Here is a 1,001,384-nt window from a genome sequence, read left to right as displayed (position 1 = left end):
GTAATTTATGTGACTCTAAGGCAGGCTGCAGGACAAAGCATGCAACACATTAATTAGTCTGTCTGCACAGTGGGCTGGTAGGTGATTACTTTGATTGGGTTCAGACCAATCCACTGACCTGACAGCTATGAGACTCTGTCCTGCACTCTTGCCGGAACAACCCTTACGTGAACCACCAGCGAAGGCAAGTGGCAGAGCGTAACACCATCACACTGCATCTGTCTATCAGACTGAGGGGGGTATCAGTCTCCATGTCATTCAGTGTTCAACTTGCACTGCAGGAATAGATATGTACTGCCCCAGCTGCTGGTACAGAGCAGTGGCAAATGTTGCCTCTCAGCTTTGTGTGATTACCTTCTGTGAAGTTAGGTAATTACATTTGGTGTTTACTTACCATTCAGAATTATACATTTTTAACATTTTAACATCTTTCCATGTTGTGCTGTAGGATGGGTAGTGTATTTTAGAATGCTTCAATGGTATCAACAATGTGTGTTTTGTATTTGCCTGCAATGTAATTGTTATGAAAATTGTTATTTTTGAAACTTGAACAATCCTACATCTTTTTGGTCACAGAATGTTGGCAAGTATGTTTCCTGAGGGACCAACTCTGGTGTAGCTGTACTGGTTTAAGCCTCTGCAAAGCCCGCATGAGGGGCTACTTTAAGAAAAAAACAGCATTATCACCCCGTCCCTCTTCCACGCATATCTCTCAACTCACACGATTTTGGCAGGTGTCACCCGCCACTTAGGCAGCTGTCTAACCCACCAAGCTCCCTACACGCCCATACAAATCAATGGAATTTCACCCGCCAAATGCAAAATCAAGTTTTTTCACCCGCCCAAGGGCCATAAAAGGTTGAGAGCTATGTCCACGTACCACCACTTTTTAACACAGAGGACCAAATCGAGCTTGCATGTTTCCTATGCCCATGTGTGAGAAGGCCGCTGTTATGTTTAAGACCCCGTCACCGTGCAACGAGACGTGAAATAAACAGGATGACGTCTCACTCCTGAGGGGCAAGAGATCCATACATGTCAACATTTTTGATCCCCTGGGAGGGAGATTATATAACGGGAAGTGGGAGAATGAAATTTCCCCATTGAACTGCATTGTGGTACGTCATATTTTAGGCACATACAGTCAAAAATAGCAGCATTTTCTACATAAAATGTAAAGTCTCTGGCCTAAATCTGGAGGGTTGGCATGTATATAGATCAGTCCTGCGCAACCCAACACCGAGGCTGGCTGTGCTTATTTCTGCCGCGCATTGCAGGCCCTATGCACACAAGCCCTTGCAGACAGGCCTGCCTGCCCAGACAGAACACTGGCGATGAGGCAGCAGAGGCATAGACAGGGTAGGGCCTGAGCAGGCAAGGCCCACTCTAAATCTGTAAATGCCCACTCAGCATTGCTGGTGGTCATTTACAGATGTTAATGTCACTGCAATGGTCCCAACTACATGAGCTTGAGACCCTACTTGTTAGACAATCCTGGCTATACCTCTGCGAGGCATCACGGCCCACACTGCATCTGGATGAGAAACACTAATTGAAAAAATGAACGTGGGCTCCACAACAGTCAGACAGCAAATAGGCTGATGAAACATATGGTCAGTGCCTCCCTAACTCAATGGATGGAAGCAGTTCTTGAAGAAAGAACAAGTGGGAACACACCCCATCCCACTACAAAGAGTAACTGAAGCAGTTGCCCCACACACCTGAAAAGTGGAAGATGGCAGCCACCCGAGGCCCTTCTACAACAGCCATGCTGGTACCCACATTCAGCCCCAACCTCCCACCATGTGGACAGAGAAGTTTGGGTATGGTGATGGCCCATACACGGACCCATCGTCTGTTGGGCCCACATGGGCGCTGTGGATCCAGAAATTTGAGATGGGCATGGATTGCAGAGATGCAGCAACGCCAAGGAAACTGCGATCCCATCTACTACTGAATGTGGGGGATGACACACTACACATTTTAAACTCTCTACCAAGCACACAAGAGGATGATGAGTACAAAGCAGCTAAAGACGCCCTTACCAACCACTTTATTCCTCAGCTCAACCCGGACTACGAGATATTCAATTTTTTCATGATGGTACAGGGCGATTCGGAAACCCTCGACGCATACCACACATGACTGCTTGGGCGTGCCCTGTCTTGCGAATTCAAGGACATCGACAAAGAAATCAGGTGTCAGATCATCAATGGCATGCACTCCGAGAAGCTACAGATAATAATTCTAAGTGAAAAAGGTATCCTTCTACCCAACATACTGGAGTATGGTCGTCGGAGAGAGCTCTCGCACGCCAGAGCAGCACACATGAACACAACTCTACAGAAACTTCAATTGACACCAGTGCCCATGATTGCGTTGATCATCAATTGGCCACAACCAAGAGGAGATGACAGGGAGACGAGCTAGACCCCGATGTGGCAGAACAACTGCGGATGATGTGGCGGGCAACGGGAACTGAAAACCCAACTGCTCGGCACAGGGAACCATATGCGGCGCATGCAGCCGCCTCAACCAGTATGCCAAGGTATGCCAGTCACCAGGCACCCCAACAAACCAACGGCAACCAGCCCCGAGGACAGCACTGAAGAAAAAGGAACAGGCCAAAGCACGGCAGGTGGCGGCCGAGGACGGTTCCTCGTCGGCTTCGTCTGACGATGAGAACGATAGGACTTGAAGATCCGGATTTGCATTGACTGGCGCCTCCTGAATGCAGCCATTTTCCAGGAGAGACACATCACCCCAATGCTAGACGAGATCATTGGAGACCTCACAGGGTCCAAAGCCTTCTCAAAGATAGATCTAAACGCAAGCTAACACCAGCTCAAACTACACAAGGGCTCGAGGTATATTACAACATTCTCGACGCACCAGGGAATGAGAAGGTACAAAATGGCTAAACTTCGGCATCTCCTCTGCGGCTGATGTCTTCCAGCAGACAATACAGGCGTCCTACAGGGTCTCCCGGGAGTCCTAAATGTCAGTGATGACATCCTCATCCACGCACAGGACAATACCGAGCACATGCGCCGGTTAGTAGCAGTCCTTGACAGATTAGACACAGCTGGTCTAACCATCAATAAGGACAAGTGCGGATTTCTCAAGGTGGAGCTGACCTTTTTGGGCTATGTGTAAAACAGCAAGGGTGTATCAGCAGACCCTCTCAAGGTCGCCGACATCAAGGGAGCAACAGCTCCCACCACGTCCACAGGGGTATGCAGTTTCCTGGGTATGGCAACATACTGTGGGAGGCTCAATAACAACCTGGCCACGATCTCAGAACCACTGCGGGTCCTGACCAAGTCAGCCGCCAAATGGGAGTGGAGTAATCCCTGCCAAGAAGCTTGTGATTGCATCAAAGCATCCTTGTCGACCTGCACCACCATAGCATATTACAACACCCGCCTACAAACTGAGCTATATGTGGACACAAGCCCAGTTGGACTGGGAGCTATCCTAGTACAAAACACCCCCACAGCAGAGATCCCCCTGGTGGCTTACGCTTCTGCGCCTGACCCACACGGAACAGCACTACTCTCACATCAAGAAGGAGGCCATTGCCGTTCTGTGGGGTGCAGGCACTTCCACCTGTACCTCTACAGATGGAAATTCAGGGCATTCACAGAGCAGAAGCCACTGTTTCCAATTTTTACTGGCTCGTCACCTCATTACCGTCAATGATTGGGAAGACGCTGCTACTGCAAGAACAGTATGATTTTGACCTCATATACCGGGCAGGATAAGACAATCCCACAGACTTTCTGTCAGGCATCCTCGTGCCGCTCCAGTGTCCCAAATAGCGGAGTCCGCCGAGAAGGAGGAACACATCTGCCTCATACTTCACACCACCTTCTCCTCACTGCTACTCGACCCACTAGACTCGACCACTGCATCTTCTGCACTTTCCTATATGTATGTATGTATATCTATTTGTCCCTTGACACGTAAATTATATGCACTGCAATGTATGTACGTATGTAATGTTATTTTTACCTGTGGTAAGCACTGTAACTAAGCTTTGAGACTTCTTGTACTACTACGCCCAGCTACCCAAGGGTTTGGTGCGCATTATCAAATTAATAAACAAACAAACAAATAAACAAACAAACCACGAAAACCAAGGCAGTCAGTCTGTCGGACATGGTGGAAGCCACAAACAGTGACCCATGCTGTGACCTGGTAAAGAACTCCATCTTGGCAGGAAGGTGGAATTAATTTCTACAAAGCAATCACAATCACACAACAGTAGCAAAAGAATTCCTAGCTGGGGTGTTCACGGCCCGTTATGAACTGTCCATCACAAGTGAAGGATTTATATTGAGGGGCTCGCACATCCTATGCAGGACAGGATTGTCGCTCCCTCGCACATTAAGGTCACTAGGGCATCATCAGCATGAAGGCGGGAATACAGGACTGGGTGTGGTTCCCAAAGGTGGATGCCAGAGTGGAAGTGGTCATTTCATCATGTCTCCCATGCCAAGCCACGGGTGCACCACCGGGACCTGAACCGACCAAATCCACCCAAGGGGTACCTCATGATGTGAAGCAGTCAGCATTGACTTCTGCACGATACAGGAAGGGACCTACCTCCTCGTGGCTATCAACGAGTACTCCCGTTATCCGGAAGTGGAAGTAGTCCCCTCAACGGTAGTCAGATGCATTGTTGCCGGCACCTAAGAAGATATTTGCGACACACAGGTTATCTAACTCGATAAAAAGTGACCATGAGCCCCATTACAAGGCAAAGAATTCATGAGATATCTGGACGACCTCCACATACACCACCGCCTCATCACACCTCGATGGTCCCAGGCAAACGGAGACGCCGAGCGGTTCATGAGGACACTCAACAAAGTGCTCAGGATCGCAAAGGTGCAGAACGCCCCATGGAAATTGGAAGTATACTGCTTCCTCAGATATTACCGGGTAACACCCCATGCAGTGACCGACGCCACCACGGCAAACCTCACGTTTGGGACGGTAGTACACTCATCCATACCACACCCCTGCTGAAAATGGGCATAGATACTGGACAGCCGGCGCACTCACATGAAGAGAGTCCGATCAAATGAGCAGATAAGTGATAAACAGCGGTCCAAGAGGTGCCACCACGAGGTCGGAGATCAGGTGCTGGTACTCCAAAATGCATCAGGGGCCAAACTATTGAGCCCTTCAAACACTACCAACTGGACGGTAACTCGATGGAAAGGTACCATGATACCGGCTGGATGGGGCAGAGAATCAATAACAAGGAAGCCACCATGGATCCAGAGGATACTAGCAACAATGTGGAGAGAAAACCTGGACCAACCGGACTGGAGGGCGTCTGAAGGTCAAGAGACGATCGAAGAAGGTCAAGGTCAAGAGGAATGGCAGATGCACATCCCTGGCCCAGAAGGATGGGAGGAAGGAACAGAGAGGCTTGCCCTGCCTCCAGAGGAAGCCCAGCCGACCAGCATTTCCCCAGAGACAGTGGCTCGGCAGCATGACAGGTATCATCACGAGTTGGGCAGTGCAGTAAAAATGTGGCCGTAATAACGTTACCACTGCATTACCACACCGCCCAACTATGAGTTGGGTTGAAAGCTGGAGGTAAATCCACCAACTTTCCGCCCATTTTCGGTACAATTACCACAGCGGAATTACTGCTGCAGTAAATGCGCTGAAAATGCCTCATTGAGTCCAATGGACTCCACAAAAATGGGGACTTGCACTGCCACCCCCACTTGCAATCTGGCGGTAATACCGCCAGACCAAGTGGCAGTAACGGTAATTGCATTGGGCGGTATTCCAGTGGATTTACTGCTGGGATACCACCCAACTTGTGTTAATCTGAGACTGTTATGCGAGAGACGATGATTTATGTTATGTTTATGTTTATGTTTATTGAATTTATATAGCGCTTTAAGCCAAAGCGCTTTACAATGTAACAACAGGTACAAAAGTGAGAGAAGCCTATATACAAGCATGAACAGGCCATTAGAACAATAAGTAGAACTATTTACAAGTTGGGGGTGGGGATAGGGTAGAGGAGGGGGTAGGAGAAGGGAGTTACGGTGTAGGATTTGAGATAGGGGGGAGGGAGGGAGGAAGGGGAAGCATATATACAAGCATGAACAGGTCATTAGAACAATAAGTAGAACTATTTACAAGGGGGGATAGGGTAGAGGAGGGGGTAGGAGAAGGGAGTTACGGTGTAGGATTTGAGGTGGGGGAGGGAGGGAGAGGGAAGGGAATGGGGAGTGATCTGATGTCCTCATTGCCTTTAAGTAGTATTTGTTACTAATTTAAGGTCAGAGGGGGAGGAGAGAGGATGGGGGAAAGGAGGGGGCAAGGGTAGGGGAGGAGGGGTAGGGAAGGGAAGTCAGAGGGGGTGTAGAAGATGAGCTTTCAGGGAGTGGTGGAAGGATGAGTAGGTAGGGGTGGAGTGGATGGAGAGCGGGAGGGAGTTCCAGTGTAGGGGGGCCAAGCGTTGGAAGGAGCGGAAGCGTGAGGAGGCACATGGGGCTGAGGGTACAGTGAGGAGGTAGAGGTTTGCTGAGCGGAGAGAGCAGGAGGGGGAGTAAAATGAGAGGAGGGAGGAAAGGTAGGGGGGCGCCAGGTCATGGAGAGATTTGTAGACAAGACAGAGGAATTGAAATGTCAGTTGTGAGAGGAAAGAAAGCCAGCCAAGTTGAGTGAGAGAGGAAGAAATAGAGTCTCGAGGGCAATGGAGGCATAGAGTATGGATAGAGGAGTGGTAGATGGATTTTAGGGGAGTTAGGTGAGAGACAGGGAGTCCAAAGAGGAGAGAGGATCAGTAGAAGAGGCAGGAGAAAATGAGGGAGGAGATTAGGAGTTTGGAAGCATAGAATGTGAGAGAGGTGCGGATCCTGCGGATGCTATGGAAGTGGTACCGACAGGCTCGAGTGGTTAGAGAGATGTGGTTGGAGTAGGAGAGAGAGGAGTTGAGGTGGAGGCCGAGATTGCGGGCATAGGAAGATATGGGGAGGTTGGAAGGTGGAAAGTAGATGAAGGGAGGGGGAGAAGGGGAGAGAGCATTAGGAGGGAAGAAATGTATGCTAAGTTTTTGTATAGTTATCATGGGGAAAGAAGAGGGATGTTATGTCTAAGAACACGTCACCATGCGGCGGGACATGAAATAAACAGGATGACGTCCCACTCCCGAAGGGGAAGAGATCAGTCCAGCACAACCCAACAGTGAGGCTGGCTCTGCTTATTTCTGCTGCGCATTGCAGGGCCCATGCACTCAGGCCCTTGCAGGCAGGCCTTCCAGTCTGCCCAGACAGAACAGCCACCACGTTCTGTTTTTTAGGTTCTAGTACTTGTAGTTTTTCCCACTTGAAATTTAGAAAAACTACAAGCCCCAGAATTTAAAGCAAAAACAACACTGGATGGCCTGCTCACGCATAGCCACAGGAAACTTGAGCAGCCTGCCAATCTTCATGCCAATATATTGTTGTGTCCTTGCTTTCCATGCATGCCAACCCCCCCAACCCCTGTTTTAGGCGTGAGACGCCTGCTTTTTCAATTACAAATATTCCTATTTTTAACTTTCTCCTGTCAGAAATAATTCTAACCCCAGTGCAATCCTATGAGAAAATGTATTTCTCCTGCTTTCTGAGATGAAATCTCACCCACAGGTGCTTACGAATGTTGTTATGTATGGCTACCCAATAAAGGACTTGCCACTGTACAATTGTTACTGCATTTTTTTAAATTCCATAAACATGGTTATTATTAAATAATTACATACATTATTGTTCTTATAATTCTAGTCCTTAATGTGCGCGGGTGAAACTCCAACACCGCCAGCTTCCTGCTTCATACTCCACTCCCTCACTCTGTCATATCTCGTACACTTTTGCTCGTGCGCTCCCTGACACTCGCAAAATCTCAGCAAGTTTGCCGATCTCACCAAATTAGTGCTCCTCATCCCTCCTTTTCTTGAGAAGCTTCATCAACGTCATCCCATTAAAAAGTCCTTATACTTTGGTGGCAGTGCTTTAAGTGGGCTGTGGCCAGTCGGGGCCAGTGCCCGGCAGTCTACAAAAAGTGGGGCTGAGCCAGGGCCCCCGGTGCCACAGCTGTGGCTGGCTGGCACTTCCGTCAGTCACTGTAACTTCCTCCTGTGACCCCTTACACGAGGGGTCCCAGGAGGAAGTTAGTGTTCTTTTGCTTTCCCCACTCCCCAGGTCTCCGAGGTTTCTTTTACCCTCAGAGAACCTGGGGACTCTGTGCTAATTTCTATATTTATAAAAGATGGCTTGAATTGTGTACTTTTCAAGCCATCTTTTTATAAACATAGAAATATGGTTGAAAAGTACGCAAACCATAAAGTACGCATATAAATATATAAATTGTATGTATTTGTGTGCGTACCTTACTATAATTTGTGTACTTTTTTTTTTTTTTTTTTTATTTTACTTGTAAAAATTAGTTATTTACACAACTTCAATTACAAAAATTCATACAAAATTTCATCATCTTTCTTTGTCATCAATTAGCTCTCTTATAGGTTCATTGTTTTCTTCCGGCTCTTTCAGATGAAAAGTTTGTTTTCAGCACAAGGCTTTCTCCAAGATGTTATCGAGAAAATCTACCACTGCACAAATTGATTTAACATTATTTCCAGCTACCAGCATGCACCACAGATGGTCCGTTGGTTGGACAGTTGTTAGATGTTTAAAGAAAAATGCACGCTGAGTCGCCACCTGGTCACAATCAGAGACTAGATGTTTAAGTGATTCTACTTCGTTTTTACAGAGCCTACATTTATTATCATCTATCTCTTTGTAGTGTCTCAGGTACATTATCTCTTTAGTTTAATATAAATTTAGCCGAAATCTTAAAAATTTGTTGCGATGGTATCTTGACGGAAATCTTGTTAAGTATTTGGGCAGCTTGTCAAGAGTATTACATGTCAAGCCTAAATTAAGCGAAGATGACATTGCCATTCGACGTTCTTCGTTTTTTATCCAGTACCAGGATCTCAGTTTTCTTTTTGCAATCTGTGGTGTGTTACATACAGACTCCCAAGAGATATCCATGACCGCTAGAGATTTCCTAATTTTCGTAGCCCAAATATGTATCATCCCTGAATGTTGTTTATCTTCTTTTTGTTTTAAGATCTCATAGGCTGGAGCGACTATTTTTAGGTTCATTTTTCGTAACAAAACAATGGACTTCCAAAGAATCAGGCCGTCTAAGGGATCAAGGCCTAGTTCATGTCTTATTGCGACAATAGACACACAGCTTGGCAGAGCTAAAACTCCTCTCCAAAATTGCCCTTCCAAAACTGCCCAAATACGATTATCGATGTTTAGTCCGGCCTCCGCCCCATAGGTCAGAGTAGGAATGACTTTTTGTCGATAGAAGGTTAAGACTGGAATCAGGGTAAATTTGCCAAATTCATTATGTAGGCGTTTTCCTTGTAGGCAGAAAGAAGTCATACGATGCTTCAAATCTAAAATCCATTCTTGTTCTCTGATGGATTTGTTTATTTGTATCCCTAGATAACGTATAGTGTGTACAGTCTCGATCTTTTCTCCAGCTGCATACCAACTGAAATTCTCAGCCAATCTTTTCTTTGTTGGTCCAAAGGACATGATCTTTGATTTCCCAGCATTTATTTCCAAACCGTTTGTCTGCAGATATATAACCAATGCTTGTATTAGACGTTGGAGTCCTATTTTAGTTTGATCAAATAATACAATGTCATCGGCATATGTCGCATAACTAATAGGTTGGTTATTTATTTTCGGTGGAAAGCAGCGAATATTCGCGAAGGCCTTTGGTAAATCAGCAATGTATAACTTAAACAGTAGGGCTGCCAAGGGGCATCCCTGTTTCACTCCTTTGGTGGTTGGAATTTCATTTGTCACGGTGCCTTTATTATCGATGCGGACTTTTATTGAGGTACCTGTGTGTAGGGCCATAAGTGGATGGAGAATATTTGGAGGGCATGACCATGATGTTAATTTTTCCCATAGATTTGTGCGATTGATTTGGTCAAATGCCTGCCGCATATCTATGAATGCTATGAAGATGCTCCCTTTGTTCTTCAATGATTCAAGTTTAAGTATGTTTAGGATGAAGAGATTGATTTCAGTTCCGACTTCCTTTGTGAAACCTGTTTGTCGCTTATCCAATAAGTTGTTACAAGATGCCCATTTGGAGAGTTTTTGTTGTAAGCAAGTAGCAAAGATTTTCCCTATTATATCCAAGAGGGCAATTGGGCGGTAGTTGGCCGGGTTCTCCCTATTGCCTTTCTTGAATATTGGTACTATAATTGCAGTCCTCCATGAGCACGGTATCATCCTAGCTTCTGAAATTAGCTCAAACAGGTCTACAATAAAGTCGGCCCAAAGCTCCTTTTTTTCTTTTAATAGAACATTTGTTAGCCCATCAGGGCCCGCTGCACGAGAATTCTTCAATTGTGTTATTTGAGTAAGAATTTTTTCTCTAGATTCACATACATCCCATGTGACCGGATTTATCTGTTGTATTGGGCTGCTTAAAGTTGAAGTGCTTACAAATACTTTCCTAAAATGTTGTTCCCAGGTAAGCTTTGATATTCCATTAATGAAACCAGAATCTTGAGTGTTGTTGTTATTTAAAATTTTCCAGATGTCTCGTGAGTTCCGCTGAATAATTAGGCCTACCATTGTTTCAGCTCGTTCTTGATCTCTGATTATCTTGAAAGATTTTAACCAGTTTCGGTATTTCGTTTTACAGTTTTGGATTTCCCTTTTTTTCTCAAAAGACTTAATATCTTTCTTGTTGATTTGCCTGATGCTTTTGGTCATTTGTTTCTTTTGCAAATTTACCTGTGCACTATATATATGTTTTTTCTGAGTTTGCGAGGTTTTGTGAGTTTGTTTTTTTGTAGTGCCAAATTGGATTAGCAAAGGTGCATAGTTTATTTTGTCGGGAGTTGTTGTTATGTCATCCTTAAGGCCATCTCTCAGCTGACGGATGTGATGGTTTTTAATTCGTAGCCTACTCAGCCCCTCATTCGCTTCCAGAGGTAAATCATACTGTGCTGATGTTATGCACTGTTCTAGAATACAGATTAGTTCCAATATACTATGATCACTCACTGCTGTTTTAGTTATTGACATTTTTGTAACTTTTGACCAGAAAGGAGCAGAGATCCAAAAGTAATCTAATATTTTTTGGCTTTTATCTTTGTTCCAGGTAAAGTTTGGGGGAATGTCACCTTTAATTGAACCATTGACCATCTCGCAGTTTCTCGATTGCATCGCTTCTAACCATTTATCTCCTCTAGTTCGTATTACAGTTTGTTCAGTCTTATTTTTGGGAGGTAGTTCGAGCCATGAGAAGTTAAAGTCTCCACATATTATTATAATGGTCTCCAAATCTGATGTTAAATAGGGATCAATAATTGCCGTTACTGATTTAATGAAACTTGCAGTAGAGATCATGGCTGGGTTCCAATAAAGATTAATAATTAGCAGTTGTGGGGAGGGTATATTTTCCTTCTGGCTCAGCTGTAGTAGAGTTCCTAGTACAAAGAGGTTTGGCATGAATGTTTGAATGACCTCCCATCCATAGGCATTATTAACCATTGTGATTAAACCAGAGAAAGGTCTCCCACGTTGATGTTTTCCTGCTTTATTTAGAATGATGGAATAACCGTCTTTCGATGGAACTTCTCGAAGCCATGTTTCTTGGAGACAAATGGCAAAATTATTTATTAAGGCCTTAGGAAACTCATTGAATAGATGAAGGAATCCTCTGGTGTTCCAAGAGAGGATCCCGCATTTTTCCATATCCGTTTTTGGTGATGGTTATGTTTGTTGATCTTTCTGTGATGTAGCTCGTTTTATGGTTTCATCATAATTTTTCCATGTAGGTTTTGTTTCTACTCCACATTTTCGCAATGACAATTGGTTCCTCAATTTTTCGCGACGACAATCATTTCTTGATTTTATTTCATCACTTTTCCCATAATTTAACATATTTCTCTCTGAGTGTATTTCAAAACCAAAGGCCAGCAGTTCATCTTGTGCAGCAAAAAGAGTTTTTTCCACTGCTGATGAATTAATATGTAAGAAAACTTTGTCAGCGGATTCCTCTGAAATGTATTCAACAATTTGAATGTCTTCTGATGTAATTGTATGGAGTGAAGGGATGATATGCAGTAGTTTCATAATGTTTCTTCTGTTTAAGTTAACATCTTTATCATCAGACATCACATTTTCCACTCTAATTCTCCAAGAATGATATTTGGAGCTAGATTGACGTCCATCGCTTTCACTTATTCTTAATGAGATTTGTTTATTTCGCTGAGCAGCAGTCATTTTCGGATTGAAATTTTGTAATGATTCAGATACCATTTTTCTGTTTGTAACTTGGTGTGTTCTAGGTTGATTAGGTTCCGAGGAGTTCGTATCAAAGGTAGGAGGAAACATGGTGACCTTTCTATGCCCTTTATCCTCATCACCTATAAGTTTCCTAGAGAGTACTTTGCTTGGTCCAATTGGTTGTCTTTTACTCAATGTCTCTGTAGATAAGGTTAAGGAGGAACTGTCAGAGTCAATTGAGTAAGTTGAGAGGTCACATAGGTCTACTGAGTCCTCATCTTGTGCAGAAATCGAATCTAGACGAGCACGCTTATTTGGATTTTGTTTTTGTATTGACGATGATTTTGCATCATTCAATTTATTCCGTCTCTCCTTTGATTGCACAGTGATGACATTATCTACAGCAGCCTCTTTTGTAGGTCGTTCGAACAGCGCAAGCTTTTGTGGAGTTACTATATTTCTTACAAACTGTTTTACATTAGTATTACGTTTTTTTGCTTGATTGGTTGCTTGCTTTTTTGGAGCCAATCGTACCTTTTTTTCAGACAGTGTTGGTATCTTTAAGCTGTCCACTTGAAAATTTTTTGTGTACTTTTAAAGCCATCTTGAAGTACACATACCATAGTAAAGCATGCAAACAAATATATAAATGTAAGCATTTATATATTTATGTGCGTACCTTACTATGGTTTGTGTACTTTTCAAGCCATAGAAATTTGTAACATATTTCTATGTTTATAAAAGATGGCTTGCATAGTACACAAACCATAGTAAGGTATGCATACACATATAAATGCTTACATGCATTTATATGTTTGTTTGCATATATGGGATCTGGGAGGAGTCCCGATTCACACTAAGCTAACACCGGTTAGGAGTGTGAATTTCTATCTAGTTCCGGAATGGGTAAACAATCTTAGATTAATGAGATAGAGCATGGAGTGACTGGAAGCAGTGATTCTAGTGAGCAATAGTTGTGCATTCACATATAGCATCAAAATAAATATTTGTTTTTATAGTTCTGAAACAGTAGTTAAAAATGAATTAAATAGATACATATAAGTTAGCATTGTGGCTAACTAGTACATACAGTGAGTCTAAAAACCAGTACACAAACCATAGTAAGGTATGCAAACAAACATACTTAGATAAATGAGATAGAGTATGGAGTGACAGGAAGGGCACTCCTCCTCTCTGGATGTTAACAGAGAGAAAAAATCTCACGATTGTAAACAAGTCGATGAATGTATGCAATGATTGAAATGCATTGAAATGCTGCAAATTGATTTTTATGACAAAAATCATTGATTGACTTTGACGTTTTCCTATGTTACTGGTTTTTAGACTCATTTTATGTACTATTTAGCCACAATGCTAACTTATATGTATCTATTTAATTCATGTTTAACTACTGTTTCAGAACTATTAAAAATATCTTTATTTTGATGCTATATGTGAATGCACAACTATTGCTCACTAGAATCACTGCTTCCTGTCACTCCCTACCCTATCTCATTTATCTAAGTATGTTTGTTTGCATACCTTACTACGGTTTGTGTACTTTTTACATAAGCCCATCCCACAAGCCACGCCTCCATTTCTTACCCCACTTAAAGCCCTGCTTGGTGGTCTTGTCTTTGTCCTGCATGGACGAGCGTCACTGCTTCAGGACTCAGAAATCTGTGGTCCGCTATTCTATCCAATACTTCTTCTAAAACATCTGGATCCAGTGACACATCCAGGTGGCCAGTTAAATCTATCATTTCCAGTGGCGGCTCATGCATGATGAGTGTTATATCACGACCGGACGGGCATTTTGATATAGCCAGTCTCTCCACCGTGGCATGACGTTTTTTACTGGGCGTCTATGATAAGGCAGCATTCACTTCCTCTTTTACACAGCACTCACTCGCTCATTCAAACACACATTCATGCAACATTCACTCGCTCATTTATACAGTAGTCATTTCTAACAGTTTTCAATCGCACATTCAAACACACATTCACACAGCTTTCACTCTCTTAGACACACAGCATTCATTTCAAACAGCATTCACACCACATTCACTTACTCATTAAACCAGAGATTCAGGCAGCATCCACTCACTCTTTCACACTGCATTCCCTCGCTCATTCATTAACACATTCACACAGCATTCAGTAACTCGTTCACACAACGTTCACATGCTCATTCACACGTCCACACACACACAACCAACCATACATCATATATACTTGCCCATTCAGACACATACACAAACACACATATAACATACACATACAACATTACAATAAATACATTTTGTACTTACGTCAGCCCCGGTCCAGATCCTGCTCCCCCCCTGACACTGCCTCCTGTGACAAGGGCCCCCTTCCTCCCACGCACAAGAACTGGAATCAAAAAGCACCCAAGAGAACTTCCTGGTTCTTGCACATGCACGCAGGAGTGCCACTTTTCCAGCGCCCGATAAGTCTGGCTGTGCAGGGTGGTGCAGGAGTATCCCCTCGCACATTCAGACATGCAGTTTCGCAGCTTGCATCCCCAATGGGTCATGCAAGGCTGGGGAAGCACCTTGCATAGCCCATTGGACATGTGCGCTCCTCCACAATGAGAAAGGATTTCGGTGAGTCAGTGCCCCCTCACCCATTATGGATGAGTCACCCCTGATCATTTGATCACCTACATCAGGGAGAGGTTGATGATCTTCTGCACCACTGCCTGGAGAGCGTCCTTGTTCTGGTCCTTGTTCACTGCCCTCCTGACATTGACATTCCTCAGACAGACTGTTCAGTGCTCCCTCTCCGGTTCCACCTTTTCCCATCATGTGTTGACACATTGTTCATGCCTTTCTTTAGTACCTTCATTGGGACCAGTTATTATGTCTTTATGTGGTCATTTTATTTTTATGACCCCACCCTCTTCTACTTCGATTCTCTGCACACCACAGCAACTGCCAAATCCCATATTCATTTGGTCCTTGCTTTTCTTAATTCTTCATTTAACATCTTCCATGTTTATTGCTTCATCTATTCTTATTCCGAAGTGCCACAGGGGCACCAGCATGGACGTCACCCGTCTACCTCTCAGCTTGTGGGCGGGCGATAGCATGGTAGTGGCATTCTGAATCAGCCTGTGAGTTACTATTGTTTCCATAACTGTGCCATACAGGTACATGCCTGAAGTCATGGCGAGTTGAATGGTTCCCTTTTTAAATATGTTATAGGTCTGTCTTGACTTACTTTATGTTGTGCATTTCCCAGTCATCTCTACAAAAGTCAGTGAAACCCCATTGCCTATTATTAACTCTTTGGGCCACTTTTCTCTTTGGAACAGTGACTTCAGCGCTTCAATAACTTATTTTTGTGGTGATGACTGGCACAAATACGGCCTCAACCCATTTTAACAATGGTCCTCTATCACTCTGCCAAATCTGTGTTCCCGGTTCATACTTTCTAACAGACCTATAAAGTTAAATCCTATCTTTTTCCACACTCCTTTCGGTATTTCCCTGGGCAAGAGAGGGGTTTGTCTCACTTTTAGGCGCTTGTCGCTGTTTAAACATATGTGGCATCTTTCCAGCACAACCCTGCTTCGGCACCAATAGGATTCTCTAATTCTTCTTCTAGTCATATTGTCATCCAAGGGACCCGAATAGGTACAGTCTATAATGGAGCTCCTGAATGTTGTGGGTGGTAACACCTTATCATTTCTGAATTATAAGACTATTTCTTTATAAAGGTCATCTGCCACCTTCTAAAAGGATAAGCCTTTGGGCACTGATCTCTCATCCGGCCAGCCGTTCTTTAACCATTTCATCATTTTTGGTTTACCCTACACTTTGTTAGTTTTGGTTACCCAATGTTGTTCCCTCATCTCGAGAAATTACACACTTCCTAAGTCTTCTAGTGGCACTACTACACATTCATCGCGCAGGAATGTGTGAATCTCACCTCCTGATTCCAGTAATCTAGAAAAGCTTTCTGCTGGGGAGTTCCTCCATCCACTGATGTGTAGTGTGGAATATCAGATGAAGGGGGCGGACACAGTATTGATATTCTGATTGGATGGTTATTAAACGATAAGAAAAATGCCTAACTTTCCCTATTGCTATGTGGGTATTCACTGCCTATGTCAATAACTAAAGTGCTTGTCTTTCGTTGAATCCTGACTGACTCTACCACTATTCTAACAAAAATAAAGTCAGGAGAATGTCTCCCTTCTCCTGATCGTCTTTCCTCTCAAGGCATTCTCCGTGGCTTCAAGATTCTTACTAGTAGGTTCATTTCAAATAGTCTCTTGTCATTCTTGTTATCAGTTCTTGTAATTCTTTCACAAGCTCTTTGGGGTTTATCTTCTCTTAATGGATTGCTTTTCATGAGTTGCTTTTGTCTCTCTCTTATCATTTTCTTTACAATGAAGTGCCTTCTGTACTTTGGTAGCATAGATTTCCTTAGCTGTGATATGCTTTCCTGATAGTTATGGTTCCCCCTCTCTTGGGGTGTTTTGTTTGTCTTATCTTGTCTCTCGGGATCTCCCTTTCCTTCCCTTTATAGGATTCTCCTTCTGGTTTACAGTCTCTGTTTCTTAGCATATATATTATTCTCCCCTCTTCCCAGGGTATAGGCATTTCAGTCTTTCTGATCTCTTTTCCAACATTTATCGTTATTCTCTCTTTCTCATTATTAAAGTTCCACTTCTTTGGCTTCAATGTTAATTTCTCATTAATTCTAATGAGACGGAATTTGGCTGTTCAATAATGATCCCCTTTGGGCCTCCTGGGTCTCCCGTTCTCCCTGTTACCTTGGATACGGCTGAGAAATGTCTCTGGGGCCTCTTTACGCTCACGGTCTGCTCAGTTGCCTCCTTTTTTCACGTCTCTGTCTTCGCCGGTGTCCCACTCTCCGAGTTCCACTCTGTGCGAGATGCTAATTCCACAGGTATCCAGACTGCTTGCTGCTTTTGTAGTGTAGTGGTTTTGTTCTGGGGGCACCCTGCCCACCACAAAGTCGTTGTGATCACGCCACTAATATTGGTTCCTTGATTTCTTCCTCTCTGTGTATGCAGCCCATCCAGTCCTTTTCTCTCTCTCTGAAAGCAGTTTCAAAGCGTGCAGACTCTGCAGCACTCTGGGACTCCTCCTCTCTCATGTGTTACGCGGCAAGTGGGCCTCCCCTGCATTTGAATGTGTTTCTCTGCCTCGACTCGCTGCAGCGTCTCCTCCTCTTCCAGTCTGCTCATCCCGGTCAAATGGGGATTTCTGCTTAAAGGGACAGATCCCCTTTCTTTCTGGCACTAGTGTATTTTACTCTTCTCTTCACCCAAGAATCTGTATTGTATACTGTTTTGTGCACTTGACAATCCCATGTTTACCACCAGATGATGTGATTTAGGGGGTTCCTCGCAGGAACGTGAGTCCTTGTCCCCACAGGGGGAGTCTCTCCCAGTGAGGTCCCATTTGTCTCAACCCCTGCGGAGGGTGATGTGGAACGGACTCACTGCCCTAGCCTCACAGTGGGGGCTCCCACCTAGGGGAGAAGAGACAAATTCCCTCGATTTGTCACAGTAGTATCTCATAGGTGTACTCTTTCTTTGTTACTCGTAGTATTCTTAGGTCTACTCGTAGTTTTGTTGCAATGTGCAACAGCCTTGGTGGGGAACATGTTGTGCCTCCAGGGTTTTTGGTCTGTCATTAAATAAAAGTTTGTTCCCACACACATGTCTGAAAGTAATCTACTGCCCACACACAGGCCAGCATCTCCTTCTCAATAGCAGAATAGTTCTTCACATCCTCCGACAATGCCTTTGATGCAAATGCTAGTGTGTGCTCAATATCACCTCTTTTCTGCATTAGCGTTGCCCCAATGCCATAAGCACTGGCATCTGTGATGCTGTACATTTTCCAAAGTGGGTTAAAAGACCTCAAACACGGGGCTTCAATGATCAATATTTTAACTTCTTCGAACTCTTTTCTTTGTGCAGTAGCCCAGACATAATCTACTCCTATTTTTAGCAGCTCCTTCATTTGTGCTGTTGTCACGGAGAATCGTAGTACAAACTTTGCATAATATGCAGCGAAGCCTAGGAAAGAACGCAATTTGCCCCTATCGTTTAGAGCCAGAGCATCTGCCATGGCCTTTAGGAGATTCCTTTTGTGTCCAATACCCTCTGACGATATATTGTAACCTATGTATTCAACCACTTGAGCCTTGATTTTGCATTTTTCGTACCTCAATTTCACTCATGCATCCTGTAGTTTGCATAAAACGTCTCTGAGCACTTTGTCATATGTTTCCTCATCCTCTCCGTAGATGTGGATATCGTCTTGGAAGTATAATACATTTCCAATCTTGTGTAGTAGTGAGCCTATCATTCTCTGGAATTTAGAAGCAGCTGAAGACCGTCCAAATGGAATCTGTGTGAATTGGTAGGTACCAAATGGAGTGTACTGTGCTTCCTTCATCATTAGGATGAGTACATTGATACTTGAGAGTGGGTAACTATCTGTAACCACCTCTTGATTTGGGCAACGCAGGTCTATGCATATCCTTAAGGCTTTCAACAGGTGTTTCTTAATGAAGACCACTGTGCTTAATCATTCTGAGGATTCTACTAGTTCTCTGGTGCCCTCTCTCATCTTCTGAAATGTTCCTGTAAGGCAGCCCTCGCTGTGGCAGGGACTGGTTGGACTTTGTGTTTGATGACAATTGCTATATGGCGCAGGTGTATTTAGTGTACATCGTTTTTTATTTAGCCTAGTTTCTCAAAGAATAGTTTGATAACTCCTCCTTGGACAGTGAAATTCCTTCCGATCTTATAGACAGTGCTCTTGATCGGATGTGTTTGGATCCAATTTGATATTTAGTTTAGCTTGATCGTCCCAGCACAGCTGGTCCTTTCTCTAAGAAGTATACCCTGGTTTTGGCTTTGTGACATTTGAATTTCATATACACTTGTATGTATCCAAACCATTGTATACTGCTGCCTGCAAACACCTTTGGTTACTGCTTTGTCTTGAGTACTTCCACTTCTTGTTTTTTCATAATTTCCTTGTATGTGCGTATGGGGAGTACAGCCAGGTCTGGCCCCATGTCATCCACCATCTTGGTTTCTTTGCCATCCACCTTTATGATGCAATGAATGGCGTTTCACTCTCCTGCTTCCTCTAAGGTGTACCACTAGGACAGTGGGTTTGCCGTCTACTGACAATTCTTCCTCTGACCTTTCATCTCAGTTCATCAGTCGTCACTTTCCTTCTTCTCCATCTACACACTGTATCAAAGAACCCTCCCTTCCTGCAGTTAGCACACTGCTTTTTGTTTGCTAGGTGTCTTGTGCTGCCTCACCTGTGGAATGTATGTTTTCTGTAACAAAGGAGCCACACACTGGAAGTAAGTGAAGTTCCTTTAATAGTAACTAGCCTGAGCCCAGCAGTACTCAGCCTACACTTCACCTCTCCACCTAAACTCATCAACTGGCTCCACATAGAATGTGGAACCCTAAACAGATGTAAACAAGTTAGCAAGAGCAAGTGTGGAATTCTTGCTCTTGCTAACTTGATCCCAAGAACAAAACACATATTACAACATTTTCTTTTCCCAATATCCCCCTCTTCACTGGCATTGGTCTGGTAATTTCTCAACCCCTTCGGTATTGGAATGCATGCACCTCACTGCTCTGTGTGCTTCCTGTCATTTCCTTGTGCCCTAGTGTCATTTCTGCTGCAGATCCTGCTATTCGAACTGCTTTATCTAGTTTCAGCTCTTTCTCCAGTTTGTATTTGTCTTGTGGCTGGCTTTTGCTGTTCACATGCATATCACGTATCACATGCTCAGTGTTGTTCCCAAAGTCACACAATGCCACCATTTCCCGCAACCAGGTGACATAATAATCTATCAGCTAAGCATTTTCTTACCTCCTCGTATACAATTGTATTCTGTGCAGCACAGTATTCTCCTTATTTGAAAATCTCTTCAATATTCTAATGGCTTCCTAAAATACAACATAAGACTTTTCTGCAGGTTCTACAACCAACCCTGCAAATATCCTTTGTCCTTCCACGCCCATGGCATTCAGTAGCATAGCCTTCTTTCTTCCTGCGACATAATCTGCTCCACCCAACACATCCACGTATGTGACAAATAACTGTTCCCACTGTGGTCAAGGAATCACTGTCCTATCTGGTGTTGGCAGAGATGGTAGTGGAGGGATTACTGTGTTTTATTTACCCCCATAAACATGATTATTATTAAATAATTACAAACAATATTGTTCTTGTACTTCTAGTCCCAGATGTGCATGGGTGAAGCGCCTACAACAAGAGGGCACTGTTTAATGGTCCGCTCCCTCATTCTGCTGTTCCACGCTCACTGACCCTCGCAAGATCTTGGCAAGCCATTCAATCTTGTCAGACTAGCCCTCCAAAGATATCTCAACCAAATCTTGTCTTCTTATTACTGGTATCTGCACCCTCTCCCAGCATCCAGGAAGACCTGTCTACATGTGACAATCAGAAACCTTGAGATTTCTGCTGTTTACAGCGTGCACCTAACACCACCCTTAAGCATTCGAAACTGTGCCACTTCCCGCACTCCAGCCAAATAATGGCTGCATCATACATACAGGTGCCAACTTCACTAATGTATTGGTGGGGCCCAGGTGGAGACGTGAAATCGCCAATATTGAATTGAGAGCAGGGAAATCTTGTGTTATGAGCAACCATGAAATTCACACTAGCCAATCAGCATTGCACATTAACACACGTAAGCCCATGTTTGAAGCTGATGAGTGATACCTAATTCCTGGTGCCGTATATGATAGCCTGCCTCACCACACCTTCCCTGCTCCTTTTTACTTGGCTCACCCTCTTACCCTGTACCTATTCCCAACACAGCCTTGTGCAGGCCTAGTCTTCAACATCCGGTCCTGCCTCTCACTGGTACCTTAATACCCATGCCATGGAAAAGGAAGGGGTACTTCGCTTGGAACCCTGGCTTTCATTTGCCTGGTATCATGTTTCTTTTTCCACATTAACAAAATACATGGGTTGAAGCTTGCACAATTCCATGTTTGGCCTCTGCTACCTCACCATTTGCACTCCAGGCGTTTGCCTCAAAATGCTAATAGCCATAATACTTTGTTCTAAAGGCAGGTAAAAACCTGCTACTAACTTGGGCGGCGGACCCTTATCACATGTTATGAACCTCAGAATGCTGCATTATTGTTGAAATAGAATACTTTCTCCTCTCCCTCACTTATTGTGTACACTTTTTCCAGGGCACTTTCTTGACAATATAGAACCAAGGAAGGCCTTGCAAATTCGTAAAAATCCCACTAGGCCTGCAGGGCGAGTTCCTTAGTTTAGATACTCGACCTAAGAGAAATGCACATGCCCCAAGGTGACCAGTGACAAAATATTTACCAGTGCTGTTTGTTAAATGGTGCAGGTCGCTATAATCACACTTCATATTTGTTGCAATGTTGTCAAGCATGCACAGTGAAACTTGTATTTGCCATTTACTGCAAACAAAGTGTGTTTGCAGTAAATGAAAAATAAGATTCTAATATCCCCAGACTTGCCAGCAAGGTTGAGTATCATGCAAATGGTGCTCGCCCGTCATAAAAACTACTTGCCAATGCTAGTGGGCTAGTAGACTTTGCACGCCTTGAATGCTGAAACTCTAGCTTACACCCATATTACACACCCTGCATTGAAACCACACCCCCAAAAGTATTAAATCAATTGCTTTAACATATGAAAACATCATCTATCTTCGACCATGCAGCACTTTCTCCACATAGATTAGGAATGGAGATTGTTTACATAATTATACCAGTTCTAGAGTGTGTTTGACTTACAATATAGCAAGGTAGAAAATATTGCAAAAAAAAAAGAATTCACTTTCATTACTCCTTTGCATGCTCATTGTTTACATCAAACTTACGTTTTCTAGCCTCAAAGGTGACTGGCTGCTGCGTTATCTGTTCTTTTCAATAATTTGTATCTCAGTTGAAAGTATAACTGGAGACCATAGCCTTATTTTAATATACTGTAACTCATCTCAACTATTGGCAACAGCAGCTGTAACCAAGATCCTCAGGGCGGCCCATGCATTTAGAAATAACACATATTTCTGTGTATGATGATAAGACAACAAAGAAAATATGTTCTCTTTTCCCAAGCCGTAATCGTTGGCTTTGTCAATTCCACACTATATTCTAAACTATAGTGTACATTCTGAACTGAATCTCTACGGACTCCCAATTTTGTCAGCTAAGGCACAGCAAGATTCCATGATTGCCCATTTAGCTGAGTGGGTAAACCGAGATTTGACCCCAGTCTGCAATTAAGGCACTTGAACACATGTCCTACTGTCTCCAGTTGTTACTGAATGTGATTATGTTTGACTTCCGAGGACTAAAATAATATTTTCCTTTTCAGAAATTAATTTGAAAGTACACAAATACCTTAACAAAAAACGAACCTGACAAAATATAAATTGTTACAGAAAAACATTGCGCAAAAGGAGCATGGTTGTAATTTTAATCTTTCTATCTGAAAATGAAAGACAGCAGGCAGTCAAGACATCTGTGCATGTAGGTCTGGTAAATTTGGGGCATGGGGATTGAGCAAGTAGGCATGTTTCCCCTGTGATCTCCGGAGCAAGATGGCAGAGGATATACAGGCATGATGCTCATATACAGGCATGATGCTCCTTCCGTAAGCTACTATGCCAATCATGTTTTCCCTGTGTCTCTCAATGTCTGGGGAGGAGTCACCACACCAACAAAAGAAGGGTGGGTAGCCTTATTGTGTGCGGTGCCAGCCAGGTGGCCCCGTTGTAGTGTAGCAAGCAGGGGATCGATTCCAAGCACCATGCCAGCTGCATAGGAATGCCTCTCCTCGGGGTGAGCTTGTCTCTGTGGCTTCAAGTCAGTGGTGACACTCTAAGTTTACGAGAGTCCACATGCTCATCCTCATTTCTGAAAGCCTCCCTTTCCTTGTTTCTGACCTTCATTTCACTCTTACTTATTTCTAAGGAGATGGTAAAGTCCATTGCAATAGCAGATGTTTGAAAATGCAGATTGCCAATCCTTAGGCTCCAAGATGGCTTCTTTTGGCTTATGAAAATGTTGGGTTTAGGAATAGGCATACATGATTCCTTTCTGAAATTGCTTTACTTGGAAAATAAACTTTGCACACGGCCTCCCTGGCTGGGTTTCTCACCATCTCCGCACCACAAGCTTTGGTCATGAGCTATTCCAGGTGAATAAAAAAGGAACAAAGAGGGTCTTGCCATCAGCCTTTTGAATGCCAACTAAAGCTAGTAATATGGACCAACCACGGCACACTCTTTTTTTTCTCAAAAAATAATATGCAGAATCAGAGATATTGGGCCTCATTACGAGGTTAGCGGTAGCCGTGCCTGTAGTACAGGCACGGCTGCCGCCAGTATCCATTTTTTCCTGGCACCTGTGAATGGGCAATTACTGCGTCATGCCGAGTATGGCAGACCCAGTAATTGCCCATTCGCGGTTGCTGGTAATAATGGGACGTCGGATACACCGGCACCATTCAGAGTGGTTCCGGCGCATCTGATGTGCTGACAGACGCCCGCGAGCACAGCTCGTAGTATGGCGGTCCGGACCGCCGTGCTTGTAATGAGGCCCATTGTGTTGTTCGCCCGGGCTTCTTCCTAGCTTATTTTGTTGTAGGTGTTTCATGTTGCAGCAGACTAGGACTTCCTCTTCTGACTTATCTGTGTCATCTCCTTGACTGAATGTGTCAGTAGGCCTCATCATCTTGATTTCAGTTTGATCTTGTCCTTTTGGACAGCTTTGGCACACTTTATTCCTCACTCTGTTGTCTGTGCAATGTCCATAGCTTGTTCCATTTGTGGCCGCTGAATGAAAATGTTCTGATTTGTATGAGGGCACAGCGCATCCGGAATGAGAACGCACCTCAACCATGATGATTATTGTATAAAGTGAAGATTTGATTACACCTATTATTGGTTGGCAAAGACAGACTATAAGGCTACGTGGCTGCCAAGCAGGTCCTTGTTTACAACAGAGTTACACCTCAGGCAGGGATAAGGACCATCAGAACAAGGCTCACAGCCTCGCTCTAAGCATGGCAGAAAGTCACGTGGGTTGGTAGTTACTGGGCATCTGGGCACCTGGAGCAAAGGCAATCTGTCGTGTGGTTAGGGAAGGTAGAGACATGCTAACTAGAGATATGGATCTGCTTGTGTTGTAACTAAGGTTAAAGGGGTTCAGATGCAATTATCTAAATGTATCCCATTTATGTATGATTTTCATTGTCTATCGCCCTATAAAAAGTCAATGGGCCTCATTACGACCCAGGCGGTAGCCATGCCCTTATTCAGGGCATGGCTGCCGCCGGTAATTATTTTTTTCCAGGTCCCAGAAAAGGGCAATAACCGGGTCATTCCGACCTTGGCGGACCCAGTAATTCCCCTTTTCTGGGACCTGGTAAAAATGAATCCCCATTTCCATTTGAGCCCTATAGGAATGGGGAGCATGCTAACAACGGGCCCGTTAATGACGGGCCCGTTGTTAGCATGCTGGGCCGCTCGCGGGACCCACTAAGGACGTCAGGTAAAACCAGGCGTCCTGAGCGGGTCCCACGAGCGGTCCTCGTAATGAGGCAGCATGGGGTTAACGGCGCTGGCAGCTCTACCGCTGCCGTTAACCCCATACCGCCAGGTGTCGTAATGAGGCCCAATGACATACGGGTGCCCTTTTTTGAAGACGGAGATACTCTGCTGGTTTCCTTAGCTGTTTCTTTACAGCTGTAAAGAAATAAAAACACTCTGTTAACCTATCAGGAACTGAATATCAGATGATTTTGATGCTGTCACATTTTTGGTGTATTCAAGCCTCGGATCACCGTGCCCAGTTGGGGCAACTGAGGTACTTTCCCCTCTGAACCCCAGTGCGCACATTAGTACGGGTAAGAGACAGAGAAATCACCACAGGGTCTCATAGGATGGCCGCCTCTTTGGTTGGTTGTCTTTTTATGGTCTGTACAAAGCCATGTTATGTATTTTTAACATCGTGGTTATAGATGCAGTCTCTAGGGAGATATGTGAGGACTAGCTAAATTGAATAGGCAGACAGGACAAGTGTGTGATATTTATCTGATCTTTATCAAAGTATGCCTATAACTATCTGTAGTGGCATAAAAGACATTTTAGAGGTAAGTTGAGAAGGGGATCCAAAATCTGAAATCTGGAATCTAGTAAGAGCTCTCAGTGGGGCGAGCTAAAGGCAGCCGGCAGTGGAAGGGGGATTAGTGAGTATAGACTGACTGGAAGGAACATAAAAAGGTGATTGCAATCCCAGTGGTGAATGGAATATTTTCCCTATCTCACCCTGCAGTTTGGCAGTGGTACCCTAATGAGAGTACCATCCTTTCCTCCCTCGGGCCACATATGTAAGCAGAGTCTTTGTTGAAATGAGAGTTGCAAAGGATCAATCTATGCAATGTGTAATGTGAATGGAATGTGACTTGGGAGGCTAGTTCAGCAGCAACGTGCTCGCCTTGGAAGCAAGATGACAAGGAGCAACACAGGTTGGACCCCGGGTCCACGCTTAGAAGCCTCTGGGTATTAAGCGCGTTATAAATAACCTATCATATCAATGTTGATCGCCCGTTAGAGTCAGGTATACTCATCTCCCAGACACATGCGAGTTCTTTGGGAATTGGAGTTCCATATTTTGGGATGACAGGCGTAAACAGTTCCCTGAAGAAGGTACCTTTGATTTAATTAAGCTTCTAAATTAGAAATTATTGCTCATATTGAAAAATGGAACAATGGCTCTGGTGCCATGGAAAGTATGTCATGATTGATATAGGGACCCTTCTATATTACTTGGAGAGTCTTGAGTGAAGAGCTTAAAAGAGTCCTATGAAAAATTGAGAAATGTGACATGGTCCTTAATCTGACCATGTCAAGAGGAGCTAGGAACCCCTCTCAGACTGGGGTGGGATGCTTGCCAGAGTGGAAGCCAGCACCAGTCCTACCCCAGAGGGGGCCAGTGGCAGTTGAGAGGGCACCATTTGTTGTGGGTGGTTCGGGTGAGGTCAGAGAAGGAGGAGGTAGCATACCAAGAAAGTAGCAGGAGGACAGATGCTGGATTGGAGTGTGGAGGTGATTTTTAGAAAAGGTGAGGTATTGGTTGGTGAAAGTGGTGAGTATGTGTGTAAGACTAGTGAGTGAGATTATTAGAGGGAGTGTGGGGAGTGAATGTGAAATGGATGTGATAGTGAAAGGGGTGTGACTGGTGAGAAGGTGGAGGGGGTACAAGTGTGGAGGTGAGAGTAGTGGTGTGGAGGAGGAAGTAGTACTTATGGAGGAGGTAGTAGTACTAGTGTGGGGGAGGGAGCAGTAGAGCAGCAAAGGGCCCCCTTTTCCATGACCCTGGCTCCCCCCAACACCCACGGAGGATCTTCTACAGGCTCTAGTGGATGGCCAATTTTCCATCCGCCGTCAACACCAGGAAACCCTGATGGCCTTAAGGTGCAATATTGCAGAGAGGAGAGAGCAACCAGCCATGCCCCCAGCCATATTACCAAAGCTGGATGATGGCAAGGATCCAGCAGCATTTTTTGTCAACGTTGAAAGGGTGGTGGAGACTGCAGGATGGCATCAAGATCGTTGGACCCGATACATCGCCCTGCTCTTAACTGGGGAAGCACAGAAGGCCATTCAAGCCCACAACCCTGATGGTAGCACACCCTATGAAGAGCTAAAGGAAAGTATCTTGGGGAGGCTGGAACACTACAGGATCCGACTATGACAGATATCCTTACAACAGGGAGAAACCCCATGCCAAATGTCATTCTGAATACGGGACCTACTGAACAAATGGCTGGCCAACCAAAGTTATGAAGCAGGTAAGGAGATGCTGGTATTAGAACAGTTAATTGACCTATTACCTACTGGCCTTCAGAAGGAAATATATCAGTTACACAAGCTCACACTCGAGGATGCGGTCCAAACGGCAAACGTCCATAAGAGAACGTCATATGCCTGAATAGCAAGAAGAGGACCCAAGAAGCAAAGTGACATAAAGCCACTGGTGCGAAGGAGAGAGGAGAGTCCCACTATAAGAAAACCAGGCCATAACATCCTGAATCCTGATACTAGGACCAACGGCTCAGCACCCACAGTCTGGTGAAAACCTTGACTGTAACCCCATCCTGGGGTCATTAAATGATATGCCTGTGGGAAGCCTGGACACATGGCCTCATTCTGCACTGAGAGGAGTAAGGGAGAGCCGATAGAGATAAGTGTACTCCAAACAGTCACAGGACTTGTCCTTGTGGAAGACAACCCAGAAGACTGGGGGGACGAATTGCAACAACCCAAATACTTTGCAGACCTGTTCCCTGATGAAGAAGAAGGACCAGAGTCGGGATCATGGACATTGTGCACTAGAGGGGAAACCAACAATAAATTCCATCTTCCCGTTAGAGTCCAAGGTCTTCCAGCCAAAGCTCCCCTAAACTCAGTGAGTAAGAAAACCACTATCCAGGCTGGCATGATGGAATTGGAAAAACTAAACCTGGTTAATTTTAAACAAATTGTATGGGTCCATGGAAACATGAGTCTATACCTCCAATTGAATGTCACACTTCACGTACTACACCAGGACTTCCAGAGGATGTTCTGTTGAATTCTGACTTCTCACTTTTCAACGTATGTCTACAGGAGGTCTAAATTCAAGGGAACCTCTTTGTGGGGAGGTCAGTAAGTGGCCAGGGAGAAAAGGAGGATTTAGGACAAAGGGTGGAGGTGTGTGACAAGGTAAGTAAACTGACCTTGTCATAAGGCAATATGAGCCCCGGTCAGCCTTGGGTGGGAGGGAGGCTAGAAGCTACAATCAGTCATATACCAGAAGGGAACTGTAGCAGTTGGGAGGACCCCATTTCCTGTACCCTCCCCAAGTGCCAGTCTTTATGTGTACAGTATCAACTTGCATCACCCCATGCCTCTTAACTTAAATGCTGGCCAAGTTCACTCTTTCATTTCTAGAACTGCCAGATAAACAACCATGAAAAGAGACCACCCACAAGACAGCAACACATCAGTGTCGCATGCAATCAAACCTCACGAGGGAGAACCCACGCAAGCGGAACAAGAGCCCCTAAGCAGCTTTCCCAGGTTCTGCAAATCCCACCTGAAGGGAGAGAACCAATGGACAATGAGCTAGTGCACCTATGCAGCTTGTCCAGATGCTGCACACTGGTCACCAACCTCTCAGAGCTCATTGAAGCAGATGCGCTGCTGCACTAGACCATCAGCAACATAATGTAGAGTTGCGGACACTCACTAGGATTTCATTTATCTTCAGGGGAACTGTGCCTCCATCCCCTAACATGAACTCAGACACTTTGCAGTGTGGACCGCCATGGTTGCAGCTTGATGTCCCCACATGGAGAAAGGGGGCCGGGCTGAGCCCGCTCTTTGAAACCTTCTGTAATTCTGACCACTCCCAGACATGGAAGATGGGGCCAGATTGTCCAGGGTCAGAAAACCAATCAGAGGATTAGGAGGGGATAAGGGAGACACCAAGACGTTGTGATTGTTCAGGTGAGGAGAAGGAGGTAGCAGACTGCTCTCAAACCTTGACTCCAATTCTCTTTCTTTTATTCATCCTCCTTGATTTGTCCTCTGCCTTTGACATGGTTAATCATGCCACCCTCATAAAGCGAGGCACAGAAATCAAGTCAGCGGATATAAACAAGTCCACTATAAACAACACAATCCCACCAGTATTCGGGGCGGTCCCTCAATCAACCCCTCAGATCACTACACTACAGGGCAGTGTTGCATTCTATGTATGTGATACTTTGGGACATTATAGATGTCTTACTAGTTTGTTGTACTTTCTATTGCCCCACAGACTTTGCCTATCCTTTAATGACATTTGGAGATTCACCCTTCTGGGGAACCTTTCGACATCCGATTCTGTACATGTAGTTGAGGTCGTTCTACACATTAAGGAATCATCTGTTGATGGTTCTTGATTGACAGATCTGGGCTTGATCAATGGTGAGCATAATGACAACTATGATGTTGGTTCTATCCTTCTTCTTTGGGTGCAGGATTTTCCTTTATTTATTTTTATGGATACCACTGCATCACTCATTTGTTTCTTTCACTTTAATTCTCAATTTCTTTTAATTTATCTTTAACATATGGGCAGTCCCATTTTTGGGCTCCTCTTTTCTATACATATGTATTTTTTTTGTATGTTTATTTCATTAGAGTTATATTTATCTATTTTTCTACTTCTGGTTTTCTCTTTGGCTGCTTGTATCTTGCTCGAATCTGTTAACCAGAGAAATTCATGACCAATTTGTGGCCTTCTTTTCTCTCATTTTTTACAGATCTAATTCAATTGTGATTTGTTTTGGTGTGGCCGGATCGCTATTTCCTGGACTTTTTTGTCAGGCTTCTGGGCCCACCCCCAAAGGGTCTGAGTTCATGGTAATTAGATTTTCTCCCCTACTAGCCACTATACACGTCCCAACGGAGTGTTGGGGACCGGGTGCTTCATCGAGATCCTCAGATCACTTGTTTTTATGGTCATTATGTATGAATGATTGTGCGGCCTATATGAAAGGCTGCTTTGATGTTAGCATTACTATTTTCTCGTTTCTTTTTCTTTATTTCACTGTTTGGAGAACATACATTTTTAGTGTCTCTTTTTAATCTATAACATTTGTGTAGGTAATTTCAAGACACAGATGAATCTTCATGAATGTTTATACGGGAATGCTACGTCCTGACGAAGATGGACATCATCTGTAATCCAGCTAGATGTGTTTTCCATCGAAACTACCTGGTTTAAGGCGCCATGCTCACGATACTGTTTTACATATTTGTGGTGTATTTCGCATGTCACCTTAGTAGTTGACGTATAGCATCCCATGTTAGACTTTTTAGAGTATGGGTTTATGAATATCATTTTTGTGAAGACCTTTCAGTTTCTTGTTTATTGCAATGTTCAAACTGCTAGATTCGGAACTAACGACTCTTTTTGCTGCCACTATCAGGATTTAATCCATCTTCTAATTCATTTCGAAACCATCCTGACTATATTCGGTTGACTAGGATTTTTTCCACCCAAGGGATTCCCTTCTCTCGAGTGGATTTTATCCTTCGACATTGATTTGGACTTATTTTGGACGATGGTGATTATTACCCAGCTTGTAATTGGGCAGCAAGTTCCCAGCAGCTCTATTGTGATATTAGCATTTTTCTTCACATTTTGCACTTTATTCATGTTGTATAACTGTATGTCCTATATTTATACTTACTCTTATATGAGCTCTGATCTATTTAATAATCATTTTAATGTTTCTAATTAAATAAAGAAAAATAAATACATTTTTCAAAAAAACTTGTCTATGTATTACGTGTAGTGATCTGAGGGGTTGATTGAGGGACCGCCCCGAATACTGGTGGGATTGTGTTGTTTATAGTGGACTTGTTTATATCCGCTGGCTTGATTTCTGTGCCTTGTTTCTGGTTGTTTCCCCTCTTGCCAGCGATGTAGGGGGTACCCATCTATTGTATTGCTACCCTCATAAAGCGGCCAGTGCCATTTCCGTGAAGGGTATCACGGACCTGGCAATGCATTGGTTGACATCCTTCCTATCTAATCGACCTTCCCAGGTGCAACTGAGCCCTTTCTTCTCCTTCATCTTGCTCTCTACCTGCAGCATCCCTCAGGGCCCGATCCGATCGCTGTGGCTCTTCAACAATTACCTTGCCCCTCTGGCTCACTTGATCTCCTCCTTCTCTCCTCATTTCCAGTGTTATGCTGATGACACACAGCTCTCCTTCAAGCCTCCCTCCACTACCTCCTCTTCTTCCTCTCTCATTCCCGACTGTCTGACTACTATTCAGGCATGGTGCACGGCTAATGATCTCTGTCTTAATGCCAGTATCACAGAGATCCTTCTCAATGGGACCCCAGCTCCCTGCTTCCCTCCCACCCTGTGGCCGCACTCCTTGTCCCCCACCCTCACTATCTTGTGAGGCTAAACACCTTGGTGTCATATTTGACTCCTCTCTCTCCTTCTACCCTCACATCACAGATCTTGCCAAGATGGCCCACTTTCAACTTCACCTCCTCAGAGGCATTCTCCCCTTCCTTACCTTCCCACATAAACACAATGTCTCCAGAGCTCTGGTTCTTTGTAGGCTGGATTACTGTAACAGCCTCTTCCTCTACCTGCCTCCTTCATCTCTTCGCGCCCTTCAACTAATCCAGAATAGGACTGCAAGACTTATCATTGGCCTCAAGCCCAGGGACCACATCTCTCCAGCCCTTAAATCTCTCCACAGGCACTGGTGCAAGGATCAAATTGAAGACCCTCTGCATCATCCACAAGGCATTCTGGGACCTGGAACCCCACTGCATCTGATTATCTCTCCCTAAATAACTCCCTACTAGAGTCCTTCAGTCCTCTAGCTCCAACTCACTCCAGAAGAGATGTATTTCCAAGCTGAGAGTGGGGGGTAGATCTCTCTCTTCGGCAGGTGTCTCCCCCTGGAATGGCCCCCCTGCCCCTCTCAGACTTCAGCGGGAGCTCCTTAAGTTCCTGGAAGCTTCTCAAGACCTTGCTCCTCTCTACCTCCTTCCCTCTCGCCCTCCCTTGCTAATGCCCCTGTCTGCTGCCGAGACTGGTGGCCTGGTCCCTTATGAGTCATACAGAGCACCAGGCCCTCCTTGACCAGTCTATACCAGCACCCTCCCAAATCAACACTGCCCTTCCGTGCCCCCTTCCCTGACTTGATTGGTAGGTTGGGGTGCTCTCCCGAATCTGGTCCAATCCCCCTCCTTGCACTTAGATGGTGGTCCTCCCCTGGCATCCTCTGGCACATGTCCACCTGGGCTCCTCCTAGCACTTGCCTAGCCCCAGGGCCCTTTCCTCCTTCTTCCCCTCACCACCATTGCAGGAGAGGAAGATGACCAAAAGACAAACATGAGCAAGTTCATCTTAAGCAGTGTCCCTGCCAGCAGCAGCTATCACCACTATACAACCTAAGCAAACCATTGAGTTCTGCCACTACACATTCCTCCAATACCTGCCCTGTATTTGAATTCCCTGATTGTCATTTAAAGACACCTTTAGGGCTTCAGTTGGGAGTCAATGCAAAAGAAGCAGGTAATCTGGTAATGCCACATACCCCTTGGGCTCCGGAGGACCATGGGAATTTGTCAAAGGACTTTGGAATTTTAGGGAAGAACCAGAAAGGTTTGCTGGGGAGTTATGCACTACTGCGCAGTGCCATAACATGTCATGGGCAGTCTTGAACCAAATAAAGTGTGTAATAATGCCAGCAGAAGTGAGCCAGAGCCTGTTACAAGAGAGTGGCTGGACAGCACACATTCCATGTATAGGTGCTGAATAGAGGCAAGCAAAAGAACATGTATTGTTAAAATACCTGTGTTGTACCCAAGGAACACAGACTGGGCAAAGAGTAACAGTTGAAAACAGAAAAACAATGAGTCTGTGGACGACTATCTGGATCGGTTGAAGATTGTGTTCATACAGCATCCATGGGTTCACAAACCGTCAGAATCTGGAAGAGAGGTCATGGCTACTGCGATCATTCAATGGTGTCAAATGTGTAGATCCTCCGACTTCCAGGATGGGATGGATGACGCAGAAAAGCAACCCAGGTCCAGCAAGAGGGGAGTTTCAGAGCTCTGTCAGAATCTCACCATGCACATGGGTCGGGGGGATGGGGTGGGTACCCCATGGCTCACAGGAGTAGCAGCTGTACAGCAGCAACTGAAAGACTTAAAACAAAATGTCAGTGTTGTATCCGCCCTGCGTCCCGCAACGCAGTGACGCAGGGCGTCCCAATAAAAGCCCCGCCCCCGCGGATGGGAAGCAGTTCCGGGCTAAGAAACAAACAGAGTGTGGCGTGTTTTATTTCGCTCCCGCCGGAGCTGCGCCACTGTGGCCTACTGACAAGGTCATCCACATTCTGTCTCCCCACGCGCTGCAGCGCGGAGACAGTACATAACAATGGCGATGAGGGAAACGGGACACAGCCCACGAGTTCAACGCTCTGCCAGCTGTTCCTAATATACAGCGACACGTGAAATTTTTGGACACCCGGTGGGGGGGGCACACAAAACCCCCCTCCCAAAAAATGTTCTCTCTTTTCCCTGCCCATCGAGCTGCCCTTTCAACACGGGCCACAGCTGGCTGGAGGGGACACAGTCCCAAAGAATAACCACAAAGGAGTGCAACATCCACCCACTGCCTTCCAGGGGTCAGATGCACCACAGCGCAACGCGGGAGGCCTTCACACTCGCTCCATACACGTGTGATCAAGGCAACTGCACATGGTGAGCGCCTGGATCGACGCAGCTGGCCCATCCACCACAGTTTGAGACTTTCAACCATGGAGGGGCACAGTCACCTGAGGACACGCATTACAGTGAGGCGAACAATCCCCATCAAGACACAGTGAGGCCTTGCAATGGCGACTGGCACGTCCACCCCCAGGCCCGGCACGCCTTCTAGACTTGCGGCCAATCTGTCAACGTCGTCACCACAAGCTCGCGCACAAGGGAGCTCCTCGGCAATAATTCAGCCGTTTGATCCATCATCAGTTGGCCCCTGGTGGCAGCTATGGATCCAAAAATTTGAAAGGGCAATGGAATGTAAGGACATAACCACCGTCAGGAAAATGAGATCGCACATGTTGCTAAATGTGGGGGACGAGGTACTATGTATTTTTAACTCGCTAACCACTGATGATGGCCAGGACATCTACCAGCAAGCGAAAGATGCCCTGACGGCTCATTTTCTCCCACAACTCAACCCTGATTATGAAACCTTCATATACTGCACCACAATTCAGGCAGAAGAGGAGACCTTAGATGCCTACCACACCCGACTTAGGAAGCTAGCAATATCGTGTGAGTTCACGGATGTCGAGAAAAAATCCAGAGACAGCTCATCAACGGCATCCAATTGGAGAAACTGAGAAGGATGGTACTGAGTGAGAAGGGCATATCTCTAACACGCATTCTGGAATTGGGTTGTCAAAGGGAACTGGCACATGGCAGGCCCGCCAACATGGGTGCGACTCTTCAAAAACTACAGCCTGCCCTCACTACAGCCATGGTGGCCCATGTCACCAACAGACAGTCCACAAGGGATGAGGCTGGCGGCAACTATGCACAAGCCAGATGGCAGCCGCGAATCCCGGGACCCACGGAGTGTGGATGGTGTGGTGGACCGCGACATGGACGGCGAAACTGCCCGGCGCAAGGAACAACATGTGAGGCATGTGGCAGAAAGGACCACTATGCTAAGGTGTGCCGATCATCGGGTACCCCACTACCGCCCCCAAATAATCCCCAAGAGAAGAGCGGGACCAAGAAAAAGAAGCAAGCGAGTGCAAGGCGAGTCAAAACGACAAACTCTTCGACTGAGGAAGAAGGGGATGACGTCACAGGGACCCAACAGGAATCTGGCAGGGAACAGTGGAAGAAAGGGAGAAAAGCCTACCTGGTGTCAGCCCTGGATCATGGACACGCGACGCAGAAAAAAGGGCTCCGGAGGTGCAAATGCCAGGTCACTCTCCAAAACCAACAGGTATGGATGACCATAGACACGGGAGCATCTGTAAATGTTATGCCCACAAGCACATTTCAAACACTGCAACCATGACCGGACCTGAAGAACACAGACACTCTACTGTTTGCGTATGGCTGTAGGAAGCCCCTACCGGTGGTTGGCAGATTCCGCACCACCCTCAGCCATGGTGAAAACAGGTTACTGTAAAAAATCTACGTGGTAAATGCGGGGATCGAATGCCTTCTGAGTGGGGATGCGGCTGAAGACCTAGGGCTAGTCAAGTTCATCTGTCAAGTGAAGGAAGCACAAGAGGTTGAGAAGATCCTGGCACAGTATCCCAACCTGCAAAAAGGGATAGGGTGTTTGAAAGGAAAGACAATCAAGCTCCACATAGATGAGCCGGTCCAGCCAAAGGCCGTAAGACACAGGAGGACCCCATTCCACATGCGTGAAAAAGTGGAGAAAGAACTTAAAGCATTGGAAGAAGCCGGCATAATAGAAGAGGTAACTGGGCCGACACCATGGGTTTCCCCGATGATGGTTACAAAAAAAACCAAACAGCCGGGAAAAGTATGGATTTGTATAGACATGCGTCTTCCGAACACTGCCATCAAGCAGGAGCGCCACATCACACCTACTCTCGACGAGATCGTGGCTGATCTCACGGGGTCAAGAGTTTTCTCCAAGGTTGATCTGAAAGCAGGACACCACCAGCTAAAGCTGCATAGGGACTCTCGATACATAACCACTTTTTCAACACACCTGGGTTTGCGAAGATATAAGCGTCTAAGTTTTGGGATCTCTTCGGCTGCCGAAGTTTTTCAACAGACAATTCAGGAAGTCATCTGGGGCATACCAGGTGTCCTAAATGTGAGTGACGATATCCTGATCCATGCTCAGGACAGAGGAGAACATTTGAGGAGACTACAGAGGCTCCTGGGCAGACTAGAAGATGCTGGGTTAACTATTCACAAAGAAAAATGTGAATTCTTCAAAACGGAAATATCATTCTTTGGCTACAAGGTCAGCAGCACTGGCATTTCCCCGGACCCCCAGAGGTTGCCGACATACAGGCTGCGAGTCCGCCCATGACACCCACTGAAGTGCGCAGCTTCCTGGGGATGGCCACATACTGTGGGAGGTTCATCCGGAACTTGGCCACTCTCTCTGAACCCCTTCAAGAGCTTACCAAGCTTAACACAAAGTGGGAATGGGGGCAAGCGTGTCAGGAAGCTTTTGAAAACATCAAAGAGTCGCTGTCAGTGGACACAAAAATGGCGTACTACGACACTGAGCTCCCAACGGAACTATTTGTGGATGCTAGCCCTGTCGGCCTAGGGGCCATCCTCATGCAGGTCACCAAAGAAGGTGAGAAGGGGTCCATTGCATACGCATCAAGAGCTCTCACAATGACAGAGCAGCGATACTCTCACATTGAGAAGGAGGCAATTGCCATACTTTGGGGGTGTCGTCACTTTCACCTCTATCTGTATGGCAAAAGATTCACTGCAGTTACGGATCACAAACCCCTGTTGCCAATTTTCATGGGCACATCCTCTCACCCGCTGGCCGGAATAGCCAAATGGCTGTTACAAATCCAGCAGTACAACTTTGAATTGGCCTATCGGCCGGGAAGTGGAAACCTGGCGAACTTCCTCTCAAGACACCCTCGAGGGGCGATTCCACAGGAAATCCAAGTAGCCGAAGAGACTGAGGAACATATCTGCCAGGTTGTGCGTGCCATGAGACCAAAGGCTGTCAGCATCGATGACATTGAAATTGAAACACACAAAGACCCATGCTGCGACCTGGTGAAGGATGCCATCATCTCAGGCGACTGGAAGTCTTTCATGAAGAACACTCACAACAGGACAGCGGAAGCAAAGGCGTTCCTCGCGGGGATGTTCACCATACGACAGGACCTGTCGATCACAGAGCAAGGATTGCTGCTCAGGGTAAATCGCATCATCATTCCGCCGAGCCTCCAGGACAGAATAGTGGCGCTAGCCCATGAAGGCCACCAAGGGATGGCTCGGACAAAGGCTCGAATCCGGCACCGAGTGTGGGTTCCACAGATAGATGAGAAGGTCGAAAGGCTAATCAACACCTGTCTACCATGCCAGATAACCGGAGCTCCACCAGATCCAGAACCAATCCAGTCAGCGGAACGAGGTTTTGGCAGGTGGGATGCAATCAGCATCGACATTTGTACACTGCAAGAAGGCCTGTACCTCCTGGTGGCCATTGACGAAGTCGAGGTAGTTGAATCCACGGCAGCGGAGATGGTCATCCCTGCCATGGAGAAGATGTTTGCAACACATGGACTGCCCACAATAATCAAGAGTGATAATGGCCCCCCATTCCAACCGGAGGAGTTCAAACAATACCTGCTGGAACTAAACATAAGGTACCATCACATGATGCCAAGATGGCCCCAGGCGAATGGTGATGTTGAACGGTTCATGAGGACACTCAACAAAGTGCTGAGGTTATCGAGAGCAAATGGCAGCCCGTGGAAAGTCGACCTTTACCGTTTTCTGCGAAACTTCCGGGTCAGCCCTCACAGTACGACTGGTGTCCCGCCAGCCGACCTCATGTTTGGCACAGTCATAAAGTCTTCCATTCCACATCACCCCAGCAGGAGCCCGGACAGATTTGACAAGGAGCGCACCAAAAGAAGGAGAACGGGAGCCAACGCACACATGAGTGCCAAGAGGAGGTCGAAACCATCCGACCACCAGGTGGGCGACCAGGTGGTCATGCTGCGGAACCAGACAAGGTCCAAACTGGACTCCCGTTACGAGTCGCTCACATGGACTTTCAGTGAGAAACAAGGGACCATGATAACTGTAAAGAGAGGACGCCGACAGGTAACACGAAATGCGTCATGGTTCAAGGCGGTGCCACGCAACCTGTGGACTGATGGTGAATGTCACCAAGAAGATGAAGAACCCCAGCCGAACGAGGGAGACCCCGCTCACCTTCAGGATGAGGCAGAAGTGGGTGACAGGACGTGGGAGCAGTGGACCAAACCTGACATGGGTGAGCCGGACATGGAAGGTGAGGTACCCAGTGAGACAGTGGGGCCCAGCCCCAGAGGGGGGCGATATGGTTTAAGAACCGCCACCAAGCCACCCGCTCGGCTCAAAGACTATGTGTGGTAGTCTGCCCCACTTGAACTATAAGAGGGGAGGCACCAGGGTTTTGTAGTTTAAGTATTTGCATAACGGTATTTGACATGTTTTGGTTTAATGTTAAGTTAAGTTGAAATAAAGGAGGAATGTTGTATCCGCCCTGCGTCCTGCAACGCAGTGACGCAGGGCGTCCCAATAAAAGCCCCGCCCCCGCAGATGGGAGGCAGTTCCGGGCTAAGAAACAAACGGAGTGTGGCATGTTTTATATTTGCTCCCGCCAGAGCTGCGCCACTGCGGCCTACTGACAAGGCCATCCACGTTCTGTCTCCCCACGCACTGCAGCGCGGAGATAGGACATAACAGTCAGCAAAAATCCAAACACAGGAAACGTTATAACTTTAAAACAACACCAGGAATCACTCGCGTGCCTAGCAAATCCAGCTCTCATTAGCAAAAGGTCATGCACCTCTGTCAGACTGGACTGGTAATAATTCAGGACACAACAAAAACTTGCTCACTTTCCCTGGTCTAACCATAACAATTGTGAAGAAAAGGAATTACCTAACAGAGGTGCCTATGTTGTGATGATCCAGAAAACATACCATTAAAATCATAAAGAAATGAAGCTTAGTTGCAAAGTAAGCCCCGTTTTGATTTCCGTTTCCCACGTTGATTGATTGATATAATATTTCTAATGCGCCGACACACAAGTGTTTCAAGGTGCAACCAGGCAAGGGAGGGGGAACAAGGGAGGTCAAGAGAAACAATCTTATCAGGCCTAGCATCATTTAGATCGTGCAAGTGCACAGACAAGCAGTTCAGGGAAAGAGGGTATGGGCGAGAAGTGTACCCAGTGCAGCAGGCCCCCGAGTTAAGCGCAAGGAAGGCTGGGACTCCAATAGGAATCACAACCAGGTAGTGCAAGGGAGGCCAGGCGGTAGTGCAGGAAGGCCAGTAGGCAAGTGTAGGGGGACTGGACAAGGGGGGGCTGGTGTCCTGTAAGTCTCAGAGGAACACCAAGCAGCCAGCCAGCAGAACGGTGTAGGAGCAAGGGAAGGTTATTAGGGGAGAGAAAGAAGGGGAGAAAAGGAAGGTCGTGAGGAGCTTCCGGAATTTAAGAGAGATCCGACTCAAGGGGAAGAGATGCAGGGAGGCCGTTCCAGAGGGAGGCACCTGCAGAGGGGAGAGATATACCTGCAATCTCTGCTGGGAGAAGCGACTCACCCGCAGTGAATTAGAAGTAGACGAGCAGAAGGCTCTAATAGGAAGGTACTTAGGAAGAGAAAGAGTTGGAGATAGTGAGGGCCCTGGCCCCAGAAAGCCTTGTGGACGATGCAGAGGGGACAATGCAGAGGGCCTTGAACTTGATCCTTGAAGCTACCGGGAGCCAGTGGAGGGATTTCAGGGCCAGAGAGATGCGGTCCCTGGGCTTAAGGCCAAGGATAAGTCTTGCGGTCCTGTTTTGGATGAGTTGTATAGGGGGAAAGAGTAGCGTTAGGCAGATTGAGAAAGTGGCTGTTGCAGTGATCCAGCCTAGAGAGAACTAGGGCTATGGAGACGGCGAGCTTCTGGGGGTAGGTGGGAAAAGGGAGAATACCTCTAAGGAGGTGCAGCTGGAAATGGGCCTTTCTGGCAAGGTCTGTGATGTGTGGAGAGAAGGAGAGAGTGGAGTAGAAGATGACCCAAGGTTTTTTGCTTCACAAGTGGGTGAAGGCAGAGGCACCATGGAGCCCGGCCAGAGTGAGAGGGGAAAAGCAGGAGCAGGGGTCCCAATGAGAAGGATCTCAGTCTTACTGGCATTAAGGCAGAGATCATTAGAGGCGCACCATGCCTGAATAGTGGATCGACATTTGAGCAAGGAGGAGGCCGAGGGTAGTCTGAAAGAGAGCTGCGTGTCATCCGCTTAACACGGTTAGTTAGAGAGTTAGAGTGAAAGATAGAGACCATGAGGGGCAAAGGGGCCAGGTAGACATTGAAAAGCAGGAGGAGAGGATAGAGCCCTGGGGAACACCACATGTGGAGAGAGAGGTGGTGGATAGGAAGGACCCAAGTTGAACTTGGGAAGGTCGGTCAAGAGGAAATAGGACAGCCACGCCAGAGCCTGATCCGTGATGCCAAGGGTATCGAGGAGACGAGTGATCAGGATGTTGTGGTTCACTGTGTCAAAAGTAGAGGATAGGTCAGGGAGAATGAGGACAGAGGCAGAGCTAGAGTCAAGGGTAGAGAGCAGATCTTCATTCACAGGTGTTCAGGAGAGCAGTTTCCGTGCCTCTGGCTGCTCTGAAACCAGATTGGTGGTCATGGAGACAACTAACAGCTTCAGTGTGGAGGGTTAACTGGGAGATAGCCAACTTATCCAGGATTTCTCACGGGGTCGGCAAAAGGCTGTTTTTTAAGGGGGTGCACAAGGGAGTGCTTGAGAGGAGAGGGGAACACTCCAGTGGTTTTCAGACATTGGCCAAGGCTGGAGCGAGAGAACCAATGTTGTCCTTAAAGGTTCTGGAGGAGCAGGGGGGTCACCTGCTTGGATGAGACATTCATAGACTAGACTTGTCTGGAAATATCATCAGGTGTGACAGGAGAGAGGGAGCAGAGAAGGAGAGGAGGTGGGCGGCCAAGGAGGGCCTGAGAGAGGTAGAGTGCAAGAGAGTATACAAGGCGATGAGTATGGACAGGATGTCCTGGGTTTTAGTGGTGAAATGAGAGGTCAGGGCCATGCAGAGGGTCTGGTTAGGTGTAAATGAGGAAGAAATTGCAATAGGATTGGCCATGTTGTTAGAGGCAGCAGAGATGCAGGCTTGAATATGGACCCTCTTTTTAGAGAAGAGGGAGAGTACATATTACCTTTGGAGTAGGCACCAGGCCAGTTTATCAAAAAGAGCAACCAAATCTCCCCATTTCCATTAATCTGCTCTGCACTTGCGTTTCAGAGCAGCCAGATCGGAGTCATACCAAGAGTTGAACTTTTTGTCAGACTTCATGCAGATTTTCATGACCGGGCCAAGGCTGACCCGAGTGTTACAGATAGAAAGCTGAAGGTTGGAAAGGGATGTGTCAAGATGGGAGTCAGCCGCAGTAGTAGGTGGTGGAGAGAAATTGGAGGCAAAAGCAGCCACTGACGCTTGCTTCGTAGGTCTAATGAGCACAAAGGTAGGTCGTAGTGCTGGGTGGGCCTTTGCCAAGGGGATATCAAGTGAGAAGAAAGCAGTGTGTGGTTCGTCCAGGAGAGAGGAGTAGTGAGAGGATTTGAGAGGGGAATGGAAAATGCAAAATTGGAAAATTAAGCCGATTTGTACTTATACATACTACTTATTTTGTTTTGCTCCAACACCACCTGTGCCTCAATTCCTTGCCCCGAATGTAGCATGTGCTTGCCTAAACGGTTTTATCTGCACCCTTTGTAAGGTGCCTTATCCTTCCTGAGAATATATTATTTTCCTCACTAAGGGCTTCTGCCCAAGCTGTAGCAGCAATAGAAGGGGATTTGTGCTGGGCAGTAAACAAAGTCATTAACAGAATTGGTGCCGATGGCAAATCATTGTGTGTCATGTCATTTCTATGTGTTTTTACTGAGCACTGTTCAATGCTATACCTTTACCGCAATTTGTTCACCAATTTCTTTTGCTGCAAAAGTTGGGGGAGACTCCCAGCCCCCACCAAACCCATCCGTCTGCATGTCTCATATTGCCTCACCCAACCCACCTGATTTTTTGCTGTAAACATTGGGTGCACTAATTGCAGTAAATAAATCTGCAGTGAAAAAAAAGACTGGATACTGTCTTAGCAAGAGCAGAAATGCGAAGTCAATTAATGGTGCTTCAATTAGAAAGTTTCCAAGGAAGAGTAAAAGAAAAAGGTGTAAGTGCAAACACAAATGTAACACATGGAACTGGGCAGAGACAGAGGACGGACAATGTGGTGGTATCAATGGTTTCCAAAAATGCACCATGTTCTCAGAATGTGTTGTGACAGGGACCTGGCCCTATCAAAGGGGGATGGGTCCCTCTCAACCTGGGGCAAGAGGGCTATGTGAGAAACCAGAAGGTCTCAACCGCTAGTCCCGGGGATCTGTCATCCAGGTGGCCAGGACACAGCCATCGCTTTTGGATCCAGTTCGTTGGGGTTGCCCAGTGCGGGAGGATCACCTGGATGAGGGGTCTTCTGGGAGTGGAAGTGGGACACTTGATGGCGAGCGGCAGTATCCCCTTCCCTGTAGCACCTTTACCCTACACCACCGTGCAAGGTACTTAGGAACTCAACCCCACCCCCCGTTTCCAACACAAGCACTTTCTCACGGACAGCTCACTGTGAGAGAAAAGGGTTAACACCCGAGCCGTATACTTGATGTGTCCCAATACAATGGTCAGATAGGGTGAGGCAACTACTGATTACACACACCTGACTTCCATCACACTTCCCCACACGGATAAAAGGCAGAGCACGAAAGCACACTCCGAGCAAGGCAAAGCACACGAGGAAGCAGTAGTTCTAAGATGGCAGTTTAGTACAAGGTGGAAGATGGCAAGACCGAAGCGGATTGCAAGGAGGGACGTGCCCTTGACCCTTTCAATGAAAGACCGTAACTTTAATGAGCCTTCGAGAACAGGAAACATAAGACCTGGAATCCAAGCTGAAGAATTCTGCATTGTGTGTCGGAGGTACCTGGGGCTCTCCCGCGTCGATAGTCAAGGTGGGGAGAATTGTTTGCCGCCGTGGTACTATCCTTGGCTCCTACAACAAAGCAGCACCTGTGAAGTCAGCACAGCCGTTGAGTTGGGGAGACTGATACCATGCCGGTCTGGGTGGAAGCCAAGGTTGCAAGCAGCAACATTGTATAGAGAAAACTGAACAGATCAGTGTATGCAGCTTATGTGGCAAGCAACGTGAATATAATTAAATCAGCACATGGGTGACTGAACTTTAAAGCAAGATGCGATACCGCAGAAGGAGTGGTCCGGCACTGCATGGGTGCTCATTCGAAAGTCTCTGTTAGGTATCCAAATGAAAGGTGGCATATTGAAATTGTGAAATCAAAGTGGTCCTGCAACGGTTCAAGCCAAACCCTGTGCATATTCAAAAGTCTTTGAAAGTTGATGTTAATTGAAATTGGTCCAAGCCTGGCCGAGCTAGCCTAATTGTATTGAAAGGGATCTGAGCATGGCTGAGGGGGATCCGGCGTGAACTGTGAGTCACCCAAAAAAGAAAATCCTACGAACATTGTGTTAAGGTGATCTGAGCTCTGAGGAGGGGAATCCAAGGTGACGAACATTGTGTTAAATGGATCTGAGCCTGGCTGAGGGGGATCTGGAGTGAACCGTGAGTCTCCCGAAAAAGAATATCCTATGAACATTGTGTTAAGGGGACCTGAGCCCAGATGATGGTGATCCAAGATGATAAAAATTGTGTTAAAGGGATCTGAACCCGGCTGAGTGGGATCCAGGGTGAATAGCGAATAACCTAAATTGAGTACTTGTGAAAATGTGAAAGAGGAAAAGAACTTATTGTTTATTTGGTCGCATCAGGTCCTCTGAATTAAGAGACTTTGATAAGATAAGAGACTTGAGCCCAGAAGGCCCTGGTGCTAATGATTGAACTGTATCCTCGTGCTAAAGAACCAGAGACTGTGCTGCGCTCAAGTGAACCGCCTTGTCCCGTGCTGAAAACAGTGGGAAGGGAGGCCAACGGCCTGACCATCCTGACATATAATTTTGTGAACACTTCTTTCTTTTTCGTAACACTGTTTCCCACACTATTTGTATTTAGAGGTAAGGATTGGCAATAGCTTTATTAGTATAGGCCCTTTAATTTGACAAGACACTAGTAGGACTGTGTTATTATTTGATGGTCATAGCTGCTCCCATCTGTAGATTTAGGATTAGATAGGCATTTTTCAAACTCTTTTTGAAGTACAATAAACACACTTGAACTGTGGTCATTTGTGTCGGTCTTACTGTTTGATACCATGCCTTCCTTACAGCTACCTGGGTGCTTTCTAGGGCTAGTCCTGCCCTATAGGTTGGCCGAGGGAGTTGGGAGGTCCCCAGTCTCACTCCGCTCTCCATGTGCCTTGTTACGAGAGCAAAGTACCACTTTTTTAACTGCCCCATACCTGTCATACAATATGCTTGTCAGTGTCTTTGCTTTTCTCTTCTAGAACTGCAACATCCAGAAGTCTTGCAGCAGAGGAGGGAAAGTGCAACCCACCAGTGAGAGAGACGTAGAGACCAGTAATGTAGTGGAGCAGTACACACCACAGACTGGCAAACAGGGAACTCCATACCACTCACCTAAGAACTTTAAGGACTGTGTATGTTGCGTGCCTCTATTTCAGTACTCCGCCAGACCCATGTATGTGCATAAGAGCATTGAGACTGATTGCCTTTTTCACTGATCACAATCGCAGAACTCCAGCGGACCAAGAGGAAGGAAGAGGCGGGGCTTCAGGGGCATTATAAAGCCTTACACCTATATGTGACGACACACGGGAAAGAGAGCAAGGTAGCAATTGCCCTGAGGAACCATGTGGGTGCAAGTTACAAGGGAGGTGTATAAAGGGGGATACGTGATGTGATAGAGGACAGTGTGAGCTGTTCGAGTGAGGACAAAAGAGGAGAAGTCAGACTGAGAAACTAAGATGGGGAAGAGCAGTACAGCGGAGCATGGAAGAGATATACTGAGAGCGTGTGTAAAGTATTGGTTGGTGAGAGGAAGTGGTACTTGGGTGTGTTAGGAAGCGTATGGTATGGTTAAGTGAGTGAATGAGACTAAGTGGTATTATTGTGTTGTATTTGTTATTTATATAGCGCCCTTTCCACATTTGTATCACCTCAATGCGCTTTGTGGTTGCAACGCCTTCGGGGACCAAAGTGCTATTGATGGTTTAGGATAGAGTGCTAGTGCCGGAGATTCGATGTGTGCCCAGCTAGATCGACATTTGTCATAGCTTGTCTCTGTATACTAAAGGCAGAGGGGTTGAGGGGTTGAGGGATGTCGGGGGTTTCAGTTACGACTATGCGAGCTGCTAGACCGGAATTGCACAGCCATAGCAGCATTCTATGGTGCATGGAAGGGTGGTTGGGCCTGTAGCCTTTGTCCACAGACATTGTGCAGGTATACATAGCTTAAACTCGGATGAGTTCATCTTCAACGTCATTTTCCTTGGTCCAAAGCGATTGGCTGGACTCGCCAGTTGTGGTCTCCCTAAATTGAGAGCCTGAGCAGTGGTGCAAGGTATATGTACCTCAAATTCAGATGGAGTTCAACTTTGCTTTCATTTTCCTAGGTCCAACACGATTGGCTGGTCTCGTCAGTTGTCGTCTCCCGAGGTTGCGAGGGAGCAGTAAGACAGGGGCCCAGGGGCATGGCGAAGTGATGTGCGATTGTCTGTGGGTGGGAGGGGTGCTTAATTTATTATGGTGTGCCGCTGCAAATGCTACCGGCCTCCATGTAGGTTCGGGTGCATAGGTGTCTTGTCAGGTTTGGTCCAGTGTTTCTGTGCGCGTATCAACAGTATAGAGTGCAAGAAGGTTTGAAGAGGAGGAAGGGAAGAGCCAGGTTTTGAGGGCCTTTCTGAATGCCAAGTGATTATCAATGTTGCAGATGTGCAGGAGCAGAGAGTTCCAGATGATCGGTGCTTGGACGGAGAGGGAGGATCTGCCCAGTCTAGTGCAGTTGTAGTGTAGGACAAATAGGAGAGATGCTGTGTTTGATCTGAGTGTTCTTGAGGGGTGGTAGTGAGCGAGTTTGTCTTAGAGGAATTTCAGGACAGTGTTGTGGATGGCACAGTGAGTGATGCACATGACTTTAAAGGTAGTGCGTCGGGACTCCAAGATGGCCGCCGTGGCAGGGAGACGCGGCTGAGTCTCGCTCCTGCCGGGCCGCACAGAAGCACCTCACCTAGCACCCCCAGCTGCGGCTGACCACCCCCCGGGATACACCAAGGAGGCGGGGTTGAGAATCGCCACAGGGGAGACCGCGAATAGAGGCTGCGCCACATCGAGGAGCCACCCCTCCCCCACCGAGCACGCAGCGCGCCTTGAGCGTATAGCGAGAGGGAGAGGCCGGGACAGGGACCTGTCTGCGGACTGCGGGTGGAATACCCAGGCACCCAGGCAAAACGACACTCACCCGCCGGGAAGGGGATCCTGCGGTAAAGAAAAGAAACCCGCCCGAAGCAAAGGAACTGCGGGCGGACCGGGCCTGGGCCGCCCCTCCCCCCTCCTGGCAAGCGCACTCTGCGCCGGAGAAGTACCAATGACAGGAGCAGAGGATCAGGAGGCCATACCCCGACTACGCAGCGCCCAGGGCCCCAGAGCCGCGGAACAAAACACACGTAGCGATGAACCGGGTAACACAACAGGAGAGGGCCCCCGCCACCCGCACAGAGGCACCCCCACAAGGCCAGATATTCGGCGGTTAGGGGGCATATCCCCATATACCTCAGCCGTTGGCTGATCGACAGGGAAGCCACAGGCATAAGGTCAAGGACTCTTCCCATAGCCCCCAAGACAGCGGTGGGGGCGACGTGGCAGGCGGTACCCGGAGGCTGAAAGGCGAATAACGAAGAAGGCAATTTACCCGGGCACACTTTCAACCGAGCACACCCCGCCACTTCAGGAAGACAACGCAGGAGCACCCAAGGCACAATCAAGCTGCCTAGGAGCAATTAATCCCAGCGAGCATCTCACATAGCAAGGGCAATGTCCAAAGCAAAGGGGAAAGGGGGTGCGACGCAACTAAACCAGCAGTCAGCTAAACAAGACCCCAGCATAATCCAAATGTGGGCGTCAGATACCCCGATAGCCACCAGAGGAAGACCGCAGGAAGACCCACCGGTGGACTACATCCCCCCCAACGCAAGCAGCCAACCCCCATCAAGGGACGATATGCACGCCTGGTTCGTAGAGCTGCAAGACAAACTCATGTCGACGGTTCAAGACCAGTTTGCCACGATGAGAGCCGACATGAAACAGGCGGTTCAAGACCTAAGACAAGATGTAGCCAAACTGGAAGAAAGGACGGACACGTTAGAGAAAATTGTGCAAAACGTTGATGAAGAATCACAGCAAATTAGCGAAGCCCAGGAACACCTGGTGAGAATAACCCACAACTTAGAAATCCAATGCGAGGACCTAGAAAACAGATCACGCAGGTCGAACATTCACATAAAAAACATGCCTGAGTCCGTCTTGGACAAAAATCTTAAGAATGCGGTACAGGAAGTGTTCAGGGACTTAATCAAAGCACAAGAAGCGGACAACATAGGCATCGGCAGGATACACAGAGTAGGCCTGAAAAGAACTGGCGCCCCTGGGGAAAGACCTAGAGACATACTGGCAGCTCTCACATCGTACCCGCAGAAGGAACTTATACTGAGGAGAGCGAGGCAGGTAGACCACATTAGGATAAATGGGGCAGACATACAGCTTTACCAAGACCTAGCATCGACGACGCTACTAAAAAGAAGGGAAATGGCACCACTAATAAAAGAACTGATCGCAAAAGAAATAAGGTACAAATGGACATTCCCTTTTGGCCTGCAATTCGAGTGGGAAGGGAAACAAAGGAGAGTGACATCTTGGGAAGAAGGGCTCCACATCATGGACATACGTACAGAGGAGGGAAGTGACAGGAGCATCAAAGCTAAAAGGGGATTGCAAATGAGGCCGAGAGGTTGGGAGGTGGTTTGGCAAAAAAGGAAACCAAGTGGGAGGGGGAATCCCAAACCGGCAACAGCGGAAGAGAAGAACACCCATACAGGACGATGACAGGGGACTTCCCCAGACTTCGGAACTGGTAGTGGCACTCTACAAAGGAGCTCGGAACATGTAATTCCCAGCGGCCCGGCTGGGGATCAGGTACGAACACGCAGAAGGTCTGAGGAATATGCAGGGTTTAGGACTCCCCGCAAAAGTTAACCCGAGTCCACAGAGGGCAGGGAGCGATAGGCGCAACGCCCTAGCATCCTTAGGTACCCGGGCCCTCCTCGGGATCAAAGTTGGTTGTTTGTTTATTATGGGGGGGAGTTGGGGGGGAGGGAAGGGGGGCCTACTCTGGAAGACAACCGTGATCACAACACTCGGGCTCACATGAAACCTGATCTTGGTCAACCGCAATGGGGAAAATCAGAATATTATCGTTAAACGTTAGGGGCCTGAACTCCCCTGTGAAGAGGAAGAAAATAGAGAATTTGCTTAAGAGGGAGAAAGCAGACATATTACTCCTCCAGGAAACACATATAAGAGCACTAGACAGAGGGAAGGTCTCACTCAGAGGGTACAATGTACTGGCACAATCGAACGCCACTGAAAAGAGAGTGGGGTTCTAATTGCCATGCGGGGGGGAAGAGACGCAACACTAATAGATAAGCAGACAGACAGGGAGGGGAGGGTGGTGCTCGCCAATATACGGCTAGAGGGCCTTAAGCTCACCCTGGCATCGATATACGCGCCAAACACGGGCCAAGACGGATTCTTGCGAGATGCGATGGGAAAATTGGAGGGGTTTGCGAAAGGAGAGATCATACTGGGGGGCGACCTCAACATGGCATGGCAGCCGCAATTAGATAGAAGCTCAGGGGGACCACAAAACCAAGGGGCCCCATCCAGGCATCTCAAACAAAAAATGGATCAAATGGCGTTGTGTGACGCTTGGAGAGAACTGAAGGGTCAAAACAAAGGCTACACATACTATTCATATGTCCATAATACGATGTCCCGAATAGACTACATCTGGGTGTCGGTGGGAATGTTGGGCAAGGTGCAGGGGATGGAACTAGGCCCTATTGCAATCTCGGACCATGCCCCACTCTGGCTGGACGTACAGACCACAGAGAAGGGGGGGGCCTTGGCGTTGGAGACTCCCACAGGATCTCCTACTGGACCCGGTGACTAGAGAAGCAATTAGAGACAAGATTTCAGAATACCTCGAGCAAAATGACACAGGGGAGGTCCCATTGAGTATGGTGTGGGAGGCGCTCAAAGCAGTTACCCGGGGACACATGATAGCTCTGAAAGCCACCAAAGACAAGCAAAGGTACGGATGGGAAAGAGAACTAGAAAATAAACTCATTGATATACGAGAGGAACTACTAATACACCCTACCAAAAGCCTTAAGAAAGCACTGAAACACACACAAAGGCAACTGGAAATGCTCCGCAATAAAAAGGCAGAGACATCCCTCCTCTACCTTAAGCAGAGATACTTTATCAAAGCAAACAAGGCAGATAAAATCCTAGCGAGACTACTCTCTGCAAAACATAAATCATTAACAATACTAAACATTAAAGACGCACAAGGCGAACCCCGAACACGCGCTAAGGACATAGGGGAGGTTTTCAAGACATTCTACCAAAAACTATACACGACCGAGCGCCCAGACGAGGGCAACCAAAACAAATACCTGCAGTCCCTCCCCATTCCTAAGATTAAGGAAGAACAGAAAAAAGCTCTGGAAACTCAAATCACGGAAGATGAGGTGAAGAAAGCAATAGCAGGACTCCCGCATAACAAGGCACCAGGCCCAGACGGCTTCACAGCCCCCTTCTATAAAAAATATGCAGATATCCTCGCCCCATTCCTAACAAAACTACTAAACACCTTCAAAGACAGCGGAAATGTAACCCCATCCATGAATGAGGCTAAGGTCCTGGTGTTCCAGAAACCAGATAAAGATCCATCCCTCCCGGGCTCTTACCGCCCAATAGCACTGATTAATCTAGACTCCAAAATGTACACAAAGATCCTAGCAGCCAGGCTCTCACCGCTTCTACCCTCCCTAATAAACCCAGACCAATCAGGCTTTATCCCAGGTAGGCAAACTCACGACAACATAAGAAGATTGACACACTTAATAGAAAAAATAGGCATTACACACACGCCAGCCATACTACTCTCACTAGACGCCGAAAAAGCTTTTGACAGGGTGGAATGGTCCATGCTCTTCAAAACGCTAGAGCATATGGGGTTTGGAGAACAGTACATAAAAATTGTCAAAGCCAACTATAACTCCCCATCAATAAGGATAGCGGTCAACGGAGAAATCTCAGACAGGGTGGAGATTACCAGGGGGACAAAACAAGGATGCCCATTATCTCCCCTCCTATATGCGATATTCCTAGAACCAATACTAATCAGGATTAGGGAAACCACCCAAATGAAGGGGATAGAGATGGCAGGCAGACAGCATAAGGTAATAGCGTATGCAGACGACATGCTACTAGCCTTGGAGGATCCTGAGAAGTCTTTACCACACACATTACAGGAATTGGAGACGTTTAGGGAGATATCAGGCCTAAAAATCAATAGGAGCAAATCCGAAATACTACTATTGGCAGGGGACAAAGAGGCACAGGGAAGGGTGGCGGGCGCATTAGGCCTAAAGCACGCAACAGATGGAATCAGATACCTGGGCATTACACTCACGCATAGGGTGGATTTACTGTACAAAGGCAATTACCCCTCTCTACTGGCCAGAGTGAAAAAGGATATGGAGCGATGGTGCCCGCTAAGAATCTCATGGTGGGGTAGAATCCAGTCGGTGAAAATGAATATTCTACCTAAGCTACTGTACCACTTCCACGCCCTCCCGATAACAATTCCAAACTCATTCTTCAAAGCACTGTCAAAGACAATTTCATCATATGTCTGGAATAAGAAGCCCCCAAGAGTCGCAAGATCGATCCTCACGACACATGTCAAAGAGGGGGGAATGTCACTACCATACTTCAGGAAATACTACCAAGCTGCGCAACTGTGGGTCCTGAAGGAATGGCTGGGGGATGACCAACAATCGATCTGGGTAACTCAAGATAGGGCAGTCGCCAGAACCCCGTTGGAAGAGATTCTCTGGAAGCTAAAACAACATAGACATCCGAACCTCCGAATTAGTGAAATCATGAAAACTACACTGAGCGCATGGGATGAACAGGCACGGAAGGGCTCCATGACTACTGTGACAGCTCCATTCACGCCCATATGTATGAACCCACAATTCCCACCAGGACAAGAACCTGGGGCCTATGAGAAATGGGAAAAGGCAGGCTGTAGGAAAATAGGAGAAATGTTCCTCGACAAAGAAATACGATCCTTTGCAGACTGTGAAAAGATGTGGAACTTGACAAAGGCGGACAGCTACAAGTACGACCAACTCACACACTGGCTGGCAACGCCGGAGATTACCTAAGCGGCCACAAGGGAGTTAACCCCTTTCGAAAAATACATCATATCCAACTCAGGAACTAAGAAACTAATCTCCACATTATATTACTTCATCAATGCCCAGGACGAAGAAATAAAATGGACTTATATGAAAAGATGGGAAAGAACACTAGGGGAAGAAATCCCAATTCAACAGTGGCAGAAGCTGTGGACAGGCATTCCCAAACTAACACGAGCGGTGCAGACCAGGGAAATGTGGACAAAAATAGTCACGCAATGGCATTACACCCCGGAAAGGCTTAACACTATGTACCCGGGAACGTCCGACCGCTGTTGGAGAGGCTGCCCAGAAGCTGGCACGTGGAGGCATATCTGGTGGGACTGTCAAGGGGTCAAAGGATTCTGGTCGGAATTGATAACAGAAATGGGAAAAATGTTCCCAGAGGCGGATCAACTGGGGGAGAAAGTGTGGCTATGCGGCCTGACAGGGCATCAGTCCAAGAAGTACAGTAAGGCACAATGGAGAAGCTTCATGACCCTGCTCATAGCGGCCTGGGCCACCATCGCACAAAACTGGAAAAAAAAAAGATCCACCACTAATATACACCTGGTTGCAAAAGGTCTGGTCGCAAATGACAATGGAAAAGATCACACTCCACCTGCAGGGCTCGAATGGGTCCTTCGTGAAGGAGTGGGGGGGAGTTCTGGAGTACCTTCAGTCGGACTATATGGCACAATGGTGCCCGCACAACATCAGAATCACGGACATATTTACCTCATAGACAATCCTGAGAAAAGTTGGAGCATGGAACAAGCCTTCCGGATGGAGGGGTGGGAGAGGGAGGGGGGGGATCCAAGGGGATGTTACTTTGTTATATTGTTTTTTTTTTTGCTACTCTGTAAAACAATAAAAATATGTTTTAAAAAAAAAAAAAGGTAGTGCGTCGACCAATAGGGAGCCAATGGAGGACTCTTAGTGTAGGGCTGATGTGTTCTCTCGGAGGGAGGCCGATGATCAGGCGGGCCACAGTGTTTTGTATTATATGCAGTATCCTTAACAGAAATGCCAGTGCACCTCGAGAGAGGCAGTTTGCATAGTCTAAGCAGGAGAGGATGATGGAGATGATGGCAGATAAACAGTCAGGATAGGTGAGGTATGGGAATATACGCCTGAGGATGCGTAGGGAAGTGAGTGAAAGGAGAGTGACTATGGAAGAGGAAGGGGTGAAGTGTAGTGTAGGGTGGAGTGTACTGTGGAGGGAAGTAGTAGGAGGCAGTAGTGGAGAACAGTAGAGTGGAGAAGGAAGAGTAGTAGAGGGTAGAGTAGTACAGTGGAGAGCAGTAAAGTGAAGAGAAGAGAGTAGTAGAGTGGAGGGTGAGAATAGTAGAATGGAGGGTAGCAGAGCAGAGAGCAGTAGAGAGGAATGGGAGGATAATAGATTGGAGAGTAATAGAGAGAAGAAGGGAGATGTAATAAATCTGAGGTGATCATCCCAAAATCCCTGACCTGAAACTATTCCCATGTGGCAAGGGAAAGGCAGCTGCTACCTGATCCTGACCCTGGGGGTGGTATTATGTGGGAGGATCACATGGGAGGAGACTCAAGTCAGGAGGAATGGGAGACCCATCTAAACAATTTCCCTCATGATCATAGAGCCTTAATGGCTTATTGGCAAACTGATGATTTTTATTTAAAAAAAATAAGACAAAAAAAATAAGACCATTATGGACTCCAAGTCCTATAGTGCTCTTAGCACTGAAATGAGGAAGAGGGGTCCAGAGTTAACTGCTGTGAGCTGTCCAGTTGTTGTAATGACCAACACCTGAGCGGGACCTTTAAACGTTTAAAGGCTTTTCAGGTGCATGCGAGAAGGAAGCAGCAGGGCCAAGCAGAAGCTGAGGTTGCCGTTGTGGTGGCAGCAGAATGCTGTGTAGAAGGTAAAGAAATTGGGACTCCTTGGCTATGCAGAGGACACCGAGCGGGAAGCAGTATTGAAGAAAGCCACCCCGTAAGAGAAAGAAGCTCTCTACGTGTTGTGAACCGCTCCGGTGTTAGAAGTGCACCAGAGAGTACACAGAGCTGTGCAAGTGGCAGCCGACCCACAGGAACTGTCAGAAGCAGGAAAGGTTCCAATGAGCAAAGCAGCAATACCGGCGAGTCTGAACGAGATGCCAAGGCATACTGGTGAGTTGGCCTGAAGCAGGTGACCCTGAAGCGCTCCGAAGGAGACTGCTCGGTAATACAAACTATTTGGAATACTGAACAACTGAATTAAGGCAAATTGGGTGCAACTCTCCTAAAGAGGGATTCAGAACAGGGGAATATTGTAGCCTGTATTGCCAAAGAAAAGTGATAAAAAGGCAAACTGGACACAACTCTCCTAAAGAAGGATACTGAACAGGGGAACATTGTAATCCACATTGCCAAAGCCTAAGAAAAGTAAAATGCAGAGAAACCTGGTACAACTCTCCTAAGAAAGGATATTTAGGGGGAAATAATTATAGCCTGCATTCCCAGCAGCTAAAAGGTTGCACAGCTAGTAATCACAAGTGGCAGGAGCAAAGCCCTGCTTGTAAAAGGGACCAACGGGGAGAGAACTGTAACCTGCATTGCCTAGGGTAAATAGATCAACAAGAGAATCATTATAATATTTTGTGAAATATCCGTTTTGAAGAAGATGTAAGCCAATTGTGTTGGATGTCAACAGACCAACCAGAGAAGCAGTTGTTGGTTCAAATCTCCTCTTTGATGAATCTAGTGTGGGGAGTTTGGAACAAGCCTTACCACAAAGTACCAATTGTAGTAATAGGAGTCTTATCCTGGCAGGTGAGTAAACCCGAAAAGGGAACAAATTAGTTAGTGCTGGCAGGTGAGTGGACCAAGACGTGATTTGAAGTGCTGTGATTGTGGTAAAAGGTTGCGGTGGAAACTAAATGTTAACTCCATAACTGTGTCTTGATAAACTGCTACATTTCAGAAAGTGATTGTTGAAACCATCCTGACTAAAGTGTTTATTAGAAAGAAGAAGTATGATGCGCTAACAATTGATTAGCTTTTGGAGAAAACTATTTTTTGCATTTGATTTCTGAATTTATATTTGTTGAAAAGGACTATATGGTTCATCACCCAGGAGGTTGTGGAAACATTAACAATTACTTTGAATTGTGAATAAGCCTTTGTGAAGCAAGGTAGTCGCTTTGCCAAGTGAGAGGATATATTGAATGGAAAAGACTTTGTATTGCACTTTGTGTGGAACTTTGTTATTGCACAGAACTTCATTGAAACTGAACTTTGTTTCAGATAAACCTGAATTCATCCAGGGGAAGGGAATTCAAGCCTGGACACAAGGATTACTGTTTACAACTTTTTTGAGTTTTAATTTATATATGTTATTTTGTGGAGTTCAAAACAGCCAAACAATTCCTGTATAATTTTGTTGTGTATATATGTGTGAGGGTCAGATACATTTTGGACATTAGGCCTTTTTCTGTAACCTTACTTTGTTAGGCAGGGATATCCTTGTTAGGTATGGGAAAGATAGGCGTTCGTCTCATCCCTTTTTTATTTAATAAAATGGCTTATTGTGAGAAAACGGTGCCTGTGTGTCCATCTCGCATTTCTGACCCCTTTACAGAGGGTAGAGAGTGGTAGCGAAAAGAGTATTAAGTAGGGAAGGAGAGTAGCAGTAGACAGAAAAACATCAGAGGGACAGAAACAGGAAGAGAGGGAGGGAGAGGAGAGTAGAAGGAAGGGAAATGAAAGAGAACATCGGGGCAAGAAGTAAAAGAGTGTGAGAGGTTAAGACCAGTTGAGACCTGGGTGATTAAAAGGCACCATATCTTAAGATCTTTTCTTTCATCTTGTGAGACCCAAGGTTAGGATCCACCTAAACTCTGCTATTCTCTCCTTGCCTCTACCTCTCAGTTTTCCACCTCTGAGACCTCAACATCCACCTCGATGCCTCTAATCCCTCCTCTTGCCTCTTCCGTGACCTTTGCGACTCTCTCTCTCTTTCCATTCTTCCCTCTGGTCCGACACACTCTGCCGGCCACACCTTGGATGCTCTCATCTCCTCAGACATCCCCCTCTCTAATCATATCACCACTTCTCTCTTGTGGACTGACCACTTTCTTCTCTTCTCCCACATGCAAAGCCTACCCCAGCACTGTGTTGTGTCTTGATGGTCGTGAAGATTATGAAAGCCTCCGTCCCCAAGTACCACACAGGGAGATACTTAAATAACTCCCTGTGCGATCCTTGAGGCCACAGATATTGAGTGCTGGAGTACCAGGAACCAGGAACGCCGGAAACCCCCAACCGCTGCAAGGCAAGCAAGGGTTTAGCACAATGGCAAAAACAGACAATGACCAAAACATAGGCTGGGAATCGCTAATGGGCTTACCTAGGTGTAAGGAGGGTGGGATGTCAACCAATAACTGTATTGATACAGGCAGAATAAGAGGCGCTCCGAGCACCTTCAGTGTGTGGATGGTGGCAGCAAGCGGTAGTAATACTGGGCAGCACTCTGTTAGAAGGTGGTCATGCACTGGAATACCTGTGTGAGCCGCGGTTGCAGACTCGAGCGTAGCAATGGAGCGGGGCAATCCGAAAACAATCCAGAAGAGTTCTGAGGTCAGGTTCCAAAAGAGTACAACAAAGTCTGAGGGATTATCCGAAGAAAAACCAGTTATAGCAGTCCAGGAGTCAAGAAACCAGAAGCGACGGGAAGCAGGCAAACAATCCAGAGGAAAAGACAAGAGGAGTCCGCAAAGCAATCCGTAGTCCAAAAACCGTGATTCAAGAATGTACGAGTACGCCAAACAGTGCAGAAATTAATCAGCTGTGAAGCACTGTACAAGCGCGTAATCGCCACTTTTAGCTGTTGATGAGTAGTCAGGTGATCAAGCGCTTTGGCGTCACGTGATACACGGCCCCCATGCGTTTCCGCTTCACGTGTTCCATGGTAATAACAACTGGCCGACCCTTCTGGGTCACGTGATGTGGAACTAAACCTAGCCGGCGGCTACGCTGACCCGCAGCGAGAAGCCATGGCAGCTGGTAATGGAGAAATGGACGCAAGGACCTCGGGCGACCATCAATGCCCGTCTGACTCCATGCGCTCTGCCAATGGATACCACGCTGCTGCCGTCCTGATTGGGTAAGCGAGGGTAAGTGTGCAGAAGGGGAATTGGAATGACGGGAACCTGGAAGAGCACTGGAACTGGCACTGGAGTGATGGGAATCTACATATGTGACAGACTGCATGACACACTGCCAGCTTCCTTCTCGGTCATTCGGCCCATGAAGCGAGTGTCAGTGAACGCCTTTGCCTCTACTTTCTCTGCTCCTGTGGATGGCTCACACTCTGACACAGCCCTCACTAACCTGCATCTCTTTATCTTCAAGACTCTGGACATTGTTGCCCATGTCATGAGAATCTGTCTGAAGCCTACCTCCAAATGCAACTCTTGGTATGATTTTGACCTCGCCACTCCCTGAAACACAAGTGCAGGGTGGCTGAGAGGAAGTGGAGGGCTTTGGGCTCATCCTCTGACAAACTGGACTGCCGCCTGCTCCAAAGGCAATACAGACTCTGCCTTCTCCAAGAAGAGGGTTCACATCCAAGCCCGCATCAATGTGTCCTCTAACAACATGGCCAGACCTTTAAAAATATGCAAGGAACTGGCCAACCCTACTGCAGTCTCCAGCTCCCTCGTACCCTCCCAGGCCTCACTTTCCTCTTCCTCTAACCCTCTGTGCCCCCCCTGGTCTGCCTCTCCCTCTCCTCTTCCTTTTTCCTCCTTCTCTCTCTTGACGCCTTACGATGTTTCGAGACAAATCCGATCTATGAACGCTTTGTTCAAAAAGGTGCTGCCCTCTTTTTCCAGAACCATCAAGGACCACATTGACATCCTCGCCCCAGCCTTGGCCAATTTCTGCAATCAATCTTTTGCCACTGGATCTTTCCCCTCTCTTCTCAACAGCTCCCTTGTGACCCCCTCCTATAAAAGCCTTCGGCATATCCTACCTGTCTGGCACACTATCACCGGATTTCTATTACGCCTTTCCTGGCCAAACTCCTGGAAAGGTTAGCCATCTTCCAGGTTACTCTCTACACTGAATCTGATGGTTGACTCTCCAAACATCAGTCTGGCTTCAGAGCAGCCATAGGCACAGAAACTGCTCTCCTGAACACCTGTGAAGATCTGCTTTCTAATCTTGACTCTAGCACTCCTTCTGTGCTCATCCTCCTTGACCTTTCGTCTGCCTTCGACACGGTTAATCACTCAACCCTGATCAATTGACTTTGTGAGAACCTGGGCATCACAGATCAGGCCCTGGCGTGGCTGACCTCCTTCGTTTTGAACCAACCCTCCCAGGTCCAACTTGGGTTCTTCATCTCCACCACCACTCTCTCTACATGTGGTGTCCCCGAGTGCTCTAACCTCTCACACTGTCTCTTCATTGTCTACCTAGTCCGTTAGGCCCACCTGATCTCCAGCTTCTCCTCTAACTTTCAGTGTTATGCGTATGACACTCAGCTCTCATTCAGGCTTCCCTCAGGCACCTTTCCTCCCTCACTCATTACTGAGATTCAGGATTGGTGCTCCTCTAACGATCTCTACCTAAATGCCAGTAAGATGAAGATACTTCTCATTGGGACCCCTGCTCCTGCTTTCCCACTCTCACTCTGGCCTCCCGCTTTGGGCCCTCTTCCCTTGCCTTCCTATGAGGCAAAAAACATTGGTGTAATCTTCGACTCTACTCTCTCTTGCTCTCCTCACATCACGGACCTTGCCAAGAAGGCCCACTTCCAGCTGCACCTCCTCTGAGATTCTACCCTTTCTCACTTTCCCCCAGAAGCTCACTGTCTGCAGAGCCCTGGTTCTCTCCAGGCTGGACTATTGCAACAGCCTCTTTCTCAATCTGCCTGTTTGTACTCTGCGCCCTCTGCAACTAATCCAGAGCAGGACTGCAAGACTTATCCTTGGCCTCAAGCCCACAGATCATATCTCTGCACTGGCTCCCTGTGGCTGCAAGGATCAAGTTCAAGACCCTCTGCATCAGCCACAAGGCTTTCTGGGGCCAGGCCCGCACTACATCCAACTCTCTCTTCCTAAGTATCTTACTTCTTGATCCCTTTGCTCAGCTACCTCCAACTCTCTAAGGGTCAGACGCTTCTCCAGACAGATAGTGGGGGGTAGATCTCTCTTCTCTGCAGGTGCCTCCCTCTGGAACGGCCTTGTTGCCCCTCTCAGACTTGAGCCAGACCACCTGAAGTTCCGGAAGCAGCTCAAGACCATCTTTATCTCCTCTGCCTTCTCTCTCTCGCTCTCTTTCTAACCTTCCTGTCTGTTGTGCCGATTGGCTGCTTGGTACCCTTTGAGTCTCACTGGGCTCCTCTACGACCAGTCCTCCTTGCACTGCGACCTGGGCTACTGTGCATTTAGGGGCTGTAATCTGTAACCTGTACAGCCCCCCTGCCGACCTCCACTTACCCAGAGCCAAGCTGCCCTGGTCACACTTACCCAGAGCCCTACTGACCCTGACAGCACTTCCCCATACCCTCTCCCTTGCACCTCCTCCACTCCCTTCCCCCTGCGCCTCTCGTTGTCACAATTGCATGATCTGAATGTCACAAGGCCTAGTAAGATCGTTTATCTTCTCTTCCCTCCCTTGTCTTGTGGCGTCTAGAAACACTTGTGTACAGGCGCGTTATAAATGCAATATCATATCATACCTAGACATTCCAGGAGGGAGCAAGAGAAATAAGGTGATTGCCTTTAGACCCCATTATCAGCCATCCAGAACCTAGATAGATGGGGTTACCAATCCCTGGTGACAATCTCTGGGTTTAGGGATGCCTGGCCTAGGAAGTGAAAAGCCCAAGGAAAATGTCAGAGAGAGAGAGAGAGAGAGGGGCAGCCCTTAGCGAGCCCCTTCTGAAATACTGCAATAAAAACCGTCAAACCCTCTTCAAGAGTTGATGTGTTCTGTGACAGTGACTATAGGAAGCAATACCACTCGCCATTATGGCAAACAGGAAGGCATTTGAAGTCTGATTGCCGTAACAGATCATAAAGTTCTCTGATACATTCGTGCCTGGTCCACACTATAGAATAATTTTAAATAAATAGTTTAACTATTCCCCACAGGACCCCCTTTCCCAAATACATAGACCTTTTAGCTGCAAGCAGCAGGAAGTAATGGTTAGAACAGCATGGGTAAAAGCAACATTGTCATACAGACATTAATACCTGTAGACCAAGAAGGTCCATTTGTTGTGTTTAAACGTTATATTTTACAGGGCAAACATGATGGGATACAACACAGGAGCCTAACGACATTAAATACAGCATAGTCGATATGATGGTACAAATGAACAGTCACATAATCGTAATCTCAATGTGCACACATTATGATAAACAATCGATATAGAAAGAAGGGGGGTAGAAGAGAAAAAAAGGGGGGGTTCATCAAAAATAAGCGCACAAATAACACAGGTCCATAAGGACACATTAGCCATAAGTATCAAGGAAACATCCCCATATATCTAAAGATGCGTCTGTGTCTCCTGCCTGCTTATAGATTGCCCTCTCATAGGTTGATACAGTTATCAACTCTTCCACCCAGTCATCAATGCAGAAGGAAGCAGGCAATGTCTAAGATCTTAAAATTATCGTTGGAAAATAATTGTTTCTGCCCAGCTAGTGGGAATAAAAATAGCTACTGTTAACTATCTGAATGCGCTAAAACTGTGAAGATGTAAATAGATGGTGATATGTGTCCGAATTAAGAGGGAAAATAACGTAGAGAGCACAAGCAATGGGCGACATGAAGACATGGATAATTGGCTTAGTTACCTACAATTGATTGTGGCTTGAAGTGTGAATAATATTAATAGGAAAACAAATGTTTATCTTAGGTGAATCACCAAGGAAATGCTCTCTTGCTTTACTCTTGTTTTACTTTTGGCTTACACCTGTTTTATAATTGCTTTCGTCAATGTATAATTTTATTTTTAATATGTACCTAAACATGAATTTGTGATTTTCTAATATGTTATTAATTATATTGTAAAAGTTGAATGATTCAACTAAAAAAAGATTTTTAAAAAATTATTATATTTTTTAACCATGAATGCCTACAGAATTGTATGTCATACAGCGTAGACACATCACCAAGTACCAAAATTGAAGCATTCATTCTAATAGTGCAATTTAAAACAAACCGATCCTCTCACAGACCCCTTCCCAAAATTCTTTTGTTTTTTGGCAAGTCCAGATTAAATAACTCAAAGTGCCCCTTGCATTTCCAGCACAGATCACTCTCCAGAAGGCCTCTCCTGAACATACGCTCCAGAGACCAATATGCTCTAAAGAGGATTTTGGTCTGTGACGCTCTTAGACCCTAGTCCATAATGACCAGTCGGACATTGCCACAGTATCTTAGCCAACAGTCCTGGTCAATTGGTTCACCCAGCTCCCCAGCCCAGATATTGGCTAGCTCTGTATCTCCTTTATGGCAGGATTGTAAAATTCCATACATCGTGGCGGCACGGTACAGAGCACGTTTGCAAAGCTCTAGCGCTGACCATGTTGCACTCTGTGAAGCTAAGTGCGCAGGGTCCGTCTTGGCAGCGATGATACCCCTCAGTTTCCTGTACTCGGCGTAAGTGCATTCCCTCAAGTCAAACTTAGAGCACAATCGCACAAAGGGAATCCAATCCCCCCCCACAAGCAAATCTTTTAAGTATCCGATTCCTCACAAAAATCAAGATGGCCAGAATAGAACTTTCCTTTTTGTTGTCAATGTTGGAATTAGCCAAATCAATGCGTTTTGGAACAGGAATGGATCACTTCCCATACGATTGGACACGCAGTGCCAACCCTCACGCATAAAGGCTGTCAGTGGGTACTGCCTTCTGGATTGTTTCGCCATCGTTGTCAACAAAGCCTTAGAAGCTAGCTGCGATAAATGTTTACTTTTGGCCACCACTTCATTCACTAGATCGTCCGCCGTGCCTATAGTACGACACAGATGTCTAGCCATGAATGCAAGGTGATATTAAAAGAAGTTAGGTAGGTTTATACCTCCTTGTTTTAGCAGGAGTTGTATTTTCCATAAAGCCACCCTAGCGTGTTTGCCATTCCATATGAACGTTTGCGTGATCGAATCAAGGTCTTTGAAGATTTTGTTGTGCACCTTGATGGGAAGCATCGAGAGGATATAATTAAATTGTGGTGCCAGGTTAATTTTAATGCAGTTGATTTTGCCCCACAAATATAGCCTCAAGAGTGCCCATCTGCCCAGATCTGCTTTGAGCTTGGGCATTATTTGGTCAAAACTCATCTTCCGTCCATTTGTTGACTGTTTGTTTTAACGGAAGAAGGTACCTTACTTAAAAGGTACAAATGCAAATCACTCAGCAATCCCATTTAAAGATTTTCCAAATGTGTCTCTTTCTCCTACTACTGTGAAAGTTGTTGGTATTTCTAACAAACATGTGTTGCACCTTATAACTGCACCTCTTTTTGTGACTCTTGGTCCCAAATCATATCAACATGTTTTCCTTTTGAGTTCATCTTCCCCCATAATTTTGCCCGAGTGAGATTTATTGTGTAAAATGAAATGCACCAAATACTGTACTCCGTATTGGGATGTTTTAAAGGTGTGTTAGCCACATTACTAGAGGAACTCAGAGTCACCCAAAGAGAGTACATTAAGCCAAGATCTGGTTGAAATATTACATAAAGTTCCTGAGTGTTTGTGATCACAACATTCAAATGAACGGGTGAACTCGAAATGCAGAGCCTATTTGCATTAATGTGTATCCTTCTAAACCTCGCCCAAGAAAATCACAGTATTCTTTGAAACTGGAAGCAGATCATTGTATTTCTAGAGGGATCGAGTCCCGGATAAAACAAGGTATAATTGTCCCAGCTACGAGCCCATGCTCTACATTGATTCTGCCAGTAAAGATACCAGGAAGAGAAACATAATATTGTGTGATATTCAATGGTTTTACCCACTTTCCCAATGGATCCAAACTCCTCTTGTATTCCTTGTACTGATATGTGTTTTACTGTTATTGATCGATCTTCTGCTTTCTTTTCTACCTCCATAACTCCCAACGGTCAATGGTGTTTGCTTTTATGCATTCCGATTTACGATATGCATGGACATGGTGCACAATCTGAATGACACAAGGCCTAGTAAGATCGTTATTTTGTTCTCCCTTGTTTCCCCCTCCTTGTCTTGTCACGCCTAGAAACACTTGTGTACAGGCGCGTTATAAATGCCATATCTTATCAAGGCTTCCCCAGTAGTACACTGAAAGACCCAAGCTGTTTTCTCAGGTTTTGAAAAAGGATTTGAATGCTATTGTATTTCCAGGTAAATCTGTCCTTGTACAGTATGCAAATGATCGCCTTGTCACAACTTCCCTTTATCAAGAGTATACGCAAAATATGCTAGTCCATCCCATCAGAAATTGCTACTATGTAAACCCAGGTTTTCTTACTTGGGGCACAATATTTCTACAGGTGCATGCTATCTAACAGATGATTCACAAGTATCTTCTACCTTAAAATACCCAAACCTAACACAATTACTGTTTCAGAATGCCATCTACCAGGGCGGAATAGCTTAAGCTTTTTTAATTAAAATAAAAAGAGAATGCAGGTAAATCGGTCTCTGAAAGTGAGATATGCTAATCAGATCCCACTGTCATAATGTTCCATACTGGAAAGTATAGTGCAAACAGTTAACTCTGCTTAGCCTTTCTACTGACACCCCTCAGCAGCTGCCTTGTAGTTTGCCTACATGGCAGTTATAAAGTAATGTACATTCCATCAAAACACCTAATGGAACCCAAAGTTCCAGTAGCTAGGGTCTTCCTTTAACTCAGGACTATCCTGATTCCAAATCCTATAATTGTATGTTCAGACAGCCTGATGGCAGATTAAACTTTAAAGCCTTATCTAGTTTTGGCACGGTGACCTCTGGGAATCTACAATTAAATTGGCCAAAATGTATTGGTGTCAGGCCCGGCTCCAGCAGAGGGACCAGGGGGGCCAGGCCCCACCAAGGACAGCTTCTCGCCCCCCCAGAAAGGAGCCTTTGTCCGTGGTGTTAAACACCACTGGGACTGGGGTGGAGGCGGGTCAGGTAAGGGCAGGTTTTAACTGACCTATAGGGCAATGGGGAAATTCCGAAAGTGCCAGCCATGATTCTAGGATGGGCCCTTTTTTTTGATAGACTAAGCCTGTTTTATAAGTTAATACACTGGTTTTAACCAATGTTATTAGGCAAATATGTTTTTGCAACATACTTTATCAAAGACACCCCCATTGGATAGTACACAAGCAGTCTGTTCTAGATAGCAATGAATTGTATTGTGTGATTGTGGGCCACTTTTCATATTGATGCCTGAATGGATTGTATATCGTAGTCTGACCCTGGGCAAGGGGGGGGATTTCACTCTAAACATGCGGCAGCAACCTCAGTGTGAATAGCATTCCGAGAGGCTGCACTGCAGGAGGCCCACCCAGAATTGTATTGCCTGCCTGGACAATCATTTCTGCCCCACATCCATGAAAACACACATGGCCAGGGAGATGGAGGGCCATTCACACCTCTAACGAGGTAGCACAATTGATCACACAGTCTGTCTACAACTATCTAGCAAGATCCTGTGTTGTTTTTATTTTTAATTGCACTGTTCATCTTGCTCATATTCTCAACATCTCAGTTACAATGTAGCTATTTCCTTAAACTTAAAATCACAAGTTACTTTCTGTAAATGAAAGTATGTTTATTTTTTGTTGGAATATACCAGTTATTCTCATCATACTTAATAAAATGGTTAACTGTATTAAATAATAAATGACAGGTGATGCTGCTTGCACACAGATTTCTGCAGCAAGAGCATCACGTGACTAAGGGTCCATAAAAATGACATTCAAAGCTGAATTAAACTGCATTTACTAATTGAGTATAAGTGAAAAGGTTGGTAATAAGAAAAATAAATTCTGTAGGGGACAGTGTAGTAAAATCAAAACGCGATTGATGCAAGGCTTTGAGTTAAACATTACTGTCACTGCTCTGGGCAGCCTTCCATTGCCATAATCCTTTGGTATGTCTGTGCCATTACAGAAGGGGATAATCCCTTAGCAAATGAGTCTTGGTTCTGCCACCAAACGGTCAGTTCATTCTCAATTGCTATACCATGTCCCCTCTGAACTGGAACACAAGCCACCATAGGCATCTTTAGGCCTTGCTGTCTAGCAGTTTGTGCAGTTCTGCTCACATTAGTGGAAGGGCGAAGGCTGATTTGCAAACAATAGCCTGGAAGGCTGACAAAAGCAATGCTGGTGGTCATTATGATTTATTCATAGACTTACACCCATACTTTTTTAGTTTTGGCTGTTAGGTTTAAGTCAGAACTTGTGCACTGGAACACAGATAGGATGGAGAAGGGATTTGAGGTGAGGTGGGACACACAGCCTATGGGTGTGCTTGGTCATTTACAAACTCATTGACTACCCATTAGCATGTTAATCACTATGACATTGCCACCAACTACCTGCCCCTCCCTGACGAAAATGAACTCTTTGAGCAAGCTATATTACAAAGTAACAAAATCTTTTGTGCTATATAGGGACTGCCAGTGTTATATTTATGCATTCTTTTCAGTGTTTAATTACTTACATGCCTCTGCAAATGAGCTCCTGGTTCAATAACAAATCTCCTAACAATGTGTGTCTCTAGGCTTTTCGTATGTATGTTGTGCATTTGATCCTTGCAGTGGAGTCCTGCCTAAAACAAGCTATCACAAAGCCAACAGTTTTATATTGTCTATAGGTATTAGACAGACATTTGCCAGGCAGGGCCATCATATGCCCAGGTGCCCAGGTACTCACACCAGTTTCCATTTGTTCCCATCTCATGGTCAGCTGGTACCCTTATGGTAGTACCTGGCAAATCCCTATTGAATGCCTACTCAAAGGCCCAAGCTGTTGGCTTTGCCAATACATTTTGGTTTCAGTGTGTGAAAGTGTTAAGGTCCAGATGTATGTGCCTTGCTTGCTATGCTATTCCTAGTGAATGAAGCTGCACCTCAATGTTAGCCTAACAAGGCGCTAACCGATCATGACAAGGCTAGAATGACAAGTATGGCCCAGTTTCAGATCTTCTTCTCATGGGCACTTACCAGTGGGGTTCTGACCACAATAGAATGTATATTTGTCTGTGTGGAAGCCTAGCCTGCCCTGCCATAACTTTTCATGATTCCAAGTACTGATTTGATAACCTCATACTGTTTGAGTAACTATGAACAGAGTTGTAGTCGTGTTTAGAAGGTATTGTGTGCTGGGTTTGGGCTGTTTAGGCAGTGCTGAAAATGGCCATTATTTACTGTGGGACCCCACCAGTGACATGGGAGGGGGGCGAGTGGGGCGGGAGGATTGTTACCACCCCCCAATAAACACTTGCCTCTCAGAAGATTAATCATCAATACCCGGAAAATAAGATAAGAGTTGCGTCTCCTATAATGTTGCTGGTAAAGTATAAAAGGAGCACAACTTTTCAACCTCAAAAGCAGTATTTAAATATTACCTACAGAGTTCAACCAAAAGTGGACTTAAAATTCAGATAAGGGTTAAATGCTCATGGCCCCCCCTGCTCTGCCTCTCTACCCTGAAAAACAACAGCCAAGGCTGCACAGACCCTCCCAGGGAGGTCTTATCGTTTAATGTGTCTCAGCAGCAGATTATTGACAACGGGAAGTGATTAAAGATGGAAAAGGTAACTGGCAGTGGCCATTTCTGTGGTACCTTTTTCTTAAATTGATGTATGGTTTTAATAAGCTATTTAAGTGTGATTTTTGGGTTATTAGAAATGATGGGGTACAGAACAAGCTTTGAGAAACAACGCATTTAATTTCACTTTGTGTCTGCATGAGATTTATTGTAGGCTTCCATTCAGGATGGGAAAAATAAAGCTACAATCATAGGGGTTCCTTTTCCAAAGCAAGAGGAGTGGAAGAAGTGGTGCTAAAAGCATCTACTGGCACTTTGTATGTGCTGCATCATTTTGTATGTTTTGGCAAGTGAAGTTGGATGGTAGATTGGATTTTTAGGCTAGTAAAACCAATAGATTCCTACAAAAACCGTTTGACTTTTACACCTGGTCAAAGCAGGGAGATTACAAAGGTATCTATTGTAGATGGTTCCAACAATCGTTAATTGAGGGAGAGATTTACACTTTTCCAGACATGTAATGGAAAAGGGAAGAGCAAAGGCAATGTTGCCTTTGTTTTACTATTTACTTTTCCAGTACTTGGTGTAAAAAATTTAAATTGGATGGAAGGGCCCTTTTGCAAACATGTGTAAACAGGAGTGGTCCCCTTCATGCAATTTAGGATTCAAAACAAAATGACCCCCTTTTTTCATCAACACGTTTCTACAGTGATGTATACATTGGGCCTCATTACGAGTGTGCTGGTCCGGATACAACTGTACCAGTAAGCTTACCGGTAACGTTGTATCCGGACCGGCAAACTCTGAGTTGTGCTCGCGGGTGCCTTTCATTCCGCCAGGAATGACCTGGCGGAATGAAAGGCACCCGCGAGCACAGCTTGCCTGTAGCACCAGCACGGTAATGAATCGTCTCAGTGCTACAGGCATCCCCATTCCCATTGAGCCCTATTGGGTTCAAATGGGAATGGGGATCACCCGATTCCGGCACCCGCGAAAGGGCAATTACCGGGTCTGGCAGGGCCGGAATACCACAGTAATTGCCCATTCGCGGGTGCCAGACTTTCTTGCAAGTTTTCCAACCTTGTAATGAGGCCCTCATCCTGCCACTTGTGCATTTTGTAAGTAATATGTATAAAATGTAGCATTATATTATGTATACAAAACCAAATTCCAACACATATTTGTACCAACATGAGCTGGGAAGATGTGTGGTCAAGTACCTACATTTAAGGCTTATGCTCAAATTCTGGCTTTACCACTTAAGTGTATGATCCTGGGCAAATAATGTAATCTCACAGTGCCTTACCTGACAAAACTAGGTGCCCCTAGAAGTGATTCAGTTTGAAGTAAAATCTATTCCAAAAAGTCTCACTCGTGGTCTAATAGATGGAACGTGCAGGGTTCAGGGACTACCAGCGAGACACATAAAATGAGGCTGCATTTATTGAGCAAATTTGCGACATTCAACAGCAAATCAAAGCAAACACGTCACACAAGAAGTCATCATGGACAATTGTATATTGTAAACAGTATGTACCAGGCAATGACATATTGGGCCCTCCCCCGCCACGCTATACCTGAAGCTATATCAGGAGGCCAGAAACCCCTCAACCTGCACCATCTGCCTCCTGATCCGGCACCCCCTGCCCTGGCTGTCTCTACTGCATGCTAGCCATCCCTCACACTGTCAACTCAATTAAAATGTGCTGCAAAAATGCAACAATAATACAATTTTGTTCTTCAAAATGTCATTGTGTAGGAAAATGTCCTATTATTTGCTTAAGTATTCTGGAGGGGTGTCTGTCTTTCACAACATGCTGGCAGGATCAAAAGCACCTCCTATGTGTCCTGCTGGAAGTAGCCACAGTGTTCATGGAGCCATTATTGAGCGTACACAATCTAAGATTGAATATGTACTGGGAGCTTCATTGCTCAGCCCTTACAGAGGAGGTGGAGGAGGCATCATCCTTGATTCTCTCCAGCCATGCCAAGAAGGCATGGTGGGGTTAAGGGTGAGTGGTGGTAATTGGGCATGGTAATCAAAGGGAGCTGATGGAAGGTGCCTTGGGGTGAAAGGTGAAGGAGCAGTGGATAGAATCCAACCTATAGGCCCTTTAAGTGAGGTAACGATTGATTAGATGGATGGGGATGCAGAATTTACTCTGACACCAATAATAAGACAGACTCAGGAAGTTGGCAAAACATAACTGTTTTAATTGCAATTACCTAAAACAGAGAGTACAATGGACATCAACAGACATTCGCTGAAATCTCTCTCAAGAGTTCTCAAAGCATTTCCTAAAAAACTACATTTATATAGTAAAAATTTGTCATCACTGATGTCATACTATGTAGCAAAATAAGAGAACCTACTTGGTGTTGTGGTTGGTCTGCAGGGAACATATAGGTATCCTTTCTATGGGGGATAGGATTGTGAGTGGGTCGCTAGAGTCAGGTGAACAACTTATGCCCACCCCTAGTGCGAGTCATTTTCGTCGTCATTAATTACACTCACCACCAGCATGCAAGCTGGTACACCAGGTGCTTGTGGGTGGACTTGACCATGCCTTCCCACCCAATTAGCCCATCATCCATCATCACTCCGGCTGTTTGCCATTCGAATTGTCATTGAATTCGGCCTTGCAAAGAATCACTTCGCCTGAGAATAAAGGGGAGTGTGAGCACAGCCTTATCTTCAGTCTCGATGTAACTTGCCCAAAGTTTATTTACATTTAGACCATGTGACAGGAGACTGTGGTTTTAGCTCCTTCTTCATATTTAATAATATTAAAGGAATAAAACCTGGCACTCATAGCGTTTTTCCATTACACCTCAACAGGAGTTCGCCTCGCTTCTCACGTTCATTGTATCTTCTCAAGTAGATAACCAGTTTCTTGGCTGCCTCAACCCTTGACCGTGGGCCAGATAAGCCTTATTGATTATTCCTCCATCGTCAGCTGTCTTTTCCTACTGTGCCACATGTTCAGGCCTTTCGCTCATGGGTTCCTACTTTGCTTAAACACGATGTGGAACATCCGGATTCTATACATATATATATATATATATATATATATATTGGCAGCACCGCCTGCAGTCTATTCACTACATATAGCCATCCTTATGATTACTTAGTCTACTTGAGTTTCAGCATTTGTATAGTTATAAAGATATTTGCACTTTCTTCAGCGCTCTTCGCATGTGCAATATTCATTCCCGCACATGAAATGTTACTCGACTCTTCATCATCAGATTCTATAAGGTCTATATATTTTCTTCTTCGGCATCTCTTCTTGGTGCATCACCTCTGCTTCATGTGACGTCCCAAGTCTCTTGCCTTTGTCACTTCACACTTCTTCAAGGACCTCCTTCAAGAGGCTGTCATTTCTTTGTGGATACGTTATGTAGAGCTTTCTGAATGGATATATTGTTTCGAGGATCCTTTGTGGGATGGATACCATTATCGGCCTCATGCATGTCGCAATTTCCAGTTTCCAACATATAGGAAGAATGGGGTGGGATTTCCGGTAGAGGCATTTGGCTCCTCCTCTACACTCCCCCCTCTGGTTGATTCATCAACCACTCTCCCATCAGCCTTCACATCTAGACATCCTCGTCTGAAAAAGTGCTTCTTTGGAGTCCATATCTTCATTACTCCTTTAAAGAGATCCTGCTGATTTGACATGTTCATTAACACCACAGGTCATGTGGCTACATTGTCCATTCGGACTACAGTAGATCCATCATCCCACATACTTCTTGTGTTTTCTCGGATACAGGAACTACGTTCTCTCAGGTGCTAGAATGCAGACATCTATATATTTTCTCTTTTGTTCATCTGTTAACTCTTTGGGTCCAAACCCAGACTCAACATCAATCATGATCTTCATTCCTACTACTTTCTTTTCTGTCTTCTTGCACTGTGTGATTATTATTCTGATCACACAGAATCCAAACATGATCATCACCAATAATGTTAGCAAGATATTTGAAAATATTCGCCATCCATTGTGGAACCCATGAGAAAATCGATGAAAACTAGCTGTCATCTGCAATATCTTCTGTTTCATCTTCCATCTTGATGTGCAGATTCGTCAGCATCGATATGGCCTCTGTAAAGGTCAAATTCTCGTCATCATGAGGTTTGAATGTTCAACATGATTTTTCCGATTTTGGCACAAACCTCTCCATCTATAGCTGTAATCATGTCCAGAACAAATGTATTCAGAAGAGTCATCAGTCTTACAGCTCTCAGTTCTTCTTTGATCGCGTTGAATCCCTTTATGGTAGTGTTGATCGTCTGCAGAAGCTCCCATTTGGTAATCTGTAACCATTTGGCATTCGCCATCGTCTGGATCCCTGCCATGAATGTTGTCATGAATACTGCTGAAGTCTGACTGAACAACCTGTGTTCATACGGAATAGCATCAAAAGCTTCTATGGATTTAGCTGAAAAATAGTTCTCCCTCTTTGTTCAATTGAGAAATTCAACTGATCTCCTCTTTCTCAGGTGAGCATCTGCTTTTGGGAATTGGGAACACCCCAATGTTCTGGTCACTCTTTGGAATCACCAATGCTGGAACATGGACAATCACTATAGAACACAGCCCTCCCCAGTCCTTGGGCAACTTCATATATGCTCTGGATCCGCAGGCCCAATAGTGGTTCATTATCACTACTGTTCCATCCTTCATTCCTAGTACATCGAAAATTCGGCCGCACTGCTGATTCACTCCAACATTTCTTGTGCCATTGTTTCTGAAGCATAGCTCTGCACTAGGCAGAGGCACTGTCTGCAACAGGCCTCCTTTGTCATCAACCCATGTCAGCAACTTTGCAATCTTCGGGCAACGATGTTTGCATTCCTTCTCCACAGTGTCTATAACTGGTTCATTGTATCCGGTTATTGTTATTGCTCTGCACACAATTAGGCCTTCCCCTCAACCGTCTGGAGAAAGTACTGTTCCTTTGATTTGCCTTCCTTTGGCCTCTCTCCTTACATCTTTGTATTTCTTTATGATTCTTTCCTTGACATTCAAGCTTTTTGTTAACTTCCCATCGGATTCCTGCTCCATTCATTCCAGGCTGTTCACATCTTATCACATGATCTCTGCTGTGCGGTCTCTCTCTTGTCTTTAAATCTTGCACATAATCATCTTCTTCTGGAGATGTCTTTTCGTTCACCGATACCAAAGATGCTGTTCGACCCTGGAACTGACCTCTCGTATGGCAGAGTGCAAGGTGTGTCAGGCAATTAGCTTTCTGGACTGCTACTTCTATAGCTATGAATATCTTAGAATTCCCCATGGCATAAGGTATGAGAGCACAGACATAGCAACTCTCCTTAGAGGTTCTCTCTCCTACCTTTTATATGTGCTGATACCACATGTTATTCCCCAAGCATGCTGGACTGTCTAGATAGTTATTTAATTCATAATCATCTTCCCTTGTGCTTCTCCTGTGTCTCCCTCTTGCAAGGAGGGTGCGTGCATACTGCTCATGAAGTTCATCAATAAGGGTCCTTCCTACAGGGGGAATCATGTGAACACTTGTCAGAGAAATGGGTGACCATACATGTCTCACTGGCCTAAGTATAATCACAAATGGTCTTGGCCTTTCAATAATAGATACATCTGCATAAGTCACTGGAGTGGGAATAATCGAAGGGACTTCTACCTTGCTTAGGCCAATGAAGTAGACAGTATGAATTAGCAAAATCAGAAAAACAATGATAAATGCATACATTATGCACCAGTACATTAATCCCTGCCATTTACAATTTTCCACAAATCGTTGAGTTTGCTCATTTTCCAAAACGGAGTCATTGCCGACAGTCCTCATTGTGCCTGTATACTGCTTTAAGGAAGTAAATAACCTTTTTAATCAGGCAACTCTGTTAAAGGGTCAGGTAACTGCAGGATCTGTTCAACTATTGGCACAAGTAGCCTCCTGTTTGCTGGGCCATTTTTAGGGTTTTGCAGAAAAACATGTATATTAGTACTACGCCCAACAAGAGCAGGATAAGCTCATAAAATGAAAATGAAAACAGCAAGAAAGATCCTATGGGCATCGGCATCTGACAGGACCATTGGATTAACCAAAAAGAAACTCAGTGAGGAAGGAATCTGGAAACTGCTCATGTTTCCAGTCATCAAATTCAAACTCTAGATTTGGCATATTTAGAACGTCAACACTTTCTAAAGTTCAATTCAAAGATTCCTGTCACTCAAGAACTTGGTTCACACCCTTGCTATAATATCTATAAAGAGTGTCCGGGTGAGCCACAGTCCAAATGTACACTTGCATTTCTTTAATTGGCAACCTTGACGTCCTTCTTCCTCGTCATCGGTGAGTCTGCACATGCTGAACGTCTTCTTGTATTGCTTCTGAATCAACAGTTGGGGGTGCGTCAGTCTCACCAGCATAAGGCTTTACGTCACTTAAGTCGATCCAGGCACGTCTTTCTTGCGCTTTTACTGATGAGGGAGTAATGTTCTCAACAATGTAGGGACCACTAAAGTGTGGCTCGTGCCACTTTCAGGTGACATTATGCACTAGAACTGGGTCTCCAACAAAAAGTCTGGGTAGAGATGAAAGTTCTTGAGCTCTGGTTGCTGAATGGTCTTCATATGTGTCCTGAGACCGACGGCCCTTGCGCTTGAGTTGATCTGAAATGACAGAGATACTAGGCGTCATACATGTCAAATAAGCACGTAACTAATTTCCTAACATTTCTGCAGTCTTCTGGGCATCACTTCTGCTCCTCGATGGAGGAGACAAAGGCGTTCTCATTTGCCTCTCTATCTTAGTTCATGGGGTGTGATCAAGTTCATTAATAAGGGTCCTTCCTACAGGGGGAATCATGTGAACACTTGTCAGAGAAATGGGTGACCTTACATGTCTCACTGGTCTAAGTATAATCACAAATGGTCTTGGCCTTTCAATAATAGGTACATCTGCATAAGTCACTGGAGTGGGAAGAATCGAAGGGACTTCTACCTTGCTTAGGCCAATGAAGTAGACAGTATGAATTAGCAAAATCAGAAAAACAATGATAAATGCATAAATTATGCACCAGTACATTAATCCCTGCCATTTACAATTTTCCACAAATCGTTGAGTTTGCTCATTTTCCAAAACGGAGTCATTGCCGACAGTCCTCATTGTGCCTGTATACTGCTTTAAGGAAGTAAATAACCTTTTTAATCAGGCAACTCTGTTAAAGGGTCAGGTAACTGCAGGATCTGTTCAACTATTGGCACAAGTAGCCTCCTGTTTGCTGGGCCATTTTTAGGGTTTTGCAGAAAAATATGTATATTAGTACTACGCCCAACAAGAGCAGGATAAGCTCATAAAATGAAAATGAAAACAGCAAGAAAGATCCTATGGGCATCGGCATCTGACAGGACCATTGGATTAACCAAAAAGAAACTCAATGAGGAAGGAATCTGGAAACTACTCATGTTTCCAGTCATCAAATTCAAACTCTAGATTTGGCATATTTAGAACGTCAACACTTTCTAAAGCTCAATTCGAAGATTCCTGTCACTCAAGAACTTGGTTCACACCCTTGCTATAATATCTATAAAGAGTGTCCGGGTGAGCCACAGTCCAAATGTACACTTGCATTTCTTTAATTGGCAACCTTGATGTCCTTCTTCCTCGTCATCGGTGAGTCTGCACATGCTGAACGTCTTCTTGTATTGCTTCTGAATCAACAGTTGGGGGTGCGTCAGTCTCACCAGCATAAGGCTTTACGTCACTTAAGTCGATCCAGGCATGTCTTTCTTGCGCTTTTACTGATGAGGGAGTAATGTTCTCAACAATGTAGGGACCACTAAAGTGTGGCTCGTGCCACTTTCGGGTGACATTATGCACTAGAACTGGGTCTCCAACAAAAAGTCTGGGTAGAGATGAAGGTTCTTGAGCTCTGGTTGCTGAATGGTCTTCATATGTGTCCTGACACCGACGGCCCTTGCGCTTGAGTTGATCTGAAATGACAGAGATACTAGGCGTCATACAAGTCAAATAAGCACGTAACTAATTTCCTAACATTTTTTGCAGTCTTCTGGGCATCACTTCTGCTCCTCGATGGAGGAGACAAAGGCGTTCTCATTTGCCTCCCTATCTTAGTTCATGGGGTGTGAGGTGGGGGTCCGACCCAGGCTGGTTCCTTAACGCATATAATGCAAGGGGCAGGCAGTACAGGCATCCCTTCTTCAATGTCAATTTTAATTTTGCAATTCCCTCTTTAAGGAGACCGCTGAGTCTCTCACATACCCAATTCGCTTGCGGGTGATAAGCAGAAGAAAACTTGTGTTTTATACTAAGCAATAGGCTAATCTGTTCAAATACTACATTAATAAAATGGGGCCCATTGTCGGATCTAAGCACCTCATATACTCCCCAACTGGGAAAGACTTCTTGGACTAAAAACCTTGCTGTGCAAGTGGCATCGGGGTGTGTACAAGGACCTGCTCCGATCCAACTGGAAAAGGCACACACCACCACTATTATATACCTATAACCACTACATACTTGCAGCATATCAACATAATCCATATGTAAATGCTGAAAAGGACCATTTGGTTGAGGAGTCACTACTCTGATCGTTCACAGTGTATGCCCAGTGGTAAGATTTTGACATACGATGCAATTTACTACATAAAATGAAACGTGTTCTAACAGGTTCGGTACGAACCAGTACTCCGCAATAGCTTCTGTGAGGCTTTCCATAGTGACATGCGCGGGGTAGTGCATCTGTTCAAGCGCTACCCTTCACAAGGTTACAGGCATCACTGGCTTTCCAGTACTGTCCTGTCGCCATAATGCTTCAGAGGGGGACAAAGAGCAACCCCCTTTGTTTCAATAATTCATGCTCTTCTTGTGGTGCACCGCCTTGAACTTCCATCAACTGTGTTCTTGATAAACGATTAAACCCTTCATTTACTGTTATGATCGTAACTACTTTTTCCTTTACATCTGGAGTATCAAAACTTGAAATATCTGGTGAATATGCAACCCTTTTGTCCTCTTCGTCTGCAGCTTAATTACCACAAGATATAAAGTCAGTTTGCTTAGTATGTGCTGCGCATTTAACTATTGTAATGGCTAGTGGGGGTTGTAGTGCCTTAATAAGCCTGTCCAATATGCTGCATGTTGCACTGGAGTGCCATCCTCTCAGAAATAGCCCCTCCTTTTCCAACGTGCTAGCCCTGCGTGCACAGTTGACATCACATACATACACCGTTACTTCCTGTCCTGCGTGTTTTTCGAGTGCGACAATAAGCGCCATCAATTCTGCTGCTTGTGATGAAAAGTGAGACGGTAGTCTTGCACTTGCTACCACTTCAAATTCACCATTGGCTCTGTGTCTTACCACAACTGAACCTGGATGCCTTTCTCCACTGGTTTGATTGATTTTCAAAGACCCATCATTTAAGAGAATCTCCCCCCCGCTACCACATTTTCCGTGAGGCAAGGGATGTCGTTTTAGAACTCCTCATAGCACAATCATGCACAGGCTCACCCTCTGCCACATGCTCAGCTAGAAACGTGGCAGGTTTCACTATTTTACACCTAACTATTTTGATTGCTGGATTTGACATAACCACCTCATATGCAGAAGCTCTCTGAGATGTCAATGTAACATCTCAACAAACAATGTCATAGACCACCCCTTCACAATACTAGTAGACTTCTCTATTGTGAAAGCAGCTGCTGCCAGCGACTGTTCGCAAGGAAAGTGCCCCTTCATAACTGGATCCAGAATCCCACTATAATATGCCAGACGTTTATACCCTAATGTAGTTCTCTGTGTAAGCACTGCTGTCATGATTGTTCCATTCGTGTGCGAAAATAAGAAGAACTCCTCATCATAGTTGGGAATCCCTAAAACTGGAGATGTACAAATTGCTTTCTTTAATTCTTCAGACCCTTCCCCCATTTCCTCAGTCCATTCTATTTTTCTTTTATTCACTTGCGCTTTCTTCAGAGTCTGCAAAAGGGGTCTTGTGTATGAACTACAATCAAACACCCACGCTCTAACATAGTTGCATAATCCCAAAAACTGTTTCATATGTTTTATCGTGTATGGTTTTACTGTTTTCATGATTGCCTCAGCTCTTTCAGATGTGACCTTTTTCCCTTAATGTGAGACCAACTGGCCCATATACTACATTTCTTCTTCACAATATTGCAGTTTCTCTTTGTCCACCTTATATCCTTTATCTGCCAGGATAGTCATCAACTGAATCGAGTTTGTCTGTACTCATCTTCCTTTGTGCTGCAAACCAAAATATCATCTACGTACTGTATCACAACACTTTGCAAATCAATATTGCTCCGGTCCATCTGAAGGACCCTATTAAAGATTGATGGAGATTCACAGTACCTTGGGGTAAACAAATGCTTTTCAGTTTAGTTTGGTGAAGATCTTGGGAGTCCTAATGCAAAGGGATTGCGAAAAAACATTTTTCAAGTCAATCACTATGAAATATCATGCTTCTGCTGCGATGCTACACAATATCTTCACCGGATTCGGAACTAAAGGAAACTCTGCTTCTACAATCTGGTTAATCGGTGTCATGTCTTGTATGAATCTTTAAGACCCTGAACCCATAGACCTAGGGCCCTTTAAGACAACATAGCAATAAAGATAGATGGGGATGCCGAATTTAATCAAACATCAATAATCCAACTGACTCAGGAAGTTGGCAAAACTCGATGCTGTTTTATTTGTAATTGTCTAAAACAGGGCGTTACAACGGACGTTCGCTCGATTTCTCTCAGCGCATGTTTATGTTTTAAGTGAAAGCTTGTCATCAATGATGACACACTACATGGCAAACTACAAAAACCTACTTGGGGATGTGATAGGCTTACAGGAAACATCGAAGTATATGTTCCATACTGACGTGGGAAGTGATTGGGTCTCTACTGTCAGGTGGGCAACTGAGCCCATCCCAAGTGCAAGTCATCTTCCTTGTCATACTAATACTCAACATTCTATTGGTTACACAAACTATAGAGCTCTTTGATACATGGTCCTCTACCATTGGTTTGGCCCCCTTGTACTCTTCTGGAATATTCCACACGCTAGCAGCACACAGGGTACCATACCAGGTGCAGGGAGGGTTGGTGTGATCATGCCTCCCCTCCCAATTAGCCCAACATCTATCATCATCCTTGCAGTCTGCCAGTCAATTAAGGCTTTGAACTGGCCTTGCAGAAGCCCTCTGTGCCTGAGAATAAAAGGGAGATTCTTCTTGGTTTCGGTGTAGCTAGACCCAATGTCTATTTTGATCTGACCATGTGACTTGGAGACCGCATTTTCATGCTCTTTGAAGCATTTAATTCTATTAAATGATGAACTCTTGATGCCTTCAGTGTTTTTCCATTTCACCTCAAACAGAAGTTTGTTTCTCCCGTTCATTGTAACTACTGGATGGACAACCAGGCTCACGTTGGCCTCAACTTCTTGGTGCTGGGTCAGCCCAGCCTTTCTTGAATTTCTCCTTCGCCATTAGTTATTTTCCAACAGCGCCACACTGAAAAACCTTTTCCAATCACAGGGTTTCAAGCCTTGCTAAAGTGCACTGTGGAATATCCGGATTCTATACATTCCTATGTATATACATTGGCGCATCGCTGCAATTATTCACTATGTAGCCAGCCTTAAGATCACTTTGTCTACTTGAGTTACTGCATCTGTACATGTGTAAACTGATTTGTAGTTTCATCATGGGCGTAATTTTAAGGGGGGAACAAAGGTGTTTGTCCCCCCCCCAACTTTCTTGGCACACCATTTTGTCTCCATTCATTTGGCAGGGACACCTTTTCCTTTAGATGTCATGTCCCCCCGCAACATTTTCAGCAAAGTGACTCCACTGATTTTCATCAGCATTTCTGGAGCATGAACATCTTTATCTCGAGCCCGAAATGTTGCTCATCTTTGACACCTCCTCTTCAGATCTTATAGAACATCTACGTTCTCTCGCCTCGTGCATCTCTTCTGGGTGTGTCAGTTCTGCTTCGCATGACATCACCAGTCTTCTTTTCCACTTGTTTTCACACTTCCTATGGGACTATGTCTAAAAGGCCTTATTTCTTAGAGGATTCATATAGGGTTTTCTGAATGGATACCTTATTTCCAGAATTCTCTGCCGTACAGGCATCCTCACTGGTACCGCACATGTGGAATTTCTGGCTCCCAACATATAGGTAACATGGGGGCAGAGCTTTTAATGGGGCTACTTGCCTCCTTCCTCTACAACCCTCTGTTGTGATATTTTGATAGGATACACTGCGCTATTACACAGTGACTCTGATGTCACTAAAATACCTTGTTTCATCAGGGCTGATATTGTCTTAAAAATAACCTCATTCGCCTCTCGAGACATTGGGTACTGTCTTGCTTGAGGTAAAATTGCCCCTGGCTTCAACTTAATCTTAACCTCCCCTTCAATAGGTCTACGTCATAGGGGCCTGTAGTCCATAAAGAGTTTGGCACTTTTTTCAAATCTTCATCAAAAAATTCTGGGCCCTGTCATACTATCATCATTTGCTGTGGGATCTCTCTTTTCTCTATTCTGATTCAATATGTATACTCATCTCGAATATCACTTCATCATCTGATGGATCATCTCTGAACATGTCTTTGTCTGTGAAGTCAGTCAGTATATAGCCTTCCCCGATGGCAATCACTGTCCTCCATGGCCTGTCCTCGTCATCGGTTCCTTCGAGCATGGCCATTTCCCCTCGTACTATGGCTGCATTTAACTCTAGGGGAATCATCTGTTCCACCTCTTCGTCCATAGGTATCTGTGTCCTGAACAAAAATCAGGTATTCTCATAATCCTTCCCACTAAGCCGGGTAGCCATGTCAACAAAATGCACACCCCATAAAGAAAGGCTTCTGGCTCTAATGGCATTCCTCGCAGAGCCATTTGCCCTGGAGTGGAACACACTATGCCTTCATCAGTAAAGGAAATCGTCATGTTAAGTTTTGTCATTAAGTCTATTCCCAAAATATTAACTGGTGTCTGCCGTGAATACAATAATGGAACAGACATATCACATTCTCCTATGGAGACTGGTAATTCATCAGTAAAAGGAACTCGACTCGTAGCTCCAGAGAAAACTTGTGCATTCATGGCACATCCCGACAATGGGTATTTTCCCTCTTGCATACATGAGCGAGTAGCCCCAGTATCTAAAGAGTACTAAAAAAGAAAGAGATGTAACTCCTATCGTCACATCAACCCTGGGGGGTCTGGTGTCACCGATAGTACTGAACACATCAAGTCACCCTATGAGCTGTGCTATTGTGGAGACATACTTATCCCTGTACCAGTAAAAGGACTTCCTCCTACCACAGTGACACCCCGTACTCTAGGTGTCAGTAGTTGTCCTGTGTTTGTATTCTGCTGTATCTGCATGGGTGCGTGCTGTGACTGCCCTTGTGGGGGATTCAATGGTGCTTGCTGTGGCTGCAATGCCTGTTGTATTTGCAGCCCTTGTGCTTGATACACTGTCTGATCTTGGGCAAACCCATCTCTAACTTGTGAGCTATGTGCTGGAGGATAAGCTGTCCCCCTTCTTGAGAATTGCCCTTTCTATACATACCCTTGGCTTCCACTTGTTCGCGCGATGTTCCCTATCATCCCACATGTCCAACATACAGGAGGACTCTTCTGATTTGTCCCCCTTGATGAAATCCTCCTATATTATGATCATCATTCTGCATATTCTGAAACCGGCCTTGGTTATTCTGAAAACGACCCCTTCTTCTGTCGTCCATTCTTCTGCCTCGTGGCATAAACTCATTCCCTCCTTGATCCATTTGGCGTTGATTATTTGACTGCAATGTACACACTGCTTGCTGCATTACCAATTCCTCTCCACTTGTCAATACTGCCCCTTCTATGGTGTACTCAGAAAATGCTTTCTGAACTAACTTGATTTCCTAAAGTTTTCTAGCATCTTCCTTCTTATTTTTCTCTTGCAACAACTGACAGTGATGCACTATAGTCAACTGTATCTCTGCCCATGGCTTCACTTCCATTCCCACTAATTGCTTGCACTGTCTCTGTACTTGTTGCAGCAATCCCTGACATAGAATGTGGTAAAATACTGCCACTAATTTTCCCCACGGCTCCCTCATTTCAAGAGTCCACAGTTTCTGAATACTTTGAATATAAGCAAGCAGATCTTCATCATCTGTCATCTTACGTGCCATAATTGCACCCATATCTGATGTATCAAGATATTGTACCCTGAACGCTCTCCAGACATCTGCTCTACAATTGTTAAATGGTGCTCCATCATGCGCTCTGTTCTGTGCCGTGACACTTGAGTATCCTGCTCTTGTCCAAATGTCATCAGCTCTTTCCCAAAGAATGGCTGCTACGAGACCCTTAATGTCCCCTATCACTAACGTATTTCCCCCTGTCCTTTTCCCGAGCTCATAAATCCATTTTCACACACCCGCCATTAAACTGGGTAGTTTACACCTCAAATTATCTTTATCCACTTGTGACTAAAGAATATACTGCGGTCTGGCCCCTCCTTTCTCCAATAAAGGGAACTGCGTGAACCCATATCCACAATCGGCTCCCATTGTCTGCCCATCCATAGTGGGGATAATGGTTCCTTATCACCTTCTAACTGGCAATAACCTCAGCCTGCTCACATATGGTGGCGACTCTCCCTTCTCGCTATGCAATCCTCCTTTAGGTCACTCTGGATATGCTATAGGATCTGGTGTTCTATCCTTGGGCTGCTCTAGATCAGTCCATGTCACTTCCTTGCCTGTTTGCAGACATCCCTCGGGACCAAATGCACTTCCTCCCTCTTCCCCATGGAAGGTTTCTCTCTCTTCGTCTGACATATCTAGTCCCCAACTAGAATGGCTCTCTTCTCTTTTGCCCTTACCTATAATCAGACTGTCTAAGGACGAGGCTCTATGCTCAAGACTGAACGGGTCTCATTCTTCGCTTCATGATTGGACAGCCAGGTACTGTTCTCCCTTCCCTCTGCTTCCCAATTTGCTACTTTCTCTTAAGTCTTGATAGGATTTATCAATCCTCTCCCTGATGCTCTCCATGTCAAAATTCTCCTCTAGGGTTACCCTAGTTGGTCCTGACAGTTCTCCCTGTGATGGGAGGAACTCCTCTATATTGCCCCATGGCCTTACTACTCCCGGTTCCATTAACTCTCTCTGAATATGATCAATATTGTGTTCCCTTTGCCTCCTTTTTCGGTCTGTTTCTTTGTCCAATTCTCTTCTCTTTCTCACTTCCCATCTAACTATTTCCTCTTCTTGTCTTTTCTCTTCCCTTCTTTCATTCGCTTTACACTCTTCTTCTTTGTATCCTTTTATCCAATAATTTCTGCGCTTCCTCGTCTTCTCTCTTCCTGTCTTGCCTGTCTCGGTCTTCGATTGCTCTCTGTCTATTGTCATATTGCCTTTGCTTCTCCGGCCTTTCTTCCGGTATCCCTACAAAATATCCCCACCAAAAATATTGCCGTACATATGGCCGTTTGTCTCCCCATAGGTGATATTTTTGGGGGGGATATTTTGTGGGAGCGAGGGTGGCAGGGGGTGCCCCCGCACATTTTAAAATAATGCAGGTGTTGCGAGGATGTCACCCGCAGGGTCCATATGTCAATATCGCTGCAAACATATGCTGATATATTTGTATCGCAATATTTTTGCAGGGATATTAACACATGGAACCTTTCTTCCTTCGTTTGCTGTTCTTCCTGATACATTTGTTCTCGTCTCTGCCTGCTCTTTCTCTTATGTTCATCCACTTTCAATCGCTTTTCTCATTCCTTGTCTTTTCTGTCCTTTTCGTCTCGATCTTCCCTTTGTCTGACTTCCTCAACAATTTTCCCATCAAGTTTAGGCAATATCTGTCCTACCATCCATTTGTTCTGTACGAGCGTTACCTCATCAACTTTCTCCTTTTCTCCTTTCCATCTCTTAATCTCTTGTTCTATCTCATTTGATATATTCGGTCATTCACTCTTTTCTTCCTTGTTTTGTATGACCTTAAAAGGTCTCTTCTCCCCTCCTAGTCTTCTCTGGACTATCATCACTATTATAAGCAGGCAGTTTGTATATCGGATTAGAATACCCCATCGCGGCTTTCAGTTCCTTCAATGGATACAATCCTTCACTTTTTGTACTGATGCCTTTAACTTCAGGTGAGGCAAGGGGAGCAGAGGGGGGCGGATCCTCTCTCTCTTCCTGATACATCTTCCAAATCTCTAAAATAGCTAGCCTCTTCTCCAATTTCTTCTCCGTGTATGCAGTGTGCACTTATTTGGTCATGTGTTGCAATACCGCTTTTGACAGCAATCCCCTTTGTGGGAATGGCATGAACATTTTGTCTGCTGTATCTTTTCCCCATTCCGCGCTATACTGTTTGAGCTTAGGCGCATGTTGTGGCAGCGTTTTGCACAGGTGCATTAGTGGAGTAATATCTCCCATTGTGACGAGCCTCAATTGACTGTCAATACTTACCTTTGTTCACACAGATACGTTTCAGAAAAACAACAAATATGAGCGCGCTCCAACCTTCACCACTCAAAGCCTCTACTTCTCAATTATATCAATCTATCTTTTCAGTCAGCGCCGACAATGACCTGAAGTAGATGACTTTTTATCATTTCTTTAACCTCACAGTTTATTCTAGTCGCTCTTCGACACCTCTTTTCAATTAGAAAATACACAGAAAGACTAGTCGACTTTTCAATAAACACCATAGCACTCCTTTTCCCCTAGCCCCTAAAATACCCAGATTGGAGTTTGAGTCATTCCCTGCCATAAACCTGTTTATGTGCTGCCTATTTACCCTCTTGGGGTTTTGAAATGACTCCTTCTAGACCTGCCTTGAGGTAGGAAACCGTGCTCTATAAAACATTCCTCGTCTAAACACTCCTTGTTTATACTAGACAAACCCCCTGTTACTTTTCTACATTACCACAATCCCATCCCCTTATTTTGCCATTCCCCTGAATCTACTCACCATTCGCTCTTCAGCTCAAGAACTTCAGTATCATCCCCCTCCTCCAGTTGACCACTGTTGCCTTCAGTCCGCTCAGCGTCTGTAGAAACACACAGGGATTTTGTGAAAGAGTGGCCTGTCCCACCTGTATCGATCTACTTGCAAGTTTCCTATATCGGCTGCTCTCCACAGGAAACTCTGCGATCTTCCAGCTAGATGGAGGGTGTCCAATTGTCCGAAACACTAGAAACCTAATGGTCGATGGGCAATCTAACCATCTACTCTCTGCTAGCATGTGAACCCGTAGGCCCTTTAAGCGAGGTAACAATTTATTAGAGGGATGGGAATGCAGAATTTACTCAGACACCAAAAATAAGACCAACTCATGAAGTTGGCAAAACATAACTGTTTTAATTGCAATTATTTGTAATTATTTATTGTTCATTACAGTACAATTCTGTACTATTTACACACAGCATACAAAGAAACAATTTTGCAATTCCATAAAAACATTTAAAACAGACATTTAAAAAGACAAGAAATTTCATTAGTGTTTAGGATCCTTTTCCACAGGCCCTGTTCTGTCGGTCTAAAATTCATAGACATAATTTGATCCCTCAATGTACACAAGCTGGAGCATTGTACACATAAATCTTTTAAGGTCTCTGTCGCCTTATGACAATGCCGGAAAATTCTCTGGTCCCTCTGCACTTTATTTTGTCTCCCCAGGACTTCTTGGGTTGTGAGTAAATTTAATTTGAGTCTCAAAATTTGGGACCTAAAAATCCTAAAAATCCTTGACGGGTGCCTTTTCAGATATTGAGCAACAGTGTTGTAATTCTTGATGGTCCAGACAAAGTGGTCACCAAAGCACTGATATTGCATTAAATTCTCTCGGAGTGAAGTCCACACATGTCTGCAAAGTTTTTATTTTATAAGTAAGCGGTTGCTCTCAGGTCTTCAAGTGAGGCCCCTATTGTTTGCAGTATCTTTAGACAATCAGACCCTCAATCAGATAAGATCTTACACGAGCCTTTCAACCAAAGTACATTCAGATTTGCATAGATTGAGGCGGCTGGAGGGGTCAATATGTTTGCAAATATCAGCAGCTTCCCCCAATCAATCATGGTCTGGATAGGGAGCTGCCCCAATTCATATAGTATCCCCACTAATGGTACTGATTGCGGGAGGCGTAACGTCCCTCTCCAAATAATCGCCTCAAGTTTTGCCCAAACAATTTGTACATTCATAGTCTGTACTCCATAGGTTAATTTTGGGACCATGTGTTGTTTATACAATTTTAGTACTGGGAGGACCGAGAATCTTCCTAATTTGGAGTTGAACTGCTGGAGCTGCACTGTTGCTCCCATAAACATAGCCTTAAGGTCAATCTGTAAATCGAGCCTCTGCCCCCATTATTGTAAACGGGGGACCCCAAATACTTAAACTTATTTACCACCTCAAGGCAGCAGCCCTTCAACTTCAAAGTGAAAGGTCTGCATTTTGTATTTCCTCCCTTTAAGACCAGTACTTTAGATTTTACTGTATTTATTAACAGGTCCAGATTACCCAAAAATTCTTCCACCACATATAAGGCTCTTTATAAACCAAACAGTGTCAAATCACAGATGACAATGTCATCTGCGTACACTAAGTGTTGAATACTGAATTTTCCCAACCTTGGTGGGTTTGCCCTTATGTGGCTCAAATAATCTAAAATTCCTATGATGTAGAAGCAAAAGAAGAAGGGTGCCAACACACACCCTTGTCAAGGACCCCTGTTGGTCACTATCCAGGGTGTATAGGATCCATGGGCATCTAGTCTAACTCTGATCCTTGTGCCCACATGCAGAGCCTCCAGAATCCCCACCAATGGAAGTGGATAGCCCTTTTCTTGGAGACTTTTCCATAGCAAGGCCCTATTTACATGGTAAAAGGCCTTGCTAATGTCCAAGAACGCCAAAAATACAGGTCTACCTTGTACCCTTGCCTGGGCTGAAAGTAATTCCAAAACAAAACTATTTAGAGAGGTTCCCATACCCTGCCGGAAGCCAGTCTGTAAAGGGTCCAAACACTTAGAATCAAGTGCCCAATTTTGGAGCTCCTTCAGCAGCATTTTAGCAAACATTTTGTTCGAAGCATCCAACAATGAAATGGGTCTGTAAAACAGGGGGAGGACCTATCTCCACCTTTAAAGATAAGAATTATAGTGGCAGCAGACCAGGTTTTAGGGAACTCCTTTTTAATCAGAATATTTCCAAATAATACTGACAATAGTTTAGACCAAACAAAAACGTTTGATTTAAGGGTCAAATTTGAGAGGCCGTCAGGGCTTGGAGCATTGGATTTCTTACTCCTTTTGATCAAAATCACAATGTCATCAAGTTCCCACTTAACAGCCCCCTTCCAACTGGTCTGTGACCACACAGGATTCCCATTTAGCCCAGCTTTCACATACAGGTCGCTGAAGTGTTTAACCCAAGCCTTCTCGAAGATTGGCTGGGTTTTTTAAGAAGCGATCTCTGCCTTCAGGGTTAATCAATTGCCAGAATCTCCCTGAGTTATTTCCTGACACTCATGCCAACATTTTTTCAGCATCATATTTATACACATTAGAAATTGCCTACCCTTAACCCAATTCCTATAATCTTGTTTTACCCTGCGGACCTCTTTAGAGCATCCTCCAAGGAATACCTTCTTCAACCTTGTTATCTCCCTTTGCATTTGTTTTTTACGAGCCTGGATTTCCCAGTCAAAACCATGACTGCCCCCCACCTTTACCGCCCCTCTTTTCAGATATTTTTCTGTAGTGAGGCTACCCAAAACAGCAGCTACCGTAGGTGAGAACCCTTCCGGGGAGCAGAGGAAGGCCAACCCCTCTGCACTCAGTCCTGCAATCGCATTGTCGAAAGCCTTGCCAGTTTTGTTGACCATTTAATATCGACATTTAATGGATTTATTTCCACAACCAAATGCATGTTATTCGCCTGCTTTTTGATAATAGCGTAATTTCGGGAATAGGACGAAATGTCCGAATAAAAATGACTGACCCCACCAAAAGACCTAAAACACACTGCACGAAAAATTCTAACTACCAAAAGTTCAAACTTTTCATTGTATGTGTTTAGGTCTTTGGTGGGGTCGGTATGAAAAAGAAAATGAGAAAAAAGGCTGTGGGGGGATGGGTGGGTGTCCCCCGCAACACCCCGCCCACCACAGTGAGCGAGGGTTGCGGGGGACACCACCTCAGCCCCCTGCCAGAACAACAACAACAAAAAAAAGCCGGGGGCTGTGGGGGTGTCCTCCGCAACACCCTGCTCACTATACTATAGAGTATAGTGGGCGGGGTTTGCGGGGGACACCCCTGGAGCTCACACGAGCAAAAGTTTAAAAAAAACAAAAAAAAGAAAAGGTCCCTGCGGCGCCAGTTCCCGATCACGGAAGTGAAAGGGAACCGGCACTGCAGGGACACAGCACGTCTGAAGGAAAGGTAAGTGGGGGGAGCGGGTGGGTGGGTGTATGTTGGGGGTGTGGTGGGGGTATGTTGAGGGTGTGGTGGGGGTGTGTGTGAGGGTGGGGGTTTGAATTTGTGTGACTTGTAATGGAAATGTTTGCATGGGAAATGCACGAACATTTTGTATTGCATACATTTCCCATGTGAACATTTCCGTCGCAGGGAACTTACTCGCTGACAAATCACATAGATCCTAATTTCGCAGGTTATTAACAAATTATCAGTTAAGTCCAGTTTTTTTACTACCAGGCTTCCACCCTTGAGGAGCAGATCTGAGGAGACAAATTTGCCACGTGAAATTCAGTGGAATTTCACCCTGGAAGTGCTCATTTAAAATTGAGAGGTCCCATAAATCTAACTCCAGGCGAATTCTCTTACCCCCACACCGTGATTCCTTAGAGGTTTGCTTTCTATTAGGCACCAGATACCAGGGATCATCCAGACATTCCGCATTGAAATCGCCCATTACAATCACTGATGCGCCCTCGTCGGGTAGTTCACCCAAGAATGTAAAGGATAAGGCTGCAAGAGCCTCTTCCAATTGCTTTTTGTCTGGGTTTAAGGAAACATTGAGCAGAAGACATTTATTAGGCACACCTATCGCCCCAGGCTGCCATTCCATCAGGGCCACTAGCATGTCCCTCCGCTCCACATCAATTTTTCAGACGGATATGGCGTGGCTCTGTTTAATTGCTGTAACCCACCGTAGGGCCTACCTCTCTTGCCCCGCAAAGCCTTAATATGTACTACATCGAAACCTTCAATGATTGGTGATTCCAGGAGTAAAGTTTCTTGTAGACACACTATATCAAAAGAATCACATAAATCCTGATTGTCCAATATGTTTTTAAAGCCTCTGGAGTTCCAAGAGGCCAGTGTCCAGTTGGATCATCACGAGTTATGTCTGTCCCTAGGATTTCCCTCCCACCTCATAGTGTGTCCTTGATTCCACCCAGTGTTTTCTACATTTTGTGGTGACCCTTGCGTGTTTCCACATGCACTATACTTATCAGCCTGGTGCACAATGGATGAGCCACGCTCTGGCCAACCCTTTTCTGAGTAAAATGCAATTATCTAAAACAGGGAGTACAACAGACATCAACAGATGTTCACTCAAATCTCTCTCAAGAGTTCTCAAAGCATTTCATAAAAATGTACATTTATATAGTAAAATTTAGTCACCACTGATGTCATACTACGTGGCAAAATAAGAAAACCTACTTGGGGTTGTGGTTGGTCTACGGGGAACATCTAGGTATACTTTCTATGGTTCTATGATTGGGTCTCTAGAGTCAGGTGGACAATTTATGCCCACCCCTAGCGCAAGTCATCTTTGTTGTCATGAAATGCACAAGGTTTCATTGGCTTTCAAACTATAGGGCTCTTTGCTACGTGGCCCTCTACAATTGGTTGGCATGCTTGTACCCTTCTGGAATATTCCACTCGCCAGCAGCACGCAAACTGGTACCCCAGGTGCTTGTGGTTGGACTTGACCATGCCTTCCCACCCAATTAGCCCATCATCCATCATCACTGCTGCTGTCTGCCATTCCAATTGGCTTTGAACTAAGCCTTGCAAAGTATGACTTCGACTGAGAATAAAGGGGAGTGTGAGCATAGCCTTGTCTTCCGTCTCGATGTAACTTGCCCAAAGTCTATTTCCATCTAGACCATGTGACAGGAGATTGTGTTGTAAGCTCCTTCTTCGTATTTAATACTATTAAAGGAATAAAACCTGGCACTCAGTGTTTTTCCATTACACCTCCACAGGAGTTGGCCTTGCTTCTTAGGTTCATTGTATCTTCTCGAGTAGATAACCAGTTTCTTGGCTGCCTCAACCCTTGACACTGGGCCAGACAAGCCTTCTTGATTCTTCCTCCATCGTCCGCTGTCTTTTCCTACTGCGCCACACTTTCAGCCCTTTCGTTTATGGGGTCCTAGTTTGCTTAAACACGACGTGGAACATCCGCATTCTATACACATACACATATTTTGGCGGCACGCCTGCAGTCTATTCACTACGTATAGCCACCCTTATGATCACTTAGTCTACATGCATTACAACATCTGTACAGTTATAAAGATATTTGCATTTTCTTCAGTGCTTTTCGCATGTGCAATCTTCATTCCCGCACATGAAATGTTTCTCGACTCTTTACTTTGTCATCAGATTCTATAAGGTCTATATATTTTCTTCTTCAGCATCTCTTCCTGGTGCATCACCTCTGCTTCATGTGACGTCACCAGTCTCTTGTCTTTGTCACTTCACACTTCAAGGACCTCCTTTAAGAGGTGGTAATTTATTTGTGGCTATGTCACCTAGGGCTTTCTTAATGGATACCTTGTTTCAAGGATCCTTCGTGGGACAGATACCATTAACGGCGTTGTGCATGTCGCAATTTCCGGTTTCCAACATATAGGAAGAATGGGGCAAGACTTCCAGTAGAGGCATTTGGCTCCTCCTCTACAGAATAGAAAAGGGAAAGCAGATGGGAAAGGAAGGGAAGATAGGTAAATTGAGGTTGCCACACTATTTTGCTCGTTTCTCTTTCTCTCTGTACTGTTTTTATAGCTAATTTATTATATTAAGTTGAAAAAAGATACATACCTTTTGTTCTTATGGCATGATTAATTGGGATTCACTCCTCAGGCTCTTGTTCAGGCATCTGCAGTATACAGTTGTTTTCATGCTTTGAAAATAGTTTTCCTCATGGAGATGGGGCGTGTGGATAGAAGAGGCAAGCAGAAGGCTTTGGAGTGGGAAACTGTAGAGCATGTGATTTTAGAAGGGGTGAGTGGATGGAGGGGGAGACCAGACTTCCCACTTGAACAAGTGATCCTTTGCAAATCACTTTGTCAAGAAAGATATTTAAAAAACATGGAACACTGGTTGCACTTGCGACAGCCATTAACTATTATATGATATGATATGATATGGCATTTATAACGTGCCTATACACAAGTGTTTCAAGGCGCGACGAGGCAAGGGAGGGGGAACAAAGGGAAGACAGACAGCGATCCTACTAGGCCAGGTGTCATTCAGATCGCGCAAGTGCATGCATATTCCCACCATAAGCTCCACCCCCATGCCCAGCCTAACCAGGGCCCCAATCTTGTGCCTCACGCAGTTTTCCTTAAATCTGCCACTCAGTGCAATCCTTACAAGTATCCTGATCAGACATTCAAGTAGTCTTATGGGTAATTGTCTTGCCCTAGTCCTAACAACCTGGATTTGCATCCAGGCTTCTGCATCTTTTAAAGAAGACCAGATTAAACCAATTGAAGAGAGTGAATGTATTTATCTGGATCCAGGAAAACATTTTTTTGCTGTTTTTTTTGCTGGATCACAGTTATAGGAAATCTGGCTCAATGTGTTTAGAGTACTCCTACACTCTCCCCCAATGGAAATTAGGGCCCCCTAATCACAAATCTGGCCCACCCAGATGAAATTTCCTTGAGCAAGGGCTGATTGGTGTACTTGTTTTATCAGGTTGTTTTCTAGTGACATCTTCCACTGACAGGGCCTTATGTGTATTAGCACCTGGGAACTGGGTTTCACCCAAAACAACAATTTAGGTGCAGCCCAGTAAACCCTCCTATTGATCTCTCTGGAAAGGCTTGTCCAATTGTTTAGAAGACAGGAAATGACCCAAGGGGGTCGCTGGGTACCACTGCTTCAAAGGCAAGCCCTGCCAGGACAATGTGTAACTCAGCTGATGGTGGTATTTTACAGAGACTCTTTGATCCAGTGCAGACAGGAGAGTGGGCAGAGTTAGAGTCCACAGAAGGGTCCCACCATCTTCGATTCTTCTAGGACTCACCCACTTCCTGTTCCGCATCCCCCCTTCCGGCAGACAATGCACTTTGGAACGGACATCAGCAGGCAGAAGACTGAAACAACAGACAGGATTGGTGCCCCTACAAAAGGCTATAAAAAGGAACCGCCCGCAGTGGCAAATTTCCTATTTAAGGGAGTGAGACAAAGGCTCGAAGAAGGGAGATAGGATTTTCCCTTAAGCTTCCCAGAAGAACATTTAGGATGATCTGCTGGCCGGACAAGGCCTACTGCAAACTGAGACTGGACCCAGGAACCTCCTCACTAAGCCCCTGCAAGTGTTCTCTGGAAATCTTTGAGGCTGTACATTGCAAAACAAGCCTCCACCATTCCCCTGGAGACCTAGGATGGGGCACCGAGCAACCAGAAGTCAAGAACCAACTCTGGGTACTGTTTGTGGGCTTAGATCCACTTTCAATCCGGCTTCACCATTAAAGTCGCATTTCAAGTCGCTGCCTGCAACCAGATCTGCCTTTGACATTAATCACTTTCCGACCAGTCTTTGACCCATCTTGACGCTGACTCAACCAAGTGAAAACCATTGACTCACCTGTCTCGGCAACAAATGAAGCCATCCACTTGCCTGTCGAAGCAATTGTCTCAACGCACTTTAAGCCATCACATCAAATCATCTCAATACTGATTCAAACCACAGGAAGCAATCTCAACCCGCCCTGTCCCACTGGAAACCATTGACTCAACCAGTCTCGACACTGACTCGAATGATGGAAAAGCACTTGGAAGCCTAGCGCAACATTGCTGTGCCCCAAGAACAGTCTGGCGAACCCTGTTGGTGAAGCATTTGCACCATGCGTTGTCTTAGGTTGCAAAAGGTCCATCTCCGGCATGCCACAAGTCTGGAAAAAACTGGTGAAGCTGATCACTTTGCAGCTCTCCTTTGTGGCAAGAGCGCAACTCTCTGCTGATAGAGTCCACTAGGGTGTTGTGCACACCTGCCAGGTGAAGCAAAGTGCTGTCGGTAAATATTTGTGCTACTTTCCAGGTTAGCAAAGGGAGGAAAGACTTGAGGGCCCAAAAAATCATCCTGAGTTCCAGCAGATTGATGTGCAGCAGCTTTTCATCTTGGACCATATACCCTTTGAGTGTAGGTCCCGACAGTGTGCGACCCAGCCCTCCAGGGAAGCATCTGCTGTGACGGTGGTCTGGTGGGCGAGCAGCCGAAAAAGGAGCACCAATGGAGCTTGTGTCTGAACTGCTTTGTCAGGGTGATGCAATTTTCCCAGGGTCCTGACACCTGTACCCAACAAGCGTCTAGGAATTCCTGTAGGGATCCGCATTTGCAGCCTGCAATGAGTGATCAGAGGGATGCAGGACAATATTATGCCCATCAGGGATTTGTAAGTGTGGACAGACGTCGGAGCCACGCCGAGATGTCACACTTTGGTAAGGAGTGAGGACATTTGATCGTCCAATGGTGTCGTAGTGCAGGACAACGTGTCGAGCTTTGCTCCAAGAGCTTGTCTGGCTGGTATCAGGCACGAAAATTTATTGAAAAGTCAAGGAATTGCAGACATTGGATGGTGGATGGCGTGTTCCTTGCTGTCAGGGCATAAGACGGGGCCCTGACTAGCCATTATAAGTATGGGTAGACGTGGACACCCTTATGGCGTAGGTGAGCCAACACTGGAGTGAGGGATTTAGTAAATACCTACAGGGCTGAGCGAAGGCTAAAGGGTAACGCCTTGAATTGGTAATGCACCCCAGCCATTACGAAGCACAGGTAGCGGCAGTGTGAGCAGTGGCCAATTGAGATGTGGAAGTAATCGACTTCGAAGTCGAGGGATGCCAGGAAGTCTCCCTGCTGTACTTTAGAGAGGACCTGTTGTAATGTCACCATACGAAATGTTTGTACTTTGAGGAATTTTTTGAGTACCCTTAGATCTAAGATGGGTCTCCAACCCCCTGATTTCTTGTGCAACATCTTTTTCCTTGCGATAAAATAACAGGAGTAGACTCATGTCGATAGCTCCGTCTACTGCACTTTCTCCACCATCCACTTCATCAGCAAAGCTTGCACCTTTTGTAGCAGCAGATGGCAGAGCTGTTATGGCGTTCAGACATTGACAGGGTGGAGGAGCGCGAGTCCTGCTGCATGCTTACAAAATCCAGCGAGTGGCCCTACTGGAGAAGGGAGAGGACCCATTCGTTGAATGTGATGGTCTTCCATTTCCTGTCGAACTGCAAAAGTCTCCCTCTGACTGCAATGCTGAAGTGGAAGGGTTTGACCTCGGCCAAGTCAGGGTTGTTTGCTCGACTGGCTCATGGGCTGGGAAGAACCATGGCAGAGCTGGGTGCCTCTATAAGACTGACACTTTCTTATGTAATGATTGGCTGAAGAGTATGCAGGCATCTTGTAAGAGGAGGAGGATTGGTGAGGAGGAGGATTAGTAAGGACGATTGTCCCATGAAGGCCTGCCAAAATGGTTCTTTCCTAGGCAAAAAAAGGACTGTCGCCTTTGCTGCATTGCACCCAGGGAATGGGCTGTCTCCATGTAAGTCGCCGATTTAGTCATTGATGGCATGATAGAGGACGATTTGGTAATTGATGGTGCTGTCATCAACAGTCTAACGGTGGACGAAGACGACAGTGTAACAGGTTTTGCCATCTTTGTAGATGGCTATGTTCCAGTGTCCTTTGGAGCAGCTGAGGCATCGACCTTAAGTGAATGTCTCTCTTCCAACTTCTGAGACAATCTCGGCCCGTCTCTACACGCCTCTCTGTGCACCTTTTTCCAGCTGCTGGAAGACTCCTCGCGCAACCTCGACCTCTTACAAGAGGCGTGTCGCTGGGTCATCCTACCCTGCCGAAGTGAGGCATGACTCTGTACTGAAGCAGAGTAATAGGCCCCACCAGCTTCGTCAAGCCACACGAGTCGTCTAAGTCAATTGCAGAGTGTTTTATTTGATAAAGACTGATGGGTTTTGCATTCCTCAATAACATTCTGCGAATGCAAGCAGAATAAGCAGTCATCATGCAGGTTTTCAATATTGACATTTTTCAGACCGCAGAGGCTCTCTCTCTTCATCTCCATCATGAGGTAGGCCCAAAACGCAGACGAGTGGGTCGCAATGCGACATGTTCCCATTGATGAGTATGTCGATGAGTCGTCGAAAGATGGTTTTATCTTTGTTAAAGATAATTTTAAAGAAATGTTCTCAAAGTTAGTAGTAGATAGAGATTTTTGAGGACTCCCAACACTTAAGTGCAATAAAAAATCTGAAGATGGCTGACAGAGGCGGAGCTAAGGGATTATGTCCCTATTTACTGGGCAGTATGACCCAAAAGTGACTATATTAGAGCACACAAGTGACAGTTTAAGTTGAAACGGTTCTATATTACCAAGGATTCTCAGTCTAACAACAGGGAATGTTCACAGCATGTGAATTTATGAACGATCCAGTGCTGGAAAAATACTAGAACTAGCACTCGGAAACCAATACTAAGAGAGGCAGGTTTGGCTCACTGCCATCATGCTTTATTATATTTTTTATGGGCTGATTCTCCAAAGGAGGGATGGTCTTTATTGGCATATTTGCGAATGGCACTGTATAAAAGAGTCCAATTACTGCCAACCTAGGTGTTTACTAACACCTCCACATTTTTAATTGCACATACATTCATATTGAGAGTGCGGGCATACAATTATTTTATACTGCTTGCATAGATATTTTCACGATTATGCTATTTGTAATGAGATGAATGTATTTGTTTTCTTTAATGGACATTTATTTTTCCAGAATACACATTGGGCCTCATTATGAGACTGGCGGTGGCTGCCGCCAATATCATTTTTGTGGTTCCGCCGGACCCGGTAATTGCCCATTCCCGGGCACCGGAAAAAATGACTCCCCATTCCCTTTGAGTCCCATTGGACTCAATGGGAATGGGGAGGCTGAATGCACAGGCACCTTTCGTGAATGGTGCCGGTGCATCCGACATGGTCTGCTCACGGGTGCCGGTCCGCCTGCCAGGTCAGACCTGGCGGGCGGAAAGGCATCCGCAAGCAGACCTCACAGTTTGCCGGTACGGTAACAACTGTACCGCAAGCTTACTGGTACCGTTGTTACTGTACTGGCAAACTCATGATGCCCATTGAATGGATTGATAAATTCATGTCTTAATTTGCCTAAATTCCGCACCATTTGTTTTAAGCTCTAATTCTTTATCCTGGCACTTGATTATTTATGCCAACATTGTTTCATTTTATACACAATATACACAAAAACTAAAGCTTTCTGGAATCATGCAAGACATAATTCAAAGATGGAAATAAATAGGTAATGACAACGTAATTATAAAATGAAACCAAATAATCAGACAAAGATGTTCAACACAAAGAACAAAGACACAAAGTCAAGAAAAGAAGACCCATTGTACATATTAATGACCAGATTGTACAAAATGATAATGTCGGCCAAAAAAAAACACAATTAAGGGATATCCGGGTGCAATGGTAAACCATACTTACTCAGGTCTGCATACTTGGAATGTGGTAAGGATAAGAAAACTACAAGATGCCGATATCCAAAACACTGTGTTATACCCAGAACAATTAAAAGTAATGGCAAATGCCCACTGGCACTTTTTTCTTGTAAAGAAGGGAACTGAATTAAAAATGCCAGCGGCATCGATTGAAGACATCCCCAAAACAAAAATGACTGAAGACTCTGCTGCTGATGGTGCTGATTGGCTATTTCTATTCACCCCTTTTATTTCAGGCTTTTCCGGATGACATCCAGTTGCTAGGTATTTTTCCTTGGCTATTCCTTCCCTTTGCTGGATGCAGCGAATGGGATTGGGATTGTTTGCCGCCTCCCAGTCACCACAGTGTGTATTGCATTATGTTTGATGTTGAAATTGGGTTAAGGGACAAACCCCCGTTTTTGTAGATTTCTGACATGGGTGGGTATTGAGTGCACTGTTGCATTGGTTCCGTTTGCCAAGATTTACATACAAATATTACTCCATAAGCCTGATGTCACCAGCAGTAATATTATGTGTCAAAGTGGGTTATGCAGATGTTCCATTCCATGCTAGGGGGATGGATAATGCCTGCTTGGAGAAGTTGATGGCTGAGACTGGTGTAGTATATGTCTTGGCCTGGAATATTTGTGGGGGAATAAAAGATGTTTAAAAAACAGACAGATTGTATGTGGAAAGATACAAAAAGGATATATTGGCAATTTAAGAAACACATTTGCATTCAGGTGGTAGTTTCCTTAGTGGGCTGATAAAAAGTTTAATTGCTAATATGGTTCACGCTCTAGGGCAGTGGCCACTCTTCTCTGCAAATCTGTGTATTACAAGATCACTTTACGAGATCGAGATTCTGAGGGCAGGTTGTTGATGGTGGCTGGTGAGATTAATGGTATCAAGTTGGCAATTGTAAACTTACATGAGACCAATTTTGATGACCCACATTTTTGTAGATGGCTTCGAATTTAACCTAGCTTTAGACTTGAGCTTGGACGGACCCACCGTGACCCAAAGTGACGTTATCAAAAGCTGCTCCCATCTGAGGGGAGATACCAGCTTTTATTTCCTGGTAGATGTTTGACATAAAACATAATGCACACCCTAATAGGCAGGAGTACACTCATTACTCCTCGGCGCATGATGCCTATTCACAGATCGAGTACACGTTTCCATGTTCTTTTAACAAAGTAAACTACGGCATGGTCATTTACTTCGATAAAACTATTTCCACTTACCTCAGGTTTGTTTTAGATTTTTTAATAGTGGTGTCCACCATATCTGTTGGCGGTGTCCGGATTCTGCCACCCGTGAGCCCCCCTCCCCCCGTGATACAGAGACACGGAGACAGAGGTCTTTCTAGTGTGGGCTCCCCGGTGGTTGTGTCGCCACCAGACACGCCCTGTTTATTTAACTGCGCACGTGACGGAGTGAACGTCACCCCGTCGCGTGCGCGCCCTTAAAGGGCCAACGCCACACTCCTCCTTTTCCATAACAACAAATTGGAAACAGGAGGGACTAACTATCACACATTTATAAAGCACGCAACTATGCACACAACAAAACCCCCATTTATTAACAGCGTACCCTGGATCCCCCACGGGTGCCTGTCACGGCCTGACCATTGTCCCCAGGTCAGCCTCCCCAGCTCAGTCCGTTACATAGTCTGTGAGACGGGCAGGTTTCCCACGCCCTGTTCTCAGGGGGTACCTCCTGCCAACGTCTCTGGCCGGTGTCTCTTGACCTGGTCTGCCCCAAGCAGGAGAGTCCACGGAGGGGCTTTCACCCCCACCTTCATCCAAGGCATCCTCACCCTCTCGGTTGTCTGGGCTGTCCACTCTCGGGTCGCCGATTCTCCTGAAGGAGGAGGCATTCCTAGTCGTCCCATCAGAGGATGTCACCATAGAGCCCTTCACCGCCACGACATCCAGGGGGGCGGGTTCATATGTGAGGGATAGCTTGCCTTGTGGGTGGCGATTCCTCACCAGCACCTCATCCCCCAACGCGATGTGTGGGGTTCTCAGGCCTCTCCGGATGTTTTCCATCTGCGCCCTTGTTCGTCTGTCCTCCTCGACCTGTTCATTGTCAATGACGGCGGGGTCCCTGTCCCCCACCTCCGGTATAACGTCTCTCGGGCATCTTTGGAAGAGAGCCTCTGCCGGTGCTACCCCCGTTGAGGAGTGGGGTGTGGTCCGATATCCCCGCAGGAAGACATACAGTGCCCTCTGCAAACACTCGCCTTTTCCGTGGGCAATCCTGAAGACTTTGTTAAGGGTGCGCATCATGTGCTCTGCTTCACCATTGGCCCGGGGCCAAAGAGGGGTTACCCGCTGGTGCTGAATGCCATACTCCTTCATGAGCTCAGCAAAACTCTCGCCTTGGAATGGTGCCCCGTTGTCAGAGCACAGCATGGAGGGCAGGCCATGGGTGGCGAAAATCTTCTCCAGCGCCACGACCACGTTCTCAAATGCGACAGACTCTATGAACTCGACCTCCGGGTATCGAGACCACTCGTCCACCACAACTAGGAAGTGAGAGCCTCTCGACGTGGACCCGGAGTCTGCGTGCACTACTTCCCATGGCCTAGTCCCTCTTGGCATTGTTTCAATGGACGGTTCCCGCTGGGCCGGTGCCGCAGCCTGGCACCATACGCAAGATGCCAGAAATGCTTCCACCTTCCGCTCAAGCTCCGGGAACCACACCTTCTGGCGGAGGTGAGCTTTTGTCTTGGGCGCCCCTTGGTGGCCCTGGTGCGCCAGGGCGATGACCTGTGCAACTTTGGCCTGGGGCACCACGATCCTCTCACCCCTTAGTAGCAACCCCGACTCCGAGAATGTCAGTTCTTCTCCCACTCGCCATAACTGCTCGAGGGCCACTCTGGCTTCACATGTCCTGCGTTCCACCGCATCCAGCACCGTCTTCCAGGCACCCCGCTGCATTGCTTCCCTCAGGATGCCAAAACACTTGTCGCTCTTCGACGCAAGCTCCAGCTCCTCCACCTGCATGGAGTTTGGGGTGGCCGTTTCCACGACCAGGCGGACATGTTCGTCGGCCTCTTCCGCCGACGTCGACTCTTGCGAGTCCCCTCTTAGGTGTCGAGAGAGGTAGTCTGCTGCGTTGTTAGCCCCTGGACGATATGTCAACGACACTCCATACTCGAGCAGGGCGAGCATCCAGCGCTCTATTCTCACTGGTGGACGGGATGATGAGCCCGCAATGATCAGCAACAGCAGTTTGTGGTCCGTGACCACAGTCACGGGGCGCCCCAGGATGTAGAAGTGAAAATGTCTGCAACCCCACAGCACCGCCAAGGCTTCCCTCTCAATTTGGGAGTATCTTTGCTCGGTGTCGGAGAGCGCCTTGCAGGCGTATGCTATGGGTCGAATCTCCTGGTCACTCCCCACTTGGGTAAGCACTGCCCCCAGGCCATAGGGGCTGGCATCCACTACGATATCTGTCTGCAGGCTCGGATCGAAGAACGCCATGGTGTCCTCCGCCGCCAAGGCACCCCTGATATCATCGAATGCCGCCTGCTCAAGGGGGCCCCACTGCCAGACGGTATCCTTCTTCGTCAGAGATCTCAGCGGCTCTGAACGGGACGCCAGATTCCTGATGAATTGGCTACAGTAAGTGACCATGCCCAAAAAGCTCCTCACCTCCTCAACATTTTCTGGCGGGCGCGCTTCCTTTATGTCCCTCACTTTGCAGGGGTCCGGCGACACTCCATCCGCCTTAAATACGAATCCAAAAAACTCGATCGTTGTTTTCAGGAACTCGCATTTGTCCTTGTGTAGGGTGAGTCCCAGCGAGCAAAGGCGCTCAAAGGTCTTGGCCATGCGTGTCAGATGCTCCGTCTCTGACCTGGCATACACCAGGATATCGTCGCTGATGTTGAGGACTACATCCAGATCAGCCAGTGCTCCTCTTAAGAGGTTTTGGAACACCTCCGCCGCGGAAGACACCCCAAAACTCAACCTCTTATATCGGTAAAGACCTCGATGAGTGGTAAACGTTGTAATGTAGCGGGACTCGGGGTGCAGGACCACCTGGTGATAGCCTGCTCTCAGGTCCAGTTTGGAGAAGAACCTCGCCCCTTGCAGTTCCGCTATAATGTCATCGATGGTAGGGGTCAAGCGCTCTTACCTTATTGTGCTTTTTTTGCAAATTCTTACGATCTAGGATAGCGATTCAATAATGCTCCGAGGTTTAGTTCAAAACTAATTTAGATTCGTCATTTAAGAGATTCCTGATTCGTTTTGCTTTCCTCACAGTGTAGCAGCTATAGGCAAGTATCTAAGAAAGAATGAAAGGCAAGGTGCTATTTAATAGTGACAGCTGGTGTAGATTAAGCAGTCTGTGTGTATGAACACATCAGAAGGACTAAATGGAACCTTATTCTTACCTTCATGAGTCTTACGATTGAGACTTGTGTGGTATTGCGCGATCGTCCTGCTTTCCAAGGTATGGGGCACGGACTGACTTCCAAATGGCTGCTTCTTATACGCGTTGTGTCATGGCGCTCCGAAACTACGTTCCGAGGCGCCATTTTGGATTGGGCAAATGATTTGGCTGATGTTAACAATGAGGATTCGCAATTAGATTTTAACCTTTCTGATTGCATATAAAAAGTTAATTCTATGTTCATTATTATTCGTATCATATTAGGATGGTTCCCTTAGATAAAGCGCTATTACGAATGTCAATAATCTACTTTCTTACGAAAAAGTCACAGATTTCCAGATCACTTAATTTGGATAATCCAAAGCGATATTTTGAATATGTAATTTCTATTTAAGTAGAATCAAAGTTTAGGTTCATAAGCAACATATGTACATACAGGTAATTACATGATTAGGAGACTAGATGAATTGGTCAAAGATTACAGACTTCTTATATCGATTGGATAGTTTAGGAAAGTTAAAACCTGATGTACATGAATAAAGGATTTTTAGAGATCATGATGTATTCCTAATGTTTACTATGTGAAGATATAATTTCAGTAGAATGTCTAATTAAATAAAGATAATCATTTGCCAATCGTAATTGCATGTCTTACAGAAAAAAGATAATCATTTTGCTAATTGTTAGACTAGTATAGCATAGTTGTATTGACATAACTTTCTTGAATCAGATGTGCACTGTGTTTTAGAGCTAGAACAATTATAAAAAGTGTCCCAATTCTGAATCTGTGTTTAGACCTGTATGGCAGCAGTCCAGAGAGAAAATGCTTCCCTTTGTCTTAATCTTTTTTCAATGTTACCTCCTCTTGGTGAAATTACTACTTTTTCCAGTCCCAAAAAAATCATTTTTCTCCATGTGGGTTTCCACATGGTCAGTTACAAAGTATAGACCAAGAGGGAATCTGAGATCCTTGATGATGATAGTTCTTAGATGTTCCGAGATTCTTGTTCTGAGCATCCGAATGGTACTACCCACATATAATTTTGAACTTTGGCATTTTAGAGCATACACAACATACTTACTTTTGCAATTTATAAAGTCTTTAATCTTGTAGTTGTAGCCATTTGGCATTTTAATATTGGAGAGACCATTCTCAGAATACTGCACATTGTGCATGTTCCACATTTGAAATTGCCTTTTAGGGCAGTGTTGTTCCAAAGTTGTGTAAGCCATTTTTATTTCTGACTTTGTTCAGAAGGAGATGGACTTATGATTTGTTTCAAATGTCTTGCTCTTTTGAAAGTGATCTTAGGTTGGTCATCCAAAAATGGATGCAGATCCGGATCTAATTTAGGTAGGTACGAATGTTTTGATAGGATTCTTTTGAGTGATTTGGTTTCTGAGTTGAACGTGGTTATGAATTCAAGTTTTTGTAACTCTGTACTGGTGGTTTGTATTTCCTTGTTTTGTAGAAGATCCGTTCGTGATCTGGCATTGGTTTTGTCTTGTGCTTTATTCAAAGCTTTTCTTTAGTAGCCTCTTTCTAGAAATTTCTCAGTTGCACGTTGTTTGTGTTTTTCAAATTCCTCTTGTTCAGTGCAGTTCCGGCTGATGCGTAAGTGTTCAGTGTATGGAATGTTGTTTATTATATGTGATGGATGGTTACTCTTAGCATATAGTGTGCTGTTTCCTGCAGATGCTTTCACATATAATGTTGAATGGATGTTGTGATTTTTTATATAAAGTTCCAAGTCTAGAAATTGTATTCTCTCATTGCTTTCAGTCATTGTCAATTTTAGATTGAAATTGTTGTTGTTAAAATGATTATGAAATTCCTTGAGAGATTTTAGGTTGCCTTTCAAGATCACAAGAATATTGTCTATGTATCTCCCCCAGTATACAACTTGTTGACTTTCTGTAAATGAACTATGATTCCATGCGTGATGTAGTTCATAGGCACCCATGAAGATATTAGCATAGGCAGGGGCAAACTTGGCGTCCATTGCTGTACCTTGTTTTTGTCTGTATAATTGCTTGTTAAATAGGAAGATGTTATTCATGAGAGTAAATTCTAACATTTTGCAAATCATCTCATTTTGATGTAAGTAGGATATTGAGCGTGTCTGTAGGAATGATCGAACGGTTTGTATGCCCTTGTCGTGAATGATGGTTGTGTAAAGGGCTGTCACATCAAATGTCACTAGCCTGAAATCAGACTCCCAATTGATAAATATTAGATGTTGGATGACGTCTTTGGTGTCTTCGATGAAGGAAGACAAATTTTGTACCAATGGTTGTAAATGAGTTTCTATATATGCTGATATTGGCTCTGTCATGGATCCTATCCTGTTTATTATTGGTCTAGTGCTTGGCAAATCATCAAAATGTTTATGCATTTTTGGAAGAAAATAAATTCTTGCAATGATTGGATATTGTTTCTTCATGAAATCCAGTTCTTCATCCGTTAGTAGGCCAACATTGGTCCATTCTTTACTCATAGTGGCCCACTCTTTAGAGAGTTTGGGAATAGGAGTGTCCTTTAATTTCTCATAACAGTTAGCATCATTTAAGTGTATCTCAGCCATTTGTATATAGTCCTTGGTGTTTAGGAGGACAATTTTCCCTCCTTTGTCAGCTTATTTTACTGTTAATTCCTAATCTTTTCTCAGTTCTTCTATGGCCTTTTTTCTCAGAAAGAGTTAGATTGACTGAAATGTTCAGAGCTTGTTTTTTTCTTTTGCGATAATTTTTTCTTAGATCTTCAAAGACAGCCTTTTGAGAGATGTCCACTGTGTTGCCTATTGGTAGTTGAGGGTAGAACAATGATTTGTTCTTTAAGGATGTTGTTTCGGCTAGATCTAATTCTAAATCAAGATCCATAGCAAATGATTCAATAGTGTGAATGTCTTCTGTTTCTTGAATATTTAATAATTCAACAGTGTTCAAAGAGTGACAAATACTTAAGCTAGATGGAATTGTTTTGTCTGTTGACTTTTTGATTGTATCTTTTGTTGCAAAGAAGTTTTTTAGATTGAGAAGTCTTCTCAATTTGAACACATCCACATTTTCTTGGAAATAGTCCGAATAGGATGAGGGGCTGAAAGGTAATCCTTTGTTCAATGCTGATTCCAATGCTTTGGAGCATTGTTTATTTGAAAGATTGAGTATTAAACTTTCTTTTGTTGTTGGCTCTTTGCTCTTGCGGAGACTCTTTGCTCTTTTGTGTTGTTTCCTGATGTTCCCTCTGCCGCTGTGTCGTCTTTTGGTCTTCCTTCCTTGTTTGAATCTTTGTTTTGACTGTCCATAACAAATTGTGATCTGGTCATTATTTGGGTTTTCCACTGTTTGTGTTTTTTGTACTCTTCTAAAAAAGAGTATGGCATCAAGGGTTCCTCAGTGTTGTCCTCATTTGCAGATGTGGTTTCAATTTCCCCTTCACTTGTTAGTTCTGTCTCAGATGCTGATGTTGATGCTTCCGTTTCAGAGACCGTTATTGGTTCTAACTTGATTTTTGCAATTGGATTTTTGTATGTTTTTCTTGTGAAATGTGAAGACACGTTTGAATTTATAGTCTAATTCATCTCTTAAGAAAGTTTGTGTTTTTTAATTTTGATTTCCTGTTCAAATTTTTCCAAATAGTTGTCTAGAATTTTACATTTTTTGAATGTTCCTTCATGTATATTAAGATCATCTATATTTTTGCGAATTAGTTCAATTTCTTTTATCAATTTATCATGTCCTTTCTTGGTGTTTGCTATAACTTTGCATATAATTTCCTTAGATGTAGTGACTAGTAGATCATCCCAGTCTTTAAGATCTTCCACGTCCTCTTCGCTAAAGGAAGGAGAAATGCATATCCTGAGGCCCCTTGGTATTCTTCCAACCTCCAAATATTTTTCCAAGGTGGTAATTTCCCACCATCGTGATAACTCCTTTTTGGATAAGAGCTCTAAATGTTCAAATCATTTTTTGAGAGACTTTGTGTTGATAGTACTGTTGATTTGTGTCTGTTGTACTTTAATGCCTGAAAATAGTTGCTCTGCTTGTAGTTCTCTTGTTTTGTATAAGTGTTCCATGATGGTTTAGACAAGGGTATTTTCACAAAATGAATTTGTATGTTCAAAAGTAGGAGTTTCAATTCTGCCGCAGTTGTATGGATCAACCTTTAATTTTACTAATTTTGCAGTCTAAAATACAACTGTTGGTGAACACCTTGGAGGCAAAGTTAGACGTGGTTAATTTGGAAAGATTGATCGTGCAATCTCAAGCACCAAGGCCCGACGGTATCCCCAATCTTGTCTACAAGGATGACCCGAAAGTGTGGGCAAGACTGTTAGAAATATGCTTTAGTCATATAATCAAGTCCGGAAAAATTGCAGACAGCTGGCGTCAATCCATATTAGTTTGAATTTTTAAAAAGGGAGCTAGATTAATACCATCTAACTATCATCTATTGGCGATGATGGACTCAAGCCAGAAATTGTTTGCTAACATTCTTTTGGAACGTTTAAACACCTGGATGGAAGGGAACAATATCTTAAGCATATTCCAGACAGGCTTCAGAAAGAAATACAATACCACATCCAATATCATGCAGTGCAATTTTTGAGGGAGCCAAAACCTAAGGGTAAATGTAGTCTATACTGCTGTTATGTCAATTCTTCCAAAGCATTTGAACTAGTGTCTAGAGTAAGAATTTGGAGAAAGCTGGAAAACAGGTGATTGATCCTGAATTATTGTATTATATTCAATCTTTATACACAAACACATCTGTGGCAATATGCCTAAACTCAGAAGGATATCTTTCTGAAAACATTCCCACTAGTGTAATTTTAAAACAGTGATGTGTTCTGGGCCCAGTTTTATGTAATCTGTATACAGCAGACATGGAATCGTCTTTCAAGCCCATTAGAAACTTCCCCTCCAACATAAAAGGGGTTACAATTATTTGCATGACCTATGCCAATGATATTATAATATTCGATCAAACAGAAATAGGTCTGCAGCATACTTTAGATGTAGTAACCTCTTACGTGAAAGAAAACAATGTTTATAAAAAAAAATGAAAACAAAAACCATGTGTTTGAGGGGATCTCAAGTTGAGACCAGAAAACCTAAGTGGTACATGGATAATACTGCTCTTGAAAATGTTGAGGAAGTTGTTTATTTGGGCTTTCCCATATGGCGTAAAACCCTCAGATTCCAAATACGAGGCGTTTATACAAGAATACATTTGGAAGAGATGGGCTGCTATAAAAGCCTATATTGAGCATCAAGCGGGATGAAATGTAGAAAGATCTTTTGAAATTTATAAAGCCAGCATAGTTCCAGCAATTCTCTACGCATTAGAGGTCCTTCCGCATACTCAGACGAGGTGGCTGGATAAGCTCAAGGGCAAGCTACTTCGTTCTATTATTAATTTGCGGGCAATACAAGAATACGGGAATACGGGCTGCGATCACTACTCTCAGTTTGGTTGGTTAAGAAAGTGCTGTTGCACTACAAATTGTGCAAAACAAGCAGTAGATCTAACAATTTACTACACCTGCTTGGTAAGGACCAGCACATGATTTCTCAGAATCAAGCTGTTAAGGATCTGCATGTGTTTTCCAAACAATATCTGACCGAGTTGGGCCTTCAACTGGAATCAATTGAAAGACAACCCGATCTGGAAATCATTTTAAAGAGAAAGGCACACAAACTGGATCCGACTAGGTGCATTGACAAACTTTATGCCCTGAAGAGAAATAGAGAATTTGCTTCTCAGGGCTTTAAGCGCGGATATCCACGCAGATACCCAACTAAATGGTCAAGTTCAGACCTTGGGAGATTCACAATGCAGCTCTGTATGAATGTATTACAAACCCAGGACTTCATTAGTATCTGGAGAAATACAGAAAACCAGGATAAGACCTGTAGACATTGTCTAGCTGCGGTTGAGACAAGGAGACACATATTGACATCCTGTCCAGCACCGTTACATCTCTATATAAGTGGTTATGGTACTTATGTGACCCATTCTGATAATATAAGAGGTGACCAATTTTGGTCAAGTCTGTTTGGGGCTGAATCTTTCGTAATAAAAGCAGCATCTTTTTATATTTGGAAGCGAGCAATGAAAGAGGTTGAAGAACAGTGAACCTTTTAATCGATAGGTATTATGCTTTGATAAGTACGAGACCTCATGGGAAAGGATAAGCTAGTTTAATTGATATTTTAAGGAATACGTTAAAATTTGTATCATTTTTAACTCATTATTCTACTATTTTATTGATGTATTGATTGTACATTTCATACTGTCATTTTGATATTTTCTCTTGCTTATTTTCTTTTTTGTAAATGTGCAAACAAGTTTAAATAAACTAAGTGCCCAAAAAAAACCATTTCATAAGTTGGCATAGGTAAGTGGATCTAATAGAAAACATTGGGCCTACAATATTTGCGTGAATTGTCAGGGTCGATTTAGAAAAAGGCATTGGATTCAATAGTGTGGATTTTTCTATGTTGCAATGTTTCAGTGCTCAGGGGGTCTGGCCCACTTTTGCTGACCTACTCTTTCTCTGAACACATTTTTAACAATTCCTTTACTACAAAATGCAGATTGTGGGCAGCACGCAGAGGTCTCCCCCTGCATTTTGCGGTTAAAAAAAGGTGGCAACATCGGAAAACAAATTCATTGAAAGTGCAAGTCGGCAATACAAATACAGCGATTATTCATGTAACCCTCAGGGGTAGGCTTCGATTACATGAACATGATTCAGCTATGACACAATAATCCAGAAGCAAGGTTCCTATCAAATTAGATTCACCAGACTGGGTAGTACCCTCTTCCCATGGTTTGCCCTGGTAGTTGAGCGTTTAGCTCGTATTCTTAGGCAAATCATTATGATAGGGGCCTCGAAATATATTCTAGACATCATGTCATTGGGATTTAAAGAGATGACATTATATGTAAAAGAGCAAATTGGAATCTAGCACCACGGGACACTGAAAAACAAAGAATTGGGTGTTTTTGACAATTAAAGATAAACTGGACAAAACTCTGAATTACTTCCAATCACTCCTGTAGAAATAAAGGTAAGAGGCCCTGGGTTTCAGACAGTGCACAGCCACCATTATAATTTTTTTTTTATTTTCATTCTTAAAGCGCTCACACAGCCCGAGGGCATTGAGGCGCTGTTACAGGAATATGTCTCTTAGTTGTGTATTCATAACGCGCTTAATACCCGGAGGTTTCTAAGCGCGGACCAGGGGATCAAACTTGTGTTGGTTCGTGTCGTCTTGTTTCCAAGGGGAGCACGTTGCTGCTGAGCTATCCTCCCGGGATATTTGTATATCTAGGGATGCAAGTCTCGACCAAGATGCAAACATTCTCCGAAAACTACTTAAGATCTTTGGAAGACTTGGAAAAAAGGACCGTTACATTGAACTACCTATATCTAAAATAGGCTGAACTTGTTTTATTAAAATGGTGGTGGTCCCCTTGCTTTGCCAGTAGCTCATTCCAAGAGATTGAAACAATGATTCCTCAGAACATTATGGGCTAGTATGATACCCAGTGCTGCACTGTCAGTCGTATGCAGGCCACATAGGCAGGGCGGTCCTTCAGTTCCAGATCTGGTGTAATTGAGATACTTCGCTCAACTACAATATGCCACATGACTGTTAAATCCCAGAAAAGATCTTCTACGCACACGTATGGAACGGGCTTGGCACATCCAGGCTCACTACAAGCATCACATCCTGTGGTGTTGGCAAAATCACCAGAGGGGAAATACAAACTTGCCACACAATAGGCCCGGAGCATCCAGAATAGATAGGTTGGCTTTACAGTTTGTATACTTTCTGATCAGTCTTTTTAAAGTGCAAGGCTTGATTAATACATTTGAAAAGCAATTTAGAATGTTTGGCATTAGGGCAATAGAGGGACCTTGTTGTGGATATTTCATTTACACCATCAGAATAGCTTCACATGGGGTGAGGTTAACAGACGTGACATTTTATTTTATTTTCACCTATAGGCAGTTCTTTGGAATCCTTATACAGGATTACTGGCTGCTGAGTCGTAACACTTCCCAATATTACATCATATTATCCCCAACCCCCACTACCACGGTGTTAGTCTTATGGTTGTAAGCCGTAGTGCATACAACTCGAGTAACTCCTTCACTCATAGTTTGGAGTAAATGGGATAAACGCTTAGCACGGTGCCAAGTGATGAGGACTTGAATACTGCAAAGATGCAAATTATGAGTTTCTCTCAACTACTGATACTAGTTAATTAATTAAGTATTTGCATCAAATGTATTGAAGCCCGCACCACTACCTTACTAGTTAGGGAGTTCAATGACCCCCTGAACGCCACTTCCACATTCTCTATACCTTGCTTCAATTCAGTCGGTAGGGTATCAACGCCACAAAGGAGAGTCTTAATTCCCAGCTAAAATGTCCCCCTCATTGGAGAAGGGGTCAACTATTCTCTGAAGCTATCCCCTTTTTATGTGAACAAGGCCTCGGCTTAAGAACTCTTTAGGGCCGGCCTTACTCAGATTGGCTGTCCTCCTACAACTTCTGTCAAACCTAGATGATCGCCAAAAATACCATAATTGGAAGGACAAGTGCTATATTCCCTTGAGGCTAGATCGCTAATCCCCTGAATGTGGGTGAAAGGGTTACTCAGTGGGGGGGCCAGGAGGGAGTTGCTTCCCAGCACTTTCTTGAGATGGCAAGCATGCTTCAACTGGGTAGTGAGGGGCCAGATCCACCACTTTGGGACCGGTCCATGGTCTTCTGGCAACCTCATACACTGAAATTAGGAGGCTTCCATTGTTCAAAGTGAAGGCTCATGGTCTTGATCCATGCCCGGACTCTCCAGACAACCCATGTTCAGCTCCCCACTCATCGCTAACTTGGAAGCGGTCACCACCAGCATCTCAGGCCGCATACGTTATGCTTTGTGGAGGAGAGTAAATGTGACAAGATTGCTCATGGTGCCACTCCTGGGGTCTATCTTCTTAGCCCCACTCGGCTCCACCTCTTCATCTTTTAAGGTCGATAAATTGTATACCATTAAAATCCATTATAACAGTGCTTTCAAGTGGACAGATTGACATTAAATGATAAAGCATTACTATGATTCTCTTGCTGGATGACATACAGCTGGCGACTTAAGACCCATAAGACAAAAACTTCCATGATGTACAGGAGGGGAGGGCCAAGCTTAAGTGGGCATGCAAATTGCAGTGGGAGGAGGATTGCAGACTAATAGTCTGAGGCCGCACAAAGGATATTTGGTGTAATTCTCTGAGCAGCAGCCCAACCAGACACAAACCTTATTTTACTGCACACACCTTTGCTTACTCCTTCTAGGCTGGTTAAGGCCAAACATATTACAAATGAACACTTATTTATGCAATAAGAGTGTGTGGGGTTGCTCACATGATCTTGGATTTCCCTTTTCATTAAAAAGCACATTCTGGGCTAGTATATGGTGTATTCTGTAAACTGCTTTGAACATTTTAAGCCCTCTGTCTTTTGAAAGCCTAATCCTAGGTTATCTGCCCTACCAAATGTTGACTCACCTACACTCTTGAGTTTGTATATAGTACTGGTTCCACAAGCAATCATGCCAAATCTGAAAAAGTCTTCCAAGCTATCCGTGGATGGCTGGAGAGCTGTTACTCACACACACTTCGAAATCCAGTTCCACTAGGCCCAGTGGTCCCTACTGTATATGTATTGTCTTTCAGGGATTGACTGCTGTGTTCACCTACCAGAGGTTGTACACTATGCAATACCAGCATGAATGTGTGCTATATTGTCTAGTGTGTTCTTTCAGAAAGAATCTCAGTGGTTGGTGCATCAGACACTTTCCACGGATTCCAAGAAGTGGTGAGCTTTTGAGCTGCCAACATAACCTTGTGAGCAATTTAAGTACAGGCCAATGACAACATTTGCTTTTTCTGTGGTACTTTCCCCTTGTGCACCAATTGTATCTCAGCCCTTCGAGCCGGAGGAGCCTGAGAAACTTGGAAAGAAAAACCGCAGCGTTTTCCAACACAATAACGTTGTATTTATGTTTGCAGTCACTTCAAAAGCGACTGCAAACATAAATACAACGTTTTTAAAGCTGCGGTTTTATTTCTAAGTTTTCCGGGCTCCTCCAGCCCGGAAAACTTAGAAAAAAAAACGCAGCTAGTGCTTATTTTAAAAAAAAAAATAAATAGCACTTACCGAGATTCAGCTGCAGCTTTCCTGCTCTGGTCTCCGGTCCCCGTCCTCCGCCTACAGCACTAATGAAGGGAAAGTCACCCAGCGGTAGCTTTTATTTACTACAGCTGGCTGGCTTTTCCTTCATTAGTGCCGTAAAAGCAAAAGCCAGCACAGGAGGGCCTCCATTTCACAAAATGGATGCGCCCATGTGCTTGCTTTTGCGAATTTTGAGCTTGAATAGCTCAAAATTTTACTATGGAAGTTTTAAAACAGAGAATGCTAGTATTTTTTTTATGTTGCCTATCTATTTTTTAAATAAAAATGTTTACTAGACCATCCTTTAATATCCCTGGGGGGCCCAAGGAACCAGCCCACTACCCCGAGCCACCAGATTTTCCTAAGGCCCATTTGGAATGCCAGAGGGCATTCACTCCAGCTTTTTTTTTCTTATTTCACATTTGTATAGATCAAAGTACACAGGTGCCATTCCAACACCTGTTTCTAGTGTCAAAGATCCACATAGGCAGAATTCAAGCACTGTTTCACGAATTAATACAAGAGCTCCCTTGCTGGGAGGAGTAGGAAACCCCAATAAATAGCAACAGCAATCATTGGGGCGATGGGGAGATAATGGGACTAGGAGATCGATATATGCACCAGGAACACACTGAATGTTTGAGCTGTTAGTATTGCACAATCAGAAGGAAACAGCAGGCCCTATAGAGCTCGCCACTGTGAAAACAATCATGAAAAGTCTGTGGGGAGGATTCAGGCCAGTTGAAGCAAGTCCCTCTATCAGATTCCAGGGAAGGAAAAAAACAAACAGGAACATTACAGGATTTTTCTACATACACGTTTGCAGCCTCAAGTCAATAAAGGCACACTTTCTAACTTGGCGACCACTGCGAGCTTGACGGGGTGCCAGAATAGGGCATACATCCTTGGGGAGACTAGAACCTTCCTGTATTCGAGCATCCTCTTCCTTTGGGCCGTTGCAATGGGGCTCGGATTGTGAAAGGAGTAATCTGCTGCCGTTCCATAATAGTTTGCAGCTGCCCTACAAACAAGTCCATCTATGTGTCCATGGACATAATGAGTTATCAAAAAACAAGTGCCCACAACTACTGGACACTCCCGTCCCATGCACACCTATTTTACTGAAGCAGACTTCAGTCAAATACTTAATTAGGCTTATGTGGCCTTTCAATCAAATATAATTCAAAATACACTATTGTGAATTGCTTTTATGTGCAGTCAGTGATTTCTTTACTAGTGATGACATGAGCAGATTGGACATTCAATGATACATCATGTTATTAATGCACCATCATATTCAGTACAATAAAAAAAAAAATTATAAAATTAGATCAGCATATTTCGAGACTTCCATCTCTTCTTCAGGAGCTAAAGATCAATCCATCTTCAATTTTCAACAAATGATTCTAAAAACAAATTCAAAAGAATATATCTGAAAATATGGCCTCATCACTATTAAAGCGTTTCAGTCGTGTAGTGACTTCTGTTTCTTAATGCTTCACCTAGTTTCTTTTCGTGATGTTGTGGGCTGGTCCACCTCGTCGGAATTGAGGAGAGATTTTGGGCAGGTCACCTGTGAATGATACGTTTATAGGATACTTGAGTCTCTGTGTACCTGTTTTAACTGTAGTAGATGTATATAGAGCTCAACCAGGAAAGTTTTAATGACCTTAATGTACGACTTTAACTGCTTATGAATGCAGTGGCGTACGTTCTGATCGGCAAGATAGCCTCCTCTGTGAAAATTCGGCTGTCGAAAGACATCCGCACGAGTCTCCCTGTAAGGGGTTTGGGATTTGTTTAGTAAGCCTAGATGGTAAGCATACATCTGTCTAATAAGATATCGCCACTACTTACAAATAGTGGTGGCTTCTATCGCTGCAGACTTGATTCAATGTCGAGAAGAATTAATTTGTCTTCGAGTGAGCGTCTTGCGTGTTACAGTGGAGAATGAACGGATCACTCAGTATGTGTCAGAAATATATCACGTAAATACAGCCTCACTAGATTCTAGGTAGTTACATCAAAACATACGGTTTAGTGATCGCGTTCTGTGCTTTGAAGAGCTGCGTTTTCGGGCGTCTTATGTGCATAGCGCAGTGCTCAGATACGGTGCTAACCGTTGCTAAGCAATGTTTCTATATTTAACGGGCGTAGTGAGGTCATGTTCATTTGCGTGCCAACGTGCATGTTAGAGCTCTGGGAATTGTAGTTTCTCATACTACCTGTCGCATATTAATACAGGAGCACTCGTTTATCATCAATCCAGTGCAGCAATCCATGTAACTACATTGTAGTACTATTACTTGCATTGAGAACCAAATTAGGCCTCCAAGTGATGTAATGTCAGGAACCACATTTTTCATTCGTAAAAATACCAGATCTTGGACTGGTTCTCCTTCCTTGTGGTGTTGGCTGGAGTCTGAGTTTCAATAGCCTTATGGAATGTAGTCAAATTCCATGGCAATATTTCTAGCAGCTCAATAGTCACGTGAATAATAACTTGAGTTGTTGGACGAATAAGCTACCTTGCTGGTCGATTTCAGGATCCTTTAGAATGTGTAGTGTCCAGCTAAAATACTTCTAAACTCATTTGGAATGTATTCTTGTTGTGATAACAATATTGGACACATGCCCGTGCTGTATGTGAATTTAGCAAATAGTCAAGGGGGTCAGGGGATACACCTGCGGCGCTGAAGATGTAGCCGAAAAAGCATAGTTCATCTTTGTCGAATTCACATTTCTCGGCATTGAGCGTCAAACCTGCTCCCTCGAGTCTTTCCAGGACTGCTGCTAGTCGTCGGTGGTGTTTGTCCTTGTCCGAGGCGTATACTAGGATGTCATCGCTGATGTTGGTGGTACCAGCCAGCCCCGTGATGACTTTGCGGATCTCGTGCTGGAAAACCTCTGCGGCGGATGATATTCCAAAATTCAGCCGCTTGTACCTCATGAGGCCGAGGTGGGACGAAAACGTGGTGATGTACCGTGATTCTTTGGATAGTCTTAGCTGGTGGTATCCTGACCGGAGATCGAGTTTGCTAAATACTTTCGCCCCTGTGAGGTCTACGATGAGCTCATCAATGGTGGGAGTTACGTGGCGTTCTCGGCCGATGGCTACGTTGGGGAGCCTCATGTCGATGCATATTCTCACTGCATTCGGCTGTTTCGGTTTCTGGGCTACCACCATTGGCGAGACCCATGGGGTTGGGCCTGATGTTCTCTCGATGATTCCTGCATCTTCGAGTTAGGATAGCTCTTTCTCTACAGCAGTTCGCAGGTGAAATGGGATCCGCCGGTGGCGCACTGCCTTGGGTTCAATGGTGGGGTCAATGTGTAGTTTGATAGACCTCCCTTTAAGGCATCCGATGCCTTGGAAACGTTTCTTATGACGACCTAGGATGTTGCTGAGTTCGTCGTGTTGAACGCTGAATGCGAAGTGTATCAGCTTTAGTTTCTCCGCAGTTTTACAGCTTAATAAGGTTTCGCAACCGGCATCTACGACGTAGATCCGAGCGTGGTAGTTTGTGTTGTTGTGCGCAAAGTCGGATTTGAACGACCCCTGCACAGGTAGGGGTTTTTTGGATCCATAGGCATATAGTCTGACTTTCTTCTTGTGGAGTTCTGGTTTTGGGTGAAGTCTGTTGAATGCCGTCACGGGCATGAGGTTTACTGTCGCGCCGGTGTCAATTATCACTTTGAGTGGGTCTCCGTTGGAGAGGACTGTGCACGACGGTCTCTTCTTTTGGCGCGATCGGCCTGATTTGACTGCCGATATTAAGTGTACACGGTGTACTGGTCTTCTCCACTTCTTCTTCCTCCCTTTGTTCTGTCTGTCGGGGGATGAGCTGCTGTCGCTGTCGTCGCTGTCGCTCGAGCTCGGGGATCTTTGGGACTCATCGACTGTTCTCACTTTACCTCTCCTCGCTTGTTGGCGGGGATGTTCTCTCGGTGCGAATTTTCTCCGTTGTTCTTGTGTCGTGCGTGAGCTTGGGTCTTTGTCATTCCTGTTTGGCGGATTCAGGCAGACAGCTGCGTAGTGGTTGAGGCCATTGCATTTTCTGCATGTGGACCCCCAGGCGGGGCAAGATTCGCCTTTATGCCATGGGCCTCCGCACCATTTGCAGGCCTGATCTCGTCCTTGTGGCGGGTGGGGCCTCTGGTTCTGTTTCGGGCGTGTTACTTGTTGTCTGGAGATAGCTGCAACGTCTTCTGCGGGTCTGGGGCTGTCTAACGGTAGTCTCTGGATGGCAGCTTCCATTACTGCTACTTGGTCCTCTGTCTGTTCACGGAGGCGTGCTGTCTCGAGAATGCGTGATAGTCGCATGTTCTTCTCTGATAGAATAGCCCTTCTTAGTTTTTCAGAGGAGATCCCATTGATGATTTGGAGGCGAATGGTGAATTCTTCGTCCGGGAATTCACAGCCTACGGCCATTTCGCGAAGGCGAGCGTGGAATTTGTCCACGTCTCTCTCTCGCGTTGTCGTGCCATACAGAAATGGAACCGCTCATAGTCCGGATTGAGGTCAGGCTTAAACATGTTGGTGAGCGCAGCTCTCGCCGCTGTGTAGTCAATATCGCTCCCGCGGTTTGGTAGGGCGTTGAAAAGGCGCAGAGCCGCTGACCCTACGTTTAGCAAGAGGAAGGTGCGCATCTTTTTGGGTGTGGCGATGTCTCGGGCCTCCAGATGCATCTCAAATTGTTGCAGCCATATTTCCCACCGAATGGCAGCTCCGCTGGTGAAAGGGTCGAACGGTGGCATGAACGTTGTTAATGTGGGATCGCTGCGCTCATCAGTGATGCTTCTTCTTGATGATGAGGAGCCGGTGCTGATTCTTGTCGGGCTGGCGTTTGGGCTCGACATGCTGCTCCTATTGGGTGACTTTTGGTGTGATGGCACGTGGCCCCCTGTGGAGCGCTGCAGTTCTGGGCGGGCCACGTGTGATGATCGTGCAGTGTCTCTCCTGGGGTGTTGGCGTAGCAGGAGTTTTTTTTTTCTCTATTGTTAAAAAAAAAAAATGTTTTGTTTTTCTTTTTTCCCAGAGCGTTATGGACGCTGCTAGCAGGATTGGGCATTGAGCGTGGGCGGAGCCGGGGATAACGCTTACCGGCCTCCGCGGAGTAGTCGTGGGTCCGTGGACGCAGCGGCTCCCTCCGATGCTGGGAGGCGTGCAGTCCACACCCGCCTCGTCACCAGTGTGATGTCGGGAAGCCGCCGATGGAGCGGGCAGCGGCAGGAGAGAGATTGCGCCTTCAGCAAAGGCCGTTCCGCTCGCGGGGCATGCAGGACGCTGCGCAGCAATGATACGCGACTCGTTGGTTGGCTGCATAAACCCGGACTGGCGCGCAAGCGCCAGTTCCGGTGATACCTTTATTTCTCCCCTCCTCTTCCTGTGTCACGTGACCTTTTTGTCAGGGCACGTGACACCACAAACACTATCACAGATATCGGTATCTCAATTAATTTTCATTGCTATCTGTTCCCACATATTTCCATTCATTTTACAAAACACACAATGATGATTTACATGAGTTCATCAAATTCTATGCATGTTCCCTAGACAGTCTAGTTATTATAGGACAAGTTTAAACCCCCTACATATATCTTGGTGGGGAGTACACCTGTTTGACGTAATGCGTAGCAATCAATCTGCGTCATCTACAGGGAATTTGTTCTTTATACCAGTCTGGGTGAACCCAAACGTTATATGAGCAGTCCTTATGTTGTGTTAGGTCATAAGAACGGTGTGAGGAAAAATTCCTCATTCATGTGTGATGGTTCCAGGGAATCAAGTTTGTGAATCCAAAACATCTCTCTACGGGCAATAATAGCAGTCATGTCACAACCTCTTGATGGTCTGGCAATTGTTTTGAGAATAACAAATTTGAGTCGTGCTATGGAATGTTGTTTAGTTGTTTAAGCTCAAAGTGTCTTTAGACAGGTGACTTGATATTCTTAGTTCTTATTTGGGCTTCTGTTCAGAAAGTCATTCTTTCATCTTCCGCCTTGTTTGCCCAACATAGTATTGACCACATGGACAGATCAGCCTGTATATAACAAACATGCTTTCACATATGGCATAGTGTTGTAATTAAATGTTCAGACCGGTACGTGGGTGTTTGATAAGATCTCCTTTCTGTACATTGTTGCAATGGCAGCAATGGAGGCATGGGAATGTGCAATTCTTGGGTTTGTTCATTAACAGTTGTTTACTTTTGTCTGATCTTTCCGCTTTCACTAGGCAATCTTTAAAATGTCTTCCTCTTGTGTATGCCATTAAATAATTTGCATAATTGAGGATCTAGTCTAGTGATTTTCCCGAGTATCCTCGAGGTCTGCATGCTTTGTTTCGAGAATTTTATCAGTGGAGGATCTTTATTAGTTTTAACAGGCTTAGTGAGTAAACTTGATTGATCTTGTACTTGACTCTTGGTCATTGCCATTTTCAGGAAAACCTCTCTGTTTGTATCTCTGGATTTGTTCAGCTGCTGCTTCGTTATATTTGGATTCGTCCGATACAATTCTTCTCACTCTAAGTAGTTGACTAAGAGGAAGAATATTTTTAAGATGTTGTGGATGGTAACTGGTGTAATGTAGACTGTTATTCACATCAGTGGGTTTCCGAAAGATCGTCATGCTAAGTACATTGTTGATGGGTATGATATTGACATCAAGAAAATGTATGGATGGGGTTCCTATTTCCAGTGTGAATTGTATTCTGGGGTTGCAACCATTAAGATAATTCAAGAAAGTTGTTAATTCATCTTTGGGTCCTCTCCAGATTCCAAAAATGTCGATGTATCTTATCAATAAGGCCAATTGTTTTGACCAGACGGGATAATTTAGTATATGTTCTGATTCAAAGTAGAACATAAAAATAATGTTATAGGCTGGTCGCCACTGCCGGGCCTATAGATGTGCCCGAGATCTGAAGGTAAAATTGTTTGTTGAATGTAAAAAAGTTATTGTACAGAATAATGTTCATTAGTTCTATTGCATAGATCTCATTTGATTGAAAATAATCTTGTTGTAATAGTAGACACTCTAAGGCTTCTAGGCCTTCTCCATGGGGTATTGAAGTGTATAGGCTTTGGATATCTAGGGTAAAGAGTGTCCAATCATCCTCAAGTACATCTGTGTCTTTCAATACATCCAAGAAGTGCCTAGTATCTCTCAAGTAGGTTGTAGTTTTCTGTACCAGTGGGTGTAATAATCTGTCAAGGTATTTGGCTAGTGGATCAAAAACACTTTCTATGGCAGCAACTATTGGTCTGAACTGTGGATTTGTGCAGTTTTTATGTATTTTTGGGAGTCCATAGAACACTGGAGTGATCAGTGTGTTGTTGTAATAATGATTTATCAACACAACAAGCGCATCTTTTCAATTACCATGACATCCGCACATGGGCAGTCGAAGTGCCTTGCTAATAAGTCATCGCCTTTTCAATAAATCCTTCCAGGAAAGTCTGTTACCCCTGCTGCACATCCGTTCCTTCTTCTGTGAGGTGGGGGGTGAACATCAAGGATCCACCGGTTCTCCACTCTGCTACGATTATCACCTCTTTCAATATTAAGCATTTAGTAAAATTCAAAGCTTCAGTCACCTTTGCTTGTAATGAGATTTCTCTTAGACTCAAGTTGACCCTCCCTGGTCTGCAACTGTTACATTATGGATGTGAAACTTGTTACGAACCCCTGCACTCTGCCCTCCATCATTGCCTCTATGGATAATTAATTATAATTATTTTATAATGTGCTTAATACCAGAGACAGGGAGTCTCTGACAGCGAGTCAGGGCTTCGAACCTGTGTTGCTATGTGTTGTCTTGCTTGTAAGACAAACGCGTTGCCCCTGACCTATCCTCCCGACCCAATAACACATACTCTCCACCTTATCATTTTTTTGCGAAGAGCCTCCGTAGAAGTGAAAATCATACGTGGTGTATGGCTAACTTCACTCTGATGTAGGCCCCCTGGTTACCTTTTATCTTTGGATCTAGTGGGGCACTGTTGGGCTGATAGAAAAGAAGTATTTCCAGGAGATGATGTTAGTGTGGAGTAGTAACCAGTCTCCAAATATCTTGAGCCACGAAAGCAGCAGCCTCTCCCCTGAGGGATATTTACTTCACTGTCATGGGTAGACCTAGCTTTTCCTGGTGAGGAATTATAATGTAGTAGAACAAATTGCTTCACTCTCATTAATGTCCCTTTTGATGGATTTGTCCTTCCTCCCAAAGAATCCTCAGGTTAGAGAGGTCTTCAGTGGCAGCTGTCTTTAGAAACACTTTCTAACACCAGGTGGCTATGTGTGGCACTGTTGGGCACCCATGCTGCCAAATATGACATCAGGGCAGTACACGGAGCAAGCTGTGCCCCATGACCACAGTTCCAACTTTCCTTAGCATTGAATAACTGCAGAACAACAGATGTACAGGCTATCCATCCAGAGTGGAAGAACTGCAGGGCAATGAGTAATCTGTGGGAGGAAGGATTAGTTCACCACAAATCACATTTCTTAGAGGCGATATGCTCACTTAATGGACTTCCTCTCAGACTCCTCATCTTAGACACCCATAGCTGTACAGAAACCTAGAGGGAAGAGAATGCGAAACCACCACCTACACCAGGAAACTCTGGCAGACTGCCCAGCCAAAGCTAGCATCCTGTCCTGCCAGTAATTTCTGGTGATCAAGTACAGGTAAAACTGCATATGCACTTGACAAATGTCCAACACAGGAACGCCCCTCTGAAGAGCAGACGTGCCACCAGGCCTCCATTCAAATGAGGCCAAAGATCCTCAGACACCCTCTTCCCTACTAGATTTCAGCACTCCGATACAAAGAATGAGCCACCTACACAGGGACTGCTTGGTAATAGCCTGTACGGTCACCAGAGTAACCCCCAAAGATCTGGTAATCTTCCCTGAGGTCTCTCGTCTGAGAGACATAATAGCAGACAGCGCTCTTGGGCTACAGTTTGTGAAATTGCTCCCATGCCTTAGAATGAGGCAGAGGGAAGAGAACAAGAAGATAACTCTTGGGAAAGATGGAACTCACAAGACCATAGGCAGGAAATATGGTCTGATTCAGTCACATTCTACTTGGGTGTGGGGGAGGGGAAAGAAAGTAAGAATGATTAACAGATAAGAGCCTGAAGCGCACTCATGACTAGTGGAACAGAGGACAACCATGAAATTCATCAACAAGGTGCACAATCTTAAAGAACATGGATGTAAAGGATCAAACCAAGCCATCATAAGGAAAGTGAGAAAGAAATTCCAATCTCAAGCAGGAACAACAAACTGGCATGGGGAAAGCAGTGATCTAGTCCTCACAAAAACTGTATAACATTGGTGATAGTGAAGAAAAAGCCCTCTACCCCACCAGGCGAATCTGAAGGCACTGCTGGGCCAAATAAAGCAGAAAATCAAGGACAGTGGAGGAGAGACAGGTGAACGGATCCAAACATAAGGACCGACACGTGAGGCCCATTCCAGAGCTACAGCCTGTAATGCCCTGTCATCAAAGCTGGTGTGCTGCCATTCATTGACGAACACGACCAACATCTCCCACACCAGAGTGAACCCATTTTGGATCAGAAGTTGTGAGGGAACGGCTGAGGTGGCATCCCCACCTCTCGGGCACCTCTTAATTGTGGCCTTGGAGGCCTTCGACCTTTCCAAAGACTCATTGGCTTTTGCCAAAACAGATTGTTGCTATCGAATAGCGGGTTCAAAGGCATCTTGAATGAATCCTGAAGTCCTCAGATGGGAATGTCTGCATAGACAGAGCCAAGTGCACACGCCACACGGACTGCAGTGTCAAGGCATTTTAGGCTAGAATTCTACCCACTTTTCCAGGGTGCAGGAACTAAAGCAGAGTGTTACCAGAGTAAGTGGTGATTCCTTTGAGGTTTAATCAACCTTAAACTCCCTTTCTTCAAAGGTTAAGATAAGAAAAGTGACACTCGGAATCGCTAAGAGAAAGATGTCTTCCTGTGCTGCTGCTTCTTGGCTTTCTAAAGAGCTCTCTTCCTCCAGTTGGACCAGAAGTGATAGTATCCTTTTCGACAGCATCCTTGTACCTTTTGATATATGATATGGCATTTATAATGCGCCTATATACAAGTGTTTCAAGGCGCGACAAGGCAAGGGAGGCGGAACAGAGGGCAGACAGACAACGATCCTACTAGGCCAGGAGTCAATCAGATTGTGCAAGTGCATCGGAAGGAGGAAAGTGCGCGGGGAAGCGGACAGTGAAGTACATGGGATAATAAAATAAAGTAAAAGTACGGCCAGCAGGTAGCAGTGCAAGGGTAAGTGCAGACATCAGCTGTCAAGTGCTGGTAGTGAGACTGTAGGGATACAGAAAAACAGTACCAAAGTGCAGGGGTTGTCAGGAAGGCAGTGCAGGTTTGTGTGACTGGCGGGGGAGGAACCTGGGCCAGAGATCACAGGGTGACCAGTGCAGTTTCAGTATCAGCCAGGAAGTCAGCAGGTGTCAGGGAAAGTGTCGCGTTTTGCTGCCTCCCCTCCCGTTAGTCATTGGAGTGCATGGATTGGTAAGTTATGCAATCTTCCAAGTTGTATTTTTCATTGAGGTAGTGGAGACATATCCTCAGGTGGTCCGAGACAGACATTTGCTTTCAGAAATCTGAGGTTGAAGAGGCAGGACACAGCGGGATCGCTCGTGTTTACACTGTGGGATCGCATGTGTTTCTGGAGGCTGAGAAGTTTGTACACGGCGGGATCGCACGTGTTCTTGGAGGCAGGAGCATCCGGGCACATAGCAGGATCGCGCGTGTGTGGAGGAATCCGGGTGCGCCGCACATGTGGGCGCGTTGCCCGCAGTGAGAGCGGAGGACCGTGGGCTAGTGGGATCACTAGCGTCCGTTGCGATACACATGCGGAGGACTCTCTGGCGTATGAATTAAGAGGACCGCTGGTGGGGACATACCTCGTCGCCAGTTGTCAAGGAGCTGTATAGCCCGGAATTATACGCGGACACCAGCGTGGAGATTTCGTACCTTCTTTATTGAAATACAAGGACTAACTGCCTTACAGGCGGGAACTTCCCTCAGTCCCCACGTCACTTCCTTCAGTGATGTTTTCCCACACAGGAGCTGCCTTAAAGGGGCAGTCACCCATAACAGGATTGAAGTCGGAGGCCTTTGGAGTGTTGAAAAATAGTAGACACCTAGCGGTATTCCAAAACAGCATAGCAAGTGCAAGGAAACAAGGAACTGCCATTAGTGTAAGCAGCTAAACCTATATTTACTGCGCCCTGACAGGACATCCATTATCATGGGCGCACATTGGCGTCGAGCTGTGCTGCACCCTCTTGTGGCTGAACAAGTTGCAGAACTGGCACTGGAGAAAACGTATCAGAAATGAGGCATCTGCAGGAGGAAGGAATTCACGACAAACCCAGGTGAAGCTTCTATACACCAAGAGACAGTGCATAGGTGCTCCCCACCTCAAGCATCCAATCAGCATATGCTTCTGCACGTGTAGAGCACTTTCACCGCTTCACACTTCACCGGGGGCTCTGCAGGTTGAAATCCCGGTTTCCTTGGGAGGCCAGGGAGAAGAGACGTCCCATAACAAACTTTTTGCAGACACTGGATCGTGTCTTGTTGGCAGGCTCTGCAGTCCTCCAGGTCAGGAGCACAGAACTGTTCACCGAGAGCACCTCCAGGAAACTCAAAAGCAGTAGAGGCTTAGGAGGGTTTAAGATGAGCAGTCCCGTTTGTCACTGTTTGGCTCAGTACCCTGCCTCCCCCCTGCCCTTCCCCCCCTCCCCAATGATTTGAAGTTGGTCGCCCTCATTTAGTGCTACGCTGATACAAGTGAAGGGGATTGGATGGTTCTGTATGACAAATGAAAATTGGTAAACATTGTGAAGAACACACTTGAAAAAATGGCTGCAATCTGTGGCATATATGCAACGTTGAAAAAAACCGAAATCACCGTAATTAATTGCGGCCACTAATTGAGATGCTACTGAAAAAGAAACTCCGGATAGAATCTGAAGTGGGGGGAGGGCTCTATTGAAGTGTACCCCCCCTTTTTTTTAAATACACATTTAGAAAATGCGGCACCTCACCGTTTATGTTTAAAACGAAGGGCAATAAATGGGCAACACATCCAGCCATTCAACACATGTCAGCAGGTCAACATCTAAAACCGAGAGTGATATGAAAAGCGGAGGAAGTGAAGTCTACAGAGTCATTACAGGGGTGAAGATATACATGGTGAATTTCGTGCTACAAAATGTTTACATTTGCGGTAATCAAGCTTCCTCCCACGCAAAAAAACATACATGATCTACCTGCCCATCGGCCCTTAGGTTTTACCTTCCCAAATGAAGGCCAGTACCCCTCCCACGAATGCCATCAGTCATGCAAGCAATACTGCAAGTATTGCTACAAATACTGATACACTGTGCTTGCCGGTCCTACAAATATCGAGACATCTAATGCTCCCATTACAGGTACTGTGTGTTACATACATAAAAGGTTACTCACAGTAGTGATTTGTGTTCCCCTAGACCAGTGTCCTTTCCTCCATACTGTATGAGCATCCTCGATTAGGGATGGGGCCCTAGCCTTTTTCACCAGAAGCGTGCTTCCCCCTTTACATTTTGACCGGGCACATGGGCTTGGCTGCAGCTCCTCCAAAAAGTCCCACTTTCCAGCACCCAACCATCAGTGCCCCTTTTTTCTGCGCATTGGCTCGAAAGGCATATGCAACCCGGTTTGTGAAGGCTCTAGGGAGGATCATATAGAGGAAATGGGATTCTGGACAAGGAGCACAGAAGTCACAACTGTGAGTAACTTCTTATTCCATCATCCCTTCCCTTGTCCTTCATACCCTAGAAGCGATTACACAGCACATAATCAGATGGAGGAGGAACCAGAAGAACAGATGTCTCAGGACTGCATGACCAAAAGCTCTGCCTTCAGCTGCGTGGGCCGCAGCCATTATCCGTGGGGGAGTCCCTGGGCGTTTGGCGCTGCCTACGCTCGAGCTGCCTGAAGTGAGTCTCTGCCATCGGGGAGCCAGCCCTGCGGGGAGTGTGGGAGCGGACCCTTGTTGCTGCGGACGCTGAGAGTGAAGCGGAGCGCCGTGCCTGAATCGTCCAACGCGCCGGCTCCCTGCCACTAGAACCGGACTGTCGGCGGCAGGCGGTTCGGGTGGGGGTACCTGGGCCGCTGCTCGGGGTGATTTCTGCAGCGCCCGGCACCTGCCCTGACGGCAGCTTTTCCCCCTCAGAACCGGACCATCGGGGCACACTGCCTCAGCGCCTGCATGGACTCTCCGCCCCGGGACCTGCTGTGTTCCACAGGCAGGGAGCTGATGGAGTAGCGCATCGGCCCAACGGAGGGAGAGCCGTATCGGCGCAAGGAGACAGACGCAGCTCTCGGGCCCCTGTGCACCCAGAAGCTACTTTGTCGGAGGATTTGCTGGGTCATACACTTACTGTGGACTCGGGAGGAGTCTGGGATGGCTGTTTAATAAGGTATGCTGCGATTTCTGACTTTTTGAGCCTGCTCCCGCTCCTACATTATCTTTGAATCTTTTCGGCTTTTGGCTGCCTCGGACAGCAACCTTCCCCTGGGGCCCATGCGACGCTGTGACACCTTGTGGCAAGAAGACCTGGGGCCGAGGCAACTGGTCATCAGCTTTTGCAGGATTGGAGTGCGACGGCTGGAGGGCCCACTAGTCTGGGGGAGCTATTGATTCTGGCTGCTGGCTGGCACACTATAACCCGCAGGGGGTCGGAGAGTGAGCGAGGGATCCACAGCCCGGAGAGGTATTTGTGCGCACTGAAGAAGCCCCACGAACTCCAGGCGTAGAGGCGCGGTGGTGGCACTTTCGTGGGGACCTGCTTGGGCCTAGCATGGTGGAGGAGGCAGACTGAGCGGCCCTCCTCTCCCTCGTTTGTTAGGTGGAGGAGCAGTGATCGTAGTCTGTTCACGACAGAGATCGCCGTCCATAAGAGAGCATAGATTCTTTCTTTGATCTTGCTGATCCACGCTGATCTCCGAGATGGAAGTTGAGTCCTGTATCCCGCCATGTCCAGAAATAGAGTCACGGACCCCCACTCGGCCTCCAAGTGCACTGGGAAGAATCGAGAGACCTCCCTTGCCAAACTGTGGGCCAAAGCTCATGATCCAGAAACTGATCGTCAGAGGGATCGTCCAGTGGAGGATGGAGTGGGTGGTCAAAATGAGGAATCTTATCCTGAGCGTCAAGACGAGCTTGTTACATACACAGCACTTGGACAACTCCTCAGAGAAATGGTGGACAAAATCACATCGGCAAGCCAAAAACAGATGGACACTTTGAGAGAGGGCTTGGCTGAGGGGCTAAAAGATATAAAGCGTGATATCCGCAATGTTGAGGAGCGAGTAGACACTAATGAACGGGCAATTCAAGAGCTGACTGAGAATGTGAGAAAGGCGGGAAATCTTCTGGAAACACTGGCTCAGGCTACCCAGAATTTGGAGCTACAGGTGGAGGATCTAGAGAATCGCTCTAGGAAAATTAACATACGTGTCAAAGCATTGGCAGAATCCGTGCAGGCCCAGGATTTGGCGCAGACCCTCACACCCGTCTTTAAGGACCTTCTCGATGTGGACACGGCAGCAGAGCTTCAGCTCGACAGGATTCACCGAGTGGGCCCTTCCCGTTTGGAGCCAGGCGCTAGACCTAGGGATGTTCTAGTGGCCTTCCACAGCTTTGTGACGAAAGAATGAATCCTTGGGAAAGCAAGGGAAGCCGGTCATATATATTGTAACGGTGTCGAGATCTTTTTATATCAGGATCTATCCCTAATAACTCTTAACAAAAGGAGGCGGATGCTCCCAATTTTGAAATTTTTACATGAGAAACAGATCAGATACAGATGGCTCCATCCTTTTGCTCTATTCTTTATGTGGGGGGGACAGCAACGCAAGATCATGTCCTGTGACCAAGGCCTGGAATTATTGGGCATCGTCGGCAGATCAAGATGGCCCTTCCGGCCACGGCAGCTCGAACAAGCCTTCGGAGTGGGCTATGGTCAAACGCAAGAGGTCAAAGAAACTGCCCGCCCGGATGGCGGATCACAACTCTCCAGGGGGGGAGCCGTTTGCATACCCAAATCGCCTCTCCTGATACCCCAGTAGAAACTAGAGTTTCGAATTCATAGAGGTCCAGCTGAGTAAGTCCGGGGAGGGCGCCAACTGCATAATTCTGGTTTCGGGCACATGATAGCAAATGCAGTTATAATGGTTCAGGAAAGGGAGGGGGAGAACATCTTGGGATGGGATTGGGAGATCCCGCGTTGGGATATACTGTTACTTTTGGGGCTCAGCTCTCGTCTTTTGGTGATGGGGGGGGGGGCACGTTGCCAGCTGAGTCCACCCAGGGGATTGTTTGGGTTTTGGGGAGGGGGAGGCAAGAGAGGTTTTTCAGGAGCAGAGGGGAAGAGTGATCAGACAAGCCTGTATTTCCTGAATAAAATGTCAGGTACCATGAGGAAATGGGAGCACAGTGCGGTAGGCTTAGTCTTTACAAGTTGTATCTTTCCTTAGTATGGATCAACTGAAGATATTATCTTTGAATGTGAATGGGCTCAATTCTCCAGTTAAAAGGAAAAGGGTAGAACTCTTCATACGTAAGGAGAAACCACACATAGTTGCCATGCAGGAAACCCACATCCAAACTCGAGATGTGCGGAGGGTCAGGGTCTGGGGTTATGATCGGCTTTTTCAGGCCACACAGGCATGTAAGAAGGGAGGATTGGCCCTTGCCCTGAGAGATGGGTTAGACCTGGCGATCAAGGCATTACAGAAAGACAATCAGGGGAGATACTTGGCATTGCTGCCAGAGGGGAGAGGTATATACACAGTCGCCACATTGTATGCGCCCAATACTGGACAAGATGCCTTCCTTCAGAGATCCCTTGCCTGCTTGAGGGACTTTGCCAAGGGACGTATTGTTTTAACTGGGGATTTTAACATGGCTTGGGACCCCTCCAGGGATAGAAGCAGGGTTCTATGGGGTACATCTGGCAGGCCCTCTGGGGACCTTAAAAAGAAAATTCAGGACTTGGCCCTAGTTGATGCGTGGAGAGAAACACGGGGCAGACAGGGGATACACATTTTACTCATATATCCATAGAACCCATTCCCGTATCGATTATATCTGGGTCTCAGCCCTTCTCCTGGGACTCATCACTGAGATCTCACTTGGGCCCATAGCAATATCAGACCATGCCCCCATGACATTCATTCTGCGTAGACCGCAGGGACCCCCTAGATTGTGGAAATGGCGCTATCCCTCTGCGCTGTTTAAAGATCCGGTTCTGGTCCGGGAAGTGAACTAGGAGCTGGAGGAGTACGTGGAGAAGAATACTTGGAAGATACTTCTCCGCAAATATGGTGGGATGCACTCAAGCCTACGACAAGGGGGAAAATCCTGGCAATTAAAGCTAGAAGGGAGAGGGAGTTAAGGCTTGAGGAAGAGAACTTGGGCTGGAAACTCAAGGAGGCAATGACAATATTGGCCACCAAACACACACCGGCCGCAGCTAAAGAAGTCCGTATGCTAAGAGGGCAATTAAACCTTATCCAAACTAGAGCGGCCGAGCGCAATTTATTGCGCCTGCACCAAATGCGCTACATTAAGGCAAACAAATCTGATAAGCTGCTAGCCCGAATGCTATGTAAGGATGAAAAGCGCAAAACGATCCTAGCTATCAAGGGGGAGGGGGGCCAGAGATTTACGAATAACGCAGCAATAGAGAGGGAATTCCACCAGTTTTATGCCACTTTATATACCTCAAGTAACCCTGATCCCATATTGCAAAAGGCTTACCTGGATAGGCTTGATCTTAGGGCCCTCTCAATTGATGAGCGGGATCAGCTTGAAGGGTAAATAACTGCTGATGAAGTCAGGAAAGCAATCTCTGCACTCTCCCCGAATAAAGCCCCAGGCCCCGATGGCTTTATGGTTGAGTTCTTTAAGAATCATAAAAGTTTCTAATTCCTCACCTAACTAGGCTTTTTAATTATTTTGGTTCGTGTGGTGTCCTTCCTGGATCCATGGACGAGGCCAAAGTAACCCTCATATATAAGCAGGGCAAAGATCCAGAGGATTGTGGATCTTACCGTCCGATTGCACTCATAAATGCTGACGCGAAGATTTATACGAAGATCTTGGCGTCCCGATTAGATTTCCTCATGCCCAAGCTGGTACGACGCGATCAAGCGGGCTTTATAAAGGGGGCGCCAGACGGCCGATAATGTGCGGAGAGTGATCCATTTGGTCGAGAAATCCCAGATTAAGGGGATCCCCGCTCTTCTTTTAGCGGTTGACGCCGAAAAGGCTTTTGACCGCGTGGAGTGGGGCTTCCTATTTGCCACGATGGCCAAATAGGGTTTTGGGCCCAAATTCATAGCTCGAGTAATGGCTTCCTATCGAAGCCCATCCCTTCGCTTAGTAATCAATGGCCAGATCTCAGAACCGGTGCAAATAGAGAGGGATACAAAGCAAGGATGCCCCCTGTCTCCGGTGCTTTACACACTTCATTTAGAACCTTTTTTAGAGGCGAAAAGAGTGGGCGGGGGTTAAAGGGTATGGTGTTTGGTGGACAGACCCATAAAATAGCCGCATTTGCGGATGACATGTTACTCACACTAACTGACCCTGAGACATCGCTATCAGCACTAAACGAGGAGGTTGACCGATTTGGGCGGGTTGTTGGCCTGAAGGTGAATACCAATAAGTTGGAAATCCTAGGCCTGAACCTGCAACCAGCCTTGGAGCAAGTTATCAAGCGAGACTACGCTTTCAGGTGGGCAAGTGGGGGGGTTTAGATATCTAGGGGTCTCTCTTACTAAAACTGTGGAGGAATTTTATCGGGCGAATTACCTCCCCCTGTTGAAGAGAATTAAGTCCAAGTTCGTAGACTGGGGCCCATTGTACATTTCGTGGGTGGGGCGCATTCATGTCCTTAAAATGGCAGTGCTGCCGAGGCTGCTGTATTACTTTGCTGCCCTTCCGGTAGCAGTTCCTAATTCCTTCTTTAGAACCCTTCATAATCTTACTAATCCTTTTATTTGGAAACGCAAACGGCCCAGGGTGGCCATAGCTCTTATGAGGACTCTCACCGACCGGGGGGGCCTGGGGGAACCTGATTTTAGAGCTTATTATCTGGCAGCTCAGGTGAGGGTTCTTCGAGATTGGCAAAGAGACGACTGAGACAAGCCGTGGAGGCCAATGGATAGGGCGGTGGTAGCCGGAAGTCTGGAGGGAGCGCTTTGGCTCCCGAAAGCGGATAGCCCCCTTCAGATGTATAAGAGCCGAATTACCTCAGCTGTAGGGGAAGCCTGGGACGCAGCAGTCAAGAGGGCACACATCACTACCTTTCCCTGCCCTTATACACCCCTCTTTGAAAATCCGCAATTCTCGCCGGGTTATAAAACTTCGGCATTTGACGACTGGCACCTAGGGGGATGTCGGATGCTTCGAGACATGTTTGTTGGGGACAAGGTAAAGGAATTCGAGCAGTACAAATCAGAGTTCGGGCTGAAGGAGATCCACAGATATGGATATATACAACTGAGGCATCTGGATCAGAAACAGGCAGGCACACGTCCCTTGACCTTGTTTGAGAAGTACCTGGATACACACGAGGGGGACAGGGGCCTCATAGCATCCATCTATAAGTTTATTAAACTGGGGGAGGGTCTCCCACGCAGAGTTTACATGGAGAAATGGGAGGTTGCCACGGGCACTGTAATAGATGAAGGAGAGTGGCAGGAACTGTGGAAACAGATCCCGAAACTCACTAGATTTATCCAGATCCGGGAGATGTGGATGAAGCTAATCCATCAGTGACATTTAACCCCAGTCAGAATGAATAAAATGTTTGGGTGCTCATCCCCGCTGTGCTGGAGGAATTGCGGGGAACTGGGCTCATGGGCCTACATCTGGTGGGAATGCCCAGGGTTGGTCACTTTTTGGGGCGTTATCCATCAGGCCATTAAACAAGTGCTGGGAATCACGCTGAGTGGTAACAGAGGTCTTTATATTTAGGCCTGAATCGAGCCCTGATGGGCATTCCTACGAAATTGGGCCGCACAGTGTATGTCACTATGATGTCTGCAGCAACGACATTGGCGCGCAGGTGGAGGTCGAAGGAATGCCCCCGAGAGCATGAGTGGGTGGCAAGAATATGATCGATCGTGGCCATGGGATGGCTCTCATACTCCATGCGGGGTCGACATATGAAATTTATATCTGACTGGACTCCCTTGTTGAATTCTTTGAAAGAGGGATCACATAGAGCTTGGTGCCCTAAAAGTATGGCACTACTTGGCATCCTACTCCCTCAAGAGGACTCTGATCCAGGAGCAGACTAGAGACTAAAGTGTAACCGGATTGAACTTGGATAAGACCTCATGGTTCTACCTCTTCCAGTTGTCACTTTCTACCACACAGAGGATAAAGCTTCATCATTACTACTTCTGAAATTCCGGGGGAGGGGGAGTTGGCGGGAGGGTGGTTTTTTTTTCATTTCTTTATCTGTTCTTACTTGTTTGAATTTGCTTGAATTCTTTGTTGTGTTAAGCCATAGTACCCGCCAGGTAAAATTTGAGAGCCCTTCTGATGTCAAGGCATTGATGGGTTTTCTCTGCGATTGAAGGGTAAGGAAAAGGTGGGAAGACGCACCTCGAGATTAATATGAAATGAAGAAACGATCTTAAGTAGAAATGATCGATGCGCCCACATTATTTCTGTGCAAAAACACGAAAGGTTCCGAGGATGATAAAAAATGGCATTTCACCAACCAGTCTAGCTGACGGAAGGGCAGCAAGAAGTGTAGGTTTCCAAGTGATCATCCTGATGTCCAATGAAGTAATTGATTCAAAGGTCTTGTGAGCCAAAGCTGTCAAAAAAAATCCTAGGTCCCACGCTTTGCAGTTTCTTGACCGGAGGAAACAGCCAGAGTAATCCTGCCACATGATGCTGAATTATGTAATTTGAAGAGGAAAAGATCATATCCTCTGTGAGCACTGATAGAAACTAAGTAGGTTCTGTAGGTGTTAAACTGATCTCCACTCTTTGCCAGATGGAAGGAAAAGTGCAAGACATCATTGATGTGGCATGTCAGAGGATCCAACTTCTTCTCCAGTGCCCAATGATAAAAACATACCCACTTGCTCTGGTATAGGGAGTGGGTGGATGGTTTCCTGGCAGCATGGATTACTTCTTCCTGAGAAATCTCTAAATGACCAGAGTTCATTCTTCAGGTACCAAGCTGCTAAAGCTTGGGATTGAGGGTAACGGTGAAGAACTGCTACCTGCTGCTGAAAAAGGAGCTACTTGACTGGTTGAAATATAAGTGGGCCCATCACAGCTTGCCAAGGAGGACCAAGAACCACATTTGTGCCAGCCAGTGGGGAACCACCACAATTAAGTTCCATTGGTGAAATATGTTGAACTTATTGATCACTCAGTGGAGAAGTGGAACAGGGGGAAAGGTATTCGAATGTGCTGACCAGTGATCCCATACTAAGGCCCATTCGGGATGTGAACAAGGGGCATTTGAAATTGCTTTCCATTGCAAAAAGATCAATTTCTGGGAAGCCTGTCTGGTTCAGTGTTCTGATGTCCTGGAAAGCGAGATGGCAAGAGATATGTTGTATGACCAGACCCACTCTCACAGGCAAATTACTACGAGACCTAAATCTGGGGACCCCGTACCCCCATGCTTATTTATATAAAACATTGAGGTTCTTTGTTCTGAATGCAGGGGGGGGGGGGGGGGAGTACTGACTGCATTGAAGTTCACCTTTAGGTCTAGAATGTGGATGTGGCCAGAACCTTGCCTGACCACAAACTTTGGACAGAAAGATCCACAAAGGCAGCATCCCATCCCTCCAGAGTAGATTCAGTGATAACCCGGGGGCAGAGAGATCCTCCAAGGAGCGCTCCCCACAAGGTTTTGAGTTTGCCACATCAGAATGTCTTCCTTCAGATGGTGAAGAATCGGGATAGCCTGGCAAAGGGGACAAAGTGCATAATGCCAGAAAGCCCCAACCACTCTGGAACTACCAGGCCGAGGAAACGGAAGGCTGCTGCATGAATGTCTGCTATCCTCTCCAGAGTGGGAAACACCCTTGCAGATACTGTGTCCCAACTGAAGCAAATGCATTACAATCTCGGTTGGGTGAAGTTCTTCAAGAGATTGATGGAAAGTCCTAACTCGAACAAAAGGTTGAGAAGGGACAGGATAGCTCTGAACGCATCCTTCCTCTGGGGAGGAGCTCTTCAGCAACTAGTCGTAGACATACAGATGTGCAGTCCCCTTGATAGGAGTACTCCCGATATGGTTTTCATGAATTTCGTGAAAACCTGCAAACAGAATTGAAGCAGAAGGTGAGAACGGTGTACTGGAAATACTGGCTCTTTACAAAGCAGGAATAAGTTAATTGCCTGTAGCTCCTGTTCTCCAGCATTGCTATATTTCATGGATTCACATGCTCTTTGAATATTCTCTGTCGACAGGCTGGGAATCCTCAGTAACATTAAAGCAGTTTACCTGTAAAATGCTTAAACTGCTTCTCACTTTAGTGCTCTTTATCTCCACCCCTCGTGGGCATCTTCAGATTTGGCACCTCACATAAGGTGGCAGAATGAGCCAAGAAGAGCCAGAGATGGGTAGGAGGGAGGGTGACATGTGAATCCATGAAAGATACCAATGCTGGAGAACAGGAGTTAAGTAAATAATGTATTCCTTCTCCAACACTGGGACTTTCATGGATTCAAATGCTCTTTGAATAAGATTTACAGCAGTACACATACACAACCACTGGGCAGAGGCATAGCTCAACAGAAGCAATCAACTCTGAAACACCCACTCTTGCGAACAGGTTGCGAAGCACTGCCTGGCCAACTCAAACACTGCCTGGCATCCCAATCGATGCAGTAGAACCTTGTGTAGCTATAGACAGACATTCACATGGCTGCCCAGCAGATTTCGAGCAGGGGGACATGCGAGAAGAATGCTGTAGTAGAAGTCACAGCTCCCATTGAGTACACTCTTGGGTCTTCCCGGAAGACAATGCCTGTTGGCCAGACAATGCCAGTGTGAAATGCACTCCAACAGCCATCTCACAATGGAAGACTTTGAAATGGCAGGCAAACCGTTGGGATGACCTTTGGAACTCCCTTGTGTGGTCCACATAGAGTGCGAGGGCCCGTGCAATATCTAGAGAATGTAAGGATCGCTCTGCTGGAGATGAAGGGGAGCCCAAGAACACTGGTGGAATCAGAGATTCATTTGGGTTGAATGCTGAAGGGACCGTCAGCGTGAAGGAAGGGTTCATATCCAGAACCAACTTAGATTAAGAGGGAGGTTTGCAGGAGAGGGCTTGCAGATCACCTACTCATCTGGCTGAAGAGATGGCAAATAAGAAGGCGGTCTTCCAGGAGAGAAATTTCAAAGGGGCACTGTGAAAAGGCTGGAATCGTGATCACATTCGCTTGAGATGACCACATTGAGTTCCCATGCTGGTGCAGGGGCTCAAACCGGGAGGGGCGCTGGGGTGGAACACACAGAGTCCCTTGAGGAAATCCTTCACCAACCTATGAGATCAGAGGGAAGGTTGATTTCAGGTAAACGTGAAGTAGCTGCAAAATGCACCTTGGTAGACGAGTGTGCTAAGCCAGTTTGTGCTAAAGATAGGAGGGTATGCCAAGACTTGAGCAGCCTGAACGTGTAACGGATCTAGGTGTTGAGTTGCACACCACGTTGTAAAATATTTTCACTTGCTCCTATAGCAGGACAGCATAGATGGTGCTCTTGCCCTGGCTAGGATCTGTTTGCAGTCTGGAGGCAGCAGAATGCTTCCAAATTCTAAGGCTGCAGGAGCCGAGCCGTCAGGTTGAGGGATGCTGGGTCGTAATGCAGAACCGACCCGGCGTCTCTGGAGAGGAGGCAATCTGATGCACAGAGCCACTGTCAGTTAAATAGGTCCGAGTACCAAATCTGCTTCAGCCATGCTGGGACCACCAGGATCATCGTGCAGCTGTTCTGTTTGAGTGCACAGAGCTCTCAAGGTAAGAGTGCCATTTGGGGGGTGGGGGAGAATGCAGGGAAAGTCCCTTCCAGTGGAGTGAACGCGTTGCCAGGCTCCCCATCTGGGGAAATTGACTTGCAAACTTGTATTTTTTGTTGGTAGCTGTAGCAAACAGGCTGATCTCTGGATGGCCCCACTTGGCGAAAAGACAGAGCTTGGCTCTGGTGAAGTTACCATTTGTAGCAGGACTTGAGCTTCCTGCTGAGCAAATCTGCAATCGTACTGTGGATCCCTGGTAGATGGAAGGGAATCCGAAAATGGTATGCAACAGAGTCCTTTTTCAAAGTGCCTGTGCTTCTGCAGACAGAATCAGAGAGTGGATCTGCCTACCCATCTGGGTTACGTATATAGAACATGGTGGTCGGTGTTGTCCTTGAAGGTGTGGACCACCCTGTTTTGCAGCTGGGGTCTGAAGGACTTCAGGTCCCATAAAACTGCCCTCAACTCCACGACATTGCTGTGAAGGGCTTTTTTCTTTTGGTAAACACAAGTCCCTGTCGTGGAACTGTCCTATGTAGGCTCCCCTACCATCCAGGGATGCATCTGTGGTAAACGTGACCTGATCCGTTGGAAGGCAAAAGGGGGCTCCTTGAGTGAGGTTGAGACAACGATTCCACTGGAGAGGTTGGCAAAGGGTGGCGTGAGGAGAAGCTAGGTTTCCTAGGACCCTGATATTTGGCAACAGGCCTCTATGAATTCTTGAAGTGGGCTCATCTGGAGCATGCAGTGAGGGATTAATGGGATGCAAGATGATGACATTCCCAGAAGCCACTTGAGGGAGTGGACTAATGTGATAGGTAGCCCCGACAGCTGCTGGACCTTGCACAGTATCAGGTTTACTCTCTCCTCCGAGGGCAAGGCAAGACATGCGAGAGTGTTTAGGTGTGAGCTCAAGAACAGAACATTTTGAGCAGGCCGCAAGCATGACTTTGCCAAGTTCACTGAGAATTACAGAGATGCCAGACACTGTATGGTCTCTGTTGTGTGGCGTTGCCAGTGGTAGAGATAGAGTGAGCACCAGCCAGTCGCCCAGATATGTGTAAACATGAATGACTGATGTGGGCAGCCACTGGAGCTAGGCATTTCATGAACATGCTTGGTGCCGACTTTAACCCGAAGGACAGGGCCATGAATTGGCAGTGCTTTCTTCCTCCAAGGTGGAAGCAGAGGAAACACCTGTACTGCTGATGAATGGGGATGTGGAAATAGGCATCCGCCAAGTCTATCGAGGAGAGAAGTCCCCTTTTAGCTGGTCCAGGATATGCTGTAGCGTCACCATGTGAAACTTTTGAGACTTGCAGAATTTGTTGAATCTCCTGAGTTCCAGTATGGATCTCCATTCTCCTGACTTTTTCCTGACCAGAATGTATCTGGAGTACACTCCAGAGCCCCAGAGGTGTGGTGGTACGACTTTAATAGCCCCTTTCCTTAGGAGTGACTGTCCCTCTTGGAGGAGCAAGGCTTGATGTTTCTCCTTCTTTGGGACGGGCGGAGTGGAGGGACATTTCCCTTTGAACTGTAGGGTATGACCTTGCTTAATGACGGACAGCATCCATTTGTCACTGGTGATGTTCCACTGTGAAACTGGGGTGTCGAAGTGAGGGGTGTGGGGGTGAGTGTCAGGGCTGTGGCCTGGTCACACCTGTTTTGGTACTCGACTTCTGGAGGAAGCTCTGAGTCATCGCTGGTTTCCTCTATACAGTGGGCAACTTCCCTTATAAGCTTCCTGGGTGGCACCGGTGCAGGATGTTTGTCGACGATAGGAGGACCTGTAGACCCCTCAAAGTCCTTGAAAACTTTGCTGTACCTGAGCAAAAGCACTGGTGTCATTGCAGCAGGGTCCCTAGTGATCAGGCAATGTCAGTGTCTCATCCACCTTCTTTTCCAATATGTTAGTGCCGTCAAAAGCCCCACTACCATTGAGTGTTCCTTCGGCTGGAAGTTGGTGGTTTACAACCATTGTTGGCGGCGCAACACTGCCCCATTATCCATCTGACAGAATCCAGACTCCACCACGACCATTTGAACGGAGATGGCATGATCTGATGCCACTTCACCTTCTTGCAGTATCAGTGCCTCATCCCGCTCATCATCTGGGAGAAAATCTAATATCGGTTCCCAGTTTCAACCATAGTTGAAGGGAGAGAATAGCAAGAGCGTTAGCCGCTTTAATGGTTGTCACGGCTGTAGAGAGGACTCCGACCAGAGCTGCTGGGTTGTAGCTGCCAATAATGTGTCAGCATTTGCTTGCCTTCAATGAAAGGACACACTGGAGTCTTCCTGCCATATGCTTTCAGAATCCTGTCACCTTTCAAAAGTTGAGAAAGAGGTAAAAGATGCAGAAGTAGATGAGGGCTTCCTGCAAAGGGAAGCAGCTGCCACCACCACTAAAGAAAGACGTTGAGAATGAACTGATAGAGTACAGTCCGTTGGAACTTGCAGATACCTGGCTACGATTTTTCTTTGAGGTGCATTCATGGAAAGATCTTTGTATGTGTCCACTGTGATAAACCAGAGGGCCTCCTCACTTCCTTCTCCCAAAATATCTTCTGCTCAGGTGGCCAGGGAAAGGCCATCGCTTTTGGATCCCTACCCTGGGGGTGTATATGCAAAGGAGGATCACCTGGGTGGAGGAGATTTGGGGAATGGAGTGAGGGTGTCCTTAGGTGAGAGAGTATTCCCCATTCCCTTTTCATGGTGAATCTTCAGTCCCAGAAGCTTTTATAGAGTACTGCCAACCAACCCACTTGCCTTCCATTCAGGGTGACCCTGGGAAACACCATTATTATAAAAGGTTTAGAAAGAAAACACCTCAAAAGACCACTCTATATGGGCAAGGCAAGCACACTTCAAAACCCCAAAGTTGATTCCAAGACACCTCAAACCTATGCCAAACCAAGGAGGAAAAAACTAGGAGTAATACCTCCTGTCTTTCAGTCTTTTTCCCTTCCCTACACACCCACTTTCCCACATTCACATACCTTTACAACTGGGACGAGGAAGAAGCAACTAGGAGTGATACACACATCTAGTCAGTTTCACCACTATGGTACTGAGACAAAGACTATGGAAGGTCAGGCATGTCCCGTTATTACTGTAATTGTGGTCAGCCAAAGCACTTGCACCTGCGACCAACTGAAAGGCCACAGGTGCATAAAATGGCAGAGAGAGGAGAAGGGGGATCCTGCCTGGTGAGAAGGTGCAAGGAGCAGGGCCAGCGGAGAGGATGCAGTGTGTTGCCACGGAGAGAGAGAGAGAGGCACCATGACCTGAGCAGGACGTGAGAGGGCCAGAGCCCCAGCAATTACATGAGCCGGGTGTTCCCAGCTGGAGCTGGGAAACACTGAAGACTCCTAGCCGCCACGGATCACTGCAGCAAGGTTTCCCAGTAGCGAGCACTGCTTGCTGGAGCTCCTGACGCTTACCCAGTAAGAAAGTGAATGTCAGAGAAGACTGCAGAGACGCCCAGAGGAGCAGCTGATTACCAGTGAGTGTGAGCGAGGAAACACTTGTACCAGGGTGCTCCAGGGGTGGGAATCGGACATTTGCAAGTAGCGATTCAGCTAAAAATTCTAAGAGTGGGGTTTGCAACCGTAAGGGAAGAAAATGAAATACTGAACAAACTGCAAAGCACTTTTTTAAACACCACAAGATTTATTGAAAACCGAACAAACTGCAAGTACCTTTTGAAATGTACCAAAATTAAGTGAACACCGAATTGACGAGAAATCAGGTGAAAATATCACATGTGTGAAAAGAGAATGATGTACAGTTGTGAATACAGTGAAAACCTGCTCAGACGCATTTAATGAACAAAGTGAAAGTTCATAATCAGCACTATTGGAAAGCAGAAAGCAAGTGTGAAGTGAACATTTATAATCACTATATCCCTTATAGGGGACACCTATGTCAGTCATCAGGCACCACAGTAGGATTTTGATCCCTAACACTACAAGCCGATTGGAAATAATTGTAATTATTGAGGTCTCCCTTGCTCACGCCAGCAAAGTGTATACTAGCAGAACATTAAATTGAATTGCTCAATAGTACCTCAAGAGTTCTGCTAGAATGGTTTCAAACTTGTATAAAATTACTAAGTAACTATGATTTGAACAAAGACAAGTTGACACTTGTCTATGTAGACAAAAAGAACATTATTTACAATCTCGATTGGATTAGAAATAGTGAGTCAGCTCGGAGATACCATCTATTTGACAACCTAAAGTATGAAATAAGAGCATACAATGACGTACCTATCTAAAAAAAAACTCATCTAGGAAGGATTGTTGCGAAATGTTACGTTTCAAACTATGTATCTCCACTGGGAGAGTTGACAGAGCAAAAAAAGGTATTGAGCGATCTCTGAGGACAGATATTGTTCTCAATATATTGAAACGAGTCGCCATCTCTTATTAGAATTACTGTTTTTTAGCTGGGGCCAGGGCACCGTGTAGGGGAATGCTAGCATGCTGTAGGCTTTAAGCTCTAACATAGGGAGAGCGCGAATATTGTATCAATGTTGCTTAACCCGGACATGGTGGGTAGAGGCACAGCGGCCATCTGACACTTTTTCACCCTGTCATGCAGTGGATGCCTATTCAGTGGTGGAGAGTCATGCACTCTGAGGTTCTTGCTTGCCATGGTTCCCTTGGCGGAAATATATATGTACTCAGTGACTGGGCAGTGAGTAGTAGACGAGGTGTGTACAGGCAGTGCTGAGTTTGCTTGAACATAGTGTTGTTGCACCTTTCTGATGTGCAGCGTCCATTGCTTTGTAAATTGTTGGGCATAGGGTTCTGGGGAGATGGTTGCAATAGGTAATGATTTTGTACATAATGGTATTTTGTTGAAATCCAGGATATATTGGGTTTCGTACAGTCAATGCTATTTTGTATGTGTGTATTTTGTCCTTTGTTATAAATGTGGTTTGGGGTTGGGGGCTGATATGTGTGTTGCACTACTCTATTTGTTGGGTTTAATATTTGTCATAATGTTTAATGGAATGATTAATAGTCTATGAGTGTGTGTGATAATATGGAGTGTATTGGAGAGCTATGAAAGGGCCTGTTTTGTTATGTACTTGGAATGTGAAAGGGTTGAATTGTGTGCGAAAGAGAAAGAAGATGCTGACTAGGTTTTGCAAGAAACACATTTAATTGATGGCACTGGTGATTCTCTGACTAATTCAAGATACACGAAAGTTTTCTTACTCCTCCAACTCTCAGGGTGTTGGAATTTTGTTGAGAAAAGGTTTGGATGCCTGTGTTGAAAAAGTGAGTATGGATGGTGAAGGACATATTATACTTATTGATCTTAAATGGGAGGGCATGTTGTTGACGGTTGGATCAGTATAAAGGCCATGTGCAGGGGGTGGGGGCTTTTTTTGACTCACTGAAGAAGATGCTTGGTGATATGGGGGGCGAAATGATTGTTTTGGGAGGGGATTTTAATTGTGTGATTGATCCCAAAATGGATAGGTCCTCGATGTGCAATTTGACCGGATAAAGATAAAGTAAGGAGTTTCGGGACTTCCTGGATGTATATGATTTAGTAGATACATGGAGACATTTTCATTGGAGAAATAGGGAGTTCTCGTTTTATTCATCAGTGCATAATTCTTATTCTAGGCTTGATTACGTGTTAGTGTCGGATAGTTTAATTGAGAGTGTAAAAAAGGTGTCTATGGGAGAGCGACACATTTCGGATCACTCAATGGTAATAGCTAAGTTGATGCTGCTCGCTGAAAGGCAGGGACCTAGTAGATGGAGGTTGAAACCTTTTGTGTTACAAAATCAAGATGCCACTGACGTATTAATGAACTTTATACCAAATTTCTTTGAGTTGAATGAGGGCACGGCGGACAACATGGTGGTGTGGGATGCTTTTAAGGCTTCTGTTAGAGGGGAACTGATGAACTGGATGGCAATAATGCGTAGGGTAGGTGAAGCCAGACTGGTCGAGCTTGGAAAGGAAGTTGGAGACTTACAACAAAATTATGCTTTATCAAGAGAGGAGAATGTTAGACTTAAGATCTTGGATGCTGAGGAATTACTAAAAAATGAGGTGGACTCAAGTTGAGAAGGGATTGTATTACATGAAGCAAAAGTACTGGAGCAGGGGGATAAAGCAGGGAAGCTGTTGGCAAGTAGATTGAAGAGTTATTCGGAGAGGGTGTATGTCCAAAGAATTGTGGATGCGTCTGGAAATTTGGAGATTAAGAAAGGTAAAATTGGTGAATGTTTTCTCTCCTTTTATCCTAAATTGTATACAGAAGATATTGCACCACAAATAGGTGATTTTGATAGATTCTTTGGAAAAGTTGAACTCCCAGTGCTTTCTGATGAAGGTAAATGTTTTATGGAGGCACCGATTACAGTCCTAGACGTTTTGTCGGTAATTGAGGAAATGAATACAGGTAAATCTCCGGGGATGGATGGTTGACAGTAGAATTTTATCAAAAAATTTGGTGACGTGTTGGCACTGAGTTTGTGTGAATTATAGAACTGTTTTTTGAGGGAGGGGCGGTTATGTGATTCGATGAAGGAGGCAATCATCACGGTGATCCTGAAACCTGGAAAGGATATTACTAAGTGCAATAATTATCGGCCTATCTCCTTACTTAATGTAGATTTAAAAATGTTCACGAAAATACTGACAGTAAGGCTTAAAAAACATGGGTGATTTGGTGGAGCGTTGTCAGGAAGGAATCATGGAGTGAAAGTATGGATATGATAATATCCGGACTCTTAGATATTTTGAGTTTGCCGGACTCGGAAATAAAGGATATTTTGTTGATTTTCTTAGACGCTGAGAAGGCCTTTGATAGGGTGAATTGGGGTTTTCTGAATTATACGCTGTCAAAGTTGGGTTTTGGTCCCTGCTTTATTAAGGCTATTCAAGCTCTTCAGACTGGCATCTCGGCAAAGGTGTGGGTGAATGGGGGGTTTTCTACATCATTTCCGTTGTTTAGAGGGACTCACCAAGGTTGCCCCTTGTTGCCACTGTTATTTAATTTAGCGTTGGAACCTTTGTTGGCATATATACGTCAGATCGGATGTATCAAGAGGGTTTGCAGTGGGAGAAGGGGAAGTAAAGGCTCTAGCTTATGTGGATGATGTGGTGGTCATCTCGAATGATCCTGTTGTAGGGGGTCAACTATTAAGGGAGGTCTTTGAAGAGGTGGGTAAGCTATCTGGGTATCGGATCAACTGGGATAAGACGGTGATATTTCAGGTAAGGGCTTCTCCTGAGTGTGAACAGCTGCTGGGGTGGAACTGTAAATGGGAATATTCTAGTGTGAAATATTTGGGTATTCATATTACTCGAGATTTTGGAAAGTTGGTAAGTTATAATGTGGATAAAATCATTGAGGTTCTTAGGCGGGATATCATGAGACGGGGACTTGTTAATCTGACTCTTTGGGGCAAAGTTAATGCTATTAAAATGATTTTGCTACCAAAGATTCTGTATGTTGTTCAATCTTTGCCTTTGCATTTTACAAGGGGAGCATTTGCACGTATAGATCGGGAGTTGGGAAGAGGGCCAAGATTCCCCGGTACATTATGGTCAGGAAAGTTAAAGATGGCGGATTTGGGTACCTGGTATTGAAAAACTACTGTAGTGGTTTTTTGTTAAAGTGTTTCATTACTCTGGTGTGGATCTGAACCGGGTGCCATGGTGGGTACAAATTGAGATGCAGCGGTTTTTGCCTTATGATATTAAATGTTTGTTTTCTTTTGGAAGGTTGCCTAAGAAGGCACAGTGTTTGAAATCGGTATTAGCTACCAAGGAAGCTTTGTCGTCGTGGATTGTGGGTACTGGTCAGGGACTATATCTTTATTAAGAGGCTGCACTTTGGCATAATCCTGTTCTGCAGTACAATAATAAGGTACTGGCTTGGAAGAGTTGGATTCAGAGCGGAGTTTTGATTATTGGCGATGTGTGGAATGATGCTGTGGTAGTGCCTTTTGGGAGTTTAGTTGAGAAATTTGGATTGAGGAACCGAGAACTGAGAAGGTATGATATTTTGGTAGCTTTACTCTTGGAACAGAGAGAAATTTTGGATTCTCCATTCTTGAAAAAGCCGGGGAATTTTGACATATTGGAAATGAGTTCACAAAAAGTGTCTACATTTATGCAGTTTATGCAAACGGATGGACAGTGGTTGGACTCGTGAGAAAAGTTGAGGTTGTCGTGGATGGAGGAGTTGGGCAGGGAACTCACATTGAGAGAATGGGATAAGATTTGGAGAGTGCCGACGACTGCCAAAGTGGATTTGCAATTACGCTACATACATCAACAGATATTGGGCAGACTATATTGGACTCCAGTACGTATGTGTAAATTGGGTTTAGTTGATGATGATTTGTGTTGGGGTTGTGGGAAAGAACGGGGTACTCTGTTGCATATGTTGTGGCATTGTGAAAGGGTGGTAAGCTTTTGGAGGGAGGTTATTGACAGGATTGATCAGATCTGGGACATTGTTTACCCACGTAATCCCTTAGCAGTTATATTCCTGTCATATGGTGGTGGGCGTGTGCTTTATCGAGGTTTGAAAAAACAATGTTTAGCAAACAAAACAAGGCAGAACTTTATGATGAAATGTGGGAGAGTTTTAATGACCTTTATGGATAATACTAGGTTCAGTTATAGAGTGGAGTGAAATGGTTTACTTTTAGGTACTATACATATGGGGGGTTGTGTTGTTTATGTGGTTGTTTTGTGTAGTCTTGTTTGTCTGTTATTTGTTTGATACATTTGGTTTGGTTTTAAATGTATCTTATAGTTTAATATGGTGGGATACGGGGTTATGGTGTGAAATTCTGTTGTATTGATTCTCGCTATTGTATATTTTGCTTTTCAATGACTTGTGATGATGATGATGCTGTTTGTTGAATATTGTTGAAAATAAGAAATAAAGAGTTTAAAAAAAAATGACTGTGTCTTGGTCGAATTTCGTTTTAACGTTTTTCAGCACTTCGTGCAGGATGTAGATGTATTAAATGCAGATTGGCTCTGGACCAAGATCTCAAATAGCTGTGAATTGGCTATTGACGTGACAATTTTAAGATTCTTGGCGATTGCACTTTGCGAAAGAAAATGAAAATTGTTTTCCTTTATCCCGTCTTATCTTCATCTATATTTCTATGATTCAAAATGAAATAGAATTAATTTGCTTGATGAATTGTATGCTTTTAAATGTTTTGAAAAATTTTGAAATGTCTTAAATGTGTTCAGTGAATTGAATTTGAACTGTGTGTATTCTTTTTACAATTTGATTCTTTTTCCAAAGGTTTAATTTTAACCAAATGCAAATAAAAAGAAATAAAATAAATAATCACTATTGAGTTCAGCAGAAAAACAAGTGTGAAAGACAAGTTGATAAACTTTCTCTCTTCCTCTCCCCTGCTGACCAACCTGTATGCTGCGCTGACTAGCTGCCTGGCTACCCTCAGAGTCTCATGGGTACCAGGTTCCACCCCCTGACCAATCACCCTTGTACTGCCTCCAGGTCTACTGCACACTTAGGGGCTGTATCTGGAACCCTACACTCCCCTGCCTCCTTGCACTTCCCAGAGCCGAGCTGCCCTGGCTGCACTTTCCCCTTCCTCCCCCCCCCCGGCACTTCCCCCTCTCTCTCTCCCCTGCACTTTGCATCTCACACTTGCATGATATGAATGACACAAGGCCTAGTAGGATTGTTTGTTTTTGTCCTCCCTCTGTCTTCCCTCCCTTGTCTTGTCACGCATAGAAACACGTGTGCACAGGTGCATTACAAATGACAGATTATAACATTGGGGAAAGCCAAGTGCAAAAGGGATTTACACAACAGAGTGTCAGACATTGTGACTTGATTACAAGTTGTGCCAAAGCCAAGAGATTGCCATTGTGAAAGCTACAATGGATGTGAATTACTAACACAGGTTCACAGAGGAAGCCTGTGTTGGTGAGAGGCTGGATAGACTTGAGGAAAGGAACCCAGGAGGTTTCTGTGAACTGTGTTGAACTTGGGGAAGGGAGCCCCGAGACCTTTTGGAACTAACTTTGAATTTGGGAAAGGTGAAGCTGAAAACAAGCCATAAATAGAAAAAGTTCTGAATTTTTATTTTGAACATGGTTTCTTTTGGTGCTGACATCCACTACACAATGTATAGCGGTAGTTGTGAGGGCAAGTATAGGTTTTGGAGAGAATTTATTTTAAATTGAATTTGATGAGACAGACTGGCCTTACTTTCTTTAGGTAGGGAGATCCCATATTAGCTTAGGGCAAGTTAGGCATTACTCCATCCTGACAAATCAAGACCAATAAAGTATTTTTTTAAGAACAATGAATGTCTGTGTCTTGCTTCATGATGCCTTCAGACCACTTGTTTTCTTGTTTAGACTGCTCAGACAAAACAGGAGAGGCCTTTATTCGACCCAGAACCTCCACAAGCCTATCTGGTGCAAGATGGTGATGAGGTGGGGTTACGAGCCAATTGTAACGCTTACCTTGCCCCCACAGGAGCATAAATGGTCTAGAACCCTGGTGATCTGGCAATACTGGTTAATTACGATTTTCCCCCTGTCATAAAGGAGAGGGAGAAAATAGGAGGGGGATAACCGGGATCAATAAAAATGGTAAATCTACTATGGCTCTCCCCTGTTTTCCCACCCTGACTGGCTCCCCTATAGTCCCTAAAGCCCACACACTCCTCACCTGTGTTTTGTTGTTAGGGAGATCTCCATCCTGCTTTCAAGCAGGGGTACGTTGGTGTTGAGGCTCAGAAGATAATCATGCTGTTAAACAGGAAGAGCCTCTGAAGCTAAGTGTTTTAATTCTTGAAAAGGTTTTTTGTCTTTAGTCAGAAAGGCACTGAAGTCTGAGTGAAAAAAGGTTCTGAATTTGGAGAGATCTCTCTTGATATTTCTAACAACTCTTTTTTTTTTGCTGGTTCTCTGAAGAAAGAATTTTCACTTGTGGAGCTTGGGCGTCGGCAAAGAAAAAACATGAAGTCTTCTCTTGAGGTAAGGATGCACACGTAGTTGGGAAAAGGCGCGTGGCCCAGCATACCTTCGGTACCCAGCTATGGGTTTTCTCTTGCGGTAAGTATGCGCACGCAGTTCGGTAAAGGCGAGTGGCACAGCGTGCCTAGTTATGAAGCTAGGGCTTTTTTCTGTGAGGAAAGGCGTTTATTTGCGTTGGAATGCTTGGTAAAGCTAGTCGGAGCTTCAGGTATGTATGCGTGTATGGTTATTTTCATTCACAACTAGTCTGTAATGTTCTTTCATGAACTATGGTACCTTTGTCTTTGTAGGTTTTCAGAGGTCGGAAAATCTCAGAATGAAGCTGCGGCCGTGGACGAAGACTGCTGACTGAACTGCGGAACTACGGAAGATTAAGTGACCTGTCGGAGGACTTCTGCTGCGGAAAACTCTGGTCAGGTACGTTGGAGACTAAGATCTGTGGATTTTCTGTGAGCTATTCAAGTTCATAACATGACTTTTTTCTATTATTCTGCACGTCTGTGAGCCGAGCACTGATAGCGTTGCACTGCTGTCAGCAGAACTGACACGAAGCGCGTGTTACAGCGGAGGCAGGGCTTTTATTAGTTCTCTATGCCCAACGTCTAGTTCTCAATGACTGCTTAGACAGTGACCCGCAGTACGGCCATCTTAAGGGTTTTGGAACACCATTGGATCTCTATGGGAGCCCATTACCACCTTGGTACTGGGGAATGCGAGAATGCCATGTTTGCCATGCTAAAACCCATCTAGCCCCCACAGATCTCTACCAAGACTCCTTCCTGGACCAGACACCAGAAGCTAACCCAGAAACCCTGGAAGTGATCATGACACCTAGGTGGTTCTCCTAAAGTTGGAGCAGAAGGAGGAGGCAGAGGTGGAGGCATCTGAAGAGGTATTTGAGCAGTCTTTGGCAAGGTTGAAGCAGTCAGCAGGGGGGCTGCAGGAGGTAAAACCTACTTGATAAGCAACTTAAGTAGGTTAATCGGATTAGACCTTATGAGACCCATGAATCTGGAGAACCATCTATGCTCAGTAGACTGGCTTTGAGCCAGTGGAGGGAGTCAAAGCTGCTGACACGTGCAAGATCTGCATCTGGTGTGGCTGATGTACCAGAGAGGACCACGGGTCCGAATACTCGAGTGCTGAAGATGGAGGCTATGCCTTACTCCACGTAGTCTGCATGGAGGACTATTGCACACCTGGAGTGAAATATTGCCTGGAGACAGCTGGAAGCTCAAGGATACTGCAGTACACTAGGACCCCTCCTTCTAAGAGGGCGAAGAACCACGCAAAGAGACGCAAGATTTGGTATTCTTAACACGTTTTTCTGGGGTGCATGGTATTGTTTTGTCCAGAGCTCCTTGTGAGTAGGTTTAGACGACTCCTCTGGGAAACGCCCAATAGAAGCACAGATTACCTTGAGCGAGTGCGGTAAGGGTGGAGCCATCAGAGTATAGAGTTTGTTCGGTAGTCCTGGTATGTAAAGGCGCCCCCCTCAGGCCTAGATCTGGTGCTTGAAATGCTATGCCCCTCAGCAGATTTATTGATGAAAGCCCTCCTGGCATCAGGCTTGTGTCTGATATTAAGAACTTTTGTGGCCCTCAGTGCCCACACACCAATAGATGAAGCCCAACGTCCTCAGGTTAATCCCCGCTCCTACAATATCTCGCTGAAGAACTTCCAACTCATCTTAGAGGAGGAAGCATTCGGAAAGGCCTATCTCTGCTGTGGTGATCCGGAGGATGAAGAAGCACTTGTCTTTCCTGCTCGAGCCTTACTGACCTTGATTGACTTGAGATGCTCGTGAAGGACCTGGTTTAAAAAAAAAAAAAAAAAAAAAAAAAAAAAAACACACACACACACACACACCTACAGCATTAGAGACGATTCTTTAATGCCCTGGGAGTAAGTGCATCACACGCAAAAACGGTGGCACTGATGTCTGGACAGAGACACTCTAGACAGAGTGCGTGCAGGTCTGCGACGGGAAAGGACTTTCACAGGATGCTGTGCTAGGTAACCCCCAAAGACATGACAGATGCCAGAGGACTGGGGGCATTTTATGGCTTGTGAAGGAATCGAGAAAGAAAAAAAGCGGTGAAAAGTCACCAAAAAAAAGAAGCGCTGCAGTGTTAGACAACCGTTCCAGTCCACATGGAAGAAGGGATTGACGGTTGGGGGGTCAAGCCAGGACCCATGGCTGTGCCCACCCGCGTCTAGCATTTAAAGGGGAATGCACTCTTGGGGTACAAAAGGCTCTGGTCTCATGCCTTATGGGGGCATACCCATACAGTATGGAGGAAAGGTGACGGGATGCTGAGTACACCAAGTACTGTTACTATTGCCACAACTACCATTGCATCCATCACTGCTCCTATGTAGTGCTATTCTTAGTAAAACAAAATAATAGCACTTCCATGAGCTGCCACTACTGGTACTACAAGCACCTATACTATTATTAATGCTACTATGCTAGTACCACAGAAGCTGTTGCTTTAAGTACTACTAATACTACTGTTATGGACACAGCTAGGAATAATACTGTTAAATTTAATACCATTACTGATAATGACAAATTATATACCTCTTGGTAATGCTCTTTTTGATCAATCAGCCCCTACGCCAACAGATTCTTTATCTTTGATTTAGATCTTCCAGCACCAGCTTCCTTCTGAAAATGCTTCAGCCATCAAGGGTGCCATGTGGCTCTGCTAAACTCCAATGCACGCCCATGACGGAGGTACAAGCCAGGGGCAGCATAGATGGAGCCATTGGTGCATAGTACCCACAGGGCTGCCTTCATCCCTAGCACTCGGCTATCGAGGGAAAGAAAAGCAGCAGAAGTTGAACAATCAATGCAAAATGTGGGGAAGGATGAGAGGGTGATGAGAAATGTGAGAGGAAGGACTAATTCAACAGAATGGACATTATCAAGTGATAAGTAATTAGTTCTTTGAAATGATTCCTTCCTCCCACAGATTCCTTATTGCCCTCCCATAGCAGTACAGTACCCCGGAGAAGGTAGTGACAAGACTAGAAAAGCATGGAACACTGCTTACCTAAAACAAGCATCCTCACCAGAGAAGGAATCCAGGCAGTACTGCTTGGCAAACCCAAGCTAGAAAGCCCATGTAGCTGCCTGAAAGATGCCCAAAACTGAGAGACCTCAGAGAAGGGCATGAAAGCTTGCCAGAGATGTGGTGGAATAAGCAAAGACCTTAAGGCACATGCTTCCTAGCCAGATTATAGCAATCTAAATGCAGAGTACTGTTAGGCAGAAACCTGTGCAGTTCCCTTGGGGACCACTGCAAAAGATTTAGGACTACAGGTGGTTGGCACTAAACCCAATCGGTAGCAGTCTATACCACCAAGATTTACCTGGTAGCTGTGGCTGAGCAGTCAGACTTCTCTCAAGATGAGTTAGGCAGTATATAGAGTACACACAATAGGTGCAGAGATACAGTAGCACAAGCAAAGTGTATCATTATTTATTTAAAGACACACTTGTAAATTACACTAGCACAAAAAGAGGTAAGTAACTTCAACACACAGTCACTATTATATATATACAACCCTGATTACTTATTAGACAAGTCTTCGTGAGAAACACCACTTATTTTCAGACATAGGTGAGCGTTTAACATAAGATGGCACTCTAATAAGTTATTAAAAAGGGAGGGAAAAGGCAAAGTTATGAAAGCACACAAATTTCAATACTTTTCAAAGAACCACAGTGAGGCAGGTTAGGCAAAGTCTACTGGAGAGCAAGGAAGTTCAAATGCCAGGCCCACTCTTAGAGAGAGCAAGCAAAATGTGTCCAGGATCACACAGTGGGATTATGCCCAAAGAGTCTTTGTAAATAGTTCACAAAAAGATTGAGATCAAGTCAGGAAAAGTTAGTTAACAGGCCCCAGGCTAACCCAGGTTAGAAAGTCGAGGATTTACTGTCACCCCGCACGATCTGTCGCAAGGGAAGCCAGGCGGTACACAGTACCTGAAAGTGGGAAGAACGCTCCAGCGGGGGCAGTTGTTCCTGGCAGCGGGTGCAAGTCGGTGTTTCGTCCAGAGGAAGAGGAGGTCTCGACGTGGAGGAAAGCTTAAGGTCGTTGCACTGCCAGGGAAGAGACCAGCCGTGGAGTTTCCAGGTTACAAGGTACCACCCTTTTCTTCGCGGTAGTGGTAAACCGTGGTATTCCGGTTGCCAGGGTGCTTGGCACGGGCAAGGCGGCCACGAGATGGTCCAGGAAGGCGAAAAGACAGGCAAACTGGTTATCCCCACCAGTCAAAGGAAGAAGACTCTCCGGGCTGGAGATCTCCTCTGTCGTCGGGAAAAGTAGTGAGACAGTTCAGCAGGGCTCCACCGGTGGTGTCGTCATTGCAGGTCGGCTCGGCTTCTCCCTCCTCGGATTCTTTAGGTCCTGTGGCGACTTCTGAAGTTCCAGTCCCCAAAGCCCTGCTTTTATGCAGAAAACCCCCATTCATTCAGCCTAGCTGTCACTCAAACATGCTAAGTGGTGAGCCGGGCGGCTCATCACTTGGGCCAATCACACAAGAGTGCGACTTGAGTTGCCGAGGCAACTCAGTGCAGGGTGCCTACACCCCCTCCCACACCCCTTGTGGTACCCAGACAGAGTGGCACCACTTTTGGAGGCTTCTGTGGAGAAGCCCGCCAAAATGTGCAACAAAGGGCTCGACTTGGGTTGGAGTCACAGAAGCGAACACAAACGCCATTTTGGAACCAAGTTTCGGCAAAAAATACCAACCGATGAATTTATATTAATTTAATAAACCGGCGCTATGTTCGAGGCTATTTTAAAAAGTGGTAGCCTCGAACAATGGGAAAATCCCATAGGGATATATTCGCGGTCGAATATAAAAAGTAGTATCCACTGCCACCAGCCAAAACTCGGTCGGGGGGGACTGGACAGTGCCCCCTCGAACAACAGACCTCGGGGCGATCGAATTGCCCCGACCAGTACGTCCAAAATATGATGGTTTGTACTGGTTCTGTTCACAATTTGAGACTAGTAAAGCCAATGGTGACTTTACATGCCCCGGGAGACAGTAGTCAGTCCTAGGGTATGGACTCTATATTTGGGGGTCGCTACGACACCCCTGGGTTACGGCACGGAGGGTGCTGTGTAACCCACATATCAAAAACACATGAAACCCTATGGGGAAAAGGACCCCATAGCCCATAGAACATATACAGAGTCAAAGGAACACCTCAAATCATGTCTAAGAGTGGGAGGAAAAGAGTCTAACTCTTAGCAGGCATAAAAAATAAACCCCAAAAATCCAGCAAAGCTGCTGGGGGACTCACTAGGTTTGGGAAATTAGCCTTTACAAAGAATTCTCCCTAACAAGTACAATCAACCAGGACAGAGTATGGTTGGTAATGGCCCAGTCGTGCACACACACTGGTATAACCAACAAAGAGATGGTTATCCTTCCTGATGTCTCATGAAAGCCACTTGGGATACAGTTGATGAAACAGCTTCTCCATCTTGGATGGATAAGGTGTTCGGTAGAACACTGGAAGATGATTCTTCCGAGATGAAAATCATACAAGCATGCTAAGGGATGACCTCACCAAAAGAGCTTTGAGCTCATTCACCAGTCGCGAAGAAGTGATGGCAACCTGGAAGATAATCTTAAGGGTGAGTAACCTTACAGAACAAAAAAAATGAAGGGGCTCAAAAGGAACACCCATCAAGAAAGTCAAAACAAGATTTAAGTACCACATTGGAACATGTGGGGATGTGGGAAACTGGTTACCCAATCCCTGCAAAGTCTGCATAATAGTGAAAGGGTGAAACACTAGCTCTGCACAGGACACCTCTAAAAGACCAAAATAACAGCCAGGTGCCCTTTCACCTTGCTAACCTGCAGGCCCAGCCAGGACAGAGTAGACAATCCAGAACAGTGATGGGACAGTTAAAGGGGTCCAGACCTCTGGTCCCTGCAACAAGATGAAAACATACGTCACCAGCAGGCATACGTAGATTTGGTGGCAGACCTCGAGGCAGGGAGTTCATCTAGTGTGTCGCCCTAAAAGTGCCACTACGTATACCACAGCCTTTCAACAGACATGCATTAAGGCTGAGATTGTTGAGATTTAGGTACAGGACCAGATCCCAACCACCACTTCCAACTGGGAGAACAGGCCCAACCTCATCAAAAGGTACCATATGGACATGTCCAGAGGTTCCAGGTCCACATTCTAGGAGTTGAGTCTGGAGCAATCTGAATCATGGCAGACCCGATCTTCTGTAGTAACCATAGGAACACATAATGACCCGAAATGGCAGGACCACAAATGAGAACAAAGTTCTACTCTACACTCAAAGCATCCCCCATAGACCACAGTTGGAGTAAGTCCTGTAGCAGAACGTCCTGTTGACACTGGGTGTGACGAGGTCTAGTTGAGGGATCTCTCAAAAGGTCAAATATTGGACCCAGAACTTCCTGTCAGAGCACCCACTTGCGGGAGATTGAAGTCTGCCTGCTCAAGGCATCCATAATTCTATTCTCTGTGCTGGCAAGATGGGCAGCAAACACATCGTTCATCAGAGCCCAGAACCACAGTTTCTTTACTTTCACAGAGGTAGTGATCCCCACACCACTTCACTTGTTGTACAACACACACTTGCCTTGTAAAGAGCAAAGAAATGCCACCAAAGCCAGTCTGATTGCCTACAGTTTCAGTAGATTTATGTTCTCCTGCACTTTGACGAGGGGTGGGCAGCCCAATCACCTAGGTGACCGCCCCAGCTTTTCCACAAGGCATCTGTTACCACCGTCAGATAGGTCTAAGACTGGGGTAGAAGATATCCCCTTTGTACATTTTGTTTCTGAGCCCATCAGAGGAGGTCTCATGATAAACTCTTCAACACCTGCAGCAGGTAAGTCATGTCACCCTGACACAGAGGTCACTGAAAATAAATAACCATTGGGGTGACCTTGTGTGCAACCATCCCAGCCTCGGACAACATGAAGATGCAGGAGGCTCTGTAGACGCAGAAAAGTAGAGGCCGCGTACACTATGGGATCAGAAGAGATAATATCTGAAGAATGCTTGCCAACCAGTCTTAGGGGGATGGGTGGGGTGTCACGCCCTGCCACAATATATGACCAGACTCGGATTGAGTAACTCTAGACTTCTTGGAGTTCAGCGAGAAGCCCACGCTTGAAACCGGGGTGGAAACCAGATGTAGGGCGTGGTCTCCAATGAGTTAATTGTACAGGTAAGGAAAGATGTGAATCTTGTCCCTCATGAAATGTGTTGCCACCAAAGCCAACAGCTTGGTGAAGATTCCCAGAGCCGAGGACAATACTTAGGGGCAGGACCATGGAAATGGGTGTTACGAACCACAAACCTCAAGTACTTCCTTTCCAAAGGATGAATAGGAATGTTAGATTCAAAATGGGATGCAAGGCCTAGCCCCCCTTGTGTTACAGAAGGTAAAGCATACCAGCCCCTTCCCATCCCCATCGAAACGCACACACCAGCGCTATGGCACTTATTGCAAGACGTTGTCAAACTTACTCAGGCACAAGAGTGTCGAGTGAGGGGAGTTTTAGCAAGGACAGTCGAGACGTTTATTAAAGAATTGGAAACTGCAAGATAACCCATCAGGCATCAAGTGACTAAAGTGGTGACTTGCCACATCCCTGAATGTGCAAAGACAATTACCCCACACTGGTATGGGGTGGGTGAAGTCTAGTCAAAGAGGTTTTGTAACTGGGGTCTCAGAGGTAACAGAGGCTGAATTGACAATGCCTCACCTGCTTGTCTGCCCTTGGCTTTAAAGGGAAAATGCTGCTGACCTTACTTTCGGACGGCGCTTGTGCCCTGCCACGGTTGCTGAATGAGCAAATGCTTTGAAAGGAACACCTCTTGGAGGGAGTAAGGTTTTTGCCCTAAAAAGGTTGCCCGTCGAAGGGCATATGCAGGAGCGTAGCCGCAACTTCTGGGAAAAAAACAGATGTTCACATACTTGATTGTCTGTAGATACCCATGGCTCCAGTGTGAGTTTGCCATATCCCTATAAGAGTGGAATATCTGATGGGCTCCCCATCTCTCTTCAAATATTATGGGATGTGAAACCTTTAATCTAGGGCATAGGGAGACTCTCTGCTGCTTTGGAGGCAACATTCCATAAACAATGGCTGCATTTGACCAGGTTGTAGGTGGTGTTCACTGCCCAAAAAGGCCAGGCTACGTGATGTAAACACTTTACAGCCAAAGACATCCAACTCTTGCTTTCCCTATTTGTGGCAAGGATGGACATTTTTAGCCCACTCTGGAGGCCTGTACTACAATATTCTCAGGTGTGTGGAAATGAAGCCCCACTCTATGGGATCTAGAGGACTCTTTGGCAATGGCAGTCCACAGTGTGCAGGCCAGCTTTACCCATGTAGCCAGTAAAGGGCAAAAGGAGCAGCTCTTTCAGGAAATCCTCACCAATAACCTTCAGAGGTCAAACTGGACCATTGGCTTCTTCTGAGCTGCTGGGTCCAAGGTGTCAACAAAGTTTGCTGTAGTATGCTGAAAGGAAGCGTGCGACTTGCCAAATGCAGGAGATTGCAGTCCAGGGGAAATGCCCAGGCCAATAACATCCCAAAAAGTCAGAAGCTAGATCAGTAAGGGCAGTCCCCAATTCGTAGAATTCTTCTGGGAAGTTCCCCACCACTCCTGAATCAAAGAACTCCAACCCATAAGAGGTGGGACCCCCTTTGCCATCAATGATCTGGACGATTTTAGTAAAGTATTGGACCAAGAGCTGGAGCAAACACCACCATGGTGTCGGCACCTGGGATAGAACACTTGAATGCAGAGCCGTCCAGCATTGGAAGACCGCAGTCTCTTATCAGCAGCAGAACCAAGCCAGCAGGCATGTGGTCAGAGTCCACAGAGTTGTAGTCTCTGCCCGCTTGTCCAAGCAGGGTGGGTCTGTAGGGAAAGATATACTGAAGAAAAAGATGCAGAGAAAAGAGCCAGTTAAAATACAAATGTGAGCTGCAGTCTGCGCACATCTCAAAAACACACGTAAGGAAAAATACAAGGTTTGGCAGATGGGCCTCTAATCATCTTAACCCAAAGCAGGCCCACCACTTAAGCGGGTGCACATTCATATGTAAAGCAAGTTTATTATAGGGAGGGAGTTGATGATTCTATAGAGTCAAACTAACCAGAGTCTGTCTGAACCTCAGACACATAATAAACATTTTTGCAACAGTTAAAACACTGCCATATATTTTATTACAAACCCCCTCCCACACATGATTGGTCAAACCCTGTACAAAAGAAATCCAATCTTTCTCCAATTCCCCAGTTTTCATTGGTCACAGTTATCTACTTACCATCTTCAGCTCACGTGTACAACACACCCTCTTTGAGGATTTGTCTGTGGAAGGTCATGACATCATCAGTTACACATTCATGTATAAACACAATTCACTGCAAGTCCTAGCTGGCCCACGACCTAACCCCGGATGTAATTGCACATGGTTGGCAAGAGTACTTTGACAATATGGGTAGAGGAAGAATAAACCGGTTCCCTTTAAATTGGTGATAACCACCTCACCCAACCCAACTTGCTGGCATCATTTGGACCACTCATCTAAATGACTACCAATTTAACACGCATGGCCTCCGGTCACATCCTGAGAAAACATTCGAAACACATGTAGTATCGTCAACTCTGGCTTCAGGCGTCCCTTCACTCCACATTTATTGCTGGTCAAAAAGAAAATGTCCGGATCCCCTGAACAATAAATAAGAAGCTCCCATGCATGAAAAAGATTGCATTTTCCTTCTGCGATACCGTCAAGCCATAAAAACCCTTGTCCGGCCTGTTGGCTGACCATCTGCTTAATGTTCAGTTACTCATTACCTTCCTTTCGGCCTCCAGAACCTGCAAAATCAGTTTTCCCCACTAAATCAGAATTGACCTTGCAAACCCTGACTGTACAGTTTAATCAATTTATGAAAAGAGCACACTGCATATAGATTTGTAAATTCCCCATGTATGTATATCATTGCATGCATGTTTGATAGCTAGTGTCTTCTTCTCAGTGGGTTCTTCACAGTGGGTTCTCAGTGACAACCCCCCTTCCTCACATGCGCATTATGAAGCTCCTCATTGCCCAGCTTCGTGGTACTTCGTGGCACCCCATAGCCCGATTGTATTTCTATTTCATCGGTGATTTTGACATTTATCTTGTTGTGTGCGTGCAAAACTTAAATGTATCAACTTAAACACAGTAACTACACTAGATGCATATAAAATTGCAACTTCGTGCAAACTTCGCGGTCCTCAAAGTCACAATTATGGTGTGTGCACTGAGAACCCCTCTTTCTCATTGGGGCATTTCCTGAACAGTCCAACATTCCCCCCCTTTAGTTAATACTTTAAACCAAATTCTTGTTCTTTGAAACATCTTCTTGTGGAAAAGGCCTCCAATCATCTCTTACATTGGTCCCAATATGGGCATACTTGTGCACTGAGCAAACCCAACTCGTCCCCTCTGGCATTTCCGCAATCTACCCGCTGCTCCACACAATCATCCCAACTTGGTGGAGGACACAAGACCGCTTCAGTCCCCATGTGGTATGAAATGGTAGTGGTTGTAGCTTTGAACAGGGTCACAGTCAGCATGGCAGCTGCTTTCGGTACCTGGGTAGAACAGCATCGTAAGAGTATTTGGTACCAACAAATACTAACAAGGAAAAAGAAAAAAACAGGCATGAACATTTTGATGGCTAGGCTCATCCAAGACAGCACCCAAGGAAAAAAAATGAATAAAACAATATTTAAAAAAAATAAATAAAAAAAAGTCCAACAAAGGGTAATTTGAGATTCCTGCCTCATTCTCCATGACCACCCTAAGATTGGGCAAAGCAGCAATAGTCTGAGTCAGGGTCCCATTTTCTGAATCATAAGGAGGCAGAAACGTGAAGCAAGTGCTCCCTGTCTTCTGACATCCCCCTCCCTCCATAGCTGTTAGGTCGTTGAAGATGTACCTATTCTGCAAGGCTATGAGCCTCTGGGCCCGCAGTTCTTCCTTGATGGCACTGAAAGCCGATACTGAGGAATTCACAAATAGCAGGCATTCAAGGCAGGTTCACCTGGAGCCACCTTACGTTTGCTGCTCCTTAGACACCAGGAGGGAAGAAAAGAATGTTTCTGCACGACTAAACAAACTATGTCCATCAAAAGCTTTTGAAGATGGCACAGAAAGGTAGTTGGACCGCTTGGTCCGTTGCAATCATCCCTCCTTTCCATGATCAGACAGTCATTGGGGTGTCCATGTGTGATGATACAGGCGATGCAAGGGGGGACAGTGGCGAAAGGGTGCCCGGATGTGGCTTTAATCATTGGGCGGGTGAGGATTAAATCTTCCTCAGAAATAACAAGGACGGGCAGATGTAACGTGGTGAAAATACAAACACATCACCAGGCTGGAGGTAACTGTCTGTAGGCAAACTTTCCACAAGTCCAAAAATATTGAGAAGCACAGCCTTTTCTCCAGCCAGATCAGTGATGCCAAGCATGCAGCTGCAGTTCCCATTTGTGCCAACAGGCACCGTGCCATCTCCCTTAAAACACAGAGAAAAATGGGTGTCTGTATCTAAACATGTTTTTCTGTCTCCTTGAGAAATATCATATACTTAAAATATTTCTGCCAAACATTTCCGCATTCTTGGCTTACACGTGCCACCCTTTCTTCTGAGAATCCTCTCATCCCTCTAGCTCTGCAACTCGTCACCTTTTGCTCTCATCGGTTATTGATAATAGCCCCTTTTAAACTCAACTGGACTCTTGCCATACACCGAACATTCGTCTGCTCTTTACGATTTGTAGCTCAACATTCTTTGTCAACAGGTAAAATAGATGCTGTGACTGACTGCCATTGAAACTGCCCTCGGATGATGCACACAGCTAGATACACTAGACACAGTGTCTCAGCTAGCTCTATTTCATCCGCGATGAACACCCTAGAGACACCAGAAGCATGAGGGATGAAAGAGCAAATGTAGCAAAATCCTATAGATCTCTCTCCCAACTCTCCTCATATGGCTATACCATACATTATCTGCTGCAAAACCATGTGCATTTACTATCGCGTCTAAATTTACATTGTTCTCACTGCCCAGGAAATCAGTGTCAACATTCCTTTGTGACCTCCATGTCATCAAATTCTATGATTCTAGATACATTTAAACCATTCAGATCCATACTGTTCGCCATCTTTGAACATAAGAGAAACAAAAAAGACATAAAAACAATAATTCTAACATACATTACAAATCCAAAGTGTCGTTCTTATTCTTGGAAAAATAACAATTCCTGGTTTTCATTCACTCCCCCTTTTCCACTGAAATGAATTGCAAATCCCTAGGGCATACTTAACTTTGAGCCTGCTCCTGTGCCGGTGATGGTGCGCCGGTATCCCTTCATACGTCACTGATATGGACCAAGCTCTTGCTGCCCATCACCGTCACAGCAGTTGGGTTTGCACAAATCATGCAGTGTGGGCCAGTGAAACGCCGGTCATTCCAGCGTTGCACAAAGGTGCAAATGAAGATCAGGTCCCTAAGGAGCAATGGTTGCTTGTGCAGAATCGTCCGATTCTTTTCCGCTTCCTCCTGTAGGTGGGAAGACAGAACCTGCAGAGATACAATTATGATACTTTTGGTTAAGGCCCTAAGGTACTCCCTAAACTCCTCACCCAGGATATCTGCTGAGTTATGTGCATCTGATTCTGTGCATGCAGGTGAGAGCAGTGTGTGCAACTTACACCCCGTCATGTTCTCGTGAGGGCTAAGTGGTGCCCTTTCCCTTGCCAATTACCCAAATAAAACAAAACCAATGGCAAACAACCACTTTTTTACTTCAATCACTACACATTTTGGCCAAACAGACCTTAAGAACTCCATTTAACTGCTCCACGATTCTGTTGCCCTGTGGGTGGTATACTGAACACAATCTGTGCTTGATTCACAAGAGCAAAGTGATTTCTGAGAACAAAGCATTAAAAAGTGGGTTCCACTGTCAGACTTCAGGACCTCACAAATTCTCCACCGTGGAAATACCTCCCTCACCAAACATTTTGCTGCAGATTTAGGATCAGGGTGTATGTAGGGGCCAAACTCAAGCCATCGGGAAAATGGGCAAATAACGGCTAAAGTACCGTTTTACAATCATATCGACAAAATCTATATGCAGTTCCTGAAATGGTCCACAGGGCCTCTACACAACTCCCCTTACTGCCCTTGTGGTGTTTTACAGGGTTGAATTCCCTACATACTATGCAGTTTCATATACATCTATTTACCTGTTGCTGGAGGTTTGGTATAAACCATTCCTCCTGGAGCTCTGCTGCAGTTTGTCACAGAGAAGTGTGCGCTGTAGAGCCACAAGAAGCAGTTCTACAGGCATTACTACCTTCCCCATAAGCTTCTGTCTCAACAGCAAATCCATGGGCGAGAGGGCACATCCTCTTTGCCCAAAGCTCCTGTTCCTCTTTACAGGTTTTTCCTTGCATTTCTATAATTTGAAGCAAAGGGACTGCAGTGTATGTAGCTGGCAACTGTACCTTCTGGGACACGTTTTACATTTTCTAGGGATCCGGAAATGGCAAATATGCGGCTTCTTTCACCACCCTTGTGTGCTGCCTCATTTCCAAGTGCTATTGAGTTAGTACGATTAGTATGTGCAGCACCCTTACCGATCCTGACCTCCGTGGACAGGTTTAGCGCTTCAATTGATCTGGATAACAGCTTAGCGTTCTGGACAGGGGACCCGTAAAATCTCCTAAACCCTCTTCTCGGCCACCTTGATAAGTCTGAATGGAGGTTACATTCACAGGTTCAGAATAAATAGTGACCGCCTTCCCCATACATATTTCTAGAGCCTCTATAAGCACCACCATTTCCATCGCTTGCAAGGAGTAATCTAAAGGCAACAGTTTCTTCAGTCTGACCTGGCATTCCCCATCCACAAGGCCCACATCGTCTGCACCCGTATGCCTCTCACCAGTGTCCTGATTGATTATACAGGACCCATCAACAAAGTACCTCACCTCCCTCGTCCCATCTTCCTCATATGTTGCACAATCATGGACACTGTCATCAGGTTTCACTGGCTAGGATACAAAAGTAGCAGGATTGGCGAGGTGACACCGTACGGGATGTATGGATGCATTCAATAGAATAACCTCATACCCCAAAACTCTTTGGGTCTGCAAAGTCGACTTGGATTTTTCCAATATCGCTAAGATCGCATGCTGCACGTACAATGTCACTGGGCAACCCATAGTAATAGTTGAAGACTTGAATTGTAAAAGCTGCTGCCGCTAAAGCTTGTTCACAAAGGAACTGTCCCTGAATCACTGGGTCTAGAGGTCTGCTAGAGTATGCTAAAGGTGTATGGCCCAGTAATGTTTGCCGGACCAGGACCACTGTCATTACTTGCTCGTTTGAGTGATAAAACAGATAAAGTTTCTTGTAGTTCAGGGCCACCAAGACCGGAGCATTGCTGACCTGAAAGCAAGTCACCATTTCATCAGGCCAGTCCATCAGACCGGTCACCTTTTGCGCTTCTTGAAGTCCGTTTAGTAAGGGTCTCATGTAACTAGAGTAGTCAAAGATGCAGGATCTACAATAGTTAGAGTCCCCAAAACTGCTGCATTTGCCTCACCTTCACCGGTTGAGATGTATTTTGAACTATGGTGTCTATCTCTGGCATTACCTTCCTTCCTGTGGGCGATATCACTTCCCCCAAAAATACGACCTCTATCTAGCAGTACTGCAATTTTTCTTTGTGATCTTCATATCCCTTCTCCGCAAGCAGGGTGAGGAGCATTATTTAATCTCCGACACTGCTCTTCTGAAGTGCTACAGACTAGCAAATCATCCATGTACAGGATACATGTAAATTCCCAAAATCCATTTGAACCACCCTGTTGAAAACACTTGGAGATTCACAGTACCCCAGGGGCAACCTTGTGTGCTTGACTCTCTGACCACGATACATAAACGCAGTGAGGTACTGAAAATTGGTGTGTAAGGGGACCTGTCGGGGTGATTTCCCAGGGGTCGGCAGGGCCATCCGCAGACCTCCGGGGCTGGGGAGGCCCCAACTCCTCCCTTGTCCCAAAAGGAGTATGGGGCACACACAAGAGCAAGGGTTATACTGCTGTTTATTAAAGAAACAGGCAGGGACAAACTCTCAAACCAGATGCATCCGGTAGGCTCTCATCATCAGTGGGCTCGCAGGCCCTTTTTACCGTTGTATGATGCGCTACGTGCGTCACCTGGGAAAACTAGCTCCAAAACCTAGCGCTACTTCTGGTTGGCTCCCCGAGTGGTAACATCAGTATAGTTACCTATAGGAAAGATTGTTATTGGGTGAGGAAGGGTCAGGTCGTACGCTTGGGCTGTCCCTAATAATTGCTACAACAAATTTGTAACAAGGGGACAATTAGTGATTGGCTGGACTATAGTGGCGTCATGATGCACCCCTCGTATTTTGATTGGTTCATCCGCGAACCCCCAAGCCTGGGACCATCGTTGTTCCCAGCTCACGGTGTGCCTGGTGCTGGCAACAATGTGCGACTGTGTCTCAGTGGTGGACAATGGACAGGTCTGACTATTGGCTAATGTGCAGGTCTTTCCCATTGCTGTAGGAGTCCAATTTGTCATTTTATTGTTGCAGACTGTGTCCAACGTGAGACCCCAGCGTTTTTCTGTCCCGTAGGGCTTGGCATCGTATCAGGTCGGCTTTGTCACGTGTGGGGAGACCATGGCTGGAGCAGAATTATGAGCATTTGATTTGTATTTCGGCTCTGAGGAGCGTTTAGCAGTGGCAGGTGTAACCTTGGCGCGGGGAGCACGGCCTGTGGATTGCAACATCGCGGTCTTGGCTGTGGGTTCTCGTTGGTGCTCGTTCTGCGTGATCAGCGCTTTGCAGTTTTGTCTGAGAGGCTTCTGCCTGGGGACTCTTGCTTTGCGGCCTACCTGGGCCTAGCTTCTGGGTGGCGGTACATGATCCATAATATGGGGGTCGCGAGGGGCGATAGAGTGTCATATGCATTAGTAGATATTTAGGGTGGCGTCTTCATGGCGTTAGTGGCGAGAAAGCATCTGCAAGCATATACACGAGCTCTTCAGGCATCTTGTGTTTCTACGGTGCTGTAGGTGGCCTATGTGAAAAACAACAACGATGCATGTCTGTGGATGTATACGGTCCTCAGTGTCATAGCACTGAGTATGTTCTACGTGTAGGTTGGTGTGTGGGTGACCGAAGAGCAGGGTGGCACGTGTGTTCTTTTCTGTTGGCTATGTCGTCATGGCATCTCTAACGATGATGGCGTTTGTGGTTACTGTCTAATCGAGTTGCTCCATAAGGTCGATGTCAGTTCCACCTGAGGTTCCCGTCCGTGGTTTCATCAACGGGCAGGCTCCCTGGCCATGTGGGGCGTGGCCACAGTGGATCTTGTCTGGTGGGAAAGTGATTGGGTCGAATTCCTCTCTCGGCGGGTGCTTGGGCCGTGACGTCCTAGGCCATAGTTTGGAGGAGAATGGGGGGGGGTGGATTCTCCCATTTTCCCTCTTCAGTCTGAGAAAAAAATGCATTCTTTAAATCAATCAAGTTGAAGTGGGTCGACACAGTAGTGATATTACATAAAATGGTAGCAGGATTTGTTACCACCTGGAATTCCACTTCAACAATATTATTGAGGGGGTGCAAATCCTGGACCATCCTCCGACTGGACCCCTTCGCTTTCTTCACAGGGTAGATGGCTGTTTTATATGGGGACACAGAAGGTTGTAATATGCCTTGCTTCAGCAACGCCATAATGGTCTCAAATACCTTTGTATGCTTCTCTAGACATGGGGTACTGCTTTACCTGTGGTAATATCGCACCAGGTTTCAATTTTATCTGCACTGCTCCAACACTAACAGCCTGACATCATGAGGATTGCTGGTGCATAAATGGTCCGGCAGTTTTTCTAAATCCTCCTTCCAAAGTGGCAATGTATTTTTTTACGATTAGCATGGTCTGTGTTACTTCCCTTTGATATCTGGCAAGGCACCCCAATCTCAAAAAACATCTCGCCTGTGTCTTTGGTGTGTGATGAATCTAGCGAAAACATAACTAAAACCCGGTATGGGCCTCTTTTCACGTGAAGGAAGGAAGCGCTACCGGATCGTGACCCTGGGGGTGGTAGTATGAGGGAGGATCACATGGGAGGAGACTTGTATCAGGAGGAAGTGGTGCCCCCCCTTTACCTCCTGATTCCTCTAATCATCCTGGAGTACTGATGGCATATTGTAAAGTAGAGCCACTAAATGAATTTAACAGACCCAAAAACCACTATCGACTTCAGGTTCCATAATGCCTGTGGTACTGGGACGAGGAAGAGGGAGCAATGGTTAGTAAAGATGAGAAGTGCAATTGAAACCAATGTGCGGTCTAGTTGTTGAAAAGTAAGGTACCCAAGCAGGACATTTAAACTTGAAAATGAGCCTCAGCTGGGAGATGCAGAAGGAGTAGCAGAGGCAGAAGGAAGAATATCAGCAAAAGCCAACCGAGGGAGAGAAGGCATGTGAGGCTGCAGCGTGCACGCAGCAGGAATCAGTCGTGGACATCCGCGGGGAGAGAAGCCCAGCCGTATGGGAGACACTCAACTCGAAGTGAGCTGCTCCATTGTGTGGGAGATGTGGAGACTCAACAGAGTCTGTGGAACTCCAAAGAAGAGCCATGCAGACAGCTAAAGCTAGGCGGGAGCTGTCAACAGTATGGTCAGACCGCGAAAGGCTCACCACAGCAGCCAGAAGCAAAGCAAAGACGTTGCGAGTTGTCCTGAAGTAAAAGGTATTCCTCGGGGCACTCCGGGAACTTTTTGAAGTAGTAGATAACTTTAAATATCAAACCAAAGAGTAAAGGGGCAACCTTGGAACAATTATCCTTTTCTGAGATCAACTAGGGGAAACATGTAACCCACATGAACAGCCAAGAGGTTATACAGAAGCAGCAAAGAGGCAACAAGGGTGCAATTCTCATTCAATGAGATATCAACTTGGGGAAACCTGTAACCCTCATTGCCAGCAGTCAAGAGACTATAAAGACAGGCAGCCATTGTCCAAATTTCCTCACAAGTGACACTGATGTGGAGAACCCTGGAATAAACATACATTGTCATTAACAGAAAAGACCAATTTTAGTTGTAGGGGTTTTGCTTCCTGGCAGGCAAGTACACCAGGAAAGGGATCAGTTGTTTTGAAGTGTTTGTAGCAGAAAGGTGTTGTGGAAAGAAACTTAACTTTCATCCTGACAAATTGCTGTGTAACAAAAAGACATTTGCTGTGCTGTCCTGACAACCATATTTCATTGGAAGAATATTGTGGTATCCTTAGATCTGCTTTATATCCTGGGAAGAGCTTTTTGTGGAGGAAACATTTGCTTAGATTTTGGACTGTGATTTTTGAACAAATGTTTTGTGAAAGACATTTACTTTGGCCAACTGGAAGAACATATTGGAAAATACATTTTGTGTTGAACTGACTAGAACATTGTTGAATCAAACTCTTTGCAAAAGACTTCCTAAATACATCCAGGGGAAGGAAACAAACCCTGGTCAGAAGGAGTACTTTGGGGACATTATTAGTTTGAACTTTTGTACTGTTTTCTTGAATTGAAACTAGATCTATTTATCTTGCACACTTTGGTTATATGCATTAATGTCCGGGTCAGATACATATGGACACCAGGTCATCTTTCTTTAGTTTGCTACATAGGAACATTCTTGTTAGGATAGGGACAGATAGGCATGTATCTCACCCCATTCAATTGCAATGAAATGGCAAACATTGATAAAACAAAAACTTTGTGTCTACTCGCCTTTCTGAACCCTAACACTTGTCTTTACAATTGCTCGTCGGACACGTCCCTTAACGATAAGGTAATATCGATGCACAAAATGGTGCACCACTCTTCCACCTTGCTCATTGGTGCCTGAGAAAACCACCCTGTTATTCTTGAGAACTACTGCTTCTAGGAGAATTCCAACAATGGTGCCTGGTCTTAACTCCTGCGTCACACTAAGCTGAAACAGAAATTCAATTGGTACTCGTAATGTTGGATCTCTAATTTCCGGGAACACAACTCAACAAAACCATTACCCCATAAAAAAACAAAGAAGAATGTAGAGATATCCCCCTTATTGCGCTGTCACTACACTATGCAGGCAAACTTGCAGCTTCTCTTACTGGATACAAACCTGGAGTTGAGCATACTGTACCTTCCTCCGTGAAAGCAATCTACCAGTGAAGTCAACTGAGGAGATCTCTGCTCAAGAGATTCGCCGGGGTATCTGTGCATTATAACAAAGGAGCAGATGCATTTTGTGTACCCATCTTAATACATACCTCTTCAGTGAAAGGAACTGACAGGATAGCCCCAGAGAATCCTTGTGTGTCCATTGTTTTGCATGACAAGGGGAGCTTCCCTTTCTTGATGCAAGATTTTCTAACTCCTGTATAGACCATGAATTAAAATGTTTGGTCACCTACCTGCACATCTATCTGGGTTTCCACTTCCGGATCGTTGGTAACGGACAGGACTGGACACATCAAAGATCTCTGTGGGATGTCCTAATCTTTTTTTTGAAAATCAAGTTATATTAACCTTTTGGTCACAACAACACATAAGAATCATACAGTGCTTGCTCGTCCAGATTATAACATTTCCCCCCCTACCCTCACTCCCCCCCGTAGTCGTGGATCCTTCAAATAACACTTCTTCAGGAGTTGGACGCATTGTAATATCACTTCAGTCCAAATAAAAATGTCACATCTGTGCACGCCAGAACAATAGGCCTCACGAGTCAATCCCCATCCCTAAGACCCCCCTTGATCGGCAACATGACCGCTGCATCACCCATTGCCTCCAAAGACCTTCCCTGCACAGTCTCGCATGTAGACCATTACCAGCCTTGTCAGGCCAGTCGCCCATACTTCTCAAAGAACAGGAGCCACAACCTCTCAATATTAGACCTGGACTCATCTATAAGGTGGGTCGAATACTTCATGTCATCTATCGCACAAACCTTGGTAATCCACTCCTTTTCCCCTAGCATTCCTGGGCTTTTCCACCTCTGGGCCAGGCAGTACCTAGCCGCCACCATCATCATCATCATCATAACATGGCACATGTGGCCTTGTACCGCTGCAGACTCCCCATCCACACTCACTCCAAACAGAACCAGCCACTCAGAGAGGTATCTCTGGATCCCATCCACCCCTTTTATCCACGACAGGCCCTCCCCCAATACATCTGTGCCATCGGACATTTCCACCACATGTGTAATCTCCCTTTTCAGTATGGTATTTCCAACAGTGTGGATTGTACCCCTCCCTCATTTGTGCTATCTGCGCCGGGGGGTCTTGCCATCTGTGCAGCAATTTCAGGGCCTGGTGCTGATACTGGAGCGAAGTGGTCGAACGGTTGGCCTGCCTGCACATTCTGGCCCACCTTGAGTCATCAATATCCCTGCCCAGGTCATGTCCCCATTTTACTCTTGCAGGGAGCGGTTGTCTCGGGGCCGCTAGGAGGATCAGTTCATAGAGCCTGGATATCAGTTGCTTGGACCCATTTTGCGAGATCAGAAACATTTCAAAGTCTGTCACTTCCCTTTTGAGGTCCCCCCCCGACCCATTTTTCCTCGGCCAGGGCCCCCTTCAGTTGTAAATATCGAAAAGGCGAAAACCTGTCCAAACCCAGAGCCGCCTCCAGACCCTGTAGAGATATAAAGGTTCCCCCTTCCCATAACTCCATAACTGTCCCGCCCTACTGAGCCGTCCTCATACCAATGTCGAAACGCAAGCAGCTCCTCTATCCTGTCCCTGAGCAGGGGAGCCCAGATGCAGTTTAGGGGCGATGGCCAAAATGTGAGCCATCTATTGTCACCTCCCTCTTTTCAAACGGACCACAGGACCCCCAGCACTGGATGTCACAGAACTTTCCCTGGGATGTGGGATTTGGGGACCCATAACCATTCATCTAGCGTGACCAGGGAGATTACCTTATTATCCATTGCCACCCATTGTTTCCCCGTCCCGGAGTGAAATGATCCACTAGGACCCTTAGCTGGGATGCTCTAGAATACACCTCTAGGTTGGGAAGGCCCACTCCCCCCTCCTCCTTTGCCCTTATCAGTGTCGCATAGGAGATCCTATGCTTCCTCCCTGCCCAAAGATATCGCAGCAGGGTTCGCCTCACCTCCAACAGGAATGACCTGGGTACCTGTCTTGGCAACATTTACCATTTTTACTGAGTTGAGGCGCGCCATCCACGAAAATCCCAGTCCCAGCCACTTCTTGATATCCCTTTTGACCGTCGACCAAAGGCGGAGGAAGGTGCTGGCAAACAAATCTCCAGGGCACTGCGTCACCTGAATCCCCAAGTAACAAAATGCATTCCGCTGTACTCTGAACGAGAGCCCTGCCACAAATTCCTCCTCAGTATCAGTTAGCTTCCCTGCTATGAATGCCACTGATTTCCCCAGGTTTACCTTGAAGCCTGACAGAGTCCCATAATGCCCTAGACTGCGTAGTGCATGTGGTATTGATTGGGATGTTTGGCCACAGAGAAAAGCATCATCAGCAAAGGCTGATCTTACAGTGCATTTCCCTTACCCTGACGCCTCTGACCTCTGCATTGTCCCTGACGGATACTGCCCATGGTTCCATCACTAGCGCATATATGAGTGGGGACAGAGGGCAGCCCTGTCGTGTGCCCCTCCCCAGTGGGAACAACTCCAACTCCCTCCTGTTGACCACTACTCTAGCCAAGGGTTTGGAGAATAGGGCTGATAACCAGCCCAACCATCTCAGGCCCACTCCCAGGGACAAGAAGACTGCCCCATGAAGGCCCAGCCAACCCTGTCGAAAGCCTTCTCGGCATCTAGGAATAGGAGGAGCGACCCTTCCTCCCGCACTGTCCTTGAGCTCAGCACATGGAGAGTTTTGCGCATGCCGTCAGCCCCTTGTCTATTCAACACAAACCCAACCTGCTCCGGGTGAATCAATTTGGGGAGGTGCGTCTCCAGCCGTGTTTGCAGGATACTGGCGAAGACCTTAGCATCCACACTTCAGAGGGAAATAGGTCTGTACGAGCCGCACTCCGGGTTTTTCCCAGGTTTCGGTATCCCCGTTATCAGGGCCTGAAGGAATGTTGGGGGTATTGTGTCTTGCCCCCTTATCAGATTGAACAGCTTGACCATAGGTTTCACCAACAAGGAACAAGTTACTTACCTGTAACTGTTGTTCTCCAGCATGGGTCTGGCATGGATTCACATGCTCATGAATATTCCCCGTCGTCAGGCCGGGAATCCTCAGTATTCAAAAAATCAGTATCAGTTTCATTTCTGATCTGTCTTTCTTAGTAGTAACCAATCACTGGTCTCTGGGTCATACTGCCCCCAGCCAATGACTGCCCTCTCCCTAAGCCCCACCCCTGGCAGCCATCCTCAGATTTGGCAGCACGTAAAGTGGCAGTATGACCAAGTGAAGAGCCGCAGAGGGGTAGGCGGAGGGTTCGCATGTGAATCCATGTCAGACCCATGCTGGAGAACAACAGTTACAGGTAAGTAACTTGTTCCTTCTCCAGTATGGGGTCTGGCATGGATCCACATGCTCATGAATATAAGAATACATAGCAGTATACACATGCACAACCACGGGAGGTGGCAAAAGGCTCAATATCAAGCAATACAACAACTCAACATTAAGCAACTCTTACCTCCTCACCAGGCTCACCTTAGGTGAACAGGTTGCGCAGCACTGCCTGGCCGACTCTGGACTCCTCCCTGGAATCCCGGTCGACTCAGTAGAATCTTGTGAAGGTGTGCGTCGACCTCCACGTAGCAGCCCTGCAGATGTCGAGCAGGGGCACACCAGACAGGAACGCCGTGGTAGCAGCGACCGCCCTGGTCGAATGGGCTCTCGGACGGCCTGGCAACGGTCGGTTTGCCAACCGGTGACAGTGCATGATGCAGCCGGAGAGCCATCTGGAAATGGAAGTCTTCGAGAGAGCCTTCCCTTGGTTCACAGATCCAAAGTTCACAAACAGCTGTGATGTCTTCCGAAAACTCTTTGTGCGGTCCACATAGAACTTCAGCGCTCTAGCTACATCTAGTGAGTGCAGAGTCCTCTCAGCTGGTGACGAAGGCGATGGGAAGAAAACTGGCAACACCAAGGGCTCGCTGAGGTGGAAGTCCGACGGCACCTTGGGCATGAAGGAGGGGTGTGTCCTCAGCACCACCCTCGTGTCGTGAAAAGTCAAATATGGAGGCTTGCAAGATAGGGCCTGGATCTCTCCCACTCGTCGTGCAGAGGTGATGGCCACGAGGAATGCTGTCTTCCACGACAGAAACTTCAACGGCACTGAATGCATAGGCTCGAATGGGGCCCCCATGAGCCTAGTCAGCACCACATTGAGTTCCCACGCCGGGGCAGGGGCCTTCACCGGCGGGAACTATCGGATCAGTCCTTTCATAAATTCCTTCACCAGCCGATGAGACCACAAGGACGCCCGTCCTGTAGTTCTGGTGTAACGTGAGACGGCAGCCAGATGCACCTTGATGGAAGCGTGAGATAGGCCAGCCTTGGCCAAGGACAGTAGGTACGCCAATACTTGAGGGGCCGTAACCCGCAGAGGGTTAATCTTCTGTGCACGGCACCAGACAGAGAACCTCTTCCATTTATGTCCGTAGCACTTGAGAGTTGAGGATGCCCTGGCCTTTGCAAGAACCTCTCTGCAGTCGGCCGGGATGTCGTATCCTCCAAACTCTAGTGCTGCAGGAGCCAGGCCTTCAAGTTCAGCGACCCTGGTTCGTGATGAAGAACAGCGCCCCCTTCCCTGGAGAGAAGATCTGCGTCCGTTGGCAGCTTGACTGGTGTGGACGCTGACAAGTCCAGAAGGTCCGGGAACCAGATCTGTCTTGGCCACGCTGGTGCGACGAGGATCATCCTGCATCGGGACCTCTTGAGCTGGTTGACGAGCCGGAGTAGCAACGGCGGGAACGCATAAAGGAACAGGCCATCCCAGGGGAATGAGAAAGCATCGCCCATGCTCCTCAGCTGGGGAAACCTGCTGGCGAACCTCTGGCACTGAGTTCGCCGCCGTCGCGAAGAGATCGATCTGGGGTTCGCCCCATCATCGGAAGAGTCGATCCACTTGATCCTGGCGCAGTTCCCACTCGTGGCACGACCGCAGCTCTCTGCCGAGTGAGTCGGCGATGGTGTTTTTTATCCCTGCCAGATGAAAGGGTACCAGAAACATCCCTTGGGCGACGGCCCAATGCCACAGATCCTGGGCTTCCTTGGATAGAGCAGGGGATCTGGTTCCGCCCTGCTTCCGAATGTAAAACCTCGTGGTGGTGTTGTCGGTGAAGATCCTCACCACCTTGCCCTTGAGGGACGGGAGGAAAGACCCGAGGGCCCGGAACACTGCGCGGAGCTCCAAGATGTTGATGTGGAGCGTCTTCTCCTCTGGGAGCCAAAGGCCTCTCGCGTGGAGATTCCCCGGTGTGCGCTCCCCAACCTTCCAAGGAGGCATTGGTCGTCACCATCACCTGGAGGGCCGGGGCTAGGAAACCTGTTCCCGCCATCAGATGAGAGCGGGAACCCCACCATCGTATCGCCTGATGGAATGCTTCGTCGAGCGGGATCCTGTCCTCGAAGCTGCCAGTCGACTGGATCCAGTGGGTGTTGAGGAATTCTTGCAAGGGCCGCATCCGAAGTCTGCAGTGGCGCACAAGATAAATGCAGGAGGACATAATTCCGAGGAGGGACTTGATAGAACTCACTCTGGCCACGTCCGTGGCCAGCAGACGTTGCACCTTTCCCAGGATGGTCCTGATCCTTTCCTCCGACGGAGAGGCCAGTCGCGCCACTGTGTCGAGCTGTGCTCCCAGAAACAGGGCGACTTGCGACGGGACCAGGTGGGATTTTGGAAAGTTGATGGAGAATCCCAGGTCCGTGAGCAGCTGGACGGTCTTCGCAGTATGTTCTACGGCGAGCTCCCTTGTCCTTGCCCGTATGAGCCAGTCGTCCAGGTAGGGGTAGACGTGGATCCCCTGTAGGCGCCAGGCACTTGGTGAACACCCTGGGTGCCGATTTTAATCCGAACAGGGGGGCCTTGAACTGGTAGTGCCGCCCTTGGACCACGAACCTGAGGAACTTTCGGTGTCTCTTTAGAATCGGGATGTGAAAGTACGCATCCTCCAAGTCCAACTACGACAGGAAATCGCCCTCCTCCAGCTGTCCCAGCACGTGCTGGAGGGTGACCATCCGGAACTTCTGTGCCTTGATGTACCTGTTTAGTCGTCGCAGGTCCAGGATGGGACGCCACCCTCCTGTCTTCTTTACGAGGAAGTACCTTCAGTAAACTCCAGAGTCCCGAAGCCTCTTTGGAACAAGCTCGATGGCACCTTTTCTGAGCATCACCCTTACTTCCAACAGCAGTTGAGGGACGTGATTTTCCTTCCTGGCCAAGGGAGGAAAGCGGGGGCACTTCTTCTGGAACTCGAGAGTGTACACCAGGGCCAGGGCATCCAGCACCCAACGGTCGGTGGAGATGGACTCCCACACGCCGACGAACTTCGTCAGCCGGCCTCCCACTGGGGTGCTTCGGCGGGGGCCCGACCCGACAGTCGGTTCAATCCTGCTTGGAGGCCGCCTTGCCTCCTTGACCGCCTTGGCGGTGACGGCGGGATCCACCTGACTTGCCGCGCCCCCTGTAGGCCTCCTGCGACGAAGATCTTGCCGCTTGACGGTACGTAGAGGAGCTACTGCCGGCTCCCTTGGAGGCACCCTGTCTGCCTCCGGAGCTCTGAAAGGACGGCCGTCGCTGTTGGAGCACACCCAGTGCACGGGCCGTCTCCGTGTCCGTCTTGATCGCCTGAAGGGACTCCTCAACCGCCTTGCCAAACAGGTTGTTCCCATCGAAGGGCATGTCCAACACCTTGGTCTGTACGTCCTGGCGGAAATCCGTCGCCTTGAGCCATCCTCGTCGTCTCAGCAACTGACGGAAACTGGTGTCGGCGATGTCCGTAGCCACCGTAATGGCGTGGTCCGAAGCAATCTCACCTTTCTGTAAGATTTCCAGGGCCTCAGCCCTCTTGGCGTCCGGAAGGAAGTCCAACAGAGGGGAGATCTTGAACCCGTAGCTATTGTTGGCCGCCTTGATGGATGGTCGTCGCTGCAGATGAGATGACCCGTCGTCCCATCGCATCCAGCTTCCTACCCTCGCGTCCGGCGGGGAGGTTGAAGTCGAGGCCGATGCCCCCCCCCTCCGCTTTCTTCTTGGCCGCCGCCGAAACGACCGAATCCGGGGTAGGTTGCGCCCTAAGGCACAAGGGGGCAGTGTCGGGGACCCGGTACTTCTTCTCGTACCGGTCCCTCTTTGCAGGCGCCGTGACAGGGTTCTTGAGGAGGGCGAGCCCCTCATCGCAGATGTCATCAAGAAGCGGTACGATGAGGACCGTCTTCCTTTTAGCCTCGCGCCGTTGGTAAAGGAACCCTTCCTTCTTTTCTTCGGGGCAGAGCTGGAAGAGCTTGGATGCCCTGGAAATCATGGCATGGAAGGATCCAATCTCGTCGGGTGGGGACGCCCGGGCAGGGGGCGACGGGAGACACGTCCCGTCGTCGCCTCCGTCGTCATCCATACCTGTCGTAGTCGTGTCCATGCCTGTATCATCCCCGTGGGTAGTAGACCGGGGGAAGGCAGAGAAGGCAGCCGAGGCAGGAGAGGTGGCCTAGGATGCGTCCTCCTCCTCTTAAGCGGTGGACTCTCCGAAGGTCCTGGCTCCGGTTCCCCCGTCGGGTCTGGCTCAGGTACCTCCGTCGGGGCAAGGGGCAACCTAGTCCTTATCTCCGAGCATAAGGACTGAATGGCTGACAAAATGGCCGCTGAGGTGTCCTGCGGCGCCGGAAACGACGGGAGAGAGGGCTCTTGAGGAGCCTCGTCTGAGACACCGTCGCTCTCGTCGTCGCCCTCGTTGGGATCCCTCCCGATGGGCTGGGCCTCTTCCACCACTTGGATGAGCTCCTCTTCATAGGTCGTGTCTGTATCCACGATGGCCACCAGCCCCTTCCCCACCCTTTCCAACGAGGATTTTGTGGGGGTCTTCTCGATGGGCCTGAAAGACGACTCCCTCCGCGGTGGCAGGGAGACTCTGGCTCCTGAGAGCGCCTCCACTGGTGTAGCCTCCACAGGCTGAGCCAGGGCCGCGGCGACATCATCAATCGAGGTCTTGGCAGGGTGAATTAAGGCCAACATCACCTTCTGTACACCTGGGGCCTTCACCTTGGGGAGAGGGTCTGAGCCTCGCTCCCCCTCTGCCGGAATCTTCAAGATCGACCGGGGCCTCTCCAGAAGCTTCGCCGGGTTCTCGGACTTCCTCTTACCCGAGCCAGAGCGTTGGCTCGTGGATGATGGCGCCGGGGAGGGTGCGCCCTGCCTGGCAGCCAAGGAGCCCGACCATTTGGCGCTCCCGGTCCAGCGGACTCGTGGTGCTTAGCCTTTTGTTGGGCCCCCGTCGCCGGGGCACCCTCACAGGACTTATAAGACCGCTCGGACTTCTTTTTCTTCTTCTCGCCTGGCGGGCTCTTACCCTCCAGCCAGTTGGCGAGACGGAGGTGGCGATCCTTCATGGTCCGCTCCGACATGTTCCCCCAAAACGCGCAGTCCTTCTCCTTGAGCGTCTTGTCCTCATGGAGACAGTAGAGGCATAACGAATGCTCGTCCTCCTTGAAAACGTTCTGAAGCTGGCATCCAGGGCAGGTCCTGAACAGCTTCCCGGGCGTCAAGCTTCCCTTCTCCTGGGCCATGACCGGGGTAGGCCTCGGAACTTCTGGAATCCTCCAAAAGTGTAACTCGACGAAATCTTCACCCTTGAGGGGCATAGAAACTCCGAAACGGATCCCCGTTGATCGGATGTAGACACGGTGGAGCTTGAGGCTCCAATTAACCGAAAAATGAGAAAATCTCCTGAAAAAAAGCACGAAAACGCAGCAAAAGCTCGAGAGCTACAGCACCAGGACTCCCAACACTTGAACGTGCGGTAAAAATCTGAGGATGGCTGCCAGGGGCAGGGCTTAGGGAGAGGGCAGTCATTGGCTGGGGGCAGTATGACCCAGAGACCAGTGATTGGTTACTACTAAGAAAGACAGATCAGAAACGAAACTGATACTGATTTTTTCTATACCAAGGATTACCAGCCTGACGACGGGGAATATTCATGAGCATGTGAATCCATGCCAGACCCCATGCTGGAGAAAGATTGGTACCGTTTATAAAAATCGTCCGTAAAGCCATCTTTTCCAGGGGCCTTCCCTATCTTCAATCGTTTGATGGCTTCCACCACCTCTTCCCCCGATATATACCCCTCCAAGGCCTCACACTCCGCCTCAGCGAGCCTGGGGAGGCTTTCCCCAGCTAAGTAGCTCCACATTTCCTCCAACGACTCCTCTTCCTGCCTGGTGTATAGTTCCTTATAGTAACTCGCAAAGCATTCCGGTACCTTGAACACCTTCGACCCTCCTCTCCATCTTACAGCCCCTAGTCCTGTGTGCCAGCAGAGTCCCCACTGTGTCCCCCCTCTCATAGTGTCTTTGCCAGGTGTACTTAATCTTTTTGGCCACCTCCACAATAAGGACCATGTGTAATGCCTGCCTCCTGTTTCTAATATCCCCTAGGAGAGCCTCCCTATCCACCCCCTTCAGGTTAAGTAGGGACCACATTGCTCTTAGCTTTTTACGTAGGTTGCTCTCAATCAATGCCCTTTCGCGTTTTCTCTGTGAACCTTCCACAATAAGCAGGCCCTGAAAGGTAGCTTTCGCTGCCTCCCATAACATCGTCTGATCGGTCTCCCCATTATCATTAATCTCAAAATAGGCCCCGATTTCCTCCATCAAGGACTCTCTAAATACCTGGTCTCTTAGCAGGGTATCATTACAACGCCACCTGCTACTCCTCACAGCCTCTGTCAACCTGCAGTCCACCACCATAAGCTCATGGTCCGACCATGTAATAGCCTCCACAGTCGGTACCCCAACCCCCCCATCCTCCGATATCAGCAAGAGGCCTATTCTTGTGCATGATTGATGTGGGGGAGAGAAAAATGTGTAGCCCCACGGACCCGGCCACGACCTGCGTCATACGTCGACCCAATAGTGCTCCTCTAGGAGGACACACATCGCCAGGTTATCCTTTGTGGCCCCTCTCATCCCAGTCCTTTTTGCGGACCACCAGTCCAGCTTGGGGTCCATTATCAAGTTAAAATACCCACCTAGAACCATGGTCCCCTCCGCCCACTCATCCAATGAGATAAACACCTGGCGTATAAACTGAATCTGGCCCGCATTGGGTGCATAAAAGGTGGCCAGCATGATCCACATTCCCTCGCACATGCCTTTAATTGCTAGAAACCTACTGCCAAAGCCTCTCTTGATCTCAATACCCATGAGGTGGAACAATTTGCCCAAGAGTATACCCACTCCCTCTTTTTTAGAGGATTTATGAGAAGCCCAAACATTTCTGCCTATTTCTCTCCCTTTTATCAATGAGTCCGCTCCCCGTCGGTAGTGTGTTTGCTGCAAAAAGAGGACCGCCAACTTCTGTTTGCGGAACATGTTGCCAGTGAGGGATCGCTTATTCTGAGAGTTTAAGCCCTTGACATTCAGCGTGCAAACTCGTCCCTCAACCATCACCTCTCCTTACCCTGCGTCCTGGGTACCCCATGCAACCTGCTGGGTGCAAAGCCTTCCTCAATTTAAGAATCCATGACATTCCCTGTGTGCCACCACCCATCCTATACCCCCGCTCCCCTTCCTCAGCCTGTCCCTTAACCAAGGCCGCCTTCAAACTCATGGGATGAGCACTCCTCAAGGCCCCGAGGTCTCTGGTTGATTGTAGTAAGTTTCCGGTGGGTCAGAGGCCCACCTCCAGAGTTGTTGGCAGGAGGGTGCGGATGATGGATCTGTTGCTGGGGGTGGGGGGGGCGAGGGGGTCCCAGTGTGGCCAGGCACTGCCCTCTGTGAAAGTAGGCCCTCCCCTACACTATGAGCGTCGCTGGGGCATGACCCTACTGATGTCTTGTTCCCAAGGTCTGCTGAAGTGTCAACTTCCTCTCCTGGTTGGGGGTGGGCACAATATGGATGTAGTGGGAGGATGTTACGAAGTGATCTGCAACTCCTGGTGCGGTATATTTCCGCGGGGATCCGGCCTCCTATATATGTGCAGCCTGATCCCACCTTTGCTGTACCGCTCAAACTGCCCAGCACCTGTTGCTATATAAGGCGCAAGTTCCGGTTGATTCCTTGTGGATCAAGGGTTGGAGACTCTCTCTCCACTCGCCCTCTCTTCCAGTCTCTGCATGCCCACTTGTTGAGCCTTTTTGTTTCCCCCCTGGGTGTCCAAGTCCTCCTCTCCATACACCCCCGGTTACTGTGTGACTTTCTTCTCAGCCTGGAGGAACCCAGGGTGTTGGGCCACCTGCCCCCTGTTTATCCTTACTTCCCGGCGTGTGGCTCTCCTTGTCCAGCAGCGTATCAAGGCGCAGGGGCCCTGGGAGGTCCCCCAATAGGTATCTGCCCAATCCTGACTCATGGCATGTGGCTCATTCTCTAGGCTATATGGCCACTCACAGTCTTGTAGGCCAAGATATCCCCAAGAGCTGTGTGGGCCCAGAAGACACTTAATTTTGCTGTGGGGCAGGGGGAGGAGGGTGTGATCCCCAGCACTTCCTCACCTTGTAGACGCAATCACCTGTGCATCCTCCTCACGCATCGGCCTGGGCACGCTCCCGCAACGGCCCGGGCTGGGGGGAGCCTCACTGGTGGGGACAAGTATTCTGCCACTTTGTTTCGATCCTCTGGGCTCTCCCCAGATGTGCGGGGCACTGATGGAGCCACCCCTAGGGCGCCGTTGCATCCACAGTCCGGCTTCTCGCTTCCTCTCCACTTCAAAGCGGGCCGCCCAGGAGCTGAAGGCCTTGCCGGGGGGGGGGGGGGGGAAGAGGGCGCCCTATGTGCCTAGGCTGCACTCCACCATCGTAGGCATCTCCCATGGGCCTCCCTCGCACTTCATGTCATATTGTACGCGGCCCCTCAGTTGGGTTCGCCTCGGGCGTGCTCCTGCGTCGGCGCGGGCCAGAAGAGATACCTCTATTGAGGCAGTCTGCCCGCAATTGTGGCCGGTCTCATAGGTCTTCCGCCATCCCGGAGGGACACAGTTCTGGCAGCTACCAGCCCACCGCCATGCCCATGGCGCAGCTCCCCACTGTTCGCCACCTTCAGGGCTGGGAACCGGCAGATTAATACGGTCCTCCTGCTGCGTGGTTAGGGGGGGGGTGAGCCCAATGTCCGAGCCGCCTCGCCTGCCAAGGAGATCGCCTCCAGTCCTCCATGTTGCACGTCGACACCTGTACACCAGCTTCCAGGGGGGACTAGACAGCTGTAATGTGGGTTTGTGCTATTAGATCCCCACAAGCCGGGGGCTGCGTAGGACACCTCTATCCCGGCGCCGCGTGGATATGGGGGGAGGGGCACTGGCAGGCTAAGAGCCACTTATCACAACCCAGGGGGCAACTTAAAGTTTCAGGATTTAACCCCCAGGGGGGCCCTGTGTTCCAGCAGCAACGTATCGACCTCTGGAGCGAGGTAAATCCCTTTCTCCTCATCAACTCCACAAATTTCCCAGAACTGGGGACAGAGCTATAAACTCAGGCAGCCATCTCGCCTGCGCCCCCTGGTGGCCTCCGGCTGTCCTAATCTTGGTACATATTGGCACTGGGGAGAGAGAAAGCATTCCCTCCAAAAACACTTGCTCCAGTGTAATGAGTAACCATTCCCTGGGGTAAAGGATTTTTCTCCCATGTCTGTACCGCTGCCAGTGCTATGGTTGATTGAATCACATAGGTCTGTGCTGCCCCAGTCAGTGGGTTCCGTTCAACCCATGCCTGTGGCAATTGCACAGAGCCTGGGGCATATGGCATGTGCCTATTCTACACTCATTTTCTTTTTGTTGCCTCCTTTTACAAAAATGTGCAGTATGTTTCTGAATTGCCAGCGAACTTTGGCCTCCATACCTACTACTATATCTAGATTGTGCTGTACTTCATTAAGAAGTCCCTTTTTTAGCATGTGGTACAAAATAAATCGCCACATTCTTATCCCATGCTTCTCCAGTCTCTGCCCTCCACATCTCCCATATTAACTGGATGTGTGTGGTAGGATTACCATCTAACTTCATTGTTTTGGCCAGAATAGAATTTATATTGGGCACATTAGGATACATAATCTGAAAGGCCCTGTATATCTGTGCCTTTAATTATAAAATGCTGCTCCATCATGAATATTTATATCCAACTGGACTACCGGATACCCCGCTCGGATCCAAAGCTCATCTGACTGTTCCCCTATTAGAGCAATGAATAAGCTTTTCATATCCCCTATGGCCAACATGACACTGCAGCATGTTTCTCTAATGCATAAATCCACTTCGAAAGGAGTGTCTTCATCAAATTATTCTGGTCCATGTGTGACCACGGGACATACTACATATTTCCCGGACCCTTCTGCAGCAATGGAAATTGAGCTACGCACTGTTAGTGGGGCTTCCCCCATCTCTCTCCTGCAATTTACTTTGGCTATAAGAGCATGTCCTAAGACCCCCAAAGTGTGTTTTCTGTCACTGCTACAGCAGCATGAGATGGGGCTGCTACACCCTGCTCAACATTTGACTCCCAACCACCTTTGTCTCCTACTCCTGTTATCACTTCCCTGATACCTCTCCAGGTACGGAAGCATATTCAACATTACCGTAGAGTGCTGGCTCCCGTTCACCCTCCTCAAATCCTGTGCATTTAGCACTGTCCCCCCAGGTCCACATTGACCTCTTTAATAACTGATTTATCCAACCTAAGAAGAACTTGTCCATGCCTTCACCTTCCTTCCTCCATACGTCCTTTGCCTGTCTATTCACGTCTTCCTGCTCTTCACTTCTCTGCTGTGGTAACCACACTACCTCTTCTTACGGTAGTCTCAATGCTTCTCCGAATTCTTTCCACTCCTGTGTCTCTACTGCCATTTGCAGCGTATCCTCTATCCTAGCGGTAAAAGGAATAATCTTCCCTTTCTCAACCCTTCATCTACTCTTCTAGCTGCCAGCCTCACTCTTTCTCGTTGCACCACCCTTAATCTCTATGTTAATTTAGCAGTAAGGGGAGTTATTCCTTTTCCGCAATGTTCTCAACCTTTCTACAGCCCTAACCACTGAAGGAGTAATCTATCACTTTCCTCAATATCCCATTGTATTGGAATCACAGCTGATGGAGGCGTTACCCATTTCTGTCTCGCAAGCACTGGAGTGGCCACTGGAGAAAATGGAGGTTCGAGCTCAGGGTCTGTACACCCTTCTGCAGGCAATAAAGGATAGCACCCTTATGGGGGCAGAGCAGAAGGAATTCCTGCACCCTCCTTTTTCAGCCCTTTCTCTGAGACTTTAACATTATGGGCCTTCCCTGCCTTTCTCATACATATTTACATCTTCTATAGCTCTAAGATGTTTAAACGCTTATCTAACTTTGAACCCTTGTGCCTTACAACTAAAAAAGTATGTAGGTTTTCCAATATCCCCTTATCATAGGTCCCCCTCAGTATGCCAAGAATGTTACCCTTAGTTTCCCACAGCCATTTCCAATGGTACTTTAAAATCTTCACCTTATAACCAGGAAATACCAACACAGATGATTCAGTGGAGTCTCCATACTCCAGCCCAATTTAACCAAAAACATTTCACAAAAAATAACACTGAAGCCGAACCTGTGGCACAAAATGTCCACCGAAGAGACATCCTTTTTCCCTTTCCGGTTTCTTAGTCTTCCCCCACAATCACTAACCTTGCTCACTTTCACTGCAATTACCTTGCTTAGCCATTTACTTTAATTATACTTCTCACTGTTACACGCCGGCCAATATCTCAGATATCTCCTTCACTCGAGCATAGAAGGAGGGCAATGTTTTCCACTACAACATTGCTGCTTTCGCTCTCTTCATTACTAGTTTGGCATTTTCTACTGCGACGCTGTCTTTCCAGGAAAACAGGAAGATTCCCTTTACTACTTCGACTAACCAAGAAAAACGAGGCAAGGGCTCTATCCACACAGTCAATACAAAATGAAGGGTGTCAATGGTATTCTTCAGCAAGGAATCTACGGGTGGCCTTTCCATAAAATGCCACCTCACCCATAGGTGAGGGCTCCAGTGAACCAGACAAGCAAACTGGAGGGTATTGGGACAAACCTCACAATGGACGTGCTGGTGGGGATCCCACCTCACACTTCTAAAATAAACTAGGTAAAACAAAATATATACAAAGGACTTGCAACATAAAACAGTTCACCCACTCCTTCAAAGCATTCACCCTCTCAATCTTCACACATGCACTCCGATTCTACCCTTACAGAACCCCTTAAATCAAATGAACAACCCTCTCCCCCCTTCATTTCCTCCTTGCTTTACCCCCCAAAAGCACACTCACGTGAACCTAAAGCGCTCCGAAGTGGTGCTCCATCAATTCACCCTGCACAGCTGGACTACAGCACCACATCTCTGGGGGGAAAAAAAGACAGGCCTTCAACCAATCTGGCGCCTGTAAACCTTTTCTATCATGCACAGAAGATTGGTTCCTGCAGAGAAGCGCTGCAGCAGAGTTGTGCAGAAAGGAAAACCCCCAATGTCTCTGCAAGCCTGGAGCCCACCCAGGGACAACAAATGTGTGGATGGGCCTCTAATCACATTAACCCAAAGCAGGCCCACCACCTAAGAAGCAAGCACACATTTGTTTATCAAGTTTATTGTACAATTGGCAGAGAAGAGCTAGATTCTAGAGGGTCAAACTAACCTGCGTCTCTCTGAATCGCACAAGGTGACACATTGTGACATGCATTACTCACCATAATAGCATTTATGAGGCTTGTATCTGCTTAGATTCATATGCTGTGCATATGGTCCGACATCCGGTGTTAACCGCAGAGTATTGCAACTTGTCTTTCGAGGATCGAAAGGGGACTTCAGCATAGGGTGTCTGTAACACTATCCGTGCAGTGTACACAAAATCCCCCACGTGCCAAGGTCCCTCCGATTGTATTTATTCTGCCATGAGGGAGCCCAAGGCTATTGTGAGTGAGTACATAAAAGAGAGGAAGCAGTGAGACATCTATGTTCTTTCCACCCGAGCGGGGAGGCAGGGTGGTTGCATGTGAATCTAAGCAGATACAATCATCAGAAATGCTATTACGGTGAGTAATGCATGTCTTCTGATGCTTGTTAATCTGCTTAGAATCACATGCTGTGCATAGACTAGCGAGCAGTACCCGGAGTTGAAGGTGGGTTGTGAGAAGGAACAGTAGTGAAAAGATGTCTTAATACTGCTTGTCCCACTTGAGAATCAGATGTAGAATGTGTGTCTAGGCAATAGTGTTTTGTAAAGGTGTGTATAGAACTCCAGGTTGCTGCTTTGCAAATGGACTCAAGGGGAACATTTGCAATGAATGCTATGGAAGCCCCAGTTCCTCGAGTAGTGTGTGCTTTAGGCTTGAAGGGCAGTTCTCTCTTAGCAAGAGTGTAGCATAGTGTGATGCATTTGAGAATCCACCTTGAGATTGCAGATTTAGAGACAGGATCCCCTTCTCTTCCAGCTGCCACTGCAATTAAAAAGTGGTTCGTCTTTCTCAGTGGTTTAGTTCTTTCAAGGTAAAACAGGACTGCCCTGCACACATCTAGTGTGTGCAGGCTTCTTTCAGCCATGTTAGTAGGGTTCTGAAAGAAAGTGGGTAGCACATTTGATTGGTTCACATGGAACTTTGAAATAAATGTAGGCACAAATCGTGGATGAGTGCGCAGAACCACCTTATCCCTGTGGACTGTAACGAAAGGGTCTAGAACTGAAAGGGCTTGAAGTTCACTAATCCTTCTAATGGAAGAGATATCCACTAGAAAGGCCGTCTTATAAGTAAGGTCTTTGAGACTTGCTTTATGCATAGGTTCAAAGGGAGACCCCATAAGCCTGGTCAATACCACATTTAGCTCCCATCCGGGAGCTGGGTTTGAAATGGGGGGTGAATTCTTTTAACCCCTTCCATGAAAGCCTTAATAACAGGTATTTTCCACTATGACATCTTCTGTTGTGACGTAGTGTAGCCTGAGAGAGCAGCTACGGGAACCTTTAGGGAATTAAAAACCAATCCTGAGTCTAACAAGTGAGTCAGGTAAAACACAATGTGGGTAGGAGAACAGTCAATGGGGTTGACGTTCTTGGCATTGCACCAGATGACAAAGTGTTTCCATTTACTGGAATAGCAATATCGGGTTTTAGGTTTCCTAGCTTCCCCAAGTATGTCCATGCATCTCTGAGGGAGTTGTAGGTGTCTGAACTCTATGACCGCAGGAGCCAGACCGCTAATTTCAAAGTTTGTGGGCATTGGTGCAGTGTTTCTCCTCTGTCCCGAGACAACATGTTGTACGGGCAGGGCAGTTTCATAGGAGGGGAGAGGGACATCTCCATCAGATGAGAGAACCAGAGTTGGTGGGCCCACCAATATCATAGTGACTGGTTTCTGGTGCATCTTGTGCACAATCTTGTTGAGTAGGGGAGTCAGGAGAAAAGCATAACATTTCCCTGACCATGTTATCCAGAGCCCGTTCCCCTTGGAGCGGTTCTAGGGATACCTGGAGGCATAGTCTTGGCATTGGGCATTCTCCTGAGTCTTGAACAAGTCGATCTCTGGGAAGCACCATTCTTCGAAGACATTGGAAGCGATGTCTTCGTGTAGACGCCATTCGAAAAAGAAGCCACAATCTGTAATTCATCCCACATATGTTGTGTAGGGATGTAAATCACATTTCATTAATCTAGGTGAACAGATTAGTAATATGTTCACGTTTGGAATATGCAGTTTTAGAAAGTTACAACTGTTTTATTCAAAATCTCTTTTATACATGAAATGGGAGGGACATTGGGTTTGGAAGTCACTCCCATCAGACAGCCTTCCTCATTAATATGCCCAAGGACTATGGAGAGGTTGGTTTAGTGTGATGTCACTTTCGGACCACTGTTCAGTTGCATACATTGAGCAATTAGATTAGCGAAATTAAAGACCTTTAAGCAGTGTGGTGTCTGCTCTATAAAAGTTCAAACCCATATACTCTAGACACTCACTGACTGATGGAGAGAAAGGAGAATGAATAACGGACAGGAGAAAGGAATAGATGGACTTCCTTTTTGGACCCATTTTATGGATTACCAGCAGAGCACAGTAAGAGGGGCCTACATGGAGTTAAAGACCCAGGAACTCTTCAGTCGAAGAGACAGCAGATAGGACCCAAATACAGAAAGAGTGAGACCAGGCTGTGGATGGAAGGTGACCCCATCTTGCTGAGTGAAGCGCACCAGATCCTAGAGGGGGGCAATTGAAACAGTCCTTAAGGGGTGCCCACCTTTCTGTGAGACAGACAAGATTCTCAATGCAAGAATGACATGAAGGGGAAATCATCCTTAGGAAAGCAATACTTTAAAGGGGAATAGATTAAAAGCTTGGCCCTTTCATGTGTAGGTATTGAGGGGATGGGTACATAAATGGACTGTACACCCTGGGAAATAAGTCAATATTTCAAAATGCTTCTGTCTTAAAGATGATCAAATAGATTCTATGGTGTGCATATGACGAGTTCCCCAGACGACTCCTCTGCGCATTGAGCAACCACAGAAGAGTAAAGGACATCTCATTGTGTGCATGTCTAGAAAAATTAAGTAACTGAAGTCATTTCACGGTTACATCACAAAGCAGAGTTCTGTACCTGGTGCTGATTCAAGAAAGGGGGAAAGGATTAAATGACGCCTATTTTACCACCTTTAAGTTGCCCATTCAAGATGACAAATTAACACGTTTACATAGTAATGCAATAGGAAAACCATTAAAGGGAGTTTAGCAAACTTACCTTTTCATTTTTTTAAGTGATCAACATGCAGGAACGTTAAGTAGTTTGTCTTGCAATTGAGTTTTCTGGGACGCAGTTTGAATATCTGACAAGTTCATTGATTGGGGCAGGGGGATGAAAAAGGCACATTTTTATTTGCCATGAATACGAAGTAGAGAGATTTAGAGCTAAGGATATTCTGATTTAATTAGATTTTGTATAAAATTATAATTTTATCCCAAGCCCTCATTCACTGTTCAACACATGGGGATGCAAACCCAGGACAATTCAAAGACACACATGGCGATGCGTGTGTTTTAACAGTTCACTTCCATAATAATGCTGTTTTGATCACTGATGTTGGAATTTCATAGATGCATAATTTGTGTACATTTAAATTGATTCAATTATTTCTGTTTTATTAATAAATAGAACATCTGTGCAACCCTGTATGTTTCTTGTCCCAAAAGGGCAGGGCGGCTGTAGTGAATCAATACTGTTAAACATGGGGGTCCCAGGATCATCAAAAACATAATTAAATGAAAATTGTGCATGCCCGATTTGGGATGCGTAGAACAATCCACTGAACTAGATGCTGCCTGATTAAAACATCCTACAGGTCCTTGCTCCTCACCAGCACTGAGTGCTTGGCAAACAGGTTTAGCATTTGTTGCCTCAATTCCTAGAATTACTTCTGTTTAGGACAAGTAGGAAACTGTACTTAAAAAAAGGTAGTGATTTCTCAGAAGCGAGTCTTGATCATCCCAGAAATGGGTCAACTTCTTTCTTGAGGATGAACAGCAAGAGCAGCAAAGAAACACCCACTGTGGCAGCAAAGGCAGACCCATGCAGGGGTGGGTAAAGGACAGATGCCTAGAGCATCTCCTACAGGGGTTGATGCCAGCTTGCAATTAGGCAAGATGCTGTTTTTGAAAAAAGCTAGTGGCATTCCTAAGTAGCATAACTCAACCTGTGGAAAAAGAACCGAGGTCATGGTGCACCAATGGCTCCATATGTATTGCTCCTGATGTCATGTCCAGAATCATGGGCTCGCATTGGAGTCAAGACGAGAAGCATGACATCCCCATGTGGCTGAAAAGGCAGCAGGCCTAAAAAGCTAGATCTAAGATGGAGTCTTTGGGAGTAAGCAATCCAAAAGAAACTAGTCATAGTATTAGGGGCAGTAGTAGTGTAAGCGACTGGCAATCGACACAATCATCCGTGTCGTGGGCCTCCCCGAGGCACCAGAGGTAGGCGTCGTGCGAGTCTGTCACCGACATCTTGGACCCGCAGTCCCCACACTTCTTGAAGCCTGGACGCGGGGTGGAAGAAGAGGAAGACATCCCGATAATACTTCACAAATGAACAGGTTCGAAGAACCGAAAGAACAGAAACTCCAAAGAGTCGAGGCGCGCCGAGATCTCCGAAGCGAACACGTTCGCGTAAAAAACGGAACCGAGTCTACGGGCGTCCTACTTATAACATCTGGTGACGTCGGCCGTCGGAGGAGGTCCTAGAGGACGGCGTATCGACGTCATCGACGCAGGAGGCAGACGGCGAAAGATTTTCCGAAGCAGCACAGCTGTGGTGATTACCGTCATAGATATGGAATACGTCGGAGGACCCAATCCCCTTGAAATAGTACTAATGGTAGCATTTGTAGTAACAGTAGTAGGGGTACCAGTAACCACACTAGTACTTGTTGTCATGTAACCATGTTAACAATATAACTAATAGTATTTTCAGTTTCAGAAGAACTAGTGACACTACTAGTAGTACAAGCTCTAGACGTAATGCTAGGACTATGGTAAAAGAACTAGTATGACACAAAATAGTGGCAAAATCAACGGCACTCACTGTGAGGTGGTTAATGGGAAACGTTCATGATATTTGCCCAGCATATTTGAATGGACCGAGGGTAATGGGGCTCGATCCCAAGGTATATAAAGTATATGTGGGGGCTGGGAGACTAGATTTGGAGTCTGGGGGTGAATAAGGACTAGGTAAGCAAACTTCTACTTTCCACCAACAAGAACATGCAACCATTTAAAATGCACGGCTATAATCTGCAGATTGCACTTCCTGCCCTCCTCGCACACCACCTTCCTCCTCCTTGAGGGTAGACCAAGTAAGAAAAACAAATTACAAAAATCAAAATAAGATGGCTTGGCAATGTGCAAACATTCAAACAAAAAAAGTCCTCTTTAAGATATGTACCCCTCTTACCTGATCTACTGCTAGTTCCAATTGTACAGTTAACAGTTCACTAAAGCATTCTCACAAGAACAAGGCATGCTTCTCTTACACTAGCACACAAGTAAAGAGGATTTCAAGGTACAGGTTGATGTACACGCACATTGCTTTTTTAAAATAATTTCAAGTAACTAAGAATGAGATGGTAAAATCTCAAAGTAATCAGAAACTACTATATTCAAATGGTGCCATCGCCCTCTTGCTTTACAAAAAGGGTAAAAGCAGAATGTAGTACTCAGAATACAAGAAACAGAAACCATAAATAATAGAAGACGTAACGCTTGTATAGTAATTAGAATGAACTGTTGTGTTTTGGCTAAAAGGTAACTTTTTAACAAATGCATTTTAAAAACAAAATGCTACCAACGCTCAACACGGGCCAAAAGAAAAGTACTATTTCGTAAGGTGCATCCCTTTATTGTAATCACAAAATCATGATTTCTGTACAGGAATGTTTAAGTGAACATTGATAAATGCAACTTTAAATTGTTTCATAAGGAAAATAACATTTTACAGAACAAAATGTAAAGAAACAATTTAAAATGTGTTTTGCCTTGCACTGCACCGATCAATGCAAGTAATAAGACACAGTAGTGTTCAATTCAGCAACATATTGCAGAACATCATGCCACAGTCCATAATATTCCAGGAAAGTCAGGACATGCAGCTTTGTCAATAAAATGTCATTGTATATAAAAAGAAGCCACATGGTAATTAATAAAATATATAGTGGTTTATTTGATGATTTCTCTCGTGGTTTGAAAGCAGATATCAGCTGGGCGAGAATGAACATCGACTGTTCTTCAATTAGAAATACATCTTTCTACGCAATGGCTTTGGCTTCAGGTAGGAATGCTTCCCAGTATTTAATCAGCTGGAGAAAGAAAATAATATTTAATGGTACCCGCATGCATAGTCAGTGGTTGCTGAATAAAAGCATTCTCTGGTACAACAAACAAATGAGACCATTGATTTTGTTTGCCACATAAAACATCCTTAAGTCTAACAAACATTTATGAATATTAGTTATTGTCAAAAGCTTAGGAATGATGCCGATTTTATTTTTGCTTCGGAAGACAAGTTAACAAGGTTACCAAAAAATCAGACACCTCATGTGATTTGATGGAAAATCAAGACACTTGCCATTAATACTTGTTTTGCAGACTGGCATCTTTCATATATTGCTGTATTTTGCAGACTGCGGTCTAATTAGCAGCTGGACTGAAGGAAACCAGACCATTTTGAGTGCCAACCAGAGCAACGGGATCCTTTTTGGGTTCCATACAAACCTTGGATATTTTGGTCAAGCAATCTGAGCTAGAGAGCACCAATTGTTTTGTATTACTGTTGCTTCATGGGGAGGATGGGTGAGCTGCATATTCTAGAAAAGATACCAAGATGCAAAACCAGTCCAACATGCAAGTTGCTACTTTAGCAATCTATGTCTTGTATACAAATGCATACGTTTTACATTGAGTAGTAATTAATACCCGTTGAATCAGAAATGAGGTATCCCTGAATAGGTTTATCCAAGGAAAATAAAGCGGCGAGCACCAGAATCCAAGAAATAGCCCCTTTGAAGGTTGCACAGAGGGCCAGAACACTTCACACATTTTAGCGCTTCGCAGATTCTGATCCATCTATGGTCGAAAGTGAAAATATGCCAGTTCTGTACCATGTCTTAATACTGTATGGGAGGATAGGTCCAAGAGACCCCCCTCCCCTGCAGCCCCCCAGCTTGTGGAGTCTCTGGATCGTCGGGGCCCCCCTGCCACCAGGGCCCAGGTGGACCACTGGCTGACACACTGACCAAACGTGCTGTATTAATGTAGGCCCTGGAAACCATTTTTTACACCAGAACGACATGATCCCTTGTGCGCTGCAGCAAGGCCCCCCACCTTTAGAGAGTCCTCGCTTGTCCCTGTGGCCTTAGCTCCCTGGCAGATCCGCTGAGAGCCCGTTCCCACGAACAGACGGACATGAGCTAGTGCTAGAAGCAAACACTAACATTCACCTTCCGCAGTGTATCACTTTTTACAGTTTCACCCGGCCAGCAAGGCCGGGGTGGAAAAGAACTGTAAAATGGTCCCCCGACAAAAGTAGAGACACTAAATACCAATATGCAAACTGCCTGTGATAAACCCTTTTCTCCACGACCTTTTGATAAAATATGTAAACTCCATGAATTTGGCAGAATGTGTGTTCATGTGGCATCCTGGTTGAAATACCCATATCCCCTTAGCTATGCGCAAATAGTAGAAGTGTCCCGGGTTTTATGTTATATGTTTCTCCAAGAAGAATGTACTCCAAGGCCCTATGCCATAACTGAACTAATGCTGCTAGAGTGCAATGGAAATCAAGTGCAACTGCATTGGGAGCTCATGTAAATTGTGTAAGAAAGCGCATAGAATGTATTCGAATGTTCAAGCTCACCATGTGTCACTGCCATCAGTCTTATTGGCCAGTTGTTCCTGCGCACTCCACCAACTTTAATACTACCTCGCTTATCGTGTATGCATAGAGTGTAACAAAATGTCGTGGTTGTTAAATACTTAACATATAATTATCAATAGCAACATTGGTGTAGGTAACGCATTTGAAATGGCCATGTAAAGGCACTAACAATGTAGAAATGTAAGCTTTTAAAAAAACAAAATGAGTAGTGTACATTATATGAATGTTTATGCCTTTTTTATATAATCTGCAACACACGAGGAGAATACCATTGTGGGTATATCCATTTCCCCTCCCTCCCCATTGAAGCCTGCCAGAGGAAAGGCAGAGGCCCGGGCTGCTCTGCCTCACCTCCCCCAATTCGGCTGGAGCCGCTTCAAGCATTCACGTTCCCCCGCAGCTCACATGGCCACGGCCAGCCACCTGAATTATTTACAACCCAGCAGTAAAGCCTGGCCATAAACGCAGGCCAGAGGTGCCCTGTCTTAGGCTCCACGACCCACCAGCTCACCCCAGGTTAATGGCCCCTGTAAAATTAGGAAACCCAATATTATAGCAACACTGTAGGAACCCATTCATACTGACTTCTAACGAGACATGAAAATTTGGACAGCTCACCCCTTGCCCTGAGACCCAACCTTGTGACCTATGATACCCGGCCAACAGGATGGTGGTAACCATGTATTGATGTATCACCAAAGGACCCTGCTCTAGGTGCATTCCTCCTGTGTTGCATTAACCTGTAGAATAACCTATTGTAGGATTTACAGGGAAAGATAATATTGCAGTATTGAATGAATGGGGTGTGCGTGGCCCTTAGGGCAGAAAGCCAAGGAAGACGTTCATCAATGACACTGGCCACGCCTGGCACTGCCCGGATGAGCCCAGCTGACCTGCCCGGCCAACGTTGGCACCTAGTGACGTCCACCAACCATGGCGCAACACATCACAGCTGCACCTATAGTTAGTCGCCACCACCCAATCCCCATGAACATGTGCCCCTATAGTGTGTAGGCTCTTATGGCGCGTTTTGTAAATATATACGCCTGTCTTTGCTAGTGTCAGACAGAGCGCTCTCGGAGTTTGCAGAGTCCTTTGCATGCCCTATTTTTGACTTATATAAACTCCCATTAAGCTCACCCGCCCTTTGTCTTAGCCTTATTCCCATCTTGGGAGAGTCCTTTACTGCCTCTCATTGTGGGGAGGGTCGTGCTATCTGGGGACACTCGCCTTCAATACTCTGGGCCTCATTACGACCCTGGCGTTAAGGGTTTAACGGTGCCGTAAAAGGTGTCGGCGCCGTTAAACCCTTAACGCCTGATTACGAGTTCCCTTTGCGGGACCCGACCTTAATGCCTGCTTTTAGCAGGCGTTAAAGTAGGGTGCCGCAAAGGGACCTTGGTGCTAAGTACGGTGCCGCAATTTGCGGCACCGTACTTAGCGCCTTCCCAATTCCCATTGAGCCCTATGGGGCAAAAATGGGAATGGGGAAGGGCCCATGGTGAATGGGGAATTACCGCCCCGCCAACCTTGGAATGGGGCGGTAATTCCGCCATTCACCATGACAGACTCCGGCATGGACCATGGTGCTAATAGCACCATGGTTTAGCGCCAGGGTCGTAATGAGGCCCTCTGTCTAACATGTCTGCCTGAATCAACTATTGAAAATAATAGCAATACCTCCAACTGGTCAAAGTTCCAATTGTTTGAAACAGCGATTTGCTTCTGGAAACAGCAGCTTTACATGCAAATCATTTAGGTTGTGCTACCCAGCCGGTCAGAAAGTCATCTCTCACTATTTCTCAATTGTGCCATGTTTGAAAGATATGCCCTTTTGACACAGCCTGTGAATTCTACCACTGAAGAGACTATTCAGGAAACCATGGCCAGAGACATTGTCACTCCAGGCATTATGATTATGTCATTCAATTTGAAAGAATATAAATGAAATATTTGATAAAGGTATGCGACAATGACAAAAAGAATCCTGCAACAGTCCTCCCCCTCCCTCCCCCGCGTCAAACCACACAGATGGTTGGTCAAAGCAGTTGGTAAAATGCACTGGACAGTTTGCGCTTTATAATATGTCAAATGGATTAGGTAAATGTAAGCTTAGCTGCATGATTTAACCAATAATCTCCAAATTATGAAGGGGGGCATGCAAGGAAGATTCCCGTGCTTAGAATTCTAGAAGCTGGGCTGTCCAAAATGGTAAATTCCTATATGCTGTGTGGGAGAAGACTCAAGCTAGCCCCATCCCCCCCCTTAACATTGTTGCAAATGGAACATTCTGGGCCATCAGTAACAGTTCTCAGGAGTAAGTTGAGACTCTGAGGGAGGGCTGGCTATAGAAAGGGGGAAGGTGTGGCTCTGGAAATCACTCAAGGCTAGTTCGCTCTCCTGGGATCCCACAAAAAAGCCAGAATAGTCTTTTAGCCTGCCCTCTTCTTTGTAGTTCCTCTGCCCTTTTTGGTCCCATTATTGAGACTTTTGACCCTTCACCAGCACTGATGTATCACCAGCAGTGCAGTCTGTGTTGCTGCACAGACTGCACTGCTGGTGATACATCAGTGAAACCAACCATCTGCTTCCCCTGGTAAAACACAGAGTGGCACTGATGAGCCCCTTCTGAGCACCCGAAGAATAGCAAAGCTCAACCATGTGCCATCCAGCTCATTTGAGGGAAGTACAGCTCTCCGTTTGCAGTGATACGATTTGTCACTTCTGGGCCAGGTTGAGAAGACCTGCGAGCAGGAGTTCCCGGATGCAACTGTGAATCAGCAAAGCCACGTTAAACTGATTCTTGATATAAATGGAGCCGTTTTCAAGTGTGCATTTGCTATTTTAATTGCCACAGGCTGCAACTGTGAGCCTGCCTTGCTTTTGGCACAGACTTCACTAGTTTTCTGACATCTGTTTCTTAGTTACTAGGTTGAGCAAGAATGTCTTTATCTGCACTACGAACAGTGTCCTTCAACCACCTTACATATTGACAGTCTTAGGAAGAAACGTCAGTCGTTTGGCTAGCAGTGCAGACTGAATTGGTGAGGAAGGGACAGGTGCACTTTACATACTGCCACTGTCACCCCAAGGGAACCTGCAGGTGTATACGATGTTTATGCTCTAATCATTTATGGTTTTGATCTAAAATAAGAACACGTTTTGAACCATCATTCTGCTTAAGTATCTGTGAGCCACTGTATCTTGGCCAAAGATTTATTGTAGAGCACTTCAGTACTCCAAGTGGCGGCATGCCATACACTCACTGTGGTGTTTCTAATATACATAGGGATTCAGGTGGTATACCATTGTTGGTAACAACAGCCCCTCTCCTGTATAAATGTAGCGCAATAGCATATCACACTAACCATCTATGGGTTGTTGTACCTAAACAAGGTTACACAAGTGTGGTAAAAATGCAAGTTTTGTCGCAGTAAAAAGGTGCAAACTTGGCTGCGGGAGTAGCACTTTGAATGGAGAGGAGGCTTCCTTGATAGCCACACAGTAATTTGAACTAGGTTGGAGAATACCTTAAATAACAGTATTTCATTTTAAAGAAACAGATCATAAAGATGGGTCACAGGTTACAAGGTTTAGCATTTGACCGAGGCACAGCAAATGGGCCTCAAAACATGCTTTTCAGAAAAGAGTGCTTGTTTAATTAATTTGCCTAGAAGCCTCAGTGGCTGGTAGCACATTGCAAATCCCACAATCTCTGGGTCGCATGGTAGGAAGCAATCTTTGTTTCTTTCGAGGTCACCTCATGGGTGCCGCGGAAAGGCAATGGATGTACAATCATTTTCTAATTCGGCGTATTAATTTACAAAGCCTGATCTACTGGCTGTTTCTGAAAGCTCATGGTGGTTTAAAATTGCCCCCCACAAGTATCTGCCCGGGAAGATGCACTTGCGCAATCTGAAAGACACCTGGCCTAGTAGGATCGTTTTCTGTCTTCCCTTTGTTCCCCCTCCCTCGCCTCGTCGCGCCATGAAACACTTGTGTATAAGCGCGTTATAAATGCCATATCATAATATCATATCAAGAAGGCCAAAGAGTTCCTAATGTGCAACATTAACACAGTAACTTGCTCCTGGTTGAAGGCTCTGGCAGTGTCATGGTAGAGGGCTTTCTCACAAGAACGTAGATGAAATGACCAGGACAGATGAATAAAGATCCATTGATCATCTCAAATGTTTCAATGAATTGGCACTATGATGTGGGAATTGGGGGTTGGATTGTGATATCACAACAGTAAGCTAAGGGTGGTGTGGTAAGGTTTGGGGACCCAATCATAGAAGATAATGTATGCCCTTGTACAGGGGGATGACATTTTCACCAGCTTCTTGTGGGGAGACATTATGTTGCACAGTGTTTGATGTTAATTAGTTTAGATGACTATGAATGCTTTTGATTTAGGGGCGTTTCTTTGACAGCGCCTTTAAATGCAGTTCTTTTCCACTTTTTATTTGAATACTGCTGTCCCAGCTGCGTCTGGGGCCCCGAATAAAACTGCATTACTTCTTGCCTGGCGTACACTCCTTTGACTACTTTTGTAATTTTTACTGTTGTGTTCCGAGGCAACCTCTTGAACACATGCATTCAAAACATTTCTTTGGAAGCAATTTTCAGACCGCAAACAAACATCTTCACCCTTCTTTGGAACAAAACAAAAAAAGCATAGGATTTCTACACCCTGGTGTAATTGAGAAATAGGGATAGACTATGGCCCATTTACAAATTAACAATATCATTGGCACCAAATCAAAGTTAATGAATAATAGTTGTAATAGTTTTAATTTGAAATCATACCAATACTATAGATTGGCCTCAGCATAACTATTAGGTATGCAAATATGACAAAAGAGGGCCCGCTGACTGATGGGAGAAACTGATGGCAAATGATTGCTAAAAACATGCAATACTTTCAAAACAAACTAGACTCTGCAAAATCTTTCCTCAACCGCCAAGGAACCTCCAAGTAATTTCTGTAGTGCTTAAACTGCAAGGTATACAGACCTTTAGAGAGAAGGCATCACAGGCATATATGATCTGGAAAGGCACTATAACATAGAAGTATTCCTTTCTTACACAGGTTAGGATTTCATTTCAGATTTGTAAAACAAACACAAATGCGGTTTACATATATTGCAGGATTGCCATCTTGAACTGCTCATGCCATCTAAAATTTCTCTGCAACATACATTTTCATTATACATTGGTTTGGTACCTTCTGTCAGAATTCTGCACATGGTGCATGCAGTTTTAAATTGTTCTCCGGAGCTTGTAGGCCAGCTGGAAAATGCAGCCTGGAAATGAGCCAAAGATTATCCTCATTGTGACTTAATTGCTTAGAATATATTCGAAATATGTGTCTGAAAGCGTCCTGGGGAAACCATTAGTGTGTCCAAAACCATTTGAAGGTCCGAAACCAGGGCATCGATGTCGTCATGAAGCATGGAGGAACGAAGTGGAATGAGGTAAGCGCAGTGAAAGGTGGCGTGGGGTAACAGACTATGTCGGGCTTTGCTAGTGGTGCGGACTGTGGTGTGGACACTGAGTGGGTAGCAGTTTACATGCGGATAGGTGGCAAATCTAAGCCAACCCCACTTTGATTGCGTGCACTGTGCACACTTTCCCAGGGTCCATCCGCAGAATTATAGAAGGAGTGATGCTTGGTTTTTCTCCCAACGCTTTCTGCAGCCTGACCCCTCTTGCTGATTGACATCTCACACCCCGATGTCCCCTTTCAAAGGAGATTAGGTACGTGGCAGGAGTTCAACTCATACCGACTTACACATTGGATGGTGCCAAAGGTGGTTCAGGCAGTATGGTTAGAGGCACAGTTTATTTGCATCATTCCCATCAGGCATTCCAATTTGTAACCTTTAAAGGCAGCTTTTTTATTCAGAGAGCCTGTCTGCTTTGTGTTTGAAACCATCTAAAACCCTGATCTAGGTAACTAATGCAACATTTATTCATACTGCTGTGGAGACCGAGGCTGCAGCCAATTGAAAAATAAAGCTATGCTCGATGAATTAAAGGCATGCATATGTAGAATAAAGTTTAGTTTGATCTGAAAAGTTGAATTTATGAAATTTAGAATGGACTAACAGGATGACAGAGAAGCCGTACAGTAGGGGTGGCCAACATTTCTGCAGCAGAAACGGCATGGGCACATTTTGGCCCATTACGATTCAGACGGTCTCCCTAGCACATCCTTGAATACAATTTGCCTCACCAAGTGCTGAAAAAACTACACAATGGCAGCAGAAATTAAAATTAGCGTTTAAATTCTGCTCAGCATGCACAGAAAGTTGAGGGCCATCTGTCCCGATTGGCTGAATTAAATCAATCCGAGCATTCAGACATATTCTGGCTACCAATGGGCCACATTTACAATTGTGCTGGATGTAATTTCGTCCAAACAAAAAACCTGTGCAAGTTGTTGCTGAATTTCCTGCAAATTCTGCGGTACAATTTGCTACAATTTAATTTATTCTTACCCAGCAAACATTGGACGTAGAAGATGGCAGCAGGGCAAAGATTAGAAAATATTCATGGCAACTCATGCTAAGGACAGGTAGCTCAATGGTCATTAAAGGCACACAACTGTTTGGGCATTTTGGGCATCAGGGGAGGACGTGGGTAGAGCCATCACAGTTTAAATGGAGAACTTGAGAGTCAGCATCTTCAAAGGCTTCAAGATGGGTGCTCAGAGGGCCAGAAAGACCGTCATTTGAGTCTCTCCCTGATATTTAACTTGTAATATGCTTGAGCAGAATTACAACAAATGAATTCTCAGATTTGTCTGGATGGATGTGCTGTGGTCACTAAATTTTCCGTTTCCCATTAAGCTTTATTTAGTGGATGTTTGCCACCAACATCAGTTCAGTCTTTCTGCCTTTTACAGTTACACAGATTTCCTCCATCCAACCTTGGCGTCTGACACCACTAAATTTGAAGTGGTATTATTTTCATAGATATAAAAGTTTACACTGCGATTCACAAATCTTAATTAACTCTATATAAAAATAGCAAAGAACCCAGATGTATCGCACATTTAGAAACAATGTGAGGAGCTTTAATGGAGTACAAGCAGATTAAGGATTTTATTTCTCAGCAATGAGTTGTACCATGATAATTCTGGTTAGAGAATGCTTCCTTCTGGAGCCTCTTTAAAAACGGTCTTGTGATCCACCATATTAAAAGCTGAAGAGAAGTTATCTTAGCAACAGGGAAACTGTCCCATTTAGAGCAAGGTCCAGGATATCCATAAAGTCAGTTACCATTTAACATAATGGTTTAAACCTAGACTATGAATTGTTGGTCTGGATCCAGTGTTTTTTTTTACAGTTACATTGTAATCCAGGCCTCTTAAAGTCTGATATTATACACTACATGTATTCCTAAATTCTGATGCTACCACACTGACAATACTGCAGTCCTCCAAGTAGGTTTTAGAAAGTTAGGTTCTTTTATTGATCATTAGTGATTTAATACCTTGACAATAATTGTGTAGTGCTTTTGGGATAAAACAACTACAAAACAGATTCTCCAAGTTCTACTGGCACCCAATTTTGTAGCCTCATTCCCAATCACTACGCATGTACTATATCGGGTGGCCGTGCAAAGCAGAAAGCCCATCTGTGACCAGGATATGGCAAAGGAGACTTTATAAATTAAATTAACTCAACCTCAATATTCCCCCATGGAACTAAAACACTTTGGAGGGCTGTTGGACGTTTGAAAACAAATATACACTATGCCAATCATGGAAAAGTGACTAAAATATATGGTTTATTCTATGTATGAAATAGGCTCGATACAATACACAATGAGCAGCTAAACATCAGACCGAGATTCAACATTTTATTCCAGATCAGACAAACTATATCCTATTTATGACAGCCTATCTTTAAAAGGGGGTAAAACTATTGTTAAGCCCATATTCTGTCATCTTGATATAATATAATTATGACTAATCATGAGCCTAAAATATTTAGGCAGCCTACCAGTGATCTACGCCTCACAATCAATGGCAACATCTACATCCTGCCATTCCATATTAAAATGAAGTGGGAAAAGCGACCAAAAGGCTCCCACCAATCCCCTCTCAACCATGGCCTAGAGGATCACCGCCCAGGCACCCGCTGCGAGAGGAGTTTGCCCATCTCCCAGACGACCAAATACCTTGGTACAAGAACATACGAATGTGCCCACTCGCATGCCCACCCGCATGCCCACCAGCCTGCCCTGCACATGCTGACACCTGCGGCATGGATGAACTCGACTAAACCGCAAGATAAGCCCGGCACACAGTGAGAAATATAATATTAATTGTACAGAATTCTGCCTCAACCACGGTCCCTACCTCACGTGACCGAGCCGAACTTGATAGGGTGCCAAGCCCAGAAGGAAGAAGGCGTCTGGATCCCCCGTCTCAAGACACAGGCAGATACAATTAAGCGACTCAACAGACATCTGCGACGGTGGGAGTAGTCGGCCTTCCTGCTCATGAATAAGTCCTCACATTTTCTGCACACACCAATAGTGAAACATTGTTGCAAATGACAGGTGCACCGCGAGCTGGGAACAGCGATGGCCCCAGACTGGGGGGCTCGCGGGTGAACCAATCAGAACATGGGACCCTTATCACTGACGCCATTCACATTGACCAATCCTCAGGGGTCTTCATGTAACAATTTTTATGTATCAAACTGAAGGGACAACCCAAGTATACCACCTGACTGACCCTTAACCAATAACCAAGTCTTCTATACGTATGCTATACTAACCCTACCACTCGGGGAACCAATCCAGAGTGGCGATAGGTTTTTTGTTAATTTTGCTAAGGTGACGCAAGTAGCGCGTCACGCTAAGGTAAAAAGGGCCTGCGAGCCCCACGCTGCTGAGGGAGTGTCAGGACGGACGCGTACGATCCTTGACCATCCCTGCCGTTTTGTTTAATAAACAGCAGAATCACCTTGCTTCTTGCGTGTGTCTCATACTCTATCTTTTGGGATATACGGGAGGAGTTGGGGCCTCCCTGCCCGGAGGTCCGCGGACGGCCCAGCCGGCCCCGGGAGAATTTCCCCCCGACAAGTTGGAGGCACTGCTGAGATCTGTTTAAGGTCCGCTTTTATTTTTATTTTTCCAAGTACTCCCGTTGCGAGGAGGCCCGGCGGCGCGGCCCCCTCTGCCGCTGCCCCCTTTTGAGGACTACAGGACCATCGCGGAACTGCGAGAAGACCGGACGGCGTAATCCGGATAGTGGCCTTCGGGAGCCGGTTGAGAAGTATCCCGCCCGCGGTTGGCGAGTGTCCAGACGTAGTCCAGACGAGGGGAGGTGACGAGCCGCTTGGAGGGGTGCACACAGTCGAGCGGCCCCGCATCAAGAGAACTTGGTGAGTATGCCACGCCCAACAAGCAATGTGAAATTGTGAGGGAGGGGGGAGGAGTTGAATACGGGAGGCGGGAGGTGTTGCACAGGTGCGCGGCGAAGGTTTGATAATTTAGTGTTGGCAATGAAATGAATGGTAGCCGGACGAGCGCGAGAGCAGTCAGCTACGTTACGGGAGAGAAGGGGCGGAGCACGAAAACATCACGTGCGGGCGCTCGTAGAAACTGATTGGCCTAGGTCGCGACCACGTGTAAGGGTGTGTGTGTGTGTGTGGTTTCCTACGATTTGGTAATTATTGATCAATGAGTAGATGAGGATCCCTATTGTTCGAGCAGGAAACTCGATAGATAGATGACGTTTCCCTGTAGGCGGTAGCTAGCTGGTTGCCTAATAAGGAAGATAATTGGCTGGTTAAGCCCTCCTGTCGAGGGGCGTATCACACGCGAGGCGACGCAGCGTGCGCAGTCCGATGATATTATTGATTACCTTGTTCCAGGAGTGACAGGAAGACAGCTGTGGGGTTAATGGGGGTGGATTGCAAGTGTATTTTGGATTTATAGAATATATGAAGAACTTACCAGTAGTCTGAAGAGATCGGCGACGTCACCAGCAGGGCTTACATAGGACATCTCGAGAACCAGGCATCTTTATTTTTGAGTGGTGGGGAGGAGAGCTGTGTTAAGGGTGTGGAAACGGAGGTACACGGTAATGAGTTGATCGGGTGAAGGCGAAAGGAGGTACGTGGCTGCGCACGGAGAACGCCGGCCACGGCAAGTGCAGAGGAGGGAGGAGGAGCAAGTGAAAATAGGACGGCGGTATAAGATCGTCACAAGGGGCACGCAGCCGCAGGGGGCTACGTGCGCTCCGGCCGCAGGGGGCCGTAAGGGCGTTGTATAAAGGAAGAAACTAAATAAAGAATATACAAATGTAAATACTATATTTTACTAATTTTTCCTTAGCGGACTATCGCAAGTCCCCAAACTTATGGGGGCCAGGTAAAGGTACAAGGTTGTATATTGTAAACTACTAGTGAGATAACCACTACCAAATAGGGGAAGGGTAACAAGTGGAGCGCTACTATGTCATACGGGACAGGATCGGGGGGGTGGGGGAACACCCTCACAACCCTGCTGCAACACATATGTAAAACACCCCATAGAGCGAAGTTGATCAAGTACAGCATAGAATGGACACAGGGGACGGACAACAAAATGACGACACCATGGCCGCCTAATGGTAGCTTCGATCCATATACCCAACACTCACTATTAAACTATCTGCACAATACATACAAGGGGAAGAAGTTAACGCACCACGTGAAGGTGTTCAACTTGTGGAGGATGTTCCAGGGGTCCCGACCAGGACCAAACGGAATGTTCATTGTAGGGGAAACAACGGGAGACAAGGAGATTAAGGAGGAGAGAGAGAGCGGGGACAAGGGAAGCGAAGGAACACAGAACACGGGGAGAGGACAAGAGGGAGGATAAAAGAGTGACGACTCAACCGAAATTGAAATAAAAAAGGAACAGAGCGACGATATACCTCTAGCGAAGGTAGTGAAAACAGAGGGAGGGGGGTTGTACCCTTTAAGAGAACTAGGAGAAATAGCAAGAGAACCATTAGGGGCGGCTGAGGGGTACTCGAACCCGGCATACAGCCCGCCTCCATATACAGCTACAGGTGGCCACACGGGAGGGGAGCGGAATAGTACAACGGGGTCAGCTCATGGGAAGATGATAGCAGGGGAGGGGAGGACCGAAGTAGAGCAGACTACGGACATAGGAAAGGACGAGTGGGTAGCTGCACAGATACTATTAAAATTACGCGGTTCATTAACAGGAGAAGAAAAGGAGGTGCTGAGGAAAATGGACGAGGATAATGCCAGGGAGAGTGAAATGGAAGGAGAAGAGGGGAAAAGAAAGGAGGAAGAGCAGTTAAGGAAAAAGGAAGAGACTTTGGAGGAACGATTAGCAGTATTAAGGGATGAACAGAATGCACTGATTAAGCAGCTCGAGAGGGGGGAAAGAGAGAGCACAGGAAAGGAAAGAAGGTAAGAATGAGTTGGGAAAAATGAGAGAACGAACGGAGGAGCAAAGGAGAGAAGCTGAAAGGCTAAAGGCAGCAGCAGAAAGGGTATCGAGAGCAGTACTGCGCGAAAGGAAAAAAGAGTAAGAGGAGAAAGAAAAAGAAATGGCAATATGGAAGAAGAGATTACTGTCAGAAACGACAAGGAAATACGAAGAAGGGAGGATGATAGAGAGCATAATAGAAAGGGAGAGGGAGAGATGGGAAAGGAAGATAGAAGATGAAAAGATATTAGAAAAAATGAGTTGTGAAGTAATGAAAGAATTAAAAAAGAAAAGGAAATTGATAGGGGAATAGCGGGGAGAGAAGAAGGGGAAAGAGAAGATAGGAGGGGGGAGAGTGAAGTAAGGAGGGAGGTATACAGAGGCGCAGAAGTAGCAACAACATCGGCACAAGGAGGAGCGAGTAGTAAAGAAGAAAAGGGAGGAACGGACCTAATAGACTTAAAAAGAGTAACGATTGGGGGGAGAAAGACAGTTTGGGGGTTGCCATTTATGAATGACTTTTGTAGTGAGGAAGAGGAAGAAATGGGGAAGGAAGGAAGAAACAGTGAAAGGGAAAGCCTAGACAAACTATACACCACCCGGACAAATAAAGACTCACCATGGATCTGCAGGAGAAAGGAAGAACTGCAGAAAAGTGAGGAGGGGGAGCATGGAATGGTGGAGGGGCAGACACGTGAAGCCACGCCGTCAGCGTCCCGTCATGCATGCTCCACCACCCCACGCTCATTACGTGCAACATGCCCATCTAAACTAGCGCCCTTCACAAGAGAAGAACAAGTTACTTTCTTACCTGGTAACGTTCTTTCGATGGGATGGTCCGACGACGTATTCCATATCTATGACATGTAATCACCACAGCTGTGCTGCTTCGGAAACTTTTTTCTGCGTCCTGCGTCGATGACGTCGATGCGTCGTCGTCGAGGACCTCCTCCGACGTCCGACGTCATCCGATGTGATAAGTAGGACGCACGACGCCCATAGCCTCAGTTGTAGTTTTTTCCCCCAGAACGTGTGACATAAGTCAACTGCCAGTCAGACACAAAGCCTTGCGGAACGTAAGCTGCAATCGCAAAAGAAATTCTGCAGCGGGGAAGGCAGGGCGGGAGCGATATGGAATACGTCGTCGGACCATCCCATCGAAAGAACGTTACCAGGTAAGAAAGTAACTTGTTCTTCGAGGGGATTGGGTCCTCCGACGTATTCCATATCTATGACAGACTCCCAAAGCAGTACCAAAGCAAGGAGGAGGGAAAGAATTTAGAATCAAAATTTAGAATAGCCAATCAAATAGCAGAGCAAAGGACCGCCTTGCCAAAGGCCAGATCCTGTGCTCGGATGGAATCGAGGGAATAGTGACGTACAAATGTATGTACTGAAGCCCAGGTGGCTGCATCACAGATGTTGCGAATAGGAACACCCCTCTGCAGGGCAGTAGACGCAGCCATACCCCTGGTAGAATGGGCCCGCAAGCCAGCCGGTGGGTCCTTACCCGCCAAGCGGTAGCACTCCGAGATGGCCAAAATAATCCAGCGAGACAAAGTCTGTTTCGTCACAGCTTGCCCCAAACGCTTTCCAGCGTAACCAATAAAGAGTTGATCATCCACTCTGACCCAGGACATGCGTGAAACAGAAAAGCTTAAAGCTCTCCTAGGATCAAGCCTATGGAGCCTCTCCTCTTCCTTACCAGGATGCGGAGGAGGATAGAATGCCGGAAGAACAACCTTCTGGGCCAAATGAAATTCCGTCACTACCTTCGGAAGAAAAGAAGGACGAACTCTAAGGACAACCCTGTCCTTGTGAAATACAGTGGAGGGAGGCTTAACTGAAAGTGCCTGTAACTCACTCACTCTGCGAGCGGAAGTAACCGCAACTAAAAACACAGTTTTCAGAGTTAACAGCCTCAAAAGGGCAAGAATGTAAAGGCTCAAACGGATCACCCATAACAAACTTAAGAACAAGGTTTAAATCCCAACCGGGCACCAGGAAAGGTGACAGAGGGAACACATTAGTGAGCCCTTTCAGGAACTGTGAAATCAAAGGGATTTTAAAGTAAGAACACTCTTCAGACGAGCGCTTAAAGATGGACAGCGCCGCCAGGTAACCCTTAACGGTACCCACTTGCAAGCCCCTGTGGGCCAAAGAAAGTAAAAAGGACAGAACCATGGGGATGTCGCATGCAAAAGGATCCACATTCTGAACTCTGCACCAGTCGCAGAACTTACGCCAACGGCAACGGTACAGAGACTTTGTTGCTGGCCTTCGGGCCGAAAGCAACACCTCCATCACGTCTTCAGGGAGGTCCCAATCCTTATACCTCAACCTTTCAGAAGCCAAGCGTGAAGGTTGAGGGATCTGACCTCTGGATGGAGAACCTGACCCCCCTCCCGTGAGAGCAGATCGTCTCGGTAGGGAAGACGACGTGGAGGGCAGATGGATAAGTCGAGAAGGTCCGGGTACCATGTCCTCCGAGCCCACGCCGGGGCAATGAGGATCATCCGGGAACCGAACTTCCGTAACCTCTGCAGCACTTGCGGGATGACGGGGACTGGAGGAAACGCGTACAGCAGCGGGAATGACCACTCCACCACGAACGCGTCTCCTAAGGCTCCTTTTGGAGGAAATTCCCGCGAGCAAAACCTTTCGCACTTCCCGTTGACACTGGAGGCGAAGAGATCCACTTGAGGGGTCCCCCAAAGGGCGAAGATCTCCAGGAGAATCTCCTGAGCCAACTCCCACTCGTGAGAGATCGCGCTCTGCCTGCTCAGAGCGTCCGCCGTCACGTTTTCGGCTCCGGCCAGATGAACTGCCGAGACCGAAACTTCCTGCTGGATGGCCCAGAACTCGAGCTGCATCGCCTCCCTGCACAGAGGAAGTGACCCTGCCCCCCCCCTTTTTGTTGAGGTAGTGCATGGCCACTGTGTTGTCCGTCAGGATCAGGACATTCTTCCCTCGCACAGACGGCAGAAAAGCCTTCAGGGCTAGCCTGACGGCCCTCAGCTCCAACAGATTGATATGGAGTCTGGACTCCGACGGAGACCAACGACCGCTGACTGTCAGCCCATTGGCATGAGCTCCCCATCCAGTGAGGGATGCATCCGTCACGATCGTCACCTCCGGCCAGGGAAGCCAAAATGGAGCCCCCTTCATCAAGTTGCCTTCGACGGCCCACCACAGAAGGTCCCGGGCGACCGAGGACGGCACCTGAATCGAGTCCGACATCCTGCCGGAGGACTGCGACCATTGCGTCTTGAGTGCCCACTGCAAAGATCTCATCCGCAGGCGAGCCTCTGGCAACAGAAGAATGCAGGATGCCATGAGGCCGAGCAACCTCAAGAACTCGAACGCTGGGAGCGTCTGGGCATGCTGAAACTTGTGCACCATCTGCTGAATGTTAAGAGCCCTCACCTGGGGAGGAAAACACTGCCCCAGGGAAGTGTCGAGCACTGCTCCGATGTACTGGAGCCGCTGTGTTGGCGTCAAATGGGACTTCTTTAAATTGAGGGAGAAGCCCAGCCTGTGAAGGGAGCGACAGGTGACCGATAGATGATCCAGGACTTGCTCGGGAGAGCTCCCCCTGATCAACCAATCGTCCAGGTAGGGGTAGACGTGAATCCCCCCCTTGCCTGAGATGCGCTGCCACCACCACCATGAGCTTGGTGAAAACCCTCGGGGCGGAGGTCAATCCGAACGGCAGGACCCGAAACTGAAAGTGCGAGTCGCCAACCGCAAACCTCAGGTACTTCTTGTGCTTTGGATGGATCGGCACATGGAAGTAAGCATCCTTGAGGTCGAGTGACACCAACCAGTCCTGAAGCTGAAGGGCCTGGAGGACTTGAGAGAGAGAAACCATCTTGAACTTATCCTTCCTGAGGAGTTTGTTCAAACCGCGCAAGTCCATGATGGGTCTCAATCCCCCGTCTTTCTTCGAAACCAAAAAATAAGGGGAATACCATCCCTTGTTCCTCTCCGCTACAGGCACCAGTTCTATGGCGCCTTTCTCCAGCAGGGCTTGAATTTCCTGCGCAAGGAGCGGATCCGGACTCTGCAAAGAGAGGTTCCCCGGTGGATTGTCGCGAGGCCTGTGCCGAAAGGGAAGACAGTAGCCGTGGGTTATGATCTCCAGAACCCACACATCTGAAGTAATGGCTTGCCACTCTACAAGATGCTGCGCCAGCCTTCCCCCAACCGGCGAACCATGGGACATGGCCTCACGACTGAGTGGGAGCGGCTGCGGCGTTACCTGAGGGCAAAGAGGCAACTGCCCGAGCGGCCTTGGCACCACGGGTACCCTGTCGTCCACCTCTGGTACCCCTGCGTTGGCCTCTTTGACTGCCAGCTCCTCTCGCTTTACTGAAGGATGAGTAATAGCGAAAGGAACCACCCCTCCACTGCTGTCCCCTAGGACGAAAAGGCGGAGGTTGGCGAACTGCAGCGCCCAACGACTTCGCTGCAGCTTTTGAGGTCTGCAACCTCTCAAGGCTCTCGTCAGCCTTGCTGCCAAAAAGGTGTTCACCGTCAAAGGGCATGTTGAGGAGTCGGGACTGCACATCAGGAGCAAACCCCAACTTCCGCAACCACGCAAACCTGCGTATCACGGTGCTCGCCGCCATGGACCTACTGACGCATTCAGCTAAGTCCAAACCCGACTGAACGGACTCACACATGGCATCCTTACCATCCTGGACCATAGCAAGGAAACCATCCCGTTCGTCCCCTTCGGGAATATGTTCACCCGCTAACGCAACACAGTTCCACATAGTGTGCGTGAAACGCGACAAGGCACAAATGGAGTTGGCCGCCTGAAGCGCCATACCACCAGAAGAAAACACTTTCTTCGCCCAGCCATCAAAACGTTTGTCGTCCCTATCAGGAGGGATGGTAGGGTACGACGCCTGCTTCGCCGGGGCCGTGGCCGCCTGCACCACCAAACTCTCCGGAGTGGGGTGCCTGGTCAAGTAGCAGGGGTCGCCACTGGCTGGACGGTATTTTCGCGACAAGGATCTGCCCACCGCCGGGAGACTCTCCGGAGCAGTCCAAGCCGCCGCCACCCTTCTCTGTAAAGCCATATGGAACGGCAGAACCGGGTCAGTTGGGGGACCAACATCAAGGATGTCTGTCAGATGATCCTGCACAAACTCCCCTGGGGGAGCAGACCATCCCAAGTACTCAGAAACCCTAGCCATAAGGCGCCGGTACGAGGAATCAGCATGAGAGCCAGGCTCAGGCCTACAAAACTCCACCTCCGGAGAGGTGTCCAGTCCACTGGCATCATGCAGTGACTGTCTCAACTCGTCAAACTGACTATGGCCCGAGACAATTTCACCCGGAACCTGACTAGGAACCAGGCCATCAGAATCCTCATCTGCCTCTGAAATATAGTCCAGGTGGCGAAAAGAAGGCACTCGAGAGTGCTTGCTCTTAACCAGAGCCTTCCTAGGGGGTCCACCCGTGCCCTGGGGTACCTCCGACACGAAAGGCGTCGATGGAATCGAGCGAATCGGCGCCAGCGTCAAGAGAACCGGCATCGGCGCCGAGAGGATCGGCGTCGAGGAAATCGGCGTCACGTCAGATGCAGCGCCTCCAGAATCGGCGGCGTCGACACAGCCCTCGAGGCCGGAGCCCCGACCGTGTCCCTCGACGACCTGAGCGTCGGCGGCATCGACAACTTCCTCGGAGCCAGAGCCTCGAGAAAGCCTGTCGACGCCCTCGACGCCACAGACGTCGATGCCTTCTTCGAAGACCTCACAGGTGCACACGGTCTCAAACGCGTCGAGGACCGGGACCTGGAACGGGTACGTCGAGAACGAGTCCCCTTGTCCGAACGGGACCTCTCCCGTGACTCGTGCCGACCACTCTTGCGAGCGGTGTCTCTCGACCTCACACGACCGACCCCACTCGGGGGCGCGGACGGCTGAGTACCCTGCGACTCAAGAATCGCCAGCATCTTCTTCCCGAAGGAAGCCCATTCCTCCGGCGTCGCACGGCTGGAGGGGTAAGCGACGTGCCGGGCAGAGCCCTCCGAAGAGGACCTGGAAGACGACCGGTGTCGGCGCTTCCGAGAATGCCTCGAAGAGGCTGAGGAGTGGCGAGACCGACTCCTAGAAGGAGACCCACGAGACTTCCGACGATGACACAGAGTCACCCCTCGAATCATCCGTCGAAAGCCCAGCAGACTTCAACTTCCGGGGCTTGGACACCCGACCTACCGACAACTTCTTCTTACGGTCACGTATGGCTTTGGACGTGAGCGACTGGCAGTCGATACAGTCATCCGTGTCGTGGGCCTCCCCGAGGCACCAGAGGCAGGCGTTGTGCGAGTCCGTCACCGACATCTTGGACCCACACTCCCCGCACTTCTTGAAACCCGGACGCGGGGTCGAAGACGAAGTAGACATCTTCTGAAGGATTTTCACAAACGAACAGGTTCGAAGAACCGAGAAGAACAGAACTCCAAAGAGTCGAGGCGTTTAAACCGAGAAACACGAAGCAACACGTTCGCGGAAAAAACGGAACTGAGGCTATGGGCGTCGTGCGTCCTACTTATCACATCGGATGACGTCGGAGGAGGTCCTCGACGACGGCGCATCGACGTCATCCACGCAGGACGCAGACGCCGAAAAAAGTTTCCAAAGCAGCACAGCTGTGGTGATTACATGTCATAGATATGGAATACGTCGGAGGACCCAATCCCCTCGAACTGACACCCTATGCAGGAAGGCTTAGAGACCTCCCTGGACGCAGACAGGGAGAACGAATACACACGCCCACAACAAATAAAGGAAATGATGAAAGAAGGGGAAGTGGTGGAGGAGAAAGAGTGGAAAGCAGGAGAAATATGGACGAAGCTGACGATATAGAAGAGACGGAGTGTGAGGACTCGATTTTGTGGAACCCAGGGAGTAAAACGGGACACAACTTAATGCCTCTTCTAGAAAGGGGAGGGGTTAGACCACAATACGTTCCTTGGAAGCATGCAGACAAGGAAAATATAAAATGTAGACTCCCATCATTAAGTGGAGGTGCGGGTAAATGGATATATGAAATGGAAAAACACACCGCAGGACAGAAGTTGGCAGTGGGAGATGTAAAGGGCCTCCTCATATCAATATTAGGTGATGCTGCGGATGACATCTGGAAGAGAGCAGGCTTCCCCGGGGTAACAATAACAAACACATCTCACGATGGGGCACCATTCGCAAACTGCAGACATGCATTATGGCAGGCACTGAGGGTACAGTATCCGGACACATCAGACATAGGAGCTATTACCTCGCGCAAGATGCGTGAGAACGAAGATCCTGTTGATTATATCCAGGAAATTCAAGAGAAGTGGCGTATGGAAACTAGAGAACAATGGGACAAACACCAGCAATATTCTATCATATACTAGTACAGGGGCTCCCAAAAGCAGTCCAGAAACAACTGAAGAAAGTAGTGGGGATGGAAGCAAAAGCATGGCCAGAAATACAACTGACTATAGTGCATCATTGCAGGACATGGCAAGAAAAAATGAAAAAAAAGGAAGAGGATAGGAAAACGGAAGAGGCTAAACTAGTACAGAAGAAACTCACTAAATACACGATGGAAGGCGCACTAATAACTACACCTGCCACAATAACTCAAAGCCCCACACAGGTAGTGGCTGCACAAGACCCCTCCCAAATACAATCATCGCAGACTAACACAACAGATGCCGCCACCCCAACCATACACGACTAACATGGGAGGAGGATACACAACGCCAGGAGCTGGGTATTATAATTACAACCGGGGAAGGGGAGGCGTAATGAGAGGGAGAGGATACGGATTTAAAACAACAACAGGTGGGGGGCCTTAGGAATTCCTACCCCACCGGGTACCCAACATATCAGGACAACACAGGAAGCTTTCCATGGCAGAACAGGGAACCACCGGTGTGTTGGATTTGTGGATTGGTGGGCCACATGTCGCGTACGTGTAGAGTGAGACCAGGCACACCGTTGTGGAATGAACAGGGACAACAAGAGCTCCCGCAAGAACAGCAGGGCATCCAGCAACAGCAGACATTGCAACAGGCAAATGGACAGCAACAACTAGTAACACAACAACAGCCACGGACATACCTACCGCCTCAACAGCAGGTAGCGATTACACAACAACCCCTAGCACAGCAAGTACAGCCACCTACACAAGTTCAAGACCATAACATAACCTCGACCAATACCCAACTACAGCAAACACAACTGGGTAGGGTGACAGTGCTGGGACACAACCCTTACACAGGAAGTGGTCAATCATTGTACCCCCAATAGGACAGCCCACAGACGACCTTGGTTTGTCCCATCCTGTCGGTAACACCTAATAGTGCGGAGGAACCACGCATAGAGGTAACGATAGGTGACAAAAAATGATCATGCCTTGTCGACACCGGGGCGACCCGGTCTTGCATAAGGGAAGGTAAATTTAAGATGTCAGGTGAAGCCATGAACACCCAAGGATTCTCTGGGGCTAGGGGGTTGGTTCCCTTTACTGATAACATTCCCTTATCAATAGGGGATTATGACATGTCAGTCCCACTTTTATATTCCAAGGCCTCACCTGTAAATATAATGGGGAGGGACATAATGAGCAGGTTAAATATGACGATCTCCTTTACGGAGGACGGCATAATTTGCTCCACTCCAGGAATTAATATGCTCACGGCGTGACAGATTATGCAGGCATACTGTGGACAGACAGTGATTAGGGCTGAGCCAGTAGATGGTGAGCTGTTCCAGTACGGGACAGACATGGCATTTGCATGGATGCCAGGGATAGAGGGAAAGATCTGGAGGAGGCTAGCAGCCTACTTATTTAGACCAGAAACGCCAGCTAACGAACCAGAAGGAAAGGTGATTTCGGTGGACATAGAGAGCATCATAGCAACCGCTGATTACATTGCAGTGCATGCCCAAGACAGAGAAGGAAGAGCGTGGAGGGCAGTGATAGCACTAGCGGAGGGATGTAGACTTACCCAGGTGTCAGATGAGGAGCTCTTCTCAGGTGAAAAGGAAGAAGGTGAAATGGTATTTATGATGTGTGGAAATATGGTTAAGGGTGACATACAAACAAGTGGCACAGAAAATTGCAATGGGGCTTGAGGCACCCACGTCCACCCCGGTTCCCATTTTTTGAGGAAGACATGGCAAAAGTACCCACATCACTATGGACTACTAGCCCCTATGACGTGGGGTGCATAAAAAGCATAGGGGGGGTAAGAATAAAACTGAAAAAGGGTGCAATACTCCCCAGAGTCAAACAGTACCCACTATCAAAAGAGGCAGATGAGGGCATATGTGAAACAATAACGGCCCTTATAAATAATGGCATATTGGTCCCATCAGAATCCCCATGCAACACAGCTGTATACCCAGTACGCAAGGCTAAAGGTGGATCTTGGCGCTTCATACAGGACCTCAGGCCCTTGAACAATATAGTGGAAGCAGAATACCCAAAAGCAGCAAACCCGGCCACAATATTGTGTGGCATTCCGGCAGAGGCGTCATGGTTTACAGTGATCGACCTTAAAAATGCCTTTTTCTCAATACCACTGCACCCAGACTCACAAGATCTGACAAGCTTCACTTACAGAAACGCTAAGTGGAAACACACCAGATTGCCACAAGGGTACTGCGAGTCACCCTCAATTTTTAACAGAGTAATACAGATGGACTTGGGTAACATTGAAGTGGAAAGCACAGTGTTGCAGTATGTTGATGACATAACTTGCAGCACAAGCGAAAAAAGATGCAGAGAGGACTCATTAAAGATGCTGACAATACTAGCTGAAAAAGGTTACAAGGTAGACAAGGAAAAGCTACAATACTGTCAGGAACAAGTACTTTACATTGGACAGCTCATATCCCAATATGGAAGACAGATTGCACCACAAAGAGCACAGGCAATTTTAAAAACACCATTGCCACAAACAGTGAGAGAACTACAGCAGTTCCTTGGCCTGTGCAACTACTGCAGAGCATGGGTGTTTGATTACAGCTCATACATAGGACCTCTACTTGAGGGGTTAAAAGAAGCTAACAAAGGGGAGAAAAAGTTGGGGTGGACAATGGAAATGAAAGAGGCTTTTGATGAACTGAAAGATGCATTATCAACCGCTCCAGTACTGGCCACCCCAGATTATGAACGACAATTTTTCATATTTTCACATTGCGACTCAACAGTGATGAAAGCAGTGTTGGCTCAAAAAACAAGCATGGGCTACAAACCAGTAGCGTTTTACAGCGGTCACTTAGATCCTGTGATGCTAGGTCATTACCCTTTGCGAACAAGGTCTCGCCGCAGCTGCCTTTGCGGTAGAGAAAGCATCAGCAATCACCATGGGGTGCCCAACCACACTGTTTGTGGAACATGCGCTATTTGCAATATTGAACAAGCCTAAATCCACATTAACAACGCAAAGGGCGTCAGGTTATGAGATTATATTATCTAGAGCTGAATTATCAATTGTTAGATGTAGCACAGTCAACCCTGCAAGGTTTATAGCAGAGGCAATTGAGGAAGGAGACTATGCACACGATTGTACAAAGATTACTGAAATGTATTCATGCACCAGAAGGGTTGAAGAGAATGCACTAGAGGGAGGTGATCTCTTGTTCATTGATGGGTCATCAACGATTGACCAAAGTGACGGGATTAGGAGAACTGGGGCTGCAGTGGTGAAAATGACAGAGGCGCCGGTGTGTGTGGCGATGAAGTGCGTACAATTACCACAGCATTACTCTGCCCAAGCAGCGGAATTGGTCGCACTGATCTTGGCGTTGAAGGAAAGTTTTCACAAGCGAGTGACCATATATTCCGACAGTGCATATGTCACATCTACTGTCCATTCCGGGTTGTCCAAGTGGAGGAGAAGAGGGTTTAGGAGAGCTGACGGCACCCCAGTGCAACATGCCCTCTTATTAACTGAACTAATTGAAGTAATAAATGACCCCCAAGAATTAGCCTTGGTAAAATGCACCGCACACACTAATGGAGAAGATCATATTTCAAAAGGGAATGCAGCAGCAGACGCACACGCTAAGTATGCTGCATATTTTGGCGAGGTATGGAACCCCCCAGAGTCAGAGAGAGGGAGGGGAATAGCTAAGGAGCTATTAGTAAGAGAAGGGTACACCCATCTCCCAACCACACAGATAATGGAGCTACAAGCGGCTGCACCCATGGCAGAAAAAGAAATATGGGTAAAAAGAGGATGTACAATGTCACCAACTGACGCACTATGGCACCAGGGTAGCACTGGAAAAATGGTAATGCCACTGGCACTATTGAACGTCGCCCTGAGCCAACTACACCACCCAGCCCACACAGGCAAGGAAGTAATCGCAGCACGCATTAGGGAAGATTGGTTCTGCCCCGAGTTAAATTCCCATGTGTCAAATTTTGTCAGCAATTGTCTCACATGTCAACAGTTCACGGCCGGTCACACGCTGAAGGTGATAAAAGGTACTTTACCCCAGCCAGAGGGACCCTTCCGACACATCCATATTGACTATGTTGATATGATCAACGTATGTCAAGGAAATAGGTATATGATTGTAGTTGTGTGCCCATTCTCTAGGTGGATCGAGGCAGGGCCCTGCTCACACCCAGATGTATTCCGAGCAGCTAAATTCCTAGTAAGGGAGGTCTTTCCCAGGTGGGGAGTGTGCGAAATATTGCGGTCAGACAATGGGCCGCATTTCGCCAATGAAATGTTCCAGTTTATCACGTCCTTACTGAACATCAAGCATAAATTTGCATGTGCATATCACCCGCAGGCCAACGGTGTATGCGAACGCCTGAATGGCCTATTAAAAGAGACAATGGCAAAAAAACAGCAAACAACAAAGAAGAGTTGGCTGTATTGCCTTCCGCTAGCCCTATTTGAGTTAAGGAATAGACCAGGCTCCGACCACCACCTCACTCCTCACGAGGTGGTGACCGGACGCCAAATGCGCCTTCCTCTGACGCCAACATCAAGAGCATTTACCGACCATGAGAGCACTGCAAATGTCCTTGGTGATGAAATGTACCAATATGTGCATTCTTTGATTACTAGTGTGGTGTTTGTGTCTCAACAGCTCGAGCGCACGCGGGGCGGGTCTAAGAGTGGTCAACAAGAAGACGCGGATGAAGAATTGGAAAAGGGAAAACTGTGCAAAATTGCCAAAGGCGACCACGTACTACTCCGAAATTTCAATAGAAAGTGGAACAGCCCACGCTTCACTGGCCCCCACCTGGTAGAGGAGGTATCAACGAGAGCAGTAAAGCTACAGGACAAACGTGCCTGGAACCACCTGCACGACGTAAAGATCTGCAAACTCCAGACCCGCCCTAGCGTCACCGACAGGGCCATTGGAAGAGCAGCAACAGCATCGCCAACGGAGGAAGGGACTTCTACCGCAACTAACGGCCAAAGTGTCCCCATACCCTGCCACCCCCCTGATTCCCCAAAGACAACCACCGAAATAAAAAGGGGTAACTACCACACCGCTCAACCCATGGTCACACGTTCAAAGAGTAAAGAAACCTCTACCAGTTGAACCCCAAACCCTCTGCCCATTGACCCCCTACCCACTGCAATAATAACCCAACTGAAGGACATTGTTTTTGCACATACACATGTAAACACGTGAATGTTCTCTTTTTTTGTCTCGCACATGCAGGTACGGCGTATTATTGTACTATTAAGAAAGCAGATAACTAACAAAGTTCACTGCCCAGGAGGAGTAGATGATACCCTCAGACAATAACTACCCTGAAGAATTATCGCACCCATTTGTCTATTACATAAAAAGGCCAAAGCACCTGAAAAGAAGGAGGGTACGTGTCTACTACACAGCACTTCTCTTGGCCATAGAGCAATCAATGCCCCACATCCGGCCATACTTGCCTGTCCTAAGAGATAGATCGCTTAGATTGGCGTGGGAACAGCTCTTCGCCTGGGCACTGAACGACTACTTGATAGGGAGAGCTTGAAAACAACAACTAACACTAATAACAAGCATATTGAGAATTTTCAGGCGGGCAACTTTAACGTCGCAAGAATTAGCTGCCAGACTGCAGCAAGGTAAGAGCAAAATGCCGGTGAAACTAGCCTCTGTAATAAAGATGATAGGGATTTTGATGATCACCGGGTTTGTGGCTGCCTCTGTATGGCGGTACAACTATGCTATCAATATTTTTGCTGTTCCCAAACCTAATATACCCCCACCCCCAGCTGCAACAGGTGTTACATCAGGTGGTACTAGCGAAATTAGACACAAGGGTAATAGAGTTAAACGCAGCACATACTCAGAGAATAAAGATATTGATAACTACATACAAAATTCAGCACACGTCACTAACAACATGTGGTACCAACACATGACCAAAATAGGTAAACAACAGAAGAAGGCTGCTACGTCTGCTCATTGATCCCATACGCCATGAGTGCATCCCGAACTTTTGTTGCCACGGAAATAGATGAAAAAACAGCACGATGTATAATATACCTGGCACTGTTCCAAACAAAAGGGAGATTTCAAGGGAACACGGAACACCTGGTATGGAAATCACGTGACACATACCCGTACGAAAATAACTTCCTTAAGAGTTATTTGAGCTACCATAAGACCAGTTTACATGCTGAAGCATTCAGATACATAACAAGCGGCCCTGAGAAAGGAGAAACGAAGAAAGTTACATTACACTACCTACCATGTGATTGGTACGCCACTGAAGCTGCTGGTAAACAAGGATGTTGGGAAAGACCACTGATGATAATAACAGGAAAGGTGTACCTGGGTGACAAATGGGACATAGGAGTGGTTGGCAGCAACATGGTAACGAGAGAAGATACTACAACTATTGCAGAGCACAACAACAGATGTTGGATGACTTGGGTCAAGTACGTACCCATGCTAACATGGATAGAGAAGGATGAGGACCCAATAACGATACTGCCGATGACTGCACCTAAGATATGCTATCAGCACAAAGGAGAAGTAGATGTAGGATACAACACCAACTGTGCAAGTGTGACAGAGCTACCTGAGGGGGGAGCAGGAACAGCAGTAGTAATGGACCATTACTGGGCCTGTGGAGACAAGGCGTACCACACACTGCCCCCTTTGTGGAATGGTGTATGCACAATAGTACACGTTAATGTACCATCACTAGTGGTGCCCCAGAAACATGTGAATATGGCGAATTTCCCCAAAATGGATGAAGGGAACAAAAGGAAAAAGAGATCTGCACAGCCTCGGAAAGGGCTAGAGAACCAACGCAACGGCAACAACACTGTCCTCAACAGAAGGAAAAGACAAGGAGAACCTCTGACAGGAAATTACCTGTGGGGAAGGTCGGAAACAGCACTCACCTCAATCCCGCCAGAACACAGACTATTCAGCAAAGCAGCTATGTTCTTCTCCTCAATAATACATCCTGGACTGCAGGCCTACGCAAACGCAAAATGGCTCCAGGTAACTAGGTGGGAACTAATGATGACAATTAACTCTACAGTAAATGGATTCAACGCAATAAAAGAGGAATTGCGAGCAGTAAGAATGGTTGCACTACAGAACAGATATGTACTGGACCTCCTCACAGCAATGGAAGGAGGAGTTTGCGTAAAGATAGGACAATCATGCTGCACATTCATTCCTGCCAACGATGCTGACAATGGTACACTCACGGAAGCAGTATCACAATTGGCCCAGATGCACTCCAAAATGATGGACGAAAGTAAAGGTGTAAAAAAGGACGAAAGCTGTTTTTCGACGCTATGGTCCTGGATGCCATCTTGGCTGTCAGACGGGCTGAAGATCATAGTTGGATGCATTATTTTGGCTGGAGCTGCACTTATCTTAATAAGGTTTTGGAAGGCCCGGAAGGCACGCACCACAGATGAGTTGATCGAAATGGTCGGTATGCACCCCTTGATGCCAGCAGATGACGGCCAACACGCAGGCACCATAATAAAAGAGAGGTTGCGCAACCAGATCATCACTAATCACCTGGACCCACCATCTGTGAAGCTCGAGAACCCAAGAAACCCGAGGAGCTACATAGGGAAATGGGTATACTGCACACCTGGAGGAACCTGTGTATATATGTACTGGTCATTTGAAGACCATGTCAACCACTATGGACATTTGGGAGGAGTGACTAAAATATGGCGAGTAAGAGGAGATAAGGAAAAGGATATGTTTGTGGTCGACAAGTCGACCAGAGGGGGGACTGAAGTGGGAAAAGCGACCAAAAGGCTCCCACCAATCCCCTCTCAACCATGGCCTAGAGGATCACGGCCCACGCACCCGCCGCAGAGGAGTTTGCCCATCTCCCAGACGACCAAATACCCTGGTACAAGAACATACGAATGTGCCCACTCGCATGCCCACCCGCATGCCCACCAGCCTGCCCTGCACATGCCGACACCTGCGGCATGGATGAACTCGACTAAACCATCTAGCACCAAATCAACACATCGTTAGAGATGCCATGACGACCTAGCTAACGGTCAGCACAGTCATGCAACATACACACTGGACACTCCCACATCAATTCACACGAAGAACATGCTCAGTGCTATGACGTAGGCGACGGACACACCCACGGACGTGCATCTTTATTATTTTCAACATAGGCTTTTCAAATGCAGAAACGCAAGACGCATAATGAACTTATCTAAAAAGGCTTGCTCACGCTTCTTCTAAAACCATGTACCATAATGAGGAATATAACGAAGACACGATACTGAGGATAGAGCAATACGACACCATAACCTACAGCGCCCTACATTAAGTGGTTCCTCCTATGCACCAGGCCCAAGTAGGCCGCAAGCAAAAGCTTTCATGAACATTGAATGAGCAAGGGTTTGGTTGCTGACCCTGCAGAATGAGCCCAGCGAAAGCAGACAGTCAAGGGCACAACGTTGCAAACTTGCATACCGCAAGCCGACGCCAAGGTCGCACCTGCAAGATAAGCCCGGCACACAGTGAGAAATATAATATTATTTGTGCAGAATTCTGCCTCAACGACGGTCCCTACCTCACGTGACCGAGCCGAACTTGATAGGGTGCCAAGCCCAGAAGGAAGAAGGCGTCTGGATCCCCCGTCTCAAGACACAGGCAGATACAATTAAGCGACTCAACAGACATCTGCGACGGTGGGAGTAGTCGGCCATCCTGCTCATGAATAAGTCCTCACATTATCTGCACACACCCATAGTGAAACATTGTTGCAAATGACAGGTGCACCGCGAGCTGGGAACAGCGATGGTCCCAGACTGGGGGGCTCGCGGGTGAACCAATCAGAACATGGGACCCTTATCACTGACGCCATTCACATTGACCAATCCTCAGGGGTCTTCATGTAACAATTTTTATGTATCAAACTGAAGGGACAACCCAAGTATACCACCTGACTGACCCTTAACCAATAACCAAGTCTTCTATACGTATGCTATACTAACCCTACCACGCGGGGAACCAATCCAGAGTGGCGATAGGTTTTTTGTTAATTTTGCTAAGGTGACACAAGTAGCACGTCACACTAAGGTAAAAAGGGCCTGCGAGCCCCACGCTGCTGAGAGAGTGTCAGGACGGACGCGTACGATCCTTGACCATCCCTGCCGTTTTGTTTAATAAACAGCAGAATCACCTTGCTTCTTGCGTGTGTCTCATACTCTATCTTTTGGGATATACGGGAGGAGTTGGGGCCTCCCTGCCCGGAGGTCCGCGGACGGCCCAGCCGGCCCCGGGAGAATTTCCCCCCGACAAAAAACTGTGAGGCCCTTTTGCTAGCATGTTCAAAAAGTCCTGATAAACGGAATATGTGTTACTCCATTGCCCTCCAATAGCCTAACTTAGTAGAACTGGTTTGGCAAATGTCCATACAATACAAAAATCGAACTGCATTAGGGGATTTTGACATTCAGGTTGGACGTCTACAGTTTAAAAAACATAGAATCTAACCGCCAACTTGGAAAATCAACATTTCTCTTTAACAGTCCATTTGGAATGCCATATCAAAGAACAAATATCAGATCCAATATTTAACAGAGAAAATTAACTAATCTCCTTGTCTGGCTGAGGACCACCAGGATTTGGGGGCATTGCACTGCCTTCTGCCCGCTTTATTTCTCAAAAGCACATGGGTGCCATACTAATATCGTGCAAAAGATTCTCGGTTTGAAAATGGCTGCCCGTGCCTTCAAGGTTGCCATGACGACCGCACAGTGCTCGCCTGATTGGATGTGTGGTTGCCTTCTGAGCCTACCAGGAGCTGGCCTCGAGAATGAAGGCCCACACAAAGGCTCCCGCCTGGCCTGTCTGGACTAGACACCCATGACAGCCAGGCAGCCGGTTGCTGTTTTCACTTGCTTGCTCCTTTGCCACTGCAAAGCGAGGTGCCCCGACTCACTGTTCTATAAGGTGAGCATTCACCTCCAATGCCACGTTTGTGCTTCTGTGTTAGTTTGACTGATTCCTGCAAGCCGGCACCAAGGGCCTCTCTTCCTCCCTCCTGGCCACACTGACACGTTCTGTACTGTACCCCCTCAAATCAGGGACGTAGTTTCACCAAAATGCTAGGTGTAGCGGAAGTGACATCCCACGACCCCTGACCTTTGAGACTCCACAGCAAGTGATGTCATTTGATCACACCCAAAGTGCCATCACGAGAAGCGATGGAACACGACCTTTCACCCAGGAACAGGAAGTGGCATCACATAGCATTGTTCCTAAGTACACTATGAAAAATATGGTTACGATCACTGTAATGCGATGTACATTTCATACAAGAACGGATCACCATAAGCATTGTTATATTTCAGTATGTACTGGCTCTCATTACCAAATGACTGAATGCAAGCAGATGTCCAAGGCCAAATAATAACGATGTGCTATTATATAGCACTTGTGCCTAACTGCTTTATATAGAACAAATAAACTGTTAGTACTCATTTATCAACCTCAGAAGGATGAAAGGCTGAGTTGGCCTTGCCAGGATTCAAACCTACAGATCACACACACATCGCATTAGCGAGTGCTCAACCCACTGAGCTATATTACTGGCTATAACTCTTACATACTATAGTATAATGAGCCATTGAATGTCTGAAGGTTCTCAGCAAATTACTCTGTAGTGGACACCATTAAACTGGTAACAGATTTAAGCAGGCCAGCTCATCTGCAGGTCTGGTGCAAAGTTGGCCACATGTCAAGCCTGCAGGGATCTACTTTTCAGGCTTCAGAGGTTGGCAAAATATATACCATTGGGAGGGTTCATTATTGTGTATTAAATAATTTAGATTAGCACAGGGAAAGCAGCGCACTCACACGGCATCCCATACTCTGGGCACTCGTTACCTCATACATGCAAACAAACATCCTGAACAGCATACCATGGAGATAGGAAAGAGACACATTACACCAAGGCATTAATTGTGGCACAATGAAATCAAGGGCCACTTTATATGCTATGGTCAAACATTTCTACACTGTACATAAGCTTTTAGGTACAAGGATTTTGCCAAGCAACAAGGACACCGAGATGGAATGTCTTTTGATCATCTTAACAGACAACAGCTGAAAAAAACATGCTATAACTACAACTTATGAAAAGCAAAATACATAGTCCGAAAATGATGCTGTTGCACTTTAAATGCGCTTGGGACCTTTGTCTGCATTGTGAATGTCAGGTGTTTCAGCGATTTATCTCCTAAAGTGTGTCTGAGATAAAACTTTAATGAGTCTAGCAATTATTGTATAGAATACAGACAAATTATTTGTTATTCCCATTTTTTCTTATTTAGGGCCACTGCTCAGAGTGTTACACTTGTGTAACCGCCTGTTTTTTTGTATAGGCCTGAACACGAGAGCAAGCCACTACAGAAAAAAAGCCAGCCACATGGCGCTGGCCACAGCCTAGGAGCTTCAATTCTTGTAAAAAAAACAAAAAACATTTAATTTATATTTTTAGGGGTATCAAGGGAGACCACAGGGGAAGCAAGGGAGATTTCAGGAGTCGCAGATGTGACCCCTGGCAACCCCAAAATGATGTCCCGGCCTCAGATGTCTTCAGATTACTACACAGCTGCATTCTAACCTGCAATCTCACTGTGTAGCCTAACTCTTATTTCTCTTCAGTTCGCTATAGTACTCAGCGCGGATTCTTGGCTTTTCTATGATGCATGATTTGTTTTAATGTGGGCATTGTTTCTGTGCTACATGATTTTAAAATTCGGGCATCCTTCTGTGCAGAATTTCTTTGCTCCAACACTCCTCATGTGTGTCTGAAACTCAATTGTTATACATCTAACTCTGCTGCCCTCACTGGTATCCTGTTTTTTGTGCTATTTTTTTCTGCCGTGTTGGCTAACAGGCCGCCTGCTGAGTTCTATTTGTGCACTGTGCAGTTCTGCCCCCCCTTCCACTGCGCACCCTCCGATTACACCCCTCCCCACACCTCTATGGTGATCTCCGTCTCCCCTATCGACTCTAACTGCTTCTCCATGACCTATCCTCCCTCTCTCTCGAAGTCTGGAAGGAAGACATTCAAGAATGCTCTCCTGGTCTCCAACCTAGGTCTGCCCATAGCAGACATCAACGCTTCCTCCCGACAGACTGTCACTGACATACTCTTTGTTGTTCCTTCTCCTGACCTATGGACTCCCCATATGGTCTCTGTCCTCTCCCCTTTCTATTCCTCACCCATTAATGGTGGTACCAGATGGGAAGTGCTCTTGGCGCGCACCCACACACACTTATCATCCAGGTCCATCATCAATGTCTATCGTAATGGCACTATCATGGCCCAGGGCTTTCAGCCCAACCTCCTTCTTGACAGACGTCTACAGTCTCTTTTCAGCTCCCCCTCGTGCCTCCCCACCGTCTTCCTCCCCCCATCCGGTGGTGGTACCCCAGCCCTGTACCACCCTCAGAAAACATTCAAAGGGGGCAACCAGCTACCCTCAACTCTTGCTCCGCTGTCAAACACTCCTCTGATATCCGTCTCCTCGAAGACCTTGACCTTGACACCCTTGCACTCACCGAGACGTGGTTTACGGTTTACTCACCGAGACGTGGTTTACTGCTTTTGACACCCTTTTCCCAGAGGGCTACAAGATACTACCCAATCCCAGCCCCAACTGGTCTGGGGGTAGAGTGGACCCGATTTTCCCTGAGTGGGTTCCAGCCACCATCAATCCCACTCAATCCTACTCCTCATTTGAATGCCTTGTCTGCAGGCGGCCTGTCTCTTCTACCCTCTCCCTCACTCTTGCCACCATCTGCAGGCCCCCCCAGACCTACCCCGCTTTTCCTCTTGGAATGGGCAGACCTCTCATCCCCTCTCCTGGCCCCAAAACCTCTGTTCCTTGGGGATTTCAACATCCATCTTGACTCTCCGGATTTGACCAGTGTACTCTTTCGCGACCTCTCATTATTTCCCTCACAATTCTTCCCTCTAGTCCAACCCACTCTGCCGAACACACCCTGGATGATCTCATCTCATCAGATAGCCCTCTCTCCAACCCTATAACGACTTCCCTCTCCTGGTCTGATAACTCCTCCCACCTTGAGCTCCCTGGCCCCCAGACAATGCCTCTACCAGCACTGCCAGTCTCCTCAGTTATGAACCGATAAAGCTTGTGCCAGTCGCTGCTTTTTCCACCACCTTCATCCTCCCTCCGACCCCCACCTTTGACACTCCTACCAACTCAGCACTGGAAAACCTCCCTCACTAATACCCTGAACCCCCTTGCCCATGCCATGAGGATCCGCATGAAGCTTGCCTCCAAATGCAACTCTTGGTACGACTCCAACCTGGCAGCTTTGAAACGCAAGTGCAAAGTTGCTGAGCAGAAGTGGCAGGCCTCAAGTACATCCTCTGACAAACTGGCCTGTTGTTGGCTTAGAGCCTTGGCACACACACCACAACACTATCCTCCTATACACCATGGCAGCATTTCCCGAAAACTTTGACGCACAGCACGCTTCCCTCCAGCCAACCACCGGTCGTGTCCAATGTTCGCTGACATCACGGCATACTGGAAGCCAATGAGACTTCGATCCGCGGAGCGAACAGGGAAATGGGTCCGTGGACCGGACCCAGGTATCACTACTTTTTTGAGACGTACATTTGAGTTCTTTGCAACAAAAGTACTGGTCGGATTTTTACCAAACACACAAAAGCACGCTTTCTGACCCAAGTCCGCGCTCCTCCAACAAATTTGGTGAAAATCTGTCCAGCCGTTCAGCCTGTAGCCGTGCACACATTTTTTACCCATTCAGTCTATTGAAAAAAATATATATATTTGGGACCCCCTTATAATTTGGCACCCCCCCCTGCACGAAACCTCACCCAACTTGGCGAAAAAACTCAGAGCCGGCCATATACTTTTTTGGCAAGGTTTGGTGACGATTCCTCCAGGGGCAGCGAAGTTATAAGCCACTGAAAAAGTGGTCTTCCTATGGGTTTAGCAACTTAACGATAACTACCGCGGCCCTGTGTAATATATATTCTTTTGCATTGAACTATATCCTTCCAAATTGCGTTTTTTGATGTAAATAAGGATTTTTGTATGTTTCGGAGAATCTTAGAATCCTAATTCTATTTCCATGATGATATGGGTGCTATTTGCATTCTCATTTTTCTTCAGTACTGCGGAGAACCATTTATTTAGTGGCTGATTGCTTCTAGTTTTTCATGATGTAGACTGTACCACAGAATCTAGTGCAAAGTGAAGCGAGCGATTAAAAACAAAGATGTAAATGACTATGGTTCCTAAATTAACTTTTTCCATGGTTTTCAGTTTCTCTATTACCTCTCCCATTGGGAAATTCTTGCAGTCATGATTAAATGTTAAGCGAATGGGAGCATTAGTAGTTTCCTACAGCCTAAAGATTTTGTAAAACATTTTTTTTTAAAAATGTAATGTACCTTTGTATGGAGCCTATACAGAAGTATTTCCAGGCGCCAAAAGGCAAAAACAAGGGGCGTGGCGGGACATAGGTAAAAACAAACAGTAACGTTAGTACTAGGCCTTGTGGCATTTTTACCATGCAAGTGCAGAGAGAAAAGGTGCAGGGGAGGGTGGACAAAGGCGCCAGGGCAAGGAAGGTAACAGGTGTGGTGGGGGTAAGTGCAGGAGTGGGGGGGTCAGGACCCTGAGCAAGTGCTGAGGGGAGCCACGAAGGGCCAAGTGCAGGGCATGTGGGAAAGGGAATAGTGTGAGGATAGGTGGGACACGAGATTCAAGCTAGTCCGGGAAGGGTGCCCGAGGGCAAATACTGGTAGGGATGCTGAGGGGGACCTGGTCAAAGAGAACCTGACCCCTGTAAGACTCATAATGGCCCAGGTGCCGGTTGCAGCAGCAGAGGGACATTATCATGGGAGGGGGAGAAGGGCGGAGGAGGAAAGGATAGTCTTGAGAAGTTTCCAGAACTTAAGAAGATCAGGCTCAAGTCTGAGGGGGGCAGGGAGGCCATTCCAGCGAGAGGGAGGCTCCTGCTTAGGTAAGGGATCTATCTCCCACTCTCTGCTTGGAGAAGTGTCTGACCTGCAGAGTTGCAGCTAGAGGATGAAGAACTCTAGCAGGGAGGTATTTATGGAGAGAAAGCTGGAGGTAAAGTGGTACCAGGCCCCAAACAGCCTTGTGGATGATGCAAAGGGTCTTGAATTTGATCCTGGCAGTCACTGGGATCCAGTTGAGAGATTTTAGGGCTGGAGAGATGCAGTCCTTAGGCTTGAGGCCAAGGATAAGTCTTGCAGCCCTATTCTGGATTAGTTGAAGAGGGTGAAGAGAAGAAAGAGGCTGTTGCAGTAGTCAAGCCTAGTGAGAACCATAGCTCTGGAGACATTGAGCTTCTGGGGGGAAGGTGAGAAAATGGAGAATGCCACTGAAGAGGTGGAGCTGAAAGTTGGGCTTCTTGGCAACGTCCGTGATGTGCAGAGAGGAGGAGAGAGGGGAGTCAAAGATGACCCCAAGGTTCTTAGCCTCACAAGAGGGTGAGGTGAGGGAACCTAAGGAGGGTGGCCAGAGGGTGGGGCGAGGAAACATGGAGCAGGTGTCTCATTGAGAAGGATCTCGGTCTTTCTGGCATTAAGGCAGAGATCGTTAGCAGAGCACCAAACCTGTATAGAAGTCAGGAATTAAAGAAGAAGGGGAGGAGGCAGAGGATGGAAGCTTAAAGGAAAGCTGAGTGTCGTCTGCATAACACTGGAACTGAGGAGAGGAGGAGGAGATAAGGTGGGCCAGTGGGGCATGGTAGATGTTCACCATGGCGATAGGATAGAGCCCTGAGGGACGCCACAGGTAGAGAGCGAGTTGGAGGAAAGGGCCCAATTGCACTTGTGAGGGTTGGTCTGAAAGGAAGGTCGTCAGCTATGCCAGTGCACGGTTCGCGATGCCTAAAGTATCACAGACGATTTATAAGGATGGCATGATTGACCATGTCAAAGGCAGAAGAAAGATCGAGAAGGAGAACAACAGAGAGATAGGTAGAGTCCAGATATGAGAGCAGAACTTCACAGGTGTTCAGGAGAGCCGTTTCTGTGCCTCTGGATGCTCTGAAGCCAGACGAGTAGTCATTGAGGCAGCCAGCCAATTCGGTGTGATGGGTTAGTTGGGGGATGACCAACTTCTCCATGAGTTTGCCCAAGAAAGGGGTGATCGAGATAGGGCAATAGTTGGTCAGGCACGAGGGATCTGCAGACAGCTTTTTTAGGAGAGGATGCACAAGAGAATGCTCGAGGGGTTATGGGAAGCCAGCCAGTGGCAAAGGAATGTATGTCAGCCAAGGAGGTGAGCGAGGGGATGTTGTCCTCGATAGTTCTGGTAGAGCAGGGGAGCACCGGATTGGAGGAGACTCAGAGCACACTACTCTAGAGACCTTATCCGGTGCAATGGGAGAGGAGGAGATAAGTGGAGGAGGGAGTCAAGGGAGGCAGTAGAAGGGGGGTGGGCAGGGGAGTAGATGACAGTGAGGACAGGATGTCCTGAGTTTTAGTGGAGAAGTGGGAGGCAAGAGCAGTGCAGAGGGCCTGGGAGGGAAGGGGATGGCAGGAGACTACAGTAGGATTGGCAAGTTCTTTGCAGATTTTTGAAAAGTTCAGCTGTGTTAATTGCCCCAGAGATGCGGGCTTGGATATGAACCCTCTTTGTGGGGCGAATGGGGAGACGATAATGCCTTTGGAGCAGATGACAGGCCAGTTTGGTTCTCCACAGTACTGAAGAAAAATGAGAATGCAAATGGCACCCACATCATGGAAATAGAATTAGGAGTCTAAGATTCTCCGAAACATATACAAAAATCCTTATTTACATCAAAAACGCTATTTGGAAGGATATAGTTCAATGCAAAAGAATATATATTACACGGGGCCACGGTAGCTACAGTGTAGTTATCATTAAGTTGCTAAACCCATAGGAAGACCACTTTTCGGTGGCTTATAACATCGCTCCCCCTGGAGGAATCGTCACCAAACCTTGCCAAAAAAGTATATGGCCGGCTCTGAGTTTTTTCACCAAGTTGGGTGAGGTTTTGTGCAGGGGGTGGGGCAAGTTATAAGGGGGACCCCAAATTGTTTTTTTTTTTTTCCATAGACTGAATGGGGAAAAAATGTGTGCACGGCTACGGGCTGAACGGCTGGACAGATTTTCACCAAATTTGCGGGAGGAGCGAAGGCTTGGGTCAGAAAGTGTGCTTTTGTATTTGGTGAAAATCCGACCAGTACTTATGTTGCAAAGAACTGAAATGTACGTCTCAAAAAAGTAGTGATACCTGGATCCGGTCCGATTTCCCTGTTCGTTCCGCGGATCAAAGTCTCATTGGCTTCCAGTACGCCGTGATGTCGGCGAACATTGGACGCGACCGGTGGTTGGCTGGAGGGAAGCGTGCTGTGCGTCAAAGTTTTCGGGAAACGCCACCAGGTGTATAGGAGGATAGTGTTGTGGTGTGTGTGCCAAGGCTCTAAGCCAACGACAGGCCAGTTTGTCAGAGGATGTACTTGAGGCCTGCCATTTCTGCTCAGCAGCTTTGCACTTGCGTTTCAAAGCTGCCAGGTTGGGGTCGTACCAAGAGTTGCATTTGGAGGCAGGCTTCATGCGGATCCTCATGGCATGGGCAAGGAGGTCCAGGGTATTAGTGATGGAGGTTTGCCAGTGCCGAGTTGGTAGTAGTGTCAAAGGTGGGGGTCCGAGAAGGGATGAAGGTGGTGGAAAAAGCAGCGACTGGCACACGCTTTATCGGTTGAATGACTGAGGAGACCGGCAGTGATGGTAGAGGCATCGTCTGGGGGCCAGGGAGCTCAAGATGGGAGGAGAGAGTTATCAGACCAGGAGAGGGGAGTAGTTATAGGGTTGGAGAGAGGAGAGAGGATGATATGAGATGAGAGCATCCAAGGTGTTTTCGGCAGAGTGGGTTGGACTAGAGGGAAGAATTGAGGGAAATAATCACAGAGGTCACGAAAGAGTACAGTGGTCAAATCCGGAGAGTCAAGATGGATGTTGAAATCCCCAAGGAACAGAAGTTTTGGGGCGGAGGCCAGGAGAGGGGATGATAGGTCTGCCCATTCCAAGAGGAAAAGCGGTGTAGGTCCGGGGGGCCTGCAGATGGTGGCAAGAGTGAGGGAGAGGGTAGAAGAGACAGACCGCCTGCAGACAAGGCATTCAAATGAGGAGTAGGATTGAGTGGGATTGATGGTGGCTGGAACGCACTCAGGGAAAATCGGGGCCACTCTACCCCCAGACCGGTTGGGGCTGGATTGGGTAGGATCTTGTAGCCCTCTGGGAGAAGGGTGTCAAAAGCAGTGACAGAGCTGGCCGTAAACCACGTCTCGGGGAGTGCAAGGGTGTCAAGGTCAAGGTCTTCGAGGAGACAGATATCAGAGGGGGTGTTTGACAGCGGAGCAAGAGTTAAGGGGAGCTGGTTGCCCCCTTTAAATGTTTTCTGAGAGTGGTACAGGCCCAGGGTACCACCATCGGATGGGGGGAGGAAGACAGTGGGGAGGCAGGAGGGGGAGCTGAAAAGACTGTAGACCTCTGTCAAGGAGGTTGGGCTGAAAGCCCTGGACCATGATAGTGCCATTACGATAGACATTGATGATGGACCTGGATGATAAGTGTGTGTGTGATAATCGTGCAGTGTGTCCACTGGGTGCACTAATGGAATAGGGTACATATGGAAGAGGTTACGGTGCAACTGGTTCTTATATGTGCTTGCGTAGTGTGCATTGCACAGATTAGTAAGTGTTGCAGTGCACTATGCAGTATTGCTTTTTTGCACGGAGAAGAGTGTGGAGAGCAGGACCAATGTTGTGAAGATTGTGTTTAGTTGCCATTATTACAATGGTTTCTGAATGGAAGTGGGTAGTGGTGCCAAACACTGTGGTATATTTGTGCATTATGGTAAGTGGAACATGTGTGCTTGCATTCGTGCTTTAGGGTGCAGAGGTTTGGTAGATGTGCTGGTGCCTATGTTGCCTTTCTGAATTGTGGCACATGCATACATGTTCGCCTGCATTGTGGTGGGTGCGGGCAAGGCCTAGACTGTTGGGTGCATGGCCGAAAGCCGTAGGCCATGCACCCAACAGCCTAGGCCTTCATCACAGCCCCCACAATATAATATAATGCAGTCATGCACTTGTCAGTCTGCATCCAGGTCAGGTTGGTGACTTTTACGCAATGGTTGTGGAGGACATTGTAGACTTGGTAGAGCAGCAGAAGTGAGCTGCTATGCGTACATTAGCATACGGTGCACATAATTGCCCCTGTTGCACAATAGGAAGCCACATGTCACCATTTGCGTTTGCTATGGTTAGGCCCTTATACTACCCTTGCTTTAGGAAGTGCTTTAAGATATTGCAGCATGAAAAGACGTGCTGAGCAGTACATATGTAAAATATGGCCAATGTACAGAGCCTCCTACATACCGTTCACCACACCTGCACCCAACAGCCTAGGCCTTCATCACAGCCACCCCAACATAATGCATCCATGCAGTTGTAACTGTATGCATTTGAAGTTGGTGACTTTTACACAATGGTTGTGGAGGACATTGTAGACAAGCAGAAGTGAGCTGCTATGTGTAAATTAGCATATGGTGTACATCATTGCCCCTGTTGCACAATAGCGAGCCACATGCCACCATGTGCATTTCATATGGTTTTCACCTTATAAGCCCCTTGCTTTAGGGAGCACTTTAAGATATTGCAGCATGGAAGGACATGCTCAGCAGGACACAAACTATGGCTAATGTACACAGCCTCCTACATACCGTTCAGCACACCCAACTGAACGTTATGCAGCCATGCATGCAAATATATGCCCAGGGTTAAAGCTGGCAGGCTCAATTGCAGATGGGGAGTGCAGTGCACATGACATGAGCATTTAAACATAGCGTGCACTATGGTGTGTTTTCTGTGGTGAGGGCTTAGCACCTTGCATGCATGGCTGGAGTGGAAAGGGAAATAGGAGTGTCCCTGCTTTACTGGGGCGTGGCACTAGCTGTAGGTGGAAACGCACACATGCTACATCCTGCCTTTTTAAGGATGGTGGGCATGGAAATTGAACTGTGCAATTTATCCAATCAGGTGTCGAGGGTGTGGTTGATAGGAAGGGGCGGTGATATTCCCCAAAAGTCGATGCAGTGAGGTTGGTAGAGATGGAGACGCGCAGAGTGCTCATCGTGGGTGATACCTTTGTGCAAGATCTGCACAGGTATGCCGTGGAAAGAGGCTTTACTGCTAACTTTCCGTTGGAAGGAGTGGAGGCTTTTTTGGGGCACAGTCTGTGAGGGGGTTTCGGTGCCATGGCTCTCCTTTGTACATGTGTGGCCTCTGTCGGTACTGTTGAAGTAGTCGTCGTGCATTATGGAGGCCTACATTTGGGGTACATGTCGTGCTCACGTTTGCTCAGTCACCTCAAGAAGTTGATGAGCAGTGAAGCATATTTTTCCCACTGCCAGGTTGATTTTCTTAGCCATACCACCAAGAGGAGCATGGGACCATGGCATGTAATTTGTCCACAGCCAGAGGTTAGGAGGTGTTTCATAAACAGAAGCATGTGTGACTTCATGTGCAGTGCTGGGATGTTCTGCACAGTCTACGACAGCATTAACAAGCGAGATTCTCAGTGGTTTCAAGGAAATGGCAATTGTTGACCTCCATTGGAAATGCTGTTTTGTTTGCCACTATGCACGAAGAGTTGCAGAGAATCCCTTAGAAATGTAAGAGAAGCGTTCACCTTCTGTCGGTAAAAATGTTAGGAGAAGAAGTAAACAGAAATGCATCGAAAGATAAAAATAAAATAATTGTATGCAAGCACGTACATACCAAAAACAGGACAAAAAAAAATAAAACAAAAAAAATAAAACATCTTTTCAGACACTGTACTAAACACCCAAACACCCCCCGCAACCCATGCTCACCCCACCCTAGCACAAAAACTCTGCGGATTCTGCAGTAGTTTCAGAATGACACGTGCCACATCCAGCTATTTGCAGGATGGGAGCCATGGAAATGGGACTGTGGAGACTAAGGCATTGCTCAATAAGGTTTGTGGTGTGTAAGCAAAAAGTGTGGCACAAGGTCCCTTTGTACAAAGAAGTGCAGAAGCCTATGGTGGAAGTGTGCAAGGTAAGGGGCAGGAATCCTGTTATGAATGCGATGTGGGTATGATATGATGGCAAATTGTATGATATGCCATTTACATTGTGTCTATACACTAGCTGTGCAAGGTGCAACAAGGCAAGGGAGGGGGGACAGAGGGGAGACGGAGACAACAAACCTACTAGGCCAGTTGGCACTCAGATCGCCCAAGTGCATGGGGAGGGGGAGACGAAAGTACATGGGAAGAAGAAAAATTGACAAGAAGTGAAAATACTGCCCGATGGTGGCAAGTGCGAGGATAAGTACAGACATCTGTTAGAGATCCAGCAAACAGTCCCCAAGTGAGGGGTTTGTCAGAAAGGCAGTGCAGGGGTACAACTGGAGGGGACGGGGGGTGGACCTGGCCCGAAATCAGAGGATGGCTAGGTAACCAGTGCAGAATTAGTTTCAGGCAGTAAGTCAACAGGGGAGAGGAGGAGCAAAAGCAGAGGCAAAGAGAAAGATTTTCAATCGCTTCCGGAACCGCCGATGGTTCTCCTCAAGTTTCAGGGAGACTATTGCAGAGGAAGGCCCCAGCCAAAGAAAGATCTACCACCAAGTGGTTGCTTGCAGAATCAAGTGACCCTGAGGGAGTTGGAGACGGATGAGGGAAGAGCTCGAGCATGCACATATTTATGAAGTGACAGTTGCAGGTATTGAAGTCCCAGGGCTCAGAAGGCCTTGTGCATTATGAAAACGGTTTTCACCTTATTGCTCGCAGGTACTAGGAGCCAGTGCAGACATTTCAGTCCTGGAGAGATACCATCCCTGGGCTTCAGGCCAAGGACAATCTGCACAGTCCTCTCTTGGATGAGTTGCAGAGGGTGTAGAGTGGAAAGAGGGAAATTTCGAACGAGGCTGTTGCAATAGTGCAGCCTACAGAGAACCATAGCTGTGGAGACAGTAAGTTTTTTGGACCTTCCTTTACGTAGCTACTATACATTCAGTGCTGGTTTTGAAGCCACATTTTTACAATTTCTACAAGACATGGGTTAGTGGTAAAACAAAATGTGTCCTATTGTCAGAAGGAAAGAAGAGAGTTCCTGTTGCGATATAACGATGGGTGGTATGGGTAAATGGAAACGTTCCAAGCATATGCAATTGACGTGTCACTTCATGGCAGTGGATGGGAGAAAAAAACAGTAAAATATTAGCAAACGTAATGGACGCTCAGTGGCACATACCATGCGCACTGGTACTTATAACAGAGTTGTACACATTTTGCAGAAATAATATTCATACATCCAGTTTGTCGTGATGGGGGCTCACGTCGATGAATGTTAATGCACAAATTTTGCATTATTTTACTGAACTTTCTACTGGACGTCCTTGACAATGGCACACCACTTGGAGGCTTAATGTGCAACGGTACATATGAAGTGTTGTGCAGAAGTGACAGTGTACAATGCGAACGTCTTGAATGCCATTGGTGGATGCGTGTGTGACTATTTTACAGTAACCAATGAGGTAGTAGTGATGGACAAGAAATAGTGCACAGGGTAAAAAAGGAGTCCTGCTTTACTGGTGCGCTGCCCTCGTGGTACTTGGGGGACTGTAGGTGCCACATTCTGCACTTCTCACCATGCTGTCCAATGGAAATGGGACTATGGGCATTGTCCAAAGGGCGGCAATCATTTTTTTCATTACTTTGTAGTGCATCTGGCAAACATGGCAAGATGCAGTTTTTGTGTTGTGGGTGATGCCTTTGTGGAAGATCTGTTCGTGTATGCCATCTAAGAAGGCTTTTGTGGAAATTTGGGTTTGGAGTAGTGGAGGCTTTGTGGTGCAGCGTCAAAGCGTGCTGTTTTGGTTGAGTCCTTGTAGAATGTCGACCCATGGCCACTTCCGCAACTGTACATGTTGTGGTTGTGCACTTGTCTATGCCTTGTTTCCGTGTGTACCGTCAACTGAAGAAGATGCTGAAAGCAGTGCAGCAAATTTTTCCCACTGCCAAGGTGCTTTTCTCATGTATACCACCGAGAATAGTATTGGACTATTCCAATGATTCCTGGCGCCAGCCAAAGGTTGGAAGGGGTCTCATCAACAGAAGCATGTGTGACTTCTTGAGTGCTGCTGGGATGTTCTCCTGTGAGAATGAGAACATTGGTACTCAATATATAAACCTTTTCAAAGAAAATGGCATGTCTTTGTAGACCAGTGGCAATGACATTTAGTTTGACAATCTACAGCTGCACTGAAGACCCTATTACAAGAAGGAGAGCTGACGTACAAAACACAAAAATACTTATAAAAACCATAAAAAAGGTGTTTCTATGGAAGCACCTTTAAAAAATAAAACATTAAAAAAGCTCTTTTCAGAGGCACCACAACCAACGACGTTGCCTACCCTGGTTGAAAGTTATTCCCCCACTCCCATGCGCGCACAGCATGAAAAGTCCACGAATATTGCGATAGTTGCTGGGTCGCACCTGTTAGATATGCCCCTTTTGCAGATGACGCCCATAGAAGAACAAGTTACTTTCCAACTGGTAATGTTCTTTCGATTGGATGTTCCTCCAACGTATTGCACATCTTTGACATGCAATGTCCACAGCTGTGTACTTCGAAAACTTTTTTGGCAGAGGGCGTCTTGCGTCGATGGCGGTGGGTCGATGTCCCTCGAAGGCTTCTGTCGAGGGTGACGTAAATAGGACGCACGGCGCCCGTATCCTCAGTTTATGTTTTGTCCTCCATAACGTGACATGCACATATCCAATGCCTGCTTGACTGCACATAGCCTTGCAGAAACGTAAGCTGCAATCGCATATGAAATTATCCAGAGGGGCAGGCTGAGAGGGCGATGTGGAATACGTTGGAGGAACATCCAATCGAAAGAACGTTACCAGTTGGTAAGTAACTTGTTCTTCAAATGGATTGTGTCCTCCAACGTATTCCACATCTTTGACAGACTCCCAAAGCAGTAACAGAAAATGGAGGAGGGAAAAGAATTTAGAGTACCCAATCAGATGGCAGAATAAAGCACTGCCTTACCAAAGGCCATATCTTGACCATGGAGCCTATCCAGGGAGTAATGTTTAACAAAGGTGTGGCTGCATCACAAATATTCCTAATAGGAACTCCCCGCTGTAGGTCTGTGAAAGTAGCTACGCCCTAGTGGAATGAGCTTGCAACCCTTCCGCAGGGTCCTTGCCCGCCAAATCGGTAACATTCAGTAATGGTGAGGATAATCCACCTGAACAAGGTCTGTTTGGTAACAGCCTGGCCCAATCAGTGTCCAGCATATATCACAAAGAGTTGATCGTCCACTCTGACCCTGGACATCCTAGAAATATAAAAGCTCAGAGCTCTCCTAGGGTCCAACCTATGGAGTCGCTCCTCTTCCTTACCAGGATGAGGAGGAGGATAGAAAGACGGAAGAACCACTTTCTGGCTTAAATGAAATTCAGACACTAACTTAGGTAGAAAGGAAGGACATACCCTCAGTAGAACTCTATCCTTGTGGAACACAGTAAAGGGCGGCTTAGTTGAAAGTGCCTGCAATTCACTCACTCTGCGAGTGGAAGTAACCGCAACCAAGAACACTGTCTTGAAAGACCATAGTCTAAATGGACAGGAGTGCAAAGGTTCAAACGGAGCACCCATCAGGAATTTAAGACCAAATTCAGATCCCAAACTGGCACCTGGAATGGGGACGGCGGGAACACATTAGTGAGCCCTTTAAGAAATTGGGAAATCAAAGAAATCTTAAAGTACGAACATTCTTCAGACGAGCGCTTGAAGATACACAGCGCCGCCAGGTAACCCTTAATGGTACCCACTTGTGGGCCCAAGAAAGACAGAACCACAGGAATGGAACACTGAAAAGGATCAACATTTTGTCCTCTGCACCAGTTGCAAAACTTACGCCAACAGCAACGGTACAGGGATTTGTTGGCCGGCCACCTGGCCGAAAGCAACACCTCCATCACATCATGCGGGAGGTCCCAATCCTTCTACCTCAACCTTTCAGATACCAAGCGTGAAGGTTGAGAGTCCTGACCGCTGGATGGAGAACCATCCCCCCATCGCACGCATGAGCAGATCCTCTCGGTAAGGAAGACGGCGTGGAGGTCAGATGGACATTTCTAGAAGGTCCAGGTACCACGCTCTCCTGGCCCAATCCGGAGCAATCAGGATCATGTGGGATCCGAACCTCATTAACCTCCTTAACACCTGAGGAATGACGGGGACTGGAGGAAACGCGTACAGAGGTGGGAATGACCAATCCAAGGCGGGGAAGGCGACCGGTGACAGCGCTTCCTGGAATGTCGAGACGAGGAGCACGAATGGCGGGAACCACTCCGGGATCGAGATCCCCGGGACTCCTTCCGACGTGGAGAGTCGCCCCTCGAAATGTCAGTGGACATCCCTTAGAAGATTTACGTGACTTACTGGGTTTAGAATCCCTACCAACCTGAAGCTTCCCCTTACACTTGCGCAAGACCTTAACTGTCAGCGACTGGCATTTGGAACGGTCGTTGGCGTCATGACTCTCGCCCAAGCACCACAAACAAATGCGATCCAGGTCGGTAATCGACTTCTTAGACTTGCAGTCCTGGCAAGCCTTGAAGCCAGACCGCGGAGTCGGAGGGGTTGAAGAAGAAGACATTCACTAGGAATACATGAGGCGCGCCAAGTCTCCGAAGCAAACACGTTTTCCGAAAAAACTGAACTGAGGCTACGGGTGCCGTGCGTCCTATTTATAACATCCGGTGACGTCGCACTCGGCTGAGGCCTTTGAGGGACATCGACCCAATGCCATCGACACAGAACGCCCTCGCCGAAAAAGTTTCCGAAGTACACAGCTTGTGGACATTACGTGTCTAAGATGTGGAATATGTTGGAGGACAAAATCCATTGGTCAATAAGGTTTCTGGGTGTGGTGTGTACGCACAGACTGTGGTACACAGTGTATTTGTCAAAAGAAATGCAGAGGGTGCGGTTATGGCTGTGTGTTTCACGAGCCACATTGTGCAGGTTTTAGGGGAGTTTGAAATACATTTATTGAAAGTGAATGGAAAACACTGCAGTGGCTGTTCGTTTTGGAATCTATCATGTGGATGTGTAGTGCTAGGGAGTACTTACAATGAAGTGACTGATTTTGGTTTGTCTGTGCGACACTGGTGGTGCGCAATCATGGCAACATTATTGTTGTTAATTGTGGAGGGAAAATTGCACAGCATGTTACATGAGTTTCAGTGATGTTTGCGAGGAAGGAGGCACTTGCCCAGGTCATGCGTCTGTTTCCAATCTCCTGCATCACTTTCTATCGCATTATGCAGGTACCGATGTGGCTGTGTTATTTTTCATTTGGTCCGCAAAATTGAGAAAGCGCAGTACATTGCGAAGAAGTGTATTTAAGCCTTTCTACGACATGTGCCAATGGCGTACTTCACACATAGGAATATGACGTTTCACAGCACAAACAGTTATTCCCCAGTAATAACGTTCATCTTACTATGCCTGCCATCCCGATTTCTGCACACCCCATTCAAATTGCCTTGGTGCCCTTCTTGAAAGTAGTGGAAGAATTTTTTAGTAAGTGTGCACTGAAACTCTTCAAAACGCTCTGCAACATGAAAAGAAACCTCTTTCTACAGCGAACCCCTTCCAACCGATTCAACTACAGTGTTTTTCACAGTGCCACGCCTCCCACCCTGCAGCCATTCATTGGCAATCACATTGTTCATCTCTGAAAGGTGCTTTCTTCATTTCCCTTTTTTCCTTTGCCAGTTCATTTCCATTTATTTTGGTCTTCTAACAGAAGCCACAGAAGGAACAGCAGCAAAGGCCCGGTACGGAAGCGGCAGCACCGGCATGGCTACCATAGGGGACATGCCGAGCGACTGAATTATTGGGTGGCCCTCACCTACATAGGCACCAGTCATTGTCATGCTCCCGGACGGACCCTTCCCACGCACTTTCAAGTACCTTCACTCTTTAGAGTAGCGTGTTGCAGTACATGCACAATACAATGCCCTTTGCCGGATAAGGGTCTGTAGCGCGGCATATGGTCTGCAGGGATGTTTTATAGCTCTGCTGCCCTACTGGAGTGCCCCTGCTGGCCGCAGCAGATGTGGAAAATGCTGTACATGAAATTACCCTACTGTATTGTTGGAAGGGCGGTAGACTGCCCACTGGTCCCTTGTGTTTACATTTCAGTTGTCGTCACATGCAATACAAACACTTCATGCTACGCCATGAGCCGTAGGAGTAGCATTCACGGAGATGCATACATTCGGCCATACAAGAATGTTCACAAGAACGCGAAACACAGCTTCATTACGTGGAGCAGGAAGACAATTATTCAGTGCGACCCATGCAGCTACAGTACTTTTCTAACCACCATTGTTTGCCCTCTGAACATTCTGCTGTTTGCTTACTTGCCTTTACATGCACTAGTATGTGCGTGACCAAGCCGCACCAGCTTTGCCATTTTGCAGACTCACTACAAACTGTCCCACCTGCAGTTACATATTTTCTTCAACTGTACGACCGGCAGGCAACCTCTTGACACTTTCCGTCACAGTGCTCAGTGCCGAGACGGTGTGTCTGTTTCATTGGTCATGGAAAGGCAAGCAGCACATCAATCAAATTAATGGGACATTTAACACACCCATGTTACACTGCAGGTTGCTGTTCATTGTTTACCAGTGGGCCTCATACAGCCAGGCGTGCTACAGCCATCCATTGGTAGGTTTGCAGAGCCACCCATGCAGTCGGCAGGAGTACTTGAAATGCGGTAGCCTACCGTATGAATCCGTAGGGCTGGCGACAGGGGCGGTACTACCAGCACACAGAGGATGCCCTACGCATGGGTATAGCTTTGCAACGGATACACGTGCAATGTTAACACAAAAAGAGAACCCACTCAAACACTCACCAACACTTACCATTTACATCTGTAATTGTTATGATACACCAACACTATTAGGAAAAGAAAGGGGTAGCGCAAATGGATACATACACCAGAGAATTTGCCATTTCCAATGTTCATCATGAGGGCAGCCAAGGAATCAGTGACAAACCGTTGTTAACAGGGCATTATGGTTCTGTTGCAGTACCAAACAGCTATCATCTTTACAAAAAACTCTATGCTAAAGCAGCATTCCAGTTACAGTGCCCTACTAAATACCTATGAAATTCACTAAAAAATACTTGTAAGCATAGTATGCTAGGTTGTTCTTAGGGCAACTGAAGAATAACATCCTTTCAGCAACGTGTTTGCACTGAAGGTCATAGGTTTTTAGTAAGCCACTGTAACCAGACCCTTCCTTTAGCATAGTTTTTTCAGTAAAGGGGATAGGTTTGTAGTAGTGCAACCTAACCATAAAGTCCCTTTAACAATGTTTTTTGTTACACACACACACAAAGCAAATGTTCTGGTCCACCAGCTGACATATGTCCACCAAGGATATCTAAATATCTAACAGGTACAGAACACATGTTATCTCATTTGAAGACTCTATTCAATAAATCACTCACTTCAGACAGTACCAGAAACAGTTAAAATGGTGTATGTGACTCCACTCAACTCCAACGTTGGGACCTAGCATTGAGTGCGCCCTGCTAGGTGATCAATGCGGCTCCCTTGACTCAGCCAATAGGTCCTAGTTCTGAGCACATGCTGGTGGTTAAAAGGCGGGCCACAGCAGAGTGCACCAGGCAGGAGATCTGCACAGCCCTGCTCAGTTGTGTCAGGAGCCCTGGAGCGGAGTACAGTGATGTGAAGAAAAAAGGAGATTGAGAAGGGGACGAGCACCCCTGGTCACGTTAACTCGGAATCCGTATAGCAAATGCATGAAGCAAAGTTCGGGTGTGCTTGGGATGCCTTATCAGCAATGCCTGGATGCGGGAGACAGGTGTTTTTGCCTAGAATTATTTGCCGATCCAGTTCAGGTACGCCTACCTTAGCCAATAGCAATGTCAGCCGTTGACAAAGCTAATGGTAAGGTCATGGTCAGATGGTAAAGAACAGATGGGTTGCCAAGCTAGCCCAGAAAGGTGTGATACGTCTCTCGGCCAGTCATCCTCAAAGTTTTGTGAACAACCTCTTCCTAGTGGAGAAGGAAGACAGATCGGACCATTTATCAATCTCTGAGAGTTGAAAGACTTCATCCTTTATCGTCATTTCAAAATGGCATTCATATGCTCAGCAACCTGCTGCTGCAAAACGATTGGCTAGTCAGATTTGACCTCAAGGACGCATATCTGGCAGCCTGATCGACCCTCCTCAGAGACACCTCCTTCAGATCCAGTAGGCAGATCACCTCTGGGAATTCATGAGCCTGCCCTTCACGCTCTCATCAGTACCTTGACACTTCACCAATCTAACAAAAGCAGTATTAGCGGTGTTCATGGAGAAGAGCATCAGGCTGATCATTTACTTGGACGACATGATTATGTACCAGGACAGGGATCATTTGAAGCAGCAAGCTCAATCAGCAGTGGACCTGCTGCACAGTTTAGGGTTCCTAGTGAACTGAGAGAAGTCTCACCTTACGCCTGATCAAGTCATGGAATTTTTGGGCTTCTGCATGAACACAGTAGAATCTAACTTCAAGATCCCTGTGGTACAGCCCATCATGAGAGAGATTTGGCTGCTCCTAAGGAAGGACCAAGTGTTGCTCTGGGAATTGGCAAGAGTGATAGGGCATCAGTGCAAGGCATTTTTCAAGGTCCATTACACTATAGGCCGTTAAAACCATTGAAAAATGCTCATTTACGCCAGTGTCTTTCAAACGCTTAACACGTGGATCTGTCAGAGGAAGCAAGGCTAGAATTGGTTTGGTGGCTTCCATGGAGACCTGGAATGGCAGACCGATTTTCGGTCGACCCTAGGCCAAGTCAGACATCAGCCGGGAGGGCTGGGGAGCACAGTGTGAGGCAATAGCTACAGGGTTATGGAACTGCACATAAACAGCCTGGAGCTGGTGGCATGGTCCATCATCAGACTGATCTTTCACCAAGTACTGGGCAAGCTGTTGATTCATGCTCAAGATGGACAATGTGTAGGCTGCGAGGTATATAGATCACCTCAGGGGCACGAGATTCAAGCTTTTGGCAGAGGAAGCCAAGGATTTTTGGCACAATTACCTGGACAATCATATTTTGGTGACAGCAGCAGAGTATCTCCCTGGTCTAGAGAAAACAATAGTGGACTGGAATTCAAAAGCTTATCTTACGCACTATAGCAACTCAAGGCTGAAACGGAGCATCTTTCTAAAGCTCCAGAGCCGCTGGGGGACATTTAACACATACTTAATTGACTCACGTTTGAATGCCAAACTTCCACTATTTTTCACCTGGAAGCCAGACCCAGCAGCATAAGCCTCGGATGACTATCTCCAGACCTGGGTTTTGGGTGCCAACTATGTTTTTCCCCCATTCGCACTCATAGCCGATTGCTTTGCAAAGATACATCGGGAGCGAGCGGAGGCACTGTTGGCAGTTCCTCGTGACAACGCAAGCTTGGTTTCCAGTTCTTCTGGAACTTTCTTTGGATTCTCCAATCTACCCCCATATCTCTTCCTTCAGACAGATCTGAAGGACTATCCGCATGCATTGATCCAAACAGGAGCTCTGACTGACAGCCTGGAGGATTTCTGGTCAAGTTAGAAAGTCCAAGGCCTTTCAGAATAAGCAGTCAGCCTGATCAGGGACATCTGGGTTCCCTTCCATGTCAAAGCATTACTCGACCGTATGGGCAGTTTGGTCCCTCTGGTGTCTCGAACTGGAGTACATCCAGTTTCAGCTCTTCTAGCTTCAGTTCTTAATTTTATAGCGATACTTGCCGAGCAAGCGAAAGGGTGCAGGACAGTGAACACTTATACAACAGCATTTCAGCAGGGTACAATTTGCTTGCATGTTGAAGGGTCTTCGGTTGCGACTCCGCCATCAGTTGGTCATGCGGTTCTGTGGGACGTGAACGTGGTATTGAAAACTTTATCAATATGGCCACGGTATGCCGATCTTTCTGGAACGGCATGGTCAGGCAAATGGACTACCTTGCAGTTTCTGGTCTCATGTAGGAGAGTGTCATTTGAGCTCTAAATCTGGCAGGCAAAGTGCACTCGCCAGATGGAGGAGTTTTCCAGGTTTCCAGTTACACCAAGTGTAACTCCAAGCTTGTTTCCTACCCAGCTTTTCCAGGATCATTCAAAGTTGTGCGTGGTGCATTGCCTGAAGGCATATGAGGATCTCTGGTTAGATCCCAGAGGGTAACTGCTTATAGTAATAAGGAAGCCTCAGAAACGTTTCAGCTCTTAGTCTGGCTCACTGGGTAAGATAGACTCTAGCAGAAGCTGCGAAAGACATACCAAGATTTGGGGCACATTCAGCCAGAGGGGCTATGACATCAAAGGATGTTCAAGTAGGTGTCTGTCTGGAGGATATCATGAAGATGCCCGATTGTCCAGCAAATTAGTCAGATTTTTGCATCTCAAGCCAATTGAACAGCCTGTTTCGTTTGTGGCGAGTAAGCTTTAAACTAGCATAATGCTGGTCTCTGGTATTGACATAGAATGAAGATTTTCCAGAATAGCTTATAGGAAAGTTTTGATTCTATTAAAGACACAGAGGCAAGCATTATTCCCACCCTAGATCGTGACGATTTATTTTGAAATACTGGCTGTTGACAAATTCAAATATTTTATCCATGCACTGACCGTGATCTGCATCCAGGCTATAGATTCTCAATTTGACTAATATGCCTAATACAACATTTAGTTAAATGATCTACATGCATGTTATAGATTTGCAATTTCGATCAATTGTTGGCACAGCTTCTGACTTTGTAGTCCCTAATTCTGTCCTTCTCTACCCTTGCAGGAAGGCAGGTTAAGTCAACAAACAGCAAAAGTGGTTGACTATTCAAAATGAGGGGGGAACAAGGAGTTTCACTTGTGGATGGTTCGGCAGAGGGACATCGATTACATTCGAGATAGGATCGATAGAGAATGATGCAAGGCAGGACAGGGATTTTCAAGGGCTGTCAGTTACCGATTGGTGCAATAGAGTCAGCTATTTTCCTGAGTTTGGAATACAGATATCAGAGTGTTCCTGGGATATGTTGCTTATTGTTATTTAGAGCTGAAGATTTCAGCACAGTTTCTGGAATGTTTGCATATTTTTTGTTTTGCTTGGATCTAGACAATGCTCTTTCTTGGATAAGATAATTTATAACCAATAGGTCTTTGCTGTCCCCACAACTCTAAAAGCTATTTTTCTCCACTGGCAACCCTGGTCATGACCCATATGACTGGCCGCAAAATGCTAAAAATGCAAATTGTATGGATACAAATGCCAACATACAATTATGCATAGGCTGAAATGGAGAGGGAAACAATTGCACCAACAAAATCTGTTCATGATCACCAATAGACTGTGCTAGAAGGGGCAGATGAATATTAATGCACCAAATGAAATGATGAGACTAGCTCAATTCAACAATGCTGACCAAGAGCTGAAAACATCCCCGATAAAGTACCATTAAAATCCAATGCATTAGGCAAAGTCTAAAGACAGATTTGTCTAATATCACAACAGCAAGGTAACCCAAGTTATCTAAAAGCATACAGTGCTCAATTCCTTTGTCTTCCCATACAAAGCATGATCTCCAACATGCCCTCCGAAAAGGTCAACACAATGAAAAATGTAACTGCTTGGGTCTGTCATACTCGAACCTATTCGGCTGAATCTTTTGCTCATCTCTCCCCCCACACCTCCACTGGTGCACTGGCTGAGTTTCTCTTTAAATTGTAGCGTCCCTTAATCCATAAGGATTAAGGGGTGGGTGGGATGGGAATAACAGGAATAACTCAAACTTCCTTAGAAGATGCAGAAATATTGGAATCCTGCCGATCCCGAGATTAAAAAGCTTCAAATACAAAATTCCTGAAGCCTGGTCTAAAATCACATTGATCATTGTACCCCAGAAATTCTGTGAACTCTGCAGCACATTGCACTTGCAATGCAGGCAATGTATTCATCAGACAACCACCACATGACTACAGAGTGTGGTGTCCTTAGTGCAAACTTTGCTGTTCTAGTGAATCTGAAACAAATTCACTTGTGGCTATTTCAACTTCACACTTCGATGTTATCGACCACTGGAGAGATGTTTGTACAACATTATCTGCTGAGCGGAAAACCATATCTTTTACCTTCTGCTCTTCCACAATATGGAAATACGGTACAGAAATGCTCTTGGTCAATGCTCATAAAAATAATAGAGTACATGTGCAGATTTGATTCATCCTATACCTCTGCAGTGGATGAACAAATGTTTTGCTATAGTTTTACCAGTGTGCAACAAGGCTGCCTCAGTCAATGAACATAAAATATATGATAAATCATCTACTGATCAGAGGGACGGACAAACCATGAAATCAAGGGATGCACTGGAAAACTTTCTTTGCAGGTTGTAAGAATCTTTTTTTTAATTTTTTTTTTAACACCCCCCATCATGATGACATCCTGTGCCCCTAAATCCTAGTGTTCAATTTTGTACTTTTAACTTCTAGCAGGCTTTGCTTAGGCATCCACTTGGCCCCATTTGCAAGAGGCAATACTTGCCCATTATGAACTGGACTGCACATTCATGCCTAAACTGGTCACTATAGACTTTGTGGCCTATCCAGGTTACTGGGACATGCCCGTTGAGCTAAAGCCTGTAGATCCTGCTGGTTCAGACCAGTGGGTACAATAGACCTCAACACAGGAAGCTGTTGTGGGAGCGGAGGCCTACACCCATTGCAGAGATGGACGAGTGGAAGTGGCCATCTTTAACCAGAACTATAGCACAGCATGGTAACTCTCGCCATGAAGAAGGATGGACCACTTTATTTTATAACAATGGGGGACATTGTTTTAGGTGTGAGGTGGGAATGGTGTGCTGGAAAGCCTGAAAAAGTAGCTCTCGAAGTTACGTGGTCAAGCGCCCCAGAAGGTATGAGTGGCAGTTCTAGTTATCTAGGTTCATCTGACATTGTGTGTCAAATCATCTAACCACCTTTTCCTGAAAACCCAGAAAGTGACAATACTCGTCACATTCAAATCTGAACTACCATTTCAGGTTTTGAGATGTGTGCCAATTTAGAGATGGGAAAGGCATTCTATTGATCATGTCTACAGACATCTGGAACCACTAATGCTCTCAATGCCAGTCCTGCAAAATCAGCATTACACATGACACCATGACACCATAACACCATCAAGCACAGAATTCTCAGACAATGTATTTCTTTGCAATAGAATTAAATTAGAAAAGCTTCACTGTTGTCCATATAATTTGAAATCTGCCAGCGGTGGAGACGTATCAGCAAGATTCTTTTTCTAACAACGTTTATTGTATTTTCCATGTATAACTGAGCTTGCTAAGTGAGACGTGAAAGAAAGTACATGATTAAGGGAGCATGTTAACAGATTCCCAACTGTCAATGGATCAATGGCGGAATCAGTCATTTGCTCGAATGAAGAACGTCTGGAAGCTTTTCTGGTTGCCTGAATGACTAAGATTGTCATGTGAAAGACCCAAGTGAACCAGTGTCAATTCCTCAGGAACCAAGTCAGCAAGGTGTCATGAAGATAGCTCAGGAGGATAGCTCAGCGACAACGCGCTTGCCTTGGAAGCAAGACGACACAGAGTAACACAGGTTCGATCCCCGGGTCCGCGCTTAGAAACCTCTGGGTATTAAGCGTGTTATAAATAACCTATCATATCATATCATGAGGATCATTGATACAAGTTGTGTGGATTGCCACTTGGTGACAACCCTCTGAATGAGGGATTGAAGGAAAAGCGTACAGAATCCATTTGCAATACTGAATATTGAAAATACCTGCCTTTCACATTGCTCTCCGAGGCAAACCAGTCCAACACAGGGACACCCCATTTCTGGAAGATTGTCGCACAGATGAACAAATGACTTACCTCTCAGAAATGTTCTTTCTGATGGACGTTCCTTCAGGATTCTTCATCTTTGATATCCATCTCTCAGGGCAGCTACTTTCCAGAAACCTTTCTGCTGCCACGCGGCTCCGTGCAGGTCTGCCCGACGCTCCTCTGTTTCTGCATCGGCCAAGACATCGGGCCTAGCGGATATAAAGGCTCTGCACCCTGTGACCTCTGTCCACCTTTTTCCCCATAGCAGAGGGGCAGTAGAATTAAGATGTAATATCCAACTACCAAGAGGGGCAGGTAAGGACAGCGATGATGAATCCGTGGGAGGAATGTCCATCAGAAAGAAACGTACTGTGAGGTAAGTAGTTTGTTTATCTAATGGACTCCTTCCTCCCACCGATTATATCTCTCTCCCAGTATAACAGCAATACCATGTATCCATTGGCTAGGGGCCCTTTTCAGCAGGTTATCGCCATTCTGCTTCGATCCGGGATATTGAATAGTCCCGCCAACCTGCGTGAATGACCAGACGTATTATTTTTTTTAACCCGACCATGCCAGTTTCAAAGGTTTCATTCAATATCTTTCAAATCACACTGAAGGCCTGCAAAACTGAGTGGCACTGGAGGGTATAACGTTTCATTGCCAGTCATTTCTACGACTGCATTTTAAACGTGTACAAAATGACGAAAAAAGGTAATCAACATTATCGGGGTGGGGTGGCAAAGGGCAGATAAGGGGTTTGTGAATGGTAAAAAAATAGGTGGCATTGTTTTTTTGGGAGATGGGGGGTGGGTATCCAGCCCCCCCCCCCCAACAAAAAAAACATGACCTTTTCATAATTCTATACACATTTAAAAGGGATTCGTAATAATGTCAGACAATGAAAGAACATAGAACCCACTGAAGGTGAGTGGGCTCCACAATTGGTCCAGAACAGAGCTATCAGACAGTTTCAGGATGAGGAGTGTGTCTCCTGAGGCCGGCAGATGCAGAGTGGGCCTTGGCATCGCCTCTAGGGCCTAAGCCGAAACCATCAGTGCCCTATCCAAGATGTCCATATTACACCTAAACTCAACCTACTGCTACAGAGTAGAGTTGGTGGGAAAGGGTACCGGATCTTTGGCAGGTGGCAATTCTTCTCAAGGGTTGACATCCGTGGAGTTAAGTGTGACAGTGCCCTTTGGATACAGAAGAGTCCCACTTTAAGGAGTCACTGGGGTTGAGGGACGTCTTGTAGTGTTGGTTCTTCTGTTCTTTGACATCACACAAGCTGGACTCCTCTTTAACTGCCTTGGCAATACTGGATTTCTTGTCGGAAGGATCTGAAACCAGAAACTTCAGAGGTTCACCTTCCTCTTATAGTCAACAGGGTGAAAGAAAAGTAACTGCACACTACAGGGGGGCATAGGGACCATAGACTATGTTAATGTTGCGGTTCTCAATGTAATTTTCAGCCAGCATACACCAGAGGGACACCTTATGGTGCAGGACAAACATTTGTCTCCCACAACTGCTGCAGAGATTGAAAACCAAGGCCTTCAGATTATTTGGCATAAGACAGTAAGAATCAGCAACGAGATCAGTGGACTTTTGAAAGCAGTGTGCAGAGCATGCTTAATAAAATTAACTGAGATACTTGAGCTCGGCCGGCTCCATGTATAACACCCACGACACTGCATCTTAAATCATGAGTTACAAATATTTGGAGCTGACTCAGAAAATGTCTAACACTAGACTGATGCTGAATATTTAATCTCTTAGATGAAGAATCTGTGGGATGAAGCATCCATTCGACTAGCTTGTTCTTTGCCTTCAGCAATCCAATAAGCAAATTCATCTGCTGCATCCCAACAGAGAAATTCCGCTAACCAATCCAGGCTCTCCTAATCAAGAATGTTTAAACCTGCAAGCATAGAGAATGCACAGATTTATAGAACTGCATTTAAATGACTTTTTGCCCTGAGAGGCAGGCTTTTCAATATTTTTCTGACACTACTGTGGCTGTAGGAAAAGGCTTCAACTGCTGAAACTACCCTGTATTGTGAAGTAAATTTCCTATTATTAAAAAGGGGTCCTTCTTTAGAACCTTCTATACTTTGAGCAGAATTTTGGAACTGCTGGAACTAAATGTGGTTTAGCCCACTGCATCCAATCTTCCTGGATTACTGAGCCTTCCATGGATAGCAAGGGTTTGTACCGTAGGTACGTAACTTGCTAAACCTCCTGCTGCTTCCAATTTATGAACAAGGGACTATAAGAATTGCATTGGTGGCTAACTTTTCCTTACTCGAACACTCGTTCGCCATACTTTATGGGAGACTACCAAGCATTTTCTCCCTGGGTAGGAGGTCTGACTTTTAAGCAAATAGGTTTTGGAGGACTGCCTGTCTGAACCTAGCATCTGCTCTGCTACTGGTGTACCTGCAGTAGTGCTTGCAAAACACAGGAGGGGGAAGACCCCATAGCTGCCTTGGCAAACACCTTCCACAGAAGGTCCCCCTGAAGAGCCATTGCTGTGGCTTCAGTACAAACCCCATAAGCGTGAAGACCCTTTGCAAGGGTCATATTCTGTCTGGAATAGGTCTCTGTTATACATGATACTATCTAAAGAGAAATGGTTCATTTGACGCTGTGAGTCCATTGGCATCCCATCATAATAGGTGAACAAATTGTCTGATTTCCTAAAGGCAGTTCCGTCCAAATACACTGAGTGTTCTTCTCTCAGAGACAATATAAGACATGCTCTGCAAAATATTGTCGGGTTTGGAAAGAAGACTGGAAACTTGATTGCATGTATAATGTGGAAAGAAGATGCCACTTCGGTAAGAATTTAGGATGTGTGCACATAACCATATTATCTTTGTGGACCATCGTGTATAGCTCTTAAGCAGAGCAGTATCTCGCAGATTGGACTGGGTGACGTAGCCGCCATAAGGAATGCTGTTTTCCATGTAATTAACTTTGTTTGCCAATGCCATAGGCTCAAACAGTTTGTGAGAACTCACCATCAGAACCAAGTTCAAATCTCAGAGAGCATGTGGTGACTTAACTGCTGGGTATATCCTCATAAGACCCTGAAATTGTCGACTAATAGGGTTGACCATAAAGAAGACCACTGTCAGTGCTCCTGCAAGTGCCAATTGCTTGTAGGTAAGTGTGACAAATCCACCTGCATTCCTTTGTTAGCTAGGAGCAAAATAAACTCAAGTACATGATTAAAAGAGCACGTTAGAAGGTTAATGCTCTTGCCTGTGGCCCAATGACAGAACCTGATCCACTTACTCTTATACTGGGAGCACATGGAAGGTTTCCTGGATGCCCGAATCACCTTTAAGTTTTCTTTTTTCTTTTTAAAACATTTGCATTGGCCTTTCAATTAATCAGCATCCACATTCTTACCTAGTGAAGGAAAAACAAGGGACCCCCTGCAACCTCCCCTCAACAGATTGTACACATTGTATGAGCGAAGATAGAAAACACCTCTCCTCTGCAAGTGGACACACATCTCGCTTTTAGTACAGTATGCCTTCTCGTCCCCATCCACCCACATCCAAGCCCTCAAGCCAATCGCAAATTGAAAACACCTGTCATTTTGAACACTACCTCAGTCGAGACGTCACGTATATCGAGGCAGTTCCAAAACATGTGTGCAAAGTCCGCTGGTGCCCAGTGACACTTGGCGCAGGAGTCGGTGGCAGTATGTTTGTGAACTGGCCGAGTTTGGCAGGTGTGTAGTGTAGTCTATTAAGGACTTTGAACTAGATTGACATATCGGGCATTAAGAGATACCCCCTCAGTCAGGAGGCAATAACTTACAATTTTTCATCTGGTATCTTAGTTCCTAGATCCTCCTCCCATCGCCAATTTACGATGCAGGGTCCAGCGATGACACCAATTTCCGACCCAGACACGTTTGCATAATAACATACACCAGTGTGTGTGTGTGTGTTTCAGGCTCGCCTGAAAGTGACAGCCACGCTCTTCGAAAGGCGGCAGACATACAGAGGTTCTGCAATGCCATAACCAGTTTGTTCCCTAGCTTCGCAGTGAAATATGGGAGCGTGACAAACTTTCCTTCTGGCAATATATCTTCCATAGTAAGCACTCTGTGTCCCATCTGGTTTGTATGCTCCTGCCCTGTGCTGGCATTATGTCTGGAAATCCTGATAATGGGGTGTATCTGCTTATTTGCGTGGCTACCTTTATGTTTTTAAATAACCTATTCCATGCGCCAACTGTGGACTTGACTGGGTCGAATGTGCAATTATCTGTGTATTTTCTCTCAAATATTATGGTGTGCAGGTATAGAAGTCGCGCACTAAATTTTTCGTCCTCGACATGCCGATAAAAGGGGTAGGAGAGGGCAACTAATACCAGTATACCGCAAACTGGTCTTGGGCCGCCAGATAATACAATTCGAAATCCGGTGCCGACAGTCCGCCCTGTGCATATGGTTTGATCAGATAATCCCAGGGCTTCCCAACCACACTCGTCTCCCTTAAGAATTTTGTAGCGATCGATCGCATGCTGTCAAAGAAAGCCCTGCTCGACCATAGCGGAATATTAGTGAAGTAATGCAGGACCATCATCTTCAGCAGTGATAGCCGGTGTTAGGGTGTGGAAGGAGGAGACCGACACACAGGTGGCATGCTTTTGGGCCATTACTTATTTATACCAAAAGAAAGAAGGAAACCTAGCTATTCCTAACTCGAAAAGGGGTTTCCCTGCCTCAACAAAAACTAAGGAACTGTCAGAATGTCCTTAACTAGTCCGGTGTCCAAATCCTAATCCTATCCCTTACACTTATAAATGAACTAAACTGGATTACGAACACAGTTCACAAGTAGTGGGAATGTCTCCCTTCCCCTGGCCCTTCTCATGGCCCCGACGAGCCCTCCAGTGACTCACTTGGACAGAACTAGTATTTGACCTTACCAGGTACTGCGACGAAGAAGATGGCTTGCTGGAGGACCTTGTCCTTGTGCACGATTGGGTCCTTGACCCCTTCGGTATACTTATCTGGTTCTTGACAGTATCCCTGGTACACTCCCCTGCCAGCAATACTGTGTCTCCTCCTCCAGAGGGTTCCTGACCCTGTCGTTACACTGCCTTATCCTTGGGTCCCAGACCCTTTCACATTGGTTTCTTTCTCTCAGGTCCTCAACCCGTTCATGCAGGCTTCTCGAATCCCAGACACCCCGTTTCTGTATTTCTCTCTCTCAGGTCCCAGACTCCTTTACATTGGCTTCTTGGGTCCCAGACCCCGTCAACCTGGTTTCTCAAGTGCCCTTGAGGTCCCTGGGCCACCACCGTATTTGTTTATTGCGCATTTGTTAGGTGCTTCTACAACAAATAAATTATGTTTCAATGTCTTCTGTATGAGCTCCTGGTTTCTCACCTCGGGCTCAGTCCTCCTTGCGTCTTCTCCAGTTCTTCTGCGTCGTTTCCTGTTCACACATTGCCGTAAGAGGCTCCCCAGTACTTCCTGGGAGCCTGGCTGCACGTCTTCCTCGGCGATCTTTTGGGTCGGGATCCTAAGCCACTTTCGGCCTTCTTCCTAGCAGGTACGGACGCCGTCTGTCCTTTTGCCATGTCCCGGTCAGTAGCTGCAGGTTCAGCTCTTCCATCTGTGCAGTGCTTGCCTCGCTCGCGATGCCTCCAGGGAGGGACTGATAGTGTTGTTAGTCCTTTCCTTTTTTAAGTTCCATGGAAACAAAAGCTAGACTGCTCAATGAGATGATATTGTGAGTTCTTGTTACGCTCACTTGGTCTCTGCGGAGGTGTTGGGGCACGGCTGCAGCCCTCCCGGGGGTGAGGTTGCTCGGGTCCGACTTGCCCTCTGCGCTTATGTGGTGACTGGTGGTAATAGGTGATGCTGCTTGGAACTGCTCCTGTTTAGTTTTGGCGAGAACTCCGTCCTGCTGCTTCTGGCAGGGGCGCTTGTATGATCTGGACCGAGTTCCTTCACTGGTCCCTTGCACGTGATAGTCCAGACCTGCTGCAACTAAGCCACTATACTTCAGTTAAGTGTTCCTGTTTGCCTTTGTCTCTCCTCGTCTGTTTGTGTTGTATTGTAAAGTTTGTGGTCTTGTATTGCTGTCCGTTCCGTTTTTGAGGTTTGCTCTTTTACTTTCTTCCCTTGCATTGCAGGTGATGGTGATGGTGCCGGCCCGGCAGAAGCTGCGGAGCTCGAGGCGGCAATCGGAGGGATCGAGGAACGAAGCTGCAGCGGTACAGTAGCTGGTAAATTGTTAACTAGGGGGCGCGCAGGGTTCAAATGAGGCGCAGCCCTAGGACGGATGTTTTAACGTGGTCTTTCTTCTTCACAGGGTCTGAGTTCGTGGATGCGTAGCGCAGTGCTGCGGCGTCGGATCAAGATCATAAGATTTCAGGAGATGAGTCTGCAGATGAAGCGATAAAGCACCGGTTTCCCAGAGGCGAGCATGCAGGAAAACGCCTGGTTTCAAAGGTAAGTAAACTGGTCCAAGCGGTGACGAGCGTCACGTTGCACACGAGTGCACAGTAACGCGAAGCACCGGCCTTACGGATGGAGCAGCTTATATAGCTGAGCTTCTGAAGCCATGCCCACCAGGTTCAGCCTGCCTGACACACCCGATGAGTCAGCACATGAGGATGTTCTCTGGAATAAAGGCTTTTAGCTCCTCTAAAGTTCTTGTAAAATAAAAGCACTCCTGCACTGAAATAAAGTGTTCCTGCTCACATTGCTATAGGAGCCTGGCGCCAAAGGCACCAGGACTGAGTCCAGCCAGGGCTCCTGTGTTTATGGGTCCCAAAGGGACATAAGTGAGTCAATTGACCCATTGCCCCATCACTAGATGGTGTGTTTTTTGTGTTTTGGGGCCTGTGACTATGGCAGTTCTTCCTAGTGCAGTGCTTCTTCCTCGCCCCAGTACATTGAGGTGACAGTTCAGTGGAGTCAGTCCTGATCTTCCTCGCCTCAGTATATTGAGGGAATGGTGCAGCTCAGTCAGTCCTGATCTTCCTCGTCCCAGTAGTAGCGGTACTATTGCTATATCAAAAATACACTGGGGAACTTGTATGACCAAAGGAAGGAAAAGAAGGTGAGGGAAGAAAGGAGGGCGAGGGTGTATTCTACTGTTATCCTATGATGTCCTCCCCGTATCTTAGAGGGAATCCCTCCTCATGAGATCCACCCGCTGAGTACCACCCCCAGCAGGACTATGGGGTAGCAGCCTCACCTCCCTGGCCTCATGGAAAGAAGATCCAGAACTACCGGCAGCTTGATCGGAGGCAACGCCGACAGGCTGAGAAGGTCTGGGTACCAAATCTGCCTCGGCCACGCCGGAGCGATGAGGATCACCCAGCATTGGCACTGTCCAAGTGTGTTGATAACTCGTAGCAGGAGAGGCAACTGAGGAAAAGCGTACAGAAGCAGAGAACGTGTCCCCCAGGCTCCTCGGCTGGTGGAATCTGCTGGCAAACCTCTGGCATTTGGAGTTCACTGCTGTTGCAAACAGATCGATCTGGGGCCTGCCCCACTTGCCAAAGATGTGGTCCACCTGGTCCTGCCGAAGTTCCCACTCATGGCAGGTGCGCAATTCCCTGCTGAGGGAGTCTGCAATGGTGTTCTTGACTCCCACTAGGTGAAGAGGAACCAGGAACATCTATTGTCTGATGGCCCAGTGCCAAAAGTCCTGTGCTTCCTTGGAGTGCTGGGGATCGAGTACCCCCCTTGTTTTCTGATGTAGAACAAGGTATTGGTGTTGTCCTTGAAGATCCTCACCACCTTGCCATTCAGAGACGGAAGGAATGACTTGAGGGCCCAGAACACTGCCTGTAGCTCCAGGATGTTGATATGGCTGTCCTTCTCCTCTGGCAGTCAAAGGCCTCTGGCGTTCAGACATTCAGTGTGGGCTCCCCAACCTTCCAGGGAAGCGTCCGTGGTGACAGTCTCCTGGTAAGAACGGTTTTGAAACCCTGTGCCCCAGGTGATGTTGGAGTGGACACCCCACCACCCTATCGCCTGACGAAACCAGTCGTCGAGAGGGATCCTGTCTGCGAAGCTTCCGGACACCTGTAACCAGCGAGCGTCCAGGATGAAGTACATGCAGGACGACATCGTGCCGAGCAACGATTTGATGGTTCACACCGTGGACGTCTTCATCAACAACAGATGCTGCTGCTCCTTTCCTCGAATGGCTACTACCCTTGCCTCCAAAGTTGACACTAGGCAGGACATTGTATTGAGTCTGGCTCCTAGGAACAGCGCATTCTGCGAGGGTTTCGAGCAGGACTTCGTATCTGGGATTCTCCATCAACTATCCGTCAGTAGCTCGACTCAGTGTGTCTGACAGCCAGCTCCTTCGAGCGGGCCCGGATGAGCCAGTCATTCAGGTATGGATATACGTGTATAGTCTGCAGATGGACCACCACCGGAGCCAGGTATTTTGTGAACACTCTCGGGGCCGACTTCAATCTGGAAGGTAGGGCCTTGAACTGGTAGTGCTTGCCCTGCACTACGAAACACACAAACATTTGATGTTCCTTGTGAATGGGGATGTGGAAATAGGCGTCCTCTCGGTCCAGCAACGTCAAGAAGTCTCCTTCCTTCTGTTGGCCGAGCACGTGCTGCAACATGACGATCCTGAACGTTTGGGACTTTAAATATTTGTGGAGACGTCGCAGGTCTAGGATGGGCCTCCAGCCCCCTGTCTTCCTTCTGACCAGGAAGTATCTGGAATAGACTCGGAGCCCTGGAGACATTGGGGAACTAGCTCCATTGTCCCTTTTTTCGCAGCATGGTCTGTACCTCTTCCAGGAGCTGAGGAATGTGCTGTTCCTGACGGGACACCGCAGAGCTCCGCTGAGACCTGTGTTGAAACTCCAGAGTGTGTCCTCAGGCGAGAGCATCCAGCACCCATCTGTCGGTGGTGATCTTCTTCCACTTGCTGACAAACCTCATCAGCCGGCCGCCCACCGGTTGAGCCCTGTTTCGGAGCCGGCGTCCTGTCCTGTGGGCAAGAGCTATGTTGTACCCCACTACCGTAGGCCTGGGAATGGCCTCTGTAGGCTTCCTGGGTCGTGGATCTGGAAGGCTGGAGGTACGAAGAGGAGAAACCTTTGGAAGTCCTGCTCGACTTTACCCTGGAGGAGCGAAAAGAAGAGCACTGCTGTTGGAGTGCCCAAGAAACTGTATGTCTCCGTACCCGCCTTGATGGACTGGAGGGACTAGTCGATGAGCTTCCCAAACAAGTTTTCTGCCTTCATCCAGCCTTGTCGACGAAGTCAGACACCGTTCCCAATCTGCTGATACTCCACTGTAATGGTGTGATGAGACGCAACTTCCCCCGCCTGTAAAAGAGCGATTGCCTCTGTCCTCTTATCATCTGGGAGTAACTCCAGAATAAGGTCCAGCTTGTGCCACAGCTCCCGGTCGTACCTTGCTAGGATAGCCAGTGCGTTAGGCGCCTTGATAGCAGACGCCACAGTATAAATCACCTTCCTTCCCACGGAATCCACTTTTTCCCCCTCGCTGTCTGGAGGGACCGAAGACAGGTTAACCGACCGCTTCCTTGCGACCGCTGATACCACGGAATCCAGCGATGGTTGCGACCTTGGGCACTTGGGTGTGGAGTCCGGCACCCAATACTTCTTCTCCAATCTATCTTGTTTAGCTGAGGCCATACAAGGGTTCTTCATGAGGACCAGGCCCTCCTCCCACACGTAGTCTAGCAGGGGAACCACCATGATTGTTTCCCTACTTGTCTCGCGCCTCTGGTACAAGAAAGCCTCTTTCCTGGTTTCTTCGGGCGCAAGATCAAAAAGCTCAGAGGTTCTAGCGATCAGGAGTCAAACAACTCCACCTCATCCGGTGAAGACACTCTAGGTGGCACATCCAAATGCAGAGACCCGCCACCCGCTGCGACGATATCCTCGTCATCCATAGTCGTGTCCGTATCCATCTCGTGTCTGCTGGAGACGGGGCCCGACGTGGGTGTCGAGGCTGAAATGGGCATCGGGTGACGCTTCCTCTTTGTTGGAGGCTGAACCGGGGCCTGGGGGACCACTGGAACCAGGCCCAGTGGCATTCTCCTCTGCATCTCTGACACAAAGGTGTGAAGGGTCGACAGAATGTTCAGACGCACATCCCTCGACTGAGCTGGCAGGACCGTCGTCCTCTTCTTGCACGTCCTCCTGGACCGTGTACAAGGATTCCTGGTCCTCCTCGTTGTGGCTTGTGCCACGGCTTGGGAGGGCCGTTTTGGGGCCTCCTTGCCCCCCCTCACCCCCTGTGGGGATTGAACTGGGCCTGAGCTGGTATCCCCCCAGACTTGACCAAAGTCCCTGCGGAGGTCTCGCTCCTAGGGGGCAAGGATGCCTTCTGTGCTGCAGGGCTACCTTCACTGGGTCAGCTCCCTTAGCCGTCTAGCAAGCAGCTGCAAACAACTATCATCAACAAAGCCTTAGCCTGCGCAGTTTGTGCCTGCTTGAGAAGTTCAGCCTTCTCCGTCCATGGCTTCTCCGACTTCTCCCGCAGTTTATCCGGGGTGGGTGATTTCCTTTTTGAGGAGGAGCTCGATTGCCGGCTGGCAATGGAGGCGGAGGGTGATGTCGATCGTGCCCTGTCCACATTGCTACCCGCTTCTGCGGCGACCCCGGTGGACTTGCGGTTCTTGGCCTTGTCTTGGGCCCCCACGGATGAGGCGCTCTCAAAAGACTTAAAACCGCTCCTCGGACCAGCCTGTCCTGGGTGAGGCATGACCCTGCTCAGGGCACGGGGCAGAGGCATTAGCGTTAAGCCACGCCGCCAGTCTATTGTGCCTGTCCCTCATCGTCTTCTTGGAGAATCCAAGGCATATATATCGCACACTCCACCTCCTTATGGTCCGGATGCAGGCAGTAGAGGCATTGTAGGAGGCATTGTAGGAGTTTGTCTTCCACAAACACATGCCGTAGCCCACACTTGGTTCAGGGCTTGAAGAGGGACCTTCCCTCCTCCTCCGTCATGGTCAGAGGGTGCGAAGTAGGCCAGATGGCCTTGAAAATTTGACGATCTTTGCCCTTGAGGCCTGCTGAAATTCACTGACAACTGGCCCGGCTGTCGGCAGATGGGGAAAAAGAGCACTGGCTCTTTTGGAACAAAAATAGAACCTTTTTCTGTTGAGAAAACAGCTTGCAGAGTAAACACGAGGACTCCCAACACTGAATGTGGTCAAATCTGAAGATGGCTGCCAGAGGAGGGACTGTCATTGGATGGGGCAGTACGACCCAGAGGACAGTAATTGGTTTAAAGGAGAAATAAAGTTTGTAAGTGAAAGTGTAACAGTTTTTCTTTCAGCCTGACTGGGAATATTCATGAGCATGTGAATCCAAGCCAGAAGAGGAGAAATCCTGGATTTTGTCCAAGATGTGGCAGAGATTCTTTTCTGGGTCATGGATATAGAAAAATGAGTCTTCCCCCATGGGCTTGCATCCTCATAAAAAGTTGGGGGAGGCATTGATACGCAAACTGAGGTGCCTGTGCCTAGTCCCTACCAATGACACCAGGGGTTGATTGCAGAGGGCAACAGAAGCAGGGATAGGGGACATTCCTGCCTCGTGCCTTAAGTTGTATACTATCAAATAGGATGCAGTTTGCCCATATTTGAGCGAGTGGGGTGGAATACATTAGTTTGATACAGTTAACGAAAGGTCTACTGAACTTTCTATTCTCGGTTCTATGATCTAGAATCTAATGCCTTATCGGCGTCTAGTGTTGCAGCAAACGCATTGGCTTGTGGGTTAATCTGATGCAATATACCAAATAGGTGGCGAAGATTCAAGGCAGCTGAGCTAGCCTGGATAAAGTCTGATTGGACTGAATGGACCAATTGCTGCATCAGCCTATTTGCCAGCACTTTGCTGATTATTTTGGCATCTGTAAGAGAGGGGAAGATAAGAACCCATGTCCTCCCCCGTTGTGTTGGGCTTCAGTAGGACCGTTATAACCGCTTCCTTCATGGTGGGAGACAGCACGGCTCGATAAAGGACTCTTCCCAAACCTGCAGGAGGAACAGTGCCACGGTATGCTTATGCTCCTTGTACAACTCTGAACCTATCCCATCAGTACCTGAGATTTTACCCAAAGGAAGGCCTGCAATTGCTTGTTGCACTTACTCCAACTGAATAGGCACATTCAGCAGTATAAATGCATTGTCCATAGCTCCGTCAATCGGTAAATCAGTGAGACCGCTTCCGACGCAAGTGAACCTTCTGTTGCAATTAAGTGTGGCAGGGAAGAATAGTGACTACCCATTAGCCACACAGAGCTGTGTCTGCAGCCATCTAGCACTAGTCACTCCCCATTTTAAATGATTTGCCAACAACAAAAATCTTTAAAACATACTTGACAGACTGTCCTGTCAGTTTCTTTGTTTGTACTTTATTTTAGCATGTGTGTTTTGTTTACAGAGCAAACCGTTCACAACCTAAGTTTCTATCATGTTAAAAAAGTCACCCACTTTAACCACCCCAGGAAACAGCCTTGGGTGCCCATTTGGTACACCCATGTCCAGAGACAGAAAGATTTAAACTCGTAAGCAAATTGCACAGAAACAGTTGTTCAGACTGGACATTGATTTGAAGTTGCTTTGCTGACAAAGCATTCCTATCAGATAATACTGTGCAACGGTTTTCTGGGTTGTGTCACAGATCGCACACAAATCACTCCAAATCTCAGAGGCAGTTCAAGGTTTTAACGAAATAGCAATGGGCCTTAGTGATGACACCGCCCCCCACCCCCCTCTCACCTCTACACGCATCCACTCCTGATCACAGACATCCTTGGCCCCAGGGCAGTATATAGCAATTGTTTTTCCCTCGGCATGCTAATCGCTAAATGAGCTGGAATGATAACTTAAAGGTCCGTGGACTTCTTGCACAAACATCCATCAAGGACCATACTCTAACCAATGGTTAGTGTTAGATAGGGATGTATGCCTTGCGGATAACCTGCATGAGATCGCTTCTTTCACATGCATTCTCTCCTCTCGATCAACCAATCCTGTCTTCTCCATCTCTTCCCGTCACTACTCATTCTTTCGCCACTTTCTTGCCTTTATGACCTCTTAGTCCTCCTAGTCCTTTCCTCCAACCTCTGATGTTACTACCTTATCTGAGCGGTCACTACTCTGCAGCCTCCACACCACCACTCTCCTCCCCCACGCTACCACTACTCAGACATCATCCTTTCATTCAGTAACATACACTGAAGTCACTCCTTACACAAACTCTTCTAAACACTTATCTGCGTCACACACACACACACACAAATGCAGTAAACCTTTCACACACTAGACAATACCTCACTATCCAGAAATCGCCTTGAAACTCTGTTCTCTTGGTTATCAACCTCCTCCTCCTCTTCTGTCTTCACCCAACTAAGTGTTGTAGGTCAAAAATATTACAAATAATGGGCTAAGCCTTGTCCACAAGCTCCACACAGGCCAGCAACAGATCAGCAATGGTGGCCCAAGAGGCTGAATGTTCGAGTTTGTGTTAGGGGACTTTGTTTCTTGTGCCCCAAAAGGAAATTCTATTGTTTGGGGTTTTCTCCCCTGCATTAATGTCTGGTATTTTAGGGGTTTTTGTAGCAGTTGTGTGTCCTTGTCGTGGGAACTTCCCTGCCGGCCGCATACTGGCGATGTTGCCATTCTCCCTTCTCTAAACTGGCAGCGGTTCGTAGAATCCCGGGGAACTGGATACTGGTGGATGGTTTGTGGCCTGCTGACGGTTGATGCTCTCAATCAGATGCATCTCACTGTTTTTTTTTACTACCCCCCACCCACAAGGCTTGGGGTGTCAGAGAAAGAAGAAAATGTTGGCAAGCATCTTGACAAAGACGTATGGCATGAGACAAAGGAGAACTTCTCAGAAAGACTGGAACTGGGAGGGGGCAGAAATTGGGGCCATCAACTGCCACCGTCCACCTCTGATTTCTCCTGGGTAGGGGTTCCCGTCTTCTGTTGACAAGGCCAGGGTATTGGCCTGGTCACAGTTGTTTGCAGCACTACCTTAAAGCTGTAGTGTACTATTGCGGATTATGCTCTCATACAAAGAGTTGCTATCGCCAGAGGCACTCATGGCAGTGAGTTATTCTGTGTGTCGCTCATGTAGCACAGGCCAGTGAATGGGATGGAGTTACAAAGTTACAAAAACAAGAGCTCTGGATTCAAAGGTCAACTATGACTTTCACGAATCAGCTGGTCAACATATGCACTACTAGTTGCCAACCTTGTTTTTGGTCAGCATTACAATGTATGCACAGTTTGCAAAGTCTCGCAAGCCCCATTTCCCAAGGTTAATAAAATGTTAGACTTTCACCCTTTACAGGATGGTAAAATGTGTGCCACACAGAGGACTGATGGCAACGGCCTCAAGGGAAGTCATTTCAAATGTACTCAACAAAAACGATTTAATCTGACTACTCCATTGAGGCAATATAATCCCTAGATAAATTAGTTCAGGAGTTACACATTTCAATTCCCAGTAAAATAGCTCTGCATGTTAAGGTGCCTGCTTCCAGAGGTCATTGTAGCCTGCTTGTTACAGGTACCAATCTTAGTAAGGTATCTCAGCTGGCTACTGTTTGTTACAGAGATGGCCACAATTATCTGGGTCCCGTGATTGATTGCACACTGGGCCCCAATGAAGCTTAATGCAGCCCAGTCAATACACATGTCATGTACAAGGTGTACTGATGTCTCCAGATCTTGTGATATGAACTTATCTGCCAACCCAGCTTGAAATGTTGCTTGCTTTTCTGCTGGCACATCGCCCTGAAAATCAGCAAGCTCCATCCGAAGGGCTTGATTGGCAGCTCCAGCAATGCATTGGCAATAGCCGGCCTTCAATGCAGGGAAGCGGTCGCATATAACATTTTCCCCAGGTCATACAGAATCTTTTCTTACTTCCAAAGTGGGAAAGAACATTAGGTGGCCATGGGAGAGGAAGCTGAAGACAAAGACCCCTTGTGGAATAAGGAAGCCGCTGCAACGACAGCGAGGTGGATGAACCATCAAGTTGATCGCATCTGAGTCCAACAGCCTATATCGGAGACCCAAGTGCTTATTTACGGTGCAGAGTGAGTTTTGCCCAACACCTTGGATGCAAATGGAGAAGGCAGATCCGCAGGCAGGACTGGAGGAGTTGGAGGTATGGTCGCTACAGGAATTGGTGGCGTTGTAGCAGAAGGGGTTTTCATGGTAGGAGTTGGGGGCAGTGGATGCAGCATATCCTTAATTAAGCCCTTATAGTACATATTCATGGCTTGTGACTTCAACTCCTGCAGCAGATTGAAAAACCGATCCTCACATGCCACCTGTGACTCAGCTTGGGCCGACGTCAGTCTAGCATCTCAGAAAATGGAGTCCACAGGAACGGTTGACATGGATACCAGTACGGAGGTCTCGATTATGACCCCAAGAATCAAGCGTAATGCATGGCTGAGGAAGAGGGGAACTGAGTGGACAAAGACGCTGTTGTAATAGTGGAACGCTAGGTGTGAATAAGGTACTGAACACCGTAGGTGGGAGCGAAACAGTGCTGAGTTGGTCTTCATAACTCCTCCACAAAAGATTCCGGGTGAGACTTCACAGTCTTTTGCCGCAAAGATACAGTAGATACCAACTTGGCAGGTGTCAAACAGGCACCTCTTTTTCCAGGAGAACACGCCACCTTGTGTGTGGATGACTTTAGTGCAAAAAAGGACTTGTATGTATGTATGTACTTACATTTATAAAGCACAACAAAACCAAGTCCAGGAGACATCTGGGCGCTAGCAGAGAACTGGGGAAGACCGCAGTGATTAAGCCCTAAACAGAAGAGTCTTCAGCGCTTTCCGGAAACAGGGTGATCAGGGATCTCTCGCAAGGATTGTGGAAGAGAATTCCACAGTGAGGGTGCCAGAACTGAGAAAAAGCGACCCCCGGTCCTTGTTTTGAGGACGCATGGGACCAGTAGGAGATTTTTAAAAGGCGGAGCGTAACCTGCCTGATGGGACATACGCCTTAAGTTTTGACTGAAGGAAAGCAGGACCTATAGAATACATGGCGCGATGCACAATGCATACAACCTTAAAAACAATCTGGCTTCTCACCGGCAGCCAGTGAAGTTCTGCAACGAGCTGGGCCGAGGGAGCAAGCTTGGGTGCACTAAGCGCAAACCGTGCTGCCGAGTTTGAGAATCTGGACCACAAATTTACACTGTCACAGTTAAAATCTGTTACAATAGTCCAGAGAGCCCATGATGGAGGCTGTGACAACCGTGGCTCAGTAGGTAGGTGAGAAAAAAGGCAAAATTCAGCATTTTCAACCTGAGGAAGTGTGCACTGCAGGCCGTTGCAATCTGAGCCTCACGCAAGCTCGAGAGGAGAAGTTTTATCCTTCAGCTTTTTACCACAGCACTAGGGACTGGAAGTAAGCCAAGGGAGTCCAGCCAGAAACCAGAGTTCCAGACAGACCGAGTATCGATAGTGCCGGTCACGAGGACCTCAGTCTTACCACATTTTAACTTCAGACATGTCTCTGTCACCCAGGTCGCTATCTCTGAGAGACACTCCAAGTTTGGAGGGAGGTTCCGAGTGTCATATGCGCATGTTAAGAAGCAGACGTCATGAGAGGAGATGAGGTTTGCGAGAGGCTGCAAGTAAAGATTAAAAAGAAGAGGGGACAGAGGACCGCTGGGGGACCCTGCAGGAGACAACAGTAGGAGTGGAGAAGACCAGGAACAAAGACCATCTACTGGCGTTCTAATAGAAAAGAGGTAAACCATGCTAGAGGTGTGCCTGACACCCCAATTTGTTTCATCCACTGGACAAGGATGGAGTGTTTGATTGTATCAAAAGCCACAGAGGTCAAGGAGAATCAAAACTCAGACCTCTCTGCGGTCCTGCATCAGTGCTAGGTCATCGAGAACCGAAATCATAACTGACTCATCCCAAGCAAGTTTCAGACTGCGTATGGGAACTGTGTGTAAATGGCTGTTTATCTACAGAAATCTAGAGAACTGCGGGGTGACAATGGTTTCCATGAGTTTCATGAGCACAGGAAGCAGTGAGATGGGGCAATAACAGTCAGGTAGTGCCAGGTACAGTTATTTTTGTTTTTAAAGAGGGGGCGATGATTGCAGGTTTTATCGGGGCTGGGATAACACCATTCATAAGATTGCTTGAGAGCTGCTGTACAAAAAGGGGCACAGACTAGGATCAGCAGGTGAAGCAAATTTTAGTTTGTTAAAGGCGTAGACAACAATCTCATTAGTAACAGGTTCAAAAAGGAAAGCAGAAGTGAGAGAGTCCCCAGGTTGTACGGATAGCAAAGTTGCATTATATAAACTGCCAGACCCGTTCTCCACAATTGAGTTTCTAATCATAGAAATCTTATCCTGGAAAAACACACTAATTTGATCACACACTGCTTGAGAGTAGGAGGGGTCAGTCGCGGGACGAGGGGGCATAGACAGTTCTTTAGCTATTTTAAATAATTCCCGCAAGGAGCATGATGCGGTCGGCAAAGTGATGTGATTCGCCCGATTTTATGGCTTTCAGGTAGTTGGGGAGGGCATGTTTGTAGATGGCCCTAGACTCAGGGTCAGAGGTAAGATGCCACTTGCATTCGGCCCTCTGAGATGCTTGCTTAAGAAGCCATAGTTCGGGAGAGAAACAAGGAGGCTTTGAACGACATGGACTCAGTCTGACAGGGGCTGTGTGTCTGTCGTAATAACCATTGCTGTGATAAGGGCAGTGGCAAGGGTCCAGGAAACCATTATTTGGGCCTGTAAGATCAAGTGTATTGTCTTTGAGACAGCCAGCAACTTTAACTGGGGTATTATTAGCCCAAACGAGTTGATGGGCTCAGACTTGACATTTGGTTTTATGGAAGAAAGGGGAGGGGATCACAAAAGGAAGAATTAAGTGGTTTGACCAAATAAAAGGTATATGTTTGAAGGTGCTCAGTGCCTCATCTGTCAAAAAAATGAGGTCAAACATATTGCTAGTGTAGAGGAGGAGGAGCCAAGTACCCCCAACTCAACCACCTCACCCATATTGCCTATATATTGGGAGCCCGGATGCGAAAATCATGCAGTACCAGTGAAAATACTGATATCTAAGAGAATCCTGGTTTCAAGGTTCCCATTAAGAAAACCATACAAGAAAATATGATGGCCGTTTGAGCAGAACAAATGAATGGTCTAGATGAATGGTGGTGTCATGCAGAGCAGAGCTAATGTGCCTAGAAACAATGCAGAGACCAGAGAGTGCAGATATTCTATAAGGCATCAAGGACAAGTGAAATCTTGGGATCAAGGTGTAGAAGCTTATGCCATAAAATGGAAGATATCAAGTCAGTTTACACGTGTACACGTGCAAAAGAAACGCAAGCAGACAAAGTATTCTTGAGGCTAGCTTTATAGTGAATAGATTGCAGCATGCGTCAATATATACATATATGCACATGGAGTAAAAGATGGACGTTTCCACTACGTCCCATAGCATAATTGGACTAAAAAAGAAAGCCTGTTCTCAGTGTGTCGAAGTAAGAAAACACATGAATTTAAAGACTCTCGAAAAGGCGAGGCTGGATGAGCCATGAAGCCAAGCCAAGAAGCCAAGGTCTCAGGCTGGAGTTAACTAGCATTGGATACAAAATCGTGTGAAAGAACAAGCTCCTGTTCAGAAGGCATAAACCAACAAGGAAGACGTCAGAGGTATATTAAAAAATAGTATTTTAAAGACAGTTGAAGTTTAAAATCATGGTCTTCAGTCACGTGGAGGGATGACGTTGGACGAGCAAGATGCTCCCACCTACACATGAGGGCAGAGTGTGCCTTCACTCTCCTGATTCTCCACAGTACAGAACAAACTGAAGGCTGAGCTTGAAAGCCTAATTGATTACGCTGGACACTGAGGTGATGATAGATTGTTACGCTAATTGGTGGAAAGCTGGGGTAAGACGAGCTCACAAGATCAAAGGGTTCATACTCTGCTTCTGGCATCAAGCCGAAAACGTACACCTCCTGCAGGCCCAGACAGACTTAGTGGCGGACATCCTGGCAGAGAGGAGAACATCCAGGATGTTGTCAGACAGGCCATACTCCTTGTACCTCAGCCGGTCAGCAGACAAAGGATGAGGGCTGCTGCCATTCGGGTGCAGGACCTGGACCTCTAAGTGGAAGGGAAGGTCACCCTTGCAAGAAGGCATAAAGTGGGGCAGATGGACATGTCCAGAAGATCTGGGTACTACATCCACCAGGGCCAGTTTGGGGCATTCAGGTCATGGTGGTCCCCGAACTTCTGCAGTCTCCCAAGGACCACCAGAGGGATGACAGTAATTGGAGAGAGAACACACAGGGGGATGCAAAAGATCCACTTGACAATGTGTGCGTAGGGCTCCCATGCTCAAGGCATCCACAGCCACCTGAATTGTAGGTGGCTGAATCTCGAGCTATTCATGCTACTGCATTTGTCTCTGCATTTGACACAGTCAACCACTATATATCCTCATAAAACTGCTCTCCGATACCCTAGGTATCTCGGAGCAGGCATTGGACTGACTGACCTCTTTCCTCGATAACCGTCCATCCCAGGTTATTCTGGGCTCTTTCTCCTCCCCTACCTCTATCTCCACCTGCGGCTTCCCACAAGCCGCCAACCTTTCTCCCTGGCACTTGAACGCCCATCTTGCTACGCTTGCACACCTCATTTTCCATCTTCTCCCCTAACTTCCAGTGTTATGCAGATGACAACTCTTCTTCAAACTTCCCTCCGACCATCTCCTTACTTCCTCCATCATTCCTGACTGCCTATCGGCCAGCCAGGCCTGGTGTACCTCCAACGATCTCTGCCTCAATACCAGCAAAACTGAGAGCCTTCCTATTGGGACTACTGCGCCCTCTTTCTTCCCCTCACTCTGGCCATCTTATTTATTTATTGGTAAATAATGAGGCACTTATACAATTAGCAAAACTGTTTCAAAGCACCCATTCTTCTATGGGCTGTCCCACTTCTCCTTCATCTGAAGCCAGAAACTTTGGAGTCATCTTCGACTCCTCTCTTTCCTTCCTCCCTCAAATTCAGGACCTTGCCAGGAAGGCCCCCTTTCAACTTCACCTCCTTAAAAGGAATCCTTCCTTTCCTACTTTCCCCCAGAAGCACATTTTCTCTAGAGCTCTGTTTCTCTCGAGGCTAGACTACTGCAATCACCTCTTCCTTAATCTACCTTCTTCTATACAACCCGTCTAGCTAATCTAGAATAGGGCTGCAAGACTTATCCTTGGCCTCAAGCCCACTGACTGCATCTCTCCACTGGCTCCCGGTTGCTGCAAAGATCAATTTCTAAGCCCTCTGCACCATCCATAAGGTTGTCTGGGGCCCATGCTATCTACAACTGGCTCTCACTAAATACTCTCCCTCCAGTTCTTTACATTCCTCCAGCACAAAATGTCAAGCGCTTCGCTAAACAGCGAGCTGGAGGAAAATCTTTTTCTTCGGCAGGCTCCCTACTATGAACAGCCTCCCACTTACACTTCGTCTTGAGCCGGATCTCATAAAATTCCGGGAGCTCCTCAAGACCTTCCTTTTCACCTCCTCCTTCCCTTCCTCCCTCCTCTGCTAAACCCTACAGTTGCTGAGATTGGTGACCAGGGTCCTTTATGTGTCCTCCTGGGTCCTGGCCTACCACACCCAATCTCCTTCAGCCTCCGCCCGCTCCCAGCACTTGCCTTGGCACCCACTGGCCTATGCCACCACAGGCCTGCACTTATTTATTGGCAGTTGACCACTCTCACCAAATCACTTCCCAGCTGCTTACTACCTAGAACTTCCCTCTGTGGCACTCCTACCAATTCCCTCTCACCCTCTCCCCCCCTCTCTCCCCCTCTCCCCCTCCCCCCCTCTCCCCCTCTCTCCCTCTCCACCTCTCTCCTTGCACGTTTTGAATGCTCACAAGGCCTAGTAGGTATGCCTCTATCTTTCATTGTTATATTTGCTTGTAATTCCCATATTCTATCCCTGTTGCCATGTGGGCGTTTTGAAACACAATTTACTTGATGTATAAGCGCCTTATAAATGCACAATACATAAATAAACTGGGCAGTGGGCAGGGACACATTCAGCAGAGCCCAGAACCACAACTACATGGCTTCCCTGCACAGATGCAGCAACTGTACACCACCCCTCTTTTTTAGTGCATTGTCTCCCTTGTCTCTCAAAGTCAGTAAACACACATCCCATTAAGAGAAGAATAAATCCACCAGGGCTTGCCCGATGATCTGCAGTTCCAACAGGTTCATGTGCTCTCGAGCCCTGTACAGGGACCAAAGTATGCCCACAGCCAGCTCTCACATGTTGGGACCTTTACCAATAAGGCATCCATCTGTAAACATTGTCAGTTGAGCCAGGGTTGCCTCACAGACTGTGCCTTCAGTAAGTGGGCTGACAAGGACCACCACAGCAGGTCCTGAGACACCTTGCTGGAGACCTACAAAAGTTCTGACATGTGTCACTGAAACAGACCACCAACTCTGAAGCAACAACGGGGACAAATGCATTCACAGCAGACCTCTGGGTACCAACAGGATGCAGGAGGGCAGGAAGTCAATAAGATGCAGGAAAGCCACCAGACTTATCAGACAGAAAGACATTTATCATCTGCAAGACGTTTGCAACTTGATCCTCAGGAGGATAAGCCTGCCCATCCGAGTGTCCAGCACTTCCCTGATGAACTACAACAGCTGGGATGAAGAAATCTGGCAGTTCTTGAGGTTCAGGGAGGAGTTTGGCAACAGCCAGTAGGTGTGGTATAGGTATGTTGTGTCAAATCCCAGCAACCAGGCTCGAATGAGTCAATGGTAGATGGGGTGGGGGGGTGCTAAGAGGTGAAATATCTCCCTACCAAGATAAGCGGCCACCACTCCAGCTTTGTAGTGAATAACCTTGGTGGATAGGAAAATCCAAAGGGCATGACACAGAATGGTTAATAGGAATCCAGTACCACAAATGTCAGGTACCCATCTGTACTTCCGAAGGATCAGCACATTTAAGTAGTCATTCTGCAGGTCCAGTCACATGACAACATACAGGAGGAAGGCCACAATGATTTGAAGGAATGCAAAGTGGACTCTAACCAATACCCAAAGTGAAATAAGTATTCCTGTCAGTGTTTTAAACTTAATTGAAAAGAACACTTTAAACAGATTTTAGTTCTCTAAAGAAGTAATTTAAGAGGATAGCCTCAAAATTGGTTTGAAACAAGCTAATGCAAAACATCAAAGGTGACTAACCACAATTTCCGAATGCTGGGGAAAACCAAATACAGAATTACCTAATGGGCAGTTTTTACAACTAAAACAAGCCCCCTGCTGGGGCATAGTGTTGCCAGCGCCGAACCACCGCAACTACACATCCAACAAAGGAATGCTACCGTCACCAAAATCGATGTGACCGGTTAAGTATAAGGACTTGTAAATGCAACAAAAAAACGCAGTGTGTTGTACAACTAGGGCTACATTGACATGTTGGTCCTTGTATGCATTATTAACAATTTTAAGAAGGTAAAGTGGCAACTCAATCTGCCTCTATCCCAAAACTGCTACTGAACAAAAGACGCTAAAGAGAGGTCTGTGAACTTTCTTGTCTCGCCTACTCTAGTTTCAGCTACTAGCGGCCAGAACAAGCCTTCATCAGAGCAAATGTAATTCTTAATGAGATGGTGATAGATGGACAAACTGGAAAAAATAATATATACAGTTGGAAACTCTCAAAGATCAAACCAACGGGAGTTTATATGAACAAATAAATGTAGGAAAAACTACCATGGCAACCTGGCTATAACCACAGGGTGTAGCCTTTTGATACCATTTAGGAGCCGAAAAGTGGATAACTCCACTGTTCATTAAACATATGGTACTCGCCAAGGTTCAAAATGGAATTGTCAATTAAAATCAGGATTTGCTTCTAACAGAGCTAGTGGTGGCCCCACCAACAAGCAACTTTCAATCACAGTCGCTGCAAAACCAAACCAAAAATCATTGTAAAGGCTGCCCCTTGGTAACAAGCACAGCATCCTTGCTAACTATGCAATAGATAAACGAAACCGGAACAGACTTGTCTCAGGAATTAATCTCCTCTGGCAGCACCAACGCTAAAGAGGAAAACACAACCGGAACATAAATCATGACATGTCTGGTGGTATGCACCCAAAACAATTACATTGCCCTGAATGGGCTCCAGACCAACGTCTGGTGCTCTCTCCTTTACTTACCTCGTGGCCTTTCATAGTGTTGCTTTAGGGGGGCAGGTATAGCATTGCGAATCGGTGACCAATGTTTGCAAATGAGTGTAGACATTTTTTTAGTGGTCATCGCTATGTATAACTTTTCACATTGACATTGGATCATGTAAACCACATTTGTGGAATTACAAGTCGTATGTTGGTTCAACGTCCAATTCACATTGGCATAGTCCAAGATGGTTGTTGCAAGGCTAAATTTGCAAGAACTGCAGTTTCCACAAGGGTTGTTACCAAACACTGGTCGAATCGTTAAGCCCCAAAACTAGTTAAAGTTGTGTTTATGGCATTTAACTTTTGAAAGCGTGAATGGACCAGTTTATCACGGATATTGGGCCCTCTCTTGAGGGGAAATTGCAAAGCGTAGCCTGTGCTGCCAACGAAACCCCAATGTTTTATCACCTTTATGATCCTGGATATTACTTGAGAAAGTGGTCATGGCTTAGGGGTGTTGGCTATTGAATAACAGTACTGGGTTTCTGTCGGTAGGTTTCCTAAATAAAGTGGTGTAAATACTATTTATTAATTACATTTATACAGTGCACAAAGCCCTCAGGCATCGAGGTGCTAGTTACATACACGAATAATGCAGCGTGTTTTTAGATTTTTCTTGAATAGCTGGTAGGAGGTTTCAGAGTGTAGGCATGTCTAATAAGGTCCATGAAGGGAAACTCAGTTCTAGATGACTGATCCGTGAATTGCAAATGGTTATTTCCAGCCGTTCAGTCGAGTTAAAAAGGTTTGTAAATTGCCTTCAGAACTGTCCCAAATGAAAAATATTGTCAATGTATCAGCGCCAATGTTTGATGTGGGCAGAGAACGGGTTGTTGCAATAAATGCTTTTATCCTCAAACTCAGTCATATGTAGGTTCGCTAGGCAAGGCGCGAAAAGCCACGCCCTTTGGTGTACCCTTTTTCTGCATTTATAATTCAGTGCCAAACACAGACATTTTCACATAACATGATGCAAAGAAGTTTAATCAAAACAATTGTTGGAACGGACTGTGGGTTAGGGCGTCGAACCAAGTTGGATTGGATCACCCCGAAGGCCTCGTCTTGGGCAATGTGTGTGCGTGTGTGTGTACAACAAGGTTATATCACGTCACCAATCATTCATGATCTTCATCAAAACACAATCCTTCCAGGAGTCAAATGGCTTTATTGGTGTCCTGAAGTAGAATCTGAAATTCTTAACTAGCGGTTGTAGAAAACTCAAGATATTTGAAACCTGGCTCCAACATGGATCCACAAAGGGAAACATTGGGACGTCCTTGTGGATCCAATGCATTTTTATGGATTTAAGGTAGGGCATAGATCGCTGGGACCCAGATGTCCCTGGGAGTAAGGAAGATTGCTTCTTTTTGAGACAAGAAAACGTTTTTGCAGCCTTCCATACTTAACTTGCGCAGGTGCAGCATTATAGAACCTGTAGGGTCAACGGCAGCTTAATGTCCCCTAGTGTCGTGGGCTGAGGTAGCGTATAATTGCTCCAATTGGTGCAAAGCAGCCTCGCTGGCTCCAATTTCTCGATGTATCACCTTTAAAATTCCCAGTTCTGTGGCCAAAGAGATTCCCCGGATATATGATTTGAACGCTTCCCACAAAACAGCCCAGGATTCCGCCGAACCAGTGTTTTCCTCAAAGTACAATTTAACTTGGTTCTACAGGTCTATCCTAAAAGACGAATACAGTAGTGCCAAAGGCTTATATTTCCACATTGGTATTGAGCCAGGGGTATCTCTCAGTGCCAATGTTAATATAAAACAGGGGAGTGATCAGAGTATGTTCCTGGTAGAATATCAGCCCCAGCCACAGATCCCACCAAGGAGTCTGATAGCAGCCACCTATCTATACGGGAATGTGAGTCATGTACCGAAGAATAAGAGTAGTAACTGCGCAAAGCAGGGTTGGGCATCCTCAATTCATCCATACTTCTCTGCACGGCCCTGGCGGATCTAGTGATTTGCCTGGGCCTACACTCTGACCTGTCTAGATATATGTCCAGCAGTATAGTATTCAAATCTCCCTCCCACATAACAGGCACCAGGGGGTATTGCATAATAAGGGTCACTATTTCAGCATCATTTCTAATTTCAAATTTCAGCACTATTTCAGTAGACTGGGTTGTCTACATTCGGGCTGTATACATTCATTAGCAACACCTCTTCGACAAATAACTTCCCGTATATTAGCACATATCCTCCTAGAGGGTCTACATGTGCTTTATTGGGCACGTATTGTAAGGATTTGTGGATTAATGTTAACACCCTGCTGCTCTGCGTAGAATATGTTGTATAGTACCTATGTGCCCCCCCCCAACCCCCAGCTTTTGGCAAACGTTTCACAACCATTTCCCATTGCATGCATTTCCTGCAAGAGTAATACTTGGACTTTGTGTCTTTAAACATATAGCTTTAGTTCACATTTTTACAGGGTTCCCCAAACCACACACATTCCAATTTAAGCAGCCAATCTCATTCGACGCCATTCAACACATTTTGTCTCGGCTCCTATCAGGGCCGACCAAGAGCCTTCCAGTGTGTGCACTACTTGGTCTTCTAGTGCAATTATGGATGAAAAACTTGCCAAGCGCATTTTGTAATTTAAACCCCCACCCCCCTGACACCCATCCCCCACCCAATCAGGGTAATGCAGTATCCATAATGTTCCTCCCAAAAGAACTTGCAACTTTGCATGGGGGTGTGTGGAGGGGGGCTGTATGCAGGTAACAACCTATATCTCAGGATCACCAGTCAATATTTCAGGGTGCAACTATGAAGTTGCCACAGTCCGCTAATAAACATGTAGCTGACGAACCAAACCAGTTGGTGGAGTTTAGACCTCTCGGCAGTCACTCCCACCTTTTCCTTCCCACACAGTAACATCCTGATGTCGGCGGGTGCCTGTCCCTGAATCCACCTCATCGCCCCTACGGGAGTCACCCACTCGGGTCATCCTTTTGTGCATTTGGCCAGGAGTTTCATGGCTTTCTCAGGTATAGTAAAAAAGTAGACATCCTTGTATTCGATCAGCAGCTTTGCTGGATACAACATTGCATATTTCAGGCCTTGTTCTCAGAACATCCTTTTAACAGCTATGAAAGTTTTCCTCTCCGGTTGTACTGCCACCGAGAAATCTGGCTAGATACAGAATTTGTTGGCCCCTAGCACTAGTTCACCCATAACTCTTGCAGCACGCAGTATAGCGTCTGTCTCTGTAGCTAAACAGATGCATTATTATGGGACGGGGTGATGTAGCTGGCTTAGGTTTGGGAGCAAGGGAACGGTGGGCCAGTTCAATTGCGATTGGTGGGGATAGCTTAGGTGCCTCCAGCAGGGTCAGAATGGTTTGCTCCTCACAGTCTTCCATGGACCGGTTAAAATTGCCCTCAGGAACGCATAATTCGCAGATTATTGCGCTGCGAGTGGGATTTTAGGTTATCATTTTTTTTATCGATGGCCAGTACCTGTTGGTGAGAGGTGAAATTCGCTCTTAATACCACGATTTCGTCCTCAGCAATCTCCAGCCCGGTTTTGGTTTCTGTAATGCAAAGGTCTGATTTCTCCATCCGGGCTTTAATAGAGCTGATGGCGCTCAGGTTGTCCAGCTTGGTGTGGATAGCTGAAAACCCTTACTGCAAACATTCCATCATTCGCTGAAGTTCACTGGGTTCCCCCCAGTTCCGGTTCACTCCTAGTGGTGCTCCCTACTGTCTCCGAGATTTTTGGGGTGACCTTAGCAAACATTCAATAAGCTCTGTTTGTTGCCTGTGTCTTTCTTCACATCGTAGTGTACCAAGGCCTTGCCACCACCGGATGCGAATGTGGTAGCTCATGTGCATTGAGGGCACGCTGAAGGCTCGTTCCAGTATCTTCATGCAAGGTCTCACCCGAAGTTATCTTTACCACCAGATGTGCTGTTTGACGGGCCTTCGCACTAGCTTTGTTGTCTCTGTTTGGCCTGCTGAAGGGCTCCTCAGATGATGACTGTGCCCATGCCACCGGCCTATCACCAAAAGTTGATGACTTGCTATCGCAGCAATTTACTCCAACTTCATAGAATGGTAAAATGATCAGGCTCCTGCTCTATGGTCAGTAATAAATGTTTTGTCTAGATCAGTCTTATAGGATGCCGTTGTGGGTTGGACACATTGTAATGGCGGTGTCTGTGCAGGGGCATGCCACACCACCCCAGAAGGCCAACTTTATTACACAAAATGTCCTGAGCTTCTGGTAGGTGTTGGGGAGAATTCTCTTATCAGGCTAATTTCCCAAACCTAGTGAGTCCCCAAGCAGCTTTGCTGGATTTTTGGGGTTTGTTTTTTTCTCCTGCTAAGAGTGAGACTCTTTTACTCCCACTCTTAGGCATGATTTGAGGTATGTCTCTATTTGTGTGATTTTAGGCTATGGGGTCTTTTACTCCATAGGGTATCATCTGTTTTTTTGTGGATGTGTTACACAGCACCCTCAGTGCAGTAACACAGGGGTGTCATAGTGACCCCCAAACATAGACTCCATACCCTGGGACGGACTACTGTCTCCCAGGGCATGTAAAGTCATCATTGACTTTACTAGTCCTAAATTATGAACAGAAACAGTAAAAACCATCATATTGTGGAAGTACTGGAAGGGGTTAATTATATTGCCCCTGGGTCTGTTTTCAAGGGGGCACTGTCCAGTCCTCCCTTGTCGAGTTTCTGGCTGGTGGCAGTGGTTACCACGCGAAATATTCCACCAGAATATTTCCTATGGGATTTTCCCATTGATTTTAAACGCGCCACTTTTTGGGTGTATGTTAAAGATATCGCTGGTTTATTTATTTAATATTATATCAACGGTTGGGTCTTTTTGCCAGAACTCTTTTCTAAAATGGCGTTCGTGTCCGTCTCTGTAACTCTGACCAAGGTCGAGCCCTTTGTTCCACTTTTTGGCGGGCTTCTCCACAGAAGCCCTCCAAATGGTGCCACTCTTTCTGGGTTCCACAGGAAGGGGGGAATTGGCACCCTGAACTGCATTGCCTTGGCAACTCAATTCGCACTCTACTCTGATTGGCCCAGTGGTGAGCCGCCCGGCTCACCATTTAGCATGTGTGATTGACAGTTAGGCTGATGAATGGGGGTTTTTCTGCATAAAAGCAGCGCCTTTGGGACTGGAACTTCAGAAGTCGCCAAAGGACCTAAGAATCTGAAGAGGGAAGAAGCTGAGCCATCTGCAACGACGACACCAACGATGAAGCCCTGCTGCAACTACCTCACCACATTCCCGACGACAAGAGAAGATCTTCTGCTGGACGAGTCTTCTTCCTCTGAGCTGGTGGGACCAACCAGTTCGCCCTTTTTGCCTTCCAAAGACGTCTCTTGGTCGAATCGCCCGTGCCAAGCACCTCGCCGGCTGGATAGCCAAGCTTCACCACTTTGACCACGAATAAAAGGAACACACCTTTTATTGACAAAGTCTGCGGCTGGTTTCATCCCTGTGCAGTGCAACGACTCCACGTTTCCTCCTCGACAAGATGCTCTCTTCCCCTGGTCGAAAAAACAAACTGCAACTACTGCCAGGAACAACTACCACGGCTGGAGCCTCCTCTCTGTTTAAGGTACTGTCTCCTGCCTGGCCTCCCTTTGTTCGGTTTGCCCAAAGTGACCCTTAGATCCTTGGCTTGCTAACTGGGTTGGCCCCAGGCCTTCTAACTTTACCTTCTTGAATCACCCCAACGTCTTTTGAACATTCTGCAAAGAATTTTCGTGCATTTTAAACCGTGTGATCCTGGGCACATTTTGCTTTGCTCCCTTTAAAGTGGGCCTGGCCTATGAACTTTGGCTCTACAGTATTTACTGCCTTTATTCCCTTGCTGAGAACTCAGTGTTGGGACCTGTTTTATTTCTGCCTTTTTTCTCTCCCTTTAACTGAACTATTGGAGTGCCATCAGGTTATGCGCTGACATCTGTTTAACAAATCGTGGTGTTTTAACTCTGACTTGTCTGATAGTTATCAAGGGTGGTGTGTATACTTTACCTGACTGTTTTAACTTGCTTTTGATTTAGAGTGCTAGTATATTGCCTAAAGTGTGTTTTAAATAAATAATTATATACTTTTTATACAAAGCTCTGGTCAGTGTTTGTTTGCTCTACTGTGTTTAGCCCTATTGTGTATACTCTATATACTGCCCTACTCTTCTTGAGAGAGGTCTGACTGCTCAGCCACAGCTATCAGGTAAATCTGGGTGGTGCAGACTGCTACCAATTGGGTTTACTGCTTACTCCTGTAGTCTTAATCTTTTTGCAGTATTCCCCAAGGGAACTGCACAGGATTCTGCCCAACAGTAGGGGCTTGCCTTACTGCTCTCTTGACCGACGCGGCAGCCTGCTCAGCATTCTGCCGACTGCAGTAACTGCCTCTCTGCCTGGTAATACATTGACCCTCAGAAAGCAACTGCAGCGGCAACAGCCGCCTCCTCAGTGCGCCCGGGCGCTTCGACCCGGATGTGTTAACAGGACTCGGGGCCGCACATCACTGCAACCCTCCCTCACCTGTCCATCAGCAAGCCTCTGCCCAGCACCTTTGATTCAGCCGGGTGGGCTCACGGCACAATACAGTGGCGGCATACCACCAAGGCCCGCAGGGACACAGCAGCACCATGGTTCCGCAGCCACACACCGAAGAAAGTTCTTCTAATCATGCCCGCTCAGCAGCCAGTCAGTTCCAACATCTATTTTGTACAAGACCAGTTATTTCCACTCAATGGGTAGAGTATTTATCATGCAGAAGTTCTGGGGCTGTGGAGCTCCCGATTAGGCAGTCATGTTCAGCCTTGTGCAACAGTGCCCTCCTGGATCCCTTATTTTTTAGTTGTTCCCTTGTCCCCTCGGGGGTGGGCGCTGGCGCCACAATTGTTCTTGGCCTAAAAAAAGGACTGTTTGATTTTTCAAACTGGTCATGAACATTTGAACTAGTTGGTTCTTCATTAGAAGAGCTTGAGGTATCGGAAAACGTAACCCACCTACATCGGTTTCCTGCTGGGGTATGGAAAATTATATGTGGGAGGACGGTAATCTGCCAAAAGGTATTGATATAGTCTCTCTTATGAAAAGTTTGCAATGTCTCGTGAAGCATCCGATATATGACACATACATTCCGGAACACTTCAAGTAACCCACAAATATAGAATCCTGGCTCACACCGGGTGCATTGGAGGTTACCGTGCAAGGAAAGGAAAGGACAGAGTACCAGATGTTGGTCTGGAGCCCATTCAAGGCAAAGTAATTCTTTTGAAAGCGTACCGCCGGACATGTCCGGATGTATGTTCCGGTTGAGTTTTCCTCTGTAGCATTGGTGCTGCCAGAGGCGATTCATTCCTGAGACAAGTCTGTTCCGGTTTTGGGCTTTGGACTAGGGTATGTTTATCCCTTAATTTATCTATTGCATAGTTAGCAAGGATGCTCTGCTTGTTACCAAGGGGCAGCCTTTACAATGGTTTTTGGTTTGGTTTTGCAGTGTCTGCGATTGAAAGTTGCTCGTTGGTGGGGCCACCACTAACTCTGCTAGAAGCAAATCCTGATTTAATTTATTAAAGGCATGGAAAAACTGCAGCGTTTTCCAACACAACCGTGTTGTGTTTCTGCCTGCTGTGGCTATCACTTTGGGTCTCCGGTGCTCCCAGGGGAGCACCGGAGACCCAAAGTGAAAGCCACAGCAGGCAGAAACACAACGCGGTTGTGTTTACATGCCGCGTAGTGTTTCAGCCTACAGCTGATTTCCCATTTGGGGCTCTCGGGCTCCCTGCGGGGAGCCCGAGAGCCCCAAATGGGAAATGCTAAATGCTGCGGTGTCTGCCTAAATCTGCTTTCCCATTTGGGGCACTCGGGCTCCCCGTGGGCTCCCCGAGAGCCCCAAATGGGAAAGCAGATTCAGGCAGAAACAACGCGGTTGTGTTGGAAAACGCTGTGGTTTTTCTTTCCGAGTTTCTCAGGCTCCTCCGAGCCGGAGGAGCCTGAGAAACTTGGAAAGAAAAACCACAGCCTTTTCCAACACAATAACGTTGTAATTATGTTTGCGGTTGCTTCAAAAGCGACCGCAAACATAAATACAACGTTTTTAAAGCTGCGGTTTTATTTCTAAGTTTTCCGGGCTCCTCCAGCCCGGAAAACTTAGAAAAAAAAACGCAGCTAGTGCTTATTTTTATTTTTAAATAAATAGCACTTACCGAGATTCAGCTGCAGCTTTCCTGCTCTGGTCTCCAGTCCCCGTCCTCCGCATACAGCACTAATGAAGGGAAAGCCACCCAGCTGTAGCTTTTGTTTACTACAGCTGGCTGGCTTTTCCTTCATTAGTGCCGCAAAAGCCAGCACAGGAGGGCATCCATTTCACAAAATGGATGCGCCCATGTGCTTGCTTTTGCGAATTTTGAGCTTGAATAGCTCAAAATTTTACATAGGAAGTTTTAAAAAAGAGAATGATAGTATTTATTTTTTATGTTGCCTATCTATTTTTTAAATAACATTTTTTACTAGACCATGCCTTTAAGTGATTATGAAACACTTGTGGATCCTGCCAATCAAGGCATCTTAAGGCACTCTGGAGTCTGCGGCATGAGATCAGCAAAGAAGGCTTGATCACTTGATGAGGTGTAGAAGGACTTGTCAAGCGAAGCATAAAAAGAAAATTAAGCACAGGAAGATGTCCTGCTCTCCTCCTAGTGGCTTCGGACATCACATCTTCCCCTGTGAGGAAACAAAGTCCTCCCTCTCACTCTAGGGACGCTAGTGCGACCTCTGTGAAGAGATGACCTACACAGGTACCTTTTTCCACTAAGTCTTCCTCACTCCATCAGTGGGAGGATGCCATGCTCAAGATGCTAGACATCTTTGCCATTACCAGGTCCCATTGTGCTTGTTAAAGCAGATTTACCTCTTCGTCACACAAACACATGCCTGCTGGCTTGGCTCTGCCCCCTCCCACAGAGACTGCTCCATTCTCCCAGTGCTCGGTTCAACCTTGTGGAAAACTCGGCGACGAGTTTAGCGTTTCAGTGGAACACACTCCTGTTTTTCAGATGAGTCTATCTTCGATGAAGAGGGGCACCCATACCGTATGAGTAAGAACCCCTGGACTTCGGTGAAGGGCATGACTTACCCCAAGGAGTTAATTGACCAGAATGCGGACCTGGCCGATTCCTGCATAGGGTTTAAGAGATGGCAGAGGGTTGGACACAAAGGTAGATTTGTTTTTAAGGTCCCACCCATGTCAAGCCTTGTGCATCGTTACAGAAGACCATTGTCATTTTGGGGTAGACTTTGGGGCAGGTTGCACTCAGTGGACATACGGTCCAATGTGCACTGACTGACATTTTGTTGATGGGGGCTGTGGAACCACTTAGAGATATCTGGTTTACCTTCAACCTTTCTATGCCTGCTTTTATTTTGGCTGTATTACAGAAGCCTTTCTTGGTCCTTTAGGTGGACTGCAAAGAGCCAGCTCCTTCTGAGTTAGGGTTCATCTACTCTCCCTACACTGGAGTCTAGTGATTCAGGCCACCACAGTGAGGTTGAAGCCTGCTACCTTACATTCCTTGTCTGTGGACATAGAGTAAGAAACTAGATGCCTGGGTGCCACTTTTTTTGGCTCGAGTAACCTAGCCTAAGGAGTCCTGACTGCCACATAACCTCTGGCTAAGTACACCCACACACTGGGTCGGGATCTTCAAGGCAGCTGAAAATGTGCTGTCACAGAAGATGTATGGTTTTTGCGCCTCTGGTGAAAGATAGCCTTCCATTCAACACTCCAATCTGGTCTGTACATGAAAGACTATGTTGCCTGGCCTATGGGCGCTGGATTAGTTATCCTCAAGCAGTGTCCAAGCCAAACTGCTTGACATGTCATTTGAGGGCAACAACCTTTTTGGAATGAAGGCCTTGGAGGAGCTTAAGGCCTTGAAGGCCATGGTTGAGCCCCTAGGTTTTGATGTCCAACAGCCCTCTGACTGTTTTCCGGCCATGCCCCTCTTTTCTTCCGGTAAGCATGATCAGTGGTATTTAACTCATAGCAGGGTCAAAGGTGGGCGTTGCCGCTTCTGCTTTCCCCTCAGCTGCTCCTGGTCCACACCTTCTTTAATTTGGACTGGGTCCATCCTTCTCCATGGGGCTGGAGAGCATTATTCCTGTTCGTAAAGGAATGGCATTTAACCACTTGGGACACTTGAGCCTTACAGGTCGTATCGCAGGAATACCGCCTTACTTCTGTTCACCCACTCGGCCATCCTCCTTCCCACCTTTCTTCCCACACCGAATCCTATACTCTTAGAAGAGGTTGAGGTTCTTTTGGAAGAGAGCATAGTTCGTTCCTACCATAGAGTGAGGGAATGACTGGTACTTTCAGTATTTTGTGCTACCGATGGAGAATGGGGACCTGCATCCCATTTTTTAATATGCAGATTTTGATTTTGTACTGTTAAAGGACATATTCAAGATGGTCACCATACCCCAGATCCTCCAGGCCCTTTAGCACTAGAACGGGTTCATGTCGCTGGACTAATACAGAAACCAAAATAAGGGTTCCCGTCAGTGTTTTTAAACTTAATTGAGAAGAAAGTTTGAAACGGATTTTAGCTTTCTAAAGGAGTCATTTAGTAGGATAGACTCACAATTGGTTTGAAACCTGACAACGCAAAATATCAAAGGCGACCAACCACAATTTCTCAATGTTGTGTAAAACCAAATGCAGAGTGACATAATGGGCAGTTTTTACAACTAGAACAAGCCTCTGCTGGGACAGTGTTGTTGACACTGCAGAACCACCTCAAAGACACAACTGACCAAGTAGTGCTACCATCACCAAAACCGACGTGAAGATGTAAAGTATAAGGAAATGTAAATCATCAAGCTTGGAAAATATTTGCACTAGGCCTGAAGACCCAGTGAGTCGTACAGCTAGGGCTACATTGACAGATCAATATGCATAGATGTTTTTAACAATTGTAAGAGGGTAGAGTGGCAACTGAATTTGCCTCTATTCCAAAACTGTTACTGAACAAAAGAAACTACAGAGCGGTCTGAAGAAATGTCTTGTCTCGCCTACTCGAGTTTCGGCTACTAGTGGCCAAGCCTTCATCAGGGCGAATGAAATTCTTAATGAGATGGTGAGATGGTGATAGTTGGACAAACTGTGGAAAAAAGAATATATACAGTTGTAAACTAACAAAGATGAAACAAACAGGAGTGTACATAAACCTCCCCTTCCCCCAACTCCCCAGTTGAGCATCTTTTAGCCATTATATGTCTTATTCATATTTAAATGAAATTTCTAACATCACAAGTTACAAAACAGTGAATTTAGGGGAAATTACCATGGCAACCTGGCTTGACATCTTCCCACATAAAAGGAGCTCTGATGAGTTTGCCAAGAGGACCTGCCTCCTCAACTGACCTATGAAAACTCTGAAATGAAAATGGATGTACAATCTTATTGTTAATGATAGATGCAGGAGCGCATTCGTTAGGGGACCCGTTAGCCCACATCGGCTGGCTTATGATTTATAACAGTTAATTTTCAGTACAGCTGTGACAAGAAAATAAGGCAGTTGCTCAAGGACCGTGATGCCTTCCATCAGAGGCCACAAAATCCAACTGCATGGAGATTTCCTAATCATCTAACATATGGAGATTGTACACTGCAGAGGGAGGCACATGGTCAAAATAAAAAAGAGGCAACAAAGTGTGATGCCCAAAAAAGGATGTGCCACAGATCACTAACAGAATCTGACCTGCCACTCTAGTGGAAAAAAAGTTCTCGGGTGTGGCAGTTACACATTAAGTCACCTTGCTTTTCTCAAAAGTTCTTAATGTGACAACTTCTTCTGATCCACCTACAAATGGAGGCTGTTCCAACTCGCTTGGCAGGCAGAATTAATATTATATATACATTTGAGCATTGTAGATCTGCTTAGAATCACATGCTTTACATAAAGCGACATTTAGTGTTTGGTGCATAGTATTGCATCACTTGTTTTTGAGTCGACAGGGCATGTCTGTAATACTAACTCTACTGTGACGTGTACTCTATGTACTGCAACATACTCGGCATATGCTAGAGGGGTGATAACCTGGGTAGTGCCACATGTTCCATTTCAGTTAACAGTCCATGGTTGAAGAAGATGGGAGGATGGCAATACCGACCTCCAAGGGCCAGGATTCCAATGTGGTGACTCAGAGCTGAAGCACTGAAAGACACGATATTCAGGGAAGACCTAAGAGAAGAAATTATAAGCTACTTTGAGATCAATACTGGGAGTGTTGGGTCGGCCGGCACACTGTGGGAAGCCTTCAAAGAGGTAGTGAGGGGGATAGCTATAGTTAAGTCCAAAGGGCTACAAGGAGGAATATTAAAGGAATTGCAGGACGCAGAAACCAAGCTAGAGACAGTCCTGGGTAGGGGTAGAACCACCAAAGAGGATGCTGAAACGAGCCGACAACTGGAACAAGTGTGCGCAGAACACTGGGGAAGATTATGTAATCTGAACTATAAAAAATATGTAGAAGGGCAACATGCAGGTGGTGACAAGCCTGGAAGGATGCTAGCATGGTTGTACAAAAGTGATACCCCCAGACCTGTAATTAGAGTGGTGATGAGGGAGGATGGGCATATAATAGACACCCAAGAAGGAGTGAACCGAGAGTTTCTGGAATACTACCAAAAATTGTACGCGCATGAAGGTGAGAGCGATAGTGGGGAGTTGATGGACATATTGGAGGACATAGGCATGCCACAAATAAGCGCTGAAGAGCAGGAGGACCTAGAGACCCTTATCACTCGAGATGAATCTGAAGAAGCGGTTAGTCAACTAGCCACGAGCAAGACACCGGGGTGGATGGACTCCCTAGTGAGTTTTATAACATGTACAAAACAGAGGTGCCTCCCCCACTGCTAGACATGCTGAATGAGGCATTTGAAACAGGGTGACTACCAGAATCCCTGAGAGAAGCTATAATTATTCCACTCCCCAAACCCAGTAAGTCAGGAAAGGACTGCGGATCGTTCAGGCCACTATCGATGCTGAACCAAGATAGTAAAATACAGCAGTATTGGCAAACAGAATGAAACGGGTCATTAACAAATTGATACATCAAGATCAAACAGGATATGTCCTGCGTAGGAACATATCAGACAACCTCAGAAGACTGCACAGGGTGATAGAATACACAAAAGGGGATGTGAACGAGATGGAAATTGTATCATTGGATGCAATAAAAGCCTTCAATTCTGTTAAAAGGCCCTGGCTGACTGCAGCCTTGACCAAATATGGAATGGGGCCTGGGTACCTTAAACAAAACAAAAAAAAAAAAACTACTGTATAGTGCACCACTAGCTAAGGTCAAAACGGGGGTGGTTATTTCAGAACGGTGGCAATTGAGCAGGGGCACTAGACAGGGATGCCCGTGGTCCCCGATGCTGTACATTCTGGCACTGGAGCCCCTGGCAATATACTTGAGACAGCAATATGAGGTAATAGGGATTAGCATAAAAGGGGAACCGCCTTTGATCTCACTTTACGCAGACGATATGCTGTTATATTTACGATATCCGGAAGAAAACCCCCATTACATCCTGGAAGTACTGGAGCGATTTGTGTTGCTATCCAGAATAGCAGTGAACCCCCGGAAGTCATGCATATTCCCACTTGGGAGATATATAGGCGTCCCAAGGGACGACCTACCAATTCTGCAAATACCATGGGAAACAAGCACGTTTAGATACCTGGGGATAGACATTTACCATATGGTTGAGGCAGAACACCAACACAACACGGAGAAAGCAATCAAAAATATCAAAAACAGTATATGAGGTTCTGGACCAAGCTCCCCTTGGCAATGATGGGAAGAGGTACGCTACTGAAGATGGTAGTACTGTCGAGATTGTTACACTTCTTCAGGAATATCCAATACCTGATACCAAGGAGGTTCTTTGTTAAACTACAAAGCATTTGCAGAGAATCTCTATGGCAGGGGACTAGGAACAGAATTGCCCTTTGGAAGTTGCAAAACACGCATAATAAAGGTGGGATAAAACTGTCAAACTATGGAATCTACTACTTAGCTAGCCAACTACAATACATAGCCAAATGGTTATCAGAAGACCATACCTCAGAATCAAGATTGTTAAAAACGGAGTGTGCGCCGTACTATCTGAAAGAAATAATATGGCTGCCCAAACTAGAGGTGAAAAAGCGCTCGAAGATGCTGGCATTGGAGTGGGAGATATGGCAAAGGACTTGCCAGGCCATGGAGAAGCCAACCCCGTGTTCTCCACAGGTACCACTGGTAGTACTGACGGGAGGGGATAGTCAACTAATGAAAACAATCAGAAGATACTGGGAACCGGTGGGAATTGTAACAATGGGAGACATATGGCAGGAAGGAGAGATTACTGCATTTGAGAGGTTTATGGAGGAGACGGGGTTGCATGCTGGACAATATATGGCATAACAGATTTGTGCGGCGGATTGGAGAGAGATGGTCAGAAATAACACTGGGAGAGTCACCTGATGCTACCATAGAAACTATATATGATGTAGCAGAAGGAGGACAAGAGATATCCAGACTATATGAACTACCGATGTCCAAAGTAGGGAAGGAAAGTGGCACAACTAAGATATGACTGGGAAGATGAGGCAGGGTACCCATGAGTGATTAGATGTGGGAGAGGGCTTAGGGATACCATAAGAAAGTATCCAGGAATGCAAGGCTACAACAAATCCAATTATACATAACCCACAGAGCATACATGACACCTCAGAGGTTAGCCAAATTTAGAAACGCAAAGAGACAGGTATGCCCCAAATGTTGTGAAGAAAATGCGGGGATGATATATATGTTCTGGGCATGCCCTGAAATTGGGAAATTCTGGGAAGAAGTAGCCCGGTGGTTAAAAGAGAAAGGGATAAGAATAGATGTTGAATCAGTGTGGGCATGCTTGATAGGGGGATTCCCAAGGCCACACCAATTGAAACATGTAAGTAAACTGAAAGACTTGGCGTACATACTTGCCAAGCGTAGAATTGCCATGGGTTGGGAGGCTTGTAACAGACCTAGGATGGAAGCCTGGAGGGCAGACCTACAGAAATGGATAGAAGCTGAATCAGCAGTGTGGCAAGAAGCGGGTGATGGAGGCGGAGAAGAAGAGGCAGAAACCCTGACAGCCTGGAAACACTTAATAGCCACATTATACGGACCCTCCCAGAATTGGTCGAGCGACGACGAATCTGGCGAGGACATGGGGAACGGAACTCTGGCAGAAGAAGCTGTAAATTGCGAAGAGGAGTAAGCTCGAACGGGGGGAGGGGTAAGGGGAAGCAGTAAACAGAATAAGACCTACACAATGTTTTTAAGAAAAAGTGTTATTACGAATACTGCAAGTTTAGTTGTAAATTGTTTTGTTGATAAAATTAATAAAATAAGTTTAAAAAAAAGAATACATATTTGTCCTGACTCAAAGCCTTTTGCGTCATTTTAGAGGGTGGCAAAAGATTAAAAAAAAAAGTGCTAAAAACTTGTATGTTACAAATCAAATCGAAATGGATTATACATGGTGCGTTTGTGCACATGCATATTGTCTTTATACACATTTATATATTCAGAGAAAGAACTAAGATAGAGTTAAGACGATACCATTAATCGCAACAAACCCCATGAAATTTGATGTAGGAAGTAATGACAATCTTAACTCAGTCACCCATAATATCATTTTGATCCCATTGTTGATCCCTGCTGTGATTATATGGAGGTGCTCATGGGCTGAGCATCGGAGTGACTCGGACAAAATTGTCATAATTTCCCACACCCTCTGAATTTCATGGGTTTTGTTGTGATGAATTGGACCATGTTAACTATCTTAACTAATGTACTTTCACAGAATGTTAAGTTGTTTGTAATGCATTTTCTTCTCTAGAGCTTACTGATCAAGGTCTTCGGCAGTGGGCCAAGCCCACTCTTCAACAATTACAATAAAAGTCTGTTGCCTATATCACCCACACTAGTGAATAACCAGAACCGTGATCGGGGCCTTTGGACATTGACCACATTACAATAGCCCACTTATCATGGCCTTAGATTATGGCTAGGGGCACCAGGCTACTGTGACAGTCATGACACTGTCACAGGGAGCAGTGACCACCCCACCCTCCTTCAATCATCCTGGAGTAGGTGGTGTCCTACCTCAGCAGACCCTACTCCAGAGGGAGGGAGAGGGAGTTAAGGGGGACAACCGTCCCCACCCCCAGTCGCAGACTCTCAAAAACGCAGGAGGCGGGATGGAAGCAATTGTACCCCTACCCATAGACAATGCATGTCAGCCTCAGTGCTGGCCAGGTTTCTTGTGTCCCAAATGCAGTACTATAAATCCCAGAAGTTCCCAGAGGGCAACAAGGAAGACGAACTGGAGCCACAGCACCAAATGAATGAGTACAGAACACTCAATATCAAAGATTCCAGATATTGTGTCTTTGGATCCCAGCCCCTCACCGCTAGACAGAACCACCACAAGGGGGAAAAGGCAACCTCATCTGGTTCAGGAAAGGTGTGCTGAGAAAATCATATGCTTTTCTCTGCTGGGATGGGAACAATGTCAAAGGCCCAGAAGGTGAGAGGTTTACTGTGACATTTAAAACATGTGAAAAGCAATCCCGAAACCCTGGGGAAGGAGTAAAAGGAAATTGGCCAAACAGAGCAGGTGACCAGGGAGAGCAATAGAATTCAGGGAGAGGCACAGAGACAAGGCAGATTGGGCTACAAAAGCCTGCTGAAGACAAACCTAGAGGAACAGTGCTCCAGTGAGGTCAGGCGGGGAGTTGAAGAGTGGAGTGCTGAAGATATTGTTGCAGTGGTGTTGAAGAGTACAGGTAGGTTAGTGTGAGAGAGAGTGGTACCAATTAAGTATAGTGTTAAGGAGTGTGTGAAAGGTGTTTGAAAGAGATAAAAGGATAGAGAAAGGTGAGGTGAGAGGTAGGGGATTAGAGAGAGGGGGAGTGTATGGAAATCTGTCTAACTGTCTGCATGAGAGTGTGACAGTAGGGTGGTGGGAGAGCAAAGTTGGTGGTAGTAGTGGTGAGGGTGGAGAGTAAAGGGAGGAAGCTAGTAGGGAGCAGACATGAGGCAAATGTGTAGAAAGGTCAGGACATGGAGAAGTCAGAGTGTTGAAACTAGGTGGAGAGAGAGAGTAGACAATAGGGGGAGAGAGAAGAGATGAGAATAACTGAGTGAAAAAAGACGGGAACAGGGAGTGAGACTAGTGAGTAAGAGGGGAGGAGCGCAGGTAGTAGGAGATTAGTTAGATTGATGGGTAAGAAAGTGAAGGTAGGGAGTTGGTCACAGGAGGAAAAAGTGTGAGTGAGGAAGGAAACAGTGGAAAGAATCTGTGGAGTCAGCCATCAACGGGAGTGGGATAATTCCTTAGAACATTTCCAGAGGGAGTTGGAGAAGGCCATAGACTTTAGGTTATCCATACAGTCCTGAAAGAGAGACGGTAGGTATTACTGTTCATTAGCCGAAGATTGGGAGCATCACAGGGGTTAGCTAGTGCTAGGGATCCCACAGGAAGATCAAGAGGACCATAGGGACCTCTCTAGCCGGAATATCCCACGTCTCCCCATTAGGTTTACTGTTGAAATCAAAAGCACCTCGAATCTATTACAGTAGTTGGACCACCCATTTTACCTCCAACAAACATTCAACGCTTTTCTGTTCCAACTTGCCGCTTTGCTCACATGGAGCGCAAACAAAAAAGGCAGGTTTTCACTTTTGAAAAGTCTCAATTCTGCAATGCAACGTGGGCGATAAAGATTTATGGTCACATGTTTCAGGAAATTTTCAAATCTATCCAGCGAGTCAAAAATTACTAGCAATATAAAATAAAAAAAGACAACAAAGTGCACATCCCTTACATATGCAAGTTCACCAGCCAAAACCACTGTCTTCTTTCAACTGATGATTTATTAAAAAGGTTACATTGCAAACTAACAAACATACCTGTTGTTGTGTTTGAACTAATGACTCTAAGTACTTGATGATGACAGTTTTAAAGTCCTTTACTCGCTCTTTCTGTAACAAAAATATAGGTTGGTAATCTGATAACAAGTAGGTCTTGCAACAATCCAATGTTTTGGCACATTATATAATGCAAGTATGTGCTCATGCAGTGTCCATCATATACTTGCCTCAAATCTTCCAACTTCTTTGCGTATGGTTTTTGAGATCTGTTCAAATTCCCTCTCTCCTTGTTGAACCTTTAATTCCCACTGAGAGAAAGTAAATATGGACATGGGTAAACTAAAAGCAATTTGCTATCAACAACTGAAACAAAAAAGAAAATTTAGTACAGATAAAACATGGTCTGAAATAACTAAGAAAAGCTCCATTTGTTAATGACAAAGGGGAAGCATGTCATTAAAATCTTTCTTGATTTTCTGTTGAGTTCTTTAACCAAGCATATTCCTGCAAAATGTAACTTTGAAATCTCCTTTGTTTGCTATGAATTCAATACTCCAGACAGTAGAAAACATTTTCAGCATTTTAGACTAAAGCACAATTGAATAGAACTACTTTCAGGGATCAATGGTAATAATGTGTATTACTATGAATATGTAAAATGCGTACAATGTTTAGGGAGTAATCCCACAGGTAATTGCACCATAAAACGACAACTTGTTTCATCATCAAATGTCACAGGTTTATTTTATTAAATATCAAGCTAATCTACTGGATCAGAATGGAAAACAGAAGGCTAGATTGTTATGTGAGAAATCATACATGGATTGATGGTAATCATGACTTCAATTACGGTTCAATAGGGGTACTGCAAGAAACGCTTGTTTACAGGCACGTTATAAATGACATATCATATGCTGTACCTCTGTGTTGGCATAGAATCCCGGGACTGTGGACTTTGACCAATGAGTCATAAGCAGGGGAGACTGCAGAGTGTGTGGCCATGTGCAGTGCAGGAACTGGCAAGGTTACATTTTGGTATATGCTGTTGACCAGAGTGCAGTTCGAGCTTACGTACCTCAGCGCATATGAGTAACTTAAGTAAAGAATGTATTTAATTGTATTTACTTAAGGTACTGTACAACATATGCTTTGATAATGTATGCAATGTGAACCACATGATTTTCAAATACACGCATATTGCCAGCGGCTGGCCAGGCCTGACTATATGACCAACTGTGCAACTCGGTGAGGGGGCATAGAGTGGGGGGGGCATAGAGCACACTGGGAGGGGCAGGCACAGAGTAGGAGGGTAGGGTACAGAGCACAGGGGGAGGGGAGGGCACTGGGGGAGAGGAGGGCACAGGGTACAGGGGGAGGGGCAGGCACAGAGCAGGAGGGTAGGGCACAAAGCAAAGGGGGAGGGGAGTCCACTGGGGAGGGAAGGGAACAGGGGGAGGGCCGGGCACAGAGACCGGGGGGACAAGGCACAGGGGCAGGGGTGGGCACAGGGGAATGAGCGGGCATAGAGCACAGGGGAGGGCAGGGAGAGGCGGGCGGGGAAAAGAGTGCATGGGAAGAACAGCGAGAGGCAGGTGGCGCAAAGAGTGTAGGAAGCAGGGCAAAGCAAGCAGGAGCCGGGTCAGCACCAGGATATGTAAAACATATTACAAAATAGGTTTTAAGTCTAAAAAATGTTACTTGGCTGCAAATCCATTTGCGACCAGAAACATCTGCAAACTGCGCTCGTCACAATTTGCGACTGATTCACAAATCAGTCACACAGTAAAAAAAGAAAGTAAACTTCCTTAATCGACTATGCGCTTTGCAAAATGGACGTGTCTGGGGATGTGTTGGTTAAAGGTTAATGAAATAAAAAAAACGGAGTAACCCACAGTGTACAGATTCACCAGCCCGTTGGACACCACCCCTCCAAAAAAAAAAAAAAGAAAAAAGTCACTTGGAATCTGTAGACATTTTCCCCAGTTTCAATCTGTTGCAAATAAGTTTTGGGGGACAGAAATATCTGTAGAAAACGTTTTTATTCAAATTTTCCAAAGATTGACACCACTTCCCTTTTGGATAGTTCAGGATGTATCTTACACATGATAATACCTTGCATGGTAGGCTATTATTATGAGAAGATGGCAGTAACTGGACATACAAAGTTATACTGACATTAAGGTAGTGGCTCTCACGTTGATTCTGCTGGCATATCATGGCTCTCACCCCTGGCTTATGAGAGCAGCATACTAAAATATGGTTGGCATCTAAAATAGTCCTAGCAGCTCCAGTAGGTAGCGTATTTAATTAATGTTCAGATTATTTTATTTCGTTTTTTTAATGTATAAAGTCAGTTACAAAGGCCATGTGAGGGTACGGTGGGTAAAATGTCATGTGATGTCTGGCACAACTTCAGCTACCTCGGTCATTTTTGTAAATTGATTTCCCTGAAAGTAACAAACACACTGGTACAGTTACTTCCTTCAGTTGAAAATGACTTTCAATAAAGCTCAAGATATGTACAAAACATTTCGAAAACACATTTTAATAATCTATAGCAACTACGAAACCCTGGCTTTTCTTGTTAAATCTCCATGTCTATAATTACTTTGGCATATATTGGAGGTAGAATAAAGCAGTGGAAAAGTACAATGGAAATTGTCTTCTATTTGAAATTAAATAGGAGTAAATACCAATGAAAATGTAGCTTAACAATGTTTTTCCACATCAGCAGGATTCGGCTTGGAATTTCAGTAAAGAAATATGTCATAAGTGTAGGGATGAACTATGAAAAGCGACCAATGATGCAACCAAAACAAAATTTTACTGAAAATGCAAACATTCTTGTATTTTTAATGTATGAAAATTGGCACTAAACACTGATTGCTACCACTTGTGTGTCCAGTCACAAAAAATAAACAAAAACAGATATTCCTACCTCTTCAATTTCCTTGTGAAGCATTGCAAAAAAAAATTAAAATGCATAAACGTTCCATTCTTTGAAATTCAGATTTCACTGACAACACCAAACACGTTTAAAGTTAAACACTGATGCATTAGTAAATGCAGCATAAAAAAGTGGAGCTCCAAGAATTGAGATCAGAAAACATTTCAGAGAGAAATTATGCAACTTTTTAAAAGCTGCACAGAACTGAAAAGCACAAACCTGCCCAGCCTAGATTTGCTTCTGAGCATTTACAATGGGCCAGCTGTACCAACGTACAGGAATGCATCTTCACTGTCCTATTTGTTTGGGTAGTGGGACAGAAAAAGGTTCAGAGTGACTAGAAGACTGATACTGCTTAGGTACGTAGGCATGTGGATTCCAAGGTTTAGCATAGGAACGTTTCTTCTCTATCGACTGAGAACTCTAGAAAACTGATTTAGTTACGTTCAAACAAAAACTGGAGCGTGCCACATTTGGGTCTTGAATGGATAACATTCTGTCTTTATTTTGCTTTTTCATGAATTTCCTGGGAACACAGAGCAAGTAATAAAACAAATATGCATCAGTTGCTGAGCTACCAACAACTCACCAATCAATACAGATTTGAGATTGTAGTTGACTTGGAGAGATACATGTGCTCTACGTGAAGGTGTTAAAAACGGCCAACATTTAGCCCCAGCTGCACATTTGGTCTCCTGCAGAACATGACACAAAGGGAATTGGGGCGGGGGGGGGGCTTAAAGAGTTGCCAAGGGAGGTATTCAATAGGAAAATACTATTCCACCAATGACCAAAAATAGAAGAAATATATGCCTGTTTACCTTGGATATCTGGTGGTACACTATCAATCAAGACCTCTCAAGACTCACTCTAGATCCTAGAAACTTACATGTCTTAATGGCAATCATTGTGGAGCCACTTAATAAATTTGCCTTGGATTAAGATCTTTTTTCCTTTTAAATTCTAGGCTATGGTGCAGTTTGAAAATGCATTTCACGAAACACAGCACTTGAACTGTATGCATTTCTTTCAAATATATTATTTTTGCCAATTCCAAACTCAGCAAGAGTTATTTTATGATAAAAGATTGCACTTGTAGAGGCAACTACCAAATGCTCCATTGCAGCATTACAAATGCTGTTAAAATTGTTGGCACTTTAACCTGCAGTTAACAGAAGCTTGGATCGACACCATTAATCCTGCACAAAGTGCAAATTAAGGAAGCAATACCATCATGTGTAGGATGTTTTGGGTACCTTCTAGCAGTTCAAAACCTTATACAGGCCCATTTTATTTTTAAACTACTACTAGAACTTACAAACATGTTTATTTTTCCTATCCCCAAAGGAAATGCTACAATACGACTGAAATAATATCTTAGAAACCAAATTTTCAGATGTTAAAATGCGTAGATGTTTTTTCAATGTAGTTTTCGGAATTTCACAATGCAGTGCATTGTGAAAATAATTGTATTTACCTCAAAGCCAAAATTAAAGGTAAAAAAGCTAGGAAATGCATTAGAAGGAATGACAAAATGCTAATAGCGGGCACATGCAATGCGGGTAATTTAAATGTATCAAATAAATGCACTACATAATTGCAAAAACTTTTTCCAACCATTAATTACCTCTCTGATCTCATCTTTTGCTTGCTGAAGTTTATCAGGTTTGTTTGCAACTTGGAGCTTGGCTTCAGCTTCTCGTTTTTTCTGCAAGTTTATTTGAGCATCCTGCCATTTCTGCCAGCACTTCATTCGATAGTCAAAAACACCCTACAAGGCAAAAGGTTCAGTAAAACTTTAGTAACAAAAAGCTTTTCTTGTTTAATTTCATTATTACTTTTATATACAATATACTTTAATACATTTATCAAGGCTTAGTAGTAAATCTAGGTGATTTTCTTGCAATATATTCCAAATCTTTCAACAGGAAAACGGTTGGGAGGGGTGATATACATGTACAAGACACGTTTCCATGAAATGTTGAGTGGATAGACTACAACAAGAGATAGATTTCCTTATACACAGCTAACCGTAAACATGAAATACAAGAACTACACATTTTACAAAAATGGAATAGCTATGCTTTAGTACAAAGACATAATATATATTTAGTAAATGTACAATTTTCAAATCAATTTGTTTTGGTGCTTCGGATAGAATTGTATGCAACACAATTTCACAAATGCAAACAGATGGTGCAGGTAAGTGAATACTGGTAATTCTAGTCATAAGTGTTGAAATTCGAGAGTAAATTGTGCAGTCTGACAAACTGAGAACACACAAAGCAAAATGGATTCCGAGACATGAAAAGCAGAGGTACAGTCAAGTCATAAAAACAGTGGTTGTGCTACTTTTTCTCTCTGTGGGAGCATTAACCCTGTGACACCCCCGTATAAACAGGTTGAAAAGTGTGTGCTCAAACAAAAGGCAACCGTTCATTGGGATAAAAAAGATGCTTTGGAGTAACACTTAAATGTACTGTACATAAATATCAAGAAAGTTGATTTTGACTGCAGCACCTTCATATAATGATGAATCAGTGCATGAAGAAAAACCATGGGTGAACATTGTACAAAAGGACTATGTGACGACAAAGTACATTTTTGTGAAAACATTTACAAGTACCCTTGCTTCATTTAGCATGTGGTCCATATAGTAGAGAAAATAATATATGTATAAAACATAAGAAAAACTCTACAAAATGTGTGCAACGCATATAAAAATCCAGAAGAGCAGTGTGAGATCAAAAGCATTGGAATGGTAAATTTCTAAAAAAGAAATCACACATTATAAATTAGAAGGAAAGGTTAACTCACATGTTTAACATGACCACTCGAGATGCCAGCCCTCTCAACATATATCAATGTATTAAACTTTTTTTTCGCAAAGCATAACTTCGTTTTTCAACAATTAGTATTAGTATCAGTGATTTAGTATCAGTAAATCGCACCTGTGCCGAACTGTCATCTTGTGATAGTACAATCAAGATTAGATGAAGTGCCTTGGTCGCAACAAATCATAGCATATGCCCCTGCTTATGATGTCAGCTGCCGCAGGCACAAGATCATAACACTGGTCGTGATGTGGGCAGATGACCGCTAAGGTTTAAGCCATTTACCTGTAACCATTGTTCTCCAGCATGGATTCACTTGCTCAAGAATATTCCCTGTCAGGCTGGTAAACCTTGGTAAAAGAAAAAACAGTTTCACTTTCACTCAAACACTGTTTTTCTCCTTAAAACCAATCACTGTCCTCTGGTTCATACGGCCCCATCCAATGACAGCGCTCCCCCTAAGCCCCTTTTCTGGCAGCCATCTTCAGACTTGGTAAGCACGTAAAGTGGCATTATGGCCAAGAAGAGCCGCAGATCGGGTCGGAGGGAGGGTTTGCATGTGAATCCATGCCAGCCCCATGCTGGAGAACAATAGTAACTTAAACCTTCTCCAGCATGAGGTCTGGCATGGATTCACATGCTCATGAATAACGAATACATAGCAGTACAACATTACACAACCACAGGCGGTGGCAAGGCTCAACGGAAGCAATTAACTCTTACCTCTGGAACAGACTCACGTCAAGCGAACAGACTGCATAGCACTGCTTGGCTGACTTGAGTCCTCCCTGGAATCCCTGTCGACTTTGTGAAGGTCTGCGTGGACCTCCATGTAGCAGCCCTGCAGATGTCCATCAGTGATCTCTCTGGTGGAGTAGGCTCTCGGACGGCCAGGCAGCGGTCAGTTCGCCAACCTATGACAGCGCGTGATGCAGCCGGAGAGGCAACTTGAAATGGAAGCCTTGGACATGGTCTTTCCATGGTTTACAGGACCAAAGTTCACAAACAGTTGTGAAGTCTTCCGAAAACTCTTTGTGCGCGTCACGTATAACTTCAAGGCACGATCAATGTCCAGCGAGTGCAAGGCCCTTTCAGCTGGTGACGAAGGCTTCAGGAAAAAAACTGTTAACACCAAAGGCTCGTTGAGGTGGAATTCGGACAAAACCTTCGGCATGAAAGAGGGGTGCGTCCGCAGCACTGCCCTCGATTCATGGAAAGTCAGGTATGGTTGTTTGCAGGTTAAGGGCTGGATCTCTCTCACCCATCCTCTTGGCGGAGTTGATGGCCACAAGCAAAGCCATTTTTCACTGGACAGGAGCCTTAACCAACGGGAAAGATTGAGAAAAAAATGGAGGAACTCCTTGACGAGTCGATGAGACCAAAGTGAAGACCTTCCTGGAGACCTTGTGTAGCGGGAGATAGCTGCCAGATGTACCTTGAGAGAGATGTGCGCCAGTCCGGTCTTGGCCAAGGATAGTAAGTATGGAAGAATCTGCAGGACGTGACCCTCAGAAGGGTAATCTTCCAAGACAGACAACACAACCAAAACGCTTCCACTTGTAGCACTTCAAAGTCGACGACGCCCTGGCCTTGATGAGGACCTCCCTGCAGTCCACCAGCAACCCTTATGCTGCAAACTCTAGGGCTGCAGGATCCATGCTGACTGGCTGAGAAGGTCCGGATACCAAATCTGCCTCGGCCAAGCCAGGGCGATGAGTATCATCATGCATTGGCACTGTCTGAGTGTATTGATGAATCGTAGCATGAGAGGAAACAGGAAATGCGTACAGAAACATTCCTTCCCACAGGAAGGGGACTGCGTCCCCCAGGCTCCTTGGTTGGTCGAATCTGCTGGCAAACTTATGGCATTTGGCGCTCGCTGCCGTCGCAAACCGATCAATCTGGGCCTGCCCCACTTGGCGAAGATGCGGTCCACCTGGTCCTGCTGACTCACGTGTTAAGGATTTCAATCAGGCGATACACTCTGCTTTCGGCCTAGTGCACAGTGCAGTGGAAAAACTTATTTGATATATGGATTCAATTATTTGAAAGATGAACTACTCGTATCACACCCCTTACTTAAAAATACCCCGGCTCACACTGGACCAGGAATCAGGCTGGTTTGTTAGAGGTATTATTTATTTATTTATTTAAGATTAAAATCACTATACATATATATATTAATAGGTAAACAACAATCACCAATGGGGTGACAGAACACAGAATTATATATTTAATACACTAGGACTAAGTCATGAGCTAAACAAATGCAGCACAGAAAATAATACTTTTGTGTTGGTTTCAGATCAGATAGCACAATGGTTACAAATTCCCCCTACAACACCCCTAAACCCACCAATAAGCAAATTTAAATATATTTGAGGAGATAGCAGGTATTCAGAAATAGTACAGATCACAGTGTCTCACTTACCTCTTGCCCCTTACACAGAAAGAGAAAAACGAAGTGGGCTTTTCACCTGCCAGAATGACTTTTAAAGTGGCTGAGCAAAAACTCTAAATGTGTGGAAAAATGCTTAAATTGTTGTAAATTCCTATGGGAGCCGCTTTGAACAGTTGCACCCAAGCATAAGCAATGACTTAGTCAGCAGAAAACATTTGCAATCTTAAAATCCAAGTCGGAAGCAGTTTAAATTTATTTTACACGTGTAACATTTCTCCGGATTTTATAATCGCAGCAAACTTTTCCTTGCGCGATATTCGCGAGAACGGGAGAACCGCACTGTTTTGAAATGCGGTATTGGGTTCTATGGATAGCTACAGATCTTAGGTACAAGTAGAAGTTTGTTTCTATCACAAAAACGGAGGGAGTTATAATGGTTTTAGTAAAGGTCGTTTTTGCGAGATAGACGCGAGAATGGAAACAGGCTTCAGTTTTAAAATCAAAAAAATATTGACTATGGACTAGAGCATCCAAGCCAAGCCACTAGGACGGCACAACGTAAGAGTCAGGAGTGATTCGCGACTCAGTCCTGGTTCCTCGCTGTCCACCTTGGAGTGCTAGGCTGGTCACTCCAATGAAATTAATAGATCAAAGTTGACAAATGACTAGGAAAAGGATGTTATTACAGATAGACAGAATAGGATTTCACTACAGATTTAGACGATGTTACTGATTATGGGAGTAAGGATAGTTCAGAGGTTAGGAGGGGACAAGATAATGCACAGGAATCAACAGTTTCCAGTTTCCTGTTAATACTCACAAAACAAAATGGATTTAAGATTTTGGACCATCAGGATTCTGGACCATCGGATCTATCAGGGACTGACAGCTGGGCACATCGGACTGGACATGGTCACCAAGGCGCTCTGGCAACAGCACGGCACAGAACTGGACGGGATCTGTCCTTCTTGGTTCTGGAGATATTTCAATTCAGCAGGCAAGCATTAACAGCACGCCCGGCTATATTATGATGCTTCCCCTAGGCTTTTGGGGTTCTTTTCTAGAATTTGAGGCTTGGCTGAGAATGGTTCAGCTATGCAATAGGCCTTTGCTTTGCCAACTTTCTGGAGTCTGGAACAAGGAAGATGTACATTTCAGCAGCAGGGTGCTCCGCCAGAATCAGCAGAGTGAGTGGATCTGTCTGTCCCCATGTGTTGTCAGCTGTCTCCATTTATGCTATAAAAATGACATCACAAAGGGGGTGTCTGGGCCGGCTTAGCTAAGCTAGCCCCTGTGACCCACTTCATCTCCGCCTTGCAATTTGAGTGATTGGATCAAGGCTGGGTGACGTCAGGTTTTATGATTTGCTTTACAATCCTCAGACTTCCTACAATTCTAACAATAATACATTTTGCATAAAAACATATTTCTTGCCACTCCGGCCCAGAACATGTCACACGGTTCTGCAGCCTCTTCACACATGCAGCCAGAAATTAAATTAACTTGTCATTTTTATATTTTTCACCATTTTGAACAGCAAGTTATGAGTCTTTTAAAATGTGTTCTTTGTTCATGTTTAGCAACAGATGGTCACTTGGCTCTGCCTCTTTTTGTCTCCCTGCAGTCCAAGGAATCCCCCTGCTTGCTTGCTCCTTCCAGAGGCCATTTACGACCCCTTTTCACACTTCCAATTTCCTGGGCTGCAACTTTGTCATTGTTCCTTTGCTCTCTGTAGAGCAGATTCTGTCCCAACCTGCAATTAACACCTCCCCATGAGTTTCTGGCGAGAGGAAGGCCCTCCTGGGAAAAAAACCTGCTTTTCCAGTTCTTTGCAGCGTCAGCCAAGCTCATTAACTTTTAAACTTAGCAAAAACCACATCTGTTGCATCACATACAAATACATTTCTTTCTTGGCCTTAGAATCTGTGGAATCAAAACTAAAATCTGTATTCCTTTTTGGCAATCCTGTCTATGTTTGCTAATTCAGCAGACTTTTGAGTTTTAGGTCATTGTAAAGCTTCTCATTCCTCCTCTGATAGCCGTCAGTCAGGCAGCCCCGGGTACTGCACCCAGAATTTGGCATAGAGGCGGTCAGTTTTCAGACTCTGTATGTTTCACAACGTTTCATTTGATACATGGATTTTAGCACCAGGCAAGATTGTGAATGTTGAAGTGTTATGTTGTAGGCATTTTGGAGTTTTTGGCAACAAAGCAAATGTCATTTGTAGGCACATTTTTGGGTTGTATTTGCAAAGTGCTGCTTTTCTCTCTGCACTCTGTTTGCTGGTCATGGCATCCACTGGCACATTTCTGCAGGGTGTGCTCTATTTCCCCTGCACATGCGCCATGGGTGGCAGGTTGTGATCCCTCTTTTTGCGTGATGAAGCACACGGTTTTGGGAGGTTTTTGTGGGTTTTTGGCGCGCACAAGGGTTTTGCCGCCATTGTTGCTGTTTCTTTCCCCATAACTGGCAAGAGATTCCGCATAGCACAGCGGAGTGGGTCAATACATCCCACACGTGGCAGGAGCACAAATCCCTGATCAGAGCATCCGAGATGGTGTTCTTGAATCCTACTAGGTGTAGAGGGATGAGGAACATCTCTTGTCCGACGGCCCGCGCCACAAGTCCTGCGCTTCTTTGGAGAATGCTGGGGATTGAATGCCCCGCTGTAGAACATGGTGGTGGTGGTGTTGTCTGAAGATCCTCCGCACCTTGCCCTTCAGAGATGGAAGGAACGACTTGAGGGCCCAGAACACTGCCCGTAGCTTCAGGATGTGGATATGGAGATCCTTCTCCTAGGGCAGCCACAGGCCTCTGGCATTCAGATGTCCGGTGTGGGCTCCCCAGCCTTCCAGGGAAGCGTCCGTGGTGACCGTTTCCTGGTATGGAAGGTTTTGAACCCCCCCCCATGCCCTGGGCGATCTAGGAACGAACACCCCACCATCATCGCCCGAAGGAACTCTTGGTCGAGCAGGATCCTGTCTGCGAAGCTTCCGGACACCTGTACCCAGAAACCCAGGAACTCCTGAAGAGGTAGCATTTGAAACCTGCAGAGCTGTATGAGGTAGATGCAGGACGACATCATGCCAAGTAACAACTTGATGGTCCGCACCGTGGCTGTCATCGCCATCAGCCGCTGCACCTTCCCTTGAATGGCTGCTACCCTCTCCTCCGAGGGCGACGCCAGGCAGGACAGCGTATTGAGTCTAGCTCCTAGGAACAGCACGTTCTCCGATGATGTTAAGCAGGACTTTGGATAGTTGATGGAGAATCCCAGATCCGTCAGTAGCTGGACGGTCGCCGCTGTGTGTCCGACAGACAATTCCCACAAGCGGGCCCAGGTAAGCCAGTCGTCAAGGTACGGGTATACGTGTATGCCCTGTAAACGTAGATGGGCCGCCAATGGTGCCAGGCATTTTGTGAACACTCTGGAGGCCAACCTCAATCCGAAAGGCAGAGCCTTGAACTGGTAGTGCTGACCCTGCACTATGAAAAGCAGAAACGTTAGGATATATTTTACTTATATCACGCTCGTACACAAGTAGGTCAGAGTGCGACCAAGCAAAGGGAGGGGAACAAGGGAGAACAAAAAAAATAAAAACAGCGATCTGACTAGGCCCAGTGATATTAAGAATGCGCAAGTGCATGGAGAAGGGAAAAGGGGGAAAGTGCGTGCAAGGGGGAGAAGTGTAAAGTGCAGAACAGAGGAGAAAAGAATAAATAAGTGAAATAACTAAATAAATACAGGCAATGTAAAGGTGGTAGTGCAGCCAGCAAGTGGCAAGTGTATGATTGGTCAGATAGGGTATATCTGATAAGTGCAGAGGAAAGGTGGGGGACTGTATGGGTACAGATACAGATCCCAGTGTAATGGGTGGCCCGGAGGCAGTGCAGGAGGGAGGCAGGGTGAGCAGGTACCTGGGCCAGAAGGACAGTGGGTGGCCAGGTGCACAGTACCAAGAGCGAAAATAGGGGAGAAGAGGGGCAAAGGAAGAAGTGAAGAGGAAGGTCTTGAGGTGCTTCCGGAAGCAGAGATGGTTTAAGTTTCAAGGTGGCAGGGAGGCTGTTCCAAAGGGAGGCCCCAGCCAAAGACAGATCTACCCCCAGCTCGTTTCTTTGAAAAAAGACTGACCCTTTTGGAATTTGAAGTAGAGGAGTAAAGGGCACGGGAGGGGAGGTATTTACAGGGGGATAGTTGAAGGCATTTTGGACCCAGGTCCCAGAAAGCCTTGTGGACAATGCAGAGGGTTTTAAATGTAATCCTTGCATCCACTGGGATCCAATGAAGGGATTTCAGAGCTGGAGAGATACGATCCCAGGGCTTGAGGCCAAGGAAAAGTCTTGCAGTCCGGTTCTGCATTAGCTGTAGAGGGCGGAGAGTGGAGGTAAGTAGATTTAGAAAGAGGCTGTTGCAGTAGTCCAACCTGGAGAGAACCAGAACTTGGGAGACAGTGAGCTTCTGGGGGAAGGAGAGGAAAGGGAGAGTACCTCTGAGGAGGTGAAGAAAGAAGTTTGACTTTTTGGAGATGTCAGAAATGTGGGCGGTGAAGGAAAGTGTGGAGTAAAAGTTGACACTGAGGTTATTAGTCTCGCAGGTAGGGGCACGAGGGGGGCCAAGGGAGGCCAGCCAGAGTGAGGGGGAAAGGATGGTGAAGGTGTACCCAGGAGGAGTATCTCAGTCTTGTTGGCATTTAGACAAAAACACCAATTTTGAATAGTGATTGGGCAATCAGAGACGAGGGAGGGAGAGGAGATGGCAGAGAGCAGCCTGAAAAGGAGTTGTGTCATCAGCATAGCACTGGAAGTTTGAGCAGAAAATGGAAATGCAGTAGGCGAGAGTTGCCAGGCATTGGTTGAAAAGCCAAGGCGAGAGGTTAGACCCCCCAGGGAACACCACAGGTAGAGAGGGATATCGATGAAAGGAAGGACCCAAGTTGTACCTGGGAGGGTCGATCAGAGAGGAAAGAGGTCAGCCAGGCCAGAGCCTGATCAGTGATACCCAGGTTGTCACAAAGACGGTTGAGCAGGGTGGTATGGTTGACCGTGTCCAAGGCAGAGGAGAGATCAAGTAGGATGAGGACAGAGGGAATGTTAGAGTCAAGGTTGGAGAGCAGATGGTCACTGATGCTCAGGAGAGCAGTTTCTGTGCTTCTGGCAGCTCTGAAGCCAGATTGGTGGTCATGGAGAGAGCCAACAGAATTGGAATGAGCGATGGCCAGCTTTTCCAGGTGTTTACCCAAAGGGGGAGTAATGGAAATTGGGTGAGCCGGACAAGAGCGATCGGCTGTGGGTTTGATGAGCAGAGGATGCACAATGGAGTGCTTCAGAGGGGAGGGGAAAGAAAACGAGAGGTTGCAGAAATCACAAAGGGCCGGAGCGAGGGTATCAATGTGGTCCATAATGGTTTTAGAGGAGCAGGGATGGACTTGTTTTGATGAGGCTTTCATAGATCGGACTGGTCTAGCAACCTCATCAGGGGAGAAAAGAGGAAAGGACAAGAAAGAGGGTGGGGGGGGGTAGCTGGAGGAGGGACAGCAAGCAGAGACGGGGAGAGTAGGGTGGAGCAGAGTAGAGGATGTCCTGGGTTTTAGAGTTGAAGTGAGAGGCAAGGGCATTGCAAATGTTCAATGTTTCTTGTGAATGGGGATGTGGAAATAGGCATCCTCTAGGTCCAGCGATGTCAAGAAGTCACCTTCCTCCAGTTGGCCGAGCACATGTTGCAACGTGACCATCCTCAACTTTTGGGACTTCCAAGTACTTGTTAAGATGTCGCAAGTCTAGGATGGGCCTCCAGCCCCCTGTTTTCTTTCTGACCAGAAAGTATCTGGAATAGACTCTGCAGACGTTGGGGAACTAGCACCATCGCCCCTTTTCACAGCATGGCCTGTACCTTTTCCAGGAGCTGAGGAATGTGATGTTCCTGAAGGGTAATCTGAGGGATCCGCGGACACTTGCGTTGAAACTCCAGGGTGTGCCCCTGTGCGAGAGACCGTCCAACACCCATCCGTCAGTGGTGATTTTCCTCCACTCGTTGACGAACCTCATCAGCCGGCCGCACACCGGGGTGCACGCGTGGGTGCCCAACGTCCCGGCCGGTTCAGGCCTGTTTCGGAGCCGGCGTCCTGCACTGCGGGTAACGGCAACGCTGTGCGCCAATACCGTAGGCTTGGGAACGACCTCTGTAGGCCTCCTGAGTCATGGATCTGGAGGGCTGACGGTACGAAGCGGAGAACCCTTTGGAACACCTGCTCAACTTTCCTTTGGAAGAGCGAAAAGAAGAGCGCTGCTGCTGGAGAGTATCCAGGGAACAGGCCATCTCCGTATCCACCTTGATGGCCTGGTGGGACTCAAACGACCTTCCACAACAAGTTCTCTCCTTTGAAATGCATGTCCAACACCTTTGACCTGGACTACCTGCCGGAAATTCATGGCCTGCATCCTGCTTTGTCGACGAAGGCAGACACCCTTTCCCATCTCCCGGAACCCTGTGTTGGCGACGTCCAACGCCACTGTAATGGTGTGATCAGACGCTACTTCACCCTCCTGAAAAAGAGCGATTGCCTCCATCCTCTTATCGTTGGGGAGGAACTCCAGAATAGGCCCCAGCTTCTACCACAGCTCCTATCGTATCTGGCTAGGATCAATAATCAACAAAGAAAATCACTACACTACTAAAAACACTATAGGCTGTATACATTTATTATTTATGAATATTTTTTCGCGCACAAAGGTCACCAAGAGTATCTCAAAATAGAATTTATTTTGATATACAAAAGTGAAAAATACATATTTGTGTTGAATATATCAAAAACCCTAAAACCAGTGTTTTAGGGGAATACATATAGTCAAAGGACACAAATGACATGAATAAGAAACAAGACCAAAGTTCAAAATGAAACCCAAATCATACTAATCATACAATGGTTGATAATTTCTTATTGTGTTCCTCTATAGGTTAGATACAGTAGTACCCTGGAGAGTTTGACACGATTAATAATCATGCCATCAGTCTGCCAACTGGCTAGGAGCGCCAGTGCGTTGGCCACCTTGATAGTGGACGCTGCAGTGTAAATCACCTTCCTTCCCATGGCATCCACCTTTCCCTCGCTGTCCAGAGGGACCGAAGACGAGGACGGATTAGCCGACCATTTCCTCGTGGCCGCCGATACCACTGAATCCCGCGATGGTTGCAACCGCAGGCACTTGGGTGCAGAGTACGACACTCAATACTTGGTCTCCAGATTATCCCATTTGGCTGGAGATGTGCAAGGGTTGTACATGAGGGCAAAGCCCTCATCCCACACGTTGTCTAGAAGAGGCACGACCATGATAGTCTTCCTCTTGGCCTTGCGCCTCTGGTACAAGAAACCCGTCTTCCTGGTTTCTTGAGGCACAAACTGAAATAGCTCAGAGGCTCTGGAGATCATAGAGTGGAACGACCCCACCTCGTCCGGTGGAGACGCCCTAGGTGCCGCATCCAAATGCGGAGACTCACCGTCCGCTGCAACGAGATCCTCGTTATTGTCCATAGTCGTGGCCGTATCCGTACCAGTGTTTGGGTCCGCTGGAGGAGAAGGGGCCTGATGCAGATGGGGAGGCTAAAATGGGGGTGCTGGTTGACGCTTCCTCTTTGTTGGAGGTTGAAATAGGGGCCTGTGGGACCACCAGAACCGGGCCTGGTGGTATCCTCTTCTGGATCTCCGACGCCAAGGTCTGACGGGTTTACAGAATGTCCAGCGACATCCCTCGGCTGAACTGGTGGGATCGGAAAACTAGGCCCTCACCATCGTCCTACATTTTCATGTCCTTGAGGGCCTTGTGCAAGGATTCCTGGTCCCTTGGGCCATGGCCTGGGAGGGCTGTTTTGGGGCCTCCTCGCCCCCTCTGCCCCCCCCTCTGGGGTTTGAACCAGGGCACCTTCTGATGTGTCAGCAGACTTTGCCAAAGTCACTGCGGCGGTGTTGCGCCTGGGGGGCAGGGATACCTTCTGTGCTGCAGGGGCTACCATCCAGGGGCAGCTCCCTTAGCAGTCGTGACAGCAGCTGCCACCAACTCCATCGTCGACGAAGTCTTAGCCTGTGCCTGTTTGGCCTTCTCCTCCATCCGTGGCTTCTCTGACTTTTCCAGCAGTTTAGCCGGGTTAGATTTCCTTTTTGAGGAGGAGCTCCATTGCCAGCTGGCAATGGAGGCAGAGGATGAGGTTGATCGCGCCCTGTCTCTAACTTGGGAGCCGCTTCCGCAGCAAGCCCGGTGGACTCCGACTTGCGTTTCTTGGCCTGGTCTTGGGGCCCACGGATGAGGCCCCCTCAAAGGACTTAGAAGGCTGCTCCTTTAAGTGGCCGGTCTTGGGTGAGGCATGACCCTGCTCAGAGCATGGGTCAAACCACCAGTCTACTCTGCCCGTCCCTCATCTTCTTGTAAAACCTGAGGCATATCTCGCACTCCACCTCCTTATGAAATTACATCACCTTCCCTTCCCTTCCCATAGCAGATCTCAGGTCTTTACATACCCCCTTTCCTTCCATTTTTTAAATGCACCCTTTGTCCTCCCCGGAGTGAAGTTGGGGTTGTCAACTATTGGGGTCAAGGGTGATGGTATTGACGTCAGATGTCCATTCTTGAGTCTCCTGTCCCAAATGTCACATGTTGTGCGAAGGACCCTGCTCCGGCGAGCATTCAGAGGTCTATCATTCCCCTTTAGCCAGAGCAGGCCTGATAGGTACATCCCTGCTACCGCCCTATCCATGCATGCCCATATTTTATCAGTACACTCCGTAAACCATTCCCTAACCACTCCGAGTTGGGCCGCTTCATAGTACTAGTACATGTTAGGAGTCCGAGTCCCCCCCTTTGTCTAGGGGCCATCAGTACGTCCATTGATACTCTCGGATGTTTATTCTGCCAAATAAATCTGGATAGTAGTGTGTTTGAAGACTGTATTGAGGATGTCAATCGGCAGTGTATGGAATGTATACAGTATCCTCGGAAGGGTCACCAGCTTCACAGTTTTTTATGCATTCCATCCATGAGATTCGCATTGGGGACCACTTTGCAAAGTCTGTGTCTGTTTGAGTAGGTCGGGTAAGTTTGCTTTATATAATGCGGCCACCTTGCTCGTCAGTTTAATGCCTAAGTATGTTAGGCTGCCCTTTGCTACCCTGAAAGGGGCGTACTTTATCTGCCTAGCCATGTCTTCCGGGAGTCCAATTTCTAACATCTCCGACTTGCCCATATTTATTTTTAGGCCCGATAGCCCTTCTTTTCCTTTGAGCGCAGTAACTAGGGCGGGTATCGACTTCTCCGGCACAACTGAAGTAAGCAGCATATGGTCCACGTATGCTGCACTTTTATGTATTTCACCCTCAAAGGGCACCCCCTTAATCGCCAGATTCTTCCGTATTGCCAACAGGGGTTCCAAGTAAATAGCATATAGATGAGGAGACAGGGGGTACCCCCATCGTATTCCACTTTCTATGGGTGCTGCTTTGTAGATTTGGCCTTTTATAGCTAGGCGGAACATCGGGGTGCTAGAGCTTGCTCTAACCATTTGAATGTATCAAAGCCCAACGGGTTCATCGTCTGAAACGGGTGCGGCCACGCCACTCTTATCAAAAGCTTTCTCAGTGTCTAGTACGATAATAGGGGCCGGTATCAGTCTCATTTGTATCACCCTTCTGGTGTTGTCCCACGTTTGCCTTCCTTTAATAAATCCCGATTGGTCTTGTACTATTATACCTGGGAGGACCTCCTTTGCTCTCTCCCCCAATACCCCAGTGTACATTTTGGCATCTATATTTAATAACGCAATGGGCCTATAGGAGCCACAGTTTGTCAGGTCTTTATTTGGCTTCCCAAAAAGGGCTACTTTCGCTTCGGACATCAAATTCGTAACTCCCACCGTCCCCCTAAAGGAGTTGAACAGCTTTGATAAGAATTCTTTAACCTCATGACAGTAGGTTTTATAGAATCCCCCAGTAAAGCCGTCTGGCCAGATGCTTTATTGCTCGGTAGGTTTTTTATCACCCTTTCCACCTCCTCCTCTATCCATCCCACGGTCCAGGCTCTCCCTCTGTCATCTTTGGAAGTTCTATATTCTCCAGGAATGCCTGCATCTTTTTCACATCGGGTTTCCCCGTAGCATATATTTCCCTATAGTATGCTTCTGTCATGATCACTGCTTCCAAGGAGCTAGGACCAGCCCAACGTCCTTGGAATCAGGCCCCTAACCTTTATCCTAGGCACCAGCCGGTCCCCACTGGGACCTTTTGGACCTTGTCCTGGTGCCGGTGGCACCAGGCTCATCAAAGTCACTGGTCCCGGCACTGGAAGCGCCGGGCTCATAATTTGTATGAAGATGCTTGGGTGGACTTACCTGCAGCAGGCCATGCTGCTTACTTACCAGCCACATAGGAATCCTCTGTGAACCGGGACTACTTTCTTACCTGGGTGGGGCAAGCTCCACTCCCTGGATACAACACTGGAACTCTTCTGGAACAGGAACTCTTTTCTTACCTAGACGAGGCCGTGGAGGAAGACGCCTCATCACTCCAAGGCTATTTAATCCACACCCGATTGATGAAACGTGCTTCGCGTTATTCTGCATCTGCAGCAGAACGCTCACCGTGTCTGTTCCAGTTTTCTTCTTTCCGATCCTGAACCTGCAAGAACAAACGCTTACCATTCCTGTATCCAGCCTTCAGTAGCACCTGCAAAGACAAGAAACAACAGGTTAGCACGGCAACCTTCACGCGCAGCGCTTTCCTCACCTGATCCATCGGCAGCTACCATCTCTTCACGCTGCTCCTCCGCCTGTGAAGACAAAAGCATAGTTATTCCTGTGTGGAATTACTTACCGGCACTCCGGGAATTCCGGTTTTCTTCAACGCTGCAACCCTGCACCTGAAAGACAAAAGAAGAGACATTAGACCGGTATTTTACTTACGCGCCATCGCGCCCGCCACAATAGGGCGCCTGAAAATACTCCGGCGTTTCCAGCGTCTCTTCAACACCCGAACTCACAACTGCAAGGGAAAAGAGACAGTTAGAGAGCTTTTGAAAAGCAGGCAACACGCATTTACTTACACATTTCCAAGCGCGTCATTCCAAGACTCTGGCTCGAACTTCGGCTTTCTTCACACCATCTTCTACCTCAAGAGCCCTGCAAGACAAATAGAAAAAGCATTATACAGAGCCCTGTTCCACATTAACGTGCCCAAGCACCTAAAGACTGTAAGGACTTAAAAGGTGTCCGGAAACTCACCGTTCGTGCAGTTAACGACGGTAGCAATCCTCTGATGTCAAGAGGCCTACGTTTCACCCAGTGAAGGAACTGGCAACGGCACCCTGCACCAGACGCAGATGGAGAGTCCAGCATTCACCTATCTAAGGTGAGCACGTTGACCTTGGGGCTCCACAGAAAAGCGAGGAAGCGAAAGGGAGAGAGATACCGACAACCCCAGACCATTAACCCCATATTCTTTCACCTGCAGATATCTCACTCTTCGCGTTAGACACACAGTGCGAAGAGGCTCAGCCCCGGAAGCCAATCGAGTCCTGCATTTCACTTTGAGTCACAGACACCATCCTGCCAAGACCGGCGCCTCCGTGGGAATCAGGTGAGCGTTACAGCTTCGAAGACCTTGGTTATCCCTGCTGACTCCATAGGTTAGCTCTCCTCCTGCCAACTATTCCCCTCTATAGTCAGCTTGGTTTGTGCTCACGCAATACCTTTGTTTTAGCCGTAGCAGGGCACTTTCCATATAAGTTTTGTTGAGGAGCTATAGTTGTCCCTGTGCCTCTGACTTTATTGTAGTTTCCCCTTGATTTTGTTATGCTCACCTGGTCTCTGCGGGGACGTTGGGGCACGGTTGGAGCCCGCCCTGGATTTGGCTTCCCTGGATCTTGCTTTACCCCCAGCTGTGGCGATTTGGTCTGGTCAGGTTGCTGGCAATGCCCTTGGGGAAAGGGTAGAGGCAGTGAGAATGCTGTGACTGAATTGCGATCCTCCTCGAGCCCCAGGTGCCAGAATGAGATGCTCAAGTGTTTTCCCATAGACTCTCACCTGTTATTTTGCAAAGATGAGCTCTCTGTCCTGCTTCTCGTCAGCAAGGGGGCTATCGACGGACCCAGTTGCTTCACTGGTCCGTATGCGTGATGGTCCAGACCAGCTGCGACTAATTCTCGTGGTAGGTAAGTGTTGATGATAATGATTATTGCCCGTATGCTTCTGTAAAGTCTTTCCCAATGATTATTGTCTGTATTTTTAATAATGTCTTTCTTTCCCCCAATAGGTGTTGAAGATGGCTCCGCTGAGTCGCGTTGCTGACAGTGTACCTGCGCGGTGTCAGAGAGGGATGGAGCAGACCCCACTAGAAGTTAAGTAGGGTTTCTATATGAAACGCTAGGCTTAGGTGTTGCGCAGCCAAACGTTAAATGTTTATGCGGTTTCTAACCTTGTGCTGTCTGTATTTCTTGCAGGGACGGCCTGGCGTCGGAAGATGGAGAACGGCTATCCGGGAAGCTGTTCGCAGCTGCGAGATGAAGAACCGCGTGGATGCCCGACGAGAACAGGACTTCTGCGTGAATGAAGACTCCGACAGGTGAGGAAGAGGCGCCCAACAGAAGATGGATTTGAGGAGATAGGTAAGGGGCGCAATGAAGATACGGACGTGAAGCTCGTAGTACTTCAAGCGGTGGTAGGGCTGGTTTCAGGTAAGGTGCGCGCTGCGGATGCCGGATCAAGATGGGATGCGCTCCGGGCGATGGTATAGCTTGATCCAGGTATGGTTCGCGTTGAAGTACAGCTGGAATCAGGTAGGTGCGCGCCAAAGATGTGAAGCTGGAATCAGAAGATGCAGAGCCGGAGACAGGTAAGAGCTTCAGACAGCGGTAAGCGTTATACTGCATTCAGCAGATTAACGCAAAGCCTCCACATGTAGGTGGGACCAGTTTAAATAGTCTGGCCCTAGCCACTCCCCTTTAGCTCCGGCTTGTGGCCCCACTTCGCCACTCCCATAGATGATTACACGTGCCTTCCAATTCTTTCTAATGGCCACGCCCGGCCTGGATACATGTGCCTTGGACACCAAGTGTGCAGGGCACACTTTCTTATGAGCCTGGTGCCAAAGGAGCCAGGACAGGGTCCATTTGGACCCTTTGGAAGGAGGAAATAAGGGCCCTTGGTTAGTGGCCATGACAGATTTCTGACCTGCCAATATGCTTTGAGTCTTTATCAATGCATCCTCCAGTTTGTTCTCTAATCTATTTCTTTCTTTTTGCCTTTGGGCTTTTAAAGAGATTCATTCCCCCCTCAGCACTGCTTTAAAATGCATCACATATGATAAATATAATTTTAAGTGATAATATACTCTCTGCAGCTATAGCTCAAATCATAGCGCCATACTTTGATGCACTGCTGAAACTGGGATGCGAGTGTAATGGAGGTGCCAAAATGAAGATGAGGTAACAACAACGGAATGCAGTAGGGGGCAGACCCCCCACCCCCCACTTAAAGCAAGCCAGAGAAAATCATATGGAGTGATTAAGTATTGTAAATATGTGAAAATAGAAATCATTAGTACTTTAAAGGGCGTTATGTGTATAAGGTTGATAATGCTTTTATCATGGTTTAGTAAGTAGGCAAGGTACAGAATGCATAGTATAAAAATTGAGTAGGAAAATGATATGTTTTTTCCTATACCCAGACAGAAAAGTACTCGCCATTTATGGAACTGACAATGCCTTTATACAAGTAAAATGATGTATTGGACTTGCTACAGACAGTGGCAGCGTAAGTCAGCCCAGAGTTGAACAATTCAAGGTTGCAGTGCCCTGCGAAAAACCAGATAAGCGCTCTGAAACCAGACAGTTAATTGGGTTATGTCTGAAAATGTAGCCAAGGGAAACAGCTGCATGACCATATTTGGGGTACAGTGGCCAGGAAAACCCTAGGATGGGTGCCAGAATGAATCTTAGTTTGAAGGTTTAAACAGATGAGAAATAACTGCCTTGTGCACGAGTATGTTCAACGAAGAGTTTTGCCTGGACAGGTTTAGAAAAGGTGGGGTTTTGAATCCTCTTTCTCTGACAGAACCAGGACGGATAGGATGATGAACAGACTGATCAGATTACTGAACAGAGTACATCTCTTCAAGCCGAAAAGAACCTGGACAGTGAAGACTAAGAGACTAAGGTGAGCCATACTGTTCTGCCCAAGATAAGAGTGGGGTAAAGGGGATAGAAAATAAGATAGGGATGGGGCAGACTGCAGCTGCCCTAGCCGATAGGAAAGAAGGGACAGGGAAAACAGTATGACAAAGGGGAATATATATATTACATGGCCACGGTAGTGGCCATGTTATGGTTAAGTTGCTGTTTCCATAGGAAGAACACTTTTTGGGCGGCTTATAACTTCGCTCTCCCTGGACGGATCCTCACCAAACTTTGCAAAATAAGTAGTTGGCTCGCTGTCAATTGTTTTGCAAAGTTTGGTGAGGATTCGTCCAGGGGGGGAAAGGTTATAGGGGGGGGTCCCAAAACTTTTTTTTTCCCCATAGACTGAATGGGAAAAAACTTTGCGCACGGCTACAGCCCGAACCGCTGGACGGATTTACACCAAATTTGCGGCAGGAGCGGCGGCCTGGTCCTAAAAGCGTGCTTTTGTAAATTTGGTGTAAATCTGTCCAGTTGTTTTCTTAAAAATGACTAACATGTAAGGCAAAAAAATTAGTGATATCTGCGTTCGCTTCGCGGACGGACTTCCCGGTTCGCTCCGCGGACAGCACCCCGATTGGCCCATGGGCTTGCGTCATGTCCGCGGACATGCAAAGTGTTCGCTGATTGGACGGCGAGGGGCGTGGAGCGTGTCAGATTTTCTGTGGCGCCCGCCATCTTGTATTCGCAGTCGACCGCGTACAGCGCAGTGAAACGTGGATAAAAAATTGTATTTAGTGCCATGTGTTGGTGTGTAAGAGTGTTTGGGGAGGGTGGGGGAGTATGAGATAGGTTCAATGCTTTGTTTTTTTATGTGCTAGACCTTTTTGTTGCGTTCGATTTGTCTGCGGAGAACACGGCTGTTCTGACATTTTGTAAATAAACTAAATGGTGGGGTGTTTAGAGGACGGAGTATGTGTCATTTTTGTTCGCAAGGAAGGTAAAAATGAGCTATGAACACTCGCGGTGTACTTAATTGTTCGTAAATACACAAACTGGGGGTGTCCTCAGGACGCTGTCCGTATTGTAATCTGTCTAGTTGAATGTGTTCTAAGAACACTCGCAGTGTCCCGAAATGGTTGCAATTACACAAAATGGGGGTGTTCTAAGAACGTTGTTTGTGTTGTTCGTTGTCAGGGTGAAAGTGTTTTAAGAGCACTCCTTTTGTTCGCTAATAGTACAATTTCCTAGGGGCGTCAACCGACTTTTTGTCCACTAAAGAAACAATAAATCCGGCTGGTGTGGGTCGACATTATGTGGTAATCCTATGACTGGCGCTACTGACCTGGCTGACTTGCTTTTGCGACACTAAATCATATCTCCCGCCACTAAGCCTGATATTATCAAAGCATTCATATTCCCTGCCTTTCTCCGTGACGTTACAGGGTGCGTAATGAAACTCATCCAGTCGTCTCCAGTACTACGCGACTTTACACAGAACCCGGAAGACAACACACATTATGTCACAACACAGCGCGCCACAATTCAGAATATGAAACTGTGATTTAAAAGCAAAGAGCAAGATTGTAAATGTTGTAAAGTATATTTATTTGACATCAAATGTTTAGAGAATATTCAGCAATTTGCATTTGTCTTTGTTGTCGATCCGCAAAAGTTCATGTTGAGACACGCGATGTTCCTTTGCGGTACAGAGAGCGTTAGATCAGGTTACAACTCAGTGCGCCACAATTCGGAATATGAAACTGTGGTTTAAAAGTAAACAGCAGGATTGTACATTTGGTAAAGTACATTTATTTCACATGAAATGTTTAGTGAATATTCAGCGATTTGTTATCGTCTCTGCTGTCGATCAGCAAAAGTTTATTTGGAGCCACGCGTTGTTCCTTTGCGGTAGATAGACTGTTGGTTTATGATAAAAGCAGTAAATGGTCTCTCTGATAATCGGAAGGTTGCTCCAACAACGAGCCATTAGACCACCGTATTGGTTGGTATGTTGTTTGTAGCCGCTAGTACTGCGTAAGGGCATATTGGTCCTTGGCGATTGTCCCATAAAATGGTGAGGGTCATGAAGTTGCATATTTGGACTTGCACCTGGCAGTTGAAGATCCCATCCGCTGGAGTCTGTAAATCGTGACATGGACAAAACGGGGCCACGTACCCGTTTTAAAAAACATAAATTAGTCTCACCAGCCGATCTTCATTAAAAATCATCATTTTATTTATTAGGGTGTGAAACTATTTGCTATCGAAGATAGTGCAACAGAGTATGTTAATAATAAAATAATATTTTCCCATTCATATAGCGCTAAGAACTGTGAGGTATCCAAGTGGTGCTTATTATTAACCACAGTGTGTGGTGCACATTTATCGACCACGGAAGGATGAAAGGCTGAGTTTGGGCTTGCCGGGATTCGAACTTCCGTGCACAGCTTGCTAACGCATGTCAAAGCGAGCGCTGTACTGGCTGTGCCACTTGACAGGCTACATTGAAGTGGCACAGCGAGTAGAGCGCTTGACCGCCTATAGACCGGTTAAATTATTTATATTAACCCACTCTGTGTCGTCTGCCTTTTTCAGAGCCCTCTAAACGACAGGGGATCAATTCGGCGGTGATAGTGCGGGGTAGAAAACATTATGCCACTTTCAACGAACAAGTTCAACTTCAGCGGTCTTTAATGCTACGCTATTGTAATTATATTTGGTATAAAGTAATGTAAAGGGTTACATATAGTACAATTGCAATTTCCATTGTCTACGAGTGGTGCAGTCCGAAAATACGACTCCGCGTGTGCCGACAATCTTTCGCATAGTGATATAATATGTAAAAGTGGTTTCGTTTCAGAAATTTCATCTTTATCTTCTCTTACGTTTTAGCAACACTCCTTCAAGAGAAGTCTTTCATCACAATCTCTGTCTGTCAAGGTCAAAACACAATACAACCTTATAGTCTGCTTCGTGAGCCTCTCCGGGGCCCGAGAAAAAAATGAAGCAGCTGACCTTCACTGTGAACGAGCATAAATTCTTACTTTGCAACATTCTGTGTAAAGCCATCTGTAGAAGTTGGTTTTTGCACGCCATGTTTGTATATTGTTTGCGTGATATAAAAAAAGTTTGTTTAAAGGACGTTATGGTTCTAAGTACAGCCGAAAGACCCCTGAAAATAGCAAGTTATGGTAAGCTATGAAAAATAACTTGCGCCAACACCATGCACTGCTAAGACTAACACCCAGGACATCAAAGATGACATCGCAAATGTCATTGATGAAATCACTGATGACATCACATGTGTATGTACTTTTCATGGAATTTGTGTACTAGGGATTTTCATTATAATGTTCCGAAAAAAGTGTCAAGGATATTGCAATAAATATCATACCGTTATTAGTGCTTTGAACGATGCATTTATATCAATAAATAGCATTGTATTATGGGATTCTATGTAGTATACTGAGCTGCTAATGGAGAAGGATAGCATTGTGTGCAGAGTACAAGATAAAAGTATAATATTTGTAATGTTAATATGTAGAATAATGAAATAATTGTCCTAAAATGTTGGAAAATTCACAAAATGGGGGTGTTCTGAGGACGTTATTCGTATTGCGTGATTGCTTAGCTGTATGCAATGAGGGAATGGTACCGAGAGTAAAGTGGACGCCGTCCGCGGACACCGCGGCTGTTCGTGGACAGGGCGTGGTAAATCCGGGTTTTTCCAGGAAATCCAACATGGAAAGAAGACTGTACGGATCAGCCAATCAGATGTCGAGGTTGTGGATTTGTGTTGAAAGAGACTGTGTGTGGTGAAGATGGCAGAAGTGGAGAAAGTCAGGGTGTTGGTGCTCGGAGATATGTTTGTGCATGGTTTACAGCAGTACGCTGAATGCAGGCATGTTGCAAAGAACTTTGATGTCAAAGGGGTGGAGGTGGTGTGGAGCACTGTGCCTGATTGCAATGTACAGGGAATTGTACAAGTTTGTGCGGATATGGCCACGATGAACAGTCCGCATGTGGTAGTTTTGCACTATGGTGCTTTCCATTTGGGCAACGTCAGTGCCCCTACTTTGTTGGCTGATTTGGAACGCTTGGTTCAAGCCGTAGTGAAGATCCTTCCAAATGCGAAAGTAGTTTTTTCTGGATTACTACCTAGGGCAATAGTTCATTTTTTTGTCCTCAGCCAAACATTTCTAGGTGTGTCATCAACCGAGGCATGTGTGCCTTCATGCTTAGAGCTGGTATGTTCTTCTGTAACAATGAGAATATTGATGCCAGTAATGCTGTTAATTTTAAAGAAGATGGCATTTCTTTATCTTTTACCGGAAATGCCTTTTTATTTTGGAATGTAAGGGTTGCTTTGGAGAAGGTTATGTGAAGATTTTAGGAGTAAAGTAAATATAAAATAACAGGTGTCTTGTCAAGCATCTGTTAAAAAAAAAAAAAACGGCTCTTTTCAGAGCCAACTTCAAAGGGGAAATGGGGCACACTATTTAAATTTACATTCACCACGCTCAGATTTTCGATGTGTCCGCGGACATGGCGGTAGTCCGCGGACATGAAAATCACTACGAGGGGGTTAGTATGTTCTATGTTACATGTCAGGGATATTATGGTTAAGTTGTGTTACTAAAAACCTATGAAATTCAGTGAAAAAACGTTGTTAAAGGGACGTTATGGTTCCAAGTAAAACCGAAAAACCCTTGAAATTCGCCAGTTATGGTAACATAAGCAACCATAACTCGCGCCACCGTGCACTGCTAATACTAACACCCAGGACATCAAAGATGACATCACAAATGTCATTGATGACATAACTGATGACATCACATGGCTGGCTCTCCCTTTTTATCCTTTACTGACATATCGAAGCCACATAGTTTTCTACAGTAACAGTCAGGAAGTAAAAATTGAAAAGGTACTATATTTGTAGACTTGGGGTCCTGTCACATCATATATGAAACATGTACATAGCGGAAGATACAGGCTTGAAAGAGAGGAATCCTTTCTGTGCATGAAGATAATCATTATGGTTATCACCACTTTGTCATAGTTTTATTTTTATTACCCTACCTTCCCCCTCTACATGCTCATATTTGTATACATTATACTCACTCTCCATAGAGTGAATGGGAAAAAAATGTTGCTCGCGTCTACAGCCCAAACCGCTGGACGGATTTCCACCAAATTAGGACCAGGAGCAGCGGCTTGGTCCCGAAAGCGTGCTTTTGCAAATTTGGTGAAAATTCGTCCAGTAGTTTTTTTTTTAAAATGACCAAAAGTAGGTCACTTTCTGCGGAAAGTGCCCTGATTGGCCAATCGTCTTGCGTGATGTTCGCGGACATGCAAAGTGTTCGCTGATTGGATGGCGTGGAGCGTGAAGCGCGTCAGATTTTTCGGTAGCGCCCGCCATATTGGATTCGCGGACGTCCCCGGACAGCGCAGTGAAACTTTGTTCAAAATGTGTATTTTGTAGAGTGTGTTGGTGTGTAGGAGTGTTTGGGGAGGGTGGGAGTGTGTGAGATAGGATGAAAGTTGTGTTTTTTTAATGTGTTAGACGTTCTTTTTGTGTTCGATTTGTTTGCGGACATCACAGGTGTTCTGAAATTTTCTAAATAAACTGACTAGGGGGTGTTCTAAGGAGTCAAAATGTGTCCGTTTTGTTCGCAAGCAAAGTGAAACTGTTCTAAGAACACTTGCGGTGTCCGGGGAGTGTTCGTAGGTGGTGTCCTGAGGACGCTGTCCGTATTGTTCTCTGTCAAGTTGAATGTGTTCTAAGAACACGCGCGGTGTCCTGAAATGTTGGCAAATAAACAAAATGGGGGTGTTCTGAAGACGCTTCTAAGGACACTCGCGGTGTCCGGGGAGTGTTCGGAGGGGGTGTCCTGAGGACACTGTCCGTATTGTTCTTTGTCAAGTTGAATGTGTCCCAAGAACACTCGTGGTGTCCTGAAATGTTCGCAAATAAACAAGATGGTGGTGTTTTGAAGACGTTTTTGAGAACACTCCCGGTGTCCTGGAATGTTCGTAGGGGGTGTCCTTAGGACGGTGTCCGTATTGTTCGTTGTTAAGTTGAAAGTGTTCTAAGAACTATCGCGTTGTTCTGAAATGTTCGTAGGGGGTGTCCTGAAAACGGTGTCCTTATTGTTCGCTGGCAAGTTCAAAGTGTTCTAAGAACACTCACATTGTTCGCGGACATTAAAAGTTTCCCATAGATCATAGTTGAAATGTTTGACTCTATGGATGTGATATGCTGCGGTGATGGTTGCCAGGGCATAGAGCCTTGGGTGCATCCCAAGACTCTATGCCCTGGCAACCACCACCGTAGCATATCACATTCATATTTGTTTATAACTTTGGGTGAAAAACAAATGTATAAGGAACAGAGGTATTAGATACTATGGATGTGATGTGCTGCTATGGTTGTCCTTATTATTGTATACTTACTGTTTGGTCTAGTAATGGGAGTCCATGTATTTTTTCTTCATTTCTGTGATAAAAGAAAATAGCATGTTAGTATTAGTATTTTGTAATGACTTATTACATTGTATAAGCAATATACTTTTATTTTTTTTCAACCCTCATATTTAGTAGAGTACAAATCAGAGTACTGTGCAATTTGCTCAGTTTCTGTATTTATTGCTAAAATCATTGGGTCTGTGGGAGAAAAAAAAATCCATGTTGGATTTAAAAAAAAACCTTTTTCTGTTATGCTACAGTTTATTTGTTTGTTTGTTTGTTTTCAGTGTTCACTTGTTGTTTCTGGCTAATGCTTTATACTTTTCTTTGTTGTATTTCTTTTGGAACAGTAACAGATTCTTCATTTGTTTTGATATTATAAAATTTTGGAGCAGTTAGATACCAATTGGCGTATTCTAACTGTGTATTTTTTGGCATAATTTAGTGGTATTCATTTATCTGATTAGTTGTTGTAGAATCTTTGAGCTGTTAGATAGCTTTTGGAGTATTCTAACAGTTTATATTTTTGTAACACAAATTTACTTAAAGGTTTAAATACAGTTTATTTATCAAATTTTGGTTTTAAGAACATCAAATAAGCGTTTGTAAGATTTGCTGGTAATCTCTACTTTAGAGTAATGGTACTATCATTACATTCAAACCATCCACATTTCTTTTTTATGTATGCAGTGTAGTGCCCTGAATTGGTTGTGGCTCCTGCGTGGTAGATTATACCTATTGTTGTGAAGGTTTTCTTACCAAGTGATATTTGACCATGTGTGAATCCAGTCAGCTTGCAGTTGTTTTTGGTACCATCTGAATTGTAACGTAGAAGCATTAGTATTACGTATTTACTATGTGTTTGTATTACTAACGTGGAGCGATTATCTGAATTGAAGGTAGAGCATAATCTACCATGGTTTGCATTTTGTACAAGTTGCTGAAATGGAATGGATTCACAATTTGGTATTGATATATATATGAATCGTTCATTGGGGATTTCTTCTTGTGTCACATTGTTGCAGAGAGTGCATGTATGTTTTCACATGTATGAAATCTGAAAGATTTCATTTATAGGTATGTTTTTGTTTTCCAGTACTTGTAGTAAGTACATTAGACATTCTTGTGGATCTTCCTGTGAGTTTATAGTGAATTTCACAATTCCAGCACAGTAGTCCAATTGTCGTCTTATTCCAAAAACACTAAGTGTTATCAGGATTGTTTGCTGCATTTCTGTGAAGTACTAACATTTGCAAACACAATGGGTTTTTACTGTGTGAGTAAATGTTGTCAACAATTGGTGGTAATTGAAATAGAATATTCATTGCTACATTTGCATAGCAACTTACACCAACTATATTTGAGAATTTAAATGGTCCTGGTAGTTCTGTATCTAACTGCTTTTTTTGGAGTTTGTCTTCCATCTTTAAAGAAGTACCTGGTTTACTTTCTCTAAATGATTCTTTTTTGTTTGTGGTACTTGATGGAGTATTAGTTTCTTTTACTCTCTTTGGAGGATTTCCAGTGACGTCCTGTTGCATTTCAGTTTGATTTAGTTTTCTTTTACAACGTTTTAGTTTTTGTGGAACAGAATATGTGTTTAGATGGGGAGTGTATAGTGAGAAAAGTCTATTATATTCTAAAATGCAACGAATATCAGCGTTTACTTTACTTGCATCAAAGTTGATTAGAAATAGACCGTCAAGTGTACGTAAGCGTGATAGTGCTACGTAGCTCATGCCTTCTTTAAAGACTGTGTTACCAATATCTATCATTGCTTTGTCTAGGGTAAGACCTTGTGATTTATGAATTGTGACTGCGTATGCAAGAGTTAGAGAAAATTGTTCTCTGCGTACATACATATCTTTGAAGAGAAGGAATCTAGCTGTTGAGCGTCCTATCTGTTTTACTTCTGAAAGTTTGTCAAAGAGTATATTGACAAACTGAATTTTGTTGTCACGTGGGTATGTTTGAAAGCCAACAACTGTACCCTGTGCTCCATTAACTAGTCCTTGGACCACGTCAAGGTTACGTTTAAGCATTACTCTGCAATTTAAGGATAATTTTAACATCTTTTCTAAGCCTGCTGTGTTTGAGATTGATTTTTCTAAATTATTTAGTCTTGTTGTGGCTTGGTCACACATGGGTAGTGTCATACCATGTACATCTAGTTTGTCTGTGGCGCTAATTTCCATTATTGGTTGCATTTCTTTACTTAGCATGATTTCATTGAATTTGAAACAGCTTGCAAGAGTTAGCATTAAGGCCATACAATTGACATTTTTGTGGGCTAATTGTTCCATAACATCTGTAGCACATGCATTATCGCCATAAAGTGCATTAATGTGCCGGGTTTTCAATGTTGCTTCTGCTTCTTTAGAAAGTATACCAACTCTCAAACTTTTTAAAATGTTGGCATACGTGAGATCTGCAGATTGGCGCATGTTTTCTGTTAATTCTCTGTATTTGAAATGTTGCCAAAAGTTGACATTTCCAATGCTGCCAACAGTTTTACGGCAGAGTTTGTGCCCTAATGTTTTAAAAATAGGTTCACCATTTACTGGTGTTAATTGAAGCAGATCTCCAAAAACAATAATGTGTTTTCCTGCAAAGAGCTCTTCATAGTCTGTTTTGAGTACTTCTTGTAATCTCAGGTGAATCAAAGCTAACATCAGGTTGGAGACCATGCTCACTTCATCTATTAGTAGCATTTTCATTTGTTTCAATACTCTGCGTAATTCCATTGCAGCTTCTGCAGAAAGTTTGTAATAGTCTAATTTGTTCTGGTGTTCTACTGCTAATAGTAGTAATCAGTGTAATGTAACACCACCTATGTTTTAGGCAGCTAATCCTGTGGGGGCAGTGACAACAGCTGACAGTTTGTTGTTTGTCAATTGCTGAAGGAACTTACAAATGATTTTGATTAGGAATGTTTTGCCAGAACCAGCTTCACCACTGATGTACAGTAATATAGGTTTATAATTATGGCAGGAACATTCTTTATTTTCATGTTTTACACCATGTGCAATTTGTTTTGTTACTTCTTGAAAAATGCTACTTTGCTCATTGTTTAGTTTTGATTGTAGTATAGTTAAGTCTTCCTTATCTTCATACTGACACATGGTGTTTTCTACTTCTATCATAGCTAATTCTGCCTCATTTATTATTAGTGGTTCTCCCAGTGGTTCTTGGCTTCCTGTTACAGGAGGTTGACTACGGTCAGGAGTATCCTTATCTAGTTGAGCTTGGAGTTCTTCTTCATGTTGCTGTTCATTGTGCAACATTGTTTTGTACTGTGTAAAGTTTACATCAGTTATAGTGCTTTCATTTGCTTTGAAAGCATCCTCATATGAGTTATAGTTATCTAGTAATTGTTCTTCTTTTCTCCATGGTTTGAAGAGTTGTAGCAGAGACATGTAATATACTTCTTTATGTTGAGGAGTCTTCAATGACAATTTGATATGATTAATTAAATTTGGTTTAGTGAGTTTAACTAAGCTGCCTTCACAGTCTGTCACTCTATATTTACCTTTTTTTCATCGGGTTTCATATTATTTTTGTATGTGTAGTTTTGGGCTATTTGGTATAGACACATGTTTTCCAAAGTATTACTTCTGTTTGGGTAGTATGTGTCCAATAAATTGTTTTTTAAAATGTCTTGGCTGTTGGGATCATTTTTGGCTATTGTTTCTATATCTTCATATGATTTTAGAACTCTTTTTCTAGATTTAGCTGGACCAAGACTTAGCCATACTATATTTTCAGATTCACCATACAATGAAGTACCAGTTAAACGATCAGCTGCTTCATAAGATCCACATTCTCTATGGGTGAGCATTTGTATGCCCAAGCTGTATAATTTCTGAGATACTGTTTTATCTGACGACAGGTCATTCCAGAGGTCTTGGAGCTCTGTCTTTTCTGCTTTAGTTAAGTATGCTGTGACATATCGTGCAACTGCAGTAGAATTGTCTGCAATGTACTGCACATCTATGTTTGCATTCCATAAGTGGGCAATGATTGCATTATAATCATTGATATATTTTTCTTCTTCTTTTCTTTTTATGTAATATGTATTTTTAGGTGACTTTCCTTTAACAGTATGTCTAACTGAAGACATGAGGTTGTTTACTTGACCTGTATTTGTAACTGGTCTAGGGAAACCAAATCGGCATTTGGTGTAGTATTTGCCTTTGTTTTTGTATTTGCGACGACAATATTTTCCACATTTTTGTCTTTGAAATTGTAAAATTTGTGCACAAAGATCACTATTTGTGGCTTCTGATGGAATTTGACAAGTGACATATTTTTCAATAAACTGTAAAACAGTGGCATCACTGTCTTGACCAAATTTAGGAGCATCTTTAATCCATAAAAGCATGTGGATATGTGGTGCTCCTCTGGCTTGGTATTCTTTTCTCCAAAAGAAGTGTTTTATTACAAATAAAACATAGCATAGCATTGAAGCGATGGTGAAAATATCTTGAAACATTAACAGGATCCAAAGAACAAAGTTCTCCAGGTGTTAGAATATCTGTTTGTTTTGTTTTTATTTGATATGCGTAGGAAATCATGTAAATCTTTTTATGCATATTCTGCACAACTTAATGAAACAAACCAAGTGGGTGGGCCAAGGTTTCTGATCATACAACGTACATCTCCATGACGTCGAAACCAGTACTCTTTAGTACCACGCATATTTGCTAATAGATTTGTAATATTTATTTGTAAAATCTCAACCTTTTGTTGCACTTTCTCTAATAATTGTGTAGCTGTCATATTTTGAAAGTGTGATCCTGATTTTAATATGTGTGCAACTCCGTAACATAAAGTTGCTAGTTCACTTTCAAAGAGTAGGTGGAATATGTATTCCACATTTTGTCTAAATCTGGGATCTTCAGAATACATCCGTAATGAGCGGTATTCTGAAGCTGATATTTGAATAGGTCTATCATCATATCTTCCTCCTTTGCGAGTTGGAAAGAGTAGAGGCAAAAGCACGTGCTTCTATACTTTTTTCCCATATAGTGATTGGCGATCCTTTTGTTCGACGCATTTGGTAAGTTTCCAGTACATCTTGTACGGTGTCATTACAGTGCAAAGGATGAATTGTATACTGGTCTAAAGTATTTGATATTGTAGCAGGATCTAGTAGCTCAAATTGACCAGCTTCTTCTGTTTCTCGAATTATTTCAGTTGTATCTTTCAAGTTTTCTTCAATATTAATTTCTTTGTAATATTCATTATTCTCTTTAAGATATTGGAAGGCTTGTCTAACTTTATATAAATCTACCAGCTGTTGCCATATTGTTCTGTCTTTTGTAGGTACTCCATTTACTAATATAATTAAAGATTGGTGCATTGGACGTTGCACTCCGAGAGTATGCACATTTTCTTTTAGATTTAATGGTAAACTACTTTTCCACAAATGCCTTTTACCAATTCAGAGGGAGGTAATTTTGCTGTTTTTGGTTGAAGGCGTATTATTGCTTGAAATGGGTGTACTGTTTGAATTCTGATGCTCTCATATAAATTAAGTTGTTGTAGAGGTTTTGGTACTGGGTATAATTCCAAATTATTTGTGATAGAACGTGAAGGAGTTTGGTTGTTGTCAAGTTTTGTGGTGCAATAACTGCAAAGTATTAAGGGCTCAGTTATTTCATATTTGTTTTCTGCTAGAAGGTAGAGCGCTAATTCAAACCATTTAGAATCTTCATTGTCTTCTATTTTGTATGATAGGTCCACAGTTTTTGTGTTACTTTTATAAAAAATTCTACGGCAACATACACATACATGGTTTGGTACTTCAGCTGATGCACTTTTAAATTTTAGTATTTCTTTTTTGTATGTGTTTAGCAAAAGGTTGCCATGTGTAGAATTGTTGCTTAATTGGTTTAAAGCTATTTCATTCTGTAAATGGCTTTCACTTCCAAAATATTTTTTCTGGATATAGTGAATTTCTTCAAGTAGGTCTTTTGCTGTACCATGTAGAAGGATGTTATTTAACTTTGCTAGTGCTAAAGCAGGACTTTTAGCATAGTACAGTTTATAGACTAGATTTCTTACAGTTGAATGATGTGTTGATATCCTTTTGATATCATGGAAAGTGGTTTTACAAGTAGGTCCTGTAATGCAGGCCAATGAATGTCCTTGTAGTCCTGTGTACTTGCGCACTGGACAGGTATCTATATTTTGCAGTAATTTAATTTTGATTTTGTCTTTGCTTTTTACATATTTATTGAGGAACTGGTGTAAAGATTTGAAACATTGTTTGGGAATGTTACACATTGACGTGCATGGCCATTTGTACACTAGACGTTCTGATCCAGTTGAATGGAGGGGTAATTCTAAGTTTTCAGGACATATTTTTCTAAGGAGTACTTCTTGTTCCATTATGGTATTATTCACTTTTTCATAACCTCGACCACTGCTATTTATGGCAATTGTATTCGTTTGCTTTTGTTTGTACGCTTCTTCATTAAAATATGGTTCTGTGCTCGTAGTGTGATTCCATTCACCTCCGCAGATACTTAAGAAGTTCTTTCTGTTGACCTTTCGCTTATTGAGAAGTCTTTTTTGTAGTTTAGTTATTAGTTTTGTTAGTGGTTTCATTTTGTTTAACAGTAAAATAAATACATTTCTTTTGAGAAGAATTGCACTGTCCATCAATGCTTCTAAGATTAATTTCCTACGATAGGTTTTAAGCTTTGAACCTGATTTCTCTACTGTTTTTATAAGATTTTGAAGGACTTTGTGACGGTATATTTTGGCTAAAATACTTTTCTTGGTATGCTTACTTTGCACTATATTAAAATTTGAAGAAGTAGTTTTATCTGTACTGATAGGTGATTTTCTGTTAATTGTTTTTTGGTTTGTTTTACATTTTGATAGAGGAAGCGAAGTTGTTGTACTTGAAACTTTTTGTGTTTCACTAAATGATTGTATTAGCTGTTTTGTTTCAACTTTTTTTTACAAATTCTGCTAGAGATGGATGCTTATGTTGGACACCTTTATTTTCATTTGCTCTAATTTTGCGTTGCTTTCTACGGAGTTGTCTTTTGGTAGGCATTCTTTAGGGTCTGTTGAAAAAAATAAAGAAGATATGGGTTGGGGTGTTCTGGAAGGTATGTGTGCTGTCTGCATGAGTGTTTGAGTAAGATGATAAAGATGTATGTAATGGTGTGTGATTGTGCATTGGGAACTAAAACTAGTAGGGGTAGGTATTCTTGAATTTATGTGTCACTAAACTGGGGTTCAGATGACAAAAAAAAAGTAAGTTGTGGAAAAGTACAAATAGTAAATGTAATGTATACAATTAAAACAGTTGTTTGTTCTATAATATGAAAATTGTAGTGGTTCAGTTGGCTAATTTGTGTGTCCAAAAATAGAAATTTGTGGGCCATTCTGGTTGTAAATCGCTGTTTACGACATGGAAATTATTTGGACAAAATGGTACAAAATCTCTATTTTAACCCTTTAAGTGCCATGGGTATTTCTCCCCAGTGCCAGAGCCTTTTTTGGTGATTTTGGTATGTGGCCATTCAATGGCTTGTAACTTTTTTGTTACATGAGATATCTTGGCCAAATTTGGCTCCTTTTTTTCCCACATGTAGGCGGTCGTAACGCCACCCAGGAATCCCAGGTTGATGTAGGGGGGTGAGAGAAAATAAGGAAAAAGTGCGAACATTTTGGGTTTTTTCAAAAAATGCCAATAAAATGATGTACAAAGAAGCCTGTGGTTTTTTCCTTGTAAGAGCTAGGAACACATGGTTTGCTGTGCTGAGTTCCCCAATGTGTTGGCTTTCAGTAACAGGTTGAGTGGAAATAGAAAAAAATTATTTTGATGGGGTTATCAACCGTTTTGTGAGAGGTAGGCGATTTTTGCCATTTTTGCCAATTGGACATGCATGGACGGAATGGAAGAAAAGGGCAGGAAAGCCAAATTGGAGGACAGAAAGGCATATATTTCTGAAAAGTAGACAAAATTCCAAGTTTAGGAAGGGGTGATTTGCATAGGTCAGGCAACAACTAGGTAGGGGAAACTGCCATCGAATGGGGGAAAAGCGGGAAAATGACTGAAAAAAAGGTATGTGTTGGACATGGTTGGCTTGGTACGGCAATGGCTTCTATGAATTTTGAGAAAAGCAATGTTCCGCTACATTCCCCCGACTCTTGCAGTTAGGAGAGCATACCATTTTTGTAGTGTTTTTACAAAACAAGCAATACCACAAGCCAAACACTGAGCCATGGTACACAGGAGTTTTATGTTCACGATTTGACCAAATGCACTTAGCATGTGTAAATTGGGAAAACCAATGTGGTGAGGAACGGCAGCCATACATTTTTTGAAAGAGCACAGGCAGACCTTTTCAAGGGTAGGTGACTTGTGCAGGTTACAAAAGTGTATGGTGGCTAAAGCAGCGGCTAAATGTAGGTCACATTTGGGAAAAGAAAGGGTTGTGTGGCAAAGGGCTCCAGCAAATGGGTCAAAACGTTATGAAAACCACACAAACACCACATGGCCTACCGTCCCGCGTTCCCACAGGTGTCCCGATGAAAACGGTACCCCACATGTGTGGGTGCACCTACCTGGCCGCCAAGGGGAAAGCCTAAAACACAAGTAACCCCAAGTCTGTTTTCAGAGCGAAATCTCAGACATTCTGCCGACCGGCACAACGTACAGATATGGGCCTCTGGTGTCCAAGCCACCGAGGAAAACAGGGAACCCCATGCATTTCCGAAAAGGGGACACCCGTGGGAATCCGCAGAGGTATGATATGCCCAAATCGCCCCAGAATGTATTACCCAGACACCCCCGCAAAGTCCGAAATGTGGGAAAAAATACGCATTTTCCGCACATTTTGCTTGGCTCACCCATCGAAACACACCCCCAACAACACATGGCCTACCGTCCCGCATTCCCACAGGTGTCCTGATGAAAACGGTACCTCACATGTGTGGGTGCACCTACCTGGCCGCCAAGGGGAAAGCCTAAAACACAAGTAACCCCAAGTCTGTTTTCAGAGAGAAATCTCAGACATTCTGCCGACAGGCACAACGTACAGATATGGGCCTCTGGTGTCCAAGCCACCGAGGAAAACAGGGAACCCCATGCATTTCCGAAAAGGGGACACCCGTGGGAATCCGCAGAGGTATGATATGCCCAAATCGCCCCAGAATGTATTACCCAGACACCCCTGCAAAGTCCGAAATGTGGGGGAAAAACGCTTTTTCCGCACATTTCGCTCGACGCACCCATCGAAACACGCCCCCAACAACACATGGCCTACCGTCCCGCGTTCCCACAGGTGTCCCGATGAAAACGGTACCTCACATGCATGGGTGCACCTACCTGGCTGGCAAGGGGCAAGCCGAAAATGCAAGCAACCCCCAGTCTGTTTGCAGTGGGGAATCTCAGCCATTCTGCCGACCGTCACAATGTACAGATATGGGCCTCGGGTGTCCAAGCCACCAAGGAAAACAAGGAGCCCCATGCATTTCAGAAAAGAGGACACCCGTGGGAATCCGCAGAGGTATGATTTGCACACATCCCCCCAGAATTTATTAACCAGACACCCCCGCAAAGTCTGGGGCACATTTCAGACTTTGCGGGGTTGCCCAAACCCTACTGCCCCATCTATTGGGGGTCCTGCCCCACCTTTTGGGGTGGCCCCCCTCCCCCACCCCCAATGGCTGGGGGACACACCTCATGCAGGCCTCCCTGGGCCTCCTCCAAACGGCTGCGTGAGGTACACCCCACCTCCATTTGGGGTGAGGGGGGATAGGGCCACCCCAAAAGGTGGGGCAGGACCCCCAATAGATGGGGCAGTAGGGTTTGGGCACCCTGGGGGCAGATAGCCACACTAATGTGGCCATCTGCACCAAGCAAAGTAGGGTAAACAAAAAACAAAATGCAAATTCATAGGCTGCTTTTTAGGGGGGGCTGAGGGCCACCCTAAATTGGCAGCGAATGATGTATCGCAACGGGGGGTGGCCCTCAACCCCCCCCACCCCAAATGGAGGGCCCCACCTCATGCAACCCACCCTGGAGGCAGATAGGGGTGGGCCCACCTCATGCATCCCTCCCTGGGGTCAGATGCCCCTTCCTAGGAGCAGATATCTGCCCCCCGGGAGGGTTACAAGGGGTGTCCCTTTCTATTTCGGTTGGGGGGGGCATCCCCCCCTTTCATTCAATAAAAAATCCATGGTGGCTGGGGAACCCCCCCCTTTCCAAGGACACCATTTTTTACAAAATCCCTGGTGGTCTAGTGGTCCCCAGGACCCCAAACCCCCTCCCACCTCCCCCTTCCCTCTGATTTTTTTTTCTTCCCTCCCCACCCGTATTCACCCCTGGGGGCAGTGATCATCTGCCCCCAGGGGTCTCTGCCGCTGTGGCCCCATGCCTTGGGGCCACGGGGGAGAGGGGGCGCTTACCTAGTAAGCAGCCCCCCATCCCCCTGCGTCACAAATGGATCTTCATTGATCCACTGGCATTGCTGCCCGCGGATCGGGCAGCAATGCAGGGATCGCTCAAAACAAGGTGCTGAAAAGGACGAGCTATCTCGTCCTTGGCACTGCGTGTGCACTGTCAAGGACGAGATACCTCGCCCTTGACACTTAAAGGGTTAAGAAACCAAAATAGCTGGTATTAATGTTATAGTATATTTGATTAATAATATATATAATATGGTGATATTCTACTTACTTTTTTTTTAAATTAACAGGTCACTTAGTTTTTCTTTCTTCTTCGAATTCGGCTGCTTCTTTTCAGGAAACTGGTCTTCACTGCAACTGTGAAAGCTTCAAATTAGTAACTTTGTTTGTATATAGCACTGTTTTTAATTTAGATAGTTTTTTTTATTGAAATCCTCAGTGCCTTCTGTAAAACTATTAAACTAATTTATTTACATAAGATACATTGCATCAGTTCAGTGTATATGATATGTTCTTAATGAACAAATTGTATTGAATGACTAACTGTAGCAAAAATAAAATATCTTTACTATGTCTTGTGAAGTTTATAATATATTAGTGAATACCACTATTTCTGTAAGTAAACTGTTCTAGATAGTAGCGCCTCAATGTCATGTCTAATTTAAAGTAATTAAGTAAATAAATAAAAACAAAAAATATGAAATTGTATAAGTGTTTTTATAAAGGTTTAAACATAGATTGTGTTTGCATGCAATTTTGTTTGAATATGTGTAGTCTATATATTTCATTTAAAAAATGTTAGTTTAACATGATTTGAGTGTGTGTGTATAAAGAAAGTAAAAAGTATAAAGGTGTATAAGTGGTAGTTGATTTTAGGAAAATCAAAAAAGTACAGTAAATTAATTTAACAGATTTTACAAGGTAAAAGTCTGTTTGAAAATGTGTTCATCTACCATAGCTCTCAAGTCACACGCTTTTGGCGGGTGTCAAACGCCTTGTAAAGGGCAGACTCACCCGCCAAGCCTCCTGCACGACCATTCATTCCAATGGGCGTCTCACCCACTAAAAACAAAATCGGGTGATTTCACCCGCCTGTAAAACAAAAATGGTTGAGAGCTATGTCATGTACTATACAGAAAATATGCATACCTGAAGTTTGTGTTCATGCATATGGATATGCGTGGAGCTGCAAGTAGAAATCTTGAAGACTTGTACAGTATTTGTGGTAGATGCTGCTTGCCAATGATATGACACTTGTACTCAGAGAGATTCAGAGTACATTTGCAGTGCTGATCTATGATGATGCAGTTAGATGTAGAGGTATTGAATGTGATTGGTGCATGGTCATGTGATTTTTGAGGTACATCCAATGAGGGAATGGCAGAGAGTGTGTAGTGGAAATGGTAAAAGGGCTGTTCATGTTACGATATGTCCGCGGACATGGCGGTAGTTCCAGGACATCGGGAGTTACATCCGGGGATTTTTGGGTTCAGAAGTCATGCAAATGAGAATAAGCACTGAAAGGGATTGGTCAGGAAAGTTTGGTGGGTGTGTTGTGCCAGGAGAGATTTTTTGAGATACTCTTTTTGCTGAGAGAACAAAAGATAGCTATGGCTGTTAGGGTTGCTTTCTCTAAGTGTGTGTTTGAGGTGTGTTTGTTTGTTGTAGGAAAGGAGGTGTTAGGGTTGGCTCTTATACTTGCATGTGTGCTGAGCCAGGATTGATGTCACCATCAGAATGTAGGCTGTGAGTCTGGAGTGTGAGATTAGAATGTTTGGGGTTGAATGGGTTCTAACCCAGGCAGTTAGATTATGTGAGCCTGGGTGGTGGGAGCCAGTGGGCTCCTGTTCCTTTTCTCTTTATCTCCTAATAACTATGATGACATCTGATCCTTGTAACAGAAGGACCTTAATAAAGTAACCACTATGCGTACCTGGCCTGTGTATCCTGAGTGTCCCTTGGAGTGAACGCTATGACCAAGAGCCGGTCATAACAATTGGCGACGAGGATGGTCCAAGGTATGGTGAAGGAGGACCTTGGAGTGGACACCAAGTGAAGCAAAATGAGATACAGGTACCTGTGTGATGTCATGTGAGAGAGGAGAAGAGACTCTGCTGCGGGGGGGGGGGGGTGCAGGCAAGAGGACAAGTGAATGAAAGGAGAGAGGGAGAGCCCACTGCCCCCCATAGACTGTTTGCGCCCACCACCCAGGGCTGTTTGAGCCAGTCCACCCAGGGCTGGAAGGGACAGCCTGTCAGAGGAGACCCCTGGGAAGAAGGGAGAGTGCCCTGTTTGAGACCAGGAGTCATTAGAGGCTGTCCAAGAGTCTGGAGAAATGGAAAGCATCCAGGTCTAGAAGAGACAGCCTGTCAGAGGAGACCCCTGGGAAGAAGTGAGAGTGCCCTGTTTGAGGCCAGGAGTCATTAGAGGCTGTCCAAGAGTCTGGAGAAATGGAAAGCACCCAGGGTTGTTTGAGTCAGCCACCCAGTACTGCTTTAGTCAGCCCTCAGGGCTGTTGGAGGCAGCCACCCAGGGTTGTCAGAAGCATCCTGCCCCATGGTCCTGGAGCAAGGATGGCCTGTTGGAGTCTGCCAGGAGCACGTCCCCTGGTACATGAGGATACATTGGCAGGTTTGCATGAGGCTGCCCAAGTGTGCCACCATTTCCTGAGTGACTATGCCAGCATTATTTAAAAAGGGGAAGTGTAATTTCCATGCCAAGTAAGCGTAATTGTGCCTTTTATGCGCCTGGAGGCTAAAGGTTTTAATGAGAATAGACGCTATGCTGATTTGGTCTGAGGTGGGGACCACACAATGAGAAAATGGTTACTGTTTGGGTTTGGGTATGATAGTAGTTTTTGGGGATGATTAGTTTACGCTTGCAGAAGAAATTTTGGAGTTTCATTTAAAAGTAAAATGTCATAATGGATTGAGCAACGATGTGGCAAGTAGTGACTGAAGAGTACTGTTGTGCATTAGTAGTGAATTAACATGAGAAGTATTAGTGAGAATGATGTTGCACTGAGAATAGGAGATGCATTTTATTTTAGATGTAACCATTTTGAGGCATTGCAGGTTGGTTTTAGAGTTGGCCCCAGTTGGCAACATGGACGTTTAGGTCTCATTTAAAGTCGGTTTCCACATTTGTGTTGTGACAGGGGTTGTGTGTGAGTGGCACATATGAGGTTGATTGAGGTGGGCAATCAAAGGGTGTTGATCCTATTATGCTTAGTATAACGTTTTGAGGCATTTTAGCATATTAGGTTACCTGTTTAATGGCGACATGGACTTTTAGAAAATGTGACTTGGATGTACTATGTTTCAATGTTCTGATCATCCTAAGACTATGTTTTGCTTGTGTGTGTGTGTGGTGTGAGATTTGTGATCTTAAAGCACAATAAGAGTGATGTTGGTCATTAATGGTTACCACAATCTTTGAGTCATTTCAGCATTTAGAGTTGCCCATGCTTTGGCAACATGGACTTTTAGGAAATGAGATCTGCAATTTATAATGTGATTATTGGTAAGTCATTGCAATGCTTACTATAACCATTTTTGAGGCATTGTAGGCGTGATGTTCTGTTTGTGCGTGTATGGATGTGCAACCCATGATGACTGCCAGAGTGACTGCAGCGCTCCTTAGCAGTTAACATTCTATGCTGGGGTTGTCTGTATTTTGAACATCCTGTGTTTGTGTGTGTGTTGTAGCAGTATGTGAATGTTTTAGTGTTGGTGCATGACCAGTGTTGGGTTTTGAAATCTTTTTTATTGTTTTTTGGAATATGTTTTAATTGATGTACATGACCAGGGTTGGTCAGGGGACTCTGCGGAGTTGGAGGTGTTTGGTGTTTTGAGGCCCTGTGGGGTTAGTGATGTTACTAGTGGTAGGCTAGTATAGAAGCTAGTTGGAACTTTGATTAATTGGTTAGTGACTCTGAGGGGTCCAGAGGTACCTAGTAGGAGACTAGTACCATAAGCTTTGCAAAGCTGTGTTTTTGTGATGATTGGTGGCTCTGAGGAGTTCACATGAAACCTAGTGAAGCTTTTATGTTGTTTTGGATTGTGGCTCTGCGGAGCAGTCCAGAGGCAGCTAGCAGGGGACTAGTGCCTGAAGCTGTGTGAAGCTTCTATGTTGTTTTTGAAGGTGTCTAGCTCTGCGGAGTTTACTTGAAGCTGTGTGAAGCTTTGATGTTTTTGGTGACCCTGGAGTTGTTAAGGTCCAGGGATTGCTTGGAATTCTGGAGATGCAAGTTACATTGCATTTAGTGTTTTCTTTTAACTTTAGGTGACTTTTGGAATTGTTCTTGAGTCCGCTCTTGATTAATTTCAGAAGCCTGGCAACGTTTCATCTGCAGCTGTGTTCACTTTGGGGTGTTTATTTGGTTTTGAAGGGCTCATTTGTCTGGCCAACATTTGTAGCGTTATGCTGGTGGTGGTTGTTTAGTGACAGCTGGTTGCGTTTCTTTATTGGTGTGATGAGGTGAGTGACTGGTGATTAGGTGTGTCTGTGTTGCTTGAATTTTGGAATGGATTTGACAGCGGCATGAGTTGTGACTGTGGTTTCTTGGTGACCCAGGTAGATTGTTGGGTTGTTAGTAAGTATCTTGCGCAGTTATGACAGTACCTGGTTTTTCCCGGTTTTGGGAGTTAGTACTCGGAAGTGGCAGTCTGAGGTTCCTGTGTGGCAGAGAGGAACGGAAGGAGCTTTGTGTTTGGTTGGTCTCGGTAGTGTTGTGGTTTGTTTGCCGAAGTGGGCGGTTAGTGCTCGAAAGTGGAGGTTCGAGATTCCTTTGTGGCAGGCGGTAACGGAAGGCGATTTGTGATGTTTTGATTGGTTAGGAATGTTAGTTGTGGCGGCTGGGACTGTCATAGGATGTTAGTTACGGCTGTTTGTTCAATCTCTGGGGTTAGCGGAACTCTGCTGAGAGTGAGGTGTATCTTGCTGTTGTGAAAGTGTGTGTTGTTCTTTATGCAAGAGGAGGAGGTGTTAGGGTTGCTTTCTCTAAGTGTGTGTTTGAGGTGTGTTTGTTTGTTGTAGGAAAGGAGGTGTTAGGGTTGGCTCTTATACTTGCATGTGTGCTGAGCCAGGATTGATGTCACCATCAGAATGTAGGCTGTGAGTCTGGAGTGTGAGATTAGAATGTTTGGGGTTGAATGGGTTCTAACCCAGGCAGTTAGATTATGTGAGCCTGGGTGGTGGGAGCCAGTGGGCTCCTGTTCCTTTTCTCTTTATCTCCTAATAACTATGATGACATCTGATCCTTGTAACAGAAGGACCTTAATAAAGTAACCACTATGCGTACCTGGCCTGTGTATCCTGAGTGTCCCTTGGAGTGAACCCTATGACCAAGAGCCGGTCATAACAGCTGTGTGTTTCAGAAAACAGATTGTTTGGATTTTAGGAGATTCGTGGATACATTGGTTGAAGGTGCATGCAGAAAGCTGTGGAGTAGCTGTAGATCTTGGATTCCCACATGTGGAAGTACAATGGCATGGAGTACGTGGAATGAAGTGGTTGGATTTGCTACCTCTCTGTGCTACTTTGGAGACAGAGCAACATCCAGACATAATTGTAATTCATTGTGGAGGGAACAGTTTAGGGCATGTGACTGGATTTTTTTTGCAATTTGCTATGAAAGAAGGACTGAGGAAGGTTATGGACATGTTTCCTAATTCGCAAGTGATATTTTCACGGATTGCGCAGAGACAAATGTGCTTCGTCGTTCTTCATTTGGTCCACAAATGGAAAAAGCAAGGCGCAATGTTAATAAGGCTGTTTGTGGCTTTCTAAGAGATTTTGGCATGTCTTCTTTTCACAATGAAAATATTATGTTTTGTAGTACATACATTTTTCGCAGAGCTGGAGTCCATCTTACTTATGCTGGCAATCAGATTTTTCTGAGAAATGTACAAAATGCATTGCGACCTTTTTTGGAATTACAACAACGATTTTGAAGTAGATGTTAAGCATTTACAATTTTTGACTTACAAACACCACCCAAAGGCTCTTTTCAGAGCCACCACTTCTTTCCAGAGAAAATTACAATGTTTGTGATGGAGTAGTAACCCAATTTTTTTAATGTTCGCGAACTGTTCGCGGACTTCTAAAAATCCAAAGAGCCCTGCTTCATTTATTTTCACTTCTATTTTTTTAAGTGGGAAAGGCGGCTCTGAAAAGAGCCTTATTTTTTTTTGAATTTTGTAATTTTGTATTTTTTTTGGTTTTTCAGACACGACACAGTAGGAGAGGAGGGTAAAGGAGGGTAAAGGGGGGGGACACCAACCACAGGGATAAGAAAGGGCGAGCTGAGAGAGGAAGATGTAGAGTGGGTTTTATTTGGGTAGTGAGCAGGTCTTCTCGTGCTCTGAGACGATAGTCTCAAAAGCACTCCGAAGTCGCTCCCCCCTGCAGAGTACTGTGTCACAGTACACACATACAACTGTGACCCTCGAAAGGTAAGGGTCATCAGCATTCTGTATGGCCTGTGAGGCAGCTTGAGAAAGACGCTGTCCCACAGAGGTGGTCCTTGTGGTGACAGGATCAGAAACAGAGGATGAAGTAGAGGAAATCAACCTGCTACGTTCTTCGCAAGGTACAACCCTGCGAATAGCCCCAGAGTGAAATGACCTCAGGTGTCGCTTCATAGTAGTGGTCCCAAAGCTGTAGTTACCGTGCTTCCCGCGACTGAGTATCATTTTGCACTCACTGCAGGTAACATGGTTCGCACGAGCCTTAGGATCATTCCCATGAATGGTAAATAACCGCCACACCCAAGACTCACACCTAGTGCGGGTAGTAGGGATTTCCTCTACCTCATTCTCATCACCCTCTTCTTCATCTTCCGCATCCTCACTCCTGTTCCCCTCTTCAGGCCCTTGGGGAGGTGGTGGTGGTGCTGAAGCAGGTGCAGCACCAAGTGGCAGTTCAGCAGCCAAGGATGCCATGTCGATGATGGTGTAGTCTGAAGGATGTAGCAAAAATCCCTGTGTTCTGAAGAATAGCCAGAAACACAATGGGAATAAGCTCTTGGGCGTGGTCTTTTATAGGGGTGCTTGTGCGCGGTCCGCGGACATGCGCACTGTGCGCGGACAGATCGAACACAAAAAAAGGATCGGAAAGTTTCAAAAGGTATATAGACAGTCAAGATTGCTATGTGGGACTTGTGGCATGGTGAGATTTTATTGAAAAATATTATGGATTAACTGAAAATGTACTTTTAAATTGTTCGGGGACACGAACAGTGTCCGCATTTCAGGACACACGATGAGCGTGGGCGCGGTCATATGATCCGTTTGCGAACTAGTCTGCGAAGGAAGCGCCTGTCCGCAGGACACCAAGTGCACGGAGATTGGTTAGCGCATGCGCATTGATGTCCTACGGACACTGTTCGGGTTCTGAAGTAATTAAAAGTGCGTCACACGTGAAACGAATATTTCAGGACACCGCGTGTGTTCTTAGAACAGTTTAAACTTGGTAGCGAACAGTAAGGACAGATATAGTGTTCTTCAGGACACGTGTAATTTAGTTTATGTAGGAACATTTCAGGACACCAATTGTGTTCTTAGAACACTTTCAATTGGGTAGCGAACACTACGAACAGTTGTATTGTTGTTCAGGACACATCATTTTTGTGTATTTAGGAACATTTCAGGACAGCAATTGTGTTCTTAGGACAGTTTTAAGTTGATATCGAACATTAAGGACAGATATAGTGTTCTTTAGAACACTTTAATTTTTGTTTCTTTACGAACATTTCAGGACACCATGTGTGTCCTTAGAACAGTTTCAACTTGCTAGCGAACAGTACGAACAGGTGTGGTGTTCTTCAGGACACCTCCATTTTCGTTTATGTACGAACATTTCCGAACACTCGCATAGTCCGCGGACACTTTTATTGTTTTTAAAAAAAAAACGGAAACTGTTCACAATACAATATGAAAATTAAACTTTATTTAACATATATTAATTTATGACAGAGAAGGTGAGGCAGAAACAGAAACAAAAACAGGAGAATTTGGGGTTCCAACATGATTGGTATTAGGTGAGGAAGGGATTGAAATCTCATCAAAACGTTTTGGATTATGGAGAGGGTTTGGGGATAATTGACTGGGATATGGTGAGGAGGGACAAATACATGTGGGGCAATGGTATGACGTTTTTGTTTTAAAATGATCTTCAACAAACGTTTTTAAATTATTAAAATTGGTCAACAGTAAATCAATTTTTTCTTTTATGTTGTCAAGCGTGTTTTCCATAACAGCTTCTTCAGAGGTAGTTTCTATTTTGTTATGCTCTGTATAATATATAATGTTAAATGTATACAAAATAATAATATTTAAATGGTTTATATTATAAAGTGTTTACCATTAGTTTCACTATCTTGTGACATTTCTTCATGTGGGAAATTGTCCTCTAGCCATTCCAGAGTACTAGACATTTCTGTGAGAAAAAAAAAGAAGAGATAATATATTTTTTAATCTAATACAGAAAGTTTATAAATATATGAGTAACATGAAGTACACTTACTATTTCTGGTAAGATAAGTCCTATGTATTCAGTGGGTCTGGTCTTGTTCTCAGTTCTGTTGTGTCTGTGAGGTAATTATGTTGGAAGCCAATTTATGTTCTTGTGGTATATTCCATTTCAGAACATATTGTATTTAAATGAATCGTTAGTGTGTTACATATATGGGTTACATTTCTTATGTATTACTATATATAATGTGTTTGTGTGCTGCTTTTTGAATTTGTTAAATGTTCTTATATTATGATATAACAATCAAACATACCCCCCCCCCAAAGTTTTTAGGTAGTGGTACTGTTCTCCGAACATGTCCGCGAACGTTAAATAATTTCGCGGACATCAAGTTCATAAGAAGAGATCTAGTCAGTTCCATATGACATGTATATAAAGTCAAAGTCATTATTGTTAAGTTTTGCTACTAAAAACCTATGAAATTCCGTGAAAAAACTTTGTTAAAGGGACGTTATGGTTAAGTTGTGCTACTAAAAACCTATGAAATTCAGTGAAAAAACTTTGTTAAAGGGACGTTATGGTTCCAAGTAAAACCGAAAAACCCTTGAAATTCGCCAGTTATGGTAAGCTAAGCAACCATAACTCGCGCCACCACCGTGCTCTGCTAAGACTAACACCCAGGACATCAAAGATGGCATCACAAATGTCATTGATGAGTGCAGTTGCAGCTTACCCATTTAGTAACCCAGCGGTAAGGGGATACTTATTTAGTATTCTAGTAAATGAGCAAGCGCGTTGTGTTTCATATGTTGCATCTATTTTGAAAACAAGCGCATTAAAAATGAATTTGTTGCAGAGGACAAGTGAGCTTACATGTAGGTTCAGCAATACGCAAAACCAGGATACATAGAGGCACCTGGGAATAAAAGGTGTCAACCAAAAAATAAGAAATATTTTTGCAAAACAGAAAAATTAATGTGTTGCACAGTGGGACAGGCCCAGAGGTTGATCAGATGTGTTTAGAAGAGTTAAATGGCACTGGGGCTTTGGAATGCAAGGAGAAATATGGCAAGAAAAAAAGATTTTGGTCTAATGATAGACATTGGGACTGTGTATCCATGGAGCACAGGCAGATTTTAAGATTACAGATGTGGCAGTTTTGTGAGGCAAATGTGTCAGCTGTGGTGTGATTTCAATAGGCACCATTCAGTGGTATTTATTTAAACATGTAGGCGCACATCAGCCCAGGGGCATTTTGGCACGAGTACAGAGGATGCAATGGGGCAGGTACAAGAACAGGAGAAGAATTAACACATGGATGGCATTGCCGTAGCCAGCTTGGCTATTCATCATGATGAGATCACAAAGATGCTTGATTGAACATTAATGTTTTCAGCATTTTTTGATGAAAAGCAATGCAAGATTCTTTCATTTCCTAGTACTAGTGAGAAGGCATTCCAGTTTTTAGGAGCCAGATGGCTAAAACTGGGGCCCCCAGTTGTGGATCTTTAAAGGCAGACATATATATTGGACTGACCAGGAGGGTCTGATGGATTTACAAGAGTGATTCACTCTGATAAGTATGAAAGGGCGTAGACAAAAAGGTAAAAAAGGAAAGTATTTGTTTACTGATAGCCAGTGTGCTATTTTCCTGGCTTATGAGAGGCTTCTGTATGGGAATATTCGGTATTGCCTAGAGGCATTCTGTGTGAGATATATTTTTTATTAAGGAGTTGTCCATGAGTGCCCAGAGAAGGGGCGTTGTAGTAATCCAGTATCAGTGCCTACTATAGTTTTAGCAAGGAATGAGCAATTCCCAGTAGAAAGGAAAGGCTTAAATGCATGAAAAACCCTTTAATTATTTATTAGGATTTACAGCCCACACAGAAGCCCTTAGGCATCGTGGTGCTGTTACAAAGAGGAAGACTGCAGATAATGATGAAAATGGCATACACAAGTGGTTGCATGCCACAGCTTCGCCTGTAGTTATAGGACAGATAAATACATACTGTAGTTACAATGGATGAGCTGCATGTTTAGCTCACATTGGATAGAGTAGAAATTGAGTAAACACATGGCAAAGAGGTTGAACAGCAGGGGGAACATGTATAGACACCGCTGGGGGAACTAATAGGGGTAGTTAAATGAGATCGTTTGGCGATAAAATGAGGAGGGATGGTGCTGCTCTAAGTTCGCTACAGGAAGCATTCCCTGGTTTGGGAACAAGACAGGGAAGCTTAGACCTCTGGCATTAGCTCTTTTGGTTAGTTGGACTTGTAGCTGAGTGACATGGTGACTTCTTTTGGGTCAAGCTGAACGGACTCTATAAACAGCATCAGTTAGATATACTGGTGCTGTGTGAGACATACATTTTTGCATAATGGTTAGGATTTTGAAATTGTTCCTTCACGGGTAGCCAGTGAGCAGTTTGCATGGCATGAGTAATGAATATCCTTTTGAGAATACTGAGAATTGCACACAGCATCACTCTGCACTTAGAGCCTGTGAAGATTTTTTGCTAGGATGCCTGCAAGGATGGCAGTGTAGTAGTCCAATTTAACTCTGATAATAACGCGGGAAATTCATAAACAGTTTTGTGTGGAAAGGAAAGTGTTGATGGCATTAGTGAATGTGGTAGTGAAGCAGAAGCAATGGCACTCAAACGATAAGTGCAACAGAGCAGATTGTAGCATGTAATCTGGCATGGCATGGACAAGGGTGAGTGGAGGAACACTCCTAAGGGTTGTTTTATAGATGCAGAAATAGTGTTGGGATTGAAGGAGGTATTGTGAACGTCATGAGATGTGGAGCAAGTGATTTTATACAGGGTTTTTAAACTAAAGTGCGGGCAGGGGGCAGGCATCGCCTTGCAGCTCAATGGTCTAATGTTATTCATGTTCTCTATTATTTTTTGTCTAAGGAAGTCCTCTGAAGTTGAAGAGGGTTATTGGGTCCTCTGTGGCCTGCTTTTTGTGGAGTTTTGAGGACAAGTATAATGCAATGAATGGGGATTTTGGGGGGCTCCTAAAGGGCCTTTTACAGGAGCTCCACCTTGCGTGATAGGACAGCCTGAATGGTGTTATACCAGAAGTGGTATTTTACAATTTTTGAGGCCTTGGCGGCTAGCGTGGAGAAAACTTTTTGAAAAAATAGTGAAAAAACCTTTTTGATTCAGGACGATCAGTTGAGATTTTAGTATTATAGGATTCAGATGGTTGAAGAAAGGATTGAATCACAAAGCATGAAAGCATGATGGTGTTTAGGATATCAAGGAAAGCATGTTTGTGTATCTGGGACATGCACCATTTAGAACGAGCATAATTTTGAGGGCATGAAAACGACAGAAGGCCAATGAGATTGTATGGGTAAAAAACTAAAGGATTTTATTATTTTGGCAGCATGGTAATATAGCCAGCTGTATGACCTGGTGGAGAAATAATGAAAATATTTTTTAAATATATGAACAAGAGGAAGAGACAGATGGCCTCCAGGAAATTAGAGGCAGCCATAACGTAGGGAAACATGACAAATGATTAAGAAGCAAACAGAATGAAATAAGAATCATGAAGGACCGTAATGGTTCAGATAAAAGATTTAGGTTTAACGTCATAGATGACAATGCAGCCATACAGGGCTTAATGGAGTATGAAATGGTACTTTCCTTAAAGCATCACGCAGAAAAAGAAAGGAAGTGTGTTTTAGGATACATGAAAAACAAAATAATAATGAAATAAATGCCCAACAAAAATAAGAGATGATTAGAATAAAGGATTAAAAACGTTAGGGAGACTTTGGGCCTCTGTTACACAGGATCAAAAAAATAAATAAAACAAAAAAATATCGGGAAAAGATGAAAATGATTGATTTTCTTAAATAAAAAATGAATAAAAGAAAAATGAGGAAGGGAACAATTGGCCAAATGAATAAAAGGATAGGGAATAAACTCAAAAGCATAAAACGGACAAAAAATAAAAATTTGAAAACAATAGCACTTATAGGGTTTCCTGGCCAACAGAAAAAAAGGAGCGCAAGGCAATAAAAAGCATCAGTGACTATGAAGACCGAGAAAAGGAGTATGGCTGACAAAAAATTGGGTCAACCAAACAAGGGAAAATCACACACAAGCCATTTTAAGAAAATATAGTGCGGTAGATATTTTTTTGAGTGCCTGTAACGATTTTGATTTATTTTACAGATAAGTTATGGACTTTTGCGTGGAAGCACGAGAAATGTCTGCATGGCCTTGATTAGGGAGAGGGAGAAAAAGGTAAGTACTAGTTCATGCTAAAATGGTGTGGACACACAATTGATCAGCACTAAAAGTAAGAGGATCCAGGTGAGTAACAGGAAAAGAGGTAGTAAGAGACACCGTCTTCAAGTATTGAGCCGTTTTTCCCAAGATAGGTGCAATCAGGTGTGGAAAGAGTAGGAAAAAGATGACAGCATGGCCTTTCAGACAACCACAGAAAACAGAAGTCAAATTGAAGGAGATTAATTATTTTTTGTGTTGATGTGATAGGAGTATGCAATTATTAGAAGAGGCACACATTGTTGGGTATGATAAAAAAAAAATGGAGGCACATAGTAAGAATTGGCGCCATAGTCTCGAAATAAAACAGGGGTAGACTAGATTAAGTTAGGCAAGGACAGCGTGCAGCGAAACACCTGTTTTGTCTCCATAGGATGAATGCAGAAGCACAAGCAAAGGCCATGGTCCAACAGACAAGAAGACAAGAGGAAGAATGGCTGCTAAGGAGCAAGTATTTACTGCTGAGCTGAGGAAGTATTTACTGCTAACCAGGAAGCACGTGCAGTTAAGATGAGCAAAGAACCAAGCCTAAACTAAGTATCCTGCGGGGTGGTTTATGTGCACCAACGAGTAGGGAAGAATGACCCAGAAAGTATTTTTTGATAGCAAAAAAGGAGGAAAGGGTTGAAGTTGGGAAGAAAACCTGACCCCATTACCAGTGCCCGAATGACTTGTTCCCATTTTGACTTTCTACAGACAACGGGGATCCCCAAGGACGTTTGTCATCTGCTCCGGACGTGCCTAGAAGACTAGAAAAGACGACGTCTTTCTTTAATTGTTATTTTTGTCTCTTTAGGGTTGCATGTGTCACCCTCAAGGGAAAAATGTGTCCTATGAAGGACACATTGTTCTATTTTTAAACAAACTCAGGTTCTAGCCAGCTGACAGAGCGAAAGAGATGGGGGTGTATTTTGTTCTGAAGCAGGAATGACCCATAAAAAAGGAAATGTTTAAATGAAAATGTCTTGTAGCTTTTTCTAGGAAGCAGGGGTGTCCAATAAGAGGGAATGTCTCGGGATTTTTTAGAAGATAGGGTATGAGAGCTGGAATGTGAAGAAGAGGGGTTTTAAGAAAATGGTTTGATAGGGAATGTGGCGAATAAAAGAGACATGTTTATTTTACAAAAGAAACTCATTCAGTTTTATATTACAGGTATACGTCGAAGGACCTGCATGCCTTGGGAAATTAACGTCGAACAGTGTGAGGAAAGAGGGAGGTCGTAGAGAAACTCAGTGAAAGCCAGACGCAAAGTTGATTGTCTGAATTGTGTCTGCTAAAGACTCCCCCAAACCTTATGTCCCCATGCTGAAACGTTCACTCTTTTTGGACTAATTTGAAAATGTATTTATTGAAAGAGAGACACTCGAGTAAAAGTGAACTCTGTGAAAAAGGAAAAAAGAAAAAGACAATGGACTCCTGGTCTAAGCATCAAAGAACCTGGGAGACTGGCTGTGAAAACAGCTCAAAAGAAAGGACAAAGGCTACAGGACACAGGCGGTCCACCGTTGCCAAACTAAGATGAGTAAAGTGGAAGATACAGAAGAAAATGTGTTGAACAAGAGGGAAAGACATAGTTTGAAACGTTATATGTATATGCATGGGCAGAAGAAGATGGAGAGATTATATTTTGTTGGGGTGGGAGTTGCAGACAAGATATGACATACGAAGAGACAATGGGCTAATGGGTCATCTCAAAGCTTGACCAACCTCTCGAGTATCATAATGGCTGTGAAATTATCTAAGGCATACAGTTAGTTTAAAGCAAATGGAGAAAGAAAGTGGGGTTTAAAGGGAAGATAAAAATAGTTTAGAGACACACACATGTTTTGCTTTAAGAATAACAATGCATTCGTATGTGACTAATTGTAAGATTGTGATGGGATGTTTTTAGATAAATATCAAGGAGGGTGGACATGGATATGGTTGAAAGTCTTTGTTTTAACAAACAAGAACTTTAAAGACGGGGAAGTATAATGGAGGTGCCGAAATGAAGATGAGGTACCAACAACTGAATGCAGTAGGGGCAGGCCCCGGCCCCCACTTAAAGCCAGGCAGAGAAAATCATATGGAGTGATTTAGTATTGTAAATATGTGAAAATCGAACTCATAGGGTTAAAAGACATTAGTACTTTAAAGGGTGTTATGTGTATAAGGTTGAAAATGCTTTCATTATGGTTTACTAAGTAGGCAAGGTACAGAATGCATAGTATAAAAATTGAGTAGGAAAATGATATGTTTTTTCCTATACCCAGACAGAAAAGAACTCTGCCCTTTATGTAACCAACAATGCCTTTAACTGACAATGCCTTCATACAGGTAAAATAATGTATTTGACTCGCTACAGACAGTGGCAGCGTACGTCAGCCCAGAGTTGAACAATTCAAGGTCGCAGTGGCCTGTGAAAAACCAGATTAGCGCTCTGAAACCAGACAGTTAATTGGGTTATGTCTGAAAATTTAGCCAAGGGGAAACAGCTGCATGACCATATTTGGGGTAGAATGGCTGGGAAAACCCTAGGATGGGTGCCAGAATGTATCTTAGTTTGAAGGTTTAAACAGATGAGAAACATATGCCTTGTGCATGAGTATGATCGAGTTTTGCCTGGACATGTTTAGAAAAGGTGGGGGTTTGAATCCTCTTTCTCTGACAGATATAAAAGGAAGCTCCTTTTTCAGCTGGCAGAGGGGTTTGTGGGCTTGACAACGATGCTGTTTGTGTCAGTCTGGCATGAATAAAATCTGAGGCCTTTTGTGAACCTGACTCTGTCTTCCTGCCTGCTGCTTGAATTGCTTTGGGTGAAATGCCAGAGGGTCCCAGAGGGTAAAAGAGAGCCCTGGAGAGCAACAGAGTGCCCCAGAACATCCAGGAGAGCCTGATAGGACGGAAGAGGTGAAGAAAAGCACGATCAAGGTCTTAGCACCTCATCTTCACGAGTGTCAAATACTTTATAACGACTGGCAAACTGGTACATCCCCATCAAATAACCAACCTAATAGAACATGTTAGTGTGTTGATTCTTGTTCAATATCTAAATCTGAACAAACAAGTATAGATTAATTGTAGACTATTCTGATAAGGGTACATGCAATGATGCAATGCCCGACTTTAGTGGAAACAAAAAAAGAGAAAAAGCAGTGAGAAGGAAATTTAATGGGGAACAATTGGGACTGGTTGCCATGTGCATTGCAAGATAAAACCATACATTGTCCCAAACATTAAAAATGCGATTAGCCTGGTTACTTGGAACACGCAAGCTCATTATACGTGAACTAGTCGTACCTACGAATTTGTTTGCCAATGACATTTTTCTTCACGAAACCTGCTTGAGATCATCTATTTCGATAGTAGCAATACTAATTAAAAACCGGCAACCAAGGGTCTTCAAGGCCAACATTGATGATGGATAATAGTAAAGGTAATTGGATTAAGTAAAGATTAGCAGGATAATGCATGTACAGCCATCCCATTAGAAGGTGACTTAAATGCTAAATGTCCACCAGTGACCTGTACCAACTATGATTATAACAGAATAAATGATCTATTATTGTGTGTGCCTAGCATGTGCTGAACAGCAAAGGATATTCCCTGGTCTAATATCTTGGAATCATTTAACTTGGTTATTTTTAACAGTCCATGTCAAGTGGCTATACCTGGGGAATAACAAGCTTTACACCTGCCTCCACTATAGATTAGATGTATATACACTTGGATAGAACTTTAAGGATATTATATGGTGGTCATCACAGGTGAGAAGAGTGATCATTTCCCATTGGGACTTTCTTGCCAGAACACACATACCATTGAAGTTAGCCTGCACATTGCCTACCTTATCCAAGTTAATAAAAGGCAATTTCAATCTGAATTGCATGAATGTGTTCTTGCATTAAACATTGAATGTCTTATGTAATTTAGTTAAAAAATACAAATGACTTATTGCTGAAGTATTAACTAAAAAGCGGTTCGTGGTCCACACAATAAGGTAGTGCCATCTGAAGAAATGAAGTGTAAGCATAGCATGGTCGAGACATAGGTTATGCAAAAAGAAATTAAGAAATGATAGGACGATCACATTTAAGTAACAATGATGCATTAGAAATTCAGCTTGCCATCTGTAGACTATATGAAAAAGCAATATAAAACTTGGGGTGAAAATTACATAAAAGAAATCCTATTTAATATAGGAAGATCATATCTTGCAAGTTTATGGTAGAGACCTTGCGGTAGTCGGCATGGATAAGACATTAACAACAAAATGGTGACATTGGAAAGACAACTGCATTCAATCTTCGAGATTTTTAAGTCTAAAAAAATCCAATGCCCTGACCCTGAAAGGCATCTGAAATGCTTTGATTAAAAAATAAAATGTTTTAATACAATTCAGCAATGGGCTGGCATTTTAATGTTCTATTTCCAGCTGCAAGTTTAAATGGCATGCTGCCTACAACATTCACAGAAGGCATTCTAGTGCCAATTTCTAAGAGTTGCACGTCAGATCCTAGGAACTATAAAAACGTTTGCAATTCTTGATACCCCGGCAGACGTATTTGCCACATACTGCCGGAAGAGTAGGCAGATGAGCTGAAGAACATCAGATATTAAAGTTTAAACAAACATGCTCCTGGTAGAGCTGCCTGAATGTAGAAATCAAGTGGTTTATTCGAACATCGAACAAGCATAATATCATTATAATTGGCGATTCTACTTTATATTAATTGATTTTACTGTGGCATTTGACTCACCAACTTTCTCCAGAGCAACCACACTTTTCAGTCATGAGATACACTAGTGGGATTACTTGCAATGCTAATAGCTCTATGGGATAAAATATCTGTCTCAATTTGAATGGAGAACACTGGCGCTATTAGCAATACCATTGCTACAAATACTGGAATACAATATGGGCGCTTCTTACCACCCATGATTTTTCATGTATATTTGGCTATTTGCAAACACTGCCTGAGAAACAGGGTGTATATCTGCCACAGCTTGGATCTGCGTGTTTGCAATTGGTAGGATAACTGGACAACATCTGAATGTTAGACAGCAGCCCACCTGGACTACTAAAGTTGACTGACAAGAGTTTTTCCATATTCCAAAACACAAGTTATTGTTTACTATGATAAAAATTATGATCTTTACTGAGAGTAGCTCATTGAGATTGAAATTGTTTTTAGAGGATAAATATTGTCAGGAATTTAAGTATTATTGAGAAGTTAAATGCAGGCAAACAGGTTGAAAATAAGACCACTCAGATATTTTGCCTGTAAAAAAACTATTTTCAGCTTTGGACCTCTTACAGGAGTATTTAATACTTCAAATCATGGCCACTGTATATTGAGATGGATGTGAAATGGCCACTGTATATTGAGATCGATGTGAAACCTGGGGTCCTACTTCAATAATAAGTACATGTCAGAATTTCTTTCTTTAGTTTAGCAAATTGCCTGCCTGTTGAATTCACAAGTTTTGCTCGTCTTCTATTAAGATCAAAATACAATGGAGCGCTAAACTATTTAAATCCTTTTAATGCCACTCCCAGGATACTCACAAATTTTATCCAAGAAGTTGGTACAGTAAATAATAAATTAAGCGGAAAGTCTATGCAGCTCTGCTAAATAAATTAAAAGTGAATATGGTAGAATATTAATCAAATAACAATATGGCCAAAATCAAGTTAAAACACCAAGAAACAAATAATCATATGAATACAGTTGATTTGAGCACCAAGTCTTCAGGGTGGAATTATTTATGACATCCGCCTATACAAAGTTAACTTCTGAAAGTGGAGTGGTTTCCTAGTTTTAGAATTTGACATGATTATACAAGTCTACAATGTATTATCCTGCCAACAATAGCAATAAGAGGCACCTGGATTAATATACCTAGATTGATGAGAACTTGTAGATTTTTGTTGTACGGTTATTAAGCATGTGTTATTAATATCTTAGTGTATAGTATCTGCTGCTCACAATACAAACTGTGCTCTTGATTTGAGGAGGAAATTAATTAATGGGGAATATGTTTTAACCGTATTATACTAATAATAAAAAAGGTGATGAGGGGCATCAACTAGTAAGCCAATATTAGAAGTCACATTAATCAACATGCTAACAGTAGAGGTTATGGACCAGCAAGCTAATGTGAGGCAATGAGCCAGACAGCCAGTCAGCAGGCAAGAATAGGACAGAGGTATAAGATTACTAGCCTGTGCAGGATAGGGACAACATTAAAAACCCAGTGGGTCATGGAATTACTTGCAGTTGCTATGCGCCAACATGTGTACCAATTCAGTAAACACCGCTAGGGAAGGTATCAGGTGTTGGAGAGGGAGGGGTTTAAGATCCAAACCAAGAAGGAGAACATTTTCCAATCAATTTTAGATTCTGTAGCCTCTGACAATTCCACCGATTTGCAATTCATCATTACCCATTTATGAACTTAATTTACAATGACAAATTTTAACAGTGATTCATGTAGTAATTTCCATACTGCACAGTGTACAAATTGCTTGATAAATATTATTTCAAACACAAAGCATACATGAAAAATTGCAATACGAGATAATGCTTACTTTGACTGATGCAATAAGACGGATGTAGTCGCTGAGCAATTCAGTAAACACAAAGAAATCTGCAAATGCCTGATCCTGGTGGAGCTGGTCTATTTTTTCTTCAACTTCTGCAAGCTGAGACAGCGCTCTAGACAATGCAGTATGATCTTCTGAGTTGCCCAACATAGCTGCACTTTTAGCAAATGCAGCTGTGTTAGCTGAAAGTTCTGAAAAGAAAAGAGAATTTGTTTTGTTCGGAAAAAACCCTAGACAGTGCAAGCTTATAAATAACAAATAACTGCCAATCACTTCTAACGTTACTGGACTGAAATAAAATAAAAGGAGATGCACAAACCAACAGCCCCAAACTGTCCATAATATTTTAAAGCGTTTACAAGACGAGTGCTTACATGCAACAGAATCCGAATCTGGCAAACTTCTCAATTTGTATTTCCTCTCAAGATGGTCAACACTTTATTAGCAGTCAAGTATTAACCATTTACTTCGGTAATGTTCTTTCTAATTGATGTTCCGCCCACACATCAGACCTCCAGCTACTCTCAGCTAGAGTTTCCAGAGACCTGGTCTTGTGGCCCCTGCAAGGCAGTCAGTTGAAAGGGGTGCCCTGGCCCCAAGTAAAAGTCTCATGGATGAGTACTCACCTGCAAGACCTGACTGAGCGAACTCTGGTCGCCCTCAGAAGCTCAAGAACACATCAACTTGCTGGAGTTTAGGGCGATGAGGCTCCCTGGCTTCCTTCTGCCCTTTAGGTCAGGGCAAGAATGAGCTTGTCCTTATCGTCAACACAGTGGCCATGCATTGCCTCAACAAGTGAGGTGGTGTGGGAACTGTGCCTCTGTATAGAGAAGCAATGAGACTGGTTCCGACTTGGGCTCATCTTGCTGGGATGGAGAACATTGCTGATGCCTAGAGAAGGCCTACTTCTACCTCCCACAAGTGGTAGCTCTGCCAAGAAGTTATGGAGACTATGTTCTCCTGTTGGGGACTACTTGGGAATATCTTCACTTCCATTGTGAACAGGAAGTGCAAGTTGGTCTGCTTGCTGTAAAAGAGACCCTAGGTTGCCAGCTATCTGGGCTCAAGACCATGGGGAAGATGTGGATCTGAATTGTTGGCAGCGATGCTGCGGAAATACACGCCTAGTGAGAAGGAACTGGGGCCTTAGAGCTCGACAGACAAAGCTCCTTTTTAGGTCTTACTGGACACCCGTAAGGTTATTCAAAAGACACCTTATAGAGAATGAACTTTGCTGGAAGTGTAAAAATGCGAGGGGCACCCAGTGTCATTTGATCTGGTTCTGCCCAAAGACTAAGATGTTTTGGGAGGGTGACAGAGGATGGGTTTGGTTCTGTGTTGTACAGTCCCTATGACTGCCTCTCTACTGGTTCTGGGAGATGTGTCTCTGATGGAAGTCTCATTCAACAAAAGGATCTGGCTTCTCTGCGCTTGCATGATTGCAAAGAAAATTATATTAAGATCTTGGAAATCAAGTGGCTCCTTTTGTATCTACGACTGGGTGGAGGGGCTGCTCACCATCTCCACCTATGAAAAAGTTATCCACAAACAAGCAGGAGACATTGATAAGTTTTGGAACATATGGGGAAGTTTCCTTTATGTATATGGTTAATGTGCGGGTTCCATTTGTATACTCCTGTTTTCTGGAGATCGTATTGCCATTATTTTATGTTTTACTATACTTTTTCCACAGCATACCATGGATCTCATAACCTTATTGATGTGTGGTGCTCTCCATGATTCATACATCTGACTGTTGAAATTATTTGAGTTCATCATCTACAACTTTCTACTGACTTTTCTTCTTTTTCTTTCTGCCTTTCTCTTCTTTCCTTTGCCCTCATTGGTTGGATTTAATTAGTTATTGTATTACTGTTATTACACAGTTGTATGGTGTACTTCTGTTTCATCTTATCGTTGGGTACTTGACTGGTTATTGTTGTATTTTATTTGTTTATAATGCAAAATAAAAATGTTGGAACTCTGAAGCTTGGCTGCTGAGATAAGGGAGTGTGATATGTCGGCTAACATTCTGGACATGCTATCAACTGAGAGACCTGCCACCAAGTCCATTTATGCCTGCAGGTCATGTATATATAGATATTTTTTATTGATTGGCTGGAAAAAAAAACCTTTCAATGTATACAAATTACATCATACAAAACTTTTAAAACGGAGTTAACATACAATAGAAAATTTAAAATTCCAAGCATATTCAACATAAGCCAGAAATATACATAGGTCAGTGAGTTTAGATATCAAGCTTAATAACACAATCTCATAAGAGAATAGGAAAGAGAAGTAGAAAGGTTAATGTATATCCCTTGCGTTCTGTCTAATCAAGTTCCAACTCATGTAAAAGGCCAATGGTGGCTATTCTTACAGACATTCGTTTGGCACCAAAAACTTGCCAACAGAATTCTACGTTTTCTATCGCTCTCAAGAAATTAAAACAATGTGCAAAATATTTACAACGTTGCAGATGTACTCCAGAGCAGTATGCAACAATATGCTTCAAAGTTTCAGGGAACACAGCAAGATTGCAGAACCTACAAACATTCTCATGTGAAGCCAGAAGATGCTGTCTATGTTGTATCTCTCTGGTGGACTACAGGTTTAAACGGAATCGCATAAAATCTTGTCTAAATTTGTGGGAAGGGTATTTTATTAAATACTATTCCAGGATTCTGAGCTTTTTATGCCCAAATTGAGTTGGTTCCCAGTGTTTGGAGAGCTGACACGATTCTATGGTATAAATCCAATCTCGCTGATAAAGCTTCAATTTTGCATGGTCAGGATTATTGATTAAAAGGGCAATTGTAATATCAGCGTCAATGAGAATGTTTATCGCCAAGTTCCGCCAGCTCTTTGGAAAATGTTGCATAGATTGCAGCAGGTATCTGGCTAAAATATAAGAAATGTCCTTATATTGCAGGGAGACTATGCATTTCCTTAGTACCGAACAATATTTCCAGTCAAACATGCTATATAAAGATAGCGAGCCTAGTTCGAAGCGGATCTGTGCAATCGGAACACAATTAGGTAGATTGAGTACTGAATGCCAAAATTTGCCCTCTAGTTGATCCCAGAATACGCAAGTTTTAGGTGTCCGAGATTCGGAACCATAATTTATGATAGGTATCACTTTCATTGAAAAAAAGGTTAATATGGGGCTACATGTAAATTTACAGAATTTGTAAAGAATTACTTTCGACTGGGAGATTAAAGCCTGTAATTTTAAAATGTATATCTGCTAGGTAGAGCGAGTCATTATCAGTACAATCACCGCTAGGTGTTTATAAACAGAGGTAGAGAGAATACGTTCACAATTTAAAGTCCAGATGAACGGTTTGCGAATTTTACGCCTTGTATTGAAACATTCCATAACTTGAGTTTTTGCTAGATTAATGGTGATGGCGTTTTCATGGACATACGAGGCTAAACCTCCAATTAGTCTTTGCAATCCCACTTGCGTTTTTGAGAGTAGGATCAAGTCGTCTGCATAGAGGACCCATGGAATTTGATGTGATCCTAGCTTGGGAGCATTTGAATTCATATTTATAAAGTTTTTGCCTATGTCCAGAATGAAAAGATTGAAGATGGTAGCTGCCAGAATGCACCCTTGCTTCAGGCCGCGATGGGTCGGTAAAGAATTTGTCAGCTGGCCATCAAGGGTGATTCTAATGCGTATTGATGTGTTAGAATGAAGCAGTGAAATTACTTTGACCAAGGAGGGAGGGAAACCCATGTTAATCAATTTATGCAACATCAGTGCTCGATCGCTGGAATCAAAGGCCTCTCTGAAATCAGCAAAGGCTATAAATAGCGGCTGATTTTGCTGAAGACAGAGGGCATTGATTGAGGTGATAGTAGCAATATTGATGATTGTGCCCTTCCCAGCCACAAAACCAGTCTGTAACATGTCCTGCACGTTCTTTGATTTGATGCAGTCGTGTAAATCTCGCAATATTAAAGATGAGAAAATGTTCCCTGGAGCGTCAAGGAGGGCGTTAGGCCGATAATTGGCTGAATTGTGCCGATCGCCCTTCTTGAAGATGGGAACAATAAGAACACCAGGATTTTGTGATCTTTTGATTAAGTATTATTTGGGAGAATAGCTCAAAGAGAATGGAGGCCCACAGTTCCGGGTACTGTTTCAACATAAGATTAGAGAGGCCATCGGGGCCAGGACCTCTTGAACGGCTGGCTCTATGAATATAATAACGAATGTCATCAGTAGAGAAGTGAGCATGCCACTGGGTCGTAGAAACATCATTTATTTGCATGCAGCTTTGTGAGCGCTTGTAGGTTTTACCAATAAGAGCCAAGTTCCAGCAGAGTTTCTGGAGTAAAATTGAGTTAACAGACTCACCATCATTTTGAAACAGAGCAGCTCGATGCGCTCTTCTCCAGTTTTTATGTCTTGTCTTAATCGTTTTTAAGGTAGCCCATCGCAACTCGTCTGGTAAAAGTAGGGCCAATTTCTTTTCTCTCCTGAATAACGCTTTTCTCCTTTGTATATCTAGATCGAAGGTATGATTGGTTGAATGTAAGTTTTTTAGTTTAGAGGTGGTACAAAATTGATGCAACAGGTGTGTGTAGTCGGGGCCAAACAGTGGAGGGCCGAGAGTTCGAAAAACCTATCCTTTAGCAAGGTACTAAACCGTGAAAGCTTAGGCTCAGTCCAATGCAATCGATTTGAGGCATAGTTGGATTGAACAGTACCCGAAATCTTGGCAATAGGTATGTCTGGGCTGTTCATACCAATGATCCATTTAAGATTCAGGATGTCATGATCACTTTCTATGGCCGGTAAAACCTGAGAGCCAATTAGAGAGCTGAGAAGATCACGGCTGACATAAATAAAATCAATGGTGGCAGTAGATGTACCTCTCTTCCAAGTGGCATGGGGAGGCGAATCCACAGGGAAGGACCCATTGACCACCAAATTCTTGGAGTGAAAAAAACTATTCCAACTTCTTAGTCTGGTGTTAGAAGAGGTTTTAGAGTTATCTAGGCAATGAAAGTTTAAATCTCCAGCTAAAATTACATGATCAGCTGGAGAGGTTTGGAGCATACTCAGCCAAAGGGATTCAAGAGCTTTAAAAAATACATCAGGAGATTGTGCAGCAGGATTCCAATATACATTTATAATGGAATACTGAGTCTGCCTAATGGTTATTTGAACAAGCTGCAAATAGGGACTGGGTGCCTTCTGCACGACTTAAGAGATATATGGGCTAGTTTTGAGGGCAACTAGGAGGCCGGACATCAGGCGACCTCGAACCGAACAAATTGCTGGATTTATGATTGACCATGAATGACCCTGGGTTAGCCACGTTTCTTGGAATAGAACGACATCATGTCGAGTGAGATTATTAGCCGAGGATGATAGAAGATGTCGGTGTACCCTCGTATTCCAATTTAGCAAAGGACTAGAGGTCGTGGTACACCGGGAGGACTTAACTGTTTGCAAACAAGCATTTACAACGCAGTGAATTCTGGGTAAAACCTTTTAATGAGTTCAGTCTCTATGGACCCCTCTTTCAATTGGGGGTTCCTTATATTGGAGGAAGGATCCAGGGGAGATCTCATGGGGTCAATTACCAAGTCAAAACCTAGTTCATTTAACTTGGAACGAGTCACCCACGGAGTGTTGAGTACGACTCTTGATCAGAGCCAGATCCTGGCAACAGACTGATCAGAATCATGGCGAAATTCGACCAATTCAACATCAGAAGTTTCGATGTCTTCAAGCATCGGAATATCTCCAAAGATTGCCACGATACTGCTTCGATCCAGGTCATACTTAGTGTAGGGAAGCAAGTGCTGCGGACACTGAGGGGTCGGATGCTTGGGCAAACGGTTGGGGAGTGCATTAGACCTTTGCTCCGAGGGCACGAGAGATTTTAGGGGCTAACAAAGGAGCCTTGGGTTATGCCATGAAAACTTGTATCAAAGGCTGGATTTCCTCTTGCTCATTGTTTCGGCTGAATGTATTCAATGGTTTGGAAAAATGTTTGGACATATATTGGTCAATTGCCCTAGACATGATTTGTTTGAATGAAAGACTCACGGATGTAGAGTCAGCTTGAACAAGATTCTCAGAGTTAGAAGTGACTTGAGAATTAGTCAAAGAAACACGAGAAGGAACAGAGATCGGAGTAGGCCCCAATGATTGAATGGGAGGAGGAATGGGCAAGCTAATATTTTCCATTAAGGGAATATTAGTATTAGGATTTACCAGATTAGATTTGATTGGTTGGGAAGAGATATAAGAGTCAATCTCTTTTTGGATTTCAGAACGCCTAAGATTAAGAGCTAGATCGTTTTGAATAGAGGCTCCCCACGTAGGAACGTTAGATAATTTTTTTATTAGATAGAAGCTGTTGGCTCTCAGTTAGTGCAACAAGCTCGTTCAGTGGAGCATAGGATGGAGGCAACACAGAAGAAAGTTTCTTTAGTTCACTTTGCCAGTGAAAGTTGCGCATACTTAAGTTGCACTGCTTCGGTTGCAAGAGTCACTTTCTTCGCCGGAAGCTGAATGGCTTTAATGAACGACTTTATGGCTGTAAAAGAGATGTGCTGAGAGACTCGGTTTTTGGGTGGTTTTCCTGGAATTAGGTTATTTAGCAGTTTCCTTTATGGATAAGGGGCCCCCTGAAAAGATGGTGTAGGGTTGCTTGTCCGGGGCTATACAATTGAACAAAGGAACATTTGTTGCGACCTCTAAAGATGATGGTTTGGGAGGGACATCCGAGGGTTTCGCAGCTGTGAAAGGTTCTTCATGTATTACTCAGGGGGCAGGAGGGGGGGGGGGAAGAATACTGGGACCTGATTTGGCAGGTGGATCGACAGAAAGTATGTGGTGAAATTGAACTCGTTTTTTTGCTTTGGTTTGCATATGTAATGTTAATTCATTTTGCCATTTGGTCAGTTGTGCAATTTGTATATCTTGCTTTGACAGCTTAGAGACAAATCATTTTGTACAGTTTAAACAGTGAAGAAATCGCTAAATTCAATGCGTGAAGGGTTGTTTCAACTGATATTGCAGAGGAAACAGCCAGCGGGGGTGGAGGACCCAAGAAGGCTTGGGAAGAAGGGAAAGTAACAGGTGGAACAAAGGGGGGTTGGCGTGGAGTGGGAGCAATGTAGGATGAAGCTTTAGCTGAGTTATCAGAATAAATGTGAGCTACTTCAGGCAAATCAAAGTTGGTATCAGGCTCACCACCATCAACAATAAAGGAGGAATTAGAATGGAGTTCGATAACAGCAGGGTCAGTTTTTACACTGGAGGCTGGCGGACAGAGGACGGTTGTGAAACTGCTTTAAGAACAGGCAATAAGGGAGTGTTGGAGAGCGGGGGGTCTTCGCTCAAGGGAGTAGGTAAAACAGCATTAGTGGTTCCTCATCCTCACAAACATCAAGAGGTTTTATATGTACGGATAAATCACCGCCCTTGATCATAGTCGCTTCTGAAATAGTCAAAAATGGAGACACGGGTCAAATGGGAGCAGTATACAGAGTGGCTGAAGTAAAGGGTTAACAGTGGCATATTAAAAGTGCTACTGGGCACTCCTGATGGGTTAAATAGCATTTGGTGAATATTTCAGGATATTACCATTTGAGCGAGGTCACGGCATGCTGCCCATTTGATTTCTTTTTTGAGTGGCGGCTGTAGGAGTCGCGGGGTCAGGCATGTTGGTTTTCAAGGAGTAAATGCTGCGCCACATGGATAAAACCCAAAGAAAAATAGGATATAAAAACACAGTAGCGCTTCAATATTCAAAGAGGGAGGATAAACAATTAACACAGCTGCTGTGCTCTGCACAGCGAACAGCAAACAGCTCACTTAAGAATCACTTGTGAAGCGCGCGCGCTGAAGCGCGTTCACAGAGGTGAAATAGTGAGTTCTGGGTAGTAGGTGGGATCAATGTAGCAGCGCCGCCCTGCAAAAGGTATCAAAAAGTTAGCCATGACTAACTGAAAGATGTCCAGCAAAGGTAATCTAGCAAAAAGTCTTTTGGGGACAAAGCGTACCATAAAATCCGGGACGCAGCAGTCACAAAGCATGCAGGGTCGCAGTAGAGCGAAAACCCATGCAGGAAGCAGCGTTCCTTCACAGCAAACAGCTCACTTAAAATTCACTTGTGAAGCGCATGCTGAAGCGCGTTCACAGAGGTGAAATAGTGAGTTCTGGGTGGTAGGCGAGATCAATGTAGCAGCGCTGCCCATAAAATCTGGGACGCAGCGGTCACAAAGGATGCAGGGTCGCAGTCGCAGTAGAGCAAAGACCCAAGCAGGAAGCAGCGTTCCCTCACAGCAAACAGCTCATTTAAGTATCACTTGTGAAGCGCCATGACGCTCATGTATACATTTGACTTGTTGCCAGGAGAGGGATCAGGATGATTTTACTGGTTTCTCAACCTTCATGTTGGATTTTTTGTTTTCCTTGCCAGGACAGGCGTGCAGATTGGCAGGGTACCTTGCACCTATCTGTTTTCAAAAGGACCCTCAAGCTAGGTTAATTCTTCAAATTCCCCAACGGTTTGTAGTTTTTGGGGGGGATTGTGCAATAGGTTTCCTCCATGCCAGTTTTTTGTTCCGACATGGGATTTGAATTTACTGTGGACTTTGATGGGTGCTGCGTTTTGGCCCTCTACATTTGGGTTTGTTGAGATTGCACACCTTTAAGAGGATTTTTCTGGTAGCCATAACTTCGGCGAGACAAAGGAGTAAGCAAGCTCCAGGCATCATCTGTTAAACCTCATCCCACCCATGCTCTTTTCTCAACTTCATCACTTCCAAGGCAAAAGAGCGATTCTATCGCATGGACCCGGTGCAGGCCATCAGCTAATAAGTCTCTCAGAGGAAAGACGCTAGGAAAGATTACCTGCTTTTTGTGTGTTATTCTGGTGCTCCTGCTTGTAGGGCAGTATCTAAAACAGACACTGCCAAGGTGGATCATCCACTGCATCTTGGAAAGCTATGATCTGGCTGGTAAGGATGTACATCAAGGTCTCAGGGCTCATTCGATTAGAAGGTTGGCTTCAAATCTGGTCTGCAGAGGAGGGGATCTCGGGCCTGGACATTTGGCAGGTATGTGGGGCTCATTGGACATGTGTGCCTAAACATTACTGCTTGGATTCATTCATTAGTAGCCCACTGTACATTTGTGGTAGGTATTAGGGTCCCAGTGTATTTATTTCTTCTTTAAAGTCCTACACATGCCCATTTTGTTTTAGGGGCTTCCTTTGTTCACAGAAAACCACAAGGCAGGCCTAAAATGTCTGTTGTGCCAACAGACTCTTTGTGAGCCCAAGATCACACCCTATGAAGTGGTTTGAGCAAGTCTAGACCAGTTCGTTGTTCTAGGCAATTCACTAGATTTCCTGTGGGGTAATGCCTGGGATTTGGTAGTTTTTAGGGACAACCTGATAGGCGGGCCACGAAAGACTTCATTTAAAATCCAAATCCACTAATGGGCCAGCCTCTGACAGAAGGTGTGACAGAAGGTGCATAAAGGGCAGACCCTGTTGATACGTTCAGTTTTGCCAGATGTTTTGAAGGTAGGCAAGTTGGCTTAACTGCTGGACGATTCTGCCACCAAAAACCATTGTAGCGGAATGTGAAAACCAGTCTGGCCATACTGTTGGACTGCCGTCTCATGCCTATGCTGTGGTTTGTATTTTTGGGTGCTGGGCATCCTTCCCTGGTCTTTCTTGTCCTGTTGCTGGTATTACTTTTCTGCTTGGTCCAGGCCTTCCAACCATTGGAGCATATTCTGGGCAATTTTACCACCACTGATTGTCGTTTACCACCAAGTTCTCCCGCCTTGGTGCTGGAATCTATCACCACCTTGAAGGATATTGGGGCCACAGCACCAAACCATATCTGCTTCTCTGGGCCATCCTTGGTTGCCACAACAGTTGTCTGTGCAAGGGCCGCTTTTGTTTGTGTGCCATCCACATTTGCCTGCTCAGCTACCAGAGTTTGCCTTGTGCTCAGAGCCATCTGTGGCGCTAATCCAACTTCTAGATGGTGGGTCCCACTCCTGTGAAGATTGTACTTTTGGGCCACCAGGGTTGTCGTTGGCTCAGGGTTCAAGTCCCTGAGAGAGTGGAAACTTCCTTTCAACCTGTAAAAACGAGTGTTTACTTTTCAGGTTGTTCTGAAACGCTAGAACAGTGTTTTGGGGGAAACAATGCTGTAAGTACTTGCCTCTGGGTCTACAGACTTGGTTTCTATGGGGCTTGTTCATAATGCTAAAACTCCTACAAGTGGCACTGAAGTACTTACTTGAATTTGCAACATTGGTACATGATCTCTGGCGTTATCCACAAAAGCATGATTTTTGAGTGACTACCCCAGTTATATTAGGGATTTTTAAATATATGCTGCCTGCCTTGGGATATACACTATAACTGTGCTACTTTGGTTTCCCTTCTTGGAGTGTAATATGTCTGTCTTGGCCTAAACAGTGCAAACCTAAAATCTTGAAAACAAAGCTGTGGAGTTTACTTGGAGATTAACTGTGCCTCCAATATAATGGTATTTTCGGTAAGAAATAATGCTTTCCATTTTCTGATTATCAGCAATGAAATATTCTGTGGATGCTCCAAATTCTATGACCAGAGAAATATAAAACTGATGCTGTTCGTTTTTTTTAAATTTGCAATGAAATTGTGTTCATAAGATGAGACATCACGTGTTTTCAGCAATGCTCTTCCTCAGGGCTCTCATATCTCATTATTGGTGGATGGTGATCTTACATCCCATCTGGCCAATTCCTAACTCCTGAAAGGATTGCGAAGAGTTTGGTGCCTATACGGAGTATGTATTCTGCTGTTCGATTCGCGTAAGCAAACACACAGCATTAAAGTCCAGACGGAGGACCGTCACCCAAGATCTCGAATGAGGGAAAACCCTGGTGAGAATTGGTTCCCAAAAATAAGAGCAGAATTGTAATACTTTTATAGAGTGCAGAAGGAAAACTGACTGAATTCGGTGTGGCAACCCTGGACCTGAACAGGATAATTACAATAGGTGTTATTATGTACGGGTCTACTATTAACTGCCACTAGGAATGGGGCTTGAACTTTAGTTAAAAAGTGAGTTTGGCCTTAACTGCCCATTTACTCTTTTTATAACTACACTATGCTCGGCTGTGTGTAGGTGCTGTGTGTATGTTTCACCCAAGTAGTTATTTTTCCAATCAGATATGAGTGAGATCTTGTAATCAAAGTATGTTTTTCACTATACCAGTGGGGTGTATTACTTTGTGATGACTATTGGGAATAATGGTAAATCATTGTCAGCCTTCCCCTCATTGGAGGCTGAGCCTGACTGCTCTGCTACGCTACCCTTATTACAAGAGGGTCTTGGTCTTTCATTTTGCGTGCCATGCCGTTTCACCATTAGGTTAGAAAGTTACAAAGTCCTCACAAGAGGGTTGTGCAAAAAAAATCCCCAAAATGGGATCTGGATTGTGGCCACATCACCTCTGTGGGGCCTCTAACACAAAAGTTACTGTGACCCACCATACTAATTCACTCCCTCCCGAACATTCTGCAATTTATTACACAAGCAAGTGACTGCTTTGCTACGTTTTCTCTGAATGCTGCAAGCTGTGACAAGTCTGCCTGTGTGTTCTGATCTGTCCACTTTGAACAACTGTTTCCTTTCCCCAAGCCACCTGTCTCCCATGATGTCACCCCTCCCACTGTCACCTTCCAATCCATCCTTTTTCATGCAGGTTTGGGCAAAACTGGACTAACTTTGGAAGCGTGGTCTCCTCTCCTCCAAAAAACCTCCAGACATTTAGCAGCTTTATAAAGTAATTCATTATTGTCATCAACTCCCCCTTCCTTTTGCAGCATGTTGTGACATTCTCAATGGGTGTACCCTTCTGTAAGCAATTAAGAATCAGAACCACTGCAACACTCTGAACGTCCATAGTGAATCCAAAAATGTGATTAATGCAAGTTATTTTGGTGGCATTGCTGCACGTTGCTCTATAGGAGAGGTAGATGGGGAAGGGGGGGGAGACATCTGTGGTGTTGATGGGTGCAGGTCAGAAGTACCCAGTACATGTGTGCCAATCTGCTGTCTATGGGTTTGGTGGACAGTCTTAGGAGTATGTTATGCATAGGGAAGTGCCCAAGAACTGAGACTACAGTGCTTGAATTTAGTTAGATGCTGAAGTGGGAGAGGTTGATAGGGCTAAAGGAGAGCTTTGTCAGGGATCTAATTTGTGTTTATATGTTAACTGCTAAGCTTGTGATAGCAGTCTGTTGGGTATTTGTGTGTTTAGAGAAAGGTGTTTTTTCCAAACAATGCAATTACGGAATTGGGTCAAGTTGATTTCAATATAACACAATTCAAACCCCCCATATTATAGCAAACCTTTCTTCACCCCCCAACCTGTCACTGACTAGACCCCCCCCCACCTCTTTAGTTCTATCCTCACCCCATTTCCTCAATACCGCAGGTCAAACTACAGCTGCGTAGCGAGTGTGGCTTACAGGTCACAAGTGGCAGTCTTCACTAAAGTCAATTGCAGGTGCCCATGTTTTCATGTATCTTGAGATCTGTTCATCCGCTAGTGCTGTGATCTTTTCTGCAACTAGTATGACCCACACTTTGTACCACCACATAGGTGTTGAAGGACCTGCAGAGGATTTGCATTGTTTGGCAACTAATTGTAGCCACCAGTAAAAACGTTTACGAATCTAGCCACAGCCAGGCCTTCCGTATTGTTTTTCCAATGGGGCCCCAAGTAGTATTATCAACGGTTCAAGTGTTGGTCTAATGCCGGTTATGGCCTTGAGCATTATATTATTTCCCCCAAAAAACGTTCAGATCTTTGGACATGTGCACCACATATGAAATAAACCACCTGATGTTCCACACTCTACAGCGTTTTGGTGGGAGTGCAGGCTTCATTTTGAGCAATCCTGTGTGGGTGGGACACTGTAAAGGCTGGAGGGGGGGTTCTCTGTACTCCTGCCCTCTATATGGCAGAGTAGAAGCACAGAGCACCCCAGCCAAGATTCTCTATATGGTAACGAAGGTCGACCAATCAAGTCTTAAGCTCTCAGAAGGTGATGCGGGCTGGTTCTTAAGTACAGTGAAGTCCCCAAGCCCCCACAGAGGAATGTTCACACTGAAGGATTCTAACCGGGCGTCACACACCGGACCAGGACCTTCGCACTCAGCCTTATATGTAGCACGTGATTAGAATGCTTTTTCTTTAAATTTCAACTAATTGGAATTGAGCCGATACCTGACCCGTCGCACACCCCCTTTTACAAATACCCCGGGTCACAATGGACCATGAACCAGGCCGGTGGGAGGTAACACAATATTTAAATATTTTAATTTCAAAGAAAATCACACCATTTTTATATTGGGCAGCAATCACCAACGGGGTGATAATTACAATGAAAACCACTGAAATACACTTGAGTAACCTTCTACAAGAACATATCCAAAGCACAAATGAATAGGAGCACTTTTGCAATTAGGATAGATTGCACCAGAGTTACGATTTCCCCCTGCAATGTTTCCTCAACCCACAATTAATATAATTGAGTGGATAGAACGAAGCAGCAGGTAGTCAGGGATATGTGGCAGCAAACTAGAGGCAAAAACCCTTTGCAATGGCCTAAAAATGACACTCGGATGTTGACAAATAATTATTTATGTGTGTAATTAAATGATGATTTACATATGTTTTATCACAGTCTCCGGGATGTCATATAACTAGCAACTATAAGTTAAGGCATCACCCAAGGCATACAGTTCACAAAGCAGGTTGAAATTGCAAACACAGTGCAGTCAAATCACACATGGAAAAGTTGAATGTTTTCTAGTTTGCAGTTTTAAATGTCAAACACGTTTTTTCAGAAAAACGGGTGAAATACTCGGAATTGGAATGCGGTTTCTGGGCTGGGGGATAGAGGCACATCACAGGGACAATATAGAAGTGAAAGGAGGGCTGTAGCTGAAGAATTTAATGAGATTTTCAAGGTTGAATGAGGTTCAATTTTAGGAAAATAAAGCCGTTGAAAACGAAAATCGGTTTGGAAGGAAAGGAAAGGTTTAATGGCTACAAAAGAGGAAAGCCACCCGTGAATATAAAAGTTACGCTGCAGTTGTAACTTCACGCAGTGTACCCCTTTTCTTTAGAGAAAATTAATTTAATTAATCAAAATATTGCTAAGGAGTTACAAGATGGGGTGAATGAAAGAATGGCGCTAACACTAGAAAAACAAGGACAGGGTGCACAGAGAATTAGAAAAGTTTAGACAAGATCACCCGTGGACAGGACATGGCCATCGCTATTGGATCCAGTTCCTGGGGGTGGACCAGTAAGAGAGGATCACCTGGATTGGGGGGTCTAGGGGAGTGGAAGTGGGACACAGATGGGTGGGTCGCAGTACCCCCATTCTTATACCTTTTCCCCATCCTACCCCATAGGATACTCATACATCACTAAAAATGACGGAAAAACACCAAAGCCATTTACCCGACATGTCCGAACCCCAGGGTCAGGCAAAGTCTGGCAACTGACCAGAATCGCACATGCCGGAAGGCCGTTTCCCTTCCCCACATGCATAAAAAGGGGAGCACAATATGAGCAAGGCAGACCGCACAAAGAGAAGGCTAACTCAGCCCAGCAGTTCAAGAGGAAGAGAAAGACGGCGCAAACCGAGACGGTGACAAGGAGGGAAGCGACCTTGCCCTTTCCGAGCCAAGTCTGTGTAACCTCCACAGAAGGAATTATAAGACCGGGAACAATAGCCAGCGTGTGTTGCAGCAGATGTCAACAGTACACAAGGCCCTCCTCCGCTGACAACCAAGCCGAGGGGGAGATGCTTGCCACCGTGGTACCGGCTTCGACTCCAGAGACAAGAAAAACCATGCAGTTCATCACAGCTGGTGAGTCGAGGGGCGAGCCGATAAGAAACCGAACTGTTTTTGAACAATAGTAGCAAAACGGCTAATTGAAGAAAGTACAAAGAACTGTTTGTTTGATAGGAGAGGGGAAAATCAGCTACAGAGGATTCAGACACCACGTGGGTGTTCACTTGAGAAACTCTGGGCGATTACCCCATGGTTGAAACTACCGATACCAGAAGGCCTTGGGAACGGCGTAAGAAGAGGGTCAAAGTCTCATACATTGTCTAGTAAAATCCTCCGTACAGTCGAAATTCTTCGACTCACGAAAGAAGAAAGTGAAGTGAATTCCACATCGTAAGAACTGTGTGAATTGCAAAAGTTGGCAAGAGTGAACCCGACGGGGGGATGCCGATGAAGAGGGGGCAACGTCTGAATTGCCAATCTATAGTGTGTTGACAAGAGTGAATCCGGCAGAGGGTTGTTCACAGTGAACTATTTAAAACAACATTAAGATTTCTGAATGGCAGAGAGATTGTGTTAAAAGCCGTAGTGAACCAGATGGAGGCAGGCTGACATTCGAGAGGGGTCTGAGCCCAGAGGAGGGAAATCAAGGGGTGAAAAGGTATCACCCAATGTGTAAGCAGAAAGGAAGGAACAACTTACTTACCTGTAACTATTGTTCTCCAGCATGGGTCTGGCATGGATTCACATGCTCATGAATATTCCCCGTCGTCAGGACGGTAATCCTCGGTGAAGAGAAAAATCAGTATCAGTTTTGTTTCTGATCTGTCTTTCTCAGTAGTAACCAATCACTGGTCTCTGGGTCATACTGCCCCCAGCCAATGACTGCCCTCTCCCTAAGCCCCGCCTCTGGCAGCCTTCCTCAGATTTGGTAGCACGTAAAGTGGCAGTATGACCAAGTGAAGAGCCGCAGAGGGGTAGGAGGGAGGGTTCGCATGTGAATCCATGCCAGACCCATGCTGGAGAACAACAGTTACAGGTAAGTAACTTGTTCCTTCTCTAGCATGGGGTCTGGCATGGATTCACATGCTCATGAATATAAGAATACATATCAGTACACACATGCACAACCACGGGAGGTAGCAAAGGCTCAACATTAAGCATTACATCAAAACTCAACATTAAGCATTTCTTACCAGGCTCACCTTAAGTGAACAGGTTGCGCATCACTGCTTGGCCGACCCTGGACTCCCGGTCGACGCAGTAGAATCTCGTGAAGGTGTGCGTCGACCTCCACGTAGCAGCCCTGCAGATGTCCAGTAGGGGCACACCAGACAAGAACACCGTGGTAGCAGCGATGGCTCTGGTCGAATGGGCTCTCGGACAGCCGGGCAACGGTCGGTTTGCAAACCGATGACAGTGCATGATGCAGCCGGAGAGCCACCTGGAAATGGAAGCCTTCGAGAGAGCCTTCCCTTGGTTCACAGGTCCAAAGTTCACAAACAGCTGTGATGTCCTTCCGAAAACTCTTTGTTCGGTCCACGTAGAACTTCAGCGCTCTAGCTACATCCAGCGAGTGCAAAGGCCTCTCGGCCGGCGACGAAGGCGACGGGAAAAAGACTGGTAACACAAAGGGCTCGTTGAGATGGAAGTCCGACGGCACCTTGGGCATGAAGAAGGGGTGCGTCCTCAGGTATGGAGGCTTGCAGTATAGCGCCTGGATCTCGCCCACGCGTCGTGCGGAGGTGATGACCACCAGGAACGCTGTTTTCCACGACAGAAACTTCAACGGGGCCGAATGCAACGGCTCGAATGGCGGACCCATGAGCCTGGTCAGCACCACGTTGAGCTCCCACACCGGGGCTGGTGCCTTCACCGGCGGGAATGATCGAAACAGTCCTTTCATACATTTCTTAACCAGGCGATGAGACGACAGGGATGCCCGCCCTGTAGTCCTGGTGTATCAGGAAATCGCTGCCAGGTGTATCTTGATTGAAGCGTGAGATAGTCCAGCTTTGGCTAGCGACAGGTACGGCAACACTTGAGGGGCCGTAATCCACAGAGGGTTAATCTTCTGTGCCTGGCACCAGATAGAGAACCTCTTCCACTTATGTCCGTAGCACTTGAGAGTTGAGGACCCCCTGGCCTTCACAAGAAACTCTCTGCAGTCGGCTGGGATATCGTACCCTCCAAACTCTAGTGCTGCAGGAGCCAGGCCTGCAGGTTCAGCGACTCTGGGTCGTGATGAAGAATGGTGCCTCCTTCTCTGGAGAGAAGATCTGTGTCCGTCGACAGCTTGACTGGTGGGGACGCTGACAAGTCCAGAAGGTCCGGGAACCAGATCAGTCTCGGCCACGCCGGTGCGACGAGGATCATTCTGCACCGGGACTTCTTGAGCTGGTTGAGGAGTCGGAGCAGCAACGGCAAGAACGCATATATGAACAGGCCGTCCCAGTGGAATGAGAAAGCATCGTCCATGTTCCTCGGTTGGGGAAACCTGCTGGCGAACCTCTGGCACTTGGAGTTTGTCGCCGTCGCGAACAGGTCCATTTGGGGTTTTCCTCCCATCCTGAAAGAGTCAGTGCACTTGGTCCTGGCGTAGTTCGCACTCGTGGCACAAGCGCAGCTCTCTGCTGAGTGAGTCGGCGATGGTGTTTTTTATCCCTGCCAGATGAAATGGCACCAGAAACCTCCCTTGAGCAACGGCCCAATGCCACAGATCCTGGGCTTCCTTGGATAGGGCTGGGGACCTGGTTCCACCTGCTTCCGGATGTAAAACATTGTGGTGGTGTTGTCGGTGAAGATCCTCACTACCTTGCCCTTAAGGGACAGGAGAAAGGACCTGAGGGCCCAGAACACTGCCCGGAGCTCCAGGATGTTCATGTGGAGCGGCTTCTCTGCCGGGAGCCAAAGGCCTCTCGCGTGGAGATCTCCGGTGTGCGCTCCCCACCCCTCCAGGGAAGCATCCGTCGTCACCGTCACCTGGTGGGCGGGGGTCTGAAACTCTGTTCCTGCCGCAAGATGAGCGCGGGTGCCCCACCACCGGATCGCTTGACGGAAGGTCTCCTTGAGAGGAATCCTGTCTTCGAAGCTGCCTGTTGCTTGTATCCAGCGGGCGTCGAGGAACTCCTGTAGAGGGCGCATCCGAAGCCTGCACAGGCGCACGAGATATATGCAAGTGGACATCATCCTGAGGAGGGACTTGATGGACCGCACCTTGGCCACGTCCGTGGCCAGCAGACGCTGTACCTTGCCTAGGATGGCCTTTGTCCTTTCCTCCGACGGTGAGGCCAGACGCACCACTGTGTCGAGCTTGGCTCCCAGAAACAGTGCGACTTGCGAAGGGACCAGGTGGGACTTGGGGAAGCTGATGGAGAACCCCAGGTCCGTGAGTAGCTGGATGGTCATCGATGTGTGTTCCACGGTGAGCTCCCTTGTCCTTGCGCGGATGAGCCAATCGTCCAGGTAGGGGTAGACGTGGATCCCCTGTAGGCGCAGCCACGCCGCCACTGGAGCGAGGCACTTGGTGAAAACCCTGGGTGCAGATTTCATGCCGAACGGGAGGGCCTTGAACTGGTAGGGCCGCCCTTGGACCACGAACCTGAGGAACTTTCGGTGTCCTTTTAAAATGGGGATGTCAAAGTATGCATCCTCCAAATCCAACGACGACACGAAATTGCCCTCCTCCATCTGTCCCAGCACATGCTGGAGAGTGACCATCCGGAACTTCTGTGCCTTGATGTACTTGTTCAGTCGTTGCAGGTCCAAGATGGGTCGCCATCCTCCTGTCTTCTTTCTCACGAGGAAGTACCTGGAGTATACTCCGGAGCCTCTTCGGGACGAGCTCGATGGCACTTTTGAGCATCGTCCTTATCTCCAATAGCAGTTGAGGGACGTGATTTTCCTTCCTGACCACGGGTGGAATGCAGGGGCACTTTTTTAGGAATTCGAGGGCGTGCCCCTGGGCCAGGGCGTCCAGCACCCAACCGTCGGTGGAGATGGACTCCCACACGCTGACTAACTTCGCCAGCCGGCCTCCCACCGGGGTGCTTCGGTGGGGGCCCGACACCACGGTCAGTTCAATCTTGCTTGGAGGACACCTTGCCGCCTTGGCCTCCCTGGCGACAACGGCGGAGTCCACCCGACTTGCCTCGTCCTCTATAGGCTTCACGCGACGAGGAGCGGGCCGCTTGGCGGTACGTAGAGGAGCCACTGCCGAATCCCTTGGAGGCACCCTGCTTGCCTCCGTTGCTCCGAATGGAGAATGGACGGCCTTCGTTGCCTGAGAACGCCTAGGGCCTTAGCTGTCTGTGTCCGCCTTGATGGCTTGGAGGGACTCATCCACTGTTTTCCCAAACAGATTGTTCCTGTCGAACGGCATGTCCAAAACCTTGGCTTGTACGTCCTGGCGGAAATCCGTCGCCTTGAGCCACCCTCGTCGTCTAAGGCAAACGCTGTTGCCTAGCTGGCGGAAACCGGCATCGGCAATGTCCGTTGCCACCGTTATGGCGTGGTCCGATGCCACCTCGCCTTCTTGCAAGATCTCCAGGGCTTCGGCCCTCTTGTCGTCCGGTAGGAAGTCCCGCAGGGGGGCGATCTTGTACCATAATTCCCTGTCGTAGCAGGCCACGATCGCGAGGGCATTGGCCGCCTTAATCGTTGTTGCCGCCGACGAGATAACTCGCCTTCCCATTGTGTCCAGCTTCCTTCCTTTGCCGATCAGCGGGGAAGTTGACGTTTAGGCCGATGCCCCCCACTCCCCCAGATTTCTTCTTGGCCGCCGCTGAGACGACTGAGTCAGGGGTCGGTTGTGCCCTAAGGCACAAAGGGGCCGCGTTGGGGACCCGGTACTTCTCGTACCGATCCCTCTTGGCAGGCGTCATAGACGGGTTCTTGATGTCATCCAACAGAGGCACGGCGAGGACTGTTTTCCTCTTGGCCTCGCGCCGTTGCTAAAGGAAACCTTCCTTCTCTTCAGGGCAGAGCTGGTAAAGCTTGGATGCCCTGGTGATCATTGCATGGAAAGATCCAATCTCGTCGGGCCGGAAGGCCTGGGCTGGGGGCGATTGGAGGTCTGTCCGGTCGTCACCGCCGCCGTCATCGGTACCCGTCGTGGCCGTGTCCGTTCCCGTGTTATCCCCAGGGACGGGGGACGTGGGCAAAGGTTGAGTAGGCCGCGAGGGCTGAAAAGGCGGGGCTGGATAGATCAGTCTTTTCTTGTTTGGGGGACTTCCCGCCGGGCCTGGCTCTGGCTCCTCCGTCGAGCCTGGTTCCGGTTCCTCCGTCAGTGGTAAGGGCAATCTCGTCCTTATCTCTGAACATAAGGATTGTAATGCCAACAAAATGGCCGCTGAGTTGTCCTGCGGCTCCGGAAGCGACGGGTGACTAGGACCCTCGCCGGTGCCGCCTTCGCTCTTGTCCCCTTCGTCAGGATCCCTCCCGTGGGAACGGGCCTCTTCGACGCTCTCGTCGAGGCCCTCTAAGACTTCTACCAGCTCCTCCTCGGATGCTGTGTCCGTGTCCACAATGGCCACCGGCCCCCCCCTCTTTTTCCGCCTCGGTCTTCACGGGGGTCTTTTCGATGGGTCTGAAAGAGGCTTCCCTCCGCGGAGGCAGGGAGACTCTGGGCCCCGAGGTTGCCTCCACTGGTGTAGCCTCCACAGGCTGTGCCAGGGCCACCGCGACTTCCTCGATAGAGGCCTTGGCCGGGTGAATCAAGGCCTTTACCAACTTCTGTGGGCCTGTGGCCTTCACCTTGGGGGGGGGGGGGGGGGGGAGGGTCACCTCCTCGCTCCCCCTCGGCTGGATCCTTCGAACTCGACCGGGGCCTCTCCAGAAGCTTTGCCGGGTTCTCGGCCTTCCTCTTCCCTGAGCCAGAGCGTTGGCTCGTGGTTGATGGCGCTGGAGAGGATGCGTCCTGCCTGGCAGCCAAGGAGCCCGACCGTTTGGCGCTCCCAGTACCCGCTGACTTGCGGTGCTTTGCCTTCTGTTGGGCCCCCGTTGCCGGGGCGCCCTCACAGGACTTAGAAGACCGCTCTGACTTCTTCTTCTCACCTGACAGGCTCTTTCCTTCCACCCAGTTGGTGAGACGAAGGTGATGGTCCTTGATGGTCCATTCCGACATGTTCCTGCAAAACGCACAGTCCTTCTCCACGTGCGTTTTGTCCTCATGAAGGCAGTAGAGACATTTCGAGTGTTCGTCCTCCTTGAACACATTCTGCAGCTGGCATCCAGGGCAAACCTGAACAGCTTTCCGGGCATCGAGCTTCCCTTCTCCTGGGCCATGTTCGGGTAGGCCGCAGAAACTCCTGGACTCCTCCAAGAAGTGTAACCCAACGAAATCTTCACCCTTGAGGGGCGTAGAAAAATTCGACAAGGATCCCCGTTAATCGGGTGTAGAGACGGTGGAGCTTGAGGCTCTATTTGACCGAAAAATTAGAAATTCTTTTTGAAAAAAGCGCGAAAACGCAGCAAAAGCTCGAGAGCTAAACACGAGGACTCCCAACACTTGAGCGTGGGGTAGAAATCTGAGGATGGCTGCCAGAGGCGGGGCTTAGGGAGAGGGCAGTCATTGGCTGGGGACAGTATGACCCAGAGACCAGTGATTGGTTACTACTGAGAAAGACAGATCAGAAACGAAACTGATACTGATTTTTTCTTTACTGAGGATTCCCGGCCTGACGACGGAGAATATTCATGAGCATGTGAATCCATGCCAGACCCCATGCTGGGGAACTTTATTATTTTGAAACCCATCAGATCCTTGGAGGCAAGAGACTTTTGTAGAAAAGGGACTTAACCACCGAAGGCTCTAAGAGTTGAGAGCGGAACTGTTAGCTTGGGCTGGGAAAGGTGGAGCGTGTGCTGTGCTCCGGAGTCCCGCCTTGTCCTGTGCTCAAAACGTGGGTAAGGGAGACACGGACTACTGCGTCCCAACTTATTAGTTGTGAATGCTTCTTTCTTTCCTGTGAACCCTATCCCACACTCTGTATTTAGCGGAAGGATTGGCAATAGGTTTTTCTTAGTATAGGCCCTTTTATTTTTGACAAAGACGCCACTGGGACTGCCTTATTATTTGATGGTCATATCTTGCTCCCATCTTAGATTTAGGTTTAGATTAGGCATTTTTCCAACCTGCATATACCGTTTAATAAACACACTTGAACTGTGATCACTTGTGTCCGTCTTTACTGTTGCCACCATGTGTTCCTTACATGCTGCCATGAGCCTGTGATCCAGATGGGGAAAGACATGAAGGTCTTACTTTCTGAGGAGAGTCGCTAACACTGACTGCAGCTTGGTGAAGTCCCTGGGTGCCGACGATCGACTGAATGGCAGGACCTTGAATTTGGTAGTGGCAATGTCCCACTGCAAATCCCTGTTACTTACTGTACTTCTGGTGGACTGGCACATGTAAGTAGGCATCCTGGAGATCTAGCAAGACAAGCCAGTCCTGCAGGTCGAAGGCTTTAAGGATCTGAGCAAGGGTAACCATCTTCAACCTGTCCTTGCGTAGGTATAGGTTCCAAAGTCAGATCCAGTATAGTACGTAAGCCATCTTTCTTTGCCGCTTGAAAAAGGGGAGTACCAACCCATGCCTCATTTAGAGCAGGAACCAGGATCTACGGCACCATTCACAAGAAGCTGACAAACCTCGTAGAAAAGGAAGGGTGTGGGGGTGGGGGGTGTGGAGGGAAGCAATGCTTAGTTGGGGAATGACTTTGAGGGCGTTGAACAAAGGGGAGTCAGTATCCCTGGTGAGAAATCTGTAAGGCCCAAGCATCTGAAGTGTTAAGGCTGCATTGCTTGCCATACTGGGAAATCCTGCCTCCAACAGGGGAAGAGTGGCAGAAGTGTGTTTCACAGGGGTTTCACAATCGGGGGTAAGGAGGGCACAGTGGAAGCTGACGAGCCTCCTTTTGGAACACCTCCGCCTTTACCTCTTGCCACACGGCGCTGCATTTGTTTGCCAGAGGGAGCTTTGCCCCTGTGAGCGTAGGAGGTGAAGTGCTGTTAGGTAAGAATTGGTGCAGTCACACTCAGACTACACAATATGTATCTGCTCGGTATTGGGTAACCCACCTTTTGGTATAGGTCTGTACTACACAAGTTGGTAGTGTGACTGACCAGCCGGCCCATCTCAAGAGTGGTAAATGTGAGCTGTAGAGCTGTACAGATGAAATCGGTCAATACAAATAACCAAGCAACGCTTGCACTCTCAGGGTTTCAGTTACAAATATATATTTATTTGCACATCAAGTTTTAGTTTAAGCATTCTTTAATAAGGCGTTGTTTGTAACAGTCAAGCAAAAATTGGAATAAATTTTCAACAGTCAATAAAGTTGGTGAATACTCTTTGGATATGCTAATACATTTTTCCTACACCCAGAAGTGACGACTTCAATAACAGGGATAGTATTGCATTTATATATAATACCAATTTACTTTTTTAGACTCTGAGCTTCAGGAAGGAAGGGTTAAAGAAAAATAGAAAGGTTAGAACATACTTTCTTATAACAGGAAGACAGTTTGAATCCTCCAATGAAATCTATGTAATCCTTTCCCAGCAGTAAGTGTTCAACAAATTATAACCTATGAAGGGACACGCAATGCCAAAGCCAATGGATTCAGAAATGTGCCTTTAGGGAGCCAGGACAGCCAAAGTCAATTGGCCAAAGTCTATAGTTCTGATGCACTTCTTGGATAAAAGTATTTCACAAAGTCAGATAGTTCAAATAGAATCAATGAAGGGACACAATCTATTTGATCCTGTGCAAGGGGAGTTGAGATCAACTCAGAAAGCTAAGCAAGTACATATCTCAAGTGAGAAAGCATGACTTAAGTCGAGAAGGTAAGTACCCCAATCCCAAAAAGTACCTCTGGTTTGAAGAAAGTGTTCCAGCTGGAGGTCGTCATGCTATAGCCAAGCAGACCCTGGTTCCTGAGCCTCAGTGGAGACGAGATGGGAGGACGTCTGGAGGGCTCATGCGGTAGTACTTGGGAAGGACTTTGGCAGCTACGGACTCTCTTCGATTCAGCGGCTCTTCGCCGTTTCAGCACTTCACAAACAGCACTGATGCAGAACGAATATCTCTGGTTGGACTTCACTTGCTCCCTCGGTCTTGGACTTTGGTGAGGGGACTGTGGATGAGGATTTCCTGCTTCTGGCATGTACTTCGGAGGATCCTGGAGCTTTTAGCTGGACTTGTTCTGCGGCAGACGTTGCACTTCGTTATGGACACTTGACCCCTGGAATTGGGGTTCTGCAGCAACGGAGAGGCACAGCCAGTCGGGGATTGCGCCAAAGTGGAGTTTGTCTCGGGGTTAGTTAGTCCCACTAACCCAAGGGAAGAAGTCGCCCCTTCGGAGCTTCTCTGTCGATATAAAAAAGGAGGTCAGCACAGCAGCAGGGCTTCCCCGGTACTTGAGGTCCAGGAATTTGCAGCAGGCTTCTCTTCACGATTTCTGCTTCAGATGTTTCTTCCAGTGGTCGACTCTACCTCTAGTCCCAAAACTCTCGCCTTTTAAGCAAGTTTCCCATTCATCAACAGCCTAGGCTGTCAATTACACAGCAGGGTGGTTGTCCTTCCAGGACAGCCAGCCGGCCAATCAGGACTGGTTTCGTTCAGGCACTCCTAGAGACAAAGGACGGGTGAGTTTCGGGAACCTCACTCACTTCCTGCCCTTCCAGACACACTGGAGCCAGGGGTGGGCTTTAGGGCTGAAGCCTGCCAAAGGTAAAAACACACAATGGGCTCAAACCTGTCTCAATGCGCAGAGTAAAAGCCAAGAAAGACCTCACAAACAGAAAATGGCGAAAAGAGGCCAGGTCAATTTTGACAAAATTGACACCCATGGGTGCTTTAATACGGCTGAGGGTACAGCCTGCGGTAAAAAAGCACAATGGTAGTAATAAATAAACCAATGCCACCAGCCATTTAAAGTTGTGAGGGCAACAAAAAATGTTACATGAGAAAGTAATATAAGGGGCTATTAAGTAACCCCGCCAGCACTCCACATAAGATGGTGTGCGCTGGACGTACAAAGGAAAAAGGTAAGATCAATTCACCTTACTATTCTTGGGAACAGTAGTTCACCCAAGAAAAGGTATTTAAACCTTAAGAGAAATCACAGTGACACTGCACTGAAGGTGTGTGTCACCATACAAAAAGGCAGATGCCTATGGAGTTTGTCAAACATAAAATCTAGTCAGGGAAAAGCACAAGAGGGAATGAGAAAAAGGTCCCACTCACTCTGGAGTTAAAATTCTAAAGTTCCAAATCCAGCAAAAGAGCTGGGGGTCTCCAAGGTGGGAGGAAATTAGCACAGAAATGAAAATTCTCCCTAACAAGGGGCGAAAAACCCTACACCTGCCTGTGTGCGACACTGGATGTTGCTGCTGAACCACAAGGTCTAGAGATTTGGCAGTAGCTTTGGAGCACCGACATTTCTGGAGTGATTCATTGGGCTTTAGTCCTAAATAACTTGTTGCCATCAAACAGCATGGCCCAGAGTATAGCCTGGATATCTGGGGGGAAACCAGAGGTTCTAAACCACGAGTACCTACCTCCTCAATAACGTTCCCATGACCATCGTCCAATCCACAAAGTTTGCTGCCTGACAAGCATTTGTGTCAGGATGCTTGTCATCCTTGACTAGGGCTTTAAAACCCTCCCTTTGATCTCCTGCAGAGAGGTGTTCTGCAACCCCTGAGACGGCAGACCACAGATGGACAGAATGTGGCCATGGCACAGGAGCGATTGATGGCTGCCTAAGCAAACAAACGTTCACCAGGCATGATATGATAGGTCATTTATAATGCACATGTACACATCATCAATCCTCTTACTCTCCCTGTCCAGAGGCAATGAAGGCAAAGACGTATTTTGGCTTGCAGCGGACTACCAGGTTCTCAGGTGTGTGAAAAACAGAAGTACTGCCCTCGGTTTCTTTGCCAAATCCCAGTTCTCAGTCGGCACCAGAGCTGGTTTTGACCATAATTCAAGGACTGGAGACTCGACTGCTGCGTTGAAGGGTCTCCCTATGAGAACCTCAATCAAGAATGTCCGTCAGCTCATATTGCACCTTGGGTTTAGAAGGGGAAGACAACCCTAGGGTCCCAACCACTTTAGCCATCAGGCGGGCCTCGAAAGCAACATTGAGGTTTTAACAGGTGTAGGAGTAAGGAGCATGTAAAAGTCGTGTTATGTGGTCTTGTACCACGTACTACTGCCTCTTGCGTGGTCTCTTGGCACTCTGGCAGATCTGCAATGGAAGGAGGGTTGTGGGGCGGTTTGTTAGTGGGATTGAGAGGGAGAAGAGCAAGAGCGCTTTGATGTGCTGTTGGCAGCTTCAGTTTGGAAAAACCGGTCATTGAGCGTTGTTGCTTTTTTGTGTGGTAGCCATCATGCAGTGTTGGGGTATGTGCTTTGTGTTTCGTTTCATGTTGGATGTTGTGGAGTGAGTGAGGTAGAGGTAGGGTTGTGTACAGTTTGGAGTTTGAGGGCGAGTATGAGGAGTATTTTGGTATAGTTAGTTAACATTTCCTATCCCCAAATAAAAATCCATCCAAGAGCGACATTTTCTACCCCCAAAATACATCTAAGTGCTGCACACAGATAACTTCCAATAATTCTATTGGACAATCTAGGAGTGAAGCATGTAATCTAGTCAGTGTAATAATATGACAGTGATCGTGTAGAAGTGGCAGGGTTTTCCGCCTGTGCCACCTACTTTAGTTGTAGCTGTAGGGTGCTTGGTCGCTCGTCCATGGGCGAACAGGGGCAGCCATGGTCATGAGCTGCCCAGAAAGGAGCTGCCCTTTGCCTCTGGACGGCTGCCTAGACAAGGCAGCCCTGGGTTCCTCTGGTAAGAGGCAAGCTTTTGAGGGAGGCCAGCCACTCAAGGGGAGGGGAGGCAGACTGAGCACAGGTGGAGGACATGGTGGGGTCTGGGGAAGGAATCCAAGTACGGGGAGCGGTTCGGGGGAGGCAGAAAGAAAAAAGGGGGGGGGGAAGGAAAGTGGATGAGGCACTTACCTGGGTTGTTCTTAGGATTGTTAAAGAGACATTTTATTTTAACAGTTTCTTCAAGTTGAGATGGTCCCTCTGTCATTCCTATTTCCTTTGGGGGGTTAGGGGGAAGAGTTCCTGTGCTTCGCTGCTATGCAGAAGAATGCTGTTACTCCAGATTGTTTTGAGTGTTGTTTCAGTACAAGGAGGGTGTTGTTGCTGGATTTTAGGGTTTGTGTTGGTTTGTTGATGGTGAATTCTTCCTGTTTGAACTCTGCTCCTTGGCCATGGCTTGCTCTTTATGTTATGCGCAGTGTTTTGAAGAGTTGCTTTTTGACTGGCAGCCAATGCAGCGTTCTTAGTGCTGGTGTTATGTGGTCTCTTCTGGCAAGTTTAAGTAGTCTTGCCGCTACGTTCTGTATCTGTTGAATCTTCCTCAACCGGTAATCTGGCAATCCCAGGCAGATGCGGTTGGCGTAGTCCATTCTTGACATTACGAGAGCGAGATAAGTGTTCTGTGTGTAAAGGATAGGAAGGGTAACTTCTTGACTGTGTGAAGGCGGAAGAAGCATTTCTTAACTATCGCATTGACTTGGGTTTCTAGTGTTGGTTCTTTGTCCATTAGTATTCCAAGGTTTTTAACCACCTTGGATGGCTCCTGGAGAAGTATCCAGAACACTTGTCTCTTGCAAGTTAGCACAAAGATCCAGCAATTCTGTCTCACCCCCCCCCCACCTCCCTCAATACAATTCCTCAGTGAAGTCTCTAACTTCTCTGGGGTACAGGGATTCCAGTACAAAAGGGATGGGATCTCCTTCCTGAACATAAATGCCTTCCAAACAAGACAAACCCACCCCTAGGGAGTAGGGCATACTCCCAAAGAATCTCAGCACCAGTGACGCCATGGAATGAGGAGCTGGAGTTGGAAGAGAGCGGTGCAGCGTCGAGGTATTTCCTTGCACGGTGGAGCCGTGGCAGAGCTCGAATGAGTAGAGTCAGGAACTGTTAGGGGTATGCCAGCTCATCTGCTGAGCCCAGTGGACCCACAATACGCCATCAATCATATTTAGCCGAAAGGCATCCCATTTCTCCAGCATGGAGGATTGGGTGGGAAAAGTTACCTGCGGTTCATGTTTCCCAGAGTAGACTATGGAGCAGTGACGTTTCTTCTTTTGACCTTGTGGACCACTGACTGTTCTTTAGTTCAGTGTTCTGGCCATTCTCGAAGTGCCTTGGTTTGCACTGACTGGCATAAACAGTAATCCTGCGTGTTGCTCTCTCTACCTCCTTCTGGACTTTGGTGCCTGCATTGCCCCGCTTTGCCCAGTGGCTGTGTTGTGCTTTTGCCATTTTTCCACCTTCCATCATGGCCGCCGCCCCTGAGCACCGAAGTACTCGTATGCCTGAACTGCCTTCTGCCTGATTGTGTCTCCATTTTGACTTCAGGGTCATTCAGGAGCCAGGAGGAGAGAGCCGGCTCACGTCACAAAGGCCATACTCCTCCTTTGAAAGTATTGTCGGCAAACTTGGTGTCCCCCAGACTATCTCTCTCTCACCCTTGCCACCATCTACAGGCCCCCTGTCCTGGTGTCTTCCTTTCTGAATGGGTTTACTTCACCACCTCTTCTGGCCTCTACCTCTGAACTCCTTGGAGACTTCAACATCCACCTTGACTCCACTGTTTCTGCCTCTTCTCTCTTTCATGATCTCCCTCCCTCCCCACTCTGCCAGACACACTCTTGATGCCTTAATTTCTGCTGAAGTCCTGCACTACAACACTCTCACTACCCTGCTCTCCTGGTCCGATCACCCTCTGCTGCGTTTGCCTCCACCTTCATCCCTCCTCCTTCACCTTCTCTTGATTCTCCTACCAACTATGTATTTACCAACCTTTACCTTGCTATCACTAACACTCTTGACATTCTTGCCCCTGTCATGAGGACCCGCCTGAAACCTACCTCCAAGCGTAACAGTTGGTACGACTCTGATCTAGCTGCTTTGAAACGCAAGTGCAGAGTTGCTGAATGAAGTGGCAGACCTTGGGCTCATCCTCTGACAAACTGGCCAACTGCCTACTCCAAAGGCAATACTGTCTCCCTATCCGCTCCAAGTAGAGGGCTCACATCCAGGCTTGTATCTCTGGAGCCTCTAACAACACGGCTGAACTGTTCAAAATCTGCAAAGGCAATCCATCTGCAGTTTCCATCTCACCTCTTCCTTCTAAGGCCCTCTGTACTGCACTGCCCACCAATTACACCTCTAAAACTCGGGCCATTCTGACCTTTCTCTCTTGTTCCCCCTCCTCCATTCTTCCACCTGCCTCTTTCCTCCCTTGGCCTCTCTTCCACCTATCACAACAGATGAGATCTCTAAATAAGTCTGCTCTATGAAGGTCTCATCCAAACAGGTGTCTCCCAGTTCTTCCAGAACCCTTAAGGACAAGATCTCCCTTGCTCCATCTCTTGCCGACTTCTGCAACCACTCCCTAGCATCTGACTCTTCCCCCTCTTCTCTCAAGCACTCCCACCCTAAAAAGCCTTCAGTCGACCCCTAGTGTCCAGACAACTACTGCCCTATCTCTACTACACCCCTCCTTGGGAAACTCCTGGAGAAGTTGGTTGTCCCCACAACTGACCCAACACAGTGAGCTTGTTGGTTGTTTACATGACCAACAATCTGGATTCCGAGCATCCAGAGACACTGAAACTGATCTCCTGAACACCTGTGAGGAACTGCTTGCAAATCTTGACTTACTCTCCTGCTGTTCTCATTTTCCTTGACCTCTCTTCCACCTCTGACACTGTCAATCATTCTATCCTCATAAAGCAGCTCCAAGGTACTCTTGGTATCTCAGACCGGGCACTGAATTGGTCGACGACCTTCCTCACAGATCCCCCTTTCCAGGTGCGCCTGGGCTCCTTCTCCTCCTCCACCACCACCACCACCGCCGCTCTCTACACGTGGTGTTGCCCAGGGCTCTATCCTTTCACCTTGGCTTTTCAACATCTACCTGCAAACTCTTGCTCACCTGATCTCTCCCATCTCTCATTCCCAGAGTTACGCAGATGACGCATCTTCTTCAAGCTCCCCTCCTTCAGCTCCATCATCCCCAACGGCTTGTCTGCTATTCTGTCTTGGTGCAACTCCAATGATCTCTGTCTTAATGCCAGACACCTGCTCCCAGTTTCCCTCCTGCACTCTGGCTGTCCTCTGTGGGCTCACCTCCCGCTTGACCACTGAGGCCAGAAACCTAGGGGTCATCTCTGAATCCTCCCTCTCCTTTACTCCTCACATCTTGGACCTTTCCAAGAAGACTCACTTACTACTTCACCTCCTTAGGGGCATTCTCCCTTTTCTCAACTTCCCCCAGAAGCTCAATGTCTCTAGAGCTCTGGTCCTCTCCAGGCTACACTACTTTAACAGCCTCTTCCTCAACCTGCCTCTTTGTTCGCTTTGCCCCTCTTCAACTAGTCCAGAATAGGGCTGCAAGACTTATCCTTGGCCTCAAGCCGTGGGACTGTATCTCTCCAGCTCTGAAACTCTGCACTGGCTCCCGGTTGCTGAAATGATCAAATTCAAGACCTTTTTAAGCATCCACAAGGCTGTCGGGGGCCGGGTACCATGCTACCTGCAACTCTCTCTCACTAAATACTCTCCTTCCTTCGATCGTCTGGCTCCAACTCTCTGCTGATCAAATGCTTCGACAAGCCGAGAGCTGGGGGCAGATCTCTCTCCTCCGCTAGCTCCCTCCTATCCAACAGCCTCTCTCTCTGTCTTGAACCAGACAACCTCTGGTTCTGCAAACAACTCAAGACCTCTCTTCTCCTTCTTCCCTCTCACCCCCCTCTTGTGCCATGCCAACCATCCCTTTTGTCCCAGAGATTGGCAGCCTGGTCCCTCAAGAATCCAATAGGTTCCTGGCCTTCTGCCCAATCGCCCCCAGAATCCCCCTACACTGCCCTTTGGGCCCACACCCGCCTGTCGGGTGGTTTGCCCCCGCTCTGCACTTACCTGTTGGGCACTAGACCACCCTATCCACCTGAGATATCTGCACCCATGTACTTACCTGTTGCCTCCCCAACGGTCACCTCTGGCACTTCCTCTGCCAGCACTAGCACTTATCCCCACCTCATCTCCCGCCCTTTTTTTTCCCTTTTTCTTTCACTGCACTTGCACATTCTGAATGTCACAAGGCCTAGTAGGACCACTGTCTGTTTCTATTTATTCATTGCCAATTTAGTTGTTAATTTGCTCCCTTGTGGCGCTCTGAAACATGGTCTTGTATACGCGCCTTATAAATATCCAATAAATAAATGGTGTCCCCCTCCAAGACACTACAAGCAGATCCTGTTTGGGAAGGGGGTGTGTGGTTGGGGGAGGATTGGAGACAGACTGTGGCACCCGCAGTTGCCAGTTTTTTTTAAAATAAGGCCTTTGTCAGATCCGGCATGGTGCGAAATGAAAATGTATTTTTTTAAAGAAGCAGTTTTCCTGAATGGAGCTGTCAGAAATGCCCCATGGTCGCTTTGGTGTCGTCGGCATATATAGCGCCCCTTGACCTCAGCGCGACATGGGCGTTCTGTACATTTTCTGTCTAGTTATTTCAGACCATTGCCGCTCCACACATTACACTGTTCATAAACTGCCTGGTTCTACTTGAGGTGTCGGAGCGAGGCGAATGACACGTCAACACAGTATTCCGCAATTCATGTTCCGACACTACTCTCTATGTTCCCGCCTTCCTACTTGTCCTGGTCAGCGTCTCCTCAGTTCCGGGTATTTTCTTCTTCACTGTGCCTGTTCTCGGTTGTTCCTTCTATTTCATGCTGTTTACCCAATTGACGTACATGACTTCTTTGGAATTCAACGGACAAGGAGTATTACAAGTTTATTTTCAGCTTGCCTTATCAGTCAAAGGTCTGGCGCCCAGGCTCTCTCTCACTGGCACCTTTTCAACCATTTGGTACTCTGTGTGAGACACAGTTTGCAAGGTCCTATTTCATCTCACCCTTCCTGCCACTGATGTTCTTTCGGAGCCTGTTTAACCGTCCAATTCTTTGCCGTACCAATAGTCCCACCAGCATTAACATCATACATGCTTTGAAATGTGGCTTGGGTTACGGCCCCTTCCTGGGAATTCAAAGCGACAGTAGGCATTCTTTTTGTGCGCATTTTTAAACAGAATAATGTGCCATGCTCTATGAAACGTGTTTCAGAAGTGCCACTCCACTTGCATCTCCACTAACGAGTACCTCTTGCTCATACAGGTCAGTTTATAAATGTTCTATTATTCTGGATTTCCTGTTTGCGCTGAAATCCAACTGCAGTGGAGCATATTCCATATGCCACTGTCACCTTCAACACCCGGCAACCCTTGCCCATAGTCTCCCTAATCAGATTTGGAAACTATGTAAGCTCAGCCCCACGACTGTGAAGCACTATTTCAGTTCTGTAAAAGAATCCTCTTGTGAGTACATCAGCTAAATAGTCTGTTTTTATGGAATTTGGAGTAGACTGTGTCCCATCTAAGATTAGATGTGTCAGAAGGAGGAGGTTTGGCATGTACATGCAAGCTGTTGGTCACTTGAGAATTCCACATGCTGCAGATTTTTCTTCAGGAGTGGTTTTCACAGTGGCTATTTTTTTCCAATACCATGTTGCACTGTGAATTCAAAGGTTTTCTCTTCCATTAAGTCTGCCTGGTCATTCATGCTTTGTTCAATTTTGCCTACTCCACTGTCCACAGTCATCACACTTTTGTTGATCTCTGATACAAAAGGGTGAAACCTATTAATGGATTTTGCTTTTGATCTCCTGTACCATCACTAGTAAATCACTTTGTTGCAAGATCAGTTCTTGTTTCCTTCAAAGGCGCCTCATCATCACCGCATCCCTCTGGATGGTTTAAGGGATACCTGCCCCTGCATCATGTTTGCATAGTTGTCACAACATTCACCTGGTGTTCTTTCTTCTGGGTACTAGATGTTTTTCCATCCAGTCGGTGTGTAAGCAGCAGCGTGTAACCAGAGGGTGTGTAACAATGGTTCCAGGCTTCTCTGATTGCACCAGAGACAGGGCCCCACATCCTCCACAGCAAGGACTTAGACTTGGAACAGAGGCTCATTGTGCACCTTGCCTTGATCACTTAGTTTGCTTCCCAGATGTTGCTTTGCACCAAAGAAATTCACCTACTTTGCAGAACCCCTAATTGAGCCAATACCTCTAATCTTAGAGAAGGTGCCACAGTCGGGCCCAAGCCACTACGAGACACCTCTCATGCACACTGGTCTTTTGATGCATGGTCAGCAGGTTGTGCGGAGGGGCCGCGAGATACAGCCCTATGTCCCAGCAGGGAGCAACAACGCACGCAGCCCAATCAATCTTCTCCTGCTCCCGAAATACTCTTAAAATGAAAAAAGATTCTTCCCAGGTTGAGCCATTTACCGCCATCGTCCATACAGCCAATACAAAAGGCATTCAGTCCGGTGAGGGCATAATTAATCATCCTGTGAAAGTGGCACGGCATTTTTCAACAAAAAGGGCATTTTCCTAAATGTGCTAGGCCTCTGGGGGATAAAAGCCATCAGAGGGTATGGTTGAATGTCCTCAAAACCTTCTCAGCACTTTACTTGGGTAAGCATCCAACTTGTTGACTGCATTGAGTCCCTTCTAGTCCACACACAAATGTGAATCTGTAGGTCTGAATTTCAGAACTGGGACCACTGGAATAGACCAGGGACCATAGGTGGGCTCAAGCAACAGCAGGTCAAACTTCTTAATGACTTCTGCTTTGATGTAGACACACTCACTGTCTGACATTCAGTAACTTTAGCTCTTTGTGGGTAGAGGTCTGTCCCCTGATCCTTCGTACCTTAGTAGGCGGTGGTGAATGTTAGGCAGTCTCAACCAAGGGAAGATCTCAGAAGCATAACCCCAGATGTGTGCTCTACTCTAGCTATGAATGCAAGTCTGGGTAACCAGAAAAGAAATTGGGCTCAACTCAATGGTGTACCAGATCCAAGTCAGTCGGACTTTAAGGAAGACCACTAGAGCACCTGTTTCCAGAGAGAAATGGACTCCATCTCACAGTGCAACAGGTCTTGTGGTTTACAATTCCCATGCAACAGCCTCTTTCTTTCAAGGAAGCAGGTGTGAGGGAGTATATAGGGAAGTTCTGCATAGTTGCTTTAGGCAAGGATTATACAGCAGATTTGAGAAAAGGACTTGCAGTACTGTTTAACTAAACTATACAATTTGAAGTGACTGGTGGGACACCAACTGAATTTTATGTGATATTAAATGCATGTTGCAAATCTAATGAAAATTAGAAAATTGTGATAAGCACCAACCTTTTCTGTGACAGACCAAGGTCTCTACGCTGATATGAAGCTTCCTAAGCTGTAGATCAAGGTTCTCAAATTGCTGTTGCTTTTCTTCAAACCACTGGAAAAAAAAGTAGAAAACGTAGATTACTTGAAAACCACCGCCACTTGCTAGCTAGACAAACAGCAGTATACTTTATTTCTCACACTGCATCCACAAAATGTAATAGTTGAGCTTTATTCATTCATTTCCTTATACAAGTTGAAAAATAAGCTATTACCGCATCAGATTCATTCATCTTGATAGTCATTTTGTTCACAGCATCAGCAGCCTTGTTGACCATCCTCAATATTCCTGCTCCGCTTAGAGCCTGAGTGCTAACAGCTCTCGGCAGCTACAATTGAAGGACAAATAAGGGCATGTACACAATTTAAAATGCAGGCAGTTTCACTGGGCACAAGAAACAAAAACAGTTGGCAGCGTTTTCCCATTTTCATACGTTTCCAAACAGTAGCAACCCATTTCTCATACTTGTTCTAAAGTCTCCAAGGGAAAACAAAAAAAGAATAAACCTTCCATTTGTTTAGAAGGCATCTACATTTAGATTGAAAAATACACTGTTTCTTAAGTCATTACAAAAAGAAATGTACCTGTAGATCTGCTTTTAACAGCAAAACTACAACAAAAGAAAACAGAGGGACACTAATCACACTATGCATTGTGAAGAAATAATGTTTTGCAATTAAGCAGACTAACAATACTATGGAGAATCACATAATGTGTTCATTCCTACATTAATAAAGACCCCTTTGTGAAACCCAACTATTTTAAAAACAATCAAGATTATTACATTGTCACTAAAATGTCTTATGTTTTCAATAAACAATCCAGGAATTACACCAATGCAAAGCACGGATTGTGACGGAAAGACGGACCGTTTAATACACTTCACATTAATGATGTCTAACATCTCATAACAAAGACGCTGCCAAATTGTAAATAAACCCCAAGTCCTGGACAGTGTAAAAACAGCTGGAAACGAAACAGTTAAAGAAAACAACCAGAAAATAATGGAGCGTCATAGTTTATTTTATTAATGTTTTCAAACTGCTTAAAATCGGAATTAAATTACTGTATAGTATATGCTCATGTCCGAAAGTTATCGCAGAATGATCAGTTATCACAAGTCTCACTTTTGAGGAGGGTAATCAAAGCCAGCACATTAGGAAATTAATGTTTAATTACGTTTTCTTGGATGAACTACCGTTCCCTGTCTAACCTTTTTCTTTGTGGGACCAGCACACACCACCCTAAGCCGAGTGCTGGGGGTTACTTAGTAATTCCCCATCCCGTTTCTCATGTAACATTTTGTTGTTACACTAACATACTTTAAATGGCTGGTGGCAGTGGTTTACTTTTACTACCAATATGCATTTCTACCGCAGGCTGAACCATCAGCTGCAGTACAGCACCCATGGTGACAATTTTTCCAAAAATGTCCCCAGTCTTTTTCTGCCATTTTTGGTTTGTTTGTTCTTTCTTGGCTTTTACTCAGTTGAAACCGGTTTGAGCCCTTTGGTGTTTTGCCTTTGGTGGGCCTAAAGCCCACCCAGGCTCCAGTGTGTCTGGAAAGGCAAGATGTGAGGAGGGTCCCGAAACTTTGTCTCTAGGTGTGATTGAGTGAAACCAGTCCTGATTGGCCCGCTGGCCAGCTGTGTGATTGACAGCCTAGGCTGTGAATGAATGGAACTTGCATAAAGAGCAAGATTTTTGGGACAAGATGGACAGTCGACCAATCGAGAGCAACATCTGACGAAGACGTGACGAGACACCAGCAGCACCCTCCTGGACCGCAAAGTGCACGGTGACGCCCTGCAGCTGTGCTGACCCCTGTTCTGATATTGACTAGGAAGACCCATATGGGACGACCTCCTCTCTTGGACTGGTGAGACCAGCTAGCCTCAAGACAAGCTTCCATTTGGCGCAACCCCTGACTTGCCTCACCAGAGCTGCAGAAGCCCAATGCCAAGGGTCCTGTGACCACTGACGAGTGAATAGTCTTGCGAAGTCTGAATCTGTCGAAATGTTCGTGGGCATCCAGAGGACATTCTCGAAGCAGGAAATCCTGATCCAGAGTCCCCTCAGTCCAGGACAGAGAGCAAGCTTCTTCCAACCAGAGTTTTCGTTCTTCATCGACGCTGAGGAAAAGGCACTAAAACACTGAAGTGCCGCTGAAACAAAGGAAATCCATTGCTGGTTAGTTCCTCTCCAGAGTACTGCCGCAGGAGCCCGCCAGACGTCCTCCCTTTCGTCACCACAACCAAGGCCAGGAACAAGGGTCTGCCAAGCTGTAGCAAGGAGGAATCCAACTGAAACATTTTTCTTCAAATCACAGGTACTGTGGGCTTGGGATTTTCCCCTTTTAGCCATAAGTCGTGCTTCCTGTTTTACGAAGTATATTTTTGGAGCTGATCTCAACTCACCTGCACTGGCCTAACAGCTTGTGCTCTCTACAAAGTAGCTCACTTGAGTTACAGTGATTTCTTCTGCACTTACTAACTTTTTCAAGACTTTATCTAAGAAGATGTGCATCAGAACTATTGACTTTGTCCGTACTGGCTTCCTAAAGGCACTCCTCTGAACCTACTGGCTTTGACAGTACCTGTTCCCTCATAGCTAAGGAACAAGTTACTTACCTGTAACTGTTGTTCTCCAGCATGGGTCTGGCATGGATTCACATGCTCATGAATATTCCCCGTCGTCAGGCTGGGAATCCTCGGTAAAGAAAAAACCAGTATCAGTTTCGTTTCTGATCTGTCTTTCGTAGTAATAACCAATCACTGGTCTCTGCGTCATACTGACCACAGCCAATGACTGCCCTCTACCTAAGCACCGCCTCTGGCAGCCATCTTTAGATTTGGAAGCACGTGAAGTGGCAGTATGACCAAGTGAAGAGCCGCAGAGGGGTAGGCGGGAGGGTTCGCATGTGAATCCATGCCAGACCCATGCTGGAGAACAAGAGTTACAGGTAAGTAACTTGTTCCTTCTCCAGCATGGGGTCTGGCATGGATTCACATGCTCATGAATAAAGAATACATAGCAGTACACACATGCACAACCACGGGAGGTGGCAAAGGCTCAACATTAAGCAGTACATCAAACTCAACATTAAGTATCTTACCTCCTCACCAGGCTCACCTCAGGCGAACAGGTTGCGCAGCACTGCTTGGCCGACCCTGGACTCCTCCCTGGAATCCCGATCGACGCAGTAGAATTTTGTGAAGGTGTGCGTCGACCTCCACGTAGCAGCCCTGCATATGTCCAGCAGGGGCACACCAGAAAGGAACGCCGTGGTAGCTGCGATCGCTCTGGTGGAATGGGCTCTCGGACGGCCAGGCAGCGGTCGGTTTGCCAACCGATGACAGTCCATGATACAGCCGGAGAGCCATCTGGAAATGGAAGCCTTCGAGAGAGCCTTCCCCTGATTGACAGGTCCAAAGTTCACAAAGAGTTGTGACGTCTTCCGAAAACACTTTGTGCGGTCCACGTAGAACTTCAGCGCTCTAGCCACATCCAGCGAGTGCAAAGTCCTCTCAGCCGGCGACGAAGGCGACGGGAAGAACACAGGCAACACCAAGGGTTCGTTGAGATGGAAGTCCGACGGTACCTTGGGCATGAAGGAGGGGTGCGTCCTGAGCACTACCCTCGTGTCGTGAAAAGTCAAGTACGGGGCCTTGCAGGAAAGGGCCTGGATCTCTCCCAACCGTCGTGCGGAGGTGATGGCCACAAGAAACGCTGTTTTCCACGACAGAAACTTCAACGGGGCCGAGTGCAGAGGCTCGAACGGAGGTCCCATGAGCTTGGTCAGCACCACGTTGAGCTCCCACGCCGGGGCCGGAGCCTTCACCGGCGGGAACGATCTGAACAGTCCCTTCATGAACTCTTTCACCAGACGATGAGACCACAAGGACGTCCGGCCCGTGGTTCTGGTGTATCGGGAGATCGCAGCAAGATGAATCTTGATGGACGCGTGTGCCAGTCCAGCTTTGGCCAGCGTCAGCAGGTACGGCAGTACCTGGGGAGCCGTAATCCGTAGAGGGTTAATCTTCTGTGCGTGGCACCAGACAGAGAACCTCTTCCATTTGTGTCCGTAGCATTTAAGAGTCGAGGACGCCCTGGCCTTTGCAAGAACCTCTCTGCAGTCGGCCGGTAGGTCGTATCCTCCAAACTCTAGCGCTGCAGGAGCCAGGCCTGCAAGTTCAGCGATTTCGGGTCGTGGTGGAGGATGGCGCCTCCTTCCCTGGAGAGTAGATCCGCGTCCACCGGCAGCTTGATTGGCGGGGACGCTGGCAAGTCCAGAAGGTCCGGGAACCATATCTGCCTCGGCCACGCAGGTGCGACGAGGATCATCCTGCACCGTGACCTCTTGAGCTGGTTGACGAGCCGGATTAGCAGTGGCAAAGGAGGGAACGCGTAGAGGAACAGGCCCTCCCATGGGAACGAGAAAGCATCGCCCATGCTCCTCGCCTGGGGAAACCTGCTGGCGAACCTCTGGCACTTGGAGTTCGTCGCCGTCGTGAACAGGTCGATCTGGGGTGTGCCCCACCGTCGGAAGAGGCGATCCACTAGATCCTGCCGTAGTTCCCACTCGTGGCACGAGCGCAGCTCCCTGCTGAGTGAGTCGGCGATGGTGTTTTTTATCCCTGCCAGATGAAACGGCACCAGAAACATCCTTTGGGCGACGGCCCAATGCCACAGGTCCTGCGCCTCCTTGGACAGCGCTGGGGACCTGGTTCCGCCCTGTTTCCTGATGTAAAACATGGTGGTGGTGTTGTCGGTGAAGATCCTCACCACCTTGCCCTTGAGGGACGGAAGGAAGGAACTGAGGGCCCAGAACACTGCACGGAGCTCCAGGACGTTGATATGGAGGGACTTCTCCGTCGGGAGCCAAAGGCCTCTCGCGTGCAGATTTTCGGTGTGCGCTCCCCACCCTTCCAGGGAGGCATCCGTGGTCACTGTCTCCTGGTGGTCTGGGGTCTGGAAGTCCATGCCCGCCGTCAGATGCGCGCGGTTGCCCCACCACCGGACCGCTCGGCGGAAACTCTCGTCGAGTGTGATCCTCTCCTCGAAGCCGCCCGTCGTTTGGATCCAGCGCGCGTCCAGGAACTCCTGCAAGGGGCGCATCCGGAGCCTGCACATGGGAATGAGGTAGATGCAAGAAGACATCATTCCGAGGAGGGACTTGATGGACCTCACCTTGGCCGCGTCAGAAACCAACATCCGCTGTACCTTGCCCAGGATGGACCTGGTCCTTTCCTCCGACGGGGAGGCCAGAAGGGACACTGTGTCGAGCTTCGCTCCCAGAAACAGTGCGTTTTGCGCGGGTACCAGGTGGGACTTGGCGTAGTTCACGGAGAATCCCAGGTCCGTGAGAAGTTGGACGGTCCTTGCCGTGTGCTCCACGGCGAGCTCCCTCGTCTTGGCTCGGATGAGCCAGTCGTCCAGGTAGGGGTAGACGTGGATCCCCTCGCGGCGCAGCTGCGCTGCCACCGGTGCAAGGCACTTGGTGAATACCCTGGGTGCCGACCGTAGTCCGAAGGGGAGGGCTTTGAACTGGTAGTGACGCCCTTGGACCACAAACCTGAGGAATTTTCGGTGCCCTTTTAGGATGGGAATATGGAAGTAGGCATCCTCCAAATCCAACGTCGACAGGAAGTCTCCTTCCTCCAGCTGCCCCAGGACGTGCTGGAGGGTGACCATCCGGAACTTCTGCGCCTTGATGAACTTGTTCAGACGTCGCAGGTCTAGGATGGGGCGCCATCCTCCCGTCTTCTTCTTCACGAGGAAGTATCTCGAGTAAACTCCGGAGCCCCGAAGCCTCTTTGGGACGAGTTCGATGGCGCCCTTCCTGAGCATCGCCTTTACCTCCAGGAGAAGCTGAGGGACGTGAAGCTCTTTCCTGGCCACGGGGGGGACGCGCGGGCACCTTCTTTGAAACTCGAGCGCGTGGCCCCGGGCTAAGGCGTCCAGCACCCAACGGTCGGTGGAGATGGACTCCCACACGCTGACGAAGCTCGCCAGCCGGCCTCCCACCGGGGTGCTTCGGTGGGGGCCCGACCCCACGGCCGGTTCAATCCTGTTTCGATGAGGCTTTGCCGCCTTGACCTCCTTGGCGACGACGGCGGGGTCCGCCAGACTTGCCTCGTCCTCTGTAGGCCTCCTGAGACGACGAGCGGGCCGCTTGACGGTAGGTGGAGAAACCGCCGCCGGAACCTTTGGAGGCGCCCTTGCCTCCGCTGCTCCGAAAGGGCGTCCGTCGTTGCTGCAGAACCCCAAGGGCCCGGGCCGTCTCAGTGTCCGCTTTAATGGCCTGAAGGGAATCGTCCACTGTTTTCCCAAACAGGTTGTTCCCATCGAACGGCATGTCCAGGACTCTGGTCTGTACGTCTTGACGGAAGTCTGTAGCCTTGAGCCATCCACGCCGCCTAAGGCACACGCCGTTGCCCAACTGGCGAAACCCAGTGTCGGCGATGTCCGTCGCAATAGTGATGGCGTGGTCCGACGCCACCTCACCTTCCTGTAGGATCTCCAGGGCATCTGCCCTCTTGTTGTCCGGTAGGAAGACCAGCAGGGGAGCCAGTTTGTACCATAGCTCCCTGTCGTAGCGGGCCACGATAGCCAAGGCGTTGGCCGCCTAAATCGTCGTCGCTGCAGACGAGATGACCCTGCGTCCCATAGCGTCCAATTTCTTTCCCTCGCCGTCCGGTGGGGAAGTCGATGTGGAGGCCGCACCCCCCCCGCTTTCTTCCTGGCCGCCGCGGAGACGACGGAGTCCGGGGTAGGCTGCGCCCGGAGGCACAGGGGGGGCGCGTCCGGGACCCGGTACTTCTTCTCGTACCGGTCTCTTCTAGCTGGCGTCGTGGAAGGGTTCTTGAGGAGGGCGAGGCCCTCATCCCAAATGTCGTCCAGTAGAGGCACCGCGAGGACCGTCTTCCTCTTGGCCTCGCGCCGTTGATAAAGGAATCCTTCCTTTTTCTTCTCCTCAGGGCAGAGTTGGAAAAGCTCGGATGCCCTGGCGATCATGGAGTGGAACGATCCAATCTCGTCGGGCGGAGAAGCCCTGGTGGGAGGTGACGACAGTAGATCCTCGTCGTATACCTCGTTGTCCGTACCCGTCGCTGCCGTGTCAGTCCCCGTATCATCCCCTCGGGTGGACGGGGAGGAGGGCTGGACGGGGCGCGACGGCTGAAAAGGAGGTGGAGGGTGAATCCTTCTTTTCTTGGGCGGGGGAACACCAGAAGGTCCCGGTTCAGGATCCCCCGACGGGAGAGGTTCCTCCGTCGGCAACGGTAGTCTCGTCCTTATCTCTGAACATAAGGACTGTATAGCCAACAAAATGGCCGCCGAGTTGTCTTGCGGCGCTGGCAGAGGGGAATCCGACGGGCGATCAGGGGCCCCGTCGGCACCCTCGACGATGTCGTCACCTGCGTCGGGATCCATCCCGACGGGCCGGTCTTCTTCCACGCCAAGGCCGTGGCTTAAGACCTCAATCAGCTCTTCCTCCGAGGTTGAGGCCGAATCTACGACGACGCCCTGCCCCCCCTTTTTCTTCCCCGCCGGGGATTTCACGGGGGTCCTATCGATGGGCACAAAAGAGGACTCCCTCCGAGGTGGCAGGGAGACTCTGAGCCCCGAGGTCGCCACCACTGGTGTAGCCTCCACAGGCTGAGCCAGGGCCGCCGCGACAGTATCGATAGAGGGCTTGGCCGGATGGATTAAGGCCTTCACCACCTTAGGTGCGCTCACCGCCTTATCCTTGAGGGGGGGGGGACACTGCCTCGCTCCCCCTCCGATGGGGCCTTCGAGCTCGACCGGGGCCTCTCCAGGAGCTTTGCCGGGTGCTCGCCCTTCCTCTTACCTGACCCAGAGCGTTGGCTCGTGGCTGAAGGTGCCGGGGAGGGTGCGCCCTGCCTGGCGCCCGTAGAGCCCGACCGTTCGGCGCTCCCGGTGCCAGCGGACTCGCGGTGCTTGGCCTTGTGTTGGACCCCTGTCGCCGGGGCGTCCTCAAAGGTCTTAGAAGACCGCTCGGATTTCTTCCTCTTCTTCTCACCTGACGGGCTCTTCCCTTCCAGCCAGTTGGCGAGACGTTGATGGCGGTCCTTCATGGTCCGCTCCGACATATTGCCGCAAAACGCACAGTCCTTCTCCACGTGCGTCTTGTCCTCATGTAAGCAGTAGAGACAAAAGGAGTGTTCGTCCTCCTTAAAGACGTTCTGCAGCTGGCATCCAGGGCAGATCCTGAACAGCTTTCCGGGCGTCGAGCTTCCCTTCTCCTGGGCCATGTCCGGGCCTGAGAAGCTTCTGGAGTCCTCCAAAAGCGTAGCTCGACGAAATCTTCACCCTTGAGGGGCGCAGACGAATCCGACACGGGTCCCCGTTGATCGGATGGAGAGTCGGTGGAGCTTGAGGCTCTTTTGACCGAAAAAACGAAGTTTTTGAGAAAAAACGTGAAAAAATAGCACCAACGCTCGAGAGCAATAGCACGAGGATCCCAACACATGAACGTGCGGTAAAAATCTGAAGATGGCTGCCAGAGGCGGTGCTTAGGTAGAGGGCAGTCATTGGCTGTGGTCAGTATGACGCAGAGACCAGTGATTGGTTATTACTACGAAAGACAGATCAGAAACGAAACTGATACTGGTTTTTTCTTTACCGAGGATTCCCAGCCTGACGACGGGGAATATTCATGAGCATGTGAATCCATGCCAGACCCCATGCTGGAGAATTGTTGAACTATTATTGCTGGGATAAAAAAGTTTACCTGCCCCCCTTTAGGAGATTTTAATTGTTTTACAAACTGTTGAAAGTATGTTCTAAATCTTATTCTAACCTTTCCATTCTTTAACAACTCAATAACTGAACTAAGTCCAATACTGACCGTTACTGAAGTCACTCTGTGCTGGAACACGTGTTAGCATAAGAAATGTATTTACCAACTTTTATTGTCTTTCAAAAACTGAATCCAACTTTTGATTGAATGTTACTAGTAGATAAAGCTTTTTAAATAATGCTTATTTAAACCTTGTGTATATTATAAATGAATATTGATATATAACTTTGTGTGTAAGTGTTACTTGCCTACTTGTACTTGCTGATTTCAATTGTACAGCTCACATTACCCCTCTTAAGATACGCTTTGCTGCCGAGTCACCCTACCAACTTGTGTGGTACATGCCTATATTAAAAGGTGGGTTACCTAATACCAAGCAGATAAGTCTTGTGTAGTCCCACACCAGGTGGACTGCACTTATTCTTACCAAACACTGGTGGCAGGCGGTGGGATTGGTGTAGAGTGGTTACATTGACTTTTGGTTCTAATTGTGCCCAAATAAACCAACCACAAGGCTAGCACCACCAAAAGTATAACAACTTGTAACAATGCCTAGTATGGATAACTTTAATGAAGCAGCCCTAACTACGCTTACCATTGATCAATTGAAAGATGTTTGTAGAAACAGGGGGCTGGGTTTAAAAGGAAGAAAGAGTGAATGGATTACTAAATTGTTAAATCACCAACAATTGGGAAGTAGGCCTTTATCACTGTGACAAATCAACTTCCGGGGCACCAGTGCTCAAGGGATGAATATCGGTTTCTAAACCATCAATCAATCCCACACATCTAGTACACCAGAAGGGATCCGAACACATTGGAATACAAATTCATTATAAGACCTTCTTGTCTAATTTTGGAAACGTGGACGAACGGCAGGCTTCTCTCTGCAAGGACGTGGATCGTTGGTTAGTTGCAACACAGCGAATATACAATTACCCCATGATAAAAGGGACTGTCCAGTCAAGGTTGTATAAAAAATATCTACTTTATTACTACAACACACAGTTCTAGCACTACACAATACAGCCCACCCTGTAAAGGGACACAGGGGACAGACAGTTTCACGAAGGAAAGGGATGCACTGTTGATACTGACTGGAGGGTAGTTGGTAAAGTAATCAGTCTTACTGTTCAAGGATATTCGGTTCCAGCACCAAAGGTGCAAAGGGTCATAACTGTCTCTAGAGGCTTTCAGAGAAGGACCAGGGGGGCAGAACCACAATGTACCTGGTGCTGAAGAGGTTTATGGTGCTCGACAGCACTGAGGTGGTTCCAGGGCACTTCGCAGCCCTTGAGACAGTTAGTGGCGGGAGACAGCTGCTGGTACCAGGTGGCAGGCAGTTCGGCAAGTGAGGTTGGATGGACGTCTGCAAGCTGTCCGACACAGAAGCTCGGGGCCAAGAATCGGCATCTGTGCTGGTTGGTAGATCTGGAATGCTGGTCGAGGCGGCTCAGAGGGATCTTGTGACTGCGGCGTGGCAACAGTCAGAGGTGCAGCCGGATGCAGTTCGAGGACTACTGTCTTGAAAAAATGCCCTTAAATGATAAACGCTGGATGATGCTTGTGTGGCACTCCTCCTAGCTTCTTTGCAGGCCTTGTATGGTCCTTTCAAGGTGATGGCCCAAAGCTCAGGAGAGTGATTGCAGGCAACAGCCTTGTCCTTTGTCCAGAGACTCTCCGGCACTTCCCACCTAGGAATCTTGCTGGCGGAACCTAGCAGGGCATGCTGTGTGCTGGTTAGGTACCGGGTCTGGAGCTGCTGGACGGGTCCTCCGAGTCCTGTATCTTCCTGTTTCCTGGGAGATGATGGGAAGGGATCTTGCTTCACTCTTGGAACTCCTGGCCTTCCTTCCCTGGCGGAAGATGTTTAGCCCGGGTCCAAATGAGCCCTTCTTACTCCTTTTGAAGTCGTCGGATGATCTGCCAAGTGAGGGGTTCAGCCCTCTCTTAGCCAAATGGGCCGCAGTGATTGGTGCAGGCTAAGCCCACCTTAATGGACCAATCATGGGTCCCCACCAACAATCTTCTGTTATGCATGAGGTCAGGACCACAGTGCTCTACAACAGAACAGACAAGGGGTGACAAGTCCCACCCATCTTCCTGTCGGTTGTAGATCAAAGTCTCCCTCTGGTTAACTGAGCCCACCGACTCTTGATTAAAGCGCAGGTCTCCCTTGAAGTTTGTGATGGGAGCAGACTTTCTGTCTCCCTCTAAATCACATCCTTCGTCTCTCTGAAATGTGTCTGCTCTGCAGGGACATCTGCTGTAACTGCTGGACCCAGACAGGTCATTCACTGCCTTTCATACAGAATAGGTGGGAACTAGCTTCAAGTTGACAATGCATACCGAAGGGGCGTTAGCCCCGCCTTCCTGTTGTCTGTCCGGCAACCAAGCCTCTACTCTAGGCTTGCTTCAATTATCTTGTTACTATGCACTGCCACCAGCAGGATTAGACAAAGGGAAACCAGATCCATGGAGCCTTTGATATTTAAATGTGGCTTCCCATGGCTGGAGGAAGGTGCGCCTTCCCCCTTCTTGAGATGCTTTGATGTACCAGTGGCTATCACATTACTGCAGGAAATGACAGAGGAAGACAGCGTCTGTAGTCTGCATCTTCCTGGAGCAGACCGGACTATGCGTTTCATACGGGAAGCAGAGAAAATGGGTGCGGAATGGCTGCACACATTTTGGAGGCTAATCTTGCATCATTCATTTTTATTTACCAAAATATCAAAAAGCCCAGGTCAGCACACTTTCCTGTGCAGATGGTCGAATTCCTCACAATCACCTACTCCCCAGAATGATCTGGAAGAAAATGATGAGGATCTTAGTTTAGCAATTAGCTCCAATCTGCCGAGTTATAAACTGAGGAGGTTTCTCAAAGGGTGAACAACCCTCCTCCCAATTGCTTCCTGTACCTCAATCACTTCCTAGAGTGACCCCACAAGGTTACAGCCTAAATCCTGAATAACTCTCTATTGAAAGAATGAGATCAGAACTAGAATTAAAAAAACTTGGCAGTGCTCCCGAAGACAAAGATGAGACGGAGAAAAAGAAATGCAGCATGAATAGGAGATGAAAGCTGTCCCTTGATTCTGCTTCCTTGTCAGGGTCTTCTCGGTCTACTAGTTCCAAGAGACCTCACTTACCAAAAGAGGCTGTCAGTATGTATGATCCTAAACTTGATGTGTTGGATTGGCTAGGTACATTTGAATTCACCTATGGTTTGCAAGAGGGGATGATTTAGTTGCATGGTTGATGTCAAGGCTCCCCCCAGAATGGTTGTGATGCTATTATGGAGTTAGGAGAAAACTGGCGGGCCCTAGATTGTGACCACTCCTGCGCTAAGCTCTACGTTCTTGTACTAAGGTAGATTTATATATGCAAGGTCACAGGTTGGTAGAGGTGAAGCCCACAAATCTTTGGTAAGATTGGAGAGAAAATCCTGGCTACCTCGCTATTTGTAAAGGCTACATTTCCACGCTGTGTGCGGTTAATATGGTGTGAGTTTATTGCAGTGAAGACTCTTGGTCTTAACCACCACTATATGGAGTTGAATGCCAGTGACAGGAAAGACTATGAGCTAGTCAAACTGGCAATAAATCAGATTTGGGAAGACTCCTTCTCAATACCTTACACTGTTTAGAAGCCTTAATAAGACTGATGGTACCCGTTGGGCTACTTGGGTGTGTGGGTGTTTGAAAAACCTAGATGGCTGGGTTAAGGGTCACAGAGTGAACAGCTTTGAAGGAATGAGAAACCTGTTTTTACTTGAGAATATTTTTGATGCCTGCTCTCCTGAGCTGAAACAGCGTTTGGGTCTGGACTCTAACTGAGACCAGTGTCAGCTTACTGAAAGATCTTTCATGTGCGTGCCCCATCCTGTGAGGGAGGCGTCTGTCACAACTGTCATCGCCGTCCATGATTGCCAAAAGGGTTCTGATCACATTCTCTCGGTTGCCCCACCACAGGAGATCCTGAGTGACCTTTGTCGGGACAGAAGGTGCTCTGCCATTGTGCCAGAGAATTGATACCACTGGGATCTGAGAACCCACTGAAGGGATCTCATTCTCAGACAGGCTTCTGGCACCAGAAAAATGTAGGATGTCATGAGGATGAGCAACCTTAGGAAGACATAGGCTGGGAGATGTTGGGCACTCTGAAATGTTTAAACCATCTGCAAGCGATGTTGAGCCCTTAACTCGGGGTGGAAAAGCTTATCCCGAGGCTGAATCCAGGAATGCTCCAATAAATTGAAGCTCCTGTGAAGTTGGGAGTGGAACTTCTTGAAGTTCAGGGAGAAACCCAGGTCGTGCAGGAAGTGGCAGGCGCGATTGAGAAGACCCTGGGACTGTTCTGGAGAACAAGCCCTGATCAACCAGTCGGCCAAGTAGGGGTAAATGTGAATACCCTCCCTCCTTAGACTTGCAGACACCAGTGCCATAAGCTTGGTGAAGACTCTCAGGGCTGAGGTGAGCCCTAATGGCATAACCCGAAACGGATAATGAGAACCGCCAACCGCAAACCTCACACACTTTCTGTCCTTCCGATGTATGGGCACATGAAAGTAAGCATCCGGAAAAGGTCCAAGGACACCAATCAATCCTGGAGTCGACAGGCCTGAACCATCTGCAAAATAGTTACCATCTTGAACATGTCCTTCCTGAGGAACTTGTTCAAGCATCTCAAGTCCAGGATGGGTCACACTCCTCCATCAATCTTGGGAATTAGGGAGATTACTAACCCTGGTTTCTCTCCGCTGCAGATGCCAGCTCTTTCCCAATGAGTCAACCTTCCTATTGTCCTTGTCGGCAGGAGTTGAGGGCTAAGCCGCGGTCTTAGAGGATACAGTTGTGCAAACCACCAGGCTCTCTGGTGTTGGATGCTTGCTGAGGAAGGGAGGATCTACTGAAGCTGTTCTGTACTTTTCAGTTAACAGTTTATTAACAGGAGGTATGGAATCTTGCTTCGCCACATTTCCATTACTCTCCCCCTTAAGGCAGCATGAAAGGGTAACAGCTTCCTTTACTGGACCACTACCTAAAATATTGGTAAGTTCATCAGTTTCCACAATTGCAGTTGGTTTTGACCACCCTAAATATTCAGAATATCCAGCCACCTCTGGGTTCCCAAAGTCAGTTTCAGGAGAGGTCTCCCAACTACTGGTCTCTCTTAGTGTCTGTACCACATTTTGCATTTTAGATTCTGGAGAAATAAGCTCTTCTGGGACATTGGGTGTTCAAACTCAAACCCAAATGGAGCTTGGTCTTCATCCTCCTTGAAGATGGAACCCATAGACCTTAGGAAATCTGGTCGAGGTAGGGGTAAGACTTGGCCGAGTCACCTATAGGTTTTAAAGTTTGAGGGCACAGAATGGCCATATGGCGTCAAGGGCACTGAGGGTCACAAAGACTTTGCAGAAGCAGTCAGTGAATACCCCAACGGTTTTGAATGTGTTGATGGCTTCAATTTGATTTTGTGCCTCGTTAGTTCAGGCGACATACTCGACTGCTTCGGTAACTTTAATGGAAGCTTTGAGACCAGTGATTCTTTTTCCTTTGAGAAGGAAGATGTCAGTTTCTTTTTCTTATGTGTCAATGAAGACTCTTTCGACTTGTGTTGATCCTGGGCTCTTAGGCACGCGGGAAGGAGACACATGAGGCTCAATACTGGTCTTTGTAGACACAGAGGTGTGGCTAGTTTCCACGACTCCTTGAGGGGGGCACTCTGTGGAGCTTGCCTCTGAAAAATGTCAGCATTTTTAAGCTGAAATCTTTCCATTCTGCAACAGTCGAAGATATTTTTTAGGGAAAGACTATTGGGAGAGGAGGAAGAAGTCGACAAGGATCTGTGAGGTCATTTCTTACTTTTTTTGTGAGAAGACAATGAGAGTTGTGATCTTGATCTCGAGTGTCTCCGATGTTTAGGACGCTTTTTCTCAGGGGATACATCCCTAGAGTCGGAAGATGATTTTCTTTCGGACTGCGTAATGGATAGGGATTTGGGAGAGGGCTTACCTGCTCAAGGCCTTGAATGTCATGGATTGACATGAGCCACAGTCATCCACCTTGAGGCCTTTCTCCAAACATGACGAACTCAGTGAGGGCCTGTTGTGGACATTTTTGCCTGACCGTCTGCACACCGTTTATAACCAGTCTTCTGTTTCGAAGACATGTCGAATAAATATCGGATCGAACTAAGTGAAAATGCAATCGACATTTTGCTGAGGCGATAGCTCCAAAGCACACAGCAATGCGGAAACAAAGGGAACTGAGGCAACTGTCACCACGTGTGCTTCATATACCAGAGTCTACTTCACAGCGAGGGACGCTACAGAGGCCATCGAAGACCATGACTTGATGCCACACCAACCTCGACACTATGCAAAAAAATAATCTGAAGCAAGTTGCAAGCAGACTTTAATGCATCAAAGATGAGGAATACGTGGGAGGAAACAATCCATTTGAAATAAACTTCTAATTTTACTTATCCAATGTATGTTGTAATTACACATACAATTTATTTTTATTCTTTTCTAAAACCATCTGACAAATGCCTTTATTGCAGTACTATTGAAAGGGATAAACATTTCATGTTAATTTGTCCACTGTATATGGATTTTAGGGAATTGTATCTGATGCCAAGGTTTGTATCTTATGGAATAAGAACCCTCAATCAAGCTATGTCTTTTGTGGTAGGACAAGTGTTGAGGTTTCAACCTTTGCAGTACCTAAATATGTATACAGACCACGGCTTAGGAGAATGACATTTTTAAACTCAGCAAATGGATAAATCACTATTTTAGCCTGTATTATATTGGAATAGGTTTTAATTATTTATAGATTGTGGAATTGAAGTAATTAATCTAGATATGATTTTTTAAATTTATACGCTCATTAAATCAGAAGAACAAATAACTATCCCCTGGATGTTCCTCCCACGTATTTCTCATCTTTGATATACTTTGATATCCTTGCAGCTAGGAAACCTTTCACAACAGAGAGCACTGCACATCGTTGTTGCTGACCTGGTGTCCCTCGAAGGACTCCGGCCATCTCGAGTTAGACATCAGTATAAAAGGCATGCACTGCGCCGGTTGCCTCAGTTCATGTTTATCCTCTCACCAGCACAGCAGTCTCAAAGATGAGAAAGACGTGAGCATTAACAGACAGGAAGGTGCACATCACAGATTCTCTCTTGACAGAGTGCTAAGCTGGGAGGGTCGATGACGAACACGTGGGAGGAACATCTAGTAGAAAGAACATTACCAGGGATAAGTAATTTGTTCTTCGAATGGATTGTGTCCTCCCACATATTCCTCATCTTTGATAGACTCCCACAGCAGTGCCTTGTAGGAGGTGGGAAAGGAGAGTTTATTTTTGATTTACGCTGTGCAAGAGCTTTTCCAAATCTGGTTTCCTGGCCTGATAAGGAATCCAAGTAATAATGCTTTGTGAAGGTATGTAACAAAGTCCAGATGGCGGTATTGCAAATATATTGCACCGGCACCCACCTCTTAAGGGCTGAGGAAGTGGCAACTCCTCTAGTCGAATGAGCCCTTCAGCAATCAGGAATTTCTTTACCAGCTAGATTGTATCACTTGGAAATTCACAGGATTACCCAACGAGACAGTTTCTTTTTTAACCGTTTGTCCCATCCTGTGGCCTGAGTAGCCAACAAAAAGCTGTTCATCTTGTCTAAATCTAGGGAGCCTATTAATATAAAAGCTTAACACTCTCTTGGGGTCTAGTCTGTGGAGTCTTTCCTCCTCTTTAGATGGATGTGGAGGAGGGTAGAAAGCAGGCAAAACAATGTTCTGCGCCAAATGAAATTCTGACACCACCTTTGGTAGAAACTAGGGTTGAAACCTCAAGACTACCTTATCTTTATAGAAGACTGTAAATGGTGGTTTAGAGGATAATGGCTGAAGCTCGATAATCCTGCAAGCAGAGGTAATGGCCGTCAAAAACAGTTTTTAATGAAAGCATCTTTAGAGGACAGGAATGCAATGGCACAAAAGGAGCACCCTTCAGGAACTTCAAGACTAGGTTAAGGTCCCAGACCGGAACAATGAAAGGAACCAGTGGGAAGATATTAAGTCAACCCTTTCAAAAAGTAACCTTGTTCTGGCAAGCACTTAAAATGGACAGCGTGGCCAGATAGCCCTTGGCCATAGAAACCTGAAGCCCCTGATGGGTTGGATGTAGAAGAAAAGAACACTGACCGTGTGTCACAAGCAAGGTCAATTCTTTTATCGCTACACCAGTTGCAAAACCTGCTCCAACGGCAGCAGTATAGAGATTTTGTCGCTGGCCTTCTTGCCGAAAACACCTCCATCACATCCTCCGAAAGGTCCCACTCTTTATACCTTAGCCTCTCAAACTATGCGTGAAGGTTGAGGGTCCTGATTCCTGGGTGAAGAATGCATCAAAGTTCTGAGCCTATCTGGAGCAATCAGGATCGTGGATTTCCTAAACATTTCTACCTCCTGAGAATGTGAGGAATGATGGGGACCGGTGAAAACTCTTACAGAAGTGGAAATTCCCAGTCTACCATGATGCGTCCTCTAGAGCGCCTCTCTGAGATAATTCCCTGGAACAGAACAGGTCACACTTCCTGTTGACACTGGACATAAATAGATCCACTTGAGGAGTCCCCAAAGACCAAGGGGCGACAATCTCTTGAAATACTTCCTGAGCTATTTCCCACTCATGGCAAACTGTGCTCTGCCTGCCCAGAGCATCCGCCGCCGTATTTTCCGCTCCAGCAAAGTGAAAAGCTGTGAGAGAAATCCCTTCCAGCAGCGTCCAAAACCTGAGATGCATTGCCTCAACGCACAGAGGCAGTGGCCCTACACCTCTTGTTGAGGTAATGCATGGCCACGGTGTTGTCAGTCATTATCAGGACCCCGTATAGAGGACAGAAAGGCCATCAGCGCTAATCTGACTGCTATCCGCTCCAAAAGATTGATGTGTAGTTTGGACCCCGATGGAGACCAACGACCGATGATGGTCTGATCGTTGGCTTGAGCCCCCCACCCCGTGAGGGAAGCGTCCGTCACTCTCTAAAAGGTTGATGTTCAGTTGGATTTTGACAGAGACCTGTGTCTGCGGATAGTCAGACTGTTGGTGTCCCCCCCCCCATCCACTCAACCTGAGAGGGAGGCGTCTAATCACCGACCATGGTTGCCAAAAAGGTTCCCCTTTCAACACATTCTACTTGTAGGCCCACCAAAGCAGATCCTGCGCTACCTTGCTTGGCATCTGGACAAGATCCGTCATCCTGCCGGAGAACTGTGACCATTGGGATTGGTGGGCCCACTGATGGGATCTCATCCTCAGATGTGCCTCTGACACCAGAAAAATGCAGGCTGCCATGAGACCGAGCAACCTCAGATAACCGAAGGCCGAAAGATTTTGGGCACTCTGAAACGTGGTTACCATCTGCGATATGTGAAGAGCTCCTAACTCGGGTGACAAAACTTTCTCGAAGGAAGAGCCCACGACTGCTCCAATAAATTGTAGCTTCTGGGAAGGGACTTCTTGAAATTGAGTGAGAACCCCAGTCTGTGGAGAGAGTGGCAGGTGCTGTCTAGATGTTAGAGCCTTTTCGGGTGAACATGCTCTAATCAGCCAATCGTCCAGGAAGGGGTAGATTTGAATCCCTCCCCTCAGATTTGCTGCCACCACCATCATTAACTTGGTGAAGACACTTGGGGCAAAGGTCAGCCCGAAAGGCAGTACTCTAAACCGATGGGAGCTGCCAACGGCGAATCTCAGGTACTTCATGTGCTTGTGATGGATAGGCACATGGAAATAAGCATCCTGGAGATCCAATGACACCAACCAATCCTGAAGTTGGAGGGCCTGAAGGATCTGAGAAAGAGGGACCATCTTGAACTTGTCCTTCCTGAGGAACTTGTTCAAGTATCTTAAGTCCAAGATGGGTCTCAGTCCTCCGCCCTTCTTGGGAATCAAGACATACGGGGAATACCAGCCCTTGTTCCACTCTGCCACAGGCACTGGTTCTATAGCGCCTTTCTATAGCAGGGTCAAAATCTCCTGCACAAGGAGCGGACTCCAGAACCCTCAAAGAGTGCTTCCCCGGTGAATTGTCATGAGGCCGTTGTAGAAAAGGAAGGCAGTAGCTGTGGGCTATTGTTTCCAGAGCCCACGCATCTGGAGTAATGGCTTGCCACTCTTCTAGATGTTGAGACAACCTGCCCCCTTACCGGTGAACAATGAGACAAGGCCTCAGTGTGTTTTTGAACCGGCTGCGGCAGCGCCTGATGGTAAAGAGGCTGCTGCTTGAGGGGCCTTGGCACCTCCACCTGGTCCACCACGAGGAAACTTACATTGGCCCCTCTGACTGGCCATCCCTCTCGCCCTTCCAAATGATGAGTAGTAGCGAAAGGAACCACCCCTCCATTGCTGTCCCCAAGGACGAAAAGGTGGACATTGTCGAACAGCTGCGCCCAAAGCTTTGGCAGCTGCTTTGGAGGTCTGCAACCTCTCAAGGCTCTCATCAGCCTTGCTGCCAAACAGATGAGGCCCGTCAAAGGCCATGTTGAGAAGATGAGCCTGCACATCTGGTGCAAACCCAGACTTCCGAAATCACGCAAACCTGCGCATCACAGTGCTCGTAGCCATTGACCTGCTGACACTATCTGCAGTGTCCAACCCAGACTAAAGGGATTCACACATGGCATCCTTGCCATCCTTCACAATAGCTAGAAAGTCATTCCTTTCTTCCCCTTCGGGAATATGCTCAGCCGCTAAAGAGATGCAACTCCACAGAGTGTGTGGAAACTTTGCTAAGGCACAGGTGGAGTTGGCAGATTTCAACGCCAGACTACCAGCAAAAAATACCTTGCGTACCCATCCATCCATGCCCTTATCGTCCCGATCAGGAGAGATGGTAGGGTACGCTGCCTGCTTCAAGGTGGGCGCAGCCGCCTGAACCACCAAACTCTCCAGAGTGGGGTGTGTGGACAGGTAGCCGGGGTCGCTACTGGATGGGCGGTATTTCTTTGTTAACGACTTGTTCACCGCCGGAACACACTCCAGGGTGTTCCAAGTATCAGCCAACCTCTTTTGCAACGCCACATGAAATGGCAACACCGGGTCAGTGGACGGACCCTGATCCAAAATATCTGTAAGATCGTCTTGATCAAATTGCAACGGAGGCCTGTACCAGCCCGGGTACTCCACAACTCTCAACATAAATCTCTGATAAGAGGAGTCCGCATGATCCCCCGGATCCGGCCTACCAAACTCAATCTCAGGGGAAGTGTCAAGGCCACTGGCATCATGCAAGGACTGACACAGATCCCCCATCCGACTCTCTTCAGAGATGAGACACTGCAGATCATGAGGAGTACCATACGGAAGACAAAAAGGACCAACATCCTCCTCAGACCTTTCTCCGTTCTCATAAATGTCCTAGAGAGACAAAGTCGTCCGTCCTTGCGAAAGCCACAGTCTTCACAGAGTTAGAAGTAGCCTTCCTCAGAGGGTGCAGTCACAGGGACCTCCACCTGTAAATTCGGCCCAGATGGCATCAAGGGCGTTGAAGGCTCTGACAGCATTGACAATGGCGCCGACGGCTTTGAGGGCCTGACCGGGGGCAAATACCTGACAGGCGCATCCGAGGGGCATGGCGCCGATGGCGTTGACACCTTCAAGGGCTTCGAGGATTTCACAGGTTTCGCCGGAGACTAAGACTGCGACCTGGACCTGGCACGTCTCTGGTCAACACCCAATGCCTTGTCCGAACGCGGCCTCAAAGGCTCCAGATGTTTACACGCCATCCACCCAGCCCCAAAGGCGCACGGGTATCCGGCTTAGACCGTTCCCTGCCGGCTTCGTCAGAAGGCGTGTACAGAACTATGCCTTGGGACTGAAATAGCTGCAGCACTTGCACCCGGAAAGCATCCCACTCCTCAAGGTCAAGGATTTGGTGGGGCAGGTCACCTTTTTCGATGAGGCATCGTCCAAAGAGGACGAGGGTGAACGGTGATGACGCTGCCTGGACTGTCGCGACTAAGAGGACAAATGGCGCAATCCACTGCGGGACCTGGAGCGCTTGGACTTCTTCCGATGAGGAGTGCCCCCTCTTGACTTGTCGGTCGAAAGACCAGCCGACTTGGATTTACGGGGCTTGGACACCCTTACCCTACCCTCAATTTCCCCTTACGTTCCCGCAAGGCATTGGCAGTCAACGAATAGTCATCCGTAGCGTGGTCCTCGGGCTGCAGTCCTGACATTTCTTGAAGCTAGACCACAAGGGTTGTCGGTGTAGAAGAAGACCTAATATGGTAACTTAACAGTAACCACAAGGCGCGCCGAGTTTTACGAAGCAAACACGTTTGCGGAAAAAACAGAACCGACGCTACGGGCGCAGTGCGTGCTATTATAACATCTGACCCGACGCCATCGACGCAGGGCACCCTCTGCTGAAAAAATTCCAAAGCAGACAGCTGCGGACATTACATGTCATAGATGAGGAATACGTTGGAGGACACAATCCATTCGAAATATGGGTAGAGGCACAGTCCATTTCCATTGTGATTCCTTGCAGCAGCCAGTATTTGAACCTTGTCCTGCTATCGAAGAAACTTCATTATGATGGCCCTCGGTGGAGCAGTGGGCTTTGGCCAACTCACTGGTATGCAGCGGGCCCTCGATCACCAGCACTTCGTTGTTGTAGAACTTCGTAGTTCATTGCAGCCTGGCATTACGATGCAAAGAAATGCCTCCAGGAAGCTCTCTCACCGTCCCTTCTCCATCCCTCGACTCACCCAACTTGGAGTACGCTGATCCGTCAGCAACAGTCCTCTAGGTCAATGACTTTGGTTGCAGCTGAGCATACTTGCCCTGGAGCCTCGAGACCTCATGCAGGTTGGTATAGAGTGAATCTTCGGCTGAAGATAAGCGCTGCTCCACCTCTGTTCTACCTGGGAGTCTGTCCATATGCTGCCTTATGATTGCAATGCTGTGTGATAGATTATCAATCTGGTCACAGTATTCCCTATTTGCCATAGATAATCAAACACTTGCAGTCATCATTTGATAGAAGATTGTCAGTGCCAGCCTGCTCTCCACTTCCAACTGTAGCTGCATTCATATTTAATTGTTGGACTGAACATTTGTCACAAAGCTGTTGGATTGTGAAAGAGCCACCTATTTGAAGCAGATCTTGTAAGGCTCTTTATGCATGGCGTTTGAATTATTGCCGAGATGCCTTGCACATCTGGCTATTGCCCATGTGTTCTTGGATGGAATGGACACTCCAAAATGGTTGCCGGGTTATCTCCAATGTCCTCTCTCAATGCTTATGCATAGCATCAAGCTCTCTGCTGCCTCGCGGTACCGCTAAAAATCAATATCCCCTCACCCCCATAAACAGCGCTGAGCACGGCCAAGCTCCCTGTGCTCCGAGCCACATGCAGGCAATGGAGGGATGTGCAGTAGTCATTCAAAGATGGAATGTAACTTGTCCATGTGGCTGCCACGGCTGCTCCGGCACCAGGCCAAGTCGTGCTCCGACAGCGAGGAACAGCACGGTGCCTCCAGGACACTTTTCCTCAACTTCAAGCAGCTCCCGGTGACTGTCGGCATTCAGGAAGTTTCAGCACTGTGCTCCTTGAATCCTGGCCGGTAAGTGGACTTTGATCAGGATCTTGTAGGATTTGTGGTGGCACAGTGAGGATCTCAGGCTGTCAGCCCGCCGCCATCTTGGCTCGAGCCCCCCCAAATTACATAATTTTAGGAAGATATCCATTGTTTAACAAAAGACTGGGGAGATTATAGTTCACCACCTCCTAATGGAACATTAAATCAATGAACTTTCTAGCACTTATTAAATCCTATGACAAGCAAGTACATTTATAGTGCAGCGTCATTTATAATTGACTCATTAGCAAGGCACATTTGTGCGTTACCTCATATATTTCTTGGTCGACTAGTTGGTGGAAGCAGTGTGGTAAATGCTTCAGACGGATTATGGTAATAGATCAAATCTTTAATTCAGGTCACCTTCGTACAGTACCTCTGCTAAGCTACACGTCGCCTGGCCACCATCAATGCCATATCCCAGCTTTGGATTCAGAGGTAGCTCAACCGTATTATATCCAAAAGGTTCTCCTACTCCGACCCAAAATGTCTTTAAGCATCATGATGGTTGCACAAAGTCAGCCTATTCTATGTCAAGACGGAGGCGAGCATTAAGCTTTCTCTTCTCTTTAATTCACTCTCCAGCAGTTTCAACAAATACATCATATTTCGTGAAAACATTTTTTTTTCCAAAAAACTTCAAGTCCCATCATTCTCTGTAGTTCTAGTCTCTAGTCTCTGTGCCTTAGCCCTTCCTGTTCCTGTGTTCCTCCTCTTCTTTTCCTGCTCTCCAGATAAGTAACACATTATTTCAGAGCTCCGTGAATTGTATATTTATATGAAGTGGGATCGTGTAGTGTTTAATGCTTATAACGAGATAATGTTATGGGATTCATAGTGCGAGCGCAGCGCAGCGTGCGGTGTAACAGTTTTGATATTTACTGAGGAGAATCGGCGGCCCGTGCCGCATTACCCGACACATCAGGGGCCTGCCGATCTCATTTAAGCCTGCAGCGCTCCTTAGCGCGACCGAGGGTGAGCGGCCCCCACCCTTGGAGGGGCGGAGCAAGCGGCGCGAGCGGGAAGCCTTAGTTAGCCCCCACCCTTGTGGGGGCGGAGCGGAGTGCGAGCACACACGGAAGCTCGCGCTCCCAGAGAGGGAGAGCCCCCTCCTTTGTGAGGGTGGAGCGCTGCTTACAAGTATGTGAGCCAATAAGAGCGCGAGCGCTCGGCTCAGAGAGCCCCCCACACTTGGGGAGGAGGAGCAAAGCACACGACACTGAGAGATTCCGGTTTGAAGGGATTTCACTGTGTTGCGTGCTTCGGAGCGTTAATAAGCTCAGTGATTTAACGTGAAGAGATTTCACTCGAATATAGCTTCAAAGCATATACTTTCACGCATAACACAGAGCCTAGCTCTGAAGAACCCTGCACAGCAGGAAAGAGGGCAGACAGGTGCAGCCTCAGAGTGGAGCAGTGGACGTGCCCCTACACCTGGAAAGGTATTTGAAAGGCATCTAAACAGCACAATAATGTCTAACTTTGAGTGGTGTGATGAGGAGCAAGAGGCAATCTATCCAGAGGATTTAGCCTACAGCTTTAAAGAAGTGCTGGGAGAATCGTTCACAGAGGCAGTAGCACAGGGTGCGAGACCCCTGCAAGACAGGCTACATACCATAGAATTATACCCGAGTACTCAAGGTAAATGCACCGAAGACAGCACGTCCACCAGGGTCGCTGCAAAGGACCCCAAGGGGTGTAACAAGGCCCGGAAGAGCAAGGACTCTTCTGACCCCCCGGGCTAAACTGAGGGGGCAAATACTGAGGCCCCGGAGGCTTTAGATGCTTTTAGTAAGCTAAGAGAAGCGTTCATAGAGAAAACACAGGTGCCGAGCCTCGAGACCCCCTACCCAGGGGATGATAATATGGGCAACATAGAGGGAGGTTTCCCTGAAGAGGAAATCCCAGAATCCCCTACCTCTTCACAAGAAGAGGCAGACAACGAAGGGGACGAGAGCAGCCAACCTCCGCCGAGGAAGAGGCTCAGAAAGCTGAACAATTTAGAGGAGGATGAGACCTCCGATATGTTTAACCCCGAGGATATCAGAAACCCAAGATCATCAGAATGGGTACCGTCGCCAAGAGGGGCGAAATACATGACACAGAGATTGTGAAAGGCCTTAGAAAAAGAAGTCAGGCAGAGGATGAGGGCAGAGTGCCCAAAACCGGAGTTACCATGGAAGGTAGCAGAGGCTCCGGAGCTTGATCCGAAAATGTTGTCATTGGTCTCAAAAGCGAACAAGGACCCAAGAAAAGGCATTGATCGCTCTTGGAAAAGCTGTCAGGAGAAGCTTCTTGACATTGCAGGACCATTAGCGAAGATCATGGATCTGGCCGAACGCGCGAAGGACACGGGGGAAGAAGTGGACCCAGGAGTCCTGGCAAACTGGGCCCAGGGAGCAGTATGCCTTTTAGGCAATACGAACTGAGCAGAAGTTAGGAGACCTGTCATCCTATGAAGCGGGCGAAGCCGCGCAGGGCCTTCTATTCGGTGAAACCTTCTGCAAAGAAATGGGGAGGTTTGTTGGAACATACACCTCCCTAGAAAAGGACCAAGCATCCATGAAAGATTTTCCCGGCACAAATTTTTGGAGGGACCGGTCGGTCTAGAGGCCGAGCGGCCGGTCGCTACCAAGCATTCAGGAGGCCTCAAGGAAACAGAAGTAATTACTGGGAAAACAGACAGCCAGACGCATTCTTCCCACCCAGGGGTCGCTTCCCAGGAGAAAGACGTAGCAGAGGACAAGGGAGAGGACACAATTTCCCCACAGGTGAGAGTCCCAAATTATCCACCAGTTGGGGGGAGAACAGCAATTTTCTGGGAGAACTGGCATGCGCTTTCCAGCGATGCCTGGGTGTTGCAGACGGCAAAAGGCATGCACATAGATTTTATAGAGACTCCCACTCAAAGTCAGGCGCCACGTCCTCTAACAAAAACACGAAAAGAGATAGATCTTTTGCACGCAGAACTACAGCAGTTAGCGGAAAAACAGGCGATAGAGCCTTGCGTGACCCCCTCCCAAATTTGTTAGCAACATGTTCTTAGTCCATCGAAAGGACAAAGTGAGACCCGTAATAAACCTAAAAGACATGAACAGATGGGTAACGTACAACCATTTCAAAATGGAAGGAACTCACCATCTCAGAGACACACTCAGACAAGACGATTGGTTAGTGAGGATAGACCTCAAAAATGCTTATTTAACAATACCAGTTCGAAAAGATTTCCGTCCATTCCAAGCATCCTACTGGGGCGAGCAATTATGGCAGTTTGCTACCATGCCGTTTGGCCTGGCATCCGTGCCATGGGCCTTCACAAAAATTATGAAACCAGTAGCAGCAGCGATCAGGGAGAAGGGGATTCGTATGATTAGATACCTGGACAATATCCTTCTGATGGCCAGCTGCAGGGAGACGCTCCGCTACCAGGCCAGCTGGGTAGTGAATCTCCTGACGTCGCTGGGATTCCTAGCGAACCGAGAAAAATCGGAAATGAAACCAGCCAAGAGAATAGAATTTCTAGGTTTCGTTATAGACACCAGATCAGCCACACTAGATCTTCCAAACAGAAAAATAAGAGACATAAAAAGGGAGATAAGAACATGTCTCAGCAGAGCAGTCATATCGCTACGCACAATAGCTCGAGTGGTGGGCCTCCTAACAGCCTCCATACAAGCAATATTCCCAGGGCCCCTACACTATCGAGCCCTACAGAGACTAAAGATAAGACACCTTCAGCAGGGTCTGCAATATCAGCAGCTAGTCCACATCGACCAGGAAGCCAGAACAGAACTGGAGTGGTGGCTAGCAAACATGGAAGCATGGAACGGGAGAGCCATTTTCGGCGATCGTCCAGACCTGATCATAGAGTCGGACGCCAGCAGAGCAGGCTGGGGAGCCCGTTGGAGACCTTCAGACAGGAGGGAAGTGGAGTTTGGAAGAACTCAAACTTCATATCAACTGTCTAGAATTACTAGCCTGGTCATTTGCGATCAAGGCGTTTACGAAAGGGAAAGTGAACTCCTGTATTCTGTTGAAAATGGACAACATTTCAGCATTGAAATATATCAATCATCTAGGAGGAACGAGATCCAAACTTCTGGCGGAGATAGCCAAGGATTTCTGGCACTCCTGCCTAGAATCAGGGATTTTGGTAGTAGCAGAATACCTGCCAGGATCACAGAATGTGATAGCAGACTGGAACTCCAGGTACCTCCCGGACTCCAGCGACTGGAAGCTGGACCGGGAAGTTTTCAGACAGCTGGAAGAACGTTGGGGACCGGTTTGTACAGATCTGTTTACGTCCAGACTGAACGCACAGAAGAAGAGGTCCTTCAATTGGAGATTAGACCCAGCAGCAGCTGGAGTGGATGCCTTCCTGCAGGACTGGAGAGAGCAGGTTCTATACGCCTTCCCACCTTTCCTAATGCTGAGCAGAGTTCTAGAGAAAGCTCGCAGAGAGGCGGCGAATCTGATACTAATAGCTCCAATATGGAAATCACAAGTTTGGTTCCCAGCACTCATAGAAATGGTAGTAGACTATCCGAGAATATTACCACAAGGAGTGAACCTGATCATGGACCCAGTTGGGTCATTTCACCCTCTGAGAGTGAGGGGGACGCTGCCATTGATGGCGTGCAGGATAGCAGGAGACGCTGGAACCTCCCAGGCATTTCGGCGCAGGCTGCAAGTCTCATTGCCGAGTCATGGGCACCCTCAACCAGAAGGAGCTACGACGCAGCTTGGAATAAGTGGTCGTCATGGTGCAGAAGGAGAGATTTTCATCCCGTTTCTGCACCTTTAGTCGAAATACTGAATTTTCTGGCAGAACTTCTGCAGGATGGCAAAGCATATAGAACCATAGGAGTTTACAGATCTCCGATTTCAGCAGGTCATATACCACTTGATGGTACACCAGTGGGAGAGAACATAGCAGTGATTAGACTCCTGAAAGGAATAAGATTTAGGAAGCCACCTCAACCTAAGTACAAAGTATTATGGGACGTATCGGTGGTGCTGAAACTGCTAACAGACTGGCCTAGCAACAGATACCTATCGCTAGAACAGCTATCAGGGAAACTAGCCATGTTACTGTGTATGGTATCATGCAGGAGAGTGGCAGACGTGAAGGCACTGGAGATAGATAGAAAGGCATATGGACCGGAAGGAGTAACTTTTTATCTGGCAAAGAGAACTAAAACAGACTCATCTACAATCACATACCCATACATGCAGGACTATCCGAAATGGTGCGTGGCCTCATGTATTAAAGAGTACGAGAGTAGGACAGCAGAAATGAGACCAGTAGGAACAACCCAGCTACTTATAGCGCGCAGAAAACCACACAAAGGCGTACCATCAGCTACGATAGCGAGATGGGTCAGAGATATCATGGGCCTAGCGGGCATTATCTACATTTGGAGCACACTCAGTCAGAGGAGCGATGGCGTCAAAGGCATTGGGGCAAGGCGCAGCCTTACAAGATATCATGAAAGCAGTAGATTGGGCTAGTGATAAAACGTTTAGGATGTTTTATTTTAGACCAATCAACACGATAGCAGGAGCAGTATCAAGAAGCTTTGAACAAGCTTAATGCTCGCCTCCGTCTTGACATAGAATGAAGATTCCCCCTGCTAATAGCGCAGGGAGCTCTTGATTCTATTAAAGACGAGGAGGCGAGCATTAAATTCCCGACCCAGATACACAGAAAATGGGAAACGTATTGAAATGAAGGAAATAAGAATTGTGAGTAACCAGGATGACCGTTTTTTCCCAGAATAGGGTGTGTATTCCCAGCCCTAATATATCTCTATTGTTTACTTTCTGACACTAGGAGATGACCAAAAGAACGGGTGAACTCTATTCGAAGAGGTTGGAGTGTTCCGATCAGATTGCAAGTTCCGAAGCAAGAGATCGAATCCGCTGAAAGCAGGAAAGGCGAAGTTGTTGGGCCCGTTGGCAAGTTAATGTTACAGAGGATTTCAGTTTAAAGCAGTCAAAGAAGAGGAGGAACACAGGAACAGGAAGGGCTAAGGCACAGAGACTAGAACTACAGAGAATGATGGGACTTGAAGTTTTTTGAAAAAAAAAGAAAAAATGTGTTCACGTAATATGATGTATTTGTTGAAACTGCTGGCGAGTGAATTAAAGAGAAGAGAAAGCTTAATGCTCGCCTCCTTGTCTCTAATAGAATCAAGAGCTCCCTGCGCTACTAGCAGGGGGAATCTTCATTCTTGACCACATCTAGCACATGTATCATGCACCTTCCGGATTCAATAAGATTTTGCACGTTTTTGGCCAGACAATACGGATTCCCATCTCACTCTGGCTGTTAGTGTTTTTTTTTTAATCTGTGAACTGTGTATTTTTTTACATAGTTTACAGATAAAATGTGTTTATGGTTATGTCACCATGTGCTGACTAGTCTTGGAAATCCTTGGTTCTACGGTGAAGCCTGATATAGTACAGAATTTTCTCTATTGTATAAAATACAATGTCCAACTATTCACTGTGACCTCTCCCGTGAGTGTTCAATCATAATCTACTTTCTCCACAAGTAACTCCCTGAGTTTATCAAAACCCAGATTTGCAAAGTGAGTTTGGAATTGTTGATCAAAGGTTACATGTAGACAGGATGCATTAAAGAGGGGCAGTAATGAATAACAGACAAAACCATCCACAGTGCAATGTGGACGCATGGCAAAGCCCATTCCATGTTATAAATCATTGTTGTGTCGTCTTCTTAGGAAGCTCAACAGACCCCCTCGGAAGGGCTTCAAGCACACCCAGGTTAACATTTGCTTGTTCTGAATGCAAGTGTGGAATGCCAATGCTCTTCAAGCCATCATGCAGTATTTTTCAGCTTGCACCGTGGAATGGAACATCTCTAAATCCAGAACCGCTAGGTCACCCATCACATATGGTAACTGCACCATGTCAAAAGGAGACACAAGCGACCTCATGCACCCATAAAGGAAAAGAAGTGATGCATGTAGCTTTTTAAAACCGTCCGATTGCCTTCATAACTTTTGTTTATTAACAAAGTTCATGTCAAAAGCATGGGCTGTAAGACAAACCTATTTGAAATATAGGTATTTTTCGTCGGATCAATGAATGCAGCTGGTTTCTGGCTGTTGGAAGATTTTCATCAATGTGCATGATTTTATTTGTGTAAATAAATGTTTTACTTATAGGTATATTCATATGAATGTATTAAATCGTTTTTTTTCGGTATGATTTTAAGGCTCTTAGCCGCAATAAAGCTAAAAAGAAAAACATATGTTGATTAGTGTTCTTCTATATATTGAGGGGAGATCAATCTGCAAGTTTTGATTAGCATATATTAATTCAGGAATAATTACCATTTTGATTAGAGGATCAACCCATAAAAAATATAGGCAACTGCCTCTACGGCAGCCTAATTATATGGATATAATACAACCCCAGGCCCACCTGATGTAGTACTACTAAGACAAAAGGCCACTTGACAGAGCCAAAGACCACCACAGTGTAAAGGTAGCCAAAAACAAGGGTACACACTGGTTCACACTGTGCATCAAAGAACAGTCTGCTTAAATTATGTTGCGCTGATATTCTGGGAATATATCCTGCCTGCTCAAGTCTAGTACAGCACTGTGCACAAACAATTTTGCTACGTTTTTGTCCATATTAACAAGAGGGGTTTGTAAGACTTACACATTTCTTTGCCCTGATATTGATTGATTGATTTATAGAGCGCTTTACACCAAGGCGCTGGTTCAAGCCCGTTAAGTCCAATCATTGCTGTCTTTGTAGTTTCTAGCTAGTTTCCCGCCGACAGAGGCTGCTTATTACACAGCCTTCAAACCGGGTGATACCATTTCGATATAGGCCTTATAGAATTATGCTGAAGGCCCATCAGTGCTCAGGGCTTTTCTACTTGACAGAGACAGAACAGCTTCTTTAATTTAGTCTACAGTAATTGGGGCATTGAAGCTTTCCACTTGTTCATATTGGCACAAGGATGAAGGCACACACAACTACTGTCACCAGAATAAGCTTCAAGGTTTTTATTAAACAAAAGTAAAACATAAAAGACTATTGAGTGGAACTAGGTCTGGAAACAAAGATTCTTGGGAGCCCTAGTCCTTGTACTCCGGATTATAAACCAAGGACAGCAAATAAAATGGCACACAAAGTTCCATTCCAGAAGGTAACCTGTTTAATTCATTATTATTCTTTTTTTAATTAATTTGTTTAGTTGAAAATACAACTTTTCAAATTATTTTTCATTATAGAATTCAGCTTTCATTACCTCTTCTGGGGACCACAATGCCTCTCAACATTTTGGGGCTTACTCCCTTTGTCAAGTGTCCCAAGAACTCCTCCCCCTCAATGGGGCTCTCCTCTTAGGGAAATGGTGCCCTGCTCACCCTGCCACACCCAAGGAAATAGTGCCCTGCTCACCATGCACCCAGGCATATAGCGGCTGGCACCATCACTCGTGCGTGCTCTCTTTACTGTCTCACACCGCTCTTTGGGGGCTCACGTGGCTTGCTTCACCGGAGCCCACCACTCTTCTGGGGTCTAGGTGCTCATCTCTGCCTCACAGGAGCATACCCTTTGAGATTCTGGGGGGAAGCTCTGCCCTCCCTGGAGTACTCCTCTGGGGTTTAGGGGGCCCTCCTTTTTCTCATTATTTATTTATATTTGTATAGCGCACTTACAGCCCAGAGGCATCGAGGCACTGTTACAGGAGGTATGTAGGAAATTTAGATTAAGTGGTTTACAGGCGACCAGGGTGGTCTCTTGGTTACAGGTACATAGTAGTACATGACTTCAAAGATAATAGGTGAGGTCAGAGTTACATAGACAAGTAAGTTTTACAATGCTGTCATTATTACCTCAGTGAACATTGACAGTATACATTCAGACAAAAAGCTTGGTTTTGATTGCTTTGCGGAATGCTTGATGGGACTCGATCAGTCTTAGGTGAGTGGGAAGAGCGTTCCAGCGGGAGGCGGCCATTGTGGGAAAACTAGTGCCCCCAGCGTGGACTCTTCGTGTCTTGGGAGTGAGAATCATGTTGGAGTAACCCTTTCTCAAAGGTCTCGTGGCGGTGTGTTTAGCAATTCCTTGGACAAGGTAAGGGGGTGCAAGATCATGGAGGCATTTATGTGTGAGGGAGAGGGTTTTAAAAACGATTTTCTCTTTGACAGGGAGCCAGTGAGCCTGCCTTCTCACTTCAGAAATGTGGTCTTTCCTTGAAGTTCCTGTGGCCGCCCTAAGGGCGTTGTTCTGAACCAGTTGTAGTTTAGCCAAGGCTTTACAAGAAGTCCCTACGAGGAGGGCATTGCAATAGTCAAGCCTTGATCCAATTATTGCCCTGGCAATGGTGAGGCAATTCTGGCAGGATAAGAAGAGTCTGGCTGCGTTAAAAACTTTGGATTAGTAGGCCGACGAGAAAGCAATGGCATTAACCTGTCTGTCCATGGTCAGATCCGAGTCTAGGTAAACCCCAAGTGTCTTGACATTGTGGGATACCTTGATGGGAATATTGTCAATAGTGAAGGACTTGTACTGCTGATCAAGATTGCCCAAGGTAGTGGGGGAAACGATTAGCAGAAGTTCAGTTTTCTCACTATTGAGGCATAACCAATTGTCCGCCATCCAGGATTGGATTGTGGTGTAGATGGTGGTGAGAGTGTTCATATCTACCTCGTAGTTGCCAGTGAGTGGGATAAGCACCTGTGTATCATCTGCATAATTGGTATACGAGATGCACAGGGAGTCAAGGAGGCTGGAGAGAGGCCTTGTGAAGAGGTTGTAAAGGGGCGATGCAGGAGCCTTGTGGAACTCAACATTTGATGTGGCTTGGGGTGGCACAAGCTTAGTCTGAGAAGACTTTCATGGCCCTCCCTTGGAGAAAGGATGTGATCCGGGCACATGCTTTGGGGGGAGAAGTTGGCTGCAGTCGTGAGATGGCAGCAGAGAGTGTTGTGATCCACCAAGTTGAAGTCTGCAGATAGATCAAGGAGCAGAAGGATCGCAGGTTTGCCTGTGTCTCCGAGATCGTCCATTTGATTTTTGAAGTCTAGGAGAGCCGTTTCGGTGCCATGTCGTGGCCGGAAGCCAGACTGCCACAGGCCGAGGAGACTTATCTTCCAGGAATTGTTGGATTTACAGGTAGGCTGCTTTGTCCAGAAATGTTAGTAGGAAAGGGACGGTGGTGATGGGCCTGTAGTTCCCTGGGACCGTTGGTTCAAGGGACGGTTTTTTAAGGAGCGGGTGTACCAAGGCTTCCTTGAGTCCATTTGTAACATGGCCTGCCTGGAAGGATGAGTTAATGAAGGCTGTTCGGAAAGGGGCGAGGATGTGTGCCGAGTCTGATAAATTGGGCTGGGCATGTATCCCCCTTACCGTTAGATGGTTTGATGGCAGGGCAATAACTTCCAATTCAGTCATATCTTTAAAGTCAAAAGGTGAGGAGGAATTTTACTTAGTGACCGTAGGCGCGTTACTGTGCAGGTTGGCTACGAGTAGGTTAAGTGCTTTTTGATGGCCCCGGATTTTAGTTTGCAAAGTATTGAGTTTATCTAGCATGGTAGACTGGATGCTGTTACACCAGGTTTTGTCCTTAAGAAGAGTGGGTGGGGGGGTGGACGGTTTTTCCAGATCTCTAAATGGTGAACATTTCTTTGGACCCTGATTTAGCATCATTAATCCTTGAGTTGCATGATGAAGATTTAGCCTGGGTAATATTGGCTTTGTAAGTTTTGGAAATGGCCTTAAAGGCACTTCTAGTGACTTCAGAAGGGTTGGTTTTCCAAGCAGAGAGTGCAAGCCTTTTCTTGGAGCATTGGTCAAGCAGCTCCTTTGAGAACCAGCCATTAGAGTGTTTGACTTTTTTGGCTTTCTTTAGGGCGAGGGGGGCGATAGCGGCAACAGCCTGGGTGACTATGTGTTTAGAAGTGTTGGCTAGAGTTTCAGGGTTTTTGGAGAATGGGGCCTGCAGAGCGGGCACCATTAGAAAAGGTGCAATGTTTTGTTGGAGCACACACCTCTTCAGAGCTCAAGGGGCCTCCCCTACACTGGTGCTCTCCCACTGCTACAGAAAACTTCTCTCCTCAGCTCCCAGCTCAATTGGCAGTCTGTTTCTTAGCCTCTGTTATATATCCCCGCGCCATGCTGCTCTCCAATTGACTGAGGCAAACAAACGGACTGTATAATTACCTTCCCATTCCAAGTCAGGGAAAGGAACTCTTCAAAAGGCTGACATTGTGGATCTCTTTCAGTTGGCTACCAAGTGCTAGAGATGCTGTATGTTAGATGCTCTTCTCTTGCCTTTTCTCCTGGCTGCCCACAGGCACAAATGTTTGTTTTCTGGTGTTTTGAATTTGAAAAGGCTGTCACAAGGGACATGAAACCCTCTTGTAAATTCCTATCTGTACAGAATCTTTGTTTCCCTTTGGAAAAGGTAGTACAAGTATTTCTCTTAAATGCTGAAGCTGCAGGGGTGGGAGGAAACAGTTTTCCTTCACAAGCTTTGCTGCTGGTGAGTGGGTTGGTATAAATTACGGTTTTCCCTTAGAAGAACTGCACCTGTCCAGTAAGGGGTCTCTCTGGATGTGCAAGTGTTTCCTCATAACTTATGTGTCCCCAGATTCCCTGAAAAACACCCTGGAATTTGCACCGGGTTTTCGATTTCCAAACCAGATGCATCTTGTGAGATGTAGCCCCGACTACCAGATTTCTTTGCGATTTGGTAGTTTCTTATTTTCTGTCTCAGAGGAATTGGGAATTGTTTAGTGCTGGTCCATTCAGTACTAGTCAGGCATATCAGGGACTGAATGCCATGTTGTACTGTGGTAGTCCCACCATCTAATCCGGAGCTGTAAGGGATTTCAATTTGGCACACACCCAAGTCAAGCCCAGCGTGTAGTGCGCAATTGAAAACCTTATTTATTTTTATCTCCAAGTTCAATATTCTGAACGATATACCACTCGTATTACACCCAGCTCCTGAGACCCTCCCCCCCGGTCACACTGAACCAGGCATCAGGCTGGTTTGCAAAGGTAAATATTTATTTTATGCATTTAGAATTTAAATCACAATATATTTTAATAGGTAAACAACAATCACCAATGGGGTGACAGAACACTGAATAATCTCTTTAATGCACTAGGAATTAGCAATGAGCACAAAAACAAATGCAGCACAGAAAAGAATACTTTTGAACTGGTGTAGAACAGATAGCACTATGGTTAGAGGTTACCCCCTGCAACACCCGTCAACCCACCAATAGACAATGTAAAGAGATGGGAGGAGAGAGCAGGTATTCAGGAATAGCACAAATCAAACAGAATATCACTCCCACCTTCCCCCTTTAAACACAAGAGAAAAACGGAATTGACTTTCCAGCTGTCAGAATGGCTTTGAAATAGTCTTTGGAATTGACTGAGCAAAAACACCAAATGTGATCAGAAATACTTAAATTGTTATAAATTCTTATGGGAGCCGCTTTGAACAGTTGCACTCGATCACAAGCAATGGTCTAGTCAAAAGAAAATAGTGGAAAATCTCAAAGTCCAAGTCGGAAACGCTTTAAAGCTATTTCACACGTGTAAAGCCTTTCAGAATTTCAATTTAACGGGAGAATCACACTGTTTTGCAATGAGGTTTAGGGTTCTATGGATAGCTAAGGATGTTAGGTACAAGTAGGAGTTGAAATTTCTTTCGCTTCTATCATAAAAACTGAGGTAGTTAGATGTTTTAGTAAAGGTCGTTTTTGTAAAATAGGCGTTAGAATGGAAAACAGAAATTCACTTTGAAAATGAAAGAAGGGTTTAATTACACTATATTATGACTAGGAAAAAGAGGATGCCAAACATGAATCTCCACAGATACGTGGCCAGCGTAACCCTTCACGTGGCGGATGCTCAATTTCTTTTGTGAATTTACTTGAGTTACTCAAAATCACTAATGACTTATGATTTTATAAAACAAATGAGAAAATCAGTGCAAGAAAGGTTCTGACAATACTAGGATTCTGGATTTACAGATAGGATGGGTTGAGATTGGGATGAGAATGCAAATATACTATGGGTCACTTTTCTTCCTATTAATACTCACAGAAAAAGTTACTAAATTGGACCGTTAGTTCTGGTCATGGATTGGATCTGGTCTAGGAAGAACAGCACATCAGGCACGGTACTGGATCAGCTATGCCGGTCACCGGATTTGCACAGGATCTGTCCTCCTTATTTGTGGATATTTCAATCAGTGGGATAGCGAGTTCCTCAGGCAAGCCTGGTGGTGGCAAGCCTGAGAATTTCAGGATACTGGTTCAAAAGGCCTTCTCACACCGCAGCGCTTCACTGGGTTGCAAGAATAAGTTTGAGGATTTGGACCTTGCTGAAAATCAATAGTTCTCTACTGCTGGCAAGAGTCTTGGCATCTGGAAGGATGTGAACGCTGGATGTAGAATGCTGGATCAGAGTGTTTCGCCGGAATCAGGAAAGTGAGTGGATCAGGGAGTCCCTATGTGTTACGCTCACCTGGCTACCACAGGGGCGTCGATCTGAACTGGACAGCTGCGGTCTCCACCAATGTGAGGCGTAGTGCCGAGATGACGGACTGGATTGGCCCACCCAGCTTCGTTTGCTTGGCCCGTAGGAATATTCTTCTGCAAATGGAGAAAGGGAATTAACCACCCGTGGAGTTGAGCGTTAACCCCTCCCGCTGTTCTCCCCACTGATCACCTTTGGTGTCCCCTCTTATAGTCTCACCTGATGGTTTGGAAAGATGAGCTCTCCATCCTGCATTGAGCGCAGGGGCGCGTAGATAACCAGTTGCTTCATTGGCTCGAAGGAATTGGTGAGTTCCAGAACAATACACATTCCCGGCAAAAGGCCGTAAGTATGTAGTTCGTAAGAGTTCAAATGTCTGACTTTCACTCTTGTCCGATTCCTTGCAGGTTGCAGCTTGACCCTAGCAAAGAGTTCCTCGTGGCAACCGGTAATATTCAGGTAAGGATTTGTATTATCCAACACAGTTCGATAAAATAATGTCAATATGTAACCTGTTGCTTTCTCCCTTATTCAGGCGCTGAGAGAAAGTATGAAGTCTCGGGGAATAATGCCTCCGGAGGTAAAATCAGGTAAGGCTATTGTGGTGAGGAGGTTTCCCCTCGTTTGTCCCTTTGTTTCACCTTGCTGTCCTTTTGTTTCCCCTTAGGGGCTGGGGTTCGGCGAGGATGCAGTGGAAGCTGCGCCGACCCGTGAAGAGGAATAGTACCCCCGGTGGTAAAATCAGGTAAGTCTATGGGGGGGTAACTAATATTGCCTCTGTGTATTCCCTTGGCTCACCTTGCTGTTCTCGTCTTCCCCTTAGGTGCCTGAGTGTGGCGGGAGCATGCAGAAGGATGCAGTGGAATGTGAAGATGCTGCAAAGGCCGGTGAGTTCAGCGCGGCGCTGCTGCAGGCGAGGCGACGCGCATAAAATAACTTCTTTCTTCCAGCTCGAGGGCGCGATGGATCGGGAATTTCGGTAAGGATCAAAGGTATTGCTCTTGTTCTAACCTTTTCTCCTTCTCTCCCCTTTTTCTAGGAGCTCTGGACTCGAGGCGGGCGTGGCAGAAGACTGGATGCAGACTTGCAGGCACAGTGAGCGTTACGCTGCTGGATGCAGAATAACGCGAAGCGTGTGCTGCTCTTCGGCCGTGGTTTAAATAGCCTCCAAAGTAGTCCCAGGTAAGTATTCCTCCCCAGCCCCACCCGAGTACAAAAAAATAGTCCCTTAGGTAAAGTAGTCCCTTCCAAGCCTCCTTCGGCTTGGAGCTCTTGCAGCATGGTCTGCATCAGGTGAGTTTGCAGCATGGTCTGCATCAGGTACATTTTAATCTATGAGCCTGGCGCCTTTGGCACCAGGACTGACTCTCCATATGAGCCTGGCGCCAGGACTGCACCCAAATAGCCCCTAGCAGGGGTTGTTGGGTTTCCTTAGTATAACTTGATGCCTGCTTCCGGGGTTGCTGGACTTGGTCTGGGTCCCCGGGGGTAGGCATCATGACACTATGTTGTCAGCTGTCTCTATTTATCCTTTAAAATTACATTACAAAATGGGTGTATGGGCCGGCTTAGCTAGCTTGCCCCTGTGAGCTGGGATTGGATCAAAACGTAATCTCCGCCTTGCATTTGAGCGATTGGATCAAGGCCGGATGATGTCACATTTTATGGTTTGCTTTACAGAAAACTCCCTTTAGCCACTGGTCTCAAAATCAAATTTTTTACTATATACACATTTCTACATTGGTCACCTTTATAAGAATCACACACAAATATTCCATATTTTATGCAACATCTGTTCCTCAAAGTCCCGCAGCTGTGGGATCTTGTTTCAACTTTCGACAGAATTTTGTCCTTTTTGCTATGAACATAATTTCCAAACTTTATGCAAATTTCCACAAATGTGTGTGTTTAACATAGGAATGTGTGTGTAACTTTTCACAATTCTAGTATTAATAAATTTCACATAAAACCACATATATTGCCATTCCTGTCCAGAACCTGTCACATAGTTCTGCCGCCTCTTAAAACGTGCAGCCGAAAATTAGATTAACAGATATGTTCTTGGTATATTTTTCACCATTTTGAATCACACGTTATGAGGAGTCTTTAAAAAATAAATTGTTCTTTGTTCATGCTTAACAGCAAATGGTGGCTTGGCTCCACCCCTTTGTCTCTCCTGGGAGTCCAGGAGCATCCCCCTCCTTGGGGAAGTTCCTTCCAGGAGCAATTTACGACCCTCTCACACCTCAGTTTCCTGGGCTGAAAGATTGGCTATTGTTCATTCTCTTTCTGTAGAGAAAAGTCTGGGTTAACCCATAATTAGGATCCACCTGTGAGTTTCTGCTGAGAGGATATCCCTCCCCCTGGGAGAAAACCTGTTTGTCCACTTCCAAAGGGTTGCAGCTCAGCCAAGCTGATTTATTCTTAATTAAAGATCCAGGAAAAACCAAACTTGTTGCCTCAAACATAAATACATTACTTTCTTAGCTTTAACTCTGTGGGATAAAAAGCAACTGAGATCTGTATTCTTTTTAGCCACAATCCTTTTTATGTGTGCTAATCCAGCAGACTTTGTAGTTTAGATCACTTTGGAGTTTCATCAGTAACTCATATGAGAGCTGTCATTCAGGCAGCCCAAGGTACTGCACCCCGATTTTGACAGGGGCTGTCAGTTTACAGACAATCCAGTTTGTCTGATGAATGTTTTGCTCTTCACATTAAGACTTGGTATGTTCGCAATGCTTCATTAGATGACATGAACTTTAGCGCTAAGCAAGATTTTGGATATTGAGAAGTGTTGTGTTATAGGCATTTTGGAGTTTTTAGCAACAAAGCAAATGTCGTTTATAGGCACATTTTGGAGTTTCACTTGCACAGTGCTGCTTCTCTCGCTGCACTCTGTTTGCTGGTCATGGAGCCCACTGGCACATTTTCTGCAGGGTGTGCTCTATCCACCACACAGGCACCATGGGTGGCAGGTTGTTCATCTTGTTGTGTTGCATAATGTGGTTTTTGGCGCGCACAAGGGTTTTGCCGCCATTGTTGCAGTTTCTTTCACTATAACTGGCAGGGTGAGGCCGCATAGCACCGCAAAGTGGGTTAATACATCCCACAGAGCACCCCCCTCCCGACTTGGTTTTGACCTCCCGTCAAGGGGAAGATTGGGATGTTCCTTTCTGTATGTGGAGCATTTCAGTCGCTTCTCCCATCAGCGATTTAAGCGACGTGCTCTCCTCGCCGGTTCTGGTTGGGAGTATGGAGCGGGCTCCTTGGGTCTTTCCTCCCGGCCCCCCTTGGTGATTCTTGGGATGATTTTTAGTCCAGATGCTAGAAGATAGAACATAGCATGGTTATGGAAATGTTCCCACTACTGTGTCCACACGCCATCTGGGGATGTCAGCAGTGGGAAAGATACTTGCATTTGTTACAGTTGGCAATATTCCCCCTCTATGTTCACAAATGGTCTTGACACTCTTCTCGCACATACACGGTGAATATTTAGTAATCCTTTTATGTCTCTGGATTTTCCCCATTTCCGGTCGGCTCCTCTATTTACCGCCAAGTATGCCGGGTATGGCAACTCTTCAGCTGGTTTACGTGGTCCCACTTGTCTTCCCCCTCTGTCAAACTGCCCTTGGGGATGCGCATTCTGTAGGCGACTGGTGAGATTCTGTCCACAATTTCAAAAGGACCCCCCCCAAGTTGGGAGGAATTTGCGCTCTTTGGCTTGGTTCCTTTGGAAATTGTACAAGTAGACCCGGTCCCCTACTTGATATTCCTTTTTAGTCGTCTTAAGATCATAGTGGGTCTTCATACTGTCTGCAGATCTTTCTAGATTCCGCTGAGCATAGGTAAAAGCATATTGAAGGTGTTTTCTAAGATTCTCAACATACACATGTGTTGTGGAGGCATTTATCAAGGTCTGCTCTTGGGTTCTGTAGAGCAGATGCTGAGGTAGCACCATCCTTCGTCCAGTAATCAGCTAAAATGGAGATATTCTTGTTGCAGAAGGGGTAGATCTGATGGCCATCAGGACAAGGGGTAATCGAATGTTCCAACTTGACCCAGAATCTGCCACAAACTTTTTTAATATGCTCACAATAGTTTTATTGTACCTCTCAACTCCACCACTAGAGGACCGCCAGTAGGCAATGTGTAGTTTTCCTTTTGACCCCAAGTATCTCCGACATCTTTCTTATCACTTCGCTAGTGAAGTGACTACCTCGGTCTGACTCAATCCTTTGGGGTAGTCCAAAACGCGAGAAGATATGGTTGATCATCAGGGCAGCTGCTGTTTCTGCCTTGCAATTTGGGGACGGGAGACATTCCACCCATTTAGTGAACAAGCATGTTACGGTCAACATGTACTTGTTCCCCTAGAGGAGCGAAACACGGGCCCGATAAAATCGACTTGCAAATCTGACCAAGGCAGTGTCATCCCCCTCTTTTGGAAGGGAGCACGGTGTGTGAGTGATGTTGGCTGAAATTCAAGTATTGGTCGAGGTCCTGCCCCATGTGTGGCCAGTATGCAACCTGTCGCAAGATTTCTAATGTCGTATGAAACCCCCGATGACTGGCTGTGGCCGCATCATGGGCGTGACTTAGCATCAGGCTTCGAAATGAGGTGGGGCCCACCCACTGGTCATGGCCAGATATGGATCTCCTCAGGAACAAACAGTCTTGGATTGGGAACATTTTTGGACATTTCATAAACACTCTGAGGTCCTCTTTCCCAATGTAATCGGTATCCGTCAGGGGAAAGTTCTCAGGGTCCTCAATGTGCTGATAAAACTTACCAATTATTGGATCCCCTTTTTGAGCCATAATCAAATCAGCATCTGGGGTCTCCTTACTCCATAATGCAGTTGAGAGTTCATTGTGAGCATTTGTCTGGGACCTAGTGATAGCAGTGACCTGGATTTCCCCCAACAGGGACTATCGCCAGTAGATCCCTTTGGATGGCTGCGGTTTTGGCCAGCTGATCAGAAAGGTTATTTCCAGTTTTGTCTGGTCCCTCTACTTTAGAACGACCCTTGATCTTTTTCCAGTAGATGGTCATTCCATTCGAGGTGACCAGATCATCAATATTTTGTATACATTTTTGTGTTTTAGTGGTTTATTATTAGCACATAGCATGCCTCTGGTTTTCCAGTTAACCAGGTGCTCCACAAACCCGTTCCATACATAATCTGAATCAGTGATTATGACCAGTTTGTGGAGTTGATGTTGGACAGCAGAGCTGATGGCTTGATGCACAGCCATCAGCTCTGCCACTTGACTACTTCGGGGACTGATTTTGTATCCAGCGGTGGGTTCTGGGACATCATTCACCCATGCATTTCCTACGCCGGCCACAAGTTCCTTTTCCCTGTTGTCAAAATGGTAGGAGCACCCATCCACATATACAGTGGGCATTCCCTTACACGGGTATTCTTCATAGACAGTGTGGGGAATTAAGGTATGCCTCCATATCGTCCTTGATTTTAAGACTTTCGTCCTCAAGACAGTTTTCTCTGGCACAATCATGCAAGTCAGCCAGACCTTGCGCGAGGGGACTCTTCTTGTTTTGGCCGTATCTGACCTCCACAGGAAAGTCTTGCATTGACAGAATCCAGGAAGTAATTCGGAAATTACTCACATTTCCGGCCCGGATTCTGTCACTTTTAAGATATTGCCGAGGCTGGTGTGGAGTCTCCACTATGATGTGTTCCCCCTGGATAAACAGGCGGTAATTCTTCAATGCCCACACCGTTGCTAGGAGTGCCTTCGCACAATCGTTGAATTTTTCCTCCACAGAGGATAAAGTCTTACTTGCATAGGAGATTACTTTATTGACCTTGTCATGCTTTTGATATAATACTGCAGTCAAGCATGTATTTGAGAACCCTGTCTCCAAGAAGAACTCCTAGTTTTTGACAGGGTAAGCTAGGCAAGGTGCTTGTAAGAGGCTTCTTTTGAGTTGTCTTACTGCTTCGGCTTGTTCTGAACCCCACTCCCACTTGACCACCCCCCCTTCAACAGATGGATCAGGGGTCTTGTGATCTCTGCATAATCCTCAATGAACTTCCTGCTGTAATTAGTCAGCCCAAGGAGGCTCCTTAGTTCCCGCAGAATTGTGGGGTCTTTTATTTTCTGGAGTGCTTCTACTTTCTTTTCCTGGGGACAGACACCCTCAGGAGTTCTCATGCCCCAAGAAATTGACACGGTTCCTGCACCACTGTGCCTTTTGGAAAGAGTTTTGCCAGGTACATCATTTAGGGGTCGCCAGAGGTCACAACTGCGACCTCCAACGTCTCCCTTGCGACCTCTAAAAAAAAAAGCCAAAAAAATATTTTTTTTCTTTTTTTTGTAATGCAAGCTCCTGGGCTGTGGCCAGCGCCATGTGGCTCTTTACGTCTAGAGTGGCTGGCTTTCTTGTTCAGGCCCCTTAAAAAAAGAAGAAAAATAAGAACAGGAGTGCCACAACTCTAACACTTTCAGCACTGACCCTAAATAAGAAAGAATAGGAATACCAAATAATGTGTCTCTCTGGAATTCTATACAATAATTGCTAGACTCATTAAAGGTTTATTTCAGGCACACTTGAGGGGGCGAGTCCCTGATTTAGTCTGTTCTTAAACGCCTAAACTCAGCCTTTCATCCTTCTGATGTCGATAAATGAGTACCAACACAGGTTGGGTGATATTGGGTGTATATTTTTTCTATAGAAAGTGCTTAAACCTAAGTGCTATATAGTAACACATCATTATGATTTGGTCATGGACGTCTGCTTGCATTCACAGTAATTTGGTAATATGGGCCTATACACACTGATCTTATCAATACATATGGCCATCCATTCTTGTATGAAATGTACATCACATTATAGTGATATCGTTACCAAATTTTTCGTAATGTACAATGCTATGTGATGCCACTTCCTGTTTTGTCAACGGGTGAAAGGTCGCATTCCATCACTTCCCGCGATACCACTTCGGGGTGGGGTCAAATTACATCACTTCCTGTGATGTCATCAGGGGTCAAGGGTCGAGTGATGTCCCTTCCGCTACCCCTGGCATTTTGGTGAAATGACGTCCCTGAGTTTTGCTCCGGCAGCCCTCAACTGTGTCAGAACATAACAGATCTCCGCTATGTATTCCTCCACAGTCGAGCTTTTGATTAGATCATCATCTACATAGGCCAGGTTACCCCTTTCACCCAACTCGGGCATGACCTTATGCAGAAAGATGTTAAATTAATTGCCGGAGTTGATGTATCCGAAGGGAGTCCGGGTCCAAGTGTACTGCTGCCCCCCGAAGGTAAAGGCCAGCTTGTATTGGTCCTCCCTACTGACAGGTACAGTCTAGTACCCCATTGGTCAGGTCAATGGCAGTGTATACCTTTGACCCCTGGATCTGGGCCAGCCCATGGTCAATGTAGGGAAGAGGCCATCGGGAAGCGTGGACCTGTTTGTTGAGCTCCCTTAGATCAGCACAGAGTCTCCACTGGCCGTTTGGTTTCAAAATCCCCAGCACCGGATTATTGACAAATTATGCCACGGGTCGCAAGATTCTTAATTATATCAGTAAGGGACTCCATTGATGCGAGAGGCAAGCGATATTGCTTCACAAACACTGGAGTCGTGCCAGGGTCTGTGGGAATTGTGTGGAGGTCAGTGCGACAACAGTCCTATGAGTCCACCGCAAAGAGATCTTAAAAATCGTTTTTAAAAAAAAAGTGTTTCAATTGTTGCCTTTGCTCCAGAGTCTCACAGGCATCAGCTAGTTTGACTCTCTCTTCAACCATCTGCCTGAAGCCCAGGAAGACTTCTGGTTTGGCTATCTCAGCGGCCTCCACCAGCTGGGTGGAGAAGTCCCTGGTCAAAGTACTGACTTGGACTGATGGCTTCAGGTGGGGAAGGCAGTCGTGGTGGACTTGAAAGATCACCTCATCCCCCCGGAAGTCACAGGTCACTTCTTCCTTACCATAAGGGCAGGAGGGGTACACCAGGAAATTCCCCCCATGCCGGGTGAAGATCCTGTCTGGTGTTGCGTCATTGTCGCTATCACTGTCAAAACAGTCATTGGGGATCGGTCCTATCAGTTCGTTACCTAAATCTATGGAAAAATGTCGGTCATCAACCGCCATTCCAATAATGGTGCCTGCGCCCAGAGTGATACTCTTTAGGTCACTGTTATCCACCTCTATTGAAATGGTGTTCTGGATTAATGGTGTTGGGTTTACCCCGCCCCCCCCCCAACCCTTGCTGTTGGAAATGAGCATTGAGATGAACATAGGCGTCCAGATTTTTCAGTTTCTGTCCTCTTTTAATTTTTACTTCCAGTGAGAATTGTCGGGTCCGTTCTGGGATGGGGACTTCCTCTCCAATCTGAATTTCAACTGCATATGGCAGAAATTGAGCTGACCAAAATGCTTTCTCTGGGTCATCAAAGTCCATGAGGTCCAAACTAATGGCAAAGCGATTGAGAATGTCACTGCCTAAATAAAATGCAGCAGGGACATCTCGCACGACCCAACAATTATGGACTAGGTTCTTGTTGCCTATGGAAATCATGCACCCGCTAGGCAGGAGATGTTTGGAATTGGATGTTTCCAGGTCCATTTCCCATTTGTCTAACAATTTAAATGTGGGAATGGTTGGATCTTTTGGGAGTTTTCGAAACATGGCCTTGCTGATGAAGCTCTTACCATTGTTCACGCACACTCGTGCGAGAACAGAGTCCTTCCCCTCATTTAACTGAATAGGGATGAACAACTGTTCTCCAATTTTCTGAATGTCAGCCAAGCTTTGAGTTGGTTTCTCATCATTTTGGTCTATAGGAGTGGGATTTTCTGATTGTGAATTTGTAGAGAATTTCAGAGTATTCCCTTCCAGTGTGAAATGCCCCTTCAGACCGGATGGAAGTTTGATTTTCAGAAATAGAGAGGACTTCCCATCACCAGTTTGTTGTTCTTATGCAATTACTGTCACGTCAGGGATTCGGTTATTTGGGAAATGGAATTCAATTTTGTCAGGGTTTTGTTCAACCATGTGGCATGTGCCATTTAAACTAACATGGTTGACACTCTGCTTTCATTTTATTGGTCGGTTAGTCTGGGTCCAGAGGACCTTGTTTACACAATCTATGAGGGGAGACAATCTACACAGGATGTTATTCCCAGTAAACATGGTGTGCCCTCTGGAGTCACAACTATGACCGGGTGTTTCACCTTGTGTCGCCCAATTTTAATATCAAAATCTGCAGTCTCCTCGACAGGAATTTCATTCCCATCGAAGTTCTGAAGTTGTCCAGGAAGAGGGGTGAGAGGGATTTGGTATTTCACCCCCCCTTCCTGAATTCAGCTGATCAAAGGCCATTTTTGATAGAAGGGTGGCTTGGCATCCAGTGTCCACCAGCGCCAAAAATGTACATTGCCTCTGTATTTGGACCGGGGCATACAATTATCCCTCATTCCTCAAGGGGGCAAAGAAAATGCACATTTTTGGCCAATTGGTGGGTTCATTTCCTTGCTTTGGATCCTGACAGAGGGGTGATTTGGACAGGATTTTGTTTGGGATCTTGGGAACCTGTAAGAAAAAGGTGGCAATTGGATACAGGGGAGTTTTGGACTCCCCTGGCTCTGATTCTAGGCTGACCCCACCCCCCTTTCTGGAGGCAGTCACCAGAACTGGTTTGAACAAGGTGATTTTCTTGCTGGTCATTCTGGGGTTTGATGGACGGTTTTAACTCGGTCCCCACATCTACCCAATCTTGATTAGGAATTCTTGGGACCCATTTTTCTTTGGGAGGAGTTCCCCCGTCCCTGAAGGAGAAGATCTTTTTCCCAGAATCCTCCGAGGACCCCTCTCCTTCAAATTGGAAGATTCAAACCTCCTCCACAAAATGGGTCTTTTTAGGCTCTTTATTTCTCCTACCCGCCCTCTGTTCCCTATGTTGCAGATTTTCAGGGGCAAGGGTTTCTGGTTCCGGTTCCTCGGTTTCCAGGGGCTTTTCACAAGTGGGGAAGGAAGCTTCCTCTAAGGCTTTAGACCCTCCTTCCCCTTGTGCCTCCTCCCTGGGAACCGATGGGTTGTCAGGGTTCTCTCCCCGTCATTGCTCTGGAGCACCAGACCCTTGATCTGAGGAGTTCTGAGTCACCATGCTCATCTGAGGGTTCTGTTGAGCCCTCAGCATGTAACCCAGATCCTGTGCCAAGTTCTGGACCTTGCACTCCAGTTGGTTGATCACGGGAAGGGTAACTGTCCCTTATTTTCTTCCAGAATACCCTTGGTTGGGATAGTTTTGGTACCCCTCCACCATTGGCATCCACTCTCCCGGATTGGGCTGTCTGGGCTCAGGAAAGTGGGGAAAGAAAGAAGGGTTGTTTTGGGGGTTGGTGTTTGGCAGGTACCGGGGAAAGAAATTCAACCCAGCATTTGGGGGATTACTGCCCTCCTGCGGGAAGTGAGGAGGGAAGTTTCCTGGGTTGGCGGCTGCTGGTTCGACCCCCCCCCCTTGGGCTGGGGGAGTCCACACATTGCCCAGTATGGGTCTGTTGCCCTTGTAAGGGGGGGCTGATGTAGTCGGGGGAGTTAGGGGTCCCATTTGTGGGGTAACCTCCCTGACTTTTTGGGATTGGCCCAAGGGCCTTCTGGATCTTTGATTGGTAGGATTTTGCACAGGAATGTTTTTAGGCCCCATCTCCAGATCTAAAATGGGGCCAACCTTCACCTCTGCCACCTTAGCAGCAGCAGGGGTGTTGGTTGGTTTGGGGCTTTTATTGGCACTTTTATTTTCTACTGGCTTCTGCACTTCGTAGACGCGAGTTGCTTTTTCAATGACCCAGTCTAGTGATCTTTTCTCATGAAAGTCCCTCACCAGCTGGGTCATAATGTATTTAGGGAGGGCGTGAAAGAAGGTATTGATAAATTCCCTTCTGTTTCCTGACCCTTTCGAAATGATAGCTCTGAATGGCAAACAATTGAACTGGGACCTTGTTACAAGTACTCTCTCGTTTTAATTAGATGCCCATAAAAAGTATTTTGGACATTAAGTAATGATTTAGTGTCTTTGGTTAGATGGATTTCGAGATTTCTAAACACTCCTTTCTGTTCTTGGCATCAGCTATTAAAGTGCCAGCCATCCATTGCTTTAAAGTGCCTGGTGCATAAAAATATGAAAGTGCATTAATCTCATAGAGCTTCGATTTTACATCTTTTAACAAAGACATACTTGCCGAGTTATCCTTTGCCATCCTTAATATCCAGCCTAATTCCATATATAGACTATAGTTAAGTGCAGCACGGGGAAGCCCTAGGATTTCAATTTTTTTTAAGAAGTTATTCTAGATTATCTAGTCTGTCTTTGTGTTCGCATGGCCCTATAATGTCACCCCATATCTTGCCACTGGCTTACTTTGGCAGACTTTAGACGGTATAGCGTTACAGAAATGGAGCGAAATAGACCCCCCCCCCGAATCCCATGCCTCTTTAAACCGGTTAGCCTGTGTGATGAAAATGAAAGGGATGTTGAAAAGCGACCGCCCAGGTAGTAAAATTCGTTCACCACCAGAATCAATGATTCGTTGCTACACATGGGTGAAAAGACTGGTGACCGTCTACCACTGTGACAGACCATGACTGTAGATTTGAGGGCGCTAACTTTCAAATATAGCCGTTCATGAAGAATGTACAGGCAGAGATCAACCTTTGCAATGCACAGGGAGTATGTGCAATTAGAACCAGGTCATCTGCATAGGCAAGTAGGGGAAGATTTTTATTCCCCAATTTTGTAGCATCTACACCAATTGTAACCAAGGCTTCATGCAAACCATTTACATATAGGCTGAAATGCAGGGAGGGGCAGGACGCAGCCCTGGCACACCCCGGCTTCAACCGGAAATGAGTCCAGTGGCCCTGCTTTCCAGTCCTAACCTGTGCTATTCTATTTTTATGGAGGTAAATAAGCAACCTTAGAATCCCTCCAGGCACTTCAGGGACCAAAGTATTGCCACAACTTGGATCAATTTACTTTATCGAAGGCAGTACTCTGGTCCACAAAGGCAATGTAAACCGGCTCTTTTTTTTTTATATAAAGTGAAGGGGTCACAACCACATCTAGATTTAGGGTCTGCTTGCCAGAGTTCACAACTGGTCTGCACTCCAATTGAACAGGTGATAAAATGTGGTGGGTTTTAACCCATTCTCCCATTCACGCTAAGACCACTCAGACGAATATTTTAAAGAGCGAGTCTAGTAAGGAAATTGGTCTATAAGGGGCAGGGTTCGTTCTCTGTTTTTTGTAGATGGGCTGAATTATTGCCGAGCACCATGAAATGGGGATCTTTCCCGTATTGATTTAAAGCAGACTTTGTGATGGGCCCATAATTCTACCGGGGCTCGAAATAAGTCTGCAGGTATACTATCCGGCCCTGGACAACTTTTTCACTTGTATTACAATTGCCACTGTAACCTCCTCAATTGTAAAGATAAGATGTGTACCATACAACTGTTCCCCCTTGATGAAATCAGTGTTGTTTGTGAAAGTGACTAGATGCAGAGAGTCTGTATTTGAACTACTTTTATAGAGTTTAGTGAAATTATACGTCTCTAGGTGGTCTGGAACAATAGATTGCAATCCTGACTATCTACTCATGTTGTGGGCCATGTGCAGCTAATTCTCAGTATGTCTGATCATTTTGGTTGGCTGCGGTACCAGATCTGACCAGGTCTCTCGTCCTCTATTTTTTTTCCTGTTAATGACAGACTTTTTATACGTAGCTGTAGCCTCAGCGATTTTGATTTTAGTGGTCGTTGGCTGTTTTATGAGTGTAAATAATGTAGCTTTAGCACAATTAGAATCAAATCATCCCACTCGTTCAACCTCCATTTTCTTTCTACAAGTAATTTGGAATGGATTCGATGTGAAGATGGACTAATTAGACATAATATCTGGACTTTGGAAACCCCAGACTACACAATTATATGTATATTTTGAGTGACTATCCCCCTTTGTAATTCACTTTGATTGGCCAATTCCCACTTCAATCTTTTCTTTGAATTATCCAAATGTGTCTTTGAGAAGTGCGGTGCCATCTCCGTCTTGGATAAATTATTAGTTTTCAGTTTTAATATTATTGGCTGGTGGTCACTAAGAATATCTTCAACCGCAAAAATGTCTATTAATTTACAGTATTTGATAGGGAAAAAAAAGAATGAATGCAAGAGTTACCTTGTGTGGCACAGAATATATACTTTCCTTGCCTATCATTAGGCAAATGCCCATTTAGTGCTCGAGGCCACATTCATATAAGCTTATTGTTAATGTAATAACCTTTGTACACATTTCTGACTCCAGCAATGTCTGGTATCACTATTACCAGGACTCTGTCTTCAAGATTGGAAAGTGGACCAGTCTCAGGTTTTAAGTTCAAATCCCATCCCAGTATTATTAGATCTTGGTTAAGAGGTCTAGACATAATTTCCCTTATAGATGAAATAAAATCCACTAGACCGTGGTCATTACGATCAAAAGAGAGACACAGACGCAAAGATTTTAGTTTCAAAACCTTTATTTACTAAGGTTTCTGTGTTGGTGTAATGCCTAGCTGGCCCCAACTCTAAAGGGATGGTTCCCTTAACTAATGGCCATCAATGTCTGAAAGTCCAAAACAATTATGATATGGCATTTATAACGTGCCTGTAAACAAGTGTTTCTAGGCGCCACAAGACAAGGAGGTGGAAACAAAGGGAGGACAAAATAACTGTCTTACTAGGCCTTGTGTCAGTCAGATCGCGCAGGTGCGGGGAAGAGACGTGCAGTTAATAAGTCTGTGTCTAAGCCTATGCTTGCCCTCAATCTTTACAAAAATGTGTTGGGAAGCCTTTAAAAAGGCAAAATAGTAGTTCAAAGAAAAGGACTGGTTTCAAATAGTCTTACCAATGGGTGCAGTTCGGCCAGTGAAAGACAGTTCAATTCAAAAGTGGAGCCCTTAGAACCTTCCAGCCAGGGCTCTTGCAGCAAATCAACAACGTTCACAATATCCTTGTTCTCTTGGGGTTCCCTTTCCCAAGCCCAGAGTCTTCCAGTTCCAAACAAAAAGAATGCACAGTTCCGGCCAGGCCTCTCAGGGGTCCCTTAAGAGAGCACATTCCGGCTACTAAAGAGCTTTGCAAATGGCTCTCCATACAAGAAACAATTGACCTAAAAACCATCTGCCTCACCTACAAAGCTCTGAACCACCAAGCCCCACCTTACCTCACGGACAAATTCACTTTGAAACAGTCAGCCAGAATCACAAGATCTACCAACACTTCCTGCCTGGTGGTGCCCAGGTACAACCTAAAGAGCTGGCGGAACTAGTTTCCCGATTCTAGCCGCACATCTATGGAATACACTTCCACAGGAGATCAAAACCAACCCAACCTTCGAAAAATTCAGAAGTTATGTCATCACATGGTTACTAAATAAAAAGTAACTACACTTACCTCACATCGAACACTCACCCTATGCTTCCATCCACTATGTACAGCTCTCTCTCCCAGTTTTCTTATCCCTTAATTGTATAGTCCATCCTGCACCCTTTTGTTATGTTGAATCTATAAATGTGCAATATGTATCTATAAACTGTATTTTACTTGTACCTAGTATTTGTGTAATGCTTCCTGTAACCATTATCTTCACCTAAGCGCTCAGATACCCCTGGGTCAGACGCGCTATATAAATAAAATAAACAAAGTGTAGGCCTCTCTTTACACAGATCAACAATGTTGCTTGAACAACACTTGAAAGGCCTCTCAGGGTTCCCTTCCCCCAAGCTTAGGCCCCTTTCATCTTTAAACAAAGTTCTCCTAGTCAGTATGTACCTTTCACTGTACAGTTCTTACATTGCGAAGTATCAGACTTCGAGAACGCTGGGCTCTTGACTCCTCCTAAGCGCAACCACTCTGACCTGCAAACCCTCTCCTTGCTCTCTGTAACTTTCTTCTGGCACCTTTTCTCTTCTGTGCCACTTTCACCATGCTCTGATCCACTTTACCATGCCTCCTGCACGCCTTCTTTTCCATCGTGCACACTTGCACCCTCTTTTAATCTTGTCGTGCCTCTTGCACCTTTCTCTTAGCTTTATCGTGCCCCTGGCACCCTGTGTTCCTTTGGGTGTGCACTGTTGCACCTTATTGTCACTTTCTCATTCTGCTCGCACTTTCTTGTTTTCACCTTTGGTCGCTCGTACCCTCTTCACTTCCTCTTGCTTTTACTTTCCCTTTTCAAAAATGTCGGGTCACTCGCAACCTCTTTCCCGCTTCAGGGCACTCAAACCCTTCTTTCTCTTATATATTTCTTTTGGGTCACTTTCTTCTTATTTCAGTGCATTTTCCTTCAAGCTTTTTCTGACTTTCTGCTTGTTTTCTCTCTCTCTCTTGCTTTTGGCTTTCTTTCTTTCCTGCCACTCTATACTCTGTGAAAAGGCATAAAGCAAGAAAGCAAACAATCTGTCACTTGCCTTTCACTTCATGCCGCTTTACTTCAGTGCCTTCCTCCCGCTCCGCTGCAGTCACACGCAAGCTCCAGATTTTCTCTCTCATTAACCTTCACAAAGCTCACTGGGCAGCGTTGCGTTGATAGGCAGCCCCTGCAGGATATGCGTGGCTGAGGTCAGTGTCACTACCTGCCCCTCAGACGCCCTTGGGGCTGGCACGTAAACTGAAGTACTACTGAAGTGCGTCACCTCCAGTGGGATGCCCTCAGGGATGCCAAGCTGTAAGGGCAAGCTATGAGGAACCTGCCACACAGCCACAAGCTGAAAGGTATGTACCTGTTGTTACCAAAGACATTTTTGAAGAAGAAAGCCTGGGTAGTCCCCAACAGAGCTGAGCAAGTACTTCCATCCTTACTGGTGCTCCCAGGGAGCATATGCAGCCTTTTGGCAGTGAATCTTAAGCAGTTTGTGGGCGATTAGCTGATTGAGGAAGTGGGGGAAAACAAATTTGTGAGCCAATCAGTACCTGGAGGGAGTCAGAGGGGGGTGGGGGGGCAGTGAAAAGATCAATTGGGCACCAAATCACAGCTCTAATTGGTTTAAACGTTTATTTTGACAGCTTGTATACTGCAATACAGTTTTTCAAGAATTATTTAGAGCGGGCACTCCAGCATGTTCACAATCTGGAGCTACCAAAAAGTTACCTTGACAGCTTGTTTGTGAACAGTATTTAAAGGGTTTCAAGCCACTGGTGACAAAAAGATGGTTAGCACTCAAAGTCCCTGACATGAGGATTTTTGGAGTGGTGGTGAATGATGCCAGGTTGGAGCAGTTTAACTTTTCAGATCATCTTCCTCCTACAGAAAGGTATGTACCATACCATACAAGGCTGTTTTACACAGAATAGAATGAGCTAATAGACTAATTACTGTCTGATTGCACCTCTCAACCAGGTCTGCACAAAGCCACTTGGTACCTTTGTTAAGCCTAAATGAACCGATTTAGCGGTGGGAGCTATGGAGCAAAGGGGACAATGGACTAGGCGTACACTCACTACAATGAATAACTGTTACTCCTACATCCTGTCCCCTTTCCTCCATACGGATGTGAGATTTAGTAGCATGACAAACTCGAGGTGGAGGTAGTCCAACTAGGTATGGTATGGCAATGTTTATTTATAAAGCGCCTATACACAAGCCAAGTGTTTCAAAGTGCTCAAAGAGGGAGGGAAAAAATGGAGAAAAACTAGTCACTCAGAGCCCTTCAGTTCCTGAACAGTACCAGTCTGCCCAGGCAGAGTAAGTGCATATAATGCAATTAACAGTGTAGATAACAGCAAATAAGTCATACAACGATTCTGCAGTTTTTCCAAGAGACGAGGCGCCACCATGCAGGAGGGCAGACAGGAAGGAAAAGATAGACTATCTTCAAGGCATGGTACGTTCAGATTGTGCAAGTGCACAGACGGTACAGGAGAGGTGGGTGGTGGGGGGGACAAGTGCAGGGGGGGAATCCAGGTGCGGCCAGTTAGTCAGAAACTGGGTAAGTGCAGAGATGACATTCTCAATGGGTAATTGACCAAGTGCAGTAGCAATGAGGCACGTGCAGGCCCTGAGGCAAGTGCTGAAGGACTGGTGAGGGTGCCGGGGACCTGTGAGACTCCGATACAACACAGGGGCCAGTCGGCATGCTGTGTGGAAAAAAGGAGGGAAAGAGGGATAGGGCAGAGAGAAAGGTTAGCAGGGTAGAGGGAGAGAGAAGGAAGAGAAGAGGAATGTCTTAAGGAGTTTACAGAACTTCGAGATCAGGTTCAAGATGGAGGGCAACAGGGAGGCTATTCCAGAGGGAGGCCCTGCTGAGGATAAAGTTCTGACTGCAAATCTCTGCTTAGAGAACTGGCTCACTCGCAGAAGGTTGGTGGTAGATGAGCAGAGGGCTTGGTAGGGACAGTATATAGGAAGGCATTGGTACAGATGGGTGGGTCCCAGGCCCCAAAAAGCCTTGTGGACAATGCAGAGGGTCTTGAAGTTGATCCTTGCAGCCACGGGGAGCCAGTGGAGGGATTTCAGCGCCAGAGAGATGCAGTCCCTGGGCTTGAACCCAAGGATAAAAGTCTTGCGGTTCTGTTCTGGATGAGTTGCAGAGGGCGCAAAGCAGAGGCAGAGATGTTGAAAAAGAGGCTGTTGCAGTTGTCCATCCTTGAGGGTATCAGGGCTCTGGAGACAGTGAGCCTCTGGGGGAAGGTGAGAAAAGGAAGAGGTGCAGCTGGTAGTTGGACTTTTTAGACATGTCAGAGGTGTGAGTGGAGAAGGCGAGAGAGTGGAGCCGAAGATGACCAAGGTTTTTTGCCTCACAGGTGGGTGCGGTAGAAGGGCCACAGGAGGCCGGCCAGAGTGATAGTGAGAAAGCAGGAGTCCCAATGTGAACGATCTTAGTCTTACTGGCTTTTAGGCAATGGTCGTTTGCAGCCCACCATGACTGAATTGTGGACAGTCAGATATCAGCGAGGTAGAGTAGGTGGCCGAGGGTAGCCTGAAGGAGAGTTGCGGGTCATCCGCATAACACTGGAAGTTAGAGGTGAAACTGGCAATGACACGTGCCAGGGCAGCCACGTAGCCATTGAAGAACGAGGGGGATCTGTTAGAACCCTGGGGACGCAGCAGGTTGAAAGAGTGATAGTAGAGAGAAAGGGCCCAAGTTCCACCTGTGAAAGGCGGTCAGAAAGGAAGGAGGTTAACCAAGCTAAAGCCTGACCTGTGATTCCGAGGGTGTCACGGAGACGTAGTATCAGGGTGTTGTGGTTTACCGTGTCAAAGGCAAAGGAGAGGTCAAGAAGAATGAGGACAGAGGGAGTGTTAGTGTCAAGATTTGAGAGAAGGTCTTCACAGGTGTTCAGAAGAGCAGTTTCCATGCCTCTGGATGCTCTAAAGCCAGACTGATGGTCGTGGAGGCAACCAGCAGATTCAGTGTGGAGGATGAGCTGAGAGATAGCCAGCTTCTCCAGGAGTTTGCCCAGGAAAGGGATGATTGAGATGGGGTGGTAGTTTGCCAGAATGGAGCAAACAAGTTTTTCAAGACTCTCTGACCAAATCTGGCGTCTGCCCTGGAACCAGTGTCCAAACAATAGTGTTTGCAAAAAGCTGATGGCGTGGACCAGGTGGTAGCCTTGCTGATGACGTCTCACGGTATATGACTGAAATGCTACTGCAGTGGCTTTTGCCCTCTCTGCATGTGCATGCATACCCCTAGGCAGAGTCAGCTTCTGACAGGAATAACAGTAGTTAATAGCACATAAGCAGTGTGGAGTATGCTCTCAGCTTAGAGTTGGCAAAGGACAAGTTCAAAGTTTAATACAATTTTAATTAGCTCTGCCTGGGCAATTGTGATATCGTTTTTTTTTTTTTAAAATATTTCTTTTCTGTATTGATGATTACTTTGGTTCTTTTTGATGGTAGAAAGGTTTGATTGTTAAACCACGTGCCTAATAAATAAAAAAAGAAAAACAGATAAGCCATTGAGCGATAGTGGCCCTTGATGTTTGACTGCCTGGGATGTGTCCACCAAGGGTAACAGAGGGCATCTGATTTTCTGATCGGCTAGGTCCCGGTCAAGGTAAAATTGTAGTGATCAACATTCATCTAAGGTGTGAAGGGTAGAGTCTGCAGAGGACTGAGGTTCGGGTAAGAACGTTGGTAGGACGACCTCCTCAAGATTGAAGGAGGAAACCACTTTGGTAGGAAAGCCAGGTGCATGCACATCACAACCTTGTCCCCATCAAAGAACGTGTAAAGTTCAAAGGTTGAGAATGTATCTCGCTCACTCTCCTAGAAGAAGAGAGGGTGACTAACATGGCCACCTCCCAATAGAGGAACTTAAGCTCCTTGGAATGCATTGGCTCAAAGGACTTGACTGTTAGTGCTAACAAGTCGATGTTCATATCCCACACAGGGTGAGGTCTCCTGATAGGTGGATGCAGCTGCAGAAGGCCATCCAGATGTCTGCATACCACAGGATTTGCAGTGGAGAAGGAGGACTCACCAACGTTTCGGTTGGCTCCAATGGCCACCAGATAGGTGCGACAGGAGTCGACCGAGATGCCCAAAAACACCAGGTGCGAGACAAAGGACACCATGTCATTCAAGCTGCTGGAGAGGGGGTTAATACCCTTTTCCAAGGCCTAATGACGGAACGTGGTCCATTTACTTTGGTATTTCTCAGCCACCTGAATGATTTTCATGTTTTCTGCCAAGAGTCAAGTCCTCAGGAACCAAACTGCTAAGCTGAGCAATTGAGGGAATGGATGAAGGATGTTGTCCCGTTCTTGAATCAGGATGTGGGGCCACTGTGGAAGAGGATTGGGGCACAGCCCATTCAGTGTTTTTAGCTAGGAGTACGAAAACGATGCCAGCCACTGCAGCACTAGCAGTATCGTGTGCAGTTTGTGGTTTTGTGCAGTTTGGCCTATACTCAGAATTAAAAGGAAGGTGTAAAGGAACTCCCCACCTCAAGGGGATGGTTTAACGCTTCTCCTAGGGAACCTGTGCCCGAGCCACCCAGAGAGGAGTAGCAAAGACACTTCATTTATGTTTTAGTAAATTACAAACTTTTCACAAATGTATCAACATACACAAGACAAACCATAAAATCAGACTAAAACTCCAATCTTAAAATAATTACTATCCTATAATTTAACATAGAAAAAAATATTCTATTTTTGACCAAACATGGTAAAGTGGCAAGTATGCTTAAACTAAATCAGTATTCAAAACAATAATTCCAGAAATCTTTGGTTTTTATTGAATCATACTTGTGCACCAGATCGCCCAGTGCGACCACGTATAGTGAACCCAAATTCTGGCATTCAGTAAACGCGTGCCTTACTGTTTCTTCATAAGCAGGATTGAGGCAGATTCGACAGAATATGTCCTCTTGTAATTGTAAATTGTAATTGCTTATTTGTAACATGCTTATACACAAGTGAAGTGCTTCAAACCACTTCAAGGCGGGAACGGAACAAGGGGATATCAGTGTCATTCTTAGGCCTTGAAGATTCCGAATGATCAAACACCAATAAGGATAGTAGGCCAGAAGCATTTCTACTGGTATAAGTGTGTGTGACAAGAGTGGGGAAAGAGGGGGTCGGAGGAGAGGAAGAAGGACATACAGAGACAAAAAAGGCTGGTCATCAATGCGCCTAGGTATGAGTATTTCAGACACTACCCAAGCTAGGTGGAGGAACAGAGGTAGGACAAGACAGACAAACCTGATATGCCTAGTACATTCAAGGTCGTGCAAGTGCGCAGACAGGAAGTGCGAGGGAGGGGGACAAGTGCACCAAGTCCAGCATGGGCCTGGGTTAAGTGAAGAGTGGTTGTCACTCTCATGCAACATATTACGATTGCAGAAGTGCAAAGCAGAGTGCAGAGGCCCGGAGGCAAGTGCAGGACTGGCGGTGGAGCATGGGATCAGTGAGGCTCTTGAGGTGCACCAGGCGACCAGTCAGTGAATGGAGCAGGTTGGGGAAGAGAGCGAAGAAGGGAAGCAGGAAAGAAGAGAAAGGGGGTTAGCATGGGCGAGGGAAAGAGGAAGAGACGAGGAAGGTCTTGAGGAGGTTCCAGAACTTAAGGAGGTCCGGCTCAAGACAGAGAGGCAGGGAGATTGTTCCAGAGGGAGGCACCTGCAGTGGATAAGGATCTACCCCCAAATCTCTGTTTGGAACCCGCAGAGAGTTGTAGGAGGCCGAGGGGAGGGCTCTGGAAGGAGACTATTTAGGAAGAGTGCGTTGAAGATAGTAAGGGCTCCAGGCCCCAAAAATGCCTTGTGGACTATGCAGAGGGACTTGAACTTGATCCTTGCAGCCACTGGAAGCCAGTGGAGGGATTTCAGCACCAGAGAGATGCGGTCCCTGGGCTTGAGGCCAAGGTTAAGTCTTGCAGTTCTGTTCTGGATAAGTTGAAGAGGTCGGAGAGTAGAAGTAGGAAGATTGAGGAAGACTGTTGCAGTAGTCCAGTCTGGAGAGAACCAGGGCGCTGGAGACAGTGAGCCTCTGGGGGAAGGTGAGAAAAGGTAGAATACCTCTGAGGAGATGCAGCTGTAGTGGGACTTGAGATGAGCAGGAGAGAGTAGAGTCGAAGATGACCCCCCCGATTTATTTGCCTCACTACTGGGTAAGGGCGCAGGACGAAGGGTGGCTGGCCAGAGTTAAAGTGGGAAAGCGGGAGCAGGGGTCCCAATGAGGATGATCTCAGTCTTACTGGCATTAAAGCAGAGATCATTAGCAGCACACCAAGACTGGAATGCGGACAGTCAAGCATGAGCGAGGAAGAGGCCGAAGGGTAGCCTGAAAGAGAGCTGTGTGTCATTTGCATAACACTGAAAGTTTGAGGTGAAGGCAGAGATCATGTGGACCAAAGGGGCCATGTAGACATTGAAAAACCAGGGGGATAGATGAGATCCCTGGGGGACACCACAAGTAGAGAGAGTGATAGCGGAGAGAAAGTACCCAAATTCCACCTGGGAAGGACGGTCAGAGATAAAGGATGCTAGCCACACCAGGGCCTGATCAGTGATGCCCAGGGTACCACGGAGATGGGTGATCAGGATGTTGTGGTTTACCGTATCGAACGCAGAGGAGAGGTCAAGAAGAATGAGGACAGAGGGAGAGTTCGAGTCAAGGTTTGAGAGCAGGTCTTCACGGGTTTCGGAAGAGTAGTTTCTGTGCCTCTGGATGCTCTAAAGCCAGACTGATGGTCATGGAGACAACCAACAGATTGAGTGTGAGGGTAAGCTGAGAGATAGCCAACTTCTCCAGGAGTTTGCCCAGGAAAGGAGTGATGGCAATCGGGCGATAGTTTGCCAGAATAGTAGGGTTGGCAGAGGGTTTTTTTAGCAGAGGGTGCACAAGAGAGTGCTTGAGAGAAGTGGGGAAATTCCAGTGGCGAAGGAGAGGTTGCAGAAGTCCATCAAGACTGGAGCTGGAGGGTCAATGTTGAGCAAGCTGGCAGCAAGTTTCCCAGATAGTTCACAGTGGGAGTAAGTTAATGTGCAGCAAGAGGCGCAAACGACAAACCCATGGATGTAGACTTGGCATACAGCATAATTGGGGCTCCCTGTATATGGGGGCAACCATATTTACTGGGGAGTAGCTTCTTAGTTTTGCTAAGCGTTCTTAATTGCAACCCCAGTCCCACCTATCAAGCCTCCTTGAAAAAGCCCCCTTTAGGACTTTGAAGGACCCACATCGGTTGAAATCGGGTATCCAATTTATAGTTTCAAAAAAATCGTTATTCAACTTCAAATATTTGGTCCCCATCAAAAGTGGCTCCTTATGAAAGTTATTACCCAATAATGCTAAGAAAAGGCACTTAGGGGTCATAATGGATTTTATTAATAAAACCCATCTCTTTATCAAGGATAGGCAACACAAGGAGGTAAGCCCCAATTCCCAACGTAGATATTCCATTGGGGTCAAACTGGGTAATCCCAGGATGCTCTGCCAAAAGCGGCCCTCAAACTTATTAAGCCAACTCAAATCACGAATTGCCAGTGCCTCTAATCCATACAAGAAAAGTCTGGCAGAATCACTGTCTGTATAGTACGATTATGGCATACATTGTATAGCCAGCATGCTGATGTGCAAATCTACGTTTAAGTGCAGTAAATTGTTTTGCTTTCCTCGTCTTAAGTTAAATAATCTTGGTGTAACTTGCCTGGGTCGAAAAGTCAAGACCAAGATATTTATAAGAGCCTGTATGTTCAATCTCAACTAGTATAGTCGCCATAACGGGGGCGGTTCACCTTCCTTAGAGGATAGCATACGTTTAGTCTTTCCCAAACTCACAGATAGATCATTAGTTATTGCATACCTTGCAAGCTCATTTATAATGATCTTCATGCCTGTGTATGTCTGATCTACCATGACTAAACCGTCTGAGTAAAGCATTAAGGTTACAGATATAGATCCTATTTTGGGAGGACATTTAGCATTGATCTCTAGGTAACTCGGAAGGTCAAATATATATATAGATTAAACAGGGGAACCAGCATACAACCTTGATTGACTCCCCTGTTTACTTCCATAGGTTCTGGCAGGCTTCTGCTGTTCCCCAATCAAATATGAACCATGGCATTTCTGTGAAGTGCTATGATTATTTTCAACAACCACAGCGGGCAGTTAATTTCACCCAGCTTTCTCCACAGTAAGCCACAATTAACATGGTTGAACGCTGCAGATATATCCACATAGGTTAAATAAAGTGGGCCACTTTGCTTGCTTCAGGACCTTAGGATAAGCGCATCCAGCAGTCTTATATTAAGAGTGTTGGACCCTGAGCAAAAACCAGTTTGAAAGGATCCCAAAACTGGTTTGAATCTGCCCCGGATTGCAATTCCTCCAACACATAGTTTTCAAATAGCTTGCCTGTTGCATCCAGGATGGACAATAATCTGTAGTTCTCAGGTCTCAGTCTATCTCCAGATGTAAACACTGGGAGCAGAATAGATTTGGTCCATGAAACTGGAATAATTTGATGGGGGTGGGGATCTGTTATGTGCAATTTCCCATGAATATGCACCTTCCAGTCGTGTTCCCCAATCAGGTTTAACATGGACGCGTCCTTGGTACCCCTCGCCAATGTCCACAGAACTTGCCGCATTGTGCGAGTGTATGTACTAAGGATAGCCCCATCATCCTTTGCCAGTCCTTGTTACGCCCCGCTGTCTTGTAGCACTTCAACCAGTTGCAATATTTATTCTTGGCCTTTCTAGATTATTCAAAGGTTATGATGGGGGAACGAAAAGCCAATTTGCAGTTTTCACCTTAGCTTTGACTTAGCAGAGCGAATTTCAGGATCATGTGTATGTAATTTCTGCCTTTCAGAAATCCAAGTCGGCCCACCTTTCACTATCCCATTTTTGTGTGTCATATCATAAATCCATTCTTCAATCGCTGCTGCTGTGGATTTATAGTGAATTATTGGGGCACCAATGTACGTTATGTTAAAGTTATTTATAGAGCGCACGTACACCCAGGGGCATCATGGCGCGAAGAGAGATAAAGTGAGGAGTGGTTCCAGGGTGGCACTATTAAAAGAGCAGAGTTTACAGGTTCCACCTAAATGTCAGATGGTCAATAGTCTCCCGCAGGGAGAGGGCCAGGTTGTTCGAGCCTTTCGCTGCTGCTACTGAGAAAGCAATGCCACCTTTGCGGGCAAGCCTAAAGCGAGGCAATATCACCCGAAAGGCTGCTTGAGAGCAGAGGATGTGGGTAGGCAGGTAGCAGGGAAATTTGGCTTGCAGATATTAAGCTCTGGTGCCATAGAAGGCCCTGTGCACAATGCACATGGATTTAAACAATCTGCTGGGCAACGGGGAGCCAGTGCAATTGCTGTAACAGAGGGGTCATGTGACTACCAAATGGGGCACGCATGATAGATCTGGCCGCAGCGTTCTGAAGTAGTTGCAGCTGTCCCGTCAAGTAGCTGGGTTGCGCCAGATAAAGTGAGTTGCAGTAATCCAGAACACTTAGGACCAGAGCCACAACCACGGGTGCCTGGTTAGCTGTCGGAATAAAGGGGAGCACCTTACGGAGAATCTGAAGTTTGAAATGGCCAGATTGCATACCGCATTGACCTGTTCATCCATGGTCAGTGTGGATGTGATCCGTACACCAAAATTACGGACGGACGAAACAGGTATGGGAAGGGGGCCGAGGGAAGTGGGCCAAAAATCGGCTGTCCAGAATAGTTGAGGACTAGAGGTGCCCACAATAAGAACCTCGGTTTTACTTCCATTTAGTTTCAACCAGTTCTGCGACATCCATATTCCCAATTCCTCAAGGCAGTGTCTAAGATGGGATGCCGTTTTGGATTTAGTTAGATCAAGGCGGACCAAGATCTGAGTGTCGTCCGCGTAAGAGTAGAAGCAGAACCCATGATGTGCAGCAATGAGGAGCAGGAGATATCTTATGTAGATATTAAATAAGATAGGGGATCGAGCTGATCCCCGAGGGACTCAGCAGGATAGAAGGGCAGAGCGGAAAGGGGGAAGAGACACTGATTGAGAGCGATCCGCAAGGAATGCCGTGAACCAGTCAAGCACTTGGCCAGAAATCCCAGCCTCAGAAAGCCGGGAGATAAGGAGAGAGTGGTCGACGGTGTCAAAGGCAGCCGAGAGATCTAATAGCAGGACTGCCACGACACCACCCTGATCCATACCGTACGAATAGCAGCACAGACTTTTTGGATATTAGAAAGTGACAAACGTATTTGGTTACCACCGTCGTCAACATTAGCCTCTACAATTCCCAGTACCTGTGCCCTTGTTGGACTCACCATCAATTGTAGGCTAAGAAGAACATGATCACTGTACTGATTTGGAAGTACTTCAAAATCACGCACACCCTCTGGTTACATGTCTTTATAAGAAATCACTTTATAACGAATGCACATATAATGAAAATTATATAACAAAACAAATATTTCCTCTTCTTTTTTGGGGGGGTTGAGGGGTCCCCCAAAACCCTGTTTCCCGCCCCTAAAAACCCACCCAACTGTTTCCCCACAAGCTTTAACCCTTTAGCCCACCCCATATACATTTTCGTTATGGTTTTCGTTATATAATATTAGTTGTATATTCATTCGAAATAAGATTTTGTTATGAAGACTGTATACCTACCCTCTTATAATGCATCATTTCACCGCAGATAATTGGTAGCCAGTCTACTTCCGCTATACCAAGTTGGCTTTGCCCGGGGTATCGCTTCTAGTTCTCCAGTTTAGGAATATTTCGCATTCCTGGGCAAATTCAGTCCACTGCAGGCCCTTTTGATTGATTGTTTTGCGCATCATTACCCTACTTGCCTGTCCCGGGGGGTCCTATATATTCAAAATAACATTTGCTGGCCTGACGTACCCCTATCACAGGAGCTCTCTACAGTGGGGATACTTGCTCTACATGCCAGTCATGGCAAACCCTGATAAATAGGCCACCCGACTCTAGGGCCTTCCGTTGCATACTGTTGGAAAATGTTGTAACCATTTAGATGGTATGGAATCGCATCCAGGTCGCCGGCAACATAAACACTTGGAAACCCAGTAATAGATCCAGAGAGGCTCCATCTGCGCAAAAGCGCATGTGGCCCCTGGTAATCCAGCTGGCCACCATGCACCTTCACACTTGACAGGAACCCACATTCGGTATAGTGCTCTTTAGAGACCGCAAACCCTCCTCATTGTCAAATCTCCCAGCCTTGCCCAATGGAGGCTCAACAGGGGGGTTGGGGGGGGTGGGAGGGGTCTGCTGTTTCAGATGCGTGGCCATTACAGGAGCAAGACACCAGAGGGACAGGTTTGCATATTTTCTTGTCCCACCCATACCCTAAAAAGGAAAGATTACTGCTGGACCCTTATAGAAGGACTCTCTGGCAAAGAACAATGTATTCTAGTCATATGATCGCATTTTTAACCCAAAGGTTCAACAAAGTCGAAGTCACTGGAGTTTAAAATACACAGATATTTTATCTTAGCAATAAGTATCAAAAGAAATGGGCGATTCAAGTTTGATGCTTTGAGATCAACCAGCTTTGCGGCAATAGTCACTTTACAAGGATCTAGAAGCTCTTTACTTGTATAGTTCAGCTTCTTATTCTTAGTAACCATCCCCTACCCCACTTTAGTCCCAAGTGTTGAAAGCAAGCGTCCCCAAAAGGCAGCACCCTCCCCACAATGAGAGGCAATAAAGGACACACCCCAGGAGGGAATGAGACCAAGACCAAGTGCGGGTGTTGTAAAGGGTTTTTATCTAACCAGTATAGGGCATGCAAAGGACTCTGCAAGCTCAGAGAGCGCTCTGTCTGACAATAGCAAAGACAGTCATATTTATTACAAAACCACATCACAAATCCTACACGCTATAGGGGGCACATAGTTTCAGGGATTGGGTAGCGTCGACTAAGCTATAGGATATGTAGTGATGAGCCGTTTCAGGATTGGCGGACATCCGCGTGGTGCCAATGTGGGGCGGATGGGTCCGCTGGGCTCGTCGGGGTGGAGCCGCCAGGCCAGGCGCGGTCAGCGTCGATGATTGATGGCTGCACTAACACTTTGCCCTTGTGGCCCCACACACACACTCATCCTTTAGACGATTCCAGTTGTCCTGTAAATCCTACAATATGTTACTTAAGAAATAATAAGAGACCAGAGAAACAACATGCAATGTGAAGCTTCACCAATACATCAGTGCACTGTTACTTTTGACCTGTTGACAGGGTGTCATAAACCTGGTTGTTTGGTCTGAGGGCACAAGGTGAGCTGCCTTGTCATTCCATTCTGTTAGATGTAGTGAGGAATTACTTTATGTGTTAGTACAGGGTGGAATACCTATCTCCAAGGCCCATCAACTTGGAATGAACTGGAGTACTACTGGATCAGCGAGGGTGCACCTCTGGCCCCTTGAGGCGGTGGGGGTTAGGACCAGGTTGTAAATAATACATTTGGCCGACCATGGCGGCCTCGGACATGGGGGAGGTAAATACTTGAAGCGGGTCCAGCAGAATGAGGGGAGGTAAGGCTGTGCCGCCCGCACACCAGCAAGCCCTGGCAGGCCTTGGCGGGAGGAGGGGGAGATGGCCTTGTGGCTCTGCACGATTCTCGGTGCCTGGGCTGCACAGTATACCATAAGAGGGGACAGTTAATAAAGTTAGTGACATTAGGATGATTACTTGCTTCTATTGGTTATACATTAATGTACTTCTTCATTCGTAGTTATGAGAGTCTGGCAGTGTCACATATATCACTTAACATTAGTTGAACACATATTGGCAATTTATAAGGCGACAGATGTGTAACACGCGAGGTAGCGTCAGGTTGGGTTGTGTCTCAGGAGCATAGAAGCAATACGTTCATATGCGATTGTACATTTGCATTCTTGTTCATAACACTTAAACGTGTTCTATGTACGACACACAAGTATTTTTAGTAATGCTTTTTCGCCTTTCTTTGTACTTTAGCAGCAATTGTTAGTTAGCACTAGGTAGGCTCTATCAAGCCCTTTCATTGAGACTTCAAGGCACATGTTGTCTTATAACGGGCTGGGGTCATCCTTGCTTTATCAAAACTATGAGCCTCATCCCATTCCCCACACCCGTGTTATAATTTACAAAACAACTCTGTGAATCATTGGGCTTTGGTATGCAGTTAATAGTTCATTTGGGGGACGTGGGCAGGGGTTCATACAGGAAGGTTATCAACACCATATTTTATATGCTAGGGGTTAGATGCCAGGTCGGGGTCTGTTCAATTGGGATGATTCCTGTTATTTTCCAGACTTGAACCACGAGTCAGGTCACTTCGGGGACAGTGATGTACTGCAGAAGGTGAATGATAGTGTTTGTTCTGATACTCGTTCGTTTCTGGTTGCCCGTGGGAACGGGCCTTCAGGGGATCTGCCATGAGGTGGAGGCGCAGGGGGGAGTGCATGGCTCCCTGTGCACAGTGACCGGGGGCCAAGCTGCAGCTTTCGCAGGCAGGCTGTTTCATTGGAGTTTTAGTTGCTTCTATCTAAAATGGAGTCTTGAAGCTTTCAAAATGGAGTCCATGGTATGTTACAGTACAATTCGATTGGCCCTGTGTGTCGATCAGCAGCCACACTGCCACCTGAGCACAGGTGTATGGGGGACCTCTGACGAGCCACGAACCTCACGCAGGTGGGGCGTGTCAGGGAGGGGGTCCTATGGACCTATTCTCCCATACATTTCCCATACAAGTAACGAATACTGTAACTCGCCCAACCTGTGGCGCTCTCTCATTCGCAACAGCCTCATCCCATGCTGGTGTGCCTTTTATTGGCATCCAGGCTCTACACACCCCCGAAGGCCCCCCCCCCTCCTAGCATATTCATCTGGTGTGCAGGTCATATATATATACATCCCCCATCTCCTTCCAAGTCCACCCATACCTCTGTGTACCACTCACGTTCTTGGGGCTCCTTTATTGTGGTGTGATATAACCTATCTGTGTCCATAGCTGACCTTTAATAGAGGTTTGCAGGGCTGGTTCGACCTCCTCAAAGCAATTAGCCATATAGTCTTCACCCCCCAAAACTTCCACACCTTCGGTGATGTTACTGGTTTCATCTTTGAGGGGCCAGCTTGTTAATGTCTATATGGATTGTTGTAACCATTTCTTCCTCCTGTTACTTTTTTTCATAATCTCTGATGAATTTTTAGTCCGTACCAGCAATGCCATTGTGGAGTTTAGAGGTAGGCTGTTCATGGCCTGGAGGGTATGCGACAGGTTATCTGTGGTAACCCCTACTACCCGCTGCAGGCGTTTCTTCCTTCGCCTTTCTTTTCGAGCAGGATTGGGTAATGGCGAGGGAAGCGGCGGTTCCATAGTGTCAGGGATGGTGATAGCTACATTCTCCCTTGAAAGATCTCTAAGCAATACAGTTGTTCCTGCGTTGTCAGCTAATTGGACTGGCTTGTGACCATCAAGCTCCGCAGATCTGGGGAGGAACAGGTAGCCGATTTATAACATCTTGCTTTGAAAGGTCCTTGTGTATACGTCCATACAGTTTTAGCAACATCTTTACAGCAAAATGCAATATTTCATTATTGTCAAGGACCAGAGATTGTACAGTCTTCTGAGGAGTCAAGTATTCTACTCATTAATTTCAACCACCTGAACACGATCTGTTTGATGCAACGTGTCGAAGCATAAGTTCGGAGACCCCGGAAGATATTGCTGGGAATCCAGAAGGTGGTTGATTGCAGGGTTGTACTGTTCGTGTTTAAGCAGAAATTATTTTCAGCCCCCAACTCATTTAAACTTCTAACTGACAGCGGTAGCAGAGAGGCATTTTGAACAGAATAACAGGTCCAGGAGGGAATTATCAATGTCCCACAAGGAGTTTGTCATGTTTACCAACCTTGAGGTCTCTGCGGTAGTGGGAAAGTCTGTCTGGGTAGATACTATGATAACTTTCGGCTGCATTTTAACACTTTCGCCTTCAGGACGAAAGTAGGTTGTTATTTTAGTTGGTTTGTCATGCAGAAGTGGAGGAAACCTCAGCATCGCCTTCTGAATGGGCCTGCTAGTGTGTATTAGGTAAAGCACTTTTATAGTCATTAGTTTTCCTATTTGGTTTTTTACTAATTGTAGATTTTTGACTTGAACATAACTTTTCCTGGCATTTGGACCCAGGTACAAGTGCTGTACTACTGGTTCAGAACCTAGTTCAGAATCACAGAACACTGATCATGTCAGTGCAATAGAATAGCAGAGAACGGTCTTGCCTCAATCACCTACAAACCTCTTCACAAAAAGAGGGGCACGCTTGTCCCATCACCAGGCAGTGCCAAACAGTTAAGCAGCCAACTATCAACTGGGTTTTATTGTTATAATCATCTTCAACCCAGGACTACCAATCCGGCCACGTGAAAAAGCGCTAAAATACAAAGACAAACTAGCCCAACATGCTGGTCAATGAACAAAAAAAAGAAAAACAGGGTGTAAAGGGTCACAGAACTGATTAACAAATGGCCTCATGCTCACCTAAGGCCGACGTGAAAGCTGCCCCTCAAGCCCCCCAGCCCCCACCTCACCCCCAGGCCCTCCACCTGGTTGAACGGTGACACTTTGTTCTGGCTTGTCGCAAACAGATCCACTCCCAGAACATGGGATGCAGAGACAAAGGATTGATCTCCCACTCGTGATTGGTTATGGTTTAGCCTGCTGAGGAGGTCCACCTCCTCATTCAGAATTCCGGCCAGATAGACTGTCCCAAGAAATATATTGTATGCCAGAGCCCATTCCCAGATTGATAAAGCCAGATGACATAGTGGAGGGAACCCTGTACCCTTTGCTTGTTTATATAGCACATTGCGGTTGAGCTGTCAGGTTGGATCAGGACCGTTGTATTGCAGATGTTCGGCAGGAATATGTGTGGCACATAAAAGATTGTTCACAGTTCTGATGCATGCATGTGCCGTCTTTTCTTGGGTGGACTACAGTCCGTGGGCTTTTAGGATCCCCAAGGTGGCTCCCCACCTGCCGAGGGATGAGCCCGTTATGACTTATGTTGGAGGCTCATTGACCGGACCCTCCCCCCACCCACACCCCCGTAGCAGGTTCCTCTGCTCTGCCCACCACTGTAGGTCCTGACATAGAAATGCAGGAATCGCAATGCCCTGCAATTGTTGGCATGTGGCTTGCAAACACGAGCTGCTGATGAGTGTTGCAGGCATCTCATCTTCAATCTGCCATGAGGAACACAGAGGACAAACGCAGCTTTTAGAGCCAACAACCTCTGGTGCCACCATGCATAGTAGTTTCCCTGCAAGGAATACATGTGAATATCTGCCATACCCTGGGACAAGGGGAAAATATTACCCAGCTTCGAGTCCCACACAAAACCACAAAACCCAGGAAAAGTAGGTTTCTGAGCCAGGATCAGTGAGCACTTGCTGAAGGTGACTTAGAACATTAGGTCAAACGGGGTAGCCAACAGGGTGTTCGCATCTGAAGCCTCCAGGTTAGGGGATTCCCGGACAAGCCAGTCGGCCAGGTAGGGGTATACATGGATCCCCCTGAGCCATAACAAAATGGCCAAAAGCTCATAAGCTTGCTGAACACTGTTGGCGATGCATGGAAGCCAAATGTCAGGCACCGATACTGGTACCTGGCAATAGAGAATCTCAGGAACTTCCGGTGTGGTTCCCATATAAGATTCAGGTAGGTGTCCATTAGATCCACAGTGCAGAACTAATTGTTACTTTGAACTGAGCTCAGCATTTGAGCTGGTGTAATTCTCTTGAAACTCATTGAGACCGAGGTTGAACAAAGATCCAGGAACACCCGCAGGGCAGCCTGGTTCTTTTTGGGGATCGAGAAGATTCTCGAATAGAACCCTAAACCTTGCTCGTTGGAGGGAGGGAAGGAACAGGTTCTATAGTCTGCTGATTGCTTGGAAAAGGAGAGCAGAGCGGAACCATCTGTATCAAGAGGGGAGACAGGAAAGAGGAGGAAGACGTACTGAATCCTGTGGAGATTACTGATCCAATCCAGGGATCCTGTGAGATGATCAGATGCAATGACAGCCTTCAGCTGACCGGTGTGCAGTGGCCCCAATCCACTTCATCAGTGCTTTTTCGGATTGTGAGCGTAGTCCCAGAGCGGCTGACTAAGAACCCTTTGGAGGTGGGTCTTGACAGATTCTGTCTGTGGACATTAGGGGAGCGGATGCTGTTTTTTGCCTGCCTACCTTGGTAGCCCCTAAAACTGCCAAAGGAATTCTGTCTGAAGTCTTTGGCAAAGGAGGCCTGTTGAAAGGGCTGCTGGCTAGTCTTTGTGAGGACTGCCAATGATCCGGCTGTCTGCGTGGAAGTCTTGCGCTTATTGAGCTCCTCATCTGTAGAGGAGGGGAACAGATCTTGGCTGTCAAAGGGTAGATCGATAATGCATTCCTGAACCTCGCGTGTACATTTGGTGATGTGTATCCAAGCTACTCTTCGCATGTCTGCACCAACCTCCATTCTCCAACTAGCTGTATTGATATTAAGAAGAGATGACTCAAGCACATCCTGAACGACTGTTGTAGCGTCCGCCAGACCAGGCTTGTCGCTTGTCCAGTAGCAGTTATGGCAAGAAATCAGCCAACTCTCAAATTACCCGCTGCTAGCAGGGCGTCAGCATTGGCTTGTCTTAGGCAGAGAGATGCATAAGAGTAAACATTCTTCCCATAAACCACAAGGAGCTTCCTTGCTCAAGAGGGCCGTAGACACTGTGGCACCAGAGTCTGAAGGTTTAGTGAACAACGCCACCACAAATGACTGAGGCTGGGGTTGCGAGGCTAGACAAATCCTTTCTGACAGAAGGGGCTGGTACCTGTCCTCCAGCTTTTGGTTGGTCGGCTGAAGGGATTGAGGCTTCTCCCACATCCTCAAGGCCTCCGTAAGGACATCTTTCTGTAACAGCACCTGCTTGAGGAGCAGAGGGTAAGTACCTCTGAAAACAAAGTGCCTCTGGCTGGGGTTGTTCCAGCTGGGGCATGCCCAGGAAGTCGGCCAAGCATATCATTCTTTCATGGAAGGCCTTGACGGAGCGAGGGACCTCCGCCTCCTCTGTGTCGGTATCAGAATTCGTGTCTTGTGTGTCGCGAACAACCATGTCGTTTCTGGCAGGGGCTCCCTCCTTCGGCTTCTCTGATGGGGAAGTGACAGCTTTTGGAGGCTCCAATGTTGGCTTTGGCTGAAGCAGCATCCCCAGTGGATGCGGGATCAGGCTCAGATGTGGCAGAGCCGGAGCCCATGTGCCTAAAGGCAACAGACAGCAAAGGTAGAAACATTGCTGCTGGCAGACAAGGCGCGCAAGACAATATAGGTTGAGGCATGAGCTCACATATCAGCACTTTGAAATATTCTGCCATCGTCCATGATCTTAAGATAGTCTGGAGCTTATTAAAAAAAACTTTCCTTTGGCACAGTCGTCGCAGATGATGAAGTTGTGGGGGTCCAAGTTTGGGTGATCATGCGAGGTGCAGGCATCCTATTGAGTGGTGCGGCAGGGACTAGAACAGTTGCTGTGGTTGATAATCCCACAAGGACGAATGAGAAGCAGGGTAAACAGACTAAGCCGTGCCGAAATCCATGCGATTCACGGTACATATGACACACCTGAGACAGTTTGCGGCAGACGATTGGCGACGCATGTCCCTTGGAGGTGGGTTTAGCTGCCAGCTCACCCGGGGACGAAGATGTGGGGGACCACTATGTTGTCCGTTTCTCCTGTGGGCCCAGAGTGGTCCTTGGCCCCAGATATTTCCCACCGAGAGGGCACCATTTTCTGGAGTCTGCAATCTAATTTAAGACTCTGAAGAATGGTCGTGGCCCTCTGCCATCTTAGGGCAGAGGAAATGGTCTGTTTTGGTAGGGACACAAGAGCAACTGTCTGCCAACGTGGCACCCTGAGGCAAAGGTCTGATGACTCTTGGACTCGAGCCCTGTGACAGGAACTCCTGGAGTCTCAGACCAACATCGGGAACGTGCCACTGCACTCTCAGTGGTTGTACTGCCTGTAGCTTCCACTCCCTCAGGTGGTTGCCTGGTACCAGACCCCCTAAGACTGCTTGACCCAGCAGTCAGTAGCTTTTCCAATAAGCCCCAAAGAGCCCTCAGCCAGCTATAGGCCTTAGAGCCTGTGACCTGTGGATCGGTTCTAGCATTTACGGCCTCAGGAGTAACCCCAGTAACTTTAGTAGGGTCCAACGGGCCTCCCCCCAGCCCAAAACAGTCCCTGGAGACGAAGTGCCTTGGCTGGGTGCCTGAAAACAAATAGAACTAACCTGCGCAGGGTGTGAAGATCTGACCTTTCTGAGCACCCATGAAGTCCTTAATACATCGTGAGGAGTCTCTCACAAGAGGTGTTGCCACCGACTCGCTGGCATAGCAATGCACAGGAGCAGAGTGCTGCACAGGAATCCCCAATGGTGGGAAGGGCCCAAACACCTCAGGCAGAGGAGGCTATGGGTGTTCGATGAAGGGAGCTTCCTGACACAACAGGGGCAGGAACGGAAACCAATTATCACTGGCATACGCGGGTTTGACAATGATGTAGGCTAGCGTGCAGCAATAGACAAACAATTGTGGAATGTAGCAAAAAAAATACATCTCAGCAGGTGTGAGGCATCCAGTCCCATCGAGCAGTAAAAAGGACTGGTGAACGAGGCATATGGGCTGAGTCATTATAGGCGGGCACACCCTGTGTGCTTCATTGAAAGGGGAGGTTTTTATTTTGCTGCAAATAAATGCCTGGTCCAATTACCATGGAAAGTGGTATCCCATAAGTATGAAGAAAAGGAGACGGGACGCAAGAGTACTATTGCAATGGGGTTTGCCAAAAATGAGCACTCGGAGGCCGATTTATCAGTACAAGGGCGTTTAATTTTCCAATACACACAGATTCTTCTTCTTCCCCAACGTTTTTCTCCTCCCTAGCCCAGGCTTCTGTATCGGATATTAATTCTATGGATCAGTGACCCCCCCCCTACTGTCTGTTCGTCTGATTTAGGATATGATGGTCTACTTAAAGGCAGGCTAACTAATTCACTAGGGGCCTTCTAGCGTCCCCTCTCCTAAACCTGATTAGTTTTCTTAAGGAAGTTCGAGGTGGTGCCTCCGTTCACACAGTTCCACTGACTCATCACCCACGCACAGACTCACCTGACCACCCCCTACACTGGATCCCCAAGATGTTCTCCTCCCACCACACTTCTGTCTCTCTTACCTCCGCACTTAGATGTTATCTCTCTATGCTTCTGAACTACTACTACTACTACTACTACTCCCTATTACTCTGCTACTTCCCCTGATGTTGCCATTCTCCCTCCTTACTACTCCACCTCATCACCACCATCTCTCTGCTACTACCACCACCTCTTCACTACGCCTACTCCACTATCACCACTCCTCTACTCTTCTACTACCTCCACTTCAACTGCCTCTCTGCTGCTACCACCACTTCTCTAATACTACTGCTTCTCCTCTATACTCCTTTACCACTATACTACGACTACCTCCCATTCCCATGACACTACTCCTGTAACCGCTACCACTACCGCCTCCTCTATACTCCTCTACCACCACAACCGAGCAGAACCTATCCACATACCACTCGCTGAACTAACATCCGCACTCTCCTCTTCTGGTCCTACGGAATTCGTCCTCCACCTCCTGTCCTCACCCAACTACAAAGCAGACTAAATTGTTCCCCACTTGCGTCTTAAAGAGCCCCACCCACCTACAAGGATTGGCCAGCTCTACCTGTCTATTAAATAAACCAACAATTTGTTCTTTTAAAATAAATACTGTGCCTTGCAATTTTTCATGGACTTAACGAATAGATGCCAAATGATAATTGCACTCAGTAGGCTCTGAAAGTATGTTTTATGTGCGCTTTTCTACTTGGAAGTGGATACCTTTGTTATAGTACTTGGGCGCTGTACGAGTGGTCTGTGTGGTGGATGGCATGTTGGGGATGGGGTTGACATGGGACAAAAATAAGAAAAAAGATAAAAAGAAGGTACACAAAGAAAAAAAATTGTAAAAACACAAATGAGTAAAAAGAAATTTAAAAAGGCTAATAAAAGAATGAGACATCACAGCAGCAAATTCATAAGGATTTGTTGGATGCATCGTTCAGCCTTTCTTGACACCAAAGCACTGCATCAATAGTATTACTGCAGAGAAATATTACTGTGTAAGACTGATCAAACTAATTTATGGATTTCCACATACAAAGAAGAAAAACAGTTACCATTAACAAGTTGCCAAACGCCATGGTTCATACCTAAACGGTGAGGACTACAAAGCTTCTATTACAAGAATGACAAAAAACCTTTTAGTAGTAAAACGATTCTCAGTCCCGCGAAAGCCTGTTCGATTTAAGCAGGAAGCAAGTAAGCAGAGGAGCCCTCATTATTAACATTCCGTACCTTTGGTGTAAGCACGGAAGCAAAAAAGCAATTACTATAATTAACAGTATTTGCAAGAAGCTTATAGTCAATATCTGTACACCTGTCACGAAGGATAACAAGTTGTCTCTTCCACAGGGGTCATGGGTAATTTTCACTGTGGGACGCAGTTTCAAACAATGGAATAGGTTAGCCTTACAACTAGAGACGACAGCTGATTTAGAGTGTACATCCTTTCTGCTCCAGACCAGTGGTGGGAGCTCAGTGGCAACAGACCAGACATGCTGCAGAACAGAGTTCCTTTTGACTGCAGACTTCAGTTATCAGTGCTCTGGTCTCCCCATCTAACCCGACTGTCTTGGCAGCCTCTGTTTCAATGTGGCTTAAAGTCTGCTCTCTGAATCAAGGAAATTACACAATCTTTCAAAATGCTCCAAACATAAGGTGAAAGGAACAGCAGAAGTTAGTTAATTTCTCACTATCTAAAGCTGGACAATATTATCGAAGTGATGACCATTGCAGGGAGGAGGAAGTGGACATGACCTTCGCGCCATGCAACACTCACCCCCCCCCCTTTGCCTAGAATTGTTTCGATTCACAAATTTCCAAACACATAACCAATTTCAATGCTTGAGACTACATGTAAATCTGGTGTTTTTAAACTAGTATTTGTTACATAGTAACTATTACTTAAAATAGCAGAGAGAGAAGAATCCTTAACAGAAAAGGGCGATGGAGAGGACTGCAGGTCCTTCGACCCATAGGGTTGCAGGCCAGTGAAGAGTAACCAACATTTGAAGAGCAGAATATAGAAAGATACATCAGGAAGGCCAGACAAAAATACAAGTACAAACTCAAACGCAAGTCGAAGTGGGGGCATTATAAAAAAACAACCAATGAAAAGGGGGTTGGAGGGAATAGAAATACTGACACCCAGAGAAAAACATGAGACTAAAAACATTACAAAAAAGGGGGAAGGATATCGGAGCAGGGAGGTAAAAAGCTACTCGAGCATAATCCTGCAAAGGTAAATACACATAATTGACAAGGTAGGTTAAGTGCAATTATCCAATTTATGATAGCAGTAAAATGTCACATCGGTCAAGTAGTACAACTTTAAAAGTTCGTGAACAATATCTTAAAACCCAATCTTGATAATGAAGTGTTTAATGGCACAAAAATCTTTCCAAGTAGAAGTTCATATGGCACAATCACAGCCAAATATTTACTACAGGCAATCGACTGTATAAAGAACACCTACCTCCGAGCTTTCTAAGAACTGTCTCAAATCAGGATCCTGCAACAACGTTGGATGCTTCACAGTGCGCTGCAGATACCTATGGTAGAACACGATGATCATTAGCAATAATGGCAAAGCAATACAAGGACCTAAAAATCCACACAAAAAAGATTAAACAATCAATAATTTGCACAAGGATTTTGTTTTCACCAATCTTCAAGTTTAGAAGATGCTGGCAGCACAGAGGAAAGTTGGTTGAGTTGCTGAAATAATAGTACTTGGGGATAATGAAACATTGGGTTTTGACAAGTAACATCCAAAGCTATACTTTGCTACTGATTTCACTTCCCATGCCACACATGGGCTGTGCATCTCACTGCTCCTTTTTCATTTTGCAACTGTTTTGAACATTTGTGTAGCTCAGAAGTGGGTTGGAGAGCCTGTCCTGTTTTTCTCCTTTAAAAAAAAAATGTGATCAAGGATAACAGGTAGCATGGGTAGGTGCAGCTTAGCCAGCTTTGAATGCAGGCTTATGCCTGTGTAAATAGAGCCTTTGTTTAGAACAAGCTGACTGGCTGGCCCTGGGGGCCAACATAGGCTTAGGGATATTGCAAACAGTATAGCCTGCAAGACCCGCCAATAGAAGCTATTTGTACCCTTGGACAAGCTGCGTTTGACAGAGCAGCCTTGAGGTTAAACGTGCAGAGAGGTGCTGGAGGAGCGGTGAAAGGCGGGACAGTGGAAGCACAGGGAACAAGCTATGTGACTGACAGAACCAAGTCAAGCAGCGGGACAGAAAGATGTCAGGTGTAATGGTCAAGAGCAATGTGGACCCTATGTACTGCGGTGTGTTGATGTTGCTGAATATTGCAGTTCAGTCAATCAGGAAATGCCACGTCACTGTCCAGAGTAATATTCTTTCATAGCTACAACAGTTCTGGTAGGCATGCAATATGGCGAACATCCGGCCTCTGATGGTGAAAATGCACTGCATGGTGGCATGGGAAGCAAAGGGGTGGCCAGAGAACGCCACAAAAGACTGAAAGATAAAAATCCCTCTCAAGGTCACAATAGCCGCATGTTTATGGTTACTTGTACAGACACATGCTTACCCATCAGGTGACCACCAGGCAGAACGGAAAAAGAGAGCTACATAGATTAAGCAAATTACAGGTAAAGGGAGCTAGGAGTGATAGAGGATAAGGCGGTGATCGGGGCCAAGTTCTCCGACTTTGGATCTTCAGGTTCTTTAAATGGCTTGGTGAGCCCTGGCTTAAATGTCATGGCTGGAAAGCACATGGTGCTCTGTGGTTTCCCTTCCCTACAACAGTCCACTGTCTTTGCATGTTAATAGAGTCCTCACAGCCAACAAATGGTGCAACGCATGATCCATTCATTTGGAGGTGCAGGCCACTTAAAGTGCCTGTGGCACTTAGGCCAGGCGTGGTAAGCCAGAAGTAGTACTCGGACCAGAGGATACTAATTTCAGTGATTTATTTAACTTTAACAAATAACACTTCTCTATCCCTATTGCTAGAGGGAATTTCCTGCCTAACAAACTAAACTAAGATGCTCGTTGTTAGTCAAAAAGAAAAATAGTCCTCTGTCCAAACCTATCTGTTAGCTGCCCCTACCACTTACAATGCAACAGGAAAGACGAATACCCTGTACTGATGGGTTTCTTAAGAAAGCCTCTCCAGGTATTGCAGTGGGTCTTTCTGTGGAGGTAATTCAAGTAAATTGGCTCACAGTTAAGCATCCACACACAATTCTTGCTGATTACCAAAAGCTTTTCACAATACCACAAACACAAAAAGTCTTAAGTTCCTGGAAAAACAAAATGTCTGGAGGGTTATAGCCTTTATCCTTCTCCTCCACTTATCTGGGTTCTTTACTGCATTCAATCTTGGACGCCTCTATGCTTCCCACTTGTACTTTCTTTGTTCGAATGGGATACCTTAATGTAATCTTACTACTAGTGCTTGTATATGCTTCGATTCACATGCTCTGCATAGTACGACATCTAGTGGTAGTCGCAGAGTATTGCAATATTTTTTTTCGAAACTCAAAAACTGACGTTGACAGGGCGTGTTAGTTATACTATCCCTAGTGTGACGTGTACTGTACATGAGGTTGCATGAAGTGTTGCATGAGTACAGATGTGATAAAGCATAAACAGTGATATCCCTGAAAAACATCTATGCGCCTTCTACTCCAGAAGTGGAGGAATGGTGGGTGCATGTAAATCTAAGCAGATTCAAGCACCAGAAAAATGATTACGGTGAATCATGTATCCCTTCTGGACCTTGCGGATCTGCTTAGATCACATGCTCTGCATAGATTAACGAGCAGTGTCTGCAGAAGGAGGTGGGAAGTGAGAAGGTACAGAGGCAAAGATGTTTTAGGACCGATTGGCCCACCTGTGAATCTACTTTAGAGTGTGTGTCAATGCAATAATGCTGTGTGAACGTATGCTGGAACTCCATGTAGCAACTCTGCAAATGGCGTCTAGAGGGACATTTGCAATGAAAGCTAAGGTAGCTCCTGTACCTCTGGTAGAGTGAGCACTGGGAGGTGAAAAGTAAGACTTTCTTGGATAGGGAATAGCAGAGCTGTATGTACTGGACTATTGATCTGGAGATGGCATTCTTTGCTATGTGATCGCCTTCTCTTCCAGGCCCCATGGAAACAAAGAGTTGGTCCGTTTTCCTTAGAGGTTTAGTTTTGTTCACATAGTACAAGACAACCCACCGTACATCAAGTGTATGGAGGCTTCTTTCTGCTGAGTTAGATGGATTTTGAAAGAAGGTAGGATGTTCTATGGATTAACATGGAACTTTGAAATGAACTTAGGTGAGTACCTAGGATGCGTTCTGAGGATAACCTTGTCCTTGTGTATTATGAAGAAAGGGTCTTATATGGACAAATCCTGTAGCTCACTGACTCGTCTTATAGAGGTGATAGCTACTAGGAATGCAGTTTTGTAAGTCAGATGTTTTAGGCTGGCCTTGTGCATAGGCTCAAAGGGTGGGCCCCATGAGCTTGGAGAGCACAACATTAAGATCCCTACCTGGAGGCGGGTTGGAAATTGGGGGGTATAGCCGCTTTACCCCTTCCATGAAAGCTTTAAGACAGGAACTTTCCACCAGGACACTTAGTTTTGTGAAGTGGTGTAAGCTGACAGGGCCGCCAGATGCACTTTGATTGAGTTAAATATTAGGCCGGAGTCTAGTAGGTAAAGCATGTAATGTCGAATGTTAGCTGGGGAACAGTCTGTTGGGTTGATGTTTGTGACGTGCACCATATAACACATCTCTTCCACTTATTAAAATAGCAGTGTCCGGTGTTGGGTTTTCGTGCCTCTTTTAGGATATCCATACACCTTTGTGGAAGATTCAAGTGGCCAAATTCTAGGACTTCAGGAGCCAAGCTGCCAAGTTCATAGATTGAGGGCGCAGATGGAGAGATGCTCCCTTGAGTTGTGTTAGCATGTTGTACGGGCACAGGAGCTTAATTGGGTCGCACATCATCCGTTTAAGCAGATGTGGAAACCAAGGGTGTCTCGCCCACATCGGAGCTACCCGGATTAGAGTCATTTGTTTGTGGTGCATCCTGTGCACTATTCTACTCAGAAGTGGTGTCGAGGGGGTGGGGGAGGGTGTGTGGAAAGCCTAAGCAAATTTCCCTCATCACTTCATCCACAGGGTGTTCCCCTTGTACCCTGGTTAGGGAGACCTGGACGCAAAGTCTAGGCATTGTGCGTTTAGGCTTGTGGCGAACAAGTCTAATGGGGGTGACCCCATTGCGAGAATATTCTATATCATCTGTTGAGTTGCCACTCATGTTCTTATGGTAGAGGGTATCTGCTCAGAGTGTCTGCCAGAGAATTGAGTTGCCCTGGAACATGTTGAGAGGTTAGGAACAGGTTCGGCTGGAGTGCCGACTTCCATATTTTTTGGGATAGCTTGGACAGACTTTGACAGCGTGTGCCTTCTTGCTTGCTTAGGTAGATAATGGCAGTGGTGCTGTCTGTGAGGATCTGCACTGTTTGACCTGCAAGATGTTGCTGAAAGGCCTGAAGAGCCTTGAGAACTGCCAAGAGTTTTAGCAATTTGATGCGTCTTTGGGCAGTAGCATGTTTTCACTGGCCGTGAAGGAAGTGAGCCTCCCCCATCCGGCGAGTGAGGAGTCTGTAGTTTGCATCGCCTGTGCTGATGGAAAGCAAAAGGGTTTTCACTTAGCAGGTTGTCCCTGGACCACCACCAAAGTGCCTGTACTAGGGTTAGCGAAACAACCACTAGATTGACCCACTGAACGCTTGCCTTGGGCACTTTTTTTGCTAACCATTCCTGCATTGGGCGCATGCGCAGGCACGCATGTGGAACCAAGTGAATGCATGAGGCCATCATCCCGAGCAAGTACATGTTTTGCGCAGTTATCTGGCGACCAACTTTGTAGTGCGGTACTTGCAACAGTATGTTTTGTACTCTCTCATTTGAGGGGAAAGCCAGCTCCTCTGTCTTGAGAATAGCCCTTACAAATTGTTATATTTGGCTGGAAACTAGGCTTGATTTCTTTACGTTGATGGAGAAGCCCAGATTGAAAAGAAGGTCTATTGTCATTCGAGTCTTTTGTTTGCAAATTTGAGGAGATTCCACAGTAATTAGCCTGTTGTCCAGATAAGGAAGTACGGGGATGGACTTTCTGTGTAGGTGTGCTGCCACTACTGTGAGTACCTTTGTGAATACTCTTGGTGCTGAGGCGATGCCGAAGGGGAGTACCTTGAACTGGTAGTAGACTCCTACTTCAAATGAAATTGGCAATGTATACAATTAGCAAAGTATAATACTTTCCAGCTTAAAAACATATCACAATGCAAATGTGGGAACTTTTATTTTAAAGTAAAAACATTTGTTTACAGTTTTTATAACGTTTTGTTGTATGTAGCTACTGAACTTAAGAAACGTATAATAAAACAGTTTATTTGCAGATTCAGAAATATAGATTTAAAATATGCAGTTTTATCATACTTTATGAAAGTGATCTTTTTATATATATTAATACTTAAACTTAAAATTATGTAAACTTGCGATTCCTGAATTTTCCAGGCATGTAGCAACATTTATTTCTCTTACCGCAATGATTGTACCACATTTTAAAGTAGCCTAAAAAGGAGTTTAATTCTGCATCAATAGGGGGTAAAGTTGGAAGTGTCACTGAATCAACAAACCCGATTTTATTTTTAATTTTGAAAAAGGTACATGTTCCTTTACTTTTGTCAATGTATAGTTTGGTGTGTTCTTTTTGTCATACTTTAACTCCTTAAGTACTAAGCACTAGTATGTTTGTCCTTTTTGCCACAGACCTGATTAAAAGCTCAGTAGTTAAGGGGTTAAATATAAGTAACATGCATAAAATACATGAAAGGAACATCCAAGATTCAGCAGCTGAGAACCTTCTGCATTTTGTTTTGCTGTATCCATATTATGTGGCTGCGATAAAGCAGACGATCATCCCAATATTGAAGAGAAAAATGTATGATGTCATTCTGCGTTGATCTTCCTTCTACAAGCAGAGCCACTTTACGTTGCTTGGGCATTTCTATCTTATTTGAGGAGGGCCTGGAGTGCAAGAAAACATTGCTTGGATAATGCCATTTGAACTGTTTGCCTGATAGCAGCGATCGCTCTGGTAGAATGGGCTCTCGTACGGCCAATCAGGGGTCGGTTCACCAACCGGTGACAATGAGTGATGCAGCCGGAGAGCCACCTGGAGATGGAAGCCTTGGACAATGCCTTCCCATGGTTCACAGGACCAAAGTTTACAAAAAGCTGAGAAGTCTTCCTGAAAACTCTTTGTGCGGGCCACAAACCTTCAGCGCTCGAGCCAAATCCAGCAAGTGCAAAGTCCTTTCAGACGGTGACGAAGCGTCGGAAAAAACACAGGCAACACCAAGGGTTTGTTGAGAGGAAATTCCGACTGAACCTTGGGCATAAAGGAGGGCTGCGTCCGCAGCACCACCTTCATCTTGTGGAAAGTCAAGTAGGGCCAATTACAGGACAGGGCCAGGATCACACCCACTCTCCTGGCAGAGGTGATGGTCACGAGGAATGCTGTCTTCCAAGAAAGCAACGAGCGGAGCTTGATGAAGGGGGTCCCCATGGGACTAGTCGGCACCACGTTGAGTTCCTATGCTGGGGCAGGTGCCTTTACCGGAGGTAACTATCGGAACAGTACTTCAACAAACTCCTTCACAAGACCATCCTGGAGATTTGGTGTAGCGGGAGATAGCCACCAGATGCACTTTGATAGTGGCATGAGCCAGCCCTGATTTAGCCAATGACAAGTACAGAAGGACTTGGGGGGTCTAGGCCCCCCAGAGGGTTAATCTTCTGCGACCAGCACCAAGTCACAAAACGCTTCCATTTGTGCCTGTAGCACTTAAGAGTCGACGAGGCAGCGGCCCTGGCAAGGATCTCCCTGCAGTCTGCCGCCAGCTCGTACCTCCCGAACTCTAACGCTGCAGGAGCCAGGCCTTCAGGTTCAGCGATACTGGGTCGTGGTGCAGGATCACACCTCCTTCCCTGGCAAGCAGATCCGCATCCACTGGTAGCTTGACTGGAGGTGCCGCTGACATGCTGAGAAGGTCCGGGTACCAGATCTGCCTCGGCCACGCTGGTGCGTCGAGGATCATCCAGCACGATACTGTCTAAGTTGACTGATGACTCGTAGTAGTAGAGGTAACGGAGGGAAAATGTACAGGAACAGGCCTTCCCACGGGAAGGAGAATGCGTCCCCCATGGTCCCCAGCTGGGGGAACCTGCTGGAAAACCTCTGGCACTTGGTGTTCATCGCCGTCACAAATAGATCGATCTAGGGTCTGCCCCACCAGAGGAAGAGGCAGTCAACTTGATCCTGCCGAAGCTCCCACTTGTGGCAAGAGCGCAGCTCCCTGCTGAGAGTCAGCGACTGTGTTCTTTACTCCTGCGAGGTGAAATGGAACGAGAAACATCCCCTGGACGATGGCACAGTGCCACAGCTCCTGTGCCTCTCTGGAGAGCGCTGAAGACCTGGTGCCTCCCTGCCTCCTGATCTAAAACATTGTGGTGTATTGTCTGTGAAGACCCTCAGCACCTTGACCTTGAGAGACAGAAGAAATTACTTGAGGGCCCAAAACCCTGCTCGAAGCTCCAGAACATGGATGTGGAGCCCCTTCTCCTATGGTGCCACAGGCCTCTGGCATGGAGTCATCCGGTGTGGTCTCCCCAGCCCTCCAGGGAAGCCTCCGTCATGACAGTCTCCCGATACAGGGGGTTCTGGAAGTCTGTGCCCCCTGCAAGGTTGGAGCGCACACCCCACCACCATTTTGCTCGATGGAACTCCTTGTCGAGAATAATCATTGAAGACTTTGAAGCTCCCAGACACCTGGATCCAACGGGAGTCCAGGATTTCCTGGAGTGGTCGCATCCGCAACCTGCAAAGCCTGATCAGGTAGCTACAAGATAACATCATGCCGAGCGGTGTCTTGATGGTCTTCACTGTGCCGATCTTCAGTGCCAACAGCCGTTGCACTTTGCCCAAGATGGCCGGTAGCCTCTCCTCCGAGGGGGTCGTCAGGCAAGACACTGTGTTGAGCCTGGCCCCCAGGAATAGCACATCCTCCGATGGAGTCAAACAGGACGTTGCATAGTTAACTGAGAACCCCAGATCTGTCAGCAGCCGGACGGTCCTCTTTGTGTGAATGACAGCGATGTCCCTTGCCTTAGCCCAGATGAGCCAGTCGTCGAGGTACGGGTACACATGTATTCCCTATAGGCGCAAATGGGGCGCCACCGGAGCCAGGCACTTTGTCAAGACTCTGGGTGCCGACTTCAGTTCGAAAGGGAGAGTCTTGAACTGGTAGTGCTTCCCTTGTATGACGAAGTGCAGGAACTTGCAATGTTTTTCATGAATGGGGAAGTGGGAGTACGCGTCCTCTAGATCCAATGACGACAGGAAGTCTCCCTCCGCAGTTGGCAGAGCATGTGCTGCAATGTGACCATCCTGAATTTTTGTGACTTGTACTTGTTGAGTCGTCGTAGATCGAGAATGGGTCTCCAGCCCCCAGTCTTCTTTCTTACTAGAAAGCATCTTGAGTAAACTCTGGAGCCCCGGATTCGCTTCAGAATCAGTTCTATTGGCCCTTTTTTTTTTTAACATGGCTAGAACCTCCAGTAGCAGCTGAGGGATGTGTTGTTCCTGCCGGGCCACCAGTGGTATTCGCGGACACGCTGAAATGCCAAAGTGTTTTTGTGGGTGAGAACGTCCAGCACCCATCTATCAGTGGAGATGTTTTACCATACGCTGGCGAAGTCGCCAGCTGGCCTCCCATTGAGGTGCATGGGTGGGGGCCTAACGTCTTGGCCGGTTCAGTCCTGCTTGGAGGCCGGCGTACCACCTTGGTAGCCCCGACGACGACAGCAGCCACCTGCAAGTGCATTGGAGCAACCCCTGTAGGCTTCCCGGGGCGTGAAACGGGAGAGCTGGTGTTAAGAGGAGGAGGATCTGCTGCTGAAACCCTTGTGAAGATCTGCCAGACTTCCCTCCAGAGGAACGAAAGGACGGACGGTGTTGCAGCATGCCCAGGGCACGAGCCATCTCAGCGGCGGTCTTGATGGCCTGAAGAGATTCATCAATGGCTTTTCTGAAGAGATTGTCTCAGTCGAACGGCATATCCAAGACCCTCGTCTGGACCTCCTGCTTAAAGTTGGTGGCCTTCAGCCAGCCACGACGACGGAGTCAAAGCCAGTTGCCCATCTGGCAGAATCCTGTTTCTGCAATGTCCAGGGCCATGGTAATGGCGTGGTCCGATGGCACCTCGCCTTCCTGAAGGATCTCCATCACCTCGCCCTGGTTGTCCTTGGGGAGGAAATCCAGGATCAGAGCCATCTTGTACCAAAACTCCCAGTCGTTCCTGGTCAGGATAGCTAGAGCGCTGGCCGCATTGACTGTCGTTGCTGCCAAGTAGATGACCTTCCTACCCACGTTGTCCAACTTCTTCCCTTTGCTGTCTGGGGGAACGGAGGCTGAAGACGACGGGTTGGACGACTTCTTCCTCGCAGCAGCCGAGAACACAGAGTCCGGTGATGGCAGATGCAGACTCCAGGACCGGGTATTTCTTTTCAAGCTGGTCCCTTTTCCCCCGAGCAGAGGCGGGGTTCTTCAGCAGTGCCAGCCCTCGTCCCAGACGTCATCCAGGAGGGGGCACTGCCAAAATGGCATTTTTTGCCTCTCAGCGTTGATATAGGAAGCCCTCCTTCTTAGTCTCCTCTCGTGTCAGCAGGAAGAGTTCCGATGCTCGTGCGATCATTGAGTGGAAGGAAACCACTTAATCGGGGGGGTGGGGGAGCCCTTGGCGGCAGAGATGCCGTCATCATTGGTGTCAGACGTCGCTGTGTCCGTCCCTCATATCCCTGGGGGTGGGGGGCGGGGGATATCGGCAGTTGGAGAAGAGGTGTAGGGTGTCTCTACTTTTTCTTTGGCGGTGGTAGCCTTGGTGTCAACTGAGTCATCTTCACTGAAGAGCTAGAGCAATGGCTGGAGATTGAGGCCGCTGGAGATGACGAACATGCCCTGGCCGAGACCAGTTTGCGCGGCAACCCCCAACTGAACCGGACTTGCAGTGCTTGTCCTTGTCTTGGACCCCCACGGATGGAGCGCCCTCAAAGGACTTAGAAGCACACTCTGGCTGGCTGGATCCAGAAGAGGCATGCCCCTGTGAACGACACGGGGCAGGGGCCTTGGATTTGAGCCACGCTGCCAGCCTGCTGTGCCGATCCTTCATTGTGCGCTTGGTAAAGTCATGACAGATCTCAGTCTTCCCCCTTGTGCGTCAGGTGAAGCCAATAAAAGACACTGGGAATGCTTGTCCTCCATAAAAATATTCTGCAAACCACAGTTGTTGCTGAGCTTGAAGATGGAACCATGTCATCCTTCTCCTCCTACATGATCCGGCGTGCGGTCTAGGCCCGATTGCCTTCTGGAAACTTCAAAGAAGAAACAGTCGATGATTTTGCCCTTGAGGGACGATGAAAGAAGCCGAAAAACGGATCCCCGTTAGTCAGATGATGAAACGATAAAGCACACAGGCTCGAACAAAAATAGGATTTTCCTAGCAAAAAAGCGCAAAAAAAACGCAGAAAGCTCTATGAGCGAAACACGAGAACTCTGAACACTTGGACATGTGACAAAAATCTGAAGATGGCTGCCAGAGGATGGGCTTAGGGAGAGGGCAGTCATTGGCTGGGGGCAGTATGACCAATAGCTCAGTGATTGGTTTATAGGAGAAAGACCATTTATAAACAAAAGTGAAACTTTTTCCCTTTACCCAGGATTCCCAGCCTGACGGGGAATATTCATGAGCATGTGAATCCATGCCAGACAGCATGCTGGAGTAAGAGAAATTCTGAGGGGAAGGGAAGGGGGGTGCTTTGCTCCACGGCGGGTGGAGATGGCGCCCTCCAGCCATGAGAAGGCTCAGAGCGGCAGTATTACTGTATGTTATTGCCCCTGCTCCGAGCCTCTTCTCTCAATAGGGTTTCCCCACGATAGACTTGTTCCATACAAGCGAAAACAAGCAATGCCCAGACTTTGTATCCAGGTTCCCCAGCCAGACTCCAAGGGGAACGCCCTTTGGATGAACTGCCAGGGAAATTTGCTTACGCTTCTCCCCCCCACACTCACCTGGTGCGGGTGCTATTCCGAAGGGTAGAACTTTGAATTCCTAGTGCTGATTTGCTATCTTGAACCGCAAGAATCTTCTGTGCGCTGGGAACATTGAAATATGAAAAAAGCATCTTTCATATCCATTGTCTCCATGTAATCCCCCCCTTTTTAACAGAGGGATTACTTCTTGTAGCGTAGTCATGCAGAATTTTTGTGGCTTGACATAGGTGTTTGCAGGGCGCAGGTCTAGTACTGTGCGCATTGTTACATCTTTTTTGGCACAAGGAAGTAGGTTGAATAAATACCCTTGTTTACCTGGTTTGCCGGGACAATTTCGATGGCGTCCTTTTGGAGCAGCGTTGCAATTTCCTCAAGAAGGATGCGTTCTTTCTTCGAGTGCGCTCTTTTGGCATGGGGGATGGTTCCGGGGTCGCTCGATTAGCTTTGCACAATAACCGCCCACTATTCCCTGCCATTCTGGGGTTAAGTTTGAAATACGCCCTCCTACTGGAGAGGCATGGGAGGGCACCTGAACCAGGTAGTCACTGTTTTGGAGGTGTGACTCCACCTCTAGACGAGGATGACCGCCCCTGGCCGCGGGAACGGCGCTGTCCCCTCTGGTAACCTTGTGAGTCCTGGCCTTGATTGTTACCCCAGGATGCTCCCTGATTCTGACTGTAGCCTGATCCCCTTTGTGAATTCTGTCCACGAAAGTGACGAAAATTACTTTTATTGCCTCTCTGGTCAGTGGGCTTATTGGTTACCTGGCCCAGCGACTTTAGTGTGTCGTATTCCTCCTTAGCAGTTTTCAAGGCGTCTTCAGCGCCCTTTCCAAAGAGGACGCTGGGATCAATAGGAACATTAAGAAGCGTAGCCTGCGTCTCTTGCTTGAAGCCAGACTGGCGAAGCCAGGCATGCCGTTTAATAATTGTTCTTTCTTCAATAATTCTGCCCGCATTGTCATCAGCGCACAGATTACTTTAGAATGCAGCTTGAAACTGCCCTGCCTTATGCAGCTACCAGGGCCAATTGTGTCTTAAGTGTTTCAGGAGCGGACAATAATGAAGCCGACACCTGATCTCACTTATGGCAGTTATAACTCGCCAGAAGTGTGGTATAATTAGCGATTCTCACTTGAAAGGCAGCCAAAGAGGCCACTTTCCACCCCATCGTGTACAGCTTCTTACTCTCCTTGTCCGGAGGTGCCTCAGAAGAGACTGGGGGTGTTACTGATCTTTTCCTTGTTGTTACTACAAGAGAGTCCGGTTTGAGCTGTCCCCTAATAGAGAGGGTCTGAAGGAGCAGGGCGGAAGAGCTTCTCGATGTGAGGATTAACTGCCCTCGTCTGCTTAGGTGTTTCCAGAGTGGGCTGTATCCTCTGCTGGATAGACTGCAGGATGGGAACGAACTTTGTGACAGCTTTCTTATCCCCTAAAATGTTGTCAAAGTCTTTGTCTTGTTGAGTTTATTGCATTTGTATTTGCAAGTGCTCAGCTGCCTTGATGAGCATGTCGTTCTGTAGTGGCTGGTTTTCTATAGGCAAATCCGCCACTGGAGGATCCTGGGTGATGGGAGAGTCAATGTTCTACATGTCTTGCTGTTCATCATTCTCACCATAGTATGGATCTGCGGCCTCTTGAGTAACAGAGGTCCTCAGTGTCTGAATCTGGATCATACAGGTCAATGAGTGGATGACCCTGCTGGAATGGACTAGAGAGGTATCTGGATGAGACCTTTTGGAAAGGGGCTGGAGAAGCAGTGGCATCTGCAGGGGCCTGAGAACTAGAGGCAGCTGTTGTGGGTGGGGTGGTTAGAACGCTTTGGAATAGACATAGGGTCTAGTGAGTGAATCTGATCTTGAGGTGTGACTGGGACCGGAGTAGGAGGCTGATTCTAATCCTTTCCCTTTGGATGAGAGTACCTTTCTCTGGATGGTGAATGGGACCTTTCCTTATGAGGGGTCTTTGAAAGGTGTTTCTTGGGCTCCTTCCCTTTCATTAGGCCTTTCGGGGCATGTTTTTTGACTAGATGGGCTAGGCCCGATTGTTTCAAAATGTTCACCGATTTCGACAGGGCACGTCGAACTTTGGCCGTTTAGTGACACCTGAGAGAGCTGAGGAGATCAGCAAAAACAGCCAGGCCGAATACTGTAAAGGAGATGCAACAGTTTTTGGGACCCTGCAATTATTGCAGGGCACAGGTCTTTGACTAAAGCACATATGTGAGGTTGCTTTTGGAAGAACTGAAAGAAGTGAAGAAAGACAGGAGGGATTTAGCATAGACAAGTAAGATAATAAATGCATTTGAGGAGTTGAAAAGAGCAATCGGCGCAGCTCCCGTGTTAGGGATCCCAGATTATAATGAAGACTTTTTTCTGTTCTCCCATTCAAATGAAGTTGTGATGACGGCTGTCCACACACAGAAAATGTCATAGTTGCACAAACCAATGGCATTTTGCAGTGGGATCTTCGATCCAGTAATTAGAGGCCATTTTCCATGTGAACAAGCATTGGCTCTGCAGCCTGCGCAATTGAGAAATCATTGACCATTTTGATAGGCTGTTCACTAACATTATATGTGCCATACTTGAGAACATTGTCAACCCAGAGAGCATTGAGTTACAAGGTCATCACTTCGAATCAGTCGATGAAAATTGTTAGGTGTCACACAGTGAACCCAGCAAGGTTCATAGCTGAACCACTAGAAGAGGGAGATTATGTACATGGCTATAGTACCTATACCGATTTTCAAGATTTGCCTCGTGTCAAGGAAAACACCCTTAGAGGGGGCGTGAGTCTCTTCGTTGATGGGTCGACAATCGACCAGAGAAGTGGATTATGACAGTGGGACAGTAGTAGTGAAGGCAATAGACAATGGAAAGTTTGAAATTGTAAAGAGCGCAAGATTGCCATCAGTGCAACCAGCAGAGTTGGTAGTCATGATTTTAGCGCTTGTAGAGCATGAGGATGAGACGGTGACAGTGTAATCCGATTCTGCCTATGTGACAACAGTACATTCAGGGCTGTCACGTTGGAAAAGGAGGGGCTTCAGGCACACAGACAGCACACCAGTACAGCATGTACCACTGTTACAGACTATTAAAAGTACTTGCAGTAGCGGTGGTCAAATGCGCAGTTTTTACTTGAGGCAGAGAATTTCTTGCCACAGCGAAGCTGCAGATGTAGATGAAAAAAGGATAGCATATTTCCCCAGAGATATTCGAGATTACAATGGCCTCAAACAAATATACATGCACACGCAATATGGTGATGACAGAACTATTTAACACATTACCCATAACACAGATGCACCCTGCAAGAGGAACAGGAATTATGGTAAATGCGGGGGTGTTAATTATTCAGCCAACCCCCCTCCCGAGCTAGTGTGGCAACAGGATCGCACAGGGAAATCAGTCATGCCTGTTGAGCTGCTCACAGTAGCACTGGAGCAGCTCCATTATCCAGCACACATCACCAAAGAAGGCCTTGTAGCCTCGATTTCAGATGACTGGTTTGTTCCAAATCTTAAAGGAGCATGTGATGCATTTTATTATATACTGCATAACATGTCAGAAGTTTACTGCTAGTCATACACTGAGAATGGTGAGATGTGCAATACCCTGTCCTACTGGACCTTTTCAGCATTTGCATATTGATTATGTAGATATGCTCGAAACTGTAATGGCTATCGTAGTTGTATGCCCTTTTTCCCACCGGATCGAACAAGGTCGATTCACACACCCAGATGCCATATCGGCTGCAAAATTCCTCATATGAGAGGTATTTCCAAGATTGGGCATGTGCAAAGTGCTACACTCTGATAATGGACCCCATTTTGTAAACAAAGTGTTTGAGCACATAACATCACTACATGGAATAAAACACAAATTCTCATCTACCTACCACCTGCAAGCAAACAGATTTCTGAGCACCTCAATGGCCTCTTGAAGGAACGCACTGCAAAAATAAAAGACACCATGCATAAGAGCTGGCTGCATTGCCTTCCCCAGGCACTTTTTGCCTTATGTTATCAGCCAGGTTCTGACCAACACCTGACACCTCATGAGCTGGTGACAGGACGCAGAATGACTGCCCCCAATTGCACCTCCCACACAGGGTCAAATTGAAGCAGAGAATTAAACTACTGTACTTGGAAGAGAAATGCACGACTATTTGATGGATATGACTAAATCTCTGAAATCTATCTTCAAACAGGTGAAGGTGAGACAGGGGGTTCAAAAGTCACAGAAAACACTAATGGACAAATTGATAGAGAAGTTACTATAGCCCCTTCAATTAAATCCAGGCAACAAGGTCCTGCGCAGTAACTTTGTGCGCCACTGGCATAAACCTAGATTTGAGGGACCATTCATAGAAGCAGCAAGCTCATCCGCTGCAAGGGTAGAAGGAAAGAAAACCTGGCTCCACTTAAGTGACATCTAGATGTATCGTTGTGATGTCTTTACCCCCCCTGTCCAATGATCCAGCAGTCGAGGGTAAAGAAGGATAAAGACCCCAGACGCAGTAGATGAGCCAAACAGCAGCAAGAGGAGCAGCAGCAAGAACACCGCATTTCTTTTGATATAAAAGAACATTTCTCCAACATTCTTCAAAAACACATTCTTGTTGGAAAACTCCCCACTCCCGGTTCCCAAAGGGGTTTTCACAAATATTGAGGGCATTCTTCACGGGGTAGTTTGTCCCTGAAGGAAAGGGTGTACAATGCAAGAGGTTGTCCCCACACATTTCAGAAGGTATGGGGAGGTGGGTGAGGAAAGGCTGAATCTTTTGCTGTGTCCCCCCCCACCCCCTGTCTTCCCGTGAGGTGATGTGTTACCCCACTGGACCCCCCTGATCTTTATTGTCCAATCAAGCACTGACCTTTGTTTTGTTTTTGGAAATGTTTTCACTTACAAAAAAAAAAAAAAAAGAAAAAGGGTATATTTAAAAAAAATAAACGCTTTAACACAGAGCGTGGTCTTTCCTAGTTCAAGAGAAACATCAAATGTTCCCCATAGTGATCCGATTTTCTTCCCTGAACACATGCCTTTTAAGGAGCTTGGAACATTTGTTTTGTTTAATCTGAAAACATTATTCTAGAAAGAAATTTCCTCTCACTTTTACCTAGGTTTTTCTGGTGAACCCTTATCCTTTTAAGAAACTAAAGAAATGCCCTCTGGCAGAACAATGTATCCGTTAGATGTTATCAGATATTCTCTTTTAGTGCCTAGGAGAACATATGCACAAATATCTTGAAAAGGCAGATGCATTAGCTATCTTCATTATAGCATCTTATTTTGTTGGTTGTATTTCACTGCAGTGAAAGAGCTAGTCATGAACAGTATAACCAGAATATCACAGGTATAACAACTGAAAGAATGGAAAGTACAATCTTACCTGAATCATTCCCTGAAGCAAGCAAAATAAGTAAAATATTAAAAACAAGTGTGCCACATGGCAGTAGCCACTTGAGCAAGTATTTTGATAATTCCCTCCACGATATCAATAACATGTAGTACAAACACATGAGCAAAGTGGGGAGGCAGACGTCTGATGAGAGCTGCTTTGTCTTCTCCCTCATCCCGTATGCCACGAGTGCCGATAGAGTATTCATTTGAACAGAAGTACCAACAAACGTAGCACATTGCTTGACACATCTTGCACTATGCATGATATAAAGACAATTGCAGGGACAAACTGCTTCCATAGAGTGGGTAACGAAGGCGAGCTCTCCACAGGAGGATAGTTTCATACAACAAATGCCCATGATGATCAGTGCTAAATAAGACAATGAAATACATTTTGTCAGATCAAAATAGCGGCGAGATTAGAATAGAAGAGCAAACTGCTGCAGTGCAATGATACACGAGGAAAGGAGATACAAGGTTGCTGGGAAAGAGGCCAGCTGCAAATAAACGGAAGTTTACTTACCACTGCGGAGTGTGTTGAGGGACTGATAGGATGTAAAGAATGAGTAGTGCTAGAGCAAACTGAGGAATAAAGAGTGCCTTGAAGAATGGCCTAAATATACAAAACTGCTCACTGAGGTAGAAGATGAGGGAGGACCAGTACCCAGCAATACCAGTGAAAAATGCTACCCTGTGCTTCAAAAATAAAGGCTTGGTGAAAGTTGGAATGAACACAGGATGTAGACAAGTGTTCGATGTGCCAGGCATGAAAGTAGGCACGGCTGTATTAATGGGCCACTATTGGGCTTGTGGTTCAAAGGCCTATATGCAACTTCCGCCAAATTGGGGAGGGCACTGCTCCATAGTAATAATAATTTCACCAGCTCTGGTGGTGCCCCATCGTGAGGTGCTGATTGGAGATTTCACCCGATATGTCAGAAATAAAAGGTCCATTTACCCTGTAAAGCATCCCAAGGGAAAACGATTTTTCAGTAGCATCAATAGAGGCCTCTGACGACATACCTGATGAACAAACTGTTCGGCAGAGCAGCAATTCCCTTTACCTCCCATCTTGCCCCTGGATGGCAAACAATGGTAAATGCCAAGTGGTTGCAGGTAACAAGATGTGAGCTGTTGGCAACAATAAATGAAACTATATAAAAGCGTTCAATACAATCAGGGAGGAATTGAGAGCAGGAAGGCTAATGACCCTCCCAAATAGATAAGACCTAGATTTGATAACGGCCATGGAGGGTGGAGTTTGTGCTAAAATCGGGCCATTTTGCTGTACGAAAATTCCCTTCAAACAATGAGGAGATCAGAACCCTTATAGAGACTACACAACAGCCCTAAAGGACCTGCACACCAATAGGGTGACGAGTTGGAGGACATTGAAGATGATCACTGGCTCCATTACCTGTTCTTGTGGGTACCCACCTGGTTGGCAAACACATTCAAAATATTATTAGCGATATTGGTACTGGTTCTGACAGCCATCTGTATCCTGAAAATAGCATTAAACCAATGTAAAAAAAAAATAAGCAAAAAAGGTACTGGAAATGACCATAATAATAATAATAAAGGTAGATACCCAAGTACATGAGCATACACAAACAGATGAACTGCCCAAAATGTACCCACTAGACCGTCTTTTATTGGTCCTCCTCGGACACTGTCCGAATGTCCTGTTGACCGCCACAATTACACCGAACACTAGGTGGATTGTGAAGTTGATGGGGATTGCTGCCTGGGGGGTGGTCCATAACTGGACCAGAGGGGGAGGGTACACACAGACATGAAGAATACTTGCACGTAGAACATACACACATATATATGGAGCCCCTAACATTATTAACATGTATGAGATCAAGGCATAACATAGCGAAGAATGAGCCAAAGCACAGCCGTTTTCTTGAACACAAGAGGCCTCAGTAGGTCTCAAAATTAGCAACGCCTTGAAACCCAAGATGCGGAATTCACAAAAACACATTCGAGAAACTCAGGAGGAGCCCAAGCAGTAGCTCGCGATTAGAGCCAAGGTAAAAACCTAGTGAGGAAGTAGTGGATGAACGGAAGATAGACACGAGATAACGGTTCCCAAGACGAGCAATGGTAGACTCCCCATTAATCTATTTTAACAAGAGCACAACCAACCATTGGTGTCCAGGTGCACAAGAGCAGTAAGCCAAAAGACATAATAAAAAGTAACTGACTAGCGCCATGAGTGGCCACAAAGAACGCAACATGCATTTTAGAATGAGCTAAACCCATAATAAAAAGAAGGAAATCTACTCTTAAACACGGTACCCTAACACGTGACCCAGATATGGAAGACACTAGGCATTCATTATGAGCCAAAGACAGATGGACACGTGCAGAACTCCCTGAGCATGCACACATACACCATATGGCATACCCATATTGTGATGCCTCATCAAAGTGTCCAAGGTTGGCAGGTCAGGTGCCAAACAATGGGAAGTTCCATTGCCACACCGCCTATGATGGTGTTGACCAATTAGCTGTCCTTATAATGATGAAATATGGGCCCAGGCGGAGCCATCAGATAGGCACCCAACATTAGAGTATTAGAGTGACCGACACACATATATTGAATTAATTATTTAATTGTTTACTTGTATAGCACCTATACACAATGTGTTTCAAAGTGCTTCAAGGAGGGAGGCAACATAGGAGAATACAGTTACATTCTTACAAGTCCTTGAAACAATTCAGAATGTGAAAATAACCATCTTAATCAGCCTGGCGACATTTCAGATAGTGCAAGTGCAAGGAACAATAAAGGAGGCGGGCGGGGGGTGAATGAGACAAAACAAGCGGTTACATTACTACTATGCCCGATGATAACTGATGTAATGTTGGAATATTAACAAGATGAGTGGGGAGGAGACGGGGGGGTATGGAGTGCGGGAGAAGGAGAGGAAAAACACAAACGACTAACATACTAGGTCTGGCGAAATATATGACACATTACTCACCGTAATTGTATTTCTGATGCTTGAATCTGCTTAGATTCACATGCTGTGCATACGCATACATCTAGTGGAAGCTACAGAGTATTACAGTTGTTTTCGAAACTCGAAAAGGGACGTTGACAGGGCGTGCCAGTAATACTATCCCTAGTGTGACGTCCACTGTACCAATGATCCCTCACCCGTCACGGTCCCTCAGATTGTTATTTTTCTGACATGAGGTAGCATGAGGTGTAGTGTCAGTACAGTTGTATCCAAGCAGATACGTATCAGACAAGCTCATATGCATCCATGCGCCTTCTCTCCGAGGGGAGGTAGGGTGGGTTGCATGTGAATCTAAGCAGATCCAAGCATCAGAAATACAATTACGGTGAGTAATGTATCCCTTCTGAGGCTTGTGGAATCTGCTTAGATCATATGCAATGCATAGATTAGCGAGCAGTGTTAGAAGGTGGTGGGATGTGAGAAGGTTCATGGGCGAATAAGTGTCTTAGAACCGCTTGTCCCACTTGTGCATCTGTCTTGGAATGAGTGTAAATGCAGTAGTGCTGAATGAATGTATGTACAGAGCTCCATGTAGCTGCCTTGCAAATACTGTCTAAGGGGACATTGGCAACGAAAGCCAAAGCCAGGGTGGCTCCTGTGCCTCTTGTGAGTGAGCCCTGGGCAGTATCTTATCTGACAGGGAATAGCACAGTTGGATACATCCGACTATCCATCTAGAGATTGCATTTTTTGAAATGCGGTGACCTTCTCTGCCTGGCGCTATGGAGACAAACAATTGATTTGTTTTTCTTAGTGGTCTGGTCTTGTCTACGTGGTAGAGGACCGCTCTCCTCACATCTAGTGTGTGGAGTTTTACCTCAGCTGAGCTGTTGGGTTCCTGGAAGAAAGCCGGTAGCTCAATTGACTGGATTACATGAAATTTGGAGATGAATTTAGGGGGGAACCTAGGGCGAGTACGTAAAACCAGCTCGTCTTTGTGTATAACTGTTACGCTCACCTGGTCTCTGCGGGGACGTTGGGGGCACGGTTGCAGCCCTTCCTGGAAGTGAATTCCCCTTGTCGGGCTTCTTCCCCTGCTCGTGTGCTGTGGACTGCGCTGGTTGTTGACACTGCTCCTGTTGATTGACGATGACGAGCTCTCCGTCCTGCTTCTCACTGCAGGGGCGCTTTTAATGGAACGAGTTCCTCCACTGGGCCATGTCTGTGGCAGTCCAGACCGGCTGTGGCTGAACCACTCCTGAAGGTAAGTGTCTTATGGCTTTTAAAATATTGTAATGTTGATTCTTGATTATTGTCTGTATCCTATTAATGATGTCTTTCCTCTGCTTTCTCCCAATAGATGATATGCGGCCCAACGGTAGTTGCGGTGCATGAAGCGAGGCCAAATGGGAAGAGAATGGAGTCCATGATGCTCCGACAGCAGGTGGGTGTTGATTTGAGGTTAAGCGCGAGGATTTGTCTAAGCGCGACCTTAAACGTAATGTCTTAGCGAATTCTAACCTTGTCTTTATCTTTTTCTCTTGCAGGCACTGTCTGTCACAACGTCGGGCTGGAGCACTGCTTTCCGGAGGTCTGGAGATGGAAGAGGAATGCCAGAGTCCACGATGATGCGTGCTGAAGGAAGCAGATTCCTAGGTAAGTGCTGCGGCTGGAATCAACGTAAGATGCGCTCTGGCAGGTAGCTGAAAACAGGTAAAATGCGCTTAGGTGGCAGTGAGCGTTACGCTGCAATAGCAGAATAACGCCACGCGCGTGCATGAGGGCTGAGCAGGCTTATATAGCCTAGCTCTGTCCACGCCCATTAGCCTTGACTAATCAGCCCCACCCTGCCACTCCTAAAGGATGCTTAACCGTGCAGTCTGACTCTCCCCAGCAGCCACGCCCGACCGAATGCATGCGGGGGCCCCTGCAGGGAAAACAAAGTACTTGCACCAAATAAAAATGTGCTAGTGCACATTTATGAGCCTGGCGCCTTTAGTCCAGCTGGGCCCTCCAAGTTGCATTGTCCCGAAGGGACAATTAAAGGTTGCGTTACCCCTTGCTCTCGTGCCCTGATGGTGCAGTGTCTGGGTTCCGGGCCCATGGCCATGACAATAACAAAGAAAGGATCCTGCACTGACAATGCTTGAATTTCACTAACTCTTCTTATGGAAGTGATAGCCACTAAGAAGGCAGTTTTATAAGTCAGGTGCTTGAGACTAGACTTGTGCATAGGCTCGAAAGGGGGTCCCATGAGCTTAGCAAGTACCACATTGAGATCCCATACCGGCGGCGGGTTAGAAATTGGAGGGTGGAGTCTCTTTACTCCTTCCATGAATGCTTTGATGACCAGTACTTTCCACCATGAGACGTTATTATGGGAAGTCGTGTAGGCTGATAAAGCCACCAGGTGGACCTTTAGAGAGTTGAATACTAACCCTGCGTCTAACAAATGGAGCATATAAATTAGAATGTGGCATGGAATACTATGAGGTTGACTTGTTTAGACTGGCACCAAATTACGAATCTCCTCCATTTGTCAAAGTAAAAGTGCCTAGTGTTTGGTTTTCTTGATTGTTTCAAGATATCCATGCAGCTCTGTGGCAGGTTCGAGATGTCCGAACTATGACCTCAGGAGCCATGCTGCCAAGTCCATTAAGTGAGGCTGCGGGTGCACTGTTAGTCCCTCGTGCTGAGTGAGTAGGTTGCACTGGCACAGGAGTTTGATGGGATCGCACATCGTCAGTTTGCGCAGATGTTGATACCATGGTTGTCTTGCCCACATAGGAGCAACTAGGATAAGCATCGTCGGTTCCTTGTAGATCTTGTTGACCACCTTCCTCATGAGCGGCGTTGGGCGGGGTGGGGGGGAAGGCGTAAGCAAATTTACCTGACCAGTTCATCCATAGGGCGTTCCCCTTGGAGCCTGGCTGGGGGAACCTGGATGCAAAGTCTGGGCATTGACTGTTTTCGCTTGTGGTGGTCTATTGTGGGGAAACCCATTTGAGAGAAGAGGTGTTCTACGACTCCTTCATGTAGACGCCACTCGTGTTCCTCTGGTAGGGGATCTCTGCTTAATGAGTCTGCCAGAGAGTTGAGTTCCCCTGGAACCTGTTGTGACGACAGGAACATCTTCCGTTTGACTGCCCATTTCCAAATTTGCAGCTCAAGTGTGGACAGATTTGGAGAACATGTACCCCCCCCCTTTGTTGACATAAAGCATTGCCGTAGTGCTGTCTGTTAGGATCTGCACAGATTGGTTCGTTAAATGGGATTCGAATGCCCAAAGGGCTTTGAATACTGCCAGAAGCTCTAGCAGATTGATGTGGTTCTAGTTTCAGTAAGAGACCACAGACCATGAGCTGTGTGGTGAAGGTAGTGAGCCCCCCACCCCGCTAGAGAGGCGCAAGTCATGACAATCGCCTGCATCTCTGGATCATAGAAGGGTGTGCACTTCATTAGATTTTCCCTTGTCAACCAGTGAAGATTTTGTACAAGTGTTAGCAAAACGACCACTAGATCGGCCCACTGACCACTTGCCTGCGACCACTGTTTCGCCAACCACTCCTGCATGGATCGCAGGCGTGCGTGAGGAACCAGGTAAATACAAGATGCCATCATGCCTATTAAACGCATAGCTTTGCGCACCCTTATCTGGCGGCCGGCCTGATAATACGGTATTTGCAGTAACATTTTGTACTCTTTCCTCGGACAGAAAGACCAACCCCTCGTGTGTTTAAAACAGCTCCTAGGAACTGTTTTGAAGTGCTTGGCACTAGGCTTGACTTTTCTCGTTGATGGAGAACCCCAATTGAAAGAGAAGGTTGATTGTACTTTGAATGTTTTGTTTGCAAATTAGGGCGGGAGGGGTGAACTCCCCTGTAATGAGCCAGTCGTCTAGGTAAGGGTACACTGGGATTGCCTCCCTGCGCAGGTGCACTGCCACCACAGCCATTACCTTTGTGAATACCCTTGGAGCAGAGGCTATTCCGAAGGGCAGCACCTTTAATTGGTAGTGCTGGTTCGATATCTTGAAACGCAAGAATCTTCTGTGCGCTGGGAACATTGAAATATGAAAATAAGCATCTTTCATATCCAGTGTTGCCATGTAATCTGCCTCTTTAAGTAGAGGAATTACCTCTTGTAGTGTAGTCATACTTGTTTGCAGGGCGCAAATCTAATACTGGGTGCATTGTTAGATCTTTCTTTGGCACAAGGAAGTAAGTTGAATAAATACCCCCGTTTATCTGGTTGGCCGGGACTACTTTAATGGCATCCTTTATGAGAAGTATGGCTATATCCTCGAGAAGGATCCGCTGGTGTTCTTCTGAGTGGATCTTCTGTTGTGGGGGGTGGTCATGGGGTCGTTGGAGCAGTTCTATACAGTGTCTGCCTGCTACTGTGGACAACACCCATGTGTCTGAGGAGATTCCGTGGTGAAGCTGGAAATGCGTCCTACTGGAGAGGCATGGAAGGGCACCTGAAGCGGAATGTCGCTGCTTTTGAGGTGGTGTCCCTCCCCTGACCACGACCTCTGCGTTGTCCTCTAGGATAGCCCTGGGAGGATTGACCTTGATTATTTCCCCATGAGGAACCCTGGTTTTGACTGTAGTTGGACCCCTGTTGACAACTCTGGCCATGAAAACGGTGAAAATTGCCATACCCCTCTGTCCGGAAGGCTTGTTGGTGAGTTGACCCAACGATTTAAGCGTGTCATACTCGTTCTTGGCTGTCTTAAGGGTGTCTTCAACGGCCTTACCGAAGAGCACATTGGGTTCAATAGGCATGTTTATTAGGGTGGCCTGCGTCTCTGGTCTGAAACCTGACTGGCGCAGCCATGCATGCCTTTTATTTATTTATTTGGATTTATCAAGCGCCCAGCGGCCCGGAGGCATCGTGGCGCCGTTACAGAATATTCAGCTTAGTATACTTTAGCATTGATGGTAAATAGACAGGTATACAGACATTTTTAGCAGGTGTTCCGTGGTTACAAGGGAACAATATTGGAGGCAATGTATGGTAATAGACAGTTTAGTTGAACAACTTTGTTTTCAAGGTTTTTCTGGAGAGGGATGGTTCTCTTCTAAGACTGGGCGTGAGAGAATTCCATGCTTTGGGAGCAAGAAATTCAAAACTGGTTCCGCTCGCTTTCACTCTGTTAAATGCTGGGATTGTTGGTGTGAGTATTTGTTGCGTTTTGGCCTGTGGATTGGCACTTGGTGTATTCTTTCTGCTAAGTACACTGGTGCAGTTTGGGTGAGGCATCTGCGTGTGATTGTGAGGGCTTTAAATGTTATACGTTCTCTGATTGGGAGCCAGTGGGTATCCCTTCTTGCTTGAGTGATGTGTTCTCTTTTGGTAATGCTGAGTGCCGCTCTGAGGGCGTTGTTTTGTGCTACTTGCAGACGATCGATGTTTCGTGTAGAGGTGCCCAGGAGTAAGATATTGCAGTAATCTAGTTTTGCACCTATTGTGGCTCTAGCAATGTTGAGGCGGTTATTTTGTGATAGGTGGGGTTTCACTGCGTTTATGATTTTAGATGTGAGAGCTGCTGCTGATGAGATGGCACGGACTTGTCTGTACATAGATAGCGTGGAATCTAGGTAGACACCCAAGGTTATTACTGAGGCTGAGGTTGTGATGACTGTTTTCGATGATGAAGGAATTGTATGTGTTGTCAAGTCTTTTTAGGGCTTCTTTGGGACCTACTAGCAGTATTTTGTTTTTTCCCGCCATTTAGGCATAGGCCGTTTGCCGCCATCCAAGTCTGGATGCGGGCGTATATGTCTTGCAGGGTTTTGAGGTCAACGTCATAGTTGCCCGTTAGGGGAATGAGAATTTGTGTCGTCGGCATAGTTGGTGAAGGCTATGCCGAAGTCTTCCAGGTCGCTGAATAGTGGGAGGATGAAGAGATTGTAGAGCGTAGGGGAGGTGCATGAGCCTTGTGGGACTCCGCATTCAATGGGTGATGGTAAGGCAGATGCTTGGTCTGAGAAGACTCATGGCTCGACCATCCAGGAAGGATGTGATCCACTCAGTGGCTTCTTTGGAGAAGTGGGCTCTGTTGGTAAGATGTCTACAGAGGATCTTGTGGTCAACTAAATCGAAGGCTGCCGAGAGGTCTAATAGTAGGAGGAGTGATGTTTTGCCATTGTCCATGGTTTCGAGAAGTTGATTTTTGAGGTTGAGTAAGGCTGACTCTGTGCCGTGGCGGCGGCAGAAGCCGGATTGTCTTTTTCCTAAGATGTTATGCGTTTCTAGCTAAGCTTGAATCTGAAGATATGCAGCTTTGTCTAGGTTTTTCAATTGGAAAGGTACTGTGGTAATGGGACGGTAGTTGTTTGGTGAATCTGGGTCTATAGAGGTTTTTTTTTTTTAGTAGGGGCCGCACCCAGGCTTCCTTGAGGGTGGTTGGCACTGTGCTGGTGGCGGAGGATGCGTTGATGAAGGAGGTGATAAATGGAGCAAGAGCTGTGGCGCAGTCTTTGATTAAGTTGGCCGGGCATAGCAATGGTTTGATGTGCTTCATGATATAGAGGACTTTGGGCGTATATATACTTCTCTGAATGTGAAGGGTTTAGGTGGACTATTGTTACGTTTGGAGTGTTTGACTGGATTGTCTGTGGATGGTTTTGGTGCAGAGCTGGATTTAGGTAGATTGTCAAATTGGGTTTTGATTTTCTTTTTTAGTGTTTTAATTTTACTTAGCATGGCGTGTTGGATGTTGTTGCACCATGTGGTGTTTTTCTCAATAGGTTGGGCAGAGGTGGTGGGGATAGTGAGCTCATTGTAGATGGTGAATAACTCTTTAGACTGTGAGTTAGCTTTCTCGATCCTTGCATTGTAAGTGGCTGCTTTAGCTGAAGAGATAGCTTTTTTATATTGTTTGGTGACAGTGAGGTAGGTGTCCCTTGTGGTAGGGGATGGATTAACCTGCCAAGCGGTTAGAGCTGCCCTTTTGGTAGTGCATGGATCATTTAGTTCTTGTGTGAACCATGAGTTGACATGGAGTATTTTTTTGGCTTTTTCATTTCTAGTGGCGCTACTACTTCTATTATGTCTTTTAGCGTGTTGTAGATCTCAACTAGTGTTGTAGGGTCTTTAGAGGTAGTGTGAACAAGTGCTGCGGTTTCCAGTAGTGGAATTAGTCTATCTGCGGTGAGCAATTTTTTTTGATCTTGCCATAGTGGCTGGTGCAGGCGGTTGGGGGTACATTGCTGTTTTAGCTGGTAAGAAGAAGTGTAGTAGATGGTGGTCTGTCCATGGTCTTGGGGTGTTAGAGCTGATGTCGACAATACAGTTGTGGTCGGCGATCCAGTCAAGGATACATCCTTTGGTGTGGGTGGGTTCATTTACTCGTTGAGTATAGCCTAGATCAAGGAGGGCTTTGGCAAAGGTTTTACTTTTTTTTATCTTTTGGGTCTTTATAGCCCAGATTGAGGTCACCTAAGAGAATGACTTAGGAGTTTGCTTTCAGGTTATCACCTAGGATGTGGGTGATGTTGGATTGAAGTGGAGAGTTGGGCCCGTTGGGCGGTAGACAATATGTATTGTTATGGTGTCATTTGGTGAGGAAGATATTTTGGCGGATAGTAAGTCGAAGTTGCCAGCTTCGTTAGTCTTTAGCTGTCTGGCATTGAGGGATTCTTTGAGGATTAGGGTGACCCCTCCTCCTTTACTGGAGACCCTGTCTTGCGGCAGGATGGTGTAACCTAGTGGGAGTGTTTGGCAGACAGCTGGTCCGGAGGCTTCGTGTAACCAGGTTTCAGTTATGGCTAGTATGTCTAGGTCTAGATCAGTGATGAGATCGTGTATCTCTGTGGCATGCGCTGGTATGGATTGTGCGTTGATGAGTGTACATTGCAGGTGTGTTTTCTGGTTATTATTATTGAGTGTGGTTGAGGTGGGGGTGTTGTGAGGCGAGTCAGTTGTGCTAGGTGTGTTTGGTGTGGCCGTGATGGTTGGGGATGGTGTATGATGGGAATGCATAGCAGGGAGTGGTTTGGAGGTGGTTGAAGGTTGATATGATCGGCAGCCTAACCTTAAGTTTCTCATGTGGAGAGGCACAGGTCTGGTCAGATTGTCTTTGGGAGGTTTAGTGGGAGTGAAGGTTTGGTTGGACCTGCTAGGGCAGGTGATATAGCTAGTGACTTTACTCCTAATGGCTAGGGCTGGTAGGAATGGTGTGGGAGCAGGGGAGTGGGAGAGCCATGTATTAGGGTGGGAAAGAGCAGGTGGGATATACAGTAGACAGGTGCTGAGTGTTAGTCTTCCTGCAAGATGGGGAGCAGTGCATATAGTTCATTCAAAGTGGCTGTTCTCATGGGCAGTAATGCAGTGGTGGGCGAATGCAAAACAACAATTTACTCAGTAGCAGGCAAGTCCCATTTGGGCTATAAGGCAGTGGTGGGCAAATGCAGAACAATTTACTCAGTAGCAGGCAAGTCCCATTGGTCTGCACAGCCCATTGAGCAGTCAGGGTATAGACAGAACAATGTCTTGAATGAAGTCCACAGTTTTTTTTTTAAAAAAAAAGATACTTACATTTGGTATATGCAAAGTGACATGCAGACTTTGTGGAGCGCCGACCAGCGCAGGCAGGCGAGAGACAGGCTGAGCCCTTACTCTGCGGCCCTTCCTGTGCCGGCTCACGCCTTCCGGTGACGTCAAAGCAAGGAAGTCGCTCGCTGGGCCAATGGGCAGCCTGGAAGGGGTGTGTGCTTGCCTAGCAACCGTTGGGCTTCATGGCGGCGGCCATTTTGGGGGAGCTGTATGCTGTGGCACGAATGCGGATTTCGTGGCCTAGGCGAGGTGAGTGGCAAAATGGCCACGCATGCAGGCGGGATGCCGTTGGCAGGAATACAGTGGTCTAGGTGGGGTCATCTTAGGGTGAAGGGATCACCGAGGGCAGCAGTCACCTTAGTGAGCAGGAGGTTGGTATCTGGATGGCTTGTCGATCGGGTCTTTCTGCTCGTCCTGTAGAGATGAGGGCCCCTGCCCTTCTCCAGCTGGAGCTGGACGCAAGTGTAATTAATGACAGTACCTTGAGCAATGATTCTTCCGGCATTGTGCTCTGCGTCAAAGTTGGTCTCAAGTAAACAGCTTGACACTGCCCTCCCATCTGCAGCCACCTGTGCTAGCTGGGACTTCAGTGGCTCTGGGGCAGACTAAAGTAAAGCCGACACTTCCTCCCACTTGTGGGAGTTGTAACTGGCCAAAAGTATTGCATTGTTCGCAATTCTGGTCTGATAAGCCACAGAGGAGGTGACCTTTCTACCCATGGCATAAATCTTTGTCGGGTGCGGCCTCAGAGGAAGCAAGGGGACTGCCCGCTCTCTTTCTAGTTGTAGTCACAACTAATGAGTCTGGCTTCATCTGTCCTCTAATATATAATGGGTTGGGTCTGAAGGTGCAGGTTTAAATAGCTTCTCTACCCGTGGGATTACAGCCTGTATAAGGACGGGCGAATAAAACCATTGGCTAGGTACTGATCTAAATACTGACGCAAATGCAGGGGCTTCTAATGACAGTAATATCCTGCGCTGCACTGACTTCAGTAGAGGAATAAACTGCGCCACTGTGTTCTTGTCCCCAAGGATTTGTTCCACAAAGTCCTTATCCTCCTGTACCTCCTGGGTGTCAATTTGAACGTGCTCAGCCGCCTTGGCCAGCATCCCATTAAGAAGGGGTTGATTATCAATAGGAGAATCAACATTAGGTGTGTCTTGGTCAATAGGAGAGTCTATAGAGTACATATTGGCCTCTGGGTTAGCCTCTTGGTCCTCGTCATCCCCATAATAAGGGTCTGTTGTCTCATCATCAAATTGAGGGTCAGCTGCCTCTACAACATTTGGATTGGATCCAGCTCTGATTCTGGGTCATAGAGTTCTACGACTGTACTTTGTAATGGAACATCTGTACGAGACCTTTTAGAAGGGGGTTGAGTAGGTAGAGCAGAGACTTGTGACCCAGAGGGAGCTGAGGTGGGGGGAATGGAGTGGAAACTCTAGTATGCAGGGTTCTTCTCGTAGAAATTGGCCAGGAAGTTCATTCTTCTCATCACCCTGTCTATGTCTTGTGAAGACCATTCTTTTGTTTGTTTGTTTTATTCATTTGTAGTGCCCGCCATACCCAAGGGTATCAGGGCGCAAGAGCAACAAGGCTATTCTCAGCTTGGTTACATTGCTGTACAAAATGTACAAGTTTATACAAGGTAATATAGGTGCAAGTACAAGACAGTGCATTAACAACAATATACAAAATGTACATAGGAGGCAAGGATCGGAGGTTACCAGTCATTTTCCTTTATCCAATGGATATAGTTGCGCCTGAAATGAGGGTAGGTTTGGGCTATGCTTAGAGTTGGGGGCATGGAGTTCCAATGTTGGGGTGCTTTCACCTGGAAGCTATTCCCTCCAGTTTTGGATCGTTTGAATCTGGGCACTGTGAGGATGTTGGAGTTTGCTGTTCTAGTTGATCTGTTTGGGGTGTACCTCGTGAATCTGTCTATAAGGTAGCCTGGGGCTGCATTATTAAGGCATTTGTGCGTAAGTGAGGCTACCTTCAGCAAGATTTTGTCAGTAGTAGTACGCCAGTTGTTGGCTCTCCTGGTGTTGGTGATATGTTCTTTTTTGGAAATGCTCAGAGCTGCTCCGAGAGCATTAGTTTGCAAAATTTGGATTTTGTTTGTAATATATTTCTTGGCTCCGACATGTAGGGCATTACAATAATCCAGTTTAGATAAAATGAGTGTGCTGGCTAGGGTGTTGCAGCGGTCAGTCAAGAGGAAGGGGTGGGTGCTCCGATTAGTTTGCAGGTGTATGCTGTGGATGAGGCCATGGAGCTGACCTGTTTGTGGAAGGAGAGGGTGGCGTCAAGGTAAAATCCTAGCGTTTTAACTTCCTTGGCCACATTAATCAGGTTACCGTCTATGATAAAGCTAGAGTATTTGTGGTCAAGTTTGTTTAAGTTAAGGGCGGTGCCCAAGATGATGAGCTCCGTCTTGTCATCATTCAGGCATAGACTGAGCGGCCATCCATGCCTGGATGATGAGTTACGCCTGGTTCACCAAGGACAAATCCTTGTCGCAATCTCCCGTTAACGGGATGAGGATCTGGGTATCATCTGCGTAGTTGGTGTAGGTGATACCAAGACCATCAAGACTGTCGAAAAGGGGCTTTGTGAACACATTGTACAGAGTGTGGGAGACGCATGAGCCCTTGGGGACCCCACAAGTGATGGGGATAGGGTCAGCGGCGGCTGTGGTAGAGAAGACATGTATGGACCTTTTGTTGAGGAAGGATTGGATCCAGCCGATGGCCTCTTGCGAAAAGTGGGCTGCTGATTCGAGGTGGTTACTGAGTATTTTATGGTCTACTAAATCAAATGCAGCTGAAAGGTCAAGTAAAAGTAGTAGGGCCCTCTTCCCGTTGTCTCAGAGTGTCTGAGAGTGTCAATTTGGGCCTTAAGGTCTTGGGATTACCAAAGGTTGTGAAGGAAGTCCTAAATCCTCATCTGTGGGAGGTATTACCTTAGATTTATATTTATCTTTATGAGATATGGGGCTAGATTCTCTAGGTTTTTCTTTCAGAGGTTTTTTTTTCCTTAAGAGGGCTTTTAACCCTATGAGGTGTTTTTGAGGACTTATTTTTGTGTTTCTTTCCCCCCTCCCTGAGGCCCAGAGGCATGTTTATCCGACTTTTTGGGGCCTACTACTTGATCTGATGGCGAGCAGCGAATTTTGCATGCGGGTAGGGGCGAGGCCTTGTCCGTGGACGATAGACCCTCGGATGAAGTTTTACGGGCAACACCCTTGCCGTCTTTCGACGGTTGGGCCCTGTCGTGCGGCAATCTTGAGCAAGAGTGCCCAGAGGACAGGGACTCAACTGACCTTTCCCTGGGTGTCGAACGTTGTCGATCACTCGACCCATGTGTCAAGTCTCGCTTGGGGTTATGCGTTTAGTGGTGGGTATCTTTGTAGCGCTTGCGCTGCCGGGTGTAGTTCCCATAACATGGCCGCCGGCCTGTCCTCCGGGGTCGGGGTCTGCGCTTGGGTAGCCGAAGCTACCCAGTCGCCCTCGCCATCCGAAACGGCGGTATTGCTGCCATCACTAAAGGTGCCTTCTACCTCCATGGCTTCGGGCTGCCTGGCGTAGCGGGCCCAGCGTTTTATGGAGTGGTCCTTTAACGTCTTCGGCTTGAAGAGCCTACACGCTCGACAAGACTTGTTCACGTGGTCTCTTGGGAGACACAAGTTAATGTTTGTCTACCCACAGGAATTTACGATTGCACTTGGGGCAGAATTTAAATGGGGTTTTGTCCATACTATGGCAACTGGGAGAAAAAAGAAAGGGAAAAAAAAAGTAGGAAAGGGGGCATATACATCCTAAAATGACCTCCCCCCTCTCTCCCTACTGTTTGGGCCGAGGCCCTGGGCGGCCTTCCAAGGCAGAACGGTCTGTCGTGGTTGTCCTTCGAAGGGCAGTTATCGGTCTTCCCCGGCGTGATGTTTCGGAGGTCGGCGAAGAAAGGATAGAAAGAATTACTATCGTTAATTGAAATAGATAAATGGCTTTACGCCGAAAGAGGGACTCCGCTATACACGTCTGTCTAGAATGGTGGAAAAAAAACAATCTGAGGGAGCTCAACGCGCGAGGGATCATGGGTACAGTGGACGTCACACTAGGGATAGTATTACTGGCACGCCCTGTCAATGTCTCTTTTTGAGTTTCGAAAACAACTACTGTAATACTCTGCAGCTTCCACTAGATGTCGGCCTATGCACAGCATGTGATCGAAGCAGCTACAGATTCAGAAAAATATATGAGAATGCATTACTTACCGTAAAAGCATTTCTGATGGTTGTATCTGCTTAGATTCACATGCTGTGCATAGGTCCGACATCCAGTGGTCACTGCGGAGTATTGCATTTTGTTTTTCGTAGTCGAAAAAGGGGACGTCGACAAGGCGTGTCTGAAACACTATCCCTATAGTGACGTGCGTTGTACCCACAATCCCTCACGCGTCGAGGTCCCTCTGTTTGTATTTTTCTGCCCTGAGGGAGCCTTCTAGACGTGAGTGAGTACAGAAAAGAGAGAGAGATATATAAAGGAAGTCTATGTTCCTTCCATCCGAGCGGGGAGGAAGGGTGGGCGCATGTGAATCTAAGCAGATACAACCATCAGAAATGCTTTTACGGTAAGCAATGCATTCTCTTCTGATGTTTGTTAATCTGCTTAGAATCACATGCTGTGCATAGACTAGCGAGCAGTACCCGGAGTTGGCGGTGGGTTATGAGAAGGAACAGTAGAGAAAAGGTGTCGTAATACTGCCTGTCCCACCTGGGAGTCAGATCTAGAGTGTGTATCTAGTAGTGTTTTGTAAAGGTGTGCACAGAACTCCAGGTAGCCGCTTTGCAGATGGACTCAAGGGAAACATTTGCAATGAATGCTATGGATGCCCCCGTGCCTCGAGTAGAGTGTGCTCTTGGCTTAAAGGGCAGTTCTCTCTTAGCAAGAGTATAGCAGAGAGTGATGCATTGAACAATCCATCTAGAAATAGTGGATTTTGAAACCGCATCTCCTTCTCTTCCTGCTGCCACCGAGACGAAGAACTGATTAGTCTTCCTCAGTGGTCTGGTTCTTTCCATGTAGAACATGACCGCTCTGCGTACATCTAGTGTGTGCAGAGTCCTTTCTCCCAAATTGGAAGGATTTTGAAAGAACGTTGGTAGTTCTATAGATTGGTTTACGTGGAATTTAGAAATACATTTCGGAGCAAACCTAGGGTGAGTGCGTAGAACCACTTTATCTTTGTGAACTGTAACGAAGGGGTCTAGAATAGAAAGAGCCTGAAGTTCACTTACTCTCCTGATGGAGGTGATAGCTATTAAAAAAGCAGTCTTAAGCGTGGTGTTTAAGAGATGCTTTGTGCATGGGTTCGAATGGAGAGCCCATGAGTCTGGTAAGTACCACATTAAGGTCCCATCCGGGAGCTGGGTCAGCTATCGGGGGGTGTATTCTCTTTACTCCCTCCATGAAGGCCTTTATAACAGGGATCCTCCACCACAACACTGAGTTGGGAAGTGGTGTATGCAGAAAGTGCCGCTAGGTGGACTTTAATGGAGTTAAACACTAGACCTGAATCCAATAGGTGGGTCAGGTATAGGACTACATGTGTGGGAGAGCAGTCAATAGGGTTGATGCTTCTACTCCTGCACCAGATGACAAATCTTTTCCACTTGCTAGAATAGCAGTGGCGAGTGTTCGGTTTTCTGGCTTCCCTGAGGATGTCCATGCATCTTTGCGGGAGTTGTAGATGTCCGAACTCTATGATCTCAGGAGCCAAGCTGCTAAATTCATGTTCTGGGGGCATGGATGTAGAGTCCTGCCCTTGTCCTGAGACAGCATGTTGTACGGGCAGGGGAGTTTTACTGGGGGGGATAGAGACATCTCCATCAAGTGAGCGAACCATGGTTGTCGTGCCCACATTGGGGCCACTAGTATCATGGTCACTTGTTCCTGGTGCATCTTGTGCACCACTCTGTTGAGAAGGGGAGTCGGGGGAAAAGCGTAAACAAATTTCCCTGACCATTGCATCGACAGACCGTTCCCCTTGGATTGGTTCTGGGGATACCTGGAGGCGTACCTTACGCTTTGTGAGTTTTCCAGGGTTGCGAACAGGTCTATTTCTGGGAATCCCCATTGTGTGAAGACGTCGAAGACGATGTCTTCGTGCAGGCGCCATTCGTACTCTTCGGGCAGGGGGAAATCTCTGCTGAGACTGTCTGCCAGCAGATTGAGTTCCCCGGGTACATGTAGTGATAGTAGGAACATGTCCTGTTTGAGAGCCCACTTCCATATATTCTGGGCCAGCTTGGACAGGCCTGGAGAGTGGGTGCCCCCTTGTTTGTTGATGTAGTACATGGCTGTGGTGCTGTCTGTAAGGACCATTACTGTTTTGCCTTGTAGGTGTTTCTGGAAGGCTCTTAGCGCCTTGAACACAGCTAGTAGCTCCAGAAGATTTATGTGTTTGGATGCTACGTTCGGAGTCCACACTCCATGAGCAGTCTGATGGGATAGGTGCGCCCCCCATCCTGTGAGGGATGCGTCTGTGGTTAGAGTGGCTTCCACCGCGGGTGTGGCAAAGGGTTTCCCTTTTTCCATGTTTTCCTTTGTCCACCACCGTAGCGAGAGAACCAAGGCTTGCGAGACCACAACTAGATCCTCCCATAGTCCGCTGGCCTGACACCACTGGCTGTTGAGCAACTCTTGCATTGGGCGCATGCGCAGGCGCGCGTGAGGTACCAAATAAATACACGACGCCATCATTCCTAGCAAGCGCATTGCTTTGCGTACCGTCACCTCTCGACCGGTCACATATTGAGGGATCTGAAACAGCATGTTTTGGACCCTCTCTTTGGAGGGGAAGACGAGGCCGTCCTTTGTTTGAATTAGAGCCCCTAGGAATTGCTTGATTTGACTGGGGTCTAAACTGGACTTCTTTTCGTTGATGGAGAAGCCCAACTGGAACAAAAGGTCTACCGTCTTTTGTGTATTGTAGAAGCATGTTTCGTAAGAATCCCCTGTTATGAGCCAGTCGTCGAGGTAAGGGTAAACTGGGATGGACAACCTGCGCAGGTGGGCCGCTGCCACTGCCAGCACCTTCGTGAATACCCTTGGTGCTGATGCTATGCCGAAGGGTAGCACTTTGAACTGGTAGTGTTTGCCCTCTATCATGAACCTGAGGTATTTTCTGTGCGCTGGCAACATTAAAATATGAAAGTATGCATCTTTCATGTCCAATGTTGTCATGTAATCTCCCTGAGAAAGCAGTGGGATCACTTCCTGTAAGGTTACCATACGAAACTTTTGGGGTTTGATAAACTTGTTCGCTGGGCGCAGATCTAATACAGGGCGCATGGTTAGATCCTTTTTGGGTACAAGGAAGTACACTGAATAAATACCTTCCGTTACCTGAGATAGAGGCACGACCTCTATGGCTCCTTTTTCCAGCAGTTGTTGTACTTTTTGGAGAAGGATGGCAAGATGTTCCGGTGTCATGCGACGTCCCCTCGGGGGTCTGTAGGATGGGGAACTGTTGAATTCGATACAGTATCCGTGGGCTACGGTGGAAAGTACCCAACGGTCTGACGTTATCTCCTCCCATGCAGGAAGAAAGGATGTTATCCAGCCCCCGACCGGTGTTGCATGGGAGGGGACGCGAATCTTCGCGTCACTTGGAGTTGTTGGGGGCTTGGGAGCCTCTGGGGGTGGATCCCCGACCTCTCCCTTTACCCCGGCGTTGGCCTCTTTGGCTGTACTGCCCACTATTGGTCTGGTAATTGGTGGCAAGGTATTGTTGATGCTGACTTTGTTGTTGTTGTTGTTGGCGTTGGCCACGAAAAAAGCGTTTGTTGCCATAGCCGCGTCTGGTAGTGGGCTTAGAGATTTGGTCAAGAGTCTTGATAGTATCGAACTCTTTTTTAGCCATCTCTAGAGCTTCATCCACCGCTTTCCCGAAGAGGTTAGAGTCTTCCACAGGTTTATTTATTAAAGACGCCTGTGTCTCCGGTTTAAACCCTGAGTTGCGCAGCCATACATGGCGTTTTAGGAGTATTCCCTGCACCAGGGAACGTCCCGCTGTTTCTGCCGCGTCCAGAGAGTTTTTTTACAATGCTCTGGTTCACCTGGGTTCCTTCGCCAATAGTTGAAAGTAGGCGTGTACGTAAAGGCTCCGGTGCTTCCTTGGCGTCCTTGCGCAGTTTGGCCCACTGCGCGTCTGCATAGCTAGCAAGCAAAGAATTGTTGTTCGCAATTCTTGCTGAGAAGGCAGCCGAGGAAGTTACTCTTTTTGCAAGGGCATATAGCCTTTTGCCCTCCTTGTCAGGGGGTGCCTCACTGGTGGAAAGTGGTACCCCTGCCCTCTTTCTAGTATTAGATACTACTAGGGAATCCGGAATGGAATGTCCCCTAATGTAGAGCGGGTCTGAGGGTGAAGGAGTGAAAAGTTTTTCAATTCTCGGATTGACCCCTCTGATCAATGCGGGAGTGGCCAGCGAAGGGATGATTCTTCTCTTCACTGAAGCTGGGAGGGGAATGGTCTGGCTGACCGGGGGTTTCTCTTTAATTACTCTTTCCACAAAGTCTAATTCTGGAGAGAGCTCCCCAGTGTCCAGTTCGAAATGTGCTGCTGCTCTGCGCAACAGTGCATTGAAAGTGGGCTGATCGTCAATTGGAGACGTGTTCCTAACCGGTGAATTGTCAGGAGGATTTAGGTTTAGGACATCAGTGTCGGAATATACTGATGGGGATTGCCAGGGGTGCGAAGGTCCTTCTTCAGTGTCTTCTCTGAAGCCTTCTTCTATAATGTCTGGCCTGTCTTCCAGACATTCCTCCTGGTTCTGTCCTTCTTCATCGTCCATGAAATCATCCTCCTCCTTCAAGTATTGTTCCTCCCCAGTGAGGTCGTATATGTTATGGAAGTCTGAGGCTGGATCGACTAGCCTCGGATTTTTGGCCCTGGGGTCCTTCTGAGGCCCTTCTCTAATCCTCTTGGGAGTTTGAGAGGTCTGGGTATTCATAAACCTTTCCATCCTCTCCATACAGAGGTGGAGTCTTTCCATGGTTTCATGGGGTACCCCAGAGCGGTCTGGCGGGGGAAAAATAGAGTCCTCTAGCTGGAAACGGCTCGACCTCTCCCAAAGCGTCGAGGAAAGTGTCCCGTCGCCCTCCGAAAAACCTTCAGGTGTGCTGGGTGACCCCCCGACTGAAGGGGGTAGTCCCTGCCTTTCTTCGGGCTTTTTCGGCGTGTCTTTCGACTTATGCGTAGCGCTCGACGTGTTCTTCGGCGTACGCTTCTGGGCGTCGGCTACAGCGATCCTCGCCAAGCTTTCGGCGACTCGTTTGTCGGCGACTAGTTTGTCGGCGGAAGCTTGCGTTTTCAACGCTATGGGTGTCGAACGCTCTACGGCGGTATGCGCCTTCTGTTGATGCGCGCCGGCCGATGGTTTGGGGGCGGCGCCCTTATTTGCCGAAAGCCCAGTCGCTGGTCTCGGCTGCGGTAGGGGCTTCGAACCCGAACGGTCCGAGGAGGCCGCCGGTGGAACCTGCGTCTCCTTGGGCACCGAAGCTCTTTTCGTCTTAGACGAAGAAAAGCCGTGGGTTGTGTGCTTATGTGAGTCTTTGTGTGCGTCAGTGTCGCAGGGGTGTTCATCCCCATAAGCAGGGCGTGAGCCGAGCCCGTCGGGGCCGGGGACAGACGACGAAGCGCGCAAGCGCTCCTTAGAGGGGGTTTTGACTTTCGTAGCGGAGGTCGTGTTATCGCGTTCCTCGTCACTGTCGGTGGTAGCAGCGGCGGGTGAACCTTCGGCCTTCGACATCGCGTAGGCCGCCCACCTTTTAACCCTACGGTCTTTTAGAGTTTTAGGCTTAAGAAGCCGACAAGCCGCGCAACCTTCCTCCTTGTGATCGAGGGGCAAGCAGCGGTTACACCGTGAATGCTTGTCCTTCCAAGTAAATTTGCCTTTGCAAAGCGGGCAAAATCTAAAGGGTGTCCTCTCCATAGCTGAGGCAATAAATCGCGATAAGCACCCCAAGGGAAAGGAAGGGGAAAGGGAAAGGCATTCTCAGAAAAGACCCAGAGATGTCCCACGACCCCACTCTCCCTACTGTATATGGCCTGCAAGGCCAGGCCACGTGTTCGGCAGCGCCGAAGGATTTCCTCCGCTCGACCCTCCGTCGAAGATCTTGCTCGGCGGAGAACAGCTTACAACTGCGTCGAGGGAGGGATTATTAATATTATGAGAAAAACGACCAAAGGTCGAGGAGTTGCAATGTCTCTCGAGGAGCTCCGCGTGAAGGCGACCAGAAGCTGGGCGGAAAAAAACAATCTGAGGGACCTCGACGCGTGAGGGATTGTGGGTACAACGCACGTCACTATAGGGATAGTGTTTCAGACACGCCTTGTCGACGTCCCCTTTTTCGACTACGAAAAACAAAATGCAATACTCCGCAGTGACCACTGGATGTCGGACCTATGCACAGCATGTGATTCTAAGCAGATTAACAAACATCAGAAATATATTTACATTAGCAGGTTACAAAACCTACAGGAAAATGGGGTTGGTTAATAGCTCAAACTATATATATATATAGATAGATAGTTTGAGCTATTAACCAACCCCATTTTCCTGTAGGTTTTGTAACCTGCTAATGTAACGCAACGTAATTTCTGATGTAATTCTGTAACAAAACTAGTTTACAGTCATTTGAAATGGGAGAGCTATGAGATGAAATGCTTATATGATGCCCCAGCTTACATTCGTTGCTTGAATAAAGCTGGGTTTTAACATGCACCAGAGTCCTCCATCTCAGATTATTATACAGACGAATTGTGAAATCCTGGGCGCACTTCCACACGATCCCAAAGGAAGCACCTCTAATTGGCAATTTGCCGACCCTACTTTGATTCGTAGATATTTCTGATGCACTCGCAGCATTGAAATATGAAAGTATGCATCTTTCATGTCCAGTGTTGCCATGAAGTCCCCCTTTTTGAGCAATGTGATTACTTCCTGCAATGTTGTTATTCTGAACTTTAGTCGTTTGACATAAGTGTTTGCTGGTCTGAGGTTCACCACTGGGTGTTTGGTTTCGTCTTTCTTTTGAACTAGGAAGTACACAGAATAAATACACATAATAAATACTGTGTGAAGTGGCCTGAGAAGTGGCCTGTTATGCCTGGGGGACTCCGTAAACTCTGCCGTGGACAGCTGTAAATGTGCCTTTAAACGTGTCAAGAAGCGTAAGGATACATTGAACACTTGGAATACCTGGACTAACTAGTATTTATAGTATCTTGGGACTTACTTAATCCCCAAATACGTTATTATTCATTTATTTGATAGTGGCCACGCCCCCTTGACAGCGTTCGTCTGAAAAAGGAAGGTGTGCGCGCCCATGCGAAGTGGCCTGAGAAGTGGCCTGAGAAGTGGCCTGAGAAGTGAGAAGTGGCCTGAGAAGTGGCCTGTTATGCCCGTTAGGCTGGGGTCTGGGGCTGATGTACGGTGCTGGTAAGATCTGCTTCACGTAGATATCTGCAGTATTTGCTTACAGAGCACAGGAAGCTCAAAAATAAAGAATAAACGTAATCTCATGCTGAACGTTTCTTTGTTCTTCTCGAGTTGGGCACAAGTCCAACAAAATTTGTTAAAAAGCAATCTGTGTATCTCGCGATGAAACAGATAGAGGTCAAGTATAATAAGGAAAGATACGTTTGCATTACCTTTGGGAGTGAAAACTAGGCGAATGAGTACCGCAGAAGTGGCAGAGGTGCCGCTGCAAGTTACAAATGATATAGATGAGGAATTATTTGAATTTGCGCAAGCTTGCTCACCACAAAATATAGGGAACACCATTTGTGAGGACGAAAGTAAATGGGTGATTGTTTTGGAATCCTCACAATCTCTATTTGGTGACGAGTGCACAACTGATATTCCTATTAAAGACAAGAAGGGGGAGGTGAACAGAGAAATGGATAAGGTTTGTAATTTGTCACAATCTTTTATGGATACTCCACCGATTTTTGGCACGGGCGAGATCTTGTTGCTATGCTTGTCACAGCACCTTGAACAAAGGGGACATAATGTTGATATTGGAAAATTGAGTACGCTACAGGAGCGAACATGTGAAGTTGGTTGCGAAACAACCTCTAACAAGGGGATGGTTGAGGAACTGCGTAAACAGACAAGGATCCTGAATGAGATTGTATTGTTCTTGACTGCAATGCCCGAAATATGCTGCGAAACTTGGATGCGTATGATGGATGGGAAGGCATGTACAAATAGCAATATAGATAATCAGGGAAATGTTATATCAGATGTAGCTCCTGTGAGAAAGACAATAGAGGAAGGTAATGTGCCTCAAAACAACGGCGGAAACGCTCCCATTGTTGAGAAAACGATAGAAATGGGCGATTACACAAATAAAGTGTCGGAAAAAAAAGAAAAAAAAACACAAGACAAAAAATTGCTCAGGCACAAAAAGCATTGAATACCTCATCTAGGAAATTAAGTGACCCTCGTTTAAGGGATGGGGAAATGATGAGGTTATCTTTGTGAAAGAGGCAGCCGGTAAGAGTCATGATAGGCCCAATGATGAACAGATAATGAATAAGTCGTCTCAGTGTGGCTATGTAGAAGGTCCAAATACACTGAGGCAATGAAAAATAAAGAAATGTCTGGAAGAATAGATAAAAGCCTGAAATCTATAGAATTAGGAATGAAGGACATTTTTGATATATTCAAAAACCCAAATGCTCCTATAAACCCCGATAGGCCCGTCTCTGAGGCACCAAGAAAAGCCTCTGCAGTGTCATGCTGGAGTGCTAACACTCAAGCTGCTATAAAAAGGTTTAATGACTGTGGTAAAGAAACTCAGGGGGCAATTAGCGATATTGATGTGAGAGGACGGAATGAAGTGTGGCTGAGAAATAACAAGATTAGTGATACGATTGACTATCCAGAGTTGAATAGAAAGGAGCAAGGAAAGGGGGAAGGAGACCAATCCAGGAGTACTAATATGAAGGGAAAAAATAATGCTCCTATGAAGGCTTTAAATGATCTTGAAGTGAAGGATGGGAGGCAAGAGAAAACCTGTAATTTGGTGGAAGAAAATAAAGATGGAGTAGTCAGAATTTGAACTCTGAGTTTGATATAAGAAAGATTGTAGAGGAAATACTAAGCAAGAAAAAGTATTCTCCTGGAATTCAGATGACTGGAAAGATGGGGAATGGTTTCAGTGGAAGTGACCTGCCTACAAATGAATCAATGATTGATGAGAGCAGAAATAGTAAAAGGAATATGGAGAGATTGACTGGGCTAGGACATGGAAGAGATAATTGAGGAAAAGTTAAATGAAAATAACAGATATCCGGAAACCCAGCCATACTTAAGAAAAGCAGTATACCCGCAAGACCATAGCTTAATTATGTGTAATATATTTGAAGAAGATAGATATCAACCCCTAAATAGACTATTCATTCTGAGTATTTTTGCTGAGATCCCAGAATTAAATCTGATTTCGTCAGCTGACATCAAACTTGTTGACTTTATACACATATACAGATTTGATTATGTGCGGCTGGTGATACCTTCTCATTTGGTGAGAGCTCCGATTTTGAAAAAAGTGGGTACATTGCAGAAAAAAGGTTTTGATATTTATGTGTTCCATCAGAAAACTGAGAAAGAAGGATTGGGGGGAGTACACAAATGGTAACGGGGATATGTAATCCAATGAGAGGCATGATCCACGTGAGAATCACACAGCTGACACTAGCTTGATAAAGGATATGCATGAGTGGCGAGAGTTAGCAATGTCACTTAAAGAATCTCTATCTCAAATGAAGTCCATGGGAAAGCCCCTTTAGTATAAGGGCGAGCTATAGTTTGCTATCATGGAATACAAGGGGATGGTCACACCTTGTCTCCAATAAAAAACTATGTGATGCTATGGAAAACCATGACTTTATATTGATGCAGTGGGTGACGGGATCCCTATTATGGGATGGGTATGAGATGGTATGTGTGAAAGCAAAGGGGGGCAGCAAGGGACGCCCTAAAGGAAGACTGGCGATTGCTATAAAAAAAAAATCATGTGAAAAGTATTTTGAAAGTACAAATTGATGATTCGATTTTGATGGTATCATTCGAGATACAGGCTGATAAAGGAATAATTGATGTAATGTTGATAAACATTTATTGGAATGTTCTATCCAACTATGATAAAGATCTAGAAGACGCTTGGTTGACGTTAGATAACATACTGGTCGAATGGAAGGATCATAAAATAGGAGGTATAATTATTATGGCTGGTGACTTAAATGCCAATTAGATGAAAGTGAAATGCTAACTCCAACGACTTGGGAGGGGGAGAGTTATGGAATGGAGAAAAGTAGAGAGTTGGGGTCTTGAAATGATGCATAATGTGACCTCCACTTGGCATGCTAGAGGTCTAGTCTATTATTGACTATATATTTATAAGCAGGTCTACATTCTTAAGCATGGGCAATCTAGTGGTTACCAAGGTTGAGGCAAGTGACCACCCAATGCTATCTTGTGTTTTACCCTGGCAAAAAAAAAAAAAAGGTTAGAGAATGATCCTTCTGTTTATAGTATGAATATAGAAATAAATGTTAGGATCTAGGATTAAATGGAACCCAGGAAAAACTGAAAAGTTTAACATGATGTTAACTGTTTATGATGCACAGACGTATGATCATAAAATCAAGCCCTATGCTGTAGCAAGTTCGATATGGTTATCGAAAAAGCAATAGATGATTATCGCAAGTCTGGTAGGAGGAAAGAAGCAAAGCCTACAGAGCATAAACATAACTACGATATAGAAATTAAACAGCGGAAAAATGCAAGGAATAGACACATTTGTGAGCTAAAAAAGATATACCAGAAGGGGGAGGTTTTTAGAAGTAATGTCAGACAGTATAAACAGAAACATAGGAATTGGATAAAGAACCATCAGATATCCATACAGCAAAATGACGCAGAGCTCATGATGCAAGCAATGAGGAGCTCTACGTCAAGATCCTTTTGGGCCTTAATAAATAGCACTGAGAAAACTCAAGTGCAGATGGCATTGAACCCAATAGCTGCACAGGATTGGAGAGAGTTCTTTGAAAAACTATATAAGGAATCGAATTCAGAGGCTATAGATTGTGATGCTATTGCACACAAAAAGTGGAATCTAGATGTGTCCGCAATAAATATACAGGAGATACATAATCAAAGCTAAAGCATCAAACACCCCTGGTCCAATTTATCTATCATTTGTGACGCTAATAAACAATAAGGTGTTATGGGCGAACATGCTGCATATCTTATTTAATGATGAATTAGACAAAAGTTAACAAATCGTGGCTTTTATCCTATGTTATACTTCTACTCAAAAAAGGAAATGGACTATGCCCTACGAACGATAGGCCGATCTCTCTAACAAATGTAGAGGTAAAAATGTTTTCCTCCATTGCATTGGATAGATCGCTAAAATGGATGGAGGGTAAAAGTTTACTGGATATAAGGCAGATTGGCTTTAGGAAAGGGATAAACACGGATCCTGGTGGTATGCTTTTGACGCAATTGCAAGGTGCTGCCAGAAATAAATGCAGGAGGCCCTTATATATTGCAACGATGGACCTCTCTCCGGCCTTCGATAGGGTTGATAGGCCCTTACTCTGGAGGAGATCGATTGAACTAGCATTGACAATGATTTGTTAAAAATTCTATACTCGGGAACTAGGATATGTGTAAGAATGAATAATGAAGGTCTTATGTCGTCTGAGATAAATGTTCCCAATGGTTTGAAACAGGGATCTGCATTGGCTGCTATTCTATTCAATCTATATGTATCCTCTGTACTTGTGAATTAGAAGGGAAAGGTCTGTTGCCCCCGAAAATAGGAAAAATGCCCTTACAATGGTGTGCTTATGCGGATTACTTTGTTATTGGATTCTTCATAAATAGGGCTGGAAAGAATAATAGGTGCCTTTGAGGAATTCATTAATACATTGAAACTGAAAATAAATGCAAAAAAAAACAGCTATCATAAACGTAGGGAGAAGCACAAAGGTTACTCAGGACTATTCTTGGTATTGCGAAGGAATCAAAATCAAAGCTCAGAAAAATATGAAGTACCTTGATTTTATATTCTCAAGTATGTCAACAAATAACTTCATTAAAGACTGCTTAAAAAAAAGAAGCTATGGACTCGGCCAAGCAGCTAAGAATAGTTGAAAGGAAGTATGGAAAATATACACTACTTCTGTGCTTCGAATTCTATATTAAAAAAAAAAAAATAGTACCTAGGTTGACTTATGGTATGGAATTTGTTCCTGATGAGTTATCACAATATCTAAAAGGTAATAGAAGGAATGATATGGAGGAATGTAGTTTTCTTCCTACCCAAATGCTTACCATTTGAAGTAGTGAGGTATGATCTTGGGTTATATTCCTTTGAAAGTTACATGAAGTGGAAAAAGGCGGGTTTATTGAGGAAATGCATGCTAGGTTAATCAAATCTGTTATATAACAAGATGATCAATGACGACATAGGCAATTTTTCAAGAGAACTTAAGGCATCGGTTCAGAGATCTATGTGCAGTCTTGGTCTGTCGTTAAACGTCTTGCTAGAGAAGCCGTTGAAAACAAAAAAGATAATAAAAGCCTTTGATTGGCTTACTAATAATGCTTACTTAATAAACTCAAAAATATAGATGAATTCTGTAGCATTTTGGAAATGCGAGTCGAAAGCGTAACCATACATACTCAAATAGCCATCTCGTATGATCCGAAACTGCATTATGAGATTTTGAACTAATGTGTTAAATACTCAGGAGATTAGAAATATACGATCTCTGGATGCTGAAGAATTTAAATATTGTAAACGTTGTATGGTACAAGGCGAAAATGAAACATATCATCTACTAGTAAAATGTCAGAAATTTATGGTGAAGCGACTGGAATACTTGGAACAATTTGTCGTAGATACATCATGTGTAAATACAGAATTGCTGTGGTATGAAATGCTACATGGGAAATCGATGGCGCTGAAAATAAGAACGATTGTTTTTAAAAAAAAATGTATGCAACTTAGAATAGGAGTATTGGTGGGATTTTCACGCCAAAGTTAGTGCAGATTTTGAGTACGGATATTGTATATAGGTTGTAAATAGATTATAAATGCAATGAAATGGCATATCTTTTATATTCACCTAGGTATGATTTAATATGAAATATGGATTTTAGACGAGAGTTTAGAAAGCAAATAATTGTAAGTATTAATGTGTATATGTATCGATTGTAATGTGAAGTTTAACATTTTTTGTAAATGTTTGAATAAACCAAGACAAATAATAACAACAAAAAATACCTGCGTTTACATCCGATGGTGGGACGAGTTCTATGGCCTTTCTGTAGAAGGCATGTAGAATGCGTTGATGGTCTAACGGTAGGATGAGTGCGTGTTCTTTTCTTGGAATTCCATACAATACGCGCGTTCTACTGTTTACACCCACTTGCCTGATGATATATCCTGAGAGGAGTGGGGAACTAGTGACTGCGGAGAGGGACCAGGTGGAAAGAGTAATCACAGTAGGAATTGTGACACAAAAGATAAATGTGAAATGGGTAGAGAGCCAGTCAGATTGATGCCGATTTTATTTGTTCATTGTGCCTGCTCAGCTTAAAACTCCAATTGTCAAGATAGAGATGGTTACTTTTCTGGATGTGCTTTAAAGGTGGTTAACTTTGCCCATTGCGAAAATGCTGCAGACTTTTAATAACACATGATAGTCTAATTATTTCTGACTAAGACTAGACTTTTGTCTTGATTCATATGATCACAAGGGAAATTGGTTTGTTACGAAAAATCAAACAAAACCAGCCAGAACACTGCTCCTGTTGGGACAAGGACTCTCAAAACAAGATGGACACTGCTCCAACTCTGCACGACGAGTGCATGTTGGGTGTTGCCATGGCTACCAGGACTATTTACACGGAAGCGGGCGCAAGACCGGTTCTACCTGTCGGCTTCCTCACGATCTGTGTAAATGGGAATTGAGTAAGTAGAGAGGTTGTCATGCGGTTCTTTGAACTGCTAAATGAATTGGGCCCGGCATCGCGGCTATGGCTAATGTGCATGGCTTTTGCTGGCCTAAATGGCCCTTAGAGGAGTTACTTCTAAAAAGCCCTACTTATTTTTTCAGAGAGGTAGAAGGCTGTACTTTAAGAGTTCTGATCAAGGATCACCCAGCGGGCTACTAACTATCCGAAGCTGGGTGAGTGTCATGTAAATGAAAAAGTTTTATTTGTTGTGTGACGATTCAATCTTGGGTATATACTCAGTTAACAGTACATATTTTTAATTAAATCAACTGTACCTAGAACTAACTGAGGACAGACTCGGTTTTATTTGCTAATTAATGGTGGAATTGGATGCTTACACATGACATTATGCTTCATTATCCCTTGTAGGTGAACAGATGAACATGTAAGCATAGATTACTAAAATGAAAGACAACTCAAAGCCCTGAAGATGGATATTACATATACGAAACGCATTGGCTATCCAAATAACTGAATTTGGGGGACTGTGAATAAGGGATCAGAGATCCATGAGAAGGATAAGTGATGTGATACTTTCCTTTGGATTTGAAAAGGTTCCTCATCAAGTTTATGATGTACTTTTAGTCAAACTAGAAATTGGTTGTGACAGGACTGATGTAATAAAGAAAACATTTGCTTTTTTGGAGCTATTCTTTGAAGTTCTTTTGAAGTTTCGTGACAAACCTTTGTGACATGCATAATTTACATTGATGAAAGCACATTGGAGCTAAATTGCAAAGGGACACAGTCTGTTGTGTCCAATTGACGATATACCCTCCCATATGTGGGCGAATGATGTAATGCAGCACCCTACAGGGGAGTTATGGGAGTGGACCTGAAACAGGGAGTCATTGTTTGGCGGGGTGTGGCGAAGCCCTAAGTGGTTTGGTTTCTACCTCAGATTCGTCCCCTTATAAAATGTCTGGGAAATGAAGATTGAGACTTGGACCACTGAACATGGTTGGTATAACAAGAGATGGAGCCAGCACCTGAAGTAAAGCGCCACTGGCTTTAGGATCAAGCGTAGCTTTGATCGAGAAAAAAACGATGGTTAGAATAGGAACCCGTTGAAAAGGCATATTTGAAATTTGTCTCAATGTTTTAAGAGCTTCGTGCTCTTTCTTTGCAGTTCAGAGAGCATTGTCTACTCCCTTGCTAAATACCACATTGCTTTCTACAGACATGTTAGCAGCATGGCACGAGTCTCCAGTTTAAAACCAGAATTCCTTAGCCATGCAGCGTGATATTCCACAAAGACAATCGTCCAGACAAATCGAAAGCAGCGCCATGTCAGACACATGCTAGTGCAGCCTTTTGGCGTTCAGCTTTCATGGAATATCATACTGAATGTTGAACTTCAGATCCAATGTGGTATTAAATTGGTGCAGGACGATTGATCCAATGTGGAAATAATTTGATTGCTGGTTAATAACCCTGGAGGATGAATTGTGTTTAGGATGTCATGATACTGATTTTTTGACGGTATACCACGTTTATTGCGGTAGAGCATGCACGTGTGTATAACCATCGTCTTAAATATTATTTTGCCAGGAAGTCACATTTTCAACGAGATGCAATACACAACAAACCTCCAGCTCATTGGTGCAAGTATAAGATCATAGGAGGTAGGTTTTTAATTATAAACATATGACAAACCCACACGTAACTTGCTCACAAAGAACATTTGTAGGACAGACTAATTTGGATAGTGGCATAGTGCTGCAACAAACTTACTTTCCACCCACAATGTTAAAATCATGGCGGTTGGTAAGCCTGCAAGGGTCTTGGACACAGGGCAACGGGGCCCAATCAAGGAGTGGGGTTGGGGAAGGAGGCGTGCGGATTGCAGGGATTGGAAAGGAGCTGGGGGGGTTGGGGTGGGAGTGGCGTCTGCAAGTGCTAGAAGTGCTTTTGCAACCAAAAGACCCCCAAAATACATACATTTATCCAAAGTAGCAAAACAGTGCCGCACAGCAACTTTTTTTTGCATCTCGACATAGTCTTTAAATGGGTGCTTTGTGTTGCTCACTTTAACCATCACAGATTGGCAAGGTGCTTTGCCAGCTCTTTGAGTTGGAAAGTGGAAACATTCCATCATGCATATGAAAGGCTCCGACTGCCACTGATAAGAAATGTATTTGCAATTGTAACCTGAGCACCTGAACGACCTGCAGCACTCGAGGCGCTAAAACTAAAGCAACAAAAGCAGAGAAAACAGTTTGGGAGTCACTCCGCTTCCACTGCTGTGGCTGATGGCTCGCACTCCCATTGCACCAGTTTACACTAAAAACAAAAAGAAACCTGCTGTCCATGCATGCACAAACCATTTAATTATCAAACGTGAGGGAGTGGGGTTGTGTTTCACTTTGCACTTTTTTTAAAGAATAAAAACATGTGCACTTTGTACGGTTTGATTTAAATGCCAAAACAGCTGGATTTTTGTATCAGTTATTGAATATTTATATTTTTTTAATTCTTAAAAGCCTATAATTGCCATTTTAAAAGCGTGCTTAAAAAACATTTATGTTGTCTGATCGATTTACCGAAAACCTGTGCAACCTCTTATAACGATAATGTTCAAGCCATAGTGTGTCCGAGTACACGGTGTGCAGTATGGTAAGCAATACATGTTTTTAAGTTTGAGAAAAATTGATTCCATACACGCTTCATTACCCTATTAACAGATATATATTCTTGATTTTGAAGTTTAGCGTCTAACGCTCAGCCTGCCAACTACCAACCTACTGTAGGTGGCAGAATTGCTGTAGACCCTGCCGCAGATGACCATGCACATGGTTGCAGGGACTCCATATTGCACATTCCCTGCCACAGGTGACCGTGCACATGGGTGTAGCGGCTCCATATTGCACATGGCCCATCACAGATTACCACGCACACGGGTGCAGCGACTCCATATTGCACATGCCCTGCCGCAGATGGCCATGCACATTCGTGCAGCGACTCCATATCGCACATTGGTGCAGGGACTCCATATCGCACATGCCTTGCTGCAGGTGACCATGCACATTGGTGCAGGGACTCCATATCGCACATGCCCTGCCGCAGATGACCATGCACATTGGTGCAGGGACTCCATATCGCACATGCCCTGCCGCAGATGACCATGCACATTGGTGCAGGGACTCCATATTGCACATGCCCTGCCGCAGATGACCATGCACATTGGTGCAGGGACTCCATATTGCACAAGCCCTGCCGCCGATGACCATGCACACGGGTGCAGCGACTCCATATTGCACATGCCCTGCTGCAGATGACCATGCACATTGGTGCAGGGACTCCATATCGCACATGCCCTGCCGCAGATGACCATGCACATTGGTGCAGGGACTCCATATCGCACAAGCCCTGCCGCCGATGACCATGCACATTGGTGCAGGGACTCCATATCGCACATGCCCTGCTGCAGGTGACCATGCACATTGGTGCAGGGACTCCATATCGCACATGCCCTGCCGCAGATGACCATGCACATTGGTGCAGGGACTCCATACTGCACATGCCCTGCCGCAGATGACCATGCACATTGGTGCAGGGACTCCATATTGCACAAGCCCTGCCGCCGATGACCATGCACACGGGTGCAGCGACTCCATATCGCACATGCCCTGCCGCAGATGACCATGCACATTGGTGTAGGGACTCCATATTGCACAAGCCCTGCCGCCGATGACCATGCACATGGGTGCAGGGACTCCATATTGCACATGCCCTGCCGCAGGTGACCATGCACATTGGTGCAGCGGCTCCATATTGCACATGGCCCATCACAGATTACCACGCACACGGGTGCAGCGACTCCAAATTGCACATGGCCTGCCGCAGATGACCATGCACATGGGTGCAGCGACTCCATATTGCACATGCCCTGCCGCAGATGACCATGCACATGGGTGCAGGGACTCCATATTGCACATGCACTTAAGCGCTCTATGACACTAATGCAAAGTTTTTTTAGAGACACTAGGACTCCCAGGGGAAACTCAACAATGGACAGACCCAATCGCATTCAAACGCAAAAGGACTTGCTGAGACACTCATTTGCTCGCTCAAATATTGAGAGACTCGCACACTCTCTGATTTGGGCCCATAGCTGTGCCAATAGCTTCCTATTCGGGGCCTCTATGGGCTGAAAGGAGAAGGTAAACTTAACATGTATAAAACACGTAAGCAGTGCCAACTGCAAATCCCTTCTTTGTTGCGGTCCAGTGCCCCCAAAACCATGTCTCTAAATCTGCCTTTCGCTGGAACCTTCACTGGTCAGCACACAGCATTTGCGGCATTCTAACACAGGGACTTGTGATATTGAGTAACACTCATGATAGTTTTCTTGTGTCTACATTAATGCATTATACAGTATGTATTTATGTATTCTTCCCCCCGCAATAACATTTTTGCCAAATGGAAACCAATGGGACATAGAGGTGCTGGAGTGTCTCTGTTTAGAATAAAGGTCCTATTTAACCTGTATGAATGGAAATGAGCTGCTGTGTTAGATATGGTTTTTTGTTTTTTTTGTTTTTTTTGTTTTAGAGCTGACAGCAACACAGAGGGCTTTCATGTCTGGTCTTGAGTTCAGATGCAGCAACATCTGACTTACTCTGCTCAAATATGCAGGCATTAATAGTTAGTGCATTAATGATGTCCCCCTCACTTGGAAGCAAAATAGCTCTTTGAACAGCTACAAAAATATCATTTAAATAGGTACACCGTTACAAACAAGGTAACGGTTATTTAATCATAATGAAATTGTTCATGGTTTTTATACCAGTATACGGTTACAACCCTAGTGTTTATCTAATAAAAATACCGGTTGGCCTTGAAAAAGACCGACGCAGGGTCGAAACACTTGCTGGCCGTTTTGTGGGCAGATACTAGAGCGAGTTTGATTGTGATTTTTAACAATTATAACACTTTTCCTTTTGAATTTATCTGTGAAAATTGATAAAACCACCATCTGGTTTTGACTTCATCGAGCAAATGCTGGTTTTGGATAATAAACAGACTTTACGCCTCATTGAGCTAGGCTCATTCTACTATTGTGCTTCATTTCGTTGTAGCTAGATGGGCCCTGACTCTACCCACCTAGACACACGATGCAGGATGTCCCTTAGAATAGTTTAACCTGGAACAATAAAAGTGGGATACCTAGCGCAGTTGATTCCAAGTTTGGATGCCCGTACTTTGATAGTTTCATACCAGAGAAGCTGGTTTAAGATGCTGTTTAATATAATGAGGGCATGCTTGGATTGACAGCTCTGGTAAACGCTGGTGTTGAGAGAAATAGTATGAATCTCCTCTTTACCGGCTGTAATGAAGCGATATATTGACTCATTTGCTTTATCTCGTAGAGGTAGTCAACAAAATCATTGTCCTCTTCCGACTCATGGGTGCCGATCTTGGAAGAAAAAAAAAGAAGAAACCATTCGCTGTTTTTTTTAAGGAGATTATACACAATCGCATCATCAATGAGGGACAGTATAGTGCTCTGGCTCAATGCATGTGTCTTCCTCTGCAAAATGATCATCCTCATCATCATCTGCATCCAGCTCAATTATGGGCTACTCATAAGTGTATGTGTGATCTAGCTGTTTGAGGTGGAACATCCTCCTCCATGTTTATGTTTTACTGGATGGTCCTATAAAAAATACATGAAAGATGCCATCTAATCTAGTGTGTGTTGAAATCAGTCTTTTGTCCAATCACCACAAGGAGGGACATGCAGTGGGAAAACCACTTCTTCCTCCAGACTTTTCTGCATATGTTTCTTCTTTATAAGTGTATCCACTAGAGGGGAAGTACTACTTGTGTACCCAGGCTTCACGGTCTCCATCACCGTCAAAACTGTTATATGTGTGCGATCTGGATGTGTCAATGTACATTTATTTCCAGTGTAGAACTAGGCAGACTTGGCATGTGTGATGTTTTGGGAACATGTGCCAAGAGCACCGCTCGGTGCAGCGGTTTGTGGGCCCGCTGAGAATACATGTTCTGCCGAAGCCTTTGTGCCTTTCAACAAATGTGTAGAAACAGCGCAAGTGGGTGATGTATTTTTCTATGAAGTACGATGCTTTGGTTATCTTGGCAGTCGCACAGTATGCAGCAAGCTGACCCCATGCAAGTGTGTAATGTTGTTGCCTTGTCGCCAGAGGAAGCCTCTATAATAGAGAAGGATGCCTGCCATTCGGAGCTGGAGACTGGCACCTGGGAAACTTCAGCTTCCTCATCAGATGTCTCCTCAGCTTCACTAATGAAGCCAGGAACGTCCTGCTTGCCTTGAATTCCTTCACCCTGGCAGGGTTTTCCATTGATGCCCGAGCTTGCATCATGTAGGATGTCCAGCTTTCTGATCGACAATCCTTAAGCGTCTTTGGTTTAAAGTGCTTACATGCTCGACCTTTGCCCTCCAGGTGGTCTCTAGGAAGACATTGTTTATACACGCTGTATGTATCCTTCCAGGGAAACTTCTAGTTAAATATGGGGCAAAACTTAAAAGTAGTCTTCTCCATGGTTAATGCTGGTGAACCGTGAGACAATATATATATAATGGGGGAATTGTATGGAGCCATTCTCCTCTAAATGGGTTTAGTGATTTTCCCCCACTGTGTAAGACGAAGCCTGAAGAGTTGTAGGCCATTGTGTGTCAATCCTCCGTAAACCTCGAAAGCCGCACAGTCTCTGCACAGAAGGCGACAAAGTATTATTAGCTGCCGCTACCTCTAATGTTCGATCATGAGAAATTAGCTCCAAAAAACTCGATGGCGGAAGAATCTGAGGACCTCCACGTGTGAAGAATCATGGGTACATTACACGTCACGATGGGGATAGTATTACAGTAACGCCCCATAAACCTCCCTTTTCGAAATCGATAAATCATTTACAGCTCCGCATCAACCACTAGATGTCTGCCTTTGCAAAGCATGATCATTGGCGATGGGCTTTATGTAATGTTTTGTAGTACAACATTATGCATATCGTCCAGATGCATTTGTAACCATCTTTAAAAAAAACATTTACCATTCACTTAATACATGCAACATCTTATTTCATTCCATGGACACATACAATTGCCACCATATTGTATTTGAATTTAAAATTATTCGTACATACTTACTGTGAAGTACATGTACATTATTTACATTATGCATACATTTAAAAGCACTGTAAGACTTCAAGTGTTCTAATTTACAAGCGTTACGTGCTTCCATTTAATTTTAATATGAACATATTTTACCTTCATTCTAAACAACACCCATTTACTGTGAAGCAGGTTAGTCATTTATGCATCCATACTGTGTTTATAGGTGCATGCATGCGCAAATTTGAAAGTACACTAACCCTTTTGATTTTTATGAAATTACAAGCATACCCATTACAATTGCTACCATATTGTAACTGTCCAAATGCTTATATACTTATTTTACGTTATTCAATGTATGCTTGCATACAGTGCTTGCATGCTATTATGTACACATATATTTACAAGAACAGTAATCCTTCAGCTTTTTATTAATTTACAAGATTAGTACTTGGTTGTATGCACATACTATAAATGTGTATGATTTGCTGTATGTGTACAGTCACAAGCATACTGAAGCTTCAACAATTAATACAATTTTAAGCATTTTCTCAGCAGTGTTTTTGTTAAAAAAAAAATAATCAATGCGTAGTACATTCACTTGTAACTATAAAGTGGTCAACCAGCATCATGGGTAATTGTAGATATTGGAGCCATTATTTCCACTCACTGGCACATGCGTTTGTTGAAAAAGAAGCAGGGGGCGTTTGTTGATTGTTTGGCCTTTTCAGCAGGGAGTGTTTTATTTATTCATTAAACAGCACAAGCCCCACAGAGTAAGTCTATAGTGATGTAACAGCATGGGTGTGGTTTACAGTACACATGCAAAGTTATTACTTGTTTGCAAGTGCATATGCAGATAAACAAGTTCAGTGGACTACTTTTTGGTACAACATGATCTTAAGTGTGCATTAAGTGGTTTCCAATATATAGCCGTATTTAAGGGTTGAAAATGCAGATGTTTCAGAATAAGTTGCATTTGTTTTTTATACAGCAAATATATGTAGTTTACAGCGTAAAAGGAACCTGTCCGTAAGTGTTCATTAAGTGGTATAGGCATGGTTTACAGTATGCAGAAGTAATGTATTGATTGAAAAAGCTTATGCTCTGGAGGAAGTTGCGTGTGTTGCTTACTGGTTAATAGGTTAGCTAAGTGGGTGTGTTTTCAAATTAAAAAAACACATTAAGTACATACAGTTATCAACATAATTGAGTAAGAACGTTAATATAACTACGCCACGATATCAAAACTTTAAAAAATGCAAGTTGTTAATGTTACTGTTGCAGTTCATTAAAAATGGAACAAGAGGCAAGTTATAGGTAGTAGGCAAAACTGTAATGTTTTGTTTTAGCATGTACCAATTAATTTGTATAATATGAATGTTCGGGTTTATCATAATAAAACAGCGTGAATGTATATTGCGTAACAGGTATTTAACTGAAGTGAAAGAAAGTTTCTTATTCTAAATTCATGGATCTTTTCTCTTGAAAACTAAGTTAGAAGAGAGCTTACAATTGTACCATTACAAAATGTGGATGTTCAATGGCATGGATACTGTGGTGGCAAACGGGAGAGAATTATTGAAAAAGCTATCATGGAATTGGAGAAATTCAAGATGTAATTTTTTTTTAACATGCTGGTGGGAATAACGTGGGGTACATGAAAGGAACAGAAATCTATTAAAATAAAAGGACGTATTACACTTAGTACGTTTGTTCCCACAAAGCAAAATTGCGTTTCAAGCACAGCTGCATGTAAAAGCTGGGTACGAAGAAATAAGACTCGTAAAATTAATCATGCTCAAATCACTGTAAATATATGTATTTGACAATTTGTTTGACTCTGGGGTTACATTTCATATTTAACATCAAAAGTAAAAATACCAGCATTTATAGAGCCGATTGACAACATTTAAACAATGTAGGAAATCGTTTACTTCTATGTAATATCGTTAAAGGAGTCTTTTGTGCATTACGGTAATTCATGTTTATCCAACTTTAAATCCTGATGTGCACTAAACGTTATCAAAAAGTACTACAAGTTGCTAGCTTTGCGTAGGCTCTTCCTATTGGTGGTATGATTGCATACGCATGTGTTCCACGCAGTACATTGGTCGAAGGTTTGCGCACAGTTTTAAAAAATGGTTTTACTGTGTGCACTTTAAAATGTAACTTGTACTGAGTGTGTATTCCATATCTTTGAATGCTTACGTTAATGTTAATATAATAAATGTCTAATAAATGAAACTGCAGACTGGTTCTAGCGATGTAATAAGCAGTTGGTAGCCCTCCGTATGCTCTTTCTACTGTTGGTAAGGTTGCATACTCCATGTTCTCCAAGCAGTAGTTTGTTTTGTAGCATGCAGACAGTTGTGTGTAAGGAAGTTGGTGTTTTAACGTCTTTTAATAAGCAGTGTATTTTTCTGCGTACACCATATATGTTGTAAAAGTACAGTATCAGTAGTAAAAAATGTTCAATGGAAAATAGGTTTATTGCGCATGCATGATATACACACGTTTGATATTTAATATCTGAAATTTGACCAGGTTAATTTGTGTGTCATATGTTAAGTGTGTATTTGTGATACACAGTATGTTTTTGCATACACCTTTTATGTTGTAAAAAGTAAAATATATTAACTATGCGTTTTTTCAATGGAAAACATTTTCATTGTGAATGAGTCATATATAGAGACATTTCAAATAGTTAATCTCAAAATGTCAATGCACAAGTTTCTAATGAGATCTACTTGCAAGCCAAAAATGACAAAAACCGTAGCAGACAATGTTGAAACAATTAGGGCAAACCCTCCACCCCCCCCCCCCATGGGAAAACCATATGTTAAAAGCGGTTCAAAACGCGACAAAGTAGATTTTCTTTACAATATCAAGACATACATGAACAAATCTTACGCTTTCGAAACAGGGGTGGCATCTGACATTTTACTGTAGATGTTTTCAGGAAAGGGTTAAACAGCAAGTTATTTTTTGAAACTATGCCATGCCCTAGCAATAAATATATATGCACACTATAGAGCGGCAACAGCCACCGTACATTTAAGGTGAAACCTATCATCCACAGGAAATGGAAAGATTCTATGGTTAATAACGTTTGTGCCGTAGCATGGATCAGCACAGCATTTCATATTCCTATATCAGGGCCTGGGAACCCGCAGTAATTGAACGTTTCGTGCAAATCAGTGTTATGGTTCAAAAGATATGAAGGGTCAAAGAAAATGTGCTTTTTACTTTTCCATTCATTTTCTCATAGGCAAAATGTCCATGCGCACAGCCCAAACTGCTGGACAGACTTGCAGCAAATAAGAAACATGTGGGGCCACACGCGGTCAAACGAAATCCTCTTGCTTTAGGGCAAATGCATCCATTTTAAAAAAAATATATATTTTTATTTAGTGCAGCGCGGTGCGCCCCTGTAGCCAAAATGTTATTTATATCTCCCATGATTTACTGCGGTTTCCAATCTTTTTCAGTTTGCAAAGTGCCCTAAAATGATATAAAGGGTGTTAAATTAGGGAGTTTTGTGGACAGGGTGAGGAAGGATTGGTGTAGGTTTGGGGCTTGAGGGTAGTGTAGCTTTTTTCAAGGTTTAGTGTTTTGGTGAGACCGAGAAGCAGCATGAATGGGGAAAAGTAAATACTTATAAACTATAATACATTGAGCTGTGGTAATCAGTATGGTTGCTAGTTGGGCGAAGATAAGTATTTGAAGTAAATTTAGGATTATTAAAAATAATGCTTTCCAAATTAAATTAAAATGTGTATGGGGTTGTATTAAGGCAATTTAGCATCTTGTGTTTGGGCATCGAGAACGGTTGTTTTTAATTTTGTTTTGTGAATATAAAGTGCGCCGCTGAAATCCGTTCATGGGCGAGCCGTGGTTACATTTTTTTGTTTGATGAGGTTTTTACGTGATGTGAAGGAACATTTCACGATTTAGCGTTGTCTTCGGTGCAGTTCTCAAGGTCGGTTTGTATAGAAGATGTAAAAGTTGATTTAAGGTTTAAATTTCGATTTGCTTGAAGTGATGACGTGGTGGTATACAAGGAGGTAGATTAGTGTTGTCAGTTTTGGAAAAGAGGCCTTGAGCACAGAGATACATCCAGACTATTTTGTATGATTTCTCAGTTCGTTAGTCCCAACTGATGAACAGTATACTATGTAGAAAAAGGCACTTCACGATCCGTGGTGCTCTACAGAGCGGTTCTCAAAGTTGGGATTGATACAGAAGATTGAAAAAGTTGCTTTTAGGAGTGTGTTTTGTTTGAAGGGTGGATGCAAGGGGTATAAAGGAGGTGGAGTAAGTGTTAGTCTTCGGAAAGAGGCAGTGTGGTACAGAGATAAATGTACACTGTTTTCTCAACTGGTAAGATGTGACCAACAAAAAAGTATAAAAAGTAAAGAGGTTAATTTTAAATGTAAGTAAATGTAGGAGTACTGGTTCGAGAACTGATTCTCGATTCTGATTGTACATTTGTATACTAGGAGTTGATGGTGTGGACTTAACTTTGCTATGTTTATATTTATATGAACAGAATTCAGGAGTACTGGTCAGTGGTGTAGCCATTATGTTTTATTACGTTTGTGGAAAATGAGCTAGACAATTAGGATGCTTAGAACGTGGGATGTATGCTCTGGTACAAGTCTGCATTATGGCTGCTGCTGGACAGTGCCCCCTTCACTTGCATCCTTGACCTCCCTGCTCCTCCCGTGCCTCTTAGCATGTGCATAGTGAACTACACAAGACCCAAGTGTGTTCAATAGAAAATACAAAAACATATGACCATGCATTGTGGCGTTGTGTTGTGCCATGCCTTCTGAAGTCAGTTTCCCTGTTGATGTCAAAGTCATCAACAGGGAAAGTGGATTTAAGGAAGTAGGGCACAGCGCCAAAGTGCGCTGCAAGGTAAATGTGTTTATTTTCCAAATTAAACACTCTTAGCACCTGCATGAAGGAGGAACGTAGCAAAAGGAAGAATTAATGGAGGGGTAATGGAGGAAGAATACACTGAAGGAGGGGGATGATTGAGTGGAAGGTGGTTGAGAACATGAATGGGGGCATACAGAAGAGACTTGAAAGCAAAGTAGGTGTATAGGATGGAAAGATGGTTGAAGGAATGGAGAAAAAGCGAGAGCCATGCTGCAAGCCTGCGAGAATGGAGTTAAAGGTAGTTTATATATGCAGAAAAGTCCACCTGGTCTGCTTTAGAAGACATTTTGGGCTCATCATCGGCACCAACCCTATTGTCCAGAAGCACGCAATACCTTGATACCCCAAGAGAGTGGTCTCCTACAGGAAGCAATGACGCAAATCAAGAGGACCAAAGACATCTGAAGGAAAAGCCAAGAAAAAATAGTGTGGAGGCACAAATCAAGAATGTGTGCCCGCTTTTTAGTATACCCAAATCATACTCCGCATGCTGGCTGTCCAGGTAAAAATTACTATGTTAAATGCTGTGTACTGGTATATAAATGTATCCAGTGTCTTAAGCACCCCCCGTTTACTTTGTTAAATGCATCTCATTGTACGCTTTCCCTTGAACTCCACGCTCTTCGTTTCTTCACAACTCATCAGTCCCCCGCCATACCCCATTGCCACCTCCTGCTCTCGTGACCTTTCCCTACTTACCCTACTTCACAGGACTTTTCTCCCAGCCATCAAAACCATCTCTTCAGGGCAACTCTTCAAAACCGAAGCTCAAAAGCCTCTCACGCCCTACACCCCACCAAACCACCTCTATACAAAAAAAACCACCCAAAACAACCTTTCCAGCATTCTGCTGTTAGGACTATTCTATGTTCATTGTAAATGTGAATATCGGCCTCAGGCTCCAAAAAGAAATAAGGTTATATCCTCCGGTCCATGTCCATGGTATATGTTCCTACTCTGACCCCCTTCACAAACAGCTATATGTATAGATCATTCAATCGAACAATGCTTTTATGTAAAGGCACTTTTCTCTAGGATAGTCTCTTCTCTCTATTATGCCATTTCCTACTTTGTACAGCAAGTCCTTCATGTTTGAAATAACACCCTGATCATTAATTAATACAAATGGGGCCAATCAAGGATGGGATCCCGGACTAGAGTTAGAACCACAAGGAAAGGACAACACCATTGTGGAGTTTTCCTGTAAAATGGCTAACTTATGTAAGGATCCCAAAAAATAAACTTGTGCTTTTGGCCCAAACCATTGTCACTCATCTGTTTACGGTACTACAATTTATATACCCCAGTGGCCCTCAGTTCCACAAAGGACAAGAGAAAAATAAATCAGCTTCTCGACATAGGGCGAGATATTCTGCTGCTTAGATCTTTTTCTATAAGGTTTTTAGCTTTACTGTAGCCACTACCTATTGTTTTTCTGCAATATGGGCCCTGAAAAGATTTCATAGGGGTACAGTACTGTGCGTTTCCACTTAAAGGGGAGGCATTCCTTTTCCACTGACATTGTAAGACTTTGATACTGCTAGCAGTTTGTTCATGCTTCTCCGTTTGTGAGGGTCCATCACATTAATATGCAGTATGTTTGATTTCTTTCTTTAGCACCAATACCTCAGCTGCAAGAATCCCTCAGTATAGCATTGTAAATGAGCCAAACAGCTGCAGGACTGCTCTCAGCCCATGCACCTGGATATTTTTATGGACTAGCAGCCAGAAGTGCCATTTGTGCCCAAGAGACTATGTGCCCCTTTTAGCAGTGACGGTCCAAAAACAGCATGGGGAGGTGGCTGGAAAGGTAAAGCTGCTGCTAAAGAAAGAACCAGGCTCCTCACAGTGCACACCTTTAGACATCATCTACACCCGCTACACTTAACTCCTTTCCTATGACTAACAAACTCAACATATCCCTCTTTCAATCCCAGAACCCTGAAGTATCACACAAAAACATGCACCCACTGAAAAGCAAACAGCAGGTGCCAAGCGTTGGAGACTACTGATGGCTTCCGATACCATTAAGTATCAGGGAATACGTGAGCCACACTTGATCCACCTCATCCTGGGTCCATTCTTAGCTGGAGCACTCATGGCTTCCTCGTTTCCCTGCCCTTATGTCTTGTTCAGTTAAATTTTGGGATACTTGGCATCATGCCATGGGTGACCAGTTTTTGCACTATACGTCTGCTCTTTCACAGTTGCTCACTGGGAGTGTACAAGTTTAAATAGCGGGCCTACATTAGAAACGTCACCGCTGTATACTAGATTTCCTTCTTTATGAAAGGTATTTAGATCCCTCCAGGGATCAACGGTTTTCTTTAGGCAAGGTGAGGAAATCCAGCCTTAAAAGGCTGACCATAAAGTGCATTCTGTGAATACAAAGCTAAGGAGGGTTACCCAACACTTTAGTGGTGGGCAGGACAATGGGCACAAGGGCCACATCAGAATCAGTAGAGTGGAGTGACAAATGAGGAGAACAAGTTACTTACCCGTGGTAACGTTCTTTCGACTGGATGTTCCTCCCACGTATTCCTCCTTTGATAGATTCATGTCTGCTTGCAGCTTTCTTCGGATTTCTTTTTTAATAGGGTCGAGCATTGTGCATCATCGAATCTTGGTCTTTGACTGTCTCCGTAGGGTCACTCATGACGCCGAGGCTGGTATATAATAGCACGCATGCTGACCGTTAACTCAGTTCTTCGTTTTCCACCTTTAATTAGTATGTTGTGTCACAGGAGGCGTTAGTCTTGACTTTGCGAGAAAGGAAGGTGTAATACATGGAAATTTTAGGCAAGAGACGATGGATGGCGGGGGAAATGAGGCATACATGGGAGGTACATCCAGTCGAAAGAAAGTTACCACGGTTAAGTAACTTGTTCTTCAAATGGATTGTGTCCTCCCATGTATTCATAATCTTTGATAAGACTCCCAAAGCAGTTTGAGTTTGGAGGAGGGTGCTAAGAATTTACTTTAATATTTTGGAGGGCAGCGTTGCCAAATTTGGCTTCGGCTCCTGAAAAAGAATCTACACAGCAGAATTTACTAAATGTATACAGGGACTTCCATGTTGCTACTCTGCAAATGTCCCTTAATGGTACACCTCTCTCTAGAGCCGATGAAGCAGCCATTGATCTAGTGGGATGCGCCCTCAGACCTTTGGGCCAGTCCTTTCCTGCCAACGAGTAAAAGTTATACAAATAACAATCCATCCAGAGATGGTTTGTTTTGTGACAGCCAAACCTAATCTTTGACCAGCATAACCTATAAACAGCTGATCATCTTGGCGAATATTAACAGTTCTTGTAATATAGAAACTTAGTACTTTCTTAGGGTCCAAGCAATGTAGTCTCTCTTCCTCCTTAGATGGATGAGGAGGATAAAAAGATGGTAGTGATGAAATTCTGACACTACTTTTGGTAGGAAAGAGGACTCAAACCTTAAAACTATCTGATCCTTGGAGAAGGACGTGAAAGGTTGTTTGGAAGAAAGAGCCTGTAGATCACTTATCCTAAGGGCAGATGTGATGGCTACCAGAAAGGAAATTATTATGGTAAGCATCCTTAAAGGACATGAATGTAGGAGCTCAAAGGGAGCTCCCATAAGACATCTTAGTACCAAATTTAGATCCCACAATGAAGGGAATAGGTCGGAAACAAATTTGTTAAGCCTTTCAGAAATTGAGTCACAATCAGTACTTTAAAGGAGATCTTTTGAAAATAAAATTGAAAGGGCTGCTAAACAGCCATTCGCCGTGGCTGCTTGCAACCCAGAATGAGTCAAGTGAAGTAAGACAAACAAAACCTGGAGTAGTTTACATGAGAAAGGTTCCATTTTCTTTTCCCTGCACCAGCTGCAAAATGTATTCCAACAGCAGCTGTACAGGGATTTAGTTGCTGGACTTCTAGCCGAAAGCAACACTTCCATTATGTCATCCAGAAGGTCCCAATCCTTATATCTTACCCTTTCAGACACCAGGCGTGAAAGTTGAGACTCCTGATCTCTGTATGAAGAATGCGATCCTCCTCTCGCGAGAGAAGGTCTTCTCTTTGGGCAAGACGAATTGGAGGGCAGATGGCCATTTCTAGAAGGCCCGGGTACCACGTTCTCGTGGCCCAATGTGGAGCAATGAAGATAATTGTTTTTCCCAACTTCCTCAACCTCGTTATTATGTGAAGAATGACTGGGACTGGTGAAACACGTACAGGAGTGGCAATTCCCAGTCCACTACAAACACGTCTCCTAGAGCACCTCTTTGGGGAACTTCCCTGGAGCAGAACAGTTTGCACTTCCGGTTAACACTGGTCGCGAACAGATCCACTTGAGGGGTTCGCCAAAGGGTGAAGATCTCTTGAAGCACTTCCTGAGCTAGTCCCCACTCGTGGAATATGGTGCCGAGCGTCCGCTGCTGTGTTCTTTTCTCTGGCTAGATTAACTGCCAGAAGAGTTATTCCTTCTCTCAGTGCCCAGAACCAGCGCTGCATTGCCTCTCTGCACAGGGGGAGTGCCCCTACACCCCCTCTCTTGTTGAAGTAATGTAGGGCCACTGTGTTGTCTGTCATTATCAGGACACCTTTTGCCCCGTATTGAGGGCAGAAAGGCCATCAGCGCTAGTCTGATTGCCCTCAGTTCCAAAAGGTCGATAGGGAATCTGGATTCCGACTGTCTGCTTATTGAAAGATCTCTCGTGTGAGCTCCCCATCCTGAGGGGGAGGCGTCTGTCACAACTGTCGTCTCCAGCCATGGTTGCCAAAAATGTTCTCCTTTCATCACCTTCTCTCGGCTGGCTCACCACAGGAGATCCTGGGCAACCTTTGTCAGGAGGTGGAGAAGGTCAGTCATTCTGCCGGAGAATTGAGACCACTGGGATCCGAGAGCCCAATGAAAGGATCTCATTCTCAGACAGGCTTCTGGAACAAGAAAAATGCAGGATGCCATGAGGCCAAGCAACCTTAGGAAGTCGTAGGCCGGAAGAGGTTGGGCACTCTGACATTTTTGGACCATCTGCAACAGATGTTGAGCCCTTAACTCGGGTGGCAAAGCGTTTCCCGGGGCTGAATCCAGGACTGCTCCAATACATTGAAGCTTGTGAGAGGGTGTCCAATGGGACTTCTTGAAGTTCAGGGAGAAGCCCAGCTAGTGGAGGAGGTGGCAGGTTCGACAGATGATTCAGAGACTTTTCTGGAGAAACAGCCCTCATCTGCCAGTAGTCTAGGTAGGGGTAGATGTGTATCCCTTCCCTACTTAGACTTGCTGCAACTACTGACATAAGCTTGGTGAAAACCCTTGGGGCTGAGGTGAGACCAAATGGCAGAACCCGAAACAGATAATGAGAACCGCCAACTGTTACGCTCACCTGGCTCCCACAGAGGCGTCAATCGGAACTGGACAGCTGCAGTCTCCACCAATGTGACGCGTAGGGCCGAGATGACGGACTGGACTGGCCCACCTAGCTGCGTTTGCTTGGCCCGTAGGAATATTCTTCTGCAAATGGAGAAAGGGAATTAACCACCCGTGGAGTTGAGCGTAAATTCCCCCGCCCACCCCCACTGTTCTCCCCACAGATCACCTTTGATGTCCCATCTTATAGTCTCACCTGATGGTTTGAAAAGATGAGCTCTCCATCCTGCATTGAGCGCAGGGGCTCGTTGATAACCAGTTGCTTCACTGGCTCGAAGGAATTGGTGAGTTCCAGAACAATATTGACTCTGAGATTCCCGGCAAGATGCCGTAAGTATAAAGTTCGTAAGAGTTCAAATGCCTGTTGTCTTGTCTGATTCCTTGCAGGTTGCAGCTTGACCCTAATGAAGAGTTCCTCGTGGCAACCGGTAATATTCTGTTAAGGATTTGTATTTTCCAACACAGTTCGATAAAATAATGTCAATATGTAACCTGTTGCTTTCTCCCTTATTCAGGCGCTGAGAGAAAGTATGAAGTCTCGGGGAATAATACCTCTGGCGGTAAAATCAGGTAAGTCTATTGTGGTGAGGAAGGTTCCCCTTCTTAGTCCCTTTGTTTCACCTTGCTGTCCTTTTGTTTCCCGTTAGGGGCCGGGGTTTGGCGAAGATGCAGTGGAAGCTGCGCCGACCCGTGAAGAGGAATAGTACCCCGGTGGTAAAATCAGGTAAGTCTATGGGGGGGATAACTAATATTCCTCTGTGTATTCCCTTGGATCACCTTGCTGTTCTTGTCTTCTCCTTAGGTGCCGGAGTGCGGCGGGAACATGCAGGAGGATGCGGTGAAATGTGAAGATGCTGCGAAGGCCGGTGAGTTCAGCGCGGCGCTGCAGCAGGTGAGGCGACGCGCATAAATGGCTTCTTTCTTCCAGCTCGAAGGCGCGATGGATCGGAATCCAGGTAAGGATCAAAGGTATTGCTCTTGTTCTAACTTTTTCTCCTTCTTTCTCCCTTTTTCTAGGAGCTCCAAACTCGAGGCAGGCATGGCAGAAGGCTGGATGCAGAGTTGCAGACACGGTGAGCGTTACGCTGCTGGATGCAGAATAACGCAAAGCGTGTGCTGCTCTTCGGGCGTGGTTTAAATAGCCTCCAAAGTAGTCCCAGGTAAGTATTCCTCCCCAGCCCCGCCTGAGTAAAAAATAGTCCCTAAGTAAAGTAGTCCCTTCCAAGCCTCTTTTGGCTTGGAGCTCTTGCAGCATGGTCTGCATCAGGTAAGTTTGCAGCATGGTCTGAATCAGGTAAGTTTTAATCCATGAGCCTGGCGCCTATGGCGCCTGGACTGACTCTCCATATGAGCCTGGCGCCATGGGCGCCAGGACTGGACCCAAATAGCCCCTAGCAGGGGTTGTTGGGCTTGCTTGGGATAACTTGATGCCTGCTTCCGGGGTTGCTGGACTTGGTCTGGGTCCCCGGGGGTAGGCATCATAACACCAACTGCGAACCTCAGGTACTTTGTGTTTCTGATGTATCGGCACATGAAATTAAGCATCTTATAGGTCCAATGACACCAACCAATCCTGGAGTCAAACTTGTCCTTCCTGAGGAACTTGTTCCAGCATCTCAAGTCCAAGATGGGTCACACTCCTCTGTCCTTCTTGGGTATTAAAAAGTAAGGGGAGTACCAACCTTGGTTCCTCTCTGCTACAGGTACCAACTCTAACACACCTTTCTCCAAGAGGGTAAGAATCTCCTGTTGGAGGAGTGGACATGGAACCAAGGTTGATCTTGCTCTTGGGGGGCAATCGGGAGGTCTTCAGGAATGGGAGGCAATAACCGTTTGCTACTGTTTGTAGGACCCATGCATCAGCAGTTCTGCTTCGCCAACAGTCTGCCCCCTACCACAGATTTGTGGGTGGATTCATTTTGCTGTTCCACCTGCAGATGAGGGCAATTCTGCGGGTGTAGAATCGGGCCTCCTTCCTCCTCTACCTCTTCCATGATATGGTCTTTGACCACTTTATGAAAATTAACCTCCTCTAGATATGGAAGAATAGAAATGGAAAGAACGACCTCTCCATCCTTGACTCGTAAATTGAGGTTGTCTTATTGCCGTCCCTAAAGATTTTGCTGCAGCCCTAGAAGCTTTCAGTTTTTCTAGACTGCTATCGGCCTCCTCACCAAACAGAGAAGTATCGTCAAACGGTATGTCTAGCATACTTGCCTGGACATCTGCCGAAAATCTGGATTTTCTTAGCCAAGACACACGTCCAAGTACTGCGCTGGCAGCCATGGATCTACTGACCGAGTCCACTGTATCCAAACTAGATTGTAGGGATTGTCTCATGGCATCTTCGCCATCTTGTATCAGGCTTAAAAAGCCTACTCGCTCTTCTCCTCTGGTATATGCTCTGCAGCTAGAGCAGCTACACCCCAAAGGGTATGTGTGTATTTTGCAAATGCACTGGAAGCATTGGCAGACTTTAGCGCCATACTTCCTGCAATAAACACTCTTACCTAAAGAATCAATACTCCCATCTTCCTTATCTGCCGGAGCGGAAGGATAGGCTGCAGCTTTTGAAGAAGCTACTGCTTCTTGGACCACTAAGCTTTCAGGCGTTGGGTGCCTGTTAAAAAATGGAGGGTCTATGGAAGCAGTCTTGTATTTCTTTGTTAATAACCTATTAACCGATGGAATAGGATCTGGCTTTTGCTAGTTCTTCATTACCCTTACTCTCAAGGCTATGTGAAATGGCTACACAGTTTCTCTAACTGGCCCACTGTCTAGCATATCAGTGAGGTCATCAGTCTCCACTGTAGCTGTAGGTCTGGACCATGCTAGATATTCAGCCACTTTACCAATTACTGCCTTGTAAAACGGATCTATACAACCAGCATTACCAAATTCTGTCTCTGGTGATGTTTCCCAGCTACTGGTTTCCTTTAATGTATCTACAACATTCTGCATCTTGGATTCCCTGCATCGAGTTTCCCCTTCCTTTCCCGCAAGGCCTTAACCATCATCGATTGACACGAGACACAGTCGTCGACCTTCTGATCGACATCTTGGCCCCACAGTCTGAACACCGCTTGAAGCCTTTCTTCGGTGTGGAGGCCCGCTTGAAGAAAAATGCAATTTAATTGCTGAGGCGAGTAGCTCCGAAGCACGCAGCAATGCGGAAAAAACAGAACTGAGGTAACTGTCAGCGCGCATGCTACTATATGCCAGCGTCGAGGTAACGAGGGACGCTACGGTGACCGTTGAGGACCAAGATTCAACGCTGCACAACGCTCGACCCTATAAAAAAGATGTCCAAAACCAAGCTGCAAGCAGACTTGAATATATCAAAGATGAGGAATATGTGGGAGGACACAATCCATTTGAAATATAATTTAGGGGTAAAGTGATGGGCAACTGAGGACCGTTAGCGGTCATGTCCCGAATAAGAAAGATTTCAATAATGGAAAAGGAAGACTATTGCACAGATTTTGCTAGCGTTACATCTCTCGGGAAACTGACCACGATTACACTGGGACAAAGTCCATTTAAACAGAATGAGAGTCTAATTGGGTGCCAAATCACTTGTTATGGCTCAGTAAATGCACATCAGTGATTGTTCAACATGACATAATGGGCCTGATTCACAGAACATTTTCCTATGGCATTGCGCCATTATAGAACACTTCCATGAGCCAGGCCCAATATTGTGAATGTTAATAGATGCTTTATGATAACCAACAATAATGGTTAAAAAAAAAAACAAGAAAAAAAAAAACACTTTTTGATAACTACTTAAATGTTACAAGCCTCAACCAAAATAGGTGCGCCTAAGCAACTAAAGTTGTCCTATTTGAATCCGAAATGAAATTATAGTTTGTTAACCATAGTAGACAAATTGGCACATTGTCATTTTCCCACTTTCAGTAATTGTCTCAATCGCCACAACTGCCATTATGTAGCATAGTAACGTTTTGCAGATAAAACTGACATTTTGCAGAGGCTTGTGTAAGACTGTACCTCAGAACTAAAATATTTGTCTTTTGTAATTGAACAGCTATTAAATACAACTGATATAACAAATATAATCGCTATAAGGCTTAAAATAATACATTGTGAGCATACTATAACAATTCTCTTCAATGAGTTATAAGGCAAATTAGCACCAATTATACCTCTCTAGTGCTGCTCTTCTTCTTTCCACAAATTCTGTAGATGAGGAGTCTTCCTTGCCCACCTTAACCTTTGTCATGCCTTCAAAGAAAAAAAACGTTACAAATACTTCAGATCATAAAAAACGTGTTCATAAAAACATAACCATATAGATTACTAAGCCTGGGTGAATTAGCTTGTACCTGAATGTACGGGTGATAAAGATTTATTAGACTAATCAAAACCTTTGGGCCATTTAGACCACATATTTCACCCATGGAAAGCAAACTCTTGCAAGGCACTGCTGGAGTTGTAACAAACCATCCTGCCTTACCTATGCTAAAGACAAAGTTAAAGAAATACATTTGGCTAAGCTTACAGTATTTAGACAGCAGATGGTCATCTTTCGTATGAGGGTGATAGAAGACCTTTGGCTACAGAGAAAATAGATGGTCTGTCTCTTTTGTTGGTGATTGTGAGGGTTTTTTGTAGGGAATGCAAAATCTCTTGGCGATTTGAGAGCCGATATTTACCAGACCATATTCAGGAGTTACCTAGAATTTCATGAGGGGACCAGAAGAAAATGTGTAGGTCAATTCTGGGACATTCCACCCAGGCCTGTCAATTACTAATAACTATGCTCAAAGGAGCTAAAACGAAATGTGCGCTGCAGCAATCTAAAATTGCCTCCAGAGCATTTAGACCTGTGTGATTCAGGGACTAATATGAAACCGTATAAATGAGCCAAAAAGGTCCATGCAACTGAACCCAGAGGAAATTAAAGTGAGGCAGACAGAAAATGTAAGGTACTTCATTGGGGTGTAATCCTGAGCCTGCTGTAGAAAACAATTGAAAGGGGAAGCCGATACAATGCTATTTGATGGTGGCCGTTTTGTGCAAGGAACAACCAAAGTTGGAAACTGAGCCCTTTGGGAGCAGTGAGCGCGGGTGCCGAACCTGGTTTGTGTGAGATGGTAGGCTGTACATCAGTGAGGGATCCCATACTACAGTAAGGAACTCTGCAATAGTACAAATACCAACAAAACAAGTGTTCCCACTGGAAAGTAAAATTCAGAAAATTTCAAAAATAATAATTCAACAGAACAATTCCTGAAGGTTCATTAACATTCATTAATTCCATCTTAACTCATTTATATTGAGCTGAGGGGTCTGAATCATTTAAATACAAAAATACTTAAATTCTTTATATGTGCAAAATTCCAATCTTTGAGAGAATATAAACACCTGCATACAAGCACAAAATGCATGTGGAACATATCTAAAACATACAAATAATTAAGGACAGTAGTGTAAAACATAACATCTCAAATAAAAAAATAATCCAAATCAATCAATTAAATGTATACAATGATAAACAGAGCATGCATTCTTTCAGACTCCTTTAAAAGCATTGCAGGTCAACATTTTTTGGCCTTATTGAATCTGGATCTTTTGTAATTCCAGATCAGTTCTAGGAGGCAAGTATCAATTTTAAGAAGCAATGGTAAAAGTTCATAATAGTCAATAAATCAAATGGTAACCTATGCATACCGATATGCAACCCATTATATGATACCAATCTAAATGACTTGGACCTGAACCACATATTTTAAAGTTAATTTAACTGTCATTGCATTTTCCACATTGGCAATTACACAGCAATTCATATTATGAGCTGAATCCAAGCCCTTACATTTGAGATGACTGAAATCTAGATTATTCATTTGCAATATGTATGCATCTCATTATATACCACTAATTGAACACTGCAGGTTTTCACTTGCAAAAACAATACTTGTTAAATATATGTAAACCCCATAAATGTTGTGTAGATTTAAAAATGTAAATGTACCAACAACATGGCTGTACTTCACTCACCTCATCAACCCATGTCTACTTCTCAAAAATAAATACAAACAAAACAGTGTTCATTGGTCATTCCCAACACTGGGACACTTTCTTCTGGTCCCCCACACCGTCATATAACCCGATACGGAGGCATCATCGTCCAGGACTTATATTTCTTGAGCACACACAAAGCAACTGTTACTAGAAACTGCTTCCAACTAGTTACTATGAACACTTAACTCTCCTCAGAGCCCTGCCATGTACCTGACGATTTCTGTTGTAGGTGATGTAAATTAAATTCTGTGCAGCACCTCTAAACTAAGCATCAGTCATTTAATGATGGTAATATACATTCCCATGTAGCCAGTGGCCTCACTAGTTTGTCAGGAATACAATTTCCAATGAGCAGAGGCCTGTGCATATGCTGTGGCTACTACTGCATCTGCAAGACTCCTGCTTGCAAGCTCAGCCCACGACACAGAAAGAAAGACACAACATACTTCCAGTCAACAACGTTACACAGTGAAGGCAGCAAAGGGAAACGGCACCATGATGTAGTCCACACTTCGACCGAACTTCAAAATTGTGGATGGGCTCTTTAAACACTCAGCCACCATGGAACCAGCTCAAACTGATCTGAATAAGGAATGCATGGCTACAAATGTAACCTAAGCAGAGGCAGGAATACACCTGACAGGGACATGGGGAATACCCAGTCCCGCTTCTTGAGACTCTGACCACCAGGGAATAACCAATGAGGAACACCAAGTAATCAACTTAATCAGGGGCACCAAAGAACCACCAAGGGCTCAGCAGTGAGTATGTCAGACTGGGTTGGAGACTGGGATAAGGTGAATGATCTGGAATTGGAAGTCAGGAGAAGGGCACATTGGCTAAGGGATTTGCAAGAGCCGAACCTTTCACCAGCTATGCCTGTAGTTGTAGAGGGGGTGGGTGGAATGGTCTCACACTTCACAAACCTCAAGAACGGTAGGAAGAAATCCTCTCAGAAAGCCCAAACTGAAGACACTGTGGCATAAATGTTACCTCAGACACAGGGAAAGGCTAGACAAAGACGCCAGACTTGGTGGGGGGGGGGCTTGGCTGGAGGCACCTTGGCTGGAGGCTACATGTGCACAGCCTGACAAAAATCCTAAGCAACTGTGGGACTGGGGGGTGGAGACTAGTTGCTGGTAAAGGCGAGTTGAAGGTATCGTTGTAGCCCATGAAGGCAACCCATGGGTGGAGGGTGAAGTAGAACCAAGCTGGTGACTATAAACCAGATGGTTCAAGAAGCAAGCCAGGATCTAAATTTGGTATTAGGGAACCTTGGGATACCAGTATTCCCATAATTGGGTCAAGCCCTGCAGCAGACCTGACTAAGCCTTAAAAGAAGGGAGTATGAAGCAGCAACAAAAGCAACTAGAAAGTGGTCTTACAGTGGGCTACGTGTACAAGCTCTTTTGCTGGGCACAGAGCATAATAGGGTTCATCTACTGGTAAACCTTGAGCAGTAACTCCAGGCATGCTTACTAAGGAATAGCCTGGAACTACAATATCCAGCATGCATTGTCATCAGCCAACTTGGGATGTGGCCAGCCTACATAGCCCCAGCTGCGCCCTACCCTGCAGAGGTCAGAGGAAATGCTCTGAAGCACTTCTCTTCTTGGATTCACACTATCCCGGCATAGACCTGAAGGCGCGCACACACATGGAGGACAGTAATATGGCATGGGAGCTCAGCGAGACAACATTAATGCACCCAAAGTCCCACTCCTTCAAACAGGTAAGTAGAGGCAGAGAGAAACTATGCTTCAGGAGATGCTCAGTGGGACATTGCCGCTGACCGCATTAGTTACACGTTCCATTGAGAAAGGTTAAGTCGGGGGGTCTTTCCTCAGAGTGCAGCAGACATAAGTGCATCTGTGTGGGCTGGAGTCTTCAACTTTTAGTTTTAGAGTGCTTCTGGCATACTCACTGGGGAGAATCTGAAAGCATAGAGTGCTTCCTGCCATATGTATTGGTATTTTGTATTAAACAGCGAGGATCAGATCAATCCGTTCTTTCGATTGTCAGGAAAACACTGCAACAAGACAATTTGGCAGAAACATGATGCGATGAACACTGACATTATGTGAGTGTGCACTCCCACAGACATATGAATATCCAATGATGCTTGGGTGTGTACGTCTAGACATTCTGCACGCTTTTTGAGACTGGCTTTCACATTGAACTACCAGGTGTTCTTTTCATGAATTCTCACCTACCCTTACACAAGGAAATCCGCAATAATGGGTTGCATGGGACGAAGAAGGTGACCCAAAAATGCTTCCAATGGTGTGTAACAGAGAAATGATATCTACAATGAAGGAATTAGACTAGCTGGGGGTTAGATTCTCAGAGACACTTACAGGCACTGTGCACACCAAAAAGCAATCAGCTAAGTACAGTCAACAAGTGGGAGAGATCACCCGTTTGTCGAGTCGCCAGGAAGAACCTTTGAATGTTTTAAAAAAAATGTATAGGGCCCAGGAAAAAGCAGTAACACTCTATGAAGCACCAATTTGGGGAATTCAGAAAGCCCCTGAAATCCAGGTGAAGGAAAATATATTTTTTAGAAGGTTACTGGGACTACTGGGTTCATCCCTGTGTATCCCTATTCATAGAGAATTGGGTGCTGTAGTGCGAAATGTGAGCTAGAACAACATGGCGTTGATGCACAGCCATTTTGAACACTCATCTCCCATCCCAGTAATAAAAGCCTGCATTTCCGCAGGCTTTGCAAAATAAACGAGCATTTCAGTAGCAAAAACAGAGCAAGGTCACATAGCGACATAAATATAGTTGCTGGGTTGACTTCCTATGGAGAATAGTTATTGTATTGTCCACTGAAGGACAAATATGGGGAGGGAGTCAGAGCGTCCGGCAGGTGCATAAGGGGTTCTGGGAATGAATGCGAGGAGAGGGGCGCTGGGTTTTTCCACTTCTAGCTCGGTTTTTTTCCACCCTCTGTCCCTTCGACTTGTGATCTGCTATTCGGCCGAGGGCAGACACAACTTAGAAGGGCGGGGAAATGCCCCCCCATAAAGGAGAGTGCATTGCGTGGCAAAAGTTAGTTGGAATTTGGACCCCAGGGTGATGCAGTCTTGTTGAGAGGGAGAATGCTGCGCCTCAGACCCTGTTAGAACGAGGGATCACTTTGCCGACCTAATGAGGGACTAAGCAGTGTTGTCGTGGCCAAGATGAAGGTGTCTTCTTCCTGTCCAATGGTGATGTTCCTTATATCTATACCTTTATATATCTAAGTGCATGTCTGTATATTACACAGCCACAGTAGTGGCTGTGTAGTTATGGTTAAGTTGCTGTTTCCATAGGAAGAGCACTTTTTGGGCGGCTTATAACTACGCTCCCCCTGGACGAATCCTTACCAAACTTTGCAAAAAAAGTATATGGCCCACTCTGGATTTTTTTTGCAAAGATTGGTGAGGTTTGGTCCAGGGGGGAAAAGTAATAGGGGGGGGCCCCAAAACATCTTTTTTTCCCCATAGACTGAATGGGGGGAAAAAGTTTGCGCACGCCTACAGCCCAAACCGCTGGAAGGATTTTCACCAAATTTGCAGCAGGAGCTTGGTCGCGAAATCGTGCTTTTGTAAATTTGGTGAGAATCAGTCCCGTAGTTTTCTTTAAAACGACCAAAAAGTATGTCTCAAACAATTTGTGATATTTATGTCCGCTCCGTGGTCACACTTCCCTGTTCGCTCCGCAGACAAGATACTGATTGGCTAATCGGCAGCGTCATGTCCTCAGACATGTGACGCGTTCACTGATTGGATGTTGAAGAGTGTGAAGAGTGTGAAGTGCGTCAGATTGTTTTGATGCGTCTGCCATCTTTCATTCGTGTTTTGGTGTACGCGGACATCGCCGCTAAAACATATAAAAACAACACAACAGTGCACTTGTTAAACTTATGAAATACCGTCTCGGAAGGTGAGGGTTAATGAGGCTGGGATGGGATGTGGCAGCAGGAAGTCAAAAAGTGGTGTTTTTTTGTCACCAAAGTCATCCAGTAAATTTGAAGTTGTTGCTCACTATAATGTCCATAAAGTACAGGGAAAGACTTACTGTGTCTGTTACAATGTATTTAAAATAATATTGCAGTCAGACTGGCGGCCTAGAGTTTGAAATCTGAGGCAGCCACCTGCAGTGTTTGATGGAAACAGCGGGTCTGCAAGTGTATGGGAGTACCAGTTCTCATGAATGCGTTGAGGCATGTTGTTGCAAAGTCAGAATGTATGTATAGGGATTTTGTGCACACCTAATATGACAAATTATTTGTGTATTCTTTTGACAGTTTTGGAAAAAAAAAACGTGGGTAGATTTACAGTAAATTTGCATAAGGCTGATTTGCAATGACCGAAAAGCATGGTGTCGGAGATGTGGTCATGTGGCATTCTCCGGAAGGTGTGCAATTAAGTCAGATGTTCGTTTACGTGCCACTACTAGAAACCTGTGAAAATCAGTAAAAAAACTTAGTTAAAGGGACGTTATGGTTAAGTTGCGCTACTAAATACCTATCAAATTCAGAAAAAAAACGTTAGTGTGACGTTATGCTTCCAAGTAAAACCGAAAAACCCTTGAAATTCCCCAGTTATGGTAAGCTAAGCAACCATAACTCGCGCCACCACTGTGCACTGCTAAGACTAACACCCAGGACATCAAAGATGACATCACAAATGGCATTGATAACATCACTGATGACATCACATGTCTGGCTCCCCCTTTTTTCCTTTACTGACATATCTAGGCCACATGGTTTTCTTCAGTATCAGTCAGGAATTAAAAACTGAAAAGGTACTATATTTGTAGACTCATTCTTCAAGTATGTTCTTACAGTAATTCCCTTAGGGTCCAGGGCACAGTGGTGGCACGTGTTATGGTTGCGTAGTTGGCGAATTTCAAGTTGTGGTTTTACTTGGAACCATAACGTCCCATTAAAGTTTTTTTCGTGAATTTCATAGGTTTTTAGTAGCGCAACTTAACCATTTTTTACTGATATGAATAAAAGAGTAGTTTATGGGTGGTCTTTTGCTTGGATTTTCCAGGGGCCCGGGAAGATACAAGTTTAAGTGCTCCCCTCACGTGGCCAAACAGACGCAAAACATGTTGCCGCTGTGAGCAGTGTCTTTGTGCTGACATGGATGCCAAAGGATACTGCTAATAACGTTTTTGGACTCTGAACGGCAGAGAAAGAAAGAAAAAAGGGAAAACATTTTTTTTTCCCTTTTCCTTTTTCTCTTTGTATTGAGAGGAAATGAGAGAAATACTTGGTGTCCAGGTGTGTTTGTGTTGTGGTATTAACGATGGGGAAATGAAACATCCATTTGAATACGAGTTCCCTATTTTTGGAAAAAAGGTGACTCTGCTGGCAGAGATTGTTCGGAGGTAACTATCCCAGGGTGGTCTAAAGGCCCATATGATAAAACAGCACAAACTTGGGCATGTGGTGCCGAATTGAGTGAGACCTGGGATACAAGTATAGGAGAAGCAAGTCCAGCTGAAGTGATTAAATGTTTACAACAGGTCCCGATAGAGAAGGGGAGGGAGTGTTCAGCTCTCAGGAGAAGACGTTGGATTTTTTTGCATGCTTTTCGAAAAATGCATCAACGTGGAATTACAGACTAGCGTTCAAAATTTGAAAAAGGAACTGGCTGCTGAAAAACAAATTGTGTTGATGCAGCAGCTCCAAATGAAATTATATCATAAGGCAGATAAATATTAGGCTGTGGCTGAACGGGTTTCGATAAAGAGTGGCAAGGTATAAATATCGAAAGAGAAGAGGAAGGGTTAATTCTCGTAAGGTTGCAACTGTGACTGCCTCTGCAGGTGTGGATTGGGACCCCGATCAGTGGGATGGTGATGTGTTTGATAGCACTACTACTGGTAGGGATTCCTAACCACATCTTGTAACCAAGCTGAAATCGGCGTGTAAAAGAGGTTACGGTTAATCCTGTGATAAGTAGAAAATTGGGTCGTCATCCATTGAATCCTGGAAGTAGTGTGGTAGACAAGACAGCATAGTCGGTGAGAGAATTAACCGATTGAAACAGAGGGCGGGTGAATCTTTGTTAGCTTGGATGGTCAGACTGTTTGATGGAGATGCAGCAGGTCTTCTTGTAGATTCAACAGATTCTGCCAGATTTTTCACCCTTTGAGTGATGTGCAGATACAGGAGACGCTGCGTGCAAGTCCTCCTCGGTATGGTAACGGTGACTATGGGCAATTGTCTCTTCTACAACTAGCATTGCAAAGATGTAATCATAAATACCCTATTAGGTCGGATTGGCCGACTGATGAAAAAAAGTGGTACACATTGAAAAAATCTATTCAGAGAATTAGGGAACATGCTATGAAAGAGGCTATTAACCTAGAAACCCTTGAGCATATGGGGTTGGTAAACCTTTAAGTTTCTGCAAGAAACACCCTAGTTCGGACAGCCCCTCCTGCAGATAAAAACATCATAATGACCCCATTGGCAGGCATGACTGGTAAAATAACGGATGAAGTGGTTGATGCAATTAGACAGCTTGCTGATCTAGGAGAATGGGAAAACACCAGAGGAACAGTCGCGGGAGAAGCGAAATGAAAAATGCACTCCTAGCAGGAGGTTTGACAGCCGAGATTCTTGCGCGTTTACGAAAAAAAATGTTCCTGGTTTTGTTGAAAGATGGTGTGCCATGAGAAGACATTGATGGGATTGAAACGCAAGTCATGTATTTGTTGCATAAAAAACGAGGTTTGGATGGGAAGGAGCGTTACAAACAAGTAAAATGACAGGATGTGTGTAAACCGAATCAGGAGGCGGATCCTTTTGGGTCATCTCCTGAGGGGGTGAGACAATTAGTAATCCAACAAAATAGGTACCTTGTCAACCGATCTATGCTGACTTGAGGAAAATGGTTAGTGCCATGGTTGAGAGGGAATCTAAATACTTGCACTCTAAAGACGAATAGGATGAGGGTCAAGCTCCGGTAACAACTGCACATGTTAAGGTAGACAGCCTCATGTAAAAGTGAATTTTTTTTGGCATTCAGGTAATACTCAAGAGGTCTGAGCCTTAATTGATACCGCAGTGGAGGTCTCTTTAATACATGGAAACCCTTCCAGATTTAAAGGGAAGCATTTTATGATTAAAGGATTAGGAGGAAAGGAAAACCCAGCAGTACAAACAGAGGTCAATATGAAAATTGGGCAATTAAAAAGACACCCGTATTAAGTTTTGATTGTTCCCCTTACTGAATATATTATTGGATTTCATATTTTAGAAGGGTTGACCCTAGGAATGGGGGTAAAATTTACCAATTTGCTTGCACGCCTGTGGTGGTTGGTCAGTTGAAGATGACCCCATTGCAGGTTCCAATAGCGACTAAAAGATCGTCCATTAAACAATATTGGTTTCCTGGGTTGGGGAAGAAAGACATTTCGGAAACCATCAAAGGATATGGTGAGGCAGGCGTATTACGTTCTATAACCACGACTTGGAACAATCCCATCTGGCCTGTTAAAAAAAAACAGATGGTAGTTTCAGAATGACAATTATCGCAAATTGAATAAATACACTCCTCCGCTGGTGGCGGCGGTACCTGATGCAGTAACTCTCGTTGAAAATGTACAGAAATTTGAGTGTACTTTGTATGCGGTGTTGGATCTGGCTAATGTCTTCTTCCCCGTGCCGACTGCGGCAGAATGCCAAGCGCTATTTGCATTTTCGTGGAATGGGAGGCAATATACTTTGAATCGTTTGCCTATGGGCTACATGCATAGTCCAATGATCTGTCACCGGCTGGTGGCTGAACACCTGGACAAAATTCCATGCAAACCTGATGTGCATTACATTGACAATTTGTACAACATATTGATTCAAGGTAAAAATGAACAGAGTGAGCTATTACATTTGGATCTCAAAGAAGGTTTACGGAAGGAGGGTTGGGAAATCAATGGTGCCGAGATGCAAGGTCCGGCAGAAACTATAATCTTTCTGTGGATACAATGGCACAATGGGCACTGTGAGATGGTGCAAAAGCGAAAAAAGATCCTCAAATTTCCAACTCCGAGCACCAAAAAGCAAGCACAAGAGTTTATTGGGTTGTTTGGATTTTGGAGATGGCACATTCCACATCTGGGGCAGATTTTGGCACCCCTTTACAAGGTTATGCATAAAAAGTTTAATTTTGTATAGTGTGAAGAACAAGAAATGGCATTTCAATTAGCAAAAGATACTATTCAAGAGGTGCTTGATTTGTGGCCATTAAGGGATGGCGAGGTTGAGTTGAATGTATCCACACAAAATGCCTGTGCTAATTGAAGCTTATGGAAAAACCAGGACAATAAACAAGTGCCTTTGGGATCCTGGAGCAGAAAATTACCTGACGCGGGTGACAGATGTACCCCCTTTGAGAAACGTTTACTAGCATGTAACTGGGCACTGAGACACTGAGCAAATGACTGTGGGTCATGATACAGTCGTCCGTCCAGAAATACCGATTATGCAGTAGGTACTCAGTTCCCCAAAGACGCATAGAATTGGTCATGCACAAGAAGCTAGTGTTATTAAATGGAAATGGTACATTCAAGATTGTGCCAAGCCTGGTAAAGGTTGCGTAGCTAAACTGCATGAGCAAGTGGCAGGTGTTCCTCTACTAGATCTTGGACTGGAGGGTGAGAGAATTACTGAAAAATCTCCAGTTATGAGGGGGATCCCATATGGAGAACTATCTGTTGAACAAGTTGAACATGCATGGTTTACTGATGGTGCAGCCAAATATGTAGGAATTGAACGATACTGGAAGGCGGTGGCATACAATTCCAAAATGAAAAAGGTGCTCACCACCCGAGGGAAGGGGAAGAGTAGCTAATTCGCAGAATTGTACGCTGTATATCAAGCGCTGAAACAAGAAACGCCTGGCAGTTGTCATATTTATACTGATTCGTGGTTTGTTGCAAATGGGTTGGTAGTTTGGCTGCCGACTACGAAAAAGAATAGATGGAAGATTCATACAAAAGAAGTGTCGGGAAAAGAAGTATGGCAAGACGTTGCTGAAATGTTAGTGCATACTACTGTGACGGTATATCACGTTGATGCACATTGCGCAACAGAATCATTAGAACGTTGGTTCAATTAAGTTACAGATGAACATGCAATGATTGAATTCAGGAACTCAAGGGCTGAGAAGGAAGATTTGGAGGGAATTGCCGAATGGGCCCACCAGAAAAGTGGACATCTCGGAGAGAAGGATACTATCAGGTGGGCGCAAGACAGGGGAATCAGCATCCCATTAGAGATTGTGAAGACTCATTTTGCAATGTCCTATATGTCAACATCAAAAACATCGATCTATTCCACATATAATTCATGTTACATTGAAACGTGGTAAATAGCCCGGACAGATTTAGCAAATTGATTATATTGGTCCTATGCCCACGAGTAAAGGATGTCAATATGCCTCCACTATTGTGGACACATATTCCGGCTACCTAATGGTTTTGCTGTGTAAGCGAGCTACCCAATTGAATACAATTAAATTGTTAGACCAAGTGGCTGTATACTATAGTGTCCCTTTACAAATTCAAAGTGATAACGGGACCCATTTCAAAGGGAAAATGGTCCTAGATTACTGCCAAGAAAAGGGAATAGAATGGATTTTTCAAGTTGCTTATCACCCGAAAGCATCTGGATTGATTGAATGAATGGTTTATTGAAAGAACAACTCCTCAAGATTGGGGATGATACTTTGCGAGGTTGGCGAGAACACATTTGATACTGTTCCGATTTTGAATAACCGTCCCATTGCGAACTGTGAAACCCCATTAATGTGCATGTTGACGCCAGCCTTGCAAATCAAACCAAATCGTGCCAGTGAAACCTTGATGTGTTGGGAAGTATCCCCTGGTGCATTGGCTCCTTATCGTGCCACTCCTGAGTCTGCTGGGGTTGATTTGCATGCGAGGGAAGAAATTCGACTTTAGCCGAAGGGTATTACTGTGATTGATACGGCAACTGGAGTACAAATTCCATCTGCACATATGTAACGCTCACCTGATTCCCACGGAGGCGCAGGTCTGGCTTCGAGTGCTGATGCTTCTTCAATGGTGAAGCGCAGGACTCTGAAGATGGACAGGAAGGGCCCCTCTACTCTGGCTTCTTTGGCTCGCAGGAATATTCCCCTGTGCGTGAAAAGGGAGTATTACCTACTGACTGAGTTATGCTCAAGCCTCCCACTCTCTTCCAACCCTCCACGATACCCTTCCACGATTCCCCGTGAAGTCTCACCTTAGGGTCAGGAAGGATGAGCTCTCCATCCTGCTTCTGATGCAGGGGCGCGTTGAAACCCAGTTACTTCGCTGGATTGAGGATTGATGGGAGTTCAGGTAGGCTTGACTATTCAGGTAAGGCGCTGTAAAAGTTCTGCTGCAAGTTCAAAAGTCCAAGCTTAAAAATAATGTTCATTGTCGTGTTGCAGCAAGCGCTAATGCTTATGTCTTTTTCCCCTTAGGGGCCGGGGTTCGGAATGCCGGAGATATGGCACCGACCCGAAGTGAAACGTGCAGTTCCAGTAAATGACAGGTAAGTTCTGGATGAGCGCTCGGGTAATGTCTTTGCATTCGCTCATTCAATGTCTTTGTCTTTTTTCCCCATAGGGGCCGGGGTCTGGAAAATGCCTGGAAGCGGCAAGACCCGAAATGAAATGGGAATGACCCAACAGGTAAGTCTTAGAAGGAAACTGAGCTTTTCCTATTCCTTTCCTTCTCTCACCTTGTTCTTGTCTTTTTCTCTCTAGTCTCTGGGAAGTGGCTGTGGATCCGGATGATCGCTGCTGAAGATGGAGGCGTCCAGGATAGGTGAGAGAAATGCAGCGCTGCAGCGATCGTAGCGAAATGCTTTTAAAAATGATGTCTTCCTTTTCAGGATCGTCGGTGTGATGTCTCCGTGGTGCTGATTTAGCAGGTAAGGTCTTTTGTCTCCCTTTGCAGGTGACCCAGGATACTGACAGGCGTGGCTGAGGTCCAGATGCAGGAGCTGACACGGTGAGCGTCCAGCTGCGAGGAGCAGAACAACGCGAAGCGTGAGTTGCTGATCGGGTGTGGTTTAAATAGCTTTGGACGGAGTTCCAAGTGTGTATCCTTCCACCGATCAGGTATGTATCCTTCCCCGACCACACCCGGGTGGAAAGTAGTCCCACAGGTAAAGTAGTTCCATTCAGGCCTCAAGAGGGCCTGGATGTAGCAGCATGGTCTGCATCAGGTAAGTGCACATTAAAACACTTGAACACATGTCTAGCTTTATGAGCCTGGCGCCTAAGGCGCCAGGACAGGGGTCCAACATGAGCCTGGCGCCTAAGGCGCCAGGACTGCGTCCAAAGGGCCCCAGTTTGGGCCCGCTGGCACTCCCCTGGGGGAAATGATGCCTGCCTCTGGGGTTGCTGGGTCGGACCTGGCTCCTTGGAGGTAGGCATCATGACAGTACCCCCCCTCAAGGCCCCTCCCAAGGTTCTTTCCTCCGGGGGTTTTGGCTTGTTCGGAAATCTCCGGTGAAACCTTTGTACTAATCGAGGTGCGTGGACATGGTTACTAGGCTCCCACGATCTCTCCTGAGGTCCATATCCCTTCCAGTCAACAAGATAGAAGAGTTTCGACTTTACCACCTTGGAGTCTAAAATGTCTAACTTCGAATTCTAATTCCCCTTCAATTTGAACTGGATCTGGAGGCTTGGACAATCGGGTTCCTGGTTGTACTGGCTTCAAAAGTGATGCATGAAAAACTGGATGAATACGCATGTTGGACGGTAGATCCAGTTTAAAGGCCACTGGGTTGATTATAGCCTTGATGGGATAAGGTCCTATGAATCTGGGATTGAAGGTTTGCGGGCCCTTGAGGGGTAAATGTTTAGTTGCTAGCCATACCTGGTCTCCTACTTGGTAAGGAGGAGTTTCACTTCGGTGCAAATCAGCGTTTTCTTTATACTTTTTCTTAGCTTGCTGTAAATGACTTGCAGCTTCTTTGAAGGCTCGGGTTATTGTGGAATGCAGATGATTTACTGGGGGCATTTCCAGGGTCAGAGGTGGATCTAGGTCAGAGGTCCGAGGATGGTGACCATACAAAGTATAAAAAGGGGTTTGTCCGGTTCCAGAATGCACTGAGTTGTTGTATGCATATTCTGCGATCCAAAGAATGTCTTTCTAATTCAACTCAGATTGGTGTAACATGCACCGAAGATATTGCTCGAGAGTCTGATTGGTTCTCTCGGTTTGTCCGTCGGTCTGGGGGTGGTGGCTGGTGGATAACCGCACATCTATTTGTGCTAATCGGCAACACTTCTTCCAAAAATGGGAGATAAATTGACTTCCACGATCCGAGACTAATAAGGAAGGGAAACCATGTATGCGAACTATATTCTCCAGGAATTCCTTGGCCAAGGTGGAAGCTGAAGGCAAACCTTTTAAAGGGATGAAGTGGGCCATTTTGGAGAATAGGTCCACAATTACAAGGATTGTGTTGTAACCAGCACAAGGAGGCAGGTCGGTTATAAAGTCCATTGACAGGGTATGCCATGGTGCCGGTGGAATATCCAAGGGTTGAAGTAGGCCGGCTGGCCTTTTCTTTTGAGCTTTGTTTTGGGCGCAAATTCCGCAAGACAGAACAAAAGACTTTATGTCTTTTCTCCAAGAAGGCCACCAGAAGTGGCGTTTGATTTTTTTCCTCCGTTTTAGCGATACCAGGGTGTCCTTCCATTAAAGATTCATGATGATGGGCAATAACAAGTTCTTGCAATTCTTTACTTGGCAGAAACAACCTCTCCTGGAAGTAGGGTAAGTCATCCTTAACGGTGTAATGAGGACCCTTTTGACTCCATTCCAGTAAAGTTGAAGAGTCTAGAAGTTGTTTTACTTGCGTTTGGATGTCCTCAATAGTTTGCAATGAAGTTAAGCCTAAGATTCTTTGCTCAGGTATGATGGGCATAGGTTCTAAGCTCGAATTAGGTTCTTCCATGCCAATCCGGGATAAGGCGTCCGCTTTTCCATTCTTGCAGCCAGGGCGATAGGTAATTACAAAATCAAATTCCGCAAAGAATAGAGCCCATCGGAATTGTCGTGAAGATTGAGCTTTGGCCGTCTTTAAATACTGTAAGTTTCTGTGGTCTGTAATTACGGTGATGGTGTGTCTTGCCCCGAGAAGGTAGTGACGCCAAGCCTTGAAAGCAGATTTGATGGCCAGTAACTCTTTATCGGTAATTGCGTAGTTGATTTCAGGATGAGAATTTTCTGGACCAAAAGGCCACTGGATGTAGTTGGTTAGTTTTTGGGTCTCTTTGCGACAGGACAGCTCCCATGGCCAAACTGGATGCGTCGGTTTCCACAATGTACGGGAGATCTGGGTGCAGGTGCTTCAATACAGGTGCAGAGGTGAATTTGGTTTTCAGGTCCTGAAAGGCTTGTTCGGCCTCAAGAGTCCATTCGAAGCGTTGGAGCTGTGATGGGTTGGACTGTTCGGGAAAATTCCGGGATGAATCTTCGATAGAAATTGGCAAAGCCGAGCATGCTCTGAACTCCCTTCACCGAGCTAGGAGATGGCCCATTTGAGGATGGCGTCCACCTTTCGCGAGTCCATTCGGACTCCTTGAGGTGTCAGGATGAATCCGAGAAACTCAACTTCTGTGGTATGAAAAACGCATTTTTCGAGTTTTGCAAATAGTCTGTGCTGGCGCAATTTCTCAAGAACTGCCCTAACATGTTTTCTGTGCTCAGATTCCGAAGAAGAGTACACCAGGATGTCGTCAATGTAAACAATGACACAGACATCGATAAGTTCCCGAAGAACATCATTCATAAAGTACTGAAAGGCCGCAGGTGCATTGCACAAACCGAAGGGCATCACTTGATATTCGAAGAGCCCAAACTTGGTGCGGAATGCAGTCTTCCATTCGTCGCCTTCTTTTATACGCACCAGGTGATAAGCTCCTCGGAGATCTAACTTGGTGTACACACAAGCGTCTTTCACCTGGTCGATAAGCTCAGGGATCAAGGGGAGAGGATAACGATTCTTAATAGTTATTTGATTTAGGGTGCGATAGTCTATACACGTTCTAAGGTCGCCCTCTTTTTTCGGCACGAAGAACAGAGCTGAAGGGACAGGAGACTTGGACGGGCGAATAAAACCATTGGCTAGGTACTGATCTAAATACTGACGCAAATGCAGGTTCTCAGGTTCCGTAAGAGCATAAATCCTACTACAAGGTAGTTGAGCATTGGGTACCAGATCGATTTGGCAATCATAAGACCGATGGGGAGGTAACGTGTTAGCCTGTTCTTTCTGAAAAACGTCTTGGAATTCTTGGTATTCTGACGGTAACTGTACAGGGGTGGAAGTTGCTGAGGCTAGACCCATAGCTGGATTTCTTGGATAACAAGTTGGTTCACAATCAGGAAAACTTATCTTTGCTCGCCAGTCAATTCTGGGATTATGTGTTTCTAACCAAGGAATTCCAAGAATTACTTGAAATTGTGGGGCCTTGATCACATCAAACACGATTGCTTCCCGATGTCCATCCTGACCCACCAGTGTCACTTCAACAGTGGAATGCGTTACAGGCCCTGAGGCTTTTTCGGTTCCATCTACTGTAGTAATGACATCTTGGGTTACTTTCGGGCGGAGAGGAAGCTTAATCCTGGAAGCCAATTCACGGTCTATGTAATTTCCAATAGCTCCACTGTCGATGTATGCTTTTATAGCATGCAACTGCTGAGGCTGTTTTGGGTCCACGAGTACCATTGGCATGACAAAATGCGAGGTCAAAGAGTTAGTTTTCAAGCTCGGCAAGCTGACCCCTACGCTTGTCGGGCTAGGTCGTTTCCCGAATCAGGTGTCAATAATTCGTTATCAGTAGCTCCAACCTTCTTAGGTGGTTTAACTGGACAATTTCGAAGAAAGTGACCGGAAGTCCCGCAATACAGACAAAGTTGCATTTGCCGCCTTCTCTCTCGCTCTTTCTGCGTTAATGGTCCTTTAACACCACCGATTTGCATAGGTTCGGATACGTCGGTACTCTTGGAGTTAGCGTGGGTTTTGATCGGTATTCGGGTTTCGTACTTGAACCGATCTGCTTTTCTATTTTGAAGTCTGTGATCAAGTTGAACCACCAAGTCTATGTAGTCTGTGCAGACCTGGGGTGGGTTTACTATCTGAGCTAGAACATCCTTAAGCTCTCCGCGCAGGCCTCGATGAAACAATGTGATCCTTTTGTTTTCTGGCCATCCAGTTTCCACAACCAGTCTGTTAAAGGTGGCAATGTAGGGCAGAAGATCCTGATTACCTTGTCGTAAGGATAGCAGTTCGTTATCAAGGGCCTGTCCTTGAGAGTGTCGAGCGAACAATCTTTCCATGCTGGCCTGGAAGCCCTGAAAATTCTGGAGAATGGGATCATCCTGATTTACCAATGGAATAGACCAATCGGCAGCACTGCCACTGAGGTAAGATAGTATAAAGGCTACCTTGGTCTGGTCGTTAGGGAAGGCTCCGGGTCTGCATAGAAAGTGTAAACGACATTGGTTCATAAAGACGGCATATTTCTTGGGATCCCCCGCAAAACATCCAGGCGGGGCCAAAGGCATGTGTCCAGGTAGATTGATTTGTGCCGGGTTATTCAAACCCATTGATGTGGAAATGTCTCCGGAATTAGGTAAAGGAGTGTGCCCTGCCTGGACCTGTAATAACCTTTTGGCTAGGTCATCTGTTCTTTCCTTGGATAGGATCAGTTCTCTTTTGAGAGCGTTAGTCTCCTGGCGGGCTGAGTGCACCTCTGCCCGTAATTCCCCCAAAAGCTGGGCCAGCTGGTCAGTCTCGGAAGTCTCCATAGCGCCCGGGTGGGAAATTGTGGGTAGGCTTTGCGTTCTGTAACGCTCACCTGATTCCCACGGAGGCGAAGGTCTGGCTTCGAGTGCTGATGCTTCTTCAATGGTGAAGCGCAGGACTCTGAAGATGGACAGGAAGGGCCCCTCTACTCTGGCTTCTCTGGCTCGCAGGAATATTCCCCTGTGCGTGAAAAGGGAGTATTACCTACTGACTGAGTTATGCTCAAGCCTCCCACTCTCTTCCAACCCTCCATGATACCCTTCCACGATTCCCCGTGAAGTCTCACCTTAGGGTCAGGAAGGATGAGCTCTCCATCCTGCTTCTGATGCAGGGGCACGTTGAAACACAGTTACTTCACTGGATTGAGGATTGATGGGAGTTCAGGTAGGCTTGACTATTCAGGTAAGGCGCTGTAAAAGTTCTGCTGCAAGTTCAAAAGTCCAAGCTTAAAAATAATGTTCATTGTCGTGTTGCAGCAAGCGCTAATGCTTATGTCTTTTTCCCCTTAGGGGCCGGGGTTCGGAATGCCGGAGATATGGCGCCGACCCGAAGTGAAACGTGCAGTTCCAGTAAATGACAGGTAAGTTCTGGATGAGCGCTCGGGTAATGTCTTTGCATTCGCTCATTCAATGTCTTTGTCTTTTTTCCCCATAGGGGCCGGGGTCCGGAAAATGCCTGGAAGCGGCAAGACCCGAAATGAAATGGGACTGACCCAACAGGTAAGTCTTAGAAGGAAACTGAGCTTTTCCTATTCCTTTCCTTCTCTCACCTTGTTCTTGTATTTTTCTCTCTAAGCTCTGGGAAGTGGCTGTGGATCCGGATGATCGCTGCTGAAGATGGAGGCGCCCAGGATAGGTGAGAGAAATGCAGCGCTGCAGCGATCGGAGCGAAATGCTTTTAAAAATGATGTCTTCCTTTTCAGGATCGTCAGTGTGATGTCTCCGTGGTGCTGATTTAGCAGGTAAGGTCTTTTGTCTCCCTTTGCAGGTGACCCAGGATACTGACAGGCGTGGCTGAGGTCCAGATGCAGGAGCTGACACGGTGAGCGTCCAGCTGCGAGGAGCAGAACAACGCGAAGCGTGAGTTGCTGATCGGGTGTGGTTTAAATAGCTTTGGAAGGAGTTCCAAGTGTGTATCCTTCCACCGATCAGGTATGTATCCTTCCCCGACCACACCCGGGTGGAAAGTAGTCCCACAGGTAAAGTAGTTCCATTCAGGCCTCAAGAGGGCCTGGATGTAGCAGCATGGTCTGCATCAGGTAAGTGCACATTAAAACACTTGAACACATGTCTAGCTTTATGAGCCTGGCGCCTAAGGCGCCAGGACAGGGGTCCAACATGAGCCTGGCGCCTAAGGCGCCAGGACTGCGTCCAAAGGGCCCCAGTTTGGGCCCGCTGGCACTCCCCTGGGGGAAATGATGCCTGCCTCTGGGGTTGCTGGGTCGGACCTGGCTCCTTGGAGGTAGGCATCATGACAACATATGAGATTGATTGCCCTAAAATCTGGATTAGCCATGAAAGGTATTCAAGTGTTGGGAGGGATTGTGGATGCTGATTATCATGGCGTAATTAAAGTCATCCTCTTGAACAATGGTGAAAATATGCAACCAATAGATAAAGGGGATAGAGTGGCCCAATTGATATTGGTACCTGTTAAATTGTCTATGGTAAAGAAGGGTGAGCCTCCCAGAGTATTAACAGTCCGTGGGTACAGGGATTTTGACTCATCAGATGCAATGGCACCGGGTGCTAAGGTAGGTGTCGAGAAACCTACTGGTCCGCCTGTACCGGCGGATGCAATTGCAGCCAGGGGGGACCAATTGGTGCTAGTGATGGAACCAGGGAAAAAGAAATGGGTGCATATCCCTGCTGACAAATGTTGTTTACGTGAGTGATGTACTCCGCGGACATCTTTTTTTTTACATTCTGCTTTAGATCCCAAGTGTGCCGAGTGCCTGTGTGTGGCAAGTTGGAGTCTATTCGGGAGGGTCTAGGTTCATCTCCTGAGATGTGGCGGATGCCTATTCTCCAAGTGTAACAGGGGATATGGAGAAACACTGATGCCCCTCCTACCAGCTTTACGCCTGTTGATGCGTCTGTTGCAGCCTATCGTATCGCGTTTCGGAAATGGCGGGAGCAACAAAATAAAATCTTGCCTTTACCTCCTTCTGGAATCTCAACGTCTTTCTCGCATCATGGTTACTCAGCGCTCGTCAGGCACCTGAAAATGTTTGGGTCTTTTTGGCCAGCGAGTTTTGAACATTTTGCATTTCTGCTTAACTGACGTGCACAGCTCAGCTGATTTGATCTCTACATGTCTTGTGGTGATTCCAACGCCTACTACGGTTTTGAAAGAGTTATTCAGATTGTTACATAATGATTCCCTAGTGGAGCAATCGGATACCCAGAATTCTATTTCCGTGTATGAATACTGTAGGTTCTGTGCTGACACTGTTCACAAATGGAGGAATATGACCCATATCATGACGCATGATATTGCTCCTGCAGACGTTTGCTATAACATGACTTGTGGTCCGATCTACTTTAAAAGATGTCAACTAAAACTTTATAAAGATATTGAAGACTGATTTTGATAAACGATTATGTACAAGATCTATAAATGTTTGTGCTGATGTTTCAAACATTATGATATGTAATTTTACTATTTTTTCTGCTAGCCACCAGAAGCATGTAAAACTTCCACCTGGTTGGTTATTCTCTTGTGGGACCTTCACTTAGTCTCATATTCCTGCCAATACTTCTGGTGGCCCATGTGCTTTAACACAGCTTGGTTTAATGATGTATCCTTTGCAACCTGCTATTAGAAGTTCTATACGTGCTGCTTCATATACTGCTTTGACGCCAGATTGTAATTCTGAAGTGCATTTGCTCTCTGAAGCTGAAGTGCTAGCATTAGCCATTTCGATTATTGGAATTTGGGGTTTAGCTGGTGGTGGTTATAAAACCATGATTAAGTTAGCTGGTTTGGTGGTTAAAGGGCTGAATGAAACCTCAAACATTGACTGAACTGCTGTTGGACAATAGAAATGGTAGGAAAACTATTTTGCAAAACAGAGCGGCTATTGATAATTTGTTTAAGCATAATTTGGCGTGTGAAATAATGGAAGCCATGTGTTGTTTTGAGCTGAGTTACCATTCCCGTTCTATTGAGAAACATATTAAGGGTATAAAAGATCGAGTGGTTCAGGTGAGGCAAGATCAGGACGTAGATTGGTGGGAAAACTTGTCGTCATGGATTCCTGAAGCACTGCGTTCTGCAGTGGTTTGGCTTTTTGGCATTGCCATAGTAGTTATTTGCTTTTGTTGTTGTGCTTCACGTACTCGAGAATGATTCAAAGGTTTTGGGCGTCTCCTGCACGCCCATCAGGTTATGGGAGTTGCGTATTTAAGGGGTGGAGTGTAATGCTTGTGCGAAATGTGCGCTAGACCAACATGGCGTGAATGCGCAGCCATTTTGAACACATCTCCCACCACAGTAATAAAAGCCTGCGTATCCGCAGGCTTAGTAAAATAAATGGGCATTTCAGTAGCAAAAACAGAGCACGGTCACATTGCGACAAATATTGTTGCCGGGGGGACTTGCTGTGGAGAATAGTTAGTGTATTGTCCACTGATGGACGAATACGGGAAGGGAGTAGGAGCGTCCTGCAGGTGTATGATAAGGGGTTCTGGGAATGAATGAGAAGAGAGGGGAGCTGGGTTTTTCCAACCCTCTGTCCCTTTGACTTGTGATTTGCTCTTATGCCTAGGGCAGACAACTTAGAAGGGCGGGGAAATGCCCCCATAAAGGAGAGCGCATTGCGTGGCAAAAGTTAGTTGGAATTTGAACCCCAGGGTGATGCAGTCTCGCTGAGAGGGAGGACGCTCCGCCTCAGACCCAGTTAGAATGAGTGATCTCTTTGCCTAACTTATGAGGGACTAAGCAGTGTTGTCGTGGCCAAGATGAAGGGGTCTTCTTCCTGTCGAACAGTGACGTTCCTTATATCTATAATAATAATAATAATTTGGCATTTATATATCGCTACAAACCCTTGGGTATCTGAACGCTGCTCATTACCCACGGTGTGTGGTGCTCATTTATCAACCTCGGAAGGATGAAAGGCTGAGTTTGACCCTGCCGGGATTCGAACCTGCGTTAGCAGGCTCTGCACGGATGTCAAAGCGAGCTCTCTACTCGCTGTGCCAATTGACCGGATATATCCTTTATATATCTAAGTGTATGTTTGTATATGAAGGCCCTATATATATACACTGTGGCCGTGTAGTTATGGTTAAGTTGCTGTTTCCATAGGAACAACACTTTTTGGGCAGCTTATAACTTCGCTCCCCCTGGACGAATCCTCACCAAACTTTGCAAAAAAAAGTATATGGGCTACTCTGAATTTATTTTGTTTGGTGATGTTTGGTCCAGGGGGGGAAAAGTTATAGGGGGGTTCCCAAAACGTCTTTTTTTCCCCATAGAGTGAATGGGGGATAAAATGTGCGCACGCCTACAGCCCAAACCGCTGGACGGATTTTCACCAAATCTGCGGCAGGACGACCTTGGTCCCAAAAGCGTGCTTTTGTAAATTTTGTTCCAATCTGTGCAGTAGTTTTCTTTAAAACGACCAAAAAGTATGTCTCAAAAAATTAGTGATATCTATGTCCGCTCCGCGGTCACACTTCCCTGTTCGCTCCGCGGACAAGATGCCGAAGGCCATGCACCCAAGAACACAGAACAAAGTTATAAGCATTGGAGTTATACGCCACAATGGGTTTTATATATTGCACACCCATAGATTTGAATATCTATCGCCATACATCCAAGACTCTAGGCCCTGGCCACAACCACCGCAGCATATCACAGCTATAGATACACCCGTAGTATCGAACATCGATCAGGTGGTTGTGGGGAGGGCCTAGAGTCTTGGGTGCATGGCCGGAATAGGTCATGCATCGGAGGCCATGCACCCAAGAACAAAGTTATAAGCACTGCAGTTACAAGGCACCATGGGTTTTATATAGTGTGGGGGTTGTGGGCAGGACGTAGAGTTTTGGGTGCATGGCCGCAGGCCGTAGGCCATACACCCAAGACTCTAGGTCCTGCCCACAACCACCGCAGCATATCATACTCAAACATCACACCCATACAATCGAATATCTGGTAGGTGTGGGCAGGGCCTAGAGTCCTGGGTGCAAATTGAGTATATGCTGCAGTTAAAATGTTTCATTCTATGGGTGTGCTAATGACTTATAAGCCACCATGGGTGTGATATGCTGCAGTGGTTGTGGCCAGGGCGTAGAGTCTAGGGTGCATGGCCGCAGGCTGCACACCCAAGACTCTAGGCCCTGGCCACAACCACCGCAGCATATCACACCCATAGAATTGAATATCTATGAGGTGGCTGTGGGCAGGGCGTAGAGTCTTGGGTGCAAATTGAGTATATGCCGCAGTAAAAATGTTTCATTGTATGGGTGTGACAATGAGTTATAAGCCACCATGTTTCTGATATGCTGCAGTGGTTGTGGCCAGGGCCTAGAGTCTTGGGTGCATGGCCGAAGGCCATGTACCCAAGACCGAAGTTATAAGCACTGACGTTATAAGCCACCATGGGTTTCATATACTGCGGTGGTTGTGTCCAGGACCTAGAGTCTTGGGTGCATGGTCGAAGGCCATGCACACAAGACCATAATTCTAGGTACTAAAGTTATAAGCCACAATGGGTGTGATATGCTGTGGTGGTTTTGGCCAGGACCTACAGTCTTCGATGCATAGCCGAAGGCCATTGACACAAGACTAAAGTTAAAAGCCCTGAAGTTATAAGCTAACATGGGTTTCATATACTGCGGTGGTTGTGTCCAGGACCTAGAATCTTCGGTGCATGGCCGTCGGCCATGCACCCAAGACCAAAGTTATAAGCTGTGAAGTTATAAGCCAGCATGGGTTTTATATAATGTGGTTGTGGGCAGGATGTAGAGTCTTGCACCCAAGACCAAAGTTTTAAGTACTGAAGTTATAAGCCACAATGGGTGTGATATGCTGCAGTGGTTGTGGCCAGGACCTAGAGTCTTGGGTGCATGGCCAAAGGCCATGCACCCAAGACTGAAGTTATAAGCTCTGAAGATATAAGTCAGCATGGGTGTGATGTGGTGCAGTGGTTGTGTGCATGACCTAGAGTCTTCCATGCACCCAAGACCAAAGTTATAAGCAGTGAAGTTATAAGCCACCATGGTTTTGATATGCTGTGGTGGTTGTGGGTAGGACCTACAGTCTTGGTTGCATGGGCGCAAGGTGTAGGCCGTAGGTTATACATCCAAGACTCTAGGCCTTGCCCACATCTATTGCACCATATTACAGCCATAGATCACATGTATAGATTCGAATATGTATGAAATGTGTCAAATTATACTTACTGTTTAATTTGTTGAGATTCAATATATTTCTTACATGACTTTAGTACTTGGAGGAAATATTCTTTTTCAATCTGTGATAAAAGAAAAGAGCATATTAGTGTTTGTATTGTATAAAGACATTATATTGTATAATAGACATTTTAGCTTTTTTTTACCCTCATTTACTTTACAAACCAGCGTACTGTGCATTTTGCTCAGTTTCTGTGTTTGTTTTTCAAATCATTGGGTCTGGGGGAAAAAAAATCCTTGTCAGATAAAAAAAAAAACCTTTCTTTGCTATGCTACAAACTATTTGTTTCCTTTGAGTGTTCACTTGTTGTTTCTGATTAATGTTCTATATGTTGGCTTGTTGCAGATTTTCTAAACAGTTAGATACCTGTTGGCGTATTCTAACTGTGTATTTTTTCTTACAATTCAGTGGTATTCATTTATCTGTGTAGTTGTTATACAATCTTCGGCAGTTAGATACCTGTTGACGTATTTTAGCTGTTTATAGTCTTGTAATTGATTTTTTGTTAATGTTGAAGTACACATTAGTTATTAAATTTTGGCTTTAAGAAGATTAAATAAGCGTTTGTAAGATTTGCTGGTAATCTCTGCTTTAGAGTAATGCTACTATCATTACATTTAAAACATCCACATTTCTTTTCTGTATATGCAGTGTAGTGACCTGCATTGGTTGTGGCTCCTGCGTGGTAGATTATACCTATTGTTGTGAAGGTTTTCTTACCAAGTGACACTTGACCGTGTGTGAATCCAGTCAGCTTGCAGTTGTTTTTGGTACCATCTGCAGTGTAAAGTAGAAGCATTAGTGTTATGTAGTTACTATGTGTTTGTATCAGTAAGGTGGAGCGATTATCTGAATTGCAGATAGTATATAATCTGACATGGTTAGCATTTTGTAGAAGTTCCTGAAATGGAATGGATTCACAATTGGGTATGGATACATACACAAATCGCTCATTAGGGATTTGTTCCTGTGTCCCATTGTTACAGAGAGTGCATGTATGTTTCCACATGTATGAAATCTGGAAGATTTCATTTATAGGTAGGTTTTTGTTTGAGTACTTTTAGTAAGTACATTAGAAATTCTTGTGGATCTTCTTGTGATTTTATAGTGAACCTAACCATTCCAGCACAGTAGTCCAATTCTTGTTTTATTCCGTGAACACTATACGTGTTGTCAGGATTGTTTGTTGCGTTTCTATCAAGGACTAACATTTGCAAACACAATTGTTCTGTACTGTGTAAGTAAATGTTGTTAACACCTGGTGGCACTTGAAATAGAATATTCATTGCTACATTAGCAACTTCCACCAGTTTCATTTGAAAGGACCAGATAGTTCTGTGTCCGAGTGATTTTTTCGGAGTTTGTGTTCCTTCTTTGAAGAAGTACCTGATTTACTTTCACAAATAGGTTCTTCTTTGCTTGTGGTAATGGATTAAGTATTAGCTTCTTTTGCTTTCTTTGAAGGGTTTCCAGTCAGATCCTGTTGCATTTCTGTTTGAATTCGTTTTCTTTTACTAAGATTTTCCTTTTTCTGGAACAGGATATGATTTCAGATGAGGGGTGTACAGTGAACGTAGTCTATTGTATTCTAAAATGCAAGGAATATCAGCGTTCACTTTACTTGCATCAAAGTTGATTAGAAATTGACCGTCAAGTGTACGTTAGCGTGCTAGTGCTACGTAGCTCATGCCTTCTTTAAAGACTGTTTCCAATATCTATCAATGCTTTGTCTAGGGTAAGACCTTGGGATTTATGAATAGTGACTGCATATGCAAGAGTTAGAGAAAATTGTTCTCTACGTACATACATGTCTTTGAAGAGAAGGAATCTAGCTGTTGAGCACCCTATCCTTTTTACTTCTGAAAGTTTGTCAAAGAGAATATTGACAAACTGAATGTTGTTGTCCCGTGGGCATGTTTGAAAGCCAACAACTGTACCCAGTGCCCCATTAACTAGTCCTTCCTCCACATCAAGGTTACGTTTAAGCATTACTCTACAATTTAAGGATAATTTTAATATTTTTTCCAACCCAGCTGTGTTGGAGATTGAATTTTCTAAGGTATTTAGTCTTGTTGTGGTTTGCTGACACATGGGTAGTGTCATACCATGTACGTCCAGTTTGTTTGTGGAGAAAATTTCAATTATTGGTTGCATTTCTTTTTTTAACATTGTTTCATTGAATTTGGAACAGTTTGCAAGAGTTGGCATTAAGACCATACAATTGACATTTTTGTGCACCAATTGTTCCATAACATCAGTAGCACATGCGCGATTGCCATAAAGTGCATGGATGTGCCAGTTTTTCAATATTGCTTGTGTTTCTTGAGATAGTACACCAATTTTAATACTTTTTAAAATGTTGGCATAAGTGAGGTCTGCAGATTAACGCATGTTTCTGTTAATTCTCTGTATTGGAAATGTTGCCAAAGGTTGACATTTCCTATGCTGCCAACAGTTTTACGGCAGAGTTTGTGTCCTAAGGTTTTAAAAATAGGTTCACCTTTCACTGGTGTCAATTGTAGAAGATCTCCGAAAACAATAATGTGTTTTCCTGCAAAGAGTTCTTCGTAGTTTGTTTTAAGTACTTCTTGCAATCTGAGGTGAATCAAAGCCAACATTAGGTTGGAGACCATGCTCACTTCATCGATTAGTAGCATTTTCATTTGTTTTAATACTCTGCATAGTTCCATTGCAGCTTCTGTAGAAAGTTTGTAATAGTCTAATTTGATTTGGTGTTCTAATGGAAGGAGTAGTAATCGGTCTAAAGTGACACCGCCTATGCTGTAGGCAGCTAAACCTGTGGGGGCAGTTACAACAGCTGACAGTTTGTTGTTTGTCAATTGTTGAAGGAACTTGCTGATGATTTTGATTAAGAATGTTTTGCCTGAACCAGCTTCATCACGGACGTACAGCAGTATAGGTTTGTAATTTTGGCAGGTACATTCTTTATTTTCGTGTTGCACACCATGTGCAATTTCTTTTGTTACTTCTTCAAAAATGGTGCGCTGGTCTTTTGTTAAGTTTTGATTGTAGTACAGTTAACTCTTCTGTATCTTCTTCATAGTGACACATGGTGTTTTCCACTTCTGTCATAGCTAATTCTGCCTCATTTGCCATTAGTGGCTGTCCTAGTGGTTCTTGGCTTCCTGTTACAGAAGGTTGACTACTGTCAGAAGTGTTCTCATCTAGTTGGGCCTGGAGTTCTTCTTCGTGTTGCTGTTCATTGTGCAACATTGTTTTGTACTGCGTAAAGTTCACATCAGTGATCGCGCTTTCATTTGCTTTGAAAGCGTCTTCTTAGCAGTCATAGTTATCTAGTATCTCTTCCTCTTTTCTCCATGGTTTAAAAAGTTGTAGCAGGGACATGTAATATAGTTTTTTCTGTTGAGGAGTTTTTAATGGCAATTTGACATGATTAATTAAGTTTAGTTTGGTAAGTTTCACTAAGCTGCCTTCAAAACCTTTGCTTTCATCGGGTTTTATATTATTTTTGTATGCAAAGTTTTGGGCTATATGGTATAGACACATGGTTTCCAAAGTGGGACTCCTGCTCGGGTAGTATGTGTCTAGTAAATTGTATGTCTTGGCTGTTGGGATTATTTTTGGCTATTGTTTCTATGTCCTCATATGATTTGAGAACTCTTTCTAGATTTAGCAGGACCAAGATTTAGCCATACTATATTTTCAGATTTTCCATACAAAGCAGTACCGGTTAAACGATCTGCAGCTTCATAAGCGCCACATTCTCTATGAGAGAGCATTTATATGCCTAGACTGTACAATTTCTGAGATAGTGTTTTGTCTGATAGGTCATTCCAGAGGTCTTGCAGCTCCGTTTTTTCTGCTTTCATTAAGTAGGCTGTAACATATCGTGCAACTGCAGTGGAATGGTCTGCAATGTACTGCACATCTGTTTGCATTCCATAAGAGGGCAATGATTGCATTGTAATCATTGATATATTTTGATTCTTCTGTTCTTTTTATGTAATAGTGTTAAAGGTAAATCACCTAAGAACACCTATGTCGAAATGAAGACATGAAGTTGTTCACTTTACGTGTTTCTGTAAATGGTCTAGGGAAACCAAAGTGGCATTTGGTGTAGTATTTCCCTTTGCTTTTGTATTTGCGACTACAATATTTGCCACAAATGTGTCTTTGAAATTGCACAATTTGTCCATGAAGGTCACTATGTGTCCTTTGTGAAGGGATTTCACAAGTGACATATTTTTGGATGAACTGCAAAACAGTGGCATCACTGTTCTGACCAAATTTAGGTGCCCCTTTAATCCATAAAAGCATGTGGATATGTGGTGCTCCTCTGGCTTGGTATTCTTTTCTCCAAAAGAAGTGTTGCACTTCTCCGAGGGGAGGAACAGTTTTATTACAAATAAAGTGTAGCATAGCAATGAAACGATGGTGGAAATATCTTGAAACATTAACAGAATCTAGAGAGCAAAGTTCTCCAGGTGTTAGTATATTTATTTTGGTTTTGTTGTTGTTTGATATGCGTAGGAAATCATGTAAATCTTCCCATGCATATTCTGCACAACTTAATGTAACAAATCAAGTGGGTGGTCCAAGGTTTCTGATCATACAACGTACATCTGCGTGACATCGGAACCAGCATTCTTTCGTACCACGCATGTTTGCAAACAGATTTGTTATGCTTGATTGTAAAACCTCATCTTTTTCTTGCACTTTGTGTATTAATTGCATAGCCGACATATTTTGAAAGTGGGTTCCAGATTTCAATATGTGTGCAACTCCGTAACATAGGGTTGCTAGTTCACTTTCAAAGAGTAGGTGGAATATGTATTCCACATTTTGTCTAAATCTGGGATCTTCAGAATACATTCGTAATGAGTGGTATTCTGATGCTGTTATCTGAGTGGGTCTATCATAGTATCTTCCTCCTTTGCCAGTAGGAAATAGTAGTGGAAAAGCACGTGCTTCTATACCTTTTTCCCATATGCTCATTGGTGACCCTTTGGTTTGTCGCATTTGTTAAGTTTCTAGTGCATCATCTATGCTCTCATTAGAGTGCAATGGATGAATTGTATAATGGTCCAAAAGAGTGGATACTGCAGCAGGATCCAGAAGTTCAAATTGACCAGTTTCTGATGACTCTTGAAATATTATAGTTGTTTCCCTTAAGCTTTCTTCAATATTGATTTCTTTGTAGTATTCATTATTGTCTTTCAGATATTGCAAGGCTTGTCTAATTTTATTTAAGTCCACGAGTTGTTGCCAAATTTGTTTGTCTTTTGTTGGTACACCATTTACTAAGACAATTAAAGAATGCTCTATTGGACGTTGCACTCCTAGAGTGTGCACATTTTCTGTCAGATCTAATGGCAAATAAACTACTTTGCCACAAATGCCTTTCACCAATTCAGAGGGAGGTAATTTTGCTGTTTTTGGTTGAAGGCGTATTATTGTTTGAAAAGGGTGTACTGTTTGAATTATGATGCTCTCATACAAATTGAGTTGTTGCAGGGGTTTTGGTAGTGGGAATAATTCCAAATTATTTGTGATAGCATGTGAAGGAGTTTGGTTGTTGTCAAGTTTTGTAATGCAGTAACTTCAACATATTAGGGGTTCACTTATTTCGTATTTGTTTTCTGCTAAAAGGTAGAGAGCAAATTAAAACCCTTTGGAATCTTCATTGTCTTTGGTACTTCAGCGGATGTACTTTTAAATTTTAGTATTTCTTTTCTGTATGTGTGTAATAGAATGTTGCCATGTGCAGAATTGTTGCTAGTCTGTTCTAAAACTATTGCATTTTGTAAGTGGCTTTCACTTCCAAAATATTTTCTCTCGATACAGGCGATTTCTTCTTGTAGGTATTTGGGTGTACCATGTGGAAGAGTGTTATTTAAATTGGCTAGTTCTAAAGCTGGACTTTTAGCATAGTACAGTTTGTACACTATATTTCTTACATTTGAATGTGTTGATATAATTTTGATATCATGGAAGGTGCTTTTGCAAATAGGTCCTGAAATGCAGGCTAATGAATGTCCTTTTAGTCCTGTGTATTTGCGCATATTTGCAATCCATATTTTGCAGCACTTTCATTTTGATTTTGTCTTTACCTTTCACATACTGATTGAGGAACTGGCATAAAGATTTGAAAGATTTGTTAGGAATGTTACACATTGACGTGCACGGCCATTTGTATACTGGACTGTCTGGTTCAGTCGAATGGCGAGGTAATTGAGTTTTCTGGGGATACTTTTGTAAGCAGCGTTTCTTGTTCCATGATGGTATTGATTTTTTCTTATATTCGTCCACTGCTATGGATGGCAATTGTGTTTGTTTGATTTTGTTTGTATGCTTCTTCATTAAAATATGGTTCTTTGGTCGTTGTGTGACTCCATTCACCTCCACAAATATTTAAGAAGTTATTTTTGTTGACATTCGGTTTATTGAGAAGTTTTTTTGTAGTTTAGTACTTAGTTTTGTTAGTGGTTTCATCCCGTTTAAAACTAAAATAAATACCTTCCTTTTGAGAAGGATTGCACTGTCTACGAGAGCTTCTAGGATTAATTTTCTACGGTAGGCTTTAAGGGTTGTGGATGATTTTGCTCCTCTTCTTATTAGATTCTGAAGGACTCTGTGGAACAATTTTGCTGAAATACTTTTTTTTACTATGGTTTCTTGCTAGTATATCAGGATTTATAGGAGCAGTGTTAGCAGTAGTGGTAGCCGAATTCTTGTTAAGCATTTTCTGTTTCGTGACACATTTTGATAGAGGAGGCAACGTTTCTGTAGTTGAAGCTTCCTTTGTTTCGCTGTTGTTAGCTGTTTTGTTTCAACGTTTTGTACAAACTCTGGTAGAGATGGATGCTTACTTTGGACGCATATTTTCACTTGCTCTATTTCTGCATTCCTTTCTATAGACTTGCTTTTTGGTAGGCATTCTTTGGGGTCTGTTGAAAAAAAAAGAAGGTATGGGTTGGTCTGTTTTACAATGTATGTGTGCTGTGTGCATGTATGTATGAGTTTGATGGGGAAGATGTTTGTGGTGGTGTGTGAATGTGCATTGGGCAGTTACAATGAGTTGGGAATGCTATTTTTCTGTTTGTATGTTACTACACTGTGCTTCAGATGAGAGTAGAAAGTGAGCTAGTGGTGAGGAGAAGCATTAATAGTAAACGTAATGGTATACAATTAAAACAGGTATTTGTTTTGAAGTACTAACATTCTAAGGCTTGTGTAGGTTATTTGTGTTCCAAAAAAACAGGGATGTGTGTGCCATTCTGCCTGTTAATCTTTGTTTAATAAATGGGGATTTGTGGGCAGAATGGTTCAGAAATCAAAGTTTTTTTTGGGTGCGCAAATTACATAAATAACCCACACAGTCTCTTTGAGGAACAGTATGTGGAATGACCAGGTTTCTTCGGATATGTTGTTTGTAGTGTAGATGCTGTTGATTTTCAGGAGAGTGGTCTTCAGTGCAATTGTAAAAGGAAGAAGTTAGTAATTTTGTATGTTTAAAGCAGTGATCTTAATGTACATGTTCATTTTTCAGCTTTCATGGAAGTATTCTCGTTTGATATCTCAACACAGTGTATGGGTGCATTTCATTTGACTATGTGCAGCCTTTATATGTTATTTGCAGTATGTTAGTTGAACCAGCTTCGCAAATGAGTACAAGTTTAAGTTCATGAAATTCCCTTGTTTTTTTGCAGCTGTGTTGTAGATAGCAGAGAGGTTTGGAAGTGATAGGTCATTATAGTAGATGGGAAAAATATTTTTCTGATACGATCGCATTGGAAGTAGCATTAATTTAGGCAGAAGACAGTAAAAAATTGTGAATTTAATGAAAAATCTAGTTTTGCGCGCAAATCGCGAGGGTTGGTACGTATGTATAGGTTATGCGGAAGATAGTAAGAAGTAGTGTGATTTTTCAATGAAAAATCGGAAGTCTCGCGCTTAAAGCGGGAGCGTTGGTATGTATGTATTGGCTATGCAGATTTAGTGGCATTAATTTGTTTAAATGGAATCATAAGAGTTGCACAAGGACTCTGAATAAAATATGCATACCTGTACTTTGTAATCATGCATGTGGGTATGGCATGGAGCTGTAAGTAGAAATCCTCGAGACTTGCACAGTAGTTTTTTGTAGTAGGTGCTTTGCAATGATATAAGACTTGTATTTAGAGTGATCAACAGTACATTTGAAGTGCGGAACTCTGATGACGGAGTTAGATGTAGAGGTCATGGATGGGATTGGTGGATGGCTGTATGACTGCTTAGCTGTGTCCAATGAGGGAATGGATTCGCGAGTGATGTGGAAAGGGTAGAAGGGCTGGCTAAGAGTTACGTGCCACATACAAGGTTTTACAGCAAATCCAGCATGGAAAGGAGACTGTAGGGATCAGCCAATCAGATGTTGACATTGTTGATTTGTGTGTGAGGTGGAGACAGTCAGGGTGTTGGTGCTTGGAGATATTTTTGTCCATGGTTTACAGCACTATTCTGAATGTAGGCATGTGGCAAACCATTTTGATGTAAGAGGAGTGGAGGTGGTGTGGAGCGCTGCGACTGATTGAAATGTAGAGGCAATTCTCCAAGTTTGCAGAGATATGCATAGGATGAACAGTCCCCATGTGGTAGTTTTGCACTATGGCGCTTTCCATTTGGGCTACGTGAGTTCACCTACTTTGTTGGGAGATTTGGAACAGTTGGTTCAAGCAGTCGTCAAGATCTTTCCAACTGCGAAAGTAATTTTTTCTGGCTTACTTCCTAGAGAAAAATGGGACAACAGTTCTGTTTTTTGTCCTGATCAAAGTATTGGTAGGGGTGCAATCAATCACGGCATGCGTGCTTTCATGTTAAGAGCTGGTATGTTTTTCTGCAGCCACGAGAACATTGTTTCCAGTAATTCAGCTTATTTTGAAGCAGATGGTGTTTCTTTATCTTTTTTGGGAAATGCCATGTTCTTTTGGAATGTAAGGCTTGCTTTGGAGAAGGTTATGTGAAGATTGTAGGAGTAAACTAAGAAGAAACCCCCCCCCCCCAAAAATTACAAAATAATAGGTGTCTGTCAGGCATCTGCAATAGAAAAAAAAATAATCTCTTCAAAGCCCACCTTAAAGGGGAAAAGGGGAACACTATTTAAATGTACAGTTGTCACGCTCAGATCCTCTACATGTCCACGGACATGGCGGTAGTCTGCAGGCATCGCATATTACATACAGGGATTCTGGGGTGGAGAGGCATGCAAATGAGAATGAGCGGAGCTAGGGATTGGTCAGTAAAGTTCAGTGGGTGTTTTGTGAATGAAGAGATTTAGTGAGAACGTCTTTTTCCTGAGAGGAGAACAGACAGCTATGGCTGTGTGTGCTCGAAAACAGATTATCTGGATTTTGGGAGACTCATGGATACATTGTTTGAAGGTGCATGCAGAACGTTGCGGTATATCTACAGATCTTGGGTTCCCTCATGTGGAAGTTCACTGGCATGGAGTGCGTGGAATTAAGTGGCTGGACTTGGTACCGCTCTGTGCTACTTTACAGACAGAGCGTCATCCTGATATAATTATCATTCATTGTGGAGGAAACAGTTTAGGGCATGTGTCTCGAATTTCTTTGCAATTTGCAATGAAGGAAGGACTTGAGAAAGTCATGAAAATGTTTCCAAATTGCCAAGTAATTTTTTCCCTTATTGCACAAAGACAAATGTGGCTGCATTCTTCTTTATTTGGTCCACAAATGGAGAAAGCGAGGCGCAATATCAATAATGCTGTTTGTGCCTTTCTAAGAGATGTTGGCATGTCCTCTTTCCACAGTGACAATATTATGTTTAGTAGCACATTCATTTTTCGCAGAGATGGAGTCCATCTTACATATGCTGGCAATCAGATTTTTCTTCGAAATGTACAAAATGCATTGCAACCTTTTTTGGAATTATAATAACCTATTTTGCATTACATGTTGACGAATCCAAGTTTTTCAAACACACAAAACACCACCAAAAGGCTCTTTTCAGAGCCACCACTTAGTCCCAGAGAAAAGTGCATTGGTTTTGCTACAGTTGCACCCTAAAATGTTGTCTGTCCTAGGACTGTCCGTGGACTTTCTGAAAAATGCACGGGGGCTTACACCGTTAACTTGATAGTTCCATTTTTAAAATGAGAAAGGCGGCTCTGAAAAGAGCCTTTTTTAACATTTTTGTTTTATATTTTTGGGGATTTTTTTACACACAACACACTAGGACAGGAGGGGAAAGGAGGGTAAGGAAGGGACACCAACCACGGGGATAAGAAAGAGCAGGTGGAGAGAGAAAGATGTAGGGTGGGCCTTATTTAGGTAGATAGCAGCTCTTCTGGTGCTCTGTGACCGTAGTCTCGAAAGCACTTCGAAGACTCTCCCCCCTGCAGAGTACTGCGTCGCAGTACATACACAATATTGTGACCCTCAACCTACTACGTTCTTTACATGGTACCACCTTGCGAATGTCTGCACCGTGGAAGGAAGGTAGGTGTCGCTTTATGGTTGTCGTACCAAAGCTGTACGCACCAGGTCTCCCACGAATCGGCACCAACTTGCCCTGTTTACAGGTGACCAGGTTTGCAAGTGCTTTTGGTACGTTACCAAAAACGGTAAAAAACCACTACACCCACGACTCACGGCGAGTGCTGGTAGTAGGGATTTCCTCCATCTCAATCTCTTCATCCTCTTCTTCCTCGCTCTCTACATCCTCACACGTATTTCCCTCTGCAGGCCCTTGGGGAGGTGGTGGCGGTGCAGGGTTTGGGATAGTGCTGAAGCTGATGTAGCAACGGCAGCCATGGATGCCATCAGGGTTGGTGAGATAATCTCCGCTAGAGCACTAAAGGCAGCAAAACTCAATCTCCAATCGCTAGAAGTACAATGAAGATGAGCTTGGGGGTGTGACCTTTTATAGGGGTGGAGGGGTGCGCCTCATGACCATATCGATCACTCATGAGCGGTGAAAAAATTCCAAACAATATGTGGAAATCTAGGGCCATTGTATGGGACATTTGTATTGTAAAATAGTTTGGCTTGTCTGCATAAGTTCTTTTGAAATGTTGCGGAAGCAGACAAAGTGCGCAAATTAGGACACACTCAGCGTGGGTGCAGTCACATGATGACGTTGTGAACACATCCGCGAAGGAAATGGGTCCCCCCGCAGGACACCAAATGCACAGGAAAGGTTGTGCGCATGCCGCGGGTGTTCTACCGAGTGTTCGGGTCCTGAAACTAATTAAAAGTGCAACACAAGTGAGACGGACAGTTACGGACAGGCGCGATGTTCGCAGGATTTAGGGATGTGGTGCGCATGTGCGTAGATGTTCTGCTGACTGTACGGCCAGGTATAGTGTCCTTAGGATACCTCCATTTTGTTTGACTACGGACATGCCGACACCACGCCTGTTCTACAGACAGTTCCATCTTGGCTGCGGACGGTACGGACAGGTATAGTGTCCTTAGGACACCCCCATTTTGTTCATTTACGGACATCCCGGACACCTGGTGTGTTCTAAGAACAGTTTCATCTTGGTTGTGAAGAGTACGGAGAGGTAGAATGTCCTTAGGACGCCCCCATTTTGTTGCTTTACGGACATCTTGAACAGCTGGTGTGTTCTAAGAACAGTTCCATCTTGGTTGCGAATGGTACGGGTAGGTGTATTGTCCTTAGGACATCTATATTTTATTAATTACGGATAGGCCGAACAGGCGCGGTGTCCGCGGACATTTTAACTCTTTAAAAAAAAAAAAATTGACGCAAACAATTCCATTAAAACTAACCTAACATTTTTTTTTTTATTAAACACATACAGCAATTGAGATTGAGGGGGAAGCAGACACAAACATATATAGGGGAATTAGGGATTTACACAGACTGGTTGTGAAGGGAATAAAGGGCTGGAAGTTTCGTCGAAATGTTTATGTTGTTCTTGAGGGTTTGGGGATAGTTCACTGGGAAATGGAGAAGGGGGACAGGTACAGGTAGAAGAGTGGTATCTGATTTTTCCTTTGACGTAGTCCTCCACAAATTGCCTTAACCCATTAAAATTCTCTTTTAGCATGTCCACTTTGTCTTCTATGCGTTTCAAGGTGTCTTGCACTGTGTCTTTTGGTGGACTTTCTTCAATTTTTACATGGTCCGTTAAAAATCAATATATATATGTTAAGTACCCATAAAGTATGGTCTATTAATTTGCTTATGCAGAGAAGTGTGTAGCATTATTATCGCTATCTTCTGACATTTCGCCATGCGGAAAATTTTCCTCCAGCCACTCCAAGTACTGCACATTTCTGTGTGAAAACAACAGATATACATTATTTGTTCTGCACCTCATACAAAAAGTATACAAACATAAGAAAAATGAAGTTCACTTACTACTTTCTTGTAATTTGCATTCGTTGTGTTCGTCTACTGTCGCTCCTAGCTGTGCAGTTTCTGTGAGGTAATTACATTGGAGGCATATCTTTTTTTGTTATGGTATAATCCATTTCATTATACATAGTATTTAAATGGATGGGTTATGTGTGAGAAGTGTAGGTTCCAATTGTTATTTATTACTACTTAGACGTTTATGTGCTGCTTTTTAAACTTGTACAGTTTTTATATGGCATGATAGAACAATTTCAGATACCACCTGACTGTTTGGGTAGTGTTGATCTCGTCCGCACCCATCCGCGGACAGACGCTCAGTCCGTGCCCTTCAAATATCATTAGCAAGGGGGTTCAGTATGTTCTAAGTTACATGTATATAAAGTAAGGGAATCCTACTAAATATCTCCCAAATTCACATGATGAAAGTGTATATTCAGTAAAAAAACTTTCTTAAAAAGGGACGTTATTGTTAAAATGCGCTACTAAAAACCTATGAAATTCACAAAAAAAAAAAAAACTTTGTTAACGGGACGTTATGGTTCGAAGTAAAACCGAAAAACCCTTGAAATTCGCCAGTTATGGTAACCCAAGCAACCATAAATCACGCCACCACCGTGCACTGCTAAGACTAACACCCAGGACATCAAAGATGACATCACAAATATCATTGATGACATCACTGATGACATCACATGTGCATTTACTTTTCATACAAGGGGTTGTGAATGTAATGTTGGCAAAAAAGTATCAGGGATTATCGAGAGATGTGTAATAAACTACATACTTCATTACTCAATGTAGTGTTCTAAAGAACATTCCATTCCAGTGTTTTTTCTAGTACAGGAACCTACTCCTACAGAAATGTAGGTATTGGCTGCAGCATAAAGCACAGAGGTGCTATAGTTGTAATTTTCCAAAGTTATATAAAGAAACATTGAATGCTTCTGTATCAGACTTTTCCGTACTGTGAAACATGTACTAAGTAGCTAATAATGCATCACTTACTACATATTTCTACTAATAGACACAACACATGAATAGACTACAATGCATACACATATGGGCCTTATATATGGAGAGTAAATTAAGGAAACAAGAGGCAGTATCATTAGCAACTGTGTATAAACTACATGATTGCATTGACGCACAAAAATGATTGCTGTGTTTCAGGGCTGCTTCATCTCCTGTATATGTACATCATAAGATGCAATTAAATTCTAAGGAAAGTAGTGTAAGGACATCTGAGAATAGCAATATCTATAAATGTAATACCTTTTGAAAGTTAAGTTTCTGACTGTCAGTAAATAAAACCACCTGGCCTAGATATAGCAGTGAACAAAAAAGAAGGGGCTAGACATGTGATGTCATCAATGATATTTGTGATGTCATCTTTGATGTCCTGGGTGTTAGTCTTAGTAGTGCACGGTGGTGGCGCGAGGTATGGTTGCTTAGGTTACCATAACTGGTGAAATTCAAAGGTTTTTCGGTTTTACTTCGAACCATAACGTCCCGTTAACGTTTTTTTTGTGTGAATTTCATAGGTTTTTAGTAGCGCAACTTAACCATAACGTCCCTTTAACAACGTTTTTTTACTGATATATAACACGTGTGAATAAAAGGCCTGTAACGAGCCATTTGTTTTATGATAACAAGTAGTTTAAGTGTGGTGTTTTGCATGTCGGAGTCCAATAACTTGGTTTTGCCAGGGGCCCGGGGAGACGCAAGTTTAAGTGCTCTCTTTACGTGGCCAAACAGACACAAAACAGGTGCTGATGCAAAACAGGCGCTGAGTTATGGGAGGACCAGTGGGCCTGAGCCCCTTCTATTTCTTTGGATTAGACTTTCGGCTAATGAACATGCTTCCTTGTGTCACTTTATTATTAGGTCAATAATGAGTAGGGACAACAAGATTCCCTGACTCGGTTATATTGATACAGTACTGTCTGATCTAAATATAGAGGCACTCTTACCTACTGCAATTTTGCGTTCTAAAAGCCAACTGAGATCCTTCAAATGTAGTCTGGGTGAAGCCTCCAAGAAGAATAGGGAACTCATGGCGTTTGCAACTACCTCAGAGCGAGCACGTACAGTAATCAGCAGAGTGGATGAGATCCAGCCCCATTTAATCTGGGATTCCACCAGTAAAGACCTTGGGCTGCTCACCCAAGCTAGATTTGACTGCAGGCAGCTGAGGGCCACTACAGCCAAATGGAGGGGGCATTCGGACGAGGCAGGTTGTCCAGTGTGTGGTGTCAAGAGAGGACCTGGCCCAGCTTTTGTTGTTTTGCCCGGCGTATACCAACATCAGGTGATCCACTTTATTGCTGCTGCTTAGGTCAGTTAACATCTGCACCTATAGGCCGGCAGTTTTCTTCCTTTTGTCCACAGATTCTGTCTTGATAGTTTCGGTATTGCCATCATACTTGAAACGAGCCATGTATCTAAAAAAGGGGCTATGTAATTGCCCCAAAAGGCTTGCCCCTTTAGTAAGCAGCGGGCAGGAGCCGTATCTGAAATGAACTGGAGCCCTTAGTGGCTTTGAGGGAACTTGTGTCATTAATTAAATCCGCCTGATCCAGCAATTGCGCAAATGAACTGGAGCCCTTAGTGGCTTTGAGGGAACTTGTGTCATTAATTAAATCCGCCTGATCCAGCAATTGTGCGTATATATGGAGTTATCTTACTGGCCGAATTGTGTATTGAAATTCATGAACCTCCTTTCTCTTTTGTGGTTGTATGCGACTTTAGTGAAGTTGTACTGTGATTGTGACTTATGTTAGGGAAATGTATTTTATGTATGGATGAGCAACATTTTATCCTATTATGCACTGTGATATTGTATTTTGTGTGTGTTTGATGGATCATTCTGATTTGAATAAACATTTTTGATGACTGACTTACCCTTACATTCATTGATTCATTATGTTGGGGATTGGTACAATAATACAAAAAATTGATTGATGGCTAACCATGTTTGTCTTTTATTTTCTCCCCGGCCTCCCTTTATTTCCCCTCCCCTCTTCTAATTATTTCTGGGTCTTGAAATGCAAACTTTTTCTATAAATTGGTTTGATTCTTTTTCCAACAAATTAGTAGGATTTATTGTGCTTTGGTATATTAATATTTGTTTGTGGGACTGATGAATTGACCACTGTCTTTTATGGGGTTTATGTTATGTGTTCCATTGTGTAAATAATATAGCCCTGAAAAGACCTTTGATATGTTGAAACACATGTTGGCTGTTGTACTAATGCTAAATATATTGATTAAACAATGAATTAAGAGGTCTAACTGGATGGAGCGCAGTTGGGTCAGAGCACCCATTGTTTCATTGAATTTTTTGTGACTTTGGTCTTTGGTCTTAGTCACACCCGTGGCCAGCTGCCCATAACCAGAATATTTCTTGTCACACTTTTGGTCAGGCTAGCCCAAACCTTGCCTTTACTGGCTTATACTTATGTGCTCCCATTAAAGAACCTGCTTTTCAAGCATGGGGCTGCTCTTTAGGTTCATTGAGCATTCAAACATTTCAAGGGGAGGAAGGAAACAACTGAAAAACGTTCTGTGATCCTCGATCAACCATTGAAGTGCCATAAACTAAATGCTAATGTGTATAAAAGTTGTGGATTGATTACCAAGTGAATGGCTTGGAAACCAACATTTTTACACAGTGCAGCCGAAGCAGCTTTACCACAAGTTAGCAAGTTTCAGTTTGCAATGAGCATCACTTGCCTTTTGGCAATATATCAATAAAAAGGCCAAGAGTCATCTAAAATTCTGAAACTGCTTGTTTAATTATATGCACAAACACACACAACACCTGCAGTTCAAAATGTTTGTCTGGTCCAGATAATACTCAAATGCCCTTAAAAACCAGTGAGAGGTGGACTTGTGCCATTCAAAACAAGCCATTTACAAAGACGGGCTTATAACTATAATTGTTATTTGATAACGTGCTTAATACCGGCGATTGATTTGTAAGGACAGAATCGGGATTTGAACCTGTGTTGCGCCGCATTGTCTTGCTTTCAAGACAAACGTGTTGGCCCAGAGCTATCCTTCCTCCCCAATCATCTGAATTAGTTTGATCATAGTGAAGCTCTTATTTGATGGGAAGAGCATCAGTATATTTCCTTGACTAGATAGATTCCCGAGTGGGCACGGGTGATGTGGGGTGTCTCAGTGTTCAGGGGTATTAGTTTTCTTTTTATTAACTTTGTGGACCCTTCCGAATGGGTTACTTCCCATAGAACAGTTTATTTGCTTTGGTCCATTCTCGCCAAGGGAGCTCCAAGACCTTTTTGTGAATACTTGTTTATAAACTATGTTATTATGCAGCATTTTACCTCTGAGGAAGTGGGAAACGGAGCAGTGAAACACCTGGAGGCAGAATATAGTCTGCATTTTATATACATCTATTGAATTTCTTTCTCTTAAATCTATGATTAAATTGTAAAACCATCGAAATTCAAAGTGTTTAAAAACATTTTTTTTTTAAATTGTCAAATTCTATTTTGCCTAGATCTAGAGTGATTCATTCATTATCCTTGCAATTATTTTCATTTGAGGGGAGTTCTTTGCCAGTAAGCAGCTACATTTAAGTTCACCATTAAGAACAATGTGAACAAAAATCAAGTTAGAACTTGGGAGATGTTGGGCATGAAAGTGCTCAATTTCCCATTCATAAGGCTTGTCATTTTAGCTGCTGGGCAGAAAGTGTGGTGAGAAACTAGAGATTTTAAAGGTCTGGGACAGTTATCGGATTCAGGAAGCAAGAATTCTAAACTAGATTGCCCAAGATTCCATCAAGTTATACAATGGTGAGGCAGATGGGGGGGCTGGGAGGAGGTAGGGCAGGGGAATATAAAAAAAGAAGGGAGGAAATCCTTCATCCACCGATGCATCTTTTGGCATGTACATCTAGAGCTCCCAGTCGGTTGTCTCATCCCACTGGTTTGGCAAATATTCCTGGTGAGAATGTATGTTCCAACACAATGTGTTTTTCGTTTATTATTAAACATAAATTGCCACAGTGAAAAGACAGTATGTCATTACCTACTGCATGCACACTGCTACCCATGTGAAGAGGACAGCATCTTTCCAAACCTATATCTCCCTTTGTAACATAAGGTATCTCTATTATGAAGTGAAGACACACCCTTATCACCTCATTTGTGTAAACTCTGTTCTCAAGGAGGCATTTTGTGAACATACTGAACACAGAAGGCCCAATGTAAATTCTTTGCACAGATAATGCTAGTGATAGTCGCGGATTGCAACCTGCACAGCGGAAGGATAAACAAACCCAACTTATGTGTCACCGGGCCCCATGGTCGCAAAGAAGTACGGCCCCACCACCGCCATATGTCTCACCTCCAGATGTCACTGCCCACACCACAGTGAGCGCCAGAGACTTAGATAGCACTGGCGTCAACACGCACTGAATTATCCAGGTTACTGGCAGCATGCAATGCCACCAGGCTATCCGAGACACTGATACCGCCCACAGGGGCGCCCCCACAACCACCCGGGGACAACACCAGCAGCAGGAAATTTAGCCTTACCAGCCCGACCCTAACCCACAGTTAGCAGAGAATAGAAATACCTTTGGCACTGCACTAATGGCACAGTGACTCCATTTCAAGGCGCTACAGTAGTGGGGGTGGGGGACCCTTTTTCATTCCCGGGGACAGACACATACCCTGACTAGGACAGCCTACAGAGAACACTTCCATGTCCAGTCCTGTCAATGACCCTAAATCCAGAAGAGGAACCGTTGGTGGGGGGCAGAGATAGGGAAGAAACAATTAAACTTTATGCTGCACTCAGGAGCGGAGAAGTCGTGCAAAGGTGACTTCCTGCTATCAGAAAAAACCCTTGACATGCAGGGATTATCTGGGGCTGTTTTAACGTTCCATACACAAAAGATCTAGACGTCAAAATGGGAGGCAAGGTCGTAAGGGCCTCCTTCCTATACTTAGAGCTCTCCTGTCAACTTGCTCGGCAGAGATCTGCCAAGTAAACTGAACATGACTAACTCATTTACAGACAGAGATCGTCTGCACCACACCTGACGTAGCAGTACGAGGCATCCCTGTTAACCCTGACATGCTCATTTACGGCATTAAAGTGCTTGCACACGCCATCCCCCAGATTACTGGAACCTGCTGGACAGTGCACGCTGATTTTCCACCCTGTGGTGTCCCCCGAATTGGTTGCAGACACAATACTCACATTAGATCTAGAAGGTTTACTAGTGTCTGCAAAAAGAATTGTAGTGCTAGGTACTAAATCCCACGGGTGCCAATGGCATACTGTGTTATGCATTGATCCCACTATACCCTTGAAAGTATTGAGCAATGCTGAACATTTTGAGGATGACTGACAGGAAAATCATCCTCGAAAACTGTATACCCTGTGAAGTAATGGTGCAATATAGAAAAGTCCAGAGCCCCCTTATGGCAGTTGTTGCACCACCCCCATTCAGCCAGGAAGACTTGCAGTACGTTCCCGCACACTTATGGACAACCAACCCACACGATGTAGGGATGCTAAAAGCAGTGACCCCTGTAAGAATCGCACACAAGGGCGAGGCAGTAATCCACGAGTGAAGCAATAGCCATTGTCCAGAGAAGCAGAGTAAGGGATCCGTGAAACAATACAGGTCCTGCTACACCAAGGGATCATGAGTACCCTTAGGCAATTGCCCTCTGATCTCTTATAGAAGCAGCACAGTACACAGAAAGTAGTAATGCTTGTGGAGTTACCGCATATGGCTTTTCGGCAATTGCATTGCCCTTCTCATAGCTCTAAGCAACACATTGCAGCAGATATCCAGGAAGACTGGTTCATCCCCAAACTACAGGAATTCCTCTAAACGGGGGTTGTTCAATGCACCACTTTCCAAGTGTTTAGTACATGGATGACACTCAGAACACTGCGAGGGTCCCTTCCCCGCCCCATTCCGTGAGCTGCACATTGACTATGCAGACATGGGGTAACAATGCAATGGAGCACGATATCGGATTGTGGTGGTGTGTGCATTCTCAAGGTGGGTCGAGGCCGGTCCACCCAGATGCCAAGTGTGCCACAAAATTCCTCGAGGGGGTGATGTTTTAAGATCTGACAATGGCACCCCTTTTTTCAATGAGCTCTTCAAAGAAAGAACAGCTGTTTTAGGAATAAAGCATTGTATGTGTTCGATTTACCAACCACAAGCAAATGGATTGGTGGAATGAATAAACGGCTTATTTAAGAGCAGAGTCTCTAAGTTATGAAACACCCTGAAAAAGAATTGGATGTTTTGCCTGCCCCTGGCCCTGTTCCATTTGCGCACACAGCCCAGTAAGGACCACCACCTTTTCCCCCATGAAATAGTTACTGGCTGACGCATGCATACACCCATCTTCACTGTGAGGAGATGGGTGTCAGACACCCATCGAGCAGCAGCAAATCCGGGGGAAAAATTCAAGCAGTATCTGTCAACTGACACGCGAAATCCGATGCATCTCAAAACAATTGGCTCTGCAAAACACAGAAGACAAACAAAAATCAACTGCCCTGCAAACGGACACGTATGGGTCGACTGTTGCTGGGGAGCTCGTCTACGTCAGAAGCTTTGTGAGAAAGTGGAACAACTTCAGGTTCCATGGACCCTACGAGGTCATGTTTTCTACCCCTCTCCCAGTAAAAGTGAAGGGGCTCCGATACTGGATACACCTCTCACACATTTGCAGGGCCCCACCCGATTCGGCACCAGATGCCCAAACTTAATATAAAGAATATACCTCAGTTTATGTAGCTTCATGCTGACCATATGCGTGCATGTGAAAGAGTTCAAAGTACATGCAATGCTGCTAGAGCATGAGCTACTCAAAGTAAAACTCGCTCTCTTTTCCCTCCCAATCCTGACCTCGTTTTTCCTGCATTCGCTAAGCCCCATCCCTCTATTTTACCTGTTTTTCCAACCTACAGGTACTGCTACGATGGAAATGTCCATGCTAAGATGCTAATCAACTGAATAGAAATAGAATTAGTAGCACCAGGATGTCTAGTTATGATTGTAGCTTCCACTTTGTGGCCATATTACAATATTCATGTTTTTTAGGGGGATATATTGGGGAATGTCTTATCTGGGCTGGCCATCTAAAAGAAGGGGGCGGGGAACAGCACAGGGATTCGGGACACAAGTATACCCTCTAATTTAACCAAGCTGACCCCAAGCCCAGATCCGAATGAAAGAACAAATGAGAGTAGGATTCAATCCAACGGAATCAAACATAATGAGAACCACATATAACGTAACCCACCACAAATAGTAGCAACTCCCATACAACTGTATGTACAAGTAAAATGTTTGAAATATTACTTCCTAATGTCAAGAACCCTTTGTTTAATGCAAGCAGCAGTGTAAATATAACAAATAGCAAAAGTAGGGTAGCAAAAAGGCACATACTACCACCATAAGAGAATAAAAAGCCAAGCATGTAAACACAAATATGTTGCATTCCATGGCTTTGGCCAGGATGCAGTTAAAGATATTCGTCATCCCGAGCACTCCAACAGTTGGTATTCCGACAGGAGTACGGTGGGAAGACGAACAAGTAATGGAGTTGCTATGTCTGCTTATGAATACAGCACACATCTGTGGCACCCAATAGTTTAGTAGCGCAGGAAGGACCAAAGATGGAGGCACAATGCCCAATTCATCTTGCGCTATGTAGGATTAGAGGCACGTTCCTGGCACGTAACGTCCACCTAGAACTTATTAATCCAGACACCCATAAACGCAAAAAAGAGTTCAGCCAACCTCAACTGTCTGAAAGAACCCTATCTGGTGATCAAAGGGCTGAAATACACCAACAACAAGTGGCAGTAAACAACTCTCACATGCAAAGCTGTAGGATTTTTAGGATTGCCCAAAAGAATTGCAGCACTTATAGAACAGACTTGCACACAAGCATGAACAGAGCACATCACCAAATTGACCTGATTGCAGCGATAGAAAAGCCAGTAAAACTGCACTAAGAAAAGACTTCTGAACTATGTTTTTACAGCAAAGGAACTGTCTGTCGGGTCAAACGAACAGTGTACTGGAGAGACCCCCCCGACCGGCCCATAGAGCCAGGGTTTGCTCTGCAGTACTTTAAGATGAGATAGCTGCACCTTGAGATGGATGGGAGTGCTGGTTTTCGTACTCCAACACCAACTCAATGGTTTGGCAAAGGGGATTCTGTTTAATGACATGTACAAAAAAACAGGGAAACATGGAAATCAACAGTGATGCGATAGCCCGCCTCGCTTCAACTCCCAAAAACTTCATACAAACAGTAACATTTATACCCAAAACTCATATTCATTGACGTGCAAAGCTCAAAAGTTAACATGCAATTCTATTGGTTAGGAAAAGGTAACTTTAATATAGGTGCTATATCTGTATATGAAAACGGAGCGGGGATTGGATAAACACTTATCAGGTGGGCATCTAAACTCATGCTTCTAACATTACTCTTGTAGACATCACTAGAAGTATGACATCCCATTGGTTCTACTATCTATAGGACCCTAGATTATTTGGTCCATTGTGATTGGGTTGGCTTCAATCCCATGCATAAATCTCCACTTCACTTAGCAGCACGCAGAATGGTCAGCCAGGTGCAGGATGCCCCAAGATTCACCTGGCCTCCCTTCAATCAATCAATCACCACTTTAGTGGCTATGTGTCAATTAGTTGGCGGTGGTTGGCCTCAAAACTATCTTCTTGTCAAGAAAAGTTATATCATCTCTGCCTGGAGCGACAGCCAGGTGTAGGCGTGAAACTGTGCCTATTCTCGCTCGGCTGGTCACGTGCTAGCACACTGTGGCTCTGCCTAGTTTTCTCCAGTTTGTGCATTTAATTCTTATTCGGCTTGCCACCTGCCTGGGCCTCCTTTTCTCGGCCTTCCTGAGATAGGCTGTTCTGTTCTTAGGTTTCGATTCCGCAAAGCTACTGTCCGCTCCTTCTCTTGGTCTGACCTTGGCTCCCCAGGCACAAGTTGCTCTTGCTGAGTTTCGATTCAGTTGACCTCTAGTAACCTAAGTTAATTCTGCTTTTGTGTAAAGTGGACTCGCACTTGTATAACATGCTTCATTTTGAGGTAGGTTGTATATAATGGCGCTTGCCGCTCTTTTCTTCTACTTAGCATAGCAAGCCACACCGTTTTATTAGCTTTCTTGTGGTTACAAGCACATGTACAGGCGTTAGCTGGTTGAACATCTTCATCCTGCTTGCAACTTTAAGCTTCTTTATATTTCAACATAGTCTCTCCTTCTAGGTTCACAATATCCTTATTCATGGTGTTTCGTCTCTGTGTGTCATATTTGGTTGTCGGTTCTTTCATCTGTGAGTGTCTGGGCCTTCGTGACGTCACCATCCGTCTTCAATTAAGTCCTTTTGAGTTTCTTCTGGGACAGTGTTTAAGCAATCTTCATTTCGTCTCATTTGCCGCTAGGGTTTTCTCAATGTATACCTTACTGCCCATGGTTGTCTTGTTATCACTACTTCAATTGGTAGTGTTCTTTTGTTAGGCACTGGGCAGAGCCCTACCGCGGCTCTCTGCTGGTTTATTCGCTCATCATACGTCACATATCTCGGTGTGAATGTTCCTGGTACTTCAAAATGGGCGGTTGGAGTGCAGGCCTCACTCGGGACCTCCTCTACACTCCCCCTTCTAGTCAATTTATCGACCACTTCTGCTTCCTCTTTTGGATTCATCTTACTTGGCTCTTCCGGATTTATTTCTTTTTCATATTCTGGTACATGATGGTTTGAGGAAGTGTCTCTTTGGAGTACATATTTGTATCACTCCTCTCAGGCTTCCGGCTGTCTTTACATGTTCATCTTTGTTCCATGTCATCAGATAACATTGTCAATTTGGGCTGCAATAAATCCATTTTCCTTCATAGTTTCTGCGTTTCCTGGGGTAAAGAAACTTTGTACCTTCTGGCGCATGCTCGCTGGCCTTCACAAAGTCTCTTATTTCTTCATCAGTTAGATCTCTGGGCTTCCATCCTGGTTTGACATCAATCATGATCTTCATCCCCATGGCTTTCTTCCCAGTTTTCTGGCATTGCAAGATTATCATTTTGATAACACAAAATCCTAGTGATATCACTAGCAAGGCTCCTAAGAATTTAAATGCATCCGCCATCCATTGTGAAACCCATGAAAACAGTGATCCAAACCAACTGACGTCATCAACTTCGTCTGTTTCATTGATCATCTGGTTCTGCAGGTTTGTCAGCATAGCTATAGCTTCTGTTAAAGTTCTATTTTCTTCGTCGTGAGAAGGTATAAATGTGCAACATGATTCTCCAATTTTTGCACAAACTCCTCCATCCATAGCTGTGATCATGTCAAGAACATATCTGTTCTGGAGAGTCAGTCGAATTGCTCTCAACTCTTCCTGGATTGCATTAAAACCTTTTATGGTCGTGTTGATGGTTTGCAATAACGACCATCTGGTGATCTGCAACCATTTAGTGTTTGGTCCAACCTAAAATCTTGGCATCAGAATTGTCGTGAACCCTGATGAGGTGAGGCCGAACAGCCTGTGTTCATATGGGATTGCATGAAATGCTTCTTCTGATTTGGCAGAGAAGTAATTCTCTCTCTTCATTTGGGTTATCAGTTCCACAGATCTCTTGTTCCTCAGATGAGCATCTGCTTTCGGGAAACTATCAATATTCAGGTCACTTTTCAGGATCACTAATGCTGGAACGTGGACATTCACTATAGTGCATATGCCTCTCCAATTTTTCGGCACTCTGATGTATGCCTTGTATCTACATGCCCAATAATGATACATGATCACTGCATTCCCATGCGTCATTCCTGGGGCTTCAAAAATGTGTCCGCAGTTTTGATTCTCTCCCATCTTCTTAGTGCCATTGTTTCTGAAGCACAATTTCGGGCTTTCTAGTTGCACTATCTGCAGGGGTCCTCCTCCGTTTTCGACCCATGTTAGTAATTTTGTAAGTTTAGGCCATAGTGGTTTGCACAGTCTGATTTTTCGATGGCTTCCTTGCAGGCTCCGAGGACCATCCAAGCTCTGTAGATCACTACTCCTTGCTCCCATCCATCTGGTGAAAACACTGTTCCCCAAATATGCATCTGGCCTCTGTTTTTCCAAATTTGAGCCTCTGCTGGAGTTTTCCCTTGGAGATTTAGTTTTGGGTTCACTTACCATCTTATTCCTGCTCCTTTAACTCCAGGCTTCTCGTACCTGATCACAAGATTCCTAGTATGGGCTCCGTTTCTCGTCTTAATGTCCTGAACATAATCATCTTCATCGGGATAAGCTGTTTCAGTTGCCCAAATCAATGACGCATCACTTCCCATGACTGGCCTCTGGTGTTGCACATTGCTATGTGTGACAGTGTGCTGTCTGGGCATCGATTTCTACAACTACGAAGATCTTGCATTTCCCCATGCTGTATGGTAGAAGTGCACAAACAAAGCATTCCCATTCTGTCTTTCAACTTCCTTCATGTGCTGGTACCAAATGTTTCCTAAATGTGCTGTGCTGTCCAGGTAGTCGTTTAGTTCATTATTATCTTCATGCATGCTTCTTTTTATTCTTAAGGTTTTCCTGTAGTTTGCTATAACTACATCTCTAAATGCATCTGTGTGGCTTTTTCTTGTTGGAGGATCCTCAGGCATCCTGGTCCATGATGCAGGTCTCTTCATCTGCGCCATTTGAGTGGACAAGAGTCTGGCAGCTCTTTCCTGGTCCTCATGCATCTTTTCTCTGCTGCGTGCAAGTGCCCATGCCAACCAGCCTGACACTGATACGGTATATGACTGTATTGTAGACCTGGTACTTGTCCCTTGTGTTAGAACATGTGTGTTTGTTGATACAGTCTCTGCCGTTTTAGTCTTCAGTTCCTCTTGTAGTTTCCTCGCTCTGGCTATGTGTGGAAGGAATACGTCTACTATCATTTGTGCTGGTGGAGAGAGTTTCTTCGAGTTGGCTCTGTTTTCTCAAGAGTTTCTGATGGTCTTTCTCTCAATTCTTCTTGTTTTCTCACACTATCTTCTGTGAAGGTTTTTATGGTGGGCAGACTCATCTTCTCTGCTGCTTTCGTTTGTGATTCTGTGGTCATTGACACCAGGCCTGTTTCGTGTACATTCAGTGTGTGAGTGCGTGTAGTTGTCAGTATTTTTCCTTCATTCATTCATTTCATGCCGACCCTGTCTCCGGCTTTCCTGCTCATTTGTTACCTCAAATGTGTGTATATGACTATTAATCACATTCATTTCAAGTTCATTTACTCTACCATCAGATCTTCTAGGGACTGGAATGACTATATAAGGTCTGGGTACTTTTGTGGGTTTCGTGCGTGTATCATCAGGTGGGTGCACTGAAATTGGAACGCTTCGTGCACCAATAAAGAATGCAGCTCTGATCGTTAATGACAGAAAAATAATGACAAATATAATACACAAGTACATTATGCCCTTATAGGTCAGGCGACAGCATTTTCTTCCAGAGAAGCGAGGGGGCCTCTCTGCTTGTGGGAGGACCAGGTTGCTGCTCTGGGCCCCCATCTCGATCATTCGCCAAATGTCAATGTTATTGTTCCCCCACCTAATATCGTTCTTCGAGTTCTGTGTCAAAAATGGCAGGTGCTTCACAAGTGTCCCCTCTCTTGCGAGCGACAATTGTCTTACTTCAGGATACAGTTCCTTTGCTAGACTATGGAAAAACCAATTAAAATACTTTGTTGAGTCACTTTTACTGTGCATGTTCAAAGTACGTGAGCTCCCAGTCCACCCCTCGAATCTGTTTCAGTCCTGAGGACATGCTGGACACTGGTCAGTATAAGAAGAAATAGGAAGGTAAAATAACAGGTGCAACAAGTGAAGTTTTCAACTCTTCTTCTTCGATCTGTCCCTCGGCGGAAGGTTTCACAATCTTCTCCTAAGGATTCGATGGGGATTGGAAATTTTGATTTGAGCTATAATACCCTGTAAGAGCATGTTTAGCTGATTACACTTCTCTCAGAGAAATGTACGTACGTCAACATTGCGTGGTCTTCCCACTAGCCCTGGAAAGTCTTCAATAAGGTGAAAGAAGACGTTGTATGCTAATCTGTTGTCTTCTGGTGACAGGGACATCTGTTCTGTCTTTGTTGAGAGTCAGGATTATATGTTCTTTCCTCGATGTAAACAATGTCTGCACTGTCCCTTTGCGTGGAGTGCGACCAAAATGATCACTTTATTTACAAGATGTCTTAAATGTTCAGTGTTCGCTGGGTCTCGAAGAAACGTGATTGTATCTGTCGTCCTTCCAATAAGAGTTGGCCAGTCTTTGATAATACAAAAGAACAGTGTGTTGATGAGCTCATCTATTTCCACCTGTGTTGGGAGCATTTGATTTGTTCTCGCTGTACTCAGGGAGTATAATGAATTGTTCGGCAATGACAGTAAGCAGTTGTCTTATAATTTTTTCGTTTTCAGGATCTTGGGGAAGGTCTGACACTGGTGAATCTCCCCATCAGTGACGGGTATGATCTTAGCACCAAGTTGAAATAGGTGACCACGTCCTTTGCGATATCCCTACTGTGGGACACCATGAGTGCTTTCAAACAAAGTCTCTGTTTTGGATGAATCGGGATACTGTATCTGTTTCCAATGTAAATATCCTTGGTCAAAATTTGTCAGTCTTTTTTCTCATCACAGCTTAAATGTGCCTCAGTTCAAAGTTCAAATCAACAAAACATGTGGCTTATACACACAATTTTCTTTTTCACCCTGCAACTAGGATGCACAGAGTGTCTGTTTTTTATGTCCTTATCCCCTTTTTTGCTTAGACGAATGTCCAAAATGAAGCCACAACTTTTGCACACACGTTCTTTGTCCTTGTCCAGCTGGTCATGTGTCCTTCCTCGTCATGGATCTCGTCTTCACGTGCTGTGGTTCTTCCCCGTTGTCTGTAGTCTCTTCGCGGTGGGGTGCAGGCAGGGGGGGGTTCCTCTGACGTATGGCTTGATATCACCCAGGAAGATCCATGCTCTTCTGCCCTGTAGCTTCACAGCAGATGGAGTGCAGTCCTCTATGATAAAAGGACAGTTGAATCTTGGCTCGTCCTACCTTTTCCTTGTATGGTTTCTCACCAAGACGGCGTCACCAGGGAAGACGAGTGGAACACGTAGACCTTGAACTGAGTCTGGTGTAGTGTCTCCTTCTGTGTTCTGTGCTGCACTGCACCCTTTTCGTCGTCACTGCAGCTGGTCTGAAATTACAGTAAGGCAAGATGTCACGCAGTTCAGATAGTTTTGCATTTCAGACCCTAAAACCTCTCCTGTTGACTGGGCATCACATCTAGCTCTATCTCGGGGTGTTAGGGGAGTTCTCATTCTTCTTCCTGTGGCTATCTCATGTGGCGTAAAATGATGGTCGGAGCAAGGTTGGTTCCGAAGAGCATACAGTGCCAGTGGAAGGCAGTGCAACCATCCCTTCCTTAGAGTAATCTTCAACTTGGCTATCTTTTCCTTTAACGAGCCGTTGAGTTTTTCACTGATCCCATTACCTTGCCGATTATATGCCGATGAGAACTTGTGCTTTATACTAAACACCAAATTAATCTGCTCGAACACTGCATTAACAAAATGATACCCATTATCTGATCTCATGACTTCACAAACCCCCCCACCTGGGGAACGCATCCCTCACAAAAATTGTGGCTGCACAGGTACAGTTTAGGTGTGTACATGGACCTACCTCTATCCACCTAAAGAATGGACACACCAAAACAATTATATTTCTGTACCCGTTGCATACTTTAATCATGTCGACGTAATCGACATGCAAGTGCTGAAAAGGCCCATTTGGCCTGGGGATGACTCCTCTCATAACTTTTAATGTGTGCCCAGCGGTGAATTGCTGGCAGATTATGCAGTTCACCATAAAGAAATGCAACATGCTCAGCTAAATTCGATACGAACCAGTCTTCTGCGAGCGTTGCTGTTGGATTCTCTTTTGTCATATGCTCTGGGTAATGTAGTTGTTCCAGTGCTATTTTTAATAGGGCGACAGGCATTACTGGTTTACCAGTGCGGTCTTGTCTCCACAAGCTGTCAGAGGGGTTTAAAGAACAACCTCGACGTTTCCACAGGTTTTTCTCTTCCTGCGCTGCTTCCCCTTGGAGTTCCATTAACTGCGTTTGCCCAAGATCGTTTTAGGCTTCAGATGTTGTTCTTGCAACCATCATTCTTTCATGGGTGCACACAACTTCCACTTCCATAATAGTCTCACTTTTGGATGCCATACGCTTGGCTTCCGTGTCTGCTGCGTGATTGCTGCATGAGACAAAATCTGTCCCTTTGGTGTGGGCAGTGCATTTGACGACCGCTATGCCCACTGGGAGCTGTAGTGCCTTGATCAGCCTGTCCAATAAGGCTGCGTGCTGCACTGGTGTGCCGTCTGCTCGGAGGTAGCCCCTCCTTTTCCAGCACGCTAAATCTGCGTGCACCGTTGACGTTACATAGGCGGAGTCACTGTACACAGTTACTTCCTGATCTGCGCGATTCTCAATGGCGAGTATCAACGCCAATAACTCTGCAGCCTGTGCTGAATAATGAGATGGTATTCTTGCACTAAGAAGCAATTGAAACGCTCCATTTTCTGTGTGCTTTATCACAGCAACGCCTGTGTATCTTTGCCCATCACTTTGTTTGATTCTCGAAGACCCGTCAACAAAGATGATCTCTCCTACTGCCACGGCATTTTCTTTTACCCTGGGAATTTTATCATAGAATACTTCATAATTCGTGCAGTCATGTATCGGTTCTCCTTCCGTGTCTGGCTCTGCTATAAACATAGCTGGGTTCACTATCTTACATCGGACTATTTTAATCAATGGGTTTGATATGATCACTTCATAAGCGGAAGCTCTCCGAGATGTCAATGTGCCCTTTGGTTTCTCTAGAATGGCAAATAATGTGTGCTCGACGTACAACGTCATGGAGCATCCCATTACAATGCTTGTCGCCTTCTCTATGGCGAACGCTGCGGCAGCTGAACTTTGTTCGCATGAGAAGTAAACTTTCATTACTGTGGCCAGATTTCCACTGCAATATGCCAGGGGCTTGTACCCCAAGGAGGTTCTTTGAGCGAGCACTGGTCATGACGTTGCCATCTGTGTGTGAAAACAGGTAATCTTCCTCTGCATAATTGGGAATTCTGAGAACTGGAGCTGTACACATTGCTCTCTTGAGTTCAGCAAACCCTTTCTCCATGGCTTCAGACCATTCAATCTTTTCTTTTGTTACTTGGACCTTCTTTAGGGCCTGAAGTAAAGGCTTAGTATAAGAGCTGTAATTGAAAGCCCATGCCCAAACATAGTTGCACAGGCCTAGAAAGCTCTGCATTTGTTTTATCGTGTGTTGCTTAGCGGTGTTCAATATGGCATAAGCCCTTTCTGGGGTCACTTTCTTGCCTTCATGTGAGATGAGCTGGCCTATGTACAGCACTTCCTGTTGACAATATTGTAACTTTTCCTTGTCAACCTTATAACCCTTCTCAGCCAGTATAGTCAGTAGCTGAACAGAATTGTGTCTGCATTGCTCTTCTGGGGTGTTGCAAACCAGGATGTCATCCACATACTGTAAGACAACACTTTCGAGTGCAATATTGCTCAAATCCATCTGCAGGACTCTGTCGAAAATAGACAGACTCACAGTATCCTTGTGGCAGCCAATGTGAATGACGTCAGATCTTGTGAGTCACGGTAAAACGGGATTGAGAAAAATGCATTTTTCAAGTCAATCACTGTGAAATAATTTGCCTCAACGGGTATATTGCATAATATTTTAGCCGGGTTCGGGACTAAAGGGAACTCGGCCTCAACAATATAGTTTATCAGTCTAAGATATTGAATTGGCCTCCAAGACCCCCCTCCCCCTTGATTTCTTGACAGGATAAATGCTGTATTACATGGTGACTGATGTCACTAGGATGCCATGGTCCATCATGGCAGAAATTGGCTTAGAAATCCCTTCATCTGCCTCTCAGGACATGGGACATTGTCGGGCTCTTGGTAGAATTGCTCCTGGTTTCAGTTTAATCCTTACTTCTCCTACCCCCTTCAAGAGGCCTACGTCATAGGGTCCTGTAATCCACACTGACACCCGCATTTTAGCTATATCGTCATCAAAATATTCAGGACGTTTTAGTACCAACAACATTCTCTGAGGTACATCTCTTTTAATCCTCTTTACCCAAAAGGTGAGACTTACTTCCACCGTTGTCTCTCCCGTTTTCTGCTTATTCTTCAAACAGATCGTCATCGGTGACATCAGTCACTCGATAGCCTTCAACAGCAATTATCGCGCACCATTGTCTGCCTTCATCATCGTAACCGTCAACCAATACCACTTTCCCTTGCACTGCAGCTGCCTGTATCAAGGGAAATGTGTCCGTCCTCATGCATCGGTATTCTTGGTCTGAATAAAAACTCATCAGGGGTTCTCATGGTTCTGTGTGCAAGGCCTGGCAATCCTGCCATATACGAAAATTTCTGGTTCCTATGGTATGGCCCTCATGGCTATGTGTCCTGAGTATGCTCTAATCATTTCACATACATTTGAATAGTGCATTCTTGGAGTGGAGCATACTATGCCCTCCTCCGTGAATGAAATTGTCATGTTCAACTGTCATTAAGTCTTGACCCAAAATGTTTACTGGGGTCTGACGCAAATACAATAAAGGTACATTCATTTCGCACTATCCTATGGAGACTGGGAGTGCGTTTGTAAAGGGAACTCGACTGTGAGCTCCTGTAAAACTCTGAGTATCTAGGGCCTCGCCGGACAAGCAAAACTTGCCTTCACGTATACACGAGCGTGTCGCACCCGTGTCCACTAGGAAGGAATATTCTTTACCCCCTATAACGACATCTACCCTAGGTTCCCTATGAGGGTCTGGTGTCACTGATAGGATAGAGCACATCAGGGTTCCCAGTGAGCTGTCCCAATTCATATACAAGTTTGGCCCACTGTGCACTAGTGGATTTCCCCCATTCTCATTGTTACTTCCTCTTCCAGGGTTCTGGGTCTGGGGTAGTTGCGGCGGTGCCTGTTGGGATTGTCCTTGTGGAAAATTCCCCATGTTTTGCGGTTGCACCCCTTGTTGCGTTCCTTGCGCTTGTTGCACTGTGTGATTTTGTGCAACGCCCTGTTGTAAAACTGCAGGTGGATTTGCCACGCCTGCTCCCATTCCATGGCCATTCTGCATCATGCGCGCCAACTGCCCTGCCATTCCACACAGCCAACAAACTGGCGGTGGTCGGATTATTTGCCCATTTGACATATCCGGGTTTCCATTTTGCATATTTTGAAAGCCTCTGATTATTTTGGAAACTTCTTTGATTGCTCTGCCATACTCTACCTCTAAATAGTCTTTCCCGTGGGTAAAACCCTGCGTTACCCTGATTATTCTGCTGTGGACTAGCCACCTGCTGCAAGCTTTATTCGGCTGCACTAGTTAGCATGGCTCCTTCAAGAGCATACTTTGATAGTTTCTTCTGTACCAATTTCGCTTCCTCACCCTTACCAGCCGCTTCTTTTTGCGATTCTTTTCTTGCAACAGTCTACAATAATGTGCGATGGTCAACTGTATTTCTGCCCAAGGTTTAGCCTCAACTCCTACCAATTTTTTGAGTTGTTTCTGCACCGGTTCTGGCAACCCATGGCACAATATATGGTAAAACACAGGTATTGATTTCAACCAAGATTCATGCGTTTCGAGCACCGACGTGTCTTGGCAATTCTGTATATAAAATTAACGGATCCTCAGAATCCTTAATTTTTTGAGTCATTATAGCTCCCATATCGGAAATATCTGGGTACAGTACTCGTAGCGCTTTCTAAACTGCTGCGCTACAATTGTTAAATGGCGCTCCATCATAGGTGGTATTAATTGTGGTTACACCAGGGTAGCCTGCTCGTGCCCACACGTCGTCTGCTCTCTCACCAAGTATGGCGATCAGGAGACCTTTGATGTCCACTATAGCTAGGTTGTTTCCTCCTGTGATTTTTTCTAACGCATGTATCCACTTTCCTGCTCCCAATGTCGGCATTGGAAGCTTGTTTTTCAAGTTTTCTCGATCCATGTGTGGCCATGGAATATATTGTGGTCTTACTCCCCCCTTCTCTAGTAGCGGAAATTGGAGTGCATAGCCCTCTTTCTCTTCTCTCATAGTTCTGTCTATTGCAGGGGTAATATGCCTGCATCGCCGTCTACCTGGCAATGTCCTTAGTCGGTCTACATAGGGCGGTGAAGACAACCCCCTCGGACCATGAGGTACTCCATGTCAGTCAGACTGCGTGGCTGACTCGATGCCTTCGGTACAGACTCGCTAGTGTCTGACCATCGTATCCCACTTTCCCTTGGGGGGAGTCTTTCGCTCCACCTCCCTTCCTCGTTTTCCTCGCACTCCTCCCTTTCGGAGTCGGACATTGTTTGTCCCCAATTCACGCAACTTCTTGTGTCTTCATTGTTTCTACTGATTTCTAATCTATCCAGGGACAGTTCCCTATTCCCACTACTTCGGGTGACATTCTCAGTGTCATACAGCTGAGTGCTTTCCAAGCGCTCGTCCTCCCCCTCTCCTTGGTGTATTTGTTCTAGCCCCATTTCATCATATATTTTATCTATCCTTTCCTCCATGCTTCTGGTGGCAAAGTCATCTTCAATATTTGCCCTAGACGTGCCTGGTACTGAATCGTATGCAGGAAAGAATTATTTAATGTCTTCCCAGTCTACAACCGAATCTGGTTTTTTAACTTCCCTCTACAAATATTCGAGATTGCATGCTTTGTCTTCGCTTACGTTCAATATCGTCAAATTCTTTGCGCTTTCTCACCTCTTCTCTGACCCCATCTTCTTCCCTTCTCTTTTCATTTCTACGTTCATCTGCCCTTCGAATTTCCTCATCTCCTTATCCTTTTTTCACGTACCCTTTCCTCTTCTTCTAACCTTTGCTGTTTCTGTCTGTCTTGATCATAGGCTGCTCTTGGGTTGCGATCGAGCGTTTTTTCTTGCTCTTTGCAATATAGCTTTTCTCGCCTATGCTCGTCTTTCCTTCTTATCCTTTCGTCTCTTAACTCCTTCTCTTTCTCCTTTCTCTGTGTCTCATCCAACCTCTCTTTTTATCTCGCGTCATCACTGTCTTTGCCATCGAGTTTCAATAAGATTTGTCCTCCCATCCATTCGTCTTTTGCGAATGCTCTCTCACCAGTTCTGTCTTTGCTCCCTTTTCATCTCTTCCCTTATCTCTCCTTGTCGAGAGATGCATGTGTCTATGCCTGATCTTTTCTTTCATCATCGTGTCTCCCCTTGTCCCTTGGGACTACGGAGGCAATATTTTTGTCCTTTTCTCTCCCTTGATTCTTGTCACTACTATGTGTAGGTGACTCATATGCGGGGTTGCTGTACCCCGTGGCTGATTTGAGCTCCCTTAACAGGTATAATCCCTTGTCCTTACTTTCTTCAATTTTTGTTTCGGGCAGGGCAGGTGGCGCAGCAGGCGTCTCACCCCCCCTTTGTGCACACATTCAGTCTCCAATCTGCTGGCGGTTCTTCCTCCTTTACCTGTTCGTACATTTTCCACAGCTCAAGAACAGCAAGGCGTTTTTCTAACTTCTTGCCTGTATAGGTGGTGTGCATATATGTCGTCATATGTTGTAAGACTGCTTTAGATAAAGACCCATTTTGTGGCCATGCATAAATATCTTGTGGGCGGTACCTTTAATCCACTCTGTACTATATTTCTTTAGCTTGGGTGCGTGCTTTGGTAATTGCTTGCAAAGTGTGGTAATGGAGTAATGTCTTCCATGCTTAAATCTGTTCCCTTTCCTCCTATATAACACTTGTCAATGCTTTCATGCACATTCAACACTACAAATAATATGAGAGAGCACCAAATATCGCAAGGTCCAATCCAAAAATATTTACGAAATGTTTATACTTCCAATTTGTTCAAAAACATCAACTCACGTGAGATTATGTCTCAGCTATCAAATCGCATGAAATTTTAACTCAATTTCCTCAAGAAAATTTCAATACACATGACGTCACGACAGAAATCATGTAAGACAGCCGCTTAACAGACTAGACAGACAGTAGCTGGACACATATTTCTGCCTCTAATCATTACCCCTTCATGGAGTGTAAACAAACCCCTTTCACGAGGTCCTTAAACATTGTGGTAGCCTAGTTGTTCCCCATTATGTGGGACTCTGGGTACAAGTTTCTTCTAGCAGCTATATTAAAGCACAGGAATAAGGCGTATCCTCACTTCTCAGGTGTCCGCCCTGGTAGCCTCTATTTATTCTATTATTCTTGAGTCATTATCCAGATATATATATTCTCTACTTCTGACTATTTTGTTTTTCCTCCTGCCCCCATTACCTTTTTTCCCTTTACTTGTTCTAAGGTATACACGGTTTGCCAAAGCACTCAATTTTTTCTTCACTCACCGTTCCTCTCTGGACCCTCGGGATCACCGCCTTTGTTACCGCCTTCTTCTGTCTTTTGCTTGCTTAGCTGCCTGTAGTAATGGGAAGGGATATGTGGGAAAACAGGTCCTTTCAAGCCCTTACTGCAGTCTTCTTTTACACTACCATTGTCTACGGGGAGCTTCACGGTCTACTCAGCTGAATGGCAAAGGACTCGCGATATTGCCGAAGACATTGAGTTACTTTATGTCGACGGTCAATAGGGGTCTTATTTTAATCAATAATCGATAGTCTCCAACCATCCTCTGCTACCAAGTGTACTTGAGAGACCCCCCCGACCGGCCCATACAGCGGGGGTTTGCTCTGCAGTACTTTAATACGAGATAGCTGCACCTTGAGATGGATGGGGGTGCTGGTTTTCATACTCCAACACCAATCAATAAGGACAACTCAATGGTTTGGCAAAGGGGAGTCAGTTTAATGACAACTACAAAAAACGGGGACACATGGAAATCAGTGATGCGATAGCCCGTCTCGCTTCAACTCTCAAAAACGTTGTACAAACAGTAACATTTATACCCAAAACTCGTCATTGACGTGTAACGCTCAAAAGTTAACATGCAATTCTATTGGTTAGGAAAAGGTAACTTTAGTATAGGTACTATATCTGTATATAGTAACGGAGTACAGGGATCGGATAAACACTATCAGGTGGGCATCTAAGCCCATCCTTCTAACATTACTCTTGTACACATCACTAGAAGTACGACGTCCCAATGGTTCTACTATCTATAGGACCCTAGATTAGTTGGTCCATTGTGATTGGGTTGGCTTCAACCACATGCATAAATCTCCACTTCACTTAGCAGCACGCAGAATGACCAGCCAGGTGCAGGTTGCCCCAAGATTCACCCGGCCTCCCTTCAATCAATCATCACTTTAGAGGCTATGTGTCGATTAGTTGGCTGTGGTTGGCCTCGAAACCATCTTCTTGTCAGGAAAAGTTATGATATCTCTGCTTGGGCGACAGCCAGGCATAGGTGTGAAACTGACTTCTCGCTTGGCTGGTCACGTGCTAGCACACCGTGGATCTGCCTAGTTTTCTCCAGTTTGTGCATTTAATTCTTATTCGCTTTCCACCTGCCTTGGCCTCCTTATCTCGCCTTTCCTGAGATAGGCGTTCTGTTCTTAAGTTTCGATTCCGCGAAACTACTGTCCGCTCCTTCTCTTGGTCTGACCTTGGCTTCCCAGGAACAAGTTGCTCTGGATGAGTTTCGATACAGCCGTCTCTTTTCGTTTTAGCTGGAATACGAATCCTGTCCTGTTTGACCTCTCGTAACCTAAGTTAATTCTGCTTTTGTGTAAAGTGGACTCGCACTTGGATAACATGCTTCATTTTTAGGTAGATTGTGTATAATGGCGCTTGCCGCTCTATTCTTCTACTTAGCATAGCAAGCCACACCGTTTTCTTAGCTTTCGTGCGGTTACAAGCATATGTACAGGCGTTAGCTGGCTGAATATCTTCATCCTATTTACAACTTTAAGCTTCTTTATATTTCAGCATCGTCTCTCCTAGGTTCACGATATCCTTATTCATAGCGTTTTGTCTCTGTGTGTCATCTTTGGTTGTCGTTTCTTTCATCGGTGAGTCTGTCTGGTCCTTCATGATGTCACCATTCACCTTCAATTAAGGCCTTTTGAGTTTCTTCCAGGGCAGTGTTTAAGCAATCTTCATTTCGTCTCATTTGCGGCTACGGTTTTCTCAATGGATACCTTACTGTCCATGGTTGTCTGGTTATCGGTACTTCAATAGGTATTATTCTTCTGATAGGCACTGGGCAGAGCTTGTTTATTTGCTCATCATACGTCACATATCTGTGTGAACGTTCCTGGTACTTCAAAATGGGCGGTTGGAGTGCAGGCCTCACTCAGGACCTCCTCTACAACGGTGTAACAGAACTGTGAATTCCAGACCTCAAGAAAGGCACTGCAGCACTGATGGAATACTACTGGATGTATGGCCAACAAGCGTACTTGCACCTCCCGCCTTCTTGGAGAGGCTATTGTTTGCTAGCTACGCTCCACTCAGCCCTGTTAGTAGTCCCAGAAGAGCCCCTCAAAGGGGGGGGCCCTGCCCGACTAAGCACCCACAGTGGCCCCAACAATCGAAGCACAGCACACGATGCTGCCACCAACCTTTTGCATCCTTACTGAGAATGAATATGATCAACTGCGAGGAAGAAAAAGATCGAATTACATAGACTCATCCTATCTGCTCACGCAAATACCGAATGAATACAAGCTCTGCAGAGATATTTTTTTATATCTCTAATACCCAGCATCCAGATGCGAGCAAATGCAAAATGGCTGGAGTTCAACGTCATAAAGGTGGAGCTGATAGCCCTCAGATCAATGACAATGCATAACAGACATGGAAAGAGGTGTTTGCAAAAAGACCAGGAGTTCATGTTGCACATTCATACTTTCTTTTTCGATGCTGAAAATGGGACATTATCACACGTTATTGCAGCAGTGCATGAACTGGGGGGTGAAGATGAAAAAAGAAGCTGGAGTTAAAGAAGATTGGTTTTCCCTGACCTTCAGCTGGGCCCCATTGTGGTTTGGGACATTAGTGAAGATGCTGGTGCCCATCATCGTGTCTGTCTTGATGATTTTCTGCATGTGGCAATTGGATCTCCGGTGTTGTGCCAAAGCAGTGCCTAATAGCACAATGATGGTTTCTATTGGCAGTACTAAGGTATCTCGTGATACAAAAGAAATAGAAGTACAAACTGACCACCCTGTTCAACACATGGTCCCAATTCCTGTTGGACATATAGTTGAACGATTATACCACACAACCATTGTTCCTCCCCCGACAATTACAAAGAAGTATGGGTTGACTTGGCTGGGGCCAGGGGGTGCATTTATATGACATGCACATCTGAGGACTACGCACAATCAGGAGAAAGTTTGAGGTATGTATGTAGGGCCTGGATGACAATAAAGGGAACACCCACGTATGAGGAAGCAGTAAAGCGAGGAGAGTAAATATGGGGGAGGAGAATTTGTTACTGTCGAAGTATCGAAAGGGGGAAATGTTGGGATGGAAATAAGTATATCCCACCCACTAGGTGCTTTAAGGTGAGGTGAATCCCCTATGAAATAGACCCGCTGCAGATATAATATAGCATGAACAGCAGATGCATAACCTTAGAAGAAACACAGAAAAGAATGCCATTTTGTAATAATGACAGAGGCACATGCCTGCATAGCCGCGCTACACCATTCAAGCTCCATGGAAAGATTTGACCAGGCCCAGAATCATGAAGATAGAATGAGCCTGCACCACCAGTTGTCACGGAAGTTCACTTCCCCCTTGTCCCTTCACTGTTGCAAACATTCAGTATCATTGAGAGGAATTCGCCCTGCAAGGCTGCGCGACAACTCCAGGCTCCTCGCAGTACCCATTCATTACACCCAAGCTGCCAGCAGGCCTCCAACCCCCACCCAGCCAACCCAGAGCCAGAATCCACACCACCAACCAGACGCCCACAGGCTTGCATTCCATAATAAGCGAGCAACCCCTCGGCCTCTAGCATAAACCAAGCGACCATAAAAGAGCAATTTACGATGGTTTCACCCCTAAGCATAAAACACATCCTTTGTAACACAAGGTACAGGGAGGGATAAATTATAGATCAAAACAAGGGTGGAAGCCTTGGGTGCAAGAGGAGCGGTATCAACAAAGCCTAAAAAGTGTGTCACTGACTGTATTTCTTCCTCCCCCCCCGCCCCCCCCCGGCACCAATCCCCATAGCCGCCCAGGTGCATACAACAGTGATGTAGAATTAGGCTTAGCATTCTAGCATAGTTTTAACAACGTAACTTATGAGAGACCTGATCTTTAATCCGCGAAAAAGATGAGCCCAGCTGACCCACGTGGAGCCTGACAGATGACAAAGAAACCAACCAATTGTAGCCTGACATTCCCTATAGAGCAGGAATATGAATATGTTTTTCCCAATCAGCTGTGTGGGGTTAGACCCTATATGTGGTGTCATCTGTGATGCTATAGCCTCTTAAAAGTTATCAACACTCAGGCTGAAGACAGAACTTTCTCAAGCTATCGCCTGGCTTATTTCCCTAGGGGGTTGTATTCATTCTGGAGTGTGCATAAACATGGACTTGCCTTCACCAGAAATGCCCAAAATATATGGATTTCTTTTTACACCAACTTGTTATTTTGCCTCTTTCTCAAGGGGTCTGGTGCTCGATCACCTTTAAGGACAGCAGTTAATGAGCCTGTGATCGGATTCCTGGCTTGGGGACTATCAGGATGAAATGTAAAATTGACATAGGCCTGCCTGAAACTGACTTTTCAACAAAATAACATGTCATTTAATCTACTATAATTCTAGAACATAATAGTGGGCTTTTTGATGAAACGGAACGCTGGAAAATTAATAGGAGAAAAGACCAGTAGATGAATGGAGCCAGGAGGATAGCTCAGGGGCAACACGTTTGTCTTGGAATAAGACCACACAGAACAACACAGGTCCGAAGCCCGGTCCCCCGCTTAGGGGCTGGTCTCTGTTATTAAGCATGTTATAAAATATTGATTAATGGGACCAACAAGAAGAAGACATGGATTGACCCACCAATGAGATGAAAGCCTGAGAGCCACGGGGAGAAATACAGTTGGAGGCGTGGGGTGCTGGAAGAGGCAAAACAGAGGCTGAAGCAGATGAAACTCAGAGCTGAGAGGAGGCGTTCCTCAGTTGGTTTGGACCCATGTTTTACACTAGCAAAGAAACGAGTTGCTGAGGGGGTTCTGAGTGCTCGGGCATGCAACAAACTCATGCAGAGAGGATGGACCCCTAAGAATCACTGACAAGGGAACCCATGGGTTCGCTATTAGGCCCAGAACACCATGTTATTCGAGGTACAATGGTTGCACAGATGCTGCCAGGAAGTCCCGAGAGGTTGTGCAAGAACCTGAGCACGGGGTGCTACACCACAAGAGGCAGGCAAGGAGGCTGACAATGGAGGATGAGTGAGGCAGAAAAGCAAGAGCACTGGAAAACGCTAAGTGGAAGACACATTACGGAGATACAAACACAATTTTCACCTTGCGATGCATCCTGGGAAACAAAGTATTAAAAAAATCCAAAAGAATTTGGGAGGAGAGCGGTCTCGCAATGCAGTGTGGGAAATGGGGAGAATTCCCCCAAAAGAGTCCAAGAAAAATGTTATGGCCAATGGTAAGGATTTTCAGAACCAGCCCTGTGGGTGCGTTCCGAGAGGCCACCCTGGGTAGTAAACAGGGTAATTGACACTTGGGTCTAGCCAAACTATCAAGGTAACGTAGACTGAGCAGTGAGGTAGACTTCAGGAGATATGGGTGCGTAATAGTACAGTTAACTATGCAAAACGCACTCCAATAAAATAGTCAACACATTGACGGCTTGTAACCCTGAGCAGGTAAAGTAAAACTGAAGAAACCATCACTAAAACCCACTTCTAAACAAATGTACACATTTGATCTCACATTGGGATCTTCTACACTAAAAACTGTTCAAATTAATGAAACGGAGTGCAACGACTGAGTGCAGTTTGAGGCAGCAGAACTACTTTTCATATCGCTCTGTTTCCTAGAATAAATTTGCTTTGTTGGCATGGAGCGCCGCGCAGAGACTGTGTGCTGTTGGATGCAGTGCAAGTGCCCATCTATTGTTTAATTCTTTGAGCTCCATAGCACAGAAACTGTCATTTCTGCTGCCTGCCGTTGATATGCATTATCTGTGGAGCAGATCCGAGAGCACCGACGCCATGGAATCCTTGAGTCAAGACCATGATGCAATTACAGCCCCAGTTAATCCTATTTTTGACTCAGTCAAGCTCGTAATCTTCAGAGCAGTCCCCTAAAGAAACTTGTTCGGAGACCAGCGGGCAGAGCAGGATGCTTATGGAGTGAATGACAAGGAAATTGGGTCGGGGGGATTTAGGGGAAATCGAGTGACTCTAGCAATTGATCGAAAACCCAGAAGCGGTGGCATCAGGCAAAGTTTAAAGTAGCAAATCGGGAAAAGCCAGCACAACCTCATGATAAGTGAGAAGGGATAAATCAACTTCTGCCTGAAAACCACAGATTTCTACCCTTTTGCAAGAACAAGTACGGAATGAAGCAAACCTACAAAATCAAATGAGAATAAAATAACAGTGGACTCCAACTTCATAAATGATCCAAGTCTTTTAGAATTGTACCACTCCGTAACTGCTTTAGATGAACGAAGGAGAAGAAAAACATTAGTATGTCCTCCAATCATGCCATCTGTGAGGAATTTTCCTTGCTCGTAACCAAACAGGACTTGGAAGATCAAAAGGAAAATAACTATGTTGCTTCCAAACAATATCAAAATACAAAGACTTCGACAAGATAGAACTGTGCTCGTTGTCAATATCGGCTTTGAATATGGTACAGACTTCCTTCATTAATTTGTACGATAACATAAGGATAGAGAAAGGTAATAACTTTACAATAATCCCCCTCCATTATCACAAGGACTCCCAACATAAATATACTATTGCCGTAAAAAACCAGCTGCTATTGCATTGTGTCTTTCAGGATGATAAAACAGATCATTCTCAACAGTTCTAATATATTTAAACTTATTTTATGAAATTCCTAGGCTAAGAGTGATTACAATAAAAGGATATTGGCCTGGTTGATTTTTATTGATGTTAATTAAACTGATATAGTCGATATTAAGGTCCCCTATAAAGTGGTCTTTGAAATGCTATTAGAAAAATTACATAGAGACAAACAGGGTACAATTTATCTCCTTTTCACTGTCCAAAGGTGAACACAAGAATCAGTCCGATAAAAAGTCTAATTCCAGGTCTGGGGAGATGGAAGTATTAAAAATGAGCAGTCAGGTTGGTCCATCTTTGCAAAGAATAGTTCGCCTAATAGCACCTTCATCTACTGCAAACAAAAAGACCAATGATTGCTGTAGGTTGCAGAGTATGCGCTCGAATGAAATCATAAACTAGCTGACCAGAGGGGATGTCTTTAAACTTACCTCTATCAAGGATGTTTCCACCTTTTCTTCTGGAATGTGAGGGACATTTCCATTTGTTAAATAACCGGCACTGTATTTCTTTAAGAACTATGTCACTCCCACCGTGGTCTGTTGTGGTAATAAAATATTTCAGCAAATAGCCACGCATTGAAATGGTGGCTACCCATCGGATGGGCCAATTACAATAAAAATGATGTGATGAATGAATTCCCTCTAATCTCTGAACATTTCGGGACATTTGTGAGGAATTCGGCCATCCACACGGTGGGTATGCGCTCACATAGGCTTTTTCTGAAATTTTAAATTAAATTGAATGGCGGCAGATCAACCTCCGCACACATTTGCCAATGCTCACCGCACAACATACCCATAGACATGTGTACTCTGAATGAACACAGTCTACAGGCGTAGTCCCCCCCTGTCAGATTTTGAGATACGACAGGAGTACACAAAGCGTCTCCAGAAGGGGGAGGGACAAACCTTCCCCCTGTCATGGCCAGCCTAATTAACTAACAAAGGCTCCATGGATATGCCCTGTTCTTTTATTTTGCCCTGTAGCTGTTGGACAGCAGTTTGCATACTAATTCAAACAGGCCTGGCTGCAGATGCTAACAAAGGAGACGGGAAACCCAAACAACCTTTCATATGCACTGTGTAAACCTGAAGCCAGCTCTCGCCCTCAGTATCGATTGACAGTGAAATGTCATGTCTGGGACTGAGTGTTTACAGCAGGTCTCCCTGCAGGGTACCCCTTTCAGAAGGATAGGAGTATGCCGTTTGCAGGAGCCAGAAAGTCTGGTCTCACCGCAGCTTCAAGGGAGACCCGTCCCTTTAATCTTGAACCACAGAGAGCTCCATTAACGAGAAGGACCTTTTGATCTACAACAGACAGGAAGATCGGTGGGACTTCGTATTACATGTTTTCACCCCTTTACCTTTTCTGTTACAAACCATTCTTGTTAGGACTACACGCACACAGGAGATTGTTCGTGGGGAATCAGGATTGGGTCATTAAAGTAGGCTTAACCTATATGAATCCCTGTGGTCCATTTGGCTTTAAAAGAGGGCTGAGCCCCTCTTTTGGCAGATCTGAAGACTTTACAAGGAGTAACAAGAAGAACTCAGCATTGGACCCTGGCTGAAGGTACAGGCTGCCTTACATCTTCCGCCAGTGACGGAAGGCCAGGACCTCTAAGAGGGAAGCAAGATCCCCTCCCCTAAACATCTCCCCAGGAACAGATACCTTCCAGCAGCTCCAGAACCGGTACCCAGCAGGCACACAGCATGCCCTGCAGGCTCAGCAGAAAACCTCCTAGGTGGGAAGTGCCAGAGAGTCTCTGAACCCAAAACCAAGTACAAGGCAGCTGCCTGCAACACTCTCCTCTGCTTTGGGCCATTTGCCTTAAAAGACGACACAATCCCAGAGTAGTGCATCGATTAGCATCTACCGACGTCTGCCTCAAAGGACATTTTTGAGCCAATCGCGTCCCTCGAGCTGCAACCGACTGCATCGCTGACTGTTCCGCCACAGTCACTAAAGCCACTCGAGATGCCTCTACCAGTGCTTCAGACCGCCGACCAGCACTGAGACAACATCCTGACACCAAGATGCTGCATAGGCCAGCCTGCAGCCATCCATCCAGCCTCGCTCACTGAACTGCCTGCCGCCTGATAACCGCTGCCGCCTCCCATCTTGAACTCTATTGCAGAAGCTGCAAAGTGCCCTCAAACCAACTCGACCCTGTCGAGCACCAAGAACTTCAACAGCACAAAGGTACATTGTGTTTCTGTCCCCGTAGTGACATTTTACGACCCATTGCTCCCTTTGTGCTGAAACCAAGTATCCTTGAACTATTGTGATTATTTACTATACTGACTACCCTCCTGTCAGTATCCAGAGTGCATCCCTTTTCCTCCTTTGAAACTGTCTGACCTCTGCATTCCATTACAGGGTGGGTTGTATTTTGTTGTGAGCTAGAACTGTCTGTTGTGATGATAATAAAGCAGATATTTGTATACAACCTTGAGTGGATAGTTCCTTTCAACATTGGGTAAGAATTTATTTTCGCTGTGTTGCAACTAACCAACGATCCACAACCTTTTGGAGATAAGCCTGCCGTTCCGTCCACATTACCAAAATTGGACAAGTAGGTTTATACTTTGTGCTTCCAATTTGTGTGGATCCTTTCTGGTCTACTAGAGGTGTGTGGCTGATTGATGGTTTAGAAACAGATATTCATCCCTGGACAACTAGGTGCCCCGGCAGTTGATTTGTCACAATATTGGCTGTGTGAAGAACCTGAGGGTGTCCTCACCTCTTATTCCCCAGAATCCTCCTCAGGTGGCCAGTGAAAGGCCATCGCTTTTGGATTCAAACACAGGGGGTGGATATGCGAGGGAGGATCACCTGAGTGGAGGGGATTTGGGGAATGGGAAGAGTATTTAGATAAGATACAGTATCCCCTTTTTTCCCCTTTGATAATGAGCCCTCTATCCCTAAAGTCTTTGTGGGATTTTGTCAACCCTTTTCCTTCTCCTCCGTCCAAACTGGTCCCCAGAAACAACACCTTAGTACTGGGACAAGGAAGAGAACAACTAGGACGCATCCTCATTTCACTGACACACACACATATATATATATATATCAGAGACCAGAACGAGGCATACATGCTTCTTTTATTAAATCAGTCAGCACGAAACACCACTCGGTACTGAGACTAGGAAGAGGGCTATGCAGGCATACCAGAGGTACAACCAGGCATGTCTGCCTAATGGAGTCCTCCCAGGTCAGGCAAGAGAACTCAATGACTCATACCTGGGCTCACTTTACACACCTGATGGATAAAAATGCCCACTGTTCTGAAAGACGAATGGGCTGGAGGAAAGCAAGGAGGAGATGCTGTGGCCGGCTGTGCGAGGGTCCAGAGGTCCTGCTATCCACTGGAGCGGGTCTGCTTGGGAGAAGCCGCAGAGCTCCCCTTGACCTCCGTCGCTGCCAAGGGAAGGCAGGAGGGCAGGCAGTACACAAAGAAAAGACTGCGAGGGGGGAGGCAGAGTATGGAGAAGCCACAAAGCCGCTGAAGACAGGAAGAGCCCTTCGTGAAAGACGCCGAGAGGCAGAACGCTGCCGTGTGCAACCGCTGAGTGTAAAGCCAATTAACATTCCAACTGGGGCGCTCCAGTAATGTATAACAAAGTCCTTTACAACTACTGAACGAACGACAAGTGATTAAAAGTACTGTTGAATGCCAGAACAAATATTGTCAAAATATCGAGTGAACTGAAACTGATTGAAAGCATTTGTGAATGCAGCACAGAGTAAAAAGACAATTGAATGCACATGAATGGAGCAAAGGCAAAGTAGTGCATGAAACAGAAATCAAAGAATACATTTTATGAAACAAGTAGTGACAAAGACAAGAGAATACCAAGGAGTCTATGAAGAGGAGAAGCTAAAGTGTGGCCAAATGTCAAGAGGGGCCCCAGCACTGCAATCTAAGAGACATTTGTGTTGGCAAGAGCCAGTGGAATACGAACAAGAATAATAAAATGCATAGCGTATCCATTGGACAGTGTCTGAAGAATGTGCCAATGGGGAATCAACCAGACATCACTGTTAGATAGAACCAGTGGCTAAGTGTTCATGGAAGTAGTAAGAAGGGGTATCAGTTGCGTGACCTGTAATGGGTGGACCATGTGGTCTGACAACTGTGCCTAGACAGAGTGCCCTATTTGGAAGAAGCCAATGAAAGTAGGTTTGAAGTTAAGTTTCTGCGTTGCCACATTCCTGTGTGAGAAAGTGAAGTTAAGAAACAGAACTGTGTTCATTTTGAAAGCTGGAAGATTTGAACTCCTGGGAAAGAAACCCCGACTTGGGAGGTGTCACAAGGAACTGCGTTGGTTTTGGAAGAGAGAATGTTTGAACGCTTGGGGAAGGGAGTCCCAATATTCTGAGAACTATTTTGAACTTGAGGAAGGTGATGCTTATCCTAAGCCAAGAGCTGGCGGAAGCTCTGAACTTTCTTTTGAACACTATTATTTTGAGGCTTACATCTCTACACAGTTAGTTGTGAAGGCAAGTTTAGGTTTTGGACACAGATATTTCATTTGGACATTCTGACACAGACTATCCTTAGTTTTCCTTAGGTAGGGAAATCCCACCTTAGCATAGGACAAGTTGGGCCTTACTCCAACCTACATTTTAAGTTAAATAAACTTGCTTTGAGTACAAAATTTGAATCTGTTGTATATGTCTTGATTCATGATGCCTTCACATCTGTCAAAATTAAGATTACAAATGATACCCAAATGAGATTCCTCCGCAATAACATCTATACCTCGAAGTTATCTACCATGTTGATGACCAGGTGCACATCACGTGACTAGTAGTAAAGACAGGGTGGTGCCTTTCATAGTCTAATTAATTACCTTGCAGTGCTTTGAGGTGAGGAAGCAGTCACCCACATGTGGAGATGATGATACAACCAACTGGAGAGGGGCCTATATGTAACTATTAGCATGTGACTATTGGCATTTAAACAGTTGTCAGCCAATGTGGGTGGGGGGATGAATCCCGTACATTGAATGCGTCATGAATGACTTGTACATTTATAAGACAAATTTTGCTTCGACGCAGAGAGATCGATCTATGGCATTTCCTTTTTGTATACAAAATAAAGCTCTTTTTCTTCTCGGAAAAGGGTGCACCAAGCCTTTTTCCCTAGCGTGTTGCTTTTGATATGTCTGGTTGTTGTTGAGTTGCCCTATACATAACATTGTTTTTTTCAACACAAAGAGGAACTGATGATGCGATGCGTTTATATTATGTGTGACATAGAATTCAGCATAATTACTGACTGATTCATTACTGTTCTATTAATTTTAGGGTGTTCACAAGTATATATTTGTGATTAGCATTAAACATTGTATATAGTAAACATAGGCAGCAAAACGAGACGTGACAAACGTCAAGATGCGCTTGCGCCTATGACGTCACATCACCCCCAATTTAACAATACAAATAGATGTGAGGCTGTGCAACATGCACAATGTCACGGCTCTGAGTTTTTACTTGTTTCAGAGCCTTCTACATTAAGGTAAGCACCGTTGATCGATAGAGCACATTGTTAACATGGTGTAATGCAGAGAAAGGCTCTTAACAGACACTCATTTGTTAACAATGACACAGATGAGCGTGAACCTATACCTGGTGCAGGTTTTGAAAAGAAAACACAGGTAAAACAACCAATTCTATTATGTCTTTTGAGAAGTTCCTCAGCTTACACACATTTACAAGAGATTTGATCTGATTTCTTTTGCACATTTCTAGTTTTTATTGCTGAGTGCACCTATGCAGGTAAATTATACCATTGTGAAGGGGGAGGTTCCTCCAAATGCAACTTATATGACAGTAATATGCTAATATTTTTTTTTTATTTTTTTCGGTTTTGTCCTTCATTATTTTTATAATATTTATTTTCATGATTGTAACTGCAATATTGATATGGTTATGCTATTGTTTATACTTTACAATTATTGTAGTGTTGGGCCCGGAGGACAGACATGGTGCGAAATGCATTGGCCACACATTTATGCTGTATAAACACTGCCTCTTAGGACTAGAGGTGTCACAGTATTAGTTTTATGACGGTACGATAACCTTCTTGCCAAATGGCGGTATATCATGGTTATCGCGGTATAGCAGGTGGAGTTAACCAATCTTAACAAATATTTTCTAAAAATGTAATGAATTGTCAGATTTATCACAAACAAAACCAGGCACCCAGGGACAGAATTGGGTTTTTCAACATACTTTCCACTGAAATGCCACCCCTTGCTTCCACCAAACACAAACACACGTGTGGAGAGGAGGAAGGGGGGGAGCGGGGGAGCCCTGTTGCGACTGGCAAAGCAAACTGAATAGCTTTTCTTAAGTGGTCATTTAAGCTTTTAGCTCCCCCACTGGCTAATGGTGAAGATGAACATGTTGCCATCTTTATAACGTGCATGCCACAGATCAATGGAGGCTGATGGTAGTATACGTTTGTGCACATACACATGCATGCTCTCTTTACGTTACAGCCTTTAGTTTACTTGAGGGCCAAAAGGTGTTCAGTAATCATGGACATCTTACCCTTTGGTATGGCAGCAGGGAATACCCACAGATGAGTGAATTTCGCAGTGTGACTTATTATATGTAAATTCAATGATAGAACCACGGAAATCCTCCATTGTCATATGTTTAGCAAACATTATCCATTATAAATATATAAACCCCAAAGCTACCAACCCAAAGAAACCCTTTCCCTTCTTGGCACCGTATTTATTCTTTCTATTGCTAACATACTGATTTTGTGTCAGGCACGTGTGGTTTATGGAATGGCATTAAAAACTGCTCCAACTGATACTGCTTGGCAGATGGCACATCCAACAGTGCAAGACAAAGACTGCGCAGCACTTGCTTACTGCAGCCTTTCCAAATTAGATTGAAAACACACTTAACGGTATAAACTGTATACCGGTATAAACAATGTGACGGTTATTATTGTTCAATTAAGTGGTTCCGGTATCTTTAACGTTATACCGTTACATCCCTACTTAGGACTGATTACAAAAGATCTGTGCTAATTTGTTGATTTAATCAATATGTTGATTGTTATTAATTGATTGACAATTGAATGACACATTTTTTAAACTGATAGTGTTAGCGTAAGCACATGGTTGTTGCAAGGGCAACCCTGGAACCTTTATTTGTATTTGGTACCCTTGTGCTCCGATGAATGAGATGAACAATTAAGTTAAAGATCTGTAATAGTAAATAAGGAAGAGACTAGACTTTTTGAGTGGTGCCCGCTTTCCATGATCTTGTTTTATCTTGAATGAAACCAATACATTGCCAATAAAAAAAATATATACGCAGAGAAACCATACATTTGATGAAGAGATCTGAGGAAAAAGGAATTAAGGAAAAAAGATATATAAAATCTTTAAATATACCACGAAGCTGGAAAGAGCATGTGTCTTGCGACCACGTTATAACAACTGGTGCAAAAGACAAAGACACAGTCTCCTTCAAATAGATGGTGAAGCCATGCTGGAAACTATCCTTAAAAAACAATCATGCAATTTTTGGTTATGTATTAGATCCATTCCTGAACATTGATCTATACAAATCCCTCATCAAACAATATAATTGCACTCTTGGTGGGGCGAACTGGGACATACATTTCAATGTAGAAGATATAAGAACAACTTCTACTGCTAAAGCACCTGGCCCAAATAGGCTCAGTAATATAGTCTTTAAGTGTGCCCGATGTGTGGGCCTCTATATTGTACATACTATTCATGGACATTGTTACTAAAAGAAAACTGAAAACCTTGTAATTTAATCCCCAATATATAAAAACAGAAACAAGCAAAGGCAAGATAATTATAAGCCCACAGCTTTGTTAGATGCTGAAAGTAAACTATTGTCTGCACTTATTGTACGAGAATTGAAAGATTGTTCAGTCACATCAAGACGATTGTCTAAATATCAATTAGGCTTTAGAAAGGGGGGGTACCTCTTTCAATGGTTTGTTAGAGATGTTCTCACAATTGGCTTTGTCCAAAAATGTGCCGCCCCTTTTTATAGACTGTTTTGGTTTGTTATTGACATGTAACATGGTGAATTGTTCTAGATTATGGAATAAGTTAAGTACTTGGCAAATAGCAGAGGAGCTACTGAAGATATTTATGTATCTTCATAGAGCTACTAAAATCAGAGTAAGACTTGACCAACATAAAGCGTTTACTGAAGCCATCCACACTTAGAGCGGATTTTGACAGGGTTGTGTCTTGGACGCCCGTTTATTCAATCGAGGTCTCTGACATGGGCGATCATCAATCTAAGGCGGCGTTCATCTCCCCAAGTTTGGCCCCCTTAAAGTTCACTTGGCTAAGCTATGCTGATGATGTGCTCCTATTGGACCATACCAAGCAGAGTTTGAAGCATTCAATAGATTCCTGCCTCCAACTCACCATTGCAAATAATTTGGTTCATAAATCACAGGAAAACTAAGGGAAGCAATGTTCTGAAGTCAATAAAAAAAGCATGGTTGTGTGTGGAGAACTCTCCATTATCAATCGTACAAGACCTTACATATCTGGGTTTTCATTTGAGAGCAAGTTCAAATACAGAGGCAGTATTCAAGGACTGGTTTAATAGTTACTTCCTTTAGTTCTCAAATTAACCGTAATAATTCAAGATAAAGTACGTGTGCTCCAACTCCCCCTATTAAATTTTATAAGGGAACATTTATCCATCTCATGTATATGCCTAAAAGCAACAATTTGATTGAAAAAAATAGATCTTAACAAAATCAAAAGGTTATATTTGGAGAAGATCGTTAGTATTGCCAAACTGTGTACCCATGTTTATAATTGGACATGAATTAGGTTTTGGCATCACTGAGAGGATGGTACCTTTGAAAAACGATACAATTCTATAGACCCGTTTTGGTACCTCCAAGAATTCCCTTTTTAATGATCTCCAAACTCAGATGAGGATAATTAAAAAAGATCTCAGATTGCACACCAACAACATTGATTACAAAACCCAATGAGGTAAAAAAGAAAAGAATGGTGTAATAACTGGTAAGCAGACACATACAGATTACTCCCAACAGGTCCTAAAATATATGGAGGAAATTACTGTAGTGACAAACTATTTGAATAGGTTGCCAAATGCTTTTTGGCGTTCCCAGCTTCAGAATGAATTCACTTCCAACTGGGGAAATCACCAGCATAAGAAATAGGTGAGTAAACAGGACCCCTTTGCAAGTTCAACAATGAAACTGAATACTTATTCCACTTTGTAATTAGATAATACCAACCATTTAATAACGAGATGCGTTATGTATTCAAGATTCGTACACAGAAAACTGGCTTAATACTGAACGTTTTTGGTAGCATTTATCAGGAATGAAATCGGCCGTTTGCACTTAATAAAAAATGTAAAATCATTAACAGTCAAACTGAAATAAACTATTTCTCTTCGATTTACAAGGCAAGCTCAGTAACTAAATAAAAAAAACTGGTTTTTCTTTTAAAAAATCTTTAGTTGCAGGGCCATTAAAGGTGAGAACTTAACGCAACGAAACCCCTCAAATTCAGCTAAAGCCACCTTAACTTTGAGCCCCCTGTTGTGCAGTCTATGACCACAATGATGAAATCACTGCTGACATCACTAATGACATCTATGACATACACAAAAGTCAATGTATTAGCAAATTGGACACTATTTAAAGATTACTTTTACTTTGTAAAGTATGTGTTTTATTTCAATGTTAACGTGTTAATCACTTACAAAAGACACATTTTAAATGTTAAAACTTAATTTCTTTTCTATGAATATATACATTTGGAACAATAATCCCTTTTTGTTCAATACCCATGTATGGAAATCTTATTCTCATGTCATTTAGAAAATGATATATGCAGACATTTCTTACAATAAAACAATTGAGTATTTACATATGTTTATTTTAAAACTTATTAAATAATCAGGGTTCAACATGAGTCTATTTCGACTAATTTTCTTTGTAAATGTATACACAGATTATATTATAGTGAACATGCCTTACATATATTTGACACAAACAGGCACATTCTTAATCAGTGTATTTATAATTGAGATATCTTTTCCCAAAATACTACAAAGGAAAGCTTCAAAAGAAGTGATATGATGCATGTGCAGCCGTTTACTGTCTTAAACAATGTACTCATTGCTATGATCTATTCTAAAATGCTAATATCACATTTTCAAAAAGGTAAAGGTGGACTAAAAATTGGCAAATAGCTAGAGTGATCTTATGTCGGATGCCATTAGTTTAGTATTCATTAGCAAGGTCACCAGTGATACCATAGACGATGCCATCAATGTCACCATTGTGGCCATATGCTGGGCAACAGTGGGAGTTATGTTAAGGTGGCCTTAGCTGAATTTCAGGGGTTTTGTTGCGTGAAGTTCTCAACTTCACATGTCACAACTAAAGTTTTTCCTTTCATTTTAAGGGTTTTGTTATTCCACAGATTTTGTCTTTACATGGCAGTAGCCACGGCCTACAGCTGTGCCCACTGTATATATTAGAACACTACGAAACCACTAGCTATGTCCTCAGCCATGGCAGAAGGCTATGCCCAATGTCCATTTGAAAACGCTATCAGACTACTAGCCATGGCCTTCGGCTCATTTATTAGGCAACATGGCGTGAGGGGGCTGGTCCCTTCCTCGCTTTGAAGCCAAGCAGGGTCGGTCCTAGTTACTGCATGGATGGGAGACCTGGGTGCCTATCGGGTCACTGGCCACAACCAGTGTTTTTTCACCCACAATGTCACTAGCTATAAAAATATCTATAGCCGCGGGTACAGAACTAGATACTGCAGAACTAAAGATACCCTTGGCTATCTGTAGTCATGTTATAGGTGCGAATATTGTAAAAACCGCTGGAAATGCCTTTCTGCCCCCCCCTCCCCAGCCCTCACCAAGTGTCCCCCCCCCTCTGTGCCTTCCTCCATCCCCCGATGGCCTCCTCACCTCCCCTGCCCTCTCCCATTCCTGCCACAACACAAGCCGTTTCTGTGACGCAGTTTGCTTTCAAATGTCGGCTATTCGCAGCTATTCTGTCCATAGCGGACTCTACAGAAAAGCTTTGTGTTGCACCCCTCAGTCCCTAGACCCCATCCAACTATTTCACTTGGTGTCCTCATAGCTCCCCCAACTCTAGACTGATGGCATTTGCATGTTTTTTGACCTGCAAAATGGTGTTTCCCTGTGTTTCATGTTCCGATACCCTCAGCTGTAGCTGCGGCTATCACTCGCATCGAGCAAAAACAAAGATGGCGGTGGTTTCATTCCTAAAAAACACATAGTTTTGGCAATTTACTCAAGATATAGTTATCTATTGGGGGCACCCATTCTCCATCAAATATTTTAAAGACTACTGCACAGAATAACCACAAATCACGAAAAGGCCTCAAGCCAATGCTTCGTGCCCAAGTTGTTTCGGACCTGGCCCAAATCCGTCCAGCAGTTTGTGCTGTGCAGTCCAGCAAATAGAATGGGAAGTCGGCTGCAACTTATTTTTGTTGAGTTTTTCTGTTTTCTGAACTTTTTTAAAAAATTTTTAACAAACCTTTACCAAACTTGGGAGTCTGGAGGAGGGCTGGGGGTGGGGGATAAACCATAATCCCCAATTGACTTCAAAGATTTCGGCAAAATTGCACGAGTCAAAAGCTATTAGCAATTCATTTTTTCGAGGTTCCTATGGGAGTCTGATATTATATGGGATACATTGCTCACCATAATCTATTTCTGATGCTTGCATCTGCAAGGAGTCACATGCTATGGATAGGCTGACATCTAGTGGTAGCCGCAGAGTATTACATTTTTTGTTTTCGCAACTCAAAAGGGACAGCGACAGGGTGTGCCAGTAATACTATCCCTAGTGTGACGTTTCCTGTGCCCATGGTCCTTCATGCGTCCAGGTGCTTCAGATTATTTTGTTTCTGACATAAAAAGTACTATATAAATATGACATTAAATACCTGTAATCGTCTTTCTGATGCTTGTATCTGCTTAGATTTACTTTTGTTGCATAGGCAGACATCTAGTGGTAGGTGTAGAGTACAGCATGACTTGTTTTCAAGTTCGAAAAAGGGACGTCGACTGGGCGTGTTTGTAATACTATCCTTAGTGTCACGGTTACTGTGCCCATGGTCCTTCATGCGTCAAGGTCCTCCGATTGTTTTATTTCTGACATAAGGGAGCATGAAGTGTATGTGCGAGTATAGAAAAGAAAGGTGTAAGAAGTCTATATACCTTCAACTCCAGGTGGGGTGGAAGGGTAGGGGCACGTGAATCTACGCAGATACAAGCATCAGAAAGACAATTACAGGTATGTAATGTATGTATTCTGATGTTTGTGGATTTGCTTAGAATCGCATGCCTTGCATAGATTAGCGAGAAGTGCCTGGAGAAGGTACAGCAGCAAAAATAAGTCTTAACACCGCCTTTCCCACCTGAGAATCACTTTTTCCGAAGTGCACCGAAGCGGTAATGCTGTGTGAAGGTGTGAATAGAACTCCAAGTAGCTGCTTTTCAAATAGTATCCAAGGGCACATTTGCAATGAAAGCTAGAGTCGCCCCTGTAACTCAAGTTGAGTGTGCCTTGGGCGTGAATGGTAATGTTCTTTTGGACAAAGAATAATGAATTCAATGCATCTGACAATCCATTTTGAAATCACAGACTTAGAGACAGGATCCCCTTCTCTTCCTGTGGCGTGGGAAACAAAAAAATTGATCTGTTTTCCTTAGTGGTTTTGTGTTGTTTAGGTAATACATTACTGCCCTCATGACGTCTAGCGCATGGATGCTTCCCTCTGCTGAATTTTGTGGATTTTGGAAGAAAGCTGGAAGTTCTATGTATTTATTGACATGGAACTTTGAAATACAAGAGGGAAACGCGGATGTGTACGTAACACAACTTTGTCCTTTTGTATAATAACTAACCGATCTCGAACCGAGAGAGCTTGAAGCTCGACTCTTATTGAAGTGATAGCAACAAGAAAAGTAGCCTTATAGGTGAGATGTCCAAAGCTGGCTCTTGCAAGGACAACATTTTGGTCCCAACCAGGAGTAGGATTTGAAATTGAAGGATATAGTCTTTTAACCCCATACATAAAGGCTTCAACTACTGCAACCTTCCACCATGATACTTTACTTTGAGAGGTGGTGTATGCTGAAAGTGCTGCTAAAATAACTTTAAGAGAATTAAAGACTAATACGGAGTGCAGAAGATAAAGCAGATAGTGTACTATATTTGCTGGTGAGCAGTCAATGGGTTGCTGCTGTATGCGTTGAACCATAAGATAAAGCATTTCCATTTGTTGAAATAGCAGTGTGTTGGGTTTACGCGCCGCCTTTAAGATGTCCATACATCTTTGGGACAGGGTTAAGTGTCCAAACTCTATGACCTCAGGACCCAAGCTGCCAAGTTCAGTGTTTGTGGACATGGATGGAGTGTTGTCGCCTGATGCTAGGATAGCATATTGTAAGGTTATGGTAGTTTCACTGGCAGGCAAAGTGACATTTTCAACTGTTGTGAGAACCAGGTTGGACGTGCCCAAAATGGGGCTATTAGGATCATCGTGACTTGTTCCTGATGCAACTTGTGGAAAGCATACACAAATCTCCCTGATCAATTCATTCACAGTGCATTCCCCTTGAACCCTGTCTGGAGATACCTGGAAGTGTAATCTTGGCATTGTGCGTTCTCTTGCATTGCAAAGAGATCTAGGTCTAGATGGCCCCAGTCTTTGAAGACATTGTGTAGAATCTCTGTGTGTAGCTGCCATTCGTACTCTGAGGGAAGCTGTATATTTCTGCTTATCATGTCTGTTATACCATTGTGTTCCCCTGGAACATGTTATGACAGGAGAAACATTGTGTCTTTTAGTACTTAATTCAAGATGTTCTGGGCTAGTTTGGACAGATCTTTAGAGTGTGTCCTACCCAGTTTATTTATGTAATATATGGCGGCAGTGCTGTTTTTTTCAGGTCTAGAGCCGTTTTCCCTGCTAGCTGGTGTTGAAACGCTTGCAAAGCTTGGAATATTGCTAGTAAGTCTGACCTGATATTTTATTCAGAGCGCACCCATACACAAGTGTTTCCAAGCACGAACATTGATAGGTTTGTTCGACACTGCTTGCGTTCAACATGCCGTGCACAGTTTGATGGATAAAGTGCACTCTGCACCCTGATAGCAATGCATCTGTTAGACTCTTCTACTGCTGGAATGGTAAAGGACTTGCACTTTAAAAGGTTCTCTTTTGTCCACCACTATAGTCATTGAATGAGAGGTTGCAAAACCATTTCTAGATCCTCCCATAAACCACTTGCCTGTGAATTCTTTCGCCAGTAACTCTTGCATTGGACGCATGCGCAATGGTGCGTGTGGTACAAGGAAGATGCAGGAAGCCATCATTCCGAGAAGATGCATGGCCTTTCGTACGGTTATCGGACGACCGGCTACATACTGTGGAACTTGAAATAGCATGTTTTGAACCCTCTCGTTGGAGGGGAAGACTAGAGCGTCCTCTGTTTTAATTATTGGTCCTAGAAACTCTTTTACTTGAATCCAAACAAGACTTTATTTTTTCTCATTGATTGAAAAACCCGGCTGAAGAAGCAGGTTGATTATTTCTTGAGTGTTCCATTGACACAGTCGAGGATGTGTCCCTTGTTTTTAGCCAGTCATCTAGATAAGGGTACAATGGACTGTTTGCACAGGTGGGTTGCAAACACTGAGCACCTTTCTAAATACCCTTGCTGCTGAGACTATGCCGAAGGGAAGCATTTTGAAATGGTAGTGAATTGACCCTACTTTGAACCTTAAGTATTTCCTGAGCACTGGCAACATTGAAATATTAAAGTATGCATCTTTCATGCCCAACTTTGCCATGTAATCCCATCTTTTGAGAAGTGGCACGATCTCCAGTAGCGTTATCATCCTGAATGTGTGTTTTAACATGCTTGTTTGCAGGATGCAGGTCTAATACAGGGCGCATAGTTAAGTCCTTTTTTGGTACAAGGAAGTATATGGAACAAATACCTTAGTTTACCTCTTGAAGTGGAAACAGCTCTATCGCTCCCTTTTGTAGAAGTGTTTGAATTTCTGCCTGTAGTATCAAGCGATGGTCTTGCAACATTCTTCTCGACTGGCAAATGGTTGTAAGGTGTTTCTAGGGGTTCAATGGAATATCCTTTGGCTACTGTTGACAACACCCACTGGTCTGACAAGCTGCCCTCATGCGCGGGCGAAAAGTGTAATGCGACCGCCTACTGGGGGAAACATGGTAGGGGACCTGAATAAATGTGTCATTTGTTGGTGGGATGTAGACGATCCTCTTGAGACAGTACTGCTGCCCCAACCTTTGCCCCACCTAAAGCCTCCGATTGGAGGCTTGGAAAGTGGTAGTTTGACCTTGAGATGAGAACCACTGGGAGGAGGATGTTCCAAACCCTGACTGTATGGACCTTTAATAACCAAATCCCAAAAGGAACGACAGGTATTAAACACCAAAGTTGGACGTAAGGTTTATTGGATATTTGCCCCAACGGTTTCAAGGTTTCGTACTCTTTTTTGCAGTTTCAAATGCATCATCAACTGCTTTACCAAAGAGGACAGTCTTCTATTGGCATGTTAATTAGGGTGGCTTGTGTCTCTGGCTTAAAGGCAGAATTTTGCAACCAGGAGAAGCGTTTTAACAAGGTACCCTCTGCTACTATTCTGCCTGCAATGTCTGCGGCATCTAGGGTGTATTTAAGAATAACTTGAGCCACCCGTTTTCCCCTGTAACAGTTTTAAGCAACTGTGACTTAAGAGGTCCTGGAACAGAATCTAATTCATTCTGAAGAGAGTCCCATTCCACACTATTGTAGCTTGCAAGTAACAGTGTTATTAGTTATTCATGAAGAGTATGCAGTTTAAGTAGCCACTTTTGTCCCCCAGGGTGTAAAGTCCTTTACACTACTTGTCAGGAGAAACTTCAGCAGGAGACAATGAGACTACTGCACATTTCCTTGTAGTGGTAATGACAAATGAATCAAGTCTTAAGTGGCCCCTAATATAAAGTGTGTCTGTAGGCGCAGGTTTGAAAATGTTCAACTCTAGGGTTAAACACCCTTGTAAGGTATGGTGTAGTTAAGGATGGTTACATTTGCTTTTTTATAGATAGAAGCAGATCATTAAATAAAAGTTGGTCGTCGATTGGGGATCTGGTTCCAGGCTAGTCAGTGACATCAGGAGACTAATATCAATGCCAGGGTCATCTGGGTAATCGTAGGTAGGATCAGTTGACAATGTACCCTGGGCATCAGTGTCCTGAGCAACCTGAAGGGTGTCATGCTCTGTTTCTTCAGTTACATCAATAACAGTATTAGATGGTGATGTATGTATTGTTTGAATTCTTGGGGATTTTAGCTGGTGGTTCGCCTTCTTCTAAATATAAATATTTTTGACATACGGGGTAGAGTTTCATAAAATCTACAAGGGAGGAAACTTGATCTATGGCTTTCTCCATGTTCCAGTTTTGGTGTTTCTGGAAGTACAAAAAAGAGACACCATACGGTTGACCCATTTAAGTGTTTGAGACAATGAAAACATGTCCATAATGTATTTTGAGGCCCTATGGGACTGTTTTCGTAGCACTTGTAGTGTTTTTGGAAGTTTTTTTGAGCGCTTCTGTGTCTTTTTTAGTTATTTGTGTTTGACAAATGTTTCGCCGCCAGCTTTTTGAGGGCGAACACAAAGATTTGTGCACAGCAATTTTAACACTCGACATCTGTTTTTGTTAAGTGCCATGCGCTGAACGCGAATGCGTAAACACAGCGGGCTGTGGACACATCCAGCCAGAAGATACCAAAGGGCTTTCTATTGCTTTGTGGCCCTTTTTTGGCATATCTGTCAAAAAAACGGCTAGGGGTTGTTGGTTTATGGTGGTGTTTGTGTCCATCCGTGGTGAAGGCTATTGTATGTGCCTTCATCGCCAGGTGTTCACAACAGCTGAATGTGGGACTGCCCTTCGAGGTTGGGGATTGGTAAGTGGAAATCTGCAGACTTCTCTTCAATGTCTTTGGCATCCAAAAGGGAGCTGTAGCTGCTGTGATCTTCTCCTCACTCATAAGTGGCGGTGAGGGAACTCGACATTGCCTGCATGGCGTACGCTGCCCACCGTTAAGTGCATCTCTCTTTGAGTGTCTTCAGCCAAAAGAGATTGCACGCTGCGCAGTGCTTTTCTAAATGGTCACAGAAAAGACATACACATGTTTAGGAGGAAAGGCAGCTGGACAACTGTAGAGAAAGGGAATTATACGAAAAGATAAACTGTAATAGTATTAATCTCCCTATTAAGGCAGAGGACTGGTGTCAGCCGGAGCATGTGGCGAGATGTCGAAGACGCCGTCAAAAGTCTTCAGTTGTCAGCTGCCGATGAACTCCGTTTGTAGATACAGGTTTGAAATTCATCCGTCGAAAGACGCAAGGAACAGACGTTTTGAATAATATAAAAAAAAATAACGAGATGCTACGACTACACATATGAGGGACCAACCACAGAATAAAATAATCTGAGTGCCGCAATGCGTGAAGGACCATGGATACAGTACACTTCACACTAGGGATTTTATTATAAGCACACCCAGTCGACGTCCATTTTCAAATTTCGAAAACAAGTCATGCAATACTTGCACCTACCATTAAATGTCGTCCCAAACAAAACATTTAATTCTAAGCAGATCCACAAGACAAAACAAAATTACATTCTCATGCATCACTGGAGGGAGTGGTGGGGTCAGGTAGGAAGAATAGGGGAGAGGACTGGGTGAGCTCCTCCTTTAGCAAAGAAGTGAAGTTTAAGCTGAACTTAACAGAGATCCACAGTTGGGCTGGCTTTGATAGTGATGGGCAGTGGGTTCCATTGGAGCGAAAAGAGTAAGAAGAAAAAGCGCCAGTGAAAGGGAGCAAAGGCGGGTATGGGACAGCGAGGTTGAGTGCTCAGGAGGGAATTGGAAGGAACGACATGTGAATAAACAGACAATCAGACAGGTACACAGGAGCAAGAACATTGACAGCTTTGAAGATCAGAAGTAACTTGAAAATGGAGAGATTGTGCATGGAGAGCCAACCAGCATGTTGTCGGTAGCTAGAAATGGAGAAGATCTGGGTGGGTTGTAGAGTGCAGGTAGCAACGTTTGGGAAGGAAGCAGTACGACTGAGTAGTAGTCAAATTTGCGGAGCACGAGGGTGGCGAGTTTTTGTATACTGGTTATTAACAAGGACACATTTTACGAATGTTGAGGAGATTAATATGAGTGGTAGTGATTGATTGTTACAGTCTGAGGTTGCTATCAAAGAGGACCCCAATAGTGTAAGCCTTGGGTGAGGAGGCATTAAGGTCAGGAGAGCAGGAGCTAGGGGAGGGGTGGCATTAAAGGTAGAGAGAACAATAACCTCAGTTTGTGATGAGTTCATAATGAGGCAGCAGTGAGCAATCCAGTGACAAATTGCAGTGAGACAAATATGTAATCCATTCCAAGATGGTTGGGATAAAGGCGGAAAGGAGAAAAATATGTGCGTCTCATCAACAAAAAGGTGACTGAAGGTCAAGGTCAAATGACGAGAAGTCTTTTTTGGGAAGGTTAATAGAGGCTGAAGAGCAGAGGTCTAAAAACTGATACAATGGCGGCACCGGGGTGTGAGGTCACAGGATTGCGTGTTCAAAGAGATTTTAAAGGATCAACTTTGCAGGAAGAATGTGATCAAAGCAAGAGCAGGTTTACAAAACCCAATGTCCTGCTGAGTGAGAGGGAGAGGATTGTTTGACCTTGTAAAAAGGATGAGAATAGAAGAGTCTGGACTGAGCATCAGAGAGAAATTTGGAGCCATTCATGAGTGCACTCTCAGTGGAGACTACTAAGGAAGCCAGATTTAAGTGGATCTCCAAGGCCATTATCCTGAAGGTAACAATGGGGAAGTAATAATAGTTTGCTAGGACAGTTGAGTCAGCAAAGGTTTTTTGTACAATAGGGGTAAGACAGTTGCATATTTGAAGGCGGCAGACAAGACTCCAGGGGCGGTGGGGGGGGAGGGGAGAGGAGAAGCTAAAGAGCTCAGAGAGAGACAAGCAAGTGATTGAGGCTACGTATTTGACTGTTTGGAGAGCAAACACATTGATAGGAGCCACAAGACAGGTTGGTGCTAATTTAATAGAAGAGGTAGGAGAAAAGTAGTTGAGATCAGAAGATGAAGGTGGAGTGTTGGCAGGGAGAGGGAAGAGGGCTGCGAGAGTCACGAATTAGAGATTTTAGTGGAAAAGTACTGGCAAAGTCATTCGCAGAAAGGGAGGAGGCAATGGATGTTGGCTTAGGAGGTGTGAGCAAAGCTTCAAGGGTAGAAAGTTTGTGGAGGTAATTGAAAAGGGAGAAGATTTGGTTTGAGAAGTAGTACGAGTTTGTTGCAGAGGCAAGGGCAGCAAAGGAATGTTTGTAGGCAACGAGAAGTGTAGGGGTCCGTTGCACCCGCGTAGTAGGTAATGGCGCATGTTTGTTTTGAGGGTCTGAAACTCAGAGGTGATCCAAGAATGGGGTGTGAATGTGCAAGCAGGATAGTACTGATTAAATGGAGTGATAATTACATAGTAAAAATCAGGAAAAGCATGCTCAATGAAAGAGCATTAATAGGGGAGAGAGACAGGAGGGTAAGGGGTAAGAGCCCTCACCGAATTTCCTCTTAGTCATTTAACAGGGGAGAGAAGAAGTACATTGCTGGATTACAACAGTTACAGGTAAGTAACTTGTTCCTTCTCCAGCATGGGGTCTGGCATGGATTCACATGCTCATGAATAAAGAATACATAGCAGTACACACATGCACAACCACGGGAGGTGGCAAAGGCTCAACATTAAGCATTACATCAAACTCAACATTAAGCATCTTACCTCCTCACCAGGCTCACCTCAGGCGAACAGGTTGCGCAGCACTGCTTGGCCGACCCTGGACTCCTCCCTGGAATCCCGGTCGACGCAGTAGAATTTCGTGAAGGTGTGCGTCGACCTCCACGTAGCAGCCCTGCATATGTCCAGCAGGGGCACACCAGAAAGGAACGCCGTGGTAGCTGCGATCGCTCTGGTGGAATGGGCTCTCGGACGGCCAGGCAGCGGTCGGTTTGCCAACCGATGACAGTACATGATACAGCCGGAGAGCCATCTGGAAATGGAAGCCTTCGAGAGAGCCTTCCTCTGATTGACAGGTCCAAAGTTCACAAAGAGTTGTGACGTCTTCCGAAAACACTTTGTGCGGTCCACGTAGAACTTCAGCGCTCTAGCCACATCCAGCGAGTGCAAAGTCCTCTCAGCCGGCGACGAAGGCGACGGGAAGAACACAGGCAACACCAAGGGTTCGTTGAGATGGAAGTCCGACGGTACCTTGGGCATGAAGGAGGGGTGCGTCCTGAGCACTACCCTCGTGTCGTGAAAAGTCAAGTACGGGGCCTTGCAGGAAAGGGCCTGGATCTCTCCCAACCGTCGTGCGGAGGTGATGGCCACAAGAAACGCTGTTTTCCATGACAGAAACTTCAACGGGGCCGAGTGCAGAGGCTCGAACGGAGGTCCCATGAGCTTGGTCAGCACCACGTTGAGCTCCCACGCCGGGGCCGGAGCCTTCACCGGCGGGAACGATCTGAACAGTCCCTTCATGAACTCTTTCACCAGACGATGAGACCACAAGGACGTCCGGCCCGTGGTTCTGGTGTATCGGGAGATCGCAGCAAGATGAATCTTGATGGACGCGTGTGCCAGTCCAGCTTTGGCCAGCGTCAGCAGGTACGGCAGTACCTGGGGAGCCGTAATCCGTAGAGGGTTAATCTTCTGTGCGTGGCACCAGACAGAGAACCTCTTCCATTTGTGTCCGTAGCATTTAAGAGTCGAGGACGCCCTGGCCTTTGCAAGAACCTCTCTGCAGTCGGCCGGTAGGTCGTATCCTCCAAACTCTAGCGCTGCAGGAGCCAGGCCTGCAAGTTCAGCGATTTCGGGTCGTGGTGGAGGATGGCGCCTCCTTCCCTGGAGAGTAGATCCGCGTCCACCGGCAGCTTGATTGGCGGGGACGCTGGCAAGTCCAGAAGGTCCGGGAACCATATCTGCCTCGGCCACGCAGGTGCGACGAGGATCATCCTGCACCGTGACCTCTTGAGCTGGTTGACGAGCCGGATTAGCAGTGGCAAAGGAGGGAACGCGTAGAGGAACAGGCCCTCCCATGGGAACGAGAAAGCATCGCCCATGCTCCTCGTCTGGGGAAACCTGCTGGCGAACCTCCGGCACTTGGTGTTCGTCGCCGTCGCAAACAGGTCGATCTGGGGTGTGCCCCACCGTCGGAAGAGGCGATCCACCAGATCCTGCCGTAGTTCCCACTCGTGGCACGAGCGCAGCTCCCTGCTGAGTGAGTCGGCGATGGTGTTTTTTATCCCTGCCAGATGAAACGGCACCAGAAAAATCCCTTGGGCGACGGCCCAATGCCACAGGTCCTGCGCCTCCTTGGACAGCGCTGGGGACCTGGTTCCGCCCTGTTTCCTGATGTAAAACATGGTGGTGGTGTTGTCGGTGAAGATCCTCACCACCTTGCCCTTGAGGGACGGAAGGAAGGACCTGAGGGCCCAAAACACTGCACGGAGCTCCAGGACGTTGATATGCAGGGACTTCTCCGTCGGGAGCCAGAGTCCCCTTGCGTGCAGATTTTCGGTGTGCGCTCCCCACCCTTCCAGGGAGGCATCCGTGGTCACAGTCTCCTGGAGGGCTGGGGTCTGGAAGTCCATGCCCGCCGTCAGATGCGCGCGGGTGCCCCACCACCGTATCGCTCGTCGGAAACTCTCGTCGAGCTTGATCCTTTCCTCGAAGCTGCCCGTCGTCTGGATCCAGCGCGCATCCAGGAATTCTTGCAACGGGCGCATCCGGAGCCTGCACATGGGAATGAGGTAGATGCAGGAAGACATCATCCCGAGGAGGGACTTGATGGACCTCACTTTGGCCGCGTCGGCCACCAACATCCGTTGCACCTTGCCCAAGATGGTCCTGGTCCTCTCCTCCGACGGGGAGGCCAGAAGGGCTACTGTGTCGAGCCTCGCTCCCAGAAACAGTGCGACTTGCGCGGGCACCAGGTGGGATTTGGCGTAGTTCACGGAGAATCCCAGGTCCGTGAGGAGTTGGACGGTCCTTGCCGTGTGGACCACGGCGAGCTCCCTCGTCGTGGCGCGGATGAGCCAGTCGTCCAGGTAGGGGTAGACGTGAATCCCCTCGCGGCGCAGCTGCGCCGCCACCGGTGCGAGGCACTTGGTGAATACCCTGGGTGCCGACCGTAGTCCGAAGGGAAGGGCTTTGAACTGGTAATGACGCCCCTGGACCACGAACCTGAGGAATTTTCGGTGCCCCTTTAGGATGGGAATGTGGAAGTAGGCATCCTCCAAATCCAACGACGATAGGAAGTCTCCTTCCTCCAGCTGACCCAGGACGTGCTGGAGGGTGACCATCCGGAACTTCTGCGCCTTGATGAACTTGTTCAGACGTTGCAGGTCTAGGATGGGGCGCCATCCTCCCGTCTTCTTCTTCACGAGGAAGTATCTCGAGTAGACTCCGGAGCCCCGAAGCCTCTTTGGGACGAGTTCGATGGCGCCCTTTCTGAGCATCGCCTTTACCTCCAGGAGAAGTTGAGGGACGTGAAGTTCTTTCCTGGCCACGGGGGGGACGCGCGGGCACCTTCTTTGAAACTCGAGCGCGTGGCCCCGGGCCAGGGCGTCCAGCACCCAACGGTCGGTGGAGATGGACTCCCACACGCTGACGAAGCCCGCCAGCCGGCCTCCCACCGGGGTGCTTCGGTGGGGGCCCGACCCCACGGCCGGTTCAATCCTGCTTGGACGCGGCCTTGCCGCCTTGACCTCCTTGGCGACGACGGCGGGGTCCGCTAGACTTGCCTCGTCCTCTGTAGGCCTCTTGCGACGACGAGCGGGCCGCTTGACGGTAGGAAGCGAAACCGCCGCCGGAACCTTTGGAGGCGCCCTTGCCTCCGCCGCTCCGAAAGGGCGTCCGTCGTTGCTGCAGAACTCCAAGGGCCCGGGCCGTCTCAGTATCCGCCTTGATGGCCTGAAGGGAATCGTCCACTGTCTTCCCAAACAGGTTGTTCCCGTCGAAGGGCATGTCCAGGACTCTGGTCTGGACGTCCTGCCGGAAGTCCGTAGCTTTGAGCCATCCACGACGTCGAAGGCAAACGCCGTTGCCCAGCTGGCGGAACCCAGTGTCGGCGATGTCCGTCGCCACGGTGATGGCGTGGTCCGAGGCCACCTCACCTTCCTGCAGGATCTCCAGGGCCTCCGCCCTCTTGTCGTCCGGCAGAAAATCCAGCAGGGGAGCTATCTTGTACCACAGCTCCCTTTCGTAGCGAGACACGATAGCCAAGGCGTTGGCCGCTTTAATCGTCGTCGCTGCCGACGAGATGACTCTACGTCCCATAGCATCCAATTTCTTTCCCTCGCCGTCCGGCGGGGAAGTCGATGTGGAGGCCGCACCCCCCCCCCGCTTTCTTCCTGGCTGCCGCGGAGACGACGGAATCCGGGGTAGGCTGCGCCCGGAGGCATAGGGGGGCCGTGTCCGGGACCCAGTACTTTTTCTCGTACCGGTCTCTTCTAGCTGGCGTCGTGGAAGGGTTCTTGAGGAGGGAAAGGCCCTCATCCCAAATGTCGTCCAACAGAGGCACTGCGAGGACCGTCTTCCTCTTGGCCTCGCGCCGCTGATAAAGGAAGCCTTCCTTTTTCTTCTCCTCAGGGCAGAGTTGGAAAAGCTCGGAAGCCCTGGAGATCATGGAGTGGAAAGATCCGATCTCGTCGGGCGGAGAAGCCCTGGTGGGAGGCGACGACGGAATATCCTCATCGTATGCCTCGTCGTCCGTACCCGTCGCTGCCGTGTCAGTCCCCGTATCATCCCCTCGGGTGGACGGGGAGGAGGGCTGGACGGGGCGCGACGGTTGAAAAGGAGGTGGTGGATGGATCCTTCTTTTCTTGGTAGGGGGAACACCAGAAGGTCCCGGTTCTGGATCCCCCGACGGGAGAGGTTCCTCCGTCGGTAACGGTAGCCTCGTCCTTATCTCGGAGCATAAGGACTGTATGGCCAACAAAATGGCCGCCGAGTTGTCTTGCGGCGCTGGCAGAGGGGAATCCGACGGGCGAGCAGGGGCCCCGTCGGTATCCTCGACGATGTCGTCGTCGTCACCTGCGTCGGGGTCCATTCCGACGGGCTGGCCTTCTTCCACGCCTAGGCCGTGGCTTAAGACCTCGATCAGCTCCTCTTCTGAGGTTGAGGCCGAATCTACGACGACGCCCTGCCCCCCCTTCTTCTTCCCCACGGAGGGTTTCACGGGGGTCCTATCGATGGGCACAAAAGAAGACTCCCTCCGAGGAGGCAGGGAGATTCTGGGCCCTGAGGTCGCCACCACTGGTGCAGCCTCCACAGGCTGAGCCAGGGCCGCTGCGACCGTTTCGATAGAGGGCTTGGTCGGATGGATCAAGGCCTCACCGCCTTATCCTTGAGGGAGGGGGCACTGCCACGCTCCTCCTCTGCCTTAGAGCTCGACCGGGGCCTCTCCAGGAGCTTCGCCGGGTGCTCGGCCTTCCTCTTACCCGACCCAGAGCGTTGGCTCGTGGTTGATGGTGCCGGGGAGGGTGCGCCCTGCCTGGCGCCCGTAGAGCCCGACCGTTCGGCGCTCCCGGTGCCAGCGGACTCGCGGTGCTTGGCCTTATGTTGGGCCCCCGTCGCCGGGGCGCCCTCAAAGGTCTTAGAAGACCGCTCGGATTTCTTCTTCTTCTCGCCAGACGGGCTCTTACCCTCCAGCCAGTTGGCGAGACGTTGATGGCGGTCCTTCATGGTCCGTTCCGACATGTTGCCGCAAAACGCACAGTCCTGCTCCACGTGCGTCTTGTCCTCATGAAGGCAGTAAAGGCAGAAAGAGTGTTCGTCCTCCTTAAAGACGTTCTGCAGCTAGCATCCAGGGCAGACCCTGAACAGCTTTCCGGGCGTCGAGCTTCCCTTCTCCTGGGCCATCTCCGAGACCGGGCCTGAGAAGCTTCTGGAGTCCTCCGAAGTGTAGCTCGACGAAATCTTCACCCTTGAGGGGCGCAGACGAATCCGACACGGGTCCCCGTTGATCGGATGTAGGATCGGTGGAGCTTGAGGCTCTTTTGACCGAAAGAATCGAAGTTTTTGAGATAAAACGTGAAAAAATAGCACCAACGCTCGAGAGCAATAGCACGAGGATCCCAACACATGAACGTGCGGTAAAAATCTGAAGATGGCTGCCAGAGGCGGTGCTTAGGTAGAGGGCAGTCATTGGCTGTGGTCAGTATGACGCAGAGACCAGTGATTGGTTATTACTACGAAAGACAGATCAGAAACGAAACTGATACTGGTTTTTTCTTTACCGAGGATTCCCAGCCTGACGACGGGGAATATTCATGAGCATGTGAATCCATGCCAGACCCCATGCTGGAGAACAATAGGTTTAAGTGGAGGGTGATAAGAGTCGAAGTGACGTGATGTAGGAACACTTGTTGCAGAGGGATTGTTCATTCCTAAGGCCAAGTTAAAGAGTAATAGGAGGTGGGAGGAGAGGAGCAGATGTTGTGGGGATAGATAAGAGTGACGATCCTCTGAGAATGAGAGCATCTTATTTGAAAAGTGCGAGTGGGGAGAGAGCAGAGGGGGACGGGAGAAGGACAGAGATGGGGATGCAGAAGTTAGACAGAGTTGAGGCTGAAGGCTTTGAAAGAGGGGAAGGAGACAAACAGGCAAAAGGAGGAATGGAACGAAGTCAAGGTGCATTATAATCAGAATAAATAAGCGAGTGAAAACAATGAAGAAAGTGTGCAGCCCGAGAGATAGGTAGTTGAGTGAGCAGAAGGGGCAGAGAAGAAGCATGTTTATGTTCTGAGTTAGGCTAGAATGGGGCTATTGGTAGCCAAATGACAGTTATCAGGCCCCAAGACAGGACTGTTTCTTCATCTTGTGAGTTAACAGAAGCTCCATGGTAAATGGATAGTCAATGGATGGAAGGATCTCTATGCTTGGAAGCAGGAGTTAGGTAAAAGTTAAGCATGGTTAATGTGGCTTCAGCAGGGGTTCTAGCCCGAAACCCTTTCCAGCAACAAACAGGGAGTTCGGCTTCATTGCTTTGAGTCCTTGGCTGTAGATACCCAGGCTGGAGACCAAGGGGAGACTGAATACAGGAGGCAGAATGTCACATGACCGTCTGGAGGCGAATCATGGCTTTCAAACATGCAGGCAGGGTCCAGGGTGTTGTAAGGCCAGGAAGCATTGTTTGCAGACTGGGCCCTCAGACAGTGCATAGGGTTCTCTGGCAAAGCAGGCAACGTTGCAGTGTATTGCCACAATTCAAATGTGTGTCAGTGGGCTTGGATGCATAAACTCATGTATTTCATTTATGAAACGCCAACAAGAATCAGCAAATTCTCACGCAATTGAGCTTCCATAGCCCTTCAAGATTGGGGAACACATTCTTTGGGGGGGGAGGTAGGTCTTGGAATGCAGTGACAGTAGCAAACCATATCCAGTCATGATGCACTCCAAATGGGGACACAAAATCTAGAACATGCAGGAATAGAACCATATCAGACATGGCTCTGCACATCTGAACATACGACAAAAGGGTTTAGAAGTCAACATGTACTTGCAACAATCTGATCATTCTTTCAAGAGCAATAAGGGGGAATCAAAGGTAGTTTCCCAGACTCTCATAAGACAGCCCTCTTCGTACCGGCTAAAGTATGCCAAAATGAGATGTAATCTATTTCATTTCAACTTCTATTTATATTAATATCATAAGTTTATGTACAACTAAATTGACAAATGTACAAAACATCAGGCTGAATTGCCTCAATTCTTACCATTACATAAAGGCTTCATAAAACTAGCACTCTAAAGTAGACATCCTGTATGACATCTGAGCGGGAGGACATGCCATATCCAGGATATATGACTTACTTCTAACAGGAGGAACCCCCCATCCCCAAGAACCCCCCCCCCCCCAACATATTATCGGCAAGACGCAAGTGGGGCAAAGACCTGGGAGCACCCTTTTCAGATGTGCACTGGAAGGAGATTCTGGGATACCACAAGAGAGTGTCCAGGAACGCTAGATTGCAGCGGATGCAGTTGTTCACGGCACACAGGGCATACTTAAGGGATCCAATATCCATAATAAACAAAACATGGGAGTATTGGGAAGGTCTCCGTACAACATCATCGCAGAAAGATGCAATTAGGCTAAATCTCTGTACCATAGATTAAAAAATAAATAATTTAATACAAACCAGCACCTTGATCACAATGTGGACACTCTTTGGATCCTAGAGGGTCCAAACGTGGCCATTTTGTGAGGAGTGGAATAGTATTGCATTAGGTAATTATATAGGGAGTGGTTTGTGGGTATGACAATGCATTACTTACCGTAAAAGCATTTCTGATGGTTGTATCTGCTTAGATTCACATGCTGTGCATAGGTCCGACATCCAGTGGTCACTGCGGAGTATTGCATTTTGTTTTTCGTAGTCGAAAAGGGGACGTCGACAAGGCGTGTCTGAAACACTATCCCTATAGTGACGTGCGTTGTACCCACAATCCCTCACGCGTCGAGGTCCCTCTGTTTGTATTTTTCTGCCCTGAGGGAGCCTTCTAGACGTGAGTGAGTACAGAAAAGAGAGATATAAAAGGAAGTCTATGTTCCTTCCATCCGAGCGGGGAGGAAGGGTGGGCGCATGTGAATCCAAGCAGATACAACCATCAGAAATGCTTTTACGGTAAGTAATGCATTGTCTTCTGATGTTTGTTAATCTGCTTAGAATCACATGCTGTGCATAGACTAGCGAGCAGGCGGAGTTGGCGGTGGGTTATGAGAAGGAACAGTAGAGAAAAGATGTCTTAATACTGCCTGTCCCACCTGGGAGTCAGATCTCGAGTGTGCATCTAGACAGTAGTGTTTTGTAAAGGTGTGCACAGAACTCCAGGTAGCCGCTTTGCAGATGGACTCAAGGGGAACATTTGCAATGAATGCTATGGACGCCCCCGTGCCTCGAGTAGTGTGTGCTCTTGGCTTAAAGGGCAGTTCTCTCTTAGCAAGAGTATAGCAGAGAGTGATGCATTGAACAATCCATCTAGAAATAGTGGACTTTGAAACTGCATCCCCTTCTCTTCCTGATGCCACCGAGACGAAGAACTGATTAGTCTTCCTCAGTGGTCTGGTTCTTTCCATGTAGAACATGACCGCTCTGCGCACATCTAGTGTGTGCAGACTTTTTTCTCCCAAGTTGGAAGGATTTTGAAAGAACGCTGGTAGTTCTATAGACTGGTTTACGTGGAATTTCGAGATGAATTTCGGTGCAAACCTTGGGTGCGTGCGTAGAACCACCTTATCTCTGTGAACTGTAACAAAGGGGTCTAGAACAGAAAGAGCCTGTAGTTCACTTACTCTCCTGATGGAGGTGATAGCTATTAGAAAAGCAGTCTTAAGAGTGAGGTCTTTAAGAGATGCTTTGTGCATGGGTTCAAATGGTGAGCCCATGAGTCTGGTAAGTACCACGTTAAGGTCCCATCCGGGAGCTGGGTCAGCTATTGGGGGGTGTAGTCTCTTTACTCCCTCCATGAAGGCCTTTATAACAGGGATCTTCCACCACGACACTTTGAGTTGGGAAGTGGTGTATGCAGAAAGTGCCGCTAGGTGGACTTTAATGGAATTGAACACTAGACCTGAATCCAATAAATGGGTCAGGTATAGAACAATATGTGTGGGAGAGCAGTCAATCGGGTTGATGCGCTTTCCTCTGCACCAGATGACAAATCTCTTCCACTTGCTAGAATAGCAGTGGCGAGTGTTAGGTTTTCTGGCTTCCCTGAGGATGTCCATGCATCTCTGCGGGAGCTGTAGATGTCCAAATTCTATGATCTCAGGAGCCAGGCTGCTAAGTTCATGTTCTGGGGGCATGGATGCAGAGTCCTGCCCTTGTCTTGTGACAGCATGTTGTACGGGCAGGGGAGTTTCACTGGGGGAGGTAGAGACATCTCCATCAAGTGAGCGAACCATGGCTGTCGGGCCCACATTGGGGCCACCAGTATCATGGTCACTTGTTCCTGGTGCATCTTGTGCACCACCTTGTTGAGAAGGGGAGTCGGGGGGAAAAGCGTAAACAAATTTCCCTGACCATTGAATCGACAGACCGTTCCCCTTGGATTGGTTCTGGGGGTACCTGGAGGCGTAACTTTGGCATTGTGAGTTCCTCAGGGTTGCGAACAGGTCTATTTCTGGGAATCCCCATTGCGTGAAGACGATGTCTTCGTGCAGTCGCCATTCGTACTCTTCGGGCAGGGGGAAATCTCTGCTGAGTTTGTCTGCCAGCAGATTGAGTTCCCCTGGTACATGTTGTGACAGTAGGAACATGTTTTGTTTGAGAGCCCACTTCCATATATTTTGGGCCAGTTTGGACAGTCCTGGAGAGTGGGTGCCCCCCTGCTTGTTGATGTAGTACATGGCTGTGGTGCCGTCTGTAAGGACCATCACTGTTTTGCCCTCTAGGTGTTCCTGTAAGGCTTTTAGCGCCTTGAACACAGCTAGTAGCTCCAGTAGATGTATGTGTTTGGATGCTACGTTCGGAGTCCACACTCCGTGAGCAGTCTGATGGGATAGGTGAGCCCCCCCATCCTGTGAGGGATGCGCCTGTGGTTAGAGTGGCTTCTGCCGCGGGTGTGGCAAAGGGTTTCCCTCTTACCAGGTTTTCCTTTGTCCACCACCGTAGCGAGAGAACCAAGGCCTGCGAGACCACCACTAGATCATCCCATAGTCCGCTGGCCTGACACCACTGGCTGTTGAGCCACTCTTGCATTGAGCACATGCGCAGGCACACGCGTGAGGTACCAAATAAATACCCAACGCCATCATTCCTAGCAAGCGCATTGCTTTGCGTACCGTCACCTCTCAACCGGCCACATATTGAGGGATCTGAAACAGCATGTTTTGGACCCTCTCGTTGGAGGGGAAGACGAGGCCGTCCTTTGTTTGAATTAGAGCCCCTAGGAATTGTTTGATCTGGCTGGGGTCTAGGCTGGACTTCTTTTCGTTGATGGAGAAGCCCAGCTGGAACAAAAGGTCTACAGTCTTTTGGGTATTGGAGAAGCATGTTTCGTAAGAATCCCCTGTTATGATCCAGTCGTCGAGGTAAGGGTAAACTGGGATGGACAACCTGCGCAGGTGGGCCGCTGCCACTGCCAGTACCTTCGTGAATACCCTTGGTGCAGATGCTATGCCGAAGGGTAGCACTCTGAACTGGTAGTGTTTGCCCTCTATCATGAACCTGAGGTATTTTCTGTGCGCTGGCAACATTAAAATATGAAAGTATGCATCTTTCATGTCTAGTGTTGTCATGTAATCTCCTTGTGATAGCAGGTTGATCACTTCCTGTAAGGTCACCATACGAAACTTCTGGGGTTTGACAAACTTGTTCGCTGGGCGCAGATCTAATACAGGGCGCATGGTTAGATCCTTTTTGGGTACAAGGAAGTACACTGAATAAATACCTTCCGTTACCTGAGATAGAGGCACGACCTCTCTGGCTCCTTTTTCCAGCAGTTGTTCTACTTCTTGGAGAATGATGGCAAGGTGTTCTGGTGCCATACATCGTCCCCTCGGGGGTCTGTATGTTGGGGAACCGTTGAATTCGATGCAGTATCCGTGGGCTACGGTGGAAAGTACCCAGCGGTCTGACGTTATTCCCTCCCATGCTGGAAGAAAGGATGTTAGCCGGCCCCCGACCGGTGTTGCATGGGAGGGGACGCGAATCTTCGCGTCACTTGGTGTTGTTGGGGGCTTGGGAGCCTCTGGGGGTGGACCCGCGACCTCTCCCCTTGCCATGGCGCTGGCCTCTTTGGCTGTACTGCCCACTATTGGTCTGGTAATTGGTGGCAGGGTACTGTTGCTGCTGATTCTGTTGTTGGCGTTGGCCATGAAAAAAGCGTTTGTTGCCATAGCCGCGTCTGGTAGTGGGCTTAGAGATCTGGTCAAGAGTTTTGATAGTATCGAACTCTTTTTTAGCCATCTCCAGAGCCTCATCCACCGCTTTCCCGAAGAGGTTTGAGTCTTCAATAGGTTTATTAAAGACGCCTGTGTCTCCGGTTTGAACCCTGAGTTACGCAGCCATACATGGCGTTTTAGGAGTATTCCCTGAACCAGGGAACGTCGTGCTGTCTTTGCAGCATCCAGAGAGTTCTTCACAATGCTCTGGTTGACCTGGGTTCCTTCGCCAATAGTTGATAGCAGGCGTATCTGTAGCGGTTCCGGCGCTTCTTCGGCGTCTTTGCGCAGTTTGGCCCACTGCGCGTCCGCGTAGCTAGCTAGCAAGGAATTGTTGTTCGCAATTCTTGCAGAAAAGGCAGCCGAGGATGTGACTCTCTTTCCAAGGGCATATAATCTCTTGCCCTCCTTGTCAGGTGGTGCCTCGCTGGTGGACAGCGGCACCCCTGCCCTCTTCCTTGTATTAGTTACTACAAGGGAGTCGGGAATAGAAGGTCCCCTGATGTACAGCGGGTCTGAGGGTGAAGGAGTGAAAAGTTTTTCAATTCTTGGATTAACTCCTCTGATTAGTGCGGGCGTGGATAGCGAAGGGATGATTCTTCTCTTCACTGAAGCGAGGAGGGGAATGGTCTGGCTGACCGGGGGTTTCTCCTTAATTACTCTTTCCACAAAGTCTATTTCAGGAGAGATCTCCCCAGTGTCCAGTTCGAAAATGTGCTGCTGCTCTGCGCAACAGGGCATTGAATGTGGGCTGATCGTCTATGGGAGACGTGTTCCTAACAGGTGAATTGTCAGGAGGATTTAGGTTCAGGACATCAGTGTCCGAATATACTGATGGGGATTGCCAGGGATGTGAAGGCCCCTCTTCTGGATTTTCTCCGAAGCCTTCTCCTACCATGTCTGGGCTGTCTTCCAGACCTTCCTCCTGGTTCTGTCCCTCTTCATCGTTCACAAATTCATCCTCCTCCTCCAAGTATTGCTCCTCACCAGTGAGGTCATACACCTTATGGAAATCTGAGGCTGTGTCCTGCTGGGAGGGGTTGAATAGACTCAGATATTTAGCCCTGGGGTCCTCCTGAGGCCCTTCTCTTGTTCTCTTGGGAGTGGGAGGGTTCTGGGTCTTCATAAATCTCCCCATCCTCTCCATGCAGAGATGGAGCCTTTCCATGGGGTACCCCCTGAGCGGTCTAGCGGGGGGAAATTAGTGTCTTCTGCCTGAAAACGGCTCGACCTCTCCCATAACGTCGAGGAAAGTGTCCCGTTGCCCTCCGAAAAGCCTTCCGGTGTGCTGGGGGTCCCCCCGACTGAAGGGGGTAGTCCCTGTCTTTCTTCGGGCCTTTTCGGCGTGTCTTTCGACCTTTGCGTAGAGCTCGACGTGTCTTTCGACGTACGCTTGTGGGCGTCGGCTACAACAATCCTCGCCCAGCTCTCTGCGACTAGTTTGTCAGAGGAGGGCTGTGGTTTCGACGTTACGGGTGTCGATCGTTCTACGGCGGCGTGCGCTCTCTGCTGGTGCGCGCCGGCCGAGAGTTTGGGGGCGGCGCCCTTATTTGCCGAAAGCCCAGTCGCTGGTCGCGGCTGCGGTTGCGAGAGGGGCTTCGAACCTGAACGGTCCGAGGAGGCCGCCGGTGGAACCTGCGTCTCCTTGGGCGCTGATGCTTTCTTCGTCTTCGACGAAGAAGAGCCATGGGTTGTGTGCTTATGGGTGGTATTGTTTGCGTCAGTGTCGCCGGGGTGTTCATCCCCATAAGCAGGGCGTGAGCCGAGCCCGTCGGGGCCGGGGACAGACGACGAAGAGCGCGAGCGCTCTTTAGAGGGGGTCTACGACTTCCGTAGCGGAGGTCGTGTTATCACGTTCCTCGTCACTGTCGGTGGTAGCAGCGGTGGGTGAGGAATCGGTCTTCGACATAGCGTAGGCCGCCTACCTCTTGACCCTACGGTCTTTTAGAGTCTTTGGCTTAAGAAGCCGACAAGCCGTGCAACCCTCCTCCTTGTGATCGAGGGGCAAGCAGCGGTTACACCGTGAATGCTTGTCCTTCCAAGTGAACTTGCCCTTGCAACGCGGGCAAAACCTAAAGGGTGTCCTCTCCATAGCTGAGGCAGTAAATCGTGATAACGACCCCAAGGGAAAGGAAGGGGAAAGGGAAAGGCATTCTCAGAAAGGAAACAGAGGTGTCCCACGACCCCACTCTCCCTACTGTATTTGGCCTGCGAGGCCAGGCCACGTGTTCGGCAACGCCGAAGGATCTCCTCCGCTCGTTCCCTCCGTCGAAGATCTTGCTCGGCGGAGAAACAGCTTCACAACTGCGTCGAGGGAGGGATCTATGCGTTATATATTAATAAGAAAACGACCAAAGGTCGAGGAGATGAAATCTGCTATGTCTCTCGAGGAGCTCCGCGTAAAGGCGACCAGTAGCTGGGCGGAAAAAAACAATCTGAGGGACCTCGACGCGTGAGGGATTGTGGGTACAACGCAGGTCACTATAGGGATAGTGTTTCAGACACGCCTTGTCGACGTCCCCTTTTCGACTACGAAAAACAAAATGCAATACTCTGCAGTGACCACTGAATGTCGGACCTATGCACAGCATGTGATTCTAAGCAGATTAACAGACATCAGAAAGTTTGTTATAATTTGTATGCGTTTCAGCATAGGTTTGCAATTTTCATCTGTGATGGTAATACTCCAATCTCTTTCCCCATCACCTATTAGAAGCCATATTATGTGGGTGTAGTGGCCTCACCAAATTCGAAAGGGCGAAGGTTTTGCAGAAATTCCATTCAAGTTGTACAAGAAAGTAAAAAAATGTAACTCTGGTGGGAGCTAGAGGGAAAATAGGAGAAATACCCATAAATTCCAGGAGATACATGAAGGGATCATCCCCAATGTCTTTATTTATCAAGTATTTTAAATGTTATTTCTACAAAAATATCTTGCAGCCTGACCAGGCCTAATTGACACCTAACACTACATCTGGCTCAAACAGTACACAGAGGCTTTTTATCATGTTGAGGAATATATTTTGTAGACAGGGGTGGCGGGGGGGGGGGGGGGGCATCCCGACTTTGAAGTGTTTCTCTTCGTACTCGTCTCTAAAATGACATTCTGTAAGGAGTGTGGGGTGCAAATAGCTCTTTCAAAAGAAGAAGTGATGGGTTGATAGCAGTGCTATACCAGTGAGACACATTGTGGGTCTTGGCAACTAAGCAGTAGGATTCCTGGTCTGGAAAACTATTTCACAATAGCCAGTGGTTTGCAAAGTTTAATGGAAGGCAATTGAGTTACTCACCCATACTAATCTACTGCTAGAGCCCAGAGCAGAGTAAAAAATAAATAAGGAATTGGGTAAAAAAAATCTGGAATGTGTAAATCTCTGTTTGTGTGGGTCCTATTGCAGTTCAGATACTCCTGATAAATTACCTGTAATCTCAGAGAGTAGCAATATTTCCGTGTTTAGCCCAGAGCAGGGTCGAAAAGCTTTCACTTCCCCTGCGAGTACTGGAATGTTTTCTCAGGACAGCCTTACATAAATCGGTCATCCGAGTGTCATGAGCAATTTATGATGGTAAAAAGCTATTCCTCTGTCTCCAAGTAGATCTCTTTAAACCTAGACGCTAATGGCTGAACTGCTAACGCAAATTGAGAAGATAATGAACATCACCCAGCACACAGAAATAATGTTATTGGGAGTAAAAGTCTACCTTAAGTATAAACTTCAGCTGAGGGACCATTATAGAACATGAATAACACTGAGTGGAATGTGCCAATTTACCCTAGCACATTGAATAAGTTCTATTCCAAGGAATCAAAGGCCTTCTTGGCATTGAGAAGGGCGGCTCCAGCAGATGGTTCTTCTTTGATGAAGCTTCTTTGATCTGGTCAAGAATGATTAACAAAAAAAATCCATAAATCGTTAAGGATAGATCAGCCAGGTATAAAGTCTGCCTGGTGCAGTAACAGTTCATAGGGCATCAGCAGAGTTTGTTCTCCACAAAATAAATTTTGATATGATTTTATAGTCCAGGTTAAACCAAGAAAGGGGGTCGATATGAAGGGCAGTTGGTTGAGTCTTTCCATGGTTTAGGTAGCACTAGCATGGTGGATTCCAAATCGCCCGTTGACAATGCTGCTTAAAATACTGTTACAAGTGTGTGTAGTAGATCAACATATCACTTATATAAGTCACAAGGTGAACTGCCGGGTACTGGCACTTTACCTGCTACTTCCATTGCGGATTTGTTAATCTCTGCCCAACCATTCCCTATGCTCTTCTTCCATCCAAACCATAGTAATCTGCTTCAAGTATCCCCGGATACAAGTCTTGGATCAACGCTTAACGGGTGGAATAAATCTCAGTAGCAGTCCTCCAATTGTGCATTGATCTCTTAATCACCAATGTGTTTGACACCATCTTGATTGCCTAGACTACAGTCATTATATAGAAAACAAGATGGTCTTACATACACCCTTGTCGGACACCCATTGCAACAGAAAATTGAGGCCCTTTTCTCTATTCCCTTCACCAGAATACCATAACAAATAATGGCACAATTGATCGCGTATAAAGGCTCTATTGCTGCTACATGGGCTTGTTGGACCAATAGTTTAACAAGCTGGCTCAAGAGTTGTGTTTGGCGCACCGTGTCAAGTTCTGAAATCGACAAAAGCTAAAAAAAAGAAATTGTCTTGTTGTTTAAAAAGGAAAACTGTATGCATGAAAAGAATTAAATAAGCAAAATGCTTAATTCAAAGTCCAACCCCTGACCCCCTTAAACATGTCTGCATGTTGATATACAAGTATCATATTCTCCTCTCCACATTCTTCAAATCTTGTCAAAAGGATTTTCCTATATACCTTCGATAAGTAACTTACGAGGGAGATGGTGCAATAGTTCATTGGATTGCCGCCATCCCGCTTTTTGAGAATAGTGACTATAAGAGCAGTCTTCTAGGTCTTGCGTAGGCTGTGACCTAGTCATCCGATTCAATATGTAAGGGTACCCACATTTCTGGACGGGCCTTACAAAGCCCTAAAGGAATATGATCAGGAATGGCTGCTTTGCCGAGCTTCTGAGAGCCTAAAGCCATCTACCTTCTTTAATGAAAAAGTTAAGGGTTTTTTGCAACTTTGCATGAAATCGTAGTTATCAACGAAAGAAGGAGAACACACACTCTGTTCCCTCAGGAAACAGACTCCAAAAGCAAGTGAACTATTTTTCTTGCTCAGATTGTACGTGTATAGTTGCCCCTAGGTTCATAGGAGTCATCCTTGGTTACAATACGACAAACATATCTGGTTCCATGATGTTGCAGCATTATGTGGTCTTGCCCAATTGAGTGCCTACTGTGTCAATTATTTTCTATTTTTATCAACAGCTTATATGGACTTCCAGCAGCCTTCGGTTCTCTGGCTCTCTGCCCTATTGGTTGCTATATTACCTTTGACAGTGGTTGCTTTCTTTGGCTTACAGTCGCCACAAAGCCAGGTTTTCACCCGAGGAAGCATTTTATGCAGCTTAATATCTTGTGTTCTAAAAAGGTTCCACTAATCGTACACGATTAGCATAACCTTCAGTTACTAAAAGTGTAACCATCTCCATCTGTATAAAAGTGTAACCATCTCCATCTGTATTCTTCTGACATATGTCCCTAGTAAAGGTAACATTGTTTTATACAAATTTGTGATGTTCTTATGGTCATTTGACCCAGTTCACTCTCCTAGTTGCATGCTTATCATCAGTGCCATTCCCTGAAGGATCATTGGACTCATCGGTACAACTTACAGCACCTATAAACTAGAGCAAGGGCTCATGTCGCTCTAGACACAAGTGACAATTTAAAATTATTCTAGCAAATGTCAGCACAGAAGGTCGACAAAGATCTTGTTAATATTCTCAGATCTAAGAGTAGGTCTGGTTGGGATATCACCCTCAATTCTTCCACTACAAGCGCAAAGACCAATTGCTTACAAAGTTCTGGCAAGGCTAGAGCACGACGCTTCCTTTTCACGTGCCTATCAGACTGGAGTGGCGGAATACCATATTTATCATCCTCTTCCAATTGCAATTGGGGGCATTAGGGAGAGGGGTTCAATTAGCACATTTAGCCCCAGTCCTTGAACCCACCAACTGTGCCGATTACTGATCTTGGTAGTACTGTCACCCAATGCCTTGGAGCATCACTGCTTGCCAGAGTACTTTATTCATTTTAGATCCACAAGAATCAACATGCCTATACAGTGGCAGAGGAACCTAGAGAGCTCCATGTAGCCCCCTCCCACCCCCAACTTAATTGTATGGCCAAGTCTTGGAGAGCCACCCATACTCAGTCCTTCTGCACTGGTCTGCAGCATTGGGCCGAACCCCACGCCCCCTCATAATTACTAATCCTCTCGATTGGGAAACAGAACTCCCCATCCTTATGACATTTCCTCACTAGCCTTGTAAAGGAAAACCTGGGATTGGAAGTCATTTTGTGTTGCTATCAGTGTTAGGACTTGAAAATCCAAATATCAAATGCCGAAGAGTGGAGCATGAAGATTAATGTGAGTAACCTGCAAGTAACCACTGACCAGTACCACAACTGCTCCATCGATGCTGGGACGAAATGTAAGTTCAGCAAGAGAAATACACGCAATATTAATCTGCCACAAACTAAGAAAAAGGCTTAGTCAGCAAAATGTCTCTGCAGATTGAAGGCAATAGGAAGAAGCATTGAGGTTTGTGCTGCATCATGGATTCCAGGAGGTCTTGAAATGACAGGAGCCAAGGAATCCAGGGGAGCAGTACACAAGCGGTAGGACTTCAATGTGAATCCAAAATGGTGACCAGATTTTTTTTAACAGAAGGAGCGAGGCCAGAAGCAGGAGGTGCTAGTGTCCCAATTTACCATTAAGGGGGAATTACAATAATAGGACTGGGAAGAGGCAAGGCCTATTAAAATGCAAATGGAAGCAGAGTGGCAAGGCAAGTTTGGGTGGGAAACAGCTACATTAACCCTTTGTGCTAAATGAGCAGATCAGAAACCTGGACCATAGCAGAAGTATAGAGGACAACATGAGTCCAAAATGGTCAAGACTACAGAGACAGGAGCAACTGCTTTCTAGAAGAAAGAAAGAAGAACTGCAGCTCAGAATGGACCAAGTTTGGCAAATTCTGCAGTCCTGAGGAAGAATGGTGATTCACCGGTATATTAAACCCTTATCCCAAGAAGAATTGCAATTGTTAGTAGCACAAAGTTCACAAGCGGGCTTCCCCACAGACCCCATGTCCAGCAGGCTTTTCATTCAGGGACAGTCACTATTGGAAATTATGGAGGCATACTGCAAACCTTTATTAAAAAAGTGACATAGATCAGTCTAATCACAACTGCGACATCTCTAAACTGCAGTCTCCAAGCTTGCAAACAAGGCAGCAGATAGTCAACTAATGAAATTCACAGTAAGTGTTCTAGTGGATGCTGCGCAAACAGGATTCAGACCACGGCACAACACTGAATCTGTACTTCGACATGGGATAACCTTAAAATGAGTGATGCTGCTCTGATCCGCCTCGATTTTTTGGCAGCATGTAACCTTGTGAACCACAAAATTATTCAATCTTGGAAATCGAGGCAGAGCAGCTAAATGGATCATCTCCTTCTTACCTGGTTCCATTGCATTTCGATGAATAATATCCAGTCTGTATTCAATAAATGCCATTTGGGTCACTCAAGACACCTTTGTGTCTGCTTTTTTTAAACTATATCTTCCAACTTTCCCCCTTTATTAGATCAAACTTTCAGCACACAACTGCACTGACAATACAGTTATGAAAAGATCCTACATGGGATCAGCATTTCTGAACACAAATCTTCCTTGCAGGTAAACACGCCTTAGCCAACATATGTTCCTTTCCTTGCTTTCTGCGCAGACATTTGCAGTAATCATTGTCCTAGTTCTATCAGGATTAGACTACACTACTATGCCAACAGTCCTTACCTTGACGCCCCATCCTATTTAAATTGCTACGCTCCCAAGAGTCCAAAATGCAATGGCATGTGTGCTGCTGCATTTGGGATATAGAGAATATTGCTCGCTCACTGGCCCGGTTTTCAAGACACTGATTGCCAACAAGTAGAAGAATGGTTTAAAAAAAATAAAAAAAACATTCAACACTCACTATAAATGTAACTGGACCAGAATTCTTAGAAAATAAACCCTTGGATCTTATGTTTTTTTATATTCTTTGTCCCAGCCTACTCAAAAAAATTGGGTGGAAGCTATTTTTCCATTTCAGGGATCGAAAGTAAGATTTGATGACCAGGAGCTAAAAAGCAGCTCATTGGCACCAGGCTTTCCCTGGCAGGAACTATCAAAAAGCACACCTAATCTAACTTCTACATGAGATGCAAACCTCAAGATAATGTCCATTATGGGATTATAATATATTCAGTAAATGAGATGGGTCATTTTATTTTCCTTTATAAAGATTCCAAAACATACACAGTTAATATGTATGTGTTTATATGATGCAAGATGGCCTGGGGAGTCAAAGAGGGCTTCTTGTGCAAGTTAGTATTAAGTTAACAAGGCTCTTCTAAATTACAAGCAGAAGCTAAATAGCTCACAGAACATTCAAACCCTGCATTTTGTCCCTCCGGCTTTGGAACCGCCTCAATTTCAACATCAGGGATACCTATTCATATGAAGGACTACAAACGTCCGGCAAAACGTGGCTCGGTACCTACTGATTACATTTGGTCCAGCAGAATGTGCTATTCTGCGCAAGTCTTTCAGTTGACAATTTGCTCTTCATGGCCCCTATCCCTCCAGCTTATCAAAGAGTCATTAACATCTCCAAAACACTCAACTAGCACAAAACTAAAACTACCATACACACCTTTCTACGCCTTTCTTAATTTACATGGCTGAGACACGTGTTTCAAGACAAAGTCTTAGTTTAAAACTCACAGTAACCAGGGATGGGTGAAAGCTGTATTAATTAATAAAGCTGTGTTTTAAACAACCTGTGTGTCGAATTACGGCCCCAATAAACCTGTGTTTCATGAATTTCTTCTGATTATGTGTTTAAAAATGGTCAAATAAAGACATTTTCAACTATGAAATGGAGCATTTGTTTGTCAATGCATGCTAAGCCCCTGGCACATTTCTCAAGGTATTGTCTCTGGGAAATCTCTAAGCTTTAACACTATCAAGGGCACCATTTACTGCAAAGTCCCCATTACTTTGACTCAGTCTCCTTTCCTTTCTTATGTGGTACATGCAGTTGTTTTAAAACAGGGTTTGACAACAATGACCCAGGTTTGTACAACAAGGGACTAGACATGTAGTTATTTGCCAACTAGATAATTATGCTTACCGTAGTCGACTGTGAGAATGGCATGGTAGCCGGCTATTGGACATTTAAAAAATTGCATGGAGCTGCCAGGGTTGTCCTACTCCAGGCCTCGAGGGCCAGAAACATGTTGGATTTTCAGGATACCCCTCATTAATATTCATGAGATCAATTTGCATAGAATGATTCTAAATGGATGCAAACTTGTTCTCATGAATATTATTGATGCAAATTGATCTCATGCATATTAATGAGGGATATCTTGAAAACTCACCAGGACACCAGCCCTCGAGGCCTGAGCTGGACAACCCTGCGCTAGACCAAGCTATCTGCAGTGTTTATAGCAGAGTCAGAGAGGGACTGTAGCCAATGTGGCTCTCGGATGGGACTGAATGAACAAGTTACAAGTTACTCTCTTACCTGGTAACGTTCTTTCGATGGGATGGTCCGACGACGTATTCCATATCTTTGACAGTAATCACCACAGCTGTGCTGCTTCGGAACATTTTCGGCGTATGCGTCAATGACGTCGATGTGCCGTCCCCGAGGACCTCCTCTGATGGCCGACGTCACCCGATGTGATAAGTAGGACGCACGACGCCCGTAGCCTCAGTTGTAGTTTTTTCCCCCATGACGTGCGAGACTGGTCTTCTGCCAGTCAGACACACAAGGCCTTGCGGAAACGTAAGCTGCAATCACATAAGAAATTATGCAGCGAAGAAGGTAGGGAGGGAGCGCTATGGAATACGTCGTCGGACCATCCCATCGAAAGAACGTTACCAGGTAAGAGAGTAACTTGTTCTTCGAGAGGATTGGGTCCTCCGACGTATTCCACATCTTTGACAGACTCCCAAAGCAATACCAAAGCAAGGAGGTGGGGAAAGAATTTAGAATACAAATTTAACATGCCCAATCAAATTGCGGAATAAAGGACTGCCTTACCAAAGGCCATATCCTGTCCTCGGATGGAATCGAGGGAGTAGTGACGTACAAAAGTATGTACAGAAGCCCAGGTGGCTGCATCACAGATGTTACGAATAGGAACACCCCTCTGCAGGGCAGTAGATGCAGCCATACCCCTGGTGGAATGGGCCCGCAAGCCAGCCGGTGGGTCCTTACCCGCCAAGCGGTAACACTCAGAGATAGCCTAAATAATCCAACGAGACAAAGTCTGTTTCGTCACAGCTTGTCCCAAACGCTTTCCAGCGTAACCAATGAAGAGTTGATCGTCCACTCCGACATGCCTGAAATATAAAAGCTCAACGTTCTCCGAGGATCAAGCCTATGGAGCCTCTCCTCTTCCTTACCAGGATGTGGAGGAGGATAGAATGTCGGAAGAACAACATTCTGGCCCAAATGAAATTCCGAAACCACCTTCGGAAGAAAGGAAGGACGAACTCGAAGGACAACCCTGTCCTTATGAAACACAGTGAAGGGTGGCTTAACTGAAAGTACCTGCAACTCACTCACTCTGCGAGCGGAAGTAACCGCAACCAAAACAGTGTCTCAAGGGGCAAGAATGCAAAGGCTCAAATGGAGCACCCATAAGAAACTCAGAACAAGATTCAAATCCCAACCTGGCACCAGAAAAGGTGACTGAGGGAACACATTAGTGGGCCCTTTCAAAAACTGAGAAATTAAAGGAATCTTAAAATAGGAACATTCTTCGGACGAGCGCTTAAATATGGACAGCGCAGCCAGGTAATCTTTAATGGTACCCACTTGCAAGCCCCTGTGGGCCAAAGAAAGCAAAAAAGACAGAACCATGGGAATGTCACATTCAAAAGGATCCACATTCTTAACTCTGCACCAGTCGCAGAATTTGCACCAACGGCACAGAGACTTTGTTTCCGGCCGTCTGGCCGAGAGCAACACCTGCAACACGTCTTCAGGGAGGTCCCAATCCTTATACCTCCACCTTTCAGAAGCCAATTGGAAGGTTGAGGGATCTGACCTCTGGATGGAGAACCTGACCCCCTCCCTCCTGCAGATCGTCTCGGTAGAGAAGACGACGTGGAGGGCAGATGGACAAGTCGAGAAGGTCCGGGTACCACGTCTTCCGGGCCCACGCCGGAGCAATGAGGATCATCCTGGAACCGAACCTCCGTAACCTCCGCAGTACTTGCGGGATGACGGGGACTGGAGAAACGCGTAAAGCAGTGGGAATGACCACTCCACCACGAACGCGTCTCCTAAGGCTCCTTTTGGAGGAAATTCCCGCGAGCAGATACTTTCGCACTTCCGGTTGACACTGGAGGCGAAGAGATCCACTTGAGGGGTCCCCCAAAGGGCAAAGATCTCCAGGAGAATCTCCTGAGCCAGCTCCCACTCGTGAAAGATCGTGCTCTGCCTGCTCAGAGCGTCCGCCGTCTCGTTGTCGTCTCCAGCCAGATGAACAGCCGAGATCGAAACTTCCTGCTGGATGGCCCAGAACTCGAGCTGCATCGCATCCCTGCACAGAGGAAGTGACCCTTCCCCCCCTCCTTTTTGTTGAGGTAGTGCATGGCCACCGTGTTGTCCGTTAGAATCAGGACACTCTTTCCTTGCACAGTCGGCAGAAAAGCCTTCAGGGCTAGCCTGACGGCCCTCAGCTCCAACAGATTGATATGGAGTCTGGACTCCGGAGACCAACGACCGCTGACTGTCAACTCGTTGGCATGAGCTCCCCATCCTGTGAGGGATGCGTCCGTCACGATCATCACCTCCGGCCAGTGCAGCCAAAATGGGGCCCCCTTCATCAGATTGCCTTCGACGGCCCACCACAGAAGGTCCTGGGCGACCGAGGGCGGCACCTGAACAGGGTCTGACATCCTGCCGGAGGACTGAGACCACTGGAGCTTGAGTGCCCATTGTAAAGATTTCATCCGCAACCTGGCCTCTGGCACCAGAAGAATGCAGGATGCCAGGAGGCCGAGCAGTCTCAAGAACTCGAACGCTGGGAGAGTTTGGGCTAGTTGAAACTTGTGCACCATCTGCTGAATGTGACGAGCCCTCACCTGGGGAGGAACACACAGCCCCAGGGATGTGTCGAGCACTGCTCCGATGTACTGGAGCCGCTGTGTTGGCATCAAATGGGACTTCTTTAAATTGAGGGAGAAGCCCAGCTTGTGAAGGGAGTGGCAGGTGACAGACAGATGATCCAGGACTTGCTTGGGAGAGCTCCCCCTGATCAACCAATCGTCCAGGTAGGGGTAGACGTGAATCCCCCTTTCCTGAGATGCGCTGCCACCACCAGCACCATGAGCTTGGTGAAAACCCTCGGGGCGGAGGTCAATCCGAACGGCAGGACCCGAAACTGAAAGTGCGAGTCGCCAACCGCGAACCTCAGGCACTTCGTGTGCTTGGGATGAATCGGCACATGGAAGTAAGCGTCCTTGAGGTCGAGAGACACCAACAAGTCCTGAAGTTGAAGGGCCTGGAGGACTTGAGAGTAACCATCTTTAACTTGTCCTTCCTGAGGAGTTTGTTCAAACCGCGCAAGTCCATGATGGGTCTCAATCCCCCGTCTTTCTTCGAAATCAAAAAATAAGGGGAATACCATCCCTTGTTCCTCTCTGCTACAGGCACCAGTTCTATGGCGCATTTCTCCAGCAGGGCTTGTATTTCCTGTGCAAGGAGCGGATCCGGACTCTTCAAAGAGGTTCCCAGGTGGATTGTCGTGAGGCCTCTGCCGAAAGGGAAGACAGTAGCCCTGGGTTATGATCTCCAGAACCCACACATCGAAAGTAATGGCACGCCACTCTACAAGATGCTGCGCCAGCCTTCCCCCCAACCGGCGAACCATGGGACCTGGCCTCATGACTGAGTGGTAGCGGCTGCGGCGTTGCCTGAGGGAAAATAGGCAACTGCCCGAGCGGCCTTGGCACCTTAGTACCCTGTTTTCCACCTCTGGCACTCTTACGGTGGCCTCTTTGACTGACAGCTCCTCTCGCTTTACTGAAGGACTAGTAATAGTGAAAGGAACCTCCCCTCCATTGTTGTCCCCTAGGACGAAAAGGCAGAGGTTGTCGAACTGCAGTGCCCAACGACTTCGCTGCAGCTTTGGAGGTCTGCAACCTCTCAAGGCTCTCGCCAGCCTTGCTGCCAAAAAGATGTCCACCGTCAAAGGGCATGTTGAGGAGCCGGGACTGCACATCAGGAGCGAACCCAGACTTCCGCAACCACGCAAACCTGCGTATCACGGTGCTCGCCGCCATGGACAGGCTGACACAATCTGCCATGTCCAAACCCGACTGAACGGCCTCACACATGGCATCCTTGCCATCCTGAACCATAGCAAGGAAACCATCCCGTTTGTCCCCTTCGGGAATATGTTCAGCGGCTAATGCAACACAGGTCTACAGAGTGTGTGTGAAACGAGACCAGGCACATACGGATTTGGCCGCCTGAAGCGCCATACCCCCTGAAGAAAAAACTTTCTTCGCCCAGCCATCAAAACGTTTGTTGTCCCTATCCGGAGGGATGGTAGGATACAACGCCTGCTTTGCCGGGGCCGTAGCCGCCTGCACCACCAAACTCTCCGGAGTAGGGTGCCTGGACAAGTAGCAGGGGTCACTACTGGCTGGACGGTATTTTCGCGACAAAGACGTGCTCACTGCCGGGAGACTCTCCAGAGCAGTCCAAGCCGTGCCACCCTTTTCTGCAGAGCCATATGAAACGGCAGTACCGGGTCAATGGGGGGGGGGACCAAGTTCGAGGATGTCCGTGAGATCATCCTGAACAAACTCCCCTGGGGGAGCCGACCATCCCAAGTACTCAGTGACAATAAGGCGCCAAGTATCGGCATGAGTGCCAGGCTCAGGCCTACAAAACTCCACCTCTGGAGAGGTGTCCAGTCCACTGGCATCATGCAGTGACTGCCTCAGGTCAAATTGGCTATGGCCCAAGAGAAGCTCATCCAGCACCGTAACCGGAACCAAGCCCTCATCATCCTCTGAAATGTACTCCAGGAGGTGAGAGGAAGACACCTGGGGACCAAAGCTATGCCCGACCTTAGCCAGAGCCTTTCTAGGGGCTACCCCCGTACCACGGGGCCCCTCCGACACCGCCGCCTCGAAAGGCATCGAGGGCACCGAACGAGTCGGCGCTGGCGTTGAGCGAATCGGCGTTGACGTCAGCCACAGCGGCGGCGTCGACACAGGCCTCGAAGCTAGAGCTCCGAACGGGTCCTTCGACGACCTAGGTGCCGACAGCGTCGACGACCCCCTCAGAGGCGGAGCCTCGAGAGAGGTCGTCAACGACCTCGGCGCCACAGGCGTCGACATCTTCCTCGAAGACTGCACAGGATCATGCGGTCTCGAGCACGTCGAGGACCGGGACCTGGAACGGGCATGGCGAGAACGGTTACCCTTGTCCGAGCGGGACCTCTCCCGCGAACCGTGCCGACCACCCGAGCCTGAAAGCGTGCGAGCGGTGTCTCTCGACCGATCACGACCGACCCCACTCGGAGGCGCGGACGGACCTGTCCCCTGCGATTTGAGAATCGCTAACATCTTCTTCCCGAAGGAAGCCCATTCCTCCAGTGTCGCTTGCATGGTGGGATAAGCGACCCGCCGACGGGCGGAGTCCTCGGAAGAGGACGGGGAAGGCGACCGATGCCGGCGCTTCCGGGAATGCCTCGAAGAGGCAGAGGAGTGGCGAGACAGACTCCTGGAAGGAGATCCACTTGACCTCCGACGATGACGCGGAGAGTCGCCTCTCGAATCATCCGTCGAAAGCCCCACAGACCTCGACACCCTACCTACCGACAACTTCTTCTTGCGCTCCCGCAAGGCCTTGGCCGTGAGCGACTGACAGTCGACACAGTCCCCCGTGTCGTGGGCCTCCCCGAGGCACCAGAGGCAGGCGTCGTGCAAGTCCGTTACCGACATCTTGGACCCACAGTCCCCGCATTTCTTGAAGCCCGGACGCAGGGTTGAAGACAAGGTAGACATCGTCACGAACAGGCTTTTCACAAAAAACAAACGGGTTCAAGAACCGAGAAGAATACAACAGAACTCCAAAGAGTCGAGGCGTACCGAGATTCACGAAGTGAACACGTTCGCGGAAAAAACGGAACTGAGGCTACGGGCGTCGTGCTTCCTACTTATCACATCGGGTGACGTCGGCCGTCGGAGGAGGGCCTCGGGGACGGCGCATCGACGCAGGAAATTTTCCGTAGCAGCACAGCTGTGGTGATTACTGCCAAAGATATGGAATACGTCGGAGGACCCAATCCCCTCGAAGCAGGAGTTTCAGAAACAGATTGTTGTATTGCTTTCTTGAATACAGGTCCAGTGATCTGGCATTTCCTGTGTCTTGTACTAAAATGAACATCTGTATTGATCCGGTTCAGGATGATCTGCAAGACCAACATTTTTCAATTTAGCCATCCTTTTTATAAAAATACATGTTTTTTGTATTTATTGTGTTTATATAGCGCTTTAATCCAAAACGCTTTACATTTTAACAGAATACATGTTTTAAATGTTTATTCTGTACAGTGTTGCACTGTTACCTTAACCAGTGATTTTAATCAGACCCTACCAAGAGCTCCCATGTGGAGCAGGGTTGCAGATTCCCCCCTCCCCCCAAGAATAACATGTTCCCATCAAGTCTGTCTTTATTCTTCTAATTGTCCCAGTCAACTTGCAAAATACCTGGGTCACAGCTGCTTTTCAGTGGTTGGCTTGAGACTAACGCTCCTGCTGACATTGAGAACTTCTCCCATCTTCTGATTTCTTCAGATCTGCCCTCAAAACTCTGTTCTAAAATGTCAATGAAATATTCCAGTTTATCGGATTCTGCCCTTTTCATGCAGCTCTCCCTTCTTTTTCCTTGTTCTTCTCTTTCTTACACTGCTCACACTTTATTGCACGCCTTCATTCCCTACCATATTTCTTTTTGACAAGGTGTTGCCATTTATGCTTTTCTCTGATTGAAGCCCACACAATGGCAGTCAAATCTGTAGTGTGGGATTTACAAATTAACAAATCCAAAGTGCAACCAACCTAATTGGATTCAATGTAGTATAAAAAAATGTCACAACATTGTAAGCAATTGTCCTAATGTGTGGCCTTGCCTCAAACTCTCCAGAAGGAAAAGTGTCTCCATTAGCTTATCATACATGTGTGCCCCTAAGGTGTTAGCAGGCCTCCCGTCATTTAATAATAGGCAGCCCAATAAAATTGAGAACATGCCAAGAATTACTAGGTTTGCTATACATGGGAGGATGCCACTGACACGTGTCACAACACTGACAACTGTCAGTGTTGTGACACTGTTCTTCTCTAACAGGGTCACAACCGTCCTTGAATTGAGGAAGATTGTTAATCATACACTATGCTGTGTATATGGAGGCACAAGCTGTCACAGAAACAGATTTACACACCCCTAAATGTCAAAGCGCATCGCAAAAAAAGAGACTTCGTTTTCAATGTCTGAAATGAATAAAGTATGAATGTAAGGGTTTCTCTAAGTGGTCACTGGTCATGAAGCAAAAAGAATGCAACATTCAGTGTCTAGATATACATCAAGCTACTTCATTACAGTACCTATGAGGCACAACTAGTATAAAAACCTGTACCTTTTAGAACTTGGAGCAGGTACACAGACTCCATGTATAGTTAAGCCAATCATTTCTAAAATATGATTAACAAAATATAGGACATTAGTTGAACTGTATGGTGCTTCAACTTTAACAGACATCATTGATGCCAAAAATTGAAATATTTACGTGACCTGCATCTACCCCTTTTTTAAATTATAAAGTCATCAAGCTACAAGCAATTTCACCCAACCCTTCTGTGGAGCAGGAGCTGTACCTGACCCTGCAGGAGCAGTGGTCTAGCAAGACGTCGTCGCCCCGACCAGTCCACAATTGCGGTAAGTGCATAAGCCATTGCGCTAAAAAACAAAATTATTTTTGCTCGACCTTTGCTTTTTTATATGCAAGCCTTCCTTGATGCCTGAAACGAAAAATAGCATTTCTGCCATCATCTGATAGTAGCAAATCTGTGCTTACTACCGCCATTAAACACCATGAGGCATTCAGCATATTCCAAGATGGCCGCCCGTTGTTTGGCTTGGCCTCCCTTGCCCAACCAGGCCCAGAAGACACTGCGGAGCACCGATTGGCTACTGTGCCAACCTCCTTCACATATCGTGCGGCGGCAGGTGTAAGCCGGGCCATTTTCACCAAGGCCCAGGGAAACAAGGCCATCACCTTTCCCCAGCCTGTCAACAGCCGTTCATGCCGTCTGCCAGACCCCCTGGTCAATGTGGCACGTCTACCTCAACATGCGCTCCAAAGGTAACTTTGTATACACGTCTTTGCCATAACACGTTGCTAACGGACTGCGGAAGCCTAGACTGATCTTCCTGCGACTAAGTACAATTTCAATACATCACATCTCGTATGGCTATTAAAGCCAAATGTTAAGTTTACTAATAACCCATGTATACGTTGTCATCCAACTACCCTGTATTGATTGCCACCAATTGCCTCCTCTACTATAAGCCATATATGCATCACTTCTGTTTTGAATGCGCAACTGTAAACAATTCTAGCCCCATCTGCCCCGTTTAGCTCCAACACAACCTTGCGCTAGATAACCAAACCCCTAGCCCGACGACGCAAGCTTAGCGCCATGGGTAAACCCAGACTGCACTTCTTGCCCTTCGCCCTGGGTTGCTGCTAACACTTTCCCACCGGCCATCTAATGCGTGCATTAACCCCGCGGGCCATTGTTTGCCCATAGGTATTTGTGTCAAGTGTACTGTCCCCCGATTGAATATCGATTATGCACATACTGCTACTGTATTCTTATGCCTGTGTGTACTGCCTATCACTGCTATCCCAATTATGTTGTGTGTGATCATGCCTCAATGTGATACTGCGGCCTAGTGCCCTGCATACTGTGTCCCCTCTATATTTGTTTCACAATTACAGGTTTCTACATGTCATTGATTGTGCAATTACAGCCCTGCACCACTTGCCACCTTACTGCCTTTAGTACCCATTACCATTGCCTCTTTGCATGATTGGACCAGTGAATCTGTGATTATACTGTATTACTCCCACCGACCTTGTTGGTGTGAGAAACCTATGACTCCCCCACTGCCTATTGGATACCCACACTGTGTATTGATATAAACACAGTTTAGATATGGCATTGTTCCCACCTGTATGCTAGTGCACATACTGCCTTCTGAGAACGCGTGTTTTGCACATCCTATCCTCCTGCTACTTGTTTAACACTGCCCATTTGATCTACATCCACTACTAGTCAGTCAAATGTACCTATATTGCTCAGGATACCTGATTTAGTTACTGGTGCTCCCCCACCACTCTCCTTGACCCTGTCAAGACACATAGCTACCTCACAATACCACTTAACATATATCAATATTTTATCTATATGGCAATAGTGGCCATATTACTCTTCCTAACCAGTACCTTAGAACCCTGTGACATGTGGCTCCCGCCATATGAGGTTGGTCAAATCTCACCTACCCTGCCTAAAAGGACAGCCAATAACAGTATTACTGCCTATCCAACCACTTCTGTACAACAGGTCTAAGAGTCCTTGCAATATACCCATGCACCACTAGTGATAGAAACCTTAAAGTCCACACTAGACAATTGCACGAACCACTTATGAGAACCTTACACTCAATCAATAAAAGGACAATCCGTCCCATCGGGGTGAAGCCCCTTAACTCCAACCAACCCACCTCTGGGTCCGCTTCTCATGCCATTGCCACCCAGCACAAGGCATCTAAACCCAAGCTATCTGATCAGCACATACTCACTCCTATCCAGGTCACAGCCAAAACGGAGGCATACTCCCTTAAAGGAGCACTCCTAAATGTGAGATCACTCGTTGCACATGCCACAGATATCTCTTACCTAATACTGGAAAGCAACTTCGACTTCCTCGCCATAACAGAGTCCTGGTTACATAATGCCGCAGGACCCTCGCTCATGTTAGCCATCCCAGACAGCTACACAATAGCTAGGCAAGATAGAGATGGAACGCGAGGGGGAGGCATCGCTATTGGTTTATAGTGACATTTTCGAAAGCATTTTTCTCCAATGAAAATTGCCGGGGAAAAAAAGGTGAATTTTTTAAAAAATTATTTTATGGGAGGTGGGGGGGGCGCCCTTGCGACATTCGAGGAGGATATATACAGCATACTAGCCACCAACCTCAAAACATCTACCCAAGTACTATTACTAGGTGACTTCAATCTAGGTTTTAACGACCCTGCAGACAAGCATGCCCATGAAATAGCCAACATTATTACCGCATTAGGTCTGTCACAAAAAACCAACAAACCTACCCACATCCAAGGGAGAACCCTAGACTTGGTAGCTGACTAGAATTGTACCGCCACCATCACTTCCATTGTGCCGATAGCATGGACAGATCACTCCCTTGTGTCCTTCACGCTATCTACCACCAGACCACCCCCTCCGCCCCCCATGGCCTCTCAAACTGTCCCACCTTGCCCAACTAGAAATAAAAAGAATATTGCAGTGGATAAAATAATCCCTGCCATTCTCCCTACACTAAATGCATTGCCTGACAATTTAGACCCCGATACGCTGGTCCATGAATACAACAAAATCATGCTCACCACACCGGATAAGACTGCACAAAGTTAAACCAAGTAAACCTAAAGCCCATCTAAACAAGTGGTTCACTCCACAACTAAAGGACCAACGCCACCTAAAAAGACAATGTGAAACTACCTGGAGACTATGCCCATCTAATGAAAACAAAGTCAGACTAGCGACAATCTCCATGCAATATAAAAATGATATCTGCCTGGATAAACAAAATACCTATAACTAACGTATCGTCAATTCCAAGTTAAGTATGAGAGAATTATTCGTCATATTAAAAGAATTAGAGTCTCTGATTCCCATAATAAAATAAAGACACTCCAAAATAAGATAAACCTAAAAAAAAAAAGAGACTCTGATTCTACAGCACCCCTCCCGCCCCCCCCCCATTATCCCTTTGCCGAGTGATACACCTACTGCTCAGGCCACCAGATTCCAATTCACTAAAACCTCAGTTCTAGAGGTTGAAAAAGTTCTCATCTCTGAAACCCTCCAACTGCAAAGGCGATCTTTGCCCATCTCAAATTATAAAAGACGCTGCCAGAGACCTGTCCCCATTCATATCCAAATTGATCAATGCCTCCTTCACCTCTGGCACCATCCCCTCCAACCTTAAACAATCCTGGGTACTCCCACTCCTAAAGAAACAAACTCTAGACCCACTCATTCCCACCAATTACCGACCTATCACGCCGGTACCATTCCTACTTAAAATACTGGACAAAGTCGCATATACACAAATCCAAAAATATCTAAAACTGCACAAACTCCTAGGAACAATCTGGCTTTCGCCCACTACACGGGACAGAAACTGCCCTCATCGACTTAAGAACACAGATTGATGAGCTGAGAGATAAAGGGAAAACAGCCCTCCTCCTACTATTAGATCTCTCAGTTGCATTTGATCTTGTGGATCACAAAGTCCTCTGTAATCATTTGGACATAGCAGCCCACTTCTCTACAAAAGCTATCAGATGGATCGGATCATTCCTGAGCGAGAAAACCATGAGGGTCTTCTCACCATCAGCAGCAGCAGACCCTGTCCCTATCATGTGCGGTGTACCACAGGGTTCCTGTGTCTCCCCCACCTTGTATAACATATTCACCAAACCTTTGTTCCATGATCTGGACCTTCTGGGTATCACCTACACTAACTATGCAGATGATGCGCAGATTCTCCTCCCTCTTACTGGGGATTATGGCAAGGATTTGGCTTTAGTGAACAGGGTATACCTCACCATTCAGGCATGGATGGCCACACACAGACTATGCCTGAAATGGTAAGACAGAGCTGATAATGCTGGGCACCCACACCAAGCTCCATATATTAGGCCAGGCATATTCTTAATTTATCATAGATATAAATATTATCAAAGTATCCAAGGAAGTTAAAACCCTTGGCTTTTACCTAGATTCAACCATGACCTTTGACAAACAAGTGAAATCATTGGTTCCACCACTGCATACACGTGCAAGCTTTTCAGGGCAGGTAAACCATTCCTCTCAAATGACAGTTGCATGATCCTGGCTAGAGCATTAGTACTCTCAAGGCTAGATTACTGTAATGCTCTATACAGTGGTGCCAATAAAGCTGTTATCCAGAGGCTACAAACTCTTCAAAATAATGCCTTTAGAGCTGCATTAGGCATTAACAAAAGAGAACATATTTCCACTACTAGAAGACAATACAAATGGCTCTCGACCCATAATAAAAGCTTGCTAAAAACGGACTCCTTGACACACAAAGCACAAAACAATGCTGCCCCTAGCTACCTCTCAGACAGATTAAATAGAAAATCATCTTTAAGACCGACAAGAGCTGGTAATACCAACTCCATTGTGGTACCCAGATTTAGACTTACCAAGATCAGCGGCAATAGCTTCCCTGTGAAGGCTGCTAAACTCTGGAACTCTTTGCCACATGAGCTAAGAGCAGACCAACCATATTTACACTTCGGAAAGAACTATATTAACCTGCTCAACTCTATCGACCATTAGTTTGCCCAGCTCACTGTTAACATACTGTTTCCTTTAGACTTACTTTTGTTTATAATCTGTACATTTGTAGATATTTTGCTTTGTATTCATACTTGTAATTATACTGTATAGTTTGTTTTGCCTGTAACATTATGACCTACCTGTAACCTTGTGAGCTTTGTATTTCCTTATTGTTGCGCCCTGTTACCTCGTGTGCATTAAAAATAAACAAGTTTTCAGAACCTATATTATTGAGCTTCTGGGTACCTTTTTGTCATGACACAGTCTCAATGACATGCTGTTTCTGCTAACTAATGTATATTATGTAAGATAGTATGTGGAATTAATGCATAGTGAGAATTGTTCCTTACATTTTGCCCTGGCCAGAGTGGCATTGCAAAGGTGTAACAAACCCAAGAAGGAGAATACACTGCCTAGGGTATGCCAATGCAATCCATGTATCCAATTGATTTATCTTTTCATTAAGGTTTACTTCAATAAATAGCAAATTAATGGCATACAGTTGTAGCTTGTCGACTTGAGGGGTGGGATCAAGGCTGCAGTTCTCTTTTTGACTGCCCACACAACCAAGTCAAACAGTGACAAGCGAGAGAAGCAACCATAGTCACGTCTAATGTTACTCTTATCACCCACTCCTTATAGCCAAGTGGAACCACTTGGGAGGCTAGGTGGGTTAACTAATTTCCCAACACACTAAGACTTAGGTTAAAATGCAAGGTACATGTAGGTACTAAGACTGAGGTTAAAATGCAAGTTACATGTAGGATTGAATCAATAAACAAGGAATCCAAATGCACTCTAAAAACAATTAATCATAACTTACCCACTATACTTTTCTCTGGAGCTGGAGGCACAATGTAACCAATATGCATGTATTTTCCTGCCAATTTACTATGCAATCCAAGAAAATCGCTGAATCTCCTTTTTACACAGAATTCTTTTTTATTGAACATGGAAAGAGAAGTCTGTAAAAAAAAACAACCAAAAATGTATTTCCAGAAAAATGTCAATCGTAACCATAAATTAAAGTGAACATTTAACAACTGGACAATGGAAGCTGAAACTATAATTGAGGAATTACCTTTGTCGTTACTTTGTACGCCATGAATGCATTCATGCCATCACCTGAAGAAGAAAAAAAAAAAAAAAAAAAAAAAGAAAAGAGCTAACTGAAGACACAAAAATTGCAAAAAGTGTTTTGCAAGTTAGTTTGGTTAACAAAAAGAAAACTGTAAAGGCAGTTTGGATAAGAGTTAGGAAGAGGTGGGGAAAGCAGTACTCAGTGCAGTTTTTTGGCAATACTATTTAGTGAAGATGAAACAGAATCTATTTTTTAATAAAGATTCACATTTGCAGACTTTCCACTATAAAGCGTGAATGGATTTAACAATCCATTGGTCCGTACATCAGTGACTCATAACCAAGTTCAACAATAAAGCACAGAAATAAAATTGAAGGAAGGGGCACGCTCACCAACTTTCTCAGGATCAGAGACCCCAATGTCAATATCAAAAAGGTCTCCATTTGCTTCCTCTTCAATCTAGAACATAAATACCCAAGGTCAGTGACTGTAGCACTTACAAAACACCTACATTTATCCAACTGCAAAAGGAAAAGCCAGGGATGGCATGAAAAGAGAAGCAAACACTACAAACAATTTTTTTTTTTAAAAAACACGGCAGTTTTATTGAAACATCCATTCAAATTGACATCCTCAACTGGCCTAACTTCCTTCGTCGTATTTAATAGATTCCAACTTTAGGGATCTATCTCGCTTGCCATGCTACAGGTAAATTGGGAACATGCACATCATGACAGTCTGCACATCAAACTTAGGGATTTCTGTTGGAGATACAGCCCCTGCACTTTCAGAATACGATGGAGTCAGCAACTTGAATCATAAGCACACGAGCATCCCTGAACATGGAGGGGGACCCAGTAACCAGTTTTAAAAATACAATAAAAACACTACTGCACGAAAATAAAATTAACGGATTTGTTTAGCTTAACGTGTATTTTTTTTTGTACTTTAGACAAATAACACGTTTTGTATGGCCAGGGAACAAACAAACGTGACAAACAAAAGCCATTTTCCGGAATTAACAAGGTATGGAACATTTTCAAATGAGTCCAGTCTCACAACAGGCCCACCAGAGTGCCCTCTTCAGATAATGCAGTGGCTGCTCACTGCAATACATTTTTATAATGCTAGAGAAGGACAGGTCTGCCTATTGGTACTGCACAAAGTTAGCATGAAGAGACGGAGGGTAATTTATTATAATGTTTGCCATAAGGATAATAAAGAGGGCCAAGAGAATTCATCTGCACAATCCCATCACTCAAGACAGACGTCTACACAACTACCAATCCAGTTCCAAACCCAAACCGAGCACAGAGAGGTCATTGATGAGGCCCTTCATATAATGGACAGAGGATACCCCAATATAATACACATTAACCTTTCTTCAAATTCTTGTACAGATAGGCAAGCCATGCAACACTTGGTTATTTCAATACAAAAATATATATGTATTAATAATTTTTCATTCCTACAGTAATTCATCACCACATAACGTGACTTGTGCTCCATAAAACCATCACCACAATACTTCACAATTTACTCTAGTAATCACAAAACTATTATACAGTCCTGATTATCTAAACTGTATAAAGATCAATCTTTTGTTGTATGGCTACTTATTGCAGCCAAAAGTAACCCAACATGTTTTTTTCCTGAGGTTCAGTACAATGCATATAACGGATGAAATATCTTGCTCCAATCTTATTTCATATATGTCATGTCGCATAGTAGTGCACCAACAACAGACATGGAAAATGGTTTAACATTACTAAACGTTGTGTTCACGGTCTTGTTTTTCTTGCAATTTTTGAAATTTTTTTTTACAAAATGGAAAAGATTCTCAATACTCGCGAGAGGATAATGTTCTTAATATGTGTAAATAGAATACTAATTATATACACAAGCTGTCGAGAAATTGATACAGGTCATAAGCATTCTAAGATGGCTGCAGACAATACACCCTTCTCATAACAAGCCCTCAGTGGAGTCTGCGGACGTGCACTGTTAAGAACGTAATTACAAGCACAACCCATTAGAACAGCCTTTGCCGACAAAAGTGAGCGAAGATGAGTCACAGAAGCAGCACAAACAGAAGAATCAGGTTAGTACAACCAGGAGTTGTGTGTATTGGTCGACTGAGTTGCTAACTGTACAATGATCGGATTAGACCTAGCGTTTAAAAACGCTTCCATCACGGGCAGCACATTTTTTTTTTAACACAAAGTGCAAAGTGAACACGGGATAAGACGGCGCATTAAAACACCCCGATAATAAGAAGCTCAGTATGTCATTGATACGTGAATAGTTATAGCGAATATGCACTTTTTATTTTGACAGAAACAAGAATAATAGAAGAGAGAAAGACTACATTGTGAAATTTCCCATTGACTGACAAAGTGCAACAGCATGCACTGCAGAGGAGGGTCCCTTGGATGAGCTTTCTTACAAATGCATTGTTTTTCTAGACAATAGCCCTTTATCCGTTTGCCCTCATGAATTTGTAATTTTACTAGAACACCTGCATATATTTTTGTCCCCTATAGATTCGGTGCTGGAGACAGCATGAAGCTTCCAGTGCTGTACATTGTTTTGGCAACCGAATGAGTAACAAGGTGGTTCTGAATTGATACTGAACTGTCCGACCCGATGAAAGTGGTAATCTTCATTTCCTATTTAGGTGTTTCCGCCAGAGCTGTGAAGGAAGGTATCTGGGAAATGATATTGATAAACTTCCTTAAAATCTACTCAAAAGTATTGAGCACCAAAAGACTCAAAGGTCTGATTTTCCCTCATAGCAGTTCAATCTCGGTAAAATTAGGCCTCCCTAATAGTTAGGATTACTCACCGAGTGCCATAAAACAAGCAGCCCAGCCTTCCCTGTAGAAACCCCGATCAGATTTTTACAAGATGGCCGCTCTTTATCGCGGCGTGACTGACGAATGACGTCCCATAGGTAAACATGTTAGATGAGCTGCTTGAACATCAGTCTAATTCCATATTTATGTGGTTTAAAAACCAAGGCCAAAAATGGCCAGAAGGACAAAGGTGTCTAACTTTGAAAGCTACTTCGGGTTCCCTTTATACAGATAATATATACCTCAGGGATGTCATTTGCGTCATTACGCAATGACGTCATCGCGTCAGTCACACCACAATAAAGAGCGGCCATCTTGTAAAAATCTGATCGTGGATTCTACATGGAAGGCTGGGCTGCTTGCTTTATGGCACTCGGTGAGTAATCCTAACTATTAGGGAGGCCTAATTTTGCAGAGAATGAACTGCTGTGAGGGACACTCAGACCTTTGAGTCTTTTTGGGCTCCATACTTTTGAGTGGATTTTAAGCAAGGGTATCAATATCATTTCCCAGATACCTTCCTTCAAAGCTCTAGTGGAAACACTTCAATGCTGTTTGACCACGCAGGAGACAGTGCACAATAACAGATAGAAGAGGGAGTGAGTAACCCCGTCTATACGTTTGTTCCAATAACTTGTAATAAAGAGAAATTACTAAGTAGAATATTAAACAACGCCCTTATGGTTTGTTATAGATTTAAGTTTGGATTCTAAAAGTGACTACACAATAGAAGATTTCACCAGACTGATCTACGCGCTCTTATGAAAACACCCATTTCAAGGTAAGTGGGCCTAGATAATATGGAACATGTTATGCTCAATCCACATGGACACACTTTAGAGTATAGTTGACATTCAGAATATATTTGTCGCAACAGATGTTTGAGATTTATGCGCAATAGTATAGGAAACCGCTGTACAGAACTTACTAAGAATACTGGTTGGTCTGATACTTTAATACACCTCTTTTGGAGTCTTGCATATTTTGTGGATATTAAAATAACTAGGGTCGTCCTTGGCCAGGAGTGTAAGTGAGGAAATCTGTGACCACTTTCATAGGCAGATAGAAGACTTGCCTTAAAGCTACAGGTAACAATTAGCCCTGCACTTTCATACATCAATTAATTTTGTTATGTCTCATAAAGTGGATAGAATTATTTCCTAGAAATGTAAGAAGATGAATTTCCCCTGATGAAGAGCATACCTCTTGAAACGTGTTGGGGCCCAATCCTTTATTATGTTTGAATTATTATGCTTATTACATTAAAAAATCTTTTTTCGCTGAACTACCTGAAAGTGTATGAATAACAGCAATTTACATTGTTTTCTAAACAGCATTTGAGCTCTATATGAGAGATAATTTTATCTACATACAGCAATATTATTTAGCGATCAGCTATAGATAGTGTTCACGGGACAGGAGTTCCCCGTATTGGGAACAACTTCTTTTTCATAAAGTAGAACTATGAAATGTGTTTAACAACCTGTGCTTTGATTTAAAAACCATAAGAAAATTAGAATAGACAGATGTACTATGAATAACTAATTTAAGCTAAATAAATAACGTAATATTGATCAATAGTTTACTTTAAGAACGAGAACCATCGTTTCACATATGCAAGAATATATTTCAACATGGCTCTTCCAAAACAACCACGAATACAATGTACTATACGAACTGTACGAGGTTGAAATAGAAATTGTGTTCTGCATAGATATGACAAACACACACCGATTTCACGGTTATATATGAAAAGATATAAAATAACATTGCATATGCAGTTAGATAAAAAATTAGTGATTTAAGGTTCTCAATTAGTTAAGAGTCTAATCTAACAAGTGGTCTGTTGTTAGTAGACAACCATGATACACGTGATACGTCCATCAGCAATCATGTTAACTTTATCGACGTACTGCTGTATCACAAAATCAGCCTTAGACACAGAACACCAACGGGTGAAGTAACATGAATAAGAACACGTAAACTAAGTTGTACCAGGCACACAAGACTGTTGAAATGAAACTATGGACTTTTAAATTATAGATTTCAAAGAAACCGCTGTTATACAATAGCAATTTGGTTTGTCTGTAGACATCAAGTACACATAATCGTGGCAAGCTGGTGGATCAAACAGATGCAGACATAACCACAGCCTTTTAAACATATGACTGCTATTTCAAAATAGGCTCGGAAATCGCTGGAGAAATAGCCGCGAGACACAAGTAGGTGAATCATATTGAATACTAGCTGCGGTACCCAGCGTTGCCCATGTCCTGATCGAGTGGTGTCTCATGTGCCCTGGGGGATGTTGCTGTTGTCCTCAAGGCAGCAAGTCTTGCTTCAGTTTGCTCTGGCATCTCATTTCCTCTGGAGTAAGTTGATCTTGGCCTCTGGTCGGCAAGTTGTGCTGCCGTTTGTTGCATTTCAGAAGCTCTTGATTTTCATTTTGCATCAGATGGAGCTTTTCCAATGTTCTTTATTTGTGCGGCACCTTTCAGTCACTTAATGGCTCCAGCACATTTGAGAAAATGTCTAAAAAATATTGATTGTGCTCTCTTCCCGTGAATGAACGTAAGTACACTGTAACCTTGCTATTTCACATATTTGGAGTGGCGTGATACACAAAGAAAAAAGAAAAAAAATACTTTGTTATTCCCTTTAAACCTGTTTTAATTAAACAGTTTTGAACTGTATATAGTAGTAATACATTTTAAAGGAATAACCAACATATCTAAAATGTTTTACAAATTGTAAGGGGTAACCATCTGCACAGGCTGCGCTTGTTACCTGTTGTATGCTCACTAGGTGTGATAAGTTTGAACAGAGTTGATGAGGAGTGTTCACAAAAAGACACAACTGATTTATGGTGCAATTGATTAGTGAATCAAAAAGCCCAGCTTTAATTCCTCAAGTCAATACTAGGACATTTTGATTTAAAGTGCCCCAAAAACAAATGATACATTCTTGGTACATATGGGTACACATTTCATGTAAGAAGCTTAATACTAAAAACAGATAAGTGCCGGGCAGTGTCCTGCCGGGCAGTGTCCAAAACAAAGTACATGCATATAATGCCAAAAGTACAGAAAATGCCAAACAAATGCCAAAAAATGCAGAAAATGCCTCAGATGTCTAGAAATACAGAAAATGCCGTCAGGAAATGCGAAAAAATGCCAACACGTGTTTCAACCTATGAGGTCGTCATCAGGGCATATAGGTACATATAGTACATTGGGCTATAGTGCTGATGCTAAATACATTTTGCATCAGATGGAGCTTTTCCAATGTTCTTTATTTGTGCGGCACCTTTCAGTCACTTAATGGCTCCAGCACATTTGAGAAAATGTCTAAAAAATATTGATTGTGCTCTCTTCCCGTGAATGAACGTAAGTAAACTGTAACCTTGCTATTTCACATATTTGGAGTGGCGTGATACACAAAGAAAAAAGAAAAAAAATACTTTGTTATTCCCTTTAAACCTGTTTTAATTAAACAGTTTTGAACTGTATATAGTAGTAATACATTTTAAAGGAATAACCAACATATCTAAAATGTTGCTTCAGACACTTTTCCAAATGTTGCCTCCTTCTAGTACCTACTGTAGTGAATCAGAGTGAGCATCAGTAAATGAGGGTTTCTACGGCGTAACATTCTTGCATCCAAACAGACTACAATCTTGCCGCAGACAAATGAGGAATGCATACAAAATTTGGTAGACGTGGGCTCAACGATGTGGATTTGTATAGCCGGACAAACAAACACACATTGAGCTATTTATATAAAGAAGATGAGAACAGTCATATTTACTATCACCCTGACTAGGTCCTTGTGATGTTCTCTGATAAAACACATTTTTACTTGTTCACAGGCTTTAAATAGATTTTGAAAACAAAAATCAAAATAAAACCATATGAGAACCAGGATGACAAATTGAGGTGCGTGGTACTGAACTCAGTGCTAGGACACCATAAGTCTAGTTAGGCTGTCTATTGTCAGGCTCAAACACACCCAAAGACAAGACAATTGAGTCAAGTTTAGAAATTGTGGTATTCTAAAACAATTGCGTAACAATGGGAGTGAACCAAAAGGATATTAATAGAGTAACATGACCACTTATTTATGAGCTTTTTTTTATACATTTTATAATATTTTCATTGTAGGTTGTCGGTGCGCAGACTATGTGACACGACATATTGCATGGCAATTGGATCAAAGCTATCAAATAGGATTGGAGCAAGACATTTCATTATTGTAAAGAAATATCTTGCTCCAATCTTATTTCATAGTATTAGGATCAATCTTTTGTTGTATGGCTACTTATTGTAGTCAAAAGTAACCCAACATGTTTTGTTCCTGAGGTTCAGTACAATGCAAATAACAGAACTTCTTCAGGGGCATTTTTAAAGAAAAAGGACCTGAAGTTGCATTATTTGCATTATACTGAACCTCAGGAACAAAACATGTTGTGTTACTTGTGACTGCAATAAGTAGCCATACAAAGAAAGATTGATCCTTATACAATTTAGATAATCAGAACTGTGTTTAATAGTTGAGTATTGGGATTACTAGAACAAATGCAGAGGTTTTGTGGTGATGGTATTATGGAGCACGTCACTTTAAATGGGGATTAATTATTGTACGAATGTAAAATCATTTATAAATATATATTTTTGTATTGGTATTAACAAGCGTTGCGTGGATTACCTATCCTTACAAGGATTTGAAGAAAGGTTATTGTGTATTATATTGTGAAATAGACTAGGGGCAACCTTTCTCATATAGTGTGTTATATGTTTGCAGGATACGCCTGCATGTCTTTTGGTCCCGATAGGCCTCTTATTCGCATTTGGCACAGTGGATAAACACCTCAATACCACTTGACTGGAGTACACAGGTACTGTCCTGAACTGGTTCTCAGCCTCTCACAGAATGTCACCAGGCATTTTAGATGGGCAACCTCCAATCTGGACACTGTTCAGTCACATGCAGAGTCCCACAGGGTCCAATACACAAACCTTAATACATCGGATAAGCAGTCACCACAAAGTTGTACCTTGAAGTCAACTGTGTCCGAACATCACCCACCTCGGGTCACCTATCCAAATGTACATGACCAAAACAGAATTTGTGCCAATTGGGGAATTTGTCCAACCAAGAGGTGTTTTAAGGCTGGCTAGAAGAATACAAGCCCCAGCTGGCCCAACTAGCAAAGTCCCAGCCCCAGGGAGCAACAATACCAACATACCAGCTTCCCAACAAGACCAAACTGCTTGGTTACAGTTCTCACTCGCATAAAAGTCAAGCTAGATTGGTGCAGAGTATTATATCTGTTTTCTTTTTTAATTCAAAAAGGGGGCATCAACAGGGGCATGTCACACAATCCCTATGCTGCGCTTCTAAAGTGTCATCATCCACAATCAATTGATTTTCTGTTGCGAGTACATGATTTTTCTTTTCATGAGCATATGTCCAAAATTATCTGATCACTTTGCCTTCTGCGTGAGGTCAGAAGAAAAACATGCACTCTTATTTTCCAGCTCACTGTGGAGGTTTATTAAACGAAAGGTGAAAACTCCTAACCCTCCCTATTCCAACTAAGGTGCTTGTCATTGAAAGTCCAGATCACGTTCAGTCCACTGTCCAAACTAACCTATCCCAACCCAACCATTATTAGAACTGAGACACAGGAGAAGGACTCCCTTATTGTGCGAGTTGCTTTTTCACCAAGTTTAGTTCAATAAAGTATTCTTAGGTAGTTCTTGGTAACAACTTTTATCAATTCATGCAGTCTGGAGACTGGGTTTTTTCAGTTCTCTACTGTCTCGTTCACTCGATTACTCTTTTTCTTCTTGTTCTATCTTATCCTGTTCTAGATGGAATCATCCCTTTCCTTTCACGGGGCATGTTTACTACTTTCTCCTTACTCAGATTTAATGTCCATGCTTCATCTCGACTGGGACGAGTAGGAGCGTTCCAGTAATGATCTTTGATCCGCCCCCCGGGTCCACCACTTTCCCAGTTGCCTGTATTGTCCAGCGATAACGTTACTGGGGTTTCTAACAGACTGTGACCCTCTTAGCTTGTCGGCTTGGCTTCTCGTTTCTTCAGTCAGTTTGCTTTGCAGTATCTTAATGGAAGTAGTCCACCAGCAACTTGCTTGTGATCACACCACCACTTTCCACTCATACAGGCTCAGGACGCCTTGCATTCACCTTGGTCTTGCGCGTCTCCCAACCCCTCCAATGCCACGTATCGGAAACTGCACTCTGACTTCTCTCTAGCATCGGACACTGCATATCCAAGTTTCCTTCAGTGTTCCTCTGCCAGCTGAATCTCACAGGTTCTCTCATTCTCAAGGTCTCCGCCTATATGTTTTATGATGCTGCCATGTGACTTCCCTGGTGTAGTGTCAAAGTCCTGCCTCTATGTTCGATTTATACTCTGTATTCTTCCAGTTGTTTTCTTCAACTCAGTACCATATAAAAGTGTTCCTTCTTTGGTGCAATCACAGTGTTCGGCTGACAATAACAGATTCTAGTTTGTTCTTCAAATCTCCTAGATACTTTGAAGGTGGATTATTGATACGTTGTTTAGGGAGTTCCTCAGAAGAATGGGAGTCCTTGTCCCCAGAGGGGGAGTCCTTCCCTGTGAGGTCCAGCTTGCTTCTACCCTTAGGGAGGGTATTGCATAGCGTGCTCACCTCCCTAGCCTCACAGGGAAAGGCTCCACCCTGGGGTTTCTGATCTACTTCGATTCACATGCTTTGCATAGACTAGCAAGCAGTACCCGATGATGGCGGGTGAGCGGAAGGGACAGTTATGGAGTACATGTTTTTAAACTGCTTGTCCCACTTGTGAATCTGTTCTTGCTTGTAGGTCTACACAAAGGTCTACACAACAGTGCTGTGTGAAAGTGTGCACCAAGCTCGAGATTGAGGGTTCACAAATTGCTTCTAGTGGGACATTAGAAATGAAATCAAGCGTACCTCGTGTAGTGTATTTTTGGGACAAAAGGAAGGGATTTGATTGGTAGTGTTAACATACCTGTAAACACCCAATGATTCATCTTGCAATTTTTTACTTTGTGATCGCTTGTCCCCGCTGTGCCTGATGCTACTGAAACAAAAGAACTGATCTGTTTTCCTAAATTCCTTAACTCTGAGGTAAAACACTACTTCCCTACGTACGTCAAGTGTATGTAGTGCCCTCTAACTACCGTTTTGTGGGTTTTCAAAGAAAGCTGACAATTTGATTAGCTGACATGAAATTCTGAAATATAATTTGGAGAGCGCCTAGGGCATGTTCATAAAACCACCCGGTGTTTGTGTATAGAGACACATGGCTCAGACTTTGTTAATACATGAGGGGCACAAATTCTTCTAACAGAGGTGACTGCAATAAGAAAGGCAATTTTGTATGAGAGTTCCAATAGGGGAGATTTGTGAATGCGTTTTACGCCCTCCATGAAAGCCTTGATACCCACCACCAAGATATGAGAAGTCATTTATAACGTTATTTAGAAGTCATTTATAACCAAGATACTTAGTGTTGTGATACTATGTATGCTGCCAAAGGCACCTTGAGTGAATTGAATACCAGAACCGAGTCAAGTATATTAAGCAGGTAAGTAACAATGTTTGTTGATGAGCAGTCAATCAGGATGATGTGTTTTTGTGATCAGACCAGAAACTGCGTCATTTATTGAAGTATCAATGGCTGGTGTTTGGCTTTCTTGCCTCCCTCAACATGGCCTTAAATCGTGTGGGAAGTTGTAAATGACTAAACTCTAGGGCCTGTGGAGTCAAACTAAAGGATTGGGTGAGTTATCTGTCTTTGTTATGTTAGCAAGTTTCACGAGTGTGGAAGTTTGACTGGTGGACACAGTGACATGTTCAACAGATGGGAGATCGCCCACGTGTGTGCAATGAGTATCATGGTTGGGTGTCCCTTATATAGTTTGTGTACCACCTTTATCGGCATCGGTGCGTTTACAAATATCCCAGACCAACTCATCCATAGTGCATTGGCTAGGGACCCCTTGTTCTCTGTACTTGGATGCAAAGCGCAGGCATTTTGCATTTTTGGGGCTGTTGCAAACAGATCAATGTTGGCCATCCCCAATGTGCAAAAACCTGTGGGTGTACGGACGTTTGGTTTCCCACTCTTATTTTTATCGGTCCTCGGTTTAAACTTTCTCAAAACAATTCTGTTCCTTGGGAACATGCTGTGCTTGAATGTGGATGCTCCTTTGAAAATACCACTACCAAATCTTTTGTGTAAGAAGGGACAGTGCTAGTGAGTGTGTTGCGCCTTCTTTGCGGATATAAAATACGACTATGGTGTTGTCCATTGAGGAGGATGCTCCCCTCCCCCACATCAAAATGTTCTGAAATTAGCAAAAAGCTGTTTTGAATGCTGGTAGCTAGCAAGTTTATGTCCTGTATAGCTTGTTGAGCTGACCACGTTTCCTCGGCAGTGAGGTGTTGACAATGCAAAGCTCCCTGTACGCACACCACCCGGACCGCCGTCCTGCCCGGCCAGTCATGGATGCATCTGTTGTGATGGTTCCTTGTACGGGAGTGTTGAAGAAAAAAAAAATATCTCCCTTTTACCTTGTTCTGTCCATCGATTGAGATCCCTTACCACCTTTTGTGAGACCACCACTAGATTATCCCACTTGGCTGATCCTTTGAGACCACAGCTCAGCTAGACACTGCTGTATTTGGCTGGCCTCTAGGAACTATACAAATACAGTACGCCATCATGCCAACAAGCTTCATAACTTCTGTGACTGTCATCTGGCGACCGGCTGTGTACAATGGATTTGAGCTTGAAAGGCTTGCACTTTCTCCTGAAGAGGGTCATGTTGTTGCTTTATGTGTGTCTAGCATGGCCCACAGCAATGGTCCGTTTTGGTTTTACTTCCTCGTTGATGGAAAACCCTAAGCTGTGTACATTTACTGTTTTCTGTGTGTGCATTAGACACTTCATTGCTTCCCCCCCCGTGTTATTAGTCAGTTGCCCAGATACAGGCGCACTGGGATAACCATGCGGCGCAGGTGAGCTGCCACCACTGCAAGCCCTTTAATTAACTCACAAGGTACAGAGGCAATTCCGAAAGAAAGCAACTTGAATTGAAAATGTATGGTCTACTTTTAAACAGATGTTTGCAATGAGCTGCGAACAATAAAATGTGAAAGTATGCATCTTTTGTATCCTGTGTTGCCATATATTCCCTCTTTAATAGTTTTATGACCTCTTGGAGGTCAGCCATTCTGAATTTCTGTTCGAGACATTTCTTTGCTGTCCACATGTATAACACTGCAATTTTTGTTTGGTCTTTTTTGGGAACTAGTTTGATGGCTCTTTTTGGTCAGCACGTCCATCTCTTCTTGGAATACAGCAAGATGATTGGGCAGCTTTTTCCAGTATCGTGGAGGTAAAGTTGCATGATTTGGTTAAATGTTCCATGCGATACCGTTCCTTGACTGTGCTCAATACCCACTGGTCCAATGTTATTTCCTCCAATGCGTGGGTTAAGGAGGTCATTGGTCTCCATCATGGGGAAACATGGGAGGGGACCACTACTACAAAGTCACTGTTTTGTGGCAGAGGATGCCCCTCTGAGGATTTGGCATCTGCCACATTCATATAGGCGTTGTGTTCCTGAGAAATCTTGTTGTGTCAGTTGACTAGGAAACCATGGGTTTCCAGATAGATGTGTGTAGTTGCTTGTGGACGGTGTGTACGAAAAGTCTGGCAATTAACCAAGAATCCTCTCAGTTGGTATGAGTTTCCTGCGATGGTACCTAAACATCTGATTGTCTCTTGCACTTTGTTGGCTTTTTAAAGGGTCTCTTCTATTGCTTTCTCTAAGAGGATTGCTTCCTCTACTGGCATGTCCAGTAAGTAGGTTTCAATAAGAAAAGGTTCAAACACTGGTTTGTTAGGCGCGCCAGATGTGGTTTATTGAAATTGTTTAAAGGATGTCTGTTTTCACAGATGCTTTGAACAAAAAGGTCATATTTAAAGTCCTCTGTCTGTTGTTTTCACAGATACTTTGAACATGGAATGTGGAATGTTTCCTGCCAACATTCAATACTCTTGTTTATAGGGCTCCCGTAACCCTTGATGTCAGTTTTATTCTCTCGGCTCGCCTCCCTCCACCCTCAGCAACCCTGGTACCTTCTCTGCCTACGGATGTGCTACAGTAGGATGGTGTCCCGGCTAAGATGTTGCTGTTCTCCCTTCTCCACTGAATCACCAGCAGATATGCATTTGCTTCTTCCCGACTCTACAGTCTGCATTCCCTAGCGTTCCAAGTGGAGGATATGTTACTCCGTTCTGTCTTGGTCTCCGTGTAGTTTCCCAGGTCCCAGACCTGCCTCGGCTGCAGCGTGGTTACACCACCAGATAAGACGAACTTTCCGTGCCCATCTTTTTCTTGGCTGTATCGCTTTTCTCTTTTTTTTTTATAAGAGGGTCAAAGTTATGGGATAAGAGTTAGTTGGTTAAAATGAATGGGAAGGTCAGTGTTAATTAAATTAAGGGCAGGGGTCAGGATTAAATACATCAAAATTAAGGGCAGAGGGGATGGATTAAATTAATTAAAATGAAGGGAAGTCGAGATAATTTGATTAAAATTAAGGGTAGGGTCAGGAAAAATGTACTTTAAACTAAGGATTTTTTGGAGGGGGCTGGGGGGCGAGTGGGTACTTGCCAAAAAAGGCTCACTTACCTGCAGCTCATGGTCCTGGGGCCCAGCTAGCAAGGTGGCGGGAAGCTCCAAATGTGTGCTATTTTCAGGGGTGAGTAGACTGCAGACTTGGGTTTAGGGACTGGAGCAGTGTGGGCCCTATCCACAGTTAAGTTCAGAGACAATGTTGGGATCCCAGGATCTTCTGGAGCAGTCTTCCAATGCCAGCTCCATATTACTGCGTTGTGCATCTTCAAGGACACCAATAATGCGAACCGCTATTCCTGCATGAACGCAACTCCAAATCGTCGCACTTTGCCTTAACTTACTTCATGTCTTTGGTCCAAATGTTAATGGTGCTTTGGATGGCTGAAATAGTGCCTTCAGCAGAGCACATTCTACCCTCTGCTTTGTTGATCCTTTAAGTCTCCTGTTCCAGCTCGGTGCGTATAGAGGGGAGATTGACAGTCGGACAGTGTCCTATGGAAGGAGCCGGCTGCCGATACCAGTGTGAGGGGCAGATCAGTCGTCGCAAATGACTGGGGTTTACTTCACGGGCCACGTAAGTTTACCGCGAGAGGCGAGACTTCATCAGTATCGAGGAATACTTCCTCCGGAGAGAGAGATAAACGGACCACCAAGAAAAGGACCGCTCACATTCCTGAACATCCACTTACACCTGAGCCCTTAAGCCCTGGAGCCAGGTTTCAAGGTTTGGGCTGGATGCTCTACTTTACCTGATGGGAACAGTGACTGATGACACTATTGAAATTAATGGTCCTGAAGATAACTTTACTGTCATTGAAACCGGTCGACCCCTTTCCATGTGACAATATCCTTCAATAATTCAGGATACTGTGTGTTTGAATTGACCACCTATGTCGAATGCCTAGCCGACACAGGACTTATGACACTGAAATGATTTAACTACTCACATGAGAGTCACATTAGAGCTGGACTAACGAACAGCTATTGTAGTGGTTAACTCGTGTCATCCCTTATTTGTTTTTTTTATCCCACTAGGTTTTTTATCCTACTTCGTTTTTAAGTTCTGCAACTTGCTTCTGTGCACATACCTCATTGGGGGTGAATAAAGTAAGGCCCATGGCCAAAAGGAAAATTCATCTTCGAAATGTCCAGAATGTTAAAAGGTTATGATACGGCTGAATTGTTTTTACATTTTCTGTGATAAGCACATTGTAGGCATAGGGACAGTTATTTTCTCCCTCTTTAGATAGCCGCGCGCATCAGCATGGACCTAGGGACAGCATCATCCTACAGGGATAGGGTGTACTGCTGACTAGGGACAGTGTTAGCAGAATCATTTGTTGGCTGTATGAAAAACTCATGCACGCACGTATGTGTGCTCTACACCTGTTCTTGTGTGATATAATTATAATATATGGAATATCAAACAGTAGAGTCTTTACCCAGTAAGGGTGTTAAAATTGATTTTATCCCCGATTGTTCTCGTGTTTACCTCACTGCCCAGCTAGCCCCCAGGTCCCCATCTGCACTCCCCATCTGTGGCCGAAACACTGGTGCAGGCAGCTGCAATTGGCATCCGGGGAGCGCCACACAAATCTGCAGTGTAGGCTGTAGCGCAGTGCAGAACTTCAGTGTCCCAGCTGCTGAGTGGGTGCCACCGCGGCACTCTGATATCATGAGCTTAAGCTTTTGTTCGGCCAATTGTCCTTTGGATCTGCTCTGGAGAGGGTTTTCAGTATGTATGAAACAATTGTTCAGAAAATAAATGTTCTCGGCTCTCTGGTTAGACTCTTCAGATAGGCTTGTAGGTTTCTGTAAAAGTCAAAATGTCTCAAGTTACATCAGGAATGTTTTCCTTATTCCTTTTCCACCACGTTGGCCACTTTCTCGCTATTGGTTTTAGATCTTCAACAAGTGGAATGAACCCTCCAGTCCATACAAGTGTTACTTATTTCTCGAGGGTTCTCGGGACCCCCTCGGTCTTTCAGGTTTCGTTAACCTCTCTGGCTGTATCAGTGTTTCCTGCCAACATTCAATACTCTGGTTTCTTGGGCTCCCATAACTCTCCTGGTCAGTGCCTTTCTCCGTTTCGCACCTACTCTGCTTTCGGGTGTGCTCCAGTGGGATGGCGTCCTAGCAGGGATGTTGCCGTTTGCCCTTCTCCATAGCGTCACCAGCACAGATTTGTCTGCTTCTTTGAGACTTCTGAGTAGGGCAGAAGCAGATTTCCTCATATTCAAAGTGGAATATTTGTTCCTCCTTTCTATCCTGGCCTCTGCATAGTTTTCCAAGTCCCAGACCTGCCTCGACTGCAGCATGGTTACACAGCCATTTAGGACGGTTCTGCTGTCCCAGTCTTTCTTGGCTGTATTGCCTTTCTCTGTGCCAGCCTTCCAGCCTCTGCCTTCTCTCTACGTCTCTCCATGGTACATTAGAGACTCGCCTCTGAATAGGATTGGTCCTCCTCAAGGCTCTTCATTTTTGTCAGTTGCTGAGAATATCAGTATTACCTTGAGCCAACGTTAGGACAGTGTTTCTGTAGTCCAACTAAGGGTTTAGTAAAACCATTCAACTGAGACAGTACAAGACTCCACTCTTAGTATGAAGCTGTACCAACTGAGTTCATGGAAGCGCAGACAGAGCAGCCAGGCTTCTCTTAGGAGGGAGAGAGGGCTGTAGAATCAGTACAAAGAAATTGTATTATACATATGGTCCAAAGAAAAATTGACACACTATGTATTGTAAAAATAAAGGGTTTATTTTTACACAAGCAGACCAAGAGATTCTTGTTAAGTACTATCATAACGCATGTGAACACAAAAACACAACACTATGTTTTAAATACACAGATCAAATCACATACCTTATTTAGAACACCTAACATTATTTCTAGGTAAGTCAGACCTTTGTATACACATTCAGTATAGAGTACACCTATTCTTGGGGAGTAAAACCATAAGTTACTTTCAGATTACTTTACAGTAATACCAGTGTAGTAGACCCCGTCAGTTATGCAGTGACCCTCAACAGGAAATCACATAGTCAATCAACTTGCAAATATACGTTTCTGAATAGTGCAACACAGATTCAAAGAACAGTATATACCTCTACTACTTTTGTGATAAAACAGTTATACTAGGTGAGTAAGACCTTTTTGGTGTAATATACAATTATGGGTGCTTTTCAGCTCAGTGGAACACAGGCTAAGATAAGCAAGAGCTCTTTAAACTAATTTTTTATGTACCAGGCAGACCACGGTTAGCTACGCCTAAAGGAACACTTTTCAGGAATGACACACAGCTATTCTAGCCAGGTAAGACCTAATGTTGTAACATACTATTACAGTTGCTTTTTAAGATCAGTGGAACACAGATTGAGATAAGCAATAACTAACTTGTTTTAGGATTGCACACAGCTGACACAAGAAGTAAAACCTATATACTTTTTAAAGGAGCTATCAGCAACTTACGAGGGAAGTATAACCTTAGGCAGACTTATTCTGGACAGGCTAACAGCAAGTCAGGGGACTACAAACCCAATTGGGAACACTCGTACATCTATCCTAACAGTGATAGTAAAGTAAAACCAACAGCATTACTTTTGGGAAAGAGTCACAGCCAATTAACAGGTGAGTAACTTAACCTTATATATGCTTTTCAGATTAGTGCAACACACATTCAAGGTAAGCAAGAACATTTGTAACTGTGCGCTTACAGTTACCAACCAACTTCTTTTACAAGTAAGTCACGTTTGAACACATTCTTTTCAAGGTACAAACCTTTTTGTATCCAGTCCTTCCCTTACTCGATAGCATGAGTACACTCAGGAGGCAGTAGAAGGACCCTAGTGCTCTAGGTGCCAGCTGTAGCCAGGGTGGGATAGGGTTCAGTTGCAGGCAAGTTCCGAAGGAAGACTGTTTAAACAAGTAAGTATTTCACTTTAAAGTTAGTTGAGGGTCCAGGGACTTCAGAGAATACACCCTAGGGGGATTCCGTAATGAACTGGATGAGTGGCTCCTAATCAAAGAAAAATCACCAAAGATATACAGAAATCACAAAGGCTTAAGATAGGTAAAATACTGCAGCCACCACAGTACCTCAGCACAGAAGAAGAGTTGCAGCAGGAAGACTTCAGGATCTGCAGCCAAATAAAATAAAACAGTCGATGGATTCCTTAGTCAAGAAGACAGAAGATAGGACTTTTGAAGCAGGTATCACGGAAGAAGGCTCAAGGCAAGAGTTTCCTCACAGCTGGATGCGGCTCTGGATGTGGTGCCTTTTCAGGAGCACAAAAGACAGAATATTGCCGGTCAGACCCTCGTCGTTTGCAAGGTCCAGCACTCTGTTGAGAAGACTTTTTGGACTGGAATCATGCCTCTGTAGATCCAGCAGGATGCCCACGAAGTTTCAGAAAAATTTGCAACTCAGAAGACTGTGCACTGCACAATGGCTCGAGGTTGCAGAGTATTGGGATACTGCAGCCCCGCAAGGTCGCAGCACGACGTGGGATGGCTCAAAATGCAGGTCTTCTGGGGTCTAGTGGGTTCCACCAGGCTCTGGGTCGGCTTGTCGTTTTCTGAGTCTCCAGGTCGATTGGAAGGAAGGGATACAGCAGGCTACGGTTAAACAGCAGGTTCTCCAGTCGATGGGAATCGTCTCTGCTGCGGTTTCTTCATCTTCCTCTTCGGTTTTGGTTTCAGTGGTGAACTACCTCCTCAGCTACCAGGATCAGACTTTCATGCAGGAACCCAGCCAATCAAACAGCCTTGCAACATTCAAACTTGCAGGGGTTGGCAGTCCTTTCAGGACAAAAATCACACCAAGGAATTTCCCACCCTGGATGTCAGGCGAAGGAACAAGAAAGGACATGGAAAGCTGAAATTAAGACAAAAGACGACATGGGCCTTTTTTGGTAAAATGAGCACCCATGGTTGCCTTTACCGGGGCAGTGGAAACAACCCGCGTGAAAGGTGCATTGAATGAATAAAATGGTTCACTGCCACCAGCCATTAAAGAGAAGTTTGTCATTGCAACTTAAATGTTACATTTAAAATGAGAAAGGGAATACGCAGTATCTCCCCAGCACGCCACATAAGGTGGGGGGTGTTGGTCTCACCCAATAACAGTTAAAAAGGATCCAAAGATCCTACCTTTAGGAACAGTAGCTCTCACAAGATTAGCCAGAGAAAGTTAAAAGGGGAGCCCCCTAGGGCAATCCAGCAACTTACTGCCAAAAAGAGGTCAAAGAGGATAACTTTTAAAAGACACTATGGAGTCTCTTAAAAATGACACCCATAAAAAGAGTAAATGACTAAGATTCCCACATCCAGCAGGGGGCGCAGAAGCATGGAAGCCTGATCCGGCGTCTCCATCAGGCTGATTCAAACGACCAAAGATCAATATTTATTACTATTTCCAGCCCTTTTTCTCTGCGTTCCTGCCCTAAAGCACCCTGGGCACCTCTGGACCAAGTCTCCTTGCAAACCGCTTACCCTTTCTACTAGAATGCAGCTTTCCGATCCCCGGTGCCTGTGAGCCACCATGGCGCTTCCTGTGAACCTCTCCTAGGTCTACCTCCCTCCTGCCTGGTACGACAATCCCAGCTGTCTCCTGCCCTCTCAAGACCTAACGCGGCGGAGACTGATTGTGTATTTCAACGCAGGAGGCACAGGGCCAAACCTTCACAAGACCCGACAACTATCTCCGCCACCTCCCGCCTGCACACAACTTAACGCGGCTGAGCAGGATTGCACTTTTCTACACAGCAGGCACAGGGCCAACTCTCCGTAAGATCTGACGGCGTGACGCACGAACAGGATCTACCACTGCAGGCACACCGCAATGCCTCTGTCTCCCCAAGCCTGATCTGGGACCATACCCGAGCGCTCAATCTGCCGTCCCGGAGCAGGGATCGCCGCACCCATCTCCCCGACCGTCAACTGGAGGTGGACGCATCAGCCACTCAACTACAGCTGACTCTCCCCCTCAGCAGCCCCTTGCTCGAAGTGCTCTTCTCTGGCTCTTCACCATGCGTAGTGTCGAACGCTCCACTGTGACAGTACGCCTCACAGCAGTTTGGTACCAGGCGAGATTGGAGTGCTACCACCGCAGCGCAGAGCCACATCGCACACCTCCTACAGCAGCTGCAAGCCCCAATTCTCTGCCACAGCTGGAACCACAGTTCTACAGGACATTACGCTGTGCCAGTAATTGCACCTGTGCAAGCAACTTGAAGAATATAAGTGTCCTATCTGTCTCCAGTCATCGCTTGCATACCTACTGTGAAACCCACATATCACTCCACTCACCACCACCTCTGTGGTCTTACCCCAGCGACCACCTTGAACCAGTTCTGCAGTTGTGTAAGCTTCTGGGGAACACGTGAGCCTTTATTTACAGCAGTCAGCGCAGGCGCACTCACCCCTCCCCACTGGACACCTCCAGCGTGCTCTTCCTTTCCACCACCACCTCTACCACCTGGGACACAGAAGCACCGACATCTAACCTGGAGTCGTCCCCCCCCACCACCACGCGGCGCACTTTGGATAGCCCTGCACTGCAGTTTTTTTCGCTCCTACTTCCGGACTCCCCCAGCTACCTTCATCCCAGCAGTCACCAACCGGGTCCACCGGTGACATCTTCATCCTGACTCTCTCAAACTGAGGACTTCAGCCTGCCCTCCTGCGGATCTGGACACTGGTAATCTGGCCCACTGCCATCCGACTCCTATCGCACCACCAGGCATGCGCATCCCCAACCACCACCTCCCTCCACGTTCTTTCCCCGCACCCCACTTCCTTTCCTGGCCTTTCCTCAAGACCCTCTACCTCTTCATCATGACCATCTCCACATTCAACCTTCCCTCCCCACCTCACCCCTGTTCTACCCCACGTCCACCAACCTCACCCACCCCAAGTCAACATCACAACCTCCTCTACCTCCCACTCCCCTCCTATTGTTGAAACCTCGAGTGTCATCGACATCGCCTTATGGAATGTTAGATATCTCTGTAACCAGACTGCTGCCGTACTGGACTGGTTTCTACAGTTAAACCTCAATTTCCTTTGCATTACAGAAACCTGGATCCCCCGCCCCTTCAAATCAACTGTTCCTGCCTCACTCACTTCCTCCTCCTCTTCCTTCACTCACATTCCCCACTCTTCTGGACGTCGAGGTGGCATTGGTCTGCTCTTTCACCTTAAGTGCCTATTCTCCCCCTCTCCCACTCCTCCCCTCTTTTGAATACCTGTATAAAAACTTCCCCTCCGACCACGCTATATCCTTTCTCATCATCTACCGCCGACCCGGCCCCTTGCATCCTTCCACGACGACATTGACCACCTTCTCAGCCTCCTCTCCCCCAGCCCCACACCCCTAATTGCAACTTTAACCTCCATCTCTCCACCACCCACCAATCTTCCCCCCTCTTATCTATACTTGACTCCTACCTTCTCACCCCCCTCCCTACTGCATCTACTCACTCTTCCGGCTCCAGTCTTGACCTCATCTTTGTCTCTACCTTCTCTGCCCCCTCGGTCTCTAACCTTCCCAACTACCTCTCCGACCACGCCTTACTCTCCTCCCTCACTCCCGCCGTCTCTACTTCCCCCTCCCCTCCTCTACCTCTTTCTCCCGACGAGACATCCGTAACTTGAACCTCTGCACCTCCTCTCTTCCCCGTCACTCACTTTTCTTCTCTCTCTGCAGATGAAGCTTTGTCCACCCTATCCTCTTCCCTCTCTACCAGTCTTGACCAACTCTACCCGCTCACTCCCTTGCGCCCTTCCCGCAAACCCTCCCAACACTGGCTCTCCCCACACCTCTTATCTATGCGCCGTCATCTCCGTCGCCTCGAAAGAAGCTGGCTCAAACACTGCTCTCCAGCCAATCAATCCTCCTACTTCTCTTACCACGCCCTCTACGACTCCTGCATCAGTGCCGCCAAACGATCCTACTTCTCCAACCTCCTCCAGTCTCAATCCTCCCATCCCCGCAGAATCTTCCAAACCTTGACTCGCCTTTTCTCCTCCTACCCCAGACCACTCCATTGCCTCTCCTCACTCACCCTCTGACTTCGCTAACTTCTCCTCTAAGATACTCACCTTACACCAAAACATTCTACGTTCCACTTCTTAGTCTCCCCCCACCTCCCACTACTCCTCCCACCTACCTGTCTAACTTTACACCAGTCTCTCTCTCTGAAGTGTCCCTCGTTCTGTCCAAAACTCACCCCACTACTGCTCTCTCTGACCCTCTCCCCACTTCTCCGATACCCAATATCTGCCCTCTCCTCTTACCTTACCTCACTTCCTTTTTCAACATCTGTCTCACTACTGCAATCTTTCCCTCGGCCTTCAAACACACTACTATCATCCCTATTCAGAAAAAACCTACTGCTAACCCCCTCTTGGCCTCCAACTATCGCCCCATCTCTCTCCTTCCCTTCCTCTCTAAGGTCCTTGAACGCCTCGTCTACTCCCAACTCTCATTATTCGTCTCCAACCTCTCCTCTCCCCCCTACTCAATCTGGATTTTGCCCCAAACACTCTACTGAAACTGCACTCACCTCGGTTCTTAACTCCCTCCTCACGGCACACTATTCTAAACACTCTTCTGCTCTCATTCTCCTCGACCTCTCTGCCGTCTTGAACACTGTTGACCACCCTTTCCTCCTTGACAAGCTCTCCTCCTTTGGTCTCAAAGGCTCTGTCCTCAACTGGTTCTCCTCCTACCTAACCTTTCCTTTGCAGTTTCCTGGGGCGGCCACACCTCCACTACCCACCCCCTCGACTTCAGGATTCCCCTAGGCTCTGTACTTGGCCCTTTCCTCTTCTCACTATATACCTCCTTCTTAGCCCCCATCATCTCTTCCTTTGATATTTCCCACCACTTCTACGCAGATAACACCCAACTCTTCCTCTCCTGCTCTTCCTTCACTCCTGACCTCCACCTCAAACTCTCTTCCTGCCTCACTGCTATCAAATCTTGGATGTCTTCCCACTTTCTCACCCTTAACAGTGACACAACTGAAGTTTTATTCCTCCCTACCAACACCCTTCCTCCCTCCTCTCCCCCTCCTCACATTCTCTTTCCCCCTGCGCAACTCCCCTTCTCTCCCTCCACCCGCAACCTTGGCTTCCACTTTGACTCTAACCTCGCCTTTACCCACCACATCTGTCTCACCTCCCGTGCCTGTCGATTCCATCTTTACAACATTCGCAAAATCCGACCTTTCCTAACCATTCACGCTACTAAGCTCTTAATATCTTCCCTGATCTTTTCCCGACTCTTCTACTGTTCAGTTCTTCTCTTTGGCCTCCCCGCTTCTCACCTTGCCCCCTTTTAAATCCCTCTACCACTTGGCCATCCGTTTTCTGTTTCCTCTCTCCTTATGACTCCCTCTCCTCCTCACGCCACACTTGGCTGGCTCTCCTTTCACTCAACTCAAATTCAACTTCCTCCATCTCGTCTTCAAATCTCTTCATGATCTCGCCCCTTCCTCCCTCCTTTCATTCTACTCCCTCTCGCCCACTCTGTTCTGCCAACCACTTCCTACTTTCTGTCCCACCTGCACCATGCGCCCCTTCCCGCTTCCGCTCCTTCCAACTCCTTACACCGCTGCACTGGAATTCTCTCCTCCTCCCTATCCGCTCCATCACCTCTTATTCTTCTTTCAGTACCTCCTTAAAATCCCACCTACTTCAATCTCCCTCTTGACTGTTCTCTACCACATCCCCCAATTGTCTAATCCCGCTCATATTTTTATTCTAATGAACCTGGCAAATTGTTCTGCATATTATTCTTGGTTACTTGACTCATGAATTGTACTTTATTGCTTCTTATGTATTCCTGTTCCATGTGAAGCGCTTTGGCTTAAAGCGCTATATAAAATGTAATAAATACAAATAAACTCACTGAGGTATAGGGAAAAATAATTACCAGTCCAGCAAAAGGTTGTGGCGCTGACACAGGTCAGGAAGATTTGTCATTAACATGAAAATCTCCCTAACAGCCAATGATATAGAAGCAAGGTCAGAATTTGTTGAGTGCAAAACAGAAGTAACCTCAGTCTTGGATATTCTCATAAATGCGTATAGGGTATTCTACATAGGTAGTTCCCTGTAGGAATGGGAGTGCTTGTCCTCTGGGCGGGAGTCAATCCCAGTGAGGTCCCCCTTTCCCTCACCTGTAGGGAGGGTCTTTCTTAGCAGGTTCACTTCACCAGCCTCGAAGGGGGTGCCCCCGCCCGGGAAGAAGGGACAAAATGTCCAGATTTGTCGCAACACATAGTTCATGTCCTTCTAAAGGTAATTTGGAGTTACAGCTAGGACAAATGTAATGAGGGGTACTCTCCACGGGAGCAAACGTATACCAGAGAACTGCTGTTTTGGAAAAAAAGGGTACAGTGGCAGCTTAAAAATAGACCACGTGTATGTGACCATGATCTCCCTCTAAACCCCCACACACAAACTTTCCCTACTGTGTGCCTTTCCGAGTAGGGCAGTTGAGCACAGTTCTTTAGTCACTCGAGTTCATCAGAGACCATGAAAACGGCAGCAGTATGCTGTGTTAAATCACATTAACAGAACATCCGTTTTGCTCAATGTCATAGAAATGTTCTCAGCCTGGATTCTCCAGCAAACGTCAGTAGCAGAAAACACTAGATACAACGAAATCTGTATGTGTGTCCATCCCAAATGGAAGAAGAAAAAAATAAATGCGGACGTCCACACGGGGCGTCATGGATACATGTAGGATGGGGAATACACAGGAACACCCCTTCAACGCCACCCCTTTTTGAATTAGAAAAGAAAAACGATTTAATACTCTGCACCAACCAATAGATAGCAGCCTATGCAAAGCATGTAAATCTAAGCAGATTCACAACCCTCAGTAATTAAATATATTTATACACACACAAAACAAGTTTCTCCATTATCCATGACCTCTGGGTTAAACTAGAGCTGTGGGCAAATCAATATGGATATGGCATGTACTCCTCAGGTCTCCCTTTTCTTGGTTGCTTCGAAATACTACAGTAAATGACCTTTGGTATTGTGGTATACACTTGGCCTCATTTTCCCAGCTGCCACATTGATTTGTTCACACAGCCTGGTGTAAGCCCTCCAGATAAGCAGCGTACAAGGCACTTACTTCTAAAAACAGGCAAGTACTCCAAACAAAAATAGAGAGTAAAAAGTCTAAAAAAAAAATAAAAAAAAAAAAAAATGAAAAAACAGTCTGCTTCCAACTACACAGCTAGCTTTGGACCAGTGGACCATCTGGGGAGTGCCAAAAGGAGGTGCCGTCCTAAAGCCCTATTTGAAAAGGAATATTAAGGGGGAAATTCATTTTTCCTTTGTATTAATTAATATTAGCAAAGAAGTATCAATTCCAAATAATGATGATCCCCTAAAACATATCCCCCGCCCTATTGGGAATGCCCTTTCACTCCCGAAAAAATGTTACTTGTGACATAAAAGAAAACAGGATCTATATAGTCCCACTTAGCCTAAAGGCCAGTTTGGATCCAAAGAAGATTAGGTTTTTGTTGCTCCCCTCCCACCATTTAGTAAAATATCACAATTCTTAACACACACAGAGGGGTACATAAACTAGATCCTGGACGATCAACCCAGCACAGTAATTGTGCACAATATACGATTGTCCCAAGGCATAGTAAAAGAAAGATGACACAAAGCCATTATGTAGTATTTATTACTTCACATGTTAATTGGAATACAATGAGATAGCAGGGCAGACTCTAGGCTCATTTGAGGTGAAATAGAAAACACAGCTGAAGCATATAAAATAATAGTTGGTCCAGATCATGCATTGAATGACCAGTTGGAATTTAGTTTAGCCTAACATAACAGACTAAGCGGCAAGTCAAAACATTTTCTTATCGAATTATTGGATGAAAAACATGCCAGAAGGAAAAGAAAACAAGATTGCTGGAAGAAACAGTCACACCTCAGCCGCTCTACGGAAGCTACTACAACTGGACATGCTCCTAGATGGATAGAGATTGTATTACCTGGTTTCCATAGTGTACTAAAGTACCTTGACTTTACCATGCATATTCAAAAGAAAGTAATGATTCCGTACCCCATCCCTCGATCGGTCATAGATCACAGGGGCGGATATACTTTTGACTTCCATTCTAGGTGTTACCAGGGGAGTAGGCGTTACTGGAGTGACTGCTGGGCTCTGTCCTGGAGAGAGCATTGGTTCTCTTTCTGGACTGTCCAATGATACTTCATCTGTAGCTTCTGAAACAAAAACAAAAAAACAAACAAACAAAAAAAAAAGTGTTCATGTTTGTTAAATACAAAGGCTATTTCCGGATATAGAAAATAATCGTACACCTTTAGGAAATATTTGAGGGTTACAGAGTACATGGTGTGTTTAATGAAAATGAACAATTGGCAACATTTCAACATTGTCAAGGTGAGTTTCAGATGAATATTTTGAATACTTGCCAAAAGAATGCACAATTTACCCGAGTAGCTTGAAGTGTGCTGAGCTCTAAATCCCAAAAGCACTGTTAGTGGTATCCTGCTAGCACGATACACAAATGCACTATAGTTTGTCCCACTCAAACTTTGCCTTGCTCCCAGATAGTACCTTCTTACTTTGTAGATAAACCCTTTGCGTAGCATCAATTGTTGTCATCCTCACAAAGAAATGAAAACACTTCAAGTGTTGTAATGCAATTCTTTTTACATTGATAGATACATGAATTTAACAAACACGCACAAACAAGGTGAACTCTCAACCGTATGTACTCAATGCATAAACAAATGAAGCAGCACATCACATGCAATGAGAACTGCTTGACACAATATAAATGAGTTAACTACACGTGAAAAATCAAGCGCAATAGCAAGCCAATAAATTAATGAACAGCATTCTCAAAAGCATTTAATGGTTTTGCTTTGTGTTTTCACACGAAGAAAACTGTTTATTATAGATTGTTCTAAAGGTGGAAAGTACACATTACTGCAGTAACTTTTAGACACATGTACGATATTGCCTCACTTAAAATGTGACAAACGCAAATATGAGCATGCTCAATTTTCTTGTCAGCTGCAGGATATGGCTATGGTTTCCTAATGAATGTGGTTTAAGAGGCCACAAGAGCGACACTACCAACTCAAGCATACGTCACTGTTTAAGTAGACGTCTGACAGGTCAGAAAGTGCATTTCAAGGGTATCAAGTGATATCATCATTGGAAAGAACATTGCTGGGAGAACGATATTTTTTCCCCTCAAAGCATCCTGCACTTTCCCCAAATATTCTAGGACTGGAGTTTGTATAATTGTACCAGTCCCAAAATATGCTGGGAAGGGTGTGGATGAAAACAAAATATTGATCAGCGATAAAAAAAACATTACAAACCCATTTCTAGCAACCTTCAACCTGGAGATCTAACTCATGGCAGAGGAACTGATGGAGTCTTATGGTTTCGCAGGAACCACCTCTCACCCTTTCAAAGGCTGTTTCATTGGTTAAGACACATCCTTGGTGCTTGCAAATAACAAAAGATTTTGACTCGGATGGCAGCCAAAAGTTGCTAGGCATATTGCTTCATACTGGCAGCCAATATCCTTGATTTGGTGGTTGTGTAACAGGCTTATGGGCAATCCAAAGAAACAGGTGAAATAACGTATGAAAAAAGCCACAGAACATGTAGAAACTAAGGAGGTTAATACCGTTGTCATGCACCTATCCATTGCCTAAAGAACAATTGCTTAAAGAACAATGGATAGCGATTCCTGAAGGACTAAAATCAAGTGTTAGTGGAAATCCCAGTGGCGCAAATAGAGAAGCTTGGTGGGATGGCAGAAGCAGAACAGTGCAACAACCATGACACTGTCTCCCAACTGCTAAAAATTGGACAAGTTCAAAATCTGGAAGTCAGTGAGAAAATTGAAGATTTAGAAGGACGTGCTCTGTCAAATAATGTGGCATGTGATGGTGCTAGAATCAACGCACAAAAAGATAAAATAATTTTTTTTAAAAAGACAACGCCTTATTGTGACGCTGCTTCTGGACTACCTCCGGGTAACTAGACCTTATCCTTGCAATTCTTGATGGAAAGTGCACACTGCACACCAGGCCAGAGACCACTGCCTGGTGCACCACCATGTTCAATACTTGCCACAACATTCAACTACTGCAATAAGATGTGCCCTTACGCCTTGCCAGGGAAATTGCAATACAAAATCTGACCCAATTAGAATTTTACTGTCTTCAGTCAGTACAAGATGCCTGTTCGACCTTTTTAGAAGCTAAAGTCATCCTGCGCGAACACGTAATGATCTATGCTGTGCAGTATAAAGACCAGTTCAGTGTTCTCAGGTGGCAAGACTGCACTTTTCATGAATCTCAATCAAGCCCTTGCCTTTGAGAATGAACTCGTGCACAAAGTCACCATGACCTTGTCTGCCACTGAGCTGCATGGTGATGGACACACATCGGAGGGCACCGGGGAAACGGACTCAAACCGTATGTAAAGAAAGGCTGAGAGAGAAAAACGTGGGGGCGATTATTCCAAGTTGTTATTCTCTTTACTATTGCAGAAGCTGGTGAAAGGCAATCAATGCTATCCGTCCGTCACCCCCACCCAGAACATGTACCGATGATAGCCCACTGACTATGCAGCTAATCAAAGGGTTATACTGAACTCGAGTTCATAGTGCGAGAGGGGATGATGGGTGGAGAGGAAGGTTGCATTGTTTACTGTCATTTACGTTTTCTATGGCATCATCCTATGTCACAATAGACAGACCCAAATAAATAGATCACCATTCAACATTACCTTAAATGGCAACTTCATTGACTAAACGCAAAACACCATTCAGGATATCTTGGGAGGGAAAACTATTTCAGCAAGTAATATATTCCAGTCGACAGGATGAAAATGTGGTACTGCTACAAGAAGCTCATTCCTACAAGGGTTCATCTCCTGGCCATATCTGGCAGGGGTCTAAACACAGATAGGGGTCATCATTCCAACACTAGGGAGTGGCTAAATATTACATAGACGCACCTATCCATACAATTTCAATTACATGACACATATGGTAGGATTATACTGGTCGCCGAGATCTCAGAGGAAACTGGTAGTAGTGAACAGACTCTCCTAAATTTGACTCAATTGTACAGTTGGGGTCATCATGACTCAGCCAATATTTTACTGCCACACTGACTGAATAAGACCTCTTGCATTGTCGAATGGACTGTGGTAGATGCATTAATCCCCACCCCCCACATCTCTGGTGGGCATGGGGCAGAAATGCTTTCACCTCACTCTCTCCACAGTGTGGCACCTGAAGCAACCAAGATTCGTGCTACATATGTACTAGGGATGAGAGACTGTATATTGTGCTTTGCAGAGCAGACCTGCAACAAGGATACAATGCCCTTTTGAATCCGTGACCGGCTATGCATGCGTTTTGCGGAACAAGTGTATTGTGGTACGCACGCTGTACAATAGGATATGGACCCCAGCTTTTTCCATTCATTATACAGTACAGTAAACTGTAAATACCACTTTTAATTTTCCTGTCAAGTGTCTACCAAGCTACAGTAGAGGGGTCGAATTGAATACGGAATGCCAGTCGAAATGAAAAATCTCAATGACACTCACTGTAAGCAAAGAAGCAAGTTCCTCTTGGGCTCAATTTATTTTGATCCATTTAATTTAATTGCCTTCGCTGGATGAAGGGCATATGAAATGTAACATTCCATTTGTCTGGCACCTGGTGAATTGAAATGTTAGACGCCCAATGGTTCTTGGGAGCCTTTGGATTGGGAGTTTATTCATAGCACTGTACACACCAGATTGCTTGACAGCACGGGACACCCACTGGACACTCCCCGAGCTTATTCCTGGTATTAACTGCTAAAAATAAAAAAATTACAGAAATTAAAAATAAAATTAATTGAGTCTGCCTCAAACTAATCACAATTACTGGTTCCTGTTGCATTTAATGCTGGCAACAAACTTAAATGGGTCATCTTTATACTGGGCTCCATCAAGCAATGATCCAGCAGATTCGTACATTCTCACGTACCCGGGTGCACCTGCGCTGTAGCACTAGAACCCTTTTTTTGTGTAAATTAATTTATTGAATTTTAATATACAAACAACAAAAAGAGCAAAACTCTCAGCTTGAGAAGACCTGTTACAGTATTAAACAAAACAGTATCAAAACACCACAGAACACAACAAGGCCTTCTATGGATGTCCACAACAAACTTTTTGGGGGAGGCCACTTAATTTCTGACAGACAATATCTCCCCATAGCGGTCACGCAACAAGCAAAGAGGGGGCCATACAGTTAGAGTCATCTCCGTAATGTTTTCTAGAATATCACTTCCCCTCTTCCCGAATTTGGAGTAATACAATACCCCATGCAATCTCTAGCAATACTATATTGTTTCATGTATACTACCCTACCCCGCCCCCATTCGTGTTCCGGCCCCCCACCCTTAAGCATAACATAGTACAGCGTCTCTTTATTTGAACTCACTCTCCAGACACCAAGTAGTTACAATATGGAAATGACCTCATTAACTCCAATTTAAGAAACCATCACTAGCACATGCAACTCTATGCACATACATTTTATTAACCACCCCTGGTTTAATACACCTCCTCCACCGACTCAGCCTCCAGACATTCAAACCCACAGTGCATCCGACCTTCATTAATATGGCTCACGTAGTTATCTACTGAGATGGAGCCGTTGCAGTGCCCTACACCTATAGGTGCATTTAATCAGCCATGATACACAAACCCTCAGACTTTGTTCTCATCGGTCTCCTATTCCTGGGGGATCGACTTCAGCAATTCTTCCCAGAAGAAGTGCTCCCTCCCTGACCAAGTGACACGAAGCTACGCAGGACGCAACACCCCAGCCTTAATTCCTCGAGCCAGGAACACTGAGAGCTCAAGCCCCTTCTTTTCTCAGTCGCCCGGTCTGGGAAGAGTAAGATCTTATACGGTTGATGCTCCAGGGATCCCCGAGTGTTATTTAGGGTCCTTTCCCTTACCGAGCATCAGAAAGTTTAATTATCAGGGTTAGGCCAACTTGCAAATCCTGGCTTTTCCCCACAGACCTTGATTTAATCCTGTAGCACTTCAATATAGATCGGATGTTCCTCAATATCCAACACAAGCAGCTCCAGAAGCCAATTATCCACAAAGGAGATTGGATCCTCCCTTTGTGCTCCTAGTGGAAGACCAATAACTCTGATCTGTCTGGACTGGACCCCATCCTCCAGATATTTGAGCCTATTCTTCCATAGCTCTGTGCCCCTTGACTACTTCCATCTCCTTATTCTGTCGCTACATGCCAAGGTTAATTTGTGTACATTGTTGGTCCAACTCGTTCGTTCTTTGCTCCAGTGTAGACATCCTAGACTCTAGTTGCGCCACCTCATTAAGTTTGTCAAACTTGCCCTCCATACGGGACATCGATTTTTCGATCCGCTCAAGGGCAGCCAACACAGTCTCTTGTTGGTGATGTTGTTCTAGATATACCCTGGGCAACAGAACCTGGTTTACTCAACCCCCATGAGGTGTAAGAATGTCAGGGTCTCCAGCTTTATCCTTTTACTTCGATTTCCCCCTTGCCATGGTGTTGGAGACCTGTTGGTGGGAGCACAAAGTCCATTCCGATAAAATATTGTCTATATTGCACCTCAACTCTGATCAGGGTTGTCTGCTTTCAGAGGCCATAGTTGGAATGAGACAATATCATAGGGGCTCAACCCCTTGCTTTCCAGACTCATCCTAAATTGTAAGCCAGCAATTGTTCCTTAATATATGAGATCAACAATCCATTCAACAGCAATGTAATCCACTGGACCCGGTATATCAATGATGTACCCAAGGTGTTCGGAGGCACAGAGTAACGATTAAATCCATTTCTAGCCAGGCTGGTCATCCAAAATCACTTTTTTTTAAACTTCGCTATGGCAAGGAGCCGCTCGCAAGTTAACTTCTTGGACCTTAATTTAAGGGCACAGGATGGAGGGATTAGTACAATGATATACCACAAACCGACCCACAGAAATTCCCTCCTCACATTTGAGAGTTGCCATCTGCAAAGCCTCAAACAAAACCTCCCTTTTGCACAATTTCTCACGTACAGAAGAAACTGCTTATCCTTGTATGATTCTGAGGCACAAGCGGTTGAGTTAACTCAAAAATGGCAGCGGCGGGGCATCCAAAAAAAGTATTGCACCATGCGCGCAAAACGAGCTAGACACATCCTTAGAGATACCACCCTAGAACAACACCCTTCTAAAAAATAAAAATTATTTTAAAAAACAGAACACTGATAACATCACAGCAGTCCTGAGCTACTCAGCCTTAGTAAATTGCCTCAAAAGTGAGATTTAGAATGTCCAATCTTAAAACGTAGGGGTCCATGACATTGCAACCTCAAGATTTGCTATAAAACACAGGCACAAACTCAGATTCACTTGTTTCTAGATATACTGGCAGAGAAGGTGAGACTCGGACCACACTGTGGAACAACCCTGACCTATAGGACATGCTTCTTGTGGACATTGTACAGTATGTCACCAAACAACACAGAGCACATCCATTGATATAGGTTGGCGTTTCCCGTGGGAACAGTAGACTTTTACGAACTGTGATAACCGGATGTAGTTTACGTTATCAGATGCCTGTGCGCTATAAAATACATGGGAATGACCAACCGCCCAGTCAAGATTAGGATTGGAGAACATAGGTCAGGCATCCTTATGAACTCACTCTCTGGACCCATGGTGGAACACTTTGTGACCCACAAACATTCACATGCAGATTTCATCTGGACCATTTTGGAGAAAAAAAAAATCAAATTCTGAAATTTGGAGGCCACGGTGCACTTTATGAGGGACAGATGTGGATCTTTTGCCTAAACACAGACTAACGGTCTTAATGAACATATCAGCTGGCAGAATCCGGGGCAATTAGGATCATGGGTTTCCTCAACTTTCTCAACCTCCCGATTACTTGAGGAATCACGAAGACTGGAGGAAACGTGCATAGAAGTGGATATTCCCAGTCAACTACGAATGCGTCCCCTAGAGCTCCTCTTGGAGGAAATTCCCTTGAGCAGTATTGTTTGCACTTCCGATTGAAACCGGTCGCGAACAGATCTACTTGAGGGGTTCCCCAAATGGCAAAGATCTCTTGAAGGACTTCCTGAGCTAGTTCCCACTCGTGGGAGACTGCTCTGCCTGCTCGGAGCATCTGCCACCGAGTTCTGCTCTCCGGCTAGGTGAACTGCCGACAGAGAGATTCGTTCTTGTATTGCCCAGAACCAGAGTTGCATTGCCTCTCTGCACAGTGGTAGTGACCCTACACCTCCTCTGTTGTTGAGGTAGTACATGGCCACTGTGTTGTCTGTCATTATCAGGGCATTCTTTCCCTGTACAGAGGGCAGGAAGGCCTTCAGCGGTAGTCCGATTGCCCTCAGCTCCAAAAGGTTGATATTTAGTTTGGACTCCGATGGAGACCAACGACCGCTGATGGTCAAATCGTTGGTATGGGCTCCCCACCCCATGAGTGAGTCGTCACTACTGTTATCTCCGGGCATGGTTGCCAAAAAGATTCTCCCTTGAGAATGTTGTCTTTGCAAGCCCATCAAAGAAGCTCTTTAGCAACTCCGCTCGGAACTTGAAGTTGATCTGACATATTCCCTGAGAATTGGGACCATTGAGTTCCGAGAGCCCATTGAAGGGATCTCATTGTCAATCGGGACTCCGGCACCAGGAAAATGCAGGATGCCATGAGACTGAGCAACCTCAAAAAATCGAAGGTAGGAAGATACTGGGCATTCTGGAATTTTGTTACCATCTGGTGAATGTGTTGAGCTCACACCTCGGGAGGCAAGGCTTTCCCTGAGGCAGTGGCCAGGACTGCTCCAATGAATTGGAGTCTTTGGAATGGTATTGTATGGGACTTCTTGTAATTGAGGGAAAAGCCCAGTCTGTGAAGGGAGTGGCAGGTTGCGCTGAGATGTTCCAGGGTTTGTTCGGGCGAACGTGCCCTAATAAGCCAATCGTCCAGTTAGGGGTAGATGTGAATACCCCCTCTCCTGGGACTTGCTGCCACTACTGCCATCAACTTGGTGAACCTTCGGCAGAGGTCAGCCTGAATGGAAGAACTTAAAATTAATAATGAGAATCGCGAACCACGAACCTCAGGTACTCTGTGCTTGAGATGGATTGGCATAGCAAAGTAAGCATCCTGAAGGTCCCATATACCAACCAGTCTTGAGTTGAGAGCCTGAAGGATCTGAGAAAAGGGTAACCATCTTGAACTTGTCCTTCCTGAGGAACTTGTTCAAGTCCAAGCTGGGTCTCGATTCTCTGTCCTTCTTTGGGATGAGAAAATAGGGGGGAGGAATACTAACCCTTGTTCTTCTCCGCTACAGACATGTTATATTGCACCTTTCTCTAGCAGGGTTAAAATTTCCTGTACAAGGAGCGGATCCGGAATTTTGACAGAGTTGGGGCCCGGTGGATGATCCTGAGGCCTTCTTTGAAAAGGAAGGCAGGAACCCTGGGCTACTGTTCCAGTGCCCAAGCATCTGAAGTAATGCCCCGCAATTTGTTCAGATGCTGAGATTCTGCCTCCCACCGGGGTCTTTTGGGTCAAGGCCTCGGAGTGGCTTAGAGGTGGCTGCAGCAGCGGCTGAGGGTAAAGATGCCACTGCTGCGGCTGATTTAGCACCCTTCCCTCGTCTACCATGACGATTCTTTTTGGTGCCCTATGTCCAGAGTGTCCTCTACCTCTCCCAAATGAGGAATAGAAAAGAAAAGGACAACCCCTCCAGGAATATGAGCCTGAATAGGGTTGTTGCTGAGGTTGTCGAATGGAGGCGCTAAAGGATTTAGCCGCTGCCTTTGACGTCTGCAGCTTCTCCAGACTCATCCGCCTTGCTGCCGAACAACCTCGAGCCATCAAAGGGCATATTGAGTAGTCTGGCTTGCACAGCCGGTGCAAACTCAGACTTTCTCAACCACGCAAACCTGCGCAGTGCGGTGCTAGAAGCCATGGATCTGCTGATGCCGTCAGCAGTATCCAGTCCTGATTGGAGACATTCTCCCATTGTGTCCTTTTCATCCTTAACTATATTCAGAAAGCCGTCTCTTTCTTCGCCTTCCAGGATAAATCAGCCGCCATGGCAATACAGTCCCACAGGGTGTACGTGAACCTTGAAAGGGTGCATGTGACATTAGTAGACTTCAAGGCCATATTGCCCGATGTAAAGATTTTATGATCTGAGGCATCGAACCTCTTGTCTCTATTCGGGGGAATAAAGGGATAAGCAGATTGCCTGGTCGATGTGGCGGCCTGAACCACCAAGCTCTCAGGTGTAGGGTGCTTGGTTAAATACTGTGGATCATTGCTAGAAGGCCTGTATTTCCTAGCAAAGTTCCTGTTCACAGCAGGTCCAGATTCTGGAGTTTCCCAATTTGCCTGACCTTCCTCTGAAGGGCTGCATCAATGGGTAAAACTGGGTCCTTCTGAGGGCATTGGTTCAGGATATCGGTCATATCATCCTGTTCATAGGCAGGAGAAGCCCTGCTCCAGCCCATATAGTCCGTGACCCTATTCATGAGGCTCCTATACGTGGAATTCGCATGTTCAGATGGGTCAGCCTGCCAAATTCGAGCTCTGGCAAAGTGTCAATACCACTAGCCGACTTGAGGCAATCATAAAGATCACTCATCCTGGATTCCTCATTAATAAGCTCCTCTGGAGCATTTTAAATACTGTATAGCAAGCCAAAGGGTGGGGAACCCTCTTCAGAGGCCTGTTCTTCCTCATAAATGGAGGCCATAGACTTTAAAAAAATATTTCTGCGGAGTAGGTTTATAAACCTTTTCCGGAATGGACAAAAGCCTCGATAACATCGAAGTAACAGTCGATGGAGTCGACTATGGGTTTTTCAATGGTGTCGATGACTTAGACAATGGCGCCGGTTTGCTCGGCGCTACCTTCAACTTTTTTGTGTCGACAGGCTCCACTCCAATGGAGTCGACAAAGTCGTCTAATGCGTCAATGATTTGCTCTTCTGACGTATCGGAGAAGGACTCTGTTCTCGAGTCGATACCATCAACAATTTCTCGTTGGGCCGAGAACGAATAGCTGGCTTAACGCTCGGCTTTGAAGTGGTACTCTTTGACTTCCCCAAGTTGTCCTACGTGATTCCTTTGAGGGGAGGGTTGGGGGTTTGGGGGGTTGGAGGCCGCATTCTCGAATATACCCATCATTTCAATTTTAAACGCATCCCATTTTCTGGAGGAATCAAATTTGGTTGGGCACCTGATTACCTCGGTAGAGGAATCAGAAGAAGGAGACCTATGGAGTCTCTTCTTCGAAGTAGACGAAGACTGCCTCAATCGAATCCTCGACCGGGACCTCTTTGACTTTACACCGGGATGAGTCTCTAGACTCTCTGGACTTTTTATCCCTCTTCAAAGAAGACTTCGAAGCCGCCCTCCCCACCGCCAGTTTACCTCTGCGCTTCCCGAGAGCTTTTTCTATCATGGCCTGACAAAACCCGCAGTCATCAGGACGGTACCCATAGCCCAGACACCACAGGCAGACACAGTGAGGGTCAGTAATTGACATCTTCAACTCACTGTCATAGCAATTCTTAAATCCTGTCTTTGGGAGAGGGGGGGTCGAAGGAGTTGAAGATGAAGACATTTTCTTGAAGAAAATAGAAGCCCGCTCGCTCAAAGCGAAGCTTTCGGAAAAACTGAACTGAAGCCAATGGGCGCTGCATGCACTATTTGTACTAACAATGACATCGACGTTTGACGGAGGCCCTCGATTGGCATTGACACAACGGCATCCCATACAGCGCCCTCTGCCGAGAAATTTTATTTCCGAAGCAGCAAAGCTGACTATATGAAATATAGATGAGGAATAAGTGGGAAGACAATCCATTTGAAGATATTTTCTTACTTAAAAAACAAGTCCAGGCGGATATAAACACTGTAAGAAATCACAATGGTTGTGTTTGTTCAACTAGCATTATGTGCTTTATGTCTCCTTACAGGGAGCCTACACCAGTGTATACAACAGGGATTTTGTTATCTGAGACACTGTGGCCCCAACCTTTAGATCAGTGACCAACTGCAGGGTATTCATAAAATAATGAAATCATCAACCATTGGGTCCTGAAGAAAGTGGGATAAAAAGAATATAAAACCCCACTGAAACCAGACGACCATTGATTATAGTGGGATGTGCAGTTAATAATAGGATACCAATAATAGAAATATATCTTTTACATATTCTTGCATTATACCACTTGAGGATAGAAGTGGGAGCATTAAAGCATATTTACTCCTGCTCATGCTCACAGTCCAAAGGTTTTAACCCCTCCACCCCCCAGATTCACTAGTGGAGTATAAGTGTCAATACCCATACTAATCGACATTTTTGCCTTAGTAAAAGGAAGGCCAGTCTCTCCTCCATCCCATCACCTCCATCTAGGGATAGTATTTTCTTAGGGACCAGCTAGTAATGGTTGGAGGATCATTTAGGTTATTCATTTGCAAAACTTAAAAATGACAGCATTAAGCATGATGGATCTGTACTTTGTGTGTGTTTACAATTGTTGGCACATCAGGGATTGCACTACCCCTTTGTGTAACCGTAAGACAGTACTGGGGAATTAACCTCTGTAAATGCCCTTATCTAGGTCTGCAACTATAGGCCTAAACACAGTTAAAAGATGTTCGCTGCAGTCCTCTTTCTATGGCCATGGAGACCAAAGCTGATTGTTCAGAGTCTGGAAAGTAGTACCGTCCATTCGGCCAATCTGCACTCCTCTCAGGTCCATTTTTTGCCAGGCACTGCGTCCCCTGTGCACAGAGACACAATCCCCTTATTCTCGATCTCACAGGGCGAGTGAGGTTGCGCAACCTCACCAGGAGCTGCATGCAGGACCGCACGCCTATACAATTGAAACCAGGCCCACCCCTTCCTTTCCGTGCCACACACCCCAAAGGAGGAACCATTAAAGAATCCTCCTGACTGAGGTCAGGGAACCACAGCCATCTTGGACCGCAGCTGGTCACGCCTCCCCATGAACCCTTTTTCAAACTGCCCTAATGGGTTCACCATATAGTTGGTATTTTAGTGTAATTATGTCCATTACTGCTCTCCCAGGAATTGATTGGGCCAGAATGAGTGAGAATTAATTCCTTTCTTCCTTCCTTCGTCTCAGTGTTGTTCAGTCTGCTAGGTGCACCCAGTCTTGGTCATGCCACCGACTTCAGGCCTTCCTCCGATGTTCGGTACGGCCTTCTGCTTGCTGAACACCTCTTTTCGGTCTGTGCCATCCACTCAACAACAGCCAGCTTTGCGTTTGCCGACTGCTTCATCAGCTTGGATTTGAATCTCCTGGGCTCTGGAGACTAGATCTCCCTGTATTGATCCTTCCTTGGTTTTTAAGAGGCAGTGTTGGACCCTCCCCAGCATAGGCCCATGGCCCATTGTCTCTTGCCATGGTGCACTCGTCATGCTGCTTTGTTCCAGTGTGGTTGGCTGCCAATCACAGATTACTCTTCATGGTTCTCCCATTCTTCTTCACAGTAGGAGAGGTTGATTACTTATTCACTATTCACTACTGTAATATGATTTGGAGGGACTGTGTTGGCTCTCCCATGTTCTCGTGGTAGAACAGGAGACCCTGTCCCCAAGATGGGAGTCTCTGCATGGTAGGTTCTGCTTTCCGCCACCCCATAGTGGGAATGTGGCACAGTGGGCTCACCTCCCTACCCTCAAAGAGAAGGGCTCCCCTCTGGGGATAAGGGATGAGATCCCATGAATAGTCTAGTGCAGGCAGGGGAGTTACACAGCTGATATGGTTGTCAAGGGAGCTAATAATGGAGTAACAGGTTGTGATAAGTAACAGTGTCAGGGTTCAAGGGACAAGCCATGCGTGCTGTGGAGGGGGATCCATGGGGTGACAAGGACATGGAGGTATTTGGCAGAGAAGGGGGCCTGGAATGTCAACTCCATAAATGGATAATTTGCTTCTTACACAGTTGCAAATTATCACTTTTCAAACTTTAAATACAAACGCAAGGATAGTCATCCTCAGAAGAAGAGGCAGCCCATACTGGTAATCAGAGTCAAAGTTGACCAGCTTGTACCGGCAGGTACGACTTAAAGGTTAACAAATGTATGAACAGAATCTGCACCATATCGCCTGGGCAGTGGTTGCACTTCTAAATCGCTCATCCTCAGCTGAAACGGTTTTCATTGTCCAACAACTCTGGTCCAACATTTCTTCTGTTGAGTCATGCATCAGGCCAGTCGGAGCGTGGGGCTTTTAGGAGTTGACATGACAGTTGTTGAACACGAGTCCCAAAGGGGGAATGGTGGTGGACGACCTCTATGTGGAGATCAGTGTAGAACAAGTGGCGGGTACAGTGGTGCGCAAGGATGAGCTGCAATCTGTCAAGAAGAGGGAGGGTTACAGTCCTCACTCCATGATGCTCTTGAACTAAATGCAAATCTAGGGTGGTTATAGGTCACTCATACTTTTGTAAACATGTATTAACATTAGCACAACCTTGATGCAAAAAGTAATCGGAAAATGACTACATCAAAACTCGCACTGGTATTTCTAACTTCTCAGTAAACCAAGGACCACATTTTAATTCTAGCCATAATAAAACTCAAATATTGTCCCAGACAAAAGTAACCATATTGTAGATGTTGTGGCCAGTGTTGATTTAATATGAATCCAGTTACAACTAACTCCCGCCCAGCCCCTCATTTACAAAAATCGCCATACTTCTGTAGCTGGATGACTGTGGCAGTTAGGCACCTTGGTTTACAGTGCCACCAGGATGCCCCCTGTGCTATTCTGAGGTAGAGATGTGTCGTGATGGGGTACGCCTGGCATTTAAACGTGAGAATTACAAAAATTGTCCGAATTTTGTTTTTGTATGGGGGTTCCCCCCCACATACCCTCTGTCCCCCATGCTATTATTACCGATTCCCTAACCCCCCCGCCCCCAACCCCATATCTGTCCTTTCCCACCCCCTAAAATTGTTTACCATTTTCGTAATTCTTTCCATGTTTAGATGCCAGGTGTTGAACTTACTGGCGATGAAAGGACGTTGTAACGTTGGGATGACTAAGTACTTTGAATGCAATATAAACACCCTATTGAGTAGTCATAGAAGGTCTAATACGGATGTGATTTCTGGTCAATAGTTAGTTGGTGCCCTTGTTCGGACGCTATGGGTTCCATTTTCCAACCAAGTTTTTTTCCTGGCATGTGACAATGCATCTGCTACTACCCACCCATTTCAGAAGCTATTATCGCTGTAAGAAACAATGCTATTGGATGCTTGGAGAGCATCATCACCCACTCTGCAGCATCACACAGTACAGTGTTATTAATGTGGGAGTTGATACTGTAGTATTTTACTATATTCTGTAACTTGCCTGCAATAAAAAAGCATTATGAAATACCTGATGCGTTTCTTGTATTCGATTGATGTACTTTTATAGGTTTTGATATTCTGCTCATTTTGATACACGCACATTTGTAGTGATATTTGTAAGGTGAACACTAGCCCATGGGACCTGGCCCAGCCTTCTTAAAATTAGAAACAAATATCAGTCATTACCGTGGAGAGTTTTGGCTTGGGACAGATTGGCAAGAACGAAATGCTTTTTGAAGATCAGGAAAAGATGAGAAAGATGAGTGTTTGGTATTTGCTGGCTGGCCGCTTTGTTGAGATCGAACTGAATGCACCTGGGGTCAGGGGTGCTGGCTCAGACTTGGCCAATACAAAAGGACATCTTTCCAAACATCATATTGCTCTCTGGTACATGTGCCTTACAGTAGTTGTCCTTTGGAATTGGTAGAGAGGTGCAGGGAAGTATGCATTAACATTTCAGTGTGAAGTTGACATGAGCACATTGCAGCAGGGGTGCTTTACAGTAAACTGCCTAAAACAATATGTTCTACAATCATTGGGTAACACAATAACTCAGGTCATATATAGGTACAAGTACAAAACCAAACGAATTTTGCTCCATGGGATAAATCTAAATTCATTAAGAACACAAAATACATTTGTCATTATCTATAACCTGAGCTAACGAGGGAATCAATTTTTTTAAATCACATTTATTATACAGAAGTATCAAAGCAATCAAAACAAGCGTTGGCAATGCCAACAGTTTGGGCTTGTGTAGGCATGAGCAAAGCACTTGCCAGGCCCAGCGGTAGTGGTATTAACTGGCCATTGATGGTAGCAGGTATATAATGGTGAGAGTACCAGGTAATAGCAGTGCCTGGCAAATGCCTAATACTTGCATGCAAGCCAAACCTGTTGGCTTCGCCAATGCTTGTTTTTAATAGGACTTCAGTTAAGGACATGCATAGTGCTTATAGATCCAGTGGCAGAAGGCAGACCTGGTTAAGAATTTTTTTTTTACAACAGTAGCAGGCATACAGCTCTAATTAAGCCATTAACTCTCAGAAGACTGCTTTGAAAAAACACTGGCAGGCACTTTAAAGGCATGGTCTAGTAAAACATTTTATTTAAAAAATAGATAGGCAACATAAAAAAAATACTAGCATTCTCTTTTTTAAAACTTCCTATGTAAAATTTTGAGCTATTCAAGCTCAAAATTCGCAAAAGCAAGCACATGGGCGCATCCATTTTGTGAAATGGATGCCCTCCTGTGCTGGCTTTTGCTTTTGCGGCACTAACGAAGCAAAAGCCAGCCAGCTGTAGTAAACAAAAGCTACCGCTGGGTGGCTTTCCCTTCATTAGTGCTGTACGCGGAGGACGGGGACCGGAGACCAGAGCAGGAAAGCTGCCGCTGAATCTCGGTAAGTGCTATTTATTTATTTTTTAAAATAAGCACTAGCTGCGTTTTTTTTTCTAAGTTTACCGGGCTGGAGGAGCCCGGAAAACTTAGAAATAAAACCGCAGCTTTAAAAACGTTGTATTTATGTTTGCGGTCGCTTTTGGTCCCCGTCCTCTGCGTACAGCACTAATGAAGGGAAAGCCACCCAGCAGTAGCTTTTGTTTACTACAGCTGGCTGGCTTTTCCTTCATTAGTGCCGCAAAAGCAAAAGCCAGCACAGGAGGGCATCCATTTCACAAATGGATGCGCCCATGTGCTTGCTTTTGCGAATTTTGAGCTTGAATAGCTCAAAATTTTACATAGGAAGTTTTAAAAAAGAGAATGCTAGTATTTTTTTTATGTTGCCTATCTATTTTTTAAATACATTTTTTTACTAGACCATGCCTTTAAGTGCAAAGATTGGTGGTAAGGCTTTATTAAATCGAGCTCACAGGAGTTCCCATGAGGAGGTGTTTTGGGTTTGGGGGCAGGATCTGGGTGGGAATGGGCATATAGATTAGCATGACCATGGGAGGTCAATGGGTAGGCAAGTAACCAAACACCTACAAGCTGTGTGCCCCTCATACAATTTCTCCCTATCCGTAATCTAATGCAGTAGTTTCGGATTATAGGTGTTGCAAGCAACACCCAATAGCCCAAACAAAAAATTACAAATCAAAAATATGAATTTACATTTTTTTGATTTTTCACTTGTGATTAACTGATCAAAAACCGATTGCCTCGCTATCTCAGACTGCATATAATGACAGATTTATTCTGTGTTTGAAAGGAGTTTAGAAGTATTCCATGTAAAAACATACTGTTCAGTAAGCACAATATACAGTTTCCCATCTTTTAAAAGGGACCTGCCCTGCCAGCCACAGAAGAATGCTGACTACATGTACATACTGTATTGTAGCGGGTCCCTATGAAGTTGTGTAAATCATCAATACATTTAAGAAAACGTTAAAAAAATGTTAAGTAAAAAAAAAAATGGTTGCGCTGCGGGCATGGAGTACTGCGACCAATTGATGTGGTAAACAAGTTTATGAGGCATTTGCCCAATTGATTGGCGAGCAGCAGCCCCAAACCGTTGCTCCCAAATCCATTGCAGGGAGCAAGGCACCTATAACTTAGAGCCACGGCTATCGCACAGAGCACCTGAAGGTCTATGTGCTTGCATGGGCGCCAATGTCACACTGTTAGTCACACACGCCCTGTGGTCAGCCCGAGAAGGCACATGCGCTCTGGCACCCTTCAATTGTAAGGTACCACCAATTAGTGAAATGTGAAAAAGCATCACAAAAAGGTGGCATATGGCCAGCATTCCAATAGAAGGGAGGGTCAAAGCATTGCCAAAAGAGGAGCCCGATGCAGCTTTCTCAGCTGACAAAAACAGTGAGATTTGAAGAACTTGATGACCTGCACTGTAGCTCAAATTAATACATTTGCTGGCTACGAGATCATCTGGTGGGTGATTTTAATTGTGCTCTTGATCTGGAAAGGGGGAATCAGACAGGGTCTGCAGAGGGATGCTGCTCGTTTGAAAGCACTACAGGGGTGTTACACCATGCAAGGAGATTCTCTAACCCAGAAAATAGGTGATGCACCTTCCACTCCTGTGTACGTTGCCTCTTCAATTCATAGAATGGTACGAAGGAGGATTTTTGTCACACCTGCAACGTGTACAATCCTACCAAGTCCACCGCTCATCATTTTCCAGTCATATTGGTCACACATGTTCCCCTCACAAACTAATAGATATAGACTTTGGAGATGTAAAGAGGACTCAGTTAGGGACCCAATGCTCCCTATGTAAATTGCTGAGGAGAGCGTTTCAAAACAATTGCTAACAAGGGATCAGTATCCGACACATACATAATATCAGCGACTTAAAGATCACATTAGAGGTCTGCATCACTAACAAAGATACCATCCTTCAGGCAATACACCAGTCACTCAACCAACTTGAAGCGAGTCCGAGGCCTTTAGATGGGAGATATAGTCAGGATAAAATGCTACCAGAGCCTACAGAATCTTTCATCACTTTCTGTACGGAAGCATATCGAGAAATACAATTAATGAATGATCAGTTGATGCTGATATTTCTGAGCGTGTACTAGACTGGTCTATGACACGCGAGGGGATAGTGGCAGTGCAGAATGATAGCACAACTGCAACTAGGGATGACACAAACATTGACTAAGGATGTACTATGAATCTTTATGCTCTACCAAACCAAACGAACAAAAACTTCAGAGGACAAAACTCCATATCTTGCACCAAGTGGCATTGGGTTGGATCTATCCTGAAAAGGGAAACAATAAGTCCACTCATAACAAATGACTAAGTTTTGCAAACCATCAAATCCCTCACGTGTAGTAGACCTCCTGTACAGACTGTTCAACATGCACACTGTATAAGGAATTTTTGGAGGAGATTGCCCCCACACATTTATGTTTTTCACCTCAATAAAGGCAAGCATCTCACAAAACCTGCTTGCACAGTATTTGTAACTGTTAAAACTTGGCAAACTCCCCAGAAATGGGTCTCCGATCAGACTCACTTGTCAATTATGTCTGATGATACTAGCAAAGATCATTACACAGTGGTCGCTACCCAGGAATGTCCTTGGTTGTACAACAGGACAAGGCTGGGATCACCTGAGACCAGGCTGTTTTCCCACGTTTGGCCGTTGCATGCTTTGCTAGGACTACTAATACCCTTATGCCTTGCTGCATGAGGATTGAACGTTTGTGCCCCTCGCTAACCTTCTACTTCCTAGCTCATTACTGCCCCGAGCTGGCCCACAAGTCCAACCGATTTTCCCATCTGATGTTTTGCTCTCAAGTGTCTCACTGTGATTTGCCCCCGCATCCTCAGTTACAAATACAATTAGAACCCTACAATGTTTTTTGTCATCAGATTCCCAATGTAATTTGCATTATTGGCTCCCAGATACAGAAGCTGGACCTCTTAGCATGCGGAGTCGTTCCTAGCGATTTCACAGGACTCTTCCTTCTCTGTATTACCTACTCTGAGCTTCAAGTGCAAACTATGCTCAAAGCTCCATTTTTGACAAATGCTTCTATGCTCTCATCACAGGATACCTAGAAAGAGACTTGCCGACAGAGCTAAGGGTAATGTCGATCTGCACGCATCAATACAACAGCAAAGCTACCTTGAATTTTCCCTCTCTCCCCACTAACAATATTCCCGTCTCTTTCACATCCGTTAGAGCACCCAGGATCAATCAAATGGCAACAGAGTGTCCTAATAATCTTAATAAAACATCCCTGTTATATCAGATTAATGTAGTCATTGGGCAGCTCAACACATTTTCTTTTGCATGTCGAGTGGGCATGTCCACAAATCTACACATGTTAGGAGGCTATCGTGACCATTACCCTGATGGAAGAGTTCACTCTTGCTAGTCCTCAGATGCAGATATGGGGTCTTTTCTCACAAAAATCAGTGGTCAAGAGTAGAGTAGTCTATAGCTAACGGCATCAACTGGAGCTAGATTGTTAATAAACCTGAGTTTGGTACAAGGGCACTCCACCCACAGGGTAAAAGTCTGTTTACTTGCGGGCTAATCGTTTTCAGATGGCTGCAGTATGTCAGGATTGCTCAGTCTCGTACCAACTTCACCACTGTCGGCCAATTAGGAGGTTTGCTAGCTAATACCCTATTAATCTACATGAAAACTGTCAATACTAAAGTAAATATGGTCAGATCTGGACTTTATAAAAGGAGCACGCCTAATTCCCTGCATTACCACATACACTATGAAATGGTTTGGAGGTAAAAGTCTAAGCTATCCACGCACAAGAACTAGGCATGCACCCCTAGCCACACCTAATATGTCCCTAGATCATTTAGCCAGATTTGCCACAAATCGCAATGGACCTTGCACACAGGAATACTAAGCGAATGGACAAAGCACCGACTGTTCGCCATCTTGCACTACAGGTAGCAGCAAGGCCTAGTGTAAGCAGACTATCCTCAAATATAATCTGAGATCTGGGGACTGCAATTCCAAACACTTCAAACATTTTAAGGCAATGGTTCCACTAAAAACAATGACATACCCAAATGGTACTCGGATACATTGGGATAGTTACTGGCTGCCTATCTACAAGCTATACCCAAACCGAGGCACCTTGGTTTGGGAATATTAATGCCTGTGGGGGGGGAGTAACCCCTCCCCCACTCTATAAGGTGGTATACTCTGGTATTGGTTTATAGTTTGCTGTATTTACAGCAGATTGTCACACCATCAGTAACCGCTGAGATGCAAGGCGCGGATACAGACATGCATTTTGGTCTAGCAACAGCAGGAAATAACTAGCAAATGATAAAGGGGATATAATGGCGCTACTAAAATTGGAGCCAGTCAGTCTAGAAATAAACAGACAATTCACTCTACTCAATGAACACAAAAAGAAATGTCAAGATGTGGATATTGTAATGGCTGCGTATAAATCCTTAGAGATAATATTGATAGGAGATCTGGGGAAGCAACTGAGATAAAATTGAGATAAGGACAGATAAGATAAACAATGTCCACTGCCTCTTACTGATCTCTCAAGGGTTTAAGTCAGGAGAACGAGAACCAGGGAGAGACACAGGAGAATACGTCACTCACCTGGCACAATGGAAATGCAGGAAGCAGGCATCAATATAGTTTTGACTTACTGTTAATGACTTTAGAGTCAGAAAAATCTATTTTTCACTGGAACTGGTGGCAGAACCACTCATAACTGAGGAACACAGAGGGGTGCCTAAAACCTGAAAGACAGACCAAAAAGAGAAGGACAGGAAAAGGAAGACGACATTCAAAAAAACAAAAGGGACTGCACTCTAAAAATAGAAGACAGAAGTGCTTCACACAGAGCAACACCGACTGGTCCAATTTTACAAGATCATTGTATTTTCTAACCATCTAGAGGGACAACAGCCCACAGAAATTGAGGCACTGATCTGGTCTAAACTGCACATCAAATAAAACAACAATGATAATGTAGCTGCAATCTATGCATGTTCCTCCCATGGATTCCTCATCTTCAATATATCCATATCCTGCTTTGCAGTCTCTGGAAACAGTAGAGGAAGTGGTGTGTTATTGAGTCGATGTAGCTCATCAGTTACCATTCCCGCGTCCAGACGTGACGTTGATAGTATAAATAGAACGCACTGCACCAGTTGCCTCAGGTCTTAGTTTTCCCCCCTCTTTCTGCATAGCCAACATGAGGATTAAATAACACGCATGGGCACTGAAAGGGAGAAGTATATTCAAAAATTCACTCACGGTCAGAGGGGTAGGCTTGGAGGGAGATGAGAAATCTATGGGAGGAACATCCAGTAGAAAGAACATTACTAGTGGTAAGTATGCTCTTGTAATGGATTGTGTCCTCCCACAAATTCCTCATCGTAGATAGACTCCCATAGCAGTTTTGTAGAGGTTGGAGAAGTGGAAATTTGTATTATGTTCCGATTGATATTGTGCAGAACCACTCTGCCAAAATTGAGCGTCCAGGCCTGAGAGTGCAAGCAGTAATGGTTTGAGAAAGTGCGAACTGAGGACCAAGTTGTGCATTGCAAATGTTCTGCACTGGAACATCTCTTCCGAGAACCAAAGTAGTTGCCACTCCTCTCGTAGAACGGGCTCTTAGGTTTTCTGGGGCATCTTTTCCCACAATGGAGTAGCACTCCAAAATGCATAAGATGATCCAACGCGATAACGTTTTGGTTGATCACGGCTTGCCCTAGCCTATGGCCAGTATAGCCAATAAATAGGTCATCTTGCCTGACATTAGCCATCCTAGAAATGTAGAAACAAAGACCTTTCCGGGTCAAGCCTGTGTAACCTCTTCATCCTTCGAAGGGTGAGGAGGTGGATGAAAAGCAGGTCAAGTTATTCGCTGTGTCAGATGGAATTCTGATAATACCTTGGGAAGGAAGGAGGGACGAACACTCAAAACTACTGTCTTCTTGGAAAACAGAGAAAATGATGGTTTGCATGACAAAGCTCGTAGCTCACTCTGCGAGCAAAAGTAATGGGCAACCAAAAAGATGGTTTTCAGGTTAATAACCTAAGAGAACAAGAATGGAGGGGTTCAAATGGAGCTCCCGTTTTAAGAGTTAGCACCAGTTCAAATCACAAGGCGGAACTAGAAAAGGGACCAGCAAATATTTGTCAGTCCTTTGAGGAATTGAAGGACAATCGGCATCTTAATTTAAGAGCCTTGTTCAAGCGTGCATTTAAAAATGGATAAAGCCGCCAGGTATCCCTCGATGGGCCAGGTGCAGCAAAAAAATAAAAAAATAAATAAAAGGAGCACTTCAGGTGTATTGCAATTGAAACATCTTTAGCGCTACACCAGCTGAAAAACGTGTTTCAATGGCAGTGGTATAATGCTTTTGTTGCTGGTCTACACCATCAGGTCTTCCGGGAGGTCCCAATCTTTATATCTAAACCTCTCATGAACCGATTCCTGGGTGAAGAAGACTGCCTTCCTTTTGCGAGAGTAGGTTCAGTCCCTGGGGAAGATGGAATGGAGGGCAGATGAACATATCTAGAAGGTCCGGGTACCACGTCCTACTGGCCCAATCAGGAGCAATCAGGATAATGTATTTCCAGACTTCCTCGACCTCCCGATGACAAAAGGAATGACTGGGACTGGTGGGAAAGCATATCCGAGTTGAAATTTCCAGTCCACTACAAACACGCCCGAAGAGCTCCTTCTTGGAGTAAATTCCTTAGATTAGAACAAGTCACATTTCCTCTTGATACTGGATGCAAACTGATTCACTTGAGGGGTTCCCCAAAGGGCAAAGATCTCCTCAAGGACTTCCTGAACCAACTCCCATTTGTGGGAGATCTACCTGCTCAGATCGCCCGCCGTCTCTTCTCCGGCTATTCGGCCACAGAAGCGGTATTATCGGGAAGACGTACCGGATGCTTGTCGGGCGAAGAATCAGAGAATGAGGAACGATGGCTTAGTTTCTTCAACTTCTTTGAAGAGGAAGCGTGTCTGGAACCACTCATGGTCCATGACTGTTTGGAATGGTGAGATCGTTTCTTGGGCCTTTCTGGAAACTTGTGTCTGTGTTACGCTCACCTGGTCTCTGCGGGGGGTGTTGGGGCACAGTTGGAGCCCTCCCTGGACTTGGCTCCCCTGGATCAGCCTTTTTCCCAGCTGCCGTAGTGTGGACTGCTCTGGTTGCTGGCACTGCCCCTGAGAAAATACGAGAGGTAGTGAGAAGAACAAGTTACTCTCTTACCTGGTAACGTTCTTTCGATGGGATGGTCCAACGACGTATTACATATCTATGACAGTAATTACCACAGCTGTGCTGCTTTGGAAAAACGGCGTTTGCGGCCTGTGTCGATGCCTTCGTCGATACGTTGTACTCGAGGGCCTCCGTCGAGCCAACGTCACTGGATGTTACAAGTAGGACGAACGACGCCCGTAGCCTCAGTTGTAGTTTTTTCCCCAGAACGTGTGGCACCAAACCACTGCAGTATGACCATAGAAAGCCTTGCGGAAACGTAAGCTGCAATCGCATAAGAAATTCTATAGCAGGGCAGGTAGGGAGGGAGCGATATGGAATAAGTCGTCGGACCATCCCATCGCAAGAACGTCACCAGGTAAGAGAGTAACTTGTTCTTCGAGGGGATTGGGTCCTCCGACGTATTCCATATCTATGACAGACTCCCAAAGCAGTATCAACGTATGGAGGAGGGAAAAGAATTTAGAAATGTTGAATTCCCAATCAAATCGCACAGTAAAGGACCGCCTTGCCAAAGGCCAGATCCTGCCCATGGATAGAATCAAGGGAGTAGTGTCGTACAAAAGTATGGACCGAAGCCCATGTGGCTGCTTCACAGATGTTACGAATAGGAACACCCCTCTGCAGGGCAGTAGAGTCAGCCACACCCCTAGTAGAATGGGCCTGCAAGCCTACCGGAGGGTCCTTACCCGCCAGGCGGTAACATTCAGCAATTGCCAAGAAAATCCATCTAGACAGTCTGCTTAGTCACAGCTTCTCCCAAGCACTTTCCAGCGTAACCAATAAAGAGCTGATCACCCACTCTGACCCGGGACATGCGTGAAATGTAGGAACTTAAAGCTCTCCTAGGATCCAACCTATGGAGCCTCTCCTCTTCCTTACCAGGGTGTGCAGGAGGATAAAATGCCGGAAGAACAACCTTCTGGCTTAAATGAAATTCCGACACCACCTTCGGAAGAAAGGAAGGACGAACTCTAAGGACAACCCTGTCCTTATGAAACACAGTGAAAGGTGGCTTAACTGAAAGTGCCTGCAACTCACTCACTCTGTGAGCGGAAGTGACCACAACTAAAAACACAGTTTTAAGGGTTAACAGCCTCAAAGGACAAGAATGTAAAGGCTCAAACGGAGCACCAATAAGGAATTTCAGAACAAGGTTCAAATCACAACCAGGCACCTGGAAAGGTGACGGCGGACACACATTAGTGAGTCCTTTGAGAAACTGAGAAATTAAAGGAATTTTGAAATACGAACACTCCTCAGACGAGTGCTTAAATCTAGACAGCGCCGCCAGGTAACCCTTAACAGTACCCACTTTCAGGCCCCTGTGGGCCAACGAAAGCAAAAAAGACAGAACCACAGCAATGTCACATGAAAAAAGGATCCACATTCTGAACCCTGCACCAGTCGCAGAACTTTCTCCAACGGCAACGGTACAGGGACTTAGTCGCCGGCCGTAAGCCACACCTCCATCACATCTTCAGGGAGGTCCCAATCCTTGTACCTCAACCTTTCAGAAGCCAAGCGTGAAGGTTGAGGGACCTGACCTCTGGATGGAGAACCTGACCCCCCCCCCACTCCCGTGAGAGCAGATCGTCTCGATAGGGAAGACGACGTGGAGGGAGATGGACAAGTTGTGAAGGTCCAGGTACCACGTCCTCCGGGCCCATGCCCGAGCAATGAGGATCATCCGGGAACCGACCCCCCTAGCCTCTGCAGCACTTGTGGGATGATGGGGACTGGAGGAAACATGTATAGCAGTGGGAAGGACAACTCCACCACAAACGCGTCTCCTAAGGCTCCTTTTGGAGGACATTTCCGCGAGCAGAACCTTTCACAATTCCGGTTGACACTGGAGGCGAAGAGATCCACTTGAGGGGTCCCCCAAAGGGCGAAGATCTCCAGGAGAATCTCCTGAGCCAGCTCCCACTCGTGAGAGATCGCTCTCTGCCTGCTCAGAGCGTCCGCCGTCTCGTTTTCATCTCCGGCCAGATGAACTGCCTAGATCGAAACATCCTGCTGAATGGCCCAGAACCCGAGCTGCATCGCCTCCCTGCACAGAGGAAGTGACCCTGCGCCGCCCTTTTTGTTGAGGTAGTGCATGGCCACTGTGTTGTCCGTCAGAATCAGGACATTCTTCCCTCGCACAGTCGGCAGAAAAGCCTTCAGGGCAAGCCTGACGGGCCGCAGCTCCAACAGATTGATATGGAGCCTGGACTCAGACGGAGACCAACGACCGCTGACTGTCAACTGGTTGGCATGAGCTCCCCATCCTGTGAGGGATGCGTCCGTCACAATCCCCCCCCCTCATCAGATTGCCTTCAATGGCCCACCACAGAAGGTCCTGGGCGACCGAGGGCAGCACCTGAACGGGGTCTGACATCCTGCCGGAGGTCTGTGACCACTGGAGCTTGAGGGCCCATTGCAGAAATCTCATCCGCAACCTGGCCTCTGGCACCAGAAGAATGCAGGATGCCATGAGGCCGAGCAACCTCAAGAACTCGAACGCCGGGAGCGTCTGGGCAAGTTGAAACTTGTGCACCATCTGCTGAATTTGAAGAGCCCTCACCTGGGGAGGGAAACACTGCCCCAGGGATGTGTAGAGCACTGCTCGGATGTACTGGAGTCACTGTGTTGGCGTCAAGTGGGACTAAGTTCAGGGAGAAGCCCAGCTTGTGAAGGGAGTGGCAGGTGACGGACAGATGATCCAGGACCTGCTCGGGTGAGCGTGCCCTGATCAACCAATCGACCAGGTAGTGGTAGACGTGAATCCCCCTTTCCTGAGATACGCTGCCACCACCACCATGAGCTTGGTGAAGACCCTCGGGGCAGAGGTCAATCCGAACGGCAGGACCCAAAACTGAAAGTGCAAGTCGCCAACCACGAACCTCAGGTATGTCTTGTGCTTTGAATGGATCGGCACATGAAAATAAGCGTCCTTGAGGTCGAGAGACACCAACCAGTCCTGAAGTAGAAGGGCCTGGAGGATTTGAGAAAGAGTAACCATCTTGAACTTGTCCTTCCTGAGGAGTTTGTTCAAACTGCACAAGTCCATGATGGGTCTCAATCCCCCGTCTTTCTTCGAAATCAAAAAATAAGGGGAATACCGTCCCTTGTTCCACTCCGCTACAGGCACCAGTTCTATGGCGCCTTTCTCCAGCAGGGATTGAATTTCCTGCGCAAGGAGCGGATCCAGACTCTTCAAAAGAGATTCCCTCGTGGATTGTCGGGAGGCCTCTGCCGGAAAGGAAGACAGTAGCCGTGGGCTATGATCTCCAGAACCCACACATCTGAAGTAATGGCACGCCACTCTACAAGATGCTGCACCAGCCTTCCCCCAACCGGCGAACCATGGGATACGGCCTCATGACTGAGCTGAAGCGGCTGCAGCATTGCCTGAGGGCAAAGAGGCAACTTCCCGAGTGGCCTTGGCACCTCGAGTCCCCCGTTTTCCACCTCTGGCACTCCTACGGTGGCCCCTTTGACTAGCAGCTCCTCTCGATTTACTAAAGGACGAGTAATATCGAAAGGAACCTCCCCTCCATTGTTGTCCCCTAGGACGAAAAGGCAGAGGTTGGTGAACTGCAGGGCTCAACGACTTTGCTGCAGCTTTGGAGGTCTGCAACCTCTCAAGGCTCTCGTCAGCCTTGCTGCCAAAAAGATGTTCACCATCAAAGGGCATGTTGAGGAGCCGAGCTTGCACATCAGGAGCAAACCCTGACTTACGCAACCACGCAAACCAGCGTATAACGGTGCTCACCGCCATGGACCGGCTGACGCAATCAACCATGTCCAGACCCGACTGAACTGACTAACACATGGCATCCTTGCCATCCTGAACGATAGCAAGAAAACCATCCCGTTCCTCCCCTTCGGGAATATGATCAGCCGCTAAGGAGATACAGTTCCACAGTGTGTGCGTGAAACGAGACAAGGCACAAACAGAGTTGGCAGCCTGAAGCGCCATACCCCCAGAAGAAAACACCATCGCCCAGCCGTCAAAACGTTTGTCGTCCCTATCAGGAGGGATGGTAGGGTACGACGGCTGCTTTGCGGGGGCCGTAGCCGCCTGCACCCCCAAACTCTCCAGAGTGGGGTGCGTGGTCAAGTAGCAGGGGTCGCCACTGGCTGGGCGATATTTCTTCGGCAAGGACGTGCCCACTGCCGGGAGACTCTCCGGAGAAGTCCAAGTCGCAGCCACCCTTCTCTGCAAGGCCATATGGAATGGCAGTACCGGGTCAGTTGATGGACCTTGGTTGAGGATATCAGTCAGATCATCCTGCTGAAAATCCCCAGGGGGGTGGTGGGGGGCAGACCACCCCAGGTATTCCATGACCCTCGACATCAGGCGCCGGTAAGAGGAGTCGGCATGCGTGCCAGGCTCAGGCCTACCAAACTCCACCTCCGGAGAGGTGTCCAGCCCACTGGCATCGTGCAACGACTGGCGCAGGTCCTCAGGTTGGCTATGACCAGAAAGGAGGCCATCAGGAACCTCACCTTCCTCAGACCCCTCATCCACCTCAGAAATATAATCCAGAGGCTGGAAAGAGGGTGCAGAAAAAGGAACAAAGACATGTTTAGCCTTGGCCAGAGCCTTTCTTCTGGGGGGGGGGGGGGGGTTCCACTGTGCCACGGGGTACCTCTGACAAAACCGCCTCGAAAGGCGCTGACGGAATCGGCATTGAGCGCGGCGCTGACAGCTTCGACACAGGCCTTGAGGGCGGAGCCCCGAGCGTGTCTCTCCACAGCCTGGGCGCCGATGGCATAGACGACTTCCTCTGAGGCAGAGCCTCGAGAGAGTCCGTCAACTACCTCGGCGCTGGTTCTTGCGGTCGTCGAGGACCGGGACCTGGAACAGGCATGCCTAGAGCGACCATCCTTGTCAGACCGAGACCTTGAAGGCACCCGGTGGTTGTGATGACTGCTCGAGCCCGAAGGCAGATGAGCGGTGTCTCTAGCACGGCCACAGCCGGCGTCCTCAGCAGGCACGGACGGACCGGAGCCCTGCGATCAAAAAATCGCCAACATCTCCTTGCGGAAGGAATCCCATTCCTCAGGAGTGGAATGCTTGTTGGGCCAAGCAACCCGTCGACGGGCGGAGTCCTCAGACGAGGAAGGCGACCTGTGACAGCGCTTCCTGGAGTGCCTCGAAGAGGCAGAGGAACGGCGGGACCGACTCCCAAACCGAGAACCGCCGGACTCACGACGACGAGGCGGAGAGTCGCCCCTCGAATCATCTGTCGGAAGAACAGTGGAACGCGACTTCCGGGGCTTGGCCACCTTACCGACCGACAGCTTCTTCTTACGCTCCCGCAAGGCCTTCGATGTGAGAGATTGGCAGTCGACACAGTCATCCGTATCATGGTCCTCCCCGAGGCACCAGAGGCAAGCGTTGTGCGTGTCTGTCAGCGGCACCTTGGACCCGCACACCCGACACTTCTTAAACCCGGACCGCGGGGTGGAAAAAGCCAAAGACATCATACAATATTCAATGAAGAAACAGGTTAGAAGAACCGAAGGAACAGGATTCAGTAGAATCGAGGCGCGCCGAGATCTCCGAAGCGAACACGTTCATGGAAAAAAACGGAACTGAGGCTACGGGATTCGTGCGTCCTACTTCTAACATCCGGTGATGTCGGCTCAACGAGGCCCTCGAGGACGGCGTATCGACGTCATCGACGCAGAAAGATTTTCCGAAGCAGCACAGCCGTGGTAATTACAGTCATAGATTTGGAATACGTCGGAGGACCCAATCCCCTCGAATGCTGTGGTTGGATCGCGATTCCTCTCGAACCCTTCGTTCCAGAACGAGGTGAGCATGCGTTTACCCATAAAGTCTCACCTGTTTTCTTGTAAGGCTGAGCTCTCCGTCCTGCTTCTCATCAGCAGGGGCGCCGTTGATGGACCTAGTTGCGCCACAGGTCCGTGTGCGTGGCGGCCCAGACCGGCTGTGACCGAACCACTTTGAAGGGAAGTGTTTGTAACAATGATTATTGTCCGTATCCTTTTGCAATGTCTTTTGCCAATGATTAATTGTCCAAAACTCTTGCAATGTCTTTTGCCAATGATTATTGTCCGTAACCCTTGTAATGTCTTTCCAATGATTATTGTCCATAACTCTTGTAATGTCTTTTCTCTCCCCAATAGGTGTGAAGATGGCCATGTGGAGTCGCAGTGTTGTAGGCGAGTCCTGATGGTGCCGGAGGGGATTGCGAGGTTCCCAATTAGCAGGTAAGTGGAATTCCAAGGTTGTACGCAAGGCTTATGTGTTGCGCGACCAAGAATAAAATATTTAATGCAGTCTCTAACCTTGTGTGTTCCTTTTCTCTTGCAGGAATGGCCTGGCGGCGTTCGATGGAGAGCGGCTTATCCGGAGACCTGCCGGCGATCACTGGATGGAAGAATCCGGGAGAATGCTGGGAAGACTTCTGCGTAACTAGATGTCCAGAACAGGTGAGTTTCCGGCCCGACTGCAATGACAATGGGAATCAGGTAAGCTGCGATGTACTGCAGGCGATGGGATTACAGAAGCAGGTAAAATGCGCGTCTGGTGGTGGAGTTGCTGGAGTCAGGTAAGCTGCACGTCGAGCGATGATGTTGCTGAAAGCAGGTAAGATGCGCTCTGAAGATGCTGTGTCGGAATCAGGTAAGCAACGCTTCAATCGATGGTGTGGCTGGATTCAGGTAGGTGCGCACTGAAGATGATGTTCTGGAACCTGATGAGATGTGTGCCGAGATGACAAGCTGGAAATGGGTAAGATTGATTCAAGCGACAGTAAGCGTTACGCTGCAGAAAGCAGACTAACGCAAAGGGCATGCATGCGGGTAGGGCTGGCTTAAATAGCCTGGCCCCAGCCACTCCCATTAGCCCGGCCTAGTGGCTCCACCTTGCTCCTCCCAGAGACTTCTGCACATGCCCTCCAATGATTCCTAATGGCCACGGCCGGCCAGGATGCACGTGCCCTAGACACTAAGTGTGCAGAGCAAATTTTCTTATGAGCCGGGCGCCAAAGGCGCCAAGATTGGGTCCATTCGGACCCTTTGAATGGTAAAGGTAGTGGCCCTTGACCAGTGGCCATGACACTCCGGTGGAGCTTCTACCTTCGGACGACCTAAGACAGACTTGGAAACCGACCAACATAGGGTGAGCTTCTCTTCTAAGGCATTGCTGGTCATCAATTGGAAAGAGCCATACCGGATGACTTCATTTTCTTCACCAAGGCACCAGACACAAATCCTGCGAGGATCAGTGATCAACACCTTCAAATCACAGTCTGCGCATCTCTTGAAGCCTGTCTTTGGCGAAGACATAGTGAAGATTTTACTCAAAAGTATAGACGTTAGTTGAGAGATTTGACGAGGCGAGTCAAACCATTCCAAGAGCTTTCTGTGCATGCAGAAAAATGGAACTGAGGCGACAAGCGCTGTGCGTATCATTTATACCATCATCAACGTCATGTCTGAACACAGGAATTGTAACCGTCGAGTGATATGGATGCTGCACAGCACCCTCTGCTGTCAAAAAGGTTTCTTAGACTGCAAAGCAGGATACGGATATATAATCAAGATGAGGAATCTGTGGGAGGACACAATCCATTTGGGAGGACACAATCCATTTGAAAGGTCTTAGTACCTCAAGACTGCCCACCCCAAAACGCTAGGAAAACTCAAAGTTGAGGAAATGATCAAACCTGCATTTTCTGATGAAGTGGATAAGAAGCTAGAGTATTGGATGTGCACCCAGTCTAAGGCCAGGAAAAACCTGCACAGTGCTGGTCTTGATAAATATACAAATAGAAAACAATATTCTATCTCGAGAGTGGATTCTTTGTGCAGCCACGGAGTAAGGATAGTCAAAAGTATACTACTTTCACACTCAGGTTCACACTACACACTCACTAAATTACCTCATGGGTACACAAATTCCCCAAGGTACACTTTCAAGCATGATCCAAAGTCTTCACGCAGATATCTAAAAAATATTGGCAATATGATGACTGTATATATGTTACTGATGAGAATGTATAAGAAAATCCTACACAGATGGCATTTGAAAGGCAACCTCCGGAATTTCAAAAAGTCAAAATTGCACATGGCGTAGTTCACTTTCGAGGCTTTATACTCACAAGATCTTGAAAAATCTTGCAACTACACAGACAGCAGCAGGCTTTGTTAAGGTTGCTAAATTATGGCAGGGCATATGTTCCAAATATTGTAGCCTTAATCACACAATTTAGACAAACTTCTATGAACTGGAAAGAAAGAGCGCACATTTAAAGGAAAACATCAGAAAACTGTTTGAGGAGTGGTTTTATGGCATTTTCTTGACAGTATAAATGTAGGCCAGAGTCAGTTGAATATATTAGTCTGAAAGTTACCTGGGGTAAGCAATATTTAATGTGGATACTTTGCCCTAGAAGGTGTGCTCTGTATAAAAGATTCCAATGTAAGCTTTTACCCTTAGCTAGTTTGGTTGCAAAGTGGGATAACTAAATCCTACCTTTTTCAGTTTTCCCAAATCAAAATGAAACTAATTTTTTTTTTGCATACCCGTCATATTTACAAAAGTTATAAAGCAACATGCTTCGTACAATTAATAATGTCTAAAAGATGTGAGTATGTATTTTAAAGTCTCAAATGTATGAGGGGGGTCTTGGAGTTTGTTACATTTTAAAATGCTGCATGGCGGAAGAATGAAATTGTGATGAAATTTGCACACCCATTTGTGGTTTTCAATTATGTATTTTTTAAATGTATGAGTGTACTTCTTATGTTATGCTTTGATGGATATTACTTTACTTCATTGCATTTGTAATGCGCAACCAAGGGACCCAAAGGCTTAAGGGCGCACAAGCAGGAGACAAACAAGTACATATAAAACAAAAAGTTACAAGAACCTAGACCAGTGAAGGACCTACATATTTAGATTAATTGAAAAGAGTACAAACGAATAGCATTGCTTTTCATTTTTATGATTTTTAATATTTAATCTTTATCCAAAGAAAGCCAAATCGAATGTGCACAGCACTGAAAATGTGTTTGTCAGACAAACACCAAAGAACATACAGTGAGGTCACACCTTGGGTGGGGACCCCTAAAAGACAGATGCCACTTCAACAAATTGGGAAGGGAGTAGGTGTCCCTCACAACGTTCTTATAAGCCACCACCACCAAGCAGGTGCGAGAAGTGAAGGCTTGTCCCCAACATTGCACGTATACCTGAGACCAAATAAATTGACACACCCCGCTAGGAAATGAGACTAAGAATAATTGCCAGTGAAACAAATTTATATAAGATAAATGCAAGCAGGGAACTCTGCAGCCCAAGAGCACGAGCAAACAAACTTTGCCAAACAATATACAGACAGCACCTTATGAACCAAAATAACATCACGAGTGATGTAATGACATACAGTATGAAACCGTTTCAATAGGTCGGCCCCCATGGCACAGCATGCTCTGTAGGTGATGTCAGGCTACAATGGGCTGCTGTGTCAGAGTCCATCAGGGAACACGTGGGTCCGCTGGGCTCATCTCTCTGGTGAAAGTCAGAGCAGTTCAAAAGGAGTCACATGGCTAACAAATCTAAGCTAAACACTAGACATTGGTTTAGAGAGAATAACGGTGGACATAAAAATCAGTGCATGAATGGGCCCTTTCAGAACCCCTTTAGCAGATACACCAGCATTCTGACCCCTGTACCCAGCGGTTCATAAAACAGTGCCCCGGCCCGAGCGCCTGCCCTGTGGGTTTTTGATCCACCTGATGCCTCATGATAGGGATGGACATGCATTTGGTTTAGGGAGGATATATTGGTATCTGAGATTAGGGCGATGGTGGGTGTTCCCATCTGGTTACTAAGAGGGGTTGGATTTGTATCTGAATCAAAAGATCAGTGGGGCCTGGGCTCAGTGGACTGTGGCCTAGTGCGGTGGGGGTCATGGGTGTACAGGCAGGTTTGTGGGCCTACGAGCTGGGGCCTGCTTCGGACACACACAGTGCAGTGAGCTCATCTGTTCTAGGAGGATACTAAATGTTACAACAATGAATGGCTGGACTTCCGTAAGAACAGGGCATGTGCGCAGCTGACAGGAGGTGGAGGTGGCCTGGGCCGTCTTTGCAAGGCGCAGGGCAGGGAAGAGACAATATCAGAGATCATTTTTGGGTCTAGAAAAAGATGGCGTCTGGTGTGTCAGAAAATAGGGTCTCAAGACCTTGATACAGGCTTGGTTACTAGTTTGCTTACTGCTGTTAGTGTGAATAATAGACGGGGTGTGGGGAGGAGTCTCCCCCTTTAGCATACACTGGATTTTATTCAGCGCGGGAACGGTGAGGGGGTGGAAAAGACCACGTCTCCCCCAACAGAAGATTTAACCAAAATTTCAAAAGAGGCCAGAGCAGACATGAAACAATAAACTGGGTTTAGCCCGCCCAACAAGGGGTTGATGTGCTTGTCCAGGTACCAAGAGAAAAGCAACCATTTGCTTTTGTATTGTTCCCTAGTAGAAAGACAACAGTCCACGATAACATCCAGATGTTCCTGTGACAACCCCCAAGTGTCTGAGATCAACTCCCTTAGGAACCAGGCTGACAAATGAAGAGATGGAGGGGAGCGGCACCACATCCCTCTCAGACCGAACGTTTCACACTCAGAAATAATGGAGGTGGGCAGTCTGATTGGAGGAGAATGTGCTAGCCTCTTCAGATCCAACTCCCAGAACCTACGTCCCACCACCTCTTTAGCAGTGTATGGGGAAGGGGAAAAAGGGGTGAACCTCATCAATGGTTACACCCCTTCCAGGAAATGGAGAGACAGCCCCCCCCCCCACACCACCCCCCCTGATGAATCCCTGAGTCCCTGCATAGACGACAGGCCAATCAGGGACTTTTTGAATTGTGGATGCATTCACTTCGACAAACAAGAGTGTGGAAAACTCTTGAACGAGATGGTCTGTAGATTTTTAGAGTGGGTACTCTGTGTCAAGTGCTAAAGAACTTGTCTATGAACAATCTAGTCATGCTTTGTTAACCAGGAAGAAAATGAATAAACCAATCTCATTAGTTTATGCTTCCAAATATTCAACAAAGGGCCTTAGAATTGAAAACATCATACGGAAACATTTGCCAATATTACCCCCAGGACACTGCATGCAAGATCACTTTTAACAATTCCCTGTATTTGCATACACAAGTAGTAAAAGGTTCAAAGATATGTTAGCAAAGAATTACATGAAAATTCAACGTATCCTTGTTTACAGTGCTTTAACTGCGGTTATGTTCTTAAAAGGCAATTTACTGTACCATCCATACCCAGGAGAGAAAATTCAATTAAGAGATTATGCGATCTGTGACTGTTGCAATGTTATTTGCAGCATCAAATGTACTTGTGAAAAGTACTATGTGGGACAATCTTCTAGAAAAAGAAAGTTGAGATGGAATGAACATATCGAGCCAACATAAGACCGGGAATCTGCAACCACCAGTAGCTACACTTTTGGAAGGCTCTCAAATTAAATTTCAGGCATTGGAAGTAATACATGAGGAGATGCATAATATGAATATTACTAGGACACTTAAAGAGACATATTGGATCGACCGCTTAAACTCATTGCCCTCAGGAGGGATGACTAAAGAATTAAGTTTCAACAGTTTTAAGTAAATTGTTTTATATTAGTCTATCTATTTTAAGGGTGTCAAAGGAGGATGCGGATACAAGGGTGGCATTTTTGTTGGCAAATACTTCTACTGAACAATAAAAGAAAACCCTTGGTATCCCCATCTTCTGCTTTAAACTAATACTTAAAGGGTCTGACAAAGTCAGTCGAAATTAATATCCACAGTCCTGTGTCATAACCTACTTCTGTCACTCAAACTACACCTAAAGAATAAGTCAACATAGTACCTTTCCCAGGAAATTGACTGCCTTCTCCTGGTGTTTGGTATGTATTACAAGCAATGTTCTTTGCATCTCTTTTGCTTATGTTATCTAGCAAAAAGGATACATGGGGGAATGACTCCCTTCTCCTGTTTTGTAATTCCAACAAATCCCGTGCACCAGTCACTTTCGGTACCAGGAGAATAACTCCCTTCTTCTGGCTTGCAGTTCCTACCCTTCAGTATAGTTCACACAAAAGCCAGGGGGAATGATTCCCTTCCCCTGGGGTCTCTTGATCAAAAAGGCTTTTAGCTTCTTCAATGTTCAGGCAAAGGAGAATGGCTCCCTTCTCCTGGTATTGGCAAAGACTGAGGTTCAGGTGGTCAGATAGCCTCCTGATCCTTCGCTCTGGGTGTCCTCCTTCTGGCCTGCATCTCTAGATTCCCTTCGGTCCCAGCAGGGAAGGTGAAAAACCTGGGTGTAGTCCTTTCCGCTTCCTGGTCTATGGACAATCAAGTAGCAGCGGTTTGTCAATCAGGTCACTTCCAGCTGAAAGTGCAACAGAAAGTACTTCCCATGATTCCTGCCTCTCTTCGTCTACAGTTGGTGGCAGCTATGGTGCTATCCCGGCTGGACTATTGCAATTCTCTATATCTGGCACAGCCGAAGGGGCTGATCCAGCACCTTCAAAACCTGGCAGCTTGCGTGGCAACAAGCACGCCCTATGGGGCCCACATTTCCCCTATGCTCCGGTCCCTTCACTGGCTCCCGGATGCTCAACGTATCAGATTCAAAGCGTTATGCATTGTCCATCGGACTGTGCATGCCGAGGGGGTAGATTTTCTCAGAACAAAGATCATCCGCTATTGTCCTGCATGTTTTCTAGGCGCTGCCTCTGCTGATCGTCTCTATGTGCCCTCCTACCGTCGTGTGCGGATTGGAGGCTGTGCCTTCTCTACAGCAGCAGCTCTGCTTTGGAATGGACTCGCGATACAGATTAAAAAGCTATCCAACCATCTGCCTTTAGGAAGGATGTTAGGACCTACCTGTTTTAAAATGGAGCTTCTTGATTCTGGCTCACCTTGTCATCTAGCACCAAGAAGTGACCGTGCGCTCGAGAAGTTGCTTTAACATAACATAGCGACGAGGAGGTTCGCCTCACAAGATCAATGTACGCTTCCCAAAGGGCATGTGGAGAGCCTCTCGAATCTGCCTCCCTTCCACACCTTGTGTCGCCTCCGGGTCTCTCATACCTCCCATTTTCTTCTTCGGGACGCCACCAGGGCTTCCTGGGACTGGGGCACATCTCTCTGTGTCTTCGGGCTTCTCTTTGACTTCTGCAGAACCGAGTCAGTCCTGCACTCTTCTGGTCTGCTCGGTTGTCTTCCTGCTTAGTGTTTGGGTCTGCTTCAGCTGGACCGACAGAGAATACCCATGGTCAGGCAACAATGTTTGAAACTCCCACTGCAGATGGCTTCCACACCTGCTGTCTCTCCCAGCTGGGCTTGACAAAGTCTTAGTTCTTCTCTTCTTATACAATGTTGGCAAAGTCCTGTTGTTCTTGATGGATTGATCTTCATACATCCTCAAGGCAACCTCGTGCCAACACTAGCACAGTTAGTAATCTTCATGTCTTCTGTGCTCTTTTTCATACAAGTACTTTCTGTAGGGGCAGTATCTCCTACACTACAGAAATACATGTGTCCACTTTCATGAGTTGTTTGACATGGAAGGGGGTTTGGGTGTGACATTGGCCAATGGGCTATAACCTAGATAATTGTCCTTATCCCAAGAGGTGGGGGATACTTCGTATGGATTGTTCATTTGCAGGTTTTCCTGAGTATGGAGTTCTGCCCAAAATGCATTGGACCAGTTGCAACATTATTCTGCCTGTGTTTTGTACATTATTAAGGCTCTCTGCAAATATTTAATACAAGAGGTCCTCCAGCATTAAACCACCCCTAGGGGGGCTTTTGGGTAGCGGCTGCACCTCCCTAACCTCATGGGAAAGGGCTCCTCTCGGGGGAGAAGTGGAGATACAAATTGTCACACTATATATTTGATACCAAGCACACAATTGTACATCATGAATTCAATTTCCTTTCGTTTGCCAGTAATGATACCATTTGCTTTTTAATTTGGTGGATATACTTTTTATATTTTCTTTATATTGTATTATGTCTATTTGGAGTTTACCATAGACATAATATAGTCTAGAAACACAAGACACCAAAAGAGTACTTATATTCACACTTGGGAGATTAGGGCACCCACTTTTTAAATGTTTTTGTAGGGCCTACCTGGCTCCACTAAAACCTCCTACACAGTATAGTCCACAATAATGTACTATAGGTACATCACATTTATTGTATTTACACACTAAAAAGGTAATTTCTGGCATTTAACGCTGCTTGAACTGCAATAGAATGAAGTCACTGAGTCAGTACATCCTCGCGGCTTTTGATTACAATGTGGCTGTTCAACAGTTGGAAGAGGAGGCAGGAGGTCAACCTCCTGCTGGTCTCAGGACTTCTTACAATCTCAGGAGGTGAGCATGTTTTACTTTAAGCCATCATTTACTAATAGATTGCAGATATATATATATTCACAGTTCTCTTTATAGAACAGAACCTTCTTCCACCATCAAATTGAGAGTTGCTAATTGCCAATAAAGTAGTCAATCACACTAGTCAGGTTTGACAGCCCAGTACATAAGATGTAGTCATCATTATGTAGTTTATTAACATTTTCAGCCATTGTGCAAAATATTGTCTTGTATTTGTTGTTTGTCATTGTTTTTGCGGTTTATGTAGATTTTATGGGTCTACTGAATGTGATGTCCTGCTTCGAAGTCTACGTTTACAACTTCATAGTAGACACCATCTTCACTTACTTAGTATGGATTGTTTAGTTGCAGGTTTTCCGGAGGATGGAGTTCCATTCAAAATGCATTGGACCAGTTGCAACTTTATTCTGCCTGTGTTTTGTACATATTACAAGCTCTCTGCAAATATTTAATATATATAGTGATTGACATATTGACATGGAGACAATTCTTCACATTTTACAAGTTTGATTTTAGAATGGATGGTTTGTCATCAAGGTTACGCCGGGACTCCATTTTCACAATTGCGCTCACTTCCCCGCCACCAGTGGAAATCTCATCTTGTAAAAAAGTCCTGAACCACATAAGAAAGGAAACGTACATGGATGTCATGCCAAACATGCACACTGGATCATGAAATGTAAAAAGTAAAACTATACAAAATTACTGAGCCCACCCGTGACGGCAACCTGCAGGCAGGCCCCGACTTCTATCCCCCACCAGTGATGGCAACCTGCAGGCAGGCCCCGACTCATGCCCCCCCCCTCTCCCACCCGTGACGGCAACCTGCAGCCAGGCCCCGACTTATATCCCCCACCAGTGATGGCAACCTGCAGGCAGGCCCCAACTCATGTCCCCCCCTCTCCCACCAGTGACAGCAACCTGCAGGCAGGCCCCGACTCATGTCCCCCCCCGACCCCCACCAGTGACGGCAACCTGCAGGCAGGCCCAGACTCGTGTCCCCCCCACCCCCACCAGTGACGGCAACCTGCTAATGATAGGTAAACAGTTAATTTGGACTTTGTTCTTTTTCATTACATGATAACTAATATTTTGGGCGAAACTGCATGAATCTGCAGGAGCCTTTTTTGCTTTTGATTTCACGTTAGAATGGAGCACCTATTTACAGACAGTCGCCTCCAGTCTGCTGAGGGCATCCACCTCCTGAGGGGGGAACCTCTGGGAATCTTCAGCATCTAAAGCGTTGCAAGAACCCCACACTGATGTAGAGACTACCAGAAAAGGAACCACCAGAGGGTGTGCCTTAAGGAGGGGGGAGAGTAAGAATACTTTCCTTCTTATGCTTTTTCACCTTGAAGAGTTTGCAAATATGGCGAGGAAGAGGTCTAGAGGCGATATCGTCCAACCGCTGAAGTCGATGAGCAAGAGAGCACAACACATCTCAATACTGCAGACTGCATAACTGGCTTTACCTGGCATAAGCGAGGGAACCAGATGGACACAAGGAAGACCATCTACAAGGAACAAGTTACTTACCTGTAACTATTGTTCTCCAGCATGGGACTGCCATGGATTCACATGCTCATGAATAGTCCCAGTCGTCAGGCTGGGAATCCTCAGTAATAGAAAACATCTGTTTCATTTCTGAACTCTATTTCTCCTAACAACCAATCACTGAGCTCTGGGTCATACTGCCCCCAGCCAATCACTTCCCTCTACCTAAGGCCCTCCTCAGGCAGCCATCTTCAGATTTGGTAACAGTTACAGGTAAGTAACGTGTTCCTTCTCTAGAATGGGGTCTGGCATGGATTCACATGCTCATGAATAAAGAATACATAGAAATACACACATGCACAACCACGGGAGGTGGCAAGGCTCACGGGAGGTGGCAAGGCTCAACAGAAGCAATCTCTTACCTCCTCATCAGGCTCACCTTCAAGTGAACAGGTTGTGCAGCACTGCACGGCTGACTCTGGACTCCTCCCTGGCATCACTGTCGACACAGTAGAATTTAGTGAAGGTGTGCGTCGACCTCCACGTAGCAGCTCTGCAGATGTCCAGCAGGGGCACACCAGACAGGAACGCCATTGTAGCAGCAATTGCTGTGGTGGAATGGGCTTTCGGACGGCCAGGCAGCGGTCGGTTGGCCAACCGGTCACAGTGGGTGATGCAGCCGGAGAGCCACCTGGAAATGGAAGCCTTGGACAGGGCCTTCCCATGGTGCACAGGACCACATTTCACAAAAAGTTTAGAAGTTTTCTGGAAATGCTTTGTGCGGGCCACGTAAAACCTCAGCGCTCGAGCCACATCCAGCAAGTGCAAAGTCCTTTCAGCTGGCGACAAAGGTGTTGGAAAAAACACAGGTAACACAAGGTCTTGTTGAGGTGGAATTCCAATGGAACCTTGGGCATGAAGGAGGGGTGCGTCCGCAGCACTACCCTCGTCTCGTGAAAAGTCAAGTAAGGCTGCTTGCATGACAGGGCCTGGATCTCACCTGCTCGTCTTGCAGAGGTGATGGCCACGAGGAAAGCGGTCTTCCATGACAGAAACTTGAGCAGAGCTGAATGCATATGTTTGAATGGGGATAGCCGCCAGATGAGCCTTAAATGGTGGCATAAGCAAGTCCGATTTAGCCAACGACAAATACGGAAGTACCCGAGGGGCAGTGACCCGCAGAGGGTTGATCTTCTGAGAAGGGCACCTAATTGCAAAGCTCTTCCATTTGTGTCCACAGCATTTTAGAGTAGATGACGCCCTGGCCTTGGCAAGAATCTCTTTGCAGTCCGCCGGAAGATTGTAGCCACCAAACTCCATTGCTGCAGAAGCCAGGCCTTCAGGTTCAGAGACCTCGGGTCGTGGTGAAGAATGGCGCTTCCTTCACTGGAGAGAAGATCCGCGACCACTGGCAGCGACGCTGACATGCTGAGAAGGTCCAGGTCCCACATCTGTCTCGGCCGCGCTGGTGCGACGAGGATCATCCTGCACCAGCACCGTCTGAGTTGATTGATGACTCGAAGAAGCAATGGCAAAGGAGGGAACGCATACAGAAACAGGCCTTCCCAAGGGAATGAGAATGCGTCCCCCATGTTCCCCGGCTGGGGGAACCTGCTGGCGAACCTCCGGCACTTGGTGTTCATCGCTGTCACAAACAGATCGGTCTGGGGATTGCTTCATTTGAGGAAAAGGTAGTCCACTTGATCCTTTCGAAACTCCCACTCGTGGCAAGAGCATAGCTCCCTGCTGAGGGAGTCGGCAACTATGTTTTTTACTCCTGCCAGGTGAAATGGAAAGAGGAACATCCCCCGGGCGACGACCCAGTGCCATAAGTCCTGCACCTCTTAGGGGGGCACCAGATCCCCAGCGCTCTCCAGCTCCCGGATGTAAAACATTGTGGTGGTATTGTCCGTGAAGACCCTCACCACCTTGCCCTTGAGGGACGGCAGAGCTGACCTGAGGGCCCAAAATACCACCTGTTGGACTTTGATGTGTAACGTCTTCTCCTCTGGTAACCACAGGCCTCTGGCGTTAAGACGGCTGGTGTGGGCTCCCCATCCTTCCAGGGAAGCATCCGTTGTGACTGTCTCCTGGAAATTCATGCCTCCGGATAGATTGGATTGCATACCCCACCACCTTATCGCTCGACGGAACTCCTTGTCGAGCGCAATCCTATCTTGGATGCCTCCGGACACCTGGACCCAATGGGTGTTGGGGAACTCCTGTAGCGGGCCCACCCGCAACCTGCAGAGTCGAATGAGGTAAATGCATGACGACATCATGCCGAGAAGAGACTTGATGGCCCTCACGGCCCTCACAATGGCGATCTTCAGTGCCAACAGCCGTTGCACCTTGCCCAGGATGGCCACTATCCTCTCCTCCAAGCATGACACTGTTGAGCCAGGATCCCAGGAACAGAGCAGGATTTGGCATAATTCACTGAGAACCCCAGATCCATCCATAGGTAGACTGTCCTCACTGTGTGGTCGACGGCGATGTCTCTTGATCTGGCCAGGAAGAGCCAGTCGTCCAAGCTCGGGTCCAGCAATGCAATCACATCAACAAAGTCAGACGACACCCCTCCAGTACCATTTCTCACCAACAGCTGTCATACACTAGTCTTCAGGACCAGTAATGTGTGTCAAGCAAGGACACAAACTCTAAAAATGTTGGGCGTCTAAGCTCAAATAGGTGGAACCCATTACAGAGCATGAGGCATTGGGAGAGAACAGCAGATACAGCACAGTTAAAAAATGGCTAGAATATTTTACATTTGCCACACTATATGCAAGCAGGAAGCCATTGTGAAGCTATAGGCATAGCAAGGTAAAATTTGAGACTGCACCAGTTACAAGAGAGAATATTTTGTAGTTCCACATTGTATACGATACAGGAAACCTTAGCAGCTGCATTGGAATAACTATAATGTCCTGGCACGACAAAAAGAGGCTGCGAAACACATTCTTAGACTATGTTAGAACAATGCAATACTGACCCCGTTTTCCAATTGTGCATTTTCAAATCTCTCACTTCCATACACCTTTTGAAATAACATCAGTCAATGTAGGAAACTAGTGGTGCCCCCACCTCAAGACTGCCTAGGCCTGACTTAACGGTTACATGGATTTGTGTACTGTTTCCAGACTGCTGGATTGCCAGCTTCCAGGAGGTTTATTCTTCAGAGAAAACAGCAATTCCAGAGCCTCACTCCATGCATGCTGTGCTTTCAGCCAAATAAATTTAAAATGTTCCTTTTTTTTTTTTATTAGTCTTGAGAATGATCAATGCTGTCGCTTTAGGTTTATAATAAAGAAGTCTGTCTTCTAGGAGTGTGATGGTGGCCTGGCAGTTGCTTGTGGTGATTCATCAAGGGTGAACGGATTAGCCACTAGTATGGATAGACATGGCATCCCAGTTTGTTGATTGGCAGCACTACAGCCATGCACTTGGTAAAGCCAGAGCGCTGACCAGTGTTTCGATTGAAGCAGCTTAAATTGTAGACTTCTTACTGTTCGTGGTGGATGAACTGCTTGCAGCTTGAGGTCTGTTGATATAAAAGTAGGCGCCCTCGAGACCCATTAGGGCCGAGTAGGGGCATGTGAAGATCCATGGTATGACCAGTTGTTAGGTGGTCACCCTTCATGCCAGTCAGAGTACCCTATGTTACAAGATGTCTCCATAGTAAGCTTATCCAGGAATCCTGTTGTCACAAGACTGGGGAGAAACAATACTAAAGGATTGGTCGAAGATCAACCTAGCTTCATATGTGCTACATTCTGTAGGTACAACGGGTGTACCGCTAGTGCCTATGTACAGAGTTCTGGGCACCTGTACTTGGTACCAGGTTCAGACTATTCCGTAAGCCTCTCTCTAGAAAAAGGGAAGAGAGGGGAAAAAAAAAAAAAAAAAAAAGGCTTCCACTCCTGGGAGAGAAAAGGCAAGCCCTCAGACAGTGTTAGCACAACTGGCTGCAGCTCATAAGTACATACAGATCTTGCACCCACTCTTCTGTGGCTGAACTAGAGGTTTATCACACAATAGAGATCTCCCATTGTAACAGGATAGCCCTCTACAGAATTTGCAGCTGAAGATACGAACGAGTGCTGCTCAGCCTTTAATTATGCAACATGTTCAAGGATTTGAAAACTATTTACAATTCGCTCATTAAAACAGATGTTTTCTGCAAGCCAAACGGAAAGAAGGGCATTTGATGATTATACAACTTCTCATTTACTACTTTGAGAGGAATCCGTTTGTTCAACAGTCTACGCCCTTCCCAAGCTGGGTATACTTAGTGAAATCCCTGTAGCACTGCCTTGTTCTTTGGATGTGTGTCCAAACTGTGAATGCAAGCATGCTGGGATGCTGGGTGGGAGTCAGGGACAAGGTTGAGTGGGTAGGGATTAAAGGAGAGTCTGCCTTACTCCCAAAGAGGCATGATTTACCGCACTGGTCACTTTAATAGGTGTTCTGGCTTTTCAGAAATGTTTTCACTTCAGGTGTACTTAACTCCTTTATCTAGCCTGGACACCATGCACATGGCATTGGTGCACTGTATACATAAAGGTAGCATATCATAAAGACATTGGGCTCTTATTCCATAGGGTCCTTCGAAAAAAGTAGAAGCAAACTTCTAAGGGACTAATCCTTTAGTTTTCCTCGAATTAGTGTGTGTCTAGGGGCGTGTTTCTTCAAAGGCCTGTAATTGGGGGAATATATCATTGAATATTAAATAAGCCAACCTCTTAAGTATATTAATGAAAAGAAAGCCATTAAAAAGTTGTCAAAACAGCATGATAAATTAGCACACATTACTCAAATATGCCTTCGAAATACAAGCAGCCAAAAGGAAAGGCAGTCTCAAAAGGATTCATAAATAGGTAGTAACATTTACCAGCAAAAAGATCTTCTCTGTCATCATGTAAAATTATATCTGCCGGTTTAGGGCCATTCGAAGGTGTACTGATGTCTTCTGTGGGTAAATTGGCTGGTTCTGGAGAGGATGGGCTGGACTGTAAAACAAGCAAATATAAGAAGAAAAAAAAACGTTAGCAGTACATTTGTTTGTACCCATGAAAGAAAAAACATATTGACCATGTTTAAGTATACAAGCAACACTACATGGAGAGGAAGCACCAGTGAGCGTCAGCATTTTCCATTTCCTACCTCCGATAGCAAAACAATGAACAGGGAAAGCTTATCGTGTGCTCGGTTATCTTCAAGGACGTGGAGTTTTTATTCACACTAAGCAGAAAGTTTCACATCACTTTGAAAATACACAACCAGCCTCCATATTTAGTTATCCAGTGACACATATTTAACTACACCAATGCAGATGGATACCAATAATTTAGAGACCAAATAACAGCGCAGTGTAAAATAGTAACGAACACTGTACATGTCGAGTTTTTTCTAAAGCGACAGAGAATAAGTGTACAACGCAATCTAAACATATGATAAAGTTGAGCTACGAATACAAATATTTAAACGCTCTGGATACGTATCTCACTATTGGCAATTCATTTCCTCCCCAACAAACACCATCCCTCCCCCACAAACAGAAGAACCAGCACAGTAACCTTGCTCATTCACAAAGCATATGTGTGCCGATTTGCTCTGAAAAAGATAGGGGTAAAGACAGGAAGAGATTGACACTCCAATAAAGATGAATGGGGAAAAGCAGCAGGCCCATTTACATGCGTTATGAGAAACGAGCTACACTCGATTCACAGTTTTCTGAATAGACTAGAAAGCTATTAGCTAACAAGTTCAAAGACCAATGTTAAAAATGTTAAAAATCACACTACAGTTCCAGCTAGAACAATCACAATATTCCCAATGGATACTCTTCATTTGGCAAGATCACTAAAATGTCAACTTTGGGGTAGCTAAAGGCCATGAATTGGTACCGAAAAGGTATTTATTAGAGGGCTTTTAGAATAAAGACAGCTCCACTAAAAGAGCAAATCTAAATAGGAGTACAGACATTGCCCTGCAGCGAGGCCATCAATTATGGCAGAAGGGTGCTATACAAGACTACTTACATTACATGTGGATCAAATCATTAAAGTGTTCTTAGAGGGCCTATACTAACCGTATACTCTCCGGACCCTTCTGGGAACCTATTTTGATGATGCCACCACAATGCCAAATGGCGATTTCAGGATACCACCAATTTAGGATTTTGCTTTCTTTTCCCATAAAAGTACATTCAAATCCAACCACCACAATGCTCTCAGAAAGGCTACTCCTGTCTTAAGGAAGTAGTAGGGTGTCTTCCTCATCTTCCTCAACGAATGCTGTAACCACACAGCCTACTTCTGTGGGACGCAAAATACCACCAGCTACAATGAAAGCAATAAAAGAGGCTGTTGATCCTTATCTTTGGAAGACAACCGTGCTCTGTAAATATTGCAATACACCACTCTGCAGGGGGGGAGCAATTTCAAAGTGCTTTCGAAGCTGTAATCAAGGAGCATGAGAAGCAGGGCCCTCTACCTTAGATTTGACACACGAGCAACTAGATTTGACACACGCCCAACATCTTCCCCTGTCCACCTGTCCCTCCACATGTGGGGTTGGTGCCCATTCTCCAATTTCCCTCCCTACCTTACTTTCTGGCCTCTACTGCAAAGAAAAGAAATGATAATAAAATATTTTCTATTATGCTAATGTCAATAATGGACAATTGTATACTAGAGAAAAAGAAAAAAACACAGAAAAAGATTTGTCCGAAATTCTTCTCTCTAGCATACAATCAACACCATAGTTTATAATTATCCACAGTCTTTGCCTTACCCTGTCTAGCCCATGCCGTATTAGAAAACCCAGATTGCACATGCATACCATCACACAAAACAGCCCTTCTACTCTTTTTAAAGTTATGTTTGTAACACTCCCTCATTGCCTGCTTTAAACCATTCACGCATATATACAGCAATCACTTTAAAAAAAACTCCATATACCCTACCAATATATTAAACTCTTACCCACCAACTGCTGCTTAATGTTCTACAAATCATTTGCATCTACATTTCCCATACTTGTACCAAAGCAAGTGTACATAGTGCTCCTATAAATGCACATATGCACTGTGCTGTGACAGAAGTGCATAAATAAAAGGGGCAGTACGGATGGACAAGTGCTTATGGTAGCCCAGGAGGGAAGTACCAAAGGATCCCAACGGTTGGCTACATCTTAACCGTAATGTCCCTTTAACAACGTTTTTTCAATAAGTGAAAATGTTTCATAATGTTACATCAATGTATATAAAAGTTAATAATAATCCCTCTTCTAACATATATGAAAACTAAAAATCTTTAACAAACACATTTTTTGCAACGCATGCTTATGTGAGCCATTTTCAGCAGCGCAAACCATAATAGGCAAATCAGAGTAGACATTTGTCCTTGCCGAAGGCCAGGCCCTCTGCCCATGGCAGAAAAGTTAGCACATTTTTTTGTACTTCTGTTACGACAATTTCCAAAAAGTAAAACACAAAACAGATTTGCAAAACCATGCTTTCAGGTCCTTGCTGATGCTCGTTTCACAGGTTTGTCATTCAGTACAGTACTTCAGGCTGTGGCTGCAGCAGTAAGCAAAATATGTCTTCCCATTGAAACCTAGGGTTCGGCCATGCTGTATGCCAAAATAATCAAATCAGAGTACATGATTATCAAGTAATTGCAGGGCGATAGAATGGGTACATCACTGAGCTTCATATACTGATTACCCTGCTGCTCGTGATGGGGTTCTTTTGTGAAGGTGCTCTTTCTTCTTCAAGCGTTAGGTTTCGAATAGGAGAGTGAGCCCAGTTCACCTCAGCACTGGGTTACTCAATAAATAACGGTTGTCGTAACGAAGCAGTCATCAAAACCATTTGACTCTCTAGCGTCTTTCTCAAGGCATGTGGATTGTGAGCAAGTGAGCCAGTCATTGCTGTGAGGTTGTGGAAATGAGTCCAGCATCCAATCCCAATATCCTGTCCCACTTTGGTGGCAAATAAGGGTGGGTATGATTTCAAGGGGCGGCCTGGTGACCACGTGGGCACCTGGTTCGGCGTAATTATCTGCTAATTAGCATCGTCTCCGAGTGTATGCAGCGATAGTCACGGCGATCTGTTGATGCATTCCTGTGCAGCACTTCTGGCTGTAGATACAGACAGAATTTTCCCATTCAAAACTTTATCCCAATTTTGAAAAACATCACCACATAGCCAGTCCCTGGTGGCCAGGCCCACTTTAACCTCATTGCCAGTCCCTCGTGGTCCTGGTCAGTAGCCAGATTATCAGAGTAATGACTCTGACAATCTGCCCACTGCCCATGACCACCGGATATACCTCAGTCACCAATGGTAGATCACTATTTTTTGTACCTACATTATGACACTTTTCCAAAAATAAAACTGCCACATTTGCAAAACCATGCTTTCAAGTCTTGCCAATGCTCCTTGAACAACTTTCCTGCAAATCCAACCAGGTTTTATTTTTTGAAAAGTGTCAAAATGAACCTACATAACTTTGCTCCCAGTTGACAAAATCCATTCAGACTTTGCAGAAGAATTCAAGGTTCGGTCTATAATCTTGCTAAAATCTTTTGTGCACATTCGTCAAACGATAAAGTTATAACCCATCTAAAAAATGTTGAAACCTCCTGCCCCTTTAATTGTGCCCCCTCTTCACAAAATCCCACCAAACTTTGCACAAACATTCAAATCTGGGTCTTAAATCTTTGTGCAAACCTTAGTGCAGATTCGTGAAACGCCACCAAATTGATAAGCCTTTCAAATGTTTTGGGGACCCCCCCCCCTCTAATTGTGTTCCCTATTGGCAAAACCACACCAACTTTGTAGAACCATTCAAGGTCCCATCTAGAAGAAAATCACAAAATTATATACAGTTTCATTGAGTGGCACCAAAGTTATACGCCATCCAAAAACTGCTTTTCACCAACCCGGTAACACAAAAATATGTATGGATGCCCAGAAACATTTCAGATGTTCGCGAACATTACAGGGATGTCCCGAACTGTTTGTGATCTTCGAAGGTGGAAAACTGTCTGTTTTTTGGCTTTTTATAGCCATATCCCATCCCAATCAACCCTTACCTCCCCAGAGATTGTTTCATTAGTTTGACAAGTGCAATGTTGTGTTTAATATGTTTTTACCGCATTGTTCACAAATCCAACATGGTGGGTGTTCCGAAAAAAGATGATGCACCACACACTTTTCACCATCCAATCAGCGCCCACGTCCGATGTCCGTGGACATTACCCCACCTTCTGGGCCAATCAGAGGAACATCCGCGGACCGGACAGGGAAGTGAATCCGCAGACTGTACCCATATATCACCATTTTTATTTTTAACCTCATTTTTAGCCATTAAAAAAAACACTAGACAGATCTACACCATATTTTCAAATCACGCTTTTGGGACCAAGCCGCCGCTCCTGCCGTAAATTTGGTGAAAATCCGTCCAGCGGTTTGGGCTGTAGGCATGAGCAAAATTTCTCTCTCATAGATTCTATGAGGAAAACCACACATTTTGGGACCTCCCCTATAACAATGCCCCCACCCCCTGGACAAAACCTCACAAAAATCAATCTGAGGGGGCATATACTCTTTTCGCAAAGTTTGGTGAGGATTCGCCCGGGGCATGGGGCGAAGTTACAAACCTCCCAAAAAGTGCTCTTCCTATGGGTTGAGCAACTGAACCATAACTACACGGTCGCTCAGCCCAAAAATTGTATTTGAAGCATACACGTCACAATGCTCCTTTACACATTTTTGGATATATTAAAATTCAATCTTGATTTATTGATTATTCCGTCATAAAACGTAATTTACCTGACACGTGTTTCGACATAAAGTCTTTTTCAAAGCTGATACCATTAATCATTGTGACAACAGAAGTATAACCAATGATTTGTTAACCGAGCAAAGTGATTATGCATGTAAACATAAAGAGAAAGACGAAATAGACAATGTTTAGTAAATACCCGTAGCAGGTTGGGTGTGCAGGTATGGAGCACAAACGAGACAGAGGGGAAACAAAACTAAGATTGGATAGTTTGCTAATAAAGCATAGTATGTAACATCGAAACATTCGGGAGGATAGCTCAGTGGCAATGTGCGTGCCTTGGAAGCAAGACAACACGAAGCAACACAGGTTCGATCCCCAGGTCCGTGCTTAGAAACCTTTGGGTGTTTAAGCACATTATAAATACGCAACTAAGACAAAAAAGAAAAACAATTATGCAACTAAAAAAACAAACAATTCCTGTAACAGCGCCTCGATGCCCGTGCGAGTGCTTTAAAAATGTAAATAAAAATAAATAAAATTCCCATGCATCTATTCAATGCATTAAATTAGAAATGAAAGTGCATAACTTGTAACGTGGCTGGTTGCCTAGGTCGTACATACGTGAAGCACCCTAGTGCTGATACATGCACAGTCACTGGATTATTGCTGTGTGCCCATTTATGAGGTCTTAGATTTCGCCACACCAATAGTGATTAGGTGGTGATAGAACACTTATTTTAGTGTTCTATCTAATTGGACACTATATATCCCGATCTTACCTTAATCTGTTTTCACAGTTCCTCTTTAGATGCCCTGCTGGCCAGTAGATCGAAAGAAATCAAACGTAAATATATGTAGAAAACGAGTAAACCCATCTGTATTAGAATGCAGAGTGTGCGACGATACTCGGCACCTTGCCAGAGTTCCACAGATCGATTCAATCCTGTGTTTGTTAAGTAATATTAGGATATGCCCCCCCAGCCATCCCACTAGCATATTTCATATTGTGCACTCACCTCATTAGCAGGTGAAATGTTCGAAGTCATTTGGACAGGCAGCCTGCATCTTAACACACGGGCGCCTTTTTGTATTGTTATTTATTCTTGCCATCAGTGCGTGTTATGTCCGACGCACATTGTGTGTGACGTCATGCGCATTCCAAAACAAGACGTCAAATCAGAGCGCATTTTTTATGTGTCTCCAAGTTCCTGCTCCAGTCAAATAAAGTAAATACTCTCAAACTATTCAAAGCTTAGACATGTGTTACCCCTATTAAGTGTTTGGTCCAATTATATTTAGATAATGCAGTCATTAAGGTACTGAATCAACACTGGCACGATTTATGCAGCATTTTGGTTGCTTCATAAATACACTTAATTTGAAAAGAACTGCCAGTAATTAGACAAATATATTACAGATATTACCATTTAAATTACCTTGTTGTGAAAACAATTGTGGTATATCTACACAGAGACATGACACTCATTTAGTTATGGATTACATTATAGGAATACATTTTACAGAATGTACAAGGAGGAGCAAAACTGCATCACAAACTGTATGCCATTACAAAGGGAAGTGCATTTCAGGTTCTAAATTAAGACCCTCACTGGTGCTGCGTAAAAGACATATAATTTGGATTCCAATCGTCTCAGTAAAAGTGTCGGATCACCCCCATGTTTTCCACATTTGGCTTTGGTAAGTCCATTAAATCCAAGTCCAACTTTGTCATGCATCTGGTGATAGTTTTGCCAGTGTACTGCCAGAGGCAGCTTGGGGTCTTGACTGCTGAGACTATGTATATTTTCTCTGACGCATATTCTCAAAGGTCTCATAGTGCTTCCAATGTATAATTTCTTATATACAGAGATGACGGCATAAACAACATGCATAGTTTTGCAATTGATAAAATCCTTGATCTGAATTACAGTGCCTTCCTTGTAGTCAAACGGGTCACAGTATCGATGAGCATATTGACCATGCTACATGTGCCTCATTTATGGAACCCTGTTAAAGTTTTGAGACAATCACTTCTGCCAGTTTTATTTGTTGTGATATTATCAAGGAGTGAGGCACACAAAGTTCTAATCGTCGGTGCCCGGGTAAAGACAAATTAAGGTTTGCACCCGAAATGTGGTTTCAGGTCAGCATGCATACATAGAAGGGGCCAATGTCTCTGTACAATGTATATAGTGTATGTGCATCCTTGGAGTATTGAGTTACAATATCCACACTTTGTTTGGTATCCTGGTCGGTTTTTGAAGTGTGCATTAACATGTCATTTCTATTCACTCTTAATATTTTATTATACAATTGTGACATTGTTGATAGAATAGCCCCTACTCTGAAATATCTTAAATATTAGAGCACATTCTTTGGTAAACTGCACTTCTTCACTGCAGTGCCTACGTGCTCTGATATTCACCCCCTGGTATATTGGTGATAGTGGATCGCAGATGACAGCTGCTGGCATGTAGGGTAGAATTTACTTATGTAGGTTTACAGAAAGTTGTAGTCTATTTTACAATTTGTGATTTATTCGGTCCGCGGACACCACCGAGGACCAATCAGGGTGCAGCGTGATGTCTACAGACATTGGAGGCGACCGCTGATTGGATGGTGAAAAGCGTGATGTGCGTCATATTTTTTTTAACCAGTTGCCATGTTGGATCCGCGGACAGCCATCCTTGTACACGGATAGCGCAGTGGGGAAAACGTATGGAAAACACGTTTGGGGTTATTTGGTGGTCGAAAGAGGGGCTGTAAAGGGAAAGTGGGGGAATAAAGATATTTAGCTATTTTTCTAGGGGGAAAAAGTGGGTGCGGGTGCCGCCCAGTCACATTTGGTGTTTTTTGATGGCAGAAAGAGGGCGTGGAAAGGGAAGTGGAATAAAGAGGATATGGAGTTGTTTTTATACGTGAAAAAAAGAAAGTTTGCAGATGCCGCTGAGTCTGCGGTCAATATTGGTGTCCACGGACAACATTTCTATTGCAGAGGGGGGGGGGGGGGTGGGTCAGGGAGAGATTTGTTATTTGAAGGTGCATTGTACGTGCTTGTTATATGGTTTAATTCAATTGTGGCGGTTGTGGCCCGTTGCCAGATTGTTGGTGGCATGGCCATACCCTCAAAAATCTGGCCACACATAGTACAGTAATATGCATATAGTAATTATAGGTACTGTGGGGGGGGGGTGTACAGTATCTTTAATATGGTGAACTGATCTGATTAAAGTGTATTTGGTATTCATGATTGTAGTACAATTGAGGATAGTGCTCCTTGATGTGTGCCTCTACCGTTCATACGGTCAACCATTGTATTCTAATTAAACAGTTACATGATACCTATAGCATTATGGACCGGGCACTGGTCTGCCTGATCTGCTTTCCTCACCAACGGCCCTGACCTGCTGCAACTGGGCTGTTTGTACTCCACCAGTTCACTGTGTACCTGCAAAGTACCCCAGGGTTTTATCGTAGAATTGTGGCTCTTACATATCTATTTCGTTCATCTGGGTGACTTGATGATGTTCTTCTTTTCTCAGTTATAGTGTTATGTTAATGACACAGCTTTCCTTAAACTTTCCTGAACATTTTTATTTTACTAGTTTTTTTTTTATCCCAAATTGTCTGACCGCCATCAAGGCATCGCATGCGGATCACAATCTCTGTCTCAATGGCAGTAAAACAGATCTTTCTTATTGTATCACCTGTGCCCTGTTTTTCTACTACCCTCCGACCGCTGTCTTTGGGCCCTCTACTCTCACCAGCCTGTAAGTCCAAAAACCTTTTTAAGGCCTCCGTTTCACCCCTTACAATTTGGAGCTTGTAAAGAAAGCCCATGCTGTTAGCGTAACCTCCTTACAGGCATTGTACCATTTCTCACCTTCCCCCAGAAGCTAAAGTTCTGTAGAGGCGTAGTCCTGTGTATCCTGGACTACTGCAACAGCCCCTCCTTAACCTTCCACTTTTTTGTTTATGCTGATTTCGGCCAAACTAGAATAGGGCTGCAAGACTTGTCATTGAGGTCAAGCTCAGGGATGTTATCGATGCAGCCCTAAAATGTGTACATTGGCTCCTGCTAATTGCAAGGATGAAATTTGAGAGTCTTTGTATAATTGACAATGCTTTGGATAATATTTAGGTGGGCAAAGTTTCAGATAGGTAGGTCCCAGGTCCCAGAAAGCCTTGTGGACAATGCAGAGGGTCTTGAACTTGATCCTTGCAGCCACAGGGAGCCACTTGAGGGATTTCAGCACCAGAGAGATGCAGCCCCTGGGCTTGAAGCAAAGGATAAGTCTTGCGGTTCTGTTCTTGATGAGTTTCAGAAGGGGCAGGGCAAATGCATGAAGGTTAGGAAAGAGGCTGTTGCAGTAGTTCAGCCTCGAGAGTACCCTCGAGTGTAGAGAGGCCCTTAGTGCTGCAACCCCCATAATAGAACATGTACGAATGCCTCAGCGTCCCATTTGATACAACTACTTGTCAGTTACAAGATTTCAATACTGAACATTGCTTGCGATCAGACTTGTACAACATTAAAAGGAGCGCGTTGAATTTGGCCAAGAAATATCTTCTAAGGAAGGTCAAAAGCTATGGCTAGTATGTGATTCAGACTACATGGACACAAAATTGCAAAGGTCATCTAAAATGTCAAATACTTAGGGTTGCATGAAATATTACACCCTGCCTGTATCAATTCGGGGGCCACATACATTGTAATATCCAGTACCTGCAACGTAAAGAAAAAATAATTGCAACTTTAAGCAATACTTGGATCAGATAAAGGCGCCATATTCAGGCAGGACTAGATTTTTAAAACTGGATGCAAACACAATAATTGATTCAGTTTAGAATACAGACTACTTACTATGCACAATGCTTTGCTACATACGCCCACAATCAGCTAACTATCTGCTTGTATCCAGAATCTGCCATTTGCACTATGCAATGCATGCCAGTCAGATAGCACAGTGAGCCAAGCACTTGACCCGGATATCTGTGTGCAGCCGGTGGCAGGTTCGAATCTCGGCAGTGTCAACTCAGCCCTTCATCGTTCCGAGGTTGATACATTGAGTACCACTCTGAGGGATAACGTCTTCTCCTATTTCAGCACTCTGACACTCTGAGACCTATGGGTGTGTAGTGCTATATAATAAATACATTATGATGAACATCTAAAGACCTCGATCTTTCAAAAAGCATTTAATCAGTAAGTAGCATATCCGGAATGTTTGCTACTCAACGAAAAAAGGGCTTTAAAGCAGCCACAAGTGCTAGAATACTACATAACCAAACTGGGGTAACAGTGGTTTGTCGAATGTTTCAGTGAGAACAAAATATTTGATCTAACATTTGTCATCATGTAATCGAGCATTTGGCACTTTCACCATTTGTTTTCCGCAAATGCTGCGGTTCATTCGTTTTGGCTAAATGTTCTGCGATAGGACACATGTTTATCCTGTCTGGCTAAAGCATCATTTCCGCTTCACTTTAGATTCCTTGGGTCAGCAGGGCTATTTCCTTCCTGCTTTTATTGTGGACGATATTCTGGAGTAATTTTAGCAGCTTAATGTTTTACGCTGCAAGGTCTAAAAACTGGAAAATTGCCTCATTATCCCATTACAAAAAGCAATGGTTACAAAAAGCAATGGTTACACTGAAAATAACAGACTCGTTTACTAAACATTTCTGCAATTCTACTAACTCGAGTGAAGAACACATGCATTTTTCAAAGGTTGCGCAAGCGAGTAGAACGAGGAATGGCCTTACCAAAGCATATTACATAGTTTTCTTGCATTTAAACGTGTCACAGGTATTAACAGTCATACCATTAATAGCTTTTCCAAAAGGATGTGACTGCAGGGTTCGAAATGCTAGGAGCTGGGAGCTATTTAGCTAATGCATAGGGCCTACAAGAGCCTGGTTATCTTGACACCAACAGCTACCAGAAACGACTTTTTCCTACCCAAGGCAAGTATTGTCATACACATATACCCATCTGACATTAACTAGGTGTCTAGGAAGACGCATACAAAAGGTGCAATAGTTAGTCTCCATAAGACATATAAATCATGAATGGTAATATGTACTGGACACACAGTTATAGCTGCATCTGTTTGAAAGTTAGAAAATGAGTTGCAACATTATGTAATAGCACATCATTCTGCAGAAGCAGCATATAGAGAGAACAAGGTCACACCACAGAAAAAGATGGCAGCAGAGAAAAATGTTGTGACAGGGACACAGATTCGTGCAGTTGAGCGGCATAGTTATGAAGCAGCAGCAAACCTAGGTAAATACTTAAATGAGTGGTAGCAGCAAAAAGGAAGAAGTGTAAAAAGAAATGTAAAAAAAAAACACAAAAAGTGAAAAGCAATGTAAAGAGAAAGTAAAATGTGAAGACATGTAAAGCAACATGGCAAGAGACAGGAATTCAAAAGACGCAGACAGCAATATTGTACAAGAAATTCTTAGGTGTACACCACAGTTTAGCAAAAAAACAAGTTCTGCCATGTTTCAGGCAGTCCAATCAGCAGGATGTATGTTAATGTACTTAATGACAATTGCGTCATTGGGATGAAGATGCTCTATCAGAAAGCTTCCTTTCAAACACAGGTGACTCGTGTACCGACAGACGCCGGTTCCCACCTCTCCAGCATCAGGACAAGGTCTTAAAACATAATTTGTAAAGCAAAAACTTTGTTTCCGAAAGCAATAGGTCTGGCTCTGTAAACGCCAAGGGTAAGATATGTCTGCAAAGGCCCCACAGGTTTAAAAAGCTTGCCCTTTACATTTTAAATGGAAATCACCATTATAATTGGTCTGTCAACCACCCACATTTACCGAAAACCAAAACCTTAGATAGGAATGCTCATCCAAGCTACAGCATCAGGTCTTCAAGTAGCAAGAAAAAACCAGAATGACTAGGGCTATAGCTTGCTCAAAGATCGACAATTGTGCCGCTGTTCTCCCAGTCAGGCTATAATTTGTTTTCCGTCTAACCGTAGCATGAAGCGAGCACCTTTCGGGTCCGTAACCTGCAAAAATCCAAACCTCTGCCTAGTTATTGTATATTCGCCATTAAGGCTAACTTCAAATGCTTTCACATAATGTATGACTGAATGACGATCTCCCAGTTTGTCCAGAATTCCACCTGTGCTTCAATTGCTCCGACAAGCCACTATCGAGCAAGAATATGCCTACTGCTAACTTTTAATGCTAGATACATATAAAAAGTTTGTATACCTAGATGTGGCATACAGGAGCAAGAATTACAAGTTGAAAGCTACAAGCCAAGCATAGAAAGTCCTTCGCCATCCCAGATCTCATCATACATAGCACACAGTATCTTACACTACACGCCAAGAGTCAATTATCATTAGCCCAATGCCTAGTGGCGAGTGCGCGTTTTTAGGCCTGCCAGTTGAATATGTGGCATCATGAGCATAGCATGGCAGTTGGTTGAATTAGGGTGATTTTAACAGCGTGGCACAAGGGTGGTTAAAGCTAGGAGTGGGACTTGGTCCCGCTTCCAAGTCAAAATATCATCCACTATGCCACAGGTCCTTAATATTAACATTGAGCATTTATATTGGTCACACCAGAAAAGAGATTGTATGTTGATTCTAATCATAAATGTTCTTGTTATCTGAAATAATGGTACTCATTTTATTAACTATGGCATGAAAGGCAGTGCTGGCCCATTCACAAATCAGTTTGACTGGCAGGCTACACAAATTCACTGATGCAGGCACTTAAAAGTACTTTTGAAGGATTTTCCATTTGTGTTCATTCCATTTCCCATAATTTGTTATTTTGAAATATACATTCCAATAGGCAGACTGCTGAAACTGTCCTTTTGCGACATGTTCAGGGCTACCCAAAACCCTACAATGAACAAAATGCTCTGGATAGTCCTAGGTTTGAGTGAAGCATCAGAAGAGAAGTTTTCTCCATACCCTATCCACACTTGCAGTGTTGCATTTCTACTTGCGCCACCCCTCCCCCATCTTATTCTAACAGTGGGGCATCTATTGATGGAACAAAGTCAATTTAAATCGTCACTCATTCAATCAGGTGTGCCAGAAATTTCTGTGAAACACAAACTCACATACAATGTATTTTTACCTTTTTGAGCAAATGTGGTATTTCTTTGAAATGTGTGAACCCACCCACAGTAGTTATATTGACCAGGTGTCCTAGCTTTCTCTTAGGGGATTCTTTCTTTTACTGCAGAGCTTTCCTTCATCTTTTATAATAACTAGCATGTGTGCTCGTGCTTCACACACAGTCATTCTGGTTTCAGTCGGAATTTGAAGTTTAATGAACTAAACCAATGCTTCTTTGTAGACAATATTGCTAGTCTTTCCTGCAGGAGCTAGAGTGAACAAATTGTCTTTGTTTCCAACTCCGGCGCAAGCCACATAAAGCAGACCATGAGAAGAGGATGAATCATGAAAACCGGTTCCAGATACTTTGAGTTGGAGCTTTGAGATTGAGCAGCAACATTATTGGTGTCCCCCATCTACAGCCGAGGCAGCAGCAACCTCAACATAAGTGCTCCATGTGTAGAGCTGATGCGTGCAAGCTTGAAGTGCCATATGTGTAGGGCTGAAGCATGTAAGCTTCGTACTGTTGAGATGGCATACATTCATCACCTTCGATGGGAAATTATGTTTCTGTAATTATCATGAGAGATTTGCCACGATGTGACGGACGTCATTGCGGACACTATTGAAGAGAAAAGCACTGTTTTGCGTCATCCGCATGACTTTAAAAGCAAGTGCCGCTAATGTCAGCTAGAATGCCAATAGTGTGAAAAGCTTAGGAACAAGGAACACTGAACATAGGACTACGGCGCAAAGCACCATATGGCAGGGGGTAAGCAATGCTGACTGCAAAAATAAATAAATACAATTTTAAAAAGTAGTATATTTTATACTTTAACATGGTCTAAACCGTGGATCCTACCCACATGCCAGATTTCAGGTTTGCAGCATGTTGGGAAGTGTGCTGAACATTTCGAACAGACACACACTCACACATATCCACAAATGTCCCTTTTGTACATTGAGATTAGTGTTCATATCGATCATCTGCACACTAAACTGAAGCGCTGCAGCCTGCGATTGAGATATTTCACTGCATAATCGAGGAGAATGGAAATCCGTCGGTACGGGCGAACATGTACTTCACTAAACAAATTCCAAACACAACTTTCATATAGTGTCACAATTGAATGGCGGTATTGTTTTAAAATAGTATTGTGACCAAAAGAGCAACAACTTTCAAACATGTTAAACCATCAGAAGTGCTGAAATGTTGCTAATTTTCTTTGAGAAATTAATGTAGGCATTAAGTGCTGTACAAATATACAAAAAGGTTTTCTTTATGCATGCAAATTCCTTAAAAACACGTTCATAATATTCTTTTGACTGCACAGTGCAAGATCAGTTAATCTCAATTGTATGGACTTGGCAGGGTGAATCCTTCAGAACTTGAGGGCTGAATCTCTATAGGGACCTGTAGGTACAAATATCCTTGGGGTCTGGTGCGTAGAAGCCTTATCTGGCCTGGTGGAAAGAATCTGCCATGCTCAGGTGTGCTTTGGTTGCAAATGAAGCTGGCAGACGCCCTGGTAGTGTATAAGAAAGAGCATGTTAGGTTTTTATGAAGCCCTGTAGTGATGGATCCAGGAAGACCAACATGTAACTAGGTGTGCAGGGTTTCCCACCATGTACATTCAATCTCTCAGAATTGCATGCATCGGGACAGTGGAGGGGAGAGAACATAAAAAAATTACACACAACATATATCCACACAGTTTCATATACACATATATATATATATATATATATATATATTTTTTTTACAGGGCCTGCGGTAGCAGCACTGTAGTTATGGTTAAGTTACTCAACCCATAGGAAGAGCACTTTTGGGAGGCTTATAACGTGGCCCCCCCTTGGACGAATCCTTCCGAAACTTTGCAAAGAAAGTATATGGCCCAGTCAGATCAATGCTGCAAAGTTATTGGGAGGGTCCCAAATGTGTGGTTTTTCCTGTAGACACAATGGAAAGAAATGTTTTCCCACATCTACAGCTCAAACTGCTGGACGGGTGTTCACCACATTTGCGTAGGAGCAGCGGCTTGGTCCCGAAAGCGTGCTTTTGTAAATCTGGTGTAAATCCATCCAGTATTTTTTTGTTGTTAAACGACCACAAAATAAGAGAAAACTAATTAGTGATATCTGGGTTCGGTCCGCGGATTTAGCTCCCTGTTCGGTCCGTGGACGGGCACCGATTGGCCGGGGTGGGCGGGCGTGATGTCTGCAGACACAAGACGCAGTCTTTGATGGATGGTGAATAGCGTGAGGCGCATCAGATTTTTGGAGACACCCGCCATGTTGGATCTACGGATATTCGCTGGTGTCCGCGGACATCGCAGTACAAACATATTAAGAAACACAATATTGCACTTATCAAACTAATGAAACAATATCTGGGGTGGTGAGGATGGGATGGGTATGGCCTTAAAAAGTCAAAAAATGGGCTTGTTTTTTCTCCCCGATGTCCACGAACATTTTGCAAATGTAATTTCGATTTGCAGGGGGGTGTGGTTGAGGGGGTTAGTTCACTCTGTACGATAAATACTTGGTAGGAAGTTAATTGTGTTGTGGTCAATGGCTAGAATATGTGCACTGGGCACAATGACTACAGTAGTAGTACGTGTATTGTAATTATAGGTAAGGTAGTAGGAGTAAGGCTAGAATAATCTTAGTAGCAATATGTGTAAAGTAATTGTAATGTAGTGGGAGTATAAAGTGTAATGAGGGATTATGAAATCGAGACATTGGGAGGAAAAAAACAGTAGTGGATTAAATAAATAAAGATAAATACAAATATTACAAATAGTTGCAGGTAAACAGTTGCGAGACAATTTTATAAGTGCACTACACGTTCAAACATATAGGCGTATTGTTACATAGTGGTGTGCAATAACACATGCATTGGTCTATGGCAGTAGCCTTACCCTTACATACCTCCCCATCTAGTATAAATGGCAGTTGGCAGCTGTGATGGTGTGTTCGAAAGGGGGGCAGGGTGGATGGAGACGCTGACGGTGTGGTACACAATGTGCACCAGAAAGGTATCTTATGCACTGTGACTATTGTGGAAATCGACACTGCAGTGCTGCTGTGTGCAGACTCCTTTCCAGACCTCATTCCTGCAATTAACATATGTATTAGTCCATTGAAGTTTTTCCCAGTCCCTTTGCGCTTACCCTGTAAACTGAGGAGCAGCGTGGCCCCCTGGGCCTCTTGTGTTATTACCCCCCTACTCCCAACCTTGTTGGTTTGTTTGTCCAACGACTACCGACACATTGTAGGTAGTGTTGGCAACAAAAGCCAGTGGATTTTACTGCAGAATTACATATATCATAATAAAATGTCATTGATAAACATGAAAGTCCTTTTGGGCACGAGGGCAGTGGGTGTAACCCTTGGCCCATGCCGCTTTCTGTTCCCACGACTGTGCGGCAACGTTCGTTGTACTGTCATTCTTTTTTGTGTCCGTGTTTCATTTTCTTTTCTTATTTCTCCAGGTGGGTGGGTTTGGTGAAAAAGATGAAGGGTTCTGTGGTCACAGAACTGCTCCTTTGAGCTCTGTTCGGAGTGATGTGCGAATTGGAGACCCTTGTTGGCAGGGCTCCTTTTAGTCGCTTTTTGTGGCCTTGGGCCATTAGTTTGGTCTTGGTGTTGGTGTTTCTGCCCTTGCCATCTGGCTGGCGCCGAAAATTTTGCAAATGCCTTTGTTACCCCCCCCCCCCCCGCCCCTTCTGTCCTCCTATGCCGCACTTGCTTCCCTTCCATTCTTGTTCTGCAGAGTGACACCTGGGCCCTTTTGGCACCGTGGTGCGAGATCGTAACTTGCCTTTTGGTTCTCCCGGTGGCCCCATTTTTGTATTGTGGCTAAAGGAGAGGGGAAGAGAAGAAAACAGGAACTTTAGGCGCGAAAAGGAGGGATAACAACCACTTTCGGTGTTGTGTACTTGTGCTGTACTAATATTGTACAGCTTTAGCACCGCTGTACTTGCCGTATGGGTCTAAGAAGCCCCGCTTATGTGCCCGCATCTTCTAGCTACATATTGTGCCTTTATTTTGCGGTGCTGGTCCTGGTTATAGTCGTCCTCTAACTTTTATCTAGAAGCTGAACGTGTGCACAGCAATGGTATTGTGGAGGCTGCCTTTGTGGTTGATTTAAGGATGAAAGTGAAGAGCATTGTATTATTGATAAGGCTCTGTGGCATGTGTTTCCAAAAACAAAACTTAGTCGGGCACGCTGTAAACAGCACATGAAGGGTGGCATTGTTATGTGGCCTTCAAAACAATGGACTAAGAATTTGAGAGTAAACGTGTCGACAATCCACAAAGAAATGAAAGATTCACTATATTAAAAGCAGACATTGGTAAGTAAAGTTTGTATTTTAGAAAACTGTGGTGAACCGGTTCGTCATGTACATTGGAAAAATGGATTCACAAAATACAATGTAAGCAACATTTTATTCGAAAGGTATTGAACAGCCCCTCCAGTTTATAGCTATTTTGCAATCCCGCAAAATGCAGCGGAAACGGCCGTTTTGCGCAAAAACGACAATAAAAAACAAATTTCAATTAAAAAAAAAAAAAAAAAACAGGGTGCCAGATTCTCAAAACGTTTTAATCCAAGAAATGAAATGCGCCAACACATCTCACCACTTGCGCCCAACAAAAGAGCAGCCCAATTCACAAGGGACACCTGAATTTGCCCATTTTATTAAAATGGGCCCAATTCAGCTGTCCCTTGTGGATTTTATATGCGCGCCCATTCAGGTTTCATCTCCTTGCTCCTTGAGCAAATTAGGGGGCATTTCTGCCAATTTAAAAGCGCATCCTAAATTTCCAAGCAAGATACACTTTTAAATGTGCAGAAATTGTAGGCAACCATACGCGCACAGGAGGTGGGGGTGTCACTGCATGACAGGGGGCCTCATTACACGGTAGGCGGTAAGGGATTACTACCAGTTTTACCAGGCGTTAAGGAAGGGACCCGTTGAGGGACTTCAGAGCTAATAACGGACCCGCTAATAGAGGGCCCGTTATTAGCTCCTTCCCCATTGAGCCCTATGGGGGCTCAAATGGGAATGGGGAATGGTTCCCGGAATGGGGACTTACCGGTACCGCCAAGGTCGGAATGACCTGGTTAAGTCCCCATTCCGGGAACACTGACCCGGAATGCGGTAAGGGGGAGCCATGGCGCTAATAGCGCCATGGCTACCGCCTACCGTGTAATGAGGCCCTGGGTCTTTCTTGACCCTATCATGCATTTTTTTTAACTGCTGCTATGTCACTTGCATTTCTGTTCCTCAAACAGGACAGAAATGCGTTTTTTGGGTCGTATTTTACAGTGGCAGGCCCCTGAAGGGCCCGTCACTGTAAAAGGTGCTGGGAGGTTGCAGAACATTTTGACTGCCAAAAATCGATCGAATGGTACAATTTGACCTATTTCACCAGTACCATTCTATCGATTTTTATAAATACTGAACATGTGGAGCGGGGGTTGCGGGGTTGTGACCCGCTCCCCAGGTTCAGTATTTTTGGGGTTGCAGGGGTATCCCCCCGCTTCATCAAAATTGGAGGTGGGGGTCCGAAAACAAAAACAACAAAAAAAACTAAAAAGGGACCCTGCAACGTTGGATCCAACCTGCGTTAGAGGGACAGCGACCAAGCAGTTAAGTATGGGAGGGAGTGTATGATATAGCTGAGGGGGACCATGAGGTCTCCATACTGTACGAGATGTTGATGTCTAAACTGGGGAAGGAGGTCACGCAGCGGAGACTGGACTGGGAAACGGAGGTTGGGGCCCAAATGGGAGATGGGATGTGGGAACGGGTGCAAAGGTATCATAAGAAGGTGTCTTGAAACGCGAGACTGAAACAGATACAGCTTTACATAACACACAGGGCTTATATGACGCCTTGGAGGATATCGAGGTTCGAGAATGCAGGTCGGCAAGCATGCCCCAAGTGCGACGAAGAGAACGCAGGCATGGTGCATATGTTTTGGTCTTGCCCGATCATAGAGAGGTTCTGGAGGGGTGTAAAAGAGAAACTAGAAGGAAGAGGGGTCAAGATATTAGTGGACACGGTATGGGCCTGCCTGCTGGGGGGGTTCCCCAGACCACGGAAACTTAGGCATGTAAGAAAACTAAGGGACCTGGCGTATGTGCTTGCAAAGAGAAGGATTGCCATGGGATGGAAGTCATGCCATGTGCCGAGGATAGAGGTGTGGTGGAAAGACTTGCAAAAATGGGCAGAAGCCAAAACCATAGCATGGCAAGAGGCGTGCAGCAATGGAGGGGTGGGGGGGAGGAGGAGAATGAGTCCCTGATGGCCTGGAAATCACTGATAGCCGGATTGTTTGGGTCGTTAGAGGACCCGACTGAACCGGATGAGGAGGAGACCGAACCACAGGGTGTGGAATCTGATGACTCAAGGCGTTAGACTCGCAAGGGGGGGTGGGGGGTAGTGGGAGTAGTGGTTAGGGAATTTAAAAAGTGTAATAAAACTGTTGAACATGCACTGTTTGTTTGGTTTTATTGTTTGTTCAAAAATTTAATAAAAACTTAAGAAAAAAGTAGGGGAGGGAGTGGGGTGGTGGTGAAAGGTACATTTTGGGTTGTTTGGCTGAAGTGCAAATCTATTTGCGGCAAAATTGACTATGGTCAATTCCACCACAAATATTTACACTTCAGTCAAACAACCCAGAACACTATTCAAGGCAGCTGGCCAGCACACAATTTGCACTACAGTTCAGCCCCATGGAAATGCACAGGTCACCTTTGAGAATAAGGTGACCTGCTCATTTCCAAAAATGGGTTATCTAAAAATAGCATATCCTTGGCTCTATTTTTAAAAGCCCCATTTTTTGAGGATCATGGTAGAAAACTAAATTTTTAAAAAGTGCTCACACTATGAGAGGCAAAGGTGAGAGAGGGAGAGATGAGGCAAAGGTGAGAGAGGGAGAGATGTGACGTGATAGGCAAGAAAGCAGAGGTAGAGAAGTGGGTCAGAGGAGGATGCGGTGCACAAAAGAGCAGTGATGCGGTGGGCCAGAAATCTGAGAGCGAGCAGAGGTACAGAAAGTAGAGGGAGCGTGTGGTCAGGGGGAGCAGTGAGCCAGAAAGCAAAGAGGAAGCCATTGGCCGGAAAAAGGCAGTGAGCTGCAGATTGGGAAAAAGGATGAGTGAAGAGTGCAAAAGAATGGGAGAAAGGATGAAAGATGCAGAAGCAGCACAAAAGAACAAAGGACTGTATATTGTGGGAGGAATGGAATGGTCGAGTGTAAGGTGTGAGTTGGGAGTATGATTTGGAGTTTGGCAGGGGCGGGGGAGTGCAAATTGTGACTTGACAGTGTGACATAGTACTTAAGTATTTGTATGACAGTGTGAGAGGTTAAGGAACGCAAGTTGTAATGGGGGAGTTGGTGAGATGTGTGATGTGTGTTGGTGAAGAGGTGTGTGGGTGTTTGGGGGCTTGGAGAACATAGAAGGGGAATAGTTTCAGCATTACAATTGATAATGATCAATTTAATTAATACTATTAAATAGGCATGCACATTAAACCAAAAATGTAGCCAAAACAAAAACTGTTCTGCCAAACCAGAGACATCATGGACTCTTCCTATTAAATTAATACAAAAGATACATAATAATGACACCCTGGCTCTCTTGTAGCCTTGCACTCTGCCTCTTTCCTACAATGTGGCAATCTTACACCCTCCAGTTAATACAAAATGTCCTGCAAAAAAGGCGCAATAAATAAAGGTTTGTGCTGCAATATTTGCCATTTCATGCCGCAAAATCCTGGAAGGTCTGATTGAAGTGTGGAAAGTGAACTGTTTGCTAAATGATCAACGCTGTGATGCATGAAAGTAGAATATACCGCAAAGAGTAGACGTAGTACATGTTGGGAGAAACTTTAATTTGTAGCCAAGATATGCATTTCAAAATGTAATTGTAAAGTGTTTACTGAAATATGTTGGTTGTCCTCTATTTCACATATATATATATACTCCTGGTGTGTGCGCATCATTGGTTCAGTCTACCGGCCGATGGTTTTTTCAACAGTGTTTGAACAATAATTATCAACAACGGATGTGTCGTAAACATTGTGTGGGATGATAGCCAGACAACAATTTGTCCATTTGCTGTTGCAGTAACAAGAAGCAACTTGGTCGCATATAGGTTCTAGAAAAGTGCAGATGTGAAAGTATTGCATTTATTTCAATTGGAAAGGAGTAATTTGTCCTGTGTAATGGAGCGGCATGTGCACAGATTATTTGTCGCTTATGGAAAATACATTTTGTTGGAGAACGCGAAGACTTGTATTGATGGATCGATGATTGGATTTGGCAGTAGAAGATTACAGTTTTAGTGAAAATGTAAACGCTGCAACGTTCGGTAACTATGAACTGGGTTCGAAAAAGTTACTGAACTTTTCATGGACTTATGTGAATGTTTTCATTGTTGTGTCAAAATGGAAAGTATTTTTTTAACGGTCCCCACTAATGCTGTTTTATTCAAAATAAAATGTTTCTACGATTTCTGTAATAAAAAAACCAAAGTTCTGCGTTTGATGTGGATGTTTTTGTTTAACTTCTTTGTTCTGCGTAATGACGTTGGTAATGATGACGGTGTACGTTTGGCTACGCTGCGTGCTAATGTCACTGAAGTAGGTGGACCTCATTTTGAGCATATAGTCATGTTGGTGTTCGGGGCGTGCAAATGTAATCAGTGCTGCGCGGCTCTTTGAAGTTAGGCAGATAAAATCTTATTGACGTTATATACTTCATTGAACATGCAAAGTAGATGAATTCAATATGATTACTTTGTTAGTTTTATTTTTTAACTGTGAGAGCTGTGAGAGATGGTTCCAACCAGAACTATTGTTTTTTCTTTTTTTTCCCCACGAAAGGTCACAATGTAAGATGGGGCGGGAAATGAGGGAATAGGCACCAAGCACTAATAAGGAGGGGTGGGTGGACAGGGGAAGATGTAGCATGTGCGTTAATCTAAGGTAGGGGGCAGTGTAGTTCATGCCCTTTGATTACAGCTTCAAAAGAATTTCGAATTTGCACTCCCCTGCAGTGGTGTGTTGCAGTATATGCAGAGGACTGTTGTCTTCGAAAGATATGGATCAACAGCCTCTTGTATTTCTTGCAAGGTATCTGGTGGAATTTTGTGTCCCACAGATCTAGGCTGTGTGGTTGTAGAACTGGTTGACGAAGATGAGGTGGAGGAAGGCAGGCTACTACCTGCTAAGAATGGAACAGCCTTTATGAGAGCTTTGCGGTGGTTGGATTGGGTGTGGCGGTGCATGGATGTGGTCCCGTAGGAGTATTATAGACCGTGACTAAGAACAAGGTTGCACTCATTTGTGATATCATCTTTCATGTTCTGTGTGTTAGTCTTAGCAGTGCACGGTGGTGGTGCGAGTTATGGATGCTTGGCTTACTTTAACTGGCAAAATTCTGGGGGTTTTCAGTTTTACTTGTAACCATAACGTCCATTTGAAGTTTTTTCATTGGTAGATCTATATTTAGATTACACACACACTCTATAGTTTGTGCACAATTATCTACAAATAAGTAGAATAAAACCAAAAGAATAACAAAAAACAGGAAGTGTCCAAAAGGGCAACACATGGCACTTTAAAACCAAAGTAACACAGTTGCACAAGAATATATATTGTATAAGTTAGTTGAAAGGAGTGGAAATATTCTTTGAAAAAAAAGCCTTTTGAAAAAAAAATGTTAAGTGAATATAAAATCAGATCAAGGACACAGAAAGCCTTACTCTAGTACCCAAACAAGTATTCATAAAATAGCTTTGTATAATTGTATGTAGTTTAAAGAGTTCGAAAAATGTTGGCCATAAAAATGAACGGGACAAACCCAACAGTCAGCTCCCAGTTAGACTAACCAAGCTTGGCGTACAGGTCTCCAGGGCCAAAGAGACAGCACCCCAAACCACCAGATGGCGGGTCAAAAGGATCCTTCCAGAGGAGAAGCAGGCCCCAGTTCAACCACCAGATGCCTGCACTGCAGAGGGATGGCTTCAGAAGCGAGCCACCAGCTCAATGAGGTAAGCTGTTGCGGACAGGAGGCCTTAAGGGCGGGGCAGGGGGTGGGGGTACTGCACACAGCCCAGAGATGAAGACAAGGAAGACAAAAAAAACATTGAATTGGAGAAGCTGGGAAGACTTCCCAAGCTTACAGAGGTTGTGGAGAAGGCCCGGAAATCACAGGTGCAAAGGTTTCTTCAGATGTCTGTATTAGATCTGGGAAGGCGCACAGTTCCAGAAGTAGAGTTAGAAGATTGCAGTCTCAGAACAATGGTGCACAACCGGTACGCAATCCACAATATAGAGGGCATGAAAGTAGCACTGTGGTAGCAAAGAGGTGCCACTTGCAGACAGGTCAAAGGGGATTCACGAGGACAAAGAACCCATCTTAGTCAGCCAGATCAGGGACGGATTGACACACACTTACTCATCAAGAATCAATTATTACTAGCCAATGGCTCTTGGAAAATGCAGATTGAGCCATAGTTTCTACAACTAAGAGCAGCTCCAGGGGTGCGAGTCAGGGTGTCCAATGATGGGTGCAGAATTTAACAGTTTACAGCACACAACACAGCTCAATCTCCAGGTACAGAAGGTGTCCCAACTTACACCAAGATGATCTCGGTCAAAGAAATAGCAGAGGAGCCCCAGAAGATTGTGGAGTTTGGTGAACTATATGCCTACTGGCTCAAGGGGAGGAATTGCTCACAAGAGCTTTCTTATGATGGACAGGAGAGAGTGCTTCAAATTCAGGAGGAAACGATTGTTGCAGAACAGCTTCCAGTAGACTTCTCAGCATCCCTCTTGGTTCTGTCAGCTTCCTCAGGATCAAGTCCTGTGGTATGAAGGAAGACGTTGATTTGCCACAGATGTACACATCCACAGGAGTGGGGGTTACACCCAAGCCCGCCAACTTTTAGAATTCTCAAACACAGATGTGAATTATGGTGTCTGGTTGACCCCAAGTCAGTCTAAACTGGCTTCCATACTCACCCAGTGGCCTCCTTTATGAGGTCTGGCCAGCGCCCATGAAGGTGGACAATTGTGTATGGTTACTCAAGCAAATAAAATGGATACAACCAATAAATGACATTGGGCCTCATTACGAGTCCAGCGGTAGCCATGCCGGAAAAACCGGCAGGCTAACGCCGGACCGGTAATTCCATTCCGCCTCCGTGATTGCCGGAATCACCGGGGCATTACAACCCCAGTGACCCGGTAATTCTGGAGGCAGAATTCTGTAAAGCCCCATAGGTTTCCATGGGGATGGGGACCATGGAAACACTGGTTCAGTCTATGACAGAGCCAGTGTTTCCATGTCTGCCTGCAGGCGTGTAGTGTTACTTCCGCCAGGTCAGACCTTGCGGGAGTGACACCTCCCGCCTGCAGGACTCGGAATCAGCTGGTCTGGAAACAACGGTGGCGGCGGATTTACCGCCACAGTTGTTTCCGGACCGGATGTCTTGTAATGAGGCCCAGTGTTTCACTGTGAAGGGCTTAAAACAAAAAAGGTAGCCATCTTGGCTACTAAACAAGGACAAAAGGCTACCTTGGTGTAGAAAATGGTGACAGAGTGGCTCCATGGAAAAGGTAAAACTGACAACAGCCTGCAGAGAAGACATTACCCTGGGCGAGTCCTCTTACCCAGGGAATGAACAGGGGCACACAAGGTAGCCCCACTCTGGTTGCCTTAATGGCTACCAGGGCAATCAATACAAAAATGAAATACAGTGGTCAAAAAGGAGTTAAAAGAAGAACACTTTACACAAAAATTCAAGTCTGACACCAAGTATGCCAGCATAAATATATGTGGGTTTCACAAAGTGAGGCAGAAAAAAAAACCAGAGAGAAAATCCTTCCTAACAGAGCACATGTAGGGAAAGTTGTAATGTGGCTAGTAAACAGTTCTACCTTCTATAGGAAGGGAGTAAAAAACATGTTTCCTCATATGACTTGAGGGACCTTTAACACATGGATTTCTTTTTATCAACTTTAGTCATACTTAATTTTGTTTAGCTCTGTGGTCTGTTTGCATACAGGGAAGATGTCCATCTTCAACTGGAGAGTATGAAGAGAGATGGCATTGCTCTTCAAATTCCAGAGTACCCACACCCATTCACTGCCCGAGCTAGTTTTACCATAACATTTCTGTGAATCTAGAGATTATGCTGAATATACCCATGTTATGTTCAGAGCTACAGTATCAAACTCTCAATGTAATTTCTTTCATGAATTGACTAAAGTGAAAGCATGAAGCTGACATTGGAATTTTTTTTTAATTATTCATAGGATGTCTATAAAAGTTAGTTTTGGTAAAATAATTTCATAATGTCATACAATAAACAAAATCATTTATTTACTGCTTGCCTCATTACACCAGGGCTCAGTAAAATCCCTTAAACACTAGCATAGTGTTATACTTTTAGGCAGGTCAAGTTCTATTTTGATGGTGCTCGGCAATGTGGTGGAGTGTCCTTTCTGAAATGTTTGCATGTACTAATTGAACGGTTCTGCTACCCTCTATATGGCAGAAGTGCACCAGGTTAATCACAATTACCTGGAAGTCGATGTGCAGAAGTCTGCCAATTAAGTCTGTTGGTGAGGGCTTTTAGGGAGGTACTCTGGAGGTGGATGCGTACCGATAGATCTAGGAAGGGGCAAAGCTCTGGGTGAGTTCTGGACGAGGATGTTTGATGTGTCCATTGATGGCAAAGGATTGTCAGATGGAGTCACCAGCTGCAGCAGTCTTGGAGGCCCCTCCCAGACCCTGAGGGAGGGAGAGCGACAGTCCCTATGCTCAGTTAAACCGGCTTAATCAGCAAGCAGCAAAAAGACCACTACAGGTTAATTATGGGAAACAAGGACACAGAGTGGAAGCTTGCCGAGCTTCCACTGGAAGTACGGCTAACTAGAGAGAGAATATAAATCTGCTGAATGCTAAGGCACAGGCTTCAGACATAGGATTTTATGCATTCCTGGGAGGAGCCATCATAGGCGGGGAGCTGGGGAGAAATGGCAACTGCACTTACCCTTGCACTTGCCACCTGCTGGCCGTACTTTTATTTATGGTTTATTTATTCTATTATCCCATGTACTGCACTGTCCCCTCCCCCTCTGCACTTTCCCCCTTCCCAAGCACTTGCGCGATCTGAATGACACCTGGCCTAGTAGGATCGTTGTCCGTTTTCCCTCTGTTCCCCCTCCCTTGCCTCGTCGCGCCTTGAAACACTGGTTATAAGAGCTTGGTGCTGCTGTATTGCTGGCAGTTAACCACAATTCACCCAGACCATCCCCAGAATAGTTAATGATGGGCCTCTCAAAATAGAAATGTAAATTATGGCCCTTTAGGTATGGGCAGCTAGGATCGGCATACTTCCAGGCTCGTTTATATTCATGAATGACCCCTGCTCATCCCTTTCCGCGAGTACATGATGAGCCAGCAATAGGCAGTAACTGTAACCCCTTCAGAACACCTATGGCAATAAATAGGACAGCTGATTGGGGAGCTGCTGCATTGTGGTATACAAAGGATGTACTCTTCAAAATAAACACATGCACCCTTACTCATTTATATAATTCTGCTCCAGTTTGCAGCCACACATTCTTTCTTGTAATATCCTGCACCATTAAATGCTTCTTTCGTTTAAGAAGTCCAACACTAATTCACACTCTAACCGTAACCTAGGCTTCGGGTAATGGTCCATTGGGTATGGGATCATTTATCCCAACGCCAACTCAAACCCTAACTTTCAGACTTACTCCAACCTTAATTAGAACCAACAAGCTATTGCAAACTCAAAGCCTGTCCCCCGGATCTATTAGAAGCCTCATATTTGCTTCTCCTAATAGTACTTCACATGTAGGAGACCTTGTATTTTCTGTGGTCCATAGGAAATTGTGTTCCAACACGTGCAGGAGGAGGAGAATATTGGAAAGGCAAATCAACATTGCTGATGTTTCTTCATGTCACCATCGTTTTTCATGTAAAACATAAGGTCATGAAGTTCACGGATCTTGTTACTTTCTCTTGAGTAGATAAAATAAGTTTGTTACTCAACCTGCGGGTCTCGCAGGAATTTAAAAGGTTTTCAAGGCAATATGCAGGTTATATGGTGCTTCAGTTTCATGTTGAAACTGCAAAGTTGTTATTGGCTCTGCTCATTCTTTGACTCTTGGAGTCAGAGTCAAACCTTGGACTTGGCTCTGGCTTGGCCTAGCCTTATGGTTTTCTAGCTGGTCTGCTTCTAAACGGTAATACACAATGTATTTTTCAATACTGCATTCCAAGTTCTGCAATTGTGGTCTACACAATTTTATCACATTATTGGTTTCTAATAAATTGGTACTAGGGTATGCTGGCTTTGTTTAATTTTTTTAAGTTCTCCAAAATGTCAAGGACAGTTGCAGACATACCCCAATCAATACAAATCACAGTTGGTCAATGTCACAGACTAAGTTAAACTAAACAAAGATTTCTACATCAACTGCACGATTCTTGCTCTTCAAGAAATTCTATGTACAAAAGAGAACTGTTGCTTCTTCAATACACAGTTTACATCAACAAACACCTTGACTGCGCAATCTTCAAAGAAGGTGCAAGTTATGTGGTACTGCCATGTGTTTGCATCAAACACCAGTAAATACAGACATACGAATGTGCAAAGAAAGCCCATGCTGACATGGTTTGTATTGTAGAGTACAAAAGACTTTGTATACTCCACTTTTAGACCTGTATACAGTAACAAAAGAAATGTCTAGCGTCCCACACATTATCAAAGCAGAAATAGCAACGTCTCTTTTCATCAGTCTTGCAATTCTCAAAAGACTGCACAGCACTGCCAGACATCCCATATGGTGAGTCTGATATTTTTACAAGCACCACCAGAGTCATCTGCTACACAAATGGAGCCACAGATTCACAGCTACAACCATCAACAGATATTTACTAGCATGACTCGGAATAGCAATGTGGTGCAGCTACTTCTCTGCGTATAAAAGCAACTAAAAATGCACTGCATGGCCTACAACAAAGCAAGTGGTTGGTTTGAGTGTAATGGTACACTCACAACCACAAACAGTTGCTAGCTGCACATTTACAAAATGCCTACTTAATATTTGTATAGCCATATTCCCAACACAGCATCCCATTACTTTCACAGTCCCACTAGTTCCATTTTTTCTACAACTATTATCACATACATATGAGGATGGAATGGGATATGACCGTAAGAAGCCAAAAAGAAAAACGGGCGGTTTGTTCAGGTACAGTCTTGTGATGTTTGCGAACACTTCAGATGTTCGGGGACATCAATGCCTACTTCTGCATTACAGGGTTGGTGAAAAGCAGTTTTTGGATGGCTTATAACTTTGGCGCCACTCAATAAAACTGCAATTTTGGATTTCTGTTCTAGACCCAATTCTGAATGGTTTTGCAAAGTTTGGTGGGATTCTGTCAAGAGAGGGCAAAATTAGAGGGGGGTGCTAAAATATTGTAAAGGCTTATAAATGTGGTGCCATTTGACGAATTACACAAAGTTTTCAAAAACATTTTAGATCTAGATATAAATGTTTTTGTAAAGTTTGGTGGGATTTTGTCAAGAGGGGGCTAAATTTCTCGGCATTTTTAAATGACTTATAACTTTGTTACCGTGAAGAAAGTTTCTGGTAAGATTATAGACCCAACCTTGAATGTTTGTGTAAAGTCTGAATGGGTTTTGTCAAGTGGGGGCTAAATTATATGACTATTGTATGCACATACAATTTGACACTTCTGAAAAAATAAAACATGGGAGGATTTCAAGCAAACTCATGTAAGCAGCATTGGCAAGGACCTTAAAGCATGGTTTTGCAAATGTGGCCACATTTTATTTTTTTAAGTGTCATAATGTAGGTACAAAAATGGTGATATACTTTTGGTGACTGAGGTATAGCCTGTGGCCAGATTGTCCTGGTCATGTCAAAAGGTCATGACCCGAACAATCTGGCTACTGGCCACGCCCAGGAGGGACGACAAATGGGGTTAAAGTGGCCATGTGGGACCGGCTATGTGGTAAAGGTATTCGAAAGTGGGATAGGTTTGAAAGGGAAAAGAAATTGTGCTCGTGGTAATATGGTTATAGGGTTCTCTCATTGCCTTCTGCAGGCTGCCATGGAAAGGGATAAGGGAACCTGTACGGAGCACCGCCTTCCCTTTCCATGGTGGCCATCTTGGAAAAGGATTTTCCTTCCTAGAGCGGAACGCAGGAAGAAAAATCCTTATTTTATTTAGCACCCCGGGTTACCACTTTTGGAGCCCGGGGTGCTAATGGTCTTCATCCCCCATTGCAGGGTCTGGAACGGGGAGAACAGTCCGGAGCCCTCATTATCCGCCCTCACTTCTTTTGGGCCGATAACTTGGGCTGCCGTGCCGTTATCCCCCGTTCCAGTCCCTGGAATGGGGGATGAACGCCACATTATTTCCATTAGCATAACACAAAATGCTAATGGAAATGTTGGAAAATCTTATTGAGTCTATGTACTTTACTGCGAAATGTAAAGTAGATGGAGTCTATAAGATTTTTGTTTTTAGTTCTATTTTTTAACTGAAAGATGGTTCCTTCCTTTTGTTGTCGTTTGATATATTTTTGCAGGAGAGGTTAGAATGTAAGGTGGGGAGGGAAAAGAGGGAAGAGGTACCAAGCACTAATATGGAGGGGCAGGTGGAAAGGGGGAAGATGTTGCGCGTGTGTTACTTCTATGGTAGGGGCAGTGTTTCTCATGCTCCTTGATTACAGCTTCCAAAGCACTTCGAAATTGCTTATGCCCGCAGAGTGGTGTGTTGCAGTATATACAGAGGACTGTTGTCTTCAAAAGATATGGATCAGCAGCCTCTTTTATTGCTTGCAAGGTAGCTGCTGGCATTTTGTGTCCAACAGAATTAGGCTGTGTGGTTACAGTATTGGTTGAGGAAGACAGCCTACTGCTTGCTAAGAAAGGAACAACCTCTCAGAGCATTGCAGTGGTTAGATTTGGTGTGGCGGTGGTTGGAGGTGGTCCCATAGGAGTACTTTCCAGGTAGTCCGCGACTGCACTCGGTGCATTTCACTTTGGTAGCTTTAGACTTTGGTACAGTGGTAAAGAACTTCCACACCCATGATTCTCTCTGGGTGCTAGAAGTAGGCACTTCCTCTACCTCCTGTTCTTGGTCGTCTTCATTGTCTTTGGAAGTACTGAGCTTTTTTTGTTGTGTAGGTCATCCAGTTGGTGGTGGCTCTTGGGGAGGAGCGATGGCAATAGCTGATGCCATTTCTAAGATAAATAGCAGTTTTGCTAATATTCTTCCAAGTATGTGCTTTTTACTAGATTGTTAATGGATAATTAATAAGTTTAGGTGTAGGAGCTGTGCAAGGGTACATTTTGAGCTTGAAAGTTCCTAGATCAGTAGAAAATGCAGTTCCGAAATGTCCTCGAAGCACGGACCTGATTGCGAAGAGCGGACGCGTTCACGTCATGTTGCGCGCGAGTACATGAGCACGCGGCACACCTGAAATGTGAAAGTAGGAAAGTAGGAAAGTCCATTTGAGCCAAGTCACACTTCAAAGCAATTCCCTAGAGAAAAAGGTTTGCATTTGAGCTAATTTGCATACCCACAATGCCTGGGTGTTGTGGCTCAGAACTGGAGGTGAACTTCCAGCAATGTCTACTAGGTGGAGTTGTGGAATGTGTGACTTGGCTCAAATTGACAATGGAGAAATCTCTCCCCCCCCCCCCATCTCTCCCCCTCTACCCCCCTCTCTCTCTCTCTCTCTCTTTCTCTCTCTCCCCCCATCTCTCTCTCCCCCATCTCTCTCTCCCCCCCATCTCTCTCCCCCCATCTCTCTCCCCCCATCTCTCCCTCTTTCCTCCTTTTCTCTCCCCCATTTATCTCCCTCTCCCCCCGCCCCCACCCGCAGGAGGAGTGGTGGTTTTCATACTTACTCTGAACTTCATCATTTACCATGGAATCCCAGACTACAAAAAGTGGACCTTTACAAAAACTGCTCAAAATGGAAAGATTTGGCTTCCTTCTCTAGCCCAAGATTGGCAATCTTCTAGTTATCAGATTCTCTACTCATGTCTGGATTTTAATATTGTTGCAACATGAATTACTAATATTGTACAAAGCAGTGGACTTTTGTGACAAAACCGACTTTCCATCTTTGATACCAATCTGATAGCAGTGTTGCTGTTATGATTTCCATATCTTTTTAGCTATTCTTAGTTCTGGTAACCAAATGAGAGGAAAAATCCAGCCATGACAAGTAAAGTTACAAGAAGTGAAAACAACAGCATCTCAGCCTGCCTGATCAGATTACAATCACTAGGGTCCCTGCTTCCTCAGCGTTTTTACCAATTTTCAACTTTGAGAAGGAGAGCAGAGGTATACCAAATCTGCTTACATAATATACACCTGGCTTTAATACATTAACAATTCTGAAAGCAAATGCCCCCTTTCTCCAACCAACCGTTCGATCGTAACATTGGACAATTCAAAACTGACGGTACTGCTGCACATAGTGCTTGTTTAAAAATGTAAACCAACAACAACACTTGCCTGTGTGCCAAAAAATTGGAATGTCCTTGCACATGAGAATCTGGTATTTTCTCTCGTGTTAAATAAAACAAAAATGGAGAAGCCTGCTGTTAAAATGAATCGAGCGTTTACTATCACAATAGTTGCGCATTAAGTGTGAGCGTTTAACCCTTTAAGTGCCATGGGTCCCCCCCCCCCAGTGCCAAGGCCTTTTTTGTCTATTTCGTTATGTCGCTATTCAATGCCTTATAACTTTGAGATATCTCGGCCGAATTTGGCTCCCTTTTTTCCCCCACATGTAGGCGGTCGTAACCCCACCCAGGAATCCTAGGTTGCTGTAGGGGGTGAGAAAAAATAACCAAAAAAGGGGGAAAATTGTTTTTTTTCAAAACATGCCAATAAAATGATGTACAAGGAGGCCTATGGTTTTTTTCCTTGTAAGAGCAAGGAACAAATGGTTTGCTGTGCTGAATTCCCCAATTTCCTCGCTTTCAGGAACAGGTTGAGTGGAAACGAAAAAAATTATTTTGATGTGGTTATCAACCTTTTTGTGAGAGGTAGGCGATTTTGACAATTTTTTGCCAGTTGGACATGTGTGGACGGAATGGAAGAATAGGGTAGGAAAGCCGAATTGGAGGACAGGAAGGCATACATTTCTGAAAAGTAGACAAAATTCTAAGTTTAGGAAGGGGTGATTTTCTCAAGTCAGGCAACAACTAGGTAGGGAATAATTCCATAGTTTGGGGAAAAAGCAGGAAAATGACCCAAATAAAAAAAAAGTTTTTAAAAAAAAGGCATATTGTGGACATGGTTGGCTTGGTACGGCAATGGCTTCTATGAATTTTGAGAAAAACAATGCTCTGCTACATTCCCCCGATGCTTGCAGTTAGGAAATCACACATTTTTTGTAGTGTTTCACAAAACAAGCAATATCACAAGCCAAAACCTGAGCCATGGTACACAGGAGTTTTATCCTTACGGCCTAAACAGACGTATTTAGCATATGTAAATCAGGAAAACCAGTGTGGTGAGGAACGGCAAACATACATTTTTTGAAAGAGCACAGGCAGACCTTTTCAAGGGTAGGTGACTTGTGCCGGTTACAAAAGTGTATGGTGCCTAAAGCAGCGACTAAATGTAGGGCACATTTGGGAAATGAAAGGGTTGTGGGAAATTAAAGGGTTGTGTGACAAAGGGCATCAGCAAATGGGTCGAAACGTTATGAAAACCACACAAACACCAAATGTCATAGCTTCCCGCGTTCCCACACGTGTCCCGATGAAAACGGTGCACCTAGCTGGGTGCCAAGGGGAAAGCCTAAAACATGGCTAACGCCAAGTCTTTTCCGACAGCTGAATTTCACGATTTTTTCAGAAGAGCACACCATCCAGATATGGGCCTAGCGTGTCCAAGCCACCAAGGAAAACGGGGAACCCCATGCATTTCCGAAAAGAGGACACCCGTGGGAATCCACAGAGGTCTGACTTGAGCAAATCAGCCCAGAATTTATTACCCAGAACCACCGGCAAAGTCCAAATTTGTGGGGGTGGGGGACCCAATTTCCACACATTTTACTCTGGTCACCCACCGAAACACGCAGCCAACACCACATGGCCTACCGTCCTGCGTTTCCACAGGTGTCCCGATGAAAACGGTCCCTCACATGTGTGGGTGCACCTACCTGGGCGCATAGGGGAAAGCCTAAAACACGGCTAACCCCAAGTCTTTTCCGACAGCTGAATTTCAGGATTTTTTCAGAAGTGCACACCATACAGATATGGGCATAGGGTGTCAAAGCCACCAACAAAAACAGGGAACCCCATGCATTTCTGAAAAGAAGACACCCGTGGGAATCCAAAGAGGTCTGACTTACGCAAATCTCCCCAGAATGTATTACCCACAAGCCCCGCCAAAGACCCACATGGGAGAAGGGTGCCCAAGGACAGGAATATTACAGCCGACTTTGCTGGAGCACTGGCTGGCCTGCGTTATAGCTTCTCCCCACCAGGGAGTCCCGGCAGTGTGCCAATACCTCCCTGAAGGGAAAAGCTGTAATGGAGCCCAGCCACAACTCCAGGACGGTTGGAGGTGATGTCCCCGGCCTTGGACATCCATGTACCATGTGGGTGTACCGTCCCCCAAGCATAGCGGCAGCTCCAGTGAAAACCCATTTGCCCCTTGCTACGGGCAGATATCTGCCCCCAGGGAGGGCTGCATGAGGTGCCCCCCCCACACTCCATTTGGGGTCGGGGGAGAAGCCCAACCCAAAACATCAGACAGTCCCTACAATGGATGGGGAAGTAGGGTTTGGGCACCCTGGGAGAAGATTGGCACACCAATGTGCCCATCTGCGCCAAGGGAAGTTTGATAGACAAAGAAACAAATAGAAAATGGCAGGTTGCACGGGGGGGGGGGACTCAGGGGCACCCTAAACCGCCTGAAAATTTTGAAATGTAATAGGGGGTGCCCCTCTCCACCTCCACCCCAAATGGAGGGGCGGGGCATCTCATGTAGCCCTCCCTGGGGGCAGATAAGGGGGGGGGCTGTCATGCCTTCCTCCCTGGGGTCAGGTGTCCCTTCCTAGGAGCAGATATCTGCCCCCAGGGAGGGCTCCATGACATGGCCTCCACTCCATTGTGGGTCGGGGGGGGGCACCACTCCTTCCAATTACAAAATTCCCCAGCCGTTTGGGGTGCCCCACAGCCCCCCCCCCTAAAATGCTGTCTAATGCTGTCTAACATTTTCACTTTTTTCCCTTGGTTTACCCAACTCCCCTTGGCACAGATGTCCACAATAGTGTGCCATTCTGCCCCCAAGGTGCCCAAACCCTACTGCCCCACCCATTGGGGGGCCTGTCCGACATTTTGTGGTGGCTGTCTCCCCCCACCCCAAATGGGTGGGGAGGCACCTCATGCAGGCCTCCTACGAATGGCTGCGTGAGGTACATCCCCCCCCCCTCCATTGGGGGGGCACCAAAAAATGTGGGACAGGCCCCCTAGTGGGTGGAGCAGTAAGGTTTGGGCCCCCTTGGGGCACATTGGCACACTAATGTGCCCATCTGCGCCAAGGGAAGTTTGGTAAACAAAGAAAAACATTGAAAATGGTACACTACACTTTAGGGGGGCTGAGGGGCACCCTAAACCTCTGGGGAATTTTCCAATGTAAGGGGGGTTGGCCCTTCCCCACACCAAATGAAAGGGGGGCCATCTCAATCAGCCCTCCGTGGGGGAGGATAAAAGGGGGGCCTCTCATGCAGCCCTACCTGGGGTCAGATGCCCCTTCCTAGCAGCAGATAACTGCCCCCAGGGAGGGTTGCAAACCATGGTCCCCAGTCCATTTTGGATGGGGTGGGGGAGGGCCACCCCCTTTCTATAAAAACAATTCCCTGGTGGAAATCTGCCCCCAGGCAGGGCTACAAGGAGTGCCCCCCCCTTTCCACTTGGTGTGGGAGAGGGAGGGCCACCACCCTTTCGTGTTCCAGAGGGCCACCACCCTTTCGTGTTCCAGAAATATCCCTGGTGCCTAGTGCCCCCCCCCCCATCCCCGTTGCTTTTTTTTGCATTTGTTTTTGAATTTGCACCTTCCCTGGGGGCAGATCAGCCCTCTGCCCCCAGGGTTATCCATATGTGCCCCCATGCTTTGGGGACCGGGGGGTAGAGGGCTGCTTAATGTAAACATCCCCCCACATCGCCCCGCTTGTAAAAAGAGATCCCTGGTGGTCTAGTGGCCATTGCTAGCCACAGATCGAGCACACTGCGCCCGATCCGAGGCCAGCAATGCTGTCACACAATGTGTTGTTGGAAAGGGGAGATTCTCCCCTTTCCAACAACACCCTCCAAACAAAACTCCATGGTGGCTAGGGTCCCCCAACCTCCTCACCCCTTCCCATTGCATTATTTTATTTTTTCATATGCCCCCCACCCCTGGAGGCACATGGTCACCCATCTGCCCCCAGGGGTCTTCATACATGTGGCCCCATGCTCCCTCCTCCCCCTGCATTCAAAAGATGTCCCTGGTGTCTAGTGGCATTGCTAGCCACAGATCGAGCGCTCTGCGCCCGATCCGTGACAAGCAATGCGGTCACAAAAGGTGTTGTTGGAAAGGGGAGACTCTCCCCTTTCAAACGACACCTGCCTTGATCTCTGGCTTGCAATACAGCCAGAGTTCAAGGCAGAGCAAGGTGGAGACTCACCTTGTGTTTTCACCGCGGCAGCCGAAAATGGCTGCCGCGGTGAAAATGCTCTCACTTTCAACGTGAAACTGAAGATAATCGAGCCCCCGGGCGGTGAGGAGGGACCCCCCCTCACATAGCCCAGGGACTGGATTACTGTTTTGTGTGATCCCTGCACAGCAGGGATCACACAAAACGAAGTGCCAAAAAGGACGAGCTATCTCGTCCTTGGCAACACGAAGGTAATGTCAAGGACGAGATAGCTCGCCCCTGGGCACTTAAGGGGTTAAACATGTTGCAGACGTGAAATTAGATGCATAAAACAGATGTTCGAACTACCGTATGTTTCATCACAACCCCACTGAATGCATAATTGTTGTGATAATATGGCGTAAAACATGAACAGGCATGCTCACAGTATTTGTTTCACATACAGTGCTAAATTAGGTATTTCAATGCATTTTAATTTTCTTGGATTAGCATAAAAAAAAAAAATCCAAGGTGTGCTACCTTTTGTTGTACCAACTGAACATATTACACTAAAATGGCACAACTTCCAAGTCCCTTGTGCACCTCATAAGAGGGGCACGGGGGGGGGGGGTTAGTCGCATTGCGAAATGAGTAACAAAAAGCAAGCTGAACATTACTTTGCCCTTCAGAAAAAATAAAGGGAATAATCCTCCCTTTGAACTTTATTGGCTGCAGCAAGAGAAAGCAGACCACTTGGCCAGGAAAAGACATAATGGTGCAAGGATTCTTTAAGTAATTAAAATGTAATATTTTGAAAAAATATTTAAGTGTGACCCCTGCATAACTGGTTCACAAATGGTACAGCCAGGGCAGTTTCTAGACAATATTGCACCCAGGGCAAAACACCCGAATACGGCCCTCCCAGATGACTCTTCTTCTGCTACCCCACACTGCATGCCCTCTCCAAAATCATTACAATATGAATACATTTTTGCATTGTACAAGTAGACAATCTATACAACAATATTTCATTTTCCATCTCATCTTTTCGTTTGTTGTCTAAATGGCGACGACTCTCCTAGATGATGCTGCTGTAAAAGCGTCATTGCTGCTGCGTGATCTACATTACTGTTATTTTCTCTCAATTTAAAATGGAGCAAGAGCCAATAGCTTTCAGTTGGTGAATACAGCGTTCGGAGGTCGTTCCAAATGCTTCGGCAGAAGAAAAGAAGATGGGAGTGAAAAGAAGGGAAAGAGTTAGCAATGGTGAAAAATAATGTAGTTCCCAAATATATTTAGCCAGGTTAGGTTTTAAGGAATGCCTTGAAACTACTTCAAGGCTCTGTAGGGGAATACCAGAGAAGTAGGTAGAGTATGAGGTGAAGCAGTCAGGTTGCTATTGGAACTGCACATCTCGACAAAGTATACCAGTACTTGCCCAATGGTGCGAGTGCATGAGCATCTAATGGGAAACCCTGGTATAGGGTGAGAGTTGCAGAGTATAGGATTGCATTATCTAGAAAATAGTATCAATGCAGGCATGTGATGGCACTAGCTGCCTAATGGTACAAGTCTTGGGCATATAATGTTAACTGGCTTTATGAATGAGACAATGCCATGCAAAAAGTTTGAAACCACGGATAGATAACACCGTTCTTCATTCTGAGGGCGATGAATAGAATCCCATTAGTGGGTAATAACACATTAATACAGGGCTTAGAAGTGGTCCATATCAATAAAGCTCTGTAAAAATAACCAAATTCTATTGTGCAATGCCAACATTTTTTATTTTCTTGTTTGTAGTTATACATTTACACATATTCAAATCAGAAAATAAAAAAAGCACAAGAAAAAAAAAAGTAAAATACATCATATAATACAGTTCATGGTGAAGAATTCAAAGTTCATTACCAATACAACTAATCATTATCATCAACATATACAATCTTACTTTACCCATAATAAAAGAAAAACAGTTATGAAACTAAAATCAAATAGTTAGGCCCCTTTCAGCCAACCTAGCAGCAGCCGCTTTCCAAACCTATACAATCGCAATCAACATACCCCTACTACAACCTGTTAGAATATAATAATAATAATAATAATAATAATAATATGCATTTTATTAGCCCTAAGCTAATCCCTTTTTGCGATTAAAGCCCAGTTCTCTTAATGTTCAAAAAGGGGTTGCATATGTCAGTCTCACCGAGTAAATCAAAATGGAAACGGGTTTGTGTTTTTTTCGGTCAGTCATTACAAGAAAAGATTGGGTCCGTGTAGAGTGCATGTTTTAGCGGCCTGGCCTTCACTGATTAGGTAAAATATTATTAAAGGCAGGTCCTCCCATTCAGCGAAGTAAGAAACGCTGTTTCAATATGGTTTCATTACCTCAGCTAAATGCTATGTAAAGACTGACTGCACTAAGCAGAGGTTAGTTACACACGGAGTCCGTTTTCAGCCCTTCCATTTTTGTTAAAAGCACGGAAGTTATCTTCAGTGACCATTGTTGAAACGAAGGGCAGGCGGGTTCTGCGTTTAAAGGACCTCAAACACAAGTCACCGTCCGTGTACTAGGGGATAAAGCATGTGATTAAGGCATAAGCAAAGTAGAGACTCTTGACATGGCAACAACATCTGTTGAATAAGCAATATTGGCTTACCCTCTTGGGATTAAGTGAATTATTGTATATGCAGTTTAAATATATTTGGGTTATTATCTTTTGCAAATGAATAACAAGTGACCTATGTTGATGCAGGCTCAGCTTTGCATAAAAAGCAACCTGGTGGACCATTCAAGCACTTCACTTCTGCACTCGCCATAAATTGTTAGTGGTTTGAACTGAGGTCCGCTCGAGTGTTTATTTTTATGCATCTTGTATAGCAGTGCAAAAACTTACTTAATGGGACATTATGGTTCAGTTGCCCCAAGAAAAACCCATGAAATTCAGTGCAAGAACTTTTTTTTTTTTTAAAAAGGGACGTTCTAGTTACTTTGCAGTAGTAACTACCTTTGGTAAGTTAAGCAACCATAACTGACGCCACCACAATGCACTGCTAAGACCAACACCCATGACATCACTGATGACATCACATGTCTGGCTCCTTTTTTCTTTACTGACATATCTAGGCCACATGTTTTTTTTTTCCACTAACAGGCAGGAACTCAAAATTCACAAGGTATTAGTTTTGTAGACTTACCCTTCAAATATATTGTCACACTACTTTCCTTAGGCTGCAGTCACACCATATGATACATATGCATAGGGAAAGAAGCAGACTTGAAACACAGCAATCATTTCTGTGTATGAAGATAAGTTAGGTTATGAACACTTTCTGGTAGTACAGCTGTTTTTTTGCTTACTTTACTCTCCCTGTATATGCTCTCATTTTTATGTCTTGTAGTCTCTTTATATTTTGTCTGTAGGAATACAATTATGTAGTAAGCTGGGCTTTCTCAAATTTCATAGGTTTTTACCAGGATACCCTTAATTTGTATAGATGTAACATACAACATACGGAACCCCCTGGACCCATGCTGATAGCCACAGGGTATGCAGACCGTGCCACTGTTTGCGGAACTCGGATAGCATCCAAACTGTCCAAAAGGTCAGGGGTTCTCTTACACTGTTGTACCATGCAGCAAAGACACTGAACATGTAGAAAGAGCAACACATACATGAATTAGAAGGAAAAATGAAGTAGGTCTATAAACTCTACTTATAAAAGCAACAGAGCAATTGCATAGGGTATGCAACATAATGGAATGCACCCAAAAGAAAAATAACCTGTGCTTCCAACAATATTACCTCAGTGCTCCTTTACATACAAACTGAGAAGCAACTGTTAGGAGGACAACTGCAAAGTACCGACAGCAGACCTGTACTACTACGTGGTAAGTACACTACATGTTTTCCTATAACTGTACCAGTTTGTTCAGTGTACAATACTAGAAAACAATATTTATTTTTTTACTCAGAAATGGCAACCATGCTAGAATGGCTTGAAGAGAATTTCCCTCGGGAAGAAATGAGGGAACACACTAACTCCATTGGTACCCAACACAGTTTGAAAAGTAAGACCGTTAATACACATTGCTTACCTGACTGATATTTTCTTTAACAGTACATACAGGAAATAAAGGAAATGCCCCAGAAGCAGCAGCTCCTCCACAAGTGCATGGGCACATAGAAAATTAAACAAACACTGTACAAAATAAACTAGACAGCCTGGACGCAAAAATGGAGCAATTGCTGAAAAGATTTTGTACAGGGACATATAAATGCCACTGCCCCCACCTTACCCCTATCCCAGCCAACCATCCCCACAAATGCCATGAAAACAAATACATTATGAGGCAACCTTACTCCCTTCCTCCCCTGAAGCCCCACCTGTGGAATACCCTAATTCCGGTGCCTGTCTGGAAGGTCCGCATTCAGAATGGAGGTGTCCGTAGGACTCTGCTCCTGTCCACAAAGTTGTGACGTACTTTAATTAGTTCAGGGACCCTGACCCTGTCCGGCAGACACCTGGACGCAGGCGCATATCATCCCCTGGGTCCTACAAACACTGCACCTGTTCGGAACTGTCCGCTGCATGTGTGTCACACTTTTAATTAGTTCGGGGACCACAACACTGTCCGTAGGACACCTATGCGCATACGCAAAACGTATCCCACGCAATAGGTGTCCTGCGGACGGCCGTCTCATTCGTGAACGTTCGCGACATCATCATGTGACCACACCCACTCGGAGCGTCGGCCCTTATTCGCGGACTGGGGCTGGGCGCCCGAACAGCAATGCAAGGTGGTTTACTATGAAACGTCATCCTTCCCAAGGTCCCAGACCATGCCCCCGACAATCTGTGCACATTTTGGAACTTTTTGAGCCCAGCTTGGGGTTTGAAGTGTCCGCGTACCGCACAAATGTACGCAAACCGCTTCCCAGAACCCCTATAAAAGGCCACTCCTCATTCTGTTTTGGCTGACCAGGACAGAGCACTGCTGCACATTTGTGCTTTTGCTCTGCTAAATTGCTTTTGGCTCCTTTTTAGTTGCTTTTGGTTCCTTGTAGGAATTGCTTTTGGCTCCTTTCTGGTGACCAGGACTACTGAGCACTGTGCAGGTTACTGCTTAGCCGTTTGCTTTTTGGCAGATTCCTTCTACTTGGATAATGACATCCATATCTGCCTCTCTTGCTGACTCTATCTCAGCAGCATCAACACCCCCACCAAAACAACCACCACCACCACCACCTCCCCAAGAGCCTGGGGAAGGGGACTGGCGTGCCGATGCAGAGGAGGAACAAGAGGAAGAAGAGGATGAGGTAATGGAAGTTCTCACTACCAGCTTGCAGCTGAAGTCTTGGTTGTGGAGGCTGTTTACCACTGTTGGAAGTAAGGCCAAGGTTCGCTGCACTGACTCAGTCGCGGCAAACCTGGGCTGTACAGTTATGGGATTACTTCCATGCGGCGACACCCAAGATCCAATCAAAAAGCACTAGTTCGGAGGGTCATCCCCTTCGAACAGGGTAGTAGATTGAGTTCCAGTGCAGCATCCTCGACATCCGCTCCTGTCACCACAAGGGACACTCCTATGGGACAAAGGATTCCTCAAGCAGCCTCACAGGCCATACGCGCCGCAATGGATCCTTACCCTTCAAAGGTCACTGTTTTGTGTATGTACTGCGATGCAGTACTGTGCAGGGGTGAGCAGTGAGGCTGCGGTCCAAAATTACAAAGGAAAGTGTCCCCTACTCCCATGAGGCGCACCCAACATCTTCCTCTCTCCATCTGCCCTTTCTTATCCCTGTGGTTGGTGCCCCCTCCCTACACTTCCCTCCCTTGTGTGTTGCATTTAAAAAATCCAAATAAATACACAAAACTAAAAAAAAAGGCTCCAGAGCCACCTTTCGCAGTTTAAAAATATAAGTCCCAATGAAATGGTGCAGGGCCCTACGCATTCCGGAAAGTCAGGACAGCACGCTAGTCCACAGACTTCTCAGAAATGTAGGGGGTGATGCCATCAAAAACATTGCATTCTTTTCTGGGAGAAAGTGGTGGCTCTGAAAAGAGCCTTTTTGGGGGCGGCTTTGTTCTTTGTGAAAGGTTTCAAGTGGACAAACTGTGAAAATGCTTGCTACAGTTGCAAAAAGGGCTGCAATGCATTTTGGATATTTCGCACACAAAAAAAAAAAAGCAGATTTCCAGCATCAGTAAGATGGACTCCATATAAGCGAAAAATGTTGCTACAAAATATGATATTTTCATTGTGGAAGGAGGACATGTCAACATCTCTCAAAAAGGCGCGGCCTTGTTCAGATTGCGGCTCGATTTCTCCACTTGCGGACCAAATGAAGAAGAGCGCAGCCACATCCATCTCTGGGTAATGTGAGAGAACATGTCCACGACTTTCCCGAAGTGCCTCCTTCATTGCAAACTGCAATGAGATTACGCTAGCATGTCCTAAAATGTTCCCTCCACAATGAATAATCATGTTTGTATGATGCTGCGTCACCAAAGTGGCACAAAGAGGAAGTAAATCCAGCCACCTCATTCCATGCACTCCATACTAGTACACATCCACATGAGACAGTCCAAGATGTGCAGCCACTCCACAGTGCTCTGCATGAACCTCCAACCAATGTATCCACAAGTCCCCCAAAATCCATACACTCTGCATCCTGAAAGCCATAGCAATAGCCATCTGCACTCCTCTCAGCAAACAGACCTTCTGCCACACTCTTTCCTTGCACATCACACCCAGGAAACCTTATTGACCAATCTCCTGGCCTTCACAGTCCCATTTCCATGCCTGTCATCCTCAAAAGCCTGGGATGTGGCACATGAGATCCGTGAACTAACACGGTCATATCGTGCAAAGCACGGGGGTGGGGGAAAACATTTCAATCAGGGTAGGGGATTTCCCCTTTAGTGGTGGCTCTGAAAACAGCCTTTTTAAATTAAAAAAAAAAAGACACCTTTTATTTTGTATTTCTTTTTTTGGTAACTTCCTTTACTCCTTATATCAGCCTCTTAACAGTACCCCTCGAATTCCGGAAAAACTGAGCATTGTCACTGAAAAAAAAAAAACATTTGCATGCTGCAGAACTACACCCATGCCTTTATTCACATGGCACCTTCCAACACCTGTCTGGGGATTGAACACATTTGTTTCGTTCCATTGTGCTCTTGGTAACATTTCAGAGAACACCACCTTTGCACATGAGAACATTTGCATTACTCTGTCCATGAAGGACTTCAACACAGTAATCAAACTTGGGGTACTGATGTACCCTAAATACTCTCCTCCACAGTGCACCAACAAGATATCTGGACTACCAAAAGTAGACATGTTTCTACAAAGAGAAACCAGCTCCTTCAAATTGCGTCCACACTCGCCCCACCACAAAACCTCCATGCCTGGAAGCCCAAAATATGTAGCAACACCTTTTGATTTTGCATATCTCTCCAGATCAACAACAAGCCTATCTCCAAGTACCAGACACAAATTCCTGCCATTTTCAACAAACAACCAACACAGCAATGACAAAGCACACCCTTAACACCTAGATAATCCCCATAGTACACTCCCATTTCCATGTCAAGTAGGCTGATCTGATTCATCCACATCTACATCCATCAACACAAACTACAGGTTTGCATACATTGTGTAATGTACACAGAAAACGAAAATTGCATGTATGTTACCAAAGCATAGCAAGTACATAGATGCATGCATATGAACAGGGCAGGCCTGCCACTTAGCATGCATAACCTAATCAATAATCATACTCTCATTTGTCCCATCAAGTGGCAGTTACATCACTTCTCTCACTAAAACACCTGCTGTAAAATGTCCAGAATGCACATAGAAAATGATAACTGCATGTATGTTACCAAAGCATACAAGTAAATATATTGTATGCATATAAACAGGGTGCCTGCCACTTGCCCTGCATAACCTATCAAATGATCATTAATTATCATACTATCATTTGTACCATCTCTTCACATCAACTGACAGTTATTTACAATGCTGTTTGCTTTCACATTTTTCTTGTACTGCCGACTAGCATAACAGCTGCAAACCACACATTTCAATTTCACCACCACTGCCTGTGATATTTTTATATAAAAAAACACCACGTTGAGAACATTTCCACGCCACATGCCAGAGCCAGATCCTTTGTCAAATGCCCAGAATGCACACAAAAAAGAAAAAACTGCATGTACATTAGAAAGCATGCCAAGTACATGCATTGCACAATTGACAAAATGCCCCATTGAAAAGAAAACCAAGAAATGCCTATGTGCATTGGAAATACTGCCATCTGTAAATTTGCATACATAAATGCAACAACTGAAAAGAATGACTGCACTCATATAGAAAGCATCTATGTATCAGAAACTTAAAAACAAGGGCACATGGCAACATTCTCCTTTACAATTTCTACCTCTTGCTGCCCTTTTTCGCACTCTACTAGGACTTCCACTAATCAATTTCCAAGCAAGGCGTAAATTCGTTTTCAAAAATTGATGAGCAGAGTTTGCTAATTAACATTTTTTTGATTAGCAAACAGACCCATTTGATTAGCAATTTGGTACTGATATTATATTTTTGAAAATCACCAGACGTTATTTGTGCCCAAAACATGAAATGAGCAACAAATACAGCAGTTTTGCATGCCGCGAAATAGGAGTCAGGCCTTGGAATTTTTTTTTTTTTAATTAAGCTAGACCTGCAGGTTTGGTTTCCCTATTCATCCTAATAGAAATGCACTCGACCCATAGCAATGGAGGAAAACAAACTTTAAATGCGATTTATGTACAATGGTGCATCTCACTACAAACCTGCTTTGTTTGGCACGCTACTGCCACCCACAAGCCAGCCATGCACTGAAATTGTTGTTTGACCTTTACTGCAAACAAAGTAAATGTTACATAAACGTTTCAAACATCTTTTGCAAATGCTACTCGCCAGTCATAAAATGTAATCGACTATGCGAGTGGCTGCAAAGACTTTGTGAGCCACAGCTGAGTGTTTGTAAAATGTAAAAGGTTAACTGCATGAATGGATACAAATATATAGATATGATTAAAAAAAAGTCTCTGAAAACAGATTGGCCAGCTGTCTCCTGCAGGTCGTAATATATAATGCAATCAATCAAAGCAAAGCGAGCTCTGGAGGCTAACCAAAGTGTTTGGTATTGTAATAGATCTCTAGATGTACAGATTGGATGGTACTATGGATCACTACTTTGCATAAGCATCTAGTTCGCTTTGTGTATTCATTATGTAAGAGGAAAGAAAGTAAGCAGAGTGGATTGCGAGGCAGGCAGAGAACTGGGCAAACTAGATGGAATATTGTAATTTGTGGTCATCTCAATTTCGGGGTACCTGGTATAAAGCAACTAGGTGATAATTTAGAATGTCAAGGATTATGGGTTCACTCATGGGTGGAGCATCAGTTGCAAGATGTATGTAACCTGCATCTTACAGAACTAGGTTTGCCATCAAACGCATTTGATCATATGATCATGTACATTTTCAAAAGTGTTCACTCATCAATATGATGCATCTTTCCCAATAAAATAAAATGTAGTTGACACTTAAATTTAGATACACTAACCTAAACTTTACAGTAAAGCATGGAGCTGATGCAGTGTTTTACAGTATCACTACTTTTATTATGCATTATGTAACAACCTACATTTTAGGGATGGAATTGCATGACTGTCTTTTATAAAATATATCATTTTCACACATACTGGTCTTTGCCAGACAGACTATAGAAAGCTTAATAAAAGTAGCATCATGATTATTTCTGGCTTGCAATTATTTGAAAATGAAAAAGGAATTCTTGCCTAGCACTCCCACACATTGCTTTGGCACTTAAGAGTGGAGGAGATGATTCCTGCTGCACTTTCTCTCCATGAGGACTTGCAGTGAACAGAGAAAAGTGGGCAAGGAGCACAGAGGTCAAGAGCGGAATGCAGATTGAGGTGTGCTTTCATTCAATAGGGCAACTTAAATAGCTATCTTTGCTACTCAAGTGACCATTTGATTAGCAAACTGATAGGATTGCATAGCAAATTGCTATGCGACACTGCTTATTGTATGCCTTGTCAAAACAAGTAGTGCAAAAACATCTCCCAAACTTCAAACAAATGCAGCCCAGTACGCCACAATTATCACTGAAGCACTGGCCCCCATAGCAACAATGCTAGTACTCCCAAGTCCCCACTCATATGCAGTGCTGTGCAGTTGCTGCCTGCCAACAAATCCTCCTACAATCTAAAACAAAGTGTTCCACTACTGCTATTAGTGTACCATTAACACACCTACCCACTAACTTCCTTCTTTTGCAATTGCAGTTAAGAAGTGCCTGCTGAAAGCCAGTGATTTCTGTGCTGGAAGATAAAACCCAGAAGAAACCTACTCTTCACCTCCAAAAAAGTAAGTGCAGTACTGTTGTAGTGTTCTGCCTGTTACACAGACAGTGCAGTGTTGTACTGTAGTGTAGATAATGTTATGTAAGCCCACAGCAGTAGTTTCACCCTTACTCATTGCAACTTGCCAGGTGCACTGTTTCTCTTGTCATCAGAACACCATGCACACTGAAGCTAACCTTTCCTACAAGAACATACACACATAGCACTATAACCATCCCAACCAAAACTAACAACCCTATGCACAATTACACTCCATGTATACCTATCCTCATATTCAAACACTCATCCACAGTACACACAAATACATTGCACAACTTCCAAACCCACAATTTCCTTTTTTCTCCAACAGACACATGACAATGCCTACCAAAAAGCAACTCCATAGAAATCAATGCAGAAACAGAGTAGAAAAAACTCAAGCCATGCAGAATGCCCATCCACCTCTAGCAGACTTTGTACAAAATAAGTCAAAAACAGCTAATACAGTCACTAAGCGAAACAGAACCAGGTAGCAGGAACAAAAACTGACTTCTTTTTCAAAATGTAAAACTAAACATATTAACAAGACCACATGGCCGAGGGTATGAAAAAAAAGGTAGACAATACTATTATGGGAGAAGAAACGCTGATTGCAAGAATATCCCCAACAAACTTACAATCAACTCTCCATTCCACCGAACAAATCCACCAGTCTTCAAATGGCAGTGCACCTCAATTGTAACGTGCAAAAACAATCTTTCAAATCTTTGCAGCAGTTCCTGAATCAGTATGTGAAAGCTAAAGACAAAATTAGAAAATTATAAACTATTGACTCCTGTACAGTGCGCAAATACACAGGCCTAAGAGGACTTTAATTAGCCTGCATTTGTGGACATGCTTGCAAAAGCACCTTCTACCACACCAACATGTTAGCAACACACCATTCTACTGTAGGATATCTTGTTCAGAGACTGTGCTATGCAAAAGGTCCTGCTTTAGCACTGGAAGATTTAAATGGCATTCTCCTACATGGTACAGCCAAAGAACTGCTTGAAGAAATAGACCGCATCCAAAACAGGTTTTTGGAACTGAAGAGTTCTTACAAAATCTAGTAACTTTAGAAATGATTACCGTCAACCTTCTATTACACACATACAATCAAGAAATAGCAAAGTTTAAAAGCACATCTGAAGTACCAAACCAAGTATGTGTATGTTGCCGCAGAACCTTTTATACAAAGAGCACCAAAACTGTAGCTATAACATACCAAATAGAAGACCATGACCAATCCCAATGGTTCCAATTAGCTCTCCATCTTATAGCAGAAAGCAAATACGAAATTACTAACCCCTCAATACTTTGGACATACTGCACTGCAAAACTTGACAATAACCAAATGCCTTCACAGGCTATCACTAACAACATGGAAATATTCCCACTGCCAAAACCACTCCAACAACTTATATGGGAGCATTATAATCTAAACAGTGCACCCCTGTCAAGCGATAATATGCCTTCAACCGAAAACAGTGAACCTGCCACTCTCTGAATTACTGAAAGGCATTTGTGGCAAAGTAGTTTATTTGCCATTAGATCTCATAGAAAATGAAGACTCTAGGAGTGCAATGGCCAATAGATCAATCTTTGATTATACTAGTGAATGGTGTACCCACAAAAGAAAAAAAATATGGCAGCAACTAGTAAACTTAAACAAAGTTAGAGAAGCCCTGCAATGTCTTAAAGACAACGACTACTACAGAGAAATAAACATTGAAGAAAATGAGAGAAACCAGAAAATAATTCAGGATTCCTCATCAACTGGACAATTTGAACTTCTAGATCCTACTACAGTCTCCAATATCAAAATTTTGGACCAGTATACAATTCACCCACTACACTCCAAAGACACCATTGACTATGCACTAGAAACATCAAATGCGGCAAGCCAAAGGATCTCCAATAAGCATATGGGAAGAAAAGTGTAGAAGCATGCGCCTTTCCTCTACGGTGGCAGATACCATGAAGGATACACACAAATAACAGCATCAGAATACCGCTCCTTACGAATGTATTCTTAAGACCCCAGATTCATACAAAACGTGGAATACATATTCCACCTCCTCTTTGAAAGTTAACTAGCAACTCTAGGTTACGGAGTTGCACACACATCGAAAACAGGTTCCAAATGTTCTAAACATGTCTGCTACATAGCTACTTCAAAAAAGGTGCAAGAGAAAGATCAGGTTTTACAGTCATGCATTACAAATCTCTTGGCAAACACACGTGGTATGAAAGAATACTGGTTCAGACGTCACACAGACGTACGGTGTATGCTACGTAACCTTGGCCCACCCACAGAGTTTGTCACTTTAAGTTGTGCAGAGTATGCATGGGAAGACTTGCACGATTTCCTATGCATAGCAAACAAAAACAAAAGCAGGCATACACATGAAAACACCAGGAGAACTCTGCTCTCTTGACCCTGTAAATGTGTCAATGTACTTCCATCATCGCGTTACTGCCATGCTGCACTTCATTTGTAATAAAACAATTCCTTCCCTCGGAAAAGTGGAACACTTCTTTTGGAGAAAAGAATACCAAGCCAGACGAGTACCACACATCCACATGCTTTTGTGGATTTAAAATGCTCCTAAAATTTGGTCAGGACAGTGATGCCACCGTTTTGCAGTTCATTCATAAATATGTCACTTGCGAAATCCCTTCAGAAAGTACACACAGTGACCTACATGCAGTTTCAAAAGACACAAGTGTGCCTAGTAATTTCGGCGCAAATATAAAAAGAAAGGCAAATACTACACCAAATCCTGCTTTGGTTTCCCTAGACCGGTTTCAGAAAAAGGAGAAGTAAACAACTTCATGTCTTAGACACAGTGTAAAAGGCAAATCGCCTAAGAGCACATAAAGAGCCAAAGCATCAAAGCAAATCTATGATTACAATGCAATCATTGCCCTCCTATGGAATGCAAACAGATGTGCAGTACATTGCAGACAATGCCACTGCAGTTGCACGGTATGTCACAGCCTACTTAACTAAAGAAGAGAAAACAGAGCTGAAAGACCTCTGGGATGATCGTCTGACAAAACACTGTCACATACATTTTACAGCTTTGGCATAAAAAATGCTCTCCCATAGAGAATGTGGCTGCTACGAAACCGCAGACCCTTTAACCGGCACTGCCTTGTATGGTAAATCTGAAAACAGTCTGGCTAAGCCTTGGTCCTTCTGCATCCAGAAAAAGAGTTCTCAAATCATACTAAGACATAGAAACAATAGCCAAAAACGATCCCAACAGCCAGGACATTTTGAAAAATAACTTATTGAACACATACTATCCAAACAGGAAACCATGTGCCTATACCACATAGCCCAAAATGTCTCATACAAAAATAATATTAAACCAGATGGGAAAAAAGGTAATTACACAGTCAAAGGTTGTGAGGGCAGCCTGGTTAAATTTAGCAAACGCAGCCTGATTAATCATATGAGGCCGTTGTTAAAAACTCCTCAACATAGAGCACTGTACTACATCTTCCTACAGCAACTTTATAAACCATGGTGAAAAGAAGATGTATTGGACACCCATATCTCCTATGAAGATGCTTTCAATGTAACTGAAAGCCCTATAACAGATAAAAACTTTACGCAGTACAAGAACATGTCGGACAATGAACGCCAACAAGAACTTAAAGCACAACTAAATGTAGACACTCCTGAGAGTAGTCCACCTTCTCTTACAGGAAGCCAAGAACCACTTGGACAGCCACTCATAGCAAATGAGGCAGCATTAGCCATTACTGAAGTAGAAAACACCATGTGTCAGTATGAGCAATCTGCAGAAAACTTTGCTCTACTGAAATCACAACTGAACAGAGAGCAGCGTAGCATTTTCCTAGAAGGAACTGAAGAAACTGAACATGGTGTGCAGCACAAAACTAAAACGTGTACCTGTCAAAACTATAAACCTATACTCCTTTATGTAAGTGGTCAAGCTGGTTTAGGCAAAAAATGTGTGATACAACTATCAGCAAGTTCCTCCAAAAATTGACAAACAACAAGCTTTCAGCTGTTGCAACTGCCCCCACAGGTTAAGTGCCTACAACATAGGTGGTGTTACTTTAGACCCATTGCTACTCCTTCCAGTAGAACACCAAAACAAATTAGACTACTACAGACTTTCAGCAGAATCTGCAGAGTTTTGAAGCAAATGAAAATGCTCCAAATAGATGAGGTGAGCATGGTGTCCAACCTAATGTTGGCTTTGATTCACCTCAGATTGCAAGAAGTCCTTAAAACAGACTACGAAGAACTCTTTGGAAGAAAACACATTGTTTTCGGAGATCTTCTATTAACACCAGTAAAAGTTGTACCTAGATTTAAAACCTTAGGACGCAAACTGTGCCGTAAGACACTTGGCAGCATAGGAAATGTAAATCTCTGGCAACATTTCCAATACAGAGAACTAACTGAAAACATGCTTCAGTCTGCGGGCCTCGCCTATGCCAACATTTTGAAAAGCATTCGAATTGGTGTGCTTTCTAAGGAAGCAAAGTCGATCTTAAATAGCAGACGCATCCATGAGCTACACGGACATAACACATGCGCTACTGATGTCATGGAACAATTAGCACACAAAAATGTAATCTGTATGAAACGTCATCAAGCGCACGTTTTGACGTGTATTTAAAGCGTTGCATTTCATTTTCTAATCATGCACCTTACAGGGAGCATCAGGCGGACCCAGAGCCTTCAATCCTATAATTAAGAAAAGGCAAACTTTTGAGCCAGAATATATACTTTGCTTCACCTTTATACTTTCAGGTAAGATTAGATTTCCCACATGTTTTCTCCAAAAGGTAAAAACATTACCATTTTGAAACACTATTTCCCTCTTACCTCTGCTCTCTTTTGTTTTTAAAAGAAAAGTATGAAATAGAAAATGTGGACACTCGCCTCCCTCCCTCCCCCTGAGTTAAGGAGTGATACCCTTATTTTGTAAAGGGTATGTGTTTTCATTTAACACATCTACATGTTTTTCCTTTGTTTGTGTGACAAGCGGAATCAATTTAGATTTTGGTTTGCAAAAAGACAATTGCTAATTGCAAAATGATTTCCTTTTTTTGTTGTTTGCAGATTCCATTTCATTGGAAATGTATGTTTGAAACTAAAACCTCTCCTGAGAGAGGCAAATTTTGAGAGGCAAATCAAATGAAAAGCACGATATACAAAAATATCAATAAATACATTGCATAAACTTAAAAAATTGCAATATCTTGTTTTTTCAAGTTGAAATCCAACAAACAAGGGAATAACATCTATAGTTGGAGCAAAAAACATTTCCCCCTAACATATTATTTTCAGGTTGTTGTTGTGTAGCAGCCACAACAAAAAGGGACAAATAATCATCTTTTGCTTGACAACTAACTTGCGTTTATAAAAATTAGAAAACAAACAAGGATCTCGCCAGGAATTGGATATCATTAACTGCTATTTAGAAAATTAACCGTGACTTAGTATATCCTACCAGGCTGACCCTGCGACCGCAACTAAAAAACACCATTGCTAAACGTGAACAGTAACTTAAACCAACTTGGTAGAAAACTTGCATTCACAATTAAATATGGACTCTGTTTTTGTAACTAGTGATGCAGTTGCGGAAGAGCTCTTCCTTAGGCAAAGCAGCAACCAACCTCTGCTCAAACTTCACCCAGCAACAGTCAATCATTGAGATACCTATTTGAGCACTTGGAATCATTAAGCAAAAAAGAATAACAAATGGTGGGAAATTAAGACATTAAAAAATGCATTTAGGCGGTAGCAAGAATACCAAGGGGCCTCAGAATTGGCATTTTTCCCTCATTTGATGAGGATGATAAAGCAGCACTGAATGATTGGCATGATCTTTTGATAAACAACTCAAAGAAAATGATGATACACATAATAAATCAATCAGCCAAAGTACATGAAGAAACAATAAAGGAAATTGAAAAAACTAAATAACAGATCAAGAAACATAACTTACCAGAAATCACATTTAAGAACTACCAAATATTGGATGACTACCTCACTAATTATGAACAGGAACCAAAAATTTAGAAGCAGAAAACTTTCATCAGGGATGAAAATTAATATACAAATCACAGGGTATATACATATCAGATAAAATTTGATCATCCAGGTAAAATGAAAAACAAAGTTAACCTGAGAACCCAAGTAGACATCAACATTTCACAATCATCCTCAACTGATAATGAAACTACTAGCGATTCAGACTCTAGACCAACTGAACCAAATTATATAGACCAAGCACCAAACCAATTGGAAACTACCCCTTTGGATTGTCCTTTTTTGGAAGAGCTTCAGAGATACAGAAAGAGCTCAAGAGCTCAAATACAAACAAACAAAAACAACACCCAAACAACGGGCACAAATCCAGGTATCTCAACCGAAAACATCATAGAGGCAAGAGGGGAGGAACTAAGAAACCCCATAGAATGTCAACCAGGGGTAAAAACAAGATCACAACATATGGGCAACAGGAGGTAGACCTTGTGGTGAATCTATCCGATTTTCCAGTAACACGAGCACTTAAATCAGCATTAGGTAAAGGACTAACATTTAGTCTGACCTTCCAAAGAGACTATTTTACAACACAACTTGACATCTACAAATTTTGCAGACGATTGAAATTGAAAAAATACTTTGAGGAATCTCCAAAAAAAAGTACTCTGAGCTCAAGTATGAGAGTACCGATTTCAGCTCTAACAGAAATGATTGTCGAAAATACAGTGTCATTGCTAAACATTACAGAAGATAATGAATACAGTACTGAAACATTTCTTGATAAACAAGGCATTCAGACTAATCTTGCAGAAGAAACCAACTTAAAAGCTACTTCAAAATGTATACCAAGCTTTCCAATGGAAAATATAAGTGATCTCTTTAACAAAGCCGTAAATGGCGACATTTGAAAGAATTACCTAAAAAATAAAAAACAAAAACGAATTACAATGTACCAAAGCAGAAAAGGAAGCCTTAGCACATCTAGCGAAAGATGAACACACTATTACAAAACCAGCGAACAAAGGAGGCAACATTATTTTGATGAACAGAACAGACTCTGTTCTAGAAGGCAAAAAGCATTTATACGATACAAACGTATCAGAAATTAGACCATAATCCACTTTTAGATCTGAAGAAAAAAAAAAAAAAAAAGAACTCCATGAACAAAATGGGGTTTGACCAAGAAATACTTTGTGAGGAAGAATACCGCTACTTAATGAGTAATAATTCAACCATGGCTACAATTTATTTTCTCCCTAAGATCCATAAAGACTACACAAATTTCCCCATCACTTCGCCCAATCATAAATGGTATTGGATCATTAACGGAGAAGATCTCGCAATATATGGATTTATTCTTGCAACCTAACTTCAGGTCTATCGTGAGATGTCAAGGACTCTAAGCATAGAATACAACAACTCAACTCCATACCTTGGGAATCAAATGTTCACTTTGTCACATTGGATGTTGTACAACTGTATACTAGTATACAACATAGTAAAGGAATTGAAAGTGCCTCATTTTTTCTCAAAACACGATCAATCTCATACAGTAAACAGAATGAAAGGATTATAAAAATGCATGAGTTCTCCTTGGAAAATAATATCTTCTGCTTTGACCAAGAGCTCTTCAGGCAAAGTCAAGGGACAGCGATGGGGGTTGAAATTTGCCCCGTCATATGCCAATCTACTCATGGGCCTATTTTAAATTAGACATGCCTGGATCCACGCAGCCTTCTCAGAAAATGTTTGGGGAAGGTACATAGACGACATTGTAATCATATGGGAGGGTGAACAGGAAACCCTGGACATGTATGTAAACTATCTGAACACCAATGAATTCAACCTATCCTTCATAAAATAAGAAAGTTCGTCCAACATCGAGTACTTGGACCTAGAATTATACATGGAGGACCAAGAAATCCATACGAAACTCTTTGTGAAGCTGGCAACAGCTTACTCCTTGACACTGCAAAGCATGTGATTAATAATATACCCTATGGAAAAATACTTAGTATTAAAAGTAATTGCAGCTCCAACTCTTCCTATCAAGACAACTTACAGAAAGCTATACCAAAGTTTATACAACGAGGCTACCACCCAAATGTTGTTAAACATGCAGTGCAAAAAGCAGAGAAAATCTCAAAGCATCATTTACTTACAGACAAACCAAAATCCAAATTGGAATTCTCAAAGCCAAAATGTATAACCACTTATAGCACGGAGGTGAAAACCTTAAAAAAAAAAACATACTTAGAAGACATTGGAACATCCTAGAAACAGACCCTAATGTAAGAATACATGTGGATGAACAACCCAAAATTTGTTTTCGACGAGCACCCACAAATCAGAATTTTTTGCATCTGTTATCTAAAGCCCAACACACTGAAATCTTTACAAATGAACCTGTGCTTGGCTCTTACAAATGTGGTAACTGTAAACTTTGTCCTCACGGAGAATGGTAAAAGAGAAATTACTCTTGCAAATGGTGCCATGAGAAAATTGATTGCAACACAACATATGTAATATATGGAATTACCTGTATCTGTCTGAAAATGTATATTGGCAGCACCAAGAGGACTCTAAAAAAATAGAATTTTTGAACACTTGAGGGCGATAAGGAATAAGGATCTCCGATACCCTCTTTGCCAGCATATATTGACGGAACACCAAAACTTTAATGAAGAAGATATCTAGATAATTGGACTGGTAACCACTGGTAATCTCAAATCTTTCGGCAGAGCAGAGTTTGCAGGATTTTGCTCTTGTGGACAACCTACAGGTTTGGGCCTAGGGTGTCTAAGCTGCCAAGGAAAACGAGGAACCTCATGCATTTCCGACACCCGCGGGAATCCAGAGGTCTGACTTGTGCGATTTGCCCCAGAATGTATTACCCACAATCCCTGGCAAAGTCTGAAATTTGGGAAATAAAAAACAATTTTCAGACATTTCCCTCTGGCCACCCACTGAAACACGCTTCCAACACCACATGTCCTACCTTCCCACAGGTGTCCGGATGAAAACAGTACTTCACATATGGGTGCACCTACCTCTGCGGAAAAGAAAGTGTCGACCATCCACAATTGGAAATGTGTGTTTGAAACTAAAACCTGTCCTGAAGATCTGTTCTAAATTGAACAGGAACGGTGAAACGCGTGTACCTATGATTAAGAAAAGGCAAACATTTGAGCCAGAATATATACTGCTTCACCTTTATACCATCAGATTCTATTTAATTGGAAATGTGTTTGAAACTAAAACCTCTCCTGGGAGAGGCAAATTGAATGAAAAGCACGATATACAAAAATATCAATAAATACATGGCATAAACTTAAAATAGAATTTAACTTGAAAAAACAAGATATTGCAAACAAGGAAATTATAACATCTATAGTTGGCGCAAAAAACAATGTTTCTCTAATTTATATTATTTTCTGTATGTCATTAATGCCAACCCTAGCAAGCTGTGCAGAATTCAATGAAACAATGTTGAAAAAAAGAAATGCAACCACTAGTGCAAATCTACTCCACAGACAAACTGGACGTGCACGTATGCTGGTACCTATGTGTCAACAAGCCACAGCATGACTATCTCTAACACAGCTGATTTGGAGAAAATGTTAAGATTGTATTTAAACTATAGAGTAATGCTAAAGCGTAACCTTGACATCCAATAAAGTTTAGTTAATGGAGCACTTGGTACAGTTGTTGGCTTCCAGACATACCCACATGACAACAGCATTCAGTTTGTCAATATTCAGTTTGAAAAACTTTCAGAAGTTAAAAGGATAGGACGCTCAACAGCCCGATTCCTTCTTTTCAAAGACATGAATGTACGCAGAGAACAGTTTTCTCCGTCTCTAGCATACTCAGTCACTATTCATAAATCGCAAAGTCTAACCCCAGAACAAGCATTGATTGACATTGGCAGCACAGTCTTTAAAGAAGGCATGAGTTACGTAGCAATGTCACTCCTGCGTACACTTGAAGGACAATTTCTAGTCAATTTTGGTGCAAGTAAAGTCAAAGCGGACATTCCTTGGATTGTAGAGTACAAAAGACTACGTGCACTCTACACACCCCATCTCAAAATGTACCCTATTCCTCAAAAAGGCAAACTTTGTCAAAGAAAACTAGAGCACACACCTTATACATGATCTCCCAACAGTACCACCAAAGAAATTGAAAACAGCTGGTACTCCATCAATTACCACAAGCACAGAAGGATGTACTGAAAATGCAAATGCATACACAACTGCACAAACAAAAGGAAAACTATCTCTTCAAAGAAACCACATTGACTTCTATCAAATGAGTCAGACACAGAACTGTCTGGTCCATTCAAATTTTCCAATAAAACTGCTACATTTGCATAACAATTTACACCAATCAATGTTCTATTCTAATTGCCTCCAATTGTTGAAAACATTTACTTAAACGGCACAGACCAGTTAAGTTTGCAAATGCTACTCCTTCACAGAAATGCAACAAACAATCCTGAGAACACACAGTGTCTCAGGAATAAGGCAGGAATTGGACTATTGTGTGGGAATGGTGAGATTCACTATAAATACACAAGATCATCCACAAGAATTTCTAATCTACTTACTGCAAGTACTGGAAAGCAAACTATAAATGAAATCTTCCAAATTTCATACAAGTGGAAACATACATGCTGTCTCTGCAGCCATGTGGTGAAGGAACAAGTCCCTAATGAGCGCTTTGTATATGTATCTATACCTAACTGTGATTCCATTCCAGAGCTTGTACAAAATGCAAACCATGGCATATTATGTACCACTTGCAATTCCGACAATCGTTCCACCTTACAGATACAATCACATATCCAATACGTAATAGTAATGCTTTTACAATACAATGCAGTTGGTACCAAAAACAACTGCAAGCTTACTAGCTTCACACACGGACAAGTATCACTTGGAAAGAAAACCTTCACAACACTATGCATAACCACACAGGAACCACAACCAGTGCAGGTCACTATACTGCGTACATTAAAAAGAAATGTGGATGTTTGAATACAATGATACTTACATTACTCTGAAGCAGAGATTACCAGCAAATCTTGCAAATGCCTACTAATATTCTTGAAACCGAAATGTACTCACTGATCTACTGCCCAATACCCATCATCACATATGAGAAACTGTAAACAGTTAGAGTACGCCAATTGATATCTAACTACAACCATAATACTGCAATATTACTTCCCCATTAATCCACCAGCAAAAATGAAAGTTCATCTGAGGAAACCCTTCACCACTTAAAGTATGAACAACCAGCATACACCAACTACTATATTACTGCACCCATAGTACTACAATATTTCTTCCAGAGGTCAAACTGCCAAAATAAACCTTCAGCAATCACAGTGCTATAAACATACCATCAACAACTTTCAAACTACCAACAGGTATCTAACTGGCCCCACAATCCTGCAATATTATTCTGCAATACCACAGTACGCAGAAAACATCAACAGCAAGCAAATGCATAAACAGATACTGCTAAAAAGAGAAAACAAATAAACAGACTACGCCAAGTGGTATCTAACAGCAACCATAGTACCACCACTTCCAAAACAAAAATCATACACCATTTCAATTCCTCCTACTGCAACAGTGCCTATAACCACAATACCACAAAGATAGGCACCTTAATCATTACTTTAAGCAGTGCACACAAAACAGAGTGTTCCACATAAATTAATGTAGAAGTTTTTTTTTTTTTTTTTTTATTCTGCATGGATTTTTTTCCCACAGATCCAATGATTATGCAAAAAAAACACAGGAACTGAGCACATTGCACAGTATACTTGTTTAAAGCATAGTACTTGTGAAGTACTAATTATGAGGATCCACAAACTGTACAAATGTCTGCAATGCAATGCAATGGTATGCAGACTTTCCATCGAAACATTTTCCATCAAAGGGTTTTCCATCCATTTTTTTCCAATGAAAAAATGTGCACTGAATGCATATTTGTGGGCTAAAGACTTTAATTTTGTTTAGGGTGTGTGTTTAAGGGTTAAAAACAAGGGGCTGGGGGAACCCCCCCAGAATTAAAAAAAAAAATATATATATATATATATTTCGGTGCACATTGTTTCGTTGGAAAAAATTCAATGATACTTACCTTCGATGGAAATAATTTAATGGAAAGACATGTAACCAATACGATATTCGGAAGTACTTCCTTTAACAAGTTATGTTTTCTTTTATTACAGACAATGAAAACGATTTCTCCTGCATTTCCACATACCACATTAGGCAAATCTGCTATTGTTGCTTGAACAATATTCTGCAGTGCATGCAAAATAGATGCACAGGGCCTCAACAATACACACAGCGAGTATACATTTATTGGTGTTGTACTTCTTTCTAATATGCAAATTGCATTCTATACACATTTATGCAGTCTATATGCCACTGTCAAAACGTTAAGTGTATGGCTGTATTATGCTGCAGTGGTTGTGGCCAGGGCCTAGACTCTTGGGTTCATGGCCTACGGCCTCTGGCCATGCACCCAAGAGTCTAGACCCTGGCCACAACCACCACAGCCTAACACAGCTATGCATGTAAACATTTGCCCACTTACCAAAACCCACACACCTAACCCAACCGCCTGAGGCCCCATCCACTTCAGTTGACTTATTGTTACAGTACTTCCAACAATGGACAGACTCGGGTTGCATACCCTCTGCACCCAAGACTCTACTAACTGCCCAAAACTAATACAGCATAATACCCATAAATCTGCCCAGTGGTCCACAACCCAAAACACAAGGCATCCACTTGAAGCCCCATCTACTACAGTTCACAAAGCATTCAAGTACGTGCAACTAGTCAGAACACTCTTCAGTCCAATAAGCCAGCCAACTTAGGCCGTCCTCACTTTTCTACACATACCATTACTGTACTGTAACGAGTGCCCACACCACTGGACTCTTCAGTGCATCACCTCCAGCCATGCACCCAAGACTGTAATAGCTGGTCACAATGAATGCAGCATACCACACCCTTGCACCAAACAATCTATTCACTGGCCACAACCCACACACATAATCCAGCCACCTGAAGCCCTGTCCACTTCTATACCCTTCCTCATATCTACATTCCACACCCCTCCCTAATGAATCCTAGTAGCAGGTCACAATCACCACAGCATAAGACAGCCATGCATCCAACAATCTATACGCTGCCACAACCCACACACACACACACACACACAACGACCTGAGGCCCTGTCCACTTAAGTACACATAGTATTCAAGGACATACAAGCACTCCACAAACGCTTACATGCAATAAACCAGCCACCTAAGGCCCTGATCACTTTTCTAGACATACTATTACAATACTTCAATCAGTGGCCAGACTATGACTCTTGGGTACAGCTTTTCCCCACCAGGGAGTCCCGGCAGTGTGCCAATACATCCCCGAAGAGAAAAGCTGTAACGCAGCCCAGCCAGAACTCCAGGACGGCTGAAGCTATGTCCCCGGCCTTGGACATCCATTTACCATGTGAGTGTGCCATCCCCCCAAGTACAGCAGCAGCTCCAGGGAGCCCCGGCAGGGTCCTCGTCCCTCTCCCAAGGGAAATTCTGTAACGCAGCCCAGCCAGTGCTCCAGGATGGTCGGGGGTAATGTCCATGGCCTTGGTCGGCTGTCTCCCATGTGGTTTGACCATCCCCAAGGCCAGCAGCGGGTGCAGGGAGGCCCAGCAGGGTTCCCAACCTTTCCCAGAGGGAGCAGCTGTAACGCAGGGCAGCCAGAGCTGCGAGATAGTCGGCGGTGATGTCCCTGGCCTTGGGCAGCTGTCTCCCACGTGGGTTGACCATCCCCAAGTGCAGCAGCATCCCCAAGTGCAGCAGCAGCCCCAGGGTGCCCTGGCAGGGTCCCCTTCGCTTCCCGGAGGTAAATTCTGTAACGCATCCCAGCCAGACCACCAGTATAGTTGGGGGCGATGCCCCTGGCCTTGGGCAGACTTATCCCATGTGGGTCGACAATCCCAAAGTACAGCAGCGGTCCCAGAGCTTTCCCAGAGGGAAAAGCTGTAACGCAGCTCAGCCACAGCTCCAGGCTGGGCTTGGGGGATGGTCGACCCACATGGGTGATGGGTGCCCAAGGCCTGGGACATCACCCCAACCATCATTGAGCTCTGGCTGGGTTGCGTTACACCTTCTCCCTGTGGGAAAGGACGGTGAGCCCGCTGAGGCTCCCTGAAACTGCCGCTGGACTTGTGGATAGTCAACCCAAATGAGGGACAACCATCCAAGGTCAGGGACATCAACCCCGACCATCCTGGAGCTCTGGCAAGGCAGCATTACAGAATTTCCCCTTGGGGAACCGACAGGGACCCTCCCGGGGCTCCCTGGGACTGCCGCTGGACTTGTGGATGGTCGACACTTTCTTTTCCGCCCAGGTAGGTGTACCCATATGTGAAGTACTGTTTTCATCCGGTTTTCATCCGGACACCTGTGGGAATGTGGGAAGGTAGGACATGTGTTGTTGGAAGCGTGTTTCAGTGGGTGGCCAGAGGGAAATGTCTGAAAATTGATTTTTATTCCCCAAATTTCAGACTTTGCCAGGGATTGTGGGTAATACATTCTGGGGCAAATCGCACAAGTCAGACCTCTGGATTCCTGCGGGTGTCGGAAATGCATGAGGTTCCTCGTTTTCCTTGGCGGCTTCGACACCCTAGGCCCAAACCTGTAGGTTGTCCACAAGAGCAAAATCCTGCAAACTCTGCTCTGCCGAAAGACTTGAGATTACCAGTGGTTTAGCCTTTCCCCCCCTCTCCCCCATCGCGCCCAGGTAGGTGCACCCACACATGAGGTACCGTTGTCATCGGGTCATCGTGGGGACGTAGGAAAGTAGGACATTTGTTGTGCTCGCTTGGTTTTCATAACGTTTTTGTACATTTGTTCCTGCCCTTTGTCACACAATCTTTTCATTTCCCAAATGTGACCTACATTTAGTCGCTGCTTTAGGCACTTTATGCTTTTGTAACCTGCACAAGTCACCTACCCTTCAAAAGGTCTTCCTGTGCTTTCAAAAAATGTATGCTTGCCCTTCCTCACGACATTTGTTTTCCTTATTTACACATGCTAATTACGTCTGTTTAGGCCGTAAGCATACAAATCCTGATTACCATGGCCGAGTTTGTGGCTTGTGGTATTGCTTGTTTTGTGAAACATCACCAAAAATGTAAGATTTCCTAACTGGAAGAGTCGGGGGAATGTAGCGGAGCATTGCTTTTCTCCAAATTCAGAAGCCATTGCCTTACCGGCCCAACCATGTCCACCACATATCTTTTTTTATTGTTTTTCTAGTATTTTTCCCAAACTATCGAATTTTTCCCTACATAGCTGATGCCTGAGCTGTGCAAATCACCCCTTCCTAAACTTGGAATTTTGTCTACGTTTCAGAAATGTATGCCTTTCTGTCTTCTCATTCAGCTTTCCTACCCTCCTCCTCCATTCCGTCCACGCATGTCCCATTGGAAAAAAAAACGCCAAAATCGCCTACCTCTCACAAAGCCTGCTAACCATAACAAAATGTTTTTTTTGTTTCCTCTCAACCTGTTCTTGAAAGCCTGGAAAATGGCGAATTCAGTACAGCAAGCCATGTGTTCCTAGCTCTTACAAAGAAAAAAAACCACTTCTTTGTACATCATTTTATTGGCATTTTCTGAAAAGAAAAAACAAAAAAAAACAAAAAAATGTTCTCCCTTTTCGGTTATTTTCTCTAACCGCCATACAACAACTAGGATTCCATGGTGGTGTTATGATCACCTACATGTGGGTTAGAAAAGGGGGGCAAATTTGCCCGAGATATATCTCATGTAACAAAATAGTTACAAGGGATTGAATGGCGACATACCGAAATCACCAAAATAGGCCTTGGCACTGGGGGAGAAACCCTTGGCAGTTAACTGGTGAAACACAAAGGGCCTCATTACGAGTCCGGCGTTAACCGAGGCGGTAAAACCGCCTGGTTAACGCCGGACTCGTATTACCATTCCGCCTCCGTGATTCCCGGAATTACCGGGGCATCACAACCCCGGCTTTCCGGGAATCACGGAGGCGGAATGGTGTAAATCCCCATTCCCATTGAGTCCTATGGGACTCAATGGGAATCGGGATCATGGAAACACCGGCAGCATCTTGTAATGCTGCCGGTGTTTCCTCGTCCGCCTGCAGGCGGGCGGTGTTAAACCCGCCAGGTCAGACCTGGCGGGAACATCACCTCCCGCCTGCAGGGGTCGGGATCAGGCGGTCCGGAAACAACGGTGGCGGCGGGTTTACCGCCACCGTTATTTCCGGACCGCAAGGGTCGTCATGAGGCCCAAAGTCTTTAAAACACTCATGCAGAGGAGTTGAAAGAGGCAGAGGGAAAGATTTGAATCTGCATCTTAAAGATCTATTCTATGCATTCACAAATAAATCTGCAAACCTACAATATAATTCATCGACACTTAATTGTTGTGATCTGAAAAAAGTGACAACTAAACACACTAAATGCGATGGCAGCTATGGAGGGCAGGGTAGTGTGCCAAACTTAACTTGCGTTTTTTTTTTTTTTTAATTCCTCATATACAGTAGACAGGATGAGCCAAAGCGCAAACCAAAGAGTACCGAGGAGTTTCCTCTGGTATGGAGGAAACGTAGGTTCAACCCTACGCACCGCATTCGGGTAACTGGGCTGCACAAGCCCGCATCTAGCTGTTCCAAAGACACAGCCTTAGAGTCTCACAATTGCATACCAAAACAAGTTCTTCGTTTTTGCCTGCAGAGTTCAATAATCATAGGCGGTCTGCCACATGAGCCCATGAACACGCTCATTGAACTTCAAAAACAAACAAATATTTCTCCTGGAACATTTTATTTTTCAATTACCATAACAGGTCACATGTTTTATCATGCAACATTAACAGTGCAAACAAAGAGTCGCCAGACGTGTTCTTCAGACCCTGCCCGTGGGCCATCAACTAGCTACAAAACAAACAGAAGCGAACCCATACAACGATCAGACGAGAACCAAATAGGTTTGTAATATCAAACATAAGCAATGATTATCATCACAAAGTCAAGCTTCGCAATAGATGAAGTGAATAAAGTCCGAATTAGCACCAAGCGTAGAATAGAAACGTACTTTTGCATTTAACAAAGTACATTTTGAAAACAACCCTCCTTTACGTTCACACCCCCAGACATGATCTATTTATTTCAAATGTGGTCGAATTAGCAGAATAACTTCAGCCAAAACGTTGGTTGTACTATGCCCGAGTTCGCCCCCATGACTTACGAGCAATTCAGCACATTTGAAGGGCAAGGGCAGGGCGGGGCAGGATAAAATCAGCAGATGTGCAAAACATTTTTTTTTTTCGCCTTCCAATTTTAAAATGGGATTACTTGTTGTAATCTATAAAGAACTGCGTTGCGCTGGAACGTGATTTTGCACCTTTTAAAAACAATGGGACTGACACAAAAAGATGACAAACAAAATTTGTGTTTAAAAACACATCAGGGCTTTTAAATAAAAAAGTATAAATGACTCACCAATATAAGACTGTAGCAATTCATTGGTGTAAACGGGTGCGAAATCCAGTTATAAAAAACATCCGTGCTGAGAACGTGAGCATTAAATGCACCTCAGCTTGTGTAGCTACGCATTAACCATTTCAAAAAACATTGTGAGACACCTCAGTCATAAAACATATCTAGCACTTGTTCACAGAATCATTTAAGTAATAATTATTTTTTGGTGCGTGTGCCATGTGCTTTTGGGGAATGGGGAAACTGGGATTGGAGCCCAGGTTTCATTGTGTCTCAGTTTGCAATTTGACTGCAGGATACATCTCTTCCCATCCGATTCCATCCATCTTTAGTTTTAGAACAATGTGAAGAGATGATGAAGAAAGAATTTTTTGCTAGAGCCGAGGTCTGGCTTCGCTCTCGCAGCCAAACATGAGCCAACACAGCAAAAAAGAACCATACGCGGTGTAGAGGAGGTCCCAGATACGGCCTGCACCCCAACCCCCCCCCATTTTGAGGTACCTGAAGCATACTCGCCAAGCTATGTGACGTAGAAGGATAAAATAAACCAACAGAGAGCCACCGTATGGCTCTGTCAGAAGGACTTGTATACCTATCAAAGCACCAATAACCAGACAACCATGGGCTGCACAGTATCCATTGAGACAACCATACCAGCAGTTGACACAAAATGAAAATGATGTACAATCTGTCCCTCAAGAGACCCAAAGGGCCTTAATCGAAGGCAAATGGTGAACAACACATGGGCCCAGACAGACGCACAAGACACAGATTAAAAGAAGTCACACAAGGATGAAATGCTATGGATACTGACGTAATGGACTTCTAAGAGGAAACAACGTTGCAGCACGAAGAACGTAACCATGAAGAGAGGATGAAAATATGCAACTGACTGAATGCATGTAAATAGGCTGGGAACGCAAGAAGCTAAGCAAACGGTACTGCTTGCAATGCTTAGTAGAAGAATAGAGCAGCAAGCGCCAATTATACATCTACCTCAATGAAGCACATTATAGAAGTGCGACTCCATTTTGTAAAGCAGAATCAAGCCCAGGCTGCAAGGGGCAAAACAGGCTAAGATTCATATTCCAGCCAAAGCCAAGGGAAAGAGCGGAATCGAAACTCAGTAAGAAGCAGCTCAATGCCTGGGAATTCGAGGTCAACCTAAGGAAGGGAGGAGAGCGGCAGCCTCGAAGAATCGAAACTTCAGAGCATACCAGCCAGCCAGTGAAGGTCGAGATAAAGAGGCCCCAGGCAGGTGGCGAGGCTATGGAAGAATCAAATACACGAACAGGAAAATGAAGCAGATTCACAGTGAACAGACACGTGACCAGCCAAGGGCGAAGAGGTACCAACGTCTGATGTCACCCAGAACCCGAGGATGCCATAACTTTTCCTGATAAGAAGCTACAGTTTCGAGGCCATCCTAGCCAACTAATTGACACATAGCCCTAGAAGTACTGATTGATGGAAGAAAGGCAGGGTGAATCCTGGGGCACAAGGCACCTGGGTGTCCATTCTGCATGCTGCTAATTAAAGTGGAGATTTATGTCTAGGGGTGTAACCTACCCAATCACAATGGACTAAATAATCTAGGGTCCTATAGCTTGTAGAACCAATTAGACGTCGTACCTGTAGTGACGTCTATCACGAGTGATGTAGAGGGATGGGCATAGACGGCCACCCGATAAGAGTTATCCAATCCTCATGCTCTGTTACCATATACAGATAGCACCTATACTTAAGTGACCTTTTCCGACCAATAGAATTGCATGTCAAACTTACAAGTATTACACGTCAATGATGACGAGAATTTGCTATAAAGGTTACTGTTTGCATGAAGAAATTGGAAGTTGTAGCGAGACAGGCGATCGCAACACTGCAGATTTCCATTTGTTCCGCCGTTTTTTGTACTCGTCATTAAAAGAACTTCCCTTTGCCAAACCATTGAGTTGTCCTTATTGATTTGTGTTGGAGTAAGAGAATCCTGCACCCCATCCTACACAAGGTGCAGCTATCTCATCTTAAAGTACTCGAGGGTGAGCTCTGACCTATGGTCCCATCAGAGGTCCCTCCGCCTTCTTGTACACTTGGTTGCAGAGGATGGTTTTGACCATCAATTATTGATAAGACACCTATTGACCGACGACGCGAAGTAACTCTAGGTTTTCGGCAATATCACGAGTCCTTCACTATTCGGATGAGTAGACTGAGAAGCTGCCCATGGACAATGATAGTGTAAGTCCATAAAAAACTGCAGTGGGTCTGAAGGAACCTGCCTTTCAAAGCATAACCCTTCACATTCCTACGGGAAGCCGATCAGATGAAAAGACCGGAACAGGCAGTAAAGGAGGGGCGGTGATCCCAAAGATCCAGAGAGGAAACATGCGAGCGGTGAGTGAACCAAAAAGGTCAATATTTTGGCAAATATCTTTTAGGCATTAGAACAAGTAAAGGAAAAGGTAACGGGGAGGCGGAGAATAAAAATAGTCAGAAGTAGAGAACGCTGCATATATATATATATATATATATATATATATAAGGGGATAATGACTCGAGCATAATAGAGAAAATAGTGGTTACCGGGATAGAACACACGAGAGAAAAACAGAGGATACCAGGAAGGACACCTTAGATAAAAAAGTGAGAGGATTCGCCTTGTTCCTGCGCTTTAATATAGCGGTCAGAAGAAACGTGACTCAGTCCCACATAATAGGGAAAAATTAGGCTACTATGATGATTAAAGACGTCTAAAAGGGGTTTGTTTAAACTCGATATCGGGTATTGATTAGAAGGCAGCGATATATGTGTCCAGCTGGTGTCTGTCTAGTCTGTCAAGTGTCTGTTGTACATGTTCTGTTGAAGGTCACATGTAAAGAATTGTGTATCACTGATTGGTTGAAGCGTAGCTTTTGGGTTTTACGCGATTCCGTAGCTGAGAGGGAATCGCACATGGATTGATGTTCTTGAAGTAAATTGATGATATAAAATTTTGGCGGAAAAGATTGGATAAGAGCTTGCAGTATTTGGTACTCCCTCATATTGTTGGAAGGCGACATTGCATGAAAGTATTGTTGGTAACAGAGTCCAAACATGGAGGCGATTACCCCACTTTCCCACTTATGTAAGCAGTTGCCCAAACATGCACCCAAGCATAAGAAATATAGCACCAAGTGGATTAAGGATACAGCCCACAAGATGTTTATGCCGTGGCCACAGAACGGGTCCCTATCTAAAGCCGTCTTACAGCATATGACTTATCTACATGCCACATATACAATCAAAAAAACTAGAGAAACGTCTTGCTGTTCTAGAACTTTGGAAAATGTTCCAGCAGCCAAAGGAGGAAGAGCCTCCCGCAGACTGGATACTAAATGTATGCACGGAGGGGGGTGAGACGCCAACTGCGCCACCACCCCGCCTGAGCCAGAAAACGAGGGAAGCAAGTCAGAGAGACTCTACCCACTAAGAGAGCTAAAGGCAGCTACGGGATATAGTAACCCCGCATATGAGCCACCTGCGTACAGTAGTGACAACAATAAAGGGAAGGATCCAGAAATTAATGTTACCTCCACAGTCCCGAGGGATAAGGAGAGACGTGATGATGAAAGGAAGGATCAGGCACAGATTAGTGCACCTCTCAATAAAGAGAGTGAGAGGGAAAGAAATGGAAAGTGAGTGAAGACAGAACGGATGCGATAGCATTCGCAAAAGACCAACCAATGGTTGGGAGGACAGATATTATTGAAACTCGATGGTAAAGGAAGTGATGATGTGAGACCGAGAGAGAGGTCTGATGAGGCACAGAGAAGGGAAAAGGAAAAGGAAATAAGGGACGAGAGAATAAGAAAGAAAGATAGGCTGAGGCGAGAACAGCTATATCGCGAAGAGCAAGAAAAACAGCTTGTTCGCAAACAGAAGGCAGCTTATGACCAGCACAGACAGAATCAGCAAAGTTTGAAAGAAGAGCAAAGAGTACGTGAAAAAAGGATAAAGAGGCGAAAGGATGAGGAAGTTAGAAGGGCAAATGAATGTAGAAATGAAAGGAGAAGGGAAGAAGATGAGACTAGAGAAGAAGCAAGGAAGCACAAGGAACTTGACGATGATCTAGAACGTAAGCGTAGACAGAGGGCACGCGATCTTGAATATTTGGAGCGGGAAGTTTAAAAAACCAATCCTGTTGCAGAATGGGAAGATATTGAAGAGTTCTTTCCTGCGTACGACTGAGTACCAGGCATGAGTGGGATGAATATCGAAGATGACTTCGACACCAGAAGCATCGGGGAAACGATCGATAAAATATATGATGAAATGGGGTTGGAACCAACATACCACGGGGGAAGGGAAGACGAGTGTTTGGAAAGCACTCAGCTATATTACACAGAGGATGTCACCCGAAGTAGCGGGAGCAGGAGACAGGCTAGAAATTAATAAGAACGACGAAGATGCAAGGAGTTGTGCGTATTCGGAACAATCAATGTCCGACTCCGGAGGGGAAACGGAGGACGAGACAGATGAAGAAGGGAGACGGCGTGAAAAGTGGCTCCCAAGGGACAAAGGGGTACGATGGTCAGACGCTAGCGAGTCCGCACCTAGGACATCAGAGTCTGCCGCGCAGCCTGAACGGCGAGAAGGAACACCCCATGGTCCGAGGGGGGTGTCAGCACCCGCCTATGCAGACAATTTGAGGACATTGCCAGCTAGACGTCGATGCAGGATTGTTACCCCGGCAATAGGCAGGAGGGCCATGGGGAAAGAGAAGGAAGACTGCTCATTCCAATTCCCGTTGCTAGAAAAAGGGGGAGCGAGACCACAATATATTCCATGGCCACACATGGATCGTGAGAACCTGAAAAACAAGCTTCCAATGTTGACATCAGGAGCCGGGAAGTGGATACACAAGTTAGAAAAAATGACAGGGGGTGTCACATTAGCTATAGGGGACATTAAGCGTCTCCTGATCGCCATACTTGGTGAGAGAGCAGATGTGTGGAAGCGGGCAGGCTACCCTGGGGTAACCATAATTAACACTACCCATGACGGAGCACCATTCAATAACTGTAGAGCAGCAGTGTGGAAAGCGCTAGTAGTGCTGCATCCAGACACTTCCGATATGGGAGCTACAATGACTCAAAAAATGAAGGAGTCAGAAGATCCGTTGTTTTATATCCAGAATTTTCAAGACGCGTGGGTGCTCGAAACGCATGTATCTTGGACGAAATCTATCCCTGTATTCTACCATATATTGTGCCAAGGGTTGCCTGAACCGGGGCAAAAACAGTTCAAGAAGATGGTAGGAGTGGAGGCTAAACCTTGGGCTGAAATACAGTTGACTATTGCACATTACTGTAGATTGTTGCAAGAAAAGAATCGGAAAAAGGAAGCAACTCGTAGGGGTGAGCAAGCGAAGCTGGTGCAAAGGAAATTATCAAAGTATGCTCTCGAAGGAACCATGCTGACAAGCCCAGCTGAAACGAATGTACAACAGGTGGCTAACCCGCAACAGAACCAGGGTAACGTGGGATTTTACCCAAGGGGAAGGGGATTTAGAGGAAGAGGATGGCAGAATAATCAGGGAGGGTTTCAAAGTAGTCTGGGAGGTTTCCAGAGTAATCAAGGAATCTTTCATAACATGCAGATGGGCAGTCCAGATATGTCAAATGGAAAGATAGCCCGACCCCCGCCAGTATGTTGGCTGGCTGTGTGGTATGACAGGGCATGTGGCGCGCTCATGCAGCAGCCAAAGCACATGGCAAAATGGTCAAGAAATAGGAGCAGGCACGGTGAATCCGCCTGCTATCCCACAACAGGGCAGTACACAGAATCACACAGTGAAGCAGCAAGCGCCGAGCTTGCAGCAGGGTGCACAGCGAGGAGTTCAACCCTCAAACATGGGGAACCAGCCACAAGGGCAACCCCAACAGGCACCACCGCAAATGTCTCAGGGCACAAACTCCAGAAGGGGCGGCAATGGAGAAAATACACAAACATACAGTGGACCCAACTTATACATGAACTAGGACAGCTCACTCGGAACTCTGATGTGTTCTATCCTATCAGTGACACCAGACTATAACAGGGAACCAAGGGTGAATATCGTCATAGGGGGGAAAGAATATTCCTTCTTAGTTGACATTGGTGCAACACGCTAGTGCATACGAGAAGTCAATCCTTGTCCGGCCAGGCCATAGATACTCAGTTTTACAGGAGCTCATAGTCGAGTTCCCTTCACGGACAATCTCCCAGTCTCCGTAGGAGAGTGCGAAATGAATGCACCTTTATTTTATTCACGTCAGGCCCCAATAAATATTTTGGGTCGGGACTTAATGACAAAGTTGAATATGACAATTTCGTTCACGGAGGAGGGCATAGTATGCTCCACTCCAGAAATGCATTATTCAAACTTGTGCGAAATGATCAGAGCATACTCTGGACTCAGCCATGAGAGCTATACCATTAGAACCAAAACTTTTCGCATATAGCATGCGCGTGCTTATGGCAGGATTGCCAGGCCTTGCAGATAGGACCATGAGAACACTTGACGAGTTTCTGTTCGGACCAAGGATACCTATGCATGAAGAAGGGGGGACAAGTATTTCCCTGGACTATACATTTTACAGCAGTACGAGGGAAAATAGCATGGGTCGAAGGGTACCAAGACGAAGGCCGGCAATGGTGTGCGATTATCGCCATTGAAGAAGGGTATCGAGTGACTTACGTCACCGATGACGATCTGTTCGAGGAACACCCTGACTTAGAAGAGACGAGGGTGGAAGGAAGTCTTATATTCTGGGTCAAAATGATCAAACGAGAAGTGCCTCAGAGAATGATGTTGGCACTGGTACGCCTGGAATATTTTGATGACGACATGGCCCAAGTGCCTGTCTCAGTATGGACTACTGGACCCTATGACGTAGGCCTCCTAAAGGGGGTGGGAGAAGTGAAAATTCAACTGAAGCCAGGAGCAATTTTACCAAGAGCGTGACAATATCCCATGTCCAGAGAAGCAGATGAAGGGATCGCGAAGACAATTTCCGCCATGATGGAACAGGGCATTCTAGTGACGTCAGAATCACTGTGTAACACAGTGATTTACCCTGTCAAGAAATCAAAGGGCGTTGGCGTTTAATCCAAGATTTAAGAGCATCAAACGATATAGTTGAAGCAGCGTTCCATCAAGTCCCTAATCCATCTACAATCCTGTGTAACATGCCGAGCGAGGCAAAATATTTCACGGCGATTGCTTTTTTCTCAATCCCGCTGCACCGTGACTCACAAGATCTGACGTCATTCACTTTCAGACAAATGCTCCTAAAAAGCACGAGTTTGCCACAAGGGTATTGTGAGTCCCCATCCATCTTCAACAGAGTCCTACAAATGGATCTAAGCAATATTGCAGTAGACAGTGTTGTTCTGCAGTATGTGGATGACATTCTCATCTGCAGCACCACTGAAGAGCAATACAGGCGCGTTTCTATCCAGCTACTGACTATACTGGCTGAGAAAGGATATAAGGTTGACAAAGAAAAGTTACAATACTGTCAACAAGAGGTGTTGTACATAGGCCAGTTAATCTCACATGAAGGGAAAAGGTCACTCCAGAAAGGGCTGAAGCCATCATGAACACGGCTAAGCCGCTCACGATAAGGCAAATGCAGAGCTTTTTAGGCCTGTGCAACTATGTTAGAGCATGGGTCTTCAATTACAGCTCGTATACCAGGCCCTTGCTCCAAGCCCTGAAGAAGGCCCAAGCAACAAAGGAAAAAAATTGAATGGACTGAGGCAATGGAAAAGGGGTTCATAGAACTCAAGAGAGCAATTTGCACGGCTCCAGTTCTCGGAATTCCCAATTATGCAGAGGAATTCTACCTGTTCTCGCACACAAATGGCAACGTCATGACAGCAGTACTCGCCCAGAGAACCTCGTTGGAGTACAAGCCCCTGGCGTATTACAGAGGGAATATAGACCCAGTAATGAGAGGTCAGTTCCCGTGCGAACACAGCTTAGCTGCTGCAGCGTTTGCCATAGAGATAGCGACAACCATAGTAATGGGGTGTTCAATTACATTATATGTCGAGCACTCATTTGCCGTCTTAGAGAAACCAAAGGGTACATTGACATCTCAAACGGCCTCTGCATACGAGGTGATCATATCTAATCCATCGATCAAAATAGTTCGATCTAAAACAGTGAACCCAGCTACGTTCATAGCTGAGCCAGTCACTGAAGGTGAACCGATACATGAGTGCACGAACTACGAAGAGTTCTATGATGAAATCCCCAGGGTGAGAGAAAATGCCCTGGCGGATGGTGAGATCGTTTTCATTGACGGTTCTTCAAGAATCGACCAAGAAGACGGGCAAAGATATACAGGCGTGGCTGTAATAAAACATATAGCAAATAGGAGAATTCCAAGTACTCGTCAGTGCACAAATACCATCTCATTATTCAGCACAGGCTGCAGAATTATTGGCGTTGATACTCGCCATTGAGAATCATGCAGACCGGGAAGGAACGGTGTACAGTGACTCCGCCTATGTGACGTCCACAGTGCACGCAGGCTTAGCGCGCTGGAAAAGGAGGGGCTACCTCCGAGCAGACGGCACACCAGTGCAACATGCAGCCTTATTGGACAGGCTGATAAAGGCACTACAGCTCCCAGTGGGCATAGCGGTCGTGAAATGCGCCGCCCACACCAAAGGGACAGATGTGTCATGCGGAAACCATGCAGCAGACATGGAGGCCAAGCGTATGGCGTCTAAAAGTTAGACGATCATGGAAGTAGATGTGGCACGCACCCATGAACGAATGATGTTAGCTCGAGCCACACCAGAGGCCTACAGTAATATGGGACAGACTCAACTGATGGAGCTTCAAGGGAAGGCACCACAGGATGAAAAGAACCTGTGGAAGCTTCGAGGGTGTTTTTTAAACCCCTCAGACGGATTGTGGAGGCAATACAGCACTGGGAAACCAGTAATGCCTGTAGCCTTACTAAAAATAGCATTGGAACAGTTGCATTACCCATTTCATAGGTCAAAAGAAAATCTTGCCGCAACGCTCGCAGAAATCTGGTTTATACTGAATTTAGCGGAGCATGTTGCATTCTTTATGGTGAACTGGATAATCTGCCAGCAATTCACCGCTGGGGACACATTAAAAGTAGTGAGAGGAATCATCCCCCGGCCTAATGGGCCTTTTCAGCACTTACATATCGACTATGTCGACATGATTCGGGTGTGTAACGGGTACAGGTACTTAATTGTAGTGGTGTGTCCATTCTCTAGATGGATAGAAGCAGGTCCCTGTACATACCCAGACTCAACCTGTGCTGCCAAATTCCTGGTGAGGGAAGTTTTCCCTAGATGGGGGTGTGTGTGAGGTGATGAGGTCAGACAATGGGGCTCATTTTGTAAACTCAGTTTTTGAACAGATTAGCTTGCTGCTTGGTATGAAGCACAAGTTCTCGTCTGCATATCATCCGGAAGGTAACAGGATTTGTGAGGGGCTCAACGGCTTGTTAAAGGAAAGGATAGCCAAGTTGAAGCTTACTCTAAAGAGGGGATGGCTGCACTGTCTACCACTGGCATTGTATGCTCTTCGAAAGCAACCAGGCTCCGACCATCATCTCGCGCCGCACAAGATAGTCACAGGACAGAGAATGAACACCCCCCCTTACCCCTCGAGGTAGAGCTAGATGTGATGCCCAGGCAACCAGAGCGGTCTTGGGAACCGAACTGCAGGAATACCTGAACTGCATGAAATCAAGCCTTCATATAATTTCAGACCAACTACAGCGACGACGAAAAGGGTGCAGCACAGCACAAATCACGGCAGACGATGCTGAAACAGACGCAGTTCAAGGTCTATGTGCGCCTATCATCTTCCCTGGAGGTGCTGTGTTGGTAAAGAACCACACAAGAAAAAGGTGGGACGAACCAAGATTCAACGGCCCTTTCATCGTGGAGGACTGCACTGCGTCAGCCGTTAAATTGCAAGGCAGGCGAGCATGGATCTTCCTTAATAACATTAAACCCTATATCAGTGAGATCCCTCTAGCTGGACCCCACCACGAAGAAATCACAGACCTCGGGGAAGAACCTCAGCACGTGCAGACAAGATCCATGACGAGGAAGGATGCATAAGCAGCAAAAGCCAAGAAAAGAAACTCCTCTGCAAGTTGTGGCTTAAAAACGGGGCATTTCTGCCGAACAGAAGGGGAATAAAGATATTATACGGACACTCTGTGCATCATAGTTGGAGGTTGAAGAAGAGAATAGTGCATCTAAGCCACAACACACTGATAATACGAACTTTTGAATCAAGCCATACTTAAGCATTACTGGAAAACAAAACTCTGACTGTGAGCAAAGGACGTTTTGTGTAAGAGAACAAAAAAAGGGCCTGAAGCAAACACCAAGACTTTGTTTCGCACAATTTATGGTATCTCCTGGCATAAATCTCACATGGGATGTACTCACCTACTTCCAGTTAGTGGTAATATCATATCCGTCACTTGTAGGGAGAGTCACCAGTGTCACAGACTTTATACAAGATCCTGCCAACAAGAAAGTAATCTGGCAACTGCTGACTGTCATCGTGGAAGCCTTCGCAGAATTACCCGAATACAGTGATAAGGACACAAATGCTTCCACCACAGGTGATCATTGATGAACTCACATACACGCTTTTCTTTCGTATCGGAGGAGTGCCCAGGACTCGTCGGAAGAACCACGGACACACTCACCTACATTAGAGACCCAAGAAACACTGAACATTTGAACCAGCTGTGGATCAAGCTCAACTACGTGGTCGCAATCCACGCAGCCAGCAAGTGTAGAGACTGTTCACGTCAAAAGAAAGGCCTATGATCTAGAAACCAGCAAAGCAGGACAATGTCCCGGAAACCAGCAAAGCAGGACAATGTCCCTTTCACCCGAGGACAGCCGGCTGGCTCACAACGTCCTATTCCGGCTCGTCACTGACTTTCCAGAAATGGTGGGGAGACCTGCCGATGTGAACGTCATCACCATCAGACATCCCATGTGTGCACTCCACCACGGAATCATGCTCCAAGTGGAGCTGTCCAACTTTGAACGAGAATATCTACGGAGATTCCAGTGAAACCTTCCGTCGAGGGACAGATCAAAAACCAAGGCAGCTCTTCATCTCTCCGCCGAGGGACAGATCCAGGGCGACAGAGACACAGTTCTTCATCTTTCCGCCGAGGGACAGATCCGAGAGAGCAGGGACGAGGACTCCACTGTTTATTTTTTCTTTATTTTATTTTCTATTTCTATTTTCCATTTTCATTTTTATTTTTTCTGACTCTGATTTGAAGGGATTGCTATTTTTCCATTTGAACAGGACCAGCATGTCTTCAGGACTGAAGCAAATTCGGGGGGTGGACTGGGAATTGACCCATTTTGAATATGCTCAATGACTGACTCACTAAAGGGGATAGTCTAATATTTTTCCATAGTCTAGCAAGGGAACTGTAACCCGTATCCAGAGACAATTGCCACCCTCAAGAGGGGGGACACTTTCTGTTACAAACTTTCTGAGAGACAATGGAGTAAGCGAAAAGTACAGAAATTTATCAAGCTACAATGATTGAAATGGGGGCCCAAAACAGTAACTTGGTCCTCCCACAAACAGAGGGACGCCCCCGCTTCCCTGAAAAGAAATACTGCAAATTGTCATACCGCACGATTATGTGCATATGTACAGTGATTATCATTGTCTTTCTGTCATTAACAATCAGAACTGCATTCTTTATTGGTGCACGAAGCATTCCAATTTCAGTGCACCCACCAGATAATGTACACATGAGTCCCACAAAAGCACCCAGACCCTATATAGTTATTCCAGTTCCAAGGAAGTCTGATGGTAAAGCGAACAAACTAAAATTGAATGTAATTAGCAGCGATTCATAACGAATGAAGAGAAAAGCTGGAGACAGGGTCAGCACGGAATGAATAAAAATGTAGCACTGACCACTACACGCACTCACACATTGAATGCACACGAACAGGGGCAAGTGTCAATGGCTGCAGAACCTTGTACAAGGACAGCCGAGAGCACAAGGCTGCCTATTGAACGATCAGTTCCAGAAAACGATAAAGGAGACCGGAAAAAGCCGAACTAAGGGCTGACCAAAATAGATACAGCAAAAGCCCTCGACAGGACAGAAGTGGCTTCGAGGGAATTCACCGCAAGGACACAGGTACTAGTTGACCATCTATTCCCGTTCATAGTTAGAGCAAAGAAACTATATGAAGAACTAAAAACTAAATCCGCAAGGATTGGATTAACAAGCACACAAGTCCCAATCCAAGGGACAAGCATCAGACCGACCATACAGCCACATGCAGGACAAGTGTCAGACTGGCTATCATGGACACGTGCACACCGAAAGGAAAAGATGCATGAGGACCAGGAAGGAGCAGACAGAACTGAGTACACCCGAATGACACAGATGAAAAAGTCTGCACCACGGACTGAAATGCCCGAGAATCCTCCAGCAAGGAAAAGTCACACAGACGCATTTAGAGATGTGGTTATAGCTAACTATAGAAAGACACTAAGGATCAAGAGAAGCCGACATGAAGACCCAAATGAGCTAAACGATTACCTGGACAGCACAGCACATCTAGGAAACATTTGGTACCAACACATGAAGAATGTTGGAAGGAGAAAATCAGAAGGTGAATGTTTAGTCTGGGCACTTCTACCGTACAGCATGGGGAAAATCCAAGATCTTTGTGGCTGTAGAAATTGATGTCCAGACAGCACACTGTATGTTGCACGTAGCAATGTGCAAGACCAGAGGCCAGTTCATAGGGAGTGATGCCTCCCTGAAGTGGGCAACTGAAGCAACTGATCCTGACGAGGAGGATTATGTCCAAGATATAAAGACAAGAAACAGAGCTCATACTAAGAATCAGGTACGAGAACCCTGGAGTAAAAGGGGCTGGAATTAGATGGGAAGTGAATCAGAAGCTAAACGTCCAAGGAAAAACTCCAAAGGAGGCCCGAAGTTGGAGGAACAGAGGCCAAATGCAGATTTGGGGGACAGTGCTTTCACCAGACGGATGGGAGAAAGGAGTGGTGATCTGCAGAGCCTGGATAGTCATTGGACAATACGAACCTGCAATCAACATTGTGCGGAACGGATGCAAGCCATTATGGCCGAAACTTGCAAAACTGCTCACGTGGTCAAAGACAGAGGAAGACCCCTGCAGATAGTGCCACTGGAAAACCCAAAATTCTGTTTCAGAAACAATGGCACAGGAAAGATGGGAGGGAATCAGAACTGCGGACGAGTCTTCCGACGCCCCAGGAATGGTACATGGAACCGCAGTAATTATGGATCATTACCACAGATCCAAGGCGTACATAAGACTGCCGAAAAACTGGGGAGGCATATGCACAATAGGGAACGTCCACGTTCCGGCACTAGTGATCCCAAAAAATGACCCGAGTATTGACAGTTTCCCGAAAGCAGATGCTCACCTAAGGAGGAAGAGGTCTGTGGAACTGGTATCCCGAAAGAAGAGAGAATTCCTTTTCTGCCAAATCAGAAGAAGCATTTTACACTATCCCATATGAACACAGGCTGTTTAGCCTCACCTCATCAGTATTCAAGACAATACTCTTACCACACATCCAAGTAGGAGCAAATACTAAATGGTTGCAGATAACCAGATGGGAGTTATTGCAGATCATCAACACCACCATAAAAGGATTCAACGCGATCAAAGAAGAACTAAGAGCAATCTGATTGATGACCCTCCAGAACAGATATGTACTTGACATGATCACAGCAATGGATGGAGGCGTTTGCGTAAAAATCTGAGAATCATGTTGCACATTTATACCTTCACATGACGAAGAAAATGGAACCTTAACAGAAGCCATAAGTATGCTGACAAACCTAAAGAACCAGATGATCAACGAAGCCAACGAAGTGGATGATGACAGCTGGTTTGGAACAATGTTCTCATGGGTCCCACAATGGATGGCGGATATATTCAAGATCCTGGGAGCCTTGCTAGTAATGATACTGCTAGGATCCTGCGTCATCAAGATAATTATCACACAGTGCCAGAAAACTGCAAAGAAAGCCATTGGGATGAAGATCATGGTTGATGTTGAACCAGGATGGAAGAGAGACCTGACTGATGAAGAAATAAGAGACTTTGTGAAGGCCAGCGAATTTGCGCCAGAAGGATCAAAGTTCATGTATCCCAGAAAACAAAGAAAATATGAAGGGAAATGGATCTATTGCAGCCCAAATGGACAGAGTCAGCTTATGACCTGGAACAAAGACGAACACGTAAAAACAGCAGGAAGCCTGAAAGGAGTGATAAAGATATGGACCCCAAAGAAATCCTTGTGTACAAACCCAGGTGATGAAGAAGTAGATACGGAAGAACAAAGTATCAAGAATACAAAGGGGAAAGCAGAAGTGGTCGATGAACCGACCAGAGGGGGGGGGGGGGGGGAGTGTAGAGGAGGTCCCAGATACGGCCTGCACCCCAGCCACCCCCATTTTGAGGTACCTGAAGCATACTCGCCAAGGTATGTGACATATAAGGAGCAAATAAACCAACAGAGAGCCACAGTAGGGCTCTGTCCAGTACCCATCAGAAGGACTTGTATACCTATCGACGCACCATTTACCAGACAACCATGGGCTACACAGTATCCATTGAGACAACCATATCAGCAGTTGACACGAAATGAAAATTACGTACAATCTGTCCCTGAAGAGACCCAAAGGGCCTTAAACGAAGGCAAATGGTGAACACACAGGCCCAGACAGACGCACGGACGAACAAGACACAGATTAAAAGAAGTCACACAAGGATGAAATGCTATGGATACTGAGGTAATGGACTTGTAAGACTAAACAAGGTTGCAGCACGAAGAACGTAACCATGAAGAGAGGATGAAAATACGCAACTGACTGAATGCATGTAAATAGGCTGGGAACGCAAGAAGCCAAGCAAACAGTACTGCTTGCAATGCTTAGTAGAAGAATAGAGCGGCAAGCGCCAATTATATATCTACCTCAGTGAAGCACATTATACAAGTGCAACTCCATTTTGTAAAGCAGAACCAAGCCCAGGCTGCAAGGGGCAAAACAGGCTAAGATTCCTATTCCAGCCAAAGCCAAGGGAAAGAGCGGAATCGAAACTCAGTAAGAAGCAGCTCAATGCCTGAGAATTCGAGGTCAACCTAAGGAAGGGAGGAGAGCGGCAGCCTTGAAGAATCGAAACTTCAGAGCATACCAGCCAGCCAGTGAAGGTCGATATAAAGAGGCCCCAGGCAGGTGGCGAGGCTGTGGGAGAATCAAATACAAGAATAACAGGAAAATGAAGCAGATTCACTATGAACAGACACGTGACCAGCCAAGGGCGAAGGAGGTGCCAACGTCTGATGTCACCCAGAACCTGAGGATGCCATAACTTTTCCTGATAAGAAGCTACAGTGTCGAGGCCATCCTAGCCAACTAATTGACACATAGCCCTAGAAGTACTGATTGATGGAAGAAAGGCAGGGTGAATCCTGGGGCACAAGGCACCTGGGTGTCCATTCTGCATGCTGCTAATTAAAGTGGAGATTTATGTCTAGGGGTGTAACCTACCCAATCACAATGGACCCAACAATCTAGCGTCCTATAGCTTGTAGAACCAATTAGACGTTGTAGTGACGTCTATCACGAGTGATGTAGAGGGATGGGCATAGACGACCACCCGATAATCCAATCCTCACGCTCTGTTACCATATACAGATATAGCACCTATACTTAAGTGACCTTTTCCGCCCAATAGAATTGCATGTCAAACTTACAAGTATTACACGTCAATGATGACGAGAATTTGCTATAAAAGTTACTGTTTGCATGAAGAATTTGGAAGTTGTAGCGAGACAGGCAATCGCAACACTGCTGATTTCCATTTGTTTCCCCGTTTTTTGTACTTGTCATTAAACGGACTTCCCTTTGCCAAACCATTGAGTTGTCCTTATTGATCTGTGTTGGAGTAAGAGACTCCTGCACCCCATCCTCCACAAGGTGCAGCTATCTCGTCTTAAAAGTACTTGAGGGTGAGCTCTGACCACCTATGGGCCTGTCAGAGGTCGCTCTGCCCTCTTGTACAGCGGCTTCATGCCCCACACCCCGGACCACAACACAAAATCCATAACTAGCCAACCCCCACAACAAAAGACTGTCACTTAGCATCCTGCCTTCTCACCAGTACACTTTATATAAATGGTTAAAATAATTATTTATACATTAACTCTATAGACTCATGAGTGAGAATTTAGAGAAATTCATCAGTTTCACATAATGTATGAAGTGTGGAAGGTGAGGATTTGAGCGCTGTCCTCCTGGTTCCAGAGTTCCCAATTTAGAGAGTAGGGGAGACTTTGTTGTCTCCTGGTCCATTTTCAAACAACAAAACACTTTCTGCAAAGTTGTTATTCAAAGTATATTAAAAAGAAAATAATAACATAAAAAATGTACACGGCTCAATACATTTAGCTTTCAAAGCACCTGTGTATCTAGAAGACGGAAGCCTACTAATCGTCTGTATCCCAAGGCGAATACGTCCGAGAGTACACACAATTGTACAGACTAAGATTAGAATACAAACTCATTAGAATTATGAAGTCTGTACAATTGTGTGTACTTTCAAAAGCACCAAGTCATGATCAAGAAGTCTGAATTGAGACATATGTTCATAAAGCAAGTATACATCGATTTGTGAGGAAAATAAAAAGGGGTTGAGAGGCAGTTCAACAAATGGGTGCAGAGGAGAGGGATGGAGAGGTCAGGCACAGATCTCAGCAACCGTCAATCAACCCGCTGACCTTTCCAGAGGTTCACTGCTGTCTCATTTACCCTATTTTCTTTACCCCTCACCCTCTTGCAGCACATTTTCAATGCCCCCGTGACCTTTCAGACCTCTGTTCCATTGTTTGCTCCCTACTTTAACCATTAACTCAGTCCTCTTCCCATTGCTATCTTCCAGGCACCCCTTCCCTTGCCAGTCAGCCCCTTTAATTGCTCCTCACCACATTCCGTAGCCCTGGCTCACATCTAGCCAATAGAGCATGTTTTGCCATGCAGCCTCTACCAGGCACGACAAGAAGCCATGGTTTGGGGTGTTCTGGTAATTATCGCTATGGTGACCGTACTTGGACAAACAAAGTGTAAAACGCTGATGGGGCTTCGCTTTTATTGTGCTTCCAAAGTTACACTTTCTTGGAAAGTCGGCTGCATATTACAATTCATGGAAGCAGAGGGACCTGCAAGGAGAATCCGCCTGGGATCTGGTGATGGAGAGGGAGCCTGAGTGACCTACTATATTTATGTGGGTTGTCAAATAAGCTGCAGAGATTGTGTGCGCACGTTGTGTTTCAGTGACTGGGGAGATGGAGTGTTTTGTGCAAGATGTATAGGTGGAAGGATGCATTGGAGTTGATGCGATTTTGTATCAACATATCTGAATCAGTTATTGATTTGCATATGCAGGTTTTTTTGGTCACATAACAAGCGTGTTCTGGACAAAATTAAAATAAAACGATCACAAAACAATTAAAATAAAACGATCACAGAATGGGGCGGGGGTCATTCAGAGTTGGGTTGTAAAGGTATTGTAAGCATTTGGCAAATACCACTAATTTTACCGCCAGTGATATATAAGCAAACTTTTTTGCAGAAAATCCACCCATTTTTATCTTCACCCACGAGGTGGAGGGAAAACAAATATAAATTGGCCCCAAAGTTTGCGCATTTTTCCCCCCCTTTTTATTTTTTTAATCCCAGGTGATCCACTTCAATAGAGTGAAAAAGGTTTTTACAAAGGGCCATGCAAAAGGAGTGAAAAAGTGGGCATCTCCGATGGCACTTCCTCTCACCACCTTACCCATCTAATGCCTAAAAAAGGGGCGGGGGGCAGTAGTGGTTGGGAGCCGCATAATTCATGTCTCCCTGCACACTGATGGTGAAAATGGCTCAAAGAAATGTAAACGTCACCACTGACTGATGTGCCATTTCTGAAATAGCTCTGGAGGTATTCCAGAAAGGCTACCTCTGCTGGTGGTATACTTTGGTTAGTGTGACTTTTCAGAAATACCACCGGCGGAGGTAGCAACTTTCTCCAGCAGTATTTCATTAACTCCCCCTCAAACTCCTCTGAAGGTCTTTAGAGCAGTCAGTATACCGAAGTCTGCTTCTCCCTCTGCTCCGATCCCACCTCCTTGTTCTTAAGGATATTTTACCCGGCATAATTTCCTGGTTTACAATAGCAGTTAATCACCCCTACCAGCAAAGCTTTATTCTTAAAGCACTTAAACAGGCAACTTATCCCGCTTTTAAAAAAGCCCTCACTTGATGCCGCTACCTTGGCTAACTATCGTCCTATCTCACTCCTTAACTTTCTATTGTAATTATTGGACTCCCTTGTTTCTCAACTTTTATCTTAATTTCTCGAGTCTTCCAAATTCTTTAATTCCTTTCAGTCTGGCTTTCGGCCAGGTCAGGGGACCGAGAGTGTCCTGATGTCTGTAGTTGACGAGTTTACCATGCTGGTTGACCAGGGTGGAGAGGGAGCCCTGATATTGCTTGACCTTTCGGCTGCTTTTGACACTGTAAGCCACACCACCCTGTTGTCCAGCAAGGAGTTTGCCAGCCTTTCTGGCCCTGTCCTGGCCTGGTTTTCCTCCTTTCTTGCTGATTATCTCTTTCACTCCCCTGCACCACCCCCCCCCCCATTTAATTCCTCTTCCCGAGCACTTTTTTGTGGTGTTCCCCAATGCCGTTACGTTCAGCCACGGATGGGCATCGTCCACTCCCACGGTCTCCGGTGCTATTCATATGCCGACGACACCCAGATTTGGGTCTGTTTAAAGCTGGACCATTCTGAGGTGTCGGGACGGCTGTGAGATTGCATGGTGGCCGTGGGGGAATGGATGGGCAGAAACTGTCTGAAGCTTAACGGGGACAAGACCGAGATTCTGGTGGTGGGGTCTCCAACTAACACTGCTCTTTGGTCTGCCTCTCTAAGGCCCACTGCTTTGGGTGTTGTTCCTGCCCCTGTGTCCTTGGTAAAAAATCTGGGCGTATATCTGTCTGCTTTACTGTCTATGTCGGCTCAAGTCAGTGCTGTTTGCAAAACTGGCCATTTTCTTCTACAGATACTTCGAGGGATCCTACCTTTTCTTCCTGTCCACCTGCGCTCGCCGGTTGTAGCCTCTGCTGTACTTAGTCGGACTGACTATTGTAATGCCTTGTTTCTGGCCCAACCTTTAGGGCAGTTTCGTAGGCTGCAGCTCCTTCAAAATCTTGTGGCTAGGATAGCTACATCTACCCCTACCGTGTCCATATTACCACAATACTCTGTGCTCTACATTGGCTTCCTGTGACTAGAAGGATTGATTTGAAGGCTCTAAGTCTGGTACACAGAGCAGTCTATGGGCAGGGAAATGACTACCTCTGTGGAAAATTCTTACCCTATGTTCCGGGTCGCATCCTTCGCTCCAGTAATGCCCTTTTGGGGATGGTGCCGAAGTTCCACTTTTCTAGGACAGGTGGCCCGGGTTGCTCTGTCGCATCGGCGAAATTATGGAATGAACTGCTGTTCACCATGAGATGCATTGAGAATCACCTTCAGTTTGGTCATCTGTTGAAAACTAGACTGCTGCTACTCATTAGTCCCTCCCTCTGCTATTCTGGCGCCATGTCGTCTTTGGGCGACCGTGCACGTTAGAAATACTGATAACATAACACCTCTCCCCCCCCCAGCCAACTCTGAATGACTTAGCTTGTAGCCTACTAATAATTAACACCCAAATGTTACATCTTTCTGTGCGTGTTTTTCAACTGTGCCCACAAGTATGGACCATAAACAATCCAACAACCATTTCATTCCATTATCACAATATGGTAATATCCATGTGTGCTATTAAACTCTTTCTGCAATGACCCAACTAGTGATCAAGAAATTCAACAGAACAGAAGCAAAGTATTCTTAGAGAATGGAACCAAGGACAAACTCTAAAAAGATATGGATAATTACTTCCTTGGCAAGTAGGAGTCATAATAAGCTGCTGTGACCAATGGTTATGGTGTGCAGTGGTGTCAACATTACCATCTACGATCACAGAATCTGTCATTTAAATGTGTACATTGCAGCTGGGCAATGGGAGCATACCCCTGCAACCGAGTCTCTTCTCCCTCCAACTTAACTCACTGTGGAGGCCCATGTGTGTAGGCCATCTACAACGTTGCTGATGTCAATAAGAGTGCTTTGCCCCATCTACACATAAGCCGAGCAGACATTGCAGCACTTGTTTCCTTTTAGGCACACTGGATTCTGAAGGATGTCTTTCATTAATTTTTTTTACAATCTGCAGCTTCGGCCCAGGTGGCATTCAATCTTTTAGGCAATTGCCCACTTTCCAGTCCGCCACTGCCTAAACTCTTGCCATCTTGGTGCTTGTATTATTTGGCAGTGAGAACTTCAGCACTCCAGGAACAGGCAGGTTTGAGATCATTGGACCATGCAGTCCACCAGTGCACTGTAACTTTCCCCACACTGAAAGGGTGGAATCTACAGAGTATGCACAATTCAGCGTTTGGATGAAGAATTGATGGGGGTGGTCTCAACCAAACAAGATGGCTGTTAGAAAGGATTTCTCTTTATGCAAGATTGCTCTTTATGCAACTTTCCCCGCCATATTCTATATACCCCCAAACGTTTTGTTTTTGAACCCGTTCCAAATTTTGCCTTCACTCCCCTGGACTTTTGCTCATTTATCATCGTGAAACTGATCAGTCCTACAGACTATTACTACTGGGAAACTCAGCTTCTCTTTTGTATTTTTGGTAACTTTTTAACAGTGCACACAGCATGTTACAATGCAGTGGGAATACCTGTGTATCACCCTCGTCTTTTACAGTTGGGATTTTTGGTTACTTTTATGTGTGCCTTTTATATGTGCCTAAAGACGAGCTGGTGGCAGCAGATACATTTTGACAATTGTTGCATTATCATGGCTACTAAACGTGTCTAGCACCCTAAAATGGCTGTGCCACGAGATTACTACTTGTCCTTTGGCCATACTTCGGTCACACAATTCCTTATATGGTCATGCATTTTCCCAGGAAAGCTGTGTTTGCTGGCTATTGCTGGCCTGGTGCGCGGACCCAGGAAGTGGGTGCGACAGTCTGATCCCACTCCACATCTGGGGCACCTGAAAGTCTAGGTGTGGAGTATGAGTGAAACCCACAGTGGTCCCGTATTGGACCACTGCTGGCTGTTTCAATGTTGCAGATACTTACCCTGGGTGGGCTTGAACTTGCTTCCAACCGGGATTTAGGATAAGAAGGGGACTCCTGCAGCCATTTCTTCAGCCATTCTTCGTGGACGACTCCAGAAGAGGCCTAGCATCCCTTTCTGCATTTGACCCAGTGACTCCATTCTGGACTACCTGATCTGTGAAGGCACCGAGCGGTGCTTCAACCCGTGGACTGATGGGGCCAACCAGTCTCGACGCATTCGAGGATCCAGCCATCCCGAGCCTTTGGAAGTGTCTCTGGGCCACCTGGTGAACTGATCAGCTCTCAGTACCTCGGTAGGATCATCGCCCTTCCACGTTCATCCCCAGAACTCGTGATCGCCACCTCATGCCACAAGTCGCTTCCTGACAAGTTTCAGCTCCACGGAATCAAGGGATCCTGCTCTGGAAGGTCCTCAGCCGCGACCGGAAAAGCGCCTGCTGTCGCCGGTGTGGAGTAGCCCTCACTGGAACTTGATTTCTCCTATCTGGTGAAGTGTCCGGAGGAGGTCAGCATCAGTGCCTTCTGCATTTCTTCTTCGCAAAGGGTTGCACTCTGCTCCTGGCTGGAAGAATACTTGCACCCGCAGCTCCTGGGTAACATTTTCACTACCACAAGAACTATTCGTACATCTTAACCTATAACATTGTCTGGTGTTTTAACTATGTGCCAATTTTAAAGAATAACTCTACGGAGGGCATTGCTAATTGGACTCAAAGGGCTCACACACGTTGTCAAGGTGCACTTGTCTGGCTAGATGGAGACAAGTCTCCGGGTTGGTGTGCTGGGCCCGTTTGTAGGCTCTGTGTATTATGTTATGTTCTTAGGGTACCCTCAATCACTTAGATGAGTTTTTAAGGCCTTACCATGTTTATAGTCTGTCAATTGGGTACAGTTTCTGCGTATCTGCAGAAATTGACCCATCAGTAAATTCTCTTTTAAACTTTGTGGGTGGAAGCTGTTATATTCAGGCAGAGTGTTTTTATTGGTAGGTTTTTTTTATATAGAAAATTTACAAGATTATCATGACTCATCTTTTTAAATTCCAAATCTAGAAAGGGCATTTTGTATTCATCATGATTGGTAATACATTTGATGAATTGGTTTTGTCCGTTCAGCCATGTTTGGAAGGTCTCGAGTTCAACAATCAGACCTTTCCAGACCATAATAACATCTATATACCGATGCCACACCACAATATTCTTTTTGAATGGATTGCCAACATGGTAAATGGAGTTGGTTTCCAAATTATCCATGCAGAGATTTGCCAGGTCAGGGGCAAATGTTACCCCCATACTTGTTCCGTGCTTCCGGTTGAAGAAAGTACCCTCATAGAGAAAACCAGACTCCAATAAAAGGGTCGGTGATCAAAAGCTCAAGTCCCAGAGTATTTGTTTTACAGTTTAGTGCACAAACCTTCTATGTGCATGGTTTTCCCTAATGCTAGTCTTTTTTTGTATTTTTCGTAGTGAAGAAACGACCATTACACCGTTTTAGTTAGGATTGTTTTCCCGAATAGAAGCAATTTGTTCGTCCTGAAGAACGCCTCTAACATCTAAAACCAAAAGCACTAAGGATATTGCAGTATGGACTTTGTAGGCCGAAACATAGGTCGACTTTGTATGAAGCTTTAAGATCATGCTTCATGTATCCATGTGGAAAACCCTATGAAGGGTCTTACTGAAAACTTGTGTGACCCACTTCAGGTGTGAAACATACAAGTCAAAAAGCAAGACAAACGGTCACACGGATCTGTACAACAAATATTCAATTAGTAATGGACTCTAATAGGTGTAGGGGGATGAGAGGCGCAGTCAGGTAAACAATTGGATCAACATTTTATTAATTATACAATAATCACAATAGAGTAAAACATTTCCATTCACACAATAACATCTTAAAATGTATATAAACGTAAATAATCATCAAAAAGATCTAGAAAAAAAATTCTAAAAGCAACCTATAGAACAATGCTAAGTGGAATTCATAACCAGTAATAAATTTGAAGCAATGTGCAGTAGTCAGCATAAAGGTGCTGTCAAAAAGTGCTAAATGAAACATACAAGTGCCATAACCTGAAAATACAGATAGCAATAACTGTTTTGTCATTTTGTTGAGATTATTGTCCAATACAAATGTCTTCATGATTTGTCCCGATTCCTTTCTGACATATTGATTTGCTCTGAGTGTTGGTCACTGATCTACCCTCTGTTGTTATATTAATGGCCCTTTTGTTTTATTTTGTGTTTTATAATGAGTGTTTTTATATATTTTTTCTGTATATTAATAAATTGATCATTTTTTGTATAAATCTAATATAGGTCTTGTGGAATTGGTTGTCTGCTTGAAGCATTATTAGAGGTACAACGTGCATTGTCCTGGACTACAGAGTTGGGATAATGAGAGGGGTAGTCAATCTAACTTTCACTGTACTGCATCACCACTTGCCCTATTTTAGTAGTCTATGTTATTGTATGCATTCCTACAAATCGAAAAGGTGAATGTACATATGTTTGATAATGGAGTATGGTGTGATAAACCAACCTGCTCGTTTCATTTTTCTAGTGTATTTTTTTGAACCTATAATAAATAGAGTATCTTCATACTTACCCGTCTAAATTGAATTATTGTGTGCTTCACTGTGTGGACTCATCGCAAAGCCTGGCCCCACTCACTTCCTCTTGAGACTAAGCCTTGACCACTTTCCACGCTTACCTTGATTAGGAGTGGCTAACCTCTCAGATTTCCACCAGTTCAATGTAACGAGGGTGGCCTCCTAAAATCAGTCCACAAAGCAAGATTCTAGAAATCCAACTTAACAATGGCATCTGCCACTTTACTAAACATACAAGGTGATGTGAGAAAGAGGAACTACTTTACAACAGTGCTGCTTCCTCAATTCCTTTAGGTGTGCAGAACCTGGCCCAAACAGGGAACAAAGCTGGTGGCAAATTCACAGACTATGGGAAATATTTCATGCTCATTAAGCATTGTGTTACAGGGTTCAAGTGAGCACAGGCCAGACACGCAAAATCACATTTGTTTTATCAAGTAAATGAAGGTGGCGCAGCTACCAAGTGTCCTGGCTAGCCCTACACATGTCGACCACCAGTTTTGGAACGTGACAGAAGAATCAGGTAAACTAACAACACATTTAAAACATGGAAAAGGTCACAGTGCTCATTTGTAGCTGCTTGGTGGCAACAGCAGCCAAAATGTATTTCATGCAGAGGCCCTGGCATGTGCTGAATGAGACAGCATCTGAGTTGGGAAGCGGTAGGATCCAGTTTGATGTTATTAACAGAGTCTGGAAGTTTCAAGGTGACAACTGTCCCCTATAAACATTCAGATACTGGGCTATTGGCTCTTAGTCACAGTTAAGGCAATCAACTTGAAAACCGGGAGAAAGAAGTAGAGAGGAGAGGAAGGAAATTGACGTCCAAGCCTACTTGATGTTCCTATAGCTAGCATAATCCAGTTTCTTCAATTGACCCCTCAACATGCACTTTGCCCCGGTAATTCCACTTCAAGTACCCCCAATAGCTGTAACTCAATAAGAAATTAAGGGCAATTTTGTTCAAAACCTCCTGCTGCGTGGCAGTTACAATAATCGTGTCCTGCTTCAGCAAGATCCACTTGGTCAAAATCCTCAGTAATAAAGGGCTCTGTATCAGGGCCTGTGCAGTTATCGACTTCAGGCATACTACACAGACTTGGTTTCGAGGGGGCCACAGACGATCCTCCAACAGAGCCCCCCTCGCTTTCTCAAACATAAAACTTTTTCAAAATGTCCAAATTTCAGATCCATGCATAACCATTTTAATCATGTTGTGCTTATAAGACTATATACACAAGGCAGCATAGTATACCCACTATATGGTCGGTGAAATTAGCCAACCACCTTCATATGTGTTACTTTAGTGGCAATAGGCCTTGTTCATTCCAGGTGCCTTTATCATCAAAGAAGTATCCCACATTATTTATAATTATGCATAACATCAATCGGAACCTCTTTAATAGTTTATTCATAATGCTGAAAAGACGGAGCTTGTTATTGCCGCCTCCAGTCATATGTTAAAGAACCTTCCAGCTGATTATGCTTCATTCTCCATTGCCAATGTCTGTATCTCCGTGGTTCAAAGCATCAAGCCGCTTGGGTTCACCATTGACGCCAAACTTTCTATGCATCCTCACGTAACCAAAACGTGAGCCACATGTGGTTGGATTAATAAGCAACTCTGCTCATTACGTCCCTTTTTATCTGCAAGCAACATGTCTCTTCTTGCCACCGCTATTGTCAACTCGCAGTTGGATTATTGTAACAGCCTTTTGGCTGGTACATCCTCTACCAACATTGCAGATCTTCAGACCATTCAAAACGGCGCAGTTTATGCTGTACTTGGTCTTTCAAGAAGGCATTCTATCACTGATGCCCAGAAAAGTCTACACTGGCTTCCAATCAGGCACAGTGTATCTATCATTCAAGATAGTCACACTTACGTTCAAATGCATGAATGCCACTGCACCAAGCTACCTCTCAGCACGGATTAATCGCTATAGCCCAGGACGGTCTCTTAGATCCGCTGAACAGGCAAGACTTTCCCAGCCATGTTTCCATCTGGCTAAATATGGAAAAAACAAACTTCGACGTCCTTGCTCCAGCATTATGGAATTAGATTCCACTCCATCTTAAGTTCTCTCCTACTTTGGTCATATTCAAAAAGAACTTGAAGTAATTCCTTTTCACCTCGCCCTAGTTCTATGCTTTCTGCCTTTAATCTTCCCTCCTTCTGATTGTTCATTTTTGCCTGTTCCGTCTTTGTTTTATGTGCACTGTGAGGCCTGCGGGCGATTTGACGCTATACAAAGAATTAAAATAAATAAGTATTTTGCTTACATTTATTCATGAACCACATATTTAATAGGTTTAATGACAAATTCATGGTTCAAAGAAAAGTTACTAATGGCTGTTAAGGCCCTATGTAAGCCAATAAATAGGTGTACAAGCAGATATTACACCATCATCTGCAAAGCCCCAATTCGGAACATGGACATTACCCAGTTAAAATGGAAATCTCTGTCCACATCTCACAGCAATATGACAGTCAGCAATATGGAGGTTAAAAAGCAAAGGAAGCAAAACAAAAGCATTTTTAAGACCTCTAGGACTGATTGTCTAAATATTTTGATCATAGAGACATTCATTTTCAAAATTCCAGATTCTATATCCCAAAGTGCAAATTTTTGCCAAAAATGCTCTGGTTGACATTAACGAGTGCGGCAAGTGGGTTGTCATGTTCCCGTTGGACCCGTGAAACCCGAGAGACCTGAAGGGAAGCAACCACCTCGGACGTACAGGCGGAACAGAAGGAAACTGCTGATATTTGACTCTGGTAAGCAGTAAGTGTAAAACATACTTTGTCTAATAGCTGTGCTCAAATAAGTCCAATGGTTTCACAAATGATTCGTGGTGGAAGGGTTACGCTGATTATATGCCGCTGAATTTGGACATTGACAACATACTTTTTTCTTGACAACATACTTTTTTCTTGAAGAAATCGAGCAAGGGGGTGTGTGACTGCAGCACATGCTGCTGAAGTTGGGTATTGACATTGGTCACATACTTTTCTGAAGAAACTGAGCAGGTGGGGGTGTGACTGCAGCATAAAGACGTGCATGTCGGTATAAGTGGCCTATCGGAATAAAAGCACTGATTCTACGACAGATCACAAAGGCCGCTGAGCAAATTTAGTGAAAACTAATTTCGGGTGTGCTGACAAGACAACATCGACCAGAAAAGGTGTTTGTAAATGTGTTACAACTTAAGGAGCGGTAGTGGTGCACCTAGTATCAGCTGGAAGGATGACCAGAGGGCACCAGAGACTCGTGATATACCAGCGCCAGGGGGACATGAATCCAGCATAAATACATGCTACTCCCCCTAACACCACCCCAAAGCCCACCATGCCCAGAATGATGGTCCAGCAGTCCTGGACACGAGCCAATCCTTGCAAATGTTAACATCAAGTCCTCGCCCTGTGAGGAATGCTACGACAGATACACTATGGAACAATTTGGATAATACACCATCAATTTCATCTATTAAAAAGACAATTTTGAAGGGGGCGATTGCAAAAAGAGCACCGACTGATTGGTGATGGGCTGGGGGCCCGTGACCTCTGATATAGTGAGTGGGGTCACAGAAGTGGATCCAATGGAATACTACTGTGAGTTGAGGAATGAAAGGGAGGTTCCAGGCCCCATGGGTGTCCGAACTGCGTCTCAAGATTCCACTCCTTCAAGATGTGAATTAAAGGAGAAAGGGGAGACAACTGATCAACGAAACAATCAAAGCACCTCAGAGAGGTCAAAGAACCCATCCGAGTGCACACTTTCAGCATTAAGCTTTTTTAGTTAGTGTGTTTGAACTCCTAAAGTCAGAAGTAAAATCTCACTCTGGGATGGTACTTGAATTAACAGAGGAAGTGGGTGCCTGCGAGTCAGCAATGATAGGTCTTCATGGACTCATAAATAACTCCATCGGTAAAGATCTACTACTCTTGAGGGACGAGAGCAAGCAACAAATAATTCGATGGGGAAGGAAATCAAGGCACACTTGATTAAACTTGACCGGGATTTGGACTCACTAAAATCTGAAGTCAACCGTATGGGCAATGCTCTGATGGAATTGAAAGGAGCACAACAGGAAGTGCCTATGGAATTAATTCCTCTAGATGACACCCCCTCTCACAATTAACGCTGGAGGAATTCATAAGACTAGCACAATTTGGTGATGCTGTGGCACCTAAACCTCAGCCAAAGTAAAAATTAACAACTGCAGCTGAGAAGACTTCTGAAGAGGTCCAGGTTCCTAAAAATGTCAGTGAAAATCGGACAGAAGACCATCAGGAGACAGGTGAGGCGGAAGCAATTGCAGAGAAAGTAATCCGGCAGTTAATCCCACAAAAGAGCCCCCTGCAAAGAGGAAAAACACTAAGAAACTGCAGAAAAAGAAGGAAAAAACAAATGAGGAAATGCAAAGGAATGAATCTGATATAGATACATTGATCTCAACAATCTAGCAATGGAAAACAAAAAACAGGGACAACGGAAGGCAGCTGGAAAAAAAGAAATACTTCAAGGCGCTGAACTAAATCACAAATAATTCATCCGAAGAAAATACAAAGCAGAACAAAAGAAAAAGCAAAGAAACCAACAAAAGAATTGGACAAACCCATTGTAAGTCTGAGTCTCGGTCTGGAAATACCAAAGACGGCTCAAAGGACCACGAAGGTCAGTGTGGGTCTACAAACAGATGACTTGAAAGGGGAGGCCAAGAAACCGCTCAGAGTAGCCCCGATATTTCTGAAAAATCAAACTCAACAGCTTGGTTCTACAAAAGGAGGGAAAGGAAATCAAGCAGGGTTACAAGCTGAAGCAGTGGCTATTATACTTGATCAAGACAGGCCAATTCAGGCTACTAACCGAAAGCAAGGGACAAATCTTCCATCTGTCAATTCACAAATCATCTCTATGATCCCCACAGGAACCATAAAGGAAGGGAGCGATTTACAACAAGAGATACAAGTTAAAGTGGGTAAAACCTTGAATCCATTTGCAATACCAAGACTATGGCTTAAAAGGTTAAATCCCACAAAAGGCCATGGGAGCCTCAATAGAGGTACTAGCCTGTCCATAACCAAACAAATACCAGATCTTTACCTTCTTTCATCAAAGGACATTGATCGGATCAGTTTTCCCTATAATCAAGTCACATCGGTGGTGGAAGTGGTAATGAAGACTCAATTGGGCCTCGATGCTTTAGTCAATGCAGCAGAGTCCTTAATAAAAGTGGGTCTTGAAGTAGGCTCTAATATGCCGATGGATGGTGAGTTGGTACCATCCCATGTCTCAAATTCATCTCGAGTAGAGGACCCTACTCAATTTGGCGACCAGCCGAGGGGTGGAAACACTGTAAATGAAAGTAGGGGGGGTCATGGGAAGAGGGATCAAACTCTTAAACATTTTTTTTAAATGTTTATTTATAATAAAATAAAAAAATAATAATAATAAAAGATCTTGGAGCTTCTACCAGGTATCATCACATAAGTCTTTCAGAAGCTCTCTGTGGCTGATGATTTCCTTCAGTAAAGAAACATCCAAGTGTGGTCAGTTGGAATACATAGGGCTCAAATTCAGTTAGGGAAAAGAATATGAGTTACATCTTTGGGTAGCATTATGCCATCATTTTATTACAAGAGACATGGCTCCTCACATCATTGCAACTAGAGGGCTTTACGTCAGTGTTTCGGGGGGCGCAAAAAATGGCTGTGGGGGCGCAAGAAATGGCTGTTGGTAGACTGTAAGAAGGAATGTTGATAATGCTACGTAACTGCTGTATAACCTTGATAGAAGTGCCATGAAGAAGGCAAGGAATTCTTGCAGCAAGGGTGCAATTTGTACCTGAGCTAAATCCCTGGTTGAAGACCCCATGGTTGATAGTAAGCATATGCTGGAGCCCCTGTCATCCAACTTGACCGATTCTTTTAGAGGACCTATGCAGTGTTTTGTCAGATGTCTCCATAAAAAATCCAGGGGACAATATTCTGCTGGCGGGTGAGTGTTTGAGGAGTTGGTACTGCGAAATTCAAAGAGCCAACCCAGTTAGAAACGGCCGTCTCTGGTCAACTTTTTTTCAATGACTGGAATCTTCATATAGCAAACAGTTCAATGGAGGGAGATATTCCTGCTGCAAAAACCTGGAGGAGTGGGGGGGTGAGGGGGGGGGGGAGTCTACTATAAACTATCATAATGTCGGACCAGCTATATGCTCACTGTGAAGAATGTAAAGCAGTAGATAAGAGGATCCAGTGACCATATCCTCTTTCGATATCCTCTGATTTACAAAAATGTGCCTGTGCAAGGGATAAATATGATAGCTCAATCCTGGTAAATCAAAGAGGTAATCGCGTCCTTCGGTTTAGGCAACAAGGTACGCATTTAAACAACAAATTGAAAATCCAAATGAAAACTCTCAATCGTTAATACTTCTGAGTTCTTTTGTGGAATCTATTTGGGAATTAGACAAACCATTAAAAAACTGGGTTTGCTACTTCCAAAACATCGGCATAGCTATGACCAAGATAGAGCATATTAAAAAAGGAAATTAAAAGATACGCAAAGTGTAAGGGGGGTGGGTCCTATGTGGTAAAGATTTTTTTTAAATCACTCCGGAACGAGTACTGCAATTGGTCTACACTCCGAAGAGTGGAGAGACTCAATGCAGACGGCAAAGGTATGCTAAAGGCAGTTATCGAGTCTAATGCTAGAAATGTTTGGAATTTAATAAATGCACCTATCCAAAGAATTTCTATTACTCAGTCCAATTGCATTAATGAATCGGTTTGGGTAAAACATTCTGAAGCCAAATTTGAGGAATCCAACCCCACAATTTGTCAACTGGGATTAAATCAGAAGTGGGAATTGGCGATGGATGAAAAGCAGTTAGAGGAATGTATTCACAGCCCTTTGAAATCAAGAGCAGCATGGCCTAATGGCCTGACAAATGAGATCTTGCGTAAATCATCAAATCTATGGTCTTCACTTCTGCTAGATCTATTTAGTAATATTCTAAGTACCCGTAAAATTCCACCATCTTGGAGCAATGCATTAATAATCCCCATTTTTTGAGTGATCAAGTCCTGCCAATTATAGACCAATAGCGCTGATGGATGTGGAAAGCAAAATATTTACAAGGTTAGTCCTAAAAGATCTTGAGGACTGGGCAGAATAAGCCAACATAATACCGAAAATTTCAAACAGGCTTCCGCAAGGGACTCTCCACATCCCTGAACGGCATGATATTGAAGATTCTCTCTACTAACAACTTAAAACATCAAAGTCTCTATGTGGCATGGATCGATCTCTCCTGCGCATTTGACACCATTAATAGGGGAAATGAGTCATCCTCTATTCAAGTGCATTTAAATTTAGAGGGTGACTTAAAAAAAAAAAGAATCCTACTTAGAAGGGAGTAAGACAGGGGTGCATAGTAGCTCCACGTCTTTTCAATGTTTATGGCAAACCTGTGGAATTACCTTATGGGGATGTCTTTTGTACCACCATCTATGGGTGATGAAAAGATCTGCTGTCTGGGTTATGCGGACGATGTCCTGGTTGATTGCACTGCGATTGGCCTGCAGAGATCGATTGTTGCATTCGCTAACTATGCAAAGAATAACGATCTTTTGATCAATCCCACCAAAACAGCAGCAATGGCCTTAAAACCAGCAAAAAGCGGCAGCTCAAGAAAGTTTAGGTGGAGCCTTCATGACAAACTTCTGACAGTTATAGAAACTAAATATCTGGGTTTCCAACTAAGAGCTAAAACAACTATCCTAGCAATCGAGACCTATCTCTCTGGGAAAATTAGACAATTTCATTAATGAAATTGATCATGCATAAATATTGCAAATTCACTCTTGCTCCTTTGCTCAAATTCTACCACGGTAAGGTAGTTCCAGTGTTAAAGTAGGGGATCGAATTGGAAACCTTCACGGTTAAAATCAACTGGACTCGACTACAGGGTGGATTGTGGAAAAAAGTTCTTAGCCTGCCACCCCTTTGCTGATGTTGCGATATGAGCTAGGCATTCAATCCTTGGGTTCTCATGCAGTATGGAAAAGAATTGCTCTATATAGGTTAATTCTGGTGCCAAAAAAATAAAAATAAATTAGAAAATACAATAACAAACACTCCCTATATGCAGATGCCGACGCTCAGATGGAATCTAATACAAACTTTTTTTTTTTAAAAGAGTTAAAGCAGGAGGTTTTGGCACTTAATAGCTTGCAATTCATCGGAAAGGGAATTGATTGAAAAACCCTGTAAAAGTAAAAAAGAAATTGGCAGAAGTATGATTGGATTTTGATGGTATGTTACCACTTGATAAACCATTGGGTCACCTTCCGGCGTATTTGCTAAAGTTTCCGAACCAACATTGGCGAGCTACATTTCTGAGTTTCAGAATGAACATGGTAGTGACCAAGGATATGCTTAGGATTAGAAATAATGATGTGAAAAGTGAGGGTATCTGATCGGTGTTAGATTAGGCGATAGCAAAATGTAAAACATTTGTTGATGGAACGCACTAGCACTAGCAATTTGAGAATTAGATACTTCTCTCGCTTTGTCCTCAACACTTTCTGGTTGTCAACTGGGAAGTTTGGTTACGTCTTTGGGAAGGGAAGGAGACATTCCTGTCGCTGGAAGTATTGAGATTTCTCAAAAAGATCGAACCATCCAATAAGAGCTGAACGTTTATAATTTTCTCTCACTTGATAAATCATTTGATTATGAGCGATGGTCACTTTATCAAGAAAATGAGAAGCAGCGTGAATGAATAATTTTAAGAATTGAAGATATTGAAGGGAGAAGAAATTTATTTTGGTGTTCTTATTTTATTTTTCTTATCTTTTCATTACCTTCTATCCATTTTATTTTTAATTCATGTGAATTTATGGTTGTACGTTAAGCTAATTTTTATAATAATTGGTATAATGTAAATTGTTTAATTGTTTGTGAAAGTCACATTTTGACTAACAATTTAACAAATGTCGAGCTATAGCTGGGGTAAAAGAGTGGCAACCTGCATAAAATGTCAATTGTGCCCTTCACATGCATATAGCACAGATCTCTTGCTCACCAAAAGTATATTATCGGTTGCCAATGGCTGGTACACATTTTGAGGCTATGCTAGTCAATAAATTATATATTATATATATATATATGTAACATTAAGAATCATGTATATAAGTGGCGCACCATTATATGCATAATAGTTCCATATCCAGCTCGAAAGCCTGTCTGATAGGGGGTAATATTTGCTTTGCCTCGACCCACCTAGTTAGTTCCAGTAAGCAAATCTTAGAGAAATACTTTAAAAGTGTATCAATCATTGCAAGATAGGGTTCGGAATTCATATACGGTGAACAGGCGATCAAATCAGCTCCTGGGTGTCCGGCATCACCCAGTAAGCAGGAGATACTGCTGGGGACTCAGGAACGTGTACACAGCGCACCGCAAATCCCACTTCAATGAGATACAAACTAACTTTATGATCATTACGTTTAAACATGTACTAGGCAGTGTCCCGATTCTTCTTTATTAACATTCTCAAATACTCAAAGCTACTGTCACAGGTGCAAGTTTGTGAAGACCCCAGTTGGCACTGGGGCCAAGTGTAGCTCCTGTTAGCTCTTGGTTTCAAGCTAACCAGGCTCTCCTAGGCTGGAGCAGGAGCTAAATAGCCCCCAGCAGCTTCAAAACCCCTTTTTTAGAGCTGTGCCCATATGCTTGGTTCCCAGGAGGGAGGGATGTTTCCAGTCAATGCTATTATGGCAAAAAGGTATACATAAAACATTCATCACATTTTTAGGGGTTGGGTTGAGTACAGTAATGCAATTACCATAGGCCAAGCCAAGGGCGCTTGAATGTTTTGATTGTTCAAGAAAAATCAATATTCATCAGCCCTCCCCTATAATACCATTCTGTACTTTTAGCCACTTGAACCTTTTCAGGTTTTATCTTAGACTGCTCGTACATCTTGGGAATATGTGGTTCCTATGCTGTAGCAGATACAGGGTTTTTACTTGCTTTTGTGGTTCATTATTAAATTAATTGATCGATTTAAACTGCGATCATCTATGCTGCAGGGTTCGAAATTGCTGAGAGCCATTTAGTTCCTGCTTCTACCCTAGGAGAGCCTGGTTAGCTTAAAGTCAACTGTTACCAGCTACATAAGGCTCCCCAGTCGAACTGGTGCCTTACAAACCTGCATATGTGACAATAACATGAGTGTTTACGAACTTACATACAGGAGAATTAGGGCACATTTCAATATAGTGGGCAAACAGTAAAAAAGTGCGCATCTCATGTGGAAGTGACATTTACAGTGCACTGTGGAGTCGCAGCTCCGGCCTACTGGGTGATGCTAGACACCCAGGGGCTGGTTTTAACTCCTGCTCGTCGTATCTTAATTTCGAACTCGGATACGGTCAATTACTTTAAACACATCTTGCAACTACACTGTTGTCAGTTTAGCATGTAGAATGCAATTTTTATATTGCGGTATAGCTCTGAATTTCATGTAACTGATATCCCCCTCCTCACATACATTGTCTCATGATGTAAAGTTCAAGTGTAGCACGTGTTTTCATGATATTAACAAAATGTTGTGTATGCTTCAAATTCCCTTCATGATCTTAGCAACAGGCGATGTTCTAAGCTATAAATCAACAGTAGAAAAAAGAACTTTCATAACCATTACGACTTGGGCGATGGAGCGATCCACGTCTTAATAGCCCAAAGGAGATTATGTTCGAACCTCCACTTGACAGCTATTGAATGCAGCTTAAAGTCAGTATATACCCATTACCACCTTGATGAATTACAATGTTGTTAATGGATACATTCATGGAAGTAACCAAATTACTCTACTGAACTCAGAGGAAAAATGTCACTTACAGTTCTGGACAGAATATTTAGACCAATTGCTCCATTTACACAATTCCCCCATTGAGAATATGTAATCAACAGTCAAGGCTGAACTGTCAGTGACAGGTGTACTATGCAGGTATGTTTCCCTCTATAAGACACTCGACATCCTAAGATTTCTGGATTCTCAAAAAAGTATACCCATGTATAAGCCTCTTTGTTATATTTATTGTGCAACTATGTTGAGTCAAAATACCCAAAGTTGCATCCTCTATGCTCATACATTCACCTTTACCACACATAGCTGGACAACAAGCATTTAAGTCACCCATGACAATTGGAAACCCCCTTGCGTACCACTGATGTTAATTTAAAATACTTTGAATGGAAGTAAGGATATGAGTCACCTGGGGGATCCAACGTTATCAATCTCATTGTTCTTGCTACTAATGATCCCCATCAAAAATGTTATAATTTTGTTTGCTGATTTTTCCAATATTCATTCCTGTGTATATTCCATGTCAGTATTTTAGCAACATCACCTAAGAAAAACAAGTGTTGCATTACATTGCTGGGTTGCAGGCTAGACAGCCGTCAATCCCACTGGCATTCCTTTGAGAGGTTCAAACACCTGATGTTTAGTTCATGGTCCCCAAGTTACGCATGTGCTATCTCCACCTTAATAAGCAACCTTTGAACATTGGGAAGTTCAAATTTAACTTAAGTCATTATCGCACCAATGGTCTTGTTAGTTGCTTAAACACTCCGAGACACCTTTTTTGGTAAGGTCGATGTATTCGTAACCCAAATTCCAAATGTATTCTAGATAAGGCAAATAATGTCTACCAAGTACCAACATACATTTCTGAAGGTGACTCTTGAACAAGGCTCAGATACTTATTCCAAATGTCCCACTAATAAAATATCACCAGTTGTGATTACTCTTCATGGTGGGATAGCATGGAAAATTAAGTTTGATTAATATACTCACAATCATTTTCAAGAAATAAATATTTGACTAGTATGCCCCTGTAGATAAATAGTATTGTGGTACCTATTACCATTAACTGTTAATCACATGTGGGTTCGGGCATGTGAAGGGCTGAGCTGGGGCGGCTGGGGCATTGAACCCATGACACATGCATCAATTGCCAGGGTGAGCAGGTTATGCTTGAACTATCATTCTGTTTTTACTTTCCAAAATGCTCCTCAATTGAACTGACCCCCTCCCCCACACTACAACAGCCAGCATACAACCCCAATACCCTGCCAGTGCATCCTTTGTAAACAATATCTACTGAAAAAATGAAGCTGCAACATGTATTGTATTAGTACTGCTATTGACGAACAATGCATCCCTTTCAAACAGAAATTACTTGCAAAGTAGAAAACAACAGAGTGGATGCAGTCCTTCTGTAAAGTGCTTTCACAGAAGAACTTTTTCCAATGCAAAGTGCAGCCTACATCATACATTTATGATGGTGCTGCAGCATGGAAAGAGCCCTCCTCTTGTTTCTTCAACGGTAGAACAAAGCCACAGAATGAATACAAACCCAAGTCGAACTAAATGTCTTCAGTTCAATCTCGGGACAGTTCTTGCAGATGCATTTTGAACTACAGCCTAATGTGACAAGCTAAGAAAAACAAAAACCCGCTTGATGGCAAAATAGCAGCGATGGATTTTCCCCAATGAGAGAAGAAAATGAAGAAAAAATCTTCAGACTACAGTACTGATCTGATGCACACGATTGTAGAGGAATTGTTTTTGCCTTGGTGCTAAAATAAACTACAGAAATGAGCCCAGCCAGTTGCAGGCACAAAATAAGGATGGGGAGAAAGACCTCGTGCTTATAAGGATGGGGAGAAAGACTTTGAACTTAACCATGCAATCCTTGGAATAAACACAGACTAAACTCAACGGTAGACTAGGGAGAGATAACAGTCTTATTAATGACAGCTAGTCATCTTTGCAGAATTGAGCATGCAGATCATACTTTAATAAGTGAGTAGAAAGGGTACAGATACAAATTAAAAAGGAAGAGTCAGCAAGAGGCATAACACTGCCAAATAAAATAGGTGGTTTCAGGATAAAAAGGAAAAATGCAAAAGCAAATCTTCTTTCTGGTGAACAATATATGAGCTCCAAACAGAAACATTTCCATTCATGGCTATATATTGGGGAATAAGCAGAATTTGGGAAGTACCGTGATCACAAATGTTTTAGGTCACCAAAAATAGAAATATTTTATGATCAAGAGCTCTCTGAAAATCATTGTCACTCGTAAGTATTGAAGTAGCTTCTACCTTGAAGGCCAGTTTTAAAAAACTGAAAAAGTACTTTTTAGCACGTCAGATTATGAAAATATGACACATCTGAAGACTCTGTACAGCAGGAACACCATGGATTACATTTTGAAATTGGAATTCCCAGGCATTAGCTTTGTACCCACTCCAGAACCCCATGGAAGGTGTAACATACAACACTTTCAAGAAGCCATAAAAACACTGTTAAAGACATGGGCACAAAACCTCTGCTTAACTGTCTTGAACTTAAAGAGGTGAGTGGATTGTCGATATACTTACGAACAAGGAACTTCATCAACTTTCCTTCCCCATGGTCCTGACAGCCAGGAGTAAACATTGTAGGTTCCAAGTTACTAGCTAGCTATAAAATAAAAAAGGTCCTTGCCACCCCAATCCTACACATACATACAGCAGGCCAATGGCTAGTGCAAACTAAGCAACCTGCTGGCAACCGTGTGGTAACCACACACAGATAAATTAAACATTGACTACATGTTCAGCCCCCACGCTAGATATGGTAAACCATACAGATACGTTATGCTTCAGTCACGATTATCTAAACAGATTAGCCACCACTATAAGCGGTACATCAGCCACCAACCTTATGGTCAGCCCTAGGCATGGGAAGCCTGTGCTGTTGCCAATGGCCCCGGGTTCATGGGGGCCCGGCAGGCACCTGCTAAAACATGTTAAACAAGGGAATGCCGATTGTATCTTAAGAGGGCAGCAAGAATGTTTTTGCCTGTCCAGGAAAGGCTGTAACCACCGACGCTCTACCTGCAGAGATCTCCCACCCCCCCCCTTTCCAGTGGCCACACAGATGATGCATAGCAGGTCCCATTGTACCCGCATAAATAAAACTACTTATCACTTTCTTTGTGCGCACAAAGAATTTTAAGTGGAAGCTATTTAAGAGTGAAGGTTCACTAAGAAACAATTGTTTTAGATAAGACTGCAAAAGGGGTCGTTTTATTCAGAACACACACACAAAAGTATCAGTAGATGCTTATTTGTTCTCAAAATAATAATTAATACGTTACACAAAACTGGACTTTTTTTATTTTAATTTTTTAAAAAGGTGGTCACATTTTCTTCAGCTCAAATATAACCCATGTCTTTGTGAAACCAAAGAAACAGTTTATCTTTACACACATTATATTTATTGTGAGCCTTTAAGTCTTGAAAGTACATTTACAGAATCCACAGGCCATTTTATGGCTTTCCACAGAATCGTACTCTGGTATTTGTAGTCTTACCGTCAAGAAGCGGCGACAATAATGCTACAATTGCACTCGTTTTGCTTCACATATCTAAATAAGAATTTATATATTTGCCCAAGTACTTCACTAAGATGTTTGTACTTTTGAAGTCACTTTTATAAAAACAGTATTTTTTAATCGCGCAAAATAAAGGGGGAAAGGGCAAATGAGCAGTGATGTTTTATTAGATGCAGGGGTTTCGGTAGAGATGTTGCTTGCCTGGACAGAGGAGAGATACTTTTCCCTGGTCCTGGCCTGGGATAATTTTGTCAATATTTGAACACCAGGAAAATTGCTTACTCACGCCCTACCTAGTAAACAGGATCATGTACAAGGTAATCCTGAAGTAGAGACACTTTGCCCCAGGCTCAGTCCATGAAAACTGTGGTTTCAGCAGGAGACATTCTTATGTATGTAATAATAAAAACATTGAGTGGAGATCATTTTCTTTTGAAAGAAAAAATATTCCTCTATGTTGCTTAAATTAAAAGCATATTGCTAGTTTGGACAATAAGTCAAATATATACACCATTAAAATAAAGGCAATCATGAAACTGCCACAAAAAAAAAAACGTTCACTACAGTTTGCAGTGCAACTTTTTTTAATTTTGCTTTGCTTTCTACAGTCATGTGGTGTTTCACACCAAAACTACAAAAAGACCTGTTTCACTAACAATATTTCTACCAATTCCAGAAAGAAAGATAAGGTTTAAGTGCCAGAGTTTCAGAGCGGCCACGAAGCCCAGATTCACAACGTAACCAAAGTCTGAACCCTGGGGCAAATCATGTTATCTCAGTTCCATAAATGGCAACATTTGAAGTCCCGAGAAGTGATCCTGCTCACACTCCAGAAGAGGCCTCACTCATAATATTGCCACATATGTAAAAATAACAGTAACAGCTCATATACTAGGCATAACAAGGTTTTTGTCTCACTACAGGCAACTTATTTTAATGTAACTTCCCATGAGCCCCTGGAGTATCAAAAACAAAGTATGTGAAGCCATTGGCTGCAATGTCACTACCTAGGCAAAGTAAGGGGTCACACACATCTTTTGCTGTCCCGGGACTCGCAAATGCAAAGGTCAACCCTGAACAAACTCATCCTGGGGAAAATAAACCTCTTCCAAGTGATGCAGGATACACCAATGGCTCACACTATCCCAGTGGCTTCGTATAGCAGTGAAGGCATCTAACAACTACAGACAGCATACAAAACACTTCCTACTGGTCGACATTACCAGCACCAAACAAAATAGACTATGTCAGTCGATCAGCCAGTGCATTTGAAATGTTTCACAAATTTAAGTTCCAGCCCACGACCGATGGGCAACAATAGTGTTACAATGTGTAGATGTGACGCTGGGCACCATTCCAGCAAATAGAGAACGATTGTCATTAAAAGTGGAAAAAAGTATGCTGTCGTTGGGACCGTTGTGGAAAGGATGGGGCACACCAGTGCAGAACAGAACACATGGCAACTGGGGGCGAAGGAAGAGGATGGGGCATCCGGAAGCCATATGGGGACTGAATTAACTGGCAATAAAGGATGAATCATAGTGTGGAGAGAACGTTTGGCCCTGTACGGAAAGGCGAATGGAGCTTAGGTTTGGCAGATGAGGGAAGACACAATGCTGGTGGCATCCTGCGAGACAAGCATAGGGTGTGGAGTTACTGGCACAATGTACCGGATGATCGGATCCCTGCAGAGCGAGCTCTCCCAGTTCCTCTGGGATGCACACACTGTGTGATGACATGTCCCACTTTACTGGGAGCATTGACAGTCGCGGTTAACCTATCCACTCACCTCCATGGTGGAGACGGTGCTGGCAAATAGGTCCTCGCCATCCTCCAGCTCCTCGAAGTCAGGGTGCAACTGCTTCCCACTGTCGAGCAGCGGGGGAGGCTCTCTCTCCGCCGCCATCTTCCACCACTCTCCCTGCCTCCTGCCGGCGCAGTGCGCACGTCACGAGCCGCGTGCTTAGGGTCGGGGTTCACCACTAGCTAATGATGGTAAACACAGCAAGAACCACACTGACTAGACTTGTCTTGTGACCCCCAAGTGTGGCAGAATGACAGCTGAAGTACTCCACTGCGCATGACATGCTGGCAATGAGCCGCTTCAAGTCCCGGAAGCGTCCATCATGAGGTCAGGCAGGACGTAGACACGCTTTCCATTCGAAAGGGACGGGAGGGCACCGCCCTTTTTCTGACATTTTGGCCACGCCCACCCAGGAGTTGGCTGACTACTTGTTCAGTAAAAAGTGAACGCAATCACAAACAAGCATTGGTAAAGCCAACCGTTTTGGCATTTTGTTTATAGTACTGTGAAGGATATTAATGCTGTTTAGTAGTGTTATCAAAAATGTTTTAAATATAAATTGCATGTGTATTCATGCTAAACATAAAGTTTGACAACATAAGTTTGAATATATTGTTTTTATTTGGAAGAATGATAATGATGAAGGAGTTTGTTTTATAAAAATGTATTCAAACATATTTATTTTGTACATGATAAACATTACTTTGGATACGAAAGTTTGAAGTTATTATTCAAAATGTATTTTTTGTTCAAATTGTGATTTAGTCAATAGGTTTATTGATTTCTAATATTTTTGCAATACAGAAATGTTTATAAAACAAACGCCTTCATTGTTACTATTCTTCCAAATAAACAAATAAAAACCATATTTTCAAACTTTCATTGTCAAACTTTGTTTAGCATGAATACACAACCCGAGGAACTGGCGCATTTGTCAAAATCACTGCCATACCATGTTATTTTTAATGCCTATGTGTAGTAAATCGCCCACCTTAAGTGAAGACAGGAGCCGTACTTGAGTTGCACCAGTGGTTTATTGATGCTGTAATTCAATAACGAATTGAAGAGGCACAAGGTGTCAACATTACTAAAGGCCAACGGGCCCAACTGTGCTGAGGGTCAGGATTCCTCAGGCTGCATAAATATCGAGCTTTGAAGTCCCGTGCTCGGAGGAGCCGGGTAGACGCCTCTGATCGCGTCTTGAGCTCGTCCCGTAATGCGCGCGTAGCGCGCAGGGGCGGAGCTGTGTTTGCTGGCGAGGTCTCGCGAGAGCGGGGCTCTCGCAATCGCTCTAAACACCTCCCTTTTTCAATACAGAACAAGTTCATTGTAATACATAGTCATTGTATCTCACCGGTCTTCTGTGTTCCCTTCTGGGTCTCTCACCGGTTCCAGGGCAAGGTCCCTGCTGCTCAGGTTCTGGGTTTAGGTTGGGTTCTTCTGGTTCTGTCTCGGTTTCTTCTCTTTCTCCGTCGTTTCCTTCGGGTTCTCGTTCGTCGGTTCCCCCGTAATCCTTTTCGGCTTCCACGCGTGGTGTCTCTGGGGTTCTCGCCTTTTCTTGCCTCCGCTGGTATAATGCTACTCTTTCAAAGTTCCACGCGCGCCCGTCTTCTGTGCGGACATGATTTGTCCCTTTGTGAGTTACTTTTATGGGCTGACTGTACCGGGATCCTGTGGTTTGATCTTTTCTTGGTAGTTTTATTTTCACCCAGTCTCCTTTTCCTATGCTGGGCACTCGCTTTGTCCGCCTTCTTTCGTCGCTCCACGATTTCATGCGTGACTTGTTTTTCTCAATGCGCCATACTACTTCAGCCATGTTCACGGCTTCATCTTCCCTTACTTTCGACAGCCATGGTGGAATAAGCGTAGATGCAGCACTCCTCCCTCTCAACATTTTGAACGGGGATATTTGTGTAATACCGTTTGGCGTGAGCCTGTGGGCCGCTATGGCCTCTTTGGTGGTTTTGAGCGGGTCCATACCGGAAGCCGTGGCCAGTTGGATGGCGCCCTTTATGAACCTGTTCGCCCTCTCGACGAGTCCATTGGCTTGAGGGTGATATAGGGCCGCTTTCTTTTGTTTAATATGGTTCCTTTTTAAAAATTCTTCCATGTCTTTGGAAACTAATTGTACACCATTGTCTGTGACGACTTCCTTGGGGAGGCCTTCCCTTTGAAAAATTTCTGTGAGTACTTCTATGACTGTCTCAGTAGTTATGTTTGGTACAAACTCTGCTTCCACCCACTTGGATAGATAGTCGACAAGTACTATGCCGTATCTGTGTTCTGTCGCCATCGCCTCCAGGGGAACTATGAAGTCGATGCCCACTTTGGACCATACCGCTTCTGGTATCTCTGTGGGTTTGAGGGGTGCCTGGCGAACCTTAAGTCTTTTGTCGCTATTGAGGCATTCGTGGCAGCGTTCTATCATAGCGCGAATTTCTTGATCCATAGACGGCCACCAGTAGGCTTCTCTCACCCTGCGGCGTGTCATCGTGTTCCCCAAATGTCCCGCATGGGCCCTACAGAGGATTGTGCGTCTCATTCCTGTGGGGGGGGGGTGATTTGGTCTGTCTTTATGATTATCCCCTCTGTTTCCGACAACTCATCTTGCACTTTCCAATTCGGTCTCATGCCTTTGGGCAGCGTTTTTTCATTGGGCCACCCTTCCCTGATCCATCCGCGAATCTTTGCCATGGTGGGGTCTTTCTCGTCTTCTTCTTCCCAATGCCTTTCACTGAGTTCCAGGTACCCTGGTGCCGATAGGTCTGTGATGGACGCGACTATGCATTCCCCTTGTAGGAACGTGGTAGCCTCATCTTTGCCCTCCGGCAGTCTCGACATGCAGTCGGCTTGTGAGTTTTTCCAGCCTGAGATGTGCTGGATTTCGAATGTGTACTCCTGTAGTTTAGCTGCGATGCGGGCCAGTCTGGGCGTGGAAGCTTTGGTGCCTCCTGGGCTGAGCATGTGAATGAGCGGCTTGTGATCTGTAACCAGCTTAAACTTTGTGCCCCACACGTATGTTCGGAAATGTTCGACGGCCCATGCGCATGCTAGCATTTCTTTTTCAATGGTGGAATAGTTCTGTTCCGCCACTGATAGTGCCTTTGAGGCAAAGGCCACTACATGTTCGGTGTCCCCTCTCTTCTGCGTTAGCACTGCCCCTAGTCCGTACGCACTGGCGTCTGTGGTGATTACAGTTTCCCACTTTGGGTTAAACGGTTGGAGACATGGGGCTTTCACTATGTGCTGTTTTATGGTTTCTGTCGCCTTCTTCTGAGGCTCTCGCCACGTGAATTCTGACCCTTTCTTGAGCAGATCACGGAGGGGTGTAGTGATTTCTGAAAACCTGGGTATGAATTTCGCATAGTATTCGGCCAATCCTAGAAATGACCTCACTTCTTCTTTAGTGGTGGGTTCTGGAGCTTTGGTGATGGCTTGCATGAGGTTCTGTTTGGGACTGATCCCTTTTTCCGATATCTTGTACCCTAAGTATTCGACTTCTTTCACCCCGAACGAACATTTTTCGTAGCGTAGGCGCACTCCTGCTTCTTGTAACTTGTTGAGAACTAATTTGAGTGTGGCATTGTGTGTCTGTTCATCTCCTGCATACACCAGGATGTCATCCTGGAAATATACCACATTTTTAACTTTCCGTAGCAGGACGTCCATCATGCGTTGGAATGCAGATGCAGCTGACGACAGCCCGAAAGGCATTTTGGTGAATTGGTATGTACCAAAAGGAGTGATGAATGCCGTAAGGGGTTTTGATTCATCGTGCAGCTGTATTTGGTGGTATGCGTTTCTCATGTCCAGTTTAGAGAATATTTTGGCTTCTTTCATTAGTAAAATGAGTTCATTTATGCTTGGGAGCGGGTAGTTGTCCGTAATGACTTCTAGGTTTAAACTGCGCAGGTCTATGCACACCCTTAATTCTTGAGATTGGGGTTTCTTTATGAGGATGACTGGGCTCAGCCATTCGGACGCTTCAATTTCTTCTATTACCCCTCCCATTTTCATTTTGTCCAGCTGTTGTTTGAGGGTGTCTCTTGCTGTGGCTGGTACTGGTCTCACCCGGTGTTTGACAGGGACAGCATTTCTTTTGAGCACAATTTTGTGAAGAAAATTTTTGATGTGCCCCGGCTCCTCCGAGAAAAGTGTTGGATAATCGCTCTTGACAATTGATCCGTTCTTTGCACTGACAGACAGGACCTGATCTTCTGTACTGGGATCTAGTTTGATTTTTAACTTGTCCTGGTCGTCCCAGCCCAAAACCGCTGGCCCTTCGTGACTGAAATATACTCGGGTGATGGTTTCTCTCCCTTTGAATTCGACTTTTCCATTGATATAGCCTAGCAGTTCAACTGACGCCCCTCCAAACACCGTGGGCTTGTGTCGCGTGGTGAGAACTTGCACTTTCTCCTTACCCACCATTTCTTTGTAAGTGCGGAGGGGTAAAATGGTGAGATCTGACCCGGAGTCTGCCATGACCCTTGTCTCTTTCCATCGATTTTGATGAGGCAATGGGGCTTCTCTCTCCTGGCCCGTGTGCTGTTCACCATAATGACTGTGGGTCTTCCTTCATCTTCTGAGGAGGATTCTCTTACCATCGTTCGATCTGTGGTGAGACTGGTGACCTTCTTGTTTCTCCATCGACACACTATGGAGAAGTGCCCAATGCGCTTGCAGATGGAGCACTCCTTGTCTCTAGCTGGGCACTCCCGGTCAAACGCCAGGTGCTTCGTGCTGGTGCACCTGTGGCACTTGAGGGGTTCTCTCGTGTAACCTCTCGCCTCTCTCATGTCCGCTGTCGACTTTTCTTTTTTTATGTGGAAGCCCACCGCTTGTATTTCCGCGGGACCCTGGGCCCCTGCAAATTCTTTTCTTCTTCCCACCGTTTCTTCTACCGCCCTGGCGATCTCGATAGCTTTCTCTAACTGTAGCTCCTTTTCGATGATAAATTTATCTTGGACTTTACGACTGTTAGTGTGTACGACCAACATGTCGCATATGCGGTTTTCTGCATTGGTGCCGAAGTTACACAAGGCTGCTAGTTCCCTCAATTTGATGACGTAGTCATCGACGGGTTCAGATTGTTCTTGTTTCCGAGTGTAAAACCGTATTCTGTGGAGCACTGTGTTCTCTTTGCTGGCGAACCTCTTAATGATTCTCCTGACCGCCTCCTTGAACACATCCTCATTGTCATCGTCTACAGGAATCGGGGTAAGGCCCTCGAATATTCTTTGCCCCTCCACTCCTAGGGCATTGAGTAACATGGCCCTGCGTCTTGCCGCCGAAAACCCTGCTCCCCCCATAGCCTCCAAGTATGTCATGAACAGGGGTTGCCATTGTGGCCATGGAATGGCAGGCCTACCTGGCGTTTGCAAAAAGGGTGGCGGTGGCGTGGCTCCTTGCATGCTTCTGTGTAGGTTCTGGTGATGATCCTCGTCGCCAATTTATGTAGTAAATCGCCCACCTTAAGTGAAGACAGGAGCCGTACTTGAGTTGCACCAGTGGTTGATTGATGCTGTAATTCAATAACGAATTGAAGAGGCACAAGGTGCCAACATTACTAAAGGCCAACGGGCCCAACTGTGCTGAGGGTCAGGATTCCTCAGGCTGCATAAATATCGAGCTTTGAAGTCCCGTGCTCAGAGGAGCCGGGTAGACGCCTCTGATCGCGTCTTGAGCTCGTCCCGTAATGCGCGCGTAGCGCGCGGGGGCGGAGCTGTGTTTGCTGGCGAGGTCTCGCGAGAGCGGGGCTCTCGCGATCGCTCTACACTATGTTATGTTGATTTATACCGCGCACTGCTACCACCTAGGGGCAGTCTCCAGGTGCTCATGAGTGGCCTGCAAGGCACCACCATCATGACGTTCAAATATTTTCCTTCTCGGAAAAGACACCTGCGAAACCAAACAGGGGCGTGCAACTGCCATTTTGCCTTTGCTCAACCAAAACGGGTGCGTTTTTCAAGCATTGCAAGTTTTTAAAACCTCCAATTCGTTGCGCTGGGCACAACTTCTTTATCCTAAAGTTAATGAAATGGGCGCGCATTTCCACATGCATAGGCCCTACGTGGCACGGAAACCGTTCAAGGCACACAAAAAAATGCATTAACGAGTTACTGGTGGCTTGCATCCGCCGGCCACCGTTTTCTGCATGGAAAAGCCTGCCAAATTGTAATATAAAACTTCAGAATCAAACAAATGCATAATGTAACACTTCTTGTGCTGAGCTGTCTGTGTAGAAATTATTAATTAGGCGTAGCTAAAACCAGTGGTGGAAATGGGAAAAAATTGGTTGGGGATCCCACAAGTGCGGGGCTGGGGGTGGAGTTTGGGGGGGCGGTGCCCGAGGACGCAGGGTTTAGGGGCGGAGCTGGCAGTTGACCTCTGATCAAAGCAAATGCACAAAATAATAGTTTAAACTGCGCTATTTCTTTCATGCTGCTTCTTTTCCAAACTATATATCAATTCCACTTTAAACCACTTCCATGGCACGGGCGATGAGTTACTTCACTATGTGGCTAATAGTTTTGACCAATGTTGCTGAGTAAATATAGTAAATATTCTTTAAAATGCACAATTTTCATCCCATTTTATTTTTAAAAAAACTCCCCCTTGGGTCCTATTCAAACAGGGTGATTTCTGTTCGACGTAAGCAACGTTTTCTTTTACTCGAACCACACCCCACACAGCTCCTGCAGCTCCCCTCTGAAAGCAGTTGGGTGGCTGCATCATGTGTGATAGTTTCAATGTTAATAGGGCTATTTATTTATTCATGCAATGTTGGTCGGATACCTGTATATTTATTTATTTATGCAATGTTTGTCAGATAAAGGTATCCGACCAACATTGCATTAATAAATAAATAATCTGGGTCCATGTATTCGACAAACATTGCATAAATAAATAAATAAGCCGGGTTGTGGCTGATGACTGTAACTTCCTCTGGTGACCCCTTGAATGGGGTCACCAGAGGAAGTTACAGTTTGCTTTTCCTGCAGCTTTGTCCTGCATAAAAGTCCTGCTGTGAACATGTAGGAGGGTGGAGCCAGCAGAGCGCTCATGGCTACGCCTCCCTACTCCGTGCCGATGCAGGAGCTTTCTTTTTTTATTCTTTTTCAATTTATTTTCTTCTTCAAAAATAATTTGGGTTTTGCAGTGGCTGACTCTGGACGGATCCCGAGATCCAGCTACACATCTGGTGCCGGATCTCGGATCCGGCGAGAGCCGGCCCAATAACCAGCACTGTGTATACTAGCTTTCTCTGAGAAGACAAACGTGTTTACAATTTGCAATATAGGGCAGCACTGTTTTATACATAGTGTTATGGACTGGAGACAAACAGCTCTCAAGGATGTAGACGTCCACATATGCGTTTCACTGTCATTGGGCAAGCTCCTGAAGAAACAGGCCATCTCCCAGCTTAACCTACATGCTGAATCTATTGGTAGTCTTCATGACCATCAATCTGGCTTCAGAGCTGCCAGAAGCACGGAAACTGCTCTCCTGAACATCCATGAGGACCTGCTCTCGAACCTCGACTCCAACACTCCGTGTGTTCTCATTCTGCTCGATCTCTCTTCTGCCTTTGACACTGTCAACCATGCCATCCTGCTCAACCGTCTCCGTGTCAACCTGGGTATCACTGGTCAGGCTCTGGCGTGGCTGACCTCTTTCCTTTCCAATCGACCCTCCCAGGTCCAACTGGGGTCCTTCCTCTCTGACATCTTTTTCTCCACCTGTGGTGTCCCCCAGGGATCTAATCTCTCTCCCTGGCTGCTCAACCAGTATCTGGCACTCCTTGCCCACCGCATCGCTGCTCTCTGCCCCAACTTTCAGTGCTATGCGGACGATACCCAGCTCATTTTCAGGCTACCCTCGGCCTCCTCCTCTCCTTCCCTCATCTCTGACTGTCTGTCTGCTATCCAGGAATGGTGTGCCGCCAATGACCTCTGCCTTAATGCCAGTAAGACTGAGATTTTACTCATCGGGTCACCCACTCCCTCCTTCCCTGCAGCTCTCTGGCCAGCCTCTCTTGGCCCTCTTCCTGCTCCTACCTGCAAGGCAAAAAACCTCGGGGTCATCTTCGACTCCACACTCTTTCTCTACTCATATATCGGACGTCTCTAAGAAGTCACACTACCAGCTGCACCTCCTCAGAGGTATTCTTCCCTTCCTCCCCTTCCCCCAGAAGCTCACAGTCTCCCGAGCCCTGGTTCTCTCAAAGCTGGACTACTGTAACAGCCTCTATCTTAATCTGCCTGCCTCCACTCTCTGCCCTCTGCAACTCATCCAGAACAGAACTGCGAGACTTGTCCTTGGTCTCAAGCCCAGGGACCGTATCTCTCCAGGACTGAAATCTCTACACTGGCTCCCAGTGGCTGCAAGGATTAAGTTCAAAACCCTCTGCATTGTCCACAAGGCCTTCTGGGGCATGGGGCCTAACTACCTTCAACTCTCTCTTCCTAAATATCTTCTTTCCCGAGCCCTTCGCTCATCCGTCTCCAACTCCCTCAGGGTCAGCCGCTTCTCGAAGCAACGAGCTGGGGGTAGATCTCTCTCCGCGGCAGGGGCCTCCCTCTGGAACAGCCTTCCTGCCTCCCTGAAACTTGAGGAGAACCATCTCCGGTTCCGGAAGCACCTCAAAACCTTCCTCTTTGCTTCTGCTTTCTCTCTCCCTCTCCCCTGCTAAATTCTTCACTGAAACTGCACTGAATCTGCAACTGGGCCACTCTCACCGACCTCGGTCCTGGGCCCAGCCACTCTCCACTTGCACTGCCTCCCTGGCAACCCCTGACTGCGGGACTGTCTCTGTATCCTACAGCCCCCCCCCTTCCCAGAACTTGCCTGCACTTACCTTGCACTTGCCACCAGCTGGCCCTATTTATTTATTTTATTCTACTTACCTTGTGCTGCACTTCCCCCCTCCCCTTCCCCTTGCACTTTTTCCCTTCCCCCTACCCCTGCACTTGCGCGCTCTAAATGACACCTGGTCTAGTAGGATCGTTGTCTGTCTTCCCCTTGTTCCCCCCTCCCTGCCTCGTCACGCCTTGAAACACTTGTGTATAGACGCGTTACAAATGCCATATCATATCATGTCATATCATTGGGGATCATCACTCTAGTGCATTCTGACATCCTTGTGATTAGAGCATTGGTGGATGCTGCCAGGATTATCTTACCTCTGCAGATGCCGCACACGCCTGGCATCTCTCAAGAGTTACCCTTGGCCCCAAATGCTATATGCACAAGGGCCTCAGGGAGCCCCACAGTCTAAGAAGGGTTGGGGAGCTGATTTGATAGCAAGGGGAAAGTACGGCAACCAGAATGAGGGGTAGGAAAACGGATAGATTGGTAGGGGGAAGTAGGGAAAATACCCTGGGACCAATCTGTCCACCTCTGTCAGTTTCTTTCCTCTAATTCCAGACTCAATCTCTTTTTAGTGCTGTTTAGTGACCAGGGTAAGTGAGCATTTCCTCGCCCACTGATGCATACCAGCGCATACTCGCTCTGTGAACTATAGTTTAACCAGTGTTGTTGTGGGTTGCTTCACCAACTCGTGCACACCAGTTTCCACTCTCATATATTCATTAGGCCTTTATTTTATTTATTTATTTTGTCATTTGTATACCGCGCCAAATCGCATCAGGGCGCTGGTTACAGTAAGAAGCGAATTGCAAAGGCACAGACAGGTTATTCATAAGGTGAACAATTAAGAACTTTGCATACGTGGTGGTTCAATGTGCTGTGATTGAGGCTAGCAGGAAGGTATGAGTCTTATTAAAAGAGCCACGTTTTCAGCCATTTACGGAAGGCCCAGAAAGAAGTTTCAGATGTTAGTGCTAGCGGTAGGGTATTCCAGTGTTTTGCGGCCAATACTGGGAAACTGAAAGCCCCCTGCTCTTTCCAGTTGGAATCTGGGGATGTGAGATGGTGAAAGTGGGAGGCCCAGATGGGTCTGTTGGATTGTGATTCAGTGCATTTTCTTGACAAGTTTGTGGGGCGCAGTGTCTGAGAGGCATTTGTGGGTTAGTGTGAGCTTTTTGAATATAAAGCGCTCATGAACAGGCAGCCAATGGGCACATCTTCTGGCTGGTAATATATTGTCTTTTTTTGGAATGTTCAAGGCTGCTCTTAGTGCATCATTTTGTATAATCTGTTGTTTTTTGATGTTACAAGTAGTGGAGCCTACGAAGAGAGTGTTGCAATAGTCTAATCTGGAGAGAATAAGGGCTCTTGCAAATGTAATACAGCTGTCAGAAGTAAGGAAAGGCCTACAGGCGTTGATGAGTTTGGTTCTGTAGGCCACGGATGACGCAATTGCATTTACATGTCGAGTTAATGAGAGGGATGAATCCAGGTACGCTCCCAGGGCTTTTACTTCTTTGGAGATTGGGATGGTGTTGCCATCAATGATGAAGGATTTATATGCTCCGTTAAGTTTGTTTAAAAGTGTTGTGATCCAATAATGAGCAACTCAGTCTTCTTGTCATTTAGGCAAAGAGAATGTCGAGCCATCCAGGACTGTATAGTTTGATAGATTTTGCCCAGTGAGTCGGAGTCCGAGTCGGAGGTGCCTGATATGGGTAGAAGGATTTGGGTACTGTCCGCATAGTTGGTTTAGGAGATACCCATGGTGTCAAGGAGGTTGAAGAGAGGCTTTGTGAAGATATTGCAGAGTGTGGAAGAGACACAGGAGCCTTGGGGAACTCTGCAGGTGACTGGCCCCGGAGGAGCGGATGCGCAGGTGGAGAAGACCCACATTATTCGGTTCCATGTGATATTTTCGCCGATCAAATATCACGATGCAAAAATATCGCCATATTTTTGCGGCGAAAATAACACATGGATCCTGCGGGGGACACCCCAGCAACCCCCGCATCATTTTTTTATGTGCGGTGGACACCCCCGCAACCCCTGCACCTAATATTTTCGCCACCAAAAATATCGCCTATGGCCGTTCCCGACGACCATATGTTCGGGGATATTTTTGCTGGTGAAAATATTACCTGATACCCATTATTCTGTTTGATATGGAGGACGCTATCCAGGCTGTTGCTTTCGAGGCGAAACGGGCTGCCAAGGAGAGGTGTTGGCAGAGAATGTTATGACCCAACAAATCAAAAGCAGCTGAGAGATCGATTAAGAGGAAGAGGGCGAGTTTACCATTATCTTTAAAGTCATCCATTTGGATATTTAAGTCTAGGAGTGCTGATTCCGTTCCGTGGCAGCACAGAATTCAGATTGGTGCAATCCCAGAAGATTATTGGCTTCCAAATACATTTGGATTTGCAGATAAACTGCTCTGTCCAGTATTTTGAGTAAGAAAGGGACCGTAGTGATGGGCTGGTAGTTGGTGGGGAAATTAGGGTCTAATGTAGGTTTCTTGAGGAGAGAAAGGACCAGGCGTCTTTTAGATTGACTGGTACACTAACGGTGGAGAAGGAGGTGTTAATGAGCAATGAGATGAAAGGGACGAGCTCTGACGCACATTCATTGATGACAGAGGCAAGGCAAATGTCCCCTTGGCATCTGGGTGGCTTAAGTCCTTTGATAATTTTGGTCACTTCTGCATCCGAGACCGGGGAAAACTGAAATAGATGACTAATGTGAGGAGGCAATGTAGGTATGGGGTCTGGTGGTGCTTCTGAAGGCATTATTTTTACTTTCTTTGCCAAAATTATTGTTGAAGAGAAGAAATGTTGTCCAGTAACACATTTTGTATATTGGCGCAGGTACAAACATCAATTTAATAATCTTAAACCTACTAAAACTTGGAGCCCTAAGGACGAAAACAACTACCCATGGAGCGTTTATAGACCTACAATTAGCCTTTGACAGTATCAATTGTTCAAAACTTTGGGATAAACTAAGCCTCTGGAAATGCCCTATGGACATCTTAGAACCAATCAAGGCACTCTATACAGATACAACGATTAGAGTGAGATTATCCCGAGATGGTGTATTGTCAACTCAGATACAAACTGGTAATGGTCTTAAACAAGGCTGCCCATGTGAAGATTTAACAATAGAGGGAGAAGGGTTCGACACCCTCCCCGAACCACAGAAGCTGAATGGATCGACCCCTCCACCCGTGGTTGGCACGGGCTCCTGATACTAGAATCACAGGGTACCACGTGGCAGCCAATGGGGGAAGGAGGGATTAGGGAGAGGTTGTGGATAGGGAAGGGGAAGTAGGGAAACTGGGAAACAGGATAAGGGGGTAAAAGGGAAGATGTCAAAGCACTTAGAACTGCCTTCTAACACCAGTCTGCGGCAATACATATACACAGTAACATTCAAGGCTAAAGTAGATTCCTGAAGACACCTTTCTTCATTCCTACGGCCAACTCCTGCCCTGTAGCTCCTAACACCACCTGATGCTTGGCAACTTAGCCACATGAAGCATAAACATTTAACATAAAGCGTGTGAACATTTCACATATGAATACAAAACATATTGCCACACTTAATCACTGAGCAAGCGATAATGAAACAAACACGGGATTGGCTCCCTTCATGAATATGACAAACACATGGCCCCGTAGGCGAGCATATGAAACAAACACGGAAGTAGATCCCTTCATGAATAAGATAAACACATGGCCCCGTGGGCGAGCCTAGGCACACATAAAGCAGAACATGGAAGAGAGCGTGTTAATGCTGCCTGTACTGCTCCCCACACAAGCATGACACCAGAATTACAGTTCGCAGGCAATTGGGAAGACAAGTTTCTTATTGAGCCACTGTGCATGGAATTGCATTAAAAGTCCCTAATAGCTTTAGGCTCACTGATTCCCCAATGCCTTTTGCCTGTCAATCGCTAGCACAATGAACAACGGAATAACGTGCCCATATCTGAAGTCCCAGTACTTAACTGACGGCCCGAGCTTCCCGTGGGAATGACCCGAACCAAACGTAGCAGCACGTTGAGTCCTCCAAATAATGCTCACCGCTGCCGCCCGGAATGGATGTAGCGAAGCATTCCTCCAACGTTCCTCAGATCTCCAACAGTTCTCCTACACGCCGTCATGACCGCCCGTGCTGCATACTCTCATTAAGCCACACCTGAGCACGGCGGCCGGCGGTTGAAGTAGGAACTGCAATCAGCCTTCAGCTGTTAATCCGCCCGAAGCGTGAATGACTACAGTTTTTCACAAAGCATGCTGGGAACTGAAGTCTCTAGAGCCCCACACGCTTTCTAATTGCTCTCAAGCCCCAATTCCTGGCATTACCTCCTCTCCCAGGGCTCTTCCCAGGACCAGATTTTTCTGGATGTCTCAAATGAAATTGGCGCACCAGTCTAGGAGCATGAACTTCATTTTCTGGCTCCCACAAGCAGTCCTCAGGACCATAGCCACTCCATTGAATCAAATACCATAATCCCTGTTTCCGTCTCCTAGAGTTCAGAATCCGCTTCACCTCATATTCCACTAGCCCATCCTTCACGATCACTGGAGGTCTCTGTGTCCGTATTCCAGGAGCTGTGGGTTTAAGCAAAAACACATGGAATACTGGGTGTATCTTGAAATTTACAGGTAGACGTAGGTTCACAGCTACTGGGGAGACACACTGTACAATTTTATAGGGGCCAATGAAACATGGTGCAAATTTGCGTGGCCACATCAATGGTAAATTCTGTGTAGACAGCCAAACCCGATCTCCCACCTTATATTGGGGAGCTTCCTGACGTTTCTTATCTGCCTGCCTTTTGTAGGCCGCCTTGGCGTGCTCCAAGTAGGATTGTGACTTCTGTCTAATGTCTAGAAGCAACTGCTTCCTTTTTTGTAATACTTGAATCTGTTCTGCTTCTGCTAAACTCTCTGGTAACATATTTTGCTCATGGCCATACAAGCAGTCATTTGGTGCCATGCCATGAGAGGCATGTTTGGTATTGTTTTCTGTAAATTCTTCTAACCACAATGCTCGTACCCATGACTCTATACCTTCCCCCAAATAGCAACGTAAATACTGTGCCAAAGTCTGATTGACTCTCTCAGTCTGCCCATCAGTCTGGGGATGATAGCTGGTGGACAGAGCGCAGTCAATTCCCAACATTTTACGGAAGACACGCCAAAAGGGACTCGATCTGAAACAATATTTCGGAGAAGACCATGTAATCTTACAATGTGTTGCAGAAATAACTCCACCAGTTGCCCAGCACTAGGAATACCCACACATGGCACAAAGTGTACTTGTTTAGATAGATAATCCACCACCACCCAAATGGTGTCATGTTGATTATCGGGTGGAAAGCCAGTAATAAAATCCATGGAAATATGTGTCCAAGCTCTCTCAGGTGTGGGTAACGGTTGGAGCAACCCTGACTTTCTGACATGATCCGCCTTGTTGCGAACACATGTTCACTTCCTTGAATGTACTCAACTACATCTTTTTTCAAATTTGGCCACCAGAAATACTTTTCTAACAAATGTTGAGTCTTTTGACGCCCTGAATGTCCTGTAAGGGGTGAATTACGACACCAGTACATTGCTTTCTCTTGCAATTCCTGAGAGGGCAAAAACAATTTCCCGGCATAATAAGGAATACCTTTTCTGATAGTTTGTAATGGATCCTCCTCACCCCATCTCCCTCCTCTCTGTTTCATACTAGTCTTGACCTGTTCCATCAGTTTTTCAGTCATAGCCCCCACCACTCTCTTAACCTGGAATGATTTCCTTAACCCCTGTCACTACATTTTCTAGATTCGGTTGCCTGGTTAATGCATCCGCCTTGCCATTCTTCCTGCCAGGTTGAAAAGTGACCACAAAGTCAAACTCATTGAAATATTGTGACCACCTCAATTGACGTGGACTGAGGGTGTGAGCAGTCTTGAAGTATTGCAAACTCTTATGATCTGTAACTACCACTACCTGATGTCTGGCTCCCAACTAATAGTGCCTCCATTCTAGAAAAGCTGCTCGAATGGCCAACAGTTCCTTGTCAGTGATGTAATAGTTCTGTTCATAACTAGTAAGCTTTCAAGAATAGAAGGCTACTGATGCCAAAACCCTCCTCATCCTTCTGGGACAACATCACTCTCACTGCTGTATTGGAAGCGTCCATTTCTACCTGAAACTTCTTTTGTGGGTCTGGATGTCTCAATATCGGAGCTGATGTAAATGCCTGCTTCAATTCCTGAAAGGCTCCTTCTGCTTCTGCATCCTAACTAAACTTTGTGGCCTTTCTCAATAGTCTAGCAATGGGAGTCACAATGTTTGAGAAGTTGGAAATGAATCTGCGATAAAAGTTAGCAAATCCCAGGAAGGATTGGATGTCCTTAATATATTGAGGGCTGGGCCACTCTGTGACTGCCCGCACCTTAGCCTTGTCCATAACAATGCCTGCCAGAACGAACCCCAAAAACTCAACTTGCTCTGTGTGAAAATCAAATTTCTCAAGTTTTACATACAATTGATATTCCTGCAACCTTTTCAAAACTGCCCTCACATGCTCCACATGCTGTTGCTTTGAAGATGAATAAATCAATATATCATCAATATATACAATATCGAATACATCAATAAACTCACTAAGCACCTCTTGCATGAAATATTGGAAAGTAGCCGGCGCATTGCACAGGCCGAAAGGCATTACCAAATATTCGAACAACCCAAATTTAGTTCTGAATGCTGTTTTCCACTCATCCCCCTCCTTTACTCGTATCAAATGATAGGCCCCTCTTAAGTCCAACTTGGTATAGAACACTGCTGTCTTTACTTGGTCCAACAATTCCGAAATTAATGGCAATGGATACCTATTTTTCACTGTTACCTTATTCAAAGCCCGGTAATCAATACAAGTCCTTAGAGTTCCTTCTTTTTTTGGAACAAAAAATAAGGGAAATGATACCGGAGAAGTAGAATGCCTGATGAAACCCTTCCCCAACATATCATCCAAATACTCCTTCAAATGCTGGTTCTCTGGCTCTGCCAACGCATATATTCTGCTACAAGGCAATTTAGCTCCAGGCTCCAGTTCTATGACACAATCATAGGGTCTATGAGGGGGTAACCTTTCTGCTCCACCTTTGTCAAAGACCCCCATAAACTCAGAATACTGAGGAGGAATCTCCACCCCTACTGCTCCGATCACCTGCAGTGAGGGTGTCTTGTCAGCCAAGAACAAAGCCGGGCCAAATTCCCCTTCCATATGCTCACCACACTCGGGTCTCTCAAAAAATACCTCCCGCGAGACCCAATCAATACGGGGGTTGTGTTGCACTAGCCAGGGTATTCCTTAAATAAGTCCAAATTGTGGTACAGCTACCAAATCAAACATCATTTCCTCCATATGTACGGACCCACACTTCATTTGTAGAGGTTGTGTCTGTTGCGTAATTTTTCCCGAAATGACTGGCGACCCATCAACTGACTGCACTCCCTTGACCTGAGACTTCTCTCGAAGGGGCAAGCTCAACTGATTGGCCAAAGCGATATCAATAAAATTCACTGTAGCTCCAGAGTCAACCATGGCCTGCACCATCTGTTTAGAACCTGTAAAAATCAATGTCACCCATAGATACAATTGAATGAGAATTCTTTGTTCCAACTGTATTAGCTACCCAGTCTGGGAACTGTTCTTTAAACTGGCCTAGCACCTGCGTTCCCCCTAAGGTCTTCCCACTCCTTTTCCCACCTCCTCTTTGTTCTTGCCCCCTCCTGCTCCTTTCTTTGGAGTATTAGGGCCTGTCCGAATGTAGTGTCCTGCTTGCCCACAATACAAACACAGATTATTGCTCTTATGCAATTCTTTCTCTGCCACCGATAGTGGCCCTCTCACACCCCCTATTTGCATAGGCTCCCCTTCCCCCATCCTCTACCCCTGTCCAATCTCACAAAGGGGACGCTCTCTGTTTTTTTCTTGTCTCCTTTTCTTTCATTCATGCGATGATCTGATCTTAAAGCCAAATCGATCATGGCTGTGCAACCCTTCGGTTGAGGCTCCACCTGAGCAATGGCATCTTTCAACTCTTCCCTTAAGCCCTGATAGAGCAACACAGTCTGTTTATTCTTAAGCCAATCTGTTTCGATCACCAACCTATTGAACTGAGTCACATATGACACCAAGTCCTGTCTCCCTTGCCTTAAAGCCAGTAATTCTTTATCCTCGGTCAAAGTTACCTCCCTTCTATCAAATAACCTCCCAAACTCCCCCCAAAACCCATCCCAGTTATACAATAGAGGGTCTGCATTTTGAACCAATGGCATTGCCCAAGCAGCCGCATCTCCTGTTAGATAAGAAATTACAAATACAGTCCTGGCCTGTATAGTCTCAAAAGCAGCAGGTTTACATAAAAAGTGTAATCTACATTGTGTCTGAAACATCATAAACTTTCGTGGATCTCCTGAAAACCTCTCAGGTGCTGCTAAAGGCGCACTACTAGGGGGTTACACAATAACAGTGGACATCCTACCGGATGTGGTCGCACAAGAAGAACTGGCTCAAGCAGCCTCCACTGGGGTTCCTTGTGCCACCAATCCCTGCACCGGAGCCTTCACAGTGCTAGCTTCTTGCCAGGAATGCACTAATTCCACCTGGATATCTTGCAAGGCCTTTAGTACTTACGCTAAAGGGGGAGGACTTGACTCCATTTGGCCTGGGTGTTTCAATTACCCTGAAATCGGGGGTGGCTTATTCGGTCAAGATTTAACAATAGAGGGAGAAGGGTTTGACACCCTCCCCCGAACCACAGAAGCCGAATGGATCGACTCCTCCACCCGTGGTTGGCACAGGCTCCTGACTCTAGAATCACAGGGTACCACATGGCAGCCAATGGGGGAAGGAGGGTTTAAGGAGATGTTTTGGATAGGGAAGGTGAAGTAGGGAAACCGGGTAAGGGGGTAAAAGGGATGAAGTCAAAACTCTTAGAACTGCCTTCTAACACCAGTCTGCGGCAATACATATACACAGTAACATTCAAGGCTGAAGTAGATTCCTGAATGCACCCTTCTTGATTCCTACGACCAACTCCTGGCCTGTACCTCCTAACACCACCTGATGCTTGGCAACTTAGCCACATGAAGCATAAACATTTAACATAAAGCGTGTGAACATTTCACATATGAATACAAAACATATTGCCACACTTAATCACTGAGCAAGAGATAATGAAACAAACACGGGATTGGCTCCTTCATGAATAAGACAAACACATGGCTCCGTGGGCGAGCATATGAAACAAACACGGAAGTAGCTCCCTTCATGAATAAGACAAACACATGGCCCTGTGGGCGAGCGTAGGCACACATAAAGCAGAACATGGAGGAGAGAATGTTAATACTGCTCCCCACACAAGCATGACACCAGAATTACAGTTCGAAGGCAATTGGGAAGACACGTTTCTTACTGAGTCACTATGCATGGAATTGCATTTAAAAGTTCCTAATAGCTCTAGGCTCCCTGATTCCCCAACGCCTTTTGCCTGTCAATCGCTAGCACAATGAACAAGGGAATAACATGTCCATATCTGATTTCCAGGCACTTAACTGACGGCCAGGGCCTCCCGTGGGAATGACCCGAACCAAACGTAGCAGCGCATTGAATCCTCCCGATAATGCTCACTGCTGCCACCCGGAATGGATGTAGCAAAGCATTCCTCCGGCGTTCCTCAGATCTTCAACAGTTCTCCTACACACCGTCGTGAACGCCCGTGCTGCATACTCTCATTAAGCCACACCTGAGCACGGCGGCCGGCGGTTGAAGTAGGAACTGCAATCAGCCTTCAGCTGTTAATCCGCCCGAAGCGTGAATGACTACAGTTTTTCACACAGCATGCTGGGAACTGAAGTCTCTAGAGCCCCACACGCTTTCTAATTGTCCTCAAGCCCCAATTCCTGACATTACCTCCTCTCCCAGGGCTCTTCCCAGGACCAGATTTTTCTGGATGTCTCAAATGGAATTGGCGCACCAGTCTGGGAGCATGAACTTCATTTTCTGGCTCCCAAAAGCAGTCCTCAGGACCATAGCCACTCCATTGAATCAAATACCATAATCCCTGTTTCCGTCTCCTAGAGTTCAGAATCCGCTTCACCTCATATTCCACTAGCCCATCCTTCACGATCACTGGAGGTCTCTGTGTCTGTATTCCAGGAGCTGTGGGTTTAAGCAAAAACACATGGAATACTGTGTGTATCTTGAAATTGACAGGTAGACGTAGGTTCACAGCTACTGGGGAGACACACTGTACAATTTTATAGGGGCCAATGAAACATGGTGCAAATTTGCGTGGCCACATCAATGGTAAATTCTGTGTAGACAGCCAAACCCGATCTCCCACCTTATATTGGGGAGCTTCCTGACGTTTCTTATCTGCCTGCCTTTTGTAGGCCGCCTTGGCGTGCTCCAAGTAGGATTGTGACTTCTGTCTAATGTCTAGAAGCAACTGCTTCCTTTCTTGTAATACTTGAATCTGTTCTGCTTCTGCTAAACTCTCTGGTAACATATTTTGCTCATGGCCATACAAGCAGTCATTTGGTGCCATGCCATGAGAGGCATGTTTGGTATTGTTTTCTGTAAATTCTTCTAACCACAATGCTCGTACCCATGACTCTATACCTTCCCCCAAATAGCAACGTAAATACTGTGCCAAAGTCTGATTGACTCTCTCAGTCTGCCCATCAGTCTGGGGATGATAGCTGGTGGACAGAGCGCAGTCAATTCGCAACATTTTACAGAAGGCACGCCAAAAGGGCCTCGATCTGAAACAATATTTCGGAGAAGACCATGTAATCTTACAATGTGTTGCAGAAATAACTCCACCAGTTGCCCAGCACTAGGAATACCCACACATGGCACAAAGTGTACTTGTTTAGATAGATAATCCACCACCACCCAAATGGTGTCATGTTGATTATCGGGTGGAAAGTCAGTAATAAAATCCGTGGATATATGTGTCCAAGCTCTCTCAGGTGTGGGTAACGGTTGGAGCAACCCTGACTTTCTGACATGATCCGCCTTGTTGCGAACACATGTTCACTTCCTTGAATGTACTCAACTACATCTTTTTTCAAATTTGGCCACCAGAAATACTTTTCTAACAAATGTTGAGTCTTTGGACGCCCTGAATGTCCTGCAAGGGGTGAATTACGACACCAGTACATTGCTTTCTCTTGCAATTCCTGAGAGGGCAAAAACAATTTCCCGGCATAATAAGGAATACCTTTTCTGATAGTTTGTAATGGATCCTCCTCACCCCATCTCCCTCCTCTCTTTTTCATACTAGTCTTGACCAGTTCCATCAGTTTTTCAGTCATAGACCCCACCACTCTCTTAACCTGGAATGATTTCCTTAACCCCTGTCACTACATTTTCTAGATTCGGTTGCCTGGTTAATGCATCCGCCTTGCCATTCTTCCTGCCAGGTCGAAAAGTGACCACAAAGTCAAACTCATTGAAATATTGTGATCACCTCAATTGACGTGGACTGAGGGTGTGAGCAGTCTTGAAGTATTGCAAACTCTTATGATCTGTAACTACCACTACCTGATGTCTGGCTCCCAACTAATAGTGCCTCCATTCTAGAAAAGCTGCTCGAATGGCCAACAGTTCCTTGTCAGTGATGTAATAGTTCTGTTCGTAACTAGTAAGCTTTCAAGAATAGAAGGCTACTGATGCCAAAACCCTCCTCATCCTTCTGGGACAACATCACTCTCACTGCTGTATTGGAAGCGTCCATTTCTACCTGAAACTGCTTTTGTGGGTCTCGATGTCACAATATCGGAGCTGATGTAAATGCCTGCTTCAATTCCTGAAAGGCTCCTTCTGCTTCTGCATCCTAACTAAACCTTGTGGCCTTTCTCAATAGTCTAGCAATGGGAGTCACAATGTTTGAGAAGTTGGAAATGAATCTGCGATAAAAGTTAGCAAATCCCAGGAAGGATTGGATGTCCTTAATATATTGAGGGCTGGGCCACTCTGTGACTGCCCGCACCTTAGCCTTGTCCATAACAATGCCTGCCAGAACGAACCCCAAAAACTCAACTTGCTCTGTGTGAAAATCAAATTTCTCAAGTTTTACATACAATTGATATTCCTGCAACCTTTTCAAAACTGCCCTCACATGCTCCACATGCTGTTGCTTTGAAGATGAATAAATCAATATATCATCAATATATACAATATCGAATACATCAATAAACTCACTAAGCACCTCTTGCATGAAATATTGGAAAGTAGCCGGTGCATTGCACAGGCCGAAAGGCATTACCAAATATTCGAACAACCCAAATTTAGTTCTGAATGCTGTTTTCCACTCATCCCCCTCCTTTACTCGTATCAAATGATAGGCCCCTCTTAAATCCAACTTGGTATAGAACACTGCTGTCTTTACTTGGTCCAACAATTCCGAAATTAATGGCAATGGATACCTATGTTTCACTGTTACCTTATTCAAAGCCCGGTAATCAATACAAGTCCTTAGAGTTCCTTCTTTTTTTGGAACAAAAAATAAGGGAAATGATACCGGAGAAGTAGAATGCCTGATGAAACCCTTCCCCAACATATCATCCAAATACTCCTTCAGATGCTGGTTCTCTGGCTCTATCAACGCATATATTCTGCTACAAGGCAATTTAGCTCCAGGCTCCAGTTCTATGACACAATCATAGGGTCTATGAGGGGGTAACCTTTCTGCTCCACCTTTGTCAAAGACCCCCATAAATTCAGAATACTGAGGAGGAATCTCCACCCCTACTGCTCCGATCACCTGCAGTGAGGGTGTCTTGTCAGCCAAGAACAAAGCCGGGCCAAATTCCCCTTCCATATGCTCACCACACTCGGGTCTCTCAAAAAATACCTCCCGCGAGAACCAATCAATACGGGGGTTGTGTTGCACTAGCCAGGGTATTCCTTAAATAAGTCCAAATTGTGGTACAGATACCAAATCAAACATCATTTCCTCCATATGTCCGGACCCACACTTCATTTGTAGAGGTTGTGTCTGTTGCGTAATTTTTCCCGAAATGACTGGCGACCCATCCACTGACTGCACTCCCTTGACCTGAGACTTCTCTCGAAGGGGCAAGCTCAACTGATTGGCCAAAGCGATATCAATAAAATTCACTGTAGCTCCAGAGTCAACCATGGCCTGCACCATCTGTTTAGAACCTGTAAAAATCAATGTCACCCATAGATACAATTGAATGAGAATTCTTTGTTCCAACTGTATTAGCTACCCAGTCTGGGAAGTGTTCTTTAAACGGGCCTAGCACCTGCGTTCCCCCTAAGGTCTTCCCACTCCTTTTCCCACCTCCTCTTTGTTCTTGCCCCCTCCTGCTCCTTTCTTTGGAGTATTAGGGCATGTCCGAATGTAGTGTCCTGCTTGCCCACAATACAAACACAGATTATTGCTCTTATGCAATTCTTTCTCTGCCACCGATAGTGGCCCTCTCACACCCCCTATTTGCATAGGCTCCCCTTCCCCCATCCTCTACCCCTGTCCAATCTCACAAAGGGGACGCTCTCTGTTTTTTTCTTGTCTCCTTTTCTTTCATTCATGCGATGATCTGATCTTAAAGCCAAATCGATCATGGCTGTGCAAACCTTCGGTTGAGGCTCCACCTGAGCAATGGCATCTTTCAACTCTTCCCTTAAGCCCTGATAGAGCAACACAGTGTGTTTATTCTCAGGCCAATCTGTTTCGATCACCAACCTATTGAACTGAGTCACATATGACACCAAGTCCTGTCTCCCTTGCCTTAAAGCCAGTAATTCTTTATCCTCGGTCAAAGTTACCTCCCTTCTATCAAATAACCTCCCAAACTCCCCCCAAAATCCATCCCAGTTATACAATAGAGGGTCTGCATTTTGAACCAATGGCATTGCCCAAGCAGCCGCATCTCCTGTTAGATAAGAAATTACAAACACAGTCCTGGCCTGTATAGTCTCAAAAGCAGCAGGTTTACATAAAAAGTGTAATCTACATTGTGTCAGAATATTCTGTCAAGATTTAACAATAGAGGGAGAAGGGTTTGACACCCTCCCCCGAACCACAGAAGCCGAATGGATCGACTCCTCCACCCGTGGTTGGCACGGGCTCCTGACTCTAGAATCACAGGGTACCACATGGCAGCCAATGGGGGAAGGAGGGATTAAGGAGATGTTTTGGATAGGGAAGGTGAAGTAGGGAAACCGGGTAAGGGGGTAAAAGGGATGAAGTCAAAACTCTTAGAACTGCCTTCTAACACCAGTCTGCGGAAATACATATACACAGTAACATTCAAGGCTGAAGTAGATTCCTGAATGCACCCTTCTTGATTCCTACGACCAACTCCTGGCCTGTACCTCCTAACACCACCTGATGCTTGGCAACTTAGCCACATGAAGCATAAACATTTAACATAAAGTGTGTGAACATTTCACATATGAATACAAAACATATTGCCACACTTAATCACTGAGCAAGAGATAATGAAACAAACACGGGATTGGCTCCCTTCATGAATAAGACAAACACATGGCTCCGTAGGCGAGCATATGAAACAAACACGGAAGTAGCTCCCTTCATGAATAAGACAAACACATGGCCCTGTGGGCGAGCGTAGGCACACATAAAGCAGAACATGGAGGAGAGAATGTTAATACTGCTCCCCACACAAGCATGACACCAGAATTACAGTTCGAAGGCAATTGGGAAGACACGTTTCTTACTGAGTCACTATGCATGGAATTGCATTTAAAAGTTCCTAATAGCTCTAGGCTCCCTGATTCCCCAACGCCTTTTGCCTGTCAATCGCTAGCACAATGAACAAGGGAATAACATGTCCATATCTGATTTCCAGGCACTTAACTGACGGCCAGGGCCTCCCGTGGGAATGACCCGAACCAAACGTAGCAGCGCGTTGAATCCTCCCGATAATGCTCACTGCTGCCACCCGGAATGGATGTAGCAAAGCATTCCTCCGGCGTTCCTCAGATCTTCAACAGTTCTCCTACACACCGTCGTGAACGCCCATGCAGCATACTCTCAATAAGCCACACCTGAGCACGGTGGCCGGCGGTTGAAGTAGGAACTGCAATCACCCTTCAGCTGTTAATCCGTGCGAAACACAAATGACTACAGTTTTTCAAAAAGCATGCTGGGGACTGAAGTCTCTAGAGCCCCACACGCTTTCTGACCGCTCTCAAGCCCCAATTCCTGACAGCCCATTAGCAGCAACACTTTTCAATCTATACATTTCAAATTTAGCAGATAACCAAAACTCTATAATTACAAACCCCCCCCCCAAAAATTGAACGCGACTCTAATACCATACATCATGTACACAGACGATCTGGTTATAATGGATAAAACTCAAGTGGGGTTGCAAAAGAGATTGGAAATCTTTGAAAAATATGTGGAATCAAATGACCCAATGATCAATATTAAAAATTCCCAAGTTATGACTCTGGCATACCATGCAAGTACAAAGACCAAACCACTGATTGGGCCTCATTACGACCCTGGCGGAAAGTGACTGACCGGACCGCAACAGCGTAAATAGCGTTTCCGCCATTGCACGAAGGAGCAAAGTGCGGCTAATCACGACCCATCGGGCACGAGCATTACGCCATGGCGGAATCCGAAAGGCTGCGATGGCGGAAATGACCCCAAAACGGCCCTTACCGCCGCCGTACGCTGCACCAGGTGCAATACCGCCACCCATCTTAGCGGTCACCGTAATGAGCGGTCACCGTAACGAGCGGGCACCGCAAATTACGGCCACCGTAAATATACGGAAACGGAAGTAAAAGCATGTGGCCGGAACGGGAAACAGCACGCCGCACAACTATAAAATCCGAATCCCAACACAACCATTAAAAATCCGACCCTGACACACATCCCAACCCGTTAGCAACCCCAGTTAAAAAAATAAATATGGGAAAGGTAGCCAAGAAAGCGTGTGACCGCAAGCGGCAGGTACACTTCTCCCGAGAGGAACTGACCGTGCTCACCGAGACCCTCCAGGAAAATGCCGCCGTCGTCTTCTCCAGTCAAATGACCAGGACGGCCCTTGCCAACAAGAAGGCCATATGGGCCCTGGTGGCACAGCGCGTAAGTGCGGTGGGGACAACACCCCGCACGCCACAGCAATGTCGCAAGCGGTGGGACGACCTGCGGATCCGCGTACGCAGCATACTTTCTGCGAACAGGAACATCGCCACAGCTACCGGGGGGGGTTCAGAGTCGCCCATCAAGTTGACCCCCTGGGAGGAAATCTGCGCCTCCACCATAGGAATGGAGAGCATAGAGGGAGTCGGAGGGATGGAGAAAGGAGTGCCGACATCCGGAGAATCAGGTAGGTTGGCCAAGAGAAACAATGCGAAATCCACAAACCACGAACATGTGCAGTACCATGTGACCCCATAGTGCAATACATACTTTGCCCTGACAGCGCCCTCTAAAAGTCAGAATGAACAAACAAATCAATCAAGAAGCCATAAACAACCCCTACATGTGCAGCATGCACCCCCTAACTGCAGGCAGCCAAATGAATGCATCCTCAATCCACACGAAAATGAGACCACCTCCAAGGCCCAGTCCCAAATCAGCCTCATGTACCACCCCAATGCATTTGATACGTTGCCATTCCAAATCCGACAGACCCATAACTAACGCTCGCCCCTCTTTACTCCACCACAGGGTCCGATACCAACGACGAGCTGCAGGACACCCCTACCAGCACGCCTGCAAAGAGGGCCAGGACCAACGTCCCAAGAGCCTCCACCTCAGGTGCAAGGATCAAGACACGGCAGCAGCAGGAATCAAGTGGCAGCACACTGGAGGGGACTGCAACAGGCACCCCAGCAGCCAGCAAGTCCACAACCCCAGCACCACAGGTCCCCCCAAAGAACGTATCTGATGGCACTGCCTCTGGTGGTAGCAGCACCATAGGTGACACAGCTGTCATGCCAGCATGCTCCGACACGGAAAACAGTGCTGGCGACGTAGGTACCATCCATGACCTTTCCCAATCCCCCTGCATGTTCCATCCCCTACACCATGACGAAACCACGCAGGGGCACCCTGAAGACGACGACTGGCCAACCCCCACAAGTCCTGTGCCAAGGCAACATGTGTTGAGCAGCCCCCCTGTCACACCACCGCAAATGTCCATGGCCCAGCAGAGGCAACAGTCCCTCGACCTGCTGATCGAGCAACAGCAGGAAGTGTCCACGCTACTCAAGGACCATGCAAATGAATGCGGGGGTTCCAGGGCAGCCATGGAAACATCCACCGAGACACTCAGGGCACAAATAGAGAAAAGTAGTGAGAGCCTCAGTTGAGAAATGGAGAGAAGCACCGAGAGCCTGAGAGCACAAATGGAGAAAAGCACCGAGAGCCTGAGAGCACAAATGGAGAAAAGCACCGAGAGCCTGAGGGGGGAACTGCATGCGACGTCCAAAGACGTTTGTGCTGAACTTGCTGCTGTGCGCCGTGTGCTCTCGGAGCTCTCACAAACCCTCAGAGACATGCATGGACGCGAGCAGGCAGAGACATCATCCGTGGCAAGTTCCGTCCAGGGCAGCCCCCAACGCAGATCTGGCAGGAACCTGCGCTCCACGGGCAGGGGTGCCCCTGATACCCGTAGAGGGGGCTTGCAATAGCGTCCAACCACGGACAGCATGCATATTTGGACACTGGTGTTGGGGGGTGAGGTAGTAGGGTGGAGGGGGTGTGTTGGGCTTCACTGGGTGGCGGGTCCATAGGGTGTATAAATCAAATCACATTAACAATACAGCATCTCATAATCATCCAATGACATGTGTGGACATTGATATTTGCGTACGAGGCCTTCATAGGCGTACAGTCCACAATGTGCCTGTACTACACACACACAGTGCCACAGGTCCCCTTTCCGTGTAATAGGCACCATGCGTGGTTGCTAGAAGCATGCATCTATGATGCTCTGTCGGATTGCACGTGCATCCTGTGCCTCATGGACTCCTTGAGGTGCCTCCACATCCCCACCCTCATCATCATCATCATCTTCAGGTGCATGCAGTACAGCGTCAGGGGGCATGGGCACATTCCTACGTATGCACATGTTGTGCAGCATGACACATGCCATGACCATCTTAGAAACCTTCTCATGGCTGTACATGAGTGCCCCGCCAGACCTGCTGAGGCTGCGGAAACGAGCCTTCAGTAGGCCGAATGCCTGTTCAATGACCACACGGGTACGTGAGTGGGCATGGTTGTAGTCCTCCTCATGCTCGTTCTGTGGGTTCCGGATTGGTGTAAGGAGCCATCTCTTCAGTGGATACCCGGCATCACCTGTATGAGACGAATAAAGGGTGTCAGTGGAATGATAGTGCTAAGTAGCCCCCCCCCCCCCTGCAAGGTCATTGACGCATCAAATGGGCCACGATGTCATGCATGGAATGAGACTCACCGAGTAGCCAGGATCTGTGCCCTGCGTGTCGCTCCATGTAGCGTGGTATTCTTGTGTTCCTCAGGACCATAGAATCATGGGTAGATCCTGGAAATCTGGCACAACAATGCGTAAATATCTTGTTGGAGTCACACACCATTTGCACATTGATTGAATGAAATTGTTTCCGGTTGCGGTACTGGACCTCCATGGCATGTGGGACAACCAATTCAACATGGGTGCAGTCGATGGCACCAATGCAACCCGGGATGCCGCCAAGTGCATGGAATCCCACTTTAGCGTTGGTAATCTCCTGGTACGTGCGTGGTAGTGTGATGTGGTCGTCGGCGTGCTTCAGGAGGGCATCGTGCACTTGGAAGAGTGTCCGTGAGAACAGTGGCTGTGAAATGCCATGCAACTGTCCCACTGTGTGCTGGTAGGTGCCTGTGGCCAGGAAGTGGAGTGCAGACACCACCTTCAGTAGGGGTGGGATGGCGGTTGGGCTATCTATCATGCTCACGAGGTCAGCATGTGTCATGTCCACAATGGCGATTATGGTGTCCCGGTCCAAACGGTAGAGGGTGTGGATCTGCTCAGCAGTGAGGTTGAACGGATCGGCTCGGAGGCGTGGGATTGCGGGCCGCCTGCGTGGTGGTAGTGGCAGTGCTTGTGGGCCTTGCTGACCCTGCCTTGCCCTCCTCCTCCTCCTTCTCCTCCGTCTCCCCTGTGCGCCCGGTTGTTGTACCTGTTGTTGTTCGTCGTCTTCTTGTAGTTGTAGCACTTGCAGTGCTATCTGGTCCCCCAGGCCCAACATCGCTAGTCCTGCCGGTAGCATTTTGGAGTGGGAGTGGTTGTGGGAGGGGTTTGGGTCTGCAATATATGTGCTGTCGGCCTGTATGGCCTCCACCTGTGCTGATTGAATGAATCTGTGGCAGATGCAATCCCTTCTGGCCGAGCACGTCCCGCACGTAAGGCTGCATTTGGCCGCATGGCATCTTGGGATTGGAATCATGTATCTAATCCCGATGGCAGTGTGATGTACTTTGACTGATCTTCATGGTATGCTCCCATTGTTACACATGCTATGATTGCAGCCGCTTACATACCTGTGAAGAGTCAGTGGTATGTAGGGCTCGATCGATGGCCGACCCTCATGCAGCACAGTAACGTACTTCACCGACGGGCGTGGCGTCCCATTTGTGATTGCAGCCAGTTAGCATCATGACACACAGCCGCACTACATTGATGTAATTGTGAATGCAAGCGTTCACAGAAGCCTTTTCGACGTAATGTTGCAAGTGAGGAATTCGAAGGCCAGCATTTTGGGTTTTGAAGTAGCGGCGAGGATACGCCCACAGGTCTGGCTGGAAATGTAACGTTCTATTGTAGAATGTCCTTGGGACATGGCCCATAACGAGCAGGCAATGAATGATATGAATTGAATGGGATGCGCAATAGCGTAGTGGACGATAAGGCAGGACGTTCCCAAATCCATCTTGCTTCACAACACTACAGATCCGGCCAGGGGCACAGTGGTTTTTGCGGACTGCATTACGCACAGACGCGATGGAAGTTTCACATATTATGTGAGTGAATATTCATGCGTTTTCATTGCGGGATGAGGGAATGATGAATGGATGCATGGACTGATGATTCCGTTTAGGGTCTGCCATGTACATGGGTTTTTTGATTCACTCCCCTTCCCCTGCGTTATGTGATGCAAGGCTGCCATAGTGGGACATACGTCTATCTGCCCTTGTCGGATCCTCCCTGTCTCGACGCGCCTTCATACACTTGTGTCTAGGCACGTTACTAATCCCATGTCATGGGTTCTATCTTGACGGACGCATGCACAGTAACCGACGTTGCCAATGGTGTATTTAGCTCGATTGGTTTCGTTATGATTCGATACTGATTTAGGGGTGTGTATATTCCTTTGGAGTGGGCTAGCATGCATATGGGTGTGGATTTGGTGTGTTGAATGAAGATTGTAATGCATCATGAGTCCCGTAATGCAATCGGTTAATTTGTGTTTCTTTTGGGTGACAGGTATCTCCTGCCCTATTGCAGATGCCATCTCTACGCCACTCCTCCAGATGGTTTTTACTCTCGACTCCTGCAGCTTCGGGTGAATCAGTGGAGCACCATTTCGATCTTATGGGACGATCGCCAATGGGCCACATGCCCTTACGCTGTACTGGTGGCTAGGTGCAACATTTCGGCCTTTCAGCTCGACTAGTGCCTGCCTCATGGGACGGACCTGCGGTTCTTGCCGCTTCCATGTTGCCTTTTGGAACGTTGATGTAGGCCCTGTGTGCCATGATGGTACAGGGCGTCACACAAGTGGAAGCCGGTCAATTATTGCAGATGCAGCCCTCGGTGATGATGGTTGTTTTGGTGGTATTTTGCAAATTGCTGTGGGGCCTTTGTCATTTGGATGTGCATTTAAATTGTATTCCGATATTTGTCGTGTTGCGTTGTTCTTTGCAGGTGATGTGGCGATTTTCGCTTTGTGGCGGTATGTATTGCGAGATGATCTGCATTGTGTTCCGCCTTCTGAGTTGAGTTGTGTGGTACAGTACTGGCCGCGTTTGCCTACGTAGCACAGTATGGTCACGGATAGGGGCTGCCATTGTGTCTGTTTACATGATGTGCTGTTCAGGGGCGGGGGATTGGCTTTTGGCCGACTGGTGCCTGTCAGCCAGGTCGATTGGTGGAATGATGGGTTGTTCAGAATGTGGCTGGTCACAGGTGACTGTGTTTGCGTGCGTTTGTTGGAGGGGGACTGGGGTCATGTCCATTGGAATAGCTTCTGTATTGATGCCATCTGTGCCCTGCAGCTCCCATCGGCCCCTCTTGGGATGAGCCTGGCTGCTCAGTCACTCTGCCGACTTGTGTGGTACATGCTTCTGCTGATGGTTGGTTTGTTTACTGGCATGAGTACAGGGCTGGTGCAATCCCCCTCAGGATGCTGTTTTGGATGTTGCCTTGCGCTGGTGGCAAGCGATGGGGGACTACTGTTGTTTTGTGTCATGTGTTCTTGATTTTCATTTTGATGTATTGTACCTTCACATGCCTGTGCTGCGTCAGTACGGCTATGGTGACATGCCGTACATGGATGCCCACTCACGGGGCGCTTTGAGCCCCTGCATGCTTTTCTACGTTGGCATGCATGGGTGAATTGTGGATTTCACTGGTTGCATAGTGTGAGTACATTGCGCCTGCCAGGAGTTGTGCAATGAGGCCAGGGAGTGGAGTACAGGCACTCAGTGGGACATTTACGGTTGGTTCACGTTGCCGTATTTCTCGCCATGGCGGAATGGTACTTTACGACGTGCTTGATGGCGTTCAGTACATGTCCGCTAGGGTCAGAATTCGCGTACCGTTGCGCCATGGCGGTGATTCCGGTTTTGCAAGGCGCGCGTGCGCGTACTTGGTGCAGTTAGCGTTGCCGTTCACTGCGGTGTCGCTAATGGCATCGTACTTTACGGTGACGGGTCATGATCGCAACGAGCGGTGTTCGATGGCGGTATTGCATTTCCGCCATCATTTTTCCATTTCCGCAAGGGTCGTAATGAGGCCCATAGTCTTTTTACAAGGGAAAAAACGAAAACTGGTGAAAACGACCAAATATCTCGGTATCTGGCTAAACCAATCAGATACAGAAAAAGACTGGTCGGAACAACTGAAAAACAAAATGCGTTCACTTGCCCGGCAAGGGGTCCTAGTACTTAGAAAATACGGAAAATTCTCAATGAAATCCATAATTACATTCTATAGACAGAAAGTAGTCGCTATCATAACACAAGCCAAACTTGCAATCAGCTAGAAGGGATATTTTGGCAAAAGATACTAGCGCTACAAGCTACCTACCCAATGCCTCGGATTTGTTTCGAATTGGCCATTCAATCAATAGAATCTATCACAACCTGGAAGCATCTAGACTTATTCCGAAAGATCACAGCAGATGATAATATTCCAGCAATTGATATGCTACCAAAAAAAACGAAAGCTTCAAACGAGAAAGTTCTAAATATTTGAAAAGAAGCCTGTTTGCAAATGTTGAATAATGCAGACTCAACGATCGAGATGCTAGTAAATCGACTGCTGGAGGTAAAAAACGAATCCAATATAACGATTGGATTAAATCTCTGCAAGCGAAAGCACAGTATCAGCTATCTATAAACTCTGATCTAGAAGTCAAAGCACTCAATCAACTTCCGCAATATTTGTCCATCTTCCCAAGCCGACAAATGAGAGATACCTTTATCCGTCTACGACTGAATGTTCTACCAGACACAGAGATATATTGTGGATTCTGTCAACAACTGAAACAAATTGAATCAAGCTATCACATCATCATGGAATTTCCAGCACTCAGCGACAAAAGAAAACTGTTTGGAGACATGCTACCTCTAGAGAGGATCCAATACAGCTTAAAAGAACGATGGGCACAGATAATACTAGGAAATAATAAAGCTCTTATCTTTTGGGTTATCCAATTTTGGAATAGCGCAATGAACCAAAAAACAGAAAACAGGAATAAACAAAACTAAATGGGCAGGACATTCCCAGGCATGATCCTAGCCGAATAGAGAACTACTGCTCTCCTTTACTTGTTTACTTGTAGATAAAAGCAATCATTAATTTATCTGGAACTGTTTAATGTTATCTGGAAATTTTTCTTTTAAGATGTGTAAATGAAAAAGTGTGTATGCAAACTATATATTTAAAAAAAATGAATATTGGTGCACCAGCTGAGGTCTTTAAGGTAGGTAGCTGGGGGGAACTGGTGATTCAAGTTCCCATAGTATGGCAAAGAGCTATCTAGAAGCCGAATTTGCTTTTTCAATTCACTCCTTGTAGGCTGCGCTTTTGGCCTGGAGTATGGCCTGTTTGTAGGATTTGGACAAGGAGGAAAAGTGGTCTTTATTGGAGACTGATGGCTACTTGTTCTATGTAGTTTCAGCTGCTCGATTAGTGGAGTGTAAGGGTTTGAGGTTAGGGGTGTACCAGGTCTTCAAGTGAGCTAAAGGCTTAGGTTTGCATTTGCACATAGGTGCCACCATGTCAATAGCAAGTGAAAGTGTTTGGTTGTATAATTCGACCATAGTGGTGGGACCGTTAGATGAAGGTAGGTAGGCTGTCAGAGGCTTCAACAATGGGAACAAGCTGGTTGGCATGCTATTACGGACATTTCCAGTAAGAGTGGCCGTTTTGGGTTGTACATGGTGGGGGATTGGCTGTTCTTAGGAATAGTAAAGAATATAACATTTTGGTTTGACCATGGGCAAGGCACATTGTAAAGGATATTGATGTGACAGTAAGAGTCTGCCAGCCAATCTAGCGTCCGATCTTTGTCGTGGGTGGGAAGGTGATGCATTGGGTGAATCCAAAGGCTTCAATAGTGTTGTCTAGGGCAAGCGCATTGGTGTCCGTAGGGTCATTGTATCCTAGGTTCTGATCACGCATGAGGGCTACACTATCCTGAAGATAGTGTAGCTGTCAGGGATGGCAAGGGAGAGGGACAGTCCGGCTGCAGCATGCAGTCAAGTTTCTGTGATGGCTAGTAGTTTGAGATTGTTAGAGGAGATGAGATCAGAGATGTCAAAGGCATGAGCCATTAAGGATCTGGAATTGATTAAAGCTCCTTTCAGTGGCTGTGCTGCATCTATGTTAGGAGTACTATGGGTGCCGATCAAAGCTGACAGTGAGTCTGTTTTCCGAGGGAGTGGGTGAGTCACCTTATTTGGTAAGCAGTGTGTAGTATTCGTGCAAGGTGTGGCTGACTTACTATTACTGGTAGCAGCAGTAGCATTTTCCGCTGAGTATGGTGTGAGTGTTTTAGGCCTTGAGGCTTCTACGTCTGTTTTAAGGCCATAGAACGAAGAGGTATGGATAGCCGGGGGACGAGGACCTCTGATGAAATTTCTTTAGCAGGGGCAATAGAGACATTTTCCTTCGCCGGGGCACCAGAGATAAATGCGAAGGCTGGGGAGGCTAGTCCATCATCTCTAATAAAAGTACCAGAAGGTTTTTTACAGGCAGGAGCGCATTTCACATTGTTACCAGCAAAGGCACCTGGGGCTTTATCACAAACAAGAGCGCCAGTTGCAAGTGCGCCAGGGGCATATTTGCACACAGTAGCACCGGTTACAGGGGCATCAGGAGCATCTTTGCACACAGTAGCGCCTGTTATAGGGGCATCCGGAGCATATTTGCACACAGTAGTGTCAGTTACAGGACATCAAGAGCGTGTTTGCACACAGTATCACCAGTTACAAGGGCATCAAGAGCATATTTGCACACAGTATCACCAGTAACAGGTGCATCAGGAGCATATTTGCACACAGTAGCGCCAGTTACAGGGCATCAAGAGTGTGTTTGCATACAGTACCACCAGTTACAGGGGCATCAAGAGCATATTTGCACACAGTATCACCAGTTACAGGGGCATCAAGAGCATATTTGCACACAGTATCACCACTAACAAGGGCATCAGGAGCATATTTGCACACAATAGCGTCAGTTACAAGGCATCAAGAGCGTGAGTGCACACAGTATCACCAGTTACAGGGGCATCAAGAGCATATTTGCACACAGTATCACCAGTTACAGGGACATCAGGAGAATATTTGCATGCAGTAGAGTTAGTTACAGGGGCATTAAGAGCGTGTTTGCAAACAGTATCACCAGTTACAGGGGTGAACCCAGAGGCCCTTTAAGACGAGATGGCACTCTATAGAATGGATGGTGATGAAGAAGTTACTCAAACATCAATAATAAGACTGACTCAGGAAGTTGGCAAATAGTTAGCTGTTTTAATAACAATTATCTAAAACAGGGAGTACAACGGACATCAACGGACATCTCACAGTATCGCTCTCAAGGATTTACATAAAAACACGATTATATAGTGAAAACTGGTCATTACTGATGTCATACTAAGTGGCAATTTAAGAAAACCTATGCAGGATTGTGGTAGGGCAACGGAAAACATCTAGGTATACTCTCTATGGGGTATGGGATTGTGATTGGGTCTATACTGTCAGGTGGACAACTAAGCCCACCCTTAGTGCACGTCATTGTCAGTGTCATAAATTACACAATGTTTCATTGGGTCTCAAATTATAGGGTTCTTTGATACGTGGCCCTCTACAATTGGTTGACACACTAGTACCCTTCTGGAATATTCTAGTTGCTAGCAACCAGCAAGCTGATACCCCAGGTGCTGGAGGGTTGGTGTTGACCATACCTCCCCACCCAATTAGCCCATCATCCATCATCACTCAAGCTGTCTGCCATAAAATAGTCTTTGAACTTGGCCCCTGTAAGTATCACAGCTCCTGGGAATGGAAGGGAGTGTGAGCATACCCTTATCTTTAAGTCTCGGCGTAGCATTCCCAAGTCTATTTCCATCTAGGCCACGTGACTGGAGACCATGTTTTGAGCTCCTTTGCATTTAATACTATTAAAATGAATAAAACTTGGCACTCATTGTATTTTCATTGCACCTTAGCATGAGCTCACCTTGCCTCGCACATTCATTGTATCTTTCCATGATAGATAACCAAATTCTCGGCGGCCTCAACCCTTGACACTGGGCCAGACAAGCCTTCTCGATTCTTCCACCATCACCAGCCATTCTTATTCTACTGCGCCACACTTTAAGCCATTCTGCTCATAGGATCCCAGTTTGCTCAAATACGATGTGGAACATCCACATTCTATACACTTATATACATATTGGCGGCACTGCATGCAGTCTATTCAATACGTATAGCCAGCCTTCATGAATTCTTAGTCTACTTGCGTTACTGCATCTGTACAATTATAAAACGGCTTGCATTTTCTTCTGCGCTCTTTACATGTGCCATCTTCATTCCACACGTAAAGGATGACTCAATTCTTTACTTTGTCATCAGATACTATATGGTCTATTCACCTTCTCTGGGCCCACACCCGCCTGTCGAGTGGTTTGTCTCTGTCCTGCACGTATCTGTTAGGCGGTAGACCTCCCTCTTCGCCTGGAATGTCTCCGCCCATGCACTTAACTGTTGTGTCCCAATGAGCACCTCTGGAACTTCCTCCCCTAAGGGACCCTAATAGCAGTTACCCCACCCAACCTCCCCCACCCTTTTTTCCTTTTTCTTTTCTCTGCACTTGCACGCTCCGAATGTCACAAGGCCTAGTAGGACCACTGTTCATTTTGTATAGGTGGCCCGAGGTCCTCTAGCAGTCACCCCACCTATCAGCAGAGAACACTTGGGCCCCTCAAACACTCCCCACCACAAGAACGGAAGACTCAACCATGGGGAAAAGTTACTGTCTTTTATTAACAAACAAAATAACAGGGATCACACCAGAAAAACAAGTATCCTGTGGAGCTTGTGTCTTGTAAGCACCTGGCTTTATCCCAATGTGACATAACAAATCCAGGTTCCATCCCAGAAACCTATCACACATATACATTGGTCAGATTGGGTAGGATACATATGGGAACTATATGGGATAGTTCTACAAATGGATAGCCATGTCTAGGGGCCCCTCCTAGTGCCACCTCTTCTAGCATCAATCTACAATGTTGCAGGGTCACAGAGAGACTATTGGCCCCTGCAACAAATGATATCCCTACGGGAAAGGCAAATCTGGATTGGTCAGAATGTGTCCTCCCATCCCTGGGACCTTGGACAGTTACCAGACTCAGTGTACCTTCTCAAGGCAATCGGAATGAACATGGAGGTGCGAAATGTTCCCTAATGTTGCAACCTCTGATCACCTAAACCCAGGAGAGTGCAGTCAGTTAGCAGCTTGTGGCAACACTTGTAGCTTTTTTCCCTTCTGGTTCCACGGGAACAGTCCTCTTCGTCTACTTTGGTTGAATGGGCATTGTCCTGTTTGGCTGGATGACGTGTGTGGAGACCACAAAATGAAGCTGTCCTGCTTGTAATTATGAGGATTTTAGCCTGATTTTCTGCAGATGGCTCATTGTCTTGGTAACTGGAACTTTCCGTCTCCACTTGTCCTTGGATTAATGCCTTGTTTATGCTCGCCTTTGGCTGCGGTGATCATGTCAGCTTTTCCCTGTACTCGAAGCATGTCTCTCCTTTGCCATCCATTTTGAGAACTATAGCTTCTGCATCATTCCCTATGGCTTCTTCATGTTAGTGGCAATCAAGCATCTGCAAGCTAGCTAACCATAAGAACTCTATGCATCTTGCGGTTTTAGCTTTGGTGAAGGATATGCATATAAAGAGATATGTATGTCTGTCCGTCCTCTACCTATGTGAGTCATAAGCATGTGATTCGTGCCTATATGCAAAAAACAAGTGCATATTTGTGTAACTTCATGAATGGATGAATATGTACTTCATGTACAATGCAGCTACGTCGTGATGTCAGTGATGACGTCTTTAATGTCTGGTTTTGCAGTTAGTCGACTTGTTCGATCAATGTCATTTCCATGTCATCCAAGACATCGATTGGTTATGGTCTAAACGGCTGTCTGAGCAAATAACGCTTCTAACACCTGTGATAAATTGAAGTTTGTGATGATGGGCCTAAAAATGAGGCGCATCTGTCGTTTCTCTGCCTTCATGTTGAGAGTTGTGTGGGTACATGAGGGTCAGATTTGGCCCTCCATCTACCATTCCCCTCTGGTCAACCTGTTGACCACACTACCTATACCATTCTATTGGTGCATCTGCATTTCCGGGAGCCAGACCTTTGTTAACCCTCAAAGATATCAATGGTATTTTGCATGTTCATGCAGGCTCCATGTCATATAGCTGCAGGCACCATCAGGGTTCCACCAAACCCATTTTCCCCAATAGTCACGGGTGTTGTAGGGATACTGGAACACTGTTCCTGTGGAAAACAGGGGACACTGTGTCAGTTGTGATTTCAGTACATTTCGTGTTTTTGTTTCTTCATCTTCTTCATTCTCTACATCTATCAGCACTTTCATCCCTAAAGTCTTCTTAGTTGTCTTTCTACACTTCGTGATGATTATCCTGATGACACAAAATGTCATTAACAATAATATCAAAGCTGCCAGTACTTTCAGTCCATTGGCCATCCATGTTGGTATCCATGGGAATATATACGACAGTCAACCTTTGTCCTTTTCTACATTTTTCATTTCTGCCTTCTTCTCTGTGTGCAGTTCAGAGAGCCTGGTGATGGCCTCTGTCAGCGTCCTGTTGCCTTTGTCATTGGCAGGGACAAATGTACAGCCGGTAGACCTGATCTTGGCGCAAACGCCTCCCTCCATGACTGTGACTAGATCTAGCACATATCTGTTCTGGAGGGCCATTAGTCTAATGCTCTCAGCTCTTCCTTGATGGCATTGAACCCGTCACGGTTGAGTTTATTGTCTGCATCAGCTCCCAACACGTAATCTGGATCCATTTGGCATTTGTGTTTGCTTGCACTACTGGAACGATAGATGCAAAGAACATCTCAGTTCTGCTGAACAGCCTGGGGTCTGGTGGTATCGTATCCAATGCCTTTTCCATGTCTGATGAGGCATAGGTCCCCCTTTTCACTCTGGTCAGCCGTACAGATCTCTTCTTCCTTTTGTTGGTATCAATTTTAGGGAACTCCTCGATTTGTATGTCCTTCTGAGGCACTACTAGTGCTGGAGTGTTCAGATGTACAAGTGAACATGTTCCTCCCCAATTGGGTGGCAGTTGCAGGTATGCCTTCAACCCACAGGCAAAATAGTGGTCCATCAGCACTGCTGTTCTGACCTTCATGCCTGGTATCTTCGAGATCTACTTACATCCTTCATTTTCTCCAACCTCTACTTCGCCATCATTATGGAAACATAAAGATGCTCCCTTGAGCGATATGATGAGCACGGGCCCTGCTTGTGAGCAGTTTGGCAGTTACTTCCCATTACTTGAGGCACTTGTCATTTTCTTGCTGTACTACTTCCACTGGAAACATTAGGACAGCATGTGCTTTTCTCCCAACCACTCCATCTTTCCATTCGTCTGTTGTGTATACTTGTCCATACACCAGCATCTGTGGCCTTTCCTAGCATCCTGGCATTCCTACTATTTCTACGGATCCTTTCTTGGGACAAAGTAACTCTTTCTGGATCACTGTCTGTACTTCCCCTTTGTGTGGACCCTCTGTGATATACTCTATATGTTTATCTGTATTCCAGTAATCGTCCAACTTTTCCTGAGTCTTTATGTATTTATCTTCGTACTGGAATGTCTTCTTGGATATCCACCTTAGTGTGGCACGCTTCCCTTGAAATCGTCCGCTTGTGGTGCATAGTGATAAATGCATGAGGCATTGTACTGTTGCCACTGGAATTTCAGTTGCCACGAAAGTTATGGATGCATTCATGGCATAGGGGATGAGAGAGCAAACATAACAACTCTATTTTGTCGTTTGTTTCCTCACTTTGGCCATGTGGCTATACCACATGTTGTTTGATATACGGCCTGAATCAGTTATGTAGTAATTTACCTGGTTGAATCTGCTTCTGCATTGCGCATAACTCTTTGTACTTCTTTAGCAGTGCTTGTTGCCTGCCTAGATATGACTTCCGTAACAGCATGGATCAGGGACAAGTTATTAAGGGTCAAAGCTTGTGCTTGGGGAAACATCAACCTTCGTAAAGCAATGAGTGTAAAGAGGTAGAGAAAGCAGAAGACACAAAACAGTATCACGATATTACGCGTTACATTTCCCATGTTGTTATTCTTGAGTGTTTCTTTGCGTTGATCTGAGAGTTTGTGCAACTCACCTCGAAAGCCTCAAAAAGTGTTATTGTCGTGTTAGTGTATGTTAGATTAAGCTGTATGACTATAGTATTGTGGTGAGTGCTGTGAAGAACAACCACTCCCACACTATACAGTTTCTCAAATCACCAAGCAGAGTAATGATAGACGGGTTTCCATGGGTCAACTGTGGGTAGATGTGGGCAACGTATAATAGAAAGGCATGAAAAAACAATTGTGGAGGAATCATTTGTTCAGTTTATGTCCGTATCACAAAGCAAATAAATCTTTCCTGGAATGGGTTATGTCTATTAAGCACCATATAGCTTGAATTGTCCTTACTTTCTCGACGAGTACATATTGTGAGAAAAAGGTAGTGTGCCTATTTTAGGTGTGTGTATTGTCCTTCCCAAACTCTCTTGCTCTGGACAGTGTTATCCGCGGTTGCTATTCTTCGTCTTTGTCTTCTCCTGGCATCAACTCGTCTTCTTTTAAATGGGAAGAGGTCTCACCTGAGCAGAGCTTAAAGTCTCTAATGTAGTTGCAAGCTTTCTTCCTGTTCAGTTTCACTGCATGCTCTGTTGCTTCCTTTACAGTATAGGGGCCCGCGAATCTAGGTTCAAATCAGGGCATTATAAAATTTCAGAGTAGGACTGTATCCCCCAGATAAAGTAGTGGTTGCTTGAGGAGTTTTTCACTTGTGGCTCAGATAATATTTTCCTCACTGTTCTTCGACCTCTCAACCTGCGCCTGCAGTTGACGAGAAATAAAAGACGCACTAACCATCAAATAAGCCTCATGTTCGAACATTTCATTTCCAAACACATCCGAGGTTGCATTTGCATCTGTCAACGTTCCAGTGGGTGGAGTCAAGGGTAGTCGCATGCACTGTCCTGTTACCACCTCATGAGGTATTGTGCAGTGTGAAGGCCGTTCGCTTGCGGGTGATAGGCACAGGAGAAGGTGTGCTGTATACCCAGTAGGGTTGTGATATGTTCAAAAGTCTAATTCACAATATGAGGCCCATTCTCTGACCGCACAACTTCACACACCCCCCATTGTGGGAATAGCTCTTTAACAAGGCATTTTGGGTGCGAACAGGGACCAGCTTTGATCCATCAGGAGAATGGGCACACAACCACTATCATGTAGTAGTAGCCCTGGCACACTTGGATCTTATTGTCATAGCTGATGGGGAGATGTTGGAAAGGCTCGATTGGGTGAGGTATTGCTCCCCTCACTACACGTAAAGTATGTCCTACAGTGAATTTCTTACAAGTGACAAAGCTTTCCATAAATTCTGCCACATGCTCCGACAAATTAGGACAGAACCAATCTTCTCCAATGTGAGCAGCAAGTACCTTTTTACCCTTATGTGTGTGATAATGCAGTTGTGTGAGTGCAATCTGCAATAATGCTATTGGGAGGTATAGCTTGCCTGTGCTTTCCTGTCACCACAGAGCATCCGAAGGTGATATTGAATATCCCCTTCTCACTCATAAGTTTTTCTTCTCTGTTAGAGCTCTTCTGGAAACTCCATTATCTGTGTGACTGGTAACATACTATAGCCTTCCATTAGAGTCATATTGTGCACACGTATACATGTGTGTGATGGTGTATCGAATTCTGTTATCTCTGAAAAACATGCTGCATGCTTTGCTTCCGCATCTGTTGCTTCATTACCACGGGATAATGCCTCCTTCCCCCTCATGTGAGCCTGGCATTTTACGACCGCTACTGCTGCTGGGTATTCAAGTATGTCTTTGGGCCTCCGTACAGTAAATAAAGCACTACAAGCAGCTTTAGGACTAAGAAAATGAGACCATATCTCCAATATCAGGAGAGAGAACCACTGGCTGCCCATCTCTGTGCATCACCCATAAAGGTCTTGCTAAGAAAGCACCTATTTACATCAACAACTCAATAATCAAAAAAGCATCTGTCAGAACGTTCAGATACAAAAAAAATTCGATCCTGGCAGTCCCCCGCTACAAGAGTTCCAGAGCCGGCAGAAATAGCTTTATAGTCATGGCCCCTAAACATTGAAACGCCCTACCGGTAAGCATAAAAAATGAATAATTGTTTCAATGTTTCAAAACACTCCTAAAAACTTGGTTGTTCAATCAATTTTAGACAAGCAACTGCCTAAATGACCAAACACCTTCTGTATAAAGACATAAAAAAATGTTTGTAACTACTGGATTCTGTATAATGTTGTACATTTTTATGGTAACTATTAGATTATGTATGTACCTCAAATACTATAATTTTCGTAATGTGTATGCACGCTGAATACTGTCTCTTAAGCAAGATGTCTGTAACTGCGCCGTGATACCCTTGGGTTTGGGCGTATAACAAATGAAAAATAAAATAAAAAAATATAAATGACAAGGTTGACTGTAACCTGCCGGTGCCACTGGAAGGTTGCTGCCAACCACGTAACACTGTTTCCGCCGCCTGAGATCCCGGTGCCACCGGTGCCACCGGGATCTCAGGCGGTGGAAATCGTAAGTCCCCATTCCCTTAGAGTCCAACAGGACTTTATGGGAGTCGGGAGACAGAAGCACTGGCACTGTTGCTAAGGGTGCCAGGGTTTCTGTGAAAACTGTGCCTACCGGGGCCGATGAGCCCGGCAAATCAGACCCTGCCGGGCGCAGAGGACCCGGCATGCACTGTTGTAGTCTTCTGGCCTGGAATGGGTGCCAGTACGTTCCTACTAACTCCCTTAATTCCGGAACGGCAGGCTTATAATGAGGCCCTATGAGCTTACCCAATAGGACACATGCTGCACCAGTGTGCCGTCAGCACGTCTCAAGCCCCTCCTCTGCCATTGTGACAGCCCAGAGTGTACTGTAGACGTCATGTAGGCCGGATCATAAATCACTGTGATTTCCTGGTCCCTGCACGCTTATAATACCATTATGAGAGCTACTAATTCTGCTGCTTGCACCAAAAAATTTGAAGTCAATCTTGCGCTTGCTATTACTTCTGCTGTACTGTCAACCTTTAGTCTCACCACTGCCGTTCCTGTATGTCTTTCCCCTGTTGTCTGGTCTATTGTTGATTAACCGTCAATATAAAGCCCTTCTCCCCCTCAAGTGGCTTTTCCTCCACCTTGGGTAGGTCATCATACTGTTCCATGTATGTAGTACAGTCGTGTACATAGTCTCCATAGTCTATTGGCTCAGCTAATAAAATGTTGCCAGATTAACAGTCCTGCAATTTACTACCCTGATTGCTGGGTTCAAGAAAATTACCTCATATCCAGAAGCTTGCTGCATTGTCAACACACTCTTGGGTCTTTCCAGAATTGTAAACTGGGCATGCTCCACATAAAGTGTGGTGCTGCACCCCATGGGTATACTCGCTGACTTCTTTACCGCGAATGCGGCAGCAGCCAGAGCTTGCTCACAAGGGTAATGTCCACTCATCACTGGGTCTAAACGTCGGCTATCATAAACTAATGGATTGTGCCCTAGGGTAGTCTTCTGCATGAGCACTGCAGCCATCACTACTCACTCGGAGTGTGAGAACAAATACAATGTGTTGTGATAGCCTGGGATCCCTAGTACTGGAGCTGTGCATATTGTTTCTTCAGCTATTCGAAGACTTCAGCCATTTCATGTGTCCATACCAACTTACCATTTCCTCTCTGTGCCTCCCTAAGCCCACCCAACAAGGGTCTTGTGTATGTACTATAGTCAAACTACCCAGGCTCTGCAATAGTTGCTAAGTATCAGAATCTGCTGGATTTCTCTGACTGTCTTTGGTATCAGCGTTCTACTGATCACCTCAGGTTTTTCTGGAGCCACTTTTTGCCCTTCTTGAACTGCCCTATGTATATCACTTCCCTTTGGCAATATTGTAATTTTGCCTTGTCCACCTTATAACCCTTTTCTGCCAATACTGTCAGCAAATATACAGAGTAATTTTGACACTGTTCCTCTGATTTGCTTTAAATTAAAATGTTGTCCACATATTGTATGACTGTGCTTGCAATCTGTATGTTGCCTAGATCCATCTGAAGGACCCTATTAAAGATGGAAGGTGACTCACAGTACCCTTGTGGGAGTCTCGTGTGTTTCCACATCTGGTTTCTTTATAGGAAGGAAGTTAAGTCCTGTGATACTTCATGGAGTGGTATAGAAAAGAAGACGTTCTTCAAGTGCATTGCTGTGAAGTGCATAGCTTCCATTGAGATGCTGCACAAAGGTTTCGCTGCGTTCGGAACTAACAGGAATTCTGCTTTGGTTCAATGGGCACATATCCTGAATAAAACAGCATAATCCCCTGTTTCCTTAATCACTTGATACACTGTGGTGTTGCACTGCGATTCTGAGGGTACCATAATGCCTTGCTTCACTAATGCGGCAATCGGCTCGTAAATACCTTTGTCTGCCTACTTTCATAGCGGATACTGTCTTGCCCTTGGTAAAATAGCCCCTTGTTTAAGCTTTATCTTGACCGCTCCTATCTCTTTTAACAGACCCACGTCATAGGGACTATTGGTCCATAAGACACTCGGTACCCGCCCCAAGTCTTCCCAAGAAATGATGGTGGCTGTTTTTCACAACACAGCCATTCTCTGTGGTACATCCATGTAATGTATTTCCACCCAATGTGTAATGCTTATGTCAAACACCACCTCGCTATCCGATCGATCATCTTGAAACAGCTCCTCATCCATCATGTCAGTCAACCTGTATTGTAACTGTATTGTAATTGGTTATATAATGCACTTAACACCTAGAGGTTTCTAAGCATGGACCTGGGGATCGAACCTGTGTTGCTCCACGTCGTCTTGCTTCCAAAGCCGAGCGCGTTGCCCCTGAGCTATATTCCCTTCCCCACTGCAATCACAGTTCTCCATGAACGTCCTGTATCATCAATCCTATTCTCTCGTCTCTCACTATAACTGCCTTGAGGTCTGTTGGGATCACTTACTCTTTTTACTCATCTAAAGGAAGCTCTGGTCTGAATAGGAACTTATTGGGTATGCGTAACAGTCTACCCTGTATCCCTGGGAGCCGTGCGATTAACACTTCTCCATATGAAAACAGTTCAATATCTACTGGCACCCCCCTCTGTACCGTTATGCCACAATAAGCTTGGATGAGTTCCCTCAGATTCATCTAATGAATCCCTGGTGTTGAGCACACTATCCCTTGGTCTGTGAATGAAATGGCCATGTTAAATTGGCTCATCATGTCTCTACCCATTATGTTCATTGGTGTCTGTCGGGAATATAACAGTGGCATATTCAGGTCGTGTTCTCCCACAGAAAGTGGTAATTATGTCAGTAAAAGGAACCAAATCTGTGGCCCCAGAGAATACCTGTGCATTCAAGGCAATGCCTGACATTGGGTATCTCCCCTCCCTTATACAGGACCTAGTCACCCCTATATCCACGAGAAAGGAAACAGTCTTGTCACCTATAGTCACCCCTATACGTGGTTCCACAACCGGATTGGGTGTAACAGATAGGAGTGTACACATCAGGTCTGTCTGTGGAATGTGCTATTGTGGATATAATGACATTCCTGTCCCTGTAAATGGATTGCTCCCTCCAACAGTTTCCCCTCCCAGCTTTTGAACAGGAGCCGACATTGTGGAGCCTGCATGTGTCGTGGTATAATGTTCTATTGAACTGTTGCCTGCTGTGCTGGTTGTGATTGCTGCTTGTGTCCATGCATCTGTAATGCATGTGCCATGGGATGATTTTGCTGTGTTTCGATTCCTGGTTGTGCGTCTTTTGAGGTGCGTATATCTGCGCTTTCGTGTGATCTTTTGCATAATAGTCAGTTTGCTCTGTCTGGTAAATGACCTGTTGATGCACTCCCCCATTCGGTGGCATCCCGCTCCTGTATCTACATAGTTGCGATATGTGGCTAATTTGTCTGCACACCCATAATTGCGCGGGACCCCTCATCGGTTATTTGCTGCCCCCAGGAAATCCTCCTGCATTCTGCTGCATTGGCTGTCCAAACCCTCTACCAGAGGTATCCCTCCTTGTCGTTTCGGCCAGTGATTAATATCCCCTCACCCTGCAAAAACCTCCCCCTGTCCTCTGTGGTCAGTTCTGTGCTTGCTGAGCAACTACTCCTTCTCCGCTCGTCAACATCACCCCTTCCATTGTATACTTAGATAATTTCTTCTGCACTAACTTTGCTTCTTCTGGTTTCCTCTCTTCACGCTTCGTTCTCGCATTCTCTTGCATTAGCCTGCCATAGTGCACTATGGTTAGCTGGATTTCCGACCATGGCTTAGCCTCCATTCCCACTAGTTTCTTAAGCTGCTTTTTTACTTGTTCGGGTAACTCCAGACATAATATGTGGTAAAATAACCCCACTATTTGGTCCCAGGGCTCTTTCGTCTCGAGACGCCATTTCTCTTGAATTTCTTGGATATATTGAAGTGGATCTTCATCATCACGCATTTTGAATGCATTGATCGTGCTTATGTCCGACATGTCTTGGAATTGCACCCCAAGAGCTTGCCATACGGCCGCTCGGCAGTTATTGAATGGCGCACCATTGTTTGTGTGCCGTGTTTTGTGAAGTGACCCAGGATGTCCTAATCTTCTGAATACATCATCAGATACCTCCCCAAGAATGGCTGAGAGTAGACTTGTCATGTCCCCTACCACTAATGTCATTCCTGCTCTAAGTCTTTCACTCTATTCAATCCACTTGCCAGCCTGCGCAGTTAACAAAGGCAGCCAGCTTACATCTTAAATTGTCCTTGTCCATCTGCTGCCATGGTATGTACTGAGCCCCCCCGCACAATTTTCCAGTAATGGGAACTGTGTCAGTGCCGTCACTCCATCCTGTCTCCCCATGTCTTTAGTGGTGGTGAACGCCCTTGCCATCTCTGCCCTTGTCCGTTCTGGCCGGGCCCTGAGCCTCTGTGTATACAGAGTGATATTGTCCATGCTGCCGGACCCACTCTCAAAATGCGGTAGTTGCCCTGCAATGTCCTCCTGTCCCCTACCTATATTCTCTTTGCCTCCACATATTGTGTCTCTGTCTGGGCTTACTTGCCTGGAGCGTCAAGAGTGTCTTCTCACCTCAACATCTTCGCTCCCCTGTGAATCCTCATCTGAACCCATAGTCCCATTCCTACTTTCACTGTCCCCTTCCCTGTCTTCATCAAAGCTAAGTCTCCTTAATGTTGTGCTTTCCCGCTGCTTTCCCCTTGATTGATCTGTAAGTTTATGCTTCCCCCTAACCAAGGGTTCAGCAGTCCCGTTTGCTTGTGGGGCAACCGTGCTGCTTCTCCTGCTCCTATAGAGTTCCCCTATTCTTCTTCGTATACCTTCCCCATCCTCATCATCTAACCGTGGCAACTCCATTATAATTTCTACCGCTCTCGAAGCTTGTCTCTGTCTGCTCTCATCTCTGTCTCGCTCGCTTCTGTGCTCCTCTCTTTCCCTGTGTCGGCATTCTTTAACGAGCCGCTCAACTTCTAATCTCCTTTTCTCCTTCTTTATTTGCAGTTGCCTTTCCCGCTCTTCTTCTGCTTTTCTCCTTGCTGTATCTTCTAACTCTTTCTGTTTTCTTCTCTCCCTTTCCTCTCTCGCTCATGCTTCCGCTCGCTCCCTTTTGTTGGGTGTCCTGACCCACGTTTGGACTATTAAGCTGCAACATTTGGTGCTGTGGACTTAGAAAATCCAAGATGGCGGAAAAGCCCACAGTTTCGCCAGAATCTGGGAAAACCGTGCAGTTTGTGCGCACACCAAAATGGTTGCCTAACCTGCCACCCACCAGTGCAAGCATGATGGGCCAGGGGTGCCATGAGTGAAATGTGTGCCAAAGGAAAAACAGCAGTGCCGGTTGGCTAAAAAAAACGCTTTAAAATCACCTTTGTTTCCCTGAATGCAAGCTCAAAATGCCTATTTCAAACATTGCAGGATATTCATAAATCTTACTGAACACCAGCAGACATCTGGCAGAATGAAGTTTTGTGTACATACAAAATCTGGAAAGAGAAAGAGCCCAAAACAATGTTTATCACAAAACTGGCTGAGCTGTGGATGTCAGCAGCTTAACTGGAATTGGATTTAAAACCACTAAAATCGAAATGTTTAAATTAAATGAGTGACGTACTTTTGAGTGTCACATAGTTTGCAACTGTTAAATGTCATAGTTTTGAACTTAGAATCAGCATTCTACCTGCATGTGTAAAAATTGTGAGTTTGATTTGAATGAAGAAAAACTGGGAACAAAAGGGACATTTAGCTGAAGCCTGGCTTAATGAAACTGGATTCTGCCTGACAACTACCCCCGACAGGAGAGGGAATTCAGCAGCTGTGTTCCCAGGCTTGGCTGCATCCTGCTGCCCCTGCCAAAAGGAGATGACACCTCTCTGATTGAATTAGGGGAGTGGTACCTGCAGACTGCAGGAAATTGAACAAAGCCCTGTCCTGGACTCAGGCAAATGTTATATTGGAGGGGGTCGTAAAATGGCTTCCTCTTGGGAGAAGCTGGGAGGGTCACTGCATCTGTGAGCAAGCTGAGCTTGGGGGAAGTGGATAAACCAGAAATTCCACCATGTTCTTTGGAAAACCACACCCCTTTGGGGCCAGAGCATAATTTTAAAAAGATGGATAATTCATAGTGCGGACTTGTAAAAATTATATAAATAACATCATCATTCTTGTGATTTTTCTGTGCACATTTTAAGAGGTGTTAGGACCCTGTGGTATGTTCTTGGGGATAGTAGCGGAAAAAAAGGTTGTTACTCCAAATGTATTCATGTTAAAAATCTGACACTTTTTCATCTGAAACCCATATCCCTGGTGCACATTTGTGTAAAATCTGGAAAGGTTTAGAGGTCGTTATCTGGATGAAAAGGGGAGAATTCTGTCATAAGTGGACACGACATCTTACAAAGACAGGGATCAGATGGTTTGGTGCTACAGAATATATGTTAACTGGACGTATAATATTAGAAAAATGGTACATAGATAAATATGTATTTGGATCAGAAATAGATTTGTGTGCAATTTGACAAGGGGAGGATCCTCTGACCATAAACCTACCTCATCACTCTGACTCACAACCCAGTTCCCCCAATCAAGGGAGAGAGGAGGAACTGGCCAATGATAAGTTGAGAGGGTTGAACATGCAGAATTAGCCGACCCACCCACTTTCTAAACACATAAAAAGAGCCACTGGAAGCCAGACAGGACTTTTCTTTTTCACTTTCTGTGGAGCATTTTGACTTCAGACTTCACATCCAGAGATCCAGACTTCAAATCCATCAATCTCCAGAGACCAGAAATGTACTCCACAATTTGTAGCAGAGAGGCCTGAATCCACAAGCTGAATCCTTTTCAGCAGGCCTCCAAATCATTTGCAAACTATTCAACAGCCGGGCGAGCTGTTTGAATTTTTGCCAAGAACTTTTGTCAGAACCAGAGACCAGACCGCCGTGCAGTGCCGCTAGCAGAGCTGACCCAGAAGGTAGAATTATCCAGTGAGCAGAACCAGGCCGAGACTGTCCGTGGCGAGGGAACCGCAGTCCAATCCTGACCCGATCCGTGGCGAAGTCGCATTCCTGTCCAAAATATAGTGTGAGTACCACCAGAACTGTGCAAAACCCAATCTCTTAGTTTAAAATAATCTAAGCCAAACTATTTTAACCTATTTAGAACTGCCTCCTAGAATCGTGTCATTCTGTCATCTTTAAACCTGAAAACTGTCATCTGTCATTCTGAGCTTTGAAATTTCAAATCCGAAAAACTATCTTTACTAATTCGGCCGTATCTCCGGAACCGTTTGTGATAGAAGCAAGATTTAACATTTATTTTGAAGCTGAGATTCTAAGCTTTCCAACAAGTGCTAAACCGACTTGCTACGCCTCAGACTCCCTCCGTAATTGCGCTCGACGCACGCAACTAAATTTGCTGCGATTTGACATTTTGCTTAATTTCAGCCAAGTGTAAAAATATTTGTCCTTGCTTTCCTTTGCTGAAATTCGTTTGCAACCTGACAATCATTCATAGAGCATTGCTAAAGTGATCCTGAACTAATACAAAGTCTCTATCACCTACCGTGAACCTCTTATAGGGAATTAAAAGCCTTTTTAGCATATTTTTCACTTAATTGCAGCCACATCAAAGTATCTTGCCTGTGTTTAAAACTCCTACCTGTTTTCCTCTAAGCTTGCTAGGGGGGAACTGAATTATATTTGATTGCATTCCTGAGGACTGTGTGCTTTCCTTCCATCTCTTCACCTTGCATAAAGGGGGGGTGGGTGAATTGTCAAAGAAAAGTGATTACATTGTCTTTTGTTGAAGTCATATCAACTTTATTTTCTGTACTGCATTTTCATTCATCATTGCATTGTCCTTGAAGCCATAAAACCATTCTCAGCTACTTTATCCTCTCTATATCACTTATAAGCCATCAAAAAGAGTGTACCACTGTAACATTATCCATTGTTGATCACTATCATCTTCACAAGTGTGCTATCCAATATTAATTTACTATAAAAGTGTGATATATATATATATATTGTTTAATTTTCAAATAAACCTTTTAATTTGCAAAACAGACCTACTTCTTGGCTCAGTGGGGTCAGGGGGATTCTAAGAGAGGGGTGTTATATAAGGGTTGTCGTCCAGAGTAAACGAACTGGACATAAAATATATCAATAAGGGTTTCCCTCAGCATCCCAGACTAGGCATTGACTTAGCTGTAGTGTTGAATTGAAGTCGCTTAGACTTTCTTTTTGCAGTCTTTCACTTTCTTCCTTTTCTTCTCTTTCCCTTCGGTGTACTTCCTCCATTATCTCTGCCCATTTTTTAGCTTTTTCCTCCACGTCTTTGCTACTCGGCGATTCCTTCCCTGCATGCCCTATCTCACTGGCTGTTTTCCCATTCAGTTTGAGCAATATCTGTCTGCCTATCCATTCATTTGATACCACTGATTCTTGGCCTTCACTAAGCCCTGTTTTCCCCAAGTCATTCTCATTTAGCTTTGCTTACATTTCACTGTGCTCCATACGTTTGCTGCTAATGTCTTGCTCTCTTTAACTTGCTTGCTTTGCGCAATCAGGTGCGCTTTTGCCACTGTACGCTGGAGGTGCGAAAGTGGGACTAGTGATCCTGCTGCTGCTTTTAATTTCTTCATGGGGTAACCCCTTTTCTTTCTGCTACCGTGTCTATGTCAGCTATTTGTGGAGGAGGAGGGAGGGAGCTGAGGGTTGTTTGTCCCCTGTGTCCCGTTGACTCAGAATCCCAATGCCGCCGAACCGAGTTCCCTTCCTCGCCCTGAAACATTTTCCATAACTCTAATGTGGCTAATCGCTTGCTCAGCTTATTACCCTTATAAGCTGCCTGTGAATAAGTAACCATTTGTTGCTGCACACATTTGGAAAAACGTACGTCTTTGGGCCATGGCTTGGCAACAATGTCCTCTGTGTCGCGAGTCCATTCCGTGCTATAATTGCGTATTTTTTCTCTTTATACTGCGGGAGGGACTTGCACATATGCTGAAGAGGTGTATGCCTCATTTTCATCCCGTTACACAACACTTTATCAATACTTGCTTGATATCAAATTGGGATTTCAACACATCCAATTTTAACCAATACAATATAACAAATCTTTTCTCTAGCCTCTCCGGGTCACCACCAAAGACGCAGGCATGCTCTGCGCACCGCCCCTCTTGTGGCTTTCCCCGCCCTGAAAGCTCAAAGTACAACTCCACTCGTAAGCTTCTCAAGCCCTGCCTAAATGGCACAACACTGATTTTCAATCGCAATTGGCAAACTATCCACCAAGCTCTACCACGTGCTGTACACTTCTGGTCCTATTAAACAACCTCACCAGTGATGTCACCACTACCATAGAGGATAAAGTTTTGATACTCAATCTGTCAATAGATGTGTCTGCTTCTAACCTGCCACAAACACGACAAACACAAGCTAACATACATACGTCCACCTTCCTGTCTCCTAACAGGGAAATCCAATTAATCTTGTGGTCCCTACAGAAATGCACCTCCACGAGGTAAACAGGAATCCACCTTCTGCGAACTAAGGTAGCTTCTTCCACTAACCAATATGCCCAGGTAAAGCATTAAATAATCATCCATGAACCAAGCTAACTTGCCTAACTCACAGGGAAACCATTATATATTTTTCTTTTTTTCAATGTTTTTTTTCCATCTGACTGTCTAAGCTGACCGCCCAAACTGACTGTCTAACAAACAGGTATCCTTACATCAAACACAAATTTCAACAAAAGCACCAAATGGACATTTCCTCTCCACATTTGCCATATAGCTGAGTCTATACTTAGACTCTGCGATCCGCTGAGGTCTTTCGGTCACCGACTCTCCCACAATCTGCCAATCTGCCATCCAGTCTGATAGGCGTCCCGCAGGAAGTGGGCCGGAACTTTCCTCCAAAGGCAGCTCCTGTTGATCTCTTCTTTACACACACATTTTGTTTTAGGGATCGATTTCTGTGGGTTGCCACACAGCCCCACAGGCATGCGGCGGGACGAGACGGTTTCTCACTGAAAAATCCTAGCGACTCTCCTCTGCTACCACTTTGTATATGTGGGCCGGGGTCCACTAGCAGTCACCCCACTTATCATCAGAGAACACTTGGGCCCCTCAACGCCTCCCTGCCACAAGAACGGAAGACAGCCATGGGACAAAGTTTCTGTCTTTTATTAACAAACAAAATGACAGGGATCACAGCAGAAAAACAAGTATCCTCTGGAGCTCACATCTTCTAAGCATGTATCACCAGGTTTTATCCTGATGTGACATCACAAATGCAGGTTCCATCCCGGAAACCTATCACAAATTTGCATTGGTCAGTTTGGGTAGGATACATATGGGAACTATATGGTTAAGTTCTACAATTGTATAGTCATGTCTAGGACCACCTCTACTAACATCAATCTACAATGTTGCAGGGTTGCAGAGAGACCATTGGCCCTTGCAACATGGGAAAAGTGAATCTGGATTGGTCAGAATGTGTCCTCCCATCCCTGGGACCCTGGACAGTTACCAGACTGAAACTTGACTCAGCCTTCTCAAGGCAATGGGATTGAACATGGAGGTGTGAAATGCTCCATAACGTTGCAACCTCTGATCACCTAAGCCTGGGAGAATCCAGTTAGTTAGCAGCTTTTGGGCAACACGTGTAGCTTGTTCCCCTTCTGTTTCTACGGGAACAGTCCTCTTCGTCTACCTTGGTTGAAAGGGTATTGTTCTGTTCAGCTGGGTGACGTGTGTGGAGACCACGAAATGAGGTGGCCCTGCTTGTAATTATGAGGATTTTATTCTAATTTTCTGCAGGTGGCTCATTGTCTTGGTAACTGGAATTTTCCGTCTCCACTTGTGCTTGGCAGAATGCCTCATTTCTGCTTGCCTCTGGCTGCGGGGATCATGTCAGCTTTTCCTTGTACTCGAAGCCTGTCTCTCTTTTGTCATTCATTTCAGAGACCTATAACTTCTATATCATTTCCATTGGCTTCTCCATTTTAAAGCATAAGCATGTGCTTCGTGCCTATATGCAATAAACTAGTGCATGTTCGTGTACGTTCATGAATGAGTGAATATGTACTTCATGTACAATGCGGCTACATCGTGATGTCACTGATGACATGGTTTTGCAGTTAGTTGACTTGCTCGATCAATGTAATTTCCATGTCATCGATTGGGTATAGTTTAAACAGCTGTCTGAGCGAATAACGCTTCTCACACCTGCGATACATTGAAGTTCGTTGTGATGGGCCTAAAAATGTGGCACATCTGTCGTTTCTCTACCTTCGTGTTGAGTCGTGTGGGGGGCATGAGGGTCAGGTTTGTCCCCCATCCACAGTTTCTATTTATTCATTGTTATTTTCATTGTTTATTTGCTCCCTTGTTCCATTTCCTTGTACCTTGTGTGAAACACTGTCTAGTTGTATAAGCGCCTTATAAATATCCAATAAATAAATAAATCAATAAATACTCGAACACAATTTAGACAGGATTTTAACTGAAAGACTTTTATTAGAACACAAAGGGGGTTGGGGAAAGGCCTTGCTGTCCCTTTACTAGCGGAGTTCCCTACATAAACTCAAAACTAAGGATTTGCTGGTGTCAGCATGTCATCAACAAAACCATCCTGTGTCCAAAGTACTATTCTGACCCTCACATTCTAAACATTCTAAGGTGAAAAGGATAATATCTTTGGCCGTGAGTGTTTTGTAAATGTTCAAAAGAAAGGAAAGCCGTATAACTCCCACAAATAAAAGTGTAACAAGGATTGGTATTCTTGCTCCAGAAAGTTCTTCCCTTCTCCTGGATTGTTCGTCAATTTCTTGATTACAAATAACAGTTCCTGACGTTTCTTGAGTTAACAACAAAAGTTATCTTCAAACAGATTGTCTTTCTTTTTATGTGTTATCGGGATACCTGTTGTACTCTCCTGACAGGAATATTGATCCCAAGTCTCTTAAACCAACACAGCCTGCTGGCTAGTTCTTGTGTCTTATTCTTCTTCCTCTTTTACACATTTGCAACTGCCTGGTATACTATCCTGCCCGACCTAATGGACTCACACTTTTACAATTGCCTGCTATCCTCTCCCGCCAGGGCTTCTTGAAAACACACACTTGTAATTGCCTGGTATACTCTCCTGCCAGGGGTTTCTGTACTCACATGCTTGCAACTGCCTGGTATACTCTCCTGCCAGCGCTTGTCTCATATGCACAAACGTAGAGCTGCCTTGTGTATTCTTCTGCCAGACTTTTTCATATGTGAGCTCCTGCTCACTCTCTCACCTTTCATGGTTCTGCTTTTTTGCCTTATTGGCTAATATACTTGATTTCTTATATATGGCCTCTTTACTGTCCTTCGTATTTGCTTGCAACATGTATTGACAATCTTGAAAATCTCTTTTCTTAGAAAACTGCTCTTTCAGTCTTTCTCTCTCCAGTTTCATAAACCACTCCTTTTCTCTCTTTCTATCTCAGTTTGGCCTGTTTGCCAATATGCCCAGGTGTTCCCTCTGCCCCTTTGTGGACTCACCGGTTTTTGATGGCATTTCTCGTTTCCTTGAGTTCCGCCAGTGACGGTCTTCTACTACTTTCTGCTTTGCGACCATTTCTGTTTCCTGACGCTTCTGCTGCTCTTGTCTGCTTCACGTGGAGTTTCGGTGAGCACATCGCTGTTCCCCGACACCGGCGAACGCCGAGGAACCCTCTGCTGGCTTCTGGCATTCTCACCACATGTCATCTGCTTCCAGCAGTCTTCTCCCTTCAGGTTCCAAAGCCAGTTGGCTCCACTGACTTTCTTCCAGATGTTCCTTCGCGCAGAGAAGAGCAACACGCTCCTGCCAGCAGCTTGCCTGTGTTCCTTGCTTCCGTGATTTTAATGACCCGGACACAGATTCGCTCTTGCTGCCTCTGAAGAGCTGACACTGCTCATGGATTCCTGTGGCCTGCATTACTCTGCTCCTCTTCCTCCTCTCAGTGTTGTGTGGATTGTGGTAATAGTAGTCCCTTCCTGAAAACACTGTATGAATGTTTGCAATGGGTTTTAAAGGCAGACTAGATTTGGAAGAAGAGTATGTGGACTTGGGGAAAAGTGTTTTTCATAATTTGACACTACCAGTTAGATTTTGAGAGTTGGCCTTTGGAGTGAAACAAAAGATGTATACTACTCTCCATGGGTGGAAGAGGAAAGGTATTATATTAAGCTATTAGGGCATCGGGAATTGGGGGTGTATGTTCAGAAAGGAAAGGGGGATACATATTTCCATCTAGCAAGCCCCAGTAGTCCCCTGAGGGTTATCTCCCCCATATGGTCCTCCCCAGGGTTGGTATTTGGTAGTGGCTGCCCTTCCCAGGCCACATGGGGAGAGACTTTGCCTGGGGAGATGGCAGGGACATCGCTAGATTCATCACAGGTCCCTCTGAAGATAACGGCACCTCCCTTTTTAGTCTTGGCTATTAGGTGGCGCTTGAGTGCCCCCTTTCAGCTGAAACTATTGCATTAGACTACAAATATGAGGGATATGACATGAGGAGAGACACACATCTTGTGAGTGTTGTTTGGCTATTTACCCACTAACAGACTTTCCAAGGCCATGCTAAACCCTATCGCCATTCCCACATGCTACCTGCCCCTGCCCACCCAAAACACATCCTCCTGAGACCTCTTTGATGTAGCTCTACCAAGCAGTAACATAAAACATTGCCCTGCCTGTTTTATTTCTAAGAGGTCTGCTGAGTATGTATGGCCTAATTGCAGCTGTAAATAAATGCACTACCGCTGTAATAACAATGTTTTAATGAAGTGTGCCTTCAGCCGCTTGATTTGTATATGTTCCTTGCATTGAAGTTGAGTTAAAAACAAGTATTGACAATGCCAAACATTTTGACATTTCTGTAGGTATTTGCTAGACCTTTGCCAGGCATTGCTATCCTAACACACCATTTTGGAGCTGTGGCCATCTTATAGGCAGGTACTACTACCATCATGGCAGTACCTGCCAAATAACTATCACGTGCCTAAACAAATGTCAAAACTGTTGGGATTGCCAATCCTTGAATTAATTAGATGTTCACCACATGAGCATCCTCTTTTAACGTTCATGACTTACAAAAGAATTGGGAGTGTATATAGTATGCAAATCGGTAAGTGAAACGATCTCCTCACACAGGCTTTATGTAATCTGGAGAACAGAAACTATTTCTCAGATGAGGTACTTTATGACTGTTATTTCATTTCAAACACCTATATTCAGCACAACGTTATCAGCCTTTGCCCTCCAAAGGCCGGCATGTTGCCAGTAGTGGCTTCAAAAAGAGAATTCACGTGCTTGAGCATTTTAAAATGAATGATATTTTGTCTTCGATGATCATACTTGGTCTCAGCTATGGTCTAAGATCAGATGTGTTTCCACCTCTGCCAACATCACTCAAAACCTCTTGTTCTTCATGCATAGAGCCTTCATCACCCCTTTAAAACTAACAAAAGCTAAAACGAATGTGCGTTTGTGTTCAGGCTGTGGCAGGAAATCTGGAAATACCTAACAGCAATCTTTAACATACCTGCTCCTTTTTCCCTTACAAATGTGATTCTGGGAAGTATTGCCACTAAAGAGGATACATCTCTTTCCTCCCACATTCTTTATGTCCTCTTTATTGCTATTGCCATCAAGCTCATTACAGCCAATTGGACAAACTCTCAAAACGTCTCAGCAAAGGACTGGTGGAACAATATCTTCCACACACATAGACTGGAACATTATACGGCTTTGTATCTTGATACTATCCCCAAATACAGTTTGAAATGTGCTCCCTTTATTAATTCCTTGCATCATCATAATATGTCTGCACATGGTTCATGAAGTTTCTCTTATGTCTGTAATTCATGATTCTTTTTTGTACCCTCAATTATATGCACTGCTAGTTTCTTAACTGTATATGAGCATATTTGTCAACTGTATCCTTCCCTTCCCATCCTCTTTTCATCTTGTACTGTGTCTCTTGTTTGTTTCTGAGTCTGCCCAAATATCAATCGTTCATCCACTGTCATGTGAATCACTGGACAGTAATTGATCATTTGATTCTCTTCGTGCTTGACCTGGATTTTTCAATTCACCTGTCTTTATGTATTTACTATTCTCCAGGGCTCAAGACGAGGGTACACACGGGGGACGGAGTCCACACACTTTTTTCCGAGGGTGGACTCAGTCCCCCACCAGCTAAAATGAGAAACATTGAATGTCCTCTTAGAATTTATTAATTAAAACCGACCTCGGGGATCGAAACACAGTTGTCGGGTTTGCAGGCAGGATACTTCACCACTGCACCATATAACCGGATGAAAAATAACGAACAACTAAAGGAGAAATGCCCCATTTCGGTACTGCAAGTCCCAGGGAAAGAATTTGTATTGGTTATTGGACTTTCAAACACGTACACCTTTTAACGTTTTCAAAAAAACTGTTAGAAGAAAATATCCTCTCTTGGTTTTGTGTGTGTTTTGATTTTATGAAAGGCAAATGCCATTCATCCTATGCAATTTGGGTGGTTATGCAAAGCCAATTTAATGAAATGTGCATATTTCTCCTTGATGTGCTAATTTCTGTTGATGTCACATCCAATTGCGTTTGTTGATGAGTCCCCCCACTTTAAATTTTAGGACTTGACCCCTGCTATTCTCTACCTATTAAAGATTTTTATATACCCTGCCAATTCTGGTATCAATGTAACACACAGGTCTCCTTATAATTTCCAATCTTACAATGTTTTGTGATTCATTCTCTAACGCTCGATAAAAATTTAGTAACCAGAAAAAAGAAAAAAAAATGGATGATGTTGGTCTTAATCTTCTGAAACCACAACCCCGCCCACAGTGTTTAGAACGAAACAGCCCAGCACGCAAAATGAGTTATCCTGGTAGGCGAGATGAGACACGCATGCTTAACCTGCTTCCTCATCAGCAACTCGCTCCGTGCCTAGCAGAGAGGAAAGTGTGAGGATTATCCATTCCCATTTATCTTTTACCTTAAACATTCCCTTGCCCACCCAGACGTCGAGGCTCGTGCACCCACAAATGATTACAAAGCAAGAAACCCCATAATAAGAAGCTTAGGGCCAATTATGTGCAAGTCTGCCGAGGTTAAAGTCTTGTGCTGCTTGTCTGCAGACCTGCTAATTAATGTGTGAACGAAAGTTAATCATAAGAAAAGGACTTCTCAAAATAAACACATGCTTTCTGTGAAATTATCTGACTCAGACTCTAGTCACGCTGGTCTGCGATCTCCTGCACATATCCCGCCAATTATTTTGTTTTAGAGTTTTTAGTGTCAAAATATCACCAAAAGGCATTTTTTCCACTCTTTCTACTTAAAACGTGATTTTTTTAAATGCATTTAGGTGTCAGATGAAGAATCTCTCTTGGACCGATTCCAGCATTCTATGTAAGGAGTTCAGCTCCACCATCGAAATTCATTTGCACCAAGGGAAAGGGAAATTATTGATTTTTTAATTGACCCTATAGGTGGGTTATGTGGCACAAGCAGGTACGTCGATGTTTGGAATACCCTGGTCCTACGTCGGTTTTCAGGTGTTTTTCTTTTTTTTAAAACATATTTTTATTGATTTTATACAAGCAGCGTATAACTTGTGGCATGTAAGTTGAGAGCGCTGCGAGCAGCTTTACAGTGCTTGTAAGTACATGTAATAAACAAAAAGAACATAAACAACAACAACAGGTCAGAGAAACGTCCATGGGGGAGGTAGGGAGGGGAGGGGTGCACAGACAGGAGCTCTTAGTTGAGTAAAGGGCTCAGGGAGACTGTTCATGCTTCAGGATCTTGTTGGGGGCGGGAAAAGTTTCCACAAAGTCCTGGGCTTTCGTTGTTTCGTCTCAGGACTTGAGAGAGACTCCCCAGATCAATAGCTCTGTTGTGCCCTTCCACCCTTCTTTTCAGTCAACTTTATCCATCCATTGTAGAGAGGGCGGTTGTCGGGTCAGGCCTCGGTATTTCTGAGTATAATCCAGGAAAGGGGCACATGTCTGGAAGAATTTGTCTCTGTTCGCAAACCGGAGGGCAGTTATTTTTTCCGCCGCTATTATGTCCCAACATTTCGTCCACCACATTTGTACTACCGGACCCTCTGGATTTTTCCAAAGCCTAGCCACTGAGATCTTCGCGGCCGTCAACAGGTGGGCGCATAGTTCTGCTCTGTGCCCTGATAGAGGGAATTGGCCCTCGCCGCTTGCTCCTAGTAGGACAATACCAGGATCCCATGGGATTGTCAGGCCAGTGATCCTGTTGATTTGGTCTAACACGGCTTTCCAAGATTGGGTGGCCTTGGGACATGTCCAGAACAGATAATATAGTGTGCCTTTGTCTGGGCATCCTCTCCAGCACGATGACAGGATTGACGGATTGCATTTATTGAGCATTTCTGGGGTCCAGTACCACCTGTAACATACCTTGAATGCCCCCTCCTTGTTGGATACACATTTCGAGCTTCTATGTGCTCTCGTCCAGATGTGGTCCCACTCCTCCGGTTCGATGGGCCTCCCAATGTCTTTCTCCCATTTGAGCATGTACGGCTCCTTGCGGGTCGGGTCCGTTCTGTCGAGGAGCTTGCAGAGGGTTGATATTCAGCCCTTTGGGAGGGATGCTGTGAGGGTTTGCTCCAGGGCTGTGATGTCTCTGCTTCCGAGGTTCTTCATGACGCTGTTTGAAAGCCAGTGCTGTAGCTGGGTGTATCTAAATCTCTCGTTTTCCGGAACATTGAATTTCACCTTGCAGGCCTCGAAGTCCAGGGGGTTTCCCTCCTCGTAAAAGTCTTGCACCCTCTCCAGTCCTCCCTTTTTCCACCTCATGAAGTTCTTGGGGTTGTAGCCCGGTGAGAATTCCGGATTCCTCCAGACCCGGGTGAGTGGGCCTGTTGTACTGCAGACTTTCCACAGCCGTGCCGCCTTCCTCCAGCTCACCACCGTGTTTTTGGTTGCCGTCAGAGGCCCCATGCCCTCGCGGTCGCTGGGGCGTTTCATGTGTGGTAGAGAGTTTATCTGGGCTGGGCTCCAGTCCTCCTCCAGCTCCAGCCAGCGAGGTTTCGGAGTGGCGGGTGGCCAGGCGAATGCATACGATAGCTGCGCAGCCGGGATATATCTGGCAACATTGGGCGCTCCCAATCCTCCCATCGCCTGTCCTCGGAGCATGTCTTTCCTTGGGATTCGTGGCTGTTTTCCTTCCCAAATGTATCTCATGATGCTTCTTTGCAAATTCTGGACAGCTTGCTTCGGATGGTGGTTGGTAAGGCTGAGCACTGGTAAAGTAGTCTAGGAATAAGGTTCATTTTCAGGGCCGTAATTCTCCCGAACCAGGAGATCTCCTGTGCCAGCGTATCAGGTCGCTCTTGAGTTCTTTGAGAAGTGCCGGGAAGTTGGCTTTGTATAGTTTGTTGGGTGCGCATGGCAACTGGACCCCTAGGTATGGTAATTGCTTTTTCGCCCAGGGTATAAGATATTAATTTTCCAAGTCTGTAGTTAGTGATCGAGGCAGGTTAATGCTCAGCACTGTCGACTTGGATAGATTGACCTTAAATCCCGATGCTTCCCCAAATTCCTTCAATTCCCTCCATAGGGCTTTCATGGATTCCCTTGGCTTGGTCAATGTGAGGAGGACGTCGTCGGCGTACAGGGCAGCTTTATATGTTTGGGAATTGATTGTCAGGCCTTGGACCTCTGCATTTTGACGTACCCTATTTGCGAATGGCTCCATTGAGAGGGCAAAGACCAGGGGGGATAGGGGACATCCTTGGCTTGTGCCTCTTGAAATGTTCATTATGTTGGACCTGGTCCCATTGATCCTTAGTCTGGTGGAGGGTTGCTGATAGTTCGCTAGTGTCCATTTTATGAAATTCAGACCAAAGCCGAAATGCTGTTATGTTTTTTTGGATATAATCCCAATCGAGCATATCAAACGCTTTATGAGCATCGATGGATAGCCCATTCGTTCCAGCCCCTTCCTGCTGGCTGATTCGATAATGTTTATGGTTCTCCTTATATTGTCATGGGTGCTACGGCCAGGAAGGAATCCAGTTTGGTCCGGGTGAATAATGGCTGGAAGCAAGGGGTCCAGCCTGGTCGCTAGGGTTTTGGTGAAGATTTTAGTGTCATAGTTCAGGAGGGTGATGGGTCTGTAGGAGGCACAGTGACTCCGGTCCCTTCCAGGTTTCATTAGCAACACAGTTAGTGACTCTTCCATCGAGGGGGCGGTCGTTCCCGATGATAGGAACGAGTTGAAGAGGGCTGCCAGATGGGGTGCGAGTATGTATGAGAACTTCTTGTAAAATTGGGTTGTGAGCCCATCCGGACCTGGAGTTGAGTTCGGTTTTCAGGTGTTTTACGCACGCGCATGCATAGCTGAAACCCGTGCAGCTCCTCTGAAATAAAGCGCTGATGGATGAGCAGGGGTGGTCCCGTACCTTGGAGAGAAAGCATGGCGAAGATGATGCCCCTTTCAGCAGAATGGAAGCTTGTTGTTTTCTTCCCATTTTTGCTTCGACAGCCAGTGGTGCGTTTATACTAGGGGATGAGGTGGTGCCCAAACATTGTGTAGAGCTAGTGTGACCAGATGCAAAAAATAAGAAAAAAAAACAGGCCAGGCCATAGACATAGAAGTAGGACTAAAGTAAACACAAATAAAACTGTAGTCCTACTTCTATGTCACTGCCCTGATGTGGGGTGGCGGGGGGAGGGGGGTGGTTCATAGGCACACGCCTCTCATTGGAGGAGAGCGGGAGGGGAAGGGGGAGGAAATGGGGGCGTGAATGCTGTTCACACCCCCATTCACACACACAGGAAGAGTCACGCCGGGCCCGATTTCGGGATTTCAAAATCGGGTCCTGGCAAAAACCCTGATCGTAGCCACCCACCCTTCCGATCCCGGGATGGGGTCATGACCTCTTGCCACATATGACATAATTTGCCTTCAGGAAACCTTCTTGCAGGACATTCCGATAATAGATGGTGTTGATGCCGCATTCATTTGATGGCGAGGAGTAAAGGGAAGGCTGTATGGGGGACTAATAACTGCCGTTAAACGGTCTTTGGGGGTTACCATGCAGACCATTGAAACAGATAGGCCGGATATTCTGGTAGTGTTGTTAGAATGGCAAGATAATGGGGGGGGGGCTCCAAGTAAGTGTTTTCTGGTGAATGTCTATTTTAGTCCAATAAGGGAACAGATGGAGGAATGGCGCTGACAGCTGTGTCCTTTACATTACTGGGTGAGTTTCCCACTGATGGGGCCTCCGTGATAGTTGTCGGAGACTTTAATGCAGAACTTTTGGAGGATAAGTGGTATTTGGAGCAAAATAAGAAGTCTGTTGGTAAGGAGGTTATGGAGAGGGGAAAAAGAATTACGGAAGAATTTGAGGCATGGAACCTAATGGTTGTAAATGGTAACATACAAATGGATATTCCCCCAGCCTTCACATGGCAGAATGGGCTATGGAAGACGACATTAGATTATGTCTTTGTCTCACAAGATCTAGTTCTGAAAGGGGACACCTTGGAAGTTATACCCCTGACCTGGAGTGATCACTCTCTGCGTGGGTTTAGTGCGGAAGAAGGACCCTGAGTCCCTGGTGGTGGCAATAAACTCGGGCGGGAATGAAGTAAAATGGCTTCCAAGAATAGCAAAGGCATTTCTTCGTGATATAGTAAATCTACCTGCAGACAAGTTGGTCTTTTTAAACTCAGCAGAGGGATTCTCTGTGTCAGTAAGGTAGCTGTTGGGTAGGTTAACCACAGATAGAGGTTTAATCCAGGGGTCAAAACAAAGGAAAGTCACTCACTCCTTTGACGTGGAGATACAGGCACACAAAAACAATTGCACTGAGAAATAAGGCATTTTAGGAAATCTTTACCTGCTGGTTACAAGGAGCAGGTTCGGAGACTAAGACAAACATACTGGAATTGGGTGAAAGGAAGGCAGTTTGTGCTGTATATAAAAGACGCTGAGAGAATGTTGGCATGTATGTCAGGAAATAGGACAGAAAAATTCTGGGATTTAATAAGACCTTTAGGAACCCAGGATTTTCTACAAGCCCAGGCGGTCAGAGATACAGCTTGGGTTAAACATTTTTCAGAACTATATAGGGTAGATGGGTTGGAAAGATCAGTTAGTTGGTCCCAGGTGGAATGGATTTGGGCTATGGTATAGGACTTGGAGGATGTTACTTATTTCATAAAGAGAAGTAAGCGCTTGAATGCGCCGGGGCCAGATGGTCTTTCAAACCTGACATACAAAGATAATCTGGTAGTCTGGTCAAGAGTGCTTTCAGATTTATTCACTAATATTCTTGCAAATAAAATGTTTCCCTGTACTTGGTCTGCGGCCACTATAATTTAGATTTTTAAAGGAGGTGATAGGTCTTCACTCCTATACCATAGACCAATTTCCTTGCTGGACGCCTCCAACAAAATTTTTGCAAAAATGCTATTGAAAGCTTTGCAAAAATGGGCATTGGAATCAAAGTCTGTAGATGCTTTTCAATCAGGCTTTCCGCAAGGTTTGAGTACTGCTACAAATTGTTTTGTTTTAGACTTACTAGCACATCAAGCCAAGACCCAAACCCGGCTTGTATTTTTAGCCTTTCTGGACATCAGTAAGGCATTTGATTTAGTGAATAGGTCTCTTTTGTGGAAAGAGTTACATGATCAGGGGTGCCCAGCTGCTCTGCTGGGTATCCTGGAGGCCTTACATACAGACACAAAGATCAGGGTTAGGCTGGATGCCTTTGGAAGTTATTCACCCTGGATACAGACAAATAGGGGCCTAAAACAGGGTTGTGTATTGGCCCCATTTCTTTTCTGTTTCTACTTGCTGGGGCTGGGAGGCCATTTAGGTTCATTCAATACCTTCCCACCAAGATTGGGCTCCCTGGTAATCCAATATTTACTGTACGCGGACGACATTGTTCTATGCGATTTAACAGCTGTTGGTATGCAGAGAGCATTAACAGCTGTGGAAGATTTTCTGGGGAGTTTGGATTTATCACTAAACACAACAAAATCAAAGGTCCTTGTTTTAAAAGGGGGGGGAAACTGTAAAACATTACCTTGGCATCTGGAAAATGGGAAGCTAGAAGTAGTGAACAAGTTTGTTTATCTATGTGTTGTAATGTACGACAAGGTTACAGGCACAGAACACCAAGAAGATATTAAGGTTAAATTCTCAGGGGCACTGGTGAAGCTGCGAGTTTTCAATGGTAAATTCGGCAGATACTCGCTTTTACCAGTTTTGAAATTTTACAAGCAGCAACTCGTGCCTAAGTTAACTTATGGTGCCCAAACCAAGAGTCAGCCTTTAGATTGGCCAAAATTGGAGGGAGCATTGTGGAGAGGTCTTCTGCAACTACCACAGTCAGTACCTCTTGCGGGGATTTTGTATGAGGTGGGACAGCTCCCCATTCAGACAATGATAGTTTGGGGGGAGTTACAGCTACTCACAAATATTCTGAACCCCCCAGCGACCTCGGTTTTTGAGCAGTTAAACTTGGTAAGGCTGCAGGGGTGCTGCAGGGTTCTTATGGAGTGGGCCATGAGCTGTGAATTAATGCTCCAACATGCAGACATATCTGTAGAAGTACTGGGCCTCACACCAAAAGTAGCCAAGATAAAATGGTGCAGGTATGTCTGGACAAATACGAGAGGAACGATTAAGGATTTTAAATGTTTTGGTGATCATTTTGTGTGGTCTTGTAAAAGCTTCAATGTACCAGCACCTTATTTGAAAAAACACCCGCCGAGAAGCTTTATGTCTCAAGTATTAAGACTTAGGTTGAACTTGGTCCCAACTAATGAAATATTGGGTCAGCGTCTTAACATTCCACGAGACCAGAGACTGTGTCATCATTGTAAACTTCAGACAGGCGACTTTAAGGCATCTATGTGTTGAGTGTCCAAATTTGGAAATCTTGCGACTCCAATTTTTACCCGAAATCAGGTATTTTATGGAAGATGAGCTGTGGAGGAGGATGATGAATTGCAATGAATTGAGCCTGAGTATTCATGTTTTAGACTTTTTAAAGAACCCTGCAGTACTTTTATAGTACGGTGGAATGTCTTTCTTAATCTTTGGAATTCTTATTAATTTTTGTAATGTGAATTTGTATTATGTTTGTATTTGTATTGTATTTGTTTCTCTAAAGATGAACTGTGTTAAAAGTACATTTGTACTGTGGAACACAATAAAGAAAAAAAATAATAATTCCCGGGACGGATGGCCATTTCCCGGGACTGTCCTAGGAAAACCGGGACATCTGGTCACCCTAGTAGAGCGCATGCTTCTTTACCTGTCATGCAGAGAAATTCTCATCCGGAAACCTGATGGGGAGCGCTCTGCGTCATAGCGCGACCTAGCCTCCGCAAGGACAGAGACCACTCAGGCTCTGAAGAGGGCGCTGATCTAAAAAGCATAATACAGAATTTACAGCACTTAAGTCCTGCACAAAATGGTACATTCCCAGGTTTTTCATAAGCAGAATGGGAGTATTAACTAGGCGAACAGTGGGGACAATAATTTCTTATTGTTACAGCAAAGAGTTGCTATACCTTCTTTTTCTGCTTCAGAGCATAATAGCTAAGGTTGGACTTTTCTTTGTTTAGACTGTCTTTTTTTTTTAACATAAACAACATAAAATCAGCAAATTATACAATAGAGACGGAAACACAATCCCCACCCCCCGACAATACAAATAAGGTTACTTACAGCCAAAGAGAAGGATACAGCTACATTCAAACTTATACAGCAGACCGGTGATCCGAATCCTCGAATACATCACTACTGATTGATAATAAATAGGCAACATACGGACCCCAAATGTCCTTCAGCTTCGATGCCAGGTGCACAAAAGCTCCTTAGTCTGTCTCTATTTCATAGCAATATAAGATGTAATTCTTCCATCGTTCATAGACATGAGGGTGGCCCCTCCACCACACCAGCAGTAATAACAAACCAAAATTCTTTCTGACGTGTTTAGGCAAATCATATGTGTATCCCAACAGCGCTACCATGGGAGATGGGGCTATCACCTCACCTGCAATCCCCCCAACCCCATCAAACACCTGGGCCCAAAACAAATGGATACGAGGGCAGAACCATGCTAAGTGTAAAAAAGTAGCTTGGAAGAAACCACATCTCTGGCACGAGTCTGGTGTTTCGGAGTAAAACCTATGAATATCCACTGGGGTGTGGTAAAACTGGTGCGGGAATTTGTATTGTATCAGCCTAAAGCCGCTATTAATAGCCACCATCCACGTCTGCATGCAGCAATACCTCCAGATATCATCCGAGAGGGGGATACCCAGAGCTTCTTCCCACTTAACCTGGGAATCCCCAGCCCACCCCGTTGCCTTGTTGGTTATTGAGGAATATAGCTTAGAGGCCAGTTTGGACCGAACACCCGAGCTGATCACCCTGTGTAGGACGGGTGCAATAGGGGCCTCCCGAGGAAAGTCAGTGAGCTTGTCCTTCAAACCGGTGTGTAATCTAAAATACATAAAAATGTCTAGTGCCGACATCTCCCCTCTTGCCTTGAATTCTTCCAATGTCAGGAACTGTCCATTCGGGGAAATATCCCACCAACATGTAAAGCCCAACCTGTCGTCACATTGTGTGAAAACTACAGGTGAGTTAGACCACATTGCGGGCCCTAGCTATTTGCTGTGGTGAAGCAAGGATACTGCCCTCAACAGCGATGGAGCAACTAACTATCGCCCTCTCAACTTGGACGTGAGCCCTGTCTTGAATCAAGTCCTACCAGTGAGGCAAAAAGGATGCTTGCGCTGTCGTTCAGTAGGCTTCAAAATTGGGAAAAGCGAGGCCCCCTCTTTCTAATGGTGCCACTAACTTACTCCAACCCACTTGTGCCTGCTTTACTTGCCATACACATTTCGTTATTACGGTCTTCAAAGATTTAATAAATTGCCAGGACCACCATGGGAACATTAAGGAATGTGTACAGAAACCATGGCAAAATTACCATTTTAATTAACAATATCCGCCCATATAGGGACAGAGGCAGGTTCAACCACCTGCCAAGGATTGCGTCGGTGTGTACTAACTTTACAGCATAGTTGTCCTAGTAAAGCACTTCAGGTGATCTTGCAACCATCACGCGAGATATTGAGTGTGATCAGAATGCCACTGGAAGTTTAACTCCTCCCGAAACCTGTGGGTTCCCTTGGTCATAGGAAAAAAACACTGATATTGAGCCCCTAGAAGTGACCAAAATCTAAAATATCCCACACCACCGGTGACAAGTTCATTGTACAGTCCTTAATAAACAAAATCAGGTCATCGTCATAAGGCGAAATCACCTGTTTATGTGTGAAAAGTTGCACTCCTCTTTCTATGTGCCTAGATCGGACAAGTTCTGCCAGGGATTCCACGGCGAGCGCAAATAGTAGAGGAGACAGCGGGTACCCCTGCTGCGTCCCCCTTGCGATCCCAATGGGGGCCGATATTCTGCCATTTTCCCGCAGGCATGCCACAGGGCTTTCATATAGCAGGGAGACCATCCTTATGAAGCCCCCCCCCCCATCGCCATATGTCACAGAACCGAGACAAGGAAAGACCACGTGATCGAGTCAAACGCCTCCTCTGCATCGAGAAGGATTACCACTACTGAGAACTGCTACTCCAAAACTGAGAGGAGGCGAAATATTCTGCAGAGCCCATAGGATGTGGACCTCTGGGGAATAAACCCAGCCTGATCATCCGGTACGTATATAGGCATTATCAGGGAAAGCCTGTTAGCCAGTGCCCTGGCCAAAATGTTATTGTTCAGGTTTATCAGGGAGATCGGACGGTAGGCGATCAGTTCTCCACACTCTTCCGGGGCTATAGTAGTAGGGTAATCACTGCTTTGCGCAGTGATTCAGGCAAAGAGCTGTCCTGCAGTGCCGGTTCATACATATGTAACATGTGAGGGACAAGGATCTTTGCATATGCTTTATAAAAATCGTCTCAGAGCCCTTCAGGGCAGCAGCTTTCACCGCGGGGAGCGCTTTGACGGCCACATGGACCTCTTGTTCCATTAGCGGCCTGCCCAACCACTCTTTCTCGGCCTGCCCTACCCAATACAGACCAACCTGATCGAGGTACTCATCAAACATTGCCTGCTCATTTTAGTCGTAGAGGAATACAAGGCCCTGTAATACTCCACCATAGCCCCCATTATCTCCTCATCAGTCTGCAAAACCCCCACCCCCCTCCGCTGGGGATTACATTTCTGTGATATGCGAACTGGCGTTTTCGGTCCTAATCAGTCGGGCTAGCAAATTCCCTGCCAATTGTCCCTCCCCATACTGTTGTACGGCTGCGTTCCTATTTAGGAATTTTACCTCCCTCTCAGCTGTGTCTCTAAATACCCCCAATTCCTCATGGAATCTGGCCTGCTTCCTGCCATCTGTATGGAACCCATCCCTGTTTCCAAGTCCCGTAATCGAGCTTCACAGGCTGCCAGCTCCACCCTTATATCCCTGAGAACTCCTGCTTCTTTGGTGATACATATTTCCCGAATTGCACACTTAAAGGCTTCTCAAAAAGGGTAGATTAAGATGCCACAGAGCCCTCGTTCTTTTGAAAAAAGCAGAGTATACTCTCTCAAAAGTCCTCCTGAAACACTGAATCTTGCAGACTCTTGTTCTTAAAGTACCTACTCCTGCCCCCCTGCCACTTCCTGGGGACAGTTAGAGTTGCGGCCATCGGTCCGTGGTCAGAGGGCGTGTCTGCCAAAATCTTGCAATCAGTGAGCCAACCTGACCACTTTGTAGAAACCAGAATATAGTCCAGCCTTGATGTAGAGCCATGTTCGGGGGATCTAAATGTGTACCCCCTTTCCAACCTATGACAATACCTCCACACGTCCATTAGCCCCTTGTTGGCACAGGTCTGCTGCAATTTGCTGCTGCAGCCCTGCCAGTCCACCTATTGGGTCCCCTCGATCTGTCCAGCACATTATCCATGACCGCATTGAAGTCTCCAGCCCAACGCACCATACTCTCTGGGTGCCTCCTGAGTTGCCCTTCAATAAAATCCAGTGTCTGGAGAGAATTTGTGTTAGGACCGTAATAGTTCACAGAGGTGAATTCCCTCCCTTGTATCAGTCCTGTAAGAATCCCAGCGTGCCCCTTATGGCTAGGCAGACCACGCACAAGTATCTAGAGTATGAGGAAAAGTACCTAGGGCATCCCCACGACTTGGCAAGAGCAGCCTCACCAGAATGCGAGAGCTGTGCCTCTTGCAGGAATACGATGTTCGCCTTGTGTCTCTGCATAAACAGTAGGACCTTTCTAGTTTTACAGGGACAGTTCAGGCATCTGACATTCCATGTCAAACAGGTGATCCCCCTGTTGTCCATCCTGTTTCATGTGAGACAGTCCTAGATTCAGTGCTTCGTGGGGGCACAACCGTCCCTTAGGGCCTATCCTGCCCAATAGTAGCCTCAGCGGACTTCCATTATATAGCCAGCCCACCTACCCCGTCCCCCACAAAAGCTTCATGTGCAGCCCTGAGCCCTCTATCTCAGCCCACATTTTACCCGGTCGCCTGGGATTGACTAGACTCCCAAACCTAATTTGGGAGGAGCACTCCCCAACATCCCAACTACTGACCAAATCCCCCCCCCTCGGCTGTTTCCACTTGAGCCATTGGAGGCCGGCAACCCGTGTGCCTTCAAAACCAAACTAATACCACCCAAACAGTAACCTCGAACTTCCCCAGTCCCCCCACCCTGCCCCACCAACAACTCCAATATGCCAATGTAGTGCCCCCCCCCTACATAGCATCCAAGAAGCCAAAGCATGGGAGCCACCCCCACACCCCATAGTCACTATCAAAGGCCTCCACGGTAGGTCACTGCATGCTGACTCAAAAATTGCCACATGCTGGAGTGACAGAGCATAGTCCATGTCACTGTAGTTGAGGAGCCTAGCGATGATGGGCCTGGGCGGCCCACCTGGCACCCGCAGATGCCCCCCGGGATGCGATGAGCCCTTTCGACTACAAATGCTGAGGAGAGGCCAGACTCGTCAAGTACCTCCTGCAGCAGTGCCTCCACCAATTGTTCCATGGGTCCTCTGTCTGCAGCCTCCGGTACCCTGATTACCCTGAGGTTGTTTCGGCGGGACCTAGACTCTAAATCGTCCTGTTTTTGCTATAGCTCCCTGACTGCCTTCTTCAGCTGGGCCAATTACCTCGATGTTGCAGTGGTCTCATCCTGAACTATGGAAAGGCGTTGCTCCGCTTCGTCCAACCTGTTACCATGCTTGTTGAGCCATACCTGCATATGGTCGACCGTGGTGTACATTTTTTTATCCAGAGAAGTGATGCCAGTCTGCAACTGTGTCAGGATGCACTTTATTTCTCGTAGAATGTCCGTAGAGGGTTCCACTCTTGGTTCACCCGCCTTCTCCATTTCCGGAGATCTCTGCGCTGCGTGTTCTGCCTGTGAGGGGGTGCCATATGAGAGTTTGAGTTTGGATTGAGTCTTCTTGTGTTTACCCATCTTCTCACAGACACTTGCAGAATTGTTCAATTGTTCATTTCCAGCCTGCACTATTCAACCACACTGCAGCACTTTCAAACCTGTGCAGGGACACCCTGTGGAGGGCTGATGTTATCAGCGAGTCGTGATTAGTGATGACGTCTTCCGCACTGGCAGCACTTTGTGTACTCCTGTGGGCTTTGAGGCCGACAGCCCCACCAACCAGTTATTGGGAGCAGCCTAATAATGTGATACCCTACTCCGTCCTTCTTGGGGAGAATGCCAGGCCACCCTCACCTCAGCAGTGATGTCCCGCAGGGTGTCACAGCAAGATTTAAGTGCAGCAGCAACTGGCGCACCCTCGCCTCATTACCGGCCAAGATCCAGTGTTCACTACACCACAGCTGATTTTTAGTTGCTCCCTATCCACTTTACCAGCATCCCTCCCAGTTGCCTTCCGCTCCAGAGCTGCTAGCCCACTGCCGCAAGCAGGTTACAGCCACAGAGGTCTTCTTGTTGTTGAAGCTGGGGGCCCATCCAGCCGACGGGAGTGGCCTCCTGTTGGCCACCTGGGATTTCTCCTCAGTCCCCCTCTTGCTCCAGTGCCCGGAGTTAACTGTTAGATATATGCGCCTCAGTGCTCTGGATATGAGAGCCTCTCCTCAGCCCCCGCGCCTCACCAGCCTGTAGATCACGGCTCTCCTGCCCGGGCTCAGGCCCGATGGTCGGAGCGTGGAAGCCGCCCACCGTTGTCATGGGAGCTCCGTTGGGTATTCAGCTGTCACGTGTGGCAGGCAACCAAGCCCCAGTGTCACACCAATCTATCTCGCTGGATGACCCCCCAGGGATATAGGGCGCACTGCTAGTTCAGGACCAGTATGCATGCAGGCAGACCACTGCATGGGCCACCCCAGACTCTGCTCTGGCTGCTACACAGACTGTGCCCCCCTGTCAAGCACGGCTGTTGTCCCCACATATGAGGGGCCATACCGGATGGCGAAGCACTGCAGAGAATGATGCTGCAGTGCACAAATGTTTACTGCAGATAGGGGGGCTCGGTCAGCCCCAGGCTCCAAAATCAGCACGACTCAGCCTTCTACTGCGATAACCCACAGGAGCCACGCTGTCACCACCTCTCTAGGCCTCGACGCAGGCCCGCGAACTCCATTCGCACAGTCACTGAGTCTGGTGCGTCGTGAGCAGGGCAATCATCCAACTGGCATCTCCAGCATTATACAAGCTGTTTTTGGGGCAATCTTGCCTCGATGTGTCAGGATGTTATCCGGATTTGTAGTGGGCTTAGTGGGAGCTCACTTTAGAGCGGCCATCATGGCTCAGGTCTCGAGCGCCCCCGCCTCTCCGACCCCCACTGTGGGACTTTTGAGAGGGATTTGGAGGGATTTACCGGGACTATCAAGTGCTACACATATCATATGCGCCCCACTTCATTGTCATGTTTAGAGCCAGACACAGGGGAGTATCCACCATTGCAAGAGTGCGGGGGCAAACCACTTTAGAATAAGTTGCCATAAGTAACCCAAGTGGCAAATAACTTTGTGGTGCAAAATACCTAAATTGCACTAATATTATGTAATAGCAGAAGTACCTGTTCTCAGACGGGTTCTGTAGACAGACATGATAACACCGATCCTGTAGGTCACTGTTCCGATTTGCTTATTGCTTGATGTTCTTTGCACCCTGAAGGAAACTGCACTGAGAATGGGCATGTGTGGCTGGCTGACATACCCTGGAGCAGACATTGGGGGGGAGGTGAGAGTTGATGTGCTGCTGCATACTGGGACCTTTTGTGCTATCTCCCCACCTGTCGCTTCACCCTGGCGTGGTGCAGTTAGTTGCGGTGCATTGTGGTGCAAATATCTTGCAAGCACTGCATCCCAGGGCCTGGACCTCGAATTTTATTCCTCATGTCGGGACCGGTCCTTCTATGACCACATTGATGTTTTGCCGATTCAGGCAACCGTCTCATGTGTGAAAGTGCAGAAATCCAGGGAAAAGGGTGGAGTGTCCAAATGTCATGCAGCTAGTAATATCCGGACGGTCCTAACAGGTAGCTATGTACAATTTGGTGCAGATTGGTGAAACGGTGTGGAGTTGTATAAGAAACAATGCTTCGCCAAGCTACAAACCCACAAATAAATGTTGACTTTTGCTGAAATCTGGGGAAAGCAGTGGGGTGTCCAAATATCATGTAGCCAGTAATGTCCGAGGGGCCTAACAGGTAACTATGCAAAATTTGGTGCAGATTGGTGAAACACTTTAGAATTGTATAAGTAACGCTTCGCCAAGGCAGAAACCCACAAACACACACAAATGTTTGACTTTTGCTGAAACCCAGGGGAGGGGGTGGGGTGTCCAAATATCATGTAGCCAGTAATGTCTGGAGGGTCCTAGCAGGTGACTGTGCAAAATTTGGTGCAGAGTGGTGAAACAGTGTAGTATTGTATAGGGAACATACACTGTGCCACAAACCCACACAAAAAAGTTCACTTTTATATATATAGATGGAGCAACTCTATAGTCATTAGGTTTTTTTTGTAATAATTGCATGATATATTAACATAAGGTGTGAAGTGAATCAGAATCACTTAAAGAGCAGCAGTTAAGACACAGTGTGATTAAATGATTTGCCCAGGATCACACACTTTGGTTAAATGGTGAAACCGGGATGTGGACAATTTAAGCAACTGAGCACATCTTCCCAGGTTTAGTTGGTATAGATATTTATTAAGGTTTTACTTTGCAATTCATGTGCTTAAATAATACTATATTTATAGCAATGCCTTGGAAGCAAACCGCACTACATAATAAACTTGTCTTTCATAGTAAACTAACTATACAATATATACATTGTCGTAAACAGATGTTGAGCAATAAGAGTATGGCTTTAGTTGTATTCTCCCCATCCTACATGCAAAGGCACAATAGCATCACGCAGATGAATGTGAGCCCAACTAATATCGTTTTGGGTTTAAAGCCATAGTCATTATGCAACCTTCTCACTTCTGATCCCTCCTTCCGAGTCACATTTCTAAAGGGACAAAAGTACCTACTAATAGTCCCCTCCCCATCTCCCATCAGTGCCTAATGGCTCACATTGTAATGCTCTGTTGTCACAGAGCAACATGAGACCCCATCTGCTGCTCAGAGCTTCTTGTGAAATTGTCCTGGCAGCGGTACACCTCTCCCGTTTGGAAACGGTAATGAGCGTGCTGAGCGGGAATTGCTTGGCATACATTGGGCCTCATTATAGGTTTGCCGGTCTGGGAAATACGGTACCGGTAAGCATGCCGGTACTGTAGTTCCTGGACCGGCAAGCTACGAGTGGTGCTCGTGGGTGACTTTCTGTCTGCCAGGTGCACCGGTATAAACGGTGCCGGTGCATCCGACCTCCCCATTCCCATTCAGCCCTATGGGGCCGAATGGGATTACTGGGTCCGGCATGGCCGTAATGACCCGGTAATTGCCCATTTGCGTGTGCTGAAAAAAATTTGGTGGCAGCCTGCCGGTTTTACTGCCAAACTTGTAATGAGGCCCATTGTCCTTCTAGCGGGACACCTTTCCCGTTAGGCGCTCTCATTGAGGTGCCGAATGGGAGAGGTGTCCCGCCGATGGTGGCACTTAAACTGCTGTGTGGTACTCGTGCACGTCCCCAAAATCAAGGAAAAGGGTGCTTTCTTGATGTGTAAAACACGGAGGTCTGCCTCCTTTAAATCTTAACAAAAGGTTTTTATTTTGCATAATGCAGGTTGGCACTAATGAGGGCACAGCAAAGCTATGGTAAAAACTATAGCTGGACTTCACAACCCAGTCCCCCCCCCCCCCCTGGCCCCACCCTTCAGGTCATTCCCCAAATCTGTTTGATGTATTCTCTTTAATTATTGGGCTGGGGCAGACAAGAGTGCTAATGACCCCTTTTCCTGAGAAGTCACAACTCACTGGGAAGGCACCATAAGCATTCCAAACCCTTATTCTGCCTATTCTCCACAGTAAATGGTTGCACTACATAAACCTGAACAGCGTAATGTATGCACATTTTATGCAAAAGGTGCATGTGTAAAACAATTCTGTGATGTGAAGACAAGTAGGGCATTGCACAGAGATGTCTGGTTGTTTTGTGTAGGTAAGACATTATGAAGCATAAGGGTGTTGTAAATTATTGCGTATTCCTTGATTTCGAGAATAAGGGGTGTTTAAAATAAATGGAGACGAGCATGGGTACAACTTTAACCTGAGAGTGCCACCACCGGGGGTGTCCCACTGAAAATGTCCCGGTCTGGCTTTTAAAAGAACCACAGGGGGGAAGCTTGCCCCCTCTGTCCTCCTGCTTGGCACGCCACTGCCCAGACACCATGGGACTTCGGACAACAAACCGGTGCTATCCTTGTTAAGGTTTGCGTTTGCATAAATGGTCTCCCTTGCTGAGTCGCACGTGCCATCTTTGTCTGTTCTCAGGGGACGTCCAGAAACGCTGCAGCTGGTGCACAGTGGATGCTACAGTTTAGTTTACATTGGAGATCTCAACCTAGCAAAGTAACATGAGAAAAAAGGCTTAAAAGGGATCAGAGATCAGCAACACATTTTTTATATTAAGAGCGTGATGCTGACCAATGACATCCCTTCACCAAAATAATGGGCGTTTGAACAAGTGGTTTTGCTGGATAGGGGAGTGCACCAAATGGGGTAGAACCTTCAGCAGACGCCTGTTTGGTGTTACGTTGCCCTTAAGACATTACTCTAAAACACAGGCCCACTGGCACATGTTACAGCGCACTTCCCGTAATACATGCCTGATTTATGGTATTTTATGTATTTATTATGGAAGGATTTAGCCCATTACGGGAGGCACATTGTGTTCTCTATCAGACTGACTAACCCCAGATGTATGACCTAATAAAATTGTGAATGGCAGTAAATGTGTTCATATAAAACATTCAGCCACGGCACAGATTAAACCATCACCAATACAGTATCATGGGAAGCGATGCTAAAAATGCCATCAGGAATGCTGTGCCAGGAAAAACATTGCCATCAGAAATATGTTGCGCTGTGTAGAAATATTGCCACTCAGCAGTACCCTGAAATAAACTGTGTCCCCGAGAAGATGACAAGAGAGGCCATTCCCCAGGAGGCCTGCACCCATTTAAATAGACACACTATTGTCTTCCTGAATTCATAAACCTGAGCGGTTTTACTAGAACATTTTAAAGACAAATTGGGATGCAAATAATTTGGCCCACAAAGGAAAATAATTGATCTTCTATTTTTATTCTTCAAAGGAAAGTAAAATATCCAAACACACTGAGCAATGTTTGATGGAAAGAAGGACCCAGGCCAATCGTTCAAGTTCTCCAGAAAAATGAACGGTTAAAGAAGCCATCCACAATATTTCCGTGATCACAAATCTTCACATGGGAGCAAATCCCTGCCTAGGTTCGGCTGAGGATATTTACTGGCAAAGTTCCATTTCCACCAGTGTGACTTTCTTGAAGAAACCCCAGCCAACAGCAAAATCAAGGAAGCAATACTCTCCCTCCTTCCCACGATGCCAGACATATAGTCTTAGCTTAGACAAGTCTAAGCTGAGTACTATCCAATGAAATTTGAATCCGTTTGTAACAATTCTAGTCTCCTTTCGCTCCCATGTGTTTACTGAGCATCAACCAGCCAGGAATCCACAAATCTTGAATCTCCTCTCTGAGAGGTCTTATCCTCCATTACAGTGGATGTTCATTGATGTTGGTTGACAGGTAGAGGAACTCACTCATCAATTGAATGGTTGGCTATGATAGGGCCATTCTTCATTGTCAAACAGGCAGAATCTATCATACTTTCTTTCCTTTTAATACTAAAGATCAATTTCTGTAATGTGGATCTGATTTCAGCGCATCCTGTGGTCAGTCCTATGACCAAAATAGTCACAAATTCCCATAATACATAGACTTTAAAAACAATTGTAACGTTTCTAGTTCGTTCCAGAATCCTTGTCACGAATTTCAATTTGGGATTCTTTTTAAATGTAGATTTTGAATGTCACATCAGATTTTCATGCTAACTTCAACTGAATGGAGAATTGAAATTAGAGATGAAAAATTGATTAAGTGAGGAATCGGTTAGCCCAGACAGGTGGTCAGGACCATGATTCCTACTGATCCATCCTGTCTACCTGTTTTCTCTTTAAGGCCTGGATCCAAATGTGCCCTCAGCTAGAAAGATCTATGCCTAAATTCATCAAATGTAAAAACTAAGGCCAAGACTTTCATGTAAATCAGGTAGAACAAGGTTGTTTTTAGAAAAAATATCTATTTAGAAAAAATATCAGCATCTTGCTGGAGTAAGGGTCTTTTAAAGTTACTCTCTGTTAGTGATGGGAGAAATATATATATATATATATATATATATATATAAAAAACACATGTAAATTGAGGGTTGTAACACTACAAAAAACCCCCTACAAAACATGCCAAAAGTATTCCCAGCACTCAAGACCAAAACACCTTCTTACAAAATGCTTCGTTTTTATTCTTTAAAAAAACAAACAACCAACTGTGCAAATGTGCAAAAAAGGGTAGGTATAAGTCAGAAACCTCCCCATGGCAAGCAGGTTAAACAACACTCACCCCCCAGGGTGGAAAAATCGCCACTCGTTCCGCCTTGATCTACCAAGCTTCCTCACGCTGATCAAACTCCACATCCGTGTAAACACATCCCATTTAAAACTTAAGGAAAGCAACTCGAGCGGGCAGCTCCTCCCCCCTCTCATTATCTCTGATCATGTGATCGCTTAATGCCGCATTGAAAAGTGTATAGAGCGGGCCGCCATGATGGAATGACTACATAGTCTGTGTTTCAGAGATGTTTGTATTTCTCCAGTAGATTGGATGATTATCGTTTGAAGTGCATGCAATTATAGAACCCCGGGTTGTAACCTTGGCATACTCCCTGCTGGTAAAAGGGATTTATGTATTCTAATGTATAGCATTAAGCTACAGGTGAGGAGCATTACATCACAATTTAGGGTTGACTACATTAGCAATTCATTGCCCAATATGATGTTGAAAATTGAAGACTTTAAGCACTTGCACTTTGAATAGTTTCTGTATATATACTGTGGCTTGCTGCATAAGATCATTAATTGAATATTGTTCCTTTTAGCATTTACGAGTCACGTCCAGTAACTATAACTGCAGTGGTAAATATATGTTTTTATGTAAATAAGATTGAGCATCCAAATGGATATGTATTTTATAGACATATGCAATCACAGTGGAAATTATTTCAAAGCATGTGAAAGCTTCATATATAAGATAAAATCAACATAAATACAGCTTTCATCCACTAGAGGGCACTAAGTCCTACATCCACAAAGGAGTGCTTTGATGTTTAATGAATTTGGTGTTGTGCCGTCGTTGGCTTTTAGAATAACACACTACAAACCCAGGGACGTAGTGGGTGAACTCTTGTCAATGTAGATAAGGTTTACCCATGTTATAGAAAGGCGCACTAGCGCAACTAAACACAAGTTTATGTATAAGAAATTTATGTTTTTAAATAAGGAGATGCAACGTGGAGCGAGGAGCTCTTTGCCAATTTACTCGCATATCAAAATGGCATTTAGTTTATGGCCAGTGCGCTGTGTTCATAGTGAACACAATGACTATGTAGTCATTCCATCATGGCGGCCCGCTCTATACACTTTTCAATGCGGCATTAAGCGATCACATGATCAGAGATAATGAGAGGGGGGAGGAGCTGCCCGCTCGAGTTGCTTTCCTTAAGTTTTAAATGGGATGTGTTTACACGGATGTGGAGTTTGATCAGCCTGAGGAAGCTTGGTAGATCCAGGCGGAACGCGTGGCGATTTTTCCACCCTGGGGGGTGAGTGTTGTTTAACCTGCTTGCCATGGGGAGGTTTCTGACTTATACCTACCCTTTTTTGCACATTTGCACAGTTGGTTGTTTGTTTTTATAAAGAATAAAAACGAAGCATTTTGTAAGAAGGTGTTTTGGTCTTGAGTGCTGGGAATACTTTTGGCATGTTTTGTAGGGGTTTTTTTGTAGTGTTACAACCCTCAATTTACATGTGTTTTTTATACGTGAAGGAGCTCAGCCAAAGCTTCTTTTCCCTAGCACCAGCTACGAGTTAGGCAGTGCACTAAATTTGGCTAATTTGTTTTTACATATATATATATATATATATATATATATATATATATATATATATATATATATATATATATATATATACTTACAAGCCGAAGCTCCTAGGCTGTGGCCAGCACCATGTGGCTCTTTATTTCTGGAGTGGCTGGATTTCGAGTTCAAGCCTCTTAAAAAAACAGGGAGTTCCACAAATGTGACAGTGACCCATAATCTTTCCTATCTCCCTGACATTCTGCTGCTTTCCCTGTGCTACTCTAAATTCTTTAATGCACAGTTATGTACCCTCCCAATGGTATGTATTTTGCCAACCTCTATAGCCTGAAAAGTAGATTCACCCAAGCTTGTCATGTGGCCAAATTTGCACCAGACCTGCAGATGAACTGGCCTACTGTTCACAGTTACCAGTTTAATTGTACCCACTACAGAGTGTAATTTGCTTGCTGAGTTTGAGAACATTCAGGCATGCAATTGCTAATTTTACTATAGCCAGCAAGATAGCTCAGTGGGATGAGCGCTACTTGCTGTTATGTGTGTGTGCTCTACAGGTTGTTGGTTCGAATCCCAGCAAGGTCAACTCAGCCTTTAATCCTTACGAGGTCGGTACGTGAGTACCAACACAGGTTGGGTGATATTGTATGTACATTTGTTCTATATAAAGCGATTAAGCGTAAGTGCTATATAATAACGCATCATTATCATCGGCCTTGGGCGTCTGCTTGCGTTCACAATAATTTGGTAATATGGTCCCATACACACTGATATTACGATACATATGGTGATCCATTCTTCTATGAAATGTATTTCACATTACAGCGATATCATAATCAAATGTTTTGTAGTGTACTTAGGAACAATGCTATGTGATGCCAGTTCCTGTTTTGTCAAGGAGTGAAAGGCTGTGTGCCATCTCTTCCTGTGATGTCACTTTAGGGTGGGGTTAAATGACATCTCTTCCTGTGATGTTATCAGAGGTCAAGGGTAGTGTGACGTCACTTCCGCTACCCCTGGCATTCTGGTGAAATGACGTCCCTGCATATTTCCCTGACAATTTTGTGCGATCGGACCACGATCATTCGAATATCAAGGTAGAACATACCCACAGACTATGTGTCCTAAAATATTGTGAAGTAGATAACAATAGATATTTCCTAAAATTAGGACAGAGAAATAACCCTTTGAAAAGCTGCCTAATCATTCATATTTTATGGGTAAGGCCGGCCTCTAAAACTTCTGCACCATGAGCATATGGTAGCCATTGACAATGTTCTACTGTAATGCAATGACTTTATTCTTGATAATACCCAGAGTACCTTAGAGCTCTGCCCTTGATTACACAGAGTACTTGGAGCTTCATTCTTCTTAATACTCAGATTTATCCAGACTACTATTCTTAGTACACAGTTTCTCCTTGGGCTCTGTTCTTAATATTTAGGGTTCATTAGCGGTAGCTGGTAATAACTGTGATCACTAACAATTCTATTCTTGAGAAGACACAGTCAAATGACTATTCCTAATAATACCGTGACTCTCTCAGACGCGGCTCCTCATAGCAATAGGAATCTAGATACATTTTCTCAGGTCCGACGAGGAAAGCTTTAACTCTTTTTTGAAAGAATAATACCAGAGAGAAGATACACAAGTGTTGATGTTTGCATGGTCCCTCCCATGTAATGAACACAATCAATCATTCATGCCCTATTCCCCACTGGCCCTACATTAGTGACCAGGGGTATTACAAAGTTTATTGGTGTGTAAGTCCTTCCTTTACAGCTGGTCAGAAGTACGATGTGTGTGTTAGAGGAATTGAATATCCTCAGGGTGCAAAGGATGCAAAGACTGGGTTAATATGTGTTACCAAAAAGCAACACATAATGGCATGTTTATCTAGGATTGCGGAGGATGAACATCTTTCTCTGTCTGAGTATAGACACATGATACCAAGAACAGCCGTATTGTGTAACATTACATGATGTTTCTGAAACTAGGGCCATTCCACCTAAATGTTAATCACAAGAGAGGGGGATTTTGTGAACGGTACAGTGTGTGCACCATGTCAGTGTTCATCATTCCTGTTTAGGGGCTTAAGGGTAGATTTTAAACTCCATGGCCATTTACTCACAGGCCTCTAAGCACCAGTAGAGTACAGCAGCCCAACCCTATAAAATACCATGGATTGGTTTGCACCATGTAGTTGCCATTGAAGGAGCCCAGCTCACAGGGAATACTCTTCAAGATAATGTTGTGTGTCATAGGTTTGATTACCAGGTGGTCCAATATAGCACATCACCCCCACCCCTCTAGGTTGATAAACGGTGCCCCAAAAGTGGGACTAAGAGTGGCGCTGATTATCATAGTCAAAGAGGTCTGGGAGCCCCTCTCCTGAGAACGAGCATGGGCAAATAACCTTTTCTCTGGGAAGGTGGGTGTACAACCATGTTTTAGCTCACTGTACCTTTCACAGAGGAGAAATATCCCTTTGCATATCAGTCTGGTAGCACCCACTTGGGCAGTCCAGCACCAAAATGCTAGGTAATTCGCCTCTGAACAAGAATACCAACAGCAACCCCACACACGTGTTTCAGCCTTGTTGGGCCTCATCAGTGAGGTGGAGCTGTGCCTCTCTAAGCACAGCGAGCAAGGGGTCCACATCTGGATTACCATGGGCAATTTAGGGTGAAACCCTAAGTTCCTCAAAATACACAACGAGGTCTGGGAGCCCCTCTAATGAGAACGAGCTCGGCCAAATAACCTGTACTCTGGGAAGGTGCACACTTGGGAGGGTCTACAACCACGTTTTAGCTCACTGTACCTTTCACAGAGTAGAAATAACCATTTGCATATCAGTTTAGTCCCACCCACTTGGGCAGTCCAGCACCAAAATGCTAGTCAATTCCTCACTGAACAAGAGTACAAACAGCAACCCCAGAAACGTGTTTCAGCCTTGCGGGGCATCATCAGCGAGGGGGAGCTGTGCCTCTTTAAGCGCAGTCAGCAAGAGGTCCACGTCTGGATAACCCTGGGTAACTCAGGGTGAAACCCGAAGTTCCTAAACATACAAAAAGAGGTCTGGGAGTCCCTCCACCGAGAACAGATATGGTCAAATAACCTGTTATTTGGGAAGATTGCCACTCAGGAGGGTCCACAACCACGTTTTAGCTCACTGTACCATTCACAGAGGAGAAATATCAATTTGCATAGCAGTCTGGTCCCACCCACATGGGCAGTCTACTGCCAAAATGCTAGGAAATTCTCCTCTGAACAAGAGTGCCAACAGCAAACCCAGACACATGTTTCGGCCTAGGCGGGCCTCATCAGTGAGGTAAAGCTGTGCCTATCTAAGCTTAGTGAACAAGAGGTCCTGTCAGAGACTCGCCTCTGCATAGGATTCACACTTCTCCATTCACAGTTCCCCAAGGTTTTATGTACGTCGTCACTAGCAAAAGGGTGTGTGTTTCTTCTTTGACTGTGGCGTTCAGGCGGAGTCCAGCATTAGCTGAAGTCAAAGAAATTGACGAAATATCACATTTCAGTAAATCCAAAACAGGGTTAACAACACTCTTTCTGCTTCCCATAGAGGCTGATGGTGTGTTCCGTAAAGGGAGTTCCTTGAAGGAATGGGAGTCCTTGGGTTAACAGCAGTCTTTCCGATTCCCATATAGACTGTTAGCGTGTTTCGGAAAGGAAGGTCATTGCAGGAATGGGAGTTCTTGATCCCAAGAGGGAAGTCACTACCAGTGGGGGATCTTGCTGATTGGGCTCACCTCTCTAGTCTCAAAGTGGGTGGCTCCCCTTTGGCGAGAAGACATACATTCTCTTGGAGAAGAAACAATTTTAGGCATACCAAGGACATGCTCATGTGATAAAGGGCCCAGAGGTGACATTAAAGAGTACAATGTTACAAGGCTGTAATGTAGGCAATAGCTGGGGGTACTCCATCTTGGTTAGGAGACAAAGAGGTACAACCAGTTTTAGAGCTACTGGACAACTTAGAAATGATACTGAAATCCTTCTGTTAGCTGGTCTGTGTGTCAGTGGTGGAATTACATCAGGGAGGTTCATAATAGAGAGAATTGTTTGGTTTCATTTCTGTCGTATTTCTAGTAGATTTGCAGACCAAACAGTGCCTGCATGGGTAATTGACAATAATTTGTGGAAGAGCAAAATATTGTTGAATTTGCTTTGTGATGAGTTGGTGAGTATGTGATACATGAACTAACTTGTCTTTTCAGTGTTTGCCTCTTTATTTGGCGAACAACAATTTCGAACCAGTAAATGTACTGAGGTCCAAACTATTACAGTAGTGGTGGATTAGCTGTGCCAATCGAGGTGTATATCGGGAAAATGCAGTGACAAATGCCAATATGCTGTCATTGTTACAAGGTTGATGTGAAAGTAACAGATTTTCTATATTGGTGTGCCAGAACCTTTTTGCTGTGTGTTTCAAAAGATATGGTGGATAACCACGTAAGTAAAACCTTTTTATGAGGATATTTGCATTCTCCACGTAGTTATAAAGGAATAAATGCATTTTCATCCCGAAAATTGTCTGTTAAGCAAGTTATTGCATAGTCTTATGGGATGTTTGCTGGAATAATGAAGAATAGTGTTGTGCTCTGTAGGTTTCTTGCATAAGGGGCTGCATAGTAACCCACTGGTATGGCTTATTAGGATACCTAGGAAGTCAATTCTCTTGGAGGGACAATTCTCGGTGAACTTCTCGGTTTCACCTCCATTTAAGCCCCTGTCTGTGTGCAATGCGGTGACTATTTTCTGGGTCTGGCTTTGCCAGAGTCAACATCGTCTCTCTACTCCAGTGGTCAACAAACAGTGTATAGAGACTGTAAGCAGTTTGCCATTGGCTGGTCATTAGAAAACCCAGACTGATAATATGGTGGGCTTATATGGCTAAAACAAAAAAACAACTGAAATCATTCCAAAGTGATCAACATCCAGCACCAGCCTATCAAAATGGTTCAAACGGTTCCTCACAAGGTACTATACAGACTACCCTTTTTAATCACGAGTGCAATGCCACCAGTGGTAACAGCGAGCAAATGCTGATGATATTGCGCTGTCAATTATACCCCAACTATGGCTACCACAGTACCACTCTTGTATTATGTTTACATCCGGATCCCACCTCATGGCTAAATCAGATTCAGCATGCCTCCCTCTCCAGTGATACTGCAATACCGTTTTGAATTGTAGAGCAAATGTGGCAGCAATTCCTGTTACAGGTTCTTCCTGCTCCCCACCATACCACTGCTCATCCAGCTCCCTCATGCCGTCTCAGGCATTCCAGGAACTCGGGACTTGGACACAAATAATACACCAGGCCAGAAGTGGGGTTAAAAGCTCTGTAATGCTAACACACAGCAGTGCTTGGGAGGGCTGCATTCGGCGCTGCCCCTCCCAAGCCTGGCTCACACTTATGTACAATGCAGAAGCTACATGTAACAAAACAGGTCATTTCGTAACAGCAGACTGTTTCTGCCTGGCAGCCTTGGGACTTCAACCAACAGCGTCAGAACTGTGTACTTCTCAACGGAGGGCTGTTCTCATGCCCATCTCCGATGCCTATGGCATTCCACATAACAGCATTGCTCTGCAACATCACTTGGCATGGATGTTTAGATGTTAGGCCAGTTCTTAGAGAAGTCTTTAGGCCAGTCCTTTCGTAGCCGATGGATCTCAAAGAAACCAAAAAAGAGTTCAGAATCAGAAATGTAACATGTAACAATTCCTACTTACTAATGGCAATGATTCAGATTACCTGAGCAAACCATGAGCAGATGGGGTTAGTCAAATTGCCCTTAGTGCTTAAGAGGATAACTCACTACTTGCTTGGAAGCAGGGCATACAGAGTAACTGACCCCCTTGCGCCGTTTAACTGAGGGACTGCTGGACACATAGGTCACTCTGAATGTTCCACCAACCAATCCCAACCTTTAATTGCCCATGCCAACCCTTCTTTCACTAGTGTCTTTGGCAAAAGTACTGGCTACCTTTGTAGAGGTAAACTTTTAATTTTAACTCATAGGTGTCACTTTAGCATCTCTGTGGGACAAAACATATGTTATAGGTTATGTATATATCCTGACACACTTTGATGGCATCTGAGAAGGGTAACAGTGATGTAGTATGTTTATCAGGCACCCTTTATGCCAATCACATCTTCAAATTATATTGATTTGTTGAAAGGGTGCACTAAAAACTAAAACACAGGCTTTGTGTGACTAAAAGACGACTGCTCTGCATGGATCGAGGGATGAGTAGTGGCTTAAGCACCTACTCAGCCCAACACCACAAGCAATACTATTATGGGAGTAGCAAAAAATAAGAATGCCCAACCAAAGTTCTATAAACATAGGATCTTTAGTTAAACTAACACAAATGCACAAAACAAGCAAAAATAATAATGGGCCTCTCTTGTAAGGGAAAACATAGAGGACGCACACTTTAATATAACGGTGCACTTTGGTTTTGTAGACAAGGGTGCACAGGAAAAGAGACTTGTCATCAGCAGTGTGCAGGGTCGACTGTCTCAGCACAATAAAGCTTTGACGGCTTGGAGCTCACATAGGCTGGTGACCAAGCAGGAGATGTTGAGGTGCATAAACTAGAAGACTCTGCAGTTCTCAGATTCAGGGACAGTGGAGCTTCTGCATTAGTGTCGAGAGAAAATCAGAGATGCAGAGGCACTCTAGCGTTGAGGCAACCATGACTCCATAGGTTCTCTTGCAAAAGCTTGGATGGTGTTGAAGTGTCAAAACCATTGTTGAGGCAGTTTGGAGTTGCAGGGAGAGCCATGGGTGGCTTCCTTGGTGGTTTGGGTGTTGGGAGATCCAGTCCAAGGATGAATCAACTAAACAGAGGGTTTGCCTTCATTCTATAGGTAAAATGCCACTGTGGTTTGGTCCACATCAAGCCTGTTGTTAAGGGTTCCTCCTGTCTGCTGTAAAAAAGTTTCCTTAACCTTCTGACGTCATTCCCAAGTGCCCTGTATGCAGGAAGTGAGGAGGGCAACAGAAAGTTTAGGGAGCCCTAGCAAAATACAAGATGGTGAAACCCTGCTGTGGACTGACACTTTTCTCTGAAATACTCCAATTCTGCCCATTCTTTTGGTTCCCTACATTAAAAGGTTTCCCTCCAGTAATCAGCACCTTAGCGTGTGGTGGCCATTGTAATGAAGTTCTGGGTCCGAGGGGATCTCCCAGGGGTTGTCTCTGTTCCCTGGAAGAAGGTGACATCCCTTCTCAGGGGGATGAAGGGGGGGGTTCTTAGGTTGAAACCAACATGATTGCTGTGGGTTCACTCAGCCCACACAACTTAATACACACCACACTATGTCATGAATGAGTCACTGTCCACCAAGCTGACAATAGGATTACATCAAGATGGTCCGATAGCACAGTGAGCAGAGCGTTCGAGTAGAGAGTTCGCTTTGAAATCTGTGCAGAGCCTGCTGATGCAGGTTCGAATCCTGGCAGGGCCAAACTCAGCCTATCATCCTTCTGAGGTCAATAAATAAGCATCACACACCGTGGGTAATAATAAGCAGGGCTCAGATGCCTGAGGCTTTGTAGCGCTATGTAAATGCAAAATTATTATTATCAGAGACTTGTGGCTGTATATCTGTCTAACCGAGTAGCCATCATGTCCAAAGCAGACCTAGCCTATATTTTGATATTGATTTGCCAACTGGTTGCTGGGCCAACCGGTAGCTGGGGCCAATTGCTGGGGCTCAGAGTTATTATATTTTCAGCAGCTGCGTTCAGGAATACACATGTGACCTATGATACAGCACTGTTTGCACTGCAGGGAAGCTACTGGAGATGTCAGTAGACTGTAAGATGTGTAATGCGTTTAACGCAGAGCATTATAAAAGTGGGGCCAGATTAGAAGATCCTGCTTTCAAAAACAGAATTACCAGCATCATTTTAGTCTTAAAAATAAAAATGCTAAGGCTTTCCCGCTCTCACATATGACTCTTGACAATGAGCTTCAGCTCATTTATTTTTGCTTTTGGATCACTATTGATTTGAATATCGATTTGTTAGGTGAAATGCATGATGTCTTGATTCGTAAATAGTCATTTCTTTATTGTAAAATGGAAACTGTAAATGGCTAGCTTTTATTGCCTATCTTTATTTTAGATTTCTAAAGTTGGGGGAAAGATGGCAAATGTTTCTACAGGGTTCATGAGGGATAATGTAAACCAAGATATCTGTTTTACTGGTAAATGTATTTGTTGGAGGCATGGTTTTTGTCTTTTCAAAATTGTAAGGCTTGGTTTGAGCGAGAGATGGTACAGTAATGTTACCAAAAAAGCTATACTGTTCGACATTTGTCATTAGTTTTCCACTGGATACTACCCATGTATGAAAGAAAAAGCTATGCTACGGTGTCCAGTCAAATGGTCGAAAATGAAAGATCGAATGACCATTTGATCGACAGTCAAATGGTCGGAAAAAAAGGTCGAATTTTTTCTTTATTTATTTATATATATTTTTTAGTTTTGTTTGGCTAAAAAATATTTTTAATAATGAAAACAGGGGTTTGGGGGAACCCCCCCATAAATAAAAAATAAAAATAAATAAATCGACCATTTTTTTCGACCATTTGACTGTCGATCAAATCGCATTCGATCATTTGGTTTTCGACCAAAGGACTGGTAACCCTATGCTACCTGTGTTACATGAAAGTGTTGCAGAAACATACACATGTGGCCTGCTCTGCAAGAACAGTTCCTTTTCATAACATTCACTGAATCAAAAGCCATAAAATGTGCTAACACAATGTGTGTTGGTGCAGTCTTTTGTTTAACCAAGCAAAAACATTCAGTATTCATATTATTATGTATTTTAAAAGTATACTCCTATATATATATTATGCCGAGAAAAAGTGCTAACTATGCCCTTACTTGTAACCATAACCTGAAATATTCAGTTCATGAGAGGTATTAATTTATTATAAATGTTCCCTTTTTCAAATCTATTAATTGCAATATAAGTCAATAAACAACAAATACAACATGGAAGAGCCATTATTAAGGACAAACACCATATCAATAGTATAATTTGGATTCCATAATAAGGTCAAAATCTCCCAGCATGAGGACCACTTTACAGATGAGGGGGAAGTGAAGATAGAAGGAAAGAAAACAACCAAGTTGACGGAATTTGAATAAGAGAAAAAGGGAGAGAGATGAAACGTAGGGGGAGGGAGGAAGGTGAACTAAGACAAAGCAAAATGGGTCCCACAAACTGTAGCAAAAGAAAGAAGAATACCAATATTACACACACATCCATACACCTTGGCACCCCCGACCCAACTCTCCAAACCTGCAAAGATGCAAATAGGAATATTCTCAATATAGCATCATGGTGAAACACATTCAGGAATACATATGATAATAGAAGTCACAACAGAATTGCAGGGGGAAGTGTCACCCTCCACTGCAACCTACACAGCAAGATCTCCACCCCCAAAAAGGATCCAGGCACTTCACGTTCCATGAAAGCCAAGTGGTTGGAATGGTATATCACCCTTAGTTTGTCCGTGTACCAGACAAAAGGTGATATTGCCACCCTTTGCAAAGGCCTCTGAATTTTCAACATTCTCAATCAGGGAGGCCTAGCTCAAGTCCAGATATAATAGAATTTGCTTACCTCCCAACAAGGTAGATCCTTAAGGACTTGCACCGCTGCCCCTTCAGATGATTCCTGAGTCAACTTTGCCTTCAACTTCTTAATCATAAAATATTCACTGTTATCTTCATGATCAATCTCATGGTCTAACTGGAACTACAGGCGTGCACACAGTTTATCAGATTATATGCAGAAAACACACTGCACTGTTCCTCATTTGCCAATCTGCAAATCCCAAAAGAAAAAACACTCTTACCGCGGGTTTTTGTACATTTCGTAAAACAATGCACTTATCCTGAAAGATGAGCAAACCAAAATTGATAAAAATGATAATGTGTAGATAATTTGAAAATGCTTTTTTTTTTATTTATGAAAAGCAACGATTTCTGGTTATAATTTGTGAGTATTTTTTAATCCTGTGCCCATTTTCTGATACTTATGATTACGCTCTCATATACATGTGTACTGGAGATGGTCCACTTTCTTGTCATTGTTTACTTGGAGGAATGTGACTCCAAAATCCAACCAAAACCCCCCAGCTCTGATGGAGAATAAATACACTTTGTCAGAAAAGCAAGTTGATTGCATGCTGATGGTCGGAAGGTGTAAGTCAGCCCCTTGAAGCTGAAAACTAACAATTCCTTCCAGTGCCCAACACAGTTGCACTTTTTATACACACTGAAACAATGTACATAATTACACATAGTCTGTTACAAAGGCATCCCACAATATCCCATTGGCTAACCATAATGCAAGGAAATCTAAGCCCTCTACATTCTCTAACCCCATTGGACACATGAACAAGACACAATCCCTGTTTGCCATGTGATTCTTTCCCTAATCAGTCCTAACATTCTAAACATAATCTCCTTATTATCTAAAAACAATTCATCGGTTAACTTTCCCCATTCATCAGAGGAGCTTTAACCCAGTATGTGATTTGCACGGCTTTTCATAAACACTTCAAAACAAGAGGAGGGAGAAAAACAATAATTATTCCTTTGAACCAGCAGTACAATTCTTATCAACCCAGATGCTCTGGCGTCTCATATTATTTTTTTCCAACATTCTTTCATGTCACCTTATTTGCAACTACCATCTCAAATCATACAGCCTTCAGCACACATCCTATCTCCCTGCAAGCCCATAAAACAGCGGACACACTTTGCCCTTAAGCACCCATGACATGTGTTTTATTAACTAACCCCCAATTCAACCCACCAGGTAACCAGACCTCCCTAGTCAAACAATAAACCTACATGCTCTCAGGAAGATTGCTTCTTGTATCTACAAACCCAGACTGGCCATGAAACAAAACCAGATGGCCTTTCATTCTGTTCTCGCCTTCAGCTCTTTGTGATGCTATCTCCAGCTGCCCATATGCGGTTTGCTACTTACCCCCTTCCATGACCTTGGTCATCCACCTCTCCAAGCCAGGTGAAAACTATTCCTGCAAACCAAAAGACTCTGTGACTCACACAGACCACAACTAGCTCTCTCTCTTCGGCCCCCAATAGGACTGCGTGGGATTGAGAGCAAGCCTGCCTTATTACTCCTGTGCACCTCACCCTTGTTTACCTGCATTGCTGCTGATCACACCCAACAGGGAGAGATCCGCAACTGGGACCAGAGTAGACTGTCCGCCACACAATATGCCATATTGTCCAACCCCTGCCACCAGTCATGCACTGACCCACGTAGGAGTTGTGTTGATGGAAAGGACAGCCATCATCTAGACCACTGATTTGTAAATATTAATTTTAACATATGGGTATAATTCAAGAAATGGTAATGCAACCCAGCAATATTCATTTAAAATACAAAGTGCTCATTTAACATCTGAAATTGTCACGCAATGCTATGGCTATGGATGTGCAAAAATGCATTGTGTAGAAGCAGCAAAGTGATGATGAGCAAATGGGAGTTTGTAGTTATACTTGCAAAAGAGCACATTTGATTAAATGTCAGCAATGAATAACATTCCATGGTAACGGTTTACTTTAACAGTGGGCAGTTACCAAAATACATCTTAAACAACACTTTGCTTCAGCCGTCCTAGTGGGAAGAGACTAGACAAAAATCTATGGCACTCTGAAGTGAGAATGCTAGGATAGGCTTCTAAAGGTCATGTGATAAAGACAAGGCATGTTTCTGCTCTATACCGTGCACACCAAAAGTAGTGGATTAACACTAAACATGTGGAACCCTTTGTGAGCAGTTCCACAGCTAGTTAGGGCCAGAGTTGGAATTGAAGTAGATGGGATCAGCTGCTTTGCATACATTTCCCCAGTGCACTGTAAATCTGCACCCCAGTTCTAAATTACAGAGATGTTTTACATTTCTGATTATATTTGTGTTCCTAGATATTTTTGGAGCTTCAATTATATTTGTAAACTTTTTAAAACTCTATTTGTATTGGTATACGTTTGTGGTTTGGAACAGGGTTGTAGGCTGACTATGCTATTTTTGTCACATTAACTTCTTAACTGTTTACTGAAGTTTGGGATACACTGAGTTAAGTGGTGACAGAGGTTTGGGCACAACACACTTCAAGACCTTTCTTTATCCTTAATACATGACCCCATAAATACATCTGGCGCATGAGAGAAGGGAAACCTGTTCCTGGATTGATAATGGTTTCCCTGTATATATTTATACATGGCTTTAGATTGTTTTTATATATGCTTTTAGTAGCCATTGGATTGTCAATCAGGTTTAGCTTTTTCCTTTTGATTGGTTTGCAGTGGCAGAATTAACATCACATGAATACTGTCTCAGTTTTCCTGACAGCAAAAAGGTGAGTATAGCCTTAGTTTTAGATGGGTATGAACATTGATAACTTGCTGTAGGTCATCAAATAACAGAATTGCTGGGATAATATTAAAGCTATCTAATGCTTATATTGGGCGTTGCCTATTGTTTGTCTATGCTATTTGTAATACTTGTTTATTATTGCTACAATGTAATAAATATACATAATAGCTAAATAGAAGTGGTGTGTGAGCAAGATTCATGGGTTTGTATTGTATGACTATTAATAGGGGCCATATTGCAAATATAAGTGTATGTTGATTTTGTGATAATAACTGTGTGATGACATTTGATAATAATGTTGATAATTTATACATGGGTAATTCTAATTGATTCCTAGAAGTTCTGGTGATAGACAAACAACAATGTTGCTGTCTAAAAGGAAACTTGTCCTGACTAATAGGAAAGCCAACTCTCTCTGCAGCCCTGCATCACCTATAGAACTATTCTCTGCTGCAGAATCTGCCAAAGCTCCAGATGGTATTGTGAATGTCTCTTGGCTGAAGGCCTTTGCCGGGCAAGCAGAGTATGATGAAAGTAATGTCAATTAATAACATTTCTTTTTCAATAGGCAGATACTTTTTAGAACATTTCTTGTAACATTTCTGTATTCCACTTTCTGCTAAGCTATCTGAAATAGCTAACATGAAAAAGACGGTAACTTTCGGAAAAGGTCTCTTTTGCAATCACAGATGAATATCTTCAAGGCTATTAGCAATGTGCAATGAGTCCTAGCCACGGGAAAGATCTGGATTGTAAACTTCACCACAAATGTGAAATAGGGACAAGAACATTTTAACTTGTGTTGCATATATGGTGAATGAGACACATTACAGGATAACTTATGGCATGTAATCAATTTGTATGTAGTACCTGCTCTATCGTGGAATATTGTTTGGCTACTGAGTGGCGATGAAGGTAGGTTGTTTTTATGTGCATTTCAATGTTTTCTCCCAAGGAACTGCGTTTAAATTTACAGGAGTGGCCTGAAAAATCCCCAGATCACAGCAAGTCTTAGAAGCACTTTCCTGGCAAGGTGCTGCACTGATAATGGAATCCTGACGTCTGCCCAGTCCATTGTTGTAGATTAATTAATTCCCAATATTAATATTTCACTGGAATCGGTGGGTGCATGTTTATAACTTTGATGTAGTCCTAAACAAAACAAAATCAGTTTGTGGGCTGAAGGAATAGTAGGCAAATTCCTTGCAAGTCCAATAAGAAGCACAATGACTTAAAGGAATGGTTCGGTCAAAATTTGTTATTGTCCCTACGGGTCGGCCATGTGTGTTTAAGCCTAAATCGCCCGATTTTAGAAAAATTTCCTATGGACCTTACCCGAGTTTTCGTCCATTAAACGCACGCGAAAACAGGCACCAGGGCGCTGCCATTTTGTGATAATCCTATCACTTGCCCCATCGCCCTGGCTGACCTGCTTTTGCGGCACTAAATCATATCCCCTGCCCCTGAGCCTGACATTATCAAAACATTCATATTCCCCGCCTCTCTCCGTGACGTTACTGTGCTGCATAGGCAAACGCGCCCAGTCGTCTTCTACGCGACTTCACACAGAACCCAGAAACCAACACAGATCAACTCACAACACAGCGCGCCACAATTCAGAATATGAAACTGTACTTTAAAATCAAACAGCAATACGGTACATTTGGTAAAGTACATTTATTTGACATTAAATGTTTAGAGAATATTCAGCAATTGGCATATTAAATCTTTTCTCTCGATCCGCAAATCCGGAAAAGTTTATCGTGAGTCACGCGCTGTTCCTTTATGGTACACAGGGTGTTGGTTTTCGTTAAAAGAACCTCTTTGGACGCACGGTGAACTGCAAGGCTGTTCCATCAACTAGGCACTAGGCCACCGTAAAGGTCGATATGTTGCTTCTAGCCGCTAGTACCGCGTAAGGGCATATGGCCCCTTGGCTATTGTCCCATTAAATGGTCAACGTTGTACAGTTGTTTACAAGAAGCTGCAGCTGGCGGTTGAAAAATCCATCTGCCGGGGTCTGGAATAGGTGGCAGTGGCAGTACGGTAGGATGTACCTGTTTAGAAAACATAAACATTGAAATTAGCCTCAACAGCCGACCTTTATTACTATTATTCATTTTATTTATTACGGGCGAGCTGAAACTATTTGCTTGCGAGGATAGTGCAATGGAGTATGTTCGGCTCTAAAAGCAATGTGAAAATTAACGAAATACATCGAGGGAAACACACAAACTAATGATTTTTTTTACCGTTGAACCACTGAGAAACGACTGTTAGTCTATATGCGTGTCGAATGGGCACATGCCTGCCCATGTGTCCGGTAGAAAGACGATCCCACAAATGTTGTACTTGCTCTTCATTCATTCATTCATTCATTCATTCATTCATTCATTCATTCATTCATTTATTCATTCATTCCGGTATAAAAGCGCCTAAAGAGTTACTTACATTATATTTGCCATTTCCATTTTATCTCTGCGCAATGCAATCCGTAAATCCCACTGTGTTCGTGCCAACGATTTTTCATATACTGAACTAACATGAAACTCGGTCTAGTTTCAGAATTTTCAGCCTTATCGTCTCTTAAGTTATTGCCCCCCTCCTTCAAATGAAGTCCTTTCAGCATGGTGCCTGTCTCTCAAGGTAAAAAAACAATAGAACCTTATACTGCCAGTGCGATTCGTGGGCCTCTTCAGCCCGTGAGCAAAAAATCAAAGCCGCTGACCTTCACTCTGCATGAGCGTACATTCTTACTTTGCAACATCCCATCTAAAGCCATCTGTGAGAATTTTCGACTCCATGTTTGTACTAGGCCTCAATGTGCAAATGCGAACTGGCTTCCCTCCCATCTGCAACGCCTCGCTTGGCGCGTTCTAAGGCCCCCAATTTTGTCCTCGTTGTCCGCGAGCTTTGCAGCCCTAGATAACCATAACTATGGAGACATTGACTTTTTGGGGAAGGTCAGAGAAAGTATGTAGTACCCGAGGAGGTGAGTTGAAAGTGAGATTTATTGTTTATTTGTTTTATTATTTGCAATACGCAAGCCTCCCCTCGGTTTACAGTGCGCAGCATTTACATGAGATTGCGAAACTTAGTTACAGCAACAAAAATATATACATACACATATTCACAAGGTCAGAGATATGAGGTGAATAGAGAGAGAAGTCAAAGATGACAATCATGTTGTTCGCCACCCAGGATAGTGAATGGAGGGTTTAGGGTTAGCATACACACTGTACAATAACATTATTTTCAAAAAGACAATCAGATTACAATGATTTATTTAAACCGGGATTTGAACTTCTCAACGAGCTCTGCTTTGGGGGGACATGGCACAGTGGCAATGTTTGGTGGCAATGCATCAGTGCTCTGCACAGAAACACTCAAAATTCCATATCTGTGCTTCTCTAGTACACTAACAATAAGGCCTTTAACAAAGTCGAACTCTATTTCCTCATATACTGGTTTTAACCCCCATTTCTTAGTTCTTTTTCCCAAGGTCGTAGTGTAGCGAGGCATCCCTACATTTCCCGTAGTCCTAGACTGTTCACGGCCCACATTCTCGTTATGGGCCAAGACCGCTAGTAGAGTCCTATGTTTCATGCCCTGTAAGCTGAAATGCAATCGCTTTGGTCTGTACTTTAGGCACATATCCAATTCTCCTGTGTGACAGAATTCTGTCAGTCCCCTCAAATCTCTTGATAGAGTTTTATCGAAAACAATCTTCTCAATGGCTTTGTGTGTAGGTGAAGATGCAATCAACCACTTCTTCTTCCGTGCCTCCTCTGTGGACAAAGGGCCATGTTCACATCGGTGGAAATGTTGGTTTTCTATCCAGCAGTGAACGTTGGTACAGTGGTGCATCAGTGACCGCCATTTTTCAAGTAGGATTTCCACTGACCCTTTGCAAGTTTTGGAGCTCCACCAAAGATGGCTGCTGATAGACTGGAACCACTGTGAAATACTTTCAAAACCTTTTTTTTTCCCTGCAGACGAGACTTTCTTATTGATTGATTTAGCAAGATGCCATACGTCAAATTGATGTTTAATATGTGGGAACTGCTCTCTCATTGTCTTGGCAATTCAAACGTGTCTGTCCGTGGCTATGAGGTCGATGTGCATTCCCCTTGATTGTAGATATTGCAATGATTTTATAAATCCTAGTTTCTCCATGGCCACCGAGGATTTACATTGGAACACCTGCACGACCACCAAATTCACAATTTTCTTACTATCCATGTCCTGAAAGTGGTAGGTGCAGTACTTGTCAGAAAATCCAGGGCTGTCGCACTGTCTATCGCCGGCTAGCCTGAATCGTTTCCCTTCGAATGTACTTGCTAGAGACAATTGTTCAATTTTCTAAGCATCACTAATGGCCGGAAACAGATAATCATGTTGGTATTTGTAGTACTGCGATTTAGAAATGAAATGGAGTCCCACAAACTGAAAGAAAGGCTCTAACTTTCTAAAACTGGACCCACTAAAAAGTGAGGCAGCTGCACACAATAGATTGCCTGCTGGCAGCTTCCCCAGCATCGGTTGTGCAGACCATGAGAACGCATGATTTAATCTACAGGCGGCATGTATTTTGACGTTACTGCCTTGTTTTTGACGAGTCACATGAATCAATGGCTCCCCACATACTTCCCCTCCAACTGAATGCCCACATTTCAGCATACTTATAATATCCATCAAACAACTGTCGAATACTATGTATTTGCCCTCTTTCATTAGACTGTCATCCGGCGTGAAAGTTGTTTCGGACTGTGCCGTTGAAGACATATCAACAAATTTGAAAGAAATATCGCTGATATCAAGTTCTGATGCGTCGTTGAGTCCTGCTGCTGGTTCATTCTCTGTCATTTCAACATCTGTTACTTCAGCATTGATGGGAGAACACAACAATGTCGACAGCTTTTTAGGTGGCATTTTTTTGGCGGATGTAGATTGTGTGAATTGATCTGCGACTACTTCAGAGCTATCTTCAATACATTCAGTATCATCTTCTTTTGGTGGTGCGGGGGCGAACTGTAGCAATGGTTCAATAAAACTTTACTGGAGTCTCCAGACACATTCAATTCATGTTCTGGCCATTGGACATGAGCATCTCGAATCTCAACATGCCGCGTCTGAATTAATAGTTCCTCCATAGTGTAAATGGTCTGGCAAGCACCATCTCTCATTTGCTTCACTGTCTGTGTATGTATAGTTCGTACACCCACGGGTAACTAGAGGACAGATTGGAAAAGGGATGTTCATTTTAAACACAATATAAAGTATAGTACAATTGACAGGAAAAAACATAATATAGTCCCCAACACAAAACAATTCCTAAAATGATGAACTGTTTGTAAACAACCTTATTTTTGTTTCTTTTCTTTGCAACTTTCTTGACTCGAACTTCAACATCTGCACACTGTTTCTCCGATTCGTTTCCGCATGCCTTCCCTTCCTCTTGCGCTGCAACGACTATATTTTCTGGATCCGCATAGACAGCACGGAATGACGCTCCATCGACTCCCTGAAACATAGTACTTTCATTACTATGTATCACAATATTGAAACCATAAAACACACGTGAGGACGAACACACAGGTACATCTCAATAGCTAAACACGAATTAAACATTCTGTAGAACAATCAAATGACAAGTATTCGAGCTCTGAAGATCTAGTTAGATGGAACTGTCAGTAGCCATACCTCTGGCTCCGCATGGGCTGCCATGAATGGTTGTATTGGAGAGGAGGCATCAGCAACTCCCTGAAACACAGTACTTGCATTAGTATGGTTTTCAATATTGGAAACATAACACACACTTGGGGTCGACTGCACAGGTACATATAAAGAGATAACCACAAATGATGCATTGTCTAAAAGAATCAAGGAATATCTAAATATGATCAGATTTCATCAACTTATTTCTCTGATTTCTTTACATCTGCATCACCTACAAGGGATGTTGTAATTGTAGAGGAAGCTCCATCGTCTCCCTGAAACACAGTACTTGCATTAGTATGGTTTTCAATATTGTAAACATAACACACACTTGGGGTCGACGGCACAGGTAAGTATAAAGAGATAACCACAAATGATGCATTGTCTAAAAGAATCAAGGAATATCTAAATATGATCAGATTTCATCGACTTATTTCTCCGATTTATTTACATCTGCATCATCTAAATGGGATGTTGTTATTGCAGTGGAAGCTCTGTCGTCTCCCTGAAACACAGTACTTGCGTTAATAGGGAAGAAAGTATAGCAAATGGAATCACGTTATATGATGACGCTCGATGGAGCTGTCAGTATCCATACCTCGTGCTGCCGAAGAATATGTAGGGATGTTGTAAATGCAGTGCGCACTTCTGAAAACTGTTGTGCCGATTTGTATACGCAAGGTCCCGCTTCCACTTCCCCTGGAATTACTTGAATGTCAGGCTCTGCATCAAATGCAGGGGTTGACGCTCCATCAACTGCCTGAAAGATAGTACTTGCATTAGTAAGGATTACAATATTGAAAACATAACACACACTTGGGGTCGACCGCACAGGTACATATCAATGGCTAACCACGAATGAAACATTGTGTAGAACAATCAAACGACAAGTATTCCAGCTCTGATGATCTAGTTCAATGGAGCTATCAGCATCCATACCTCGTGCTGCTGAAGAACATCTAGGGATGTTGTCAATGTGGTGGACGCTTCAGCATCTCCCTGAAAGACAGTACTTGAATTACTATGGATAACACTAATCATAACTGAAAACAAACACCAGTGGACGATAACTAAGGTGTATATCAATTGGAAAGCACTAACCAAACATTCAGTAAAATAATTACACGATACAATAAAAATATTACTTGACATGCATAAAACAAGTCTGTAGCGGAATAGCCAAGTAAGATTACCTGATACGCGCTAGAAGTGGTTGATAACTGCGAGCACGTCACGGATGTAGAATGTTCTTGCTTCAGATTAAAGGGACAGTCAAGCAGTTGTAAAGGTAAATTATTGATTGATAATGAAATGCCAATATTAAAAATTGCCATGTAAGGAGACAGAATACTTGAGAGTAATGCTATTGAAAATGCGCAACATAGCACAATTCCCTGTGCCCATATATAGATTTTGTTTGTGGGTTATGAAATCGAAAAAGAATATATTGATAAATGTCATTATTCAAAAAGCTATACACTCATATCAATGTCGAAAGTATTACAAGGGGCTCAACACCTAAAATTTCAATGAATCCATTCGGCTACTTACACACTACCGCAAGGCCTAAAGCTAAATCCGGACACTTGCCTCACCAGTGGCGGAATGTGGACGAATAGAGTGGGAATAGCGTTTGCGAGCAATTTTCGTGTTGTTCGCCGTTTATTCTTCTTTGTTACCCAAGATGTTGTGTACATGTTCGAGGAAAAGTGCTGGCTGCAGATGCAGTATCGATCACCCCTCTTGTCCTCTAAGGCTTGTTGGACTCTACTTTCCAGCTCATCAAGTGGATATCTGCAATGTCTGACCCATTCTCTTATTCGCTCAACAGTTTTCGGGAATACATGCATTGTAGTGCCTTCAGATTTAGCATGGGTCTTCGAAGGGCAACCGCTAATCGAACAGGCAGTCATTGTTGAAAATTCTGAAAAGTAAATATCGATATTATTATACAATCTTGATGAATAAAAATGTGATACAAAAGTAAATGAACCATACAATGTTCAATGCAAGGTTTGTTTTGGTCGCAGGAACTATACCAGTTCATCATGTGCGGCTTGGTATTTGCATAAATTGCAGAAATGTATAAATGATGTGACTAAACTCTGAACATGTGACTCATCCCTTGGATGTTCTGTCTTGCATGAGAAGGAAACATGCTTACATTATAGACTGGACCCCCGAAGGATGAAATTCGATGACAATTGACACAGATGAAAATAAATAGATCTATTGATAGCATAACAATGGAAACTCAAGTCAATATCAATGAGACCAATGAACATAGCACTATTGAGTACTCTACTCGCAAATAGATAGAAATTTAAAAATCAACAAAATATGACTAGGATACATGGACTTACCTTGACCAACAAACAGTTCGATTCAGCAAGCAGAGCAGTATATTGCAGGAGAACAGGTAGATGGCCACAGCTAGCACGCTGACGAGTTTGCTCGAAGCGGTCACAGAAGTTCACGGATAGCACGACGACGAGCAGATTAGCATAGATCTCAGTGGTTTTCAGGTAGCACGTTCAGGAGTTGACTTGCAAAGCACAATGATGTTCTCATGAGACATATCAAGTGGTTTATAAAGTATTACAAACAGGGGTGTGTTTTTGAATATGAATGTCGTGTGTATGTTGTGGTATTATGTTGTTTGCTGGGGGGCGGCCAGCGTGAGGGGGGGTCCTGGCCGGTCACACGGGTCTGAGGAGGCCATGTGAGCGATGGGCCCTTGGCGTGGGATACCTTTTGAAGTGTACATGCTGTTTGGCACCTTGGCCGTTCGCGCCCCTGACAGCCCCCCACGGCAGTGCGCATCCACTGGCGCGAACCGCCTTTGATAGAGGGGGGTGGGATGGATGGGCCTGGGGCGTGCAGATAAGGCACAGGAAGACTGCTGAATGGAGACACAATTATGTGGATTGCATTGGGGTGGCCTGCTTCAAGGGGGAGCCCTGCCTGGAGACACGGAGTCTGAGGAGGCCATGTGAGCGATGGGCCCTTGGCGTGGGATACCTTTTGAAGTGTACATGCTGTTTGGCACCTTGGCCGTTCGCGCCCCTGACAGCCCCCCATGGCAGCATGCATCCACTGGCGCGAACCGCCTTTGATAGAGGGGGGTGGGATGGATGGGCCTGGGGCGTGCAGATAAGGCACAGGAAGACTGCTGAATGGAGACACACTTATGTGGATTGCAGGGGGGCGGCCTGCTTCAAGGGGGAGGCCTGCCTGTAGACACAGAGTCTGAGGAGGCCATGTGAGCAATGGGCCCTTGGTGTGGGATACCTTTTGAAGTGTACATGATGTTTGGCACCTTGGCCGTTCGTGCCCCTGACAGCCCCCCATGGCAGCGCGCATCCACTGGCGTGAACTGCCTTTGATAGAGTGGGGTGGGATGGATGGGCCTGGGGCGTGCAGATAAGGCACAGGAAGACTGCTGAATGGAGACACACTTATGTGGATTGCAGGGGGGCGGACTGCTTCAAGGGGGAGCCCTGCCTGGAGACACGGAGTCTGAGGAGGCCATGTGAGCGATGGGCCCTTGGCGTGGGATACCTTTTGAAGTGTACATGCTGTTTGGCACCTTGGCCATTTGCGCCCCTGACAGCCCCCCATGGCAGCGCGCATCCACTGGCGCGAACCGCCTTTGATAGAGGGGCGTGGGATGGATGGGCCTGGGGCGTGCAGATAAGGCACAGGAAGACTGCTGAATGGAGACACACTTATGTGGATTATAGGGGGGCGGCCTGCTTCAAGGGGGAGCCCTGCCTGGAGACACAGAGTCTGAGGAGGCCATGTGAGCGATGGGCCCTTGGCGTGGGATACCTTTTGAAGTGTACATGCTGTTTGGCACCTTGGCCGTTCGCGCTCCTGACAGCCCCCCATGGCAGCGCGCATCCACTGGACTTGTTCTTATGGACTTTTGTTTTTGTTAAACTAACCACTTTTTTTATACTTTATATAGTTATACTTCGCCTTTGATAGGGGACGGGGTGGATGGATGGATGGGCCGGTGGGCGTGCAGACAAGGCACAGGAAGACTGCTGAATGGAGACACACTTGATTCATTTAAAAAATCGAAACAACCGCTATTAAAATATATATGGTGTTTTATTTTCCTTTTTTTTTGGATGGCACAAAAATACAAAACTTTACACATTGTACAGGTCAGGTTGCAGCACAGCGAGGGAAAATCCCCTGTACTGACAGCTGTCACTCGGGAAAGTTTCTCTTATGGCACGAACGGCACAGGAGGGTATTACTCTTCGAACGCGGTGTCCAAGCCTCCCGTGAAGCCACCATGTAAAGGAACGATAGGCCACCAGCCGGTACCACCTGTGAAAAATAATGATACAACTGTTTTTAAATGACCAAGATAAATTGATTAAACGTTTGTTGTCAATGACAATTATTGTAACTAATGGCATTCTGCTCGGACAAATGCTATCTAGACACTGCACACTATTGAATGACTTTCATGCGTTACAATGATATGTAGATGTAATTTTGGATATAGGAGATGACCATGAAATAGTAGTGGCATCACAAGCAGATTATACTTACTCGTTACTCGGATTACAAGGACGAACAGTTGCGCAAAGTTCGTGCATAAGCACCATCATTATCCTCAACACGGACCGTGTGAGGCAGGCTGCCCTGAAGTCTGGCAGCTCGGTGATGCATTGCGGTCGTGGCTCGCCTTCCGAAATGTAGGCCACGCATCCCGAGTTTTCAAAGCAGCAGCAGTTCTCCTCCTCGGTTGGCATTAGCTTGCACCGATTGAATGTGTGCACCAGGTGGAAACACCGTCCATGCGACTAGGTCCAGTGTCTTCATCCGTTGATTCGTCCTGCCAACTGCCGTCCGAAGCCCCATCGTTTTCGCGTGTTTCCCTTTCCAGTAGTTCCTCCTCTTTATACTCGGGCTCGTACATGTAGGGCATTATTGCAGCCATTGTGTGGTAAACAAACTAAAATAATTTATTGCGATGTTACAGGTTTTCACACGGGCTACAAGCGGCAAAGGTAGCTGACCAGAGCACAGAAATGAGTCACAGAATACTCAAAGTAACACAGAGAGAGGAATGTAATTGAAAATCTGCTGCTGTGTGTTGTGAAACGGTCTGTTTATACTTATTGAGGAAAGAGGCGTCTTGCCATTTCCATGGCGACACGTCATTAGCTGAAGCGCAGCGATTGTTGACACGAGACGTGCTTTGGCGTTGTGAAATGGGCGGTACGCGTCTGCTGATGACAGGCTCAGAGGCGGGGGATATGATTTAGTGCTGCAAAAGCAGGTCAGCCAGGGCGATGGGGCAAGTGATAGGATTATCACAAAATGGCAGCGCCCTGGTGCCTGTTTTCGCCTGCGTTTAATGGACGAACACTCGGGTAAGGTCCATAGGAAATTTTTCTAAAATCGAGCGATTTAGGCTTAAAAACACATGGCTGACCCGTAGGGACAATACAAAATGTTGACCGAACCATTCCTTTAATTTCAGAGTAGGAAATGAACAGGGAGTGTTCATAGCAGAGGTGTATGGGTGGGTTTTTCCAGCTGCTCTTCAGTACTGAAACCAATTGGGAAAGATGCCCTATGTTGTACTTTTGGCTAATGTTTATGAACATATTTTACAGGAGCAAGGTTCACACCCATGTGCCACAGTTTTCTTCTAGACCTGTCCCTGCACAAAGACAGGCCATTGGGTGTCACAAAAAGGAGGTGCAATCCTCTCCACATGCTTGTCATATGTGACCGTGCGGATCACAGAACTCTCCAGTTGTTCCATGTCACGTTCTTGAATTTCTCATTCAAAATAATACAGACGTGAATATTAACAGATGTTTGATCTCCTGCTCATGCTCTAGCATGATCTGAATAGCTTGACAGGTTAATGTACCTACTGCAGAAATGACTCTGGAATATGGCAGTCATGGCCAGACCGACCGAGTGGCAGCCATTAAGTTGGGATAAAAACAAATCAACTCTTCCTACACAGGCGACAAACTTCTTATGTTTTAGCGAACTGTTTGGATATTTCACAAGACTTTTCTATTTCACTTCTGAACATCCTTTGCTCCCGTTCAGCCAGTTTGACACATAAAATGCAGACTCTTCCAGACAAAAACGTCCTTATTTTCAGTTGATCCTAAATGTGTGTATGGCCTTGTGATGCGTGTAGGATCTGTCGACACCAAAGTGTGATAGTGGACTGTGTGACTTAAAGAGAAAGTAAAATAGGAAACAAATAATTTGAACCTAAAACATTAGTCTTGCTAACTCAGCATTTATCCTGGAGTTCTGTCTTGCTGGGATTCATGAAAAATATATCAATACTCAACCACTACTAACATTAGGACTAAATAACACAATCCTTGTCCTTTAGCCAACGCTCCCCATCTCCACACTAATGGCCCATTTAACACGTTGCCAACCCGAGCATATGGTAGCAACGAGAACCTTCAGATGTGCCAAGCCTTGCTACATATGCTAGGTAATGCAGCCCTGTGGGGTTAAATGTCTGACTGGCACATAGACAACCTTATTACAACTGAAAGAAGACTGGTTGCTATAAAGAACTATCAATATTTTTCACACCTCCTTACCTTACAAGGTAAGGTGAACTTTGTCTTTAAAACTCCTATTATATGGTCGCCTTTCCCCTCACAGGAGATTTTTCTGCCCTCATGTTGGGGCATATGACACTACGGCTGGTTCTTAGGTCACCGTGATTGTCTTGAAAGGCCTCTAAAGCTTCTAACAGCCGTCTGTGTTTTTGTTGCGTCTCCCAATGCCAAGTCCGAGTTTTGCTTTTTGTAATGCAGGTATCTTATCGTGATGGGCTGCGGCTGAGCAGGCCCTGGAGAACTTAAACACACTTGGGTATATTGTGGCCTTTTCCGCCTCCCAATTAAGCATGCCCGTGACACTTGCGGGCTCCCACGTGAAAGGCTATCACACAAGATGACAAAAAATGTTATTTACGGTCCAAGTTTAGCGGCAGCGCTGATGGCTTGGGAACAAAAGTGAAAAAACAACAACCGAAAGAAGGGTATTTATGACTTTGAAGCATACTGTAAATCTAGGTACCTCAAGCAACCTTTTCATCACGTGCCTTTCCAGACGCCCACGGTAAAAACGGCGTCAACCTTGCCCGAAGTAACATGTCTGCCGCTGGTGCGCCGTCACATTCAGTCCTGGCATTAAGGGTCATTCATATACTAAGCGCCTTCCCTTGCCGAGGACAAGGCCTTGGAACCTACCCGGCAAAATAAACTGGATTGTCTCAAACTAGTCCTCAGTGGCCAGAAAACAACATATAAATACAGCGCATATAAAAAAGTGATACAGTCGCAGACTTTATAATAACAGAACATGGCAATGCATAACAAGCAAATGGACCATTTACTAACGTGTGATGATTGCTGGAGGTCAAAGGGCGTTCTTGGAACCATGAGAAAGAGCAATTGCATATTGCCTGCCAGTTTCCTGTGCATATTTCTTTTAAAACTGAACATGCTGCGAACAATTGCTCGGCTACTTTCTTGCATTTGTTACAATAACCATTTCAGGTTTTTTACATTTTTCAAGTAAGAATAAAAAGATACTCAAACCTATGGGGTTGCCTTTATCTCTCCTCTGTAAGTGTTGGGGACTCTGACTATACGTCTTAAGAAAAGGCCAGGGAAAGATCGGAAGGGAAGTGAGGAGGGAAAAAAGTTAATTGAATAATCAGCTGGATAACTGATACGTTTTTCTGAATCCCAAGTGATTATTGGTCAGGCAGAGAACATGCCAAGGCATTTTATACGGAGCGTCCAGGAATGACAAAGTACAGTTTTGGTTTTGGGGATAATGAGAGGTCTGGAGGATGCAGATGAAGGTCTATAGGTTGAGAATTTACAGTTTTTGGAAAGGTTTGTGGTCCAAGCAGATAATCTTAACGCTTAAATAATGATTCAACATTTTCACAATTTGAAAAGGTTATAAAGAAAGTTTGATTTGCACATATGCAATGCCTGCATCCCATCCTCAGCATTGGTAGCACCCAAAAGACATCAGGCCTTGCTGATTCCACCAGGCTTGGGACCCTGGCCTACTACCGCACCCTGAGAAGGGGACTATCAAATATCCTGCCGAGATTAAACATACAGGAGACCCCGGGAGCAAGAAAGTTTACCATCACTCCTTCTCATCCTCCCACAAATTCGAAGTGGAATTTTGAAAACACTGTGTGAAACTATGAAAACACAAGAGAAACAGGACTCCACCAAACTGCTCCTTTCCTTCCTGATGAAGGCCATCCGTTCCCCAGCACAAAAGATCAGTTCTCAATTGGCTGAAAACGCATCTGTGTCGACTTCCCCTCAGTGCTTAATGTCAACACTGTAAATGTTGTAATGTGGTTTACACTACTGTTGTCTTTGTTGAATTAGATCACCATGATCCCAAAAGGTTATATGGGTCCCTGTTGTTTTTCTAGATGTATGTCCAGGCCAAAATGCGTGGACAAAAATGTTAATGTATCATCTTAGGATACTGTATCTTCACTATTGTATGTCCTGTTATAGTTTTGTTCTATCACGTATGTATGCATTGAAGCATTGGTTAAAAATAAAATTAATTTTATCCAACCTCAAAAGAATGGCATTCATTGTATGAATTGAATGATTATTGAAGTGTGTCCATTTCGTTCGGTCACCCTGTTCATCTGTTGCTATTTTGGTTTTTTTGACCCATCCGGGTAGATCGGGGTTTAGCCAGGAGCCCTATTGATTACTAGTACTACGTGACCTGGACCACCACTGAATGTTCACCCTAAAGACGCCCACCCCGCTTGGTATCCTGTGAAACACAGGTAAAGGATCAAAGGGTAAGCCTTTTTGGGCTGTTTGCCCTGCTCATCTTCCTCTTACTCTCATCAATGACGACCACTACACCATGCAGGTGTTTTAAACACACCATTCACAATTGTGTTCCCCTACCAACATCACCCGACGTAAATGCTGCAAACTTAGCCAACCATTGATCATCAATTCACCTGTTGAACTTACTAGTCTGTTTTTTTAATTATTTTAGCCAGAGCCAGCCTGAGTTTAATATTTTGATTGTAGCTGTTGCACCCTTAGGCCGAAACTTGCCTGTGTTTACTATTTTGGTTGCAAGCTGCCGGGCTTCAATGTTTTAGATATAACATGTGGAAGTATGCAGCCCCCCGGGTGAGTTGAAAATGAAAAGAATAAATGAAGGAATGGAATCCAGGTGTTGGATGGCGGTGAAATGAGGGGGTGGGATCGGTGTTTTCCTGGCAAATAATAAGAGATTTGTTTTCCATCGCCCCCGTAACCCCAATCTCAGTGTTCATTATTTTTCCATAAATCCCAGCAGACTCTGCCTGTGTCTTTATTAGCTCCTGATATTACTGGTTGCAAAACCTGGACTGCGAACTATAATCAAAAGTGCTGAGAATGGACTTTTTTCCACCTCAGGTTACTGGGGCAAGGTCACAGACTCTGAGCCAGCGGATCGCACCAGCTTGAACTGGTCTCGAGTACTGTTCATCAGTGCCGGATATCGACAAGGGGCAAAGCCCCTCCGTCCCTCCCTCTCCTGAGGTGGATGTGACTGGAAGTACACACGAGCCGCCATGTTCACCCGGAAATAGTCCTGCACGTGACATCCTATTGACATTGTCATTGAGGGCGGAATAACCCCTTGGGACAATGGCCATCTTTGTTAGAAAGGAGGTGGCAACAGCATGCTGGAAGGCCCAGTAAGTGTCTTTCGACCTTTTGGGGGTTATGCGTTTTAAAGCCAATATAAGGCGGGGTGGTTAGTTGTTTGGGAATGTGTTAATGCTAGGATGCTGTTTGTCATGCAAGCCACATTTAATAAACGCATTTGTTCAATGCATTACTGTAATTTAAGACTATCTTTTCCTGACGTTTACAAACTGGCTTGTGGTTCATTATTTGTTCGAAACTGCCACGGTAGTGCCTTACTGTCAGCACAAACCACGTGGACCGCACTGAGCAGTTTTCACAATGCTCCTCCTTATGCTTCTACCCACCACACTTTCCTTACCGTTCACACGGCCATTCCATGCATTCCCTTGTACTATTATCCCATTGTTTCCGCCTCACCACTTTTTTTGCCTTCAAGCGGAATATGCACTCTTCCCACTTTACCCTGTGTAAATTTGTCTGCCTCCATCATATCCCCCACTCCTACTCCCTAACACCCTAACATCTCCACTAATGAGAGCCCTGGAATACAGAATGGCCAATCACTTTATAACAACACATCTTTCCGACTACTCTGACTTCTATCACTCCATCTCTCTCTCATTCTCCTCAACTGGCAAACACAGGCGGTAGGCATCATGATCAACAGGGCCTGCCAGTGCTTAATTTGTATCCGCGTTTGCCCGAGCCCATCTCTGGGACTCATTTTGAAGGTGGGGGTGAGCACCAGTAATTTTTCAGCATGCTGCAAATATGCAGTAGTATTACCAACTGGTTTGCTGGGATACAATTTTGGGTTGTACACGTGACTTCTGAAAAGAAATTGACAGGTTTTTCAACCCTTTGACGATTAGACCTCTTGAATTAATAGATTGGGGGGAGAGTCCTGTCTTACATTAGACCGCTCGCCCTCTTTGGAAGTTCTCTGCTTGTGCTGGCTCTGCCTAAGCAGACCTCTGTAAATATGGCTGCCTGCTATTGGCTGGCAGGCAGCTGTGACAAGGTGGAGGCAGAGTCTGAACTGTTGAGTGATCCGCAGGAGGTGTTTTACTTCCACCCGTTCCCTTCTGGGCTGGAGAATGGAAGTGTGAGGTATGGATGTATCAAGGCTGTCTTCTCTCACCTGCAAAAGACAATCTGTGCAGCACAGCATACGCAAACATCCATCTCATCCATAGTACCAGGCCTTCAATGTGGTGTAAGAGTTACAGGACCATGGAGTTAAAGAGCGTTGGAGGAAGGTAAGGATGGGACTTGTGTTTACTCTAAGCACCATGCGGGCCCTCGTCCTTAAACACGTTTCCCCACATTTCTAACTACTATCAATTGCCACGACTTTCTGCACTTTGAGAACACTCATTTGTGGCAGCGAACCAAACGTGTTGCAGTTTTCTGTGTTAACAAATGAAGGAAACATACTGTCATGCCAATTTTCGCTTTATTTGAGAGCGCTAGCTGTTATACTCAAACAAGGAGACATAGAGGCAATATCCCTGAAATATTGTAAACATTTGAAACAGCCGTTATGTCCTTGTGCCAAGCAAATGATGCCAGAGTAAAACTCTTCAGAATGCACCACCCAATACTCCTCTCCTCTCTAGAAGTACAACCCCTATTTTGGAAACTTTAAAGACATTTCTTTGTGTTTTTTCGAATTTGTTCATTTTTATCTTACGTTTTCTCGAATGCATTTCAGAGGAGAGACTGGACTTGTCTCACGTGTGAAAGACGTCCTTCTTTTGAGCATTGTTAAGTTGGGATGTATATAAAACGAATACTGTGGCAGGTTAACTCCCTAAGCATGGGCCTCGAACCGGCACCGAGTATTGGCCTTCTGCTTCCCCAGCTTCACGCTGCCTGGAGTGTTCTTCTTTTGACACCAGTGTCACCCATCTCCCCTCTCTGTCCTTTGCTTTCGGATTCCTTCTTGCCCTTTTCCCGCAGCCCAGAATGCACTGCACTGGTTTTTCTTGTGAATAGGTAGCTTTGCTCCTGCTTTGAATATTTAGGTGTTCATCATTTGTAAAAATTGGTGCAAATCCTTTGCTCCAAATGTGTGAATCAGCAGACATTGTGTGGCCACTGCGCCAGTTACCTGTATTCCCATCACTTGCGGCTACTCCTACTGTTGATTTACAGATGTAGTCCTTTCACTTTTCCAACCTTTCAGTTGCCTGCCTTAGGCAGTTCTGCCTTTACAATCTGGAGAACATCTGTGAGGAATATTTTTAACACTGTCCATTTTGCAATTGCAAACATTGGGCTTGCTTCACATAGGTTTGCACTCATGCAAATCAGAAGATGCCTGCGAGCTTTTGCGATTTGCACCTAATACCTGCTACCTGATTCAGAAAGCCTAAAACTCGAGCTAATCTCGGGATGCCTGTCTCCTCTGACATTCCCATGAGAACATCTTTCTGAATCATATTTGCACGTGAACATCTCAAAGATGATCCAGCCAGATCCAGGTTTGATCCACTTGTACACTTTGTTAATCAGTTATATAGTAGCAGGTGCAAATCTGACATGCTCACTGACATCTCCTAATTTGCTCCAGTGTAAGTCCTTGTGACTCAGGGCCATTGTTCATTTCTACTTCTGTGAACCGCCTGTGAACACATTGGCATTGTACATCAGGCCACTATAGTGAACGGGCAAAGGGGAAGCAGCTGCATATTTTGAGCTAAGTGATTGAGATCAATGAACGACTTGGATCCCTATTCACAACGTTTTTTTGTGAGCGCAAATGCTTGTGCAATCACAAAAAAGTGAAGTTTGTGTATTGCTAAATGTATCCGGCTCATAAAAGTGTGACAGGAGCCAAATGCACAAGCCGATGCTTGCCCTCCATTTGCGAGGAGGGCAATAGGTGTGTGCAATCTGCGCACATCCACATTTGCCATTGGATGGGTGGGAAGGAATGGTCTTCTGATTACCACAAATTTGAATATGAAAAATGGGTGTGGCTGAATGAGGAGCCATCGCCAATAAACATAGTTCAGGCATTAATCTACAAACCTACATAGAGTATGGTGGGATACAAACAATAGCTAGCCACTTGCCACGTATCCCACCAGTGGCCATTTGCCTATTTTAGTCTTTAGTGAGACAGATGGGAAAAATCTGCAGGGATAAAATCAATTTTTAACCTTTTTTCCCTTCCCATCATTGGCAGCTGTTTTTGTATGTTTTTCACTGGATGAGCGTAACTATTTCACACGAATGAGCATGAGTGACCCAGTGTTGTGAGGTAACTGGAAACAACGTAGGTATGTTTAGGAAGGATGTCCCTCCAGAAAATATTATAAAATAAGGGCTAGAAAGGTGGATTTCACAGCACACTTTTCGTAAAATAAAGTGGGTAAAATAGAGTGGGTTCTGTAGGATAAGACATACAAATATTCAATCGATGCCAGGTCACAAACAGTACACAGGAAACATTTTCAACACATTGGACCTCATTACGGGTCCGGCGGTAACCCTGCTGGTGCTACTGGCGGGTTGCTGCTGGACCCGTAATTATTTACCGGACCCTCACTTCCCGTTGCCACTGGGCTAACAAGTCCGGCGGCCGAGAAGTCAGGCGGCGGTACATTTGTTAAACCCCATTCCCATAGAGTCCTATCAGACTCTATGGGAGTGGGGACACGGGAGCACTGGCACTGTTAGCAACGGAGCGGGTGCTCCTGTGACAAGTCTGCCTACCGTGGCCGCTGCGCCCGGCAGGGGAGCTCCAGCAGGCAGACTTGTAGTTTGCTGGTCCGGAAACAAGGGTGCCAGTGAGTTTACCAGCACCCTTGTTTCCCGACCGCCAACATTGTAATGAGGCCCATTGTCATGAAGCCTGAGCCCACAATATGTACCCTGATTGCCACCGTAAAACATAATTCATGCTGCCTGTGCCCACTATATATATATATATATATATATATATATATATATATATATATATATATATATATATATATATATATATATATATATTACACAGCCAAAAATAAGTATATGGCCCACTCTGAATTGTTTTGCAATGTTTGGTGAGGTTTGGTCCAGGGGGGACAAAGTTATAGGGGGGGTCCCAAAATGGGGGAAAAACTTTGTGCATGCCTACAGCCCAAACCACTGGATGGATTTTCACCAAATTTGCGGCAGGAGCAATGGCTTGGTCCCGAAAGCGTGAAAATCTGTCCAGTAGTTTTTTTTTAAAAATGATCAAAAAGTAGGTCTAAAAAAATTAGTGATGCCTACGACACACTTCCCTGTTGGTTCCGCGGACAGGAAAAGGATTGGCTAATCGGCTTGCATCATGTCCGCGGACATGTGACGTGTTCGCTGATTGGATGGTGGAGAGCCAAACCGTATATGTTTAGGTGGAAGGTGCCCCTGATGTGTTCGCCATTCACGCGGACAGCAGCGCTGTCCGGGATGTCCGTAATTAGTCAAAATGAGGGGTGTCCTAAGGACTCTATTCCCGTCCGTGCTGTCCTCAGGGAAGTTGAAACTGTTCTGAGGACACGCGCTGTGTCCGCGGACATAAAAAATGCTCATATGGCAAAGTTAAAATGTTTGATTCTATGGGTGTGATCTATGGGTGTGATATGCTGCGGTGGTTGTGGCAAGGGCTTACAGTCTTGGGTGCATGGCCGAAGATATCAGATATTTGCAAATCTATAGTTTGTGTACTGTTTGATTTGTATAGTTTGTATGTGAAGTTTTGGCTATGCCATGTCATTAAGATTGTAGAGTTTTTTAACAAGCACTGCAGTATAACATATCCAATGAAGTAAACATTTTGGGCCTGATTCATGGAAGTGTTTTATAATGGCGAAATCCCATAGGAAAACATTCCATGAATCAGGCTCTTTGTATTATGGTGTATGGTTAGATTTTTGCTTCAATGGTTCTGTTATGTAGCAGTATTAGAATTTACTTACTGTTTGATTTTTTGTGATTTGATATATTTTTTTCATAAATTGGGTAACTGGAGAAGATATTCTTTCTCAATTTCTGTGATAAAAGAAAAGATCATGTTAGTGTAGGTATTTATCACATTACAAACCAGTGTACTGTGCAATTTGCGCAGTTTCTGTGTTTGTTTTTTAAAACATTGGGTCTGTGGAAAAAAAATCCATGTTGGATTAAAAAAACCTTTTTGTGTTATGCTACAGTATATTTGTTTGTTTTCAGTGTTCACTTGTTGTTTCTGGCTAATGTTCTATCTGTTGGCTTGTTGCAGAATGTTAAATACCTGTTGTCGAATTTTAACTGGTTATAGTTTTTTATTTATATTCTCAAGTTGCTGATCTATCTGTTGGGTCGTTGCAGATTTTTGGAGCAGTTAAATACATGTTGGTGTATTTTAACTGTTTATTTCTTCTTATAATTTAGTGGTATTGATTTATCTGTTTGGTTGTGGCAGAATCTTGAGGCAGTTAGATACCTTTTGGCATATTCTAACTGTTTATTTCTTGTTATAATTTAGTACTATTGATGTATCTGTTTGGTTGTTATAGAATATTGGGGCAGTTAGAGACCTGTTGGCGTATTCTAACTGTTTATCGTTTTTTAATTGAAGTTTTGTTAATGTTTAAGTACAGATTAGTTATAACATTTTGGTTTTAAGAAGATTAAATAAGCGTTTATAAGATTTGCTGGTAATCTCTGCTTTAGAGTAATGGTACTATCATTACAATCGAACCATCCACAATTATTTATTATATATGCAGTGTAGTGACCTGCATTGGTGTTGGCTCCTGCGTGGTAGATTATACCTATTGTTGTGAAGGTTTTCTTACCAAGAGATACTTGACCATGTGTGAATCCAGTCAGCTTGCAGTTGTTTTTGATACCATCTGCATTGTAACATAGAAGCATTAATATTACGTATTTACTATGTGTTTGTATTAGTAAGGTGGAGCGATTATCTGAATTGCAGGTAGTACATAATCTACCATGGTTTGCATTTTGTACAAATTGCTGAAATGGAATGGATTCACAATTAGGTATGGATACATACACGAAGCGCTCATTAGGGATTTGTGCCTGTACCACATTGTTGCAGAGAGTGCATGTATGTTTCCACATGTATGAAATCTAGAAGATTTCATTTATAGGTATGTCTTTGTTTTCCAGTACTTGTAGTAAGTACATTAGAAATTCTTGTGGATCTTCTTGTGAGTTTATAGTGAATTTCACCATTCCAGCAGAGTAGTCCAATTCTTGTCCTATTCCATGAACACTATGGGCCTCATTATAACATTGGCGGAATGGGTTAACGGGTGCCGCTAATGGATGCGGACCCGTTAAACCCATTCAGCCTCATTACGAGGTCCCCTTGCGGGACCCGGTAGGGATGCCTGGTAAAACCAGGCATCCCTACCGGGTCCCGCGAGGGGACCAGGGAGCTAACAACGGGCCGGTCGTAATCGGCCCGTTGTTATCTCCCGCTCCCATTCCCATTGAGCCCTATGGGGGCTCAAATGGGAATGGGGACGTCCGGGCCCGGGTTCCATGAGGGAGGAATTACCGGGACCTCCAAACTCAGAATGGCCCGGTAATTCCCCATTCAAGGAACCCGGATCCGGACACGGTTTTGGAGGCAGCCATGCCCTTATTAAGGGCATGGCTACCGCCAAACCCGTAATGAGGCCCAATATGTGTTGTCAGGATTGTTGGTTGCGTTTCTATGAAGGACTAACATTTGCAAACACAATTGGTCTGTACTGTGTAAGTAAATGTTGTCAACAATTGTTGGCAATTGAAATAGAATATTGATTGCTACATTTGCGTAGCAATTTACACCAGTTATATTTGAAAATTTGAATGGACCAGATAGTTCTGTGTCGAAGTCATTTTTTCGGAGTGTGTGTTGCTTCTTTGAAGAAGTACCTGAGTTACTTTGAGTAATAGATTCTTCTTTGGTTGTGGTAATTGTTGAAGTATTAGCTTCTTTTACTCTCTTTGGAGGATTTGCAGTGAGATCCTGTTGCATTTCTGTTTGAATTAGTTTTCTTTTACAACATTTTCCTTTTTGTGGAAGAGGATATGTTTTTAGATGGGGAGTGTATAGTGAACGTAGTCTATTTTATTCTAAAATGCAAGGAATATCAGCTTTTACTTTACTTGCATCAAAGTTGATTAGAAATAGACCGTCAAGTGTTCGTAAGCGTGATAGTGCTACGTAGCTCATGCCTTCTTTAAAGACTGTGTTCCCAATATCTATCAATGCTTTATCTAGGGTAAGACCTTGTGATTTGTGAATGGTGACTGCATATGCTAGAGTTAGAGAAAATTGTTCTCTGCGTAGATACATGTCTTTGAAAAGAAGGAATGGAGCTGTTGAGCGCCCTATCCATTTTACTTCTTAATGTTTGTCAAAGAGAATATTGACAAACTGAATGTTATTGTCATGTGGGTATGTTTGAAAGCCAACAACTGTACCCAGTGCTCCATTAACTAGTCCTTGCTCCACGTCAAGGTTACGTTTAAGCATTACTCTACAGTTTAAGGATAATTTTAATATTTTCTCCAAATCAGCTGTGTTGGAGATAGAATTTTCTAAGGTATTTAGTCTTGTGGCTTGTTGACACATGGGTAGTGTCATACCATATACGTCCTGTTTGTCTGTGGAGCCAATTTCAATTATTGGTTGAATTTCTTTATTCAACATTGTTTCATTGAATTTGGAACAGCTTGCAAGAGTTGGCATTAAGGACATACAATTGACATTGTTGTGTGCTAATTGTTCCATGACATCAGTTGCACATGAGTTATGGCCATAAAGTGCATGGATTTGGCGGGTTTTTGATATTGCTTGTGCTTCTTGAGGTAGTACACCAACTCTAATACTTTTTAAAATGTTGGCGTAAGTGAGGTCTGCAGATTGGCGCATGTTTTCTGTTAATTCTTTGTATGGTTGTTGTCAAGTTATTAAGGGGTCAGCTATTTTGCATTTGTTTTCTGCTATAAGGTAGAGCGCTAATTCAAACCATTTGGAATCTTCATTGTCTTCTATTTTGTATGTTACATCTATAGGTTTTGTGTTACTTTTATAAAAGGCTCTGCGGCAACACACACACACATGGTCTGGTACTTCGGCCGATGTACTTTTGAATTTTAGTATTTCTTTTTTTGTATGTGTGTAGTAGAAGGGTGCCTTGTGTAGAATTGTCGCTAGTCTGTTGTAAAGCTATTGCATTTTGTAAGTGGCTATAACTTCCAAAATATTTTTTCTGGATATGCTCTATTTCTTCGAGTAGGTCTTTGGCTGTTCCATGTAGAAGATTGTTATTTAAATTGGCTAGTGCTAAAGCAGGACGTTTAGCATAGAACAGTTTATAGACTAGATTTCTTATAGTTGAATGATGTGTTGATATCATTTTGATATGATGAAATGTGCTTTTGCAAATAGGTCCTGAAATGCAGGCTAATGAATGTCCTTGTAGTCCTGTGTATTTGCGCACTGGACAGATATCCATATTTTGCAGGACTTTCATTTTGATTTTGTCTTTGCCTTTCACATACTGATTGAGGAACTGGCGTAAAGATTTGAAAGATTTTTTGGGAATGTTACACATTGACGTGCATGGCCATTTGTGTACTGTACGTTCTGGTTCAGTCGAATGGAGAGGTAATTCTGAGTTTTCTGGGGACATTTTTGTAAGCAGTATTTCTTGTTGCATTATGGTATTATTACGTTTTTCATAACCTCGTCCACTGCTATGTATGGCAATTGTGTTTTTTTGGTTTTGTTTGTATGCTTCTTCATTAAAATATGGTTCTGTGCTTGTGGTGTGACTCCATTCACCTCCACAGATATTTAAGAAGTTATTTTTGCTGAGATTCCGTTTATTGAGAAGTCTTTTTTGTAATTTAGTAGTTGGTTTTGTTAGTGGTTTCATTCTGTTTAACACTAAAATAGGATTGCACTGTCTATCAAAGCTTCTAAGATACATTTTCCACGGTAGGTTTTAAGGGTTGTGCATGATTTGTCTCCTGTTTTTATAAGATTCTGAAGGACTCTATGGCAGAACATTTTTACTAAAATACTTTTTTTGGTATGTTACTTGCTAGTATATCAAGATTTATAGGAGTAGTTTTAGCAGTAGTGGTAGCTGAATTCTTGTTAATCATTTTCTGTTTCGTTTTACATTTTGATAGAGGAAGCAAAGTTTCTGTACTGGAAGCTTGTTTTGTTTCGCTAAATTACTTTATTAGCTGTTTTGTTTGAACTTTTTGTACAAACTCTGCTAGAGATGGATGCTTATTTGGGACACTTTTATTTTCATTTGCTCTATTTCTGCATTGCTTTCTACGGACTTGCTTTTTGGTAGGCATTCTTTGGGTCTGTTAAAAAAAAGAAGGTATGGGTTGGCCCGTTCTGCAATGTATGTGTGCTGTGTGCATGAGTGTCTGAGTATGATGGTAAAGATATATGTGGTGGTGTGTGACTGTGCATTGGGCAGCTACAATTAGTTGGGAAGGCTATTCTTCTATTTGTGTGTTACTATACTGCGGTTCATATAACAGTAGAAAGTGAGCTAGTGGTGAGGAGAAGCACTAATAGTAAATCTAATGCTATAAAATTAAAACAGTTCTTTGTTTTGTAATACTAAGATTCTAGGGGTTGAGTTATGTTATTTGTGTTCCAAATAACGGGGATTTGTGTGCCATTCTGCCTGCTAATCCCTGTTTAATAAATGGGTTTGTGGCAGAATGGTTCAGAAATCTCAGTTTTTTGGTGCACAAATTACATGAATGACCCACACAGTGTGATGAACAGTATGAATATTAAGGTAGTATTGTACTTACTCTCTTTTGTGGAATGAGCAGGTTTCTTCGGATATGTTGTTTATAGTTCAGATGCTGCTGACTTTCAGGAGAGTGGTCGTCACTGCAATTGTAAAAGAAAGAAGTTAGTAATTATGTGTGTTTATAGCACTGATGTTAATTTAGACGTTGATGTTTATGTTTTTGCATGCATTTCATTTGACTATGTGCAGCCTTTATATTTTATTTACAATATGTTACTTGAACATGGTTTGCAAATGAGTAGAATATTAAGTGTATGAAATTCACTTGGTTTTTTAAAGCTGTGTTGTAGATAGCAGACAGGTTTGGAAGTGACAGTTGATTATAGTAGATAGGAAAAATTGCAATAAGTTCATTTTATATGTTATACAGGTTTAGTGGCATTACTCTGTTTATATGCATTCGTAAGAGATGTACATGTATTGTGAATCAAATATGCATACCTGTAGTTTGTATTCATGCATGTGGATATGCATGCAGCTGTAAGTAGAAATCTTGGAGACTTGTAGAGTAGTTTTTGTAGTAGGTGCTTTCCAATGACATGAAACTTGTACTCAGAGTGATCAACAGTACATTTGAAGTGCGGAAATCTGATGATGGAGTTAGATGTAGAGGTCTTGGATGTCATTGGTGGATGGTTGTGTGACTGCTTATCTGTATCCAATGAGGGAATGGCACCGAGAGTGATGTGGAAAGGGTAGAAGGGCTGGCTCAGAGTTACGCGCTTCGCGGACACCGCGGCTGTCCACGGATAGGGCGTGCCACATCCGGGGTTTTCCAGCAAATCCAGCATGGAATGGTGACTGTAGGGATCAGCCAATCAGATGTTGTGGTTGTGGATTTGTGTTGAAAGAGACTGTGTGTAGTGAAGATGGCAGAGGTGGAGAAAGTCAGGGTGTTGGTGCTTGGAGATATGTTTGTGCATGCTTTACACCAGTATGCTCAAACAATTTCGATGTTAAAGGAGTGGAGGCGGTGTGGAGCACTGTGCCTGATTGCAATGTACAGGGAATTGTACAAGTTTATGAAGATATGGGCTGGATGAACAGTCCCCATCTGGTAGTTTTGCACTATGGTGCTTTCCATTTGGGCTATGTCAGTGCCCCTACTTTGATGGCAGATTTGGAATGCTTGGTTCAAGCAGTAATGAACATCCTTCCGAATGCCAAAGTAATTTTTTCTGGATTACTACCTAGGGCCATATGGGACAATAGTTCTGTTTTTTGTCCTCAGCAAAACATTGGTAGGTGTGCAATCAACCGAGGCATGTGTGTTTTCATGTTTTTCTGTAATAATGAGAATATTGATTCCAGTAATGCTGTTTATTTTAAAGAAGATGGCATTTCCTTATCTTTTTTGGGAAATGCTATGCAGTTTTGGAGTATAAGGGTTGCTTTGAAGAAGGTTATGTGAAGACTTTAGTAGTAAAGTAAGAAGAAACCCCCCGCAGAAAAAACAAAATAATAGGTGTCTGTCAAGCATCTGCAAAAAAAACAAAAAAAACAGCTCTTTTCAGAGCCAACCTCAAAGGGGAAATGGGGCACACTATTTAATTTTACATTCACCACGCTCAGATTTTCTATTTGTCTGCAGACCTGGCGGTAGTCCGCGGACAGCGTTCATCACATACAGGGGTTTTGGTGTGGAGAGGCATGCAAATGAGAATGAGCAGAGCAAGGGATTGGTCAGTAAAGTTTACTGTGTGTGTTGTGTAAGGAGAGAGTTTGTCAGAATGTCTTTTTCCTGAGAGAAGAACAGATAGCTATGGCTGTGTGTTTCTGAAAACACATTGTCTGGATTTTGGGAGACTCATGGATACATTGGTTGGAGGTGCATGCAGAACGCTGTTGAGTAGCTGCAGATCTTGGATTCCCTCATGTGGAAGTGCACTTGCATGGAGTGTGTGGAATGAAGTGGCTGGACTTGGTACCTCTCTGTGCTACTTTAGAGACAGAACATCATCCAGACATAATTATAATTAATTGTGGAGGGAACAGTTTAGGACATGTGTCTGGATTTTCTTTGCAATTTGCAATGAAAGAAGGACTTGGGAAGGTCATGGACATGTTTCCAAATTCCCAACTAATTTTTTCTCGTATTGCGCAAAGACAAATGTGGCTGCGCTCTTCTTAATTTGGTCCACAAATGGAGAAAGCGAGGCGGAATGTCAATAAGGCTGTTTGTGCCTTTCTAAGAGATGTTGGCATGTCCTCTTTTCACAATGAAAATATTATGTTTCGTAGCACATACATTTTTCGCAGAGATGGAGTCCATCTTACTTATGCTGGCAATCAGATTTTTTTGAGAAATGTACAAAATGCATCGCAACCTTTTTTTGAATTACAGTCATCTATTTTGCAGTAGATTTTGATGATTTCAAGTTTTTCAAACACACAAAAACACCAACAAAAGGCTCTTTTCAGAGCCACCACTTCCTCCCAGAGAAAGGTGCATTGGTTTTGCTAGGGCAGCACCCTAAAACTTTATATGTTCTAGAACTGTCCGCGGACTTCCAAAAAATGCGCAGAGCCCTGCACTGTTTATTTGCCCCTTCTATTTTTAAACTGTGAAAGGCGGCTCTGAAAAGAGCCTTTTTTGTTTTGGTTTTTGTTCCTTTATGTTTTTTTTGGGTTTTTTACACACAACACACTAGGAGAGGAGGGGAAAGAAGGGTAATGAAGGGGCACCAACCACATGGATAAGAAAGGGCAGGTGAGAGAGGAAGAAGTAGGGTGGACCTTAGTTAGGAAGGTAGCAGGTCTTCTGGTGCTCCGTCACCACAGTCTCGAAAGCACTTTGAAGACTCTCCCCCCTGCAGAGTACTGCGTCGCAGTACATACACAATATTGTGACCCTCGAAAGGTAAGGGTTAACGGCATTGTGAATGGCCTGTGAGGCAGCTGGTGGGATGCCCTCTCCCACAGGAGTGTCTCTTGTGGTGAGAGGAGCGGAAACAGAGTATGTGGTAGAGGAACTCAACATACTACGTTCATCACAAGGTATAACCTTGCGAATGGCCCCACCGTGGAACAACTTCAGGTGTCGCTTCATGGATGTCGTACCAAAGCTGTACAAACAAGGTCTCCCACAACTCAGCACCATTTTGCACTGGTTGCAGGTGACCTTGTTCGCACATGCTTTTGGTACGTTACCATGAATGGTAAACAAGCGCCACACCCAAGACTCCTGGAGAGTGCTGGTAATAGGGAGTTCCTCTACCTCATCCTCTTCATCCTCGTCCTCTACATCCTCATGCCTGTTCCCCTCTGCAGGCCCTTGGGGAGGTGGTGGTGGTGGTGGAGGGGTTGGGGTGGTGCTGAGGCAGATGTAGCAACAGCAGCCATGGATACTATCAGGGTTGATGAGATAATCTCATCAAGAGCAGCAAAGGCAGCAAAAGTCAATTTGCAATAGCCAGAAGCACAATGAAGATCAGCTCTGGGGTGTGGCCTTTTATAGGGGTGGAGGGGTGCGCTTTGCGGACAGATCGAACACCCCAAAAAGGTTCAAAAAGTTCCAAAAAGTATGTGGAAAGCCAGGGTCATTGTCTGGGACATGTGCAATGGTGAACCTCTACTGTAAAATAATTTGGATTGTCTGAAAAAGTTCTTTTAAAATGTTGGGGAACCGGACAGTGTCCGCAAATCAGGACACACGCTCAGCGTGGGTGCAGTCACATGATGACGTCGGGAACATGTCCGCGAAGGGAACGGGTGCCTGCAGGACACCAAATGCACGGCAACGGTCATGCGCATGCGCACGGGTATTCTACGGACAGTGTTCGGGTCCTCAAAAAAATTAAAAGTGCAACACAAGTGAGACGGACAGTTACGGACAGGCGCGATGTTCGCAGGACTTATGGGGGTGGTGCGCATGTGCGTAGATTTTCTACAGACTGTACAGACAGGTATAGTGTCCTTAGGACACCCCCATTGTTCATTTACAGACATCCCGGACACCGAGTGTGTTCTAAGAACAGTTCCATCTTGCTTGCGAACGGTACGGACAGGTATAGTGTCCTTGGGACACCCCCATTTTGGCTACTTACAGACATTCTGGACAGGCGCACTGTCCGAGGACACCCCAACTGACTTTAGACTGAATGGGGGAAAAACTTTGCGCACGCCTACAGGCGAAACCGTTGGACAGATTTTTACCAAATTTACAGCAGGGGCAGGGGCTTGGTCCAATCCGTCCAGTAGTTTCCTTTAAAACGACCACAGAATATGTCTCCAAAGATTAGTGATATCTATGTCCGTTCCGCGGTCACACTTCCCTGTTCGCTCCGCAGACAAGATACCGATTGGCCAGGGGGGTGGCGTCATGACCACGGACACGCGACGTCTTCGCCGATTGACTGCAGCGAGCTGTGATGTGCGTCAGAATGTGTGGATGCGCCCGACATCTTGGATCCGAAGACAGCACAGTGGCCACCAGAGGCGAAATGCTGTTTGGGAAACTGTTTTGCTCTCCTACAGTGCGTGGGGAGGTTCACATAGTAAGAGATGGGTCAAATACTGTGCTTGTTTGGGTGGCAGGTGTTAATGATGTATTCGCCATGCGAAATGCTGTTTCGGCAACTACTTTGATGTCCTACAGTGCCTGGGAAGGTTTAGAGAGTAAGAGGTGGGTGAAATAATGTACTTGTTTGGGCGGCAGGTGTTAATAATGTATTCTCTATGCCCCCCTAGTTCGGGATGTTTGTATGTGCAGAAAATGAGGGGTCTACTAAGGGTAGTATTTCAGTCCGTGCTGTGTACAGGCACCTTGAAACTGTTCTAAGGACACGCGTGGTGTTAGCGAACATTGAAATTGAGTACATGTCGTTATTACATAATTTTTTCCTATGGGTGTGGTATTGATTAGTACGCCACCATGGGTGTGACATGCTGCAGTGGTTGTGGCCAGGGCCTACAGTCTTGGATGCATGGCCGTAGGCCGTAGGCCGAAGGCCATACTTCCAAGACTGTAGGCTCTGGCCACAACCACCGCAGCATGTCACACCCATGGATACACCTGTAGTATTGATTATCGATTAGATGGTTGTAGGGAGTGTGTACAGTCTAGGACTGGGGGTATAAGCCACTGCACACCCACACATTGTAATATCTATGAACATACAGCTAGGAGTGTAGCCTCTGGCCAGAACAAGTGAGGCATACCACACCTATCGATAGAATCGTACTACCGCACATCACTCAGGCGGTTGTTGGCAGGATGTAGAGTTTTGGGTGCATGGCTGCAGGCCGTAGGCCGTACACCTTACTCCTAAACCTCTAGGCCCTGCCCAGATTCTCCACATCATATTATAGGAATGCATTCACCCGTACTATACCTTAGTAGTCTGATGGTTCTGGGAAGGGTGTACATTCTTGGGTGCATGACCAAACCCAGAAACAACCTTATAAGCAGTGCAGTTATAAGCCAATGTACACGCATACATTTAAATATCTATGGACATATATCCAAATCTCCAGGTCCTGCCCACAACCACTGCAGCATATCACACAGGCACGTTAGTGACTGTGTTGTTATGGTGAAATTGCTGTATCCATAGGAAGAGCACTTTTTGGGTGCCTTACAACTGTTCTCCCCTTGGACAAATGCTCACCAAAGTTTGTAAAGAAAATATATCGGACACTCTACAATTCTTTGGAAAGTTTCATGATGTTTAGTGCGGGGGAGAATTATATGGGCGGGGGGTTCGCAAAACGTCTCTTTTCCCCTTAGACTGAATGGGGGAAAAAGTTTGTGCCCGCAAACATTTGGCGCTTTCCATGATTAGTTGTCGAAAAGCGTCAAGTACGTCAGCTTTCTTCGGTCCCCCCGCTATCTTTAATTATTGTTTTGGTGTACGCGGACATCGCCAGAAACACATACAAAACAAGACAGCATTGCACTTGTAGCACTTTTGTAATACTACTTCAGAAGGTGACCTTTCAAGAGGGTGGGATGGAAAGTGGGAGTACAAACTGAAAAAGTGGAGTTTTCATGTCACCAAAGAAATACGTTTAAATGCAAGTTCGTGTTCACTGTACAACAACCAATTAGTGCGCATGGGTTAAAATGTATTTGGAATAATATTGCCGTCAGACTGGCGTCCTAAGTTTTCAAAACTAAGGCCACCATCTGCACTGTTTGCAGGAAACAGCGATTCTGGAAGTGTATGGGAGTAGCGGTTCTCATAATTGGATTTCAATATGTTGTTGCTAACTAAGAAATGTTGTGCCTTCTGAGTGAAGGTCACATGAGTTGCTTTTTTGGTTGGACGCTTAATACGCCCGCGCATCCGAGTGATTGTATAAGGGGCAATTGTTTTTTGACCTTGAGTGAAACGGAAAGCTTTGAAGAAATTCAAGGAATGAAAGGGTAAAAAAAACAGCAATTGATAAGGTTATGTTTTAAAAAGTTTGTAAGGGACATGCAATATTAGTCCACAAAGATTCTTTGATGCGAATACATTGGTGTCTGACTTGCAGAAAAAAAGGAGGCAATAAATATTATGTAAGTTTACGTTTTCCCACTGTACAAGGAACTGCGCTTTATTTTTACATTACCGAAAATGTAATTGTGCCATTATAACTGACGTATTATGTTTCTGCGCTGTTACATTTTTCCTGTAATATTGCCAAGTGCACAGGTTTCGCATTTGGAGGGTATGCCTACACTCATCCTTTTTTAGTATTAATATTTCTTGTTTGCAACATTATGTTTCTGCATAAAGGTTTGTTCATCACTATCACATTCTATTGGTCTTGTTTGTAATCAGGAGACATAATTTCTTTTAATTGTCTATTTGTTTTTGCTTTCATAACTGCACTATCGTCTTCCTGTGTAGTTTCCATTTTTTTTAATCTTCCGGCGCACGCAAAATCTCGGCGTTTGTAGACTGTTAGTATAGTTACAAATGGTCATTAGTAACATTTCACTAAAATGTCATGTTTCTCCACTTAAATTTTCTATTACTTTGCACATTTTTTGTGTCTTTTTTGATTTTTTTTTTGTTTCCAGGCCAGGTACATCTTGCCGAATTGTCTGTGCCATGGTTTTCAAATGCTGAGTGAGGGCTTTTTCGGCCGGCAAATACAACTGCTCATGAGCGGGTGTCTGTCCATAACAATTATGTGGGATGATACCCTAAGCCCGCTTTGTCCATACGCTGAACTCGCTATTCGGAGCAACATTACATCCTTTATGGTGCTGTAGGCTCAAGATTATGGCGACTTCTTGGAAATTACTGTGGAAACAAAGGGGATGCTTTAACCAAGAACCCATACTTTTCGTATGGCAAAAAACCAACGTGTTCCTCATCTTTAACATTTGCAATGCTGCCATTTGACCTGTTGTGATGATTGCATCGGAAATGGGATTACTCAGATGGTCTCTGAAAGTTCGTTTTTAAATAAACCTACTTTATCACTGCTAAAATGTTTACGTTTTCTTTTACAATCTAGTCTATTATTTCCAAATGTACGATATTAGGCTGTACGTCGCTGTATGTTCATGTACAGGTTCTGTGTCACGTCACGTACTTGTGTTTTTTGCAGCCTACCATGGAAATGGAAGAGGAACTATGTATGAAATAACCGCCTTCCCATTCTATGGTGGCCATCTTGAAAAAGGATTTTGTTTTGTAATCAGACCGGACAAAGCCGCACCGAATTATAACTAGTAATCCTTCTTTTTACTAGCACACGTTACTGCTTTGCAAATTTAGAATACTAGTGGCAAATATTATTGCATCTATGTATTTTACTGAGAACTATGCAGTACTGGAGTGTATGCAATTTCTTTTTTTGTAAATTTATTTCCACTGTGAAAGGTCGCTATTAAAGCAATATTTACTTTTTTTACGGGTGGCTTTATTTTTTTGGTACGGCAGATAATAAGGCAATTTGCGAACGGCAATGAGCAAAGAGGCAACATACAGTAATATGAGTTGGTAGATGTACAGCGACAAATTTTGTGCGTTTGTTATTTGCAAGGCAGCGGCACTGTTTCTCATGCTTCTTCATTACAGCAGTGCTGCTGTTTCTAGGGGAGGAAGGATGCCTTTAGCTGATATCATTTTCAAAAAAGTGCAACTTTTGCTAAAGATATATAATGTGTAGCGCATTGGTAATCGCTGCATACCAATACGTGTTGCCGTTGTGTAAGGGAAATGCTGAAGGTGGACGTTCCTACATCAATATAAAATCTATTTCCATACTGTCCACGAGGCATACATCTAACTGTTAAGTGTGTACTGATACTGGGACATGTCACTCTGCTGTACGTCAGGATATTGTCATGTGGCAGTCTTCGCAAGGTGTACACTGTTTAGGAAAAGACCCTAGCTAAAGGGACGTTATGGTTATGTTGCCCTACTGAAAATCTGTGAAATTCAGTACACAGTTTTTTTATGAAGAAGACGTTGTACATAAATGACATGCTAAAAACCTGTGAAATTCACTCAAAAAAACTTTGTTAAGGGGACGTTATGGTTAAGTTGCACTACTAAAAACCTGTGCAATTCACTAAAAACACTTTACAAAAGTGTCAGTATGGTTCAAAGTAAAACCAAAAAAAAACCTGAATTTCGCCAGTTATGGTAGGCTAAGCGACCATAACTGCCCACACCACTCTGCTCTGCTAACACTAACACCCAGGACATGAAAGATGGCATCACAAATGTCATTAATTATAACTGGCGAATTTCAGGGGTTTTTAGGTTTTACTTTCAACCATACTGACACTTTTGTAAAGTGTTTTTAGTGAATTGCACAGGTTTTTAGTAGTGCAACTTAACCATAACGTCCCCTTAACAACGTTTTTTTAAGTGAATGTATATACATATATATATGTATATATATATATATAAGCACAGCCATGCGAACACACATTTTCATGATCCCTGAACACACAATATATGCCCCATTGCGACAGTAAAATACACTTCATGATGCCTATGCCAACAATATAAGCCGGTACTGCCACTGTGAAATACAATTCATATATGCCTGTGCCCACAGCATATGGTAGCATCACCACTGTAAAGCACATATTCATGATGCGAGTGGCTACAATATATGCCAGCACTGCCACTTTATAGTACATATTCATGTCAGGCGTACACCTGCCGCTACGTGTAAGAGGATAAGTGGAGAACACGACAAACGGTGGGCCTGCCATATTAATTATCCAGCACAGGTGGAGAAACAGGAAGGTCAGATCAGCGAGGACGATACCTTGAATGGGTCCATAATCAGCGACTTAACAACTGAAAGCATTACTACGTCGACTTCGGAATTCAGTTTCCGGGATGCCTGTTTTTCTTATTTCAGCTTCTGTGCTATTTTGTGAGCCTCCGTGAGAGATTTATCGGCCTGTAATTGCCACCCGAAAATCCACAAGTCTCCAAGAAGACATAACCTGCCAACCGCTGCCTCCCGAGCAACCTCTGATTCTCTCAGAGAACAGACCTGCTCAGCCGCCTGAAAAACATATGAGCCGCCAGTACTACTACTGTTACTTACTCTTCAGAGCTAAAGCTTTCTGTGTTTTCAGTACAAGACATTTGCAGATAAACGGCTGTTCGTTCACGGCAGACTGCACCTCGACTACCTGATTGGTAGTGGATGGGTCATTCCGATCCTGCATTTATTCTCTACCCTGCTCGTTCTTCTATGAGGGAAAAAAGAGCTCAGTCTATCTGTTAATTTTGTTTATTCGGCTCCCGCCTTCTGGCAAACTATCACTTTGAAACAGTATTGCTTTCCGTGAAGTAACAGACAAGAGGGACATTGCTGCTTTAAAGAAACTTAAGGGTGCTTGGTTATTTTACGTTTGGCAGATATAACTAAAGGTGTTTCAACCTACACACAGTCGCTGGGCTTAATAGCGTGACAGCTCATGATACCTGTGCCCACATTTAACGTGCCAGCATTATCACATTATAAGCAAAAGGAGTCATTTAAATTGGGTAGGATAGGATAGGGTACAGAGACCGGAGGGAAGGAGAAGGTGGGAGAGCCCTTCAGCTCTGAGCTTGCTCGGAACGCAGGCTTGGATTGTGGGATTCAGCTCGCGATCGGAGCAAACTGGTTGGCTGCGGTGGCTGCCCCGGGTGCTAATACTTTGTATATTCAATGAAAAATTGATATTGGTGATTAGGTTGCACCCAAAAGCTCTAGATAGATTGTAATGTTACCGTTGGAACAGGAATACACTGCACTCTTCACTGTTGGACAAAGATGAAGGCCTCTGAGCCGTCAAGCCCCACCTAGGTACTTGCTCAAAGAAAACAGAACTCTGAGTCCAGGGACATTTCATGGAGAAGTAGAAAAGTAAGTCGAAAATGAGATGGATCCAATGAAAAGGCAATGAATAAAACAGAGTTCACCCTCTGACCTGCATCAATTCACCATCTCCCAAAATGCATGCTATTTTTGTTGGGTGTGATACTATGGGCCTCATTATGAGTCCGGTGGGAAACCCTGCCATTGCTACTGGTGGGTTGCCGCTGAACTCGTAAAGTTTTACCGGCGCCTGAATTTGCGGTGCCACTGGGAGATTACAATGTCGGCGGCCCGGGAAGTCAAGCGTCGGTAAAATGGTAGTCCCCAATCCCATAGAGTCCTATAGCACTATAGGACTCTATGGGAGTGGGGACTCTGAAGCACAGGCACCGTTGCTAACAGTGCCGGCCCTTCCGTGACCGGTCTGCCTACCGTGGCTGCTGCGCCCAGCAGGGTCAGACCTGTCGGCACAGTGGCCCCGGCAGGCAGACTTGCCGGCCCGGAAACAACAGTGCCGTAGAGCTTACCGGGGCCCTTTTTTCCTGACTGGCCAACTTGTAATGAGGCCCAATGTCTTTGTCATAGAACTTGTCCAAATGGAAAATATCCAAAAAAGACCTGAAAGCTTCTGGCTGAGAAGTAGTTTGTGCAAACAAATTCCATGCCTAAATGGAGAAAGCATAAGAGACCCCAACACAGAAATGGTATCTCTGCTGCACATTGACTTCTTTCCAGCGGTAACATGCATTCCCCATGACATTTTGGGCAGCAGACTGGGTGATACATATGAGTCCAAGCGTAAGGCCCACACTTAACTGTGCTGCTTAGATGACTTTCAGAGGGTTAAAGGAGAAGATATAAGTTTACCAGTAGTGATAAAATATATGTATGCCTATGTATATGATTTATATAGCACACTAGCTACAAAGCAACGCAATGCTGTACAATTAGGTGAATAGAACATATTGGGGGAGGAGTGGACTGGGAACCAAAAAGAGTCCCTGGAAATAATTGTCAAAGTAGCCCCATAGTACATATTTTTGGCAAGCCCAACCCTTTTAGCATGGGAAAATTTGGAAATACCACATATAGGAGGCCCAGGGTACAGAGGCCTACCTGGAAATCTCCAGTGTTCCTGTCATGATGCCCGCTCCCGGGGAGCCGGTTCAAGCCCTGCGTCCCCGAAAGCAGACATCCAGTCCCCAAGGAAGGACCCAGCAACCCCATATAGGGGCCCTTTGGACAGTGTCCTGGCGCCTATGGCACCAGGCTCATAAAAGACATCAGTCCCGGCGCCATAGGCGCCAGGCTCATTATGGGAGTGCTTGGGTGCACTTACCTGATGCAGACCATGCTGCAGGATCCCGGCCTCCTTGAGGCCTGAAAGGAACTACTTTACCTGTGGGACTAATTTACCATCCGGGCGTGGTCGGGGAAGGATACATACCTGATTGGAGGAAGGATACATACTTGGAACTTCTTCCAAGGCTATTTAAACCCCACCCGAACAGCCACACGTGCTTCGCGTTGTTCTGCATCTAGCAGCTGGACGCTCACCGTGTCTGCTCCTGCATCCTGACTTCTGCCACGCCTGCCAGCATCCTGGATCACCTGCAAAGGAAGAGAAGAAGAGAACAGAAGAAGGAAAAGTCCTTACCTGCTAAATCCGCACCCCGGATACATCTCGCCGACAATCCTGAAAAGGAAGACTTTTATTTAAAAGCTCATCGCGTCGATCGCTGATCCGCCGCATTCCACTCACCTTTACAGGGCGCCTCCATGTTCAGCAGCGATCATCCTGATTCGCAGTCACGCCCCAGCGCCTAGGGAGAAAAAGACAAGAACAAAAGGTGAGAGAGAGAAGGGAATAAGGAAAGCTAAATCTCCATGTTAAGACTTACCTGTTGATTCATTGCCTCTTCATTTCGGGTCCGCGCCGCATCCTGGCATTTCCGGACCCCGGCCCCTAAGGGGAAAAAAGACATCAGCGTTAATGAGCGAATGAAAAGACATTACAAAAAAACGCTCATTAAAGACTTACCTGATTTCTACAAGGATTTCACCTCTCATCTCGGGTCGGTGCCTGTTCCCCGGCATTCCGTACCCTGGCCCCTATGGGGAAAAAGACACTAGCATTAGTACATTAATGCATGGACACAAGGGGAACCTCTTATCAAAAAAACTTACCTGGAAGCCAAAGCAAGTTTGGTTCTCACCAATCTGAAAATCCAGTGAAGTAACTGGATACCAACGCGCCCCTGCATCAGAAGCAGGATGGAGAGCTCGTCCTTCCAGACCCTAAGGTGAGACGCTACGAGGAATCATAGAAGGGTTTCGAGGAGGGTGAGAGGGGAAAGTGGGAGGCCGATTTCATTACCCCGCAGACAGTTAATCTCCTATTTTCGCCTACAGAAGGATACTTCTGCGAGCCAGACAAGCCAGATTAGGGGGCCCGGTCCAGTCCGTCTTCCGAACCCTGCGCATCACCTTAGAAGAGGTCACAGCAGCGCGAACCAGGCCAGCGCCTCCGTGGGAGTCAGGTGAGCGTTACAGAACGCGAAGCCTTCCTACAAATTCCCACCCAGGCGCTATGGAAAGTTCTGAGACTGATCAATTGGCCCAATTACTGGGGGAATTACGGGCCGAAGTACATGCCGCTCGTCAAGAGACTAATGCCCTCAGGAGGGGATTAATAATATCAAAGGAAAGAACTGATGACCTGGCCAGACAGCTTTTGCAAGGTCAAGCTGGGCAAACTCCTCTACCCGGTTCCGGAGGGAACCCCGCTCCTGTGGTTTCCAGTAACCCTGTGCAGATTAATCTACCTGGAAACATGCCGCTGGCCCCACCCGAATGCTTTGCTGGGGACCCCAAACGATTCGCCGTATTCATGAATCAGTGTCGTTTGCACTTCCTATGCAGACCTGGGGCCTTCCCTAATGATCAGACCAAGGTAGCCTTTGAATTGTCATATCTCAGCGGCTGCGCTGCCGATTGGTCAGTTCCACTGGTTACTCAAGATGACCCGATTCTCCGTGATTTTCAAGGGTTTCAAGCAAGCATGGAAAGGTTATTTGCTCGACACTCTCATGGGCAGGCTCTGGATGACGAACTTCTATCCCTGCGACAGGGCAATCAGGACCTCCTATCCTATATTGCAACCTTTAATAGACTAATTGTGGAAACGGGATGGCCAGAGGACAAAAGAGTCACGTTGTTTTATCGAGGCCTACGCGGAGAACTTAAAGATGTCTTGGCCCAAGTTGTAAATCCGCCCCAAGAATGCACAGAGTATATAGACTTAGTGGTCCAATTGGATCACAGACTTCAAAACAGAAAAGCAGATCGGTCCAGGTTTGAGACCTGGGTGTTGGTCAAGACCCATGCTAGTCCCAAGGGAGTTGATGTCTCTGAGCCTATGCAAATTGGAGGGGTTAAAGGACCCTTAACTCAAAAGGAACGTGAAAGGAGGCGGCAGTTAAAATGATGTCTTTATTGTGGGAATTCTGGACACTTTCTACGAGATTGCCCGGCAAAACCGCCCCGAAAGGCGGTAGGAGCCGCTGATAAAAAGCATGAAGACTCTGTTTCGGGAAACGACTCCGCCCGACAAGCATAGGGGTCCGCTTGCCGAGCTTGAAAACTAACTCTCAGACCTCGCATTTCATTGTGCCAATGGTTCTCGTAGATCCAGAACAGCCTAAGCAGTTGCATGCAATAAAGGCATACATCGATAGTGGGGCTATTGGAAACTATGTGGATCGTGAATTGGTCTCTAGGATTAACCTCCCTCTCCGTCCTAAAACCAGCAAAGATGTCATCACCACAGTCGATGGAACTGAAATTGCCTCTGGACCGGTAACACATTCCACTACTGAGGTGACTCTTATTGGTCCCGATGGCCATCGGGAGGGTGTTGTGTTTGATGTAATCAAGGCTCCACAGTTTCAGGTTATTCTTGGAATCCCTTGGTTAGAGACACATAATCCTCGAATTGATTGGCGAGCTAAGAGAATAACCTTCCCGGATTGTACACAAACCTGCTACCCAGAAAACCTGAAGATTAATCTAGCATCTGTAACCTCTGCCTCCATGCAACTACCTCCGGAATACCAAGACTTTCAGGACGTCTTCCAAAAGGAACAGGCCAACACGTTACCTCCTCACAGATCGTACGATTGCCAAATCGATCTGGTGCCCGGTGCACAACCCCCTTGTAGCAGGATTTATGCCCTTACCGAACCTGAGAACCTGCATTTGAGACAATATTTGGATCAATACCTAGCTAATGGTTTTATTCGCCCGTCAAAGTCCCCGGCATCCTCGGCTTTGTTCTTCGTGCCCAAAAAAGAAGACGACCTTAGAACTTGTATCGATTACCGCGCATTGAACCAGATAACGGTTAAAAACCGTTATCCTCTGCCTCTGATCCCCGAACTCCTTGACCAGGTGAAGGACGCTTGCATATACACCAAGTTAGATCTCTGGGGGCCTTATCATCTGGTACGAGTTAAAGAAGGCGACGAATGGAAAACTGCCTTCCGTACTAAATACGGATTATTCGAGTACCAGGTGATGCCTTTCGGATTGTGTAACGCGCCGGCTGCCTTCCAATACTTCATGAATGATGTCCTACGGGAACTCATCGATGTTTGTGTTGTCGTATATATCGATGACATTCTGGTGTACTCCTCTTCGGAATCTGATCACACGTCAGGGCAGTACTTGAAAAACTGCGCCAACACAAACTATTTGCTAAATTGGAGAAATGTGTTTTCCATACTACAGAAGTCGAGTTTCTAGGTTTCATCCTGACACCCAAAGGAGTCCGAATGGACTCAAGAAAAGTGGATGCCATCCTCAAATGGCCATCACCTAGCTCTGTAAAAGGGGTTCAAAGCATGCTCGGCTTTGCCAATTTCTATCGCAGGTTTATCCCGGAATTTTCACGCGTGGTACAACCCATTACTGCACTCTTGAGGAAAAATAAACGTTTTGAATGGTCTGAAGAAGCCGAGCAAGCCTTTCAGGATTTAAAAGCTAAGTTTACCTCTGCACCTATATTGAAACACCCGTGTCCAGATCTCCCTTATGTTGTCGAGACTGACGCATCCAGCCTAGCCATGGGAGCTGTCCTGTCCCAAAGAGATCCCGAAACCAACCAACTGCATCCCGTAGCATTTTGGTCCAGAAAATTCTCGGCACCCGAGGTTAATTATGCAATCACTGACAAAGAACTGTTAGCCATTAAATCCGCTTTTAAAGCCTGGCGGCATTATCTGCTTGGCGCTCGACATACCATCACAGTGATCACTGATCACCGGAATTTACAGTATTTGAAAACCGCCAAGGCTCAGTCATCACGGCAGCTCCGATGGGCTTTGTTTTTCGCTGAATTTGATTTCGTGATTACCTATCGACCTGGCTGCAAGAATGGCAAAGCAGACGCCTTATCCCAAATTGGAATGGGAGAATCTGATACAAACTCAGAACCAGTACCAATAATTCCTGAACAGAGGATTCTAGGCATGACTTCGTTACAGATGCTTGAAGACATTCAAGCCAGAGTGAAACAACTCCTGGACCCTACAACCTTACAGGATTGGATACAAAAGGGATCAGACTTTACCATAGATAATGGTTTACCTTATTTCCAAGGACGCTTATTCCTGCCACATAAGGAATTACTCGAACTAGTTATTTCTGGTTATCATGATACATTAATAGAGGGACACCCCGGTATTGCCAAGACAGAGGAAAAGGTGAAATGACAATTTTGGTGGCCCTCTTGGCGAAAAGATGTTAAATCTTTTGTGATGTCCTGTGGTGTTTGCGCCCAAAATAAAAGTCAAAAGAAAAGACCAGCCGGTCTCCTTCAACCTCTAGACATACCGCCAGCACCCTGGCACACCCTATCAATGGATTTTATTACGGACCTGCCTCCTTGTTCGGGGTACAATACTATTCTGGTAATTATGGATTTGTTTTCCAAAATGACTCACTTTATTCCTTTGAAAGGTTTACCTTCAGCTTCTGTCCTAGCCAAAGAATTCCTCGAAAATATTGTTCGGCTACATGGATTCCCATCCATACTAATCTCTGACCGGGGAAGCCAATCCATTTCCCACTTCTGGCGCAAATGTTGTCAAATGGCGCAGATCGACGTAAGATTATCGACCAGTCACCACCCTCAGACCGATGGTCAGACCGAGAGGACAAATCAGACCCTGGAGCAGTACTTACGGTGTATGTTACAGCAATCTGAAAGCAACTGGAAAGACATTTTTTGGATAGCCGAATACGCATATAATAATTCGGTACACTCTGGAACTGGCCAAAGTCCTTTTTATACTTTGTTTGGGCATCACCCTCGAACCTCAAACCTTGACTCACCTCAGAACCTCGGAATGCCTGCAGTAGACCATCTGCATTCTACAATTACCCAAGCCTTCAAAGAGGCAACTACGCATTTACAACAAGCCAAGAGAAAATACAAGGAGAATGCTGATCTACATCGGAGTGAAGCACCTCCGTATCAGATTGGGGATCAAGTGTGGTTAGCTACCAGACATTTACCACTCAAAGGGCCTCGAACTTTTAACCCAAAATATCTGGGACCTTATTCTATTACGGCAACAATTAACCCAGTGGCTGTTAAACTTGATTTACCAGCTAGTATGCGAATTCACCGTGTTTTTCATGTGTCACTTCTGAAACCAGTGGTACCCGGAACCCGAACCTATTCTAATAGATAGGGGAGCTCGAATTCGAAGTGAAGAACATTTTAGACTCAAAAATGTTTAGGTCAAAACTGTTCTACCTAATTGATTGGAAGGGGTACGGACCTCAGGAGAGGTCGTGGGAACCCAGCGACCATGTGCATGCACCTCGATTAGTCAGGAAATTCCACCGACTCTTCCCAGACAAATCAAAACCCCCGGAGGGAACAACCTTGGGAGGGGCCTTGGGGTGGAGTGCTGTTATGATGCCCGCTCCCGGGGAGCCGGTTCAAGCCCTGTGTCCCCGAAAGCGGACATCCAGTCCCCAAGGAAGGACCCAGCAACCCCATATAGGTGCCCTTTGGACAGTGTCCTGGCGCCTATCGCGTTGTTCTGCATCTAGCAGCTGGACGCTCACCGTGTCTGCTCCTGCATCCTGACTTCTGCCACGCCTGCCAGCATCCTGGATCACCTGCAAAGGAAGAGAAGAGAACAGAAGAAGGAAAAGTCCTTACCTGCTAAATCCGCATCCCAGAGACATCTCGCCGACAATCCTGAAAAGGAAGACTTTTATTTAAAAGCTCATCGCGTCGATCGCTGAAGCGCCGCATTCCACTCACCTTTACAGGGCGCCTCCATGTTCAGCAGCGATCATCCTGATTCGCAGTCACGCCCCAGCGCCTAGGGAGAAAAAGACAAGAACAAAAGGTGAGAGAGAGAAGGGAATAATGAAAGCTAAATCTCCATGTTAAGACTTACCTGTTGATTCATTCCCTCTTCATTTCGGGTCCGCGCCGCATCCTGGCATTTCCGGACCCCAGCCCCTAAGGGGAAAAAAGACATCAGCGTTAATGAGCGAATGAAAAGACATTACCAAAAAACGCTCATTAAAGACTTACCTGATTTCTACAAGGATTTCACCTCTCATCTCGGGTCGGTGCCTGTTCCCCGGCATTCCGTACCCCAGCCCCATGGGGAAAAAGACACTAGCATTAGTACATTAATGCATGGACACAAGGGGAACCTCTTATCAAAAAAACTTACCTGGAAGCCAAAGCAAGTTTGGTTCTCACCAATCTGAAAATCCAGTGAAGTAACTGGATACCAACGCGCCCCTGCATCAGAAGCAGGATGGAGAGCTCGTCCTTCCAGACCCTAAGGTGAGACGCTACGAGGAATCACAGAAGGGTTTCGAGGAGGGTGAGAGGGGAAAGTGGGAGGCCGATTGCATTACCCCGCAGACAGTTAATCTTCTATTTTTGCCTACAGAAGGATACTTCTGCGAGCCAGACTGTCATGATGCCTACCTCTAAGGAGCCAGGCCGGGCCCAGCAACCCCAGAGGCAGACATCATTTTCCCCAGGGAAGTCTCAGCGGGCCCAAGTCGGGGCCCTTTGGACTCAGTCCCGGCGCCTTAGGCGCCAGGCTCATAGCGGGCGCCAGGCTCGTAGAAGAGGATATGTGTTTAAGTGCTTGGGTGCACACTTACCTGATGCAGACCTTGCTGCTTCATCCAGGCCCTCTTGAGGCCTGAATGGGACTACTTAACCTGTAGGACTACTTCACCACCCGGGTGTGGTCGGGGAAGGATACATACCTGATTGGTGGAAGGATACATACCAGGAACTTCTTCCAAGGCTATTTAAACCCCACCCGAACAGCCACACATGCTTCGCATTGTTCTGCACCTAGCAGCTGGACGCTCACCGTGTCAGCTCCTGCATCCTGACTTCAGCCACGCCTGCCAGCACCCTGGAACACCTGCAAGGGGAGAAAGGAAGAGAATAGGAGAAGAAAAGCCCTTACCTGCTAAATCTGCATCCCGGAGTCATTTCTCCAACGGCCCTGAAAAGGAAGACATCATTTTAAAGGCATTTCGTTTCGATCGCTGCAGCGCTGCATTTTACTCACCTTTGCAAGGCGCTTCCATCTTCAGCAGCGATCCTCCGGATTCAGCTACGCCCCGGCGCCTAGAGGAAAAAAGACAAGAACAAAGGTGAGAGGGAGAAAAGGAATAAGGAAAGCTCAGTTTCCTTTTAAGTCTTACCTGTTGGATTATTCCCACTGCATTTCGGGTCCTGCCGCTTCCTGGCATCTCCGGACCCCGGCCCCTATGGGGAAAAAAGACAAAGACATTGAATGAGCGAATGCAAAGACATTACCTGAGCGCTCATCCAGAACTGTTTCACTTCGGGGCGGCGCCATATCTCCGGCACTCCGAACCCCGGCCCCTAAGGGGAAAAAGACATAAGCATTAGCGCTTGCTGCAATTAGACAACGAACATTATTATTAAGCTTGAACTTTTGAACAGAACTTTTACAGCGCCTTACCTGAACAGTCAAGCTTACCTGAACTCCCATCAATCCTCAATCCAGTGAAGTAACTGGGTTTCAACGCGCCCCTGCATCAGAAGCAGGATGGAGAGCTCATCCTTCCAAACCCTAAGGTGAGGCTTCACGGGGAATCGTGGAGGAGGTATCGTGGAGGGTTGGAAGGGAGTGGGAGGCTTGAGCATTGTTCCACAGTTGGTAATACTCCCTTTTCACGCACAGGAGGGTATCCAACGAGCCAGGGAAGCCAGAATAGAGGGGCCCTTCCTGTCCATCTTCAGAGTTCTGCGCCTTCGACGCCGCGCCTCCGTGGGAACCAGGTGAGCGTTACAGAACGCGAAGCCTTACCACAATTTCCCACCTGGGCGCTATGGAGACTTCCGAGACAGATCAGCTGGCCCATCTTTTAGGGGAATTACGGGCAGAAGTGCACTCAGCCCGCCAGGTGACTAATGCTCTCAGAAGGGAACTAATCCTATCCAAGGAAAGAACTGATGATCTGGCCAAAAGGTTATTGCAGGGCCAGGCAGAGCACACTCCTTTACCTGTTTCCGGAGATATTTCTGCAACAATGGGTTCGAATAACCCGGTACAAATCAATCTACCTGGACACATGCCTTTGGCCCCGCCGGAACGTTTTGCGGGGGATCCCAAGAAATATGCCGTTTTTATGAACCAATGCCGTTTACACTTTTTATGCAGGCCCGGGGCCTTCCCCAACGACCAGACCAAAGTAGCCTTTGTACTATCTTACCTCAGTGGCTGTGCTGCCGATTGGTCTATTCCATTGGTAAATCAGGATGATCCCATTACCCGGGATTTCCAGGGCTTCCAGGCCAGCATGGAAAGATTGTTCGCTCGACACTCGCAGGGACAGGCCCTTGACAACGAACTGCTATCCTTACGACAAGGTAATCAGGATCTTTTGTCCTATATCGCCACCTTTAATAGACTAGTTGTGGAAACCGGATGGCCTGAAAATAAAAGGATCACATTGTTTCATCGAGGCCTGCGCGGAGAGCTTAAAGATGTTATAGCTCAGATAGTAGATCCACCCCAGGCCTGCGCAGACTACATAGACTTAGTGGTTCAACTTGATCACAGACTTCAAAATAGAAAAGCAGATCGGCTCAAGTATGAAACCAGAGTACCTATCAAGACCCCCGTTAACTCCAAGAGTACTGACGTTTCCGAACCTATGCAAATTAGCAGTGTTAAAGGACCATTAACGCAGAAGGAAAGAGAGAGAAGGCGACAAATGCAACTTTGTCTGTATTGCGGAACTTCCGGTTACTTTCTTCAAAGTTGTCCAGTTAAACCACCCAAGAAGGTGGTTGGAGCCACTGATAACGAGTTATTGACACCTGGTTCGGGAAACGACCTAGCCCGACAAGCGTAGGGGTCCGCTTGCCGAGCTTGAAAACAAACTCTTTGACCTCGCATTTTGTCATGCCAATGGTGCTTGTGAACCCAAAACAGCCTCAGCAGTTGCATGCTATAAAGGCATACATAGACAGTGGAGCTATTGGAAATTACATAGACCGTGAATTGGCTTCCAGGATTAAGCTTCCTCTCCGCCCGAAAGTAACCCAAGATGTAATTACTACAGTTGATGGAACCGAAATAGCCTCAGGGCCTGTAACGCATTCCACAGTTGAAATCACTCTGGTGGGTCAGGACGGACATCGGGAAGCAATCGTGTTTGATGTGATCAAGGCCCCACAATTTCAAGTACTTCTTGGAATCCCTTGGTTAGAAACACATAATCCGAGAATAGACTGGCGAGCAAAGAAGATAACTTTTCCTGATTGTGAACCACCCTGTTACCCAAGGAATCCAGCTATGGGTCTAGCCTCTGTAACTTCCACCCCTGTACAGCTACCATCTGAATACCAAGAATTCCAAGACGTTTTTCAGAAAGAGCAGGCTAACACCTTACCTCCCCATCGATCTTACGATTGCCAAATCGACTTGGTACCCAATGCACAACTACCTTGTAGTAGGATTTATGCTCTTACTGAACCTGAGAACCTGCATTTGCGCCAGTATTTGGATCAATACCTGGCCAATGGTTTCATTCACCCATCAAAGTCACCAGTCTCTTCCGCTTTGTTCTTCGTACCTAAAAAGGAAGGAGACCTTAGGGCCTGTATTGACTACCGCGCCCTAAATCAGATAACGATTAAGAATCGTTACCCTTTGCCCCTGATACCTGAGCTTATCGACCAAGTAAAAGATGCTCGTGTGTACACCAAGCTAGATCTCCGAGGAGCTTACCACCTGGTACGTATAAAAGAGGGCGACGAGTGGAAGACTGCATTCCGCACCAAATTTGGGCTCTTCGAATATCAAGTAATGCCCTTCGGTTTGTGCAACGCACCTGCCGCCTTTCAGTACTTCATGAATGATGTTCTTCGGGAACTTATCGATGTTTGTGTCATCGTTTATATTGACGACATCCTGGTGTATTCCTCCTCAGAATCTGATCACAGAAACCATGTTAGGGCAGTTCTTGAGAAATTGCGCCAGCACAAATTATTTGCCAAGCTCGAAAAATGCGTTTTTCATACCACAGAAGTGGAGTTTCTCGGATTCATCCTGACACCTCAAGGAATCCGAATGGACTCGCGGAAAGTGGACGCCATTCTCAAATGGCCATCTCCTAGCTCTGTGAAGGGAGTGCAAAGCATGCTTGGCTTTGCCAATTTCTATCGAAGGTTCATCTCGGAATTTTCTCGAACTGTTCAACCCATCACAGCTCTCCTAAAGAAAAACAAACACTTTGAATGGACTCTTGAGGCTGAACAAGCCTTTCAGGACCTGAAAACCAAATTCACCTCTGCACCAGTATTGAAGCACCCGCGCCCAGATCTCCCTTACATCGTGGAAACCGATGCATCCAGTTCGGCCATGGGAGCTGTCCTGTCGCAAAGAGACCCAGAAACTAACCAACTACACCCTGTAGCCTTTTGGTCCAGAAAATTCTCTCCACCTGAACTCAATTACGCAATTACCGACAAAGAACTACTGGCTATTAAATCAGCTTTCAAGGCTTGGCGTCACTATCTTCTCGGTGCAAGACACACCATCACCGTAATTACGGACCACATAAATTTGCAGTATTTAAAGACGGCCAAAGCTCAATCTTCGCGACAACTCCGATGGGCTTTATTCTTTGCGAAATTTGATTTTGTAATTACCTATCGCCCTGGCTGCAAGAATGGTAAGGCAGATGCCTTATCCCGGATAGGTATGGAAGAACCCAATTCGAGTTTAGAACCTGTGCCAATCATACCGGAACAAAGAAGTCTGGGCTTGACTTCATTGCAAACCATTGAGGACATCCAAGCTCAAGTAAAACAGCTTTTTGAGTCTTCTGCCTTACTGGAATGGAGTCAAAAGGGTCCTCACTACACCGTTAAGGATGATTTACCCTACTTCCAAGAGCGGTTATTTCTGCCAAGTAAAGAATTGCAGGAACTTGTCATTACCCGTCATCATGAATCATTAATGGAAGGACACCCCGGTATCGCGAAAACAGAAGAAAAGATCAAACGCCACTTCTGGTGGCCTTCTTGGAGAAAAGACATAAAGTCATTTGTGTTGTCTTGCGGAATCTGTGCCCAAAATAAGAGTCAAAAGAAAAGGCCAGCCGGCCTACTTCAACCTTTGGACATTCCACCAGCACCTTGGCACACCTTGTCAATGGACTTTATAACTGACCTGCCTCCTTGTGGTGGTTACAACACGATTCTCGTAATAGTGGATCTATTCTCCAAAATGGCCCATTTTATCCCTTTAAAAGGATTGCCGTCAGCTTCCACCTTGGCCAAGGAATTTATGGAAAATATAGTGCGGTTACATGGTTTCCCTTCCATATTAGTCTCAGACCGTGGAAGTCAATTTATCTCCCACTTTTGGAAGAAATGTTGCCAACTAGCACAAATAGACGTGCGGTTATCCACCAGCCACCACCCCCAGACCGACGGACAAACCGAGAGAACCAATCAGACTCTCGCGCAATATCTGCGGTGCATGTTACACCAATCCGAGTTGAATTGGAAGGACATCCTTTGGATTGCAGAATATGCATACAACAATTCAGTGCATTCTGGAACCGGACAGACTCCTTTTTATACCCTGTATGGTCACCATCCTCGGACCTCTGACCTAGATCCACCTCTGACCCTGGAGATGCCTGCAGTAAATCATCTACATTCCACAATAACCCAAGCCTTCAAAGAAGCTACAACCCACTTACAGCAAGCCAAGAAAAAGTATAAAGAAAACGCTGATTTGCACCGAAGTAAAACTCCTCCTTACCAAGTAGGAGATCAGGTATGGCTAGCAACTAAACATCTACCCCTCAAGGGTCAGCGAACTTTTAATCCCAGATTCATTGGGCCTTACCCCATCAAAGCTATTATCAACCCAGTGGCCTTTAAACTCGATTTACCATCCAACATGCGGATTCATCCCGTTTTTCACGCATCTCTTCTAAAACCAGTACAACCTGGAACCAGACTGTCTGAGCCCCCAGGCCCTGTCCAAATTGATGGAGAATTAGAATTCGAAGTGAAAGACATTTTAGATTCCAAGATAGTTAAGTCGAAACTCTTCTATCTTATTGATTGGAAAGGATATGGACCTCAGGAAAGATCTTGGGAACCCAGTAACTATGTTCACGCACCATGATTTATTCAAAGATTCCATCGAAGATTCCCGCACAAACCAAAACCCCCGGAGGAAAAGACCTTGGGAGGGGCCTTGAGGGGGGGTACTGTCATGATGCCTACCTCTAAGGAGCCAGGCCGGGCCCAGCAACCCCAGAGGCAGACATCATTTTCCCCAGGGAAGTCTCAGCGGGCCCAAGTCGGGGCCCTTTGGACTCAGTCCTGGCGCCTTAGGCGCCAGGCTCATAGCGGGCGCCAGGCTCATAGAAGAGGATATGTGTTTAAGTGCTTGGGTGCACACTTACCTGATGCAGACCTTGCTGCTTCATCCAGGCCCTCTTGAGGCCTGAATGGGACTACTTAACCTGTAGGACTACTTCACCACCCGGGTGTGGTCGGGGAAGGATACATACCTGATTGGTGGAAGGATACATACCAGGAACTTCTTCCAAGGCTATTTAAACCCCACCCGAACAGCCACACATGCTTCGCGTTGTTCTGCACCTAGCAGCTGGACGCTCACCGTGTCAGCTCCTGCATCCTGACTTCAGCCACGCCTGCCAGCACCCTGGAACACCTGCAAGGGGAGAAAGGAAGAGAATAGGAGAAGAAAAGCCCTTAACTGCTAAATCTGCATCCCGGAGTCATTTCTCCAACGGCCCTGAAAAGGAAGACATCATTTTAAAGGCATTTCGTTTCGATCGCTGCAGCGCTGCATTTTACTCACCTTTGCAAGGCGCTTCCATCTTCAGCAGCGATCTTCCGGATTCAGCTACGCCCCGGCGCCTAGAGGAAAAAAGACAAGAACAAAGGTGAGAGGGAGAAAAGGAATAAGGAAAGCTCAGTTTCCTTTTAAGTCTTACCTGTTGGATTATTCCCACTGCATTTCGGGTCCTGCCGCTTCCTGGCATCTCCGGACCCCGGCCCCTATGGGGAAAAAAGACAAAGACGTTGAATGAGCGAATGCAAAGACATTACCTGAGCGCTCATCCAGAACTGTTTCACTTCGGGTCGGCGCCATATCTCCGGCACTCCGAACCCCGGCCCCTAAGGGGAAAAAGACATAAGCATTAGCGCTTGCTGCAATTAGACAACGAACATTATTATTAAGCTTGAACTTTTGAACAGAACTTTTACAGCGCCTTACCTGAACAGTCAAGCTTACCTGAACTCCCATCAATCCTCAATCCAGTGAAGTAACTGGGTTTCAACGCGCCCCTGCATCAGAAGCAGGATGGAGAGCTCATCCTTCCAAACCCTAAGGTGAGGCTTCACGGGGAATCGTGGAGGAGGTATCGTGGAGGGTTGGAAGGGAGTGGGAGGCTTGAGCATTGTTCCACAGTTGGTAATACTCCCTTTTCACGCACAGGAGGGTATCCAACGAGCCAGGGAAGCCAGAATAGAGGGGCCCTTCCTGTCCATCTTCAGAGTTCTGCGCCTTCGACGCCGTGCCTCCGTGGGAACCAGGTGAGCGTTACACAGACAAGCTAGATTAGGGGGCCCGGTCCAGTCCGTCTTCCGAACCCTGCGCATCACCTTAGAAGAGGTCACAGCAGCGCGAACCAGGCCAGCGCCTCCGTGGGAGTCAGGTGAGCGTTACAGTTCCCTACAGGTCAGTCCACCCCTGATTGGGGGAGGGTCGCCTTGTCCGTCTGTGGTCCTCATTTCTTGGTGAATTCTTCCATGAAGAGCAGAGTATTCAGATCTTTCCTGAATCCCAGGAGGGAGCCAGCCTGGAAATATTGCATGTTTTACCTCCCCGCCAAATTATGAGTTTCAGTTCTGAAACGCAGAAATATTGCATGCTTTCTGTAGAGGTAAGTACCCCCAAACAGAAGCTCCAGCACACAAAAACAACACTGCATACAGCACTGTAGTATGACCACCTCAATGGATGTCTAGGGGACTCCAAAACTGGGAAAAACTGTGGGGTTCACATGTCAACAGTTGGACACTTTCCATCACTGCATGCTTAACGCATGTGTTGACGGTATACTAGTTTGGTGGTTCTTCTTGAGTAATACGGCCAAACAAACGACGTGGCGTGGAGAAGCACACAGTCACCACACAGTGGGGCGAGAGGACCAGAGACTGAATAAATATTAAGCACCCACACACCATATTTACCCTGCCATACTGCTCCCAAACCTCTCCTTGTGGGCCAAATGCGGTTATTCTCCTTCTCCTTCTGCCTCTGCCTCTTCTCTTCTTCTTCTTCTTCTTCTTCTTCTTCTTCTTCTTCTTCTTCTTCTTCTTCTTTTTCTTTTTCTTTTTCTTCTTCTCCCTCTCCTTCTCCTTCCCCTCCTCCTTCTTCTCCTTTTTCCCATTCTTCTTCTTCTCCGTCTCCTTCACTTCCTTCTTCTTCTTCTTCTTTCTTCTTCTCCTTCTTCTCTTTCTCTTTCCCCCTCTCCTTCACCTCCTACTCCTCCTTCTCTTTCTTCTTCGTCTCCCCCTTCTTCTCCATCGCCTTCGCCGCCTCCTCCTCCTTCGTCTTCTTCTTTTTCTCATTCTTCACCTTCTCTTCTGCCTCCTCCTCCTTCTTTGTCTCCTCCTTTCCATCCTTTTTCTTTTTCTTCTTCATATTCTTCTTCTTCTCTTTCCCCTTCTTCTGCCTCTCCTTCGCCTCTTCCTCCTTTTCCTATGCGTTGCCCTCTCCTTCGCCGCCTCCTCCTTCTTCCTCTTTACCTCCTCCTCCTCCTCCTTCTTCTTCTTGTTCTTCTTCTTCTTCTTATTCTTCTTCTTCTTCTTCTTCTTCTCCTCAACTTTCTCCTTCACCTCCTCCTCCTTATTCTTCTTCTTCTTCTCCTTCCCTTTCCCCTTCTTCTCCCTCTCCTTTGATTCCTCTATCTTCTTTTCTTCTTCCCATTCTTCTCTCTCTCCTTCGCCTCCTTCTTCTTCTTCTTCTAATCCTCCTCCTCCTCCTCCTTCTTCTTCTTCTTCTTCTTCTTCTTCTTCTTCTTCTTCTTCTTCTTCTTCTTCTTCTTCTTCTTCTCTTTCCCCTTCTTCTTCTTCTTCTCCTCCTCCATCTTCCTATTAAAGCTTCTTCGCCTTCTTCCCCGTCTGCTTCTCCTTCTTCTTCTTCTCTTTCTCCTACTCTGCCTTCTTCTTCTTATCCTCCTCCTTCTTCTCTTAATGCTTCTTCGCCTTCTTCCTCGTCAACGTCTCCTTCTTCTTCTCTTTCTCCTACTCTGCCTCCTTCTTCTTTTTCTTCTCCTCCTCCTTCTTCTTCTCTTTCCCCTACTCTGCCTCCTTCTTCTTCTCCTCCTCCTTCTTCTTCTCCACCTCCTTCTTCTTCTCTTAATGCTTCTTCGCCTTCTTACCCGTTTGCTTCTCTTTCTTCTTCCCTTTCTCCTACTCTGCCTCCTTCTTATTCTTCTTATTCTCCTCTTCTTCTTCTTCTCCTCCATCTTCTCCTTCTCCTTCTCCTCCTCCTTCTTCTTCTTCTTCTTCTTCTCGTAATGCTTCTTCGCCTTCTTCCCGTCTGCTTTTCTGAACATTTGAAAGGGACAAGAGCAGTAAATATTAGATTCGTTTACATTTTGAAATAATCATTTACATATAATTATGTATTATCTCTGTGCAAAAAAGACATGTTGCCTGATAGCACTTAATAAAATATAATAACATGTGTTGCATGGAGGAGCAATGTTTACTGTCTGCGAAGCTTTCCCAGTATCCGTGTGCGCGTCGGAGGGGCTCGGAAGGAAACAGGAAAGTGGTCAAACGTGCATAAGAACAGTGTAGATTAGTCGCCGTAGAAAGCTCCCTACTAATCTCTACACTGTGAAGAAAAACCCTCAACCGCCAAAGCTTCCTTGGCCAAGGCTACTTCCACGCCCCGACAGGCAAGTGAACTAAATTCCTTGGGATGTGCACAAGCACACGGGCCGATGGCAAGCTTTCCTTTTTCTGCCACTCTATAGCAAATGCAACAGAATGTATGTAGAGCTCTGTTTAAGAAATGTTGTGCCTACATGGAGCGAGGAGGCCTGCAGTTTTCACAACGAACTGTCTGCTATAGTCCAACAGTTGTTAACCCATAATCTCCCATTCACTGAAAATAAATAACGATGGGAAGAGCGGAAACGATGATTGTGCTAAGAGAGCGCGGCGCCATCTCGTGCCTCTCGGTCTGTTACGTGTTGATTTTATACATAAACGGGGTATTTTACTTGTTCCACAAATAAGCCCCCTGACGTCAAGTTATGTAGTTTTCTGTGCATATTCAGTTTGTTTATTCTATGTCGCAGTATTTAAAAACGACCAAAAACGCTGGTCATATTAATGCATGAACCACATTCTTTGTTCAAGATGAAATACACATTTATTTATGATGAGGCACATTATGCATTTACAAACGGATGTAGGTTGCCGTTCTGAAAAAGGGTTCAGCATATAACACGCGCAACTTACCCCCGCAGGCTGCGCAGCGCATAAGCACCTCAGGTAATGGCCACACTCCAACCAATGTGCGTTATGTACAAATGATGGTTACCCAATAAAGCTTTAATCAGCAGCAACCAGATTACATACATTCATTCAAAGGGACTTGAACTTTCAACATTTTCACCCAACAATTGGCATGAGAAGGAGGGCAAACTACTCTCGCCCTACAGGGCCCTACACATGCCACAGCGCCCTGCCTATGCCTGCCAGGCACCTGCAGGACTGTGAGGCATGTTTTGTATTTCCCGTTGAGCTTGAAATTATACCAATATTGTTTTTATTTTTAGCATGAGCAGGTCCACTCACACTGAAAATACATATATATATATTCAGTGAAAACACTTTGTTAAAGGGACGTTATGGAAAAGTTGCACTAATAAAAACCTATGAAATTCAATGAAAACACTTTGTTAAAGGGAAGTTATGGTTACAAGTAAAACCGAAAACCCTCAGAAATTCGCCAGTTGTGGTAAGCTACGCAACCATAACTCACGCCACCACCGTGCTCTACTAAGTCTAACACCGAGGACATCAAAGATGACATCACAGAAACACATTTCGGTCCGAAATTCTACTCTCTATTATACAATAAACACCATAATCCATTGCCCTTTATAACTATCCATACTCTCCGCATTCCCCTGTCGATCCCATGCCTTATTAGGAAACCCAGATTGCACATGCACACCATTAAACAAAACAGCCCTTCTACTCTTTTTAAAGTTATGTTTGTTATACTCCTTCATTCATTGCCTGCTTTAAACCATTCACACATACATTTACCAATCACTTAAAAGAACCTCTACGTATAGCATATAAACATATTAAACTTCCACCCCCCAACTGCCACTTAAGAATGTTAATAATGTTTTACAAATCTTTTGCATCTACATTTCCCATACTTATACCAACACATTGTAAATAGTGCTCTTATAAATGCACATATCCATTGTGCAGTGACAGAAGTGCATAAATAAAAGGGTCAATTCCGATTGACAAGTGTTCATGGGAGCCCAGGAGGGAAGTGCAAAGGCATGGCATGGTGGGAGGCCAGTAGCTAACTGCTAGGGCAGAGGAGTCCCAAGCGTGGGGTACATTTTAAACGCAACGTCCATTTAACAACGTTTTTTCTGTCAATTGAATACATTTTCATAAGTGAAAATGTTTCATAATGTTACATCACTGTATATGTTATTAGAAATTCCTCTTTTAACATATATGAAACAACTATAAATCTCCTTTAACAAACATATGTTTTGCAGAAAAGTCATAGAACTATTTTATGAACTTACGTTTTGACAATTTCGAAAAAGTAAAACACCGGACAGATTTCCAAAAGCATCCTTTCAGGTCCTTGCTGATGCTCCTCGCACAACTCTGCTGCAATCCCATCCAGCACTACGGGCGCAGCCGCAATCAGATTTTGCTTCCCATTTAAACCTACAGCTTCGGCCATGCCGCCATGCCCCATGCCCCAATAAGTAAATAAGAGTAGGCATTCATCCTTGCATAGGGCCTTGCGCATTCTCCATGCACCAAAATATCAGTATTTTGTGTGCCACTGCTCACTGCAGAAAGGTTAGATCACAATTTGTTGTACCTATGTTTGCACACTTTCCAAAAAATAAAACACAGGACACATTTGCAAAACCATCCTTTCAGGTCCTTGCTGATGCTCCTCTCGCAAGTTTGCTTCAATCCCGTCCAGCACTCCGAACTGAAGCCGCAAACAGAATTTTCCCATTTCATCCCAGTGTTTCGGTCATGCTGCATGCCCCAACAAGTAACTCAGAGTAGGCATTTGGCCTTGCCAAGGGCCAGGCCCATGGTCTATCCACCAATCGTATATGACAATTTTTTGTGCTTACATTTGGACACTTTGGAAAAATAAAACACAAAACAGATCTGAAAAACCATGCTTTGAGGTCCTTGCTGATACTCCTCAGGTAGGTTTGTTGTAATTCAGTACAGCATTTCAGGCTGTGTTGCAAGCAGAATATTTTCCTATTTAAACCTAGGGTCCGGCCATGCTGCATGCCTCAATAATCAAATCAGAGTACACAATTATCAAGTAGTTGCAGGTCGGTAGAATAGGTAGATCTAGTACTTTAAACAGATTACTGTGCTGCTCGTTATGGGGTTCTTTTGTGAAGGTACCCTTCCTTCTTCAAGTGTTGGGTTTCGAATAGGAGAGCGAGCCCTGTTCACCTCAGCACTGGGTTATTCATTAAGTAACTGTTGATGTAATGAAGCAGTCTTCAAAGCCTTTCTTGATGCTATATTATTTGTTCGAAGTCAACCGATAGGTAATTTGACACTCTGGTGTCTTTCTCAAGACATCTGGATTGTGGGACAGTCATTGCTGGTAGGTTTTAGAAATGAGTCCGGCATCCAATCCCAATATCTCATTCCACTATGGTCGCAAATAAGGGTGGGTAATGATTTCAAGGGGTGGCCTGGTGACCACGTGGGGACCTGGTTCAGCATGCTTGGTAATTATCTGCTGATTAGGTTTGTCTCGGAATGCATGCAGTGATAGTCACAGGGATCTGTTAATGCAATCCTGTGAAGCACTTCGGTGTTTTAGCCACTGTAACGGTTTATTGAGAAGCCACCCTCAAGACAGGGACTTCCTTCCCTCCCCACTCACATGGTTATGCAATAAACTGTTTAACAGATTATTTTTTTAGCCCTATCTCATACACATATCATGCCCCTTGGATCCCTCTCCCATGAGTTAACAATTAGCCAAGAACCAGGCCGGTGTACGGGAAATATATTGGTATTTATAAAAATTAAAAATAATATAAATTAGCACGAAAAGGTCAAAAACCACTTTATCCATGGCAAAACACAATTGACTTCCCTCAGCATAAATAAATCACAAAAGTGAGTTAAAAAGAACACAATACAATTCTTCACTTTCTGAAAATTTCACTTCACAAAATAATTACACTGATCAAACAAAGGCACTTATGAAATGTGCGATTTTGATTTTCTTGCAGGCTTAAAAGGGTAGCAGTAGGATTGCAAGATTGGTAAAAATACATATGGCAATTATAATTTCACCCGCACTTTTGGTTTAAAATAAACACAGGGTGATATATTGCTTTGTTTTTCAGACCCCCCTTGCTTTCGTCTATTTTGGGAAGTCAGACAAAAAAATTGGAATGCTTTGGGGAATTCTGGGTTTCAGAGCCCCCTTACTGAAAGGCCTGTGTTAGGGAAGCTGAATAAAAAGGTTGGACTGATTTAAGAACAAAGACACCCCTCTTCCTTAAAGAAGTCGGGGTGAGCTGGACAACAAGGATTACCCAATTAATGTATAGGCTATAGCTTTTAGCACACACTGGGAAGTGAGCTTTGCTAATTTCGAATTTTGTCAAAATTCACCCGCAGTGTTCTGCCAAATGGGGAATTGGTTACATTAATATTTTTGGTTACAGAGGCGAAGGATCTTGCCCCCCAACCTCCCACCCACTATAGAGGAAAATGATTCAGGGCCAGCAGACTCCCCCACCATTTGGTTTCCCAGGGCTCAGTTCTACTTACATAGCAAGCCTCTGTTTAAGGTCCAGGAAAGCCAGCTGCATCTTAGGACACTCTGGAAAGATAGATCAGGGGTCTGGTCACTTCACTCTCAAAGATGGCCTCGCGCTCTGCATCATAGGACCAGCTTTGAGGCATTCCTAGGTGTCTCCTTACAGCTGTCAGATGGTACGTTTCAGCAACCTTCCTGATGGTTGGTATGTCTCTTGTCTGTCTGTTCCTGTCTTGCTTCTTCTGTCCCCTGTCCTATTGCAGTATATAGCAGCGATGACACCACCAATTTTACAATCTTGGGGAAGTACCCTACAATAATCCATCCCTGTCACTAGGATTGGACAGTTACCCTTCTCTCTCTTCCCATGCTCCAAGTCATGATTGGTTTAGGGGTCTGGAGCAACATATGGCAATTCCCATTTGTCATCACCCTTTGTAATTTCCATAAAAAAGCACAACAATTATGAATATGTAAGTTATTAAGCATATCCCTAATTTCATTTTCCACCCGCTCACCAACTCTCACATTTGGAGCATGTTCAGATCAGCCAGAAACCTAGTTTACTGGCCATTACAGTTCCCCGAGTTACAGGTAGATACATTTTATAGTCCCAAAATCGCCTTGAAATAACATAAAAAAATGGTACATGATTAAACATATCTGCCTTTTGATGGCCGAGAAAAAGGCCTAAATGATATTAGTTCTTTTAAATTAATTGTGAATCTTCATGTTGGTGAAATGGCCCTGACTCCTGCCTTCCGACGATTTGTTTTCACTGGGTCAGCCTGTGCCCAGAGTTGTTTTATTTATCAGTGCCCTTTGTGCTGGAAACTTGATCTTTGAAGTGGGTGCCCCCATTCTCACACATATTAGTCATGCTCCAGCCAAGCGTGACTTTTTCTTGAAGTTAATGCTTTCAAAGCCAGCAGGTCTGGAGAACACTGAATTTCGACACCTTTAGCAGGACGTTTTATTACGGTTGGTAATTAGATGGGAAAAGCGACATCCAGGCTGGAAGTGGTGGATGTCCTTGTGAATTTTTGCACACAGCCAGCAAAAGGGTCTACCCGGGGCTGACATTTTCCATGAAGACAAAGTGGCTCGTAAAATGTCATTGGAGTTTTGTAGATGAACTATAATATACATTGCTTTTGGTGAACCAGCACATCATGTTTTGTCTTCCTGACATTTTTCTGTGCGCAGGGATATTTTTTTCACTTTTACTTTTTAAAACCGTTTTTATTTGCAGACGCCTGTGCAGGCCCTTTTTCTTTTCAATGTGTACAAATCTTGTTTTCCATGTGACAGGGATCTTTGATTCCTCCTTCTTTTGTAGATAAAAATTCTGTTTATCCATTGGTAATGACAGGTAGGCTCCTTTCCACATGCCGCTTTAATTTTACTTGTAAAACAACAACAAAGGCCAGGCGTTTTTGTTTCAGGATTTCAAATCTTGCTATTCATGTGAAAGCGACTTCTGTTTGGGGCCTTCAAATGCAGCTCTTACCACAGATTGAATATAAGCCACAGGAAGAGTTTATTTTGCCTTTCAAACCTATCCTGATTTTTAAAAACTTCCCCACATAGCCAGTCACTGGTGGCCATGCCCACTTTAACCCCATTGCCACTCCAGGAAATCGTCATGGCCAGTAGCCAGATTATCAGAGTCATGGCCTTTGGCCATGATTCAGACAATCTGCCCACTGCCCATGGCCACACGCCATGACTCAGACAATCTGGCCACTGCCCATGACCACTGTCTATACCTCAGTCACCAAAGGTATACCACTATTTTTTGTGCCTACATTATGACTCTTTAAAAAAAAAAACACGGACACATTTGCAAAACCATGCTTTCAGGTCCTTGCCAGTGCACCTTGCACAACTTTCCTGCAAATCCATCTATGCTTTATTTTGTGAAAAGTGTCAAAATGTGCGTACATAAAATTGTCATATAACTTTGCATCCAGTTGACAAAAAATCCATTCAGACTTTGCAGAAAAATTCAAGGTTGGGTCTATAATCTTTCTAAAATATTTTGTGCACATTCGTCAAATGGCAACAAAGTTATAAGCCATCTAAAAATGTTGAATAGCCTCTAATTTTGCCCCCTCTTCACAAAATCCCACCAAACTTTGCAAAAACATTCAAATCTGGGTGTTAAATCCATTTGCAAACTTTTGTGCATATTCGTGAACTGTCACGAAACGCCTTTCAAAGATTTTGGAACGTCCCCTCTAATTTTGCTCCCTCTTGACAAAACAGCACCAAACTTTTTAGAACCATTCAAGGTCAGATCTAGAGTATATCACAAAATTTCATTCTGTTTCATTTGGTGGCGCCAAAGTTATAAGCCATCCAAAAACTGCTTTTCACCAACCCTGTAATGCAAAAATATGTATGGATGCCCTTGCGAACATCTGAGACATTAAAGAACTGTCAAACTGTTCTCAGACTTCGGAAGTGGGAAACCACCTGTTTTTTGGCTTTTTATGGTCATATCCCATCCCATCCTAATCACCCCTCACCGCCCCAGATATTGTTTCATTAGTTTGACAAGTGCAATGTTGCTTTTTATAATATGTTTTTACCACAATGTTTGCGGATAACGGGTGCTGCCCTCGAATCCAACATGGCGGGCTATTCCCAAAAATATGATGCACTTCAAGCTTGTCACCATCCAATCAGTGGGCATGTCTGATGTCTGTGGACATCACGACAGCCCCTAGACCAATCAGAGGCCTATTCGCGGACCGAACAGGGAAGTGAGTCCACGGACCGAACCCAGATATCACTCCTTTTTGTATACCTACCTTTTAGCTGTTTTAAAAAAAACTACTGAACAGATTTACATCAAATTTACAAAAGCACGCTTTTGGGGCCAAGCCACCACTCCTGGTGCTGATTTAGTGAAAATGCATCCAGCGGTTCGGGCTGTAGGCATGGGCAAATATTTTCTCCATTGCCTCTATGGGAAAAAAACAGACATTTTTTGACGCCCCCTACAACTTTGTCCCCCCCTCTACGAAACCTTATCAAACTTTGCAGAATCAATCTGACGGTCCATATGCCTTGTTTGCAAAGTTTCATGAGGATTTGTCCAGGGAGGGGTGGGGGTTGAAGTTATAAGCCACCCAAAAAGTGCTCTTCCTATGGGATGTGCAACTTAACCATAACTACACGCCTGCTACCGCAGGCCATGTAATATACAATGAAATCAGTTCAGTTCACACTCCAAAAAGAAAAGCAATTGTTCTATTTGTAGCACAAGCGTACGCACTCACGCAGAAAGCAGATCATAAACAGGAGTGCTTGCCTTAGTTCCATCTTGAGAATGCTTGCCCATCCTAAAAGCATGTCTTTCAACTTCCAACAGGAGCCCAGTAATCTGTGATAGTAAAAAATATAAATTGTGTCGTCATGGGGCAGAGCAATGGGTGGGGGGACGGGAGCAAAGCAGTTACAGGCACTATAACAGAGCTCCGGTGGGCAGAAGGGGGTATGGAAGCTTGATAAGCTACATGTGACCCTCAAATATGCGCATGCCAGAACCAGCCTATATTCGGCAGCAAGTGTGTCCTGCGTGATGATCAGGGGGGTAGCTTAGTCAATAATATTGGGGGGGTGGTTCTGAGTTTTTCCCAACAAGCTATGCAGTGTACCTGAATAAAAGGGAGAGTGTGGCGAGTTGGTAATGAGTACGTTATTGTGTACTTTTCATAAAAACCATGGCCATATATTACTGTGAATGGCGTTCCTTAATGCCTTATATTGCAAAATGTATACGAGTCTTAATGTCATCCTTTTATGTCTTCTAGACAAACTCTAACTAGTGCTCTCAAACCCTCACCCAACCATCCCACACACACATCAATGCATTGTAGTATCATTTATTTCACGTAATCTAGGAGGGGACAACCATGACTCAAAATTGATGTAGCCTAGAGTGACTTTTCAGCATGCGAAATAAACTATATAAATGGTTAATTTAATTCACTATATCGCAACACTGCAATCGGTTAAGCCATGTATGAGTGAGTCTGTGTGTAGTGCATGCGTAAAAGAATCACTTCAAGCAAATAACAACTTCGTCAGAAAAAGAATCTAAGGCACAATGATTTCACCAAGAGCACATACATTAGTTGGATCTCTTGGGATTCCTCTTTTTTTTTTTGCCGAATGGCACTTTGCTGAATTTTTGTTTGCTGATTTGTCCATCTTTCTGTACCACAAAAAGCATCGGGGGCCCCCCTGTACTCCACCCTTCCACCCCAACCACCCTTTTATATACCATACCCAAATGTATCACATATCGATTTGCTTTGAAAAAGGGTGATAAAAAATGTATCGAAAAAAGATTTGCCAAATTGCCATTCAGCAAAAGTGAGAAATACCCATTGATCAAGTAGAGAAGCTGTGATGTCTGCCCACCTTTCCTGCTTCTAAAATGTGTAATTCACCGAGTAGACTAGGGTGGTTATTAACAGTATGGTGTTGAGGTAAAAAGTGGTGTTAATTGAATTAACGCCACTTTTACCACAGCGCTATGCTGAGAGTTTTGCAGTAAAATGGAGGAAATACCTTTCCCTCCAAAAATGGAGGAGTTACTGCAGTGGAATGACCACCATCAGTAATTACTTAAGTACCAAATGGAGTCCTGTGGGATTCCATGAATACGGACTACCACCACTCTACCACCACTTGTAATCAGGTGAATTTGTCACAGATAAAGTGGCAGTATGACACACAGTAAACAAATATGCCAGTATTTCTTTGGGAAATATTGCAAACTCGTAATGACCCCCTTCATCTGCCATGCCAACTTTAGTTTTACATCAATATGCAGTGCTTTCTGCATAGCAGTATCTTGAAAGCTACATTAGTACTATGTTTTCAATAAAGCTGAGATCAAACCACATGGAAAACAAAAAAGTATGATTCCTCTGGAAGTGCAAATGGGCACACCTACAAATGTGTATCTGAAACATGATTACACAGCAATCCAGCAGAGAAGCTGAATTGAAAATGTATCTGTCGGTATCCATACTATAATGCAAGTAAGAGAAACAAGTGTGTATGTATTAAAACCAGTAACCTACACTAGTTGACCATATGTAACAATTGTGTAAGCTGACAAACTTCGAAAGAAAACCATGAGAGAGAGAGAGAGAGAGACAGATAGATGAAGAAAGAGAGATCACTAACTGAAAGATGTGAATCTTGGTAGGATGGACCTGGTGTTTCATGCTTCTGAGGTTAATAAAACAATTATTCTGCAATCTACTCATATGAAAGGCTTTCTTGCCATAAACTGTCATCTACTAGATCCTATCCCCTTTACTCATGGGGAAATAATGAAGGACAGTTCCCAGTCTCCTGGGTTATACAGCTCGGGGTGTATCATAGCCCGGATCTTTAGGGGTGTAATTAATATGATGAGATGTTTCACAAACAATGTGGGATGGTATAACTTGGATTGTTTAGGCACGTAATACTCTATGTGAAAAGTAACTTCTGAGTAAGAACATTTTAAATGTTCATGAATGAATGGAGATCCAATTTCAAAATGGAGATCCTCATGGTAGGTCCCCCTTCCTGACTAAAAACCCAACATGCCAACTACTCAACCATTACCATTGATAGCAGAACCCATCCCAGTTCTCAACCAGGTCAAAACATTAGGTGTCCACATAGACTCCAACCTCACAATGAGCAAACATATCAGTGGCCTTGCTTTGGTTGATCACCTACACGGCCATACTTATTGCACTGAGCTGTCAATTTCTTACCCCACAAAACTGCCTCACCCTAGCTCGAGCCCTCATCCTATCGAAACTGGACTATTGTAACATCCTCTTACTAGGAACCACAAACACCTTTGATTATAAGACAAACAACTTTGATTATAAGACAAACTGACATCACAATATTCGGTTCACTTTTTACAGTTTATGTATAAGTTTCTTGGATGAGACAACGTAAGCACCATTATGAATGTTTCCGACTGTATATTGTAATTCAAAAGAATGAAAAAATCACAAATTGATTGTGACAATGAAATGCAATTAGTAAAATGTAATTAGTGGATAAATAGAACAATTAAATGAGGGACTAATATGCCTATATTCTTTAGGATTCAATACATGTAATGAACACCCATATCCACAAAAAGGTTTGATTGACACCATACCATTATAACCCACAATGGAGGTGTCCTTCTAGTAATCACATAAAGGAATATGTCATAAATTCCAGTATATATGACATCAGTCTGAGGCTGAGAACACAAACAGGCATTGCGATAGACACCGACACATAATGTAAACATAGGTGATTAAATATGACGTTAGACACACCGAATGTCATTCTTAAATGGCCATCTTACTGCAGACGACGTTCCAGCTTACACAAGCGACCACCTCGAAAACAATTCCCCCGCAGAACCAGTAAGCGATAAGCTTTTTAAAAGTTTGCAAGAATATCTTGCAAGCGCAGAAGGTCATACAATAAGAGGCTAATATAATGTTACTCTCCATACCTTATAACACTAGATAAGGATTGAACTCCTGCTGCCCAGACAACCTGTATCCTAAACTGCTCAATACAATGAGAGTTCAATAGACACGTTGTATCCTAGCATCACAAGGATTGCAGCATATCCGCACTTAACTACGTACCTACGTCCCATACCAACTACAGAAGCAGGTAGGAACCTTCATTGAATACCATAGAAAAAGACGAAAAGTGCAAAGAATAGGCATAAAACTAATACCCAATTTGGTAAGTTTTTAATGACAGATACACCACAAAGGATGAGTTCTTAGATAGAATTCAAGTTGACATTTCGACAGACGAGGATAACATTTCAGAAGGTGATTTTTGCTTTAAAACTTTGATAGATAAGACACTAAGATACAATCTCTCAACAGGATTAATACTGATTTCAGTTCTTTTATGTTTTAGACACCATTGAAAGGCTGAGCTTAAAGCTAGAAGATTGAATCATAATTTTGTACGTTATGAATTCTTGTACTTTATGGAAACTGTGCTCCTGAGGAAGGGAGACAATCTCGCAAAACGTGTGGAGCTCTTTTCCTACATGTAGAACGTTAATTGAGAAATTCTTCATATGCTAATAATAAATTGCTTGTTCATGAAATTGGTATATGTGTTAACTGATTAATGAGAAATATTATTTCAACTGTAAACTGTAAATTGAATAATCACTATCTAAATATTGACTGACTATTATATCATTACAAGAGGTGTTCAGGAGACGGGAGTGTCCATCAATTAGGGATACTTTATTGTTTTGTGATTACTCACTCTGTACTCACTTGGATCAGGGTTGAAAGCCCGAGGTGGAAATGTTCGAGGGAGAAAAGACTGAAGATCATTTTTCCGAAATAACCTTCAGTCTTTTCTCCACTGAACATTTCCGACTTCGACCCTGCCCCCACCCACCCCCCTACTTACCTTGCTGCCGACTTGCTGTGTCCCTGCAACACCTGTTCCCTTTCACTTCCGTTGATCGGGACCCGGCGCTGCAGGGTCCTTTCCTTTTTTTTTTCACGACCGGCTGCAGGGTTCACCACTGCAGCCCCCACTCACAATATAGTGAGCAAGGGTGCTGGGGACACCCAATTCAGTCTTTTAATCTCAGCTTTTTGGCCGATTCAGACTCATTTCACACTCACGGCAAGTTACATCCTCCTCCAAAGACATCAATGGACTCTCGCTCATCAAAAACAATGTGTTTCACTTGCCATGGAACCTCAATAGGCTTTGAGATATGAGATCTGCATAGAGGGGGCTGCAGTCTAACAAAGCTGCAAGTCTTGCTAAGCAGCCTCATGATATGTCGGACTCCCCCATCCAGACCTGACTGTTCAGACACAAGTAGTTTGCCTTCTCAGACTTGTAGTTACTTCTCCGTCACTACTATCTCTTCATGGTGATTTTGGAGCAGAGATATATATTTATCTACGGTAGATCCATACCCTGCTTGTTGCTTTGTATGGTTGTACCCGTAGAGAATGCTTTTTCCGCTAGAAATCTGGAACTATAGGTGCCAGATTGCAAAGGACACACCAAATCTGGACTGGATGGACTGCTCACATTGTGAAAACAAAACCAAAATATCGAGGCTGAGTACCCCACAAGGAAATACACCGAACACGGGTTACAAAGGAACATACAAAGATCTTTAATTTATACTGAACAGTTACAAAGAAAAAAGGTAACAGATAGCTATCGGCCCTCAGTACAACACAACGAACTCCAGCGTGGTTCAGTGTGCTCAGTGAGAGACGCTGTACATTAGAATTCGTTGCTCTTTTATACCATTTGCGAACATGATGTCCAACCCCACTTCGGGTTAATATTCCTCTAATACATTACTGATCTAGGGTTCATGCCAAGTTCGCACCACTATATGCAACAAGTTTGCTTTTAATACAGACATCAACAAGCCTACACGGCAACTGTGTATTCTAGGATTTCTTATAAAGCCCTTCTCAAACATTAATACAATGTAGTTAAACAAGTGTTCTTAGTTCATTATTTGGATACTTTGTTCTTAACATATGCTCGCAGATTAGTGGCTTCGCAAGTGGCTTATAAGCAGTTTGGCGTAGGTCAATATACATATATTCATTGCAATAGGAGGTTCGATATCATTTCTCGTTTGACAAACCCTCCTTTTGGCCTATGCCAAGTGCTAAACTACTTCTGATGTCCTTGCAAATAACTCCATGCATCATCGTCCATGCACCCTGAATCGCTGTCAGAAATATCTATTGCCATCAGGTAATTCGCTAAAATGTCTTTTAACATATATTCCTTGGAAGTTTTATCTGGGGCATACACTTTATGTCCTATCATACCTATCGCTTGTGCGCAACATCCCCCTAGCATCGAACATATACTAGGTAGATACTGGATACAACAACAAAGGAACAACAGAATTCCCAAAATGATCAGTAAGACCGAAAGTACCTTCCAACCCCAAGATCACAAGAAGTCCCAGAACCAAGAGCTAAGATCCCAGTTTCCCTCGGGAACATGCACTTCTGAACTAAGGACGTGCAGATTCTGTATTGCCTTGAAGATAGTTGGGGAGGAATCTGGCACGAAAACACAGCAAGCGGACCCCACTAATTTACACACTCCACCACATTCAGCCAGAATGACATCTAATGCCATCGGGTTCTGAAGAGCCACTAGTCTTATCGGTTTCTGTTCTAATGTCATATTATAGAGTATGTCCGTGGTCCGGTTGATGGTTCTCTCCAGTACTCTCGCTAGTCTTCTGATATCTTCAGAATTCGCTATCTGCCCCCAAAATGGCACAAATGATTTTGCTACATCTCCCAAGACCTGTGCTGGAGTGTCACCGTTTTCGTCCAGTCGTGGATGAGTCTTTGAAACCTCTACTGTACTAGCTATGAACACCCCAGGTAACAGGATCCCTAAATAACAGGTTCCCTGCCAATCCCTGGGTAACCATGGAAATGCTACATTACCGCAAACAAAGTAGACAGGTTCGCCTACATACAAAGGTCTGTCTTCCCCAGTCAAATTTTCAACGTTAGCACAACCTCTAAAATCTCCCATTGACTGAGTACCATTCCTCTGTATGCAGAAAGAAACTGAATCGGGGCTATGGTTAACAGTCTAAGAAGGAGTCATGGCATCCTTATTACCTATCGGAGCCATCTTGAAGGAAATCAAAGATTGAAAAGGACGAGACAGTCTATCAGAAGGCCTAATAGAAGCAACGTTGAGCTTACTCCTATTTGCGAAAAGCGAGCATCCCAGGGGAGTCAGAACACGTTTCTCAAAGCTATTCAAATTAGTGCCATCAAAGTTCCCCAAGATGCTATTGTTCCAACGGTCAAAGAACAGTGCTCTAAGAGAAGCATAACAAGCAGTTGTCAAAGGTAAAGGATGAATATACCAACCTAGCCACTTATCCCCGTGTTGTGGTAAATGTGAGCAGACCCAACAGTTGGACCTATTAAAAATTGCATGCGTAGCATTCATGATAAGTAACAGAGTATTATTGTGGTACCTGTTTGGCTGTGTCTTCACTGAGGGCAGACCTTTGGAATCCCTGCTGCCCTGCTACCGGCATTGGTCGCGCTTTCAACCCGTGCACAATTTCAAAGACAGCTGACTGCAAGCAACGCGTGTGAAGGACTCGCCCCTTTTTTGACCACGCCCACTTCCGGAAGTAGGATCAAAAAGACTTCCCATCCGCCCTTGCAGCGTTAAGCCCGAGAAGCATCAAGGGCGAGAACTTTCTGTGTTGCCTGTTTGACTGTTTGCTGTGCCGCTGTCCCGTCTCGCAATAGAACATCATTCATTTATGAACGGCGTCTACAGGATTATGGTATTTCAATCTATACTCATTCTCCTACCTCTGCTGCGAATATTTGACCTCTTTTGACCTGCCTTAAGTGGAGTTCATTAATAAGAGGGGAAAAAATCCCACAAGTCTGTTCATCATCACGCACTGAGGACTGCGGGCTGTTGCCTTTGACTCAGTGTGACTACTTACTTAGTCCCTTTTCATCATCACGCACTGAGGACTGCGGGCTGTTGCCTTTGACTCAGTGTGACTACTTACTTCGTCCCTTTTCATCATCACGCACTGAGGACTGCGGGCTGTTGCCTTTGTCTCAGTGTGTGTCAAAATACAGTCTACAAACAACTTCTGTACAACGACTTGTGATCAGTACATCTGATTTTACAAACAGGTGGGTTGCACATCTGATTAAAACCCCCTCAAGAAATTTAGTACTTGGACCTTTACAAAGCCCGTTATATCAGCACAGTGCCACATCCTAGAGTTGTGGTGCGTCTATTCAGCGCCTTGTCGCTTTCAACATGGAAGACCTCATCACAGTCAGTATGCTTAATGACTCTAACAACGGTCCGCACACCAGGGAACATGCTAAAATAGAACAAGGAAAGCTTTCACAAATAACAAAGCCTAATCAGAAGATTATTGACATTTCTCACTCCCCCTTGGCTATCCTGACCTTGCAAGCACAAGAGAATTTACCACCGGTGTTGCCACACTTGATCGTTAGTAGCTCAAAGGATTTGCTAACTCTTCCCACTGCAACGCCAATAACTACTCTGGCAACTAAAGATCAATCACTGCAAGGTCACATCCAACTCACTAGCCCAACTTCACCTACAAGAACCATCCTGGTACAAACAAAAGATAGCATGGAAATGCAGCACCTAAATAACACTTCCTCTTATGAACAGAACATCACAATCCATGAGAGTGAGTTGCCTGCTTTTATTTTTCCACCAATTGCTGAGCAATCAAAACATGCTAACTCTGACACTTCACAAGCTCTTCATTCCACTCTTCCACCCTGGAATACGGATGTTGACTCACAATTCACGCCGGTGATAACACAGCTGGATAAAGCAGCCTTAGCTAAAAGACGATGGCAATCGCTTTACGAAAGTAAACGTCTTTCACGCGATATAGCTAATTCTCCCACAGCTCAACGAAATCCATAGATAGCCCGTCTCTCTTTGGACATGATCGAGATTGAAGCACTCTTGGCAAACCAGGAAAAGCGTAAAGCAGTTTTTGGCCATTCAAATTATACCTCATGACCGCTGCCAACTATATGTAACCTGGATAGCATGGGGAAATTTGTTCCATCTAACACGGAGCCTCCAGAGCAGAACATTACGTCTCAAATTTTACCATTGACCCAATCCAATCTCTCTGCTGAAACCAAAGAGATTAAACCTCAGCCTTGTCAGTACAATGCATCCATGCAAGAAACAGACAATATGCCGTCTATTCCAACCACTATGCAAGATCTTCAAAATATGTTAATAGCAGTGACATCTCAGACAGTTATACCATTCCTAAAAATGCAAGAATCATGCGTAGATGCGAGTAAAGATCAGGCAACTTTACTAGCCCTTATCCACGCAAAACAAATCTTTATAAGAGCCTTTGTTCAAAAGATCCAGGATCGCTTGGACCATGAAGCCGAAATGACTCAAATATGGCCATCCCGGTTGTCAGATAGTGCCAGAAAAGATTGTGCAGACAACACACAGCTCACTTCGGCTTCAATCACCATGATGTCATCCATGAACCGCCCAAGCAATCCTCCGTCAAATGACTTGGCTCAGCGGCCCCTACAAACCACAAATGACATGGCGATAAAAGAAAGAAAAAGTAACAAAAGCTCAATTACCCCTCTTTTAGTCCGCCTTGCAAAGGGGTCAGGGACCAAGGGATTTTTTTATAGATATCTTTCTTATCTATCTATGGGTCGCATAGAGATATATCATTGTCCAGAGAGCATTCAAAGTAAAAACCATAATATTTTAATATATTGAATTACACACTTCTATAAATGGTCGGTACTTTCCACAAGGCACCTCCAGACTTTAGAAACAAATTAGAACACATAAAATTAAAAAGTCCAGCACAAACACACACATATTCTATTCGTGGGGTCTAGGGTTAGTAAAGTGACAGTTTTTATGAAACACCTTTCCAAATCAATTGTTTAAGTTTCTGATTCTGTTTGGGGAAACCAAGTCATTAAATGTGCAGCATGAGAATTTTAACGCTGCAACAAAAGACACATCTATTTTTGTGTCAGGATGTCTACATATGTTTCGGCAACAATTTGCATCAACACCATCCCTGGTATAGAAAAACCTATATAGAAAAAGACGGACAAGAATGCACTCCTGGAGTATCAGAGTTATCATCCAGCCAGTCTGAAGGCCAACCTTCCAGTAGGGCAATTTCTAAGAGTACGCAGGAATTGCACAAACATAGATGACTACAAGATCCATGGGAAACAGCTTAAAAAATGCCTGGAACAAAGAGGATATCCAAAAAAACAAGTAAATGTGGCATACAGAAATGCAAAAAATAAAAATCGAGAAACATGCCTCAATCCGCCAAACAAAACAACTGTGGAAAAAATGACATGTGTTACAACTTTCACTCCAATCAGCCATAGACTACGCAAATTAGTTATAAAGAACTGGCATATCATAAAAACTGAAGATTTCAATCCAGCACCCCCGAGATTTGCGTTTAAAAGACAGAAAAATCTAAAGGATAACTTTGTTCACACATACCCTCGAGTAAAAAAAGCAGAACCACAGAAAACCCTTTGGGACCTCCCGTTGGTAACAGGACACTTTAAATGTGGCATGTGCTCGGTCTGTTCACTCACAAAAAATATGAAGAGTGTCAAACTAAAAGAAAGAATGTGGCATCTTAAATCATTTACAAACTGTAGCTCCCAGTGGGTAGTATATGCAATCAAATGCCCATGCCAACTTCTGTATATTGGGAAAACAAAAAGACACATCAAAATACGCATTGGAGAACATCGGACCAATATAAGAAACCAAACACCTAACAAACCCTTTGTCGCTCATTATCTCCTTTTAAAACATAAACCATGCAAAATATTCTGGTTTATTATTCAAACAGTCCAGATTTCGAAAAGAGGAGGAGACCGCGACCTGGCTTGTGCAAATGCGAACAAAAGTGGATTTTTGATCTAGACACTGTGAAAAATGGCTTAAATTCGTCAGTCGAGTGGGGTATTTTCTTTTGAGTGAAAAAAAGTTGTTCCCTGCTGATCAGGTCAAGTCAAAAAGGTTTTTCCAAAAAAAGCGTTGTGCATTATAACAAGTACAGGGGTGGCACCATGTGAATATACAGAATGCGGTTTGGAACACTTACATTTGAAATCCAGTATTTAAATTACCACAACGGATTACAATCAACAAAGTACAAAATGGTCCTGAATAAGAACAAAACAAAAAGAAGCTTTGTGACACACGCTCCAAGATGGCCGCCAGCGTTACCAAGCACAAATGAGTAGACGTCCAATATCCGCACGTGGTAGTCACATGACACGCGAACACGGAAAAAACACAATCCCCTCCCCGACGGTACCAACCTCGATTGAGCCGGCTCCCTGCGCGAATACCGAGAGGAACTGCACGGCGAACAAGGCAGACTGACCTGCAGAATACCTCATAAGGTAAATGAATCGCTCTCCCGCGACCCGCTGCTCTCTCCACTTTAAAGTAACAACCGCAGAATGCCGCGAGCAAGCGAAAATCAAGATACTGTAGTCAACATGGAGTACATGGCTAAAACAACGTTGGGTCTGTCTCCACAGGTTAACCAAACAAAAGAAATAGACGATACCTTTTCAAATACCATTCGTAGCGGAAACGTGCAGCGATCACAAGATTCAGCGCGTAATCGAAATCAGAGGACCTAGATATTAAACTACCAGGTCAGTAAAGAATGCAGTTAACTATGCACTCTGGAAGAAAAACATGTCAATAATATTATACCAAAAACCAATATATGAAACTTGTTTCAGGTCTAAAGTTTGAAGTACCTCGACGTAAAGACCAAAATTGGTTTGCAGCCGAAATACTAGAGAAGGAATTTATTGCATGAAGATACACAGAAAATAAGGAGTGACTTCACTGTTTGTTTTACAACAAAAATCAAAAACTTGAGTCCGACCACAAAAGCATATAAAGGTCAGTGCCAATTGGAAATGTGGAAAATAGAATATCCATCTCGCATCAACTTTTACCAGAAGAGTTTTTACACTGTATTCCAGACCAAGCACTAATACGAATTCCATATTTCCATTCTTTTCAGCATTGGAAAATAAAGTGAATACCTGGGGTTTTTCTGAATTTATATCAACCTAAAAAACAGCATCCTGTCCTGAAGAGGGCCACAACTAGATCAGCAGAACCCCAGGGATGGTGTTGATGCAAATTGTTGCCGAAGCATATGTAGATATCCTGACACAAAAATAGATGTGTCTTTTGTTGCAGTGTTAAAATTCTCATGCTGCGCATTTAATGCCTTGGTTTCCCCAAACAGAATCAGAAACTTAAACAATTGATTTGGAAAGGTGTTTCATAAAAACTGTCACTTTACTAACCCTAGACACCACGAATAGAATATGTGTGTGTTTGTGCTGGACTTTTTAATTTGATGTGTTCTGATTTGTTTCTAAAGTCTGGAGGTGCCTTGTGGAAAGCACCGACCATTTATAGAAGTGTGTAATTCAATCTATTAAAATATTATGTTTTTTACTTTGAATGCTCTCTGGACAATGATATATCTCTATGCGACCCATAGATAGATAAGAAAGATATCTATAAAAAAATCCCTTGGTCCCTGACCCCTATGCAAGGCGGACTAAAAGAGGGGTAATTGAGCTTTTGTTACTTTTTCTTTCAGTATCCAGTCCCGTTGTTAGCTCAATCCCCCAAAAAATAGGGACTCACCCTTTTTGTATACATGGCGATAAAAGGCCAAACTGCTGGAATTGGGGTGGATCGACCTCAAATCCTAGCAGATCATAATCCACTAATCGCAAGTGTATCAGCAAATATTCAACCTCAAATTATGGAACCCAATTCCCTTTTAGGAGCTACTACCTACCCTATTTTTTTACCAACTGCCCCTCATACCAAACCACAAAATAAACCTAAAACAAAAAAAAGGCAGACTGGATCGAGAGCCTTGCTCTGCAATCTGACAACACCTAAACCAGTGCCGCCAAAATCAATAACAAAAAACATAATTGGGCCAGCCGTCGTCCCTATACCAACTGATATTTTGGCAGAAACCAGAACCTTACCATCTCAGGGAGAAAACGCGCTGGAAGAAACCTCAAATGGTGCCCAAATGAACGCTCTATTAAACCTATCACAACATCTAGACGCTGACCTAGACATTTCAGAAGAAGCCCAGATACAACCAAGCAAAGCATCACTCATCATTATGGATGAATATGAACAAACTAAATCCCACCAAGACTCTCAAATGAGTCTAACATTTGAAGATATCTCAAACACATCATTATGGATCGACGAAGTAACCAACCCACGCACTGACTCGGTTCTACCACAGACGCAAAGTAGTCCACAAAATAAAAATCCATTAACCATCAGACTAACTCAGCCAATTTTTGCTAACCCAAGGAGACCTAAACTCTCACGAGCGGTATTACTGAGACGTGTAGAAGCAGATACCCAAGAGCTGAAGATGAACAGATCAAATGTTCTACGTTTATTCAGCGCCATACCACAACTACAGAAGATAAGAACGCAAGAGATCCTCACAATGGAATGTGTAGATGAACAGCATCTGGATCAAACCTATCTACTCCTCAACTCCCCTAGCGAAAAAGATCAGATCATGAAAGAAAAAAATAATCTAAACACACTGGGATTTGACATACAATCTGTTGACTCCAAAAAAGAAGCACAGATGGAACTAACTTTACGGAGGAAAGGTTCTTCAAAGAAACAAGAACATCAGATAGACTACAAACAAAGGACCTTAGAAGATGTAAAATATAATATTCAGGAATGACAGAAACGAGAACAGCACATAGATAGCAAACGCAGGAGCACAGAAGATGTAAACTACAATACACAGGAATGGCAGATGCAAAATACCCAACAAATTGATCCTAAAATCGGCAATAAATACCCGGATCACACCATGCATCACATACGGAGAGTAATGGAATGGTCACAATAAAAAACTTCAGAAAGTGCTGACTCTTCTTTCTAACCATCATTGCAACCTATTAGATCTGAAATTTCATTATGTTCCTGGAACACTCGAGGACATAGTCATCTCTTTCGCGAACAGTCATACGATCTTTCACAGTATTACATCATCTGCATACAGGAATCATGGATCACACCACAGACAATCTGTGATGGATATACAACTCTGATGGTCCCTGCAATAAAAAACAAAACAGGACGTCCATCTACAGGTCTCTTGACCCTTATTAAAATGTCAAACAATATTATAGTCATTGACTCATTCAAAATAAATGACTGGATTCAAATCACGATACTCCAGTCAGTCCAAACCAAAATACCATTAGCTTATGACATTTTTGTCATTATCAATACCTATTGGAATCCAATGGCCATTACTGATGAGTTATATATTGACACATTCTTTACATGTATCGACGACATTACTTTACAATACCCTGTTATTTAAACAATAGTATGTGGAGACCTTAACATACATCTTTATGATAGCGGAGGGACTGAACTAAACCAGAACAACATGTCCCCAAGAGCTCGACGATGGCAGAAAGAAACATCTACTAGGGGACTCATTAGAGTGCCCTTCCTTGATACCCAAACCAATAAACCGCTCAATACATGGACCCGTGGCACATAAAATGCAATAATAGATTACATCTATACATCAAACCAAGTTGCATTGAAGCTAACACAGAAAAAAAACATACAAACAAATCATAGTGATCATGCATTAATGATAATTACGTGGGAAATGTACAACCCCCAGAAACCAAAAATAAATTTACCAGAACTAGTAGTTAATTCGAACTAGACTAGACTGAGGATCTCTCAAAATGCACTGGTGATATTAGCAAACCAAATTACCTCGTCAACAATGACAGACGACAAACGCCTAAATTATCCACAACTCTTGCTGCCATTTAAGTTATCCAGAACAACAAATACTCTGAACAAACACTGTCATATACATGCCTATTCAGCTATAATAACAGAAAGGAAAATAAACTGAGGAAAGATATTAAGAAAATACAACAAACTACACGCAAGGATTATGACCAAATTCGAGTATTAAAACAACAGTACAAAAACTGGATGAGATCCAACAGAGCACTTCAAGGGCAAAATGATGCAGAACAAATGCTGCATGCTTTAATAAATCGCAACACCAGAGATCTGTGGAAACTATTGGCCCCACCAACAGATAATCTACCAAAAATGACAACTGATGTTGACGAGCAACAAGGGACTTCACATTTACAGAAGCTTTACAACATAAACTCTGAATTACACACTAAAGACTCTACAAAACATCACACCTGGACTCTCACATGGCAACCAGAGGATCTAGAACGAGCCATCGCCAACTTGAACCCCTCACGTGCCCCGGGACCGGACGGCCACTCAAACCAACTTACCAAAGCCAATAAAACCTTATGGGCACACTTTTCCTCCAACATCTATGAAACTATTAACAAAACCAAGACCATTCCACCTTCTTGGAAGACGGCAATTTGATACCCATTTATAAAAAGGGAGATACAAAAGATCCAGCCAATTATAGGCCTATTGCCTTGTTGGACCCCCTACAAAAAATGTTTGCTACTTCTCTCCTGGACAAATTGAACACCTGGGCCAAAGCAAACAACATACACGCACCAAGACAAACAGGTTTTATTAAATATGTGGGCACCAACATCAACCTACTCCTACTTAACTTGCTGAAGCAAGAGGCCATCCGCAATCAAAGACAAATATATGCAGCATTCATAGATTTGAAGCTCACCTTTGACCTAGTCAATAGATCACTACTATGGTCAAAATTGCGAAAATGGGGCTGCCCTGATGATATCTTGGAACCAATAAAGTTACTTTATGGGGAAACCTCGATTAGAGTCCGACTGTCACAAGACGGTACAGTAACTGATTCCATCCCAACTAACAATGGACTCAAACAAGGTTGTCCACTAGCGGCAACGCTTTTCAATTTATTTACATCAGACTATGAAACCGAGACAAACTCGCCATTATCAAATCCACCGAAATTAAATGCCACAACCATCGCGTGCCTGATGTATGCAGACGATATTGTGTTGTGTTCACAAACTCCAAGAGGCCTCCAAAAAGCCTTGTTAAACCTAGAAAACTATATGAAGATAAATCAACTTAAAATAAATACACAAAAATCCAAAAAATGCTCCTGGCGCCATCCCACAGAACACAGCAACAGCCGAAACCATTTCTCCTTAATAATCAACCCCTTGAACAAGTAACAATAGTTAAATACTTGGGGATTTGGATGAATCAATCACCCACTGAATCGAATTGGTCCAGCTATCTATTGGCAAAGGCTTTATCTCTAGCCTGTCAGGGTCGAGTTCTACACTTGAAGTATGGAAGATTCACATTTAGACCAATTATATCATTTTACAGACAAAAAGTCACTGCGATTTTACTTTATGGAAGTAAATCCATGATTAACATCGACAGATCCATATGGCTGCGTCTGGAAGGCATGTTCTGGCGGAAAGTACTCTCTTTACCTCAATCGTTTCCGATGGTCCAAATCCGATACGAACTGGCACTTCAGTCTCTCACCTCACTTCAAACATGACGAAAACTAGATCTTTACCGGAAAATCGTTTCTGACTTGCATATTCCAACGCTACATACTTTCCATCAAAAAGAACTCACAACTCACGCAATTGCCTTACAAACCTGGAAGAATCATAGGGAAAATACTAGAATAACGGCAGACATATCCATAGAGCAGCTAACTCAACGTCCAGTAAAAGCAAAACAAAAACTTGCGCGCGACGATTGGATAGCAACTATCGAAGCCAAAAGACAATTAAAACTTAACCAGGAATGCAAGTTGGACATGCACCCATTAAACGGTCTCCCGTTATATTTACAATGTTTCCCATCTGCCTCTGTCAGAGACACTTTCCTACGGTTCCTTTTTAATTTACTACCAACACGAGAACTGCTACAATCCAGACAACTTCTAACCAAGGAAAATTCCTTCTGCCGGTTCTGTAAACAACAAACTGAACCAGAAACTCTACAGCACATAGTTACCTTATGTCCAGCACTTGATGAAACCAAATTCAGAATTAGAGACATGTATCTCCCATCTAAAATCAAACTCTTACCAGAAGATCGATGGGCAAAATTCCTACACGGTGGCTCAAAGAAAGACATTTTCACAATTGTCAGTTTTTTTAATGTATTATTTGAATCTAATAGAGGAAAGGAAATGGTCTAAAAAAGAGACCTTCTTTCTGTTTTGGAATGTATAAAAGATTAAAGGTTTAAAATTTGAACCATATCATTTTAATTAAAAAAGAAAATGGTGGCACCTTTGTCTATGCTAGAAGTCCCTAGGGGACAGAGTATGCAGATGTACAAAGGGAGTAGGAACAGTGGGTAAATTTTCAGTCGGTAACAAGGACTCTAAAGGATGAGTTTCCTCTAGGTACCATAAGCCTAAGACAGTGACTATTATAAAACCAAATATTATTATAAAAACACAGCAATACATTTTCGGGGCCCAAGTGCTTTGTCCATTATCCCGGCTGGTCACACAATCATTTACAAGTCCAATACGAGCGGTAGCAGTGGCAGGCATTGTAGTCTTCAAATGATAACCCACAATGTTCGTTGCTGGCGACCTCCCGGCCGTGCGACTTCTTAGTCCTTCCACAACCCTAGCCAACAGAATCCCCTTTCTCAAATTTGGGCAAAAACAAGCCCTCGATGATCCTTTCCTTCTTCAAATGCACAGCCAAACCGTGCCGTAAGTCTATCAGATGCACAGCAAAACCGTGCCGTAAGTCTATCTTCTTGGACGCAGATTATACCTTGCTTTTCCCGGTACTGATTGATCCGGAAACAATGTGTCGTCACTTCCCGTTGGAAGCAACGTATCGGAAACAAGTGAAGATGCCAAATTTGAAACAGCAGTTTCCGGAAGCAAAACTTTTGGAGAGTGTGGAGACAAAATGGCAGGTTTCCCAAGCCTCACGGGCTCAGAAAGATTCTCCGATACACTCTCAACGCTATCTACTGCTTTGGGATCGTTGGTTGCAGCGTTAGCGAGGGGTTCTGTTTCTTCTGTATCGTGTTGGCACTGGGTGAGGAAGTTTCTTGATGTGCGATGCGTGGATCCAATTCTTTCTGCCAGAAACCTGCCCTGCCGTCTGTGTGACCAACAGGACCTGGAATGGGCCCCGCCAGCGAGGTGCAAGGCAAGAAGAGCGCTCAAATGCCTTGATGAGCACCCAGCTCCCAGGCCGTATGCTGTGGTCTGGGCCCTCGTTTCGCACAGGTAAAGCCTCTCGCACCTGGTGATAAATCAAATACAGGTTTTTAGTCAACTGACTGCAATAATCTGAAAGTAATACATTTTCAACATTTCTCAAAGATCTACATTTAGGAAGGTTCCAGATATTGGCAGGTCTCCCCATTACCACCTCAAATGGAGAGAGCCCAGTCTTAGTTTGAGGGGTTGTACGCATGGCTAATAACACAATTGGTAAGGCGTCCGGCCATTTTAATTTAGTGCCGGCACACGTTTTAGCGGGCTTGTTCTTCATGATAGCATTGTTTTTTTTCTACTAGTCCGGCGCTCTGAGCGTGTCTGGCCAAATGGAACCGTTTGTCGATCTGTAATGCCGCACATATCTGCAGAATTACAGCGGCGACAAAATGTGGACCATTGTCCGACCAGATGACTCTTGGTAGCCCGAACCGCGGAAAGTATTCTTTTAACATGGTTTTCGCAGTAGTCATGGCTGTAGCATCTTTGACAGGGAAAGCCTCAACCCATTTACTAAAAGCACAGCTGACGACTAACACGTACTTCATATTATTACAGCGTTCCATTTCAATAAAATCAAAGTAGATGACTTTGAAGGGGACAGAGGGTGGCCCAAAACGTCCCCTTGGAGTTGCTGTCCCCTTTCCCACATTATGTTGTAGGCATATCATGCAGTCCTGAACATAGCGCTGGGCAATTTTCGAAATTTTGTCATTTGCCCAAACTTTCTCTAACATTTTCATGACTTTCTGGGCACATATATGCAAAGTACCATGGGCCATGGTGACCATCATCATTACATAAGCGTCAGGGAGTAGCCATTTCCCTTCAACTATGTCCACCCAACACCCGTAATCATCAAGTTTCCCCAAGCCTTCAGCCCACCTCTTGGATTCTTCTAACGTGGCATCAGCTTGGATATCTCGTACAGACCCAACACCCTCGTCCATTATATGGCATTTACAGTCTCCCTTGAAACATATATCTCCGTAAAGAGATCGGTAGCAGTTTGTCTAGCTATCTGATCAGCGAAAGCATTCCCTTGTCCTATGTCATCTGTAATCTTTCGATGTGCTGCACATTTCATGACGGCTAACTGAGTAGGGAGCGCAAGCGCTGAGAGCAGTTGTACTATTAGGGAGCCATGCTGGATTTTTGTGCCATGTGAAGTTAAGAACCCTCTCTCTGACCAAAGTCTCCCAAAGTTGTGAACCACCCCAAAGGCATACTGTCTATCAGTATATATGTTTACTGTAAGCCCTTCGGAAAGTTCACAAGTTCGGGTCAATCCTATAATCTCTGCGGCCTGCGCGGAGTTATGCGTGATTCTCTTGGTTTCCAGAACCGTGCTTAATGTGGTGATTGCATAAGCAGCTGTGGATGTACCATCCGGAAGTTTGAAGCAGGAGCCATCACAAAACAGCTCTCTTTGCGGATTATTCAAAGGAGTGTCTTTCAAATCAATTCTACCCTTTGTCTCTTGTTCAGTAGTATACAATCATGTGACTCTTCATCGCCACAAGCAGTATCTTGCGGGAAAGGTAGGAGTTCAGCCGGATTAAGAACACAACACCTCTTAATTTGGATGTGAGGAGCAAACAAGACCAATTCATATCTCGTCAACCGTGCGGAAGTGAGGTGTTGCGTTTGGGTTTGGTTCAGTAGAACATCTACAGAGTGAGGCACAATCAGGGTTAGATCATGGCCTAGGACAATTCCCTCACTGTTTTACAGACGCAGCAGCAGCGACAGCTCGCAAACATCTTGTCAAAGCGCATGCTACAGGATCAAAGGCGGAAGAAAAGTAACTGCACGGCCTATTCTTCCCTCCATGTTCCTGCGTTAATACAGCCAAAGCACATCCATCACATTCATGCACAAACAATACAAAGGCCTTTTCATGGTTTGATGTGCCCAAAACTGGTGCCGAGCATAATGCAGTCTTGAGCAAGTCAAATGATTGCTGGTGTTCCGCGTTCCACAGCAATGGCGAAGAAATGCCCTTCTTTGTCAAAGCCAACATCGGTTTGATCACTAGTGAGAAGTTTGGCATCCACAACCTACAGTAAGAAGCCATACCTATCAAGGCTCTAACTTCCTTCTGTGTATTTGGGACAGACATGCCAGAAATGTGTTTTATTCTTTCAAGTGTCAATCTTCTTCCCTCCTTTGACAGGAGAAAGCCTAAATAGGCGACCTCCTGGCAACAATATTGAAACTTTTTAAGCAAAGCTTTGTGACCATGTTTAGCTAGATGTATAAGCAACAACACAGTGCCCTCCTCACATGCACTCTCAGAATCAGCAGCTAAAAGCAAGTCATAAGCATACTGAGGCAATGTACAAGTAGAGGGCAATTCAAGGGTATCAAGCTGTTCTTTCAAAGCCCTACTGTAGATGCTAGGACTCTCTGTGTAACCTTGCGGTGCACGAGTAAATGTGAACGAGCGTCCCCCTAAGGTGAACACGAACAAGTATCTACTATCCTCGTGTATCGGAATACTAAAGAAAGCATTCTTCAGATACACAATATCAAAGTAAGTAGCTGTAGCTGAAATCATGGTTAATATTGTCGTCACATCAGGCACAATTGGAAATTGCGAAGCAACGACTTTATTAATGGCACGTAGATCAATTATGAAACGGAATGGAATTGCATTATCGCCTTTCTTGTACACGGGTAAAATCGGACTATTGCACAAACTTCCTGAAATTTCCTCAATCACCCCCCGATGCGCAAAATCGGAAACAATGCATTTCAAAGCTTGCTCGTCCTCAACTGAAATCTTATACTGGGGAACACGCGGCAGCTCAATTCCATGTTTCAAGACTATCTTAACAGGCTCAATCTGTAAAACACCGACATCATTGTCGTCAACTGCCCATAAGCACTCTGGTACATCAATGAATTCAGGTGGCAAAGGTCTGGTTAAGAATTGAGAGACAGAAAGTTGCTGTGGTGAAATCTCCAAGCTCGCTCCATCAGATGAACAATAAATTACTGCATTGATTCTTTCAATCGGTTCAACCCCAGCAAATTCTCTCCACAATTCGAAGTAAAGAATGGACAGTGGTCCGTAAGGGAACCCAGAGAAATAGGTACCGACGAAGAAACTGGACAAACAACTGGTGTGCCAGAAAACCCTACAGAAACATTGGTTTGCCCTGACAGTGGAATGTTTGGAACCCGTGAATGATCGATGGAACACTTCTGTGCTCCAGTATCTATCAAAAACTGATGTTTCCTATTTCCCACCACCATTTCAACGTAGGGACCTTTCTGGTTGATGGGAATAGTTGTAGGTTCCAAACCCTGCTTCGGGCAATCCTATTGAAACAGAATATAATCACAAGGAAGCTCTTCAGATAGGTATGCAGCAGGATGATCAAATATGTTCCTAGTATCCACACTCGGAGTCTGATTATCCTGTGAAAAAGGTTGCTGAGGATCCTGTGCAAACTGACCTCTACCAGGGCCCCCTACACCCAGGCGACCTCTGGATCATCTACCCATATTCCCAAATGTGTTATTCGACCTCTGTCGAAGGACGGGGCATTGTGCACGCCAATGACCCTCTTGTCGACAATAGGCACACTGGTTAATGTTCACAGGACCCAAGGGCACATTCCCTTGTGGAACATACTGACCTCTAATCTGCGAACTACCCCCTCTGGGGCCTCTAACAATTTTCTGTAATAGTACTTTAGTCTTTAAATCACCTTTTTTCGCTTCTCGACTCTATCTTTTTCATTATTGACACGATTCTCGTAGTACTGACACATGTGCAGTACTTCTGATTGGGACTACGCCTGCCAAGCGCTCTCAGAAGACATCATTTGTGACTGGATGTCAGGCAGCAATCCACGCACAAATATGTCCACAAATAATCTTTTCCCAGACTCTGTGCTTAAGTCCTGTCCGCTGAAATCCGAGAATACCTGTTCGAACCGATTAAAGAACTCGGTAGCACCCTCAGACTTCCCTTGGACACAGGCCGTAAGCTTGTCCCAAATAATTATTTTCTCGGGAATTATGGTTTTCAATTTTTGCGATGATTCTATCAGGCAAAGTTAGTATCACCTGGGGCGGTCTTTCACCAGCTGGACTTTCTCCATCAAGTCTAGTTATGTTAGCCCATGTATCTCCCAGCCCTGGCACGTCGTCTATAGTCCTAACTTGTTTCCACAAATCTACGGGCAGGAGTACAGGAAATAACAAATCAATATCACCTAGGGTGAATACTGAGGACTGCAATACACTCTATCTTTATAGAATCCTGTCGGTTTTTTCCTAATATCAGGAATAGATTGTCTAATTGTATTCACTTCCTGTCTTGAGAACGGGACGTGAACAAACTGTGATACATAATGTGCAGGAATGTCCACAGCGACAATACCCGCCGCAGCATCGGCCACAATCTCAACCTTCGGGACAAATGTCGGAGGAACCTCTCTCGTAGGCAACTGAGAAGTAGGCAACTCTGAACGCTTACTAAACAACAGAGCTAAGTCGAGCGCTAAAGCAGTCGAAGAAGTGTCAAGTGAAAAGCTCTCTTATAAATACTGAATAACTCTGTGGGACAACTAATTCTTCTCTTTACACAATCATCCTGTAGGTAAGCTATCATTACCTGTATCACTTTCCTCTGCATTTCTAGCGTATACTGACTGTATGTGTCATATACCTCAACTGGAGTTATCGACATATCTGAAATCCATCCAAACGCGTCTTTTGTACAAATTCGTGCTTCCTTAGATATCGATTTTCGACAAGGAAGGAACCGTTTCTGTACCTACATACTTTCCCCATCGTAATCTTCATTCTGTAACCTTTCCAACTCCTTTCTATACTCAAACAACCTCTCAAAATGCTCATTTATTTTCTACACAGTGTCTCTTGAAAACGCTAAAGTGTTTAGATCCTTCAACCCTTGCGGGAGATCTGTATATTTAATTTGCCCCACATTACACATAAATGAATCCCTAAACCTTCATTAAAAACATTTTTCTCAGGAAAATTATCCATATTAAGAAGTGTGGCAAAAACATTAGCTTGATCATCTCTTTCCATACAATGCTTAGCCCATGCAATCAAATCACGTTTCTTCTCTGGCGGTACAGTATTGCGAGTGACAACCCTTGACCCCGCACCCTGATCAACTACAAGCGGCACAGGACCACTTGGAAGAGGGGGAGCAGGCAAATTCAATGAAGGTACTGTTACTGGTGCAATAGGAAGGGGTGGAGGAATATGTGGAGGAACAGCAACTGGAGGAAGAGGATCATTAGGAGGAGCAGGAATGACAGGAAGAGGCAAAGCAGCAGGAAGAGGAACATACGGAGGTGGCGCAGAGGCACCAGGCCTCCGCTAATTTAACAATTTGTCAATGAATTCATCAGAAACATGAAGATCTTTAGAAGGATAGATTTTCTGAATGCCAAGTGAGAAAGCCCCATCCATATTCCTAGCTGACTCAGACTGTTTATCTTGGTCATACAACAACGCTTTTTCGGCATTCGTTTTATGACAGCGTGCATGTTTTTCTCTACTCTTAAGTTGCTGCAACACTTCTTTTTTCCAATTCTGCAAAACATTGAATGCTGCAGGTCTAGCCTTTTTCTTTAATATAATTGACTCTAAATACTCAAAATGAGGGATTTCAAAACTACTATTGATTGGCCACTGAAGTTCAGAGGCATGTCTGGTTTGTCTGTGCCAAATATCATTAAACACTATACTTCCAATGCCATGCTTACAGTACATAGTACACGCCGGCGACCCCTCCTGTGGTGCCGGAAGGCTAAATTCAAAAGATTGTCTATCGCTGCGGAATAACGCCCGGAAGCAGGTAGACAATTTCCCAGGCATATCAAATTATTGGTGTTACCTGGTCAATAATTGTGTATGCAGATACAATACGCCAAAATCAAATTATCAGGATATTTAAGAATCGGGTCACGACTCACCTGATCAGTCCTAAGGAAGTCCGATCAGATTACAAAGAATCTTACCTAACTAATCTTACCTCGTGTTTGGTGATTTCGGCAAATCTGCCCGCCTCGATAAGTGGACCCTCATCAAGATGCCGTCTCGGACCACAAGCTAATCGTCCAGGGATCGGGTCGTGCAGCACTGCTGAGGTGTTACGTCTCGTTCAGAAGGGGCCCTTTATTTTGTCACACCGTCCGATCCCGGTCCGATAGCGAGGGTCAACCTTCGATAATCCGGCATCAATCTTGAGGGTCCCTATTCGGGCGCCAACTGTGAAAACAAAATCAAAATATCGAGGCTGAGTACCCCAAAAGGAAATACACCAAACACGGGTTACAAAGGAACGTACACAGATCTTTAATTTATACTGAACAGTTACAAAGAAAAAAGGTAACAGATAGCTATCGACCCTCAGTACAACACAACAAACTCCAGCGTGGTTCTGTAATCTCAGTGAGAGACGCTGTACATTAGAATTCGTTGCTCTTTTATACCATTTGCGAACATGATGTCCAGCCCTACTTCGGGTTAATATTCCTCTAAAACATTACTGATCTAGGGTTCATGCCAAGTTCGCACCACTATATGCAACAAGTTTGCTTTTAATACATACATCAACAAGCCTACACGGCAACTGTGTATTCTAGGATTTCTGTAAAGGTCTTCTCAAACATTAATACAATGTAGTTAAACAAGTGTTCTTAGTTCATTATTTGGATACATAGTTCTTAACATATGCTCGCGGATTAGTTTCATTGACGCGAGTAATCCTTTACACACAGGTCAACGAAGGACAAAGTCTCAGTTCACGACCCCAACAAGTGGCCTGCAGGCAAGTTACATATTAATTACACATAGAGGTCAAGACGGCCATGTTGTATTTCAGAATGACATCGTCCACCATTTTAACTCACAGGGCTTTACAGAGCGAACCTAAAATGGCGGCTTACATTGATTATAAGGTCAGGACCTTGCAACACGGATTCCTTCGCAAGTGGCTTATAAGCAGCTTGGCGTAGGCCAATATACATATATTCATTGCAATAGGAGGTTCGATATAATTCCTCGTTTGACAACATGGGACATTGGACAGCTTCCGTTATCTGCAATACTTACATAGCAGCGTGCAGAGCTGATGGTGTGCGTATCAGTTTGATTTGTTTATTTATTTTGATTTGTAAGGTGGTCTGTGCATAAATCTCTCCTGGGTGCTTAGAGATTTAAAGCAGAGATCTAATGCTCCTTCAAGTCGGGTGGGAGTGCTGTATCCTGCATTGTATTTGAATTTGAATTTGTAGTTGAATATTTATATCACGCACGTGACGGACTAAACCATATAGCAACACAGTTGGAGTATACATTCAAACAGAACAGGGGAAGAACCCAGAGCAGTATCAGCAACTATATTAGGGTTTACCTATTATCTAAACAAAAACGTCTTAAGTGCTTTGCGGAATGGATAGAATGATTTGGAGGTCCTACTTTCTCTGGGGATAGTGTTCCACAGTTTCGAGCCAAAGACCACAAATCTTCTGTACCCTCTCCTGTGTGCTTATCTGCATTCTGGTACTCGTAGTTTCGCTTTTCAATTATAAATCCAGAGCTGCAAGGGACAAAATTCAAGAAAAGGTGGAAGGGGCGGGCTTGATGTTCTATTAACATTTGACACTGAGCCAATTAGTGATGAGCATATGGTCTACTGTGGGTCAGTTATACTATATATTAAGATTGCTTGCTTTTTTATTATTTGGAACAGGCAGGTGAAATGTTTTGCATTATGTGGATACAAAGTGCAGCTTTTCAGAAAATCAACTATTTTTATATTTTTGCTGTTTTGTACATTTTTAAAGGAGCTGTGAAGCACTGCTCCCAGGGATCCAATTAAACTTGAAAGCCAGGCATGAAGAATGTCCATTGGACCCCACTCACCCCTTCAAATCCCACGGGAACCTCTAAATAGGACAAATGAGTGAACATTGGAAGGGTGTCCCACCCCACACACCCCTGCTGAGGCAATGATGTGCACATGGACAGCAGGCAAGAGCAGCATCAGGTGGCATGGTCTCATCTGCTGGCGGTGTAAGGCTTGGCTCGAGAGTTGTGCGGGCCACTTCCACTGTCCAACAGCAATGGACACAACTCTGGGCTATATGTCTGGGACCCACATAAGACCAGCCCTCCCTGTGCAACACCAGACTTCATTGATAGCTCACCTATCTCCTCTGATGATGACAGTGAGAAGTTCACCTTCAAAAAAGATGGGCGCCTATAGCGGCAGCCCTGCTCATAAGAAGCTATGTAACAGCATTTGAAATACGTAGACTTGGCTTTGGGGCCTCTTGCACGTGCAGCAGATAGTAACAGAGCCGCGCGCCTGAGTCCTGGTTCGAGGAAATCCTTGCTAATTAATAATTTTCAATCTTGTACATGGACAATGGTACATTCTGGAACCCCTCCTAGTGGTGATTGGTAATGATGCAGGTATATGTAAAGCGACATGGCATTGTTCATGTTCACAATATATTTAAATGGCCGTCATTGACTTTCATTATAGGCAGCAATTGGTTATTGCCAGACTCCACTTCTCAGAGCTTGTATATAACTGGCAGACTGCACTCTACTTGGAGAAGTAAAATGTTCGAAGTGTCACACACACAAAGTCACATGCTGACAGTACAGGCATGGGCCCTTTAGTCATTCAGTGCACTGGGGGGAAAGACAGCCCAGTAGAGGACTGTGCCATCCTGAGTAATTCACTAAAGCTTCTTTCAAAGCGAAGGCAAGGCAGATATCCCATCATGCCACTGGCTGGCTGTCACATGCTGACTCTCGTTCGCAAAGTAAACAAGCAAACAGTCTGTGGGGCATTCCAAAGAGAGTCGTCGTTTGTGAGACAGTTCTTTGCAGAGCTTGTTCAAATCCTAAAGGAAACACGCCTGTGGACATAGCGCCCGGTCTTCACAATTATCCATGGGTTAAAGTGGGATCATCAACAGGTGCTTGGAAATCGTTAGGCATGGCCCCTAATTAGTCTTGCAAAAATAACGGAGCCCCCAAAGGCTTTAGGACGGTTAAGCTGCTTTCTCGCTCTCTGACCCAGGTGTGTCTGAGAAGGAACAATGCCCCGGACAGAGTAAAGTGAAATAAATGAGCAGGTCACTGCACCCTGCCTCTATCAGGCTCCCTTTCGCAGTCAATAAATGATGGGCGATTACAGTGGGCGGTTAGCACGCAGGGAGTGCGTGCTGGCACGAGTGCCCCCTTCCGAGCGCGGGGCAGTGGCTGTGCGCCAGGGCGGTACCTCCCCCTCGCCAGATTGTCTTTCAGGAGACGCCAGCTGCTACTGAGCCCGGAGTAAACCTCTGCTGAGAGGTTCGTGTCTGGACTGCATCTCAGGGCGAAAGTTCCAGAAGGTGCCTGGGCAGAGGCATATCTGCAATCAGCGAGAATGTAATAGGCTGCCTATCTCGGCGGCGCTGTTTTCACTAGTGCTAGATGTTGCCTCCTACACCATCGCCTCCCCTCCCCTCTTTATTCGTGCTCTAAGCAGCAGACTTCCCTCTTTCTTAGAGATACTAGGTCCCTGATCGCAATTCATTTCAACCTTTCTGACGCTGCGTGGGACTGTCTGAAAGTTTCTATGAAGTTAATAGGCTGGTTGAGATTAAACACTCGAGTGAACTCGCTTTTTTCCAAATCACAAACACTTACTTAATTTAGCGTGCTTGAAGTGAACTTTGCCTCCAATCACCAAGTGCCAATGAAGCTTAGGGCTGGGCTTGTTGACTCAGCGAACAAAAAAATCCAACTGAACGGGTACAAAGGCACCTGAACGCACACGTCCATCGAAGTAATGGGGTCCCCTCTTTCCAACGCAGCAGTGTGTGTGGGCCTAATAATGCAAGAGAAATACAGATCGCTGACATTTTACAGAGAGGGCCGGTCAGATGCAAGCACTAGGCAAACTAGGTAGCTGTCTAGCAGAGCTGGCCTTAGGAGTGGGCCGCCCGGTGAACGCCAGGGGCACCCTCTCATTAGCCCCCCACCACGCCAGCTCGGGGGTCTTTCAAGGTCTCTCCCAAGCTGGCATGGCGGGAGAAGGCGTGGCAGGCGCTCAATTGAAATTAAATTGAAATTAAATGCACCTATTGAAAAATTTGGGATTTTTGTTTTGCCGCCCAGGGCTCTGCGGCCACCCCTGCTGTCTATGGTGCTGGCTAGAAGGGGTGCCAGGCAGCAACATTTTCACTCTGTTATTAATTACAAAAGAGTACCAAACTAATGTGAAATAAAGTGCTGCGCGACGCACTCCTGCAAACCACAGTGCTCACAGATCTAGTCACTAACGTGGCAGTGGAAGTAGGCCTATTTGCTACTTATCCCTAATTTTGGGCTGTAGGCCACAATCTCTGGCACAATAGTTAAAACATGGAGGCCGAGCAGGAAGAAGTCTTGATAAAACAACATCAGAACCTGATCACTCATTTTAGGCATGTCCGAGTCATGCTGGATCCTTCCTGGAACCGTTTGAGGCAGAGCATGGGCCGACCAGAGCAGGCACCTCATGGACTGAAGCAGGAGAGAGATGGTATGGGAGAAGAGGTCTTGTGCAATTTCAGCAACAAGGGTCTGAATATACTTTCCCCACACAATCTCAGAAAGGACAAAGTGTGCTGATATCCAGTGAACATCTTGTTAAGGAAAATGTCACTAGGTTTCGACCCCTGACTAACACTAAACACTTTCCTGAAGTATTCTATTATGCGAGTTTAGAATTGTTATTTACACCCTTCCTAGAATATTTGCGGGAAGTATTTTAGGGGTTAGGAAAAGAAAATCCCCTCCCTGACGACATTTTGCAGGCGAGATATTCCCATGGAAGCAGTGTGCTGTGCTTTTAGCACATTTTCTTTAAACAGTTTCATTAGGCTAAGCGATCTGATAGACATGACACAAGGCCTAGTAAGATCGTTGTTTTGTCCTCCCTCTTGTGTGCAGGTGCGTTATAAATGACTCATCATATCATATATCTTTTTAAACAGTGTTAGAAGGGCCGTCTCTGAGCATACCAACCCCATGATTCGATTGCTGTAGCATTTGCTTACAAGCTCAAGGATATTTAGTTATGCAGAAATAAATAGACTATTTTGAGCACAAACGCTACTTGCAAGTTGCCGTACTTTGTATGCAGTGTCTACCACCAGCTGCGCTTAACTCCCCATTTTCATCACCTCACCCTTCCACACAAGAAGACTATCAGTTTGGTATCACTGAAACAGAGTGCAGAAAGCTGGCATGCTTGCACAGTATGCTCCCCGTACCTCCCCCTCTTCCTACGCCCAGCCAGCTTCCGGTAAGGGCTCCTTTTTGGCGAGAAGGGCGTTTGAATGCAGAAAACTCCATATGCGTGGATGCTATCAGGCTGCATTGAGCCAGCAGCTGTGCTGTAACTGTTCGTTTCAAACGACACTTGCATTGCTGAACATGTACCCATCTTTAAGCATGTTTGCAATGACTTAACCATGCTGCCACCGTAACCAAGGAAAGCTTGCCCTGGCCTTGCACTTGCAGTCGTTTGACAAGGAAAATGACACTGGCCCTCGAATGCTGTACCAATGCGCATTTGTATGGGAATTACACTGGACCTGTCCGTGTTCTATCTCTTTGTGAGGGAAGCGTGCACTGGCCTTGTCCATGCTGTACCGATTTGTGAGGGAGCCCTTCAGTGACCCTGCACATGATGTACCTGTTTTAGAATGAGGTTTGCACTGGCCTTGCCTTTGCTGTACATTTACACACTTGAAAGGGAATGTTGACCTGTCCCAGCCCATGCTCTCCATGTACCCATTTGTTAGGGACCCACATGTATTAGCATTATCCATGATGTACCTGTACTCTATTGTAAGGAAAACATGCACTGGCCCTCTCCATTCTGTACCTGTACCTGTACCTTTTTTTTGGCCATGCTAATTCTGCACTTTTTGCTAGAAAACTTCCATTCGTCGATGCTGAACCATTTATAAGAGAAGCTTACCATTGCCACTGCAGTACCAGAGTTAATCGTTTGAACTGACCCTGTCCATGCTGTACTTGTACTTGGTTGTTAGAGAAGCTTTCAGTGGCCCTGCACATGCGGCATCCGTTTGTGAGGAAAAGTACCATTGCCTCTCCCCATGCTACATCTGATAGAGTTTGAGGGACGCTTGTTCTGTCCCTGTCCATGCTATACCTGTCAGAGTAAAGCGTGTACTGGCCCAGGCTATGCTGTTCCTGTTTTATTTTAGAGGGAAACCTGTGTTCGCCCTGTCCATGTAGTAATTGTATGTGCTGTAGTTGGGAGGAAATCTCATACTTTTGGGAACATTGCAGAGCTGCTGCCTACATAGTGACTGTTATGGATGCCTTTGAGGGAAGCTGGCATGACTGCTAATCATCTGTCCAGTGTATGAGTTACGCTTCCAATACTGCTTCCTGTGCTGTGCTGGTTCTTTGTACGGGGGCCACTTGCTCTGATGCTACCCACATTATAGCTCCTATATCTCAAGGAAGTCTGAACTTCTGATTCATGCGCTGTGCTTCTGCATGTGAGTCAGGTTTGTACTGTTTCTGCCAGTGCTGTAACTGTTTAGTGAGTTAAGGAATTGTCAGCATGAAAGTGTAATGGATGGAAGTGGAGGCAGAGCAAAGATATTATAAACAAAGCCAGCGGTAGCTGCACATCAAATCTCAAGGTGCTGGTGGAGAGCAAGCTGGGTGGATGGAATAAAGTCGATGCCTGATTCCGACATCCATCATAAGGCACCAAATATAAGCCATTAAAGTGACACACATTGGCCCAGTAAAATGGCTCAGAGAGGCACATGTGTGTGTTATGTTAATGTTAATGTTAAAGGATATTGGTACCGCGCACTATCACCACCGGAGTGGTCCCATGGCGCTCTGGTGGCTCTGAAAAGGGAAGGGGGGAGAGTTAGTGGGAACGAGTGGAAAAAATGCAAGAGAGTGTTAAACAGTAATTATATAGTGCCTCCTTAGTATTTATATTGGCCTAAGCCTATTCGCGTTACACAGAAAACCACGTTGCAAAGTTCTGATTTTGGGTTAACTTCGCCACCATTTTAAGATTCATCCGCCATTTTGATTTCCACTTGTGTATTCTACGTTCTAAAATGGTGGACTATGTTTTCGACTTGCAGCCAAGCCTTCGGACCTTTGAGTTCTGTTAATGTTTAGGTTGTCCGAGAGCTGACTGTTTAGACTGAGCAAAGAGACCTTGTGCTTCATATGAACTGTTATTCAAGTGTTGTCTGCGCTCACAAGCCTCATCCTTGTATAAACATTGGGACAAATGAAGAACAAACCTCAAGCGTATGCTTTAGGTGAACTACATTGAGTAGAAACTTGGAACAAGGTTTACCGTAGGATTCGAGAACATACATCGCTATTGTGTCTTCATGGAAATGCAAACCTATGTATTCCTTTGCATAATATTGTAAAATCTGTATGTGAACTAGGCACGAACTCTAGACCATGATTTATTAACGTGAAGAGAGGCTGGACAATATTACACAAATTGCATCAAAGCACAAATGTTTAGATGTCCATCTCTCTCTCACCTCTCCTTGTCGACTGGTACACACTGCGAGGTGTTGGGAGTCATATAGCTATCTGTTTTGCTTTGTGAACTGTACAGTAATAAAAGATCTGTGAATCTTTTTAGCCCGTGATTGGTGTATTTCCTTTGTGGTACTCAGCCTCGATATTTCTTTGTTCTTTCAGATGGCGCCCGAATAGGGACCCTCAAGACTGATGCCACCTCGTTGAAGAGTTGACGCGGCTATCGGACCAGGATCGGACGGTGAGAAAAAGGGGGCGAGGCGGCAGTTTTGCCGAAATCACCAACCACAAGGGTCCTTTGTCCTTTGTCCTTTGTCCTTTGTAATCCGATCGGACCTCCCTTTGTCCTTTGAATCAGGTGAGTCGTGCCTTGATTCCTAAGTATCCTGATATTTGGTTGTAGAATTGTACTCGCGAGCACAATCGACGCCAGGTAACACCAGTAATCTGACATGCCTGGGAAATTGTCTGCCTGTTTCAGGGCGTTATGCCGCAGAGACAGACAATCTTTGGAATTTGGCCATCCGCCACCACAGGAGGGGTCGCCGGCATGTACTATATACTGTAAGTGCGGCATTGGTAGTATAGTATTCAACGATATTTGGCACAGACAAACTAGACATGCTCCCGAACTTCAGTGGCCAGTCAATGGTAGTTTTGAGATTGCTCGAATAGAGTATTTAGAATCCATATTGTTAAAGAAAAAAGCTAGACCTGCAGCATTTGATGTAATACAAAATTGGAAAAAGGAAGCTATGCAGCAACTTAAGAATAAAGAGAAGCATGCACGTCGTCACATGTCAAATTCAGAAAAGGCATTATTGTACAATCAACAAAAACAGTCAGAGTCTGTTAGAAACATGGATAGAGCTTTTCAACTTGGTATATAGAAAATATATCTGTCTAAAGATTTTCATGCCTTAGATGAGCTAATTGATAAACTCTTAAATTAATGTAGGCCTGGTGCCACTGCACCACCTCCTTATGTACCTCTTCCTATTGTCTTACCTCTTCCTGCTGTCGTTCCTCCTCCCGTAGCAATTCCTGTTCTTCCTGTTGCTCCTCCACCGCAAGGTATTGCTCCGCTTCCTGTTGTAGTTCCTCCGCCTGTACCCCCACCTTTACCGACTGTTACTGTTCCAGTGAAACCGTCTTAGTTGCCAGTGGTAGTGTCTTCACTACCTGTTGTACAGGATTGGTCTACTCTCTCTTTCCCAAGCGGTTCTGCTCCGCTCGTAGCTGATAAAGGGGCGAGTGCTGAATCAAAGGTGTAATGCGGAACCCAGTTTCCAAAGAGACGAGGAGAAATTTGAATGCATGGGCTAAGCAATGTATAGAGAAAGGTGAACAATCTACTGTCTTAGCTACACTTCTTATTCTAGAAAGTATTCCCGATCAGAATGTCTTTATTGAGGGGATGGGGATAAATCTGGCTGTAATGTGGAATAGATTGACGGACACAGATGTCCCACAAGGGTTGAGGGATTTGAATGTTTTAGCTTATACAAGGGATACTGCGGAGAAAGTACATGAACATGTTGAGAGGGTTTTTGAGCTTAGAAGGGAGTTAGAATGATTACAGAATGATGAAGTAGATGGTGATAGTTTGGACACTTTTTACGTGCAGAAACGGTTCCTTCCTCCTTGTGAGTCAATGAGTGAAGAAACAGGAATTTGCACAAGGGATGTGCTTAGATGGATTTTAGATATGTCGATATCTCCCGTAGAAGTATATGATACGTATAGTCAGTATACTCCAGAAATGCAGAGGAAAGTGTTACAGGTAATGGTAGAATACCTGCAGGATGAATATACATAGAAAAAGGTTTGTTGTCCCGCAGAATTATTGAATATTTATAAGAGAGCTTTTGGGTCTGATACTGCTTCCACCACTTTAGCGCTTAATTTGGCTCTGTTGCTTAGTAAACGTTCGGAGTTGCCTACTTATCAGTTGCCTATGAGAGAGGTTCCTCCGACATTTGTTCCCAAAGTTGAGATTCCGGCTAATGTTGCCACAGGTGCAGCAGCCATTTATATTGAAGCTCATTATGTATTGCAGTTTGTTCATGTCCCATTCTCAAGACAGGAAGTGAATACTATTAGACAGTCGATTCCAGACATTAGGAAAAATCCAACAGGGTTTTACAAAGAAATAGAATCTGTCCTGCATTCGTCAGTTTTCACTCTGGGTGATATAGACTTGTTGTTCCTGTGCTCCTACCTGCTGATTTATGGAAGCAAATTAGGACTGTAGATGATCCAGCAGGATTAGGTGACATGTGGGTTAACTTGGTTAGGTTAGATGGAGAAAGGAAAGCTGGTGAAAGACCACTGCAGGTGATACTGACTTTGCCAGATAGAACAGTAACAAAATTGAAAACTTTGATCCCAAAGAGAAGGATTTTTGGGACAAACTCACTGCTTGTACCCAAGGAAAATCTGATGGTGCTACCGAATTCTTCAATCGGTTCGAACAAGTATTCTCAGATTTTAGCAGACAGGATTTAAGCACTGAGTTAGGGAAAAGATTAGTTGTGGATACATTTGTCTGTGGATTGTTGCCTGATATCCAGTCACAAATTATGATTTTTGAGAGTGCTTGGTAAGCTAAATCACAGTCCGAAGTATTGCATATGGATCATTATTACGAGAATAGAGTCAATAATAAAAAAGAAAGGATTGAAAAGAAAAGAGGAGATCTAAAAACCAAAGTATTATTGCAACAGATGGTCAGGGGGCCTAGAGGTGGAAGTACACAGTTTCTGTCATGATGCCTACCTCTAAGGAACCAGGCCGGGCCCAGCAACCCCAGAGGCAGGCATCATTTCCCCCAGGAAGGTCTCAGCGGGCCCAAGACGGGGCCCTTTGGACTGAATCCTGGCGCTTTAGGCGCCAGGCTCATATTGGACCCCAGTCCTGGCGCCTTAGGCGCCAGGCTCATAATCGAGGACATGTGTTTAAGTGCTTGGGTGTACACTTACCTGATGCAGACCTTGCTGCAACATCCAGGCCCCCTTGAGGCCTGGATGGGACTATTTTGCCTCTAGAACTACTTAACCACACAGGTGTGGCCTGAGGAAGAATACATACCTGAGTGGAAGGATACATACCTGGGACTTCTTGAAAGGCTATTTAAACCACGCCCGATCAATAACTCACGCTTCGCGTTGTTCTGCATCTAGCAGCTGGACGCTCACCGTGCCTGCTCCTGCTTCTGGACTTCTGCCACGCCCGCCTGCATCCTGAAACACCTGCATGTGGAGAAGGAGAAAGAATTGGACAAACGAAGAGCCCTTACCTGTTTCAACCTCGTCCAAGAGTCGTCCCGTCGGCGATCCTGAAAAGGAAAGACTTTCATTTTAAAAGGTCAACTCACCCGTCGCTGCCGCGCCGCATTTCACTCACCTTGCTGCCAGCCTCCATTGCCAGCGGCGCTCGTCCGGATTCGCTGCATCAACCCGGCACCTGGGGAAAAAAGACAGAAAACAAAGGTGAGAGTGAGAAGAGCATAAGGAAAGCCAGAGCTTCCATTTAGACTTATCTGTTTGGGTCATACTTCATTTCGGGTCTCTGCTGCATACAGGCACCTGCAGACCCCGGCCCCTAAGGGGAAAAGAAAGACAGCGGAATTAATGAGAGAATGAAAAGACATAATAAAGACTCTCATTAAAGACTTACCGGAACTTACCTCTCGTTTCGGGTCTATGCTCGTTCAGCATTTTGACCCCGGCCCCTATGGGGAAAAAGACATCTGCATTAGCGTTTAATATTGCACTCAGAGAAAAAACATTCTTTGAACACTAACCTGAGCATTCTTCATCGTTTTCATCGCTCTTCTCGGGATCCACGTTCTGCACCTGAAAGAAAGACAATAGAGACTTTTTATTCTCGCACATTAGCAGAACCAGCATGGATGTATGAGAGTGAATCCAGTGAATTAACTGGGTTTCAACTCGCCCTTGCACCAGAAGCAGGAAGGAGAGCTCGCCATCACAAAACCAAAGGTGAGATTGTAGTGAAATTACAGAAAGGGGGTTCGTTCAGGAGGTGAAGGGAGTGGGAAGCTGCACATTGCCCCGCAGATCATTAACGCCCCTCCCTTTTCACATACAGAAGAACCGGCCCTGCCATACTCTGAGTCCAGCGCCTCACCGGAAGAAGCAACTTCATTCCAGTCCTGGTCAGCGCCTCTGTGGGAGTCAGGTGAGTGTTACAGTTTCGAGGTCAATTCGTTCCACAAAGTAATGCGCCGTTGGGTCCTATACATGCAGACCAATGTGCTTATTGCAGACAAGAGGGTCATTGGCGAGCACAATGCCCGATCCTCCAGCAAAGGTTGAATAACACAAATGGTATCATGAGTAGACAATCCAGAGGCCGCCCTGGGTTAGAGGGTGCTGGTAGAAGCCAGTTCACTCAAAATTCTCAGTCATTTTCACAAGATAATCAGCAACCTAGTGTAGATATCAGAAATATTTTTGACAATCCTTCAACTGCCTATCTTTCTAAAGATCTTGTCTTTGACGATATATTGTTTATTTAGGACAGCCTGAAGCAGGGTCTGGAACTGACACCTATTCTCGTTAATCAGAAAGGTCCCTACGTTGAGATGATGGTGAGGAATAGGAAGCATCTATTTTTGATAGACACAGGAGCACAGAAGTGTTCCATTGATCATTCACGGGTTCCAGACATTCCACTGTCAGGGCAGAATAACGTTTCTGTATGGTTTTCTGGTACACCAGTGGTTAGTCCGGTTTCTCTGCCGGTACCGATTTCCCTGGGGCCATTCACGGATCATTGTCCGTTTCTTCTGACAATTAACTGTGGAGAGATTTTGTTGGGGTTGAATCTGTTGAAGGAATTAAATGCATTAATTCATTGTTCTTCGGAGGGAGTGCGTTTGACGATTTCACCTCAGCAATCTTCTGCCTGACAGTTTCTGACTAGACCCTTGCCGCCAGAATTTAGTAACGTTCTGGCATGTTTATGGGCGATTGACAGCAATGATGTTGGTATTTTGCAAATTGAGCCTGTTAAAATTGTTTTGAAACCAGGAGTTAAGTTGCCACGAATTCCACAATATAAGATTTCAGTTGATGGTGAGCAAGCTTTGAAGTGTATAGTTCCTGGCTTTGTACATCGTGGAGTAATCGAAGAAATTGCAGGAAGTTTGTGCGATAGCCCAATTTTACCGGTGTATAAGAAAGGGGATAATGCGATTCCGTTCCGTTTCATTATCGATTTGCATGCTATCAATAAGATTGTTGCTCTACAATTTCCAATTGTGCCTGATGTAACAACGATACTAACAATGATTCCACCTTCTGCTACTCATTTCAGTGTGGTGGCTCTTAAGAAGGCCTTCTTTAGCATTCCCATACACGTGGATAGTAGATATTTGTTCGCGTTCACTCTAGGGGGACGCTCGTTTATATTCACCCGTTCATCACAAGGGTACACGGAGAGTCCGAGCATCTATAGTAGGGCTTTGAAAGAGCAGCTCGATACACTTGAGTTGCCTTCTACTTGTACATTGCTACAGTATGTCGACGACCTTCCCTTAACTGCAGACTCAGAAAGTGCTTGCAAGGAAGGCACTGTAGTATTGCTTATTCATTTAGCAAAGCATGGGCATAAAGCTTCATTGAAAAAGTTTCAGTATTGTCGACAGGAGGTCACCTATTTACGCTATCTCCTGTCAAATGAGGAAGAAGATTAACACCTGAACAAATTAAGAGCATTTCTGGCATGTCTGTCCCAAAAACACAGAAGGAAGTCAGAGCTTTGATAGGAGTGGCTTCTTACTGTAGACAGTGGATCCTTAACTTCTCACTAGTGATCAAACCAATGTTGGCACTGACAAAGAAGGGCATTTCTTTGCCACTACTGTGGAACTTGGCACACCAGAAAGCTTTTGATCTGCTCAAGACTGTGCTGTGTTCAGCACCGGTTTTGAGCACACCAAATTATGATACGGCCTTCGAGTTGTATGTGCATGAACGTGATGGATGTGCTTTGGCTGTGTTAACGCAGGAACATGGGGGAAGAATAGACTGTGCGGTTATTTTTCCTCCACATTCGATCCTGATGCATGCGCATTGCCGACATGTTTGAGAGCTGTCGCTGCTGCTGCTACGTCTGTAAAACAAAGTGAGGGCATGGTTTTAGGCCATTCTTTGACCATGATGGTACTTCATTCTGTAGACATTCTATTAAATAGAACGCAAACGCAACACCTTACTTCCACACGATTAACAAGATATGAACTGATCCTATTTGCACCGCATATCCAAATTAAGAGGTGTTGCGTATTGAATCCGGCTGAAATGTTACCCCTTCCGCAAGATATTGCTTGCAACGACGAAATGTCACTTGACTGCCTTTATACTACAGAGCAAGAAACTAAAGGCAGGATTGATTTAAAAGATACACCTCTGAATGATCAACAAGGGGAGCTGTTTTGCGATGGCTCCTGCTTCAAACTTCCGGATGGTACATCCACTGCTGCTTATGCCATCACTACACAAAGCACGATTGTGGAACCAAGAGAATTTTGCATAGCTCAGCGCAGGCCGCAGAGAGTATCGCACTGAATCGAGCTTGTGAACTTTCCGAAGGGCTTAGAGTGAATATATTTATCGACAGCCAGTATGCCTTTGGGGTGGTTCACAACTTTGGTAGATTATGGGGAGAACGAGGTTTCTTGACCTCACACGGAACGAAAATCCAACATGGCACCTTGATAGTTAATTTACTTTCAGCACTTGCGCTTCCTACTCAACTAGCAATCATGAAGTGCGTGGCACATCAGAAGGTAGTAGATGATGTAGGGAAAGGGAACGCTTTTGCTGATAGGATAGCTAAACAGACTGCTACTGATTTATATTCAGAAATGTACGTTACGAAGGAAGCCACAAATACCTGTACAGTAGATGAAGGGATTGACTCGATAAAGAATATTCAAGCTGATGCCACTTTAGACGAACTTAAACACTGGGCTAAGGGTTTGGCAAGTTTGGATGAGGAAGGGTGTTGGGTAGACAGTTCAAAAGGAAGATGGATGCTACCTGATGCATATGTCATCGCTATGATCAGGATGGCTCATGGTCCCACTCACATATGTGCTTGAAAGATCTGTAAAATGCTAGAATCTGTCTGGGTGAATGTCAACATCTCAAAAACTGCTGAGCGTTTTGTCCAGAATTGTATGGTTTGCTTACAGCATAATGCAGGGAAGGGTACCACAACACCGAGCAATAGTTTTTGGTCCCCCCTTTGTGCCTTTTGAAGTGATTCATTTCGACTTCATCGAGATGGAGCGCTGTAATAACTACAAATATGTCTTGGTAGTCATTTGTGCCTTTAGCAAATGGGTTGATGCCTTCCTAGTGAAAGATGCTACAGCAATGACAACGGTGAAAACCATGCTTAAGGAATATTTTCCTAGGTTTGGTTTGCCGAGGGTCATCTGGTCGGATAATGGTCCACATTTTATCGCTGCTGTTATTCTGCAAGTATGCGCGGGATTACAGATCGATAAGCGGTTCCATTCGGCTAGACACGCTCAGAGTGCGGGACTTGTAGAACGCCATAATGTTATCTTGAAGAACAAAATTGCCAAGGTCTGTGCTAGTAGTAATTTGAAATGGCCAGACGCCTTATCTGTAGTGCTACTGTCCATGCGGACAACCTCACAGACTAGAACTGGACTCTCCCCCTGGGAAATCATAATGGGGAGGCCAGCTAACATTTGGAACCTGCCTAAACCTAAGGTGTTAAAAGATGTAGAGCATTTCCTTCTTGCTGAATACTGTGACCAGTTAACTCAAAACTTGTATTTGATTTATCAACAGGTGCGAGAAGCCCTCCCAGTTAAATACGAGGGGCCAGGTCACAGAATTCGACCCGGTGACTGGGTGCTTACGAAGTCATTTGAGAGAGCATCCAGCCTTGCACCGTGCAGCAGAGGGCCGTTTCAGGTCATGTTAGCCACACAGACTGCTGTACGAGTAGCTGGTCGATGACAATGGATACATGCTACACGCATCAAGAGGGTACCTTTCCCTTTGCCACACGAGGGAGAAGAAAAGAAGGAAACTACTTGCTCTGCTTCTGGTGATCAATCGGTCTTGAACAACATCAAGGGTATTTCAGAGACTCTTCCTGAGCCCGTGGGGTCTGGGGAGACTGCTGCTTTGTCTCTGAATTCTTCTGCGGATCTTTCTGCACCCTTGAACGACCTTGAATCTGTTTCACCACTTCCATCAGGAAGAAACAACACACTGTTCGCAGATCACACAGTGCCTGGAGTCTTAAGGTACGATATGCGTCCACGGCACTAGACTTACAGCGCAGCATAGCTGTGCCCACAGGAAATGACTGTTGAGCTTGTCCTTTGCCACTTTTGCGCTGAAACATAAGTAAGTGGCAAAAGCTATCTTATATCAAGATTATGTGGTCAGGAGATCACCAGTAAACGAACTACGGTGTCTGTCGCAGAAACTTTCCGGGAAAGAGCTTTGAGGAACAATGCCTGTCGCTATCTCTACTCGTACAGAGCAACCGATCGATTGTGTGGCTAACAAAGACATTGGACAGCAAAATACATGGTTCCTGAGGACGTATTGTTTTCTTGTAATTATGTTAACTGGTCTGACAGTAGTAATTGCTCTTGCGTTTTGGTACATTGAAGGGGTGCGTCCACTTGAAACTTTTATACCCACTGAGAGTGTTCCCACTATGCCTTCTCCTTTTGTACATCTGCACACGCTATCTCCTAGGGATTCCCAACACAGACAGGGTTATCACAACAATACGCTTTTGTTAATCATGAATGCGAACCATGCAATTTTGAATAGAACTAACTGCTGGATATGTTCGCATTTGCCACATCATGGGGAAAAAGGGTTGGGCTGGTATATTCACCCTTTTCCTCTAACTAATGCATGCTATGCCTCTCTAAGGGCATTATTTTTTGGTCGTTGGAATGATAGCATCTCAGGGAATTTC

The 1,001,384-nt window shown here is 45.2% G+C and overlaps 1 protein-coding gene across 1 annotated transcript; it reads right to left on the bottom strand.

The window, feature by feature from the left end:
• Window positions 1–184,400: 184,400 nt before the first annotated feature.
• Window positions 184,401–810,146, bottom strand: SNX2 (sorting nexin 2). Its single transcript, XM_069625578.1, has 15 exons — window positions 809,743–810,146; window positions 705,681–705,798; window positions 661,724–661,887; window positions 636,471–636,537; window positions 636,079–636,122; window positions 635,821–635,962; window positions 516,243–516,321; window positions 448,889–448,964; window positions 374,870–374,983; window positions 374,616–374,709; window positions 340,376–340,581; window positions 286,359–286,502; window positions 282,012–282,092; window positions 281,824–281,895; window positions 184,401–184,878 (listed from the first exon to the last, which is right to left on the bottom strand). The coding sequence occupies exons 1-15, from the start codon at window positions 809,857–809,859 to the stop codon at window positions 184,828–184,830; spliced, it is 1,569 nt and encodes a 522-aa protein (XP_069481679.1). The 5' UTR covers window positions 809,860–810,146; the 3' UTR covers window positions 184,401–184,827.
• Window positions 810,147–1,001,384: the final 191,238 nt, after the last annotated feature.

Source organism: Ambystoma mexicanum, chromosome 6p (genome assembly GCF_040938575.1).
Source record: "Ambystoma mexicanum isolate Mex_15411 chromosome 6p, UKY_AmexF1_1, whole genome shotgun sequence".
In the NCBI taxonomy this organism is placed as follows: Eukaryota; Metazoa; Chordata; class Amphibia; order Caudata; family Ambystomatidae; genus Ambystoma; species Ambystoma mexicanum.
This window is presented reverse-complemented; position numbering and strand designations above follow the sequence as displayed.

Bases quoted from the DNA above. Each gene is read 5' to 3' on its own strand.
- SNX2 (XM_069625578.1), bottom strand. From the start codon at position 809,859: ATGGCGGCGGAGAGAGAGCCTCCCCCGCTGCTCGACAGTGGGAAGCAG. The intron at 705,799-809,742 runs GTGAGTGGATAG...CTTGTTTTACAG, and splicing joins GCACCGTCTCCACCATGGAG to TCCAGCCCATCCTCTCCAGA. The intron at 635,963-636,078 runs GTAATTCCTCAA...TTTTTTTTACAG, and splicing joins CGTACAAAGTAACGACAAAG to ACTTCTCTTTCCATGTTCAA.